This window comes from Heptranchias perlo, chromosome 14 (genome assembly GCF_035084215.1).
Source record: "Heptranchias perlo isolate sHepPer1 chromosome 14, sHepPer1.hap1, whole genome shotgun sequence".
NCBI lineage: Eukaryota > Metazoa > Chordata > Chondrichthyes > Hexanchiformes > Hexanchidae > Heptranchias > Heptranchias perlo.
In genome coordinates this window covers 71229712-72189163 of record NC_090338.1, presented here as the reverse complement: position 1 = coordinate 72189163, position 959452 = coordinate 71229712, and the positions used below count along the sequence as shown (strand labels likewise).

The following is a 959452-nucleotide window of genomic DNA, read 5'->3' as shown; positions in this document are numbered from 1 at the left end:
TGGGTGATTCACAGTGTGGGGGAGGGGGATGAGGAGGGGGCACTGGGTGATTCACAGTGTGGGGGAGGGGATGAGGAGGGGGCACTGGGTGATTCACAGTGTGGGGGAGGGGATGAGGAGGGGGCACTGGGTGATTCACAGTGTGGGGGAGGGGTGAGGAGGGGGCACTGGTGATTCACAGTGTGGGGGAGGGGGTGAGGAGGGGTCACTGGGTGATTCACAGTGTGGGGGTGGGATGAGGAGGGGGCACTGGGTGATTCACAGTGTGGGGGAGGGATGAGGAGGGGGCACTGGGTGATTCACAGTGTGGGGGAGGGGTGAGGAGGGGTCACTGGGTGATTCACAGTGTGGGGGTGGGATGAGGGAGGGGGCACTGGGTGATTCACAGTGTGGGGAGGGATGAGGAGGGGGCACTGGGTGATTCACAGTGTGGGGGAGGGGGTGAGGAGGGGGCACTGGGTGATTCACAGTGTGGGGGAGGGATGAGGAGGGGGCACTGGTTGATTCACAGTGTGAGGGAGGGGTGAGGAGGGGGCACTGGGTGATTCACAGTGTGGGGGAGGGGTGAGGAGGGGGCACTGGGTGTTTCACAGTGTGGGGGAGGGGTGAGGAGGGGGCACTGGGTGATTCACAGTGTGGGGGAGGGGGTGAGGAGGGGGCACTGGGTGATTCACAGTGTGGGGGAGGGGTGAGGAGGGGGCACTGGGTGATTCACAGTGTGAGGGAGGGGTGAGGAGGGGGCACTGGGTGATTCACAGTGTGGGGGAGGGGTGAGGAGGGGGCACTGGGTGATTCACAGTGTGGGGGAGGGGTGAGGAGGGGGCACTGGGTGATTCACAGTGTGGGGAGGGGGTGAGGAGGGGGCACTGGGTGATTCACAGTGTGGGGGAGGGGTGAGGAGGGGGCACTGGGTGATTCACAGTGTGAGGGAGGGGTGAGGAGGGGGCACTGGGTGATTCACAGTGTGGGAGGGGGTGAGGAGGGGGCACTGGGTGATTCACAGTGTGGGGGAGGGGTGAGAAGGGGGCACTGGGTGATTCACAGTGTGGGGGAGGGGGTGAGGAGGGGGCACTGGGTGATTCACAGTGTGGGGGAGGGGGTGAGGAGGGGGCACTGGGTGATTCACAGTGTGGGGGAGGGGTGAGGAGGGGGCACTGGGTGATTCACAGTGTGGGGGAGGGGTGAGGAGGGGGCACTGGGTGATTCACAGTGTGGGGGAGGGGATGAGGAGGGGGCACTGGGTGATTCACAGTGTGGGGGAGGGGGCACTGGGTGATTCACAGTGTGGGGGAGGGGGTGAGGAGGGGGCACTGGGTGATTCACAGTGTGGGGGAGGGGGTGAGGAGGGGGCACTGGGTGATTCACAGTGTGGGGGAGGGGATGAGGAGGGGGCACTGGGTGATTCACAGTGTGGGGGAGGGGGTGAGGAGGGGTCACTGGGTGATTCACAGTGTGGGGGTGGGATGAGGAGGGGGCACTGGGTGATTCACAGTGTGGGGAGGGGTGAGGAGGGGGCACTGGGTGATTCACAGTGTGGGGGAGGGGTGAGGAGGGGGCACTGGGTGATTCACAGTGTGGGGAGGGGGTGAGGAGGGGGCACTGGGTGATTCACAGTGTGGGGGAGGGGATGAGGAGGGGGCACTGGGTGATTCACAGTGTGGGGGAGGGGGCACTGGGTGATTCACAGTGTGGGGGAGGGGATGAGGAGGGGGCACTGGGTGATTCACAGTGTGGGGGAGGGGATGAGGAGGGGGCACTGGGTGATTCACAGTGTGGGGGAGGGGATGAGGAGGGGGCACTGGGTGATTCACAGTGTGGGGGAGGGGGTGAGGAGGGGGCACTGGGTGATTCACAGTGTGGGGGAGGGGGTGAGGAGGGGTCACTGGGTGATTCACAGTGTGGGGGTGGGATGAGGAGGGGGCACTGGGTGATTCACAGTGTGGGGGAGGGATGAGGAGGGGGCACTGGGTGATTCACAGTGTGGGGGAGGGGGTGAGGAGGGGTCACTGGGTGATTCACAGTGTGGGGGTGGGATGAGGAGGGGGCACTGGGTGATTCACAGTGTGGGGGAGGGATGAGGAGGGGCACTGGGTGATTCACAGTGTGTGGGGGAGGGGGTGAGGAGGGGGCACTGGGTGATTCACAGTGTGGGGGAGGGATGAGGAGGGGGCACTGGTTGATTCACAGTGTGAGGGAGGGGTGAGGAGGGGGCACTGGGTGATTCACAGTGTGGGGAGGGGTGAGGAGGGGCACTGGGTGTTTCACAGTGTGGGGGAGGGGTGAGGAGGGGGCACTGGGTGATTCACAGTGTGGGGGAGGGGGTGAGGAGGGGGCACTGGGTGATTCACAGTGTGGGGGAGGGGTGAGGAGGGGGCACTGGGTGATTCACAGTGTGAGGGAGGGGTGAGGAGGGGGCACTGGGTGATTCACAGTGTGGGGGAGGGGTGAGGAGGGGGCACTGGGTGATTCACAGTGTGGGGGAGGGGTGAGGAGGGGGCACTGGGTGATTCACAGTGTGGGGAGGGGGTGAGGAGGGGGCACTGGGTGATTCACAGTGTGGGGGAGGGGTGAGGAGGGGGCACTGGGTGATTCACAGTGTGAGGGAGGGGTGAGGAGGGGGCACTGGTGATTCACAGTGTGGGAGGGGGTGAGGAGGGGGCACTGGGTGATTCACAGTGTGGGGGAGGGGTGAGAAGGGGGCACTGGGTGATTCACAGTGTGGGGGAGGGGGTGAGGAGGGGGGCACTGGGTGATTCACAGTGTGGGGGAGGGGGTGAGGAGGGGGCACTGGGTGATTCACAGTGTGGGGGAGGGGTGAGGAGGGGGCACTGGGTGATTCACAGTGTGGGGAGGGGTGAGGAGGGGGCACTGGGTGATTCACAGTGTGGGGGAGGGGATGAGGAGGGGGCACTGGGTGATTCACAGTGTGGGGGAGGGGGCACTGGGTGATTCACAGTGTGGGGGAGGGGGTGAGGAGGGGGCACTGGGTGATTCACAGTGTGGGGGAGGGGGTGAGGAGGGGGCACTGGGTGATTCACAGTGTGGGGGAGGGGATGAGGAGGGGGCACTGGGTGATTCACAGTGTGGGGGAGGGGGTGAGGAGGGGTCACTGGGTGATTCACAGTGTGGGGGTGGGATGAGGAGGGGGCACTGGGTGATTCACAGTGTGGGGGAGGGATGAGGAGGGGGCACTGGGTGATTCACAGTGTGGGGGAGGGGTGAGGAGGGGTCACTGGGTGATTCACAGTGTGGGGGTGGGATGAGGAGGGGGCACTGGGTGATTCACAGTGTGGGGGAGGGGTGGGGAGGGGCACTGGGTGATTCACAGTGTGGGGGAGGGGGTGAGGAGGGGGCACTGGGTGATTCACAGTGTGGGGGAGGGATGAGGAGGGGGCACTGGGTGATTCACAGTGTGGGGGAGGGGGTGAGGAGGGGGCACTGGGTGATTCACAGTGTGGGGGAGGGATGAGGAGGGGGCACTGGTTGATTCACAGTGTGAGGGAGGGGTGAGGAGGGGGCACTGGGTGATTCACAGTGTGGGGGAGGGGTGAGGAGGGGGCACTGGGTGTTTCACAGTGTGGGGGAGGGGTGAGGAGGGGGCACTGGGTGATTCACAGTGTGGGGGAGGGGGTGAGGAGGGGGCACTGGGTGATTCACAGTGTGGGGGAGGGGTGAGGAGGGGGCACTGGGTGATTCACAGTGTGAGGGAGGGGTGAGGAGGGGGGCACTGGGTGATTCACAGTGTGGGGGAGGGTGAGGAGGGGGCACTGGGTGATTCACAGTGTGGGGGAGGGGTGAGGAGGGGGCACTGGGTGATTCACAGTGTGGGGAGGGGGTGAGGAGGGGGCACTGGGTGATTCACAGTGTGGGGGAGGGGTGAGGAGGGGGCACTGGGTGATTCACAGTGTGAGGGAGGGGTGAGGAGGGGGCACTGGGTGATTCACAGTGTGGGAGGGGGTGAGGAGGGGGCACTGGGTGATTCACAGTGTGGGGGAGGGGTGAGAAGGGGGCACTGGGTGATTCACAGTGTGGGGGAGGGGGTGAGGAGGGGGAACTGGGTGATTCACAGTGTGGGGGAGGGGTGAGGAGGGGGCACTGGGTGATTCACAGTGTGGGGGAGGGGTGAGGAGGGGGCACTGGGTGATTCACAGTGTGGGGGAGGGGTGAGGAGGGGGCACTGGGTGATTCACAGTGTGGGGGAGGGGTGAGGAGGGGGCACTGGGTGATTCACAGTGTGGGGGAGGGGTGAGGAGGGGGCACTGGGTGATTCACAGTGTGGGGGAGGGGGTGAGGAGGGGGCACTGGGTGATTCACAGTGTGGGGGAGGGGCTGAGGAGGGGGCACTGGGTGATTCACAGTGTGAGGGAGGGGGTGTGAGGAGGGGCACTGGGTGATTCACAGTGTGGGGGAGGTGGTGAGGAGGGGGCACTGGGTGATTCACAGTGTGAGGGAGAGGGTGAGGAGGGGGCACTGGGTGATTCACAGTGTGGGGAGGGGTGAGGAGGGGGCACTGGGTGATTCACAGTGTGGGGGAGGGGGTGAAGAGGGGGCACTGGGTGATTCACAGTGTGGGGGAGGGGGTGAGGAGGGGCACTGGGTGATTCACAGTGTGGGGGAGGGGCTGAGGAGGGGGCACTGGGTGATTCACAGTGTGAGGGAGGGGGTGAGGAGGGGGCACTGGGTGATTCACAGTGTGAGGGAGGGGGTGAGGAGGGGGCACTGGGTGATTCACAGTGTGAGGGAGGGGTGAGGAAGGGGCACTGGGTGATTCACAGTGCGGGGGAGGGGAGAGGAGGGGGCACTGGGTGATTCACAGTGTGGGGGAGGGGGTGAGGAGGGGCACTGGGTGATTCACAGTGTGGGGGAGGGGGCACTGGGTGATTCACAGTGTGAGGGAGGGGGTGAGGAGGGGGCACTGGGTGATTCACAGTGTGGGGGAGGGGTGAGGAGGGGGCACTGGGTGATTCACAGTGTGGGGGAGGGGGTGAGGAGGGGGCACTGGGTGATTCACAGTGTGAGGGAGGGGTGAGGAAGGGGCACTGGGTGATTCACAGTGTGGGGGAGGGGTGAGGAGGGGGGCACTGGGTGATTCACAGTGTGGGGAGTGGGAGAGGAGGAGGCACTGGGTGATTCACAGTGTGGGGGAGGGGCTGAGGAGGGGGCACTGGGTGATTCACAGTGTGGGGGAGGGGTGAGGAGGGGGCACTGGGTGATTCACAGTGTGGGGGAGGGGGCACTGGGTGATTCACAGTGTGGGGGAGGGGGTGAGGAGGGGGCACTGGGTGATTCACAGTGTGGGGGAGGGGTGAGGAGGGGGCACTGGGTGATTCACAGTGTGGGGGAGGGGGTGAGGATGGGGGCACTGGGTGATTCACAGTGTGGGAGAGGGGGTGAGGAGGGGGGCACTGGGTGATTCACAGTGTGGGGGAGGGGGTGAGGAGGGGGCACTGGGTGATTCACAGTGTGGGGGAGGGGGTGAGGAGGGGGCACTGGGTGATTCACAGTGTGGGGGAGGGGGTGAGGAGGGGGCACTGGGTGATTCACAGTGTGAGGGAGGGGGCACTGGGTGATTCACAGTGTGAGGGAGGGGGTGAGGAGGGGCACTGGGTGATTCACAGTGTGGAGGAGGGGGTGAGGAGGGGGCACTGGATGATTCACAGTGTGGGGGAGGGGGTGAGGAGGGGGCACTGGGTGATTCACAGTGTGGGGGTGGGATGAGGAGGGGGCACTGGGTGATTCACAGTGTGGAGGAGGGGCTGAGGAGGGGGCACTGGGTGATTCACAGTGTGGAGGAGGGGGTGAGGAGGGGGCACTGGATGATTCACAGTGTGGGGGAGGGGGTGAGGGGAGGGGGCACTGGGTGATTCACAGTGTGGGGGAGGGGGTGAGGAGGGGGCACTGGGTGATTCACAGTGTGGGGAGGGGTGAGGAGGGGGCACTGGGTGATTCACAGTGTGGGGGAGGGGTGAGGAGGGGGCACTGGTTGATTCACAGTGTGGGGGAGGGGATGAGGAGGGGGCACTGGGTGATTCACAGTGTGGGGGAGGGGGCACTGGGTGATTCACAGTGTGGGGGAGGGGGTGAGGAGGGGGCACTGGGTGATTCACAGTGTGGGGGAGGGGGTGAGGAGGGGGCACTGGGTGATTCACAGTGTGGGGGAGGGGATGAGGAGGGGGCACTGGGTGATTCACAGTGTGGGGGAGGGGGTGAGGAGGGGTCACTGGGTGATTCACAGTGTGGGGGTGGGATGAGGAGGGGGCACTGGGTGATTCACAGTGTGGGGGAGGGGTGAGGAGGGGGCACTGGGTGATTCACAGTGTGGGGGAGGGGGTGAGGAGGGGTCACTGGGTGATTCACAGTGTGGGGTGGGATGAGGAGGGGGCACTGGGTGATTCACAGTGTGGGGAGGGATGAGGAGGGGGCACTGGGTGATTCACAGTGTGGGGAGGGGGTGAGGAGGGGCACTGGGTGATTCACAGTGTGGGGGAGGGATGAGGAGGGGGCACTGGTTGATTCACAGTGTGAGGGAGGGGTGAGGAGGGGGCACTGGGTGATTCACAGTGTGGGGGAGGGGTGAGGAGGGGGCACTGGGTGTTTCACAGTGTGGGGGAGGGGTGAGGAGGGGGCACTGGGTGATTCACAGTGTGGGGGAGGGGGTGAGGAGGGGGCACTGGGTGATTCACAGTGTGGGGGAGGGGTGAGGAGGGGGCACTGGGTGATTCACAGTGTGAGGGAGGGGTGAGGAGGGGGCACTGGGTGATTCACAGTGTGGGGGAGGGGTGAGGAGGGGGCACTGGGTGATTCACAGTGTGGGGGAGGGGTGAGGAGGGGGCACTGGGTGATTCACAGTGTGGGGGAGGGGGTGAGGAGGGGGCACTGGGTGATTCACAGTGTGGGGAGGGGTGAGGAGGGGCACTGGGTGATTCACAGTGTGAGGGAGGGGTGAGGAGGGGGCACTGGGTGATTCACAGTGTGGGAGGGGGTGAGGAGGGGGCACTGGTGATTCACAGTGTGGGGGAGGGGTGAGAAGGGGGCACTGGGTGATTCACAGTGTGGGGGAGGGGGTGAGGAGGGGGCACTGGGTGATTCACAGTGTGGGGGAGGGGTGTGAGGAGGGGCACTGGGTGATTCACAGTGTGAGGGAGGGGGTGAGGAGGGGGCACTGGGTGATTCACAGTGTGGGGGAGGGGGTGAGGAGGGGCACTGGGTGATTCACAGTGTGGGAGAGGGGGTGAGGAGGGGGCACTGGGTGATTCACAGTGTGGGGGAGGGGGTGAGGAGGGGCACTGGGTGATTCACAGTGTGGGGGAGGGGTGAGGAGGGGGCACTGGGTGATTCACAGTGTGAGGGAGGGGGTGAGGAGGGGGCACTGGGTGATTCACAGTGTGGGGGAGGGGGGGCACTGGGTGATTCACAGTGTGGGGGAGGGGTGAGGAGGGGGTCACTGGATGATTCACAGTGTGGGGAGGGGGTGAGGAGGGGGCACTGGGTGATTCACAGTGTGGGGGAGGGGTGAGGAGGGGGCACTGGGTGATTCACAGTGTGGGGGAGGGGTGAGGAGGGGGCACTGGGTGATTCACAGTGTGGGGGAGGGTGAGGGAGGGGGCACTGGGTGATTCACAGTGTGGGGGAGGGGTGAGGACGGGGCACTGGGTGATTCACAGTGTGGGGGAGGGGGTGAGGAGGGGGCACTGGGTGATTCACAGTGTGAGGGAGAGGGTGAGGAGGGGGCACTGGGTGATTCACAGTGTGGGGGAGGGGGTGAGGAGGGGGCACTGGGTGATTCACAGTGTGGGGGAGGGGGTGAGGAGGGGCACTGGGTGATTCACAGTGTGAGGGAGAGGGTGAGGAGGGGGCACTGGGTGATTCACAGTGTGGGGGAGGGGGTGAGGAGGGGCACTGGGTGATTCACAGTGTGGGGGAGGGGGTGAGGAGGGGGCACTGGGTGTTTCACAGTGTGGGGGAGGGGGTGAGGAGGGGGCACTGGGTGATTCACAGTGTGGGGGAGGGGTGAGGAGGGGGCACTGGGTGATTCACAGTGTGGGGGAGGGGGTGAGGAGGGGCACTGGGTGATTCACAGTGTGGGGGAGGGGGTGAGGAGGGGCACTGGGTGATTCACAGTGTGGGGGAGGGGGTGAGGAGGGGCACTGGGTGATTCACAGTGTGGGGGAGGGGGTGAGGAGGGGTCACTGGGTGATTCACAGTGTGAGGGAGGGGGTGAGGAGGGGGCACTGGGTGATTCACAGTGTGGGGGAGGGGGTGAGGAGGGGGCACTGGGTGATTCACAGTGTGGGGGAGGGGGTGAGGAGGGGGCACTGGGTGATTCACAGTGTGGGGGAGGGGGTGAGGAGGGGGCACTGGTGATTCACAGTGTGGGGGAGGGGGTGAGGAGGGGGCACTGGGTGATTCACAGTGTGGGGAGGGGTGAGGAGGGGGCACTGGGTGATTCACAGTGTGGGGGAGGGGGTGAGGACGGGGCACTGGGTGTTTCACAGTGTGGGGGAGGGGGTGAGGAGGGGGCACTGGGTGAATCACAGTGTGGGGGAGGGGGTGAGGAGGGGGCACTGGGTGATTCACAGTGTGGGGGAGGGGTGAGGAGGGGGCACTGGGTGATTCACAGTGTGAGGGAGTGGGTGAGGAGGGGGCACTGGGTGATTCACAGTGTGGGGGAGGGGGTGGAGGAGGGGGCACTGGGTGATTCACAGTGTGGGGGAGGGGGTGAGGAGGGGGCACTGGGTGATTCACAGTGTGGGGAGGGGTGAGGAGGGGGCACTGGGTAATTCACAGTGTGGGGGAGGGGGTGAGGAGGGGGCACTGGGTGATTCACAGTGTGGGGGAGGGGGTGAGGAGGGGGCACTGGGTGATTCACAGTGTGGGGGAGGGGTGAGGAGGGGGCACTGGGTGATCCACAGTGTGGGGGAGGGGTGAGGAGGGGGCACTGGGTGATTCACAGTGTGAGGGAGGGGGTGAGGAGGGGGCACTGGGTGATTCACAGTGTGGGGGAGGGGTGAGGAGGGGGCACTGGGTGATTCACAGTGTGGGGGAGGGGGTGAGGAGGGGGCACTGGGTGATTCACAGTGTGGGGGAGGGGGTGAGGAGGGGGCACTGGGTGATTCACAGTGTGGGGGAGGGGGTGAGGAGGGGGCACTGGGTGATTCACAGTGTGGGGGAGGGGGTGAGGAGGGGGCACTGGGTGATTCACAGTGTGAGGGAGGGGGTGAGGAGGGGGGCACTGGGTGATTCACAGTGTGGGGGAGGGGGTGAGGAGGGGCACTGGTGATTCACAGTGTGGGGAGGGTGAGGAGGGGGCACTGGGTGATTCACAGTGTGGGGAGGGGTGAGGAGGGGGCACTGGGTGATTCACAGTGTGGGGGAGGGGTGAGGAGGGGGCACTGGGTAATTCACAGTGTGAGGGATGAGGGTGAGGAGGGGGCACTGGGTGATTCACAGTGTGGGGGAGGGGTGAGGAGGGGGCACTGGGTGATTCACATTGCGGGGGAGGGGGTGAGGAGGGGGCACTGGGTGATTCACATTGCGGGGGAGGGGGTGAGGAGGGGGCACTGGTTGATTCACAGTGTGGGGGAGGGGTGAGGAGGGGGCACTGGGTGATTCACATTGCGGGGGAGGGGGTGAGGAGGGGGCACTGGGTGATTCACATTGCGGGGGAGGGGGTGAGGAGGGGGCACTGGTGATTCACAGTGTGGGGGGAGGGGTGAGGAGGGGGCACTGGGTGATTCACAGTGTGGGGGAGGGGGCACTGGGTGATTCACAGTGTGGGGGAGGGGTGAGGAGGGGGCACTGGGTGATTCACAGTGTGGGGGAGGGGGTGAGGAGGGGGCACTGGGTGATTCACAGTGTGGGGGAGGGGTGAGGAGGGGGCACTGGGTGATTCACAGTGTGGGGGAGGGGGTGAGGAGGGGGCACTGGGTGATTCACAGTGTGGGGGAGGGGGTGAGGAGGGGGCACTGGGTGATTCACAGTGTGGGGGAGGGGGTGAGGAGGGGGCACTGGGTGATTCACAGTGTGGGGGAGGGGGTGAGGAGGGGGCACTGGGTGATTCACAGTGTGGGGGAGGGGTGAGGAGGGGGCACTGGGTGATTCACAGTGTGGGGGAGGGGGTGAGGAGGGGGCACTGGGTGATTCACAGTGTGGGGGAGGGGAGTGAGGAGGGGGCACTGGGTGATTCACAGTGTGAGGGAGGGGTGAGGAGGGGGCACTGGATGATTCACAGTGTGGGGGAGGGGGTGAGGAGGGGGCACTGGGTGATTCACAGTGTGGGGGAGGGTGAGGGAGGGGGCACTGGGTGATTCACAGTGTGGGGGAGGGGGTGAGGAGGGGGCACTGGGTGATTCACAGTGTGGGGGAGGGGCTGAGGAGGGGGCACTGGGTGATTCACAGTGTGGGGAGGGGTGAGGAGGGGCACTGGGTGATTCACAGTGTGGGGGAGGGGGTGAGGAGGGGGCACTGGGTGATTCACAGTGTGGGGGAGGGGGTGAGGAGGGGGCACTGGGTGATTCACAGTGTGGGGGAGGGGTGAGGAGGGGGCACTGGGTGATTCACAGTGTGGGAGGGGGTGAGGAGGGGGCACTGGGTGATTCACAGTGTGGGGGAGGGGGTGAGGAGGGGGCACTGGGTGATTCACAGTGTGGGGGAGGGGTGAGGAGGGGGCACTGGGTGATTCACAGTGTGGGAGGGGGTGAGGAGGGGGCACTGGGTGATTCACAGTGTGGGGGAGGGGGTGAGGAGGGGGCACTGGGTGATTCACAGTGTGGGGGAGGGGTGAGGAGGGGGCACTGGGTGATTCACAGTGTGGGGGAGGGGTTGAGGAGGGGGCACTGGGTGATTCACAGTGTGGGGGAGGGGTGAGGAGGGGGCACTGGGTGATTCACAGTGTGGGGGAGGGGGTGAGGAGGGGGCACTGGGTGATTCACAGTGTGAGGGAGGAGTGAGGAGGGGGCACTGGGTGATTCACAGTGTGGGGGAGGGGGTGAGGAGGGGGCACTGGGTGATTCACAGTGTGGGGGAGGGGGTGAGGAGGGGGCACTGGGTGATTCACAGTGTGGGGGAGGGGGTGAGGAGGGGGCACTGGGTGATTCACAGTGTGGGGGAGGGGGTGAGGAGGGGGCACTGGGTGATTCACAGTGTGGGGGAGGGGGTGAGGAGGGGGCACTGGGTGATTCACAGTGTGGGGGAGGGGGTGAGGAGGGGTCACTGGGTGATTCACAGTGTGGGGGAGGGGGTGAGGAGGGGGCACTGGGTGATTCACAGTGTGGGGGAGGGGGTGAGGAGGGGGCACTGGGTGATTCACAGTGTGGGGGAGAGGGTGAGGAGGGGGCACTGGGTGATTCACAGTGTGGGGAGGGGGTGAGGAGGGGGCACTGGGTGATTCACAGTGTGGGGGAGGGGGTGAGGAGGGGGCACTGGGTGATTCACAGTGTGGGGGAGGGGGTGAGGAGGGGGCACTGGGTGATTCACAGTGTGAGGGAGGAGTGAGGAGGGGGCACTGGGTGATTCACAGTGTGGGGGAGGGGTGAGGAGGGGGCACTGGGTGATTCACAGTGTGGGGGAGGGGGTGAGGAGGGGGCACTGGGTGTTTCACAGTGTGAGGGAGGAGTGAGGAGGGGGCACTGGGTGATTCACAGTGTGGGGGAGGGGGTGAGGAGGGGGCACTGGGTGATTCACAGTGTGGGGGAGGGGGTGAGGAGGGGGCACTGGGTGATTCACAGTGTGGAGGAGGGGGTGAGGAGGGGGCACTGGGTGATTCACAGTGTGGGGGAGGGGTGAGGAGGGGGCACTGGGTGATTCACAGTGTGAGGGAGGGGGTGAGGAGGGGGCACTGGGTGATTCACAGTGTGGGGGAGGGGGTGAGGAGGGGGCACTGGGTGATTCACAGTGTGGGGGAGGGGGTGAGGAGGGGGCACTGGGTGATTCACAGTGTGGGGGAGGGGGTGAGGAGGGGGCACTGGGTGATTCACAGTGTGGGGGAGGGGGGTGAGGAGGGGGCACTGGGTGATTCACAGTGTGGGGGAGGGGGTGAGGAGGGGACACTGGGTGATTCACAGTGTGGGGGAGGGGGTGAGGAGGGGGCACTGGGTGATTCACAGTGTGAGGGAGAGGGTGAGGAGGGGGCACTGGGTGTATTTGTTTGTCTCTCTGAGACCTTGTGATTGCTTGTCTGTCTGTATTTCCCTTTGTCTGTCCCTGTGTCTGTGTCTGCCTGTGTGAATGTCGTTGTGTGTATCCTGGTGTGTATCTCCCTGTGTGTGTACCCTTTCTGTGTGTATCTGTGTGTGTGTATTTGCATTGATTTGTGTGTCCCACTCATGCAGCAGTGATGGTGATGGGGCGAGCCCAGTGTCCCTCTGATCAAACCATATATATAACCAAATACAGAACAAACAAGGGGGTCGATTTGCGAGTGAAGTCGCGGGTGCATTGGGGGCTCCAAAAAAATCATAGAAATCCCTTGCGGGTTCGGAACCCGAGCTCCAACCCGCAGACTTCCGGGTTCCCCACTGACGCGTCTGGGTGCGCACGCGTCCCGAATGCGGAAGTCCCACCGGCAATTAAATCCGGCGGGGTGATACTTTGCACAGCTGTTTGGATAGTATCAGTACTTGAAGTACTTAATTTTGTCCAGATTAAGGCAGGGGTCCGATTTTGAAACATCCTCAGTGTGTTTCCCGCACTGTGGGAAACGCCCCACGTTCTACCAGACGTGTTTCAGCCGGCAGCCAGTTGGACATTCAAATGTTTGTTTCACAGATGGGGATAAAAGGTGAGTTCTTGCTGCAGGGCACTCAGTTCTTTCACACAAACCTTCGGCTGCAAGATCTTTGTGTTTTCACTGAAAATTCTCACTTTCCACTCACAATTCTTCTGTTCACTCATATTTATCTACTTTTCGGACCCCCTCAAACTCACACCATCAGGATGTGGGGACACGATGGCTGCATTCACCACTACATCCGAGGACGAGCAACATCACCATCCTCGCCAGGCAGGGCGTGCACTTCCGCCACTTGGAGCTCCACAACACAGTGCTGTGCCACAGGCACCTGCACAAAAGCACAAGAGGACAACAACAGAGAGAGTGGCGTCGCAGGAGGCACTACCCTCGCCACAGGGTCTACAGACCGAGGCTCAGCTTCCTGGACCTCTCTGAGGAGCTCAGAGTGAGTCGCCAGGTAGTCGCAGACATCTGCAGCCTCCTTCATGCTGAGCCAATCCCGGCTGGGCCGAGCGGCATCTCATTACCTGTCACTGTCAAAGTCACCACTGCCTTAACTTCTTCGCTTCTGGATCATTCCAGGGTGCCACCGGGGATATCGCCGGGGTCTCTCAGTCGTCTGCACACAAGTGCATAAGGCAGGTCACTGACGGCTTGTTTTGCAGGGCCTCGCAATACGTCAACTTCCCCATGGACGACCTCAGCCAGACGGCGAGGGCAGTGGGATTCCACACTGTGGCTGGCTTCCCACGGGTGCAGGGTGTAATCGATTGCACCCATATAGCAATACGAGCACCTCCACACGAGCCAGGACTGTTCGTCAACAGGAAGGGCTATCACTCCATCAACACTCAGCTCGTTTGTGACCACCACAAAAGTTTCCTTCACATGTGCGCCAGATTCCCTGGCAGCTGCCACTGAAGGAATCCAACAGCCCGCCCCCCCTCCACGCACCGAACACCCGCAAGGGCTGGCTCCTCGGGACAAGGGATACCCCCTGCACACGTGGCTCGTGACACCTCTGAGGAACCCCATCACCGAGCAACAGCGTCGATATAACGACAGCCACATCGCTACCAGGTCTACGATTGAGCATGTTATAGGGCTGGTCAAGATGTGATTTAGGTGCCTTGATCGTTCTGTGCGCAACAGAGAGGGGTGCCACTTGAGGAGGCCCCATCCACATCTGCCACCCACATTGAGGGGGAGCAGGAGGAGGAAAAAGAGGAAGAGGCGGAGGAGGAACCCGTGGGCAGAGCAGCAGCTCACATGGCTGCACGTGAGGCCAGGGAGTCACTGATATGTGAACGGTTCTACTAACATCAGAAAGTGTGAAGAGTCCAGTCCTCAGGCCACCTGGACAGAGCAGCACCCACACCAGCACCCCCCACCCCTCCCTGCACAAACTAGTCCTGCAGCTACACATCCACCCACTGTAAAGTGACCCAATGGGTGGTATCAAGTGTCACCGTTCATGGTGAACCTCATGAAAGGGCCGTATCACAAAAGCCAGTCAAGAATGGGCAAGACGTGGCAGCAATGGTGACAATCATAATATTTAATGTCACTTTAACAAAAAGCAAATATAAATGTAAAACATGACCATCTGTCAAACACCCTTGTGCAAACTCTTTGTGCTCACAAAACCTTCGCCTCTCTCTTACGACTACTACGTGGTGCATCCCCTGTGGCTGCAGCAGAAGTAGTGGCAGGTTGCTCATGTTCATGCCTTGACTGCTTAGATGCTTTTAGCCTACGCCCTCTGGGTTTTGGAGCCAGTGAGGGCCCCTCCAAAGACTGCTCCTCCTGCACCTGTGCAGAGGCAGACTCGGCCACCTGGAGAGGAGGCACAGGTGGCCGAGTACTGGTTGAGAGGGGGGCAACGGGTGAGACGTGGGAGCACTTTGAGTGGCGTTCCCACTTTCATGTCCCCTTTCGCCATCGTCCCTCCCCTGGGCCAGGGCTACATCACTCCTACCACTCTGCTGGACAACAGTTTGGAGGACATGTGTGATGCCTTGTAAGTCCAGTGCTAGTGTATCTGTCTCCCTGAGTCCGAACGACCATTGTTCGGGCCTCAATGTACTCATTTGTGAGCCGTGCTTGAAGCTCAATGGAGGCTAGCCTTCTCTCCATTGCAGACATTCCCGCACGTCCCTGTGACAGTATCTCAGAGATTCCCTCCCGTACCTGTGCCACCATTCCACTCATGCAGGAGTTGGACTCCTCCATCCTCTGCGTGATTGTGGAGAGTTTGTGTGGCACCTGTTCCAGTACCTTGCAAATGTGCTGCTGTCCCTCGATCATTCTCCTTTTAAAGGATGGTCTCCGGGGTTCAGCATCTGCTCCCAGCTGAACAGAGCCTGGAGAGGAGTGCTCCCACCAATGTGGACTCTCCACAGCTGCCTCTGCCACCAGTGCCTGCTCGTGCTCACTTGTGTTTGGTGACTCACCAGGTGCCAACCCAACTAACAGTACTAGGACCATCGAGGTGTGAGTATCTGCGCTGGTGAATGGCTCACTAAGCTGTGACGGTGCTCCCTCAGAGGCCGGGAGCTCCTCTGAGGAATCGCCCTCTGCCGTCACTGCAGTCGCTGAAGGGCCTGTGAGAGAACAGAAGGCAATATTAAGCATCATCACAGATGTGTCATGTTGCGATGAGCAGACTGAGGTGTTCAACATGCCAATCATTGTTAACATCAATTCATGTTGTGTGTGATGAATGTTAAAGTTGTGTCACCAGATGTTTGTGGGGTGCCAGTCTCGCCGTCCCCGATGGACAGGCACTCGAGGGTGCGTCTGATCTGCGGGGCCTCCTCCTCCACCTCTGTGAGGACCACTATTAGTTGTGGCCCCCCCTCCAGTCCTCGCCCTCTCCCGTGTATTTTGAGCTCTTCTCCTATAAGGGGAGAAAGTACAGACGTGTGAGTGAGTGAGGGTGAAGTGGTCAGCCAATTAATGCATTGCTTTGGGTGAGACTGACCGTGAAAGAGGTGCATCAGAGGGTGAGTATCAGACAGAGACATCACATTGGATGAGGATTGGGGTGTGTGGTAGTGGTGGGGGGACTAATGGGGAGGTGAGGAAGTGCTGAGGAAGTGCAAGTGAGTTGAGAATAAGCTTTGAGTGGGTGTGAGGAGTGATGTGATAGAGTAGTGTTGACAGTGCAGAGTGAGAGGGGGTGGGGGCGGTGATGTGAAACATGGAATGTGGGAGAATCAGTAAATGTACTCACTTTTGCTGACCTAGTTAGGTCATTGAAGCGCTTCCTGCACTGGATCCAGGTGCGGGAGATGTTGCTGCTGGTGGTGACCTCCTCTGCCACCTCGAGCCAGGCCTTCTTGGTGGCAGAGGCAGGGGCACGTCCTCCTGTCCGCCGGGTAAAACAGTTCCCTCCTCCTCCTCACCCCATCCAGTAGCACCTGGAGTGAGGCATCATTGAATCTTGGAGCAGTCTTGCCCCTGTGCTGCTCCACTGTGGTGTGTGGGTGTTTGCTCCAGGATAAGTCATTGGAGGACTGCCCCTTTAAATAGAGCTCCTCCAGCTGACAGCCTGTGATGCGGGTGCGCAGTCCGCCCGCTGCGCAGCTTTCGGACGGCAAATCCGAAAGCCACGTTAAGTGGCTCTAATTGAATTGCGATCACGTGGGAAACGGACATTTTTTATTGGTCGGGTTACCCGTGCGTCCATTCACCCCCTCCGCTGCTATCTCGCCTCCCCGTCAATATCTGGGCCAAGGTCTCTGATCAGTTCTCTGACCCTGCCAATACCCACGTCCCACCAATCTAAGCACATCCATTTAGCCCGCACTCAGCTCTCAGCCTCTTCGCCATCTACACAGCTTCGTTCTCTTTAATACAGTGTGCCTTATTTACATTACAAGACTCTTATGTGGACGAGGCATTAAACCGAGATCCCATCTGATCCTTCAGGTGGTTGTTAAAACGACTGGGAATGGGGGAGCCAGGAGCAGGCTGGACTGAACTGGCCACACTCCTGATCTAAACCACCGGGTGGTGCTACAGGACCACAGTCCACGGAGCAGCAGGTAAAACAGTTCAAAGAGTAACACTGATCATTGGAGACTGACGGTCCGAATTCATCCTTCCCAACTTTGCTATATTCCGATGCTAAACAACAAGTTATTTACCCATAGCAGCTGTTGGGCTCAGTACCACTGGTCTAGAGAGGGGGTAGGTCAGCCAGGGTTCCTGCTCCTGATCACAATCCAGTGACCCCTCCCCCGCCCCCCCCCCCGGAGAGAGCAGAAATGTGGACAGCAGACTCAGTGATCAAATAGTCCAACACTTAGTGTCGACAGGGTCCTGTCCCCTCCTCTCCCTCTCCTCACCTCCCACTTCTCCCCAACACACCTGTTCTTTCTTTACCTCTCCTCTTTTTTGCTCTCTTCTCTCTTTCTCTCCTTTACCCTCCTCTCTTTCCTTTATTCTTCCTGTCCTCTCATGTCCTCTCCCTGACTTTTCACAATCTGCTCTATCACAGACTCCAGTATTATCCAATGAATGCCCTAGAGAAAGGGTCCATCAAAAGTCTGCTCATGGCCCCAAGAGAACAAATCAAGGCGGGGGGCTATCTAGCCCCCTCCCCTCCCCCTGAGCATTTCCCTTCCAGTTCCAGGCCCCCAGAAGCTGAGGAACCATCATGTTCCCACAGGGCAGTTTATTTCTGTTGCACCTTCTCGGGTCTCTCAGCAGCATCGGATTTAATGAACTACTTTCATTAATCATACAGCACAGAGGGAGGCCGTTCGGCCCATCGTGCCTGTACCTGGTCTTTGAAGTGCATCGACTGTTGTTAGGTAGGCAAATGCAGCCAGGTCCCACATCAAGTGAATCACCAATTAATCTGGTTTTGGCGGTGTTGGTTTGGAAGAAATATTAGCCCAGAGATCTACTCTCCTTCATTGAGTGCCATTAGCTTTTCACATGAGCCAGAGGGGGGCCTCAGTTTAAGGATCCCCTTAAAGGGGCATCACCAACAATAGTGCAGTACTCCCTCAGAACCACACACAACAAATGGAAACAGTTTTGCTCTCAAACATGCAGAAACTCATCAAAGGCTACAACAAATACGTGAGGCACAACTTTAATGGTATGTCCTCACAGGCTGTGAGGACATCGACTCTCCACCAAGTCTGCAATATCAGCTCACAATCTGTGAACCGTTCACGACCAAGATTATCAGCAGATTCTTTCAGCGAAATTTTCTGCCCATCAAGTTGAGGGATGTTAATGGTGGGCAAAAGAACTCTGTCCATTTCAGGAACCCAGAGTTGCCATCAAACACTCCCAGGACAGGTACAGCATGGGTCAGATACAGAGTAAAGCTGCCTCTACACTGTCCCATCAAACACTCCCAGGACAGGTACAGCACGGGTTAGATACAGAGTAAAGCTCCCTCTACACTGTCCCATCAAACACTCCCAGGACAGGTACCGCACGAGTCAGATACAGAGTAAAGCTCCCTCTACACTGTCCCATCAAACACTCCCAGGGCAGGTACAGCACGCGTTAGATACAGAGTAAAGCTCCCTCTACACTGTCCCATCAAACACTCCCAGGACAGGTACAGCACGGGTTAGATACAGAGTAAAGCTCCCTCTACACTGTCCCATCAAACACTCCCAGGACAGGTACAGCACGGGTTAGATACAGAGTAAAGCTCCCTCTACACTGTCCCATCAAACACTCCCAGGACAGGTACAGCACGGGTTAGATACAGAGTAAAGCTCCCTCTACACTGTCCCATCAAACACTCCCAGGACAGGTACAGCACGGGTTAGATACAGAGTAAAGCTCCCTCTACACACTGTCACATCAAACACTCGCGGGGCAGGTACAGCCGGGATTAGATTCCGCTAAGCGATTCCACAACCAACGGATCAGATCAAAGCTCTGCAGTCCTGCCACATCCAGTCATGAATGGTGGTGGACAATTAGACAACTAACGGGAGGAGGAGGCTCTGTGAACATCCCCATCCTCAATGATGGCAGAGTCCAGCACGAGTGCAAAAGACAAGGCTGAAGCGTTTGCAACCATCTTCAGCCAGAAGTGCTGAGTGGATGATCCATCTCGGCCTCCTCCCGATATCCCCACCATCACAGAAGCCAGTCTTCAGCCAATTCGATTCACTCCATGTGATATCAAGAAACGGCTGAGTGCACTGATATAGAAAGGCTATGGGCCCTGACAACATCCCGGCTGTAGTGCTGAAGTCTTGTGCTCCAGAACTAGCTGCGCCTCGAGCCAAACTGTTCCAGTACAGCTATAACACTGGCATCTGCCCGACTATGTGGAAAATTGCCCAGGTATGTCCTGTCCACAAAAAGCAGGACAAATCCAATCCGGCCAATTACCGCCCCATCAGTCCACTCTCAATCATCAGCAAAGTGATGGAAGGTGTCGTCGACAGTGCTATCAAGCGGCACTTACTCACCAATAACCTGCTCACTGATGCTCAGTTTGGGTTCTGCCAGGACCACTCAGCTCCAGACCTCATTACAGTCTTGGTCCAAACATGAACAAAAGAGCTGAATTCCAGAGGTGAGGTGAGAGTGACTGCCCTTGACATCAAGGCAGCATTTGACCGAGTGTGGCACCAAGGAGCCCTAGTAAAATTGAAGTCAATGGGAATCAGGGGGAAAATTCTCAAGTGGCTGGAGCCATACTGAGCACAAAGGAAGATGGTAGTGGTTGTTGGAGGCCAATCATCTCAGCCCCAGGACATTGCTGCAGGAGTTCCTCAGGGCAGTGTCCTAGGCAACAACCATCTTCAGCTGCTTCATTAATGACCTTCCCTCCATCATAAGGTGAGAAATGGGGATGTTCGCTGATGATTGCTCAGTGTTCAGTTCCATTCGCAACCCCTCAGATAATGAAGCAGTCCGAGCCCGCATGCAGCAAGACCTGGACAACATCCAGGCTTGGGCTGATAAATCGCAAGTAACGTTCACGACAGACAAGTGTCAGGCAATGACCATCTCCAACAAGAGAGAGTCTAACCACCTCCCCTTGACATTCAACGGCATTACCATCGCCGAATCCCCCACCATCAACATCCTGGGGGTCACCATTGACCGAAACTTAACTGGACCAGCCACATAAATACCATGGCTACAAGAGCAGATCAGAGGCTGGGTATTCTGTGGCGAGTGACTCGCCTCCTGACTCCCCAAAGCCTTTCCACCATCTACAAGGCACAAGTCAGGAGTGTGATGGAATACTCTCCACTTGCCTGGATGAGTGCAGCTCCAACAACACTCAAGAAGCTCGACACCATCCAGGACAAAGCTTGACTGGCACCCCCTCCACCACCCTAAACATTCACTCCCTTCACCACCGGCGCACCGTGGCTGCAGTGTGTACCATCCACAGGATGCACTGCAGCAACTCGCCAAGGCTTCTTCAACAGCACCTCCCAAACCCGCATCCTCTACCACCTAGAAGGACAAGAGCAGCAGGTACATGGGAACAACACCACCTGCACGTTCCCCTCCAAGTCACACACCATCCCGACTTGGAAATATATCGCCGTTCCTTCATCGTCACTGGGTCAAAATCCTGGAACTCCCTTCCTAACAGCACTGTGGGAGAACCGTCACCACACGGACTGCAGCGGTTCAAGAAGGCGGCTCACCACCACCTTCTCAAGGGCAATTAGGGATGGGCAATAAATGCCGGCTTTGCCAGCAGCGCCCACATCCCATGAACGAATAAAAAAAAGATACAGAGTAAAGCTCCCTCTACACCCCCCATCAAACACTCCCAGGACAGGTACAGCACAGGTTAGATACAGAGTAAAGCTCCCTTTACACTGTCCTGTCAAACACTCCCAGGGCATATGCAGCACGAGTCAGATACAGAGTATAGCTCCCTCTACACTATCGCATCAAACACTCCCTGGGTAGGTACTGCATGGGTTAGACTCAGAGTACAGCTCTCCCTACACTGCCCCATCCAACACTCCCAGGGCAAATACAGGTTAGATACAGAGTATAGCTCCCGCTACACTGCCCCATCAAATAGTTCCACGGCAAGTGCAGCATGGGTTAGATTAAGAGTAAAGCTCACGCTACACTGCCCCACCAAACAATCCTTAAGCGGGTACAGCACAGGTTAGATACAACATAAAGCTCCCACTACACTATCCCATCAAACACTGCCAGGGCAGGTACAGCACGGATTAGATACAGAGTAAAACTCCCTCCATGCTGTCCTTTCAAACAGTCCCAGGGCAGATACAGCACAGGTTAGTTATAGAGTAAAGCTCCCTTTACACTGTCCGATCAAACACTCCCAGGGCAGATACAACACAGGTTAGGTACAGAATAAAGCTCTCTCTACACTGCCCCATCAAACACTCCCAGGGCAGGTGTAGCATGATTTGGATACACAAGAACACAAGAATGTAAGAAATAGGAGCAGGAGTAGGCCATACGGCCCCTCGATCCTGCTCCGCCATTCAATCAGATCATGGCTGATCTTTGACCTCAACTCCACTTTTCTGCCCGATCCCCATATCCTTCGATTTCCTTAGAGTCCAAAAATCTAACAATCTCAGCCTTGAATATACTCAACGACTGAGAATCCACAGCCCTCTGGGGTAGAGAATTTCAATGATTCACAACCCACTGAGTGAAGAAATTCCTTCTCATCTCAGCCCTAAATGGCTGACCCCTTATCCCAAGACTATGCCCCCTAGTTCTAGATTCTCCAGACAGGGGAAACATCCTCTCAGCATCCACCCTGTTAAGCCCTCTCAGAATCTTATATGTTTCAATGAGATCACCTCACATTCTTCTAAACTCCAGAGAGTATAGGCCCATTCTACTCAATCTCTCTTCATAGGACCACCCTCTCATCCCAGGAATCAATCTCGTTCCAAGGGCATGTACAGCTTGGGTTAGATACAGAGTAAAACTCCCTATACACTGTCCCAGCAAACATTCCCAGGACAGGAGCACCACGGGTTAGATACAGAGTTTACACTCCCGCAACAAACACTTGCAGGACAGGCAGAGCGCGGGTTCGATACAGAGCAAAGCTTCCTTACACACTGCGCTATCAAACACTCCCAGTTCAGGTACAGCATGGGTTAAATACAGAGTAGAGCTCTCTATGTACTGTCCCGTGAAACACCCCAAGGGCAGATACAGCTTGGATTAGATACTGAGTAAAGCTCCCTCTAAACTGTCCCATCAAACATTCCCAGGGCAGGTACAGCACGGGTTAGATACAGAGTAAAGCTCCCTCTACACTGTCCCATCAAACACTCCCAGGGCAGATACAGCAGGGGTTAGATACAGAGTAAAGCTCCCTCTACACTGTCCCATCAAACACTCCCAGGGCAGGTACAGCACGGGTTGGATACAGAGTAAAGCTCCCTCTACACTGTCCCATCAAACACTCCCAGGGCAGGTACAGTGCGGGTTAGATACAGAGTAAAGCTCCCTCTGCACTGTCCCATCAAACACTCCCAGGGCAGATACAGCAGGGGTTAGATACAGAGTAAAGCTCCCTCTACACTGCCCCAGAATTCCAGCTGTGTCTGTATTCCCTCCTGTGTTTCTGGCCACCAATGTCTGGTGTATCTGAATTGGGGAGATGGTTGGAGGGAGGGAGTGTCTGTGAAAAAGAGAGATGGTAGAGGGAGGGAGTGTCTGTGAATTGGGGAGAATGTTAGAGGGAGGGAGTGTCTGTGAATTGGGGAGAATGTTAGAGGGAGGGAGTGTCTGAGAATTGGGGAGAATGTTAGAGGGAGGGAGTGTCTGTGAATTGGGGAGAAAGTTAGAGGGAGGGAGTGTCTGTGAATTGGGGAGAATGTTAGAGGGAGGGAGTGTCTGTGAATCGGGAAGAATGTTAGAGGGAGGGAGTGTCTGAGAATTGGGGAGAACGTTAGAGGGAGGGAGTGTCTGTGAATTGGGGAGATGATTAGAGGGAGGGAGTGTCTGTGAATTGGGGAGAATGTTAGAGGGAGGGAGTGTCTGTGAAAAAGAGAGATGGTAGAGGAAGGGAGTGTCTGTGAATTGGGGAGAATGTTAGAGGGAGGGAGTGTCTGTGAAAAAGAGAGATGGTAGAGGAAGGGAGTGTCTGTGAATTGGGGAGAATGTTAGAGGGAGGGAGTGTCTGTGAATTGGGGAGATGATTAGAGGGAGGGAGTGTCTGTGAATTGGGGAGAATGTTAGAGGGAGGGAGTGTCTGTGAATTGGGGAGAATGTTAGAGGGAGGGAGTGTCTGAGAATTGGGGAGATGATTAGAGGGAGGGAGTGTCTGTGAATTGGGGAGAATGTTAGAGGGAGGGAGTGTCTGTGAATTGGGGAGAATGTTAGAGGAAGGGAGTGTCTGTGAATTGGGGAGATGATTAGAGGGAGGGAGTGTCTGTGAATTGGGGAGAATGTTAGAGGGAGGGAGTGTCTGTGAATTGGGGAGATGATTAGAGGGAGGGAGTGTCTGTGAATTGGGGAGAATGTTAGAGGGAGGGAGTGTCTGTGAATTGGGGAGAATGTTAGAGGGAGGGAGTGTCTGTGAATTGGGGAGAATGTTAGAGGGAGGGAGTGTCTGAGAATTGGGGAGAATGTTAGAGGGAGGGAGTGTCTGTGAATTGGGGAGATGATTAGAGGGAGGGAGTGTCTGTGAATTGGGGAGAATGTTAGAGGGAGGGAGTGTCTGTGAATTGGGGAGATGATTAGAGGGAGGGAGTGTCTGTGAATTGGGGAGAATGTTAGAGGGAGGGAGTGTCTGTGAATTGGGGAGAATGTTAGAGGGAGGGAGTGTCTGTGAATTGGGGAGAATGTTAGAGGGAGGGAGTGTCTGTGAATTGGGGAGAATGTTAGAGGGAGGGAGTGTCTGTGAATTGGGGAGATGATTAGAGGGAGGGAGTGTCTGTGAATTGGGGAGAATGTTAGAGGGAGGGAGTGTCTGAGAATTGGGGAGAATGTGAGAGGGAGGGAGTGTCTGTGAATTGGGGAGATGATTAGAGGGAGGGAGTGTCTGTGAATTGGGGAGATGATTAGAGGGAGGGAGTGTCTGAGAATTGGGGAGAATGTTAGAGGGAGGGAGTGTCTATGAAAAAGAGAGATGGTAGAGGAAGGGAGTGTCTGTGAATTGGGGAGAATGTTAGAGGGAGGGAGTGTCTGTGAATTGGGAAGAATGTTAGAGGGAGGGAGTGTCTGTGAATTGGGAAGAATGTTAGAGGGAGGGAGTGTCTGAGAATTGGGGAGAATGTTAGAGGGAGGGAGTGTCTGTGAATTGGGGAGAATGTTAGAGGGAGGGAGTGTCTGTGAATTGGGGAGAATGTTAGAGGGAGGGAGTGTCTGTGAATTGGGGAGAATGTTAGAGGGAGGGAGTGTCTGTGAATTGGGGAGAATGTTAGAGGGAGGGAGTGTCTGTGAATTGGGGAGAATGTTAGAGGGAGGGAGTGTCTGTGAATTGGGGAGAATGTTAGAGGGAGGGAGTGTCTGTGAATTGGGGAGAATGTTAGAGGGAGGGAGTGTCTGTGAATTGGGGAGAATGTTAGAGGGAGGGAGTGTCTGTGAATTGGGGAGAATGTTAGAGGGAGGGAGTGTCTGTGAATTGGGGAGAATGTTAGAGGGAGGGAGTGTCTGTGAATTGGGGAGAATGTTAGAGGGAGGGAGTGTCTGTGAATTGGGGAGAATGTTAGAGGGAGGGAGTGTCTGTGAATTGGGGAGAATGTTAGAGGGAGGGAGTGTCTGTGAATTGGGGAGAATGTTAGAGGGAGGGAGTGTCTGAGAATTGGGGAGATGATTAGAGGGAGGGAGTGTCTGTGAATTGGGGAGAATGTTAGAGGGAGGGAGTGTCTGTGAATTGGGGAGAATGTTAGAGGGAGGGAGTGTCTGTGAATTGGGGAGAATGTTAGAGGGAGGGAGTGTCTGTGAATTGGGGAGAATGTTAGAGGGAGGGAGTGTCTGTGAATTGGGGAGAATGTTAGAGGGAGGGAGTGTCTGTGAATTGGGGAGAATGTTAGAGGGAGGGAGTGTCTGTGAATTGGGAAGATGGTAGAGGGAGGGAGTGTCTGAGAATTGGGGAGAATGTTAGAGGGAGGGAGTGTCTGTGAATTGGGGAGAATGTTAGAGGGAGGGAGTGTCTGTGAATTGGGGAGAATGTTAGAGGGAGGGAGTGTCTGTGAATTGGGGAGAATGTTAGAGGGAGGGAGTGTCTGAGAATTGGGGAGAATGTTAGAGGGAGGGAGTGTCTGTGAATTGGGGAGAATGTTAGAGGGAGGGAGTGTCTGTGAATTGGGGAGATGATTAGAGGGAGGGAGTGTCTGAGAATTGGGGAGAATGTTAGAGGGAGGGAGTGTCTGTGAATTGGGGAGATGATTAGAGGGAGGGAGTGTCTGTGAATTGGGGAGAATGTTAGAGGGAGGGAGTGTCTGTGAATTGGGGAGATGATTAGAGGGAGGGAGTGTCTGAGAATTGGGGAGAATGTTAGAGGGAGGGAGTGTCTGAGAATTGGGGAGAATGTTAGAGGGAGGGAGTGTCTGTGAAAAAGAGAGATGGTAGAGGAAGGGAGTGTCTGTGAATTGGGGAGATGATTAGAGGAAGGGAGTGTCTGTGAATTGGGGAGAATGTTAGAGGGAGGGAGTGTCTGTGAATTGGGGAGATGATTAGAGGGAGGGAGTGTCTGTGAATTGGGGAGAATGTTAGAGGGAGGGAGTGTCTGAGAATTGGGGAGAATGTTAGAGGGAGGGAGTGTCTGTGAATTGGGGAGAATGTTAGAGGGAGGGAGTGTCTGAGAATTGGGGAGATGATTAGAGGGAGGGAGTGTCTGTGAATTGGGGAGATGATTAGAGGGAGGGAGTGTCTGTGAATTGGGGAGATGATTAGAGGGAGGGAGTGTCTGTGAATTGGGGAGAATGTTAGAGGGAGGGAGTGTCTGTGAATTGGGGAGAATGTTAGAGGGAGGGAGTGTCTGTGAATTGGGGAGAATGTTAGAGGGAGGGAGTGTCTGTGAATTGGGGAGAATGTTAGAGGGAGGGAGTGTCTGTGAATTGGGGAGAATGTTAGAGGGAGGGAGTGTCTGTGAATTGGGGAGATGATTAGAGGGAGGGAGTGTCTGTGAATTGGGGAGAATGTTAGAGGGAGGGAGTGTCTGTGAATTGGGGAGAATGTTAGAGGGAGGGAGTGTCTGTGAATTGGGGAGAATGTTAGAGGGAGGGAGTGTCTGTGAATTGGGGAGAATGTTAGAGGGAGGGAGTGTCTGTGAATTGGGGAGAATGTTAGAGGGAGGGAGTGTCTGAGAATTGGGGAGATGATTAGAGGGAGGGAGTGTCTGTGAATTGGGAAGAATGTTAGAGGGAGGGAGTGTCTGTGAATTGGGGAGAATGTTAGAGGGAGGGAGTGTCTGAGAATTGGGGAGATGATTAGAGGGAGGGAGTGTCTGTGAATTGGGGAGAATGTTAGAGGGAGGGAGTGTCTGAGAATTGGGGAGATGATTAGAGGGAGGGAGTGTCTGTGAATTGGGGAGATGATTAGAGGGTGGGAGTGTCTGTGAATTGGGGAGATGATTAGAGGGAGGGAGTGTCTGTGAATTGGGGAGAATGTTAGAGGGAGGGAGTGTCTGTGAATTGGGGAGAATGTTAGAGGGAGGGAGTGTCTGTGAATTGGGGAGAATGTTAGAGGGAGGGAGTGTCTGTGAATTGGGGAGAATGTTAGAGGGAGGGAGTGTCTGTGAATTGGGGAGATGATTAGAGGGAGGGAGTGTCTGTGAATTGGGGAGAATGTTAGAGGAAGGGAGTGTCTGTGAATTGGGGAGATGATTAGAGGGAGGGAGTGTCTGTGAATTGGGGAGAATGTTAGAGGGAGGGAGTGTCTGTGAATTGGGAAGAATGTTAGAGGGAGGGAGTGTCTGTGAATTGGGGAGAATGTTAGAGGGAGGGAGTGTCTGTGAATTGGGGAGAATGTTAGAGGGAGGGAGTGTCTGTGAATTGGGGAGAATGTTAGAGGGAGGGAGTGTCTGTGAATTGGGGAGATGATTAGAGGGAGGGAGTGTCTGTGAATTGGGGAGAATGTTAGAGTGAGGGAGTGTCTGTGAATTGGGGAGAATGTTAGAGGAAGGGAGTGTCTGTGAATTGGGGAGAATGTTAGAGGGAGGGAGTGTCTGTGAATTGGGGAGATGATTAGAGGGAGGGAGTGTCTGTGAATTGGGAAGAATGTTAGAGGGAGGGAGTGTCTGTGAATTGGGGAGATGATTAGAGGGAGGGAGTGTCTGTGAATTGGGGAGAATGTTAGAGGGAGGGAGTGTCTGTGAATTGGGGAGAATGTTAGAGGAAGGGAGTGTCTGTGAATTGGGGAGATGATTAGAGGGAGGGAGTGTCTGTGAATTGGGGAGAATGTTAGAGGGAGGGAGTGTCTGTGAATTGGGAAGAATGTTAGAGGGAGGGAGTGTCTGTGAATTGGGGAGATGATTAGAGGGAGGGAGTGTCTGTGAATTGGGGAGAATGTTAGAGGGAGGGAGTGTCTGTGAATTGGGGAGAATGTTAGAGGAAGGGAGTGTCTGTGAATTGGGGAGATGATTAGAGGGAGGGAGTGTCTGTGAATTGGGGAGATGATTAGAGGGAGGGAGTGTCTGTGAATTGGGGAGATGATTAGAGGGAGGGAGTGTCTGTGAATTGGGGAGAATGTTAGAGGGAGGGAGTGTCTGTGAATTGGGGAGAATGTTAGAGGGAGGGAGTGTCTGTGAATTGGGAAGAATGTTAGAGGAAGGGAGTGTCTGTGAATTGGGGAGAATGTTAGAGGGAGGGAGTGTCTGTGAATTGGGGAGAATGTTAGAGGGAGGGAGTGTCTGTGAATTGGGGAGAATGTTAGAGGGAGGGAGTGTCTGTGAATTGGGGAGATGATTAGAGGGAGGGAGTGTCTGTGAATTGGGGAGATGATTAGAGGGAGGGAGTGTCTGTGAATTGGGGAGAATGTTAGAGGGAGGGAGTGTCTGTGAATTGGGAAGAATGTTAGAGGAAGGGAGTGTCTGTGAATTGGGGAGAATGTTAGAGGGAGGGAGTGTCTGTGAATTGGGGAGATGATTAGAGGGAGGGAGTGTCTGAGAATTGGGGAGAATGTTAGAGGGAGGGAGTGTCTGTGAATTGGGGAGATGATTAGAGGGAGGGAGTGTCTGTGAATTGGGGAGAATGTTAGAGGGAGGGAGTGTCTGTGAATTGGGGAGAATGTTAGAGGGAGGGAGTGTCTGTGAATTGGGGAGAATGTTAGAGGGAGGGAGTGTCTGTGAATTGGGGAGAATGTTAGAGGGAGGGAGTGTCTGTGAATTGGGGAGATGATTAGAGGGAGGGAGTGTCTGTGAATTGGGGAGAATGTTAGAGGGAGGGAGTGTCTGTGAATTGGGGAGAATGTTAGAGGGAGGGAGTGTCTGTGAATTGGGGAGATGATTAGAGGGAGGGAGTGTCTGTGAATTGGGGAGAATGTTAGAGGGAGGGAGTGTCTGAGAATTGGGGAGAATGTTAGAGGGAGGGAGTGTCTGAGAATTGGGGAGAATGTTAGAGGGAGGGAGTGTCTGAGAATTGGGGAGATGATTAGGGGGAGGGAGTGTCTGTGAATTGGGGAGAATGTTAGAGGGAGGGAGTGTCTGAGAATTGGGGAGAATGTTAGAGGGAGGGAGTGTCTGAGAATTGGGGAGAATGTTAGAGGGAGGGATTTCTGAATGAAGGGAGAACTAATTTTAAGTGGGAGCCTTACACCCAGAGGAGAGAAGCGGGTCTCAATTTATGAACGGTTGTTTTTCAGACTGGAGGGAGGTGTACAGTGGTGTTCCCAAGGGTTGGTACTAGAACCGCTACTTTTCTTGATATATATTAATGACTTGGACTTGGGTGTACAGGGTACAATTTCAAAATTTGCAGATGACACAAAACTTGGAAGGGTAGCAAATCATAAGGAGGATTGTGATAGACTTCAAGAGGATATAGACAGGCTGGTGACATGGGCGGACACGTGGCAGATGAAATTTAATGCAGAGAAATGCAAAGTGGTACATTTCGGTAGGAAGAACGAGGAGAGTCAATATAAACTAGAGGGCACGACTCTAAAAGGGGTACAGGAACAAAAGATCTGGTGGTATATGTGCACAAATCGTTGAAGGTGGCAGGACAGGTAGAGAAAGCAGTTAAAAAAGCATAGGGGATCCTGGGCTTTATAAATAGAGGCACAGAGTACAAAAGTATGGAAGTCATGATGAACCTTTATAAAACACTGGTTTGGCCACAACTGGAATATTGTGTCCAGTTCTGGGCACCGCACTTAAGGAAAGATGTGATGGCCTTAGAGAGGGTGTAGAAGAGATTTACTAGAATGGTTCCAGGGATGAGGGACTTTGGTTACATGGATAGACTGGAGAAGCTGGGCTTGTTCTCCTTGGAACAGAGAAGGTTGCGAGGAGATTTGATAGAGGTATTCAAAATCATGAAGGGTCTAGACAGAGTAGATTGAGAGAAACTGTTCCCATTTGCAGATCGGTCAAGGACCAGAGGACATAGATTTAAGGTGATTGACAAAAGAACCAAAGGCGACATGTGGAAAAACCTTTTTACACAGCGAGTGGTTAGGATCTGGAATGCACTGCCCGAGGGGGTGGTGGAGGCAGATTCAATCATGGCCTTCAAAAGGGAACTGGATAAATACTTGAAAGGAAAAAATTGCAGGGCTACGGGGAAAGGGCGGGGGAGTGGGACTAACTGGATTGCTCTTGCATAGAGTCGGCGCGGACTCGATGGGCCGGATGGCCTCCTTCCGTGCTGTAACCTTTCCATGATTCTATGAAGGTCCCTTACATCCAGAGGAGAGTGTCCCAGCGCACTTCATGATGGAAATGGATAGGGGAACGGACACCACGCCAAGAAGGGATTGATTGGCAGAAGTTACTGAAAGCTTGGTCAACAAGACAGCGTTTGCGAAGGTTTTTGAAGGTGGAGAGAGAAGTGGAGAGAAGGAGACGTTTAGGGCGGGAGTTCCGGAGAGTCGGGCTCAGCTGGCTGAAGCCTCTACCACCGATAGTGAGGTGAAAGGAGGGTAAGAAGCGGAGAAAATTGGAACCAAAAGAAAAAGAAGGTTGAATCGGGGGCAGTCTGGCTGTTAAGAACTTGGGTGAACTGTGCGCGGATTCCAACTAAAGGATCCTTATTTTATTGGACATAAAAAATGTGGCAGGGAGGGTTAATCATCCTACAGCTGGTTCACAATTCTCATTTTGTCAGATTAGTTGTGCTTATTTCATTCACCGAATTAGTTTTGTGCACTGATATGTTGTCACAAGTCTGTCTGACCTCGCTCCAGGGCCCAGCACAGCCCAGCTCTTTGAGTTAATTGGGTTGCTGCTTGTATAATGGGTACTGTACAGAGTAAAATGTTCTCTCCAGTAAGTAAATTAAAGTTGTGGTGAACACGAGTAAACACTTCTATGATCCGCTCCACCGACGGCTCGTTGAATTTACCCCGCGAGTGCTGGCGACGCATTGGCCAGGAATCCCTAGGCCTCAGTCCCCAGTCTGTGTTGAGTTGGTGACCTCAGCTGGGGTGGTAATTGGGGAGTTACAATTGGCCTCAGTGCCTTGGGTTAGAGAGGGGGAAAAGCAGGCAAGTTTCCCGTTCTTAATCGCGACGCAGCAACCCCTGCTAGGATGTCGGCGCGAGTCGACATCAGGCGGGAGGCAGGGTTAAGCTTGGCGGTGATGCCGCGATGGTGGAATTGGCCTGCTGATATTCACTGTCTAGGCTCACATCCGAGTAAATGCCCATTGTGGTGAGGTACTGGAGGGTAACCAGTGCTTGTGGAACCAAACACCAGCAAGTGCCAGTGACTTTGGGAGAGATGGGGAGAAAATTGACAAGAAAAAGGTAAAAAAAACCCTTCTGGAATGATATGATGCGGGAACAGGTTGTGTAAGAGAATGAGACCCTAGGAACCAAGACCCAATTACAATTTGTGCCTACCATATGTAGTGATGACAATCGGAACCTATCTTTCCAAAGACCAGGATCCTCGGTCACCCCGCCAGCGACTACAGTAGTGTAACAGATTAATAATCCAGGAAACCTGAGTTCAAATCCCATCAGGGCTGCGGCAAAGGGCGTTTTATGAGCCTGGTGAAGCCTCATTAAATATAAAAATATTCAATGTCACGTTAAGGGATTTATTTGATCAGTTTTCCATAGAAAGGATTTAGAAAAGGAGTTACTTTCAAACGTGGCTTTGAGTTCACACAAGTTTCTAAAAGAAGGCATTGAGACGATAGGTGGTTAAAATACTAACGAGTTAAGTTTTGATGTTGTTCCCCCATAGACATAAATAACAAGCTACTTTTTTTAGGTCAAGCAAGATGACCCACTGATGTGGGAAAGCATATTGTGTTCATTATTTTTGGATTATTACGTAAAGACAAGTTGTACTGATTAAATTAAATCAGTCTGATCATAGAAACTTAGAAAATAGGAGCAGGAGTAGGCCATTCGGCCCTTCGAGCCTGCTCCGCCATTCAATATGATCATGGCTGATCCTCTATCTCAATACCAGATTCCCGCTTTCTCCCCACACCGCTTGATACCTTTTGTGACTAGAAATCTATCTAGCTCCTTCTTAAATATATTCAGTGACTTGGCCTCCACAGCCTTCTGAGGTAGAGAATACCACAGGTTCACCACCCTCTGAGTGAAGAAATTTCTCCTTATCTCAGTCCTAAATGTCCTACCCCGTATCCTGAGACTGTGACCCCTCGTTCTGGACCCCTCAGCCAGGGGAAACATCCTCCCTGCATCCAGTCTGTCTAGCCCTGTCAGAATTTTATATGTTTCAATGAGACCCCTCTCATTCTTCTAAACTCTAGTGAATACAGGCCTAGTCGACCCAATCTCTCCTCATACGACAGTCCTGCCATCCCAGGAATCAGTCTGGTGAACCTTCGCTGCACTCCCTCTATGGCAAGTATATCCTTTCTTAGGTAAGGAGACCAAAACTGCACACAATACTCCAGAGGTGTGGTCTCACCAAGGCCCTGTATAACTGCAGTAAGACATCCTTGCTCCTGTACTCAAATCCTCTTGCAATGAAGGCCAACATACCATTTGCCTTCCTAACTGCTTGCTGCACCTGCATGTTTGCTTTCAGTGACTGGTGTACAAGGACACCCAGGTCCCTTTGTACATCAACATTTCCCAATCTATCACCATTTAAATAATACTCTGCCTTTCTGTTTTTCCTCCCGAAGTGGATAACTTCACATTTATCTACATCATACTGCATCTGCATGTATTTGCCCACTCACTCAACTTGTCTAAATCATAACTGTTGATCTGTTGTTCACTTGCTGCTTGTGAAATAAAGCTACTTGACGATTTGTATCTGGCCTCACCTTACCAAATGTTTCCTTGGTCTGCCTTCTAAAAGATGCACATGTGTGGAAGAAATGTTCAGATCACAAGGGGGACCGAGGGTTACGTTATCCTACAGTCAGATATGGGGAAGTACATGTGCACTCCAAAGCCTAAAGCTCCGCCTGTTATCAAACGCAGTAGAAAAAAGCCCTCAGTTCATTCGCCCTCATTCTTTCGGTCCCAGAAGTACATATTTTCTTTCATATAATTTCAACAAGAACTTTTATTTTGGGCTGAAAATAAATGTCCTAAATTCAATCAGCGTTCACATCCCCCCCACCTCAATTTTCTTCCCTTCATCCCCCGCACAAACTCTACCCTTGCCACCGGTTCCATCCCCCTCCCCAGCCACTGTCTCAGGTTGAAGCCAACCTCGGCGTCCTATTTGACCCCGAGCTGAGCTTCCGTCGCCATATCCTCTCCATCACAAAGACCGCCTACTCCCACCTCCGGAATATCGCCTGTCTCCGCCTCTGCATCAGCCCATCTGATCCTGAAACCCTCATCCATGCCTTTTGTTACCTCGAGACTCGGCTATTCCAATGCTCTCCCGGCCGGCCTCCCACCTTGCACCCTCCATAAACTTGAGCTCATCCAAAACTCTGCTGTCCACGTCTTAGCTTGCACCAAGTCCCACTCACCCATCACCCCTGTGCTCGCTGACCTACGTTGGCTCCAGGTCCACCAATGCAGCAAAATTTAAATTTATCATCCTCGTGTTCAAATCCCTCCATGGCCTCACCCCTCCCTATCTCTGTAACTTCCCTCAGCCCTACAACCCTCCAAAAACTCTGCTTTCCTCCAACATTAACCTCTTTCTTGTGCGTCCCCAACTTCCTTCACACCGTCATTGACGGCCGTGCCTTCAGCCGTCTAGGCCCTAAGCTCTGGAATTCCCTCTTTAAATCTTTCCGCCTCTCCACCTCTCTCTTCTCTTTTAAGACTATCCTTAAAACCTACCTCTTTGACCAAGCTTTAAATCACCCCTCCTTATATCTCCGTCCACAACTCGGTGTTAATTTGTGTCTGACTATGCTCCTGTGAAGCGCCTTGGGGTGTTTTTCTACGGTAAAGGCGCTTTATACATGCAAGTTCTTGTTCTTTTTCCTTATAGAAAGAAAGAATTTGCATTTATATAGCGTCTTTCACATCCCAAAGCACTTCAGTCAATGAACTTCTTTTAAAGTGCAGTCACTGTTGTTATGCAGGAAAACACAGCAACCAATTTGTGCAGAGCAAGGTCCCACAAACAGCAATCTTTTACATCCAGAGGTTTCGCCTCTGAGTCAGAAGGCTGTGGGTTCAAGTCCCACTCCAGAAACTTAAGCAAATAATCCAGGCTGACACGCCCAGTGCACTACTGAGGGAATGCTGCACGATCAGAGGTGCCATCTTTCAGATGAGACGTTAAACCGAGCCCCATCTGCCTTCTCAATTTCAAAGAAGAGCAGGGGGAGTTCTCCCCGGTGTCCTGGCCAATATTTATCCCTCAACCAACATCACTAAAACAGATTATCTGGTCATTATCACACTGCTGTTTGTGGGATCTTGCTGTGCACAAATTGACTGCTGCGTTTCCTACATTACAAACAGTGACTACAATTCAAAAAAGTACTTCATTGGTGGTAAAACGCTTTGGGACGAGCTGTGCTTGTATAAGGTGCCATGTAAATGCAAGTCTTTCTTTTTTCTCTCCCCAGCTCAGGGACACTGAGCCCGATCGAAGCACTCCGACTGCTGCCCTGACTGAAACAAAACAGCTCAGACTGGACTGATCCTCAGACCTTCTTGGTCCTTATGGTTCAGAGAGGCCCCAGGCTGTGCCTAGACCCACTGGGTCATCAATGGAGATCTTCCAGCTCTTTACACAACCCACGACATCCCTTTCACCACTCAACATTGAAGGGGACGAAGCAATCTTTTTAATACCCCTGTGTATTTTACAAGCTGACAGTGAGTTTAGAGCTGTTATTTAGTCTTCTAGTTCTGCCAATATTGATAAGTCGCCTTTCGGGTGTATGACGCTATCCAGGCACATAGCTTGAATTACAACCCAGTAACGCACTGCTTGCTATCTATTATCCTGTACTTATTTGTCTTTATAATCGAGCCCTAGGCAGAAACAAAAAGAACTATCAAGTTAGGCGACAGCAGAGCCTCTGAAAAAGTTGATTTTAAAATGACGTGCTGTCTTTCACTGAAACCCCAGGAGACTGCGTCTTCACCCATTAGAGAGAGGAGATTGGACCTGTCTCAAACAACGCATTGCAAGTGGCAATTGTGTTTTTTTTTAAAAAAGAATTTTGTGCTCATCAAGGTGAAGGATGTTAGCATCGGAACTGGTGTCAGCATCAAGCACTGCCAGGTCAGGTACAGCGCAATCAGAAGGCCCATCTATGACATACTTCACCCATACTCTCAGCAAAGTCCCCTTACTGCGCCATGTTTCTATTTCCCACACCAGCCATTATTTCACCTCTCTGAGTGACGTTGCCATTTTAGTGCCAATCCGTGCCACGTGCGGACCCCAGCCACCGGATGGTTTTCATTCTGACTCCCATCGACCTCAGTTTTGCTGGAGCTCCTTGGTGCCACGCTCTGTCAAACACTGACTTGATGTCGAGGGCAGTCACTCTCACCTCTCCTCTGGCATTCAGCTCTTGCATCCATGTCTCAATCAAGGCTATGATGAGTTCTGGAGCCGAGGGGTTCAAATGGAACTGAGCATTGGTGAGTAGGTTATTGGTGAACAGGTTATTGGTGAGTAGGTTATTGGTGAACAGGTTATTGGTGAGTAGGTTATTGGTGAACAGGTTTCACTTGATGGCACTATTGATGAATCCATCCATCACTTTACTAATGATTGGGAGGAGGTTGATGGGTCGCTAATTGGCCAGCTTAGATTTATTAGGGTAGAATTTCCATGGGTTTTTTCCCGCTCTCCCTGCCGTAACTTTGGCAGCGAAAACTCCAGAAAAACAGTGCTTCCCACAGAGGGAATAAAGTGGACCATTTAAAGCAAGATTGTAGTCTCCATTTTGTAATTCTGCACATGCTGTAGTATCTGTTTAATATGTACTTAACTGCTTACTATGACTATCTAAGGTGTTCAGATATTTGTCAAATAAATGCCATCTACTCTCTTGATTTGAATCATAGAATGATTCAGCACAGAAGGAGGCCATTCGGCCCATCATGCCTGTGCCAGTTCTTTTTAGGAGCTATCCAATTAGGCCTAATCCCCTGCCCTTTCCCCATAGCCCTGGAGAAACTGTTTCCACTGACAGGAGTGTCGGTAACCAGAGGACACAGATTTAAGATAATTGGCGAAAGAACCAGAGGGGAGATGATGAGAATTTTTTTTATGCAGAGACGGAGAGCATCTGTCCATGACAGTATTGGTGGGAGTGACCACCGCACAGTCCTTGTGGAGACGAAGTCCCGTCTTCACACTGATGACACCATCCAACGTGTTGTGTGGCACTACCACCGTGCTAAATGGGATAGATTCAGAACAGACTTAACAGCTCAAAACTGGGCATCCATGAGGCACTGTGGGCCATCAGCAACAGCAGAATTGTATTCCAGCACAATCTGTAACCTCATGGCCCAGCATATCCCTCACTCTACCATTATCAACAAGGGAGGGGATCAACCCTGGTTCAATGAGGAGTGTAGATGAGCATGCCAGAAGCAGCACCAGGTGTACCTAAAAATGAGGTGCCAACCAGGTGAAGCTACAACACAGGACGACATGCATGCTAAACAGCAGAAACAGCATGCTATAGACAGAGCTAAGCGATTCCACAACTAATGAATCAGATCAAAGTTCTGCAGGTCTCTGCAAAGACTCTGCAGTTCTGCAACATCCAGTCATGAATGGTGGTTGACAATTAAACAACTAACGGGAGGTGGAGGCTCTGCAAACATCCCTATCCTCAATGATGGTAGAGCAGGGCATGTGAGTGCAAAAGACAAGGCTGAAGCGTTTGCAACCATCTTCAGCCAGAAGTGCCAAGTCGATGATCCACCTCGGCCTCCTCCCGATATCCCCACCATCACAGAAGCCAGTCTTCAGCCAATTTGATTCACTCCACGTGATATCAAGAAACGGCTGAGTGCACTGGATACAACAAACGCTATGGGCCCCGACAACATCCTGGCTGTAGTGCTGAAGACTTGTGCTCCAAAACTAGCCGCGCCTCTAGCCAAGTTGTTCCAGTACAGCTACAACACTGGCATCTACCCGACAATGTGGAAAATTGCCCAGGTATGTCCTGTCCACAAAAAGCAGGACAAATCCAATCCGGCCAATTACCACCGCATCAGTCTACTCTCAATCATCAGCAAAATGATGGAAGGTGTCGTCGACAGTGCTATCAAGCGGCACTTACTCACCAATAGCCTGCTCACCGATGCTCAGTTTGGGTTCCGCCAGGACCACTCAGCTCCAGACCGCATTACAGCCTTGGTCCAAACATGGACAAAAGAGCTGAATTCCAGAGGTGAGGTGAGAGTGGCTGCCCTTGACATCAAAGCAACATTTGTCCGAGTGTGGCATCAAGGAGCCCTAATAAAATTGAAATCAATGGGAATCAGGGGGAAAACTCTCCAGTGACTGGAGTCATACCTAGCGCAAAGGAAGATGGTAGTGGTTGTTGGAGGCCAATCATCTCAGCCCCAGGACATTGCTGCAGGAGTTCCTCAGGGCAGTGTCCTGGGCCCAACCATCTTCAGCTGCTTCATCAATGACATTCCCTCCACCATAAGGTCAGAAATGGGATGTTCGCTGATGATTGCACAGTGTTCAGTTCCATTTGCAACCCCTCAGATAACAAAGCAGTCCATGCCCACATGCAGCAAGACCTGGACAACATCCAGGCTTGGGCTGATAAGTGACAAGTAACATTCGCGCCAGGTAAGTGTCAGGCAATGACCATCTCCAACAAGAGAGAGCCTAACCACCTCCCCATGACATTCAATTGCATTACCATCGCCGAATCCCCCACCATCAACATCCTGGGGGTTATCATTAACCAGAAACTTAACTGGACCAGCCACATAAATACTGTGGCTACAAGAGCAGGTCAGAGGCTGAGTATTCTGCGGCAAGTGACTCACCTCCTGACTCCCCAAAACCTTTCCACCATCTACAAGGCACAAGTCAGGAGTGTGATGGAATACTCTCCACTTGCCTGGATGAGTGCAGCTCCAACAATACTCAAGAAGCTCGACACCATCCAGGACAAAGCAGCCCGCTTGATTGGCACCCCATCCTCCACCCTAAATATTCACTCCCTTCACCACTGGCACACAGTGCCTGCAATGTGTACCATCCACAGGATGCAATGCAGCACCTCCCAAACCCACGACCTCTACCACCTAGAAGGATGAGCAGCAGGCACATGGGAACAACACCACCTGCACGTTCCCCTCCAAGCCACACACCATCCCGACTTGGAAATATATCGCCGTTCCTTCGTCGTCGCTGGGTCAAAATCCTGGAACTCCCTTCCTAACAGCACTGTGGGAGAACCGTCACCACACGGACTGCAGCGGTTCAAGAAGGCGGCTCACCACCACCTTCTCAAGGGCAATTAGGGATGGGCACTAAACGCTGGCCTCGCCAGCGACGACCACATCCCATGAATGAATAAAACAAAACGATGTTATGATTTGGAAGCAGATTCGTTAGTAACTTTCAAAAAGGAATTGGATAAATACATGAAAAGGAAAAATTTGCAGGGCTGTGGGAATGAGCGGGGGAGTGGGACTGCTTGGATAGATCTTTCAAAGAGCCGGCACAGGCACGATGGGCCAAATGGCCTCCTTCTGTGCTGTATGATTCTATGTCCCAGCAAAGAATAATGCAACGCATCTACCGGCATGAGCCACTTACTCCATTACTTCCTGGAACGCTTTTGTTTCAATAATGACGCACGGTGTCGCTGCATCGTGACTATGGCGCAAGATTCCAGCAAATTCTCGCCCAAATTATTGCAGTCTCCTCAAAAGTCAGTCTGCGCTCGGCTGAGCCTCAGAATGATGATGCTGTTCATTCAATTTCATGTAGCTTCTCATTCCTGAATGCTTCTTAATCCAGCAAATATGGAAAAATAATGAGACGGGGTATAGCGTACGTTTTGAGCTCGATCCACTGATGTTCCAGGGTACGGGTGGAGTATTTACTGGAGCTCAGAGTTTCTCACTCAGCCTCCAATCTGTGATTTTTTTTTTGTACTGCATGAAAATATAAATTGTATTTTGTAAAATATTGCAACATTTTCCATTTGCAATATGAGACCGTTAATGCTCTATAAGATTGTGAAATTCTTGGAACTGATCTCGATCCTTGGCTAGAATGTCAATTTAATGACTCATTAAAATAGAACAGTGTATAGTTTGTTTGTCATTAGTTATTGGCTTCACCTCTCAATGTGAAATTATTTATACTGTGGTAAATTTTTGTGCCCATTAAGTTAAGTGATGTTAGCACTTTACATTTCAGACACCCAGTAATAGCATCAAACTCTCCCATCAAACACTCCCAGGTCAGGTACAGCACGGGTAAGATACAGAGTAAAGCTCCTTCTACACTGTCCCATCAGACACTCCCTGGGCAGGTACAGCACGGGTTAGATACAGAGTAAAGCTCCTTCTACACTGTCCCATCAAACACTCCCAGGGCAGGTACAGCACGAGTTAGATACAGAATAAAGCTCCCTCTACACTGTCCCATCAAACACTCCCAGGGCAGGTACAGCACAGGTTAGATACAGAGTAAAGCTCCCTCTACACCGTCCCATCAAACACTCCCAGGGCAGGTACAGCACAGGTTAGATACAGAGTGAAGTTCCCTCTACACCGTCCCATCAAACACTCCCAGGGCAGGTACAGCACGGATTAGATACAGAGTAAAGCTCCCTCTACACCGTCCCATCAAACACTCCCAGGGCAGGTACAGTACAGGTTAGATACAGAGTGAAGTTCCCTCTACACCGTCCCATCAAACACTCCCAGGGCAGGTACAGCACGGGTTAGATGCAGAGTGAAGTTCCCTCTACACCGTCCCATCAAACACTCCCAGGGCAGGTACAGCACGGATTAGATACAGAGTAAAGCTCCCTCTACACCGTCCCATCAAACACTCCCAGGGCAGGTACAGCACGGGTTAGATGCAGAGTGAAGTTCCCTCTACACCGTCCCATCAAACACTCCCAGGGCAGGTACAGCACGGGTTAGATACAGAGTGAAGTTCCCTCTACACTGCCCCAAACAGTAACAGGGCAGGTACAGCACGGGTTAGATACAGAGTTACAGAGACAGGGATGGGCGAGGCCATGAAAGGTGAAGACATAAAGTTGAGAATTTTAAATTGGAGATGTTGCCAAGTCAATGTAGGTTGGCGAGCACATGGGCGATGGGTGAATGGGATTTGGTGCAATTTAGGATACAGGCAGCAGAGTTTTAGATGAGCTGAAGTTTACAGAAGGTGGAGGATGGGAGGCCATGCAGGAGGACATTGGAGTAATCAAGTCTGGAGGTGATAAAGCAACGGATGAGCGTCAACCGTGTCAAAGGCTGCAGAGAGGTTGAGAAGGATGTGGCAGGGGCCGAAACCTGATTGGAGAGATTCAAACATGGAGTTACGGGAAAGATGGGCACAGATTTGGAAGGCAATAATATATTCAGGGACTTTGCAGAGGAAAGGAAGATTGGTGTTGGGGCGGTAGTTTGCAAGGACAGAAGGCTCAAAGTGGGGGGCTCTAAGGAGGGGGTGATGACGGCAGTTTGGAAAGACAAATGATCAGAACCTGAGGAGAGGGAACCATTAACGATATCAGCTAGCATGGGGCCCAGGAAGGGAAGATGTGTGGTCAGCAGTTTAATGGAAATGGTGTGGAGATGCCGGTGATGGACTGGGGTGGACAAATGTAAGGAGTCTTACAACACCAGGTTATAGTCCAACAGCTTTATTTGTTGGACTATAACCTGGTGTTGTAAGACTCCTTACATAATGGAAATGGGGTTGAGAGACCAGAAGGTGGATCTCATGGACAAGATGAGCTTGAAGTGGATATGAGGGGAGATTGGGGAGCAAGTAGAGAAAGGCGTGGGTTCAGGGCTATGGAAGGGGGGAACCTTGGGGGGAGTTTGGCTGGTGGGCTAGGAGAAGGGAGGACGTGGGACAGGCAGCTGAATAGATGGTCTCAATTCTATTGACAAAGAAGTCCATGAGCTCCTCGCATTTGTTGTTGGGGATAAGGGTGGAGGGGGGTAGGGGAGAGGGGTTTAAGGAGACAGTTGGTCGTGGAGAAAAGAAGCCGGGGGTTATCTTTACATTCCAGGATGATCTGGAAGTAAGGAGCAGTTTTGGTAGAGGAGAGCAGCGCCCTACAGTACTCGAAGCCCTGACTCCTGCTGGTTTTGTAACAAAAACCCCTGACTCCTGCTGGTCTTCTGACTCGAAGCCTTGACTCCTGTTGGTTTTGTAACAAAAACCCCTGACTCCTGCTGGTCTTCTGACTTGAAGCCTTGACTCCTGTTGGTTTTGTAACAAGAACCCCTGACTCCTGATGATTTTTTGACAAATCCTGACTCCTGCTGGTCTTCTGACCTGAAGTCCTGACTCCTGCTGGTCTTCTGACCTGAAGTCCTGACTCCTGCTGTTATCGTGACAAGACCTGATTCCTGCTGGTATTGTGACGAGAAGACCTGACTCCTGCTGGTATTATGACAAGAAGACCTGACTCCTGCTGGTATTGTGACAAGAAGACCTGACTCCTGCTGGTATCTTGACAAGAAGACCTGACTCCTGCTGGTATTGTGACAAGAAGACCTGACTCCTGCTGGTATTGTGACAAGAAGACCTGACTCCTGCTGGTATCTTGACAAGAAGACCTGACTCCTGCTGGTATTGTGACAAGAAGACCTGACTCCTGCTGGTATTGTGACAAGATGACCTGACTCCTGCTGGTATTGTGACAAGAAGACCTGACTCCTGCTGGTATTGTGACAAGAAGACCTGACTCCTGCTGGTGTTGTGAAAAGAAGACCTGGCTCCTGCTGGTATTGTGACAAGATGACCTGACTCCTGCTGGTATTGTGGCAAGATGACCTGACTCCTGCTGGTATTGTGGCAAGATGACCTGACTCCTGCTGGTATTGTGGCAAGATGACCTGACTCCTGCTGGTATTGTGACGAGCAGCCCAGACTCCTGCTGGTCCTGGTAGAACTTATTCTTAACTCATGCCTCTGTCACACTGACTTCAAAATGCTCCAATTTAGTGGGTGCAATGCAGAAACTGTACTGTGAGACAGAGCTCCCCCTCTCATGAATACCGCGAGAGAAATATTCATTAAATCTTTCAACTTTTACCTTGTTCAGTTTCACAAAAATGTTTGAGTTTCCGACTTCTTTTCCCACCGTTCTGACGCTGTTGTAATATTGGGGTTCGATTAATGACTTTGGCTGGTTCCACCTCTCGGCTCCCCTTTGAACCTTTAAAGCCCCTTTGACATGTTCCTAAAAAAAAAATGCCACGAGTAACGACCACTTGGGTTCCGATCCTGGTGTGAATCAGCGCCTTCAAGGGAGGAGGGAGATAAACAGGGGAAAAAAACGCCCCACTCAAAGAAATTTAAGTGAAACAGAATATTGTAAACTGTTCCCAATTATGAACCATTTCTAATTTTCAGCTCCAAACTTATATAAATACTGAACAGAATGTTTCAGCAACTCTACCTAATCCACAGAGCATCTTAAATATTAAGTACCCTCTCCATTGCCTTGTCCGATTTCATGACGTGAGATTCTGGGGCCGATTTTCCCTCCGTCATGCACCTGAGGAACTTTCAACTTCTTGGAAACAAAGCAGAGGAGAAAGGGGCAGTGACCCATGACATGTTGCCCAGGGATTTCCGGGGCGGGGGTGGGGTGGGGGGGGGTCTCCCTCAAGGTGGCAGAGGCGGGGTGGTGAGGGGTGTCAGCACTTGCACCTGGACCTAATGGCACTAACCTTCCTTACTTTCCTCTCAGAACGATGGGAGGGTAGAGGACTGCTGAGAAGAGGCAGGCCCAGCTCGGAACCAGAGGATCTCAGTCGGGCCTGGGTTCAGAAGACATGTACCTTCGTGTTCGAGGCACGCAACAAAATCACTAGGGCTGCAGATCTTCTGGCTGCTGCCTTTGGTTGGATTTCCACCCCTGATTCTGGGCACAGGCAACAACCAAGGGGTCTGACCAACTTCAAAGAAAGAAGGACTTGCATTTATGCAGCACCTTTAACGACCTCAAGATGTTGCAAAGCACCTTACAGCCAATTAAGTACTTTTGAAGTGTGGTCACTGTTGTAATGTAAGAAACGCAGCAGCCAATTTGCACACAGCAAGATCCCACAAACAGCAATGAGATAATGACCAGATAATGTGTTTTAAGTGATGTTGGTTGGAGAATAAATATTGGCCAGGGCACTGGGGAGAGCTCCCCTGCTCTTCTTCCAATAGTGCCATTGGATCTTTTACGTCCACCTGAGAGGACAGATGGGTCCTCGGTTTAACGTCTCACCCGAAAGACGGCACCTCTGACAATGCAACACTCCCTCAGTACTGCACTAGAGGGTGAGCCTAGATTATGTGCTCAAATCCCTGGAGGTCAGCCCTGGCTCTCCACCCCCTTCCTTCCCTGGTCACTACCCATTGACTCCTCTTTGGAGACCACACATGCAGCCATTGCGTGAGGACGGGATTGGATCTGACTGTGATTGCCCCACTGTGACTGAACAGCCTGCCAACACTCAACGTAGAGACTGGCCAGTTGGCCAATGTGCCCAGAGGACTGTCGCCAACTGTAGAACCAAGAATCAATGCCGAGAGAAGGGGAGAAGATTGGAGAGCAAACAGGGAGCAGTCCTCAATGTATGTAGTAGGGTGCCAATAAGTACAGGATACTGGCATGATGTAACCAGAAATTAATTCAACCCAGAGGATAAGATTTGTGTATCGGAAACAAGCTAAATTACTGTGTGAAACTCGCTGCCAGCTGGAGTGAATGGGCTTTTAAACAATATCATCCCAGCAAACACAAAGTACTTTGTCAGTGGCAGTTTGGCCCGGGTACTGTGTGCAACACACGTGTCTGTGTCAAGACCCCCTCGACATGGTTTCAGTGGTCAGGGAGCAGGGAGGAGTGGGGCACATATCGTGTGATGAGTACTGGGGCGATCCTGAGAAATCAACCAAACCCCGATACATGACGTCTCATGGTGCCCATTCATTGCTCGCTGTGCCCAGTGTTCAAATCTTTGGAGGCAGCTCTGGCCCCCTCATCCATGACCCATGCGATGCCTTTAACTAATGCCCAAAAGCGACAGGGAGAAGATGTGTACCAGACCACACGTGGGTCATGGGGTGCTGACGTATGGTCCAGGATCCACTCATTAATAGCAAGTCCAGGGCAGAGGAAGAAGGTAGGGTAAAGAGTGAGACGGGAACAGGGCAGGATGGGGGCAGGACAGGGGCCAAGGTGGAGGCAGGACGGGGAGCATGACGGAGGCAGGACGGGGGGCATGACAGAGGCAGGACAGGGGAAATGACGGAGGCAGGATGGGGGAATGACGGAGGCAGGACAGGGGGAAATGATGGAGGCAGGACAGGGGGAATGACGGAGGCAGGACGGGGGGAATGACAGAGGCAGGACAGGGGAAATGACGGAGGCAGGATGGGGGAATGACGGAGGATGGACAGGGGAAATGATGGAGGCAGGACAGGGGAAATGACGAAGGCAGGACAGGGGGAATGACGGAGGCAGGACAGGGGGAATGACGGAGGCAGGACAGGGGGAATGACAGAGGCAGGGCAGGGGGAATGACAGAGGCAGGACGGGGGCAGGACGGGGGAATGACAGAGGCAGGACAGAGGGAATGACGGAGGCAGGACGGGGGAATGACGGAGGCAGGACAGGGGGAATGATGGAGGCAGGACAGCGGAAATGACGGAGGCAGGACAGGGAGCATAATGGAGGCAGGACAGGAGGAATGATGGAGGCAGGACAGGGGAAATGACGGAGGCAGGATGGGGGAATGACGGAGGCAGGATAGGGGGAATGACGGAGGCAGGACAGGGGAAATGACGAAGGCAGGACGGGGGAATGACGGAGGTAGGACGGGGGAATGACAGAGGCAGGACGGGGGAATGACGGAGGCAGGATAGGGGGAATGACGGAGGCAGGACAGGGGGAATGACAGAGGCAGGACGGGGGAATGACGGAGGCAGGACAGGGGGAATGACGGAGGCAGGACAGGGGGAATGACGGAGGCAGGACAGGGGGAATGACAGAGGCAGGGCAGGGGGAATGACAGAGGCAGGACGGGGGCAGGACGGGGGAATGACAGAGGCAGGACAGAGGGAATGACGGAGGCAGGACGGGGGAATGACGGAGGCAGGACAGGGGGAATGATGGAGGCAGGACAGCGGAAATGACGGAGGCAGGACAGGGAGCATAATGGAGGCAGGACAGGAGGAATGACGGAGGCAGGATGGGGAAATGACGGAGGCAGGACAGGAGTAAGGTAGGAGCACGGCAAGGGGCAGAAGGTGGGCGGTGCAAGGGTGGGGGCAGGAGGGGGGATGGACAAGATGAGAACAAGGCAGATCAGAATGGGGACAAACCAGGGCATGGGATTGGATGAGAATAGAGTAAGGCAGGAAGAAAAAGGATGTGGCACAATGGGGCCTGGGAGGGTGCAGGGCTTGGTTGAGGTGAGGTTGGGATGGGAGTAAAGTAGGGGAGCAATGGGGACAGAACAGGGCGTGTGGTGCGGATAGGGCAGGAGGGGAATTGGTGTTAGACAGGGTTTAAATGATGATTTAAGTAGTCTTTTCTTTAACTAAGCGTTGTGAGTAAAGTTCTGTCATAACAATCAGATGACTGGTTTGGAAATTTATAGAAGGCCCACTCAAAGGATGGGCCATCTCATTTAAACCAACACTGGGAGCAGTGAGATAAAACACCCTGAACCCATCAGCACAATGTGACACACCCACCACTCGATCCATCTCATCCGGCCGTATCTCCTGCTGGTGTGTCCTATACTATGGGTCTTGGCCCTTCCCCATGTCTTCTCAAAAATAGAATCACCCTTCATTAGCCTTTGTCATCACCAGGGTTTCTCACATCAAGGACTTGACAGACGCTTCAATCAACGCAGGAGAGTTGGTGTAGGAGCAGCCTGTGAGCAAACAAATTTCTCAGCTTCAATTCCTGGTCTCTGCTGAGTTATCTAAACTCAGTCTGGAGTAGGAGGTCTGCGGTTCCCAATAGGCCTCAGTGTCCCAGGGCTGGGAAGGGGGAAGATGCGCTCCGGCCTGGGATAGTGTCTATTTGCGGGCATCTGTTGAGGAAAGAGTCAGGCTCCTCTGTAATGCTTTCAGTGGTTGAATTTCCTGCCCAAGAATACAGTCAAGGGCCACACATGAAGAACACAACAGAGTACAGTACGGGTTAGACACAGAGTAAAGCTCCCTCCAAACTGTCCCATCAAACACTCCCAGGGCAGGTACAGCACGGGTTAGATACTGAGTAAAGCTCCCTCTACACTGTCCCATCAAACACTCCCGGGACAGGTACAGCACGGGTTAGATACAGAGTAAAGCTCCCTCTAAACTGTCCCATCCAACACTCCCAGGGCAGGTACAGCACGGGTTAGATACAGAGTAAAGCTCCCTCTACACTGTCCCATCAAACACTCCCAGGGCAGGTACAGCACGGGTTAGATACAGAGTAAAGCTCCCTCTAAACTGTCCCATCAAACACTCCCAGGGCAGGTACAGCACGGGTTAGATACTGAATAAAGCTCCCTCTCTTGTGTCTACTCAGGAATAGTCAACATCAGAACATGCAGTGGCAGGGAAGGAGGGAAATAATGTGTAAATTTCTACTGATGGATATTAAAACCGACTTTCCAGAAATGAATCCAACCACAAGATATTCCTACTGCTGGTATTCTCGGAATGAACTGAAGCCTGGTAAATCCTTCACTCAGTTATGTTCTTAATAGAATTCTAGCAGAATCGGCCATGCTGAACTCTATTAACAGACTTTTCTCTTTAGTTGCCCAAAATTTATTAAATGACGTATTTCAGGACAATGATTGTGGTGATTAAGGTGGGAATTGTTAATGCTGGAGAATGGAACAGATTGATCGTTACTGAACACTCCCAGAGCAGATACTGCAAGGTTCGACTGACAGCAATAGATTTTTGTCAGGTATCAACGGGTATTCAGAAGATGCCAGTAAACTCAGTTGAGGCAGAGATCAGCCATGATCTAGGAACATAGGAATATAGGAACAGGAGTAGGTCATTCAGCCCCTCGTGCCTGCTCCGCCATTTGATAAGATCATGGCTGATCTGTGATCTAACTCCATATACCTGCCTTTGGCCCATATCCCTTAATACCTTCACGTTTAAATTTAGCAATTGAGCTAGTATCAATTGCCGTTTGCGGAAGAGAGTTCCAAACTTCTACCACCCTTTGTGTGTAGAAATGTTTTCTAATCTCGCTCCTAAAAGGTCTGGCTCTAATTTTTAGACTGTGCCCACTACTCCTAAAATCCCCAACCAGCGGAAATAGTTTCTCTCTATCCACCCTATCTTTTCCCCTTAATATCTTATAAACTTCGATCAGATCACCCCTTAACCTTCGAAACTCCAGAGAATACAACCCCAATTTGTGTAATCTCTCCTCGTAACTTAACCCTTGAAGTCCTGGTATCATTCTAGTAAACCTACGCTGCACTCCCTCCAAGGCCAATATGTCCTTCCGAAGGTGCGATGCCCAGAACTGCTCACAGTACTCCAGGTGCGGTCTAACCAGGGTTTTGCATAACTTCTGCCCCCTTGTACTCCAGACCTCTAGATATAAAGGCCAGCATTCCATTAGCCTTCTTGATTATTTTCTGCACCTGTTCATGACACTTCAATGATCTATATACCTGAACACTTAAGTCCCTTTGGACATCCACTGTTTTTAACTTTGTACCATTTAGAAAGTACCCTGTTCTATCCTTTTTTGATCCAAAGTGGATAACCTCACATTTGTCTACATTGAATTCCATTTGCCACAGTTTTGCCCATTCACCTAATCTATCAATATCCCTTTGTAATTTTATGTTTTCATCTCCGCTGCTTACAATGCCACCAATCTTTGTGTCTTCGGCAAACTTAGATATGAGACTTTCTATGCCTTCATCTAAGTCATTAATAAATATTGTGAATAATTGAGGCCCCAAGACAGATCCCTATGGGACTCCACTAGTCACATCCAGCCAATGTTCTACCCATCCTACATTATCCCTACTCTCTGTCGCCTTTCGCTCAGCCAACTTTATAACTAAATCCGTACTTTTCCCTCGATTCCATGGGCTTCTATCTTAGCTAACAGTCTCTTATGTGGGACTTTATCAAATTCCTTCTGGAAGTCCATATAAATAACATCCATTGACATTCCCCTGTCCACTACTTTAGTCACAACTTCAAAAAATTCAATCAGGTTTGTCAGGCACAACCTACCTTTCACAAATCCATGCTGGCTCTCTCTGATTAACTGAAAATTCTCGAGGTGTTCAGTCACCCTATCCTTAATTATAGACTCCAGCATTTTCCCCACAACAGATGTTAGACTAACTGGTCTATAATTCCCTGGTTTCCCTCTCTCTCCTTTCTTAAAAAGCAGAGTGACATGTGCAATTTTCCAATCCAGAGGGACAGTTCTTGAATCTAGAGAACTTTGAAAGATTATAGTTAGGGCATCTGCAATGTGCTCACCTATTTCCTTTAAAACCTTGGGATGGAAACCATCTGGTCCAGGGGATTTGTCACTCTTTAGTGCTATTATTTTCTTCATTACTGTTGTTTTACTTACGTTAATTTTATTGAGTCCCTGTCCCCGATTCAATATTAGTTTTAATAGCTAATAGAATAGCAAAGCAGGCTCGTGGTGCAGAATTACTTATTCCTGTTCCTATGTTCCTGCGATGCAGCGTAAAGCTCCCTCTACACTCTCCTATTAAACACTCCCAGGTCAGGTTCGGCACGGGTTACACTGAGATCGACAGATTTTTGTTCGTCAGGGTATCAAGGGAGCTTTACTCTCCATCTGACCCATGTTAAAACTGACATTGGAAAAAGAGATCATGACATTAGAAGAAGAGATCAAAAAAAGATATAAAGACATTCAAGATAGAAAGGGGGGAGAGAATTGATAAACTAATCAAACTTAGAGAGGATAAAATCCATGGTCTGGACGGATTGCATCTGAGCATTTTAAAAGTAGTTTGGGAAGAGATACCAGAGGCACTATTACGTATATATAGATATTCATTAGAAAAGTGAATAGTGCCAGAGGACCTGTGGACAGTTAATGTGATTCCTATATTTAAAAAGGGAGATAAAATAAGTCCAGGGAACTATAGACCAATTAGCTTAACGTCGGTGGTAGGAAAGATAATAGAATCTTTACTTAAAGATGTAATAGAGAAATATCTAGAAACAGAAAATATAATAAAGAATAGTCAGCATAGATTTCAAAAGGGAAGGTCATGTTTGACCAACCTTATTGAATTCTTTGAAGCAGTAACAGGAAGGGTAGACAAGGGTAATGCAGTAGATGTAATATATTTGGATTTTCAAAAGGCCTTCGATAAGGTACCTCATAGTAGACTCATGACTAAGGTCAGAGCATGTGGAGTCAGGGGACAAGTAGCAGAATGGGTGGTAAGTTGCTACAAAACAGAAAACAGAGAGTAGGGGTTGAGGATAGTTACTCAGACTGGTAAATGGTGGGAAGTGGTGTTCCACAGGGATCAGTGCTGGGACCACTGTTGTTCACAATTTACATTAATGATGTGAACTTGGAAACCGGAAGTTAAAAACAAGCACTGGGGTTCATTTCCAGAGGGATAGAATTGAAAAGCAGAGAAGTTGTGTTAAATTTGTATAGAACCTTATTTAGACCACACTTGGAGTACTGTGCCTCCATATTATAGAAAGGATATAGAGGCACTGGAGAAGATGCAAAAAGATTCACAAGAATGATACCAAAACTGAGAGGAGATAGCTATCAGGAAAGGCTGAACAAGATGGGGCTCTTTCCTATCGAAAAGAGAAGGCTGAGGGGTGACCTAATAGAGACCTTTAAGATAATGAAAGGGTTTGATAGGGTAGACGTAGAGAAAATGTTTCCACTTGTGGGGGAGTCCAAAATTGGAGGTCATAAATATAAGATAGTCACTAATAAATCCAATCGGGAATTCAGGAAAACTTCTTTCCCCAGAGAGTGGTAGGAATGTGGAACTCGCTACTACAAGGAGTAGTTGAGGTGAATAACATGGATTAATTTAAGGTAAACTAGATATAAAGACATGAGGGAGAAAGAGTCAGATGAAGTAGGGAGAGAGGAGGCTCTTGTAGAGCCGGCACAGATAAGTTGGGCCGAATGGCCTGTTTCTGTGCTGTAGACACGATGTAACTCGATGTAACTACATGTGCTGTACCTGCCCTGGGAGTGTTTGATGGGAGACTGTAGAGGGAGCTTTACTCTGTATCTAACTCACGCTGCACTTGTCCTGTGAGTGTTTGATGGGACAGTGTAGAGGGAGCTTTACTCTGCATCTAACCCGTGCTGTACCTGCCCTAGGAGTATTTGATGGGACAGTGTAGAGGGAGCTTTACTCTGTATCTAACCCGTGCTGTACCTGCCCTGGGAGTGTTTGATGGGAAAACGTAAAGGGAGTTTAACTTTGTATCTTAGCCATGCTGTATCTACCTTGTGAGTGTTTGATGTGACACCGTAAAGGGAGTTTTACTCTGCATCTAGCACGTGCTGTATCTGCCCAGGGTGTGTTTGATGTGACACCGTAAAGGGAGCTTTACTCTGTATCTAACCTGTGCTGTACCTGCCCTGGGAGTGTTTGATGTGACACCGTAAAGGGAGCTTTACTCTGTATCTAACCTGTGCTGTATCTGCCCTGGGAGTGTTTGATGGGACAGTGTAGAAGGAGCTTTACTCTGTATCTTACCAGTGCTTTACCTGCCCTGGAAGTATTTGATGAGACAGACGATTGGGTAGCCATGAATGGAAACCTACTAAACTGGAAGGTGCAATTCAAACCTGAAATGAGAGCAACCATTGCTCACAGGTAGACCCACTGCCCACAGGTAGACCCACTGCCCACAGGTAGATTCAATGCTCACAGGTGGATTCGATGCTCACAGGTAGACCCATTGCCCACAGGTAGACCCACTGCTCACAGGTAGACCCACTGTCCACAGGTAGACCATTGACCACAGGTAGACCATTGACCACAGGTAGCTTCAATGCTCACAGGTAGATTCAATACTCACAGGTAGACCCACTGCCCACAGGTAGACCCACTGCCCACAGGTAGCTTCAATGCTCACAGGTAGATTCAATACTCACAGGTAGACCCACTGCCCACAGGTAGACCCACTGCCCACAGGTAGACCCACTGCCCACAGGTAGACCCACTGCTCACAGGTAGACCCATTGCCCACAGGTAGCTTCAATGCTCACAGGTAGATTCAATATCACAGGTAGATCCACTGCTCACAGGTAGACTCACTGCCCACAGGTAGACCCACTGCTCACAGGTAGACCATAGCCCACAGGTAGACCCATTGCCCACAGGTAGCTTCAATGCTCACAGGTAGATTCAATATCACAGGTAGATCCACTGCCCACAGGTAGACCCACTGCCCACAGGTAGATTCAATGCTCACACGTAGCTTCATTGCCCACAGTTAGATTCAATGCTCACATGTAGATTCAATACTCACAGGTAGACCCAATGCTCACAGGTAGACCCACTCCCCACAGGTAGACCCAATGCTTACAGGCAGACCCAATGCTCACAGGTAGACCCAATGCTCACAGGTAGACCCACTGCTCACAGGTAAACCCACTGCTCACAGGTAAACCCACTGCCCACAGGTAGACCCACTGCTCACAGGTAGACCCACTGCCCACAGGTAGACCCTCTGCCCACAGGTAGACCTGATGCTGTGGCAGGAGGCAGAGTTTGAACCATGAGATTCAATTGAAAATATATAATGGAGTTGACTTATTCATTCAGGCAAATAAAGCAGGCAATCCGCCAGCTAAAACATGTGGAGCATTTGCCTAACGGGGATGTACTGAAATTACTTAAAGCTGATGCTTGTTGAAGTTCTTTTGCAAAAACAGTGATCATCTTATGACTTTTGTGACCTCTGGTGTTTTTACTTCTGATGATGCCATGAGTAGAACGACCACCAGTGTGTAAGCAGTGGGAGCCTTGGAACCCGGTTAAACAGTGCTTACATCGGGAACTTGCTTAGATCAGATGGGGAGCCAAGTGCAGGGATTGTGTTCAGTGCTGGTATAAGCAAATTCCTGATCTGAGTAAATCATTGCCAAGTCCTAATTTGCTGCTCGCACATGGAGTGCCTGCACAGCCAGTCCGTGCAAGCCTGGTTGTTAGGAGAGTTGTTAGGTTCTTTCTCCCGACCTTTCCTGCTTAGACAGGCTGCAGATTCCCATGTCCATTCAGTTAGATTCACATGGGGTGCCATTCAGAGATTGAAGAGAGACTACACTCCGTGATTGACAAAGGTGCGTGGCTTTCTATTCTGCTTTCCCAATCTTTCCTTCTATTGAGACGTATGTGTGTGTAGACATTACAGAACTGTGCTCAGGACAGAACAGTGCTCAGCTCTGAACCCACCCCACCGTGGTTGCATAGCTCGCCCCATTGTTAAGAAATTAAATATTTTCAATGCAATTTTCCTCATAGTAAGTCCAGTTAAGCAGCAAGGAAGGGGTGGCACTAGGATCCTGCACAGACTGTACTTCAAAAAGCAGCTGCATTCTCATCTGCAGCGAACATGGACCCTGCTCAATACAATTGTGATCGGGTCAAATTGGATTTACGCAGAGTGTAAAAGCTCTGTTGCCTTTATTTATAATGGTGGAGTATTTGAGATGTGCTTCTCTCTTTCCTTTTGTATGTTGCCCCCTTTCCTTTGCTTGATATGGCAAGGATGGGGCGCAGCTTGGTCGGTACGTTAGTGTAGTGGTTATGTTACCGGACTAATAATCCAGAGGCTTGGACAAATAATCAAGCGAATGAAAGTTTAAATCCCATCATTGCAGCTTGAGATTTTGAATTCACTTTTTTTTTTAAAAAGCTGGAAATAAAAAGCTGGTATCAGTAAAAAAAAGTGACCATGAAGCTGTCGGATTGTTGTAAAAACCCAACTGTTTTACTAACGTTCTTTAAGGAAGGAAACCTGCCGTCCTTACCCGGTCTGGGCCAATATGTGACTCCAGCCTCACACCGACATTGGTTGACTCTTTACTTCCCTAGCAAGCCACTCAGTTGTATCAAACTGCTACTGCTACACGTACTGTGGTGTTTCTAGAAGAAAGCCCACCCCACCTTCTCAGGGCAACTAGGGATGGGCACTAAATGCCAGCCTTGCCAGCGACGCCCACATCCCAGGAATGAATTTTAAAAGTATCTTCTGCCAGGCTTCCTGTGGTGGAGGGTGGACTCTGAAACTGGAGTAGGGTCTGGAGGAGGAGGGGTGACGATGGGAAGAGTCCTGATCTTCTGAGCTGGGCAGCAAAGCAGATGTCAGAGCTCGAGCCCTGATTCCACCCATTTGCTTCCCCCCCGCTCCGCCCCGACCCCGTCCCCCGCCACATCACTAGTTTTGGACTTACTGTGTGAGGAAAATCCATTTAATTAGTTAAACCCCTACACAGTGGGCGTTGCAGGCTATTCAACCATGGGGAGGGGGCCTCAAATTTGAGCTCGATTCTGGCCTCACCCAACATTCGCACACACATACATTCCAGCCAGGGGAACTATCAGGATCGGGGGCCCTGGCAGATTTTCCCCTCTCTCAACTAATTTTAACCTTCTTTGAAACTATTCCTTTGTCTGTTCCTATTGCAGGATTACATTATTATCTGTGTGCTCCAAAGTATTTAAGGCTATTTACTTGGCGGTTGGTCACACCTCCTCTTGGGTCTCAACTATCCTCATTTAAAATAATTGCACAATACGTTCAATTATTCTGTTGGAAGATTATAATTAAAAGGTTTCAGGGAGGGGTGGGGGGGTGGTGGTGGTGATTGGGTGGGATAGTGGGTTGGGCACAATGGCCATTTAACTTCTGGTCCTGGGCTCGAGTCCAGCCCAGACATAATGGGATGAGTCGGTGGGCTGGAAGGGTCCTCCGTGGAATGAGTTTCGGGGCAGTCCCAATGGGCTGGGATCCACAGCAGAAAACTGTCCATAATTCAGCAGTCGTGGGAAGTGGAAAATTTCAGATGGTGCAGTTGGTAAGGAGGGAAGATGCATTCTGGAATTGGGTCAGAGGCTGACCTGGAAATGCTTGACGCTGACACCTAGTGACAAGGGCGAAAGGTTTTATAGCCTCTTTTTTTTTAAGGGGCACAGCTAATGAAACCCAAATCGTAAAGAAGGACAAAGGAAACTTATCAAATTAAATCATAATGTTGTTAATATTATCAAATATACACTTCAGTCCTTGCGGTGCCCACCGGTCGCACAAAGCCTCAGGTGTACCAGCTGACACGGTGTGCTCCTTCTCCAGAGCCACCCTGGCGCAGACAAGGCAGGAGAGGGGCAGGCAGCCAGAGCGACCCCCATGGGCCGGGTCCGACCTGGACCTGCGGAGGGTCACCTTGACCAGGCCCAAGAGGAGACCCATGAAGAGGTCCCCCGACTTGCCCGCGCGACCCCCGCCCCCCCCCCCTCCTCTCCAGGTGGCCAAAGATCAGGACTGTGGGACTGAAATGCAGCCAGAGGTCGAGGAGCAGCCCCTTCAAATAATGGAACCAAGGCTGCAACCTTTCCCACTCCACGTACGTGTGATTCATGGACTCATTCAGGCTGCACAGGTCACAGGTGGCCTGGAAGTCTGCGGAGTGGCTTAAAAACCTATTAGTCGGTACTGCTCCATGCAACACTCTCCAGCCCAAATCCCCAATGGTGCAGGGGAGGACTCCTGCACGGAGAGAACCCTCCTTTGGTGTCCCCCGCCTCCACCAGACGGCAAGGCGGTATACCAAGGCGTGCCCAGATGGAAGACGAGGGCGAGGAAGTGGAGAGTGTGCAGGGGCAGCCCGTACAGAAAACCCCTCCGCGCAGGGTGGAATGGCACGGAGGGGATTTCCGAGGGAAAATCTCCTCGAGTGGCTCAAGTTGTGAGGCGGAGGTTCCCGAGGGAGGTTTCAGGGCCAAGCGCCGATCGGGGGGGGTCAGATTGGACGGGAATCGCTCCACATGCTCGAACCTCCTTGACACACCTAGTGGAGTCGGGGCCCAGCGCGACTTTTAACCCCTCAATGGCAAATCCTTTAGCCTTCAGCGAGCTCAAAATTCACAACTATAAAAGTTTTTTAAAAAATTATGGAGAAGACAAACAAAAGTCATTTGTTTAAATTGAGCAAAAAAATAAATAAATTGCCCATGGTGACACAGTGAGGTCATTACATAATCATCCACTCCACTTATTATAAAACCAGACGTCAGTGCCCCTTTTAAAGGTTACTGGATAATTCTTGTTGACAAATCAAGGCCCAGGAATTCCATCTGTGTAAAACCAAAGAAAATTCTACATTTGTATCTCAGCAAATTCCATCTAGCAGCTCTGCCTTGGCTGCAAGTTATTTTTCTGCGACAGGGTGTGAGCTTGCTGCGCGTGTGTGTGGAGTGCGAGAGGGATTTGGCAGGCAGACAGTGCTTTATAACTGAGAGCAAAACAAAAGGGGAAAGTTCTGCCACAGAGAGGCAGACTCTCCTCCGTGCTCAGTCCCCGGTCAGGGCTCTCCTGCTCCTCAGAGTCCGTCTGAGAATTAACGCCGGTGCTGGGCCAATTTCCCTCAGCTTTGTGTCGAGTGCAAACGACCTCTTCACAAAGCTGTCAGGTGGGTGTGAGAATGGCCCCGTATCTCGTCTTAAAGTAGTGTTGAGTGGATCTTATTTCATCAGTTTGACTTCCCTCTTTCAATGCACTTGGGGCGGTGATCACTCAAACTGCGAGGACTGTATTCGAGAATCATTTGTTTTTTTTTGTCGTTTCAAGCCCCTTTTCCTTTTAAAGAATGAAAGTATCTGGAGCTTGGCCGTGACCCAAGAAAAATCGGACCTTGACTCCCTCACACTGCGGCCTCGCGATGAATTCCCTGTTCTCCGCTGCGCTGATGCTCCTCTTGGCGCAAGTAGCACAAGGTCCCCCCAGCCTTTACCACAGGGGCTGGCTGCGGCTGCTGAGGGAAGGGGACGGCTGCGGGGTCTGCCGGCCAGAGCTGTGCCCCGACCCGCCGGGGTGCACGGCCGGGACGGTGCTGGACGGGTGCGACTGCTGCCCCGAGTGCGGCAACGCCGAGGGACAGATCTGCGACCTGGACAACACCAGCCACTTCTACGGGAGGTGCGGAGAAGAGTTGGAGTGCCGGCTGGATGCTGACCCCGCCTTCTTCGGGGAGATCCCAGAACCCCAGTGCATGTGCCGATCCCAGGAGAGCGTGTGCGGATCGAACGGAAAGACATACAACAACATCTGCAGATTCAAGGAAGTGCTTCACAGGAACAGACGCAGCAATCTCAGCGTTACACACAAGGGGCCCTGTGAGACAGGTAACAATTCACTTGTTCGTTCATTTCGTTACCCGCATTGTCTGCTGTATTTTTACATAGGCTGTTCTTCAGGACTGTTTGCAGAAATCCACAATATCTGCAATTATTTACTGTACAAATAGTCCTGCCACAGATTCATTCCAGTACTTTTTGAAGGATTTAATTACAGAGGCGTCCAGAATCAATGAATAATTACGGAGGTGTCCAGAATCAATGAATAATGACAGAGGTGTCCAGAATGAATGATACACTGACACTCTTTGTAGTGCTATCACTACAAAGATTGTCAGTGTATCATTCATTCTGGACATCAGGTTACATGGTGTAGTACAGAGTGCATTGTCCATTACAGTTCACATAGTGCACTGCACAGTAAAGCATGCGTTACAAGTTACAGAGCGCAGTACAAAGCACAGCATGCATTACAGGTTACATAGTATAATACATAGTACACTGTGTATTACATGTTACATAATGTGATACTGTGCACTGTGTATTACAGGTCCACTGTGAATTGCAGATAACATCGTTTAATAGCGTACACTGTGTATTACAGGTCAAGTGGTGTGATATCAGGTGCACTGTACATTACAGGTTACTTGGTGTAATACAGAGTGCCCTTTGCATTATAGGTCACATGGTATAGTACAGAAAGCACTTTGTATTACTGGTTCCATGGTGTAATGTAGAACACTGTGCATTACAGGTCACATATGTAATACAGCGCACTGTAGGGGAAAAAAATGGATAAGGCTTATTATTGGGTGCGGGTATTGCGATCCGCTATTACCCTGTGCCCGATGGCCCTTGCACGGGCAGGATCAGGCATTCATCCGGCCTGAGGACTTACCTTCAAGCAGCGTTGGAAATCAATGTTGAGAAGAGGATTCAATGCAATTTGCACTTTCCATCAGCAGGGGGAGTCCCAATCTCTTAAAGGGAGATGTCTCTTAAAATCTCTTAAAGGTATTACACCATGTAACGAGTAATACAAAGTGCTTTCTGTACTATACCATGTGACCTATAATGCAAAGGGCACTCTGTATTACACCAAGTAACCTGTAATGTACAGTGCACCTGATATCACACCACTTGACCTGTTATTTAATGAAAATAATCAGAGATCGCACACATAAAGCACAGAGGCCAGTCCCGTCCCTTTTTTACAAACCGATGAGCTAAGTTAAAACATTGAATAAAGGTTGCGCACTACTAAATCCCATACCCTCCAATCTGCTGATCTGATTTTGTACCAGGCCTGTGAGAGTGCGTGCACCAAGGTTCTCTGCTGACGTACTAGAGGCCTTGGTGCAAGAGGTGGACAGAAGGAGGGACATCCTATATTAAGTGGCGTCTCCTACCAACTACACCACTAGCCGCACCCACTGCTCCACTACACCCCCCATCACCCACATACCAACAAACTCTTTCCATCAGTACTCAACTCTGCCAATCAGATGCTTCCTCTCACCCTTACACATTACCACTGCTGCAAGCCGCCCACCCACAACTCACAGGTCACACACACTGGCAGCTATTCAACCATGACAGGCACATCACCCAGACACACGTCCCGCTTTCTTGCAGGAGAAGGTGGCGCATATCAGGTGGCAGCAAGTGGCAGTGGCATTTAGCCCCTCAAGCCTGTTCCACCATTCAGTGAGATCATGGTGGACCTGTGACCTAACTCCATGTACCCGCCTTAACCCGATATCCCTTAATACCCTTGGTTTACAGAAATCTATCAATCTCAGATTTAACATTCACAATTGAGCGAGCATCGGCTGCCTTTTGCAGAAGAGCGTTCCAAACTTCTCCCGCCCTTTGCATGTATAAGTGTTTCCTAACTTCACTCCTGCACATTCTGGCTCTAAATGTTAGACTATGTCCCCTCATCCCAGTATTCAAGTGTAGAAGACCTCCAAAAACAGTTACAAATGTCTCGGCAGCCAGAAGCAATAATCCAGGAATGAACCTGTTAATCCTGCATGGTCCCTTTAAATAGTGCTTGTGGGGGTGGGGGGGTCGTCCCGGCACTCTAAGACATGTTCAGATGTTCGTGGTTAAGGCTGTGTGTTGAGTTGAGCATTATGTGCCAAAATGATGTCTATCACTTTAAATCAGTGTTGCACACTGATTGTATCCATTTTCTCCTTATTTTACATGTTTCCGGCATTCGCTCTCTGCACACACGTTAATACCTATACTGTGTATTACAGGTTACATGGTGTAATAGAGTGCATAATGCAGTACAGGTTACATGGTTTAATGGAGTGCACTGTGTATTACAGTTTACATTGTGTAATAGAATGCACTGTGTATTATAGGTTACATGGTGTAGTAGAGGGTACTGTGTATTACAGGGTACATGGGGTAATAGAGTGCACTGTGTGTCACAGGCAACATCATGTAATAGACTGCAATGTACATTATAGGTTACATGGTGTAATAGAGTGCACTCTGTATTACAGGTTACATGGTATAATAGAGTGCACTCAGTATTACAGGTTACATGGTGTAATAGAGTGCACTGTGTATTACAGGTTACATGGTGTAATAGAGTGCACTGTGTATTACAGGTTACATGGTGTAATAGAGTGCACTGTGTATTACAGGTTACATAGTGTAATAGAGTGCACTGTGTATTACAGATTACATAGTGTAATAGAATGCACTGTGTATTACAGGTTACATGGTGTAATAGAGTGCACTGTGTATTACAGGTTACATGGTGTAATAGAGTGCACTTTGTATTATAGGTTACATGGTGTAATAGAGTGCACTGTGTGTTACAGGTTACATGGAGAAATGGAGTGCGATGTGTATTATGGGTTACCTGCTATAATAGAATGCATTGTGTGTTGCAGGTTACCTGGTGTAATAGAGTGCACCGTGTATTACAGGTTACATGGTATAATGGAGTGCACTGTGCATTACAGATTATACAGTGTAGAAGACTTTACTGTGTAGTACAGGTGAGGCGATATTATAGAGTGCTCTGTGTATTACAGGTTACATGGACTGTTCTGTGCATTTCAGATTACACAATGTAATAGGTTGCACTGCACATTACATGTTACATGGTGTAACAGAATGCACTGTGTATTACAGGCTACATGATGTAATAGAGTGCACTATGTACTACAGGTTACATGGTGCAATAGAGTACACTCTGTATTACAGGTCATATCGTGTAATAGAGTAAACTGTGTATTACAGGTTACATGGTGTAATAGAATGCACTTTGAATTATATGTTATATGGTGTAAATACACAATGCATTGCGCATTATAGGTCACATAGTGTAATATCAAGTGTGTTGTGCATTACAGTTTACATGGTGTAATACAGAGAGAATTGTGTATTATAGATTCCATGGTTCAATACAGGTTGCATTGTAGATTATAGGTCACATGATGTAATATCATGTGCACTGTGCATCACATGTCACATAGTGTATTAGCTTGCATTGTGAATTACAGGTTAAATGGTACAATAGAGTGCAATGTGTATCATAGGTCACTTGGTGTAATAGAGTGCACCGTGCATTACAAGTTAAATGATACAATAGAGTGCACTGTGTATTACAGGTTACACGGTGTAATAGAATGCACTGTGTATTACAGGGTACACGGTGAGATAGAATGCACAGTGTATTACAGGGTACATGGTGCGGTAGAATGCACAGTGTATTACAGGGTACACGGTGTGATAGAATGCACTGTGTATTACAGGGTACACGGTGTGATAGAATGCACTGTGTATTACAGGGTACACGGTGTGATAGAATGCACTGTGTATTACAGGGTACATGGTGTGATAGAATGCACTGTGTATTACAGGGTACATGGTGTGATAGAATGCACTGTGTATTACAGGGTACACGGTGTGATAGAATGCACTGTGTATTACAGGGTACACGGTGTGATAGAATGCACTGTGTATTACAGGGTACATGGTGTGATAGAATGCATTGTGTATTACAGGGTGCATGGTGTGATAGAATGCACTGTGTATTACAGGGTACACGGTGAGATAGAATGCACTGTGTATTACAGGGTACATGGTGCGATAGAATGCACAGTGTATTACAGGGTACACGGTGTGATAGAATGCACTGTGTATTACAGGGTACACGGTGTGATAGAATGCACTGTGTATTACAGGGTACACGGTGTGATAGAATGCACTGTGTATTACAGGGTACATGGTGTGATAGAATGCACTGTGTATTACAGGGTACACGGTGTGATAGAATGCACTGTGTATTACAGGGTACACGGTGTGATAGAATGCACTGTGTATTACAGGGTACACGGTGTGATAGAATGCACTGTGTATTACAGGGTACATGGTGTGATAGAATGCATTGTGTATTACAGGGTGCATGGTGTGATAGAATGCACTGTGTATTACAGGGTACACGGTGTGATAGAATGCACTGTGTATTACAGGGTACACGGTGTGATAGAATGCACTGTGTATTACAGGGTACACGGTGTGATAGAATGCACTGTGTATTACAGGGTACATGGTGTGATAGAATGCACTGTGTATTACAGGGTACACGGTGTGATAGAATGCACTGTGTATTACAGGGTACATGGTGTGATAGAATGCACTGTGTATTACAGGGTACACGGTGTGATAGAATGCACTGTGTATTACAGGGTACATGGTGTGATAGAATGCATTGTGTATTACAGGGTGCATGGTGTGATAGAATGCACTGTGTATTACAGGGTACACGGTGTGATAGAATGCACTGTGTATTACAGGGTACACGGTGTGATAGAATGCACTGTGTATCACAGGTTGCATGGTGTAATAGAATGCACTTTGAATTATATGTTATATGGTGTAAATACACAATGCATTGTGCATTATAGGTCACATAGTGTAATATCAAGTGTGTTGTGCATTACAGTTTACATGGTGTAATACAGAGAGAATTGTGTATTATAGATTCCATGGTGCAATACAGGTTGCATTGTAGATTATAGGTCACATGATGTAATATCATGTGCACTGTGCATCACATGTCACATAGTGTATTAGAGTGCACCGTGCATTACAAGTTAAATGATACAATAGAGTGCACTGTGTATTACAGGTTACACGGTGTAATAGAATGCACTGTGTATTACAGGGTACACGGTGTGATAGAATGCACTGTGTATTACAGGGTGCATGCTGTGATAGAATGCACTGTGTATTACAGGGTACACGGTGTGATAGAATGCACTGTGTATTACAGGGTACACGGTGTGATAGAATGCACTGTGTATTACAGGGTACACGATGTGATAGAATGCACTGTGTATTACAGGGTGCATGGTGTGATAGAATGCACTGTGTATTACAGGGTACATGGTGTGATAGAATGCACTGTGTATTACAGGGTACATGGTGTGATAGAATGCACTGTGTATTACAGGGTACATGGTGTGATAGAATGCACTGTGTATTACAGGGTACATGGTGTGATAGAATGCACTGTGTATTACAGGGTACACGGTGTGATAGAATGCATTGTGTATTACAGGGTACACAGTGTGATAGAATGCACTGTGTATTACAGGGTACACGGTGTGATAGAATGCACTGTGTATTACAGGGTACACGGTGTGATAGAATGCACTGTGTATTACAGGGTACACGGTGTGATAGAATGCACTGTGTATTACAGGGTACACGGTGTGATAGAATGCACAGTGTATTACAGGGTACACGGTGTGATAGAATGCACTGTGTATTACAGGTTACACGGTGTGATAGAATGCACTGTGTATTACAGGGTACACGGTGTGATAGAATGCACTGTGTATTACAGGGTACACGGTGTGATAGAATTCACTGTGTATTACAGGGTACACGGTGTGGTAGAATGCACTGTGTATTACAGGGTACATGGTGTGATAGAATGCACTGTGTATTACAGGGTACACGGTGTGATAGAATGCATTGTGTATTACAGGGTACACAGTGTGATAGAATGCACAGTGTATTACAGGGTACATGGTGTGATAGAATGCACAGTGTCTTACAGGGTACACGGTGTGAAAGAATGCACTGTGTATTACAGGGTACACGGTGTGATAGAATGCACTGTGTATTACAGGGTACACGGTGTGATAGAATGCACTGTGTATTACAGGGTACATGGTGTGATAGAATGCATTGTGTATTACAGGGTACATGGTGTGATAGAATGCACAGTGTATTACAGGGTACATGGTGTGATAGAATGCACTGTGTATTACAGGGTACACGGTGTGATAGAATGCACTGTGTATTACAGGGTACACGGTGTGATAGAATGCACTGTGTATTACAGGGTACACGGTGTGATAGAATGCATTGTGTATTACAGGGTACATGGTGTGATAGAATGCATTGTGTATTACAGGGTACATGGTGTGATAGAATGCACTGTGTATTACAGGGTACATGGTGTGATAGAATGCATTGTGTATTACAGGGTACATGGTGTGATAGAATGCATTGTGTATTACAGGGTACATGGTGTGATAGAATGCACTGTGTATTACAGGGTACACGGTGTGATAGAATGCACTGTGTATTACAGGGTACATGGTGTGATAGAATGCATTGTGTATTACAGGGTGCATGGTGTGATAGAATGCACTGTGTATTACAGGGTACACGGTGAGATAGAATGCACAGTGTATTACAGGGTACATGGTGCGATAGAATGCACAGTGTATTACAGGGTACACGGTGTGATAGAATGCACTCTGTATTACAGGGTACACGGTGTGATAGAATGCACTGTGTATTACAGGGTACACGGTGTGATAGAATGCACTGTGTATTACAGGGTACATGGTGTGATAGAATGCACTGTGTATTACAGGGTACACGGTGTGATAGAATGCACTGTGTATTACAGGGTACACGGTGTGATAGAATGCACTGTGTATTACAGGGTACACGGTGTGATAGAATGCACTGTGTATTACAGGGTACATGGTGTGATAGAATGCATTGTGTATTACAGGGTGCATGGTGTGATAGAATGCACTGTGTATTACAGGGTACACGGTGTGATAGAATGCACTGTGTATTACAGGGTACACGGTGTGATAGAATGCACTGTGTATCACAGGTTGCATGGTGTAATAGAATGCACTTTGAATTATATGTTATATGGTGTAAATACACAATGCATTGCGCATTATAGGTCACATAGTGTAATATCAAGTGTGTTGTGCATTACAGTTTACATGGTGTAATACAGAGAGAATTGTGTATTATAGATTCCATGGTTCAATACAGGTTGCATTGTAGATTATAGGTCACATGATGTAATATCATGTGCACTGTGCATCACATGTCACATAGTGTATTAGCTTGCATTGTGAATTACAGGTTAAATGGTACAATAGAGTGCAATGTGTATCATAGGTCACTTGGTGTAATAGAGTGCACCGTGCATTACAAGTTAAATGATACAATAGAGTGCACTGTGTATTACAGGTTACACGGTGTAATAGAATGCACTGTGTATTACAGGGTACACGGTGTGATAGAATGCACTGTGTATTACAGGGTGCATGCTGTGATAGAATGCACTGTGTATTACAGGGTACACGGTGTGATAGAATGCACTGTGTATTACAGGGTACACGGTGTGATAGAATGCACTGTGTATTACAGGGTACACGATGTGATAGAATGCACTGTGTATTACAGGGTGCATGGTGTGATAGAATGCACTGTGTATTACAGGGTACATGGTGTGATAGAATGCACTGTGTATTACAGGGTACATGGTGTGATAGAATGCACTGTGTATTACAGGGTACATGGTGTGATAGAATGCACTGTGTATTACAGGGTACATGGTGTGATAGAATGCACTGTGTATTACAGGGTACACGGTGTGATAGAATGCATTGTGTATTACAGGGTACACAGTGTGATAGAATGCACAGTGTATTACAGGGTACACGGTGTGATAGAATGCACTGTGTATTACAGGGTACACGGTGTGATAGAATTCACTGTGTATTACAGGGTACACGGTGTGATAGAATGCACTGTGTATTACAGGGTACATGGTGTGATAGAATGCACTGTGTATTACAGGGTACACGGTGTGATAGAATGCATTGTGTATTACAGGGTACACAGTGTGATAGAATGCACAGTGTATTACAGGGTACATGGTGTGATAGAATGCACAGTGTCTTACAGGGTACACGGTGTGAAAGAATGCACTGTGTATTACAGGGTACACGGTGTGATAGAATGCACTGTGTATTACAGGGTACACGGTGTGATAGAATGCACTGTGTATTACAGGGTACATGGTGTGATAGAATGCATTGTGTATTACAGGGTACATGGTGTGATAGAATGCACAGTGTATTACAGGGTACACGGTGTGATAGAATGCACTGTGTATTACAGGGTACACGGTGTGACAGAATGCACTGTGTATTACAGGGTACACGGTGTGATAGAATGCATTGTGTATTACAGGGTACATGGTGTGATAGAATGCATTGTGTATTACAGGGTACATGGTGTGATAGAATGCACTGTGTATTACAGGGTACATGGTGTGATAGAATGCATTGTGTATTACAGGGTACACGGTGTGATAGAATGCACTGTGTATTACAGGGTACACGGTGTGATAGAATGCACTGTGTATTACAGGGTACACGGTGTGATAGAATGCATTGTGTATTACAGGGTACATGGTGTGATAGAATGCATTGTGTATTACAGGGTACATGGTGTGATAGAATGCACTGTGTATTACAGGGTACACGGTGTGGTAGAATGCACTGTGTATTACAGGGTACATGGTGTGATAGAATGCACTGTGTATTACAGGGTACATGGTGTGATAGAATGCATTGTGTATTACAGGGTACATGGTGTGATAGAATGCACTGTGTATTACAGGGTACACGGTGTGATAGAATGCACTGTGTATTACAGGGTACACAGTGTGATAGAATGCACTGTGTATTACAGGGTACACGGTGTGATAGAATGCACTGTGTATTACAGGGTACACGGTGTGATAGAATGCACAGTGTATTACAGGGTACACGGTGTGATAGAATGCACTGTGTATTACAGGGTACACGGTGTGATAGAATGCACTGTGTATTACAGGGTACACGGTGTGATAGAATGCACTGTGTATTACAGGGTACACGGTGTGATAGAATGCACTGTGTATTACAGGGTACACGGTGTGATAGAATGCACTGTGTATTACAGGGTGCATGGTGTGATAGAATGCACTCTGTATTACAGGGTACACGGTGTGATAGAATGCACTGTGTATTACAGGGTACATGGTGTGATAGAATGCACAGTGTATTACAGGGTACATGGTGTGATAGAATGCACAGTGTATTACAGGGTACATGGTGTGATAGAATGCACTGTGTATTACAGGGTACACGGTGTGATAGAATGCACTGTGTATTACAGGGTACACGGTGTGATAGAATGCACTGTGTATTACAGGGTACACGGTGTGATAGAATGCACTGTGTATTACAGGGTACATGGTGTGATAGAATGCACTGTGTATTACAGGGTACACGGTGTGATAGAATGCACTGTGTATTACAGGGTACATGGTGTGATAGAATGCACTGTGTATCACAGGTTGCGTGGTATAATAAAGTGCACTCTGCATTTCAGGTTAAATGGTGTAATAAAGAGCACTGTATATTACAAGTGACATGGTGTTTGCAGTAATACTAAAGCTCTAATTAGGTTCTCTACCCTTGAGAAGTTGTGGTTGCTGACAGTTGGGTACTCATTCCCAAAGAATGATTTGTTTTATAAGTGCTCTGTTGTCCCAGTGCTGTTGGTGAGGGTCCCCTGATCATTTACGATATCTCTGAGGTCTGTGGCGTGAGCAGTATTTGGGTTGTCCTTGGGTGCAGTGTATTAGCAGCAAGAGGTAGGCTGGGTGCTGCCAGAACATCACGAGCTCTGAATGGGAAATGACTTGGAGGCCTGTTCGCTGGGTTGAGGTGGGGGAGCGAGTTGCACCACTGGTGAGGGATGCTCCATCTAGCTGCTAGGGGCAAGAGCTGAATCAGTGGCCAGGCGATTTCAGTGGGGAAGCTCCCAGTACAACAACAATCCAGGGATGATATCCCACTGCATCTGAATTTGGGGAAACTAAGTCAAAACAGTCCACTGCCGGGGGTCAGACTGAAGAATTGAAAGAAACATTTTCTGTTAGAAGGAGCTTTGCAAGTCATTCAGATTTCTAACCTCACCCATTGCCCATCTGGATGTGATTCACTCGGCCTTGACCTGCTCAACTTCCACACCTTTCCCTCCAAGGGCACAAGGTCCGTATTGCCAGGAGGTGACAGCTGCCTTGGGAACTTGTCAGAAGACCCATATACACTGAGTAACGTTCGTCTGATGTGCTGTCGTTCACCCCCCTTCTCACGGAGCGCATTGCTAGTGGCTCCAAACAGGATCGCATCTACAGTTTTTAATGAATTCTAAAATACTTACAACACCACTCCTAATATACACCAGGCTCCCCCTGAGTACTCTCAGCTCCAAGGTACCTTTCCAAGTCATTATGTAATCTGAAATGAACTTATTCAGCAACATTTAATTTCCGGCCTATCTCTCACATGCACTCTCCTTTTCGTTAACTTTTGTAAACTCTCTTCCAATAAAGTGAGTGTCCTAAGAGACTATTATTTGCAATTTTTTACTTGGTGTATTTGTCTATCGGCCCTCGCCCTACAAACCATGGTGTCTCAGAGGGTGAATGCACCATCTGTCTATCGCCCTACCCCCTTCATAGCCTAGTGGCTTAAAGGAACCTAATCTGAGTAATGGTCGTTGAGGTATAAATATTGGCCAGGACACCAGGAGAACTCCCCTGCTCTTCTTCAAAAAGCACCTTGGGATCTTTTACATCCAACTGAGAGGGCAGACGGGGCCTCGGTTTAATGTCACAACTGAAAGACGGCACCTCCGACAGTGCAGCACTCCCTCAGTACTGTTCAGAAGTGTCAGCCTGGATTATGCGCTCAAGTTCCAGGGGTGGGGCTTGAGTCCTCAACCATCTGCCTCAGGGGGAAGGCCATTCAGCCCTTCGAGCCTGTTCCACCATTCTATTAGATCATGGCTGATCTGTATCTCAACTCCATTTATCCGCCTTTGCTCTGTTTCCCTTGATACCATTACCCAACAACAATCTGTCCATCTCAGTTGACCCCAATTTCAATTGACCCCCAGCATCCACAGTCTTTTGAGGGAAGGGAATTCTAGATTTCCAAAACCCTCTGTGTGAAAAAATACTTCCTGATTTCATTCCTACACGGCCGAGCTCTCATTTTAAGAATATGCCCCTTGTTCTGGATTCCCCCACCAGATGAAATAGTTTCTCTGTAACAACCCTATCGAATCCTTTAATCATTTAAAATACCTTAATTAGATCAACCCTTATCCTTATACACTCAAGGGATTACAAACCAAGTTTATGCAGCCTGTCCTTATAATTTAATCTTTTAAGCCCCAGGTATCATTCTGGTAAATCTGCTCTGAACACCCTCCAAGGCCAATATATCCTTCCTGAGGTCCGGTGCCTGGGACTGTTCACAGTACTCCAGAGGGGGGTCTGACCAAGGCTCTGTACAACTGAAGCATAACTTCCTCCCCTTTGTAATCAAGGCCCCTGGACATTAGCCTTTCTAATTACTTTTTGTACTTGTCCCCTCTCCCTCAGCCTCCCCTCCCTCAGCCTCCCCTCCCTCAGCCTCCCCTCTCCCTCAGCCTCCCCTCTCCCTCAGCCTCCCCTCCCTCAGCCTCCTCTCCCTCAGCCTCCCCTCCCTCAGTCTCCTCTCCCTCAGCCTCCCCTCCCTCAGTCTCCTCTCCCTCAGCCTCCCCTCCCTCAGCCTCCCCTCTCCCTCAGCCTCCCCTCCCTCAGCCTCCTCTCCCTCAGCCTCCCCTCCCTCAGCCTCCTCTCCCTCAGCCTCCCCTCCCTCAGCCTCCTCTCCCTCAGCCTCCCCTCCCTCAGTCTCCTCTTCCTCCTACAATGCACAGCATTTGAAAACTCGAGCGTCACATCACCTAACCATCAGTTCTGGATTGACCATGTCTTCTGTCTGACTCTTTTTCAAACTGCAGGGTGGGCCTTGGTCCTTTTACCTAACGCTATAACGGGTTGACAACACACACAGAGAGACTTGTGTGCTCTTTAGCTGTGTAACAACATGGTAACAAACCTTGATCCAACCTGTTTTCAGGGCTCTGCGGGGGTGAAATTGGAGAAATAAAATCGGACAGGGTGCAAAAACGGGCTGCCGATTTGCTATCACCTGCTTTGCGCTATCGCCCACCATCAATTTCATCCCGTGTGTTATAAGAGTGCTGCTCCCTGCAATCCTCCTGACTTCACAACATTTAAAGGGTGCATTCTCTGTGGTTCTCGACTGATCAGAAACCTCCTTTATCTTTCTCCAACCATAATAGGTGTGGTTTTTTAAAGAGATGTGGAGATTCCAACACAAATGGATTTGGGTAAGGAAGTGATTCATTATCTTGACATCTCGTGTTATGCACACACTGACAGAAGGTTCTTGGATCAGTGCTTCAGCATTCCTAAATACCGCTGTCAAAATCTGGCAAATATTAGGAGCGACATTTATGATCATTAACTGGAAAACAAATTGCAAATCTACTTAAACACATGGAGCTGTGTTTATGCCTAAGAGAGACATGCTGTAAAGTAGGTCACATCTCCAAACCAGATTGAGTGACTGCCGTTCCTAATGAGCCATGCTTGGCGGGTCTTTGTTTATACTTATATCTGTCCAATAAATTTTTGTTTTAAATACATATGGAAGCTATATTCACCTGTACCAGACAATAAAATAGATCTCAATATCACGGCTTGTCAATGTACATGATGTAATGGTGGGAATTTGCCTCCCGACACTATCCTCCCTGACATCCCAGCTAGCTAAATATGAAAAAAAAGCATTTGCTTTGCAAATGGGACCTATTTTGCTGGACATTACTGATAGACTTTAAAGAAGAAAGAAAGACTTGCATTTATTTAGCACCTTTCACGGCCTCAGGACGTCCCAAAGTGCTTCCCAGCCAATAAAGTACTTCTTAGAAGTGTAGCCACTGTTGTAATGTAGGAAACGTAGCAGCCAATTTGCACCAGCAAGGTCCAGCAAACAGCAATGAGGTAATGACCAGATAATCTGATTTTAGGTGATGTTTGGTTGTGGGATAAATACCAGGAGAACTCCCCTGCTCTTCGAAAAAATAGTGCCATGGGATCTTTTATGCCCATCTGAGAGGGCAGACAGTTTAATATCTCATTTGAAAGACAGCACAGCACTCCCTTGGTACTGCACTGGAACATGGGCTCAAAGTCTCTGGAGTGGGACTTGAACCTAAAACCTTCTGACTCAGAAGACAAGAGTGCTCCCACTGAGCCATAGCTGACATCCTGCCAATGTGCTTTTTTTAAAAAGGTAAACATAGGTAGGGTTGGCCTGTGTCTCATTGGGGAACTGGACCGCCAGATGGGGAAGGTCCCTGGTTAAATCCCTGGTATGTGCCGAGTTAGCTGATCTCAAGTGGCGGAACAGCAGGGACCTTGGGACCCCTGAGCTAGGAAGGGGGAATATTGGGACTCCTGTTCCTGATCACCATCCACTGACTCCTGCTCCTGTGTCAGGTGGCGGACAGGACTGGAGCTCGATGTCCTCCCCAGTATACAGTAAATCAACCCAACACTCATTGGGTGGATTTACCTCTTCACTGCCTGATTCACTCCGGTAATCTAGAGGAGTGGATCAAACACGCTTCATAAAACCCACACGATTTACGATCCGTTGAAATCAGTGGAATAACAATCAGTCAGGATCTAAAACGGGCAGGCGATTCGCTCCTCCAGATTACTGCCCAGGCGGAGAGGGCAAAAACCTAACCCATCGTCTTGGCTAATTGGACGAGGTACCAGAGAATGGCCAACGTCTGTAGTCAGCTTTATCAGGAAAGAAAGGGAGAAAATGGTCAACAGAGAATTGAACTCTGAGGTTTGTTTCTGGAATATACTGATTAACACAGAGTACCATTTGTCCCCAGAACAGCTACCCCTTGAAGTGTAGATACGGTACATGTTTCACTATAGGGATCAGCAGCACTATCCCAACCCCATTATGTGGTTTCACTTTGTAAGATACCACTGACCTTGTAATATTCTACCTAAGGAACATACTTCACATTGAGAATTACAGTAGGTTAATGTATTTACCTGGTAATTTCGCTCGTTTCTGTCACAAAGGAATGTATATGCAGTTCATCCATTTGGTCCAATCGTTGTGAAAAGTCTGACACTGTAATCCATCTCTCACACCCTTCAACCATTTCTTCTCTCAACCAATGGCCCAGATCATCACCATCTGCTTTCACTGTGTTCCTGGATATGTCTTTCTGCACATTCACCAACACCCGTGTGAAGTATTTCAATCGAAACCATCTGTCCATGTCCCTCGCGTGACTCCAATATCAATGTACTGCCTTCCAGAAGGCTGGAGTTAATCCTGCTATAGGATGATTCAGTCTTGGGTAAGATCCCTCTTCCTATAGGATGATTCAGTCTTGGGTAAGATCCCTCTTCCTATAGGATGATTCAGTCTTAGGTAAGATCCCCTCTTCCTATAGGATGATTCAGTCTTCGGTAAGATCTCTCTTCCTATAGGATGATTCAGTCTTGGGTAAGATCCCTCTTCCTATAGGATGATTCAGTCTTGGGTAAGATCCCATCTTGCTATAGGATGATTCAGTCTTAGGTAAGATCCCCTCTTCCTATAGGATGATTCAGTCTTAGGTAAGATCTCTCTTCCTATAGGATGATTCAGTCTTGGGTAAGATCCCATCTTGCTATAGGATGATTCAGTCTTGGGTAAGATCACCTCTTCCTATAGGATGATTCAGTCTTGGGTAAGATCCCTCTTCCTATAGGATGATTCAGTCTTGGGTAAGATCCCTCTTCCTATAGGATGATTCAGTCTTGGGTAAGATCCCTCTTCCTATAGGATGATTCAGTCTTAGGTAAGATCCCCTCTTCCTATAGGATGATTCAGTCTTGGGTAAGATCCCTCTTCCTATAGGATGATTCAGTCTTGGGTAAGATCCCATCTTGCTATAGGATGATTCAGTCTTAGGTAAGATCCCCTCTTCCTATAGGATGATTCAGTCTTAGGTAAGATCTCTCTTCCTATAGGATGATTCAGTCTTGGGTAAGATCCCATCTTGCTATAGGATGATTCAGTCTTGGGTAAGATCACCTCTTCCTATAGGATGATTCAGTCTTGGGTAAGATCCCTCTTCCTATAGGATGATTCAGTCTTGGGTAAGATCCCCTCTTGCTATAGGATGATTCAGTCTTGGGTAAGATCCCCTCTTGCTTTAGGATGATTCAGTCTTGGGTAAGATCCCCTCTTGCTATAGGATGATTCAGTATTGGGTAAGATCCCATCTTGCTATAGGATGATTCAGTCTTGGGTAAGATCACCTCTTGCTATATGATGATTCAGTCTTAGGTAAGATCCCCTCTTCCTATAGGATGATTCAGTCTTAGGTAAGATCTCTCTTCCTATAGGATGATTCAGTCTTGGGTAAGATCCCATCTTGCTATAGGATGATCCAGTCTTGGGTAAGATCCCCTCTTCCTATAGGATGATTCAGTCTTGGGTAAGATCTCATCTTGCTATAGGATGATTCAGTCTTGGGTAAGATCACCTCTTGCTATAGGATGATTCAGTCTTAGGTAAGATCCCCTCTTCCTATAGGATGATTCAGTCTTAGGTAAGATCTCTCTTCCTATAGGATGATTCAGTCTTGGGTAAGATCCCATCTTGCTATAGGATGATTCTGTCTTGGGTAAGATCACCTCTTCCTATAGGATGATTCAGTCTTGGGTAAGATCCCTCTTCCTATAGGATGATTCAGTCTTAGGTAAGATCCCCTCTTGCTATAGGATGATTCAGTCTTGGGTAAGATCCCATCTTGCTTTAGGATGATCCAGGCTTGGGTAAGATCCCCTCTTGCTATAGGATGATTCAGTCTTAGGTAAGATCCCCTCTTCCTATAGGATGATTCAGTCTTAGGTAAGATCACCTCTTCCTATAGGATGATTCAGTCTTGGGTAAGATCTCTCTTCCTATAGGATGATTCAGTCTTGGGTAAGATCCCATCTTGCTATAGGATGATTCAGTCTTGGGTAAGATCACCTCTACCTATAGGATGATTCAGTCTTGGGTAAGATCCCCTCTTCCTATAGGATGATTCAGTATTGGGTAAGATCCCCTCTTGCTATAGGATGATTCAGTCTTGGGTAAGATCCCCTCTTCCTATAGGATGATTCAGTCTTGGGTAAGATCCCCTCTTCCTATAGGATGATTCAGTCTTGGGTAAGATCCCCTCTTGCTATAGGATGATTCAGTCTTGGGTAGGATCCCCTCTTGCTATGGGATGATTCAGTCTTGGGTAATGTTAGATAGATGCCTCGCATAGCGTTCAGCTCGGGGACAGATTTTCTCTCCTTGTCAGTTTTCCCTGTGGTTTTTCACTTCTGTTGGCAGGTTAAAAGACTAAATTTGCTGATCCTGTGCTCCTAGCAGAGAACTGTACACCAAGGGAGTGTGTGTTGGAGATGGGGCTGAGACATTGTCATGTCAGTTCTCTGATCCACCCTTCCCTCAATGGTAGCTGTCTGCTGGGAGCTTGGGATTGGAGAATTTACATTTCATTAAGTCCTGAACAGTGCAAATGAGACATACTCCTTTTAGTGTTTATTTTTTCCCTCTAGCCTTGGCTCAGTGGGTAGCACTCTCACCTCTGAGACTGAAGGCCGTGATTTTAAGCGCCACTCTAGAGACTGGAGCATATAATCCAGGCTGACATTACCGTGCAATACTGAGGGAGCACTGCACTGTTGGAGGTGCCATTTTCTTTGTATGAGATGTTAAACCGAGACCCCATTTGACCTATCAGGTGGACATAAATGGCCTCATGGCCCTATTCATGGAGAGTAGGGAGTTTTCCTGTTGTCCTGATCAACATTTATCCCTCAATATAAAAAGCACTGGGGTTCATTTCTAGAAGAATAGAATTCAAAAGCAGAGAAGTTATGTTAAACTCATATAGAACTTTCGTTAGACCACACTTAGAGTGATGCACAGTTTTGGTCTCCATATTACAAATAGGATATAGAAGCACTCAAGAATGTGCAAAAAAGATTTTAGAAGGATGATACCAGTACTGAGATGTTATAACTGACAGGAAAGGCTGAACAGGCTGGGACTCTTTCCTCAAGAAAAGAGAAGACTGAGGGATGATGTCTGTAAAATTACGAAAGGGTTCGACAAGGTAGATATAGAGAAGGTGGTTCCACTTGTGGGGGAGTCCAAAACTAGGGGCCATAAATATAAGATAGTCACTAATAAATCCAATAAAGAATTCAGGAGAAACTTCTTTACTCAGAGAGTGGTGAGAATGTGGAACTTGCTACCACATGGAGTAGTTGAGGCGAAAAGCATAGATGCATTTAAGGGGAAGCTAGATAAGTACATGAGGGAGAAAGGAATAGAAGGATATGCTGATAGGGTGAGATGAAGTAAGGTGGGAGGAGCCTCGTGTGGAGCATAAGCACTGGCATAGACCTGTTGGGCTGAATGGCCTGTTTCTGTGCTGTAAAATTCTATGTAACTCTATGTAACCAACATCACTAAATCTTGTCATTATCTCATTGCTGTTTGTGGGATCTTGCTGTGTGCAAATTGGCTGCCGCATTTCCTACATTACTACAGCGACTACATTTCAAAAAGTACTTCATTGGCTGTGAAACGCTTTGGGATGTCCTGAGGTCGTGAAAAATGCGTTATAAATACAAATTCTATGTTTCTGCAATTGTCTTCTGCACCTCATGCCTTGCTTGGGTGGGATGGCAGGCTGGGGTCCTGCTCCAAGGTCGAATTCAAAACCATTCTTTAAATGGCCACTAGGTGCCACTCAAGGGTGACTTTCCCTCCCTCACTCGCCATGGAAAAACAGCTGGTCCCCACTCATCACCTTGGCTGCGATTCAGAACCCACAGAAGTGGTAATCAAGAGCTGTGAACCCATGTCAGGCAATGGGGTGGCACATCAGTTCAGCAAAGTACCACTCCAGAAAATAATTCTTCGTGATTCTAAAACAACTGCTCTAATCTCCTCAGAATAACATTAACGTGCGTAAATTGAATTAATTCCGAACTAGTTCAACACAATGAATGGGTGTGTTTATAACAGGTGGATTTTCAAAAGGCATTCGAAAAGGTGCCACACAAGAGGTTGTTACATAAGATTAGGATTCAAGGGGTTGGGGATAATATATCAGCAGTGGTTAACAGACAGAAAACGGTGGGTAGGAATAAAACGGGTCATTTTCGGGTTGGCAGGTTGTAGCTAGTGGGGTGCCGCAAGGATCCATGCTTGGGCCTCAGCTGTTTACAATCTATATCAATGGCCTAGATGAGGGGACTGAGTGTAAAATGTATGCAGGTTTGCTGATGATACAAAGCTAGGTGGGAAAGTAAGCTGTGAGGAAGATGCAAAGAGGCTGCAATGGGGTATAGACAGGTTAAGTGAGTGGGCAAGAAGGTGGCAGATGGAGTATAATGTGGTGAAATGTGAAATTATCCACTTTGGTAGAAAGAATAGAAAAGCAGAATATTTTTTAAAAGGTAAGAGACTAAGAAATGTTGGTAGTCAGAGGGATTTGGGTGTCCTTGTACACGAATCACAGGAAATTAACATGCAGGTACAGATAGCAATTGGGAAGGCAAATGGTATGTTAGCCTTTATTGCAAGAGGGTTGGAGTATAAGAGTAAGGAGGTCTTGCTGCAATTATACAGGGCTCTGGTGAGACCACACCTGGAGTACTGTGTACAGTTTTGGTCTCCTTACCTAAGGAAGGATTTACTTGCCTTAGAAGGGGTGCAATAAAGGTTCAATAGATTGATTCCTGGCATGAGAGGGTTGTCCTTTGAGAGATTGAGTAAAATGGGCCTATATTCTCTGGAGTTTAGAAGAATGAGAGGTGATCTCATTGAAACGTATAAAAATCCCAGAGGGCTTGACAGGGAAGATGCTGAGAGGCTGTTTCCCCTGGCTGGAGAGTCTAGAACTAGGAATCAAAGTCTCAAGATAAGGGATTGGCCATTTAAGACCGAGATGAGGAGAAATTTCTTCGCTCAGAGGGTTGTGAATCTTTTGAATTCTCTACCCCAGAGGGCTGTGTATTCTCAGTCATTGAGTACATTCAAGACTGAGATAGATAGACTTTTGGACTCTGAGGGAATCAAGGAATATGGGGATCAGGCAGGAAAGTGGAGTTGAGGCAGGAGATCGGCCATGATCTTAATGAATGGCGGAGCAGGCTCCTGCTCCTATTTCTTACGTTCTTATAGTGCAGCTGCCAGTTTGAGACCAGTAACTACAGCATCATTTGCAGTGCCTTGATATTACTCCGTGGCTCCTAATTGAGTTGTCATTACCAGGACACAGCTCTGCACAAGACCGAAGAGAGTCTGGTCACTAAACCTGAAATGTATTCAGAGTGTGAGTAGCAGTGTCCGGGAATCCATCGTTTGTGATACAGTCTCCTCCAGGGACCGCTCACGCTGCTCCCTTCTGGGGCCAGCCTGTGACCCCCACCTGGAGTTACACCGTCACTTCTGAGTCACTGTGAAGCACCAACCACTTCACAGCAGTGCAAAAGTGGCAGTATAGTTGCTGATGGTTAACGTTCTGCCCTCTGAGTATTGAAAGACTTTATAAAACACACAATTTTATCTCATTGTGTAATCCTAACCTATACCTGCACATTATTGCTTGGCAAAATGTGATACGTTCTCGCTCCCTGATTCATGGGACGGGCTCACGGATGTATTGAATTGATCCAAATGCACAATAGGAGATAAGAGCTAATCCCATTGGTGGATTTTAAATATCAGAGTTGGTTCCAGACTTTGTCACAGTGGGATATCTCAATGTACCCGACAAAACCTTGCAAAACTCGGAGAAAAACTGACTTTTCTAATGTAGAAAAAGAACAAAGGGCAAGAATCCAACAATTCAGATTGAGTGTCATCCCAAGAATTTACTGCGAACTCTTGTGACAGTAAGTAAAATTGCACTGTGACTTATCGGAGTTGTCAGGTTGCTGCGGGGGATAAAGGTTCTGAATGGCGTGGACACGCGGGTAGCAAAGAGAAGAGGGACTTAGTGCATGACAGTATAGTGACACCGACACTATCACTGGGTACGTGCTCCCGGTGGGTGAGGCTCCTCGCCAAGGGCTCCCAACTTGGAAGTTTACTCTCACGACCGACATGTGATAATTCCTTTCACAAAGAGTGAGCTGGTTGCAAATAGATTATTAAATGCTGGAAGGAAATGTAGAAGGCCATATACGATATAAAGTTCATCTTATTCAGGCATTGGAAAGATAAAGGACTGAGTCAGAAATGACTCCAAAAATGGAACGGAAACCAGCTCGATGTTAACCAGATGGTGTTTAGATTTGTTATTTGTTTCCCTTCAGATTGTCCTAAATATACAGAGAGGCACTTGATATTACTTACAAAATATAGCCTGTTATGAATTTTACATATAACTATCAGATCTTCCCATGGTGTTGCTCACCCATAGGCTGCGGTCTGGGGCATGGTTGTGCTGTTCAGTTACTAAGCTGGCCTGTGCCTTTAAGGCCATTGCTTTCAATATACAAAGAGCCAGCCTGCTGAGGTCAATCAATGGGCAGTTGCACACTGTTTATAAGTTTCAGGTCCCAGGTCAATGACGGGTTTTCTTTTTCTAAAAGGCTTGTTCTTTTTATATCTTGTAACAAAGTGTAACTTCTTGAAGACCGATGCCTGGTGTGTGATGGGCATATGCTAAAGGCAAGACTTTCATGTATTTATATTTTTAAATGTATTGCTGAGCAGATCTCCCAGGGTGTTGCTCACAGTGGGTTGGGCGATACTCTGTTGGAATCGAACATACAACACTGATGGACAGGAACAGACCAACTGGTCCATGGAGCTTGTCCCGCACAGTCCTGTTATGACTGAGCGCCATAATCCCTAATGCCACGTATAAGGGCAGGAGCGTTATACCATATCATGCATAATGTATTATTTTGCTGCGGTGAAGATGTGGCCCTTTAAGGTCAAATGTCTAATTGTTGTTAAGTAAGCACAGAGTGAGGTCAATCGGAGTTTAATTTTATGACAAAAGTTTCCAGTGTCAATGAGGTAATATCTGTTACTGGGAAGCTGTATGTACATTGCAAATGATTGGGTTTCTTTCTCTTTTGTAATACTATTTTTTTAAAGTGTGACTGTAATGAGCATATATAGAAAAGTTGTGACAGACAAAACGAATGTCACGCGAGTGGATAGTCCTTAGTGTTGCTCATGGCGAATCAGATCATTTCTTTATTATTCAAAAAAATCCTTATGTACGGCTTGTCAAGTGGCTGTACATTCTTCGGGCCCCACAAGGAAACTCTGAGCATCTACTGCCCTGGGCTGCCCCCACCCACCTAGTGGACCAAGTATAATTCCCCGCCCCCCCCCCTCAACACCCACAAGATCCTGCACAATCTCCTCCCCTCTCCCATGAATAGACAAAATAGCCCAGGCCTCAGAATGATGATGTGGAAGGAGGGGGATAGGGTTTGACACTCGCCCTGTCTCCTCCGCCCTCCCAAAAGCCGCTCCCAGTTAAAAATCCCACCCCCATTGGGTCCCAGACTAGGTGGCTATTTTCTGATGTGGTTGGGTTGGGAGCGATGAGAAGTGGCAGGAGGCAGTGGGGAGGGGGATTTGTGGGGGTGGGGGGCTCAGGAGCAGGAAATGAGAAGGAGGGAGCAATGAGAGGTGGCTGCAGTTTGTATAGTGTGACAGCAGTGCCAGCTTCCCACGGCAATATCAATCAGAGGTAACTATAATCAAAGATGAGCTTTTATGCATGATTGAAAAGAGTATGACAGGAAACTGTTGCAGGAAATAAGCTTTACACTTGCAGCAAGTGTATGGTTTATGCAAGTCTCTTAATAGATGGATAGGTAGATTGGTTTTATATTTCAGTGTAGGTCATAATAGAAACTAAATGATGTTTTCTGCAGTCACATTCTCATTGGTATTCAGTATCAGGCTTAGGAGCTAGTGACGCACACTTCACTTGAGGGACTTGAGCACATAATCTAGGCTGACACTGCAGTGCAGAAGTGAAGGAGTGCTGCACTGTTGGAGGTACTGTATTTCGGATGATATGTTAAACCGAGGTCTCCTCTGCCCTCTCAGGTGAATGAAAAGATCCTATGGCACTATTTCAAAGAAGAGCAGATTATCTGATCATAATCACATTATTGTTTGTGGGACCTTGCTGTGTGCAAATTGGCTTCTGTGTTTCCTATATTACAACAGTGTCTACACTTTAAAAAGACTTCATTGACTATAAAGTGTTTTGGGATGTCCTGAGGTTGTGAAAGGCCCTATATAAATGCAAGTCTTTCTTTCTTTCTTACCTTCCCATCTCTTCCCTTCCCACCCCACCCCTTCCCTTCCATCCCTTCCCTTTCCTTTCCAACCCTTCCTTTTCCTTCACTGTCCTTCCCATCCCTTCCCTTCCCTTCCCACCCTTTCCTTTCCCTTCCCTTCGCTTCCTTCCCTGCACATTCCTTCCCTTGCCTTTCCTTCCCTGCACTTTCCTTCCCTTCCCTTCCTTGCCCTTCCTTCCCTGCCTTCTCTTCCCTTTCCTTTCCTCCCCTTCCCTTTCCTTCCCTTCCCTTCCCTTTCCTTTCCTTCCGTTGCCTTCCCTTCCACTCCTTCCCTTCCCTTTCCTTTCCTTCCCTTTCCTTCCCTTCCCTCCCTTCCCTTTCCTTTCCTTCCCTTCCCTTTCCTTCCCTTCCCTTCCCTTCCCTTCCCTTTCCTTTCCTTTCCTTTCCTTTCCTTCCCTTCCCTCCCTTCCCTTCCCTTTCCTTTCCTTCCCTTCCCTTCCCTTCCCTTTCTTCCCTCCCCTCCCTTCCCTTCCCTTCCCTTCCCTTCCCTGAGTTCCCCTGTAGACCACTTTGGCATTCCACTATATGGTACAGACAGTCATAGGCTCTCTGTGGCGGGACATTACAAAGTTGTAATTTAACTAAAGAATGTAAATATCACAGACCTATTAAGCAAGCCGCAATTAGTGCAATAGGCTTGCCCTGTAGGGCACAAGATCAACTCACAGGTAATGACAGCAAAATGGCAGAAATATTGAATGGTTAGTTTGCCTCAGTATTTACCAGGGAGACTAACAAGATGAGCAGGACATTAGAAGCAGAGATCAAAAAGATATTAAAACGTTTAAGATAGAAAGGGGGAGATAATTGAAAAACTAATCAAACTTAGGGAGGATAAGATCCTTGGACCGATGAATTGCATCCACAAGTATTAAAAGAAGCTAGGGAGGAGAGAGCGAAGGCACTGTTACACATGTATAAAAAATCATTAGAAAAGGGAATAATGCCAAAGGACTGGCGGACAATTAATGTGATTCCTATATTTAAAAAGGGAGATAGAACAGGTCCAGGGAACTATAGACCAATTAGCTTAAATTGATCATAGGAAAGATAATAGGATCTTTACTCAAAGATATAATAGAAAGATATCTAGAGAACAAAAATCTAATAAAGAAAAGTCAGCACGGATTTCAGAAGGGAAAGTCATACATGACCAACTTTATTAAATTGTTTGAAGAAGGAACAGAAAGACTAGACATGGGTAATGCAGTAGATGTAATATATCTGGATTTTTAAAAGGCCTTTGATAAAGTACCACATAGTAGACTCATGTCTAAGGTCAGGGCATGTGGAGTCAGGGGACCGTTAGCAGAATAAATAGCAAATTGGCTACAAAACAGAAAACAGAGAGTAGTGGTTAAGGGTAGCTACTCAGACTGGCAAAAGGTAGGAAGTGATGTTCGACAAGGATTGGTGCTGGGACCACTGTTGTTCACAATTTACATAAACGATTTGGATTCGGGAGTCGGAAGTATAATTTCAAAATTTGCAGACGCACCAAATGGGGGGGTATAGTTAATACAAAGGAAGACTGGCCACAACTGGAGTATTGTGTCCAGTTCTGGGCACCACACTTTTCAGAAGGATGTGAAGGCCTTAGAGAGGGTGCAGAAGAGATTTACTAGAATGATTCCAGAGATGAGGGACTTTAGTTACGCGGATAGACTGGAGACGCTTGTTCTCCTTGGAACAGAAACGGTTGCAAGGAGATTTGATGGAAGTATTCAAAATCATGAAGGGTCTAGACAGAGTAGATAGAGAGAAACTGTTCCCACTGGCGAAGGGGTCAAGAACCAGAGGACATAGATTTACGGTGATTGGCAAAAGAACCAAAGGTGACATGAGAAAAATCTTTTTTACGCAGCGAGAGGTTGTGATCTGGAATGCACTGTCTGAGGGGGTGATGGAGGCAGATTCAATCATGGCTTTCAAAAGGGAATTGGATAAGTACTTGAAGGGAAAAAATTTGCAGGGCTACGGGGATAGGGCGGGAGAGTGGGACTAACTGGATTGCTCTTGCAGAGAGCTGGCACGGACTCGACAGGCCAAATGGCCTCCTTCCGTGCTGTAACCATTCTATGATTCTATGATTCTAATGTGTCAAAATGCAAGAGGACATTAATAAACTTGCAGAATGGGTGTGTAATTGGCAAATGAATTTCAATATAGGCGCATTATGATAAGAAGAATAAGGAGGCTCCATACTGCTTGGATAATAAGAGTCTAAATGAGAGAGAGGAGCAAAGGGATCCAGGTACAGATACACAAATCACTAAAAGTAGTGATGCAGGTTAATAAGGCCATAAAAGAAAGGCAAATCAAGCACTGGGGTTCATTTTTAGAGGGATAGAATTGAAAAGCAAAGAAGTTATGTTAAACTGGTATAGAACCTTGGTTAGACCACACTTGGAGTACTGTGCATAGTACTGGCCTCCATATTATAAAAAGGTTATGGAGGCATTGCAAAGATGCAAAAAAGATTCACAAGGATGTTACCAGAACTGAGAGGATATCCTTATCAGGAAAGGCTGAACAGGCTGGGACTCTTTTCTCTAGAAAAGAGAAGGCTGAGGGGGTGACCTGATAGAGGCCTTTAAGATGATGATAGGGTAGACGTGGAGAAAATGTTTCCACTTGTGGGGGAGTCCAAAACTAGAGGCCATAAATATAAAATAGTTGCTAATAAATCCAATAGGGAATTTAGGAGAAACTTCTTCACCAAAAGAGTGGTAAGAATGTGGAACACGCTACCACAAGGAGTAGTTGAGGCAAATAACATGGATGCATTTGAGGGGAAACTAGATAAGCACATGGGGAAGAAAGGAATAGAAGGATATCCTGATAGGGTTAGTTGAAATAGGGTGGGAGGAGGCTCATGTGGAGCATAAATGCCGACATGGACCAGTTGGGCCAAATGGCCTGTTTCTGTGCTGTAGTTTCGATGCAACTCGATGTAATGGATGGCCCTATGATCTATTACAATGGATGGCCCTACAATCTATTATAACAGATGGCCCTGCAATCTATTGCAATGGATGGCCTTGCGATCTGTTACAATGGATGGTCCTACGATCTATTATAACGGATGACCCTGCAATTTATTGCAACAGATGGCCCTGCGATCTATTGTAAGGGATGACTCTACGATCTATTACAATGGACGGCTGTATGATCTATTGCAACAGATGGCCCTACGCTGTATTACAACGGATGGTCCTACAATCTATTATAACAGATGGCCCTACGATCTATTACAATGGATGGCCTTATAGTCTATTACAAAGGATGGCCCTATGATCTATCGCAGTAGATGGCTCTGCGATCTATTACAATGGATGATTGTACAATCTATTACGATGGATAGCCCTTCGATCTATTACGATGCATGGCCCTACGATCTATTATAATGGATGGCCGTACAATCTATTACGATGGATAGCCCTGCGATGTATTACGGTGCATGGCCCTGCAATTGATTACAACGAATCGCCTTGCGATCGATTGCACAGGCTTTTTGGAGTTTAAAATTGAAAGAGTCCCTTCCTCCCCCATCCCTGGCAACCCTCCTGGCTCAAGTAAAGGAAAATACATCGGATGACATATTCCTGTTACTTGATTATCATCACAGTGTACTCAGCCATTGAAAAATTCCCAAAGGGAACACGGAAAATCCCAGCCTGGGTCGTCCCATGAAACATTAGCACTTTTATCTTTTCAGATGGTGACAGACGTGCTAATGTAATTCCAGCATTTTCCCTTGTCTGATATTAACAGCTCTTTGTATCTATTGCGTCAAGCTACTCACAGCACTGTATAACAGGGCAGATTTTTACAGTAAGTTAGTGAACATCAGACTAGCTTTTGGTTGCTCCTTCTTGTGTTTCCTGATTAACAAGGGAGTCAAAGGTTATAGTAGCTAGACGGGAAAGTAGGGTTGAGGTTACAATCAGATCAACCATGATCTTATCAAATGGCAGAGCAGGCTCGAGGGGCCGAATGGCCTACTCCTGCTCTTAATTCGTATGTTCGTATGTTCGTTACTGCTGTCGTCAGCTGAGAGTGAGCAAATTATACAGGTTAATGAAGAACAATGCCTTATGAATATCAAAGTTGCAGCATTACAATAGAATGAGCCTTTGGCTTGTTGGTAGCGTTCCTGCCTCTGAGTCCCCACACTAGACAGTCCTGGTGAGTAGAGACCAGACCACCAGCTCTGAATACTTAGGTTAACATCCAGTAGGGTGGGTGTGGGTGCCCCCCCGCTTCATTGTATGGGTTGTGGGAGCCCATAAAACCCTTCTGCTGTATAGGACTAACCACCCTATAGATGGTTATGGCCATGGAAGGAACATTCATGTTGTGGCCTGTCAGACAGTTAATCAGCATGCAAATCCTTCCACTACTTTACACTATTCTATAAGGGAGTGTATGAGGAATGACTACAAGATCTGGAGACAATGAAAGAATGAACTTGCATTTAAACAGCACCTTTCACACACTCAGGACGTCCCAAAGTGCTTCACAGCCACTGTACTTTTGAAGTGCAGCCACTGTTTTTATTTAGGCAGATGTAGCAGTCAAATTGCACACAGCAAGGTCCTACAAAAAGCAATGAGATAATAACCTGATAATCTGTTTGGGTTGTGCGATAAATATTGGCCAGTACACCGGGGAGAACTCCCCCACTCTTCTTTGAATAGCGCCATGGGACCTGAGAGGGCAGACAGGGCCTCGAGTTAACATCTCATCTGAGAGATGGCACCTCTAACAGTGCAGCATTGAAAGAGTCAGGCAAGGTTATGTGATCAAGTTCTGGAGTGGAACATTGAACCTACACCTTCTGACTCAGAGACAAGAGCCCTACCAACTGAGTCAAGGCCGACACCTGGATGGGGGACATATATTTCAGAAAATGTAGAGGGTGTTAAACACCCTGTAGATATTGTGGTGCCAGTAACTCTTCTTCACGTTCACACAGCTCCATGGATCGCCACCCCGCCTCGTGACGTGGGCAATATTACGGGCAACGATATCATCTTTGGCTGTGAGGTGTCGGCATATCCCATGGCGCTGGTGGAATGGAGGAAGAAAGGGAACGATAACTTCCTGCCTGGGGATGATGCGCATATCTCTATCCAGGTAAAGATTCCGCTGTTAAAAAAACAAGTTGGAAATTTTGGGCATATGTTTTTGTGGGAAGAAAAATGAATAAACTTGGAGCAATTTCTTAATCTACAGTTGTTTAAATGGATGTCAAATTTATTTAAAAGCTGAGCTCCTGTGAAACATAGGAACAGGAGTAGGCCATTCAGCCCCTTGATCCTGTTCCATCATTCAATCAGATCATAGCTGATTTGTACCTCAACTCCATTTATGCGCCTTTGCTCCATATCCCTTAATACCCTTACCCAACAGAACTCTATTGATCTCAGTCTTGAAAGCTCCAATTGACCCTCAGCATCCACAGCCTTTTTGGGGGTAAAAGTTCCACATTTCCGCTACCCTTTGTGTGAAAAAGTGCTTCCTGATTTCACTCCTCAATGGCCTCGCTCTAATTTTAAGATTGTGCCCCCTTGTTCTGGATGCCCCCACCAGGGGAAATTGTTCCTCTGTACCTACCCTATCGAATCCCTTTATCATTTTAAAGAACTGATCAGATCACCCCTCAACCTTCTAAACTCAAGGGAATACAACCTAAGTTTATGCAATCTGTCATCATAATTTAAACCTTTATGCACTGGTATCATTTTGGTAAATCTGCACTGTACCCCCATTAATGCCAATATATCTTTCCTGAGATTCAGTGCCCAAGGTCTGGACCGGTTGAGTGGGGTGACAGACTCATAGTGGAGGTCTTAGGGAGAAAGGAAAGTGAGCAAACTGTGGAGGGAGAGTTCCTCTGTGAACTGCGTGTAACAAGTTCTGATCCGCGCACAGCAAGATCCCTCAAACAGCAATGAGATAAATGACCAGTAATCTGTTCAAGTGATGTTAGTTGAGGGATAAATGTTGGCCAGGATCCTGGGGAGAACTCTGCTGCTCTTTTTCGAATACTGCCATGAGATCTTTTATTTTCACTTGAGAGGGCAAACGTTTAATGTCTCATCCGTAAGACGGCACCTCCAACAGTGCAGCACTCCCTCAGTATTGCACCGAAGTGTCAGCTTAGATTATGTGCTCAAATCTCTGGAGTGGGGCTTGTTCTCATGATTTACTGACTTAGAAGCAAGGGCCAGCAATGAATCATGGCTGACACCACGTAAAATTGTAACAACAACAACTTGCCTTTATCATAGTAAAACATCCCAAGGTGCTTCACTGACAAAAATTGACACCAAGCCAAAGAAGGAGACATTAGGACAAGTGACTAAAAGCCTGGTCAAAGAGACGGAGACATTCAGGGAAGGACTTCCAGAGTTTGGTGCCAAGACTGCTGAAAGCCATGGCCGCCAACGGTGGGGGCGAAGGAAGTGGGAGATGTGAGATGCACAAGCGGCCGGAGGTGGGGAATGCAGAATTCTCAGGGGGTTGTAACAAGCACTTAGATGGCAGTGACCTCCATTTTCCATGGCCAGAAAGTAATCTGGAGCCAGCAGTATAGCTCAGGTGTGCTGGTCTTGTGTCACTCTTAACATTATAATATAAATAATGCCTTAAGCATTCTGTAGCAATACATCCTGTCATTTAGGATGCACTCCCTATAGGAAGGTCGCAGACCGGTATCTGGACCAAGAGCAGAAAAGTTTGCATCCAGACTGGTTTAAACCTACAAGAGTGAAGAAGGGAGTATGGCAAAGCGGACGAGGGGGTGCAGCAGTGGGGGCGGGGGAGGTAGGGGGGGAATTACCACACACAGGACAACATGGTGTCACCTTCCCTGTTTTATTTCATTCTCCAGGCTCGAGGTGGGCCAGAGCGCTACGGTATCACAGGGTGGTTGCAGATTCAGGGGCTGAAGAAGTCTGACGAGGGAATCTATACCTGTTACACGAGGAACAAGTACGGAGAAACATTCGCATCTGCAAGTTTGAGTGTCTATGATCCCGGTAAGAAGTAGCAACGGAATCCAATTCAGTCTAACAAAAAGGTTTATCCTGTCATTAAGATCTTTAACATCTTTGCCAAAATATTGTCACTGTTAGATTTAAGCCTTGGGTTTCTCTGTCGACAAATGCTATCCAAATTAAAACTTTAGCACCAGTATTGATCACCACCCCTTGATTCCTATTTTTTAGACAACTTATTATTCCCTCCTCTATCTTCAAAGCTTTCACTTTAGTCACAAGTCTAGGAACATAGAAACATAGAAGCAGGCCATTTAGGCCCTCAGACCCATTTAATTAGATCATGGCTGATCTCCACCAGAACTCCATTTACCCGCCTTTGCTCCATTATCCCTCGTTACTCTTACCCAACAAAAATCTACCAACCTCAGTCTTGAAAGTTCCAATTGACCCCCAGCATCCACAGCCTTTTGGGAGAAAGAGTTCCAAATTTCCACTACCCTATGGGTGAAAAAGTGCTTCCTGATTTCACTACTGACAGCCGAGCTCTAATTTTAAGATTGTGCCCCCTTGTTCTGGATTCCCCCATCAAGGTGTCTCCTGTGAGGCACCTTATCAAATGCTTTCCGAAAAGAGAGGGTGTCGATAATGCGATCCAGGCTCAGCAGCACCAGGAACGTTGCTCTCCAGGAGCTGCGCGCTCACGCCCAGGCTATCTTGGAACTCAGAGCGTAAAGCACCCAATGTCCAAAGGAGTATGTGAGGGCCAGGGGGCAGAATATGGGGTGCAGCAGTTCCTGAAGTGCTGCTGCCCACCCTTAAAGTTGTCCTGGGGGAGAAATGGCCAGAAAAAGTTGTAGCATTCAAACAGCTCTTTTCAACGAAGCTGCTTTAGAGAAGGTTCCGCGGGAGATTCTGGAAAGAAAGGAGGTCCTTTTTGGAGCTGAGGACCACCCTGCATCCCGAGCAGTCTGGAGCGAGGTGGCGGAGTCAATGCTGCCTCACCCGCATGCCGAACCTGGGAACAGGCGAAGAAGAAATCTGCTGCTCTGGGGAAGATTGCAGAAGCAAGTACCGCTCACATTATGTTTGATGTGACAGTGTTGCCTTACAAGAAAGAAGGAAAGAAAGAACTTGCATTTATATAGCACCTTTCACCACATCAGGATATCCCAAAGCACTTTACAGCCAATGAAGTACTTTTGAAGTGTAGTCACTTTTGTAATGTAAGAAACATGGCGACAAATTTGCTCACAGCATCAGCCCACAAACAGCAATGAGATAATGACCAGATAATCTGCTTTTAATGATGTTGGTTGAGAGATAAATATTGGCCAGGACACTGAGGAGAACTCCCCTGCTCTTCTTCAATAGTGCCACAGGATCTTTTACATCCTGAAGTGTCAGCCTAGATTTTGTGCTTAAGTTTCTGGAGTGGGACTACGAACCCACAACCCTCTGACTCAGAGGCAAGAGTGTCACCTCGACAAGGTACCTTAACAGTTCTTCACTGTAAACTTGGTGCAGCACCCCAGAGGAAGAATGCTTAGCACCATGGAAAATGTTCATGTATCTTCACCCCGCTGTGGCTGTAGTAGGTACGATGTGCAGGATGCACTGCAGCAACTCGCCTTGGCTACAGCAGTACTTCGCTCCCCCGCAACCTCTACCGACCAAGAAAGACGAGAACAGCAATGTCATGGAAACATCATCACCTCCAAGTTCTCCTTCAACTCATACACCATCCTGACTTGGATATTTATTGCCATTTCTCCATCGTGATTGAGTCAATATCCTGGAATTCCCGACCTCATATCAGCACACAGAGTGCAGTGGTTAAAGCAGAAAAGCACAACGTCACCTTCTCAGGGCAACTGGGGATGAGTAACAAATGCTGGTCTTTCCAGCGATGCACACATCCCAAGAACAACAAAGAAAAAATGCAGAGGAAAGCACATTTTTTAAAAGGGCACCCTGCCTTGTTGCCGTGGAGATGCATTCACCCTTTGACCTATGGCATGTGACAAGAAACAAACATCCGGCACTCTACCAACACATGTAGCTGCATGCTGCACAGACTCACATGAGGCGGCTACTGGCCTGGACACTCAAGTGACGTACATTATTACTCTGATTCTTTATTCCAACATAAGTCCCTTTTCTATCTGCTTGCAAGTAAAGGATACAAACAACAGAAGGCATTAAATGCAGACTGATATGGCACGAGGGCAGAATTCAGCTCAACTGTGACGCTCCCTGTGGTCAAATAGTCCACAGACAGTAAGGGCTGAGTTCTTCTCAGAGCGGTCGTGTCCCAACCGGGACGGGACTTCTGCCAGCTCCTCTGTTGTTGCCACAGCCCCAACCCATGCTCCTAGGTTGGGGTTCATTGCCCACGCCAAATGGGATTCCCACCACCAAGAAGGAGCCCACCCAGGCGACTGAGAAAACCCCGGCGGTGCTGCGGCAGCGAGGGATCAAAAAGGGGCAGAAGATTCCCTAAGGCAGCAGGAGCAGCAGTCTCGTCAGCCTCTGTAGAGACCGAGACCTACACAGGTAAGTGAGTGGGGACAAGACTGGAGAGAGAGGATGCTCCACTGAGCCCTCTCCTTCCATTGCTTCTCTTTGGCATTTACTGCCTTTAACCCTCTACCAACACCACCAAAATTAGATTAACTGGTTATTCATCTCATTGCTGTTTGCGGGATCTTGCTGTGTGGAAATTGGCTGCCATGTTTGCCTACATAACAACAATGACTGCGCTTCAAAAAAAAAGGTAATTCATTGGTTGGAAATGTTTTGGGGTGTCCTGAGGATATGGTAATGTGATATAGAATCATTGATTCATAGAATCTTACAGCACAGAAGTAGGCCATTCGGCCCCTCATGCCTGTGCCAGCTTTTTGAAAGCTGTCCAATTTAGTCCCACACCCCAGCTTTTTCCCTGTAGCCCTGCAAATTAGTCCTCTTCAAGTACATGTCCAGATGCCTTTTGAAAGTTCCGATGGAATCTGCTTCCACCATTCTTTCAGGTAGTGCATTCTGGATCTTAACAACCCTCTGTGTGAAAAAAATTCTCCTCATTTCCCCCCTAGTTCTTTTGCCAATTATTTTAAATCTGTGATCTGAGTTTGCCGAGCGCCCCAGCCCCTCACACGCACCGATCCCACCGTGAGCTAAAATTGAGGCCTATATAAATACAACTTCTTTCCTTATAGACTGACGTATGGGATTAATGCATGTGTTATTTTAATCTACAGGTTCACCACTAGCAGTGAAAATGAGTTTGCACAGCAAAGATAGAAAATATATCACAGAAGAAGAGGAAGATGAGGAGGACTATGATGATGAAGATGAGGATTATAAGATCTCTGGTGACTACGAATACTGAAAACACATGAAAATCCCTTGTAAATGTGCCTTGCAGAATGCCAGTGGAGCATAGTTATACAGCCATTAACCAATTAATAATAACACATTGTCCTTATCAATAAAGATTTGAGTTGTATATAGTTAAAACATTGAATGTCATTCAAAAGTACCTGAAAATCTGTAAAGCATTTTTACTGTTTGCAATTGTGCACAACACATAACAGCTTTAAGACATTTCACTGATGATCCTTGGTGATGTACAGTACTTTGCCTTCCCTCTGGACTGTACATAGTGTGAGAGTAAACTTTCCTGAACTTTTATAATGTGTATATAGATCAGCAGCTGAAAACCCTCTCAATTAACATAAGATTAATGAATCAGCATCATCATCTGAGCTAAAGGAAGGACAGCATTGTAAGAAGCCTTTTAAGCCCTCAACTCTGCTCCTTCTGCACCCCATGTACACTCTCCCCTATCATGGACTCTACCCATCCATTTAATCTCCTCCCACAGCCCATGTACACTCTACCCTATCATGAACTCTACCCACCCATTTAATCTCCTCCCACAGCCCATGTACACTCTCCCCTATCATGGACTCTACCCACACATTTAATCTCCTCCCACAGCCCATGTACACTCTCCCCTATCATGGACTCTACCCACCCATTTAATCTCTTTCCACAGATCCATGTACACTCTCCCCTATCATGGACTCTACCCACCCATTTAATCTCCTCCCACAGCCCATGTACACTCTCCCCTATCATGGACTCTACCCACCCATTTAATCTCTTTCCACAGATCCATGTACACTCTCCCCTATCATGGACTCTACCCACACATTTAATCTCCTCCCACAGCCCATGTACACTCTCCCCTATCATGGACTCTACCCACCCATTTAATCTCTTTCCACAGATCCATGGACACTCTACCCTATCATGGACTCTACCCACCCATTTAATCTCTTTCCACAGATCCATGTACACTCTCCCCTATCATGGACTCTACCCACCCATTTAATCTCTTTCCACAGATCCATGTACACTCTCCCCTATCATGGACTCTACCCACCCATTTATTCTCCTCCCATAGCCCATGTAAACTCTCCCCTATCATGGATTCTACCCAACCCATTTAATCTCCTTCCACAGTCCATGGACACATTAAAAATTTTCAGCTGATCACAGAGAGCCAGCAGGGGTTTGTAAAGGGTAGGTCATGCCCTGACGAATCTAATTGAATTTTTTGAAGAGGTGACTAAAGTAATGGACAGGGGAATGTCTATGGATGTTGTCTATATGGATTTCCAGAAGGCATTTGATAAAGTCCCTCGTGAGAGATTGTTAGCTAAAGTTGAAGTTCATGGAATTGAGGGCAAATTATTGACCCTGGTTAGGAAATTGGCTGAGCGGCAGGAGACAGAGAGTACAGAGAGTAGGGATAATGGGCAGGTACTCAAATTGCCAGGATGTGCCTAGTGGTGTCCCACAGGGACCTGTGGTGCGGCCTCAACTATTCGCTGTATTTATTAATGACTTAGTTGATGGGATAGGGAACCACATATCCAAGTTTGCCAATGACACAAAGATAGGCAGCATTGTGAGCAGTGTAGATGGAAGCATAAAATTACAGAGATATTAATAGATTAAGGGAATGGGCAAAACTGTGGCAAATGGATTTCAGTGTAGGCAAATGTGAGGTCATCCACTTTGGATCTAAAAAGGATAGATCAGAGTACCTTCTAAATGGTGAAAAGCTTGAAACAGTGGAGGTCCCAAGAGACCTAGGAGTCCATAGATCATTAAGATGTCATGGGCTGTTACAGAAAATAATCAAAAAGACCAATGGAATTCTGGCCTTTATATCCAGAGGGTTAGAATATAAGGGGGTAGAAGTTATGCTACAGCTATACAAAGCCCTGGTTAGAGCACAGCTGGAGTACTGTGTTCAGTTCTGGGCACCGCACCTTAGGAAGGATATATTGGCCTTGGAGAGAGTGCAGCGTAGATTTACTAGAAAGATACCTGGACTCCAAGGGTTAAATTACGAGGAGAGATTACACAAACTAGCGTTGTATTCCCTGGAATTTAGAAGACGAAGGGATGACTTGATCAAAGTTTTCAAGTAGCACTAGAGTAAAGAGAAGTTCAGAAATAGGAGGGATCAGACAGGGGGCAAATGCGAGGCAGTCTAAGATGAGATTGGAGTGCATGTGCGTAAACGCACGGAGTGTGGTAAATAAGGTTGGTGAGCTGCAGGCTCAAGTCGCCACAGGGGACTAGGATATAGTGGCAATAACAGAGACCTGGCTCAAAGAAGGGAGGACTGAGTACTTAATATTCCTGGCTACAAGATATTCAGGAAAGATAGGGAAGAAAAGAAAGGAGGGTGGTAGAAGTATTGATCAAAGAAACTATTATAGCACTGGAAAGGGATAATGTAGTTTTGGGGACAAAGACAGAATCTATTTGGTTAGAAGTAAGAAACAATAGAGGAGCTATTATGTTACTGGGTGTAAACTACAGGCCACCAAATAGTGGGAAGGAGAAAGAGGAGAACACTTGCAGGCAAGTTACAGAAAAATGCAAGAATTATAGAGTAGTGATAATGGGGGACTTCAATTATCCCAATATAGACTGGGACAGTAACGGTGTAAAGGACAAAGAGGGGGAGGAATTCCTGAAATGTGTTCAAGAGAACTTTCTGGAACAGTGGGAACGCAAAAGTCTTTTATAAACATATAAATAGTAAAAGGGTAGTCAAAGGAAGGGTGAGACCAATTAGAGACAAAAAAAGGAGATTTTCTTGTGGAGGCAGAGGGATTGGTTGAGGCACTAAATGAATACTTCGCATCCGTCATCACTAGAGAAGAGGATGCTGCCAATGTAGCAGTAAAGGAGGAGGTAATAGCAATATTGGATAGGATAAAAATGGATAAAGAGGAGGTACTTAAAAGATTGGCAGTACTCAAATCGGAAAAGTCACCCGGTCCAGATGGGCTGCATCCTAGGGTACTGAGGGAAGTAAGGATGGAAATTGAGGAGGTTCTGGCCAATCCTCCTTAGATATGGGGATGGACTGCAGGATTGCAAATTTTACACCTCTGTTCAAAAAGGGGGAGAGGGAAATACCCAGCAATTACAGGCGAGTTAGCCCAATGCTGGTGTGTGGGGAAACTTTTATTGGGCTAATAAATGAAAGTCAGCATGGATTTGTTAAAGAAAAATCATGCTTAACTAACTTGATTGAGTTCCTTGGTAATGTAACGGAGAGGGTTGATGAGGGTAGTGTAGTTGATGTTGGGTATATGGACTTTCAAGGGGCATTTGATAAACTACCACATAATAGACTTGTTAGCAAAATTGAAGCCCGTGGAATTAAAGGGACAGTGGCAATGTGGATGCAAAATTGGCTAAGGGACAGAAGTAGAGAGTAGTGGTGAAGGATTGTTTTTCAGACTGGAGGGAAATATACAGTCATGTTCCCCAGGGGTCAGTATTAGGACCATTGCTCTTTTTGATATATATTGGTGACCTGGACTTGGGTATAGAGGATATTATTTCAAAGTTTGCAGATGACGTGAAACTCGGAAATGTAGTAAACAACGTGGAGGATAGTAACAGACTTCAGGAGGACATAGACAGACTGGTGAAATGGGCAGACACATGGCAGATGAAATTTAACGCAGAAAAGTGTGAGGTGTTGCATTTTGGTAGGAAGAATGAGGAGAGGCAATATAAACTAAATGGTACAATTTTAAAGGGGGTGCAGGAACAGAGAGACCTGGGGGTGCACATACACAAATCTTTGAAGGTGGCAGGACAATTTGAGAAGGCTGTTAAAAAAGCATTTGGGACCCTGGGCTTTATTAGTAGAGGCATAGAGTACAAAAGCAAGGATGTTATGTTAAACTTTTATGAAAAAATTGTTAGGCCTCAGCTGGATTATTGTGTTCAATTCTGGGCACCACACTTTAGGAAGGATGTCAAGGCCTTAGAGAGGGTGCAGAAGAGAATGGTACCAGGGATGAGGGACTTCAGTTATGTGGAGAGACTGGAGAAGCTGGGGTTGTTCTCCTTAGAACAGAGAAGGTTAAGGGGAGATTTGATAGAGATGTTCAAAATTATGAAGGGTTTTGACAGAATAAATAAGGAGAAACTGTTTCCAGTGGCAGAAGGGTCAGTAACCAGAGGACACAGATTTAAGGTGATCGGCAAAAGAGCCAGAGGCGACATGAGGAAACATTTTTTTACATAGCGAATTGTTATGATCAGGAATGCACTGCCTGAAAGGGTGATGGAAGCAGATTCAATAGTAACTTTCAAAAAGGATAAATACTTGAAGGGAAGAAATTACATGGCTATGGAGAAAGAGCGGGGTAATTGGACTAATTGGATTGCTTTTTCAAAGAGCTGGCACAGGCACGATGGGCCAAATGGCCTCATCCTATGCTATATCTACTATGATACCAAGATATTAAGGGGAACTGATAAGGTAGATGGAGAGAAACTATTTTCACTGGTTGGGGGGGTCGAGGACTTGGGGTCATAGCCTAAAAATTAGAGCCAAGACTTTCAGGAGTGAAGTTAGGAAACACTTCTATACGCAAAGGGTGGGATAAGTTTGGAACTCTCTTCCACAAATGGCAGTTGATGCTAGCTCATTTGTTAATTTTAAATCTGAGATTGATAGATTTTTGTTAACCAAAGGTATTAAGGGCTATGGGGCGAAGGCATATGGGTATATGGAGTTAGGTCACAGATCAGCCATGATCTCATTGAATGGCGGAACAGGCTCAAGGGGCTAAATGGCCTCCTCCTGTTCCGGTGTTCCTATATTCTACCCTATCATGGGCTCTACCCACCCATTTAATCTCCTTCCAAACACAATATATGTTCTACCCTATCATGGACTCATTTAATCTCCTTCAACAGCCCATGTAGACCATACCCTAGCATCGACTCTATCTCACTCATTTAATCCCCTCCCACAGCCCATGTAGACTCTACTCTATCATGGACGCTAAACCCAAACATTTAACCTTCTGATGGACACTCCTTGATCCTTGAAGGTAATGAAGTAAAACTCCAGAATATTCAGCATCCTCACCATTCAATCCTGACCTGCTGCCCACCAGACAATTTTTCTTCCCCCTCACCCCTCTGACAGTGCAAGAACCCTCATGACCTCTGGGACATTTGTCTGTATAGGGCTAATTTTAGCTCGTGGTGGTGACAGAAAACGGAACAGCCGCCTATCATACATTCCACTTGATTTTCCCTTCCATTGGTGTCATATAAAACACATCCAATGCATGTTCTTTTATTAATGCTCTCAGTTCTTTCTTCAAAGAATTCTATACAGTTGCATCCAGGCAAATTGAGCGCAATTGCTGCTTCAGAGCGATAAGATAGCGGTCTGCACAGATGACGCTGCATATGGAGCATTCGGCAACAAAGCAAAGTGCAACGAGTGTGGGTCCTGAGCGGACAGGGTGAGCAGGTGCTGCTCGTCTAGTAATCTATCGGCAAGTCCATTCCAAGTGTTGATCACTCTGTGTGAAGAACTTCCCGACATTAGTCCCAAATTTGTCTTTCTTTGTCCTATAATTATGGTTTAGCTTGAAGTATGTTCTGAATTTACCGACTCTCTGTTAAATGCCTCCGTGGGATCCCTTCCTGATCAGCCCTTTCCTCCACCGCCCCCCAGCGCTTGAACATCTCCCTTGTTTCTCAGTGTCAAAAACTAGATACAGTACTCCAGGTGGGGTTTGACCAGAGCCCTGTGCACTTTGATTATGGTCAACATTCCTTCCTCAACCATCACCGCCAAATATAGATTCGCCGGTCGTTCATCTCCTTTGCTGTTCGGGGATTTTGCTGTGCGCAAATTAGCTGCTGCATCTACCGAACAAGCAACAGTGACTGCGCTTCAGAAAAGTAATTAAATGACTTTGAAGTGCTTTGGGAAGCAAATTCTTTCTTTCTCTCTCTCTCTCTCTCTCGCACTTTCTCTCTCTCATAAGAAAGAAATAGGAGCAGGAGTAGGCCATATGGCCCCTCGAGCCTGCTCCGCACCTTTCTTTCTCTATCTCTTTCTTTCCCTCTTCCAGTCTTTCCTTTGTATGACTTGCTGAAACTTACACTGCACTGTTTTCACTGTGTAATTCAGCATTCGGTTTGCTTTGTCGAAAGGCTCAACTTTTTGTCAAGTGGAACATTGTGCAAAACCATTCAAAATGTTCAGCAATATAATGTCACGTGATTGTCCCACCTTTAATGACAGCACTGTGGAGAGAAACAAATCATACAGGGTGAAGCCTGCGGGAATGTCCGTGCTCTCGCAGTATACGTTTCACGGTACGTTTTCCCCACTGTTTATTAACCATTAGCATGCTGCAGATCAACGTACTCATCTGGGCATAGTCTTCTCGGGGCTGCTGACACATTTATTCATCTATCAGCAGCCTCTCCTGTTTGATCATTGAAAAGCCAAGAGGCCACGAGTCTATATGAAACCCTAATAATGCCTCAGTTAGAAGACTGTGTGCAGTATTGGGCTCCACACTATAGGAAGGATATTGAGGCTTTAGAGAGGGTACAACACAGATTCACTAGGATGCTGCCTGGTATGAGGAAATAGAAATACAAAGGAAGGCTTGAAAAATTGGATCTTTTTTCATTCACACAATGCAGATTACGGGCAATATAATAGAAGTGTATAAAATTATGAAAGGATGGGACAGGGTAGATAGAAGCAAACTGTTTCCAGTAGTTGAGGGGTCAAGAATGAAGGGCCACAGATATAAGGTTAAATGTAAGGGATTTAGAGTAGATGGCAGAAGAAACTTCACACAGACAGTTGTGAGGCTGTGAAATTCACTTCCAGGGTTAGTGGTTGAGGCAGAGACGATGTCAGCATTCAAGATTAGATTGGATAGGTGGATGAAGGGAAAGGGGTTTGAAGAGATATGGGAACAGGGCAGGAAAATGTGATTAGAACTATTTGCTCGCGTGGAGGGTAAACACCAACACGGACTGGTTGGACCGAATGGCCTGTTTCCGTTTTGTAACTTCTGTGTATTTCAATGTATGCCTGAAACACACACCTGGGCTATGATGCAACCATGTCATTTTTGGCTACTTCGCTATTTAACTGGCAGAAAGAATCTGCCTCTGAAGACAGTATTCAGCCAATGAAACAGCAGTTGTTTCTAAGTTACTTCCACCTCGAAAACAGAAAGAGGTTTAAATTCCATGAGGATTCTACTGGCCTCCCACCATAATTCCAACAGGAGACTGGTGGAACCTCACCGGGAATTTCGGGGAATTTCAGTCCCACAGCGTTGAAAGGGGAGCAGAAGAAAAGAATAGGGAAGAAGACTGAATAGAGGGCAAAATGTTAACTTTTTAAACATTTAATATTGTACTTTACTCTAATTTAGCAATCTACGGTTAAGTTACAGTAATAAAGCTATTGCTGATGTTTGAGGATTATTTTAACTGTAGTGTCAGTGTTTGTTTGAGTTGTCACAGTACATGAACGGAAGACAAACAAGACCAGTTGGGCCAGGGAGAAAGAACTTTCTCTCGATCGGATCTAATCTAACAGTTAATTCCTGGTAATGCCATTTGGATTGAAACACAAATTATAAGTTCCCAATGAAAGAACAAATAAACCACATTCTTCAAATACTTTCCTCATTCCTAATTTACAACAAAATATGGCAGGTTAAAAACCATTTCTCAAAAATAAGCATTAGACTGGCTCATCCTCAATCACGTGTGGCCATGATAAATCAGGCACGAGGTATTTTCTTTGGCTGCATCAATGGTGCTGAATCTTGCTGTGGTGGGCTCCATGGGCCAGGGTCTGCTGCTCCGACTGAGACTAGCTAAAGTCAGAGCACACCGGGCATTGAAACTGGGACATTCCTGCTCCACATAGTCTAGTGACAAACAGTGGAGGAAGTGAACGGTTCGATATGTTCATCTTCCCCAGCCGGCACAATGAGGCAGTTTAAAAATGTTTGGCACTTGCCTCATGCATCAATTATCTCTTTATCCCCAATCAAATTTACTAGAATATTCACCAAGTGCCACATTTCAGCATTACAGATAATGCTGCCACATTGGGCAGGTGACAGAAGTGTTAGTGAGGGATCACTTTGGGACCAGTGATCATAATTCCATTAGTTTTAAGATAGCTATGGAGAAGGATAGGTCTGGCCCAAAAGTTAAAATTCTAAATTGGGGAAAGGCCAATTTTGATGGTATTAGACAGGAACTTTCAGAAGTTGATTGGGAGAGTCTGTTGGCGGGCAAAGGGACGTCTGGTAAGTGGGAGGCTTTCAAAAGTGTGTTAACCAGGGTTCAGGGTAAGCACATTCCTTATAAAGTGAAGGGCAAGGCTGGTAGAAGTAGGGAACCTTGGATGACTCGGGAGATTGAGGCACTAGTCAAAAAGAAGAAGGAGGCATATGACATGCATAGGCAGCTGGGATCAAGTGGATCCCTTGAAGAGCATAGAGATTGCCGGAGTAGAGTTAAGAGAGAAATCAGGAGGGCAAAAAGGGGATATGAGATTGCTTTGGCAGATCAGGCAAAGGTGAATCCAAAGAGCTTCTACAAATACATAAAGGGCAAAAGGGTAACTAGGGAGAGAGTAGGGCCTCTTAAGGATCAACAAGGTCATCTATGTGCGGAACCACAAGAGATGGGTGAGATCCTGAATGAATATTTCACATCGGTATTTACGGTTGAGAAAGGCATGGATGTTAGGGAACTTGGGGAAATAAATAGTGATGTCTTGAGGAGTGTACATATTACAGAGAGGGAGGTGCTGGAAGTCTTAACGCGCATCAAGGTAGATAAATCTCCGGGACCTGATGAAATGTATCCCAGGACATTATGGGAGGTTAGGGAGGAAATTGCGGGTGCCCTAGCAGAGATATTTGAATCATCCACCGCTACAGGTGAGGTGCCTGAAGATTGGAGGGTAGCAAATGTTGTGCCTTTGTTTAAGAAGGGCGGCAGGGAAAAGCCTGGGAACTACAGACCAGTGAGCCTGACATCTGTAGTGGGTAAGTTGTTAGAGGGTATTCTGAGGGACAGGATCTACAGGCATTTGGAGAGGCAGGGACTAATTAGGAACAGTCAGCATGGTTTTGTGAGAGGAAAATCATGTCTCACGAATTTGATTGAGTTTTTTGAAGGGGTAACCAAGAAGATAGATGAGGGCTGTGCAGTAGACGTGGTCTACATGGACTTCAGCAAAGCATTTGACAAGGTACCGCATGGTAGGTTGTTACATAAGGTTAAATCTCATGGGATCCAAGGTGAGGTAGCCAATTGGATACAAAATTGGCTTGACGACAGAAGACAGAGGGTGGTTGTCGAGGGTTGTTTTTCAAACTGGATGCCTGTGTCCAGCGGTGTGCCTCAGGGATCGGTGCTGGGTCCGCTGTTATTTGTTATTTATATTAATGATTTGGATGAGAATTTAGGAGGCATGGTTAGTAAGTTTGCAGATGACACCAAGATTGGTGGCATTGTGGACAGTGAAGAAGGTTATCTAGGATTGCAACGGGATCTTGATAAATTGGGCCAGTGGTCCGATGAATGGCAGATGGAGTTTAATTTAGATAAATGTGAGGTGATGCATTTTGGTAGATCGAATCGGGCCAGGACCTACTCCGTTAATGGTAGGGCGTTGGGGAGAGTTATAGAACAAAGAGATCTGGGAGTACAGATTCATAGCTCCTTGAAAGTGGAGTCACAGGTGGATAGGGTGGTGAAGAAGGCATTCAGCATGCTTGGTTTCATTGGTCAGAACATTGAATGCAGGAGTTGGGATGTCTTGTTGAAGTTGTACAGGGCATTGGTGAGGCCACACTTGGAGTACTGTGTACAGTTCTGGTCACCCTATTATAGAAAGGATATTATTAAACTAGAAAGAGTGCAGAAAAGATTTACTAGGATGCTACCGGGACTTGATGGTTTGACTTACAGGGAGAGGTTAGACAGACTGGGACTTTTTTCCCTGGAGAGTAGGAGGTTAAGGGGTGATCTTATAGAAGTCTATAAAATAATGAGGGGCATAGATAAGGTCGATAGTCAAAATCTTTTCCCAAAGGTAGGGGAGTCTATAACGAGGGGGCATAGATTTAAGGTGAGAGGGGAGAGATACAAAAGGGTCCAGAGGGGCAATTTTTTCACTCAAAGGGTGGTGAGTGTCTGGAACGAGCTGCCAGAGGCAGTAGTAGAGGCGGGTACAATTTTGTCTTTTAAAAAGCATTTGGACAGTTACATGGGTAAGACGGGTATAGAGGGATATGGGCCAAGTGCAGGCAATTGGGACTAGCTTAGTGGTATAAACTGGGCGACATGGACATGTTGGGCCGAAGGGCCTGTTTCCATGTTGTAACTTCTATGATTCTATGATTCTATGATTCTATGATTGGGCAGGTGCCCTAATGCAGGTACAGGCGTCTGGGCACCCTCACTGCCCTAACACAGGTACAAGTGTCTGGGCACCCTCACTGCCCTAACGCAGGTACGGGTGTCTGGGCACTCTCACTGCCCTAACGCAGGTACAGGTGTCTGGGCACTCTGACTGCCCTAACGCAGGTACAGGTGTCTGGGCACTCTGACTGCCCTAACGCAGGTACAGGTGTCTGGGCACTCTCACTGCCCTAACGCAGGTACAGGTGTCTGGGCACTCTCACTGCCCTAACGCAGGTACAGGTGTCTGGGCACTCTCACTGCCCTAACGCAGGTACAGGTGTCTGGGCACTCTCACTGCCCTAACGCAGGTACAGGTGTCTGGGCACTCTGACTGCCCTAACGCAGGTACAGGTGTCTGGGCACTCTCACTGCCCTAACGCAGGTACAGGTGTCTGGGCACTCTCACTGCCCTAACGCAGGTACAGGTGTCTGGGCACTCTGGCTGCCCTAACGCAGGTACAGGTGTCTGGGCACTCTGACTGCCCTAACGCAGGTACAGGTGTCTGGGCACTCTGACTGCCCTAACACAGGTACGGGTGTCTGGGCACTCTCACTGCCCTAACGCAGGTACAGGTGTCTGGGCACTCTCACTGCCCTAACACAGGTACGGGTGTCTGGGCACTCTCACTGCCCTAATGCAGGTACAGGTGTCTGGGCACTCTGACTGCCCTAACGCAGGTACAGGTGTCTGGTCACTCTCACTGCCCTAACGCAGGTACAGGTGTCTGGGCACTCTGACTGCCCTAACGCAGGTACAGGTGTCTGGGCACTCTGACTGCCCTAACACAGGTACAGGTGTCTGGGCACTCTCACTGCCCTAACGCAGGTACAGGTGTCTGGGCACTCTCACTGCCCTAACGCAGGTACAGGTGTCTGGGCACTCTGACTGCCCTAACACAGGTACAGGTGTCTGGGCACTCTCACTGCCCTAACGCAGGTACAGGTGTCTGGGCACTCTCACTGCCCTAACGCAGGTACAGGTGTCTGGGCACTCTGACTGCCCTAACACAGGTACAGGTGTCTGGGCACTCTCACTGCCCTAACGCAGGTACAGGTGTCTGGGCACTCTCACTGCCCTAACGCAGGTACAGGTGTCTGGGCACTTATCATGCAGAGAACATCACAAAAACCTTTACAGAAAAGACAACGAGATGAGAAAAAAAGGGTAGGGGGAGAACAGGGCCTGGGGGAATGGTCCGACTATAAAAGATACAAAACGATGGCCTGAAGATCTGTACTTATCCTGTGCTACTGTTAGGAATGCCTTAATTTTTTAAAATTGAGAACCCAAGATGAAGGGCTGAGGTCCAGAATGCAGGACATCCCAAAGTGGAGAAGAGAAGGCGAGGTAAATGAGGATGTGATAATTAGGCGAAGCCATGCCTGTACTTTAAATGCCTGTGGGTTAACAGAAATAAATAAAGACTAAGGGAGGTGAGGAGTTCCACAGTTTAAAGGTCATGAGAATCTTAGAATGATAGAGTACAGAAGGAGGCCTTTCGGCCCATCATGCCTGTGCCAGCTCTTTGAAAGAACTATCCAATTAGTCCCACTCCCCACTCTTTCCCCATAGTCCTGCAAATTTTTCCTTTTCAAGTATTTATCCAATTCCCTTTTGAAAGTTACTATTGAATTTGATTCCACCGCCCTTTCAGGTAGTGCGTTCCAGATCATAACAACTCGCTATCTAAAAAAAATTCTCCTCATCTCCCTCCTGACATTTTTGTCAATTATTTTAAAGAATGAGTTAGATTCTTAAACTATTATAGCACTGGAAAGGGATAATGTAGTTGAGGGGTCAAAGACAGAATCTATTTGGTTGGAAATAAGAATCAACTGTGGAGCTATTACGCTATAGTATGTACACTATCGGCCACCAAATAGTGGGAAGGAGATAGAGGAGCAAATTTGCAAATTATAGAAAGATGCAAGAACTATAGAGTAGTGATAATGGGTGACTTGAAATATCCCAATATAGACTGGGGCAGTAACTGTAAAGGGCAAAGAAGGGAAGGAAATTCCTGAAATGTGTACAAGAGAACTTTCTGGAACAGCATGTTTCCAGCCCGATGAGGAAGGAAACAGTGCTGGATCTAGTTCTGGGGAATAAAGTGGGGCAAGTGGAGCATGTTTCAGTGGGAGAGCATTTGGGGAACAGTGATCATGATATCATTAGGTTTAGAATAGTTATGGAAAAGGACAAGGAACAATTAAGTGTGAAAATACTCAACTGGAGGAGGGCTAATTTTGGTGAGTTCAAAAAGGATCTTGCCCAGGTGGATTGGGATCAAAATTTGTTAGGCAAAACAGTAATTGAACAATGGGAGGCCATCAAAGAGGAGTTGGTTCGGGTACAGAATAGACAAATTCCCATAAGGGGGAAAGGAAGGGCATCCAAAGCTAAAGCTCCCTGGATGACTAAAGATATAGAGATTAAAATGAAACAGATAAAGGAGGTTTATGACAAATGTAAGGTTCATAATATGGTAGAGAATCAGGCTTAATACAGAAAGTACAGAGGAGATCTAAAGAACGGAATAAGAGAGGCAAAGAGAGAGTATGAGGATAGATTAGTGGCTAACATAAATGGGAACCCAAAAGTAATTTATAAACAGTAATAGTAAAAGGGTAGTTAAAGGAAGGGTGGGACCAATTAGAGACAAAAAAGGAGATCTTCTTGTGGAGGCAGAGGGAATGGCTGAGGTAGTAAATGAATACTTCGCATCGGTCTTCATTAGAGAAGAGGATGCTGCCATTGTAGCAATAAAGAAGGAGGTAGTAGCAATGTTGGATAGGATAAAAATAGATAAAGAAGAGGTACTTAAAAGATTGGCAGTACTCAAAGTAGAAAAGTCACCCGATCCAGATGGGATGCATCCGAGGTTACTGAGGGAAGTAAGGGTAGAATTTGCAGAGGCTCTGGCCACAATCTTTCAATCCTCCTTAGATATGGGGCAGTGCCGGTGGACTGGAGGATTGAAAATTTATACCCCTGTTCAAAAAAGTGGAGACGGATAAACCCAGCAATTACAGTACAGGGCTTTGATGAGACATCACCTGGAGTGCTGCTTACAGTTTTGGTCTCCTTATCTAAAGGAGGATATACTTGCCTTAGAGGTGGTGCAACGAAGGTTCACTCGATTAATTCCTGGGATGAGAGGGTTGTCCTACGAAGAGAGGTTGAGTAGAATGGGCCTATACTCTCTGGAGTTTAGAAGAATAAGAGGTGATCTCATTGAAACATATAAGATTCTGAGGGGGCTTGACAGGGTAGATGCTGAGAGGATGTTTCCCCTGGCTGGAGAGTCTAGAACTAGGGGGCATAAGCACAGGATAAGGGGTCGGCCATTTAAGACTGAGAGGAGGAGGAATTTCTTCATTCAGAGGGTTGTGAATCTTTGGAATTCTCTACCCAAAACTCATGTACAATGACACCCAGGTCCTTTTGAACATCAACATTTCCCAATCTCTCACCATTTAAAAAATACTCTGCATTTCTGTTTTTCCTACCAAAGTTGATAACTTCACATTTTTCCACATTATATTCCATCTGCCATGTTCTTGCCCACTCACTTAATGTGTCTATATCCCCTTGAAGCCTCTTTGCATCCTCCTCACAACTCACATTCCCACCTAGTTTTGTATTATCAGCAAACTTGGAAATATTACATTTGGTCCCCTCATCCAAATCATTGATATAGATGTTCTTATGTTCAGTTAGCCTAACGTTGGTGCGGGGGGGAAGCTTTTAGAGACAATAATCCGGGATAATTGGCACTTGGAAAAGTATGGGCTAAAAAATGAAAGTTAGCACAGATTTGTTAAAGGAAAATCGTGTTTGACTAACTTGATTGAGTTGTTTGATGAAGTAACGGAGAGGGTTGATGAGGGTAGTGTGGTTGATGTTGTGTACATAGACTTTCAAAAGGCATTTGATAAAGTACCACATAATAGACTTGTTAGCAAAATTAAAGCCCACAGGACTAAAGGGACAGTGGTAGCCTGGTTACAAAATTGGCTAAGGGACAGAAAGCAGAGAGTAGTGGTGATCGGTTGTTTTTCAGACTAGAGGGAAATATACAGAGATGTTCCCCATGGGTCAGTAATAGGACCACTGCTCTTTTTGATATATATTAATGACCTGGACTTGGGTATAGAGGGTATAATTTCAAAGTTTGCAGATGACACGAAACTTGGATACGTAGTAAACAATATGGAGGATAGTAATAGACTTCAGGAGGACATAGAGAAGATGGTGAAATGGACAGACACATGGCAGATGAAATTTAATGCAGAGAAGTGTGCAGTGATACATTTTGGTAGGAAGAATGAGGAGAGGCAAAATAAACTAAATGTTACAATTTTAAAGGGAGTGCAGGAACAGAGAGACCTGGGGGTTGACATACACAAATCTTTGAAGGTGGCAGGACCAGTTGAGAAGGCTGTTAAAAAAGCATATGGGATCCTGGGTCAGTAACCAGAGGGCACAGATTGGCAAAAGAGGCAAAGGTGACATGAGGAAAAAATTTTTAATGCAACGAGTTGCAATGATCTGGAATGTATTGCCTGAAAAGGTGGTGGAAGCAGATTTAATAGTAACTTTAAAAAGGGAATTGAATAAACACTTGAAAGGAAAAAAAAATCAGGGCTATAGGGAGAGAGCAGGGGAATGGGACTAATTGGATAGCTACTTCAAAGAGCTAGCACAGGCACGATGGACCGAATGGCCTCCTCCTGTGCTGTACCTATTATGATACTATTAGCAGATGGTGCAATGAATTGATTTCAACACCATGCAGGAATGTCGTGTAAGAAGTGTGTAGAATAGGTATTTGGAGCTCAAGAAAAGGAGGGGAAAGTTTATAAGAGTACTGATCATTGTTGGCTGCACGTGAGTGCTGGTGTCTCCTATCCTTGTGCTCAGTGGTAGAAGTCACAGGGCTGGGAAGTGTTTTCGCAGTAAACTTGGTGCGTTGCTGCAGTGCATCCTGTAGATCGTACGTGCTGCGGCCATAGCACTGCTAGTGGACAGGGTGGACATTGAATCCAGTGGCCGGGGCGCCGGTCAAGTGAACCGCCTTGTCCTGAGTGGTCTTGAGCTTCTTGCGTTGTTGCAGCTGTACCCATCCAAGCACCCATGCACACTCCTGACTTGAGCCTTGTAGATGGTGGAAAGGCTTTGAGGGGTCAGGAGGTGAGGTCACCCATCACAAAGTACCCAGCCCTGCTCTAGTCTTGCAACCACGGTGTTGATATGGCTGATCCAGTTAAGCTTCACTGGTGACTCTAAGAAGTTGATGGTGGGGGACACTGCAATGATGGTTGCGTTGAGGTTCAGGGTGAGATGGCTGGGCTTTTTTTTGAATGAGATGGTCATCAGCTGTCATTTATGTGGTGCAACCAACACCTGCCATTTGTCAGCCTAATCCTGGATGTTATCCAGGTCCTGCTGTATCTCAGCATGGGCTATTTTATTATCAGAAGAGCTGTGAATGTAACTGTACATTGAGGAATCGTCAGTGAACAGTCGCACTCCTTACCTTATGATGGATGGAAGGTCATCAATGAAGCAGGTGAAGATGGTTGGGCCAGGGGAGAAAGAGTTTACATGTACTTGCATGGATATATTTGTATATTATATTTTTATATAATAAAAATGTAGAATATGATAATCTTGTGGTTGTACTTTTACTGTTAAAGTTATGAATGGAAATATTGTAAATAGCCATTAATATTTAAAATCTTATATTTGTGCACATTTCCCATCAACTTTTTCAATTATAAATTCCTATGTCCATATTAATAATTGTAAACAATTTTACAACACCAAGTTATAGTCCAACAAATTTATTTTAAATTCCACAAGCTTTCAGAGGCTTCCTCCTTCGTCAGGTGAACGGTATGGAAATGACATTTTCGAATCCTTCGCATTTGAAAATCACAGAACAATGCCTGATGATTACTGCCCGTTGCCAAGGCAATCACAGTGAGCAGACAGAAAGGTGTCACCTAAAAAGGCCACCGAATATACAAACCCCCCAAAAAAAAAGAGAGAGAGAGAGAGAAGGAAGACAGTCAATGACCCGTTATATTAAAAACAGATAACATTTGTTCGCTGGTGGGGTTACGTGTAGTGTGACATGAACCCAAGATCCCGGTTGAGGCCGTCCTCATGGGTGCGGAACTTGGCTATCAATTTCTGCTCGACGATTTTGCGTTGTCGTGTGTCTCGAAGGCCGCCTTGGAGTATGCTTACCCGAAGGTCGGTGGCTGAATGTCCATGACTGCTGAAGTGTTCCCCGGCAGGGACAGAACCCTCCTGTTTGGCGATTGTTGCGCGGTGTCTGTTCATCCGTTGTCGCAGCGTCTGCATGGTCTCGCCAATGTACCATGCTCTGGGGCATCCTTTCCTGCAACGTATGAGGTAGACAACGTTGGCCGAGTCACAGGAGTATGAACCCTGCACCTGGTGGGTGGTGTCCTCTCGTGTGATGGTGGTATCTGTGTCGATGATCTGGCATGTCTTGCAGAGGTTACCGTGGCAGGGTTGTGTGGTGTCGTGGACGCTGTTCTCCTGAAGGCTGGGTAATTTGCTGTGAACGATGGTTTGTTTGAGGTTGGGTGGCTGTTTAAAGGCGAGTAGTGGAGGTGTGGGGATGGCCATAGCGAGGTGTTCGTCATCATTGATGACATGTTGAAGGCTGCGGAGAACATGGCGTAGTTTCTCCGCTCCGGGGAAGTACTGGACGACGAAGGGTACTCTGTTGGTTGCGTCCCGTGTTGTCTTCTGAGGAGGTCTACGCGATTTTTCGCTGTGGCCCGTCGGAACTGTCAATCGATGAGTCGAGCATCATATCCCGTTCTTACTAGGGCGTCTTTCAGCGTCTGTAGGTGTCCATCGCGTTCCTCCTCGTCTGAGCAGACCCTGTGTATTCGCAGGGCCTGTCCATAGGGGATGGCCTCTTTGACGTGGTTAGGGTGGAAGCTGGAAAAGTGGAGCATCGTGAGGTTGTCCGTGGGCTTGCGGTAGAGCGAGGTGCTGAGGTTCCCGTCTTTGATGGAGATTCGTGTGTCCAAGAAAGAAACTGATTCTGAGGAGTAGTCCATGGTGAGCTTGATGGTGGGATGGAACTTGTTGATGTTATCGTGTAGTCTCTTTAGTGATTCCTCACCGTGGGTCCATAGAAAGAAAATGTCGTCGATGTATCTGGTGTATAGTGTTGGTTGGAGGTCCTGTGCAGTGAAGAAGTCCTGCTCGAACTTGTGCATGAAAATGTTGGCGTATTGGGGTGCGAATTTGGTCCCCATGGCTGTTCCGTGTGTTTGGGTAAAGAACTGGTTATTGAAGGTGAAGACATTGTGATCCAGGATGAAGCGGATGAGTTGTAGGATGGCGTCTGGAGATTGGCTGTTGTTGGTGTTGAGTATTGATGCTGTCGCAGCGATGCCGTCATCGTGGGGGATACTGGTGTAGAGTGCCGAGACGTCCATCGTGGTGAGAAGTGTTCCTGGTTCAACAGGTCCGTGGGTACTGAGTTTTTGTAGAAAGTCTGTAGTGTCGCGACAGAAGCTGGGGGTTCCCTGCACGATGGGTTTCAGGATGCCCTTGATGTATCCAGAGAGGTTCTCACACAGGGTTCCGTTGCCTGATACGATAGGACGTCCGGGTGTGTTGGCTTTGTGTATCTTTGGGAGGCAGTAGAAGTCTCCCACGCGGGGAGTACGTGGGATGAGAGTGCGTAGGATGTTTTGAAGGTCTGGATCGAAGGTCTTGATCAGTTTGTTGAGCTGATGGGTGTGTTCTTTTGTCGGGTCTGTGGGTAACCGTCTGTAGTGTTCCTGGTTGTCCAGTTGTCGGTATGCTTCTTTGCAATAGTCCGTTCTGTTCTGTATGACGATGGCTCCTCCTTTGTCCGCTGGTTTGATGACGATGTTGCGGTTGGTCTTGAGAGCTTTGATGGCGTTGCATTGTGCTCGGGTGACATTCTGGACTGTCTTCCGAGTGCGGCTGATGAATCTGGCATAGACGCATTTCCTGACAGCTTGAGCATACATGTCAAGCTGAGGGCAGCGACCCTCTGGAGGAGTCCAGTGAGACTCTTTCCTCTTCGGTTGCTGTACCGCGGATCCCTCTGTCTGCTGTTCCGGATTGTTGATTGTCTCATTGGGTTCGCTGCTGAAATTTTGTGGTTTGTGGTAGAATTCCCGGAGCCTCATTCTCCTGATGAATTCCTCTGTGTCTGCCACGAGACTAGTGGGGTCCATTTTGGTAGTGGGGCAGAAATTGAGCCCTCGGCTGAGAACTTCGATTTCGTCTGGTTGAAGGGTGCGGTCGGACAGATTGACGATAGACTTCCCTGTGGTTGCAACCGTGGTACCAGGGGAAGCTTGGTCGATGCTGGTGGTGATGCCGAGTTTCTCAAGCTTCCTGCTCTTGGTTTTCATGTAGGCAGCGTAGTTCCGTTGCCTCGTCTGTTTGGCGGTATCTCATAGCTGGTCTGCTGTGTCCTGAGTACAGGTTGAGAGTATGGACTCTATCTTAGTTTCGAGGTTGCGGCGTCTGCTGTAGAGTTGGTGTATGAGATGGTTGCGGAGTGTGACCCTAACAGAGTACCCTTTGTCGTCCAGTACTTCCCCGGAGCGGAGAAACTACGCCATGTTCTCCGCAGCCTTCAACATGTCATCAATGATGACGAACCTCGCTCTGGCCATCCCCACACCTCCACTACTCGCCTTTAAACAGCCACCCAACCTCAAACAAACCATCATTCGCAGCAAATTACCCAGCCTTCAGGAGAACAGCGTCCACGACACCACACAACCCTGCCACGGTAACCTCTGCAAGACATGCCAGATCATCGACACAGATACCACCATCACACGAGAGGACACCACCCACCAGGTGCAGGGTTCATACTCCTGTGACTCGGCCAACGTTGTCTACCTCATACGTTGCAGGAAAGGATGCCCCAGAGCATGGTACATTGGCGAGACCATGCAGACGCTGCGACAACGGATGAACAGACACCGTGCAACAATCGCCAAACAGGAGGGTTCTCTCCCTGTCGGGGAACACTTCAGCAGTCATGGACATTCAGCCACCGACCTTCGGGTAAGCATACTCCAAGGCGGCCTTCGAGACACACGACAACGCAAAATCGTCGAGCAGAAATTGATAGCCAAGTTCCGCACCCATGAGGACGGCCTCAACCGGGATCTTGGGTTCATGTCACACTACACGTAACCCCACCAGCGAACAAATGTTATCTGTTTTTAATATAACGGGTCATTGACTGTCTTCCTTCTCTCTCTCTTTTTTTTTGGGGGGTTTGTATATTCGGTGGCCTTTTTAGGTGACACCTTTCTGTCTGCTCACTGTGATTGCCTTGGCAACGGGCAGTAATCATCAGGCATTGTTCTGTGATTTTCAAATGCGAAGGATTCGAAAATGTCATTTCCATACCGTTCACCTGACGAAGGAGGAAGCCTCCGAAAGCTTGTGGAATTTAAAATAAATTTGTTGGACTATAACTTGGTGTTGTTAAATTGTTTACAATTGTCAACCCCAGTCCATCACCGGCATCTCCACATCATATTTATAATGGCAACTGCCTATGTAAACTTGTAACACTGTAATTACACCCTCCCGCCAGTGCAGGTGCTGTACAGTAAGACCATTGACAGGAGGGTGTAATTACAATGTGGCAGGTATGCATTGGCAGTGTCCATTATAAATGTGAACCTACGAATTTGTAAAGGAAATATACCAAAATAAGGAATGAATGTATGACTTTAAAATGAGGACTGAATTACACCTGCACTCCTCTAACCCTGCTTCACCTGAAGGCTATAGTTGGTCTTGAATCCACAGGGGATTAACTCATATGCTTTTATGGAAACATGATTCCCAATACATGAAAAGCATGATAATCTGTTTTATTAACGTAAAGTCATTTATATACATATTTCATTTTTTATCAAAGCAACCTTGCTTCCCAATAAAAATCCTCAATAGAAGTATTTGTTTTTTCAAAAATCCATCCCAACATTTGGTTACTGTACTGAAATTAATACATATTGCAAAATGCTTTTTAAAAAGCGGAATATTTTAATTTTCCAGCATAAAACTGAATATTAGCAAACATATTAAGAAATGTATAATTTTAAAGCAGAAATCCTACTTTCCAGATGTGATAAATAAAAGAAAATAATCCAAATTCCATTTCCAGGCAACTTCTGTGCTCAAACTACCAACAGATTTGTAAATATTTTGCAAATTGTTTTTATTTTAAGAACATTCAGCAAATGGCAACAGTGTGAAATGATTGGCAAGCATATTGCAAAAAATGTATTTTTAAAAACATGAACAAATCCTGATGAAGAAAATGTTTTAGAAGCAGTTTAATTGTGCACAGGCAGCCTACTCTTCAACTAACTGGGCGGTCTGCAGCCCTGCGCTGTACCCGGGTCTCACAGAGCGGCTGCAGCAGCTTCCATTCACTCCCCTCCCTCCCTCCACTGTCTGCTCCTTCCTGACCCGCGCGCTCCCTCATTGTCCACAGTCCCTGGCCCGCGCGCTCCCTCATTGTCCACAGTCCCTGGCCCGCGCGCTCCCTCATTGTCCACAGTCCCTGACCCGCGCGCTCCCTCATTGTCCACAGTCCCTGACCCGCGCGCTCCCTCATTGTCCACAGTCCCTGGCCCGCGCGCGCGCTCCCTCATTGTCCACAGTCCCTGACCCGCGCGCTCCCTCATTGTCCACAGTCCCTGGCCCGCGCGCTCCCTCATTGTCCACAGTCCCTGGCCCGCGCGCTCCCTCATTGTCCACAGTCCCTGGCCCGCGCGCTCCCTCATTGTCCACAGTCCCTGGCCCGCGCGCGCGCTCCCTCATTGTCCACAGTCCCTGGCCCGCGCTCCCTCATTGTCCACAGTCCCTGGCCCGCGCGCTCCCTCATTGTCCACAGTCCCTGACCCGCGCGCTCCCTCATTGTCCACAGTCCCTGACCCACGCGCTCCCTCATTGTCCACAGTCCCTGGCCCGCGCGCGCGCTCCCTCATTGTCCACAGTCCCTGGCCCGCGCGCGCGCTCCCTCATTGTCCACAGTCCCTGGCCCGCGCGCGCGCTCCCTCATTGTCCACAGTCCCTGGCCCGGGCGCTCCCTCATTGTCCACAGTCCCTGGCCCGCGCGCTCCCTCATTGTCCACAGTCCCTGACCCGCGCGCTCCCTCATTGTCCACAGTCCCTGGCCCGGGCGCTCCCTCCCTCATTGTCCACAGTCCCTGGCCCGCGCGCGCGCTCCCTCATTGTCCACAGTCCCTGGCCCGCGCGCTCCCTCGTTGTCCACAGTCCCTGACCCGCGCGCTCCCTCATTGTCCACAGTCCCTGACCCGCGCGCTCCCTCATTGTCCACAGTCCCTGGCCCGCGCGCTCCCTCATTGTCCACAGTCCCTGGCCCGCGCGCTCCCTCATTGTCCACAGTCCCTGGCCCGCGCGCTCCCTCATTGTCCACAGTCCCTGACCCGCGCGCTCCCTCATTGTCCACAGTCCCTGACCCGCGCGCTCCCTCATTGTCCACAGTCCCTGACCCGCGCGCTCCCTCATTGTCCACAGTCCCTGGCCCGCGCGCTCCCTCATTGTCCACAGTCCCTGGCCCGCGCGCTCCCTCATTGTCCACAGTCCCTGACCCGCGCGCTCCCTCATTGTCCACAGTCCCTGACCCGCGCGCTCCCTCATTGTCCACAGTCCCTGGCCCGCGCGCTCCCTCATTGTCCACAGTCCCTGACCCGCGCGCTCCCTCATTGTCCACAGTCCCTGGCCCGCGCGCTCCCTCATTGTCCACAGTCCCTGACCCGCGCGCTCCCTCATTGTCCACAGTCCCTGGCCCGCGCGCTCCCTCATTGTCCACAGTCCCTGACCCGCGCGCTCCCTCATTGTCCACAGTCCCTGACCCGCGCGCTCCCTCATTGTCCACAGTCCCTGACCCGCGCGCTCCCTCATTGTCCACAGTCCCTGACCCGCGCGCTCCCTCATTGTCCACAGTCCCTGGCCCGCGCGCTCCCTCATTGTCCACAGTCCCTGGCCCGCGCGCTCCCTCATTGTCCGCTGTTCCTGACCCGCGCGCTCCCTCCCTCCACTGGCCGCTCTTCCTGGCCCGCGCGCTCCCTCCCTCCCTCCGGATTGAGGGGAGAAACATGGCGGCTCACTCGCAGGTCAGTGCTTGGGTTATTAGGATTAGAAAAGTTTCCCTCAGGGAGACTGGAATTTGTGGGGTCTCGGGGTGGGTGGGGCACCGTCATGGGGGATGGGGAAACCATCAACAGCCGCGCCCCCCCAGTCCGTGCTGGTGGGACCAGTCCGAGCCCAGCCCCGCTCTCCATCCTCCGCACCACCCCGGCCCCGGGGGTTCTTGCCGGCCTGTGCCCCTCGGGTGCGGCGGTTTCGTCAGGGCCAGGCCCAGGCCGGCTGTGGTGCTTTTAGTTTGAAAGCGGCGCCGCCGTTTCCAAGGCAACCGAGGCCCGGCTTTCAGGCTCCTGAAACTCAAACGGCGCTCAGTCATGAACACCACCTCTCCCTCAGTGAATGAACACTTCCACCCGACCCTCACCCCCTCACACACACACACACACCCCATCACCCTGACCCCCATCCCCAATCTTAACCAACATATCTGTCAGGTCACCCCACAGTCTGTAAAATGCATGACCTCACACTTATATTGAAATTCATTTGCCAATTACACGCCCATCCTGCAAGTTTATTTTGACGCAGACCTCCTCAGTATTAACTAAACCCCCCAATTTGGTGACACCTGCAAATTTTTCAAATTGTACTTCTGATTCCCGAGTCCAAATTGTTTATGTAAACGGTGAACCAAAGTGGTCCCAGCACCGATCCTTGTGCAACGCCACTCCCCACCTTCTGCCAGTTTGAGTAACTACCTTTAACTCCTACTCTCTTCTGTTTTGTAGCCAGCTTGTTATCCATTCTGCTACTTGTCCCCTGACTCCATATGCTCTGACCCACGCCATGATTCTACTATGCGGTACCACATCAATGGCCTTTTGAAAATCTAAATCTGTTACTTCTTCAAAGAATTCAATAAGGTTGGTCAAGCATGACCTTCCCTTTTGAAATCCGTGCTGACTATTCTTTATTATATTTTCATTTTCTAGAAGTTTTTCTATTACATCTTTGAGTAAGGATTCCATTATTTTCCTACCACCGACATTAAGCTAATTAGTCTACAATTCCCTGGACTTGTTCTAGATCCTTTTTTAAGTGTAGGAATCATATTAACTGTCCGGCAGTCCTCTGGCACCATTCCCTCTTCTAATGATTTTATATATATATGCAATAGTGCCTCTGCTATCTCTTCTAACTTTTAATATGCATGGATGCAATCCATCCGGACCTGGGGTTTTCTCCTCTCTAAGTTTGATTAGTTTATCAATTATCTCCCCCCTTTCTATCTTAAGATATCTTTATATCTTTTTTGATCTCCTCTTCTAATGTCATGCCCACCATGCTAGTCTTCCTGGTAAATACTGAGGCAAAGTAATTATTTAATATTTCTGCCATTTTGCTGTCATTACCTGTGAGTTTATCGTGTGTATCCCTTGTGGCCCTATTCTTATCCTGATTTTTCTTTTGTTATTTATGTGTCTGTTGAATACTTTATTATTTCTTTTTATATTCCTTGATAATTTAATTTCGTAGTTTCTCTTTGTCTTTCTAATTGTGTTTTTGACTTCTTTCCTAACCTTTTCATATTCCCTTTTGTCATCCTCTCCTTTGTTGTCTATGTACTTAGTGTGTGCCTTTTTCTTCATTTATTCATGGTGTTTTGTTACTGGCTAGTTTGTTCTTGCTTTTTAGTGGGATGTATTTCTCCTGGACTCTGTTGATCACCGTTTTAAATGTTTCCATTGCTGTTCTATTTCTTTGTTTGGCCAAAAATTTTTCCACTTTATTTTCCCCAGTTCCATTCTCATACCCTTAAAATCATCTTTTTTCCAAATTATTGCTTTGGTATTTGTCTTATTTATGTCCTTCTCAATCTTTATCGTAAACCTTATTATGTTGTGATTGCTATTGCTTAGATGTTCCCCAACGCATATTTCTGTTCTGGTTCATTTCCCATTACTAGATCCAGCAGTGCTTCCTCTCTTGTTGGGCTTTTTACATATTGGGTAAGAAAGGAGTTCAGCACATATTGTAAAAACTCCAGTCTGTACCCCTTTACCTGCCTCTTATTCCCAGTTTATTTGGGGGTGGTTAAAATCTTCCATGATTATTATTCTATGTCCTTTACTCATTTCACATATTTGCTTACACATTTCTTCCTCCACCTCCTTTCCACTATTAGGTGGTCAGTGTTATATGCCTATTAGTGCGATTGATCCCTTATCTTTTATTTCAATCCATATGGATTCTGTTTCTATCCTTCTGCTAGTACTTTCTACTGTCATTATATTATCTCTAATTAATACAGCTACTCCACCCCCCCCCCTTCCCTATCCTTTTTGATTATTTTATAACCTGCAATATTTAGTTGCCAGTCCTGTTCTTTGCGTAGTCATGTTTCAATTATTCCGACTACATCTGGTTCCTCGCTACGGATTGTTGCCTCCAGTTCCCCCATTTTATTTTGGACGCTGTGTACATTGCTATACAGGTAGTTTAATTCATCTTTAATAGTTGTTCCCTTTATTTTTAACAATCCTTTTATACTTCTGTTTTATAACTCTATTTGTTCCTTGACCGTTTGTTTTCTTTATTCCTTATCCTAGTCTGACCTTTACACACATCTCCTGTTCCTTTCATCTTTAGGCTTTTGTTATCGCCACCAGATCCCTCCCCCGTCCTGCTAGTTTAAAGCATTATGCACTGCCCTATTTATCCTTACCGCTGGGACTCTGGTCCCATTCTGTTTCAGGGGGAGCCCGTCCCAGTGGTACAGCTCTTTCCTGTCCCAGTACTGATGCCAGTGTCCCATGAAATGGAACCCCTCCTTCCCTCACCACTCTTTCAGCTCTGCATTCATCTTTCTGATCTGTCTATCCCTATCCCAATTACCTCCTGTAGTAATCCTGAGATTACCACATGTGAGCTCCTGCTTTTTAATTTAGTTCCTAGCTCCTGATATTCCCTTAGCAGAACCTCCTCCTTGTTTTTCCTTATGTCATTGGAGTCAACATGGATCACGACAACTGGATCCTCCCCCTCCCTTTCTAAATTCCTCTCCAGTTGCTCCGAGATGTCCTTTACCCCTGCACCAGGTAGGCAACACACTCTCCTGGACTCTCGGTCTTGACTGCAGATGACGCTAACTATCTCCCTGATTATAGAATCCCCCATGACTATAACCTTTCTATTCTGATCCCCCCCTCTCTGGACTGCCTCATGTTCCACGGTGCCATGGTTAGCATTCTAGGCATCCTTCCTGCAGCCGTCATCCTCATCCTCACAGGTATTTTTTATCCATTCATGGGATGTGGGCGTCGCTGGCGAGGCCGGCATTTATTACCCATCCCAAATTGCCCTTGAGAAGGTGGTGGTGGTGAGCCGCCTTCTTGAACTGGTGCAGCCCGTGTGGTGAAGGTACTCCTGCAGTTAGGCATCAAATACATCGTACGTGTTGGATAGGATTAGTGTCTGTGGGATCTCCTTCTCTACCTCTCCTAGATTCCCACTACCCTGTTGACTAACAGTCACACTCTCCCCTTCCTACACCTGTGCTTTCCTCTGAGATGTGAGTGTACTCTGGAGAAAACAATCTGGATATTCCTTCACCTCCCTTATGTGTCAGAGTGTCTCTAATTCGCACTCCAACTCAAAGACTCTGAGCCATTCTGAGTTGCTGGACTCACTGTCTCCTATTTACTGTAACACGCACCACCCCCCATCCCCTTTATAATTCACTGCCTCTCAGTTACTGTAACACTCCCCCCTCCCCTTTATAACTTACTCCTCAGTTACTGTAGCACTCCCCCCATCCCCATTATAACTCAATGCCCCTCATTTACTGGAGCACTCCCCCACCCCCATTATAACTCACCACCCCTCAGTTACTGTAATTCTCCACTTCCCCCTTTATATAACTCAGTGTCCCTCAGTTACTGCAACACTCCCCCCACCCCCTTTATAACTCACCGCCCCATAGTTACTGTAACATTCCCCCTGCCCCTTTTTAACTCATTGCCCCTCAGTTATCCTAACACTCCCCCTCCCCCTTTTTAACTCGCTGGCCCTCAGTTACTGTAACACTCCCCCCTCTCCCTTCATAAATTGGTGTCCCTCAGTTACTGTAACACTCCCCACCTCATTTATAACTCACTGCCCTATAGTTTATGTAACAGTCCCCCTTTATAACTCAGTGGTTCCCAATTGCTGTAACATTCCCCTCCTTATTTCAGATTGATAAATCAATACTGCTTAGTTACCATAATTCTCACTCCTGCTTCCCCTCTCCCTTTATAAAGTAGTTCCCCATAATTATTGTAAACCCATCCCCTCCTTATTTATTGTGTCTTGATCAACGAGATGGCAGAGTTTTATTTTTATTTACTGTATTTGATTCCTTTCTTTGGATGACAATCTAGTTTTGTAGCCCCCACCTTCCCCCACTGTGTCTTGCAGCACACAGCAGTTCCTTTAAAAGCTACTTACAGGCAGTGCGGCAGTTGAGCAATTTTCTAGTTTGTGTCAGTGCCCTAGGAGAGGGAAAAAATCAGACAGGGTTCCTGCTCCGTTGTCGTTATCCCGGTGATCCCTGCTGCCAGTGTGTCTGTGTGTGTGCGGAGATCCAGTGAGGACAAAATAAGATTCTGCAGCAATTGCTGCCAAAGAATAGGCTGCCAGCACTCATATGAAAATGGGCCACTTGGTTGAGGTAATGGAGAGTTGCTGGCACCAATGGGACCGTACCCAGCATGAATCAGCGGAACAGGGTGATGGTCACGTTCTGAGATTGCAAAGAGTTTAATGCAACGTTCTCCATTTTTGTGGTTCTAATTGAGTTTGTAGTAAGTTTTGTAAAGTCTGCCCTGTAGAAGTGTCATTTGGGAAACAAATTATGTTGTGGTTGTACAGGATAATGGAAAGTAATGTGAGCTCGACACGTGCTTTTTGCAGGATGCGAAAATGGGCTTTGAAATCTTCAAGCCCATGATTAACCCCTCATCCAAACGTATTTTCGGCTGTTGTCATTTGGATTTCAGTAAAGTGTTACAGTGGGTGTGAAATTTTCATTTTATGCCCACTTTAACTGTGAAAAACAGTCAGCAATGCAGGTAGAGATTCTACTCGTTGACACTTGGATTGTGTGTGGAGAGTGAAGTCATCGGTCATCGTTCGTCCTTTGATATCGAAGAAGACAGCCAGAATAGCATTTCATTTTTTTGCAGTGCGTTCTTCAATGACTGACAAGACCTACTTTTGCTCGAAATGAGCCCCTGCAGATTGAACAATGGATCCCGGATACACCAGGTTGGGGATCTTGATTTTTCAAGCGGGACTTCCTCAGCTAGAGTTTACATTCAGCATCAGCAATGCAATGGGCCTTCTAGTCGGAGCTGCCTTCATGAATGGTTTTTTGCCGTACTTTCTTGAGCAAGTTGTTCCCATTATTGGACATCTTTTTTGCACTGTTTCAGTGTCGCTTATAAGCAGTGTTCATATCTCTTTTGCTGACCACCATGAAATCGCTTCCCAGTTGTCGGTGCGCCATAAAAGATCTTCGGGACTCGTTTACCAGACATTTGTAAAACATGATTTGACCATCCTTGCCATGCCTTTGTGATCAAAGCATTTATTCCTAGCATAGTAATGCTGGTTACATTCCTGTCTCCAGTAATAAAGTAACTGCACTAAACGACAACCAGTAAAGTGCATTGGCTTGGATGTGGTTTTTTTCCTTAAAGCATATTGGTACCATTGCTCTAAATAATCCTTGTGACAATATTGTTTTGTTACGGGTTGCCACATAATAGTCCAACTTGGGAGTGGGAGATACAGAAACTTCTAAATGTCATGGATTTAAAATAGAAGTCTTTTTTTTCCACATACCACTTGGCCTTCTGAGATGGACGCAATTATTTAAGCCACTGATAACTTTTCATCATTATAGAAAACATCAGTTCTTAAGCTGTCATCCTACCCTGTTCGTAGCCTCTACCTTGCTTCCTGTTTGGGTTTGGGCCTGGTAGAGAGACTGTAATATGAAGAGCAAGTTAGTGTTTTTTCTGTGTCGCATTTGTTTACAGTTTGTCAGAATGTATGTGGATTTGCTTGGCCTCACAGTAAATCTCGCCTATTCATCCATTCAAACGTACTGCGATTAAGGGTGCTGTGTTGTTAACTGAATTCACGACAGAGCAGGACTTTTACAGATGTTTTTTATTGCGAGATCTAGGTTGGAGGCCAAAGCCTACAGTACAGAAAACCATCAAGGATGAAAAGAGGTGAATCAGAAAGTAGTATTTAGGGGATGCTAAGCCTGGGTTGTAAAAGCCTGAAAAGTGTATGAGGAGGGAAAAACTGAGGGAGGTAAGGAGGTCTGCAGTTTTATGCTCTGGGAAAGAATGAGTTAGAGGAGGATTCACTGTAATCAGGCTTCAATTCAACACAGTGGGGATGCAGGGAGAAGTGAGTACACGTAGATTGTCCTTGCAGCTTTGGAGGAACCACAACAACTTGCATTTATATAGTGCCTTTAACATAGGAAAACGTCCCAAGGCACTTCACATGAGCAGAATTAGACAAATATTGACACTGAGCCAAAGGAGATATTAAGAGTGGTGACTAAGCTTGGTCAGAGGTAAGTTTTAAGGAAGGTCTTAAAGAAGGAGAGAGAGGTGACGAGGTGGAGAGTTTAAGGGAGTGAATTCCAGAGCTTAGGGCCTAGACTGCTGAAGGCATGGCCACCAACGGTGGGGTGAAGGGAGTAGGGGATGCACAAGAGGCCAAAGTTGGAGAAACAAAGAGTGGTTGTAGGGCAGGAGCAGATTCCAGAGATAAGGAGGGGCGAGTGAATGGAAGGATTATAACACAAGGGTGAGCCAGTGTAGGTCAGCGATAAATTCACAGGTAATGACAGCAAAATGGCAGAAATATTAAATAATTACTTTGCTGTAATATTTTGCCTCAGAGACTAACTTGGTGGGCATGACATTAGAAGAGGAGATCAAAAAAGTTGTAAAGACATTTAAGTTAGAAAGGGGGAGCGATAATTGATAAACTTAGAGAGGATAAAATCCATGGTCTGGACGGATTGCATCTGCGCATATTAAAAGTAGTTAGAGAAGAGATACCAGAGGCACTATTTCATGTATATAAAAATTCATTGAAAAAGTGAATAGTGGCAGAGGACTGGTGGACAGTTAATGTGATTCCTATATTTAAAAAGGGAGATAGAACAAGTCCAGGGAACTATAGACCAATTAGCTTAACGTCGGTGGTAGGAAAGATAATAGAATCTTTACTCAAAGAAATAGTAATAGAAAAACATCTAGAAACAGAAAATATGATAAAGATTAGTCAGCATGGATTTCAAAAGGGAAGGTCATGTTTGACCAACCTTATTGAATTCTTTGAAGCAGTAACAGAAAGGGTAGACAAGGGTAATGCAGTGGATGTAATATATTTGGATTTTCAAAAGGCCTTTGATAAGTTACCGCATAGTAGATTCAACTAAGGTCAGAGCATGTGGAGTCAGGGGACAAGTAGACAAATAGAATGGATAGCAAGCTGGCTACAAAACAGAAAACAGAGTATGGCTTAAAGGTAGTTATTCACACTGGCAAAAAATGGGAAGTGGTGTTCCACGAGAATCGGTGCTGTGGACCATTGTTGTTCACCATTTACATAAATGATTTGGACATGGGAATCGGAAGTACAATTTCAAAATTTGCAGACGACACCAAATTGGGGGTTATAGTTAATACTGAGGAGGACTGCGACAAAATACAGGAATACTGGATTACTCTTACAAAGCTGAATAATGGGATTGCTCTTACAAAGAGCCGGCACATGCTCGATTTGCCAAATGGCCTCATTCTGTGCTGTAACGATTCTATGATTCTACATCTATAAACATGGAGAACGGGCGTGTCATTGGCAAATGAATTTCAGTATAAATAAGTGTGAGGTGGTACATTTTGGTCGGAAGAATAAGGAGGCCACATACTCCTTGGAAAATCAGAGTCTAAATGGGGTAAAGCAGCAGACGGATCTAGGGGTACGGATACACAAATCAAAAGTAGCGATGCAGGTTAATAAGGCCATTAAAAAAAGCAAACAAAGCACTGGGATTCATTTCTAGAGGGATAGAATTGAAAAGCAGGGAAGGTATGTCAAACTTGTATAGAACTTTGGTTAGACCCCATGTATGTAAAATAAAACACCAACTCATTACTCCTAGAAAGAAATTGAGCATTTCACTAATATGTCGATGAACAGAGGACACAGACTTAAGATAATTGACAAAAGAACCAGGGGGGAAATGAGGAGAACATTTTTTATGCAATGATCTGAAATGCACTGCCTGAAAGGATTGTTGAAGCAGATTCAATAGTGACTTTCAAAACGGAATTGGATAAATACTTGAAGGGAAAAAAATTACAGGGCTATGGTGAAAAACCTGGTTAGTGGGACCAATTGGATAGCTCTTTCAAAGAGCTGACACAGGCACGATGGGCCAAATGTCCTGCTCACGTGCTGTACCATACTATGATACTTGGAGTACTCCGAACAGTTCTAGTCTCCATATTATAAAAAGGATATAGAGGCACTGAAGAAGGTGCAAAAAAACATTTACTACGATGATACCAGAACTGAGAGGTTATACCTATCAGGAAAGATCGAACAGGCTGGGGCTCTTTTCTCTAGAAAAGAGAAGACTGAGGGGTGACCTGATAGAGATCTTTAAGATTATGAAAGGGTTTGACAGGGTAAATGTAGAGAAAATGTTTCCACTTGCTGGGGAAACCAGAACAGGGGCCATAAATATAAGATAGTCACTAATAAATCCAATAGGGAATTCAGGAGAATCTTCTTTACCCAGGGAGTGGTTAGAATGTGGAACTCCACAAGGAGCAGTTGAGGTGACTAGTATAGATGCATTTAAGGGGAAGCTAGATAAACACATGAGGGACAAAGGAATAGAAGGATATGTTGATGGGGTTAGATGAAGAAGGGTGGGGTGAGGCTTGTGTGGACCATAAACACCTGCATAAACCTGTTGGGCCAAATGGCCTGTTTCTGTGCTGTACATTCTGTGTAATTCTATGAGTAGAGGGGTGACGGGTGAACGGGACTGGTGCGAGATATACAACGGGGCAGTAGAGTTTTGGATAAGCTCAAGTTTATGGAGGATGGATGATGGGAAGCTGGTCAGGAGAGCATTGGAATAGCTGAGTCTGGATGTAACAAAAGCATGGATGAGGGTTTCAGCAGAAGGTGGGCTGAGGCAGGGGCAGAAATGGGCAATGTTATGGAAGTGAAATTAGGTGTTCTTTGTGATCAAACAGGACATCGAGGTTGAGCATGGTCTGGTTCAGCCTGAAACAGTGGTCAGGGAGGAAAGGCAAGAGAGGGAAGTCCAGGGGATCATTGACCCTATTTGTTGGGCCAGAAATCAGAATTTCCTACATTGGTTTTGTTGTCCAGGAATTATTTGCTAAAAAATTCCCTTTGACAGGGATGCAGTATGATTAAAATGCAAATGTTAGACCAATTGTTGTCAGGTATTAAAGTACTCCGATTGCTACGGTTTGGGAAGCCCGCAGTTAACAAGCCACTATCCCAAGATATGAAAACTGTTAACATTTGGTTACCTGACTGCTTCAGAGATTGCTTAAGCATAAAAGAAAACATCCTTATAACTGGAATCCTCTAGAGCTCCAGTTTTCTGTTTATCTTTGCTGCTGTATGTATGGAAGGTGTGTTGAGTTCCACACACCTTCCGTAAGCAATGCTTATATTTGTACCACTATAGACTGTGTCTTTTTAACGTTTTCCAGGAGAAACTGGAAGAATTATGGACTATCTTAAACTAATGAATCCAGTTGTATGTTATGTTAATTACTGTTTGCGCTCTATAGTATCTTGCCAATGTTTCTGCTTCTGTGAATATTTATTTGTAAACAAAGCTGCACGTAGTTTAGCCTGTACAAAATAGTCTAATGTTGTGACATTTCCGTTGTTTGAATTGACAAGTGATGTAGGTGGAATCATATGTACCCTTCGTAGATCTAAGTATCAGCTATGGCTCAGTGGTAGCACTCTCACCTCTGAGTCAGAAGATTGTGGGTTCAAGTCCCACTCCAGAGACTTGAGCACAAAATCTATGTTGACACTTCAGTGCTGCACTGTCGGAGGTGCCGTCTCTCGGATGTGGATGTAAAAGATCCCATTGCGCTTTTCGAAGAAGAGCAAGGGAGTTCTCCCGGTGTCCTGACCAATATTTATCTCTCAACCAGCACTTAAAACAGATAATCTGGTCATGTATCTTGTTGTTTGTGGGACCTTCCTGTGTGCAAATTGACTGCTGCATTTCTTACATTAAAACATTGACTGCACTTCACTAACTGTAAAATGCTTTGGGATATCCCTGAGGCTGTGAAAGTTGTTATATTAATGCAAGTTTTTATTGATTGGGGTTAATTATTGGACCTGGATTACACTAATCTCTATACAGCAGAAGATAAAAACACTGGTTTCAGGTCAAAGGTATGCTTACATAAACTACTGTCTAACTGTTTATATTAAAAAAAGATATTTTGGGGGCAGGGAGTGGCAGGCAGGTTTGCCTGAAATGTAATACTCAATTAAAGCAGAGATGGGGGAAGAGAAAAAGAGAGATTTGTTGTGAGCAAGCATTTCGGTGAATAATAACTGGGAGCCACAATGTCATGAATGGAAAATAGTACTGTTAAAAGTGCTGTTTCTGTTGTGAAATGCTTATGAGACCAAATCATTCAATATGATCGGGTAAAGAGATGTCACATGCTGGAGAATAGCACATAAATACTTACTGTATTCAGGGTTTTTGTGGGAAACTACTGCTGCCCTGGCACAGACTAAGACTCAAACCTCAAAGCTTCTGGACCGCATGGCTCCATATCACGTGAGGCAGTGCCTTTAGTCCATATGTTATCAGGAGATATCCTAAAAAATTGATTATATGCTAGCTAAAGTGTATGAAAACATTTTGGTTTAGGGTACAATAAAATACAATTACTGCAGTTTCTAAGCCATAACTGTTAAAGTATTATCCTATGGAGTATTGATGTTAAAACCAGAAAATGTTGGAAGTGCACAGCAGGTTAGTCAGTATCTGAGAGAAAGAAGGCAGTAATCCTGAGCATGGACTAAGTCTGAATCATAGTGTCCCCTTTTGGTGCAGAGTATCACTTTTATAATAGTGGGGTGATAACTTTCAAATATTCAGTATTTTAAGTTTACAATTGTTGCTGATGGCATCACCCTTCTGGCCTGATCATGTGCACATACGTGAGCAAATGTGAAATTAGTCCATTTGCCCATTGCGTACATGGGAGCAGAATTTTTTTTTAAAAGGAAGTGCAATGGAGATTGGGCAAAAATAATGAATACTGTGCAATTAAACTTTTAAAGAGAAGGTGGATGGATGTCTATGAATGGGATTGAAGATTATGAGTCATAATCTTCAATGAAGATCTAAAGAGCACAATGGTTCTGCTGCTGAGACTATAGAAATATTCTGTCTAGAATGCTTGACTGTCAATATCAGGGAACTATTAGGAGTGAGATTTATGATCAAAAAGGGCGCGATTGACTGGAAATCCATTTGTGTATATGGAACTGTGTTTAGGAGCGAGGTCCATCAAAATTTGTGATATTTTTTACAAGCCAAGAGAGTTGGTAGGTCTGAGATTGCAGTTAGCCAGAGTTCAATAATGTAGATTGAAATGTTTAATTAACCTGGAATTATATTAAGTTAATTTTAGAGGGGGGGGAGATTAAAGGAAGAATTTTATGGAGCTATATGTTGAAAGTTTTATTTATAGTTATTCAGCTCCCACAGGATAATGGGGAGAGCCATGAAAAGGCAGATTTGCACACGGTCTGTTGGCAGGAATGGACAAAGTAAGTTTGACATGGATCCAGCAAGCTTTGTTGTGGCAGACTAGATTGCAGACTGTGCCGAACCTTTGCTGATAGAACGTTTGTGAAGGTGAACAGAGGCCTTGTAGAAATGGTGTGTTCAGCGAAGAGGAGTCTCTTTCCCAACATCGGTTTACCGTGAAACACAATACAGCGACAAGTGGAAACTCTGTCAAAGAATGCTGCAGAGCAAAGCTTTTGAGTATATTGCACATATGCTGCACATCTTTTAGCTTGGTTATGGAGGAAACCCAAAAACATTGTTCACCATACGTGGCCCAGTCACTAGTCGTGGTGCATGGATCTGCCCCCGTGCTCTGAAAAGTTGGACACCCCAACTGTACTTTGTTTACTTCTTAAAGTATTTGCTCCAGTTTATTTACTGAATTGGAAAGGTTTTCAACAAGTGCAGTGTGCAGCCAGTTTCCCATCAGCCCTGTACTCTGAAGTTTAAATGCAGTTTAGGTCTTGAGAGCATTAGTGCTTTTGTGAATGAATACTGTATCAGTTATTTAGCATATTCAAGGATTAAAATCTTTCCATTCTTCATATTTCACATTTTTAAAACCGAATGCGGAGACACCAAATCACTGATATTGATGCTTTAGAAAGGGTACAATATAGATTCACTAGGATGCTGCTTGGTATGAAGAAATCAAAATACGAAGAAAGACTTGAAAAGTTAGGTCTTTTTTCCTTAGAACAACGCAGATTATGGGGCGATATGATAAAAGTGTTTAAAATTATGAAAGGATGGCACAAGATTGAGGGGCCACAGATACAAGATTAAATATAAGAGACTTAGAACGGAGGGCAGAAGAAATTTATTTACACAGAGTTGAGGCTGTGGAATTCACTTCCAGGGTTAGTGGTTGAGGCAGGAACTATGTCAACATTCAAGATTAGATTGGATAGGTGGATGAAGGAAAAGGGGTTTGAAGAGATATGGGAACAGGGTGAGTAAATGTGATTGGAACTATTTGCTCGTGTGGAGGATAAATATCAACACGGACTGATTGGGCCAAATGGCCTATTTGTATGTTGTAACTTCTATGTATGTATTTTTGTGTACTTGCTGACTTGCCTTGTCCATTTCAGTCTTTTTCTTCCTTGGTGCCCTATAGGCCTGAGCCCTTTTAAAAAAAAAGCAACCTTTTTTAACTCATTGCATCAAACTGTTGAATTCGTAATTGCCCAGATCAGACAGTGAATCTTCACTCACAGTGTTGGGACCGAAAATATTTATTTATGTGTGAATTCTAAGAACTTGTCTGCAAAATGTTTTATTTTCGGAAATTGAGCTGAGTTAACACCAGACTGCGGTGAAGCCTGGATTGTAAAATACTCACTGGCTCTGTTATGTGTTGAAAAATGAATTTCTATTAATAAACTTTATTGCTTTATTTACCAAATCTGTGGGGTTTTTTTAACAAATGAGAAGGGAATTTCTGGATTAATAAGGACTGGGTTAGTTGGAGTTGATGAGCAAGTTTTTTCCCAGTGGTAGTTTTTGAGGTTCATTGCGTTAGTGGTTTGTCATCAGTTGCAAACCAGTCACCTAACAATTTCCTTGGGCTTATTGATGGCTCCTTGGTGTGGCTTGCAGTCTGAACTGAGTGGAACATCCAAGTCCCACTTCCTACACAACTTTGTACAGCTGCACTGAGGTGGGGCTGTGGCATACATGTCAATAATCAACATTCCACACTGGTGGTGAGCGTTTTGAGGGACGTTTACCATATCAGCATGCTGACACAAATCGGTGCAACTGCCCCCTCAACTTCCTGCACCTATTCCGCTTCTCCTGAGTCCAAGGGTCTCGTGAGAATGAGAGTTCCTGCCTACAGTGTACAGAGGAGGCAGTCCTGTTTATTAGGGATTGGCACGAAGAGGAAGATCAGGTCCTGTCCAGTTAGTCCTTGACTCTAGTATGAGTGAGCAGGGAAAAATGGATGCCAAGTGGAGGGGAGTGGAATATGGGTGCAGTATATAATGGTCTGATTGGTCTGTTGAAAATCCAAATGTTGCTTCGCTCTTCCATTTTTTTAAAATTTAAAAAAATCTATTAATTGTGACATGTAAAAGTGCATAAAGTGAATCAGAATGTATAATTTTTAATGTAAAAATTTGAAATTGGGGAGCATGCTCCCAGAACCTCACAGAAAATGCGTTTCCAAATTTGAGCCTTCAACATATGGATTTCCCTTTCAGGTTTTCTTGTAATTATGTTTTTTATCCTCCAATACAAGTGAAGGAATGTTGTGTAAGGTACAAAGCCGGTGTAACTAATTGTTTTCAAGTGTCAGGGCTGTTCTTGAGTTGTCAGCTTTTTAGGGCTCTATCAGTTTTTTTGATGCTGTTTGTCAGCTTTTGTTAGTTTTCACAGTTGGCCTGTATGCTTTAGGGACATTCAGTTAGTAAGGTGGCTGCTGTAACTGCTGGTGCTGAGCGAGACAGGCTGGTGTCCAAGGGGTGGAGAGATGTCAGGGATGCCTCCTGTCTGTTTGTGTGCTTGTGCATAGGTACTATCGAATTGATGCTGCCTGTGATCGCCAGGTTTACTGTAGTGAACAGACTGAGCTTGTCACAGGCTGAAATGGAAGCAACATTTCAATGTTCAGCATTACGTACCCAAGAAACTTAAGCAAATGATTACATTTAATAGAAAAAATGTGCAGGTCTTACAGGAAGAGTTCGCATGCATTTGCGCCGGTTCGTGTATGGTGAGAAACAGGGCGTAGCGTGTGGTGAGGGAGTAGGCCCAGCGCGTGGAGAGAGTGGGACCAGCATGTTTTGAGAGAGGCTCAGTGAGGAAACTGAAGTGGGTTATCACCGCTTGTCTTAATATGGACTAGATATTGTTTTTAATCTGTAAGGTGAGGAAAACAGCATTAACTTACTGTTAACTCAGGTTTGTGGCTGATGGGAACAACTGGAAAGGATTGTCGGAAGATCACCGAATAAACACGATGAGGAAAGTCATTCAATGTGCCTAATCTCATTCCTCTAGAGAAACCTACAATCCTCTCATCATAGCATCGTTTTGCCCTCCAATTCCAAGTGTTGATCTCTCTGTGGAAAAGAGAATATAATTGTGCTTGCTTACATTATAAAATGGTATCTCGTAACTTGGTTCTGGAGGAAGGTATTTACTCCAGCAGCATTTTTTATTCGTTCATGGGATGTGGGCGTCGCTGGCAAGGCCAACATTTATTACCCATCCCTAATTGCCCTTGAGAAGGTGGTGGTGAGCCGCCGCCTTGAACCGCTGCAGTCCATCTGGTGAAGGTTCTCCCACAGTGCTGTTAGGTAGGGAGTTCCAGGATTTTGAACCAGCGATATATTTCCAAGTCAGGATGGTGTGTGACTTGGAGGGGAACGTGCAGATGTTCCCATGCGCCTGCTGCCCTTGCCCTTCTAGGTGGTAGAGGTCACGGGTTTGGGAGGTGCTGTTGAAGAAGCTTTTAGGCCTGAATCATCCTTTCTAATGGTACTGTGGCTACACATATATCATGCATAGCAGTTCAGTTCCACAGGCGGTAATGCTACCTTTACTGTGGTTTGTGTAGGCTTTCACTTCACACTTTCTGCATTAAATTAAACCCAGCCAGGCTCCATAACTATACAGCAATAAATGTAGGTTACCTTTTTCTACATTAATTTTTCTTGTACTCCACATGTACAATATGTGGTAATTGAAGTAGGTTTAAATATCCGTAGCAGACAAACACTGCTCTTTAGACATGTGGTAGAGTTTAGCGATATCTCATGAATGGAGTATTTGTTTTAATGCTTCACAGCAGCAGAAAAAGTACAAAGGAAGGAGAAGGAAATTCTAGAGGCGACCAGAATACCCTTTCTAGAGGATTTGCAGGCCAGGAACCAACTAGTCAGTATTAAAACAGAGCAACCGAGTAAGCCGCATCTACACCAGTTTTATCTCCGTCGACATATTGTCATCGGTTAAACGTTGTCTTGGAATTGCCGTTGTACACAGCTACAGTGTTACGAGTAGTAATTGCAGCTATGGTTTCTACACCAGGGAGCGATTACATTGGCATCTTATAGTCCTGATGTGCTGCGAATGATAGTTTCCAGATTTATGTAGGGAGAAAGAAGAAGCACATAGACTCCCTTACACTACTGGAGAGCTCCCATAGATTTCATGCTTGTCATCAAATCTATCTTGATGAAATTTCGTCTGGAATTCCCTGCCTAGTTTCCTCCTTACTTTCAAAAACTTCCCCTAAAACCTTCTCTTCAACTGTGGCTTCAGCCCCTCCCCTCAGCGTTACCTTTTCGATTTCCCCTTTGCTTGGCACTTAATGTCAAGTGCTTTAAGATGTCTTCCTGCATATGAGAAGCACTATAAAAACATTCCTATAGAAATTAAGATTTATGCCCATTACACAATGTAATGGTATATGTAAGTTAGAAGGACTACAGTTCGACATACATAATGATCAAAATGTTATAGATCTGTGTCAATTTCCCAGTGGCAACTTTTTGTTTTCAGGCAGTTTATTCTGACATTTGTCTTTGAGAGAGATGACCAGCTCTGGCTGGCTTCTGATTGAGCTTAAATCCTGACTCGTTACTTTGCTCCATAAACTGCAAACTTTTTCAGGGCATTGGTAAAATGAGGCACACAGAGTTGAAAGGACAGCCATAGAAAGAAGCTGAAGGTCTTGGGATGATGACGCTAAGGTTGCAGTGCCTGTACAAGTTGGAAAGTGCACCATGATCTGTGTCAGCACCTTACTGCCTGGGTATCGGGCTAGATTACACGAGCTAGCTAAGGAGGAGAATGAGCTACAGCAACCTGCACGTGAAGGAGATATCATTTTGGCAATGGCTAGGGTAATGGGGAATAATTTTTTTGGAAAAGTTTTCAACTTGCAACCTGAAACCCCCAAAAATAGCTGAACAGCCAAGGCCTCAAAATTGAGTAAAACCCAAAGGAAGAAAATGACAAAATAACTGAAGGCAGAAAATCAGCATAATTATCATGCCAGCAGTTATTTTCCTAAATGGGAACCATTCCTAAACTGAATGCTGCTCTAAATCTATATCCAAAACAGCGCACACAGGCTCTGGCAGCCTTGGACCATAATTAAGTGGATTTTGTATTCACACAACTGAGGCTGGTTTGTGTAAATTATTCTTTCTCTTTTATTTAGTGTGGACAGCATCAAATGTGTGCAATGAAACGAAAATCACACAATATTCAGAATTATCGAACAAAAGTTTTGTGTGATGGATCCTTTTTTAGTAGACTCGGGGCACCTTGTGATTTTTGTGAATGCCTCAGCGTGTACTCATTTGTGTTTGTGACCTGTGTCTGTTATTGGCGGTGCCAGGCTTAGGGGAGGAAGCAGATGCATTCAGTTAACATTGAGATATGGTAAACTAAGGTGAACGCACAAGAATAGTGGACAGGTAAAGACCAGCTGGTCCATCAAATCAGTACCATATTGTCATGGTGCAACTGAGCATCATGACCTTCAATGTACCTCACCCACCAGTAGCCACAAGATCTAGGAGAGAAGTAAAAAAAGAGAAAAACCCAGGCTAATTCAGGGGAAATAAAATCTTGAAATTTCTGTCCGACCCCCGAAAGTGATCAAAATAACTTCTATGAGACCAGTGACTGTAAGACACATTATCCAATACCTCACCTACCTTTTGCAAGCAGCAATATCGGCCAAAGCTAAGAACTCATCCAGCTCCTGTTTGAGCGCTTGCAGCCAATCCGTACTCACTGCACCAGCTGTTCCAGAGGTTGATGACCCAATGCGAAAATAGAAACTTCTTGAGATCAAATCTAGTTCTATGCTTATGTAACTTGTATGCTTGTCTCCTGGTCTTCCCTAACCTATCTAATTCAAGTAGTCTATCCACATGAACAGAGTCAAATCCTTTCATTATTTTCAAGGCCTCAATCAAATCTCCTTGCAGTCTCTGCTTTTCCAAAGTTAAAAGACCCAACACTATCAGCCAATCATGGTAACTAAGGGTCTATGAGCTGAGCTTGAAATTCCATCTTTTATACATCACCAAGACTGCCTATTTCTACCTCCAGAACATCTGGAACAGAAAATGCTGGAAATAGATAGCAGGCGAGTCAGTATCTTTGAGGAGAATGTACCGATTAATGCTTTGGATGTAAGAACTGAGACTCTACTCTTTAGTGACCTGTGTGCTTTATTTCAGATCTTATATTTGCAGTTTTTTTCTTTTTAATTGTACCTCTTCCAGTTGATTGAAAGCACTTCTTTCTGTAGTTACCAGAAGATGGGACTCATCAGCTCAATTGATAATTGAATATCAGTGATTTGGAGCAATGACATCAGCAGCTCTAGGGCAATGAAGGGGGATTTAAGCATAAACATGATGAACCTTGTAACTCATGCGATGGACATAGCTTGCTGCTTTTAACACTATTTATTCTTGTGATGCCTTGAGTAGATATCTAACTTGTGACTGAAAATCTGATCTCTAGGATTTAGTTGTCTGGAGTAGGTATTTAACTTGTGACTGAAATTCTCAACTCTAGGATGTGCCCAAAGTTGATGGCCTTAGCTTCAGTCTGTCTGAGTGTTTACAAAGGCAGCCCTTCAGCAGTCACTCCTTGGGATTGTGGTCCTTGCTCAAAGTTACCGAGTACTGTTACACAGTGCAAAATAATTCTTGTGTTGACACAACCGAAGTTTGGAAGGGCCAATCTACGAATGAGTTTTCTTCATAGTCCAGATGAATATAGAAGGAAAAAAATCCTCGCGGTCACCATTTTGCTTCACTGAAATCCTCACAACAGCACTGCATTTGTAATGTAATAGTTTCTTTTTTCTTTTTATGAAATTGTGGGAGTTATTGGTAGCTGTTCAGGGAAAAGCTTTTCAGTTATTTTCAAAAATTACAGATGGTTCTGTAAGGAATTGTAATGTTGTTGGCATTTCTGCATATGATTAAGAAAATCCATGGGACCTATTAAGTATGAATACAATTGTGATGCATGTTATTTAGTAAGTCACTTGTGTGACTGTAATTAAGGCTAAATACTGCAATGTTTTTACCTTAGACTATAAAGACTAGTATGTTCTACCCAGCTAATTGTTGCAAGTTTTGTGGCTCGGAACTGTCACTTTAACAACAAAGCTGCGTTTTTAAGCCTGTGTAGCACATGCGTTCAAGGATGTCCTCAATCCCATCTGCAGTTTTACAATACTAAGTAGTAAATTCTGTGTAGAGAGTTAAGTATTTCCTGGTGCAAGTAGATCGGGATGACACTGGTATCATCTTCGAGCCACCTATGCTGGATCCTGCAAGCCACCAGCGATCGCAGATTTAGGATCATACTCTTTCTGGGCATTCTGTGGAGTTTATGTTGTCGGTTATAGGGTCATATGGAAACTGGAGCTTGCTGGAAATCAGAAGCACTCTAGTTTACAAACAATAGTATAACTCAAAATAAAAGTTTGCTCAAATATGACTGAAATTGAATATGCATGATTGATCCCGAATTGCATATTGCTGAAATCGGACACAGTTTAGTGTTAACTGCGATGGTGATGTCACATTTCAAATCATAAGAGAACCCCCTCCCCTTTTAATATTTATTTATAAGATGGGGCAGGCTTAATGTCACTGGGTTGGCATTCAATCTGCATTCTGTGTGTGGCTAGAAATTATAATGTGGGGAAAACCAGTTCTACAGATGATATGGCTACAGATTGTTACAGTGACACTAGTAAGCCTTGTTAAGTGTGTGTTTTTGGCTTTTGTATTTCAGAGTACTTTTGCTGGTGAGCCCTGGGTCTCTTTGTCCCAGAGAATGTTTTCACTTAACCTGATACCTACATAAAATTTGTAGTGTGCATGAGTAATGTACAAAGGATCCTTTTCAGATTACTAAGCTACTGGTTCTACCCTATGTCTCCATGGAATCCTCTTTGTCTTTGGAAGATGGTAGGGTAATGCTACATATACTTGGCTTTGGCTTTAACTGCCAAACATATTTATTAAATAGTAAAGAATAGACAAATGGTAGCAGTAACATGACATACTTTTACAGTAGTTATTAAGCTTAGCCATCTCCTCGTTTTAATAAACGCTAAGCTTTGATGCAAACAATTTTTCTTGCATAGTAGTTTCTTTTTCTAACCAACTATGGAAGCTATCTGCCCACGCTAACTCTTTTCAAAAGCACTTGACAGATCTCTTCAAAGATTCTAGACAGACTCCCTTTGAAGGGTCCAGATAGACTCATTGATTTGATAAAGTCAGGCTGATAAATACCTTTATAATGGCAGCTGGGATGAAGCACAATTTAAATAACTTGCTAAATTTAAAAAGAGCTACCAATTCAATATATTTTTGAACAAACCGCACAGAATGTTTGTATTTGAACTATCCGTCTATTGGACTGATTTTCAGACAAGCAAATTGTTGCAATAATGTGTTAAGTTGGGCTGGGATATGATTTCTATAAATGAAACTTTTTTAAACGGGGTTATATCAGCAAAAAAGCGATAACCGTTATCCATTTGCATTAACCTTAATTTCAAAGTTGCCGGTTATAGGGTCTTAAGTGCTCCGTTTATTTCGGGTGGAAACAGCTAAGTTTACTCACTAGTTCGCACTTCACTAAGGTGCACTGAATGTAATAAAAGAGCCTTATTGAGGCAGACTTCATCTTAATATTTTATTTTCGGATGAGAATCCTTCACCAAAACCTGCATGACTGTGCAGGGGATTCCCCCCCTATTAAGGACTGACCAAAGCAAAGAGAGAACTCTACATTGTCAGTGAAATCTCTACAATACGTTAGCTGTAATAAATGGCCTACATTTATAAGCTATCTGATAAATATAGACATGCTGCAGTGTGAATTTTAACTGTCCTCTCTCTGGCAGTCTTTAAAACTGTAATTCAAATGATTTTTCATTTTATTAATGCTACGTTTTCTCCTTCATTAAATCCATTCCCGTATCCTGTCCTTTCTTCTAGTTTGGCTTACTTTGGAGTGTTCACATTCTCACAGATTTTACACTGTTAGTCATTGGCACTGAAAAGGCCACGGCTTCTTTCTGCAAGAGTCTTTCCAATTTCTGTTCCTCCAGCCTCCAGCTTTGCTTCATGTGAGCTTTCTTTTCCACGTCTGTTATAGTTTGTTTTTCTTGCAAAGTTGACATTGCCGCATCCATTTTTTATCTGGACTTTTTTTCCGCTTCCGTTGAAGAGGCTGAAAATTGGGGGGCTACGGGAGACTCATTACAGGGAGAGAGAGAGAAAATAAACTTTCTTCAGGCGTTAGCACGTAAGCGTCCACTATAAGCAATGGGGACTGTATCTGCATTGTAAACAGATTTGACGAGTCAACCAATACGGTAGCAATCAACAATTTCAGTGATCAAGCACAATCGGTTACACACTACATGGCAGTAAGTACAAAAGACGCATATTACCCCAGTCCTCTAGTCTCAATCCTGGCTGCTGTGCCCGCCTACCCTTGGGCGTTCTGTATATATTCTCTACTTCATGAGAATGGCCAGATCTGTCCCCATCCAGTCAGTGGCCTAGTTGCCTCCATTGCCCATATATGTACATGATTAACACTCTTGTTTTCCAACCATAGTTTCATCCGCGCTTCACTTAGCTCCTCTCTGCGCCCTGTCAGCAGTTTTCAGCAGATGCAACGGTTAGGCAAGCTAGCATGAATCTGTCTAAAATTACAGCATACCTATCAGTCTATTTAATCTGGCAGTTGACCAGCCTTGTATCTTTGAGTGACAGCTGTATTTGTGTAAAACACCTTTTTGCTTCCCTTTGTTTCAGGCCAATCTTCACCGTATAAAAATGTTGGTGGAGGAATTGATGCAGGTTTCTGAGGGGCGAGAGACCTAATTATTTGAAGTCTATTTGATGGACAACTCCGTAGCTTGCAGTCGTTGATTCTGGGTGCTACTGCCCTGTTTCCGCCGGGGCTGCGCTCCTCAAAATTGCCCCTGTTTTGTGTATAGAATCACACTGTTGCTTGTAGGGAGCGAGGCCTCGCTTAAGGGAGTAATCTTTGGTACAGGTATCCTGGTAAATATTCATCCCTCGACAAACACCATTGAAACAGATTAACTGTGTTGTTCATCACGTTGCTGCTTGTGGGGCCTTGCTTTGTACAAAATGGCTGCTATGGTTGCAGAATAACTGACTACACTTGAAAAGTAATTAATGGCTGTGAAGTGCTTCGGGACGTCCAGCGGATGCGAATGGCACTACATGATTGCAAGTTCTTTCTTTTTTGAGCACGAGAGAAATATCTGGTGAAGCTCCAAAAATGTAACTTTAATTAGAACTTAAAAAGAAAGCAGCTCAGAAAATGCTGAAAATACTCAACTAGTCTGTCAGTACCTGTAAAGAGAAAAGATCGATTTATTGTTTGGACGTACACCCTTCATCACTTCTTCTGAAAGGCCTACACCTGAAATTTTAACCTGTCTTTTCTCTTTTCAAATGTTGATGGACCTGCTGTTTAATCTTGAAGATTTACCTACTCCCCAGTATTCTTCTCTTTTGTAAACACTGATTTTTTTTTTGTTTCAAAAATATACTTTATTCATAAAATTTGTAACGATACAGTACAATATCACCTTTCAAACATAGACAATGCAGATTATACAATTTGCAAGATGCATAAAGTACAGTTCAAATATGATTCAAACAATACAGTTACACATCGTACATGATAATTGCAGTTCATGATACTCTAGGGTGCCTCATTGCATTACAATCAATACAGCTTATTGATTATAGATACATTGCAGGTACACTACATTCCATTACCTTCCTTTGTCATTTTACATTCTGCCCGACAGGGTATTTCCCTGATTCTAGCCCCTCGAGGGGCCTCTAAACGATGGCCTTTCCCCACAGAGTCTTTGCGGCAGGTGCACCCAGCTTCAATGTGTCCCTCAGCACGTAGTCCTGGACCTTGGAATATGCCAGACTGCAACACTTGGTCGAGGACAGCTCCTTCCACTGAAGACCAGCAAGTTTCATGCAGATCAAAGGGCGTCTTTCACCGAGTTGATGGTCTTCCAGCAGCAGTTGATGTCTCTCTCGGTGTGCGTCCCCGGGAACAGTTCGTAGAGCATGGAGTCCTGTGGTGCGAAGCTGCTCGGGACGAACCTGGACAGATACCACTGCATCTCTCTCCAGACCTTCTTTGCAAAGGCATATTCCAGACGGAGATGGGTGACGGTCTCATCCCCACCGCAGCCTCCTTGGGGACAGCGGTGGCACTGAGACTACGGGTGTGCATGAAGGATCTGATGGGAAGGGCCCTTCTCACCATCAGCCAAGCTACGTCTTGGTGCTTGTTTGAAAGTTCTGGCATAAACACTGATGTGAAGTACTTGTTAAGTATTTCGCCAATTTCCACTAAGCTCTGGAATTCCTTCCCTAAACCTCTCCACCTCTCTACCTCTTCAAAACGTACCTCTTATATCAAGCTTTTGGTTACCTGTCTTAATATCTCCTTACGTGGCTCGGCGTCAAATTCTGTCTGATATCGCTCCTGTTAAGCGTCTTGGGGCGTTTTTACTATGTTAAAGCGCTATATAAATGCAAGTTGTTGTGCATTTCCAGTATTGGCAGCTGGGATGTTTGACTCCATACACATCATGTGGATAACATGACCTTGTTAAAGTATAATAAAATCTTAATCAGATTAAAGTACAATGAACAGTTATTCGTGATTTACTACATCAGGGAAAAATGAGTCTTTTAAATCACAACTGAGACTCTAAGACAATGTGATTTAAAATGGGATTCATTAGTACAGATGTGCATGTATCTTTGTACTCTTAAAATAGTATATTAATTACCAGATTGGACTTCTTTCAAAGCATAAATTTTACATTTTTACTTCCAATGTGCTGCTCCACATCTTGCTGGGAAGAGGTCTCTGTTTTCTATTCTACCTTCTGTTTAGTTGTAGGCAGAAGCAGTTTGAGCAGGAACATTTTCAAAACTGGTGTCCGAATTGTTGATTGGCCAGGATGCATGCCGATTGATGATGAGTCTTGATATCTTGTATGGGTTGGAGCGCTTTCCTTTTTTTTGATTGTCAGCCGCTGCCGGCTGACGCTACTCTTTCCCACCCCCTCGCCCCCCCAACTTTCCCGACCACCAATCGATCCTTCCCCAAGGTTCGTGATACTCCCTGAGACCTGCGTTCCCTCCCACTTACCTGGGCCGCTACGGCCCAATCTTCCTCCACTCAAGTACCTGGGCTCCTGCTGCAGCGCTGATCCTATGTGAATGAGGTCTGAGGCCCAATATCCGGGGCTGATTGGACCTTTTCATTTGTGCACAGGATAAGTAAAAATGGGCTCTCCCAAATTTCTAGGCCGTTTTCTTTTGTGGGCAGGTGTCCCGAGCAAATGTCTCTCTAGAGGTAACCAAGAGACTGCTGTTCACATCCTATCTATGTGATGAAATGTTGAATATTTCGATTGCTTGGCAATTGAGAAAGAAACTGTTTTTCAAAGAAGCCTACCTCCATTTTAAAGGAAGATAAGACTATCTCGATCACAGTCCTAGGATTTTCAGTTGCTTGTTTTGACTGCTTGTTTCCATAGAGGTGGCCTAGAAGGTTCCAATTGTTGATATAGCATCAGAAACTCAGTTCAAAAGTTACTGGAATAGAATGCCAAAAAATTAGCAGTTTATGGAATAAACCAATTTGCTAATCTCCTGAGTGTGGTCCTGTCTCAGTAAGTATTTCATTTGTAATTAAATTTGACTGTTAGTTTTAGTCTACGATTCAATCTGTCAATGTAATATTAATACCTTTCGTAGTTGACGCAAGATCTTGGTGGGCAGCCCTTGCGGTCGGTGTCTGCTACAAAATACAGCAGAAAAAGCTAGCTATTAGTCTTGTGGCACATCATCAATAAGATTATCATTGGAGACTGTGCTCTGCTTATGGAAGCTCTTTGTTGTGAACACGAAGGGCGTTGGAGAGAATCCAAACTGTAATGATGCTGTCGTTGTTAGGTTGGATACTAGCCTATGATTCTACTATTGAATGTTTCGTTTTGTAGCTTATGATTTAATCTTAAAAAATAGTTATTTGTTTAAATAAAAAAATAGAAACCTGAAGGTTGTTCTCCGTAATGGACTGATGTGATCACTCGTGGACAGTATATTCATTGCCAGTGACAATATTCTTTTCACTTCGTTGCCTCATTCAGCAATTTATCACTCACCGAAAATGTGTTTTTATTTAATGTTTAAATTCCAGAAATTGTAGAGATGCTTTTTACATCTTTATGTTGGTTGTTAGAAAGACATGAATTAGATTTTTAGTGTCTGTCATGGATAGTATGTGTACTGGCAGCAGTTAGATTTATAAGTGCTGTCTTTACTCAGGAGGCTGACCGCAACTCATTCACCAGTTTATTGTGCATGAGGTGACCAGTTATCCTCACTCCTAAACTACACTGGATTATCCACGGTGCATTACACAGCAGGAATCCATCCAATCGAGGGATTCAGCTAAAGTGAAGCTGGAGCAGTTGGTTTATTGTCAGTACCTTAAAATGGGATTGCTGCTGGTCATTTGCCAAGTATCCTGATTTTCATTTACATGCAATGATTTTTTTTTTAACTGCTACACCTTTTGATGTCATCAGTTTTAAGACAGTGGTATAGAATCCCTTAGATGTGAGGCTGGGATTTGCACCATTTAGTCTATGAAGCTATGCTGGATGGTGCTTAACAGAAAAAAATACTCACCCCCGGGCATCAACTATACAGTTGGGAACAACAAGATATCAATGTTATTTCATGAGTGAGAATGCATCTCGTAAGTGGAATGAAGAGAGGTTGCTGCATGTGATATTGCTTTTCTTGCTCCTCTCCCCGAAGTTGGTGACTTGTTCTATAGGTACTGGGAGTCCTCTGGTATCTTAGTTAAGTGGCTATTTTTTGTAAGTGATTTCAGACAGTGGATGTTTGGATTATATTTGACACTGTCAGTAATCCTAGCTGTGCCTTATTGTATCGTCACTAAACTTCTACATGTGCATTTCTACATGTGAGAGGAACTGCATGTTGATCATGAATGGAACGCTAGTTACCCTCCCTTAGCCTAGTGATACTTAGGCCAGTTGGTGAGTCTCCACAGCTACTTTTTTGGTGAGACTAGTTTTAATTCTGCATAGACTGGGATGAAACCTGGGATCTCCCGGGTCTTTGTGGCTCACTAGCATGCCACGTGATATGTTTGCCCACTAACATATCGGAAGACAGCACCTGTGAAATTGTTAAATAGAATGGGTAGTCCATGAGACAAATAACACACTTGACAAGTTATAAAGGCATCCTTCATTCAGGGACTAAATATCTAAGTCAAAAAAATTAGGACGTTACACATTCTGAGTAGAATTGTTAGTCTAATGATGTTTTTGAGTTTAAGAATGTTACAGAGTAATACATATTCAAAGTGCTTGGTGGCAATGATTGTGATGCTTATGACATTCTTTATTCTGGTTATTTTGACTTAAGATTTGACTTTATTGGTATGTTTGTTTCTGCTTTGTCATGGTATTTCTATGGTGTTGTGGGTTATATATATTGTTGTTTGGATAAATGGTTTCAATAATAGATTACTGACTAAGATGTGATTGAGAGCAAGGGCCAGTTATATCTTTGCAACCGCCAGACACAAATGCTATTTCAGTGTAAAATATTTTCATAGCTCTTGTTGGTTGTTTTGTATAAGTATGTGACTTACAAAAAGTTTGTGTGTTTTTATTTAGAAAAATATTAATTGGGTTATGGACTGTGCTTATAGTGTACTGTAGTTTGTTCACATCTTGGGTTTTAGGCAATTCAGTTTTACAAGAGATAATTATATTTTTAATTTCAAATATTGAAAGCAACATTTTGAAAGCATCTAGGTGCAAAAGAAATGTAGCATCTATGTGGAAGTGTTCTTTAGTCTTGGATTTCTAACACTGTACTTGTTGATGTTGTAGGATTTGGCACAGTTGGAGATATTATGTAAGCACCTTTATGAGGCCACAGATCCAGCCCAGCGATTGCAAGCAGAGAAAGCCTTGATTGAGCTCACTGAGAGCCCAGAGTGTCTTAGCAAGTGCCAGCTCCTACTGGAACAAGGAACAGTAAGTCTATTTTTATTCTTGTGTGTTCATGTGCCCGTTAGCCATGCCAGAAAACTGGAATGTTTCTACTTTCTGTCCAGCGATTGAGCAGTCCCAAAATCGGTCCTAAAACCGGCATGGACCTGATACAATTCAGAGCTCCTCCACACTGTCCCAACAATGTTATGATGTGGAGATGCCGGTGATGGACTGGGGTTGACAATTGTAAACAATTTTACATCACCAAGTTATAGTCCAACGATCTTATTTGAAAATCACAAGCTTTCGGAGGCTTCCTCCTTCCTCAGGTGAATGTGGAAATGAAATCCTCGAACCTTTTGCATTTATAAATCACAGAACAATACCTGGTGATTACAGATAGTCTTTCCAACTGCCCGTTGCCAAGGCAATTAAAGTGTTCAGACAGAGAGGTGTTACCTACAGGGCCACCGAATATACAAACAACCAAAAACAAAACAAAAACAGAGAGAGAAAGGCAGAAACATAGAAACATCCGGAAGGAAGAGTAAGAACATAAGAAATAGGAGCAGGAGTAGGCCAATCGGCCCCTTGAGCCTGCTCCGCCATTCAATAAGATCATGGCTGATCTGATCCTAACCTCAAATCTAAATTCATGTCCAATTTCCTGCCTACTCCCCGTAACCCCTAATTCCCTTTACTTCTAGGAAACTGTCTATTTCTGTTTTAAATTTATTTAATGATGTAGCTTCCACAGCTTCCTGGGGCAGCAAATTCCACAGACCGACTACCCTCTGAGTGAAGAAGTTTCTCCTCATCTCAGTTTTGAAAGAGCAGCCCCTTATTCTAAGATTATGCCCCCTAGTTCTAGTTTCACCCATCCTTGGGAACATCCTTACCGCATCCACCCGATCAAGCCCCTTCACAATCTTATATGTTTCAATAAGATCGCCTCTCATTCTTCTGAACTCCAATGAGTAGAGTCCCAATCTACTCAACCTCTCCTCATATGTCCACCCCCTCATCCCCGGGATTAACCGAGTGAACCTTCTTTGTACTGCCTCGAGAGCAAGTATGTCTTTTCTTAAGTGTGGACACCAAAACTGTATGCAGTATTCCAGGTGCGGTCTCACCAATACCTTATATAACTGCAGCAATACCTCCCTGTTTTTATATTCTATCCCCCTAGCAATAAAAGCCAACATTCCATTGGCCTTCTTGATCACCTGCTGTACCTGCAAACTAACTTTTTGATTTTCTTGCACTAGGACCCCCAGATCCCTTTGTACTGCAGTACTTTCCAGTTTCTCGCCATTAAGATAATAACTTGCTCTCTGATTTTTCCTGCCAAAGTGCATAACCTCACATTTTCCAATATTGTATTGCATCTGCCAAATCTCCGCCCACTCACCCAGCCTGTCTATATTCCCTTGTAGGTTTTTTATGTCCTCCTCACTCTCCACTTTCCCTCCTATCTTTGTATCATCTGCAAACTTTGATATGTTACACTCGGTCCCCTCCTCCAAATCGTTAATATAGATTGTAAAGAGTTGGGGACCCAGCACCGACCCCTGCGGAACACCACTGGCTACAGGTTGCCAGTCCAAGAATGTACCATTTATCCCAACTCTCTGCTTCCTGTTAGATAACCAATCCTCCACCCATGCCAGAATATGACCCCCAATCCAGTGATTCTTTATCTTGAGCAATAATCTTTTATGTGGCACCTTGTCGAATGCCTTCTGGAAGTCCAAATACACTACGTCCACTGGTTCCCCTTTATCCACCCTGTACGTTATATCCTCAAAGAACTCAAGCAAATTTGTCAGACATGACTTCCCCTTCGTAAAGCCATGCTGACTTTGTCCTATTAAATTATGTTTATCCAAATATTCCGTTACTGTTTCCTTAATAATAGACTCTAAAATTTTACCCACCACAGATGTTAGGCTAACTGGTCTGTAATTTCCAGCCTTCTGCCTACTACCCTTTTTAAATAAGGGTGTTACATTAGCAGTTTTCCAATCTGCCGGGACCTTTGCCGAGTCCAGAGAACTTTGGAAAATTATTACCAAAGCATCCACAATCCCAACTGCCACTTCCCTCAAGACCCTAGGATGGAAGCCATCAGGTCCAGGGGATTTATCCGCCTTGAGTCCCATTAATTTACTGAGTACCAATTCCTTAGTGATTTTAATCGTATTAGCTCCTCCCCCCCAGAGCCCCCTGTTTGTCCAGTGTTGGGATATTCTTAGTGTCCTCGACCATAAAGACTGAAACAAAATATTTGTTCAGCATTTTTGCCATCTCCATGTTTCCCACCATTAATTTCCCGGTCTCATCCTCTAAAGGACCTACGTTTGCCTTAGCCACCCTTTTTCTTTTTATATAACTGTAGAAACTCTTGCTATCTGTTTTTATATTTTTTGCTAATTTATTTTCATAATCTATCTTCCCTTTCTTAATCAATCCTTTAGTTACTTTTTGCTGTCTTTTGAAGACTTCCCAATCTTCTATCCTCTCACTAAGTTTGGCTACCTTACATGTCCTTGTTTTTAGTCGGATACTATCCTTAACTTCTTTACTTAGCCACGGATGGCTGTCATTTCCTTTACACCCTTTTTTCCTCAGTGGAATATATATTTTTTGAAAGTTGTAAAATAACTCCTTAAATGAACACCACATGTTCATGTACCGTCTTACCCTTTAATCTATTTTCCCAGTCCACTTTAATCAATTCCGCTCTCATACCATCATAGTCTCCTTTATTCAAGCTCAGTACGCTTGTTTGAGAACCAACCTTCTCACCCTCTAATTGGATATGGAATGTAACCATGTTATGGTCACTCATTCCAAGGGGATCCTTAACTAGGACATTATTAATTAATCCTGGCTCATTACACAGGACCAGGTCCAAGGTTGCTTGCCCCCTTGTAGGTTCAGTTACATACTGCTCAAGAAATCCATCCCTAATACACTCAATAAACTCTTTCTCAAGGCTTCCCTGCCCAATTTGATTTGTCCAGTTAATATGATAGTTAAAATTCCCCATAATTATAGCTGTTCCCTTATTACATGCCCCGACTATTTCCTGATTAATACTTCTTCCAGCAGAGTTACAACTATTAGGAGGCCTATATACTACGCCCACGAGTGTTTTTTGCCCCTTATTATTCCTTATCTCTACCCAAACTGTTTCATTATCCTGATCCTTTGTCCCAATATCTTTTCTCTGTATTACAGTGATTCCTTCCCTTATTAACATAGCCACCCCACCTCCCCTTCCTTCCTGCCTGTCCTTCCTGATTGTTAAATACCCTGGCATATTTAATTCCCAGTCGTTGTCACCCTGCAGCCATGTTTCTGTAATGGCCACAAGATCATACCCATACGTTGTTATTTGTGCCGTTAACTCGTCCATTTTGTTACGAATGCTACGTGCATTCAGATAAAGAACTTTCAAATATGTTTTGTGACACTTAGTTCCTGCTTTTTCCTTTTTTAACTCTTTACCTTTTACTCCATACCTTCTGTCCCTTCCTGACACGCTTTCCTCTGTCTCCCTGCTCAGGTTCCCAACCCCCTGCCACAGCTTTGATGCTGGGTTAATCGCCTTACGCCTTCTAGTTTTCATTTTATCTGTCGTGCCTAAAGTACCTAAAGTGCCTAAAGTACACTTTCTTTCCGCTGCTCTATGCTTTTCCCTTTCACTTGTTCTTGAACAACTGTTTGTACTATTTGTATAGTAGATTTCCCCTGGGTCTTCCCCTCTCTTGCTGCTCTCAATTTTATTCCCTTCTGACTTCCCGCTCAGGTTCCCATCCCCCTGCCACTCTAGTTTAAACCTTCCCCAACAGCACTAGCAAACACCCCCGCGAGGACATTTGTCCCGGTCCTGCTGGGGTGTAACCCGTCCCGCTTGTACAGGTCCCACCTTCCCCAGAACCGGTCCCAATGTCCCAGGAATCTAAATCCCTCCCTCCTACACCATCCCTGCAGCCACGCATTCATCCTGTCTATTCTCCTGTTCCTATACTCACTAGCACGTGGCACCGGTAGTAATCCTGAGATCACTACCTTTGAAGTCCTGCTTTTTAATTTATCTCCTAACTCCTTGAATTCACCTTACAGGACCTCATCCCTTTTTTTACCTATGTCGTTGGTACCAATATGGACCACGACTACTGGCTGTTCACCCTCCCCCTCCAGAATGCCCTGCAGCCGCTCCGTGACATCCTTGACCCTAGCACCAGGGTGGCATCATACAATCCTGGAGTCACGTTTGCGGCCGCAGAAACGCCTATCTGTTCCCTATCTGTTCCCCTTACAATTGAATCCCCTATCACTATAGCCCTGCCACTCTTCTTCCTCCCCTCCTGCAGCAGAGCCACCCGTGGTGCCCCAAACCTGGCTCTTGCTGCTTTCCCCTGATAAGCCATCTCTCCCAACAGTATCCAAAGCAGAATATCTGTTTGAGAGGGAGATGGCCCCAGGGGACTCCTGCTCTACCTGCCTAGTCCTTTTACTCTGCCTGGCGGTCACCCATTTCCTTTCTGCCTGCGTATTCTTTACCTGCGGTGTGACCACCTCACTGAACGTGCTATCCACGATAGTCTCAGCATCGCGGATGCTCCACAGTGAATCCACCCGCAGCTGCACACACTTCCTGCACACATGGTCGCCAAGGACACTGGTAGTGTCCATGACTTCCCACATAGTGCAGGAGGAGCATATCACGGGTGCGAGCTGTGCTGCCATGACTTGCCTTAGACTCTCTTCCCGCTCTAGGTCTCCCCTTTTATACTCTGCTCACCTCTCGGACTCTCCTGCCTCACCTGTGATGTCGCACAGTAGTTGTCTCTTGTTGTCGGTCTGCTGCTGCTTTTAATCCCCAATCTCAGTCTTCGACTCTCAGGTCCACTGCCGCTCTGCGGGAAAAGTTCGGAAAAGCAAGGCAAAGCAGCACCCCCTTCCCCCACTTCACCGAACTCCCACACTTACCAAACTCTCAGCAGCACACTGTGTAGTCCGCACTGACAGGCCCCTGTATTTCTACAGTTTGTGACTCAGATAAGTCAGGCCTGCCCCACCTTCAGGTACCAGTTTAATCTAGCTAACCAATTAACTTGCTACAGCAGCTCTCTCTGCTGAAGCCTGACAGAAACTTAAAAATTTAAACTTTTAAATTGAACTTAAACAGTTGAAGCAATATGCACTTGATTTAAAGAGATTAACCCTTAATCTCCCACACTTACCAAACTCTCAGCAGCACACTGTGTAGTCCGCAAAATCGTCGAGCAGAAATTGATAGCCAAGTTCCGCACCCACAAGGACGGCCTCAACCGGGATCTTGGGTTCATGTCACGCTACACTTAACCCCACCAGCAAACAAAAGTTATCTGTTTTTAATATAACGGGTCATTTGCTGTCTTTCTCTTCCTTCTGGATGTTTCTATGTTTCTGCCTCTCTCTCTCTGTTTTTGTTTTGTTTTTGGTTGTTTGTATATTCGGTGGCCCTGTGGGTAACACCTCTCTGTCTGAACACTTTAATTGCCTTGGCAACGGGCAGTTGGAAAGACTATCTGTAATCACCAGGTATTGTTCTGTGATTTATAAATGCGAAAGGTTCGAGGATTTCATTTCCACATTCACCTGAGGAAGGAGGAAGCCTGCGAAAGCTTGTGATTTTCAAATAAAATCGTTGGACGATAACTTGGTGTTGTAAAATTGTTTACAATTGCCAACAATGTTAGGCAAGCCAATCACTAAAAAGCATGTCTTATTTCCAGTGTCCATGTACTCCTAGCACTGTGTGAGATCATAAAATTTTGAGGGCGTGCAGTAACACTTGAGCTCTTTCAGATGAGAGCCATAAGAGTTGTCAGAAAAAAGTGACTAATGCTGCTGGTCCAATTTTTTTTTAATTGAGTATGTTAAATTGTTGTATATATAATATGCTCTTTTTGTCAGTCTCCATCATAGTGTATTTTGTCCTGTGCTATAACACATTCATGATGACTTTTCTTTGTGTGTCTGAGTCAATAAGTGTTGAGAATGAAGTACTTTTTATTTTGGACACCGAGTATCTACTTTAAGCACTCCCAGCTCAATTACAGCATGGTTAAAGTAAAGCTCAACACACTCTGCTCAATGTCAGATTAACGCTTCCTACTGATCAAAATAAAACATTTCCATTTTCCACACCATTCATCCCTTGGTGTCTCTGAATGAGGCATAGGAATACATAGAAGTTACAACACAGAAACAGGCCATTTGGCCCAACCAGTTCGTGTCAGTGTTTAGCCTCCATGCGAGCAAATATTCTTGATCACATTTACCCACCCTGTTCCCATATCTCTTCATCCATCTATCCAATTTTTACCTTCATCCATCTATCCAATCTAATCTTCAATGTTGACATAGTCTCTGCTTCCACCACTAACCCTGGTGAATTCCACAGCCTCACAACTCTCTGTGTGAAGAAGTTTCTCCTGCCCTCTGTTCTAAATCTCTTACATTTAATTTTGTATCTGTGGCCCCTCATTCTTGACCCCTCAACTGCTTCTATCTACCCTGTCCCATCCTTTCATAATTTTAAATACGTATGTCACCTCATAATTTGTATTGTTCTAATGAAAAAATACTCTTTTTTTTCATATTTGTATTTCCTTATACCAGGCAGCATCCTAGTAATTATGCACCTTCTCTAAAGCCTCAATATAGTTCCCACACTGTGGAGCCCAATGCTGCACTCCAACTGAGGTGTTATATAGGCTCATCATTTTCTCTTGGCTTTTATATTTTACACTTCTTGAGATAAAACCTAGAATCCCATTAGCTTTTTTTTTTACAGCCTTGCAGTTAACATTCTGTGAACCTGTACCCCCAAGTCCCTCTGCTTTTCACAGAACCGAGCCTACTTCCTTTCAATGTATAATTATTGCTGTTTTTTTTACCAAAATACATCACTTCACACTTATTCTGCCAATTAGTGCTGAATGTCCAGAATAGCGATCCAATTGTTAAGCAGTAGCTGACTTACACAGACCAGGGAGCCCCAGGTTTGATTTTCCCAGTCTGTGCTGAGTTAGCAAATCTCAGCTGGGGTAATGGTAGGAGTGCTATAATTGCCATTGAGTTAGGAGGGGGAAAAATAAACCAGGGTTCCTACTTCTTACTATTAACCAGTGGCCCCTGCTAGAGCTCTGCATGTGCAGACATCATGTGGAGATGCCGGTGATGGACAGGGGTTGACAATTGTAAACAATTTTACAACATTTCACACCGTTCACCTGACGAAGGAGGAAGCCTCCAAAAGCTTGTGGAATTTAAAATAAATTTGTTGGACTATAACTTGGTGTTGTAAAATTGTTTACAAATGTGTAGACATCAAGCAAGGACAGGATCAGATTTCAGTCTGATGCTCCCAGTGTTTGGCTTAGTCTGTGAACACTTACTGTCTTGGATTATACCTGAAGACTGGCCACTTGGATGAGGTACTGGAGGGTGTCTGACATCTGAAGAACCATATCCCAGGGAACTGAACGTTTTCAGGGGTGGAGGAGAGGAGAGAATTGGCAGAAGGAGGAGGAAGGGGAAAAATAGACAAGCCTGTACATCCTTTCTGGAAGGCGAATTCTGCTTTATGAACCATGAATTATGTAGAAAGCACAGTAAAGGAAGGATGTAAAAACAGTGGAAAATATACACTAGGATTTTACCAGGGATGAGTTTAACTATGCTAAAGGTGCTATATAAATGCAAGTCATTGTTGTTGAGTTACAGATATGAAGAGACTGAAGTTGGGGCTTTGTTCATGAGAACTGAGAAGGTTCAGGGGTAAAAGAGGACTTCAAGATTCTGAAGAATAATAGATTGTTTCCATTGCTCTGTTTTTGTGCTGTAATTATGGTTTGAGAAGGGTCCGACTAATCCGGGGTGGGTGGGGAGAGAGTGAGGCACACACACACAAAAAGAATATTTCAGGGTGAACAGAATGTGGAATTCTCTGCCATAAATTGGTGTTGAAGCAGAGAATATAAATTCTTTTCCCTTAATTTCTTCTTCCTGCTTCACTGGATTTTTAAACATTCTATGGAAAATTGTGAGACTTTATGAATAACTAATGGTTAACAGGCCCTATAACATTACACATTTTGGAGCAGATTTTGTTTTGCTTTGCCTTTTTGGAACACTCAGTTCCCAGCTGCAAAGCAGAGGAAAAAAGGGGCGGAGGTTCATGATGCCTGGTCTCTGGCCATTTTACATTGCCCTGGGAGTTCCTGGTGATTTGGGCTGGGGAGTAGAGTGCTTTTACCTGGAGTGGCCTTGTAAATTAAGTTGGAACGACTAACGTGACTCCCTGCCTCGGTAGTCACCCATTTGGAGAGTGGTCAGAGGAACTGAGAGGGACAGGCAGCAAGGCCATATAGCTGTAAGAGGTATTTTCTTTTTACAGGGGGACCCTCTGATCTCGAAACCTTCCAGCTGCTGTTCATGGACAGCAGGCCCTGACGCCAGTGGCCATTACCGCTACTGCAGGCCTTTCAGTCCACAGGGATGATTGGATTCCCATGCCTGGGGTATGTTGGGCTTAAGCTAATGACCTGAGCCTGCTAATACGGCCGGCATTAGGTCACTACGCGTGTACTGTGACTGGTGGGGGAAAGGAGAAATCAGGGCCCTTGAATTTTAAGATCAGTGTCCAGTACTTCAGATTGAATTTGAGTGTAGAAAATTCAAGGTTAACAATGTTCTACTGTATGCTTCACTGGTAACTATGTGCAATTAATTGAGAGCAGTGTTATACTTTGTGGTAATTGTAAACAATTTTACAACACCAAGTTATAGTCCAGCAATTTTATTTTAAATTCACAAGCTTTCGGAGATTTTCTCCTTCCTCAGGCAAATGTTTCAAGATCTCCTTGAAGCCTACGCATTTATACATATTGAACAATAATACATGGTGTTTACAGACTGCCCCTGCAACTGCCCGTTGCCAAGGCAATCACCGTGTTCAGACAGAGAGGTGTTACCTGCAGAACCTCCGAATACACATTCAACAAAAAAACAAACAGGGAAAAAAAGGGTATAAATGCGTAGGCTTCAAGGAGATCTTGAAACATTTGCCTGAGGAAGGAGAAAATCTCCGAAAGCTTGTGAATTTAAAATAAAATTGCTGGACTATAACTTGGTGTTGTAAAATTGTTTACAATTGTCAACCCCAGTCCATCACCGGCATCTCCACATCATACTTTGTGGTAGGATTTTTTGTTTGTTTAATTTGTTGGACTGAGAATGGCAGTGAATTCCTTTGACTTTAAGTCGTTCAATCACTGCTAATTACCCTTAAGCACAATGTCCACATTTTCTTATTGTGGTCTCCTCAAAAACTTTCAGCAAAGTTTTGTTGCATTTTCATTTGTCCAAAATTAACAAGGCATTGCTGGCAATGTGAAAGCTACCTGGAGAAGAGTGTAGCTGTTGGTAAATAATTCCCTTCAAGGCCTTTGTGCCACTTTAGGAGGATTCTTGAGGTTTCTGTCCTGTGGTAAGCTCCTAGCCAATCAGTTATGTGATACTGCTGAGCAGCTTCTGAAACACCCACCTCATGTTAGTACATACGGATGGTACTAAACCGGGCAACTTTGATGACATCTGAGAGAAAGCTGAGACTGTGTCTCCAGTTTTGCAGCAGTGCAGTGCAGAGCATTATTCTACCTGTACCACTGTTCTGCTGAATCAGGGTTAGGCCTGTATCTCTGCCTTTCACAGGTTTGTGGTTTTGATTGCTGTACATCTCTGGCTATTCCCATTCTGTTAGTACACTAGTGGGAGGGCAGGTGGAAGGCAGCCAACAAGACCCTCCCCCCCACCCCCATCTGTCTTAGTCTTTACTGCAGTCATTGCTATGCAGCTCAAAATCGATGAGCTGAAGAGCAGTAACAGTCTACTTGTAAGACTGTTATAAAGGTTGATGTTGCGTGTCTCTGCCCATGGTTTTTTTTGAGGATTGTTTGTGGTAATGATGCGCTCAGAGATCTTTCCCTCTTGGACTGATATCGGTGGGTGACCACACTTCTTCCAGCACATTGGGGACCCAGGAATTTCAGAGCCTGCCGTTTTAGCTGGTGACTTCCAAAATCCAAAATACATTCCTGTGGTTTCAATGCATTCTGAAAAATGTCCCTGAATGATTGAAGTAAGCTGACTGTTTTTAAACTTTATAAAAGTTCTGATACACTTGCATTTGTCGGAAGGAAATACATTTTGGATCCCTAAAATCTAAACTTGGAATGGATACACCAGACTGCTTTCAAATTAGAGGCAGAAAAGTGCAAGCCTTACCGCAACCACAGAATCTCTCACTACAGCATGCCATAGGAGATCATAAATAGCAACAGATCTTTCAAACGCTGAATTAATCTCTTGAATAGGTTCCTTGTGATCTTCAACTGATTTACAACAAAACAAACGATGGTACTATCCTTTAAGTGGTCAAAAAATTAACAATTGCTGCTTTGACTCGCAAATGTTTAATTTCACTAAAATTAAAAGCTAATGCAGAATTTAGAAAATTCCTCAACAAAGAGCATTTATAGCGACTGTCGACTCGCGCAATCACAAAATTGAAGGCATATAGAAATAAAATGAAAAGAACTGCAGAATACTGTTAATCTGTAATTACAAACCATATAATGCTGGAAATACACAGCAACTTTGTCAGCATCTGGAAAGATGGGTTAATGTTTAGGGTAGAGACTATTCATCACAACTTAAAAAGGAAGCCAGGTGAACCCTTTACATGACAAATGCAGATGTGGAAGGGCATTCGGTCCATCTTAGTTAAACCATTCAGAATGACCCTGCAGTCCCCTCTTTGCAGCATCTGATTATTTCTTAAATAATTTCAGGGTTTTTGCCTCCACTGCTGTACTCAGAAGTCCATTCCCTGTTTTGCTTACTTGGTGTGAAGAAGAGCTTCCTGATCAGTCCTAAATTTGTCTTTTGCCTGTTTGAACCTGTGCTTCGAGACCTATTCACATGGTTTAGTTTGATGTAGTTTTCCAGATCTACCTTTTTATTACCATTTACTGCCTCCTATAACTCTATTAGGTCATCTTTCAGTCAATTCTTTTCAAGGGTGAGAAGCCCAAGTTTGTCCCCTCTTTCCTCATATCTGTGACACTGAGACTGTACAGAATACACCAAAACAAAGATGGTGGTGGGGTGGGGTGGAGAGAAGACCTTACTTTCAGTTCTGATGAAGGGTTCTACATACTCTGTTAACCCATCTCTTTTTCAGATTCTGGTGGACCTGCTATGTGTTTCCAGCATTTTATCCAAGAATTTAGATAGAAACCTTCCCTGATCTTTGGGTGCAAATACCACCCAATGTAACGCTGAGCCATTTAGACCACTTTTGATTGCAGGTCTGTACTTGTTCCAGGGTACAGATGCTATAGGAAAGACAGAGCAGGAGGTAAGAGAGGAGGGGGAGTTGCGTTCTTGATTAGGGAGAACATCACGGCAGTAGTGAGAGGGGAGATATCCGAGGGTTCGCCCACTGAGTCTATATGGGTAGAACTGAAAAATAAGAAGGGAGAGATCACTTTGATAGGATTGTACTACAGACCCCTAAATAGTCAACGGGAAATTGAGGAGCAAATATGTAAGGAGATTACAGACAGCTGCAAGAAAAATAGGGTGGTAATAGTAGGGGACTTTAACTTTCCCAACATTGACTGGGACAGCCATAGCATTAGGGGCTTGGATGGAGAGAAATTTGTTGAGTGTATTCAGGAGGAATTTCTCATTCAGTATGTGGATGGCGCGACTAGAGAGGGGGCAAAACTTGACCTCCTCTTGGGAAATAAGGAAGGGCAGGTGACAGAAGTGTTAGTGAGGGATCACTTTGGGACCAGTGATCATAATTCCATTAGTTTTAAGATAGCTATGGAGAATGATAGGTCTGGCCCAAAAGTTAAAATTCTAAATTGGGGAAAGGCCAATTTTGATGGTATTAGACAGGAACTTTCAGAAGTTGATTGGGAGAGTCTGTTGGCGGGCAAAGGGACGTCTGGTAAGTGGGAGGCTTTCAAAAGTGTGTTGACCAGGGTTCAGGGTAAGCACATTCCTTATAAAGTGAAGGGCAAGGCTGGTAGAAGTAGGGAACCTTGGATGACTCGGGAAATTGAGGCCCTAGTCAAAAAGAAGAAGGAGGCATATGACATGCATAGACAGCTGGGATCAAGTGGATCCCTTGAAGAGTATAGAGATTGCCGGAGTAGAGTTAAGAGAGAAATCAGGAGGGCAAAAAGGGGACATGAGATTGCTTTGGCAGATAAGGCAAAGGAGAATCCAAAGAGCTTCTACAAATACATAAAGGGCAAAAGAGTAACTAGGGAGAGAGTAGGGCCTCTTAAGGATCAACAAGGTCATCTATGTGCGGAACCACAAGAGATGGGTGAGATCCTGAATGAATATTTTACGGTTGAGAAAGGCATGGATGTTAGGGAACTTGGGGGAAATAAATAGTGATGTCTTGAGGAGTGTACATATTACAGAGAGGGAGGTGCTGGAAGTCTTAACGCGCATCAAGGTAGATAAATCTCCGGGACCTGATGAAATGTATCCCAGGATGTTATGGGAGGTTAGGGAGGAAATTGCGGGTCCCCTAGCAGAGATATTTGAATCATCGACAGCTACAGGTGAGGTGCCTGAAGATTGGAGGGTAGCAAATGTTGTGCCTTTGTTTAAGAAGGGCGGCAGGGAAAAGCCTGGGAACTACAGACCGGTGAGCCTGACATCTGTAGTGGGTAAGTTGTGAGAGGGTATTCTGAGAGACAGGATCTACAGGCATTTGGAGAGGCAGGGACTGATTAGGAACAGTCAGCATGGTTTTGTGAGAGGAAAATCATGTCTCACGAATTTGATTGAGTTTTTTGAAGGGGTAACCAAGAAGATAGATGAGGGCTGTGCAGTCGACGTGGTCTACATGGACTTCAGCAAAGCCTTTGACAAGGTACCGCATGGTAGGTTGTTACATAAGGTTAAATCTCATGGGATCCAAGGTGAGGTAGCCAATTGGATACAAAATTGGCTTGACGACAGAAGACAGAGGGTGGTTGTAGAGGGTTGTTTTTCAAACTGGAGGCCTGTGTCCAGCGGTGTGCCTCAGGGATCGGTGCTGGGTCCGCTGTTATTTGTTATTTATATTAATGATTTGGATGAGAATTTAGGAGGCATGGTTAGTAAGTTTGCAGATGACACCAAGATTGGTGGCATTGTGGACAGTGAAGAAGGTTATCTAGGATTGCAACGGGATCTTGATAAATTGGGCCAGTGGGCCGATGAATGGCAGATGGAGTTTAATTTAGATAAATGTGAGGTGATGCATTTTGGTCGATCGAATCGGGCCAGGACCTACTCCGTTAATGGTAGGGCGGTGGGGAGAGTTATAGAACAAAGAGATCTAGAAGTACAGGTTCATAGCTCCTTGAAAGTGGAGTCACAGGTGGATAGGGTGGTGAAGAAGGCATTCGGCATGCTTGGTTTCATTGGTCAGAACATTGAATACAGGAGTTGGGATGTCTTGTTGAAGTTGTACAAGACATTAGTAAGGCCACACTTGGAATACTGTGTACAGTTCTGGTCACCCTATTATAGAAAGGATATTATTAAACTAGAAAGAGTGCAGAAAAGATTTACCAGGATGCTACCGGGACTTGATGGTTTGACTTATAGGGAGAGGTTAGATCGACTGGGACTTTTTTCCCTGGAGAGTAGGAGGTTTAGGGGTGATCTTATAGAAGTCTATAAAATAATGAGGGGCATAGATAAGGTCGATATTCAAAATCTTTTCCCAAAGGTAGGGGAGTCTATAACGAGGGGGCATAGATTTAAGGTGAGAGGGGAGAGATACAAAAGGGTCCAGAGGGGCAATTTTTTCACTCAAAGGGTGGTGAGTGTCTGGAACGAGCTGCCAGAGGCAGTAGTAGAGGCGGGTACAATTTTGTCTTTTAAAAAGCATTTGGACAGTTACATGGGTAAGATGGGTATAGAGGGATATGGGCCAAGTGCAGGCAATTGGGACTAGCTTAGTGGTATAAACTGGGCGACATGGACATGTTGGGCCGAAGGGCCTGTTTCCATGTTGTAACTTCTAAGATTCTATGATTAGCTGAATTCAGTTGGAGCACAAGAATTGGCCCCGGCCTCTTTTAATAAGGGAGGGGTACCACCCCTGATTGCTGTCCATTAACTACGTGGGCCTGCTGTGTAATGAATGATCTTAAAGCTATAGGTCGAATGTTTGTTGTTTTGATTTATGTTCTGTGTCCTTGTTTCCCTGCCATCACTGCAATCTAATTTCTGGCAGAAAGGATCCAGCTGTTTATGTTGGTAGCTAATTTTTAAAATAATTTGTTTTTTATTGTAGACCTCATATGCTCAGCTGCTGGCAGCAACATGCCTTACGAAGCTCGTGTCTCGGGTGAATCCATTGCCACTGCAACAAAGAATTGACATCAGTGAGTAGGTTTTTCTGTTGCTGCACTTTAAATCATGTCCTGAGCCACAGATTACAGCATTACAAATCTATTGCTTCACTCTTTTCTTCGCTGGATTTCCTTTATCGAACTGCACAGACATGCAGGCTCTGACCCATAGTCAGTGTTGAATTAGCTGACATGAGCCAGCGTGGCAGTTGCATTGCCATAGTTGGCTGCAACTTGCTAAACTGGAGAGGGCGGAAATCAGCCAGGAAATGTTTAAATGTGATGACAGAAAAGAGCTTGTCTGTGATGAATTCTTTCAATGTCCTGCTGACATTGGAGCTCATATATTCGGTTATGGTGGAACAGAGGCTCATCCCTGACTATTGTCGATTTTCCAGCCTGGGAGGGGCCAGAGATTTACTGCGACAGGTCTTGGGTTGGAAGGGGGAGGAGATTTACTGAGACAGGTCTCGGTGTTGGGGGTGGGGGGTGAGATTTACTGCGACAGGTCTCGGAGTGGGGGGCGGTGAGATTTACTGCGATAGGTCTCGGAGTTAGAGGGGTGAGATTTACTGTGACAGGTCTCAGAGTGAGAGGGCGATTTCCAGCAACAGGTCTCGGAGTGTTGGGAGGGGAGATTTACTGCGACAGGTCTTGGAGTGGGGGGATGTGAGATTTACTGCAACAGGTCTCGGAGCGGGGGTGAGATTTACTGAGATAGGTCTCGGAGTTGGAGGGGAGAGATTTACCGCGACCGGTCTTGGAGTTGAGGGGTGAGATTTATTGTGGCAGGTCTTGGAGTGGAGGTGGGGGTTGAGATTTACCATGGTCGGTCGAGGAGTTGGGGGGGTGGGGGTGGGGTTTACTGCGACAGGTCTCGGAGTTGGGGGGTGGGGTGAGATTTACTGCGACAGGTCTCGAAGTGAGGGGACGATTTACTGTGACAGGTCTCGGATTGGGGGGTGGTGAGATTTACTGCGACAGGTCTCGGAGTTGGGGGGGATGAGATTTACAGTGACAGGTCTCGGGATGGGGGGGGGATATTTACTCTCACTGGTCTCGGAGTGGGGGGCGGGGCTGGATTTATTGCTTCAGGAGTGGGTGGGGGGGGGGAGTGGTTGGAGAGTTACTGCAACTGGTATCGGAGTGGGGAGGTCGGATAGATTTTTATTTTATTTGTTCATGGGATGCGAAGAAGCCTTGGCGAGTTGCTGCATCGCATCCTGTGGATGGTACACACTGCAGCCACAGTGCGCCGGTGGTGAAGGGAGTGAATGTTTAGGGTGGTGGATGGGGTGCCAGTCAAGCGGGCTGCTTTGTTCTGGATGGTGTCGAGCTTCTTGAGTGTTGTTGGAGCTGCACTCATCCAGGCAAGTGGAGAGTATTCCATCACACTCCTGACTTATGCTTTGTAGATGGTGGAAAGGCTTTGGGGAGTCAGGAGGTGAGTCACTCGCCACAGAATACCCAGCCTCTGACCTGCTCTTGTAGCCACAGTATTTATGTGGCTGGTCCAGTTAAGTTTCTGGTCAGTGGTGACCCCCAGGATGTTGATGGTGGGGGATTCGGCGATGGTAATGCCACTGAATGTCAAGGGGAGGTGGTTAGACTCTTGTTGGAGATGGTCATTGCCTGGTACTTGTCTGGCACGAATGTTAGTTGCCACTTATCAGCCCAAGCCTGGATGTTGTCCAGGTCTTGCCGCATGCGGGCTCGGACTGCTTCATTATTTGAGGGGTTGTGAATGGAACTGAACACTGTGCAATCATTTGTGAACATCCCCATTTCTGACCTTATGATGAAGGGAAGGTCATTGATGAAGCAGCTGAAGATGGTTGGGCCTAGGACACTGCCCTGAGGAACTCCTGCAGCAATGCCCTGGGGCTGAGATGCTTGGCCTCCAACAACCACTACCATCTTCCTTTGTGCTAGGTATGACTCCAGCCACTGGAGAGTTTTCCCCCTGATTCCTATTGACTTCAATTTTACTAGGGCTCCTTGGTGTGCACACTCGGTCAAATGCTGCCTCGATGTCAAGGGCAGTCACTCTCACTTCACCTCTGGAATTCAGCTCTTTTGTCCATGTTTGGACCAAGGCTGTAATGAGGTCTGGAGCCGAGTGGTCCTGGCAGAACCTAAACTGAGCATCGGTCAGCAGATTATTGGTGAGTAAGTGCCGCTTGATAGCACTGTCGACAACACCTTCCATCACTTTGCTGATGACTGAGAGTAGACTGATGGGGCGGTAATTGGCCGGATTGGATTTGTCCTGCGTTTTGTGGACAGGACATACCTGGGCAATTTTCCACATTGTTGGGTGGATGCCAGTGTTATAGCTGTACTGGAACAGCTTGGCTAGAGGCGCAGCTCGTTCTGGAGCACAAGTCTGCGACTTTACTGCGACAGGTGTCAGAGTTGGGGGGTGGGGGGGGCAAAGCGTTACTGCGACAGGTCTCGGAGTTGGGGGGGAGGTGATTTACTGCGACAGGTCTCGGAGTGGGGGGAGGGGAGATTTACTGCGACAGGTTTCGAAGTCGGGGGGAGGGTAGATTTACTGCGACAGGTCTCTGAATGAGGGGGCAGGAGAGATTGACTGCGACAGGTCTCGGAGTGGCGGTGGGGGGGAAAGAGTTACTGTGACAGGTCTTGGAGGGAGGGGGTTGGGGAGATTTACAGCGACAGGTCTCGGAGTGGGGGGAGGGGAGATTCACCGCAACTGGTCTCGGAGTGAGGCGGGTAGATTTGCTGCGACAGGTCTCTGAGTGAGGGGGTAGATTTACTGCAACAAGTCTCGGAGTCAGGCAGTTAATGGGACCTCAGATGCAGTGGTGGAGGAGCCTCAGCCTTTGCCGTTGTCCAACAGGTACAAGGTACTTGCTACCTGTTTGGATGAGAACAAAGACTGCAGGGAGGATGGGCAAATTGACCACGGTACAGGAGGCCATTCAAGTCGGGGGAGCGAAAAGGAATGTAGGTAGTGTTAGAAGTTATTATAGTCGGGGATAGATACTATTCTCTGCAGCCACGACCGGGAGTCCCGAAGGCTGTGTTGCCTGCCCGCTGCCAGGGTTGATGATAGCTCCTCGTGGCTGGAGAAGAGCTTGAAGCAGGAAGGGGAGGATCTAGTTGTCGTGGTCCATGTAGGAACCAACGACATAGGTAGAACTAGGAAAGAGATTCTGCTGAGGGAGTTTGAGGAGCTGGGGTCTAAATTAAAAAACAGAACCACTAAGGTAATAATCGCTGGATTACTACCTGAGCTACAGGCAAATTGGCATAGGGACAAACAGATTAGCTGGTTAAATGCTTGGCTGAAAGAGTGGTGTGGGAAGCAGGGGTTTCAATTCATGGGGCACTGGCACCAGTACTGGGGAAAGAGAGAGCTGTTCGTTGGGATGGGCTCCACTTAAACCGGGCTGGGACCAGTGTCCTGGCGAATCGAATAACTAGAGCGGTAGATATGGCTTTAAACTAATAAGAATGGGGGAGGGTTCAGGTAAGGGTAATTTTATAAGCCTAAAAGAGAAAAGTCAAGGCTGTAGAGCAGAGTAGCTGCTTGGGTAAAAACAAGCAGAGTGAGTCAGGAAGGGACAGAGAGTTTAACAAAGATAATAGGGCACTAGTGACTAAGATCACATCAGGGAAAATAGTAAAAAGTTAAAATTAAAGGCGCTGTATCTGAATGCATGAAGCATTCGTAACAAGATAGATTAATTAATGGCACAAATAGAGATAAATGGGTTTGATCCAGTAGCCATTACTGAGACATGGTTGCAGGGTGACCAATGTTGGGAACTAAATATTCCAGGGTACTTGACTTTTAGAAAAGATAGGCAAAATGGAAAAGGTGGGGGGGGCGGTGGTTAGCCCTGATAATAAAGGATGAGATAAAGACAGTAGTGAGAAAGGATCTTAGCTCAGTAAATCAGAATGTAGAATCAGTATGGGTGGAGCTAAGAAATAACAAGTGGCAGAAAACACTGGTGGGAGTAATTTACAGGCCCCTTAACGGTAGTTATAGTGTTGGACAAAGTATAAATCAGGAAATTAGAGGAGCATGTAACAAGGGTAATGCAATAATTATGGAGGACTTTAATCTTCTTATAGACTTCGCAAACCAAATTTGCAAAAGTAGTTTCGAGGACGAGTACATAGAATGCATTTGAGACAGTTTTCTGGAACAATATGTCGAGGAACCAACTGGGGAACAGGCTATTTTCTTTGGAGTATTGTGTAATGAGACAGGTTTAATTAGTAATCTTATAGTTAAGGATCCTTTGGTGAAGAGTGATCATAATATGGTAGAATTTCATACTGAGTTTGAGAGTGATGTAGTTAAGTCCGAAACTAGGGTCTTAAATTTAAACAAAGCCAATTACGTATGTATGAGGGGTGAGTTGGCTAAGGTAGATTGGGAAATTAGATTAAAAGATATGATGGTAGATAAGCAATGGTGAACATTTAAAGAAATAATTCATAATTCTCGACGAGTATACATTCCCTTGAAGAATGAAAACTTCACAGGAAAAGTAATCCAACAGTGGCTAACTAAGGAAGTTAAGGATAGTATTAGATTAAAAGAGGCTTACGATGTTGCCAAAAAGAATAGTAAGCCTGAGGATTGGAACGGTTTTAGAAATCAGCAAAGGAAGACCAAGAAATTGATAAAGAGGGAGACAATAGAATATGAGAGTAAACTAGCAAGAAATATAAAAACAGTTTGTAAGAGCTTCTACAAGTATGTAAAAAGAAAGAGATTAACGGAAGTATTAAGGACATAGTAACAGGGCACGTAGAAAATCATATTATGATTAGGCAGAGTCAACACGGTGTTATGAAAAGGAAATCGTGTTTGACAAATGTATTAGAATTTTTTGAGGGTTTAACTAGAAGGGTAGATAAGCGGGAACTAGTGGATAAGAACATAAGAAACAGGTGCAAGAGTAGGCCATACGGCTCCTTGAGCCTGCTCTGTCATTCAATAAGATCAAGGCTGATTTTCGACCTCAACTCCACTTTCCCGCCCGATTCCCATATCCCTTGATTCCCTTTGAGTCAAAAAATCTATCGATCTCAGTCTTGAAATGCTCAACAACTGAGCATCCCCAGCCATCTGGGGTAGAGAATTCCAAATATTCACAACCGTCTTGAGTGAAGGTATTCCTCCTCATCTCGGTCCTAAGTGTCCGACCCCTTATCCTGAGACTACGTCCCCTAGTTCTAGACTGTCCAGCCAGGGGAAGCATCCTCTCAGCATCTACCCTATCAAGCTCTCTTGGAATCTTATATATTTCGATGCGGGCACCTCTCATTCTTCTAAACTCCAAAGAGTAGAGGCCCATTGTACTCAGTCTTTTTTCACATGACAACCCCTTCATCCCAGGAATCAATCTCGTAAACCTTCGTTGCACCAACTCGAAGGCAAATATATCCTTTCTTGGGTAAGGAGACCAAAAATGCACACAGTATTCCAGGTGTGGTCTCACCAAAGCCCTGTACAATTGTAGCAAGACTTCCTTGCAATAAAGTCCAATATACCACTTGCCTTCCTAATTGCTTGCTATACCTGCATGTTAACTTTCTGTGATTTGTGTACAAGGACACGTAAATCCCTCTGCACCAACATTTAATAGTTTCTCACCATTTAAAAAAATATTCAATTTTTCTATTTTTCATTCCAAAGTGAATAACCTCACATTTCCCCACATTATACTTTATCTGCCACCTTCTTGCCCACTCACTTAACCTGTCCATATCCCTTTGCAGACACTTTGCGTCCTCCTCACAGCTTACTTTCCCACTTGCTTTGTCAGCAAACTTGGATATGTTACACTCGATCCCTTCATCTAAGTCATTAATATCATTAATATAGATTATAAATAGCTGAGGCCCAAGCACCAATCCTTGCGGCACCCCACCAATTGCAGCCTGCCAACCTGAAAATGACCCGTTTATTCCCACTCTCTGATTTCTGTCCATTAACCAATCCTCTATCCATGCTAATATATTACCCCAACCCCATGAGCCCTTATCTTGTGTAACAACCTGTCTTTTAACAGGCTGTTAAAAGAAGCAAGGGAGGAAATAGCAGAGACTCTGACCATCATTTTCCAATCCTCACTGGATACAGGTGTGGTGCCGGAGGATTGGAGGATTACTAATGTTGCACCATTGTTTAAAAAGGGAGCGAGGGATAGACCGAGTAATTACAGGCCAGTCAGTCTAACCTCATGGTGGGCAAATTATTGGAATCAATTCTGAGGGACAGGATTAACCGTCACTCAGAAAGGCACAGAGTAATCAAGAACGGTCAGCATAGATTTGTTAAGGGAAGGTCGTTTCTGGCTAACTTGATTGAATGTTTTGAGGATGTAACAAGGAGGGTCGATGAGGGTAGTGCATTTGATGTAGTGTCCATGGATTTTAGCAAGGCTTTTGACAAGGTCCCACATGGCAGACTGGTCAAAAAAGTACAAGCCCATGGGATCCAAGGGAAAGTGGCAAGTTGGATCCAAAATTGGCTCAGTAGCAGGAAGCAAAGGGTAATGGTCGACAGGGGTTCTGCAGGGCTCAGTACGAGATCCCTTGCTTTTTGTGATATAAATTAATGATTTGGACTTAAATGTAGGGGGCATGATTAAGAAGTTTGCAGATGATACAAAAATTGGCCATGTGGTTGATAGTGAGGAGGAAAGCTGTAGACTGCAGGAAGATATCAATGGACTGGTCAGGTGGGCAGAAAAGTGGCAAATGGAATTCAATCCGGAGAAAAGTGAGGTAATGCATTTGGGGAGGGGAAACAAGGCAAAGGAGTACACAATAAATGGGAAGATTGAGGAAGTGAGGGACCTTGGAGTACATGTCCACAGATCCCTGAAGGTAGCAGGACAGGTAGATAAGGTGGTTAAGAAGGCATACGAGATACTTTCCTTTATTAGCTGAGGCATAGAATTCAAGAGCAGGGAGGTTATGCTGGAACTGTATAAAACACTGGTTAGGCTACAGCTTGAGTACTGTGTATAGTTCTGGCCACCACATTACAGGAAGGATGTGATTGCATTAGAGAGGGTACAGAGGAGATTTATGAAGATGTTGCCAGAACTGGAGAATTTTAGCTGTGAGGAAAGATTAGATAGGCTGGGGTTGTTCTCTTTGGCACAGAGGAGGCTGAGGGGTGATTTAATTGAAGTATACCAAATTATGAGGGGCCTAGATAGAGTGGATAGGAAGGACCTATTTCCCTTAGCAGAGAGGTCAATAACCAGGGGGCATAGATTTTAAGTGATTGGTAGAAGAGGGGAGCTGAGGAAATTTTTTTTCACCTAGAGAGTGGTAGGGGTCTGGAACTCACTGCCTGTAGGGTGGTAGAGGCAAAAACCTTCAACTCATTTAAAAAGTACCTGGGTGTGCACCTGAAGTGCCGTAACCTACAAGGCTACGGACCAAATGCTGGAAAGTGGGATTAGGCTGGGTGGCTCATTTTCGGCCAGCATGGACACGATGGGCCAAATGGCCTCCTTCTGTGGCCGTAAATTTTCTATGATTCTATGAGCCTTTTATGTGGCACCTTACTGAATGCCTTTTGAAAATCCAAATATATTACATTCACTGGTTCCCCTTTATCTACCCTGCTAGTTACATCCTCAAAAAACTCTAATAGATTTGTCAATCACGATTTCCCTTTCATAAAACCTTGTTGACTCTGCCTAATCACGTTATGATTTTCTAAGTGCCCTGTTTCCACTTTTGTAATAATGGATTCCAGCATTTTTCCGATGACCGATGTCAGGCTAACTGGCCTGTGGTTTGCTATTTTCTCTCTCCCTCCTTTCTTGAGCAGCGGTGTTACATTTGCAATGTAAGAAATTTGGATTTTCGAAAGGCATTCGATAAGATGTTACACAAGATTGGGGGTAATATATCAGCATGGATTGAGGATTGGTTAACGGACAGAAAACTGATAGTAGGAATAAACGGGTCATTTTCGGGTTGGCAGGTTGTAACTAGTGAGGTGTCGCAAGGATCAGTGCTTGGGCCTCAGCTGTTTACAATATATATCAATGACTTAGATGAGGGGATCGAGTGTAATGTATCCAAGTTTGCTGACAATACAAAGCTAAGTGGGAAAGTAAGCTGCGAGGAGGACACAAAGAGGCGGCAAAGGGATATAGACAGGTTAAGTGAGTGGGCGAGAAGGTGGCAGATGGAGTACAATGTGGGGAAGTGTGAGGTTATTCACTTTGGTAGGAAGAATAGAAAAGCATTTTTTAAAAGGTAAGAGACTAAGAAATGTTGGTACTCAGAGGGATTTTGGGTGTCCTTGTACATGAATCACAGAAAATTAACATGCAGGTGCAGAAAGCAATTAGGAAGGCAAATGGTATGTTATCCTTCATTGCAAGGGGGTTGGAGTACAAGAGTAAGGAAGTCTTGCAATTATATAAGGCTCTGGTGAGACCACTCTGGAGTATTGTGTACAGTTTTGGTCTCCTTATCTATGGAAGGATATACTTACCTTAGAGGGGGTGCAACAAAGGTTCACTAGATTGATTTCTGAGATGAGAGGGTTATCCTATGAGGAGAGATTGAGTAGAATGGGCCTATATTCTCTGGCGTTTAGAAGAATGAGAGGTGATCCCTTTGAAACGTATAAAATTCTTAGAGGGCTTGACAGAGTAGATGCTGAGAGGCTGTTTCCCCTGGCTGGAGAGTCTAAAAGGTTCACCAGACTGATTCCTGGGTTGGCAGGACTGTCGTATGAGGAGCGATTGGGTCAACTCGGCCTGTATTCACTCGAGTTTAGAAGAATGAGAGGGGATCTCATTGAAACATATAAAGTTCTGACAGGGCTAGACATACTGGATGCAGGGGGGATGTTTCCCATGGCTGGGTGGGGGGACCAGAATGAGGGGTCACAGTCTCAGGATACGGGGTAGGACATTTAGGACTGAGATGAGGAAAATTTTCTTCACTCAGAGGGTGGTGAACCTGTGGAATTCTCTACCACAGAAGGCTGTGGAGGCCAAGTCACTGAATTTTTTTAAGAAGGAGCTAGATAGATTTCTAGACACAAAAGGCATCAAGGGGTATGGGGAGAGAGCGGGAAAATGGTATTGAGATAGAGGATCAGCCACGATCATATTGAATGACGGAGCAGGCTCGATGGGCCATATGGCCTACTCCTGCTCCTGTTTCTTATGTTCTGATGCCGGAGATGCCGTCTTTTGGATGAGTCATCAAACAAAAGCCTCATTTGCCCTCTTGGTTGGACATAGAGATTCCATGGCACTATTCGATAACGATTAGGGTAGTTTTCCCAGTGCCATGGCAAACATTTATCCCTCAAACAACCTCACTAAATAATAGATTATCTGGCTATTGATGTTTGGTCATTGGTCCGAATATCTCCTTTGTGGAACCTTGCTATGTGCAAATTGGCTGCTCCATTTCCTACATTACAACAGTGACTACACTTCAAAAATATTTCATTGCCTGTGACGTGCTTTGAAATGCCCTGAGTTTGTGAAAGGTGGTATATAAATGCAAATTCTTTCTGTCTTATGGGTGTTAATTAAGGTGACCTTGTCATTTCTGTAAACATTTTGAGTTAGGTAGAATGCTAGAAATCCAGAAATTGCTACAAATCAACACAGGTCGATCAGCATCCGAACAGGCCACATATTAGGATAAATTTTATGAGGCCCCCAACAATGGATGTGGGTCAGAAAATTGGGTGCCCGATTTTATGAGGTGCGACGTGGGCTGAAATGATGAGGCCGCACAACCAGCACGCTTAGCCTCATTTTAATATTTAAATCCCACTTTAAATGCCCCAACTTTTACAACTTTGGGTGAAGCTCCATCCACAACGTGATCCTTGCTAATAAAAACTGGGCCTACTGGAGTCCTCAGGGCCTTGCATGCTCAAATAGGTCTTTTACATGGAGAAGGAAAGTTTGCTTTCCCCCCCCACCCCATGTTTCCTTTGCTGCGTTTTGCTTCATGCATTAGTTGGTTTTGCTGCACTGGCCTCTGTTTTTGGCATTTTTGTATTTTTTTTCTCCTGCTAGTATTTTTATCATTATCCTTGGTTGCTGCTGGCTTTGACATTGCACCTTACCAAGAGGCGAGGATGGGTATCCCGTTGGGGGTTCCGAGTTCGTTGCATAATTGAGACGAGGAACAGGAGTTTGTGAGGTGCCAGCAAATACAGCTGCAAATAACCCTTGAGGCATTGTGGCCCCACCCGGCACTACCCCACAACCTGCCTTTGCCATCTCTGCTTCACAGGATGGCCTGCCACAATGTTGTCATCTGCTGCGCGATGACCTACACACTACATCTGGATCAGGGAATGCTTTTCCTGTAGAAGTATAGATGACCACAGCTTCTTGCTACAGGATCCTTCCAAGCCACCCCAGGAGACATCTGCCACATTGGGCAGTCTGCATTATAGGTGTCAGGGTTCTCTTGAGTTCAAAGAGTCGCACATGTTTCAGATGTTGGCATCAGGGCCCTTCAGATCAATTACATGGCTTTCACGAAGAGAATGGGCTCTATTTTAGCACCTGCGATCGGGTAGGTTCCTGGCGGGGGGGCTCTGAAAATCGGGGAATCCCGGGACGGGTCAGGAGCCCGGTTCCAACCCGCCCACTTCCGGGTTTCCCACAGACGCCCTTACATGCACGTGCTGCCCCCGCATGTAGGACTCCCGCCGGCAATTAAAGCCGGCGCGGTGCCACTTAAGCTATTTATTTTGGTATTTCAGGTCATTTACAGACCTGATTAACGAGATATTTTAGGAGGGTTGGGATTTTACAAACAACTGGGACTGTTTCCCGTACTGGGGAAAACACTCCCAGTTCAAATGGACGTGTTGCAGCTATCAGCCTGTGGCAGCTGCAAAGGTCCATTTGACAGGTGGTGGGGGGGGGGGGACCCTCACTCATTGCAGGAGGCCACTCTGTCACTTTGGACAAAGTTTGGCCTCCGCCACCCTCCTCCTAACAATAAAATTCACCAACTTGCACATTTATCCCGGTGTCCAGACACATGTACCTACCTTGCGGACCCCCTCAGATGTACGTCTTCCAGATGGGGGCCGCTGTAGCTGCAGTCATGACCTCCTCGGAGGGCGAACAGCATCGCCAGCCACGCCGTCCACCTCTGACATGTGGAGCTCCACAACACAGTGCTGTGACACATCCATCTGCACAGCAGGAGGGAGGGCAACCGCAGAGAGAGATGCGTTGCAGAGGGCACTACCCTCGCCACAGGGTCCACAGACCGAGGCTCAGCTTCCTGGACCTCTCTGAGCAGCAGTGCACACGGAGGCTCAGAGTCACTCGACATGTAGTCGTGGACATCTGCAGCCTCCTTCATGCCGAGCTGCTCCCGGCTGGCCCGCGCACCATCTTCTTACCTGTCACTGTCAAAATCACCACTGCTCTCAACAACTTCTCCGCATCCTTCCAGGGTGCCACCGGGGATATCGCCGACGTCTCTCAGTCGTCTGCACAAAAGAGCCCTGAAAATACACCTACACCCACTCTGCAGTGACACAATGGGTGGCAACAGGTGTGGGTCTTCATTGTGATCCTCAGGAAAGGGCATTATTGCACAAACCAGTCAAGATTCGCAAAGACGTGGCCAATATAATATGTAATGTGAGTTGATCAGAAATTAAATATAAGTAAAAACCATGACAAACCCTCAAACACCCTTGTGCATCCCCTTCATGCTCACGACACGTTTGCCTTACGCTGCCTACTGCACATATGTGATGCATGCCCTGTGGCTGCAGCACAGGTAGTGGCAGGTTGAGTGAGGCTGGCCGTGAGAGAGATGCATGAGAGGGTGAGTATGAGATAGAGCCATGAGATTGTATGAGGATTGAGTTGAGTGGTAGTGGCGGGATGAGTACTGGCGAGGTGAGTAGGTGCAGGTAAGATGAGGATGAGGTTTGAGTGGGAATGAGGGGTGATGTGACAGAGTAGTGTTGGTAGTGCAGAAGGAGATGTGGGGTGGGGGTGGTGATGTGGCAGACGGAGTGTAAGGGAATGAGTAAGTGTACTCACTTTGGCTGACCTACTGAGGTCAATGGAGCGCCTCCTGCACTGTATGCAGGTGGGCGATATGTTGATGGTGCAGGTGACCTCCTTTGCCACCTTGAGCCACACCTTCTTGGTGGCAGAGGCAGGCCGCTTCCTCCCGCCCGCCGGGGGGAGGATCTCTGTCCTCCCCCTCCTCCTCACCCCATCCAGTAAGAGCTGGAGTGAGGCATCATTAAACCTGGGAGCTGCCTTCCCCCTGGGCTGCTCCATGCTGTAATTTTTTCTGTTTCTTGCAGCATCAGTCAGTGGAGGACTGCCCCTTTAAATAGGGCTCCTCCAGCTGACAGACCTTACTGCGCATGCGCAGTCCGCCCGCCGCGCAGTTCAGCAGTGAGGAACCCGGAACAAGAGGTAAGTGGATCCAATTAGCCTGCGATTGCGTTCGGGGCAGACTGATTTCACCGGGCGTGTTACCCATGCGCCCAATCACCCCCCTGCCGCGAACCCGCCGCCCTGGTAATATCGGGCCCAATGGGTTTGCACTGAATTAATATTGGGATGGTATGTGATCACAGAAATCTCGTTATGTACGTTAGTGGCCGTTATCCAGGAAGAAGCCAATATGCCTTCATTGTACGGCATTTCACAGTTTGAGCATTATCTGAAGGAGAAGATACACAGTAGATAGCCCTTAGGAGAACAGGGCTGTCTTCTATCCATAGCTGCTGACCCCTTTGAAAGAGCTACTAACAGTAAAAGAGCTCCTCATCTTGGATACTTAAGCACCTGTTTGCTGTTCCTTGGCTGCCACTTCCACATTTAAAAAAAGTGTGTTTGCTGGGTAGGCACAATGACCGTGTTTGTACAAAAAGAACAATGACTGTTCACAATGTTTGAAATGGGATCAGGAGGGTGAGGCAGTTCCGATCTTAGGTTTGTGCTGTGTTGGAAGAGTCCCACAGTAATGTGTGGGACTCTTCCAACATTAACCTTCGTCTTGTTCTGATACCAGAATACTTCTTCCTCATTTGCAGCCAGCTATGTGAGAGCTGGGTTGCTGCATTAACCTCGTTGGTGACCTCCCTTCATGCAACTAGCACCTATGCATTTACTGGATGGTAGCCGTCAACCCCAAATAAGACCACCCCTGTTTGGTGCACCTCCCGCTGTACAAAGCCAGCATTTTCTATTTTTAAGCAAGTAAACCTGTAGCTTTACAAGGGTTACAGCTTTGAATTTGTGCTGGGACTATTTGGGCTTTTAACATGACCCAGAAAAACAAATGTCATGATAGACTTCATTTGTTGTGCGAGTATATCTGTGCATGCATGGCTGTTTAAACGGGTTACACTCATACCCAGTCATATACATGGAACCAGGTACCAAATTACAGGGTGTAAGTGTGCTTGAGAATGTTGGTCTCTTGCATTTTTGGTTAGGTTTGTATATGTTCCGATTAGGTGACAGAGAGATTAAGATGGTTCTGCATACTGCTGTTAATCCTTAGTGGGTAAACTTATTGATAGTTTGCTTGCCCTTCAGTAGCTTGTTTCTGTTTGACATGGAAAACTCATAATTTATTGACAGAGTTATTTCTAAGATGTGACAATGTCAGTCTTCACATCCTTGTCATGTGATTGGCTTAAAAAATTGCCTCTACAGTTGTTTGTTTTTAGGCAATCAAGTGGCAATTGTTTTCTAAGTTGTCATTCCCAAAATGAGCAGAAGAAGAAAGAAAATAAGTAAAAGTTAAAAGATATAGAGCGGGAAATAGACTAGATTAATTAGAAAACAAGTATTTTTTTGAAAAGCCGATAATGGGCGTGATGAGTGAATAGCAGGAAAGGCAAGGAGAAGAATGGGCAGGTAAAGCGTTCAAGTGTTTTTATTTGAAATTGTGTTTTAGTTTTTTGAGTAATATTATACAGTAATAAATCTGCTCCTGAGGTCTGAGTTGCTTTATTACTGTTTCTATGTGGGTGAGTGAGCTGAAAATTTACAAATCCAGTCAGCCCAGGAGGACCTGGCAGTCGTCTAGAGGGTGAAGGGATACTCCACAATAAAGCTCTAATAATGACCTTCCCTTGAAGTTTCCATGTGAAAGTGTTTTTTTTCCCAAAAGGAATAGTCTCAATCTTTTAAAATTAATGATACTTGTTTTTAAGTAGGTTCTATGAATTTCAGAAGGAATTAATATTTAATACCCAGTCACTGAATCATTTAAAGAAAAATTAATATCAGGAGCGGATTTTTTCTTTAATGATTCAGTGACAGGTATTAAAAATTAATTTTCTCTAGTGATATGTGTTTGTATTCAGATCTAAGTGCATGGTGCTACAAAAAATTTATATTAATACACAGTCACTGAATCATTTTTAAAAAATTGATTTAACTAGCAAAAATTCTCTTCCTGGGGATTCTTTAAAAATGATTAATCTGACTTTATTTTATCTAATATAAATACAACATTGTAAGTTGCCCTGGTTGGATTGTTAGCTTAATTACAGGTACTCAAAAAAAGCATTCAGTATATAAATATTCCAGAAGTCACCTTTCTATTTTAGCTACTTTTCCATGCGCGGTATTATTTAGGAATGGATCTGTTTGTAACAGGAAACTTATGCGGTTTTGCTCAAGGGGCAACGGTCACAGACCTTGGACTCTGGGTGGCCTGTCTGGTGAATGCAGGTCCTTTTACAACATTTGCTTCCTTTTTTCTCGTTTCAAAAAGGTAATGGCGGAGAGAGCATGGTTCTCTCACATCCTGTGGCTGGAACACACCAGCCCAAATTGATAACCCATGTGATGGACTTATTATAATTTGAGGAAGGCCAGATTTGGCATTCTTCTCCATCGTGGTTTCCCTTAATGCATTGGTAACTGAATGATAGAGGTTTCCAATTAGAAGACTTCCAGCTTCAGACATTGAGACTTTGAAATCTAGAAAACTACATAAATGTAACTCAATGTGGGAACAATGGGCATAATTTTAGCTCGGAGCTGGCAAAGGGGTGGGGGGGATCGAATTGCGGACGGGGAACCCGGCAGTACAGGTTTCCCGGAAGTCCTTATGATTTTGACGTAAGGACGTTTTTTTTGACTGTTTCCTGCTCGGCAGGCCGGCCTGATTGACGGGCTGGTCTCAGTTGGACGGGAGAAGAGCAAGGAAGAGGTAAGTGTTCAGGTAAGTCTTAGATTGGATGGATGTAAGTGGGGGGTGGTTCGGGGAGGGGAATCGGGGGACATGGGGGTATCGGCGAGCATGGGGGTCACCGGAGTGGGGGAGGGGAGGGGGGGTCAGTCATCGGGAGACGGATCGGTGGGGGAATCAGGGGTCAGTCAATGAGGGAGCGGGATCAGGATGGGGGGGGGGGGCGGCGGGGCGGGGTCGCTGCAGGTGGGCTTATTGGGCCTGAGGGAAACACTCTTGCTCATCCGGGCCCACAAGCAGTGCTATAAAGGCACTTACCTGCAGTTACGGGCCTTCTCGCCTCGGCATGAAGGAGAAGGCCTGGGATTCCTGGCCCCCAGAGGCTAAAATCACAAAACCTGAAAAACTGGAGGCCCACAGCCTCCTTGAACAGTTTTAGTGACCAACCCGCCGCCTCAGAACAGGTTGGTTGCCCCCATGAAAACCGGAAATAAAAACATAGAAAATAGGAGCAGGAGTAGGCCATTCGACTCTTCGAGCCTGCTCCGCCATTCAATATGATCACGGCCGATCCTCTATCTCAATGCCATGTTCCCGCTCTCTCCCCATACCCCTTGATGCCTTTTGTGTCTAGAAATCTGTCTAGCTCCTTCTTAAATATATTCAGTGATTTGGCCTCCACAGCCTTCTGTGGTAGAAAATTCCACAGGTTCACCACCCTCTGAGTGAAGAAATTTCTCCTCATCTCAGTCCTAAATGTCCTGCCCCGTTTCCTGAGACTGTGACCCCTCGTTCTGCACCCCCCAGCTATGGGAAACATCCTCCCTGCATCCAGTCTGTCCAGCCCTGTCAGAATTTTATATGTTTCAATGAGATTCCCCCCTCATTCTTCTAAACTCTAGTGAATACAGGCCGAGTCGACCCAATCTCTCCTCATACGACAGTCCTGCCATCCCAGGAATCAGTCTGGTGAACCTTCACTGCACTCCCTCTATGGCAAGTATATCCTTTCTTAGGTAAGGAGACCAAAACTGCACACAATACTCCAGTCCTGTATAACTGCAGTAAGACATCCTTGCTCCTGTACTCAAATCCTCTTGCAATGAAGGCCAACATACCATTTGCCTTCTTAACTGCTTGCTGTACCTGCATGTTTGCTTTCAGTGACTGGTGTACAAGGACACCCAGGTCCCTTTGTACATCAACATTTCCCAATCTATCACTATTTAAATAATACTCTGCCTTTCTGTTTTTCCTTCTGAAGTGGATAACTTCACATTTATCCACATCATACTGCATCTGCCATGTATTTGCCCACTCACTCAACTTGTCTAAATCGCCTTGAAGCCTCTTTGCATCCTCCTCACAACTCACGATCCCATCTAGTTTTGTGTCATCAGCAAACTTGGAAATATTACATTTGGTTCCCTCATCCACATCATTGATATATATTGTGATTAGTTGGGGCCCAAGCACTGATCCCTGCGGTACCCCACTAGTCACTGCCTGTCTCCCTGAAAAAGACCCATTTATTCCTACTCTCTGTACTCTGTTAACCAATTTTCAATCCATGTCAGTATAATACCCCCAATCCCATGTGCTTTAATTGTGCACACTAGCCTCGTACAATGCCTTCATGTTTTGTGAAGTATTTCCAACACAACTTAATTCTGCCTGGAAACCAAGCGCTGTGAAAGTGCATATTACAGCAACACCCAGAGGACTCGATGGGGAGCATCTAATTACCTCTTGAAAAGCAACCTAAGTGGGACGTTTTCCTTCAAGGGTCCTGACCGTTTCTGATCCAGATTGAAGTAGGGTGGTGCCACGTGCCGTGGGCTTTTGATCTAAAATTATCAATAATTTATCAAAAATAATTTTAAAACCTCTTTCTTTGGAACACCTGCACTAATGCAACTCAAAATTCTTGACTAGCTTAATAAATTTTGGTTCAGCTAGGAGAGTTTGCATAGATGATCAATTATATCTCATCTACGATGAGGTTAGGCACATCAATAAACCTGGCCAAAAATTCCTTCTTATAGAATCATAGAATCATACAGCACAGATGGAGGCCCATCGTGCCTGTGCCGGCTCTTTGAAAGAGCTATTCAATTAATCCCACTCCCCCACTCTTTCCCCATAACCCTGCAAATTTTTCCTTTTCAAATATAGATTAATTCCCTTTTGAAAGTTACTATTGAATCTGCTTCCACCACCCTTTCAGGCAATGTATTCCAGATCATTACAATTCGCAGCATAAAAAAATTTCTCCTCATCTCCCCTCTGGTCTTTTGCCAATTACCTTAAATTTGTGTCCTCAGGCTACTGACCCTCCTGCCAGTGGAAATGTTTTTTTCCTATCTACTCTATCAAAACCTTCATAATTTTGAACACCTTTATTAAATCTCCCCTTAACCTTCTCTACTCGAAGGAAAACAATCCCGGCTTAGAACCACAGAACCATAGAAAAGATACAGCACAGAAGGGGGCCATTCGGCCCATCGTGTCCGTTTTAATCCCACCTTCCAGCACCCGGTCCGTAGCCCTGCAGCTTACAGCATTTTAGGTGCAGGTCCAGGTACTTTTTAAAAGAGTTGAGGGTCCCTGCCTCTACCACCAATTCGGGCAGCGAATTCCATACACCCACCACCCTCTGGGTAAAAAAAAGTGTTTCCTCATGTCCCCTCTCGTCCTTCCGCCAATCAGTTTAAATCTATGTCCTCTAGTTCTTGAACCCTCTGCTAGGGGAAACAGTAACTTCCTGTCTACTCTATCTAGGCCCCTCACAATTTTGTACACCTCAATCAACTCTCCCCTCAGCCTCCTCTGCTCCAAGGAAAACAACCCCAGCCTATCCAATCTCTCCTCGTAGCTGCAATTTTCAAGCCCTGGCAACATTCTTGTAAATCTTCTCTGCACTCTCTCCAGAGCAATTACGTCCTTCCTGTAACGTGGTGACAAGAACTGCGCACAATACTCCAGCTGTGGCCTCACCAGCGTTTTATACTGTTCCATCGTTATATCCCTGCTTTTGTATTCTATACCTCGGCTAATAACGGAGAGCATTCCGTATGCTTTCTTGACAACCTTATCTACCTGTACTGCCACCTTCAGGGACCTGTGCACGTGCACTCCAAGTTCTCTCACTTCATCTACCCCTCTCAATATATTCCCGTTTACTGCATATTCCCTTTTACTGTTTGCCCTCCCTAAGTGCATTACGTCACACTTCTCCGGGTTGAACTCCATTTGCCACTTTTCCGCCCACTCCACCAACCCATTGATATCGTCTTGGAGTCTACAGCTATCCTCTTCACTGTCAACTACACGGCCAATTTTTGTGTCGTCTGCACATTTGCAAATCATGCCCCCTACATTCAAGTCCAAATCATTAATATATACCACAAACAGCAAGGGACCCAACACTGAGCCCTGTGGCACACCATTGGAAACGGATTTCCATTCGCAAAGTCCAGTCTATCCACATAACTGAAGTCCCTCATCCCTGGTATCATTCTAGTAAATCTCTTCTGCACCCTCTCCAAGGCCTTGACATTTCTTGAAGTTTGGTGCCTAGAATTGGACACAATAATCTGGCTGAGGCCAAACCAGTGATTTATAAAGGTTTACTGTAACTTCCTTGCTTTTGTACTGTATGTCTCTGTTTATAAAGTTTAAATAGTTTTTCCATTCTCAGAAAATCACATGTAGATATTCCTTATCTTACAAGTGCAACATAGATTCTATTTATGTGGACATAAAGCTATTTTATCTTGTATGTAAATGGGACAAAATCCATTCATGAAATCTATTAGTTGGCAATTTATTATAGACATAACCTTTGGGATTCTATTTCTACTATTTGGTGGGAAGAAGAATTTACTCTCAATGCTACCTCCTCTGGCCAAAGAATGAAGAGTGCAGTTTGGTGAAAGAGTGGGCAAAGATCAGCTGATCAAAATGGCAGTACAAGATGACTGTTTCCGAAAAGGATTGTGTCCAAATGATTTTTTTTCTTCTATTCACGAGAGCAGATTCTAATTGAGTGTAAAAACAGAAAATGCTGGAAACACTCAGCAGGTCAGGCAGCATCTGTGGAGAGAGAAACAGCGTTAACGTTTCAGATCGATTACCTTTCATCAGAACTGGAAGAAATAGGGATTCAATCATTTTTAAGCAAATACAGGGCCAGGGGAGGACGGGGGAAGAAGGGACGGGGAGGAAAGAACAAAATGGAAGGTCTGTGATAGGGTGGAGGGCAGGAGTGATTAAATGACAAAAGGGATGATGATGCAAGGCAAAGTGGGGGTGGTAATGGGAGAAGTAAAGAAACAAAAGATGGGTCAAGAGGATCTCTAAGGGGAGAAAAATAGATTTGCGATAGGAAGAGATAAGTTCCATGGGGCACGAACAGGCTGAAACGATGGGTCTACCAGGACAGTCCTGTTTGTGGATCTTGGGGAGGAGGTAGAAGCGGGGTTGGGGGAGCTATGAGGTTGGAGGCTGTGGGGGACAAGATTTCCAGAGGAGATGAGGTCACTGATCGTCTCAGCAATTTACTTGTACTTTCAATTTAGTATACTGTATTCGCTGCTCACGATGCGGTCTCCTTTATATTGGGGAGACCAAATGCAGATTGGATGATCACCTTGCTGAACACCTCTGTTCAGTCCGCAAGCGTGACCCTGACCTTCCAGTCACTTGCCGTTTTAATCTTCCGTCTCACTCCCACTCTGACCTCTCTGCCCTCGGCCTCCTACACTGTTCCAGTGAAGCTTGAGGAACAGCACCTCATCTTTCAATTAAGCACTTTACAACCTTGTGGACTCAACATGATTTCAATAACTTCCGATTATCGCCATTTTTTCGGCAGCAGGTGCCGGTAATGGTTCTGCTGTTGCCGTTTACAGCTCCTCTAGACCCATTTTTGTTTTTTTTACTTGTCCCATTACCACCTCCTTTGCCTTGCACCATAATCCCTTTTGTCACTCATGCCCTCCACCCTATCACAGATCTTCCCTTTTGTTCTCCCCTCCCTGCCGTCCCCCTCAACCTTCCCTGGCTCTGTACTTGCTTAAAAACTGTTAAATCTCAAACTTCTTCCAGTTCTGACGAAAGGTCATCCACAGATGCTGCCTGACCTGCCGAGTATTTCCAGCATTTTCTGTTTTTATTTCAGATTTCCAGCATCTGCAGAATTTTGATTTTATCCTAATTGTATGTGGTAGACTGAACATTTCTCAAATAATGAGGAAGGTCATATCTGTGATAGGTGATTAACTCGATGTAGGATTGGGTCTGTCCTACAAATGTCTCGCTCAATTATAAAGTTCCTAATTTACGTAGAAGACCCATCAAAACTGTCTTGTTTTTATTTTTTATCTGATCATGCTATTGCTCCCTTTGTTTTGGTGATACATTATGGGAATTGCTGGTCCCTCTCAATCATGGGTGCCAGGAACTAATATCGCAAGAATGGTGTCACTCTGATTTATAAACTGAGGTAAACGTAGATACCTGTCTATCTCTTCAATTTCTTCTTCATTTCAGCACCTTCCACTTACCACAGGAGTGAGCCGAAGTTGCAGCTGGCGAAAATCATGAGGGCATTAATTAATTCACAACCTTGTGCTTGTCATGTCACCTTCTTCATAGTGATATTTTAGTCTTTGTTGTTGGCAGGTTTAATCACTGGTAACTTCCCCATATTCATTGCCCAGTTTAGTTTGTGATGTTTTGTGTGATTTGTTGAAATAACTTCTTTTCAAGCCATTGCATTAGTTAGCAGCGACTTGTGGCACCTTTATGTTTCAATCATTGTATCAAGTAATGTAATGGATTTCACCATTGTGGATTCCCATGAAAGTGAAAGTGCTTACAGTTGAAGCACTGTATAGACTTGTGATCTGTTTGGCTAAGCTTCTCCATCCCTATTCCTTTGCTTTCAGTTCAGTGGTTTGCATGGCTTTTGAGCCCAGGAACAAGAGGTGGGTTTTTCAGTAGCTTTCCAAACAAGGCCATAGTGTTCTTTTATTGAATAGGTGTCATCTTTGTAGAATCCCAGAATTATTATACGTGGAGCTTGAGCTTCTCCTGAAGAATGAGGAAGGCCATACTTACGATAGATAATGCCAAGTTAAATCTAATATGTCCCACAAACAAAAGTGAACTAGCGACATTCTTTCCTGATGACACCAGCTATTTTGTTTGTTTTCTCAAGTACTTGCAGACACACCAACTCACTTGCCTAGCATGAGATGCTTGCCAGCCCAGTTACCTGCTCACTCACCTGGTCCATCAACCTATCCCCTGCAAATACCTCCTGGCCTGCCTTTGCTGGTCCATCCCACATGTTTCCCAGCCCGTTTGCCTGCCCATCGACTCTGAATGTTTCCTGGCCTATCCGTTCAGAGTACTTTCCAAATCACCAACACTTTGGTCCCCTCAACCTCAGTGCTTACCCGCCTGCACGCTCCCAGTGCTTCCCAGCTTGCCTGCCTCCCCGCCATTACTAATTCAACACCCCAACCTCTTCCGTCACTTTATGTGCTCCTGAATTCCCCAGTTCTCCCACAAATTTAAGCTCCTGAGTCTTTTGAAACTTCCCCTTGACTGCTCCACCTCCCTGAGATCTCCCAGGCACCAGCCCCCTCTCTCCCAGGCCTCACATGAGCCTACCAATCCCCCTTGGAATGAGTGATGCCAGACCCAGGCACCCCTAAAGTCCTCTAAGGCCCGAGATTGCAGACCCATGAGTGTTCCCAGACCCTAGTGCTCCCCCACCTTATCCCTCACAATTACTCTCTTGTTCAGTCCTCTCCCACTGCCCTACAAGCTGTAGTGCCCTCCTCTCACTCCCTCCTGTGCTCCAATCCTAACCCTTGCTTTCTCCTGGCTGTAGTCTCCCACCCCCAGTCTCTCCTAGCCTGATCCTTTGTCCCTATTTCTCTCTCAACCACCCAAGCCTCTCTGCTCCCACCTCCAATTTGGTGTATGTTGCCTCCCATCTTCCTGTATACCCAGGCTTTTTTTAAAAAAAGAAAGAACTTGCATTTATTTAGCACCTTTCACGACCGCATGATATTCCGAAACGCTTTGCAGTTAATGAATTACATTCTTGAAATGTAGTTCTTGTTTTAATGTAGAGAAAGGTGAGAGAGAAGTAATTGAGTACATCAGTGATGGAACATGTGCGAGAGCCACACACAGATACTGGAGACATACAAAAGAGAGGGGTCAGAACATGAAGCAAAAAGAATTGGAGTGTGGAAAAGAAGCAGAGACATATTACAGAAGAGAGTGATCATTTTCTTTGTCTAAGAGCAATGCCATGGGAAATCAACTAAATTATAATACATTGTGCAAAGTTGGTATAATCCAACTGTCATTATAAAATAGTCTGTCCTCCAACTTTCTGTGCGTAACAGTAGAGGATATGCAGCACTGTGGGCATGTGTGATGCCTATATATTTGTAATTTTTTTTGGCAATTCCTTCATTTTTTTAAAACCAGACCTGAATTTGACATTTAAAACTAGGCAGTTGTATTCATAAATGAGAATCCAAAAAGGGTAGGGGACAGGGAGGGAGAAAAGAAATTATATGTTAAAACTTATTTTTGCACCTGGTACCTTGTAATGAATGCACCATTTTGGAAAACTGCCCAGTTTAATACTTCACACTTAAATTAGCTTTAACTATTTTCATTTATGAGTAAGTTTCTTGCTGTTCTGACAAGGCTTTACACAGCTGGAGGTTTCAGTGATTCATTATTTGGCAGCACCGCTCAACACTGTAGGATTTCAAAGTTTCCAACTCACAGTGCATGCTTTTTGTCATATGTTTTCTGGCTCGGTTTTTAGATTGTCTTTATAATGGACTTGAATATTTATTTTTCATATTAACATCAGCAGTTCATTGAAGCTTAAAATACACTGCAGTCTGTTCCATGGATGAATTTGGATGGTCAACATCATTTTCTTTTAGGCAGACTTAAATAGAATAAGACTATAATATGGCTATAACAGCACTTCTTAATTCTGAAAAACGCTGATTATATCAGTCCGGTTTACATTTACAGTCTACTCCTGATAATTCAAAGTTGTTTTTTTTTGTGCTAAAAAAAATCTAATTGTCCTATAATTAGAATTAATCAAACTGAATAACATTGCAGAGTGCTAAAAAAAATTGAATTATCAGATAATTCGATTTAAGCAACTTTATATTAAGAGGAATTGACTTTAAACAGGTTGCACCATGCATTTCATTCTGATGTAATGAAGCATTGACTTATTTCTTTTCGCGTACTAAAACCATGGTACAATCTGTTAATGCTGATATGAGTACTGCATTTGTGCACTGCTCCATATAAATGGATTCTGTGACAATGCTAGATGCAGTAGTCGTGCTGAGCTGAGCCTTCAGTGTTTTATTGCTGAAGCTACTTGTCTGCCTGTCCCAAATATTTTTTCCTTAAATCATACTGCAAGTTAAAGTGCTTTTAAAGCTTAAAAAGTTGTGATCAATTCAGCTGACCTGTATACATATAGGTATTTATGTGTCCATGCGGAGATTGTTTTATTGTTCTGTCCTTGGCTAAGCTTGCTGTTGTCCAATCTTGTCATGAGCAACATTTTATGCCGTCCATTTGCAGTGCCTTTTTTTTTGCAGTTTTTCTTCCTTGCTTACTTTGACCTTTTCCCTTTTGTTCAGCTTCAAGAAAGCTTTTACAAGAATGTTGAATATTTGTTGCAGTTAATTTTGTTTTTTTCCCTTTCCCATTCTGGTAGACTGCTTGGACATCCACTTACATTGTCAGCTTCTGAAGAGCAAGTTTGTCAGAAGTTTCAAATGTGGTATGTTCAGAAAAGGGAGACAAACCATCAGTTCATACTTCTTTTATCGTTCCTTGTTGGCACTGATAATTGGATTCTTGACACAATGGCTACTGGCGTTCGTACCATGTACCAACAACTTTGCAGACTGTACCCTTCTGGTGTTAATAGGCTTGATCTCCTTTCCTGATATGCATATCCATGTTAGAGGGGTTGAGAAAAATAAAGTACCAGAAGAGTTGTATTACCCTTACTTGGTCAGCAAAATCACGTGAGGCTGAACTAGTATCAGTGCCCTTAGCCGTGAACACTGGATCATGCTTTCCAATGTGTATGGCTGAAGTACTGAGGGCTTCTATCAACTAAACTCAAAATTGTAATAAAAACAGAAAATGCTGGAGAAGCTCAGAAGTCAGGCAGCATCTGCGGAGAAAGAAACAGAGTTAACGTTTCAGGTCGAAGACCTTTCATCAGAATTGGAAGATGTTAAACGAGTTAAAGTTTTTAAGCAAGCACGGAGGGAGGGGAGGGGAGGAAAGAATAAAAGGGAAGGTCTGTGATCGGGTAGAGGGCACAAGTGATTAAATGACAAAAGGGATGATGGTGCAAGGCAAGGAGGGTGATAATGGGACTGGTTAAGAAACAGAAGATTGATCAGTAGCTGTAAATGGCAGCAGCAGAATCATTACCAGCGCTAGCTGACCGAAAAAATGGGAGCAGTGGTTATGATCTGAAGTTATTGAAATCAGTGTTGAGTTCGGAAGATTGTAAAGTGCCCAATCGAAAGATGAGGTGCTGTTCCTCGAGCTTTACGTTGAGCTTTACTGGCACAGTGTAACTCAAAATTGTGTCTGGAACTTTGAGACATGCAAATCCATGTAACTGAGACGTGTTTATTTTTGCAACGAACCACCTCATCCTCAGGTGGTAGTATTGCTTTTGTGAGTATCTCACATGAGATTAATCAAACAACTTAAAGCATTTGCAAAACTCAATACTAATATATATCTAGCTCTGTTTTGGCATAATACTTTTTACATGCCTACCAGCCATTGGCAAACCAAACCAAGACAGCATTCCCTTTGACATTGGTGATTTAATTTGAGAGGAAGTTGCGCACTGGCCTCATAGTATTCACTGATATAGACCTAGCACAGGCCCCATAGTATTCACTGATATAGACCTAGCACAGGCCCTTTAGGTGATGAATATCTCGGGAAATGTTCCTCCCAAGTAGCGAATTAATCTTCCTTTTATGCTCTAGTATGGTATGTGGCTCAGTCCCACAGTAAGATTGTGATGTATCCCACCCTGAAGATGAGTTCTTGAAGGTCACCAGAGCCTAAAAGTTCATGTAATTACCCTTAATTACTGAGAATCTCCACAGGGATGTGCTATGCCCTCTTTGTAGCTAAAGGTTATTGTTTGAAATTACTATTTATGACTTCCAGAAGTTGGACTCCCGAGGCTGTCAGAACTTCTTAGGATACACGTTCTTGATGCACATCGTAAGTTATCAATATATATGCTGAGTTTCAGTATTTTTTGATTCTTGGAACAGAGCTGCCAATCCATCTTAAACCCAGGTTAGAGTAGATAGCAGAGGTTGGAAAGTTCCTTGTGTCCAGCAGCAAGTTGCACGTAACTCTGTTTTGTAGCTTTTGGCTGTATATGTAGCTCAGACTGTGCAGATTCCTTGATCTGCTTTTATTTACTTGAAGCGGCAAAATCCATAACATCAGTTCCAGATGTTATTTCTCTTTATCAAGCAGTCCGAACAGGGAGAAACCCAGCTGCAGGTTGTCCTTTTGTGGCTAGATATGTCCCTCTTCTAACTGCTTCTCTTCTAATGGGAACTGATGTCAGCCAAAGAACAAGGTAATCTCTATGACCCAAGCTCCATGTTACATCCTCATCATCCCTTAGACACTATGACTGGTTTAGTTGTCCCAGTCATGATATGGAAGATGGCAGACCACAAAGTTAGCAGAAGGAATCTCTGGTGCTCAGCAAATGGAGTCCTGTGTGTGTCTCAAGGGAATTCCGGTTTCGCAGTGGGCATATTTTGTCATTATATTAAATAGAACTAGAGAAGTTTACTGCTCAGAAGGAGGTCACTCGGGCCATTGTGCCAGCTCTTAGCTACAGTATTTCAAAACTAATTCCACTGCTGTGGTCTCTCCCCATAGCCTTGTATCGTCCTCTGCTTCAGATGTTTATCCAATTTTCCCTTTAATGATGGAATGTTCTCTGCCTTAACTATTTTCTGTGGCAAAGCATTCCATGCTGCAATAATTCTCTGTGTAAAGACATTTCTCCAAATCTCTCCTCACTTTTTTAGTGACAAGTTAAATCGATGACCCCTTGACACTGAATCCCCAACCAGAGGAAATAGTCTTTTCCTATTCACCTGTCAAAATTTTAAAAACTTCTATTAAATCTCTTCTTTACTTTCTCTGCTTGTGTGGAAATAGTAGCTGTACCTCAAGTCTCATAACAATAGCTTCTCATCCCTGGTATCATCCTATACACTCTATGGCTTTAAATATCCTTTCTATAATGAGATACCAAACTGCACTCAATACTCCAAATGAAGCAACAGTTGCCTTGTACAAACTTATCACAACCTCTTTGCTCTTGTGCTCTGACCCCCAATTTATAAACTGAAAATGCTATTGGCTTTTTATGGCTTCATCTACCTGTGGGTGAGTGATGAGGTTATTGTGGAATAGTGTTGTTGAGTGTGGATTCTGATGTTGAATAGGCCATCCTTACCAAATCCATTGCAGTTTCCAAAACAGGGTTTAGAACATTCCATCACTGGACAGGTTAGGTTTTGTAAAATGCTGAGATGGTCAACATTGATAAATAGGACAGAGCTTTCTTGAGAATATACAGCTTCCTGTCAGCTTTTCTGATTGTTCTTTGAAGGAAAATGGATTGGGGAAGGCATATTTCCTTGAAAGATTCTTAAACTGGCACTATAATAAAACAAATGTTCATTTATCATGACCTGATGTTGTATCCTTTGAGGTGCTGTGTATCTTCACTTCACAGCTCACCATATGCGCTGTGAAATGGCTGGGATTTCTTACTCCATCGAAGGCTGTGCAAGTGGCTGTGGCCTAACTGCAGAGGTTCAGTATGTGACTGTGTCATTTTGAAGAAAAAGGATGACTGCTGTAGGCTTGATCTGGAAACAGATTTGAGTAACTTCTGCCAGTCTTTGGAGCCTGTCTGAGTCTAATGCAGTTTGGAGGCTGTTCTTGAACTCTGGTGAGCTGCTGATTTTGGGATTTGATATGAGGATAGACTTCCCTGTTCTTTTGGTTGCCTGATTTTCCCCACTGTTAGATTAGAAACCCACCAAACCCCACTATCTGTTTACACAACGAGAGCTACTGCAGTCAATAACCTCTCTTTCTGATTGTCAGCCCTGGATCAGCACTCAAACTTGTAAATAGTACATCTGATTGCCATTCTGAGCTGGAGCATTCACAGGCAGCCTAAAAGAAATCCTGTTAATTCAGGAAACGCAGAGCTTAGCCAGTCCTGCTAATGTTTTGCCAAATATATTTTTGTCTGTCTTTTTCAATAAGTTAGAAACAAGATCCAGAAGTGATTTATCTGATATTCTTCATAATCAGCAGCAGACTGAAAATAGGGTGACTGCACAGTACTGGTGTGTTGCTATTAATTGTTCCTTATCTAAGACGAAATATTTCAATTAAAATGCTTTATTAGAAAATTTTAATCTGCAAATAATTATTTTGGCCTGAAACAGTACATCAAAGTATTTGCCTGTGTATCATGCAGTTTATTCCAAGAAATTATGAACACATATGTGGACCATCTGCAGGTCTCCCGATTTGTTTTAAATTTATTTGCTTTGACTGAAGTAAATATTTTTGCATTGCTCGTCATAAAGCATATTTTATAGAGGGAAAGGACGCACCAACCACCTGTTGAAATGAGACTTGTAAGTTGCAGTCAGTGCGATTGAATAATCGCTGCTGATAATGCAGGATATGAACTCAAACAGAAGAACTCACCAATCGAGATCAGGGCTTGAGGATGGAAAGGAAGATTATGTGTATATTATGAAAACTCAAAACAGCTGGAATGTGCTATAGTGCAATTTGCACGGTTCTAGTGGCTGCATAAACTAATGTTGTGGTTTTTAAAGTAATTCAAAGCCCTCAACTGCATTTTGGTCATGTAACACTTGCCCTTCCACTTCTATATACGTCTATAGAACCTTCTACAGAATATGGTAATTCAGCTTTATTGAGAATTGACCTCTTGTGGTATTCCTGCTGAGCTGTGATGTGGCTACACAACTTTGTTGGAGGACAGACACATCAGGTCACCTCATCGCAGCATGTATGCAAGTTTATGTGGCTTGTTTCTCATCTTCAGTGATCTGATGGGTGTTATCAAAAATTACATTGTTGGGTTCCCATGACAGTTCAGCTGGTGAAGGCACTGCCCAATGTGGAACAGAGCTGTACAGACCTAGATGGTCCCAGGTTTGACCCTGGTCTGTTATGAATTATATGCCCTTAGATGAGACAGTGGTTAGGCATGCCACAACTCGCTCTGCTCTCTCGGGCTAGGAAAGGGAAAAAAATAACCAGGGTTCCTACCCCTAATAACTACCCTGCAACTCACTCCATGAACAGTTCTATTCTTTGTTTCTCCACACTTCTGTTAGTGGGGGAACCAAAAACATTGGGCTCAATTTTAACCCCCCCGCGCCTGACAGGCTGGAGAAGGTCGGAGGGGCGGGGTGTTAAAATATCGGGATCGAGCAACCTGACCCCAACCCAACTCCATTCCTATTTACGCCTGCAGTTCAGACCCTGGACGAGGCTCCTGCTAAAAGCAGGGAGGAACCTACTTAACATGCAAAAGTCGCGGCCCGATGATGTCATTGGTGCTGCAACATATTTTTAACCTCACTACGGGCAGTCCCGGCAGCAGCAACACGGCAGGAGGAGCCAACTGGCCAGAAGAGGCCCAGTAAGTTTTGCAACCTTGCCTGGTTTTATGGTCCTTATGGGCCGGGAGAAGCAGGAGTGCTCCCCCCAGGCCTCACAAGGAAGCCTTGGACCTCTCCAGCCCCGACCCCTCAGCCTTCCCTCCTGCATTCCATGCTCACAATTGCGGCCCGGAGCCTTCCCCCCCAATATCCGCTGGGGACCATTCCCACAGGTTCCTGGCTACAGCCTCCTGCCATTGACATCTGCTTCTGCCCGCCGGCCAGGCAGCCAATCTGGCCGGCTGTCGGGCATGAGGCTGCAGTGATTTATTTAAATGAAGCCCTGCCGTTACAATTGGCAGGGCCTCCATGACCCTGGAGGGTTCTTCGCCAGTTCACGTCTTCCCCCACACGCCTCCCCGTTAATATCAGGGCTATTATGTCTTCTGAGGAAATTATATATTCAAAAGTATTGAAGTTGAACAGCTACTATATTGAGCTGTGAATTCAATAAGATATAGAAAAGCTTGTTTCTCACAAAGCACCTTTTGACATTAAATGCGAGATTGTAATTCAAGTGTACCAGAACTGAGAGGGTACAACTATCAGGAAACACTAAACAGGCCGGGGATCTTTTCTCTAGAAAAGAGAAGACTGAGAGGTGACCTGATAGAGATCTTTAAGATTATTTAAGAAGGGGTTAGATAGGCTAGACGTAGAGAAGATTTTTCCACTTGTGGGTGAGTCCAAAACTAGGGGTCATAAATATAACCAATAAATCCAATAGGGAATTCAGGAGAAACTTCTTTACTCAGAGAGTGGTGAGAATGTGAAACGTGCTACTACATGGAGTGGTTGAGGCTAATAGCATAGATGCATTTAAGGGGAAGCTAGTTAAGTATGTGAGGGAGAAAGGAATAGAAGAATATGTTGATAGGGTGAGATGAAATAAGGTGGGAGGAGGCTCGTGTGGAGCATAAACACTGGCAAATGACCTGTTTCTTGGCTGTAAATTCCACCTAATTCTATGTATGTACTGTGTTTTGTAATTCTTTTATGTGTGAACAAATTTATTTAAATGGATATATGGTAAGTGTAACATGCTTGGGAGGAACAGGTGGCTTTGGATCTATGGTTCCCAAAGCTGTCCTCCATTGGGGTTTTCTTCGCCTCAGGCCTGGGTCTGTTGTAGAGTAATTGATAGAGATTGGTTGCTATGATTAGTCAACAACTTCATTATCGTTGTATCATGTGACTACTAAGATGGTAGAAGGCCAACGAGATGGACCGTGGTCTTTTCTTGTCCAGTAATTCCTATTTTCCTATATATCATTGAAGAGAACATGATCGGTCAACCTTTCCAATGAAGGCATTTCTGGGAAGATTTTGAAAACTTATTTATTTGGATCCCAATTTATGTGTTCATTTGTGCTGTAGTGTTGTTCCTTGGGTATTCAAAAATGTGCCATTTGAAACTGTTAGTATATGTAAAGTATTTTTGAATGGTGTACTGTAATAAAATGTATATATTCGAACAAAAGTCCCTTTCCTTTAATAAGCAAAGATCTACTGTAACTGAAAAGTGTTAGATATCAAATCAGACTATTATGTCTTGAAGACTTTTTCATCCAGTTTCTCTCCATCCTCTAATGGCTTCTGGTACTCGTTGGGTGGCAGCCGCCCTTTGGTTCTTCACTCAACTGGTCTTTGGGTGAGCTCATCCTGACGTCATTTTAAATACAGTCATATTAAGATCTCTAGCCTTTCAACTACAATCAATGGAATTTCTAGTTAGGTAAATTATATATAATTGGGAATTAATGCCTGGAAATCTTAACGATAAAGTTCAGGCTAGAATCTATAGAATGTAATATTTAAACTAGGACGTCACCCTAACATTTCATCTGTGATCATTTGCAAAGAATGGTCCATTTTTTTTCAAAGCTTTGTATTGAAAATGCAAGTGATTGGCTTTAAACAACCAACTGTCAAAGTTTCCTGCAGCTAGTCCTTAATCAAAGTTAGACCATAGGGAGAGACACCATGCAACTGTCTTGATTTAATGAATGTCCTTCTTTTGTGGGTCAATTTTAAACCTGTCCTACTCCTCTGACTTTTGACCAGCATTCCTAAATTTCAAAATATTCCTAGGATTATAGCAAGCTTCAAGACTGCTATTTTTTTCACTTACAGGAGTTAGCAGGGAAAGAAATCTGCCATTGGGTTAATTTGAGTTTTTTTTGAAAGCCCTTTTCAATCTGATAAGATGTGATACTGAATTCTAATGTTACATAATTTAAGGGAAAAAAATACATGCCGTTAATACACAATAATCCATCTGATTGAGAAGTGTGTAGGTTGGGAGGGAACAAACTAAACACATTCCAGACTGAAACTCTCAATTTGTGTTTGGTTTTGTGGAAATCATAACAATGCATTAAAGTCATCAGTGCAAGAAGAGGAAAATACTTAATATTCATAGTGCTACAGATTGTAAAATAAAGCATCCCTGATTTAATGTTTGTGCTCCTGATTTTCAGGTTTGCAGTTGGGGAGTGGGATGGGAGAGTCCATCTATCTCTCCTTTTTTTCCATACTAGTTTGCTGTTGACTGCAGCTGTGCAGGTTATGTGCCATCGATGACACTCTCGTATAAATTGGTCTGACCTCCATCGGCAAAAAGCCCGTACTTCAGGGTTTCCCAACAGGAATTCCACCCCCCCCCCCGGGCTAAAATCTTGCCCCTTATTTTTCTTTTATCTGCTGTTGTATCATCTTCCTCCTGTGGCCTGATAATGTGCTGAGCTGGTTCGTGCTTCTGTTGTGAATCAAGTAGCTTTGTGATGTGAGCATTCTGACACACGGGACTGGCTCAACGCCAGATTCCTTGTCTAGTAGTATTAAGGACTTTAAGCCAGGATCTCCTGGTTTAAAATGCTACCCACTGGGCCTCACTAGCTCATTCTATAAACATACATAATCACAGATGATTAGACAATCTGTTTCAAAGTGAACTGAAATAGTCTAGACTGGAGACTACATTCTAAAGGCTTTTAAAACTGAGGTATTGCCCACTTTCGATTTAATTTATCTGGTCCTTTCTGTGATTCTTTCCAATTTTGGTGGTATCCCAAACTATACAGAAAATGTTACTGTATCAGGGCTAATGTAATTGCCCTGACATATATATTCTAGTATTGGAACAGAACCTCAGCAGTTATACTTTCTAAGTACCAAAGCAAATGCACTCCAAATATTGAACAGTGAAGTGTCTTGGTGTATTTACAGCTTGTGCTATAGGAGGGAATACTAGTTAACATCGCCTACCAGATAGCAGAAGATATATTAACAGAAAATCCGTACTGTAACGGAATATATCACAGTTTTAATGGACTTTTCAAGAGCCAGAGTAGAATCGGCCTATATTTTCTGGAGTTTAGAAGAATGAGAGATGATCACATTGAAATGTATAAAATTCTTAGAGGGCTATTTCCCCTGGCTGGAGAGTCCAGAACTAGGGGTTATAGTCTGAAGATAAGGGTCGGCCATTTCGGACTGAGATGAGGAAAAATCTCTTCACTTAGAGGAATCTATGGAATTCTCTACCCCAGAGGTCTGTGGATGCTCAGTTGTCGAGTATATTCAAAACTGAGATCGATAGATTTTTGGACACCATGGGAATCAAGGGATATGGAGATAGGGTGGGAAATTGGAGTTGAGGTCAAAGATCAGCCATGATCTTATTGAATGATGGAGCAGGCTCGAGGGGCCTTATGGCCTACTCCCACTCCTATTTCTTATGTTCTTATGTAACAGATCACAAATCAATCAATAGTTCAGCATAAACAAGTCACAGCAGCTAATTCAATTTCTACGGCAGAATTTCCCATTGACATTAGAAGCATATAGCCTATTACTGTCACTGCATATAGCTTTTCCAAAAAACTAGTCGGTTTCAATACTGGGCTTCTACCAGATCGTGCCAAATCTTCAGCTTTTTTCCCAGAAGTGTAACATTTTGATAGTTTGATTTTTTTTCTGTTAGAATAATGCATATTACTGGTGATATGATAGAAGTGTTTAAATTATGAAAGGATGGGACAGGATAGATAGAAGCACAGTGTTCCCAGTAGTTGAAGGATCAAGAATGAGGAGCCACAAATACAAGATTAAATGTATGTGATTTAGAACAGTGGGCAGAAGAAACTTCACACAGAGAGTTCTGAGGCTGTGGAATTCACTTGCAGGCTTAGTGGTTGAGGCAGAAACTATGTCAATATTCATAGATGGATGAAGGGAAAGGGGATAAAGGGATCTGGGAACTGGGCAATTAAATGTGTTTGGAACTATTTGCTCGCGTGGAGGGTAAACACCAACATGCACTGGTTGTGCCGAATGGCCTGCTTGCATGTTGTAACTTCTATGTATTTTTATCTTTAAGTGCAATATCACAGTTATAATGGACTTTCCAAGAGACAGAGACCCCATTGACAGAATAAACTCAAATGCAATGTAAAAACACAACCGTTATGAAGTATACAACCACTAACTTGGCTACAAACCTCTTTGCATATAAGCTTTTATGTACATCAATGCCAGCTCTCCTTGCTTACAAAGTTGCTTTTTTACCATTATAAATCATTAAACATAGTGCAGATGCTGACTAGTCAGAGCCTATTACTCTCACCTTGTGATCTAAACATTACCTAATTGGCCTGTTTTGTAACCAGTATTAGAAATGAAGGTAAGTCAGGCAGCATCTGTGGAGAGAGCTGATGAATAGTGATCAACCTGAAACATGAACTCTGTTTCTCTCTCCACAGATGTAGCCTGACCTGCTGAGTGTTCCCAGCATTTTCTGTTTTTACTTCCGATTTCCAGCATCCGCAGTATTTTGCTTTTGTTAGAAATGAAGGTGTTATTCTGGCCAGCCATTAACTTTGTTCACTTGACGATGGGTGCTGTATCTGTCTCAGTTTCTTGGGCTCTGCCGGCAGCCAAGTCTCCATGTTGTTGCTTACCTTGGGCCGCTCCAGAGCCAGCGCTGTAGAGCTGCCCATGATGTTCGCTCCTCTCGGGACTCTCAATTCAGGCTACTTGGTGTCTCTCCTTGTGGCCCCTCCCATGGCTTTGGGCCCAGGAACAAAGAAAGAAAAATATACAAAAATAAGGAGAGTAGCAAAGATACAAGAAGATAATGACAGAGAGAGAAACGAGAACAAAGGAACAGGCTGTTAAAAATTGGATGACCAAGTGGTGAAGGATAGAATATTAGAGGCTGGTCTTCAGTTGCTTCCAAGCCTTTATTCACAGATTCCCCGCCTTACACACACCACAACCTAGCTAAGTTCTCCTATAAAAAGGATGCAAGAGAGTCCCCAATTGATACCCGCCGCCTGAATATAATTAGCACTAATTGATAGAAATCATACAGTTAACACAGGCATAGGCCATTCAACCCTCGAGCTTGTTCCGCCATTCAATTTGGATCATGGCTGTTCTGTGCCTCAACCCCATTTACCCACCTTTGCTCCATATCCCCTGATATCCTTACCTAACAAAAATCTGTCCAACTCAGTCTTGAAAAATTTCAATTGACCCCCAGCATCCGCAACCTTTTAGTGAAAACGTCCCTTGTGTGAAAAAGTGCTTCCTGATTTCACTCCTAAAAGGCCTAATTAATTTTAAGATTATGCTGCATTGTTCTGGATTTCCCAACTATTACCAAGAGGTAATAGTTTCTCTTTATCTAATCTATCGAATCCCTTAATTATTTTAAATACCTCAATTTGATCACCCCTCAACCTTCTAAATATGTGAATACAAGCCAAGTTTATGCAACCTGTCCTCATAATTTAACCCTTTAAGCTTTGGTATCATTTTGGTGAATCTATTCTGCACCCCCTCCAAGGCCAATATATCTTTCCTGAGATCTGGTCCCTAAAACTGAACACTATACTCCAAATGGAATCTGATCAAGGCCCTGTACAACTGAAGCATAACGTCCTCACTTTTGTCTTCCAATCCCCTTGAAATAAAGACCACATTCCATTAGCCTTTATGGCTACCTTTTGTACCTGTGCACTAGCTTTTAGTGATTTGTGTACATTGAGAGTCCCTTTGCTCTTCCACAGCACCTAGTCTCTCACCATTAAGAAAATACTCTGATTTGTCTTTCTCAGATCCAAAGTGGATGACCACACACTTCCCTACGTTGAACTCCATCTGCCATAGTTTTGCCCATCTTAGTCTGTCGATGTCCCTTTGTAACTTCCTGCTCTCATCCACACAACTCACTGTGCCTCCTGATACACTATCCATCTCACACTGATACAATATTCACCTGCTCGGGAGAGCAACCAAGAGAGAGGCTGAGAGAAGAGTTATAATAGAGTGTATGTGCAGGTATACGACATGTACCCACCTTAAATTTTGGAGGCAAGCGTATGCTTATTTTCTAGCTGCTGTGAGCGTGGCATATGTTTGCCTTAATCACTTTCCTATCTGGGATGAGCAACATTTGCTGCTAGAATTGGGAATCGGAGAGGTAGTAGTGCTATTCCATTTGGACTTTTACTTTACATTTCTGAGTCAATGTGGAAATTCATGCGGTTTCTGCTGGTCTCGCGTCACCTTCCATATTAACTCAAACTTACAATAAAAGCCAACTGTACGGGAGATGCTTCCTCTCCCGCTCCCGATTTTGACAACCCCTTCACCTGCCCCACTCCTGACAGAGCCAGCTGATTCCGGCTGTTGTCTTCCTCCTGATTCTGACAGCTCTTATTCTCCCCCGCCCCATTCTGCCAGCTGTCCCCGTGCCCCTGCCCTTGCATTCCCCCCTCTCCCATTTTCGGCCAGCTTTTTCTTCCCCTTCCTGCTCCTCTGCCGATTTTGACACTTTTCTCCTCTATATCCCCCCTCTCAGATTTCGGATGCTTTCGTGTCCTACTTTCATAGAATTAGTGAATCCTCACTACAGATGAGTATCTGGGAGGATCGTGATGTTTTTTGACTTGACAACTTATGACTTGAAACAGGAGGGCTTCTCTCCTTTAGTTCTAATTTGCTTTTAACAACTTCAAATTATTCCCACAGGGAACTATATCTTGAATTACATGGCATCTTGTCCTAAGCTAGAACCCTTTGTGATCCAGGCACTGGTCCACGTTATTGCTAAGATTACTAAAATGGGATGGTTTGAAGTCCGGAAAGACAAGTTGGCTTTCAGGGAAGTGATTGCTGATGTCACCAAATTCCTACAGGTAAGAAAGTACAGTAAACTAGTATGGGATTAAAAAAAGCTACTTGAAGACCTTTGTAGTTGTCATAGATGCTTTTTATATGTAAGTACAGTGGTGGTATTACTGTGATTTCAGTAAAATTTAATTGTCAGCATGTAATGTTTTTTTTGTACTGTATCCACATGCTCTGTGAAAAACACCCAGCAGTGCAATACTTGGTGGTTATAGACTTGTTACTGATGGCAATGGTGAGAGCAGCTTGAGGTGATGAATTAAAAGAGTCATGCAGACATTCCCCATGAGTTATAGAATGATACAGCACAGAAGGAGGCCATTCGTCCTATCGTGCCTGTGCCGGCTCTTTGAAAGAATTATCCAATTAGTCCCGCATCCCTACTCTTTCTCCACAGCCCTGCAAATTTTTCCACTTCAAGTATTTATCCAGTTTCTTTCTGAAAGTTATTATCGAATCTGCTTCCACCATCCTTTTAGACAGCGCATTCCAGATCATAGTAACCCGCTGCGTAAAAATTTTTTTCCTCATGTCACCTCTGGTTCTTTTGCCAATTCCCTTAAATCTATGTCCTCTAGTTACTGATCCTTCTGCCACTGGAAACAGTTTCTCCTTATTTACTGTACCAAAAACCTTCATGATTTTGAACACCTTTATCAAATCTCCCCTTAACCGTCTCTGCTCAAAGGAGAACAATCCCAACTTCTCTTGTCTCTCCACGTAACTGAAGTCCCTTACCCTGGTACCATTCGAGTAAATCTCTTTTGAACCCTGTTTAATGCCTTGACATCCTTCCTAGAATGTGGTGCCCAGAATTAGATACAATACTCCAGCTGCGGCCTAACCAGTGTTTTATAAAGGTTTAGCATAACTTCCTTGCTTTTGTATTCTATGCCTCTATTAATAAAGCCAAGGATTCAGTATGCATTTTTAACAGCCTTCTCAACTTGTCCTGCCACCTTCAAATACTTGTGTACGTGCACCCCCAGGTCTCTCTGTTCCTGCACCCCCTTTAAAATTGTACCATTTAGTTTATATTGCCTCTCCTCATTCTTCCTACCAAAATGAATCACTTCACACTTCTCTGTGTTAAATTTCATCTGCCATGTGACTGCCATTTCACCAGCCTGTCTATGTCCTCCTCACTGCACACTTTGAAATTATGCCATGTACCCAAGTCCAGGTCATTAATATATATCAAAAAGAGCAGTGGTCCTAATACTGACCCCTGGGGGACACCACTTTGTACTTCTCTCCAGTCTGAGAAACAATCATTCATCACTACTCTCTGCTTTCTGTCCCTTAGCCAGTTTCGTATCCACGCAGCCACTGCCCCATTAATCCCATGGGCTTCAATTTTGCTAACAAGTCTATTATGTGGTACTTTATCAAACACCTTTTGAAAGTCCATATACAGAACATCATCCACACTATCCTCATCAACCCTCTCTGTTACTTCATCAAAGAACTGAATCAAGTTAGTCAAACATGATTTTCCTTTAACAAATCCGTGCTGGCTTTCATTTGTTAACCCATATGTTTCCAAATACCAATTAATTTTGTCCCACATTAATGGGTCTAAAAGTTTCCCCACCACCGACGTTAGGCAGACTGGCCTATAATTGCTGGGTTTATCCCCCTCCCCTTTTTTTTAACAGGGGTGTAACATTTGCAATGCTCCAGCCCTCTGGCACCACTCCCATATCCAAGGAAGATTATGGCCAGAGCCTTCGCAATTTTCACCCTTACTTCCCTCAGTAACCTAGGATGCATCCTATCCAGACCGGGTGACTTTTCTACTTGGAACGCGGCCAACCTTTTAAGTATTTATCTATTTTTATCCTATCCAATTTCTCTTCTACCTCCTCCTTTACTGTGACGTTGGCAGCATCCTCTTCTTTAGTCAAGACACATGCAAAGTATTCATTTCGTACCTCAGCCATGCCCTTTGCCTCCACAAGAAGATCTTTTTTTTGGTCCCTTATCAGCATCACCCTTCTTTTGACTACCCTTTTACTATAAAAGACTTTTGGGTTCCCTTTTATATTAGCCACTCATCTATTTTCATACTCTCTATTTCCCCCTCTTATTTCCTTTTTAGACTCCTCTGTACTTTTTGTGTTCAGCTTGGTTCTCTACTGAATTGTGAACCCGACATAAGCCACCTTTTTCTGTTTCATTTTAATCTCTATAGCTTTAGTCATCCAGGGAGCTCTAGCTTTGGATGTCTTTCCTTTCCCCATCGTGGGAATGTGTCTTCTCTGTACCTAAACTATCTCCTCTTTGAAGGCCTCCCATTACTCAATTACTGTTTTACTTGCCAATCTTTGATTCCAATCCACCTGGGCCAGATCACTTTTCAAGTCACTGTAATTAGCCCCCCTCCAATTGAGTATTTTCACATTTGATTTCTCCTTGTCCTTTTCCATAACTATTCTAAATTTAATGATCGTGTGATCACTGTTTCCCAAATGCTCTCCCACTGAAAAATGCTCCACTTGCCCCACTTCATTCACCAGAACTAGATCCAGCACCAATTTCTGCCTTGTTGGGTTGGAAACACACTGATCAAGAAAGTTCTCATGTATACATTTTAGGAATTGTTCCCTTTCTTCGACCTTTACACTGTTATTTTCCCAGTCTATATTGGGATAATTGAAGTCCCCCATTATCACTACTCTAAATTTCTTGCATCTTTCTGAAATTTGCCTGCAAATTTGCTCCTCTATCTCCTTCCCACTATTTGGTGGCCTATACTATACACCCCTGCAGTGAAATAGCTCCTCTATTGTTCCTTAATTCTAACTAAATAGATTTTGTCTTTGAACCCTCAAGTGCATCATCCCTTTCTAGTGCTGTAACACTGGTGGTTGTTCAGGCTTGCCCAGTGAATAACTGAACCATACAGAACAGGAAGGTGGACGGTTTGATCCCCAGTCTCGTCTGTGGTACTGGAGGGCAGCTCTGGAATCTTACTCCAGCAAGGAGTCAACACTTTCAGGAGAGGAGGAGAGAAAATTGGCAGAGAGAGAGAATAAAAAGAGTATGAAACAAAAAGCTGTTTTATACAAGAGATGAGATTTCTCTGTTGTTTCCTAAACATGGTGAAAATGCTCCATTACTTGGCAGGGACATGCTTTGCAGAAGTTGCTGATGGTGACTCCCACTGTTCTAGTTTTTCCAGCCAACGTCACCACTTGACCACTTGTTTGCATCCATATAGATTAGATGTGATTGCTAAGCCAACGAAGTTGAACATACTGGAGATAGCTGAGCCACATCATTTGTCAATCTTTCTCAGTTATTGACTTGGTCTTCTCATCACTGAAGATGAGGCATCATTTGTGTATGTTGGTTATTATCTCCTGGGATTGGTTCACTTGGCATTTTTCTTTTTGTTGGGGAGTTAAACCTGTGTGTAGAGTGTAGGATCATCAATAGTAAGAACATTCAGCAGGTCATTGGTGAAAAAAAGATACACAAACAGTGGGAACCTGGTTTTTGTCAGCACACGAATCAGGGCTCAGGTCTGTTTGGCACAGCTGCTCTGAGGTAATGTTACCTGTAACTAAGATAGAGGAATTGGTGGTAATTTCTGTCGATTTCCCAACATAGAGAGAGACAACTAACTGAAGAAATAGTTCACAACAGGGATAAAATTCCTTATAATGCAAAAGACAAGGTACTGGGTTGGGAAAGAAACCAAAAAAGGCTGGATGTAGCAAGAATTCACGAGTAAACCACAACACACACTTGAGCTGGTAATTACTTTGTTTTCCATCTTGCCAAAGCTGGAAAGTTTGATATTGCTCCTTGGCTTGTTTTTTTTTGTCAAATGTTTCCAGCCTCTAAGGATCTCCTCAGAAGCCCCTACCCTTGATATGTTTGATTCTGGAACACATTTGCAACCCTGGTGGATTTTAGGAAAGAGTAGATGGTAGAGACCAAGTCCCAGCAGATGGCTGACAGACGTGAGCAAGGAGGAAACTAGCAATATTTATTTTGATAACACTCTCTGGCAGTCGAATCATACATCAATAAATCTGTGGCCCCTCACAGTGGAAACCAGGCTTGTCTAATTGCGGGGGTGGCATTCTCTATTGGGCTTTCCCACTATTGTGGAAGCCTTAGCGCCTCTACCAGGACCACATGCCCTCACCAGACCTCCCAACACGGTCGGCTTTGAGCTCTTTTAAGCAATCAAAGCGCTTATGAAACTTAAAAGCTGTTCCATTCACTGTGGGAATCAGCTTTTAGTAGTTCAGCGGGAGTTGGAATTTGCAAATTGGCTTTTCTCTAGATAAAAAATCTTGAAATTATTTGAATAGCCCATACCTTCTTCCTTCCACTGCCCTTGAACACCCCACTCCGATTGTGGATTCATGCCTTTCCACCATCCAGTCTGCCTGCTATTGCCTCTTGACTTTGCTTGCACTGAGCAGCTTTCCCTCAACCGCACCCTCCTTCTGCCCCTTGCCGCACCTCTATCTTTCCCCGCTTCCTTATGCGACTTGCCACCACTCTGAGCATCCATCTGTTCCTCTCCTTTTCCTGCTCTCTGTTTGCTGCTGCCACACCGCCCCCTACCCCTCCTCCCTATTTTAAGCGCCAGCACCTTTCCATGCCTCTCCCCCCTGCCACATTTACTGCTGCCAGCAATCTACTCCACACCAAGCACCCACATTTATTCCTCCATTGCCCATCCATCACTAATAAAAACACCTGTCACTGTGTCACCCTCTCCACATCTTGATCTCTCCGTCCGGCCTCCCATACCCCGACATTCCACTCCCATTCCTACCAAATTCTGTCATCAGTGATGAGTTAGATTTCAGGCAGGCCAAGGATGTTGATGTGCTGCTGCAAGATTTGGACAGTCGTGGAACAGTTTATCAGGAGGTGAAAATGGAGGGTAAAGAGGACAGTAGATTGGGAAGGTGTGGTGGTGGTTGGCAAGGCAGAAGTGCTCTCATCTGCGGCGGCAGTAGCAGTCATTTTGGAACAGGAACAAACAGGTTACAACATCAGCAGCAGCAGGAAGTCTTGGGAAACTGGGTGGAGTCTGCACTGGCTTGATGGTCAGGGACCAGCGGTCAATTGGTGGTCGGTGGTTCCAGGTTGGAAGGTCTGGAGTTGGCCTGAGGGCAGAAATCTGGATGCAAACTGGATGTAAGAGAGTTTTGGATTTAGTCTGGAGTTAAGAAAATCTTGGAGTCAGCCTTTGAGGTTGGAAAAAGCTGGGGTCTGTGCTGAGTTAAGAAGGCAGCCTCGATCTGCAGGGAGAGAGGTGAAATTTGCGGCAGATGCAACGGGGAAACCCTGGCAGCTGGAGCAGCAGCAGAGACCATAACAGCAGTGGGTCACCAATGCAGCATGATGAACTTCACCGTGGAGCGCGTCGGAATGAGAAGCACGTAGAAGTTTTAGTCAGCAGAGATTTTCTAGTCCATTGCCGTGGATCCTTGATAGCATTGGGGAGAGCGGCCGATCAGATCTTTGAATTTGTGCTGCAAAAGAAAACAGGGATTCTAGTGAGCGACTTAACTGAGCTACCAGTGGAGAGTTGCTGGGTATAAACGGGAGTGTGTATGATGGAGAGAGGAGCAGGAAACAAGTGCTGCAGCAGTGGGACAGCAACGATATTGGAATCCACTTAATTGCCAGCTTGAAAGTATTTTTCAAAAACTAATATAATCTTAGTTCACATCGATGTCTCTTTGACATACATATTTGTACTGTACATTAGTTGCTGATATCATTGCTTATCTGGTAGTGTTGCTGCATATGGTGTTTGTATATACTCGCATAACCTGGACCCAGAGGGTATAATTTCAAAGTTTGCAGATGACACGAAGCTCGGAAATGTAATAAACAATGTGGAGGATAGTAACAGACTTCAGGAGGTCGTAGACAGACTGGTGAAATGGACAGACACATGGCAGATGAAATTTAACGCAGAGAAGTGTGAAGGGATATATTTTGGGAGGAAGAATGAGGAGAGGCAATATAAACAAAATGGCTAAACTAATTTTCCAGCATTTTCTGTTTTTATTTCAGATTTCCAGCATCTGCAGTATCTTGCTTTTGATAAACTAAATGGTACAATTTCAAAGGGAATGCAGGAACACAGAGAACCTGGGGTGTATGTACACAAATCTTTGAAGGTGGCAGGACAAGTTGAGAAGGCTGTTAAAAAAAAACATATGGGATCCTGGGCTTTATTAATGGAGGCATTGAGTGCAAAAACAAGAAAGTTATGCTAAACCTTTATAAAACACTTGTTAAGCCTCAGCTGGAATATTGTGTTCAATTCTGGGCACCACACTTTAAGAAGGATGTCAAAGCCTTGGAAAGGGTGCAGAGGAGATTTACTAGAATGGTACCAGGGATGAGGGACATCAGTTACGCGGAGAGACTGGAGAAGCTGGGGTTGTTCTCCTTAAAGCAGAGAAGGATAAGAGGAGATATTATAGAGGTGTTCAAAATCAAGAATGGTTTTGATATAGTAAATAAGTAGAAACTTTTTCCAGTGATAGAAGGGTCAGTAACCAGAGGACACAGATTTAAGGTAATTGGCAAAAGAGCCAAAGGCGACATGAGGAAACATTTCTTTTACGCAGCGAGTTGTAATGATCTGGAATGCACTGCCTGAAAGGGCGGTGGAAGCAGATTGAATAGTAACTTTAAAAAGGGAATTGGATAAATACTTGAAGGGAACAAATTTACAGGGCTATGGGGAAAGAGCAATGGAATGGGACTAATTTCAAAGAGCTGGCACAGGCACGATGGGACGAATGGTCTTCTCCTGTGCTGTACCCACTATGATATTATGATGTAAGGCAACCCATATTTAAGAAGATCTCTTCCTACTTTGCAGACCAAAGGAACCTGGAAAAAAACTTATGATCTGCAGACAAGATAAGTCTAGATACCACTGGTGTAAAGTTGGCCCTTCATGCAGAGTTGATAGAGATGTTTTTTTTGTGCTATTAATAGGTTTTCAGTGGAAGACACTATCCAACGCAGCTTTCGGGTAAAGCACGATCCCTGCCTGGTGCCTAATCCAACCTGACCTAACTTCACCCTCAGCCAGAGCCCGGTCTAACCTGACACGGCTTCACTCTCATGCAGAGCATGGCCCAACCAGAAATGCTCACAGATCTGCCTCTTGTTCTCCTGTCCCAGCACCAGCTGATTTTGTGAGCAGGAGCTTGTCCCATCGAAAGTCATGGCTCTCTGCACCACAATGGGACAAGCTCCTCTTGACCAGGTCAGCTGGTACAGGAACAGCTGACCTACCAGCATTTCTGACTGAAAGGGGGTCGGTCGGGGTCAATCTCTGTCTGAGAGCGGGATTGAGTCGGGTCGATCTCTGTCTGAGAGCGGGATTGAGTCGGGTCGATCTCTGTCTGAGAGTGGGATTGAGTCGGGTCGATCTCTGTCTGAGAGTGGGATTGAGTCGGGTCGAGCCCGGACTGAGAGCGGGATTGAGTCGGGTCGAGCCCGGACTGAGAGCGGGATTGAGTCGGGTCGAGCCCGGACTGAGTGCGGGATTGAGTCGGGTCGAGCCCGGACTGAGAGCGGGATTGAGTCGGGTCGAGCCCGGACTGAGAGCGGGATTGAGTCGGGTCGAGCCCGGACTGAGAGCGGGATTGAGTCGGGTCGAGCCCGGACTGAGAGCGGGATTGAGTCGGGTCGAGCCCGGACTGAGAGCGGGATTGAGTCGGGTCGAGCCCGGACTGAGAGCGGGATTGAGTCGGGTCGAGCCCGGACTGAGAGCGGGATTGAGTCGGGTCGAGCCCGGACTGAGAGCGGGATTGAGTCGGGTCGAGCCCGGACTGAGAGCGGGATTGAGTCGGGTCGAGCCCGGACTGAGAGCGGGATTGAGTCGGGTCGAGCCCGGACTGAGAGCGGGATTGAGTCGGGTCGAGCCCGGACTGAGAGCGGGATTGAGTCGGGTCGAGCCCGGACTGAGAGCGGGATTGAGTCGGGTCGAGCCCGGACTGAGAGCGGGATTGAGTCGGGTCGAGCCCGGACTGAGAGCGGGATTGAGTCGGGTCGAGCCCGGACTGAGAGCGGGATTGAGTCGGGTCGAGCCCGGACTGAGAGCGGGATTGAGTCGGGTCGAGCCCGGACTGAGAGCGGGATTGAGTCGGGTCGAGCCCGGACTGAGAGCGGGATTGAGTCGGGTCGAGCCCGGACTGAGAGCGGGATTGAGTCGGGTCGAGCCCGGACTGAGAGCGGGATTGAGTCGGGTCGAGCCCGGACTGAGAGCGGGATTGAGTCGGGTCGAGCCCGGACTGAGAGCGGGATTGAGTCGGGTCGAGCCCTGACTGAGAGCGGGATTGAGTCGGGTCGAGCCCAGACTGAGAGCGGGATTGAGTCGGGTCGAGCTCTGTCTGAGAGCGGGATTGAGTCGGGTGGAGCCCTGTCTGAGAGCGGGATTGTGTGGGGTCGAGCCTTGTCTGATAACGGGATTGAGCCGCATGTAGCCCTGCCTGATAACGGGATTGAGTCGGGTCGAGCTCTGTCTGAGAGCGGGATTGAGTCGGGTCGAGCCCAGACTGATAACTGGATTGAGTCGGGTCTAGCGCTGTTGGAGAGCGGGATTGAGTTGGGTTGAGCCCTGTCTGATGGCGGGATTGAGTTGGGTTGAGTCCTGTGTGAGCTCGCGATTGAGTTGGGTGGAGCGTAGTCTGATAACTGGATTGAGTCGGGTCGAACCCTGCCTGATAGCGAGAGTGAGTTGGGTCGAGCCTTGTTTGATAACTGGATTGAGTCTGGTCGAGTTCTCTCCGAGAGCGCGATTGAGTCGGGTCGAGCCCTATCTGACAGCGGGATTGAGTCAGGTCGAGTTCTCTCCGAGAGTGGGATTGAGTCAGGTCGAGCTCTGCCTGATAGTGGGGTCCATTCCGGTGGGAACAGCGGAGATCCCTGGCTGAATGTAGAATTAGAGTTGGCTGAACTGAGATGGGTCAGGCACAGCAGAGAGTTTTGGCTCGGTTCACTGGAGGCAAATAAATTGGTTAAAAATTATGACTGTGTTCCTTGTTCACGTGTGGATCTGATTGGTCTTTAATATCATACAGTTAGTATGTGTGATTAGAGCCGTCTAATTGGCTTGAGTTGCCACTTGGTTAGCGTGGACCATTTGGCAACATTAGTGGCCCACTACAGTACTAGACATACAATATTTCAGACTCTCAAAAAGCAGCATTTTTGCTGATATATATTGTTTGGTATAATGATAAGCATAATAATGTGATTCAGCAAATTTAATTGAAGTACACTATTACCTCTGCAGGACAATGACCTTTGCATCTATTGTTGGAACAAAATATCCAGCAGAGAGATTTCAAACTTCCAAGTACATCTTGTTATTCATTGATCCCTTAGACTTGTCTGCATGTTCATTAAAACCCTTGCCTCCCTGGGCTGGAGTTTTGAGTTCACATGTTGTAATATTGAAATCCTTTCACCAACAATATAGTGATAAAGCTGCTCAAAATATGGATATGTTTTCTTACTGTGCTATCAACTCTAAGCTACTAAACTATACTCCGTTGTACATAAAAATGTTTAAACACTTTCCCTCTGCTTAACCTCTTCAACATTTTCCTCTTGTTCCTTATTCTTTCTCTGATTTGTTATAGTTTTACTCTTTTACCAACTAGTACACAGTAGTCTATCATTTTTTAACTTCGAAACCTCTCACTATGTGTTACTTACTTTCTGTTTCCCTGCACTGTCCATTTCAGAGTTGGAAGAAGCTGCTTAAAATAAGTTGTCATTTGACTGAAAAGAAACACTTCAGTAGCTTTGTTTTACCCAATTAAATGATAAAAGTTATACATCAAAATCATATTAGATGTAAATGCCATGAAATGCATAATATATCCTAGTTAGGGTAATTAATTTGTTATGCCACTACATCCCATGACAATCTCATTTTACTCTCTCTTCATAGAAAGGTTGCAGCATGGAAGGAGGCCATTCGGCCCATCGAGTCCATGCCGGCAATCCAGCTTGTCCCACTCCCCCTGCCCTATCCCCATGGCGCAGCAAATTTTTTTCCTTTCAAATTACAGTTCCCTTTTGAAGGCCATGGTTGAATCTGCCTCCTCGGGTTGTTTATTCCAGATCCTAACTGCTCGCTGAGTAAAAAGTTTTTCCTCATGTTACCTTTGGTTCTTTTGCAATCACCTTAAATCTAAGCCCTCTGGTTCTTGACCCTTCTGCCAATGGGATCAGTTTCTCTCTATCTACTCTGTCTGGACCCTTCATGATTTTGAATACCTCTATCAAATCTCCTCGCAACTGTCTCTGTTCCAAGGAGAACAACCCCAGCTTCTACAGTCTATCCACGTAACTAAAATCCCTCATCCCTGGAATCATTCCAGTAAATCTCTTCTGCACCCTCTCTAAGGCCTTCACATCTTTCCTAAAGTGCGGTGCCCAGAACTGGACACAATACTCCAGTTGTGGCCGAGCCAGTGTTTTATTAAGATTCAACATAACTTCCTTGCTTTTGTACTCTATTCCTCTGTTTATAAAGCCCAGGATCCCGTATGCCTTTTTAACCGTTTTCTCAACCTGCCCTGCCACCTTCAACGATTTGTGCACATATACTCCCAGATCTCTCTGTTCCTGCACCCTTTTTAGAATTGTGCCCTCTAGTTTATATTGCCTCTCCTCATTCTTCCTACCGAAATGTAGCACTTTGCATTTTTCTGCATTAAATTTCATCTGCCACGTGTCCGCCCATTCCACCAGCCTGTCTACATCCTCTTGAAGTCTATCACTATCCTCTTCACTGTTCGCTACGCTTCCAATCTTTGTGTCATCTGCACATTTTGACATTGTGCCCTGTACACCCAAGTCCAAGTCATTAATATGTATCAAGAAAAGCAGTGGTGCTAGTACTGACCCCTGGGGAACACCACTGTACATCTCCCTCCAGTCCGAAAAACAACCGTTCACCTCTAATCTCTGTTGCCAGTCACTTAGCCAATTTTGTATCTATGTTGCTACTGCTCCTTTATTCCATGGGCCGCAATCTTGATGACAAGCCTACCATGCGGCACTTTATCAAATGCCTTTTGAAAGTCCATATACAATACATCAACTGCATTGCCCTCATCTACCCTCTCTGTTGACTCCTCTAAAAACTCTATCAAATTTGTTAAACATGATTTGCCTTGAACAAATCCATGCTGGCTTTCCCTTATCGATCCACACTCGTCCAAGCGACTGTTAATTCTGTCCCGGATTATCGTTTCTAAAAGTTTCCCCACCACCGAGGTTAAACTGATTGGCCTAAAGTTGCTGGGTTTATCCTTACACACTTTTTTGAACAGGGGTGTAACATTTATAATTTTCCATTCCTCTGGCACCACCCCTGTATCTAAGGATGTTTGGAAGATTATGGCCAGTACCTCCGCAATTTCCACCCTTACTTCCCTCAGCAACCTTGGATACATCCCATCTTATCTACTTTAAGTACAGCTAGCCTTTCTAGTACCTCTTCCTTACCAATTTTTAGCCCATCCAGTATCTCAACTGTATCTTCCTTTACTGAGACTCTAGCAGCATCTTCTTCCTTGGTAAAGACAGATGCAAAGCACTCGTTTAGTACCTTGGCCATGCCTTCTGCCTCCATGAGTAGATTTCCTTATCGGCCCCACCACTCTCATTACCCCTTTGCTGTTTACATGCCTATAGAAGACTTTTGGATTCCCTTTTATGTTGGTCGACAGTCTATTCTCATACTCCCTCTTTGCCCCTCTTATTTCCTTTCTCACTTCCCCTCTGAACTTTCTATATTCTGCCTGGTTCCCACTTACGTTATTGACCTGACATCTTTCATTCACCCCTTTTATCGCTTCATCTTACTCTCTATCTCTTTTGTCATCCAGGGAGCTCTGGCTTTAGTTGCCCTACCTTTCTCCCTCGTGGAAATGTACCTGGATTCTACCTGAACCATCTCCTCTTTAAAGGCCGCCCACTGTTCAATTATAGTTTTGCCTGCCAATCTTTGATTCTAATTTACCAGTGCCACATCTGTTCTCATCCTACTGAAATTGGCCCTCCTCCAGTGGAGTATTTTTACTTTAGAGTGGTCCATGTCCTTTTGCATAGCTATTCTAAACCTTATGATATTATGATCGCTGCTCCCTAAATGCTCCCCCACTGACACTTGCTCCACTGGCCCACCTCATTCCCTAGAACCAGATCCAGCAATGCTTCCTTCCTCATTGGGCCAGAAATGTACTGGTCAAGAAAGTTATTCTGAACACATTTCAAAAATTCCTCCCCCTCTTTGCTGCTTATATTATTATTATCCCAGTCTATATTAGGATAGTTCAAGTCCCCCGTTATCACTACTCTATGGCCTTTGCACCTTTCTGTAATTTCCCTGCGAATTTGCTCCCCTCTATCCTTCCCACTAGTTGCTGACCTATAGAATACATCCAGTAGTGTAATGGCACCTCTATTGTTTCTTAACTCGAACCAAGTAGATTCTATCCTTGACCCCTCTAGGACATCCTCTCTCTCCAGCACTACAATATTCTCCTTAATCAATACTGCCTCCCCCCACTCCTTTCATTCCTTCCCTGTCTTTCCTGAACACCATGTATCCAGGAATATTTAGTATCCAATCCTGCCCTTTTTTGAGCCAAGTCTCCGTTATCGCCACGACATTGTATTCCATGTTGCTGTTTGCACCTGCAGCTCACCAACCTTGTTTACCACGCTTCGTGCGTTTACACACGCGCACTGCAAATCAGTCTTAGACTTTCTTGTACTCTCTCTTAGTCTGCTCCCACCTAATACCGTACTATTTCTTGCTCTAGTACTAACTTTCTCTCCCGATCCTTTGTGCTCCTTCTTTCTCCTTTCCCATCCTGGTGCCGATCCCCCTGCCAAATTAATTTAACCCCCCCCCCCACAGCACTAGTGAATCTCCCCGCGAGGACATTGGTCCCAGCTCCGTTGAGGTGCAACCCGTCCGGCCTGTACAGGTCCCACCTCCTCCGGAACTGGTCCCAATGTCCCAGGAATCTAAAGCCCTCCCTACTGCATCATCTCTGCAGCCACGCATTCGTTCTGCTCTATCCTTCTATTTGTATACTCGCTAGCGCGTGGCACTGGGAGTAATCCGGAGATTAGTACCTTTGAGGTCCTGCGTATTAATCTCTTTCCTAGCTCCTTAAAATTTGCCTGCAGGACCTCATCCCTCTTTCTACCTATGTCGTTGGTACCAATATGGACCACGACCTCTGGCTGTTTCCCCTTCCCCTCCAGAATGTCTGCAGCCACTCAGTGACATCCTTGACCCTAGCACCAGGTACTCAACCTGGGAGTGCTTTATGCTGACGATGAGTACTCAAAATGGAAAGTGTTCCATTAACAGCCCCATCTTGATAAGTGCAAAAATTCACATAAAAAGAAAGTGTTTCTAATGTTAACACATCTTGTTCACAAAGGAGGAAATGTTTTTCTCTGCAATATCTGATTAAGTGAAATTTTAATTGTGCTTCAAACAATATACTCGCTATCTTTCTGATACAATGGATTTGGAATGTAGGAGTCATATGGAATTAGTTTGTGTCCCATTTGAACTTTGAGTTTTTTCCTGCCATCTTCTGTGTAACATCTGGCAAAATTGTTTTTCCATAGATCGCCAATGCCAAGGATTATAAAGCAGAGATCGGACACGTGGAATCCTTTTACATTCCTTAATTTGTAATAGTCTCTTAATAACCTAAAACAAATGGTTCTATTGTATTTTGTTGTATCACTCAAGCAATTGGTAGAATAAAGCCGACTTAAGATAATTCAGATCATATAAAAGCCTGCTTAAGATATTTATTCAACATTGCTCGACTATTTATATTCACTGCGTTGTATGTAAAATAGTGCATCAAAGACCGACTGTTACAAATATCGTAAAAAAAACCCTTTTTATTTTCCAAATATCTACATAACATATTAAAAATCTGGCACCTGTGGGCCTTTACTGTTGACTTTTATCATTATAAATTCTTATCTGTAGTTTATTACGGAGACTGCCTTTGTAAACTTGACGTGCTATAATTACACTGTTCTGCCAGTAGTGGTGTAGCACCACAGTTTTGGATTTCCCAGCTCTTCAGCCTGAAATGCAGAGCAACTTCTATCCTGTGACCAACCATACTTCTCAATTCCTCAAATTTCCATAAGTTTAGTTGAAGTATTCATTATAACAGAATAAGGATAAAACTCCTGGTCCGGATGGATTGCATCTGTGCATATTAAAATAAGTTAGGAAAGAGATAGTAGAGGCACTATTTTATTTATTTATATATATATATATATATATTAAAAAAATCATTAGAAAAGGGAATAGTGCCAGAGGACAGGAGGACAGCTAATGTGATATCTATATTTAAGAAGGGCAATAGAACAAGTCCAGGGAACTATAGTCCAGTTAGCTTAATATCAGAGGTAGGAAAAATAATGGAATCTTTACTGAAAGGTGCAACAGAAAAACATCCAGAAACTGAAAATTTCTTAGTCAGCATGGATTTCATAAGGGAAGGTCATACTTGACCAACCTTATTGAATTCTTTGAAGAAGTATCAGAAAAATAGACAAGGGTAATACAGTAGATGTAATATATTTGGATTATCAAAAGGCCTTCAATAAGGTATCGCATAGTAGACTCATGACTAAGGTCAGAGCATGTGGGGTCAGGGGGCACAGAGTAGAATGAATAACAAGCTGGCTACAGAACAGAAAACAGAGAGTAGGGATTAAGGGTAGCTACTCAGACTGGCAAAAGGTGGGAATTGGTGTTCCACAGGGATTGGTGCTGGGACCAATGTTGTTCACAATTTACATAAATGATTTGGACTCGGGAATCGGAAGTACAATTTCAAAATTTGCGAGTGCCACCAAATTGGTAGGTATAGTCAATACTAAGGAAGAATGCGACAAAATACAAGATGACATTAATAAATTTGCAGAATGGGCTTGTAATTGCAAATAAATTTCAATATAGATAAGTGTGAGGTGATACATTTTGGTAGGGAGAATAAGGAGCCACATTCTACCTGGATAATAAGAGTCTAAATGGGGTAGAGGAGCAAAGGGATCTCAGGGTACAGGTGCAGAAATCACTAAATTAGCGACACAGGTCAATCAGGCCGTTTAAAAAAAAAGCAAACCAAGGACCGGGTTTCATTTCTAGAGGGATAGAATTGAAAGGCAGAGAAGTTATGTTAAACTTGTATATAACCTTGGTTAGACCACACTTGGAGTACTGTGCACAGTTTTGGTCTTCATATTATAAAAATGATATAGAGGGACTGGAGAAGGTACAAAAAAGATTCACAAGGATGATACCAGAACTGAGAGGATATAAATACTGAACAGGCTGAAGCTCATTTCTCTAGAAACGAGAAGGCTGACAGATGACCTGATAGAGGTCGATAAGATAATGATAGGGTTTGATAGGGTAGACATCGAGAAAATGTTTCCACTTGTGGGGAGACCAAAATCAGAGGCCATAAATATAAGATAGTTACCAATAAATCAAATAGGGAATTCAGGAGAAACTTCTTTACTCATAGTGGTAAGAATGTTGAACTAGCTACCACAAAGAGTAGCTGAGGCGAATAACATTGATGCATTTAAGGGGAAGCTAGATAAACACATGAGGGAGAAAGGAATAGAAGGTTATGCTGATATGGTTGGATAAAAATGAGGAGGCTCGTATGGAGCATTAACACCGGTATAGATTTGTTGGACTGAACGGCCTGTTTCTGTGCTGTAGACGCCATGTAACTCAATGAAAGAATCATCAAATCTTGCAGCACAGAAGGAGGCCATTCAGACCGTTGTGCCTGTGCTAGCTATCATCACTTTTAAATGGGCAGTGAGATGTATCTGCCCTGGTCCACTTATGCCCCGTCCTCGAACCCTTTCACTTGAAGACTACACTCGGTCTTCACTCCCGTGCGCAATACCCCAGGAGATCAATTAGTGTCTGTTTGAACAATGATGATAATATTCAGAGACGTTCCAGAACCAGACATAGTGAGGGAGCTGAATTAGAATCAGCAGCAGCACAGTCATTAATCCAAATTGAGGTATTACACCATCAAGCTGTTAAACTCAGTCATTTTCAAAATATTGAAAGAATCAAAATAAACCTAAAATGAGAAAAGTTAATAACAAGTCTTTTCGATATTTAGTTTCCTTTTTAAGAAAGCTTGGGGGGGGCTGCTTTCAATATGCCCCCACCTGTGCAATTTACAAACAATAGAGGAAAATCTCTCTTCCTCTCAATTTTCCTTCATAGATCTGCCATTCTGGTTCTTCACTCATGCCCAGAGTCTCTCCAGAGATGTAAGCTTCTGAAGCATCCCTAAACAGCATCATCCATTTAAGTGGAAGTTGGCACTCTAATGTCAGCTGGTACTAAAATTTCCTGATCCTGGAGCCTTGGATTGGAATCAAGGTCGGTCTGAAGCACTGCCCTTTTTTTTTGTGCGTGCTCTAAAACAACAACTTGCATTTATGTAGCACCTTTAACGTAGTGAAGTATCCCAAGGCGCTTCACAGGAGCGTTATCAAACAAAATTTGACACCGAACCACATAAGGAGGTATTAGGACAATTAATTTAAAACCTACTAACCGGTGCCTCCACATCATCAGACACAGGCGGAAGTCAAAAAAATTGGATTCTGTTTTAAAAATTAGACTTTGGGTGTCCAGATTTTGTTTTTGAAACTTCCGGTCACTTCAGACCAAAGCAAATAAGGTGACAACCTGAGGTATACACACACGTGACTTAACCCCCAACCCCTGCTTAAGGGGCCACAGTGAGCTGATTAAATTAAAGTCTAATGGACTACCAGAGCAAACTTGTGTGTCGACTTGACTCACTTTGTTACAATATGCAGCAATTATATTTGTGAAACACCCTGGGGTGCTTTGTTATGTTAAGGGTGCTATGTAAGTGGAAGCTGGACTATGAGTGAGGGTGAGAGAAAGTCTGCCACATTAATCATTCAGGATTGTAAGAAGAACAACAACTTGCATTTATATAACGCCTGTAATGTAGTAAAACATCCCAAAGCGCTTCACAGGAATGTTATCAAACAAAATTTGACATAAGGAGATATTAGGACAGGTGACCAAAAGCTTGGTCAAAGAAGTAGGTTTTAAGGAACATCTTAAAGGAGGAGAGAGAGGTAGCGAGGCGGAGAGATTTAGGGAGGGAATTCCTCAGCTTAGGGCCTAGGCAGCTGAAGGCACGGCTGCTAATGATGGCTGATTAAAATTGGGGATGCGCAAGAGGCCAGAATTGGAGGAGCGCAGAGATCTCGGAGGGTTGTGGGGCTGGAGGAGGTTACAGAGAAATGGAGGTGCGAGGCCATGGAGAGATTTGAAAACAAGGGTGAGAATTTTAAAATCGAGGCATTGCTGGACCGGGAGCCGACGTAGGTCAGCAAGGGTGATGGGTGAATGAGACTTTGTACGAGTTGGGATACAGGCAGCAGAGTTTTGGATGAGTTCAAGTTTATGGAGGGTGGAAAATGGGAGGTCGGCCAGGAAAGCGTTGGAATAGTCAAGTCTAGAGGTAACAAAGGCATGAATGAGGGTTTCAGCAGCAGATGAGCTGAGGCGGGGCGGAGATGGGCGATGTTACTGAGGTCGAAGTAGGAAGTCTTGGTGATGGAGCGGATATATGGTCGGAAGCTCAGCTCAGGGTCAAATAGGACGCCAAGTTGCAAACAGTCTGGTTCAGCCTCGGACAGTGGCCATCATTATGATTAAAAAATAATTTTTTTTTTAGATACAAAGATGGAGAATACTTGTGCCTTTAAATATTGTCCCCAGATCCTCCCCTTCAAAAAGAAAGAGGTATCGATTGCAACAGTAATAACTTGTTCTAAAATAAATCCTGCAAAAGAATAGTAATTTTTATTCCAGAATTTTAATGCCAGTGTTAACTAAGGATTAAATGATCACATTTCAATCATTTTGTAAGAAGGATTTCAGGGCGTAGAATTGTAGATTACATAATGCAGTCGGTCGAGTTTCCTTTTTCCTTGAAAGAAGTTCAGCTTTTGCATGGATATAGCAGGTGTAGTCATTTGTAGGGAAAATGCTAGAGCCTATTATATAGGATGTGATAACAGGACACTTGGAAAATAGCAACAGGATTAGACAAAGTCAACATGGATTTATGAAAGGGAAATCATGTTTGACAAACCTCCTGGAGTTTTTTGAGGATGTAACTGGTAGATTAGATAAGGGAGAACTAGTGGATGTGGTGTATTTGGATTTTCAGAAGGCCTTTGATAAAGTTCCACATAAGAGGTTAGTGTGCAAAATTAAAGCACATGGGATTGGGGGTAATATACTGACATGGACTGAAAATTGGTTAACAGACAGGAAACAGAGAGTAGGAATAAACGGGTCTTTTACGGGATGGCAGGCAGTGACTAGTGGGGCACCGCAGGGATCAGTGCTTGGGCCCCAGCTATTCACAATATATCAATGATTTGGATGAGGGAACCAAATGTAATATTTCCAAATTTGCTGACGACACAAAACTAGGTGGAATCGTGAGTTGTGAGGAGGATGCAAAGAGGCTTCAGGGCGATTTAGACAAGTTGAGTGAGTGGGCAAATACATGGCAGATGCAGTATGATGTAGATAAATGTGAAGTTATCCACTTCAGAAGGAAAAACAGAAAGGCAGAGTATTATTTAAATGGTGATAGATTGGGAAATGTTGATGTACAAAGGGACCTGGGTGTCCTTGTACACCAGTCACTGAAAGCAAACATGCAGGTGCAACAAAAAGTTAGGAAGGCAAATGGTATGTTGGCCTTCATTGCAAGAGGATTTGAGTACAGGAGCAAGGATGTCTTACTGTAGTTATACAAGGCCTTGGTGAGACCACACCTCTGGAGTATTGTGTGCAGTTTTTGTCTCCTTACCTAAGAAAGGATATACTTGCCATAGAGGGAGTGCAGCGAAGGTTCAGCAGACTGATTCCTGGGATGGCAGGACTGTCTTATGAGGAGAGATTGGGTCGACTCGGCCTGTATTCACTAGAGTTTAGAAGAATGAGGGGGGATCTCATTGAAACATATATAATTCTGACAGGGCCAGACAGTCTGGATGCAGGGAGGATGTTTCCCCTAGCTGGGGGGTCCAGAACGAGGGGTCACAGTCTCAGGATACAGGGTATGACATTTAGGACTGAGATGAGGAAAAATTTCTTCACTCAGAGGGTGGTGAACCTGTGGAATTCTCTACCACAGAAGGCTGTGGAGGCCAAGTCACTGAATATATTTAAGAAGGAGCTAGATAGATTTCTAGACACAAAAGGCATCAAGGGGTACGGGGAAAGAGCGGGAATATGGCATTGAGATAGAGGATCAGCCATGATCATATTGAATGGCGGAGCAGGCTCGAAGGGCCGAATGGCCTACTCCTGCTCCTGCTTTCTATGTTTCTATGAAAGGAACACTCAGCCAAATCGCACCCTCAGTTGATTGTTCCCCGCCACTGTTTGAATTACAGTCGGGATTTGAGGCAGGCTGTCAGAGGCACCAGTGAAACTTGAGAGGTATAAAAAGCTATTTTAAATATAGTATTTCAATAATGTTTAATAATCATGAGTGAAAAAAAAATTATTAAGAATGTGATTACAGCACCAAATTAGCAAGATGCAGTTGGTTTCTGACCATAGTGGAAAGTGAAGCTGTGTGCTAGCATATGGCTCCACACTTATAATGAGGGCTGCCACGTGTCCATACTAAGCAGTTCTGTGGGCTCACCTATATTGATCAGTGGCATGGACACACTTGTGTTGAGCAGTGCCACAAAGACACCTCTACTGAGGATAGTATTATTGAATATTAGGATTAGGAGGAATTTCAGTTAATTTTTACATAGTTATTGCGATTAAGTTAAATTCAGCTTACAAGAAGTTATATCCGCAATATACAGCTTATAGGAATACGCATAAGAATATTGCACATAAAGGTTTTGAACCAAATGGACTGCTGGAGAAATCGTGTTTCCCATATCACACATTGGCTTGAGACAATGGAGGTTGGTTAAAGTCATCCCAGTAAACATTCACACACAGTATGTTGGAATGGCTTCATTTAGCTGAGCTCAGAGGGGATTAGCTGCCAGGAACCCACTCCTAGGAAGCCAACAAATTTACTTGTCAGCACAAATAGACCAGGCATGGAGAGTTGAAACGAGGCGGGGGCGCAGATAATCCTGTTTAGCTAAGAAAGAAAAGGCACAATCTGCAGAGATCTGGTAAGGAAGTCATACAGAGAGTGTATTTAGCCTGCCAACAGGGAAAGTGTATTTTATGTCACAAGGTGTGCCATGAATTAGACTAAAATCCACTGCAAATTTTACCTTGTTTGTTCACATACTATATGTAAAGTAAATTAGCTTGTTGATTTATAATTGGCCTTGTATCAGTGCAGTGTTAATCAATCTGCATTCTGGAAATATGAGAATTGCACATAGGAGCACGTATAAGATTACAATAGCTGGCTCATATAATGTGGGGTTTAATTAGTACTATCCCTGGGTCACACTGATGTATGTCTAAATATTGGGCAGTAATAGTAAACTGTTGACCGTAAGGGACATGGAGTCCTCTTCCAGGAGCGCCCAGTGATGGTGAACATAGGAAAATATCTAGTGCAGATGGAAATTTGTAACACACTCCAATACTGCAGGAACGCCGATACGGGGCGGTGTCGCGGGAACGCCGATACGGGGCGGTGTCGCAGGAACGCCTATACGGGGCGGTGTCGCAGGAACGCCGAAACGGAGCGGTGTCGCAGGAACGCCGATACGGGGCGGTGTCGCAGGAACGTCTATACCGAGCGGTGTCTCAGGAACGTCTATACCGAGCGGTGTCTCAGGAACGCCTATACGGGGCGGTGTCGCAGGAACGTCCATACCGAGCGGTGTCTCAGGAACGCCTATACGGGGCGGTGTCGCAGGAACGCCTATACGGAGCGGTATCGCAGGAACGCCTATACCGAGCGGTGTCGCAGGAACGCCTATACCGAGCGGTGTCTCGGGAACGCCTATACCGAGCGGTGTCGCAGGAACGCCTATACCGAGCGGTGTCGCAGGAACGCCTATATGTAGCGGTGTCACAGGAACGCCTATATGTAGCGGTGTCACAGGAACGCCTATATGTAGCGGTGTCTCAGGAACGCCTATACCGAGCGGCGTCACAGGAACGCCTATACGGGGCGGCGTCTCAGGAACGCCTATATGTAGCGGTGTCTCAGGAACGCCTATATGTAGCGGTGTAACAGGAACGCCTATACCGAGCGGCGTCACAGGAACGCCTATACCGAGCGGTGTCGCAGGAACGCCTATATGTAGCAGTGTCGCAGGAACGCCTATACCGAGCGGTGTCTCAGGAACGCCTATATGTAGCGGTGTCTCAGGAACGCCTATACCGAGTGGTGTCGCAGGAACGCCTATATGTAGCAGTGTCGCAGGAACGCCTATACGTAGCGGTGTCTCAGGAACGCCTATACCGAGCGGTGTCGCAGGAACGCCTATACCGAGCGGTGTCTCAGGAACGCCTATACCGAGCGGTATCGCAGGAACGCCTATACCGAGCGGTGTCACAGGAAAACCTATACCGAGCGGTATCGCAGGAACGCCTATATGTAGCGGTGTCTCAGGAACGCCTATATGTAGCGGTGTCTCAGGAACGCCTATATGTAGCGGTGTCTCAGGAACGCCTATATGTAGCGGTGTCTCAGGAACGCCTATACCGAGCGGTGTCTCAGGAACGCCTATATGTAGCGGTGTCTCAGGAACGCCTATACCGAGCGGTGTCTCAGGAACGCCTATACCGAGCGGTGTCTCAGGAACTCCTATATCTAGCAGTGTCGCAGGAACGCCTATATGTAGCGGTGTCTCAGGAACGCCTATACCGAGCGGTGTCTCAGGAACGCCTATATGTAGCGGTGTCGCAGGAACGCCGATACGGGGCGGTGTCGCAGGAATGCCTATACCGAGCGGTGTCGCAGGAACGCCTATACCGAGCGGTGTCTCAGGAACGCCTATATGTAGCGGTGTCGCAGGAACGCCGATACGGGGCGGTGTCGCAGGAATGCCTATACGGGGCGGTGTCGCAGGAACGCCTATACCGAGCGGCGTCGCAGGAAAGCCTATACCGAGCGGTATCGCAGGAACGCCTATATGTAGCGGTGTCTCAGGAACGCCGATACGGGGCGGTGTCGCAGGAATGCCTATACGGGGCGGTGTCGCAGGAACGCCTATACCGAGCGGTGTCGCAGGAACACCTATACCGAGCGGTATCGCAGGAACGCCTATATGTAGCGGTGTCTCAGGAACGCCTATACGGGGCGGTGTCGCAGGAACGCCTATACCGAGCGGTGTCGCAGGAACACCTATACCGAGCGGTGTCGCAGGAACGCCTATATGTAGCGGTGTCTCAGGAACGCCTATACCGAACGGTGTCGCAGGAACACCTATACCGAGCGGTATCGCAGGAACGCCTATATGTAGCGGTGTCTCAGGAACGCCTATACGGGGCGGTGTCGCAGGAACGCCTATACCGAGCGGTATCGCAGGAACGCCCATATGTAGCGGTGTCTCAGGAACGCCTATACGGGGCGGTGTCGCAGGAACGCCTATACCGAGCGGTGTCGCAGGAACACCTATACCCATCGGTGTCGCAGGAACACCTATACCGAGCGGTATCGCAGGAACGCCTATATGTAGCGGTGTCTCAGGAACGCCTATACCGAACGGTGTCGCAGGAACACCTATACCGAGCGGTATCGCAGGAACGCCTATATGTAGCGGTGTCTCAGGAACGCCTATACCGAGCGGTGTCGCAGGAACGCCTATACCGAGCGGTGTCGCAGGAACGCCTATACCGAGCGGTGTCGCAGGAACGCCTATACCGAGCGGTGTCGCAGGAACGCCTATACCGAGCGGTGTCGCAGGAACGCCTATATCTAGCAGTGTCGCAGGAACGCCTATATGTAGCGGTGTCTCAGGAACGCCTATACGGGGCGGTGTCGCAGGAACGCCTATACGGGGCGGTGTCGCAGGAACGCCTATATGTAGCGGTGTCTCAGGAACGCCTTTATGTAGCGGTGTCGCAGGAACGCCTATACCGAGCGGTGTCGCAGGAACACTATATGTAGTGGTGTCACAGGAACGCCTATACCGAGCGGCGTCACAGGAACGCCTATACGGGGCGGTGTCGCAGGAACGCCTATACGGGGCGGTGTCGCAGGAACGCCTATACCGAGCGGCGTCGCAGGAACGCCTATACCGAGCGGCGTCGCAGGAACGCCTATATGTAGCGGTGTCACAGGAACGCCTATACCGAGCGGTGTCGCAGGAACACCTATATGTAGCGGTGTCACAGGAACGCCTATACCGAGCGGCGTCACAGGAACGCCTATACGGGGCGGTGTCGCAGGAACGCCTATACGGGGCGGTGTCGCAGGAACGCCTATACCGAGCGGCGTCACAGGAACGCCTATACCGAGCGGCGTCGCAGGAACGCCTGTACCGGGCGGCGTCGCAGGAACGCCTGTACCGGGCGGCGTCGCAGGAACGCCTGTACCGAGCGGTGTCGCAGGAACGCCTATATGTAGCGGTGTCTCAGGAACGCCTATACCGAGCGGTGTCGCAGGAACGCCTATACAGAGCGGTGTCGCAGGAACGCCTATATGTAGCGGTGTCTCAGGAACGCCTATACGGGGCGGTGTCACAGGAACGCCTATACAGAGTGGTGTCGCAGGAACGCCTATATGTAGCGGTGTCTCAGGAACGCCTATACGGGGCGGTGTCGCAGGAACGCCTATACCGAGCGGTGTCGCAGGAACGCCTATATGTAGCGGTGTCTCAGGAACGCCTATACGGGGCGGTGTCGCAGGAACGCCTATACGGGGCGGTGTCGCAGGAACGCCTATACCGAGCGGTGTCGCAGGAACGCCTATATGTAGCGGTGTCTCAGGAACGCCTATACCGAGCGGTGTCGCAGGAACGTCCATACCGAGCGGTGTCTCAGGAACGTCTATACCGAGCGGTGTCGCAGGAACGCCTATATGTCGCGGTGTCTCAGGAACGCCTATACCGAGCGGTGTCGCAGGAACGCCTATATGTAGCGGTGTCTCAGGAACGCCTATACCGAGCGGTGTCGCAGGAACGCCTATATGTAGCGGTGTCTCAGGAACGCCTATACGGGGCGGTGTCGCAGGAACGCCTATACCGAGCGGTGTCGCAGGAACACCTATATGTAGCGGTGTCTCAGGAACGCCTATACCGAGCGGTGTCTCAGGAACGCCTATACCGAGCGGTGTCGCAGGAACGCCTATATCTAGCAGTGTCGCAGGAACGCCTATACGGAGCGGTGTCGCAGGAACGCCTATACGGGGCGGTGTCGCAGGAACGCCTATACGGGGCGGTGTCGCAGGAACGCCTATACCGAGCGGTATCGCAGGAACGCCTATACCGAGCGGTGTCGCAGGAACGCCTACATGTAGCGGTGTCTCAGGAACGCCTATATGTAGCGGTGTCGCAGGAACGCCTATATGTTGCGGTGTCACAGGCACGCCTATACCGAGCGGCGTCACTGGAACGCCTATACCGAGCGGTGTCGCAGGAACACTATATGTAGCGGTGTCACAGGAACGCCTATACCGAGCGGCGTCACAGGAACGCCTATACGGGGCGGTGTCGCAGGAACGCCTATACCGAGCGGCGTCGCAGGAACGCCTATACCGAGCGGCGTCGCAGGAACGCCTATACCGAGCGGCGTCGCAGGAACGCCTGTACCGGGCGGCGTCGCAGGAACGCCTGTACCGGGCGGCGTCGCAGGAACGCCTACATGTAGCGGTGTCTCAGGAACGCCTATATGTAGCGGTGTCTCAGGAACGCCTATATGTAGCAGTGTCGCAGGAACGCCTATACCGAGCGGTGTCGCAGGAACACCTATACCGAGCGGTATCGCAGGAACGCCTATATGTAGCGGTGTCTCAGGAACGCCTATACCGAGCGGTGTCGCAGGAACGCCTATACCGAGCGGTGTCGCAGGAACGCCTATACCGAGCGGTGTCTCAGGAACGCCTATACCGAGCGGTGTCGCAGGAACGCCTATATCTAGCGGTGTCGCAGGAACGCCTATATGTAGCGGTGTCTCAGGAACGCCTATACGGGGCGGTGTCGCAGGAACGCCTATACGGGGCGGTGTCGCAGGAACGCCTATACGGGGCGGTGTCGCAGGAACGCCTATATGTAGCGGTGTCTCAGGAACGCCTTTATGTAGCGGTGTCGCAGGAACGCCTATACCGAGCGGTGTCGCAGGAACACTATATGTAGTGGTGTCACAGGAACGCCTATACCGAGCGGCGTCACAGGAACGCCTATACGGGGCGGTGTCGCAGGAACGCCTATACGGGGCGGTGTCGCAGGAACGCCTATACCGAGCGGCGTCGCAGGAACGCCTATACCGAGCGGCGTCGCAGGAACGCCTATATGTAGCGGTGTCACAGGAACGCCTATACCGAGCGGTGTCGCAGGAACACCTATATGTAGCGGTGTCACAGGAACGCCTATACCGAGCGGCGTCACAGGAACGCCTATACGGGGCGGTGTCGCAGGAACGCCTATACGGGGCGGTGTCGCAGGAACGCCTATACCGAGCGGCGTCGCAGGAACGCCTATACCGAGCGGCGTCGCAGGAACGCCTGTACCGGGCGGCGTCGCAGGAACGCCTGTACCGGGCGGCGTCGCAGGAACGCCTGTACCGGGCGTCGTCGCAGGAACGCCTGTACCGAGCGGTGTCGCAGGAACGCCTATATGTAGCGGTGTCTCAGGAACGCCTATACCGAGCGCTGTCGCAGGAACGCCTATACAGAGCGGTGTCGCAGGAACGCCTATATGTAGCGGTGTCTCAGGAACGCCTATACGGGGCGGTGTCACAGGAACGCCTATACAGAGTGGTGTCGCAGGAACGCCTATATGTAGCGGTGTCTCAGGAACGCCTATACGGGGCGGTGTCGCAGGAACGCCTATACCGAGCGGTGTCGCAGGAACGCCTATATGTAGCGGTGTCTCAGGAACGCCTATACGGGGCGGTGTCGCAGGAACGCCTATATGTAGCGGTGTCTCAGGAACGCCTATACGGGGCGGTGTCGCAGGAACGCCTATACCGAGCGGTGTCGCAGGAACGCCTATATGTAGCGGTGTCTCAGGAACGCCTATACCGAGCGGTGTCGCGGGAACGTCCATACCGAGCGGTGTCTCAGGAACGTCTATACCGAGCGGTGTCGCAGGAACGCCTATATGTAGCGGTGTCTCAGGAACGCCTATACCGAGCGGTGTCTCAGGAACGCCTATACCGAGCGGTGTCGCAGGAACGCCTATATGTAGCGGTGTCTCAGGAACGCCTATACGGGGCGGTGTCGCAGGAACGCCTATACCGAGCGGTGTCGCAGGAACACCTATATGTAGCGGTGTCTCAGGAACGCCTATACCGAGCGGTGTCTCAGGAACGCCTATACCGAGCGGTGTCGCAGGAACGCCTATATCTAGCAGTGTCGCAGGAACGCCTATACGGAGCGGTGTCGCAGGAACGCCTATACGGGGCGGTGTCGCAGGAACGCCTATACCGAGCGGTATCGCAGGAACGCCTATACCGAGCGGTGTCGCAGGAACGCCTACATGTAGCGGTGTCTCAGGAACGCCTATATGTAGCGGTGTCGCAGGAACGCCTATATGTAGCGGTGTCACAGGAACGCCTATACCGAGCGGCGTCACTGGAACGCCTATACCGAGCGGTGTCGCAGGAACACTATATGTAGCGGTGTCACAGGAACGCCTATACCGAGCGGCGTCACAGGAACGCCTATACGGGGCGGTGTCGCAGGAACGCCTATACCGAGCGGCGTCGCAGGAACGCCTATACCGAGCGGCGTCGCAGGAACGCCTATACCGAGCGGCGTCGCGGGAACGCCTGTACCGGGCGGCGTCGCAGGAACGCCTGTACCGGGCGGCGTCGCAGGAACGCCTACATGTAGCGGTGTCTCAGGAACGCCTATATGTAGCGGTGTCTCAGGAACGCCTATATGTAGCAGTGTCGCAGGAACGCCTATACCGAGCGGTGTCGCAGGAACACCTATATGTAGCGGTGTCACAGGAACGCCTATACCGAGCGGCCTCACAGGAACGCCTATACGGGGCGGCGTCGCAGGAACGCCTATACGGGGCGGTGTCGCAGGAACGCCTATACCGAGCGGCGTCTCAGGAACGCCTATACCGAGCGGCGTCGCAGGAACGCCTATACCGAGCGGAGTCGCAGGAACGCCTATACCGAGCGGCGTCGCAGGAACGCCTGTACCGAGCGGTGTCGCAGGAACGCCTATACCGAGCGGCGTCGCAGGAACGCCTATATGTAGCGGTGTCACAGGAACGCCTATATGTAGCGGTGTCACAGGAACGCCTATACCGAGCGGCGTCACAGGAACGCCTATACCGAGCGGTGTCGCAGGAACGCCTATATGTCGCGGCGTCACAGGAACGCCTATATGTAGCGGCGTCACAGGAACGCCTATACCGAGCGGCGTCACAGGAACGCCTATACCGAGCGGTGTCGCAGGAACGCCTATATGTCGCGGCGTCACAGGAACGCCTATATGTAGCGGCGTCACAGGAACGCCTATACCGAGCGGTGTCACAGGAACGCCAATATGTAGCGGTGTCACAGGAACGCCTATACCGAGCGGCGTCACAGGAACGCCTATACCGAGCGGCGTCACAGGAACGCCTATATGTCGCGGCGTCACAGGAACGCCTATATGTAGCGGTGTCACAGGAACGCCTATACCGAGCGGTGTCACAGGAACGCCAATATGTAGCGGTGTCACAGGAACGCCTATACCGAGCGGCGTCACAGGAACGCCTATACCGAGCGGCGTCACAGGAACGCCTATATGTCGCGGCGTCACAGGAACGCCTATATGTAGCGGTGTCACAGGAACGCCTATACCGAGCGGTGTCACAGGAACGCCTATATGTAGCGGTGTCACAGGAACGCCTATATGTAGCGGTGTCACAGGAACGCCTATACCGAGCGGCGTCACAGGAACGCCTATATGTAGCGGTGTCACAGGAACGCCTATACCGAGCGGCGTCACAGGAACGCCTATATGTAGCGGTGTCACAAGAATGCCTATATGTAGCGGTGTCGCAGGAGCGCCTATACCGAGCGGTGTCGCAGGAGCGCCTATACCGAGTGGTGTCGCAGGAACACTTATACCGAGCGGTGTCGCAGGAACACCTATACCGAGCGGGTACACGGGAATCTGGTGATCATCTCCTATGGTCTGTGGGGCAATATTTCGAGTCTGCTTTAGATATTTTCTGAGGCTCAGCACCACTGGTTACTCCCGTAAGTGGACCCCACATCTCTTCTGGTGAGCCGGTCGACTGCACTGCCAAGTATCCAGTTATGTGATGGTGTGACTTGGTGAGGGGTGTGACAATGGGACGCCATTGTTATGTTAACGGAATACCATGTCCTTCGCACATGCGCTAAAGTGGATAGGTGGACTGATTAACATTTAGCAAGACGAGCCCAGATACAAATCATTAAGCTGCTTTACAGTGAGCAAGTGAACGTAAGAGTAATGGTTATAGTAAAATTCGCTTACTCCAGCTGAACTTCAGACCCTCCTTGGGAATAAGAAAAATAATAAACCACTCTGCCTTGTCCTGGTTAGTGTTCTAAATATACTTGCTTTTGGTCAGACTTAGCATAGTATCAGTCCAAAGTGTACGCTGGAGCTGGTCAACTCTATTCTTAAGGTAACCTACCTGGGCCTTACTTGGGTCCCTCTCTCAGCAGACCTCACCAGTTGACTTCCAACACCTAGAAGTCTTAGTAGACTCGAAACTTAACATGTGGAACCAATGCAACGCAGCAATCAATAAAGCCAATATGCTACATAGTCAAAACAGTAGAATACAAGTCAAAGGGAGTCATGACCAAGCTGTGTATGCTATGTTCAGACCGAACATTGAGTACTGCAACCAGTTCTGGTCACTGAGACACAAGGGAGACATTCAAGCACTTGGAGGTGTGCAGAGAAGAGCCACGAGGCTGATCTCTAGTATTAAAGTTATGAATTTGGACTTTTCAGCCTGGAAAGGAGGAGCTTGAGAGGTGATCTTATAAAGATTTATAAAGAAAGACTTGCATTTATATAGTGCCGTTCACAACCTCACGATGTCCCAAAGCGCTTTACAGCCAATGAAGTGTTTTTGAAGTGTAGTCACTGTTGTAATGCAGGAAAATGGGCAGCCAATTTGAGTACAAGCTCCTACAAACAGCAGTGTGATAAATGATTAGATAATCTTTTTTTTGGTGATGTTGGTTGAGGGATATATATTGGCTTGGACACCAGAAGAACTCCCCTGCTCCTCTTCGAATAATGCCATTGGATCTTTTACGTCCATCTGAGAAGGCAGACGCGGCCTTGGTTTAATGTCTCAACCGAAAGATGGCACCTCCGATAATCCCTCAGTACTGCAATGGAGTGTCAGCCTAGATGTTGCGCTCAAGTCTCTGGAGTGGGATTTGAACCTACAACTTCTGATTCTGAGGTGAGAGTGCTACCACTGAGCTAAGGCTGATATCTAAATAAAATAGTTAATGGAATGGAAAAGACACATCTGGAATATTGCTTCAAGTTAAATAGTGAGAGTAGGACAAGGGAACATAGATTGAAACTAATAAAAGGCAAATTTAGGACTGATAATAGGAAATTTTTCACACACACAGTGATCAATGAATGGAATAGACTTCCAGGATGAGTAGTGGAGGCAAAAATTGGGAAATTTTTATAATATACTTGGATGCCAAAATGGGGGGACTTTATGCACAAATTGACTATTGCATATTCTTACATTATAACAGTGACTGCACTTAAAAAGTACTTCATTGGCTGTGAAGAACTTTGGGATGTCCTGAGGTCATCAAAGGCGTTGCATAAATGCAATTTCTTTTTTCTTCTTTGGGATATCTCTGGGTGGATGAACTAAGATGGACTGAATCACCTTCCTCATCCATAACTTGTGATGTGAATCTTTGTTCTCATGTTTCCTGCCCCACATGAAATTATAGGAATCTTACAACACCAGGTTATAGTCCAACAGTTTTATTTGAAAATCACAAGCTTTCGGAGGCTTTCTCCTTCGTCAGGTGAGTGTGGGATTCCATGAAGGTTACCGCATATATAGTCAGAGTATATATGCGGCACCCTTCATGGAATCCCACACTCACCTGACGAAGGAGAAAGCCTCCGAAAGCTTGTGATTTTCAAATAAAACTGTTGGACTATAACCTGGTGTTGTAAGATTCCTTACATTTGTCCACCCCAGTCCATCACCGACATCTCCACATCATGGCCACATGAAATTGGGAACCTGATTTCTGATTTCTCCTCCTGTTTGGAGGTTGTCTGAAAGGGCTGCCAATCAATTCTGTTACTGCGCTTCCCCCATTAAAGCCAGCTTCATTTAAGACTCAACAGGAAATAACATTATTGCAACCCACGATGGTGTGAATGTTTGCTGGGAGCGCCTGAAACGAGATAATGATTCCCCTATTGTCCCTGATCACCATAGATAACAGTTTCAGTGGCTGTTCATTAACAGACCCATCCTCTCTTTGTCCCAGCAGCTCCTTCATGTGTCTGTGAGGTGGGTTTTAAATTTTCGTGACCTCACTTTAATTTAAAAGTAGCAATTCAACACAAATCGTATCCAAATCATTTCAGTGGAAAAATGAAAATCCTGAAGAACGCTGGGAATGATTGTTGGTGCTGTGGCACAATCGCAGACTTGTTCTGATAGGCAGCTGCCTTTTTATTGTGAATATAAAAGGCAAATGAGCTTGGAGAAAGCCTGAAGTGTAATCAGAGGAAGAATCGGTGGAGGAGGATGGTTCAGTGTTTCACCTGTAAATGAACTTTTCAGTAGTCGTGAATAGAACTGAGTTATTTTGGTGATTTCCTTCAGGTTACTTTCTCAGTATCTAGAAAAGAAAATTGGCATTGCTATTGTGGGGATCCAGCACCAATAGCAGAAAATATTCCAGCAAATTAATTCCCGATTGCTTCGCATTGCTACGAGGGGGAGGTTACATGTTGCCGAACACAATATTTTAGTGTTTATATTCTAATTTAGCAGGAGCTAGCCATTCTTGCGGACCTAGAACAACTTATGAAAATCCGATCAAGAGTTATTGCAATCTTTTCTAACAGGCTCAGGGTATTCTCTGTAAATTCCTTGAGCGTTTCACACAGCTGCTAAAGGGATTTAACAGATTGGCACACAGAGCTGCTTTGATAAGGCTGCAATTGAATGTTTCCAACTACTTAATGTTGACAAATAAGTGCTGGCTACCAGAATACCTGCTAGTTAAGCATTTTCTATTGTTGTTGATAACTCGGATTGACAGTAACAATATTAGGTGGCAAATGGGTTGCATATGTAACCCTTTAGACACTCCATTGCTGTGATAGTACAGCCCACGACAAAAGAACCATCTCCCCACTATTCGGCTGCACTTAGCAATGGAAACAGCCCACTCCTTGATTGTTGTTCTGGAGCAGTAGACACCCACTTATCCCTGGGTTTTGGAAACTGCTGCTAGATTGGCTAACTCTGCTTCTGATGGGCAATAGCGTGAGGTGGAAAAGTAAACGGGTGGTGGGGGGGGGGGGGGATGGGGAACCGGAGCAGCAAGTCAGTCACCTGAAACCAACACAGCAGAGTAAAAGACTTAACATCAAGTTGCATTTTTTTTCCCTTTGTTTCCCCTCCCCACCCCCAAATTATTTTTTTGTCTTCTCCCAAAATTGAATTCCTTTAAGTCGGTTGCATAGCTTGAATTCTGTGTGTAGACCACAGGTCATTTCAACAGAAAATCTTTCATGCTTCACTTAAATTGGAATTCTAACTAAGACTTGCAATATGCTGTCAACTTTGTGCACCATTGAAACTGGCATAATAGGTTTTGAATGTTATGCCTACCTAATAGTCACTGCATATCAAAACTATTTATTGTCTATAGCTTTTCAAGTGTGTCGCTATTAACGACGTCATACAAAGGCCAAAGTAATAGATTGGAAAAAGGCTAATTTTGAGGCGACAAGATTGGATCTAGGGAAGGTAAACTGGAAACAAGATTTTGACAGACAAAGAAATAGAACAGCAGTGGGAAATATTTATAACGGTGATCAATAGCGTTCAGGAGAAGTATTTTCCTCTAAAAAGCGAGAACAAACCAGCCAATAATGAAACGGAATGCATGAATAAAGAGATAAAGGTAAAATTGAAACTAAAGAAAAAGGCGTACTCTAAGTACATAGACAATAAAAGAGAGGATGACAAAAGGCAATGCGAAGAGGTTAGGAAAGAAGTCAAAAAAACAATTAGGAAAGCAAAGAGGAATTATGAGATTAAATTATCAACGAATGTAAAAAGAAATAATGAAGTATTCTACAGACACATAAATAACAAAAGAAAAATCAGGATAGGGACAGGGCCACGAAGGGATACACCGGATAATCTCACAGGTAATGACAGTGAAATGGCAGAAATATTAAATAATTACTTTGCCTCAGTATTTAACAGGGAGACTAACATGGGGGGCATGACATTAGAAGAAGAGATCAAAAAAGATATCAAGACATTTAAGATAGAAAGGGGGCGATAATTGCTAAACTAACCAATTTAGAGAGGATAAAACCCCAGGTCCAGATGGATTGCATTCACGCATATTAAAAGAAGTTATGGTAGAGATAGCAAAGGCACTATTACATACAGATAAAAATTCATTAGAAAACAGAAATGTGCCAGGGGACTTGGGGGTCAGCTAATAATATTGTTATATTTAAAAGGAAGATAGAACAAGTCGAGGGAACTATAGACGAGTTATCTTAACGTCGGTGGAAAGAAAGATAATGAAATCTTTACTCAAAGATGTAATAGAAAAACACCTAGAAACTGAAAATATGATAAAGAGTAGCTAGCACGGATTTCAAAAGGGAAGGTCATGCTTGACCAACTTTTTTTTTATTCGTTCATGGGATGTGGGCGTCGCTGGCGAGGCCGGCATTTATTGCCCATCCCTAATTGCCCTTGAGAAGGTGGTGGTGAGCCGCCTTCTTGAACCGCTGCAGTCCGTGTGGTGACGGTTCTCCCACAGTGCTGTTAGGAAGGGAGTTCCAGGATTTTGACCCAGCGACGATGAAGGAACGGCGATATATTTCCAAGTCAGGATGATGTGTGACTTGGAGGGGAACGTGCAGGTGGTGTTGTTCCCATGTGCCTGCTGCTCTTGTCCTTCGAGGTGGTAGAGGTCGCAGGTTTCGGAGGAGCTGTCGAAGAAGCCTTGGCGAGTTGCTGCAGTGCATCCTGTGAATGGTACACACTGCAGCCACTGTGCGCCGGTGGTGAAGGGAGTGAATGTTTAGGGTGGTGGATGGGGTGTCAATCAAGCGGGCTGCTTTATCCTGGATGAAATCGAGCTTCTTGAGTGTTGTTGGAGCAGCACTCATCCAAGCAAGTGGAGAGTATTCAATCACACTCCTGACTTGTGCCTTGTAGATGGTGGAAAGGCTTTGGGGAGTCAGGAGATGAGTCAGTCGCCGCAGAATACCCAGCCTCTGACCTACTCTTGTAGCCACAGTATTTATATGGCTGGTCCAGCTAGGTTTCTGGTCAATGGTGACCCCCAGGATGTTGATGGTGGGGGATTCGGTGATGGTAAAGCCGTTGAATGTCAAGGGGAGGTGGTTGGACTCTCTCTTGTTGGAGATGGTCATTGCCTGGCACTTATCTGGCGTGAATGTTACTTGCCACTTATGAGCCCAAGCCTGGATGTTGTCCAGGTCTTGCTGCATGCGGGCTCGGACTGCTTCATTATTTGAGGGGTTGCGAATGGAACTGAACACTGTGCAATCATCAGCGAACATCCCCATTTCTGACCTTATGATGGAGGGAAGGTCATTGATGAAGCAGCTGATGATGTTTGGGCCTAGGACACTGCCCTGAGGAACTCCTGCAGCAATGTCCTGGGGCTGAGATGATTGGCCTCCAACAACCACTACCATCTTCCTTTGTGCTAGGTATGACTCCAGCCACTGGAGAGTTTTCCCCCTGATTCCCATTGACTTCAATTTTACTGGGGCTCCTTGGTGCCACACTCGGTCAAATGCTGCCTCGATGTCAAGAGCAGTCACTCTCACCTCACCTCTGGAATTCAGCTCTTTTGTCCTTGTTTGGACCAAGGCTGTAATGAGGTCTGGAGCCAAGTGGTCCTGACGGAACCCAAACTGAGCATCGGTGAGCAGGTTATTGGTGAGTAAGTGCCGCTTGATAGCACTGTCGACAACACCTTCCATCACTTCGCTGATGATTGAGAGTAGACTGATCGGGCGGTAATTGGCCGGATTGGATTTGTCCTGCTTTTTGTGGACAGGACATACCTGGGCAATTTTCCATATTGTCGGGTAGATGCCAGTGTTGTAGCTGTACTGGAACAGCTTGGCTAGAGGCACAGCTAGTTCTGGAGCACAGGTCTTCAGCACTACAGCTGGGATGTTGTCGGGGCCCATAGCCTTTGCTGTATCCAGTGCACTCAGCCGTTTCTTGATATCACGTGGAGTGAATCGAATTGGCTGAAGACTGGCTTCTGTGATATCGGGAGCAGGCCGAGATGAATCATCCACTCAGCACTTCCTGCTGAAGATGGTTGCAAACGCTTCAGCCTTGTCTTTTGCACTCACGTGCTGAACTCCGCCACTATTGAGGATGGGGATGTTTGCAGAACCTCCTCCTCCCGTTAGTTGTTTAATTGTCCACCACCATTCACGACTGGATGTGGCAGGAATGCAGAGCTTTGATCTGATCCATTGGTTCTGGAATCGCTTAGCTCTGTCTGTAGCATGTTGCTTCTGCTGTTCAGCATGCATGTAGTCCTGAGTTGTAGCTTCATCAGGTTGGCACCTCATTTTTCGGTACGCCTGGTGCTGCTCCTGGCATGCTCTTCCACACTCCTCATTGAACCAGGGTTGATTCCCTGGTTTGTTGGTAATGGTAGAGTGAGGAATATGCCAGGCCATGAGGTTACAGATTGTGCTGGAATACAATTCTGCTGCTGCTGATGGCACACAGTGCCTCATGGATGCCCAGTTTTGTGCTGCTAGATCTGTTCTGAATCTATCCCATTTAGCACGGTGGTCGTGCCACACAACACGTTGGATGGTGGTTTTTTTTTTATTCGTTCACGGGATGTGGGCGTCGCTGGCAAGGCCGGCATTTATTGCCCATCCCTAATTGCCCTTGAGAAGGTGGTGGTGAGCCGCCTTCTTGAACCGCTGCAGTCCGTGCGGTGACGGTTCTCCCACAGTGCTGTTAGGAAGGGAGTTCCAGGATTTTGACCCAGCGACAATGAAGGAACGGCGATATATTTCCAAGTCGGGATGGTGTGTGACTTGGAGGGGAACGTGCAGATGGTGTTGTTCCCATGCGCCTGCTGCCCTTGTCCTTCTAGGTGGTAGAGGTCGCGGGTTTGGGAGGTGCTGTCGAAGAAGCCTTGGCGAGTTGCTGCAGTGCATCCTGTGGATGGTGCACACTGCAGCCACAGTGCGCCGGTGGTGAAGGGAGTGAATGTTTAGGGTGGTGGATGGGGTGCCAATCAAGCGGGCTGCTTTATCTTGGATGGTGTCGAGCTTCTTGAGTGTTGTTGGAGCTGCACTCATCCAGGCAAGTGGAGAGTATTCCATCACACTCCTGACTTGTGCCTTGTAGATGATGGAAAGGCTTTGGGGAGTCAGGAGGTGAGTCACTCGCCGCAGAATACCCAGCCTCTGACCTGCTCTCGTAGCCACAGTATTTATATGGCTGGTCCAGTTAAGTTTCTGGTCAATGGTGACCCCCAGGATGTTGATGGTGGGGGATTCGGCAATGGTAATGCCGTTGAATGTCAAGGGGAGGTGGTTAGACTCTCTCTTGTTGGAGATGGTCATTGCCTGGCACTTACCTGGCGCGAATGTTACTTGCCACTTATCAGCCCAAGCCTGGATGTTGTCCAGGTCTTGCTGCATGTGGGCTCGGACTGCTTCATTATCTGAGGGGTTGCGAATGGAACTGAACACTGTGCAGTCATCAGCGAACATCCCCATTTCTGACCTTATGATGGAGGGAAGGTCATTGATGAAGCAGCTGATGATGTTTGGGCCTAGGACACTGCCCTGAGGAACTCCTGCAGCAATGTCCTGGGGCTGAGATGCTTGGCCTCCAACAACCACTACCATCTTCGTTTGTGCTAAGTATGACTCCAGCCACTGGAGAGTTTTCCCCCTGATTCCCATTGACTTCAATTTTACTAGGGCTCCTTGGTGCCACACTCGGTCAAATGCTGCCTTGATGTCAAGGGCAGTCACTCTCACCTCACCTCTGGAATTCAGCTCTTTTGTCCATGTTTGGACCAAGGCTGTAATGAGGTCTGGAGCTGAGTGGTCCTGGCGGAACCCAAACTGAGCATCGGTGAGCAGGTTATTGGTGAGTAAGTGCCGCTTGATAGCACTGTCGACGACACCTTCCATCACTTTGCTGATGATTGAGAGTGGACTGATGGGGCGGTAATTGGCCGGATTGGATTTGTCCTGCTTTTTGTGGACAGGACATACCTGGGCAATTTTCCACATTGTCGGGTGGATAGCAGTGTTGTGGCTGTACTGGAACAGCTTGGCTAGAGGCGCAGCTAGTTCTGGAGCACAAGTCTTCAGCACTACAGCTGGGATGTTGTCGGGGCCCATAGCCTTTGCTGTATCCAGTGCACTCAGCCGTTTCTTGATATCACGTGGAGTGAATCGAATTGGCCGAAGACTGGCTTCCGTGATGGTGGGGATATCGGGAGGAGGCTGAGATGGATTATCCACTCGGCACTTCTGGCTGAAGATGGTTGCAAACGCTTCAGCCTTGTCTTTTGCACTCACGTGCTGGACTCCGCCGTCATTGAGAATGGGGATGTTTGCAGAGCCTCCTCCTCCCGTTAGTTGTTTAATTGTCCACCACCATTCACGACTGGATGTGGCAGGATTGCAGAGCTTTGATCTGATCCGTTGGTTGTGGAATCGCTTAGCTCTGTCTATAGCATGTTGCTTCCGCTGTTTAGCATTCATGTAGTCCTGAGTTGTAGCTTCACCAGGTTGGCACCTCATTTTTCAGTACGCCTGGTGCTGCTCCTGGCATGCTCTTCTACACTCCTCATTGAACCAGGGTTGATCCCCTGGCTTGTTGGTAATGGTAGAGTGAGGAATATGCCGGGCCATGAGGTTACAGATTGTGCTGGAATACAATTCTGCTGCTGCTGATGGCCCACAGCGCCTCATGGATGCCCAGTTTTGAGCTGCTAGATCTGTTCTGAATCTATCCCATTTAGCACGGTGGTAGTGCCACACAACACGTTGGATGGTGTCCTCAGTGCGAAGACGGGATTTCATCTCCACGAGGACTGTGCGGTGGTCACTCCTACCAATACTGTCATGGACAGATGCATTTGCGACAGGTAGATTGGTGAGGACGAGGTCAAGTAAGTTTCTCCCTCGTGTTGGTTAGCTCACCACCTGCCGCAGGCCCAGTCTAGCAGCTGTGTCCTTCAGGACTCGGCAAGCTCGGTCAGTAGTGGTGCTACCGAGCCACTCTTGGTGATGGACATTGAAGTCCCCCACCCAGAGTACATTTTGTGCCCTTGCTACCCTCAGTGCTTCCTCCAAGTGGTGTTCAATATGGAGGAGGACTGATTCATCAGCTGAGGGAGGACGGTAGGTGGTAATCAGCAGGAGGTTTCCTTACCCATGTTTGACCTGATGCCATGAGATTTCATGGGGTCCAGAGTCAATGTTGAGGACTCCCAGGGCCACTCCCTCCTGACTGTATATCACTGTACCGCCACCTCTGGTGGGTCTGTCCTGCCGGTGGGACAGGACATACCCAGGGATGGTGATGGAAGAGTCTGGGACGTTGGCTGAAAGATATGATTCTGTGAGTATGGCTATGTCAGGCTGTTGCTTGACTCGTCTGTGGGACAGCTCTCCCAATTTTGGCACAAGTCCCCAGATGTTAGTGAGGAGGACTTTGCAGGGTCGACTGGGCTTGGTTTGCCTTTGTCGTGTCCGGTGCCTCGTGGTCCGATGCTGGGTGGTCCGTCCGGTTTATTCTTATTATGACTTTTCGTAGCGAGATTTTACAACTGAGTGGCTTGCTAGGCCATTTCAGAGGGCAATTAAGAATCAACCACATTGCTGTGGGTCTGGAGTCACATGTAGGCCAGACCGGGTAAGGACGACAGGTTTCCTTCCCTAAAGGACATTAGTGAACCAGATGGGTTTTTACGAAAATCTGGTAGTTTCATGGCCACCATTACTGATACTAGTATTTTAATTCCAGTTATTTTAATTAATTAATTGAATTTAAATTCCCCAGCTGCCGTGGCGGGATTTGAACTCATGACTCCGGATTATTAGTCCAGGCCTCTGGATTACTAGTCCAGTAACATAACCACTATGCTACCGTACCCTTATTTAATTTTTAACTTTATTGAATTCTTTGAAGAAGTAACAGAAAGGGTAGACAAGGGTAATGCAGTTGATGTAATATATTTGAATTTTCAAAAGGCCTTCCATAAGGTACCGCATAGTAGATTCATGACTAAGGTCAGAGCATATGGAATCAGGGGACAGGTAGCAGACTGGATAGCAAGCTGGCTACAAAAACAGAAAACGGAGAGTAGGGGTTAAGGGTAGCTTCTCAGACTGGCAAAAGGTGGGAAGTCGTATTCCACAGGGGTCGGTGCTGGGACCACTGCTGTTCATATGTTATATAAACAATTTAGACTCGGGAATCGGAAATACAATTTCAAAATTTGTGAACAACACCAAATTTGGGGGTGTAGTTAATACAAAGAAAAAATGCAACAAAATATAAGAAGATGTTAATAGAATTTCAGAATGGGCATGTAATTAGGAAATGAATTTCAATATGGATAAGTGAGAGGCGGTGCATTTTGATAGGAAGAATAAGGAGGCCACATATCGATAATAAGAGTCTAAATGGGGTAGAGAAGCAAAGGGATCAAAGGGATTACTAAAAGTAGCAGTACAGGTTAATAAGGCTATAAAAACGGCAAACAAAGCACTGGGGTTCATTTCTAGAGGGATAGAATTGAAAAGCAGAGAAGTTATGTTAAACTGATATCGAACTTTGGTTCGACCACATGGAGTACTGTGCACAGTTCTGGTCTCCATATTATAAAAAGAATATGGAGTCATTGGAGAGGCTGCAAAAAAGATTCACAAGGATGATACCAGAACTGAGAAATTATCAGGAAAGGCAAACCAGGCTTGGGGCTCTTTTCTCTGGAAAAGAGAAGGCTGAGAGGTGACCTGATAGAGGTGTTTAAAATAATGAGAAAATGTTTCCATTTGTGGGGGAGTCCAAAACTAAAGGTCATAAGTATTAGACAGTCACTAATAAATCAAATAGGGAATTCAGGAGAAACTTCTTTACCTAAGGAGTGGTAAGAATGTGGAATGCTCTACCATAAGGAGCAGCTGAGGCAAAAAGCATAGATGCATTTAAGGGAAAGCTAGATAAGTACATGAGGGAGAAAGGAATACAATGGTACGCTGATAGAGTTAGATGAAGAGGGGTGGGAGGAGGCTCGTGCAGAGCATAAACGCCGGCATGGACTAGTTGGGCTGAATGGCCTGTTTCTCTGCTGTAGACCCGATGTAAATTTAAGTATTTTATGAAACTAAGTAATAGGCCATTTAAAGGGGATATGTTGAAGGAGAAATTAAAGGAGGTTATTGGATGAAACTATGGTTCTGATAACGCGGCAGTGATCTCACAAATTGTGGTTCTTGGACACTCTGGAGTTTAGGTAGTGCCTTGCTGATTTCAATTCTAACTAGGAAGGACCTCCTGTCTGAGATGTCTAGCCAATTTCTCTATCCAGGCCCGAGTCCATCCAAGTGATGGCAGTAGGTATCATAGTATCATAGAATCTAGCAGCACAGAAGGAGGCCATTCGGTCCATTGTGCCTGTGCCGGCTCTTTGAAAGTGCTGTCCAATTAATCCCACTCCCCTGCTCTTTCCCCATAGCCCTGCAGTTTTCTCCCCTTCAAGTATTTATCCAATTCCCTTTTGAAAGTTATTATTGAATCTGCTTCCACCGCCCTTTCAGGCAGTGCATTCCTGATCATAATAACTCGCTGCATTAAAAAAAGTTCTCCTCATCTCACCTCTGGCTCTTGCCATTTACCGTAAATCTGTGAGCTCTGGTTACTGATCTTTCTGCCAGTGGAAACAGTTTCTCCTTATTTACTCTATGAACCCTTCATGATTTTGAAAGCTTCTATTAAATCTCTTCTTAACCTTTTCTGCTGTAAGGAGAACAACCTCAGCTTCTCCAATCTCTCCACGTAATTGAAGTCCCTGGTACCATTCTAGTAAATCTCTTATGCATCCTCTCGAAGGCTTTGACATCCTTCCTAAAGTACAGTATCCAGAATTGAACACACTACTCCAGCTGAGGCCTAACTATTGATTTATAAAGATTTAGCATAACTTCCTTGCTTTTGTACTCTCTGCCTCTATTTCTAAAGTCAAGGATCCCGTATTTTTTTAACAGCCTTAACAACTTGTCCTGCCACCTTCAAAGATTTCTGTACGCAAACCACCAGATCTCTCTGTTCTTGCACCCCCTTTAAAATTGTACCATTTAGTTTATATTGCCTCTCCTCATTCTTCCTTCCAAAATGCATCACTTCACACATCTCTGCGTTAAAGTTATTGAAAGGTAAAGGTTTCTGAGTCAGGGTTTTCAAAATGCCCATCACTAATGAGGCTTACACTATTATTTTGAGACAGTTTGGCTCCTGGTACCTTCTGAAGCACCTTGATCTATTGTCCTGTGATATGCGTCGACTTTTTCTTCAACATCAGCTGGTTCTTTATCTAAAACCCCGCTGTATCAGAGTACATCTGGCTTACGTTTAGTTCATTAGGAGCAATGCAGTGATCTCATATTTCATGAACGGAGCCTGGAAATCAAACCCAAATCTGACCCTGATGTCTTTGGGATAATAATCTTGGACTTCACAAATTGAACTAACAGCTGCTTAAATTTCTAAGGTCCTGTGATCTAAAGTTCCTGATTTGGCTATGATATGTTGCCTTGGCTTTGGCTAAAAGAGTTGATGAATTACAGGCTCTGGTGGCTGCTCAGGCTTATTAGATCTGGCATGGGATCTGGCCACTTTTTGCCTTATCCTCATTTCCAATCTAAATTTGTCTCTTGGTTTGATTTCCAACAGAAGATAGTTATTTTGTTTATTATCTGCCTCGTGCTCTTCAGAAGTTGGATGTGATTGCTACAATGTGGGTGCTTATAGAACTTTATCCTCCAATGTTGTCCTTACAAAACCTTGCCAGCCAGTTGTAGATTATCACTGTTGTGTCACTGGTATGGTGTGTTCTCCACTCTCACTTTGCAGGTAGGAAGTCTTCTGCTTTACCTGGGGTCATTCTATCAGGTCTGTGATTTCATGTGCGAATATGAAACAGATCTATGGAAAGTATATTTTGATAACCACCTCGGGTAGCCAGCAAGCTTTTATAAGACATTCGGCAGTTCTGCGAATGTAATTGGTATATGGCAGAGTTCAACAATTTTGGTTTTCTTTGTCGTTTGTGTTTTCATATAAAAGTATATGTTGTTTTAGCAGCAGACAGCAGTGATGCCATTGCGCCACCAAATGAGTCTACCTGCATTCATGTTTGCATACCTGGCAGATAGGTTTAGGAGACAGTAGGGTACATTTCTAGAGAGAAGAGGGATTGAGGCATATGATGAGAAGCCGGGTAGATAGGGTCAAAGGTACAGGCTTGTTGAGCTTAATGGTGTTTCCAGTTCTTAAAATTTCTTGTGTTATAAAGATTTTTAAAGTTAACATATTAGCAAGGATGCTCTTTATCACACTACATTACAATTTGATTGGCCATGTCTAAAAATAGTGCTGTTCTAACGTTACGAATGTCAACTGTGCAACATCCAACACTTACGGCAGAACAGTGGGCACTCACTCCTTTTGTTACAAGATTTCTAAGTAACCATTTTATGCAGCCAAGTGACAGCATTAGAACTTCTGTTCCTGTTCCTCTGAGTTGTTGGATTATAAAATTGACTATATTTAAACAATGTTTTATTGTCTGTTTAGGGCAGTGTGGAGCACTGTATGATTGGAGTGATGATCTTATCTGAACTTACGCAGGAAATGAACGTGGTACGTACGCATCCCCCCATGCTAACTTACGCGTTTTTAAGAGTTACAAGTCAACCACCCGTGGCATTGCACATGGTGTGTCAAGACCAAGTGCAGTATTCAGATCAAGCAAGTTAGCAGTAATTCGGCTAAGATGGGGGAGCAGGTAGAGCAGGAGAAGAGGGAACAGTTGACAAATTGACTTTAGGATAGGCCTGAAAGAGCAGGAGGAAGAGAAAAATTACAGCATAACATAACTTCTCTAAAAATCATGTATTTTGATGCATTTTATTCTCGTTTCTGTCATATCAGGATAATGATGCTGCTGCAGTTGGGATTAATGGACTGTAACACCATTGAGTGATGAGATGTGGGTTCACCATGCAACCCCATGCACAGTGAGGTACTGCTCCCAGCAAAGTCAAACGGGGTCAGGGTTTTTCCCATGGGAACGAGGTGTTCCTGTGCACCCCCTTTCATCAAGTTTCACACTCACATGGCAAAGGCCTAAAACCTATTCACTCACCCACTCTGGGCTATGGAAATTGCATAGGCAGGCCAGGAGCAGGAGAGAAAATATTTTCTGATGTAAAAAGAATAATTGAGTAAAATGTAGCCTGAATTGAAATTTATCTAGGCTCACCGGTATCAGCTGAATTGATTCTGTGCACATTGTATTGCAGGCTGATTCAACAAGACCACTATCCAAGCACCGAAGAATAGCTACCTCGTTTCGTGATGTGTGTTTACGAGAAATCTTCACACTGGCCTGTACCCTGCTAAGGGAGGTAAGAGAGTACTCAGGCTAGCAACAGAGGTGTAAAACTTGATTCGGAAAGCATTTTGTTGGTACATTGAAGCACTGTGGACTGATACCATACACTCATTTATTACACTTGGCTCTAACCCCTAGGATACTTGGTTTTCTTTGGAGCATAACGTATTAATGTTTTGTCAGCTTTAAACCAGTATGATTTCACTAGCATCCAACAGCCACAGCTAAGTTAACTGAAACAATCAAGTTAGGAAACTTAATATGTGATTGAGAGTTTGTTTAGGAGCACTTGCGATCAGAATAATGACAGATTCAGAGAGAAATTTGTTAGAAAAATATTCTTGCCCACAAATGAATGTGGGCCTGTTTCTACCCCTCCCTCTACACACGCTTATAATATTTCTTGAGTGTGTCTGTAATGTTTAAAATGTCCCCCAAACCGTAAAATACAGTGGAAGTGATATGCTGACCTGTAGCAGACTAGTTCCTCCTGCTGGTTTAATTTCATCCTCTAATTTCCAAAATGGAGATCTGCAAAGAAAGAGAAGGAAAAGCTGTTGGGAACTAACTAGCTTTAAGGCACTAAGAAATGATTTGGGGGAAGCACACGCACTGCATAATATTGTAAATGGATAAGATAAAATGGCATCAATAGCCGAATCAAGAGATTGAGGGTAATTATAACTTTGGGCGATATCGAATTAGCCGCCCATTGTACACCATGTCCACCAAATCAATAGAAGGGAAAACTGGGCATGGTGCAGAATGGGTGGCCAATTCAATATCACCCGTTTTACACCATTGCTCCCAGATATAATTAACCCCATTAATTATTAAATTTTAAAAGTTGCAGATTAATAAATGATAAATGTTAGGTGATATATTTAAGAAAGGCTAAATTACTGAATTTTTATAAACTTTATGCAGGGCGGTTCAGGCTTGCACTGACTGTTTCTCTCCTGAAAATGATAGAACAGCAGATATCCTCCAGCTAAGGGCAAGATGCACCTTTTCTGCTCTTTCATAATCCCATTGTTGGTTAATGGAAACCTGTAAAGAGATGGGTTATGCTATAAAACCCGACCATTCTTTTTACCCCTTGTGATTAGAAAATGGATCATGAATGGGGTTTTGTAGACTTTGACCCTGTGTATAACATTGTTAACATTGGTATCATGAAAGCTGCACATATGATTTCAAAATGGGAGAAGATAAGTCAAAAACCTAAATGATCCTTTCAATAGCTAATCTGAGTGACTAGCTCATATTATTGACTGAATAGTAAATGCCACTGGCATAACAGAATGTGCTTTAGAATCTTCTTGCATCGTGTTCTATATGTTATCAAGTTCTGACATATTTTAATTTTTCCAAGTTCTTGTTTGTCGACTGTTTAATGGTGACTTTCTTTTTAAGCTGCTGTCATTAACTTTAGAAGATTCAGATTTTAAACTGGGCCTAAAATTTCCTCGGCAATTTTGTTCCATCTCTTTGGTGCAGGTTAAAAAAAGAAATGAAACTGCTGGAATGTTAGAAATGTTTCACTTTACAGCTGGCTCAGGTACGGGATGGGCCAACAGTATGAACAAACCCTACATTCACCTGACATTCCAGCTTAACCCCAGACTGTTTGAAAACGTGGTGAAATGGTTTTCCTTTCACGAGACATTTTCCTGATTGACATATCCAAAAAATCACATGTGTGTGTCGGTCAAAGCCAGGATTTTGCTGAATGGAAGTGCAGGCAGGCAGGCTTGCTTCAGAGGGCTTAGAAAAACTATAGACTGCTTTAAGTTACCACTGAGATTCCAGAAGGCTGCTCTCTTGGATTTGGGGGCTAGAGAGCCCTCTCCCCACTGATCTACAGCTCCACAGATCCGATCAGGCTGATTGAATCCTCCTATCTGCTCAAGAAGTGTGGCATACAAAAGATCTTTGAACATTTTTAAAACCAAGCTAGCTGGGCAAGATTCCAACTCCACTAAATTTATTTTCCCAATTGTATAAACGTTCTTAATCTTTCCACAAGTTATCCCCTCATCAGACCCAAGTTATCCTTCCCAGTTGGGATCAGTGGTGGAGTTGACATAAAGGTCTTGATAGTAACCCCCCCATGATGGGCGGGTGAGGGTTAAACATGCAAAACCGGGGAACGTGACCCCAACCCGCTGCGCACACACCCGTTGCAGTTTTAATGGCAGTGGGTTTTGTGGCATCTGAGTGTCCCGCCGTGGAGAGGTGGGACGTTTCATGAACATATTTAAATCGGGCTTCCACAGTGTAATTGGGAGCCCGATTTAAATTTCACAGTTGCTGCACGGAACTGCATGCGACATTCTGCCATTTATTCTTGAAAAGGAGGTCCACATTTGCAACAGATAATACCTCGGTATTCATTAAGGGGGGAACTCATTTCCATTTATCATATCGGGTTACATTATGTCTGGCTGATTGAACATTTCTCACAGCCCTTTACCTGGTTGGAGCACTTTACTCAAGGGCAGGGGTGCTCCATTATCCTTTTGCCCATTCACAAGGGGAAGAAACACCCTTGTGATTCTAGGAGTATCCTGCAAATGGAGGCAGCCGGAGATCAACCTGTTTCCATCCCTAGAGAATCAGCTGCTCCCTCCCTCAGTTTTGCTCCAGGAGAGGAGGTGCATCCTTGTAGAAGTGGGATGACCTCCCCTTGTTATGGGCACAGATGTTTCTGTATATATTTCTTTCCTTTCCCCTCATTGCTGCTGAAACTCACTCTGATCACTTGTACTGGCCCTGTCAGCCACAATTCTTGGTGATTTTAGCAATGAACCAAGCTAACGTTCCTGCGCCTTGCAGCTGGGACCTGCTCGCCCAATGAGGGGCGTCAGATTCTGTATCTAGATTGAAGTTCTGTCAGCTGATGGTGCAGTTATTGGACTGTGTTGACTTCTAGATCAAGGTCCTTTCTTGTCTATAGTTGAGATCCTACTGAGTGTCAGGAAAATTTCTACTTTCTATATGTGGTTTATCAAGTGACAGGAAGCTAGTTCCCTTCTCCTTGCCTGCTGCAAGGTTCGTTATATTCTAAAATATCTGCAGTTATTGTTTAAAACATAAAAGATGCAAACAAAGCACTGGGGTTCATTTCTAGAGGAATAGAATTGAAAAGCAGAGAAGTTATGTTAAACTTATATAGAACCTTGGTTAGACCCCACTTGGAGTACTGTGCACAATTCTTGTCTCCATATTATAAACAGGCTATAGAGGCACTGGAGAAGGTGCAAATAAAACATTACAATGACGACACTAGAACTGAAAGGTTAGAACTATCAGGAAAGACTGAACAGGCTGGGGCTCTTTTTTCTAGAACAAAGAAGGCTGAGGGATGACCTAATAAAGGTCTTTAAAATTGTGAAGGGGTTTGATACGTAGAGAAGATGTTTCCACTTGTGAGGAGTCCAAAACTAGAGGTCATGAATATAAGATTGTCACTAATAAATCCAATAGGGAATTCAGGAGAAACTTCTTTACCCAGAGAGCGGTGCGAATGTGGAACGCGCTACCACAAGGAGTAGTTGAGGCAAATAACATAGATACATTTAAGGGGAAGCTGGATAAACACATGAGGGAGAAACTAATAGGGTGAGATCAAGTAGGGTGGGAGGAGGCTCGTATGGAGCATAAACACCGCCATAGATCTGTTAGGCCGATTGGCCTGTTTCTGTGCTATAAATTTCTATGTAAAACTGGGTCTAAAGCCCAGATCTATTCTAATGCTTATGGACCCTATCACATCCTTTCTTGAAGCCCTTTGTATTTTGCTTTATGCAAGACACATGGCTGTTTGTCCTATTAAATCTCCCGTCGTTCTTTCTGGGACCTTAATATAGTCCTTTGTAAGACTGAAGTTTTTTGCACAGTGGATCAGTATTAGTTCAGCCTGTACGATTGTGAGCCAAAGAGTGGGTGAGGGGCGTGGGGAAGGAGGGGCAGGGGGAGGGAGGCGAGGGGGGAGCGGTGAGGTTTGTGTTTTAGTACTATTATAGTATGGCTCCTACTTGGTTCAAATAAGGGTGAAAGATTACTTACTGTGCCTATTATTCATACAATCATAGCATCTGTTACGTATCACAATCGCTCCCAACCATCCCCTCAAGCTGGAGATCATTTCTGTTCTTTTATGGTCAGAGAATTTTAAAGGAAGCCATTCGTTTACAATAGTGTCGGTCAAAAAGAACTGAGGTTTAGGTAGATCCTGGGCCTTTATGTACAGTCAGGACAGGAGCAGAGACTCACATGAGGTGGCAGTCCCGATAACATCAGGAGCAGTCGAAGCAATGAAGATTACACAAGTTCTTACGGTCTAGGGTAATCTAACATTGCCAGCCTTCTTTCTATAAGTACCTGATCTAGGGGTTTTGCACCATGTTAAGTCTGGGTTGTGCAACCTTTACGTTAGTGTAGACTTTATTGCTTTAAAATTGTGTTATCAAGAGCTTTGGTTTACTGTGACTGAATGCGTCAAATACCGTTTTTATTGTACGAGATTCCGTGATTTGTACTGGTGTTCTGGGAATTAAGTTCCATAATTCTGTCTGAAAACCAGTGACCTTGCCAATAATTTATGCAGAAGTTGCTATTCCCTATAACTGGGGCTGATGATGACTGAATAAATCAAAGGCAATTTTTATTACACGTGGTTTCTGTGAAAATTAAAAACCAGTGCCCTTTCCATTAATACATATTGGGCACATGGGTAGCAATGTATTACAGGGTAATGGGCGATCGAATATTGGGATGTTATTGCAAAACAGCTTCAGAGGTGCGCCCTTAATAAGCACCCTGCTTTTGCTCAACATTGTAATTTTTGAGATATTGTAAGTTTTTAATTACTTTTCAAAATTTATTCTTAGGATGTGGGTGGCGCTGGCAAGGCATTTATTGCCCATCCTTAGTTGCCCCTTGTACAACTGAGTGGCTTTCTTGGCCACTTCAGAAGGCAGTTAAGAGTCATCCACATTGGTGTGGGACTGGAGTCACATATAGGCCAGACCGGGTAAGGACAGCAGGTTTCCTTCCCTAATGGACATTAGTGAACCAGTTGGGTTTTTATGACAATCCGACAGCCTCATGGTGACTTTTACTGATACCAGCTTTTTATTCCCAGCTTTTTTTTAAAAAGTTAATTCAAATGCTGAAACTTCCATGGTGGGATTTGAACTCTCATTTTCTGGATTACTCATCCAGTAACAACCACTAGGCTACTGTACCCAAGGATTCTTCAATTACACAGTAAAGGTTTTTTGTTTCCCCCCCCTTCCCCACCACCCAAATTTGTCCCCTTCTGAATGTACCAACTCTTGCTCAGTGCTGTTCCGCAATGAGAAATGGAACCTCGGGTCTTGTGGTCAGTACAACATCTGATAGCGCCTATATCCACTCCCCCATCAGAGGAATATCATTTTAATGGTCCAGGCTGTTTCAGTTTTAAGATTCTTGTTCTGTTTAGGTGTTGGCGAAGCCCCTAAATCTTCAGGATCAAAGGCAACACAGCCTGGTTATGCAGCTCCTCAAACTTGTCCTGAACTGCCTTAGCTTTGACTTCATTGGGAGCTCAGCTGATGAATCTACAGATGACCTTTGCACTGTGCAGATTCCAACCAACTGGAGGTCAGGTAAGGTGGGACGGCAGGAGAAATGGGAAGAATTCTCTTGCTTTATTTAAATTGTGTGAAGTTAATAAGGAAAAGTCAGACTTACATTTAAAGCTGAAACAAAAAAAAGCAAACGTGGAAGCTAAAATAATAGCAGAAAGTGCTGTAAATGCCCAGCAGATTGATCAGCATCTGAAAGAGGAAAGATAGATAACATTTTGGATTCTAATGAAGGGTTACACCCAAAATGTTGATCTTTCTGTTTCGGGTGCTGCTAGCTTGACGTGTATTTCCAGTAATTTCTGTCTGAAGTCCTTCCTTTTTATTCAACATCACAGCTGTTAATTTTTTTAATATTTTGATTTGTAGAAGAATGTCGTTTGTGTTAATACTGTTCCTCTGCAGTTTCAGATGTCACAGTGACTGCAGTTTCTTTGTAAAAAGGTTCTCAGTTTCAGCTGACCCATGCAGGGGAAGCAGGGGAAGCCAAAAAGAGAGTCATCCTGGGCCATTCACAGGTAGGGCTTAGTGACCAGCTGTGGAGCCGTGCTGGCAGAGCCCTGGGATCAGACAGCATTTGTTTGGTTCTGCAAAATATTTCTCAGCCTGTCTGGTTCAAAGTTGGCGAGTTTGTCTGAAGCCTTTAGAAAGTGATAGGACAGAGCTTCCACAGATGGTGAGAAAAGGTTCGCTAGATTGATTCCTGGGATGAGAGGGTTGTCCTGTGAATAAAGATTATGTAGAATGGGCCCATGCTCTCTGGAGTTTAGAAGAATGAGAGGTGATCTCATTGAAACATATAAGATTCTGAGGGGGCTTGACAGTGTAGATGCTGAGAGGATGTTTCTCCTGGCTTGGAGAGTCTAGAACTAGGGGACATAGTCTCGGGATAAGGGGTCGGCCATTTAGGACTGAGATGAGAAGGAATTTGTTCACTCAGTGGGCCGTGAATATTTGGAATTCTCTACCCTAGAGGGCTGTGGATGCTCAGTCGTTGACTATATTCAAGACTGAGATTGATAGATATTTGGACTCTAAGGGAACCGAGGAATTGGGTGGGAAAGTGGAGTTGAGGTAGAAGATCAGCCATGATCTTAATTAATGGCAGAACATGCTCGATGGGCCATATGGCCTATTCCTGCCCCTATTTCTTATGTTTCTTATGTAAAAACTGCTTTGTAAAAATCCTTGGTTTAGCACAGCTGTCTCAAACTATTTGTTATTTACTCAAGATCTGAGTTCATCTTACTAATTACTTTAAGCCGAAATACAGTGAAGGGGTTCTCTGTTTGATCCATTGGCACACTGTTAATTTATCTAGACATCAAGGCAAGGGAAGGCAGTCCCTGGAACTCAAGGAATGAAGGCTCAATCCTGGGAGTAGTCGAAGATACTGAACCCGAAAGATAACTAGAGTGAAAAACCCTAACATATAACCGTAGGGTAGGAGCTACATGCAGCATGCCTTCCTGTACATGCCGATTGGAAGTCTCTGGTGTTTTGTTTTGATTAGTTCAGTTGCCCCGGCCAAGGTCAGTCAAAGAAAAAGTGGTTATTGCTCCACCGATGCCTTACTAGTGACGCGTTCCCGGTATGCTCCTCTACTTGTGTGCAATGCATGAGTTCCTCGATCTGGAAGGCTTGCTAGTTTTTCAGAAACAATTATGTAGTTTGTATCCGTAGATTCCATGGTGAGCGGCTGATAGGCAAAAGATCACCCACACTGGCATACCGGATACACTCCCAGATTTCTAGGTTGTGTGAAGCTGCAATTTAAACACCAGCTTTTATGCTGCACTGTAACTTTCTACAGTTCCCATACGTGGTTCTGCAGTAGGTTTTTTACATTTTTCTCAGCCCACATTACTCAGACATAACAATAGCAAATGCTTCTCTGTAATCAGTGATCATTGGTTTCTATGGAACATGCAAACTTCATTGAGTCCAATAGAGAAATGAGTGGAGTACTCTATATTCATGATTTGGTGCAGTTAATTTTACATTAAATATGCACATCTTATTCTGAGCTGCTGCTATAAACTGCATCCTCCTCCACCCAAATTTTCTCCCTTCCTCAAGGTGCTGACTAATGTTGGTTTGTGTGATCTACTAACGCTGGAGTGTGTTCTACTAATTCTTTACTGTGATCTACTAACACTGGAGTGTGTTCTACTAATTCTTTACTGTGATCTACTAATGCTGGAGTGTGATCTGAACCTCTCTCTTCTGCTTGAAGACACTCCTTAAAACCTACATCTTTGCACCTGAACTAAAATCTCTTTATGTGGCTCGGTGTTAAATTATGTCTGATAACGCTCCTGTGATGGGAGCGTTGGGACGTTTGTACTATGTTAAAGGTGCTATATAAATTCAAGTTGTTGTTGTTGAACTAATGCTGGGGTATGATCTAATAATGCTGGAATGTGATTTACCAATGCTGGAGTGTGATCTATTAATGATGGATGTGGTCCACTAATTCTTGACGGATCTACTAATGGTAGGGTCTGATCTATTAATGTAGGGGTGTGATCTAATGTTTGAGTCAGATCTACTGATTCTTGAGTGTGATCTACTGCGAGTAGGGTATGCTGGAGTGTGATATAATTATGTTGTAGTGTCTTCTAATGCTAGGGCATGGTCTACTCATGCTGGGGTGTGATATAATGCTAGGGTATGATCTATTAATGCTAGGGTATGCTCAATTAATGCTATGGTATGTTCTATTAATGCTGTGGTATGGCCGACTAATGCTGGTGTGCGATCAACAACAACAACAACAACAACAACAACAACTCACATTTATATAGCACCTTTAACGTTGTAAAATGTCCCAAGGCGCTTTATAGGAGCTTTTATCACACAAAATTTGTCACTGAGCCACATAAGGAGATATTAGGACAGGTGACCAAAAGCTTGGTCAAAGAGGTAGGTTTGTAGGAGAGTCTTAAAAGAGGAGAGAGAGGTAGAAAGGCGGTGAGGTTTAGGGAGGGAATTCCAGAACTTACGGCCTATGCAGCTGAAGGCACGGCCGTCAATGGTGGAGCGATTAAAACCGGGGATGCGCAAGAGGCAAGAATTTGAGGAGCGCGGAGGTTTTGGAGGGTTGTAGGGGCTGGAGGAGGTCACAGAGATAGGGAGGGGCGAGGCCATAGAGGGATTTGAATACAAGGATGAGAATTTTAATTTCGAGGTGTTCCCGGACCCGGAGCCAAAGTAGGTCAGTGAGCACAGGGGTGACAGGAGAACAGGACTTGGTGCGAGTTAGGATACGAGTAGCATAATCTTGGATGGGCTCAAGTTTATGGAAGGTGGAAGATGGGAGGCCGGCCAGGAGAGCATTGGAATAGTCAAGTCTAGAGCTAACAAGGCCATGGATGAGGGTTTCAGCAGCAGATGAGCTGAGGCAGGGGCGGAGACGGGCGATGTTACAGAGGTGGATGTAGGCAGTCTTGGTGATGGAGCGGATATATGTTCGGAAGCTCATCTCCGGGTCAAATAGGATGCCAATGTTGTGAACAGTCTGGTTCAGCCTCAGACGAGGACCAGGGAGAGGGATGGAGTCGGTGGCCTAGGGAACGGAGTTTGCGGCGAGGACGGAAGACAGTGGGCTCGATTTTCGGGTGAAGGAGCGGAGGTGGCGGGGGGCTCCGAAAATCGCTGAAAACCCAAGCGGGTTCGGAGCCCGGCTCCAACCCGCCGACTTCCTGGTTCCCCAGTGACGCGTTCAGGTGCGCGCACGCCTCCCGAATGCGGAAGTCCCACTGGCAATTAAAGCCGGCGGGATGATAATTTGCATAGTTTGTCAGATAATTGAAGTACTTGAACTACTTGATTGACTCGACATTTTGGCAGGGGTGCGATTTTGAAGCATCCTCAGTGTATTTCCCGTGCTGTGGGACACACTCCCTGTTGCAACAGACGTGTTTCAGCCAGCAACCAGTGGGAGATGCAAATGCTTATTTGATAGGTGGGGAGAAAATGTCATTTATTGCAGCAGGGCACTCTGTCACTTCAGACAAAGTTTTGGCTGCAAGACCTTTGTGTTTTCACTCAAAGTTCTCACTTTCCACCCAAAACTCCGTTGTTCAAACATATTTAACTACTTTGTGGACCATCTCAAACTCACACTGTCAGGAAGGGGGGGGGCACCATGGCTGCATTTACCACTATACCCGAGGACGAGCAACATCACCAGCCTCGCCAGGCATGGCGTCCACCTCCGTCACGTGGAGCTCCACAACACAGGCACCTGCACAAAAGCACAGAGGGCAACAACAGAAAGAGCGACGTCGCAGGAGGCACTATCCTCGCCACAGGGTCTACAGACGGAGGCTCAGCTTCATGGAACTCTCTAAGGAGCAGTGCATACGGAGGCTCAGAGTCGGTCGCCAGGTAGTCGCGGACATCTGCAGCCTCCTTCGTGCCGAGCTGCTCCCGGCTGGGCCGAGCAGCAACTCCTTACCTGTCGCTGTCAAAACCACCACTGCCCTCAACTTCTTGGCCTCCGGATCATTCCAGGGTGCTACCGGGGACATCGCCGGGGTCTCTCAGTCGTCTGCACACAAGTGCATAAGGCAGGTCTTATGTCTTTGGTCTTCCCAATATATACTGGAGTGTGATCTGCTAATTATTTCCTGATCTACTAATGTCAGGGTATGATCTATTAATGCTGTGGTGTGATCTTCTAAAGCTGGAGTGTGATCTGCTGATGCTGGAGTGTGATCTGCTGATGCTGGAGTGTGATCTGCTAATTATTGATTGATCTGCTAATGGTAGGGTATGATTTAGTGCTTGGGTATTATCTACGAATGCTGGGGTGTGATGTACCAATGTTGTCGTGTGATCTATTAATGCTGGAGTGATTTCTACTAATGCTGAGGTATTGTGTACAATGGTTAGTGTCTTTAGTGGTGGTTAGTCTGTTAGTGTTAGTTAAAAAGCCTAAAACTAAACAGTTAAAAAGAGTGGGAAACTAGTTTAAACTAGATAAATGAATTAGTTTAAAAAAAACTAAAATTAAACCAAGTGAATTAATTGCATAAAAACTTGGATGAATTAAATAAATAAAACAAGGTCATATAGGGATGGCAGTGCAGGTGGTGTGCCGTAACTGCAGCATGTGGGAGTTTGTGGCTGGCAGCGCGGTCCCAGGCAACCACATCTGTAGTAAGTCTGCAACTTGAGGAACTTCGGCTCAGAGTTGTTGAGCTGGAGTTCAAGGTGCAGACATTGCAAATGTAACCCCGCTATTCAAGAAAGGAGGGAGAGAGAAAGCAGGGAACTACAGGCCAGATAGCCTCATATCAGTCGTCAGGAAAAAACTGGAATCCATTATTAAGGAAGTGGTAACAGGGCACTTGGAGCATCATGACGTGATTAGGCAGAGTCAACATGGTTTTATGAAAGGGAAATCGTGTTTGACAAATCTATTCGAGTTTTTTGAGGATGGAAGTAGCAGGGTAGATGAAGGGGAACCAGTGGATGTAGTATATTTGGATTTTCAAAAGGTATTCAATGAGATGCCACATAAAAGGTTGTTATGCAAGATAAGGGCTCATGGGATTGGGGTAATATATTACCATGGATAGAGGATTGGTTAACAGACAGAAAACAGAGAGTAGGGATAAACGGGTCATTTTCAGGCTGGCAGGGGTGCCTAGTGGGGTGCCGCAAGGATCAGTGTTTGGGCCTCAGCTATTTACAATCTATATTAAAGACTTAGATGAAGAGACCGAGTGTAATTTTTCGAAGTTTGCTGATGATACAAAGCTAGGTGGGAAATTAGGAGACTTGGGTGTCCTCGTAAAAGAAATACAAAAAGTTAGCATGCAGGTACAACAAGCAATTAGGAAAGCAAATGGCATGTTGGCCTTTATTGCAAGGTGGTTGGAGTACAAGAGTAAGGAATTCTTACTACAATTGGACAATGGCTTTGGTGAGACCTCACCTGCAGTACTGTGTACAGTTTTGGTCTCCTTATCTAAGGAAGGATATACTTAACTTAGAGGCGGTGCAACGAAGGTTCACTAGATTAATTCCTTGGATGAGCGGGTTGTCCTATGAGGAGAGGTTGAGTAGAATGGGCCTATACTCTAGAGTTTAGAAGAATGAGAGGTGATCTCATTGAAACATAAGATTCTGAGGGGGCTTGACAAGTAGATGCTGAGAGGTTGTTTCCTCCTGGCTGGAGAGTCGAGAACTCGGGGGCATAGTCGCAGGATAAGAGGTCGGTCATTTAAGACTGAGATGAGGAGGAATTTCTTCACTCAGAGGGTTGTGAATCTTTGGAATTCTCTACCCCGGAGGGATGTGGAGGCTCAGTCGTTGAGTATATTTAAGACTGAGAGCGATAGATTTTTGGACTCTAGGGGAATCAAAGGATATGGGGATCGGGCAGGAAAATGGAATTGAGGTCGAAGATCAGCCATGATCTTATTGCATGGCAGAGCAGGCTCGAGGGGCTGTATGGCCTACTCCTGTTCCTATTTCTTATGTTCTTATGTTCACTGACCTCGGTAGAACTAGGAATGTGGTTCTGCTGAGGGAGTTTGAGGAGCTAGGGTTCAAATTAAAAAGCAGAACCTCAAAAGTAATAATCTCTCGATTATTACCTGAGCCACTCGCAAATTGGCATAGGGACAAACAGAGGGTAAAATGCGTGGCTGAAAGAGTGATGCGGGAGGCAGGAGTTTCCACTCGGGGTTCTGGCACCAGTACTGGGGAAAGAGAGAGCTGTTCCGTTGAGACGGGCTCCGCTTAAACCGGGCTGGGACCAGTGACCTGGCGAATTGAAAAACTAGGGCTTTAAACCAATAAGGGGGGAGGAGGGTTCAGGTAAGGGTAAATTTATAAGTCTAAGGAGAAAAATGAAGGCTGCAGAGCAGAGTAGCGATTTGGGTACAAACAAGGCGGCTCACCACCACCTTCGCAAGGGCAATTTGGGATGGGCAATAAATGCTGGCCTTGCCAGCGACGCCCACATCCTATGAACGAATAAAAAAAAAAGCAGAGCATGTCAGGAAGGGACAGAGAGTTTAACAAAGTTTTCAGACTGGAGGAAGGTATACAGTGGTGTTCCCCAAGGGTCGGTACTAAGACCACTGCTTTTCTTGAGATATATTAATGACTTGGACTTGGGTGTACAGGGCACAATTTCCAAATTTGCAGATGACACAAAACTTTGAAGGACAGTGATGGACTTCAAGAGGACATAGTCAGGCTGGCGGAATGGGCTGATACATGGCAGATGAAATTTAACGCAAAGAAGTGCAAAGTGATAAATTTTAGTAGGAAGAGCGAAGAGAGGCTAAATAGTACAATTCTAAAGGGGGTGCAGGAATAGAGAGACCTGTGGGTATATGTGGTCAGGTCATTGAAGTTGGTAGGACAGGTTGAGAATGCTGTTAAAAAAGCATATGGGATCCTCGGCATTATAAATAGAGGCATAGAGTACAAAAGCAAGGAGGTTATGATGAACCTTTATAAAACACTGGTTCGGCCACAACTGGAATATTGTGTCCAATTCTGGGCACCGCACTTTAGGAAGGATGTGAAGGCCTTAGAGAAGGTGCAGAAAAGATTACTAGAATGGTTCCAGGGATGAGGGACTTCAGTTATGTGGATAGACTGGAGAAGCTGGTGTTATTCTTCTTGGAGCAGAAAAGATTGAGAGGAGATTTGATCGAGGTGTTCAAAATCATGAACGGTCTAGACAGTGTAAATGGAGAGAAACTGTTCCCATTGGCAGAAGGGTCGAGAACCAGAGGACACAGATTTAAGATGATTGGCAAAAGAACCAAAGGTGACAGGAAAAACTTATTTACACAGTGAGTGGTTAGGATCTGGAATGCACTGCCTGAATGGGTGCTGGAGGCAGAATTGTGGCTTTCAAAAGGGAATTGGATAAGTATTTGGAAAAAAAAAATTGCAGGGCTACAGGAAAAGGGCGGGGGAGTTGGACTAGCTGGATTGCAGAGAGCCGGCACAGACTTGATGGGCCGAATGGCCTCCTTCTGTCACATCAGGGAAAAATAGTAAAAAGTTAAAATTAAATGCACTGTATCTGAATGCAAGAAACATTCATAACAAGATAGATGAATTAATGATACAAATAGAGCTAAATGGGTTTGTCTAGTAGCCATTACTGAGACGTGGTTGTAGGGTGAACAAAGCTGGGAATGAAGTATTCCTGGGTACTTAACTTTTAGAAAAGATAGGCAAAATGGAAAAAGAATGGGGGGGCATGGGAGTAGCCCTGATAAAGGATGAGATAAAGACAGTCATGGGAAGGGATCTTAGCTCAGAAAATCAGGATGTAGAATCAGTATGGGTGGAGCTAAGAAATAACAAGGGGCAGAAAACACTGGTGGGACAAGTTTATAGGCCCTTAAGAGTAGTTACAGTGTTGGACAGAATATAAATCAGGAAATTAGAGGAGCATGTAACAAGGGTAATGCAATAATCGTGGGGGACTTTAACCTTCATATAGACTGCGCAAACCAAATTTGCAAAAGTGGTTTGGAGGACGAGTTCATGGAATGCATTCGAGACACTTTTCTAGAACAATATGTCAAGGAACCTAGTAGGGAACCGGTTATTTTAGATCTAGTATGGTGGAATGAGACAGAGTTAGTTAGTAATTTATAGTAAGGATCCTCTGGGGAAGAGTGATCATAATATAATCAAATTTCATATTGAGTTTGAGAGCAATATAATTAAGTCCGAAGCTAAGGTCTTAAATTTAAACAAAGCCAATTACGTAGCTATGAGGGGTGAGTTGGCTAAGGTAGATTGAGAAATTAGATTAAAAGATATGAGGGTAGATAAGCATGGCGAACATTTAAAGAAATAATTCATAATTCTCGGTGAATGTACATTCCATTGAGGGAAAAGTGGTCCAACTGTGGCTAACTAGAGAAGTTAAGGTTAGTATTTAATTAAAAGAAGAGGCTTACATTGTTGCCAAAAAGAATAGTAAGCCTGAGGATTGGGAGGGTTTTAGAAATCAGCAAAAGATGACCAAGGAATTGGTGAAGAGAGAGAAAAGAGAACATGAGAGTAAACTAGCAGGAAATATAATAACAAATTGTAGGAGCTTCTGCAAGTATGTAAAAAGGAAGAGAGTAGCGAAAGTAAACATGGGTCCCTGAGAGGCAGAGATAGGAGAAATTATAATGGGGAATAAGGAAGTGATAGAGATGTTAAACAAATATTTTGTATCTGTCTTCACAGTAGAAGACACAAAAAACATACCGGAAATAGTGGGGAACCAAGGGTCCAATGAGAGTGAGGAACTTAAAGTAATTAATATTAGTAAAGAATAAGTACTGGAGAAATTAATGGGACTAAAAGCCATCAAATCCCCTGGACCTGATGGCCTACATCCTAGGGTTTTAAAAGAGGTGGCTGTCGAGATAGTGGATGCATTGGTTTTGATCTTCCAGTATTCCCTAGATTCTAGAACGGTCCCTGTGGATTGGAAAGTAGCAAATATAACCCCGCTATTCAAGAAAGGAGGGAGAGAGAACAGGAACTATAGACCAGTTAGCCTGAAATCAGTAGTAGGGAAATTGCTAGAATCTATTATCAAGAACGTGGTAACAAGGCAGTTAGAAAATCATAATATGATTAGGCAGAGTCAACACGGTTTTATGAAAAGGAAATCGTGTTTGACAAATCTATTAGGGTTTATCTGAGGGTGTAACTAGCAGGGTAGATAAGGGGGAACCAGTGGATGTAATATATGTCGATTTTCAAAAGGCATTCGATAAGGTGCCACACATGCGGTTGTTACACAAGACTAGGGCTCATGAGATCGGGGGTAATATATTAGCCTGAATTGAGGATTGGTTAACAGATAGAAAACAGAAAGTAGGAATAAATGGGTCATTGGCAGGTTGTAACCAGTGGAGTGTCTCAAGGATCAGTGCTTGGGCCTCAGCTATTTACAATCTCTATCAATGACTTAGATGAAGGGACCGAGTGTAATGCATCCAAGTTTGCTGATGATACAGTGCTAGGTGGAAAATTTAGTTGTGAAGAGGACGCAAAGAGGCTACAAAGGGATATAGACAGGTTAAGTGATTGGGCAAGAAGGTGGCAAATGGGGTATAATGTGGGAAAATGTGAAATTATCCACTTTGGTAGGGAGAACAGAAAAGCAGAATATTTTTTAATAGATGAGAGACTAGGAAATATTGGTATTCAGAGGGATTTGGTTGTCCTTGTACATGAATCACAGAAAGTTAACATGCAGGTACAGCAAGCAATTAGGAAAGCAAATTGTATGTTCGCCTTTATTGCAAGGGGGTTGGAGTATAAGAGTACGGAAGTCTTGCTGCAACTATATAGAGCTTTGTTGAGACCACACCCTGGAGTACTGTGTTCAGTTTTGATCTCCTTACCTAAGGAAGGATATATTTGCCTTAGAGGCGATGCAACGAAGGTTCACTAGATTGATTCCTGGGATGAGAGGGTTATCCTATGAGAAGAGATTGAGTAGAATAGGCCTATATTCTCTGGAGTTTAAAAGAACGTGAGGTGATCTCATTGAAACATATAACATTTTTAGAGGGATTGACAGAGTAGATGCTGAGAGGCTGTGTCCTCTGGCTGGAGAGTCTAGAACTAGGGGTCATAGTCTCAGGATAAGGTGTCGGCCATTTAGGACTGAGCTGAGGAAAAATTTCTTCACTCAGAGGGTTGTGAATCTTTGGAATTCTCTACCCCAGAGGGCTGTGGATGCCCAGTCGTTGAGTATATTCAAACCTGAGATTGATAGATTTTTGGACACTCAGCGATCGGGCGGGAAAGTGGAGTGGAGGTAAAAGGTCAGCCATGATGTTATTGAATGGCGGAGCAGGCTGGCGAGGCCGTATGGTTTACTCCTGCTCTATTTCTTATGTTCTTTTGATCTACTAATGCTGGGGCATGATCTATTAATGCTGGAGTGATTTCTACCAATGCTAGGGCATGGCCTACTAATGTTGTTGTATGATCTACTAATTTTGGACTGTGATCCACTAATGCTGGAATGATCTCTACCAATGCTTGGGGGTATGATCTACTAATGCTACAGTGTGTTCTACTAAAGTTAGATTGTGATCTACTGATGCTAGATTGTGATCTAATGCTGGGGTATGATCCACTAATGCTGGACTGTGATTTACTAATGCTAGTGTATGATCCACTAATGCTGGATTGTGATTTAATAATGCTAGGTTATGATCCACTAATGCTGGATTGTGATTTACTAATGCTGGGTTATGGTCTAATGCTGGAGTGTGTTCTGCTGATGCTGGAGTGTGTTCTGCTGATGCTGGAGTGTGTTCTGCTGATGCTGGAGTGTGTTCTGCTGATGCTGGAGTGTGTTCTGCTGATGCTGGAGTATGATCTAATGCTGGATTGTGACCTACAAATGCTAGATTATGATCTAATGCTGGGGTATGAACTACTAATCCTGGGCTATGTTCTACTAATACTGGATTGTGATCTACCAATGCTGGATAGTGATCTAATGCTGCGGTATGATGTACTAATGCTGATTTGTGATCTACTAATGCTAGAATATTACATAGAATTACATGAAATTTTACAGCACAGAAACAGGCCATTTGGCCCAACAGGTCTATGCCAGTGTTTATGCTCCACACAAGCGTCCTTCCACTTTACTTCATCTCACTCTTCATATCCTTCTATTCCTTTCGTCCTCATGTACTTATCTAGCTTCCCCTTAAATGCATCAATGCTATTTGCCTCACCCACTCCATGTGACAACACGTTCCACATTCTCACCACTCTCTGAGTAAAGAATTCCTTATTGGACCTATTAGTGATGAACATTTATGACCCCGAGTTTTAGACACCCCCACAGGTGGAAACATCTTCTCTGCATCTACCCTATTGAACTCATCATGATTTTATGGACTTCTATCAGCTCACCCCTCAGCCTTCTCTTTTCTAGAGAATAGAGCCCAAGCCTGTTCATCTTTCCAGATGATTGTATCCTCTCAGATATTGTAACCTCTCAAAATGCATCACTTCAGACTTATCCGCATTAAATTGCATCTGCTGTGTGACTGCCTATTTCACCAGCCCATCTAAGTCTTCCTGAAGTCTGCTGCTACCCATCTCACTATTTACTACGTTGCCAAAGTTTATATCATCCGTAAACTGCAAAATTGTACTCCATATACCAAAATTCAGGTCATTTATATATAACAAGAAAAACAATAGTCCTAATGCAATCCCTATGGAACCCCACTGCATACTTCAGACCAGTCAGAAAAACATCAAATTCACCACTGCTCTCTGCCTCCTATCCCTTAGCCAATTACGTACCCAGGTTATCATGTGTTTCTATTTTCCGAATAAGTCTGTTATGTGGTACTTGATCACATGTCTTTTGAAAGTCCAGAAATACAACATCTACTGTACTACCTTCATCAACCCTCTCTGTTACTTCATTAAAGAACTCAATCAGTTTAGTCAAACACGATTTGCCTTTAACTAATTCATGCTGGCTGTCCCTTAGTAACCTATGCATCTCCAGGTGAGAATTAATTTTATCCTTGATAATGGTCTCTAGTAGTTTTCCCACCACTGTCGCTGGACTGACTGGCCTGTAGTTACCAGGTTTATCACTCCTTTTTTGAGCAGGGGTGTAACATTTGCAATCTTCCAGTCCTCTGGCACCACTCCCATATCCAAAGGATTGAAAGCCATTATTGGCTAGTTTGTTCTTGTGTTTTTAGCAGATTTTCTTCTGAACTCTATTGATCACCTTTTAAAATATTTCCCACTCCTGTTCTGTCTCTTAGTTTGTCAATATTTTTTCCAATTTACATTCCCTAGTTCCATCCTCATCTCCTCATTATTAGCTTTTTTTCTAATCTATTACTTTGGTTGTTGTCTTACTTATGTCTTTCTCAATCATTATCTTAAACCTTATTATGTTGTGATTGCTATTGCCTAGATGCTTCCCTACACTTACTTCTCTTATCTGCTCTGGTTCAGTTCCCATTACTAGATTCAGCAGTGATTTCTCTCTTGTTGGGCTTCTTACATACTGGGTAAGAAAAGAGTCCTGTACATACTGTAAAAACTACATTCCCTTCTCCCTTTTCACTACCACTTATTGCCAGTTTATTTAGGGTCAGTTGAAATCTCCCAGGATTATTATTCTGTGTCTTTTACTCATTTCATAGATTTGCCTACATATTTCTCCCTCCACTTCCCTTCCACTAGGTGGTCTGTAGTATACCCCTATTAGTGTGACCGATTCCTTCTTATCCTTTATCTCAATCCATATGGATTGTGTTTTTATCTGAATGTTAGGTATGTCCTTTTTTTTCTACTGCCATTATTTCATCTCTAATTAGTACAGCTACCCCAACCTCCTTCCTTCTCTATCCTTTCTAAATACGTTATATCCTGCAATATTTAACTGCCAATCCTATTTTTTATGCAGCGACATCTGGTTCCTGTCTGTGCGTTATTGCATCTAGTTCCCCTGTTTTGTTTCCTATGCTGTGTACATTGCTGTACAGGCAATTTAATTTGTTTTTATTCATCGTTCCTCTCACTTTAATTTTTAACAGTTATTTTATACTGATGTTCTATAACTTTATTTGTTCCCTAACCATTTATGTTTCCCTTTTTCTTTTCCTTGGTCTGACCTTTACTCTCATCTCCTATTTCTTTATCTTCCCGCTAGTGTTACTTCTACCAGATCCCTCCCCCTGTCTTACTAGTTTAAAGTCTTATCTACAGCCCAATTTATCCTTTCTGCTTGGACCTTGGTCCCATTCTGGTTTAGGTGGAGCCCATTCCAGTGGTACAGCTGCTTCCTATCCCAGTACTGGCGCCAGTGTGCCATGAAATGGAATTCCTCCTCCCCACACCACTCTTCCAGCCATGCATTCACCTTCTTGATCTGTCTATCCCAATGTCAATTAACACGTTGCTTGGGTAGTAATCCCGAGTTCACTACCTGTGGGGTCCTGCTTTTTAATTCAGTTCCTAGCTCCTGATACTCCATTAGCAGGACCTCTTTGCTGTTCTTCCCTATGTCATTGGTCCCAAGATGGACCACAACAACTGGATTTCACCTCTCGCCCTGCCCCCTTCCAGGTTGTTCTCCAATTGCTTCGAGATATCCTTTACCTTGGCACAGGCTAGGCAATGCACCCTCCTGGAATCTCAGTCGTGATTAGAGAGGTTTCTGTCCATCCCTCTAATTATCAAATCCCTTATGACTACAACCTTTCTTTTTCTATTTTGCTCATCTCCTTGGCCTGCCTCTTGCTCCACGGTGCCATGGTTAGCATTCTGGCCATCTTCCCTGTAGCTTTCATCCTCATCCCCACAGATAGCAAGTACACTGCACCTGTTGGATAGGACCAGTGTCTGTGGTTCCTCCTTCTCAGCCTTCTCTAGGTTCTCCCTACCCTGCTGACTGACCTGTGTTTTACTATGAGTTATGAGTGCACTCTGGAGTAAACTATCCAGAAATTCCTTCCCTTCCTTATGTGTCAGAGAGTCTCTAACTTGCAATCCAGCTCAGTGACTCTGAGCTGGAATGCCTAAAGGCAGAGACATTTCCTACAGATGTAGTCATCCAGAACAGTCTTACTGTCCACAAATTCCCACACTCTGCAGTCCCAACATACTGCTTGTGCTGCCATTTCTAATCTTTATTTATTGTTAGCAGTCATTTATTTCTAGAGCTAATAGAATCACTTGAGTTCTAGATTATAATTAGTTGATGAATTTAATTTGATTTCAAATTAATGATGGGGTGTGCTCTCATGTTGGGATCTAATGCTTGGATGGGATCTAATGCTAGGGTATGATCTACTAATGCTGTGGTATGATCTAATGTTGGAATGTGATCTAATGCTGGGCTATGATCTACTAATGTTAGGGTATAATCTACTAATACTACGGTATGATCTACCAATGCTGGGCTATGATCTACTAAAGCTGGACTGCATTAGTAGATCATACCAATGTTGGGCCATGATCTACCAATGCTGGGCCATGATCTACCAATGCTGGGCCATGATCTACCAATGCTGGGCCATGATCTACCAATGCTGGGCCATGATCTACCAATGCTGGGCCATGATCTACCAATGCTGGGCCATGATCTACTAATGTTGGACTGTGATCGTTCAGGTGCCGGCAGCTCTCTGGTACCTCACCCAAGTGGCTATTTTTCACATGCGTGCCCAGACTGTGAGTGTTGGCAGACTCTTCAATAACGGAAGCCTGATTTTGTCCTCCCCCAAGGTCTTCACAGGCAAATTTTCCAATTGTAGTCACTGAATAAAAATCAGAACATGGGGCCATTACTGATTTTTTTTTTCTCTTTTTTTTCTTCGCCTGGGATCACTGAACTCCATTTTGGCATCGAAATTGCTACCCTTAACTGAGTAGAGGGTGAGAATCGAAAGATTGCACCTGTACAATTTTCCAAAATATTTTTTGCTCTGTTCAATGTAAATTATCCAGCATTAGTTAGTTAGTATCTGTCTAAATGGCTGATAATGGCAATAAACTTGTCAGAAAGTATCACTAGGTAGGTCCATATCTTTTTAAAAAGTCAGTATAACACGAATTTACAATCCAGTCAGGCCCTGAGCTGTTTCGCTGGTCATCACTGACAAATAGTGAGAGTATCAGCAGTTAATATAATTGTCAGAGCAGAAATTCTCAATCTCCAGAGTGATGTCAGAAATTGTTGGCATTTATTGAATTGAACTGAATTGAATTAAGTGCATCTGCATGAGTTCATTAACTAAAATGGTGAACATGAACAGTGGCTTCCAGCCATGACCAATGAAGCTTGTCTGGTGTCTGACTTGTCTGCACAGATGAAGAAGCACAGATCACATTTATCATGTTAAAAAAACAAGACCTTTCTGTGGCATTCTCAGCCCTAATTTTCAATTCCAACTGTTAGACTTTCATCTCTTTCCCAATACATCCTTACATGAATTAAGAATTTCAATTAAAGAGAAAGTGTATTCATTCAAATTGCGCCATACTTGTAAATTTTAAGGTGAGGCACCTATTCTCTTATTTTAGTCATGCCTTGTTTATGTGTTCAAAAACTGCTGTCTATCTCGGCTGGTGTGGGGGAGGTGTCGGTAGTATTCTAGTTAACCTCAATGTTGATTTGCTAGGAAGGGTTCACCCTTCCAGTCACTATCCCGTGACTCGGTTGAAAAGAAATGAGAGCAAGGTTGGGTTTGGTTAGTATTTCATGAATGATCGTCATACCTGCTGACACTCACTGTCTCGGCACACTCATGTGAACTAGGTAGTGCAGAGGTGCTGCTGCCAGTGGACTGGTCTCTCAGCAAGAGTCACTACCTTTCAGAAGAGAAAGGAGAGGCAAGTAAAAACCCTGCTGGGGAGCGACATCTGAGAGCAGTTGTATCTTTTTGGTGAATGTGTCACTCAAGGGCACTTTTATGATGACACTGAAGTAGAAATTAACACAAAAATACCAGCTTCTAGGCTCGCTGTGAGCAGATGTTTGAAAGGATTAAAATATACCAACAAAGGGAAACTCGAAGTATAAATGCCCCTTTGTAATATTCAGGCTCATGAGACAATTCAGATGAATACACCTTTTAAATTTTGGGTATGAATGATGTGCCAATTTATATGTTTTGAAATGAAACTTAATCTGTCTGTTCTCCTCTTGCATTAGTGTTGGAGTTGGTGCAAAAATTTTAACAATGCAAAGTCTCTATCCTCTGTCACTATCCTTCCACCCTCTGTGGCAGAAGATTGATTAATTGGCCAGTGTTTTTATGTATATTAGTGTAATAATTTGAGTAACAGTCCCTGACATTGCCAATTTTTAAAAAAAAATTTGCCTGTCAGTCTTGTCATAATTCTGCTCATTACTGATCAACACGGTATTCTGTACAGGAAAATATATACATCAATTACAAGTCTCTGTGATGTGTTTCAAGGTTTAGCCCTTCAGTAAAACATCAGTAATGACATTGGGGCCGATCACTGAGTGCAAGTAGTAGATTCTGGTCAAACAGAGTTTCCATGCTCTTTGTATTTAGATTTCCATCCCGAATTGTATACATCCAAGTAATCCAGAAAGTTACCCAGTTCGAGAAGTTCATGTACACACACAGACACAGGCATAGGTACCTTTCCTGGCATATTTTGTCCAACTAAACGATGCAGATTGTAACCCCTTAGGTGTGGTCTGCAATGCCCTGATGAATGGATATGTAGATGCAGGCCGAGGGAGAGACACTGGTCACCAAAGATCTACCCTCTTCCCCCCACCTGCCAGTACACTAATATAGGAGGAGCCCCTCCAAGCATAATTAACAGCCCAGAAGTCCTTGTACCTCTCCTCCTCACCCTTGTGCACACCCTCATCTAACTGCATCCCGATAACTCCTTTTCCAAGAAAGTAACCTTCGCCATCTCGAAGTTAAAATTGGTACCATGATCGCAGTGTGGGCTTTACCACTCTGAGCTCCTTTATATCCCTAATAGCGAAGGCAAAGCATCCACAATGCAATCATGTCTCCTTCCATAGCACATGACAGACAAATGACACATCGAAACATCGGAAAAGGAGGAGGCCATTCAGCCCCTCGAGCCTGTTCCGCCATTCGATTAGATCGTGGCTGATCTGTACCTCTTCTCCTTTCTTCCATATCCCATTATACTCTTACCCAACAAAAATCTTATCGATCTCAGTGTTGAAAATTTCATTTGATCCAACATCTACCCTTTTGGGGGAGAGAGTTCCAGATTTCCACTACTCTTTGTGTGAAAGAATGCTTCCTGATTTCACTCTTAAATGGCCTAGCTCTAATTTTAAGATTGTGCCCCCTTGTTCTTGATTCCTCCATCAGAGGAAATAGTTTCTCTGGTTGGTCACACATTGTACAGGTGTGTCCTGGTTGGTCACACATTGTACAGGTGTGTCCTGGTTGGTCACACATTGTACAGGTGTGTCCTGGTTGGTCACACATTGTACAGGTGTGTCCTGGTTGGTCACACATTGTACATGTGCATACTGGTTGGTCATACATTGTACAGGTATACATTGGATGGTCACATACCACATGGCTGGACGGAACATATCAGAATATGTTTTATGTATCCAGGTACGTAATCACTAAAAGCTAGTGCACAGGTACAGTGGATATCTACCCCTATCGAATCCCTTTATCATTTTAAACACATCGATCAGATCACCCCCTCAATCTTCTAAACTCCATGGAATATAAGCCAAGTTTATGCAACCCATCCACATAATTTATTTAGCCCTTTAAGTCCCGGTATCATTCTGGTGAATCTGCACTGCACCCCCTCTAAGGTGAACCTGAGGTGCAGTGCTCAGAATTGAACACAGTTCTCCAGATCTGACCAAGGTTTTGTACAACTGAAGCATAACATTCTCCCCTTTGTATTCCAACCCCTTAAAGATAAAGGCAAACATTCCATAAACCTATTGATTACATTTTATACCTGTGCACTAGCTTTTATTGATTTGTGTACCTGGGCACATAAAACATATTCTGATATGTTATTGTTCCTTCCAGCCGTGTGGTATGTGACCATCCAGTACACACCTGTACAATATATGACCAATCAGTACTCACATGTACAACATGTGACCAAACAGTAAACACCTGTACAATGTGTGACCAACCAGTACATACCTGTACAATGTGTGACCAACCAGTGTACACCTGTACAATATGTGACCAACTGATACACACCTGTACAATGTATGACCAACCAGTACTCACATGTACAATGCGTGACCAACCGGTACACACCTGTACAATATGTGACCAATCGATACACATCTGTACAATGACCAACCAATATACAGTTACATCAAGTTACAGTGAAACTACAGCATAGAAACAGGCCATTCGGCCCAGTGGTCTATGCCGGTGTTTATGCTCCACACGGGCCTCCTCCCTCCCTACGTCATCTAACCCTTTCAGCATACCCTTCTATTCCTTTTTCCCTCATGCTTATCTAGTTTCCCCTTGTAACAGCACGTTCCACATTCTTACCACCCTTTGGGGAAAGAAGTTTCTCCTGAATTCCTTATTGGATTGATTAGCGAGTATTTTATATTTATGACCTCTAGTTTTGGACTCCCGCACAAGTGTAAACATTTTCTCTACGTCTACCCTATCAAACCCTTTCATTACCTTAAAGACCTCAATCAGGTCACCCCTCAGTCTTCTCTTTTCTATGATGTGGAGATGCCGGTGATGGACTGGGGTGGACAAATGTAAGGAATCTTACAACACCAGGTTATAGTCCAACAAATTTATTTTAAAATCACAAGCTTTCGGAGATTATCCCCTTCGTCAGGTGAATGAGTGAAAGGTTCTCAAATCGCATATCTTATATTAGGCTGGGACACCATCACACCAATCAAAAGGTGTGGTTGGTGTTCAGACAGATTAGCCACGGAGAACAGTACGTCCCAGTACACTGAATATACATTCTTTCAGATTACACAGACAGAGAGAAAGAGACCCAAATGGCAGAGAGAGAGAGAATATTAAAAACAGATAACTTTTTTTTCCCTTGTTGGTGGGGTTACGTGGAGCGTGACATGAACCCAAGATCCCGGTTGAGGCTGCCCTCATGGGTGCGGAACTTGGCTATCAGTTTCTGCTCGACGATTTTGCGTTGTCGTGTGTCTCGAAGGCCGCCTTGGAGAACGCTTACCCGAAGATCGGTGGCTGAATGTCCTTGACTGCTAAAGTGTTCCCCGACTGGGAGGGAACCCTCCTGTCTGGCGATTGTTGCGTGGTGTCCGTTCATCCGTTGTCGCAGTGTCTGCATGGGGAAAAAAAGTTATCTTTTTAATATTCTCTCTCTCTCTCTCTCTCTCTCTCTCTGCCATTTGGGTCTCTTTGGGCCCGATTTTACCAGGGGTGCGGGTTCTCGGCGGGTGGGCCAGCGGGCACGTTGAAAACGCGCCCGGTGAAATTGTAGCAGGCAACACACTAATTGGATCCACTTACCTGCTCCTCCGGGTTCCCCACTGCTGATCTGCGCGTCGGGCGGGCTGCGCATGCGCAGTAAGATCTGTCAGCTGGAGGCGCTCTATTTAAAGGGGCAGTCCTCCACTGACAGATGCTGCCACAAACAGCAAAAACTACAGCATGGAGCAGCCCAGGGGGAAGGCTGCTCCCAGTTTAATGATGCCTCACCCCAGGTAACCCTAACTCTAATACAGATGGGGTGAGGAGGAGGGGGAGGACAGAGATCTTCCACCCGGCGGGCGGGAGGAAGCGGCCTGCCTCTGCCACCAAGAAGGCCTGGCTCGAGGTGGCAGAGGAGGTCACCAGCGCCACCAACATATCGCCCACCTGCATACAGTGCAGGAGGTGCTCCAATGACCTCAGTAGGTCAGCCACAGTGAGAACACGTAGTCTTTCCCCTACACTCCGTCTGCCACAACACTGCCCCCACCCCACATCTCCTTCGGCACTGCCAACGCTACTCTGTCACATCACCCCTCATACCCACTCAAACCTCATCCTCATCTTACCTGCACCTACTCACCTCGCGAGTACTCACCCCGCCACTACCACACAACCCAATCCTCATACAATCTCATGGCTCTATCCCATACTCACCCTCTCGTGCATCTCTCTCACGGCCAGCCTCACTCAACCTGCCACCACCTGTGCTGCAGCCACAGGGCATGCATCACATATGTGCAGTAGGCAGCGTAAGGCAAACGTGTCGTGAGCATGAAGGGGATGCACAAGGGTGTTTGAGGGTTTATCATGGTTCTTACTTCTATTGAATTAAAGAACAACTCACATCACACATTATATTGGCACCACTACTGCCATGTCTTCGCGAATCCTGTCCGGTTTGTGCAATAATGCCCGCTCCTGGGTATCACTATGAGGACCCACCACTGATGCCACCCAGTGTGTCACTGCAGAGTGGGTGTAGGTGTATTTGCAGGGCTCTTCTGCGCAGACGACTGAGAGACATCGGGGATGTCCCCGGTTGCAGCCTGGAAGGCTGTGGAGCAGAAGTTCGGGAGGGCAGTGGTGACTTTGACAGCGACAGGTAGGAAGATGGTGCACGGGCCAGCCAGGAGCAGCTCGGCATGAAAGAGGCTGCAGATGTCCACGGCTACATGTCGACTGACTCTGAGCCTCCGTGTGCACTGCTGCTCAGAGAGGTCCAGGAGGCTGAGCCTCGGTCTGTGGAACGTGTGGCGAGGGTAGTGCCCTCTGCGACGCATTTCTCTCTGCGGTAGCCCTCCCTCCTGCTGTACAGGTGGATGTGTCACAGCACTCTGTTGTGGAGCTCCACGTGTCAGAGGTGGACGGCGTGGATGGCGAGGCTGGTGATGCTGTTCGCCCTCCGAGGAGGTCATGACTGCAGCTACGGTGGCCCCCATCCGCAAGATGTACATCTGAGGGGGTCCGCAAGGTAGGTACATGTCTCAGGACCCCGGGGTAAGTGTGCAGGTTGGTGACTTCGACCATCAGGAGGAGGGTGGTGGAGGCCAAACTTTGTCCCAAGTGACAGAGTGGCCTCCTGCAATGGGTGAGAGTCTCCCCACCCCCGACCTGTCAAATGGACCTTTGCAGCTGCCACAGGCTGACAGCTGCAACACGTCCATTTCAACTGGGAGTGTTTCCCCCAGTGTGTGAAACAGTCCCATGTTTATCCAAAATCACACACAGTCCCTTAATCAGGTCAGTTAATGACCTGAAATAGCAAAGTAAATACTCTCAAGTGGCATCCCGCTGGCTTTAATTGCCTGCGGGATTCCCACCAGCGGGGGCTGCGCGCGCATGCCGGTGCGTCATCGGGGAACCCGGACGTGGGCGGGATCGAGGCGCGATCCGGTCCCGCACCTGGATTTCGGGATTTTCGGGGCCCCCCGCCGAGAACGCACCCGATAGCGGGTGCTAAAATCGGGCCCTTTCTCTCTGTCTGTGTAATCTGAAAGAATGTATATTCAGTGTACTGGGACGTACTGTTCTCCGTGGCTAATCTGTCTGAACACCAACGACACCTTTTGATTGGTGTGATGGTGTCCCAGCCTAATTTAAGACATGCGATTTGAGAACCTTTCACTCATTCACCTGACGAAGGGGATAATCTCCGAAAGCTTTTGATTTTAAAATAAATTTGTTGGACTATAACCTGGTGTTGTAAGATTCCTTACATTTCTCTTTTCTAGAGAGAAGAGCCCCAGCCTGTTCTGCCTCTCCAGATAAGTGTATCTTCTCAGTTCTGGTATCATCCTTGTGAATCTTTTTTGCACCCTTTCCAATACATCTACATCCTTTCTATAATACTGTGCACAGAACTCCTAGTGTGGTCTAACCAAGGTTCTATACTGGTTTAACATGACTTCTCTGCTTTTCAATTCTATCCCTCTAGAAATGAACCCCATTGCTTGATTTGTTCTTTTTATGGCCTTAATAACCTGCGTCGCTACTTTTAGTGATTTGTGTATCTGTACCCCTAGATCCCTTAGCTCCTCTATCCCATTTAGATTCTTATTATCCAAGTAGTATGTGGCCTCCTTATTCTTCCCACCAAAATGCACTACCTCATACTTAATCTATATTGAAATTCATTTGCCAATTACATACCCATTCTGCAAGTTTATTAATATTGTCCCGCATCTTGACGCATTCTTCCTTTGTATTAACTACACCGCCCAATTTGGTGCCGTCGCCAAATTTTGAAATTGTATTTCCGATTCCCGAATTGTTAATGTAAATTGTGAACAACAGTGGTCCCAGCACTGATCCCTGTGGAACACCACTTCACACCTTTTGCCAGTACACACCTGTACAATGTGTGGCTAACCATTGCACATATGTACCTCGTGTGACCAACCATACTCACCTGTACATTATGTGACCAACCAGTACACACCTATACATTGTGTGACCAACCAGTATACACCTATACAATGTGTGACCAACCAGTACACATCTGTATAATGTGTGACCAACCAGTACACATCTGTATAATGTGTGACCAACCAGTACACATCTGTATAATGTGTGACCAATCAGTACACACTTGTATAATATGTGGTTATTTTCTGTTCTTATGTCACTGTGGAAAGTGTAGTAAATAGTCTTTTATTTTCTTGGTACATTGTTACTGGGTAGCTAATGTCCAAATCTAGAAGTTTGTACATATAATCATTCTTACTGAGTGGTATATCAGTTTTAATTCCCGTTCCTTGACATTATCTTCCATTTTTAATATCTTACAGTATTACTGGATATGTCGACCTTGCAACTATTTTTTGATCTCTATCATTGCATTCCTCCTTCACTTTCTCCACTGGTAAGTCTTGTTGCATAAATTTGGCTGTAATCTCTGAAACATATTGTATAGCTTAGTTAACATAATAGCTTCACTAAGCAGCATTTAATTACCTCTGGGACATAGGTTTGAATCCAGCCCACACTGCTGGGATGAATGTTTCCTCTGCATGTTGGCCATAAAGGGCCCTATGTAAAATGAGTTTGGACTGTCTCAATCCAGTTCCATTGGACAAAACCACCTCGAGCTTGACACTAAAATGGCACTCTCACTCAGAGAGGCCACAGGATGAAACATCTCACACTGGTGCAGTGGAGATTGTTTTCTGAGTTGGAGCTGAGGCACACTAGAATCATAGAATGGTTACAGCATAGAAGGAGGCCATCCAGCCCGTTGAGTCCATGCCAGCTGTCTGCAAGAGCAATCCAGCTAGTCCCACTCCCCGCCCTTTCCCTGTAGCCCTGTAAATTTTTTCCCTTCAAGTACTTATCCAATTCCCTTTAAGTACTTATCCAATTCCCTTTTGAAAGCCACGATTGAATTTGCCTCCACCACCTCCTCAGGCAGTGCATTCCAGATCATAACCACTCGCTGTGTAAAAATATTTTTCTTCATGTCGCCTTTGGTTCTTTTGCCAATCATCTTAAATCTATGTCCTCTGGGTCTTGACCCTTCCGCCAATGGGAACAGTTTCTCTCTATCTACTCTGTCCAGACCTTTTGTGATTTTGAATACCTCTATCAAATCTCCTCTCAACCTTCTCTGCTCGAAGGCAAACAACCCCAACTTCTCCAGTCTAATTAAAGCAGACGGAGCTTTACTCTTCATCTAACCTGACCTGGGAGTGCTTGATGCTGATACTGGTTACCCGGAATGGAACATGTTCTGCTCCCCAACATTAAAATTGACAAAAAGAAAAGTTTTGGGGGGATAAACCTTGTGAAGGGTACACGCATTTGTTGCTTTTAATTTTCAAAGCCATGAAATCGTATTCTATTCTAAAGACAGGATAGGTGTTTAAATTCCACTGAACTAACTATCATGTTGTCTTTTACACAAGTGCGAATGACCAGTTGGTCGGTCACTGGTCACTCAGTTATTCATGAGTTATAACACCCTGCTCTCACATTCATTAAAAATGGTAACTTGCTGTTGGATTTCTTGTTTTTGTCAGTTAAGTTTAGTAAGTTTTCATATTACTCAGTCAGACTGTGATTTTTTATTAAGAGTAGTAGCAAATGTACCCTTTGACACTTAATTGCTTCGGCGAAATATCCTAATTTTCCCCAGGCAGCCAAGCTGAGGGTCAGTTTCTCTCACCCCTAAAAGAAAACTGCAGCGGAATGAGTTAGTAATTTTGTCCATGCAGTAAATCTGCTGTTTGTTTTAGTACAGCTTCCATCAGGCATGGTTGGAGCCTTCTTTCACAAAGAACAGGACTCCAGGCTGTTCTAATGACTACAGACACCCAAGGAATAGTGTTTATTGGGTGTCTGGAGCAGAGCAGCTTCCATCTACTCTCATCTCTGCCAGGAATAATGCAAAAGTAAATTGTGTACAGTTATGTCCTGATTGGCCTGTCCTTTCCTTGAACCCTCCCCTCCCCTATGGTAGTCTTATACAACTGATGCTTGGAACTATGGGAAAACTTGAGAGGAACACCTTGCATTTATTTAGCACCTCATAACCAATTCATTACTTTTGATGTTCAGTTACGTAGGCAATCAAGGTGGCCATTTTGCACACAGCAAGTTCCCACAAACAGCAAATTAGATGAATGATGTGTTAATCTGGTTTGATGGTGTTCGTTGAGGGAGAAATGTTGGCTAGGGCAGTGGTTCTATAAAGCGGAAAAGTGGAATTTGATTCCTGTTAGCAGTGGTATTATTGATATTAAGGTCATAGTAGCGATGTGAATGGCAATCTCTGCGTACATCAACTATGAACAAGCATTTTCTAATCTTGCTATTGTTTAGTTCAGTGGAGGTCTTGAATTCCTGTGTGGATCGATATGCAGCTCATTATTATGGCATGGGAAAGCTGATGATAAATTGATTGTAAATGATCACAGACTGAATGCATGCTTAAAGATTTGGTTTTGCCGAGTAAATTGCACCAAAGTAAATGGAAGCTTAGTTGAAGAATTTCATTGTAGAATTTGATTGTAAATGAGCTCAATTGTGCTAACAAATTAATTGACATCCAATTGCTCCAAGAGCAACACACATAGGGAAAGTGTTTACTTTCTTTGTTGAAATTTATTCTTATGTTTCATCACATTGCACCATTATTTTCTAGGTACTTTCCTGCTTAGCCCAGCTTGCTTCAGTGAGGAGGTCACTGTTTAGTAACACAGAACGAGCAACATTCCTTACTCGCCTCATGAAAGGGGTTCAGAGAATACTTGAAAATCCTCAGGTATTGACTCAAGAAGTCTGGTTACCACATATTTTTAAGATGTAGTTTTAATGAACTTTTAAATGCTTTGAAAGATTGCTATTGGAGAATTGGGTCTTGAATCCAATTGATTAAAGATTTGAGGTAAAGTTTAACCGACAGTCATGAGTTGTATCAACCTTACCGCCAATGGGCCCACCATCTTGGAACCGTGTTGGTGCAATTGGACTGCAGCAATACCTTCCCTTCCCAGATAATCTGACCCTAATCCATCACAAACATAACAGTTTAATTAATCAAATTACTGCAATCAGACTGATCCCTAAGATCAGTGATGTAGAATTTTAAAATGTAATAAAAATGATCAAAAGTGGGGAACTGCCCTTGGTGACAATATCAGTACAATTAAAAAAGTAAAAAGATTATTTATGAGGTGTTGCTGCTTTGAGCGAGTTTTGGAAGACAGTCACCTCAATACCGAGGAAGAAAATATCTATCAATGGAAGGCAAATACTTCTGTTTCTAAGAATTTCCTTCCAAAATTCTAACCACCCAAACCCTGGACAGATAAGAAATGTATTGGTTCAAAAGAATTGGCTTAGAATTTAACTTGAACTTTTTCAGAGACCAAAAGTGGTGATTTTTCAATGGGTGATTCATGACACGTGAGAAATTGGGATGTTGCTTCACTTTGTTAAGTAGTATATCTTTCATGTTTCTTACATGATGCAGAGGGGAGATTAAACAGGCTAATTGAATTTGTTCTGCTGTGCTAGACCCAGGAATTGGACCTCAGTGTTAGCTGTTTTTCAAAGCCCTGTTTACTGTTTAAATTCTGTGATGGAACTTACCTTAAACTAAGTAAAATTTGAGTTGATGGATCTCTAATGGGTTGAAGAATATTGGTTTCAACCCATGTTACTGAATTAAGGACACTCCAGTGAAAAACGTCCCAGCTTCTCTAGCCTTTTAATAGGCTTTACAGGATAAACACAGAAAATGCTGGAAATGCACAGCATCAGAAGATTAACATTTTAGGTGGGATCCTTCATCGGAACTGAACTATGAATTTACAGCATTTTCAGCTTTTATTTCAGATTTTCAGCGTTTTTTTTCACCAAGTTCTGGTATTATTCTTGTGAAACATTTTTGCACCTTCTCCAATGTCTCCATATCATTTTTATAATATGGAGACCAGAACTGTGCACTGTACCACAAATGTGGTCTAACCAAGGTTCTAAACAAGTTCAACATAACTTCTCTGCTTTTCAATTCTATCCCTCCAGAAATGAACCCCAGTGCTTGGTTTGTCTTTTTTATGGCCTTATTAAGCTGCGTCGCTACTTTTAGTGATTTCAGTATCTGTATCCCCAGATCCCATCGTTCCTCTACCCCATTTAGACTCTTATTATCCAAGCAATATGTGGCCCCCTTATTCTTCCCACCAAAATGCATCACCTCACACTTATCTATATTGAAATTCATTTGCCAATTACACGCCCATTCTGCAAGTTTGTAAATGTTTTCTTGCATGTTAACGCATTCTTCCTTTGTATTAACTATTACAGATTGTATTCCAGCACAATCTGTAACCTCATGGCCCGGCATATTCCTCACTCTACCGTTACCAACAAGCCAGGGGATCAACCCTGGTTCAATGAGGAGTGTAGAAGAGCATTCCAGGAGCAGCACCAGGCGTACCTAAAAATGAGGTGCCAACCTGGTGAAGCTACAACTCAGGACTACATACTGCTAAATAGCGGAAGCAACATGCTATAGACTGAGCTAAGCGATTCCACAACCAATGGATCAGATCCAAGCTCTGCAGTCCTGCCATATCCAGTCGTGAATGGTGGTGGACAATTAAACAACTAACGGGAGGAGGAGGCTCTGTGAACATCCCCATCCTCAATGATGGCAGAGTCCAGCACGAGTGCAAAAGACAAGGCTGAAGCGTTTGCAACCATCTTCAGCCAGAAGTGCTGAGTGGATGATCCATCTCGGCCTCCTCCCGATATCCCCACCATCACAGAAGCCAGTCTTCAGCCAATTCGATTCACTCCATGTGATATCAAGAAACGGCTGAGTGCACTGGATATAGAAAGGCTATGGGCCCTGACAACATCCCGGCTGTAGTGCTGAAGTCTTGTGCTCCAGAACTAGCTGCGCCTCTAGCCAAACTGTTCCAGTACAGCTATAACACTGGCATCTGCCCGACTATGTGGAAAATTGCCCAGGTATGTCCTGTCCACAAAAAGCAGGACAAATCCAATCCGGCCAATTACCGCCCCATCAGTCCACTCTCAATCATCAGCAAAGTGATGGAAGGTGTCATCGACGGTGCTATCAAGTGGCACTTACTCACCAATAACCTGCTCACCGATGCTCAATTTGGGTTCCGCCAGGACCACTCGGCCTCAGACCTCATTACAGCCTTGGTCCAAACATGGACAAAAGAGCTGAATTCCAGAGGTGAGGTGAGAGTGACTGCCCTTGACATCAAGGCAGCATTTGACCAAGTGTGGCATCAAGGAGCCCGAGTAAAATTGAAGTCAATGGGAATCAGGGGGAAAACTCTCCAATGGCTGGAGTCATACCTAACACAAAGGAAGATGGTAGTGGTTGTTGGAGGCCAATCATCTCAGCCCCAGGACATTGCTGCAGGAGTTCCTCAGGGCAGCTTCATCAATGACCTTCCCTCCATCATAAGGTGAGTAATGGGGATGTTCACTGATGATTGCACATTTCCATTCGCAACCCCTCAGATAATGAAGCAGTCCGTGCCTGCATGCAGCAAGACCTGGACTACATCCAGGCTTGGGCTGATAACTGTCAAGTAACATTCGTGCCAGATAAGTGCCAGGCAATGACCATCTCCAACAAGAGAGAGTCTAACCACCTCCCTTTGACATTCAACGGCATTACCATCACTGAATCCCCCACCATCAACATCCTGGGGGTCACCATTGACCAGAAACTTAACTGGACCAGCCATATTAATACTATGGCTACAAGAGCAGGTCAGAGGCTGGGTATTCTGCGGCGAGTGACTCACCTCCTGACTCCCCAAAGCCTTTCCACCATCTACAAGGCACAAGTCAGGAGTGTGATGGAATACTCTCCACTTGCCAGGATGAGTGCAGCTCCAACAACACTCGAGAAGCTCGACACCATCCAGGACAAAGCAGCCGGCTTGATTGGCACCCCATCCTCCACCCTAAACATTCACTCCCTTCACCACCGGCGGACTGTGGCTGCAGTGTGTACCATCCACAGGATGCACTGCAGCAACTTGCCAAGGCTTCTTCGACAGCACCTCCCAAACCCACAACCTCTACCACCTAGAAGGACAAGGGCAGCAGGCAAACGGGAACCACACCACCTGCACGTTCCCCTCCGAATCACTCACCATCCCGACTTGAAAATATATCGCCGTTCCATCATCGTCGCTGGGTCAAAATCCTGGAACTCCCTTCCTAACAGCACAGTGGGAGAATCTTCACCACACGGACTGCAGCGGTTCAAGAAGGCGGCTCACCACCACCTTCTCAAGGGCAATTAGGGATGGGCAATAAATGCTGGCCTTGCCAGCGACGCCCACATCCCATGAACAAATTAAAAAAAAACAATTTTGTGTCATCTGCAAATTTTGAAATTGTACTTCCGATTCCCGAGTCCAAATCGTTGATGTGAATATCAGTGGTCCCACCACCAATCCCTGTGGAACACCAGTTCCCACCTTCATCCAGTCTGAGTAGCTACCCTTATTCCCTTCTTTCTGTTTTCTGTTTTGTAGCCAGCTTGCTATCCATTCTCTACCTGTCCCCTGACTCCACATGCTCTGAGCTTAGTCATAAGTCTGCAATGTGGTACCTTATCGGAGGCCTTTTGAAAATCCAAATATATTACATCTACTGCATTATCCTTGTCTACTCTTTCTGTTACTTCTTCAAAGAATTCAATAAGGTTGGTCAAGCATGACTTTCCCTTCTGAAATCTGTGCTGACTACTGTTTATTATGTTTTTGTTTTCTCGATGTTTTTCTATTACATCTTTGAGTAAAAATTCCATTATCTTTGCTACCACCGATGTTAAGCGGACTTATTCTATCTCCCTTTTTAAATATAGGAATAACATTCGCTGTCCACCAGTCCTCTGGCACTATTCCCTTTTCTAATGAATTTTTATATAAATGTAATAGTGCCTCTGCTATCTCCTCCCTAACTTCTTTTAATATGCGCGGATGCAATCCATTCGGACCAGGGGTTTTATCCTCTTTACGTTTGATTAGTTTATTAATTATCTCCCTCCTTTCTCTCTTGAATGTCATTATACCTTTTTTTTGACCCCCTCTTCTAATGTCATGTCCACCTTGTTGCTCGCTGACCGACATTGGCTCCTGGTCCGGGAATGCCTTGATTTTAAAATTCTCATCCTTGTTTTCAAATCTCTCCATGGCCTCGCCCTTACCTATCTTTGTAACCTCCTCCAGCCCTACAACCCTCCGTGATCTCTGCGCTCCTCCAATTCTTCCCCCTTGTGCATCCTCGATTTCCATTACTCCACCGTTGCCTATGCCGTAAGCTCTGGCATTCCCTTCCTGAACCTCCCCGCCTCTCTACCTCTCTAAGACACTCCTTAAAACCTACCTCTTCACCTGTCCTAATATCTCTTTGTATGGTTCGGTGTCAAATTTTGTTTAAAAACGCTCCTGTGAAGCGCCTTGGGACATTTTACTACGTTAAAGGCGCTATACAAATGCAAGTTGTTGTTAGTCTCCCTTGTAAATACTGAAGCAAAGTAACTTGTCAATATTTCTGCCATTTCGCTGTCATTACCTGTGAGTTTATCTTGTGCATCCCTTAGTGGCCCTGTCCCTATCCTGATTTTTCTTTTGTTATTTATGTGTCTGTGGAATACTTTACTGTTTCTTTTTATATTCCTTGATAATTTAGTTTTGCAGTTCCTCTTTGATTTCCTAATTTTTTTTTGACGTCCTTCCTAACCTCTTCGTATTCCCTTTTGTCATCCTCTCCTTTATTGCCTATGTACTTAGATTGTACCTTTTTTTAACGTTTCAATTTTACCCTTACTTCCTTATTCATCCATGATGTTTTATTATTGGCTAGTTTGTTCTTGTTTTTTAGCAGAATATATTTCTCCTGAACGCTATTGATCACCGTTTTAAATATTTCCCACTGCTGTTTTATCTCTCTGTCTGTCAAAATGTTTTTCCAGTTTATCTTCTGCAATTCCATTCTTATCCCCTCACTATTAGCTTTTCTCCAATCTATTACTTTGATTTTTGTCTTACTTATGTCTTTCTCAGTCATTATTTTAAACCTTATTATGTTATGATTGCTATTGGCTAGATGTTCCCCATCACTTACTTCTCTTATCTGCTCTGGTTCATTTCCCATTACTAGATCCAGCAGTGATTTCTCTCTCGTTGTGCTTCTCACATACTGAGTAAGAAAGGAGTCCTGTACACACTGTAAAAACTCCATTTCCCTTTCCACTTTTCCTACCTCTTCTTGACAGTTTAATTGGGGATAGTTGAAATCTCCCTTGATTATTATGTGATTTTTTTCTTTTACTCATTTCATAGATTTGCCGACATATTTCACCCTCCACTTCTCTTCCCCTGTTAGGTGGTCTGTAGAATATACCTATTAATGTGATTGTTATCCTTCTTATCCTTTGTCTCAATCCATATGGATTCTGTTTCTGCCTTAAAATTACTTGTGTCCCTTTTTTCTATTGCCACTATGTTGTCTCTAATTAGTACAGCTATTCCACTCCCCCTTCTCCTTTCCTTCTCCTTTCTAAATACATTATATCCTGCAATATTTAACTGACAGTCCTGTTCTTTATGTAGCCATGTTTCAGTAGTCCCTACTACATCTAGCTCCTCGCTATCAATTAACCCCCATCATTTTTATTTCCAATGTCTGTCTAACTCACACATACTGTATTTCTTGGAGAAACTTCAGACTTTTAACCAGGTGTTTGGTTAGCTCCTCATACAGAAAGAGAAGGCAATTGTTTTCACCTTGATTCAGTTAGCACTTTAGCCTCTGAGTCAGAAAGTCTTGGGTTCAAGCCCTACGTCAGAGACTCGAGCACATAATCTAGGCTGACATTCAGTGCAGTACTGAGAGACTGCGGCACTGTCGGTAGTGCCATCCTTTGGATGAGATGTTAATCCGAGGCTTCGAATGCCCTCTCGGTGGATGTAAAAGATCCAGTGGCACTATTCAAAGAAGGGTAGGGGAGTTCTCCTGCTGTTCTGGCCAACATTTATCCCTCAACCAACACCACCAAAACAGATTATCTGGTCATTTATCTCATTGCTGTTTTTAGATCTTGCTGTGTGCAAATTGGCACATTTGCCTACATTACAACAATGACAACTCTTCAAAAATTATTCATTGGCAGTGAAGTGATTTGGGACAGCCTGGGATTGTGAAAGGTGCTATATAAATGCAAGTTCTTTTTTTGTTCCGAACCAATTATTTTTTACACGAGGACTTGAAGTTTATGTGTTTATTTTTGACTCCCTTTGCCAAACAGGAATTTCTAATTTAGCTTTTTAAGACTACAGCTGTATTAAATGTACCAGCATTACATAAGATCAAATGGCTGTAATGTTTGCATCATGCTCTTTACTACTTGAAATACAGTACTATCCTCAAGAGCTTGTAGGGAGACTTCTCTTGCAATGAGGATCATTTAGAATGAATTCCATTCTTAAGTATGATAGGAACATAGGAACAGGAGTAGGCTGTTTAGCCCATAGATCCTGTTCCGCCATTCTATTAGATCATGGTAGAACTCCCATCTACCTGCCTTTGTTCCGTTACCCTTAACACCCTTGCCTAACAAGTCTATCAATTTCAGTTTTAAAATTTTCAATTGACCCAGCATCCACAGCTTTTTGGGGGAGAGAATTCCAGATTTCCACTACCCTTTGTGTGAAGAAGTTCTTCCTGACATCACACAACGAGTTGACAACCAGCATATAGTTGGAAATAAGTTGGAAAGGTATGATCCCTCGCCCAAAATTGTACAACTTGCATCAGGTATGAAAAAATAGTTTAAAAATACGAGACAGATTTCTGGTACTGTCCTCACTTCCCAATCCACCTCTGTCGGCAAATTGTCTTACGCCATTTCCGCCATCTGCAATATTATCCCAGTACATCTTCTCTCCCTTCTCCGGAGGGACCGTTGTATTTGTGATGTCCTCATCCATTCTTCCATCACACTCACTATTCTTTACTGTTCCCCAGCATTTTCCCAGGTGGCTGTGGCAGATGACAGCTGTCCAATATAGCAAATTACACTGATTATTCAGTGCAAACTCCTCTATATTGGGGAAACCAAATACTGATTGGGTGATTGCTTTGCACAGCTCCATTCTTACTGCAAGCATTGCTCTTTCTTTCCCATAGCTCATCATTTCAACTTTCTTCCCATTTTTCCTCTGGGTTTTCCCCCTTTGGCTTCCTATACTTCTGCAACCAAGCTCAATTAAAATTCCAGAAACATAACTCAGCTTCCTCTGGTCTCAGTATTGACTTCTGTGACTTCAAAAACTGCCGTTCCATTTTCCTGTCAATTTCCCCCAATCACTTTCCAGTGTTCCCTTCCATTTTGGAACTGTTTCACTCATCTTTTTTTCCCTTTTACAGCCTGACTGAGAGGAGCTTTGTTTGCAGGCTATTTGTGATAGTACTCATAAACTTTAACTCCTCTTTTCCCCTTGCCCCTTTGTTTTAGTCAGCCGCTGAAAGAGATTTGATGGCCTGTTATATTCCAGCTGTTTAGAGACATCTGGAAAAAAAAAAATTTGTATCAGCTCTGCATGCCAACAGCCACGTTTTAGGGGATGAGTTTGTGTTTGCTGAGAAGCACGTGTAGACCATGCAGAGTTGTGTGCTCAAGGCTGTTGAGTGAGAGAAAGACCTGTGTGTTATAATGGTATGAATCTCTGAAGGTCCACGACCGGTTCTACAAGGCGATTTCAAAATCAAATAGAGTGTTTGGATATATTGCCAATATGATCAAATATTTAAAAAAAAATCTGTACTGTCTTTGTATAAAGCGTTGATTAGGCCTCATTTAGAATTGTGTGTTCAGTTTCAGTCTCCACACTTGGTAGGTGATATAGGAGCCCTGGTTTAGAGAAGGGCCACTAGATTGATACCTGGTTAGTTACCACAATAGGCTTAGAGAGTTGGGCCTTTTTACTCTGGAACACCATAGACTTTGAGGAGATTTGATTAGCAGCAGAACTCTGGTAAGAGTGGTATTGGAGGAACGGGGAAGGGAGCGAAATGGATGGCATTGAAGGGAGAGGAGAAGGGGATAAATGGATGGCAATGACAGGGAATTGGATGTCAATTAAGTGGAAGGTGCAATGAAGGGGGGAGGGAAGGGCGAAATGGATTGCAATAATATAGAATGTACAGCACAGAAACAGACCATTCGGCCCAACGGGTCCATGCTGGTGTTTATGCTCCAGACGAGCCTCCTCCCTTCCTGCTTCATCTAACCCTATCAGCACATCCTTTTATTCCTTTCTCCCTCATGTGTTTATCTAACTTCCCCTTAAATGCAACTATGCTAGTCGCCTCAACTACTCCATGTGGTAGTGAGTTCCACATTCTAACCACTCTCTGGGTAAAGAAGTTTCTCCTGAATTCCCTATTGGATTTATTAGTGACTATCTTATATTTATGGCCCCTAGTTCTGGTCTCCCCCGCAAATTGAAATATCTTCTCTACGTCGACCCTATCAAACCCTTTCATAATCTTAAAGACCTTTGTCAGGTCACCCCTCAGTCTATTTTCTAGAGCGAAGAGTCCCAGCTTGTTCAATCTTTCCTGATTGGCGTAACTTCTCAGTTCTGGTATCATCCTAGTAAATCTATTTGCGGATTCTCCAGTACCTCTATATCCTTTTTATAATATGGACACCAGAACTGTTCACAACACTCCAAGTGTGGTCTAACCAAGATTATATACAAGTTTAACATAACTTCTCTGCTTTTCAATTCTATCCCTCTAGAAATGAACCCTAGTTGCTTGGTTTGCTTTTTTTTAGGGCTTTATTAACCTGCGTCGCAACTTTTAATGATTTGTGTTTCTGTACCCCCAGATCCCTCAGCTCCTCTACCCCATTTAGACTCTTATTACTCAAGCAGCATCTGGACCCCTAATTCTTCCGACAATATGTAATACCTCACACTTATCGTATGACGAGGAAGGGGAAAATGGATGGCAATGGAGGGGAGAGGGAAATGGATGGCAATGACGGGGAGAAGGAAGGGGAAATGGATGGCAATGACGGGGAGAGAGAAGGGGAAATGGATGGCAATGACGGGGAGAAGGAAGAATGCAAAAGCTGGGAATAACACTTTGGGGTGGAGAGGTGTGCCACCATTAAATGGGAGGGAGCGAAAAAGCAGAGCCAGCACTAAATGAAGAGGAAGAAGAGGTCCAGCTTGAACTGAGAGGGTTGAAGAATGCCAATGAACTGAGGTGGTGGGTTGGGGGGGTGGTGGTGGTAGAGTACCAACATGAAGTGAGGAGGTAGAGTTCCAGCTTGAACTGAGGGAGGGCAGAGTGCCAGCTTGAACTGAGGGAGGGCAGAGGGACAGCTTGAAGTGAGGGAGGGCAGAGCGACAGCTTGAAGTGAGGGAGGGCAGAGCGACAGCTTGAAGTGAGGGAGGGCAGAGCGACAGCTTGAAGTGAGGGAGGGCAGAGGGACAGCTTGAAGTGAGGGAGGGCAGAGTGACAGCTTGAAGTGAGAGAAGGCAGAGCGACAGCTTGAAGTGAGGGAGGGCAGAGCGACAGCTTGAAGTGAGGGAGGGCAGAGTGCCAGCTTGAACTGAGGGAGGGCAGAGGGACAGCTTGAAGTGAGGGAGGGCAGAGCGACAGCTTGAAGTGAGGGTGGGCAGAGCGACAGCTTGAACTGATGGAGGGCAGAGCGACAGCTTGAACTGATGGAGGGCAGAGCGACAGCTTGAAGTGAGGGAGGGCAGAGCGACAGCTTGAAGTGAGGGAGGGCAGAGCGACAGCTTGAAGTGAAGGAGGGCAGAGCGACAGCTTGAAGTGAAGGAGGGCAGAGCGACAGCTTGAAGTGAAGGAGGGCAGAGCGACAGCTTGAACTGATGGAGGGCAGAGCGACAGCTTGAAGTGAGGGAGGGCAGGGCGACAGCTTGAAGTGAAGGAGGGCAGAGCGACAGCTTGAAGTGAAGGAGGGCAGAGCGACAGCTTGAAGTGAGGGAGGGCAGAGCGACAGCTTGAAGTGAGGGAGGGCAGGGCGACAGCTTGAAGTGAGGGAGGGCAGAGCGACAGCTTGAAGTGAGGGAGGGCAGAGCGACAGCTTGAAGTGAGGGAAGGCAGAGCGACAGCTTGAAGTGAAGGAGGGCAGAGTGACAGCTTGAAGTGAGGGAGGGCAGAGCGACAGCTTGAAGTGAGGGAGGGCAGAGCGACAGCTTGAAGTGAAGGAGGGCAGAGCGACAGCTTGAAGTGAGGGAGGGCAGAGCGACAGCTTGAAGTGAGGGAGGGCAGAGCGACAGCTTGAAGTGAAGGAGGGCAGGGCGACAGCTTGAAGTGAGGGAGGGCAGAGCGACAGCTTGAAGTGAGGGAGGGCAGAGCGACAGCTTGAAGTGAGGGAGGGCAGAGCGACAGCTTGAAGTGAGGGAGGGCAGAGCGACAGCTTGAAGTGAGGGAGAGCAGGGCGACAGCTTGAAGTGAGGGAGGGCAGAGCGACAGCTTGAAGTGAGGGAGGGCAGGGTGACAGCTTGAACTGATGGAGGGCAGAGCGACAGCTTGAAGTGAGGGAGGGCAGAGGGACAGCTTGAAGTGAGGGAGGGCAGAGTGACAGCTTGAAGTGAGGGAAGGCAGAGCGACAGCTTGAAGTGAGGGAGGGCAGAGCGACAGCTTGAAGTGAGGGAGGGCAGAGTGCCAGCTTGAACTGAGGGAGGGCAGAGGGACAGCTTGAAGTGAGGGAGGGCAGAGCGACAGCTTGAAGTGAGGGAGGGCAGAGCGACAGCTTGAAGTGAGGGAGGGCAGGGCGACAGCTTGAAGTGAAGGAGGGCAGAGCGACAGCTTGAAGTGAGGGAGGGCAGAGCGACAGCTTGAAGTGAGGGAGGGCAGAGCGACAGCTTGAAGTGAGGGAGGGCAGAGCGACAGCTTGAACTGATGGAGGGCAGAGCGACAGCTTGAACTGATGGAGGGCAGAGCGACAGCTTGAACTGATGGAGGGCAGAGCGACAGCTTGAACTGATGGAGGGCAGAGCGACAGCTTGAAGTGAAGGAGGGCAGAGCGACAGCTTGAAGTGAGGGAGGGCAGAGCGACAGCTTGAAGTGAGGGTGGGCAGAGCGACAGCTTGAAGTGAGGGAGGGCAGGGCGACAGCTTGAAGTGAAGGAGGGCAGAGCGACAGCTTGAAGTGAGGGAGGGCAGAGCGACAGCTTGAAGTGAGGGAGGGCAGGGCGACAGCTTGAAGTGAGGGAGGGCAGAGCGACAGCTTGAAGTGAGGGAGGGCAGAGCGACAGCTTGAAGTGAAGGAGGGCAGGGCGACAGCTTGAAGTGAGGGAGGGCAGAGCGACAGCTTGAAGTGAGGGAGGGCAGAGCGACAGCTTGAAGTGAGGGAGGGCAGAGCGACAGCTTGAAGTGAGGGAGGGCAGAGCGACAGCTTGAAGTGAGGGAGGGCAGGGCGACAGCTTGAAGTGAGGGAGGGCAGAGCGACAGCTTGAAGTGAGGGAGGGCAGGGTGACAGCTTGAACTGATGGAGGGCAGAGCGACAGCTTGAAGTGAGGGAGGGCAGAGGGACAGCTTGAAGTGAGGGAAGGCAGAGCGACAGCTTGAAGTGAGGGAGGGCAGAGCGACAGCTTGAAGTGAGGGAGGGCAGAGTGCCAGCTTGAACTGAGGGAGGGCAGAGGGACAGCTTGAAGTGAGGGAGGGCAGAGCGACAGCTTGAAGTGAGGGAGGGCAGAGCGACAGCTTGAAGTGAGGGAGGGCAGAGCGACAGCTTGAAGTGAGGGAGGGCAGAGCGACAGCTTGAAGTGAGGGAGGGCAGAGCGACAGCTTGAACTGATGGAGGGCAGAGCGACAGCTTGAACTGATGGAGGGCAGAGCGACAGCTTGAACTGATGGAGGGCAGAGCGACAGCTTGAACTGATGGAGGGCAGAGCGACAGCTTGAAGTGAAGGAGGGCAGAGCGACAGCTTGAAGTGAGGGAGGGCAGAGCGACAGCTTGAAGTGAGGGTGGGCAGAGCGACAGCTTGAAGTGAGGGAGGGCAGGGCGACAGCTTGAAGTGAAGGAGGGCAGAGCGACAGCTTGAAGTGAGGGAGGGCAGAGCGACAGCTTGAAGTGAGGGAGGGCAGAGCGACAGCTTGAAGTGAGGGAGGGCAGAGCGACAGCTTGAACTGATGGAGGGCAGAGCGACAGCTTGAACTGATGGAGGGCAGAGCGACAGCTTGAACTGATGGAGGGCAGAGCGACAGCTTGAACTGATGGAGGGCAGAGCGACAGCTTGAAGTGAAGGAGGGCAGAGCGACAGCTTGAAGTGAAGGAGGGCAGAGCGACAGCTTGAAGTGAAGGAGGGCAGAGCGACAGCTTGAAGTGAAGGAGGGCAGAGCGACAGCTTGAAGTGAAGGAGGGCAGAGCGACAGCTTGAAGTGAAGGAGGGCAGAGCGACAGCTTGAACTGATGGAGGGCAGAGCGACAGCTTGAAGTGAGGGAGGGCAGGGCGACAGCTTGAAGTGAAGGAGGGCAGAGCGACAGCTTGAAGTGAAGGAGGGCAGAGCGACAGCTTGAAGTGAAGGAGGGCAGAGCGACAGCTTGAATTGAGGGGGTAGAGTGATAGCTTGAAGTGAGGGAGGGCAGAGCGACAGCTTGAAGTGAGGGAGGGCAGAGGGACAGCTTGAAGTGAAGGAGGGCAGGGCGACAGCTTGAAGTGAGGGAAGGCAGAGCGACAGCTTGAAGTGAAGGAGGGCAGAGCGACAGCTTGAAGTGAGGGAGGGCAGGGCGACAGCTTGAAGTGAGGGAGGGCAGAGCGACAGCTTGAAGTGAGGGAGGGCAGGGCGACAGCTTGAAGTGAGGGAGGGCAGAGCGACAGCTTGAAGTGAGGGAGGGCAGAGCGACAGCTTGAAGTGAGGGAGGGCAGAGCGACAGCTTGAAGTGAGGGAGGGCAGAGTACCAACATGAATTGAGGGGGTAGAGTGATAGCTTGAAGTGAGGGAGGGCAGAGCGACAGCTTGAAGTGAGGGAGGGCAGAGGGACAGCTTGAAGTGAAGGAGGGCAGGGCGACAGCTTGAAGTGAGGGAAGGCAGAGCGACAGCTTGAAGTGAAGGAGGGCAGAGCGACAGCTTGAAGTGAGGGAGGGCAGGGCGACAGCTTGAAGTGAGGGAGGGCAGAGCGACAGCTTGAAGTGAGGGAGGGCAGGGCGACAGCTTGAAGTGAGGGAGGGCAGAGCGACAGCTTGAAGTGAGGGAGGGCAGAGCGACAGCTTGAAGTGAAGGAGGGCAGAGCGACAGCTTGAAGTGAGGGAGGGCAGAGCGACAGCTTGAAGTGAAGGAGGGCAGAGCGACAGCTTGACGTGAGGGAGGGCAGAGCGACAGCTTGAAGTGAGGGAGGGCAGAGCGACAGCTTGAACTGATGGAGGGCAGAGCGACAGCTTGACGTGAGGGAGGGCAGAGCGACAGCTTGAAGTGAGGGAGGGCAGAGCGACAGCTTGAAGTGAGGGAGGGCAGAGCGACAGCTTGAAGTGAAGGAGGGCAGAGCGACAGCTTGAAGTGAAGGAGGGCAGAGCGACAGCTTGAAGTGAGGGAGGGCAGAGCGACAGCTTGAAGTGAGGGAGGGCAGAGCGACAGCTTGAAGTGAGGGAGGGCAGAGCGACAGCTTGAAGTGAGGGAGGGCAGGGTGACAGCTTGAACTGATGGAGGGCAGAGCGACAGCTTGAAGTGAGGGAGGGCAGGGCGACAGCTTGAAGTGAGGGAGGGCAGAGCGACAGCTTGAAGTGAGGGAGGGCAGAGCGACAGCTTGAAGTGAGGGTGGGCAGAGCGACAGCTTGAAGTGAAGGAGGGCAGAGCGACAGCTTGAAGTGAGGGAGGGCAGAGCGACAGCTTGAAGTGAGGGAGGGCAGAGCGACAGCTTGAAGTGAAGGAGGGCAGAACGACAGCTTGAAGTGAGGGAGGGCAGAGCGACAGCTTGAAGTGAGGGAGGGCAGAGCGACAGCTTGAAGTGAGGGAGGGCAGAGCGACAGCTTGAAGTGAGGGAGGGCAGGGTGACAGCTTGAACTGATGGAGGGCAGAGCGACAGCTTGAAGTGAGGGAGGGCAGAGCGACAGCTTGAAGTGAGGGAGGGCAGAGCGACAGCTTGAAGTGAGGGAGGGCAGAGCGACAGCTTGAAGTGAAGGAGGGCAGAGCGACAGCTTGAAGTGAAGGAGGGCAGAGCGACAGCTTGAAGTGAGGGAGGGCAGAGCGACAGCTTGAAGTGAGGGAGGGCAGAGCGACAGCTTGAAGTGAGGGAGGGCAGAGCGACAGCTTGAAGTGAGGGAGGGCAGAGCGACAGCTTGAAGTGAGGGAGGGCAGAGCGACAGCTTGAAGTGAGGGAGGGCAGAGCGACAGCTTGAAGTGAGGGAGGGCAGGGTGACAGCTTGAACTGATGGAGGGCAGAGCGACAGCTTGAAGTGAGGGAGGGCAGGGCGACAGCTTGAAGTGAGGGAGGGCAGAGCGACAGCTTGAAGTGAAGGAGGGCAGAGCGACAGCTTGAAGTGAAGGAGGGCAGAGCGACAGCTTGAAGTGAGGGAGGGCAGAGCGACAGCTTGAAGTGAGGGAGGGCAGAGCGACAGCTTGAAGTGAGGGAGGGCAGAGCGACAGCTTGAAGTGAAGGAGGGCAGAGCGACAGCTTGAAGTGAGGGAGGGCAGAGCGACAGCTTGAAGTGAGGGAGGGCAGAGCGACAGCTTGAAGTGAGGGAGGGCAGAGCGACAGCTTGAAGTGAAGGAGGGCAGGGCGACAGCTTGAAGTGAGGGAGGGCAGGGCGACAGCTTGAAGTGAAGGAGGGCAGAGCGACAGCTTGAAGTGAGGGAGGGCAGGGCGACAGCTTGAAGTGAGGGAGGGCAGAGCGACAGCTTGAAGTGAGGGAGGGCAGAGCGACAGCTTGAAGTGAGGGAGGGCAGAGTACCAACATGAATTGAGGGGGTAGAGTGATAGCTTGAAGTGAGGGAGGGCAGAGCGACAGCTTGAAGTGAGGGAGGGCAGAGGGACAGCTTGAAGTGAAGGAGGGCAGGGCGACAGCTTGAAGTGAGGGAAGGCAGAGCGACAGCTTGAAGTGAAGGAGGGCAGAGCGACAGCTTGAAGTGAGGGAGGGCAGGGCGACAGCTTGAAGTGAGGGAGGGCAGAGCGACAGCTTGAAGTGAGGGAGGGCAGGGCGACAGCTTGAAGTGAGGGAGGGCAGAGCGACAGCTTGAAGTGAGGGAGGGCAGAGCGACAGCTTGAAGTGAAGGAGGGCAGAGCGACAGCTTGAAGTGAGGGAGGGCAGAGCGACAGCTTGAAGTGAAGGAGGGCAGAGCGACAGCTTGAAGTGAGGGAGGGCAGAGCGACAGCTTGAAGTGAGGGAGGGCAGAGCGACAGCTTGAAGTGAGGGAGGGCAGAGCGACAGCTTGAAGTGAGGGAGGGCAGAGCGACAGCTTGAAGTGAAGGAGGGCAGAGCGACAGCTTGAAGTGAGGGAGGGCAGAGCGACAGCTTGAAGTGAGGGAGGGCAGAGCGACAGCTTGAAGTGAGGGAGGGCAGAGCGACAGCTTGAAGTGAGGGAGGGCAGGGTGACAGCTTGAACTGATGGAGGGCAGAGCGACAGCTTGAAGTGAGGGAGGGCAGAGCGACAGCTTGAAGTGAAGGAGGGCAGAGCGACAGCTTGAACTGATGGAGGGCAGAGCGACAGCTTGAAGTGAGGGAGGGCAGGGCGACAGCTTGAAGTGAGGGAGGGCAGAGCGACAGCTTGAAGTGAGGGAGGGCAGAGCGACAGCTTGAAGTGAAGGAGGGCAGAGCGACAGCTTGAAGTGAGGGAGGGCAGAGCGACAGCTTGAAGTGAGGGAGGGCAGAGCGACAGCTTGAAGTGAAGGAGGGCAGAACGACAGCTTGAAGTGAGGGAGGGCAGAGCGACAGCTTGAAGTGAGGGAGGGCAGAGCGACAGCTTGAAGTGAGGGAGGGCAGAGCGACAGCTTGAAGTGAGGGAGGGCAGGGTGACAGCTTGAACTGATGGAGGGCAGAGCGACAGCTTGAAGTGAGGGAGGGCAGAGCGACAGCTTGAAGTGAGGGAGGGCAGAGCGACAGCTTGAAGTGAGGGAGGGCAGAGCGACAGCTTGAAGTGAAGGAGGGCAGAGCGACAGCTTGAAGTGAAGGAGGGCAGAGCGACAGCTTGAAGTGAGGGAGGGCAGAGCGACAGCTTGAAGTGAGGGAGGGCAGAGCGACAGCTTGAAGTGAGGGAGGGCAGAGCGACAGCTTGAAGTGAAGGAGGGCAGAGCGACAGCTTGAAGTGAGGGAGGGCAGAGCGACAGCTTGAAGTGAGGGAGGGCAGAGCGACAGCTTGAAGTGAGGGACGGCAGAGCGACAGCTTGAAGTGAAGGAGGGCAGAGCGACAGCTTGAAGTGAGGGAGGGCAGAGCGACAGCTTGAAGTGAGGGAGGGCAGAGCGACAGCTTGAAGTGAGGGAGGGCAGAGCGACAGCTTGAAGTGAAGGAGGGCAGAGAGCCAGCTTGAAGTGAAGGAGGGCAGAGCGACAGCTTGAAGTGAAGGAGGGCAGAGCGACAGCTTGAAGTGAGGGAGGGCAGAGCGACAGCTTGAAGTGAGGGAGGGCAGAGCGACAGCTTGAAGTGAGGGAGGGCAGAGCGACAGCTTGAAGTGAGGGAGGGCAGAGCGACAGCTTGAAGTGAGGGAGGGCAGAGCGACAGCTTGAAGTGAGGGAGGGCAGAGCGACAGCTTGAAGTGAGGGAGGGCAGAGCGACAGCTTGAAGTGAGGGAGGGCAGAGCGACAGCTTGAAGTGAGGGAGGGCAGAGCGACAGCTTGAAGTGAGGGAGGGCAGAGCGACAGCTTGAAGTGAGGGAGGGCAGAGCGACAGCTTGAAGTGAGGGAGGGCAGAGCGACAGCTTGAAGTGAGGGAGGGCAGAGCGACAGCTTGAAGTGAGGGAGGGCAGAGCGACAGCTTGAAGTGAGGGAGGGCAGAGCGACAGCTTGAAGTGAGGGAGGGCAGAGCGACAGCTTGAAGTGAGGGAGGGCAGAGCGACAGCTTGAAGTGAGGGAGGGCAGGGCGACAGCTTGAAGTGAGGGAGGGCAGAGGGAGAGCTTGAAGTGAAGGAGGGCAGGGCGACAGCTTGAAGTGAGGGAGGGCAGAGCGACAGCTTGAAGTGAGGGAGGGCAGAGCGACAGCTTGAAGTGAAGGAGGGCAGAGTACCAACATGAATTGAGGGGGTAGAGTGATAGCTTGAAGTGAGGGAGGGCAGAGCGACAGCTTGAAGTGAAGGAGGGCAGGGCGACAGCTTGAAGTGAGGGAGGGCAGAGCGACAGCTTGAAGTGAGGGAGGGCAGAGCGACAGCTTGAAGTGAGGGAGGGCAGAGCGACAGCTTGAAGTGAGGGAGGGCAGAGCGACAGCTTGAAGTGAAGGAGGGCAGAGCGACAGCTTGAAGTGAGGGAGGGCAGAGCGACAGCTTGAAGTGAGGGAGGGCAGAGCGACAGCTTGAAGTGAGGGAGGGCAGAGCGACAGCTTGAAGTGAAGGAGGGCAGAGAGCCAGCTTGAAGTGAAGGAGGGCAGAGCGACAGCTTGAAGTGAAGGAGGGCAGAGCGACAGCTTGAAGTGAGGGAGGGCAGAGCGACAGCTTGAAGTGAGGGAGGGCAGAGCGACAGCTTGAAGTGAGGGAGGGCAGAGCGACAGCTTGAAGTGAGGGAGGGCAGAGCGACAGCTTGAAGTGAGGGAGGGCAGAGCGACAGCTTGAAGTGAGGGAGGGCAGAGCGACAGCTTGAAGTGAGGGAGGGCAGAGCGACAGCTTGAAGTGAGGGAGGGCAGAGCGACAGCTTGAAGTGAGGGAGGGCAGAGCGACAGCTTGAAGTGAGGGAGGGCAGAGCGACAGCTTGAAGTGAGGGAGGGCAGAGCGACAGCTTGAAGTGAGGGAGGGCAGAGCGACAGCTTGAAGTGAGGGAGGGCAGAGCGACAGCTTGAAGTGAGGGAGGGCAGAGCGACAGCTTGAAGTGAGGGAGGGCAGAGCGACAGCTTGAAGTGAGGGAGGGCAGAGCGACAGCTTGAAGTGAGGGAGGGCAGAGCGACAGCTTGAAGTGAGGGAGGGCAGAGCGACAGCTTGAAGTGAGGGAGGGCAGAGCGACAGCTTGAAGTGAGGGAGGGCAGAGCGACAGCTTGAAGTGAGGGAGGGCAGAGCGACAGCTTGAAGTGAGGGAGGGCAGGGCGACAGCTTGAAGTGAGGGAGGGCAGAGGGACAGCTTGAAGTGAAGGAGGGCAGGGCGACAGCTTGAAGTGAGGGAGGGCAGAGCGACAGCTTGAAGTGAGGGAGGGCAGAGCGACAGCTTGAAGTGAAGGAGGGCAGAGTACCAACATGAATTGAGGGGGTAGAGTGATAGCTTGAAGTGAGGGAGGGCAGAGCGACAGCTTGAAGTGAAGGAGGGCAGGGCGACAGCTTGAAGTGAGGGAGGGCAGAGCGACAGCTTGAAGTGAGGGAGGGCAGAGCGACAGCTTGAAGTGAGGGAGGGCAGAGCGACAGCTTGAAGTGAGGGAGGGCAGGGCGACAGCTTGAAGTGAGGGAGGGCAGAGCGACAGCTTGAAGTGAGGGAGGGCAGAGCGACAGCTTGAAGTGAGGGAGGGCAGAGCGACAGCTTGAAGTGAAGGAGGGCAGGGCGACAGCTTGAAGTGAGGGAGGGCAGAGCGACAGCTTGAAGTGAGGGAGGGCAGAGCGACAGCTTGAAGTGAAGGAGGGCAGAGTACCAACATGAATTGAGGGGGTAGAGTGATAGCTTGAAGTGAGGGAGGGCAGAGCGACAGCTTGAAGTGAGGGAGGGCAGGGCGACAGCTTGAAGTGAGGGAGGGCAGAGCGACAGCTTGAAGTGAGGGAGGGCAGAGTACCAACATGAATTGAGGGGGTAGAGTGATAGCTTGAAGTGAGGGAGGGGTTAGAGCACCAATATAAGTGTTAGTTTGAACTGAGGGAGTTTGAGGGACACAAGTGTGCCAGGTTGAAGTGCCAGCTTGAATTGACGTCGGAGAGGGAGAAGAGTGTCAGATGAACTGGGAGGGTTAGAGAAGCGAGTGTCTCAGTGAAAAGGTAGAGATTTGGATGGGGTGTGTGTCTGTGAACTGGGTCTGGAGGGGTTAGAGGGCCTTTGTGCAGTTGGTGGGATTGGATGGGAAGGAGTGAGTGTTCAGGTACCTTTTGGGGAGGTGATAGGCTGATTGGTCTGTTGAAATTCCAAACATTTGATATTTTTCAGGGCAGCACTCATTATCAGATTCCCCGAGAAATGCAACAACAAGTTTCTGCCTTCAACAGATGTATTTCCCCTTCAGGCTTTCGTGCACTTTGCCCCTCCAATAAAAATGAAGGAATGTTGAGCATACTGACAGCTTAAGATACAAAGTCTGTGTAACTTCACTTATAATCATGGCCATTCTTGAGTTATCTGCTTTTGGAGCCTGTGTCAGTTTATTTGAAAAGTATTGGTTAACTTTTACTAGTTTGGCATATATGCAGCTTGGCTCAGTTAGTTAGCCGGAAGGTTGAGGGTTCAAACTCCACTTCAGGACTTGAGCATAATCTTGGCTGACACTTGAGTGCATTATTGAGGGAAGGACACATTATGGGAAGTGTTGTCATTCAGACAAGATTCAACTCAGATTCCAACTGTCTATTTCCAGTGATTGAGGGTGGAGTTAAAGATCTGTTTGAAGAGGAGCAGGGAGTTCTACACTACACCAAAAATAGATTAATTGGTTTTTCATCTCATTGATATTGGTGGGATCTTGTGTACAAAATGTCTCCCATATTCGCCTACATGTTGTCACTGCCATTCAAAGTAATTCTTCGTTTGTGAAGTGGTTTGAAATTTTTCTTAGATGTGAAGCACTATATTAATTCAAGTCTTGTTTTTCTTAATATATAATAATATAAATATATATAATAATTAAGTGCTTTGTTTGTGTTCACATTTGTTACTTTTCGTTCCAATTACCTTTGCCATGTTGTGGCTTGTACTGCCTGTGTTGGGACCTTCAACTGATGTAGAAACCACTTCACAGCAATGAACACTGCTCAGTGGCCTGTGCCTTGATACCACTTTGACCTCAGCTGGACAGTAAAAGGTGACTTTAAGGTTTTAGGAAAAGCTGTCAGAAGAGTTAAATTGTAACAGAAATCTGATTAGCTCGCTGGCTTTTGCAGTATTAACCAAACACTGCTCTTTGAGCAAAGAACAATGTTGTTTCTGTTGTTTTCTCATTGCAGCTGCACAGAGGGAGATGACAGACTAATTTTGGCAAGCGAGCAAGGCAACCTCAGCTGGCACGGGGATGTTTAGTGAGCTGAGTGTAGGTGCCTGTGACGAGGCTCTGCTTGATTTTTTTTTACACTACAGAGTACAAATGCAGAATGTTGGCTGATTGCTGCGTCAATAATGCAGTGTTAATGAATTCAGAACTGAATCAAGAGTAATCTTAGAACAAGCCTTGCCCAAGACCAATGTACTTTTCCTTTGTCTCTGCTCAGTGTGCATAAATTGACATCACTTCTGGACTGTTGTTGCCAGGCCAGAGCCTGCATAGCCTGAAGTTCACATGATGCCAACATTTCTTCCAAGAAAATGTTCCAACATCTTGTAGTTCTGGTATTTTGCCATCAAAATTGATACATTCCTGCTGCTAAATATTGCTCTTAATTTGGAACAGCAAAGTATTTAGCTGATTTTGTCATCTTTTACTTACAACAGGGTTTGTCTGATGCAAACAACTATCATGAATTCTGTAGATTTTTGGCTCGGCTAAAGACCAATTATCAGCTAGGTGAAATAGTGATGGTGGAAGGTTACCCGGAAATCATTAGGTTGATCGCTAACTTCACAGTCACCAGTCTGCAGGTAAGAAGCGTTAACTAGATTGAGTTCCTGGCTACTCCAAGGATTGCAGTTCTGTCAAGTAACACCAAAGTCATCCCATCACAGATGAAACATCATTGCCCTACTTTTGTCCAAAGTTTTGCTCCAATTTTACCTTTTCTACACTATGATTTTCAATTAACTCAATTATATTATAAATTGGGTTATTAGTGTTTTTATTTTACTATTTTTGGTGCTACTTCTGTGCACATCTGATCTCGAGCTGTAAAGTACGTTGGGGTGCTTTGTTGTGTTAAAGATGCCACATCAATAGGAGTTGTTGCTGATTTTGCACATTGTTCCTCTTGTTCTATGTTGTTTTGTCAATGCTTCCTGTTTTAAAACAGGTAAAATTGAGGGCAAGTGGACAATGTAGAGCAATGCTGACTCATCCCTGATAGGGGCAATTTCAGTGTTTTGGTAAAATCAACACCTCCTCTGTACCACTTTGGTGGTAAATTAAGATTTTAATGTAGGGAACAACAACAACTTGCATTTATATAGCGCCTTTAATGTAGTAAAATATCCCAAGGTGCTTCGCAGGAGCGATTATCGAACAAAATTTGACACTGAGCCACAGAAAGAGGTACTAGGACAGGTGACCAAAAGCTTGGTCAAAGTGATAGGTTTTAAGGAACGTCTTAAAGGAGGAGAGAGGCGGAGAGGTTTAGGGAGGGAATTCCAGAGCTTAGGGCCCCAGGCAGCTGAAGGCACGGCTGCCAATTCAGGGGGTGGGGTGGGGGTGGCGATGGAAATCGGGGACGCGCAAGAGGCCAGAATTGGAGGAGCGCAGAGATCTCGGAGAGTCGAGTTATCACAGATTGAACATGTGAAATTTAGATACACCAGGCAGATCTGGAGCTGATGATTTTACCTTTTGTCTTTACCTTTTGTCTTTACTACGTAATTCCACAACAATTATGTAGTAATTTTGAAGTTACTACATAATTGTTGTGGAATTATGTAGTAACTTCAAAAATTTCTGTTGAAGAAGTTTATCAGTTGAAATCTAAAACCGGAAACCCTAATTATAAGTAGATACCGCGTTCATACAAGTGTCATTTATGTCCTATAATCTTGACCATTATATTTTTTGGGAACAGTATTTTTATAAAATCACCAAACCTAAAAAAGATTTGGTTGCAACAGAGTGGTTGGACTTATTGTACAAATGGCGAGTTCCTGGTCCTGAAGATGAGGACGAGGATTTTAAATTTAATGGATTGGAGGACAGGGAGCCAGTGTATGTCAGTGAGGAGACGGGGTTATGGGCTAGCAGGACAGTGGCTGAGTTTTGGACAAGTTGGAGTTTATGGAAGATGGCGGATGGGAAGCCCTAAACCAGTTGCAGTGCTGGAATTAGGGGGTATGGTAGCCTAGTGGTTATGTTTCAGACGAATCCAGACTAATGGGATAAAAGTCTCTCTTGTCTGCTCCTGCTATTGCTGTAAGGGCCCAATGTAAAATGGGTTTGGACAATCTCAATCTCAACTCAGCTTCCATTGAGTGTCGACCCACAACACAAGTGTGTTCAGAGAGGCCACAAGAATAGCTGGTATGAAAAGTGGAAAAAAAAATTGTTCCTGAGCAGCAAAGTTTGTCTGAGGTTACAGTTAAAGCATGTTGTTGGAGCAGTGTTGAAGGAGCTCTGCATCTGGCCAGGCTGAACATGTGACTGGGGTATTGAACAGCAGAAGTACAAAACTTAGCACTGACATTCCTATTTGCTTAAGTGCAAAATTCACCAGAAAAGCATGAATTTTGAAAATGTGCCCTTCTTTAACCAAGCCAGATATATATTTTGCATATGTTCAGTGTCTGTTAAAGGCAGTGATCCTGCTCAATGCATTTATCTGACATCCCCATGTCCAATATTTTAATTGGAGTGTTAATCCATTTAAAATAAATCGGTTAGTGATTGCGTTGTTAATGGTCAAAGCAATGCCGTACGGACACATTTAGCATTTATCTGCAAATATCACCAACTAGATCTTAGATCAGTTACTAACTTTGTCCTGATTAAAACAGTTTTGGCGAAAAAGTATTTTAAAAATAATTTTGACTTGTTCCCAAGATATATGTGTTACTTCTGTTGCTATAATCCTGCCTTTTTGCAAAACCTTTCTTGTGTATGCGGCTGCTTAACAATTTCCATGAATTGAGCGAGCCTCTTCTGAACTGAAACCTTTATTCTCTGCCATATATAGATTAACATGGCGTCAAGTTTTTGGGGTCTTCCCAAAGCTCCTTATCCTAGATTGCTTTGGCGCTCATGTTTTACACCACTCATGGATCTCTGGAGAAGGTTGTGGTAACACACCCAGGTTAACTAACAGCAAACCCTGTTTGGTAATTGATATTGGGTACTGGACTATCTATGATGCAATAATATTTACACTTTGTCTTCAGAAATAAATATAGACTTACAATAGACCCTGATTAAAGTATAAAACATCATCTAAACTCCTTGGCATGATAAAATTCCAAATAGGTTATAAATCCTGGAACTCGCTAGTGCTGCAGGGGAGGGTTTAAACTCATTTGGCAGGGGGATGGGCACCAGGATGTAGCATTAGAAAGGAGAAACAAGGTGCACGAAAGATTGGGAGAGGTAGATAGTGCTGCAGTAAGAAATAGTACAGTATTAGGTGGGATCAGACTAAGAGAGAATACGAGAAGTTCTAAGATAGATTTAGAGTGCATGTGTGTAAACGCGCGAAGCGTGGTAAACAAGGTTGGTGAGCTGCAGGTGCAAATAGCCACATGGGAATCTGATGTAGTGGCGATAACGGAGACTTGGCTCAAAAAGGACAGGATTGGGTACTAAATATTCCTGGATACAAGGTGCTCAGGAAAGGTAGGGAAGGAAAAAAAAGAGGGGGTGGCAGTATTGATTAAGGAGAATATTGTAGTGCTGGAGAGAGAGAGGATGTCCTGGAGGGGTCAAGGACAGGATCTGTTTGGTTAGAGAAACAATAGAGGTGCCATTATACTACTGGGTATATTCTATAGGCCACCAATTAATGGGAAGGATACAGAGGAGCAAATTTGCAAGGAAATTACAGAGAGGTGCAAAAACTATAGAGTATTGATAATGGGGGACTGAAATAGTAATAGTGGAAAGAGGGGGAGAAATTTCTGAAGTGTGTTCGGGAGAACTTTCTTGAACAGTATGTTTCCTGCCCAACGAGGAAGGAAGCATTGCTGGATCTGATTCTGGGGAATGAGGTGGTTTCAAGATGAGCAAGTGTCAGTGGGGGGGAGCATTTAGGGAACAGTGAACACAGCATAATAAGGTTTAGATTAGTTATGGAAAATGACAAGGAGCACTCTAGAGTAAAAATATTTAATTGGAGGAGGGCCGATATAAGTGGGTCGAGAACAGATCTGGCCCGGATAAATCGGAATCAAAGATTGACAGGCAAAACTGTCATCGAACAATGAGCGGCCTTTAAAGAGGAGATTGCTTGGGTACAGTCTAGGTACACTCCCACAAAGGGGAAAAGTAGGGCAACCAAAGCCAGAGCTCCGTGGATGACAAAAGAGATAGAACATATGTACATACGAATTAAGAGCAGGAGTAGGCCATTCGGCCCCTCGAGCCTGCTTTGCCATTTGATAAGATCATGGCTGATCTGATTGTGACCTCAACCCTACTTACCCATCTACCTAGTAGAACCTTTGACTCCCTTGATAATCAGGAATCTAGCTAACTCAGCCTTAAAAATATTCAATGACCTTGCTTCCACCACTCTCTGGGGAAGGCAGTTCCACAGACTCACGATCCTCTGAGAGAAACAAATTTTCCTCATCTCCGTTTTAAATGGGAGACCCCTTATTTTTAAACTGTGCCTCCCAGTTTTAGTCTCTCCCACATCCTCTCAGCATCTACCCCTTCAGGTCCCCCCAGGATCTTACATGTTTCAATAAGATCACCTCTCATTCTTCTAAACTCCTGGTATACAGGCCCAACTTGTCCAACTTCCAGTGGCTGGAGTCATACCTAGCACAAAGGAAGATGGTAGTGGTTGTTGGAAGCCAATCATCTCAGCCCCAGGACATTGCTGCAGGAGTTCCTCAGGGCAGTGTCCTAGGCCCAACCATCTTCAGCTACTTCATCAATGACCTTCCCTCCATCATAAGGTCAGAAATTGGGGATGTTTGCTGACGATTGCACAGTGTTCAGTTCCATTCGCAACCCCTCAGTTAATGAAGCAGCCCGTGCCTGCATGCAGCAAGACCTGGACAACATCCAGGCTTGGGCTGATAAGTGGCAAGTAACATTTGCGCCAGACAAGTGCCAGGCAATACAATCTCCAACAAGCGAGAGTCTAACCACCTCCCCTTGACATTCAACGGCATTACCATCATCGAATCCTCCACCATCAACATCCTGGGGGTCACCATTGACCAGAAACTTAACTGGTCCAGCCACATAAGTACCGCGGCTACAAGAGCAGGTCAGAGGCTGGATATTTTGCGGCGAGTGACTCACCTCCTGACTTCCCAAATCCTTTCCACCATCTACAAGGCACAAGTCAGGAATGTGATGGCATACTCTCCACTTGCCTGGATGAGTGCAGCTCCAACAACACTCAAGAAGCTTGACACCATTCAGGACAAAGCAGCCCGCTTGATTGGCACCCTAAACATTCACTCCCTTCACCACCGGCGCACAGTGGCTGCAGTGTGTACCATCCACAGGATGCACTGCAGCAACTTGCTAAGGCTTCTTCGACAGCACCTCCCAAACCCACGGCCTCTACCATCTAGAAGGTCAAGGGCAGAAGGCAGATGGGAACAACACCACCTGCACATTCCCCTCCAAGTCACACACCATCCTGACTTAGAAATATATTGGCGTTCCTTCATCGTCGCTGGGTCAAAATCCTAACAGCACTGTGGGAGAACCTTCACCACACAGACTGCAGTTGTTCAAGAAGGCGGCTCACCACCACCTTCTCGAGGGCAATTAGGGATGGGCAATAAATGCTGGCTTTGCCAGCGACGCCCACATCCCATGAACGCATTAAAAAAACCTTTCCTCATAAGATACCCCCCTCATCCCAGGAATCAGTAGAGTGAACCGTCTCTGAACCGCCTCTAAAGCAATTTTGTCCTTTCTAAAATAAGGAGACCAAAACTGCACAGAGTATTCTAGATGTGGTCTCACCAATGTCCTGTACAGCTGTAGCAAAACATCTCTACTTTTATATTCCATTCCACTTGCAATAAATGACAACATTCCATTTGCCTTCCTAATCACTTGCTGTACGTGAATACTAACTTTTTGTGATTCATGTACGAGGACACCCAGATCCCTCTGTACCTCAGAGTTCTGCAATCTCTCTCCATTTAAATAATATACTGCTTTTCTATTCCTCCTGCCAAAGTGGACAAGTTCACATTTTCCCACATTATACTCCATCTGCCAAATACAGAGTAAGATGAAGCAGAAAAAGGGGGCGTATGTCAGATGCCAGGTTGATAATACAAGTGAGAACCAGGCTGAATATAGTAAGTACAGAGAAGTGAAAAAGGAAATAAGAGGGGCAAAGATAGAATATGAGAATAGACTGGCAGCTAACATAAAAGGGAATCCAAAAGTCTTCTATAGACATATAAATAGTAAATGGATGGTAAGAGGAGGGGTGGGGCCGATTAGGGACCAAAGGGGAGATCTACTCATGGAGGAGGAGGTCATGACTGAGGGACTAAATGAGTACTTTGCGTCTGTCTTTACCAAGAAAAAAGTTGCTGCCAAAGTCACAGTAAAAGAGGAGGTAGTTGAGATACTGGATGGGCTAAAAATTGATAAAGAGGAAGTACTAGAAAGGCTGGCTGTACGTAAAGTAGATTAGTCACCCGGTCCGGATGGGATGCATCCTAGGTTGCTGAGGGAAGTAAGGGTGGAAATTGCAGAGGTGCTGGACATAATCTTCCAATCATCCTTAGATATAGGGGTGATGCCAGAGGACTGGAGAATTGCAAATGTTACACCCTTGTTCAAAAAAGGATGTGAGGATAAACCCGGCAACTACAGGCCAGTCAGTTAAACCTCGGTGGTGGGGTAGCTTTTAGAAACGATAATCCGGGACAAAATTAATACTCACTTCGACAAGTGAGGATTAATAAAGCCAGCCAGCATGGATTTGTTAAAGGCAAATCGTGTTTAACTAACTTGATTGAGTTTTTTGATGAGATAACAGAGAAGGTTGATGAGGGCAATGCAGTTGATGTGGTGTATATGGACTTTCAAAAGGCATTTGATAAAGTGCCACATAATAGGCTTGTCAGCAAAATTAAACCCATGGAATAAAAGGGGCAGTGGCAGCATGGATACAAAATTGGCTAAGTGACAGGAAACAGAGAGTAGTGGTGAACGGTTGTTTTTCGGACTGGAGGAAGGTATACAGTGCTGTTCCCCAGGGGTCGATGCTGGGACCACTTCTTTTCTTGATATATATTAATGACTTGGACTTGGGTGTACAGGGCACAATTTCAAAATTTGCAGATGACACAAAACTTGGAAGTGCAGTGAACAGTGAGGAGGATAGTGATAGACTTCAAGAGGACATAGACAGGCTGGTGGAATGGGTGGACACTTGGCAGGTGAAATTTAAGGCAGTGAAGTGAGAAATGATACATTTTGTCAGGAAGAACGAGGAGAGGCAATATTAACTAAATGGTACAATTCTAAAAGGGTGAAGGAACAGAGAGATCTGGGGGTATATGTGCACAAATCTTGGGAGGTGGCAGGGCAGGTTGAGAAAGGGGTTAAAAAAACATACAGGATTTATAAATAGAGGCATAGAGTTAAAGAGCAAGAAAGTTATATTGAACCTTTGTAAAACACTGGTTCGGCCACAACTGGAGTATTGTGTCCAATTCTGGGCACCGCACTTTAGGATGGATGCGAAAGCCTTTGAGAGGGCGCAGAAAAGATTTACTAGAATGGTTCCAGGGATGAGCGACTTCAGTTATGTGGATAGACCTAGAGAGGGGCCCACTGTCAACTGCCAGTAGAGAGCTCCCCTTGGGGGTGAAATTGGGCCAATGGGAAGTGTGCGGGATGCCATCTTGATAATGGGGTTTGCGAGCAAGCGCACCCCAACGACCGATGGCATCATGTAGCACAGGGAGAATATGACGCAAATCAGTGTGCAAAGCTGATTTGAAGGCAATGCTGCTATTTTGGATCTCCACATTCCATCCAAAGCACTGTCTTAACCTCGCACAGCTGAACATAACTTAAATGGCATGAAGGACTTCCTATCAGCTCTATTTAAAGGGATGATGAAGTAGTTACAGGATAATTGCTGCACTATTTCTTCTGGCTGCTGGTGTATTTGTACGTGTTTTTGGAGGTTTCCTATATAGAATCATAGAAGTTACAACATGGAAACAGGCCCTTCGGCCCAACATGTTCATGTCGCCCAGTTTATACCACTAAGCTAGTCCCAATTGCCTGCACTTGGACCATATCCCTCTATACCCATCTTACCAATGTAACTGTCCAAATGCTTTTTAAAAGACAAAATTGTACCTGCCTCTACTACTGCCTCTGGCAGCTCGTTCCAGACACTCACCACCCTTTGAGTGAAAAGATTGCCCCTCTGGACCCTTTTGTATCTCTCCCCTCTCACCTTAAATCTATGTCCCCTCGTTATAGACTCCCCTGCCTTTGGGAAAAGATTTTGACTATCTACCTTATCTATGCCCCTCATTATTTTATAGACTTCTATAAGATCACCCCTTAACCTCCTACTCTCCAGGGAAAAAAGTCCCAGTCTATCTAACCTCTCCCTATAAGTCAAACCATCAAGTCCCGGTAGCATCCTAGTAAATCTTTTCTGCACTCTTTCTAGTTTAATAATATCCTTTCTATAATAGGGTGACCAGAACTGTACACAGTATTCCAAGTGTGGCCTTACTAATGTCTTGTACAACTTCAACAAGACATCTCAACTCCTGTATTCAATGTTCTGACCAATGAAACCAAGCATGCCGAATGCCTTCTTCACCACCCTATCCACCTGTGACTCCATTTTCAAGGAGCTATGAACCTGTACTCCTAGATCTCTTTGTTCTATAACTCTCCCCAACGCCCTACCATTAATGGAGTAGGTCCTGGCCCGATTCGATCTACCAAAATGCATCACCTCACATTTATCTAAATTAAACTCCATCTGCCATTCATCGGCCCACTGGCCCAATTTATCAAGATCCCGTTGCAATCCGAGATAACCTTCTTCACTGTCCACAATGCCACCAATCTTGGTGTCATCTGCAAACTTAGTAACCATGCCTCCTAAATTCTCATCCAAATCATTAATATAAATAACAAATAACAGCGGACCCAGCACCGATCCCTGAGGCACACCGCTGGTCACAGGCCTCCAGTTTGAAAAACAACCCTCGACAACCACCCTCTGTCTTCTGTCATCAAGCCAATTTTGTATCCAATTGGCCACCTCACCTTGGATCCCGTGAGATTTAACCTTACGTAACAACCTACCATGTGGTACCTTGTCAAAGGCTTTGCTGAAGTCCATGTAGACCACGTCTACTGCACAGCCCTCATCTATCTTCTTGGTTACCCCTTCAAAAAACTCAATCAAATTCGTGAGACATGATTTTCCTCTCACAAAACCATGCTGACTGTTCCTAATCAGTCCCTGCCTCTCCAAATGCCTGTAGATCCTGTCCCTCAGAATACCCTCTAACAACTTACCCACTACAGATGTCAGGCTCACCGGTCTGTAGTTCCCAGGCTTTTCCCTGCTGCCCTTCTTAAACAAAGGCACAACATTTGCTACTCTCCAATCTTCAGGCACCTCACCTGTAGCTGTCGATGATTCAAATATCTCTGCTCGGGGACCCGCAATTTCCTCCCTAACCTCCCATAACGTCCTGGGATACATTTCATCAGGTCCCGGAGATTTATCTACCTTGATGCGCGTTAAGACTTCCAGCACCTCCCTCTCTGTAATATGTACACTCCTCAAGACATCACTATTTATTTCCCCAAGTTCCCTAACATCCATGCCTTTCTCAACCGTAAATACCGATGTGAAATATTCATTCAGGATCTCACCCATCTCTTGTGGTTCCGCACATAGATGACCTTGTTGATCCTTAAGAGGCCCTACTCTCTCCCTAGTTACTCTTTTGCCCTTTATGTATTTGTAGAAGCTCTTTGGATTCTCCTTTGCCTTATCTGCCAAAGCAATCTCATGTCCCCTTTTTGCCCTCCTGATTTCTCTCTTAATTATACTTGGATAAAATTTCAATACTCCACAGGGAATGGACTGGCTCGCTGACAGGCAACAGCAAGAGTACTGGCGGAGTGGCAGGGGTGGGAGCAGGAATGTTGTCATCCTGACAGAGGAGAGCAGGTTCGTGTTCCATGGAGCCACTGCCACTTGCTCTCTCCCGTTATGTGCCACCTTCTCCTGCACCAAGAGGGAAGTGTGTCAATGAGTATCCTGCAAGATGTTTGGGTAATGTGGCTGTCATGGTTGAATAGCTACCAGTGTGTGTGAACTATGTATTGTGGATGTAAGGCTTGCCACAGTGCTAAGTGCATGGGATGTGTCTATTACCACCACTGTGGTGGAGCTAATACAATCTGCTATTGTCACTGACAGGATGTGGGAGGACAATACTCACCCAACCCTTTCTCTGGAACGTGTAATTTGATCCAGTCTGCTACAGAGTAATTCAAGTTCTCTGGAATATGTAATTCGATCCAGTCATTGTCAGGCAGGCTACGGAGTTCACACAAGGCACGGTACTAACACTACTGATTTCACAGAACGCACAGTGCTGACACTACTGAGTTCCAGGAACGCACAGCGCTGACACTCCCGAGTTCAGGGAACGCACAGCGCTGACACTCCCGAGTTCAGAGAACGCACAGCACTGACACTGCTGAGTTCAGAGAACGCACAGTGCTAACACTACCGAGATCAGAGAACGTACTGCGCTAATACTACTGAGTTCAGAGAACGCACAGCGCGAACACTACTGAGTTCAGAAAGGAAGGGGTAATGCCATGCAGGGATTTCAACATGAGGATGAGAAATTTAAAATTAAGGTGTTGGTGGACTTGGAGCCAATGTAGGTCTGCGAACACAGGGGTGATGGGTGAACGAGACTTGCTGCGAGTTAAGATATGTGCAGCAGAGTTTAGAATGAGCTCAAGTTTATTGAGGGTGGAAGATGGGAGGCTGGCCAGGAGAGCATTAGAATAGTTGAGTCTGGAGGTATCAAAGGCATGGATGAGGTTTTTAGCAGCAGGTGGGCTGAGGCATGGGCTGAGACAGGCAATGTTGTGATGTTGTGGAGGTGGAAGCAGGTGGTCTTTGTGATGGAGAGGATATGGGGTCAGAAGGATGCCGAGGTTGCGAACAGTCTGTTTCAACCTGAGACAGTGGCCAGGGAGGGAGGTGGAATCAGTCGCGAGAGAATGGAGTTTGTGATGGGGACCGAAGATAATGGGGTAAATTTTAACTCCGATGAACGGGTGGGTTGGGAGCATGTGGGCTGTGAAAATTGTTGGTTTTGAGAGCAGGACTGCATCCCAGGTGCAACCCGCCGACTTCCAGGTTTGACCCAGACACATCTGGGTGTGCGCGTGCTTCTGAAACCCAGGAGGGGATATTTAAAGGGCCAACTGAGCTATTTAAACTACTTAAGGATGTTAATTTTTTGTGGTTTGAAGCCATTTTAACTGCTTCTGAACGTGTCTTCCGTGGCCTCTGAGACACTCCATGGAAATGGAGGCAAGTTGTAGCCGGCACCCATTTGGACTTTCAAACCAGTGATTGACATGAAGAAAAGGTGAGTTTTTGCAGCAAGGCAATCAGTTCTCTCAGACAAGCCTTTGGCTGGGAGTTCTTTGTGTTTAGACTCAGATTTCTTTGTTAACACTCAGAATTCTTGTGTGCACACATATTTACCTACATTTTGGACCCCCTCAAACTGACACCATCAGGATGGGGTACGCAATGGATTTATTTCACAGTCGATCTGAGGAGGAGGCACATCACCATCCATGGCAGGCACGGCCTGCAGTTCTGAGGGTTGCAGCTCCACAAGACAGAGGTGCGCCACAAGGACCTGCAGAAGAGCAGAGACGGGACCAACAGAGGGGCCGAGGTGGCAAGAGGCACTACCCACGTGAGAGGGTGTACAGACGGAGGCTGAGCTTCCTGGACCCATCTGAGAAGCAGTGCCTACGAAGGCTCAGATTGAGTCGCCAGGTGGTCGCAGACATCTTCATGCTCCTTCATGCAGAGCTGCTCCCGGCTGGGCCTGGTTTCCACGCATTGCCCGTCGCAGTTAAAGTCACCACAGCCCTCAATTTCTTCACCTCCGGATCCTTCCAGGGCACCACCAGTGACATCACCAGGATCTCTCAGTCGTCTGCACATAAGTGTATATGACAGGTGATGGATGGCTTTTTTGCCAGGCATCAGATAACATCAGCCAGACTGAGAGGGCAGTGAGTTTCGACTCTCTGGCTGGCTTCCCACGGTTGCAGGGTACATTTGATTGCTCACAAATAGCAATCTGAGGACCTGCACATGAGCCAGGACTGTCCATCAATCGAAAGGGATATCACTGCAACAATGCGCAGCTGGTTTGTGACCACCGGAAGAGGTTTCTGCGGGTGTGTGCTAAATTCCCTGGCAGCTGCCAGGATTCCTTCATTTTGCGCAAATCCAACATCCCGGCCCTCTTCCACACAAAACAGGCTTAAGGGCTGGCTCATTGAAGACAAGGGAAGACCCCCTGTGGACATGGCTCATGATACTTGTGAGAAACCCCACCAGCGAGGCGTAGCTGTGTTACAATGACAGTCACATCGCCACCAGGTCTGTCATTGAACAAGCCATAGGAATGCTGAAAATGCGCTTCAGGTGCCTGGATCGATCTGGGGGAGCCCTTCAGTACTCAACAGTGAGAGTGTGTAGAATAATAGTCTTGTGTTGCGTCCTGCACAACATCGCTCAGCAGAGAGGGTTACAGGTGGATGAGGTCCCACGCGCTCATGAAGCATCCGCACCTGCCATCAACATTGAAGAAGACGAGGAGGAGGAGGACGACGATGGGCAACCCATCGGCAGAGCAGCAGCGCACATAGCTGCTCATGATGCCAGGGAGTCACTCATATTTGATAGTTTCTCATAAGCAGATCTGCAAAGTGAAGAAAGTGAAGTAGCCAGACCACCTGGAACGACCACCACCACCACCAACGCTGGCCACCCCTCCTCAGTTTGCATGAAACAGTCCTACAACCACACATACACCCATTGTAAACGCACCCAATGGGTGGCATCAAGTCTTGCCGTTCATGATGAGGGACATGCAAAGGCGCTTTCATGAAACGGACTCAAGAATGGACAAGACGTGGCAGTGGTGGTGACAAGTATGACATATATTGTGAACATATATAAAAAAAATGTCATTTAGTCAGACAGCCTTGTGCATACCCTTGGTGCTCACAAAACCTTTGCCTTCCTCTTCCTACAGGGTGCATTCCTTTGTGGCTTCAGCAGAGGTAGCGGCAGGTTGCTCAGGTCTCTGCCCTGACTGCTGAAATGCTCTCAGCCTACACCCTCTGGGTTTTGGAGCCCTTGAGGGCCCTGCCAAACACTGCTCCACCTGCACCTGTGCAGGGGCAGCCTCGGCCATCTGGAGAGGAGGCAACTTTGCAGGTACCGGTTGAGGGAGGGAGAAAGGATGGGAGCGCTTTGAGTGGAGTCCCCACTTCCATTTCCCCTTTCGCCATCAGCCCTTTCCTGGGCCAGGGCCACATTACTCCCACCACCCTGCTGGACGATAGCTTGGAGCAGATCTGTGACACATTCTAAGGCCACGGCTAAAGTATCTGTCTGCCTGTTTAAGACGGCAGACATGCTGGCATCTAGAGTCTGCACGGCCATTGTTAGGGCCTGAATGGACTCATTTGAGAGCCATGATTGAAGCTTAATGGAGGCTGCCATTCACTCCATCGCAGACATTCCCGCACTTACCTGTGGTACCATTCCACTCATGCTGGAGGTGGACTCATCCATCCTCTCCGCCATTGTGGACAGCGTGCATGGCATGACTTCCAGTACGTTGCAAAGGTGCATCTATACCTCGATCATTCTCCTTTTCAAGGATGGCCCCCGGGGTTCAGCATCTGCGTCCAGCTGAGCAGAGCTTGGACAGGAGTGCGCCCACTGGTATGGCACCGGAGGCATGGAGCTTCTCTGAGGAATCGCCCTCGTCCACATCGTGGGCTTTGTCAACACTCCTTGAAGGCCCAGGAAGAGAACATACAGCAATACTAAGAATCATCGCAGAGGTGATGTTGCGATGAGCACCCTGAGGTGTGCAACAGATCAAGTATTGATAATATCAATTCATGTCGTGTGAGGGGATGTTAAAGTTCTGTCATAAGACGTTTGCGGGGTGCCAGTCTTGGCATCTCCGGCAGCCAGACATTCCTGTGTCCGGCTGAGTTCCAAGGCCTCCTCCTCCGCCTCCGTCAGGGCCACTATTTGTGATGGCCCCACTCCAGTCCTTGTCCTCTCTCGTGCATTTTGCACTCTCTTCTCCTGCAAGGGGAGAAAGAACTGACGTGTGAGTGAGTGAGGGTGATGGAGTCACCCGATGGATGCATTGCTTTGGGTGAGGCTGCCCATGAAAGAGATGCATCAGAGGGTGACTTTCAGACAGACTCACGACATTGCAACAGGATTGGGAGTGGTGGGTTCACAAATGTGGAGGTGAGGAAGTGCACAGAAAGTGAAGGTAAGTTGATAATGAGACTTAAGTGGGTGTGAGGATTGATGTGATGGAGTAGGCTTGGCAAGACAGAGTGAGAGGGTGGCGTGATGTGCATTGCAGGATGTAGGTGAATCAGTAACTGTACTCACTTTTCCTGACCTGGTTAGGTCATTAAAGCGCTTCCTGCACTGCACCCATGACCTTGCCACGGTGCTCCTGCTGCTCACCTCCTTTGTCACCTCGAGCCAGGCCTTCTTGGCGGCAGAGGCAGGGAGCTTCCTCCTATCCCCTAGGTATAGGACTTTCCCTCCTGCTCCTCACACCGGCCAGTAGCAACTCAAGTGAGGAGTCAGTAAAGTGGATTGCTGGCTTTGTCCTTCATTGTTCCATTTCTTTAAATTGCTCCTTTCTCCCTCAAAATCCATGGTTGCAATGTCTCTTTAAATACTCCAGCTTTCAGCACGTCATTCGGGTGCGCAGTACACCCACTGCGCAGCTTGAAGATGCGAAACCCGGAAGTCACATTAAGGGCCTTCAATTGAGTCGCGATCGCTCGAGAAAACGCATAGAAATTTTTTCCCGGTTTCCCACCCATGTATTGACTCCCCCCCCCCCCCCAACCCTGTTGAGATCCTGCCACTATGTTAAAATTTATCCCAATGTCTTTGGTCTTCCCAGTGTTTAATTGGAGGAATTTTCAGTTCATCTAAGACTAGATGTTAGGCAAGCAGCCTGACAACACAGAGCCAGTGGAGGGGTCTACAGGTGGTGGTGGTGGTGAGGTAGAGCTGGGTGCCACCAGTATATATGTGAACCTGACATCATGCCTTTGGATGATGTCACCAAGGGGCAGCATGTAGATGAGAAATAGGATGGCGCCAAGGATAGATCCATGGGGGGCTCCAGAGGTAACGGGCGGGGGTGGAAGAGAAACCATTGCAGGAGATTCTCTGGCTGCTACTGGATAGGTAATAGTGGAACAAAGCAAGGCCATTCCCACTCAGCTGGACAACAGAGGAGAGGAGCTGGAGAAGGATGGTGTGGTTAACCGTGTTTAAAAACTGCTGAAATAAAGATGAGGAGGGATAGTGCATCACGGCCACAGTCACAGAGGATCTCACCATTGACTTTGACTGGGGCCGAAACCTCATTGGAGAGGTTCAAACATGGAGTTGCGGGAAAGGTGGCCGACAGGTATGGGGCCAATGGAGAGCAGCATTGCCTTCTACTCCACAGATGCAGACAACGCACTGTCTTTGGAACGTAAGTGATAGCTGTTGGGAATTGCCAGCAGCACTAACTGCACAGTGTCACCTCTTCACTCCTCCAGCTGCTCTGCCAGTTGGATTATGAGTATCTCTGAATGCTGTTCATCCTCCTTCTGTTCTTCATTCAAAAAAAAGAGATCACAAGATAACATTTGCCTCTCCTTGAATCAAGTGTTGACCCCTCTTTGTGTGATGAATGATTTCTTGATATCATTCCGACATTTAAATCTCTGTTTTTTCTCCTATACTAGCAATTCTGCTTGTGGCTTTTCTTTGCACCGGCCCCAGTACATCAGTATCTCCCTCGTGCCTCAGTGACCAGCACTGCACAAGAGAGTTAAGGTGTGGTCCAAGCAGCAGACTGTTCACAACTTCCTCAGACATAAAGGCCTGGACTTTCCTTATGAAAATCATCTGCTCCTGGGTGGTGGCCTGGCAATTGAAGTGGAGCAGGGCCCCTCAGCTCAAGCTCCACAACAGAGTTGGCCACCTCGATTTCTGCCATGATTTCCCTCCCATGATCCCTTTGTGGCCCTGATCATTCTACGGGCAGAGCACCCGTTGGAATCAAATGAACAGGACGGGGAGTGGGGGGTGGGGGGGGCGGAATTGCTAAATTCAAACACACGGGCAGTAACTGTTGCCCCTACAGAAGTGACAACAGCTCTTATACCCTCCTCCTAATGTTGGCCGGCGGCTACATTGATCTCCTGGACTGCCACAGGAACATAGGAATAGGAGTAGGCCATTGAGCCCTTCGAGCCTGCTCCACCATTCAGTTAGATCATGGTTGATCTGCATTTTAACTCCATCTACTCGCCTTAGTTCCATGTCCCTTAATACCCTTGCCTAGCAAAAATCTGTCAATCTCAGTCTTGAAATTTTCAACTGACCCCCAGCCTCAACAGCTTTTTGGGGGAGAGAGTTCCAGATTTCCACTGCCCTTTGTGTGAAGAAGTGCTTTCTGACATCACTCCTGAACGGCCAAGCTTTAATTTTAAGGTTATGCCCCCTTCCTCTGGACTCCCTCACCAGAGGAAATAGTTTCTCTCTATCTACCCTATCAAATCCTTTAATCACCTCAAGCTCCTCAATTTGATCACCCCTTAATCTGCTATACTCAAAGGAATACAGGTATTCTTGTGAACCTGTGCTGTACCCCCCTCCAAGGCCAATATATCCTTCCTGAGGTGCAGTGCCCAGAACTGAGTGCATTACTCCAGACAGCATGTACTTCAGAGCACTGTACAGCTGTAACATAACTTCCTCCCCTTTGTATTCCAGCCCCTCTTGAGATAAAGGCCAACATTCCATTAGCCTTTTAAATTATTTTTGTACCTGTCCACTAGCTTTTAGTGATTTCTATGTTTAGACCCCTAAATCTCTCTGCTCATCTACAGTTCATAACTTCTCGCCATTTAGAAAATACTCTGATTTATCTTTCTTAGGTCCAAAGTGGATGAGCTCACACCTTCCCACATTGAACTCCATCTGCCACAGTTTTGCCCACTCACCTAATCTATCAACTTCCCAACTTTCTGCTCCCATCTACACCATTTACTGTGCTGCCTAGCTTAGTGTCGTCAGTAAACTTAGATATACGGCTCTCTATTCCATCATCCAGTCATTTATAAATATAGTGAAAAGCTGTGGCCCCAGTAACGATCCCTGGGAGATACCACTTGTCAACTCCTGCCAATTTGAGTACATACCCATTATCCCTACTGTCTGTCTCCTACCTCCTAACCAATCCCCTATCCAAGGTTGCCTCCAATTCCATGCGCTCTTACTTTTGTTAGCAGTCTCTTACATGGAACCTTGTCGACAGCATGAACTGTAAAAACTCCAACGAAACTCCCATCTGCTGGGGGAGTGAGGCCTCCACGTTGTGAGTAGCTGCTGGTGGGATTGCATGGGCAGGCATGAGTCCCACCCTTCCACTTCACCAACACCATCTCATTGCGGTTTGTCGGACCTTGCTGTGTACACATTGGCTACTGTGATTTGGTTCCTTTAATTCTTTCCTTCCTTCCCCTGGTATGGCCCCCACCTTCACTCCTGCATGCTCAAGGCGCGCAGGCTTGGGTGTATCTGGTGCGCAACACTCTTCAGGATGGACAACATCAAGCGCTTTCAGGCCTCACCCTCCTCTGCCAAGATCACCGACTACTCCAGGGTCATCCTGGAGAGCAATGATAATCCTCCACTTCTTTACTGCCCCATCAATCATTTCATGAACTCGCCCCTACCTGCCCCTCACCTCCAACAACAAGTTGTGAAGAACTTACTGTCGCCGTGGTGCACTATCCCCCCTCATCCTCAATCTCATGGCCCACAGTCATCGATCACAATCATGCCTAGTGACTAGGCCTTCTGCAATGTGTGGTGTGGAAGGGCATCTCAGGAGCAGCAATGGGTGGACCTTTGAATGGCCTACAAACCTAGTGAAATTCCCATGAAGACCTGCCTGCTGCTACTCACCCAAATGGAAATAACACATAAATGTAGTGACATGCATGTTGGTAGGACCAACGCAGAATACGCTATTATTTACAGGGAATAGTACTGAAAGGGGTTGAGAGAGAAAAGGACCTAGGTGATAATGTGTACGGATCACTGAAGGTTCATGACCAATGTAGAGAAGCTGTAGCTAAAGCTAACGGTATTGGTTTGTATTAACAGAACCATTCAGTAGAAATCAAAGGACTGTCATTATACAGGTCGCTGGTTGGACCTCACCTGGAGTACTGCGCCCAGTTTTGGTCCCTCACATGGTGGGTGATATAGTGGTCTTGGAAAAGGTTCAAAGGAGAGCAACGAGAATAATTCCTAGCTTAAAGAACCTTAGTTACTCAGATAGGCTTAAAGAGCTGGGTCTATTTACTTTACAGCAGCGTACACTTAGATGCGACCTGATAAGAGGGAGTCTGGGGAATGGGGGTGGGGAGAGAGGAATGGGGCGGGTTAAGTCGGGCAGAGTTGGGAACAGCAGCAAGAACACGGTGAGTGGGATCAATGCGGAGAACGGAGCAGTTGGTAAAGTGGTGAGTGAAACCTGGAGACCTTACTGTGGGTAAATAGTGAAAGATTATTTCCACTGGCGAGCCAGGCCCCACTCTATGGAGGGCTGCGTGACACCAATTTGTGTCAGTTGTTGTGAACCTGACTTCACACATGGCACAGTATCAGCATGATCTGTAAAAACTCCCCTGTCTGCTGGAGGAGTGAGGCCTCCAAATTGAGCAGCCTCCCACCTCACTTTGACTCTGAAAACACTTTGCGTCAGGCCAACTCAGCAATTAACTTGTGGACCTCTTCAAAGATGTGGCCCCATGAATGGGCACTGCAAGATCATGCGGGGGGCTGTAGCCGTTTCTCTGAGGCTGAATTTGACAAATCCACAGCATTGACTATTTTACATAATTTGGGCTGCAAGGTTGGTTTAGTGAGGGTGCATTTCATTCACTGAGAACGGGTGAAGATGACATAATTGGAAGTGAAGTCACTAGGGGAGCTGTAGCTTTTTAGCATGCGTTAAGAGTGACATCATCGGGCGCATGGGCAGGATGATGTCACAGGTCGATGAAATCTGGAAATACCCAAACTGTCACTCTCCCAGGTGCAGCCATTCTTCAAAGTATCACAGCACAGATTCAGTTTTGAAATGAAGCCCGCCACTTCTTGCAGTCACATTGCACTTCCCCTTTAAGAGATGCTCGCTGCCTTTAAGAAGCACGAGCCACTCGTGATTTCGGGCCCCGATGCGTGCAGCCAATCAACAGCGCAGGTAGCACGCAGCAATCATTTAAAACAGCAGACAGCACGAATGTAATGCAACGACAGGGTGCGGGTTAATCGCGCACTGCACTTGCTACGCATGTTTTCAGGGGTTATCCAATTTAAACCCCCTTGTCTTTCTATACCAGGTGGTAAGTGGGCTGGAGACTTCCTGCGATTTGGATATACAGCCCCTCAGAGTCAAGAAAGAACTGTCAGTAAACTACAAACTGAACCAAATGGCAATTTGTATGTATTTGAAAACTAAGAGTCAGAGATTCCCTCTAAAATTTGTTGACAGGTGCTCACCTGATTTTTCTGGCAGTTTAGAACTTTCTGTTCAACAATTGAGAACAACTTTAGACAAAAATACCTCCTTTACGTAACAGGAAGTCCAACAGTTAATCCCAAATCACAGTAAAACAATGCCCACCAGGTCCTGCTGTCACCTCGTAAGGCAGAAAAATAACCACCAGATTACTCCGTACAGGCTAAAATTATGTCTGGATTTAGATTTCAGTGTACAGACTAAAATTATTCCTGGATTTACATTACTGCGTACGTGCTAAAATTATGTTGGGATTTAGATTACTGCGTACGTGCTAAAATTATGTCTGGATTTAGATTACTGCGTACGTGCTAAAATTATGTCCTGATTTAGATTACTGTGTACATGCTAAAATTATTAAACTTAAAATAATCAGACTTATGTTACACACAAACTGCGTTGACTGTTTAAAAAGATGGTTGGGTCTACTTTGACTTTTGGGCGACCTATGGGTGAACGTTGGCCAGCCTCCCATCCCGGCAGCGAAGAGGCCCTGTGATTTCGATGCTCCGGCTTCACTTCAAGTTTGGCAGGTGAGCTGCGGGGCGCAAACAGGCGTCCCAATGCAGCTCGCCTGATTGAGGCCTCAAGGTTGTGCCTGGGCTGCCGCCAGCAAGGTAAATTACAGGGAAGGAGTGTGACCGCGGAGGGTGGGGGTCCCGAGGTGCCACTCTATCTCCTCTGGGGCCCATCAAAACTTAGCTTTGGTGGGTCTCTTGGGTTCCATCTCCCGTGGAACAGATCAAAGCCTGCACGGCGCAGACTCCGACCAGTTGCAACTTAAAATGGCAATCGGGGTCCTGTTTACGTCATAGGACCCCAATTTCAATATTGAAAGGGTCCCATCGCCTAAAACAGGAAGGCATTTTGGACACCCGGCGATAGGCCCCTTTCAAAATGGAGCCGGCCGCATCACTGATGTTAACTGGGCGGTAAGGCTACTGACCGCAATTTGTGGCTGTCACCGCCCCATTAATGCCAGGCAAAGGTAGTGAAAATCGACTCCGGTGTCTAAAGTTCTTAACGGTCCTCTCAGCAAGTGCTTACTAACACAGTCACCAATGGTATATACATCAGATTATTCTTAGAGAGCCTTTATCATCCTCTTCATGTATGGAGGCACAGTGAGCGTATGATTAACAACAGTGAGAAAGGCCCTGGGTTTTAAGAAGATCTAGCCCTATGAAGTTAAAGCACATTTCTTGAAACAGTCAGCCAATCAAAATGTTAACAGATTTAATACCTTAGCAGACAACTGGAGAATGGCGCAGGAATTATGTCTCCTCTCGGGTGATCACACCACCCCAACTAGCCAGGTTTTAACACCCAACAGAGGAAATTACATCTCAAGGCTGATATCACCAAGAGGAATTCACGTCAAGTAGATCTGCGTTGGATCCCATGGAAACTAACAATGGGATGTGTATTGGGTAGCTAGATGTGGATACAAAACTATAAAAATACATTTAGTACACTCACATTGAATGAGTTGACAACGAGTATTTTTAAGGCAGCCATATGCGTTGGCCTTTCACAGACTAACTGCACCACTGAATGAAGAATATTTCACAAAAACATCCCAGAAACACAGCTGGCCAATGGCCATTTTTAATACAATTTGCCCTAACATTTCAAATCATTGAAAATAGTTAGAAATACTTATATTTCTTACACCTATATTATTTAATATTTCTTTTCCTCCTTCTTAAACAGCATTGGGAATTTGCTCCAAACAGTGTACACTATCTTCTGAGTCTGTGGCAGCGAATGGTTGCATCGGTCCCCTTCGTTAAGTCTACGGAACCTCATCTGATGGAGACGTATGCACCAGAAGTCACAAAAGCTTACATTACTTCAAGGCTGGAGTCAGTACATATAATCGTAAGGTACACCCATCGCAGACTGGATTCATGGAATTACATAGAATTTTACAGCACAAAAACAGGCCATTCACTCCACATGAGTCTCCTCCCACCCTATTTACTTCATCTCGCCCCATCAACATATCCTTCTATTCCTTTCTCCCTCATGTACTTCTCTAGTTTCCCTTAAATGCAGCAGTGCTATTCGCCTCAACCACTCCACGTGGTTGCGAGTTCCACATTCTCACTACTCTCTGAGTAAAGAAGTTTCATCTGAATTATATTGGATTTATTAGTGACTATCTTAGAATCATAGAAATTTACGGCACAGAAGGAGGCCATTTGGCCCATTGTGTCTATGACGGCCGAAAAAGAGCTATCCAGCCTAATCCCACTTTCCAGCTCTTGGTCCATAGCCTTGTAGGTTATGGCACATCAAGTGCACATCTACATTAAATGCGATGAGGGTTTCTGCCTCTACCACCCTTTCAGGCAGTGAGTTCCAGACTCCTACCACCCTCTGGGTGAAGACATTTTTGCTCAGCTCCCCTCAAATCCTTCTATCAATTACTTTAAATCCATGCCTCTGGTTATTGACCTCTCTGCTAAGGGAAAGAGGTCCTTCCTATCCACTCTTATCTGGGCCCCTCATAATTTTATACACCTCAATTAAATCTCCCCTCATCCACTTCTGTTCCAAAGAAAACAACCCAATCTATCCAATCTTTCCTAATAGCTAAAATTCTCCAGTCCTGGCAACACCCTTGTAAATCTCCTTTGTACCCTCTCTAGTGCACTCACATGTTTCCTGTAATGTGGTGACCAGAACTGCACGCAGTACTCAAGCTGTGGCTTAACTAGTGATTTATACAGTTCAAGCATAACCTTCCTGCTCTTATATTCTATAACTCAGCTAATAAAGAAAAGTATCCCGTATGCCTTCTTAACCACCTTATGTACCTGCCCTGCTACCTTCATGGACCTGTGGACATGCTCCTTTACAACTCTCAGTATCCTCCCATTTATTGTGTATTCCCTTGCCTTGTTTGCCCTCCCCAAATGCATTACCTCACGCTTCTCCGGATTGAATTCCATTTGCCACCTTTCTGTCCATTGACCAATCCATTGATATCTTCCTGCAGTCTACAGCTTTCCTCCTCCTATCAACCACATGGCTAATTTTTGTGTCATCTGCAAACTTCTAAATCATGCCCCCTACATTTAAGTCTAAATCATTAATATAAATCACAAAAAGCTAGGAATCTAGTACTGAGACCTGCGGAATCCCACTGAAAACAGCCTTCTCGTCACAAAAGCACCCGTCGACTAACACCTTTTGCTTCCTGCCACTGGAGCTAATTTTGGATCCAATTTGCCACTTTTCTTTGGATCCCTTTTACTTTTCTGACCAGTCTGCCATGTTAAATGCCTTGCTAAAATCCATGTAGATTATATCAAACGCGCTACCCTCATCGACCCTCCTCGTTACCCACTCAAAAAATTCAGTCAAGTTAGTCGGACAGTGATGGTCAGAGCCTCTGCTATTTCCTCCCTTGCTTCTCTTAACAGCCTGGGATATATTTCATCCGGGCCTGGCAATTTATCTACTTCCAAAGATGCTGATCCCCTTAATACTTCCTCCCTCACTGTGTTCATCCTATCCAATATTTCACACTCTTCCTCCTTAACTACAGGTCTACATCGTCACCCTCTTTTATGAAGACAAATGCAAAGTATTCATTAAGAACCATACCCACATCTTCCGCCTCCACACATAGGTTACCTTTTTGGTCTTTAATAGGCCCTACTCTTTCCTTAGTTATCCTCTTGCTCTTTATGTATTTATAAAGCATCTTTGGTTTTTCCTTGATTTTACTTGCCAATATTTTTTCAAGCCCTCTTTTTGCTTTCCTAATTTCCTTTTTAATTTTACCCCTGCACTTTCTATACTCCTCTAGGCTTTCTACAATATTGAGCTCTTGGTATCTGAAAAAGCTTCCCTCTTTTGCCTTATCCTACCCTGTATGCTCCTTGACATCCAAGGGGCTCTAGATTTGGGAGTGCCACCCTTTTTCTTTATTGGCTGTGAACTGTCTCCTCCTTGAATGCCTCCCACTGCTCTAACACTGATTTACTTTCAAGTAGCTGTTTCCAGTCTGCTTTTGCTAAATCTCTCCTCAGCTTAGTAAAATTGGCCTTTCCCCAATTGAAAACTTTTACTCCTGTTCTATCGTTGTCCTTTTCCATAATTACTCTAAATCCAACTGAATTATGATCACTACCACCAAAATGTTCTCCTCCTGATACTCCTTCCAACTGCCCAGCTTCATTCCCTAAAACTAAGTCCAGAACTGCCCCCTTTTTTGTTGAGCTTGCTACGTACTGGCTAAAAAAATCCTCCTGAATGCATTTTACGAATTCTGTGCCCTCTATACCTTTTACATTGATTCTATCCCAGTTAATAGTAGGGTGATTGAAATCCTCTACTATTACTGCCCTGTTGTTTTTGCACTTCTCAGAAATTTGCCTACATATTTGCTCTTCCATCTTCCTCTGACTGTTTGGGGATCTATAGTACACTCCCAGCAGTGTGACTACCCCTTTTTGTTCTTGAGCTCAACCCATATGGCATCATTTGTTGATCCGTCTAACATATCATCCCTCCTCATGGCTGTAATTGTTTCTTTAACCAATATTGCCATCCCCACTCCTTTTTTATCCCCCTCTCTATCTTGTCTGAACACCCTGTAGCCAGTAATGTTGAGCTGCCATTCCTGCCCCTATTTAAGCCATTGTTCAGTAATAGCATGCTTCCACGTATCTTTCTGTGCCCTCAGCTCATCTGCCTTATTCACTAGACTCTTTGCATTAAATTTATATTTATGGCCCCTAGTTTTGGACTCCCCCCACAAGTGGAAACATCTTCTCTATGTCTACCCTATCGAACCCCTTCATAATTTTATAGACCTCGATCAGGTCACCCCTCAGTCTTCCTTCTAGGGAAAAGAGCCTCAGCCTGTTCAGTCTTTCCTGATAGGTGTACCTTTTCAGTTCTGGTATCATCCCAGTAAATCTTTTTTGCACTTTCTCCAGTGTTTTTATACCCTTTTTGTAATATGGAACTGTGCACTGGACCACAAATGTGGTCTAACCAAGGTTCTATACAAGTTTAACATAACTTCTCTGCTTTTCAATTCTATCCCTCTAGAAATGAACCCCAGTGCTTTGTTTGCACTTTTTACGGCTTTTTACTGCATTGCTACTTTTAATGATTTGTGTATCTGAACCCCTAAATCCCTTTGTGCCTCTACCCCATATCTACTTTTATTTTCCAAGGAGTGTGTGGCCTCCATTTTCCTCCTGCTAAAATGCACCACCTCACACTTTTCTATATTGAAATTCATTTACCATTTACACACCCATTCTGCAAGTTTGTTAATGTCTTCTTGTATTTTATTGCAGTCCTCTTCAATATTAACTGTACCCCCAATTTGGTGTCATCCGCAAATTTTGATATTGTACTTCTGAGTCCAAATCATTCATTTAAATGGTGAACAACAGTGGTCCCAACGCTAATCCCTGTGGAACACCAGTTTCCACCTTCAGCCAGTCTGTGCTCTCTGTTTTGTAGCCAGTTTGCTATCCAGTCTGCTACCTGCCCCCTGACTCTACATGCTCTGACCTTAGTTAGGCATCTACTATGTGGTACCTTATCAAAGACTTTTTGCAAATCCATGTATATCAAATGCACTGCATTATCCCTGTCTCCTTTTTCTGTTATTTCAATAAGGTTTGTCATGCTTGACTTTCCCTTTTCAAATTCCTGCTGACTATTCTTTATTATATTTTCAGTTCCTAGATGTTTTTCTATTACATATTTGAGTAAAGGTTCCGTTATCTTTCCAGCACCGTTGTTAAACTAACTGGTCTATAGTTCCCTGGATTTGTTCTAACTTCCTTTTTGAATATAAGAATAACATTAGCTGTAAATATATATATGTATATTTACAGCTTATATATATAGTGTGTAGGTATATATATATATACACACACAGCACTAGCGTGTGAGTATATATATATATTTATATCCAGATGGATTGCATCCGCGCATATATATATACACATACACTCGTGCCTCTGCTATCTCTTCCTTAGTTTCTTTGAGTTTGCGCGGATGCAATCCATCTGGATCGGGGGTCTTATCCTCTCTGAGTTTGGCTAGTTTATCAATTATCTTTCTATCTTAAATGCCTTGATATCCTTTTTGATCTCTTCTAATGTGATAGCCAATTCTTATTCTCCATGGTAAAATCTGGGGCAAAGTAACTATTCAACATTTCTGCCATTTCACTGTCATTTTATCTTTTGTATGCCTTGGCGGCCCTATCTTAATTTTCCTTTTGTTATTTATGTGTCCATATAATACTTTACTATTTCTTTTACATTCTTTGATAATTTCATTTTGGAATTCCTCTTTGTTTTCATTGATTTTTTAACTTCTTTCCTAACCTCTTCGTATTCCCTTTTGTCATCCTCTCCTTTATTGTTTATGTACTTAATGTTTGCCTTTTTCTTTAGATTAAATTTTACCCTTATCTATTTATTCATCCATAGTGTCTCATTATTGGCTAGTTTGTTCTTGTTTTTTAATCAAATATATTTCCTGTTGATCACTTTTTCAATATTTCCCACTGCTGTTCTATCTCTTTGTCAATATTTTTTTCCCGTTTACCTTCCCGAGTTCCATTCTCATCCCCATATAATTAGTTTTTTCCCAATCTATTACCTTGGTCTTTGCCTTACTTATGTCTCTCTTAATCATTATTTTAAACTTTATGATGTTGTGATCGCTATTGCCTTAATGCTCGCTTACACTTTATTTTCTTATCTGCTCTGGTTCACTTCCCATTACTAGATCCAGCAGTGATTCCTGTCTTGTTGAGCTTCTTACATACTGGGTAGGAAAGGATTCCTGTACGCACTGTAAAAACTCCATTCCCTTTTCCCCTTTCACTACCTCTTCTCGCCAGTTTATTTGGGGGTAATTAAAATCTCCCTTAATTATTACTCTGTTTTACTCATTTCTGAGATTTGCCTACATTTTTCTCCCTCCACTTCCCTTCCACTATTAGATGGTCTGTAGTATACCCCTATTTATCCTTTATCTCAATCCATGTGGATTCTGCTTCTGTCTTAATGTTAGTCATATCCTTTTTTTCTACTGACATTGTTTTATCTTTAATTAGTACAGCGACCCCAGCCCCTTCTTCCTTCCCTACCCTTTCTAAATACGTTATATCCTGCAATATTTAACTGTTCTTTATGAAGCTATGTTTCAGTTATCCCTGCTACATCTGGTTCCTCTCTGCAAATTATTGCCTCGAGTTCCCCCGTTTTGTTTCAGATGCTGTGTACATTGCTGTACAGGCAATTTAATTTGTTTTTATTCATTGTTTTTCTCACTTTATTTTTAACAGTTAATTATCTGTTCCCTGACCATTTATGTTACCCTTATTCCTGTCCTCGGTCTGACCTTTACTCTCATTTCATATTTATTTTATCTTCAGGCTAATGTTATCTCTTTCAGATCCCTTCCCCTGTCTCACTAGTTTCAAGTCTTATCTATAGCCCTATTTATCCTTTCCGCTAGGACATTGGTCCCATTCCGGTTCAGGTAGAGCCTGTCCCAGTGGTACAGCTCCTTCCTGTCCCTGTACTGGTGCCATTGTCCCATGAAATGGAACCCCTCCTTCCCACACCAGTCTTTCAGCCATGCATTCACCTTCCTGATTCAACCTCATACACTCCACTTCTACTGCTTGACAAATTGCGCACACAATTTACAAACCGCAGTCTCATTCCCCGATGGGTCAAGTGGTTAAAGCACCATACGGACCAGGAATATTCCAGGTTTGATCGCTGTTCTCTGCTAAGTTAACTGGTCTCTGTCGGGGCACTACAATTGGCCTCAGCGATTCTGGGTTAAGGAGGGGGGATTCATCCAGGAAATCCCTTTCATGAAGGCTGTTGTTGCTGGAGGTTCGCCTGTATGGATGGCAGGTAAGGACAGGATTGGGACGTGGCTGTGATGCCCCCACAACCGAAATAGCCTGTAGGCACTTGCTGTCTCGGCTCATACACGACGAATGATCACTTGAGTGAGGTAATGGAGGTGGTTGTGGGACTGTACCCCAACTTTCAGCAAAGGAGAGGAGAAATTGACTTTAAGAAATCACATTTTCAATTGAATCAGCCCATTTTGAGAAATTGACCTCTAGTTCTATCTATTAGTGAATAGATAAAAGGGAAAGGGAACCAATATTCGCCATCTAATGGAATCATTTTGATTCGTAAAACTTACGTTAAGAATGCAGGCTGTTATCACAACTACAAATTTATACAAAGGTTTATTTCCCTCTTTTTAAACTGCAGGGATGGTTTGGAGGATCCCTTGGATGACACGGGTCTGGTCTTCCAGCAGTTGGAGCAGCTGTGTACTGTGAGTCGCTGCGAATATGAGAAAACGTGTGCGCTGCTCGTGCAGCTGTTTGATCAGTCTGCTCAGACCTATCAGGAGCTCCTGTGTTCTCCCACTGGTAGGAACATGGAAATCACAGTCCAGGAAGGTGGGTAACCGTTGGTTTGTTCTCAAATCCCTCTCCCGTGTAAAATGAAATGGACTCATTCTGCAACTTCATTTGATTCCTTAAATTTTGCACAAACTATTCTGCAACTCGCCCTCACCACAGGCCTACTTCTACACCCTGAGTTCTCAGGAAGGACATACTTACCCTCTTAAAATGGCACCGAGTACTGCACCCTTTTCCTCCGCCTCCCGATTGCACACTTTCCCCCCTGGATGGAAGAGCTAGTTTGTCAATCCATGTCTCTGATAGTCCTGAGCTGCCTGCTAGGGGTTTGTGAGAGGGCAGCTTGGTGTAACTTTCCCACTGGTATTTTCAATCTTCTCCCTTCTGTGTTGAGAGACTCCTTGCCTGCAGCCCACACCTCCCCCAGCGGCACAGACCAAGGTGGGTTACCTAGGCGGAGAATTTTAGCAAGAATGTGTCTCGAGGTGGCGCACACAGCTAGGAATTGTCTGAAGTGAGATTTATCTGATCAGAAAGAGTATTAGTTTGCCATCCCATTTAAAGATATGCAGCAGCGTTTGTTTTTATTTTTAGGAGTGATGCACATCAAAATGAGTGACATTTTAAAACCAAAATGAGTGCCTCACTTGAAGGGGAGAATTTTAACACCCCTCCCTCTCCCCCCCCACACCCAACAAACGTGGCAGAAACCAGGCGGGCAGTTGAAAAGCCCCTTGCAACACACCCCCTCCGATCCTGCTGCTTTCCCGCGTCCTGATATTAACCTGCTCTCTTTAGCGGGCGAGTAGGACACCTGCGGAGTCCAGATTTAAATATGCAGATTGGACTCCGATGATGTCACCAGGGCCCGACTACAATCTTAACCCCAGATCTGAGCGGGGAATCCCTCGTGGCTTTCCCACCAGGTCGGGAAGACGAGCCGGGGCCAGAAGAAGTTCAGAAAGGTGAATTATTCTTATTTCTTTTTGTTTCCTTGTGGTGCAGGAGGAGCAGAATGCTGCTCTGGGCTTCCCTCCCACACTGACCGGCCGACCTCCTCCTCCTAAACGCTTAACTTAGTGCCGGGTTCAGGAGGGAGAATGACAGCAGGCATGCACATAAGGCCTGGGGAGTTAAAATGTGCCAGGCCACACACTGCGGAGGGTCGGATGGCTTCCCATCCGCCTCGGTCCCCAGCCACACCAGTCCCGCTCTCCAGAAGTAACTCAGACTTGTCGTGTTTGGTGAAACACTGGGGGTTGATAATATGGCCCTATCGCAATTGCGCCAGGACCATCACGTGTGTTTGGACTGAAATGAGAGACCTTGCACTGTAATACGAAGTCGGTTCATTTATAAGTTTTGCTGACACTCCTGGTGCTTAGTACACGATATGCCGGGCACCGGGGGGGGGGGGGGGGGGGGGGGCGTTGGGAGCCACAGTGTCGGGTGCCAGCAGCAATGTAAGGCATACAGTGGTGCAAGTTTTTCCTGCGATGAGTCGGTGGGGTCACGAGGCCTCCTTCAATTTACTGGCCATTGCAGACTGTGGCAGACAAAGGTCCCTTTTGGAAGGAGAGGATCAACCACCAGACAAAACTTAGACTTTTTGGTGCAGGCCTCCCCTGAAATGCCTGTTCCTAAAGCACTCTTTACGTCTGGAGTGCTGCTCAGACATTCCTGCCTCAATCACATCAAACCGAGGGTCATTACAAGCCTTGCACATGGACGTGCACTGATGCTTCAGGGGCACTTTGTCGGTGAACATGGCATTGAGCGACCCTCCAGCGTCAGCGCCTCCTGCTGTGGGGCGTTCGCAGCCAATGTAGCATCAGCTTCCTCAGTGCCGAGCATCACGTTATCGGCTCCGCCCTACGTGACACATCATCTGGTGACACACCCTGTTAGATCCCCTTTTATTTTAAATGAGCTGACTCCAAAAGCTGCAAGCGTTAAAATCGAATTAGGTTGTTAAGTGATGACAACAAAAAGTGAATTATGCTGAGAAATGTTGAGAGTGAAATTACACGAGGAAGAGTACGTTGCAGCCATCTTAAAATGTTAGCCTTGAAAAGTGAGGTTATGTGTGCTTTTATTGTGTTAGAAAGCTTCTCGTAGATTTTTGTGTGGCACAGTGAATGGAGGGCAGTTGAGGTGCATGTGTTATGGTGGTCCCCTGCTCTATCTCGTTCTAGCACAGAATCTTAACCTTGCTCCGTTTGCTCATCTTGAAAATCATTTCAAATCACAGCGCTCTTTTGCAAATGGTTTTTGTTGCCCTCCTGTCGGAGGGTGCTGAGTCACGCTGGGGTATGGTTCCAGCTGCCTTTTGGTACCTCACCTTAGTGGCCATTCTTCATGTGTGAGGCAAGACAGTAAGTGTTGGCAGGCTATTTAGCTGTGTGGGGAATCGCAATGGACCCCACTTCTTTCCTTTCCCGGCACACACACACACACACACACACACACAGTTATTGGATAGCAAGCAGGAGCTGGAACCCGGACATATTTTTTTCTCCCCCTCCCAATCTCAGGCACTCCAAGGCTGATTGCAGTGCCCATCATTGCCACTCTGGCTGAGATCAGCTAACTCAATCCAGACCAGTGATTGAAGCTGAGACCTTCTGCATTGAAGAAATAAAAAGAGAAAATCCGTTATAGAAAATACTGGGGGAAAAATCCAGCAGGTTCGTCAGCATCTAAAGAGAGACACTTTGTCAAGCCTGGAGACTGGAAGAGAAGCTCGACCCTATATAGGACTGAACAAAACATGGGGGAGAAATATGTTTATACTACATTCTATGGGAGATAGTGGCGCAGATTCCTGACTCCCTGATTTTTCTTACTGAATACTGATGCGGTTTGTTACCCTGACCTGGGTGGTATGGGGTTTGGATATCACTCTGTGCCCCAGCTCACACCCAGGATGGGAACACACGCCACTCTCCAGCTGCTTGCTGAGCAGGAACGCGCGCCTCTGCTTGGTGCAAAGTGTTGAGCCTCCTTGGGGACCTGCCACTGGGTGACCATCAATCTTTCTCCCCACAGGAAAAGCGCTTCTTTTAAAACAAAATGCTCTTTAAGTTAGCAGAAAGAAATCCATTACTGAGATGATTCTAGCTGAAATTGGCAAAAATGTAGACTTAAGATCCTTTGATGGCTTTAGTACTTCACTATGAGAGCAGTTCCCCCTATAGTACTGTTCATCATTAAGCTGAATGAAGAAATAAATCAGATTCACCAGACTGAATTACAGTAACCTGACAAATATCGTGTAAATTTTACTGCCTCAGTCAAGACACACTCTGGTAAAGAAATACAGCTTCACAGACTGTGTGGAATCGCCTGTTATAGACAGGAGGCTAAGACAATCAGCGAACATTGTTTAAAATTGAGAAACATAGGTGAGGCGCCAAGGCCCATTGTGTAGGACCGCACCAAGGTTAAAAATAGGAAGACTGAAGACCAGATTAATCAATAATTAGTGTCACCAAACCTGGGTTTTAAAGGGCCGTAGAATGTTGGAGGAAGGGAAGAAGTTTTGAGAAAACACAGCGGGCTGGCATTTATAAAATATTTTATCAGCCGTCAGAGAAGCGACTCAAAGTACATCATGTACAATGATTTATCTTGAAGAGCAGTTTTCTGCTGTTATGTCGGTAATCATGGCAGCCATTTTGTGCATAAAGTCCATTAAAAAGTGAAGAGACAGTTAGCCTATATTTGGTGGTGTTGGTTGAAGGAGGAATGTTGCTTCGAACACCAGGAAAACCAGGATTAGTGCTATGGGATCTTTAACATCCATCTGATGGTGACAGTTCTGCTTAATGTCTCATCCAAAGGACCACACACCCTGACACTCAATGCTCCCAACTGCTGCACTTAAGTATCAGCCTAGATTGTATGCTCATGTCATGGAGTGGGGCTTGAACCTACGACCTCAGAGGAGGAATGGCAGGTGAAATCCACTAATTCAGATGCGTTTGTGGTAGAAAGGTATGGTTCATGCCATTTCTTGGACACCGATTTGCAAATTAAAATGTGTCGTAAAACTGCGTAACGGAAAAAACATTTCCACATTTGATGTGTTTTTGATCAGATTTATTTTGCGGAATTTCCAAGCTTGCTATTTGAACACGTGGAATCATTTTATTGTTCCAATGTGTTCTTTTTGCTTACTGTACATTGACCAACAAAACTCCGTCTTGTTGGTTGAGTGGGTAATGAAGTGAATGTGGTGGCATTAACCCGTTCAGATCAAACTTGGCTTGGGTGACACTGGAAGGGGCAAGCAATAATCCCAGGTTAAGCAGGAATCCAGACAGCCATGGCTGCTGCTCCTGATCACTGTCCAGCAACTACTGGAAGTGTGTATTGACGCAAGATAGGAAAACAGGACTGGCCTGAGGTGATGCCTCTCAGACCTGTGGTTGGGTACCTTGTCCACACTCACTGACCAGGTTCAGGAATGACCACTTGGGTCAGTATTGGAGGGGGCATCCTGTGGAATTGCACCTCAAGAAGCATCACTGCCTTTAGAAGAGAATGGATAAAGGATTAAAAATATTGGAAGGAAAATATAAATCTGATCTGCAATGAGGCATTGAGCATCCATCTTCTAATTGCTCCAGTATTACTCAGAGAGGTCATTTTGCTGATGCTCCTTTAGCTAATCTCATTAATTTCCAAGTTAACAGTAAGGAACTCCATTTCTCAGGTGATTCTTGCTTGAATTGGCAAAAATGTAGGCTAAGATCCTCTGATTGTTTCGTGGGTGTGGACAAAGCCAAACAGATCACAAAGTCCCAGGTTTGATTGCCCGTCTGTGCTGAGTTAGTTGATTCGGCCGGTGGACTAGTTGGAGTATTATATGGGGTGAGGGGGATAGTGGGTGTGGAAATCAGCCACCATTCATGTTCCTGATCACTATCCAGTGACACCAGCTAGCATTGCATGTGTGTGGACTAAAAGGAAAGCACAGGAGTGCGCTCAGCTGTGATGCCCTCCACAGTTGAATATCATGCCAGTACTCACTGTCTAAGCTTACACGTTAAGAATGGCCACTTGAGTGAGGCACCGGGAGCCTACTGATGCCCAGGGAATCCATACCCCAGCTCGACTTGAGCCTGTCGAAAGAAAAGGGGGAATTGATGCAAAGAAATTGTAGTGTAAGCTTTCGATACTCTATTCAACAGTGGTCTTGTAACAACACTTCATCTGGACATTATATTGTCCCTAGAGCAACCAGATCTCTGAAACCTTGTTCAGAGTTTATATAAATTTAAAAAAATGAGCACAAAGTGCTTTGTGGCCATTGTTTCCTAATGGTTGCTAAGCGCTGATGTTGACTATCCACTGCCCATGCTGCAGCTCTGTTGAGATGGAAATCTTTTCATATCTAGTTCCATATAGTAGCTAGCAACATTATTTGCAAAGGTACATCTTTTCCCACTTGTGGAAGTGCTTTAGACAGGTGGCCACTTATTTCAATGTGATAAGTACAGCAGAGCACCCAGTTTGGCCATTCTTCTTCCTTAGTACAGACAGAAAGCACTGCATTGCAATATATATTTCTTTGTCTTCCCCTTAGAGTTGCAGCTCTCGTGTCACAGTTGACAACTGTTCGAATGATTTGTGCAGCGATCCATACCTCCAGCACAGATTTCTATTCCCCTATCTAATCAGCTCTTAATTAGTCAGAAACTCTAAGTAGGATGGTGATGGCTCAGAGAAATCCACAGCAGTCTTATGCTGATTCATGGTTTGTGTTTCAGGATGTCACTGCTAAATAAAACATGGACGTTTCCAATGCCATGCTGCCTAACAGTGCCTTTCACCAGTAAATTGATTCAGATCATCCTTGAAGCTAAACTGTTAAGAGCTTGGTGGCTTAGGGTATTTTACTAGAATAGTAATTCAGCAAGATAAATCCAACTTTCCTGGCTATTTTGTTAGTATCGAGGGACTCCAGTTGTATGACTTGTGTGAACATTTCAACTCATAGTGCTTTCACATATTGAACACTAAGACTAGGAAGGTTATAAATGGAGGGGGGAAAAGTTAGAAATGGTGTGTATTTACTAAACTGATATCTCTCTCTTTTTTTCTGGAAAGGCGCGAAGAACAGGGGCAAAGATCAAGGCAACAGCCCATTCCTACGAAATTAATATACACCAATCTTATTCTAAATATTGCTAAAGGAGAAATTTTCTTGATTTCTTCCAGCCTTGGATAGCTAAGGATAACCAACACAATATTTAATAAAATGTCCTAGACCAGGCCTCTACCATTTTTCTCCTCCTCTGTAGTTTCCAGTTACCCTGCAGTACCTCACCCTGCAGTACCTCAACCAAGCTTAGATAGTGAATGTTGACCACAGTGGAAAGGGCATCATATCCCTCGCCTGATGTCCACATGCATGAACTTTCCAGCAAGGATCGTTGGACCGTGATCAGGAGCAGTGATCTGTCTGATATTTTTTGTTCCTAACCCAGGGATGTTGAGATAAATTGTAGTCCCCACCTGCCATCCTGGCTAAAATGAGCGAACTTGGCACAGATCAGGAATTGAACCCCAAACCCCCTGGTCTGTTAAGATAAACAGGCTCAGCTCAGCTAAATGCTGCCTTTACCAACTGATCTCAGCCACAGGGAGGGGGAAGAGTCTATAGGAATAATAATAAAAAGTTCAGTGAAGCACTGAGTAAAGTAGAAACCAAGTGCATTTCACAGAAGTTTGCTACAGAACTGATCTCAGGCTGAAGGTACTGAACTGAGCAGTACTTAAATTAATTGCATGTGAGTTTTCTCTTATTGGACCCAACCAGTTGACAGTGATCCAATGCAGTAAACCGTAAAGCTTTCAGCCTGCTGAAGACCAGGTTTCAATTCTCATCAAGACTCTGATGCCTTAATTTAGCATATCCCATTGAAGTTAAATAAGCTGCACCAAATAGAATATAAACCCTCATGGTGTCTGACAGAGTCATGGTTGTGTCCAGTTGTGGATCTTATAATTAGAGAACCTGTTACTGTATTTCACATTCTAATGGCAGACCTTCTTTATAATGCTGAGGAATTGAGAATTTGTTCTTTACATCCTCAGGTCGGTTGGCTTGGCTGGTGTATATAGTTGGGGCTGTAATTGGAGGCAGGTTAACTTTTACTTGCACAGATGAACAAGACGCCATGGATGGAGAATTAGTTTATCGGTAAGTCATGGTTTTTAAAATATGCTATTTATTTACAGCTTGGAAATGCCATTTGTGATCAGATATGTATCTTGTAGTTTAAAGTGTACATGGCATGAGCTTCGTCTCATGTTTCTAGTAGCTGTTTGCTCACAGATGGAAGGATAGGAAACTCCAAGGATCTCTTTGTTGTTCTGCATTTCGGGTGATGTTTTGATAATTGGTACCAATATCCAGTCTCCATGGAGAGAGTGACTGGTTTCATTGAGTGAATGAATATTTATCAATTACCAGCAGATGCTTACTGTGACTTACTCAGTTGGTAACAATCTTGCCTCTAAGTCAGAAGGTTGTTGGTTGAAGACTCAGTACAGATGAGTATATAATTTAGTGCAGTGCTGAGGGAGTGCTACGTCATTGGAGACGCCATGTTTTAGATGAGATGTTGAGCCGAGGCCTGGGCTGCCTGTTGGATGTTAAAGATTCTTTAGTCACTATCCAAAGAAGACTAGAGAGTTGTCCCGGTGTCCTGACCAACATTTCCCCCTCACCCAACAACACCTTATCATATTTGCCATTTGTGGGACCTTGCTGTGTGTAAATTCACTACTGCCCTTTCCTGTGTAACAACATTGACCATACTTCAATAGTAAACAATTGGTGGTAAACCATTTTGGGAAATCCTGAGGTAGTGATAATGTGCTGCATACATTTTTGCTCGTTGAACTTGTGCCTGCATGTTCTATTGTCATAATTTAATTTAAAGTCGTGTTCTGGACTTAGCTTTTCTGTACTGTTTGTATAAAGCTATGAGATCCCCTCTCAGGTGCCTTCTTTCAAAGTTGAAAAGCCCAAGTTTCTCCAATCTTCCCTCATAACATAGCACTATGTATTAGTAGGCATGCAAACTGTCAGCATTTTAAGATAATGGTCAGTGTGTCAATCCATGTATCAGCATTTTAGTGCTTCATCAAAGAAATCAGTATCTTTTTTCATTGGGCTAGAATCATAGAAAGTTACGGCACAGAAAGATGCCATTTGACCCATTGGGCTCAATTTTCGCACCCGCAATTGGGTGCGTTCGTGGCGGGGGGGCTGCGAAAATTGGGGATTCCCGGGGCGGGTTGGGAGCCCGGCTCCAACCCTCCCCATTTCCGGGTTCCCCATTGACGCGCTGACATGTGCGCGCAGCCCCCCACATGTGGGACTCCTGCCGGCAATTAAAGCCGGCGGGGTGCCACTTAAGGTAATTGAACAGGTACTTCAGGTTGTTTACAGTCCTGATTGACCTGATATTTTAGCAGGGATGGGATTTTGCAACTGACTGAGACTGTTTCCCGGACTGGGGGAAACACTCCCAGTTCAAATGGACGTGTTGCAGCCATCAGCCTGTGGCAGCTGCAAAGGTCCGTTTGACAGGTGCGGGGGGTGGGGGGAGACCCTCACTCATTGCAGGAGGCCACTCTGTCACTTTGGACAAAGTTTGGCCTCCACCACCCTCCTCCTAACAACAAAATTCACCAACTTGCACACTTACCCCGGTGTCCAGACACATGTACCTACCTTGCGGACCCCCTCAGATATTCATCTTCCGGATGGGGGCCGCCGTAGCTGCAGTCATGACCTCCTCAAAGGGCGAACAGCCTCACCGGCCACGCCGTCCACCTCTGACACGTGAAGCTGCACAACACAGTGCTGTGACACATCCACCTGCACAGCAGGAGGGAGGGCAACCGCAGAGAGAGATGCATCGCAGAGGGCACTACCCTCGCCACAGGGTCCACAGACCGAGGCTCAGCTTCCTGGACCTCTCTGAGCAGCAGTGCACACGGAGGCTCAGAGTCACTCGACATGTAGTCGTGGACATCTGCAGCCTCCTTCATGCCGAGCTGCTCCCGGCTGGCCTGAGCACCATCTTCTTACCTGTCGCTGACAAAGTCACCACTGCCCTCAACAACTTCTCCTCCGCATCCTTCCAGGGTGCCACCGGGGACATCGCCGACGTCTCTCAGTCGTCTGCACAAAGGAGCCCTGCAAATACACCTACACCCACTCTGCAGTGACACAATGGGTGTCATCAGTTGTGGGTCTTCATTGTGATCCTCAGGAAAGGGCATTATTGCACAAACCAGACAAGATTTGCAAAGACGTGGCAGTAGTGGTGCCAATATAATATGTGATGTGAGTTGATCAGAAATTAAATATAAGTAAAAACCATGACAAACCCTCAAACACCCTTGTGCATCCCCTTCATGCTCACGACACGTTTGCCTTACGCTTCCTACTGCACATATGTGATGCATGCCCTGTGGCTGCAGCACAGGTAGTAGCAGGTTGAGTGAGGCTGACTGCGAAAGAGATGCATGAGAGGGTGAGTATGAGATGGAGCCATGAGATTGTATGAGGATTGGGTTGATTGGTAGTGGCGGGATGAGTACTGGCGAGGTGAGTAAGTGCAGGTAAGATGAGGATGAGGTTTGAGTGGGTGTGAGGGGTGATGTGACAGAGTAGTGTTGGCTGTGCAGAAGGAGATGTGGGGTGGGGGCGGTGATGTGGCAGATGGAATGTAGAGGAATGAGTTAGTGTACTCACTTTGGCTGACCTACTTAGGTCATTGGAGCGCCTCCTGCACTGTATGCAGGTGGGCAATATGTTGGTGGTGCAGGTGACCTCCTCTGCCACCTCGAGCCAGGCCTTCCTGGTGGCAGAGGCAGGCCGCTTCCTCCCACCCGCCGGGGGGATGATCTCTGTCCTCCCCCTCCTCACCCCATCCAATGATACCTGGAGTGAGGCATCATTAAACCTGGGGGCAGCCTTCCCCCTGGGCTGCTCCATGCTGTAATTTTTCCTATTTGTTGCAGCGTCAATCAGTGGAGGACTGCCCCTTTAAATAGAGCTCCTCCAGCTGACAGACCTTACAGCGCATGCGCAGCCCGCCCGCCGCGCAGATCAGCAGCGGGGAACCCGGAAGACCAGGTAAGTGGATCCAATTAGGCTGCGATCGTGCGCGGGGCAGACTGATTTCACCGGGCGCGTTACCCACGCGCCCAATAGACCCCCCCTGCCGCGAACCCACCGCCATGGTAATATCGGGCCCATTGTGTCCATACTGGCCAAGAAAGAATATCCAGTTTAATCCCACTTTGCAGCACTTGGTTCATAAGCCCTGTCGATTACGGCACTTCAAGTGCACATTCAAGTACTTTTTAAATGAGTTGAGGGTTTCTGCCTCTCCCACCATTTCAGGCAGTGAGTTCCAGGCCCCCACCTCCCTCTGGGTGAAAAAAATTCTCCTCAGCTCCCCTCTCATCCTTTGACCAATTAATTTGAATCTATGTCCCCTGGTCACTGACTCCTCTGATAAAGGAAATAGGTCCTCCCTATTCACTCTATCTAGTCCCAAGATAATTTTATATACCTCAATTAAATCTCCCCTCAGCCTCCTTTGTTCCACAGAAAACAGCCCCATCCTATCCAATCTTGTCTCATAGCTAAAATTCTCCAGCACTGGCAAAATCCTCGTAAATCTCCTCTACAGAACTGTACGCAGTACTCGAGCTGTGGCCTAACCAATGTTTTATACAATTCTAGCATAACCTCCCTGTTCTTATATACTATACCTCGGCTAATAAAGGAAAGTATCACGTATGCCTTTTTAACTGCCTTATCTATCTGTCCTGCTACCTTCAGGGATCTGTGGACATGCACTCCAAGGTCCCTTTGTTCCTCTACACCTCTCAGTATCCTCCCATTTATTGTGTACTCCCTTGTCTTGTTTGCCCTCCCCAAATGCATTACTCACACTTCTCTGGATTGAATTCCATTTGCCACTTTTCTGCCCACCTGACCAGTCCATTGATATCTTCCTGCAGTCTGCAGCTTTCCTCCTCACTATCAACCACATGGCCAATTTTTGTATCATCTGCAAACTTCTTGATCAAGCCCCCAACATTCAAGTCCAAATCATTAATATATACCACAAAATGCAAGGGACCTAGTACTGAGCCTTGCGGAACCCCACTGGAAACAGCTTTCCAGTCGTAAAAACACCCGTCAACCATTACCATTTGCTTCCTGCCACTGAGCCAATTTTGGATCCAACTAGCCACTTTCCCTTGGATCCCATGGGCTTTTACTTTTCTGACCAGTCTGCCACGTGGGACCTTGTCAAAAGCTTTGCTAAAATCCATGTACACTATATCAAATGCGTTACCCTCATCAACCCTCCTTGTTACCTCCTCAAAAAATTCAATCAAATTAGTCAGACACGACCTTCCCTTAACAAATCCATGTTGACTGGCCTTGATTAATCTGTGCCTTTCTAAATGACGGTATATACTGTTTCTCAGAATTGATTCCAATAATTTTCCCACCTCCGAGGTTATACTAATTGGCCTGCAATTACTAGGCCTATCCTTTTCTCCCTTTTTAAACAATGGTACAACGTTAGCAGTCCTCCAATCCTCCGGCACCAAGCCGGAAGCCAGGGAGGATCGGAAAATGATGGTCAGAGCTTCCGCTATTTCCTCCCTTGCTTCTCTTAACAGCCTGGGATACATTTCATACAGGCCTGGCGATTTATCTACTTTCAAAGATGCTAAACCCCTTAATACTTCCTGTCTCACTCTGTTTATCCCATCCAATATTTCACACTCCTCCTCCTCAACTACAATCTCTGCTTGTCCCCCTCTTTCATGAAGACAGAAGCAAAGTATTCATTAAGAACCATACCCACATCTTCCGCCTCCACACATAGGTTACCTTTTTGGTCTCGAATAGGCCCTACTCTTTCCTTAGTTATCCTCTTGCTCTTTATGTATTTATAAAACATTTTTAGATTTTCTTCAATTTTACTTGCCAGTATTTTTTAATGCCCTCTCTTTGCTTTCCTTAATTTCCTTTTTAATTTCACCCCTGCTCTTTCTATACTCCTCTAGGCTTTCTGCAGTATTGAGCTCTCGGTGTCTGACATAAGTTTCCCTTTTTTTGCCTTATCTTACCCTGTATGCTCCTCGTCATCCAGGGGGCTCTAGATTTGGCAGTCCCACCCTTTTTCTTTGTGGGAACTTGTTTACTCTGATCCTCTTGAATCTTCCCCTTGAATGCCTCCCACTGCTCTGACACTGATTTACCTTCAAGCAGCTGTTTCCAGTCCACTTTTGCTAAATGATTTCTCAGCTTAGTAAAATTGGCCTTTCTCCAATTTAGAACTTTTATCCCTGTTCTATCTTTGTCCTTTTCCATAACTATGCTAAATCTAACTGAATTATGATCACTACCACCAAAATGCCTGCCCACTGACACTCCTTCCACCTGCACAGCTACATTCCCTAAAATTAAATCCAGAACTGCCCCCCCCCCCCCACCCCTCTTGTTGGGCTTGCTACGTACTGGCTAAAAAAGTCCTCCTGAATGCAATTGAAGAATTCTGCGCCCTCTATACCTTTTGCACTGGTTGTATTCCAGTTAATATTAGGGTAGTTGAAATCCCCTACTATTACTGCCCTATTGTTTTTGCACTTCTCAGAAATTTGCCTACATATTTGCTCTTCTATCTCCCTCTGACTGTTTGGGGATTTATAGTACACTCCCAGAAGTGTGACTGTCCCTTTTTTCTTATTTAGCTTAACTCATATGGCCTCATTTGATGATCCTTCTAACATATCACCCCTCCACACAGCCGTAATTGTTTCTTTAACCAATATTGTCACCCCCACTCCTTTTTTATCCCCTTCTCTATCTTGTCTGAAATCCCTATAACCAGGAATGTTGAGCTGCCATTCCTGCCCCTGTTTAAACCATGTTTCAGTATTTGCTAAGATATCATACTTCCATGTGTCTGTCTGTGCCCTTAGCTCATCTGCCTTATTCACTATACTTCTTGCATTGAGATATATACCTTTAAGCACCGCCAAACTCCTTTGTTGTCTATTTTCTAACCTTTGTTTCCTCTGCCTTCCAAACTAATTTTCTGCCTTCCATTTCCAGCTCTGCTTCTCTCCCTTCTGAATCTACGTTCAGGTTCTTATCCCCCTGCCAAGCTAGTTTATACCCTCCCCAACAGCACTAGCAAACCTCCCCCCGAGGATATTGGTCCCGGCCCTGTTGAGGTGCAACCCGTCCGGCTTGTACAGGTCCCACCTCCCCCAGAACCGGTCCCAATGCCCTAGGAATCTAAAGCCCTCCCTCCTGCACCATCTCTCCAGCCATGCATTCATCTGCTCTATTCTCCTATTTCCATACTCGCTAGCACGTGGCACCGGGAATAATCCAGAGATGCTGGGTTATTAGTAACATCTAATCATATCACTTAGAAAGTTGTCATCGAGTTCTCAAAACTAATCAGATCAATTGGTTGGCGCGTCCTAAACCTGCTAAACCTTCCAAAACCAATCTATCAGCCTACTTTTTCCCTTTTTTGAAATTATGGCAGAAAAGTTTATAAGATGAGCTGATGGTTTCTGAGAGTTGCAGTTACAGGGTGTGTTTATTTGGTGTGCCCCCCTCCCCCACACATGAGTTAAATATAACAAATAAGCTGCTAAAATACAGCTTTAATTTTTTTTCCCCAAATGGATGTGTCTGGGCCATGTACGGCTGTTGTTTTATGTAAAGGATTATTTTCTTGAAGACTAGTTGCAGCTGCTGTTTTTGAGATAAGATGTTCTCCTGTGTGAATGTATCACTTGGCTTATTTGAGTATTCCTGACACTGCGCTTGTGTAATTCCCAAGGATTGGAAATAGAGTGTTAGGAGTAGGGTGGTGATGAGTTTTACTTAATTAAAAAAATTACTCTGAGATTCCCATATTTAGGATTTTGCTACTGCGTACTACTGTGATGTGTGCTGTGACCTTTGTGTATGAGTGCAGCACTCAGTTATGTTTTCTAACGTTTAAATCTGCTTTCAGTTTGCTTATGCATTTGTGTTGGTTGTCCCTTTGTTACCGTGCAGTAAACAGAGAGAGAACCTGCACCGTCCGTATTGGACCATTCACCATTCACAGGGAAATCTGAGGAGTGACATTAATAATGAGTAAGAGTATAATAGATTGCACATCCCAGAATAGAGGCAGGCAGTCAATCAGTCAGTTAGGCCTTCCTGAGAGTACACAATTCAGCTGCCCAATATTGTGTTGAGGGACTAGTGCTGTTAACCAGTCATGTCCTGCAGCCTGTTGGTTCTGCAGCGTTAATCTTGAGATTTGGTTTGCCGTATTTCAAAAACAATTGGCCCTGAATTTGTGCAGCCTTTCAGATTATGTATGGAATGGCTGATGTGCCATGAGCCATTATCCATGTGTTTGTGTCAGGCTTAGTGTGCTGTAAAGAATGCTTGCACTTTCCCAACTGTGAGACCACATCCTGGCTGTTAAAATTCCAGCATACATCTTTTTTTTACAAGTGTCAAAAGTTTTTTTTAGTAGCTCCTTAGGCAGCTGTTTTGTATTTCAAATGCTGTGTTTCATGGTGTTGCTATTTGTCCATTACAATCTGAGGCCTAAGCTTCTTTGTATCTTTCAAAGTTTTCAGGCTTCCATTAAATTAATGGTAATACAACCAATTGTTTTTGCTGCATTAACAAGAAACCATCCCTAGTTGCTCTTGGGGCATTAAGAGTCAATCACGTAGTGTGGGATTGGCGTCGCATGTAGGCCAGACCAGGTAAGGACGGTAAATCCCTTCCCTGAAGGACATTAGTGAAACAGTTGGGTTTTTATGACAATCCGGTAGCTCTCGTGGCCAATTTTTCTGGTGCCAGCCCACAAAGGACCAGATTTAATGAATTCACTTTCACAACTTGCCATGGTGTGGTTTGAACTCATGAACTCTGGGTTGCTAAGCTACCATTTTAAAATAATATACTCTTAGATCTACCATGACATTACCCATGGTTTCTGATACATATTGCCGTCCTGCTCCAGGGTCCCAGATGGACACCAGCTGATGAGCTGCTGGTCACTGACCTCCTTCTGTCACTGCCAACTTGAAGCTCTGATATTCACTCCCTGTTGTGCTCAGTATTCCTGATCTCCACAGCAGGAACTCACGGTTCCACTGAACTTTGTCCCACTGATGAGCAATTTGATTGTTGCGAACCAATTAGAAAGCAAAGAATGATCTTGCAATTAGACATTCAGAAAACTTTTTCGTGGTAATATATACATTTATTGTGAATTTGAAGTATACAAACACAAGAGAATGATGTTGATTGGACAGTTTTTTGGATGTTTCTGACATCGGCCAGACTTGATTTTGTTTAAGAAATCTACGTCTTAGTTTAACTTTTCCTTGAAGCCTCTCTCAGCTTTTAGTACAGTACTAAGGGTGCGCTGTGGCTAATGCTCAGGTGCATGACCCTTGACAGTGGCCTTGAAAGTGCTCTCAGCAACTTTGCTACTTTGTCCAAAAGGTCATTCTTCATGTGAGAGCCTGTACCGTTAGTATCAGCACACTGCCTGTGCCGAGGGGAGGAGTGGTCCTCAGAGCCGTGGGGGGGTGGGGGTGGCATCACAGCTGACAGGAGAAGGAGACATTAATTTTGAGGAAAGGAGGAGAGCAGCATCACAGGCAAGGGAAGGAGATGGGCAACGTAATAACTGAGGGCATCACAGCTGAGAGGAGGATGGGGTCCATCGCTTCTGGGCCTGATCTTATCTACCCAATGTCCATACGCACACTTTCCAGCTGAAATCGTTCAATAGTGATCAGGACTGGGAGCCTCGGCTGATTTTTCACCTCCTTACCCTAGGTGTGCTGAGGCCAATTGTGGTGCCTTTCCACATCCTGAGCTGAGATTTGCTAATTCAGCATATGCAAGGGTTGTGCCCAGGAGCTTTCTAATTGAGGCGCAGTACCTCAAGAGGTGGTACATTTACCCATTGAGCAATCAGGAGATAGCTGAGAGTTTGTACATAATTATCTAACTTGCTTTATACATCTATAATGCCTTTGAGATAAACAGGTTAAATATACAATGAAGGCTCTTTTAATGGCTCTGTAAGTTTGTCCAATGAGTAGCTGATCCGTACGTGCTATGAAAGTTCCAGGTTTGACCTCCGATCTGTGCTGATTTAGACGATGTCAGCTGAGGTGGAAATAGCAGTGCTACAATTGGCTAGGGCCCCTTCTGGGCAAAGGAGAGAAAAATCAGTCAGATTACTATCTAATGCCCCGTGCTGGGTGAGGACAGACTCGGGCGCGGCTGTGACTGCTGCTGTGGTTGAATGTCTTGCCAACGTTCACTATAGGCTCGCACATTATTAATGGACACTGTGGTGAAGTACCAGAGGCTGAATAGTGTGGTTTGGAACTGTCACCCAAAAAGGAGAGGAGGGGGAAAAAATTGGTGAGGGAAATGAAATGCAGAAAGGTGTGACTGGTCTCACTGAGGGTCGTACCAGTGCCTGCCCTAGTCTGGGCCAGACTGTTAGACTGAGGTGCTGGTGATACGTTTCCCTCCACCTCCCGTTCTCCACTGCCCTCCAGAACATAAGCACATAAGAAATAGGAGCAGGTGTAGGCCATACAGCCCCTCGAGCCTGCTCCACCATTCAATCAGATCATGGCTGATCTTCAACCTCAACTCCACTTTCCTGCCCGATTCCCATATTCCTCGATTTCCCTAGAGTCCAAAAACCTGTCTTATTTCTTGAATATACTCAACGACTGAGCATCCGCAGCCTTCTGGGGTAGAGAATTCCAAAGATTCACAACCCTCTGAGTGAAGGAATTCCTCCTCATCTCAGTCTTAAATGACTGACCCCTTATCCTGAGACAATGCCCCCTTGTTCTAGACTCTCCAGCCAGGGGAAGCAACCTCTCAGCATCTACCCGGTCAAGCCTCCTCATAATCTTATATGTTTCAATGAGATCACCTCTCATTCTTCTAAACTCCAGTGAGTATAGACTCCAGAAAGGAGCTCCTAGTTGTATTTGGCTCTGCAGTAAGGTTGAAATAATTCCTGTTGGATTTCCTTCAGTGCTATATTTTGTTAGTGTCAGGAAAGTTGTTCTGTTGTCAGGATGTAGGGAGGAAATATTAAGGTTCTTATTTATATGAGATGAAGAGACTGGTCTGCAATCAATAAATTGAAACTGTGTGTGTGTTAGTTAAGTCCACAACTCGGTCAATTTAATAAAAACCTGATGTGAAAATAAATCATGGTGTGTGGAATTTGTATTTCTTATTCTGTCAATTTGCTGAGATGTCTGGAGTTTTTTCTAGAAATGCTTCATGGTGCTGTTTTTATTCACTTTACGCAGTGCTGGCTTCAAGCAGAACAAATTGCATTTTGTACCTGTGAAGATCTGCACCACAAATATTTATATAAAGTTAAGATAGAATTGATGTTATAAACTATTTAGTGAGAAGGATGTCATATTTATGCTGTGATTTTTTTTTTTAGCACACTGCTGCGTAAAGTCATATTTAGAGGCGTTTCACTGCTGTCGTCCCGGATTTTAACCTGAATTTTTTTTTGAAATGATGTAACGTAAAGCAACAGCTGGTAGAATTCAAAATTAAAACTATTACAAACACTCCCAATAAGCAGCAAGGACAAACGAGCAAGTGATCATCACTTTTCACTCAAAGCTTCTTTGAGCGCTCAGTCCTTTAGAAAACCTACGGCCACAGAGTGAAATATTACACGAGGGTGGATTTACTGGAATTTTACATCTGCATATTATACCAGTCTGAAGGTTTGTGCCAGCAGCTGCCTGGAATACATGGCTGTTGGATTAATATCTTTGCTTATTATACGTTACTCTGTTTGAAAACCACCATGAATGAGAAGTGTTAAGCAGGTATCAAGTTTAACTCTGATTTAACTCATCCAGTCAGTTAACACAGATTGTACCGCATGTGTCACGTAATGAATAGAGAGAAAGAAAACTACAGATTCCACTGCTATTGTTTGGGGTTTTAATTTCTTACAATTGGGATGGTTTTATTCCGAGGATGGGAGGGGGAAGAATGCTTGTGAAGCAGGTGTGTAAATATAGACTTTGTTGTTGTGGGCCAACATGTTGTAAACCTTTGCTGGAAGAACTTTTCTAGCTTTCAAAAGCAGCACAGCTGCCCTTCAGTGTATTATCTGCAACAGGTTTTGTTTTTTGTTTCCCCCATTCTAATGCTGAATATTCAGAAGCAGAGTTAGAGAAACCACAAACACACAGCGCAGCCTCATTCGTGGTTTTGACAGAGTGAGCCACGACTGTGACCTGGTTACCCTTCTGGGTATGGTTCAGAACCTATTACTGCAGTTCTCCAAGGACCATTGCCTCAGAGCAGGCCTGCATGGGTGGCAGGTCCCATTCTGAAATTTTCTTTTTGTCTACCCTCCAAGGCATAGGCCTCAGTTGCACATTTCCTTTTTTTTAATTATATATAAAACAGCCTCAAACTGAAAGCTGTGACAAGAAGAAAATTACCAATTTTTGTTAAAGATGTGTATTTGCATTGCTAGCCTAAGCTGTGTTTGATGAACTCGTTGATAGACACTGCCAGGATTTGTGAGTTTGACTTTCCACTTGGCAACGGTTAGGGGCAAAAATGATCATCAGATGGAAAATGAAATTCTGTGCATTGAATCTTATTTGGGCATTATTGATGTCAGTTTGCATGTTCTGATGTTGCTTTTACATGACGGTGATCCTTTGTATCTTGGCCAGCAAAATAGCAATTGAGCCAATTATTGAGAAGTAGATCGAATTAATTTCAGTCACGCTGCATTTTCTCTAGTTGTGTTAAGTGTGCACATGGAGGTAAATCACAGTTAGATCAGGACTTCACTGTGTGCCTCTGGCAGTAACATCAACAGGAAATATGGCAGTGACATCAACAGAGAGTAACGTGGCTCCTGAGCTTATCTCTGTGGCCACTGTTCTCTCAGAGAAGCAACAGGACAAGCCAGAGGTGTAAACACACAAAAGGAGGAGTCTGCACCTTAATGGGTATGGTACTGTAGTGGTTATGTTATGGGACTAGTAATCCAGCGAACCTGAGTTAAAATCCCACCATGACAGTTTTAGAATTTGAATTCAGTCTAAAAAATCTGAAAATTAAAAAACTGACTAGCAAGAAATGTTTGATTGTTGTAAAAAACCCAACTGGTTCACTGATGCCCTTTGGGGAATGAAACCTGCTGCCCTTGCCCCGTCTGCCCGATATGTGACTCCAGTCCCCCACCAACGTGGTTGACTCTTAATTGTCCTCTGAAGGCCTAACAGTTGCATCAAACCATTACCGATAGTTCAAGAAGGCAGTCCACCACCACATTCTCAGGGCAACTAGGGATTGGCAATAAATGCCGGTCTTGCCAATGACATCCACATCCCAAGAATGAATTTATAAAAAAAGGACAGGCTGTACTGACCCTGAATCTTCTGCCTCGGCCAACAGAGAAGCTGTGCAATGCAGAGATTCATGCTCTCCATGGAGGCATTGACTGAGATATGCGGTATAGCATCCTCCATGATTCCATTTGCTGTCTCTGTGACCGTAAAAGTTGAATTTCCTGTCTGTTGGGTCATTCCAGTCACCTGGGGTAATTCCTCTGGCATCAGTCAAAGCTCCGTGTTTACTTGCATTCTGGAAGTGACTGCTGTACTGCTCTTACTCATTTTTGTGGAAATAAATGAGTGTATAAGAAAAGAAGCCTCCACTCTCACTTTCAAGGAATGATAACATTTCACCTGTTGTTGTCTCTGTTCCTCTGCACTCTTCAGCATCTTTTTATTGAGTTTAGACTTGCAGCTGGCAGGATGGAAGTTCTATTTTTATTGCACCCATTTCAGATAAAGCTGAAACCAGCCCATTTTAAAAGCTGCCTCTGTGTAACATAAGAATGAACTCTAACCACATTGTCTGCACATGGACTGCGGTGGAGCCATTTAGTTCAGCATATGATATGCAACACAATTGGAATCCAATCCTCCCCATTCCCCAGGCTGATTATTTATTTCTCAGATAGAGTTTTCTCAACTTCTAATTTACTCCATCCCTCTTCCTGGCCATTATCTGAGGCTGAACCAGACCGTTCACAAACTTAGTGTTCTATTTGACCCTGAGATGAGCTTCCGACCATATATCCGCTCCATCACCGAGACCGCCGACTTCCATCTCCGTAACATCGCCTGTCTCTGCCCCTGCCTCAACTCATCTGCTGCTGTAACCCTCATCCATGCGTTTGTTACCTCTAGACTTGACTATTCCGATGCTGTCCTGGCCGGCCTCCCATCTTCCAGCCTCCATAAACTTGAGCTCACCCAAAACTCTGCTGCCCGTATCCTAACTTGCGTCAAGTCACGTTCACTCGTCACCCCTGTGCTCGCTGACCTACATTGGCTCCTGGTCCAGTAACGCCTCGATTTTAAAATTCTCATCCTTGTTTTCAAATCCCTCCATGGCTTGGCCCCTCCCTATCTCTGTATCCTCCTCCAGCGCTACAATCCTCCAAGATCTCTGCGCTCCTCCAATTCTGGCCTCCTGCGCATTCCCGATTTTAATTGCTCCACCATTGATGGCCGTGCCTTCAGCTGCCTCGGCCCTAAGCCCTGGAATTCTCTCCCTAAATCTCTCCGCCTCTCTACCTCTCTCTCCTCCTTTAAGATGCTCTTTGACCAAGCTTTTGGTCACCTGTCCTAATATCTCCTTATGTGGCTCGGTGTCAAATTTTGTTTGATTACGTTCCTGTGAAGCGACTTGGGATGTTTTACTACATTACAGGCGCTATATAAATGCAAGTTGTTGTTCTTGTTATAATCCTGAATGATTAACGTGGCAGACTTTCTCTCATCCTCACTCACAGTCCAGCTTCCACTTACATAGCACCCTTAACATAACAAAGCACCCCAGGGTGTTTCACAAATATAATTGCTGCATATTGTAACAAAGTGAGTCAAGTTGATGCACAAGTTTGCTCTAGTAGAGCATTAGACTTTAATTTAATCAGCTCACTGTGGCCCCTTTCTGTTTTAAGCAGGGGTTGGGGTTAAGTCACACGTGTGTGTATCCCTCAGGTTGTCACCTTGTTTGGTTTGGTCTGAAGTGACCAGAAGTTTCGAAAACGAAATCCGGGCACCCAAAGTCTAATTTTTAAAATAGAATCATATTTTTTCGACTTATGAGGTTAGTAGGTTTTAAATTAATTTAATCAGAAAAGCAAACCTTGGAACTTTAGTCAGGATCCCACATACTGCCCCTCCTCCGATCTTGTCCCCAGCTCGGGTTTGGAGTTAGCAAAATGTGGCAAATTTAGAGAATCTTAAAATACATCACTGTTTAAAAAAAAATTGGTCTGCCACATGGTGGCGCCAAACTTCAGCTTGTGTCTGGCCAAGTTGTGACTGAACGTTGCTGTCAGAAAACTTGTATGGAGAATGTCTTCATGCTGGCTCCTACAGATCACCTGCAGTTAAGGAATGGATACAGACCAGCAGCTGAGTTAACTTATCTTGACCAGAGCCAGAGCAGGATTGGGGCTGATGCAGTTCACCTCAATGCCCTTAGGTTAGGGAGGTGAAAAATCAGCCAGGCTGCCCGCTCCTGTTCAATACCCAGTGGCTCCAGTCAGAAAACGTTTGTGTTGATGTCAGGTGATGACTAGGTTTAGCTTGGCACTGAAGTTTTTCATAGTTGAATAGCCATCCAACACTCAATTGATTTTCTGACTCACGGGGAGTGAAATTGGTCATCGCCGGTAACGTGAAACGGGCGCTGATTTTACACACTAGGGGCTTTTAGCGAACGAGCAGCTGATTTTACACACTAGGGGCTTTTAGCGAACGAGTAGCTGATTTTACACACTGTCTGAGGGCTCTTAGTGAAACAGGCTCTGATTTTACACACTGTCTGATTTTCATTTCCATTGAATATTTAATATTTGATAAATATTTTATTTTAAACGGGATATGCCGTTCGTAAAACTCAGTTTATCGTCCGATTGCAAACATAGCAAATAGCCAATTGGGGACTGGAAGAGCATTGGTTCCCCTTGGACCCACATCTCAGCAAGTCAATGCCTTTTAAAGACAACTATTCGTTTTCAATCCGAACATTAGCGTTTTGGGCTCTCAGCCCATGTTTCTGTGTTTATGAACGAAAACCAACACAGACTGGGCCCCTTTCTCTTCAGCTCTGCTCCTCAACTCCCACCTGAGTTCCGTTGCTGCTTGTGAGTGATTCCAACTGCTGCAGACTGAGGGCAAGATCGGGAATTCTCGCCCACAGTATGCAGTGGTGGGAATCACGTGCAGCCGCAGAAGGAATAGAGGTAGGAGCAGTGCTTTTTTGGGGGGGAAGCGCGGGGGGAGGGAGGGTAGAACCTGAAAGCCGTGCTTTGTCGGGGGCGAGGGTAGAACCTGGGAGCAGTGCTTTGTTGGGGGGGGATAGGGGGATGAAGGTAGAACCTGGGAGCCATGCTTTGTTGGGGGGGTAATGAGGGTAGAACCTGGGATCTGTGTCTTGTTTTGGTGGAGGGGGGGCGCTGAGGGTAATTGCTGGGGAGCAGCATTTTGTGGGCGAAGAGGGGAGGAGCCCAGAATAACACTTTGGGGTGGGAAGGGGGATCAAGATTTTCAGCATTAACTGAAGGTAGAGTGCCAGCATGCACATGGGAGAGGAAGGAAGGTCCCTGCTTTTACTGGGGGGAGGGGGGAAGAACACTGCCAGCTTGAATTGAGGGGGAAGAGGGAGCAGAATGTCCCCTTGGACTGAGGAGTTGGAAGGGGAGAGAGTACCTCTGTGAATTGAGTGAGGGGGTGGGAGGGCATACACTACCTCAGTGAACCCCTGGGAGTCGGAGGTGGCAGAGTGACCGTAGCAGTGGTGTGAGGGTTATTGATTGCCTGTTGAAAAACCAAGTCTCATGTAGTTTTCCTTTTTTTTAAACATTAAAGTTAATCAATTGAGGAATGTAAAACTGTTTCAAATTTACCAGAATGCATCACTTTTAAAATAATAATGTAAAATTTCCTGTGGGAGCCCTCCCCAACCCACCACCCCCCCCACCACCTTGGAAATGAACCAACAATTCCACAGGTGGGGTGTGCATTTGGAAGGAGTGGAAGGAGTGCAAACTATTCTAAATTTGTCCCCTTTTATCCAGTAAGGACAATAAGGCTGGGTTCAAATCCCCTATTTGCTTTTAGTCAACTTAAAAAAGAAAGTAAAGAATTAAAATTTTTCTCCCATTAATAAATTATCCAATACTAATAGGAGAAAGAGGTTTCAAAGTATCCATTCTATACTAAAATTGGTAGGTAGGTCACAAAATTCATAGCAACATAGGAACAGGAGAAGGCCATTCAACAGGCCCTCGAGCCTGTTTCGCCATTCAATTAGATCATGGCTGATTCTGTATCTTAAATCCATTTGATCCATATCCCTTGACACCCTTACCTAATAAAAATCTGTCCATCTCAGCCTTGAAAATTTCAATTCACCCTGCACCCACAGCCTTTTGGGGAGAGAGTTCCAGATTTCTACTACCTTTTGTGTGAAAAAGTGCTTCCACTTCTAAATGGCCGAGCTCTAATTTAAAGATTGTGCTCCTTTGTTCAGGATTCCCACACCAGAAGGAAGTATTTATCCTTTAATCATTTTAAGCACCTCACTTCGATCACCACTCAACCTTATAAACTCAAGGGAATACAAGCCAAGTTTATAAGATCATGAGAACATAAGAAATAGGAGTAGGCCACACGGCCCCTCAAGTCTGCTCGGCCATTCAATAAGATCATGGCTGATCTTCTACCTCAACTCCACTTTCCCGGCCGATCCCCATATACCTTGATTCCCTTAGCGTCTAAAAATCTATCGATCTCAGTCTTGAATATACTCAACAACTGAGCATCCACAGCCCTCTGGGGTAGAGAATTCCAAAGATTCGCAACCCTCTGAGTGAAGAAAGTTTTCCTCAACTCAGTCCTAAATGGCTGACCCTTTATCCTGAGACTATGACCCCTAGTTCCAGACTCTCCAACTAGGGGAAACAGCCTCTCAGCATCTACCATGTCAAGCCCTCCATGAATTTTATATGTTTCAATGAGATCGCCTCTCATTTTTCTAAACTCCAGAGACTATATGTCCATTTTACTCAATCTCTCCTAGGATAACCCTCTCATCCCAGGAATCAATCTAGTGAACCTTTGTTGCACCGCCTCTAAGGCAAGTATATCCTTCCTTAGATAAGGAGACCAAAACTGTACACAGTACTCCAAGTGTGAACTCACCAGAGCCCTATATAATTTCAGCAAGACCTCCTTGCTCTTATACTCCAACCCCCTTGCAATAAAGGCTAACATACCATTTGCCTTCCTAATTGCTTGTTCTACCTGCATGTTAACTTTTTGTGATTCGTGTACAGGGACACCCAAATCCCCCTGACTACCAACATTCCTTAGTCTCTCACCTTTTAAAAAAATTCTGCTTTTCTATTCTTCCTACCAAAGTGGATAATTTCACATTTCCCCACGTTATACTCCATTGCCACCTTCTCGCCCACTCACTTAACCTGTCTATATCCCTTTGCAGCCTCTTTGTGTCCTCCTCACAGCTTACTTTCCCAAGTAGCTTTGTATCGTCAGCAAACTTGGATACATTATACTCAGTTCGCTCATCTAAGTCATTGATTTATATTGTAAACAGCTAAGGCCCAAGCACTGATCCTTGCAGCACCCCACTAGTTACAATCTGCCAACCCGAAAATGACCCGTTTATTCCTACTCTCTGTTTTCTGTCCGTTAACCAATCTTCAGTCCGTGCTAATATATTATCACCAATCCGATGACCCCTAATCTTGTGTAACAACCTCTTGTGTGGTACCTTATTAATGCCTTTTGAAAACCCAAACATACTACACCCACTGGTTCCCCCTTATCTACCCTGCAACTCTTTAAGTTCTGATGAATCTGCGCTCTCGCCCCTCCAAGACCAATATATCCTTCCTGAGGTGTGATGCCCAAAACTGAACGCAGTACTCCAGATGTGGTTTGACTAAGCATCACTGAGGTATTCCAATCCCCATGAGATAAAGGCCAACATTCCATTAGTCTTTTGATTACTTTTTGTAACTCTGCACTAACTTTTAGTGATTTGGGTACATGGATATCCAAATCCCATTGCTCCTCCACAGTTCCTGGTCTCTCACTATTTAGAAAATATTCCCTTTGTCTTTCTTGGATCCAAAGTGGGTGATCTCACACTTCCCCACATTGAACTCCACCTGCCATAGTTTTTCCCACTCACTTAGTCTGTCTATATCCGCTTGTAACTTCCTGCTTCTGCTGAGGTCCCAGGACAGATCCCTGGGGAAGACCACTTGTTACATCCCGCTAATCAGGGAACCTACTCTTTGTCTCCTACCTCCGAAACAATTACCAACCCATGTCATAAGGTTACCACCAATCCCACACGCTTTTATTTTCGCTAATAATCACTTGTGCAGAGCCTTATTGAATATTAGCTCAAAATACATTGAAAACCCCTATGTCGACTCCCCCATGGTATTTCTTATTTTAAATGTCCACATTTCTCTGTAATACATGTTACAGATGTAGGCAGTGCTATGCTATGTGTAGTTTCAATATTAAATGTCACATAATATAACCTGCTAAAACACTAGCTGATATTTTACATTGGCGTTTCTTAGATTTGTTTTTGGGGTGTGGATAAAGCTGGCAAGGCTGCATTTATTACTTATTTACCCTATGGACATTAATAGTTAACCACGTAATTTGGGACTGGAGTCAGGGTGGCTAGTTCCGCGGGCTGGGGTGGCTAGTTCCGCGGGCCGGGGTGGCTCGTTCCGCGGGCCGGGGTGGCTAGTTCCGCGGGCCGGGGTGGCCAGTTCCGCGGGCCGGGGTGGCCCGTTCCGCGGGCCGGGGTGGCTCGTTCCGCGGGCCGGGGTGGCCCGTTCCGCGGGCCGGGGTGGCCAGTTCCGCGGGCCGGGGTGGCCAGTTCCGCGGGCCGGGGTGGCCAGTTCCGCGGGCCGGGGTGGCCAGTTCCGCGGGCCGGGGTGGCCAGTTCCGCGGGCCGGGGTGGCCAGTTCCGCGGGCCGGGGTGGCCAGTTCCGCGGGCCGGGGTGGCCAGTTCCGCGGGCCGGGGTGGCCAGTTCCGCGGGCCGGGGTGGCTAGTTCTGAAGGATGTCAGTAACCAGTTAGGTTTTGATGTGTGGCAGCTTTCATTTTTACTGATGCTGGTCTGCAAATGACCAGATTTATTGAACTAAATTTCACAACTTGCCATGATGGGATTTCAACTCAACGACTCCTGAGTTGCTCGTCCAGTACCACAACAATGAAGTTACCAGACCCACTGGTTTGCGTTTGCATGCAGTTCCACACCTTGGCCACGAGATGGCTCCGCACCAATGCATTTGATCAAACCCAATGTCTGAATATGAAATGATGCGCAGGTTATTTTGGAAATATAATTATTGTTATTAATCTAATGATTTAAAAATTCTGTTTTGTTCTCACGAACAGATGCTTCCTGATGTGTAAACTGTTAACTCTCTCAACAAATTTTACACCAGGCACTCGGATGCTGGCCACCTTGCCCCAGCTGTCGTTCATCAGTGAAGTTGCGTTCCGTGAATATAAAGTGCTTTAACCCTAATTACCCCTCGTGAGCCCACCGTCCTTCATGTATCGTCTCCACAAAAGCAATACATACAGCTCCTGTGGCCCCACTTTCAAAACATTAGCTTGCGAGGGAAAGTTGTTTGGCATGACCACCTCCCCCTCACCGACCAAGTTGTCCCCTCACCTATGAGAGGTTTTGCTGCCCCCTTGCACTGAGAGGAGGGGAGGAGAAGAGGACGGGGAATCGGGGGGATAAGTGGAAAGGGAGGACAGGAGGGGAAAAAGGGAGAGCTGAGCAGCGGGAGGAGAGGGATGGGGAGAAGGAAGGCAATGTGAGGAGGATTGAAGGAAGAATTAGAGGAGTGGGAGGGAGTGCAGGAACAGAGATCACATACACATCTTTGAAGGTGGCAGGACAAGTTGATAAGGTTGTTAAAAAAGCATGCAGGATCCTGGGCTTTATAAATAGAGGCATGGAGTACAAAAGCCAGGAAGTTATGCAAAACTTTTATAAATCAATGGTTAGGCCTCAGCTGGAGTATTGTGTTCAATTCTGGGCACCACACTTTAGGAAGGATGTCAAAACCTTGGAGTGGGTGCAGAGGAGATTTACTGGAATGGTACCAGGGATGAGGGACTTCAGTTACATGGAGAGATTAGAGAAGCTGGGATTATTCTTCTTAGAGCAGAGAAGGTTAGAGGAAATATAATAGAGGTGTATCAGGTTATTTTGATAGAGTAAATAGGGAAAAACTGTTCCAACTGGCAGGAGGATCAGTAATCAGAAGACACGGATTTAAGATGACAGCCAAAAAAACCAAGGCGGGAGATAAAGACTTTTTTTCACGCAGCGACTTATGTTGATCTGGAATTCGCTGCCTGAAAGGGTGGTGGAAGCAGATTCAATAGTAACTTTCAAAAGGGAATTGAATAAATACTTGAAGAGGAAAAATTTGCAGGGCTATGGGGAAAGAGCAGAGGAGTGGGACTAATTGGATAGCTCGTTCAAAGAGCCGGCACTGACACAATGGGCCGAATGGCGGCCTCCTGTGCCATATGAGTCTATGGAACAAAGAGCTGCAGGAAAGAAACAATCTCACTGTGGGGAGGGAAGAGTTGGTAATCATCTTCATTGGGAAGAGGGCACTTGGTCTCGGTTCACCGTGTGCAATGCCACAGGAGATGGATTAATTAAAAATAATCATCCCCAAATGCAAAATAGAAAGTATTTTTCAATTAAATTGAGCAAATACCTATTTGTAGGTAAATAAATTGCAATGCTCATGTTCATTGTAAAATCTAAAAACGCTAGAAAATACACCAAGTAAAGTATGTTTAAAAAAGTCTGAATTTTGTGGGAGGCCACACCCTTAAAGTCCCTAGGAAACAGCTGTTGTGCCGTTAACACTTGTAAGCCCCCCCCCACATCAGATTTTCATGTCCTTATGTTTTATATTTCTCCAAAGTGAGTGAAGGAATGTCAGCTCAGTAGCACCACTACTGACCGAGCTGGCCGAGTCCTGAAGGACATAGCTGCCAGACTGGGCCTGCGGCAGGTGGTGAGCGAACCAACATGAGGGAAAAACTTACTTGACCTTGTCCTCACCAATCTGCCTGTCGCAGATGCATCTGTCCATGACAGTATTGGTAGGAATGACCACCGCACAGTCCTCGTGGAGACGAAGTCCCGTCTTTGCACTGAGGGCACCATCCAGTGTGTTGTGTGGCACTATCACCGTGCGAAATGGGATAGATTCAGAACAGATCTAGCAGCTCAAAACTGGGCATCCATGAGGTGCTCTGGGCCATCAGCAGCAGCAGAATTGTATTCCAGCACAATCTGTAACCTCATGGCCCGGCATATTCCTCACTCTACCATTACCAATAAGCCAGGGGATCAACCCTGGTTCAATGAGAAGTGCAGAAGAGCATGCCAGGAGCAGCACCAGGCATACTAAAAATGAGGTGCCAACCTGGTGAAGCTACAACTCAGGACTACATGCATGCTAAACAGCGGAAGCAACATGCTATAGACAAAGCTAAGCGATTCCACAACCAACAGATCACATCCAGTCGTGAATGGTGGTGGACAATTAAACAACTAACGGGAGGAGGAGGCTCTGCAAACATCCCCATCCTCAATGATGGTGGAGTCCAGCACGTGATCCATCTCGGCCTCCTCTCGATATCCCCACCATCACAGAAGCCAGTCTTCAGCCAATTCGATTCACTCCACGTGATATCAAGAAACGGCTGAGTGCACTGGATACAGCAAAGGCTATGGGCCCCGACAACATCCCTGCTGTAGTGCTGAAGACTTGTGCTCCAGAACAAACTGCTCCTCTAGCCAAGCTGTTCCAGTACAGCTACAATACTGACATCTACCCGACAATGTGGAAAATTGCCCAGGTATGTCCTGTTCACAGAAAGCAGGACAAATCCAATCCGGCCAATTACAGCCCCATCAGTCTACTCTCAATCATCAGCAAAGTGATGGAAGGTGTCGTCGACAGTGCTATCAAGCGGCACTTACTCACCAATAACCTGCTCACCGATGCTCAGTTTGGGTTCCGCCAGGACAACTCGGCTCCAGACCTCATTACAGCATTGGTCCAAACATGGACAAAAGAGCTGAATTCCAGAGGTGAGGTGAGAGTGACTGCCCTTGACATCAAGGCAGCATTTGACCGAGTGTGGCACCAAGGAGCCCTAGTAAAATTGAAGTCAATGGGAATCAGGGGAAAAACTCTCCAGTGGCTGGAGTCATACCTAGCACAAAGGAAGATGGTAGTGATTGTTGGAGGCCAATCATCTCAGCCCCAGGGCATTGCTGCAGGAGTTCCTCAGGGCAGTGTCCTCAGCTCAACCATCTTCAGCTGCTTCATCAATGACCTTCCCTCCATCATAAGGTCAGAAATGGGATGTTCGCTGATGATTGCACAGTGTTCAGTTCCATTCGCAACCCCTCAGATAATGAAGCAGACCGAGCCCACATGCAGCAAGACCTGGACAACATCCAGGCTTGGGCTCATAAGTGGCAAGTAACATTTGCGCCAGACAAGTGCCAGGCAATGACCATCTCCAACAAGAGAGAGTCTAACCACCTCCCCTTGACATTCAACGGCATCACCATCGCCGAATCCCCCACCATCAACATCCTGGGGGTCACCATTGACCAGAAACTTAACTGGACCAGTCATATAAATACTGTGGCTACAAGAGTAGATCAGAGGCTGGGTATTCTGCGGCGAGTGACTCACCTCCTGACTCCCCAAAGCCTTCCCACCATCTACAAGGCACAAGTCAGGAGTGTGATGGAATATTCTCCGCTTGCTTGGATGAGTACAGCTCCAACAACACTCAAGAAGCTTGACACCATCCAGGACAAAGCAGCCCGCTTGATTGGCACCCCATCAACCACCCTAAACATTCACTCCCTTCACCACCGGCCCACCGTGGCTGCAGTGTGTACCATCCACAGGATGCACGGCAGCAACTCGCCAAGGCTTCTTCGACAGCAGCTCCCAAACCCACGACCTCTACCACCTAGAAGGAGAAGAGCAGCAGGCACATGGGAACATCACCACCTGCACGTTCCCCTCCAAGTCACACACCATCCCGACTTGGAAATATATCGCCGTTCCTTCATCGTCGCTGGGTCAAAATCCTGGAACTCCCTTCCTAACAGCACTGTTGGAGAACCGTCACCACACGGACTGCAGCGGTTCAAGAAGGCGGCTCACCACCACCTTCTCAAGGGCAATTAGGGATGGGCAATAAATGCCAGCCTCGCCAGCGACACCCACATCCCATGAACAAATAAAAAAAAAAGCTTACAGCTTACGGTAAATGCCCATGCCCCACTGCACTTTCAGTGGAATTTATTGATTTCACTTGTCATGGAATTATATTCAGGGCTGAGCTCGGGTTGTTGCTTATTTGGGGGCTGTGTCAGCTTTTGGTAGATTCTCGGTTGGCCTGTATGAGCAGGGGAAGAGAAAAAATGGGAGTGGAGCGAAGAATAAGCCAAGTTGACAATAATTGGCCTTCATGTCAAGGAACAGGGTGATAATTTGATTGTGAGGCTTGCCTGTAGACATAATGCACTGCAACTGGAGGATCCGATTCTCCCCTTTACTCTCCCCTCCTCTGCCTGATTCACCAAGCAGTTCCCATCTGGAGCAGTCGTTTAGCAGAGATGAAGTATTTCTCCAGAGCGGGGAGAACGAGGGGGTATAAGTCATCCTGCTGACAACACATGCATGCTTTAGGGAGGAGGTTTAATAAGGCAGCTGAAACTGGGGAATATAAAAAGGTCAGTTGCTTGGGATGCCATAGTTGGGTGCAATTGAAGTAGAATTTGGGTATGTTTACAACCGACTGTTTAAAAGCCGCTAATACAAACACAAAAAGGGTGGGTAGACTTTTGGCACGTGTTGCTGCCCACACCCCAATTTCTCCCCTTTCCTCTGTTCCTCTCCTGCAGGTGTTGACTCTTGTTCCTCCAGTACCTCACCCAAGTGACCAGTCTTCGTGTGTCAAATTTTGTTTGATTATGCTCCTGTGAAGTGCCTTGGGACATTTTACTATGTTAAAGCTCTATATAAATGCAAGGTGTTATAGTTGTAAACATTAAGCCAAATCCTGCTCTCACCCGATATCTACATATGTGCATTTCCACAAGGAGTCTAACACCTCCTTCTCGTGTGATAAATTTAACGGCAATTTCCATAAACAGGTTGAGTCTTTACTCTGCTGCATGAAGAGTCAACCACACTGGAGTCACATGTAGGGCAGACCAGATAGGGTGGCTGGTCCCTTCTCTGGGGGACGTTAGTGAGTTGGGGTTTTACAACAATCCAGCAGTTTTTGCGGTCAGTTTTTTTTCCGGCCCTCAAATTAGCAGATTTATTTAATTTGCTTTCCAACGTCCCAACTTGCCGTGATGGGATTTGAACTCATCACCTCTGGGTTGGTAATCCAGTCGCCATCACCACTAAAGTACTGCACCCTATTAATCTCACTTATGATAGTTTGGTTGCTGGAGAGTATGTATGATGCCTACTTCTCTTGTCAATTTGGATGATGGAAAATCTCACCACTTTGTACAGGATAAACTACTGTCCAGATTTATTTACAAATGAAGTGTTTCACAAAATAGGCAAGATGCTATTCAGCACAATCAAAAATTTAGCCTACGTGCAATTGGATTGACTGTTTAAAAAGATTCCAAAGTTCTTCCAGTTTCTCTTGGCAAACCCTTGATAAGACGCAGTCTCCACAAGTGCCAGTAATAAAGAAAGAGTTTGCATTTATGTAGCATCTTTCAAGTCCTTGGGATGTCCTAAGCGCTTCGCAGCCAATGAATTGCTTTTGAAGTGTGGTCACTATTGTGAAGGTAAATACGGCAGCCAATTTGCACACAGCAAGCCCCACAAACAGCAATGAGAGGAATGACCAGTTTGTCAGGCTTTGGTGGTGTTGGTTAGTTGAGGGATAAATATGAGCCAAGACTCCAGGAGAACTCCCCTACTCTTCTTCGAATAGTGCCACGGGATCTTTTACATCCATCTGAACAGGCATATGGGGCCTCGGTTTTGCATCTCATCCCAAAGACGGCACCTCCGACAGCACTGCACTGGAGTAGCAGCCTAGATTAAGTCCATGGAGTAAGGTTTGAACCTACGATCTTCTTAGCGATGAGAGTGCTACCATTGAGCCAAGGCTGACACTTGGGGGGTGATTTTAAACCTTGGGCGGGTTGGGGGTGGGTGGGAGTGGAAAATAGTTGTTTTTTTGGGTCGCAACCACAAAATTTTCGGACTTTGCATTCCCAGTGGGAAGCCTGTACTTTTAGGTGCCCACATTAAACCTGGAAAAAAACAAAACAACCCGTTCTTGGGGTTTAAAATCACCCCCTTGAGCTCTGTCCATTTTCTATATACATAATGGCAGCAATAAACATAAAGTGAAGAAGAGTTAGAAGCCTGACATTAATACACTGAATCTGTTTGACGTAGAAGCAGTCTCTCTGAAGTTTATGGCTAGAATGTGAGTGGATTAACATCTCCGTAAACCATGGGATGGTGGACTGGGAATTGTAACTCTTTCAGACATTTTAACAGATGAACATTTAACATAAGTGCTCTCCATCATCCTAAGAGTGACGAGAACTGATTGCATTACAGCCAGCCATATGTACTGGCCATCCACCAACCAACTTTGCCACCGACCTTCCAAAGATGAAGTTGATTGATGCCATTCTTGATACGGATTTATCTCCATTAAAATTTAATAAAATCGAGGGACAAAATTTTCCAGTTCTGTTGCTGTCCACATGAGCGCATTTCCATCTGGGATCACTGGATGGTCATCTGCACTGGGAACCCTGGGTCATGGCCCAGGGATACTTGGGCCAATTGGCTTAAATCCAGGACTTCCTGGTTTGTGTGGTTCAGCACCACACCAGGCAGTGCCGCTGTTTGGTGAGGGTTTTTATGAATGAGATTTTATTTCTATCAAACCACAACAAACATTCATCAGCATATGTACAAGCTTGCAAGTGTTCAAATAAATTTAAATATTGCAAAATAAGACACCAAACAGGAAGGAAATAAAGAGTGTGGTGAGGTTTTCTGAACCTGTTGAAAGAAGTAAAAAAAGAAGGAACTTGGTTAAATAGGGCCGCGTAGTGCCCATTTTTCAGGCGCTACGCGGTCACTTAAGGTTTGAAAATGGCCTCCAAGATTAATGCATACACTTCTGACGGGAAGTACACAGTGCCCCATCATGGTTTAGGATTTAACGCGCGCATGCCTATCGAACTCCAGCAACACGCGGAGCAGCGCTTTCATGCCTTAGCTCAGCGTGCAATGCTAAATTCAAGCCCCCGCTGCCATTTTCGAAGGTGCGATTCAATTGTACGCCCTTTGCTGACCTAGCTCATCAAAACATCATGAAGGACCTCCCACCAGTGATGTTTAAAGGGATCATGCAGGAGTCACAGGGTAAGTCACTATAATATTACTTTTGGCTGCCAAACGACTTATATGTGTTTTGGCTTAGTTCTAGGGCTGTTAATTAATTTACAGGGAGAGGTCTGGCTGCTCTTGCAGTCCTCTTCGTGTTATATCATTCAAATATTATTTTCCTACAGAAATGGGTGCCTGATAGGGCTACCTCTGGGAATAGTACATGACTGGGAGCATGAAGGAAGACATGGCAGGGCAGGACAAGCTGCCAGAAGGAGGAGAAGGAGCAGGGCACTCAGCAGCAGACCTTATCTGCAGAGAGTCTTCAGGGAGCACTTCTCCTACATTAATTTCAGTGAGGAGCAGTGTATGAGGCACCTTCCCTTCACAAAGGAGATTGTGAATGAGGTACGTCAGCTGCTGCAGCCACAACTGCAGCCTCAAAGCAGGACATGGACAGTACAGCCTATGGCTATCAAGGTCACCATTGCTCCAAACTTTTATGCAACAGGCTCCTTTCAGGCTGCATCAGGTGACATAAGCAACATATCGCAGTTCGCCGTGCACTGATGTATCAGGGAGGTCACCAAGCGAACACGTGCATCTCGTTCCCTATTGCCAAAGAGAAGCAGGAGGAAAGAGCATGAGGTTTCGCCTGCATGGCGGCTTCCCCTTGGTGCAAGGCTCCATTGACTACACGCACAACTCTGCAATCTTCTTCAATAGAATGGCATTCCACTCCCTCAACATCCAGCTGGTTTGCGACCACAGACAATGCATCATGCAGGTCTGTGCCCGCTATCCTGGCAGCAGTCACCACTCCTTTACTCTGCAGCAGTCCTCTGTGCCGCCTTTATTCCAACCAGCCCTCCAAGTTACAGGCTGGCTATTGGATAACAAGGGTTATCCCCTCCTGACTCATCTCATGACTCCTGTACGTGTACAGCAGGAGTATAATGAGAGTCATGCTGCCACAAGGAACATCATGGGCTCGATATTAGGAGGGCGGCGGGGGAGTAGATTGGGCACGTGGGTAACGCGCCCGGTGAAATCAGTCTGCCCTGCGCGCGATCACGGCCTAATTGGATCCACTTACCTGGTCTTCCGGGTTCCCCACTGTTGATCTGCGCGTCGGGCGGGCTGCGCATGCGCAGTAAGGTCTGTCAGCTGGAGGAACTCTATTTAAAGGGGCAGTCCTCCACTGATTGACGCTGCAACAAATAGGAAAAATTACAGCATGGAGCAGCCCAGGGGGAAGGCTGCTCCCAGGTTTAATGATGCCTCACTCCAGGTATCATTGGATGGGGTGAGGGGGAGGACAGAGATCTTCCACCCGGTGGGCGGGAGGAAGCGGCCTGCCTCTGCCACCAAGAAGGCCTGGCTCGAGGTGGCAAAGGAGGTCACCTGCACCACCAACATATCGCCCACCTGCATACAGTGCAGGACGTGCTGCAATGACCTCAGTAGGTCAGCCAAAGTGAGTACACTTACTCATTCCCCTACACTCCGTCTGCCACATCACCGCCCCCACCCCACATCTCCTTCTGAACTGCCAACACTACTCTGTCACATCACCCCTCACACCCACTCAAACCTCATCCTCATCTTACCTGCACTTACTCACCTCGCCAGTACTCATCCCGCCACTACCACTCAACCCAATCCTCACACAATCTCATGGCTCTATCTCATACTCACCCTCTCTTGCATCTCTTTCACGGTCAGCCTCACTCAACCTGCCACTACCTGTGCTGCAGCCACAGGGCATGCATCAGATATGTGCAGTAGGCAGCGAAAGGCAAACGTGTTGTGAGCATGAAGGGGATACACAATGGTGTTTGAGGGTTTGTTTTTACTTATATTTAATTTCTGACCAATTCACATCACACATTATATTGGCACCGCTACTGCCACGTCTTTGCAAATCTTGTCTGGTTTGTGCAATAATGCCCTTTCCTGAGGATCACAATGAAGACCCACACCTGATGCCACCCATTGTGTCACTGCAGAGTGGGTGTAGGTGTATTTTCAGGGCTCTTTTGTGCAGACGACTGAGAGACGTCGGCGATGTCCCCAGTGGCACCCTGGAAGGATGCGGAGGAGAAGTTGTTGAGGGCAGTGGTGACTTTGACAGCGACAGGTAAGAAGATGGTGCTCGGGCCAGCCGGGAGCAGCTCGGCACCAAGGAGGCTGCAGATGTCCATGACAACATGTCGAGTGACCCTGAGCCTCTGTGTGCACTGCTGCTCAGAGAGGTCCAGGAAGCTGAGCCTCGGTCGGTGGACCCTGTGGCGAGGGTAGTGCCCTCTGCGAAGCATCTCTCTCTGCGGTTGCCCTCCCTCCTGCTGTGCAGGTGGATGTGTCACAACACTGTGTTGTGGGGCTCCACTTGTCAGAGGTGGACGGCGAGGCTGGTGATGCTGTTCGCCCTCCGAGGAGGTCATGACTGCAGCTATGGCGGCCCCCATCCGGAGGATGTACATCTGAGGGGGTCTGCAAGGTAGGTACATGTGTCTGGACACCGGGGTAAGTGTGCAAGTTGGTGAATTTTATTGTTAGGAGGAGGGTGGTGGAGGCCAAACTTTGTCCAAAGTGACAGAGTGGCCTCCTGCAATGAGTGAGGGTCTCCCCCCGCCACCTGTCAAATGGACCTTTGCAGCTGCCACAGGCTGAAAGCTGCAACACGTCCATTTGAACTGGGAGTGTTTCCCCCAGTACGGGAAACAGTCCCAGTTGTTTGTAAAATCCCACCCCTCCTGAAATATTCCCTTAATCAGGTCTGTTAACGACCTGAAATAGCAGAATAAATACTGTTAAGTGGCACCCCACCGGCTTTAATTGCCGGCGGGAATCCTACATGCGGGGGCTGCGGCGCACGTCAGCGCGTCTGTGGGGAACCCGGAAGTGGGCGGGTTGGAGCTGGGCTCCCGACCTGCTCCAGGATTCCCCGATTTTCGGAGCCCCCCCCGCCAGGAACGCACCCGATAGCGGGTGCTAATATCGAGCCCCATATAGCAGACAATCGGGGTCCTCAGACAATGCTTCTGCTGTAGTACAAGGCTGTGTGGGTTTCGAGATTTATGATTGTCTGCTGCCTGCTGCACAACTTCGCCATCATGAGGGAGCAGCCCGTGCCACCACCTGTCACCTATCAAACTGAGGAGGAGGTGCATGAAGAGGAAGTGGAGGAGGAGGAGGAAGAGAGGCAGTAACCTCGACAGTCCCTTTCTGCCAGGCCTCTGAGATCAGTTCACTGAGGAGTGTTTCCACTGAACTCAGGTACCTCCCATTCACCAGCAGTCTGACACTCCTTATCTTTCCTCTTTCAATAACCATCACATTGTCCTCTTTCTCTCAACAGATATTGGCACCACCCTCACCTGACTGCAGACATAAAAAACACCAGATGTAAAGTCAAATCAAAATTTATCAAAATAATCATTGCATTATGCATACAAAATGAAACAAATGACCTTGTGCATTCCCTTAGTGCCTGTCTTTCGTGTACCTTTCCCTATCCTGGTGCTCCTACGAGGTGCTGCCCCAGTGGCTGGAGCTTGGGAGGTGGAAGGCTGCTGAGCTTCCATTGAGGCGACTGCAGATGACCTTGGAGGACGACCTCGAGCAGCTCTGGGCCTATAGGGCCCGGCTGCAGACTGCACCATCTCGGCCTGGGCTGCAGCAGTCTGGGCCGGCTGGCTGAGGGACACCAGTAAGGGCACTGGCGGAGTGTCTGGTGGGGGAGCAGGCATGCTGTCATCCTGAGAGAGGACAGCAAGTGCCTCTCCCATGGAGCCAAGGCCACTCTCCTGGGGCGGAGCCTCAGCAATCCGAGGGCTCTGTTGGAGAATAGATTGCTGGACTGATGTGAATCCCTGGAAGCCCCTTTCAACAATGGTTCCCAGAACTTCCATGGCAGCAGTTTGAGTTGTGATGGAAGCTGTCAGATTGGTCATCAGACGCTGCATCATGGTGGGTTCCACAGCTGTGCTGATGGAAGTGACCACCCATCCCACGTTGGAAAGGATGGGCTCCAAGCTCTGCTCAAAGCCCTGTGCTAAGTTGGAGGTGGACCCCCCCCATGCTGCTTGTCATTGTGTGCAAGCTCACCGGCAGGCGTCCCAGTGCACCAGGCATTTCTTGGTGTAAGCCCATGAGCCGCCTTCTGTAACCTGGCCCATCAAAGTCATCATCTGAGTCCTCTGCAGCAGAACTAGTGTGTGACCTCATGAACTTGTGAACTAGTGTGTGACCTCATGAACTTGTGAACTAGTGTGTGACCTCATGAACTTTTGAACTAGTGTATGACCTCATGAACTTGTGAACTAGTGTATGACCTCGCCCTCCGGCGAGCTGGCAACTGTGATGTCCTTTCCCCCGTCCTGGCTACTGCGCACTTGTGCCCAGTGACTCACCACGTGCAGATCCCACCTCTGTCCTATCCTCTAAACTCCGCGCAGTGTTAGTCTCTGAGCTGGTGGCTGCGAGAGTGAGATCAAGGGATGGGACATCTTCATAATCACTCTCTTCCTCTTCCTCCACTGGCTGAGGAGCTTCTACTTCTCGGGGATGTGAAATGAAACAGGGACAAGGGTTGGGTTGTGGTGTGGGGAGAGGAGAGGAGAGAGGAAGAAGTGCGTGCTGACACCGTCTGAGCTTCTCATTCAGAGTGTGTGGGGTGAGGGAGAAGTGAGAAGGAGGATGATGTTCGTAGAAACCCTGATCAGCGATCCCTCCGGTGTCGCCAGTGGCCTCTGCCTCTGCCATACCCCTTCCCATGATTGATAGGACGGTCTCCTCCAGGGGGGGTGAGTACGTGAAGCTGTACTGATCCTCCACCAGTTACAGTCCGCTGCCTCCTGTTATGTCCCACTTTCTCCTGCAAGAAAGAGGGAAGAGTGTTAATGAGCGTCCTACGATATGCCTGGGTGATGTGGCTGTCATGGTTGAATAGCTGGCTGTGTGTGTGTGTGTGTGTGTGTGTGAAATGTGAGTTGTGGGTGTGAAGTTTTCTATAGTTCTAAGCGTGAAGTGGTCAGGTTAAGCATATGAATTGAAGTGTTCAGTGCCGATTGATAAAGATTGTAGGCAGGTGGGGAGTGGGGGTGAAGTGAAGTCAGTATTTGAGAAGGCTAATGGTGCAGCTGTTATGAGATGCCATTTGAAGATTGATCTCACCTTGACGACTCTTGTTAGATCATTGAACTTCTTTTGATACTGCATCCTGGGTCGAGGAACCATGCTCCTTGCATTCCCCTCTTCTGCCACCTCCTCCCACTGCCTCCTCACCATGTGCCTGGAAGGTTTCCTGACCCAAAGTGGATACAGGATATCCCTCCTCCTCCTCCTCCTCTCTACCTCCTGCACCAAGGCCTCCAGTGCAGCGTCTGAGAACCATGGTGCCTGCTTTCGGCCGCCTTCTGCCATTCTTAACCATATATGAAGAGGTTCCTGCCTTCAGCTCCATATGCAGCCACAATGCACCTCCCCTTTAAGAGGTGCTGGCACCTTTAAATGGCACTGTTCACTAACCATATTGGATCCCCTCCTGATATGTGCAGCCAATCAACAGCATGGGTAGTGCTGGCTGCATGCATCAATCATTTAATCAGCTGGTATCACAAATTTAACCTGCTGCCTGCATCGCAATGAACGGGCGCAGGTTAATTGTGCATCACCATCTCTACACCCACACTATGGAATTTAACTCCCCTTGCATTTAAATGGCACCTTTCATGACCTCAGAACGTTCCAAAGCGTTGACTCTAGTGTTAAAGTTATGATGAAAGACTGGAGCTTTCCAGCCTGGAAAGGAGGATCTTGAAAGGTGATCTTATAAAGACTTATTAAGAATGAAAGACTTTCATTTCTATAGCGCCTTTCATGACCTCAGGCTGACCCAAAGCGCTTTACAGTTAGTGAAGTGCTTTTGAAGTGTAATAACTTGATGTAATATCGGAAATGTGACAGCCAATTTGCGCACAGCAAGGTCACACAAACAACAATTTGATAATGACCAACTATTGGTGTAGAAATTGGGCCGCATATCGCCCATTTGTCAGACGCTACACATCCTACTAAGGCCCCAAAATGGTGGGCAGAAAGCGCCGCTCCCAACCCCCATGATCGCCGTTCCCGACCCCCCCTCCCCATCGTCATTCCCGACCCCCCCTCCCCATCATCCCCCCCGACCCACCCTCCGCATCGCCCACCCGACTGCCCTCCCGGCGCCCCCCCCACCCCCGTGTTGTATCACTGCTCAACCCCGCCCCAACCCCCAGTCCCACTTACCTCAGGCAGCGGTCCGATTTTTCTTCACACTACATCCAGTCTTTGCTGGGTGTCACACCGAGCCAGCTCTACGACAGAGATCCGAAGCCCAATATCTCGGGAGTCTCAGACCTCACCATTCTGGTGTCCCATCCCCCGAGCACCCAAAAATGGGCACTCCCGAATTCCTAGGCCATTCTGTTCAAGTGATGTTAGTTGAGGCCAGTACACTGGGGGATACTCCCCCACTCTTCGAATAGTGCTATGGGACCTTTTACATCTACCTGAGAGGTCAGATGGGGCCTCAGTTTAACATCTCATCCGAAAGACGGCACCCATGACAGTGCAGCACTCCCTTAGTGTTACACTGGAGTATCAGCCTGGAATACGTGCCCAAGTCTCTGAGTGGGGCTTGAACCCACAACCTTCTGACTCAGAGGCGAGAGTGCTACCACTGAGCCACGACTGACTAATTGGTGTTAGAGTTTTAACGTCTTCTTTTCTTTTTAACAGTGTGTTTCAGCTGGTGAACCTGATAGACTCCAGGCTGCCACAGTCAGGAAATGAAAAAATCGAGCTTGCTATGCTTAGCTTCTTTGACCAGTTTCGTAAAACATACATTGGCGACCAGCTTCACAGATCCTCAAAGGTAGGCCGTTGGCTTCTGGTTGCATAGGCGTTATGGAATGCTTTACAGAACTCGGAGAGTCTGAAATGATCAACATGGAATGTAAGAAATCACTTCTACCCCACGTGATTTAGGAATGATGTCGCTGTTATAGAGACCTGGCAACAGGTCCAACTGTGTGTCGCATCGCTTCAACTTGGCAATGGCAATGTGGAAGCTAGATAAGTACATGAGGGAGAAAGTAATAGAAGGATATGCTGATAGAGTTGGACGAAGTAAAGTGGGAGGAAGCTCGTGTGGAGCATAAACACCGGCATAGACCTGTTGGGCCGAATTGTCTGATTCTGTGCTGTAAATTCTATATAATGGCTACGGTGCAATTTTAAAATATTGTTTTAACTTTCTTTCTCTTATCTCTTGTTTCTTCCTGCCAATTTCCTCTCTGAATTCGACTCCCCTCCTCCCCTGATGGTATTGGTTCTTTTCTGGGAATGGTTCCATGGACGCTGTTGACCACCCGGCCCCTCGCGCATGTGGCCATTATTCACATTTGGGAAGACAGGAAGTCTTGGCAGACTGTTCTTTCATGGGAGCATCCTGTTCTCACTCAACATTCACGTGACTGCACTTCCAGCAGGAGCTGCTCGATCGTGACCAGGAGCGAGCGCCTCGGCTGTGTTTTTTTTCTCTCCCTCCCTCCCTACCCTCCTTGCGCCTGGCCCAGGGGCACTGAGATAAATTCTAACACCTACTGTTGCCCCATCTAAGCTCATTTAACTTGGTACAAACCAGGAATCGAACATGGGATTTTGATGGTCTGTGTGGCTCAGCTACTCAATGGACAATGCTGGGAGAGTTAAACTTTTTAATAATGGCAAAGGCCCCACCTGTACTGGTGGTTTCTTCACTAGCCCTGGGCATGGAGCTCATTGTGAGCATGCTTGCAGGCATGATAATGCTCCACTATTCCTGCCCACAGAGTGAGACAGGTGTGGCATGTAAATCAGCAATGCTGACTCTGTTACTCCAAGCCCTACAGCATACCAGCTTCAGGCATCTTCAGAAGGGTTCACATTCTGGTCAAGTCTCATGAGGGACCATGTGGACTCTGGGTGAGGAGGATAACATCTAGCATATACAGCTAGATTGAGAACTACCAGCTTGCGAATCACATTTAGTCACCCTTGTACATAATATTTAAGTTGTTTGCATTTTCACGTGTTTTTAAAAAGGGGGAAGGAAAGTGTTGCAACGTTCCCTCATACGCTCCCCTTGTTGTTAATTTTTATTGAGGACACCAGAACTAACAGCTTCAGATGTTTGGATTGAGTTTCGGTGCTGCCATTTACTTTGGTGATGTTACGGGGTGTTACCGGAGAAATGAGTGTGAAGCTTTCTTGTGACATGTTAGTCACGCTGTCTCTGCTGTTTTTTAGTGCTTCAACAGATGATTGTCAACACAGCTTTAATAAGCTCCATTACCCTATAAAAAATTATGTGAAAACTAATAATGATTAGGCACAAAGGCTAACCCATTATATATCGGAACAGGAGTAGGCCATTTAGCCCCTCAAGCCTGTTCTGCCATTCAATGAGATCATAGCTGATCTGTGACCTAACTCCATATACCCATATGCCTTAGGCCCATATCCCCTAATACCTTTGGTTAACAAAAATCTATCAATCTCAGATTTAAAATTAACAATTGAGCTAGCATCAACTGCCATTTACCGCTGAGAGTTCCAAACTTCTCCCACCCTTTGCGTGTAGAAGTGTTTCCTAACTTCACTCCTGAAAATCCTGGCTCTAATTTTTAGTCTATGTCCCCTAGTACTAGACTCGCCAACCAGTGGAAATAGTTTCTCTCTATCTACCCTATCAGTTCCCCTTAATATCTTGAAAACTTTGTTCAAATCACCCCATAATCTTCTAAATCCCAGGGAATATTTATGGGGGAAGTAACTGTTGCCTTTCCCCTTGAGAAATTTTATGGGCTTTAATAAAAAATTATAGCACATGAACAATGATTATTTTCTCCTTCTGAACTCATATTCGAAGGAGATCGGAAGGAATTCTTTGGCTGTCTTTTTCTAGTGCTGTACTCTGGCGTTATCCATTGCAGTTGGCTTAATTTGCAGGCAGATTCCAGAGTGAGCTGAGCTGGGTAATGGAAGTCAGCTGCCGAAAGCAGTGCCACGTACCATAACTCTATGCTCAGGCCACTGTGTCTCGCTGCAACTCACGTGTGTAAAATAAAATACCAGCTCACTATTCCCAGAAAGAAATTGAGTATATCACTAATGTTTAGTATGTTGATAACCAGAGGACACAGATTTAAGATAATTGACAAAAGGACCAGGGGGGAGTTGAGGAGAAATTTTTTTATGCAGCGAGTTGTAATGATCTGGAATGCACTGCCTGTAAGGGTGTTTAGAAGCAGATTCAATAGTAACTTTCAAAAGAGAATTGGATAAATACTTGAAGGGAAAAAATTACAGGACCATGGGGAAAGAGCAGGGAAGTGGGACTAATTGGATAGCTCTTTCAAGGAGCTGGCACAGGCACAATGGGCCGAATGACCTGCTCCTGTGCTGTACCTACTGTGATACTATTTCCCCTGATTGGTGAATCAGTAGCTAGAGGGCATAAATTTACGATCATAACCAAAAGAATGAAGAGAGAGTTTAGGAGAAATTCTTTTATGCAAAGGGATGTTTGGACATGGAATGCCCTGTCAAAAGCAGTGGTAGAAGCAGAGTCCATATAGGGAAAAGGGAAGTAGATAAATATTTGAAGAAGAAAAATTTAAAGGGAACGGAGATCGGGCAAGGGATTGGGACTAAGTGGATCGCTTTTCCAGAGTGGATGTGATGGGCCGAATGGCCTCCTCCTGTGCAGTAACGCTCTTTGGAGGATCTGTGATTAGCTCTTCCTGTGGACTTCTGGACAAAGGTGCTACTGGTGTGATACCAAACCAAACAGGTTCCAAAAGGCCCCCGGGTCATTTGGTAATGTCAACTATTGGGGCACTAGAATAGGGCTTGATCCCTTTGGGCTGGGAATTCCTGATTGCTACCTAAAAATCGCTGCTGGAAAGTGCATGTCAGGTTCTGACTCCGCTGCAATGCCAAATATTGTAGAATAGCTCATCAGCATTTTCTAGACTTACACATAAAAAGTGGCCAGTTGGGTGAGGTACAGGAGAGCGGCTTGTGTCTGTGAAACAACGAGAGCCAGCACCTTCAGGGGAGTAGGAGAGAAAATGATCAAAAATAAAAATGAATGATTGTGGTGCAGTCAGTGCGAGTACTAAGTGATAGTTCATGTTGATCACTGGGGAAATGTCATAGTCCTTATATGATACTGCATGATAAACTCACTGCTGCAGTAACATTGTTAGTCAACAGATATCTGGGTTATTAATAATTGTCTGTGTTCACATCCCTTCAAAATGCATCTATCTATATCTCTTAATATGTGACATATTAGCAATGAAATTGAACAGATTTGATGTTGTGCTTTAATGATACACAGCAAGCTCACAGAAAGGCTATTGATTGTGATGGTGTGTGACATAACAAATTTAACACTCAGCACAGAATTGCAGTAAATGAGCGACAGGTTTCAGCAGTCGTGGAAAATTTCATTGTGATGCAAGTCTCTTAATACAGAGCGACATCGCAGAGAAGCTGTCTAGTGCTGAAATTTGAGCTTGCACTTTCATGGTAACCACTCAATCTAGCTGCCCTTGGTGACCTAGTGGGTAAAGTCACAGATTGGTGTAGCCCTTAAGGTAAATAGACCAGAAGCAACTAGGTTTGATTTCCAGCCAGTGCTGAGATAGCTGATCTCAGCTGGGGCAAAAATGGAGATACTACGATTTGCCTCAGTGTACCTGGACTTAGGAGGGGAAAAATCAGTCGGGGTGCCCACTCCTGATTCAAAGCATGAGTAAGTGAACATTGGCTGAGGACAGGATCAGACTGGGCTTTGATGCCTCCTACAGTCAGCAAGACTGAACAGCCCAGGTTTCTCAGTCTTTTCTTGTATCTCAGTGCTTTGACGCTAGAGATGAGTCTTGTGGCTAATGAAGAGTGAGGTAGGTAGCACAGGGTTGCTAGCACCCGTAGAACCATACTCCAGCAACAGTTGTAGCCTTCTGGGAGGGAGTGCAAAACTAACCTCCGTATTATAGAACAGAAACATCACAATTCCAAGCCTCTTTGCCCCCTCCCCTCCGCTCCCCCACCAAATGGGCTAGATGGTTACCAGGGAAGTGCATTGTGACAGAATCAAAAACTTGCTGCAGATACAGAAGTGAAGCAGCCATCTTATTACTTTGATTTAATCTGAAATGTTGCAGAAATCCATGCAAGTTAAAGCTGCACCAATCTACCTGTGCTTTTAATTTACTTTAATGGCCTAGATTCAGAAGCTCAATGCAAACTGGTCAAACTCGCAATGATACCAAACTAAGGGGCAATTCAATCTGAGAAGGCAGCTCGGGAATTACAAAATGAGTTGGACAAAAGATGTAAGTGGGTAGAAGAGTGACAGATTACATTTAGTAGAGGCATGTAAAGTATTGCACGTGGGAAGAAAAAATGGGTGATAAAAGTACTCTGTGAATGTTGTCAAAATAGTTAAGGGTGAAGGTGAAAGAGAACTGGGATCTTAGTAGGCACGGCACCCATCATATACAATCACTGTGGAGCAGAGTCAACAAAACAAACGTAATGCTCAACCATATAAGTCAAACAGTAGAGTACAAGTGAGAGGAATTTATGCTCAAACTGTACAGTGCTGTGGCCAGATTACACCTCAAGTACTGTGTCCATTTCTGGCCACCGAGACATAAGGAAAACATTGAAGCGCTGGAGACAGTTCAGAGAAAAGCCACGAGGCTGATCCCGAGTGTACGAGGACTGAGGTTTGTGGAAAGACTGGAAAAACTTGGTGGGCACACTTGAAACGTCAACTTGTCTGTTCTCTCCACAGTTGTTGCCAGACCAGCTGAGGGTCTCCAGCATTTTCTGTTTTTGTTTCAGATTTCCAGCAGCTGCAGTATTTTGCTTTTTGTTCAAAACTTGGTCTTTTTAACCTTGAGAGGAGGCGACTGCGAGGTGACCTTATAGAGGTATATAATATAGTTAAAGGAATGGAAACGGTAGGTCTGGGATACTATTTAAAACTAAACCATACAGTAGGACAAGGGGACAGCAATTCAAACCAATAAAAAACAAATGTAGGAACGATGTCAGGAAGTTCTTCACACAAAAAGTGATCAAATCATGGAATGGACTCCAGGCTCAGTGGAGACAAAAAATCCTGGAGTCCTTTAAGAAACAGTTGAACGCTGTGATGGGGAGGGGACTGTCGGGTCTTCCCAGAAGGACCAAAAGGTTTTCCTCATCTGTATCTGTCTCATGACCTTGTTTCATTTTGATAATCGTTTAGTGATTATTAAAACAATGGACTCCTTTGGAAAAAATCGGAATCATGAAAAGATTTGCTTCAGTCTCTTAGATGATGCAACTGTTTTACAATGAATTCTTGTTCGGCACAATGCCTCGTTATATCAAGGGCCAGCCGATTGATGACATTGATTAAGCAGTAAATTCAAGTCAATATGATGAGCTTGAAATTGCTGTATTCTGGAGATTGGGCCGGAATTTGCTGTGAGCGGTGAACGAACGGCATCAACCGTTTGTTAGACTTGCATTTGCCCATGGACTTTCTGTGAGCTTTTGCGCGGCAAGTTCCTGTAAATTAAAGATCCAAAAGTGTGGCGGCCTCTAAAAGGACATCTGGGACCTGTGTGAACAGGGCAAGCAACTGTATGTCTCCTTAACCAATCAGGTTGAAGCATCGTTAATAACAGCGCAATCAGAACCAGGGAGTGTAAGTTAGAATAGTGAATTCAATGTCAAATCAGGTACAGAAAGCGAAATAAAGCGGGTAAGAAAGATTGAATCAAGAGACAAAGAGTAAGTTAAAAAAATTATTAACTTTTTAAAAATTTGCAACAATCATTAAAATCTGAAGGAATGAGATTCTACATTTACAAAAGTTAATTTTCAGTGCCAGAGAAGTTGTTTGGCAGCAATTAAGACTTACCACCCCGTTAAAAGGGTACTTAGACTTGAAATGACTTGACTTGACTTAACTTTTTTGGGCGAGTTTAGTCCGTATCTATCAGGTAAGTACAGGAACCTCACGCTGTTCAATACGTTTGAACGGGGAGCCAGACAGCGAGATGCCGTTTACGTGCAGCTTTTGAAGGAGCATCGCATCTCGGCCAGCAACTTTCAGATTTTCGCATTTAACTGCTCATGTGCAGTCTTGGAAGTTTCTGTCCGATTTGCACATGAATAACGGTGAGCGCTGTTAGCCTCACTGTTATTTTTACAGCAAAATCCGGCCCATTAATTCAAGAGTGCATTCTCCACTTAACTGGGTTGTACATCTGACACAAACTGACTGCACGCTTTGCAAAAGAAGTATTATTATGCTGAGACCAGTTCCTGTACCTGAACTGCAATGAATGCTTTCAGAAAGTGCAATTAAAATCCACCTGTGGATGAATAGAGATTATGTATTAGAGGTGCCAGTTTCTATTAACCTCTCTGTTATTCTCTTGACGGACTAAATAAAAGAATAGGACTTCGATTTTCACCATATACAGACAACAATTTTGTTATAATAAGGACACAGTGATGCTTAGGAACAGGACAAGACCATCAGGCCCAAGTAGATCATCCTTGTTTCAGACACCACCTCCCCATCTCTCACCAAGTGCCTCAATCCCTGCCCTCTCCAGAAACAGACCTAATTGTCTGTTGCTTTGAAGTCTTTCTCTGGCAGCTATTCTACTAATCTATTACCCCATGGGTGCAAAAATTTCATCTGACTTCCCTTCTTCAAACTTACTCAAGTTTAACTCATATCCCCTGCTATTTGAGCCTCTCAAGTGGTGAAAAATTTGTCACAATCAATTTTGTCAATTCACTCCCTAGTGATAAAAACTTCAGTGTGATCACTTTGAAGTCTTCTGTTTTCAAACAGTTATGAAGAAAAGGTTTAAAAATTTGGGGCTGTTTTCACTGGAACGAAGAAGGTTGGAGGGTAGAATCTAAGTTTTTAAAATTATGAAAGGTTTTGAGAAGCTATTAAAAGATTGTTTCCAGTGGTTGGGTGAATCGGTAACAAAGGGGCACAGACTGATGATTATTACTAGAAGAATAAAGGGGGAAATTAGAAGAAATTTCTTCACACAAAGGGTTAATAGAACATGGAATGCTTTGCCGCAGGTGGCTTTTGAGGCAGCGGCTATAATGTTATTTAAAATGGAATTGGTCAAGTATTTGAAAAGGAAGATTACAAAATGATACAGAGGAACGGCACAGAAATGAGGTTATAGTTGATAGCTTGAGCTGAAGAGCTATCACCAGGTGTGATGGACCAAGTGGAATCCTTCACTGCTCTGATTTCTGTGATTTCAAGGCCCTTAACCTTAAGAGAGTTGCATTGAGTTACATGTGAACTGCAATATAGCAGTTTTTCCCTCAATGAAAAAGAGTTCATTGTAAGTGGGTGTCTACCATAAATAAAATGGAAACCCACTTCCATTTATATATGGATTAATTGTCCCTGTCCTCGTTGAGTGCAAGAACACATAACTATACATTGAGTACGAGTCAGAAGCTGAATAAGGAGGAAGCGTTTGTGTTGAAGGATATTTCCCTGTCAGCACATGAACACTTAGTCTTTTCTGTTGACTCAGTCATCAGTGTAAAGTTAGGCTTTCTTATATAGCTGGGACAGTTGTGATCTGTGGATCAATCACAGAGACACTATTATTATTATTCAAGTCTCCTGTCTTGAGATCAGTGCTGATTTTTTTTTTGTTATTTCCATGAGTAATCTTGAAATAATTGATTTGTTTTTTCTATTTTATTGTTTGACCATTCAGCTTCAAGAAGGTAAAACTTACAACAAGTTAGTCTGGCTTATTTCCAGTTTCTGAGGTTAACACGAAAGTGAATTGCTTGCACAATTATGTAGACATTAAAACTCCGGCAGTGATGCAGTAGCTTCTCCTTGGCAATAAACTTCATGCAGTCAGCACCCTTAGCTTGGAATATCATACAAACCAATAAGCTTATAATAATGCATTATAAAAGGTCTAAAAATCCATTATTGGTAACAATTTAGAAGAAATAGAAAAAAAACAAATTCACTGGAAACTGGTTCAAATGAAAAGTCATAAAGGGAAGGACCCCTTGTGTAATCGTTATTGAAAGTATTTGCGATGCAAGAATATTTAGCAAAGCTGCTGCCTTTCCTGTCTTTGTGATTAATGGTACTTTCTATTTTTGAATAATTAGCCTTTGAAACTATAGCATTATATTATTCAATTATAGAAAGATTAGGAGCTACATACTGACAGTCAGTGCAAATTAGCAGGCATCTCCAAAATGTGCTGTGCTTTGGAAATTAGATATCATTTTTAATTCAACTTGGGCCAACTAGTAAATAAGATTAATCCCATAAATATTCAGCTGATTTTGAATAAGCAATTGATAGAAAGTAGATAAACATTGCTATAGGGGTAGATTAATTTGTCTGTAAAGAGGCAGTGATAAATGGTATTAATGTGCTGGTCACTGAAAGAGCGGAACCAATGGGGATTTGATAGGTTACTCACTCCAGCTACTGTCAGGTTGCATTTAGACTCGACCTTTCAAAAAAAAAAGAGCGCAGTCAGTGGATCATCTCAACACTGAAAGATCAGAAAGAAATATCTTACAGCCAAGTGGATTCATTTATTTTTATTTATTTGTTTTATGCAACGTGGTTATATAAAAAAGTACGACTGTTTTAATAACCTTGTTCTACCGCTGGGAATAAAATATATGCAGGATTATAATGTGCCTAATGTTTTACTCTAGCCTGTAGGAAACGAAAAATGATTAAGTTGCTCAAGTTTTTAAGGATTTTTACAGTGGCTGTGGGGTGTATTACTTCACTACACCATCAGTTATGTTTAATTGCATGGAATGTTTCCAGGCCTTTTTTGCTACTGAGAATTTGGACGATTGTTGAGTTTACATAACACAGTGCCCTTAAATGTCCAGGGTTTTGAATCAGGTTGTACAAAATAGTGCCTTTTGTTGAGTGACCTACCTTTATTGAGGTATTAGGAATACAGACTGTACAATGACACAAAGAGTCCAATGCATGAATTCTGCTTCCCATAGTTTAATAAGTTGTATGCTAGACTGCACTTTATTTATTAAAAGCTAGAAAATATATGCAAAAAAAAACCATACCTGGGATTTACAGAGGTTGGCAAGAGAAAACGAGCTCTGTCTTGAGGCTCTCTATGAGGACTTGAAGATCACTTATGAAGTCCTGTAAATATGGGCATGAAAGCAGGATTCCAGACTGTATTTACTAAAATGTTTTATGTTTCTGTTGAAAGAGAATATCATATCTGAAGTGAAAGAATCTACCTTATAAGCATTCTCTGATTTATCTTAGACTATGTCAGTGACAATGAGTACTGTACCATATATTTAGGAAGGTTTTTAAACTTGTATTTAGAAAGAAATTTATTTGTCATAAATGTCTCAAAATCCTTCATATGCAGTGAATTATCTTGAAATGCGCGACAGTTGTGTAGGCAGATGTGGCAGCTGTTCTGCGCACAAAATCCCAGAACCAGCAATGAGATGAATCTGTTTATTGGTGGTAGCTGGGAAAGGAATGTTGACTAGGATACCGTGAGAACTCTCTGCTCTTCAAATAATGTCATGGGTTCTTTAACATCAACCTTAATCACAGGAACAGGGCAGTAGTTGGGAAAACAGTAACCTCAGTCCTTCTAATCGAGAGGGGAGAAAATCAGCCTGTGTTCCCCTCCTCATTCCTGAATGGCCCACAGGCACTCGCTAGCTAGTCTGAAACGTGAAGAATGTCTCGTCGAGCAAGATACAGGAAGGTGATGGAACTATACTCCAGCAGGAGTCCATGCCTTCAGGAGAGAAGGGGGTCAGAAAAACTGACAAAAAATACCCCCAAAACTTTGTACAGATAATCTTATTTGGTACAGTAGTTTAGTGGCTATTTTACTGGACTAGTATTCCAGAGGCCTGGACTAATAATCCAGAGAGCGTGAGTTCAAATCCCACCATGGTAGTTTGAGAATTTGAATTCAGTTTAAAAATAAATCTAGAAATAAAAAGCCGGTATCAGTAAAAGTGACCATGAAGCTGTTGGAAAAATCCAACTGGTTCACTAATGTCCTTTAGGGAAGGAAACCTGCCATCCTTACCTGTATGTGACTGCAGCCCCACACCAATATGGTTGACTCTTAACTGCCCTCTGAAGTGGTCTAGCAAGCCACTCAGTTGTACAAGGACAACTATGGACGGGCAAAAAATGGCAGCCTTGCCAGCAATGCCCATGCCCCAAGAATTATTTTTTTTTTAAAAGTCAGACGCAAATTGTACAGAGAATAGTGGATGGAGTTACGAAGCAATGGTTGTAATTGCATTATTTGACATCCTCAGGGTTTGGATAATGGGAGCTGTTGTAAGAGAGAAGCTCATGCAGTTTATACAACCATCTGAATCCCAAGAGTGTGTTTCAGGCTTGTCTGTACTCCCAAATATAGTTTATTTTTGAGACTATCATAATTTATTTTCCATAAACCAGTTTTGAACCATCTGATCAGTGGCAAGTAACATTTATGCCAGACAAGTGCCAGGCAATGACCATCTCCAACAAGAGGGAGCTTAACCACCTCTCCTTGACATTCAATCGCATTACCATCTCCAGAATCCCCCACCATCAACATCTTGGGGGTCACCATTGACCAGAAACTTAACTGAACCAGCCACATAAATACTGTGGCTACAAGAGCAGGTCAGAGGCTGGGTATTCTGCGGCAAGTGACTCACCTCCTGACTCCCCAAAGCCTTTCCACCATCTACAAAGCACAAGTCAGGAGTGTGATGGAATATTCTTGCCTGAATGAGTGCAGCTCCAACAACACTCAAGAAGCTCGACACCATCCAGGACAAAGCAGCCCGCTTGATTGGTACCCCATCCACCACCCTAAACATTCACTCCCTTCACCACTGGCGCACCGTGGCTGCAGTGTGTACCATCTACAGGATGCACTGCAGCAATTCACCAAGGCTTCTTCGACAGCAACTCCCAAACCCGCGACCTCTACCACCTAGAAGGACAAGGCCAGCAGGCACATGGGAACAACACTACCTGCACGTTCCCCTCCAAGTCACACACCATCCCGACTTGGAAATATATCGGCGGTCCTTCAATGTCGCTGGGTAAAATACCTGGAACTCCCTACCTAACAGCACTGTGGGAGAACCTTCACCACACGGACTGCAGCGGTTCAAGAAGGCGGCTCACCACCACCTTCTCAAGGGCAATTAGGGATAGGCAATAAATGTTGGTCTTGCCAGCGACGCCCACATCCCGTGAACAAATTTAAAAAAAAGAACCATCAAGTGAAACATTAAGGCAAATTGGTATGGTGCTGGGCAGGGTCATGAGCCTGATTCCTAGCATCAGAGGATTGAGTTATGAGTAGAGATACTCGGATACTTTAGCAGAGGGGTCTTTACAGAGGTGGATAAGATAGTAAATAGTATAGGTATGACAAGGCTAAAGTACTAAGTGAAGGTAAGCCATGAACAGGGAATAGAAAGGTTAAAATTGGTGAAAGAATAATTTGGGAGGGATGCCAGGAATTATTCTTGCAGAGAGTAGTCAGCACTGGGAATGGACCTCCAGGTCGGGGAATGAAGATGAAAACCAGAGATTCTGTCAAGACTGCATGACGGAAGCACTGTAACTTTCTTTTCCTAAATGGAAATTAAATTAAGATAAAGTGATCCCGTATTTTATTTATCTTGTAATCGTTGCATTAAGTTCTTACCGCTCAGGAGTTTCCCTAGCTACCGAGATTTTGCTGTGCAATTTCACATCATGTGACAGGAAGAGGAGGCATTTCACAGCATTCTTACTTGATCGAGCTTACAATGGCGGTCATTTTAATTTTCAGCGGTGGAGTAAAACGGGCGATACCACATCAACTGCCCGTTATTTACCCTGCCTGATTTTACTTTACATTGAAGCCAGTGGAATAAGCCCCAGTGGGATCTATATCTCTGTATATACCCTATACAGAACAATGGATTGATGGAATTATGAATGAAACAAGGGATGGCCAGGCAAATTACAAATACTTGTGCAGGCAACCTTCTGGGGTTGATGGTATGGAATTAGAAAAGAAGCCACAATAAAGCACCTATAGTCTCAGACCGATGGGGAACCCAGTACACATCTGTAATCATCCTTGGTGTTTTGTTTTTTTGTTGAATGTTTGTCAAGTTTTTCTTTATTCCCCCACTTTCTGCCGTCTAACCTGATATTTCATAGAAAGGCAGTCGACAGGTGAGGAGGTTGTAGGTTATGAAGGATAATGCAGAGGATGACACATCCCAAAGAACACCTGGCATTTTAGGTCAACGCACGCTGGAAAATAATGATTACGCTGTCACATAACAGTGAGGAAGATACATTGTGAAGCGCTGATGGTCAGTGCAAAATACAGATCTGGAATTGCAGGGAGCTCTGTCCAATCCTGCACTTGTACCAACAAGAACGTTCAGCCTTAAAACCATTTGCTGCTCGCTTGTTCCATGGTAACCCGCAGATGTGGTCCCGGAAATCGGATGCTCAGGATGGCCTACGTTTTGATTCTTTCAGTTTTGTCTGAACTGATGATGATGGGGGATGATTTTAATTGTTACAACTGCTAAGGAAGTTCCCCTTTTTCATAAATGATGTGGTGATTTTTATCAAAATGTTTGAAAAGGAAGCTTTCTATTTCTTAGGACTATAGTTTCAACACTGACTGTTCCCCTTTCTCCCTTCCAAAATTTAGTGCAGAACTATGAGTCATCAGCTGAGCTGTACCTTTCTGGATGTGGAAGTATTGAGACTGCACTGGCAGAAAGCACAGAGCTGTCTCAGCAAATGCCGTACAGTGAGAGGATTATGTTACAAGGCTGCAACGTAATCAAGGATTCTGACAAGGTCAGAATCTTTGGAGCGAGGCTTAAGTACTTTGTATGGCTTTAAACCTTGGGACTTCATACCACCCTTATTATATGTTCTGCATTCATCTTTTATTTTATTATAATAGCCATGTTGGTGGTAAATTTATGGACGTTTACCATCTGAATGTACCAGTCATCTCTTGAACTTACCATCATAAGTTATCAGTCAGTACTATTTCTAAGGTCAATTTGCATATTTCACCTCAATATAAAATTGTGCAATGAGACTACTTGGGGTCTTTGATGGCTCAGGTTATAAATGTGGTGTGTAACTGAGCCATGCAGACCAGAAGATCCCAAGAGAAACATAGACGTGGAAGGCCCAACTGAGTTCATCTTTCCAGAATAAAAAAATCTTAAATTTCCCTCGTCATGCCATCTGTCTCTTAAATGAATCTAAGGTTTTCATTAACATTATCCAATCCAGAAGACTAATCTCTCCCCATAGCCCTGTATCTTCTTCTGCTTCAAATATTTATCCAATTTTCCCTTAAAAGATGCACTGATCTCTGCCTGAACTACTCTCTGTGGTAAAGCATTCCATGCTCCAACAATACGCTGCATAAATTAATTTCTCCCAACCTCTTTCCTCAATCTCTTAGTCTTAAATTGATAACCCTTCAACACTGACTCCTCAACCAGAGGAAATAGTCTTTCCCTATTCTTTCTATCAGAGCCCATCATAATTTTCAAAACCTCAATTACATCTTCTCTTAGCCTCCATTGCTCCAGTGGAAATAGCCCCAGTATCTCAAGTCTCTCCTCATGACTATAGTTTCTCATCCCTGGCATCATTCTAGTCATTCTACACTGTACGCTCTCAATGGCTGTAATTACCTTTCTATAATGGGGTGCCCAATACTGCTAACAGCACGCTAACTGTGGCCTAAGAACATAAGAAATAGGAGCAGGAGGAGGCCATACGTCCCCTTGAGCCTGCTGCACCATTCAATAAGATCATGGCCAATCTGCTACCTCAACTCCACTTTCCCGCCCTATCCCCATATCCCTTGATTCCCGAACCAATGTTTTGTACAAACTTGTTATTACTTCTTTACTCGTACTCTATCCCGCTTTTTATAAAATTCAAAATTCTCTTGGTCTTTTTTATGGCTTTATCTACCTGCACTCACACTTTCAAAATATCATGTATTTGAACCTTTAGGTCTCTTCCTCCACATCCTTCTTTAATTGAGAGTTTGCTTATTTTCCTTGTTTCTCCATCCAGAATACATCACCTCACACTTCTTTACATTAAATTGCATCTGCAACCTGTCTGACCATTCCACCAATCTGTCTGCGACCTCCTGAACTCCTTTACACTCCTCCTTGCTGTTTGTCAAACATCAGCACATTTTGATATTGTGCTCCAAACCATCTATATACACCCAGAACAAGAGTCGACCCACCAATGACCCACTTCCAATCTTTTTCCAATCCATACAAAAACCCACTGGGGGTGAAATTAGTCTCGGAGGGTAGCGCAGAATGGGTGATAGCGATTTGCAGCCCGTTTTACACCCTGCCCGATTTTCTTTTCCATTGAAATCAATGTACTATGGGCTGTCGATTCGCTATCGCCTGTTTTGCACTACTACCAAAGACCGAGTTCATCCCCATTAACCCAAATCTTTTGTTTTCTGTCTGACCACCAACCTTCAATCTTTGCTTCTGCATATTTTCCCTGAATTTTTCTAGCAAGCATCTGTGAGACATCTTAACGGATATTTTCTGAAAATCCTTATGCACCATCGCTACTGTATTCCCTTTATCTATACAAACAGCGACTTCCTCGGAAAACTCTACTAAATGCGCCTATACTGTACTGTGCAGAAACTGTGAAGAATTGCAGCTTCAACGCGTTAAGACTGCGGGCCTGTGGTAAGCAAGGCATCAACACTTTCAAGCGAGAGGGCGGAAAAAGGGAGAAAGTTGGCATAAAAAAGAGAGTATTCGCAGTATATGAAGCAAGGATTGTACTAATCCATTTTGTATCTTTTTCCAGTAATGAACATTATTTTTGGAAAGAAAGAGAACTGAGTGCTTTGTTAGTGATCACTGAATATCCCCAGCAATCTCATTTTCTTCAGCTTTCATGAATTATCTCTATATCAAAAGTTTGCGTTTATTCCCCATATAATTTTTTTACAAAAACTTTGGGCTGTGAAGTGCAACAGACATTAATTGTACAACTGTGAATATGAAGGGAATACCATATTGGACAGGGGCTGCAGCTATCCTCGTATTTAGAATAATGTAGATGGGATGACTGTGAGAAATTTGCACAACCTCAAATGATGAAGGTAGACTAGTTTGTGCACCTTTTAAAGCCCCAAGATTGTGTTTACATAGTTTGATGCCTCTTCTATGGGTACCGTTTTAATTATAGTTACTATAAATGTACAATTTTTTATGATTCAAGTATCCAGAGCTGCCTCATATCCTTTACATTCCCAACACTATGACATGATACGCTATAGGATATTGATCACCTTTGTGCTGTAGTGAGTCTTGAGTTATCCATTCCTTTGTATATGTCATATTTGTATTGTACACTGACTGTAGTATATTTGAAACTGAGTTCAATCATAAAACACTTTGCCCATTTTGTAAAACAAAACTTTAGGATGCATCATGTACACATTCCTAACCATCTGACCTCCCTTCTGGCCCCTCCCACTTCTTAACCGGATGCACAGGAGTGACCCTCGCAGACTTTCTCTACCCATCTCCCTCTAACCCTGTGGGAAACGGCCCACTTCTATGCAGTGCATCCTCTCATGGCCGTCCAGCCTATGTCAGAATTCACGCTGAGGTATCGTGGATTCTGAGTTAAGGAGTGGAAAATCATGCAGGATTCCGACTCTTAACCAATAAGTAGTGACTCCTGCTGCAAAGTGCCTATATATGAACGTTGGGTGAATGCCGGATTGGAGTCGGCTAAACAAAGCTGCCAATACTTACTGTCCAGGAGGACAGGTGAAGTACGGGCAGCTGTGCCAGGGACCAACGGACTGCTGCTGCCAGTCCGACTCAATGCCTCCCGGGGTATCGTGATAAAGTGGAGAAACTAAATTATTTTACCCTTTCCATTTCGGGAATGGATATGCTTTTCCAAGAATTCAGCTAAGTTATATTGTAAGAAAAAAAATTGAAGTGAGGGAAAAATGCAATGGCAGGAGGTATTCAGTACTTAATAACATTAACTAAGCAGCTCAGCAGTCTCTTTATTTCCTTTCTTTACAAAATAAAGCAAATAATTCTGAAAGTTAATTAGTGGAAAACATTGTGCTGCAAGGTACAACACAGATTAATTGTGCAGCTGTTAATATAATGAGAATAATGTGTTGTTCGGGCTTTGCAGCCATCATTTGGAATATTGGTGTCCATTAAATGCCACATTAAGCAAAGCACATAATTACTGTTTGGGGCCAATAATGATTGCAGCGCTCCAACGGTGCTGCTCCAAGAAGTACAGGCAATATTTATAGTCTAATATGCAAAGGTTTCTTCAATATTAATAGTGTTGCTTATTAAGACAAATTATAACATTTATGAGAATTGTGGAAAAGCACAGGGATGCAGCAAAGTGTTTAAATGAATCACATCTACAATTTGCAAATTATATTTGTTACTGAGCTTTGTTTAACCCACTGAGCATTGGACAATTATTACAAAGCATAATTATTATTATCACTGTTACTCCATTCAATCCAAGAATGCTCTTAATTAAAAAAAAATTTTTGACCGTTCTGTCCAATTTTACTGTGACATTCAATTGCTAAATTTCAGGCAGCGGTTGTGCATATAGCTCGCTCAGTGGCTCAGTTGGTAAACACACTGCCCGCTGTAGCACTGAACCGCATATCCTGAAGATCCCAGGTTTGATTCCTGACTCCTGCTGTTGTAGTTGATCGGGACACCCCTGCTGACATTCCCTGTGTCGGCTCACACAGGAAGAGTGTACATTTGGCTGGGAACTGTACCCCAGCAAAGAGTCAGCACCTTCAGCAGAGGAGGAGAGGGGGATAAAAAGATAAAAACTACTGAGGCCAGTCGAAAAGTAAAGGTATTAGAATGCTATGGCAAAGGGAGGGGGAATACACCGAAGGCCTGAGCTAGATGTCCAAAGGATGTGGGAGAGGATGTAAGGCTGAAAGAGTTCGCAAAAACAGATCACGGTACTTCATCCGTGTAAAAGGTGCTGATCTTATTTTTTTTGCATATATTGTAAAATGTTATGCATTTTTTCCAAGGTTTGCATAATCACTCTCCACCTCATTATCCCTGACCTTGGGGAGGGAGACAGCTCGACACTGGGGGCCACTGAATGAGCTTGCAGTACATCCACTTACTGACTGCCGAGATTCGGTTCTTGATGAACAAACCCGGTTAGTGTAAGGAAATTGAAACTTCTGACCTCATGCTTTGCAAAAGAAACTTTATACCACAAGACACTATTCAAACTTCTGTCAGATAGGACTTTCACTTTTTTGTATTATTTAAGTATTTGTACTTAAAATGATGCTACTGATTTAAACTTTAATTATTCCTAAAGCATTCACATGCTGCATGCCGTAACATTACATCAATCCATTGTCCGGTCCACCATTATTTATCCATTAACAAATGAAAAAACAGCACATGCTGGAAACACAGCAAATCAGTCAGTATCTGAAAGAGAAAGGTAGCTTCATGCTCTGGGTGATCCCCTTCAGCAGAGGTGAGATGTTCAGGAGGTGACACCCCTTATAGCAGAGATGTCCAACCTCTTGGACCTGGGGACTGGATACCTGTGTCAAAACCAGCCAGTGGGTTGAATGTAATTATGCAATAATGGGAACCTCCGGACATTAAAAAGTGAAACTCACATATACAAAAAAGCAAAACTGCCCCCATCTGTTTTCCTCACTCATTCTCCCTCTCCTTTATCCCCATCCTTCCTTCCCCTGAAGCCTGATTGTTTTTCTCTCCTCTTCTCATTCTTCCTCTGTCCACCTACCCCTCTCTTTTCTAATCCTCTGTCCTCTTCTAGTTCTTTCTCCTCTCCGTATGTATCACTGGGGCAGAACATCACAGCTTAGCTCAAACCTGCACCTCGCCCATTATCCATGTATGAGGTTTCCAGCAAGGGTTAATATCCCCTCTCAGTCTCAGGACATACTACTGCATAGGCTGACATCAACTAAGCTATCACCTTTTGGACCGTATGGCTCAGTTATGTGTAGGCTTTACCAAATGAACCCTTGGGGAAGCCTTTACTTTATTTCCATTGATTTGTTTGATTAATTCTTGGGATCTGGTCATCGCTGGCAAGGCCCTCAGTCATCAGGGCAACTGGGGATGGGCATTTATTGACCATTCCTAGTTGCCCTGATGACTGAGGGCAGTAAAGAGGTGTGGAACTTGAGCCACAAATAGGCCAGACCGGGTAAGGAAGGCAGGTTTCCTTCCATAAAGGACATTAGTGAACCGGTTGAGTTTTTAATGACAATCCAACAGCTTCATGGTCACTTTTGCTGATACCAACTTCTTATTTCCAGTTTTTTAAAACTGAACTGGTGAGATTTGAACACACGTTCTCTGGATTATTAGTCCAGGCCTCTACATTACTAGTCCCGTAACATAATCACTACACTACCGTACCTGTTTCATTGATTTGCAGACTTTAGTTAGCATCATATTGATAACATCACTGTGTGCCCTTCAGGTACAAAAATGTGAGTCTGGCAGTGATGGTCTTTAAGCCTGAACTATCAAATAAGATACAGAGTATTTTGAAAAGCAGTTAGTAGTGATGGGAAGGGACAGAAGATTCCAGGTGTTGGTTCAGTAACGTGGCTTAGTATAGAAACTTGAGTCAGAAGTCACAGCATCATTTCTCAGTTTACTACATAGAGAGGACAGATTGAAAGACATCTGAAGGTAATAGCAGACCAACAAAAGAAACAGGAATTAATTACTGGAATGCCTCAGGGCATTAAGGAACCAGATGAAGCTTTAATAGACAAGTAGATTGAATATACATTTGTCTTTTTGATTTCCCTGGGAGTAGAAGGTTTCTCGTGTTCAATCGACTGGACATTAAGCGCACCTGGGCGGAGTGCAGGGAGGAAAATTGGATGGGGAGGATGGCACACCTGGTACAGAACGCACCTGATTTTCCTTATTTAGTTTAAATAGAGGGAAAATCCAACGTCAGCTGTTGGGGAGGGGCAATCTCCCCCGCCAATCTCTGTGTTCCCCCCCGACAATGCATAACATCTAGGCAGTAATGACAAAAATCTACCTCACTGTCTTCTGACTGAAAGACTAGAGACCCAGATACTGGGAGAATCAGTGGCCTGTGAGAGGCTCTTGGTGACGCAGATCAGCCTCTATTCTTTTGTTATGCACATTGATCGATAGCTACCAAGGTTGGGAAAATAGTCTGATGGGAATCGTGGAGAATCAAGAGCCCAGTATGCAAGAATGATTGCCTAAACTTTTTCCTAAGAATTTTTCATTTGGAGTGAACAGCAAAAGGAGTCCGTAAATACAATTTGGACCTTCTTTTGAGATCTCACAATAACAAGACCTTTCACAGAAGCAGCACAAAATATAGAACAAGAAAAGGCCATTTGGCCTATCAAGCCCACTCCTTCCACAGCCTATGTACTCTCTGCTCAATCATGGAATGTACCCCTAACCCATTTCATTTCCTCAGGGATGGTTCTGCAGAGTTTACCCCTACTCTTGCCCCATCCCTGTAAAAACAAAATGAATCAAGCAAAAGTCTTGAATACTTATCTAACTTTACATCTTCCATTTATATTTTCTCGAGCAGTAGGTTTCGGTTTGAATGCAGTGCAGACTGATGATGTTCCAAGTTGTCTCCCGCTGCTGCCTGTAAAGTTTCTAAGTGAAATGGGTTTGTGGCCGTCTTGAGCCAGTTCATTGTGGTTATCGGTCTCCCACACCAAACTGTCTGTAGTTCAGCACTAGTTGTCTTCTCACTCAGTGAAGGCCATAACGATGGCTTGTGTTCAAACTGAAAGAAACACATTGGCAAAAGGCCATTGTTCTGACAGTCATTGGGCACGTTGTTAGAGTGGAAGGACCTTTGCTGTGTTGCATCTAAAGCTATTCTATTCTTCAACACTGATATCCCTCGAACAGATGAAATTTAAGATATTCAATTGCCACAAGTAAAAAAAAATCAAAGGCAGTGGCTCCCTGGTTTTGCACGTTACCACTTGAGTTTGTTTACAACCAGTTATCCAAATGAATGTTTATCATCCAGTTTGTACTTACAATGGACAGGTTGAGGTGTAGTAGAGTTTTGGATGACCCCAAGACTAAAGTAAAATTTTTAGTCATAAGCAGTTGACTTGTGTTTGGGGAGAGGGAGAGAAGGATGTGAAGGAAGAAAAGACTGTAGGTAAAAATAAAAAGCATGGTCAAAAACTAAACTCCAGACAAAACAATATCAATAATCCAGTACCTCAGAAGATCTTGTGATTTGATACGAAGTTGTTTATTTCTGGTTTCTGTATGCAGTTAATGCTGACTCTTTGTGCTGTCTTTGTTATTAAGTGAAGAGGCAAGGCCTATAGTGTAGGACACCATCAAGTTGGGGGGAAAAGTAGAAGAGGTGAGATAAATCAGGAAATATGCAGTAGGTTTGCATTTTAAAAGCCTGTGGGTTATGAAAGGATGGGGGAAGACTGATGGGAGGTATGGTGGGGATCAGGTCAGGTGTGGGGGGGATGGAAATGAGTATGTAAGACAGCATATCTGGAGAGCTATATTGATACAAGTTGTGGCGGGGATGCTTTGATGTCACTCAGCTCCTTTGCAGGACTGTGAATAGTGTAGGTCAAATTAAAACCCATACAACCACTCACCCGAATAATTGAAAACAATTGTATCAAATGTATTATGCAGCAGCTGTCATTTTTCCTGATCATGGTAATTCACATGAACTTTTTAAAATAAATTGAAGTTGTGCACATAAAACAAAACCTGCCGGAGTGTTTGAGGAGAACTAATGGTCTTGGGTTTCTTCAAAACGCAGGTTGTTGAAAATAGGTTACTCAACCTCACTTAAAAAATATTCCAAATATTTTTGATTAAGTTCTGTGCTGAAAGAGATTGCTCCCAGGATTATATCTTTTCTTACAGACCTCTACAAAAATGCTGATGGAGGATGAGCGCCATACATCACTTTTATAATAGTGGGCTATTAAAAGGTAAATGTGAAAGCAGTTTGAGGCCCATAAGTGCTGATAATAGCTCCCGCTTTAATGAATTCCCTCTTAGATGTCCATTAAATGCTCATGGCAAATGTACTCTTAATGGAAATGGCTAATCCGAATGGGATGATATGAATAATCCATGGAGTCGAATAACAGTTTGAGACCCTCTTTGCATTTATTTTCAGAATGGCACAATTTAGTTTTTATTGCATTTTAGTATAAAGAGGACAGGGAGTAATTGATTGCTTGGAGCAGATAAAAATCGATTTGTTTCTTTTCTAAGCAGAGCTAGTGTTAGTTGTTGCCAAGTGTGTTGTTTTTGTATTTATATTATTTATATTAGCTCAAATGGCTGAAAGTTATTGTGGAAGTTCTTTTAAAACTCCTAGCAGCTCACCGTTTTGTGTCTTGTTTAGAAGAGGGGATTTTTCTTATAGAGATTTATGAGTGGTGTGTGAATGGTTGGCAATCTGTATGTTGAGTCATTTTGATTTTATTGCAGGCATAATGAATCAATGATATTCCCATCATCACTGTAATACTGTTTGCAACCCATTAGCACACAGAAATTACAACCCATCATACATCATTACTATGATTGAGACTTTATTGTCTGTGTTCTCAATTTGCTGCTTGCTCTGGGACTAAATAGACACAAGATCACTGTATATACAATGGAATAGATGAGCTTCTCTTGAAGTTCAGTAATGAGGAATGACTGTATCTTGTGGAGATAAAAAAATAACTTAGTGATGTGACGAACAGCTAGTTCTGTTTAAGACGATATTCCCAGTTTAATTTAACAGACAGGTTTTTTTCAAAACACTTCTGCTGTTATGTTAAATATCTTTCTACACGGGCTCACAATTTGGGCACTGGACTGCTAATTAAATGTGGGACGCAAGGATTAGTCAATTAAACAAATATTAATCAGCTGGTACATCAATAGCTGCTTAAACTTACTGGTGTTTGATAGTATTTTAGTTTAAAATGATTAGTTCGTTGTCAGGGGAAGGAAGAGCACTTCTCCTACAAGGAGTGAAGGAAGGTTGAACGCCAAGTGAACTTGCTACTCCAGTGCTCAGTGCTGTGGTACAGTTGAACCTGTACTTATAGGCCTAGAAATTGAAACACGACCATTTTCGGGCATGCAGGGAGCGTAGTTCGCCCGCGCCTCCCCATGCCTGAATGGTGAGTCGCGAAGCTCTCCAGATATTGGGCTCTGGGCCTCGTTTCAATATTGCTCGCGAAGCGTTAAGAGCTCGCCAGTCAAGAGGTCTCTAATTTTGGGCTGCTTCTCGCATTGCAGTGGCCCTCAGGTAAGTGTTGTCGGGGATTGAGGATCGGGCATCGGTAGTGGAGGCCGGTGGGGGGGTGGGGAGACCATCAGGGGTCAGGAGAGGAGGCCAATTGGTAGCCGGGAGAGGGGGCTATGGGCGGGGCGGGGGGAGAAAGGGGGTCTGGAGCAGGTCGGGCGACGAACAGGATGGGGGGTTAAATGTGGGGTCGGGCGGAGCAGGATTGCTTGCATTCAGGTAAGTTACTTACCTTCTTTGTTGCAGGCGATCCTTAGGGTTGGTTTTCCACAATGGCGCTGGCTGCTTCAGGGTAAACCAATCTTGGAGAGGGGACCTCAAACAGGTGTTAATGCCTGCTTCAGGCATGGGTAAAGGATGCCTCTTGTTTGCCAATACCCAATATGGCAGGTGGCTCACTTCGAGACAGAAATGTACGCATGCTTCCTGCCCGCCATATAGAGGCCCTAGTCGTCTGAGTAACGGACGCTGCACGGACCAATTCCTAAAGCATAGTCTCCTGCTTAAAGGCACCATCTGTCCATATATCATGGACCTGACCAAAAATTAATACAATTCAATGTAATTATCCTTGATATAGTAATCACCTTTGTATTCTGTACGGGCTCTTAATCCAGCCAATTATACCTTCTTTAGTAATTCCATCTATTTGGAACGGTCAGTGGGCTGACAGTTGGCGTTGAAAAATGTATGTTTATATTTTTCTCCACATTTTGATTGGATAAAAGTATTGGCCATGTCCACCATTGGTCCATTTGATTGGATGTTTGACATGTCCACAGTTCAATAATAAATCAGACCTATAGTAAAGTGGACTGGCATCAGAATATAGTCAGGGGTGCTGCTAAACTAACACTGTCACCTAAATTTCCCTTACCAATTTGCAATCGCTGTTACATCTGTGTTCACCACGCAGATTCCCAAGGAGAGGGAGGGGGGATAAGCTGTGTTTTCAGTATACTCAACTTGAATTCACTGAACTTCACGTTTTCATTTGTGCTCAACTGTCAAGTTTAGTCCACGTAGCTGAGTAGTTCTCTCATGAACATGTAGGTACTTATACTGTACAGTGTGGTAATTATATCTGAAAATTCCAACATGAATTATCTGTACATCAAATATCTGTCGGTATTTCTACCATCTTCCTATTGTGATCCAAGTTAAAAGATTTTGTTCGCAGCTGTCAATGGCCTAGTGTGCAAAGGCTCCATACAGAACAGAATGCCCCAGGTTGGAAGGCTGGTCTGTGTTGAGTTATTTGCTCTCAGTCAGGCAACAGGTAAGGGGTTCAATTTGCGCTCAGCAACCCTGAGTTAAAGAAGGGGAAAGGATCGGCCAGGGTGCCTGGTCCTGCCTGCTGTCCAGTAACATCTGCTGAAACATGGGTGTATATAGACTTTGGATGAGCGCTGGACAGGGTTTTATTTTTCATTCACGGGATATGGGCATCGCTATCAAGGCTGGCATTTATTACCCGTCCCTAGTTGCCCTTGAGATGGTGGTGGTGGGCCTTCTTGAACTGCTGCCGTCCGTGTGGTGAAAATGATCCCACAATGCTGTTAGGTAGGGAGTTCCAGGATTTTGACCCAGTGACGATGAAGGAACGACGATATATGTCCATGTCAGGATGATGTGTGACTTGGAGGGAAACATGGAAGTGATGGTGTTCCAATGCACCTACTATCCATGTCCTTCTAGGTGGTGGAGATTGCGGCTTTGGGAGGTGTTGCCGCAGAAGCCGTGGCAACTTGCTGCAGTGCATCCTGTAGATAGTACACGCTGCAGCCACGGGACACCAGTGGTGGAGAAAGTGGATGTTTAATCTAGTGGATGGGGTGCTGATCAAGCGGACTGCTTTGTCCTGGATGGCGTTGAGCTCCTTAAGTGTTGTTGCAGCTACTGCCATCCAGGCAAGTGGAGAGTATTCCAGCAGCCTCCTGACTTGTGCTTTGTAGGTGGTGGAGACGCTTTGGGGAGTCAGGAGATGGGTCTCCTGGTGTCGTTGTGAAATAGCATGGTGACACATGAAGAATGGCCACTCAGACAAGGAACCAGAGGGCTACTGGTGCCTGTGAAACTACATTGCAGCAAAAGTAAATGTGTTCAGGAGAGGAAGAGTGGCAATTTGAAAGAAAAAGAGATGGTTCTGTGCAAGTACAAAGTGCAGCTCTAGCCTACAAAACCTAATCAGTGGTAAACCCGATTGAGGTGGATTTTCACTTTTACCACCGGGGTGGGGGGGGGAGGGGGAGGGGGAGGAGAATGGGCGTTATCCAATCGGCCACCCGTTTTACACCCCACATAACATCAACAAAAACGAAAATCGGGCGGGGTGTAAATCGGGCGACCAATCCACGATCATCTATTTTCCCTCCAGCGGTAAAAGTGAGAATCCAACTCGTTTTTATTTTATTGTATTCAGGTGCAAAATTGTTTCAGTTTAAATGAAGCCAAAATCTGGAGTCAGAGCCCAGTGAGACTCCCTGGATAGCAAAGTTACACTGATCCTAGAGTTAAAGGGTGAATACAGCTTTAAATCCAGGTTGGGGCCCAGTCTGATACCTGAGTGAAATGGAGTGTGGAGCCAGGTCAATAAGAACTTGCTTTTTTAAAACGTCTTTAATGCAGAATAAAAGTCCCAAGACACTTCGTAGGAGTGCAAAGAAAAAATGGATGATAAGCCAAAGAAGGAGACATTAGGAGGGGACACCAAAAGGTCAGGGAGGTGCGTTTTAAGGAGGGTCTTAAAGGAGGAGAGGGAAGTTGGGAGGCAGAAGGATGTAAAGAGGGAATTCCAGAATGTGGGGCCCAGATGGATGAAGACTCAGCGCCAGTAGGCCCTGACTCTGGATTTATGGAACAGAAGTTTGGAGTCTTTGATGGATCTTAGGCTTATTTTGAATTTTTTTTTTAGAACATTGCAGAATATGTAGATCTTGGACTGGACGAGTAGTTGCAATGCTTGAAGACCAGACACTGAATGATGAGACGGTTGTGGTCTTGTTTCCCTTTTACAGATGGGCTCTATTTTCGCACCTGCGATCGGGTGCGTTCGTGGCGGGGGGGCTGCGAAAATCGGGGATTCCCAGGGCGGGTCTGGAGCCCGGCTCCAACCCGCCCTATTTCCGGGATCCCCACTGATGCGCTGACATGTGCGCGCAGCCCCCGCATATGGGACTCCCGCCGGCAGTTAAAGCCGGCGGGGTGCCACTTAAAGTAATCGAACAGGTACTTCAGGTTGTTTACAGACCTGATTGACCTGTTATTTTAGCAGGGATGGGATTTTGCAACTGACTGAGACTGTTTCCCGTACTGGGGGAAACACTCCCAGTTGAAATGGTGGTGTTGCAGCCATCAGCCTGTGGCAGCTGCAAAGGTCCATTTGACAGGTGGGGGGGGGGAGAGACCCTCACACATTGCAGGAGGCCACTCTTACTTTGGACAAAGTTTGGCCTCCACCACCCTCCTCCTAACAATAAAATTCACCAACTTGCACACTTACCCCGGTGTCCAGACACATGTACCTACCTTGTGGACCTCCTCAGATGTACATCTTCCGGATGGGGGCCGCCATAGCTGCAGTCATGACCTCCTCGGAGGGCGAACAGCCTCGCCGGCCACACCGTCCACCTCTGACACGTGGAGCTCCACACCACAGTGCTGTGACACATCCACCTGCACAGCAGGAGGGAGGGCAACCGCAGAGAGAGATGCGTCGCAGAGGGCACTACCCTCGCCACAGGGTCCACAGACTGAGGCTCAGCTTCCTGGACCTCTGAGCAGCAGTGCACACGGAGGCTCAGAGGCACTCGACGTGTAGTCGTGGACATCTGCAGCCTCCTTCGTGCCGAGCCGCTCCCGGCTGGCCCGAGCACCATCTTCTTACCTGTCGCTGTCAAAGTCACCACTGCCCTCAACAACTTCTCCTCCGCATCCTTCCAGGGTGCCACCGGGGACATCGCCAACGTCTCTCAGTCGTCTGCACAAAAGAGCCCTGCAAATACACCTACACCCACTCTGCAGTGACACAATGGATGGCATCAGGTGTGGGTCTTCATTGTGATCCTCAGGAAAGGGCATTATTACACAAACCAGACAAGATTCGCAAAGACGTGGCAGTAGTGGTGCCAATATAATATGTAATGTGAGTTGATCAGAAATTAAATATAAGTAAAAACCATGACAAACCCTCAAACACCCTTGTGCATCCCCTTCATGCTCACGACACGTTTGCCTTACGCTTCCTACCGCACATATGTGATGCATGCCCTGTGGCTGCAGCACAGGTAGTGGCAGGTTGAGTGAGGCTGACTGCGAAAGAGATGCACGAGAAGGTGAGTATGAGATAGAGGCCTGAGATTGTATGAGGATTGGGTTGATTGGTAGTGGCGGGATGAGTACTGGCGAGGTGAGTAAGTGCAGGTAAGATGAGGATGAGGTTTGAGTGGGTGTGAGGGGTGATGTGACAGAGTAGTGTTGGCTGTGCAGAAGGAGATGTGGGGTGGGGGCGGTGATGTGGCAGACGGAGTGTAGGGGAATGAGTAAGTGTACTCACTTTGGCTGACCTACTTAGGTCATTGGAGCGCCTCCTGCACTGTATGCAGGTGGGCGATATGTTGGTGGTGCAGGTGACCTCCTCTGCCACCTCGAGCCAGGCCTTCTTGGTGGCAGAGGCAGGCCGCTTCCTCCCGCCCGCCAGGGGGGAAGATCTCTGTCCTCCCCCTCCTCCTCACCCCATCCAATAAGAGCTGAAGTGAGGCATCATTAAACCTGGGAGCAGCCTTCCCCCTGGGCTGCTCCATGCTGTAATTTTTCCTATTTCTTGCAACATCAGTCAGTGGAGGACTGCCCCTTTAAATAGGGCTCCTCCAGCTGACAGACCTTACTGCGCATGCGCAGTCCGCCCGCCGCGCAGCTCAGCAGCGGGGAACCCGGAAGTACACGTAAGTGGCTCCAATCAGCCTGCGATTGAGCGCAGAGCAGACTGATTTCACCGGGCGCGTTGCCCACGCGCCCAATCGACCCCCCGCCGCCCTGGTAATATCGGGCCCAGTGTATCAGCAAACCTTCAGACCCTCAAGGTACATGTTCATCTGTGAAGAATAGCCACATGGGCAAAGTAGCGGAAGGCTGCAAGTACCCATGGACCTGAATTGGCAGCCTAGGTACGTATGTGCTCAGGCTTCAAACCACAACCTTCTGACTCAGAGGCAACAGTGCTACCAACTGAGCCAAGCTAATGCTTAAAACATGAGTCACACAGTGCAGTGCGGCCATTTACCAGATGGTCATAAACACTATCCTCATTCTGTATTTATCTATATTTTTGTGTTCTATGTATTTTTGATCTATAATAGTTTGGGGAAGTGGGAGGCATCATTAAAATTGATAAATTGCCCTAGTTGTGAATTACCATCATAACATGTTGTGCAAGAAGAAAGGGATGGGGTAGGAGATCATATTGATGATCCAAAGGTATCTCAGCATGAGTCAGTGTAAAGGGGAGAACATTTCAGGGTAAAATTTATCCCAAAAAATCAACACTTTGTTTAGAACATATTACAAAACTGTGGTAACTTGAAGGGATTGGTTAATATGTTGTCACATGGAATGATTGAAGCAGATAGCATTGACACATTTAAGGGGAGGCTTTATGCATACATGAGGGAGAAGGGAATTGAGGGATACAGGGGCAGGATGGGAAGAGGGAATTAGAGTGGGAGTCGGCTCAGGTGGAGTATAAACACCAGCACTGACCAGTTGGGCTGACTGACCTGTTCCTGTAGATTCTATGTAATGCTGTACTGCAAGAACAGGATTGAGGATATCAACGTTACGCCAATGTTTAATGTGTGAGCCAATTTGTACATTTTTAAATTGGAGCCATGTGGATCCAGTTTGTTGCTGGTGTGGTAAATGATAATACAGTGGCATGCAGGATGCATTAATTTCAGAGCTTTACATTAAAGAGACGGAAATAATTCCAATATATAAACCTCAGGCCAGTTCAGAGCTGCTCAGAATCTATCTCAATTGTCAGACCTGATATTTTTTTATATTCATTCTTGGGATATGGGCGTCGTTGGCAAGGCCAACATTTATTACGCATCCCTATTTGGCCTTGAGAAGGGGATGGTGATTCTTCTTCTCGAACTGTGTGGTGAAGGTGCTCTCTCAGTGCTGTCAGGTAGGGAGTTCCAGGATTTTGATCCAGTGACAATGGAGGAACAGCGATATATTTCCAAGTTGGAATGGTGTATGACTTGGAGGGGAACTTGAAAGTGGGTGGTGTTCACATGCATCTGCTGCCCTTGTCCTTCTCGTTGGTGGAGGTCGCGGGTTTGGGAGGTGCTGTCGAAGAAGCCTCCATAGTACCGTATAACTCTTACGAAAATGATGATGTCATTACACCCGTGATGGAATGTCAAAGGCAGGTTGAATAACAGTGATACATTTATTTTTATTTTTTTCTGCCTATTTCCTCCTGCTCTCTGCTGAAGACATTGACTCGTACTGGGGCACAGAACCATGGGAACTGGCACCGTTTCCGTAACCTCACCCCGCTGACCATTTATCATGTGACAGCACACTATTATATCACGGAGGGTATCGCAGTTGAGCCCAGTCCTGCCTTCACCTGACTCCCATGTGTGCACACTTCCCAGCAGGACACACTGGATAGTGGTGATCAGGAATTGGGTGACCTGTTTTTTGCCCCTTTCTGAGCTCATGGGAGCTGAGGTCAATTGTAGTACCTCAGTTAGTGCCATGGCTGAGATCAGCTAACTCAGCACCACACGGAACATTGTATTTAATCACCGTGTCACTGATTCGGTCTCTGTTTAGAGACATCCTGCAGATTTAGTTCAAAGTTGTAAGTAACGACGTAGAGCAATATTTAGGAGACTATGCTGAGTACTTCACTCTTAGAAATGTCTGTATCTATGTGTCCAATATGAAGGGGTAGCATAATAACTCCATCTATCATTATTACATTTGTTCTCCTACTCTGACATGGAGAAAATTCCATATTTACTCATAATAAAAGAATTAGTGAAGCTGTCAATAAATTTTCAGGCATAATTTAATCACTTGGTACCTAAAAGGTTGATAATACGATCTGCCATTTACACATAGCTGTCTAGAGAAAATGATGGATTAATTGACTGATGGCTAAAGTTTCTTCTAAATATAATGCTTAGTCAGTTTATTTGATTTGAGTAAAGTAACTTTCTCTAATATAAGATTTGCTCAGAGGCAATAGGAGAATAAATGGTTATCAAACCAAACTTAATTAGTCCTTTCTAGATTGATGTTACTTTGGGAGTCTTAGCTGTAATTGTGGAGAGCAGATTGTTAAGAGTTTGGTTCATTATTTTTTCCGTAAGCTGTGTTACGCAAACTACCTATGGAATATTAAAATGTCAATTCATTTTAATAAATGCTTGTAAGTAAATTAGGTAATTAAGCAAGGATAAAGATGATTTCTTCAATTATTTCAGATACTTTCCTGGCTCTGTCTATTTTGCCACTTTCTTGTGATAGCCTTTTGATGTTTTGCGATTCCTTGTTGAAATATCGCTCCCTTTAGAGTATCAATTCCTTAATGTCGCAGTTCCCTCGTGACATCAGTACATAGTTAAGCTCTTCAGTAATATAAACAGAAAATGCTGGAAATACTCAGCAAGTCAGGCAGCATCTGTGGAGAAAGAAACAAGAGTTAATGTTTCAGGTCGATGACCTTTCATCAGAACTGAAGAAAGGTCATCGACCTGAAATGTTAACTCTTGTTTCTTTCTCCACAAACGCTGCCTGACATGCAGAGTATTTCCAGCATTTTCTGTTTTTATTTCAGATTTCCAGCATCCGCATTGTTTTGCTTTTGATTTAAGCTTCTTCAGTATTTGTCTTGATGGTGAATGTTAATTTCAAGAAATAGAACACTTTCCCATTTCAGACACTCCTAGGGTCAGGTTCACCATGGAGTAGATACAGAGGTAGGCTCCCTTTATTCTGCCCCAACAATATACCTTACTGTGTGCCTCAGAATAGCACCCCCATACCATTGTGACGCTTCCCATTTCCCACATCAGCCATCTTTGCGGCCCTGCTGAGGTGGGATTGACAATTAGTGCCAAATAAAGGTTAGTTTTAGGCCGTGGGCCCACACCCAATACAAACTAGATTGAGGCTGAACAAATTGATTTCATGTCAGAGTCAAAAGGAGACTTCAAGGCTTTTGAACAACTATTAGAACGTTGTATGAGTCCTTTGTGATTTATAGCAAAGCAAGTGCAAAAGAGTAAACTGGCGATTTCATCGGTTGAGAATTATGTCATCCTTATTTGCAGGAATATAAATAATAATTCACGCTCACTCCTCAACAGCAGACTTTGTTGTCCTTAATTGTGTTATGCAATCTGCAAAATTATTGATACCATTCTAAGTAATAATCAACAATTGCCTGAACTGGAAAGCTGGTCTGAAGAACTGAACCCCTAGTGCAGTGTTAAAGCCCATTATTCAAACCATTACCTTGTTTCTTGGTCCATCCCAATTTTCAGAGACTGCTGACCAGACTCCGACCTCCGTAAGGAAACCCTCTACTGCTGCTGACATGCGGAGAGGATTGGAGGGGAAGAGATTGGTTAGCACCCTGCCACATGCCAAAGCATCCAGTCCTCAGCTTGGCCTCCATGTCTTCAGTTAAGTGATTATATAACGTTCACCAAGCGCTGTGTTTCTAAATAGTATTCTGAATAAATGACATTTAATAATCGTTCTGCTCTGTCATCTTGACCGTGCTCTTTTCTTCAGTGAAGGTGTCAGCAGTTAAAGCCATTTGTGTGTGCGTTTGCAATTCCATTGAGGTTAAGGGCTGATCAAACATAGACTAAGTAGTCCAAAGAAGCTAGTCTACTAGTTCTCGCGTTTGTGTCAGAAATCAGTCTTCTCTTTCACCCTGCAGCTGCTGGCCTTGTGTCTTTCTGTATGGTGTTTGAGAGAGGTGCCTTTACCAGTTCTGTAAAGGTTCATAAACAATGTCTTGTGAATGATGAAGCTGTTGGAAAAACATGAGGAAGGGGACATGTATTTTGTAAAAACTATAGGGCTGTGGTCGCCATACCTATGCATGGCGACAAATGCTACATTTTTTTAAATGTAATCCGAAAGCCATCATTTATACATGAGACACAACAACACCACCTTCTATAGGACAGAACTTGCAGACTGCTGCAAAGATACAGTGGGGTCTCTTATTAAAATATATAAAATGATTTGTCACACAATAAAGTGGAAAGTGACATTGATATGAGCTTATTAAACCACACTAGGATAGAAACAAAACTGAGCATGAAATAGAAAAAGAAGCAATCCAAGAAAATGAGGAAAGGGACTAATGTACTGTGAAGAGATGAGAAATGTTCAAAAACAGGTACTAAGGAGTTTAAAAACTTAGGCATTTATATATCAATATCTACCTGGAGGAGATGGCCAAGCAGCTCATGCTATTGAATGAGGACTGTTTGCTTATTAACCTCCATGTTAGTTGTACAGAGTTGAGGTTCTTTAAGACGCCAACTTGGTTCATTTGGTAACACTTGCCTGAGTCAGAAGATTGTGGGTTCAATCCCCACTCCGGGACTTGAGCACGAAATCCGTGCTGACATTTCATTGTAGCACTGAAGGAGTGCTGCACTGTTGGAGGTGTGCCGTCTTTCAGATGAGACATTAAACCAAAGCCCCGTCTGCCTGTTCAGGCAACTGCAAAAAACCCAATGGGAGTGCTCTAAAGAAGAGCAGGGAGGTCCACAGGGGACCTGGACACCATTCCTCGCTCAACCAACACCAGCAAAAACAGATTAACTAGTCATTCATCTCATTTATGGGGCCCTTGCCTAATCATAGAAATTTACGGCACAGAAGGAGGCCATTCGGCCCATCGTGTATGTGCCGGCCTAAAAAGAGCCAACTAGCCTAATCCCACTTTCCAGCTCTTGGTCCGTGGCCTTTAGGTTGCAGCACTTCAAGTGCATATCGAAGTACTTTTTAAATGTGGTGAGGGTTTCTGCCTCTATCACTCTTCCAGGCAGTGAGTTCCTGACCCTTACCACCCTCTGGGTGAAAATATTTCTCCTCAGCTCCCCTCTAATCCTTCTTCCAATTACTTTAGATCTATGCCCCTTGGTTTGGACCTCTCTGCTAAGGGAAATAGGTCCTTCCTATCCACTCTATCTAGGCCACTCATAATTTTATATACCTCAATTAACTTTCCCCTCAGCCTCCTCTATTCCAAAGAAAACAACCCTATCTAATCTATAGCCTATCTAATCTTTCCTCATAGCTAAAATTCTCCAGTCTTAGAAACATAGAAAATAGGACCAGGAGTAGGCCATTCAGCTCTTCGAGCCTGCTCCGCCATTCACTATGATCATGGCTGATCCTCTATCTGAATACCATATTCTCGCTCTCTCCCCATACCCCTTGATGCCTTTTGTGTCTAGAAATCTATCCAGCTCCTTCTTAAATATATTCAGTGACTTGGCCTCCACAGCCTTCCGTGGTAGAGAATTCCACAGGTTCACCACCCTCTGAGTGAAGAAATTTCTCCTCATCTCAGTCCTAAATGTCCTACCCTGTACCCTGAGACTGTGACCCCTCGTTCTAGACCCCCCAGCCAGGGGAAACATCCTCCCTGCATCCAGTCTGTCTAGCCCTGTCATAATTTTATATGTTTCAATGAGATCCCCTCTCATTCTTCTAAACTCGAGTGAATACAGGCCTAGTTGACCCAATCTCTCCTCATACGACAGTCCTGCCATCCCAGGAATCAGTCTGGTGAACCTTCGCTGCACTCCCTCCATGGCAAGTACATCCTTTCTTAGGTAAGGAGACCAAAACTGCACACAATACTCCAGGTGTGGTCTCACCAAGGCCCTGTATAACTGCAGTAAAATATCCTTGCTCCTGTACTCAAATCCTCTTGCAATGAAGGCCAACATACCATTTGCCTTCCAACTGCATGCTGCAGCTGCATGTTTGCTTTCAGTGACTGGTGTACAAGGACATCCAGGTCCCTTTGTACATCAACATTTCCCAATCTACCACAATTTAAATAATACTCTGCCTTCCTGTTTTTCCTTCCGAAGTGGATAACTTCACATTTATCCACATTATACTGCATCTGCCATGTATTTGCCATACTTGGCAACATCCTCGTTAATCTCCTCTGTACCCTCTTTAGTGCAATCACATCTTTCCTGTAATGTGGTGACCAGAACTGAACACAGAACTCAAGCTGTGGCCTAACTAGTGTTTTATGGAGTTCCAGCCTCCCTGCCCTTATAGTCTATGCCTCGGCTAACAAAGGAAAGTATCCCGTATGCCTTCTTAACCACTTATCTACTTGTCCTGCTTCCTTCAGGGATCTGTGGACGTACACGCCAAGGTCCCTCTGGTCCTCCACGCATCTCAGTATCCTCCCATTTATTTTATACTCACTTGCCTTGTTTGCCCTTCCCAAATGCATTACCTCACACTTCTCCGGATTGAATTCCATTTGCTACTTTTCTGTCCACCTGACCAGTCCATTGATATCTCCCTGCAGTCTACAGCTTTCTTCCTCACTATCAACCACACGGCCAACTTTTGTATCATCTGCAAACTTCCTAATTATGCCCCCTACATTTAAGTCTAAATCATTGACATATACTACAAAAAGCAATGGATCTAGTCCTGAGACCTGCGGAACCCCACTGGAAACTACGTTCCAGTCACAAAAACACCACTTGACCATTACCCTTTGCTTCTGTCACTGAGCCAATTCTGGATCCAACTTGCCACTTTCCCTTGGATGCCATGGGCTTGTACTTTTCTGACCAGTCTGTCATGTGGGACCTTGTCAAAAGCCTTGCTAAAATCAATGTAGACTACATCAAACGTGCTACCCTCATCGACCCTCCTTGTTACCTCAAAAAATTCAATCAGGCTAGTCAGACACGACCTTCCCTTAACAAATCCATGCTGACTGTCCTTGATTAATCCGTGCCTTTCTAAATGACGATTAATACTGTCCCTCAGAATTTTTTCCAATAATTTGCCCACCACCGAAGTTAGGCTGATTGGCCTGTAATCACATAATTGTCCGGTCTCTCCCTTTCTCCCTTTTTAAACAACGATACAATGTTAGCAGTCCTTCTGTCCTCTGGCACCACACCTGTAGCCAGAGAGGATTGGAAAATGATGGTCAGAGACTTTGCTGTTTCCTCCCTTGCTTCTCTTAACAGCCTGGGATACATTTAATCCGGGTCTGGCGATTTATCTACTTTCAAAGATGCTAAACCCCTTAATATTTCCTCTCTCACTATGTTTATCCCATTCAATATTTCACCCCCCTCCTCCTTAACTACAATGTCTGCATCGTGCCCCTCTTTTGTGAAGACAGACCCAAATTATTCATTAAGAACCATACCCACGCCTTCCGCCTCCACACACAGCTTACCTTTTTGGTCTCTAATAGGCCCCACTCTTTCCTTAGTTATCCTCTTGCTTTTTATGTATTTATAAAACATCTTTGGGTTTTCCTCGATTTTACTTGCCAATATTTTTTCATGCCCTCTCTTTGCTTTCCTAATTTCCTTTTTAATTTCACCTTTTTAATTTGATAAACGTATTGCCCAGTGTGGTCTGAGGTTTTGTGTTTGATCCCCAGTCTATGCTGAGTTAGCCGATCTGGGCCAGGGTGATGGTTCTTCAATTTGCCTCAGTGTTCCTAGGCTAGGCAGGAGAGAAGATTCTGCCCCTGATCACTATCCAACGACTCCTGGAAAGTGCATGTGTGTTACCGATGTGTGAGGACAGGTTTGGTTTTGACCATCATTAATGCTGCTCTATAGTTGGCCGGAAGGAGATGTGATTTGATTGGGGCATTTGTGCCCCTTTCCCTCTGAGATGGGAACACCTTTGCTTTCTCCCAAAGCTCATTTTACCGAGGCAAATGTTTTCCAGTCAGAGGCAACCCCCAGGACTTGAATTCCTTGTCTTTTGGTTAGAAGTCAAGAAATTAACTTCTCTTGCCAACTAGGCTACCTTTGAAATCTTGGGCTCAATTTTCCAAGGAAATTGCGGGTGCATTCCGAAAAACGGGGGAATCCCGATCAGGTTCGGAACCCGGCTCCAACCTGCCAGTCAAGAATGGCCAAGACATGGCAGCAGTGGTGACAATCATAACATTTAATGTCACTTCAACAAAAGGCAAATATAAATGAAAAACGTGACAGTCTGTCAAATACCCTTGTGCATCCCCTTTGTGCTCACAAAACCTTCGCCTTTGTCTTCCGACTACTTCTACGTGGTGCATCTCCTGTGGCTGCAGCAGAGTTAGAGGCAGGTTGCTCTTGTTCATGCCCTGACTGCTTAGATGCTTTGGCCCTACACCCTCTGGGTTTTGGAGCCCATGAGGGTCCCTCCAAAGACTGCTCCATCTGCACCTGTGAAGGGGCAGACTCGGCCACCTGGAGAGGAGGCAGCATTGCGGGTACTGGTTGAGAGGGGGGCAACGGGTGAGACGTGAGAGCGCTTCACTTCTATCACTCTGCTGGGCAACAGTTTGGAGGACATGTGTGATGCCCTAGAAGACCAGTGCTAATGTATCTGTCTGCCTGTTTAAGTCGGCAGAATGTTGTTCACCCTGAGTCCGAACGGCCATTGTCAGGGCCTGAATGGACTCATTTGTGAGCCGTGCTTGAAGCTCAATGGAGGCTAGTCTTCTCTCCAGCGCAGACATTCCTACACTTACCCGTGACAGTATCTGAGATTCCCTCACGTCTCTGTGGCACCATTCCACTCATGCAGGAGTTGGACTCGTCCACCCTCGGCGCTATTGTGGAGGAGTACGCATGGAACCTGTTCCAGTACCTCACAAATGTGCTGCTGTCCCTCGATCATTCTCCTTTTAAAGGATGGCCCCCCGAGGTTCCGCATCTGCGTCCAGCTGAGCAGAGCCTGGAGAGGAGTGCTCCCACTGAACTGGACTCTCCACAGCTGCCCCTGCCACCAGTGCCTGCTCATGCTCATATGTGTGTGGCAACCCAACTAACTGAGGACTAGGCCCCACAGAGGTGTGAGTATCTGCGCTGGTGGATGGCTCGCTAAGATATGACGGTGCCCCCTCAGATGCCGGCAGGTCCTCTGAGGAATTCGCCCTCTGCTGTCACAGCGGTCGCTGAAGGCCCTGTAAGAGAACAGAAGGCAATATTAAGCATCATCTCAGATGTGTTATGTTGCGATGAGCATACTGAGGTGCTGAAGATGGCAAGGCATGTTAACATCAATTCATATTGTGTGTGATGAATGTTAAAGTTGTGTCACCAGACGTTTGTGGGTTGCCAGTCTCGGCATCGCCGACGGACAGGCACTCGAGGGTTCGGCTGAGCTCCAGCGCCTCCTGCTCTGCGTCTATAAAGTCAACGATTTGTTACGGCCGCCCTCAGGTCCTCGCCCTCTCCCATGCATTTTGCTCTCTCTTCTCCTAGAAGGGGAGAAAGAACATATGTGACAGTGAGTGATGGTGACATGGCCAACCGATGAATGCATTGGTTTGGGTGAGGCTGACCGTGAAAGCGGTGCATCAGAGTATAAGACAGAGCCATGACATTGGATGAGGATTGAGGTGAGTGGTAGCGGTGGGGTGACTAATTGGGAAGTGAGGAAATGCAGTTAAATTGAGGATGTTAAGTGGGTGTGAGGAGTGATGCGATAGAGTAGTGTTGACAGTGCAGAATGAGTTGGGGGGTGGGGGGCGGTGATATGGAAGAAGGAATGTAGGAGAATCAGTAAGTGTTAGGTCATTGAAGCGCTTCCTGCACTGGATCCAGGTGCGGGATATGTTGCTGCTGCTGCTGGTGACCTCCTCTGCCACCTCGTGCCAGGACTTTTTGGTGGCAGAGGCAGGCCACTTCCTCCTGCCCGCCGGGTAAAACAGATCCCTCCTCCTCATCACTCCATCCAGTAGCGCCTGGAGTGAGGCATCATTGAATCTTGGAGCAGTCTTGCCCCTGTGCTGCTCTACCGTGGTGTGTGGGTGTTTGCTCCAGGAAAAGCCTTTGGAGCAATGGCCCTTTAAATAGAGCTCCTCCAGCTGACAGCCTGTGATGCGGGTGCGCAGTCCGCCCGCTGCGCAGCTTTTGGACGGCAAGCGCAGAAGCCACGTTAAGTGGCACCAATTGAATCGCGATCAGGTGGGAAACGGACATTTCTTATTGGTCGGATTACCCGTGCACCCATTCACCCCTCCCTCCCCCCACTGCCATCCCACCTCCACTCTAATATCGGGGCCCTTATTTCAATAGAAGCCAATATGCTACAGGAAAAATCACACTTAAGCTGATACTCAATGTTGAGGACTAATGTGGTACGTTAAGTCCTCACCTCAAATTGCTCTCACCACTACCACCACCACCACTGACACACCTGTTGCCACCAGTACTTCACCCTGGTCCCACACAGCTCAAAATACTCTCTCCAAACACAATGCAAGTTTAGGAGGACAGAATCTCTCATTGAACGACTGGTTGTTTTTTCACAGTTCAAGTGGACAAAGTACGTAATTTTTCCCCTTTTGGTAAGAACATTGAGCGTACTGAAAATGTTTGTCATTGTCTCTAACATGTACATAGACTACAAAACCTTCAAATAATGCATTGAAAACCACACTATTTAAATACTGTGGCTACGAGAGCAGGTCAGAGGCTGGGTATTCTGCGGCGAGTGACTCACCTCCTGACTCCACAAAGCCTTTCCACCATCTACAAGGCACAAGTCAGGAGTGTGATGGAATATTCTCCACTTGCTTGGATGAGTGCAGCTCCAACAACACTCAAGAAGCTCGACACAATCCAGGACAAAGCAGCCCGCTTGATTGGCACCCCATCCACCACCCTAAACATTCACTCCCTTCACCACTGGCGCACTGTGGCTGCAGTGTGTACCATCCACAGGATGCACGGCAGCAACTCGCCAAGGCTTCTTCGACAGCACCTCCCAAACCCGCGACCTCTACCACCTAGAAGGACAAGAGCAGCAGGCACATGGGAACAACACCACCTGCACGTTCCCCTCCAAGTCACACACCATCCCGACTTGGAAATATATCGCCATTCCTTCATTGTCGCTGGGTCAAAATCCTGGAACTCCCTTCCTAACAGCACTGTGGGAGAACCGTCACCACACGGACTACAGCGGTTCAAGAAGGCGGCTCACCACCACCTTCTCAAGGGCATTTAGAGATGGGCAATAAATGCTGGCCTCGCCAGCGACGCCCACATCCCATGAACGAATAAAAAAAAAACACTGTCGGGTTTAGTTTCTAATGGTCTTCATTTGGAACACACTCACCTGCGTTGTGATTATTGCTCACTGCACTCATGGTTCCACAGACCAGCTCTCTCTCCTCCACTGTCCCAAGCTTGATAAGAACAGGTAGGGGTGGATTAACCTTCCTACCCCTCTGTTTTCCCACACACTGTTGTACAGGCCCTACACAACCAGAAACCCCCGCTAAATATCAATAACAGGACACCAATCCCATGTCACAGTCACTCCCAGAGGCACCTCTTGCTGCACTCTGCATCCACACAGCACTTTCGATTAGCACTTTGCTACTCCAGGGTTATGAGATCTGCATCACTCCAATGGATAGGTTCTCTGTACTAACTTTTACAATGCATTGTAACTGTGAACCCTACTTATCCAGTGAATGCAGTGGTGTTTGTGGTCGGGCATTGGGTGAATGCTGTGCTGTATTCTTGTTGAAACATAAAAAAGGAACTTAACATTCTAAATCCATCATCCTCTCTACATTTTTCTTATGTCACTGATTTAATTTTTAAAAATTTAATTCTGAATTTTTTTTGCCAATTTCCAAGACACCACTCCTGTCTACTTTACAATCTTAACATTTATTAAAACCATGCAATATGAAACTTCTAGAAGCATTAATTTGTTTCATTTTGTAATATGCACAATGTGTGTTACAGTGGAAGTCCATATGAATAACAACCGTGGTAAATTTCTCCATTAAATATTATTTGTTTTTTTTCAAAGCTGTAATTGTATCGTAATGAAAGTAACTCCTGAGACAGCATGTAACAACAGAATAATTTTTTTTCGAGTTATGCAAATATGCCAAATTCATTTGCTTAATAACAGTAATTTCACATTTATAACTTCTGTGGCAATTGCATATAATTACTCACATTCCTCCAGGAAAATAGAAAATTCTCAGGGTTGTTAGTAATGCAGAAAAGTACATTGGAAGAAATTATTGCACTCCTATTAACTTCCGTACACATTAGTAATAACTCATTTGTTTTATCAGGGAAGCAGTGCAACACTTATCAATTTAATAGTTTTTTAGGGAGGAAATAAACTTGATGCCTTTTAAATTTATTGCCTCCATAATAATGTGGTGTAATACTTTGTGCATGAATAGCCTGGCACACTTGTCTCAAAGGTGCTTTTGCATTGTTGCAGTCTGCAGGTATATTACAGGGCGCATGCCTGTCACCTGTCATGTCACGATGTTGCACATGTCATGACCTTACCACAGGGGATGTGTTACCGCTGGAGCAGCGTGTTCACTGGAGCTGGTTAGACTGGCGGCAGCTGGTTTTAAAAAAGAATGTCTTACTGGCTGCCAGACTTCTAAAATCCAGTAGCTTTATCTTGCTGTCACCTTGTGCACAAGCTCAATATAAGAGCAGTTTAGGTGGGACAAAGAAACAAAAACAAGTGATGCTGCTTTTCCAGGCATTGTATATTCTACGTCCCATTTCCAAAACTTGAACTTTGATGAGAAATGGATTTGGGACCCATCTTCCAACAACTTATATTTTCTGCTGTGTTTATGTTTGAGTGAAACAGATTTCCTTACAGCATCTAAAACTGCCAATTCAGCCCCGTTTGCTTGTATGTCCAGTGAAAAACACTCCTGATATGGCAGCAGACTTCTGCTATCCATCAGCTGCAAAACTAAGGTTCAGTCAGGTCAGCTCTAAAACCCCAGACAACTCCGCCTGCTTCCTTGCCATTTCCTAACATATCTCTGAGTAGGATAAGCTGCAGCCATTGTTCTCTACAGACCAACAAGTGAGCACAGTGAAGAATTTATCCTCAAGAGTTCATAGGCTAACAGTGAATTATCTTGGCTTATCTGAGGAGGTTAGAGTTAAGCAAAATTTGGGAATCATCTTGGTGAATCTTACAATTCCTCATGTCGGTGAATATCACAGCAGCTCTGAATCTTTTTGCCACAGGGTGATTTAAGCTTCTGTGGGAGAATGCACTTGACTTTCTGCAAAGCATAATGCCAAATTGAATATTGACAGTTGTTGAAGTTAGTATAGCCTACTCTTGTGTGCTTTATACATTCTTAAGAAGTAAATGCAAAACTATTGTGAAAGGAGCAGAGATTCCACATAATTTGTGGATTTGCAGAAACCGCTGAGTGTGGTAAACTGCATACATTGAGAAACAGGCCACCTTCACTCCTGCTGTCTCTCCCCCTCCTTTCCAAGTCTGAAAATTTAGTTCTGTACAGTAATCCAAAGGGATGATGCTCGTTTAACATGCAGGTAATTTGTGATGCGCAGTACATTATTATAATGATTCTTTTTCCATTCCTAATGATTCATGTGTGCCAGGATTGTTCAAATAACCTGCTGTAAGGATGGCTGCTGGGAGACCAGGAGTATGGCTTAAAGTGGCTTATGACAGGCAAACAAAGCTGAACACAATTACAGCCATTCTTGTACAAAAATGTTTAAAATCTGCCCACAGTGCTTTTCTGCTCAACATGAGGTAACTTTAAATTATTCTTCACATTAACTTAATTTTCAAAATAACACAATTGTAACAAACAATAAGGTACCTTAGTCCAGTTTTAGTTCTTGGCAGTTCTTTTAAATCCAGTCAATGTACCTAAGCATTTTATTTTTAAAAACAGCAGTTCAGATCCCTGTAACAAGTTTACTTCATATGTTGCCAAGTTGGTACAAACTGACTCTTGAACGGTATATTTGAGAGGACGAACCGAGCTAACTTTGAAGAAGCGTAGATGGCATGATTTGTTCCGTTAAATGCACGACAGCCAATTATTTGAGTCCGACTTTTATGGGAGGGCATTTAAGTGACTGTATCTGTTCATTAAGCTGAACTGAGTTGTGATTAGAAGGCATTTGGACTGATTGGAAGCTGCACAGGAAATCGTAAAGTTGAATGGTTAGCTCAAGTAGTCAGAAGAGATTGTAAGAAAGAAAAGAACAATGTTCATAAAAATTATCTATTAAAAATAGATTAGTATTAGATTGGGACTGTTTTATTATTTTATCTACTCGAGGAGTTAGAGAGCTTGTTGATTGTTCATTTAATAAATTTGCTTGATATCTTAAACTAAAAACCGAGACCTGATATGATGGTCTACTGCTTTTGAAGTCGGATGTGAGATTTTATGGAGGCATAAGATAGTCCAGTAACTAACAGCAATCACCAAAAGGGGTTTGCTGTTCAATTTTCCTGGCGTGTTACTGAAAGCTTACCTAGATTTCAAGGCAAGGACAGATACTCTTAAAGGGATAGGGAGCTGATACTCGCCCTGGAGGCAAAGTAATCTAGGATAAGAAAGTTTAAAAGGACCTAAAACCGTAACAGTTATATACAGTCTTAGAATAAATAGCCTTAGTGACTTTTGACAACCAGATTCTGAAATAGGTGACAATTAGAAATCTGAGAATATGTTTTCTTCTTTTGGTAAGAAATCATTAATAACACTGTTGCATGATTTTCTAGTTGAGGATATTGTGAAATTCCATTTCATTAGTGGAAATAGTTAAAACTGGCCAATTATTCTGCACCTGTATTAATGCTGTGTCCATAGTACTCAAGCAGCCAGTGAGACACTAACTTATGTAAAGCAAATGTTCCATTTATCCAGCTGCAGAATGCAGAAAAACAAAGTGTTCACGAATATATTAAATGTTTGGAAAGCCCAATTTATGACCTGGACCATGGAGGTCCTAGTAGATGGCATCATGGAGATGATGTACTCACATTGAGGAATCGCCTGCCCAAAGCCATTATTTGAATAGAAAGGAGTTCAGTGTACAGAGGTGAGCAAAATGGGGGATATGGCTGCCAATCTGGTGTCACTGTGAAATCCTGTATTTTTTGGGCGTGGGTACTGACATTTAGCAAAAGCCTCATTATTAGCACACCCTACCGTGAGTGAAATGTCACCTTTGTAACATTTCTAATAAGCCAACATCTCTCATACAGATCTGTACGTGGGTCTTGCTTGATTTTTTGTAGGAATTTAAGCTCCGTAGCCTTTTTCTAACAACAGGTTACCTCTATGCAATAGAAAGGTATCACACTGTTATGCTGAGCTCCATGCGAGCAGGCATATTATGTGGCAAGGTAAGAGCTTATGTGATCTGAACTTAAGCGATCATGCCAGCCCTATTTCATCCATTTGTAGTTAACCCATGTCACTGAATATTGTAGTACCTAGTTAGCAATGGAACTCCAGACTATTGCGTGTGTTTGAAGCACTCACTTCTGTTTCATTCAATAATAGATTAATTGCAGAAATAGGCAAGGGTTAGGCCTTTTAAACAATAACCTCCAGTTAAACTGTTACTATCAGTAGTTTTTCATTAAAATATATGGAGAATGAATTGATGCCTGCATAAGTGGCCCTTTTGAAAGGATGTTCCCATTAAGAGAAGACTAATTAACTGCTGTGTATAGCATTGCTGTTCACCTCAGACGCTTGTATAGAGAGTACTTTCCTCATGAAGACTTTTGTTTGATATGGAGTCTACAGGAAATCACAGTGAAATGGTTCCAATCATGCCTTTTTATTATTGTCCCTTGTGCAGCCAGAGCGTTGGCTCCCTTTTTTGTGGTATGTTTCCAATCTTCATTGAATCCTTCATTAAAAGGGAAAAACGGGTGGTTTGGGTGCGGGGGGTGGGGAGGTGGCAATCAAAATCGCTGTTTTTGGGAGCGGGCAGACATTCGGCTGGAACCCGCACATTTTTGAATGAGACTCAGGTAAATCTGTGTGTGTGTGTACAGCAGTCACCAGGAAGTCCCGCCCCCACTTAAGTCTGGCGGGTTGATAATTAAAGGAGCAAATGTACCTCATTGAGGTACTTAAGGTAGTTTATTTTTTGTGTATTGGACACGTAAAAAGATTTTAACGTTACCTGGGCGGTTTTCCCACAGCTTCCGATTCACGCCTGGTGAAACAGACAGGAAGGGCCAGATCAGTGAAAAATAAACTAAATAAATTAAATTAAATTACATTTCCCATTGTAAAGAAATTAAATAAATATACCTTAAAAACAATGTTGCCTGGACCCCCCACCCCCCACTCTGATCCCGATATCTGATCATAGAATCATGGAAAATTTACGGCACAGGAGGAGGCCATGAGGCCATTCGGCCCATTGTGTCCACACCGACTGAGAAATGAGCCACCCAGCCTAATCCCACTTTCCCGCATTTGATCCGTAGCCCTGCAGGTCACGGCTCTTCAGTTGCACATCCAGGTATTTTGTAAATGAGTTGAGGGTTTCTGCCTCTCCCACCCTCTCAGGCAGTGACTTCCAGACCCCCACCACCCTCTGGGTGAAAAACTTTTTCCTCATTTCCGCTCTACCCTTCTACCAATTACCAAAAGTCGATGCCCCAGGTTATTGACCCCTCCGCTAAGGGAAATAGGTCCTTCCTATCCAATCTATCTAGGCCCCTCATAATTTTGTACACCTCAATCAAATCGCCCCTCAGCCTCCTCTGTTCCAAGGAAAACAATCACAGCCTATCCAATCTGACATCATAGCTAAAATTCTCCAGTCCTGTCAACATCCTCCAAAATTTTCTCTGCACCCTCTCGAGTGCAATTACATCCTTCCTGTAATGTGGTGACCAGAACTGTGCACAGTACTCAAGCTGTGGCCTAACTAGTGTTTTATACAGTTCCAGCATAACCTCCCTGCTCTTATATTCTATGCCTCAGCTAATAAAGGAAAGCATTCCATATGCCTTCTTAACCACCTTATCTACCTGTCCTGCTACCTTCAGGGATCTGTGGACATGCACTCCAAGGTCCCTCACTTCCTCTACACCTTTCAGTATCCTCCCATTTATTGTGTATTCCTTTGCCTTGTTTGCTCTCCCCAAAGCATTACCTCACACTTCTCCGGATTGAACTCCATATGCCACTTTTCTGCCCATCTGACCAGTCCATTGATATCTTCCTGCAGTCTACAGCTTTCCTCCTCACTATCAACCACACGGCCTATCTTTGTGTCATCCACAAATTTCTTAATCATGCCCCCTGTGTTTAAGTCCAAATCGTTAATATATACCACAAAAAGCAAAGGACCTAGTACCGAGCCCTGCAGCACCCCACTGGAAACAGCCTTCCAGTCGCAAAAACACCCGTCGACCATTACCCTTTGCTTCCTGCCACTGAGCCAATTTTGGATCCAATTTGCTACATTCTCTTGGATCCCCTGGCCTTTACTTTTTTGACCAATCTGCCATGTAGGACCTTGTCAAAAGCCTTGCTAAAATCCATGGACACTACATCAATTGCGCTACCCTCATCGATCCTCCTTGTCACCTCCTCGAAAAATTCAATCAAGTTAGTCAGACATGGCCTCCCCTTAACAAATCCATGCTGACTGTCCTTGATTAGTCCATGCCTTTCTAAGTGACAGTTTATCCTGTCCCTCAGAATTGATTCCAATAATTTGCCCACCACCGAGGTTAGGCTGACTGGCCTGTAATTACTCGGTCTATCCTTTGCTCCCTTTTTAAACAATGGTACAATGTTAGCAGTCCTCTAATCCTCGGCACTACGCCTGTATCCAGTGAAGTTTGGAAAATGATTGTTAAAGCCGCCGCTATTTCCTCCATGGCTTCTTTTAACAGCCTGGGATACATTTCATCTGGCCCTGGTGATTTATCCACTTTCAAAGATGCTAATCCCCTTAATACTTTCTCTCTCACTATGTTTATCCCATCCAATATTTCACACTCCTCCTCCTTAACTTCAATCCCAGCATCATCCCTCTCCTTTATGAAGACAGATGCAAAGTATTCATTAAGATCCATACCCACATCTTCCGCCTCCACACATAGTTTACCTTTTCAGTCTCTAATAGGCCCTACTCTTTCCTTAGTTATCCTCTTGCTCTTAATGTATTTATAAAACATCTTTGGGTTTTCTTTGATTTTACCTGCTAATATTTTTTCATGCACTCTCTTTGCTTTCCTAATTTCCTTTTTAACTTCACCCCTGCACTTTGTATACTCCTCTAAGCTTTCCGTAGTATTGAGTTCCCGGTGTCTATCATAGGCTTTCTTTTTCTGCCTTCTCTTACCCAGAATGCTTCTTGTCATCCAGGGGGCTCTAGATTTGGCAGCCCCTCCCTTTTTCTTTGTGGGAACATGTTTACCCTGAACCCCTTGAATCACCCCTTTGAATGTCTCCCACTGTTCTAACTCTGATTTACCTTCAAGTAGCTGTCTACTTCTGCTGAATTACTTCTCAGTTTGGTAAAATTGGCCTTTCCCCAATTGAAAACTTTCACTCTTGCTCTATCTTTGTCCTTTTTCATAACTATGCTAAAACTAACTGTATTATGATCACTACCACCAAAATGCTCTCCCACTGCTACTTCTTCCACCTGCCCCTCTTCATTTCCTAGAACTAAATCCAGAACTGGCCCCCCCCTCCCGATGTGCTTGCTATATACTGGCTAAAAAAATTCTCCTGTGTGCAATTCAAGAATTCTGCACCCTCTATACCATTCACACTGTTTATATCCCAGTTAATATTAGGGTAGTTGAAATCCCCTATTATTACTGCCCTATTGTTTTTGCACTTCTCAGAAATTTGCCTACATATTTGCTCCTCTATCTCCCTCTGATCCTGATATCCATTGTCTCCACTCTAATCTTTGTTCCTCTCCCCCATCTCTATCCTAACTGCTGATGAGGTCACTCTCTCTCTCTCGCTCTCTTCCTCCCCTGCCCCCCCCCCCCCAACTCTGATGTGCAGCTCCTGTCGGCAGCCAGCCTGTCAATCAGGTTGGTTGCCGGGCGCGAAACCCCGAAGAGGCTTTGATTGGCCTCATGCAACCCGCCTACTTCCCTTCTGAGTTTGGTGCCTGCAAATCACCCCCCTCTTTCTGCCGACATGTTAAAATTGCGCCCCTAGTATTTATCTTCTGCTTCTGTCAGCAACTCACAGGACAGGTGGAGATTTGGATCCTGGGCAGTCTTGGAGGCACAGAGTTTCACTTCTTCATTGCAGTACTGAGGTTCTCCCTCTCTCCCCCCCCTCGCCCACCCTCTCCCTTCTCTCTACTTCTCCCCATCTCTCTCTCTCTCTCTCTCTCTCTTGCTTACAGGAGTGGTATGTGTGGGCTGCTGTGTTTTCTCTGATCTTGCAAAGTACTTCAAGTTATATACATTACAACACAGTAGGAGGCCATTGGTCCCGTAGTGCTAGCTCTCCAACTAGAGTAGCCTACAGAGAGTAGGGGTTCAGACCAGCAGAAGGTGGCAAGTGGTGTTCCACAGTGCTGGGACCACTGCTGTTGACCATTGACATAAACGATTTGGACACAGGAAATTTCAAAATTTGCGGATGACACCAAATGTATAATTAATACTCACGAAGACTGCGACAAAATACACGGTATTAATTAACTAGCAGAATAGGGTGTAAATGGCAAATGAATTTCAATATGGATAATTGTGAGATGGTGCATTTTGGTAGGAGGAATAAGGAGGCCACTTACAACTTGGAAAATAAGAGTCTAAATGGGGTGGAGAAGCAAAGGGATCTAGGGGTACACATTCACAAATCATTAAAAGAAGCAACACAAGTTAACAAGGCCATAAAAATGCAAACAAAGCACTGGGGTTTGTTTTTAGAGGAATAGAATTGAAAAGCAGGGAAGTTATGATAAACTTGTACAGAACCTTGGTTAGACTACACTCGGAGTACTGTGCCCAGTTCTGGTCTCCATATTACAAAAAGGATATAGAAACACTGGAGAAGGTACAAAAAAAATTTACAAGGATGATCCCAGAACCTAGAGGTTATAATTATCTGGAAAGACTTCTCCAGAAAAGAGAGGGCTGAGGGGTGACCTAATAGAGGTCTTTACAATTATGAAGGGATTCTACAGGCTAGACGAAGAGAAGATGTTTTCACTTGTGGGGTGGTCCAAAACTAGAAGCCATCAATATAAGATAGTCACTAATAAATCCAATAAAGAATTCAGGAGAAAATTCTTTACCCAGCAAGGGTTAGAATGTGGAATTTGCTACCACATGGAGTAATTGATGTGAATAGCATAGATGCCTTTAAGGGGAAGCTAGATAAGTACATGAGGGAGAAAGGAATAGAAGGTTATGCTGATAGGGTGAGATGAAGTAAGGTGGGAGGAGGCTTGTGTATAGCATAAACACCAGCACAGATCAGTTGGGCCAAATGGCCTCTTTCTATGCTGTAAATTCTATGCTGTAAGTTCTGTGTGTACTTGTCCCATTTCCCTGTCCTGTATTTTTATATTCTTCTGTTTCAAATACTTATCAATTCCTTTTTTACATGATGTTAAAGTCTCTGCTTCAGTGACCATTTGCAATAAAACTTTCAATGTTCAAACAACCATCTGCTAATTTCTTTTTTCTGTACTTCCCCTTTCATTCTTCACATGATACTGCTGAGTCTACGCTCCTCCAAAACCAATTTGCCTTTGAGTATTTACTTTCTCAAACATTTCACAATTGTGAAAACCTCTGTTAGATCCCCCATTGACCTTTTCTGTCCCAGTGAAAAGGTCTCAGTCTTTTTCTTCATAACCATAGCCTCATTCCTGGTATCATTCTGGTGAATCTTCACTGTACCCCTTCCTTAGCCCCCATTCCTATAATGGGGTTCCTGGAATTGCATGCAGTATTGCAACAGTGACCCAAACAGTGCTCTGTACAAATTCACTGTCGTTTCCTTGCTTTTGTATTTCAATTCAAGATTCTAGAATAACTAATGCAGACAACCTACAGGCGACCTGAGTATAACGTAAGATCCCTAGAAGTGATATATGTCTCATCTGTGGGTTTGTTGCATAAAGAGGCTTGCATAGTAAATGTTGCCTCATATTAATTATGTGGTCATAGACCTGACCTGAAACGTTATAATAGCAATGACATAATGACCAGACAATCTGTTTTTTTTAGTGATGTTGGTTGAAGGATAGATATTGGCCAGGACACCTCTCCTACCCTTCTTCAAATAGTGCCGTAGGATCTTTTACCTCCACCTGAGAGGGCAGACAAGGCCAAGGTTTAACATCTCATCCGAAAAACGATGATGCAGTGCTCCCTCAGTACTGTACTGAAGTGTCAGCCTGGATTATGTGCTCACGTCTTGGAGTGGGGCTTGAACCCACAATTTTCTGACTCAGAGGCAAGTGTGCTCCCACTGAGAAAAGACCAATAAGCTCATCTCTGTTTCATGGAGCAACCCCACCTACCCAGCATCCTGATATTAAAATGTTATTGTTGTATAAGCTGTATGCTGGGATTTTTGAAGGTGGTTTGATTCTGTTTTTGATCTTTTTGGCAATGTAGATCACAGTGGCCATCAGCATATGGGCTAATCCATGCAGTTGGCTGCCCATTGGTATCCACACTGATGGATGACTCATTGTGAGAAAATTATGACAAATGAATCCCGTGATAGTCCACAGTTCATAACTGTGAAATAACATGAGATACACTGCTGTATCATTATTTAAATAACTAGATTTCATTGGGTAAGCTTACTCCAAGGGAAGGTATATTTTATATAAAATGTATGAAAAGTCATTAAAAAAGAACTGTACTGTATAAGGCTTTAGGGTTGGTATCTCTGGTGAGCTGTTGACAGCTGATGAAAGTTTATTCTTTTCAGAATTGTGGTGTTGACAGCACGCAATGATCGATCTTCGCATGAACTCATTATTTTTGTGCTGGGATTGTTGGGCCTATGGTGAAGATAACTCCATTTTTGGCCTGACTGCGATCAGCTGTTCATTTTTCAGTTTCTAGCAAGTTTGAAAGCACCACTCATATACAAAGAACAGTATTCGGCACTAAATGAAATTCATCATCTTTTGTTTCAAAGCAGAAGCACAACCTTGAAAGACTTGTTGGTGATGGAGAGTAATTGGATCTGGCTGAATTTTCATAACTTGGATTCTTATTTCTTGAAAGTTCAGCTTTCTTTGTTTCTCTTTTAGGTCAACATGATTGAGCCCTACATAGTCCATAACATGCTTTGCTGTTTATTTAGGATTGATTTAATGATTTGTTTTCAATTTTTTATGAGGAAGCACTTACTAGTAGGAGTTTGACATTTTGTCTGACCTTAATCATCAGGAGTACTATGAGAGGTTTATTCAGTGGTAAGAGAACTGTTACAGCTCTGAAGCAAATGATAGGAAGTAAGTTAACAGCCTTTCAAATCTTCCGCAAAAAATCAATGGGGTTTAAATATGATGGACGTTGTGGACGTTGGTGTTTTTGCTACTTAAGGACTTCAACCTTTTACTGGGAAATGTGTGCTCAAAGTGTCAGCAAGATTTTTTAATGCATGTAATATATCACAGTGGACTCCTCAGCCAATTGAGACGTAACCTGTATTGACAAGCAGAGCTCCATGCTTTGCAAACGAAGTTGCAGAATCATGGTTTTAGATTTCCTTCGATGTGTTGAGCTGTGTTCACTGAAAACTATAGCAAAAAACGTAGCAATGTGGTCAGCATCTGTGCAAAGGGGGTTGTTGTCGGTGAATGCTTTTGGTTACAAGCTGGATCGTAGCACAAGACTGGTGCTGTGAGCTAAGCTCGAAGCCTCTTCTATACACTGCAAATTATGATACTGTATGGGATTGATTTTCCTCTTCACTGCTTGGGCACTAATCTAGTGGAGCGGATCGCCCGCCCGTTATAGAACTGACGGGTTCTGTAATGAGTGGGTGATCGATCTGCCCCACCAGATTACTGTCCAGGCAGTGAAGATGAAAATCCAAGCCTGCTTCTCTTGAATGATCACACAGCCCTACTTCTGTATTCTGTGTTCCTTTTCTTTGTTGTTCTTCCCATGTATGAGAAATAACTCATCAGTGATGAGACTATTCTGCAAGAGTAAGAGCAGCAACAGTGTGTTGGGTACTAGGCCAGATGTTGACTACGTCCGCAAACCAAAAGCCATCTGAGCTGAGAGTCAGCATTTCAACACACACATCAGCTTGTTGGCGTTTAAAAGAAAAATCCACTTTTTTTCCACGGGTTAGAGGTTGTCAATGTTAACCAATCAGATCAGTTGATCGGTGTCCCTGCAGGCTGTTTGAACCAATCAAGCAGATGTTGTTTTCTCTCATTGTTAGTTGCGCACAACTTGCAGAAGTAAAGTTTTTAAGATGAACTTGTTTTTTGAAAGTCACAATTACCTGTGCGTTCGTCCCCAAATAAATTATTTATGGCAATGCAGGTTTTAAAATCTTTTCCTTTTCCTCTAAGGAACTTTCTGGGCCATGATGGCTAATGTTTTATATGAAGGTTTATTTTCTTCAAGATCAGTTGCAGCCATGTTTTTTGAGATAAGGAAGGAGTTCCCTGATGTGGGTGTTTTGACTGGCTTTATGTAAGTTTTCCTGTCACTGGACTTGTGCTCTGGTTTGGAAGTAAAATAGAGAGTGTGGTAATGGACTGGTAATGAGTTTTGATGGTGATGAGATTCCCAAATCGAGGATTTTACTACAGTAATAATGCGGAGTGACAGTGCCTAGTTATGTTCTGTAACTGTTTTCAGCCTCTTTACACGTGGCGATCCCTTTGTTACCATGCAGCAATCAGAGAGACAACCCACGTCTTCATATTACAGTAGTGGACATCCACAAGAAAACATGTGGAGTGACATAATAATCATAGTAAAATGGGTTACATACCCCAGACTGGAGGCTGCCCTTAAGGTCCACCTGAGAGATCAAAATTCAGTTCCGCATCCTTATTCCTTCAAGGTCAAAAAAGCAATTTGGCTAAAAATTAGTGTTGGTGACAAAAATAGTGGGCAGGCACTTAACTCATTCAAATAACTTTGCTATTTTAATGGAGGTGTCAACCCACTGTGTCAAAATTTATTTAAATAAAAATGTACTTAAATTGAGATTTATTTTCACAGATCCCTTAGAAAATAAATCTCGCGCCTTCAGTGATCTCTAAATCCACAAATGACAGAATGCTGGGTATACCTGCAGTTTAACCTCTGATAGGCACATGTCCCACTGTACTTTCAGTCTAACTCCTTGTTTTTGTGTGTCATAAGATCTGTATTCTGGGCTGTTTTGAAGTTATCAACTCTTTCAGTGGACTTTGCCAATGTTTGCTAGTCTTTTTAGTTTAGCAGGTATGACGAGTCTGAATGGATTCATTTACTGAGCTGACTCAGCCCATTTGAAATAATACCAAATTACAAAAAATAGCAAGGTGACTGGTTTATTTACTCTCCTGTGCAACATAATGTCTATGACCCACATTGTGAAACTTAGCTTAATATCTTTAGAGGCTGAATTTTTCAGTGGAATTAAATGAGATTTTGTAGATACTTTGTTTTGTTAGACACTCTGAGGAGCTTAACTGGCATTTCACTTACTTCCATTTTTGCATGTCTTACTTAGTTTGACAAAGGTTTGAAAAGTTCACACTGGAGTAGGGTGAGGCCAAATGTAATATTTAGATTTGTTTTGGTTGAGTTTGGTTACCATTTGATCCATTGGATGGTTTTGGAAGGGACGGTGTTTCCTGATACGTTTGTGACATCTTATTTATATCTCTCAATGAAATGAGACCACATCATTGGCTTATTTGAATGTTCTTTTTGTGCAGGTTTGATTGACAGTTGAATGCAAGAGCATTTGCCTCTTTAGAAGAAATGATAATGTTAAATCCTAATTAGGTTGAAACCTGTCTACAGTGACAACCTTTGGGACTGAGTTCAGGTGGTTAAATTTACTTTTAATATGGGTTCAGATCTGATTAATTTGTGGTTGCGACTGATGTTAACTACTTGCTTTAGACATGTGGTATTGTGCACTATATATATAACGAGTATAAAAACTTCACACGTATTTAGTAATGGAGGGGTTCATTCTCCTTTTATGCGAGAAACAAATAATACAGTTCATGAAATCTTGACAAGTGACACAATTATTGCACGTCAGCTAGTGTTCTCCAATTTTTGCCTGCTTTAGGTATAATTAGGGATTCTGATTTTCAATTTAAAACAAAAACATCCCTGGGAGAAAAATTCTCAAACTATTTTTTATAAAATAAACATTGGAAGAAAGGGGAAATCTTACCGCTGCCAAGAACAAAAAAGAAACCTTTTCAAATGGATTTCTGAGCTCCTGTGAGAGGTTTTCAGCTTCCTGCTTTTTGAATGTTTCCTTTAGTGAATTAGTAAGTTAAATCACTTGTAAAATGTAAAGATTGTGAATGACTTGAGAAATTGCTAATGAGAGTCAATGTCTATTATTTCAACAGTTTAGGCAAAGCCAGCCACAAAACTAACTAAATAAATTAAGACCTTGATATTACCGTTGATTGTTGGTTCAATATTAAGAGCAGATGATTTTAAATTTTGGTAAGAAAAAAGTAGATATATCCCAAATTTGGTCAAAAATAACCACTGAAATTGAGGGTGGGGGGAATAGAAACTGGAAACCAGAAACCCTTGGTATAATTAATGAAAACATTTGAACAATCCATAAACATGTCAAAGCATAAACCTAGAAGTCATTAGTGCAGAGCCATTACATGTGGTCAGTTTTACTGGAAGGGATCTGTTGATACAGTGATGCTGATCTTTAATAATTAATGTCTGTAGAAATAGTCCTTGTATAAGGTTTCTAATCTGTTTTTATAAATTTTTAATCCCTCACACCACGAGATACAGGATGAATTGATATTATTGTACCATCCACCTGTTCTTTCATCTGTTTGCCCAACTTTAAATTCTTGTTGCCTCCAGATTTAAAAACACATTGTCAGATTTTAATAAACCTTTAAAAGTTCTTCGTCTCATCAGATAATGTAATCCTTTGGAAGGTGTGTATGTTGGAACCATCCAGGTTTCCTGTCTCTAGGTCAACAATAATTGAGTGTCAACTCAGGAATACTTAAAACTGTTCGGCTTTTTTTGGTCAGTTTTCTTCTCTGCACTCCCTTCCTCCTATTCTGAAGGTTAAATCCTGCTCACGAGCAGTTTGAGGATCCAGGAAACCCTCTGGTGCCTCGCCCAAGTGGCCATTCTTCATGTGAATGAAACACTGAGTATCGGCAGCCTAATTGACCATGGGGACTTCAAAACCAAGCTCAATACTATCCTCATGTGACATCCGTACACACTCAGAAGGGATATCAGAAGCAGGAACCCTGGCTGATTTCGCCTCCTCACTTCCCCCCCCCCCCCGCCCCGTCCAGGGGCATGAAGGCCAATTGTACCCAAATTGCTGCTCATTGGAGATCAATGTATTTAGCACAAACCAGTACCCTTACCCACTGGACTGTGGGAAGAGCTTGTAATAATGAAGCATTAATCATCAGCCATATATGTAAGATCAGGGAATTGAAATGAGAAAAAATGACTTGCAAGATGAGACAGTCAACTCATACTCAACACATGGCATTTTCTATTTGATTGTCATACATTGAGAGGATTTATTATGTGGTATTTTTCTTTCTTCATTGGTTTCATAGGCATTCGATAAGGTGCCACACAAGAGGTTGTTACACAAGATTAGGGCTCATGGGATTGGGGGTGATATATTAGCATGGATTGAGGATTGGTTAATGGACAGAAAACGGAGAATAGGAATAAACGGGTCATTTTCAGGTTGGCAGGTTGTGACTGGTGGGATGCCGCAAGGTTCAGTGCTTGGGCCTCAGCTTTTTACAATATATATCAATGACTTAGCTGAGGAGACTGAGTGAAATGTATCCAAGGTTGTTGATGATACAAAGCGAGGTGGGAAAAGAAAGCTGTGAGGAGGATGCAAAGAGGCTGCATAGGGATATAAACAGGTTAAGTGAGTGGACGAAAAAGTGTCTGATGGAGTATAACGTGGAGAAATATGAAATTATCCACTTTGTTAGGAAGAATAGAAAAGCAGAATATTTTTTAAAAGGTGAGATACTAAAAATGTTGGGATTGAGAGGGATTTGGGTGTCCTTGTACATGAATCACAGAAAATTAATATGCAGGTGCAACAAGCAATTAGGAAGGCAAATGGTGTGTTAGCCTTTATTGCAAGGGGGTTGGAGTACAAGAGTAAGGAGGTCTTGCTACAGTTATACAGGGCTCTGGTGAGACCACACCTGGAATACTGTTTACAGTTTTGGTCTCCCTACCGAAGGAAGGATATACTTGCCTTCGAGGGGGTGCAACGAAGTTTCACTAGATTGATTCCTGGGATGAGAGTGTTGTCCTATGAGTAAAATGGGCCTATATTCTCTCGAGTTTAGAAGAATGACAGGTGATCTCATTGAAATGTATAAAATTCTTAGAGGGCTTGACAGGCTAGATGCTGAGAGGCTGTTTCCCTGACTGGAGAGTCCAGAACTGGGGATCATGGTCTCAAGATAAGAGGTCCAAAACTAGGGTCCTAAATCTAAACAAAGGAAACTACGAAGGTATGAGGTGTGAGTTCGCTATGATGGATTGGGAAGCTTCATTAAAAGGCATGACAGTGGATAGGCAATGGCTAACATTTAAGTAATGAATGCATGAATTGCAACAATTATACATTCCTTTCTGGCGCAAAAACACAAAAGGAAAAGCGGCCTAACCTTGGCTAACAAAAGAAATTAAGATTGTATTAGATCCAAAGAGGAGTCATATAAAGTTGCCAGAAAAAGTAGCAAGCCTGAGGATTGGGAGCAGTTTGGAATTCAGCAAAAAAGGACCAAGAGATTGATTAAGAGGGGAAAAATAGAGTATGAGAGTAAACTTACAAGGAATATAAAAGTGGACTGTAAAAGCTTCTACAAGTATGTAAAAAGAAAAAGATTAGTGAAGACAAATGTAGGTACCTTAGTCAGAAACAGGAGAATTTATAATGGGGAACAAGGAAATGGCAGAGCAATTAAACGAATACTTTGGTTCTGTCTTCACAGAAGAGGACACAAATAACTTCCCAGAAATGCTAGGGAACCAAGGGACTAGTGAGAAGGAGGAATTAAAGGAAATTTGCATTAGTAAAAAAATAGTGCTGGAGAAATTAATGGGACTGAAAGCTGATAAATCCCCAGGGTCTGATAATCTGCATCCCAGAGTACTAAAAGAGGTAGCCATGGAAATAGTGGATGCATTAGTTGTCATCTTCTAAAATTCTATCGATTATGGAACAGTTCCTGCAGATTGGAGGGTGGCAAATGTAACCCCACTATTTAAAAAAGGAGGGAGTGAAAAAAACAGGGAACTACAGACCGGTTAGCCTAACATCAGTAGTGGGGAAAATGCTAGAGTCTATTATAAAGGATGTGATAATAGGACACTTAGAAAATATCAACGGGATTAGACAAAGTCAACCTGGATTTATGAAAGGGAAATCATGTTTGACAAACGTACTGGAGTTTTTTGAGGATGTAACTGGTAGAATAGGTAAGGGAGAACCAGTAGATGTGTTTTATTTGGATTTTCAGAAGGCCTTTGATAAAGTTCCACATAAGCGGTTAGTGTGAAAAATTAAAGCACATGGGATTGGGGGTAATATACTGGCATGGATTGAAAATTGGTTAACAAACAGGAAACAGAGAGTGGGATTAATGGGTCTTTTTCGGGGTGGCAGGCAGTGACTAGTGGGATACAGCAGGGATCAGTGCTTGGGCCCCAGCTATTCACAACATATATCAATGATTTGGATGAGGGAACCAAATGTAATATTTCCAAGTTTGGTGACGACACAAAACTAGGTGGGATTGTGAGTTGTGAGGAGGATGCAAAAAGGCTTCAAGGCAATTTAGACAAGTTGAGTGAGTGGGCAAATACATGGCAGATGCAGTATAACATGGATAAATGTGAAGTTATCCACTTCGGAAGGAAAAACAGAAAGGCAGAGTATTATTTAAATGGTGGTAGATTGGGAAATGTTGTTGTACAAAGGGATCTGGGTGTCCTTGTATACCAGTCACTGAAAGCAAACATGCAGGTGCAGCAAGCAGTTAGGAAGGCAAATGGTACGTTGGCCTTCATTGCAAGAGGATTTGAGTACAGGAGCAAGGATGTCTTACTGCAGTTATACAGGGCCTTGGTGAGACCACACCTGGAGTATTGTGTGCAGTTTTGGTCTTCTTACCTAAGAAAGGATATACTTGCCATAGAGGGAATGCAGCGAAGGTTCACCAGACTAATTCCTGGGATGGCAGGACTGTCATACGAGGAGAGATTGGGTTGACTTGGCCTGTTTTTACTCGAGTTTAGAAGAATGAGAGGGGATCTCATTGAAACATATAAAATTCTGACAGGGCTAGACAGACTGGATGCAGGGAGGTTGTTTCCCCTGGCTGGGGGGTCCAGAACGAGGGGTCACGCCTCAGGATACGGGGTAGGACATTTAGGACTGAGATGAGGAGAAATTTCTTCACTCAGAAGGTGGTGAACCTGTGGAATTCTCTACCACGGAAGGCTGTGGAGGCTAAGTCACTGAATATATTTAAGAAGGTGCTAAATAGATTTCTAGACACAAAAGGCATCAAGGGGTATGGGGAGAGAGCGGGAATATGGTGTTGAGATAGAGTATCAGCCATGATCATATTGAATGGCGAAGCAGGCTCGAAGGGCTGAATGGCCTACTCCTGCTCCTATTTTCTATGTTTCTATGTCAGCCATTTAGGACCGAGATGAGGAAATATTTCTTCACTGAGGGTTGTGAACCTTTGGAATTCTGAACCCCAGAGGGCTGCAGATGCTCAGTCGTTGAGTATATTCAAGATTGAGATTGATAGATTTTTGGATGCTAAGGGAATCGAGGGATATCGGGATATGGCAGGAAAGTGAAGTTGAGGGAGAAGATCAGCCATGATCTTATTGAATGGTGGAGCAGGCTCGAGGGGCTGTATGACCTATTCCTGCTCCTATTTCTTATGTTCTGATGTTCATCTCTCTAGTAGGTGCTGCTAATTACATCTTCCACAAACTCAAGGAGCTAAATGTTTACAGTGCCCCTTCTTAGGATAAATACATACTGCATAAATAAATGCTGCCTGATCCCAAAAGTCAGCATGCAAACTCTGGTTTAGAAAGGACGCATTCATGGAACGAGAAAAGGCCAATCAGCCCTTCAAGCCCGCACAATCAACCTTGTTGTGGATTCTATCCTACTTATTTAATCTACTGAGAGAAAATTCCGTCTAAATACCCTTTGATCATAGAATGATGCGGCACAGGGCACTGAAGCAGGAAAAGTGGAATACAACACAAAGTATAGCCCACATAAAGAATATATTTGTTTAAAAAATTGTTGAATTCAGGAGTACTACATGTTGAGAGTTGATGGGGCTGAGATCAAGTATAGTTGCCAACAGTGGGCAACGTTTAAAATGATACGAGTATCTCTGTTTTGACGTGTGAGCAGTTTGAAGCCACAGGTGGAAGTTTTACATAATGAGCCGGATTTTTCTCTTAAAAATAACAGCGAGCCCAACAGCGCTCACCGTTATTTCAGTGCAAATCAGACAGCAACTTCCACATGCGCAGTTAAACGCATAAATCGGGAAGTTGCTCTATCAGATGCCCTGCTCCTCCTGAAGCTTTGTGGGAACGAGATCTCACCGGTTGCCTCACCGTTGAAATTGAATGCAACAGTGCCAAGTCCCTCTACTGCTCTGAGGGAAACAAAGTCATTGCGCCAGAAAAAGGTACATCAAGTTATTTAAGTCTAAGCAAACTTTTAACTGCGTGGTAAGTCTTAATGACTGCCATACAACCTCTCTGGCACTGAAAATTTACTTTTACAAGTGTGGAGTCTCATTCCTTCAGATTTTAATTGTTGGACATTTTTAAAAAAAAAACAATTTTTTATTTTTTTTTACTTTTTCTTTCTGTCTCTTTTATCTCCATCTTTTAATTCAATATTTCTTACCCTTCCTTTATTTTGCTTTCATTAACTGATTTGACATTCACTATTCTAACTTACACTTCCTGGTTCTGTATCTGCGTTGCTGATTAACATGCTTCAACCTGATTCATTAAGGGGATAGTCAGTTGCTTGCCCCGTTCACACAGGTCCCAGATCCCTGGGAGAGGCCGCGGTGCTGGATTGAGGGCCCCATGAGAGGAACATGCTGTGCAAAAACCCATAAAGAGTCTATGGAAAAGCCCAAGTCCAACGAGCGGCGGCAGCCGTTTGTTCGCTGCTCAGAGCAAAATCCGGCCCATTATCTCGTCTTCTAGGTCTAGCTATGTATTGGGGGCCTATTGTAGGTGATTTATTTTTCCCCTATTCCTTACTCCTCCCCCCCCTCAATTCCCATTTACTCACCCAGTTGAGAGAAGAGATAGTCTATCCTTTCTGGAGTCTGACCACACCATCAGAAAGTTCCCAAGAACACCTTGGGAGTGACTTGCCTTACATTTTACACTATCTCTCTGATAGGAAATGCCTTGACAGCACAACTGAGGTTGGGAGTTCACCTTGTGGGTAATCCAGGTTGGAAACTGAGTCCTTCAAGCTGACTATAGATTCTGTTGGAGTTCGTCACAATTCTGCACTGTTCTGTCAGTCACTTTCGAAAGCTAATCAGAAATAAATTACTTAAATATAGACTAAAGATTGCTCAAGCTGTGTTGCCTTTTTTTTCCTTCATCAGTTTTCTCCCCTCTGCTCTTCCAAAGGCATTGACTCCTTTTTGGAGTATGGTGTCACGGGCGTCAGTAACCCTCCAGTACCTCACCCAAGTGGCTATTATTCATGCATTGGCAGGCTATTCAATTAAGATGGGGCATTACAGCTCAGCCCCATCCTGTCCTCACCTGATGTCCACTCATGCACATTTCCATCAAAGGCTGTTGGATAGCGAGCGGGAGCCCTGGACGTTTCTAGCAGGGTTTGTTGGATAGTGATGAAGAGTAGGAACCTTGGCCACTTCCAGCATGGTTTGTTGGATAGTGATGAGGAGCAGGAACCTTGGCCATTTCCAGCAGGGTTTGTTGAATAGTGATAAGGTGCAGGAACCTTGGCCGTTTCCAGCAGGGTTTGTTGGATAGTGATGAGGAGCAGGAGCCTTGGCCGTTTCCAGCAGGGTTTGTTGGATAGTGATGAGGAGCAGGAACCTTGACTCTTTCTTTTTCTTTCTTTCCCCCTTCCCCTTACTCAAGTGTGATGAGGTCACATATTGTATCTCTACTGCCACCTCAGCTGAGATCAGCCACCTCAGCACAGATTGGGAATCAACCTGAGACCTTTGTGGTCTACTCATTAGATACCCCATGATTCCTCGGTTGGAGCTAGGTTGAATTTTTGATGTGAATATCGTTCTGAGTTAGTTGCAAAGTACATATTCAAGATCAGAATCTACTCGATAAACGCATCTGTAGTTCAACACATCTGAGGCTATTCTATTATTTGGCATAACTTGTATACCTTACAGGTCTCCAGATGTATCTGGGAGGAATCACCTGTTTAGGCTGTTGCAAGCAAATGTCCCAATTGCATTGTTCCTGCCTGAGTTGGGAGGTTTTGTTAGGTGGTGAGGACTAACAATCCTCCTGGATGATATGCAAAGTATAAGCTTGTACTACTACTTTTTCTTGATTCATTTAATGGACAGATACTTCTTCCTGTCGTAATTGAGGTAAACTGGTATCACAGCTGAAGCTAGGGCATTTTAATAAGGAACCAAAGATGTTGCATGTTAAACAACACCACCAACATTTGACATGAGGGGTGCAAATTTCCAGAAAGATTTAAGTCATCTGACAACAATTAGTGAGGATAAACTGCTTAGTCTCTGAATGAATGAAACACTGGACCCAGCTGTGTGTGAGTATCAGTATCACTGTTTGGGAAATGATGGAGATAGTTCTGTGTTTTATTTAATACAGCAAACCTTATTTTAGATGTGATTCTTGCTGGAACTGATCAGTTGTTTATAATTCATGTGGGTACTCGAGATATAGATCCCAACTGTGTATTTCATACACTGAAAATCTGAGAATTCTGTCACAAGCAGACATGAATTACAAACAACAGTTCAGTCCTTCTGCATGTGGAGATGAAGCTGTCCCTACTGATTCATGTAAGAGCAGCCCAAAGAATCGCTGGTACATAGGGAATTCTGTAACTCATAATCATCCACAGTTCCCACAAAAATAGTCTTGATACCCAAGAGGAATGTAATTTAAGTAGTTTCACAATTAGTATCCTCCATTTCTATCCCCTTGGTTTTCCAGGAATTGCAGCACCGTGTTCAAGTAGGTGACTGATTGCCTTCTTACACCTATTTCATTCTTGATTTGGCCATGACATGCACAAGAGTGGCGAGGCAACAACTCTACCTCCAGCTGAGGAGTGTTAGATAATTCACAGTATTGTCTTCCTCATTCTTTGAAAGAAATTCACCTCCCCCCCCCACCCACACTCCATTAAAAAAAATCATGCTCAGCATCATTCACTTTCTGACCTAGTGCAGTTGGAGCCAATCTAATTTCTATGTATGGCCTTCATTGTTACAGTTGAAGTCTCAGCCTAATCGAGTTGAGGGGGAAACTTTGGCCCTGCTCTTTGTCCAATAGTGCCACATGGTCTTTAGCATCCATCTGAACCACTCACACAGGCGACAACAACTTCTTGCATTTATTTCACTCCTTTAACATACAAGAACATTCCAAAGTGCTACACAGAAGCGTGAAGAAATAATGGATGCCGAGCCAGAGGAGGAGAGGTTAGGAGGGTGACCAAAAGCTTGGTCAAAGAGGTAGGTTTTAAGGAGCATCTTAACGGGAGAGAGGGAAATGGAGAGGTATTTGGAAGAGAATTCCTGTGAATAGGAGCTGAGCGGCTGAAGGGCACCAATGGCAAAGCGAAGGGTGGGGGAGGGATCTACAAAAGGCCAGAATCAGAGGAACGGAAAGTTTGGGGAAGGGGTTGTAGGGGTGGAAGAGGTTACTGAGATAGGGAGGGGTAAGACATGGAGGGATTGAAACACAAGGATGAGAATTTTAAATTTGACGTGTTGGGGGACCAGGAGCCAATGTAGGACAGCAACGATGGGTGAGCAAGGCTTCGTGTGAGATAGGATAGGGCAGCAGAATTTTGGACAAGATGGAGGATGGAGGCTAGGAAGCTAACCTGGAGAGTATTGGAATATTCAAGTCTGGAGGTGACAAAGGCATTGATGAGGGTTTCAGCAGTACATGGGCTGAGGTAGAGGTGGAGGCAGTTGATTTTTATGGAGGTGGAAGTAAGAGGCCTTCGTGTTGGAGAGGTTATGGGTCTGAAACTCAACTCTGGTCAAACAGGACGCCGAGATTGCAAGAAGTCTGGTTCAGCCTAAGATAGTGGCCAAGGAGGTGGATGGAAACAGTGGCAAGGGTATAGAATTTGTGGTGAGGGCCAAAGAATATGGCTGCAGGAAGCTATGGCTGATGATATGTCAGTTTAATGCCTCATTCAAAGGATGGTACCCTCGACAATGCAGCACTCCCTCAGTTGTGCACTGAAGTGTCATCCTATTTTATGAGCTCAATACCTGGAGTAGAATCATAGAATCATAGAAGTTTACAACATGGAAACAGGCCCTTTGGCCCAACATGTCCATGTCGCCCAGTTTATACCACTAAGCTAGTCCCAATTGCCTGCACTTGGCGCATATCCCTCTATACCCATCTTACCCATGTAACTGTCCAAATGCTTTTTAAAAGACAAAATTGTACCCGCCTCTACTATTGCCTCTGGCAGCTCGTTCCAGACACTCACCACCCTTTGAGTGAAAAAATTGCCCCTCTGGAACCTTTTGTATCTCTCCCCTCTCGCCTTAAATCTATGCCCCCTCGTTATAGACTCCCCTGCCTTTGGGAAAAGATTTTGACTATCTACCTTATCTATGCCCCTCATTATTTTATAGACTTCTATAAGATCACCCCTTAACCTCCTACTCTCCAGGGAAAAAAGTCTCAGTCTATCCAACCTCTCCCTATAAGTCAAACCATCAAGTGCCGGTAGCATCCTAGTAAATCTTTTCTGCACTCTTTCTAGTTTAATAATATCCTTTCTATAATAGGGTGACCAGAACTGTACACAGTATTCCAAGTGTGGCCTAACTAATGTCTTGTACAACTTCAACAAGACATCCCAACTCCTGTATTCAATGTTCTGACCAATGAAACCTAGCATGCTGAATGCCTTCTTCACCACCCTATCCACCTGTGACTCCACTTTCAAGGAGCTATGAACCTGTACTCCTAGATCTCTTTGTTCTATAACTCTCCGCAACGCCCTACCATTAACGGAGTAGGTCCTGGCCTGATTCGATCTACCAAAATGCATCACCTCACATTTATCTAAATTAAACTCCATCTGCCATTCATCGGCCCACTGGCCCAATTTATCAAGATCCCGTTGCAATCCTAGATAACCTTCTTCACTGTCCACAATGCCACCAATCTTGGTGTCATCTGCAAACTTACCAACCATGCCTCCTAAATTCTCATCCAAATCATTAATATAAATAACAAATAACAGTGGACCCAGCACCGATCCCTGAGGCACGCCGCTGGTCACAGGCCTCCAGTTTGAAAAACAACCCTCTACAACCACCCTCTGTCTTCTGCCGTCAATCCAATTTTGTATCCAATTGGCTACCTCACCTTGGATCCTGTGAGATCGAACCTTATGTAACAACCTACCATGCGGTACCTTGTCAAAGGCTTTGCTAAAGTCCATGTAGACCACGTCTACTGCACAGCCCTCATCTATCTTCTTGGTTACCCCTTCAAAAAACTCAATCAAATTTGTGAGACATGATTTTCCTCTCACAAAACCATGCTGACTGTTCCTAATCAGTCCCTGCCTCTCCAAATGCCCGTAGATCCTGTCTCTCAGAATACCCTCTAACAACTTACCCACTACAGATGTCAGGCTCACCGGTCTGTAGTTCCCAGGCTTTTCCCTGCCACCCTTCTTAAACAAAGGCACAACATTTGCTACCCTCCAATCTTCAGGCACCTCACCTGTAGCTGTCGATGATTCAAATATCTCTGCTAGGGGACCCGCAATTTCCTCCCTAACCTCCCATAACGTCCTGGGATACATTTCATCAGGTCCCGGAGATTTATCTACCTTGATGCGCGTTAAGACTTCCAGCACCTCCCTCTCTGTAATATGTACACTCCTCAAGACATCACTATTTATTTCCCCAAGTTCCCTAACGTCCATACCGATGCGAAATATTCATTTAGGATCTCACCCATCTCTTGTGGTTCCGTACATAGATGTCCTTGTTGATCCTTAAGAGGCCCTACTCTCTCCCTAGTTACTCTTTTGCCCTTTATGTATTTGTAGAAGCTCTTTGGATTCACCTTTGCCTTATCTGCCAAAGCAATCTCATGTCCCCTTTTTGCCCTCCTGATTTCTCTCTTAACTCTACTCCGGCAATCACTATACTCTTCAAGGGATCCACTTGATCCCAGCTGCCTTTGCATGTCATATGCCTCCTTCTTCTTTCTGACTAGGGCCTCAATCTCCCGAGTCATCCAAGGTTCCCTACTTCTACCAGCCTTACCCTTCACTTTATAAGGAATGTGCTTACCCTGAACCCTGGTTAACACACTTTTGAAGGCCTCCCACTTACCAGACGTCCCTTTGCCTGCCAACAGACTCTCCCAATCAACTTCTGAAAGTTCCTGTCTAATACCATCAAAATTGGCCTTTCCCCAATTTAGAATTTTAACTTTTGGGCCAGACCTATCATTCTCCATAGCTATCTTAAAACTAATGGAATTATGATCACTGGTCCCAAAGTGATCCCTCACTAACACTTCTGTCACCTGCCCTTCCTTATTTCCCAAGAGGAGGTCAAGTTTTGCCCCCTCTCTAGTCGGGCCATCCACATACTGAATGAGAAATTCCTCCTGAATACACTCAACAAATTTCTCTCCATCCAAGCCCCTAATGCTATGGCTGTCCCAGTCAATGTTGGGAAAGTTAAAGTCCCCTACTATTACCACCCTATTTTTCTTGCAGCTGTCTGTAATCTCCTTACATATTTGCTCCTCAATTTCCCGTTGACTATTTGGGGGTCTGTAGTACAATCCTATCAAAGTGATCTCTCCCTTCTTATTTTTCAGTTCTGCCCATATGGACTCCATGGGCGAACCCTCGGATATATCCTCTCTCACTACTGCCGTGATGTTCTCCCTAATCAAGAACGCAACTCCCCCTCCTCTCTTACCTCCTGCTCTATCTTTCCTATAGCATCTGTACCCTGGAACTTTGAGCTGCCAGCCCTGCCCCTCCCTTAGCCATGTTTCAGTAATAGCTATAACATCCCAGTCCCATGTACCCATCCATGCCCTGAGTTCATCTACCTTGCCCATCAGACTTCTTGCAACTGCAGCCATCTGACTTCGGTAAGATTGCTAATAACTGACCCAAGCTCGCAAGAAGGGGCTCGGCTCCAAGTGATGATCCTCCAGAGCTGCATTGCTCATAGGATCATAGAATGGTTATAGCACAGAAGGAGGCTATTTGCCCGTTGAACCCGTGCCGGTTCTCTGCAAGAGCAATCCAGCTGGTCCCACTCCCCCACCCTGCAAATTTTTTCTCTTCAAGTACTTATCAAGTTCCCTTTTGAAAGCCACGATTGAATCTGCCTACACCACCTACCCTCAGGCAGTGCATTCCAGATCATAACCACTCGCTATGTAAAAAAGTTTTTCCTCATGTCGCCTTTGGTTCCTTTGCCAATCACCTTAAATCTGTGTCCTCTGGTTCTTGACCCTTCCGCCAGTGGGAACAGTTTCCCTCTATGTACTCTGTTTAGACCCCTCATGATTTTGAACACCTCTATCAAATCTCTTCTCAACCTTTTCTGCTCTAAGGAGAACAACCCCATCTTCTCCAGTCTATCCACCTAACTGTAGTCCTTCATCACTGGAACCATTCTAGTAAATCTTTTCTGCACTCCCTCTAAGTCCGTGACATCGTTCCTAAAATGCAGTGCTCAGAATTGGACACAATACTCCAGTTGTGACCGAACGAGTGTTTTATAAAGGTTCATCATAACTTCCTTGCTTTTGTACTCTATGCCTCTATTTATAAACCCCAGGATCCTGTATGCTTTTTTAACCGCTTTCTCAACCTGCCCTGCCACCTTCAATGATTTGTGCACATATACTCCAGGTGTCTCTGTTCCTGCACCCCCTTTAGAATTGTACTATTTAGTTTATATTCCCTCTCCTCATTCTTCCTGCCAAAATGTATCACTTCGCATTTCTCTGCATTAAACTTCATCTGCCACGTGTCCGCCCATTCCACCAGCCTGTCTATGTCCTCTTGAAGTCTATCACCGCCCTCCTCACTGTCCACTACACTTCCAAGTTTTGTGTCATCTGCAAATTTTGAAATTGTGCCCTGTACACGCAAGTCCAAGTCATTAATATCTATCAAGAAAAGAAGTGGTCCCAGCTCTGACCCCAGGGGAACAGCACAGTATACTTTCCTCTAGTCCGAAAAACAACCATTCACCACCACTCTCTGTTTCCTGTCACTTAGCCAATTTCGTATCCGTGTTGCCATTGCCCCTTTTATTGCTAGGTCTTCAACTTTGCTAACAATCCTATCATGTCGCACTTTATCAAACACCTTTTAGAAGTCCATATAGACCACATCAACCACATTGTTCTCATCAACCTTCGCTGTTACCTCATCAAAAAACTCAATCAAGTTAGTTAAATACGATTTGCCTTTAACAAATCCATGCTGGCTTTCCTTAATTAATCCATACTTATCCAAATGATTGTTAATTTAGTCCTGGATTATCGTTTCTAAAAGTTTCTCCACCACCGAGGTTACATTGACTGGCATATAGTTGCTCGGTTTATCCTTACACCCTTTTTTGAACAAGGGTGTAACATTTGCAATTCTCCTGTTCTCTGGCACCACCCCCATATTTAAGGATGAATGGAGATTATGCCCAGTACCTCCGCAATTTCCACCCTTACTTCCCTCAGCAACATAGTACGCTGGACCTGGAGTCTTAGCTACTTTAAGTACAAGCAGCCTTTCTAGCACCTCCTCTTTATCAATTTTTAGCCCATCCAGTATCTCAACTACCTCCTCTTTTACTGTGACTTTGGCAACATCTTCTTCCTTGGTAAAGACAGATGCAAAGTACTCATTTAATAACACAGCCATCCCCTCTGCCCCCATGCGTAGGTCTCCTTTTTGGTCGCTAATTGGCCCCACCCCTCCTCTTACTAGCCGTTTACTATTTATATGCCTATCGAAGACTTTTGGATTCCCTTTTATGTTAGTTGCCAGTCTATTCTCATACTCTCTCTTTGCCGCTCTTTCCTTTTTTGCTTCCCCTCTGAACTTTCTATATTCAGCCTGGTTCTCATTATCAACCTGACATCTGTCATACGTCCCCCTTTTTTTTCCTTCATCTTACTCTCTATCTCTTTCGATATCCAGGGAGCTCTGGCTTTGGTTGCCTTACCTGTCCCCCCTCATGGGAATGTACCTAGACTGTATCCGACCTATCTCCTCTTCAAAGGCCGCCCATTGTTCAATTACAGTTTTGCCTGCCAATCTTTGATTCCAATTTACCCGGGCCAGTTCTGTTTTCAACCCACTGAAATTGACCCTCCTCCAATTGAGTATTTTTACTCTAGAGTGCTCCTTGTCATTTTCCATAGCTAATCTAAACCTTATGATACTATGATCACTGTTCCCTAAATGTTCCCCTACTGACACTTTCTCCACTTGACCCACCTCATTCCCCAGAACCAGATCCAGCAATGCTTCCTTCCTCGTTGGGCCGGAAACATACTGATCTGGAAAGTTCTCCTGAACACACTTCAGAAATTCTTCCCCTTCTCTGCCCTTCACACTATTACTATCCCAGTAGATATTAGGATGGTTGAAGTCCCCCATTATCACTACTCTATGGCTCTTGCACCTCTCTTTAATTCCCCTGCAAATTTGCTCCTCTATATCCTTCCCATTAGTTGCTAGCCTATAGAATAGTGTAATGGCACCTCTATTGTTTCTTAACTCTCACCAAATAGATTCTGTCCTTGACCCCTCCAGGACATCCTCTCTCCCTAGCACTGTATTATTCTCCTTAATCAATATTGCCACCCTCCCCTCCTTTCTTTCCTTCCCTATCTTTCCTGAACACCTTGTATCCAGGAATATTTAGTACCCATAGTAGTGCCATAAATTTGAAAGGCTAAACTGAGTCTGCTTGTTGAGGCACTTGGCGCTTGAAATATATTTATAATCTCTCACCTGCTCAGAGGAACCTTGAGATGTACTTGTCAAGTTCCCAGAAGTATTGATCCAGGGACCTAACATTTTGGGGTAAATTTTAACCTGGAGCTCGGAAAAGGGCGGGGTGGTGGGGGCATTCCTGATAGGAAATCCGGAAGTACGGGCTTCCCAGAGGTCCTTATGATTTTGATGTAAGGATATCTTTTAAATTGGTCGGTTTCCCACCCGGCAGGCTAGCCAGATTAACAGGCTGGCCGTCAGTTAGACAGGAGAAGAGCCAGGAAGGGGATGTCAGCAGGTAAGTCTTAGATTGGGGAGGGGTCGGTCATCAGGGGTAGTCATCGAGGGGGGTCGGCTGTGGGTCATCGAGGGGGTCGGTCACTGGGGGTGGGGTCGGAGATCATGGGAGGAGTTGAGGGTCACCGGTGGGGGGGGGGGGTGTGGGGGTCGGTCGATCGCATGTGTGGGATTGCGGCAGGTAGATTTGTTAGGCCTGGGGGAAGCACTCCTGCTCCTCCTGGCCCACAAGCTGTGCAATAAAGGCACATACCTGCTGAGCTGGGCCTTCTCTCCTCCTCTCACGTGGCATGAAGCAGAAGGCCCGGGAGTCCCGGCCCCCAGGAGTTAAAAATAAAAAAGCTGTCAAAATGGAGGCCCACAGTCTCCTTAAAAGCTTTCACTGACCAACCCACCTCCTAAGAGCCGGTTGGTCAGGGAGAGCTTTTAAGGAGGCTGCTAAGAGCGGGTTGGTCGCCTGCCCCTCGACCTGCCTCCGTTAAAACTGGAAGTGGGCGGGTTGGAGGCGAGTTGGGGTCGGGTTTTAGTTTTTTTTACAATTTTTACCTTCCCACCCGCCCCCAACCCACCCGCTCGTGGGGTTAGAATTTTGGCCTGCGTGTCAGGAATACGTGGAAGAGGCAGAGAAGGGCTTTCGTTTTGAGTTCTGTTTGCTCACAGAGCAGAATTCTTTTAAAAGGGAATTAGCTAGTTGCTTGAAAAAGAGGACGATTAAAGGGCACTTGGAGAAAACAGGAGAGTGGAATTAGATTAGGTGGCTCATGCAGAAAAATCCCAGTATAGACAGGATGGACCAAATGGCGTTTTTCTGTGCTGTAACATTCAATGCTTTTATGACATAGTGATTTACAATGAAGACTATGGAGGCATTTTCACACTTTATAGATTCTGGTCAGCTTGACTCAGTTGGGAGCCCTCTTGCCTTTCAGTCAGAATGTTGAAGGTTTAAGCCCCACTCCAGAACTTTTGCACACAATTTAAGTTAAGACTTTATACAGTATTGAGGAAGTTATGCATTATCAGAGATCCCGCTGCGTATTTTGCGGCGAGTGGCTCACCTCCTGACACTCCACCACCTACAAGTTACAAGTCAGGAGTGTGCTGGAACACTCTCCACTTGCCTGGATGAGTGCAGCTGCAACAACACTCAAGAAGCTTGACATTATCCAGGACAAAGCAGTCAGCTTGACTGGCACCTCATCCACCACCTTAAACATCAACTACCTTCACCACCAGCGTACCGTGACTGCACTGTATACTCTCTACAGGATGCACGGCACAAGTCGCTAAGGCTTCTTCGGCAGCACCTCCCAAACCCGCGGCCTCCATACCTAGAAGGACAAGGGCAGCAGGTGCATGGTAACACTGTCACCTCCAAGTTCCCCTCCTCGTCACACATCATTTTGACTTCGACATATATCGCTGTTCCTTCATTGTTGCTGTGTCAAAATCCTGGAACACCCTACCTAACAGCATTGTGGGAGCAGCTTCACCACACGGGCTGCAGTTATTCAAGAAGAGGGTCCATCACCACCTTCTCGAGGACAACGGGGAATGGGCAATAAATGTTGGCCTTGCCAGTGATGCCCACATCCCGAGACTGAGTGGAAAAAAAAGTTGGCATTTTTTGGAGGAAGAAGAGGAGGAACACCGGAAGGATGCCAGGCAGGGCGACCTGCAGCAGTGCTGTTCTCTGCCATCCTGCCGGTAATCTGATACTAACATCAATAGGCAGAGGTGCACATGCCTTGCTTTTGCAGAGGATTTATACACGTGGAGACTCCAGTTCCCAAGACAGGCCATGACAGCAGACCTGATGGCATAGATACAGTATGTGAAAGCCTGACTAGCCATAATGCTGATGGTTCCATGGAAACACCCCAATTATAATATGTCAGGCATTCAGTGGTACTGCATGAAAGCAGGCATGACAAAATGATTCAAAAGCCAGCACAATCTGCTTGACTATACCTGCTAAGATGCCACCAGCCATATCTGCAGGAATTGGCACACCTACCTGGCAACAACCATAGGAACTGTCTTTGCAGGCTGCAGGTCAACATGGAGGCAGATGCAGAGAACTGCCATCTACTGCAAGAACCTGTGCAGCTGATATGCAGCTTAGGGCTGGCACAGTTAGTGAAAACATGCCTCCACTTCCTTTCAGGCATGCTGCAATGCTGTCCTAGGGGGATGTTCATTTGGAATGGCAAACAGCGGCAAATAGCCACCTCATGCAGCACCACCTCTACTTCAGCAGCCACCAAACGGGGGGTTGGGGCGCTCAACTGCTCCATTACATGACTGCAGGCTCATGTCCGCACCTTGGGTTTCCTTCCCTTTCACTTTTGCCTGCCGCTTCTCAGGCCACTTCCCCATCCTGCTTGGTAAGGGCTGCCAATGGGACGAGATGTCTTGCGAACCTTTCCAAAAGCTGTAAGAAATGCTTGTGTCCCCTCCCCATTCTGCCAATTCCCTTCAATTGCCTGCATTCCTGTAAATTTCACTTACCTGCAGTGTTCCACTGCCACCACTAGTGTGCTCCCTGCACACACTGAAATCTGCATTGGAGTGTGAATAATTATGCAGACCCACAAAAACTGAACACTATTAACACATTACCTTTCTGGTGAGATTTGCACCAGTTCTCATTTAGAACTGAGTTACAGCATGGAAAAGTAACTGAGCTACTTTGGCACTCACACCATTGTCCTTTGAAATGGACTGTTGCTATTACTCAAAAATGAGGCCCAATGTGTTTTCTTTTCTCCCAGTTACTTCTTCTCTGTTGCCTGAGATAGACACGCGCTTCATTCTCCAGTAAAACTCCCTCTTCCAATGAGAAGCTATACTTGGGGGTGTCAAGGAGATATGGTGGAATTCTGAACCCCAGAGGGCTGCAGATGCTCAGTCGTTGAGTATATTCAAGATTGAGATTGATAGATTTTTGGATGCTAAGGGAATCGAGGGATATCGGGATATGGCAGGAAAGTGAAGTTGAGGGAGAAGATCAGCCATGATCTTATTGAATGGTGGAGCAGGCTCGAGGGGCTGTATGACCTATTCCTGCTCCTATTTCTTATGTTCTGATGTTCATCTCTCTAGTAGGTGCTGCTAATTACATCTTCCACAAACTCAAGGAGCTAAATGTTTACAGTGCCCCTTCTTAGGATAAATACATACTGCATAAATAAATGCTGCCTGATCCCAAAAGTCAGCATGCAAACTCTGGTTTAGAAAGGACGCATTCATGGAACGAGAAAAGGCCAATCAGCCCTTCAAGCCCGCACAATCAACCTTGTTGTGGATTCTATCCTACTTATTTAATCTACTGAGAGAAAATTCCGTCTAAATACCCTTTGATCATAGAATGATGCGGCACAGGGCACTGAAGCAGGAAAAGTGGAATACAACACAAAGTATAGCCCACATAAAGAATATATTTGTTTAAAAAATTGTTGAATTCAGGAGTACTACATGTTGAGAGTTGATGGGGCTGAGATCAAGTATAGTTGCCAACAGTGGGCAACGTTTAAAATGATACGAGTATCTCTGTTTTGACGTGTGAGCAGTTTGAAGCCACAGGTGGAAGTTTTACATAATGAGCCGGATTTTTCTCTTAAAAATAACAGCGAGCCCAACAGCGCTCACCGTTATTTCAGTGCAAATCAGACAGCAACTTCCACATGCGCAGTTAAACGCATAAATCGGGAAGTTGCTCTATCAGATGCCCTGCTCCTCCTGAAGCTTTGTGGGAACGAGATCTCACCGGTTGCCTCACCGTTGAAATTGAATGCAACAGTGCCAAGTCCCTCTACTGCTCTGAGGGAAACAAAGTCATTGCGCCAGAAAAAGGTACATCAAGTTATTTAAGTCTAAGCAAACTTTTAACTGCGTGGTAAGTCTTAATGACTGCCATACAACCTCTCTGGCACTGAAAATTTACTTTTACAAGTGTGGAGTCTCATTCCTTCAGATTTTAATTGTTGGACATTTTTAAAAAAAAACAATTATTATTTTTTTTTACTTTTTCTTTCTGTCTCTTTTATCTCCATCTTTTAATTCAATATTTCTTACCCTTCCTTTATTTTGCTTTCATTAACTGATTTGACATTCACTATTCTAACTTACACTTCCTGGTTCTGTATCTGCGTTGCTGATTAACATGCTTCAACCTGATTCATTAAGGGGATAGTCAGTTGCTCGCCCCGTTCACACAGGTCCCAGATCCCTGGGAGAGGCCGCGGTGCTGGATTGAGGGCCCCATGAGAGGAACATGCTGTGCAAAAACCCATAAAGAGTCTATGGAAAAGCCCAAGTCCAACGAGCGGCGGCAGCCGTTTGTTCGCTGCTCAGAGCAAAATCCGGCCCATTATCTCGTCTTCTAGGTCTAGCTATGTATTGGGGGCCTATTGTAGGTGATTTATTTTTCCCCTATTCCTTACCCCTCCCCCCCCCCCCCCTCAATTCCCATTTACTCACCCAGTTGAGAGAAGAGATAGTCTATCCTTTCTGGAGTCTGACCACACCATCAGAAAGTTCCCAAGAACACCTTGGGAGTGACTTGCCTTACATTTTACACTATCTCTCTGATAGGAAATGCCTTGACAGCACAACTGAGGTTGGGAGTTCACCTTGTGGGTAATCCAGGTTGGAAACTGAGTCCTTCAAGCTGACTATAGATTCTGTTGGAGTTCGTCACAATTCTGCACTGTTCTGTCAGTCACTTTCGAAAGCTAATCAGAAATAAATTACTTAAATATAGACTAAAGATTGCTCAAGCTGTGTTGCCTTTTTTTTCCTTCATCAGTTTTCTCCCCTCTGCTCTTCCAAAGGCATTGACTCCTTTTTGGAGTATGGTGTCACGGGCGTCAGTAACCCTCCAGTACCTCACCCAAGTGGCTATTATTCATGCGTTGGCAGGCTATTCAATTAAGATGGGGCATTACAGCTCAGCCCCATCCTGTCCTCACCTGATGTCCACTCATGCACATTTCCATCAAAGGCTGTTGGATAGCGAGCGGGAGCCCTGGACGTTTCTAGCAGGGTTTATTGGATAGTGATGAAGAGCAGGAACCTTGGCCACTTCCAGCAGGGTTTGTTGGATAGTGATGAGGAGCAGGAACCTTGGCCATTTCCAGCAGGGTTTGTTGAATAGTGATAAGGTGCAGGAACCTTGGCCGTTTCCAGCAGGGTTTGTTGGATAGTGATGAGGAGCAGGAGCCTTGGCCGTTTCCAGCAGGGTTTGTTGGATAGTGATGAGGAGCAGGAACCTTGACTCTTTCTTTTTCTTTCTTTCCCCCTTCCCCTTACTCAAGTGTGATGAGGTCACATATTGTATCTCTACTGCCACCTCAGCTGAGATCAGCCACCTCAGCACAGATTGGGAATCAACCCGAGACCTTTGTGGTCTACTCATTAGATACCCCATGATTCCTCGGTTGGAGCTAGGTTGAATTTTTGATGTGAATATCGTTCTGAGTTAGTTGCAAAGTACATATTCAAGATCAGAATCTACTCGATAAACGCATCTGTAGTTCAACACATCTGAGGCTATTCTATTATTTGGCATAACTTGTATACCTTACAGGTCTCCAGATGTATCTGGGAGGAATCACCTGTTTAGGCTGTTGCAAGCAAATGTCCCAATTGCATTGTTCCTGCCTGAGTTGGGAGGTTTTGTTAGGTGGTGAGGACTAACAATCCTCCTGGATGATATGCAAAGTATAAGCTTGTACTACTACTTTTTCTTGATTCATTTAATGGACAGATACTTCTTCCTGTCGTAATTGAGGTAAACTGGTATCACAGCTGAAGCTAGGGCATTTTAATAAGGAACCAAAGATGTTGCATGTTAAACAACACCACCAACATTTGACATGAGGGGTGCAAATTTCCAGAAAGATTTAAGTCATCTGACAACAATTAGTGAGGATAAACTGCTTAGTCTCTGAATGAATGAAATACTGGACCCAGCTGTGTGTGAGTATCAGTATCACTGTTTGGGAAATGATGGAGATAGTTCTGTGTTTTATTTAATACAGCAAACCTTATTTTAGATGTGATTCTTGCTGGAACTGATCAGTTGTTTATAATTCATGTGGGTACTCGAGATATAGATCCCAACTGTGTATTTCATACACTGAAAATCTGAGAATTCTGTCACAAGCAGACATGAATTACAAACAACAGTTCAGTCCTTCTGCATGTGGAGATGAAGCTGTCCCTACTGATTCATGTAAGAGCAGCCCAAAGAATCGCTGGTACATAGGGAATTCTGTAACTCATAATCATCCACAGTTCCCACAAAAATAGTCTTGATACCCAAGAGGAATGTAATTTAAGTAGTTTCACAATTAGTATCCTCCATTTCTATCCCCTTGGTTTTCCAGGAATTGCAGCACCATGTTCAAGTAGGTGACTGATTGCCTTCTTACACCTATTCCATTCTTGATTTGGCCATGACATGCACAAGAGTGGCGAGGCAACAACTCTACCTCCAGCTGAGGAGTGTTAGATAATTCACAGTATTGTCTTCCTCATTCTTTGAAAGAAATTCACCTCCCCCCCCCACCCACACTCCATTAAAAAAAATCATGCTCAGCATCATTCACTTTCTGACCTAGTGCAGTTGGAGCCAATCTAATTTCTATGTATGGCCTTCATTGTTACAGTTGAAGTCTCAGCCTAATCGAGTTGAGGGGGAAACTTTGGCCCTGCTCTTTGTCCAATAGTGCCACATGGTCTTTAGCATCCATCTGAACCACTCACACAGGCGACAACAACTTCTTGCATTTATTTCGCTCCTTTAACATACAAGAACATTCCAAAGTGCTACACAGAAGCGTGAAGAAATAATGGATGCCGAGCCAGAGGAGGAGAGGTTAGGAGGGTGACCAAAAGCTTGGTCAAAGAGGTAGGTTTTAAGGAGCATCTTAACGGGAGAGAGGGAAATGGAGAGGTATTTGGAAGAGAATTCCTGTGAATAGGAGCTGAGCGGCTGAAGGGCACCAATGGCAAAGCGAAGGGTGGGGGAGGGATCTACAAAAGGCCAGAATCAGAGGAACAGAAAGTTTGGGGAAGGGGTTGTAGGGGTGGAAGAGGTTACTGAGAGAGGGAGGGGTAAGACATGGAGGGATTGAAACACAAGGATGAGAATTTTAAATTTGACGTGTTGGGGGACCAGGAGCCAATGTCGGACAGCAACGATGGGTGAGCAAGGCTTCGTGTGAGATAGGATAGGGCAGCAGAATTTTGGACAAGATGGAGGATGGAGGCTAGGAAGCTAACCTGGAGAGTATTGGAATATTCAAGTCTGGAGGTGACAAAGGCATTGATGAGGGTTTCAGCAGTACATGGGCTGAGGTAGAGGTGGAGGCAATTGATTTTTATGGAGGTGGAAGTAAGAGGCCTTCGTGTTGGAGAGGTTATGGGTCTGAAACTCAACTCTGGTCAAACAGGACGCCGAGATTGCAAGAAGTCTGGTTCAGCCTAAGATAGTGGCCAAGGAGGTGGATGGAAACAGTGGCAAGGGTATAGAATTCGTGGTGAGGGCCAAAGAATATGGCTGCAGGAAGCTATGGCTGATGATATGTCAGTTTAATGCCTCATTCAAAGGATGGTACCCTCGACAATGCAGCACTCCCTCAGTTGTGCACTGAAGTGTCATCCTATTTTATGAGCTCAATACCTGGAGTAGAATCATAGAATCATAGAAGTTTACAACATGGAAACAGGCCCTTTGGCCCAACATGTCCATGTCGCCCAGTTTATACCACTAAGCCTGCACTTGGCCCATATCCCTCTATACCCATCTTACCCATGTAACTGTCCAAATGCTTTTTAAAAGACAAAATTGTACCCGCCTCTACTACTGCCTCTGGCAGCTCGTTCCAGACACTCACCACCCTTTGAGTGAAAAAATTGCCCCTCTGGAACCTTTTGTATCTCTCCCCTCTCGCCTTAAATCTATGCCCCCTCGTTATAGACTCCCCTGCCTTTGGGAAAAGATTTTGACTATCTACCTTATCTATGCCCCTCATTATTTTATAGACTTCTATAAGATCACCCCTAAACCTCCTACTCTCCAGGGAAAAAAGTCTCAGTCTATCCAACCTCTCCCTATAAGTCAAACCATCAAGTGCCGGTAGCATCCTAGTAAATCTTTTCTGCACTCTTTCTAGTTTAATAATATCCTTTCTATAATAGGGTGACCAGAACTGTACACAGTATTCCAAGTGTGGCCTTACTAATGTCTTGTACAACTTCAACAAGACATCCCAACTCCTGTATTCAATGTTCTGACCAATGAAACCAAGCATGCTGAATGCCTTCTTCACCACCCTATCCACCTGTGACTCCACTTTCAAGGAGCTATGAACCTGTACTCCGAGATCTCTTTGTTCTATAACTCTCCGCAACGCCCTACCATTAACAGAGTAGGTCCTAGCCTGATTCGATCGACCAAAATGCATCACCTCACATTTATCTAAATTAAACTCCATCTGCCATTCATCGGCCCACTGGCCCAATTTATCAAGATCCCGTTGCAATCCTAGATAACCTTCTTCACTGTCCACAATGCCACCAATCTTGGTGTCATCTGCAAACTTACTAACCATGCCTCCTAAATTCTCATCCAAATCATTAATATAAATAACAAATAACAGTGGACCCAGCACCGATCCCTGAGGCACGCCGCTGGTCACAGGCCTCCAGTTTGAAAAACAACCCTCTACAGCCACCTGCCGTCAATCCAATTTTGTATCCAATTGGCTACCTCACCTTGGATCCCATGAGATCTAACCTTATGTAACAACCTACCATGCGGTACCTTGTCAAAGGCTTTGCTAAAGTCCATGTAGACCACGTCTACTGCACAGCCCTCATCTATCTTCTTGGTTACCCCTTCAAAAAACTCAATCAAATTTGTGAGACATGATTTTCCTCTCACAAAACCATGCTGACTGTTCCTAATCAGTCCCTGCCTCTCCAAATGCCCGTAGATCCTGTCTCTCAGAATACCCTCAAACAACTTACCCACTACAGATGTCAGGCTCACCGGTCTGTAGTTCCCAGGCTTTTCCCTGCCACCCTTCTTAAACAAAGGCACAACATTTGCTACCCTCCAATCTTCAGGCACCTCACCTGTAGCTGTCGATGATTCAAATATCTCTGCTAGGGGACCCGCAATTTCCTCCCTAACCTCCCATAACGTCCTGGGATACATTTCATCAGGTCCCGGAGATTTATCTACCTTGATGCGCGTTAAGACTTCCAGCACCTCCCTCTCTGTAATATGTACACTCCTCAAGACATCACTATTTATTTCCCCAAGTTCCCTAACATCCATGCCTTTCTCAACCGTAAATACCGATGCGAAATATTCATTTAGGATCTCACCCATCTCTTGTGGTTCCGCACATAGATGACCTTGTTGATCCTTAAGAGGCCCTACTCTCTCCCTAGTTACTCTTTTGCCCTTTATGTATTTGTAGAAGCTCTTTGGATTCACCTTTGCCTTATCTGCCAAAGCAATCTCATGTCCCCTTTTTGCCCTCCTGATTTCTCTCTTAACTCTACTCCAGCAATCACTATACTCTTCAAGGGATCCACTTGATCCCAGCTGCCTATGCATGTCATATGCCTCCTTCTTCTTTCTGACTAGGGCCTCAATCTCCCGAGTCATCCAAGGTTCCCTACTTCTACCAGCCTTGCCCTTCACTTTATAAGGAATGTGCTTACCCTGAACCCTGGTTAACACACTTTTGAAGGCCTCCCACTTACCAGACGTCCCTTTGCCTGCCAACAGACTCTCCCAATCAACTTCTGAAAGTTCCTGTCTAATACCATCAAAATTGGCCTTTCCCCAATTTAGAATTTTAACTTTTGGGCCAGACCTATCATTCTCCATAGCTATCTTAAAACTAATGGAATTATGATCACTGGTCCCAAAGTGATCTGTCACCTGCCCTTCCTTATTTCCCAAGAGGAGGTCAAGTTTTGCCCCCTCTCTAGTCGGGCCATCCACATACTGAATGAGAAATTCCTCCTGAATACACTCAACAAATTTCTCTCCATCCAAGCCCCTAATGCTATGGCTGTCCCAGTCAATGTTGGGAAAGTTAAAGTCCCCTACTATTACCACCCTATTTTTCTTGCAGCTGTCTGTAATCTCCTTACATATTTGCTCCTCAATTTCCCGTTGACTATTTGGGGGTCTGTAGTACAATCCTATCAAAGTGATCTCTCCCTTCTTATTTTTCAGTTCTGCCCATATAGACTCCGTGGGCGAACCCTCAGATATATCCTCTCTCACTACTGCCGTGATGTTCTCCCTAATCAAGAACGCAACTCCCCCTCCTCTCTTACCTCCTGCTCTATCTTTCCTATCGCATCTGTACCCTGGAACTTTGAGCTGCCAGCCCTGCCCCTCCCTTAGCCATGTTTCAGTAATAGCTATAACATCTCAGTCCCATGTACCCATCCATGCCCTGAGTTCATCTACCTTGCCCATCAGACTTCTTGCAACTGCAGCCATCTGACTTAGGTAAGATTGCTAATAACTGACCCAAGCTCGCAAGAAGGGGCTCGGCTCCAAGTGATGATCCTCCAGAGCTGCATTGCTCATAGGATCATAGAATGGTTATAGCACAGAAGGAGGCTATTTACCCGTTGAACCCGTGCCGGTTCTCTGCAAGAGCAATCCAGCTGGTCCCACTCCCCCACCCTGCAAATTTTTTCTCTTCAAGTACTTATCAAGTTCCCTTTTGAAAGCCACGATTGAATCTGCCTACACCACCTACCCTCAGGCAGTGCATTCCAGATCATAACCACTCGCTATGTAAAAAAGTTTTTCCTCATGTCGCCTTTGGTTCCTTTGCCAATCACCTTAAATCTGTGTCCTCTGGTTCTTGACCCTTCCGCCAGTGGGAACAGTTTCCCTCTATGTACTCTGTTTAGACCCCTCATGATTTTGAACACCTCTATCAAATCTCTTCTCAACCTTTTCTGCTCTAAGGAGAACAACCCCATCTTCTCCAGTCTAGCCACCTAACTGTAGTCCTTCATCACTGGAACCATTCTAGTAAATCTTTTCTGCACTCCCTCTAAGTCCGTGACATCGTTCCTAAAATGCAGTGCTCAGAATTGGACACAATACTCCAGTTGTGACCGAACGAGTGTTTTATAAAGGTTCATCATAACTTCCTTGCTTTTGTACTCTATGCCTCTAGTTATAAACCCCAGGATCCTGTATGCTTTTTTAACCGCTTTCTCAACCTGCCCTGCCACCTTCAATGATTTGTGCACATATACTCCAGGTGTCTCTGTTCCTGCACCCCCTTTAGAATTGTACTATTTAGTTTATATTCCCTCTCCTCATTCTTCCTGCCAAAATGTATCACTTTGCATTTCTCTGCATTAAACTTCATCTGCCACGTGTCTGCCCATTCCACCAGCCGGTCTATGTCCTCTTGAAGTCTATCACCGCCCTCCTCACTGTCCACTACACTTCCAAGTTTTGTGTCATCTGCAAATTTTGAAATTGTGCCCTGTACACGCAAGTCCAAGTCATTAATATATATCAAGAAAAGAAGTGGTCCCAGCTCTGACCCCAGGGGAACAGCACAGTATACTTTCCTCTAGTCCGAAAAACAACCATTCACCACCACTCTCTGTTTCCTGTCACTTAGCCAATTTCGTATCCGTGTTGCCATTGCCCCTTTTATTGCTAGGTCTTCAACTTTGCTGACAAGTCTATCATGTAGCACTTTATCAAACACCTTTTAGAAGTCCATATAGACCACATCAACCACATTGTTCTCATCAACCTTCGCTGTTACCTCATCAAAAAACTCAATCAAGTTAGTTAAATACGATTTGCCTTTAACAAATCCATGCTGGCTTTCCTTAATTAATCCATACTTATCCAAATGATTTGTTAATTTAGTCCTGGATTATCGTTTCTAAAAGTTTCTCCACCACCGAGGTTACATTGACTGGCATATAGTTGCTCGGTTTATCCTTACACCCTTTTTTGAACAAGGGTGTAACATTTGCAATTCTCCTGTTCTCTGGCACCACCCCCATATTTAAGGATGAATGGAGATTATGCCCAGTACCTCCGCAATTTCCACCCTTACTTCCCTCAGCAACATAGTACGCATCCCATCTGGACCTGGAGTCTTAGCTAGCCTTTCTAGCACCTCCTCTTTATCAATTTTTAGCCCATCCAGTATCTCAACTACCTCCTCTTTTACTGTGACTTTGGCAACATCTTCTTCCTTGGTAAAGACAGATGCAAAGTACTCATTTAATAACACAGCCATCCCCTCTGCCCCCATGCGTAGGTCTCCTTTTTGGTCGCTAATTGGCCCCACCCCTCCTCTTACTAGCCGTTTACTATTTATATGCCTATCGAAGACTTTTGGATTCCCTTTTATGTTAGTTGCCAGTCTATTCTCATACTCTCTCTTTGCCGCTCTTTCCTTTTTCGCTTCCCCTCTGAACTTTCTATATTCAGCCTGGTTCTCATTATCAACCTGACATCTGTCATACGTCCCCCTTTTTTTTCCTTCATCTTACTCTCTATCTCTTTCGATATCCAGGGAGCTCTGGCTTTGGTTGCCTTATCTGTCCCCCCTCATGGGAATGTACCTAGACTGTATCCGACCTATCTCCTCTTCAAAGGCCGCCCATTGTTCAATTACAGTTTTGCCTGCCAATCTTTGATTCCAATTTACCCGGGCCAGTTCTGTTTTCAACCCACTGAAATTGACCCTCCTCCAATTAAGTATTTTTACTCTAGAGTGCTCCTTGTCATTTTCCATAGCTAATCTAAACCTTATGATACTATGATCACTGTTCCCTAAATGTTCCCCTACTGACACTTTCTCCACTTGACCCACCTCATTCCCCAGAACCAGATCCAGCAATGCCTCCTTCCTCGTTGGGCCGGAAACATACTGATCTAGAAAGTTCTCCTGAACACACTTCAGAAATTCTTCCCCTTCTCTGCCCTTCACACTATTACTATCCCAGTAGATATTAGGATGGTTGAAGTCCCCCATTATCACTACTCTATGGCACTTGCACCTCTCTTTAATTCCCTTGCAAATTTGCTCCTCTATATCCTTCCCATTAGTTGCTAGCCTATAGAATAGTGTAATGGCACCTCTATTGTTTCTTAACTCTCACCAAATAGATTCTGTCCTTGACCCCTCCAGGACATCCTCTCTCCCTAGCACTGTATTATTCTCCTTAATCAATATTGCCACCCTCCCCTCCTTTCTTTCCTTCCCTATCTTTCCTGAACACCTTGTATCCAGGAATATTTAGTACCCATAGTAGTGCCATAAATTTGAAAGGCTAAACTGAGTCTGCTTGTTGAGGCACTTGGCGCTTGAAATATATTTATAATCTCTCACCTGCTCAGAGGAACCTTGAGATGTACTTGTCAAGGTCCCAGAAGTATTGATCCAGGGACCTAACATTTTGGGGTAAATTTTAACCTGGAGCTAGGAAAAGGGCGGGGTGGTGGGGGCATTCCTGATAGGAAATCCGGAAGTACGGGCTTCCCAGAGGTCCTTATGATTTTGATGTAAGGATATCTTTTAATTTTTTTTGGTCGGTTTCCCACCCGGCAGGCTAGCCAGATTAACAGGCTGGCCGTCAGTTAGACAGGAGAAGAGCCAGGAAGGGGATGTCAGCAGGTAAGTCTTAGATTGGGGAGGGGTCGGTCATCAGGGGTAGTCATCGAGGGGGGTCGGCTGTGGGTCATCGAGGGGGTCGGTCACTGGGGGTGGGGTCGGAGATCATGGGAGGAGTTGAGGGTCACCGGGGGGGGGGGTGTGGGGGTCGGTCGATCGCATGTGTGGGATTGCGGCAGGTAGATTTGTTAGGCCTGGGGGAAACACTCCTGCTCCTCCTGGCCCACAAGCTGTGCAATAAAGGCACATACCTGCTGAGCTGGGCCTTCTCTCCTCCTCTCACGTGGCATGAAGCAGAAGGCCCGGGAGTCCCGGCCCCCAGGAGTTAAAAATAAAAAAGCTGTCAAAATGGAGGCCCACAGTCTCCTTAAAAGCTTTCACTGACCAACCCACCTCCTAAGAGCCGGTTGGTCAGGGAGAGCTTTTAAGGAGGCTGCTAAGAGCGGGTTGGTCGCCTGCCCCTCGACCTGCCTCCGTTAAAACTGAAAGTGGGCGGGTTGGAGGCGAGTTGAGGTCGGGTTTTAGTTTTTTTACAATTTTTACCTTCCCACCCGCCCCCAACCCACCCGCTCGTGGGGTTAGAATTTTGGCCTGCGTGTCAGGAATACGTGGAAGAGGCAGAGAAGGGCTTTCGTTTTGAGTTCTGTTTGCTCACAGAGCAGAATTCTTTTAAAAGGGAATTAGCTAGTTGCTTGAAAAAGAGGACGATTAAAGGGCACGGGGAGAAAACAGGAGAGTGGAATTAGATTAGGTGGCTCATGCAGAAAAATCCCAGTATAGACAGGATGGACCAAATGGCGTTTTTCTGTGCTATAACATTCAATGCTTTTATGACATAGTGATTTACAATGAAGACTATGGAGGCATTTTCACACTTTATAGATTCTGGTCAGCTTGACTCAGTTGGGAGTCCTCTTGCCTTTCAGTCAGAATGTTGAAGGTTTAAGCCCCACTCCAGAACTTTTGCACACAATTTAAGTTAAGACTTTATACAGTATTGAGGAAGTTATGCATTGTCAGAGATCCCGCTGCGTATTTTGCGGCGAGTGGCTCACCTCCTGACACTCCACCACCTACAAGTTACAAGTCAGGAGTGTGCTGGAACACTCTCCACTTGCCTGGATGAGTGCAGCTGCAACAACACTCAAGAAGCTTGACATTATCCAGGACAAAGCAGTCAGCTTGACTGGCACCTCATCCACCACCTTAAACATCAACTACCTTCACCACCAGCGTACCGTGACTGCACTGTATACTCTCTACAGGATGCACGGCACAAGTCGCTAAGGTTCTTCGGCAGCACCTCCCAAACCCGCGGCCTCCATACCTAGAAGGACAAGGGCAGCAGGTGCATGGTAACACTGTCACCTCCAAGTTCCCCTCCTCGTCACACATCATCTTGACTTCGACATATATCGCTGTTCCTTCATTGTTGCTGTGTCAAAATCCTGGAACACCCTACCTAACAGCATTGTGGGAGCAGCTTCACCACACGGGCTGCAGTTATTCAAGAAGAGGGTCCATCACCACCTTCTCGAGGACAACGGGGAATGGGCAATAAATGTTGGCCTTGCCAGTGATGCCCACATCCCGAGACTGAGTGGAAAAAAAAGTTGGCATTTTTTGGAGGAAGAAGAGGAGGAACACCGGAAGGATGCCAGACAGGGCGACCTGCAGCAGTGCTGTTCTCTGCCATCCTGCCGGTAATCTGATACTAACATCAATAGGCAGAGGTGCACATGCCTTGCTTTTGCAGAGGATTTATACACGTGGAGACTCCAGTTCCCAAGACAGGCCATGACAGCAGACCTGATGGCATAGATACAGTATGTGAAAGCCTGACTAGCCATAATGCTGATGGTTCCATGGAAACACCCCAATTATAATATGTCAGGCATTCAGTGGTACTGCATGAAAGCAGGCATGACAAAATGATTCAAAAGCCAGCACAATCTGCTTGACTATACCTGCTAAGATGCCACCAGCCATATCTGCAGGAATTGGCACACCTACCTGGCAACAACCATAGGAACTGTCTTTGCAGGCTGCAGGTCAACATGGAGGCAGATGCAGAGAACTGCCATCTACTGCAAGAACCTGTGCAGCTGATATGCAGCATAGGGCTGGCACAGTCAGTGAAAACATGCCTCCACTTCCTTTCAGGCATGCTGCAATGCTGTCCTAGGGGGATGTTCATTTGGAATGGCAAACAGCGGCAAATAGCCACCTCATGCAGCACCACCTCCACTTCAGCAGCCACCAAACGGGGGGTTGGGGCGCTCAACTGCTCCATTACATGACTGCAGGCTCATGTCCGCACCTTGGGTTTCCTTCCCTTTCACTTTTGCCTGCCGCTTCTCAGGCCACTTCCCCATCCTGCTTGGTAAGGGCTGCCAATGGGACGAGATGTCTTGCGAACCTTTCCAAAAGCTGTAAGAAATGCTTGTGTCCCCTCCCCATTCTGCCAATTCCCTTCAATTGCCTGCATTCCTGTAAATTTCACTTACCTGCAGTGTTCCACTGCCACCACTAGTGTGCTCCCTGCACACACTGAAATCTGCATTGGAGTGTGAATAATTATGCAGACCCACAAAAACTGAACACTATTAACACATTACCTTTCTGGTGAGATTTGCACCAGTTCTCATTTAGAACTGAGTTACAGCATGGAAAAGTAACTGAGCTACTTTGGCACTCACACCATTGTCCTTTGAAATGGACTGTTGCTATTACTCAAAAATGAGGCCCAATGTGTTTTCTTTTCTCCCAGTTACTTCTTATCTGTTGCCTGAGATAGACACGCGCTTCATTCTCCAGTAAAACTCCCTCTTCCAATGAGAAGCTATACTTGGGGGTGTCAAGGAGATATGGTGGAATCTCAGAAGTGGAAACTCACCAATCCCTGCATGAAGAATCATATATTACAGATGGCTGGGTCTGAATACATAAATCTGCTCAATTTTCACTGTCACAGTCCATGAAGTCATCAGAATTACTTTATCGTCCTGGAGCAATCTTCCTCTAATAGCCTTTCTCTTAAGTCATCCTGTAATAGAGTTTCTCTTGCGTCACTGTATTAGCCTTCTCTTACGTCGTCCTATAATAGCTGTTCTCTTACATTGTCCTGTAATAGCCGTTCTCTTACATTGTCCTGTAATAGCCGTTCTCTTACGTTGTCTGTAATAGCCTTTCTTTTACGTTGTCCTGTAATAGCCGTTTTCTTACCTTGTCTAATAGCTTTTCTCTTACATCGTCCTGTAATAGCCTTTCTCTTACATCGTCTTGTAATAGCCTTTCTCTTACATCATTATGTAATAGCTTTTCTCTTTGCGGCTACCAGTTTTATGTAACTACGTATAACAAAAAATGGTGAGAAAATGAGCTTAAAGAAAGAAACCAGTTGAGTTGCTGGGTTAAAATCCCAATCTTAGTGTTCAAAAGTGATTTTAGATGCACATTGACCAAAACTAGAAGTATAACTTGGAGTCAGGTCAGCAGTGCATGTAGGCACAAGGTATGAGATCTCCTCGTGGAGGTAGTCTCATGCCGTTTGGGCTTCACACCAGATGCAGCATAACTGATTCTCAGTGTGAAGCCACGTTTCTAATGTTCCCAGGCAATGCAATGGACAACTTGCAAAGTTTTACGACTAGTTTTGGTAAACGTCCAACCGAAATCACGTTGCATCAGTGCAAAAGTAGTAACATAAGAACACGGTGAAGTAGCTGTAATTCCTCCTATGGCTCATGTTGTTCGTTGTTGTTAGGATGTTATATATATAAAATGTATACATGAGGCTGTATATTTCAACTGGTGTAAGGAAGTTCAGCACTAGTAAAGGTTGCATTATTATATTCCTATAATTGGCCAGGGCCCAAACATACCAGGGGCGTCATTCCAGGCAGTATGGTGGCTTCAGAAGAGCAAATTGATGTATATTACTTTATTCTCTCTTGCTGCTCCACGTATTAATGGTTAATCAAATTCAGCAAAATAACATTACAAATCCTTCTGTTACTCAGCATTGGCCTTTACAAAATGTGAGCATCAATAATTTTGAAAGAGAAAAGGACTTTTACATCAATAGTATGGAATGACAAATCCAAAACATATTGCTGAATATTTCAGAAACGTAGCCAGACTGATGATGAACCTAGCCCTTGACAAGGTATGACACTCATTCTCCTCCATTCCCAATAGAACATTATATTCACTTTTTGTGGTTGACACAGTATTGATGAGCACTTAGGTTCACTTTTGGAATTATTAACTTGTGCCGTGATTTGCAAATTCATCACTCTATTGAATGCAAAGGATTGAAACCTTCTCGGACTTTGACACACAAAGCATGACAGTGCCCTCTGCTGTACTATCGGTGTATTCGTTCAGTGTAAGCAACATAAAATTAAGTGTTCTGGATCTGAGCAAAGTATTAGGCAAACACCTCTTTATTCTCTTCATGACAGGAGACGCTAAAGTTTTAAAAATAGTTTTTATTTAAAATCTTGCATAGCTCAAGGACAGGTAAAAAAAAATGTTTTTCTCTCTTGCTGAAGCGGACTCTGAGCTTTTCTCCTGTTCTCTGATTCTTCCCACCTTCCTCTTTATCTTTTTCTTTGTTTTCTGAATTTTCTGTTTCTCTTTTCTCTCACTCTTTCTCACACATTTTTCTTACTTTCTTCAATACGTTTTTGCATAGCTTCTCAATTCCTCTCTTGTTCTCATGTTCTCTCACCATTTCCATCACGCACTTCTTCTCTCAACTTTTCTGTCACACACTTGCTCTCTCACACTTTCTGTCTCTTACTTTCTCTTAACCGGGTACGCTAGCCTAGTGGCCCTGGTACTGGACCAACAACCCAGAAGTCATGAGTGCAAGTCCCACCATGGCGAGTTGTGAAATTGAATTCAATTAAATCTAGTTATATGTAGGCTGGCAACGGAAAATGGCCCTAGAAGCTACCATTTTGTTGTAAAAAGCCGACCGATTCATTAATCCCTAGGGAACCTGCTACCCTTTTTGATCCTGCCTAAACATGACTTCAGCCCCACATTATGTGGTTAACTCTTAAGGTCCTCAGGGCAAAATAGGAATGGGCAATAAATACTTACCAGTGTCACCCACATCCCAAGAACAAATAAGAAAAAACCTTCTCTCACACGCTTTCTGTCTCGCACTTACTTTCCCACTCACTTTCTCTTTTGGAGGTGATGGCGCTCCATGACCTTGCTGTAGTTGTCCTCAGGGGTAGAGATCACAGTGCTGGGAGGTGCTGGCGAAGTAAGTTTGATGTGTCGCTGGTGTACATCCTATAGATATTACATACTGTAGCTACGGTGCGCTAATGATACTGGGTGTGGATACTGAGTCCAGTGGCAGGGCTACCGTTCAAGTGAACTGCTTTCTCCAGGATGGTGTCAGGCGTCTTGATGTGGTGGCTGTACCCATCCATAAATTCTTATCACACTCCTGACTGGAGCCTTGTAGATGGTGGGGAGGCTTTGAGAGGTGTGAGGATGTGAGCCACTTGCTGGAAGGTACTCAGCTTCTGACGTTTTAGCCATGGTGTTGACCTGGCTCATCCAGTTAAGCTTCTGGTTAGTGGTGACCCCTTTGGGACCTGATTGGTCCCTGCTGACATGTTCTGAAATCTGATTGAATAAACAGGTTAAAGAGACAGTGGTCTCTTGGATCTGATTGTTGTCAGTTCTGGGGTTTGATTGGTTGAAAAGAGTGTGATCCTATGATTCTGTAATCTGATTGGTGGAAGATAATATTACGGGATTTTTCAGTGTTTTGGCGCTTGAGCTTAAATCAAAATAATGGCTAGTGTAGGGAACTCCCAGAGCTCTTAAGCTTAAAGGAATGCCTAGTAATGTTTTACAAAAGGTATTTAAAGTAATATATGTTATTACATGTGAGTAACGTTTGGCACAAGTGAAAACCAGAGTACATGTGTGAGTACTGCTGACAACTCCTGCTCATGTGGCACTTGTGACCGAGTCCTTCTGCATTTTGTGATGTAAACCCAGTTGTACCCCTACTCCACCTCGTCCAACATCTAGCATGTACTTTCGTTTTGGCTTGTATTGATTTTTGGTTCACTGATGTGAATTCTGGTCATCTCATAACAGACTCCTAAAAAAAAATGTGATTTTGGCAAATGTCATGTCAGGTGAACAATATTACTTACTTAGAACTTAATTTATCAGCTATATATAAAAAAAAACAACCAGCTGAGGCGTTTTGGCTTAAATTTCTTTGCCTTTTAACTCCCCTTCCCCATTTTTTTGAAAAGACCAAGGTCAGAATTTTTACCCTCAACGTAAATGTGATCAAGAATGGAGTATTCAGCCCCTGAAGAGTGTGACCGTGCCTTGACAGAAATCCAGTGGTGATTTGTTTATATAAATGCCACTTCAGTTCAAATCAAATAGCGAAGTTTATGAATGATCTATATTTACAATCATGAAGAAATATTGGAACAGTGAGTTAATTATGAGAAAAAGAGAACTTATCCCACCAAACTGAACTCTGTCTCCAGTATCTGCTGACAGCTGCGGCGCTACTGACGTTTGATCAGTAGAGGGCAAGAGCATCCAGCTTTCAATTCTGGGAAAAGACTGTGTGTATCGTGTGAGGATTCCTGATGCATTTATGGAATGGGCAGAGTGTGACTACTCGTTGCACATATGCTTGGTGTGTATTACGTATGTCGACACCGGATGCTAAGCCAGTGATGTTTGTAGGATGTACAATATGCTCCTTCCTGTGCATCCAGGAAGAGTACACACGTATGCAGTATCATAAGCTTGTTGAACCAGAGAAAAGCTGGGCTCAAACATCAGCTGCCCACACTGTCATACAGGGGACAAAAGGTTCCTGGATTATATACTCCTGAATGAGGTTGAGAGAAATAGGGAAGCAGAGGAAGGTGCGGCCTGCCAGAAGGAGGCATAATTTGCAGTCAGGGAGAGGAAGTTTAGATAAAGGAAGAGTAGCAAAAGAGGAGGTGGAAAATAACCCAAACCAGGTTACATTGAAAAGATTTGCAGGGAGATAATGAGTCTTGCATTAGCGGGGATAATAGTATAACAGTGAGAAAAACAAGAAATTTAGTAGTGGAGTGCAGCAGCAAGGAGAAAGGATAAAAAGTATGTACATTGATGCAAGAAATGTAGGAAATAAACTTGGAGAATTTGAAGTAGAGATTGCAGTGGGAAAATACGACATATGGCTTCACTCAGGGCATGACTAGAAAGAATGGTTAGAACTATTATTTCTTCATTGAGAATAGAAACCAAAAAAAGGAGGGGTGTCCTCAGTAACTTATTAAGGAAAGAGTTTCGGCATTAGAAAGGAAAGAGTCTCTGTGGATTTAATTAAGGAACAAAATGGATCAAGCTACAATATTAAGTGTCCTTCAAATTGTTTGAAAGAAATTGAAGAGGAAATCTCATCTGAGAGGTGTATAGAAATACTAGGCTAGTAAAAATGGGAGAAAAAGGGAGAACATATTTCAGTGAGATTTAAATGGGGATGGATTTATAGAATGCATCCTGCAGGGAACGATGCAATAATGGACTTGGTTCTGCAGGCAGCAACATACTACAACATTCTTTTTGTGCCATAGGCCCTGATTTCTCAACCGACTTCTTATGCGGCACTGTATCACATGCCTTTTGGAAGTCCACATAAACTACATCTATCTATAAACTACATCCACCTCTAACCTCCAACTATGCTGCCCATTACCCACTCACAAATCCATCTTGACCTACTTTTCACAAATCCATGCTGACCTATTCTGCACAAACCTATGCTGACCTATTCTGCACAAACCTATGCTGACCTATTCTGCACAAACCCATGTTGACGTAACCTTCACAAATCCATGTTGAGCTACCGTTCACAAATCCATGTTGACCCGTCCTTCACAAATCCATGTTGACCCGTCCTTCACAAATCCATGTTGACCCGTCCTTCACAAATCCATGTTGACCCGTCCTTCACAAATCCATGTTGACCCGCCATTCACAAATCCATTTTGACCTACCTTTCACAAATCCATGTTGACGCCTCTTCACCAACCCATTGTAACCTATCCTTCAGAAAATCTCTGTTGACCTACCATTCACAAATCCATGCTGACCTATCCTTCACAAACCCATGTTGACCTATCCTTCACAAACCCATATTGACCTATCCTTTGCAAATCCACGTTGACCTATCCTTCACAAACCCATGTTTACCTATCCTTTGCAAATCCATATTGACCTATCCTTCACAAATCCATATTGACCTATCCTTCACAAACCTATGTTGATCTATCCTTTGCAAATCCATATTGACCTATCCTTCGCAAATCTATTTTGATCTTTCCATCATGAATCCATGTTGACCTACCGTTCACAAACCCATGTTGACCTATCCTTCACACGTCCATGTTGATCTATTCTTCACAAATACATGTTGATCTGTCCTTCACACGTCAATGTTGTCCTATCCATCACAAATCCATGTTGATCTATTCTTCTCAAATACGTGTTGACCCGTCCTTCACAAAACCATGTTGACCGACTGTTCACAAATCTATCTTGAACTATCCTTTACAAAGCCATGCTGATCTATTCTTCGCAAATACATGGTTGACCTACCCTTCGCAAATCAATGTTGACATACCATTCACAAGTTCATGTTGACCCATCCTTCACAAGTCCATGTTGATCTATTCATCACATATCCATGTTGACCTACTATTCACAAATCCATGTTGACCCGTCCTTCACAAATTGATGGCGGAGTCCAGCATGTGAGTGCAAAAGACAAGGCTGAAATGTTTGCAATCATCTTCACCCAGAAGTGCCGAGTGGATGATCCATCTCGGCCTCCTCCCGATATCCCCACCATCACAGAAGCCAGTCTTCAGCCAATTCGATTCACTCCACGTGATATCAAGAAACGGCTGAGTGCATTGGATACAACAAAGGCTATGGGCTCCGACAACATCCCGGCTGTAGTGCTAAAGACTTGTGCTCCAGAACTAGCTGCGCCTCTAGCCAAGCTGTTCCAGTACAGCTACAACACTGGCATCTACCCGACAATGTGGAAAATTGCCCAGGTATGTCCTGTCCATAAAAAGCAGGACAAACCCAATCCGGCCAATTACCGCCCCATCAGTCTACTCTCAATCATCAGCAAAGTGATGGAAGGTGTCGTCGACAGTGTTATCAAGCGGCACTTACTCACCAATAACCTGCTCACCGATGCTCAGTTTGGGTTCCGCCAGGACCACTCGGCTCCAGACCTCATTACAGCCTTGGTCCAAACATGGACAAAAGAGCTGAATTCCAGAGGTGAGGTGAGAGTGACTGCCCTTGACATCAAGGCACCATTTGACCGAGTGTGGCACCAAGGAACCCTAGTAAAATTGAAGTCAATGGGAATCAGGAGGAAAACTCTCCAGTGGCTGGAGTCATACCTAGCACAAAGGAAGAAGGAGGCCAATCATCTCAGCCCCAGGACATTGCCACAGGATTTCCTCAGGGCAGTGTCCTAGGCCCAACCATCTTCAGCTGCTTCATCAATGACCTTCCCTCCATCATAATGTCAGAAATGGGGATGTTCGCTGATGATTGCAGAGTGTTCCGTTCCATTCGCAACCCCTCAAATAATGAAGCAATCCGAGCCCGCGTGCAGCAAGATCTGGACAACATCCAGGCTTGGGCTGATAAGTGGCAAGTAACATTTGTGCCAGGCAATGACCATCTCCAACAAGAGAGAGTCTAACCACCTCCCCTTGACATTCAACGGCATCACCATCGCCGAATCCCCCACCATCAACATCCTGGGGGGTCACCATTGACCAGAAACTTAACTGGACCAGCCATATAAATACTGTGGCTACAAGAGCAGGTCAGAGGCTGGGTATTCTGTGGCGAGTGACTCACCTCCTGACTCCCCAAAGCCTTTCCACCATTTACAAGGCACAAGTCAGGAGTGTGATGGAATACTCTCCACTTGCCTGGATGAGTGCAGCTCCAACAACACTCAAGAAGCTCGACACCATCCAGGACAAAGCAGCCCGCTTGATTGGCACCCCGTCCACCACCTTAAACATTCACTCCCTTCACCACCGGCGCACAGTGGCTGCAGTGTATACCATCCACAGGATGCACTGCAGCAACTCGCCAAGGCTTCTTCGACAGCACCTCCCAAACCCGCGACCTCTACCACCTGGAAGGACAAGGGCAGCCAGTACATGGGAACAATACCACCTGCACGTTCCCCTCCAAGTCACACACCATCCCGACTTGGAAATATATCGCCCTTCCTTCATCGTCGCTGGGTCAGAATCCTGGAACTCCCTACCTAACAGCACTGTGAGAGAACCTTCACCACACGGACTGCAGTGGTTCAAGAAGGCAGCTCATCACCAGCGACACCCACATCCCATGAACGAATAAAAAAAAACTTAGCGTTCACAATACCATCTTAACCTGATGTTCACAAACCCATGTTGACCTACAATTTACAAATCCAAGTTGACGTAACATCACAAATCTATGTTGAACTACTCTTCACAAATCCCTGTTGACTTACTATTTACAAATCCATGTTGACCTATCATTTACAAAACCATGTTGACCTATCTTTTACAAACCCATGTTGACCTACAATTCACAAATCTATGTTGACCTACCATTCATGAATCTATGTTGATCTACCCATCACAAATCCATGTTGACCTACGGTTTACAAATCCCCATTGACCTACCCTTCACAAATCCCCATTGATCTACTCTTCACAAATCCCTGTTGACCTACTCTCCAAAAATCCCCGTTGACCTACTCTTCACAAATCCCTGTTGACCTACCCTTCACAAATCCCCGTTGACCTACAATTCACAAATCCAAGTTGACCTTACGTCACAAATCTATGTTGACCTATCCTTCACAAATCCCTGTTGACCTACCGTTCACAAATCCATGTTGGCCTGCTGTTTTCAAATCCATGTTGACCCACCGTTCACAAATCCATGATGATCCACCGTTCACAAATGCATGTTGAACTATCCTTCACAAAGCCATGTTGATCTATTCTTTACAAATACATGTTGACCTGTCTTTCACAAATCCATGTTGACCTACCCTTCACAAATCCACGTTGAGCTACCATTTACAAATCCATGGTGACCTACCCTTCACATAGCCACATTGAGCTATCCTTTACAAATCCATGTTGACCAATCCTTCACATTCATGTTGATCTAACATTCACAAGTCCATGTTGACCTCTCCTTCACAAACCCATGTTGACCTACTGTTCACAAATCCATGATGACCAATCCTTCACAAATCCATGATGACCAATCCTTCACAAATCCATGATGACCAATCCTTCACAAAGCCATGTTGACCTATCCCTCACAAATCCATGTTGACCTATCCTTCACAAAACCATGTTGACTTCCTGTTCTCAAATCCATGTTGACCTATCCTTCACAGACCCATGTTGATCTATTCTTCACAAATCCATGTCGCCCCATCCTTCACAAATCCACGTTGACGTACCGGCCACAAAGCCATGTCGACTTACACTTCACAAAACCATGTTGACCTACACTTCACAAATGCCTATTGACCTGATATTCACAAACCCATTTTGCCCTTTACATCACAAATCCCTGTTGACCTATCCTTCATGAATCCATTCTGACCTTTACATCACTAATCCCTGTTGCCCTCCCGTTCACAAATCCATGTTGATATATCCTTCACAAACCCATGTTGACTTACATTTTACAAATCTATGTTGACCTTTCCTTCACATCCAAGTTGACTTACAATCCACAAATCCCTTTTGACCTTTCCTTCACAAATCCAAGTTGACCTACAATTCACAAATCCATGTTGACCTCGGCTTCCCAAATACACTTTGACCTAAGCTTCGCAAATCCATGTTGACCCATCCTTCACAAACCCATGTTGGCCTCCCCTTCACAAATACGTGTTGACCTACAATTCACAAATCCAAGTTGACCTACCTTTCATAACTCTATGTTGACATATCCTGCACAAATCCATGTTGACCTACCGTTCACAAAACCCTGTTGACCTACCGTCGACAAATCCATGTTGACCTACAATTCAAAAATCTATGTTGAATTATCCGTCACAAATCCACGGTAACCTATCCTTCACAAATCCATGTTGACCTGTCCTCCACAAACCAATGTTGACCAATTCTGCAGAAATCCATGTTGACCTACTGTTCACAAATCTATGTTTACCTATCCTCCACAAACCAATGTTGACTAATCCTTCAGAAATCCATGTTGACCTACTGTTCACAAAAGCATGTCGACCTACTGTTCAAAAATAATTTTCATCTACCCTTCACAAATCCATGTTGACCGATTGTTCACAAAACCATTTTATCCTCCAGTTTACCATTTTGACCGACCATTCACAAATTCATTTTGACCAATCCTTCACAAATCAATGTTGACCTACAATTCAAAAATCTATGTTGAATTATCCTTCACTAATCCTTGGTACCGTATCCTTCATAAATCCATGTTGACCTATTGTTCACAAATCTATTTTGACATATTGTTCACAAACCCGTTTGACCTACAATTCACAAATCCATGTTGATCCACCCTTCACAAATCTATGTTGACCTGCAATTCACAAATCTATGTTGATCCACCTTTCACAAACCACGTTGACCTACAAATCGCAAATCCATGTCGACCTAACGTTACAAATCCAAGTTGACCTATACTTCACAAATCTATGTTGATCTACCATTCTCAAATCCCTGTTAAACTATCGTTCACAAACACCCGTGGACCTACCTTTCTTGAATGTATGTTGACATCCTTCACAAATCCATGTTGACCTACCATTCACAAATCCCTGATGACCTACACTTCACAAATCCCTGTTGTCCTACCCTCCACAAATCCAAGTTGACCTACCCTTTACAAATCTATGTTCACCTACCCTTCACAAATCCCTGTTAAACTATCCTTCACAAACCCATGTTGACCTACATTTCACAAATCTATGTTGACCTCTACTTCACAAATCCATGTTAACCTATCCTTTACAAATCCAACTTGACCTACAATTCACAAATCCCTGTTGACCTACCATTCACAAGTCCATGTTGACCTGCAATTCACAAATCCATGTTGACCTACAATTCACAAATCCATGTTGACCTTCTGTTCACAAACCCATGTTGACCTATCCTTCACAAAGCCATTTTCCTATCTTTCGAAAAGCCATTTTGACGTATCCTTCGAAAAGCCATGTTGACTTAAAATTCACAAATCCATGTTGACCTACCATTCACAAAACCCGGTTGACCTACTGTTGACAAATCCATATTGGCCTACAATTCAAAAATCTATGTTGAAATATCTTTCACAAATCCATGGTAACCTATCCTTCACAAATCTATGTTGACCTATCCTTCACAAATCCATGTTGACCTATCCTTCACAAACCACTGTTGACCAATCCTTCAGAAATCCATGTTGACCGACTGATCACAAAACCACGTTGACTTACTGTTCAAAAATCCATTTTCATCTATCCGTCACAAATCCATGTTGACCGACAGTTCACAAAACCATTTTATCCTCCTGTTCACCAATTCGTGTTGACCTACTCTTCACAAATCTATGTTGACCTCTCCTTCAGAAACCCATGTTGACCTAACCATTGCAAATCCATGTTGACCTATCCTTCAGAAACTCATGTTGACCTCACCTTTACAAAACCATGTTGACCTATGCTTCACCAACCCGTATTGACGTACTGCGCACACAACCATGTTGACTGCTCCTTCATAAACCCATATTGTCCTACTGTTCACCAACCCATGTTGTCCTACCATTCACAAACCCATGCTGACCTATCCTTCACAAACCCATGTTGACGTATCCTTCACAACCCCATGTTGACCTACCAAGCACAAACCCCATGATGACCTACCATGCACAAAACCATGTTGACCTACCAAGCACAAACCCATGATGACCTACCATGCACAAACCCCATGATGACCTACCATGCACAAACCCATGTTGACCTACCAAGCACAAACCCATGATGACCTACCATGCACAAACCCATGTTCACAAACCCGTGTTGACCTATGCTTTGCAAATCCATGTTGACCTACCATGCACAAAACCATGTTGATCTATTCTTCACAAATTTATGTTGACACATCCTTCAAAAATCCATGGTTTTGTGCATGGTAGGTCATCATGGGTTTGTGCTTGAACGAATAAAAAAAAATGTTGACCGATCCTTCACAAATCAATGTTGACCTATTCTTCACAAATCAATGTTGACCTATCCTTAACAAATCCATGTTGATCTATCCTTCACAAATCCATGTTGACCTCTCCTTCACAAATCCATGTTGACCTCTCCTTCACAAATCCATGTTGACATATCCTTCACAAATCCATGTTGACACATCCTTCACAAATCCATGTTGACACATCCTTCACAAATCCATGTTGACCTACCGTTCACAAATCCATGTTGACCTACCGTTCACAAATCCATGTTGACCTACCGTTCACAAATTCATGTTGACCTACCTTTCATAAATCCATGTTGACCTACCTTTCATAAATCCATGTTGACCTACCTTTCATAAATCCATGTTGACCTACCTTTCATAAATCCATGTTGACCTACCTTTCACAAATCTATGTTGACCTACCTTTCATAAATCCATGTTGACCTACCTTTCATAAATCCATGTTGACCTACCTTTCACAAATCTATGTTGACCTACCTTTCACAAATCCATGTTGACCTACCTTTCACAAATCTATGTTGACCTACCTTTCATAAATCCATGTTGACCTACCTTTCACAAATCTATGTTGACCTATCCTTCACAAATCCAGGTTGACCAATCCTTCACAATCCCACGTTGATCTACCCTTCACAAACTCATGTTGACCTGCCTTTCACAAATCCATTTTGACATACCTGTCACAAATCCATGTTGACCTATCTCTTTGCATTCCTTTTTTAGAGATAAAATAAACAAATAATTAGAACTGCATGGACTGGTCAGAGACAGTCAACATGAATTCATGAAGCGTAGGTCTGTCTAACCAGATAAAAGCTGTTGAGAGAAATTTTAGTTTGGGTAGATGTAGTTTATGCAGGCTTTCAGAAAACTTTGGTGCAGTGCTGCATTAGAAATTGGTTGAGAAAATAAGGTTCATGGCATAAAATGAAAGTGGTGATAGGAATAGAAAGATGCCTAAAAGGCAGGAGTAAAAGGTGGCAATAGGTGGATGTTTACCAGCTAGTAATGGCTAGTTGGGTGCCCAGGGATTAATGTTGAGATCACTTTTGTTCTCCACATATATAAGTGATCTGGATTTGGATATAAAAGTATGAATATCGAAGTTTGCTCAAGATAGCAAACTGGAAGGTTTGGCAAACTGCCAGGATGAATTCAGGAAACTACAGGAGAACATATACAGCCTAGGAGAGTGGGCAGATAAGTGGCAGATGCAGTTTAATACATTTTGTGAACAAGAATAAAGAATTGAAATATATCTTAAATGGTAAGTTTCCCTACATTACAACAGTGACTACACTTCAAAAATACTTCATTGGCTGTAAAGCACTTTGAGGCGTCCTGAGGTCACGAAAGGTGCAATGGAAATGCAAGTTCTTTCCTTTTTCCTTCCTAATTTTTTCAACGCAGTGATGCAGCAAAGGGATCTACATGTGCAGATACATAAATCCTTAAGAATAGGTGCAGAAGCATAAAAAAGAGGTTAAAATGGCAAATGGAATCTTGTAGTTTATAGCGAGAGGGATTGAATACAAAACTAAAGAAGTCATGATTAGTCTGTCCAAAACACTGGCCTGGCCACATCTAGAATAATGTGTTCAATCTTTCACCGCTGATTATAGAGAAAGATAATAGAAATGGAGAAAGTGCAATAGAGATTTATCAGAATGCTGACAGACCAGAGATTACGGGTTTTAGTTACACAGAAAGGTTAGAGCAAATAGGGCTGTATTCTGTCAAGCTGAGAAAATTGAAGAGTGATTCGATAGAGGTGTTCAAAATAATAAAAGGAATAGACAAGGAAAACACAGATATGTTATTTCCATTGCTAGGGAAATCAAAGACAAGAGGCCATGATCCCAAAATAAACACTAACGAATGAACAAACAAACTTGAATTTATATAGCGCCTTTTACAACCTCAGGGCTTTCCGTAATATCTGGCACACAATCCACTCGTGGGTATTGTTTCCATAGTTTGATGTTTTCTTTGAAACATTGCATTTATTGCAGGGAGAAATATATTTATAACAGAATTTATATGTAATTTATAAACCACTTTAGTACTCTGTCACATTTTTACTTCAAGCATTTTATTGCCTATTAATAATACACTGTCCTTGCCCTCACCACTATTACTTCATATTAAACCCACAAAGACAGTGCCCATACCACTCTTAAAGAGAAAACACCCTTTTCATAATCCCACAAAGGCTGGATTTAAAAACAAGATATCATACATACACCAGTATCCTTTTGCATTTGTGTTGAGTCTTGTACACAGCTCCCATTACTTACAGTAAACTAATACATAGTTAAAACTTTTTTTACAAAAGCAGCCTACAAAGTGTGCGTACGTTTTCTGGGATCTGGTTAGATGTACAGGTTTAATAATATGATTTAGTTTCAAGAAAATGGAATTTCCCCTGGTTCTATTCCAACAGGAGAAATTCACGTACAACTGAATGGTTTCACGGTTCTGGTGACCATCTTGGGGTTAACTGGGCTATGCCCGTTTTCAGAGAAAGTAATAGGTTGTTTGCAAAGTTTACTTATTGTATCAAATATTTTTAATAAATAAAAACAAAACCACCACAGGCTGCCATCTGGATTTTTATCCTAATGATGCCTAGTTCCTCAAAGGAGCTGAGTTGTTAATGGCATTTACAGAGAAAAGTGGTGCTGGTCGTTTGAAAACTTTCAAAGTTATTGTGAATACCAGGATGCTAAGGCCACTGATACCCATTCTTGATTAGAGGAGCATATCCTCCACAAATGCAATTTTTGTGAAGAAACAATAGTCCATGGGACTACATGATATGGGTATAGTAGCCCAGAGATTATGGTACTGGACTAGCAACCCAGAGACCTGGAGTTCAAATCCCACCATGGCAAGTTGAGGCTGGCACTGGAAAAGGACCATGAAAAGCTGCCAGATTGTTGTAAAAACCTAGCTGGTTCACTGATGGCCCACATGTGGCTCCTGTCCCAATCTACATCGTTGATTCAATGCCCACAGAGGGATGGGCAATAAAAACTGCCTTGCCAGTGTCACTCACATCTCAAGAGCAAAATGTAAAAAAGAATTAGCACACTGGCCTTTCATCTCTGTCAGTTGGCTATTAGGGGCCCATGCAAATTTAGTTTGGGCACCCTCAACCAGTGTGTATGGACATGGGCCCATAGTACAAAACAGCCACTAATTTAACACTAACTTGGGGATCTCATGCAGAGGCTACATCATGCCTGAGAGTGGGAAATGGAAAAATCTCTCACTGTTGCAGCCCAGGCTGCATTTTTGAGGTTGGGGCTGAGACACATTGTGTGGGAGAGTAAAGCGAGCTTTTCTCTGAACCAAACACGTGTGAGACCTGACCTGACTTGGGAGTGCTTGATACTGACACTGAATGACTGAAATGAGAAAGTGTCCCAGTGCCCTCTTCCCTCACCTTCACAAGCTCAAAGTTCACCAAAAAAGGGAAGAACAGCACAGTAAGTATACTTAAAGATTTGGTGATATTATCAAACCCTGAAGTGCTATTGGTGACCACCTTGAACTTCAAATGATTGAGGCAGTGCAATCAAACACCAGAGTGAGACATAGTTTCAAACTGCTGAGTTCAGAATGTTAGCTGAGGGGAGGTCAGATACCTCCCGACAGGATTAGAGTTATACCTGAACTGTTCTCACCCACCTCCTAGCAGCGTTCTCAGAGCAAAGGCTTGGGAGAAGATTGGTTTCTTGGCTGCAGTTGGTGAAGAGCCTAGTTTAAAAAATACCCGATGTGTAATCTGTTGTCGCAATTTAGTTTCATACTGTACATAGTAAAATTGAAATACCAGCCTTTTAACGTAAATATTAAATAATAACAACACAACCCAATACAATCAACACAAGTGTACTCTGTTTAATGTATGCTTGCTAATCAATAGTTTTGATCCATGATATGGATCAATCCTGAAGACCTTCAGCTCTAGATGCACTCTGTGAGTCAGGATGTGTTTGTGATCATATGATAAATTTTAATTCATTTTCTTATTTTGTATATGCTAACTGGCCTTTTGGTTTCTGCCTGACCTGATACATCAATCATGAAGGCAAGTTCACATCCTGCATCCAAGCTACTGCCACCTCCCCTCCCCGTACCTCGATGCCAGAGACCACCAAGACTTGATTTGTGATCCATACATCTCCACAAAACACTGACTAGATTTGATTGTTAGAGACAAGCAACCTTGCAGAACTTGTGCTCACTCCGCCTTGGATCCCAGGCAGACAGGTCCGGGTTTCCACTAGACGTTTGGTAAATTACAAAGAATGCTGATACCTGGGTAGGAGCTGCAACTCAGCATGTGAAGCATTTTGTTTCCCTTTTACTTATTTAATATTTCTTCTTGCTTGCCTTTCCGTAACTCGACCAGAGTCTCTCCTGCTATCTCTACAGTTTGAAGGAGTCAGTTTTATGCTAATGACGCAGTGTTTACCCGTACTCTTTAGTTGAGTGTGAAACTGTTCTCTAATCGCTTGAGAATATTGTTTTTTTTGCCCCTTGCAATTAACAACCTGCTATTGAAATCACAGGAATGCACTGTTTGAAGCATAGAGTTTTTGAGAATGGAGCTTTGTTAGTGGGTCATTAGTTATGAAGAAAAAAGACATTCTCCATTTTTCACTGAAGGAGGAATTTTTGGCCTCAAGTTATAGAATGGATTCATTCTAGCCGAGCAGTATGGGTAAGCTCTGCTTCCAGTAGTATAAAACTGAATCAACCTGCAGTGGTAGCAGTGCACCACTATTAACATGATATTGGGCTCTGTGATGTTGACTATACTGTATTGGGTGATCCTAGTGACAACAATGGAGCTCTTCCCTCCTATGTGAGAGGCACTGCTATGGGAAAGTTACCCTCAGTACATGGACCATTACTGATTGAAGAATGCAGGTAAATAATTCACTATTAGGTTAGTCTTTCTTCGTATGCCACATATCATAATTCCCATCTTTGGGACTTCTGGGATTCCTTTTTTTCTCCTCCCCTCTCGTAAAGGTGTTGACTATTACTGGGGTTGCAGTTCCGTAGGCACTGACAGCCATTCTTCATGTGCGAGCCTTGACAATGAGAGATGTTAGGGTATTCAGCCATGTCAGTCAAGTCTTGTCCCGTTCTCACCCTCAGCCCACATGTGGCTCTTTCCAGTGATTAGGAGCAATATCGCTGGCTGATTTCAGGTCCCCCCTCACCCCCGAAGCCCAAAGATGCTGCAATCAGCAGTAACCCCCGACTGTTGTCCCAACTGAGATCAGGTAACCCAGCACAGAGCAGGCATTGAATTGAAGATTCTCAGGTAGCTTATTTCAGATTTTCCAGGTGTGATTCCATAACCCTGGTGTTTGATGAGGTAATAAACTACACACACTGATTTATGCCCTGTTCTTGGAAATTATTTTCATTTTCTTTAAGTAGCTTTATTTTAAAATTTTATTTATATCCTTTGTCACTTTTTTCATGCTTGGTGGTTTATCATGACAGTGAGCAGATTTCTTATTTGAGATAACCGGGCATAATTTCCTCTCTTTTCTAACAGTTTTCCCAATTTTTCTCACTGATTTTTTTTCCTCTAACATCAGTGAACAGAGAAAAGTACAGCCCATGTGTTTCATTACTATTTATGGTGTATATTTTATGCTAAAATAGTAGGAAAAATTATTCTCTTTCTAATAGTTATAAATACATTGATGTTGACTTATTTTGGTGATTTTGTGCTGCTCACATTAAGAAATATTGGCGTTGGGGAACAGGACACTTTTCCACCAGTGCCATCACTCCCAGGGCCGGGTATACCCAGAAAACAAAACCCTGACACTATCAATATACTGCGTTTTTTTTTGTTTTATGTCAATTCACGGAGCTGTTCTTTTGTGTTTCTGGATGTATACACTTTCCTCCAACTGTCAAAAACGCAGCAAACTACTACAACATTATGCCTTAATCCCAGTCTCAGAAGAACAGCCCTAACTGAACCAGTGAGACATTAAGGCCAATTGTCCCGGGCCCCTTCTGTCCTGGTGCTAAACAGGAGCAAGTGCACCCGTCGTGTGCACCCACCTCTGCTTCCTGCCTTGGGTCATTAAATGGCTCGGGGGCAGTCTCAGTGCAGCCCTTCCACCCCCAGCAGGGCCCAGTGCTGGCTATAGGGCCTGGAAATTCAGAGGCAACTCCCAGGCCTGCAGCCGTCTCTCTTGAACCTTCTGGTTGCTGATGGAGATGGGCCGTGGAAGAGCACTTCCTCCATGAGTGTGAGATGTTGCTGCTGTTAAATGTGCATGCTGCACATGCCCTTATAATGTTGGGCACCCTGTCATTTTCGATGGTGACTGACTGTTTTTCAGAATGACCATAACGTGTGTCATGGGCTCAGAGATGGCTTCCCATCTGACAGTCATGTCCACAGTTCAAGCACAGGGATTACTCTGTGGACCGATTGACCGTGTTACCTTCTGTTATCTTTGACATTTCTCACTTCCTCAGATAGCCTCATGGCTTTAAGTTGAGAAGTGCAACGCCATATTTTAATGTGCAGCTGACTTTTGTTTTGGACAGCACCTTCCCAGCACTCGGTGAGAATATCACAGACGTTTGAGTGCCTTGTACCTTTTGCACTACCTTCTGCAATGCACACACTTACAGACAGCTGCACTGTAGTAGTGAACCCGTTCAGATCGCACTTTGGCATTGGGTTGGTTGATGAGATTGACAGTGATTTCTCCCCCCAACCCGTGCGGTTCTTTTCACTCATACCAAGTTTTCAGTGCAGGAAACCCTGAAATGCTTTCCATATAAATAGACATAAAGGAATGGTTTATCAAGCCTCCGTTCTCATATGCATCATGACACTGCCATTCCGGATGGCAGGAAAATAAACTACGCAGCTGACAGTTAATGCGATCTGTGCGACTGTTATGGCTTCCAGTTCATATGGTGCCGTTTCAGCAGCTCATCATCTGTCAGTTTTTCCCCCATAATACCAGCAGTATGTCTTCATTAACTTGGCATATGGCAATCAGTTTCATGTTTCAGGAGGAGGCTGTGGCTGGGCCATAATTAACCTTTTGAACCAGGATTGGTGGGTTTGCTGTTCAATAAGGTGGCAGGCTGGGACAGGGAAGATGGATAGCTGTGCAGCACAGGCATCATTTTGTCAGCTTCACTTTAAACATTACAGCGCTTTCAATAACCTGCAGTTTGTAATATAATTCCAAAACTACAGTATAGTTAGCCTCGGCCTGGGCCAAAAAGCAGCAAATGAAACAATCAAATTATTGCCTGCGAATGCTGCTGTTTAACTCTTTCCTTACAATTAAAATCCTCATGTTTAATTTTCTTTGCAAGTTGAAAAGAAAATATAAAAAAAGATTCTTCTGTCAAAAGTCTGCATGAATTGTGATTTTTTTTTTATATAGTTTCCTCTCGTTGTCTTCTGAAGATGCCAACTTTTGCTAGGATATTGACTTGCTGCTTCAATGTGCAAAAACCTTGCAGTTATCTACACTAAAATCAAACCGCGATTCCTTACCTTATCCACTTAATTTGTCTCTATTCCTTTAAATGCTGTAAATCTCTCCTATTCCGGTGCATATATTTTGACGTTGTAAGAAAACCTTCTATTAGAGGCTCAATCCTCCATATCATTTATGAATAGTGTGAGTAACTGGAGATCCCTAAACCTCTAAAACATTCACGTGTAGAACTTGTAAACCGCATATCAAATATGGGCATGGCTAGCCCTCTGCTACCTTTACCAAGTAGCCGTTTTTCATGAGTGAAATTAGACACTGAATGTCAGCAAAATACTTGACTATGGCAGAGGTTTAAGATGAGCACAATCCTATTCTAAGCCTCACTTTCCAGCAGGAGCCACTGAATCATGACCCAAGAGTGGGGGTCCGTTGCTGAATCTTTTTTCCCTTCCCGAACTCTAGGCCTTCTGCTGTCCCAACTAAGATAGTTAACTCAGCACGGATCAGGGATGGGACCTCAGACCTGGGACCTGTCCAATTTTAGTGCTGAGTGTATGCTCACTTGAACGAGCTAACCCTTGGTATGTTTGTCTTTCAGTGCACTCTGCCAGTTTTCTAGTTAAAAAGAATTAATTTTAATCTGTGATTGCTGTAACCAGAAAAAAAGCATGGACCATTGCAATAAAATATTTAAAATCTATCAAAGGCAAAATTGCATGCGCTGATTTAATATTCAAGGACTGCCCATTTATTTGTTCCTAGAAAGTGAAAATGAACAATTCTCCCTCCACATTATATATTCAAAGGTTGCTCTGTGCTCACCATGTTCCCCATACATGAGTTGAGTTGAGAAACTTGTATAGGTCTAAACCTAATTCCTGATGCTTTCCCAAAACACTAGCTCAAACGTGTGTTAGTGAGCGAGAATGTATATTTTACTGTAGCAACTCATCTGAAGGATGGGACGGTAGAGAATGTTGCCCTTATACTAAAAAGAAAGCAGTGAAACATGAATTGGAGGCCTGTTGGGATAACGATGATAGTGGTGAAAATACTTGAGTATTTTATGAAATGCTGTCAAAGAAGCATATTGAACCTGTTGGATTCTTTTGAACCCTTAATGAAATTAATGGGATATCTATCCAGTAGATATGGTTTACTATGATTTTCGCAAGGCCTTTGATAAAGTTCCTCACACAAATCTTTTAAAGGTTAGCACTCATGGAATTAGTGCCAAATTACATCGAAACTACAGCACAGAAACAGGCCATTCGGCCCTATGCTGGCTTTTCTGCTCCACCCGAGCCTTCTCCCTATTGTATTAAAAAGTACAATTGGTGATAAATGAACCAGGTTTTTTTTTGGAGGTTGTGGCTCTGGAGTAATAGAACCCCCTCTGTAGTGGGCCCCCTGTTACTTACAGTATTCGTGAATGATATTGAGGAAGGAGCCTCTAGTAGAAGCTTTTCTTACAACATCAAAGTATATGCACCGGTGACTAACATAGGGGAGATTTAAAGGAATAGATACAAATTAAGTGGATAATGTAAGGAATGGCAGACTGATTTTAGTGAAGATAACTGCAAGGTTTATACACATCGAAACAGGAAGCACAAGCACAGTGAAGGGAGTGCCCATCAGAAAAAATGGGCACGGAAAAGGATTTTGCTGTGATCATAAATCATTCGGTATTCAGTCAATGTGAAGCTGCTGAATAAGGAAAGTCAAGTGCGGAGATGCATGTTGGGACCAAGGTATTAAAGTTATGGAGAGGGACTCACTTGAGTGAGTTTGCTTTCATTTGGAGCAAAGAAGGTTGAAGGGGACATGATCCAGATTGTTAAAATGCTGACAGGCATCGATAGCGCCGATATAAGCAGGCTGTTTAAGTTACTCTGTGATCATATACCTAGAGGACATGGTTAGAAAATTAACCAGTTTGATGCGAGTTCGAGATTGGAAGAAATAGTTGATGTGTGTAATGCACTCCCACGAAAGACTCCTTTAAAAAAAGAACTAGGTAAATACCTGATTAAGAGTGAAATTGAAGGCTATAAAGGTAAATGTCCAAGTACTATTAGGAGATGATGATTCCTCTACCACTGAGCATAGGCAGGAATGTTTAGAGTTATGAATGTAAGCTGTAAGCATTTTGAAGAGTTTTATCTTTTTGCAAATGTTGTGTGTGGTTAGTTCCGACCTCCCCTGCTACCACTCAGGATGGCAGATTCGTTTGGGGGAAATCCACGACAGAGCAAATTTTATGCGCGTCTGTGGAAGGAATGGGCCAATTGTCCCGTTTTGTTCCGTATTTTCTTAGTCATTGAAGGGTTATCGTAGCAAGATTTGCAGAAGTTGATGGGAAGCATTAATGCACATCAGCGGGGAAGCAGAGGCCACAGAGTAATAAACAGCCTTCATTAAGGATTCTTTATAGACTCTAAATGTTAATTATTTCATTAACATTTTCTTTGAAAAGAGATTTTTAAAGTAATCCGTAGCCAATGTTGGTTGTGTGCACAGGAACCTTTATTCTGAGCAGACACTTGCCTGTTTTGCTGAACAATTTGAGAAGACTTTATTGAAACAAAACCGAGGACAGATTCTGTTTTTAGCAATTATAACAAAGTGCACTCATTTATTTCCAGACAGGTCCATTTGTTTTAATTGAATTTATATAAACCTTACATCATGTTCAGTAGGCTGCCTCATAACAGCTGAATATTCCATTTCAGGCGAGCAGAGATGAAAAGAAAAAAACATAGATGCTGGGAATCTGATATAAGAGCAGAAAACGCTGGAAATTCATCGCGGGTGAGTCAGTATCTGAGACAGGAAGGTAGGGTGATGTTTCGGGAGGGGGCCCTTCATCTGAAACATTAACCCGCTTTCGTTTTCACATGCTGACTAACCTGCTGTGCATTTCCAGTGTTTTCTGCTGTTGCTGTATGCAGTCGGTGGTACTTTATTGCTAACTTTCCTCATGCTTTGTCCCTATTTGTGTTTGGAGCACGGCAAATGAAGATGGCATGGTGTGTGGTGCAATGTAATAATTTTAATCTTTTAATACCCAGTGACCATGTTGATCACTTCCTGAGCTTGGTTGTGCATTAGGTCAGCTGTGGCTCATTTCCACCTCTGCAATGCATCCTGGTGCTTCTCTAGGCTGTGGATGCTGGGGCAATTGAAGCTTTCAAGACTGAGATCGATTGATTTTTGTTAGGTAAAGGTATCAAGGGATATGGAGCTACAGCGGATAAATGGACCTGAGGTACAGATCAGCCATGATCTAATTGAATGGCGGAGCAGGCTCGAGAGGCTATCTTCAGTCATTGACGGACCCTCAAGAAGTTGACTCTAACAAACTTAGACATGCTGGCAAAAATCCTAAACTTAAGGACAAAAAAGAAAGCCAGAGGCAAGAAAAGGCCATTAAACCTCATCCATCTAATACCCTAACTCCCCGAGCGCAGCATCCAGTTATATTTTGAATAACCCCAATGTTTCTGTCTTGATACTACCTTGCATGGCCAGATTAAGAAGTTCTATCCAAAATATCTGCTTTAAATTTACATTTCACTCATCTCCATTTGTGGCCACTGGTCCCACTTTCCGCAAGTACTTTGAAGCCACGCTCTGGGTTCACCTTATCACTCAGTTTGCCGTGAGCATTGCCATAGGAGATCTTCTGGCGTTCTTGACACATGAGGAAAGGTCATTTTTTAGATTGGCCAACCTAGGTGAAAGGCCAAAACCCGTACTGCAGGACACCAGCAAGGTTGAAAAGAGTGGAGGAGAGGACAAAGTTAATCAAGAATTACTGGTTAGATGACACCGGGCTTGGGTTTTAAAAGCTTCCAGATTGTAGGAGAAAGGAATCAATCCTGCTGGAAGAGTTGTAACACTTGAAGGTCATCCAAACTGTTAGTCATCAGCCAGCGGCTGGCCCTCAGGCTGTAAAGGAGAAGTAGAAGCTTTAAAATTAGTCAATACAAGTTTAATAAAGTCTGGTGATGGTTGGGGTTTTCCATATGTCCATTTGAATATAGAAGTTTATTACTCTTTAAGGGGAATGTATTGAATGGCTAGTAGTGCAGCACATTGGTTTAGTAATATACGTCATGGAGCTAATGCTTTAAATTTACATTTCACTCACCTCCATTTGTGGCCTTTGGTCCCACTTTCCGCACGTACTTTGAAGCCTAGTTCTCCCTTCTGATGCTGTACCTGGTGAGTTGCTGATCTCAACTGGGTAATCTATGGGCATCACATCCCCTAAGGATGGGAGAGAATTCAGCACTTAAAGACAGTAGCAGGGTGCTAGCTCCTGTAACCTTTGTAACTTTGAGGAACTGTTTAGTATCAAGGGGTCAGGAAAGTTCTGGCAGTATCATCACGTATTGGATGACTAATATAGGCTTATATCACAAAGATGGGTTCAGATGAAGAAGGTCCTTCAGCTTATTTGATCTCATCCTTCCAGAATGCCAACCTTCCCATTATAGTTGTTTCTTAAATCCATCGGCCAGAGTTCAACCACCTGCCCTGGCAGCAAATCCAGCTGTTGACTACTCTATGTGTAAAGAAATATCCTGAACACTCCCTTCACAACCCAGGCCCACTGCTCTCTTGTCCTGCTCCCGTGTCATATCCAAAAGCATTGTCCTGTTTACTTTCTCTATCCTGTTAAGCATCTTATATAACTGGGATATAAGTTACAGCTTTTCAACGCTACATTCTCATTGGCTATCAGATCAAATATTTTGGTTGCAAGGCCAAATATCCAGTGGGTAACAAAGCAATTTAACTGTAAAAGTCTGGTTAAGCTGTATCTTCAAACAAGCTGTTATTTTAGATGGCCCAGCACACTCTCAGTAATACTGTCAGACCTTTCCTCTGAGGGGGGAAAACACATTCTTGACAACATTTACAAAACAAAAATTTTATCTGCATTTTCTTTGAACCAGTAAGCACCTTGGGAGCAGTGTTTGGATTGTAAATTTGACAGCTTTTCTCTCTTAATCTCTTATCAAACCTACTTGAGACTTGTAATATTCAGAATACAGTATTGTTCAGAGGGTTTCAGCTTTTTTTCCCCCTGTTTTACCTTGTGGCACATTACCTGTGAAAATCGTATCTGCTTAAAATAGTATCTTAAATCAGTAGTATTATAACTTATGATCCTTTTTTAAAAAAATAAAATATATTAATGAAGAAGAACAGACTGCCTTTTTGCACTGTTTTTATATGAGCCAAAATCAGTATTTGTATCTGAATGTGCCCAGAATCAGCATGGGGGCAACTCCATCTCAGCCCAACCAGTATAGAGTCTGTGCCTTATATAGCTGTCAAGGACTCTATGGGGTCCAGAGCCTTCTTTATTATCGAAGGAGCCACAATATTTATATATGCACTTTATTTTCAATGGGAAACTACTGCCGACCAAATACGCATTAAATGTTGATTGTTTTCTGATCATTTCAATGTCATTTACAGCCTTGATTAATGATCAGGTAAAGCATTGATGCTAGGCAGGGTGAGTTGGAACACTAGAGGGATGTGTATTACTGGGGCAAATAACCTGTTTTGTCCTTGACTCTTTGTTTGTGCCTCTGCCCAAAATAAGTTCCCTCGCCCATCACCCCCATTGCAGACCTCCATGTGCTCCCTCTGCCCCAATGCAGCAAATTCAAAATCTTTGTGCTCATTTACAAATCCCTCCGTGGCCTTGCCCCACCGTAGCTCTACAGCCCCCTCCACCCTTAACAAACCAGCTTGTGTCCTTCAATCATGCAATTCTGACCTCCTGTACTTTTCTCTCCCCCCACACCCCCCCTCCATTTCACCATCGATGTCTGTGCCTTCAGCTTTTAGCCCTGCTCTTTCAAACTCTCCCTAAACTCTTACCCTTGCTACTTCTCCCCCCACTTTTGAACACCATTCGGCCAAGCTGGTCTATGCTGGTGTTTATATTCCGCTTGAGCCTCCTCCTACTCTAATTTTCTCTTCCCACCCTGTCCCCATATCGCTCTATTCCTTTCTCCCTCCTGTATGCATCAAGCCTCCCCATAAATGCATCAATGCTGTCTGCTTCAACCACTCTTTGCAAAGAAATTCCTCCTGAATTCTTTATTTGATCTATTAGTGGCTATCTTACATTCAAACCCCTTGTTTTGGACTCACCCACAAGTGGAAACAGTTCGAAGGTGCTATATAACAAGAAGTTGTTAGTGTATTGCCAAACATCAAAAACTGACTAAATAAATGAGGAAAGCATTTATTAATTCCAAATTAGTTGAAAAAATATCTGCCACATGAATATTAGCCTGAACATTTTTTTAAAATTATTTTTTACTTCTCCAACTCAACTAAATTTAGTCAAGTGACCAAAAAAACCCCATTATAGACTTAATGTAAATGGGGCTGGAGCCTCGGCCTCAGATTCAGCCTCCACCGATCATGGCAGATTCATTTTCTCTCAACTCAAATGAAAGACACCAGGAATTGCAACCCCTCTGAAATCCTAAAGCATTATTGTGGGGAGTAAAATGCTGTATTGGTTAATCCAAAAGTTTGCGGTAGTGAAAAGTGATTTATGGTATCGTGCACAGACAGTTCTGGTGTTATATTCCCAGTGTACGGTATGTAATCACTGGCGATGACAACTCAGCATTCTAGATGTTAAGCTAATTTATCTTGCGTACGCTGTCACCTGCATTGTCAGATTTTTCTTTAATTACGCTGTAACAGTTTTTTGTTGTGAAATTCTTTTTATTTTGCTAATGTCTCCTCATTAGATTGAATATTGTAAATGAGAGTAATTAAGTGTTTCCTATTGCTCAGATGCAGTGATTAACTTGCAGAGCTGCTGTTTATTATGTTTCCTCATTCATCACCATCAATCTGAGGATCATGCAGATTAGTAATAAGTATAATTTATACCAAAATTTATTGCCGTTTGTTAAGCACAGCTTATTAGTGTCTCTTCTGCTTCTGTCCCTACGCTATACCTGTTCTGAGCTGTCTCCCCAACTCTTCTATCACAGGAGCTCATAGCCAACAAAATGGCTTCCTTGTATAGGGCTAATCTTTGACATTTTATTTAAATTGAGAAACCAAAATGACAGGCCAAGGGTCATAGTACAGGACACCAAAAAGGTTAAAAAAAGTGAAAGAGAAGATGAAATAATTCAGAAAGAAATGATTTGGTGGTGCCAAGCTTGGGTTTTGAAAGCCTGAAATTTGCAGGAAGATAGAAAGGCTAAGTTAGAGTGGGAGACTATGCGATGAATCTTGATTTCAACAGTAAGGATGCAAGGAGGAGCATGTGGCGCGATGTATTTGCAGCTAAGAAGGGGCAAGAGAGGAGAGGTTGGAGAAGAATTGATCACAGCATTATCAATAAAATAGATTGTGATAGAGACATAATCTGCTTGTGTTTATATTGTATGCCTTATGAGAAGATCTCATTGTTCTACTCAGGAGAGAGGAGGAAGCATCGAGGGAAAGTGAAGACACACTTGAAGAGGGAGGTTTTTAAGATATTTTGGAAGGAAGGGAGAAAGGTATTGAGGAAAAATGGTTTTGGGAGAGAGAGCCAAAGAGCAGAGGCATAGTGACAGAAAGATTAGCCCCTATGATAGAGTTGGTTGAGCACTAATCTGGAGTCAGGGGAGCAGGGGATGAGCTGTAATACAAAAGAAAGGTTGGTGCATATGCAATCTCTAGATGCTGCCCACAGTATCTGATATGCCTAGAGACATTTGGTAGGAATTCCCCCCCCACCCCTCATATTCACAACAGAGTACAAATTTAAGGCACTAAGTTCACTGGATGTGGATTTGAAAGACTCCATTGCATTATTCAGAGAAGAGCAGTGAGTTCTCTCCATGTGGTGGTCAATATTCATTCCTCAACCAACAACATGAAAAACAGATTAACTGGTGGCTCATCTCATTGCTGTTTGTGGGATCCTGCTGTGTGCAAATTAACAATGACTGCACTTCAAAAGTAATCCATTGGCTGTGAAGCATTTTGAGACAACCTGAAGCCATGACAGGTGACTCTTGGCATCCTGCATCTAAGCTCTCTGGGTGTAGGTAGGTGGGGTGTGTTTCTACAAGGGAGAGAGAGTGAAGTCCATTTGAGATGAATAGAGACTAATTATGTGGCTATTTCATTTCTTTGAATCTTCTGAAGCATGGTAATGGGTTTCCACCTGTGTGAGACAATTGGTGACCAAAAAGAGAAGCACAGTGTAACACTGCAGAAGTGGAGGTGTTAGACATTTGACTTAGCCTAGAGAAGAATAATCTTGCTAAGGTAAGCTGAGGAGAAGAGGAATGAAGCAGTGGGATGTGAGTTCAGTTTGAATGAGTCTCCTTTTAGGGTTCGGCGAAGGAAGAAGATAAGATCCTGTTGAGCTCTTCGGCAACCAAAGCCCAAGTAGCCTGAAGAAGCTGCTGCCAGGAAGAGCACAAGGCACCAGTGAAATGTACAGTATGTTATGGATATGAATGTCTCCGATTTCAAAGGAAGGCCAGCTTTTAAGTCTAAACTTATGAAGGGGAATGGGCTGAATGCACAATTTCATACAACAATGGTGTTGCTCCCAATCTATCAGGAGAATGTCCAGCTTCAAGGACTTTATGAAAGGAGTGTGGAAGGTTTCAGTCTTCAGTTTATTGGAAGCATGGGTGAGTGACAGTCACTCATGGAAAGCAGAACCATGGGCTAGCAAGGGGAGCAGCCCATGTCCATGGTAAACGGCCATGAATTAAGCAGCTTTGCTGTGGTGCTGGTGTCTATGGCCAACAGCCATAAGTTATTACTGATGATATTCCACCAGGTGAAAAATATTGCTCCCGCATCATTGGGAAGTGCATTCAAAGGAGTGAAGATCTGATGCTGCGGTAAAATTTGAGGGCATCGGTATTGGTTGAAAGCAGGAATATTTAATTTAAAAGCTCTGTTGGCACTTGAGTTAGTGTAAACCCATAAGCTCGAACAAACACAAAACCAACTATAAGACCTAACCAAGCTTCTTCAGCCACTAGATATACCCGTTAATGGGAAATTCAGAGCTGGTGTTGGGGAACCTGGATGCTGCAAGACCTACCTATTTTCACCGCAACTGGTGCAGAATGAGGTGGCCCCTCAGCAGAACCACGTGAGTAGTTTCGGAATCTGTACACTTGTGCAAAAGGGATTTAGAAAGGCTACAATGGGAGAGAAACCACCAAATGCACCTGAGGTGGACCCTGCATCGAGCGAAGAGGAGCTGCGGAACAGTGAGCAGAGTTATTCCACAGAGGTGGTGAAGAGATGCATGATGAGTAGCTGTTTCACAACAATTGCTTAGGACATGCCACGGGCATTTTGTTTTGTTTGTTAGCACGCTGGTATTTCAGGTTAAAGTAACAGATTATAATAACATGCAAGATAAGTGGTGGCACCATGCAAATTTTAATGAAACGTGACATATTTGGTAGTTAAAAAAAACACTTTTATTACTATTGTACCAGTGACAAGTGCACTTAAGATGTGTGCTGTGAGGTCTAAGTTTGGAATCACGGATAATCAGGACTGTTTTGTTGCACTGTAGTTTTTTATGAAGTTTATCTGTATACAGGATTGTATTGTTAAGATATCTGCAGGTAATGCAGCATAAAACTGTATTGGAAAAATATGTCTTGCTTCATAAAAAAGTGTGTTTACTACTGCGGGTTTCTGCAAAAATATTGCCAAAACTGTTGTACAGTATTAAAAGGGACACAATTTGTGGTTAAGGTCATTAATTAAATATTTAATCTCTGGTTAGGAAATTTTCAAGAACAGCCAGTAGCCAGAACCTATCAACTCTTGACTCATTTGGAGTGACACTCACATAATGAGCTTTAGGAATATCACTCATTTTGATGTATCTCACTCCTAAACACACAGGTACTTACATGGGTTTTCAATTTGTCTCACTCTTTTTTGATCATAAGTCTCACTCTTAACACTTCCCTGATGTTGACAGTCCTGCTAGTCGCTTCTGGAGAGGAAAGAGATGACTCAAGTGACACAGTGGGGAATATTGGATCATCCTCCTTGTCCGTAATAATCATACCTGCCAACAGTCAGCATTCCACAGATCAGGTTCAAGTCGCACTCCAGAGACTTGGGCACAAAATCTTGGCTGACACACCAGTGCAGTACTAAGGGAGTGTTGCACGGTCGGAGGTGCCGTCTTTCGGTTGAATATGCTGCTAACGCTCACTGTCTAGGTTTATATATAAAGCATACCCACCTGGACAAGGTACTGGAGGATGCTTAGCATTTGTGGAACTATACCCAATGTCGTCTGCCCTCAGGAGAGGAGGGGAAAAAATAGTGTAAAAATACAAAGGAGAAGCATCTTTGTTTTGAAAGCTGTAGTGTTCATGGGGTTAAAATGAAAACTTAGTAATGAGCTCTTCATTCTCAATGAACTAGCTGTCAAACAGGAAGGAAACCAAGAGTAAATGTTAGATGATTCACAAAACCAGGTGGTAATAATTTAATTGCACGTAAGTTAATTAGAGATAAAAATTACTTTGGAGGTCAAAAGGGATTTAGTCCACTTAATCACTAATTATTCAATATAGCAAGGTGGCTACTTTAATGACAGTTCAGTTCTTGTTTGCTGCCCCCCTCCCTTCTCATAGTCCCTCCATTTTTCTGCCCACAAGGTTTTTTGTCACCACGCAGCCCTCTTCCCCTCAAGATGATCATGACCTATGGCTGTAGCTAAGAGCTGCTTTGTGATTGGCTAACAAGAAGAGCCTGGTAACCGGGAGCAATGGGCGGTGATTGTTTCTGCTCTTCTCCTGGGTGGACAACATGTCCTGTGCAGTAGCTTAAATTTCAACCATTACCAGTGGCCATCAATACTTCACATTATACAACAACAAATACTCTCTCCAGACACAACCCAAGTTTGGAAGGACAAAATCTATAATTGAAGTGGGCATAACCAGGGTAAAATTTGCTTGGCATCCTCCTGACATGGAGCCTTGCTCAACAGGAAGCTGATTGAAGGATTGGTTTCACCGAAAAATCAGGATCGCCGTGAATTGAGCGTGCTGAACCCTGTGTGCTCGATTCTACGATCCACGCTGCCATTTAGTGAAGCTTTGCCCCAGTTGCACAGCCTCGCAAAATGTATCCTAGTATGAAAACTTCACACCCATCATTGCATATTACTGAAAACCCAGTAAGGAAAAACCTAGAGTAGCTGCAAGAAAACTTCTCACATTCATCGTTACTTCCACAGAGGGAATGGTCACAATTTCCTTCATAGTGACTTCTCGATCCTAGTCATACATTAAAGGAAACACATCACTGGCCAGATCAAGAGTACCGTAGGCAGATGCCTGGTCTCGTTGCTGCACTCCTGGACAGGACGATCTAATACATTGATAACTAAGTGTCAACTTGGATCATTTGGTAGCACTCTTGGCTCTGAGTCAGAAGGTTGTGGGTTCAAACTCCATCCCCAGCACTTGAATCTATGATCTAGGCTGGCATCTCGGTGCAGTACTGAAGGAGTGTTGCATTGACGGAGGTGGCATCATTCAGATGAGACCATTAAACCGAGGCCTTGTCTGTCCTCTTGGGTGGATGTAAGAGATCGCATAGCACTATTGAAGAAGAGCAGTGGCGTTCCTCCAGTGATCTGGCCAATATTTGTCCCTCAACTAACACCACCAAAAACAGATTATCTGGACCTTGCTGTGTGCAGATTAGCTGCCACGTTTGCCCATAAAACAATAGTGTCTGCACTTCAAAAGTAACTCATTGGCTGTAAAGTGTTTTGGGATGTAAAGGAGCTATTTAATTGCAAGTTCTTTCTTTGCCAGTGATCACTACCTCCTACAGTTTGCAGGCTTTTAAAACCCAAGCTTGGCGTCACCTAACTGCTACTATTCGTCTCGTCTCATTTTCTCTCCTACCCTTAACTCTGTTTGACTTTGGTGCGTGGCACTGTAGGCTTCGGCCCTTTACCTGGGTTTCTCAGTTTTTTTTAAAAGATAGAATTAAGTGCCATGAGATTGAAGGAAATAAAATAATTTGCAGTTTCCCAATTCTACAGTTTCAGGGTTTTAAAAAATATTTCAGCAGTTTTTATAAAACTCCAGACACTTTGATTTCATTGTAAGGAACAACCCTGGTACAGCAAGAATCAGCTACCAACTTTTCATTGCCAGGTAGACGATATAGAGATTAACATTCAAACTGAATTTTAAAGGAGCTGTAAGGTGTCTAGAATTTATCATTTAAAAAAAGAGTATTTGAAAAAATATGAAGTGAATATTTGATTTTGCAGCAGCCTCGAATGATATTCTGAATGCTGCTGCTGCTGATAAAACGAGCTAGGAATCATGCTTACATTTAGCTCCTTACGCCAGCTTCTTAATAACAAAAAAAAAGGTCACAGTCGTCTTGGTATCGGCAGCAAATCCATTTTGAAAAGGTAGGCTACGCTGCTAACCTACCCTTTGGAAGCTGGAAATGTCTGGCTGGCTGAGCCTCCCAGGCCCCACTCCATCTGAAGCCGCAGTCAGTCATCCCTGCTGGGCTCTCAGTGCAGCACAACTGGTAAATGAAACGCACGCCACCTTACCAAATCAGATTCCTAATGGCAACCTCTGGTGGCTCCTGCAATAAAAGATTAATTTGCTTTATCAAGTTTAAACCTTAGTGGGCGATAAATCATGTCAGAAAAAAAATAAAATGGCGAAAGCGTGGTGTTCTTTTTACACAAAAGGGCACTGCAATTGTTTTTTTTTCGTTATCCCCCATCCCTGTGCTCCCCGCCTCCCCAGGCACACACCTCTGACTGTGTTCGTGATGGTACTTGCAATTATGGCCTTTTGTTTGCAAAACAGAAAGTTTGACCAGATTAACTTTAAAAGTTCTAAATTCTGTCAGTTTTTTTTAAAAGACTAATGGATGATTGCTTATGATCAGAAGGAAACTCGGGTATTAAGATTTATATCAAAACTGAGAGTGAATATAAACAGCTGTCATTTGCCATTGATTTATTAAAATACATTTTTTTTCACCATTCACATTTTTATATTTGTGTAAGTGCTGTGTGGATGGCAACTGCCCACAGCACAATTTCATGTGTGGCCATTGGGTAAGGGCAGGACGTGCTCAGCTATGATCACACGTGAAGAATGGTCACTTGGGAGGGCAACAGGTGCCTGTTGACTCCTGTTGAACTGTGCTCTGCAAGATTTAATGCCAAGGAGGGAGGTGAGGGAAGAGGAGAAAATCCTTCAAGTATAAATGACTTATTGGGGCATCAATGCACAGGCGACCACAGAGGACTGGCACAGACCACTGAGCCTGTGATTTCTGACGAGGTACGTCCCTGATGTCAGTCACAGCCTGGTGTTTTCCTGTCGCAAAACAGGGAGAGTTTCAAGTTTCCCTCCACTTGCCTGGCCATGTCTGTGGCTGGAGGATGGTTTAAGGTTGGTGGAGACTCAAAAGAGGGGCAGGAACTGGCAACAGTCTTTTGATGCACCTTTGAGTTATAGAAATGATCGCCACCAATTCTACATTCCCACAAAACGTACATCAATCTGAGCGGGACAGAAATCTCACACTTGGCACAGTGCTTTGTTTCTGTATGGAGGCATCCAAGTTCTGCATGGCACAGACCGATTGTCAAAGATTGGGAAGCGTCTCTGGGTGACTGCAGCTTTTACCAGTGGTTCATTCAGTTTTGGTAACCCTAATGTTGACCAGCGCCCCTCTTGGACTGTGCCGCAGTGCTGCATTAGCTTGTCCTTTGAATTTGGCTTGTGCCAGTAGAGGGCAGCCTCTCCGTACTCTTCCTGGCTATCAACAAGCATTTTGTTCAACGGGCTTCCAGGAAAGTGCCCGTGACTTTGTGTAACGGAGCAAGCGTGATAGTGGATGTGACTCGTGCACTTTAGGGGCCATGCAGAGAGTCGACTAATACAGGACTTGCTAAATGAATGTCCACATCAGAGCTCTTTTCCCAGCAATGCAACTGGATTTCTTCATTACACTTCTGTACAATTATAGTACAGGGCTCTTCTGAATCAGAACTAAAAGCATTGTTTTATAAAAGCGACATATTGCAGCCCGGAATTACTGCCCGCCTGTGATTGCTGCAGGGACTCTGAAAATGGCAAACATTGCCAGCAAAATATAATATTAACGCTAATGATAGTTGCAAATGTTTCTTGTGACGAGTTGCCATTGAAACTTAGCAGGGTGTGCTGGCAGAGCCTGTGCAATCTGTACAAACTGCATTTGCTGTTCAGGAGAAGAGGATGCTTTCTTAAGGGCATCTTTTCATGGTCACCAAGGGATTTCAAAACACAATAACGTCCAGAATCTTTGTCGGACGTGAGCAGTATTAAACTGTGGGTTTTAATTTTAGTCAAGTAATGAGATTTGTACCTATGTGGCATCACAGCACTGGAAGAGTTATAGAAAATGTTGAGATCTTTTGAATTTCAAAGATTGTTATTTTCTAAAACTGAAATACACTTTATGTAGGGTGTACTCAGGATTATGACTTGTGTTTGCCTGATTCATTGTTCTGTGACCGTGCTTGAATTTGTTCATGAAGGATACTGAAAACTAATTAAACCTGCACAGAATTAGTTGGAGAGGTGGAGAGAGCAAACTGGCCATTGCAGTGGGTTAGACATCGGAACATAGGAGCAGGAGTAGGCCATTCAGCCCCTTAAGCCTGTTCTGCCATTCAGTGAGATCATGGCTGATCTGTATCCTAACTCCATTTACCCGCCTTAGCTCCATATCCCTCAATACTCTTGGCAAGCAAAAATCTATCGATCTCAGATTTAAATTATTAATTACCACTATTTGCTTGAAGAACTGTTTCCTAACTTCTCTCCTGAATGGCCTGGCTCTGGTTTTAAGGTTATGCCCCCTTGTCCTCGACTCCCCCACCAGCGGGAAAATATTTCTCTCTATCTACCCTATCAATTCCTTTCAAAATCTAAAACCTCAAGACCTGGGTTCAAATCCAGCCCAGACTAATGGGATGATGATCTCCTCTGGTGGCTGTGAGGGCCTTTTGTGAAATGGGTCTGGGGAGGCTCAATCCAGTGAGCATGGGCCCACAGCTCAAAACCGTCCCAGATTCTGCATTAATTGGCAGTTTCACTCAGAGAGCTGAAGGGATGCCTGGGGTGGGAAATAGAAAACGTGCCTTTCTGAGGATGGGGGCCAACGGGCATTATTGGGACAGAGCTGCACTCTGCATTGATTTATGCTAGACCTGGCTTAGGAGAGCTTGGTGCTGCCACTGAAATGGAAAGTGTTCCATTTTGCAGCACCAACATCCCTCACCTTGGCTTGAAAAAAAGTGGAAAAGAGATGTTCAAATGCTTTGTACTGTTTTAATGCCTTTCTTTAAGTTCAGTGGTAGAAATCACAAAGAGCTTCTGCCATCCAAGACCACAGCCACCCCACCCCGACACACGGGGGAATTTTAACCCCTCCCTCCAACAAGACGGGTGGGGGAGGGGGGTTAAATGGGCAAATATGTGAAACCCTCTACGAATACTCCTACTTCCGCTTTCACTGCGGCGGGTTTGGAGGCGTCCGAGAAACCCGCTCTGGAGGGCGGGTCCTTGATTATGATGAGGCTCCGTTCCTCAGATTTTGGCAGCCGTTTAAATTTACTGCTGGCCGGTCAGGTTTCCCAGGGCTCAGGACACCCGGCGGCTAAAGGGAGGCGGGAGATGCCGACTGCAGCAGGTAAGTGCTTTTAGAGCACTGCTTGTAGGCCAGGAGGAGCAGGAGTACTTCCACCCCCCCCCCCCCCCCCCCCGGCCCCTCAAGCAAACTTCCTGCTGTGAGCTGCCTCCCTCCCCGCGATCTGCTGACCTCCCCAGGGGTCCCTGGCTGCCGCCTTCTACCGCTGGCTTTCCCACCCGGCAGCTGGCCAGCCTCTCAATCTGGCTGGCTGCCGGGCGGAAAACGGAGTAAAAATATGCTAATGAGGCCCTGCCGTTAAATTTGGCAGGAACTCCAGGTTTCCTGGCCGCGCACACACGCCCCTGCTCTCTCCCCTCCTCCCCGCAAATATCAGGGCCACTGTGTCAAGCTCAGCATTGTTTCATTTAAGATTGTCACCGGATCAGTGTGAAGTGGGAGGTTACTGCATTAAATACAGGTGGACATAAAAGATCCCATGGCACCATTTGAAGAAGGACAGGTGAGTTCTCCCGGTCACTATTTATCCAACATCTAAAAACTGATGATTTGATCATTTATTTCATTACTGTTTGTGGGATCTGGCTGTGCACAAACTAACTGCTGCATTTCCTATGACTACACTTCATAAAGTACTTCATTGGCTGAGGTCGTTAAAGATGCTATATAAATGCAAGTCTTTTCTTTCTTTTAAATAACGTTATTTAATTGAAGCAGAAGGTGATTGTAGAAGGGAGTACTTTCATTCATCCATTTTTCGTCCATCCTATCCAAGTATGTTTTTCAAGAAAGGTGCCTAGGGCAGCATGCTGGGCACTACAATTGGCCTCAAGACTTGGAGCTAGGGAGGGGGAAGGATGAGCAATGGTTCCTACTTGCTAGAAAATTATCCCTGCTGGGAAATAGGCACCTATGGATGGTGGGTAAGGGTGGCATTGAGCTCAGCTCTCCAGTCTGACATTTGCTATCGATGTTCAACCATGAACAGTGCCCACTGGGAAGGGTCATCCAGTCCCAGTCCAGTCTTTAGAGGGCTGCTGGCACCCATGGAGCTCGGCTGTAGCACAGATCAGCACCTCCAGGAGAGATTTGGAAAATTGGAAAGATAAGCTCAGCGAAGTTCTGTCCCAAGAGGAGATGTGTTTATTTGCTATCACTTTTGGAGGCCTGCTATTTCAATCACCAGATGGTGAGCGCTCAGCTTGTTTCACCTGCAGTACCAGTCCGTGAGCGGTGCTACAGAAAGTGACGTGGACCAACGTCTGGTTTGTTTTGTGAACGACAAACAAGAGAGGCCCGTGCTGGGTCTGTCCGTGTTACTGCATGACTACTGCTATGTCCATCCTTGCCTGGAGCCTGGTAGGCATGATAACCCAGAACCACTTCCTCCTCTTGTTGCTTCCCACAGCAGTGGGTGTGGCTGATGTCGTCAGATCCACATCTTGCCGAGATCAGAAACTCAGAATCCCGCAAAGGATGTCAAGTCGACTCAAATTTTTCTAAAGATGGAAGAGAGTTACGCTAAAGATTATTTTCTTTACATATTTCCTTTCTTAAATAGAAATCAAACACCCTGAAGTGAGGAGAGTAAAGCTTTTCAGACAGTGGTGGAAGCAGAGTCCATTAATAGCTTTTTAATGGAAGTGGGAAAAAAACACTAAAAAAGCAGGGGAACGGGAATAACTGGATAGCTGTTTCAGAGAGACAGCACAGGTGCAATGGGCCAAATAGCCTCTTTCTATGCTGTAAAATTCTGTGATTCTGTGAAATATAGAGGATCAATTTGTACAGAGCAGCCAATTAGATAACTTCTTTCCTGATTGCAGATCTCTCCCAGCACTATTCACAGAGCAGATCTCTCCCAGCACTATTCACAGAGCAGATCTCTCCATGCACTATTCACAGAGCAGATCTCTCCATGCACTATTCACAGAGCAGATCTCTCCATGCACTATTCACAGAGCAGATCTCTCCCTGCACTATTCACAGAGCAGATCTCTCCATGCACTATTCACAGAGCAGATCTCTCCATGCACTATTCACAGAGCAGATCTCTCCCAGCACGATACACAGAGCAGATCTCTCCATGCACTATTCACAGAGCAGATCTCTCCATGCACTATACACAGAGCAGATCTCTCCATGCACTATACACAGAGCAGATCTCTCCCAGCACGATACACAGAGCAGATCTCTCCATACACTATACACAGAGCAGATCTCTCCCAGCACGATTCACAGAGCAGATCTCCCCCTGCACTATACACAGAGCAGATCTCCCCCTGCACTATTCACAGAGCAGATCTCCCCCTGCACTATACACAGAGCAGATCTCCCCCTGCACTATACACAGAGCAGATCTCCCCCTGCACTATACACAGAGCAGATCTCCCCCTGCACTATTCACAGAGCAGATCTCCACCTGCACTATACACAGAGCAGATCTCTCCCTGCACTATACACAGAGCAGATCTCTCCCACCACTATTCACAGAGCAGATCTCTCCCTGCACTATTCACAGAACAGATCTCTCCCAGCACTATTCACAGAGCAGATCTCTCCCTGCACTATTCACAGAGCAGATCTCTCCCTGCACTATACACAGAGCAGATCTCCCCCTGCACTATACACAGAGCAGATCTCCCCCTGCACTATTCACAGAGCAGATCTCCCCCTGCACTATACACAGAGCAGATCTCCCCCTGCACTATACACAGAGCAGATCTCCCCCTGCACTATTCACAGAGCAGATCTCTCCCTGCACTATACACAGAGCAGATCTCTCCCACCACTATTCACAGAGCAGATCTCTCCCTGCACTATTCACAGAACAGATCTCTCCCAGCACTATTCACAGAGCAGATCTCTCCCTGCACTATACACAGAGCAGATCTCTCCCTGCACTATTCACAGAGCAGGTCTCTCCCTGCACTATTCACAGAGCAGGTCTCTCCTTGCACTATACACAGAGCAGATCTCTCCCAGCACTATTCACAGAGCAGATCTCTCCCTGCACTATTCACAGAGCAGATCTCTCCCTGCACTGTACACAGAGCAGATCTCTCCCAGCACTATTCACAGAGCAGATCTCTCCCTGCACTGTACGCAGAGCAGATCTCTCCCTGCACTGTACGCAGAGCAGATCTCTCCCTGCACTGTACGCAGAGCAGATCTCTCCCTGCACTGTACGCAGAGCAGATCTCTCCCTGCACTGTACGCAGAGCAGATCTCTCCCTGCACTGTACGCAGAGCAGATCTCTCCCTGCACTGTACGCAGAGCAGATCTCTCCCTGCACTATACACAGAGCAGATCTCTCCCTGCACTATTCAGAGCAGATCTCTCCCTGCACTTTACGCAGAGCAGATCTCTCCCTGCACTGTACGCAGAGCAGATCTCTCCTTGCACTGTACACAAAGCAGATCTCTCCCTGCACTGTTCACAGAGCAGATCTCTCCCTGCACTGTTCACAGAGCAGATCTCTCCCTGCACTATACACAGAGCAGATCTCCCCCTGCACTATTCACAGAGCAGATCTCTCCCTGTACCATTCACAGAGCAGATCTCTCCCTGCACTGTTCACAGAGCAGATCTCTCCCTGCACTGTACGCAGAGCAGATCTCTCCCTGCACTGTACACAGAGCAGATCTCTCCCTGCACTGTTCACAGAGCAGATCTCTCCCTGCACTATTCACAGAGCAGATCTCTCCCAGCACTGTTCACAGAGCAGATCTCTCCCTGCACTGTTCACAGAGCAGATCTCTCCCTGCACTAAACACAGATGGGCGGAACAGTGGCAAATGGAATTTAACCCGGAAAAGTGCGAGGTGATGCACTTTGGAGGGACTAACAAGGCAAGGGAATACACAATGAATGGGAGGACCCTAGGCAAGACAGAGGGTCAGAGTGATCTTGGTGTGCAAGTTCACAGATCCCTGAAGGCGGCGGAACAGGTAGATAAGGTGGTAAAGAAGGCATATGGGATACTTGCCTTTATTAGCCGAGGCGTAGAATATAAGAGCAAGGAGGTTATGATGGAGCTGTATAAAACACTGGTTAGGCCACAGCTGGAGTACTGTGTGCAGTTCTGGTCGCCACACTACAGGAAGGATGTGATCGCTTTGGAGAGGGTGCAGAGGAGATTCACCAGGATGTTACCAGGGCTGGAGCGCTTCAGCTATGAAGAGAGACTGGGAAGATTGGGTTTGTTTTCCTTGGAGCAGAGGAGGCTGAGGGGGGACATGATTGAGGTGTACAAAATTATGAGGGGCACAGATAGGATGGATACTAAGGAGCTTTTTCCCTTCGTTGAGGGTTCTATAACAAGGGGACATAGATTCAAGGTAAAAGGCGGGAGGTTTAGAGGGGATTTGAGAAAGAACTTTTTCACCCAGAGGGTGGTTGGAGTCTGGAACTCACTGCCTGAAAGGGTTGTGGAGGCAGGAACCCTCACAACATTCATGAAGCATTTGGATGAGCACTTGAAATGCCATAGCATACAAGGCTACGGACCAAATGCTGGAATATGGGATTAGAGTAGACAGGGCTGATGGCCGGCGCGGACACGATGGGCCGAAGGGCCTCTATCCGTGCTGTATGACTCTATGACTCTATAAGATATCTTAAGATGCCGTCTTATGGCGTCCAAACTTTTTGTCTTTGTAGGCTACGTAGCTGAACACCATGGGTGCTCTTGGGTTGCATATAAAGTTTAAATCCGCATATAAAGTTTAAATCCGCATATAAAGTTATATATAGCAAATAAAGTTTAAATCCACATTCCCATTAATTTGCAGACATCTCAAGTTGCTGAAATGAACAGATCTAGGTGTGCTGATTTAGGATTTATCCACAATAAGGCAACAGCATGAAGATCAGCCCTTTCCAAACCGGCAGGCCCAGTAAATTCAAAAAGAACAAACTAGCAAAAAAGAAATGTGCTCACAAATAGACTGAGTTTCCTGGGCTTCGATGGCTGGATTGCCAGGGCCACGAGGCTGCAGGTCGGACACCTCTACCTTAAGAGATAGTAGAGAGCGCAGAAATGTTTCTGTGGAGCACTGTGTTCTGGATAAGACTGTTGATTTTTACTCATTTTCAGTGACTTATATGTGCCAAACTCCCTGGGAGTCATTTTAAGTATGGTCGATGGTGTAAAATGGGTGACATTGAATTGGCTGCCCATTACTTCAATGGAAAGGAAAATTGGGCCTGGTGTATAATGAGTGGTTAGTTCAGTATCGCCATTTTTAACCCATTGGCCAAAGTTAAAATTCCCCCCCCCCCCTTTTTTTGTTGAAGTGGCAGGATTGGGAGTGTTGTATGAAAAATCACTGTCGTGACCCTTCTTAAATTACACCTTGTAATCAAAGACAGAACATTTACGTGGGTTGCCTAGGAGCTTACAGCAAGTGGCCAGCGTAATGGCATTCCAAGGGAGGCTAGCATTGAGTGGTAGAACACCGATTTGTGACCAGGTTTCTCCACATGTTAAGCTACTGAACTTGGTCATGCCATCAGGGGAGATTTTGAGCAGGCAGGGAGGTTGGAAGGGGAGGCTGGCAGCGTTGCTGCCCACAATTAAGCTGTACAGGCCAGTGATGTGTGTTCTCACCCGTTAGCGTATACCTACCTCCCCCAGCCATTGGGAAATATCGAGCAGGCAGAAAACCAAACATCAACATTTATATAGCATAATAAATGTTCGAAGGAATTTCACTGGTGGCTGTAAGGAAAACTGATGCAGGGCCAGGAAAAGAAAGTTTAGGAAGGGTGAGTGCATGCTTGGTTAAAGAGATGTGTTTTGAGAAGGTTTTTAATGGAGGTGGAAATGCAGAGAACTTTAGAGAGGGAATTCCAGGGAGTAGGACCCAGTTAGCTGAAGGTTCTGCCACCAATGGTGGGACAAAGGAAGAGTGGATACACAAAAGGCTGACGTCAAGAGGAAGGAATGTTCGAGGGGGATATAGTGCTGGAGGAGAATGCTGAGATAGATTGGGGTGAGGCCATGGAGAGATTTAAAGAAGAGGATGAGGCGTTTAAATTGAATGCACTGTTGAATTGAATTAACCTGATGCTGTGGAGTCTGGCCTGGAGTATAAAGGAAATGGAGGGATTTATTCTACAATATCACAGCTACTGCTCCTTGAACTTGTGTCAAGGTTTTGTTTACAATGATGTGGTTACTGTGCTCAGGTACTGTGATGTAAGTGAAAGGTTAATGGAGATAGTGAGGTGTAGAATCACACAATGCCCGGTACCTTCTGCCGTGAAATGACCTGCAGTGTTACCAGCAGAGATCACAGATGAAGCTGCTTGGTGCATATCAAGTGCTCATTAAAAATCCAGCCCAGTCGTACGTGTGTTTCAGATTATTTTTTAAACTCTTATTTCATAGAACAGTAAATCATTATTTCCTAATAGCTTTATTGGTATATAACTGGGTTAATACTGTACCTTTCAGTCAACTACGAGTGACAATCTGCCTCTGAGGATTTTTCATCTCAGGTTTAGCTGCATCTTGTGCTATATGACACCTGAAATGGATGTAGAACAGCCCCAGTCTTGCCTTTAGTGCGTGCGGGTTCATGGTACATACTGTCCCTAAGTCAGCACTTATTTACAATAAATTGTCGATCCAACCCAGCAATGCCACAGAATAGCTGTTGTTGGAAATGGAAAGATGTCACGTTGGTGCAGTAGGAGTGCTCTTCTGAGGCTACAGTTAAGACACTTTGTTGGGGCAGTGTAAAGGGAGCTATAACCTGCGAGTAACCCATTCTGTACCTAACCTGGGGGTGTTTGATACTGAGACTTGGGTGCCTGATATGGGAAAGCACCGACATCCTCACTTTAATGAGCACAAAATTCACAATACCAAAGTCATACTTTATATAAGTGCTGTAACCTGTACTCAGGGAACAGTGTTGTTTGAAGTGGCAATCTGCAGCTTTCAGAGATACGGCAGGGCCAGTTTCATTGAATGGAACATCAGTATTCCCAGCACTAAACGTAAAATCCGTACCAGCTCCAATTATAATTTCTGCTGTATATAAATACAGTACATTTAGAGACAGCAACTTACTTTAACATGGTTTTAAAAAAATGGAAGGATGTTGGTGCTCAGTGTAAAAGCAAAAACTATCAACATTTACATTCTTTATGTCTCAGAAACGGTTCCCCAGTTGTATTTCTGGTAACTGTTCCACGTTTAAGATGCATGAGGAAAGGACCGGACACAGGAAATTTTAAAAAGTACATTTATGACATGATCTTCAAGAATCCAAAATCAACAGTAACTAATATTTTGAATTGTACTAATTATTGTTATTCTTATGCCTTGGTTGTGCTAACTTGGCCTGTACATATTTAATTTAAAACAGTCTGCTCATGTCCTGTTTCATTGGTGCACCTTAAACATTTTTAATTAAATTGACAAAGGAGCTAATAAAATGATTTGTAACGCTCCTTTTTTAAGTGCCTGTTTCCGGAGAATCGCTGGTGTAATATTGCTACGACAATCCCCTAGTTGCTAATCCAAAACAAAAATGTGTAGCTTTCTCAAAGCTTGACCTCAGTGGTTGTTGGGACCGAGGAGATCGGCCTTCATTATGCAAAAACATACAAGGGTAAATTTCATAAAGTTTGCTTCCACCACAGCACCTCGTACGCTTCCAGTGTCAAGTGGAAAATCACGGGCGTATTACCTTTTTTTTTATTTGTTCATGGGATGTGGGCGTCGCTGGCAAGGCCGGCATTTATTGCCACGCCCTAATTGCCCTTGAGAAGGTGGTGGTGAGCCACCTTCTTGAACCGCTGCAGTCCATGTGGTGAAGGTCCTCCCACAGTGCTGTTGGGTAGGGAGTTCCAGGATTTTGACCCAGCGACGATGAAGGAACAGCGATATATTTCCAAGTCGGGATGGTGTGTGACTTGGAGGGGAACATGCAGGTGGTGTTGTTCCCAGGTACCTGCTGCTCTTGTCCTTCTAGGTGGTAGAGGTCGTGGGTTGGGAGGTGCTGTCGAAGAAGCCTTGGCGAGTTGCTGCCGTGCATCCTGTGGATGGTACACACTGCAGCCACTGTGCGCCGGTGGTGAAGGGAGTGAATGTTTAGGGTGGTGGATGGGGTGCCAATCAACTGGGCTGCTTTGTCCTGGATGGTGTCGAGCTTCTTGAGTGTTGTTGGAGCTGCACTCATCCAGGCAAGTGGAGAGTATTCCATCACACTCCTGACTTGTGCCTTGTAGATGGTGGAAAGGCTTTGGGGAGTCAGGAGGTGAGTCACTCGCCGCAGAATACCCAGCCTCTGACCTGCTCTTGTAGCCACAGTATTTATATGGCTGGTCCAGTTAAGTTTCTGGTCAATAGTGACCCCCAGGATGTTGATGGTGGGGGATTCGGCGATGGTAATGCCGTTGAATGTCAAGGGGAGGTGGTTGGACTCTCTCTTGTTGGAGATGGTCATTGCCTGGCACTTGTCTGGCGCAAATGTTACTTGCCACTTATCAGCCCAAGCCTGGATGTTGTCCAGGTCTTGCTGCATGCGGGCTCGGACTACTTCATTATCTGAGGGGTTGCGAATGGAACTGAACACTGTGCAATCATCTGCGAACATCCCCATTTCTCACCTTATGATGGAGGGAAGGTCATTGATGAAGCAGCTGAAGATGGTTGGGCCTAGGGCACTGCCTTGAGGAACTCCTGCAGCAATGTCCTGGGGCTGAGATGATTGGCCTCCAACAACCACTACCATCTTCCTTTGTGCTAAGTATGACTCTAGCCACTGTAGAGTTTTCCCCCTGATTCCCATTGACTTCAATTTTACTAGGGCTCCTTGGTGCCACACTCGGTCAAATGCTGCCTTGATGTCAAGGGCAGTCACTCTCACCTCACCTCTGGAATTCAGCTCTTTTGTCCATGTTTGGACCAAGGCTGTAATGAGGTCTGGAGCCGAGTGGTCCTGGCGGAACCCAAACTGAGCATCGGCGAGCAGGTTATTGGTGAGTAAGTGCTGCTTGTTAGCACTGTCGACAACACCTTCCATCACTTTGCTGATGTTCGAGAGTAGACTGATGGGGCGGTAATTGGCCGGATTGGATTTGTCCTGCTTTTTGTGGACAGGACATACCTGGGCAATTTTCCACATTGTCGGGTAGATGCCAGTGTTGTAGCTGTACTGGAACAGCTTGGCTAGAGGTGCAGCTATTTCTGGAGCATAAGTCTTCAGCACTACAGCCGGGATGTTGTCGGGGCCCATAGCCTTTGCTGTATCCAGTGCACTCAGCCGTTTCTTGATATCACGTGGAGCGAATCGAATTGGCTGAAGACTGGCTTCTGTGATGGTGGAGATATCGGGAGGAGGCAGAGATGGATCATCCACTCAACACTTATGGGTGAAGATAGTTGCAAATGCTTCAGCCTTGTCTTTTGCACTCACATGCTGGACTTTGCCATCATTGAGGATGAGGATGTTTGCAGAGCCTCCTCCTCCCGTTAGTTGTTTAATTGCCCACCACCATTCACGACTGGACGTGGCAGGACTGCAGAGCTTTGATCTGATCCATTGGTTGTGGAATCGCTTAGCCCTGTCTATAGCATGTTGCTTCCGCTGTTTAGCATGCATGTAGTCCTAAGTTGTAGCTTCACCAGGTTGGCACCTCATTTTTAGGTACGCCTGGTGCTGCTCCTGGCCTGCTCTTCTACACTCCTCATTGAACCAGGGTTGATCCCCTGGCTTGTTGGTAATGGTAGAGTGAGGAATATGCCGGGCCATGAGGTTACAGATTGTGCTGGAATACAATTCTGCTGCTGCTGATGGCGCACAGTGCCTCATGGATGCCCAGTTTTGAGCTGCTAGATCTGTTGGATGGTGTCCTCAGTGTGAAGAGGGGACTTCATCTCCACGAGGACTGTGCGGTGGTCACTCCTACCAATACTGTCATGGACAGATGCATTTGCGACAGGTAGATTGGTGAGGACGAGGTCAAGTAAGTTTTTCCCTCGTGTTGGTTCGCTCACCACCTGCCGCAGGCCCAGTCTAGCAGCTATGTCCTTTAGGACTCGGCCAGCTGGGTCAGTAGTGGTGCTACCAAGCCACTCTTGGTGATGGACATTGAAGTCCCCCACCCAGAGTACATTCTGTGCCCTTGCGACCCTCAGTGCTTCCTCTAAGTGGTGTTCAACATGGAGGAGGACTGATTCATCAGCTGACGGAGGGCGGTAGGTGGTAATCAGCAGGAGGTTTCCTTGCCTGGAATGTTCCGTAAACACTGGCTGAGCACACGGCCCTGCGTTTGTCAGCAGGGAAGGGGTTAATAAAAATCAAAGTGAAATGTTGACCACAGAAATTAGTAGTTGTTGCAACCAGGCACATTTTGCTGTGCTGGGGACACATCTACCGATTGAAACAAGAAACGAAAGGGCACGGTTCCCTTCAAACTGAACATCCTCTCCAGTTGTCAAGACACATCTGGGTCCTGCTGTATAATGGCAGGGAGAAAAAACATGTGGGTGTAACTTTGCCAGTGTTTACATTTTAAAAGTTACGCTTGCACAGACAAAAGTGCTCCCTGAATAAACTGAAATATATTGAGCTTATGTGGGTGGTTATGAAAAGCTGATCTCAAGTAATTAACCCTAAAAGAGGATGCTCATCAGTGCACTGAAAATATAAATTGCATTTAGCAGCTTTTTATTTTCAGTATCTATAGTTTTCCAGTCAAAGATTTTCAAGCATTCATTCTGTACAAGGATAAAGATTTCCCCAAACCCTGCTCGAGACTGATGGTGCTTTTTCGAGTGCTGCTGGAGCAAATGAGTTTGCTTTGAGCAATGCTTCGGTGCACTCTAGCACTGGAGGAGGCAGGTTGGGCTGTAAATATTAGAAGATGTACAATAAATCAACAGATTATCCTAAGGACACAAAGAGAGCAATTTGTGGCTGGGAGCATTTGACAGATAGTTTGAAGAAAGCAGATGATTGCCCGACTCTCGTTTCAGGTCTCCATGCAGCGCCCGGAGGCATTTCAGTGTTATTGTTGTATATTGATGTTACGGTTACCGCTGAGTGGCTAGCAGTGACAGATGTCTATAATTACAGCCAGAGCTGGCAGGATTCAGAAGCTTGGCAATGTAGAACAATTAGCTCCTGCCTGGTGCACCCCAGAGTATTGTTGAAATTGCTGGTGTAACGGAGTGCAATTGGTGGATACAGTGTCTGTTGCCCTCGGGACAATGGAGGAAATACAATACAAGCACCATTGTCACAAGCCATGGTCTAATCATTTCCTAGATTTTCGAATCGGCCCTGGTAAATGGTTCATCCTCTACCCTGTGTTTTAGCTGCAGTTTTTGTTCTGTTACCAGTCTTTTAATCAAGATTGCACATCATATGTGTGAATTACCAAAGCCTCCGAAGTTCAGTCAACTTGTGTGTATTTTGTGGGCTGTGTTTACAGAGGCCGGAGCACAGGACAGATTTAGATGAAATGTACATTGCATCAGCACTGAGTTTACTTGGAAGGAAGGTAATCAAAAATAGGTGTGCATGCAGCATGTGTGTTGGAGTTGCTGGATTGGCCACTGTACAATTGGGAGATATTATGAAAGGGTTTAATTCAGGAAGTATCACCAACTGCCCTAGCATGGCTTGTATATGTTAAATAGAATCTACAGCAGAGAAACACGTCCTCAGATAATGCAGCAAGACCTGGACAACATGGCAAGTAACATGCACGCCAGACAAGTTGCAGGCAATGACCATCTCCAACAATGTGGAGATGCCGGTGATGGACTGGGGTGGACAAATGTAAGGAATCTTACAACACCAGGTTATAGTCCAACAGTTTTATTTGAAAATCACAAGCTTTCGGAGCTTACCTCCTTCGTCAGGTGAGTGAGTGAAGGGTTCTAAGATCTCATAGCATATATTAGCCTGGGAGACGATCACAGCAATCAAAGGTGTCGTTGGTGTTCAGACAGGTTAGCCACGGAAAACATTACATCCCAGTATACTGAATACACAACGGGTCAGATTACAAAGCCAGAGAGAGAAAGAGACCCGAAAGGCAGAGAGAGAGAGAATGTCCAGTTGTATTAGAAACAGATAACTTTTTTTTCCTGCTGGTGTGGTTACGTGTAGCGTGACATGAACCCAAGATCCCGGTTGAGGCCGTCCTCATGGGTGCGGAACTTGGCTATCAATTTCTGCTCAACGATTTTGCGTTGATTTTTCGAGACACACGACAACGCAAAATCGTTGAGCAGAAATTGATAGCCAAGTTCCGCACCCACGAGGACGGCCTCAACTGGGATCTTGGGTTCATGTCACGCTACACGTAACCACACCAGCGGAAAAAAAAGTTATCTGTTTTTAATACAACTGGACATTCTCTCTCTCTCTCTCTGCCTTTCGGGTCTCTTACTCTCTCTGGCTTTGTAATCTGATCCATTGTGTATTCAGTATACTGGGATGTAATGTTTTCCGTGGCTAACCTGTCTGAACACCAACGACACCTTTGATTGCTGTGATCGTCTCCCAGGCTAATATATGTTATGAGATCTTAGAACCCTTCACTCACTCACCTGACGAAGGAGGTAAGCTCCGAAAGCTTGTGATTTTCAAATAAAACTGTTGGACTATAACCTGGTGTTGTAAGATTCCTTACATCTCCAACAAGAGAGAGTCTAACCACCTCCCCTTGACATTCAGTGGCATTACCATCACCAAAGCCCCCACCGTCAACATCCTGGGGGTCACCATTGACCAGAAACTTAACTGGACCAGCCACGTAAATACTGTGGCTACAAGAGCAGATCAGAGGCTGGGTATTCCGTGGCAAGTGACTCACCGCCTGACTCCCCAAAACCTTTCCACCAAATACAAGGCACAAGACAGGAGTGTGATGGAATACTCTCCACTTGCCTGGATGAGTGCAGCTCCAACAACACTCAAGAAGCTTGACACCATCCAGGACAAAGCAGCCCACTTGATTGGCACCCCATCCACCACCCTAAACATTCACTCCCTTCACCACCGGTGCACCGTGGCTGCAGTGTGTACCATCCACAGGATGCACTGTGAGACTCGCCGAGGCTACTTCGACAGCACCTCCCAAACCCGCGACCTCTACCACCTAGAAGGACAAGGGCATCAGGCACATGGGATCAACACCACCTGAATATTCCCCCCCCAAGTCACACACCATCCACACTTGGAAATATATTGCCGTTCCTTCATCGTCGCTGGGTCAAAATCCTGGAACTCCCTACCTAACAGCACCATGGAGAACCTTCACCACACGGACTGCAGCAATTCAAGAAGGCGACTCGCCACGACCTTCTCAAGGGCAAATAGGGATGGGCAATAAATGTTGGCCTTGCCAACGACACCCACATCCCATGAACGAATAAAAAAAAGGCCATTTGGCCCAACCGCTCTATGCCGATGTTTATACTCCACACAAGCCTCCTCCCAATCTCTTTTCACACTGCCCCAAAACCCTCTATTCCCTTCTCCCTCCTCAAGCCTCCCCTTAAATGGCCAATGCTATCTGCTTCAGCCACTCCATGTAGCAGCAAGTTCCACACTCTCACCATTCTCTGTGTGAAGAAATTCCTTCTAAATTTGATCTGTTAGTGACTAGCTTATATTTGCGCCCCCTTGTTCTGGACATACCCACAAGTGGGAAACAGTTTCTCCACATCCACTCTATCAAACCCAATAATTTTAAAAACACAGTGCTCCAAGTGTGGTCTAACCAAGGTTCTATATAAATTTAACATTAGCTCCCTGCTTTTATATTCTATTCCTCCAGAAATGAGCTCCAGAGCTTTGTTTGCACTCTTCATGGCCTTATCCACTTGTGTTGCTACTTTTAGTCATTTATGTATCTGTATTCTCCTCGATCCCATTTAGCTTCTTACCTACCAAGGATCAAGTGGCCTCCTTATTCCTCCCACCAAAATGAACCACCTCACACTTAGCTATATTGAATTTCATTTGCCATTTACCCGCCCACTCTGCGAGCCTGTTTATGTCTTCCTGTATTTTGGTGCAGCCCTCCACATTATTATCTGTACCCCACCCCCCTCAATTTGGTATCATCACGTTAACCCTTCCTCAACAAAGTGTGAGGACCACTGCATGAAGTGAAAGTGCACAGCAATTGAGGCGGGGGGTGAGGAATATTGTTCCCGAAGTTCGACTGACCTTTGTCCGGTGCACTAATTTTGCCTTAGTCGGTGTTTCTGATACTGTCCTCACAGTCTTGCAGGCAACAGGAACCATTGCATGTTGGAGTTACCTTGGTGGGTTAAGAAAGGGAAGTTTTAATGAGTTGAGAGGAGACATAGCATGAAGAACTCAAAAGTCAGCAGAAAAAAGGGACATATGACAGATGTCAGATTGATAACACAAGTGAGAACCAGGCTGAATGTAGAAAGTTCAGAGGGGAAGTGAAAAAGGAAATAAGAGGGGCAAAGAAAGTGTATGAGAATAGACTGGGGGATAACATAAAAGAGAATCCAAAAGTCTTCTACAGGCATGTAAACAGTAAACGGGTAGTAAGAGGAGGGGTGGGACCGATCAGGGACCAAAAAGGAGATCTATTCATGGAGGCAGAGGGCAAGGCTGAGGTACTTAATGAGTACTTTGCATCTGTCTTACCAAGGAAGAAAATGCTGCCAGAGTCTCAGTAAAGGAAGAGGTAGTTGAGATACTGGATGGGCTAATAATTGCTAAGAGGAGGTACCAGAAAGGCTAGCTGTACTTAAAGTAGATAAGTCACTGGGTCCGGATGGAATGCATCCTAGGTTGCTGAGGGAAGTAAGGGTGGAAATTGCGGAGGTACTGGCCATAATCTTCCAAACATCCTTAGAGACGGGAGTGGTGCCAGAAGACTGGAGAATTGCAAATGTTACACCCTTTGTACGGATAAACCCAGCAACTATAGGCCAGTCAGTTTAACCTCAGTGGTGGGGAAACTTTTAGAAACGATAATGCAGGACAGAATTAGCAGTCACTTGGACGAGTGTGGATTGATTAGGGAAAGCCAGCACGAATTTGTTAAAGGCAAATCGTGTTTAACTTAATTCTAAGAATTTTTTGATGAGATAACGGAGAAGGTTGATGAGGGCAATTAGGTTGATGTGGTGTATATGGACTTTAAAAAGGCGTTTGATAAAGTGCCGCATAATAGTTTTGTCATCAAGATTGCGGCCCATGGAATAAAGGGGGCAGTAGCAGCATGGATACAAAATTTGCTAAGTAACAGGAAGCAGAGAGTAGTGGTGAACGGTTGTTTTTCTGACTGGAGGGAGGTGTACAGTGGTGTTCCCCAGGGGTTGGTACTGGGACCACTGCTTTTCTTGATATATGTTAATGACTTGAACTTGGGTGTACAGGGCACAATTTTCAAATTTGCAGATGACACAAAACTTGGAAGTGTAGTGAAGTGAGGAGGATAGTGATAGACTTCAAGAGGATATAGACAGGCTGGTGGAATGGGCGGACACGTGGCAGATGAAATTTAATGCAGAAAAATGTGAAGTGATACATTTTGGTAGGAAGATCGAGGCGATATAAACTAGAGGGCTCAATTCTAAAAGGGGCACAGGAACAGAGAGATCTGGGGGTATATGTGCATAAATCATTGAAAGTGGCAGGGCAGGTTGAGAAAGCGGTTAAATAAGCATACGGAATCCTAGGCTTTATAAATAGAGGCATAGAGTACAAAAGTAAGGAAGTCATGATGAACCTTTATAAAACACCACAACTGGAGTATTGTGTCCAGTTCTGGGCACTGCACTTTAGGAAAGATGTGAAGGCCTTAGAGAGGGCCCAGAAAAGATTTACGAGAATGATTCCAGGGATGAGGGACTTTAGTTGCATGGATAGACTGGACAAGCTGGGGTTGTTCTCCTTGAACAGAGAAGGTTAAGAGGAGATTTGATAGAGGAAATCAAAATCATTAAGGGTCTAGACAGAATAGATAGAGAAAAACTGTTCCCATTGGCGGAAGGGTCAAGAACCAGAGGACATAGGTTTAAGGTGATTGGCAAAAGAACCAAAGGTGACATGAGGAAAAACTTTTTTATACAGCGAGTGGTTAGGATCTGGAATGCACTGCCCGAGGGGATGGTGGAGGCAGATGCAGTCGTGCCTTTCAAAAGGGAACTGGATAAGTACTGGAAAGGAAAAAATTTGCAGGGCTACAGGGATAGGGCAGGGGAGTGGGACTAGCTGGCATGGACTCGATGGGCCGAATGACCTCCTTGCTGTAACCTTTCTATGATTCTATGATTAGCAGTGATTATCAATTATTGAAATGAATCCTGTGGTTGTGTTTGTCACCCCTTTAGCATTTCAGCAGAGTTGAATAATGCTCTCCATCAAAGAGGAATTCACTGCATTTAAACACTTTCTTCACATCAACTGCCAGGGAAATGTTGGCAAGGCTGAAAATTCTAACAGATAGATTTACCTTTGCAAAGTGTAAAGAATGCTGTGTTTCAGCAAGCTTGGCTTTGCAGATACTGAAATAGAACTTTATTAGCGTTTCATACCTGTTTGTGTATAGTAATTCTTTTTCTGGTTGAAGTCCTGTTGTTTAATGCAGAGTTTTTAGACAATTGACCATTCAGTAATGAGATATATTTTCTCAAATGGCCCTGGAAGAGGCATAATGTCGAGGTATGCAGGAATCTTTGGAGGTATTAAGAGTTTTCACAGGCAATTTCTTAAACCTTAAATGAGAGAGAAAGAAATAACTCGAATTTATATAGCACTTATCATGTTTATTAAGACATCCCAAAGCACTTCACATACAATGAATTCTTCTTGAATTGTAGTCACCGTTATTATGTACCCAAATGTGGCAGCTATTTTGCACATACCCCAGAAACATCAATGGGCAGTTAACCTATTTTTTCGGTGGAGTTTGTTGAAGAAGGAATGTTAGCCAGGACACTGGGTGAACTCCTTGAACAGCATAATGGGTCTTCAGGGATCCTTTACATTGGGGTTAGCAGAACGGGCAGATGGGGCTTTGGTTTAACCTCCGACAGTGCAGCACTCTCTCAGTGAGAGTCACACTGGAGTGTCAGCCTAGATAATGTGCTAAAGTGCTGTTGTGGGGCTTGAACCCACAATGTTCTGATTTGGGGGAGAGTTTTGCCAACAGAGCCAAACTGACACATTGCTGATTCAAAAAAACGTGTAAATATTAGAAATTTGAAATAAGAGCTGAAAATACACAACAGGGTCTGTCAGCATCTAAGGGAAAATGCTTCATAGGGAGAGCCTTTGTCAGGCCTGCTCTGAAGCAACATTTCCCTGTCTTTTCCCTCTCAGCTACTGACAACCCTGCTCTTCTTTTCCAGCATTTTCAGCTTGTGTTTTAAACCTGAAATATCACATACACTGTACATAATTTTTTTTGTTTGCTTTGTCAGTCGTTTCCAGCACTGAAACATTACTTCCGCTGTGCTCGTTTTTTTAGACAAGTAACACTTTCTAGAACACATAAATCACTGGCATTGTGTTGTTATGATTGGAGACAGCAAAATAAAATGAAATGACTGCTGTCACTTTAAAAAAAATTGTTTCAGCCTTAAGTCAATTATATAAAGTACTAGGAGTAGGAAATGTTTACAATGAGCGTGACAACGACACAGATTTAAGAATGTGAAATGTGCATTACTATCTAATCAGTGCCTAGTATATTCCAATATATATTTTAATTTATTAGCCAAGCCCAGTACAATGTAGGTAGAATTGTTTCTATTTATTTATATTCACTTAATAGGCAGCTATTGCTACATGGTACTTGTTTAAATGGATTAGATCCGTTTAAAGCTATGCCACATACATATTCATAGGAACAAATGGTTTCACTTCGAGTAAATTAAAAAAATGCCTCACTTAATGCTGAAACAGGAGAAACAAAAGAAGGTTGTTGTCATTGTTAACGAGTGCCTCAATTTACTGTTCAATGGGGCAGATAAATGGATTTAGGAGCTAATAATCATGCCTGTCACTCAAGGCTGGTGTGTGGAATCCCAGCGGTAAAGGAGAGCCCATGGGATGAAAGGGATGACATGGTATTTGATGGGATGATGGGTATCCAGACTAATGGATGATAAAAGGATTGGAAATAGTTACAAGGATAATTGTGGATTAAAAGGTTGCTTCATTGTTGCCTTGTTTTTATTAAAAAAAACTTCTGTTTTGCTTGCTTCTTTACTGTAACAGCATTGTTCCCTAGTAGGCCTTGTATTTTTGAATGGGAAAATTAAGGCTATATATATACATTCGTATATTTGATTTGGCTTCAATAGCCTGCAAATAAACCTGTTTAATTAGAGATCAAGTAAGTGATTTATGATAGAGGTTAACTGTACTTGTTTCTGGAACTAATGACCAGTAATTTCCCTTGTATGTCACCACATCGATTGTCAATGTTTTTTTTTATCATTTCCTGTGTACAAAATTAAAAGATTATGCAGAGATAAAAACAGAAACTGCAGATGCTGGAAATCGGAAATAAAATCCTAAGTGCTGGAAATGTACAGAAGGTCAGTCAGCATCTGAAAGGAGATAAAAACAGCTTCAGATTGAGAGCCTTCATCACTTCACCTCTAATCTAAACCTGCCTTTTCTCAGATGATGATTGACCTACTGTGTAATTCCAGCATTTTCCATTTTTATTGAATGCCTGATTGCACAGACTTGGATAAACTCACTTTTCATGGGTCTTTGGCCTATTAAATATATGAAAAAAGCCCTTTTATTCTCTCCAGCCAAGAATCTGAGAGGGCAGCCTGTTCCTAAGTCTCTCTCCTGCTCTATAATTGGCTACAAGGCAGTAAATGATAGAGGTGGTCTATCTCTGATGGTTTTTTTCCTCTCATTCCGGTTGGATAATTATTGGAAATCATGTTTCAACGATCTGCACTTTGTAAACAGATGTGTTGAAACCAGTACTGACAAATGTCAAACCAAGATTTGAATGTGAAGTCATCCCAATTGAATTTAGGCAAGTAATGTGAGACCACACAGTCCCACAAAGCTTTGGATTTGCATTATGCGTAGTATAACTCAAATCAGTTAAAGCGAACATCTTAAAATTAATTCTTAATCTTGTTAATGATGGCAGAGAGCAAACTGTTCTGTTAGCACTTTGTAAACAGTGAAATTGTCAGCAATATTTGGATGCAGGTGAGCTTTGTATTTTTCCTGGCCAGATTCTTCACTCACACCACTGAACAAAGAGGAACTTTCCAGAAATGTTTTAAATGTGTGTATCACTGCTAAAAGATTTCCCACTGCACATCGAACTGGCATGGCCTAATGTTGATACCAAACGGGAAAAATAAGTTAATAAATTAGTTTCTTCCAATTCTGGCCTGTTGTGCATCCCCGATTTCCTTTGCTCCACCATCAAGGGCCGTGCCTTCAGCTGTTTAGGCCCTTAGCTCCAGAATTCCCTCCCTAAACCTCTCTGCCTCTCCACCTCTCTCTCCTCCTCGCCACCTCTACCCACCCTTGCCAGCCTCAAGTGCTGGGGCAGCTTCCTGGGTTCTTTAAATCACAGGGGATGAAAATTCCAGCCTGAGCTCAAATTCTGTTTGTACACTAGAATAAATCCTGATGTCTGTGCTTCTGACCTGCAAATTTCAGCCTTTCAATTAAAAATCCATAAATCAATTGCAAATTAATTTTTTGCCTGATTTTGGCCTAAGACACTTCATTAATTACCTTTTTTTTCCAACTGTTTCTCCCACCAGGTTTATGTCCGAATATCTGAAGTTTTGAGCCTCACTGATGAGACCCGCGTTCTTGAAGCATTTGTGGCAAAAGTGTAAGTATGTTTCAAAAAAATGCTTTGCCTGCTCAGTGAGGTAAGGTATGGTGGGGGCAACTGTGCTGTTGTTTGGGGAACAGAAAATGAAATCATTTCTGAATTCTTTGGCAATTTAAGTGCAGTGCCAAAAGCCACACTCATTATTGGAGTGCATCAGTACAAAGTGGTTTTGCTTCACAGCTGCACTGCAGTTATAGAGTAAACGCATCCTGAATCTGGTGTCACCAGAACCAGGTGAAGTGAGACTCGATGGAGGAGAAAATCATATTCCACTTAATTTCACAGCCAGTTCAGGTCTTCACACCCAGTTTACACTCAGTGCAAAGTGCTTTTGGCTTCACATCGGTGCTAGAACTGTGAAGTGTGAATGCACCAATAATGTAATCTCACCAATGCTTTCCAGCAGCCAGTATAATAAAGAAAGAACTTGCATTTATATTGTGCCTTCCACGACCTCAGGATGTCTCAAAGCACTTTACAGCCAATGAAGTACTTTTGAAGTATAACCACTGTTGTAATGTAGGGAGCTTGGACTTGCCCAGTATGGATCTATGTATGTCTGCTATTCCGACATTCTTTTGGCAATTTGCTGTCTATACAGCAAGACAAGTTTTCGTAGTAGATACAGCACAAGAGGAGGTCATTCGGCCCATTGTGCCTGTGCCAACTCTTTGAAATAGCTATCCAATTAATCCCATTCCCCTGATCTTTCCCCACAGCCCTGTAAATTTTTCCTTTCAAATATTTATCCAATTCCCTTTTGAAAGTTACTATTGAATCTGCTTCCACCAACCTTTCAGGTAGTGCGTTCCAAATCATTACAACTCGCTGCATCAGCTTTCACAGTCAACTCTTTTTCCTGCAGTACTTTGTTTAATTATGTGCTCTTTCCTGTAAAATAACTTGTTGAGTTTTAAATACATTCTGCAGAAAAGGTTAAGGGAGAACTTCTTTGAGGTATGTAAGGCATTATACAGCATGGGTAATATGAACCCAGAATATTACTTATAGATAAGTCAGGCCAGTAAGATAGAGCATAATTTTAAATTGGTGAACAGTAGACTTACAATAGGTACGAGAAAAAATTTTGCTTTGAAGGGTGCTAAAGGTTTCCAATAATCTACCAAGTAAGGTAGTGGAGATAAAGGCATTAGGAGAGGTTAACTACAATTGGAATTTAGGCTAGGGGAGTTGCACTAGAGAGATGAGCTTGATGAGACAAGTTGCATTTTCTCTTTTTGTTTTGTTCTTATGCCATTTCCCATTCCCTAAATGTCTAAGTTTCCTTAAATAATGTTTATCTCCTGAGAACTTCCTGCTATCTCACCTCAAACAGACATTTTACTTTATTGATGAACTGTACAACGTTATTATAAGTATCACGAATAGCACAGATTGATCTATTGGGAACTCCATTGGTTACAGCTTTCCAATTGGGATTTCTGTTACTAAAAATTCTTGTGAGGAACCTTATCAAATGCTTTCTGAAAGTCATCCACCACATTGCTCTCATTCACCAATTTAATTATATCCACAATGAGATATAATAAATGGGTTAGGAAAAAACAGCCTTTGATAGCCCTCCCCTCCACATTGGATTGAATTGGATTGGAGCTATCAACTTTACTTATGTTGAATCCTGTAATTATGTCTTTCTGTTTACACACCATTGTTTCTGTTACTACTCTGCCCGGAATGCTAATCCTCCTCTTACTCATTCTTTTCTAGAACCTCTAAACTGTGGAACTCCTTACTTCCCCCCTATTACTACCCAGGCTGAGAACAGCTAACCCAGCACACACAAGAGTCTTCCCTTCCTCCAACAGTTTAAATATCCAAGCTCAGAACTGACTACTTCTTGATTTACCTCATGTTTTACTGTTTCCAACCTTGTGGCGTCCTTCACTCTGAGCCTTGACTCTTCACCAGCGTTTCTTAGTTCTTTAATAAGTGGCACCACTGCGTTCCAGATCTGCTGTTAACATGTCCTTTCTGTTCTCTCCTTGGTCAGATCAAAAAAGTGACACATTAAAAATTAGTAACAGACCCACTGCTTAAACTGTTGTGTAACTATGATGACGTGATGATATGCTGATATTTCTGGAAATCAGTACCTTCATTAGAAGCATTAGTGTCAATATAGTGTATGCAATAACAAATTTTAAAATGGTAATGCAAGGCAATGAATATTTCAGAATTATTCTTTATGACTATAATGACACAACCATTCCATGCAGTGCTAACATAATTTGTGTACAACTGCACTCTGAAATGATTAAAAACACATTAAAACATGTTTTCTTCAAATGTAAGGTGCAGCACTGAGGCCCAGTGTAGAATCCAAGGCACTTTAAAAACCACAAACTATCTTAATCATTGAGACTAAAAGAGGTGAAGCTCATTGTATTGTTAGTCCATTTTCTTTTGATTAGATTATGTTAGGTCATGTTCCCCCAATGGCCCAATGATTATGGCACATGACACTGTGTAGTTGAACCATACAAAACAGAAGGTTCCAGGTTTGACCCCCTGGTGTATACTGTAGTTGCTGTTCTCAGCCTGCGTGGCAGCAGGAGTGCCAGAATTGGCTTCAGTGCCCCTGCGGAGGGTGGAAATCATGCAATGTTCCTAATCATGGTCACAAACCAGTGATTCCTGCTGGAATGTGTATTTGTGTGGACTTCAGCTGCAATCGGGATTGGGTCAGCTATGATGCATTCCACAGTCAACTAGCCTGTTGACACTCACTGTTGAGGCTTACAAATGAAAAATGAAGTCTTGTGCAAGTGGCTGGAGGGAACACGTCATTGTTGTAACTGCAGCATGAGTCAGCACCTTCAGTGAGAGGGGAATTAAAAAGCAGAACAGGTTATCCTAGAGTCTTTCTGAAGGAGAATTTTCTGTAGATACTTATTTGTCCTTGTTAACATAGTAAGTCAACAAGACTCACACACCCATGCAGCACCTACTAAATATTCACATCAACAAATATTTGGGGCTTAATTTTAACATTGAAAAACGGGTGGGTTGGGAGCAGGGGGGCCACTGAAATTTGCCACCATTTCAGACCCGCCTCCAACCTGCCCATTTCAAAGCTTTTTTGATTTTAGCCTCTGGGGGCCGGGATTCCCGGACCTTCTCCTTCACGCCACGTGAGGGGAGGCGAGAAGGCCCGAAACTGCAGATAAATGCCTTTCTTGCACAGCTTATGGGCCTGGAGCAGGAGGAGTGCTTCCCTCAGGCCCAACAAGTCCACCTGCAGCGACCCCCTGATGATTGCCCCCCCCCCACCACCAGACGATCGCCGACCCCTACACAACGATCGCCGACTCCCCCAAACGATCACCGACCCGCCCTCCAACGATTGCGATCTCCCCAACGATCATGACCCCCCCCCCCCGACGATCGTGACCACCCCCCCAACGATTGCGCCCCCCCCCAATGACTAACCCCCAATTTCCCCCCCCCCGATGAATGACCCCTGATTCGCCCCCACCACCGCCGATGACTGCCCCCCCCGATAACTGGCCCTCCAATGACTGACTCCCCCTCCTGGCCCCAATCTAATAATTACCTGAACATGCCCTCTTCCTGGCTCTCCTCCCATCCGATTGTCAATCAGGCTGGCCTGTCGGGCGGGAAACCGGCAGAAAAGAAAAAAACGTCCTTACATCAAAATCGTATGGATGTTGGGGAAGCCCGTACTTCCGGGTTTCCTGACCGGAATTCCTCCCCCCCCCCCCCCCAGTCAATAAATTAACTGCACGCCATAGTGTTAACAGACCCAGCTCACTTAGACCTGTGCCCATTTTAAGCAGCTTTTATTTAAAGTGAGATTCATGCTGGTATTGCCAGATGTCAATGCAAGGGCCTCACACTACTGCTGGGTGAGTAAACTTACCCAATTCACTAAGACCAGCCACTGGCAAGACCCAGTTGAAAAAAATGGGTCTTCCCGGGCGGTAGCCGTAGTGATTTTTGGAAGATTACTCAGGTTGCCTTGGAGCAGGTACTGGCGGCACTTAACCCTACATTAAAGTTATATAAAAGTCCCACTGAAACAAAAAACAGAAAATGCTGAAAACACTCAGCAAGTCAGACAGCTTCTGTGGAGAGATCAGAGAAGTTAACGTTTGAAGAAGAGTCTGTACCTGAAACATAAAGTTGCCTGTTCTCTGTCTACTGAAATGTGGTCTATGATCCTGTTGTCAGAATAAGGGGCTAACCGTAACAATTTACATGTGTGGAGTCAGTGCTCAGACGCCTGCCTCCCTTGACCCAAATTAAAGAAGTACCCAACATAAAAGTACCTGAAGAAACTTTAGCCCAGTGCTCTGTATCTATTCCATACTGGAAACAGGAAGCGGGTTTTGATAAAGGAAGAGAATAAAGTGAACAGAAAAGCATTCCGTTCTGTAGATTCCCCCAGTTCTGTTCATAATTGTCAGCATTATAAATGAAGCAGTTTTCTTTTTCAATGTGCTCCAGTAACGGATATTCCTTTGCTTACAGTGTCAACAATCTAAAATGCTGGGGGAGAAGTGAGCCTGTTATTTCCAGAACACTGCAGTTTCTCAACGACCTGTCTGTTGGATATCCTTTTCATTGATATAACAGTGCAGCTGCAGTAGAAAAAGTTAGAGTAATGTCCACTTTCAATATAATGTGCACGGTATTCCAATTAAAAAAACCCTCCCACCTCTCCCTTCCCAGTTGCGGCAGAGGGTCTAGGGAAAAGGAAACTTGCTCCCAAATTATGAGAAAAATAATTTGCTGTTTGAGCATGTAGAAAAACCTCAACAAGGTGTAAAGTTTTAGTAACACGGAAGGAATGGGGAAAAATCTTGGTCACATTCTGCCCCAGGTAAAGAACACAAATCAGAGGAAACCCAATAGATTAGGCTGGAAATTGCTCATAAAATAACAGTAAGCCTAACAGCGTTATTAATTAATGGGCAAATCAAAGAGCAAGTTCTGGCAACCGGTCATGTGCAGTAAAACGTGGTAATCCAGAACTTGCTCTTCCTGATTCCCTGCTGATCTGACAGCTTCGCGTTAAAGGGATATCACAGGCTGGAATCAACGGACCAGTGCCAACTTGCTCTCCTGCCCAGCTGGAAACTAACTAATCTCACCAGAAAAAAGTACGCTGAGTTGTATATACTGACTTTTAACGGCATGGTAAGTAACAATGACTGCCAAACAAACCTCTCTGGCACTGAAAATTAACTTTTAAAAATGTGGAGTCTCATTACTCTTGATTTTAATAGTTTATGGGCATTTTAAAAAAAAGTTTAAAGAAATTTAAAAGTTTAAAATTTTTGTTTTTTTACTTTTTCTTTCTGTATCTTTTATCTCAGTCTTTTAATGTGACCCCTCTTTATTTTGCTTTCTTTATCTGATTTTATAGTACATTTACTAATCTTATCTGGCACACCTGGTTCTTGCTCTGTGAATGAGATTCACTTTCTGGTTCTCAAAGCTTGGCTTGCTTCAAGCTGATTGGTGGAGGGGACATAGCGATCCTTTCCCCGCTCTCACAGCTCAGAGAAGTCCAGGAAGGGCACCTCACTTCTTGCAGGTCTCAGTTAAAGCAAGCTGGTGATCAAGACCGCCGTAACTTAGTGGGTGAGTTCAAATCTAAGGAGCAGTGGGCACCAGTGGTTCACTGCTCAGAGCAATTTCTGGGCCATTGTATTGAGCTCAAATGACCCATGGCATCACTTACAAGATTTACAAGGCTAGAAGGCTAAGGAAAGAAAATTAAAAAGCAGAACTAAAAGTTAAATAATAGAATCAGGATGTGGAAGCAGCAGCGGAACTCAACAATGGTTCCCAGGTGTTACGCTTAAAGATCCAGCCCAAGAAACTCAGCATCCAGCATGACCTTCACAGGTGCATTCGACTATACAGAACTGGAAAAGACCGCATTTCCATCCACTGGGTCGATCCCAAAGGTCACAGACTTTTTAATCCACTTTAGCTCTCATACCCTTCAATCTGCCAAAATGTATCCGTTGCAGGCCTAAAATTTACAACATGCTTCGCCTTCCTGGGGCGGGCTGTTCCACATATTGATCATCCTCTGCCTGAGGAAGCTGTATCTTAGCGATATTGAACATCTCTCTGGGATCCCGCTTATCTAGATAGTGCTCATGATCTAAGATCATCTCAAAAACCACTTATTTTCTCATGTAAACATCTCCATTGCCCTTAATATTTCCTCACAACTTAGTTGCCCTTTTTACTTTCTCTAAGGGCAGAATGTCCCCCTTGTGGAATGGTACCTTGGGTAAAAAATGGTAAATATCAGACAAGGTGTTTTCACCCCCGACCAAACAGGTAATTTTGCGGCTGTTGTGTTCGGGTACAATGTTTTCTGGTACCATTCAAGTTACCATTCATGAGGCTTTTACAGTCCCTAATGGAACGATCTCCACAGCATTCTCCATTGTCCTGTGAGGTTGCCACCTGAAGCCTTTAGCAACATAGAATGATGGTGTTGGGAGAACAGCAATCTGGTAGGGGGTATCTTTACAACCCGTAACATGGTCACTTGCTTTAGTGACTGGTGCCTCCCTCACAGAATGGTGAGCCTACTGAGTGGCTTGGACTCAGGGGTAGGGGGGGTTATGTTGAGTTCCTTCCTACACACTGAGAATGTAAACAGGCTTGACCTCAAAGCTGTGTGATTAGCCACTCCCAGCTTTGCATTACCTTGGCATATTTCCGTTTGCATATGAAGGTTCAATCGATTGAGGAACTATGGGGCAACAGCAGGAGCTATTTGCATCTCTAAAGCACTCCTCATACAGGACAACTTCTCAAAACGCTTTGCATGAAAGAGGAAAAGAAACTAAGAATCCCGAGCTTGTTAGAGAGCAATAGGGCAGGGAACCAAAGGTAGAGTCGAAGGGAAGGGCTTTGAGAAGGTTTTTGTAAGCATGATGGGAGGTGGCAAAGTGGAGGGAGCTCGGCAGTGAATGCCCGAGGGTAAGTGCATTGTGGATGAATGAGTGACCAGCAATGGTGGAGTAGAGAACAAGGCGCAGCCTGACATTAAAGGAACAAGGAGTGCATTCGGGCTCTTGAGGCAGGGGATATGCTGCCCTAAACCTCTTGTCTGACCTGCTGCTGCTTGGAGCTGTTGAGTTACTGTGGACATTTCATTATTCTTGCACTAATGTTGAGCAGAGATGAGAATTCTCGTCTCTGAATATTGGGTTGACATCCAGCGGGGTACTTGCATACGATGGGAGCGGAGTGACGACGTCCCCAACGCATCGAGCTGGCTCTCTTGGTAGGGATTATGAGTCAGGCTAACGACCTGTCCGTGTAAAAAGGATCTTCGTTACAGAAACAACCCAGAGCGCAACCTGCTGGATGTGAATCAGTGGAAGGAATCGTTTGCCTCATGTGCCGCTGACATGGAAGAGAAGTAGAAGAAGAATGTTGAGACCTCCTCCAACGAGGGAACGAAGAACACAGCCCAGAACTAGACCTTAATATACTACAGGTTGGGGGAGGATCCATTAATCAAGATGACTGTGCACGGCATATTCTTAAGAAAAAGGTGTCCCAAGGTAACTTTTTCTTCCATGAGATGGTAGAAACTACAATTTGTATGTGAAAGTTGAACTTCATTGCGAGAATGATTAAGATGCTGTTGAACACAGGCATTGTTTTCTTGATACAAATTTAAGTTCAGTAGTGGGGGGGAGGGTAAAATTGTTGCAGAGGGCAAATAAAATGCGTTGAGACTTTCTGGTTTTTAGAAGTTTTTATACATTGAATTCTTTTATCCTTTTAAAGGACACTGAAGCCCTCCCCATGGCTTAGTGGGGAAATGCGTAGCGTGGTGTGATATCCAATCATGCGGGTCCCATATTCAATTCTTGATGTATGCCAAGTTAACTGATCACAACTGGGCAGCAATTGAGATACTACAGGTCTGAGTGCCCCTGTCTGTGTGGGCCTTGGGTAAGGATAGGATAGGATCAGGCTCGGCTCTGATGGCCTACATGGTTGACTGTTCTGTCGAGGCCTCACCTGGCAACTTGTGCAAGGTGCCGGTAGTCTTGGAAATGTACCCCAGCAGGTGTATTTGCCTTCAGGAGATGATGGAAGAAGACTTGCGGGGAGGTGGGGGGGGGTGGAATGAGGGAGGAACGAGGACAAAAAGGGAGGGCAGAGGCCATTTGCTATGACAATCTGATCCATGAGCACCAGTTGGCTAAATGCAGACTGGTGAAGTCATATCCCGTTTGGTACAAACTGCTAGAAATCAGTAGTTAAAGAATTTCATTGTGTTTTGTAAACATGGCTGTAGATTAAAGACTCTTATTCTGATGCTTGCGAGTACTAGCTTGTAAGAGTGACTTATTTAGGTAAATAGTTCAAACATTAGACACTAAAGGACTAAATCTCTGACTTTGCGCTTCCATTGGGGAGCCTCCTGGCCGAAAAGCTGATAGGAAATTCAGGTGCAATGTGTGTGAAAATTTCTGACGTGCTGCCGACGGGGGAAGCTCCCTGCTGGAGGTGTGAAGACAGAGAATTACCCCTTAAGTGCCAACAATCTAGTCAATGTAAGACAGCAAACAGTTGTAAGTGTAAGCAAGGCTTTTGTTTGGGGTTTCCCTCTCCGAAGCTGCTGACTCTTGCAGGGGTGGAGTCCCAAGGAGACGGACAGCTATCGGGCACCTCACCCAAGTAGTCATTCTTCACATATGAGCTGAGATAGTGAGGGCCCTCAGGCTAAATTACCTTGCAGGGCATCACAGCCAAGCCAGATACTGCCTTCATCCAATATCCACACATGCACATTTCTAGCAGGTTAGCCATAAGGGAACAGAAGCCCTGATTGATTTGTTTTTCTCCTTCTGTGGTCTGTTGGCACTGAGACCAATTCTAGTGCTGCAGTTGCCACCTTTTGTCAGATCATCAATGTTCTGTGAGAATTGTAAGAACAAAGGAACAGGAATAGGCCATTTAGCCTCTTAAGCCTGTTCCGCATTCTATTAATCATCGCTGACCTGTACCTCAACTCCATTTACCCACCTTTGATCCATATCCCTTGATACCCTTACCTGACAAAAAAACTATCAATCTCAGTCTTGAACATTTAATTTGACCCAGCAATTTGGGAACGTACCACTCTGCGTGGTGTCTTACTGCATTGGGCAGTGTCCATACCCACTAGGCTATCGAGAAGCGTTTTTTGTCTCACTTAACTTGTTTCTTCCATAAAGATAGGATTGCCACTCACTAATCACCCCACTGCAAAAACAGGACAGGTTGTCTGAATTGTTCCAAAGCTGTTCAGAGATATTCAAGAAAGACTGGGATATCTTGTCCTCTAACTTCTATTTGCTCTTTCTCACACTGCAGAGAAATAACTGCGCTCAGCGTCTTACCCAATGGCTGCTTCCCACCTCTACCCGACTTCTCTAAGTAAATGCATTTACTTATGATACAATTTACTTATTTGCAATGGACATGAGACACGCATAATAAGTATTTTTAAAAATCTGGAAATCCATGTTACACCAGTGACCTCTCCCAATTAGAACTACCTTCATTTCATACCATAATATTGGATTGACCTGATTGCTCCACATCTTTATTAACCCACAGCATGAAAGTTCTTTGTCTGGGTCCTGCAAAAACATTAGAGCAACAAGCTGGTTTTGGTGCCTTATAAATCAGAGCTACTAGCATTGCAACCAAGATAAAATGGCTCCATTTGAACTGGAGGGATGTTACATTATTTGTATTCTTATTCAAGCTCTGTAATGTAGCAGAACTGTACCCGGTGCAGTAAGAAAATAAGAAATGTTAGAAATGGGAAATAGATATTAGGACAAATAAGGTGGCATTGTGCTCAAAGACCAACCCCATCTTCTCCACGTATCCTTTGATTCCTGACTCTAATTGTTTATCAGTAGCCGTAGCGAACAATTTGCGTGGATCCATTTCTTCAATTCCCCTCATAAATTAATTGTTTATTAGGTGTACTAATTTCTGCATACTGATCAGTGACTCTTGAGAACTTAGACTGATCTGGGTAATTTGAAATATATAACAGCAGAAAATAGTGGAACTGCACAGGCAGATTAACATTTCAGGTGTGACCAAAACCAGAAGTGAACTAGGTCCCTAGTATAGTTGGTGAGCGGCGGCAAAGAGCGAGACCAGAGCAGGGATAAAAACAGCGCGGAGAGAGCGAGAGTTCAGTCGGTGAGCGGCGGGAAAGAGCGAGACCAGAGTGGGGAGAAAAACAGCGCGGAGAGAGCGGGAGTTCAGTCGGTGAGCGGCGGGAAAGAGCGAGACCAGAGTGGGGAGAAAAACAGCGCGGAGAGAGCGGGAGTTCAGCCGGTGAGCGGCGGGAAAGAGCGAGACCAGAGCGGGGATAAAAACAGCGCGGAGAGAGCGGGAGTTCAGTCAGTGAGCGGCGGGAAAGAGCGAGACCAGAGCGGGGATAAAAACAGCGCGGAGAGAGCGGGAGTTCAGTCAGTGAGCGGCGGCAAAGAGCGAGACCAGAGCGGGGATAAAAACAGCGCGGAGAGAGCGAGAGTTCAGTCGGTGAGCGGCGGCAAAGAGCGAGACCAGAGCGGGGATAAAAACAGCGCGGAGAGAGCGAGAGTTCAGTCGGTGAGCGGCGGCAAAGAGCGAGACCAGAGCGGGGATAAAAACAGCGCAGAGAGAGCGAGAGTTCAGTCGGTGAGCGGCGGGAAAGAGCGAGACCAGAGCGGGGATATAAACAGCGCGGAGAGAGCGAGAGTTCAGTCGGTGAGCGGCGGCAAAGAGCGAGACCAGAGCGGGGATATAAACAGCGCGGAGAGAGCGAGAGTTCAGTCGGTGAGCGGGGGGAGAGAGTGACCAGAGCGGGGATATAAACAGCGCGGAGAGAGCGAGAGTTCAGTCGGTGAGCGGGGGGAGAGAGTGACCAGAGCGGGGATAAAAACAGCGCGGAGAGAGCGAGAGTTCAGTCGGTGAGCGGGGGGAGAGAGTGACCAGAGCGGGGATAAAAACAGCGCGGAGAGAGCGAGAGTTCAGTCGGTGAGCGGGGGGAGAGAGTGACCAGAGCTTACTCTGAGAGCGAGACTCTGAGACCAGCGGCAGTTCGAGGTGACGTCACCAGTCAGAAAGTGATGCGGCACAGGGGAGGCAGCTGATTGGTGAGTAGGTTCAGGTGAGTATTTCTACCGTTTTACTGTAAGTAAAGTAATAAGAAAGGGAAGGTCTGCAGGTTTTATAGCAGGTAGTGGGTTTTTTTTAGTGAACCTAGGTCCCTAGTATAGTTAACATTTTCTAATTTCAACGTAATTTAAAAGGGGTAACTAAGCTAAGGCAAGTCATGGCAGCAGACCTCGCACCCGTGATATGCCCCTCCTGCAAGATGTGGGAAGTCATGGACACTACCAGTGTCCCTGCCGACCATGTGTGCAGGAAGTGTGTCCACCTGCAGCTACTGACCGATCGTATCTCGGAGCTGGAGCTGCGGGTGGATTCACTGTGGAGCATCCGCGTTGCAGAGAAACTCGTGGATAGCACGTTTAGCGAGTTGGTCACACCGCAGGTAAAGGGTATACAGGCAGGAAGTGAATGGGTGACCACCAGGAAGAGTAAGAGATGCAGGCAGGTAGTGCAGGGGTCCCCTGTGGCCATCCCCCTCTCAAACAGATATGCCACTTTGGATACTGTTGGGGGGGATGACTTATCAGGGGAAGGCAGCAGCAGCCAACTTCCTGGCACCACGGGTGGCTCTGCTGCACAGGCTGGGAGGAAAAAGAGTGGCAGAGCTATAGTGATAGGGGACTCAATTGTAAGGGGAATAGACAGGCGTTTCTGCGGCCGCAACCGAGACTCCAGGATGGTGTGTTGCCTCCCTGGTGCAAGGATCAAGGACGTCTCGGAGAGGCTACAGAACATTTTGGAGGGGGAGGGCGAACAGCCAGCTGTCGTGGTGCACATAGGCACCAACGATATAGGTAAAAAAGGGGATGAGGTCCTAAAAGCAGAATATAGGGAGTTAGGAGGTAAATTAAAAAGTAGGACCTCAAAGGTAGTAATCTCAGGATTGCTGCCAGTGCCACGTGCTAGTCAGAGTAGAAATAGGAGGATATTTCAAATGAATATGTGGCTAGAGGAATGGTGCAAGGGGGAGGGATTCAAATTCCTGGGACATTGGAAACGGTTCTGGGGGAGGTGGGACCAGTACAAACCGGACGGTCTGCACCTGGGCAGGGCCGGGACCGTTGTCCTAGGAGGAGTGTTTGCTAGTGCTGTTGGGGAGGGTTTAAACTAAAGTGGCAGGGGGTTGGGAACCTGAGCAGGGAGACAGAGGAAAGCGTAACAGGAAGGGACAGAAGGTATGGAGTAAAAGGTAAAGAGTTAAAAAAGGAAAAAGCAGGAACTAAGCGTCACAAAACAGATTTGAAAGTTCTTTATCTGAATGCACGTAGCATTCGTAACAAAATGGACGAGTTAACGGCACAAATAACTACGTATGGGTATGATCTTGTGGCCATTACAGAAACATGGCTGCAGGGTGACAACGACTGGGAATTAAATATGCCAGGGTATTTAACAATCAGGAAGGACAGGCAGGAAGGAAGGGGAGGTGGGGTGGCTATGTTAATAAAGGAAGGAATCACTGTAATACAGATAAATTATATTGGGACAAAGCATCAAGATAATGAAACAGTTTGGGTGGAGATAAGGAATAATAAGGGGAAAAAAACACAAGTGGGCGTAGTATATAGGCCTCCTAATAGTTGCAACTCTGCTGGAAGAAATATTAATCAGGAAATAGTCGGAGCACGGAATAAGGGAACAGCTATAATTATGGGGGATTTTAACTATCATATTAACTGGACAAATCAAATTGGGCAGGGAAGCCTTGAGGAAGAGTTCATTGAGTGCATCAGGGATGGATTTCTTGAGCAGTATGTAACTGATCCTACAAGGGGGCAGGCAACCTTGGACCTGGTCCTGTGTAATGAGTCAGGATTAATTAATAATGTCCTAGTTAAGGATCCCCTTGGAACGAGCGACCACAACATGGTTGAATTCCATATCCAATTAGAGGGTGAGAAGGTTGATTCTCAAACAAGCGTACTGAGCTTGAATAAAGGAGACTATGATGGTATGAGAGCGGAATTGATTAAAGTGGACTGGGAAAATAGATTAAAGGGTAAGACGGTACATGAGCAGTGGTGTTCATTTAGGGAGTTATTTTACAACTTTCAAAATAAATATATTCCACTGAGGAAAAAAGGGTGTGAAAGAAATGGCAGCCATCTGTGGCTAAGTAAAGAAATCAAGGATAGTATCCGACTAAAAACAAGGACATATAAGGTAGCCAAACTTAGTGGGAGGATAGAAGATTGGGAAGTCTTCAAAAGACAGCAAAAAGTAACTAAAGGATTGATTAAGAAAGGGAAGTTAGATTATGAAAAGAAATTAGCAAAAAATATAAAAACAGATAGCAAGAGTTTCTACAGTTATATAAAAAGGAAAAGGGTGGCTAAGGCAAACGTAGGTCCTTTAGAGGATGAGACTGGGAAATTAATGGTGGGAAACATGGAGATGGCAAAAATGCTGAACAAATATTTTGTTTCAGTCTTTATGGTCGAGGACACTAAGAATATCCCAACACTGGACAAACACGGGGCTCTACGGGGGGAGGAGCTAAATACGATTAAAATCACTCAGGAGATGGTACTCAGTAAAATAATGGGACTCAAAGCGGATAAATCCCCTGGACCTGATGGCTTACATCCTAGGGTCTTGAGGGAAGTGGCAGTAGGGATTGTGGATGCTTTGGTGATAGTTTTCCAAAATTCCCTGGACTCAGGAGAGGTCCCGGCAGATTGGAAAACTGCTAATGTAACACCGTTATTTAAAAAGGGTAGTAGGCAGAAGGCTGGAAATTATAGGCCAGTTAGCCTAACATCTGTGGTGGGTAAAATTTTGGAGTCTATTATTAAGGAGACAGTAATGGAACATCTAGATAAGCATAACTTAATAGGACAAAGTCAGCATGGCTTTATGAAGGGGAAGTCATGTCTGACAAATTTGCTTGAGTTCTTTGAGGATATAACGTACAGGGTGGATAAAGGGGAACCAGTGGACGTAGTGTATTTAGACTTCCAGAAGGCATTCGACAAGGTGCCACATAAAAGATTATTACTTAAGATAAAAAATCACGGGATTGGGGGTAATATTCTGGCATGGGTGGAGGATTGGTTATCGAACAGGAGGCAGAGAGTTGGGATAGATGGTTCATTCTCGGACTGGCAACCAGTAACCAGTGGTGTTCCACAGGGGTCGGTGCTGGGTCCCCAACTCTTTACAATCTATATTGACGATTTGGAGGAGGGGACCGAGTGCAACATATCAAAATTTGCAGATGATACAAAGATGGGAGGGAAAGTAGAGAGTGAGGAGGACATAAAAAACCTGCAAGGGGATATAGACAGGCTGGGTGAGTGGGCGGAGATTTGGCAGATGCAATATAATATTGGAAAATGTGAGGTTATGCACTTTGGCAGGAAAAATCAGAGAGCAAGTTATTTTCTTAATGGCGAGAGACTGGAAAGTACTGCAGTACAAAGGGATCTAGGGGTCCTCGTGCAAGAAAATCAAAAAGTTGGTATGCAGGTGCAGCAGGTGATCAAGAAAGCCAACGGAATGTTGGCTTTTATTGCTAGGGGGATAGAATATAAAAACAGGGAGGTATTGCTGCAGTTATATAAGGTATTGGTGAGACCGCACCTGGAATACTGCATACAGTTTTGGTGTCCACACTTAAGAAAATACATACTTGCTCTCGAGGCAGTACAAAGAAGGTTCACTCGGTTAATCCCGGGGATGAGGGGGTGGACATATGAGGAGAGGTTGAGTAGATTGGGACTCTACTCATTGGAGTTCAGAAGAATGAGAGGCGATCTTATTGAAACATATAAGATTGTGAAGGGGCTTGATCGGGTGGATGCAGTAAGGATGTTCCCAAAGATGGGTGAAACTGGAACTAGGGGGCATAATCTTAGAATAAGGGGCTGCTCTTTCAAAACTGAGATGAGGAGAAACTTCTTCACTCAGAGGGTGGTAGGTCTGTGGAATTTGCTGCCCCAGGAAGCTGTGGAAGCTACATCACTAGATAAATTTAAAACAGAAATAGACAGTTTCCTAGAAGTAAAGGGAATTAGGGGTTACGGGGAGCGGGCAGGAAATTGGACATGAAGCTGAGTTCGGATCGGTCAATGCCCTGTGGGTGGCAGAGAGGGCCCAGGGGCTGAGTGGCCGGGTCCTGCTCCTACTTCTTGTGTTCTTTAGATTTGTGGTTGGGATCAGATCAGCCATGATCTTATTGAATGGCGGAGCAGGCTCGAGGGGCCGATTGGCCTACCCCTGCTCCTATTTCTTATGTTCTTATGGTGGAGATTCTGGAGAAGCCTTCTTTCTCCCTCCGAAGCTGACCGATCTGCGTATTTCCGACATTTTCTGGTTTTTAATTTCCAATGTCTAGTGTGCATGTTTTTTCTTTTTAAGCCTGCGATCTGAAATATGACAAATTCTCTGATCCCCTCGGCCCGTGGAGATTCAGCGTTCCAATCTGAGCAGGGGTATTAAGCTTTCCTATTCTAACCATTTGCCGAAAATCTCTGGCGCATTCGAAACAAAACGAGTAAAGAATCGGGTCTTCGGAACCAAGTTTGTCGATTGCTCAGCGTTAAAGAAAGTGCTTGGCTGTTTCCTTCTTAAGATCTGAGTCACTGGGCTGATCTGTTCTGTTGCCACTCATCCAAATTGACAACTCTTACATTGTGGAGGAGTGCACTTCTAATGTTTCTAAACGTGTAATCAAGCTTGGCTCATGCCCCTGGTGGTTGCATGTAATAGTGTATCAGCCAAGTCATTTGGTTCGATAAGAAAGGAAGAGCAATTTTTTATATATATATTTTTTTTATATATATATCAACAAAAAGTAAATGACTTGAAACAAGTTTTTTGTTTCTAATACTGTATTGTTATTAAAGTTAAGTTTTAAACCTTTTGCCCCCCCGAGGCAGATAGTGAAAGCACTAGAAAGTAATACCCACCCACTTTTATGCTGGAATTTAATATGCAACTTTTTATTGGAAAATAATCGCACTTGTCTGCCAAAATCCACCGTGCAATATTTCTGTTTGTACGGATAATGCAATAAAGGCACAGGGTGCTATTTATCACTGCAAATTCTGAGGTTTTCAGGATTCTTTTTATTATTTTAATATATTTCCTAGGTATTAAATCAGAAAAATGATGAATTACACTTGTCTTCGCTACGTGGTCATTTTTCCCCCAAATACAATACACATCCCAATTTTGGTGGTTATTTTGACTGTTTATGATGTGTGTGTTATTTTTCTCTGGGAAATATTGTGAGCGATTTTGAAATAATATTGCCAAAGTAATTTTCATCACTGTTTTCAGAGTGGCGCACTGGTTATATGTGCTTTCTAGCTTTCTCGAACATCTGTATTGTATAGTGTGGGTTGCACAATGTTCTGTGGTTGTAGGAGATTTTTGGTGGGGGAGAGGAAGAAAAATAGGAAAAGGTGGGAAATTTATTCTCCTCAAAGATTGCTAATGTTAATTTTATATTGATTGAGTGAAGACGGTTAGTCCTGGTGAATGGGACAGTTTCCGTATCAGCCACCCTTTCTCATTCTCCGGTCAGGTACAGGACAGTTGGGACCCAGGGCTGGTGCAGCACATGTTGGATATAAAGTAAAGCTCCCTCTACATTGCCCCATCAAACACTCCCAGGGCAAGTACCGCATGTGTTAGATGCAGAGTAAATCTCCATCTGTACTGCCCCATCAAACACTTCCAGTGCAGGTACAGCACGGATTAGATGCAGAGTAAAACTCCCTCTACTTTGCCCCATCAAACACTTCCAGGGCAGGTACATTAAGGGTTAGATACAGAGTAAAGCTCCCTCCACACTGCCCCATCAAACATTCCTAGGGTGGTTACAGCACGGGTTAGGTACAGAGTAAAACTCCCTCTACACTATCCCATCAAACACTTCCTGGGTGGGTACAGCACAGATTAGATACAGAGTAAAGCTCCCTCTACACTGACCCATCAAACACTCCCAGAGCGGCCACAGCACGGGTTAGATACAGAGTAAAACTGCCTCTACACTCACCAATCCCAGCATGGAGCCATGTTCAAAAGGAGATTGGGTTGGAGAACCAGCATTCCACTTTAGAGTGGGCATCAGTGAATTTGTCCAGTTGTTTTAGTGCCAATTTAGTGGTAAATTAAAGGCAGTTTTGTGCCGAGAGTCCATGTCCACTGACTGTTGGATTGAGGCTGCCCAAAGTTAGTTGAAATAGGACATACAACTAGAAGAGAGAGGAGACTTTCATCCTTTCACTGGTGCTAGATTCTAGAAATAAAAGGACAGTATGCTAACTGGTCCTTCATATTTATTTATTTTTTCCAAAAAAATGTTTTTAGGTCTGATCACACCCAATATCACTAGGATCATAATTTGGGATGAGGACTCCAAGAAGCTAAGCTCTTCTATAATCTAGCAGTAATTGTGATTTTATTTATTTTAAAATACTGGGAATTCTAAAGTAAAACTCCCTCTACACTATCCCATCAAACACTTCCTGGGTGGGTACAGCACAGATTAGATACAGAGTAAAGCTCCCTCTACACTGACCCATCAAACACTCCCAGAGCGGCCACAGCACGGGTTAGATACAGAGTAAAACTGCCTCTACATTCACCAATCCCAGCATGGAGCCATGTTCAAAAGGAGATTGGGTTGGAGAACCAGCATTATATAAATAATGCCATAAATAATGCTGCTGGTGAGCATTCCAGTGATCTGTTCAGTTCCTTTCTTGGCAACATATTCTCCAACTCCATTACCCTTTGAGTGACAAAGTTCCATCCAACTTCCCTTTTATTCAACACCCCAGTTTTTAACTTGCCCCTTGATATTTGAATCCTTCACCACACTGAAGACTTTGCCTGAATCTGTTCACAAAGAAGCATATAGATAAGGGTTGCTATTTGCCCCAACTAGTTCATCCTTCCACAGAAACTTACATACCCCTGACCCAAGCATCTTAACTGCCTCTTGAATGATTTGACTTTTTGCCTCCATTATTCTACCTGGAATTTTATCACAATCTTAAAAACTTCAATTACAAAACAAACCCAGCTTCTTTAACCTTTCGTCATTGCTTGAATAAATTCCTGAATTATCTTCATTGCCACCTCTGTACCTTTTCAAGGCAATAATAATTAGGTGATTACTGTTAGTTTAAATGGTTCAATGGTCTCGCCAGTGTTTCAGTGCAATGTTTTAGGGATTGGTAGGGAATTTGCAGGGCTACGGGGAAAGAGCAGGGGTCGGGGACTAATTCAATAGATCTTTCAAAGAGCTGGCACAGGCACAATGGGCCGAATGGCCTCCTTCTGTGCGGTATGATTCTACGGTAGAACAATGCTTCACTCCCCTCTAGTGATGCTTGCTGCATTTGACTCTTCGGTCAGGCCAGCCCGGGATTGTATGAAATAGAAACAAACCATTTCCAACGATTGAGGGAGAATGAGGGGCCGTGTCAAGATGCATTGTGGCACCTGCCTCTCAGTTTAATAGTGGCTTAAACAGAGGGTTTAGAGCGGGTCAGTGGATTTTGTGAATTGCAAGGGCTTGGTAAAGAAAGAGTGGCGAACTGAATGAGATTTTTGTTTAATGTTAAAGGTTAAGTTATAATTTTTAATGTTCCTTTTGAGGCCAAGGAGGCAGATTAACATTAGTTGAGATACAGGTAGCCCAGCACGTTGGTCACTGGCGCACTCATTCCTCTCATTATAAATGGGAATCCCCGACATTGCACAGCAACACCGAGAAAAGCAGCAGAAGTGCACAAGACTGACACCACGAAAACCAGCAGGCTCACTGGCTCCATAGAGAACCGCGTTGCTCCAATCACTGACTCATGGTGCACCCTGTTAACGTATTTCAGAGAGGTATGGATGCACTGTGTCACAGAGCCGTGGAGAGTGTCTATGATTCTCCAAAAGGAATTCCTTAATCAGAGTTTTGTGGTAGGTGCCAGGGAGGGAGCATCAACATTTAAGAAGCTTGACATCATCCACAACACAGCAGTTCGCTGATAGGCACCTATGCCGTCAGCCTTCATATCCATCTTTCCATTGCCGGTGCACTGTGGCTACAGCGTGTATGATGTACAGGATGCAATGCAGCAATTCGCCAAGCTTACTTCAACAACACCTCCCAAACCTGTCACCTCTACCACCAAGAAGGACGAGTAGCAATGCTGTGGGAACACAATTGCCTCCAAGTTCCTCTCCAAATCACACACCATCCTGACTTGGACATACATCGCTGTTCCTTCATTATCACTGGATCAATATCCTGGAATCCCCTACCTAACACCATCATAGAAGCACCATCACCACATGGACTGCAGCAGTTCAAGGAGAAGGCCCACACCATCTTCTTAGGGTAACTAGGGATGGGCAATAAATGATGGCCTTACCAGTGACTTCCATATCCTTGGAATAAATAAATAACCAACTGTGTAACATCATAAATTAATTGTACTGGTTAATCTTTCCAACCTGCGGATGCTCTTTTTTTAATCCCTGGATTCTCAATGGACGAACAGCTAATCCAGGTATAAAGTTATACTGCCTCGTTCCCATTGACTGGTGTGATAAAGAAGGTTTGATCCCAAGTGTGTGCATTTGACGGCAGATTTGTGACGTTTAGCAGGATTCAACATTTCCAGTAATCAGCTTTGCACACAGGCTGTGTCATTCCCGTGGTGCCATATTATAAATACATTCCTGTGCTGTGTAGCAAGGCTCTGTGTCCACAATCTTATCGCCACTTGTACCTGGTAAAAACGTCCACAAAGGTAACACAGCACATGCAAAGCATAAATTCAGAAACACGTGTAAAGATTTCTTTGAAGACCTTCTGTAGGTATAGGTACAAAATAGAAAATTGACAGGCATTGGTGGTAGCTTCTTGCTGTCATGTTTGTGCTCGTACACATGGTTTGCAGGAGATTTAAATCTGTCAAGTCACAGGATTTTAGCCTTGCTCTTCATCGTTTATCACCTTGACATTGCCATCACCTATGCCATTTTGAAGAAGCTGGTGAAGATCGATGCAGTACGATTCATGCTGCAGAACCACACTGTGAGTACCTTGTATTCGGCTGAGAACAGTTGTATTTAAAACACTTTTCCAGCCAGTTACAGTATATTCGCATGGGCCTTATTTAAGTGGATTTCACACCTGCCATTTTGTCATGAAAGTTGAGCTATCACAAATGTTTCAGTCACATTTATCATGAATGACAAAGGTGTGAAATTAAAACCAGGCAAATTATTTGCTCCCCTCGTTTTTATGAAACTTGAGTTCAGCTGTCACATTTTGAAAGCTAACGGTTTAACCCAGCTCCTCGAAGAGCCTAGTGGATAAAGGCACTGCAGTATAGACCAGATGGTCATGGTTCAGCTGTGGTTTGTACAGAGTTACATGGCCTTAGCCAGTTTGAGGATTGGGATGCGACAATTGGCTTCAGTGTCCCTGGGTTTAGAGAGGGAACAAAATCAACCTGGGTTCCAGGTTCCTAGTGACCTCCGCTAGAAGGTGCTCACGTGTGAATGTCAGGTGAGAACTGGACCAGGCTTCACTGTAATGCCATCCAAAGTTGAATAACCTGCCCGACGTTCACTGTCTGGGCATACACATGCAGAATAGCCACTTGCATGAGGTACTAGAGAGCTGCTGGAGCCAACACCTTCAGGAGATAAGGTGTGAAAATTGAAGCCTTCCCCTCGGTATTGAAGTGGGTGTAAATAATGATTCATTGCTTGTTTCTGTGCTTCTGTTTTGGACGGTCAGTGTGAACATTTCCCTTTCTTGGGCATCGATGAACATTTCCGCCTTGGTCAGGCTGTCCTGAGATGTCGCACGACCTTCTATACTGCGCTGACTCGCCTGCTTCTCGTAGACTTGGGTAAGCCGGAAAAGTTCAGCTGTCACATTTTGAAAAGCTAACTATTTATCACAGCTTGCCTCAGGCTTATACATGAAAAGGGTTATTGTTAAAGACTTTTCCTGGGATTCTTTTTTCTTTTTATTAACCCGCCCCCTTCGACTTTTAAAAATATTAAATTTACAAGTATATTGATGAAAATAATATCGTCCTAAAAACTAATGTTCCAATTCCTTTTTGTTTAGAACATATTGAAGTGCAGATTTTGTAATTAAATAAACAGGATTGTGCTAAATTCTGAGCTGCTTATACGATCGCTTGTCAATCATTCGCAGCGTGCATGGGAACATCATGTAATATTTCATGGATCTCAGGGAAAAAACTTGATCAGATTTTTTTCACAAGTGCTTTACAGTATTGTTTTGCCCTCCAATATTCCCCCTTCCCTCCTGAAGCCACTGACTCTCACCTCCCATCACCTTCCAGCGGCCCAACGGTACCTTGTCCATGTGGTCATTCTTCACGTGTGTCCGTAGACAGTGAATGTCAGTAAGCTATTCAACTGGAGAGGGCATCGCCGCCGAGCCCAAAAATTGGCCCCACCTGACAATCACGTGTGTACTGTTATGGCAGGAATACTGGCTGATACTTCCTCCAGCCAGCCCAGTGGCACTAATACCAATTGTAGTGCCCCAACCACTGCTCTGGCTGAGTTCAGACTGCTCAACGTAGACAGCAGTGGAGCCCGTGACCTTCTGATGTGTGTAGTCCAGTACCACATCAGGCTGTGCATTTACAACCTAAGCTACTGGAGAAAGCTCTATGAAACTTTGTTCATATTAGTCCATTGCTCCCCTTACTCATATCCGTGCAGTTAGCAATATGGGGACTGCATACAACATAAGGCTACACATTCAGATTGTAGTCATAAACTCTAGCCAGCGGTAGAAAATGAAAATGAACATGTGGAGGTGGAGGGATCTTCATAGTGGATTCTTCAGGTGGAGAGAGAAAATGTCCCTGAATTGAATCACAGAGGTGCAGAGAGAAAGGGATCAAGTCATGGCTAGCTTAGGAGTGGAATGAAAGGGATCTAGTCATGGATACCATAGGATGTGGAGGAAAAGGGATCCGGTCACAGATAGCACAGGATGTGGAATGAAAGGGATCCAGTGATGGATAACATAGAGCGTGGAATTAAAGGGATCTAGTCATGGATAGCATAGGGTGTGGAGATAAAGGGATCCAGTCACAGATAGTATAGGGTGTGGAATGAAAATGATCCAGTTATGGATAACGTAGAGTGTGGAATTAAAGGGATCCAGTCCCATAGTATAGGGTGTCAAGTAGTGGTTAGGTACAAAAAATAATCAAAAAGGCTAATGGAATGTTAGCCTTTATAACTAGAGAGATAGAATATAAAGGGGAGGGAATTAGGGGTTATGGGGAGCGGGCAGGAAATTGGACATGAAGCTGAGTTCGGATCGGTCAATGCCCTGTGGGTGGCGGAGAGGGCCCAGGGGCTATGTGGCCGGGTCCTGCTCCGACTTCTTGTGTTCTTTAGATTTGTGGTTGGGATCAGATCAGCCATGATCTTATTGAATGGCGGAGCAGGCTCGAGGGGCCGATTGGCCTACTCCTGCTCCAATTTCTTATGTTCTTATGTTCTTATGTAAGTTTTGCTACAGCTGTACAAAGCCCTGGTTAGACCACATCTGGAGTACTGTGTACAGTCTCGGGCACCGCACCTTAGAAAGGATATATTGGCCTTGGAAGGAGTGCAGCGCAGATTCACCAGAATGTTACCAGGGCTCCAAGGGTTAAATTATGAGGAGAGATTATATAAACAAGGCTTGTATTCCCAGGAATTTAGAAGGTTAAAAGGTGACTTAATTCAGGTTTTTAGAATTTTGAAAGGAATTGATCGGGTAGATAGAGAGAAACTTTTTCCGCTGGTGGGGGAGTCTAGGACAAGGGAACAAAACCTTAAAATCAGAGCCAGGCCATTCAGGAGAGAAGTTAGGAAACACTTCTTCACGCAAAGGGTGGTAGAAATGTGGAACTTTCTCCCACAAAATGCAGTAGATGCGCGCTCAATTAATAATTTTAAATCTGAGATTAATAGATATTTGCTAGCCAAGGATATTAAGGGATATGGAGCCAAGGCGGGTGGATGAGTTAGAATACAGATCAGCCATGATCTCATTGAATGGTGGATCAGGCTCGAGGGGCTGAATGGCCTCCTACTGTTCCTATGTTCCTACGTGTGTAATGAAAGGGATCCAGTCATTGATAGCATAGGGTGTGGAGTGAAAGGGATCCTGTCATTGATAGCATTGGTTGTAGAATGAAAGGGATCATGTCATTGATAGCATAGAGTGTGGAGTGAAAGGGATCCTGTCATTGATAGCATGAAGTGAGGAATGAAAGGGATCCAGTCAGTAAAACAAAGGGTGTGGAATGAAAGGGATCCAGTCATTGATAGCATAGTGTGTGGAACAAAAGGGATCCAGTCATTGAGAGCATAGGATGTGGGGTGAAACACATCCTGCCATCAATAGCATAGGATGTGGAATGAAACGGATCCAGTCATGGATATCACAGGGTGTGGCACAAAAGGGTTCCAGTCATGGATAGCATAAGCTGTGGTTCAAAAGAGATCCTGTCACAGATAGCATAGGGTGTGGAATGAAAGGGACCCGATTGTGGATACCATAGGGTGTGGAGGAGAAAGTATCCCATCATGGATAGAATAGGGCATGGAAAGAAAGGGATCCAGTCGTGGATAGCATAAGATGTGGAATGAAAGGGATCCGGTCACAGATATCTTGGCACGTGGAACGGAAGTATCCAGTCATGGATAGCATAGGGTTTGGAATTAAAGGGATCTAGTCATGGATAGCATGGGGTGTAGAGTGAAAGGGATTGAGTCATTGATAGCATAGGGTGTGGAACGAAAGGGACACAGTCGTGGATAGCATATGGTGTGGAGTGAAAGAGATCCATTCGCGGATAACATAAGGTGTGGGGTGAAAGGGACCTTGTCATGGATAACATGGGGTGTGGAGTGAAAGGATCCTGTCATGGACAACATGGGGTGTGGAGTGAAAGGGACCCAGTCATAGGGTAGATGTGGAGTGAAAGGGATCCTGTTATGGATAACATAGGGTGTGGAGTGAAAGGGATCCTGTTATGGATAACATGGAGTTTGGAGTGAAAGGGATCCTGTCATGGAAAACAAGGGGTGTGGAGTGAAAGGGATCCAGTCATAGGGTAGATGTGGAGCGAAAGGGATCCTGTCATGGATAACAGGGTGTGGAGTGAAAGGGATCCAGTCATAGATGGGATAGGTGTGGAGTGAAAGGGATCCTGTTATGGATAACATAGGGTGTGGAGTGAAAGGGATCCAGTCATAGGGTAGATGTGGAGTGAAAGGGATCCTGTTATGGATAACATGGGGTGTGGAGTGAAAGGGATCCTGTTATGGATAACATGGAGTTTGGAGTGAAAGGGGTCCTGTCATGGAAAACAAGGGGTGTGGAGTGAAAGGGATCCAGTCATAGGGTAGATGTGGAGTGAAAGGGATCCTGTCATGGATAACATAGGGTGTGGAGTGAAAGGGATCCAGTCATAGATAGGGTTGATGTGGAGTGAAAGGGATCCTATTATGGATAACATAGGGTGTGGAGTGAAAGGGATCCAGTCAGATAGGATAGGTGTGGAGTGAAAGGAATCCTATTATGTATAACATAGGGTGTGGAGTGAATGGGATCCAGTCATATTGTAGATGTGGAGTGAAAGGGATCCTGTCATGGATAACATAGGGTGTAGCGTGAAAGGGATCCTGTTATGGACAACATAGGGTGTGGAGTGAAAGGGATCCAATTGTAGGATAGGTGTGGAGTGAAAGGGATCCAGTTGTAGGATAGGTGTGGAGTGAAAGGGATCCAGTCGTAGGATAGGTGTGGAGTGAAAGGGATCCTGTGATGGATAACATAGGGTGTGGAGTGAAAGGGATCCAGTCATAGGATAGATGTGGAGTGAAAGGGATCCTGTTATGGATAACATAGGGTGTGGAGTGAAAGGGATCCAGTCATAGGATAGATGTGGAGTGAAAGGGATCCTGTTATGGATAACATAGGGTGTGGAGTGAAAGGGATCCTGTCATGGATAACATGGGGTGTGGAGTGAAAGGGATCCTGTCATAGATAGGATAAGTGTGGAGTGAAAGGGATCCTGTCATAGATAGCATAAGTGTGGAGTGAAAGGGATCCTATTATGGATAACACAGGGTGTGGAGTGAAAGGAATCCAGTCATAGATAGGATAGGTGTGGAGTGAAATGGATCCAGTCATTGATAGCATGAGGTGTGGGGAGAAGGGATCCAGTCACATGATAGCATAGTGTGTGGAATGAAAGGGATCTAGTCATGAATTGCATAGGGTGTTGAATGCAAGGGATCCAGCAACTGATAGCATAGGGTGTGGAACAAAAGAGATCCAGTCATGGATAACACAGGGTGTGGAACAAAAGGGATTCAGTCATGGATAGCATAGGGTATGGAATTAAAGTGATCTAGTCATGGAATGCATAGGGCACAGGGAGAAATGGATCCAGTCATAGATGCCATGGGATTAAGAGAGAAAGGGATCCAGTCATGGAAAGCAAAGAGTGTGTAACAAAAGTGCTTTAATCGTGGATAACATAGGGTGTGGAACCAAAGGGATCCAGTCATGGATAGCATTGGGTGTGGAATGAAAGGAATCCAGTCATCAATAGCATAGGATGTGGGATGAAAGGGATCCGGTCACAGATAGCTTGACGTGTAGAATGGAAGGTTCCAGTCATGGATAGCAGAGGGTGTGGAACAAAAGGAATCCAGTCATGGATAGTAGAGGTTGGAGAGAGAAAGGGATCTGGTCACAAGTAACATAGGGTGTGGAATTAAAGGGAACCTGTCACAGATAGCTTGACATGTAGAATGGAAGGTTCCAGTCATGGATAGCAGAGGGTGTGGAACAAAAGGAATCCAGTCATGGATAGTAGAGGTTGGAGAGAGAAAGGGATCTGGTCACAAGTAACATAGGGTGTGGAATTAAAGGGAACCTGTCACAGCAGAAAACGGAGAGAAAGTAATAGATTGCAGAAGTATGGAGAGAAAAGGATCTAGTAATGGATTGCAGAGGTTTGGAGAGAAAGGGATCCAATAACAGAGGTATTGAGAGAAGGAGGTCAGATAACAAATGTAGAAACTGAGCAATGACCCTACAGGGTCGCTGATCTAACTCCCTGGAGAACACTACAAAACACTAGCCAGGTTAAAAACTAAATTGCTAGGAGTGATAAAAAGAAGAAACATAAATGCTAGAAATCTGAACTAAAAGCTGGAAATACTCAGCAGCTCCATCAGATGATTGGTCTCCAGGTGAAATGTTACTGTGTGTTTTCCTCTCCTTTGTACATTTCCAACACATTCAGTGTAATCAGTAGCAGATGTTTATTTCCCGATCTCTGAAATGCTCTAATCAACTGTCTGTTTCTGTAGCAGTAAGAAATGTGAAAAATGGGCGTTAATTAAAAATAAAATTATTCCTAATGTATTCTGGAGAAAAAAAAATACCAGGAATTGAGTTTAAGACGATAATTCAATCCCCAGATTCTGCTGGCATTTGTAATTGGCATTATCAGAAGTGCTGGATTGAATTACTTCCTTGTAACTCACTGCCAGCTATCTATTATCTTCTTTTTAGTGTACAGTGTACACAGTCATTCATTCTTTGTAACCTTTAGCACAAGATTGGACCAGTGTTACTCCAAGAATTATCTATTGTCCATCTGTCTATCTATTCTATATATAACTAATCGATTGCCATGGTGTTGCACATGGGTGTCAAGACAAGTGTAGTCCTTAGGCTGAGCAGCGTTAGAGGCCTGGGAACAATTGGAGTAGAGTGCACGGAGATAAATAATGTTTTAAATACATTCATTCTTATTTTTATATTGCCTCTGTAAACTTGTCACATTGCAATTATGTCCTCCCACCAGTGATGGCGATCTAGTGCCTCCACTGGGTGGGGGGGGGGGGAAGTGAGGGTATAATTACAGCATGACAAGTTTACACAGCAAATTGCCATTATAAATGTGGACATCAGAATTCCTAATGTGAAAAGTTGACAGGAAGTGTGTGCACATGTAAGATTTTTAATAAGGGGATAGCTATATTGAAAACATGATTTGAAGCTATCACCTTCTACCAACTTGATTAGTCTGAAAAGTCTGCCCCAGCTGAGTCAATCGCTGTCACGTCCTGATTGGACGAAGGGCAGACTTTTGCCGAAGCAAGAGGGTTCTGCACATACACAGCTTGATTGCTGACAGTGGTTTCTCCCACTGGTGCCCCTGGCGCCATATTGTGCAATAGCCTAACATCTAGTCTCGCAACAATATGTTACGGAGCCTTTTCTTTCCAATTTTCAACTGCCAGCCACCCCTTTATCCAGCGTAAACGGGGGCAGGTGGCAGTTGGCAATGGCCCCCAGTGTGACCAGGTGGGGTAGAGTATCAAACACTTTACTTTTTACCTGTGAGCAATGCCGTGGATATCTAGTTCATAAAATAATTTAATATCTATAGTTTGTAATTTTATTGTCCAAAATGGTAAAAACGACATTCTGCTGCTTCCAGCAACTGTAGGAAAATAAGACGCAGCTCTCCGAGTGGCTCAGTCGCCACTGCCTCGTCTGGAGTGAGCCAATAAGAGCAGAAAGTCCCAGGTTCAATCCTAGCTGGGCTAATAGTACAATTGGCCTCAGTTAAAGAGGGCTAGAGATAGGAAAAAAATCAATCCAGGTTCCTGCTTCAAATAGCTACCTAGTGACTCCTGCTGGAAAATGCCTGTGTGTGGAAATCGAGTGAGGACAGGATTGGGCTTATCTTTGATACTTCGCTCTGATTGAAAGCCTGCTGACACTCACTGGCTAGATGGGAGATGGAGGGGAGAGGGAATAAGGTCCTGCAAACTTTTATATGTAGATAAGACTGCCAACCTTTTCAAAACTTAAGAAGCAATAGTGGCCTCTTGTGCATCTCCAATTTCTTTCGCCCCTCCATTGGCGGCGGTGCATCCAGCTGCCGAGGCCCTTAGCTCTGGAATTCTCTCCCTGAACCTCTCCACCTCATTACCTTTCTCCCTCTTCAAGGCGCTCCTTAAAATCTACCTTTTTGATCGAGCTTTTTTGTCACCTATCCTAATACCTCCTTATGTGGCTCAGTGTCAAATTTTATCTGATAACGCTCCTGTGAAGAGCCTTGGGATGTTTTACTACATTAAAGGCACTATATCAATGCAAGTTGTTGTTGTAACTGTAACTTGGAATAACAAATGATTTTGCCAAATATTTGCATGGTTTCCCCTTCCCTCCCACTCCCACAAAAAAAAGCGCTGGGAATGAGTCTAATTGGTAAAGCAGCATTCAGTATGTTAGACAGAAAGTCCTAGCTCCAAGTCTCCGATCTGTGCTGTCAGCTGATTTCAGCTGGGGCAACAATAGCGATGCTATAATTAGTCTCAGACCCTAGGCTAGGGATGGGAAAAATCAGACAGGGTTTCCTGTTCCTTATTGACATCAAGAGATCCCAGCTGGGAAAAACACAAATGGGCACTGGGTGAAGGACAGGGTCAGGCCCTCCACTCACTGCCGAGGCTCACACAAAGAATGGTCACTTGGGGGAGGTAGCACAGGGCTGCTGGCACCTTCAGGATAGGGGATTGGGAGATTACTGGAAAAGAAAGTTACATTTATTTGTGTTACCGTGAATGAAACAATGGTGTAACACTTCAGCTGTGTAATAGACATTAAGCCAGGTTATTCCAGAGCATTTAGTTTAATAAGCTGGAGTCTGCACTGTATGGAAAGTCTTTTCAGTATAGCATTCCCCAAAATCAGGTTCACCTTCCAAGTCACTGTAGACATATTTACTGTTTTGTGAGTTGTTAGGGAAAGTTTTTTTTGTAATTAATCCAATTTCTATATGTAAATGGGTGTAATTAGTGTATTTATTAATATGCTGTGATCAACACAATTAAGCTGTACAAATTTCATTACAATTTTTGAATTCTTTGGGAAGTCTTTTTGTAATTACTGATTTACATATGCAAATGAAAATTAGATTTAATTGCATGATTCATTAATATGTTGTCCTTATAATTGAAAGATTGTAGGGGACTGAGCTGTACAATGGTTTAGATTCTGGCCTTTCACTGCTGGGACCTGGGTTCATATCCGAACCGATTGAATGAGAGTCTCTACCTGCTGAGTGTAAGGATCCTATGTGAAATGATCAATTGTAATTGGCAAATAAATTTCTACATAGATAAGTGTGAGGTGGTGCATTTTGGTAGGAAGAATAAGCGTCTAAATTGAGTAGAGGAGCAAAGGGATCAAGGGGTACAGATACACAAATCACTAGAACACAGGTTAATAAGGCCATAAAAAAGGTTAACCAAGTACTGGGGTTCATTTCTAGAGGAATAGAATTGAAAAGCAGAGAAGTTATGTTAAACTTGTATAGAACCTTGGTTAGACCACACTTGGAGTACTGTAAACAGGTCTGGTCTCCATATTATAAAAAAGATGTAGAGGCACTGGAGAAGGTGCAAAAAAGATTCACAAGAATGATACCAGAACTGAGAAAATATACTTATCCGGAAAGGCTGAACAGGCTTTTTTCTCTTTTCTCTAGAAAAGAGAAGGCTGAGGGGCGACCTAATAGAGGTCTTTAAGATAATGAAAGGGTTTGATAAGGTAGATGTAGAGAAAAAGTTTCCAATAGTGGGGGAGTCAAAAACTGGAGGTCATAAATATAAAATAGTCACTAATAAATCCAATAGGGAATTCAGGAGAAACGTTGTTATCCAACGAGTGGTAAGAATGTGGAACACGTACCACAAGGAGTAGTTGAGGCAAATAGCATAGATGCATTTAAGGGGAAGCTAAATAAGCATATGAGGGAGAAAGGGATAGAAGGATATGCTGATAGGATTAGATGAAGAGGGGTGGGAGGAGCCTCGTGTTGACATAAACGCTAACATAGACCAGTTGGGCTGAATGGCCTGTTTCTGTGCTGTAGAATCGATATAAACCATTTCCTCGTGGTTATGTTGCTGCAGAACAAATCTGTCCTAATTCAGAACTAAATTGGCAATTTCACTCAAGCCATAGGATGAATACTGGAAAGGTAGAGAACATTATAATCACAAAGTGTGGCATTTTGTATATGGCTGCGGGCAAGCTGAGAATATTGTCAATATAAAGAGCCCTTGACTAAGCCCACAGCTACTCTTTGTGCTTCTCTTGGCATTCTCCAAAGGACCCATCAAGGCACCCGTCAATACCTCCTTACGAGCAGAAACCCCAACTGTCCCATCCTCTTCTCTCACTGATTTTCCACCCCCCCCCCCCCCCCCACCAGCACATCCACTGATAACAAACCTTGGCAGCCTCCTTCCCGTCCCACTCACCCCACCAACCATTGCCCCAATGACTCTGCCAGCGGATCAACAATCATTGCACCTCTCCATATTTCCCTCCAGAATCTCTGTTCAATCGCGATCAAGGCCTTATTGTGGATATTGCATTGACACGCCTCCTTCTGTGCTGTATGAGTCTATATCCTCCCTCCTTTTCTCCTTCAGCTTCTGTACTGATTGACTCCCTCTCAGTTCCCTTTGCCCTGTGACCTCTTAATTCACTGCTCTCCTGTCCTCCCTAAACCTCTCCCTCTCCTATCCATATTCACGGCCACCCCCTCGATCATGCCATCTCCTCTAGCCTCTCTTCTCCCATGGCCTCGATCACTAACAAGACAATCTCCGACCACTTCCTTAGATCCCTCACCATCAACAGCCTCATAACCCCCTTCCAACCCCCTTCTGTGTCCACCCCTAGAAAAAATGTTCCCCAAGTCACTTACAACTTTACTTTCAAACACCTAGCTGCTTAGCCTTTAGCCCTCCATTCTCCATGATATTTCTGCAGCCATTGATTTGATCAACCACTCTCTCACCTCCACCTTTGATTCTCTTGACCCCCAAAAAACCTTTAATCTGTCCCACCCTGTTCATTCCCCCTGGTATCGCTCCCAGCTTTGCTCCCTCAAGTCTAAGGAGTGCAGACTTGAACGTATCTGGTACACAACTGGTTTAACCATACATCGCCAGATCTGGCTGGACCACATTAGGCCGCCCTCTACTCTGCTGAAGCAGTCCGCTATTCCAGGATCATTCTGGAGAGCAGAAATTAACGCCTGGCTTATTTTCTTCACTACCAACTATCTCCTTAAACACCTCACCCCTGTCCCAGCCCTCACCTCCAACAAGTGTAAGGAACTCATGGACTTCTTTGTCACTAGGATTGGGGACCATCTCTTTAGCTGTCTTTGCCTCTCTTTTCCCCCCCCCCGCCCCCACCTCCCGCTTGCCCACCAAGCCCAACCTCCCCTCAGGTTCTCCCCGATCTAGCCGATAACCTGCATCTTTCTCTAGATTTTCTTCTATCTCTCCTCATGCCCTCTCAAAGCTCATCTTCTCCATGAGAACCACTTCCTGCTACCTTGACCCCATTCCCCCTAAACTGCTGATCCCCAACTTTCCCTCGTGGTCCCCATGCTTGCTGACATCATAAATTATTGTCTCTACTCAGATTCTGTCCTCCTCTCTTTCAAAACCCCAGTGTCATTAGCCCCTCCTCAAAAACCCACCCTTGACCCCTCTGTCCATCTCCAACCTCTGTTTCCTCTGCAAAGTCCTTGACTGTTGTTGCCTCCCAAATTCATACCCATCATTCCCACAACCCTGTTGAATCAGGTTTCTGCCCCTGCCGCAGCACCGAAACAGCACTAACTAATGTCACAAATGAAATCCTTTGTAACTGTGGTGCATTATCCCTCCTCATGCGCCTTGACTTTTTCTGCAATCTTTGACATGGTCAATCATGCCATCCTCCTTCAACTCCTCTCCCCCATTGTACAGCTCAGTGGGACTGCCCTTGCTTGATTCCACTCTTACCTATCCAATCGTAGCCAGAGCATATCCAGAAATGGCTTCTTTTCCTACCCCTGCATCATTACCTCCAGAATCCCCCAAGCATCTATCCTTGGCCCCCATTGCACATGGCCTCATCTATGTGCAATATCATCCCCAAACACTGGGTTAGCTTCCATTTGTACGCTGACCATATCTAGCTTTACCCATACACTGCCTCTGTGTTCTCAATCTGCTTGTCCAATCTGTGTTCTCAATCTGCTTGTCCAAAACCCAGTCTTGAATAAACCACAATTTCCTCGAGTTAAAGATTGGGAAGATCATATCCTGCACCAAGTGCCGCTCACCCATCTTACCTGTCCTCGCTGACCTTAAAGAATGTGTGCAGGAATTACAGCAATTATTCATTCCTGTCTGGCACAAAAATAAAACAGGAAAGGTGGCTCAACAGTGGCTTACAAAAGGAATTAGGGATAGTATTAATCCAAAGAGGAGACATATAAAATTGCCAGAAAAAGTGGCAAGCCTGAGGATTGGGAGCAGTTCAGAATTCAGCAAAGGAGGACAAAGAGATTGATTAAGAGGGAAAAAATAGAGTATGAGAGTAAACTAGCAGGGAACACAAAAACTGACTGTAAAAGCTTCTATAAATATGTCAAGAGAAAAAGATTAGTGAAGACAAATGTAGGTCCCTTACAGTCAGAAATGGGGGCAATTATAATGGAGAACAAATAAATGGCAGAACAATTAAACACATACTTTGGTTCTGTCTTCACAAAGGAGGACACAAATAACCTGCCAGAAATGTTAGGGAACCAAACGTATAGTGAGAGAGAGGAACTGAAGGAAATCAGTATTAGTAAAAGAATAGTGCTAGGGAAATTAATGGGGCTAAAGGCTGACAAATCCCCAGGGCCTGATAATCTACACCCTAGAGCACTAAAGGAAGTAGTCCTGGAAATAGTGGATGCATTGGTGATCATCTTCCAAAATTCTATAGACTCTGGAACAGTTCCTACAGATTGGAGGGTGGCAAATGTAACCCCACTATTTAAAAAAGGAGGGAGAGAAAAAACAGGGAATAACAGACCAGTTAGCCTAACTTCAGTAGTGGGGAAATGCTAGAGTCTATTATAAAAGATGTGACAACAGAACACTTGGAGGGCATTAACGGGATTGGACAAAGTCAGCATGAGTTTATGAAAGGGAAATCATGCTTAACAAATCTACTGGAGTTTTTTGAGGATGTAACTAGTAGAATAGATAGGGGAGAACCAGTGGATGTGATGTACTTAGATTTTCAGAAGGCTTTTGATAAGGTCCCCACAAGAGGTTAGTGTGCAAAATTAAAGCACGTGGGATTGGGGGGAATATACTGGCATGGATTGAGAATTGGTTGACAGACAGGAAGCAGAGAGTAGGAATAAACGGGTGGTAGGCAGTGACTAGTGGGGTACCGCAGGGATCAGTGCTTGGGTCCCAGCTATTCACAATATATATCAATGATTTGAATAAGGGAACTAAATGTAACATTTCCAAGTTTGCAGATGACACAAAGCTGGGGTGGAATGTGAGCTGTGAGGAGGATGCAAAGAGGCTCCAATGTGATTTAGACAAGTTGGGTGAGTGGGCAAGAACATGGCAGATGCAGTATAACGTGGATAAATGTGAGGTTATCCACTTTGGTTGTAAAAACAGAAAGGCAGATTATTATCTGAATGGTGATAGATTGGGAAAAGGGGAGGTGCAAAGAGACCTGGGTGTCCTTGTACACCAGTCGCTGAAAGCGAGCATTCAGGTGTAGCAAGCAGTTAGGGAGGCGAATGGTATGTTGGCCTTCATTGCAAGAGGATTTGAGTACAGGAGCAGGGATGTCTTACTGCAGTTATACAGGGCCTTGGTGAGACCACATCTGGAGTATTGTGTGCAGTTTTGGTCTCCTTATCTGAGGAAGGATGTCCTTGCCATGGAGGGAATGCAACAAAGGTTTTCCAGACTGATTCCTGGGATGGCAGGACTGACATTTGAGGAGAGATTGGATCGACTAGGCCTATATTCACTAGAGTTTAGAAGAATGAGAGGTGATCTCATCAAAACATATAAAATTCTAACAGAACTAGACAGACTAGATGCAGGGAGGATGTTCCCGATGGCTGGGGAGTCCAGAACCAGGGGTCACAGTCTCAGGATACAGGGTATGTCATTTAGAACCGAGATGAGGAGAAATTTCTTCACTCAGAGGGTGGCAAACCTGTGGAATTCTCTACCACAGAAGGCAGTGGAGGCCAAGTCATTAGATGTATTCAGGAAGGAGATAGATATATTTCTTAATGCTAAAGGGATCAAGGGAAATGGGGAAAAAGCGGGAACAGGGTACTGAGTTAGACGATCAGCCATGATCATTTTGAATGGCAGAGCAGGCCCGAAGGGCCGAATGGCCTACTCTTGCTCCTATTTTCTATGTTTCTATGTTTCAATGGCGCCACAAATTTAAAATTCTCTTCCTGGTGTTTAAATCCTTTCATGGCGTCACTCCTCTGGATCTTTATAAGTCCTCCAGCCCTCCCGAACTCTCTGTTCCTCTGATTCTGGCCTCTTGTGCGCCTCACTCAACCATTTGCGGCCATGCCTTCAGCCATCTAGGCTTCACACTCTGCAATTACCTCCCTAAACCTCTCCACCTCGTTCTCCTCCGATAAGACCCTCCTAAAACCCACCTCTCACCCCTCCTAATAGCTCCTCCTTTGGCTTGGTTTCTTGGGACCATTTTCTACATTAGAGACGTTATATAAATACAAGTTTTTTTGGTGGTAACTGTACGTTAGTCTGCAGCCCTAAAAGTGAGACCAGGCATACTCAGTTTGAAGGGAGCAAAGAACCGAGAGTGAAAGGCACCAATATTTTTGAGAATGAAAGAGTTAAAATAACGTTTGGATTAAGCTTGAAGTGGTTGTCCTCTGCCTGTACTCTGTCTGCCACTGGTAAGGTGAGACATTCGAGCTCCTTTGTGTGGTTGCTTCATCTGTTATGCATTGCCCATCATGTCAGAGAGGTAATGTGGCAAAAACTTTGTGTTGTGAGATTTTTGTTTTACAAAAGCTGCAGCCATTCCTCTGAGTTTTGTGAGAATTTATAAACAGGCTTTATGACAGTTTTCTGTGCATGGCTGCAGAAAACCTTCTACAACTACCGACAGATGCACCAAGGAGCTCTAGTGCTTCTTACTGAACCACAATTGCACAGTCTAAAATTTCTCCCACGAGGGATCATGTGGAAAAACAAGAGTCCGATTAAAGTGAACCAACTTGGGTTCAGAAGGGGCAGGTCGTGTCTGATCGATTTACTGGAGTTCTTTGAGGGGATCACAGATCCAGTGGGTAGGGGAGAGCTAGTGGATATTGTGTAATTGGATTTCAGGCAGGTTTTTGTCCCACAAAACCGACTGACTGACGAGGTTTGTGCCGAGGGGATAAACTAGGCCGGAGCGAGGTTATGGCTGAAAGGTGAACAACAACGAGTGGTGGTACTTGATAGAGGCATCAGAGTGGGAACTGGTTGCCAGTGGAGTCTCTCAGGGGTCAGTGTGGGATTGCTGCTGTTTCTAATTGTTATCAATGACTCAGAGGGCAGAATGTTGTCCAAGGTGTCTCAGTTTGCAGATGATTCCAAACTGGGTGCACTGGCCAATGATGCTAACCAATGTGTGATAATCCATGGGGTTCTGGACAGGCTAGGCCAATGGGCAGAGAGGTGACAGATGGAGTTTAACATACATGTATAAAGCAATGTGATTAGTTAGAAAATGTGAGTGTGAATTACATGTTAAATGGCAACATGGTTGAGGTGTCAGCAGGAAAGAGATGTATGGGTTTTGATGGATAGGGCATTAAAACTGTTAGTTCACCGCTTGCAGGTGGTGAATAAAATGTTTCAATATATAACTGAAGATGTGAGTCTAAGGAAATAAGTTGTAGATCTGGCCTCGGTGAGATTTCAGCTGGAGTACTGCGTTTATTTTGGTCTCTGTATCACAAGAAAGATGTAAAATTATTGGGGGAAGTCCAGACTAAGGTACGAGGCTGAGTCCTGATTTTAGAGGGCTGAGTTATGAGGAAGAATTGTTTATCCTGAGACTTCATTCTCTGGAGAACAGGTGGAAGATGGAGGACTTAATAGAGGCCTGTAACATTATCAATTATAAAGAATTTGGATCCAGGAATGTTCTTCTCTTGAGCAAGGGTTTAAGGACCAGGGGGACATAGTTTAAGGTTAAGGGTGTTTGAAGAAAACAGAAAATTTAGGTAACACGTTATTAGTAATAGGTGATATTCATCTAGGTAGGGCAGCATGTGGATTTTCTGTGGACATAAGTATGAAGCCATTATGGAGACCGTTTGTTTAAGTGTGGAGCCAAGTCCTGGTACAGAACTTGTAAAAAAAAATGCAATATTCATGTCGCCTACTCTTCCAAAACTTTACCAGTCCTCTGCGTTGAGTTAGCAAGCAATCTATGAATGGAATAATCCTTGTATGCCTTATGCAGTTTCAGGGGTCTCATATTTCAAGGTTATTTTAATTAAATTTTGGAATTACTATGGATGCATTGTTTCATGTTGCTAAAAGTTATAAGATGATTAATGTGTGATACCCAAACAGTGTGGGCAACATAAATGTTTCAATGTTTGTCCTCTCCACTGCTGCAAACCCCTCTGCCCTGCAATGCTTCTCCCAAGTGGCCATCCACATATGTTCTTTATTCATTCTCGGGATGTGGGAGTCACTGGTAAGGCCGGCATTTATTACCCATCGCTATTTGCAACTGAGTGTCTTTCTGGGCCACTTCAGAGGGCAGTTAAAAATCAAATGCGTTGGTGTGGGACTCAAGTTACATATAGGCCAGACTGGATAAGGTTTCCTTCCCTGAAGGACATTATTGAACCAGTTGGGTTTTTACGACAATCCAAAATCTTCATGGTCACTTTTACTAATACCAGCTTTTTATTTCCAGGTTTTGTTTTGACTAAATTCAAATTCTCAAACTGTCATGGTGGAATTTGAACTCACATTCTCTGGATTATTATTCCAGGGGCCTAGATTACTAGTCCAGTAACATAACCACTACACAATACCCATTTTTCTAGTAAGCTCGAGAGCCCAGATGGTGAGTGTTGGCAGGCTATCCAATCATGGAGAACAAAGTCCAATCCTGTTTTAACTGACAGCAGTCATCAGATAGCAATCAGGAGCAGGATCCCTTCCCAAAGCCCAGGTGAGCTGAGGCCAGTTGTAGTGTCTCATTCAATGCCCCAGCTGAGATTAACATAGACCGGAGATCAAACCTGGGACCTTCTGATCTGCCTGGTCTCTGTTCCATACCTTGCTGTAGATTTACCTACTAACACTCCAGAAAGGTACCAAATTTCTATTCAGTTGTATTCACTGTGAAATAAAAGCTAGATTTTCTGAACAGAAGGGAAAGAAAGCTAGTATAAGGGGCCTGTCCTCTGAAAGCTAAAAAATGTAGTCAGCTCTGCTTAATAAAATAAAAAGATCATTGCGCCAAGGCAATGTAATCGAACTAACTGTTGTACATTCTACTTCTCAGTGATTTTTTTTAGCAGTGATACCGTAACTGACATTTTATTAAACTGTATCCGTTTCTGAATAAACAGCGCTCTTTGGAGCGGTTAGCAAAATGCAAATCTATCCTAAGAAGTAACATTAGTCCTACATTAATTGGTCTTTACTTTAGAAAGCATTTGGTTTTTGTTCAAGAACCATCTTGCAACTTGTACAGTATTGTATTTAATTAGACTCATGTGTCTCATGTTATGATTTTCTGCAACAATAGACTTGCTTGGCAGTGGATACGGATATAATTTATCAAATTGGCACCCAGACTGTTATTTTCAAACTAAATTTGTGAATGTCGCAAGGAGGTAAAAATTTAACTTTCAAAATAAAATCAACCATATTCTATGTAAATTCTTTTTTGTTATAAAGTTAATTGTTTTCCCTTACCCACTCCTGTAAACTAACTAGATTCTGTAAAAGACCAGTATGTGTTCTTGTTTTTCCCTATTAAGTTATCATCCAAACTGCAGTGTATATAATGCATTACACATCCAGTCTGCAGTGTATATAATGCATTACACATCCAGTCTGCAGTGTATGTAATGCATTACACATCCAGTCTGCAGTGTATATAATGTATTACATATCCAGTCTGCAGTGTATATAATGTATTACATATCCAGTCTGCAGTGTATATAATGCATTAGACATCCAGTCTGCAGTGTATATAATGCATTACACATCCAATTTGCAGTGTATATAATGCATTACACATCCAGTCTGCAGTGTATATAATGCATTACAAATCCAGACTGCAGTGTAAAAATGCATTACAAATCCAGTCTGCAGTGTATATAGTGCATTACAAGAGGGCTCAGTAGTGCTTTGAGGTTAACAATGGTAACTGTCCAGCTACCTCCAATGGCCTGGTGGATCAAAGCACCACCTGGTGTAGCACTAAAGCCACACAGATCAGAATGTCCCAGGTGCGACTCACCTGATTTCAGGCTGAACACATTGTTGGGGTACTAAAATTGACCCCAGTGATCCAAAATTATGGGGGGGTTTGGGATGGGGGCAGGGGTATCAGCCAGGGTTCACCCTCCTGATTACTGGATGAAGATCAGCATTGGGCCCTGCAGTGATGCCTCTGTGGTCAAATAGCCTGCCTAGCCTTGCACGTGACAGTTGGGTAAGGTCCAAGGGGATGGCCTGTGCTCGAGTCAGTACTTCAGGAGAGGAGGGAAGAAAGTTGGGGGAACAAACAATGATTATAAAAGAACTCTTGAGTGAGCTGACGTATATGGTAACAACGAGGAACACTCTTTAAAAATGTGCAAATATATTAAATCAGGTTGAAATAAAATAAATGATAGTGCTGCACATTAAAAATTAATTCTTTGTCTACCACTTTAAACAATGCAAAGAAAAACATTGCTGTAGCATTTGCCATTACCGAATCATACAATGTTTTATGAACCACTCGATGTAGCAATTTAAACGTGATTATTTTGGCATCTGTCAAGGTTCATTTACATATCCATGAGAAAGCGTTTGCTCTGCGGCAGGCAGCTGTGCCTCATTAGATGTCAAGTAAACAAATCATTATAAAACTGTTTTCATTAAGGGAGCAATGATTAAAAAAAGCGATTATCGCCCATAATTGATTAATTAATACTAAAAGAGACAGTACTGCTTTCATTGACTTATATAGTTTGAATTAAAAGAACAAAATATTAATCCTACATAACACCACATTCTCCCACTCATATATATCCCTGTCTTCCAAGAACATCTAAGGTGTTCAAAAATTGAGTTAAAGGATATGGCATCTATTCCGTTAATGAAAGAGTCAATTACACATATAGGCTGAATTGTGTTCTTATTTTTAAAAGGAAAGCACTTGAGTAATGGTTACAAAAGTGGAATTTGTTACATTGTGCAGACTTGATTTTTCTTAGATTACTTCATATTATACCAGCAATTTGTATACAAATTCCTGTTCACACTACTAGCTTGATTAACAATAGGTCTGGTCTGGATTTATATTTGTATTGTAAGCCTGTTGTAGCACAACTGTATAAGAATTCACCCTCCTTTTGCGTTCTTACCAATGTTAGTGTACCTGAAGTATGGTCTTAAGCCTCCCTTTGCTCAGGATGATTTATCTACAGGAATGCAATGTCACTGCATTGCTATAAAGGAAAGACTCGCATTTATATAGTGCCTCATCATATCTCTCAGTAGCATCTCTAAGTGCTTCAAGTAGAAGGAATTACTTTGTAATTCATTGGTTGTTGTTATGTAGGCATATGTGACATTCATTTTGAGCATAGCGAGATCACACAAACTGCAATGAGATGTGACCCACTAATTCTGTCTTTGATGTTATTGAGGGAGGAACGTTCTCTGAAATACTGGGAGAATTCCCTGTTCTTCAAGTATTGTCATGGGATCTTTAATGTCTACCCAAAGCACTCATCCGAAAGATAGCACCACCAACTATGTGCACCTACAGAAGGTACATTTATGTTTAGAGAAGTAACGGAGTTGGGGGGGGGGGGAGGGGAGAAATGTTGTTATTACTCGAATTCTGCTGAACTTAGTTAATTAAGTATGTTTTTTCAGGTTGACAGTTAGTCGGTTAAGTTGACCTCTCCCCACTTCATGTATTACCTGGTAAAGTGGTTGTCCTGTTGTCAAACACTCAATCCCACTTCCCCAATAGCTCAGTAAGCCTAACCAGTGAGTAGCTGAGGCTCACTGGTTCCAGATTTGATCCCCAGTCTAACAGCCTGGGCAGTAATACGGGTCCTACAATTAAACTCAGCAGCCCTGGACTAGGGAGGGATAATTCTGTCAGGGTCCCCACTTCTGATCACTATCGCGTGATGCAAATGCAAATGTATGGATATTGAGTTAGGGCAGGAGTCAGTTTGACTTGTAATGCACTGTCCCGTTCTCCCCGCCACCCCCCCCCAGTGATGAATGGCCACCTGGCTGAGGTGTTGGTGCCTATGGAACAGGACCACAGCAGTGTTTGACAGGAGGGTACCCAGTTTACCAATGTTACATGAAGTGGGGAGAGGCCAACTTATCTAAATAACCGTCAATCCAAGAAAACAACATTAACATAGTAAACCGAATTCTAATGTTAGCAAGGTTTCCCTTCCCCAGTATTTCTATGAACATCAACAAACCTTTCTTATATGGAGATCCTCAGGCCTTCAGGAGAACAGGGGAGAAAATAGATGAAAAAAACCTCTCAGACAGTCGTGATATTGGAACTAAAGCTAATTGGCCTTTATCAGGTTGTAAAATAAAGTGCAAAAAATGCATTACAAAAATGATCGGAATCCAGTTATAGAGTAACTGTGATCTCTCTTACATTTTAGCTGAATGTTTTTGGCGCCTGCTCTTGATTGCTAAAAGGGTGACAACTTGTCTCGGGCTGTTCATTCCCTGAACACTTTGTGACTTGAGACCATTTGGATAAAAGCACTTCAGGTCATGAGGGACAATAGATCAGTTATGCTCAAACTTAGAACGGTAAAGCATCTTTTATACGTATAGAAATGTCACAATACTTAATCTGAATATTTTACGATTTTTATTCAGTGTGGAAGTAAACAGCTTGCTGTGCTGCAATAAAAAGCAAACAATTAAAGGCAACCGTCCTCCTCACCCACCAAACAGCTCGAAAACACTTAAATTCATATAAAGAGTTTGTGCATGTTAAGCATCAGCTTGGCTCAGTTGGTAACACTCTCAACCTCTGAGTCAAGAGGTTGTAAGTTCATGCCCCACTGCAGGACTTGAACACATTATCTAGGCTAACCCTTAAGTACAGCACTGAGGGAGGGCCATCTTTCAGATGAGACATTAAACCAGGGCTCTGTGGACGTTAAAGATCTCCTGACCTATTCAAAGAAGGGCAGAGAGTTCTTCCAGTGTCCTGGCCAACATTCCACCTTCAAACAATAGTATCAAGAAAATAGATTAATTGTTCAATCATTGCTATACACAAAATGACTTCAATCCTGTGCACAGTTCTGGTCTCCATATTATACACGGGACATAGAGACACTGAAGAGGGTGCAAAAAAAATTATAAGGATGATACCAGAACTGAGAGGATACACTGATCAGGAAAGGCTGAACAGACTGGAACTCTATTCTCTAGAAAAGAGAAGGCTGAGGGGGTGACCTTGTAGAGGTCTTTAAAATTATGAAGGGGTTTGATAGAGTAGACGTAGAGAAGATATTTCCACTTGTGAGGAAGACCAAAACTAGGGGCCATAAATATAAGATAGTCTCCAATAAATCCAATAGGGAATTCAGGAGAAACTTCTTTACCAAAGAGTGGAAAGAATGTGGAACTCGCTAGCACATGGAGTAGCTGAGGCGAATAGCATGGATTTAAAGGGAAGCTAGATAAACACATGAGGGAGAAAGGAATAGAAGGATATGCTGATGGGATTAGATGAAGACGAGTCGGAGGAGGCTCGTGACGAGCATAAACGCTGGCATAGACCAGTTGGGCCGAATGCCCTGTTTCTTTGCTGTCCATTCTATGTAATTCTGTGTAATTCCCAAGTTCTCATTGAAGGTAAAGCACTGCGGTATTCTGAGAGGCGTGATAAGGTGCTGTATGATGCAAATTTGTTCTTTCTTGCTTACATAGTTTTGTCATGGACCCTTTTAGCATAAAATCAAAAAATAGAAAATTTTGCAAATGCACAACAGATCAGTCAGGGTTTGAAAGAGAAATGTTTTAGGTATAGTCCTTCATTATCATTTCTGTTGAAATTTTACTATCAGATGCACTGACCTGTCTTTCTCTTGCAAATGCTGACTGACCTGCTGGGGCCGATTTTCAGATGGCCAAGCAGGTGTGTTGGGGACAGGAGGCTCTTAAAATGGCGGAATCCTGGAGCGGGTTCAGAGCCCGGTTCCCCAGTGATACGTCCGGGTGCGCACGCTGCTCCCGCATGCGGGACTCCCACCGGCAATTAAAGCCGGCGAGATGCTACTTTACATAGTTATTTAGGTACTTGACAGACCTCATTGAGTGGAGATTTTGGCAGGGGTGCAATTTTGAAGGATCCTCAGTGTGTTTCCCTTGCTGTGGGAAACGCTCCCTGTTAGAGCAGACGTGTTTCAGCCAGTAGCCAGTGGGAGATACAAAGGATTATTTGACAGATGAAAACCTCATTTATTGCAGCAGGGCACTCTGTCACTTCGGACAAAGTTTTGGCTGCAACTCCTTTGTCTTTCCACTCAAAATTCTTAATTTATACCCTAAACTATGCTGTGCAAACACATTTATGTACTTTGCAGACCCCCTCAAACTCACACCGTCAGGATGGGGGGCGCCATAGCTGCATTCATCACTTCATCCGAGGACGAGCAATATCACCAGCCTCGCAAGGCATGCCGTCCACCTCCGCCACGTGGAGCTCCACAACACAGTGCTGCACCACACGCACCTGCACAACAGCACGGAGGGCAACAACAGAGAGAGCGGCGTCGCAGGAGGCACTACCCTCACCACAGAGTCTACAGACCGAGGCTCAGCTTCCTGGACCTCTCTGAGAAGCAGTGCATACGGAGGCTCAGAGTCAGTTGCCAGGTAGTCGCGGACATCTGCAGCCTCCTTCATGCTGAGCTGCTCCCGGCTGGCCCGAGCAGCATCTTCTTACCTGTCGCTTTCAAAGTCACCACTGCCCTCAACTTCTTCGCCTCCGGATCGTTCCAGGGTGCCACCAGGAACATCACCGGGGTCTCTCAGTCATCTGCACACAAGTGTATAAGGCAGGTCACTGACGGCTTGTTTCACCGGGCCTCGCACTACGTCAACTTCCCCATAGACGACCTCAGCCAGACGGAGAGGGCAGTGGGATTCCACGTTGTGGCTGGCTTCCCACGGGTGCAGGATGTAATCGATTGTACCCATATAGTAATACGAGCACCTCCACACGAGCCAGGACTGTTCATCAACAGGAAGGGCTATCACTCCATCAACACTCAGCTCACGTGTGACCACCGCAAGAGATTCCTTCACGTGTGCACCAGATACTCTGGCATCTGCCACGATTCCTTCAACCTCTGAGAGTCCAACATCCCGCCCCTCTTCTACACACCGAACACCCGCAAGGGCTGGCTCCTCTGGGACAAGGGATACCCCCACACACGTGGCTCATGACACCTCTGAGGAATCCCACCACCGAGCAACAGCGTCGCTATAACGACAGCCACATCGCTACCAGGTCTACAATTGAGCATGCTATAGGGCTGCTCAAGATGCGCTTCAGGTGCCTTGATCATTCTGGGGGAGCGCTTCAATATGCACCAGACAGAGTGGGACGCATTATAGTCGTCTGTTATGCCCTGCACAAGATGGCACAACAGAGAGAGGTGCCGCTGGAGGCGGCCCCATCCACATCTGCCACCCATATTGAGGAGGAGGAGGACGAGGACAAGGAGGCAGAGGAGGAGGAACAACCTATGGGCAGAACAGCGGCTCACCTGGCTGCTCGTGAGGCCAGGGAGTCACTGATATGCGAACGGTTCTCCTAACATCAGACAGTGTGAAGAGTCCAGTCCTCACCACCTGGACAGAGAAGCGGCCACACCAGCCCCATCCCCCGCCCCCTGCACAAAATAGTCCTGCAACTACACATACACCACTGTAGAATGACCCAATAGGTGGCATCAAGTGTGGGTGTTCATGGTGAACTTCATGAAAGGGACTTATTACATAAGCCAGTCAAGAATGGCCAAGACGTGGCAGTAGTGGTGACAATAATAATATTTAATGTGCCATTAACAAAAATCAAATATAAATAAAGAACATGACAAACCGTCAAACACCTTTGTGAATCCACTTTGTGCTCACAAAACCTTCGCCTTATCCTTATGAGTACTCCTATGTGGTGCTTCCCCTGTGGCTACAGCAGAGGTAGTGGCGGGTAGCTCTTGTTCATGCCCTGACCAATTAGATGCTTTGGGCCTGCGCACTCTGCGTTTCGGTGCCCGTGAGGGCCCCTCCAAAGACTGCTCCACTTGCACCTGTGCAGGGGCAGACTCGGCCACCTGGGGAGGAGGCAGCATTGCGGGTACTGGTTGAGAGGGGGGCAACGGGTGAGACGTGGGGGCACTTTGGCGTCCCCACTTCCATGTCCCCTTTCGCCAACATCCCTCTCCTGGACCAGGCCCACATCACTCCTACCACCCTGCTGGATTACAGCTTGGAGGACATGTGTGAAGATTTGTAAGGCCAGTGCCAGAGTATCTGCCTGCCTGTTTAAGGTGGCAGAAAGTTGCTCACCCTGAGTCCGAAGGGCCATTGTCAGGGCCTCAATGGACTCATTGGTGAGCCGTGCTTGAAGCTCCATGGAGGCTAGCCTTCCCTCCATCGCAGACATTCCCGCACTTACCCGCGACACTATCTCAGAGATGCCCTCACGTCCCTGTGACAGTATCTCAGAGATTCCCTCCTGTACCTGTGCCACCATTCCATTCATGCAGGAGTTGGACTCCTCCATCCTCTGCACGATTGTGGAGAGTGCGCGTGGCACCTGTTCCAGCACCTCGCAAATGTGCTGCTGCCACTTGATCATTCTCCTTTTAAAGGATGGCCCCCAGGGTTCAGCATCTGTGTCCAGCTGTGCAGAGCCTGGAGAAGAATGCTCCCACCGACGCGAAGTCTCCAAAGCTGCCTCTGCCACCAGTGTCTGCTTGTGCTCATGTGTGTGGTGACTCACCATGTGCGACCCTAACTAAGTGAGGACGAGGACCCACTGAGGTGTGTGTATCGGCGCTGGTGGATGGCTCGCTCAGATGTGACGGTGCCCCCTCAGAGGCCGACAGGTCCTCTGTGGAATCACTCTCCGCCGTCACGGCAGTCGCTGAAGGCCCTGTAAGAGGACAAAAGGCAATATTAAGCATTATGACATATGTTGAGGTGCTGAAGATGGCAAGGCATGTTAACATCATTTGCTATTGTGAGTGCTGAATGTTAAAGTTCTGTCACCAGCCGTTTGTCAGGTGGCCGTCTCGGCATCTCTGACGGACAGGCACCCAAGGGTGCGGCTTAGTTCAAGAACCTCCTGTTCCGCGTCCGTGAGGACGACCAGATGTTGCGGCCCCCCTCCGGTCTTCTCCCTCTCTCGTTCATTCTGGGCTCTCTTCTCCTATAAGGGGAGAAAGTAGAGAGGCGTGAGTGAGGGATGGTGACATGGCCAACCGCTGAATGCATTGATTTGGGTGAGGCTGACCATGAAAGAGATGCATCAGAGGGTGAGTGTGAGACAGAGCCATGACATTGTATGAAGATTGGGTTGAGTGGTAGTGGTGGGATGAGTACTGGGGAGGTGAGTAAGTGCAGGTAAGTTGAGGATGAGCTTTGAGTGGGTGTGAGGAGTGATGTGATAGAGTAGTGTTGGCAGTGCAGAAGGAGTTGTGGGGTGGGGGCGGTGATGTGGAAGACGGAAAATGAGTAAGTGTACTCACTTTGCTAACCTAGTTAGGTCATTGAAGCGCCTCCAGCACTGGATCAGAGTGCAGACGACGTTGCTGCTGCTGGTGACCTCTGCCACCTCGAGCCAGGCCTTCTTGGCGGCAGAGGCAGGCCACTTCCATCCGCTGGGTAGAAAATATCCCTCCTCCTCTTCACCCCATCCTGGAGTGAGGCATCGGTAAATCTGGGAGCAGCCTTTCCCCTGGTCTGCTCCATTCTGTACTTTTGGTTGTTTGCTGCAGGAGCAGCATTGGAGGACTGCCCCTTTAAATAGGGCTCCTCCAGCTGACAGCCTGTGATGCGGGTGCGCAGTCTGCCCACTGCGCAGGTTGACGACAGGAAACCCGGAAGCCACGGTAAGTGGATGTTACTGGGCGGGTTACCCAGTCGCCCCCACCCCTGCTGCCATCCCGCCTCCCCGGTAATATCGGGGCTGCTGTGTAATTCCAGCTTTTGCCTTTTTTATTTCAGAATGTCTGTGCTTGCAGTTCTTATCCTTGTCCCTGTAAATACGCAGACGATGCCACTTTGATATTTAAATGGGGCTTCAAGATTGTAATTTTCTGCTGGGAGTTAGAGGCTGGTCGCCAGCCAATCAAACGGCTCCATTTTAATTAATATAATGGAGCTTCAAGTCTTCACCCTGATATTTACAACAGCCTGTCACTTACTGTGACTTCTCTCTTTATCATTTCAGCAGCATCTGAATGAATTCCTGTTAAATATTACCTATTAAATGGAGTATACCATTGAGCATAATTCAAAAGGAAAGTAACATTTGAGAGATTTTGTTCCGAATGCATTGTTTTTGCCGATCAGAGGAAGTAAAGTTTCTTTCTCTCTCCCCACGTTACTTTCCACCTTGCCTGAAGGCGCTGATTCTTGCGGGGATACTGTTCCACACGTACCAGTAGCTGCCCAAACCTTGTCCCTGTGGCCATTCTTCATCTGTGAGCCTCGGTAGTGAATGTCAGAAGGCTCTTCGACTATGGAGGGCATTACAACCAACACCAATTCTGTTCTTATCTAACCTTGGGACTTCTTATAAACTAAGTAATCAGTGATTGATACCCTGGTGGTAGTGTCTTAGAATCATAGCACATTCCAGCACAGGAACAGCCATTTGGCATGTCAAATCTCTCTACGTGAGCCCCAGTCTAATCCAATTCTCTTGCTCACTTCCTATTTTCTTTAGTATTCATGGTTTTCAAGCAGCAATTGAATTCCATTTTTTTTTTTAAATATGGACTTTGGGGTTTGTGACATAGAATTTAACTTTCTACATACCCTCTGTGTAAAACATTTTTTTTCTACCCACTTAATTCCTTTTGTGGTTATTTTACATTTGGGCTCTCATGCTACTGTCTCGCTTCCCAGTGGAAATAATCTACTATCATTGACTTTGTTGTAATCCTTGATAATCTTGAAGACCTCCATCAGGTAACCGCTTATCCTTCTCGGCTGTGGTCAAAAAAGTCCCACAGTCTCAAGTCACTCTTCATAATTGTAACACCTGGTAACATCCTAATGCTACACTGCTCCTTTCCCATTATTTTTATATTCCTCCTATAATGGGGTGCCCAAAACTGTAGTGAGTAAGATGAAGCAGAAAAAAAGGTTGTATGACAGATGTCAGGTTAATAATACAAGTGAGAACCAGGCTGAATATAGAAAGTTTAGAGGGGAGGCAAGAAAGAAAATAAGAGGGGCAAAGAGAGAGTATGAGAATGGACTGGCGGTCAACATAAAAGGGAATCCAAGAGTCTTCTATAGGCATGTAAACAGTAAATGGGTAGTAAGAGGAGGGGTGGGACTGATCAGGGACCAAAAAGGAGGAGACAAGTTGGGTCTATACTTATTGGAGTTTAGAAGAATGAGAGGAGATCTTATTGAAACATACAAGATTCTGAGGGGACTCGATAGGGTAGATGCTGAGAGGATGTTACCCCTCATGGGGAATCTAAAACTAGGGGGCATAGTCTCAGAATAAGGGGTCGCCCGTTTAAGACGGAAATGAGGAGGAATTTCTTCTCCCAGAGGGTCATGAATCTTTGGAATTCTTTACCTCAAAAAGCTGTGGAGGCTGAGTCATTGAATACATTCAAGGCTGAGTTAGACAAATTTTTGATCAGCAAGAGAGTCAAAGGATATGGGGAAAAGGCAAGAAAGTGGAGTTGAGGTAAAAATCAGATCAGCCATGAACTCATTGAATGGGGGAGCAGGCTCGAGGGGCCGAATGGCCTACTCCTGCACCTATCTCTTATGGTTATGGAGATCTACGCATGGAGGCAGAGGGCATGGCTGAGGTACTAAATGAGTACTTTGCATCTGTCTTTACCAAGGAAGAAGATGCTGCCAAAGTCACAGTAAGTGAAGAGGTAGTTGAGATATTGGATGGGCTAAAAATTGATAAAGAGGAGGTACTAGAAAGACTAGCTGTACCTAAAGTAGATAAGTCACCCGGTCTGGATGGGATGCATCCTAGGTTGCTGAGGGAAGTAAGGGTGAAAATTACGGAGGTACTGGCCATAATCTTCCAATCATCCTTCGAAACTGAGATGGTGCCAGAGGACTGGAGATTTGCAAATGTTTCACCCTTGTTCAAAAAAGGTTTTAAGGATAAACCCAGCAACTGCCAGTCAGTTTAACCTCAGTAGTGGGGAAACTTTTAGGAACGATAATCCGGGACAGAATTAACAGTCACTTGGACAAGTGTGGATTAATTAAGAAAAGCCAGCATGGATTTGTTGAAGGCAAATTGCATTCAACCAACTTGATTGAGTTTTTTTGATGAGGTAACAGAGAGGGTAGATGAGGGCAATGCGGTCGATGTGGTGTATATGGACTTCCAAAAGGCGTTTTATAAAGTGCCGCATAATAGGCCTGTCATCAAAGTTGAAGCCCATGGAATAAAGAGGGCAGTGGCAGCATGGATACAAAATTGGTTAAATAATAGGAAACAGCGAGTAGTGGTGAATGGTTGTTTTTCAGACTGGAGGAAGGTATACATTGGTGTTCCCCAGGGATCGGTACTAGGACCATTGCTTTTTTTGATATATATTAATAACTTGGACTTGAGTGTACAGGGCAAAATTTCCAAATTTGTAGATCACACAAAACTTGGAAGTGTAGTGAACAGTGAGGAGGATAGTGATAGACTTCAAGAGGATATAGACAGGCTGGTGGCATGGGCAGACACGTGGCAGATGAAATTCAACCCAGAAAATTGTGAAGTGATACATTTCGGTAGGAAGAACGAGGAGAGGCAATATAAACTAGAGGGCACAACTCTAAAATGGGTGCAGGAACAGAGAGACCTGGGGTATATGTGCACAAATCATTGAAGGTGGCAGGGCAGATTGAGAAAGCGGTTAAGAAAGCATACGGGATCCTGGGCTTTATAAATAGAGGCATAGAGTACAAAAGTATGGAAGTCATGATGAACCTTTATAAAACACTGGCTTGGCCACAACTGAAGCATTGTGCCCAATTCTGGGCACTGCACTTTAGGAAGGATGTCACGGCCTTAGAGAGCATGCAGAAAAGATTTACTAGAATGATTCCAGGGATGAGGGACTTCAGTTACTTGGATACACTGGAGAAGTTGGGGTTGTTCTTCTTAGAGCAGAGAAGGTTGAGAGGAGATTTGATAGATGTATTCAAAATCATGAAGGGTCTAGACAGAGCAGATAGAGAGAAACTGTTCCCATTGGCAGAAGGGTCAAGAACCAGAGGACATAGATTTAAGGTGATTGGCAAAGGAACCTAAGGTGACATGAGGAAAAACTTTTTTACACAGCGAGTGGTTAGGATCTGGAATGCACTGCCTGAGGGGGTGATGGAGGCAGATTTAATCGTGGCTTTCAAAAGGGAATTGGACACATACTCGACGGGAAAAAAATTGCAGGGCTACGGGGATAGGATGGGGGAGCGGGACTAGCTGGATTGCTCTTGTCGAGAGCAGGCATGGACTTGACGGGCCGAATGGCCTCCTTCCATGCTGTCACCGTGCTGATTCTAGGAGGCTAGTGTGAAGCATAAACACTGACATAAGCCTGTTGGGCCGAAAGGCCTGTTTCTGTGCTGTACCATAAAAGTTGAGATGTAATAGTGAATCTATAAAGTGGGTACAGTGCGGATTCACTCAGATGCTGCTTGGTATCAGGAAATACAAATGCAAAGAAAAATTTGAAAAATTTGGGATGTTTTTATTGGAACAGAGAAAATTAAGGGGTGATTTGATAGAGGTGTTTAAAATTATGAAAGGAAAGGACAGGATAGGTAGGAACAGACTGTTTCCAGTGATTGAGGGGGTCTAGATCAAGGGGACATAGATAAATGATTAATTGTAAGAGATTTAGGACAGTGAGCAGGAGAAACGTTAATACACTGCACAAATTTAACTACTGGCTGAATAAAGTGGTGTAAGACTTGAGTTCAAGTCTTTCTAATCTTAATGTCATTTTCATAATGTCATAATCTTAAGGTCAGGAAACATTTTCTTTTCTTTTATTTTACACTTAAGGTGAAGATGAGGATGAATTTGAGGTGTTCATGCTGCCACTAACTACAACATTTGAAACTCTGACACAACTCTTCAGTAGCAATTTCAAGGAAGATAAGGCCAAGGTATGTTTGTCTTCATTATTTACGAGGTAAAATAAAATGTAACCTACGAGAGGGTGGTCAGGAGCAGTGTTGGCCCCTTAAAAACTGAAAGTGGGGATATTGTCATTGACAATGGGGAAATGGCGGACATGTTGAACAATTACTTTGCGTCAGTATTTACAGTCGAGAAAGAGGATAGCATGCCGGAAATCCCAAGAAAACTTATATTGAATCGGGGACAGGGACTCGATAAAATTAACATAGGTAAAGCAACAGTAATGAAGAAAATAATAGCACTAAAGAGTGACAAATCCCCAGGACCAGATGGTTTCCATCCCAGGGTTTTAAAGGAAGTAGGTGAGCACATTGCGGATGCCCTAACTATAATCTTTCAAAGTTCTCTAGATTCAGGAACTATCCCTCTAGATTGGAAAATTGCACGTCACTCCGCTTTTTAAGAAAGGAGAGAGAGGGAAACCAGGGAATTATAGACCAGTTAGCCTGACATCTGTTGTGGGGAAATTGCTGGAGTCTATAATTAAGGATAGGGTGACTGAACACCTCGAGAATTTTCAGTTAATCAGGGAGAGCCAGCATGGATTTGTGAAAGGTAGGTCGTGCCTGACAAACCTGATTGAATTTTTTGAAGAGGTGACTAAAGTAGTGGACAGGGGAATGTCAATGGATGTTATTTATATGGACTTCCAGAAGGCATTGGATAAGGTCCCACATAAGAGACTGTTAGCTAAGATAGAAGCCCATGGAATCGAGAGAAAAGTATGGACTTGGTTCGGAAGTTGGCTGAGCAAAAGGCGACAGAGAGTAGGGATAATGGGAAGGTACTCACATTGGCAGGATGTGACTAGTGGAGTCCCGCAGGGATCTGTCTTGGGGCCTCAATTATTCACAATATTTATTAATGACTTAGATGAAGGCATAGAAAGTCTCATATCTAAGTTTGCTGATGACACAAGGATTGGTGGCATTGTAAGCAGTGTAGATGAAAACATAAAATTACAAAGGGATATTGATAGATTAGGTGAATGGGCAAAACTGTGGCAAATGGAATTCAATGTAGACAAATGTGAGGTCATCCACTTTGGATCAAAAAAGGATAGAACAGGGTACTTTCTAAATGGTAAAAAGTTAAAAACAGTGGATGTCCAAAGGGACTTAGGGGTTCAGGTACATAGATCATTGAAGTGTCATGAACAGGTGCAGAAAATAATCAAGAAGGCTAATGGAATGCTGGCCTTTATATCTAGAGGCCTAGAGTACAAGGGGGCAGGTGTTATGCTGCAGCTATACAAAACCCTGGTTAGACCGCACCTGGAGTACTGTGAGCAGTTCTGGGCACCGCACCTTCGGAAGGACATATTGGCCTTGGAGGGAGTGCAGCGTAGGTTTACTAGAATGATACCCGGACTTCAAGGGTTAAGTTACGAGGAGAGATTACACAAATTGGGGTTGTATTCTCTGGAGTTTCGAAGGTTAAGGGGTGATGTGATCGAAGTTTATAAGATATTAAGGGGAACAGATAGGGTGGATAGAGAGAAACTATTTCCGCTGGTTGGGGATTTTTGGAGTAGGGGGCACAGTCTAAAAATTAGAGCCAGACCTTTCAGGAGCGAGATTAGAAAACATTTCTACACACAAAGGGTTGTAGAAGTTTGGAACTCTCTTCCACAAACGGCAATTGATACTAGCTCAATTGCTAAATTTAAATGTGAGATAGATAGCTTTTTGGCAACCAAAGGTATTAAGGGATATGGGCCAAAGGCAGGTATATGGAGTTAGATCACAGATCAGCCATGATCTTATCAAATGGCGGAGCAGGCACGAGGGGCTGAATGGCCTACTCCTGTTCCTATGTCATATTCATTTCCATTCATCTTTTTAAAAAATTGCATATGTTGCATTGATTTAAAGGCTACATTCGCTACTGTTGTATAAACCACTTGGGCAATAAAAAATCATGAGTGAATGTCAAGCCCTCAGGTCTCCAGAGGTCATAAGAGTTGTGTTAATGTGCAAGTTATGTGTCAACTTTTACAGCAAGACCAGTGTACTTTTGTGTGTATGGTGTCATCCTTAACTTCTAAGTATAGATGTTATGCTTTTTTTCTTCTTATTTTGACATTGTCCTGACTTCATCTCCTTTAAGATACAGGTCCATCGCATATCCTTGATATAGCTGCGATGGACCAGCAGGTGTCAATGCACAATCCAAGTTGCCCTCCAATTATCTGATGTATGTTATTCAGTATGGCAAGTGGAGCAGTGACCATTTTTCCCCTCCCCTCTGAAGTGGAATTTCTCGATTCTCTAGCAGATTGACAACTCACCTTGACTGAGGCGGGCTAGACTCAATGGACATCCAAACCCAGGCTCAGGACTTCCAGCTTTTTAGACAGGAGACCAGTGCTCTGCTGCTTGCACTGCTGCAACACAGAACGATGTCATTATTGGTTAACTTCCCTGATGGAGCTCCAAAGTATAGGATAACCCTGTTGTTGGTATTTGCTCAATGTTAGGATGATCAACAGAACAGGGCAGGCTGATTCCCTTGTGTACTTCCAAGCAGCTGGTTACAGAGCAGAATTGGCAGAGGTCTGGGTGTGGATGAAGTGCTTAAGCATGGAACGGATTGGGGAATCTGAAGTGGAGGGAAAATAAGGATTTAAAAAGGAGCTGTGATGAATTAGTGACATTATTGTCGCCTTTTAAGTAAAATATATACTGAGAAAGAGGACAGTTAGCAAGAGCATCAAATCTAGCAGTAGATTGAGTTTATTTAGCAGTGGAGAGGCACTGAGAGCCAAAATTGAAGGATGAAGTACCATGTTGCTGTGCATTGCCACAAAACCCAAGAGGTTAGTGTCCCATTTGGGTGGCGAATTTCATGGTGTCTTCTTTGCTGCTTTTTTTGTCTGTTATTTTCCTTTATTTACCCTCATTTGAGAATACACCAAGAAATATATAGAAACAATGATGTAACGTATTTTGGCTCGAGAGTGTGTGTATGCACAGGAAAATCAACAGTATACAGTAGTATAAGAAAACATGGTTACTAGTAGGTACAGGAGGGCTGTTAATGATAACGTGACAAATGGTCCAACATTTAGTTCTTCGTTGTGTTATAATACACTGTGGGAAATGTATAAAAGGGAGATACATGGAAGAGAGGCAGACTGTAAAGGGAAGGTGGACAGGTAGAGAGTCAGACTGGATAGGGAAGGTGGACAGATAGAGAGGCAGACTGGATAGGGAAGGTAAGGTCGACAGACAGAGAAAGTAAAGTAGACAGACAGATGGTAAGACAGACGGAGAGACAAACTAGGAAGGGAAGATAGACAGATAGGCAGATTGGGAATGTCTACAAGAGAAAAGGAGCAGGCACACGCCAACAAAGAACAAGCAAATTATCAGGTTAAGAGAGAAAGAAGGAGTGTTAGAAAAAGTAATCTGCTTTAAGAGAAAAAAAAACAATATGGACCAGAAGAAAGAGAGAATTGCTGAGGTAAAAGAGCATTCGGGGATCATTTGACCTGTTATCAGAGCGATTTGCCAAATCTAAGTGAGCAAGGCGACTCCAAGTAACTCAGATTGGGGGAGAGGGAGTGAAGGGGCTCAATATGAGATTGTACGTGAAGCAACTGCCAATGGGAAAATGAGGAGGTCTCTCCAGTCTTGTCCTGAGGTGGCAGGGAAAACCTTGTATGCATCCAAATAGGTTCAAGTGGAAGAAGCGTAACGAATTAGACACAGTTCAAGTCCCCATTTTACATGTGAAATTTTGACATAAGGTTTAAAGCAAGAGGATTAAAATTATCAGAGCAGAAAACCTATTGCGTGATGGCAAAGGAATTCCAAGTGATTTTTCTGTGCGATTTTTGCAATAACCTTTGTATGTTTGTGTGTGTAATTCTTCTCATCCTACTTGGACTGCTCCTTGGATGGTCTCCCAAAGTAGCCTCATCACTTACGTTCACGGGGGGATTTCATGAGCATTGTTCAATATGCTTGTTCTTTATGAACTTCAAATATCCTTTTTGTGTGAAACTTTCTGGGAAATGATAATCAACATACTTTTATTTATTTCTCACTGAGTAAAGAGCGTAATTACTTCAGGAGCGTCATTCGGTTTAGGGAGCGCGTTCCCGAGTCTATATTACCATCTCTCATGTCCTTCTAGACAATCCTGGCTGGTTCTTCCTTCCATAGTCATCTTAGAGCTTTTTTTTGTTTCAGGAGATATTGGATTTATTGAGGGAGATGTCATTAATGCAAAGTTTTAAATTGAGACTCATTGTTTATCTGGCCTGCCTGCTTTTCTTAATATTGCTTTGTGGGATCTTATTAGTTAAGTTTCAAAATGCTGCTATCAAAACATTGTCAAAACAGTAAAGGCATGTCTTTGATTAAAACCAGTTCCCTGTTTAAAATCCTGGCCCCTTTGCTAAAATATATTGGCAAATACAACAAGCCACAGATAATGTTTCTGGTTGTCCTTTGTCCTCAACTAAAAGCCCAAGTTTAAGCTGTGTGGAGTTTGTGTGCCGTTCTCAAGTCCCCAATGGAGACACTCACCCAAAATGGCAGACCCTCTCAAGTTTGAGTATTAATTGCAACTAGTAATTGAACTGTGTCTTTCTCAGAAGGATAATCACTGTCCTTCGTTATCAGTTAATGGATTCAGGAAGTTATAGGAGTTATCTGTCAAGTTGTTCAATTCATCCATGTCAGACTCTCTCCATCCAGCTTTTTAGATAAAACATGCCTCGATTGGTTACAATGTCCAACAAACTGAAGGGTCAATGTCAGATTCCTTACAACTGAGTGTATTAAGATTATTTAACATAAAATACAAGAACTGATTTGCACATCCCCTACAGGAGTTTGTCCCTCCTCTTGACATAAATTTTTCCAAACCAGTCTAGCAAAGGCCTACTGAAGTCCTGGGGGGGCCATGCGCTCAGCAGATCAGCAGTGGTGCTGGCACACGATCTGCTATCGCTGCCTGTTATAAAAGCAGGCTCACTCCTGCCAGTGGATCTAATTTCCCCGGCTTGTGTTGTTCAAAAATTCGGGAATTCTGGCCTAGCTGGAGCAGACTCTGCTTTGTGAGGTTGAGCGATAGATCATTGTGTACTTTTAAGAACAGAAGAAGGAAAACAAATCTAGCTGTATTGAAAGAGAAGAAAGAAAGATTTGCATTTACATAACGCTTTTCACGACTTCAGGACGTCCCAAAGCGCTTTACAGCCAATGATGTACTTTTGAAATATAGACTCTGTTATAATTTGGAAATGTGGCAGCCAATTTGCACACAGCAAGGTCCCACAAACAGCAATGAAATAATGACCAGATCATCTGTTTTAGTAATATTGGTTGAGGGATAAATATTGGCCAAGACACCGAGAACTCCCCTGCTTTTCTTCGAAGAGTGCCATGGGATCTTTTACATCCACCTGAGAGCACCAGAGAAGGACTTAGAGACTAGTGCACAGTAAAACCAATAGCCGGGAAAGCTCATTCATGCAGAATGGCTTCTTGAGCCACTATAAAAGGGGTTGAACATTGTAAAGACTTGTAAAAGCCTGCCCTCTATGACAGACATGATCAGTGCATCAAATGTCTGGCACCAGACTACAGTACGTATAACTGCAGGTACTGCCTCAGCTTTTCTACTCACACCTGTAAGGACACGGCTCTTCATTTGTCAGGCATTCTGAGAAATCGCTGAGCAGAATGTAGCGAGTACAGAATAAATGGATACTCTTCAAGGAATGTTGGAGGGCTTAATTTAGAAAATTCTGGTACCAAGGAGAAGTTAAGGAGGTTGCAGAATAGGAAACGTAATTGATGTTTTCAAGACTATTAAGGGAATTGACAAGGTTTATCAGTGCAAACTGTTTACTGTGGCAACGTTTTCAAATACCAGAGAATGTAAAGAAAGCACTTTCATTTTTATAGTGTCTTTTACAGCCAATGAAGTACTTCTGAAATGTACTCACTGTTTTTATAGTTGTAAATGTGGGAGCCAATTTGCACACAGTAAAGTCTTACAAACAGCAAATGAGACAAATCTATTTTGGTCGTGTTGAAGGATAAATATTGGCCACAACATAAGAAAAAGTCCCTGCTCTATGAAAAGTGCTGTGGGATCATTTACATCCAGCTGAGAGGGCAGATGGGGCCTCGACTTAACCTCTGATCTGAAAGGCAATACTTCCAACAGTGCAGCACTCCCTCAGTACAGCACTGAAATGTCAGCTTAGATTATGAGGGGGCGCCTAGAACCCACAGCCTTCTGACTCAGGTAAGAATGCTACCACTGCACTAAACTGAGAGAGATCGGTACAGTAAAATCATGAAGTTGGGAATATACTTGTGCTGAGTTACTAGTGATATCCATTGAAGCAAATAGTATGAAAGAGTGAAAGAAGCAACAAAAAGGCAGATCTTATAATTTAACGCTTCTAGCACGGAGCTTCCTGCAAGAGGAGTGCTTAGCGGCAGTTTGGGCATGAGATTAACACGCCCAATTCGTGGACCACCAGTTTCTCTGTCCATTAATTCTACTTTAAGTCCCAGTGTGAGCTCCCCTCTCGCAGAGTTTTGTGCCAGGAGTGCTAAAGTGTAAAAATCTATCTCTGAGGGTGTTTATGGAGAGGAAGGATTGAGGGCTATGGTGAGAAAGTTGGGTCGATGACTTTGATATCAATCTATGGTTTGTTGGGGCAAATGGCCTGCTCCTAAAAATTATATTCATTATATAGAATCACATTGAAACTACAACACGGAAACAGGCGCTCGGCCCAACCAGTCTGTGTTGGTGTTTATCCTCCACATGAGCAGTATCCTAATCCCATCTGCCCTCCCTGTTACCATATCCCTTTATCCCTCTTTTCCTTCTGCCACCTATCTAACCTATTCGTAAATGCTGGCATGGTCTCCGCTTCAATCACTAACTCTGGTAGTGCATTCCTCAGCCTCACAATCTCTGTGTAAAACAATTCTTCTGCTTTCTGACCTAAATCTCTTACACTTAATCTTATATCTATGACTCCTTGAGTTAGACCCCCCTCAACCACAAGAACTAGTCTGTCTCTATCTATCCCGTCCTATCCCTTTATGTTTTCATTTGTTTTTGGTATTTTTGTTGCACATGAAGGTCTAGCACATTGCACGTGAACAGGAGAACAAAGTAGAAGAGTTTGCAACATTGTGTACTTCCTTTGAAAATGGACTTTCAAAGGTTCAGTATTAATGAACAAAAACCAATACTCGAAACTTCAGCATTGCTCTTCGGTGGGTTTGTTTTTCATTCCACGTTTCGTCCTCATACCATAAGATTATCCAGGCACTATGTATACTTCTTTAAGGAATTTCCGCATACTGTATTACACACAACTTGTTACTGTAATGCATCAGTGTCCCGCTCAGGTGTGGTTGAGCTGGGAATTTGCGGCAGAAATCCAATCTGCTGCAAATTAAGATCGGATTAATATCAGAAAAATCTGAATTTGGAGTGGTTGAGAATTGCTAGTTCCATTAAATAAAGGTGTACAAAAGTGTAGTCATTACTGCCATTTCAGACAGTTTTTGACTTTCTTTCAGCCCCTGTAGCGGAGCAAGTTTGTGCCTAATATGTTAGTCTGGTTGGTGAGTAGATTCCAGTGGTTACATATTGGTCTGATCCCTTACAACCTTGTAGAGCAAGAAATAAGCTTGCACTAGTTTCAGGAGCAAATAGTCTTATTTGCTCCTTGGATTTACGCATGGGTCGCAACACAACCATTTCAATGTGAAGGGCTGTGATTGGTATTTTGTTTGAGGGAGGCCACTATATAGGTTGGAGAAAAAGAAGAGCAACAATTAAGAAGAAAGGCAAGCCAGAAGCATAGATTTCCAGATTATTACTGTTATGGATATAGATCGACAGACAAAAGGTATAGGGGGGAAAATTCGCTAAGGGCCGTTTTCGGGCGGTGGTAGCGTGATGGGCTAGTACCCCGTGCTCGATGGACCCTATGCAGGCAGCACGTGAAGTTCGTGCCGCCTGCTTCTTACCATGATATCTCCGTGCAGCCAGCGCTACCCGGAAGTTGGAAATGGGGCGTGCTCAGCGCACGTCATCAACAGCCTGCACCTCTTAAAGGTGGAGGTGCACAGCTTACTCGGAGAAGGGAAAGATGGCCACGAGGATAGCAGGACCGGCACGAGAGAGGGCTTCATGCTTCTCCGACGATGCTCTGGAGGCCCTGGCAGAAGGGGTGGATGAAAGGAGGGCCAATGTGTACCCACAGGGTGGCCGGAGACCCTCCAGACTGCAGCTCTGCAGGCATTGGCGGGCTGTGGTGCAGGAAGCCAACGCCAGGAGCTTGCACCATGCACGTGGGTGCAGTGCCGAAAGAAGTTCAATGATTTCACACGAGTGGTCAAGGTGAGTGAATACAAGTATCAAGTGGCACATCCTACCAACTGCACCACTGCTCCATGCACCACACTCCCCATCACGCAGCCACCAATAAACACTGCCCATCCATGCGCAATGCTGCACTCGGCATGCTGCATCTCGCCCGCACGTAGTACCACACTTGCAGGCCACACAACCCACCATACACAGGTCACACAAACTGGCAGCTATTCGACCACGACAGGCACATCACCCACACACCTTGCAGGATACTCACTGATACACTGTCCTCTGTCTTGCCGGAGAAGGTGGTGCATAACAGCCGGCAGCAGGAGGGACCTGAGGGTGGACGGGCATGTTTACACATCCTCAACCCCACTAGAGGAGACAGTGCTTCGGATCATTGGGCGGGCCACCGCTGCAACCAACACAACGTGCCGCGCTGGAGGTCCCGGTGAAGGGGGTCTCTTCATATCTGATGCTCCTTCTCCTTTTCTACATCTCCCTCCTCCCATAATCTTTTCTGACTCACGTGCTGCAGATACTGTCTGCACGCACATCTTACTTGCTCCTCTCCCCGCTCCACAACTCAACCTGTTTCCCTTCGTCATTGCAGATACCCAACAACACGTGGCAGCACCCGAGGAGGAGGAGGAGGAGGGGGACACTGAAGCCACACCGTCACTCGATCTGACACTTGCTTCCACCAGCTCAGAGACTGACACTGCGCATCCATTAGAGGATAGTTTAGAGGAGGGATCTGCACATGGTGAGACATCGAGCACAAGTGCGCAGGAGCTGGGGTGGGGGGAACGGATACCACAGGTGGCAGCTCACCGGAGGGTGAGGTCACCCACTAGCTCTGCTGCAGAGGAGTCAGATGAGGACTTCGATGGGCCAGGCTACAGAAGACGGCTGATGGGCGTACACCATCAATTGCTTGGGGCACTGGAAAGCCTGCCAGAAAGCCTGCGCGCACAATGAGTAGGGGCATGGAGGAGTCCAGCTCCAACTTGGCACAGGGCTTTGCTCAGAGCATGGAGCCCATCCTTTCCAACGTGGAACAGGTGGTCACCTCCATCAGCACACCTGTGGAACCCACCATGATGCAGCATCTGATGACTGACGTCACAGCTTCCATTGCAGCACAAGCATCTGCCATCCAAGGTCTGACTGCTGCATTTGGAGCTCACTCTGCTGCCTTGGAAGCTCAGACTGCTGCTATCGTGACTCTGGAACGGGGCTTTCAGGGCGTCACAGCACTCCAGCAATCAGTTCTCCAGCTGATCACCAGGATTGCTGAGGCACCACCCCGAGAGAGTGGTAATGGCGCCATGGCAGTCAGACCTGCTGTCCTCTCTCAGGATGACAGCCTTCTTGCTCCCACCCCTGCCACTCCGCCAGTGCCCCTGTTGTTGCCTATCGGCCAGCCAGGCCAGACTGCTGCAGTCCATGCTGAGATGGTGCAGTCTGAAGCCGGGCCCTCCAGGCCCAGAGCTGCTCGAGGTCGTCCTCCAAGGCCATCTGCACGCTCCTCCATTGAAGGCCAGCAGCCACCCACCACCCATGCTCCAGCCACCGGGGAAGCACCTCGTAGGAGCACGAGGATAGGTAAAGACACACGAACAACAGGCACTAATGGAATGCACAAGGGTGAATAGTTCTGTTATGTTTGCATAATTTCATTTATTCATTGATAAATGAGACTTTGATTTTGCATTTGGTGGTGGTTTTTATTTTTGCGATGAGCTGAGAGTGAAACCAGCGTTTAATCAGATGGAGGGCGATTTGATTGTCTTGTGGGAGCGAAAAGGTGGGGAGTGTAGGACTGTTGGTGAGTTGGGGGATGTAGTTCACATTAATGATAGCGGGCACGGATCAGGTGAGCACGCAGAGCCCTTGCAGGCAAGCTGTGTGGTTCCTGTTGCACCCTTGCGTCTTCCTCCACTTCCTCTGCCGGCTCCAAACCCACCCCCTCCTCCTCAGCCTCCTCCTCCTCCATCTCTGGCTCAGGGTCTTCTGCAGTCATTGGTGGCAAAGGCTGGTCCCTCATGATGGCGAGGTTGTGCAGCTGCAGCATAGCACCACAAATCAGCCCACTTGCTCAGGGGAGTATTGCAGGGCTCCTCCAGACCGGTCCAGGCAGCGGAAGTGTTGTTTGAGGAGGCCTATGGTGTGCTCCACGATGTTGCATGTGGCAGCATGGCTCTCATTATAGGCCTGCTGTGCACGTGTGCATGGGTTCCTGACCGGTGTCATGAGCCATGTCATGAGGGGATAGCCCTTGTCGCCCAGTAGCCAGCCTTTGACTTGCGGAGTCGGGTGAAAGATAGTTGGCATGTTGGACTGCCACATGACAAAGGCATCGTGACTGTTCCCAGGGTAGCGGGCATCGACCTCCATGATTCGATGTGCATGTTCGTACACCAGCTGCACGTTGAGGGAGTGGAAGCCCTTTTGGTTGACGAAGACGGCTGAGTTGATATGCAGGGCAATATACGTGCAGTCAATGGCACCCTGCACCATGGGGAAGCCAGCAATGTGAGCGAACCCTCGCGCTCACTGGTTCTGCTTGTCTCTGTGGAGAGGGAAGGTGAGGAACCTGCTCCTCATCTGGTACAGTGCGTCTGTGACCTCCCCTATGCAGCAGTGCACTGCATACTGTGAGATGTTGCACATGTCGCCAGCAGAGGCCTGAAATGCTCCTGAGCCGTAGAAATTCAGCGCCATGGTGACCTTCACAGCCACAAGCAGTGCTGTCCTTGCCCTGTTCTGAGGCTGCAGTTGTGGCCGCACCAGTTGACAGATCTCGGTCACGGATTCCTTGTTGAACCTCAGGCGTCCGATGCAATCCTCCTCGGTCATGTTGAGGTAAGAGAATTGATCCCGGAAGGCCCTCATTGGGTAGGGTCTCCTGCTCAATGCCCTGCACCTCCTCGTCCTCCGTCTCCTCACAGTTTAATCTACTATGCGTGGCCTCTCGCCATGCTCCCAGTCATGCTCAATATTCAGCGGGAGCCCTAGCAGACCGCCCATGGTTGGCAGGAATGTTGTTCAACTACGGTTTTAACTTTCTGAACCGTAAGGCAGTACCTGCCAATCCACTCTCAAAAGTAGTCTAGGAACTCTCAGTAAGAATAGGGAGCTTCAAAAAACACTTCCTACTCCACCAGCAGCCAGAAGCAATAATCCAGCAACTAACCTGCATGGCCCCTTTAAATAGCGCTGGTTGGGGATCCTTCAGGCACTGTAAGACACGTTCAGATGGTCGGGGTTAAAACTGTGCGTTGAGTTGAACGTTAAGGTCCAAAATGGTGTCTTTCACTTTACATCAACGTTGCACACTGATTGCACACATTTTCTCCCGACTTTACACGCTTCCAGCATTTAGTATTTGCACATGCGCTAACTCCTATACCAAGATGGCTTCCGGCGCACGTCACGCTAGAAATGTGAGAAACAAACGGCGATACACGGCCCAATTTAGCGCCCATAGTATCCTAAGGAGTATAGGTAACTTAGGAACAGGTGTAGGCTGTAGGTAACAATTTCTGCCATGACCAGTTCATTAGCGAGAGCATCCATTCAAGTTACAGTCAGGCCAGAGAAGGCGATTCCCCTGCTCGCTATTAAAGTCTTAGAATTCAGCCTTCAGATTCAGATTGGGAAAAGTCACAAAAGCTTAACCCAGTCTGATTCACCTGGATGCTTACCCCTACCATTAATTACCACACAAACTCCATTCTGTTTCTTTTGTTTTCAATGGCTCAGTGCTCCATTGGTATTGGTCAATCAGTCTTTTTCACCTATTGTGGCCTCCCTGGCTGTGTTGTTGCACATTTAGAGTAAATGTGAGAAGTACCCCAAACCACACAAATGTCTGCATGCAAAGTAGGCTTCCCAGAAGACTGTATTCCCATCAGGCCCTTTGGGTAGAATTTAACTCTCCTGCACAGATCAGTACTGCTGCAACTCAATCATCTGCATCGCTTGAGTCAGTTCCCCCAATTAATGTGAATGCTATTACTCAAATGACAAAGCCTTGTAACAGTTAACTTTTGATTCCCGAGACAGCCCAGGGTGCACTGTTGTTCCTACATACCAGGCTCAGGATATCTGGGTTACCGACTGATTTAGAGGGAAAACTTTGAGAGATTTTCTTTGTCAGGAAAAGTATTTTTGTTGACCGAATAGAATCAGCTCTGGAAGACTTCAAAAAGCACTGACAATTGATACCCTGCCCTTTGGGGCAGGCATAGCCCCATTTGTATTGGAAGAGGGAGACAGGGGGCTCGATATTAGGAGGGCTGCGGGTTCGCGGCGGGGGGGGCGACTGGGTGCATGGGTAACGCGCCCGGTGAAATCAGTCTGCCCCGCGCGCAATCGCAGCCTAATTCGATCCACTAACCTGGTCTTCCGGGTTTCCCGCTGCTGATCTGCGCGTCAGGCGGACTGCGCATGCGCAGCAAGGTTTGTCAGCTGGAGGAGCTCTATTTAAAGAGGTGGTCCTCCACTGACAGATGCTGCAACAAACAGCAAAAATTACAGCATGGAGCAGCCCAGGGGGAAGGCTGCTCCCAGGTTAATGATGCCTCACTCCAGGTATCATCTTACCTGCACTTACTCACCTCGCCAGTACTCATCCCGCCACTACCACTCAACCCAATCCTCATACAATCTCATGGCTCTATCTCGTACTCACCCTCTCATGCATCTCTTTCACGGTCAGCCTCACTCAACCTGCTACTACCTGTGCTGCAGCCACAGGGCATGCATCACAAATGTGCGGTGGGCAGCATAAGGCAAACGTGTTGTGAGCATGAAGGGGATGCACAAGGGTGTTTGAGAGTTTGTCATGGTTTTTACTTGTATTTAATTTCTGACCAACTCACATCACATATTATATTGGCACCATTACTGCCACGTCTTTGCGAATTTTGTCTGGTTTGTGCAATAATGCCCTTTCCTGAGGATCACAATGAAGACCCACACCTGATGCCACCCATTCTGTCACTACAGAGTGGGTGTAGGTGTATTTGCAGGGCTCTTTTGTGCAGCCGACTGAGAGACGTCGGCGATGTTCCCCGGTGGCACCCTGGAAGGATGCGGAGGAGATGTTGTTGAGGGCAGTGGTGACTTTGACAGCGACAGGTAAGAAGATGGTGCTCGGGCCAGCCGGGAGCGGCTCGGCATGAAGGAGGCTGCAGATGTCCATGACAACATGTCGAGTGACTCTGAGCCTCCGTGTGCACTGCTGCTCAGAGAGGTCCAGGAAGCTGAGCCTCGGTCTGTGGACCCTGTGGCGAGGGTAGTGCCCTCTGCGAAGCATCTCTCTCTGCGGTTGCCCTCCCTCCTGCTGTGCAGGTGGATGTGTCACAGCACTCTGTTGTGGAGCTCCACATGTCAGGTGGACGGCATGGCCGGCGAGGCTGGTGATGCTGTTCACCCTCCGAGGAGGTCATGACTACAGCTACGGCGGCCCCCATCTGGAAGATGTACATCTGAGGGGGTCCGCAAGATAGGGACATGTGTCTGGACACCGGGGTAAGTGTGCAAGTTGGTGAATTTGATTGTTAGGAGGAGGGTGGTGGAGGCCAAACTTTGTCCAAAGTGACAGAGTGGCCTCCTGCAATGAGTGAGGGTCTCCCCCCCCACCCCCCTCCCCACCTGTCAAATGGACCTTTGCAGCTGCCACAGGCTGATAGCTGCAACATGTCCATTTCAACTGGGAGTGTTTCCCCCAGTATGGGAAACAGTCCTAGTTGTTTCTAAAATCCCACCCTTCCTGAAATATTCCCTTAATCAGGTCTGTTAACGACCTGAAATAGCAGAATAAACACTGTCAAATGGCACCCCGCCGGCTTTAATTGCCTGCGGGAGTCCCACACGCGGGGGCTGCGCGCACACGTCAGCGCGTCTGTGGGGAACCCGGAAGTGGGCGGGTTGGAGCCGGGCTCCCGACCCGCTCCGGGATTCCCCGATTTTCAGAGCCCCCCCGCCAGGAATGCACCCGATAGCGGGTGCTAATATCGGGCCCAGGATATCACAACCAAATCTGCCAGCAGAGGACCCCATTCAGTTATTTTCAGATGAACAAGGCCTTGTCTAGCCAGACGGCTGGTGGGAGAGACTGTTATCTCGCTTCATGGGGCTTCCCAAGATTCAGGCGGCTGGCATGCTGGGCTCATTCCACAGAGCTTGCAAACATAGAGATGCTGAAACTATTGCTTTCCCAACAAGTCAGGAAAGGAAGGTAATACTTGCGCTAATTCATGGTGCCAAAGAGCATTTTGTGAGAGCAATTCTGGACTTAAAGGTCTTGAATGCCTTCAATCTAAAGAACATGTTCAATATGCTAATCTCATATTATGCCCAGGACACTGGCTGCTGTCAATGGACATCAAAGCCTGGATTTTCATAGAATCATAGAATCATAGAAGTTACAACATGGAAACAGGCCCTTCGGCCCAACATGTCCATGTCGCCCAGTTTATACCACTAAGCTAGTCCCAATTGCCTGCACTTGGCCCATATCCCTCTATACTCATCTTACCCATGTAACTGTCCAAATGCTTTTTAAAAGACAAAATTGTACCCGCCTCTACTACTGCCTCTGGCAGCTCGTTCCAGACACTCACCACCCTTTGAGTGAAAAAATTGCCCCTCTGGACCCTTTTGTATCTCTCCCCTCTCACCTTAAATCTATGCCCCCTCGTTATAGACTCCCCTACCTTTGGGAAAAGATTTTGACTATCTACCTTATCTATGCCCCTCATTATTTTATAGACTTCTATAAGATCACCCCTTAACCTCCTGCTCTCCAGGGAAAAAAGTCCCAGTCTATCCAACCTCTCCCTATAAGTCAAACCATCAAGTCCCGGTAGCATCCTAGTAAATCTTTTCTGCACTCTTTCTAGTTTAACCCCGGGTCGAGCGTGGGGCCAGTGGGGTGAGTGTCAGGCTTGCCCCGGCTCACCGATCTGAGGCCCGGGGCCATTTTAACCCGGCGCCAATAACTTCAGGCCAGCTGGCGGCCGAGAGCAGCAAGAGGTCGCTGCCAGGGATCCAAGGAAATGGTCCCTGGCCAGGTAAGTGAAAAGAGGGAGGACCGTGGGGATCGCGGGAAGACCGGGGCAGGGGAAGCCTACGGATTCCTTGTGGAGCCTGGAGGAGCTCCTCCTGCTCCTCCTGGCCCACAAGATAACCTTTAAACAATAGAATAATTTAACCTTTTTGACCTTCTTCTGAGCCTGCTGCTCCTCGGCACCGGGTTTCCCAGTGAGACCGGCACCAGGTGCCAACCTCACTTCTGTGGCTTAAAATGTCCTCGGGGTTGTGAACGACGTGATCAGACTTTTGAACGTCAATGAAGCCCTCACTTGTCTGGGCCGAGGGGGTCACACTGCCCAAAACGCACCTGTAAAAGTGGCGCATGGTGCATCTGCAGCGTGTCCAGTGAGTGCCACACTGACAATATTTTAACACAAACCCTTCCTCCCCGCCCCCCCCCCGGATAAGCATGGGGGTGACGGCGGGGGGTAAAATCGGGGCTCAAAAGTACATATTTTTAGATTGGAATTCATAAGCCCTACGAAACATACTTTTTCAACATAGTGGCAGTCATCATCAATACTCCTATTCAGCTTCACATTAGTAACTTCCACAAAGCGCCTCTCCACAGTGAACGGACGAGGAAAGGTGTTAGCTCACCCAAAATAGCTGCCGTTCTCCTCCTCATTTAAACACTTCTACGTACACTACTGTTCCCCCCTCCCTGTGCCTCATTTTTCTTGTTACCTGGTGCACCTTGACATGGATCGATTTTGTAGTGTGTTTGGATTGTTCTTGAATGCAGTCTTATACACCACAAAGATGGGAATGAGCACGGTGCAGACCTTTTGAAGTACCTGTCTGAACTTTTGTTTAAATAAAATGAGGACAGCCTGGAGTGGGCGGTCAAACCTCGCCCGCTTTTATCAATAGACGACCATCTTATTCAGATTTAATGGTTTCATAAACAAAATCACAAGTGATTAAAAGAGGAAATTCTCGAGGCTTTCGAATCAACGTTGATGCACGATAACTATCTTAATTTAGCTCCATCTGAAGTAATGCTGTGTAGGCACCAGTTTCTGAGATCAATAGCAACATAATGATAGTTGCAGAATTAAGTGAGTAACCCGAGCACAGAGTGTCTTTTGCATGCATGCAGCTGCCATGCATGTAGGCCACGCAGCAAACTCTCTCCTTCCTCTCTCTCTCTCTACTAACTACAGCTTCCATCCTAAATGTTCATCAAAAGACGCCCTGCAGGAAGATGGAGTTAGATGCTCTTTATTGCAGTTCATGTCTCTTGCCACATTTATCAGTAAAATTGGATTACCGGTTGGCAGCTGCAGGTAGACAAGGTTCCGCAGTGATTAAATATGCAGACTGGCTGCATTCATGGTGACAGACCTCTGCTTATTCCACTGTAAGAGCCATCTGTTTGATAAGTGCTCTCTGTTCAGGCAATTTTGTATGAAAAAAAAGCATGGGTGTTTTCACTTTTTTTTTAAAAAAAGCAGGCATGCAAAGGATGAAGCCGTAGATTGTAACTGTCAGCCACGTTGCCAGTGTCACCATAAATACATTACCGTGGAATACACAAATTATTTGCTTGCAAGCAAAGAGTTAAAAGTTGTCCAGAGGTTGCACTGTGCCATTCATCAATGTTGAACAGAAATCCATGGTTAAAATGTAAAATAAATCAGTATTACTGACTTCTACTTCTCATTTTCTCTCCCTTTGCCGAGTACCCAAGGTTTACTTGAGAGGTTGGGATATCTGGGTGCAGGGGGTGGTGTTCTGGTCTGGTCCAATCCATGAACCTGTTGTCTGTGCCTTTAACCTCTTTTATATGTTGCTGCTGTAGTTCTGATTTGGGGAGGGGTCTGGTACCCATGAGCTGGCTCCCTGCATTTACACTGTTAAATTAATTCCCTTATCCTGGCAACCAGAATCACACACCCAGTTTTTCGTGATCTGCCACTGGAATCAAGTTGTCAGATTTGGCAGTATAAGCTTTGGGAGTCCGCTCACGGGCGCTGTGAATCCCAACTGCAACAGGGCCGGTATAAAGCAGCTGTTCCTCCACCAGCTGCTAGCCCTGCCACTTCTGCTGGGAATGACTGGCCCTGCCGCTTCTGCTGGGAGTGACTGGCCCTGCCGCTTCTGCTGGGAATGACTGGCCCTGCCGCTTCTGCTGGGAATGACTGGCCCTGCCGCTTCTGCTGGGAATGACTGGCCCTGCCGCTTCTGCTGGGAATGACTGGCCCTGCCGCTTCTGCTGGGAGTGACTTGTCCTGCCATTTCTGCTGGGAGTGACTTGTCCTGCCATTTCTGCTGGGAGTGACTTGTCCTGCCATTTCTGCTGGGAGTGACTTGTCCTGCCAGCTTTCCCAACTCCCTCAGTGAGATGGAATGCTTAGTGCTCCATCTAGTGGCCCTGCTAAGAGTAGGTAACGCACACTCAATAATCACCCCAACAGCTGAAGCAACTCTCTACCACGAGGGTCACTGATCTGCCTCCATACAGTAAAAGTTTTCAATCTTCTGCATATATTAGATCAACTTTCCCAATTCTAAATCATTTGACCCCACTGAAATACAAATATAATTGTGAATTGTTTCTGGGCTCTCTGATCAAAAAATAACAAAATGGTTGAACTTATTTATACATTTATCGGATCTGGAACTCATACAGATTTGCTGTTAAAGTAATGTAGTATTTTCTTTTTGCCTCTTATTGGTTAATGCTGACTCCAAGACCATAGAGTTTCTGGCATCAACGGTCAAGACTCTGTCAACTTTGCCCAGTTGCACTGCTACCACAACAGAGTGCACATTATTCAGGAAAATCATACTGCCTTCTGGAGAAAGAAGGTCTGTCCCTCACTCGGCTAGAGGCCTGAATGATGCTGTGACCAGTCTGCTGTGTTTTTCTTGCTTTTAAGATGGGAGATTAGACCACCACAGTTGATTATGTTGATTCTGACCAAATGAGGTGTTAATAATGGGGCCTCTTCAGGGGGAGCACTGGGGTACCAACGCTCACCGGTGTGGAACAGGGGAAGGTGCAACTTCACTTCAATCTCCACTCAGTTCCCAATCTGCACCGTGCAGCAGGGAGCTTCTGGGAGGGAGGCCTCCCTGCAGGGAAGGAAAAATCTAAGAGGAGTCTTGCCAAATCTTTTATCAAGTGTCTCCTGGTGGGGCGTGCAGCCAAAATGGGCATTAGGAATGAACTGGAAGCAGCTTGTGTTCTTGGCAGTAGTGATACTGAAGTTATACATTCTAGGGAAATGTTAAAAGTGTAAACCTCAGTCAAAAATTACAGTATAGTTTGGATATGGTCTAGCCAGGGCCATGAGTATGGTTTGGATATGGAACAGCCAGCACCGTGCGTATAGTTTGGACATGGAATGGCCAGCACCGTGCGTATAGTTTGGACATGGAATGGCCAGCACCGTGCGTATAGTTTGGACATGGAACGGCCAGCACCGTGCGTATAGTTTGGACATGGAATGGCGAGCACCGTGCGCATAGTTTGGACATGGAATGGCCAGCACCGTGCGTATAGTTTGGACATGGATTGGCCAGCACCGTGCGCATAGTTTGGACATGGAACGGCCAGCACCGTGCGTATAGTTTGGACATGGAATGGCCAGCACCGTGCGCATAGTTTGGACATGGAATGGCCAGCACCGTGTGTATAGTTTGGATATGGGGTAGAGCCCAAGTGCTGTGCGTTTAGTTTGGATATGGTATAGCCAATGCCGTACGTATAGTTTGGATATGGTACATGGAATGGCCAGCACCGTGCGCATAGTTTGGATATGGAACGGCCAGCACCGTGCGTATAGTTTGGACATGGAATGGCCAGCACCGTGCGTATAGTTTGGACATGGAATGGCCAGCACCGTGCGCATAGTTTGGACATGGAACAGCCAGCACCGTGCGTATAGTTTGGATATGGAATGGCCAGCACCGTGCGTATAGTTTGGACATGGAATGGCCAGCACTGTGAGCATAGTTTGGACATGGAATGGCCAGCACCGTGAGCATAGTTTGGATATGGAACGGCCAGCACCGTGTGTATAGTTTGGACATGGAACAGCCAGCACCGTGCGTATAGTTTGGACATGGAATGGCCAGCACCGTGCGTATAGTTTGGACATGGAATGGCCAGCACCGTGCGTATAGTTTGGATATGGAACAGCCAGCACCGTGCGTATAGTTTGGATATGGAACAGCCAGCACCGTGTGTATAGTTTGGACATGGAATGGCCAGCACCGTGCGTATAGTTTGGACATGGAATGGCCAGCACCGTGCGTATAGTTTGGACATGGAATGGCCAGCACCGTGCGTATAGTTTGGACATGGAATGGCCAGCACCGTGCGTATAGTTTGGACATGGAACAGCCAGCACCGTGCGTATAGTTTGGATATCGGACGGCCAGCACCGTGTGTATAGTTTGGACATGGAACAGCCAGCACCGTGCGTATAGTTTGGACATGGAATGGCCAGCACCGTGCGTATAGTTTGGACATGGAACAGCCAGCACCGTGCGTATAGTTTGGATATGGGGTAGAGCCCAAGTGCTGTGCGTTTAGTTTGGATATGGTATAGCCAATGCCGTACGTATAGTTTAGATATGGTATTCCCAGTGCCGTATGTATAGTTTAGATATGGTATAGCCAGTGCCGTACGTATAGTTTAGATATGGTATTCCCAGTGCCGTATGTATAGTTTAGATATGGTATAGCCAGTGCCGTACGTATAGTTTAGATATGGTATAGCCAGTGCCGTATGTATAGTTTAGATATGGTATTGCCAGTGCCGTGCGTATAGTTTAGATATGGTATAGCCAGTGCCGTACGTATAGTTTAGATATGGTATAGCCAGTGCCGTACGTATAGTTTAGATATGGTATAGCCAGTGCCGTACGTATAGTTTAGATATGGTATAGCCAGTGCCGTACGTATAGTTTAGATATGGTATAGCCAGTGCCGTGCGTATAGTTTAGATATGGTATAGCCAGTGCCGTACATATAGTTTAGATATGGTATAGCCAGTGCCGTACGTATAGTTTAGATATGGTATTGCCAGTGCCGGACGTATAGCTCAGATATGACATTGCCAGTGCCGTGCGTATAGCTCAGATATGACATTGCCAGTGCCGTGCGTATAGTTTAGATATGGTATTCCCAGTGCCGTATGTATAGTTTAGATATGGTATAGCCAGTGCCGTACGTATAGTTTAGATATGGTATTCCCAGTGCCGTATGTATAGTTTAGATATGGTATTGCCAGTGCCATACGTATAGTTTAAATATGGTATTGCCAGCACCGTGCGTATAGTTTAAATATGGTATAGCCGGTGTTTTGTGCTGCAACAGGGCTGAATAGTAGATCATCATTTAGGTCACAAACATTAAAATAGGCTCAGTATTTATAACTGATACGAATGCTCAAGGCTTCATAAAATGCTTTTTATATTAAAAAAAACTTTTAAGCTAAATATTTAGAAAGTGAGGCATTTTAGAAATTTACCCTGTATATAATCGTGGTCATTTGAATTACAAACTATATAAACAAATGAATAATGTACTTTAGAGAATATTGTGCTTAAAACTAAAAAAGCCCTCTTGGAGTTTGGGGCTAGCAAAGTGAGGCTCTTATCAGTAATCTGTACTCACAAATAGCAACATGTTCTCCCAATTTAATCTATAAAACCCGGTAATATTTAATTATTTAAATCCTTGATTTTCAACATTTATTCATTTGAATTTTTTTTTTCGCACTAAGCACCAAATGTTACAAACAGCACTTTAATGGAATAATTTTGCTTTGATCCCTGTAGCAGTCGCTGAATAATTTATCACAGGTTATTGCCTTAATTCAGGAGAGGAATTGAGCAATAAAGGCAGATGAAAACACTACAGTTGAAACACCTAAGGGCCTGCTGACTCCTTTGACATGGGTCTTTTGTTGGAATTATTTAGAGGTTATTAAGATGTGTCTTCAGAATTAAGAGCACACTGTAAAGCTGAAGACAGCCATCTTAATTCTAAAGACAAAACATAATGACCCTTAACCCCTACTGCAACTTGGTTGGTTTGAATGGAGACATCGTAAACTCTCACACTGCTGTGTCTTCATATCTTTGGTTAGGAAAAAATATATATTTAGTCAGTGTATGTAAGGTGTCTTTCTTTTAATTTTTGGTTTTTATTTTGCCAGAGTTTCTCTCCTTTTTTCTCTCCTTCTCCCCTAAAGGCACTGACTCTTACTGGGTTCCACAGGCTGCTCTCCAACATCCCACCCAGTAGTCATTCTTCATCTGTGAACCTAGGTTGTCAGCAGTCAAATTCAGCCATGGAGGTCATCACAGCAGAGCCTGGGCCTGTCCTTATCCTGCGTCCTCACACAACATCATACATTTATGTCACACCTTTAATGTAGTAAAATGTCCCAAGGCACTTTACAGGATTGTTGGCAAACAAAATTTGACACCGAGCCACATAAACAGATATTTGGATAGGTGGCCAAAAGCTTGGTCAAGGAGGTAGGTTTTAAGGAATGACTTAAAGGAGGAAAGAGGTTTAAGGAGGGAATTCCAGAGCTTAGGGCCTAGGCAGCTGAAGACATGGCCGCCAATGGTGGAGCGATTAAAATCGGGGATGGCCAAGAGGCCAGAATTGGAGGACTGCAGAGATCTTAGAGGGTTGTAGGGCTGGAGGAGTTTACAGAGATAGGGAAGAGCGAGGCCATGGAGGGAGTTGAATGCAAGGATGAGAATTTTAAAATCGAGGCATTGCTGGACCAGGAGCCAATGTAGGTCAGGGGTGATGGGTGACCGGTGGAAGTTAGGATACACAAAGACTTAGCAACAGGGGAGGACTGAAGCAATCAGGAGCCGGAACTCATAGAATCCTGGAAATTACAGCACAGAAGGAGGCCATTCAGCCAGTGCAGGAGCTATCTACTCTCATTTCCCTGCTCTTTCCCCATATCATTTCATAATCTTACTTTTCAAATGCTTATCCAATTCCCTTTTAAATGATGTTGTAGCATCTGCTTCAATAGCTACTTGTGACAAAGCATTCCAAGTTCCATTCACCCTCTGTGTGAAAACATTTCTTCTAACTTCCCTTTCATTCTTCTCGTGCGATTCTTTAGAAGGAAGTGTGATCATTTGCACTTTCAATATTTCAATATTTACCCTTCAAAATCCTTCATAAAACCTCAGTCAAATCCCTCCTTATCTTCTCTGTTCTAGTGAAAAACATCTCAAATATTCCAGCTTTTGGTTATAATTATAACCTCTCATCCCACGTATCCGTACAATCTTCACTGCACCTTTTCCATGCTCAAACATCCTTCCTTTATTAGGTTATTCCAACTCTGACTAATTTTTTTTCTCGTCCAAAGTATGGAGAACAACTGTTGCACCCCAGCTAAGATCAGCTAATTCACCATAGGCTGGGGATCTGTTGGATTGGTACTGCGGCATCTGGTGCATTTCCTTATCTGGCCATCGGGGGAGCCAAAGTTGCTTTGTTTGAGCCACCATTTCATTAGTGACTGCAGAAATCGTCACGAAAATATTCTTTGCAACTTTGAAAAGCCGCTGGTATGCAGAGTAGATTGTTTCTAGCAGCTCTCCTGTACTGTCTGATCTTTGTTTTTCAGTTTATTTTCAATTAATCAACTTTTATGAAGAATGTGTTTTGCAAATACCTTGTTGCTTTTACTGTTGGAGAGTGAGCCGTACAGCATGTGGAGTGGGTACTGTGTACTGCCATTCAAAGGGAGTTCTGTACTTTGCTGTTTGGCTCAAAGTGAAACAGCAGCAAATCAGAACTGAACAAGTAGGGAACACGCAAATCAAAAACAATTAAATCGATTAGAAAGCGTGAGTTAGAAGCCACTGACAACTGCAGCAACAACCTGCATTTACATAGCGCTTTTAGTGTCGAAAAATGTCCCAAAGAGGTTTTAAATTAAATGAAAACTTCAAAAATTACATAATTCACAATAACTTAATCAAATGTACTCATAGAGTTGCCTACCATGTCCTTTAACACCTCCATTGAAGTTTGTACTTCAAGGTTTTAGCCTGTCTCAAAAGTCTACGATTCTACTGAATATTTTTTACCCAGAAAGGTGGAAGGGAGCTAGCAACTACATCTGTACATTCTGAGCACGTACAGTTTGCAGAATGTCCCAGCATACTTCCGCAGGTTTCTCTGAGTTGAAGTAAACGGAAATCTCCCCTCATCTTGCAAAAGAAAATTAGTTTCTTTGCTTTTTCCAAAGGAACCGGAGGTTGAATTCACAAAGCTTTATTTTAGGCATATATAAAATATAGAAATGTGCTCCTTTTTTGTTACGAACTGCTTAATTTTTACCTCAGATAGCCAGACACCACATGAGGTTTCTGTTGTTTTTTTTATTATTTGTTCATGGATGTGGACAACACCGGCAAGGGAAACATTTATTGCCCATTTCTAGTTGCCCTGAGAGCATTAAGAATCAACCACTGGAGTCCCTTGCAGGCCAGACCAATTAAAGGTGACAGGTTGCAATTGGGTTTTACGACAATCTGCCAGCTTTTATGGTCATTTTCTGGTGCCAGCCCATAAATTACCAGATTTATTGAATTCGGTTTCACAACTTGCCATGGTGGGATTTGGACTCAAGACCACAACCCAAGGATATTTAGAAAGCAACACAAAGATTGTTTATTAAGAATGGATTTATTTTTTTCAGTGGAAAAGTTTGAATGCTATTTCAGTTTTTTCCCCAAGTGATTTAAGCCTAGCTGGAAGATGAATTTGAATTATTGTGTTCTGCCCCCAATTGGTTGTTGTCTATGTCAATCATGACAAGCAATTCCCTCTTTATTTTGTTTCCAAATGCAGTTAAAACATCTGTCTCTTCAGAGAAAGGCAGCAAGCCATTTTTGAGACTCAAGGGTAAACTTATTTTCTATAAAAACTTGGAGACTGCATTAATGGTGAACTTTTCAGCATCTTATGAGATTTTTTCTTTGTTCGTGAAAAGCCATGTTTATTAAAGACCGCACAAGTTGCCAAACATGCTAATAGTGCACTAATTGTTTTAACATAACAATTTATCAGCAGTTGCCAGCTGATGACAGGGAAAGTAGTAGTGGGTGCCTGATGGCTCAAGAGGAACCACGGTTGGGTTGCAATAGGAGGCTGACACATGGGAGTGCAGTTGGGGCAGGTCTGAAAGGTGCAATGGGTTTCCTCCCCCTCAATTTAGAACCCTGTAGCCTCCCAATACCCCAAGAGCCTGGACCTCCTCCCCCCCACCAATGCTTCAGTAATCCCATTCCCCAGTCCTCCTGAAACCCAGGACCACCTTCCCGTGACATGCCATCATGTCCCAGAACCTAGGTCACCCATCCCAATATTCAAGAGACTCTAGAAAAGTACTCTCAAACCCTTGGACCCTCTCCTACTGTGTTCTGATTCCCAATGCTCCCAGACCATGGGACTTCCTTCCCCAGCCCTTCTAGATCCCAGCACCGTTCTCCCAGTGATCCCATATCCCTGCATCTGCTGAGTGCTTCCAGAACCCCTCTCTGCTAGTGCTGGTAGAGCCCTAGAGTCCCATTGCAATGCTCGCAGTACCCCCTCAAAGTCCTGCTATACCCATAGACCCCCATTCCAGTGCTACCAGACCCTAGGCCCCTTCCCAAATCCCAAAATCTCTCATAAATCAGTGTCCCCATTAACACGAAAACAAGTCACACCCATTCTTATAAAGTCTCTGTCTCACCATGAAAACTATCATGGGGCATCTCTATACATAAAAAAGTTATGTCTAGTGTGCCTTTTCTTTTTCATGCTCCAGACATCACACTTCCTGTGTCACTCTCCAATATCACACATGAATATGGTGATGAATCGCAACAGAACTGAAGGGCACTGTAGCAATCACAAGTAACAAGCAGGATGAAAATTACCCGTCATGAAGTTCAGAAAATTATGAAGCAAGATGGGCAGTCAGCAACATCTAACAATAAATGAAAGGAGAAGTTCAACCAATCAAATTGACTGTTAGAAGTAAGATTTATAACATCAGAAACCAATTCCACATAATATGGTTATTCTTACAGTCTGTATGATGCTGAGAATCCTAGGAAACATTTTCTCAGAGAGTGGTTATGTTCTGTCCACCATGGCCCATTTACCCATCACCCCTGCGCTCACTGACCTACATTGGCCCCTGCTCCAGCAACGCCTCGATTTTAAAATTCTCATCCTTGTTTTCAAATTCCTCCATCGCCTCGCCTCTCCCTATCTCTGTAAACTCCTTGAGCCCTACAACCCTCCGAGATCTCTGCGCTCCTTCAATTCTGGCCTCTTACGCATTCCCGATTTCCTTCGTTCCACCATTGGCAGCCATGCCTTCAGTTGCCTGGGTTCTAAGCTCTGGAATTCCCTCCCAAAACTTCTCCGCCTCTCTACCTCTTCTCCTTTAAGTCGTTCCTTAAAACCTACCTCTTTGACCAAGCTGCTGTCCTAATATCTCTTTATGTGGTTCTGTGTCAAATTTCATCTCATTATGCTCCTGCAAAGTGCCTTGGGACGTTTTACTACGTTAAATGGCAATTAAAAAAAAAAGTTAACGCCATAAAAAAAACTTCCGAGATTTCTATTACTGCAAGTTGCAAGGGAGCAAGTTGTTGTTGAAGTTCAGTTTGGAGTACTTGGCTGGAGCTTGCATTATTGGGGTGGACTTTGCAGACTTTTTTTCTGTAAATGCCTTGTTTTTTCCCGATTAGCTGCTGTCTATGTCAATCGTGTTCAGCCATGGCCCTCTTCGTTTTGGCTGCAGAGCGTGGTTAAGGATCCTTCCTTTGTTAGTCAGATGAACATTTTTAGAGCATGCCAGCATTTACTTTTTGTAAGTCCTGCTCCCTCACAGTGCAATAATAGAAAACTTGGAAGCTTTATTTTTGTGGAGGTAACTTTTTTAATATAAAACCTCAAACTTCTGGACTTTATTTGAAGTAAATGGTGTTTGTATGAGGCAAATTTTGGATTTTTTTTAATGAATGACAGCAAGACTCACCATTCACCGAGCATGCCAGGACTTGCTGTTTGTACCGCTGCGCCCTCATCCCCTTACTCCACTTTCCAAGTGTGGAAATTACTGACAGAACAAAACCAGTGAATCATCTTTGGACTTGAAGATAAAAATATTTTTTTTGTATAAAAATATGAAGGCGGTGAAAAGCAAGAACTTTTGCACATTTTGTGAGATCTTTGACAGTAAAAGCAATACGTATACAAAGGGTTAAAAAAATAGCAAAATACTGTAGATGTCGGAGCTCTGAAACAAAACAGTAAGTGTGTAAACACGCAGCAGGTCAGGCAGCATCTGTGGACAGATCAAACAAGGTAATGTTTCAGGTATGGACCGGTCATCAGAACTGGTGAAGGCTGGAAGTGGGGAGAGGGCAATCACTGGGGAGGGAGCGGGGTGGGGGGGAATTGGTGGCCGAGGGGGGCAGTTTGTGGTCGGGGGGGGGTGGGGTCGGTAGCCGGAACGGTGGCAGCCTCCTGCTGTTCCTGGCTCCACATTCAGGTAAGTATATTTTAAAACCTTACCTTGTTGGTTGCGGCCTGCAGCGGTTCCTTTAAGGTCCACTTGTTAGGCATTCTGCCCAGTCCACATGCAGATCGGTGTATCATTATTGCAGTCACATGTTCAAAAAGGTACTTGGAGCCTAGTTTGTAGCTTTGTGTATGTTTTAAGTAATTACATTCTGTGCTTGTGAAGAAATGCACATAGTTTGATGTTTTTTGTAATAACGAAATCCATTGTGGACCAAAAACTACATACAGCCTTTAAATGTTTTTAGGAATGAAATACGCTTTCCAGGAGGTTTCTTTCTGTTTTTACTCCACTACTCTTTGCAGCAATGATTTCCTAGTATTAGATATTTGTGGGGAAATCATGCTGTGCGATATTAGCACGTGGATGTGTTAGCACATTTGTTCATCAGTGTTGCATTGTGTGATCTCACCCTCAATTATAAAGGAGAATGGGAGAAATATACAAATCTGTGTGCTTACTTCATAGTGCTGTATTTTGAATTAATTTTAATTTGGAACCTTAGTCTTATATGTCCATGTGTAATGATGAATCGGCTTCTTGCCTTCAATGGCACGCGCATACTATTCCAGGGTGCCTTGATCACGTTCCGTTCTCTGTTGGTTTTCGGTGGAGTGACTGGATCCAGCTGACTGTTTGTAATTCCTGGGTAATAGATAGCCGGCAATCAATTAAAGGCAGTAACGTAATGAAGGATTCTGATCATCTCCTAGGGTCCGGGAGCAAAGCTCAAAACGGCTCATGGACATCAGCAGAAACCTGCCATTTCATTACTGTCGTAATCTCACTCCTGGCCATTTTATTTCCAGTATAACAAATAGCTTAAATTAATCTTCATCTTCTATGTTTCTGAATGTTACCACTTTAGTGTTGATTCAGAACGATTTTGAATGCACATCAATGCGAAGGTGGCTGCTCTGCAGTCGGGGGTTCTGCAGTCCCACCCTCCAACCTCACTGAAGGCAAGAGGAGTGAGATCACCCCCAGGAGGTCATGTCTCACCATCCCGGTTTCACACCAGCTTGGGACAGATCCAAGTTATGGACCACCCGGGAACTTTTTAAGCATCGCTTTAAATGTTTTTAATGTTAGGACAGAGAGCAATGTTACTGCGAGCACTCCAGTAACATTAACATTTACCTGACAGATGAGCGGAGCCCTGCACGTGTCACTGGATAGAGAGCAACAGGAGCTTGCAGTGTAACTCCAGTCTGCCAGCTGGTCTGAGGCTGGTACCTGTAGCATAACAATGTCCTTACTATTAGGTAGCAGGTATATCAAACATTATAGGGGCAGTGTGAACAGGTGAAAGGGGAGTAGTGGTTTAGGGCTGAAGGGTATATTGAATCACGTGACTAACGCTGTAATTTTAATTTTTTTCAAATTTATTACTGGAAAAGGAATTATTCCGCACATACAGTGTGATTGATTTTCAAATGTGCACTTCTTGTCAGTATATTTCTTGTCGTCGGTGTTGAGCTATAATTACATTACCTTATCTGTGGCAGCTTGAAGCAGGAGTGCAATTGTTAAAACACAGGCTGAAATTCGACCATGAGAAGAACACAGTGCGAGAGGAGAAAGAGGATGTTTGGTCTGTAGACCATCCGATCAGATTACGGGCCGGCACCAGCCTTCGGAAGAAGTGTGGTGCCCTCTGGGTCAGGCAAAGCAGGTCGCCCAGTGTGGAGACTTCATCAAAGGTGTCATCAGTGCCAATCCAGGAAGTAGCAACACCCCAACTCGCCCCCTCCCCACTGACGCCCACTGCCGCTGATCTGACAGATTTATAAAACTTGGCGTCTGGAGGAGATCCACATTGCAAATGTCAATTGTTTTTCCGATATTCTAGTAATGTAAACGCCAGGCTGTCCATCCGCTTTAATGAGAGAGTTGTGGAAGGATGATAAATGAACAATCTGACACTTGCAGTATACATCATGATGCTTACTACATGAAGCATTCAAGCACATTAAGAAAACGACAAATTACAAGAAACATTTTATTTAATCTTCCCCCTCCCCATCCTTCCCCCAAAAAGGAAGAAATTACTTTCAGGGACTGCATGTGTGACAAAGCTGTGTCCCATATCCCTCATCCAGGGCTGTGCAAATGATCCTCATTAAATGAAAATGTCTCCTTTAAATATCATGAAGGAAAATTGATATCATAGGAAATTAAATTAGTTGAGCTATTGGCCCTTGCTGCCCTGGTTTTGTTGGAAAATGAGCTGAGTTAAAACCCTGATCATGTAAGCTTTTTGTCCCTTTTGGCCCCTGTCCTATTGGGCTAGCATTTTTGCACCAAGATAGGAAGTGCAAGTTAAAGTTGGCAGTGCTGTTATGGTCCCTGTGGACCCGAGCAAAGTGCTAGAGTAATTCCTACTTGCCAAACGGGCACTTATGAAAAAGATGGAACTGTGCATCTGTCTGCCTTCCTCCCTCTCTTTACGTACAGGATAATGGTGGCTGGGAGAGAGATACTGGGCTGGGATTCTGCCGAGTTCTTCCAATGATATCAGAAACCATGATAGAGGGTTCACGAACTTTGAATTACTACTTCAACACACTTTGTTTTCTACAACAGTGATTTTGAAACTGGTTCTGGGCTGGGCACCAATATTTCAAACCCTTTTAGTGAGCCACAGTAAAATATTCTCACAGCCATTGGATCCCTTTGGCTAAGGATGCTGATACTTGTCAGTTTGCAAAAAAAAATCTCCAATTTATCTTTCTTTCCTTCATTTCTGCCTCTCTTTCACTTCTTTCTCCTTTCCCCTTTCCTTAACTTCTCTGTCTTTTCCCTTCCTTCACTTCTCTCTTCCTTCGTTTACTTTTCTTTAGAACATAAGAACATAGGAAATAGGAGCAGGAGTAGGCCATATGGCCCCTCGAGCCTGCATTCAATAAGATCATGGCTGATCTTCGACCTCAGCTCCACTTTCCCGCCCGATCCCCATATCCCTCGATTCCCTTAGAGTCCAAAAATCTATTGATCTCAGCCTTGAATATATTCAACGACTGAGCATCCACAGCCCTCTGGGGTAGAGAATTCCAAAGATTCACCACCCTCTGAGTGAAGAAATTCCTCCCCATCTTAGTCCTAAATGGCCGACCCCTTATCCTGAGACTATGCCCCCTTCTTCACTGCTCTCTCCCCTCCAGTTTTCAATCCCCTCCTTCATTTTTCTCTCTCCGCCTTCACGTTTCTATCCCCTCCTTTACTTTTCTCTCTCCTCCTTCACTTTTCTCTCTCCTCCTTCACGTTTCTATCCCCTCCTTTACTTTTCTCTCTCCTCCTTCACTTTTCTCTCTCCTCCTTCACGTTTCTATCCCCTCCTTCACTTTTCTATCCCCTCCTTTACTTTTCTCTCTCCTTCACTTTTCTCTCTCCTCCTTCACTTTTCTATCCCCTCCTTCACTTTTCTCTCCTCATTTATTTTTCTCTCTCACTTTTATTGCTCTCATCCCTCCTTTACTGTTCTCTCCTCTCCTTCACTGCTCTCCCCTTCACTTCTTTTCCCTCCTGCACTTTTTCTTTTCTCTCCTTCACTTTTCTCTGCCCTCCTTTACTGCAGTTAACCCCTTTCCTCCTCACTCTTTTCTCCCCTCCCCCATGATACAAACACGTTTTTACCCTGTTATTGACTAAAGTTGCTTTCCCGGATTCTGCAGGATTCTCGTGTTCTATCTGTCCCAGCCCTGAGAGGTAACATCCTGGACCAGCCCAGCTGGTGAATATTGTACAATTCTCAGGCCAGACTCCTTAGTGCCAGGTGTTGGGTGGAGAAATTAGATTCTAATAAAAAGCAAAGGAAAGAGGGGCAGGAAAAAATCATTTGGTTTTGATACTGCATTCTATTTTCATCAATTGAGATCTGTATGAAAACCACTCATACATTTAAAAAGCATACAGTGCAGATAGCTTTAAAGAACTGTTGAATACTCTGAACAGAAATTACTAAATAACGAATGTTTTGATATACTGCGTATTTACAAACATGTATACATTGAATAGGCAGAGTAGCAGCACAGTTGGTCACCGTACCAACATCCCACAGAGTGTTCAGAAGCAGATCTGTACCCCTTCCCAAATGCCTCAGATAGACTGCCTGGGCTCACGTATATAAAATGTCCGCTCAGGTACCAACCTACACCGCGCGTGAAGCCAGCACCTACAGGAGAGCAGGGGAGAAAGTTAAGGAGATTTTAAATCATTCTAAGGCGTCATTGTATTAACATCCTAATTGTGATTATTTGTTATTACAATCTATGAGTGGTTATTTGGAGCTTTAATTTCCATCGTGATCTGGGTCAAAGTGCAGTGTATTCTGTGCTGCATCATTCACTTTGCTCCTTTTAAATCTGTTTATGGCGTATAGTGCATGTAGTGCTTTTTGTACAAAGGGTTTATTCAGCATTATACATGTTTCTTTTTTGTTATTTGCTGCTGTGTATAACAGCACTTCCAGTTTAAGCCAATTAAAGTCATTCTCGCGCAGTAAAACTGAGGCTCTTGTCTCCAGAAGCTATAAGGAACAGACGATCCTCATTATTTTTAATAAAAACTGATATATCATATTGACTGTGCAAGTATGAAGGTCAATATTTCCTATTCACATTATGCAATAATTTTTCGTTCTTTGGTTGTGCTTCAAGGTTTAGAGAAAAGAAAAATATGCCTTTAACTGTGAATGACAACGGTCTGAGATTTGACTATTATTGGCTCATTGCATCTCCATCTGCTGTCTAATAACATAAAAATCAATTACTCTGCCTTTCTTTCCCTCCAACAGTGCATGTTGATTGGCCTGTCACGGGATCTCAGAGGGATTGCCTTTGCTCTGAACACAAAAACCAGCTACACCATGCTGTTCGACTGGCTGTATCCTTGCTACAGTGTCACAATGCCAGGGTTGTACAAAATGAGCCATTAGCTGAATGCTCTCGCGCTGCGGGGGGAAGGAGGAAACTGCATTAGCTCGGGTATTCCACAGTTCAGCCGAGGCCCTGCCCTCAGATGCTAGCAGCAGGTCTCCCCTCCTGCATCTACCGTCTACCCCCAGGGCCTGTTGACCTCTCCTGTGATCCTATGCCTTTGTAGCCTAAATGTACCAGAACAGTGCTATGGGAGGAGAGAGGCAGACATGGGAGAGCAGATGTAGTCTGGAAGGGAAGCACTAAAAGAGGAAGTGATGTGTGCACATTGTTTTTCCTTAAAATGTGTATTAATTATTTGTATGAAACCCTGACCATCTATATTGCCAAAAATACCTCTCCCATCTGGAATTTTGTTTTTTTGAAGGTGGGAAAGGAGTGTACATGGAGCAATAACAGAAAGTCACCAGCTGTCTTAATAAGCTGCACTGAGCTACCCCAAAGCATTCTGCTGTGTGAACAGAGAGCCACATCACCCCAACTCAAACCCATTTCTTCCTGTCCTCCACAAAATATGGTGCTTCAAACCGCAGAGTGTAGGATTGGACTGGGTGATCTAATCTTCATTTATTGTTTTAGACAAGCGCTCTAGGTATTCCATTTTTCAACATGTTTTCCTGCAAAGGAAAAGCTAAGAACCTGAGAACGATTTAAAGCAGACTAATGGTGGGGGGTGGGGGGTGGGGGGTGGCGAGGGGGCGAGGAATAAACCTTACCTTGTATTTATCAGTAGATGGCAATACTGAGCGCAGTTAAACTTGCTTCAGAATTAAAGTAAAAAGAAATACTGTGCTGCCAGCTTTTTATTTCCGGATTTTTTAAACTGAATTCAAATTCTCAAACTGCCATGGTGGGATTTGAACTCACGTTCACTGGATTATTGGTCCAGTAACATAACCACTACCCTACCATACCCTGTAGCTTTATGACTGTAACATTAACACACTACAGAGCACACTTGTACACCAAAAAATAATTTGATGACCTTACCTGTGCTCAGCTTGTTGCCCCCTCTTTCCAACTGTTCGTGCTGTTCTTTTTAAATTTTAAGTTTAATGTTACTTTTAGCATAACTAATATGGGGAAAGAGCAGGGCGGTGGGACTAATTGAATAGCTCTTTCAAAGATCTGGCACAGGAACGATGGGTTGAATGGCCTCCTCCTGTGCTATAATATTCTATCCTATCTAGTCTAAACCTTTTTTATTCTCTACATTTGAAGCTTTTTTGTTTTCTTCCACTTCTTCTGACTCCGTGCTCCCACAGCCCACTTTAGAGGCAGGAGCAATTTGACTAAAATCTACCATTTGTCAAAGACTGTCGGAGATAACATGTTTTCCAGCATCAGAGGCAGGGTCAGGGGTGCAAATGAATATTCTCGTCTCCCCCACAGCGTGACAGCACCCGGACAAGTCAACTCGCCCATGATACTCAAAGGCTTAAACTTTTCTTCCTCAGAACTGGGAAGGGGGGAGAGAAGAGGGAGTACGAGCAAAATAATTCCCAGTTTCACGTATTTTATTTTGTGATAGTTTCTTACTGTAATTTCTGTTGACAGAAGAAGCACAGTCATGCCTTTATCCGAAATTTAAGCCTCGATGAAAGATAAAGAGGTTTTATAAGAAAGCTGCAATATGAGACTCATCTATTCTTTTGGAAATATAAATACTTCAAACTGTCAGAAAGACAAAGTGAGAAAGAATGGTTCGTTTTATTCCTGACAGGATAGGTTCTGGCATTGGTCTGGTCATTTAAAATGCAGGGCTATACACTAGCCCTTCGTCCCTGCGTCCTGGGATTTGAATCCAACTCAGGAAGATGGGATGAAAATCTTCCCCAGCTGTAGGGTCCCACATGGAGTGAGTTTGGGCAGTGTCGGTCCAGTTCCAAGTGGGTGTGGACCCAAAGCACAAAATTGCCTCCAGTTGGACATCATAGAATCTTACAGCACTGAAGGAGGCCATTCGGCCCATTGCGCCTATGCTGGCTCTTAGAAAGGGCTATCCGATTCGTCCCACTCCCCTGCTCCTTCCCCATAGCCCTGCAATTGGCATTTAAATGTCAAGCTCACTCAGAGAAGCCATCAGGTGGTTCATTAGTAAATGGAAGTGTCACACGGGTGTAGTAGGAGCAGCTTTACTCTGTATTTAGCATCGACATGAGTACAGTCAAACCTTGGATATGCAGCCGTTGTTGGGGCTGGCTAGGTAGTTCTTTTTGCTTAGGTATGCGCATATATAAGTGGAGCTTCCACCAGGGAAATGGTTTAAAAAGGTTTCTGATACCAAGATTCCATTAATATATTAAAAGTCTTGTGTATAGCGCACGCTTTCTGTAAGCATCACACTTATTTCCTGTCACACTTCAGACATGAAACTTTAGTGTATCCTCTGGCTCACCATGAGCAATGTCATGGGAGATCTGTGTTGTGTGTGTGAAAGTGTGTGTGTATGTCTGCCTGTGCATGTACATGTGTGTGTGTGTGTGTGTGTGTGAGAGTAAACAAAATAATTGGCATGGGCGAAGGATTGAACTCAGGACCTTCCTGGTCTGTGAGGCTCAGCACCACACTGGGCAGTGCATGCACCCATGTAAATGTATTTCTCAGTAGTTTTCTGTACAACACCCCGTGGCAAAGATCTGTAGCAGAGTCTTGAGTTAATGTTTTGTTCTGTGTTTTCCATTTATCAGTTCTTCTGGTTTCAAGACAGTAATATCCAGACACTTAGGTGGCAGCTATGATCATCAATCAGCTGGTGGGTTTTTGACGGCTGCTTTCACCCTCGCTGACTATTTTCACCGTATTACTTTAAAAACAGTTCTTCTCCTCTGCCCCACATTCACATTTTCTGATCGGGGAGATTGCACTTTCTGATGTTCAAACCCGCGGACTGTTATTTTCCAGTAGCTTCACACTTCGAACATCACATGCCCCCTCCCGTTTCTTCACAAACTTCTTGCTCATTCGTTGAAGTCCTTTCATTGTAACTTGATATTCTCATGTTCAAATCCCTCCATGGGCTCACCTCTCCCTATCTCTATAACCTCCTCCAGCCCTACAACCCTCCAAGAATGCTACGATCCTCCAACTCTGGCATTTTATGCATCCCCCACTTCCTTCACCCCACTATTGGTGGCCGTGCCTTCAGCTGTCTAGACCCTAAACTCTGGAATTCCCACCTCAAACCTCTTTGCTTCTACCTCTCTCTTCTTTAAGACTCAACTTAAAATCTAACTCTTTTACCTAGCTTTTGGTCACCTGTCCTAATGTCTCCTTCTTTGGTTCGGTGCCCTTTCTTTGTCTGATTGCCCTCTTGTGAAGCGCCTTGGGACATGTTACAACATTAAAGGTCCTATATAAATGCAAGTTGCTGTTAATTGTTGATGCTGGCCAGTTTTTTTTTGTGTTCCTCAAGGTGAGGGATGGCAGTGCTGAGAATAGAACACTCCACTTCAGGTACCTTGGGCCCGATATTAGGAGGGAGGTGGGTTGGCAGCGGGGGGGTCGACTGGGCGCGTGGGTAACCCAACCAGTGAAATCGGTTGGTTTGGCACGCAATCGTAAGTAAATTGAAGCCATTTACCTTGGCTTCCGCGTTTCGTACTGGAAAGCTGCGCAGCGGGCGGACTGCGCACCTGCATCATAGGCTGTCAGCTGGAGGAGCCCTATTTAAAGGGGCAGTCCTCCACTGACTGATGCTGCAGAAAATAGGCAAAATTATAGCATGGAGCAGCCCGGGGGAAGGCTGCTCCCAGGATTAATGATGCCTCACTCCAGGTCTTACTTGACGGGGTGAGGAGGAGGAGGGAGATCTTCCACCCGGCAGACGGGAGGAAGTGGCCTGCCTCTGCCACCACGAAGGCCTGGCTCGAGGTGGCAGAGGAGGTCACCAGCACCACCAACATATCACGCACCTGCATACATTGCAGGAGGCGCTTCAATGACCTAACCAGGTCAGCCAAAGTGCTCTTACTCATTCCCCTACACTCCGCCTTTCACATCACCACCCCCACCCCACATCTCCTTCTGCACTGCCAGCGCTACTCTTATCACATCACTCCTCACACCCACTGAACCCTCATCCTCATCTTACCTGCACTTCCTCACCTCCCCAGTACTCATCCCACCATTACCACTCAACCCAATCTTCATACAATCTCATGGCTCTGTCTCATACCCTCTAATGCATCTCTTTCACGGTCAGCCTCACCCAACCTGCCACTACCTGTGCTGTAGCCACAGGACATGCATCATGTACGTGTAGTAGTAAGGCAAACGTTTTGTGAGCATGAAGGGGATGCACAAGGGTGAGGGTTTGTCATGGTTTTTACTTATATTTGATTTCTGATCAATTCACATTACATATATTGTCACCACTACTGCCATGTCTCGGCGATTCTTGACTGGCTTCTGCAATAATGCTCCTTCATGAGGTTCTCCATGAACACCCTTGATGCCACCCATTGGGTCACCCTACAGTGGGTGTATGTGTATTTGCACGACTACTTTGTGCAGGTGCCTGTTGCGCAGCACTGTGTTGTGTAGCTCCACGTGGCGGAGGTGGATGGCATGCCTGGCGAGGCTGGTGATGTTGCTCGTCCTCCATTGGAGTGATGAATGCAGCAATGGAACCCCCCCCCCCCGCATCCTGACGGTGTGAGTGTGAGGGGGTCCGCAAAGTAGGTAAATGCGTTTGGTCAGCAGAGTTTAGGGTATGATGTAATAATTTTGAGTGTGGAGACAACGGTGTGGCAGGCCAAACTTTGTCCGAGGTGACAGAGTGCCCTGCTGCAATGAATGAGGTATTCCCCACAACTGTCAAGGAATCCTCTGCATCTCCCAATGGCTGCTGACTGAAACACGTCTGCAACAACAGGGAGTGTTTCCCACAGCATGGGAAACACGCTGAGGAGAGTCCAAAATCACATCCCTGCTAAAATCTCTTCCCAATGAGGTCTGTCAATGACCTCAAGTACCTCCCTAACTATCTAAACTGTCATCCCGCCGTCTTTAATTGCTGGTAGGAGTCCTGCATGCGGGGGCTGCGCGCGCACCGATTCGCGTCATTGGGGAACCCAGAAGTGGGCGGGTTGGAGCCGGGCTCTGGACCCGCTCCGGGATTTCCCAATTTTAGGAACCCCCCCCCCCCCCCCCGCCACAAACGCACCCACTCGGCCATCCTAAAATTGACCCCCTAGTGTCTGAATCGAGCACTCCCAGCACAGTTAGATGGAGTGTAAGCTCAACAGTGGGCATCAGCCGTAACCTCTGAATCAACTGCACCTGTGTGACATTCTTCTGTTACCAACACCAGTCATCCTATGACCTGTCTGAGTAAGATTACCAGTTTACTGCCATTTTGTACCAATCTACATATAGTTTTGTACTTTGGAAACAGGACATTTTTTTATGAAGAAAAGTTTAAAATATTCTTCATATAAAATAATAGAAAATCAGTGAATGAATTGGGTGTAAGCAATACTTCACTGGTCCAAAAACTAGATGATAACTGCATCATTTGTAGTGCATTACTGAACAGCTGTTACTGTACGTATAATGCACTGCATTTCCTTTATCTTCTTCAAAGAATTCTAAAGATTGGTCAAGCATGGTCCACCTTTTACAAATCCATGCTGACTGGCCTTAATGCCTCTTCAATTGCTTAGCAATTTTATCCCAAGATCCTGCAGACTCACTCAATACACTGTCCAGCTCCCAAACCAGCTCCCAGCAAGAGAAAGTAAACCAGCACAAAAGGCAAAATAAGCCAAAACAGAGACCTGCTTGAACTCCTTTCCAGACCTATTTCTGTTTCTTCTTATGTTAGTTTCACTTCCTCCATCTTTGCCCATCTTTCTCAGTGTCTCACTCCCCTTTTCAAACTATCTCTGCATCAATTCCAGCTCATTTTTTCTTGGTATATTTCTTACTCATTCTCCCCATCCCCTGTTTAAACGCTCCCCATATTTTCCAGCCTCCTTCCCTACCTTTATCTTGCACTCCCTTTTTTCACTTAATAGGGGCGGGTGGGTGGATATTAAATTCTGGGCCGGCCGCCCAATACCAGCGACAGGAGGCCTGCTCCATTTTGAAGGCGGGCCTCATTAACTTTTAACATCCTGAACGGGCGTCAAGCTGCTGCTCGCTGGCTCCAGGCTGGCGCAATATCGGGTGCCCCAGTGGCCAACTCGGCTGGCAAAAAAGGTAAGTCTGGGTGGGCAAGGGTGCGACCGCCTGGCAGACTACCACCACTTCACTTCCGTGCACTGCCGCCACTTCACTTCCGTGCATTACACCGCCACTTCACTTCCGTGCACTACCGCCACTTCACTACCGTGCACTGCTGCCACTTCACTACCGTGCACTGCTGCCACTTTACTTCCGTGCACTACACCACCACTTCACTTCCGTGCACTACACCGCCACTTCACTTCCGTGCACTGCCGCCACTTCACTACCGTGCACTGCTGCCACTTTACTTCCGTGCACTACACCACCACTTCACTTCCGTGCACTACACCGCCACTTCACTTCCGTGCACTACACCGCCACTTCACTTCCGTGCACTACACCGCCACTTCACTTCCGTGCACTACCGCCACTTCACTACCGTGCACTGCCGCCACTTCACTACCGTGCACTGCTGCCACTTCACTTCCGTGCACTACACCGCCACTTCACTTCCGTGCACTGCCGCCACTTCACTACCGTGCACTGCTGCCACTTTACTTCCGTGCACTACACCACCACTTCACTTCCGTGCACTACCGCCACTTCACTTCCGTGCACTACACCACCACTTCACTTCCGTGCACTACACCGCCACTTCACTTCCGTGCACTACACCGCCACTTCACTTCCGTGCACTACACCGCCACTTCACTTCCGTGCACTACACCGCCACTTCACTTCCGTGCACTACCGCCACTTCACTACCGTGCACTGCTGCCACTTCACTTCCGTGCACTACACCACCACTTCACTTCCGTGCACTACACCGCCACTTCACTTCCGTGCACTACACCGCCACTTCACTTCCGTGCACTACACCGCCACTTCACTTCCGTGCACTACACCACCACTTCACTTCCGTGCACTACACCGCCACTTCACTTCCGTGCACTACCGCCACTTCACTACCGTGCACTGCTGCCACTTCACTTCCGTGCACTACACCACCACTTCACTTCCGTGCACTACACCGCCACTTCACTTCCGTGCACTACACCGCCACTTCACTTCCGTGCACTACACCGCCACTTCACTTCCGTGCACTACACCGCCACTTCACTACCGTGCACTGCTGCCACTTCACTTCCGTGCACTACACCGCCACTTCACTTCCGTGCACTACACCGCCACTTCACTTCCGTGCACTACACCGCCACTTCACTTCCGTGCACTACACCGCCACTTCACTTCCGTGCACTACACCGCCACTTCACTACCGTGCACTGCCGCCACTTCACTTCCGTGCACTACACCACCACTTCACTTCCGTGCACTACACCGCCACTTCACTTCCGTGCACTACACCGCCACTTCACTTCCGTGCACTACACCGCCACTTCACTTCCGTGCACTACACCGCCACTTCACTTCCGTGCACTACCGCCACTTCACTTCCGTGCACTGCCGCCACTTCACTACCGTGCACTGCTGCCACTTCACTTCCGTGCACTACACCGCCACTTCACTTCCGTGCACTACACCGCCACTTCACTTCCGTGCACTACCGCCACTTCACTTCCGTGCACCGCCGCCACTTCACTACCGTGCACTGCTGCCACTTCACTTCCGTGCACTACACCGCCACTTCACTTCCGTGCACTACCGCCACTTCACTTCCGTGCACCTCCGCCACTTCACTTCCGTGCACTGCTGCCACTTCACTACCGTGCACTGCTGCCACTTTACTTCCGTGCACTACACCACCACTTCACTTCCGTGCACTACACCGCCACTTCACTTCCGTGCACCGCCGCCACTTCACTTCCGTGCACTGCTGCCACTTTACTTTTGTGCATCGCCGCCACTTCACTTCCGTGCACTACCGCCACTTCACTTCCGTGCACTACACCGCCACTTCACTTCCGTGCACTACACTGCCACTTCACTTCCGTGCACTACACCGCCACTTCACTTCCGTGCACTACACTGCCACTTCACTTCCGTGCACTACCGCCACTTCACTTCCGTGCACTACACTGCCACTTCACTTCCGTGCACTACACCGCCACTTCACTTCCGTGCACTACACTGCCACTTCACTTCCGTGCACTACACCGCCACTTCACTTCCGTGCACTACACTGCCACTTCACTTCCGTGCACTACACCGCCACTTCACTTCCGTGCACTACCGCCACTTCACTTCCGTGCACTACACTGCCACTTCACTTCCGTGCACTACACCGCCACTTCACTTCCGTGCACTACACCGCCACTTCACTTCCGTGCACTACACTGCCACTTCACTTCCGTGCACTACACCGCCACTTCACTTCCGTGCACTACACCGCCACTTCACTTCCGTGCACTACACCGCCACTTCACTTCCGTGCACTACCGCCACTTTACATCAGTGCACTACCACTACTTCTGTGTAGTCACCCATCAGGCTCTGTGCAGCTTTCCCAATCACCTGGTGTGTGAACACAGTGTCTGGTGTACACAGACCAGAAGGTCTCACGTTGCATCCCCAGTCTGTGCTGATTCTTCTGATCACAGCCAGAGCAGCAGTTCAGGTGCTATAAATGCCCTCACACAAAGATTGTAGAAATCTGGAAAACTCTCCCCAAAAGGCTGTGAATGCTGGAGCTTTCAAGACTGAGATTGATTGATTTTTGTTGGGTAAGCGTATCAAGGGATATGGAGTTAAGGCGGATAAATAGAGTTGTGGTACAGATCAGCCATGATTTAATTGAATGGCGGAGCAGGCTTGAAGGGCTGAATGCCCTACTCCTGATCTTATGTTCCGTGGCCCTGGGCTACGGAAAGAAAAGTCATCCATTGGTTTCTCCAGATCAGTATGCAATGGCCCCTACTCGAAAGTGCACATTATTGGACGTCAGGTGAGGTGCAGGATAGGGCTTGATGGTGACACCCTCCACAGTTGAATAGCCCAATACCACTGCCTGGGCTCACACAGGAGCGGCCACCTGTGCAAAGTACTGGAAGGCTGCTGGCGTCCATGGAACTATAATCCCAGTCAATGCCTTTGGGAGAGGTGAAGAGGGAAGCAAGTTGAAAATAAAATGAATGTCTGTGCACCTTTCTGTGAATGAAGCATGTGCAAAGCAGATCCAACTCGCTGCAGATTTTAATAAAATTATACCTTCAGTAAAAACCCAGACTGCTTTGACATCACTCCAGTCCACTAGTGAAGGGGTTCACTTTAAATGCACGGTAGGCAGACGGTATTGGATTGGATTTTCTGGCCATGGTTGCTCCTCTCCTTAACATGTCTCCCACAGATATCCAGGATACATCTCTATCCTCCAGCGTGCCATTGAGCTGTGGTACCACGAGCCGTCGTGCACAACACCTATCCTGAAGCTGATGGCCGAACTTGTTCACAACAGGTGAGTGACCATGGGTGGGAGTAATCATCTTTCACTGGAATAAAAACAGGAATTGCCCGGCAGGTCAGTCATGCTTCTGAGAGAATTATTAATGTTTTGGATGTGCCCTTCACCCAAAGATCCTGAAGATGTTGCCTGTCGTTCTTTTTCAGACGTTGCCAGCATGTTCTATTCTTATTTCAGTTTTCCAGCATTTTTCAATTTCCTCTTCATTTGCTTACTTCCCTCGTGGCTCAGAGTGGATGTTTTGTTCCCCCCAACTATAGCGTAATGGGCTTCCCCCTGCACCATCCTGGGGTGTTGAAAGTTATCGGGTTGATTTGAAAGACAGAAGGGCAGGTTGGAACGAACACTGGCCCTGCTTTTTCCAGTACCTCAGTACAGTATAGACGTTCTGTCAGACCTTTAGCCACTACTTTCTTAAGCAGCATGTAACTGGCCAGGGCAAGTAGACAGTTGAAATAAGAAGGGGTACAAGTTGAAAAATTAGGAAGTTACAAGTAAGAAAGGAAATGACATGAGTACCAGGGAAAGCCATTGAAAGAGACGGAATGGTTGGGATACATAAAACAATTGGTTATGTCTTGTTTCAGGACTGAAGCTCTTCAGTTGAGTTTGGCAATGCAGCATACAACCAGAGCACTGTGTTTTCAAACAACCTGATTGTGTTTTTATTAAGGATCCCTATCCCAGACAAGTGACTGAATTCTGCAACATCTCTCTAAAAGTGTAAGTGCAGGCTCCATTGATACCACAGGGAATTTGGTAGCTCAGCCATACAGAGGGGAAGTTCCCAGGTTCTGTCCCAGTCTGTGCGGAGCTGGCTGGTCTCAGCTGGGAATGGCAGTCGGGGATTGCTACAATTGGCCTGAGCGCAGCTGCATTAGCCAGGGATAGGTCAGCCAAGATCCCTGCTGCTCTTCGTTACCCAGGGACTTGTGCTTGGAAGTGCAGGAGTGTGGATATGACCTGACTATGGTGCTCCCTGCTGACACTCACCGTCGAGGCTCAAGTACAAATAGTAACCCCATGGTTGAGGTACCAGAGGGTGATCGGAGCCCGTGGGAGTGTACCCCAGGAAGGAGAGCAAGGGAGGAAATTAGTGGAGAAAAATTGGTAGAAAGCAAATTACTTTAAAAAAATTGTACTTAATAACAGTAACAATTCAGCAGCCAAGATCAAGTGGCAGCCATAAAGCAGCATAGATGAGTCCTGTTGTAAAATTAGACTGTCACTAATGTCTTGGGTTTGACCTTCTTGTCAGGGCACCTGGTAATATTCGCCCTGATCTTGCAGCACTGATCTCACAGCCTTTCCATCTCATCTCTCAATCCACTACTTCCATAGAAGACGTAGGAGAGTTATTAAAAAGAATAAATCTCTGACGTTTTCCATGGAAACAGTGGAGTGAGAGGTCATATCACAGAGTCCGTAAGCCTGTACTGTAAGACGGGTATAGAGTCTAATCAGCTTCCGCTGTAAAATGAAAGACCACAGTGACAGTGGGACTCTGCTCAAAGCATGAGGGGGGAGTAATCTTTCATGCCAAAGTAAGTCCACGAGCAGATCTGTATGTATCTGATGAAATCATACGTGTAATTGCTTAAGTCTTGAATTCATTGAATTGTAGAATTTTACAACATAGAAGGAGGCCATTCAGCCCATCATGCCTGTACCATCTCTCTGAAAGAGCCATCCACCGAGTCCCTTTCTCTGCACCCTATCAAAATTTTGTTTTTCAAATATTTTTCCCCTTCTCCTTTAAAAGCTATTACAGGTCCTGCCTCCATCACTGTTACAGGCAGGACATTCTTACTTTGAGTTTCACCGGGCGATAAACGCAATGTTGCAGATCGCCCACCCATTGTGCACCCTGCCCGGCTTTCCTTTCCATTGAAAAAAATTGGGAGTATAACAGGCGGCCCATCTGTTACTGCCAGCTTTCCATCCCACATTGAAAGTTAAAATGTACTCCTCCATTATGGTTACCAACTCTGATTCAACGTATCCTGGGAGGTTTCACCACATAACATCTCGCCTCCAACCGCCCCGCCTAGTCAAACATCCTTTTTTCTGCACCTCTAAGATTTTTATAACTAATAAATAAAAGTGTTCAAATAAAATGAAAAAAACACTCAATTTTTTTTTAATGCCCCTATGATTTTTCTCCTGGGTTGCTCCCCGCAGTGTCCTGGAGATTAATCTTCAATTCCTGAAAGGGCGGTGGAAGCAGATGCAATCACGGCTTTCAAAAAGGAATTGGATAATGAAGGGAAAAAATTTGTAGGGCTACGGGGAAAAAGCAGGGGAATGGGACTAACTGGATTGCTCTTACAAAGAGCCGGCACAGGCTCGATGGGCCGAATAGCCTCCTTCTGTGCTGTAACCATTCTATGATTCTCTCCTGGAGATTCCAGGGTAATCATGGAAGGTTGGCAACCTTACCCTCCATGTCTTAATGATCCTCTACATAAAATAAATATTATCCTAACCTCTCTCTGTTCCAAGTATGGTTCCCCTGATTGCTGGGTTGGTAAGTGCACTGCCCATTGTAGCTCTGAGCCGCACAATCCAGGAAGGTCCCAGGTTCAATCCCTGATCTGTGCTGAGCTACCTGATGGTAGCTGGAGGCAGGTAGTAGGAGCATTTCAATTGGCCCAGGTGTCCCTGGACTAGGGAGAGGAAACGATTCAGCCAGGATTCCCATTCTCGATGACGATCTACTGACCTTGCTAGAAAGAGTGTCCATGTGGACCTCAGATGAGAATGGGATCTAGCTCAGCTGTGATGAGCCCTCCATTGTAAGAAATCTGCTGACTCAATGTCTAAGCTCACAAATAAAGAATGGCTACCTGGGTAATGTACAGGAGAGCTGCCAGTACAGCGAGACCCATACACCAGCAAAAAACAGTCCCCTCGAGAGGTGGGGAGAACATTTGGGTGCAGGGGAAGAATTCTTCCATACTTCTGAAAGTTAGGTAGTTAAATGATGATAGTACATGTGCCGTTGTTGTTCCTTGTGTCACTAGAAGCTGCAGGAATTAACAAAGGGATCTGAGGAAAAGATTTTCTCAACAAAATAAGTCATGATCATATAGCTGGTAAACATTGCAGCTATAAAATTTGCAGAGAATGCTGCCAACGTCGAGTGGCACGAGATGGGTGTGCGTGTATGTGTGTGTATATATATATATATATATGTATATCTATATATATATATATATAGTGAACTTTGTGTTCATCAAGACAAGGAATGTTCGTGCTGGCATTGGAACAGTTTTCCAATTTGGGCACCTATTGTCAGCATCCAGCTCTCCCACGTCAGCTATAGTATGGTTAGATGCAGAGTGAATCCGCTTCCACATCACTCCATCAAGGTGCCTGAATCCCACCTTCAGAAAACCACCTCACTGCCAACATGATATTTCCATTCCTCATAACAGCCATCTCTATGCCTATTAGTGCAGCATGTAGGTATTTTTGCCCTCTCCACCTCAGCTTATTGGGAACTGAATTGACAATGTCCAAACTCTCTCCACTTAGGAACCATAAAATCGTCACTTGCATACATACGAACATACGAATTAAGAGCAGGAGTAGGCCATTCGGCCCCTCGAGCCTGCTCTTCCATTTGATAAGATCATGGCTGATCTGATTGTGACCTCAACCCTACTTTCCCGTCTACCTACTATAACCTTTGACTCCCTTGTTAATCAGGAATCTATCTAACTCAGCCTTAAAAATATTCAGTGACCCTGCCTCCACCATTCTCTGGGGAAGAGAGTTCCACAGACTCACGATCCTCTGAGAGAAAAAATTTCTCCTCATCTCCATCTTAAATGGGAGACCCCTTATTTTTAAACTGTGGCCCCTAGTTCCAGTCTCTCCCACAGGGGGAAACATCCTCTCAGCATCTACCCCTTCAAGTCCCCTCAGGATCTTATATGTTTCAATAAGATCATCTCTCATTCTTCTAAACTCCAATGAATACAGGCCCAATTTGTCCAACCTTTCCTCGTAAGATAACCCCCTCATCCCGGGAATCAGACAAGTGAACCTTCTCTGAACCACCTCTAAAGCAATTATGTTCTTTCTTAAATAAGGAGACCAAAACTGCACACAGTATGAAATAAGGGGTCTCCCATTTGAGTTGGAGATGAGGAGAAATTTTTTCTCTGAGGGTCATGAGTCTGTGGAACTGCCTTCCCCAGAGAGCGGTGGAGGCAGGGTCATTGAATATTTTTAAGGCTGAGTTAGATAGATTCCTGATTAACAAGGGAGTCAAAGGTTATAGTAGGTAGACTGGAAAGTAGGGTTGAGGTCACAATCAGATGTGGTCTCACCAATGCCCTGTACAACTGTAGCAAAATATCTCTACTTTTATATTCCATTCCCCTTGCAATAAATGACAACATTCCATTTGCCTTCCTAATCACTTGCTGTACCTGCATACTAACTTTTTGTGATTCACGTATTGGGACACCCAGATCCCTCTGTACCTCTGAGTTCTGCAATCTCTCTCCATTTAAATAATATACAGCTTTTCTATTCCTCCTGCCAAAGTGGACAAGTTCCATTTTCCCACATTATACTCCATCTGCCAAATTTTTGCCCACTCACTTAACCTATCGATATCCCTTTGCAGACTCCTTATGTCCTCTTCACAATTTACTTTCCTACCTACCTTTGTGTCATCAGCAAATTTAGCAACCATACATTCGGTCCCTTCATCCAAGTCATTGATATAGATTGTAAATAGTTGAGGCCCAAGCACTGATCCCTGTGGCACTCCACTCGTTACATCTTGCCAATCTGAAAATGACCCATTTATGCCTACTCTCTGTTTCCTGTTAGCTCACCAATCCTTTATCCATGCTAATATGTTACCCCCTTACACCATGAGTTCTTATTTTGTGTAGTAGCCTTTGATGTGGCACCTTGCCAAATGCCTTCTGGAAATCCAAGTATACCACATCCATCAGATCCCCTTTATCCACATTGCTTGTTACTTCCTCAAAGAACTCTAATAAATTATTCAAACATGATTTCCCTTTCACAAAGCCGTGTTGACCCTGCCTGATTGCATTGAGATTTTCTAAATGCACTGCTATAACCTCCTTAATAATAGATTCTAGCATTTTCCCTATGACAGATGCGTCTGAGCTCGATTCAAGCCCATGGCCCAAGGTGAAAGTACATTACTAATACAATAAGCCACGCAGTCCCACATTCTTACAAATAAAAGCAAAAAGACCCAATTTGGTACTTAACCAAAAACTACAGTTTATGGAGAATTGAAGTGCTTGAGTTGGGATGTCTTGTTGAAGTTATACAAGACATTAGTAAGGCCACACTTGGAATACTGTGTACAGTTCTGGTCACCCTATTATAGAAAGGATATTATTAAACTAGAAAGAGTGCAGAAAAGATTTACTAGGATGCTACCGGGACTTGATGGTTTGACTTATAGGGAGAAGTTGGATAGACTGAGACTTTTTTCCCTGGAGAGTAGGAGGTTAAGGGGTGATCTTATAGAAGTCTATAAAATAATGAGGGGCATAGATAAGGTAGATAGTCAAAATCTTTTCCCAAAGGTAGGGGAGTCTATAACGAGGGGGCATAGATTTAAGGTGAGAGGGGAGAGATACAAAAGGGTCCAGAGGGGCAATTTTTTCACTCAAAGGGTGGTGAGTGTCTGGAACGAGCTGCCAGAGGCAGTAGTAGAGGCGGGTACAATTTTGTCTTTTAAAAAGCATTTGGACAGTTACATGGGTAAGATGGGTATAGAGGGATATGGGCCAAGTGCAGGCAATTGGGACTAGCTTAGTGGTATAAACTGGGCGACATGGACATGTTGGGCCGAAGGGCCTGTTTCCATGTTGTAAACTTCTATGATTCTATGATTCTAATATTCTTAGAGCTAAAAGACTAAATAGAATGGGTTCGAGAATACTTAAGAAAACAGGGGTAGAAATAGTGGGAACTGTGACTGAGATTCCTCAAGGCTCTTGAAATACAGGTGAAGTAGCAGGAATTTGAAAAAAGCATTTTTTTCAACCAAAAAAAAAGGTCAAAAACTTGATCCAGGTAGAGTAATTATGGACCTGTCAGCTTGGCATCTCTGGTAGGTGAAAACCTGGGGTGTATCGTATAAAAGGAGCGATTGAAATGCATTCGGCAGAATAAATGCAATAATCGCAAATCAACATAGGATTCTGAATTGCAGAGCAGTTATTGAATTATTTGAGGATGCAGCAGAATTGGTGAATAAAGCTAATATAGTGGATGTTTTATACCTTGACTTTTAGAATGCATTTGATATGATGCCTCACAAGAGACCAATGACTAAAGTGAGACTTCCTGGAATAAAGGAGAAAGTAGTAAATTGGTTAATAAATTGGCTAAATAATAGGAAAGAAAGGGCAGTGAAAAATGGCAGTCGTTGCAATCATACAGCTGTAGCCAACAGAATATCCCAGGGACAAGCCCTATGACCTTTGTGGTTCTCACCCATAAATGAGAATGAAATTATTAAAAGTAGAACGTGTAAATTTGCAGGTGACATAAAGTAGTGAAGGAAAACAGAATGTTCAGAGGGAAGAGATGATCGCTCGTCTCCACTGTGGCTTTCTGTGGAGCATGCGGCAACTCCCAGGACAGCTGCAGCAGAGCCTGCAGGGACACAGTTCATAGGCACAGTGGGAGCATGAATGCCCATGGAGCTGCAATAGAGGCCTTGGAATCAAAGAAGATGCCCTGTTGACTGGCATCACTGTGTTGGGAAATTATATAGGGCAATGTTTTGCTGTAGTAGGACATCGAATGGCATCTGCCGTTGGTTAGACTTGCTCCTGCACCCCTCGGCTCAAAAATAATTTTGCCCACAAAATTGCTGAAAGTGCGAGCAGATAACGGTGCAACGTGGGAAACAGGGCATCTGGGACCTGAGTGAACAGATCAACCAACAGGATATCTCCTTTTACATAGACCAGCACCCGGTCCGTAGCCCTGCAGCTTACAGCACTTTAGATGCAGGTCCAGGTACTTTTTAAAAGAGTTGAGGGTCCCTGCCTCTACCACCAATTCGGGCAGCGAATTCCATACACCCACCACCCTCTGGATAAAAAGGTTTTTCCTCATGTCCCCTCTAATCCTTCCGCCAATCAACTGAAATCTATGTCCTCTAGTTCTTGAACTCCCTGCTAGGGGAAACAGGTACTTCCTGTCTACTATATCTGGGTCCCTCATAATTTTCTACACCTCAATCAAGTCTCCCCTCAGCCTCCTCTGCTCCAAGGAAAACAACCCCAGCATATCCAATCTCTCCTCGTAGTTGCAATTTTCAAGCCCTGGCAACATTCTTGTAAATCTTCTCTTCAGTCTCTCCAGAGCAATTACGTCCTTTCTGTAATGTGGTGACCAGAACTGCACACAATACTCCAGCTGCGGCCTTACCAGCGTTTTATACAGTTCCATCATTACATCCCTGCTTTTGTATTCTATACCTCGACTAATAACGGAGAGCATTCCGTATGCCTTCTTCACAACCTTATCTACCTGTGTTGCCACCTTCAGGGACCTGTGCACGTGCACTCCAAGGTCTCTCACTTCCTCTACCCCTCAATATATTCCCGTTTACTGTGTATTCCCTTTTACTGTTTGCCCTCCCTCAGTGGATTATCTCACACTTCTCCAAGTTGAACTCCATTTGCCACTTTTCCACCCACTCCACCAACCCATTGATATCTTCTTGGAGTCTACAGCTATCCTCTTCACTATCAACTACACAGCCAATTTTTGTGTCATCTGCAAATTTGCCAATCATGCCCCCTACATTCAAGTCCAAATCATTAATATATACCACAAACAGCAAGGGACCCAACACTGAGCCATGTGGCACACCACTGGAAATGGATTTCCATTCGCAAAGATATCCATCGACTTTTACCCTTTGCTTCCTGTTACTGAGCCAATTTTGGATTGAATTTGCCACATTTCCCTGTATCCCATGGGCTTTTACCTTTCTGACCAGTCTGCCATGTGCGACCTTGTCAAATGCCTTACTAAAATCCATGTTGACAACATCTACTGCACCACCCTCATCAATCCTCCTTGTCACTTCCTCAAAGAATTCAATCAGATTTGTAAGGCATGACCTTCCCTGAACATATCCATGCTGACTATCCCTGATTAAATCATGCCTTTCCAAGTGACAGTTTATCCTGTCTCTCAGTATTGATTCTAATAGTTTGCCCAGCACCGAGGTAAGACTGACCAGCCTATAATTGTTCAGCCTTTCCCTCGTACCCTTTTTAAACAATGGTACTACGTTTGCAGTCTTCCAGTCCTCCGATACCTCCCCTGTATCGAGTGAGGATTGGAAAATGATCCTCAGAGCATCCGCTATTTCTTCCCTGGTTTCCTTCAATAGCCTAGGAAACAATCCATCCGGCCCTGATGACTTATCAACTTTCAAAGATTCCAGTCCCTCTAGTACTTCCTCTCTCGTTATGTTTACCTTATCCAATATTTCACACCTCTCCTCTTTAACTACTACGTCCGGATCATCCCTTTGTGAATACGGAGACAAAATATTCATTTAAAACCTTACCCACATCCTCTGCTTCTACACACAAGTTACCCTTATCGTCCCTGATAGGTCCCACCTTTTCCTTAGCTAGCCTCTTGTTCTTAATGTACTGATAAGACATCTTTGGGTTTTCTTTCATCTTACTAGCTAATATTTTTTCATGCCCTCTCTTTGCTCTCCTTATTTCCTTTTTTATGTCATCCTTTCTATACTCCTCTAGACTTTCTGCAGTATTTAGCTTTCTGTGACCGTCATAAGCTTTCTTTTTCTGCTTTTTCTTGCCCGGTATACTTCTAGACAACCAGGGGGCTCTAAATTTGGCAGTACAACCCTTTTTTTTTGAGGGGACATGTCTGCATTGTACCTGTAGAATTTCACTTTTTAGTGCCTCCCACTGGCTTGCCACTGATTTCTCTTCAAGTAGTTGTGTCCAGTCCACTTCTGCCAAATCACCTCTTAGTTCTGTAAAATTTGCCTTCCCTCAATTTAAAAGGTTTACTCCTGATTTAACTCTGTCCTTTTCCATAATAATGCTAAAACTAACTGAATTGTGGTCACTATCCCCAATATGGTCACCCACTGTCAGTTCACCTACTAGCCCATCTTCATTTCCCAGGACTAAATCTAGAATTGCATCCCCTCTTGTTGGGCTTGTCACGTACTGGCTAAAAAAGTTCTCCTGGACACCGATCAAGAATTTTGCGCCCTCTGTGCCCCTCACACTGTTTGAATCCCAGTTGATGTTAGGGTTGTTGAAGTCCCCTACTATTATTGCCCTCAGAAATTGGCCGACATATTTGTTCTTCTATCTCCCTTTCGCTATTCGGGGGTCTATAGTACACTCCTAGTAGTGTGACTGCCCCATTTTTATTTCTTAGCTCAACTCATATGGCCTCGATTGATCCATTTAGCATACCATCCCTTCTCACAGCTGTAATTGATTCTTTAACCAATAATGCTACCCCCCTCCTTTTTTATCACCCACTCTATCCTGCCTGAAAACTCTATATTGAGGGATATTGAGCTGCCAATTATTCCCCTCTTTAAGCCAGGTTTCCATTATAGCAATGCTATCTTGGAAACATAGAAAATAGGAGCAAGAGTAGACCATTCGGCCCTTCGGGCCTGCTCTGCCATTCAAAATGATCATGGCTGATCGTCTAACTCAGTACCCTGTTCCCGCTTTTTCCCCATATCCCTTGATCCCTTTAGCATTAAGAAATATATCTATCTCCTTCTTGAATTCATCTAATGACTTGGCCTCCACTGCCTTCTGTGGTAGAGAATTCCACAGGTTCACCACCCTCTGAGTGAAGAAATTTCTCCTCATCTCGGTTCTAAATGGAATACCCTGTATCCTAAGACTGTGACCCCCTGGTTCTGGACTCCCCAGCCATCGGGAACATCCTCCCTGCATCTAGTCTGTCTCGTCCTGTTAGAATTTTATATGTTTCGATGAGATCACCTCTCATTCTTCTAAACTCTAGTGAATTTAGGCCTAGTCGACCCAATCTCTTTTCATATGTCAGTCCTGCCATCCCAGGAATCAGTCGGGTAAACCTTTATTGCACTCCCTCCATGGCAAGGACATCCTTCCTCAGATAAAGAGACCAAAACTGCACACAATACTCCAGATGTGGTCTCACCAAGGCCCTGTATAACTGCAGTGAGACATCCCTGCTCCTGTACTCAAATCCTCTTGCAATGAAGGCCAACATACCATTCGCCTTCCTAACTGCTTGCTGCACCTGAATGCTCGCTTTCAGCGACTGGTGTACAAGGACACCCAGGTCTCGTTGCACCTCCCCTTTTCCCAATCTATCACCATTCAGATAATAATCTGCCTTTCTGTTTTTACATCCAAAGTGGATAACCTCACATTTATCCATATTTTACTGCATCTGCCATGTTCTTGCCCACTCTCCCAACTTGTCTAAATCACATTGGAGCCTCTTTGCAGCCTCCTCATAGCTCACATTCCACCCCAGCTTTGTATCGTCTGCAAACTTAGAAATGTTACATTTAGTTCCCTCATCCAAATCATTGATATATATTGTGAATAGCTGGGGCCCAAGCACTGATCCCTGCGGTACCCCACTCGTCACTGCCTGCCACCTGGAAAAACACCCGTTTATTCCTGCTCTCTGTTTCCTGTCTGTCAGCCAATTCTCAATCCATGCCAGTATATTCCCCCCAATCCCATGTGCTTTAATTTTGCACACTAACCTTTTGTGTGGGACTTCATCAAAAGCCTTCTGAAAATCCAAGTACACCACATCCATTGGTTCTCCCCTATCTATTCTACTAGTTACATCCTCAAAAAACTCCAGTAGATTTGATAAGCATGATTTCCCTTTCATAAACCCATGCTGACTTTGTCCAATCCTGTTAATGCCCTCCAAGTGATCTGTTATCACATCTTTTATAATAGACTCCAGCATTTTCCCCACTACTGATGTTAGGCTAACTGGACTGTAATTCCCTGTTTTTTCTCTCCCTCCTTTTTGAAATAGTGGGGTTACATTTGCCACCTTCCAATCTGTAGGAACTGTTCCAGAGTCTATAGAATTTTAGAAGATGATCATTAATGCATCCACTATTTCCAGGGCCACTTCCTTTCATACTCTGGGATGTAGATTATCAGGCCCTGGGGATTTGTCAGCCTTTAGCCCCATTAATTTCCCTAGCATTAATTTTTTTACTAATACTGGCTTCCTTCAGTTCCTCCCTCTCTCTATACCTTTGGTTCCCCAACATTTCTGGCAGGTTATTTGTGTCCTCCTTTGTGAAGATAGAACCAAAGTATGTGTTTAATTGTTCTGCCATTTCTTTGTTCCCCATTATAATTTCCCCCATTTCTGACTGTAAGGGACCTACATTTGTCTTCACTAATCTTTTTCTCTTGACATATTTATAGAAGCTTTTACAGTCAGTTTTTATGTTCCCTGCTAGTTTACTCTCATACTCTATTTTACCCTCTTAATCAATCTCTTTGTTCTCCTCTGCTGAATTCTAAACTGCTCCCAATCCTCAGGCTTGCCGCTTTTTCTGACAATTTTATATGTCTCCTCTTTGGATCTAATAATATCCCTAATTCCTTTTGTAAGCCACAGTTGAGCTACCTTTCCTGTTTTATTTTTGCGCCAGAAAGGAATGAATAATTATTGTAATTCCTGCACACGTTCTTTAAATATTAGCCATTGCCTATCCAACGTCCTCCCTTTTAGTAAAGTTCCCCAATCTATCAGAGCCAACTCACACCTCATACTTTCATAATTTCCTTTATTTAGATTCATGCTGCCATGTGTCTATCCGTGCCCTTAGCTCATCTGCTTTGTTTGTAATACTCCTTGCATTGAAGTATATACCCTTTAACCCCATCAAATTCCTGTGCTGAACACTATTTAACCTTTGCTTCTTTTGTCTTTCTGAGTCGCTAACTACGTCACTAACTGCTTTTCTACTTTCCGTTTCCTGGTCTGAATTTGTCCTATCTGTACCTGCCCTTTGGTTCCCATCCCCCTGCCATACTAGTTTAAACCCTCCCCAACAGAACTAGCAAATGCCCCCATGAGGATATTGGTCCCGGTTCTGCTTGGGTGCAACCCATCCAGCTTGTACAGGTCCCGCCTTTTCTAGAATCAGTCCCAATGTCTCAGGAATTTAAACCCCTCCCTCCTACACCATCTCTCAAGCCACGCATTCATCTGGTCTATTCTCCTATTTCTGCTCTCGCTAGCACGTGGCACTGGGAGTAATCCTGAGATTATTACCTTAGAGATCCTGTTTTTTAATTTATTTCCTAACTCCCTGTATTCTGCTTGCAGGACCTCATCCACTTTTTTTAAGTGGAAATATCTTCTCTACATCTTCCCTATCATAACTTTTCATAATCTTGAAGACCTCTATCAGGTCACCTTCTCTTTCCTAGAGCAAAGAGCCCCAGCCTGTTCAATCTTTCCTTTTATAGATACTAACAACTTTGAAGCCGAGTTTACAGACCTCATAACTGTCCAAAGTTCTGCTCTCAGACGGATTAGTAGACATGTTAAGAGAGTACGCAGCAGCAAGAGCATGACTGTGGTAGTGATGGATCAGGCAGCTATCTCTCAATACAATGCCATGTCTGGCCCAGCAAGCATTCCTACACAAGTGACAGTGGATTGTGAGAGAAAGTGAGCAGGACCAACTAAGTACAACAGCACTGGACACAACTAACTCAGATGCAGGGCCTCTGCAATGCACACTAAGAGGTAAAGGGCCACCAGAGCCCATGCAGGCTGCCATGGATACTCTGCAGCGCACTTACTCCTTCCAATAAGGAAACACCTGTAAGGAATAGTAGATCAGATGTCACATGTTTCAAACACATCAGAAGCATAAAGGGGAAGCACCGTGGCAAAGCATCCTGACAACATTCACAGAGCACACAATGGTTTCAGTAAACACCTTCTATTTGATTTGATGATTTTATTTATTAGTTCTTGGGATGTGACACATGTGGTTACAGAGTACAGGTAGTGACACAGTATTTACTGTCACCCCCAGTTATCCTGAGGGCATGAAGAGTCAACCATGTAGTGAGGGACTGGAGTCACATGTAGGCCAGACAGGGGATGAGTGGCAGGTTCCTCCCTGAAGGGCATTAGTGATCCAGTTGGATTTTTATGACAATCTGGCCACAATTTATTAGAGTTTTTGAATTCAGTCTCACAACTTGCCATGGTGGGATTTGAACTCCAGGCTGCTAGTCCAGTACCATAACCATTAGGCTACTGTACCCTCAAGTGAACTTGTGTTGAATATTGCAAGACTAAGGCAATGATGGTCTTTGTTTGTAGTTGAGGAATTACACAGCAAATGTAGCACAAGGTGTTTATGGGAAGGTTCTTTTCAGTCTATATGGACACATGGGGCCCAATTTTAGCAGGGGTGCGGGTTCTCGGTGGGTGGGCAAGCGGGCGCGTGGGTAACGCGCCCGGTGAAATTAGTGTGTTTCCCACGCAATCGTAGCAGGCAACCCACTAATTGGAGCCATTTACCTGCTCCTCCGGGTTCCCCGCTGCTGATCTGCGCGTCGGGCGGGCTGCGCATGCGCAGTAAGATCTGTCAGCTGGAGGCGCTCTATTTAAAGGGGCAGTCCACCACTGACAGATGCTGCAACCAATAGCAAAGATGACTGCATGGAGCAGCCCAGGGGGAAGGCTGCTCCCAGTTTAATGATGCCTCACCCCAGGTATCAATACATGGGGTGAGGAGGAGGGGGAGGACACAGATCTTCCACCCGGCGGGCGGGAGGAAGCGGCCCACCTCCGCCACCAGGAAGGCCTGTCTCGAGGTGGCAGAGTGGGTCACCTGCGCCACCAACATATCGCCCACCTGTACACAGTGCAGGAGGCGGTCCAATGACCTCAGTAGGTCAGCCAAAGTGAGTACACGTAGTCTTTCCCCTACACTCCGTCTGCCACATCACTGCCCCCACCCCACATCTCCTTCGGCACTGCCAACACTACTCTGTCACATCACCCCTCATACCCACTCAAACCCCATCCTCATCTTACCTGCACCAATCACCTCGCCAGTACTCACCCCGCCACTACCACGCAACCCAATCCTCATACAATCTCATGGCTCTATCCCATACTCACCCTCTCGTGCATCTCTCTCACGGCCAGCCTCACTCAACCTGCCACCACCTGTGCTGCAGCCACAGGGCATGCATCACATATGTGCAGTAGGCAGCGTAAGGCAAACGTGTCGTGAGCATGAAGGGGATGCACAAGGGTGTTTGAGAGTTTGTCATGGTTCTTACTTCTATTGAATTTCAGAACAACTCACATCACACATTATATTGGCACCACTACTGCCATGTCTTCGCGAATCCTGTCCGGTTTGTGCAATAATGCCCGCTCCTGGGTATCACTATGAGGACCCACCACTGATGCCACCCATTGTGTCACTGCAGAGTGGGTGTAGGTGTATTTGCAGGGCTCTTCTGCGCAGACGACTGAGAGACATCGGCGATGTCCCCGGTTGCACCCTGGAAGGCTGTGGAGGAGAAGTTCGGGAGGGCAGTGGTGACTTTGACACCGACAGGTAGGAAGATGGTGCAAGGGCCAGCCAGGAGCAGCTCGGCATGAAAGAGGCTGCAGATGTCCACGGCTACATGTCGAGTGACTCTGAGCCTCTGTGTGCACTGCTGCTCAGAGAGGTCCAGGAGGCTGAGCCTCGGTCTGTGGAACCTGTGGCAAGGGTCGTGCCCTCTGCGAAGCATCTCTCTCTGCGGTAGCCCTCCCTCCTGCTGTGCAGGTAAATGTGTCACAGCACTCTGTTGCGGAGCTCCACGCGTCAGAGGTGGACGGCGTGGATGGCGAGGCTGGTGATGCTGTTCGCCCTCCGAGGAGGTCATGACTGCAGCTACGGCGGCCCCCATCCGCAAGATGTACATCTGAGGGGGTCTGCAAGGTAGGTACATGTCTCCGGACCCGGGGTAAGTGTGCAGGTTGGTGTCTTTGACCGTCAGGAGGAGGGTGGTGGAGGCCAAACTTTGTCCCAAGTGACAGAGTGGCCTCCTGCAATGGGTGAGGGTCTCCCCCCTACACCTGTCAAATGGACCTTTGCAGCTGCCACAGGCTGACAGCTGCCACACGTCCATTCGATCTGGGAGTGTTTCCCCCAGTGTGGAAAACAGTCCCAGTTTGCTCCAAAATCACACACAGTCCCTTAATCAGGTCAGTTAATGACCTGAAATAGTTAAATAAATACTCTCAAGTGGCATCCCGCTGGCTTTAATTGCCTGCGGGATTCCCACCAGCGGGGGCTGTGCACGCACGCCGGCGCGTCAGCGGGGAACCCGGAAGTGGGCGGGATCGAGGCAGGATCCGGTCGGGATCCTGCATTTCACGATTTTCGAGGCCCTCCCGCCAAGAACGCACCCGATAGCGGGTGCTAAAATCGGGCCCATGGTTTAGAAATGGGACAGCTCAGGCACTTATTGTAATGAGAACATAAGAACATAAGAAATAGGAGCAGGAATAGGCCATACGGCCCCTCGAGCCTGCTCCGCCATTCATTAAGATCACGGCTGATCTTCAACCTCAACTCCACTTTCCTGCCCGATCCCCATTTCCCTTAATTCCCTTCAAGTTCAAAAATCTATCGATCTCAGTCTTGAATATACTCAATGATTGGGCATCCACAGCCCTCTGGGGTAGAGAATTCCAAATATTCACAACCCTCTGAGTGAAGAAATTTCCCCTCAGCTCAATCTTAAATGGCCGACCCCTTATCCTGAGACTATGACCCTTAGCTCTGGACTCTCCAGCCAGGGGAAACAGCCTCTCAGCATCTACCCTGTCAAGCCCTCTCAGAATCTTATATGTTTCAATGAGATCACCTCTCATTCTTCTAAACTCCAGAGAGTATAGGCCCATTCTACTCAATCTTTCCTCATAGGACAACCCTCCCATCCCAGGAATTAATCTAGTGAACCTTTGTTGCACCGCCTCTCAGGCAAGTATATCCTTCCTTAGATAAGGAGACCAAAACTGTACACAGTACTCCAGGTGAGGTCTCACCAAACCCCTGTACATTTGTAGTAAGACTTCCTTTCTCTTGTACTCAAACCCCCTTGCAATAAAGGCCAACATACCATTTGCCTTCCTGATTGCTTACTATACCTGCATGTTAACTTTCTGTGTTTCGTGTACAAGGACACCCAAATCTCCCTGAACACCAACATTTAATAGTTTCTCACCATTTAAAAAATATTCTGTTTTTCTGTTTTTCCTACCAAAGTGAATAACCTCACATTTCCCCACATTGTACTCCATCTGCCACCTTCTTGCCCCTCACTTAACCTGTCTATATCATTTTGCAGACTCTTTGTGTGCTCCTGACAGCTTACTTTCCCACCTAGCTTTGTATTGTCAGCAAACTTGGATACATTACACTCGGCCCCTTCATCTAAGTCATTGATATAGATTGTAAATAGCTGAAGCCCAAGCACTGATCCTTGCGGCACCCCACTAGTTACAGCCTCCCAACCTGAGAATGATCCGTTAATTCCTACTCTCTGTTTCCTGTCCGTTAATGAATCCTCTATCCATGCTAATAAATTATCCCCAACCCCACGAGCCCTTATCTTGTGCAACAACCTTTTGTGTGGCACCTTATCAAATGCCTTTTGAAAATCCAAATATACGACATCCACTGGTTCCCCTTTATCTACCCTGCTAGTTACATCCTCAAAAATTTCTAATAGATTTGTCAAATACAATTTTCCTTTCATAAAACCATGTTGACTCTGCCTAATCATATTATGATTTTCTAAGTTCCCTGTTACCACATCTTTAATAATGGATTCCAGTATTTTCCCGATGACTGATGTCAGGCTAACTGGCTTGTAGATCCCTGTTTTCTCTCTCGCTCCTTTCTTGAATAGCAGGGTTATATTTGCTACCTTCCAATCCGCTGGGACCATTCTGGAATCTAGGGAATTTTGGAAGATCACAACCAATGTATCCACTATCTCTGCAGCCACCTCTTTTAGAACCTTCAGACGTAGGCCATCAAGTCCAGGGGATTTATTGGCTTTTAGTCCCATTAGTTTCTCCAGTACTTTTTCTCTACTGATATTAATTACTTTAAGTTCCTCACTCTCATTAGACCCTTGGTTCACCACTATTTCTGGTATGTTTTTTGTGCCTTCTGCTGTGAAGACAGACACACAATATCTGTTCAACGTCTCTGCCATTTCCTTATTCCCCATTATAATTTCTCCTGTCTCAGCCTCTAAGGGACCCATCTATACTTTCGCTCCTCTCATCCTTTTCATATACTTGTAGAAACTCTTACAATCTGTTTTTATATTCCTTGTTAGTTTACTTTCATATTGTTTTCTCCCTCTTTATTAATTTTTTGGTCATCCTTTGCTGGTTTCTAAAACTGTCCCAATCCTCAGGCTTACTAATCTTCTTGGCAACATTATAAGCCTCTTCTTTTAACCTAATACTACCCTTAACTTCTTTAGTTAGCCACAGATGGATCACTTTTCCCATGGAGTTTTTATTTCTCAATGGAATGCATATTTGTTGAGAATTATGAAATATTTCTTTAAATGTTTGCCATTGCTTATCTACCATCATAGCTTTTAATCTAATTTCCCAATCAACCTTAGCCAACTCGCCCCTTATACCTCTGTAATTGTCTTTGTTTAAGTTTAAGACTCTAGTTTTGGACTTAAGTATGGCACTCTCAAACAATGTGAAATTCTATCATATTGTGATCACTCTTCCCCAGAGGATCCCTTGCTATGAGATGACTATTAACCCTGTCTCATTACACAAGACAAGATCTAAAATAGCCTGTTCCCTGGTTGGTTCCACAATGTATTGTTCTAGGAAACTATCTCGAATGCATTCCATGATCTCGTCCTCCAAACTACGTTTGCAAATTTGATTTGTCCAGTCTATAGGAAGATTAAAGTCCTCCATGTTTACTGCATTATTTTTGTTACAAGTCCTCTTATTCCTTGAATAATACTCTGTCCAACAAAATAACTAATGTTAGGAGACTATAAACTACTCCCTCCAGTGTTTCCTGCCCCTTGTTATTTCTTATCTCCACCCATACTGATTCTACTTCCTGATCTTCCGAGCTAAGATCCTTTCTCACTACTGCCTTTATCTCATCCTTTATTATAAGGGCTGCGCCCTCCTTTTTCCTTTTGTTTGTCTTTTCAAAAAGTCAAGTGCCCTGGAATATTTAGTTCCCTACCCCTGGCTACCTTGCAACCACATCTCAGTAATGGCTACTAGATCAAACTCATTTATCTCTGTTTGTGCCATTAATTCATCTATCTTGTTACAAATGCTTCGTGCATTCAGATAAAGTGTCTTTAATTTTAGCTTTTTATTATTTTTTCCTGATTTGACTTTATTCACTGATGCACTACAACTGTTAAACTCTCTGTCCCTTCCTGTCACACTCTGCGTATCTTTACCCAAATCACTACACTGCTATATGGCCTTGACTTTTCTCTTTAGGTTTGTAAATTTCCCCTTACCTGAACCATTCTCCCCCCCCCCCCCCCACCCCCTCCCGTCCCCCACCCCGCCTTTTTACTTTAAAGCCCTATCTACCGTTAGTGAGTAATCAGTTAGTGCCTGATGCACCAGACTGATGTTTCAACAGCAACCTCTTATACTCTAACCCCCAATTGATACTGTATGCTCCATGTATTAGCCTTGCAATATACCTTGCTTTTACCTTAACTATCCATTATGCTGGCAATAACAAGCTAAACTTGATGACTGCATGGCTTCAGATCTGCAATGCACTTAACCTGAACAGGAACCTGGCTGGAGAGTCTAGAACTAGGGGGCGTCGTCGCAGGTAAGGGATCGGCCATTTAAGACTGAGATAAGGAGGAATTTCTCCTCTCAGGGTTATGAATCTTTGGAATTTTCTACCCCAGGGAGCTGTGGATGCTCAGTCGTTGAGTATATTCAAGGCTGAGATCGATAGATTTTTGGACTCTAGGGGAATCAAGGGATATGGGGATCGGGCGGGAAAGTGGAATGGAGGTCGAAGATCATCCATGATGTTATTAAATGGCGGAGCAGGCTGGAGGGGGCATGCGGCCTACTCCTATTCCTATTTCTTATGTTCTTGTGAGATAAACATTTGGGGATCTGTGTGTTACTCCACGGTCTGATATTACTACTCAGAAACCCCCAAGTAATGCAGTCACTGCAGCTAACACCAGCACTAATTACCAGGCTTGTAAGTGTCACTACCACAAATAAACAGTACAGCTTCTTCTAACAAACCCATCTGTTTTTTGAAAAGAGACCTAATAAATAATGGAAGAGCACAAAGTAACACTTAAAGTCCCAGTCACAGGATTTGTTGTGCTAATTGCATGAAGCTCCTGTTTATTCCATAGGGTAGAACAAAAGCACAAGAACATTTTATGATCAGGAAAAGCCTATTGGGACCACCAATCCCATTCCTCTTGGATAGATCAACCCCAGCATCTCACCATATTCCTCAAATCCTGCTCTCCCAGGAAACACAACTGCTTATCCCTTGAGCACATTTACATTACCCACTGCAGTGGTCTTCACTGGTAACCTATTTCACAACTCTATTCCCTCTAGGTGGAAAAAGTTCTGCATCACTTTACTTCTTAAAGTCCTAACTTGTGTTTTCGGATATTTGAGCCCTTCACTCTGAAAGATTTACTTGGATAAGGATTCATACTTGAGCAAAACTAAAAATTAATAAAACGCTGTGCTCATTGGGAAGGTTTATAAACATGTGACACCTAATCTACTACTCCTTGTGAATGTTTTTGATTGAAATAACCAGAAAGCTGAACTTTGTGCATTCTGCTTTTTGACTGGTGTAATCAAGGAGATCTATATAGAAAAAATGAAATTCATTCTGGGGATGTTGGTGTCACTGGCAAGGCCAGCATTTATTGCCCATCCCTAGTTGCCCTTGAGAAGGTGGTGGCAGACCTTCTTCTTGAACCGCTGCAGTTCTTATGATGAAGGTACTTCTATAATGCTGTTAGGTAGGGAGTTCCAGGATTTTGACCCAGCAATGATGAAGGATTTACTTAGCACCTTATTATGTCGTCAGGACATCCCCAAATGCTTCATAGCCAATTAATTACTTTTGAAGTGTAGTCAGTGTTGTTGTTTTGTCGGGAAACGCAGCAGCTGGTTTACACACAGCAAAGTCCTACAAACAGCAAATGAGATGAATGACCAATTAATCTGTTTCTGGTGGTGCTGAGGGAGGCATGTTGGCCGGGACTGCTCCCTTCCCTTCTTCAAGTCGTGCCATGCTTTCCTTTACATCCACTCGAAGAGACAGACAGGACTTCGGTTTAAGAGCTCACCCGAAAGGCAGCACCTCTCTGACAATGCAGCACCCTTTCAGTACTGCACCTAAAGTATGTGCTCAAGTCGTGGAGTGGGGCTTGAACCCATGACGTTCTGATTCAGAGGTGAGAGCTCTACCAACTGAGCCAAGCTGACACTGGCAAGATAGTAACTATGGAAAAAGTAAATCTGGAGCACTATGTTGAGGGAAACCATGACAGTAGGACAATGGGTAAAGGGTCAAAATGATGAAAGACATAGCTAGGACTAATGGAAGGAAGAAGATCTTTACACAGAGCGATCAGCAATGGATTTCTGGTTGGATGAATAAGGTCAAAAACTTGCGGTCGTTTTAAAAAATGGTTAGAAGATGTGATGGTTTTCTAAATGGGAAGGGCTAGAAAAGGCTTAATGACATTCATAACCTGTATCTATCTTGTAAATAAGGGTATCACCATTACCTGAGCTTGTAGTACTTTGAATGTTTTGTAAGTATTATGCACCCTGCATCCCACTACTCAGAGCTCAATTCCTGATAGCCTGTCACCATGTACACCATGGTTCCAAAGTTCTTTCATGTTGTGCCGTATACCTCTCCAGGTAACAGTACTGACTTTAAAAAGAATCGTTGAATTTTCTGCTCATCAAAGTAAAGATGTCAGTACCAGGCGTGGAACACCTCTTCTCATTTTTATCACCCAGTATCATCACCAACTGCTCCCGGGTCAGGGAATTCTCTGGTCCAGTATAGCACGGAGAGCTCCCTGGTCCAGTATAGCACAGAGAGCTCCCTGGTCTGGTATAGAACAGAGAACTCCCTGGTCCGGTATAGCACGGAGAGCTCCCTGGTCCAGTATAGCACGGAGAGCTCCCTGGTCCGGTATAGCACGGAGAGCTCCCTGGTCCGGTATAGCACGGAGAGCTCCCTGGTCCGGTATAGCACGGAGAGCTCCCTGGTCCGGTATAGCACGGAGAACTCCCTGGTCCGGTATAGCATGGAGAGCTCCCTGGTCCGGTATAGCACAGACAGCTCCCTGGTCCGGTATAGCACGGAGAGCTCCCTGGTCCAGTATAGCACCGAGAACTCCCTGGTCCGGTATAGCATGGAGAGCTCCCTGGTCCGGTATAGCACGGAGAACTCCCTGGTCCAGTATAGCACAGAGAACTCCCTGGTCCGGTATAGCACCGAGAACTCCCTGGTCCAGTATAGCACAGAGAACTCCCTGGTCCGGTATAGCACGGAGAGCTCTCTGGTCCGGTATAGAACAGAGAGCTCCCTGATCCAGTATAGCACAGACAGCTCCCTGGTCCGGTATAGCACAGAGAGCTCCCTGGTCCGGTATAGCACAGAGAGCTCCCTGGTCCGGTATAGCACAGAGAGCTCCCTGATCCAGTATAGCACAGAGAGCTCCCTGGTCCGGTATAGAACAGAGAGCTCCCTGGTCCAGTGTAGAACAGAGAACTCCTTGGTCTGGTATAGCACAGACCGGTGTAGAGTAAAGCTGATGAACACTCCCAGGTCCAATATAACACAGACTGGTGCAGAGTAAAGCTGACGAGAGTTCCCAGGTCCAGTTTAGCACAGACTGGTACTGCAGAATATTGCACAAAGTAAGGCTCTGTCATTGTATGTTTTTGCAATTCCCACAACTGGAATCCTTATAGGCGGTTTGAGGGCCCGTTTTGTACTGGGTTGAAATTATCCAATCTCTTTCATATCGGACCCTTGCAGTCATCAAGCAAAGTAGTTTTCATCGCCTCAGCCTGTGCTGGTTTTGAACCCTCATCCCAGAGATGGAAGGTGACTGTTCTTTTTAATTAATTCCCAGGATGTGGGTGTAGCTGGCAAAGCTGACATTTATTGCCCATCCTTAGGTGCCCTTGAGAGATGGTAGGGTGAGCCGCCTTCTTTAACCGCTGTGAAGGTGTTCCCACGGTGCTGTTAGGTAGGGAGTTCCAGGGTTTTGACCCAACGACTGTGTTAATTCACTGCAGTACTCGGCTCCATACTGTACTAACTTTCGAGCACTGCTTTTTCAAGCTAGGCAGAGTTCATTTCTATGCATTCTTTCTCATTTTCCAATGACTTTAATTCTTAAACCATGCTCACTGGCTTCCTTTTCAGTACTGGAGAGGAAAGGAGGAAAATGTAAATTCAAATTAAAAGCAAAAAGCTACAAATGCTGTAAATCTAAAACAGCGAAGAACAGGAGTGGCAGACAGGCTTCCTATATTTTCCCTAATTTCCCCCATTTTCTTGCCTTTATCCTTGGGTGGGCCTTTGCTATTACCACATTCTTTAGTTTCTTTAATGTCTTTTGATTGTCCAACTGAGATGGCCTTTTATATCATTTAATAACCTCCTTTCTTTCCTTTTAAGCAAGTTGCAAGTCATTCAACCTGTTAAGAATGTATTTGTTTTTCCTCCCCTCTTTTTCAATTCTATTAACGTGCTTGTTTATCTTTGAATTTTCAGCCCTGAAGCAGGGTTCTGTCTGTAATGTCAAGCTGTCTCTTCTCTCCACAGGGACAGACAGATCTGCAGTGTATTTTCAGTAAAATGGAAATTCATCTAGTACAGTTTGTGAAATTCATGTAATAGGGAACGCGGAGTGTCAGAAAAGTAAAATCAACAAGCATGACGACAGTTTAATCGCTCCACCATTGGCGGCCATGCCTTCAGCTGCCTAAGCCCTGAGTTCTGGAATTCCTCTCCGAGGCCTCTCCACCTCTCTCTCCTCCTTTAAGACACTCCTTTTGTAACCTACCTCTTTGACCAAGGTTTTGGTCATCTGTCTTAATATCTCCTTATGTGCTCAATGTCAAATTTTGTTTGATAATCGCTCCTGTGAAGTGCCTTGGGACATTTTACTACGTTAAAGGCTCTATTTAAATGCAAGTTGTTGTCGTGACTACGTTTCAAAAGTACTTCATTGGCTTTGGAACATCCTGAGGACATGAAAAGCGCGACATAAATGCAAGTCTTTTCTTTCAAAGACCAAGGGGGTAATTTTAATCCCCCCTTACAATGCGCGGGAGAGGGTCAAGGCGGGGGGTTAAATTGGTAAATATATAAAATCCAACCCCAGCCCGCCGCGCCTACTTCTGGTTTAACCATGGCGGGTTTGGGGGCCGTCCGAGTAACCCGCTTTGGCGAGGCGGGTCCGTGGTTATAATATTTAAATGAGGCTCCGTTCCTCAGATTTTTGGAGCTATTTGAATTTAACGGCTGCGGGCTGGGTTTCCCAGGGCTCGGAAAACCCAGCAACTGAAGGGAGACACTGGCTACAGCAGGTAAGTGCTTTTCCAGCTTTGTTTGTGGGCCAGGAAGAGCAGGAGTGCTACCCCCAGCCCCCCCAAGCAAATCTTGTGCTACGATCTGCCGACTGCCCCACGATCTACTGACCCTCCCCCCCCCCCCCCCCCCCCCCAACTGCGATCTGCCTGCCTCCCCTCCTCGCGATCTGCCATCCCCACTCCGCAATCTGCCTTCCCCCCCGCTGCGATCTGCCTCTCCCCCCCCACCCCACCATGTCCCGATCTTTTCCAATTGTCGGGACCATCCCCAGCGGTCCCCCAGCTGCAACCTTGTAGCACAGGCTTTCCCGCCCTTCAATCTGGCCGGCTGCCGGGCGCGAAATGGAGTGAAAAAAAATGACAATTAAATTCAGCAGGACCTCCGCCTTCCCGGCATTTCCGGGTTTTTTGGCCGCAAACAAGCGCCCCTCCCCGTAAATATTGGGGCCCAAGTGTTACACAAAAAAGCAAAAAGTGATTATGGACTCAATATCAAGGAAAATGTGGGACTGGAAATGAACTGAAGAAGAAATGCACAGGGAAGGAGGTGCATCAGCCATATCTGAGACTGAATAAAGAAACCCTTTAATGGGCTTGGGGGGAGAGAATTAATAATTAAGACAGACAGAGAGTTGAGGGAGTTTAAAGTGAAAAGAGTAAGGATGGGGCCTAAATTTAATTTTTCACCTACTGTCACAGATGATTACAGATCACTCAAGATTACTATGTCGCAGTGTTTAAAAGCATATATATGGGAATCTAGATAACTGCACTGATAAATTAAGCACACAATGTGGGTTTAAACCATTTTAGCTTTATAAGTGCAGCAAAGGTATTCAAATCTTAAAGATGATCTTTACAAACTGCCATAAAAATAGCTACTTCATCCTTTAACAATTTTACTTCAGCTTGAGAAGCAGCAGCAATGTCTCCTCTTCATGGGCATTTAACGACAGTTCAAGTGTTGTGACTGGAGATATTTTATCAGCACACGCTGCAGTCTAACCATCAGTGTATGATTCACTGATTGATGTCTGTGTGGAATCTGCTGACATCCAGAGTGTCACTCCCAGGCATTCCACACCAATGCAAATTCCCAGACACACGGAATATAAAAGAATATATAGGACTCAGCGAACACCATCCCATCTATTGTGATCGACTCAATGGATATTTGAGTCGATCACAATGCATGGTACTTCCATGCGTGCTCATTCTTCCATCTGTTGCTACCTTAATATGTCCCTTCTCAAATAAACTGCCTGGACACAGATGGCTGGATGCTGGGCTGTTCCACATATTGCCTGCGGACTTTTGTGTCCCCAGATTGGGTTTCCTTTCATTTAATTTTTGCCTGAGAAAAAAGCTCATCCAGGTTTTGATGTTGGACAGGCAATTGGAGAACAGCTTTGGAATCGATGAGAATGTCAAGATACAGATATGGCAGGGCTGAAATAATTGTTCAGAGAAATGATGCATACAACAATACATCACCATACAATGTGTTCCTCAGAGAGGTCAGGACAGTTTGTTCCTTAAGGTCTGAGCCCCTCTATGGGTAGGACACAGACACAGAAAACTGGCACTGAGCTGTGCACTGTAATAGGGGAAGTCCAAGAACATGTTGGACAGGTCATTAATACAGTGGTCAGGGTGGCACTTCGAAGGTCTCAACAATCTTGTTTGGGTTTATGTCAATGGAGCTCCATTTTCAGGACAATGATGATGATAGTTGTAATTGGTATTTGGCAGCTGTCTTTGTGAGATCAAACGGTTGAAAATCCAGTTTGTTTCCTGTCAAAAGGTCACCCTTTCAGTACTGGTTCTTATAACATTAGCAATTTCTGTTGTGATAAACTCACTGCACAGGGTTCGTGGGGAGAGGCTGCCCAACAGTGGGGTCTGGGAGTCCTAGTATTTTTGGCTATTATGGGGGGATGCAGAGCAGTACAGGGCTACCTGGTTCAGGGGCCAGCAAGAAGAAAGCACTTGCATCTTTCACGACCTCAGGATGTCCCAAAGTCCTTCACAGCCAATGAGGTACTTTTGAACCATAGTCACTGTTGTAATGTAGGGATATGCGACAGGCAATTTTCACCTTGCAGACCCCTGACTTGATCCTTGTACATGAAGCAGAGTCAGGAGGTGAACCATTTTCCAGAGAGTACCCAGCTTCTGCCAGGCTCTCGTAGCAACAGTGTTGATGTGGGTGGTCCAGTTAACCTGCGGCTTAGTGGTAAGCCCCAGGATGTTGAACCGAGCGGTTCTGACGGAACTGAGCATCAGCGAGTAGGTTATTGGTGAGAAAGTGTCGCTTGATGGCACTACCGATGACTCCTCCCGTCACTTTACTGATAATTAGGAAGAGACTGATAGGGGCGATAATTGGCCAGATTCGATTTGTCATGGTTTTGTGGATGGGACGTAGTTGGACAATTTCCACATTGTTCGATAGATGAAGTTGTTATAGCTGCACTGGAATAGCTTGGCTGGGGGCGGATAGCTCTAGTGCACAGGTCTTTGGTGCTACAGCCGAGATGTTGTCAGGACGCGTAGCCTTCGTTGTGTCCCGTGCACTCAACCACTTCTTAATATCAGATTAACTGCTGTGGACCACTGAAGTGTGTGGACCAGCCGCCCGATCCTGCCAGCTGGAGACCTGGTCCATTTCAAGGGCTGGCCCTCATTACCATCCTGCTGGAGCTCGACGGCTCTGGGCCAGCACAATATCAGACGGATGGAGTGCGCCCGGGGCGGCAGCAGCCCACGTTCTTTTTTGGCCCCAGGAAGAGCGCTCCTGCTCCTCCTGCCCCCACAAAAATAACTTTTCACTCGCTTTTTTGGGGCCTTTTCCTCTTCACTGTCTGGTAAAACGCTGTCCCTTGGAATTGCGTCGGGGACCTATGTACTTGACAAAACCCCGATTTCCATACTGTAATGTGGCTCCCGCCTGATTCAGGCAGATGACTGGGCCACCCAGCCGAAGGGCGGTAAGTTCATCACACCAATTTTAACTCCACTACCTGCCCTTTTCCATTCAGCAGGCCAAGTTAAAATTGGCTCAGTGGAGTGAAGAAAATTGGATGAACGCTGGCATCTACGATGATAGGGAAAATGAGAGGAGGCTGGGTCTGATCATTCACTTGGTACTTTTGATTGAAGACATTTGCAACCTCTTCAGCACTTCAACCTTGTCTCTTGCACTTACTTTCTGAGCTCCGCCAGAGTTGAGAATGGGGATTTCATAGAGCTTCCTATTCCCGTTCGTTACCTGATTGACCTCCACCATTCCTGACCAAATGTGGCGGGGTTACAGACCTTTGCCGTGATCCTTTGGTTGTGGGACCACTTAGCTCTTACTGTAGCCTGCTTCTTTTGGTGTTTAGCACGTAGGTAGGCCCTGTGTTGTAGTTTCACTAAGCTAGTGCTTCATTCTAAGGTGTGCCTGGCACTGCTCCTGAAACGCCCTTTTACACTGCCTATTAAACAAGTGTTGGTCTCTTGATTTGATGGCGCTGGAGGAGTGAGAAATGAGTTAGTCCGTGTGAGCCCTGGTTGTTTGGGAACTGAATCCTTTGTATGACGATTGAAGCTACAAACATCGATGTTATAGGTCTTACTGTAAAATTACATTTTGTATTAAAATGCAGACCACCATGTGTCTTACTCTACAACACTGCTGATTGAACTTGTCTGTGTAAAAGTACTGATAAAAGACAATTATTAAATCCACTTAATGAAATAGTGACATTGCTTTGACTAGGGTTTATTAGGTGTACCGTACACACTTGATCTTGTAATACCTTGTCAGCAGTGGCTAGGGGTATTCACTGATTGAGAAGATCAAAAAACAAAATGAGTCGTTCTGGCCTGTAAAAAGATACGTGAAAAGGAAACAGATAAAGTAATCTTGATTGCCTGATGTATCTGATAACTGCGATATTGCCTTAAGTAATAACATGCTTTCATTCCGTCTTGAACCAAGACCTGAATAGCAAATTCTAAGGTGTTCCTGGCCAGCCGTGCAGGATATTGGTTGACATGCCCTTTGCCTGCACTGACTCAGCTGCCATTGGAATAAATATTTTGACATCGGCTGCAGGTGTAAATGAACGATGGCGCAGGGAAACTTAAGTGAGCTAATTGGTCTCACCACATTAAAGGAGAGCATTGTGAGCACAGCTGATCACGGAAATACCTGTCAGTCATCTGGGCTGTTTCATTGACTCTTATTATATAAACTGGAGAATGGCATAGAGCAGAGAATGGGGGCAGGATGTGGGTCCCTGATATCACTACAACAGCTGCCTCTTAAGAGAACTTTGTTTTTCATTTAAAGTGTATTGCAACAGGTCTCTCTGCTGAGGAGAATGGGGGACCAAAATCTCCTGTAGTGCCTGAGAGGTGTGAAATGCAAACACTAAATATAGTCATGCCTGAACTGTTCTTCTGATTTGGCAAAAGCATCATTGGAGGTAACCTTGTAACTTAAGGATCTAACGCGTTCCTCAGCTGGAGGTTTGATGGGATGCCTCTGACGGACGGTGGTGATTGCCATTGGGTCTTCCCTCTTGGCCTGTATGGGTTAGCAATGCGTGTTCACCATTGTGGGTCTATGCAGACCTGCCCTGCCCGATCAGAAGTATCAGTCAAAGTGCCAGTGTCCCAGGTACAAGTTCGCACTAACGCACGCACAAGTGGTTTTTCCAGATTGCAATTCACGATATACTTGGGATCAAGGCAAAAAGAAATTTCTAATACGCCTTTCGAGACCTCAGGACATCCCAAAGCACATCACAGCCAATCAAGTACTTTTTGAAATGTAATCACTGTTGTAATGCAGAGAAACGAGGCAGTCAATTTGCGCACAGCAAAATCCCACAAACAGCAGATAATCTTTTTCAGTGATGTTGGTTGATGGATAAATGTAGGCTAGAACACTGGGGAGAACTCCCCTGCTCCACTTCCATTGGTGCCATAAGTTCTTTAACATCCACCTGTAAGGGCAGACAGGACCTCGGTTTAACGTCTCATCCGAAAGATGGCAAGTCCAACAGTGCATCTCTCCCTCAGGACTGCACTAAAGTGTTAGGCTGAAATACGTGCTCAAATTTTTGGAGTGGGACCTGAACCCACAACCCAAGAGTACTATCACTGGGCAACGGCAGGAATAAAATGCCTGAACCACAGATGTTAGAGTAGCTAGTTGGTAGCACTCTTGTGGCTGAGTTAACACCATTTAGTCATGTGGGTATGATATTCCTGTCTTTGAACTTTTTTCCTATCTACCTTTTCATTAAAATTAGCAGACAGGAATAACAACCTATGTTTCCCTCTTCTGTATAGATGAATAATGGTTTATGCATTTGTTTATTCAGCGAATCACTAAGGATTGATTAAATAAGACAGTCGATATTTGCTGTGAATAGACTTTTTATGGTCAGAATGGGACTGAATTATTAAGGGAGACTTGTCCAGACAATGTGACAAAGCAATTAAATCCAATAGAATGCTGGATTTATAACCAGAAGAAGGCTCCAGAAATTATGACAGATTAGAGAAATGCATGAAATATGAAGTGGGATAGATAAGGGTAAATCCAAATTATTACTTCAAAATATCCCCAAGAGGATACAAGTGGAAATGAATGAAATTTAGAGTAGATATCTTTGCTTAAGGAGTGCTGACTGTTTGGAATAATCTACCAAGTGAGGCAACAGAGGCAAAAACACTGAAGTTATTCAAAATGCCATTAGTTGCCATGATGAGAGAGTAAATGGTAGTGGAGGCCGGGCCCTTAGTACTCCATGAGCAGAGAGTGCTGCAGAATGTAGTACCACTGAAGACTTTCTTCCTGGCCAGTTTTTTTTCTCTCATTTACTTTCTCCACAGTTTTCCCCATTGCAACTGTATTGTAACCAGTGCCAACTCATAACATTATGTACCAGCACATGACGCTCTGAACCTGAATGGTCTCAAGTGAAACCAATCTTCTAATTCATATTAATATGCAGCACCTTAATCCTATGCATTTCACTCCTTGCATAGTTCACCTGCAAAATGTGACTCAGTGCATCAGGTATTGATTAACTGCTGTTGACATCACTTAACACAAAGCATGGTGAAATAGTAAACTCAACACTTAACATGTCCAACCAATGCAACGCAGTGATCAACCAAGCCAATAGGATGTTGAATTACATGGTAGAATGCAAGTCAGAGGAAGTTGTGACCAAACTGTACAGTGCTCTGGTAGGACCGAAGCTTGAGCACTGTGTCTAGCTTTTGTCGCCAAGACAGTGGGAGACATTCAAGTGCTGGGAGCAATGCAGAGAAAAGCTGCAAAGCTGATCTCCAGTGTTAGAGTTATGAGGAAAGACTAGAGAGACTTGTGCTTTTCAGCCTGGAAGCAACAACAACTTGCATTTATATGGCGCCTTTAACATAGTAAAACGTCCCCTTCACAGGAGCGTTATCAGACATCAGTTGACACTGAGCCACATAAGGAGATGTTAGGACTAGGTGACAAAAAGCTTGGTCAAAGCGATAGGTTTTGAGGAGCACCTTAAAGGAGGAGAGAGGTGCAGAGAGGTTTAGAGAGGAAATTCCAGAGCTTAGGGCCTCGACGGCTAAAGGCACGGCCGCCATTGATGGGGCGAAAGAAGTGGGGCATGCACAAGAGGCTAGAGTTGAAGGAATGCAGAGTTCTTGGAGGGTTGTAGGGCTGGAGGAGGTTACAGAGATAGAGAGGAATGAGGCTATGGACCGATTTGAACACAAGGATGGGAATTTTAAAATCGAGGCGTTGTTGGGCTGGGAGCCAATGTAGATCAGCAAGGTGATGTATGAATGGGATTTGCAAGTAAGGATATGGGCAGCAGAGTTTTGGATGAGCTTTGGAAAGGAAGGACCTGAGAGGTGATCTTATCAAGGTATATAAGATAGTACATGGTATGGAAAAGGTAAATCAACAATATTACTTTAAACTTAATTGCAAGAGTAGGACAAGGGGACATATTGTAAAGTAGTAAAAGGCAAATTTAAAACTGAGATCAGGAAATTCTTCTTCACACAAAGAGTGCTCAACACATGGAACAGACTCCTGGAATTATTGAAGAAATAATTAGATGCTGCAGTAGAGGGACTTATGGATTAAGATGAGCCAAATTGTCTTCCTCATCCAAAGAAAGTATCTTGTGCTCTTGTGAGGTCAGGTGAGATAGGTATTTAGGTGACTCGGAGCCTAAGCCAAGTAAACTGCTTTTAATCACTTTAAAATGCATGATTTCTGTGAACAAAAGCCACCATTTTAGCTCTTTTTATACAGTATTTTAAAATATTTATTATATTGAGATCCCCAAACTCTGGAAAAAAACTGTCCACAGAATCCATATTCTCATTGCTGCAGTATTTGATTGGGATTGGCGCAGGATTTGGTTTTGGAATGCTGCCAAATTCTACCGGCCCTGACCAGTGGAATGATCTGTGATGACTCGATGGCTTTTTCTCATCCTGAACTTTTCTTACATTCTCGTGCAACAATAAAAGGTTTTTATTTCATTTTAAAAGCAGTGTGCAGTTAACTACACATTAAACAATGTGAGCTATAACTGCCATAGTGGCCAGGTTAATGGTGTCTGAGGAAATCCAATCTAGCTTCTGTTACATGGGATTGCATGATTTTTACCAGCATTTTCGATTCCGTCCATTTTTCTCTGAAATTTGAGTTGCTTTGCCTACAATATCCAAAAGGGCTGCCATTCACTCTAAGCAGAGCCAGTGCCTTACAGTAACTGAATAAATCAAATTCTGATTTTATTACATGGGATTCCAACACTTTTAACATTGTTTTGGGGATCCTATTCTGTGATTTGGCCTTTTTTTTCTATGAAAACTGAAAGCCAGGGACTCTGCACATGGCCTATTGGGTACGGGCTCTGCCAGGTGTGTGACTAAGCAAAACAGAGCAGAAAGTCCCAGGTTCAATACCTGGGGTTAGAAATTAGTTTGGGCCCGATTTCAGGCCTAGGCTCGGCGCAGTTGGAGCAGCGCGCGCCTGAACCAAGAGGCCCAAGAATCGATAGAAATTAGTCCTTGCGAACTTGGAGCGAGCTGCCGCCGCTGGTCACACCTCCACGGACAGCTCGCCCGATGAGAAAAAACAATTTATGGTGGCCTGCCTCGCTGGATTGGGCTCTGGGCGGGGGGCGGGGGGAGATTGTGACGCCTGTGGCGTCGCGGGGAGGGTGGGAGCTCTCCTGGCTCCGCGGGTTGGTTCATTTTTTTAAAAGTTCGCGGACATAGGGGCCGCTAAAGAATCCTGAGCGGGCGGGCAGGCAGGCCCCAATGCCTTCCCCGCTCATTGATAACTAATTTTGTAATGGAGTCCTTCAACAGGCCCCTCATTTCTATATTCAAGGAGCCTAACGCCCGTTTTAGGTGTCTGCCCAGAACATCTAAAAAATGGGCCCCACGAATTTAGCAGTGGGACCAATGCCTGCGCTGATTAGGCGCCTGCCATTCCACTGCTATGCTTTGCTCCCGTTTTGCACCCGAAAAAGGGGTGCAATACATACCAATTTCTACCACCTGCTCTGTGCGCAGTTAGTTCTTCTGAACCAGGACAGCAGCTCATAGAATGATACAGCACAGAAGGAGGACATTCGGCCCATAGTGTCTGTGCCGGCTCTTTGAAAGAGCTATCCAATTAGTCCCACTTTCCTGCTCTTTCCCCATAGCCCTGGAAATGTTTCCTTTTCAAGTATATATCCAATTCCCTTTTGAAAGTGACTGTTTAATCTGCTTCCACCACCCTTTCTGGCAGTGCATTCCAGATCATAACAACTCGCTGAATAAAAAAAATTCTCCTCATCTCCCCTCTGTTTCTTTTGCCAATTATGTTAAATCTGTGTCCTCTGGTTATCGACCCTCCTGCCACTGGAAGCAGATTCTCCTTATTTACTCTATCAGAACCCTTCATAGTTTTGAACACCTCTATTAAATCTTCTCTGCTCTAAGGAGAACAATCCCAGCTTCTCCAGTCTCTCCACATAACTAAGTCCCTCATCTCTGGTACAATCCTAGTAAATCTCCTCTGTACCTTCTCCAAGGCCTTGACATCCTTCCTAAAGTGTGGAGCCCAGAATTGAACACAATACTCCAGCTGCGGCCAGTTTGGGTGGTACAGTTGGATTCATTGCTCCTAGACTAGGGCAGTGTTCCTACCCCTGCTCACTATCCAGTGACAACTGTTCAAAAACATGTTGGTGTGAGGACAGGGCTGTGCTGTCCTCCAAGGCCAACACAATAGCTGCGTGGGTGAGGCACCAGAGACCCCTGATGCCTGTGGAAGTGTACCCCAGCTAGAGTCGATGCCTTCAGCAGAAAAGGGGAGAAACTGGGGGGAGGGAGCACTGTTCTGAACTACAAAACAGGCTTCTTTCAGGTTCTAATTCTGCCCAAGAACTTCTTAAGCTTCATTGTTTTTAGTATTCAAACTGCTCTTCATTAACACAAAAACTTAACCAGCATTTTAGACTCTGGCAGTATAGCTGGACTTACTACTCCAATGCAGATACTAGTAATACTGGTATCTCTAGTATAACACCACCCAGAACTTTCTCAAAAAAGTATCTAATCATATTTACAGATATATAACTTAAAATAACTATTGCATAAAATGTAATTGGATGGTGTTCAGCTATTAAGTGAAGTTTCCCCTTAGTTTTGAAAGTGTTGCAGAATGTAGTAAGTACTGAGATCCCGCTCTGCGTGTTCAATCGACTGTGTCATCAGCGATCTATTGAGTCTGTTATTTATATATTGTAGATCACAAAGGCTGAATTTTGAAGTGTCATCGCCGAATGGAATTCTACTGTTCAGAGAAGCCAGCAAAATGATTTCCACTTATGGTATGAAATTCAGAGCTCCTCTGCTCAGGATGATTGTGAGTGTGTGTGTGTGTGTGTGTGTGTGTGTGGGCATGTGAGTGTGTGTGTGCGTATGTGTGTGCATGCATCCATGGACCTCATTCTGGTACCTCACTCAGCAGAGATACTCAAAGATATTTAATTGATAAAGTTGTTAGATAAATTGTTCACTCTGGTGAAGGGTTAAAAGCTCAGGGGACACGAATCAAAAAATTATGCAGTTAAGAGTAAGAAAGGAAGTATGGCAGAACTTTTCCCCCAAAGGGTAAGAGTGTTTTGGTATAGGTTTCTACGGAACATTATTGAAGCTGACGATATAAATGGGATCAAGACAGAACTAGATGAGCTTTTAGGAAGAGAGGTGAGGTGGTGGGTACATGGGACTGACTTATGAAAAGGGATGGGTTTGTTGAACCTAACGGCCTTTTTCTGATCCTAAAAACTCTAGTTGTATTACATTAAAACTTACGAGAGTGTATCCAGCATGGATTTGCTGGCAGGCCAAAGAATGGAGGTCAAGCATGAGTGGGAGTGGGCAGTTGAAAGAGAGCAGTGAGCGATGAACATGATGAGATCTGGGTGTGGGTGGGAGTACAGGAAGAGGCAGCGCAGGAGTGAGCAGCAGGCATGGGCCAAGGCCCATTATAGACAGGAAATCCAGATAAGGACGGTGGAGGCCCCCTGGGCAGCAGATGGGACTGGTGCAGTGAGGTCTGTACTATTCTGACATGCATTATCAATCTTAATTATGGCTTGCCTCTTTTTGTATATTGCTGGGCTGTATGCAGGAACTCCCACTGTGGCTGAGAGGGAGGTGAATTTTTGCTCACTGTATCATGTTTGTTGTTTTTCAGACTAGAAACACTGACCCAATTAGAAAACTTGCACATGAGACTTCAGATGGACAGATACTAATGACACTAAATATATATATATATATATATATATATATGTAATTAGATTAACAAATTAATAGAAGGATTTTGAAGAGAAGTAAAAAATTTGTATTTGTTGGAGTATATTGTGTGCATTGTCTGAAACAGTATTCTTTATAAGGGTTAGCTATTATAATTCAGCTGACTCTTGAACATTGCATTATGAACCTTCTAACAAATAGTGCAGTCGCTTGATTAAGAAGCCAGTTCTTGGGTCCCAGGTTCAATCCCCAATCTGTGCTGAGCCATTGGGGGCACTAGAGTTTGCCTCAGTGCTCCTGGGCAGTTTCTGATTGTTATCCAGTGAACCCTACAAGAAAGTGGGAGAGAACAGAATCGGGCTCTGCTGTGATTTCTTCTCTCATCTCCCCACACTGTCAAATAACCTGCTGACCATTAACTTCCAGTCAAGTTACACGTGGAGCACAGTGGTTGACACTTACGGGACCTTAGGGCAGTAAGAGTTGTTATCTTCTGGAAGGCTGTGGGGGAATTAAGGAAATCCCTCCAATCTATGAATTAAGAAGTTACTATTGGGGGGACTTCGCAATGTGCGAGGTTAGACACTGACTTTTCACCTTTGGGACGCGGGTTCAAATCTGAATAAGGAACATAGGAACAGGAGTAGGCCATAATTATTTGATAGCCACTAACAGAACAATTAAAGAATTTAGGAACAATTCCTTTACACTCAGAATGTGGAAGCAACTGCCACATGGAGTGTTTGAAGCAGATAGCATTGACACATTTAAGGGGCGGCTTGATGCATACACGAGCGAGAAAGGAATAGATGGCTACTGGGGCAGGGCGGATCGGGGCTCGTGCAGAGTATAAACATCATCAGAGACCAGTTGGGCCAAATGGCCTGTTTCAGGGCTGCAAATTACAAGGGAACACAGGAACTGGAGTGGGCCATTCAGCCCCTTGAACCTGTCCCAACATTCAATTAAATTATGGCTGTACTTCAATTCCATTTATCTGTCTTTGATCCACATCCCTTGATACCCTTACCTAATAAAAATCTATCAATCTCAGTCTTGAAAATTACAGTTGGCCCCCAGCATCCACAGCCTTTTGGGGGAGCGAGTTTCCACTACCATTTGTGTGAAAAGGTGCTTCCTAATTGTTCTGGATTCCCCCACCAGAGGAAATATTTTCTCTGCATCTACTCTATTGAATCCTTTTATCATTTTAAACACCTCGATTAGATCACCCCCAACCTTCTAAACTCAAGGGAATACAAACCAAGTTTATGCAACCTGTCCTCATAATTTAACCTTTTAAGCCCTCGTATCATCTGGTGAATCCAAGGCCAATATATCCTTCCTGAAACCAAAACAGAATGCAGTATTCCAGATGAGGTTTGACAGGTCCCATACCTTAGATCACTCTCAGAGGTGGATCCTAACTCCCTTTACCATCAAAAGATTCTTCACCGGCATTGATACCTAAGTAAGATTTCAGTAATGTGCCCAGGATAACAAACAGAGGAAACTTTCTATTAATTATTTTAGCTTCTGGAATTATCCTATGCCTCCACAGGTTCTCTCCTCCATCATCAGTAAGCAATAGAGCATCCCAGCATTAAACCACAATTTAGCTTTAAAGTGAATTTATTTAACCAAAAATGAACAAGCAAATAAAAAACAGTAATATTGAATAAATATCCGATCTAGTTCAACAACAACAGCTTGTATTTGTAAAGCACCCGTAACTTAGAAAAACATCCCAAGGTGCTTTGCAGAGGCATGAGGCTAAAATGGATGTGGAGCGAAAAAAGGAAACATTAGATAGGGTGACCAAAAGCTTGGCTGAAGAGGTGAGTTTTAAGGAAAGTCTTAAAGGAGAAGAGGGTGGTGGAGAGATGAAGGTTTTAGGGAGGCGGTTCCAAAGCGTGGGCCCTAGGCAGCTGAAAGCACGGCAGCCAATGGTGGGGTGAAAGGATGGGCGTGATAGACAATCAGGACTTATTGCAGGATAGGATACAGGCAGCAGCGTTTTTGATGATCTGAAGTTTACAGAGGGTGGAGGGTGGGAGGTTGGCCAGGAGACCATTGGAGTGATCTAGTCTGGAGGTGATAAAGATATGTAAGGGTTTCAGCGACAGATAAGCTGAGGTAAGTTTAGAGGCAGGCGATGCTATGGAGATGGAAACAGATGATCTTTCTGATGGAAAGGATATGGGTTCAGAAGCTAAGCTCAGGGTCAAACAAGCTCCTCGAAAGGAAAACAATAAAAGGTCACGTTCTAAATGCTAACCTGTTCTTTTGCAAATAATTTATTATATGTGCGGTGTTTCTTTTCTTTATGCATTTCATACCATTGTGGGACCCGTGTCAGCCCAATCTTTATCTCTCGCAAGTTCCAAACTGACCACCTAATTTCAACAGCTCCAGCTCCTTAAGTATCCCTAAAAGCATTTACCAGAACTCCTCAAATTTGAATTACCATTGATGACATTCTACCACTACTGTCTGTCACCCACATAACTAAACAAATCACACAGTCTGTTTGTTCAAAAGTGGCTTGGCTCCTTCCTGCAGGCAACCGATGAATTTAGCTACATTTGTATTAAGTTAAACGTGGACCAAGATTATGACTGTAGCTGTTTTTTTTACAAACTTCTTATGGCCATTGATTTTTTTTACTTTATTCATTGGGATGTGAGCATCGCTGGCAAGACTGGCATTTATTGCCCATCCCTAGTTGCCCTTGAAAAGGTGGTGGTGGGCTTTCTTCTTGAACCGCTGCAGTCCGTGTGGTGAAGGTTCTCCCACAACGACGTTAGGAAGGGAGTTCCACGATTTTGACCTAGCGACGATGAAGGAACGGTGATATATTTCCAAGTCAGGGTGGTGTGTGACTTGGAGGAGAACTTGGAGGTGGTGGTGTTCCCATGCACCTGCTGCTCTTGTCCACCTACGTGGTGAAGGTCGCGGGTTATGGAGATGCTGCCAAAGAAGTCTTGGCGAGTTTGCTGCAGTGCATCCTGTAGATGGTACACACTGCAGCCACAGTGCGCCTGTGGTGGAGGGAGTGGATGTTTACGGTGGTGGATGGGCTACACATCAAGCGGACTACTTTGTCCTGGATGGTGTCACGCTTCTTCAATTTTGTTGGAGGTGCATTGATTCAGGCAAGTGGAGAGTATTCCATCACACTCCTAATGTGCCTTGTAGGTGGTGGAAAGGCTTTGGGGAGTCAGGAGGTGAGTCACTCGCCACAGAATACCCAGCCTCTGACCTGCAGAAGTGAATTGAATTTTAAAAATCTCCACTAAGCTAAAACAACACAAAATTGCTTCATTTTTTGTCATAGTAACTGTGGCTATTGAGATGCCAGCAGTCAGAAAAGATTTCACTGTTTAACGAGGGTGAGGAGCTTTGTTAACAGTAACTTGTATCATGTTGCACAATTCAATGTCACCACGATTAGTGTTGCAATGAGGGTTTTGTCAATATCTTGGCCTTTTCTAAGATATGGTAAGATCTGCATTAAAAGTAATACTTTTGAAGTTTTATTTTTTTTCCTCATCCACTCTTCTTTAAAGCCCTTTGATGTGAGTTGTTGAATGATGAGGCTTTCAGCAGTGGTTGTTTGGGGTGAATAGTCAAACTAACCACACCAGAACAAAGAAGCTTACTCATCCAGAAACCCCTGTGCGCACTCCTGCTTTAGATTTTTCAATGGTCCCTCCAAACCAGTGCTCCGGGATTAGTTCCTAATCTATGGTGAATTGGTGATCTCGTTGAGAGAGAATCAGATTGGGTTCAGCTATGATGCATTCCAACAGAAACAACTTGCATTTATACAGCACCTTCAATGTAGAAAAATGTCTCACAGGGGCATGAGGAAAATCGGACTTCAAGCCAATGAATCAGAAACTAGAGCCTGGATTTTAGTGCCCGGCAGGAGTCCTGTGGGCAAAGGTTGAGGCAGACAGCAAACCGTCCGGCCTTCTACAGCGTAAGGCTCAGAGATTTTAAGTCTCCAACCTCATCTGAATGGAGCCCTTGAGTCTCCCGCCCAAACCCGGTGGGAAGTGGCAGCTGGCTGATGGGCGGGAGCAGGATTTCGGGCAGCAGGAGCCCACCACTGGGGACCCAAAGGAACAGTACCCAACACTCAGGTAGGTGTTTAAGGGAGGAGCCGGGAGTGCTCGTAATCATGGGGGGGTGGGTGTCTGAGGTAGGAAAGGTCCAAGGTTTCCTTGTGGGGCCCAAAGGAGCACTGTTGCTCCACCTAGCCCACATGAAATCAAAAAAAAGTTCTTTAAAAATGATTTTTCTGGGCCTATTCTGGCCCTGGATCATCAGATTGGCCTGGTGGGAAGCCACGAAGCCTTTGCCGTGCAGGGCTCAGATTAAAATGGCATTCGGGTCCCATTATATCATTGAAGCGCGATCTGCATATTTAAAGAAGGACCCCGCTGCTTTCCGGGCTATGACCCATGTGCCTGCTTTGAAAAGAGCAGGTTAAAATCATATCCCGTAGGGAGGCAGTAGTGTTGCAGGGGGTATGTCGCTGTCCTGATTTTATCTGCCCATCTGGCTTCCACCGGGCGGGCAGGGTTAGAATCAGGGCTTAGGAGCTTGGTCAGAGAAGTGGGTCTTGTAGGAGAAGAGATGTGGGTTGGTTGAGGAAGGGAATTTTGAAGCATCGGGCCAAGGTGGCTGAAAGCACAGCTGCCTACGGTGGGGCGAAAGGAGGAGGGGATACACACAAGGCCGGAGTCAGAGGAACAAGGAGTTCCACGGGGGTAGGAGTTGTAGGGCTGGAAGAGGTTACAGATGTAGGGAGGGGTGAATCCATGGGTGGTGGGCAAGCGAGACTTGTTGCAGTTCAGGATACAGGCGGGAGAGTTTTGGATGAGCTGAAGTTTACAGAGCGTGGAGAATGGGACACTGTCCAAGAGAGCGTTAGAATAGTCAGATCTCTAGGTGATAAATAAGGGTTTCAGTGACAGATGGACTGAGGCAGGGCCAAAGTCAGAAAATGTTATGGAGGTGGAAGTAGGTGGTCTTTATAACAGAAGATATGGGGCCGGAAGCTCAGCATAGGGTCAAATAAGACACACAGTCTAGCTTAGCCTGAGACAATGGCTGGCAAGGTGGGTAGAGTCAGTGGCGAGGTTACGATGGGCACCAAAGACAATGGCTTCAGTCCTTCCAGTGTTTAGCTAGAGGAAATTGTGGATCAATCAAGATTAGATGTCAGACAAGTAGTTTGAGAGCTCAGAGTCAGTGGTGGGGTCGAGAGAAATAGTGGAGAGTTGGGTGTCGTCAATGTACATGTGGAAGCTGACCCCATGTCCGTGGTGTTTGTTTTTGATACGTCTATCCGTTAAATGCCCTAGACGTTTTTACATTAAAGATGCTATTTAAATTCAAACTATGGTGATGGTGGTAGTGGCAGTGGCAATGACTGGCACCTGTGGAACGAAGAAATGAAACCCCTTAAGGAAGAGAGGTGGAAAAAATTCCACTATCTATATAAGCACTTTTTTTTTGCGCTGAGGGCAACAAGAATCAACCACATTGTGTGGGACTGGAGTCACATGTAGGCCAGACCAGGTAGGGGTGGTAGGTCCCTTCCCTGAAGGATATTAATGAACCAGTTAGGTTTTCACAAAAATTTAACAGCTTCCTTGGTCATTAGCAGATTTATTGAATTCAGTTTCACAACTTGCGTTGTGGGATTTGAAGTCACAACCTCTAAGTTCCTAGTCCAGAACTATAACTACTAGGCTACTGTACCCCACTAATCTCATTGACAAGTTGGATAGAAAGCTTTCTCAAATCAGTCTGACAATTTAAAATGGCTTTTGAATCACTAAACAATTTTACTGCCTTTAAATCATTCTCAGTTGTGCATCATACTTAACACATTCTAAATTTTGGCAGAGCACCCAAATCCCTCCATTGCAAAACATAATGGCCCAGAATTTACTGTAGCCGGTGACCGTTCGTTAGACTTGCCCTTGTTTAATTTCTGTGAGACTTTGCACTGGAAGTTGCTGTAAGTGGGAGATGGAAAGGGTGCAGCGCCCTCTACAGGGCATCTGGAATCTGTGTAAACAGGGCAAGTAACTGTGTATCTCCTTAAACAATCAGATTGAAGGATTGTGAAATGAACAGTGCAGAGTCTGAACCAGGAAGTGTAAGTTAGAATAGTGAATTCAATGTCAAATCAGGTACAGAAAGCGAAATAAAGAGAGGGAAAGAAAGATTGGATTAAGGGCGAGAGAAAAAAAGAGAGAAAGAAAAAGTTTTTTTAAAAATTAATTTTTTTTGAATATCTCCAACAACAATTAAAAGCTGAAGGAGTGAGACTCCACGCTTGTAATAGTTAATTTTCAGTGCCAGAGAAGTTGTTTGCCAGTAATTAAGACTTATCACACCACTAAAAAGGGTACTGAGACTGAAATGGACAAGCCCTAACTTCCTGTGGCAAGTTTAGTTCGTATCTACCGCGCAAATACAGCAACTTCACGCCATTCAATGCATTTCAATGGTGAGTCCAACGGCGAAATGCCGTTTTTGCGGAGCGGCGTATCTCGGACAGCAACTTCTGGATTTTTGTGTTTAACCTCACATCTACCCTCACCTAAAGTTTCTGTGCAATTTGCACATAAATAACAGCGAGCACTGTTAAGCCTCATTTACATTTTTGGTATGGGTGCTGCATTTATTAATGGAGCAATTCAGCTTTCTTGAGTTATGCATTGGTTGCTTTGAAGACTCTATGTAGACTGCATGTAGTGACATCACTATTCCCGGCCAGAATGGAGATGATTGGACAATTGCCCCGTCAATCACACTGGAGACCCACTCCTATAAGTGACTGGTATCTGAATAAATGAACTTTGTTTGCTTTGCTGTTTGCTCTGTTTTGCTGTAAAATTTACTGTTTGGCTGTAAGTCCCAGCACGCCTCCAACTCATTGGCTGCCACAGTGGTGTCAGTTTGACAGGAGCTTGTGAACTGTTTGGTGGATTGCATAGATGGTGCATGTGATTTTGTTTGGGAATGGTTCCTGTGCATATGTTTGGATATTGTGGTATCTTTGCTTGTGAACTGCTTGCTGATATCACGAACAGCATATGTGCTTGCGCATTATTTAGTAATTGGGTGGACAGTGCATGTGCTTGTGGAATGTTCGATAATGTGCATAGTGCATATGTTTGAAGACCGCTTACACATTCAGTATGTTTACTTCTGAACATTGGTCATGGTTGCAGACTGGTAATGGCTGATATAATGAATGTGCTCTGGCTGTTTAGTAACGACATTCTTTTATATTTAGAGACATCTAAACGTTATGTTGTAAGGAAAATGCCTCAGTATTGTGTGTCTGAAATGCAGATGGCAGGGTAATTCATTACCCTCCTGCATAACTGCAAGGGTTAATAAGATAACAAGACAGCTTAAGCTGAAGTATTGTTGACATTCCCTTCTTTTTCATTGACAAGTTCTTTTTTTTCTCTCTGGCACAGGTAACCAGATCCTGACCCTCAGGAATATCCCCAAGGATCAGGTTTATCCACTGAAACTCAAGGGCATCTCCATCTGTTTTTCAGCATTGAAGGCAGCTCTGTGCGGGAACTATGTCAGTTTTGGTGTTTTCCAGTTGTATGGGGATAAACACTTTGACAACGCACTGCAGGCCTTCCTAAAAATGCTGCTGTCAGTCTGTCACAGTGACTTGCTGGTAAGTGACCACACACCTCGAACTCGCAAAACCCTTTTCATATTGTGGGTTAGGGTGCCAGAGGAGTACTGGGAAGGAACCTGCAGGCTTCAACTGCCCCTTTCCCTGTTTTTTTTCTCTTTCTCAGTGGATGACTCTCCCATTAGGCCCATTGCAGGTCCTCAGGGACAGGGGCCCCCATCTTGTTCTGGCTTCTGACGCCAGATCTCGGGATGGAAATTTGGATCCTCAAAGCCCTTGCATGCATGGGGTTACCTCCATTATGTTGTAGAGTGTTATTGTGGAGCTTGCCTGCTCAAGTTATCAATATAACTCTGTACCAGCCAACATTATTATGGCAGCATATAGTACAGACCTTAAAGCTGAAGAATATTGTTAGTCACTGAAAATGTGATTGGCCATAATTTATAAGGCTTTTTTAGTGATCCTATGGACACCAAGACTTGATTTCTTTCATATCACCGTAGTTCATGTTGTCACCGTGTGTGTGTGTGTGTGTGCGTGCACGCTCATTCAGCCAGCACACGGAGCCGTAATGGCTGCGCAGGATGGGCAGTTTACAAAGTGCACATTTTGAAAGTGTTGATCAATTCTTTTTTTTAATGGAAGAGGGAGAAGTATCTTTGTTTTGGTTACTCAATGGACAGCTAGTATGACAAATGGAAAACTGGTGCAGTAAGGGTTGCTCTTCTAAGGTTGGAGCTAAGGCATATTGTTGGGGCAGTGTAGAGGGAGTTTTACTCTGCATGTAACCCATGCTGCACCTGCCCTGGGAGTATTTGATGGGACAGTGTAGAGGGAGCTTTACTCTGTATCTGACCCGTGCTGTACCTGCCCTCGCTGTGTTCGATGGGACAGTGTAGAGGAAGCTTTACTCTGAACCTAACCTATGCTATACCTGATCTGGGATAGTGTGATTTGAATGTGTATAGGGAGCTTTTTTGTATCTAAAATTGGGGCTTATGAGTTAGTTCTACACAAGACAGTGTATAGGAGCATAGGTGCATCTAAAAGCTAAGTTCGTAACTTGCCTCCCTTGCAATTAAAACCATCTCCTGCCCTTCCAGCGCAAAGAGGCGCTATCAGTGAATATCGTGCCAGTCAGCAGCCCCAGACCCCATGAAGTGTAAAATGTGTGAAGGCAGACAAACTGGACGTGTGAAAGGGGAATGAACTAATTGTAAATTAAAATTTTAAAAGTTAGTTCATTATTGAGCCATTGAATGCTTGAGACAGAATATAATGGGAGTAATTAATAATTATTGGTGAAGCATGCCCTTATGGATAAGGTTTAGGTGCTTAAATTGACCCAGTGCTTGACATACATTATTCATCATTATTCCACAAACTCTCTTAGATTATGATTAATTAAAAATAGGGTAAATGGTTCGCCTGCAAATGTTCAGATATTATCTAAGGGCCCCAGTGGAAACAGCTTTTCTCAGCTAATTGGGGTTTTATGTTACTTTTGAGAACAGAACCTACACAAATATTTTAAAATAAATCCATATGCTTTGGATTGTTAGTGGGGGGAAAAGCAATAACTCCACGGTGAATATTTCACATTTCATTCAGTGTGGCAAGATTTGGAAACCGTGATTCCAGGAAGGAAAAAGTACTGGAAGTGTTCAGGAAAACTCCAGTAGTGTTGATTGATTGGAGCTCAGTGAAGGGCACACAGCAAAAACTAACCTTTCAGCTCCAGTGTCAGTTTGGTGGAATAACCTGGGCGTGCAGGTTGGCTGGTGGGAGTGTGGGCACGGGTAACCTCTGAACATTCAGGCCTTGCCTAATTATAACCACCTTAAATCTGTGTGGTTAATGAATGCCATGGCAGTTATACTGATGTCTCTGAAACACGAGCTTGATCAGTTTAAAGTGGTGAAAGGGAAAAGTGCTACTAGCAGAACTTAATAAATTAATGGTAATTTGTCTTAATTGTACAAATACTGTATTATTGCCTCAAGTGTCTTTTGAAGGCACTTTCACAGCAGACAATAGATTTTGTAAGGTTACTACTTTCATTAGAGAAGCAACTTTTGAAAAAATGCCTTCTATACTTCCTCCTTATTATTCATTTTAATTTCATACAGTACAGTTTTACAAGGCTTTTGAGAATAACACGGTCTGGTTAAAGAGTGATGATATCTAATGTTAAATGAACTTAATAAGGAAATGCTCTGTGGTGTATTCCTACGGTTTCTACTTTATAATGTTAATGGAGGTTATTTATTTTTACAAAGAGCTAACAAATATGAATAAAGAGCAAAAAGCACTTCTTTCAGCATCTGTATAAAGTCTGTGGTTAACAGCTCAGTAATGTACACTGACTGTATTACCTCTTGTTTTCAACTGTCAAATCGTGCTAGATTATGGTCAGTTTTTTTGGACAAATTCTCTTCTCCCCCCCCCCCCCCCCCCCACCCCCGCAAACTCCTGAATGAGTTGGCTCCTTGATGAGATTATGGTTGCACCAGCAGTGGGCTGCCTCCAATATGTTACTAATTATCCATTCTCCGTGTCCTAGCAGGCTATTCACCTGTCAGAGGCATCGCAGTCTGACCCGGATTCCCTCCTTACTCAACACCCACACATACGCACTTTTCAGCAAGAGTCATTCAATGGGGTTCAGGAATTCTGGCTGACTTTTCCCTCCCTAGTCCAGGGGTGCTACGGTCAATTGTATCACCCCTACTGATGTCCTGGCTGAGATCAGTTAAGTCAGCGCAGGACAGGAATTGAAGCTGGGGCCTTCTAATCTGCATGGTCCAGCTTCACACTGACTTTACATTGTGAAATATCAGTGAAGGGCCAAGGCCCATAGTGCAGAACATCACCAAAGTTTGCACGAAAGAGTAGGAGAGAAAATGAGGTAAATCGGGAAGTTAGGTGAATCAAGTCTGGTTTTTAAATCCTGTAGATTGCAGAAGGAAGGCATCACTGAAGAAAATAAGAAGTTGGAAAAATGAGTTAGAGCAGGAAGCAGTGTTCATTCCAGCAGAGTGAAGATATAGGAAGGAGGAAGAGCGAGGAGGACAGCATGTTTGGAGAGCAGCATAAAGGGAGGAAACATTGAATGAATGAATCTGAGGGGGCAGAGTTAAAAGGAATTATACGAGATATTAAATGATGTAGAAAAGGAAGATCAGAGCATTACTTCTAGATAAGCTAAGACAATAGAACAAGGAGACAACGGCCAAAAGTGGTGGAAGATCAATTTAGGACTGATGGTTGGAAGTACTTCTTCGCACTAAGAGTGATCATCATTTGGAATGATAATTTGGGGACAGTAATGGAGGGAAGAACAATGGGATATTATGACGGGGGAGTGTAAGCTTTTATATTCCTGGATGGATGAATTACAGTGGTCTTATGACCATGAGTAGAAAAGGCCAGCCAGGAGATCATTGTAATAGTACAGTCTGGAAGTGACAAAAGAATGAATGAGAGTTTCAGCAGCAGATGGGCTGGGGCTGGGACAGAGGTGGACAGTGTTACGGAGGTAGAAGTAGGTGGATGGATCTGTCAGAGTCACCCCTCGCCGACAGAGGAGTCTCATTTCATTGCCCAACAGCCTGCTGCAGAAGGCCTTCAGAGTGCAATTGTTAGCTATCATTGTGAATGTCGTCAAACATTAATGATACACTGGAGCAAGAGTCAGTGTCTGCCATGAATGTAGCATAAATTAAAAAGGGACAGGAAGCTTTCAACAACAACTTGCATTTATAAAACACATTTAACATAGAAAAACCCCTAGGGGCTTCACGGAAGCATAATCAGACAAAAATGGAAGCTGAGCCAAAGAAGGAGGCATAGTCAAAGAGCTGGGTTTTAAGGAGGGTCTTAAAGGAAAAGAGGAATGTGGGGGGATTTAGGGAGGGAATGTGGGGCCTAGGTAACCGAAGGCACAGCTACCAATTGTGGGGCAAAGGGAGGGAAGTATGCACAAGAGGCCAGTGTCAGGGGAATGGAGAGTTCTAGGCTGGTTGTAAGGCTGGAAAAGATTTCAGAGATAGGGAGGGGTGAGGCCATGAAGGGATTTAAACACAAGGATAGGAATTTTAATTTGGAGGCAATGGGGTACCGGGTGCCAATGTAGGTCAGCAAGGACAGGAGTGATGGCTGAGCGGTACTTCATGCAAGTTAGGATCCGGACAGCAGAATTTTGGATGAGCTGAAGATTATGGAGGATGGGAGACTGGCCAGAAGACTTGTAATAGTCAAGCCTAGAAGTGGCAAAGGTAATGAGAGTTTCAGCAGCAGATGGGCTGAGGCAAAAGTGGACTTTAGCGATGTTAAATAAGGTGGAAGAAGGCGGATGGAGAGGATATGGGGTCAGAAGCTTAGCTCAGGGTCAAATAGAATTTAAGGCTGCTAACAATCTGGTTCAATCTGAGACAGTGGCCAGTGAGGGAGATTGAATAAGTGGCAGGGTACTGAGTTTGTGGCAGAGGCCGAAAGTGATGACTTCTGTCTTCCAAATATTTCATTTGAGAAAATTGTGGCTCGGCCAAGACCGGATGTCGGACAAGTAGTCTGTCAGCACAGAAGGGTCAAGAGAGGAAATTGAGAGGCAGAGCTCGGTGTGATCAGCGTAAAAGTGGAATCTGATCCCGTGACTTTGGATAATGTTGTCAAAAAGCAGACATGAAGAGGAGGAAGCCAAGGATAGATCCAGAAGTAACAGTGCAAGGGTAGGAAGAGAAGCCATTTCTGGAGATGCTCTGGCTACAATTGAATAGTTAAGAATGGAACTAAGCGAGGGCAACCCCACTGAGCTGGACAATGGAGGATGGTGTCGACCGGTCAAAGGCAGCAGAGATGTTGAGAAGGACGAGGAGGCAAAATGTACCGATGTCACAGTCACAGAGGATGTCATATATGACTTTGGTTAGGGCCTCTATGTGCTGTGGTGGAGAGATTCAAACATGGAGTTGCTGGAAAGATGGGCATAGATTTGGGATAGGGTGACAGGTTCAAGGACTTTGGAGAGGAAAGGGAGATTGGCGATGGGGCGGTAGTTCGCAAGGACAAAGGATTTGTTATACCTATCAGAAATTCATTATGTCATCTAAACTCCTGGGTCCCATTTGCCATCTATTATTTTCTCTATAATATACACTGGGTACAAGATCTCCTGGTAATCGATTGCAGATTATTTCTCCAGTAATTTTGCATTGGTAATACCGAAATCACATAGAATTACACATAATGTACAGCACAGAAACAGGCCATTGGGCCAAACAAGTCCATGCCGGTGTTTATGCTCCACACGAGCCTCCTCCCTCTCTATTTCATCTAACCCTATCAGCATATCCTTCTATTCCTTTCTCCCTCGTGTGTTTATCTAGCTTCCCCTTAAATGCATCTATACCAGTTGCCTCAACTACTCCTTGTGGTAGCGAGTTCCACATTCTAACCACTCTCTGGGTAAAGACCTTTCTCCTGAATTCCCTATTGGATTTATTCGTGACTATCGCCCCTAATTCTGGTCTCCCCCGCAAGTGGAAACATCTTCTCTATGCCAACCCTATCAAACCCTTTCATAATTTTGAAGAGCTCTATCAGGTCACCCCTCTGTCTTCCCTTTTTTAAAGAAAAGAGCCCCAGCCTGTTCGATCTTTCCTGATATGTATATCCTCTCAGTTCCAGTATCATCGTAGTAAATCTTTTTTGCACCTTCTCCAGTGTCTCTATATCCTTTTTATAATATGGAGACCAGAACTGTTCACAGCACAGAGAGTTGTTATGATCTGGAATGCACTGCCTGAAAGTGCGATGGAAGCAGATTCAATAATAACTTTGAAAAGGGAATTGGATAAATGCTTAAAGGAAAAAAATGACAGGGCTATGGGAAAAGAGCAGGGGAGGGGGACTAATTGGATAGCTCTTTCAAAGAGCCGGCACAGGCACAATGAGCCGAATGGCCTCCTTCTGTGCTGTAACATACCATGATACTACTATGAATTGCATTAGTATCACATCTCTCAGAAATATCTCATAGCCCATCACATAAACTGAAATGCATTGAAATGCAGTGACTGGTTATCTATGCAAATACAGTTGCAATTTTGTGCATAGCCCAATCCCACAAACAGTCGTGAGATGAATGACCTGCTTTTTGGTGGTGTTGGTTGAGGAACGATTGTTGGCTGGGACACCAGAAGAACTTCCTCTTCGAATATTGTCCCTTGATAGTTACATCCACCTGAACCACTGGAAAAGATGGACAGGGCCTTGATTTAGCACCTCAAATAAGGAATGGTATCTTCAGCACCCTCAAAACTGCACCTAAATTATGAACTCAAATTCATAATTTACATTGACATGTTCAAGTTACTCAGTAAAAGTGTCTCTTCCTTGATTTTCCCCCACTCTTAAAACATATTTTATATTTTTGTTTTGTTTAGTGTTATCGGAAGTTGAGCCAATCTTACTATTCATTATTGGAGTGCCTAACCCAGGACCACATGACCTTTATTGCCAGCCTAGAGCCACACGTGGTCATTTACATCCTGACCTCCTTATCAGAAGGACTCAATGCCTTGGGTAAGTTGCACTAGAAAATGTTTCTTTCTGAATATTGGAGCTGTTAATACCAAGGTGACCAGCCATCTGCACATGCTTAAGTAGACAGTCTGGTAGGAAGGGTATGGGCAGTGCCTGTCTGGTTTTCATTTAACAAATTTACCGAACAGACAAAAGTTGGTAGAGGTGCTAATCCCCTCATTTGTATTTAATGTAGATTTCAAGTAGCCAAATAAATGAGTTTCATCATCACCATGCATCAGTGCCAATGCTCAATAGTTTTCAAAGGAATGCTCGAAGGAACTCTTAGCAATTCTGAAATTTAGTCGTCGTCGCTGAAGTTTTTTTACATGAAAATTCCGTCCTTTTTCTGTTTCAGACAGAGGCCAGACATTTGAGAATCCTTGCTCTGTCCTCCTCTACCCAATTGATGCTGATATTTTGGCTTTTATTCTCTGAGCTTCAGCGCTGGGAAGTGTTGAATTGCGGCAATTAGTGACGAGCCGTCACTGGAACCTCGATCAGATCACCCCTGAACCTTGTAAACTCAAGCCAAGTTTACACAGCCTGGCCTCATAATTTAACCCTTTAAGCTTTAGTATCATTCTGGTGAATCTGCGCTGTGCCCCTCCAAGGCAAATAAATATTGCCTGAGATCCAGTGTCCAAAGCTGAACGCTGTACTCCAGATGGGGTCTGACCAAAGCTCTGCACAACTGAAGTGTCACTTCCTCACTTTTGAATTCCAACCTTCTTGAGATAAGAGCCAACATTCCATTAACCTTTTTGGTTATTTTTTGTAGCTGAGTACTAGCTTTTAGTGAACACCTAAACCCTTTGCTCTTCCACAGCTCCTTGTCTCTCACCATTAAGAAAATATTCCGATCAGTCTTTCTTTGATCCAAAGTGTGACGACATTACACTTTCCCACATTAAACTCCATCTGCCATAGTTTTTCCCACTCACTTAGTTTGCCTATGTCCCTTTGTAACTTCCTATCTACACAACTTACTGTGCCTCCTAACTTAGTGTCATCTGCAAACTTAGATATATAACTCTCTACTCCTTCATTCAACCCATTAATATATACAGTGAAAAGCTGAGGCCCCAACACAGATCCCTGGGGAAGACTACTTGTTACGTCCCACCAATCAGAGAACATTCTCTTTGTCCCAACTCTCTGCCTCCTGCCTCCCAACCAATTACCAAACCATATCAAAAAAAGTCACCTCCAATTCCATGCACTTTCATTTTTGCTAATAATCCCTTGTGCGGAATCTTATCAAATGCTTTCTGAAAGTCGATATAGACAACATCTGTAGACATTCCCCTATCCACTCTGTTAGTGATCCGCTCAAAAAAATTCAACTAGATTAGTCAGGCATTACATATCCTTCACAAATCCATGCTGATTCTCTTTGATCAGCTCATATTTGTCCAAGTGCTCAGTCACTCTGGGGGTGATTTTAGGAGGCTCCAACCCACCGGCTTCTGAGTTTCTTAAGGACCCGCCTGTGTGCGCGCGGGTGACCCGAAAGCGAAAGTCCCACCGGCAATTAAAGCCGGCGTGGTGACAGTTAAAGAGCCAAATGTACTTCAATGAGGTACTTAATGCACTTTACCTGTGACAGAGTAAGTGATTAGAAAAATTTTTAATTACCTGGGAGGCTTGCCCACCGCTTCTGACTCACGCCTGGAAGGGCCGGATCAGGGAGAAAGAAACTAAGTAAATGACATAAAACACCATAGAAGGAAGTTAAACGCTAAATGCACCTACCTTTGAAACCTGCTCCGACGTCTCCCGCTCCGATGTCCCCCCGATCTTGCCCTCCCTCCCCCCCGATTTTGCCCACTCCCCCCCCCGATCTTGCCCTCCCTCCCCACCCCGATCTTGCCCACTCCCCCCCGATCTTGCCCACTCCCCCCCCGATCTTGCCCACTCCCCCCCCGATCTTGCCCACTCCCCCCCCCGATCTTGCCCTCTCCCCCCCCCGATCTTGCCCTCTCCCCCCCCCCCCGATCTTGCCCTCTCCCCCCCCCCCCCGATCTTGCCCTCTCCCCCCCCCGATCTTGCCCTCCCCCCCCCCGATCTTGCCCTCCCTCCCCCCCCGATCTTGCCCACTCCCCCCCCCGATCTTGCCCTCTCCCCCCCCCCGATCTTGCCCTCTCCCCCCCCCCGATCTTGCCCTCTCCCCCCCCCGATCTTGCCCTCTCCCCCCCCCCCGATCTTGCCCTCTCCCCCCCCCGATCTTGCCTTCTCCCCCCCGATCTAGCCCTCTTCCCCCCCGATCTTACCCTCTTCCCCCCCCACCGATCTTGCCCTCTCCCCCCCCGATCTTGCCCTCTCCTCACCCCGATCTTGCCCTCTCCCCCCCCGATCTTGCCCTCTCCCCCCCCGATATTGCCCTCTCCCCCCCGATCTTGCCCTCCCTCCCTCCCGATCATGCCCTCTCCCCCCCGATCTTGCCCTCTTCCCCCCCCCGATCTTGCCCTCTTCCCCCCCCCGATCTTGCCCTCTCCCCCCCCCCCCCCCGATCTTGCCCTCTTCCCCCCCCCCCCCGATCTTGCCCTCTCCCCCCCCCCGATCTTGCCCTCTCCCCCCCGGATCTTGCCCTCTCTCCCTCCCGATCGTGCCCTCTCCCCCCCTGATCTTGCCCTCCCTCCCGATCTTGCCCTCTCCCCCCCCCCGATATTGCCCTCTCCCCCCCCCGATCGTGCCCTCTCCCCTCCCGATGGTGCCCTCTCCCCCCCGATCTTGCCCTCTCTCCCTCCCGATCTTGCCCTCTCCCCCCCGATCTTGCCCTCTTCCCCCCCCCCAGATCTTGCCCTCTTCCCCCCCCCGATCTTGCCCTCTTCCCCCCCCCGATCTTGCCCTCTCCCCCCCTCCGATCTTGCCCTCTCCCCCCCCCCCCCGATCTTGCCCTCTCCCCCCCCCCCCCGATCTTGCCCTCTCCCCCCCCCCCGGATCTTGCCCTCTCTCCCTCCCGATCGTGCCCTCTCCCCCCCCCGATCTTGCCCTCTCAACCCCCGATCTTGCCCTCTCCCCCCACCGATCTTGCCCTCTCTCCCCCCCCCCCCCCGATATTGCCCTCTCCCCCCCCCCGATATTGCCCTCTCCCCCCACCGATATTGCCCTCTCTCCCCCCCCCCCGACATTGCCCTCTCCCTCCCCCGATATTGCCCTCTCCCCCCCCCCCCGATATTGCCCTCTCCCCCCCCCCGATCTTGCCCTCTCTCCCTCCCGATCTTGCCCTCTCCCCCCCGATCTTGCCCTCTTCCCCCCCCCCGATCTTGCCCTCTTCCCCCCCCCCGATCTTGCCCTCTTCCCCCCCCCCGATCTTGCCCTCTTCCCCCCCCCCGATCTTGCCCTCTCCCCCCCCCCCCGATCTTGCCCTCTTCCCCCCCCCCCCCCCGATCTTGCCCTCTCCCCCCCCCCCGATCTTGCCCTCTCCCCCCCGGATCTTGCCCTCTCTCCCTCCCGATCGTGCCCTCTCCCCCCCTGATCTTGCCCTCTCTCCCTCCCGATCGTGCCCTCTCCCCCCACCGATCTTGCCCTCTCCCCCCCCCGATCTTGCCCTCTCCCCCCCCCCGATCTTGCCCTCCCCCCCCCCCGATCTTGCCCTCTCCCCCCCCACCGATCTTGCCCTCTCCCCCCCACCGATCTTGCCCTCTCCCCCCCCGATCTTGCCCTCTCCCCCCCCCGATCTTGCCCTCTCCCCCCCCCGATCTTGCCCTCTCCCCCCCGATCTTGCCCTCTCCCCCCCGATCTTGCCCTCTCCCCCCCGATCTTGCCCTCTCCCCCCCCCGATCTTGCCCTCTTCCCCCCCACCGATCTTGCCCTCTCCCCCCCGATCTTGCCCACTCCCCCCCCCGATCTTGCCCTCTCCCCCCCTCGATCTTGCCCTCTCCCCTCCTCGATCTTGCCCTCTCCCCCCCCGATATTGCCCTCTCCCCCCCCGATCGTGCCCTCTCCCCCCCCCGATCGTGCCCTCTCCCCCCCCCGATCGTGCCCTCTCCCCCCCCCGATCGTGCCCTCTCTCCCTCCCGATCTTGCCCTCTCCCTCCCGATCTTGCCCTCTTCCCCCCCCCCCGATCTTGCCCTCTTCCCCCCCCCCCCGATCTTGCCCTCTCCCCCCCGGATCTTGCCCTCTCTCCCTCCCGATCGTGCCCTCTCCCCCCCTGATCTTGCCCTCTCTCCCTCCCGATCTTGCCCTCTCCCCCCCCCCCCCGATATTGCCCTCTCCCCCCCCCGATATTGCCCTCTCCCCCCCCCGATATTGCCCTCTCCCCCCCCCGATATTGCCCTCTCCCCCCCCCGATATTGCCCTCTCCCCCCCCCCGATCGTGCCCTCTCCCCCCCCCGATCTTGCCCTCTCCCCCCCGGATCTTGCCCTCTCTCCCTCCCGATCGTGCCCTCTCCCCCCCTGATCTTGCCCTCCCTCCCGATCTTGCCCTCTCCCCCCCCCCGATATTGCCCTCTCCCCCCCCCGATCGTGCCCTCTCCCCTCCCGATGGTGCCCTCTCCCCCCCGATCTTGCCCTCTCTCCCTCCCGATCTTGCCCTCTCCCCCCCGATCTTGCCCTCTTCCCCCCCCCCCGATCTTGCCCTCTTCCCCCCCCCGATCTTGCCCTCTTCCCCCCCCCGATCTTGCCCTCTCCCCCCCTCCGATCTTGCCCTCTCCCCCCCCCCCCCGATCTTGCCCTCTCCCCCCCCCCCCGATCTTGCCCTCTCCCCCCCCCCCGGATCTTGCCCTCTCTCCCTCCCGATCGTGCCCTCTCCCCCCCCCGATCTTGCCCTCTCAACCCCCGATCTTGCCCTCTCCCCCCACCGATCTTGCCCTCTCTCCCCCCCCCCCCCGATATTGCCCTCTCCCCCCCCCGATATTGCCCTCTCCCCCCACCGATATTGCCCTCTCTCCCCCCCCCCCGACATTGCCCTCTCCCTCCCCCGATATTGCCCTCTCCCCCCCCCCCCGATATTGCCCTCTCCCCCCCCCCGATCTTGCCCTCTCTCCCTCCCGATCTTGCCCTCTTCCCCCCCCCCGATCTTGCCCTCTTCCCCCCCCCCGATCTTGCCCTCTTCCCCCCCCCCCGATCTTGCCCTCTTCCCCCCCCCGATCTTGCCCTCTCCCCCCCCCCCCGATCTTGCCCTCTTCCCCCCCCCCCCCCGATCTTGCCCTCTCCCCCCCCCCCGATCTTGCCCTCTCCCCCCCGGATCTTGCCCTCTCTCCCTCCCGATCGTGCCCTCTCCCCCCCTGATCTTGCCCTCTCTCCCTCCCGATCGTGCCCTCTCCCCCCACCGATCTTGCCCTCTCCCCCCCCCGATCTTGCCCTCTCCCCCCCCCCCGATCTTGCCCTCTCCCCCCCCCGATCTTGCCCTCTCCCCCCCACCGATCTTGCCCTCTCCCCCCCCACCGATCTTGCCCTCTCCCCCCCCGATCTTGCCCTCTCCCCCCCCGATCTTGCCCTCTCCCCCCCGATCTTGCCCTCTCCCCCCCGATCTTGCCCTCTCCCCCCCGATCTTGCCCTCTCCCCCCCCCGATCTTGCCCTCTTCCCCCCCACCGATCTTGCCCTCTCCCCCCCGATCTTGCCCTCTCCCCCCCCCGATCTTGCCCTCTCCCCCCCTCGATCTTGCCCTCTCCCCTCCTCGATCTTGCCCTCTCCCCCCCCGATATTGCCCTCTCCCCCCCCGATCGTGCCCTCTCCCCCCCCGATCGTGCCCTCTCCCCCCCCCGATCGTGCCCTCTCTCCCTCCCGATCTTGCCCTCTCCCCCTCCCGATCTTGCCCTCTCCCTCCCGATCTTGCCCTCTTCCCCCCCCCCGATCTTGCCCTCTTCCCCCCCCCCCGATCTTGCCCTCTCCCCCCCGGATCTTGCCCTCTCTCCCTCCCGATCGTGCCCTCTCCCCCCCTGATCTTGCCCTCTCTCCCTCCCGATCTTGCCCTCTCCCCCCCCCCCCGATATTGCCCTCTCCCCCCCCCGATATTGCCCTCTCCCCCCCCCGATATTGCCCTCTCCCCCCCCCGATATTGCCCTCTCCCCCCCCCGATATTGCCCTCTCCCCCCCCCCGATATTGCCCTCTCCCCCCCCCGATCGTGCCCTCTCCCCCCCCCGATGGTGCCCTCTCCCCCCCCCGATGGTGCCCTCTCCCCCCCGATCTTGCCCTCTCTCCCTCCCGATCTTGCCCTCTCCCCCCCGATCTTGCCCTCTTCCCCCCCCCCCGATCTTGCCCTCTTCCCCCCCCCGATCTTGCCCTCTTCCCCCCCCCCCCGATCTTGCCCTCTCCCCCCCTCCGATCTTGCCCTCTCCCCCCCCCCGATCTTCCCCTCTCCCCCCCCCCCCCGATCTTGCCCTCTCCCCCCCCCCCCGATCTTGCCCTCTCCCCCCCGGATCTTGCCCTCTCTCCCTCCCGATCGTGCCCTCTCCCCCCCTGATCTTGCCCTCTCTCCCTCCCGATCGTGCCCTCTCCCCCCCCTGATCTTGCCCTCTCCCCCCCGGATCTTGCCCTCTCTCCCTCCCGATCGTGCCCTCTCCCCCCCTGATCTTGCCCTCTCTCCCTCCCGATCTTGCCCTCTCCCCCCCGGATCTTGCCCTCTCTCCCTCCCGATCTTGCCCTCTCCCCCCCCCGATCTTGCCCTCTCAACCCCCGATCTTGCCCTCTCCCCCCACCGATCTTGCCCTCTCCCCCCCCCCCGATATTGCCCTCTCCCCCCCCCGATATTGCCCTCTCCCCCCCCCCGATATTGCCCTCTCCCCCCCCCCGATATTGCCCTCTCCCCCCCCGATATTGCCCTCTCCCCCACCGATCGTGCCCTCTCCCCCCCTGATCTTGCCCTCTCTCCCTCCCGATCTTGCCCTCTTCCCCCCCCTGATCTTGCCCTCTCCCCCCCCCCCCCCGATCTTGCCCTCTCCCCCCCCCCGATCTTGCCCTCTCCCCCCCCCCCCCGATCTTGCCCTCTCCCCCACCCCCGATCTTACCCTCTCCCCCACCCCCGATCTTGCCCTCTCCCCCACCCCCGATCTTGCCCTCTCCCCCACCCCCGATCTTGCCCTCTCCCCCACCCCCGATCTTGCCCTCTTCCCCCCCCCCGGTCTTGCCCTCTTCCCCCCCGATCTTGCCCTCTTCCCCCCCTATCTTGCCCTCTTCCCCCCCCCCGATCTTGCCCTCTTCCCCCCCCGATCTTGCCCTCTTCCCCCCCCGATCTTGCTCTCTCCCCACCCCGATCTTGCCCTCTTCCCCCCCCCCGATCTTGCCCTTTTCCCCCCCCCGATCTTGCCCTCTCCCCCCCCGATCTTGCCCTCTTCCCCCCCGATCTTGCCCTCTTCCCCCCCTATCTTGCCCTCTTCCCCCCCGATCTTGCTCTCTCCCCACCCCGATCTTGCTCTCTCCCCACCCCGATCTTGCCCTCTTCCCCCCCCCCCGATCTTGCCCTCTCCCCCCCCCGATCTTGCCCTCTTCCCCCACCGTTCTTGCCCTCTCCCCCCCGATCTTGCCCTTCCCCCCCCCCGATCTTGCCCTCTTCCCCCCCCCCCCGGTCTTGCCCTCTTCCACCCCGATCTTGCCCTCTTCCCCCCCTATCTTGCCCTCTTCCCCCCCCGATCTTGCCCTCTTCCCCCCCCGATCTTGCTCTCTCCCCACCCCGATCTTGCCCTCTTCCCCCCCCCCGATCTTGCCCTCTCCCCCCCCGATCTTGCCCTCTCCCCCCCGATCTTGCCCTCTTCCCCCACCGATCTTGCCCTCTCCCCCCCGATCTTGCCCTTCCCCCCCCCCGATCTTGCCCTCTCCCCCCCCCCCGATCTTGCCCTCTCCCCCCCCCCGATCTTGCCCTCTTCCCCCCCCCCCGATCTTGCCCTCTTACCCCCCCGATCTTGCCCTCTTACCCCCCCCCCGGTCTTGCCCTCTTCCCCCCCCGATCTTGCCCTCTTCCCCCCCCCGATCTTGCCCTCTTCCCCCCCCCCCCGATCTTGCCCTCTTCCCCCCCCCCCGATCTTGCCCTCTTACCCCCCCGATCTTGCCCTCTTACCCCCCCCCCGGTCTTGCCCTCTTCCCCCCCCGATCTTGCCCTCTTCCCCCCCCCGATCTTGCCCTCTTCCCCCCCCCCCCGATCTTGCCCTCTTCCTCCCCCCGATCTTGCCCTCTTCCCCCCCCCCCGATCTTGCCCTCTTCCCCCCCCGATCTTGCCCTTTTCCCCCCCCCGATCTTGCCCTCTACCCCCCCGATCTTGCCCTCTTCCCCCCCGATCTTGCCCTCTTCCCCCCCTATCTTGCCCTCTTCCCCCCCCGATCTTGCTCTCTCCCCACCCCGATCTTGCCCTCTTCCCCCCCCCCGATCTTGCCCTCTCCCCCCCCCGATCTTGCCCTCTTCCCCCACCGATCTTGCCCTCTCCCCCCCGATCTTGCCCTCCCCCCCCCCCCGATCTTGCCCTCTCCCCCCCCCGATCTTGCCCTCTTCCCCCCCCCCGATCTTGCCCTCTTACCCCCCCGATCTTGCCCTCTTACCCCCCCGATCTTGCCCTCTTCCCCCCCCCGGTCTTGCCCTCTTCCCCCCCCCCGATCTTGCCCTCTTCCCCCCCCCGATCTTGCCCTCTTCCCCCCCCCGATCTTGCCCTCTTCCCCCCCCGATCTTGCCCTCTCCCCCCCCCCGATCTTGCCCTCTTCCCCCCCGATCTTGCCCTTTTCCCCCCCCCGATCTTGCCCTCTTCCCGCCCCCGATCTTGCCCTCTTCCCGCCCCCGATCTTGCCCTCTTCCCCCCCCCGATCTTGCCCTCTTCCCCCCCCCGATCTTGCCCTCTTCCCCCCCCGATCTTGCCCTCTCCCCCCCCCCGATCTTGCCCTCTTCCCCCCCGATCTTGCCCTTTTCCCCCCCCCGATCTTGCCCTCTTCCCGCCCCCGATCTTGCCCTCTTCCCGCCCCCGATCTTGCCCTCTTCCCCCCCCCGATCTTGCCCTCTTCCCCCCCCCGATCTTGCCCTCTTCCCCCCCCCCCGATCTTGCCCTCTTCCCCCCCCCGATCTTGCCCTCTTCCCCCCCCCGATCTTGCCCTCTTCCCCCCCCCGATCTTGCCCTCTCCCCCCCCCGATCTTGCCCTCTCCCCCCCCGATCGTGCCCTCTCCCCCCCCGATCGTGCCCTCTCCCCCCCCCCGATCGTGCCCTCTCCCCCCCCCGATCGTGCCCTCTCCCCCCCCCGATCGTGCCCTCTCCCCCCGATCGTGCCCTCTCCCCCCCGATCGTGCCCTCTCCCCCCCCCCCGATCGTGCCCTCTCCCCCCCGATCGTGCCCTCTCCGCCCCCGATCGTGCCCTCTCCCCCCCCCGATCGTGCCCTCTCCCCCCCGATCGTGCCCTCTCCCTCCCGATCTTGCCCTCTCCCCCCCAGATCTTGCCCTCTCTCCCTCCCGATCTTGCCCTCTCCCCCCCAATCTTGCCCTCTCCCCCCTGATCTTGCCCTCTCCCCCCCCTGATCTTGCCCTCTCCCCCCCCTGATCTTGCCCTCTTCCCCCCCCCCCCCGATTCCAATAACTTCCCCATAATTGAAAGTAAACTGACAGGTCTGTTGTAATCTGGTTTCTCCCTCCCTTCTGTCTTAAATAATGGAGTGACATTGGCAATTTTTCAATCCAATTCCTGAATCTAGAACTTTGGAAAATTATGACTAACACATCTGCAATTTTGTCACCTGTTTCTTTTAATACACTGGGTTGGAAACCATCAGGTTCTGGAGATTTGTCTTAAGTCCCATTATTTTCTCCATTGCCATTTTTTTCTTATATTAAAGCCACTAAGTTCTCCCATTGACTTATTTCTCGGTTCCCTTATACCGCTAGTATTTTGTCCTCTTTCTCCACTGTGAAAAAGGATACAAAGTACTCATTTAACAAGTCTGCCATTTCCTCATTGCCGATTATAGTCTCACCTGCATCTGTCTTTAATGGGCCCAAATTCCCCTTCACCACTCTCGTTCTCTTAATATAATTATAAAACCTTTTGCTATTAGCTTTGACATCCCTTGCAATTATTTTTCATATTCCCTTTTTGCACCTCTTATTACTCTCTTTGTATCCTTTGTTGCTTTTTACAGATCTCCTAGTGTGCTGAATTTTCGCTTTTTCTTGCATTTGTGTACGCCTTTGTTTTTAGCTTGATACTGTCTCTTACCTCATTTGTTGACCATGGTTATTTAACTACACAAGTCGCGCCTTTGCCCTTTAGAGGTATGTTCCAAATACTTCCCACTGATGTATGTAGGGTTACCGATTAACAGTTCAGCCCAGTTTACTGCAGTTAATTCATTTCTCATCCCTTTGAAGCTGGCCTTACTTAAATTTAAAACCTTAGTTTGTGATTCTTCCTTCTCCTTTTCAAACTTAATATCAAATTCAGTCATATTATGGTCACTATTTGCAAGATGTTGTCTTACTATCAGCTTCTAATAATTCTGGCTTGTTACTCATCCCTAATCCAGTATGACCTGTTCCCTTATCAGTTCTGAAACATATTGTTCTAGAAAACTGTCTCAAATACATTCTAGAAATTCATTGCCTTTACTACATGAGCCGTTCTGCTCCTCCCAGTCATGTGCAAATTAAAATCTTCCATTATAACCACTTTGTTTTGCTACATGCTTCCTTGATTTCCATATTTATGCATCCCCCTATTACATCATTACTATCAAGAGGTCTGTGGACAACTCCTACCAGAGTCTTGCCTCCTTTGCTGTTTCTTAGAACTAACCAGTGTTTTCACTGCCTGATCACTCTTACTGAAATCCTTTCTTTCTACTGCTGTAATTGTGTTTTTTTTTAATCAATATTGCTACTCCCTCTCAATCCTTTCTAAAGATCCTATAGCCTGGAACATATCGTGCCCAGCTTGTAGCCAGGTCTCTGTAATGGCTACTGGATCATAACTTTTAAGCTGAATTTATACTTGTTTTATTTCTTATACTACGTGCATTTGTGTACAGAACTCTTATTTGGGTAATTTTCCCCATCCTGCCCATATGCCCTTTTGGTCTTTTTCTCACACTTTTTGACTTACTGTGTTGATTTTCCCTTTCCACTCACCTAACTAGTTTAAATCTTTCCCAACTAAGCTATTTACTCTTTCCACAAGGACATGGATAACTTTTTCTTTATTCATCCTCAGGATGTGGGTGGTGCTGGCAAGGCCGGTATTTATTACCCATGCTTAAGTGACCTGACTGAGTGGCTTGCTAGGCTACTTTAGAGGGCAGTTAAGAGTCACCCACATTGGTGTGGGACTGGAGTCACATATAGGCTAGACTGGGTAAGGACGGCAGGTTTTCTTCCCCAAAGGCCATTAGTGATCCAGTTGGGTTTTTACGACAATCTGATAGCTTCATGGTCACTTTTACTGATTCCAGTGATTTATTTCCACATTCTTTAAACTGAATTCAAATTCTCAAACTGCTGTGGTGGGATTAGTCCAGTAACATAACCACGACACTACAGTACCCAGTAACTTGCTCTGAATCTGTTACCATTCCTGTGAATTCACTCCAAGGGGTTGACCTCAGAATTTCCATCTTCCCACCTCCGTGAACCTCCTTTCCCTCCCTCCCCTCTTTCCCCCCACCACTCTGCTCCAAGGTGCCACTGGGGAGATTGTGAGTTCGCTGTGTGTGGAAATGGGGATGCAGTCCTGCGTTGTAGCATTCCCTAATACAGCTCGCTGCTTCTGTACCATTGTACTATTCTTGACCCCAGCTGGAAATGTGTGTGTTGGGTGAGCACAGGGTCAGGCTCATCTAATGCTGCTCATGATCCGATAACCTCCCGTCACTCATTGTCATGAAGAATGGTCGCTTGGGTGAGGTACTGGAGACCCATACTGAGCGGGAGTCAGGGCCTTCAGCTGGGTGGGTGGTGAAGGGAAAAGAAAACGTCACCAGCAGTGATGTGCAGAACCCTTTTTGTAAATCTGCTCACAGAAACATGACCTGCAGAGGAATCAAAGCAGAGCACGGAGTCATTTTACAATGGGTGTTGGTATTTGACCCAGCACTGAGACACAGTGAAAAACTTTGAAGATTTCTAGGGACAAAAATAACTGCTTCCTCACCCCCTCCTTTTCTTTAACACCTCTGGAGTAAACAATAATTTCAAATGTTTTGAGTTAGTTTTACATCTGTCGAAAAGATTTGACCTCCGTGTTGTTCTCTGAAACTGGCTTAATTACCATTATAACTGTGGACTTACTCTCGATTGTTTATGTTGGAAGGTTTTTTCAGTATCTGAATATGTGCAGCATTATTGAAGGTATGAGATTGGCAGATAGCAAACTATCACCTTGGAATGAATCAACCTTAATGGGAAACCCTCATGCAGACATTCTTATAACTTTATGCAATGGAGCATTCCCTTCCGATGTGCTTACTTCAATTATTGCCGCTAGCTCGTGAACAAGAGTCTGCTTGACACGTTATCATCTCATCTCACCTGAACCCTGTGCCAATTTGGTTATGAGTAATAGACGGCCAACTGTTGAACAAAGTTTAAAAATGAAATTAGTAGAATTCCAATGATTGCCTATTGGGCAAAGGCACTACTAGGGGTAGCATTACAAACTACAAGATGCCAGCTTTGATTCCCAGTCAGTGGATGATCTCAGTTGGGGCACTACAATTGTCCTTGGTGCTCCTGGGATAAGGAAGGGGGAAAATCAAATCAGCCATGGTTCCTGCTCCTGATCACTATCCAATGTGTGGATGTCAAAGTATAAAAAAAGTCAGTTTCCAGTTCTAACACAGGATCTATACCTGAAATATTAACCTGCCTTTTCTCTTTTCAGATGTTGCTAGGCCTGCAGTGTATTTCCAGAATATTCTGTTCTTTATTTCATTTTTTCTTCATATTTATTTTAAATGTTCGCCTCCTCCTCTTACTAGCAGCACAGGAGGCAACCCGTTCCTTCCACTTATTTACGTGCAGCAGATCGTATCCTGGGTTGTTTCCGGAATGAAGACCTGTTTTACATGGTCAGGCCGTTAGTCTGACGCATAATCCCTTACCAGATGGCAGTGGGGCTCAAACCCATAACCTTCCGACTCTGAGGTGGGAATGCTACTACTGAGCCGAGGCTCACTCCTGTTTTAAATTTACCTTTCACTAATTGGAATTTATTTCCTCTAGTTCTTCTTTATTGGTTTATTTTGAAATGATAGTCTGGGTTTTCCTTATTTATCCCATTTAATATTTTATAACCCGAAGAGATGATCCCCTTTAGCACTCTTCCAGCTATGTATCCCAGCATTCTGTCCAGACATAGACAGTGACATGTTATATTCCTTTCTAAGTCACGCAGTGATAATTCTCTTCCATTCGTTGTATATTTATCTCCCACATTTTTTTCAAACTGTATGCAATAGTTCACATTCATAGTATTAAATCTCTTTGCTGTTCATCTACTGAACGATCTAAACACTTCAAATCTTTTGCTGCGCTCCGGGTTTCAGAACAGGATCGGGCTTGGTTTTGATAACATTTGTGGAATCATCCCCCAGCAGGAGCCAGTGTCTTCAGGAGAGATGGGGATGGAGTGCGAGGTTGTGACAAATGTGGGTAAATCAGATTGGAACTGTTAGGAAGATTCTTATCATCAGTAGTATTGTCACAACTTAATAATTTAAAACAATTATGATAGAGCTCAATTGCATTGAGTATGTGGTACTGAGCCATATGGGCAGGAATTAGCTGTTCTTATTTCGGGTAACTACAATTGGACTGAAGTCTCTGTGCGAAGGAAAGGGACAACTCAACCATGGTTATCCAGTGACCCATGCTAGAAATCAAGTATGTGTACATATGATTGTTAAGAAAGAACAAGATCATGTCAATCTGTGATGCCAGTCAAATAGCCTGCTGATACTGCCCATGCTGACACATGAAGAATGGCAACTTGGGCAAGGTACCAGGGTGCTACTAGAACCAGTAGGACTTTACCCCAACAAGAGTCAGCTCCTTCAGAAGAGGATCCCAGCATGAGTCAGCTCCTTCAGGAGAGGATGCCAGCATGAGTCAGCTCCTTCAGGAGAGGATGCCAGCATGAGTCAGCTCCTTCAGGAGAGGATCCCAGCATGAGTCAGCTTCTTCAGGAGAGGATGCCAGCATGATTCAGCTCCTTCAGGAGAGGATGCCAGCATGAATCAGCTCCTTCAGGAGAGGATGCCAACATGAATCAGCTCCTTCAGGAGAGGATCCCAGCATGATTCAGCTCCTTCAGGAGAGGATGCCAGCATGATTCAGCTCCTTCAGGAGAGGATGCCAGCATGATTCAGCTCCTTCAGGAGAGGATGCCAGCATGAATCAGCTCCTTCAGGAGAGGATGCCAGCATGATTCAGCTCCTTCAGGAGAGGATGCCAGCATGAATCAGCTCCTTCAGGAGAGGATGCCAGCATGAATCAGCTCCTTCAGGAGAGGATGCCAGCATGAATCAGCTCCTTCAGGAGAGGATGCCAGCATGATTCAGCTCCTTCAGGAGAGGATGCCAGCATGATTCAGCTCCTTCAGGAGAGGATGCCAGCATGATTCAGCTCCTTCAGAAGAGGATCCCAGCAGGAACCAGCTCCTTCAGGAGAGGATGCCAGCATGAATCAGCTCCTTCAGGAGAGGATGCCAACATGAATCAGCTCCTTCAGGAGAGGATGCCAGCATGATTCAGCTCCTTCAGGAGAGGATCCCAGCATGAATCAGCTCCTTCAGGAGAGGATGCCAGCATGATTCAGCTCCTTCAGGAGAGGATCCCAGCATGAATCAGCTCCTTCAGGAGAGGATCCCAGCATGAATCAGCTCCTTCAGGAGAGGATCCCAGCAGGAACCAGCTCCTTCAGGAGAGGATGCCAGCATGAATCAGCTCTTTCAGGACAGGATCCCAGCATGATTCAGCTCCTTCAGTAGAGGATCCCAGCATTTTGTTTTATTATCTTTGAGAAGTGGGCGTCGCCGGCATGGCCAGCATTTTATTGCCCATCCTTAGTTGCCTTTGAGAAGGTGGTGGTGAGCCGCTGCCTTGAACAGCTGCAGTCCCTGTGGTGAAGGTTCTCCCATAGTGCTGTTAAGTAGGGAATTCTAGGATGTTGACCCAGTGACGATGAAGGAACGGTGATAGATGTCCATGTCAGGATGGTGTGTGACTTGGAGGGGAACGTGCAGGTGGTATGTTCCCATGTGCCTGTTGCTCTTGTCCTTCTAGAGGTCGCAGGTTTGGGAGGTGCTGTGAAGAAGCCATGGCGAGTTGCTGCAGTGCATCCTGTAGATGGTACACACTGTGCCAGTGGTGAAGGGAGTGAATGTTTAAGATGGTGGATAGGGTGCCAATCATGCGACTGTTTTGTCCTGGATGGTGTCGAGCTTCTTGAGTGTTGTTGGAGCTGCACTCATCCAGGGAAGTGGAGAGTATTCCATCACACTCCTGACTTGTGCCTTTTAGATGGTGGAGAGACTTTGGGGAGTCAGGAGGTGAGCCACTCGGTGAGCTACATAATACCCAACCTCTGACCTGCTCTAGTAGCCACTAGTTTATGTGGCAGATCCTGTTGAGTTTCTGATCATAGGCGATCTCCAGGATGTTGATGGTGGGGTAAAGCTATTGAATGTCAAGAGAAGGTGGTTAGACTCTCTCTTGTTGGAGATGGTCATTTCCTAGCACATGTGTGGTGAGAATGTTGCTTGCCAATTAACATCACAAGCTTAGGTGTTATCCAGGTCTTGCTGCATGCGGGCATGGACTGCTTCATTATCTGAGGAATTGCGAATGGAGCTATCATCAGTGAACAGCACCACTTCTGACCTTATGATTGAGATAAGGACATTGATGAAGCAGTAGAAGATAGTTGGGCCTGGGATGCATGAGCGGGCACCTTCAGGAGAGGGCCCAGTTTGTCAGCTCCTTTGGGAGAGGATCCCAGCGAGAGTCAGCTCCAGAAGAGGATCCCAGCATGAGTCAGCTTCAGAAGAGAATCCCAGTATGAGTCAGCACCTTCAGGAGAGGGCCCAGTATAAGTCAGCACCTTCAGGGGAGAGCCCAGTATGTCAGCACCTTGAAGGAGAGCCCAGTATGAGTCAGCACCTTGAAGGAGAGCCCAGTATGAGACAGCACCTTCAGGAGAGAGCCCAGTATCAGTCAGCTCCTTCAGGAGAGAGCCCAGTATCAGTCAGCACCTTCAGGAGAGAGCCCAGTATGAGTGAGCAACTTCAGGAGAGCCCAGTATAGATCAGCACCTTCAGGAGAGCCCAGTATGAGTCAGCACCTTCAGGAGAGAGCCCAATATGAGTCAGCACCTTCAGGGGAGAGCCCAGTATAAGACAGCACCTTGAAGAAGGGTCCAGCATGAGTCAGCACCTTCAGGAGAGAGCCGAGTATGAGACAGCTCCTTCTGGAGAGCCCAGTATGAGACAGCTCCTTCTGGAGAGCCCAGTATGAGACAGCTCCTTCTGGAGAGCCCAGTATGAGACAGCTCCTTCTGGAGAGCCCAGTATGAGACAGCTCCTTCTGGAGAGCCCAGTATGAGACAGCTCCTTCTGGAGAGCCCAGTATGAGACAGCTCCTTCTGGAGAGCCCAGTATGAGACAGCTCCTTCTGGAGAGCCCAGTATGAGACAGCTCCTTCTGGAGAGCCCAGTATGAGACAGCTCCTTCTGGAGAGCCCAGTATGAGACAGCTCCTTCTGGAGAGCCCAGTATGAGACAGCTCCTTCTGGAGAGCCCAGTATGAGACAGCTCCTTCTGGAGAGCCCAGTATGAGACAGCTCCTTCTGGAGAGCCCAGTATGAGACAGCTCCTTCTGGAGAGCCCAGTATGAGACAGCTCCTTCTGGAGAGCCCAGTATGAGACAGCTCCTTCTGGAGAGCCCAGTATGAGACAGCTCCTTCTGGAGAGCCCAGTATGAGACAGCTCCTTCTGGAGAGCCCAGTATGAGACAGCTCCTTCTGGAGAGCCCAATATAAGTCAGCACCTTGAAGGAGAGTCCAGCATGAGTCAGCACCTTCAGGGGAGAGCCCAGTATAAGACAGCACCTTCAGGAGAGCCCAGTATAAGACAGCACCTTCAGGAGAGCCCAGTATGTGACACACCAATTTCAGGAGAGCCCAGTATGAGACAGCACCTTCAGGAGAACCCAGTATGTGACACACCAATTTCAGGAGAGCCCAGTATGAGACAGCACCTTCAGGAGATATTGAGTAGAATGGGCCTATATTCCCTCGAGTTTAGAAGAGTGATAGGTGATCTCATTGAAATGTATAAAATTCTTAGGGGCTTCATAGGGTAGATGCTGAGAGGCTGTATCTGCTGGCTGGAGAGTCCAGAACTAAGGGTCATAGTCTCAAGATTAGGGGCCGGCCATTTACGACCCAAATGAGGAAAAGTTTCTTCACTCGGAGGGTTGTAAATTTTTGGAATTCTCTAGCCCAGAGAGCTGTGGATGCTCTGTCGTTGATTTTTGGACACTAAGGGAATCAAGGGATATGGTTATGGGGTGGAAAAGTGGAGTTGAGATCGAAGATCAGCCATGATCTTATTGAATGACACAGCAGGCTCGAGGGCCCATATAGCCAACTCCTGCTCCTATTTCTCATATTCTTATGAGAGTGTCCAGTATGAGTCAACACCTTCAGGAGAGGGACCAGTATGAGTCAGGACATTCAGGAGAGCGCAGTATGAGTCAGCACCTACCGGAGAGGGCCCAGTGTGAGTCAGCACTTTCAGGAGAGGGCCCAGTATGAGTCAGCACCTTCAGGAGAGCCCAGTATGAGTCAGCACCTTCGGGGAGAGCCCAGTATGAGTCAGCACCCTCAGGAGAGAGCCCAGTATGAGTCAGCACCCTCAGGAGAGAGCCCAGTATGTGTCAGCACCTTCAGGAGATAGCCCAGTATGAGTCAGCACTTTCAGGAGAGCTCAGTATGAGTCAGCACCTTTGGGGAGAGCCCAGTATGAGTCAGCACTTTCAGGAGAGGGCCCAGTACGAGTCAGCACTTTCAGGGGAGAGCCCAGTATGAGTCAGCACCTTCAGGAGAGAGCCCAGTATGTGTCAGCACTTTCAGGAGAGGGCCCAGTACGAGTCAGCACCTTCAGGGGAGAGCCCAGTATAAGTCAACACCTTGAAGGAGAGTCCCATATGAGTCAGCAATTTCAGGAGAGAGCCTAGTATGAGTCAGCACCTTCAGGACGGAGCCAAGTATGAGTGAACACCTTCGGGGAGAGCCCAGTATGAGTGAGCACCTTCAGGAGAGAAGGTGGGAAACTGTAATCGATAAGTCAATTTTTTTTTTTAAAAGATACTTGATATAAAAAGATATAAGGCACTCTACTTCTTAAATAGAACTAAGAAAGAATGAAAGACTTGCATTTATATAGCGTCTTTCATATCCTCGGAGTTTCCAAAGCGATTTACAGCCAATGAAGTACTTTTGAAATGTAATCACTGTTGGAAGGTAGGAAACAGAGCAACCAATTTGCGCACAGTAAACTCCCACAAACTGCAATGAGCTAAGTGACCACATTATCCGTATTAGGTGTTGGTTGAGGGATAAATATTGGCCAGGACACTTGGTGAACTCCCCTGCTCTTCTTCAAAATAGTGCCATGTGATCTTTTACATCCATCTGAGAGGAAAGATGGGGTCTCAGTTTAACATCTCATCTGAAAAATGGCACTCCGACAGTGCAGCACTTCCTCAGTACTGCACTGAGTGTCTGCCTATGTGCTCAAATCTTTAGAGTGGAACCTGAGCCTACAATTACCACTGAGCCACTACTGACAACTACTCAAAATATGAGCAGAAACAAACAAACACAAAAATATATTATTTTTAGCTATAGCTTTTTTTTTAAACTTTGATTTTTAAAGCAGTACTAATGACAAGTCTTCCAGACCAGCAAACCAGTTGATCTGATCTGACCAGACTGCAGATTGTCCAACACATTCCCTTCTGTCTAGTCATGGCCCACATCCCCTGTGTTGCACTTTCCTACAAACATGATCAATACCTAAAAGTTTCTGCAGCTTTATTAGAGTTGCTGACAATTGTTCTGACCTTCCATTTTCATGTAGCTACACAAACCTTTTAAACCCTGAAATCACAGCAGTCTCTCTCTCTTTCTGCTCTCTATTCTAATCTTGGTTTATACCTGCACCAGGAAGGAGCTGCATTACTTCTGAGAAAAAATTACTTTGTCTTTTTTATTGGATTGCGTTTATGTTCAACTGCTTTGTTTATTGGTTACCCACAAAGGAGTAATGGTGTGCAAAACAATATAGGTGATTATATTAACTTGTGATTACATACGGACATACGAAAATGACAGGCAGGAATAGACCACCTGACTCAGATTAATCGGGAATGATAGATGTTAACGAGCTCAGTCCTAGGCGGCTAGTTTCAAGGTATTGTGTGCCCATCCTGTTAAACTCCATCAGGATAAGAGTTACTCCATCACATGGAAGTGAGAGTCGCAGTCATGACCGCAGCTCAGTGCTTTCCAGCAGATTCCCCCCCTCCCCCACCCCAAGTACAAAGTTTTCTTCCATTAATTGTAAACAATTTTACAACACCAAGTTATAGTCCAACAAATTTATTTTAAATTCCACAAGCTTTCGGAGGCTACCTCCTTCGTCACCTGACAAAGGAGGAAGCCTCCGAAAGCTTCTTCCATTAAGACATTGTGTACAGTGTGTAAGATTGGTGACAGCTCAATGCGAGAATGATGCTGATGAGATAGATGTATTCAAATCCACTTGGTTGCAATATGCATGTCCCTGTATTTTTGTATCCAACATGATTTCAGGATGACTCAATTTTGGTTGGTTGACTGGACGGATGATGATAACTTAACCCTTTGAACATCGCAAACTCCTTGCAGCTTTCAGCAATTCCTGGAGATGCTTTCGATCTTCAGTGATCTTTTTGGGATTGAAAACAGTGCCACGTAAAATTATTCCAAGGGAATTTTCATTCAGACCACTAATAACCAGCTTTTCTTAATTCAGTTCCTCGTGGGCACAGACCAGCAGCACAAAACTAATTGGTATGGAATTGTGAGTCTCGCTTATAGAGTCACAGAATGCAGGTGTAGGAACGATGTAATTCTGGTGCAGTACAGAGTGGTCTCCTGGGTTTTGGAAATGAAGCACATGGAGGGAGTTGCAGTCCATATAGAGCCCCACTGTATCTGATCTAGCAGTGCTGGGTGCTGGCATGTGCCTGAGATGCAAAATGTTCTATTATTCAGCACTAGCACCCACACCTTGCCCAAAATTCACAGAAAATGTGTTCTGATCATCATTTGGTTATTACAGATGCGATGGGCTTTCTGTGGTGTTACAAACAGTTCTTTCCTGCCATGCTGTTATCCATTGCTTATTATTAAATATCCATTTTGAATTGAGGTCACTAGTGTCAGAGCACAGGTTAGAGAGGTAGATTTGAACTTATCTTTTACAGTGGGTGGAAAGATAAAAGATCTGGGTTAATAGAAAGACAAACTGTGAATACTGGAAGTCTGAAAGGAAATCTGAAAATGCAGAACGTCAGCATCTGCAAAGAAGGCAGATTAATGTTTCCAATGGAGCTCAGTTCTAAAAGAGACTTATCATGTGCAATGATATTCAGACATTTCTCTTTCTAGAGGCTCTGAGACCAGCTCTGTACTTCAAGCATCCTCTGTCGTGATTTAAGATAAAAGGTCTCTGAAACAAATCCAGATGATGCACTATCCGAGTGTGGGTGAAAGATCGACTTTCAACCTGACCGCAAAACTGTTAGTTGTATCTCTGGGAGAAAATTAAGAAATCAACGAAAATTGTTCACAGGAGGGAGATCGCGTTTCAGGAAGGTTAGCTTGTAGACACAACACTGCTTATCAGTAATCTGCAGAACAATTTGCACATCTATTGTCCAAACTATGCATTAGCGGTCCGGTCTGCTGGAGAAGCTCTCTGGGTTTGCTGCCTGGCGCCACCTCTGTACTCGCCCTGATGCTGAAATGTATTTGAGGTTTATTGTGTCCGGTATCCACTTAACTTTCATATTTTGGCATTTCTTTCTGTTTAACATCAATTTTCTCCCCTCCTCTCCTGGAGGGTGAAATTCAACATCGGCGGGGAGGGGGGCGCAAATCAGGCTGATGTCAACAGGAAGGAAAATTGGGCAGGGTGTGTAACGGCGGCTGAACCGCTAACCTCCCCTATTTTGCCCCCCCCCCCCCCCCCCCCCCGCCGAAGTTGAATTTTACCCCCACTAACTCTGAGGTACGATTCCACAGGCACTGGCATCCATTCTTCATGTGTGAGGTGAGACAGGCTGTGTGGCCATTTGTTTGGTACTTTAACGGACTCATTAACCCATTTAAAATAAAGGAAGTAACACGAATGTTAAGTCAGCGGACAAAGCAATGACTGAGAAAGAACAAATTTGCATTTAAATAGCACCTTTATCAAGTCTCGGGGAGTCTCAAAGCGCTTCAGGCACTGAATTACTTGAAGTGAATTACTGTTGTTTGACAGTTGGTAACTGTCGTTTTTCACACAGCAAGGTCCCACAAACAGCAATAAGGTGAATCTTGGTGGTTGAGGGAGGAATGTTGGCTGGGAGGACCACCTGCTCTTCGAATAGTGCAGTGGAATCTAGAACATCCTCTAATATCTCAATTGGTAATTTCTAGACAGTAACATGAGAAGGAGACACAAACAGAAACAAGAGGATTGAAGTATTTGCTAAAGCTTTGGTGCTTTTCAGTACTTTGATTTATGGGTTAATATCCAGTGTAGGCCCTTAAGATCACATTAGAAGGGGAAAAAATTAAACTCTACATGTTGCATCAATCAAAACTTGTTTTAAAGTCGTGGTTTTAATTTTGTTTCCCTGTTACTGAAGCATGTAGTGAATTTATTCCATTTCTCTTAAACCCACTAAAATTACCATCTGGTTCTGGGAGTGGCCATTTAGTTTATGTCAGTAAAGTATCACAAAGGCGTCTTGGAAAACACTAAACTGTCATAACAGTGCTACCACTTCAATTGTTTGCACAGTCGTAACTATACAAAAGTAAAGGTCAGATTGGTAATTTGGGAGACCTTTGAGGTTAGCTAAACCAGATTTGAGCATTGACCAGAGCAACAGCATTCTTCCCCCGATTGCAGATATGCTAATTGTATGACTTAATCGCTCTTTTGTGTTTTGAATTCAGCTGCCGTGATGTAATCTCAGATGATTGCAGTCACTCTTTTCCTGTGTGCTTGTCATTTCAATAGGCCCCAGATTAGTGGTGCATGGAAGAGTGAATCTCAGGAGGGAACTTGTTTTTTAACTATTGCTCAATGAATGAAAACATCAGATAATGATCTATTCAAACAACAGAGATGGTATTGATTTGCAGCTAGGTGTGGTTTCAACCACCTTCAGTAGAATCAAAAAATACATATAGACCTGTAAAATAGCAGCTCTTTTTCAGACCCTTCTAATCCCCGCCAACTCGTAGCGTCTGAGGACTCCAGTTTGAAAACAAGTCACTGAAAGCAAACATGCAGGTGCAGCAAGCAGTTAGGAAGGCAAATGGTATGTTGGCCTTCATTGCAAGAGGATTTGAGTACAGGAGCAAGGATGTCTTACTGCAGTTATACTGAGACCACACCTGGAGTATTGTGTGCAGTTTTGGTCTCCTTACCTAAGAAAGGATATACTTGCCATAGAGGGAGTACAGCGAAGGTTCACCAGACTGATTCCTGGGATGGCAGGACTGTCATATGAGGAGAGATTGGGTCGACTCGGCCTGTATTCACTCGGGTTTAGAAGAATAAGAAGGGATCTCATTGAAACATATAAAATTCTGACAGGGCTAGACAGACCGGATGCAAGGAGGATGTTTCCCCTGGTTGGGGGGGGGGGTCCAGAAGGAGGGGTCACAGCCTCAGGATATGGGGTAGGACATTTAGAACTGAGATGAGAAGAAATTTCTTCACTCAGAGGGTGAATTCTCTACCACAGAAGGCTGTGGAGGCCAAGTCACTGAATATATTTAAGAAGGAGCTAGATAAATTTCTAGACACAAAAGGCATCAAGGGGTATGGGGAGAGCGCGGGAATATGGAATTGAGATCGAGGATCAGCCATGATCATATTGAATGGCGGAGCAGGCTCGAAGAGCCGAATGGCCTATTCCTGCTCCTACTTTCTATGTTTCTATGTTCTTACCCCTATCTCTTTAACCTTCTCCAACCCTACAACCCATCGAGAACTCTGCATTCATCCAACTCTGGCCTATTGTGCATCCCCTACTCCTTTCGCCCCACCATTGGCGGACATGCCTTCCGCCGTTTAAGGCCTAAGCTCCGGAATTTCCACCCTAAACTTCTCCTTCTCTCCACTTCTCTCTCTTCCTTTAAGACCCTCCTTAAAACTTAACTCTTTGACCAAGCTTTTAGTCACCCCTCCTAGTATCTCCTTCTTTTGGGTCGGTGTCAATTTTTGACTTATTACGCTCCTGTGAAGCGCCTTGGAACTTTTTCCTACGTTGAAGGCACTGTGTAAATGCACATTTTTGTTGTTATAACAACACCATCTTCAGGCAAGGTAGTTGGTTTAAAATGTGTGTTATTAGGTTAAGTATAACGTGCAGATTCTAGTGAACTCTGCATCTTTTTATACGTTGGTTTGTAAAGTTTGCCCAACTCCTGAATTGCCTGCTGCTCACCATATTTCCAGAAGTCACTGGTTGGATAAACAAAATCCCAGGATTGTTTTTTCTAAAATGCATATGGGTGAGTTGTTAACTCACTCGTTTTTGTTGCAGGCGCGTCATCCCATCATCCATGTGGGGGAGACGCCTCAACAGCTTGATGTCATCATTAGTTTGATGTGGAGTTTGATGTCATCATTAGTTTGAACAGGAATGGATGTAGCATGTCTTAAGCTGCTTTGATATTGGTGTCATTGGAGTGTTTGTGCCGCCAGTACCCGAAATTAACGGTATAAAAGCAGGTCTTCCTAGACGGAGATTTTGGTGAGTCTGGTATGTTTACGTAGGGATTGCCACCAGATATCCGGGACCTGTGTTTCAGCAGCCAGCTGCACAAGTGCCCCACTGACACCACTATAAAAGCAGCTATAGGAAACAGCGACGCTAAGGATGATACAGGAAGAGATCTAAGGGTGTTAGTGGACTCAACACTCAACCTGTTCAATCACTGTGCAGCAGCAATCAATAAAGCAAATGGAAAAGAGAACTATATAACCAAAGCAGTGAAGAAAGATGAAAGAACTTGCGTTTATAGAGTGACTTTCACAACCTTGGAATATCCCAAAGCGCTTCGCGGCCAGTGAATTGTTTTAAAGTGCAGTCACTGTTGATTTGTGCAGAGCCAAGTTCCACAAACAGCAATGACATAAATGATTGGTTAATCTGTTTTTAGTGGTGTTGGTTGAGGGATCAATGTTTGCCAGGCTGGGAGAACTTCCCCTGCTGGTCTTCAAATAGCGTCATGGGGTCTTTTATGTCGACTTGTCATCTGAAAGACGGCATCTCGAACAGTGCAGCACTCCCTCAGCACTACACTGAAGTTCCAGCCTGGATTATGTGAACAAGTCCTGGAGTGGAATTGAACCCATGACCTTCTGACTCAGAGATGAGATTCCTACCACTAAGTGAAGCTGACACTAGACTACAAATTGGAGGAAATTCTACTCAATCTGTATAATGCTTTGATAATATCTTGAGTTCTGGTCACCGACACAATTTGAGACATTGATACTCTGAAGATGGTTCAGAGAAGAGCCACGAGGTTGATCCCTAACATCAGAGCAATGAGTTATGAGGAAAGACTGGAAAAATTTGAGCTTTTCAGCCTTGAAAAGAGGCAACTAAGAGGTGATCGTACAAAGGTATAAACAATAATGAACAGTGTAGAAAAGATAGATCCAGAACAACTTCACATTAAACTGTGACAGTCAGCAAATGGGCTCAGGGTAACCGAGTAAAAGGCAAATTTGGGATTAATATCAGGAAGTTCTTAAAACATGAAATGGACTTCCGGGTAGAGCAGTGGAGGCAAAATCCCTGGATTCAGTTAAGAATCAGTTTGGATTCCATGAAGAGAGCACTGTACGGTCATTTTGAATCGGGCTGGTAAAATAGGCTGAATGGCCTTTCTCATTGGTATCTGGGTGATCTTATGAACACAGGAGAGGAAAAGGCTGTCTAGCTCAACCAACCCATTTCTTAGATTAGTTTACAAAAAGGGGGTTTGGTGGTGTATTGGGTCAGATACTGTTCTTTCACCTCTGGAACCTGGGGTTCATATCCAGCCCAGACGAATGAGATGAATAGCTGATGCCCTTTATTCCTCTGACACATTCTCTCTCTCTATTTCTCTCTCTCTCTCCTCCCTCCCCCACTCACACTGCGTGTCTCTGTTTGTCTCACTCATACATACTCTTTCTGTCTCCCTTTCTCTGACAGCTCTCTCAGCCTTTTTCTCTCTAAAGTAAAAATAAGCACTTGAGAATAGTTTTCTGGTCAAAACTTATTTCAAAGAAAGTTCTAAAGTTAGAAACATAGGAAGGAGTATAGGAACAGGAGTAGCCCATTCAGCCCCTCAAGCCTGTTCCGCCACTCAGTTAGATCATGGCTGATCTGTATCTTAACTTCATCTACCTGCCTTGGCTCTGTAACCCTTAATACCTTTGCCGAACAAAATTCTATCAATCTCAGTTTTTAAGTTTTCAATTGACCCCCAGCCTCAACAGCTTTTTGGGGAGGGAGTTCCAGATTTTCATTACCCTTTGTGTGAAGAAATGTTTCCTGACATCGCCCCTGAATGGCCGAGCTCTAATTTTAAGATTATGCTCCCTTGTTCTGGACTCCCCCACCAGAGGAAATAGTTTCTTTCTATCTACCCTATTGAATCCTTTAATCATCTTAAACACCTCAATTAGATCACCCCTTAATCTTCTATACTCAAGGGAATATAAGCCTGGTCTATACAATCTGTCCTCATAAATTAACCCTTTTAGTCCCGGTATCATTCTGGTGAATCGGCGCTGCACCCCCTCCAAGGCTAATATATTCTTCCTGAGGTGAAGTGCACAGAACTGAACGCAGTACTCTAAATGGGGTCTACCCAGAGCTTTATACAACTGTAACATTATTCCAGCCCCCTTGAGATAAAGGCCAACATTCCATTAGCCCTTTAAATTATTTTTTGTACCTGTCCACTAGTTTTTCATGATTTCTCTACATGGACTCCTGCTCCTCCACAGTGCCTAGCTTCTCACCATTCAGAAAATACCCTGATCTATCTTCTTTAGATCCAAAGTGGAAGGCCTCGCACTTCCCCACATTAAACTCCATCTGCCACAGTTTTGCCCACTTGCTTTATCAATGTTCCTTTGCAACTTTCTGCTCCCATCTACACTATTTACTGTGCCACCTAACTTAATGTCATCAGCAAACTTGGATATATGGCTCTCCATTTCTTCATCTATGCATTTATAAATATAGTGAAAAGCTGAGGCTCCAGAGACACCACGAGTCACATCCTACCAATTGGAGTACCTACCCATTATCCCTACTCTCTGTCTCCTACCACCTAACCAATTCCCTACCCATGTCAATAGGTTTCCTCCAATTCCATGTGCTCTCATTTTTGTTAACAATCACTTGTGTGGAACCTCATGGGATGCCTTCTGGAAGTCCATTTAAATAACATCCATGGACAGTGGCTTATCTACCACGTTAGTTACCTCCTCAAAAAATTCAACAAGTTTGTTAGACGTGACTTACCCTTTACAGATCGATGCTGGCTCTCTCTGATCAGTTCATATTTGTCCAAGCACTCAATCACTCTGTCCCTAATAACAGATTCTAGTAACTTCCCCACAACAGACATTAGACTAATAAGCCTATAATTTCCTAGTTTATCTCTCTTACCCTTCTAAAATAATGGAGTGACATTGGCAATTTTCCAATCGAAGGGGACAATTCCTGAATCAAGAGTGTTTTGGAAGATTATGACTAAAGCATCTACAATTTCCTCACTTACTTCATTTAATATCCTGGGGTGGAAACTATCGGTTCCTAGAGATTTGTCTATCTTTAGTCTCATTATTTTCTCCATTACCATTTTTGTAACTTATATTAAATCTAGTAGATTCCTCCCCTTGATTTATTTTTAGTTTTCCTCATATCTCTGGTATTTTATCCTCTTCCTCTGCTGCAAAGACTGATACAAAGTAAGTATTTAGCAAGTTTGCCATTTCCTGATTTTAAATTACAATATCACCTGTGTTTGTCTTTAAGGGACCCACATTACTCTTAGTCACCCTCTTTCTCTAACTATATTTGTAAAAACCTTTAGTGTTGTCCATGATATCCTTCACAAGTTTTTTCTCGTATTCCCTTTCTGCAGTTCTAACTAATTTCTTTGTATCCCTTTGCTGTCTTTATATCTCTCCCAGTCCATGGGATCTCCACTGTTCTTTGCATTTGTATAAGCCCTTTCCTTTATTTTTGTACTAGTACATGCTAACACTTGTTTTGAAGTCATTTAGAAAAAAGAAACAAGCTCATAATTTCTGTTTTAAATGTAGCAAATTGGCTACAAAACAGAAAACAGAGAGTTAGGGATTAGGGGTAGCTACTCAGACTGGCAAAAGATGTGAAATGGTGTTCCATAGAGATCGGTGCTGGGACCACTGTTGTTCACAATTTGCATTAACAATTTGGATTCAGGAATCGGAAGTATAATTTCAAAATTTAGGGAAGACACCAAATTGGGGGTGTAGATAATACAAAGGAAGAATGCATTAAAATGCAAGAGGACAGTAATAAACTTGCAGAATGGGCGTGTAATTGGCAAATTAATTTTAATGTAGTTAAGTGTGAGGTGGTGCATTTTGCTAGGAAGAATAAGGAGGCCATATACTGCTCAGATGATCAGAGTCTAAACAGATAGAGGAGCAAAGGGATCTAGGGGTACAGATACACAAATCACTAAAAGTAGCGATGCACGTTAATAACAACAACAACTTGAATTTATATAGTGCCTTTAACGTCGTAAAATGTCCCAAGGCCCTTCACAGGAACGTTATCAAACAAAATTTGACACCAAATCACGTAAGGAGGTATTAGAGGTAGGTTTTAAGGAGCATCTTAAAGGAGGAGAGAGAGGCAGAGAAGTTTTGGGAGGGAATTTCAGAGCTTAGGGCCTAGGCAGCTGAAGGCACGGCCGCTAATTGTGGAGCGATTAAAATCAGGGATGCGCAAGAGGCAAGAATTGGAGGAGCGCAGAGATCTTGGAGGGTTGTAGAGCTGGAGAAGGTTACAGAGACAGAGAGGGGCGAGGCCATGGAGGGATTTGAAAACAAGGATGAGAATTTTAAAATCGAGGCGTTCATGGACCAGGAGCAAATATAGGTCAGCGAGCACAGGGGTGATGGGAGAACAGGATTTGGTGCAAGTTAGGACAAGGGCAGCAGAATTTTGGATGAGCTCAAGTTTATGGAGGGTGGAAGATGGGAGACCGGCCAACAGAGCATTGGAATAGTTGAGTCTAGAGGTAACAAGGCCATGGATGAGGGTTTCAGCAGCAAATGAGCTGAGGCAGGGGCAGAGACGGGCGATGTAATGGAGGTGGAAATAGGCAATCTTGGTGATGGAGTGAATATGTGGTCAGAAGCTCATCTCAGGGTCAAATAGAACGGCAATGTTGCGAATGGTCTGGTTCAGCCTCAGACAGTGGCCAGGGAAAGGGATGGAATCAGTGGCTAGGGAACGGAGTTTGCGGCGGGGACCGAAGACAATGGCTTCAGTCTTCCCAATATTTAGTGGAGGAAACATTTGCTCATCCAGTACTGATGTCGGACAAGCAATGTGACAAATGAGAGACAGTGGAGGAGTTGAGAGAGGTGGTGGTGAGGTAGAGCTGGGTGAGAGGTCAGCATACCTGTGGGATCTGAAATTTTGTTTTCGGATGATGTCGCTGAGGGGCAGCATGTAGATGAGAAATAGGAGGGGGCCAAGGATAGATCCTTGGGGACTCCGGAGATAACGGTGCAGGAGCGGGAAGAGAAGCCATTTCAGGTGATTCTCTGGCTATGACTGGATAGATAAGAATGGAACCAGGCGAGTGCATTCCCACCCAGCTGGATGACGGAGGAGAGGCGATGGAGGAGGATGGTGTGGTCAACTGTGTCAAAGGCTGGAGACAGGTCAAGAACGATGAGGAGGGATAGTTTACCATCGTACAGTCACATAGAATGTCATTTGTGACTTTGATAAGGGCTGCTTTAGTACTGTGGCAGGGATGGAAACCTGATTGGAGGGATTCAAACATGGAGTTGCGGGAAAGATGGGCACAGATTTGAGAGGCGACAACACGTTCAAGGACTGTGGAGAGGAAAGGGAAGTTGGAGATGGGGCGGTAGTTTGCAAGGACAGAGGGGTCAGGAGTGGGTTTTTTGAGAAGGGGGTGATGATGGCAGATTTGAAGGGAAGGGGAACATTACCTCAGGAGAGGGAACCATTTACAATATCAGCGAACATGGGGGCCAGGAAGGGAAGTTGAGTGGTCAGCAGTTTGGTGTGAATAGGATCAAGGGAGCAGGAAGTGGGTCTCGTGGTCAAGTTGAGCTCAGAGAGGGCATGAGGGGAGATAGGAGAGAAACTAGAGAAAGATGCGGGTTCAGGACTAGGGCAGGGGAGAACCTTAGGGTAAGTTTGGCTTGTGGGCTAGGGGAAGGGAGGGAAGTGAAAGAGGCAGCTGAAAGGATGGTCTCAATCTTAGTGACAAAGAAGTCCATGAGCTCCTTACATTTGTTGTTGCAGGTGAGGGTGGAGGGGGCAAGGGGAGAGGGGTTTAAGAAGATGGTTTGTAGTGGAGAAGAGAAGCCATAGCATTCCAGGATGATCCTGGAACAGTGAGCAGTTTTGGCAGAGGAGAGCATCACCCGATAGTGTTTTATATGATCCAGCCAGATCTGGCGATGAATAGCTAAACCAGTTGTCTGCCATAAACGTTCAAGCCTGCATCCCTTGGACTTAAGGGAGCGGAGATGAGGGCCGTGCTAGGGGAAACAACCAGGGTGAGAGAGAGCAATGGTTTTAATGGCGACAAGGGTATCAAAGGTGGAAGTGAGGGTGAGATTGAGCAGATCAGTAGCTGCAGAAATGTCGTGGTGAATGGAGGGCCAAAGGCTAAACAGTTGGGAATTTGAAATTGCAGTTGTAACTGACTTGGTGGAGAGTTTTTCCCAGGAGCAGACACAGAAAGAAGTGGGGTTGGAATGTGGAGGGGAAATATGGGTACAGAGGGATACAAGGAAGTAATCAGAGATGGCGTTATCCGTGATTGACGCAAGGGGAATAGAGAACCACGTGAGATGGCAAAGTCGAGGGGGTGGCCGTGAATATGGGTGGGGGAATTTATAGGATGGGAGAGATTAAAGGAGGATAGGAGGGCAGTGAACGCAGAGGAGAGAGAGGATGATGAGTTGAGATGGAGGTGTCCTGAGCGGCAGTCAAAACATGCACAGGAATGCACACAGGGAAACTCAAGTTTCATACCGCAAACACCCCTGGGTTTATACAATACACAATACCAATACTCACCATAGTTCAAACAATGCGCACCACCAACACTCCCCACAGTTCAAACAATGAGCACTACCAATGATCCCCACAGTTCAAACAATATATCCGAGCGTTCGCCCACGGAGTCTATATGGGTAGAACTGAAAAATAAGAATGGAGAGATCACGTTGATAGGATTGTACTACAGACCCCCAAAAAGTCAGCGGGAAATTGAGGAGCAAATATGTAAGGAGATTACAGACAGCTGCAAGAAAAATAGGGTGGTAATAGTAGGGGACTTTAACTTTCCCAACATTGACTGGGACAGCCATAGCATTAGGGGCTTGGATGGAGAGAAATTTGTTGAGTGCATTCAGGAGGAATTTCTCATTCAGTATGTGGATGGCCCGACTCTTGGGAAATAAGGAAGGGCAGGTGACAGAAGTGTTAGTGAGGGATCACTTTGGGACCAGTGATCATAATTCCATTAGTTTTAAGATAGCTATGGAGAATGATAGGTCTGGCCCAAAAGTTAAAATTCTAAATTGGGGAAAGGCCAATTTTGATGGTATTAGACAGGAACTTTCAGAAGTTGATTGGAAGAGTCTGTTGGCAGGCAAAGGGACGTCTGGTAAGTGGGAGGCCTTCAAAAGTGTGTTAACCAGGGTTCAGGGTAAGCACATTCCTTATAAAGTGAAGGGCACGGCTGGGAGAAGTAGGGAACCTTGGATGACTCGGGAGATTGAGGCCCTAGTCAGAAAGAAGAAGGAGGCATATGACATGCATAGGCACTTGGGATCAAGTGGATCCCTTGAAGAGTATAGAGATTGCCGGAGTAGAGTTAAGAGAGAAATCAGGAGGGCAAAAAGGGGATATGAGATTGCTTTGGCAGATAAGGCAAAGGAGAATCCAAAGAGCTTCGACAAATACATAAAGGGCAAAAGAGTAACTAGGGAGAGAGTAGGGCCACTTAAGGATCAACAAGGTCATCTATGTGCGGAACCACAAGAGATGGGTGAGATCCTAAATGACTATTTTGCATCGGTATTTACGGTTGAGAAAGGCATGGATGTTAGGGAACTTGGGGAAATAAATAGTGATGTCTTGAGGAGTGTACATATTACAGAGAGGGAGGTGCTGGAAGTCTTAACGCGCATCAAGGTAGATAAATCTCTGGGACCTGATGAAATGTATCCCAGGACGTTATGGGAGGTTAGGGAGGAAATTGTGGGTCCCCTAGCAGAGATATTTGAATCATCGACAGCTGCAGGTGAGGTGCCTGAAGATTGGAGGGTAGCAAATGTTGTGCCTTTGTTTAAGAAGGGCAGCAGGGAAAAGCCTGGGAACTACAGACCGGTGAGCCTGACATCTGTAGTGGGTAAGTTGTTAGAGGGTATTCTGAGAGACAGGATCTACAGGCATTTGGAGAGGCAGGGACTGATTAGGAACAGTCAGCATGGTTTTGTGAGAGGAAAATCATGTCTCACAAATTTGATTGAGTTTTTTGAAGGGGTAACCAAGAAGATAGATGAGGGCTGTGCAGTAGACGTGGTCTACATGGACTTTAGCAAAGCCTTTGACAAGGTACCACATGGTAGGTTGTTACATAAGGTTAGATCTCACGGGATCCAAGGTGAGGTAGCCAATTGGATACAAAATTGGATTGACGGCAGAAGACAGAGGGTGGTTGTAGAGGGTTGTTTTTCAAACTGGAGGCCTGTAACCAGCGGTGTGCCTCAGGGATCGGTGCTGGGTCCGCTGTTATTTGTTATTTATATTAATGATTTGGATGAGAATTTAGGAGGCATGGTTAGTAAGTTTGCAGATGACACCAAGATTGGTGGCGTTGTGGACAGTGAAGAAGGTTATCTAGGATTGCAATGGGATCTTGATAAATTGGGCCAGTGGGCCGATGAATGGCAGATGGAGTTTAATTTAGATAAATGTGAGGTGATGCATTTTGGTCGATCGAATCGGGCCAGGACCTACTCCGTTAATGGTAGGGCGTTGGGGAGAGTTATAGAACAAAGAGATCTGGGAGTACAGGTTCATAGCTCCTTGAAAGTGGAGTCACAGGTGGATAGGGTGGTGAAAAAGGCATTCAGCATGCTTGGTTTCATTGGTCAGAACATTGAATACAGGAGTTGGGATGTCTTGTTGAAGTTGTACAAGACATTAGTTAGGCCACACTTGGAATACTGTGTACAGTTCTGGTCACCCTATTATAGAAAGGATATTATTAAACTAGAAAGAGTGCAGAAAAGATTTATTAGGATGCTACCGGGACTTGATGGTTTGACTTAAAGGGAGAGGTTGGATAGGCAGAGACTTTTTTCCCTGGAGAGTAGGAGGTTAAGGGGTGATCTTATAGAAGTCTATAAAATAATGAGGGGCATAGATAAGGTAGATAGTCAAAATCTTTTCCCAAAGGTAGGGGAGTCTCTAACGAGGGGGCAGAGATTTAAGGTGAGAGGGGAGAGATACAAAAGGGTCCAGAGGGGCAATTTTTTCACTCAAAGGGTGGTGAGTGTCTGGAACGAGCTGTCAGAGGCAGTAGTAGAGGCGGGTACAATTTTGACTTTTAAAAAGCATTTGGACAGTTACATGGGTAAGATGGGTATGGAGGGATATGGGCCAAGTGCAGGCAACTGGGGCTAGCTTAGTGGTATAAATTGGGCGACATGGACATGTTGGGCCGAAGGGCCTGTTTCCATGTTGTAAACTTCTATGATTATAATGAGCACTACCAATGATCCCCACAGTTCAAACAATGCGCACTACCAACACTCCCCACATTTCAAACAATGAGGACGACCAACACTCCCCACATTTCAAACAATGAGGACTACCGACACTCCCCATAGTTCAAACAATGAGGACTACCAACACTCCCCACAGTTCAAACAATGAGGACTACCAACACTCCCCACAGTTCAAACAATGAGGACTACCGACACTCCCCATAGTTCAAACAATGAGGACTACCAACACTCCCCACAGTTCAAACAATGCGCACTACCAACACTCTCCACATTTCAAACAATGCACAGTACCAATATTCCCCACAGTTCAAACAATGCACAGTACCAACACTCCCCACAGTTCAAACAATGCACAGGACCAATACTCCCCACAGTTCAAACAATGCACAATTCCAATACTCCCCACAGTTCAAACAATGCACTGTACCAATACTCCCCACAGTTCAAACAATGCACTGTACCAACAGTCCCCACATTTTAAAAAAATGCACTGTACCAACACTCCCCACAGTTCAAACAATGCACAGTACCAACACTCCCCACAGTTCAAACAATGCACAGTACCAATACTCCCCACAGTTCAAACAATGCACAATTCCAATACTCCCCACAGTTCAAACAATGCACTGTACCAATACTCCCCACAGTTCAAACAACGCACAGTACCAACACTCCCCACAGTTCAAACAATGCACAGTACCAACAGTCCCCACAGTTCAAACAATGCACAGTACCAATACTCCCCACAGTTCAAACAACGCACAGTACTAACACTCCCCACAGTTCAAACAACGCACAGTACCAACACTCCGCATAGTTCAAACAACGCACAGTACCAACACTCCGCATAGTTCAAACAACGCACAGCACCAACACTCCGCATAGTTCAAACAACGCACAGCACCAACACTCCGCATAGTTCAAACAATGCACAGTACCAATATTCCCCACCGTTCAAACAATGCACAGTACCAGTACTCCCCACAGTTCAAACAATGCACAGTACCAACACTCCCCACCATTCAAGCAATGCACAGTACCAACACTCCCCACTGTTCAAACAATGCACAGTACCAACACTCCCCACAGTTCAAACAAAGCACAGTACCAACACTCCGCACAGTTCAAACAATGAGCACTACCAATGATCCCCACATTTTAAACAATGCACAATACCAACACCCCCCACAGTTCAAAAAATGCGCACTACCAACACTCTCCACATTTCAAACAATGCACAGTACCAATATTCCCCACAGTTCAAAAACAATGCACAGTACCAATCTTCCCCACATTTCAAAAAAATGCACTGCACCAACACTCCCCACAGTTCAAACAATGCACAGTACCAACACTCCGCACCGTTCAAACAATGCACAGTACCAACACTCCGCACCGTTCAAACAATGCACAGTACCAACACTCCCCACAGTTCAAACAATGCACAGTACCAATTCTCCCCACTGTTCAAACAATGCACAGTACCAACACTCGCCACTGTTCAAACAATGCACAGTACCAATACTCCCCACATTTCAAACAACGCGCAGTACCAACACTCCCCACAGTTCAAACAACGCACAGTACCAAGACTCCCCACAGTTCAAACAACGCACAGGACCAACACTCCGCATAGTTCAAACAACGCACAGTACCAACACTCCGCATAGTTCAAACAATGCACAGTACCAATATTCCCCACCGTTCAAACAATGCACAGTACCAACACTCCCCACCATTCAAGCAATGCACAGTACCAACACTCCCCACTGTTCAAACAATGCACAGTACCAACACTCCCCACTGTTCAAACAATGCACAGTACCAACACTCCCCACTGTTCAAACAATGCACAGTACCAACACTCCCCACTGTTCATACAATGCACAGTACCAACACTCCCCACTGTTCAAACAATGCACAGTACCAACACTCCCCACAGTTCAAACAACGCACAGCACCAACACTCCGCATAGTTCAAACAACGCACAGTACCAACACTCCGCACCGTTCAAACAATGCACAGTACCAACACTCCCCACAGTTCAAACAATGCACAGTACCAATTCTCCCCACTGTTCAAACAATGCACAATACCAACACTCGCCACTGTTCAAACAATGCACAGTACCAACACTCCCCACTGTTCAAACAATGCATGGTACCAATACTCCCCACAGTTCAAACAACGCGCAGTACCAACACTCCCCACAGTTCAAACAACGCACAGGACCAATACTCCCCACAGTTCAAACAACGCACAGTACCAACACTCCGCATAGTTCAAACAACGCACAGTACCAACACTCCGCATAGTTCAAACAATGCACAGTACCAATATTCCCCACCATTCAAACAATGCACAGTACCAACACTCCCCACCATTCAAGCAATGCACAGTACCAACACTCCCCACTGTTCAAACAATGCACAGTACCAACACTCCCCACTGTTCATACAATGCACAGTACCAACACTCCCCACTGTTCAAACAATGCACAGTACCAACACTCCCCACAGTTCAAACAATGCACAGTACCAACACACCCCACAGCTCAAACAATGCACAGTACCAATATTCCCCACCGTTCAAACAATGCACAGTACCAACACTCCGCATAGTTCAAACAATGTACAGTACCAACACACCTCACGGTTCAAACAACGCACAGTACCAACACTCCCCACCATTCAAGCAATGCACAGTACCAATATTCTCCACCGTTCAAACAATGCACAGTACCAACACTCCGCATAGTTCAAACAATGTACAGTACCAACACACCTCACGGTTCAAACAATGCACAGTACCAACACACCTCACAGTTCAAACAATGCACAGTACCAACACTCCGCATAGTTCAAACAACGCACAGTACCAATACTCCCCACAGTTCGAACAACGCACAGTACCAACACTCCGCATAGTTCAAACAACGCACAGTACCAACACTCCGCATAGTTCAAACAATGCACAGTACCAATATTCCCCACCGTTCAAACAATGCACAGTACCAACACTCCCCACCATTCAAGCAATGCACAGCACCAACACTCCCCACTGTTCAAACAATGCACAGCACCAACACTCCCCACTGTTCAAACAATGCACAGTACCAACACTCCCCACTGTTCAAACAATGCACAGTACCAACACTCCCCACTGTTCAAACAATGCACAGTACCAACACTCCCCACTGTTCAAACAATGCACAGTTCCAATACTCCCCACAGTTCAAACAATGCACAGTACCAACACACCTCACGGTTCAAACAATGCACAGTACCAACACACCTCACGGTTCAAACAATGCACAGTACCAACACTCCGCATAGTTCAAACAACGCACAGTACCAATACTCCCCACAGTTCAAACAACGCACAGTACCAACACTCCGCATAGTTCAAACAACGCACAGTACCAACACTCCGCATAGTTCAAACAATGCACAGTACCAATATTCCCCACCGTTCAAACAATGCACAGTACCAACACTCCCCATAGTTCAAACAATGAGCACTACCAATGATCCCCACATTTCAAACAATGCACAATACCAACACCCCCCACAGTTCAAAAAATGCGCACTACCAACACTCTCCACATTTCAAACAATGCACAGTACCAATATTCCCCACAGTTCAAAAACAATGCACAGTACCAATCTTCCCCACATTTCAAAAAAATGCACTGCACCAACACTCCCCACAGTTCAAACAATGCACAGTACCAACACTCCGCACCGTTCAAACAATGCACAGTACCAACACTCCCCACAGTTCAAACAATGCACAGTACCAATTCTCCCCACTGTTCAAACAATGCACAGTACCAACACTCGCCACTGTTCAAACAATGCACAGTACCAATACTCCCCACATTTCTAACAACGCGCAGTACCAACACTCCCCACAGTTCAAACAACGCACAGTACCAAGACTCCCCACAGTTCAAACAACGCACAGGACCAACACTCCGCATAGTTCAAACAACGCACAGTACCAACACTCCGCATAGTTCAAACAATGCACAGTACCAATATTCCCCACCGTTCAAACAATGCACAGTACCAACACTCCCCACCATTCAAGCAATGCACAGTACCAACACTCCCCACTGTTCAAACAATGCACAGTACCAACACTCCCCACTGTTCAAACAATGCACAGTACCAACACTCCCCACTGTTCAAACAATGCACAGTACCAACACTCCCCACTGTTCATACAATGCACAGTACCAACACTCCCCACTGTTCAAACAATGCACAGTGCCAACACTTCCCACAGTTCAAACAACGCACAGCACCAACACTCCGCATAGTTCAAACAACGCACAGTACCAACACTCCGCACCGTTCAAACAATGCACAGTACCAACACTCCCCACAGTTCAAACAATGCACAGTACCAATTCTCCCCACTGTTCAAACAATGCACAATACCAACACTCGCCACTGTTCAAACAATGCACAGTACCAACACTCCCCACTGTTCAAACAATGCATGGTACCAATACTCCCCACAGTTCAAACAACGCGCAGTACCAACACTCCCCACAGTTCAAACAACGCACAGTACCAATACTCCCCACAGTTCAAACAACGCACAGTACCAACACTCCGCATAGTTCAAACAACGCACAGTACCAACACTCCGCATAGTTCAAACAATGCACAGTACCAATATTCCCCACCGTTCAAACAATGCACAGTACCAACACTCCCCACCATTCAAGCAATGCACAGTACCAACACTCCCCACTGTTCAAACAATGCACAGTACCAACACTCCCCACTGTTCATACAATGCACAGTACCAACACTCCCCACTGTTCAAACAATGCACAGTACCAACACTCCCCACAGTTCAAACAATGCACAGTACCAACACACCCCACAGCTCAAACAATGCACAGTACCAATATTCCCCACCGTTCAAACAATGCACAGTACCAACACTCCGCATAGTTCAAACAATGTACAGTACCAACACACCTCACGGTTCAAACAACGCACAGTACCAACACTCCCCACCATTCAAGCAATGCACAGTACCAATATTCCCCACCGTTCAAACAATGCACAGTACCAACACTCCGCATAGTTCAAACAATGTACAGTACCAACACACCTCACGGTTCAAACAATGCACAGTACCAACACACCTCACAGTTCAAACAATGCACAGTACCAACACTCCGCATAGTTCAAACAACGCACAGTACCAATACTCCCCACAGTTCAAACAACGCACAGTACCAACACTCCGCATAGTTCAAACAACGCACAGTACCAACACTCCGCATAGTTCAAACAATGCACAGTACCAATATTCCCCACCGTTCAAACAATGCACAGTACCAACACTCCCCACCATTCAAGCAATGCACAGCACCAACACTCCCCACTGTTCAAACAATGCACAGTACCAACACTCCCCACTGTTCAAACAATGCACAGTACCAACACTCCCCACTGTTCAAACAATGCACAGTACCAACACTCCCCACTGTTCAAACAATGCACAGTACCAACACTCCCCACTGTTCAAACAATGCACAGTTCCAATACTCCCCACAGTTCAAACAATGCACAGTACCAACACACCTCACGGTTCAAACAATGCACAGTACCAACACACCTCACAGTTCAAACAATGCACAGTACCAACACTCCGCATAGTTCAAACAACGCACAGTACCAATACTCCCCACAGTTCAAACAACGCACAGTACCAACACTCCGCATAGTTCAAACAACGCACAGTACCAACACTCCGCATAGTTCAAACAATGCACAGTACCAATATTCCACACCGTTCAAACAATGCACAGTACCAACACTCCCCACCATTCAAGCAATGCACAGCACCAACACTCCCCACTGTTCAAACAATGCACAGTAACAACACTCCCCACTGTTCAAACAATGCACAGTACCAACACTCCCCACTGTTCAAACAATGCACAGTACCAACACTCCCCACTGTTCAAACAATGCACAGTTCCAATACTCCCCACAGTTCAAACAATGCACAGTACCAACACTCCCCACTGTTCAAACAATGCACAGTTCCAACACTCCCCACTGTTCAAACAATGCACAGTACCAACACTCCCCACTGTTCAAACAATGCACAGTACCAACACTCCCCACTGTTCAAACAATGCACAGTTCCAATACTCCCCACAGTTCAAACAATGCACAGTACCAACACTCCCCACTGTTCAAACAATGCACAGTTCCAACACTCCCCACTGTTCAAACAATGCACAGTACCAACACTCCCCACTGTTCAAACAATGCACAGTACCAATACTCCCCACAGTTCAAACAATGCACAGTACCAACACTCCGCATAGTTCAAACAATGCACAGTACCAACACTCCGCATAGTTCAAACAACGCACAGTACCAACACTCCGCATAGTTCAAACAACGCACAGTACCAACACTCCCCACCATTCAAGCAATGCACAGTACCAACACTCCCCACAGTTCAAACAATGCACAGTACCAACACACCCCACAGCTCAAACAATGCACAGTACCAATATTCCCCACCGTTCAAACAATGCACAGTACCAACACTCCGCATAGTTCAAACAATGTACAGTACCAACACACCTCACAGTTCAAACAATGCACAGTACCAACACACCCCACCGTTCAAACAATGCACAGTACCAACACACCTCACAGTTCAAACAATGCACAGTACCAACACTCCGCATAGTTCAAACAATGCACAGTACCAACACTCCGCATAGTTCAAACAACGCACAGTACCAACACAGCACACCGTACCAACACACCCTACAGTTCAAACAATGCACAGTACCAACACTCCCCACAGTTCAAACAATGCACCATACCAACACTCCCCACAGTTCAAACAATGAGCACCAACAAACATCCCCACAGTTCAAACAATGCGCACTGCCAACACTCCCCACATTTCAAACAATGAGGACTACCAACACTCTCCACATTTCAAACAATGCACAGTACCAACACTCCCCACAGTTCAAACAATGCACAGTACCAACAGTCCCCACATTTCAAAAAAATGCACTGCACCAACACTCCCCACAGTTCAAACAATGCACAGTACCAATATTCCCCACAGTTCAAGCAATGCACAGTACCAACAGTCCCCACCGTTCAAACAATGCACAGTACCAACACTCCGCATAGTTCAAACAATGTACAGTACCAACACACCTCACGGTTCAAACAATGCACAGTACCAACACACCTCACAGTTCAAACAATGCACAGCACCAACACACCTCACAGTTCAATCAATGCACAGTACCAACACTCCGCATAGTTCAAACAACGCACAGTACCAATACTCCCCACAGTTCAAGCAACGCACAGTACCAACACACCCTACAGTTCAAACAATGCACAGTACCAACACTCGCCACTGTTCAAACAATGCACAGTACCAATACTCCCCACAGTTCAAACAACGCACAGTACCAATACTCCCCACAGTTCAAACAACGCACAGTACCAACACTCCGCATAGTTCAAACAACGCACAGTACCAACACTCCACATCGTTCAAACAACGCATAGTACCAACACTCCGCATAGTTCAAACAACGCACAGTACCAACACTCCGCATAGTTCAAACAATGCACAGTACCAATATTCCCCACAGTTCAAAAATGCACAGTACCAACACTCCCCACAGTTCAAACAATGCACAGTACCAACACTCCCCACTGTTCAAACAATGCACAGTACCAATACTCCCCACAGTTCAAACAATGCACAGTACCAATACTCCCCACTGTTCAAACAATGCACAGTACCAACACTCCCCACTGTTCAAACAATGCACAGTACCAACACTCCCCACTGTTCAAACAATGCACAGTACCAACACTCCCCACTGTTCAAACAATGCACACTACCAACACTCCGCATAGTTCAAACTACGCACAGTACCAACACTCCGCACCGTTCAAACAATGCACAGTACCAACACTCCGCACCGTTCAAACAATGCACAGTCCCAACACTCCCCACAGTTCAAACAATGCACAGTACCAATACTCCCCACAGTTCAAACAATGCACAGTACCAATACTCCCCACTGTTCAAACAATGCACAGTACCAATACTCCCCACTGTTCAAACAATGCACAGTACCAACACTCCCCACTGTTCAAACAATGCACAGTACCAATACTCCCCACAGTTCAAACAATGCACAGCACCAATACTCCCCGCTGTTCAAACAATGCACAGTACCAATACTCCCCACAGTTCAAACAATGCACAGTACCAACACTTCGCATAGTTCAAACAACGCACAGTACCAACACTCCGTACCGTTCAAACAACGCACAGTACCAACACACCCCACAGTTCAAACAATGCACAGTACCAATACTCCCCACAGTTCAAACAATGCACAGTACCAACAGTCCCCACATTTCAAAAAAATGCACTGTACCAACACTCCCCACAGTTCAAACAATGCACAGTACCAATCTTCCCCACAGTTCAAACAATGCACAGTACCAACAGTCCCCACATTTCAAAAAAATGCACTGTACCAACACTCCCCACAGTTCAAACAATGCACAGTACCAATGCTCCCCACAGTTCAAAAATGCACAGTACCAACACTCCCCACTGTTCAAACAATGCACAGTGCCAACACTCCCCACTGTTCAAACAATGCACAGTACCAATACTCCCCACAGTTCAAACAACGCACAGTACCAACACTCCCCACAGTTCAAACAACGCACAGTACCAATACTCCCCACAGTTCAAACAACACACAGTACCAACACTCTGAATAGTTCAAACAACGCACAGTACCAACACTCCGCATAGTTCAAACAACGCACAGTACCAACACTCCGCATAGTTCAAACAACGCACAGTACCAACACTCCGCATAGTTCAAACAATGCACAGTACCAATGTTCCCCACCGTTCAAACAATGCACAGTACCAACACTCCCCACCATTCAGGCAATGCACAGTACCAACACTCCCCACAGTTCAAACAATGCACAGTAACAACACACCCCACAGTTCAAACAATGCACAGTACCAATATTCCCCACCGTTCAAACAATGCACTGTACCAACACTCCCCATAGTTCAAACAATGCACAGTACCAACACTCCGCACCGTTCAAACAATGCACAGTACCAACACTCCCCACAGTTCTAAAATGCAGTTCCAACACTCCCCACTGTTCAAACAATGCACAGTACCAACACTCCCCACTGTTCAAACAATGCACAGTACCAATACTCCCCACAGTTCAAACAACGCACAGTACCAACACTCCCCACAGTTCAAACAACGCACAGTACCAATACTCCCCACAGTTCAAACAACACACAGTACCAACACTCCACATCGTTCAAACAACGCATAGTACCAACACTCCGCATAGTTCAAACAACGCACAGTACCAACACTCCCCACAGTTCAAACAATGCACAGTACCAATACTCCCCACAGTTCAAACAATGCACAGTACCAATACTCCGCATAGTTCAAACTACGCACAGTACCAACACTCCGCACCGTTCAAACAATGCACAGTACCAACACTCCGCACCGTTCAAACAATGCACAGTCCCAACACTCCCCACAGTTCAAACAATGCACAGTACCAATACTCCCCACAGTTCAAACAATGCACAGTACCAATACTCCCCACTGTTCAAACAATGCACAGTACCAATACTCCCCACAGTTCAAACAATGCACAGTACCAATACTCCCCACTGTTCAAACAATGCACAGTACCAATACTCCCCACAGTTCAAACAATGCACAGTACCAATACTCCCCACTGTTCAAACAATGCACAGTACCAACACTCCCCACTGTTCAAACAATGCACAGTACCAATACTCCCCACAGTTCAAACAATGCACAGCACCAATACTCCCCGCTGTTCAAACAATGCACAGTACCAATACTCCCCACAGTTCAAACAATGCACAGTACCAACACTTCGCATAGTTCAAACAACGCACAGTACCAACACTCCGTACCGTTCAAACAACGCACAGTACCAACACACCCCACAGTTCAAACAATGCACAGTACCAATACTCCCCACAGTTCAAACAATGCACAGTACCAACAGTCCCCACATTTCAAAAAAATGCACTGTACCAACACTCCCCACAGTTCAAACAATGCACAGTACCAATCTTCCCCACAGTTCAAACAATGCACAGTACCAACAGTCCCCACATTTCAAAAAAATGCACTGTACCAACACTCCCCACAGTTCAAACAATGCACAGTACCAATGCTCCCCACAGTTCAAAAATGCACAGTACCAACACTCCCCACTGTTCAAACAATGCACAGTACCAACACTCCCCACTGTTCAAACAATGCACAGTACCAATACTCCCCACAGTTCAAACAACGCACAGTACCAACACTCCCCACAGTTCAAACAACGCACAGTACCAATACTCCCCACAGTTCAAACAACACACAGTACCAACACTCTGAATAGTTCAAACAACGCACAGTACCAACACTCCGCATAGTTCAAACAACGCACAGTACCAACACTCCGCATAGTTCAAACAACGCACAGTACCAACACTCCGCATAGTTCAAACAATGCACAGTACCAATGTTCCCCACCGTTCAAACAATGCACAGTACCAACACTCCCCACCATTCAGGCAATGCACAGTACCAACACTCCCCACAGTTCAAACAATGCACAGTAACAACACACCCCACAGTTCAAACAATGCACAGTACCAATATTCCCCACCGTTCAAACAATGCACTGTACCAACACTCCCCATAGTTCAAACAATGCACAGTACCAACACTCCGCACCGTTCAAACAATGCACAGTACCAACACTCCCCACAGTTCTAAAATGCAGTTCCAACACTCCCCACTGTTCAAACAATGCACAGTACCAACACTCCCCACTGTTCAAACAATGCACAGTACCAACACTCCCCACTGTTCAAACAATGCACAGTACCAACACTCCCCACTGTTCAAACAATGCACAGTACCAACACTCCCCACAGTTCTAAAATGCAGTTCCAACACTCCCCACTGTTCAAACAATGCACAGTACCAACACTCCCCACTGTTCAAACAATGCACAGTACCAACACTCCCCACAGTTCAAACAATGCACAGTAACAACACACCCCACAGTTCAAACAATGCACAGTACCAATATTCCCCACCGTTCAAACAATGCACTGTACCAACACTCCCCATAGTTCAAACAATGCACAGTACCAACACTCCGCACCGTTCAAACAATGCACAGTACCAGTACTCCCCACAGTTCTAAAATGCAGTTCCAACACTCCCCACTGTTCAAACAATGCACAGTACCAACACTCCCCACTGTTCAAACAATGCACAGTACCAACACTCCCCACTGTTCAAACAATGCACAGTACCAATGCTCCCCACAGTTCAAAAATGCACAGTACCAACACTCCCCACTGTTCAAACAATGCACAGTACCAACACTCCCCACTGTTCAAACAATGCACAGTACCAATACTCCCCACAGTTCAAACAACGCACAGTACCAACACTCCCCACAGTTCAAACAACGCACAGTACCAATACTCCCCACAGTTCAAACAACACACAGTACCAACACTCTGAATAGTTCAAACAACGCACAGTACCAACACTCCGCATAGTTCAAACAACGCACAGTACCAACACTCCGCATAGTTCAAACAACGCACAGTACCAACACTCCGCATAGTTCAAACAATGCACAGTACCAATGTTCCCCACCGTTCAAACAATGCACAGTACCAACACTCCCCACCATTCAGGCAATGCACAGTACCAACACTCCCCACAGTTCAAACAATGCACAGTAACAACACACCCCACAGTTCAAACAATGCACAGTACCAATATTCCCCACCGTTCAAACAATGCACTGTACCAACACTCCCCATAGTTCAAACAATGCACAGTACCAACACTCCGCACCGTTCAAACAATGCACAGTACCAACACTCCCCACAGTTCTAAAATGCAGTTCCAACACTCCCCACTGTTCAAACAATGCACAGTACCAACACTCCCCACTGTTCAAACAATGCACAGTACCAATACTCCCCACAGTTCAAACAACGCACAGTACCAACACTCCCCACAGTTCAAACAACGCACAGTACCAATACTCCCCACAGTTCAAACAACACACAGTACCAACACTCCACATCGTTCAAACAACGCATAGTACCAACACTCCGCATAGTTCAAACAACGCACAGTACCAACACTCCCCACAGTTCAAACAATGCACAGTACCAACACTCCGCACCGTTCAAACAATGCACAGTACCAACACTCCGCACCGTTCAAACAATGCACAGTCCCAACACTCCCCACAGTTCAAACAATGCACAGTACCAATACTCCCCACAGTTCAAACAATGCACAGTACCAATACTCCCCACTGTTCAAACAATGCACAGTACCAATACTCCCCACAGTTCAAACAATGCACAGTACCAATACTCCCCACTGTTCAAACAATGCACAGTACCAATACTCCCCACAGTTCAAACAATGCACAGTACCAATACTCCCCACTGTTCAAACAATGCACAGTACCAACACTCCCCACTGTTCAAACAATGCACAGTACCAATACTCCCCACAGTTCAAACAATGCACAGCACCAATACTCCCCGCTGTTCAAACAATGCACAGTACCAATACTCCCCACAGTTCAAACAATGCACAGTACCAACACTTCGCATAGTTCAAACAACGCACAGTACCAACACTCCGTACCGTTCAAACAACGCACAGTACCAACACACCCCACAGTTCAAACAATGCACAGTACCAATACTCCCCACAGTTCAAACAATGCACAGTACCAACAGTCCCCACATTTCAAAAAAATGCACTGTACCAACACTCCCCACAGTTCAAACAATGCACAGTACCAATCTTCCCCACAGTTCAAACAATGCACAGTACCAACAGTCCCCACATTTCAAAAAAATGCACTGTACCAACACTCCCCACAGTTCAAACAATGCACAGTACCAATGCTCCCCACAGTTCAAAAATGCACAGTACCAACACTCCCCACTGTTCAAACAATGCACAGTACCAACACTCCCCACTGTTCAAACAATGCACAGTACCAATACTCCCCACAGTTCAAACAACGCACAGTACCAACACTCCCCACAGTTCAAACAACGCACAGTACCAATACTCCCCACAGTTCAAACAACACACAGTACCAACACTCTGAATAGTTCAAACAACGCACAGTACCAACACTCCGCATAGTTCAAACAACGCACAGTACCAACACTCCGCATAGTTCAAACAACGCACAGTACCAACACTCCGCATAGTTCAAACAATGCACAGTACCAATGTTCCCCACCGTTCAAACAATGCACAGTACCAACACTCCCCACCATTCAGGCAATGCACAGTACCAACACTCCCCACAGTTCAAACAATGCACAGTAACAACACACCCCACAGTTCAAACAATGCACAGTACCAATATTCCCCACCGTTCAAACAATGCACTGTACCAACACTCCCCATAGTTCAAACAATGCACAGTACCAACACTCCGCACCGTTCAAACAATGCACAGTACCAACACTCCCCACAGTTCTAAAATGCAGTTCCAACACTCCCCACTGTTCAAACAATGCACAGTACCAACACTCCCCACTGTTCAAACAATGCACAGTACCAACACTCCCCACTGTTCAAACAATGCACAGTACCAACACTCCCCACTGTTCAAACAATGCACAGTACCAACACTCCCCACAGTTCTAAAATGCAGTTCCAACACTCCCCACTGTTCAAACAATGCACAGTACCAACACTCCCCACTGTTCAAACAATGCACAGTACCAACACTCCCCACAGTTCAAACAATGCACAGTAACAACACACCCCACAGTTCAAACAATGCACAGTACCAATATTCCCCACCGTTCAAACAATGCACTGTACCAACACTCCCCATAGTTCAAACAATGCACAGTACCAACACTCCGCACCGTTCAAACAATGCACAGTACCAGTACTCCCCACAGTTCTAAAATGCAGTTCCAACACTCCCCACTGTTCAAACAATGCACAGTACCAACACTCCCCACTGTTCAAACAATGCACAGTACCAACACTCCCCACTGTTCAAACAATGCACAGTACCAACACTCCCCACTGTTCAAACAATGCACAGTACCAACACTCCCCACTGTTCAAACAATGCACAGTACCAACACTCCCCACTGTTCAAACAATGCACAGTACCAACAGTCCCCACATTTCAAAAAAATGCACTGTACCAACACTCCCCACAGTTCAAACAATGCACAGTACCAATATTCCCCACAGTTCAAGCAATGCACAGTACCAACAGTCCCCACCGTTCAAACAATGCACAGTACCAACACTCCGCATAGTTCAAACAATGTACAGTACCAACACACCTCACGGTTCAAACAATGCACAGTACCAACACACCTCACAGTTCAAACAATGCACAGCACCAACACACCTCACAGTTCAATCAATGCACAGTACCAACACTCCGCATAGTTCAAACAACGCACAGTACCAATACTCCCCACAGTTCAAACAACGCACAGTACCAACACACCCTACAGTTCAAACAATGCACAGTACCAACACTCGCCACTGTTCAAACAATGCACAGTACCAATACTCCCCACAGTTCAAACAACGCACAGTCCCAATACTCCCCACAGTTCAAACAACGCACAGTACCAACACTCCGCATAGTTCAAACAACGCACAGTACCAACACTCCACATCGTTCAAACAACGCATAGTACCAACACTCCGCATAGTTCAAACAACGCACAGTACCAACACTCCGCATAGTTCAAACAATGCACAGTACCAATATTCCCCACAGTTCAAAAATGCACTGTACCAACACTCCCCACAGTTCAAACAATGCACAGTACCAACACTCCCCACTGTTCAAACAATGCACAGTACCAATACTCCCCACAGTTCAAACAATGCACAGTACCAATACTCCCCACTGTTCAAACAATGCACAGTACCAACACTCCCCACTGTTCAAACAATGCACAGTACCAACACTCCCCACTGTTCAAACAATGCACAGTACCAACACTCCCCACTGTTCAAACAATGCACAGTACCAATACTCCCCACAGTTCAAACAATGCACAGTACCAATACTCCCCACTGTTCAAACAATGCACAGTACCAATACTCCCCACAGTTCAAACAATGCACAGTACCAATACTCCCCACTGTTCAAACAATGCACAGTACCAATACTCCCCACAGTTCAAACAATGCACAGTACCAATACTCCCCACTGTTCAAACAATGCACAGTACCAACACTCCCCACTGTTCAAACAATGCACAGTACCAATACTCCCCACAGTTCAAACAATGCACAGCACCAATACTCCCCGCTGTTCAAACAATGCACAGTACCAATACTCCCCACAGTTCAAACAATGCACAGTACCAACAGTCCCCACATTTCAAAAAAATGCACTGTACCAACACTCCCCACAGTTCAAACAATGCACAGTACCAATGCTCCCCACAGTTCAAAAATGCACAGTACCAACACTCCCCACTGTTCAAACAATGCACAGTACCAACACTCCCCACTGTTCAAACAATGCACAGTACCAACACTTCGCATAGTTCAAACAACGCACAGTACCAACACTCCGTACCGTTCAAACAACGCACAGTACCAACACACCCCACAGTTCAAACAATGCACAGTACCAATACTCCCCACAGTTCAAACAATGCACAGTACCAACAGTCCGCACATTTCAAAAAAATGCACTGTACCAACACTCCCCACAGTTCAAACAATGCACAGTACCAATCTTCCCCACAGTTCAAACAATGCACAGTACCAACAGTCCCCACATTTCAAAAAAATGCACTGTACCAACACTCCCCACAGTTCAAACAATGCACAGTACCAATGCTCCCCACAGTTCAAAAATGCACAGTACCAACACTCCCCACTGTTCAAACAATGCACAGTACCAACACTCCCCACTGTTCAAACAATGCACAGTACCAATACTCCCCACAGTTCAAACAACGCACAGTACCAACACTCCCCACAGTTCAAACAACGCACAGTACCAATACTCCCCACAGTTCAAACAACACACAGTACCAACACTCTGAATAGTTCAAACAACGCACAGTACCAACACTCCGCATAGTTCAAACAACGCACAGTACCAACACTCCGCATAGTTCAAACAACGCACAGTACCAACACTCCGCATAGTTCAAACAATGCACAGTACCAATGTTCCCCACCGTTCAAACAATGCACAGTACCAACACTCCCCACCATTCAGGCAATGCACAGTACCAACACTCCCCACAGTTCAAACAATGCACAGTAACAACACACCCCACAGTTCAAACAATGCACAGTACCAATATTCCCCACCGTTCAAACAATGCACTGTACCAACACTCCCCATAGTTCAAACAATGCACAGTACCAACACTCCGCACCGTTCAAACAATGCATAGTACCAGTACTCCCCACAGTTCTAAAATGCAGTTCCAACACTCCCCACTGTTCAAACAATGCACAGTACCAACACTCCCCACTGTTCAAACAATGCACAGTACCAACACTCCCCACTGTTCAAACAATGCACAGTACCAACACTCCCCACTGTTCAAACAATGCACAGTACCAACACTCCCCACTGTTCAAACAATGCACAGTACCAATACTCCCCACAGTTCAAACAACGCACAGTACCAACACTCCGTACCGTTCAAACAATGCACAGTACCAACACACCCCACAGTTCAAACAATGCACAGTACCAATACTCCCCACAGTTCAAACAACGCACAGTACCAACACTCCGCACCGTTCAAACAATGCACAGTACCAACACACCCCACAGTTCAAACAATGCACAGTACCAACACTCCCCACAGTTCAAACAACGCACAGTACCAATACTCCCCACAGTTCAAACAACGCACAGTACCAACACTCTGCATAGTTCAAACAACGCACAGTACCAACACTCCGCATAGTTCAAACAATGCACAGTACCAACACTCCGCATAGTTCAAACAACGCACAGTACCAACACTCCCCACTGTTCAAACAATGCACAGTACCAACACTCCCCACTGTTCAAACAATGCACAGTACCAACACTCCCCACTGTTCAAACAATGCACAGTACCAATACTCCCCACAGTTCAAACAACGCACAGTACCAACACTCCGTACCGTTCAAACAATGCACAGTACCAACACACCCCACAGTTCAAACAATGCACAGTCCCAATACTCCCCACAGTTCAAACAACGCACAGTACCAACACTCCGCACCGTTCAAACAATGCACAGTACCAACACACCCCACAGTTCAAACAATGCACAGTACCAACACTCCCCACAGTTCAAACAACGCACAGTACCAATACTCCCCACAGTTCAAACAACGCACAGTACCAACACTCTGCATAGTTCAAACAACGCACAGTACCAACACTCCGCATAGTTCAAACAATGCACAGTACCAACACTCCGCATAGTTCAAACAACGCACAGTACCAACACTCCCCACAGTTCAAGCAATGCACAGTACCAACACACCCCACAGTTCAAACAATGCACAGTACCAATATTCCCCACCGTTCAAACAATGCACAGTACCAACACCCCCCACCATTCAAGCAATGCACAGTACCAACACTCCCCACAGTTCAAACAATGCACAGTACCAACACACCCCACAGTTCAAACAATGCACAGTACCAATATTCCCCACCGTTCAAACAATGCACAGTACCAACACTCCGCATAGTTCAAACAATGTACAGTACCAACACACCTCACAGTTCAATCAATGCACAGTACCAACACACCTCACAGTTCAAACAATGCACAGTACCAACACTCCGCATAGTTCAAACAATGCACAGTACCAACACTCCGCATAGTTCAAACAATGCACAGTACCAACACTGCGCATAGTTCAAACAACGCACAGTACCAACACAGCACACCGTACGAACACACCCCACAGTTCAAACAATGCACAGTACCAACACTCCCCACAGTTCAAACAATGCACAGTACCAACACACCCCACAGTTCAAACAACGCACAGTACCAACACAGAACACCGTACCAACACTTTCCACAGTTCAAGCACAAAGTACCAACACACCCCACAGTTTAAACAATGCACAGTACCAACAATCCACATAGTTCAAACCATGCACAGTTACAACACTCCCACAGTTCAAACAACACAGTAATAAGGCCATAAAGGAGCCAAAACAAGCACTCGGTTTCATTTATAGTGGGATAGAATGTAAAAGGAAAGAAGTTATGCTAAACTTGTATAGAACCTTGGTTCGACCACACTTGGAGTATTGTGCACAGTTCTACTCTCCATATAATAGGAAGGATATGGAGGCATTGAAGAGGGTGCAAAAAAGATTCACAAGGATGATACCAGAACTGAGCGGATATCCTTATCAGGAATAGATGAACAGGCTGGGGTTCTATTCTCGAGAGAAGAGAAGGCTAAAGAGTGACCTGATAGAGGTCTTTAAGATAATGATAGGGTTTGATCGGGTGGACGTAGAGAAAATGTTTCCACTTGTGGTGGAGACCAAAACCAGCGATCATAAATATAATATAGTCACTAATAAGTCCAATTGGGAATTCAGGAGAAACTTCTTTACCCAGAGAGTGGTAAGAATGTGGAACGCGCCACCACAAGGAGTAGTTGATGCAAATAACATAGATGCATTTAAAGGGAAGCGAGAGAAGTACATGAGAGTGAAAGGAATAGAAGGATATCTTGATAGGGTTAGATGAAGTAGAGTGGGAGGAGGCTCATGTGGAGCATAAACACTGGCATAGACCATTTGGGCTGAATGGCCTCTTTCTGTGCTGTAGTTTTGATGTAACTAAATATAAATGTGGAAAGAATCTAAAAGTTGTTGCTCAGATTAAGTAAGAAAATCATACTGATGCATGCTGAGAGTTTTGACCACAATGCACTTGCTCAGACTGCAGACTGAGGTTTGTGGTTACATGTGTTTGCTGGGATTTGTGGTTGTTTACTCTTTTCAACTGCCATGCAATGGGAAGGATATCAACTCGACTCCTTGGCTTTTCACAGAGGCTGAAGCCTCCAAATAAAAACATTCATAAAGGTTCCCAAAGACACAAAAGACAATTTTATAGGTAAGTTCAATCATGTTTTTGTGAAATATATAGTCTTTGTGCCTTTATTATGCCACAAACCTTATTTTTAACATTGGATATTTCAATTTTTCAGAAAATGAATGACGGCTGAAAGGATTTTCAAAAACCGTTGAGAGATTTGGTTGGCTCCCCTTCTCCTTTCTCTTACTGGTGCATTTTGCTGCTTATATTTGATTTGTTTTTCTCATATGCCCTCAGAAGAACCTCATCACTGGTTTTCTATCCGCTTTCCTTGATTTTGATCTGATTTAGTTCTGACCTCAGTTCTGATTGTTCCTTTACACGTGAAATTTTGAACCCATCAGCTGCAAGAAATCTTCTTTATCAGAAAGAGTGACACTGGAAATGTGGTGAAAACATTTTTATTTTATGAATAGAAGATCTCCCTTAGTGTTGTGGTAAGTTGGGCGATGCACTCTTCTGCATGGGCGAGTGTCTTATTTCATGGAACACACTGTATATTATTCTGCTAAAGTGGAGCAGTGTAAGAGAAAAATCCTTACTCTGCACTCTGGAGCCCAAACGAAGATCGGAGGGGAATTGCTGTGATTGACATGGGTAGCAGCCAAACAGGAGGAACCGAGGCATTTATAAAAAAAGCATTCAGTAAATCCCAACCCAATAATTCAAGCCAAGGACTCCCAATTGAACCTCTGGCTTGCGACAAAGGAGTAGGCCTCTTCAAGAAACCATTTTATTCAGAATTATTTAATTTTTATGGATTTTCTGTCTTATAAATGGCACTTGTACCAGTAAATTTTCAGTTGGGTAAAATTCAGCTGCTCCTTTTATCAGTTGCATTTACAAGCTGCTCACTGAGTGAATGGGCTGAATGGCCTGTTTCCTTGTTATAACTTCCAAGTTTGGATTTACCATTTCATCAGCTGTACCGCTGGGTGGTATTTTCAGCTGCTCGACACACTCCCTGTGACCCCAGTGAATTTCCCAGGGTCAGTGTAATTCGAGCATTTTGAGGCCATTCCGGCATGTGATTTCCGTATTTCTTTAATTTTGAATTTGGGATGTAGGCAATGCTGGCAGGGCACCACTTTGTTGCCCTGACAATTGAGTGGCTTAAGAGTCAAGCACATAGTATGAATCTAAAGTCACACGTAGGCTAGAGGCGGCACATTTCCTTTCCTGACTGCCATTAATGCACCTGTTGGGTTTTCATGACAACCCTGCAGCTTTCATGGTTATTTTTCTGGTGGTAGCCTGCATCCACAAGTTACCAGATTATTGAATTCAATATTACAACTTTCCATGGGGGGATTGAACTCATGACCTCTAGGTTGCTGTTCTAGAACCTCACTGTGCTGTACCCCACGGGGGGAGATGTAGAAAGTCCTTGCTGCTGATTCTAGCACCTGCAACAGCTTAATGGGGCTGTCCTCCTCCAGAACAGGGGGAAGTGTCTGGCCTCTGCTAGACAACCATAGACGTTTACAGCACAGAAAGTGCTCATTCAGCCTATTCCGTCTGTGCCGGCCCTCTGCTAGAGCAATCCAAAACTAATCCCACTGCTCGTTCTCCTGAATCTTCCTCTGCTTCAAATATTTTATTCCCTTACAATGACCCTCTCTTAATCCTCACTCTCTTAGTGATAACTTTAAAATTAATCTAGCATGACCTGCCGGAGGAACATACAAATCCATCACCCCAAAATCAATTGCACAACCTGTGGTGGACCTTTTTGTGTTTAAAAAGTCGCCGCTGGCTTAAGCAATGCTGGATGCTGGTAACATGCTGGCATTACCACTGCCCAACATTGCAATGGCACGAATGACAGAAAATATCATGTATGCCTCCGGTATCCAGCAGAAGTGAAGCCGGATGATCACTACAGGTCCAAACCTGGCCGGGGCAGGTCACACATACAAACATACAAAAATGAAGGGCAGCAAAAGACAATCAAGCCTGCCCCTCACAGTGGTGATGCCTGAGCATTATGATTAGATACTCCCCACCCCCTACCCATCAGCAGCCATGTAGTCTCCTGGCAAAACCCACAGGCAAAAGATCTGGAAAATACACCTCCAACTCCCTCAGGTGATTGAATCTAGTCCAGGAGACCAGCTGGACCACGCTTATATTTCCTGAAATTCCATCTACTTTTTATAAGACGTGATCACTGTTCCAGCCAGGAACTGGTCCAGCTCTCTTTTGAAAGTATGCAGGGTGTCACAAATCTGCTTACAGAAATCTGTTCACATCTACTGTCCTAAAACTTACACAAATTTTCGTATCATCTGCGTACTTGCAGACCATTCCCCCAACACCTACATCCAGGTCATTTAAGAAGATGGCGGCCCAGATTTTCCTGGGGACATGCACCATTGTAATGGCCCATCTACGGCACAGGAGAAAGAGGAAATTATGGAGTAAGTGACTTATGCCATTAATTACGCTGTGCCATATTTTCCTGGAACTTTTCCACTGCTCCAGCGTTACTCTCACCGAGAACTGTTAGATGGTAATTATCATAGCTCCGCCCCATTGAAACCAATGGCAATCGCCATTTTCCTGGATTTAAGCCAGTTTTCATGGCGCTGACACTTAGACTTAAAAATAATGGTCTAAGTGGTCTGGCAGCTGAGTGATATTGACTTTATAACGCATTACATACATAGAATTACATAGAATGTACAGCACAGAAACAGGCCATTTGGCCAAACTGGTCTATGCCAATGTTTATGCTCCACACGCGCCTCCTCCCACCCCTCTTCATCTAACCCTATCAGCAGTCACTGAATCAGACTTTTATTTTTAAATAATGCTGAAAATAATTTTGAGCTCCTAAAGAATTTGTTTCCTTTCAGAGTACAAACAATAACAATCTCTGAGCCAAAGACATATCAAAGAATGTTTCAGCAAAATACCTGAAGCTCAAGCAACAAGATTGTGTTGTTCTGGGTAAAAATAAACATCTGTAAAACACCAGTCAGTTTCACCACCTGGTGTACATTTATCAGCCCTTTCAGAGTTCAAACTAAAACTACCTTCAGAGAACATCATTTAATGGCCGTTCTGTATAAACTTGCTATTTTTTTTAAAAATTGACATTTCCATAGACCTTGCAGCTCAAATGAAACATGCAATTACTCAATGAAAATAAAACCAAGTAGATGAAATGGAATACCAGCGAGCCTCAACATTCTGACTTTTATATTTTTTTCTTTAACTAAAGTAAAGCAGCTTAATGAAAATTACAATCCAAAGTAGCTGGACTGAACTAGGTTCCTTGTTCTGTCTAAAATGATTTCTTCCGCTTGTTTAATATTTACGATGTTCTTATCTATCGTGCAACCCCTAGCTGGTAGTTGAGCATTGTCCACCGGAGTGAAGACTGATGCAAAGTAATCATTTAACACCACTGCCATACCTTGGGAGTCCGTAAAAATCTCTCCTAAGGCGTCTTTTAATGGCCCTATACAGTCTTGAATGGTCCTTTGACGATGGTGATGGTGAAGAGTACCCGTGGGAGAGGGCAAGGGATCGGTAGCACCGAGGGGAGGGAGAGGGTCCGGTAGCACTGAGGGGAGGGAGAGGGTAAAGGATGGATAGCGCTGAGGGGAGGGCCTGTGACTGCACATACACAGCTGATTTAACTGAAAACATCAAAAAACAGGACTCCTGGTTCTGGTAATGAACATATCTCAACAAGGCAGAGGTGATCATCTTGATTGCTTTTGCCTCTCTTGGGGAATGTTTGCCAGGCCACTTATCCATGTCTTGTTATTTACAACAAAAAAACACAATGATCTATTGTTTCAGCTCCAGTGCATTTAAAGACTTTAACCATTGCTGCTAATACAAGTTCAAGGAATCTGTCTTTAGTTTCCTAGTTGTTAACTTTCTTGCACCAATGTCCACTTTTTTAACTTTCCCATCCTGCACTGAAGGTGCTGATTCTCGGTGGGATGCCCCCATTGGCCTTCCTTACTAGCGCAGCCATTACTGTGTCTGAGCTTAAGACAGTGAATTTTGTGAGGGGGCATCACAGTTACCCCGATCCTGTCTGCCCTGTCCCCTTCCCAACATTCACTCATTTGCACTTTCTATCGTGGGAGAAGTAACATGATAGAAGCAGAAGCCCCGACTGCCCTCTTTAACCCAAAAGCACTGATGCCGATTCTCCTCCGTGTCGGCTGAATGTTTAGTGTTTTATTAGTGTATGTGGGCAACGGACAGGAAACACTGGTGAACAATAATATGCATTAAATGTGTTTCAGGGGTTCAAAATATTTTACCATGCTGTGTTTTTGGGAAAGTAATATTAAGATTGTTCCTTCCATTGTCCTGAGGCAATCAGTGCCAGTGCGAGGGTCTCCCAGGTTCTCTGGGGACCATTTTGCCTACGACTTTCTGGTAGTGCCCTTGGCCTGTTTTTTCCTCCTTCTGGCCGATTGGCATTTACTTATGGGTGTAGGCTGAGGGGGTGAAGGCTTCCTGGCCAAGGGCCGGTTATGTTTCTGTTTTTTTTAGGAACTTCCTACTTACATAGAGGGTGTCAAAAGGTGGCTTTTGTTAGAATTTTGAGTCAAGGGGCAAATTGAGCAGCCTGTGTCCCGGAGGAGCTCACCCAATACTCGCTGAGACAAATCGCTGGAAAATGGGGGCCCGTCACAGCATTACTGACCAGCACAGCTCTCGCTACTAGCTCCAGGAAATTGTTTCCCTCCCTTTGGTTTACTGCGGTGCTCCCCACAACAAACATGGGGTAAATTTTAACCCCTAAGAATGGGTGGGTTGGGGGGCGGGTGGGGAGTAAAAATACTCCATTTTCAGTGCGGAACCGCATCCTGGCTCCAGTACGCCTGCTTCTGGGTTTGTCTGCATGTGGACAGCCAACACCAGGAAGTCCCGGCCCCACTTAAAGCTGGTGGGCCAATACTTAAAGGGGCAATATACCTCATTGAGATACTTGAGGCATTTATATTTTGTGTATTGGAATAATAATATGAATTTGACCTTACCTGAACGGGTTTCCCATTGCTTCTGATTCACATCAGGTGAAAGTAGGTGGGAAGGGCCGGATCCATGAGGTGAGTGAGGGCCTTTATTACACTGTTTGTGGACCCGGAGGATCAAGAGTGCTTTATCCAGGCCCAACAAGCTCACCTGGCCAACAGGACCTCTATGATCAGCCAACCCCTCCCCCCCCCCAACTCCCCAACAGAGGATTCCTCCCCCCACCAATGGTGGACCCCCACCTACCTCTGACTCTTCACCCGACCTCCAGCGACCTCCAATCTCCTTCTCAGCCCCCATCTTCTTATCAGCCCCCCAATCTCTTCCTCCACCCCCTGATCTCTTCCTCAGCCCTTCCCAATCTTCTCCCCACCCTCCCCCACTCCGATCTTCTCCCCTGCGCCCCCCACCCCCAGCCTTCCGAAAGCCAGCCAGCCTGTCAATCAGGCTGGCTGCTAGACATGAAACCCGGAAGTGCAATTGATGGGCTTCATTAAGCGATTGTGACCCACCCACTTATCTTCCAGGTTTCGCAACTGGAAATCTCTGGCCCCCCACCCGCCTTCTTCAGGGGTGGAAGTTAAAATGTACCCAATGTGTCTGAAACGCCAATGGGGCATAGCTCAATCTGAACGATTGGTAGTCAACCTTTGCCTGGCACCTGGAAAAACACCAAGTAGTCTTTTTTCAAAGGTTCACCCCGGACAAATTCCTCCCACTCTTCCCCATCCCAACACCTAAACAACCTCCCATAAGGAGAAAGACCAAAAAGAACAAGTCACCCATAGAGAAGCAAGAAAAAGGACCTCATTCAGGAAGGCCCCCTTGTTCCCTGACCCAACTAAACCCCAGAGACCAGTAAGAAACTGCTTCAATCGTTAAACCCACCTTGCTCTTAGTATGGGCACAACCACTCCAAGGGATCGCAATGCTTCAGAGTCCAAAACTATGACTCATGGGTCAAAGCTGCAGTTAACCAACCTAAGAACCCTTGGCCGCTTATGCTGCATTTTACACTAGTGAGCATTAACGATATTTCTTCCTCTGTTCGGTTTAGCCTTTTGCACTTTGGGGACCTGGCAGATCGGAAAAAGCTGCTACCTCATTGGCTACTCCCTGAGTTAGGTTTTATTGGTAGAGCAAAGAGCACAAGCAGGAAAGTGAGGCGCACTATGGTGAGAGTGAAGAGTACCCGTGGGAGAGTGAGAAGCACTAGGGTGAGAGTGAAGAGTACTTGTGGGAGAGTGAGAAGCACTAGGGTGAGAGTGAAGAGTACCCGTGGGAGAGTGAGAAGCACTAGGGTGAGAGTGAAGAGTACCCGTGGGAGAGTGAGAAGCACTAGGGTGAGAGTGAAGAGTACCCGTGGGAGAGTGAGGAGCACTAGGGTGAGAGTGAAGACTACCCGTGGGAGAGTGAGAAGCACTAGGGTGAGAGTGAAGAGTACTCGTGGGAGAGTGAGAAGCATTAGGGTGAGAGTGAAGAGTACTCGTGGGAGAGTGAGAAGCACTAGGGTGAGAGTGAAGAGTACCCGTGGGAGAGTGAGAAGCACTAGGGTGAGAGTGAAGAGTACCTGTGGGAGAGTGAGGAGCACTAGGGTGATGGTGAAGAGTACCCGTGGGAGAGTGAGGACCATTAGGGTGATGGTGAAGAATATTCATGGGAGAGTGAGGAGCACTGGGGTGATGATGAAGAGTGCCTGTGGGAGAGTGAATTGTGAGTACCAGAGAATTGGGAGCACTGGCAGAAATAAGTTGAGCAAGAAACAGGCAACTGGAATTGAGACAAGCAATACACTGCCTGCTGCTCCAGGGATCCCAGTTGTTTTGGTGTTTACAAAATCTTTTGACATAGAAAATATTTACTGGAAAATGCATTGAAAATGTTCTGTTTCAATAAGCACCCTTATTGCAATCAATGAAATGTCAAAATGTTACTCTTTAACAGTCTGCTCTTAATGACTGGGTCAAAATCCTGGAACTCCCTTCCTAACAGCACTGTGGGAGAACCTTCACCACACTGACTGCAGCGGTTCCAGAAGGCAGCTCACCACCACCTTCTCAAGGGCAATTAGGGATGGGCAATAAATGCTGGCCTTGCCAGCGACGCCCACATCCCATGAACGAATTTTTAAAAAATTATTGATTACAGAGTAATAGACTGCTTTAAATTGAATCTACTATCTTATAGTGAGTAACAAAGGGAGTGACTTCAGTGAAGTGTTCTTGAATTTGGTGATCTGTATTGTCATTGTTTATATCTGGCCTGGGACTCTATGGTAAACAACCCATAAAAAGAAAAACATTGGATACTCCGAATGTACTAATCTACTGTCCCTGCAATTACAATGCCATAGCATACAAGGCTACGGACCAAATGCTGGAATATGGGATTAGATTAGACTGGGCTTGATGGCCGGCGCGGACACGATGGGCCGAAGGGCCTCTATCCGTGCTGTATAACTCTATGACATTGGCCCCCAAATTCCTTAGGTTGCACTGATCCCACTGGAGTTTGTGGGGTCAGTGAGAGGGCACCTCATTAACATGGGACAGCTGGGCACAAATGCCAATTCTGGTGCATCTCCAGCACCTGCCTGCTCATGCCCCCGCCTCTCCTCCCTCCCCCGACCCCAGACATGGTCCTATTCACCCCCCTGATCAAGGGGGCCAATCTGCAAAAAAAAATGTTTAGAAAGGCCAGGCAAAGGGCCGGTCCTCCCACACCCTTGTGTTGGTCAGTATGTTTCCACTTACCCAGCATACCAGTTGCCATTACTGCACTGGGTCCTCTTCCAGGTCCAGGGGTGGTGACTCTTGGCTTAGGGAGTCCCTACCTTGGTCCCTCCCCCTGGCTGTCACTTGCCTTGTAAAAGGGCTGGATGGGGGTTCCATCCCTTACAAGGCAAAGAGGAAACATCAGAGACCTAGCTCAAGCTGGGTCTGCCTGTCTCCAGACTTACAGCAGGAGACCGATGGAACCCCTGTGAAATTATAGCTCCAAGGTGTACAATGGCTCCACAAAGTTTATGTGTGAGTACAAACCCTTAAAAATAACAGTAGAAATCAGGATAGAGAGGTGATGGAATTGAGTTTTTTACTTCTTTTTAGGGAGCATTTACACTACAATTGTAACATTGTTGTGATGCGGTTTCTCAATCCACTTTGATTAAAAGTCAGGTTGGTTCTTAACTCTGGATTTGCACTACACACGTTTAGCATTGGTGCAAATCAGAAATGGCCTTGCACCAGCAATAAGCTTGTTGTCTATCTGCACCCTCTCTTTTGGAGATCCCACAGCACAAAGAGGAGGGAGTTCTCCTGTCAGGCCAACATTCCTGTCTCAACTAAAGCTAGATTAACGAGTCATTCATCTCACTTCTGTTTGTAGGATCTTCCTGTCTGCAAAATGGTTGTCAAGTTTCTCTATATAACAAAGGTCACTGCGCTTCAAAATAATTCATTGCACGTGAAGCACTTCAAGGCATTTCTGAGAGGCATGATAAAGTGCCATATGAATGCAAGTCTCTTATTCTTTCCTTTTGCACCATTTCCTAACTAATACAGCTGATAGACAGTTGCACTGTTAAACCAGCTGTTGGAATGTGTGAGAGAGCAGCTGAGAGGCTTGGGCATATTTGTCTGCTTGTGCTTGGTCTGTCCTCCACTCCACTCCACTCCACTCCCCACCCACCCACCCACCCCACCCCCCCCCCCCCCCGCCCCATGACACGGAAAAAGTCAGGAACTTGTGTGGGGAGTCATGGCTTCAGGAACTTGTGTGAGGTTGTGCTTTTACGCCTTACTAATGCCTGTTAATGGACACCCCTGCTAATGAAGACATTTATCATCAAGGAACACTTGTTCAGTCATCCTTTTATTCTTCCTGTGCTCTAGTGTTTGCTTAAGAAGAGTGATAGGTTTCTCAATATAAGAAAATCCAAAGGCACCACCAATGTTGAAAAGAGTAAGATAGAAGATAGGATAAATTAAGAATGACTGGTCTGGACACACCAAGCTTGGGATTTAAAAGGCTCTAGATTATAGGAGAAATAGAAGATGGATATTTTTGAGATCCTGGGAACAAATGAGTTGAAGTAGGAAATGGTGCAATGAGTTTTGCTTTCAACACAGTGACAATACAAGGAGGAGGAAGAATTTGGAAGACAATGTATTTGGAGCTTGGGAGGAACAAGATAGAGAAGTTCAGAGAAGGACTAACCAAAATAGCATTGAAGAAATAGAAAGAATGGTTGCAACAGAGAGAGAGATTGAGGTTAGGGGTGAGAGAGGATTCTCTATTTCATCTGTTACACAGGTAAAGTCAGGAACTCGTGTGGGGAATTGTGGCTTCAAGAACTTGTGTGGGGAATCATGGTTGTACACTCCATGGCACACGACATGAACCAGGACATCAACATAGTGTTCACATTACAGCACTGCCTCTGGAATCAGCCCTTACTCCAGTGGTAGTGGTATAGAAGGTGCCACTGATGGCATAGCAGACCATCTCAAGGAGTCTAAGGAAAGGATGGTACTGTAAAAACAACATAGAGTACTTTGTTTAAAAATGAATAGACGGTGCATGCTGGGCAAGGAGTGAATGCCTGAGGACTCGATTGGTCCCCGGTACACCAGTACCAAATTGGTACGTGATGAGTTGATAAGTACCATGGAATCCTTATTTTGTCAGTGGCATTTCATCACCATTTGTGAACCTCCACTTGTCTTTGGCTCTATGCAATAAATCAGATAAACAGAAAATAACACCTATCGGAGTTCATATACATTCAGCCCAATTAAAGCGTTTGGAGTACAACAACAAACAGATTGGGAAGTCTGCATTTAGACAGAGGTCCACTAGTGGTGCTCCCTGATCACTAACCTGTATCTTCCTGTTGCTTTAATGGACCTCAGGTCACTCACTGTCCCACTCTTTCCCTGCAGATACGGAGATCTCGTCTGCTTGCTGTGCAAGTTTGGATTATGTCGTCACGTACCTCTTCAAGCAGCTGACGAAAAGCAGCAAAAAAACTCTGAGACTGAGACAGGTGGCACAAGAAGGGGAGCAATTACTATGCATCATGCAGCAGAACCCAGAACTACTACAACAGGTAACAGGTCTTTGTTCCCTGCATTGGAAACTGCTGATCAGATTATATAGAAGAATATCAGCATTATACTGGCCCTTTATACCAGATAACTAAAATGAGGTTGTCCTTTTATGCTTTACTAATGCCTGTTAATGGACGCCCCTGCTGATGAAGACATTTGTCATCAAGGAACACTTGTTCAGTCATCCTTTTATTCCTCCGTGGTCTAGTGTTTGCTTAATAAGAGTGATTGGGTTTTCATATATCAAGAAACCTAATGTTGAAAAGAGTAAGATAGAACATAGGATAAATCAAGAATGACTGGTCTGGATGCACCAAGCTTGGGATTTAAAAAGCCCTAGATTATAGGAGAAACAGAAGACGTATGTTGCGTTTCATATTTTTGAAATCCTGGGGACAAATAAGTTGAAGTAGGAAATGGTGCAGAGTTTTGCTTTCAACACAGTGACAATGCAGGGAGGAGGAAGAATTTGGAGGACAATGTATTTGGAGCTTGGGAGGAACAAGAAAGGGAAGTTCAGAAAAGCACCAACCAAAATAGCATTGAAGAAATAGAAAGAATGGTTGCAGCAGAGAGAGAGAGACTGAGGTTAGAGGTGAGAGGGGATTGTCTATTACATCACAAGTTCTTTCTCATATCCAGTCCAGGAGTGTGAGACAAAACCTCCCCAGATATGGGAATAATACTCATGTCTTGGACATACTTGGCATCTCAAAAAGTTATGAGTTGTTAAGGGGAAAAGAACACATTTGATGTCGTGTACATGGATTTTAGCAAGGCTTTTGCCAAGGTCCCACATGGCAGACTGGTCAAAAAAATAAAAGCACATGGGATCCAAGGGAAAGTGGCTAGTTGGATCCAAAATTGGCTCAGTGGCAGGAAGCAAAGGGTATTGGTTGACGGGCGTTTTTGCGACTGGAAGGTTGTTTCCAGTGGGATTCCCCAAGGCTCAGAACTAGGTCCCTTGCTTTTTGTGGTATATATTAATGATTTGGACTTGAAGGTGGAGGGTTTGATCAAGAAGTTTGCAGATGATACAAAAATTGGCCGTGTGGTTGTTAGTGAGGAGGAATGCTGTAGACTGCAGGAAGATATCAATGGACTTGTCAGGAGGGCAGAAAAGTGGCAAATGGAATTCAATCCAGAGAAGTATGTGTGGTAATGCATTTGGGGAGGGCAAACAAGGCAAGGAAGTACACAATAAATGGGAGGATACTGAGAGGTGAAGAGGAACAAGGGACCTTGGAGTGCATGGACACAGATCCCTGAAGGCAGCAGGACAGGTAGATAATATGGTTAAAAAGGCATACCGGATACTTTCCTTTATTAGCCGAGGCCTAGAATATAAGAGCAGGGAGGTTATGCTAGAACTGTATAAAACATTGGCTGGGCCACAGCTTGAGTACTGCGTACAGTTCTGGTCACCATCATTACAAGAAAGATGTGATTGCACTAGAGAGGGTACAGAGGAGATTTTCGAGGATGTTGTAAGGGCTGGAGAATTTTAGCTATGAGAAAAGATTGGATAGGCTGGGGTTGTTTTCTTTGGAACAAAGGAGGCTGAGGGAGATTTAATTGAGGTGTATAAAATTATGACTGGACTAGATAGAGTGGATAGGGAAGACCTATTTCTCCTAGCAGTGGGGCCAGTGACCAGGGGGCATAGATTTAAAGTAATTGGTGGAAGGATTAGAGGGGAGCTGAGGAGACATTTTTTCACCCAGAAGGTTGTGGGGGCCTGGAACTCACTGCTTGAAATGGTGGTAGAGGCAGAAACCCTCAACTCATTTAAAATGTACTTGGATGTGCACTTGAAGTGCCAGAACCTACAGGGATACGGACCAAGTGCTGGAAAGTGGGATTAAACTGGATAGCTCTTTTTCGTCTGGCATGGACACGATGGGCTGAATGGCCTCCTTCTGTGCCATAACTTTCTATGATTCTATGATAACTGTTTGGCACAAGTTAGGAGAGCATCTTTCCTTATCACAACCTTGAACCCATGACCACCTGACTCAGAGGAGAGAGTGCTACCAACTGAGCCAAGCTGACACTGATACTTTTGTTGTGTATCTGTGGTTGCCGAGATTTATTGTCAGACCCACATAATATACAACTAAAAGACTTCTGCTGTATTATGGCCAATATTATTAATTTTGAATATCCTGTTTTTTTTTATCTCTTCTCTATTTCCCATGGATGAGAATCCATTATTTATACAAGCGCTGTTGTATCCAAAGAAAATACTAGATTTTTTTTTAAAACAAATCTGCTTCCAGGGTGATGAATGTTTAAAAGAGAATTAAAACTGTGTGGCACATGGGTTCAGCACAGTGTCTACAAAGCCCAAGCCCATCCAGTGTCACATGGGGTCAGCAAAATCTAATTTATATCTCATGGCAGTTCTTTATATCCTTCTGGTTTTAAGTTCACTAAAATTTCCACTTGTGCTGATTATAAGATACTTTCATGAGGTGCCATGACACATTTCACTGCTGTGCAGTTAGGAAACTTACATTCTCGCTGAAAGTAGTGCATTGAGGAACATTACCAATGATAGCCCTTGTAGTAATGTCATCTACACAAGAACATAAGAAATAGGAGCAGGAGTAGATCATGTAGCCCCTCGAATCTGCTCCGCCATTCAATAAGATCATGGCTGATCTTTGACCTCAACTCCAATTTCCCTCCCAATCCCCATATCCCTTGATTCCCTTAGAGTCCAAAAATCTATCGATCTCAGACTTGAATATACTCAACGACTGAGCATCCACAGCCCTCTGCGGTAGAGAATTCCAAAGATTCACAACCCTCTGAGTGAAGAAATTCCTCCTCATCTCGGCCTTAAATGTCCGACCCCTAATCCTGAGACATCAATTAGATAGAATCGCATAGAAATTACAACACAGAAACTGGCCGCTCAGCCCAAACAGTTTGTGTTGGTGTTTATCCTCCACATGAGTGGTAATCCTAATACCATGACCCACCCTGTTCCCTATATAGGGTGATCACCCTTTCCTTCAACCACCTATCTAACCTATCCGTAAATGCTGACATAGTCTCTGCTTCAATCACTAATTCCATTAGTGTGTTCCACAACCTAACAACCCTCTGTAAAAGAAAGCTTTTCCTGCTTTCTGTCCTAAATCTCTTACATTTAATCTTATATCTATGCCCCCCGCCTTGTTGTAGACCCCTCAACTACTGGAAACAGCCAGTTTCTATCAACTCCGTCCCATCCCTTCATAATTTTGAACATCTCTATCAAATCATCTCATAATTTCCTCCATTCTAATGAAAACAGCCCCAATTTTTCAAGTCTTTCTTTGTATTTGTATTTTCTCATACCAGGCAGTGTCCTAGTGAATCTGCATTGCACCCTCTCTGTTGCCTCAACATCCTTCCTATAGAGTAGAGCCCAGAACTCCAACTGTGCTCTTACTAAAATTTTATACAGCTTCATCGTTACATCTCAGCTTTTATATTCTATACTTCGTGCAATAAAACCCAGTATTTCAATAACTTTTTATTGATCTTCTCCACTTGAGAATAAAGTTAGCAGTTTTTTATATGTTAGGTGGTACAATCAACGTGGTACAGTCAACTTGGTACAACTGCAACAAGGATCATTGTCTCATAAACTTGACCCTGCTGTTTTCTGGGACAACAGACAACAAAAATAGTTCATAGAATGAAGTAAATTATAACGTAGAAGGCCATTTGGCCCATCTAGCTGGTGCTAGCTCTTAAGTTGCTGTCTACTCTGATTGATGGAGTCACCATAGTCCTTTAAAAAGAAAAGGACAATGGTAGTTAATGGAGGTTAGTTTAGTTTGTGATTTGTCATGGACACCCAACGTATCCTGGCGCTTGCTTTATTTGCGTTGGGGAGTTAAAAGAGGAATTTTCCCAGAGATTTTCTTTATCTCCTTTTTTTCTCTCTCTGGGGAAACAGTGTTACTGGAGGGGTAGGTGGCTTGTGGGTGGGGGGCCTTGCCATGTGTACCAGGCGTGCCTGATAGGCCTGATGCTCTTTTCGCACCCTTTTTATGTGTTCGTCTGTCACTCCCTGCCCTTACACTGTATCCTTTTATATTTTTCTATTTCAAATACCTATCCAAGTTAAGAAACTCTGCTGGTTACCAACAGGCCAGTCAGATATATCCCATCGTCCTGCACTCACATGGAACCCTAGTTGAACAAAGGATGGTTAACTCTGCATCCGAACTTCTGTTTCCAGGAACAGAGCTCGAAGGAGTGACACGGTTATACAAACTAAAGAAGTGGTTAAATCTCAGTGCTTATGTGCAGCAACTCCTGTGTTCCTTGTGTAGACATGGACACCTGGCTAAAGTACTGCTAACTGCTGCAGTGCTGCAGTCGTGATCTTTTAGCCGACTGAGAGTCTGGCCATATGTCTCCGGTGTTTTGGAGGGTACCCTAAAGGAATATTAAGGGCCAGAGCTCATCCTTGCGTGGTTTTAAAGCTGCACGACCATTACTAGCTTTTTCATTGAAATCAATACATCTCACCAAAATGAGTAGTTCCAGCAAACAAAATCACGATTTTAAATCCATTTTGTTTTTGAGATATTGCAGAGGAAAGTTTAATGTATTAAATTGAAATTGATCGCTTTTTATCCCCATTATGTTGTCATTGTTGCTCTGCGTGTTGGGAGATCAGAGCCAGCATCCACTTTCTTACTACTGACTATAAATTGTCACTCCGGGTTTCGTGGGATGTCTGTTGGGAGGATACTTCACATTGAAAGAAAAAACATTTCTGTCTAAATTGTGATTTTAGTCACTCCAGCCAATTCTAGAAAATGCTGGAAACGCACAGCAGGCCTGTAGCATCTGAGCGAGAAAGTTTAATGTTTGGGAAATGTTCAGACAAAGGGACTTGTGGGGAAAATGAAAAATCATGCACGGATTGGCATGGAATTTGACACCAAGGAAATGAAACATGATCATTAACCAATCTCACCCTTTTAGATGTTGACGGATCTGCACGTCCAGTATTTTCTCTTTTTACTGTATTTCAAATTTCCAGCAGTTACAGTTTTTCATTTTATTTCCAGATTAATCCATAGCTGAACCCAACGCACGATTTCAGTGAGCTAACCCCTTCCCATTCACTCCCATGTAAAAGCAAGTTGTTGTTGTATATAAAATTCCAACGGACTAACCCCCTTCCATTTATCCTGTACAGAAATTCCAAATAACCAACTCTCTTCCATTCTCCCTTACGATATAGAATTCTAGAGGAGGAGACCCTTTTATTCACTCTTGTTATAAAGAATTCCAACAAACCCCCCCTTTGTTTACTGGCATTGGATAGGATTCCAGTTACACAAATCCCTTCCATTTACTCCTAAGACATAGAGTTCCAAAGGAACAATCTCTGTCTGCTTGCTCTTTATTACATTTTTGGTTTTACACTAGATATTTTCCTTCGGTTCAGCGTCACAGCCCATTCCCGTAAGCAAACCTGAGCTCTCTACAACAACAGCCTGCATTTATATAGTGCCTTTAACGTAATCAAACATCCCCTAGGCGCTTCACAGGAGTGTTATCAAACAAAATTTGACACAGAGCCACATAAGGAGATATTAGGACAGGTGACCAAAAGCTTGGTCAAAGAGGTAGGTTTTGTGGAGCGTCTTAAAGGAGGAGAGAGAGGAAGAGAGATTAAGGGAGGAAATTCTAGAGCTTGGAGCCTGGAAAGCTGAAGACACGACTGCCAATGGTGGGGCAGTGAAAATAGGGGTTGCGCAAGTGACCAGAATCAGAGGAGGATGTTACAGAGATAGGGAGCGGCGAGGCCATGGAGGGATTTGAACACAAAGATGAGAATTTTAAAATCGAGGCATTGCTGGACCGGGAGCCAATGTTGGTCAGCAAGCGCAGGGTTGATATGTGAATGGGAGTTAGGATACGATCAGCGAGTTTTGAATGAGTTCAAGTTTATGGAGTGTGTTTTACTTGCCCAATATCTAGGTAAATGTAGCGAGCCCAGGGTTACAACAGAGAACCATTGTTACTGTATTCCAGCTTATTTACCATGTGCCCTCATGTGATTTCCTTGAGTTCAATGGGTGGCAGAATAAACACTCTATCAGACAGTGACTTAGGCTATAAACTGCTAGTCAGATTTATTGAACAATAAACAGATAAACATAAAGTTTTTGCAGTAACTACAGATTTTACTCTTCTCTTCATAATATTGAAACAACCAAAACTGGTCCTTGAAGCACAATCCCTTACATTGCTTTCCGCCACCATGGATTCTTCTATCGCTGCCCACTTCAGAATGACTGCTGATTGTGAGAAAATCAGTGACAGATGTATCATTCAAACTCCTTTACAGGTACACCAAAACAAAGGAAGTTAAAAGTGTATCTCTCAAAACTACACTGAGTGGTCCACAAGATCCAAAACACAGCTTGCCCACAGAGATGCAACTGCCAGTTACAGTGGGGCTTGAAGCTATCTCTCAGCCTGTCTGTCTATACCCGACTGTGGTATCCAGCTAACCAAACTCAATAGAATGACACCAAAGTAGATAGGTGTCAGGAAATGCTTCTTAGGAATAACATTGTTGAAGGGACCTTTTAAATATGACCATAATATGTACTACCTGCAGCTTGAGGAAGTAGCTAGCACTACGCAGCATTTAAAGTGACTGCCCGACTCCAGTGCAAAGACATTAAACTATATGCACATTATTATGTGACCAGAACTCCCTATTCATCACACTCCTATTATAAAATTCCAATGGACCAAACACATTCCCTCTTTCCCACCCACTTCTATTATATAAACAGGCATTGTCATTCTCAAATTAAACTGGTAAAACCAAAATCTTCCCCAACCCTTTGCCTCACCAAGAAAAGAAATAATTGACATTCAAAAAAATACCTAAAATGCAATCTATAAATATGATTATGTCAGATTGACTTGTATGCTTTTACTTTTAATAATGTCCAATTATATTTCTGAACTCCCTCCAAAATATTGGAAACAAAGAATTGCTACAACAAATAGGTATTTGCACCAGATTAATGGGTGCCAATCCATGTGTGTTTGCACTACACGTAACCGGATTAGCGATGTGGATAAAGTTAAAATACTTAATCCGATTTTTACTTTTATTTAAACTAAGAGCAAGAATACACATCTTATGAATGGCCAAAAGAAGAACCTAAAATTAGCAAAAATAACACCAAAAACCACAAAACCTAAACATCGAATACCAATGAACCAACCTCTTTCCCACTCACTCCCATTTATATAGAATCCCAATGGACTAAACCGCTTCCCATCCACTCCGAGGATCAAAGAATCTTACAACACAGAAGGAGGCCATTCAGCCTGTGCTGGCTCTTTGAAAGAGCTATTCAATTAGTCGCACTCCCCTGTCCTTTCCCCATAGCCCTCCATTTTTTTCCTTTTAGAATCATAGATTGGTTACGGCACAGGAGGCCATTCGGCCCATCGGGCCTGAGCCTGCTCTCTGCAACAGCAAACCAGCTAGTCCTACTCTCTGCTCTTTCCCCGTAGCCCTGCAAATTTTTCTCCTTCAGGTACCTATCTAATTCCTTTTTGAAAGCCATAATCATGACTCCTTTTGAAAGTTACTATTAAATCTGCTTCCACCATTTCAGGTGCACTTCAGATCATAGCAAATTGCTGCTTAAAAAAAATTCTCCTCATCTCCCCTCTGGTGCTTTTGCCAATTATCTGGGTCAATTATCAAAGACCCAAACCTAGTTCTAATCACTCCCATTAGATTGAATTCCAATGGACCATACCACTTCCCATTGACTCCCATTATATGGAATCCCGATGGACTAAACTATCTACCAGTCATTGCCATTGTATGCTATTCCAGTGGACTAAACTCCTTGCCATCCATTCCCGTTGTATCGAATTCCAAACCACTTCCTATCCACTCTTATTGTATAGAATTTCTGATCAAACTGTTTGTGTTTCCAGCTATCTGATTTAATGCTACACTAAAATCAACATATCCACTGTGAAGTTTTACCTCAAGAGATATCAATAGATTTAAAATTCTAATAATTTTGTGTCAAATGTGTTTTCACTGTTAAATGCTTTCCTGTTGTGAGACTGAATTACTCAATGAATTATTAAATGGGCTGTAATAGAGAGATTTGCAAATTGACCATTGTTATCTGCAGCTTATAGAAGTCCTGGCCCTAGACTAAAATGTCTTGGCAGACTAGCTATGGATTTATCGGGATTTGGCTATTTTCCGTGTTTCCTAAAGTTTTTTTTCAGGGGAAAACTCTGTATTATCCTTTTATGTTTTACTTTTAACATGGCTGCTATATAACACCCATTTTGCACTAGAGAGAACAGCTGAAGCGTGTTTTGCCCTTCATGCAGTTAGCTGACTTCTGTAAGGATTGGGAACAAAGAAAATAGCACCAAGAGCCCTTAATTTGGTGTGGTGATGTCACTGCAGTCTGGCTGAAAAGTTGAGCGTTTTAACAGACCAGATGTTAGCCACGCTGACGTGGAGCAAGCCTCATAACTGATAAACCACCTTGTGATACGAATGATGAATCATGCGTGTCAGTTTGTTGTATGTGCTGCCAATCTGTGTTAATGAGTGGCTTTAATCTGTATAATAATAGTATTTAAAAATTGACAGAACCTTGCCATTGGATCTTTCAGGATCGGGAGCTGGACAAGTAAATTCTTCTTAGCTTTAATTTCTTAATGGTAAACACTCCTGGGGGTTGGTAGAGAAAATCCTTCATGTTGAGTGCTCCCTTTTAGAATATTCAATTATTAATAACATTGGTCTCTCATACTCAGCATAAATATGATTAGAATTAGCACTAATCATGTCATATTGAGCGCCTCTTATGTCAGCTATTCAGCATAGCAGTACCTGACATCATCTCCCGAGGTCACAGACAACTTTGACCTTTTTCCTCATGCACAGTTTTTCTGCCGTCTCGGAAGCTCTCCTGAATTGATTTGAAATTTTGACTCTTCCCTTTATGAGGCAGTAAAATTGATAATTATTCAGATGGGAGCTGAACGTTGAGTGAAAAATCAATGCCACCAGCTCTCTGTTGTGTATAAAATTACTTCTGAGATGCTGGATGGAATGGATGTCCAAGATAAAAGCAGCAGGCAGGGGATCATGGAGAGGATTAGACGGACAGCATTGAAAGCCTTGGGGGCAGTTTTTCAGTGGGTGGGAGCAGGCCGGCAGGGGGTCATTACCAGTAATGATATGACTCATTGATCATCTGTTTACATTACATTGCCATCAGGTTATAAATCTCAGATGTATGGAGATGGAACTCAGGCTGCACACTGCACCAACAGGGCGGAATATTAGATTATTCTCATTTTCACACTGAGATTAAAAAAGAATGTTATTGATTATTCATTGGTTAGTCATCAAATATGTTTTTAAAGACGATGAGACCTTAATGAACACAATGGCTGCTAATAGCCACCGGTTCATCTTTCAGCGCGTTGATAAGTAATATTTCTGAGTATTAAAAAGAATGGCTTGTGAATTGTTTAATAGCTTTGAGTAATGAGACTCTAATGACTAACACCACGCAGTTTAATGAGGATGTGTCAACTTCTTAAAAGCCCCGGTGTCTGGTGTACCACTGAGCCACACTGATAAGGAAGGTCCAAGGCTCCACTGAATTAGCTGATCTTGGCTGGGGCAGTAGCAGGGGGAGGCTACAGTTGGCCTCAGTGCCCCTGGGCAAAGGAAGGGAGAAATCAATGAGTGTTCCTGCTCCCTATCACTATCCAGTGACACCCCCACCCCCCAACCACCTTGTTGGAAAGTGCATGTGAACAGCTTCTAAGGTTATGATCGGGCTCTGCTGTGATGCCGCCTATAGTGGAGCAGCCTTGTGAGTTTCGCTGACTGGGCTCAAACTGAAGAATCATGTGGGGAAGCATGAGTTCACTCACTTTGGATCCAAGAAAGACAAATCGGAATATTTTCCTAATGATGAGAGACCAGGAGTTCTGGAGGAGCAAAGGATTTAGGTGTCCCAAGTATGCACTTCACTAAAATCTAGTGCACAGGTACCAAAAGCAATCAAAAAGGCTAATGGAATGTTGACCTTTTTCTCAAAGGGGGCTGGAATATAAAGGGGTAGAAGTTATGCTTCAGTTGTGCAGAGCCTTGGTCAGACCCCACCTGGAATACTGTGTTCAGTTCTAAGCAACGCAACTCATAAAGGATATAGAGCCTTGGAGGGGATACATCACAAATTCATCAGAATTATACCAGGGCTTAAAAGATTATGACAACAGGTTGCATAAACTTGGCTTGTATTTCATTGCATTAAGAAGGCTGAGGAGTGATCTAATTGAGTTGTTTAAAAAGATAAAAGATTCAGTAGGGTAGATGCAGAGAAACTATTTCCTCTGGTGGGGCAAATCAGAATAAGTAAGCACATTCTTAAAATTAAAGCTAGACCATTTAGGAGTGAAATTAGGAAGCATTTTTTCCACACAAAATCTGGAACTCTCTCCCCCAAAATGCTGCGGATGCTGGGGGTCAATTGAAATTTTCAAGATTGAGATCGATAGATATTTGTTAGGTAAGGCAATCAGGAGATATGGAGCATTGGTGGGTAAATGGAGTTAAGATACAGATCAGTCATGATCTAATTGAGTGGCAGAACAGGCTCAAGGGGCTGAATGGCCTACTCCTGTTCCTATGTTCCTATGGCAGAGAGAGACCAAAAGAAGGGATAAATTGAGGAAGGAGGAAAAAAGAGAATAAAGAAGCTACTCAACACATTGACAAGAGAAAGGAGGTAGCCATTAGCACTCCCTTTTAAAAAAAAGTTAAGAGCTTGGATTAATTTAGTGATAATTTTATTTTTTCTATCCGTTGCTCTTTTCTTTTATCAATTATATAAAAGGAAGACTTGCATTTATATAATGTCATATCATGTCTCACTGAAATGTCCCAAAGCACTTCACGGCCAATGAATTATTTTGAAGTGCATTGGCTGTTATTATGCGGACGGACATGGCAGCCGATCTACGCAAGGAAATGTCCCTCAAATAGCTGTGAGGTAAATGACCAATTAAATTTTTTTGGTGGTGATTGCTGAGGGAGGAATATTCGCCAGGATACCAGGAAAACTCCCTGCTCTTCTTCAAATACTGCCAAAGGATCCATTGTTTTTACGTCTCACCCAAAGGGTAGCAATACTCCCTAAGTGGAGCGTCACCTCAATAATGTGTTCAAGTCCTGCAGTGGGGCTTGAATACTCAACCTTCAGACTCAGATGAGATTTCTACTAACTGAGCTAATGTGTCAAATGTACTAATGGATCCCTAGTTCCAGTATTCATGGATTTACAAAGCTCTTGGAGTGTTTTATGCTATAATTCCTGCAGGGTGAAACAGAGCTGTCGGGGACCAGGACTGGCTCGGCCTGGGGTGTGGACAGGCTTCCTTGGAGTCAGGCCTTGGAAGGTGACAAAATTCTGGATTGAGCTGTGCTGGACATGTACATGGATTCTTTACATGGGACCTCAGATTGTTGGGCCTCAGTTGAGCAGTCTGGGCTGTAAAGTAGCAGGAAGTGACTCAATGAGGGAGATGTTTGAGATGCAGAGGAGCGTTTCGGGCCATGCATGAAGAAATTATTGGAGCGCTAAGAAGGTGGGATGGGTAGGTCGATGGTTAAGTTTGTGTTGTCATTCTGAATTGTTCAATGTGTTAATATATTATTAATGACTGATATATAACCACACAGATACTCGGCCAAAGGAGGCTCCTGGTTTTTCATGAATATGGAATAAAGATATTACACTGAGTCTATTTTCAGTTTAGTAACTGCTGAGTTATTCTTTAACACTGACTCACTGTTACAATGCAGCTAGGCTACAATGGGAAATCACTTGGAAATGCACTGATGTCAGCGTGAAGGACTGCAGGAAGTCCCAGACCTGTAATACCTAATGCCTAGTGCTTGATATGCAGGTTACCCAGCTGGTAATGTGGTTTCCCAAGCTTAGACAGCTCTGGCTTGACTCGCAGGCCAGTCCAAAGTTGCAGCCCCTCCTGTTTCCAGTGGAGCTTCACAAAGACTCATGGGGAAGCACACCCCATCAGTGATGGCCTGTCGAGGAGTGAAACCCCAATCATAGAATCTCACAGCACAGAAGGAGGCCATTCAGCCCATCGTGCCTGTGCTGGCTCTTTGAAAGAGCCATCCGATTAGTCCCACACCCCCGCTCTTTCCCTATAGCCCTGCCTCTTTGTAGCCTTCAACACTGTTGTCCATACCATCCTCCTCCACTGCCTCTCCTCCATGGTCCACCTTTGTGTTCTCTCATGGTTCTAATTCGACCTGTACCCCCGTAGCCAGTACATCTGTTACAGATGTTTCTCCTGAGCTCGTGATCTCATCCATTGTGCCCAAGGTTCTGTCCATGGCACCTTCCTAATCCTCATGTATAACAGCATTTATGTAGCACCTTTAAAGTAAAAGTGTCCCAAGGTGCTTTACAGATAGCTGTATGGAAAATGAACATCAGACCAGGAGAGAAGCGATGAGGAGTGGTGACTGACAGCTTGGTCAAAGAGATGGGTTTGGAGGACATTTTTAAAGAAGAGAGGTGGATAGGTTTAGGGAGTAGAGTAGGACCCAGGCATCTGAACAATTACCCATGAGAACATCTGATATCTATCGTGTATAGTCAAATAAAAACAGAAAATGCTGCAGATTAGACAGCATCGGAAATGCAGGTTAACGTTTCAACTGTGGACCCTTCATCAGAATTCAGGTTAGGAGTTCGGAACTCAGAGCTGGGACCAGAAGAAATTGTAAACCTGCGAGCACTGATAGCCAGCTGAGTTGATGCAGGATATCTCATGGCTACCATTATGATATAGTATTTGCATAACATGGAGTTGCCACGCCACAAATATGTTAATATCTGGTCGGGTCCATGAGTTTTGTAAAAACTCCTCAATACCTCCTGAAGGCTCTGACTGATGACCTGGCACAAGTCCTCAGCCGAGCCAGATCCTGCTCTTGTCTGACATCCACACATGTACATTTTAACCTGTAAACAGGAACCATTATTCATCTCTCCGCACAGAGCTTTATGGAGGTCGGGAATCGGGCGTGCGCCTGAATTCCTGATATGCACTCCCATCACATGAAGCTCGGGGCCGAGAGTGCTAAGGATGGAAATTTGCCCCTATATTCTTATCTTTATACTTTGAAAAGGCTGATAAGTTTCAAACACCTTTTTCAGTCACTTCCATGGAAGCAGAGCGATTCTTGTTACAGACCAGTGAGGGGATGTGATATGTACCACCGCTGTAATATGTTGTGGCCTTGCTTCAGTCTTAGTAGCCACGCGCAATCTTAAATGGTTAAGAAAGAGAGAAAGGACTTGCATTACACAGCACCTTTCACAATCTCAGGACGTCCCTAAGTGCTTCACAGCCAATGAAGTATTTTTGAAGTGTAGTCACTGTTGTAATGTAGGAAACCCGGCAGCCAAGTTGCCAAGTTTGCAAGATCCCACAAACAGCAATGAGATAATGACCAGATAATCTGTTTTAGTGATGTTGGTTGAGGGATAAATATCGGCCAGGAGAACTCCCCTGCTCTTCTTCGAAATAGTGCCATGGGATCTTTTATGTCCACGTGAGACAGCAGCCAGAGCCTCGGATTAACATCTCATCTGAAAGACTGCACCTCTGACAGTGCAGCACTCCCTCAGTACTGCACTCATTATGTTCTCAAGTCTCTGGTGTGGGACTGGAACCTACTTGAACCAAGGCTGACACATTATTTACAAATGTGTGCAAACCATATTTAAAAGTAAAATTTTTGTTAGAGGACATTGCCATTAGAATCATCTATGTAAATATATAGGCTAACACACATGTATAGATGGATATTTGCTTGTGGGGCTTTTATCTGGCCTCTTGTGCATACCCAATGTCCTTTTCCCCACCACTGGGAGTTGAGCCTTCAGCTGTCTAGGCCATAAGCCCTGGAATTGCCTCCCTAAACCCTAACGCCCCTCTTTCCTTCTCTAGAATTCCGTCCCTAAACCTTTCCGTCTCTTTCTCCTCCTTTAAGATGCTCCTTAAAACCTACCTCTTTGACCAAGCCTTTAGTCACCTGTCCTAATATCTCCTTATGTGATTCAGTGTCAAATTTTGTCTGATATTGCTCCTGTGAAGTGCCTTGGGACGTTTTACTATGTTAAAGGCGCTATATAAATACAAGTTGTTGCTGTAGAAAGTCGAAGTTTTAACCATGGACCCCAGACACATCATAGAAAACAGGGGCACTGCAATCTCAGACCAGCCTAACTTGACTGGGATGGTGACAAAGCAGCATAGCAGGGAGAGACCCTCCACCTCTGCAGCCCACCAGAAGAAAATGGGTGTTTAAAAATATAAAACCAAAGTAAATTTTGATGAGTCTTGTTCCAGTGTAAAATGAGAGAGTGCTTCAAATGAAAAGTCACTGCCCTAGAATTACTTTCCATTTAGAATAATTAGAGAAATCATGGAAAGCAATCTCCATTGACTCCACAGTAAATCCTATGGGCTTCAGTACAAAATATAATTTTTAAAAAGGAACAGATGCTGTCCGTGTCTCACAACATTGTCTTTTTTTAAATGATATCCAGCTTAATTAATTAAACCTATTTGTAAAATAGTTGGCTATAATATTTCATCCCATTTATATGCTTTCCACATAGTTGCTCAGCTCTTAATTTCTGAAGGATGGAAAGATAATGGAGTGAATGGAAGGGACTATTTCCATTGCTGGTGCAATGGTCATGCCTGGAGGCTAGACAGCTGGTGTGTGTCAGTCTGGCTGTATCCTGCGAGCTTAATGGAGTTTGGGTGGCGAGGGGGAAGCTCTCAGATAGGGTCAGATTGTGGTCAGAAGGGCGGACATATAGTGGGAAAAGGGTGAGGAAGAAGACATTGCAGTCATAACTTCAAGGCAGCTGGCACCTGCTACTGGTGCACAGTGGGGAGGGAGCAAGGGTCAGAAAGGCATTTGTTCAGCACTCCAGTGAAAATGCGACGAGACTTGAGGATTAATCAGCATTAACTATTTTCTGCATTTTGTTAAAGCCAATTGATTTGTGTCATTAACTCCATCACTCAGTCTCTATAACGTATAAATGCAAATGCATCTTTGTTGCCTTGAGTTTTATTATGCCTTCAACAGACTTTGGCAAAAGTTCATGAAAACGTAATTTAATTTAGATACTCCCACTGGTAGCTGGTATAACATTATTTGGACTGTTATTTTAAAAGCATTTCAAAAACAGTTGCAAAAATGAGAAGGCTCCCTGATGGCATCAGTTGGTAAAGACGGTGCCAGTGTGTAACAGAGCTGCACAGAACAGGTTATCTGATCTCTGTGGAGGTGATGGTGGGACACGATAATTGGCCTCAGTGCTCCAAGACTGAGTTATGGCAGGGCGGTGGAGGGGGAGGGGAAATCAACTCTTGATTGTTATCCAGTGACCTCTGCTCAAAAGTGCATGAGTTTCAATGTCAACCGGCGACAGGATCCAACTTGGCTGTGATTTCCCCCTCCCTGCCCAGCTGAAGTTCCTTGTTCAGGCTCAGAAATGAAAAGTGGCCACTCGAATGAGGAACGGATTGTGATTGGCACTTGCGGAACTGTACCCTAGGAAAAGTTAGCCCCTTCAAGAAGCCCCTTAATCCAACCCTACTTTTGCAACTCCCTCCCTCCGAAGCTCCTCAGCCCTCCGACTCTCATCTTCGTGGTCGGCATCCGTTCCTTTTTTAAAAAAAATGTCCCTTTGTGTGAAGCGCTTTTCGATACGATATAAATGCAAATTGTGATGAGAAAGATAATAAACAGCGGACCTCAGGCAGTTTCTCTGAAAAGGGGCTATCCCGACATAAAAATGTAAGGCACTTTCAGGGATTCCTGATAAAAGTCTAAGAGTTGCAGAATTCTGCTTCTTTTTATGACAGGGGAATCGAATGTAATTAAAATCCAAACATGTTGCAGTTAAACAGAATCATTCTGTGAGCTACTCATGGTGGCCATTTGAGTTATGGGGGGTGGGGGGTGAACCCTCACTGAGCATGTTTCCTGAACTAGAATAAATCCTCTTATTGCCATCACAGCTTGTGAAGTAACCAAGGCCCTTTGTGCTGGGCACCACCAAAGGTTGAAAAGAGTAGAAGGGAGAAGTAATGATTGGGTGACACCAAGCTTGGGTTTTAAAAGTCTGTACATTCTAGGAGGAAGGGAAAATTAAAAGATGGAGGAGTTCCATAGTTTTGGGTTTCTGAGGCAGAATGTGATATGGCAGGAAAGTAATAGGCATGGGGTAAGTGGAAGACTCCCTGACGCTGTTTCTCTCGAAAGAACAGGCATGGTTGTCCACCCTCAGCACTAATTTTCAAAGGAGCATGCCCTACTGTACCTGCAGATATCCATCTACATCACACAACAGTCACCCTGTGACCTCTCTAAATAATATTGCCTAACAGTGTAAAATTAGGGGCAGTTTTATGAACATATAAATATACATAGATGACAGAAAGACCAACTGGTCGATAGAGTCCATTCAGTCATGTTGCATCATGACCTCCCCTCAAAAGCTCCCTACCCACTAGGAGGCATGTAATCTCCTGGGAGAGGCAAAAAACACAGATGGTAAAACCCCAGGCTATTTCAGGGAAAAGAGAATTCTGATAAGTTCCTCTCCGTCCCCTGAAGGTGATCAAAACAAGCTCCAGGAGATATCATGAGCACAAGGCACATCGCCCAACATCCTACCTACCTTTGTAAGAAGCAAGATCAGCTTCCTCCAGGAACTTGTCCGGCTCCTTTGTGAACGTTTGCAACACCCAATGCACGAGCCAGCAGCTTATTCCAAAGGTCTATCGACCTCTTTGAAAAGGAAAACCTCCTGACATCTAACCTGGTTCTATACTTACGTAACCTCTACACATATCCCTGGATCTCCCTAATCTAACTAATTCAAATAATCTATCCACATGGACGCAGTCTAGTCCTTTCATCATTTTAAATACCTCAATCAAATCTCCCCATGTTTTTCGAGAGTAAATGACCCAGCTCCCTGAGCCTATCGTAATAACGAGGGATTTTTAAATTAGGTGTTAATCCTGTGGTTCTCCTCTGAACCTGTTCTAGTACCTCTTTATTTCCCACCATGTGTGGGGACCAGAACTGGACACACATTCTAGATGAGGCCTAACCGAGATCTAACCGAGACACTGTGGTGGTCTTTGTTTTTTATTGGATCGTTCTAGCAATATATCCCAATACTCTATTTGCTTTCACTATAGTTTGTGGCACCGGTTGTGAATCTTTAGAGACTCGTGCACTATCACACCTAGGTCTCATTCCCGCTCAATAGACTTTAATTTAGAACCCTGTGCAGTATACATAGTCTTGGCATTAGCCCAGCCATGTACATCACACTACATTTATCTCCATTAAATGTCATCGCCAGATGCAGGCCCATTCCCCCATCACATCTAGATCCGATTGTGATTTCTTTTTCTCCTCAAGAGTGCTGACACTGGCACAAATCACCTTCATCCAGATCATTAATATAAATGGTGAAGAGCAACAGTCCTAACATCGATCCCCATGGGACTCCACTAGTAACCAGTCTCCACGCAGAACCGTTGCCATTAATAAAATTCCTCTGTCTACGAGGATGCAACCAGTTCCCTATCCAACTCAGGATCTGCCCTTCAATCCCACAGGGCTCTATCTTATAAAGTAACCTATTGTGTCGCACCTTGTCAAAAGCTTTGTGAAAATCCAAATATGCAATATCTACAGGGCTATCTTCCTCCATCAACTTAGTAACCTCCTCGAAGAATTCAGCCAGGTTGGTTAGATGTGCTTTGGGTTCACACTTAAAAGTGGCTGAGATGTCCAAGGATCCTTTGTTTTAAGTTTGTATTGATTCTGAATATTTCTCAGATGACTTCTAGTCAGTTTTTGCAGGTTTTCACCCAAGAATTGACTGTTTTGCCAAACTGTGCATTTCCCTGAATTCTTGGTAGTTTTCTGACTCTCCTGAGGTTCTGTTCTGTGCCTTTCAGCTTCACGTGTAGATGGCGCTAGCCTGTAGTGTCACTCCTATTTCCTGTCCAGTACAGTATTACATAGAATTTTACAGCACAGAAACAGGCCATTCAGCCCAACAAGTCTATGCCGGTGTTTTGCTCCACACAAGTCTCCTCCCACCTTTTTTTTTATATTCGTTCACGGGATGTGGGCGTCGCTGGCGAGGCCAGCATTTATTGCCCATCCCTAATTGCCCTCGAGAAGGTGGTGGTGAGCCGCCTTCTTGAACCGCTGCAGTCCGTGTGGTGACGGTTCTCCCACAGTGCTGTTAGGAAGGGAGTTCCAGGATTTTGACCCAGCGACGATGAAGGAACGGCGATATATTTCCAAGTCGGGATGGTGTGTGACTTGGAGGGGAACGTGCAGGTGGTGTTGTTCCCATGTGCCTGCTGCTCTTGTCCTTCTAGGTGGTAGAGGTCGCGGGTTTGGGAGGTGCTGTCGAAGAAGCCTTGGCGAGTTGCTGCAGTGCATCCTGTGGATGGTACACACTGCAGCCACAGTGCGCCGGTGGTGAAGGGAGTGAATGTTTCGGGTGATGGATGGGGTGCCAATCAAGCGGGCTGCTTTATCTTGGATGGTGTCGAGCTTCTTGAGTGTTGTTGGAGCTGCACTCATCCAGGCAAGTGGAGAGTATTCCATCACACTCCTGACTTGTGCCTTGTAGATGGTGGAAAGGCTTTGGGGAGTCAGGAGGTGAGTCACTCGCCGCAGAACACCCAGCCTCTGACCTGCTCTCGTAGCCACAGTATTTATATGGCTGGTCCAGTTCAGTTTCTGGTCAATGGTGACCCCCAGGATGTTGATGGTGGGGGATTCGGCGATGGTAATGCCGTTGAATGTCATGGGGAGGTGGTTAGACTTTCTCTTGTTGGAGATGGTCATTGCCTGGCACTTATCTGGCGCGAATGTTACTTGCCACTTATGAGCCCAAGCCTGGATGTTGTCCAGGTCTTGCTGCATGCGGGCTCGGACTGCTTCATTATCTGAGGGGTTGCGAATGGAACTGAACACTGTGCAGTCATCAGCGAACATCCCCATTTCTGACCTTATGATGGAGGGAAGGTCATTGATGAAGCAGCTGAAGATGGTTGGGCCTAGGACACTGCCCTGAGGAACTCCTGCAGCAATGCCCTGGGGCTGAGATGATTGGCCTCCAACAACCACTACCATCTTCCTTTGTGCTAAGTATGACTCCAGCCACTGGAGAGTTTTCCCCCTGATTCCCATTGACTTCAATTTTACTAGGGCTCCTTGGTGCCACACTCGGTCAAATGCTGCCTTGATGTCAAGGGCAGTCACTCTCACCTCACCTCTGGAATTCAGCTCTTTTGTCCATGTTTGGACCAAGGCTGTAATGAGGTCTGGAGCCGAGTGGTCCTGGCGGAACCCAAACTGAGCATCGGTGAGCAGGTTATTGGTGAGTAAGTGCCGCTTGATAGCACTGTCGACGACACCTTCCATCACTTTGCTGATGATTGAGAGTAGACTGATGGGGCGGTAATTGGCCGGATTGGATTTGTCCTGCTTTTTGTGGACAGGACATACCTGGGCAATTTTCCACATTGTCGGGTAGATGCCAGTGTTGTAGCTGTACTGGAACAGCTTGGCTAGAGGCGCAGCTAGTTCTGGAGCACAAGTCTTCAGCACCACAGCTGGGATGTTGTCGGGGCCCATAGCCTTTGCTGTATCCAGTGCACTCAGCCGTTTCTTGATATCACGTGGAGTGAATCGAATTGGCCGAAGACTGGCTTCCGTGATGGTGGGGATATCGGGAGGAGGCTGAGATGGATCATCCACTCGGCACTTCTGGCTGAAGATGGTTGCAAACGCTTCAGCCTTGTCTTTTGCACTCACGTGCTGGACTCCGCCATCATTGAGAATGGGGATGTTTGCAGAGCCTCCTCCTCCCGTTAGTTGTTTAATTGTCCACCACCATTCACGACTGGATGTGGCAGGACTGCAGAGCTTTGATCTGATCCGTTGGTTGTGGAATCGCTTAGCTTTGTCTATAGCATGTTGCTTCCGCTGTTTAGCATGCATGTAAACAGCGGCCCATCAACATATCCTTTTATTCCTTTCTCCCTCATGTACTTATCCAGCTTCCCCTTAAATTCATCTATGTTATTCGCGTCAACCACTCCATGTGGTAGCAAGTTCCACATTCTCACCATTCTCTGAACAAAGAAGTTTCTCCTGAATTCCTTATTGGATTTATTAATGATTACCTTATATTTATGGCCCCTAGTTTTGGACTCTCCCACAAGTGGAAATATCTTCTCTACGTCTATTCTATCAAACCCTTTCATAATTTTAAAGATCTCTATCAGGTGATCTCTCAGTGTTCTCTTTTCTAGAGGAAAGAGCCCCCCAGCATGTACTTCAGTACTTCATCAAGAGGCAAGTTGCTCCAGTGATGGTGTTATTTTAAATTAAATAACACTTTTAAAGGTATTAAAATATAACTGGTAAGTTTCTTATTTGTATTTTATTTTTTTAAACTTTATTTTTAAATGTTTTTTTTATAGGAGTATTTGGTACATTTCTCCTATTTTGTATTTTGATCCCTTTTTCATCTACCTGACTTAACACCTGCAGCAGGAGGATGCGCCCACAGTGTGTCGCCAACAATGCAGCGAATGCCCCTTGTAACTGGTCACCAGAGACTGACCAATTGCGACTCTTCCCTTAGTAAAAACTGAAATGTTCCCAGGCAACAAAACTGTAAATGTAACTCTCTCTTACTCCTGACTTTGGCTGGTCTCTTTAACAGAAAGGCTAATGGCCCATGGTACCCCACCATCACGGGGCCTGCCCGCTGCGGGCTTTCAGCCTCGCCTAGTGCACATCACACAGCTGGTTTCCCAGCACTAAGCTAAGACACCGTTAGTTTAGCTTTTAAAGTATTATGTGCTGGAAGAGCAGGAGGCGGACTGGGGAGAGGGGTCCTGGGCTATGTCAACAAAAAGCTTTGGGTTGAGAATGATGGGGTAAATGATAGAGGAGGGGAAAGGATGAGGAAACAAGAGGAAAAGTAATGGTTGGGGAAGGAACAGGATGCTTAATGGAAGAGGAGGAGTAGGGGAAGAGGGAGAGGAGGAAGGTGAGGGGATGTGATGAGAGGGAAGTATGTAACAGCGATGAGGTGCTGAGGATTACTTGACCACTTATTCAATATTGAGAGAGGTCATTTTTATCTTGCTCTTTCTCTGTCCTAACATGTTTTGTATATCAGCCGCATCATCCAGATGTAGCACAGGAGGAACAGATATTGTGGGCACACTGATTTAGCTCACTAGATAACTGTAGTAATGAATGCAAGGGAAAACAGTTTTTTTGCTCAGTTCCCACAGCTTATACTCCATATTTGCACAATTGCTTTTTTTATGTAACTTTTGTACTGTTACCAGACATGTAAATATGGCAATCACTCCAAAGTAGCACCTACTCACAAACCAGCAGTGCTTATGTTGAGAACTGTTTGCAAACAATATATTGTAGATAAGAAGGGCACCCACATCAGCTACACATAATTTAGGGTTTATCTTATAGGGTGAATCACGACCAGCCCTTAAAAAGGAAGCTTATAGGCAGCAATTGAGGCACTACATTTGGCCAAGGGAGGTGAAAATCGCCCAGGATTTCTACTCCTGATCACTAACCAGTGACCACTGCTGCTGAGGGGTGGGTGTGTGCGTGCGCGTGCATGACAACTGAGGACAGGATTGAACTCAGCTGTGATGCCCCCTATGGTCGGTTAGCCTGCAGCCAACCATTGTTGAGGCTCACCCATGAAGACTGGCTGCTGGATCATGCACCAGGTTGCTTTAACTTGGCTTGTATTCGCTTGAATTTAGAAGATTAAGGGATTAACTAATTGAGGCCATTAAAATGATAAAGAGAGTAGATAAAGTAAATAGAGAGAAACTATTTCCTCTGGTGGGGGAGTCCAGAGCAAGGGGGCATAATCTAAAAATTAGAGCTAGGCTATTTGAGTGAAATCAAGAAGCACTTCTTCACACAAAGGGTCGTGGAAATCTGTAACTCTCTCCCCCAAAAGAGTGCGGATGCTGGGGGTCAATTGAAAATTTCAAGACTGAGATCGATAGATTTTTTTTGGGTAAGGGTATCAGGGGATATGGAGCAAAGACGGGTAAATGGAGTTAAGATACAGATCAGCCACGATCTAATTGAATGACGGAACAGGTTCAAGGGGCTGAATGGACTATTTCTGTTCCTATGTTCTTATAGCAGAGAGAGACCAAAAGAAGGGGTAAATTGAGGAAGGGGGAAAAGAGAGAATAAAGAAGCTATTCAACATATTGACAAGAGAAAGGAGGTAACCTCATCCTGTTTCTATGTTTCACGCCAACAATTTTCAGTTGAAGTTCATGATCACAGGACTGACAGTGGATCATTTCCCCCATTCCCAGATTCTTCGACATAGGATTCTTATCAAAGAAAAGAACTAATTCTTCTCATTCTAGTTAGACTGGCAGTGTGCACGTGTAAACAGTGGCTGATAATGGAACAATGCAATAGATAAATTTACATCATCTCGAGTGCCTTTTTAAAAATGACATTATCGATGACATAGCCTATATTTGCGAGAGTAAAAGCCCTTCTGGGTAGGGTTTTGTTACACATATTAAGTACTAAGTTACTTGCTCTTTATCTTCAAACAGGTTTCACAGTGCAAAACAATAGCTTCTAATTACTCCTTAAGGTATTGGGGCTATCGAGTGATATATATTCTTAACCCTGTCCAGACCCAGCCAGACCAAAACCCACTCTTTGAGAATTTTACCTGCACATGTTACCTTTTATTTCCTTCTCCAGTTTTCTCCCCTCTTCTGAAGCTGCCGACTCTCGCTGGCCTACAGCTCGATGGAGGATGGCAGTGGTCCAGTACCTCACCCAAGTGTGGTTTGTCACGCGTGAACCCAGACAGATAGAGACCCAGGTTCCATCTTCACTTTAAGCTCAGTTAGCTGATCACAACCGGAGCTGCTGTCGAGTGTGAAATTTGACCTCTCTGACCCTGGGCCGGGAGGAGTGGAGGGGAAGTCAGCCAGGATTCAACAGACTATTTGCCCGTGAAAGGCATCAGAGCTAATCCCAATCCTGTTTTCACCGCACGCACACGCACACGCACACCCACACATACACACACACACACACACTATCCGGCAGGAGTCATTGGATCAGGAGCAGGAATCCTGACTGCCTTCTTCTCCTTTCTTCCTATCCCGGGGGCACTGAGGTCAACTTTAGCACTCTACCGCTGCTGCAGTTGAGATCAGCTAACTCAACACAAAGTAGGGATCGAACCTGGGACCTTCGGGTCTCTATGGCTTAGTACAACACAAGTTAGTGTTTTTACCCACCAGGGTATCAAGGAACCAACCTATATATGTGTTCTAACTAAAATAGACAAGATTGCTACAGGGAAGTAATTTCCCAAAAATGCCCAAACCCCTTTAGTTATACCATATCTGAGTTTACTCAACTGTCTAGAAGGTCTAATAAACGGTTAGTGGAATAAGAGACTACATGCAGACTACAGTGTTTAGTATCATGAAGATTTAGCTGGTGAGGGATGTAGCTAATTATAACGAAACGAAGCTGCGTGACCAGCTCGTCCAATACCTTAGTGGGTAAGTTCATTACCTGTAGTGGTGTTAAGCCATACAGGCTAACATGCCACGTTATTTTCCTGACCTCAGCCAAAGCAGCAGTTGAGGTGCTACAATTAGCCTCCATGCCCCATGTCTAAGAATGAGAAAATATAGATTTCCCATTCTTGATTGCCAAATGAACCACAATGCCCATCTGTAAAGATAGAAAGAACTTGAATTTTTATAGCGCCTTTCACGACCTCAGGACGTCCAAAAGCCCTTTACAACCAATGATGTCCTTTTTAAGTATAGTCACTGTTGTAATGTGGGAACACGGCAGCCAATTTGCACACAGCAAGGTCCCGCAAACAGCAATGAGATAATTGACCAAATAACCTGTGTTAGTGATGTTGGTTTAATAATGCCTCTCATAAACAAATAAGCTGCTCACACTCACTGTCTAGGCTCACATTTGAAGAATGGCCACTTGGTTGAGGTACCAGAGGACTGCTCCCCTCTGTGGAATCGTACTCCAGCATGAGTCAGCACCTTCAGAAAAGGAGAGGGAAGAAACAAGACTAGGCAGCGTCAGTATTTTGGACTCCTTGCCAGATATGCAAGTTTCAACTGATATACTTCTCCTGTGACTGGAGGTGGTGGGGGAAAATTGGGGATGTGAGGAAGATTTGCTAGTCTCAATGGGTTGTCTGTAGGAGACATGTTAAGGTGGTTGGGGTGAGGGCCCTTCCCTTGCCTTGACTTTGCCTCTTGGGTACAACCTAAAAAGGAATGGTACCGATGGGATCATGGAACCATAGAGGTTTGCTGTACAAAGGAGGCCATTCGGCCTATGGCATCGATGCAGACTCAATGCGAGAGCAATCCAAAATAAGTCCCACTACCCCACACTGTTCCATGCTCTAACAACTGTGTGTAAAGAAATTTATCTTGACCTCTCTCCTCATTCTCAGTGACAATTTTAAGTTGATGGCCGCTCGTCACTGACTCCCCATACAGTTGAAATAGTCTTTCTCCATTCATTCTATCAAACCTTTCATAATCTTAAAAACCTCTATTAAATCCTCCTCTTGGCCTATTCTGCTCCAGTGGTAATTGTCTCAATATTTCAACCCACTTCTCAGTACTATAGTGCCTCATCCCTGGGCCCGTCCTGATGAATCTACGCTGTATGCGCTCTATAATTTTAAAGGCCATTCTATAATGAGGTGCCCAAAACTACTCACAGAACGCTAATTGTGGCCTAATCATTATCTTATACAAATGTAAAGGGCATCACCTTAAAATTAGAGCTCAGGGACATTCAGGGGTGATGTCAGGAAGCACTTCTTCACACAAAGGGTAGAGGAAATCTGGAACTCTCGCCAAAAAGCTGTTCAGGCTGAGGGTCAATTGAAAATTTCAAAACTGAGATTGATAGATTTCTGTTAGGCAAGGGTATTAAGAGTTACGGAACCAAGGTGGGTAGATGGAGTTAAGATACAGATCAGCCATGATCGAATTGAATGGTTGAGCAGGCTCGAGGGGCTGAAGAGCCTACTCCTGTTCCTATGTATCATTACCTCTTTGCTCTTGTACTCTCTGCCCCTAGTTATCAAACCCAAAATGATGCTTGCTGTTTTGTGATATCAGCAAATTTCAATATTGCTCTTTATGCCTGAGTCCAAATCATCTATCTATATCGAGACCAAAAGTAGACCCAGCACTGACCCCTGTCGTACACCACTTCCAACCCTACTCCAGTCCAAGCAGCACCCACTTATCCTAACCCTTTGATCCCTGTTCATCAACTAACTATATCCAAGCTACGACATTTTCTCTTACTCCATACCCCTGAATTTTTATAACAAGCTACCTGTGAGACACCTCATCGAATGCCTTCTGAAAGTCCATATACATTACACCTACTGCAATCCCTTTATCTATATCACCAGTCATTTCTTAAAAAAAACTCCATTATATTTGTCTGACCCAACTTGCCTTTAACAAATCTGTGCTGGCTGTCCTTGATTAGCCAATGCATTGCTAAATGATCACTAATTTTATCTCGATTATAGATTCTAAGAGTTTGCCCATAACTGACGTCACACTAACTGGTCTATAGAATCAGTAGAGATAGGTGTTGTTTCTGTCACTGTATATATTGCTAAAGACAGGAACCATGCTGAACAATGTGGGTTATTTCAAGAAAAGGAAATGAATTCCAGAAAGGTGACACTGACAACACATCATTTACTGTATCAGTGTTTTCAACAGACATGCTATGGTCCAGGGAATTCTTCTCTGAAGTAACCCGTGATGTTTATAGACTGAGATTAAGGGATAGATGTCAGTCTCTTTCATAAATCAGCAAAATCATTGGTCTCAGCACGCAAATTGGTGCAACATTTGTGGAGAAGGGAATATTTTCAGTTAATAACACAAGTTTTAAATAATTGTGAACAAAAACTCATTAAAACACATGGCTGTTTTGTTGAACTTGCAGTGCGGAGAGGCAGTTAAACTCTGTTATTCATTTTCAGACATTTGCTGATCTTCATTAACCATGACATCATTAACAATTGTGTGATTTACAACCCTGTTACACTTCCTCCATTATCCATTATTCTACATGATACATGATACGTACTTTAAAGGGGCTTTGGTGTCTTGGTTAGTGACATGAGAGGCATTCTAATCAGTTTGTAAACAGAAATGTTACGTCACAAATCTGTTTTGTTTTGTTTTTAGAAATCTGAACTGGTGATATGAAATTTACAGATATAGTATCTAGGTAGGTGTTCCTAGACACCCAACATTTTGGTTTGAGGCAGCTTTAGATTTCATTGTTCCTGCCTTAAAAATATTCCAGTCACTCCCCATGGCCCAGTATAGAATGGTACCACCCAGTGTCATATCCACTTCACATTATAGACACAGTGTTCACATTATAAAGAGTAACATTGTAATCAGAGACAGTGTTCAACTACAAAGAGTAATATTGTAAACAGAGACAGTGCTCACATTGCAAAGAGTAACACTGTAAACAGATGCAGTGCTCACACTACAAAGAGTAACATTGTAAACAAATACAATGTTCACATTACAGTGACGTTGTAACAGACAGTGTTCATAACACAGAGAAACATTGTAAACAAAGACAGTGTTCACATTACAAAGAGTAACATTGTAAACAGAGACAGTGTTCATAATACAAAGAGTTACATTGTAAGGAGAGACTGTATTCACATTACAAAGAATAACATTGTTAACAGAGACAGTGTTCACATTGTAACACAGATAGTGTTCATAGTACAAAAAAATAACATTGTAAACAGAGACAGTGTTCACAGTACAAAGAGTCACATTGTAACACAGATAGTGCTCATAAAACAAAGAGTAACATTGTAAACAGAGACAGTGTTCACATTACAAGGCGTACCGTTGTAAACATAGACAGTGTTCACATTGCAAAGAGTAACATTGTAAACAGAGAGAGTGTTCACATTACAAAATTGTAATATAGATAGTGTTCATAACAGAATAATATTGTAAACGGAGAGAGCATTCATACTACAAAGAGTAAAATTTTATGAGACCATGTTCACATTATGAAGAGTAACATTGTAACACAGATAGTGTTCATAACAATAGAGTAAGATTGTAAACAGAGACAGTGTTCACGTTACAAAGAGTAATATTGTAAACAGAGACAGAGTTCGAAGAGTAGCATTGCGAAAAGACTATGGGCCGATTTTCGGATGGCAGACCGGGTGTGTTGGGGGCGGGGGGGCTCCTAAAATTGGAGAAATCCGGAGTGGGTTCAGAGCCCAGCTCGAAGCCGCTGACTTCCGGGTTCCCCAGTGATATGTTTGGGTGCGCACGCGCCTCCCAAATGCAGGACTCCCACTGGCAATTAAAGCAGGCGGGATGATGATTTACATACCCTGACAGATACTTAAGGTACTTGAGATACCTGCTGTGGGAAACACTCCCTGTTCTAGCAGACGTGTTTCAGCCAGCAGCCAGTGGGAGATGCAAAGGATTATTTGACAGGTGAGGAGAAAACGTCATTTATTGCAGCAGGGCACTCTGTCACTTCAGACAAAGTTTTGGCTGCAAGACCTTTGTGTTTTCACTCAAAATTCTTACTTTCCACCCCAAACTCCGTTGTTCAAACATATTTAACTACTTTGTGGACCATCTCAAACTCACACCGTCAGGATGGGGGACGCCAAGGCTGCATTTATCACTTCATCTGAGGACGAGCAACATCACCAGCCTCGCCAGGCACGCCATCCACCTCCGCCACTTGAAGCTCCACAACACAGTGCTGTGCCACAGGCACCTGCACAAGAGCACGGAGGGCAACAACAGAGAGAGCGACGTTGCAGGAGGCACTACCCTTGCAACAGGGTCCACAGACCGAGGCTCAGCTCCCTGGATCTCTTTGAGGAGCAGTGCATACGGAGGGTCAGAGTCAGTGCCAGGTAGTCGCGGACATCTGCAGCCTCCTTCATGCCGAGCTGCTCCCGACTGGGCCGAACAGCATCTCCTTACCTGTCGCTATCAAAGTCACTACTGCCCTCAACTTCTTCGCCTCCGGATCATTCCAGGGTGCCACAGGGGACATCACCAGGGTCTCTCAGTCGTCTGCACACAAGTGCATAAGGCAGGTCACTGACGGCTTGTTTCGAAGGGCCTCGGACTACGTTAACTTCCCCATGGACGACCTCAGCCAGACGGAGAGGGCAGTGGGATTTCACGCTGTGGCTGGCTTCCCATGGGTGCAGGGTGTAATCGATTGTACCCATATAGCAATACGAGCGCCTCCACACGAGCCAGGACTGTTTATCAACAGGAAGGGCTATCACTCCATCAACACTCAGCTCAATTGTGACCACTGCAAGAGATTCCTTCACGTGTGCGCCAGATACCCTGGCAGCTGCCACGATTCCTTCATCCTCCGGGAGTCCAACATCCCGCCTCTCTTCTACACACCGAACACCCTTAGTGGCTGGCTCCTCGGGGACAAGGGATACCCCCTGCACACGTGGCTCTGAGGAACCCCACCATCGAGCAACAGCGTCGACATAACGACAGCCACATCGCTACCAGGTCTACAATTGAGCATGCTATAGGGCTGCTCAAGATACACTTCAGGTGCCTTGATCGTCCTGGGGGAGCGCTTCAATACGCACCAGACAGAGTGGGACGCATTATAGTCATCTGTTGTGCCCTGCACAAGATGGCACAACAGAGGGAGAGGGCCACTTGAGGAGGCCAGGGAGTCACTGATATGCGAACAGTTCTCTTAACATCAGACAGTGTGAAGAGTCCAGTCCTCACCACCTGCACAGAGCAGCGGCTACACCAGTCCCTCCCCACTCCCTGCACAAAACAGTCCTGCAACTATACATACACCCACTGCAGAGTGACCCAATGGGTGGCATCAAATGTAGCCGTTCATGGTGAACCTCATGAAAGGGCCTTATTACAGAAGCCAGTCAAGAATGGCCAAGACGTGGCAGTAGTGGTGACAATAATAATATTTAATGTGAGTTTAACAAAAAGCAAATATAAATAAAAAACATGACCAACCGTCAAACATCCTTGTGCATCCCCTTTGTGCTCACAAAACCTTCGTCTTTCGATTCCGACTACTTATACGTGGTGCCTCCCCTGTGGCTGCAGCAGAGGTAGTGGCAGTTTGCTCTTGTTCATGCCCTGACCGATTAGGTGCTTTGGGCCGACACCCTCTGGGTTTCGGTGCCCGTGAGAGCCCCTCCAAAGACTGCTCCACCTGCACCTGTGCAGGGGCAGACTCGGCCACCTGGAGAGGACGCAGCATTGTGGGTACTGGTTGAGAGGGGGGCAACGGGTGAGACCTGGGAGCGCTTTGAGTGGCGTCCCCACTTCCATGTCCCCTTTCACCATCATCCCTCCCCTGGGCCAGGCCCACATCACTCCTACCACTCTGCTGAACGACAGTTTGGACGACATGTGTGAAGCCTTATAAGGCCAGTGCCAGAGTATCTGCCTGCCTGTTTAAGGTGGCAGAATGTTGTTCACCCTGAGTCCGAAGGGCCATTGTCAGGGCCTGAATGAATTCATTTGTGAGCTGTGCTTGAAGTTCCATAGAGGTTAGCCTTCCCTCCATCGCAGACATTCCCGCACTTACCCGCAACACTATCTCAGAGATGCCCTCCCTTACCTGTGCCACCATTCCACTCATGCAGGAGTTGGACTCCTCCATCCTCTGCGCGATTGTGGAGAGTGCGCATGGCACCTGTTCCAGCACCTCGCAAATGTGCTGCTGCCCCTCGATCATTCTTCTTTTAATGGATGGCCCCCAGGGTTCAGCATCTGTGTCCAGCTGAGCACAGCCTGGAGAGGAGTGCTCCCACTGACGCGCACTCTCCGCAGCTGCCCCTGCCACCGTTGTCTGCTTGTGCTCACGTGTGTGGTAACTCACCATGTGCGACCCCAACTAACTGCGGACGGGGACCCACTGAGGTGTGTGTATCTGTGCTGGTGGATGGCTCGCTCAGATGTGACAGTGTCCCCTCAGAGGCCGGCAGGTCCTCTGAGGAATCGCCGTCCGCTGTTACAGCAGCCGCTGAATGCTCTGTAAGAGAACAGAAGGCAATATTAAGCATGATGACAGATGTTGAGGTGCTGAAGCTGGCGAGGCATGTTAACATCAATTGATATTGTGTGTGCTGAATGTTAAAGTTCTGTCACCAGACGTTTGTCGGGTGCCAGTCTCGGCGTCCCGAACGGACAGGCACTCGAGGGTGCGGCTCAGTTCCAGCGCCTCCTGCTCCGCTCCTGTTGCGGCCCCCCTCTGGTCCTCGCCTTCTCCCGTGCATTCTGGGCTCTCTTCTCCCATTGGGGAGAAAGTAGAGACGCGTGAGTGAGTGATCGTGACGTGGCCAGTGAATGCATTGATTTGGGTGAGGCTGACCATGAAAGAGATGCATCAGAGGGTGAGTATGAGACAGAGCCATGACGTTGTATGAAGATTGGGTTGAGTGGTAGTGGTGCGGTGAGTACTGGGGAGGTGGGGAAGTGCAGGTAAGTTGAGGATGAGCTTTGAGTGGGTGTGAGGAGTGATGTGATAAGAGCAGTGTTGGCAATGCAGAATGAGTTGGGGGGTGGGGGCGGTGATGTGGAAGATGGAATGTAGGAGAATGAGTAAGTGTACTCACTTTGGCTGACCTAGTTAGGTCATTGAAGCGCTTCCTGCACTGGATCCAAGTGCGGGACATTTTGCTGCTGTTGGTGACCTCCTCTGCCACCTCAAGCCAGGCCTTCTTGGTGGCAGAGGCAGGCCACTTCCTCCTGTCCGCCAGGTGGAAGGCATCCATCCTCCTCCTCACCCCATCCAGTAGCACTTGGAGTGAGGCATCACTGAATCTAGGAGCAGCCTTTCCCCTGGGCTGCTCCATTGTGCTATTTGGGTGTTTCCTCCAGGAGCAGCCATTGGAGGACTGTCCCTTTAAAGCGAGCTCCTCCAGCTGACAGCCTGCAATGGGGGTGCGCAGTCCGCCTGCTGCGCAGGTTTCGGACGGCAAACCCGGAGGCCACCTTAAGTGGCTCCAAGTTACCCGCGATTGCGTGGGGAACGGACGGATTTTACTGGGCGGGTTACCCACGCTGCCAATCGCCTCCCCGCTAATATCAGGGCCAATGTTCACATTACAAAGAGTAACACTGTAACAGAAATAGCGTTCATAATACAAAGAGTAACATTGTAAACAGAAACAGTATTCACATTGTAACACATATAGGGTTCATAACACAAAGAGCAACATGGTAACACAGATTCTGTTTATAACACAAAGAATAACATTGTAACAAAGATAGTGTTCATAACACAAAGAATAATACTGTAAATGGAGAGAGTGTTCACACCACAAAGAGTAAAATTTTATACATGAACATTTATGTTCATAATGTTCACATTATGAAGAGTAAGATGTTCACATTGTTGACCGGAGGTCACCGGTTACGATTATTGGCTTAGTACAAAGAGGAGAAGAGTCAATTCTCTCTTAATTCTCAATTTGCTTTATTCACATCGTTAGATCATATACATATAGCTTATACGTCTGGTTAGATGTAGACATGCAGTTTGCACCAGGTTATACAGTTTTATACCCAAACTAGGATCTAAACGCATACCCACTAGGTTTCTCTGACACTTCCTGAGTGGTCACAGAATATAAAGGCTAATACCCGAAAATGAGAACTGAGGCTGGCCAGGCGTTCCGTTCTCTTTCTCTTTCGACGTCGTCTCTACGTCCCTGATGTAGGTTCTTCCACTTCCGCGATGGTTGGTCTCCGGAGTCTTCGCTGGCTCCACGCCCAAGATTCTTCATTTTTATTCCGAATCTTATCTCTTCAAGCTGTGCTGTCTCTCTCTCCCATTGGTTTAAGCTTACTCGCCTAGTCCATGTCTTCTCCTCATTGGCTCTGTCCCAAGGACTTAGGTAGCATTACCTCATTACTCCTTTTCTAAATAAGGACTTGTGTCTTATCACATCTCCTTTGTCTATCAAGAAACGTAGCTAATTCAAACCAGTTCCAGCCAGCTCAGGTCAGCGACTGAACTCAGGTTACTTCAGTTCAAAAGTAGCTTTTGCCTGTGTGTCAGCAGTTCGGAGTAAACTCAGTAGTTTCTGCATCCCCTGGCCAACAACATTACAAAGAATAACATTGTAACACAGATAGTGTTCATAACAAAAGAGTAATATTGTAAACAGAGACAGTGTTCACATTACAAGGCATACCATTGTAAACATAGACAGTGTTCACATTGCAAAGAGTAACATTGTAACACAGATAGTGTTCATAATACAAAGAATAACATTGAAACACAGATAGTGTTCATAACGCAAAGAGTAACATTGTAAACAGAGACAGTGTTCACATTACAAAGAATAACATTGTAATGGAGGCGGTTTTCACATTACAATGTTACTCTTTGTAATGTGAACACTGTCTCTGTTTACAATATTATTTTTTGTGTTATAAACACTATCTGTTCACTATGTTACTCTTTGTAATGTGAAAACCGCCTGTGTTACAATGTTATTCTTTGTAATGTGAACACTGTCTGTATTACAGTGTTACTCTTTGCAATGTGAACACTGTCTCTGTTTACAGTGTTATTCTTTGTAATGTGAACACTGTCTCTGTTTACAATGTTACTCTTTGTGTTATGAACACTATCTGTGTTTCAATGTTATTTTTTGTATTATGAACACTATCTGTGTTTCAATGTTATTCTTTGTATTATGAACACTATCTGTGTTTCAATGTTATTCTTTGTATTATGAACACTATCTGTGTTTCAATGTTATTCTTTGTATTATGAACACTATCTGTGTTTCAATGTTATTCTTTGTATTATGAACACTATCTGTGTTACAATGCGAAAACTGTCTCTCTTTACAATGTTACTCTTTGTAATGTGAAGAGAGACAGTTTTCGCATTGTTACACAGATAGTGTTCATAACACAAAGAGTAACATTGTAATCAGAGGCAGGGTGCACATTACAAAGAGTAACATTGTAACACAGATAGTGTTTATAACACAAAGAATAACATTGTAGCACAGATAGTGTTCATAACACAAAGAATAATACTGTAAATGGAGAGAGTGTTCACACCACATGTTCATATTATGAAGAGTAACATGTTAACATTACAAAAGTAACATTGTAAACAGAGACAGTGTTTACATTACAAAGAGTAACATTGTAACACAGGCGGTTTTCACATTGTATCACAGATAGTGTTCGTAACACAAAGAGTAACATTGTAAACGGAGACAGTGTTCACATTACAAAGAGTAACATTATAATACCGATAGTGTCCATAATACAAGGAGTCACATTGTTAACAGAGACAGTGTTAACATTACAAGGCATACCGTTGTAAACAGAGACAGTGTTCACACTGCAAAGAGTAACATTGTAACAGAGACAATTTTCGCATTACAAGGAGTAATATAGTAAACAGATAGTGTTTGTAACACTAAAAAAATTGTAAAAGGAGACAGTGTTCACACTACAAAGAGTAATATTGTAAAGAGAAAATGTTAACGTTACAAAGAGTAACATATTCACATTAGGAAGAGTAACATGATAACACAAATAGTGTTCATAACACAAAGAGTAATTTGGTAAACAGAGGCAGTGTTCACATTACAAAGAGTAACATTGTAAACAGAGACATTGTTCACATCAGAAAGAGTAATATTGTAACACAGATAGTGTTCATAATACAAGGAGTCACATTGTAAACAGAGACGGTGTTAACATTACAAGGCATACCGTTGTAAACATAGACTGTGTTCACATTGCAAAGAGTAACATTGTAAACAGAGACAATGTTCACATTACAAAGAGTAACATGTTCACATCACAAAGTGTAACACAGATAATATACATAACACAATGAGTAACATTATAAACAGAGAACATGCTCACATCACAAAGAATAACATTGTAACACTGATAGTGTTCATAACACAAAGAGTAATATTGTAAACAGAGAGAGTGTTCATACTTCAAAGAGTAAAATTTTAAGAGAAAATGTTCACATTATGAAGAGTAACAAGTTCACATTACAAAGAATAACATTGTAACACAGATAGTGTTCGTAATACAATGAATAATATGGTAAACGGAGACAGTTTTCACAATATTAAGAGTAATATTGTAAAGAGACAATGTTCACATTACAAAGAGTAACACAGGTAGTGTTCATAACACAATGAGTAACATTGTAAACAGAGACAGTGCTCACATTACAAAGAGTATCATTGTAACACAGATAGTGTTCATAATACAAAGAGTAATAGTATAAACAGAGACAGTGTTCACATTACAAAGAGTAACATTATAAAGAGACAGTGTTCACATTACAAAGAGTAACATTGTGAACAGAGACAATGTTCAAATTACAAAGAGTAACATTGTAATACAGATAGTGTTCACATTTGTAAGAGTAACATTGTTAGGATACAATGATCATAATACAGGGAGTACCATTGCAAACAGGGACAGTGTTCACATTACAGTGTAATATAAACAGTAAGTAACATTATAAACAGCAACTGTGGCCCTGATATTCACGGGAGGCAGAGAGGGAGTGGGGGGCATGTCTGCGGCCGGGTAACCCTGAAATACCGGAGAGGCGGGTTTCCTGCCAAATTTAACGGCTGGAACTCATTAGAACTTGTTTTACTCCGTTTCCCGCCCAGCATCTGGCCAGATTGAAAGGCTGGCCACTCCGGGCAGGAAAGCCTGCTGCAGAAGGCAGCAGCTGGGAATTCTCCCCGGCAACTGGAGCAGATCGTGGATTGGTCAGGGCTTGGAAGGGAGGGGCTCTGAGCGCGGCAGCGAGGAGAGCGGGAGAGACGCGATGGGGCGAGACATATCCGAGAGGGGAGACATCGCTTAAGGAGGAGACATCGGGGGAGGGGGTACTCATCGCTGGGGAGTTGGACAATGCTGGGCACATTCGACCGATCGCCAGGAGGGCGAGATCCTGGGGGGCCGGCCAATCACCAGGGAGTGGGCCGATCGCAGGGAGGCAGAGATCGCAGGTCGGGTTGGCCGATCACTAGGAGGGAGGCTGATCGCGGCAGGTTTGCTTGGAGGCCAGGAAGAAGCACTCCTGCACCTCCTGGCCCACAAGCAATACTGGAAAAGCACTTACCTGCCTGATACACCTCTCTTCAATTGCCGGGTTTCCTGAGCCCTGGGAAACCAGCCCGCAGGCTTTAAATTTACATGGCTGCTAAAATCTGAGCAACGTAGCCTCATTAGCATATTATAATGACTGAGCCGCCTCTCCAGAGCAGATTAATCGGCCAACGCCAAACCCCTGGGGTCGGGTTTCCCAATTTTAGCAATTTAACCCCCCGATCCTCTCCCGTCTGCCGTGGCGGGGTAAAAATTCCCCCCGTGTTCACTTTACAGAGCAATATAAACAGAGAGCAACATTGTAAACAGAGAAAGTGTTCATATTATAAAGTAATATTATAAACAGAGTAACATTTTAAACAGAGACTAATATAAACAGGGACCGTGTTAACATTACAGAGTAATATTATAAATGGAGAGTAGCATAAATAGAGACAGTGTTAATGGTACAGTGTAATATTATAAACAGAGACTAACAGAGTCAGTGTTAACATTACAGAGTAATATTATAAACAGAGACTAACAGAGTCAGTGTTAACATTACAGAGTAATATTATAAACAGAGACTAACAGAGTCAGTGTTAACATTACAGAGTAATATTATAAACAGAGACTAACAGAGTCAGTGTTAACATTACAGAGTAACATTATAAACAGAGACAAACATTGCAAACATAAACAGTGTTAACATTAGAGTAATATTATAAACAGAGTAACATTTATAAACACAGTGTTCACATTACAGAGTAATATAAACAGAGACAGTGTTAACTTTACAGAGTAATATTATAAACAGAGACTAACAGAGTCAGTGTTAACATTACAGAGTAATATTATAAACAGAGACAAACATTGTAAACATAAACAGTGTTAACATTAGAGTAATATTATAAACAGAGTAACATTTATAAAAACAATGTTCACATTACAGAGTAATATAAACAGAGACGGTGTTAACTTTACAGAGTGAGTATCCTTGTAAACATTTACCTGAGGAAGGAGGAAGCCTCCGAAAGCTTGTAAATTTCAAATAAAATCGTTGGACTATAACTTGGTGTTGTAAAATTGTTTACAGTTGTCAACCCCAGTCCATCACCGGCATCTCCACATCTTGTAAACAGAGACATTGTTTATTTTGCAGAGTAATATAAACACAGACTAACATAAACAGAGAATGTGTTAAAGTTACAGAGTAACATTATAAATAGAAACAGTGGTAATGTTACAGAGTAATATTATAAACAGAATAACATTATAAATGTAACAGTAACATTACAGAGTATCATAAACATATACAGAGACAGTGATAATATTAGAATAACATTATAAACAGAAACAGACTTAAATTACAGAGTAAAATGATAAGTAGAGATCCTGTAAAACAAGGCAATGGTTATTTATGTCCTGTGTATACTTTGCAGTCATAATTTCCTGTCAGCTCTTTCATAAAGAAAAATGACAGTAAGTCATAAAAGGAATCAAAACTCACTCTAATCTACGGCTGTCCTAAATTTAAAAACACCAAAACTGACCATTACACATAGAATAAAAGATGTAAAGAATGACCACTTGGCTCAGGGCTGTCATCCTCCTTGGAACCGCAGCCAATGAGGAGAGGAGAAAATTGGGATCAACAGAAGCAAAAGCTTCTGAAACCGTGATAAATTTAACCCTTGCAGCAATCACTGGAGGAGTGATCTCTCCCGCCTACAGTAGTCCTTTTGTAGACAATGCAGGAAACATTAGGCTGGAAAAAACAACTCCTCTATGGGATTCCAAAGTGTCAAATCAGTCTTTTGACAAACTAAGTGTCCTGATTCTATGCAGTGAGAAAATGGAAACACTATTGGTGGTACAGCTTCCCTTTCACACGTCATAGCTCTGCAACTACGGTGCGCCAGAGACGGTTATTACTGGAGTGATGTTTATTATTGTGGGTCGGATTTGGAGACCGGCAGCAAAACTGGAACAACTACATACAGGCAAGATTCACACAGCACACAATCTTGTCTGCAGATTTACAGCTCTGGTCGTGGACCTTTCTCACTGTCGGGGGAACACTGCGTTGGCTGTAGCAGCAAGGACCGGTAATGTTTTACTCGTCAGGGCAGGGTTCAAAAACTCAGGAGACATATATATTGCCTAGTTTATATTACAGCAACACAAATGGGTATCAAGGAACGCACGCCCCTGAATACTGTTGGATGCAGAGTTTACATTGAAGGTAATTTCCAAACTAAATCTGCGAGTTCCATTTGTAATGAGTTTTGTTTGTTCTCCACTGTCTACCAGAACGAACACTTCATTACGTAGAATGTACAGCACAGGAACAGCCCATTTGGCCCAACAGGTTTATGCTCCACACAAGCCTCACCCCACCCTTCTTCATCTAACCCCATCAACATATCCTTCCATTCCTTTCTCCCTCCTGTGTTTATCAGCCTCCCCTTAAATGCATCTATGCTTGTTGCTTCAACTACTCCATGTGGTAGCAAGTTCCACATTCCAACCACTCTCTGGGTAAAGAAGTTTCTCCTGAATTCCCTATTGGATTTATTAGTGACTATCTTATATTTATGGCCCCTAGTTCTGGTCTCCGCCACAAGTGGAAACATCTTCTCTACGTCTAACCTGTCATAATCTTAAAGACCTTTATCAGGTCACCCCTCAGTCTTTTTTCTAGAGAAAAGAGCCCCTGTCCTTTTATACTTCTGTTTTATAACTGTATTTGTTCCTTGACCGTTTGTTTTCTTTATTCCTTACCCTGGTCTGACCTTAACACTCATCTCCTGTTTCTTTTATCTTTAGGCTTTTGTTATTGCAACCAGATCACTCCCCCATCTTGATAGTTTAAAGCTTTATCCACTGCACTATTTATCCTTTCCACTAGGATTCTGGTCCCATTCCGGTTTACTATTAGGTGATCTGTCGTATACCCCTATTAGCGTGATCGATCACTTATCTTTTATTTCAGTCCATATGGATTCTGTTTCTATCCTTCTGTTAGTTATGACCTTCTTTCCTATTGCCATTATGTTATTTCTAATTAATACAGCTACTCCACCACCCCCCCCCCCGACTTCTTCCTTCCCTATCCTTTCTGATTATGTTATAAACTGCAATATTTAGTTGCCAGTCCTGTTCTTTACGTAGCCATGTTTCAATTATTCCTACTACATCTGGTTCCTCACTACGGATTATTGCCTCCAGTTCCCCCATTTTATTTTGCATGCTGTGTATGTTGCTGTACAGGCAATTTAATTCATCTTTAATAGTTGTTCCTTTTACTTTATTTTAAACAGTCCTTTTATACTTCTGTTTTATAACTGTATTTGTTCCTTGACCATTTATGTTATCTTTAGTCCTTACCCTGGTCTGACCTTCATACATATCTCCTGTTCCTTTTATCTTTAGGCTTTTGTTATTGCTACCAGATCCCTCCCCCATCTTGCTAGTTTAAAGCTTTATCCACCACCTTATTTATCCTTTCCGCTAGGACTCTGGTCCCATTCCGGTTCAGGGGGAGCCCATCCCAGTGGTACAGCTCCTTCCTGTCCCAGTACTGGTACCAGTGTCCCATGAAATGGAACCCCTCCTTCCCACATCAGTCTTTCAGCCACCTTTCTGATCTGTCTATCCCTATCCCAATTACCATGTGGCTCCGGTAGTAATCCTGAGATTACCACCCGTGAGGTCCTGCTTTTTAATTTAGTTCCTCGGTTCTGATAATCCCTTAGCAGGACCTCCTCTTTGTTTTTCCTTAGGTCTTTGGTGCCGACACGGACCACGACAACTGGATCCTCCCCCTTCCTTTCCAAGCTCCTCTCCAGTCGCTCCAAGATGTCCTTTACCCTTGCACCAGTTAGGCAACACACCCTCCTGGACTCTCAGTCGTGACTGCAGATGACGCTATCTATCCCCCTGATTATAGAATCCCCTATGACTACAGCCTTTCTATTCTGATCCTCCTCCACCCTCCGGACAACCTCATGCTCCACGGTGCCATGGTTAGCATTCTGAGCAGCCTTCCTGCAGCCTTCATCCTTATCCTCATAGGTATCAAGTACCTTGTACCTGTTGGATAGGACCAGTGTCTGAGTTACCTACTTCTCCACTTAGATAAAGGTGAATTATCTTGTCAATAATGTAAGTGTGAGGTCATGACACTAGAATTAGGTAGAAATTACATCATAGAAACAGGCCGTGTGGCCCAACCAGCCCACGTTGGTGTTTATTCCCCCACACGAGCTGTGGTCCTGGCTTGTTCCCAGATCCTTTTATTCTATTTTCCTTCAACCACCTATCCATGGTCTTTACTTCAGCAGTGCATTCCACAGCCTCATGACCCTCTGTGTAAAAAAAATAAGCTTCTCCTGCTCTCCGTCCTAAATCTCTTAGATCTACGTCCCCTCGTTCTAGGCCCTTCAACCACTGGAAACGTACTGGGGTATTTCATGTTGTTGGGGGCAGTAGAAACTAAGGAGTCCCACACAACGGTGCCTCCTGTTGGTTGGATTATGGGGTTGCAGAATCCCACAATGGGTGTGAAGTACTTAGCTCAACCAGCCTCTGCTGGCAACTCAAGAATACTGCATTAATGTGCCCGCCTGAGAAACTGGAGGGGGCAGATTAAAACAAAATAGAGCAGCACACAGCAAAAAAAAAGCAGATTAAATGAAGTGCCTGATCGGAAGGCCTAACTGACAATTGAGGTTTTCATAAAAGTGGTCCTGATAAATGAAATTTCACGGTGTAGATAACAGCACACATCCATCTGATCGCATACCCATAATAATTAACTTGACCCCTGTAAGATTGTATCTGCTTTTGCCATGTAATCTGCTAAAAGCTGTCTTGTGTTACACTTAGACAAATGTGAATTATCATGTCCGTAATGTAAGTGTAAGATCACAGAATGCTGGGATTTCAGACAAACAGGAGGATTGCTGCATATACAACCATAGGTAGCATTTCAGTCTACAAGGGCGTGACCACCGTTACCGAAAATTTTGATTTACTGTAATTTAAAGCTAAAAGCTGCACCCATTAGAAATATATACCCCTTGTCATGGGCTCACCCCTCCCTATCTCTGTAACCTCCTCCAGCCGTACAACCCTCCCAGAATTATGTGTTCCTCCAACTCTGGCGACTCTTCGCCCCAACATTGGCGGCCGCGCCTTCAGCCGCCTAAACCCTAAGTTCTGGAATTCCCTCCCTAAACCACTCCGCCTCTCTCTCCTCCTTTAAGACCCTCCTTAAAACCCATCTCCTTGACCAATCTTTTAGTCAGCCCTCCTAATATCTCTTTCTTTGGCTCAGTGTCTGATTATGCTTCTGTGAAGCATCTCGGGATGTTTTCCTATGTTAAGGGTGCTGTCCAAATCCAAGTTGCTATTGTTGTTGTATTCCATGGGTTACGTCGTCTTACCCTTATTAAAACCTTCAAATCCCTCCACTGCCTAACCTCTCCCGAGCTCCATAATCTCCTCCAACACCATGTCCTTGTGTATACCCTCTGCTCTTCCAACATCAACCTAATTCTCATTCCCCACACCCTCCGTTCCACCATTGTTTGCTGCACCTCCAACCTCCATCCTCTGAACTCCCACCTTGTCCCCTCCCTCCATGCCTTGAGGAATACTCTTAAGACCTCCTCTTCAACTGTCCTTTTTTTTTCTCTTCAACCCACCCCTAGCTCAGTGTTCCGCTTGCTATCCACTGACCTGTAAAGCTGTCCAGACTTCTCTTTGTACAACAACAATTTGCATTTATACATCGCCTTTAACATAGTAAAATGTCCCAAGGCGCTTCACAGGAGCGATTATCAAACAAAATTTTACATCGAGCCGCATAAGGAAATATTAGGACAGTTGATCAAAAGCTTGTCAAAGAGACAGGTTTTAAGCAGCATCTTAAAGGGGGATAGAGAGGCGGACAGGTTTCGGGAGGGAATTCCAGAGCTTAGGGCCGAGACAGCTGATGGCATTGCCGCCAGTGGTGAAGTGATTAAAATCAGGGATGCGCAAAAAGCAAGAATTGGAGGTGCATAGAGATCTTGGAGGGTTGTAGGGCTGGAGGAGGTTACAGAGATAGGGAGGAGCGAGGCCATGGAGGGATTTGAACACAGGGATGAGAATTTTAAAATTGAGGCATTCCCGGACCAGGAGCCAATGTAGGTCAGCGAGCACAGGGGTGATGGGCGAAAGGGACTTGGTGCGAGTTAGGAAATGGGCAGTAGCAAACACTTTAGAAATACAAGCTGTTGTTGAAATACTGAGTTAAAATTACATCATAGTATCACAGTATCATGGTATGTTACAGCACAGATGGAGGCCATTCGGCCCATCATGCCTGTGCCAGCTCTTTGAAAGAGCTATCCAATTAGTTCCACTCCCCTGCTCTTTCCCCATAGCCCTGTAAATTTTTCCCCTTCAAGTATTTATCCAATTCCCTTTTGAAAGTTATTAATGAATCTGCTTCCACCGCCCTTTCAGGCAGTGCATTCCAGATCATAACAACTCTCTCCGTAAAAAAAATGTTTCCTCATGTCACCTCTGGTTCTTATGCCAATCATGTTAAATCCATGTCCTCTGGTTACCGACCCTTCTGCCACTGGAAACAGTTTCTCCTTATTTACTCTATCAAAACCGTTGATGATTTTGAACACCTCTATCAAATCTTCTCTTAATCTTCTCTGCTCTAAGGAGAACAACCCCAGCTTCTCCAATCTCTCCACATAACTGAAGTCCCTCATCCCTGGGACCATTCTAGTAAATCTCTTCTGCACCCTTTCTAAGCCCTTGACATCCTTCCGAAAGTGTGGTGCCCAGAATTAAACATAAGATTCCAGCTGAGGCCTAACCAGTGTAAAATAAAGGTTTAGCATAACGAACGAACAGACAATAGCAGTAATTAAATTATTGGAGAGAGACAAGCATCTATAATACTTTAATTAAAAGCTGACCAACAGCTTCAAATAAGCTCACTCAGCCTCCAAAAAGCTGACAGCTTAAGCATGGCCCTGATGTGAAAACTGGGAGTTATACCTAAAGCAGCCGGTATACACATTGGATCACTTGCATTGGAACGGGAAAAACACAAGGAAATGAAAGCATGGAGAGGAAATCCAAATGCTGAAGGTGTAACACTGGTGGTGGCAATTCCAGAACGTTCCAAGGACCTGCTCCCTACGACAATTTTGAAAATGATACAACCCGGTTTATTTTAAGCATGACCATCTCCCACAATGAATAGACTTTTAATCTTAAAAATAAAAACAGTGACATCTTGATTTTCAACAGACCAACCAGACCGCCCCTTACCCAGACCTTACCTCAGGAGTCACACTCCCAATGCCCCAGTTCACAAAGGCTGCCGACCCCCTACAGACCAATTTCATGGAGTCATTGCACCCCAACCTTTCACAGAGACATTCTCTTCTCCAAATTGACCTGTTCATAACCACCACCTACCCACCACCAGTTAGTGGTGGCATTCTCCCTCTGCAGACCCTCTCAATACTGCCCCCCTTCTCCCTCCCTACATTCTCTCAATACTGTCCCCTTCTCCATCACCCCACATTCTCAATACTGCCACCATTCTCTCTCCGCACACTCTCTCAATACTGTCACTCTACACTCTCCCCACACTCTCTCAAAACAGCAACCCTTCTCCCTCCCCTCACTCTCTCAATACTGTCCCCCTTCTCCCTCCCCTCACTCTCTCAATACTGTCCCCCTTCTCCCTCCCCTCACTCTCTCAATACTGTCCCCCTTCTCCCTCCCCACACTCTCTCAATACTGTCCCCCTTCTCCCTCCCCACACTCTCTCAATACTGTCCCCCTTCTCCCTCCCCTCACTCTCTCAATACTGTCCCCCTTCTCCCTCCCCACACTCTCTCAATACTGTCCCCCTTCTCCCTCCCTCACTCTCTCAATACTGTCCCCCTTCTCCCTCCCACACTCTCTCAATACTGTCCCCCTTCTCCCTCCCCACACTCTCTCAATACTGTCCCCCTTCTCCCTCCCCTCACTCTCTCAATACTGTCCCCCTTCTCCCTCCCCTCACTCTCTCAATACTGTCCCCCTTCTCCCTCCCCACACTCTCTCAATACTGTCCCCCTTCTCCCTCCCCTCACTCTCTCAATACTGTCCCCCTTCTCCCTCCCCACACTCTCTCAATACTGTCCCCCTTCTCCCTCCCCACACTCTCTCAATACTGTCCCCCTTCTCCCTCCCCTCACTCTCTCAATACTGTCCCCCTTCTCCCTCCCCTCACTCTCTCAATACTGTCCCCCCTTCTCCCTCCCCACACTCTCTCAATACTGTCCCCCTTCTCCCTCCCCTCACTCTCTCAATACTGTCCCCCTTCTCCCTCCCCACACTCTCTCAATACTGTCCCCCTTCTCCCTCCCCTCACTCTCTCAATACTGTCCCCCTTCTCCCTCCCCTCACTCTCTCAATACTGTCCCCCTTCTCCCTCCCCTCACTCTCTCAATACTGTCCCCCTTCTCCCTCCCCACACTCTCTCAATACTGTCCCCCTTCTCCCTCCCCACACTCTCTCAATACTGTCCCCCTTCTCCCTCCCCTCACTCTCTCAATACTGTCCCCCTTCTCCCTCCCCACACTCTCTCAATACTGTCCCCCTTCTCCCTCCCCTCACTCTCTCAATACTGTCCCCCTTCTCCCTCCCCTCACTCTCTCAATACTGCCCCCCTTCTCCCTCCCCACACTCTCTCAATACTGCCCCCCTTCTCCCTCCCCACACTCTCTCAATACTGCCCCCCTTCTCCCTCCCCACACTCTCTCAATACTGCCCCCCTTCTCCCTCCCTCACTCTCTCAATACTGTCCCCCTTCTCCCTCCCACACTCTCTTAGAACTGCCCCCCTTCTCCCTCCCCTCACTCTCTCAATACTGCCCCCCTTCTCCCTCCCCACACTCTCTCAATACTGCCCCCCTTCTCCCTCCCCACACTCTCTCAATACTGCCCCCCTTCTCCCTCCCACACTCTCTCAATACTGTCCCCCTTCTCCCTCCCACACTCTCTTAGAACTGCCCCCCTTCTCCCTCCCCTCACTCTCTCAATACTGCCCCCCTTCTCCCTCCCCACACTCTCTCAATACTGTCCCCCTTCTCCCTCCCCACACTCTCTCAATACTGTCCCCCTTCTCCCTCCCCTCACTCTCTCAATACTGTCCCCCTTCTCCCTCCCCTCACTCTCTCAATACTGTCCCCCTTCTCCCTCCCCTCACTCTCTCAATACTGTCCCCCTTCTCCCTCCCACACTCTCTCAATACTGTCCCCCTTCTCCCTCCCCTCACTCTCTCAATACTGTCCCCCTTCTCCCTCCCACACTCTCTCAATACTGCCCCCCTTCTCCCTCCCCTCACTCTCTCAATACTGTCCCCCTTCTCCCTCCCACACTCTCTCAATACTGTCCCCCTTCTCCCTCCCCACACTCTCTCAATACTGCCCCCCTTCTCCCTCCCCTCACTCTCTCAATACTGTCCCCCTTCTCCCTCCCCACACTCTCTCAATACTGTCCCCCTTCTCCCTCCCCACACTCTCTCAATACTGTCCCCCTTCTCCCTCCCCACACTCTCTCAATACTGTCCCTCTTCTCCCTCCCCACACTCTCTCAATACTGTCCCCCTTCTCCCTCCCCACACTCTCTCAATACTGTCCCCCTTCTCCCTCCCCACACTCTCTCAATACTGTCCCCCTTCTCCCTCCCCTCACTCTCTCAATACTGTCCCCCTTCTCCCTCCCACACTCTCTCAATACTGTCCCCCTTCTCCCTCCCCTCACTCTCTCAATACTGTCCCCCTTCTCCCTCCCCTCACTCTCTCAATACTGTCCCCCTTCTCCCTCCCCTCACTCTCTCAATACTGTCCCCCTTCTCCCTCCCACACTCTCTCAATACTGTCCCCCTTCTCCCTCCCCACACTCTCTCAATACTGTCCCCCTTCTCCCTCCCACACTCTCTCAATACTGCCCCCCTTCTCCCTCCCCTCACTCTCTCAATACTGTCCCCCTTCTCCCTCCCACACTCTCTCAATACTGTCCCCCTTCTCCCTCCCCACACTCTCTCAATACTGCCCCCCTTCTCCCTCCCCTCACTCTCTCAATACTGTCCCCCTTCTCCCTCCCCACACTCTCTCAATACTGTCCCCCTTCTCCCTCCCCACACTCTCTCAATACTGTCCCCCTTCTCCCTCCCCACACTCTCTCAATACTGTCCCCCTTCTCCCTCCCCACACTCTCTCAATACTGTCCCCCTTCTCCCTCCCCACACTCTCTCAATACTGTCCCCCTTCTCCCTCCCCACACTCTCTCAATACTGTCCCCCTTCTCCCTCCCCTCACTCTCTCAATACTGTCCCCCTTCTCCCTCCCCTCACTCTCTCAATACTGTCCCCCTTCTCCCTCCCCTCACTCTCTCAATACTGTCCCCCTTCTCCCTCCCACACTCTCTCAATACTGTCCCCCTTCTCCCTCCCCTCACTCTCTCAATACTGTCCCCCTTCTCCCTCCCACACTCTCTCAATACTGTCCCCCTTCTCCCTCCCCACACTCTCTCAATACTGCCCCCCTTCTCCCTCCCCTCACTCTCTCAATACTGCCCCCCTTCTCCCTCCCACACTCTCTCAATACTGTCCCCCTTCTCCCTCCCCACACTCTCTCAATACTGCCCCCCTTCTCCCTTCCCACACTCTCTCAATACTGTCCCCCTTCTCCCTCCCCTCACTCTCTCAATACTGCCCCCCTTCTCCCTCCCCACACTCTCTCAATACTGTCCCCCTTCTCCCTCCCCACACTCTCTCAATACTGTCCCCCTTCTCCCTCCCCTCACTCTCTCAATACTGTCCCCCTTCTCCCTCCCCACACTCTCTCAATACTGTCCCCCTTCTCCCTCCCCTCACTCTCTCAATACTGTCCCCCTTCTCCCTCCCCACACTCTCTCAATACTGTCCCCCTTCTCCCTCCCCTCACTCTCTCAATACTGTCCCCCTTCTCCCTCCCCACACTCTCTTAGAACTGTCCCCCTTCTCCCTCCCTCACTCTCTCAATACTGTCCCCCTTCTCCCTCCCCACACTCTCTCAATACTGCCCCCCTTCTCCCTCCCCTCACTCTCTCAATACTGCCCCCCTTCTCCCTCCCCACACTCTCTCAATACTGCCCCCCTTCTCCCTCCCCACACTCTCTCAATACTGTCCCCCTTCTCCCTCCCCACACTCTCTCAATACTGTCCCCCTTCTCCCTCCCCTCACTCTCTCAATACTGTCCCCCTTCTCCCTCCCTCACTCTCTCAATACTGTCCCCCTTCTCCCTCCCCACACTCTCTCAATACTGCCCCCCTTCTCCCTCCCCTCACTCTCTCAATACTGCCCCCCTTCTCCCTCCCCACACTCTCTCAATACTGTCCCCCTTCTCCCTCCCCTCACTCTCTCAATACTGTCCCCCTTCTCCCTCCCCACACTCTCTCAATACTGCCCCCTTCTCCCTCCCCACACTCTCTCAATACTGTCCCCCTTCTCCCTCCCCTCACTCTCTCAATACTGCCCCCCTTCTCCCTCCCCACACTCTCTCAATACTGCCCCCCTTCTCCCTCCCCACACTCTCTCAATACTGCCCCCCTTCTCCCTCCCCACACTCTCTTAGAACTGTCCCCCTTCTCCCTCCCCACACTCTCTCAATACTGTCCCCCTTCTCCCTCCCCACACTCTCTCAATACTGTCCCCCTTCTCCCTCCCCACACTCTCTCAATACTGTCCCCCTTCTCCCTCCCCACACTCTCTCAATACTGTCCCCCTTCTCCCTCCCCACACTCTCTCAATACTGTCCCCCTTCTCCCTCCCCACACTCTCTCAATACTGTCCCCCTTCTCCCTCCCCACACTCTCTTAGAACTGCCCCCCTTCTCCCTCCCCACACTCTCTCAATACTGCCCCCCTTCTCCCTCCCCACACTCTCTCAATACTGTCCCCCTTCTCCCTCCCCTCACTCTCTCAGAACTGCCCCCCTTCTCCCTCCCAGACTCTCTTAGAACTGTCCCCCTTCTCCCTCCCACACTCTCTCAATACTGTCCCCCTTCTCCCTCCCCTCACTCTCTCAATACTGTCCCCCTTCTCCCTCCCCACACTCTCTCAATACTGTCCCCCTTCTCCCTCCCACACTCTCTCAATACTGTCCCCCTTCTCCCTCCCCACACTCTCTCAATACTGTCCCCCTTCTCCCTCCCACACTCTCTCAATACTGCCCCCCTTCTCCCTCCCCTCACTCTCTCAATACTGTCCCCCTTCTCCCTCCCCACACTCTCTCAATACTGCCCCCCTTCTCCCTCCCCACACTCTCTCAATACTGTCCCCCTTCTCCCTCCCCTCACTCTCTCAATACTGTCCCCCTTCTCCCTCCCCACACTCTCTCAATACTGTCCCCCTTCTCCCTCCCACACTCTCTCAATACTGTCCCCCTTCTCCCTCCCCTCACTCTCTCAATACTGCCCCCCTTCTCCCTCCCCTCACTCTCTCAATACTGCCCCCCTTCTCCCTCCCCTCACTCTCTCAATACTGCCCCCCTTCTCCCTCCCCACACTCTCTCAATACTGTCCCCCTTCTCCCTCCCCTCACTCTCTCAATACTGCCCCCCTTCTCCCTCCCCACACTCTCTCAATACTGTCCCCCTTCTCCCTCCCCTCACTCTCTCAATACTGTCCCCCTTCTCCCTCCCCACACTCTCTCAATACTGTCCCCCTTCTCCCTCCCACACTCTCTCAATACTGTCCCCCTTCTCCCTCCCCACACTCTCTCAATACTGCCCCCCTTCTCCCTCCCACACTCTCTCACTACTGCCCCCCTTCTCCCTCCCCACACTCTCTCAATACTGTCCCCCTTCTCCCTCCCCTCACTCTCTCAATACTGTCCCCCTTCTCCCTCCCCACACTCTCTCAATACTGTCCCCCTTCTCCCTCCCCACACTCTCTCAATACTGTCCCCCTTCTCCCTCCCCTCACTCTCTCAGAACTGTCCCCCTTCTCCCTCCCCACACTCTCTCAATACTGCCCCCCTTCTCCCTCCCCACACTCTCTCAATACTGTCCCCCTTCTCCCTCCCCACACTCTCTCAATACTGTCCCCCTTCTCCCTCCCCACACTCTCTCAATACTGTCCCCCTTCTCCCTCCCACACTCTCTCAATACTGTCCCCCTTCTCCCTCCCCACACTCTCTCAATACTGCCCCCCTTCTCCCTCCCCTCACTCTCTCAATACTGTCCCCCTTCTCCCTCCCCACACTCTCTCAATACTGCCCCCCTTCTCCCTCCCCACACTCTCTCAATACTGTCCCCCTTCTCCCTCCCCACACTCTCTCAATACTGTCCCCCTTCTCCCTCCCCTCACTCTCTCAATACTGTCCCCCTTCTCCCTCCCCACACTCTCTCAATACTGTCCCCCTTCTCCCTCCCCACACTCTCTCAATACTGTCCCCCTTCTCCCTCCCCTCACTCTCTCAGAACTGTCCCCCTTCTCCCTCCCCTCACTCTCTCAATACTGTCCCCCTTCTCCCTCCCCACACTCTCTCAATACTGCCCCCCTTCTCCCTCCCCACACTCTCTCAATACTGTCCCCCTTCTCCCTCCCCACACTCTCTCAATACTGTCCCCCTTCTCCCTCCCCTCACTCTCTCAATACTGTCCCCCTTCTCCCTCCCCACACTCTCTCAATACTGTCCCCCTTCTCCCTCCCCACACTCTCTCAATACTGTCCCCCTTCTCCCTCCCCTCACTCTCTCAATACTGTCCCCCTTCTCCCTCCCCACACTCTCTCAATACTGCCCCCCTTCTCCCTCCCCTCACTCTCTCAATACTGTCCCCCTTCTCCCTCCCCACACTCTCTCAATACTGCCCCCCTTCTCCCTCCCCACACTCTCTCAATACTGTCCCCCTTCTCCCTCCCACACTCTCTTAGAACTGCCCCCCTTCTCCCTCCCCTCACTCTCTCAATACTGTCCCCCTTCTCCCTCCCCTCACTCTCTCAATACTGTCCCCCTTCTCCCTCCCCTCACTCTCTCAATACTGTCCCCCTTCTCCCTCCCACACTCTCTTAGAACTGCCCCCCTTCTCCCTCCCCTCACTCTCTCAATACTGCCCCCCTTCTCCCTCCCACACTCTCTCAATACTGTCCCCCTTCTCCCTCCCCACACTCTCTCAATACTGCCCCCCTTCTCCCTCCCCTCACTCTCTCAATACTGCCCCCCTTCTCCCTCCCCACACTCTCTCAATACTGTCCCCCTTCTCCCTCCCCACACTCTCTCAATACTGTCCCCCTTCTCCCTCCCCTCACTCTCTCAATTCTGTCCCCCTTCTCCCTCCCCACACTCTCTCAATACTGTCCCCCTTCTCCCTCCCCTCACTCTCTCAATACTGTCCCCCTTCTCCCTCCCCACACTCTCTTAGAACTGTCCCCCTTCTCCCTCCCTCACTCTCTCAATACTGTCCCCCTTCTCCCTCCCCACACTCTCTCAATACTGCCCCCCTTCTCCCTCCCCTCACTCTCTCAATACTGCCCCCCTTCTCCCTCCCCACACTCTCTCAATACTGCCCCCCTTCTCCCTCCCCACACTCTCTCAATACTGTCCCCCTTCTCCCTCCCCACACTCTCTCAATACTGTCCCCCTTCTCCCTCCCCTCACTCTCTCAATACTGTCCCCCTTCTCCCTCCCCACACTCTCTCAATACTGTCCCCCTTCTCCCTCCCCTCACTCTCTCAATTCTGTCCCCCTTCTCCCTCCCCACACTCTCTCAATACTGTCCCCCTTCTCCCTCCCCTCACTCTCTCAATACTGTCCCCCTTCTCCCTCCCTCACTCTCTCAATACTGTCCCCCTTCTCCCTCCCCACACTCTCTCAATACTGTCCCCCTTCTCCCTCCCCTCACTCTCTCAATACTGTCCCCCTTCTCCCTCCCCACACTCTCTCAATACTGCCCCCTTCTCCCTCCCCACACTCTCTCAATACTGTCCCCCTTCTCCCTCCCCTCACTCTCTCAATACTGCCCCCCTTCTCCCTCCCCACACTCTCTCAATACTGCCCCCCTTCTCCCTCCCCACACTCTCTCAATACTGCCCCCCTTCTCCCTCCCCACACTCTCTTAGAACTGTCCCCCTTCTCCCTCCCCACACTCTCTCAATACTGTCCCCCTTCTCCCTCCCCACACTCTCTCAATACTGCCCCCCTTCTCCCTCCCCACACTCTCTCAATACTGTCCCCCTTCTCCCTCCCCACACTCTCTCAATACTGTCCCCCTTCTCCCTCCCCACACTCTCTTAGAACTGTCCCCCTTTTCCCTCCCACACTCTCTCAATACTGCCCCCCTTCTCCCTCCCCACACTCTCTCAATACTGCCCCCCTTCTCCCTCCCCACACTCTCTCAATACTGTCCCCCTTCTCCCTCCCCTCACTCTCTCAGAACTGCCCCCCTTCTCCCTCCCACACTCTCTTAGAACTGTCCCCCTTCTCCCTCCCACACTCTCTCAATACTGTCCCCCTTCTCCCTCCCCTCACTCTCTCAATACTGTCCCCCTTCTCCCTCCCCACACTCTCTCAATACTGTCCCCCTTCTCCCTCCCACACTCTCTCAATACTGTCCCCCTTCTCCCTCCCCACACTCTCTCAATACTGTCCCCCTTCTCCCTCCCACACTCTCTCAATACTGCCCCCCTTCTCCCTCCCCTCACTCTCTCAATACTGTCCCCCTTCTCCCTCCCCACACTCTCTCAATACTGCCCCCCTTCTCCCTCCCCACACTCTCTCAATACTGTCCCCCTTCTCCCTCCCCTCACTCTCTCAATACTGTCCCCCTTCTCCCTCCCCACACTCTCTCAATACTGTCCCCCTTCTCCCTCCCCACACTCTCTCAATACTGTCCCCCTTCTCCCTCCCACACTCTCTCAATACTGTCCCCCTTCTCCCTCCCCACACTCTCTCAATACTGCCCCCCTTCTCCCTCCCACACTCTCTCAATACTGCCCCCCTTCTCCCTCCCCACACTCTCTCAATACTGTCCCCCTTCTCCCTCCCCTCACTCTCTCAATACTGTCCCCCTTCTCCCTCCCCACACTCTCTCAATACTGTCCCCCTTCTCCCTCCCCACACTCTCTCAATACTGTCCCCCTTCTCCCTCCCCTCACTCTCTCAGAACTGTCCCCCTTCTCCCTCCCCACACTCTCTCAATCCTGCCCCCCTTCTCCCTCCCCACACTCTCTCAATACTGTCCCCCTTCTCCCTCCCCACACTCTCTCAATACTGTCCCCCTTCTCCCTCCCCACACTCTCTCAATACTGTCCCCCTTCTCCCTCCCACACTCTCTCAATACTGTCCCCCTTCTCCCTCCCCACACTCTCTCAATACTGCCCCCCTTCTCCCTCCCCTCACTCTCTCAATACTGTCCCCCTTCTCCCTCCCCACACTCTCTCAATACTGCCCCCCTTCTCCCTCCCCACACTCTCTCAATACTGTCCCCCTTCTCCCTCCCCACACTCTCTCAATACTGTCCCCCTTCTCCCTCCCCTCACTCTCTCAATACTGTCCCCCTTCTCCCTCCCCACACTCTCTCAATACTGTCCCCCTTCTCCCTCCCCACACTCTCTCAATACTGTCCCCCTTCTCCCTCCCCTCACTCTCTCAGAACTGTCCCCCTTCTCCCTCCCCTCACTCTCTCAATACTGTCCCCCTTCTCCCTCCCCACACTCTCTCAATACTGCCCCCCTTCTCCCTCCCCACACTCTCTCAATACTGTCCCCCTTCTCCCTCCCCACACTCTCTCAATACTGTCCCCCTTCTCCCTCCCCTCACTCTCTCATACTGTCCCCCTTCTCCCTCCCCACACTCTCTCAATACTGTCCCCCTTCTCCCTCCCCTCACTCTCTCAATACTGTCCCCCTTCTCCCTCCCCACACTCTCTCAATACTGCCCCCCTTCTCCCTCCCACACTCTCTCAATACTGCCCCCCTTCTCCCTCCCCACACTCTCTCAATACTGTCCCCCTTCTCCCTCCCCTCACTCTCTCAATACTGTCCCCCTTCTCCCTCCCCACACTCTCTCAATACTGTCCCCCTTCTCCCTCCCCTCACTCTCTCAATACTGTCCCCCTTCTCCCTCCCCACACTCTCTCAATACTGCCCCCCTTCTCCCTCCCCTCACTCTCTCAATACTGTCCCCCTTCTCCCTCCCCACACTCTCTCAATACTGCCCCCCTTCTCCCTCCCCACACTCTCTCAATACTGTCCCCCTTCTCCCTCCCACACTCTCTTAGAACTGCCCCCCTTCTCCCTCCCCTCACTCTCTCAATACTGTCCCCCTTCTCCCTCCCCTCACTCTCTCAATACTGTCCCCCTTCTCCCTCCCCTCACTCTCTCAATACTGTCCCCCTTCTCCCTCCCACACTCTCTTAGAACTGCCCCCCTTCTCCCTCCCCTCACTCTCTCAATACTGCCCCCCTTCTCCCTCCCACACTCTCTCAATACTGTCCCCCTTCTCCCTCCCCACACTCTCTCAATACTGCCCCCCTTCTCCCTCCCCTCACTCTCTCAATACTGCCCCCCTTCTCCCTCCCCACACTCTCTCAATACTGTCCCCCTTCTCCCTCCCCACACTCTCTCAATACTGTCCCCCCTTCTCCCTCCCTCACTCTCTCAATACTGTCCCCCTTCTCCCTCCCCACACTCTCTCAATACTGTCCCCCCTTCTCCCTCCCCTCACTCTCTCAATACTGTCCCCCTTCTCCCTCCCCTCACTCTCTCAATACTGTCCCCCTTCTCCCTCCCCTCACTCTCTCAATACTGCCCCCCTTCTCCCTCCCACACTCTCTCAATACTGTCCCCCTTCTCCCTCCCCACACTCTCTCAATACTGCCCCCCTTCTCCCTCCCCTCACTCTCTCAATACTGCCCCCCTTCTCCCTCCCCACACTCTCTCAATACTGTCCCCCCTTCTCCCTCCCTCACTCTCTCAATACTGTCCCCCTTCTCCCTCCCCACACTCTCTCAATACCGCCCCCCTTCTCCCTCCCACACTCTCTCAATACTGTCCCCCCTTCTCCCTCCCTCACTCTCTCAATACTGTCCCCCTTCTCCCTCCCCACACTCTCTCAATACTGTCCCCCTTCTCCCTCCCCACACTCTCTCAATACTGTCCCCCCTTCTCCCTCCCTCACTCTCTCAATACTGCCCCCCTTCTCCCTCCCCTCACTCTCTCAATACTGCCCCCCTTCTCCCTCCCCACACTCTCTCAATACTGTCCCCCTTCTCCCTCCCCACACTCTCTCAATACTGCCCCCCTTCTCCCTCCCCTCACTCTCTCAATACTGCCCCCCTTCTCCCTTCCCACACTCTCTCAATACTGCCCCCCTTCTCCCTCCCACACTCTCTCAATACTGTCCCCCTTCTCCCTCCCACACTCTCTCAATACTGTCCCCCTTCTCCCTCCCCACACTCTCTCAATACTGTCCCCCTTCTCCCTCCCCACACTCTCTCAATACTGCCCCCCTTCTCCCTCCCCTCACTCTCTCAATACTGCCCCCCTTCTCCCTCCCCACACTCTCTCAATACTGTCCCCCTTCTCCCTCCCCACACTCTCTCAATACTGCCCCCCTTCTCCCTCCCCTCACTCTCTCAATACTGTCCCCCTTCTCCCTCCCCACACTCTCTCAATACTGCCCCCCTTCTCCCTCCCACACTCTCTCAATACTGTCCCCCTTCTCCCTCCCACACTCTCTCAATACTGTCCCCCTTCTCCCTCCCCTCACTCGCTCAATACTGTCCCCCCTTCTCCCTCCCCACACTCTCTCAATACTGCCCCCCTTCTCCCTCCCACACTCTCTCAATACTGTCCCCCTTCTCCCTTCCCCACACTCTCTCAATACTGTCCCCCTTCTCCCTCCCCTCACTCTCTCAATACTGTCCCCCTTCTCCCTCCCCTCACTCTCTCAATACTGTCCCCCTTCTCCCTCCCACACTCTCTCAATACTGTCCCCCCTTCTCCCTCCCCTCACTCTCTCAATACTGCCCCCCTTCTCCCTCCCCACACTCTCTCAATACTGTCCCCCTTCTCCCTCCCACACTCTCTCAATACTGCCCCCCTTCTCCCTCCCCACACTCTCTCAGAACTGTCCCCCTTCTCCCTCCCCTCACTCTCTCAATACTGTCCCCCTTCTCCCTCCCACACTCTCTCAATACTGCCCCCCTTCTCCCTCCCCACACTCTCTCAATACTGTCCCCCTTCTCCCTCCCCACACTCTCTCAATACTGTCCCCCTTCTCCCTCCCCTCACTCTCTCAATACTGTCCCCCTTCTCCCTCCCCACACTCTCTCAATACTGCCCCCCTTCTCCCTCCCACACTCTCTCAGAACTGTCCCCCTTCTCCCTCCCACACTCTCTCAATACTGCCCCCCTTCTCCCTCCCCACACTCTCTCAATACTGTCCCCCTTCTCCCTCCCCACACTCTCTCAATACTGCCCCCCTTCTCCCTCCCCTCACTCTCTCAATACTGCCCCCCTTCTCCCTCCCACACTCTCTCAGAACTGTCCCCCTTCTCCCTCCCACACTCTCTCAATACTGCCCCCCTTCTCCCTCCCCTCACTCTCTCAATACTGTCCCCCTTCTCCCTCCCCACACTCTCTCAATACTGTCCCCCTTCTCCCTCCCCTCACTCTCTTGGAACTGCCCCCCTTCTCCCTCCCCACACTCTCTCAATACTGTCCCCCTTCTCCCTCCCCACACTCTCTCAATACTGCCCCCCTTCTCCCTCCCCACACTCTCTCAATACTGTCCCCCTTCTCCCTCCCCACACTCTCTCAATACTGCCCCCCTTCTCCCTCCCCACACTCTCTCAATACTGCCCCCCTTCTCCCTCCCCACACTCTCTCAATACTGTCCCCCTTCTCCCTCCCCACACTCTCTCAATACTGCCCCCCTTCTCCCTCCCCACACTCTCTCAATACTGTCCCCCTTCTCCCTCCCCACACTCTCTCAATATTGCCCCCCTTCTCCCTCCCCACACTCTCTCAATACTGCCCCCCTTCTCCCTCCCACACTCTCTCAATACTGTCCCCCTTCTCCCTCCCACACTCTCTCAATACTGCCCCCCTTCTCCCTCCCCACACTCTCTCAATACTGTCCCCCTTCTCCCTCCCCACACTCTCTCAATACTGTCCCCCTTCTCCCTCCCACACTCTCTCAATACTGCCCCCCTTCTCCCTCCCCACACTCTCTCAATACTGCCCCCCTTCTCCCTCCCCACACTCTCTCAATACTGCCCCCCTTCTCCCTCCCCACACTCTCTCAATACTGTCCCCCTTCTCCCTCCCCACACTCTCTCAATACTGTCCCCCTTCTCCCTCCCACACTCTCTCAATACTGTCCCCCTTCTCCCTCCCCACACTCTCTCAATACTGCCCCCCTTCTCCCTCCCCACACTCTCTCAATACTGCCCCCCTTCTCCCTCCCCACACTCTCTCAATACTGTCCCCCTTCTCCCTCCCACACTCTCTCAATACTGCCCCCCTTCTCCCTCCCCACACTCTCTCAATACTGTCCCCCTTCTCCCTCCCACACTCTCTCAATACTGTCCCCCTTCTCCCTCCCCACACTCTCTCAATACTGCCCCCCTTCTCCCTCCCCTCACTCTCTCAATACTGTCCCCCTTCTCCCTCCCCACACTCTCTCAATACTGTCCCCCTTCTCCCTCCCCACACTCTCTCAATACTGTCCCCCTTCTCCCTCCCCACACTCTCTCAATACTGTCCCCCTTCTCCCTCCCACACTCTCTCAATCCTGTCCCCCTTCTCCCTCCCCACACTCTCTCAATACTGTCCCCCTTCTCCCTCCCCTCACTCTCTCAATACTGTCCCCCTTCTCCCTCCCCACACTCTCTCAATACTGTCCCCCTTCTCCCTCCCCACACTCTCTCAATACTGTCCCCCTTCTCCCTCCCCACACTCTCTCAATACTGTCCCCCTTCTCCCTCCCACACTCTCTCAATACTGTCCCCCTTCTCCCTCCCCTCACTCTCTCAATACTGTCCCCCTTCTCCCTCCCCACACTCTCTCAATACTGTCCCCCTTCTCCCTCCCACACTCTCTCAATACTGCCCCCCTTCTCCCTCCCCACACTCTCTCAATACTGTCCCCCTTCTCCCTCCCACACTCTCTCAATACTGTCCCCCTTCTCCCTCCCCACACTCTCTCAATACTGTCCCCCTTCTCCCTCCCCACACTCTCTCAATACTGTCCCCCTTCTCCCTCCCCTCACTCTCTCAATACTGTCCCCCTTCTCCCTCCCACACTCTCTCAATACTGTCCCCCTTCTCCCTCCCCTCACTCTCTCAATACTGTCCCCCTTCTCCCTCCCCACACTCTCTCAATACTGCCCCCCTTCTCCCTCCCCTCACTCTCTCAATACTGCCCCCCTTCTCCCTCCCCACACTCTCTCAATACTGTCCCCCTTCTCCCTCCCCTCACTCTCTCAATACTGTCCCCCTTCTCCCTCCCACACTCTCTCAATACTGCCCCCCTTCTCCCTCCCCTCACTCTCTCAATACTGCCCCCCTTCTCCCTCCCCACACTCTCTCAATACTGTCCCCCTTCTCCCTCCCCTCACTCTCTCAATACTGTCCCCCTTCTCCCTCCCCACACTCTCTCAATACTGTCCCCCTTCTCCCTCCCACACTCTCTCAATACTGCCCCCCTTCTCCCTCCCCTCACTCTCTCAATACTGTCCCCCTTCTCCCTCCCCACACTCTCTCAATACTGTCCCCCTTCTCCCTCCCCACACTCTCTCAATACTGTCCCCCTTCTCCCTCCCCACACTTTCTCAATACTGTCCCCCTTCTCCCTCCCCACACTCTCTCAATACTGTCCCCCTTCTCCCTCCCCACACTCTCTCAATACTGTCCCCCTTCTCCCTCCCCACACTCTCTCAATACTGTCCCCCTTCTCCCTCCCCACACTCTCTCAATACTGTCCCCCTTCTCCCTCCCACACTCTCTCAATACTGCCCCCCTTCTCCCTCCCCACACTCTCTCAATACTGTCCCCCTTCTCCCTCCCCTCACTCTCTCAATACTGTCCCCCTTCTCCCTCCCCTCACTCTCTCAATACTGCCCCCCTTCTCCCTCCCACACTCTCTTAGAACTGCCCCCCTTCTCCCTCCCCTCACTCTCTCAATACTGTCCCCCTTCTCCCTCCCCTCACTCTCTCAATACTGCCCCCCTTCTCCCTCCCCACACTCTCTCAATACTGCCCCCCTTCTCCCTCCCCACACTCTCTCAATACTGCCCCCCTTCTCCCTCCCCACACTCTCTCAATACTGCCCCCCTTCTCCCGCCCCTCACTCTCTCAATACTGTCCCCCTTCTCCCTCCCCTCACTCTCTCAATACTGTCCCCCTTCTCCCTCCCCTCACTCTCTCAATACTGTCCCCCTTCTCCCGCCCCTCACTCTCTCAATACTGTCCCCCTTCTCCCTCCCCTCACTCTCTCAATACTGTCCCCCTTCTCCCTCCCCTCACTCTCTCAATACTGTCCCCCTTCTCCCTCCCCTCACTCTCTCAATACTGCCCCCCTTCTCCCTCCCACACTCTCTCAATACTGTCCCCCTTCTCCCTCCCCACACTCTCTCAATACTGTCCCCCTTCTCCCTCCCCACACTCTCTCAATACTGCCCCCCTTCTCCCTCCCCACACTCTCTCAATACTGTCCCCCTTCTCCCTCCCACACTCTCTCAATACTGTCCCCCTTCTCCCTCCCCACACTCTCTCAATACTGTCCCCCTTCTCCCTCCCCACACTCTCTCAATACTGTCCCCCTTCTCCCTCCCCACACTCTCTCAATACTGTCCCCCTTCTCCCTCCCCACACTCTCTCAATACTGTCCCCCTTCTCCCTCCCCACACTCTCTCAATACTGTCCCCCTTCTCCCTCCCCACACTCTCTCAATACTGCCCCCCTTCTCCCTCCCACACTCTCTTAGAACTGTCCCCCTTCTCCCTCCCCTCACTCTCTCAATACTGTCCCCCTTCTCCCTCCCCTCACTCTCTCAATACTGTCCCCCTTCTCCCTCCCCTCACTCTCTCAATACTGTCCCCCTTCTCCCTCCCCACACTCTCTCAATACTGTCCCCCTTCTCCCTCCCACACTCTCTCAATACTGCCCCCCTTCTCCCTCCCCACACTCTCTCAATACTGTCCCCCTTCTCCCTCCCACACTCTCTCAATACTGTCCCCCTTCTCCCTCCCCACACTCTCTCAATACTGTCCCCCTTCTCCCTCCCCACACTCTCTCAATACTGTCCCCCTTCTCCCTCCCCTCACTCTCTCAATACTGTCCCCCTTCTCCCTCCCACACTCTCTCAATACTGTCCCCCTTCTCCCTCCCCTCACTCTCTCAATACTGTCCCCCTTCTCCCTCCCCACACTCTCTCAATACTGCCCCCCTTCTCCCTCCCCTCACTCTCTCAATACTGCCCCCCTTCTCCCTCCCCACACTCTCTCAATACTGTCCCCCTTCTCCCTCCCCTCACTCTCTCAATACTGTCCCCCTTCTCCCTCCCACACTCTCTCAATACTGCCCCCCTTCTCCCTCCCCTCACTCTCTCAATACTGCCCCCCTTCTCCCTCCCCACACTCTCTCAATACTGTCCCCCTTCTCCCTCCCCTCACTCTCTCAATACTGTCCCCCTTCTCCCTCCCCACACTCTCTCAATACTGTCCTCCTTCTCCCTCCCACACTCTCTCAATACTGCCCCCCTTCTCCCTCCCCTCACTCTCTCAATACTGTCCCCCTTCTCCCTCCCCACACTCTCTCAATACTGTCCCCCTTCTCCCTCCCCACACTCTCTCAATACTGTCCCCCTTCTCCCTCCCCACACTTTCTCAATACTGTCCCCCTTCTCCCTCCCCACACTCTCTCAATACTGTCCCCCTTCTCCCTCCCCACACTCTCTCAATACTGTCCCCCTTCTCCCTCCCCACACTCTCTCAATACTGTCCCCCTTCTCCCTCCCCACACTCTCTCAATACTGTCCCCCTTCTCCCTCCCACACTCTCTCAATACTGCCCCCCTTCTCCCTCCCCACACTCTCTCAATACTGTCCCCCTTCTCCCTCCCCTCACTCTCTCAATACTGTCCCCCTTCTCCCTCCCCTCACTCTCTCAATACTGCCCCCCTTCTCCCTCCCACACTCTCTTAGAACTGCCCCCCTTCTCCCTCCCCTCACTCTCTCAATACTGTCCCCCTTCTCCCTCCCCTCACTCTCTCAATACTGCCCCCCTTCTCCCTCCCCACACTCTCTCAATACTGCCCCCCTTCTCCCTCCCCACACTCTCTCAATACTGCCCCCCTTCTCCCTCCCCACACTCTCTCAATACTGCCCCCCTTCTCCCGCCCCTCACTCTCTCAATACTGTCCCCCTTCTCCCTCCCCTCACTCTCTCAATACTGTCCCCCTTCTCCCTCCCCTCACTCTCTCAATACTGTCCCCCTTCTCCCGCCCCTCACTCTCTCAATACTGTCCCCCTTCTCCCTCCCCTCACTCTCTCAATACTGTCCCCCTTCTCCCTCCCCTCACTCTCTCAATACTGTCCCCCTTCTCCCTCCCCTCACTCTCTCAATACTGCCCCCCTTCTCCCTCCCACACTCTCTCAATACTGTCCCCCTTCTCCCTCCCCACACTCTCTCAATACTGTCCCCCTTCTCCCTCCCCACACTCTCTCAATACTGCCCCCCTTCTCCCTCCCCACACTCTCTCAATACTGTCCCCCTTCTCCCTCCCACACTCTCTCAATACTGTCCCCCTTCTCCCTCCCCACACTCTCTCAATACTGTCCCCCTTCTCCCTCCCCACACTCTCTCAATACTGTCCCCCTTCTCCCTCCCCACACTCTCTCAATACTGTCCCCCTTCTCCCTCCCCACACTCTCTCAATACTGTCCCCCTTCTCCCTCCCCACACTCTCTCAATACTGTCCCCCTTCTCCCTCCCCACACTCTCTCAATACTGCCCCCCTTCTCCCTCCCACACTCTCTTAGAACTGTCCCCCTTCTCCCTCCCCTCACTCTCTCAATACTGTCCCCCTTCTCCCTCCCCTCACTCTCTCAATACTGTCCCCCTTCTCCCTCCCCTCACTCTCTCAATACTGTCCCCCTTCTCCCTCCCCACACTCTCTCAATACTGTCCCCCTTCTCCCTCCCCTCTCTCTCTCAATACTGTCCCCCTTCTCCCTCCCCTCACTCTCTCAATACTGTCCCCCTTCTCCCTCCCCTCACTCTCTCAATACTGTCCCCCTTCTCCCTCCCCACACTCTCTCAATACTGTCCCCCTTCTCCCTCCCCTCACTCTCTCAATACTGTCCCCCTTCTCCCTCCCCTCACTCTCTCAATACTGTCCCCCTTCTCCCTCCCCTCACTCTCTCAATACTGTCCCCCTTCTCCCTCCCCACACTCTCTCAATACTGTCCCCCTTCTCCCTCCCCTCACTCTCTCAATACTGCCCCCCTTCTCCCTCCCCTCACTCTCTCAATACTGTCCCCCTTCTCCCTCCCCTCACTCTCTCAATATTGTCCCCCTTCTCCCTCCCCACACTCTCTCAATACTGTCCCCCTTCTCCCTCCCCTCACTCTCTCAATACTGTCCCCCTTCTCCCTTCCCACACTCTCTCAATACTGTCCCCCTTCTCCCTCCCCACACTCTCTCAATACTGTCCCCCCTTCTCCCTCCCCTCACTCTCTCAATACTGTCCCCCTTCTCCCTTCCCACACTCTCTCAATACTGTCCCCCTTCTCCCTCCCCACACTCTCTCAATACTGCCCCCCTTCTCCCTCCCCTCACTCTCTCAATACTGTCCCCCTTCTCCCTCCCCTCACTCTCTCAATATTGTCCCCCTTCTCCCTCCCCACACTCTCTCAATACTGTCCCCCTTCTCCCTCCCCTCACTCTCTCAATACTGTCCCCCTTCTCCCTTCCCACACTCTCTCAATACTGTCCCCCTTCTCCCTTCCCACACTCTCTCAATACTGTCCCCCTTCTCCCTCCCACACTCTCTCAATACTGTCCCCCTTCTCCCTCCCCACACTCTCTCAATACTGTCCCCCTTCTCCCTCCCCTCACTCTCTCAATACTGCCCCCCTTCTCCCTCCCACACTCTCTCAATACTGTCCCCCTTCTCCCTCCCACACTCTCTTAGAACTGTCCCCCTTCTCCCTCCCCACACTCTCTCAATACTGTCCCCCTTCTCCCTCCCACACTCTCTCAATACTGTCCCCCTTCTCCCTCCCACACTCTCTCATTATTGCCCCCCTTCTCCCTCCCCTCACTCTCTCAATACTGTCCCCCTTCTCCCTCCCACACTCTCTCAATACTGTCCCCCTTCTCCCTCCCACACTCTCTCATTATTGCCCCCCTTCTCCCTCCCCTCACTCTCTCAATACTGTCCCCCTTCTCCCTCCCCACACTCTCTCAATACTGTCCCCCTTCTCCCTCCCCTCACTCTCTCAATACTGTCCCCCTTCTCCCTCCCTCACTCTCTCAATACTGTCCCCCTTCTCCCTCCCACACTCTCTTAGAACTGTCCCCCTTCTCCCTCCCCACACTCTCTCAATACTGTCCCCCTTCTCCCTCCCACACTCTCTTAGAACTGTCCCCCTTCTCCCTCCCCTCACTCTCTCAATACTGTCCCCCTTCTCCCTCCCCACACTCTCTCAATACTGTCCCCCTTCTCCCTCCCCTCACTCTCTCAATACTGTCCCCCTTCTCCCTCCCCACACTCTCTCAATACTGTCCCCCTTCTCCCTCCCCACACTCTCTCAATACTGTCCCCCTTCTCCCTCCCCACACTCTCTCAATACTGTCCCCCTTCTCCCTCCCCACACTCTCTCAATACTGCCCCCCTTCTCCCTCCCACACTCTCTCAATACTGTCCCCCTTCTCCCTCCCCTCACTCTCTCAATACTGTCCCCCTTCTCCCTCCCCTCACTCTCTCAATACTGTCCCCCTTCTCCCTCCCACACTCTCTCAATACTGTCCCCCTTCTCCCTCCCCACACTCTCTCAATACTGCCCCCCTTCTCCCTCCCCACACTCTCTCATTATTGCCCCCCTTCTCCCTCCCACAGACTCTCAGAACTGTCCCCCTTCTCCTTCCCCACACTCTCTCAATACTGTCCCCCCTTCTCCCTCCCCACACTCTCTCAATACTGTCCCCCTTCTCCCTCCCACACTCTCTCATTATTGCCCCCCTTCTCCCTCCCCACACTCTCTCAATACTGTCCCCCTTCTCCCTCCCCACACTCTCTCAATACTGCCCCCCTTCTCCCTCCCCACACTCTCTCAATACTGTCCCCCTTCTCCCTCCCTCACTCTCTCAATATTGTCCCCCTTCTCCCTCCCCACACTCTCTCAATACTGCCCCCCTTCTCCCTCCCCACACTCTCTCATTATTGCCCCCCTTCTCCCTCCCACACTCTCTCAATACTGTCCCCCTTCTCCCTCCCACACTCTCTCAATACTGCCCCCCTTCTCCCTCCCCACACTCTCTCAATACTGCCCCCCTTCTCCCTCCCACACTCTCTCAATACTGTCCCCCTTCTCCCTCCCCACACTCTCTCATTATTGCCCCCCTTCTCCCTCCCCACACTCTCTCAATACTGCCCCCCTTCTCCCTCCCCACACTCTCTCAATGCTGCCCCCCTTCTCCCTCCCCACACTCTCTCAATACTGCCCCCCTTCTCCCTCCCCTCACTCTCTCAATACTGTCCCCCTTCTCCCTCCCCTCACTCTCTCAATACTGTCCCCCTTCTCCCTCCCCTCACTCTCTTACAACTGCCCCCCTTCTCCCTCCCCACACTCTCTCAATACTGCCCCCCTTCTCCCTCCCCACACTCTCTCAATACTGCCCCCCTTCTCCCTCCCCACACTCTCTCAATACTGTCCCCCCTTCTCCCTCCCCACACTCTCTCAATACTGTCCCCCTTCTCCCTCCCCTCACTCTCTCAATACTGTCCCCCTTCTCCCTCCCCTCACTCTCTCAATACTGCCCCCCTTCTCCCTCCCCACACTCTCTCAATACTGCCCCCCTTCTCCCTCCCCACACTCTCTCAATACTGCCCCCCTTCTCCCTCCCCACACTCTCTCAATACTGTCCCCCTTCTCCCTCCCCACACTCTCTCAATACTGCCCCCCTTCTCCCTCCCCACACTCTCTCAATACTGCCCCCCTTCTCCCTCCCCACACTCTCTCAATACTGTCCCCCTTCTCCCTCCCCACACTCTCTCAATACTGCCCCCCTTCTCCCTCCCCACACTCTCTCAATACTGTCCCCCTTCTCCCTCCCCACACTCTCTCAATACTGTCCCCCTTCTCCCTCCCACACTCTCTCAATACTGTCCCCCTTCTCCCTCCCCACACTCTCTCAATACTGCCCCCCTTCTCCCTCCCCACACTCTCTCAATACTGCCCCCCTTCTCCCTCCCCACACTCTCTCAATACTGTCCCCCTTCTCCCTCCCCTCACTCTCTCAATACTGCCCCCCTTCTCCCTCCCCTCACTCTCTCAATACTGTCCCCCTTCTCCCTCCCCTCACTCTCTCAATATTGTCCCCCTTCTCCCTCCCACACTCTCTCAATACTGCCCCCCTTCTCCCTCCCCACACTCTCTCAATACTGCCCCCCTTCTCCCTCCCACACTCTCTCATTATTGCCCCCCTTCTCCCTCCCCACACTCTCTCAATACTGTCCCCCTTCTCCCTCCCCACACTCTCTCATTATTGCCCCCCTTCTCCCTCCCCACACTCTCTTAGAACTGCCCCCCTTCTCCCTCCCACACTCTCTTAGAACTGCCCCCCTTCTCCCTCCCACACTCTCTCATTATTGCCCCCCTTCTCCCTCCCACACTCTCTCATTATTGCCCCCCTTCTCCCTCCCACACTCTCTTAGAACTGCCCCCCTTCTCCCTCCCACACTCTCTTAGAACTGCCCCCCTTCTCTCTCCCCACACTCTCTCAGAACTGCCCCCCTTCTCCCTCCCACACTCTCTCATTATTGCCCCCCTTCTCCCTCCCCACACTCTCTCATTATTGCCCCCCTTCTCCCTCCCCACACTCTCTTAGAACTGCCCCCCTTCTCCCTCCCACACTCTCTTAGAACTGCCCCCCTTCTCCCTCCCCACACTCTCTCAATACTGTCCCCCTTCTCCCTCCCCACACTCTCTCATTATTGCCCCCCTTCTCCCTCCCACACTCTCTTAGAACTGCCCCCCTTCTCCCTCCCCACACTCTCTCAATACTGTCCCCCTTCTCCCTCCCCACACTCTCTCATTATTGCCCCCCTTCTCCCTCCCCACACTCTCTTAGAACTGCCCCCCTTCTCCCTCCCACACTCTCTTAGAACTGCCCCCCTTCTCCCTCCCCACACTCTCTCAATACTGTCCCCCTTCTCCCTCCCCACACTCTCTCATTATTGTCCCCCTTCTCCCTCCCACACTCTCTTAGAACTGCCCCCCTTCTCCCTCCCCTCACTCTCTCAATACTGCCCCCCTTCTCCCTCCCCTCACTCTCTCATTATTGCCCCCCTTCTCCCTCCCCACACTCTCTCATTATTGCCCCCCTTCTCCCTCCCACACTCTCTCATTATTGCCCCCCTTCTCCCTCCCACACTCTCTCATTATTGCCCCCCTTCTCCCTCCCCACACTCTCTCATTATTGTCCCCCTTCTCCCTCCCACACTCTCTTAGAACTGCCCCCCTTCTCCCTCCCCTCACTCTCTCAATACTGTCCCCCTTCTCCCTCCCCACACTCTCTCAATACTGTCCCCCTTCTCCCTCCCCACACTCTCTCAATACTGCCCCCCTTCTCCCTCCCCACACTCTCTCATTATTGTCCCCCTTCTCCCTCCCACACTCTCTTAGAACTGCCCCCCTTCTCCCTCCCCTCACTCTCTCAATACTGTCCCCCTTCTCCCTCCCCACACTCTCTCAATACTGCCCCCCTTCTCCCTCCCACACTCTCTCATTATTGTCCCCCTTCTCCCTCCCACACTCTCTTAGAACTGCCCCCCTTCTCCCTCCCCTCACTCTCTCAATACTGTCCCCCTTCTCCCTCCCCACACTCTCTCAATACTGTCCCCCTTCTCCCTCCCCACACTCTCTCAATACTGCCCCCCTTCTCCCTCCCCACACTCTCTCATTATTGCCCCCCTTCTCCCTCCCACACTCTCTCATTATTGCCCCCCTTCTCCCTCCCACACTCTCTCATTATTGCCCCCCTTCTCCCTCCCACACTCTCTCATTATTGCCCCCCTTCTCCCTCCCACACTCTCTTAGAACTGCCCCCCTTCTCCCTCCCCTCACTCTCTCAATACTGTCCCCCTTCTCCCTCCCCACACTCTCTCAGAACTGCCCCCCTTCTCCCTCCCACACTCTCTCATTATTGCCCCCCTTCTCCCTCCCACACTCTCTCAATACTGCCCCCCTTCTCCCTCCCCACACTCTCTCATTATTGCCCCCCTTCTCCCTCCCACACTCTCTTAGAACTGCCCCCCTTCTCCCTCCCCTCACTCTCTCAATACTGTCCCCCTTCTCCCTCCCCACACTCTCTCAGAACTGCCCCCCTTCTCCCTCCCACACTCTCTCATTATTGCCCCCCTTCTCCCTCCCACACTCTCTCAATACTGTCCCCCTTCTCCCTCCCCACACTCTCTCAGAACTGCCCCCCTTCTCCCTCCCACACTCTCTCATTATTGCCCCCCTTCTCCCTCCCACAGACTCTCAGAACTGCCACTCTAACAACGGCCAGCAACCCAGCCCTTTGTGCTGGGAGCATTGCAGAAAAGGAGCAGGTGCCTCTTCCAGTGCAGTAGCCACGAGACTTGGGAGGACCACAACTGGGGCAGTGGGGCCTGGCTTCACTGGCTTTTGTCCCACGGACTGTCAGTGTGCAATGCTGATAGCTGGCACATATAGCGAATGGTGGATTAACTGCCATTACAGGCATATTACCTAAATGTGATTTTCATCTTCTTTCCCAATCAGTTATATACAAACATAGCCATGGATAAAGAAAAATGTTAAAAATCATTAGGGGAATATACAATTCGAAAATTAATGATAGTATTCTCTTGTAAAAGTTGCAAGTGTTTAACTGGGGCAGAGGTACTCACTAACCTTTTAATTGGGGCCATGGTACCTGCTATTCTTTTAATTGGGGCAGGGGTATATGTTGGTCTTTTAATTGGGGCACAGTACTGAATAGCGAGTCGCTCAAGGGCACTCTCATGGACCTAACATAAAGCAGCCCTATGAGCTTGTTTTTTCATATGTTTCTGTATATTTTTAAATGCTTTTTCTTTCTCTCTCTCTTTTGAATCTCAACTCCAAGATCATCCCAGGGCTAGTGGTCTGATATTTACTGCCCTGGGAGACGTGGAGCAGCCAGTCTGCTGAGTGTCTCAGGTGAGAAGGAATTTGGCTGCAAGTGGTCCCTGGCCCACCGCATTGAGGAATCAACAAGTTCAGCTGCAGTTATTTCAAAGCCTTTCAAAGTCACCTGAACTGTTTGGTTTACCTGAATGATCTGAGTTGTGCGAACATACTTACACATCCACCTGTACTGCCTAAGATTATATCTTTGTGACCTGCAAGAACCTGCGCATTATTTTCATGTAATTTCACTCCAGTGCACCCCATCCATTGTAAAGTTATAACTGTGCTGATACAAGTCTATTTCTCTTTGTTACTTGTGGCCTCTTCACTTTCATGGTGCAATCTTTGCACATGGGTAAAAGCGGAAAGTGTCGTGTCACGTTGTACAAATCATAGTGAACAGGAGTCTGTGAGGTGCGTATTAGTTTGGGGCTTGTATGCGCACAGTGTCTACCTTTATAGATTCCACTTGCTTTGCCCCACACACTGACTGTCCATTACAGTGTTGTTGCTAGGATTATTTTCTATAGTGGTAATAAGGTTGCCAACCCTCCAGGATTGTCCTGGAGTCTCTCAGAATTAAGATTAATCTCCTGGACAATGCTGTGAGCAATGTGGGAGGAAAATCATCGGGGCTTTAAAAAAAATTTGTAAAAAAAAATCTGCTCCCTTTCCAATTGGCGCGGGAAGGTGGTGCACATGAGGATGGGTGTGTCGGGCGACCAATGGTGGGTGCAGGGCTGTTGTAGGCAGGAGGTCACGTGATGAAATCTCCAGGAATACGCCCAACCAGACTTGGCAACCCTGACTGGAACCCATATGAATTAGGAACTAGTTTTCACTTAAACCAACATACGTTAATATTATGGCAACATGCTTCTCATGATATTCTTAATTCATCACCTCAATTGGGTCCCATCACTAGATCTGTACAAATATTATATAATGCTTTCCTGAAAGAAAGATGTCTAAACTGCCTTGCATGTGAACTGCTATAATTTAGTAATGCCTATAGAAATCAGCCACCCACCTTTCCTGATGCCTTTGCAGATCCCAGCTTCAAGACACGGTCCTTGCTAAGTTAGTTGGTCTCAGCCAGGTCTGCATCAGTCTCCATGACCCTGCGCTAGATAACTGCATAACATCAACCAAGGTTCCCACTCAGAATGACTATCCAGTGACCCTGCCAGAAAGTTCACTTGTATGGCCAGAAGCCAAGGACGGAATCAGACTTGGCGGTAATGCCTCCCAAGGTAGAATAGCCAGCCAACAGTTGCTGCCTGGGCTCACACCTAAAGAATGGCTTTGTGGTCGAAGCCTGTGGGGCCTGTACCCCAGCAACAGTCATGGGAAGAGGGGAGAAAACTGGCAAACCAAAATCTGGACAATGTTACAGTCTATAAGTGTGAAATGATGGCATATGTGACCAATTAGATTTGCTGCTGAGCCGCCCCTCTGACCCATAGCAGCCAGCTCAGCCCAGCCATGCAGGATGCTGTCTGTGGCAGACAGATTAGTGCAGCTAATTAGACAACACCAAGTTGAAAAGTACATTTAATGGAGGAGCATGCAATGGAAAATTAGATTTACTTGGATGGGGGCAAAAAAGATTGAATGTGACACCACATATGTCATTAATATGGCAGCACTTCTGGGTTATCAGAAGATTCTCAGGCCAGCATGTGGCCTTCCCTTTGTCATAAGCCAAACATTAACCCTTTCACTGCTGAGTTTTCTTATCTGTGTTCAGAATACATCGCCTTCCAAAACTGACTCTCTCTTTGTTTCTAATGAACATCGTGAAGCAGATTTTTTTTCCTTATTCCAATTCTTTACCCCCTCCCCTGAAGGCACTGACTCTTACTGCGGTACGATTCCACAGGCACCTCCAGCCCTTTGCCATCTCGTCCCAAGGAGTCATTTCACATGAGCCTAAACAGTGAATTTTGATGGGAAGTTGGACTGTGGGGGGGGTCACAGTTGTACCTGATCCTGCCTTTACGTATTTTTTCAGCAGGTGTGGACTGGTTAGTGACCAGTAGTGGGCAACTTGGCTGATACTTTCCCTCCCCAGCACATTTCCTCCTTAAGACCAATTGCAGTGCTCCAACTGCTGCTCAGCTGAGTCCAGCTTACTTGGCCCTCCTGGCCTTTGTGGCTCAGATCCAAACCAGGCAGTGCACTAACCAACTGTGCCCTCGCCGGAGCTCTGTAATGCAGAATTAGATAAATATACAGAACAAGGCATTTCTTTGTTAAATAAAAATTAGACTTGAACAGATTGCTGGTGCAGCTAATACCCAATTTAACACCATGTCCACTGGTGCATATTTAACAATCTGATGTTAGTTCATCGAGTGCTACATTTTTGTACACAGTAAAAACCATTTTGCTTTCCCCAGTGTTGTGACTGTAAGCCTTTTCTGACCACCACACATGGAGCTTGGAGTTTCAGATTTATGTCTTGTTCACGCTGTCAGTATACTTTCTGATCCAATGTGATTATCACTGCACCTATTATAATTAGGACAAGTTCACATTGTCAGTCAGGAATCTGTAGCCGCACCGATCATATCCCTGATGGCCCAATGCTAAGGTGGCAGCACTCCTGCTTCTGAGTCAGAAAGTTGTGTAGTGAAACCTCCTTGAGCACATAATCTAGGCTAACACTGCAATGTAGTACTGAGGGTCCCTCAGCTGTTCCGGTGATTCAGACAGGTGCTAAAGATCCCGTTGCACTGTTTGAAAAAGAGCCAGGATTTCTCCCATGTCCTGGCCAACATCCCTCCTTTGAACAATGCCACCAAAACAGATTAATCAGTCATTGATGTAATTGATGTTTGCGGGATCTTGCTGTTTGCAAAGTGGATGCCTTGTTTGTCCACAAAACAACGGTGACTGCACTTTAAAGTAGTTAATTGAATATGAAGTGCTTGGAAATGTTTCCGAGAGACATGATAATGGGAAGCCTTCCTTCATTTCACAGTCAGAAAGTTTCTTTTTCTTGCTGCCCAACAACAGAAAGCTGGAAAATGCTGTGCAAGCATAGCTATACCACGACCAATGGTGTAAATGCAAGAGCCCTTTTAAAACGTGACACTTCGCAGTTTTAATAGGGCCCTTTCACTTGCACTATGGATGCTGGGATGGCCCTGCTTGCATAATATCATCTGCACACCGAGGGGAGCTGGATTTGTTCTGGGGAAACCATAAAGAAGGAAAGAAAAACAGACTTGCATTTATATGGTGCCTTTCACGATCTCAGGACGTCCCAAAGCGATTTTACAGCCATTGATGTATTTTTGAATACATCACTGTTGTAACGTAGAAAATACGGCAGCCAATTTGCGCACAGCAAGGCCCCACAAACAGCAAAGTAATAATGACAAGATAATCTGTTTTAGTGATGTTGGTTCAGCGATAAATATTGACCAGGACACCAGACCCAACTGAGAGGGCAGATGGGGCCTCAGTTTAACGTCTCATCTAAAAGACAGCATCTCCAACAGTGCAGCACTCCCTCAGTCCTGCACTGGGCATGTCAGCCTAGATTTTATGCTCAAGTCTCTGGAGTGGGTCTTGAACCCACGACCTTCTGACTCAGTGGTGAGTGCTACCACTGAGCCACAGCTGACACACTTGAGAGCTGGCCCTATAGCATAGCAAGTTTATCGATTGAGTAGCTGAGCCATATGGTTCAGGAGATCCCAGGCCTCTATTTGAGCTAGCTGATCTCAGCTGGGGTGGTGGGAGTGATGCTACAGTTGAATCCAGCACTCCTGGGGAAGGGAAGGGAAATGTAGCCAGTGTTCTTGCACCTGCTCACTGCATGGTGACCCTGGTTGGAAGTGTGTGGACTGTGGATAAGAACAGGAGAACGCTCAGTTGTGATGATGGTTCTGTGCCGAGGCAGCTCCAGAGTGCATTCTTGTGGAAACGGCTGAACGGAAGGATATGCTTAGATCTGCAGGTGACTGAAACAGGGCAACTAGGGTGGGCAATAAACGTGGCCACTTCCTGAGAACAAATATTTTAAAAAGCCCTCGTGTTGAAATGTGTTTAAAAGTTTACTCATTAACATTTTGCCAAAGGCCTCAATCCCAAACGCTCTCTTGCCTGAAGATCCACTCTCAGGAATGCTGCAACACATGACACCATCGAATGATGGGACATCATTCCACATGGGGAGTTCCTGGTTTCAGTCATAAGAGAGTACGTGAGTTGGGGCCACACACCTCCCTGCAGGAAGGAGGGAAAAAGCCCATAGGACAGACTGTTCTATTAAATAGTTTTCTTTCATTTGCTGTATAGAAGCTGGGATAACCCTTTTTTAGTGGCGAGCGAAAGGAGGAGAGGGATCAGCATTGATTCCAAACTTAGTCACCATTCCACAGCCAGACAAGGCATGGATGGGGCAGTACGTCTGCCAAGGGTCTAGTTGAAGGGAAGGTCAGCCACATGTACAGCTGTATTAATGAATACTATTAGTACTTATTAGTTTATTTCCCCACTGCTTGGCTACTTACTGTCCTATGTTCCTTTGCTAAGAAGGCAGAAAGTACGGGAGTACATGCCCTCCAGTGCCACTACATGATGAGCTTGTACTGGGCAAAAAGTAGCAGCATCGGCAGCAGCTCTGCTAATGAAGATTTGGTCAGGCAGATCGCAACCTCTTTGAACACCGGTGATGTGAAGAACTCTGTGCATGTTGTGAGCTCCTGAAATGTTGCATGAATTTCTGTCTCCGGTTAGAGGATTGTGGCTTCATTTGACTGTTCCTGTTAATGAATATCACACTGACAATAATGGAAACACTAGCTGACAGCGGGATAGAGTTACACTGTTCTGGGGATGGGCCAATTACTCCTGTTCTTTATCCTGCACTGAGAGAATACAAAGTTACACAGAGCTACGCAAGCACATTGATCACTCTTAGATTGGATACCTATATCTAGTCTGATTTTAAACTAAAGCTTTATTCCTTTTGGCGACCTATGTAAAGTTGACTTTAAAATTCCTCAATACAAACATTTATTTTTAGTGCATCCTGTACATTTTAAAATGGTTAAAATTGAGACCCATCACACTGCCTTCTACTCTAACCTTCTCTCACAATGTGGAGATGCCGGTGATGGACTGGGGTTGACAATTGTAAACAATTTTACAACACCAAGTTATAGTCCAACAATTTTTATTTGAAATCTACAAGCTTTCAGAGGCTTCCTCCTTCCTCAGGTAAATTTACCTGAGGAAGGAGGAAGCCTCCGAAAGCTTGTAGATTTCAAATAAAAATTGTTGGACTATAACTTGGTGTTGTAAAATTGTTTACACTTCTCTCACATGATCTCAATATGTGGAACTCCCTACCTCAGTCTTTCCTTCTTCCTACAAACTACCCAAGCTTAATGTAGCCAGCCAATACCATGTCTGATTTATCTCATCATTTCTCCTGCTCTTTTCAACCTCTAATTGTGACCATCAGTGCTCTTTCAGAGGGGAGCTGCACTCCATAATCGGTGGCTCCAGACTCTAGCTTTCTGTGGCATTCATAATTACCTGCTCTTGTTAAGCTAGTTTTGCCATTGCTTGAAAAATAGGTTAGATGGAGGCTACATCCATAGGGGAGAGATCGGAAAATTAACTGGACCAATCTCAGCTAACAGAGACATATCTCGGTTTTGGAGAGACGTGATCAATTTTAGTGCACGCTGAGTTCAGCCTTTCTGGCTGAATGAGGAAAGGGAAACAAGTGAAATATAAAAATAAAATAAAAATTACAACCAAATATAGTTACAATACTAAATAATCCACTTTCTAAAACTTACATGAAGTGCTAGCATGCCTTTAATTACAGCAGAAATGTTCCTAATTTGCTTTTGTATATGTCATCACATCATGAACTTGAAATAATTCCCTGACCTAACACTATGCTTCTAAGAACCTGGCAGCTAATTCATCCTTCATTAAGACCCAGTGTTCATAATCCCGAACCTGCACTAATTATATTCCTACACTATGCTGCTCCCCTCTTTATGTGGCCTTTGCCACTGAGCAATGTAATGAGTTGGGCACGTTATGTGAGGAATAAGGCAAAGGTTCAGCCCAGGAGCACTGGAATGCAATAGGCCATTGAGAAAAGATGGAGCAGTGTACATGCAGCTTAATAAACGTCTATCTGCAGCTGACCTCATTGGCTTTCATTATTGCTCTGTTACCGACTGATAGTAGACATGAAGGAAGGAAGACTTGCATTTATATAGCGCCTTTCACGACCTCAGGGTGTCCCAATGCGCTTTACTGCCAATTAAGTACGTTTGAAGTGTAGTCACTGTTGTAATGTAGGAAACATAGGAAAGCAAACAAGAGTACCCTGGAGTGATCTTCCCTCTCCTCCCGTAGGGAAATGTCCAGCCACCGCAGTGTTAGGGGTGACAATGGAGGCTCGACCTGCTTACATCTCATGTCAGATGAGTTCCTCTAATTTTAAGAAAGTTTATGTTACACCTCAAGACCCTCTGCGTTTTTTGTTAGTAAATTAGGTGAGCAATTTACTTTAAGCAGCCTGGATTTCAGGGAGTTCCTCTAATTTTAAGAAGGCTGCATATAGTGACACCACTAGTCTTGGCCAGAATGGAGACAATTGGGTAATTCCGCTGTCAATCAGGTCTGCTGTAAGTAACTGGGATTTTTTACACACGTAAATTGTATTATCTAACTATATCATCCAGTCACTGTATTTTGCTGGAGAAATAATCCTGCTTTTATCAGGAGTCTCTGCTGTAGTTTCTGTTATGAGTTCTGTTTGTTGTGGTTCGTAGAGACTCTGTTTAAATACATTCTGTTTGCTGAGTAAATAGACTGTTTGGTGTAGTGCACTGTTTAAATAGTGCCCTGTTTGCTGATTGAATAGACTTTATTTGCTATGAGTCCTGCCATAAGTCCTGCCCCTCCTCCAACTCATTGGCTGACACAGTGGTGTCAATACTCACTTTGTTTTAAGAAAAGGTTTCAGGCAACTTGCAGTGTAATTGTTTAAACCTCCAGCCTCTATATCCTGGCACTAACCACTTGAACTTCTGGTTTGTCCAGCAAGGCAAGAGTTAAATCACTGGCAGCCACACTTGTATTTAGTGAAATTCATTTCTATATAAATCTGCACAACAGAAGAGAAATTGAAATTCTGTTGTCTCCCATTAATTTCTGTTGGCGTTCAGTTATGCACCACCCAGTGTGGTACTGAGCCACACAGACCAAGAAGACCTCAGATTCAATTCCCAGTCTACGTGAGTTATCCACTCTCAGCTAGAATGGCATTAAGGACACTAAAATTGGTTGCAACACCTCTAGGCTAAGGAGTGAGAAAAATAGCCGGGGTTGCCTCTCCTGATCACACAATGGTAACCAGCTGTGGCCTCCTACAGGCACTCACAATCTAGGCTCACACTTGCTGGAGAGTGCCTGTGCAACTGTACCTCAGCAAGAGGCAATTGCTTCAGGAAACTAGGGGAAGAAAGCAGATGCCGCATCGATTTGGCACTCAAATGAGCCTAGTCCTCACTTCACCTAATATCCATCCACTCGCACTTTCCAAGCAGAGGTCATTGGATAGAGACCAGGAAAAGAAGCCTTGGGTGGATTTCCCCTCCCTAGCCCACAGCACTGAGGCCGAGTGTGGCAGCCCTGCCGCAATTCCCACTCAGATCAACCAATCAACAGAGATTGAGAATCAAACCTGGGACCTTCAGCTCTGTATGGCTTAGTGTCACTCCACTTACTGGGTCACCGAAGAAACTAAGGATCTCTTTCTAAAATGCATACTTAAATATACCAAAAATGTGTCAAAAAGAATCCTAGAGCATCCCGTCAGAAGTTAAATATCTGTGTATACGTATCGATAGCATTTTGTCAAACTTAGAGGGGAAAAAATATTGGATTTTCAGTGAATGTCATCTCTTCAATCGATATCAATTGAGGTCAGAGTTCAGGCTAATGAGGTCATTATAGGAAAAGTGAGTGGATGTTTTGACAGGATATTCAAGCTGCTAATGTGACCTTTGCTCTTGGAAGATGAAGTATTTAAAATTGAAATATATCTCTCCCGATGGCCTAGTGAGTGAAGGCCCCAGTTTCGATCCTCGGTCTGTGATGTCTTCGCTGGTTGCAGTCGGGGTGCTGCATTGGGTCTCTGCACTACAGGGTGAGCAAGAGGAAAAATCAGCGAAGGATCCCAATCCTCACCATCCTGTGACACCTACTGGGGAAAGGATCAGGTCACTACGATCCACTCCATGGGGGCAAATATGCTGCCAGCCCTCTGACTCGATCCGGTCACTGTTATTCGCTCCATGGGGGCAAATATCCTGCCAGCCCTCTGACTCGATCCGGTCACTGTGATACATGAAGGTGAATGCTCCACCACCCCTCAGTCTGGATCAGGATCACTGTGATCCCCTCTAGGGGGGTGAATACCCAACCAGAACTCTCTTTGGATTCCCACATAAAGTTAGGCCACAATGGTGAAGGGGAGCTATCAGCACCTGTGAGACTGTACCTAGTAAAAGTCAGTGCCTTCAGGAGAGGAAGGGAGAAAAATTACAAAAAAAATTCAAGTAGAATTATTGTACACTCGTCCCTTATCATATCCAGTTCCATAAACAGTGATGCAAGTGCTGTTTTCTAGATAGTCATTAGTTTGAATCATTTTTGTGTATTTTTAAAGATGAATGCTCAATATCTGAATCGGTGTCAAACCATAAAAATATGTTCACTTTCGTGTTCATCCCCAGAAATGAAACTGAATTAGTCCTGATTGGGAGTCTGCAACAAGCAGCTAGTGAGGCAAATGATTGAGGGTCCTTATTACTTTCCTGTCCAATCAATTTCTAGGAAGCTGTATTTTATTTCCTGCAGCGTATTTGTGTCCCTCATAGAGCAGAAGATAGAATCTGTAGTGGTGAAACAAACGGAATCCCTCCTATTTTATTCACAAATAAATCAGAATTATCTTCTTTGCATTGCAACATCATACTGCATACTTACAAAAAAAATTGCCTTATCCACTCGATAAGGGAGAATTTTGCTTGGAGTGAAGATCTGAAAGACACTGGTTCAAAATTAGCGAGCCTTAAACCGGATAAAAGATAACAAATGTTTTTCCCTATGGAGTACTGGGTAAAGAGAGGCTAGTATTTACATAGCCCCTTACCATGTTGTGACGCATTTCAATGGCTTCACTCAGTGAATTACTTAAGAGTCCAGTGACTTGTTTTGTAGGCGGCATATGTAGATCTTCAGAGTAGACTATATCTGAAAAAGCAATCAATGTTGTGTCAATTAACTCCTTCACAAAAGAGTTGGATTAATGTCTGATTGGGAATGGGATTGAAGAATACGGAGGTAAGTACAGATGGTGACGATCAAATACTCCATGCAACGTGATGGTGAGGAGGGGAAAGGGTGCCGTCCACGGAAGGCAGCGGGGAAGTTTTAACTGCTTTTGCATTGGTTTTAGAGGGATGATTGCATCCACTGGGTAACCCCAATGCCAGTCGCCAAGTATGGCCCAATGAACCAGCAGAGTGAGCACTCTCTAAAGGCAGTGTATAATCAGCTGTTGAACACTGGATATAGGTGAATATTCTGAAATTTGCTTTAACCTTTGCGGTTCAAGGAGTAAGGAAATATTTATGCACAATTTTCCTTCAGCAGATTAAATGGATATGGGTGAATCGTACATGGGCTGTGGATAGAATGGGAAAGAGATGCTGAGTGACCTTTTCTTGCTCCATGCTAATGGTCTTGTGTTCTAAGAAAATGTGCAAAGGAGACTAAAGGATGAAGAACTTTCAGTATAAAATGTTAAATCACACATTTAAAATATATTTTCAGCCTCATAAGAGTGACAGCGCCACTCATTCACTGATACGACTTGTGTAGATTGGTGGCAGGCTCTTGTCTGAACCACACTGCCCTCGCACAGAGCTCGGCGGGCAGACAGGTCAATTTCTCCAACTGACACACCCAGGGTGAATTTCCTCAGGGGTTCCCTCCATTTACAGTGCTTTTCTGGGGTTTCCGCAGCTCTTCCACCGAAGTTACTGCAGATGCAGGAGACCCCCGGGTCATTGGCGGCCATGCCTTCAGCTGCCTAGGCCCTAAGCCCTGGAATTCCCTCCCTAAACCTCCCCGCCTCTCTACCTCTCTCTCCTCCTTTAAGACCTTCCTTAAAACCTACCTCTTTGACCAAGCGTTTGGTTGCCTGTCCTAATGTCTCCTTCTTTGGCTCGGTGCCAAATGTTCTCTGATGACACTCCTGTGAAGCACCTTGGGACGTTTAACTACGTTAAAGGCGCTACATAAATGCAAGTTGTTGTTGTTGTTCCCTGCCCTATCAGCACACCTTGTCTCGACCTGACTCATTGCCCCACACTCCTCTCGCCTCCAACACGGTGCATCATCTTCCCACATCTCAACTGAGAACAAAAACCAGAATAAGTGAAACGGAAGAAGGAAACTGAAATTGAATGAAATGAAAAGGGAGGAATATGTTTGGAGAGGTAAAATAACAAGGCTTCTTGATGAGGTGCCAAGATTCAGATCAGAAATCAGACCCGGGTGAGTTTTGCTGGGTTCATGGCCAGTGTCGGCTTGTGATGCGAATAAAAAAAAACTCATAATAGATGCAGGGAAGATACTTGCATTTATGTAGCGCCTTTAACGTAATTAAACATCCCAAGGTGCTTCACAGGAGTGTCATCAGAGAACATTTGACGCCGAGCCAAAGAAGGAGACATGAGGACAGGCAACCAAACGCTTGGTCAAAGAGGGAAGATACCAAATTCCACTGTTCCCACGGAAACGCTCCACTCCACGGCCTGCCTTTATCGCACACGGTAGTCAGCTGCGACGAGTGAATCGATTTCTCAACCAGAAGATTGGAGTGGAAAAAATTCATGGTTCAGGACACACACAGGCTAATTTTCACCCTCACCTCCAGGGCAGTAATCTGGCAGGGTGAATCGCCTGCTGTAGAACTCGCCCGATTTCCATCCTGTGAAATGATTATCAAGCGGGTTGTATAATCAGGCGGGAGATCTGATCCACCAGGTTACCGCCGAGGATGTGAAGATGAATCTTAGCGTTCTAGGGTTAACCAGCAACTCTCGGCCATTATGTGCCAGTGTTTTACACTAAAAGTCTTGCTTTCTCTCTACCCTGTAAAACAGGTCATCTCTGCAGGGCATAATTACAACAGTAGGAAGCGGAGAAGCAGTTTTGCTTGTTTTAATTTTTGCACCTATAGTATGTGTGCCAGTAAGAGTGTTGTAGGTACAAACTCTCCTATGGGTCTTATTTTCAGAGCAACGGGCAGACATAATAATCGTGAAAATAAAACCCACGCAGAAACAAACCATTTTAGGTTGTTTCTTATAAGTGAATTAGTTTCTAACGACCATGGTTTCAGTGCTTTCCAACCACTTACATCTGTCTGCAACACCTCTATAAATAGCTTTAAATTACCAATGTTTAACATTTGGGACTTGCTCAGTCTTAGACAATTTATAAAGCAATGTCTTTCTTATGAATCCCATTCTTTTCCACTGAAGCTGGCGATTCAATAAGGTTATGTTCGTCTCCCACAATGATAAGGGCTTTATTTCCGTTAAAGTTGAGACATCACATTGATTTCAAAGGTAAAAAGGAATGATCCATTTCTGGTGGCTTAATCCCAGTCTGACAACATCAGGGACATGTTAGTGGCATTTATGATTAGCGGGAATGTCAGATCACAAACCCATTTAAACATACAGTTGTATTTATTTCGAAGAGTGCCACACATTGAAATAGGCTGCATTTTTAAACCTTAATCAGGGCCTGTCACTCCTAACGAGGGGTTGCATTATATTTGAGGACTGTTGTCATGCGTCAGCTTAAACAGTGAATGTCGTCAGGCTGTTCAGTCATGGAGGCCCCGAGCCTGCCAATGCTGCTAGGTCAGGAGTTCCAGGATGTTGACGCAGCGGCGATAAAAGGAATGGTGATATATGTCCAATGTATATCATATATACATATGATATATACACACACAGGATAGTGTGTGACTTGGAAGGAAACTTAGAAGTGATAGTGTTCCCAAGCACCTGCTGCCCTTTTGATGGTCGGGTAGTTCTGTTTTTTTGCCTTTTGATTGCAAAAGGTACCTGGTGCTAATTGTACATAATTGATTGTAGGTGAGGAATCAAGAGTAGACAATCCATAGCAGTTTGTGAATAAAACCAACGCAGTCATTATAGCGTCAAATATGAAGCAAACAGCTAATACCAACAGGTGAAGTATAGTGTGGAAAGGCTTTGGTGTATTTCAACATAGTAGATGCCTGCAGATTACTGGCATGTGTCCTGGACTGTGACACAGGGCATTGGCACATGGGAACAAGCTGGCTTGGTTAGGCCTGCATCGTGTGTGCCTCACTTCTCTGAAAGGTCTCCAGCCACCACTAGGGAGCGGAGAAGAGAGATACGGAACCATGATATGTGGTGGGATGGGAAATGTTGCAGCAGTATCAAGTCTGAGTACACAGCTCTAAACACCAGGGCATAGAAGGGTCGAGGACATAGGGCAGAATCGAGGCTGCACCAAAATCATTAGGGCGATTATGGGGCTGATGGGTACCAGGGTCACCTTATGGGCAGGCCTGTTACTCAACTGGGGATGGTGTGAAATGTTTTTATGCTGTTTGTTCTGATGGTAAAGCAATGGTACAAGAAACCAAATTGAAGCACTAATAGCATTCTAAACAGCTGGATGATGTGTTTATATTTGTGCCGTGGTTTTGTGCTACCCTAGTTCAGCCAGGGCAGCTATGAGGAATAGCCTCATGCAGTGCCATTTCATTTCATTTCTACACCCTTCCTACCCTCTCTCCCCCTCCCAATCTAATTTTTTTAAAGTAGAACACTGTAGAAATGCTGCAGTGATGGCAATGATCAGTTGGGAACAGAGAACCTTAGGATTTAAATGGCAGATGAAACCCAGGCCCAGAAGAGCTAAGGCCCATATTACAGGATGAAAAGAGTAAAGGAGGAGGAAGTGGTGGATTGATTGTAGGAGGAAAGAAAGGCTGAGCGAGCTATGGAGTTGCACAGTCTTGAGATCCAAGGATGGAATGAGTTGGAGTAAGTGACAGTAGAGTTGGTCCGAACTTTAAGAATGGGGATGCAGGGAGGAGGAATAGGGTGCAGTATGAGTAATGAACCAGATTTAGTTAACGGCTTAACTGTGCGTGAACATCGATCCAATAGTGATCATAACATGATCGAGTTCAATGTAGTGTTTGAAAGGGAAAAAAGTGAATCAGCTGCTAAGATTCTAGACTTGGGCAGGGCCGACTTCAATGGGATGAGACAGAGACTGTCCACAGTAAACTGGGCAAATCTGTTAATGGATAAAATGACCGATGATCAGTGGGAAATGTTTAAAGAAACATTTAACGTGATACAGAATCGGTTTATACCCCTGAGGGACAAGAACTCTACTTGCCAAAAAAAACAGCCATGGACAACTAAAGAGGTAAGGGACAGTATAAGACATAAGGAAAGGGCATACAAAAAGGCAAAAAATGGCACAGATCCTGGCGAATGGGAAAGATACAGAGATCAACAAAGGGTCACAAAACAGATAGTAAGGGCTACAAAAAGAGAGTATGAAAAGAAACTCGCAAGGGATATCAAAACCAATACGAAGAACTTTTATCGTTACATTAGGAAAAAGAGGGTGGTCAGGAGCAGTGTTGGCCCCTTAAAAACTGAAAGTGGGGATATTGTCATTGACAATGGGGAAATGGCAGACATGTTGAACAATTACTTTGCGTCAGTATTTACAGTCGAAAAAGAGGATAGCTTGCCGGAAATCCCAAGAAAACTTATATTGAATCGGGGACATGGACTCGATAAAATTAACATAGGTAAAGCAACAGTCATGAAGAAAATAATAGCACTAAAGAGTGACAAATCCCCAGGACCAGATGGTTTCCATCCCAGGGTTTTAAAGGAAGTAAGTGAGCACATTGCAGATGCCCTAACTATAATCTTTCAAAGTTCTCTAGATTCAGGAACTGTCCCTCTGGATTGGAAAATTGCACATATCACTCCGCTTTTTAAGAAAGGAGAGAGAGGGAAACCGGGGAATTAGAGACCAGTTAGCCTAACATCTGTTGTGGGGAAAATGCTGGAGTCTATAATTAAGGATAGGGTGACTGTACACCTCGAGAATTTTCAGTTAATCAGAGAGAGGCAGCATGGATTTGTGAAAGGTAGGTCGTGCTTGACAAACCTGAGTGAATTTTTTGAAGAGGTGACTAAAGTAGTGGACAGGGGAATGTCGATGGATGTTATTTATATGGACTTCCAGAAGGCATTTGATAAGGTCCCACATAAGAGACTGTTAGCTAAAATAGAAGCCCATGGAATCGAGGGAAAAGTACGGACTTGGTTAGGAAGTTGGCTGAGCGAAAGGCGACAGAGAGTAGGGATAATGGGAAGGTACTCACATTGGCAGGATGTGACCAGTGGAGTCCCGCAGGGATCTGTCTTGGGGCCTCAATTATTCACAATATTTATTAACGACTTATATGAAGGCATAGAAAGTCTCATATCTAAGTTTGCCAATGACACAAAGATTGGTGGCATTGTAAGCAGTGGAGATGAAAGCATAAAATTACAAAGGGATATTGATAGATTAGGTGAATGGGCAAAACTGTGGCAAATGGAATTCAGTGTAGACAAATGTGAGGTCATCCACTTTGGATCAAAAAAGGATAGAACAGGGTACTTTCTAAATGGTAAAAAGTTAAAAACAGTGGATGTCCAAAGAGACTTAGGGGTTCAGGTACATAGATCATTGAAGTGTCATGAACAGGTGCAGAAAATAATCAAGAAGGCTAATGGAATGCTGGCCTTTATATCTAGAGGACTAGAGTACAAGGGGGCAGAAATTATGCTGCAGCTATACAAAACCCTGGTTAGACCACACCTGGAGTACTGTGAGCAGTTCTGGGCAGCGCACCTTCGGAAGGACATATTGGCCTTGGAGGGAGTGCAGCGTAGGTTTACTAGAATGATACCCGGACTTCAAGGGTTAAGTTACGAGGAGAGATTACACAAATTGGGGTTGTATTCTCTGGAGTTTCGAAGGTTAAGGGGTGATCTGATCGAAGTTTATAAGATATTAAGGGGAACAGATAGGGTGGATAGAGAGAAACTATTTCCGCTGGTTGGGGATTCTAGGAGTAGGGGGCACAGTCTAAAAATTAGAGCCACACCTTTCAGGGGCGAGATTAGAAAACATTTCTACACACAAATGGTTGTAGAAGTTTGGAACTCTCTTCCGCAAACGGCAATTGATACTAGCTCAATTTAAATGTGAAATAGATAGCTTTTTGGCAACCAAAGGTATTAATGGATATGGGCCAAAGGCAGGTAAATGGAGTTCGATCACAGATCAGCCATGATCTTATCAAATGGTGGAGCAGGCACGAGGGGCTGAATGGCCTACTCCTGTTCCTATGTTCCTAGGATGGCATATTTGGATCTTTAGGATGAACAGGAGAGGAATTTTGCGAATAGGAATGTCCACAGTAGTGTCAAAAGAAGATAAGGTGATACGCATGCACTGCCCCCTTCCATAAAATACTACAGTATTTCCTACACTGCACTGGAAGCAGTTATAACGCTGCTTCTCGCCCTTTCTTCACCCCCAAAATACAGAAATCCTGTACAGCCACTGATAGCATTTTCCCTGTGTGACATTAGTGCTGCACCTCATTAAATTGGGGTTGTTCAGTAATTGAAGCCCAATACTTTGCTCCCATTGCACCATGATTTTCCCCACTAAAGTTTCATTGTGATCAGTCTGCTTCAAACTTATAAAATATGCCGACCTCGCAGAGGGTGTTCATTTCTTAATTGAGAAACCAAGGTGAGGGGTCGAGGCCCACAGTACAGGACATCACCATGGCTGGAAAGAATAGGAGAGATGATGAGGTAAATCAGGAAGCGGTGACACCAAGCTTGGGCATTGAAAGGCTGTAGATTGGTGAGTTTATGGCTGTATCATTGGTCTGCTCGGTATTCTAATCACTGTTCCTCCTGTTTTCAGATGCTCTCCATTCTAATGAATTGCATTATATTTGAGGACTGTAGGAATCAGTGGTCAATGTCACGCCCACTGCTGGGACTGATACTGCTCAACGAGAAGGTAAGGCTTCACTCAGAACTCAATCTGGCCAACAGGCTTCAATGGAGTTAGATATCCGGTGGGATTACCACAAGCGCGTTTTTCCTCCCAATTTTCCGTGCTCTCCTGAATTGTACAAGGAAATAAAAGACCATTGCAGTCCAACCAGGCAGAATCAAAATCTGGACAATATAAACCATTCTATCCCAACTATACTTCAATCGCTTCTCTCACCAAGGGTCCAACTGGCTCCCTCTTGAACTCACCAATCCTCCCAACCTCCACAGCCTCCCCTGGCAGTCTGTTTCACGTGTTCGTCCGTTGTTAAATCTAAACTGTCCATTTACCTTCCCTGTCCAGAGCTTGAGTCTGTGATGATATGGCTTTATTAGAGTTCAGTTTTTTCACATCACTAAGGACCTCGACTACCTTAATAAACTCTCCCCTGAGCTACCTTCTCCCCAGGATAAACTTCTACAGTTTCCAAAGCCTCTCCTCGTAGCTCAAGTGCCCAGTTGCAGTATCGATTTAGTTGTGCCTTGTTCTGGCTTCTACAAAGGCGAAGGGAGAAGAATCTCTGCAGGGTTCTCCCGATTTCTCGCCGTAACTTCGGCGGTAGATCAGCAGAAGCCCGGAGAAACATCGTTAGCGGCAGGAGATCACGAGATCCGTCACCAAATTTCCAGGCAAAGGTGTCCATGCCCTACTCACTCGCAGTTGAAGACTTCCAGCAGGGGTCACTGGATAGTGATGAGGAGTGGAAACCCCAGCTCCACTTCTACATGGAGCCCCACAGACTGCAAACACACAGCACTGGCTCCCTGAGCTTGAATTACCAACACCGCCTCCGATGGCAGAATTATAGGCCTGCTCAGATAAGGGTGCCAGGCTCACGTGCATTGTGGAGTGCAGCTGACCGAGGGACATTCAGTGTCTCTCTGTCGGCTGCATTTATATATCGTCAAAGCATCTACAGTTTGTCTCGGCTTCCCTGGGCTATGGAGGGAAAAGCATCAGCCAAAGTTTCTGCTGCTGATTGCTATCCAGTGTCCCCTCCTGGACAGTACAGGCATGTGAACAGGAGCAGGCTCGACTGTGGTACCCTCCACAATCAAACGGCACTATCTAGGCTACCACATGAAGAATGGCCCCTCGGGTGAGGCGCTGGAGGGTAACCAGCATCCATGGAACCCTATCCAATGTGAGTTAGTGTCCTTGGGAGAGAGAGGGAGAAGGAAACAACAAACAAGTAGCGTAACTAATTACCCGTATAATACCCCTTTTCACTGACAAACTCCTGTTTTCAAGGATACATTCACAGTACATTCTATACCGCCAGGAGAAGCAGAGAGAGCAGTGCAGGGAACAGCTTAACATGGTGATTGAAATGTAAATGTGTTTCAGATAAATTCTTTGCCTCTGCCAAAAAAAAAGAAGCGGAGGGAAAAGATGAAGATGATAGAAGAGGAGAATAAATGTAAATACAATGTGAGATGTCTCATCATTCACCTCTCTTGAATGACCCAGTTTTGTCGTAGTGGATTCAGTATCTTTAACATTATCTGCTTCATGATGATTTGCATCCTTGTGCAATGAAAGATAGCACTACTTTTAAAATGATTAAGTGAGAGATAGAGGATAGACAGTGTTTCGCAATAGTAGGTGACATCGCATTATCATACTTTATGGATCACTGCAATCTTTCACATATTTGGTAGCCTAATAATTTCCATCCTGCGTAAACCAATGAATCATCCACCCTCCCAAGTATAAAAATATCTGATTTCCATGCTTTGCCGACATCCTTCATTGGATATAAATAAAATAGGCTATAATCTTTTTCCTTTCTTAAAAAAAAGCAATCTATTGTGATTAACAAAACTGTTTGAAGTTGTTAGTGTTTCTCACAAAGTACCAACCCTACCCTAAGCTTCCTCCCTCACCAAACCAGATGCGAGAAAGGTTAAAGGAGAATGTGACAGTTATTGTGGTTGGTACCTGCACCTGAATCAGGTCCAAGAAATTAGTCTTTTCATTTTGACATATCGTTTATTCTTTAACAACACTTTTCAGAAGCCCTGTATTCATTTATTTCAGGCACTAACTGGTAGAGCAGTGCAATTAAGCCAGTGGTACTAAGAATACACCCCACAGAACACTTACAACCACCAGGGCCCTCGGCAGACTTGCCATTCCATATGCCTTTGGGCCTCTATTCACAGCGTCCCTGGCAGTGGGATGATGACCCACTGGAGGCTGCTCAGAAAACGGCCCAGAACTATTTTCATCTTTTATTTTTGCAGGGTGCTTCTTCTGGTCCCACAAAAATATTCCGACCCACTGCCAGCCTGTGCCTGACCTCCCCTCCCCAGCCCACTGCAAGATCCCTCACCTCCCCCGGCTCAGACTGTCAGCTGGCTGTGTGCATGAGTATGCCACTTTCCTGCCCACCCCAACCGGAGAGTTCCATCAGAGTGCCAGTTTGACGTAGGCGATCCATGCCAAATGGCCGCCCGTTTCATGCCAAATATTAAAATCGGCCGAATAATATAATAATAACGCAATTATGGTTTTCTGCCCCAATGACTAAGTTTGTGAATACACTGCTCTGATGTGGTGCTGAGATATGCAGACCAACACCCCAAGTTGAATCCCTGGCCTCTGCTACGTTGGCTGACCTCAGCAGATGCACATGCACCACAAACAGCTAATGATTGCCATCCAGTGACCTGTGCTGGAAAGTATGTGTGTGTGGGTATTGATGGAGGACAGGATCGATTTGTCCAGATATTGGGTTGTAAAGGTACTCTCCAGATCATAGGGGACATGGGGTCCACTTACAGGAGAGGCTAGTGACACCGAACCTGAACGAGTATCTAGTGCAGACCTGAAATTATAACTTGGCTCCTGAATGAATCTAAGAACATAAGAAATTGGAGCAGGAGTAGGCCAATCGGCCCCTCGAGCCTGCTCCGCCATTCAATAAGATCATGGCTGATCTGATCCCAACCACAAATCTAAAGAACACAAGAAGTCGGAGCAGGACCCGGCCACATAGCCCCTGGGCCCTCTCCGCCACCCACAGGGCATTGACCGATCCGAACTCAGCTTCATGTCCAATTTCCTGCCCGCTCCCCATAACCCCTAATTCCCTTTACTTCTAGGAAACTGTCTATTTCTGTTTTAAATTTATCTAATGATGTAGCTTCCACAGCTTCCTGGGGCAGCAAATTCCACAGACCTACCACCCTCTGAGTGAAGAAGTTTCTCCTCATCTCAGTTTTGAAAGAGCAGCCCCTTATTCTAAGATTATGCCCCCTAGTTCTAGTTTCACCCATCTTTGGGAACATCCTTACTGCATCCACCCGATCAAGACCCTTCACAATCTTATATGTTTCAATAAGATCGCCTCTCATTCTTCTGAACTCCAATGAGTAGAGTCCCAATCTACTCAACCTCTCCTCATATGTCCGCCCCCTCATCCCCGGGATTAACCGAGTGAACCTTCTTTGTACTGCCTCGAGAGCAAGTATGTCTTTTCTTAAGTATGGAGACCAAAACTGTATGCAGTATTCCAGGTGCGGTCTCACCAATACCTTATATAACTGCAGCAATACCTCCTTGTTTTTATATTCTATCCCCCTAGCAATAAAAGCCAACATTCCGTTGGCTTTCTTGATCACCTGCTGCACCTGCATACCAACTTTTTGATTTTCTTGCACTAGGACCCCCAGATCCCTTTGTACTGCAGTACTTTCCAGTCTCTCGCCATTAAGAAAATAACTTGCTCTCTGATTTTTCCTGCCAAAGTGCATAACCTCACATTTTCCAATATTATATTGCATCTGCCAAATCTCCGCCCACTCACCCAGCCTGTCTATATCCCCTTGCAGGTTTTTTATGTCCTCCTCACTCTCCACTTTCCCTCCCATCTTTGTATCATCTGCAAATTTTGATATGTTGCACTCGGTCCCCTCCTCCAAATCGTTAATATAGATTGTAAAGAGTTGGGGACCCAGCACCGACCCCTGTGGAACACCACTGGTTACTGGTTGCCAGTCCGAAAATGAACCATTTATCCCAACTCTCTGCTTCCTGTTTGATAACCAATCCTCCACCCATGCCAGAATATTACCCCCAATCCCGTGATTTTTTATCTTAAGTAATAATCTTTTATGTGGCACCTTGTCGAATGCCTTCTGGAAGTCTAAATACACTACGTCCACTGGTTCCCCTTTATCCACCCTATACGTTATATCCTCGAAGAACTCAAGCAAATTTGTCAGACATGACTTCCCCTTCATAAAGCCATGCTGACTTTGTCCTATTAAATTATGCTTATCTAAATGTTCCGTTACTGTCTCCTTAATAATAGACTCCAAAATTTTACCCACCACAGATGTTAAGCTAACTGGCCTATAATTTCCAGCCTTCTGCCTACTACCCTTTTTAAATAACGGTGTTACATTAGCAGTTTTCCAATCTGCCGGGACCTCTCCTGAGTCCAGGGAATTTTGGAAAACTATCACCAAAGCATCCACAATCCCTACTGCCACTTCCCTCAAGACCCTAGGATGGAAGCCATCAGGTCCAGGGGATTTATCCGCCTTGAGTCCCATTATTTTACTGAGTACCATCTCTTGAGTGATTTTAATCGTATTTAGCTCCTCCCCCCCGAGAGTCCCCTGTTTGTCCAGTGTTGGGATATTCTTAGTGTCCTCTACTGTAAAGACTGAAACAAAATATTTGTTCAGCATTTTTGCCATCTCCATGTTTCCCACCATTAATTTCCCGGTCTCATCCTCTAAGGGACCTATGTTTGCCTTAGCCACCCTTTTTCTTTTTATATAACTATAGAAACTCTTGCTATCTGTTTTTATATTTTTTGCTAATTTCTTTTCATAATCTAACTTCCCTTTCTTAATCAATCCTTTAGTTACTTTTTGCTGTCTTTTGAAGAATTCCCAATCTTCTATCCTCCCACTAAGTTTGGCTACCTTATATGTCCTTGTTTTTAGTCGGATACTATCCTTGATTTCTTTACTTAGCCACGGGTGGCTGTCATTTCTTTTACACCCTTTTTTCCTCAGTGGAATATATTTATTTTGAAAGTTGTAAAATAACTCCCTAAATGAACACCACTGCTCACGTACCGTCTTACCCTTTAATCTATTTTCCCAGTCCACTTTAATCAATTCCGCTCTCATACCATCATAGTCTCCTTTATTCAAGCTCAGTACGCTTGTTTGAGAATCAACCTTCTCACCCTCTAATTGGATATGGAATTCAACCATGTTGTGGTCGCTCGTTCCAAGGGGATCCTTAACTAGGACATTATTAATTAATCCTGACTCATTACACAGGACCAGGTCCAAGGTTGCCTGCCCCCTTGTAGGATCAGTTACATACTGCTCAAGAAATCCATCCCTGATGCACTCAATGAACTCGTCCTCAAGGCTGCTCTGCCCAATTTGATGTGTCCAGTTAATATGATAATTAAAATCCCCCATAATTATGGCTGTTCCCTTATTACATGCCCCGACTATCTCCTGATTAATACTTCTTCCAGCAGAGTTGCAACTATTAGGAGGCCTATATACTACGCCCACTAATGTTTTTTTTCCCTTATTATTCCTTATCTCCACCCAAACTGTTTCATTATCTTGATGCTTTGTCCCAATATCATTTCTCTGTATTACAGTGATTCCTTCCTTTATTAACATAGCCACCCCACCTCCCCTTCCTTCCTGCCTGTCCTTCCTGATTGTTAAATACCCTGGCATATTTAATTCCCAGTCGTTGTCACCCTGCAGCCATGTTTCTGTAATGGCCACAAGATCATACCCATACGCAGTTATTTGTGCCGTTAACTCGTCCATTTTATTACGAATGCTACGTGCATTCAGATAAAGAACTTTCAAATCTGTTTTGTGACGCTTAGTTCCTGCTTTTTCCTTTTTTAACACTTTACCTATTACTCCATACCTTCTGTCCCTTCCTGTTACGCTTTCCCCTCTCTCCCTGCTCAGGTTCCCAACCCCCTGCCACTTTAGTTTAAACCCTCCCCAACAGCACTAGCAAACACTCCTCCTAGGACAGCGGTCCCGGCCCTGCCCAGGTGCAGACCGTCCGGTTTGTACTGGTCCCACCTCCCCCAGAACCGTTTCCAGTGTCCCAGGAATTTGAATCCCTCCCCCTTGCACCATTCCTCTAGCCACGTATTCATTTGAAATATCCTCCTATTTCTACTCTGACTAGCACGTGGCACTGGCAGCAATCCTGAGATTACTACCTTTGAGGTCCTATTTTTTAATTTACCTCCTAACTCCCTATATTCTGCTTTTAGGACCTCATCCCCTTTTTTACCTATATCGTTGGTGCCTATGTGCACCACGACAGCTGGCTGTTCGCCCTCCCCCTCCAAAATGTTCTGTAGCCGCTCCGAGACATCCTTGATCCTTGCACCAGGGAGGCAACACACCATCCTGGAGTCTCGGTTGCGGCCGCAGAAACGCCTGTCTATTCCCCTTACAATTGAGTCCCCTATCACTATAGCTCTGCCACTCTTTTTCCTCCCAGCCTAAGGTTCCGTCCTCACTACCCTACCTATAAGACCATCCCTAATGTTGATCATTCTTTGCATCAATTAGTTCTTTCTGATATCTGTCTTAAGCTATCCCGTCACCAGTTTTAGATGATGCCCCCTTGTCCTAAGAGTCATTTTAAAAAGCCCCACTAATGATAATGAGTTCTAGCCATTTATTTCACTCCTGCACCAGTCTGGTGTTATCACCCATGTCTGTGACATCCAAGTTGAGTATCGTTCCTATTGATGACACAGTAACTTGCTGTACCTTATGAGAGGTCCCTTCTCCATACCAAGGTTGTACAAACCTATTTGAGGTATCTGCACTAATGAGGCTTTTTAAAGAGCAATAAATGAATATAATGATACACTGAATATCTGTAGCACTGTGATGATTGATGATCCTTGCACTTAGTTGAAAATTATCATCCCTGTGTTTAATCACTCAATTTCTCCAGCCTGGTTACACTGCAGTTTTTATTGCAAAAGGCCCATCAGCTCCCAGTTTTGCAGGAGGGGGATAGCTTCTCATTTTGTCTTCACATCTTTAGGAGGCAGAAGGAACTGTTCAGGAACAAAACACTAAAATAATGTTCTCCTCAATTTGCAATATTGCAAGTAATGATTGTGGGACTTTGCAATTACTTGGCTGCTGCTCCAAAATAAAGCATTTAGCCGAACAATAAAATTGTTTATTCCCTTTTTAATTAGTGGATCACATTAACAGATTACCCATCTGAGATTCAGTCTGGGACATCTTATACTAGCAATTAAGAATGCTGGAAAGAGTACTTTTAATAAGTGCAAGTCATACTTGTACTACAAGCTCTGGTATTGCTGTGCGACTGGAAGGTGCCATTTTATTGATCTGCCCATTACATACAGCAGATTACAAGGCATTCCTGTTCCAATTCCGAGTATTTTTTTGACGTTTGCAGCAAGGTTGCCACAATGATTAAGTTTTTAATAAAGCTGCAGTTTTCTGCCTTAGAAATTGAAGGACAGTATAAGATGCTTTCCTTCTCTTAATAAAATTGAAACAACCAATTGCCCGATTGCACCTGCCTAAGTTCTGCTCCTGGTCCATCAACCATCACAGCTTCTTATACCCCAGCTCATGAGGGAGTATTGAAAAATAAGTGCAGGATTGGAAATTAATTTGACTGACGACACTGTGCATTACAGACACTGCCAGAACAGTAAAGCCTTATATTTCAATGTAGTAATAAGACAATAGCCTACGATTACACGCTACCAACTATCTTTTTCTGCTTTTCTCCCTCCTTGCCCTTCTGTCATGAGAGGTATTGACCCCTTGCTGGGGTACAGGCACACTCTCGTGCATGAGCATAGACAGTGAATACCAGCACGTTAATTACTGGGGGGAGGGAGTTCAGGGGGCATCGCACCCTTGTGCAGGGCAGCAGCATTCCATAAGCTAGCAAAGGAGTCTGCATGGCATGCGGTGTCACCAGATACAAGGACCTGTCTCCTCACAGCACATTCAAATGCCCTGTTCCAAGGGTGCAGCTTATATCTTGACTCAACCTCTATCCAACCATTAACGATCCCCAAAACGGGACTCATGAAGATGTTGAAAGTCATGATGGTTCTTGAGTGTTCATGAAATTCAGTGGTAGGGTACCTCTGCTGAGCCCAGTGCTGTCCTTCTGACGTTACTCACTAACTAACACTCTTGTGGGAGCACCTTCTCCACAAGGACTCCCAATGGTCCAAGGATGAAGCAGACCCCACCTTCTCAGGGGATGGGCTCTAAATGCGGCCTTGCCAGTGTTGCTCACATCCTCAGAACAAATAGCAAAAAACTTTCCAGCAGGGTTTGTTTGAGCGGGAATCCTGGTTGACTTTGGATTCCCCAATCCAGGAGTGCTGAGGCCAATCATAACACCCTCAAACATTGCAGTTAGTTCAAAATGTGTAGCAATAAAGTTTCATTTAAGCTCACGCAATGACCTAGTAGGTAAAAGCACCAGAAAGCTGAGGTTTTTGCACTAAGTTAGTGATCTCAGCTGGGGTGGGGACTTGGGTGTGGGGTGGAGGGGGTGGGGTTTACAATTCACTTCTACATCTATACAAAGGAGGTGAGAAATCAGCCAGGGTTCTTGCTTCTGGTCTCTTCCCAGTGAGCCCTGCTGGAAAGTGTACTTCTGTGGGCCTCAGGTGAAGGCAGGATCTGGCTTGACTGTGATGGTGCTTCCAACCCCATGCCCTCTCCATCACATAGACCGCTTACTTCCACCTCCTTAACATCGTAAGCTTCTACCCCTCCCTCAGCCTATCTGGTGCTGAAACTCTCATCGATGCCTTTGTCACCTTCAGATTGACTGATCCAATGCTCTCCTGGCCGGCCTCTCATCCTCCACCCTTCATAAACTTCAGCTCATTCAAACAATACTGCCCGTATCCTATCCCGCACTGGTCCCATTCACCCATCACCCCTGTGCTCACTGGCCTACATTGTCTCCTGGTCCATTAACAGCTCGCATTTAGAATTCTCATCCTCATGTTTAAATCTCTTCACGACCTCGCCCCTCCCTATCTATGTAACCTCCTCAAGCCCGAGAGCGGGAGAACCTTCGAGTAAACGTTGGGCACTGGTCTATATGTCTCAGTACCACATTAGGCAATGCACATGCCTGCTGAGTCATGGGTGGAAACACCAACAGATATTTCAGCTCATCGCCCGCGCCCCCTCTCCCCACTTCATCTGCCTCATCCCATGTCCTTTTTATTTTTCATTGCAAGTTCACCTCTGTGACTGACCCACATTTCTCCAATGCGTAGTTTTCCGAGTTAATGCCGGGAGCCTCGCCCCCTGACCCTGCATATCGGGAAGTCACAGGTGCACAATTTTACGTTCATTAATTCTAATGGACAGAAAATTGCAAGAGGTGGGCTACACCTGTGATTTCTTGACGTGCACAGCCAGTGAACAAGACTCCTGACCGACGGCAAGCTCAGATAATCGCCCCTACTGGACCATGTCGCCTCACACTGGTACATAAAGTGATGTTAGACTTCACAGAATTTTAATGAAATTCACTTTGGAAATTTTGCTGAAAAGAAATAGACTTTCTTCAGAGCAACACATGTCCACATTTTCATTGCTTGTCGACACATCTCTTCAGCCCCTGAACTATTTCTTCTGCCACATCTTTCACATAAACTCTGCACGTCTACACAGAATATCCTGATGATTGAGCACTGTCAAAGCTTCATATTCGTTGCCTAAAGAATTGAGGCCAGGAAACCACTAAGCAATATCACTGTGAATGCTGTGCAGTGAAACTCAGTTGATGTTTGACACACTGTGCTTTCTGACTTCAGTATTTCGGTGAGTTGAGAAGCAATCTGATAAGCAACCAGGGCCCTGACCAGCAGCAAACACTGAACGCATGCTTTGAGAAGTTAATGGAAGGAGTGGATCAGAGCTTGCTAATCAAGAACAGAGACAGGTAAGCTCAGCCAATGAAGTGAAGTTAAAGGATGATGGTGTCGGGTCATAATGAGGGGCAAAGTTTTACCGAGGAAACATGGCTGCCCCGCCCACAGCAAACATGGCTGCCCCGCCCACAGAAAGCATGGCTGCCCCGCCCACAGCAAACACGGCTGGCCTGCCCACAGACAGCATGGCAGCCCCGCCCACAGACAGCATGGCTGCCCCGCCCACAGCAAACATGGCTGCCCCGCCCACAGAAAGCATAGCTGCCCCGCCCACAGCAAACACGGCTGGCCTGCCCACAGACAGCATGGCAGCCCCGCCCACAGACAGCATGGCAGCCCCGCCCACAGACAGCATGGCAGCCCCGCCCACAGACAGCATGGCTGCCCCGCCCACAGACAGCATGGCTGCCCCGCCCACAGACAGCATGGCAGCCCCGCCCACAGACAGCATGGCAGCCCCGCCCACAGACAGCATGGCAGCCCCGCCCACAGACAGCATGGCTGCCCCGCCCACAGACAGCATGGCAGCCCCGCCCACAGACAGCATGGCAGCCCCGCCCACAGACAGCATGGCTGCCCCGCCCACAGACAGCATGGCTGCCCCACCCACAGCAAACATGGCTGCCCCGCCCATAAATATGGTCAGTCACAGTTGACATTTAATCATTATCCTCGAAGAGCACTTTTTTATTTCATTCTCGGGATGTGGGCGTCACTGGTGTGAGGCTGGAGTCACAAAAAGACCAGACCAGGTAAGGACGGCAGGTTTCCTTCCCTGAAGGACATTAGTGAACCAGTTGTGGTTTTACAACAATCCGACAGCTTCATGGTCACGTCTACTGATACCAGCTTTTTATATCCATATTTTTTTTTAAACTGAATTCTAATCCTCAAACTTCCATGGTTGGATTTGAACTCACATTCTCTGGATTATTACTCCAGGCCTCTGGAATACTTGTCCAGTAACAACCACTTCACGATTGTACCCTGATAAAAGCAACTTGCAAACAAGTGGATATTTACAAGTTGTTTTTATCATTCATTTCCTTCAGCCCTTCCGATTACTTGGGCATCTTTTGAATCCAATATACCTGCAACTCCACAAACTGTCCTTTTACAGTAAGTATGTGGAACAATAGCTGTTACCTTCCTGGACTATTGGTGTACAGTGCTGCACATAAACATTAAGTTGGGTTTATGAATCCAACATGCAATTAATACTGGATACGGTATCAGTGTTTAATGTACATTTATCTCTCTATACATCCATAAATTGACATTTATAAACATGCATAAATATATGTCTATCTGCAGGGGTCAGTACCACAACAGATTTTTTCTATTCGTTCATGGGATGTGGGCGTCGCTGGCGAGGCTGGCATTTATTGCCCATCCCTAATTGCCCTTGAGAAGGTGGTGGTGAGCCGCCTTCTTGAACCACTGCAGTCCGTGTGGTGACGGTTCTCCCACAGTGCTGTTAGGAAGGGAGTTCCAGGACTTTGACCCAGCGATGATGAAGGAATGGCGATACACTTCCAAGTCGGGATGGTGTGTGACTTGGAGGGGAACGTGCAGGTGGCGTTGTTCCCATGTACCTGCTGCTCTTGTCCTTCTCGGTGGTAGAGGTCGCGGGTTTGGGAGGTGCTGTCGAAGAAGGCTTGGCGAGTTGCTGCAGTGCATCCTGTGGATGGTACACGCAGCAGCCACAGTGCGCCGGTGGTGAATGGAGTGAATGTTTAGGGTGGTGGATGGGGTGCCAATCAAGCGGGCTGCTTTGTCCTGGATGGTGTTGAGCTTCTGGAGTGTTGTTGGAGCTGCACTCATCCAGGCAAGTGGAGAGTATTCCATCACATTCCTGACCTTGTAGATGGTGGAAAGGCTTTGGGGAGTCAGGAGGTGAGTCACTCGCCGCAGAATACCCAGCCTCTGACCTTCTCTTGTAGCCACAGTATTTATATGGCTGGTCCAGTTAAGTTTCTGGTCAATGGTGACCCCCAGGATGTTGATGGTGGGGGATTCAGCAATGGTAATGCCATTGAATGTCAAGGGGAGGTGGTGAGACACTCTTTTGTTGGGGATGGTCATTGCCTGGCACTTGTCTGGCGCGAATGTTACTTGCCACCTATCAGCCCAAGCCTGGATGTTGTCCAGGTCATAGAGTCATAGAGTTATACAGCACGGATAGAGGCCCTTCGGCCCATCGTGTCCGCGCCGGCCATCAGCCCTGTCTACTCTAATCCCATATTCCAGCATTTGGTCCGTAGTCTTGCTGCATGCGGGCTCGGACTGCTTCATTATTTGAGGAGTTGCGAATGGAACTGAACACTGCAATCATCAGCGAACATCCTCATTTCTGACCTTATGATGGAGGGAAGGTCAATGATGAAGCAGCTGAAGATGGTTGGGCCTAGGACACTGCCCTGAGGAACTGCTGCAGCAATGCTCTGGGGCTGAGATGATTGGCCTCCAACAACCACTACCATCTTCCTTTGTGCTCGGTATGACTCCAGCCACTGGAGAGTTTTCCCCCTGATTCCCATTGACTTCAATTTTACGAGGGCTCCTTGGTGCCACACTCTGCACTTCTGGCTGAAGATGGTTGCAAACATGCTGGACTCTGTCATCATTGAGGATGGGGATGTTTGCAGAGCCTCCTCCTCCAGTTAGTTGTTTAATTGTCCACCACTATTCATGGCAGGGAAAAGCCTGGGAACTACAGACCAGTGAGCCTGACATCTGTAGTGGGTAAGTTGTTAGAGGGTATTCTGAGAGACAGGATTTACAGGCATTTGGAGAGGCAGGGACTGATTAGGAACAGTCAGTATGGTTTTGTGAGAGGAAAATCATGTCTCACGAATTTGCTTGAGTTTTTTGAAGGGGTAACCAAGAAGATAGATGAGGGCTGTGCAGTAGACGTGGTCTACATGGACTTTAGCAAAGCCTTTGACAAGGTACCGCATGGTAGGTTGTTACGTAAGGTTAAATCTCACGGGATCCAAGGTGAGGTAGCCAATTGGATACAAAATTGGCTTGACGACAGAAGACAGAGGGTGGTTGTAGAGGGTTGTTTTTCAGACTGGAGGCCTGTGACCACCGGTGTGCCTCAGGGATCGGTGCTGGGTCTGCTGTTATTTGTTATTTATATTAATGATTTGGATGAGAATTTAGGAGGAATGGTTAGTAAGTTTGCAGATGACACCAAGATTGGTGGCATTGTGGACAGTGAAGAAGGTTATTTAGGATTGCAACGGGATCTTGATAAATTGGGCCAGTGGGCCGATGAATGGCAGATGGAGTTTAATGTGAGGTGATGCATTTTGGTAGATCGAATCAGACCAGGACCTACTCCGTTAATGGTAGGGCGTTGGGGAGAGTTGTAGAACAAAGAGATCTAGGAGTACAGGTTCATAGCTCCTTGAAAGTGGAGTCACAGGTGGATAGGGTGGTGAAGAAGGCATTCAGCATGCTTGGTTTCATTGGTCAGAACATTGAATACAGGAGTTGGGATGTCTTGTTGAAGTTGTACAAGACATTAGTAAGGCCACACTTGGAATACTATGTACAGTTCTGGTCAACCTATTATAGAAAGGATATTATTAAACTAGAAAGAGTGCAGAAAAGATTTACTAGGATGCTACCGGGACTTGATGGTTTGACTTACATGGAGAGGTTAGATAGACTGGGACTTTTTTCCCTGGAGAGTAGGAGGTTAAGGGGTGATCTTATAGAAGTCTATAAAATAATGAGGGGCATAGATAAGGTAGATCGTCAAAATCTTTTCCCAAAGGTAGGGGAGTCTATAACGAGGGGGCATAGATTTAAGGTGAGAGGGGAGAGATACAAAAGGGTCCAGAGGGGCAATTTTTTCACTCAAAGGGTGGTGAGTGTCTGGAACGAGCTGCCAGAGGCAGTAGTAGAGGCGGGTACAATTTTGTCTTTTTAAAAGCATTTGGACAGTCACATGGGTAAGATGGGTATGGAGGGATATGGGCTAAGTGCAGGCAATTGGGACTAGCTTAGTGGTATAAACTGGGCGACATGGACATGTTGGGCCGAAGGGCCTGTTTCCGTGTTGTAAACTTCTATGATTCTATGTGGCAGGACTGCAGAGCTTTGATCTGATTCGTTGGTTGTGGAATCGCTTAGCTCTGTCTATAGCATGTTGCTTCCGCTGTTTAGCATGCGCGTAGTCCTGAATTGTAGCTTCACCAGGTTGGCACCTCATTTTTAGGTACGCCTGGTGCTGCTCCTGGCATGCTCTTCTACACTCTTCATTGAACCAGGGTTGATCCCCTGGCTTGTTGGTAATGGTAGAGTGAGGAATATGCCGGGCCATGAGATTACAGATTGTGCTGGAATACAATTCTGCTGCTGCTGATGGCCCACAGCGCCTCATGGATGCCCAGTTTTGAGCTGCTAGATCTGTTCTGAATTGATCCCATTTAGCACGGTGGTAGTGCCACACAACACGTTGGATGGTGTCCTCAGTGCGAAGACGGGACTTGGTCTCCACAAGGACTGTGCGGTGGTCACTCCTACCAATACTGTCATGGACAGATGCATTTGGTGAGGACGAGGTCAAGTAAGTTTTTCCCTCATGTTGGTTCGCTCACCACCTGCCGCAGGCCCAGTCTGGCAGCTGTGTCCTTCAGGACTCGGCCAGCTCGGTCAGTTGTGGTGCTACCGAGCCACTCTTGGTGATGGACATTGAAGTCCCCCACCCAGAGTACATTCTGTGCCCTTGCTACCCTCAGTGCTTCCTCCAAGTGGTGTTCAACATGGAGGAGGACTGATTCATCAGCTGAGGGAGGGCAGTAGGTGGTAATCAGCAGGAGGTTTCCCTGCCCGTGTTTGACCTGATGCCATGAGATTTCATGGGGTCCAGAGTCAATGTTGAGGACTCCCAGGGCCACTCCCTCCTGACTGTATATCACTGTACTGCCACCTCTGGTGGGTCTGTCCTGCCAGTGGGACAGGACATACCCAGGGATGGTGATTGAAGAGTCTGGGACGTTGGCTGAAAGGTATGATTCTGTGAGTATGGCAATGTCAGGCTGTTGCTTGACTAGTCTGTGGGACAGCTCTCCCAATTTTGGCACAAGTCCCAGATGTTAGTAAGGAGGACCTTGCAGGGTCAACTGGGCTTGGTTTGCCTTTGTTGTGTCCGGTGCCTTGTGGTCCGATGCCGGGTGGTCCGTCCGGTTTTATTCTTATTGTGACTTTTTTCAGCGAGATTTTACAACTGAGTGGCTTGCTAGGCCATTTCAGAGGGCAATTAAGAATCAACCACATTGCTGTGGGTCTGGAGTCACATATAGGCCAGACCGGGTAAGGACGGCAGGTTTCCTTCCCTGAAGGACATTAGTGAACCTGATGAGTTCTTGTGTTTTAATTCCAGATTTTATTTAATTAATTGAATTTAAATTCCCCAGCTGCCGTGGCGGGATTTGAACTCATGACTCCGAATTATTAGTCCAGGCATTTTCGACAATGCCAACAATCAAATAACAATTCTGAAAAATTAAAACTTTACTGGTGGGGGGATATTTCCCTTTCTTAATGGTTTTTATCAAGTCAATTTTCTCCATCTTTTCCTCTCCTGAACATGTTGACTTCTTGCTGGCGTTTGATTCCACAAATGCTCACTGCCCTCTGGTACCTCACCTACGTCCACCTTGATGGTGAGAGTTGGCAAGCATCACAGTCCCGCATGACCCTATCCCTGCATAACAATCAGGGGTCGGGGTCCTGACTGACCTTCTCTCCCAAGCCCAGGTAAACGGAGCCCAACTGTGGCACCCTAACACTGCCCCAGTCCCAGCCTTGATCTCCGGTGTGTGCTGAGTCGTCTGATCTCAGCCAAGGCACGATATGGGCCACTACAGTTGGCTTCAACACACAGGGAGAGGCAGGTGAAAAATCAGCCTGATCACTACCGAGTGACTCCTGCTGGAAAGTGCAAGTGAATGGACATCGGATGTGATCAGGATCAGTTATGATTCCTCTCATGGTATAACTGCCTGCTAAGCCTTATGGGGGAATTTTAACTCCCGGGTGGTCGTCAGCAGAACATGCAGGCAGACTGCCCAGGAGGTGCTGTGGTGGCCTTGTCCATTTTAACGGCCGGGCCTCATTTAAATGCAGCAGGTCAGCTCCCCGCCCTAAACAGGTGTACAGAGGCAGCTTTCTGGGTGCTGGCCAGCAAATATCAGGCGGTATTGTAAAGCTCGGTTTTGTACTTACCTTACGGGCCCTCTGCTTCTATTGAACGGAGCGTCCACAGTGGGTGCTTTACTAAGCAGGCTGTCAAAATGGCTCTGAGTCCCTATCTATGTTTTAGGACCCCTGATTACCACAAATTCGCAAGGCTACCACCTGAGTCAGGACTCAACCGCCCAGGAAAACAATGGCGTTAAAATGGCCACAAGGCATTATAAGTACCGCTTGGATTTCAACTCCCACTCCGTCTGGTTTCCGCCAGGCGGAGGTGGGGAGGGGGTTTAAAATCCCACCCTTCACTGTCTGGATTCACGTGAAGAATGGGCACTTGGGTGAGATATTGGAGGGTTGACACCTGTGTAACTGTATCCAAGCAAGAATCATCAGTGTAAGGGGAAAAGGGAATGGCACTGACCAAAAAAACAAGATAAAAATGTATCTGGTTCAATCGTAGATTCTTTTTCTTTCAACTGTTTGATTTGTAAAAGGGATTCATACTGAACTTAGACATCAAGATCCCGTTTTGGTTTCTTCCCTCTGTTTCAGGTTTACACAGAATGTGTCCGTGTTTAAACGCGACGTGACCGAGACTTTGCGCATCAGCGCAGCTGCCAGTAACCCAGTGGGCACGGTAGATATGATGAGTTGACGCTGAACACTGATGGCAGAGATGATCGGAGGAGCCTCAGTGCCCAGGACAGTGAGCATTACGCCAGTGCATTTTGTTACTGCCGCAAAATAAAATGTGTCTTTTCCACCTTGGTACACGAGACAGTAGTGATCTTCCTGGGTTTGGGAGGGGGCAAGGGTAACTCACTAACAAAATCTGGCAGAAGTTCGGGGGGAGTTGGTATCTGAACTAGTGCCTTGCTTATTGCCTGGCTGACACTGGTCTCGGTGTCAGTGCAAACACTGAGTTCTGACCAAAACTAGTGTTGGTTAAAAAGCTCTCGATATTTTACAGTGGAGCCAATTCACGATAACCCTGATGAGATTACATTTAGCCCACAATGTAACACACTTCTCAAATGGGCTGAAGTTGAATTTCAAGAATATATATAAATTATTATATTGGTAGCCAGTCCCCACTTTGGCAGCCCGTTGCCAAAGATTGTAGTCCGAGTTACCTGGTTATATGTGAATAAATTCATCCTCCCTGATTTTCAAGGCTCTTTTATTTCTAACCGAGGTGTCCCCCTGGGTAAAAGCAGGGCACACAATGGCAAATTCAACCAATGAGGATTAAAGCAGGCTGGCACCTATGCTACGAGGGTCTCCATGGGGTCTTTTTCATCGCTTTCTCTGCCCCAGAAGTTCCGTGGGCATCAGCTGCTCTCTGGTACCTTGCCCAAATGGCCATAGTGCACGTCTAGACAAGAGGTGAATCTAATCTTGTCCTTACCTGACTTCTACACACATGCACGCACATACACGCATATACACACACACTCGCACGTGCAAGAATGCACGCACGCGCAAGAATGCACACACATATACGCACACACCCGTGCGTACGCGCGCACACTTTCATACATAAGGACATAAGAAATAGGATCAGGAGTAGGCCATACAGCCCCTCGAGCCTGCTTCGCCGTTCAATAAGAACATGGCTGATCTTCAACCTCAACTCCACTTTCCCTCCCGATTCCCAAATCCCTTGATTCCCCTAGAGTGCAAAAATCTATCAATCTCAGCCTTGAATATATTCAATGACTGAGCATCTACAGCCCTCTGGGGTAGAGAATTCCAAAGATTCACAACCCTCTGAGTGAAGAGATTTCTCCTCATCTCAGTCTTAAATGGCTGACCCTTATCCTGAGACTATGCCCCCTAGTTCTAGACTCTCCAGCCAGGGGAAACAGGCTCTCAGCATCTACCCTGTCAAGCCCCCTCAGAATCTTATATGTTTCAATGAGATCACCTCTCATTCTTCTAAACTCCAGAGAGTATAGGCCCATTCTACTCAATCTTTCCAGAAGGAGTCACTGCAATCACTGAGGTCAATTGTAGCACTCTCTATTGCTGCTCTCGCTGAGATCAGGGGGCGATTTTCAATTGCTGGCTGCCTGTGTCCCGTATGAAAAACTGGCCATCAGCAATTGAAAATCAAGGGGGCACCTCGACCACCCAAGGCCCACCTGATGCAATTTTCAGGGGGGCCTGTAAATGGGCAAGCAATCCACCTGCCTGAAACAGGCAAGAGGCTGTTTAAACGTGCAAATCAGGGTCACGCCAGTTGTAGGACCCTGTACAAATGGTCAGAGTGTGCGCTCTGCACCATTCGTCCATGTGCAGCAGGCGTTGAGCGGCCTAACAAAACAGCCTAGGAAACTCCTACTGGGCCCCCAAAAAAGCTCCAGTCTACTGCCGGCTGGATAGAGGTCCGTCCAGGATGACCACCTCCCCCTCCCAGACCCAACGGGATTTCCTGCCCTGTCACAACCAGCGAGCAACTGCGGGACAGCCGTTTGTCAGCGTGCTGATGAGGTCCGGGCCTCAGAACGGCTTAGGCCTTACGTTGGCACCATCTGCTCCGCAGACTTTGCGCACATTTCAGATGAAAATCAAAGATTCCGCCCCCCCCCCACCCCCCCACGATTGCCAGTCCTCCCGGAATTGCTCATGGATCTCCCAGGCAATCCCTCGAGCCACCTGGGAGATCATTGCACTTTAAATTTTCCGCCATAAGACCGCACCCCTCTCCTCCCCCTGCACCACGTGACGTCACTGACTGCCGCTAAGGAGAAGCTACTAGCTCGGCCACATCATTCCCCCCCTCTCCCGCAATCCAAGGTGCCATGGGAAATAGGAAAATGTGTCACTGATTCAGTCGAGGGCGACTCTCTGACATTGGGTTTGAGACAAGTTGTTGGGGCAAAGCAGAAGGAGTTTTACTCCAGATCCAATCATAATTTTCCTGACCTGGGAGTGCTTGATGCTGATACTGGGTGCCTGAAATGGAAACACTGGAAACAGGCTCACACATTCACAAGGTAAAAGAAAAGTTATAAAAACCAGACATCTGCAAAGCAACCAACGGAATCATCTTCACTTTGATAATGTGGTCAATCTGCAGTATCGAGAGGAAAACCTTATTACATGCAGACACCTGTTTATACTGTAGTATTCAAGAACTACACAAAGGGTGTTCTAAGGGAAGAGCGCATCCTCTTGAGTGGTAGCTTTAAAGGTCAGAGGTTGTAATGTTATAAGGGGGTTTACTGCCTATATAAGTTGTGTCACCATGGTGACTGTTTCCAGCATTTTGCCAATGTCATGGCATTACTCCCCAAGAATGACCTGGGTAACTTGCACTTTGATTTTCTAGGCAGAAGAACAGCTATGGTCATTAATTGTAGTAACATTATAAATAAGTTCATGGAGAATTATTCTGATCGCTCTTTCCAGTGGAATCGTAGCGGTGTCCTTTATGGATGCATTTGTGGTCTTGCTATGCGTGGTGACCGAAGCAATTCTCTCCACGCACCTCACTTCTGCCCACACAGTGTCAACCGTGGCTCAGTTAGTCGCACTCTTGCCTTTGTGTCAGAAGGCTGTGAGTTCAAGTCCCACTCCAGAGACATTTATCTAGGCTGACACTCCAGTGCGTTACTGAGGGAACGCTGCACTGTCGGAGGTGCAGTGTTTCGGATGAGAAGTTAAACCGAGACTCCGTCTGCCCTCTCAGGTGGAAGTAAAAGAACACGCAGCGCTATTCGAAGAAGAGCAGGGGAGTTCTCCCTGGTGTTCTGGCCAACACCACCAAAACAGATTATCTGGTTATTTATATCATTATTGTTTGTGGGACCTTGATGTGCTCAAATTGTCTGCTGTGTTTCCCTACATCACAACAGTGACTACACTTCAAAAGTACTTTATTGGCTGTGAAGCGCTTTGGGACATCCTGAGGTCCTGAAAGGTGCTGTATAAATGCAAGTTCTTTCAATCTTTGCTCAATGCCTTCCACTGACTCATGACAAGATTAAAGAGCTAAGCATCTAAGAATGATGGCATGTGCCCTCTTGTTCTCCCATTCTATGGCCTCACACTATCTGCTTCCAGTATTTTCAAAAACCCTGGCGTTAATAGAAGTGGCATAAGTTTGTGTGATTGGCCCAGTTTGAAAAAAAAACCACCAAGAGTTCAGTTGGCATAAAAGTAATTGACCAGTTCGGCACAAGCAATGCAGACCAGAAAGCCCCTGGTTCAGTCTCAGGTCTGTGTTGTTAGATGACGAAATGAGGGGTGATGGTGTTTAAAATGTTAAAAGGATTTGATAGGGTGGATACGGAGAAAGTATTTACTCTGGTGGGGGAATCAAGAACAAGGGGACATAATCATAAAATTAGAGCCAAGCCATTCATTGGTGATGTCAGGAAGCACTTCTTCACACAAAGGGTACTAGAAATTTGGAGCTCCCCCCCTCCAAAAGGCTGTGGATGCTGGGGGTCCATTGGAACTTTCAAGACTGAGATCGATAGAGTTTTGTTAAGTAAGGATATCAAGGGATACGCAGCAAAGGCGGGAAAATGCAGTTGAGGTGTAGATCAGCCATGATCTAATTGAATGGCGGAGCAGCTTCGAGGGGCTGAATGGCCTCCTCCTGTTCATAATGTTCCTATTTATGGGCAGCAGTTGGAGCACTCTCATTTGCCTCAGTGTTACAGCGAATCAATGTCATCCGATCTTCCCACTCCACTCGACGTGGATATCAGTTGTGTTTCAGAATGAGCTCAATTGTGACACTCTCACAATGCATAACCACTTTGGGTGAGGTACCTGAGGGGCCTGGCAGCTACGGACCTGTACTCCAGCATGAGCCAGAACTTTCAGGAGAGGGGGGGAGAAAATTGCAAAAAGATAAATAGCAAATGTACTTAAAGTAGATCAGTAACCCGGTCCGGATGGGATGCATCCTAGGTTGCTGAGGGAAGTAAGGGTAGAAATTGCGGAGGTATTGGCTATTATCTGCCAATCCTCCTTAGATACGGGGGTGGTACCAGAGGACTGGAGAATTGCATGTGTTACACCCTTGTTGAAAAAATGGTGTAAGGATAAACCCAGCAACTATAGGCCAGTCAGTTTAACCTCAGTGGTGGGGAAATTTTTAGAAACAATAATCCAGGACAGAATTAGTAGTCACTTGCATGAGTGTGGATTGATTAGGGAAAGCCAGCATGGATTTGTTATAGGCAAATCGTGTTTACTAACTTAAAAAGTTTTGCTTCTATGAAATGTGCCCAATTGGCACACAAACTGCACAACAAATTGGGAAAGGGCCCTTAATGCTTAAGTTATTAAAACAAAATTTGGAACAGACCCGTTAACTGTCATAGAATCATAGAAAGGTTACAGCACGGAAGGAGGCCATTCGGCCCATAGAGTCCATGCCAGCTCTATGCAAGAGCAATTCAGCCAGTCCCACTCCCCCGCCCTATCCCCGTAGCCCTGCAAATTTTTTCCTTTCAAGTACTTAATCAGTTCCCTTTTGAAGGCCATGATTGAATCTGCCTCCACCACCCCCTCAGGCAGTGCATTCCAGATCCTAACCACTCGCTGCGTAAAAAAGTTTCTCCTCATGTCACCTTTGGTTCTTTTGCCAATCACCTTAAATCTATGTCCTCTGGTTCTTGACCCTTCTACCAATGGGAACAGTTTCTCTCTATCTACTCTGTCCAGACCCTTCATGATTTTGAATACCTCTATCAAATCTCCTCGCAACCGTCTCTGCTCCAAGGAGAACAATCCCAGCTTCTCCAGTCTATCCACGTAACTAAAGTCCCTCATCCCTGGAATCATTCTAGTAAATCTCTTCTGCACCCTCTCTAAGGCCTTCACTTTTTTCCTAAAGTGCAGTGCCCAGAACTGGGCACAATACTCCAGTTGTGGTCGAACCAGTGTTTTATAAAGGTTCATCATGACTTCCATACTTTTGTATCCTATGCCTCTATTTATAAAGCCCAGGATCCCGTATGCTTTTTTAACCGCTTTCTCAACGATTTGTGCACATATACCCCCAGATCTCTCTGTTCCTGTACCCCTTTTAGAGTTGTGCCCTCTAGTTTATATAGCCTCTCTTCGTTCTTCCTACCGAAATGTATCACTTCGCATTTTTCTGCGTTAAATTTCATCTGCCACATGTCCACCTATTTCACCAGCCTGTCTCTATCCTCTTGAAATCTATCACTATCCTCCTCACTGTTTACTACCCTTCGTTTTGTGTCATCTGCAAATTTTGAAACTGTGCCCTGTATACCCAAGTCCAAGTCATTAATATATATCAAGAAAAGCAGTGGTCCCAGCACTGACCCCTGGGGAACACCACTGTACACCTCCCACGTGTCTGAAAAACAACCGTTCACCACTACTTTCTGTTTCCTGTCCCTTAGCCAATTCTGTAACCGTGTTGCTACTGCTCCCTTTATTCCACGGGCTTCAATCTTGATGATAAGCCTACCATGCGGCACTTTATCAAACGCCTTTTAAAAGTCCATATACACGACATCAACTTCATTGCCTTCATCTACCCTCTCTGTTACCTCATCAAAATACTCTTATCAGGTTAGTTAAACATGATTTGCCTTTAACAAATCCGTGCTGGTTTTCCCTAATCAATCCACATTCGTCCAAGTGACTGTTAATTCTGTCCCAAATTATCGTTTCTAAAAGTTTCCCCACCACTGAGGTTAAACTGACTGGCCTATAGTTGCTGGGTTTATCCTTACACCATTTTTTGAACAAGGGTGTAACATTTGCAATTCTCCAGTCCTCTGGCACCACCCCCGTGTCTAAGGATGTTTGGAAGATTATGGCCAGTACCTCCGTAATTTCCACCCTTACTTCCCTCAGCAACCTAGGATGCATCCCATCTGGACTGGGTGACTTATCTACTTTGAGTACAGCTAGCCTTTCAAATACTTCTTTATCAATTTTTAACCCATCCAGTATGTCAGCTATATCTTCCTTTACTGAGACTCTGGCAGCATCTTCTTCCTTGGTAAAGACAGATGCAAACTATTCATTTAGTACCTCAGCCATCCCCTCTGCCTCCATGAGTAGATCTCCTTTATGGTTCCTAATCAGCCCCACCCCTCCTTACTACCTGTTTACTGTTTACATGCCTGTAGAAGACTTTTGGATTCCCTTTTATGTTGGCCGCCAGTCTATTCTCATACTCTCTCTTTGCCCCTCTTATTTCCTTTTTCACTTCCCCTCTGAACTTTCTATATTCCGCCTGGTTCTCACTTGTGTTATCAACCTGACATCTGTGATAGGCCCCTTTTTTCCATTTCATCTTACTCACTATCTCTTCTGTCATCCAGGGAGCTCTGGCTTTAGTTGCCCTACCTTTCTCTCTCGTGGGAATGTGCCTAGGCTGTACCCCGAAGCATCTCCTCCTTAAAGGCCGCCCATTGTTCAATTACAGTTTTGCCTGCCAATCTTTGATTCCAATTTACCCAGGCCAGATCAGTTCTCATCCCATTGAAATTAGCCCTCCTCCGATTGAGTATTTTTACTTTAGAGTGGTCCATGTCCTTTTCCATAGGGATTCTAAACCTTATGATACTATGATCGCTGCTCCCCCACTGACACTTGCTCCACTTGGCCCGCCTCATTCCCTCGAATCAAGTCCAGCAATGCGTCCTTCCTCGTTGGGCCGGAAACGTACTGGTTAAGAAAGTTATCCTGAACACATTTCAAAAATTCCTCCCCCTCTTTGCCCCTTATATTATTATTGTTATCCCAGTCTATATTAGGATAGTTGAAGTCCCCAGTTATTATTCTGTAGCTTTTGCATTTCTCTGTAATTTCCCTGCAAATTTGCTCCTCTATATCCTTCTCACTAGTTGGTGGCCTGTAGAATACTCCCAGTAGTGTAATGGCACCTCTATTGTTTCTTTACTCTAACCAAATAGATTCTGTCCTTGACCCCTCCAGGACATCCTCTCGCTCCAGTACTGCAATATTCTCCTTAATCAATACTGCCACCACCTCCCCCTCCCCCCCCATTCCTTTCTTTCCTTCCCTACCTTTCCTGAGCACCTTGTATCCGGGAATATTTAGTACCCAATCCTGACCTTTTTAGAGCCAGGTCTCCGTTATCGCCACAGTATCATATTCCCATGTGGCTATTTGCGCCTGCAGCTCACCAACCTTGTTTACCATGCTTCTTGCATTTACACACATGCACTGTAAACCAGTCTTAGACTTTCTTGTACTCTCTCTTAGTCTGATCCCACCTAATACTGTACTATTATTTGCTCAAGTGCTATTTTTCTCCCCCGATCCTTTGTGCTCCTTGCTTCTCCTTTCCAATGCTACATCCTGGTGCCCATCCCCCTTGCCAAATTAGTTTAAACCCCCCTCCCCACAGCACTAGTGAACCTCCCCGCGAGGACATTGGTCCCAGCTCTGTTGAGGTGCAACCCGTCCGGCCTGTACAGGTCCCACCTTCCCCAGAACTGGTCCCAATGCCCCAGGAATCTAAAGCCCTCCCTCCTGCACCATCTCTCCAGCCACGCATTCATCTGTTGTATTCTCCTTTTTCTATACTCACTAGCACGTGGCACTGGGAGTAATCCGGAGATTACTACCTTTGAAGTCCTGCTTCTTAATCTCTTTCCTAACTCCTTAAAATCTACCTGCAGGACCTCATCTCTCTTTCTACCTATGTCGTTGGTACCGATATGGACCACGACCTCTGGCTGTTCACCCTCTCCCCCCCCAGAATGTTCTGCAGCCGCTCAGTGACATCCTTGACCCTGGCACCAGGGAGGCAACATACCATCCTGGAATCACGTCTGCGGCCGCAGAAATGCCTGTCTGTTCCCCTAACTATAGAATCCCCTATCACTATTGCTCTCCTGACCTTTCTCCTCCCCCCCTTGTACAGCTGAGCCATCCACGGTGCTGTGGACTTGGCTCTGGCTGCACTGCCCGGAGGAACCCTCTCCCTCACCAGAACTGAACACTGGTTAGAGAGTGAGATGCACTCAGGGAACTGCTGCACTACCTGCCTGGTCCTCCTTGTCTGTCTGGCGGTCATCCAGTCCCTCTCTGCCTGCACTCTCTTAAGCTGCGGGGTGACCGCCTGCTGTAACGTGCCATCCACGTAGCTCTCAGCCTCGCGGATGCACTGCAGTGACACCAGCTGCTGCTCAAGGTCCAAAATCGGGAGCTCAAGTTCCTCCAGCTGATGACACTTCCTGCACATGTGGCTGTCCAGGGCACGGGAAGCATCCTGGAGTTCCCACATGGCACAGGCCGTGCATTCGACGGGTGTGAGCTGCCCTGCCATGCCTTGATTTATTAGAGTACTAAACTTAACAAAAATAAATCAAGCTGCAAAAAAAAACACTCAACAGAAAAAGAAAGGCCTGCCATCTACCAGCCAATCAGCTCCTTCCCCTATTTATTTATAGTTTTATTAGTCCAGTTAATAAACTAATTTAAGTTATTAAATTTAATAAACTAACAGCAGTTTTACGCTTCCAGCTTTTAATTTGATTTTACCCAATTCCCTAACTCAGGGGGAAAAAAGAAGCTGTAACACTTACCATCCAATCACCTACCTGCTGTCCTGTGACGTCACTCCTTGTTTATTTTTCTCGCTTTCTCTGGAACACTTCAAGAAATCTCTGAAGTGCAGGCGTTGACTTCAATGTAGCTTTAAGGGAGCAGAATTGAGGCATCAGGGGTGAAATTGCCCATTTTACACCCACCCCAATTTTCTTTGACTTCAATGGCGGGGTGTAAAACGGTCTGGCGGTTCGCTATCGCTATCCCCGATTTCCATCGCCCCACCATTGGCGGCCGTGCCTTCAGCTGTCTAGGCCCTAAGTTCTGGAATTCCCTCCATACACCTCTCCACCTCTCTACCTCTCTCTCCTCCTTTAAGACGCTCCTTAAAACCTGCCTTTTTGACGAAGTCTCCTTATGTGGCTCGGTGTCAGATTTTGTCCGATAACGTTCCTGTGAAGCACCTTGGGAAGCTCCTGCTGAAAAGTGTAGGGATGGACCTCCAATGAGAGCATCAGGCTCGACTGCAATGCACGCCACAGTTCCATAGCCTAGCAACACACTGTCTAGACTCCCACATGAAGAATGGGTACTTGGGGGAGGGCTATGAGCACCTGTGAACCATACCCCACCAAGAATCAGTACCTTCAGGAGAGGAGGACGAGAATGTATTTAGTCACTGATAACAGATATCTCTACCAGCTGACACTAGACCAGAAGTGCTCATGTGGATAACTCATTGGTTAAGCTGCAGTCATTCTATTTACCTGTTTTTGTTTTGTCTCTGAAAAATATTCTTTTTCACCTGCCTGTTCTGAATGATGGAACTTTAGAGAAGGACTGCAGGTAGCAGCTGAGCGAGGCCATTGCAAGAGCTCAGAAACCTCTTGGTACTTAAAATGTTTTGTGACCAAAATCACCGCGAGGAAAAGCAATGAGAGAGTGCAGCAGTCACTTCTGTGTGATGGCTCCCATTCCTGCCTTCAGTTTCCAACCTGTTGGACGAGTCAGACCATCGGGCAGTAGCATAATTTTCTGTGCAGCCAGTGAATCGATTGATGTTACCGGCTTGGGAGTCTTGCACCCTTCCGTTTAATGTTGGGCTATCTCAATTAAACTGGAACAGTTTGAAAGATAAGCCCCAAATATGCTTTGCTGCCTAGGCCTATGTTTTTCCCTGTGTTACAGTGTTAAGAACATCATAAAAGGTTAATAGACCAAAATATAATAAAGAAAACTTCAGTGCAAATATTTAATTTTGGGAATGATCTCATGTGGAACCAGAAAGTAAACCCAGTTTCACTCTCCATGACTGGGAGGTAATCTTATTAGAATATTTATTAATGGACGTTGAACTCACAGCACTAATCAAGCAGGTGCAGTGCCTGTGGACATGTACTGGATGTGGTAGAAGAACATTTTGATACTGTGCTCAAACAAAAGAGAAACCTTTATTAATACCCATTTAATTTTTTATTAAAATCGTGAAGTGTTGGAAAATGTTTTCGTGCACTTTATTTTAATTGTTTTCTGCCAGAAACTATAGGAGTACGATTTTGTGACTGTTCTCCAACTGGTTGGGTTATTCGGTAATGAATGAAGTGTCCATTATTGCTGAAGGATGAATTTGAGGATTCGTTCAGGCAGAAGACACAACCAGAAGCATAATTGCTCTGATCACTGGATTAGGAGTCAGGTCTTATATGAGTTGACGAAATCCTGGAATTTACTCTCAACTTCATTTAAAACAAGTCATTAAACTGTGGGGAAATAAATAATAGAGAAAGGGTCCTAGAAAGCTAGGGATATGTTATATATTTAATGCAGGCAATTGGTAGCTAGGACTGTTTTATCCTGTAAGTTTTTTAAAATCTGTTATATATATAATGTGAGGTAGAGTGCTGTTTTGCAATATAAAAATTTTGTGTCCAGCTTGCATTGTGTCCATCACATTTTCTGACACACTATAGTGGCACGCTATATAATTTCTGGGGCCGATAAGGTGTCTCCATGAAAGCCACTGCTCCTCTGCTTCTGTGCCCCACCCAGCTCACCTCACCCACTAATGCAGGGTCATTTCATTACCATGTTTTGACTCCACTCTCGGTGCATGATGCACTGGGAATGCTCCACAGTTGTAGAGTGGGATTTCTGGTGCCAGCAGCTCCTAAAGGCCTGCCGGCTTCCCTAAAACTGCAACTTCAAGCTTTATCAACAGAACAGCCCCTTTGAACAATTAGGTAGTGGGGGGTCTTCCTGCAAGAGGTCCCGGGTCAAAGGGTGACCCTATTTGGAGGAGAGGTCTTACTGCAGTCAAGAGCAGTACAGATAGAGGTGTGGAGACCATCAATGCAGCTTGTATCTGTTGCCTGAACGTGGAAGCGGATGAGGAGAGATTTTTTAAATCTCCGCATGGTTGCCAGGGTAAGTGCACAAACAGAGGCTGTGAGAGGCCAGCTGGTTTAGATGCTGACTAGGTGACATTTTGCTGAGAGGAGGGAAGGGAATGAGTGGCCTTGATCGGAGTTGTTGGTGATGCTGACTGTGTTGTGACTGAGGCTGTGTGAAAATGATACTGATTGGGCCATTTTTAAAATTAAGTAGCTCGACTTCAAAGAAAGAAAGAACTATATAAAGTATCTTTCACACCCTCAGGATGTCCCATATCTCTTCAGTTGAAGTGTAGTCAGCATTGTTTTGTGGGTAACTGCAGCAGCCAATTTGTAAACAGCAAGGTCCCCAAATAGCAATGAAATAAACGACCAGTTAATCTGTTTTTGAAGATGTTGTAAAGAATCTTACAACACCAGGTTTATTTGAACAACAATTTTATTTGAAAATCACAAGCTTTCGGAGATTATCTCCTTCGTCAGGTGTGTGTGGGTTTCCTTGAACGTTTCGCATTTATAGTCAGAGAACAATACCTGGTGATTACAGATAATCTTCCCAACTGCCCGTTGTCAAGGCGATCAAAGTGTTCAGACAGAGAGGTGTTACCTACAGGACCACCGAATATACAAACGGCCAGAACAAAAGACAGAGAGAGAGAGGGAGAAACATCCGAAAGGAAGAGAAAGACAGGGAATGACCCGTTGTATTAAATCACCAGGTATTGTTCTCTGACTATAAATGCGAAACGTTCAAGGAAACCCACACACACCTGACGAAGGAGATAATCTCCAACAGCTTGTGATTTTCAAATAAAATTGTTGGACTATAACCTGGTGTTGTAAGATTCTTTACATTTGTCAACCCCAGTCCATCACCGGCATCTCCACATCTTTGAAGATGTTGATTGAGGGACAAATGTTTGCCAGGACTCTGGGAGACCTACCATGCTCGTGTTTGATTTGTGACCTTATGTGTTAACAGCTTAACAGGTAGTTTTTCTTTTCTTGCCCAGCATAAGGTTCCATGCAGAGGCATGTTGATACGCTCACAGGGTGGCTGCTGTCCTGAGTACTTTGATAGAACTCGCCTTTCCTCACAATCCTCTTTGTTACCTATATCCCTCTCACGTCTGCTTGCAGGAGAAGGCTGCACATAACAAGAGGCAGCATTTGGAGACAGGAGGGGGAGTTACCAAAGCCATGATCCTTGATGCTTTATGAAGAGAAGCCCAAAAGATTATGGGGGTGGAGGAGGGTGAATTTGGAAGCCACCCCTGAGCTCATGATAGTATCCTTTGCTTTTCATTGCTTATCTCCTCATTCATTCAATCATTCATTCTCTTATAGGCCCACATTTCAGAATTCAATGTAACACACTAATCTCTTGCCATGTACCGCTACATTTCAAGGTTGTTAATGCAAGCATTACAAAGTTGGTTCTTCATCACCAAGAGGAGAAGGCAGTCGAGCCAACTGTACAGGCTCAATCTAGCACCTCACATCACCCAGTGTCACCCACTCCTACAGTGATGAGCACCATCACAGACGCATCAACTCTGGGTGAGGGGGAACGGGAGATCTGCTTGTGAGCTGCAGGAGGGAGCACTTGATGAAATGTCAAACATGAGTGAGAAGAAGAAAGTGCACGTGGAATTGCAGGATGCACAACTGTTGGCTGGATGGCCAACTCAAAGCCTCCTTCAGCAGCTGTGCCCAGGGATTAAGACCTCACATTGCATGCCGGGGCTAAAACGTTAAATTATGAGGACAGGTTGCATAGACTAGGCTTGTATTCCCTTGAGTATAGAAGATTAAGGGGCGATCTAATTGAGGTATTTAAGATGATCAAAGGAGTTGATAGGGTAGATAGAAAATATTTCATCTGTGGGGGAGTCCAGAACAAGAAGGCATAACCTTTAAATTAGAGATAAGCCGTTCAGGGGTGATGTCAGGAAGCACTTCTTCACACAAAGGGTCGTGGAAATCTGGAACTCTCTTCCCTCAAAAAGCTGCTGAGGGTGGGGGTCAATTGAAAATTTCAAAACTGGGATTGACAGATTTTTGTTCGGCGAGGGTTTTAAGGGACATGGAACCAAGGTGGGTAGATGGAGTTAAGATACAGATCAGCCATGATCTACTTCAATGGAGGAATAGGCTCGATGGGCTGAATGGCCTACTCCTGTTCCTATGTTCCTATCTACAAATGTTCCTTAGTAACTCAGCATCAGCACCTCATGGGTTCATTTGAAACCATGCCACACAGCCTACTTGGAAAGTGTGGCCACTCCAGGGCCCTCTGCAGACAGCACCCTTGGCTTAGCTTCTTGCATGAATGCTTTGTCTGATTACCTCCAGCTGTAATCTAACATCAGCCTGTATTGTCTAACTCACCATGCTGGGGAACCAGATTGAGATTGCCATAACATACAGTTTGAGCAACCGCATTGTTGTCTGGAGACCTGTTCCTGCCCAGATCTCTGGCCTATGGTGAGGGAGTGTTCAGCAGTTAGGAATTGGCAGGGATGATGGAAATATCTCTCAGGGTAATGCCACATACCAATCGCCTTGCCATTCCATTCAAATGACTGGTTAAGTAGCCAATCGAGAGGAATCCAATCATTTGAATTCATTTTCCTGCTAAGTTTAAATCACTTGGAAAAACGAACTGAAATACCATTCGATTTTTCAACTGAGAAAAACAAATCACTTCTCGATCAAGGACCTTTGTTTTGTTTTCGAAATGTCAACAAAACATAGTACTAGTGTTGTTAATCACAGGTGTTGTCTGTACTGGGAGGTACAGTTGAGTTGCTCATAATGGAAAAGGAGAACTACCGTACTTAACACTTTAAATGTGAAACGTGCCTGAAATAAAGCTTTGAGAATTCAATTGTTTCAAAGTTATTTAGAAAAAGCAAAGAAACTCTCAAATCCTCACAGGATAAGGGGATACACATTTCTACTTCAACTCAGAAACATACTGTAACATGCTGGGAACTTGTACAAACTGCACATGCTCAGAATACACAAATATATGGATGGGAACTCACTTCAACTGTTCGGGGGGAAATATCCACTCAAAGTCTCAGCTTTTGAACTAGATTGGACTCTTGAAGTAAAAACTTTAATGAAGGTATTAAAAGACACAAAAACTAAATCAATAAGTAAATTGAATCATGTTATTGTGAAATATGTAGCTATTGATATTTTTATTTTGTTTAAGATATTACCTTGGGCATTAGAAATTTCTGTTACTGAAAAAAAATCATGGATGAAAATTTGTTCAAATTTGAGAGATTGATTGATTCACCTTTTTTGGTAGATTTTCCTGATTGGTCATCCAGGACTGTTAGTTTTCATAACTCCTTAATAGTTTCTTAATTTTAGTTTTCTAGCCGATTTCCTCAATTTTTATTGATACATTCCCTACCATTTCAATTCTGAGTTGCTGTTGTTTTACTTTGAGCTAATCAACAAAGTGTGATGGTACAAGTATGACAGTAAAGGTGTGACATTATAGGAAGTAAGTGTAGTTACTGCGTTTCCCTACATTAGAACGTGACTACACTTCAGAGTAATTCATTAGCTGTGAAGGGCTTGGGGTGCCCTAAGACTGCGAAAGGCGCCATGTAAATACAAGTTCTTTATTTTTCCTCTCTTGCGGCCTTAAAGGTACAGGACAGATTATACAATGGACACATGAGCTGAATTCCAGAGGTGAGGTGAGAGTGACTGCCCTTGACATCAAGGCAGCATTTGACCGAGTGCGGCACCAAGGAGCCCTAGTAAAATTGAAGTCATTGGGAATCAGGGGGAAAACTCTCCAGTGGCTGGAGTCATACCTAGCACAAAGGAAGATGGTAGTGGTTGTTGGAGGCCAATCATCTCAGCTCCAGGACATTGCTGCAGGAGTTCCTCAGGGCAGCGTCCTAGGCCCAACCATCTTCAGCTGCTTCATCAATGACCTTCCCTCCATCATAAGGTCAGAAGTGGGGTTGTTCGCTGATGATTTCAGTGTTCAGCTCCATTCTCAATTCCTCAAATAATAACGTCGACCATGCCCACACGCAGCAACACCTGGACAACACCCAGGCTTGAGAACATAGGCAGGAACATAGGAACAGGAGTATGCCATTCAACCCTTGAATCTGTTCTGCCATTCAGTTAGATCACAGCTGATCTGTAGCTCAACTCCATCTACCTGCCTTGGTTCCGTAACCCGGAAAAGTGCGAGGTGATGCACTTTGGAGGGACTAACAAGGCAAGGGAATACACAATGAATGGGAGGACCCTAGGCAAGACAGAGGGTCAGAGGGATCTTGGTGTGCAAGTTCACAGATCCCTGAAGGCGGCGGAACAGGTAGATAAGGTGGTAAAGAAGGCATATGGGATACTTGCCTTTATTAGCCGAGGCATAGAATATAAGAGCACGGAGGTTATGATGGAGCTGTATAAAACACTGGTTAGGCCACAGCTGGAGTACTGTGTGCAGTTCTGGTCGCCACACTACAGGAAGGATGTGATCGCTTTGGAGAGGGTGCAGAGGAGATTCACCAGGATGTTACCAGGGCTGGAGCGCTTCAGCTATGAAGAGAGACTGGGAAGATTGGGTTTGTTTTCCTTGGAGCAGAGGAGGCTGAGGGGGGACATGATTGAGGTGTACAAAATTATGAGGGGCACAGATAGGATGGATACTAAGGAGCTTTTTCCCTTCGTTGAGGGTTCTATAACAAGGGGACATAGATTCAAGGTAAAAGGCGGGAGGTTTAGAGGGGATTTGAGAAAGAACTTTTTCACCCAGAGGGTGGTTGGAGTCTGGAACTCACTGCCTGAAAGGGTTGTGGAGGCAGGAACCCTCACAACATTCAAGAAGCATTTGGATGAGCACTTGAAATGCCATAGCATACAAGGCTACGGACCAAATGCTGGAATATGGGATTAGAGTAGACAGGGCTTGATGGCCGGCGCGGACACGATGGGCCGAAGGGCCTCTATCCGTGCTGTATAACTCTATGACTCTATGACTCTAATACCTGTACCCAACAAAAATCTATCAATCTCAGTTTTGAAATTTTCAATTGACCTCCACCCTCAACAGTTTTTTGAGGGAGAGAGTTTCAGATTTCCACTACACTTTGTGTGAAGAAGTGCTTCCTGACAGCACCCCTGAACGACCTAGCTCTAATTTTAAAGTTATGCCTCCTTGTTCTGGACTCTCGCACCAGAGGAAATAGTTTCTCTCTATCTACCCTATCAAACCTTTTAATTATCTTAAACACCTCAATTAGATCGCCCCTTAATCTTCGATACTCAAGGGAATACAAGCCTAGTCGATGCAACCTGTCCTCATAATTTAACACTTTTAGCCCGGGCTGATAAGTGGCAAGTAACACTCGTGCCACCCAATTGCCAGGCAATGGCCATCTCCAAGAGAGAGCCTAACCACCTCCTCTTGACATTCATTGGCATTACCATCGGTGAGTCCCCAACCATCAACATCCTGAGGGTCACCATTAATCGAAAATAAATATGCCAAAACCAGCAAATCTAATGGCCCCTGCAGAATTATTGATCCCATTTGCATGCATTCTGTGTCTTAGAGCCATTTTCAATAGTTTCTTTAGGAATTTAACCTGTCATGTAGGATTAGTCCAGCAAAAAAAAAGACTGCCTTTGGATGTAGGAGGTTTCTAAACCTTTCAATTCCACTGCTCAACCAGCACTGACTGTAGATATTCAATGTCATATCTGCAATAACCTCATTTCTAAGCAAGGGTAACTTAAGACCTGTTTTTGTCCTGAGGAAAAGGCAATTCTGTTGAATGATTGACAAACCGACCAGCTTTCGCTCTAAACACAATGGTGCATTCTGATTCATTGTAAACACTTTTATACTTCACAAATGATACATTTTTTAAACCTTAAAATAAAAAGGGGGAAACAAATGAGATTTGGATTTTCACTGGCACTAAGCAGGCCATCACTTCCCAAAAAGGTTACTTCAACAAGGGGAGATAGAGGGGCTGATGTTCATCCCACTTCCGCCCTGTTTACAGCAGTAGCGAGATGGAAATCCGGGGGAAAAAACGCAGACTTACCGCTGGAGGCCCAGCCCGATCTGATTTTCAGATGGACCTTGATTCAGTCAGCCAGCTCTCCCACCAGAAACAGATCGGGGGGCGGGGGTGGGGGGGAATTAACATATTCAAATAGGGGATAAATGACACAGTTAAGACCCCAACATGATTTTCATATCAATCAGCATGGCCACTGCAGCTTCCTCAACCCAGCCACAAATTATTGGGGGGTGCAGGTCGGGACTTAAAGGGATACTCACCTGCTCTTATTTAAAATGCTGCAACGGCTTGGGAGACATTTAGCTGGTAGTTTCGAGTGGCTTTTGGCGGCCTAGATGATTGTAAAATGCTTGCAGTGGCTGTACAAACTTCTGAAACCTTAAAGAGCTTCTGACAGCGCACTTATTTTTCTATGTGGTAATTCGGTGATTCCACTCTGGTTAGAGGGAGATGAGGAAGAGGAGCAGCCACAGGAGGAGGAAGGAGAAGACAGGGCTGCAGTGTCAGGGAGACCAGATATAAGGAGGCCGGCTTGGAGGAATCCTCACGCTCCCAACAGAGTGTTCAGGCCCAGGACTGGACTCATGACTCCTCTCAGGTACCCACACTCGGCCACACATGGAGCCACCATCGGATGAGGACCTTCAGCATGATGAGGGAGAGGACATTGATGACACAGAGGATGATGTGGAGATGCCAATGATGGACTGGGGTGGACAGATGTAAGGAATCTTACGGCACCAGGTTATAGTCTATAACCTGGTGTTGTAAGATTCCTTACATTTGACACAGAGGATGGCAAAGAAGCAAGAGGGCTCCTCGCAGTGGTTCATTGAAGACCGCTTCAGCTGAACAATCCCCGGCCCTCCTGCATTAACAGTCACGTCCAACACCTGACCCAATCCTTCCACCCTCCCATAAACTACAACCGCCCAAAGACCAACAGTGATATGTCACCTGACACCAGGTAAGGGATCATTTAAGTCAAGCATTGTGGGCACACACCTGGGTCATAATTACTGTGTAGGCATTTGTGTGAGCCAATAAAATGATAAATCTTTCCACCATCTTCCTCTTTTCTTTGTCTTCAATATTTAAAACTGACGAGCCTTGAGTCCAAAGTGTTTGACTAATGACACCACTCATGCATAATATACCCCACTTCATCAAAGTGCGGATATAATTTCTTAATAATGTGATATTGGGAGATTAAAGCAGTGTGTGATTTATATTCATGTGAGACGAGGTGTGCACCCTGTGTGATTTACACAGGGTTTAATGGGACCTGAGGTTCTGTCGGTCCGGTCAGCAGTTATTAATTCCAGGTAAAGGTTCTCTAGATGGAAGTCGCTGAGTGTAAAATAAACAGGAAGAAGAGTTTGATTTAGACAGAGATCGACTTAAAAAATAAACAACCACATTCTTGAAAATGGTCAGCTGGTTCGCCAGCACGTGTGCTCCAGCGGAGTGTCAATGTGAAGTTCTTTTAGCTGCACAGCGTTAGCAGGTCAGACACCAGCAGTATGTAGCCATTCACACACCTGGGGAGCCCTGAAACTAGGGTCTTTGCAGCCCGTTGCCTACATTCTCCGGGCTTAAATGAGTGGGATTATCCGAAATCAGTGTATGGAAAATAGAGGGTACGCAATGTTCTGATGCCAGCCATGGCTCAGGGGTAGCACTCTTGTCTCTGAGTCAGAATGTTGTGGGTTTAAGTCCCACTCCAGGGAGTTAAGTACATGATCTAGGCTGACACTCCAGTGCAGTACTGAGGGAGTGCTGCACTTTCAGAAGTGCCATCTTTCAGGTGAGACGTTGAACCAGGTGGACGTAAAAGATCCCACAGCACTATTTCGAAGAAGAGCAGGGGAGTTCTCTCCAGTGTCCTGGTCAATATTTATCCCTCACCCAACATCACTAAAACAGATTATCTGGTCATTATCATATTGCTGTTTGTGGGATCTTGCTGTGCGCAAATTGACTGCCACAATTCCCCACATTACTACAGTGACTACACTCCAAAAGTTTTGAATTGGCTGTAAAGTGCTTTAGGACGTCCTGATGTCATGAAAGGCGCTATAGAAATGGAAGTTGATTCATTCAATGTGTGGACCAGGATGATCTAACCTCTCATGTACATTTCTCACTCGACTGGTTGTGGGGATTCTGAAGAGTGTTGATTGATTCCCACAAGTCTCTGACACCCAGCGAACCCAAAACCAAATGCAAAGCACTTTGCATATTCAATAATGTAGAACCAGGAGGCTAAAAACCAGAGTCCCTTTCAGCACAATCCCGCAGAGCATGGCGAAAAGACCAGGAGCTAGGCCAGGACTGGAATAGACCAGGCCTTGGCCTTCCGCACTAGTTTCTGCAGATTCTCCACACACCCCACGCAAGGACACTTGCATCAAAAGTGATGTGGCTGGGGAGGGGGGGGGGGGGGACTCCCAGGCCAGGAGTTTCCCCATCCCCAGCCTGGAAGAACATGGGCCGGCCAGCTTACCACCAGCCGATGACCAGCCCGCCTGACCATTTGTTGCTTGGAGAAGAGCCATTCTCAATGGCAGCATAAGTCTGGTTTGCCAGGTGTCCATCAAACTCTGTTGGTGCCGCTCTGAGACCATCACCTGCAATGCACTGACATCTGAAGAGCTGGAATTATTCTGCACATGGTGTGAAGTCCAAGCGGTCATGACCTTATCACCCGGGGGAAGTATTATCGTTGGGAGGGGGGGAGTATTATTTCCTGGGGGGGGTGGAGTATTATTTCCCGGGGGGAGTATTATGTAGTGGGCGAGTATTTTCTCCTGGGGGGAGTTATTTTTTTATTCGTTCACAGGATGTGGGCGTCGCTGGCAAGGCCAGCATTTATTACCCATCCCTAATTAGGTGTTGAGCTTCTTGAGTGTTGTTGGAGCTGCACTCATCCAGGCAAGAGGAGAGTATTCCATCACACTCCTGACTTGTGCCTTGTAGATGGTGGAAAGGCTTTGGGGAGTCAGGAGGTGAGTCACTCGCCACAGAATACCCAACCTCTGACCTGCTCTTGTAGCCACAGTATTTATATGGCTGGTCCAGTTAAGTTTCTGGTCAATGGTGACCCCCAGGATGTTGATGGTGGGGGATTCGGCAATGGTAATGCCGTTGAATATCAAGGGGAGGTGGTTAGACTCTCTCTTGTTGGACTGGTCATTGCCTGGCACTTGCCTGGCGCGAATGTTACTTGCCACTTATCAGCCCAAGCCTGGATGTTGTCCAGGTCTTGCTGCATGCGGGCTCGGACTGCTTCATTATCTGAGGGGTTGCGAATGGAACTGGACACTGTACAATCATCTGCGAGCATCCCCATTTCTGATCATATGATGGACGGAAGGTCATTGATAAAGCAGCTGAAGATGGTTGGGCCAAGGACACTGCCCTGAGGAACTCCTGCAGCAATGTTCTGGGGCTGAGATGATTGGCCTCCAACAACCACTACCATCTTTCTTCGTGCTATGCATGATTCCAGCCATTGGAGAGTTTTCCCCCTGATTGCCATTGACTTCAATTTTACTAGGACTCCTTGGTGACACACTCATTCAAATGCTGCCTTGATGTCAAGGGCAGTTATTCTCACCTCACCTCTGGAATTCAGCTCTTTTGTCCATGTTTGGACCAAGGATGTAATGAGGTCTGGAGCCGAGTGGTCCTGGCAGAACCCAAACTGAGCATCGGTGAGCAGGTTATTGGTGAGTAAGTGCTGCTTGATAGCACTGTCGATGACACTTTCCATCACTTTGCTGATGATTGAGAGCAGACTGATGGGGCGGTAATTGGCTGGATTGGATTTGTCCTGCTTTTTGTGGACAGGACATATCTGGGCAATTTTCCACATTGTTGGGTAGATGCCAGTGTTGTAGCTGTACTAGAACAGCTTGGCTAGAGGCGCAGCTAGTTCTGGAACACAAGTCTTCAGCACTACAGCTGGGATGTTGTCAGGGCCCATAGCCTTTGCTGTATCCAGTGCACTCAGCCGTTTCTTGATATCATGTGGAGTGAATCGAATTGGCCGAAGACTGGCTTCTGTGATGGTGGGGATATTGGGAGGAGGCCGAGATGGATCATCCACTCAGCACTTCTGACTGAAGATGGTTGCAAACGCTTCAGCCTTGTCTTTTGCACTCATGTGCTGGACTCTGCCATCATTGAGGATGAGGATGTTTACAGAGCCTCCTCCTTCCGTTAGTTGTTTAATTGTCCACCAACATTCACGAGTGGATGTGGCAGGACTGCAGAGCTTTGATCTGATCCGTTGGTTGTGGAATCGCTTCGCTCTGTCTATAGCATGTTGCTTCCGCTGTTTAGCATGCATGTAGTCCTGTGTTGTAGCTTCACCAGATTGGCACCTCATTTTCAGGTACACCTGGTGCTGCTCCTGGCATGCTCTTCTACACTCCTCATTGAACCAGGGTTGATCCCCTGGCTTGTTGGTAATGGTGGAGTGAGGAATATGCCGGGCCATGAGCTGGCCCACAGCGCCTCATGGATGCCCAGTTTTGAGCTGCTAGATCTGTTCTGAATTTATCCCATTTAGCACGGTGGTAGTGCCACACAACACGTTGGATGGTGTCCTCAGTCTGACGATGGGACTTGGTCTCCACAAGGACTGTGCGGTGGTCACTCCTACCAATACTGTCATGGACAGATGCATTTGCAACAGGTAGATTGGTGAGGACGAGGTCAAGTAGGTTTTTCCCTTGTGTTGGTTCGCTCACTTAAGAGTGCGCCAGCAGATAAGGCTAGAGGTTGCAAAAATAGTAAAATTCAATCATATTGTGATCAGTGCTACCAAGAGGCTCCTTTACAATGAGGTCATTAATTAATCCTGTTTCATTACACATTACCAGATCTAGAATAGCCTGCTCTCTGGTTGGCTCCAGAATGTGCTGCTCTAAGAAACTGTCCCAAAAGCACTCTATGAACTCATCTTCCAGGCTACCTCCTTTGCCAATCAGATTCTTCCAATCTATATGTAGATTAAAATCACCCATGATTATTGCCGTTCCTTTCTCACAAGCCCCCATTATTTCTTCCTGTATACCCTGTCCTACAGTCTGATTACTGTTAGGGGGCCTATAAACTACTCCCACAAGTGACTTCTTACCTTTACTATTTCTTATCTCTACCCAAACTGATTCTACATATTGGTCTTTAGAACTAAGGTAATTTCTCTCTATTATACTCATGTCATTCTTAATTAACAGAGCTACCCCTCCACCTTTTCCTCGCTTCATGTCCTTCTGAAATGTCAAGTACCCTTGAATATTCAGGTTCCAGCCTTTGTCATCTTGCAGCCATGTCTCTGTAATGGCTATCAGATCGTATATATTTATTTCTATTTGAGCTGTCAATTTGTCCATTTTGTTACAAATGCTACACACATTCAGATACAAAGCCTTTCGTCTGTCTTTTTACTATTTTTGCAACCTCTAGCCTTATCTGCTGGCGCACTCTTAAGTTTGCATGCTCTGTCCCTTCCTGCCACTCTCTCTGATTATCATTTCCCTTATTGCTACCTTGCTCTCTAGCCTTGTCTTGTTTCTTTAATTTATTACATTTTCCCTTACACGATCCCTCGCCCCTATTATTTAGTTTAAAGTCTTCTCTACCCCCTAGTTTTACGATTCATCAGCACCGTTCAGATGAAACCTGTCCCAACAGTACAGCTCCCACTTTCCCCGGTACTGGTGCCAGTGCCTCATGAATCGAAACCCATTTCTCCCACACCAATCTTTGAACTACAAATTTAACTCTCTAATCTTATTTACCCTATGCCAATTTGCTCATGGCTCAGGTAATAATCCAGAGATTATTACCTTTGAGATTCTGCTTTTTAATTTAGACCCTAACTGCTCAAACTCCCTCAGCAGAACCTCTTCCCTCGTCCTACCTATGTCGTTGGTACCAACGTGGACCACGACAACTGGATCCAGCCCAGAGCAGATGTCCCGAACCCTGGCACCGGGCAGGCAACACAGCCTTCTGGACTCTGGTTCTCGGCTGCAGAGAACTGTGTCTATCCCCCTGAATATACTGTCCTCTACTACCACTACGTTCCTACTAACTACCACCCCCCGCCCCCCGCCACCGGCTTGAATGGATTCCTGTACCATGGTGCCACAGTCAGTTTGCTCATCCACCCTGCAGTCCCTGCTTTTGTCCATACAGGCTGCAAGCAGCTCAAACCTGTTGGACAATTGCAAAGGCTGAGGCCCCGCCACTTCTACCTTCTCAATCCCCTTACCTGCCTCGCTCGCAGTCACAACCCCTGTTTCTGACCAATTTAGACGACCTTATCCTAAGGGATGTGACTGCCTCCTGGAACCGAATGTCCAGGTACTTTACCCCCTCCCTGATGTGTCGCAGTGTCTGCAGCTCAGCCTCCAGCTCAATGACTCTGAGCCGAAGCTCCTCAAGCTGCAGACACTTACTGCAGGTGTGTTTGCCCTGGATCACACTGGAGTCCAGGAGCTCCCACATTCTGCAGTCGCTACACATCAACTGCCCTGCCATCTTTATTATGTGTTAATTAATTTCTTATTTTTCTTAATTAAATTTAAAATTTGCTACACCCAATAAGCTTTACAACTGCTAGTAAACCTTCTACTACTACTAAAACCTTACAATTACTAAGTTACACTAGTTTTGAAAGTTAAACGAGTCAAATACTCACCAACCAATCACTTACATGTTTCCCTGTGACGGAACACTTGGGTTTTTCTCAGAACATGGTGGGTGGGTTCAGACTGGCAGCGACCGAGCTCTTGCTTTCTCTCCGCTGTTTATATCTCCACTCTGGTCTCGCTTTTCCCTGCCTGGGGGGACAGTATCATCTCCTGATGGAGAATTATCTCCTGGGGGGAGTATTATCGTCTGGGGGGGAATTACCTCCTGGGGGAGCATTATCTTCATGGGTGGAGGGACTATTACCTCCTGGGGGAGTATTATCTCCTGGGGGGGTGGGGGCGAGAGTATTATCTTCTGAGGGGAGTATTACCTCCTGGGGGAGTATTATCTCCATGGGTGGAGGGAGTATTATCTCCTGGGGGAGTATTATCTCCATGGGTGGAGGGACTATTACCTCCTGGGGGAGTATTATCTCCTGGGGGGGTGGGGGCGAGAGTATTATCTTCTGAGGGGAGTATTACCTCCTGGGGGAGTATTATCTCCATGGGTGGAGGGAGTATTATCTCCTGGGGGAGTATTATCTCCATGGGTGGATGGAGTATTATCTCCTGGGGGGCGGGGGATTATTATCCCCTGGGTGAGTCTTATCTCCTGGGGAGAGTGTTATCTCCTAGGGGGGGGAGTAATATCTTTTGGGGGAGTATTATCTCCTTGGGGGAGGGGAGTATTATCTACCGGGGGGGGGGGAGTATTATCTACTGGGGAGAGTATTATCTCTTTTGGGGTTGGAAGAGTATTATCTCCAGGGGGTGTATTATCTCCTGGGGGGAGTATTATTTCCTGGAGGGGAATATTATCTCCTGGGGAGAGTATTATGTCCTGTGGGGGGGGAATATTATCTCCTAGGGGGAGTATTATCTCCTGGGGGGAGGGCGATATTATCTCCTGGGGGGAGTATTATCTCCTGGGGGGGGGGGGGGTTGTTGTATTATCTCCTGGGATAGTATTATCTCCTGGGAGGAATATTATCTCCTTGGGGAGTATTATCTCCTGGGGGTGGGGGAAGTATTATCTCCTGGGGGGAGTATTATCTCCGGGGGGGGGGGGAGGGGGTTGTTGTATTATCTCCTGGGAGGAATATTATCTCCTTGGGGAGTATTATCTCCTGGGGGTCGGGAAGTATTATCTCCTTGGGGGAGTATTATCTCCTGGGGGTGGGGCAAGTATTATCTCCTGGGGGGAGTATTATCTCCTGGGGGTGGGGGAAGTATTATCTTCAGCTGCTTCATCAATGACCTTCCCTCCATCATAAGGTCAGAAATGGGGATGTTCGCTGATGATTGCACAGTGTTCAGTTCCATTCGCAACCCCTCAAATAATGAAGCAGTCCGTGCCCGCATGCAGCAAGAACTGGACAACATCCAGGCTTGGGCTGATAAGTGGCAAGTAACATTCGCGCCAGATAAGTGCCAGGCAATGACCATCTCCAACAAGAGAGAGTCTAACCACCTCCCCTTGATATTCAACGGCATTACCATTGCCGAATCCCCCACCATCAACATCCTGGGGGTCACCACTGACCAGAAACTTAACTGGACCAGCCATATAAATACTGTGGCTACAAGAGCAGGTCAGAAGCTGGGTATTCTGCAGCGAGTGACTCACCTCCTGACTCCCCAAAGCCTTTCCACCATCTACAAGGCACAAGTCAGGAGTGTGATGGAATACTCTCCACTTGCCTGGATGAGTGCAGCTCCAACAACACTCAAGAAGCTCGTCACCATCCAGGACAAAGCAGCCCACTTGATTGGCATCGCATCCACCACCCTAAACATTCACTCCCTTCATCACCGGTGCACTGTGGCTGCAGTGTGTACCATCCACAGGATGCACTGCAGCAACTCGCCAAGGCTTCTTCGACAGCACCTCCCAAACCCTCGACCTCTACCACCTAGAAGGACAAGAGCAGCAGACACATGGGAACAACACCACCTGCACGTTCCCCTCCAAGTCACACACCATCCCGACTTGGAAATATATCGCTGTTCCTTCATTGTCGCTGGGTCAAAATCCTGGAACTCCCTTCCTAACAACACTGTGGGAGAACCTTCACCACATGGACTACACGACAAAAGTACTTCATTGGTTGTGAAGCACTTTGGGACATCCTGAGATTGAGAAAGGAGCTCTATAAATGCAAGCTCTTTCTTTCTTTCTTTCTATCTTTAGGGATTTATAACTGCTGCAAAGCCAACTTTCTAAACTATTGAGTGTGTATGCATTTGTCTGTCTGGTGTGTGTCTGTGTCTGTGTCTCTGCGTTTGTGTGTCTATATTTGTGTGTCTGATGTGTGTCCGTGTCTGTGTTTGTGTGTCTGCGCGCGTGTCTGTGTTTGTGTGTCTGTGTTTGTGTCTGTGTTTGTGTGTCTGTGTTTGTGTGTGTGTCTGTGTTTGTGTGTCTGTGTCTGTGTTTGTGTGTCTGATTATGTATATCTGTGTTTGTGTGTCTGCGTGCGTGTCTGTGTTTGTGTGTCTGTGTTTGTGTGTGTGTCTGTGTCTGTGTTTGTGTGTCTGTGTTTGTGTGTGTGTCTGTGTCTGTGTTTGTGTGTCTGTGTCTGTGTTTGTGTGTCTGTGGCTGTGTCTGTGTCACTATTGTGTCAATAGTCACTTGGACAAGTGTGGATTAATAAAGGCAAGCCAGCACGGATTTGTTAAAGGCAAATCGTGTTTAACTAACTTGATAGAATTTTTTGATGAGATAACAGAGAGGTTTGATCAGGGTAAAGTGGTTGATGTTGTGTATATGGACTTTCAAAAGACTTTTGATAAAGTGCCATATAATAGGCTTGTCAGCAAAATTGAAGTCCATGGAATAAAGGGGGCAGTGGCAGCATGGATACGAAATTGGTTAAGTAACAGGAAACAGAGAGTAGTGGTGAACGATTGTTTTTCGGACTGGAGGGAGGTGAACAGTGGTATTCCCCAGGGGTCAGTACTGGGACCTCCGCTTTTCTTGATATATATTAATGACTTGGACTTGCGTGTACAGAGCACAGTTTCAAAATTTGCAGATGATATAAAACTTGGAAGTGTAGTGAAGTGAGGAGGATAGTGATAGACTTCAAAAGGACATAGACAGGCTGGTGGAATGGGCGGACACGTGGCAGATGAAATTTAACGCAGAGATGTGCGAGGTGATACATTTTTGCAGGATGAATGAGGAGAGGCAATATAAACTAAATGGTACAATTCTAAAGGGGGAGTAGGAACAGACAGACCTGGAGTATATGTGCACAAATCATTGAAGGTGGCAGGGCAGGTTGAGAAAGCGGTTAAAAAAGCATACGGGATCCTGGGCTTTATAAATAGAGGCATAGAGTACAAAAGCAAGGAAGTTATGATGAACCTTTATAAAACACTGGTTCGGCCACAACTGGAATATTGTGTCCAATTCTGGGCACCGCACTTTAGGAACGATGTGAAGGCCATAGAGAGGGTGCAGAAGAGATTTACTAGAATGGTTCCAGGGATGAGGGTCTTCAGTTATGTGGATAGACTGGAGAAACTGGGGTTGTTCTCCTTAGAGCAGAGAAGGTTGAGAGGAGATTTGATAGAAGTGTTTAAAATCATGAAAGGTTTAGATCAAGTAAATAAAGAGAAACTGCTCCCATTGGCAGAAGGGTCAAGAACCAGAGGACACAGATTTAAGGTGATTGGCAAAAGAACCAAAGGTGACATGAGGAAAAACTTTTTTATGCAGCGAGTAGTTATGATCTGGAATGCACTGCCTGAGGGGGTGGTGGAGGCAGATTCAATCATGGCCTTCAAAAGGGAACTGGATAAATACTTGAAGGGAAAAATTTGCAGGGCTACAGAGAAAGAGCAGGGGAGTGGGACTAGCTGGATTGCTCTTACAAAGTGCCAGCAAGGGCTCGATGGGCCAAATGGCCTCCTTCTGTGCTGTAACCATTCTATGATTCTATGTGTGTTTGTGTGTCTACGTGTGTGTGTCTGTGTTTGCGTGTGCCTGTGTCTTTGGGCCCGATATTAGGAGGGAGGCGGGTTGGCAGCAGGGGGTTGACTGGGTGCGTGGGTAACGCGCCCAGTGAATTCAGGGTGCTCCACACGCAATCGCAGCCTAATTGAAGGCACTTACCTTTGCTTCCGGGTTCCCCGTTCCAGACCTGCGCAGTGGGCGCACTGCGCACCCGCATCACAGGCTGACAGCAGGAGGAGCCCCATTTAAAGTGGCAGTCCTCCAATGCTTCTCCTGCAGCCAATGAATCAAATTGGCAGCATGGAGCAGCCCAGAGGCAAGGCTGCTCCAAGGTTTTCTGACTCCTCACTCCAGGTGCTGCTCGATGGGGTCAGGAGGAGGAGGGAAACGTTTTTCCCAGCGGACGGGAGGAAGCGGCCTCCCTCTGCCACCAAGACGACCTGGCTCGTGGTGGCAGAGGAGGTCAGCAGCAGCAGTAACATCTCCCGAACCTGGGTCCAGTTCAGGAGGCGCTTTAATGACCTAACCAGGTCAGCCAAAGTGAGTATACTTACGCATTCTCCCACACTCCGTCTTCCACATCACCTCCACCACCACACAACTCCTTCTGCACTGCCACCACAACGCTTTCGCATCACTCCTCACATCCACTCAACCATCATCCTCACCTTGCCTGCACTTACTCACCGCCCCAGTTCCCATTCGAGCACTACCACGCAACCCAATCCTCATACAATCTCATGGCTATGTCTCACACGCACCCTCCCATGCATCTCCCTCACGGTCACCCCCACCCACACCAATGCATGCAGAGGGTCACTATGCAACCATCACTCAATCACGCCTCTCTGTGTTTTGCCTTGATAGGAGAGGAGATGCCAGAATGCCCGGGAGAGGGATGATGGCGAAAGGGGACATGGAAGTGGGGACGCTACTCAAAGCGCTTCCATATCTCACCCGTTGCCCCCCTCTCAACAGTACCCGCAATGCTGCCTCCTCTCCAGGTGGTTGAGTCTGCCCCTGCACAGGTGCAGGAGGAGCAGTCTTTGGAGGGGTCCTCACGGGCACCGAAACCCAGAGGGCGTCCGCGCAAAGCATCTAATTGGTCAGGGCATGAACAAGAGCAACCTGCCACTACCTCTGCTGCAGCCACAGGGGAGGCACCACGTAGAAGTACTCGTAAGCGTAAGGCGAAGGTTTTGTGAGCACAAAGGGGATTCACAAAGGTGTTTGACGGTTTGTCATGTTTTTTATTTATATTTGTTTTCTTTCACATTCACAATAAATCTTATTATTATCACCACTACTGCCACGTCTTGCCCATTCTTGACTGGCTTGTGTAATAAGTCCCTTTCATGAGGTTCACCATGAACACCCACACTTGATGCCACCCATTGGGTCATTCTACAGTGGTGTATGTGTAGTTGCACCACTGTTATGTGCAGGGGGCGGGGGAGGGACTGGTGTGGCCGCTTCTCTGTCCAGGTGGTGAGGACTGGTCTCTTCACACTGTCTGATGTTAGGAGAACCGTTCACATATCAGTGACTCCTTGGCCTCACAAGTAGCAAGGTGAGCCGCTGTTCTGCCCATGGGTTGCTCCTCCTCCTCTGCCTCCTCCTCCTCGGCCTCCTCGTCCTCCTCAATGTGAGTGGCAGATGTGGATGGGGCCTCCTCCAGCGGCACCCCTCTCTCTTGTGCCATGTTGTGCAGGGCACAACAGACGACTATAATGCGTCCCACTCTGTCTGGAGCATATTGAAGCGCTCCCCCAGAATGATCAAGGCACCAGAAGCGCATCTTGAGCAGCCCTATAGCATGCTCAATTGTACACCTGGTAGCGATGTGGCTGTCGTTATATCGACATTGTTGCTTGGTGATGGGGTTCCTCAGAGGTGTCATGAGCCAAGTGTGCAGGGGGTATCCCTTGTCCCCGAGGAGTCAGCCCTTGCGGGTGTTCGGTGCGTGGAAGAGGGGCGGGATGTTGGACTCCCGGAGGATGAAGGAATCGCGGCAGCTGCCAGGGTATCTGGCGCACACGTGAAGGAATCTCTTGCGGTGGTCACAGATGAGCTGAGTGTTGATGGAGTGATAGCCCTTCCTGTTGATGAACAGTCCTGGCTCGTGTGGAGGTGCTCGTATTGCTATGTGGGTGCAATCGATTACACCCTGCACCCGTGGGAAGCCAGCCACAGAGTGGAATCTGACTGCCCTCTCCGTCTGGCTGAGGTTATCCATGGGGAAGTTGATATAGTGCAAGGCCCTGCAGAACAAGCAGTCGGTGACCTGCCTTATGCACTTGTGTGCAGACGACTGAGAGACCCCAGCGATGTCCCCGGTGGCACCCTGGAAGGATCGGAGGCGAAGAAGTTGAGGGCAGTGGTGACTTTGACAGCGACAGGTAAGAAGATGGTGCTCAGTCCATCCGGGAGCAGCTCGTCATTAAGGAGGCTGCAGATGTCCGTGACCACCTGTCGAGTGACTCTGAGCCTCCGTGTGCACTGCTCCTCAGAGAGGTCCAGGAAGCTGAGCCTCGGTCTGTAGACCCTATGGCGAGGGTAGTGCCTTCTGCGACATATCTCTCTCTGCGGTTGCCCTCCCTCCTGCTGTGCAGATGGATGTGTCACAGCACTGTGTTGTGGAGTTCCACATGTCAGAGGTGGCCGGCGAGGCTGGTGAGGCTGTTCATCCTCCGAGGAGGTCATGACTGCAGCTACGGCGACCCCCATCCGGAAGATGTACATCTGAGGGGGTCCGCAAGGTAGGTAAATGTGTCTGGACACCGGGGTTGAGGTTCCAAGTTGGCGAATTTTATTGTTAGGAGGAGGGTGGTGGAGGCCAAACTTTGTCCAAAGTGACAGAGTGGCCTCCTGCAATGAGTGAGGGTCTCCCCCCGCCACCTGTCAAATGGACCTTTGCAGTTCCCATTGGCTGGTGGCTGCAACACGTCTGTTTCAACTGGGAGACTTTCCCCCAGTACGGGAAACACGCTCAGTTGAGATGAAAATCCCACCCCTCCTAAAATATCCTCCCAATCATGTCTGCAGATGACCTGAACTATGTAAATAATTGGTTTAATTGGGATCCCCGGTGGGAGTCCCGCATGCGGGGGCTGCGCACGCATCTAAGCGCGTCACTGGGGAACCCGGAAGTGGGCGGGTTGGAGCCGGGCTCCAGACCCACTCCGGGAATCCCCGATTTTAGCAACCCCCCCCACCCCCCCCATCACGAACGCACCCACTCGGCCATCTGAAAATTGACCCCTTTATGTCTGTGCTTGTGTGTCCGTGTGTGTGTCTGTGTTTGTGTGTCTGTGTCTCTGTGTTTGTGTGTCCATGTCTGTGCATCTGTGTTTGTGTGTGTCTGTGTTTGTGTGTGCCTGTGTTTGTGTGTGCCTGTGTCTGTGTTTGTGTGTCTATGTGTGTGTCTATGTTTCTGTGTCTGTGTGTGTGTCTATGTTTGTGTGTCTGTGTGTCTTTGTCTGTGTGTCTGCGTTTGTGTGTGTCTGTGTTTGTGTGTGCCTGTGTTTTGTGTGTCTGTGTGTCTGTGTTTGTGTGTGCCTGTGTTTGTGTGTGCCTGTGTTTGTGTGTGTCTGTGTTTGTGTGTGCCTGTGTTTGTGTGTGCCTGTGTTTGTGTGTGTCTGTGTTTGTGTGTGCCTGTGTTTGTATGTGCCTGTGTTTGCGTGTGTCTGTGTTTGTGTGTGCCTGTGTTTGTGTGTGCCTGTGTTTTGTGTGTGCCTGTGTTTGTGTGTGTCTGTGTTTGTGTGTGCCTGTGTTTGTATGTGCCTGTGTTTGCGTGTGTCTGTGTTTGTGTGTGCCTGTGTTTGTGTGTGCCTGTGTTTGTGTGTGTCTGTGTTTGTGTGTGCCTGTGTTTGTGTGTGCCTGTGTTTGTGTGTGTCTGTGTTTGTGTGTGCCTGTGTTTGTATGTGCCTGTGTTTGCGTGTGTCTGTGTTTGTGTGTGCCTGTGTTTGTGTGTGCCTGTGTTTGTGTGTGTCTGTGTTTGTGTGTGCCTGTGTTTGTATGTGCCTGTGTTTGCGTGTGTCTGTGTTTGTGTGTGCCTGTGTTTGTGTGTGCCTGTGTTTGCGTGTGTCTGTGTTTGTGTGTGCCTGTGTTTGTGTGTGCCTGTGTTTGTGTGTGCCTGTGTTTGTGTGTGCCTGTGTTTTGTGTGCCTGTGTGGGGTTGAAGGATTGTTTGACCACACCTTTGATTCCCCAGGCGAGCCTTTTGATCCCCTCTCCCCCTTCCCTTTTAGCCATGTTTGGTGTTCAAGGTGTCCTTTTCCCCTTAATTGCCAAGTGCACTTGCGATATCCTCCTTCACATCAGGAGTGCTACGTAACTGAAAGTTGTTGAAAGGATTGGTTTTGTGTCACACGCTCAGTGAGGTCCTGTCAATTTCAGCATCACCTCAAACAGCCAAATCATTGAACTGATGAATTATTAACAAGACTTCCATCACTTCTGATCTGTCAATTTTCCGCAAATACATTGAAGTGAAGAGTTAAAATGGAGAGCAACCCTGTACTATTTAATCGATTGGGAAATGCAGACACTAATATCCCGTCCCAGCAAGAGAGGTGTGCATCCAATCCCCATTCAGTGTGCCCACTCACCAGGACCAAGGCTTATGCTGAGGACGACACAGAGTTTGATATTTAGAGAAGGGGCAGCTTAGAACAGCTGTTTGTGCTGCAAGGATTAATATCTGAGCATTGACACGTTAGCACTCGAGTGAAGAGACTCAAAGGTGAGGAACGCAAAGTCATTCATTTAGCAAATCATCCCTCTCATTGTGCGCTCAAAATAATTTTGCAGTAAAAGTGTAAAGAAACCACCTGGGTGTTAGAAATTGTCTTTACATTTATTAGACGTACTCTACAGGGTCACTCTCCACATCGTCACTCTCCACACGCTCAATGTGCACGGTGTAACTCTGCACAGGGTCACTATACACGGGGTCACTCTACACAGGCTCAATCTGCACGGTGTTACTCTGCACAGGGTCACTATACACGGGGTCACTCTACACAGGGTCACTCTACACAGGATCACTGTCTACAGGATCACTCGCCAAAGGGTTACTCTATGCAGGTCACTCTGCACAGGTTCACACTGGACAGCATCACTCGACAGAGGGTCACTCTGCACAGTGTCACTCTACATAGGGTCACTCTCCATACTTTCATTCTCTGCTGGGTCAATCTCAGTGGGGTCATTCTCCAACTGGTCAATCTCCACAGGGTCGCTCTCCAAAGGGTCACTCTGCATAGGGTCACTCCACACAGGGTGACTCTACACAGGATAACTCTGCAAAGGAGTCTTTCCAAAAGGTCACTCTCCACAGGGCCACTCTCCACAGGGTCACTTCCCAGGGACACTCTACAAAGGTACACTCTATGAAGGGTCAATCTCTACAGGGACGCTGTTCATAGAATCACTACACAAGGTCACTCTGCACAGGGTCACTCTCAAAAGCGTCACTCTACACAGGGTCACTCTCCACGTTGTCACTCTCCATAGGGCACACTACACAAGGTCACTCTGCACAGGGTCACTCTCAAAAGCATCACTCTGCACAGGGTCACTCTCCACATCGTCACTCTCCACAGGGCCACACTCAAAAGGGTCACTCTCCACAGGGTCACTCTGCACAGGGTCACTCTGCACATGGTCAATCTCCACAGGGTCATTCTCTTCAGCATCACTCTCCTCAATGTTATTCTACACGGGGTCACTCTCCAAAGGTTCACTCTCCACAGGGTCGATCTCCACAGCTTGCTCTGCACAGGGTCACCCAGCACAGGGTAACTCTACGCAGGTTCACTCTCCATACTTTCACTCTCTGCAGGGTCAATCTCAATGGGGTCACTCTCCAACCGGTCAATGTCCGAAGGGTTGATCTCCAAAGCGTCACTCTGCACAGGGTCACTGCACACGGGGCCACTCCACACCGGGTCACTCTCCACAGTAACACTGTACAGATTGTGATTCTACGGTGTTTATTCTACACGGGATAACTCTGCACAGGGTGACTCTGCACAGGAGTCTTTCCAAAAGGTTATTTTCCACAGGGTCACTCTCCACATGGTCACTCTCCGCATGGTTACTCTCCACAGGGTTACTCTCCACATAGATACTTTCCATGGGCACTCTATAAAGGTACACTCCACACAGGTTCAATCTACATAGGGTCACTCTACACAAGGTCACCCACACAGGTTCACTCTACGTAGGGTCAATCTACACAGGTTCACTCTACATAGGGTCAATTTACACAGGTTCACTCTACATGATGTCATTCTACACAAGGTCATTCTACAAAGGGTCAATCTCTACACTGAAGCTGCTCACAGGGTCACTCTCCACAGGGTCACTCTCCCCAGGGCCACTCTCCACATGATCACTCTCCACGAGGTCACTGTCCACAGGGTCTCTCTCAACAGGGTCACTCTACCTAAGCTCACTCTACACAGGGACATTGCACACGGTGTCACTCTACACAGGGTCACTCTGCACAGGGTCACTCTTCACTGTGTCACTCTACACAGGGTCACTGTCCAAATGGTCACTCTCCGCAGTGTCACTCTCCACAGGCTCTCTACAAAGGTACACTCTACGCAGGGTCACTCTATTCAGGGTCAATCTACACAGGGTCACTCTAAACAGGCTCATTCTATGCAGAGTCACTCTATGCAGGGTCACTCTACACTGGTACACTCTACACAAGGTCACTCTACACAGCCTCACGCTACACAGGCTCACTCTCCACAGGGTCACTTTCCACAGGGTCACTCTACACAGGGTCAATCCACACAGGTTCACTCTACACGGAGTCACTCTCCACAGGGTAATTCTACACAGGAATACTCTACATAGGTTACACAACACGGGGTCACTGTACACAGGGTCACTCTGCACAGTATCGATCTCTAGAGGGTCACTCTCCACATGGTCACTCTCCACATGGTCACTCTCCACAGGGTCACTCTCCACAAGTCACTTCCAATAGGGTTACTCTTCACATGGTCACTCTTCACTGGGTCACTCTCCACATGGTCACTTTAAACATTCTTATTCTACATAGGCTCACTCTATGCAGTGTCATCCTGCATAGGGTCCCTCTATGCAGGGTCAGCCTCCACAGAGTCACTCTCCGCAGGGTCACCCTCCACAGGGTCACTCTCCACAGGGTCATTCTCCAAAAGGTCCCTGTACACAAGGTCACTCTGCACAGGGTCACTCTACACAGGGTTACTCTCCAATGATAGTCTACACAAGGTCATTTTCCACAGGGTCATTCCACAAAGGGCACAGGGTCACTTTACATAGGGTGTCTCTGCACAGGGTCACTCTACACAGGCTCACTCTGCATTATATTAATCTGCACAGGGTCACTCTACTCAGGGTCACTCCGCACAGAGTTACACTGCACAGCATCACTCTACATAGGTTCATTCTACACACTGTTATTCTACACTGGATCATTCTACACATGGTCACTCTACAAAGAGTCAATATCTACAGGGTCGCTCTACACAGGCTCACTCTCCCCAGGGCCTCTCTCCACATGGTCACTCTACACAGGGTCAATCTGTACAGGGTCACTCTGCACAGTGTCAAACTCCACAGGGTCACTCTCCACAGGGTCACTCTCCCCAGGGCCACTCTCCACATGGTCACTCTCCACACGGTCACTCTCCACAGGGTCTCTCTCAACAGGGTCACTTTACCTTAGGCTCAATCGACACAGGCACACTGCACACGGTGTCACTCTTCACATGGTCATGTTACTCTGGGTCACTGTACACAGAGTCACTCTACAGAGCATCACTCTACATAAGATCATTCTACACAGGGTCACTCTACATACGGTCACTCTAGGCTGATACACTGTACACAGGGTCACTCTACACAACGTCAAGCTAGACAGGGTTACTTTCCACAGGATCATTCTACACTGGGTCACTCTACATAGGGTCATACTACACAGCATCAGTCTACACAGGGTCACTCTCCACAGGTCAACCCTCCTCAGGGTCACTCTCCACAGGGTAATTCTCCACAGGGTACAGTCACACTCTCGCCACAGGGTCAATCTACACATTGTCACTCTACACATTGTCACTCTACACAGGGTCACTCTACAGAGGGTCACTCTGCACAGGGACACTCTACACAAGGTCACTCTACACATGGTCACTCTGCTAAGGGTCATTCTACACATGGTCACTCTACACATGGCCACCCTCCACAAGGTCACTCTCCACATGTTCCCTCTCCACAAGGTAATTCCACACACGTACACTGTACAGAGGGTCACTCTATACAGGGTCATTCTCCACAGAGTCACTCTCCAAAGGGTCAGTCTCTACACGGACCCTCTCTTCAGGGTCACTCTATACAGGGTCACTCTACACAGGGTCACTCTGCACAGGATCACTCTACACTGGGTCACTCTACATAGAGTCATACTACACAGCGTCAGTCTACACAGGGTCACTTTCCAAAGGTCAACCCTCCTCAGGGTCACTCTCCACAGGGTAATTCTCCACAGGGTACAGTCACACTGTACACAGGATCTCTCACCACAGGGTCAATCTACACATTGTCACTCTACACATTGTCACTCTACACAGGGTCACTCTCCAGAGGGTCACTCTGCACAGGGTCACTCTACACAAAGTCAATCTCCACAGGGCCATTCTCTACAGTGTCACTCTCCACAATGTCATTTCACAAAGATTCACTCTGCACAGGGTCACTCTCAAAAGGGTCACTCTCCATAGGGTCACTCTCCACATTGTCACTCTGCACAGGCTCACTCTGTATTGTGTTACTCTGCACAGGGTCACTCTACGCAGGGTCACTCTGCACAGAGTCATACTGCACAGCATCACTCTACAGAGGGTCACTCTACACAGAGTCACTGCACACAGGGTCACTCTATACAGTGTCACTCTCCACAGGGTCATATTCCACAGGGTAACTCTACACAGTTATAATGTAAACAGGATCTCTCTCCACAGGTTAATCTACAAAAGGTCACTCTACACAGGGTCAACCTTCAAAGGATCACTCTGCACAGCGTCACTCTATACAGGGTCAATCCCCACAGGGTCATTCTCTACAGCATTGCTCTCCATAATATCATTCTACTCGGGGTCACTCTCCAAAGGTTCACCCTGAACAGGGTCACTCTCATCAGCTTGCTCTCCACAGGGTCACTCTACATAGGGTCACTCTGCACAGGGTCATTCTGCTCTAGTCTTGTTAGACGGGTTCATTCTGCACAGGGTCACTCTACACAGGGTCAACCTTCAAAGGATCACTCTGCACAGCGTCACTCTATACAGGGTCAATCCCCACAGGGTCATTCTCTACAGCATTGCTCTCCATAATATCATTCTACTCGGGGTCACTCTCCAAAGGTTCACCCTGAACAGGGTCGCTCTCATCAGCTTGCTCTCCACAGGGTCACTCTACATAGGGTCACTCTGCACAGGGTCATTCTGCTCTAGTCTTGTTAGACGGGTTCATTCTGCACAGGGTCATTCTACACAGGGTCATTCTCCATACTTTCACTCTCTGTAGGGTCAATCTCAGCGGGGTCACTCTCCAACCAATCAATCTCCACAGAGTCGCTCTCCAAAGCTTCATTCTGCACAGGGTCACTCCACACAGGGCCACGCCACACAGGGTCATGCTACACAGGGTCACTCTGCACAGGGTCACTCTACACAGTTACACTGTACAGTGTGTGACTCTACACAGGTTACACCACATGTGATAACTCTGCACAGGAGTCTTTCCAAAAGGTCACTCTCCACACGGTCACTCTCCACAGGATCACTCTACGTAGGGTCATTCTACACAGGGTCACTCTACATAGGGTCACCCTACATAGGGTCACTCTACATAGGGCCACCCTACATAGGGTCACTCTACATAGGTTCATTCTGGACAGTGTTATTCTACACGGGATCATTCTACATATGGTCACTCTACAAAGGATCAATCTCTACAGGGACACTGCTCTCAGGGTCACTCTACACATGGTCACTCAACACAGGATTACTCTGCACAGTGTCACTCTACACATTCACTCTACACAAGGTAGTTCTACACAGGGTCAATCTCCAAAGGGTCACTCCCCACAGGGTCATTCTACACAGGGTCACTCTACATAGGGTCATTCTGCAAAGGGTCACTCTACGCAGGGTCATGCTGCACAGGGTCACTCTACACAGCTTCACTCTACATAAGATCATTCTTCACAGGGTCACTACACAGGTACGCTCTACACAGGCTAATTATACACAGGGTCATTCTGCACAAAGTCACTCTACACAGGGTCACTCTACACAGGGTCACTCTACACAGGTGTTGGAAATATGTTATTATTAATGCTACCAAGGGTTGTTAATCCTTCTTAATGATAACTTCCACAATGATTCGGACTTAGTGTGACCGAACATGCAAGCTTTGTTATAGTGACAAGAACGTTCTAATGTGGTTACACCAAACAACAAGTATTTATATAACAACGTTCTAATACAGTTATATCAAATAAACAAGGATGGTACAACCTGTCCCTAGTAAGTTTCAAGCTGATCAGGCCTGGTGTAGTACGGTGTGTGGACCTCCATCGCCCCAGAAGCTGATTCTACCTGTAGTGGGGCAGTGTCCCAGTTTATATATCTTTCTGAAGCATATTTGCTTCTGGTAGCTTAACGACATTAGCCCCATGATGTAATCTGTCCCGGACGTCTCCCCCCCACCAGGGTGCCCATTGTTCCAGACACCTTTATCCATTCCATGGTGTTAACTGTTGTCCATTCTATCTACCTGATAGGGGAGGGACATGTCCTTATCTTTCTGTGTATTTTGGTTGTTCGGATGCAGACATTTAAGATGTCTCATCCTGTATGTACCAATCACGAAAGTTACCTAATTATCTAAACAAAGCTCCTGTGATTAATATAACAGGATTCGTCCATGTCCAAGTCCTGAGTCTTTGATTATGCCTTGGGACATTTTGTTATCTGCTTCTGACAATTGGTCTTCAATGTGTCCGTTTCATAGTTTTTTTGTCTCTGCAATATTCTCAATCACTTTACCTGATGTCAGTCATATCATTTCCGAATGCTGGCTCCCTTTTTATTCTCATAGATGCAAGGCCTTCCCTTCGCTTTTTAGCCATGTATCTGAAGCTTTGCAGGATGGGATACATGACTATGATTTACTCTAGAAATCGTATTTCTTACAACGGAGGCACTCTCCACATGGTCATTCTCCACACGATCACTCTCCACAGGTTCACTCTCCACGGGGTCACTCTGCACAGGTTCACTCTCCACAGGGTCACTCTCCATGGGGTCAATCTCCACGGGATCACTCTACACAGGTTCACTCTCCACAGGGTCACTCTCCACAGGGTCACTCTGCACGGGGTCACTCTCCACGGGGTCACTCTACACCAGGGCACTCTCCACAGGGTGACTCTTCACAGGATCATTCTACAAGGGTTCTTTACACAGCATCACTCTACACAGCATCACTCTACGCTGTATCACTCAACACAGGGTCACCCTATATAGAGGCGTTCTACATGGTGTCACTCTAAACAGCCTCACTCTACACAGTATCACTCTGCACAGGTACACACTACACAGTCATTCGACACAGGTTCACTTGACACTGGGTCACTCTCCATAAGGTCACTCTCCACATATTCCTCTCCACAAGGTAATTCCACACACGTACACTGTACCGAGGGTCACTCTATACCAGGTCACTCTCCACAGGGCCACTCTCCAAAGGGTCAATCTCTACAGGGGCACTTTCTAAAGGGTCGCTCTACGCAGCGTGACTCTACAAAGAGTCACTCTACACAGAGTAACTCTACACAGGGTCAATCCACACAGGGTTACTCGACAGAGGGTCACTCTAGTCAAGGTCAATCTACACAGGGTCACTCTACACAGTTACACTATTTTTGTATTCGTTCATGGGATGTGGGCGTCGCTGGCAAGGCCGGCATTTATTGCCCATCCCTAATTGCCCTTGAGAAGGTGGTGGTGAGCCGCCTTCTTGAACTGCTGCAGTCCGTGTGGTGAAGGTTCTCCCACAGTGCTGTTAGGAAGGGAGTTCCAGGATTTTGACCCAGCGACGATGAAGGAACGGCGATATATTTCCAAGTCGGGATGGTGTGTGACTTGGAGGGGAATGTGCAGGTGGTGTTGTTCCCATGTGTCTGCTGCTCTTGTCCTTCTAGGTGGTAGAGGTCGCGGGTTTGGGAGGTGCTGTCGAAGAAGCCTTGGCGAGTTGCTGCCGTGCATCCTGTGGATGGTACACACTGCAGCCACAGTGCGCCGGTGGTGAAGGGAGTGAATGTTTAGGGTGGTGGATGGGGTGCTAATCAAGCGGGCTACTTTGTCCTGGATGGTGTCGAGCTTCTTGAGTGTTGTTGGAGCTGCACTCATCCAGGCAAGTGGAGAGTATTCCATCACACTCCTCACTTGTGTCTTGTAGATGGTGGAAAGGCTTTGGGGAGTCAGGAGGTGAGTCACTCGCCGCAGAATACCCAGCCTCTGACCTGCTCTTGTGGCCACAGTATTTATATGGCTGGTCCAGTTAAGTTTCTGTAAACAGGGTAGCTCTACGCAGGGTCACCTTATATAGAGGCATTCTACACGGTGTCACTCTACACAGCCTCACTCTACACAGGATCACTCTACACAGGTACACACTACACAGGTACAAACTACACAGGATCACTCTACACAGTCATTCAACACAGGATTACTCTACACAGGGTCACTCTACATGATCATTCTACACAGTTTAATTCTATAAAGGTTTATTCAACAAGGGGTCACCCTACTAGAGTAATTCTACACGGGGTCACTCTGCACAGGGTCACTCTTCACCGGGTCACTCTCCATAGGGTCGGTCTCCAGAGGTTCACTCTCCACAGGGTAATTCTACACAGGTACACTGTACAGAGAGTCACTCCAGACATGGTCACTTTCCACAGGATCACTCTCCATGGGGTCACTCTGAAAAGGTCAATCTACAAGGGGTACTGGCCACAGGCTCGCTCTCCACAGGGTCACTCTCCACAGGGTCATTTTCCACACGGTTACTCTGTACAGGATGAATCTATACGGGGTCATTCTCCACAGGTTCACTCGACACAGGGTCACTCTACACAAGGTCAGTCTACACGCGGTCACTCTACACAGGGTAATTCTACACAAGATTACTCGACACAAGGTCACTCTACACAGGGTCACTCTACACAGGGTCACTCTACACAAGGTCACTCTACACAGGTTACACGATATGGGGTCACTCTACACAGGGTCACTCTCAACCAGGTCACTCTACACAGGGTATACAGCTACACTGTACAGCAGGTCACTCTACACATGTTCGCGCTTCACAAGGTCATTCCACACACATACACTGTGCAGACAGTCACTCTATACAAGGTCATGCTCCACAGAGTTGCTCTAGAAAGGGTCACTCTATACTGGGTCAATCCACACAGGAATACACTACACAGGGTCACTCTGCACAGGTTACATGACACGGGGTCACTCTACATAGGGTCACTCTGCACAGTGTCGCTCTCCGCCGGGTCACTCTCCAAAGGGTTGCTCTGCACAGATTACACGACACGGGGTCACTTTATACAGGGTAATTCTACACAGGAATACTCTACACAAGCTCACTCTACACAGTGTCACTCTACACAGGGTCACTCTCCACAGGGTAATTCTACACAGGAATACTCTACACAGGGTCACTCTCGACAGGTTACACAACATGAGGTCACTCTACACAGGGTCACTCTGCACAGGTTACATGACACAGGGTCACTCTACACGGGGTCACTCTACACAGGTACACTCTCATCCGGGTCACTCTCCACAGGATAATTCTACACATGTACACTGCACAGTGGGTCACTCCACACATGATCACTCTACACATGGTCATTCTCCACAAGGTCACTCTGCTAAGGGTCATTCTACACATGGTCACTCTACACATGGTCACTCTCCACAAGGTCACTCTCCACATGTTCCCGCTCCACAAGGTAATTCCACACACGTACACAGAGGGTCACTCTATACAGGGTCATTCTCCACAGGGTCACTCTCCAAAGGGTCAATCTCTACAGGGACCCTCTCTACAGGGTCACACTATACAGGGTCACTCTACACAGGGTCACTCTGCACAGGATCACTCTACAGAGTGTCACTCTCCAAACAGTCACTCTCCACAGGGTCACTCTGCACAGGGCCACACTACACAGGGTCACTCTGCAGAGGGTCACTCTGCACAGGACCACTCTACACAGGGTCACTCTGCACAGGGTCATTCTACACAGGGTCACTCTCTACCGCCACTCTACATAAGGTCATTCTCCACAGCATTGCTCTCCACAGGTTCACTTAACATGGTATCACCCTGCACAGTTTCACTCTACAAGGGGTCACTCTACACAGGGTCACTCTTCACGGGATCACTCTTCAAAGGGACACTCTACACAGGGTCACTCCACGCAAAGCCACTCCGTGCAGGTTCACTCCACGTAGCGTCACTGCACGCAGGGTCACTCTATGCAGGCTCACTGCACGTAAGGTCACTCTACACAGGGTCACTGCACGCAGGGTCACTCTACACGGGGCCACTCTCCACAGGATCACACTCATCTGTCAAACCCTCCACGGGGTCACTCTCAACCTGTGATAAGTACTTATCTGTATAAGTACAGTTATCTGTGATGGTTTAATTATCTGCGGTTATTAAAGTTATCTGAGAAGATTACAGATATCTTTGAAGATTATGGTTATCTGCGATGAGTACATTTACCTGTGATGATACAGTAATCTGTAGTTAGTACAGTCATCTGTGATGAGTACAGTTAACTGTGAAGATTTCAGTTATCTGTGAAGATTTCAGTTATCTGTGAAGATTACAGTTATCTGTGAGGAGTACAGTTATCTGTGTTTAGTACAGTTATCTGTGATGGGTACAGTTATCTGCTATGAGTACAGTTATCTGTGATGGGTACAGTTATCTGTGATGAGTACAGTTATCTGTGATAGGTACAGTTATCTGCTATGAGTACAGTTATCTGTGATGGGTACAGTTATTTGTGATGAGTACAGTTATCTGTGTTTAGTACAGTTATCTGTGATGGGTACAGTTATCTGCTATGAGTACAGTTATCTGTGATGGGTACAGTTATCTGTGATGGGTACAGTTATCTGCTATGAGTACAGTTATCTGTGATGAGTACAGTTATCTGTGATGGGTACAGTTATCTGCAATGAGTACAGTTATCTGTGATGGGTACAGTTATCTGTGATGAGTACAGTTATCTGTGTTTAGTACAGTTATCTGTGATGGGTACAGTTATCTGCTATGAGTACAGTTATCTGTGATGAGTACAGTTATCTGTGATGGGTACAGTTATCTGCAATGAGTACAGTTATCTGTGATGGGTACAGTTATCTGCAATGAGTACAGTTATCTGTGATGGGTACAGTTATCTGTGGTTAGTTCATTTATCTATGATGTGTACTGCTATCCATGATGGTTTCAATTTTCTGTGATGTTTACAGTTATTAGCAGTTCGTAGAGTTATATATGATTTGTACAGTTATCTCTGATCAGTACAGTTATCTGTGAAGTGTACTGTTTTCTGGGGTTACTAAAGTTATCTGTGATGAGTACAATTACCTGTGATGAGTACAATTATCTGTAGTTAGTGCAGTTATCTGCCAAGAGTACAGTTATCTGTGATGGGTACAGTTATCTGTGATGGGTACAGTTATCTGCTATGAGTACAGTGATCTGTGATCGGACAGTTATCTGTGATGATAGAGTTATCTGTGGTTAGTACAGTTATCAGTGATGATACAGTTCTCTGTGGTTAGTAGTTACCTGATGAGTACAGTTATCTGTGATGAATACAGTGATTTGTGATTAGTACAGTTATCTATGTTTAGTACAATTATTCCTGGTCACTACGGTTTTCTGTGATGAGTACAATTATCTGCAAATTCTATAGATTCTGGAACAGTTCCTGCAGATTGGAGGGTGACAAATGTAATCCCACTATTTAAAAAAGGAGGGAGAGAAAAAACAGGGAATTACAGACCGGTTAGCCTAACATCAGTAGTGGGGAAAATGCTAGAGTCTATTATAAAGGATGTGATAACACTTAGAAAATAATAGGATTTGGCAGAGTCAGCATGGATTTATGAAAGGAAAATCATGTTTGACAAACCTATTGGAGTTCTTTGAGGATGTAACTAGTAGAATAGATAAGGGGGAACCAATGGATGTGATGTACTTGGATTTTCAGTTATCTATGAAGAATACAGTTATGTGATGAGTACAATTATCTGTTGTCAGTACAGTTATCTGTGGTTAATACAGTTATCTGTGGTTAGTACAGTTATCTGTGGTTAGTACAGTTATCTCGGATGAGCACAGTTATTCCTGAAGACTACAGTTATCTCTGAAAAATACAATTATGTTTGGTTAGTACAGTTACCTGTGATGAGTACAATTATCTGTGATAAGCACAATTATCTGTGGTTAGTACAGTTATTTGTGGTTAGTACAGTTATCTGTAACTTGTACATTTATCTGTGATAATAGAGTTATCTTTTGTTTGTACAGTTATCTGTGATGAGTACAGTTATCTGTGGTCAGTACGGTTATCTATGGTTAGTGCAGTTATCTGTGAAAGATACAGTTATCAGTGAAGAATACACTTTTCTGTGAAGGATACAGTTATCTGTGGTTAGTACAGTTATCTGTGACGAATACAGTTATCTGTGAAGAGTACAGTTGTCGGTGGTTAGTACAGTTATCTGTGATGAACACAGTTATCTCGGATGAGCACAGTTATCCCTGAAGACTACAGTTATCTCTGAAGAATACAGTTATGTTTGGTTAGTACAGTTATCTGTGGTTAGTACAGTTATCTCTAACTTGTACATTTATCTGTGATAATAGTTATCTTTTGTGTGTGCAGTTACCTGTGGTGAGTACAGTTACATGTGGTCAGTACAGTTATCTGTGGTTAGTACAGTTATCTTTGAAGAATACAGTTATCTGTGAAGAATACAGTTATCTGTGGAGAATACAGTTATCTGTGGTTTGTACAGTTATCTGAGAATAGTACAGTTATCCATGATAAGTACAATTATCTATGAAGAGTATAGTTATCTGTGATGAGTAGAATTATCTGTGATAAGTACAGCTATCTGTGGTTAGTGCAGTTAACTGAGAAGATTACATTTATCTGTGGTTAGTACAGTTATCTGTAATTAGTACAGTTATCTGTGATGATAGAGTTATCTTTTGTTCGTACAGTTATTTGTGAAGAGCACATTTATCTGTGATGAGTACAATTATCTGTGGTTAGTGCAGTTATCTCTGAAGATTACAGTTATCTGTGGTTAGTACAGTTAGTTGTGATGATAGAGTTATCTTTGGTTAGTACAGTTATCTTTGATGACTGCAGTTATCTATGATGAGTACAGTTCTCTGTGAAGAATAGAGCTCTTGTGTTGATACAGTTATCTGTGCTTACTGATTATCAGTGATGAGTAAAATTGTGATGACTACAGTTATCTGTAATGTGTAGTTATGTGTGGTTAGTACAGTTATCTGTGATGAGTACAGTTATCTGTGATGAGTACAGTTATCAGGTGTTATCACAGTTATCTGTGATGTGTACAGTAATCTGTGATGGGGAGAGTTATTTGAAAGAGTACAGTTATCTTCAAAGATTGGAGTTATCTGGGAAGCTTACTGTTAACTGTGAAAACTGTTATCTGTTAATAGTACAGTTATTTGTGATGTGTACAGTTATCTGTGATGTTAGAGTTATCTTTTGTTTGTACAGTTATATGTGAAGATTACAGTTGTCTGTGGTTAGTACAGTTATCTGTGATGTGTACAGTTATCTGTTGTTGGTACAGTTATCTGTGATGTGTACAGTTATCTGTTGTTGGTAAAGTTATCTGTGATGTGTACAGTTATCTGTTGTTGGTACAGTTATCTGTGGTGTGTACAGTTATCTGTTGTTGGTACAGTTGTCTGTGATGAGTACAGTTATCAGTGATGTTACAGTTATCTTTTGTTTTTACAATTATTTGTGAAGAGTAGTTACCTGTGATGATACAGTTATCTTTGGTTAGTACAGTTATCTGTGATGAGTACAATTATCTCTGGTTAGTACAGTTATCTATGTTTAGTGCAATTATCCCTAGTCAGTATGGTTTTCTGTGATGAGTACAGTTATCTGTGGTTAGTACAGTTATCTGTGATGAATACAGTCATCTGTGGTTAGTACAGTTATCTGTGAAGAGTACAGTTATCTGCAATGTGTGCAGTTATCTGGGATGAGCACAGTTATCTGGGATGAGCACAGTTATCTTTGAAGTGTGCAGTTATCGTTGATTAATACAGTTATCCGTGAAGAGTAAATTTATCTGAGATGAGTACAATTATCTCTGGTTAGTACAGTTATCTATGTTTAGCACAATTATCCCTGGTCAGTACGGTTTTCTGTGATGAGTACAGTTATTTGTGGTTAGTTCATTTATCTGTGATGAATACTGTTATCTGTGCTGGTTACAGTTACCTGTGATGAGTACAGTTCTCTGTAGATAGTACAGTTATATATGTTTAGTACAGTTATCTGTGAAGAGTAAAGTTATCAGTGATGTGTACAATTATCTGTGTTAGTTCAGTTATCTTTGATGAGTACAGTTATCTGTGAAGTGCACATTTATTGTGGTTAGTACAGTTATTTGTGGTTAATAAATTTATCTGTGATGACTACAGATATCTGGGATGAGCACAGTTATGCCTGAAAAGTACAGTTATCATTGAAGAGTGCAGTTATATTTGTTTAGTACAGTTATCTGTGAAGAGTAAAGTTATCAGTGATGTGTACAATTATCTGTGGGCAGTACAGCTATCTGTGGTTAGTGCAATTATCTGTGAAGATTACAGTTATCTTTGTTTGGTACAGTTATCTGTGATGTGTACAGTTATCTGTGATGGAATAGTTATCTGTGATGATACAGTTATCTTTTGTTTGTACAGTTATTTTTGATGAGTACAGTTATCTGTGATGATAGAGTTATCTGTGGTTAGTAGTTACCTGTGAAGATTGCAGTTACCTGTGATAAGTGCAGTTATCAGTGATGAGTGCAATTAGATGTGATGGTACAGTCCTCTATGATTAGTAGCTATCTGATGAGTACAGTTATCTATGGTTAGTACAGTTATCTGTGATATATACAGTTATCTGTGTTAGTACAGTTATCTATGTTTAGCACAATTATCCCTGGTCAGTACGGTTATCTGTGATGAGTACAAATATCTGTGAAGTTTACAGTTATCTGTGAAATGTACAGTTATCTGTGGTTATTAGTTATTTGTGGTTATAAAAGTTATCTGTGATGAGCACATTTATCTGTAATGTTAGTTATCTCTGGTTAGTACAGTTATTTGTGATGCATACAGTCATCTGTGGTGTATACTGTTATCTGTGATGAGCACAGCTATCAGTGATGAGTACAGTTATCTTTGGTGAGTTCAGTTATTTGTGGTGGGTACAGTTGTCTGTGGTGAATACAGTAATCCGTGATGAGTAGAGTTATCTGAAAGATTACAGTTATCTGCAAAGAATTCAGTTATTTGCGAATGTTACAGCTATCTGCGAAAAATACAGTTATCTGTGAATAGTACAGTTATCTGTGACATGTACTGTTATCTGCGAAGAGCACATTTATCTCTAAAGGTTACAGTTAGCTGTGAAGCATACAGTTATGTTTGGTTAGTACAGTTATCTGTGAAGAATACAGTTATCTGTGATTACAATTATCTGTGGTCAGTACGGTTTTCTGAACTTAGTGCATGTGAAGTGTGTGTTATCATAAGAAGTGTATGTTAATCTGTCAATGATACAGTTCTCTATGAAGGGTACGGTTATGTGTGACAATCTAATTGCAGTTAGAACAGTTATCTGTGAAGAGTACAGTTATCTGTGATGGTTACAGTTATCTGTGGTGAGTACAATTATCTGTGATGGTTACAGTTATCTGTGATGGTTACAGTTATCTATGGTGAGAACAATTATCTCTGATACTGATATTTGCGATGGATATAGTAATCTATGATATGTCTGTGGTGAGTTCAGTTATCTATGGTGTGTACTTTATTTGTGATGCGTACAATTATCTGTGATGATTACAGCTATCTGTGATGTGCACAGTTATCTGTGGTGGGTACGGTTATCTGTGATGTGTACATTTATCTGTGATGTGTACATTTATCTGTGATGCCTACAGTTATCTGCGATGTGTATAGTTAATCGTGATGCGTACAGTTATCTGTGAAGGGTGCTATTATCTGTGATATATATACAGGTATTTATGATGAGTACATTTATCAGTAATTTCTAAAGTTATTTGAGATGTGTACAGTTATCTGTGATGACTACAGTTATCTGTGATATATACAACTTTTGTGATAAGTACAGTTAATTGTGCTGACTACAATTATTGGTGCTGAGTATGGTTAACTGTGGTGAGTTCAGTTATCTATGAAGAATACAGTTATCTGTGATAAGTACAGTTAATTGGAGTTAGAACAGTTAGCTGTGTAGAGTACAGTTTCCTGTGATGATTACAATTATCTGTGGTGAGTACAGTTATCCATGTTTAGTACAATTATCCCTGGTCAGTATGGTTATCTGTGATAAGTACAGTTATCTGTGGTTATTTGATTTATCTGTGATGAGTACTGTTATCTGTGATGGTTACAGTTACTTCTGATGAGTATAGTTATCTGTAGTTAGCACAGTTATATATGTTTAGTACAGTCATCTCTGATCAGTACAGTTATCTATGATGAGTACAATTATCTGTGGTCAGTTCATTTATCTGTGATGAATACAGTCATCTGTGAAGTCTACAGTTATCTGTGAAGTGTACGGTTATCTGTGGTTAGTAGAGTTATTTGTGATGAGTAAAGTTATCTGTGATGTTTGTTATCAGTGGTTAGTACAGTTATCTGTGGTGAGTACAGTTATCTCTGATGAGTACAGTTATCAGTGATGAGTACAGTCTCTGTGATGAGTACAGTCATCTGTGGTGCATACTGTTATCTGTAATGAGCTCAGCTATCGGTGATAAGTACAGTTATCTTTGGTAAGTACAGTTATCTGTGGTGAGTACAGTTATCTGTGGTGAGTACAGTTGTCTGAGGTGTGTACAGTAATCCTTGATGAGTAGAGTTATCTGAAAGAGTACAGTTATCTGCAAAGAGTTCAGTTATCTGGGATGAGCACAGTTATCCCTGAAGGCTATAGTTATCTCTGAAGTGTACAGTTATGTTTGGTTAGTACAGTTATCTGTGAAGAGTAGTTATCCGTGATGAGTACAATTATCTGTGGTCAGTATGGTTACGTGTGGTTTATACAGTTATCTGCAATGAGTACAGGTATCTGTGAAGATAGAGTTAGTACATTTATCCGTGATGGGTGCAGTTAATTGTGGTGAGTACAGTTATCATATGAAGTGTACGTTAATCTGTCAATGGTACAGTTCTCTGTGAAGAGTACAGTTATCTGTGATGGTTACAGTTATCTGTGGTGAGTACAGTCATCTGTGGTGAGAACATTTATCTCTGATACTGTTATGTGCGATGGATATAGTAATCTATGATGTGTCTGTGGTGAGTTCAGTTATTTGTGATGTGTACAATTATCTGTGATGGTTACAGTTATCTATAATGAATATAGTTATCTGTGATGGGTACAGGTATTTGTGATGCCTACAGTTATCTTTGATGTGTACAGTTAGCTGTGATGTGTACAATCATCTTTGATGAATACAGTTAATTGTCATGAGTACAGTTAGCTGTGATGTGTACAGTTATCTTTGATTAGTACAGTTAATTATGATGAGTACAGTTATCTGTGAAGTGTATCATTATCTGCAATAAATGCAGTTATTTGTGATGAGTACATTCATCTGTGATATTTACAGTTATTTGAAATGTGTACAGCTTTTGTGCTGACTACAGTTATCAGTGCTGAGTATGGTTAATTGTGCTGAGTTCAGTTATCTGTGAGTACTGCAGTTAATTGTGGTGAGTACAGTTATCTGTGAAGAATACAGTTATCTGTGATAAGTACAGTTAATTGGAGTTAGAACAGTTAGCTGTGGTGAGTACAGTTATCTGTGATGGTTACTGTTATCTGTGGTGAGTACAGTTATCTGTGGTGAGAACAATTATGTTTGACACAGATGTGTGTGATGGATATAGTAATCTATGATGTGTCTGCATTGAGTTCCATTATCTGTGATGTGTACAATTATTTTTGATGCGTACAGTTATCTGTGATGGGTACAGTTATCTGTGACGTGTACCGTTATCTGTGATGTGTACGGTTATATGTGATGGGTACCGTTATCTGTGATGTGTACCATTATCTGTGATGTGTACCGTTATCTGTGATGTGTACAGTTATCTGTGATGGGTACCGTTATCTGTGACGTGTACCGTTATCTGTGATGTGTACAGTTATCTGTGACGTGTACCGTTATCTGTGATGGGTACCGTTATCTGTGATGGGTACCGTTATCTGTGATGTGTACAGTTATCTGTGATGTGTACCGTTATCTGTGATGGGTACCGTTATCTGTGATGTGTACGGTTATCTGTGATGGGTACCGTTATCTGTGATGTGTACAGTTATCTGTGATGGGTACAGTTATCTGTGACGTGTACCGTTATCTGTGATGTGTACGGTTATCTGTGATGGGTACCGTTATCTGTGATGTGTACAGTTATCTGTGATGGGTACCGTTATCTGTGACGTGTACCGTTATCTGTGATGTGTACAGTTATCTGTGATGGGTACCGTTATCTGTGATGTGTACAGTTATCTGTGATGTGTACCGTTATCTGTGATGGGTACATTTATCTGTGATGGGTACGGTTATCTGTGACGTGTACCGTTATCTGTGATGTGTACAGTTATCTGTGATGGGTACGGTTATCTGTGACGTGTACCGTTATCTGTGATGTGTACAGTTATCTGTGATGGGTACATTTATCTGTGATGTGTACAGTTATCTGTGATGGGTACGGTTATCTGTGATGTGTACAGTTATCTGTGATGGGTACAGTTATCTGTGATGGGTACGGTTATCTGTGACGTGTACCGTTATCTGTGATGTGTACAGTTATCTGTGATGGGTACATTTATCTGTGATGTGTACAGTTATCTGTGATGGGTACGGTTATCTGTGACGTGTACCGTTATCTGTGATGTGTACAGTTATCTGTGATGGGTACATTTATCTGTGATGTGTACAGTTATCTGTGATGGGTACAGTTATCTGTGATGGGTACGGTTATCTGTGACGTGTACCGTTATCTGTGATGGGTACGGTTATCTGTGATGTGTACCGTTATCTGTGATGGGTACGGTTATCTGTGATGGGTACATTTATCTGTGATGGGTACGGTTATCTGTGATGGGTACAGTTATCTGTGATGGGTACGGTTATCTGTGACGTGTACCGTTATCTGTGATGGGTACGGTTATCTGTGATGGGTACGGTTATCTGTGATGTGTACCATTATCTGTGAAGTGTACAGGTATTTGTGATGAGTATATTTATCTGTGATGTTTATAGTTATTTGTGATGACTTCAAATATCTGTGATATGTACAGATAATTGTGGTGAGTTCAGTTATCTGTCATGAGTGCAGTTATCTGTGATGAGTACAGTTAATTATGGTTAGAACAGTTATCTGTGAACCATACAGTTATCAGTGGTGAGTACACTTATCTGTGATGAGTACAATTATCTCTGATGATACATCATGTGTGATGAGTACAGTTATCTATGGTGGGTACGGTTATCTGTGATAGGTAGAGTTATCTGTGATGAGTATGATTAATTGGGGTTAGATCATTTATCTGTGAAGATTACAGTTAGCTGTGATGATTACAGTTATTTGTGGTGAGTGCAATTATCTGTGGTGAGTACAGTTATCTCTGATACATTTATGTGAAATGGGTGCAGTGACCTGAGATGTGTACAGTCACTTCTGATAAGTACCATCTGTGATGGTTATAGTAATCTGTGATGGGTATATTAATCTATGATGTGTACAGTTATCCGTGGTGAGTTCAGTTATCCATGATGAGTACAGTTAATTGTGGTGAGTACAGTTACCTGTGATGGGTTTGATTTTCTGTGATGGGTACAGCTGACTGTGAGGGGTAGAGATAATTGTGATGACTACAATTATCTGTGATGAGTGCAGATAATTGTGATGAGTTCAGTTATCTATGATAGGTACCGTTATCTGTGATGGGTACAGTTATCTCTGCTATGTACAGTTATGTGTAATGATCATAGTTATCTATGATGGGTACAGTTATGTGTTATGAACAGTTGTTTGTGATGAGTACAGTTATCTGTGATATGTACAGTTATCTGTGATGTGTACATTTATCTGTGATGAATAAAGATATCTGTGATGTGTACAGTTATCTGTGCCAGTTACAGTTATCTGTGATGTGTACAGTTATCTCTGCTGAGACAGTTATATGTGATGAGTACAGTTATCTGTGAAGAGTACTGTTATCTGTGATAGTACCATTATCTATGGTGAGTACAGTTATCTATGCTGAGTACAGTTATCTCTGATACAGTTATGTGTGATGGGTACAATTACCTGAGATGGGTATAGTAATCTATGATGTATGCAGTTATCGGTGGTGAGTTCAGTTATCTATGATGTGTACAGGTATCTGTGATGGGTACAGCTATCTGTCATGGTTACAGTTGTGTGTGATGTGTGCAATTATCTGTGATGGGTACCATTATCTGTGATGAGAACTGTTAATTGTGGTGAGTTCAGTTTTCTGTGAAGTGTACAATTATCTGTCAAGAATAAAGTTATCTGTGAATAGTACAGTTACCTATAATGAGTTCAGTTTATTGTGGTTAGAACCGTTATCTGTGAAGAGTACAGATATCTGTGATGACACAGTTGTGTGTGTTGGGTGCTGCTATCTGTGGTGAGTAAGTTACCCATGTTAGATACAGTTATCTGTGATGAGTAAAGTTATTTATAGTTAGAACAGTTATCTGTAACAGTACAGTTATCTGTGATGGTTACAGTTACTTGTGGCGAGTACAGTTATCTTTGATACAGTTATGTGTAATGGGTGCGTTATTTTTGGTGAGTGCAGTAATCTGTGATGTGCACAGCTTTTGTGATGAGTATATTTAATTTTGATGACTACAGTTATCTATGAAGTGTGCAGTTATCTGTCAAGGGTATAGTTATCTGCGAAAAGTACAGTTATCTCATTGAAACATATAAGATTCTGAGGGAGCTTGTCAGGGTAGATGCTGAGAGGTTGTTTCCCCTGGCTGGAGAGTCTAGAACTCGGGGGCATAGTCTCAGGATAAGGGGTCGGCCATTCAAGACTGAGATGAGGAGGAATTTCTTCACTCAGAGGGCTGTGAATCTTTGGAATTCTCTACCCCACAGGACTGTGGATGCTGAGTCGTTGAGATAGATTGATTTTTGGACTCGAGGGGAATCGAGGGACATGGAGATCAGGGGGGAAAGTGGAGTTGAGGTTGAAGAGCAGCCATGATCTGATTGAATGGTGGAGCAGGCTCGAGGGGCCATATGGCCTAGTCCTGCTCCTATTTCTTATGTTCTTATGTTCTTATCTGTCAAGAGTACAGTTATCTGTGAAGAATACAGTTATCTGTGCTGAGTACAGTTAATTGCTTTGAGTACATTTATCTGTGAAGTATCCATGTATCTGTCAAGAGTACAGTTATCTGTGAAGAGTACAGTTAACCGTGATGAGTACAATTAATTGTGGTTAGAACAATTTTCTGTGAAGAGTACACCTATCTGTGATGGTTACAGTTATCTGTGGTGAGTACAGTTATCTGTAGTGAAAACAGTTATCTATGATGATAGATTTATGTGTGGTGAGTACAGTGATCTTTGACAGGTAAAGTTATCTGTGATGAGTACAGTTAATTGTGGTTAGAAGCGTTTTCAGTGAAGAGTACAGTTATCTATGATGGTTACAGTTATCTTTGGTGAGTACATGTTTCTCTGAAACAGTTATTTGTGATGGGTGGAGTTACCTTTGATGTGTACAGTTATCTCTGTAAGTACAGTTATCTGTGATTGTTACAGTTATCTATGATGAGTAGTTATTTGTGATTGTTACAGTTATCTCTGTAAGTAGTTATCTGTGATTGTTACAGTTATCTATGATGAGTAGTTATTTGTGATTGTTACAGTTATCTCTGTAAGTACAGTTATCTGTGATTGTTACAGTTATCTATGATGAGTACAGTTATCTGTGATGTGTAGTTTTCTGTAATGAGTATAGTTAAACGTGATGGGTACAGTTATCTGTAGTGATTTCAGTTATCTATGATATGTACAGTTAGCTGAGATGTGTACAGTTATCTATGATGAATACAGTTATGTGTGATGAATACAGTTAATTGTGATGAATACAGTTATGTGTGATGGGTACAGTTATATGTGATGGGTACGGTTTTCTGCGAGGTGTACAGCTATCTGTGATGATTGTAGTTAATTGTGATGACCGCAGTTATCCGTAATGAGTGCAGTTAACTGTGGTGAGTACAGAGACCTGTGAAGAGTACAGTTATCTCTGCTGATACAGTTATATCTGTTGAGTACAGTTATCTGCGGTGAGTACACTTACGTGTGGCATAGTTATCTCAGTGGACATGAATTGTGGCATCGCAGTTGTTAGACGTTTTTATTAATTGAAAGATAGTGAACCGCCACAGAAAGGCACAAGTAGAGCTCAGCGGAGTGGGTCAACTAAAACTTTCAGTTACAGTGGCCACGAACTCGAAGATTGAAATCTGCTTCTGTTTATTCTTGAAGTGGGATTATTTTCTCAGAGGCTCACTATTTCCTGTCAACATTTTCACTAACAGACTATTTACAGAATAATACAGATATCAGTTTAAATACATTCTAATAAAACATACTAAAGTCACTTAAATACACTATTACTTACCGCTGTTTTTTTTGTGATATTGTCCTATAGCTGACAGTTTAAGATTCGTTTTAAAAGCACCTCATTTATAATTCAAGCCCCTCTTTGCATATCACTCGTAACGTCTGCTAGGCCAGTGTGAAATTTTACACAGTGAAAATTAATATCAACAGACACATGCAATAAAAATATAGCCCTGGGCACACATCCCACTATTATACATATGCCCGTCTGTGCTCGCTTCAATTATCTCTAACAAAACCTCTTCTTACTAGGTGCTGTATATTTTTGTTTGCTCTCTGCTATTTCGGTACTCGGAGGGCTGGAGCCGGCGCCTGAGGCTGGGTTAGGGGGCCCTATCTCCAAGGCAGGGGCACCGGCTGCTCCGCGGCAGGTTGCTGGTATCCTGACAATCCAATTAGCTGCGGCCCATAGTAACTAAAAACTAATGATCCGGCGGTTCAGACACGCAAAAGACAAGCGGGGGGGGAATCGAATTAGCGCCGGTTACAATATCCCACTCTGAGCAACTATTTAAACAGGGCGAGGATTTTAAAACACTGACCATCCGCCTCTTCCCTTATGTGGGGGTTTGTCCCATCCGTCCTGTGTGTTGTCAGTAAAAAAATTCCAGCTATTTTCTATTCGCAATTAACGAAAACGTGTTTTTAATATAAAATCTTGAAGTTCTATGTTTCAGGAACCTCGCAGAAAGTGTATTTAAATAAGCGGCAGCACGGAATTATAAAGATTCGGTGTCCAGTAACCTCCGAGAGTCTCATTAATCGCTGCTCAGGGAGTGAAAGCGAGGGGTGGGAACGGGAATATCACTCCCAACATCACTCACTCACTCACCCTCATAGTCACTCACTCACACCCTCATATTCACTCATCCTCACATTCACTCACTCACCCTCATTTTCACTCACTCACACTTCGTCTCACGCTCACCTCCTTACATGTACACTTTCATTCAGTCTCTCTCACACTCACTTTCTCACTCCCTCATTCTTTTACTCAATCACTTTCCCTCGCTCCCTTAACCATTAATTCGCGCTCTCGCTCGCTCACTCCCTCGCTTCTTTTACTTTCATATTCACTTACTCTCACACTCATTCACTCTCACCCAGTCTCTTTCTCACTCATTCTGTCTCACCCATTCGCTCACCTATACACTCTCTCTCTCTCTCTCTCAGTAAGTCATCCCTTTTACTCCAAGGGGAGAGGGGACTGTTCCCTGATCCCAGGGTGAGAGGGATGTACCGCGACCCCAGGGTATATCGGGATGGTACTCCTTTTCAATCTTTAACTCTCTTTCTCTCTCTCCCCTGACCTCTCTCGACACGATTTCACTCTCTCCTTGTCATTTCGCGCTATGGGACCCCAGAGACAGGCCCTACACTCAATAGCAGCCCAGTATCAGCAGCACTAAAGGGAAAGTCTGTCCCCGGAATCAGCGTCTAGAGTTCGGCCAGGACCCCGAGACCGGGGCTGCCGCCGGGGACAGGCTCTCGCTACCTTCTGCCGCTGGGACTGTGCGCCTGTGATTCTCTTTCCTTTCCCAGACACAGCACAGTTTTGTTGTAACACTATAAAGACGGGCTGCCTAATTCATGCATATATCAGGATTATAAAGGTAACTATTGGTTTACTTATTGGGATCTTGCTTAGTACGGATTCCTGCTATTTGTGCCTTGCTTTAAAGGTGTAGCGAATCCCACAAGCAGAGATTCCCAACAGTTTGGGTAGAACGGGAGCTAATTGTGCAACAGAAATGCAGAATCATAGAATATATGTTTGTGTGGAACGATTATTCACACTGGTCCCGTTAGATTCACCCAGTCCTACAGACAATATTTTAAGGCTATTTCTGTGTCCTGCCCTGGTTGATGTCCTGCACATGGGGATCCAGGCCCCTCTCCTTAGGGCTCTCAATAAAATAATATTTAAAACAAAAATACTGGTACAAGAACCGCAGTTTTAATAGACAATGTAAAATAATTTATAAATAATATATAAATACTATTTAATGTACAATGACAACGAACCAGCGGAGAAATTAAATATCCCTTCTGACTGTTTTGGGTCACTTGCTGTATTGTACCGTGGATTTATCTGTTAGTCCGCCTCTCTCTGCCTCTCTGCTGTAGTCTGCCCCGGCGATGCCGTTAAATTCTTCACACGCTCCTGTAACAAACGAGTGAGTTTCGTTGTAACTTTTTGTTCTTACAATTTGAGATAAGCGCCGCTCACTATGACCGTATTTCTTTCTTTTTATCTCACGCTCTGGATTTGTCTCCGGTTTTAACGGGCCGGCAGTTCTTTTCGTTCCGACCCGCTCCTCTCCTCCCACTTAATATTAAAAATAAAGCAGATTCCTCAGGAATTCACTTCTGGAAATAATAATACTAAAACTAAACTAGCAGCGCCGCAGCCTCTGCTCAGTCGGTAAATAACTCGGTTCTTATACTGCAGTTGCCATCTCTTCAGACTAAATGTATTTAATATATGTTAAATATTATGGCACGGCTGGGACAGCTAACGGAGAATGATGCGCAAAAAACTCAGATCCATCCTTATAGATCAACAGTAAGAAAGCACTTTAAATATCGCCCAGATATTCTGGGATTAGAAACAGCGGGAAGTGGCATTTCACGGCAATGTGTTGTCCAAACCATAACCGCATTAAATAAATATAATTTAATAAATTAAACTAACCATTCGAACCTTTGAACAAACGGCAGAGCGCAGTTTGTACACGGCAGAGTATATTAATAATAATAAATGTACACCATATGCGCTGTTTGTGTATATGTAGTGTTTATATACACGTGCAAATTTATATATATAGATTAAGTAGCGTTTGTATAAATTAAAATATACAGGATATGTAGTGTTTTATATACGTCGAAAATTGAATATACACACTATATAATTTTATATGTAGTGTTTGTATATACACATATATGCAGAATTAAATATATACACTATATGTAATGGCTGTATGTAAATGTACAAAATTAAATATATATACAAAACGTAGCGTTTATAGGCGCTAAATTAAATATATACACTATAAGTAGTGTTTGTTTATATGTATTGTTTGTATATGTGTACAAAATTAAATATACGCTGTAAGCAGTGTTTATATGTATGTATGTTTGTATATATTTGCAAAATTAAATATACACTATATGTAGTGTTTGTATATATGTACAAAATTAAATATACACTAAATGTAGTGTTTGTATATATTTGCAAAATGAAATATACGGTATATAGTTTGTATATATGTACAACATTAAATATACACTATATGTAGTGTTTGTATATATGTACAGAATTGAATATACTCTATATGTAATGTCTGTATAGATGTACAGAATTAAATATACTCCATATGTAGTGTCTGTATATATGTAAAAAATTAAATATGCACTATATGTAGTGTTTGTATATATGTACAGAATTAAATATACTCCATATGTAGTGTCTGTATATATGTACAGAATTAAATATACACAATATGTAGTGACTATATATGTACAGAATTAAATATACTCTTTATGTAGTGTCTGTATATATGCACAAAATTAAATAACCACTCTTATGTTTGAATGTATGTACAAAATTAAATTTATGCTCTATGTATGTAGAAATAATTATACACTATGTATAGTGCACATGTGTACATTACATAAAAATACACTAATGTATGTAGTATGTCCATCTATGATAAAATTATGTAATTTTTCCACGTGTAAAATCATTTCATATAAGATTACATAAAATGTAAGTTTATCAAATGTTAGACTCTCGATATATATTTGTCCATATAAAGACATACACAGTTTTTGTCTGTTTATAGACCGTGTGTACAACATCCAATTTACACGTTTATACAAAGTGAAACATTTTAACACGTCGGTCTGATGGAAGGATTTTATCCCGAAATCCCGTAGTGTCCTCACCCGCGATCTTGAATCAATCGCCAGTAGCACAGAGTGTCGTTACTTATTTAACATTTAAACTTCCGTGAGTTGAGCGATCAAATTGCTATATGTCTCATTTATTTGTTTTAATGAATCTTCCTTCACAATGTTACGGAGACGGGTTTAGTTCACTGATCGGAAAGACTTTGGGCTGTCTCAATATTTGCAGGTCTCTCTCTGTAACCGATCAGATTCATGGCAATGATACCCGCTTATTAATATATCCTGATAATGATATTTAATAGACTTGAGGTACTCTCCGTTCGAGGGTATTAAACGCCTCTCTCTGAAGGGCTGCTACTCCCCTTGGTAGCTGAGTGAGGGATAATCTCTCAGCAAATATCCATTAGAAATGAGAAAAGGAGAGAGAGATCCTTTCTCTCTTCTGGCCGGTGTCAGTAGATGAGCGATCCCTGTCCCCAGGCTATAAATCCATCATATATTCAACACCAATCTCCCTCTTTTTTAACATTGAGCGAAAAGTCCGGGTATAAACACACGGATCACAAAAGAGTCGCTGATTTGGTTTTGTTTTGTGCCCCGCTTTAGAACGGAATTAAACTCTTATTGTCAGTGCTCAGATCAAGTCTTTTATTAAAACACCCAGGGCTGTATGTCCGCTCCATACATTCTACTCACACGGCTGAAGGTGCATTTATTTATATAGATTGTTCGTTCGGGGTATCTCCTAAACATTTGTAAAAACGAATACAAATATGTCACAGTCCAGCGCTACATGTGCAATCGGCGGCGTCTCGCAATTTTACCTGAACAATCCATAGCCATCACTACAGCGAAAATATTCAGCCAGAATTTACCCAGATATCATCTCTCTGAAAAATGTGGGGTGAGGAGAGCGATTTTAGAACAGAAACGAAGCGAATGATTCCTCCGAATCACTCCGCTATATTTAACAATATACATACATATACACACTACTTACAGTGTATATTTAATTTTATACATGTATACAAACACTACTTACAGTGTATATTTAATTTTATACATGTATACAAGCACTACTTACAGTGTATATTTAATTTTGTACATATATACAAACACTACTCACAGAGTATATTTAATTTTGTACATATATACAAACACTACTTACAGTGTATATTTAATTTTGTACATATATACAAACACTACTTACAGTGTATATTTAATTTTATACATATATACAAACACTACTTAAAGTGTATATTTAATTTTGTACATGTGTACAAACACTACTTACAGTGTATATTTAATTTTATACATGAATACAAACACTACTTACAGTGTATATTTAATTTTGTACATGTATACAAACACTACTTACAGTGTATATTTAATTTTATACATGTATACAAACACTACTTACAGTGTATATTTAATTTTGTACAAATCTACAAACACTCAGTATATATTTGATATTGTACATATAGGCAAATTCTACATATAGTTTATATTTAATATTGGACATATATTCAAACAATGCTTGTGTGCATATTTAATTTTGTACATATACAAGCACATCATAGGATATATATGTAATTTTGTACATATATACAACAGATATAGTGTATATATTTAATATTGTACATATATACAAATAGTACTTACGTGCATATTTAATGTTGTATATATGTAAACACATATGATATATATAATTTTGTACAAATATACAAACACCAGATATATTGTACATATTTAATTTTGTACGTGTATAGTGTATTTTTACATATATACAAACACCACATATAGTGTATATTAAATGTTATACATATATACAAAGAATGGTTATAGTGTTTATTTAATTTTATGGATAGGTACAAACACTACTTATAGTTTATATTTAATTTTCTTCATATATATACAAAGTACTTATGTGTATATTTAATTCTGGACATATATAGAAAGAGAATAAAATCTATACCGCTTAACCTCATTCCTTATTGGCACAGGGGCTTACTTTAAACCAATTTAAAATGCTTCTCAATTGGACCCGTTCTAATGTGTGATATAGAGTGACGTATAAATTTATAACACTGTTCGTATGAATTAAATATTCCAATTTGTGTATTTTGTTTGGGAGTTTGCTAATTGAGCAGGTCTCATGAATGTATTTGAATTGTCCGTGATGTTATTTCCGTACAGGTTTCGTGATCAGAAACGAAAAATCGGTTCAAATAAAGATGCTCACACAAAACTGTATAAAATGGGAGGAAAAGGAACTTATTGTAAAAGGTTTTTTATATATATTCCGGGCAAATACAGATCAATTTCTGAAAATAAATAAACACTAAATGTTTTAATTAATTTAATTAAATGTATAATGAAAAATTGCAGTTTAAAATTCCTTGTAAGGAAATTAATTCTTGTTAAGACGAGACTTTCCAATTATGGAGTTGGGAGGCAGGCTTTCTGACTGAGGCGGCCTGTTATCTGTTTCAATTTTTGTTAAGTGCCCAGCATTTCATCCAACTAATTTTTAAAAACTGTTGGAAAGGACTCGCCTTGACATTTCAGGACCACTTAACCAGTTCCGATGCATCTTCTAAACAGCAATCAGCAAATTACAGAGATCGGTTCTGAAGCCGCCTCTGTTTTGTGCTGTTTTATTGCGGTCATTTAAATTATTCAGCGTGTTTGTGTAATTGAATACGAAGGTTCTGAAAAACTAATAACCCTCGCCTTGTTACTGTTTTTATAAAATCACGAAATGGTTCCTAACACACGCTGATAAAATGCTGATTTTATTAATGTAAAATTGTATTCCCTCTTTTCATTTCTCTTATAAAGAGATAAGTGACTGCGCGGCTAGACCGTGGCAGTCTAACCTTGTTTCATTCCCAACACTTATAGCGTTTATTGGACTGGGCGTGGCTAGGGAGTGTTGCCAAATTCGAACTTGTTTTAAACAAACTTTTTTATTTCGAGATAATCTCAATAAATTGACTTTCGAGGTGGAGAAAGTTGTGAGAGGTGGGTATTAATCGGGGAGATATATATGTACCTTCTCTCTACTATACACCGGCTCATTTGGAGACTGGGGGATTAACCCATTGCCTGTTCATCCCTCCAAGCGACTTCCCTCCAAACACAAACTTAAGATCCCTAAAACCAAGGGGTTCCGTTCTCTTCCCTGTCCGGCGATTGTAAGTTTTCCCAACGGGCAAATCGAAAGATTTAACTGGGAAGCGTTCGGAGTTTCAAGGCTCGCTCTGTGATTTCAAAGGCTTTTAAATGATAGTTTTAAAAAATTTCTAAACAAAGACAAAACAAAATCCTAGAAATGTAAAAACCTAGAAAACAAAAGCTTATTTTAATAGCAATTCAATCGAATTCAATGCGCCCGGTTTCGTTCTGCACTCTCAGCTGTTCTATTCATTTTTAATGCAAGGTTTGAACTTGTTAAAAATGATTGTTTTCATTTCCTTCGGTGGGTCAGTGGCTGATGTGCATTTAAAAAAGAATAAACTTGAAAAAGAACAGAAAGGGGCAGTTTAAATCAAACTTAACTTCTTGGCTCATCTGCTCTCTGAAAGTCTCTTTCTAAGGTTTGCCTTAGGAAGGATCTAACGGGAGGGTTTGAGGTGCCCAGTCTAAGACAGGCGCCCTTAACTAAAATATAATATGGGGTTCAGAGCAGCTTAAATGGAGGAGGAGGAGGAGGCCGTGGCCGGTCCTTATTCTCTGCTAAAACCCAGCAGGCCGTCACACATCAGTATCGAGATAAATCTGTGGGGCGTACAATGAACTTTGGGCTGTCGGTCCATCGATTGCCAGGGGACTTAAATATCACTCCGTTTAACAATTGGCCGCTGAATAAAACGCTTCGTTTTAATACTTTTCGTTATCAATGGTTTTTGCATTGAATTCTCTCGTTATAATTCTTGACAAATCCACACGGTCCCTTAGCTCCCCCTTTCCTGTGGATTTGCCAGGCGTTAGCCAATAGCAGGTGGAGACCTCCTCGCTTTCAGCCAGTGAGTGGCCGTGTGTCTGAAGGAACACAACCCAGGGCATGTAGTAGAAAGCGTCCAAGAGTGATGAGAGCTCCCTCTCAAAGCCCACCTGCTCCGTCCAACCTTCGCAAAGTCCGACGAGGAGCATGCTTCGTGGATGTGCTGTAGTGGCGAGCTGTTTCTCTTGAAAGGTTGTTTGTGTGTGTGTGTGTGTGTGTGGCAAACATTGTTTGGTTGAGTGGGGGGGGGGAGGAGACGATGGATCAGTCGGTGAACACTCAGCCACAGACCCAACATGAGCCTATCAACTTCGGCATCGACCAGATTCTCAGTGGTTCCGATCAGGAGAGCTGCCTGCAATCCAGTGCCAGGGTGTCCGAGGCCGGTTACTTGGCCAGTCCGGTCAGTGGCGCCTACCCTACCCTGGCCGCCGCCTATCCGGCCATGGGGGCCACGTACGAGGACAGCCTGTCCGGATCTTACAGTGTTAACCTGAGTATGAACGTCAACGGCTTGGCTTCTGCCGGGGTGATCAGAGTACCGGCCCACCGTCCCATCCCACAGGCCGCCGTGCCCAGCATAGGCAGCGTGGCCGGTTTGAGCGGCCTGAATTTCCCCTGGATGGAGAGCAGCAGGAGGTTTGCTAAGGACAGGCTGACAGGTAGGTGAAACTGGTTTATTTAATATGCTGTAAATCGGGGATGCAGCGCGACACCGAGAGTCCGGGACTGGTGCATTCTTTCGCTACAAAAACCTCACAACCAACTCTGCATTTTAACAGTCAACTTTAAAATTATCTACCGGTAATGGCCAGGGCGCAAAGAGTAAGATTGGGCTGTTGGTAAAGTGTGGATTTAACTCAGCGAATATACAACTCGAATTAACAGCCTAACTTTGCAAACCCCATTTTGTTCATTCTTAACACATTTTAAAATTGATGGTATTTTAAAATTCATTTGATTTCGATAGCAATTGTTTATTAATATTTAACGTTCTGGGTTTTTTTGGTATGAGTTGGTTTTCGTTGTGCGAAAACATTGGGTTTAAAGGGATTGAGGTTCAGGAACGGAATTGGGCTCAGGAAAGGAATTGGTTTGTTTTTTTAAAGTAGATTTAAATATATAACATTATTTACAAATCGGATGAGAGTTTAAAACGGTAAATCACGGCCTGACGATGTATTGCAACTGGTTTAAGGAGAGTAATGTAACGAGCCCGCTGCACGGGGTGACACGGTGGGGAAGAGACCAGTTTAATCAAAGATATAACGTGGGAATAAAAGGATTGGGTAACCTGTAAATGATGTACATGCTGTCTGGTTTAAACATGAGGTCAAATCAAATCAAACCAGGAGCAGAAATTTGATTAATTGCAATTAAAGTCGGCAAATAGCCCAGAGAGCAGGTTCCAGCCCGGAGGGAGCAAGTCCCAGCCCGGAGAGAATAGGTCCCAGCCCGGAGGGAGCAAGTCCCAGCCCAGAGAGAGCAGGTCCGAGCCCAGAGAATAGGTCCCAGCCCAGATAGAGTAGGTCCCAGCCCAGAGGGAACAGGTCCCAGCCCAGAGAGAACAGGTCCCAGCCCAGAGAGACTAGGTCCCAGCCCAGAGAGAGTAGGTCCCAGCCCAGAGGGAACAGGTCCCAGCCCAGAGAGACTAGGTCCCAGCCCAGAGAGAGTAGGTCCCAGCCCAGAGAGAATAGGTCCCAGCCCAGAGAGAGTAGGTCCCAGCCCAGAGGGAACAGGTCCCAGCCCAGAGAGAACAGGTCCCTGTCCAGAGGAAACAGGTCCCAGCCCAGTGAGAGTAGGTCCCAGCTCAAAGATAACAGGTCCCAGCCCAGAGAGAATTGGTTCCAGTCCAGAGAGAGCAGGTTCCAGCCCAAAGATAACAGGTCCCAGCCCAGAGAGAATTGGTTCCAGTCCAGAGAGAGCAGGTTCCAGCCCAAAGAGAGCAGGTTCCAGGCCAGAGAGAACAGGCCTCAGCCCAGAGGGAACAGGTCCCATCTCGGAGGATGCACATCCCAGCCCAGAGAGAGACCCTAATGTATCTTCATTTTCAGATCACACGTGAAAGTCTTTTTATAATTTTCCTTTCAGTTCTAGATTACATTTTTAAAAGTGCACCGTTTTAAACATAGCCCGTGTGGTTAACACTAGCGCATACTCGATAGTTCTCTTTTACAATCCAATAAAATCCCCAACAAAATTGACACTAAATTAGAGAGGAGAGGAAATGAGATTTAAACCGTTCCTGCACGCTGCTCAAATACACCTGCAGTCGTTATTCGTTATCATTTGGGCCTTTACAGGTTTAACGGGAGGGACCCGGCCGTTCACTTTGTTCTTTACTCCTCTTCACTTCCGAGCCAGAGTTTTCTGTGCTGTCAACATTCCCCTCTCACCGACCACTAGATCAGAGGGGAACTGCTCTCAGAGGCACCACTCATAATGTTTGATTTTTAAAATATATTTTAATTGGTCAAAAAAATTGTCTTCGCAGCCCCCAAATGAAGTGTCCTCTATAAAGAATAAACTTTTTAAAATATTTTTTTTTTTAAAAGAGGAAGTGAATGTGAGAAAAGTTGAATCGATTTCACAGGCGCAGAATCCAACAACCAGCAGCCTCGGTATAAAGTGAGAGCGTGAACCCGAACCTTCAACAGCCCATTGGCTTCTCGCCCAGGAGCTGCTAAATAATAAATTAACTCCAAACTATAACAGCAAATCGCTAATTATCATTTCTTATTTTTTAAATAAATCCGAAGGGTTCAAATTTCAATGATTCTTGCTGACTTGGAATCTCACCAGTTTGTGCAGGTAGTGTGTAAGTGTGTGTATGAGTGTGTGTGTGTATATGAGTGTGTGTGTGTATGAGTGTGAGTGTGTGTATATGAGTGTGTGTGTGTATATGAGTGTGTGTGTGTATATGAGTGTGAGTGTGTGTGAGCTAAAGTGAGAGTGTGGGTTAGTGTTTGTGTGTGTATATAGGTGTATGTGTGTGTGAGCGTGTGTAAGTGTATGTGTATGTGAGTGTGTGCATATGTGTATATAGGTGTATGTGTGCGTGTGAGTACGTTTAAAGTTTCTTCCTTGAGTGTGTTTTCTTGTCTTGGCGTTGAAATACAGAGTCTCTATCTCTACAGGGGAAACAGTGAAAACAATTAGATATGAATAATACTCAGAAAGAATATTTCCTTTGGAAATGAAGACAGATTTCGGCCCTGTCAGTGCTGTTGCAGATCACTGAGTGTCCTGTTCCGTTTCCTTCTGTTAGCTGCCCTGACGCCTTTCACAGTGACACGGCGGATCGGTCACCCTTACCAGAACAGGACCCCTCCGAAACGGAAGAAACCCCGAACCTCATTCACCAGGATCCAGATCTGCGAGCTGGAGAAGAGGTTCCATCGGCAGAAGTACCTGGCCTCGGCGGAGAGAGCGGCGCTTGCTAAGTCCCTCAAAATGACGGACGCACAGGTCAAAACCTGGTTCCAGAACAGGAGAACTAAATGGAGGTGAGTTAAGGCAAACTGGAGTAAAATTCGCATATAGATAAATACAGGGGAGATAGAGAGAGCGAGACAGAAAGAGGGAGAGGGGAAGGGAGGGAGAGACAGAAAGAGGGGAGAGAGGGAGGGAGAGAGACAGAGAGAGGGGGAAGAGAGAGGCAAAGGAAGAGAGAGGGGGGAGGAAGGCAGAGAGAGAGAGACAGAGAGAGAGAGAGACAGAGAGGGGGAAGAGAGAAACACAGGAAGAGAGGGAGGGAGGCAGAGAGAGACATGGAGAGAGACATGGAGAGAGAAAGAGAGAGAGGGAAGGGGACAGGGAGAGGGAGAGGGATGGAGAGACTGGGAGAGATAGAGAGTAAAATTAGTACGACAATAAATAGAGGGGTGAGACAAGGAGAGAGTTAATTTAGTACATTAAAAACAGAGGGGGTACCAAGGAATTAGCTTTGAAAATGCTTTAAAAAATACAGGAGTGTAACACTGAGAGAGTGATCCAGTAAAATTAATATATTAAAGGGACAAAGGAGCAACAGGGAAGGAGAATAAAGTTAATATATTAAAAATGGAGGGGAGTGACAAAGAATTAGCTTTAAATTAATATATTTTTAAAAACAGTGGAGTGACAAGGAGCTAGGTTATAATTAATGCATTAAAATACAGGGGGTTTGCAGGGAAATAGAGGAACATTGAAATATTTTAAAATGGGGCAGTTACAAGGAGCAAGAGAGTAAAACGAATGGATTAAACATACTTGTAAACAATTTTACAACACCAAGTTATAGTCCAGCAATTTTATTTTAAATTCACAAGCTTTCGGAGGCTACCTCCTTCCTCAGGTGAACGATGCGGAATCGTTCACCTGAGGCAGGAGGTAGCCTCCGAAAGCTTGTGAATTTAAAATAAAATTGCGGGACTATAACTTGGTGTTGTAAAATTGTTTACAATTGTCAACCCCAGTCCATCACCGGCATCTCCACATCAGGATTAAACATACAGAGGAGTTATAGAGAGAATAAGTAAAATTAATAGAATTAAAATACTGGGGAGTGTGAACGAGAGTGAAATTAATAGAATTAAAATACAGGGAGTAACAGAGTAAAATTAATAAAATTAAATTACAGAGATAGAGAGTAAAATTAATAGAATTAAAATACTGGGAGTGACAGATAGAGAGTAAAATTAATAGAATTAAAATACTGGGAGTGACAGATAGAGAGAGTAAAATTAATAGAATTAAAATACTGGGAGTGACAGATAGAGAGAGTAAAATTAATAGAATTAAAATACTGAGAGTGACAGATAGAGAGAGTAAAATTAATAGAATTAAAATAATGGGGAGTGACAGAGAGAGTGAAACTAATAGAATTAAAATACAGAGAGTGACAGAGTAAAATTAATAGAATTAAATTACAGAGATAGAGAGTAAAATTAATAGAATTCAAATACATGGGAGTGACAGATAGAGAGAGTAAAATTAATAGAATTAAAATAATGGGGAGTGACAGAGAGAGTGAAACTAATAGAATTAAAATACAGAGAGTGACAGAGTAAAATTAATAGAATTAAATTACAGAGATAGAGAGTAAAATTAATAGAATTCAAATACATGGGAGTGACAGATAGAGAGAGTAAAATTAATAGATTTAAAATACTGGGGAGTGACAGAGTGAGAGTGAGATTAATAGAATTAAATACAGGGAATAACAGAGAGAGAGTAAAATTAATAGAATTAAAATACAGGGAGTGACATAGAGAGAGTAAAATTAATAGAATTAAAATACAGGGAGTGACAGAGTGAGAGTGAAATTAATAGAATTAAAATACTGGGGAGTGACAGAGTAAAATTAATAGAATTAAAATACTGGGGAGTGACAGAGAGAGTGAAACTAATAGAATTAAAATACAGAGAGTGACAGAGTAAAATTAATAGAATTAAAATACTGGGAAGTGACAGAGAGAGTGAAACTAATAGAATTAAAATACTGGGGAGTGTGAACGAGAGTGAAATTAATAGAATTAAAATACAGGGAGTAACAGAGTAAAATTAATAAAATTAAATTACAGAGATAGAGAGTAAAATTAATAGAATTAAAATACTGGGAGTGACAGATAGAGAGAGTAAAATTAATAGAATTAAAATAATGGGGAGTGACAGAGAGAGTGAAACTAATAGAATTAAAATACAGAGAGTGACAGAGTAAAATTAATAGAATTAAATTACAGAGATAGAGAGTAAAATTAATAGAATTCAAATACATGGGAATGACAGAGTGAGAGTGAGATTAATAGAATTAAATACAGGGAATAACAGAGAGAGAGTAAAATTAATAGAATTAAAATACAGGGAGTGACATAGAGAGAATAAAATTAATAGAATTAAAATACAGGGAGTGACAGAGTGAGAGTGAAATTAATAGAATTAAAATACTGGGGAGTGACAGAGTAAAATTAATAGAATTAAAATACTGGGGAGTGACAGAGAGAGTGAAACTAATAGAATTAAAATACAGAGAGTGACAGAGTAAAATTAATAGAATTAAAATACTGGGGAGTGACAGAGAGAGTGAAACTAATAGAATTAAAATACAGAGAGTAACAGAGTAAAATTAATAGAATTAAATTACAGAGATTGAGAGTAAAATTAATAGAATTAAAGTACAGAGAGTGACAGAGAGTAAAATTAATAGAATTAAAATACTGGGGAGTGACAGAGTAAAATTAATAGAATTAAATTACAGAGAGTGACAGAGAGAGTAACATTAATAGAATTAAAATACTGGGGAGTGACAGAGAGAGAGTAAAATTAATAGAATTAAAATACTGGGGAGTGACAGAGTAAAATTAATAGAATTAAATTACAGAGATAGAGAGTAAAATTAATAGAATTGAAGTACTGGGAAGCAGCAAGGAGAGAATAAAATTATTAGATTGAACAATACAGGGAGTGACACAGTGAGAGGGTATAATTAATAGAATTAAAATATGGGGAGTGACACACAGAGAGGGTAAAATTAATAGAATTTTAATACAAGGAGTGATAGGGACAGGGAGTAAAATTAATAGAATTGAAAGACAAGGGAGTGACAATGTGAGAGGGTAAAATTAATAGAGTTAAAATATGGGGAGTGATAGAGAGAGAGTAAAATTAATAGAATTAAATACAGGGAGTGACAGAGAGAGTGAAACTAATAGAATTAAAATACTGGGGAGTGACAGATAGAGAGAGTAAAATTAATAGAATTAAATACAGGGAGTGACAGAGAGAGAGTAAAATTAATAGAATTAAAATAGAGGGGAGTGACAGATAGAGAGAGTAAAATTAATAGAATTAAAATAGAGGGGAGTAGCAGAGAGAGTGAAAATAATAGAATTAAAATACAGGGAGTGACAGAGAGAGAGTAAAATTAATAGAATTAAATTACAGGGGAGTGACAGAGAGAGTAAAATTAATAGAATTTAAATACAGGCGAGTGACAGAGTGAAACTAATAGAATTAAAATATGGGGAATGACAGAGAGAGAGTAAAATTAACAGAATTAAAATATGGGGAGTGACAGAGAGAGTAAAATTAATAGAATTAAAATACAGGGGAGTGATAGGGAGAGAGAATAAAATTAATATAATTGAAAGACAAGGGAGTGACAGAGAACGAGTAAAATTTATAAAATTAAAATGCAGGGAGTGACAGAGAGTAAAATTAATAGAATTAAAATAAAGGGAGTGACAGAGAGCAAAGATAAATCAATAGAATTAAAATACGGGGAGTGATAGGGAAAGGGAATAAAATTAATAGAATTGAAAGACAAGGGAGTGACAAAGAGTAAAATTAATAAAATTAACAATACGAGGAGTGTTAAGGAGAGAGTAAATTTAATAGAATTAAAATACAGGGAGTGACAGGGAGAGAGAGTAAAATTAATACATTTAAAATACTGGGAGAGAGAGGGGGAGAGTAAAATTAAAAGGCTTAATCTTACTGGAAGTGATGAGAGGGTAAAATTAATAGTTTTTAAAAGCACAGTGCAAAGAATTGAACTGGGACCAGAAACCATTTCGTGGTTTAGCCGAATAGTTTTCAAAATCCTTGTTAATCTGTGAAAATGCAATGGTATTTTGAAGTCCAGGGCTGGGGTTTATTGTGACGTGTCGATATTGTCCATCCCGGGTCTTCCATAGGATTTTGGGGGATTGGGTTTGCGGATTCTGTATGATACAAGACAATTGAAAGGCTTTCCAACCAAGGCAAGGCAATGCAACCAGGAAGTTCGATGCAAATTAGAATTCTTTCCTCAGCTGTGTAATTTAACAAAAACCTGTTCTGCATTACAGTGTAAAGTAATCTGTTAATTGGTGAATCCCTCATCGAGGTTGTGACGGGTCTGAGGCAAAGGGAAGTTTTGTTTGTGTGTGTGTGAGAGAGAGAGAGAGAGAGAGGAGAGACGTGGAAAAGCGGGGGGTGGAGAGGTGGGGGACTGTCTTTGTGAGCTGCTCGGTAAAGACGCCCCGTTTCTAATCTTTTCGGGATGGGTTGATGTCAGGGAATTGCAGCTCTTCTCTGACTGGTTTTTGCAGAAGTGTTTTTTTTTTGATGTATGTAATTTTCATTTTATTTAATAATTAAATAAGGCTCGGTTGTCTGTAAAATCAGGCTTTGTACCGTAGGGCTGTTTTAATTAACTTTCTCGCCAGTAATAACCCCTCTTTGATGGGGAAACTATTACTTTCCGAGAGCTCGAATAAGGATGGGAAAAAAAACAGTTGTGTAACACTGTAACTCTGTAAACCACAGCCCTGAGAAATGGGGAGGAGAAGGAGGGACAAGTTAACCCTAGAGATAAATAAATAAAACTAATTAAGGAAACTTTCATTATTTTAAATAATAACCTCGCCCTCAGTTCTTGTTTAAAGTTAACTTTAGACTCCATTCAATGGACGGAACAGGTCCGGTTACAGTGAGCGGAAAGTGTTCCACTCTCTCCTAAATATTTTGGCTGTATATTTGGTGTGAATATATCGTTCATTAATAAATGCAACTCAACAATCTGTCGGGTGTCAGAAAGGTTTCTGAATATCGAAATTCGAAGTCCCTGCAAAGTGTGATATAAAATGCTTAAAGCCGATTCGAACTGGGATCCGCAAACGAAATTTTTCAGGATTTTATTTATTGAGAAATAGGAATATACTTGGATGGTACTTGTGCATGCAGACATTGACACTAATGGCTCGTTAGTGGGGATTGACCCATTTACAGCTCTCTGTCAAACATAATAGATTCTGGACAAGATGATAGCATTTGTAATAACATCAGTAAACAGCAGCAACAGTGTTATTGGGCAATCTGTTATCGGAACTGACTGCAGTTCCCGCCGCCGAACAGGGAACTGTGAATAAAGAGATGGTGTTTATTTCGCCTTGTCTCCCGCTGTTATAAATCTAAGGGCCATGGGAGATTTAAAGGATGAATGATGGCAAAATGCACATTTGGATTTCTCGCTCCCTGAAATGGGACAGTCGCCTTCGGTGAACTAGATGATGGAGATGCGAGTGCAGCACCTTAAATCAGGGCTAAATATTTGAACGCGCTTTGCTGTGAAAATAGTGCAGATGGGTTGCGTTACACCCGTTATTCATCGTTAAAAACTGAGCACAACATGCTTTTAAAATGAGTGTGTGTGAGAGAGTGCGTGTGAGAGAGTGTGTGAAAGTGAGTGTATGTGTAAGTGTGAGTGTGCGTGAAAGTGTGTGTAAGAGTGAGTGTGTTTGTGTTTGAGTGTGTGTGTTAGTGTGTGTGTGAATCTGTGAGTGTGGAAGTGTCTGTATATTTGTGTGTGTGTTTGTGCGTATGTGTGTGTGCACACACCACCTGTATATCTCACACGTACATCAGACATATGTCTGTAGTAAATAGTCTCTCAAATATATATGACACATATCTATATTATAATATTCTAATTTGCATATCTTTACATATTGTGCGACATATATTGTACGCACATACACGTGTTTCTCTATATTTAACACAACTATTTCTCTTATACATTTTAAATCTCACAAACACGGGTACAAATATTTCTCTCTCGAACACACGCGAATTTCTCACAACAAATTTACATTTTTTTTAATAAACATCAAACGCAAACCCCCCCCCCCCCCCCAAATACTCAGAGGGCTGGCCGTCACCCGAGAGAAGACAGCTGTCAATAGGACTGACAGAAAACCCTTCACCGCCCAGATGTCACCCTCCCTTTTCAGACACTGACGAACCTACTGTGTATCCCGGGCAGTTTCCGATTTTAGTCACTATCTCCGTGCTGTAAATAAATTGTTTCAGAGGATGTTATCACCTTCTGTCCAGTCAGAGTTGCCTATTTACCATCCTCTGAATGTACAGAATGTGTCTCCTGTATGATTCGAACAAGGAGAGTTTGTGATGGGTTCACAGCTTTTGAAATGTTCGAGTGGATTAATAAATGAACCCAAAGGGCAGGCTGGTGCATGACGAAGTGCGGATAATCTTCCACAGACTTGTGCATATCACAACATCTCACCTGTGATCACTGTCAGCACCGGGAATTTGGGGTCAGGGCCGAGGGGCACCCGTCACACCGTCACACTGCAGTGAAAAACGGAACGATCAGCAATTGCACAGACTGTGAATTGACTGAGCAAAATGTTCGAGATAAAAGTCGATTCGATCAGGCAACGCGCACACTCCAAGTTCCATCATCATGATCTGTTTGACCCGCCGGGGACTCTGCAGAGAAACCTGCCTTTATTATACCGTCATGCCAAGTGTCTTTGCAATAATCACTGACCCACCCGTGTACTCTCCCTCATGAACAGTGAGCTCTCCAGTGACGAACAATCCAGTTTGGGCTTTAAAACCACAAAACCTTCCACCTCTCGTTCACCAATTCCTCCCCCAATGATTTCTCCCCACTCCACCCCAACTACTGGAAATCGAACCCCTCACCCTCACTCCACCCCAATTACTGACAATCCATCCCCTCACCCCCACTCCACCCCAACTACTGGAAATCGAACCCCTCACCCCCACTCCACCCCAACTACTGGAAATCGAACCCCTCACCCTCACTCCACCCCAACTACTGGAAATCGAACCCCTCACCCCCACTCCACCCCAACTACTGGAAATCGAACCCCTCACCCCCACTCCACCCCAACTACTGGAAATCGAACCCCTCACCCCCACTCCACCCCAACTACTGGAAATCGAACCCCTCACCCCCACTCCATCCCAATTACTGGAAATCGAACCCCTCACCCCCACTCCACTCCAACTACTGGAAATCGAACCCCTCACCCCCACTCCATCCCAATTACTGGAAATCGAACCCCTCACCCCCACTCCATCCCAATTACTGGAAATCGAACCCCTCACCCCCACTCCACCCCAACTACTGGAAATCGAACCCCTCACCCTCACTCCACTCCAATTACTGACAATCCATCCCCTCACCCTCACTCCACCCCAACTACTGGAAATCGAACCCCTCACCCTCACTCCACCCCAACTACTGGAAATCGAACCCCTCACCCTCACTCCACTCCAATTACTGACAATCCATCCCCTCAGCCCCACTCCACCCCAATAACTGACAATCCATCCCCTCACCCTCACTCCACCCCAATTACTGACAATCCATCCCCTCACCCCCACTCCACCCCAATTACTGACAATCCATCCCCTCACCCTCACTCCACCCCAATTACAGACAATCCATCCCCTCACTCTCACTCCACCCCAATTACTGACAATCCATCCCCTCACCCTCACTCCACTCCAATTACTGACAATCCATCCCCTCACCCTCACTCCACTCCAATTACTGACAATCCATCCCCTCACCCTCACTCCACTCCAATTAGTGACAATCCATCCCCTCACCCTCACTCCACTCCAATTACTGACAATCCATCCCCTCACCCTCACTCCACTCCAATTACTGACAATCCATCCCCTCACCCTCACTCCACTCCAATTACTGACAATCCATCCCCTCACCCTCACTCCACTCCAATTACTGACAATCCATCCCCTCACCCTCACTCCACCCCAATTACTGACAATCCATCCCCTCACCCCCACTCCACCCCAATTATTGACAATCCATCCCCTCACCCTCACTCCACTCCAATTACTGACAATCCATCCCCTCACCCCCACTCCATCCCAATTATTGACAATCCATCCCCTCACCCTCACTCCACTCCAATTACTGACAATCCATCCCCTCACCCTCACTCCATCCCAATTATTGACAATCCATCCCCTCACCCTCACTCCACCCCAATTACTGACAATCCATCCCCTCACCCTCACTCCACCCCAATTACTGACAATCCATCCCCTCACCCTCACTCCACCCCAATTACTGACAATCCATCCCCTCACCCTCACTCCACTCCAATTACTGACAATCCATCCCCTCACCCTCACTCCACTCCAATTACTGACAATCCATCCCCTCACCCTCACTCCACTCCAATTACTGACAATCCATCCCCTCACCCTCACTCCACCCCAATTACTGACAATCCATCCCCTCACCCCCACTCCACCCCAACTACTGGAAATCGAACCCCTCACCCCCACTCCACCCCAACTACTGGAAATCGAACCCCTCACCCTCACTCCACCCCAACTACTGGAAATCGAACCCCTCACCCCCACTCCACCCCAACTACTGGAAATCGAACCCCTCACCCCCACTCCACCCCAACTACTGGAAATCGAACCCCTCACCCCCACTCCACCCCAACTACTGGAAATCGAACCCCTCACCCCCACTCCATCCCAATTACTGGAAATCGAACCCCTCACCCCCACTCCACTCCAACTACTGGAAATCGAACCCCTCACCCCCACTCCATCCCAATTACTGGAAATCGAACCCCTCACCCCCACTCCATCCCAATTACTGGAAATCGAACCCCTCACCCCCACTCCACCCCAACTACTGGAAATCGAACCCCTCACCCTCACTCCACTCCAATTACTGACAATCCATCCCCTCACCCTCACTCCACCCCAACTACTGGAAATCGAACCCCTCACCCTCACTCCACCCCAACTACTGGAAATCGAACCCCTCACCCTCACTCCACTCCAATTACTGACAATCCATCCCCTCAGCCCCACTCCACCCCAATAACTGACAATCCATCCCCTCACCCTCACTCCACCCCAATTACTGACAATCCATCCCCTCACCCCCACTCCACCCCAATTACTGACAATCCATCCCCTCACCCTCACTCCACCCCAATTACAGACAATCCATCCCCTCACTCTCACTCCACCCCAATTACTGACAATCCATCCCCTCACCCTCACTCCACTCCAATTACTGACAATCCATCCCCTCACCCTCACTCCACTCCAATTACTGACAATCCATCCCCTCACCCTCACTCCACTCCAATTAGTGACAATCCATCCCCTCACCCTCACTCCACTCCAATTACTGACAATCCATCCCCTCACCCTCACTCCACTCCAATTACTGACAATCCATCCCCTCACCCTCACTCCACTCCAATTACTGACAATCCATCCCCTCACCCTCACTCCACTCCAATTACTGACAATCCATCCCCTCACCCTCACTCCACCCCAATTACTGACAATCCATCCCCTCACCCCCACTCCACCCCAATTATTGACAATCCATCCCCTCACCCTCACTCCACTCCAATTACTGACAATCCATCCCCTCACCCCCACTCCATCCCAATTATTGACAATCCATCCCCTCACCCTCACTCCACTCCAATTACTGACAATCCATCCCCTCACCCTCACTCCATCCCAATTATTGACAATCCATCCCCTCACCCTCACTCCACCCCAATTACTGACAATCCATCCCCTCACCCTCACTCCACCCCAATTACTGACAATCCATCCCCTCACCCTCACTCCACCCCAATTACTGACAATCCATCCCCTCACCCTCACTCCACTCCAATTACTGACAATCCATCCCCTCACCCTCACTCCACTCCAATTACTGACAATCCATCCCCTCACCCTCACTCCACTCCAATTACTGACAATCCATCCCCTCACCCTCACTCCATCCCAATTACTGACAATCCATCCCCTCACCCTCACTCCACCCCAATTACTGACAATCCATCCCCTCACCCTCACTCCACCCCAATTACTGACAATCCATCCCCTCACCCTCACTCCACTCCAATTACTGACAATCCATCCCCTCACCCTCACTCCACTCCAATTACTGACAATCCATCCCCTCACCCTCACTCCACTCCAATTACTGACAATCCATCCCCTCACCCTCACTCCATCCCAATTACTGACAATCCATCCCCTCACCCTCACTCCACCCCAATTACTGACAATCCATCCCCTCACCCTCACTCCACTCCAATTACTGACAATCCATCCCCTCACCCCCACTCCACCCCAATCACTGACCAGGAGTATTGTTTCGGTCTTCTTACCTAAGGAAGGATATACCTGCCTTAGAAACGGTGCAACAAAGATTCACTCGATTGATTCCTGGGATGAGAGGTTTGTCCTGTGCGGAGAAATTGAACAGAATGGGCCGATATTCTCTGCAGTTTCTAAGAATGAGAGGTGATCTCATTGAAACAAATAAAATCCTTCGAGGGCTTGAGAGAGTGGATGATGAGAGGCTGTTTCCGCTGGTGGAGAGTCTAGAACTAGGGGCCATAGTCTCAGGATAGGCGGTCGGCCATTTAGGACTGAGATGCGGAAAAATTTCTTCACTCAGAGGGTTGTGAATCATTGGAATTCTCAATCCCAGGGAGCTGTGGATGCTCAGTCGTTGAGTATATTCAAGACTGAGATCGATAGACTTTTGGACTCCAGGGAATGAAGGGATATGGGGATCGGGCGGGAAAGTGGAGTTGAGATCGAAGATCAGCCATGATCTTATTGATTGACGGAGCAGGTTCGAGGGGCGGTACGGCCTACTCCTGCTCCTATTTCTTATGTTCTTATGTTATTATCTATTCCTTCACCCCCACTCCACCCCTATTAATGACCAGACCCCTCACCCCCACTCTACCTCAATTCATGATCAGACCCCTCACCCCCACTCCACCCGAATTAATGATCAAATCCCTCAAACCCCACTCCAACCCAATAACCAACCAGACCCCTCACCCCACTCCACCCCAATTACTGACAATCCATCCCCTCACCCCCACTCCACTCCAATTACTGACAATCCATCCCCTCACCCTCACTCCACCCCAATTACTGACAATCCATCCCCTCACCCTCACTCCACCCCAATTACTGACAATCCATCCCCTCACCCTCACTCCACCCCAATTATTGACAATCCATCCCCTCACCCTCACTCCACCCCAATTACTGACAATCCATCCCCTCACCCTCACTCCACCCCAATTATTGACAAACCATCCCCTCACCCTCACTCCACCCCAATTACTGACAATCCGTCCCCTCACCCTCACTCCACCCCAATTACTGACAATCCGTCCCCTCACCCTCACTCCACCCCAATTACTGACAATCCATCCCCTCACCCTCACTCCACCCCAATTACTGACAATCCATCCCCTCACCCTCACTCCACTCCAATTACTGACAATCCATCCCCTCACCCTCACTCCACTCCAATTACTGACAATCCATCCCCTCACCCCCACTCCACCCCAATTATTGACAATCCATCCCCTCACCCTCACTCCACTCCAATTACTGACAATCCATCCCCTCACCCCCACTCCACCCCAATTACTGACAATCCATCCCCTCACCCTCACTCCATCCCAATTACTGACAATCCATCCCCTCACCCTCACTCCATCCCAATTACTGACAATCCATCCCCTCACCCTCACTCCATCCCAATTATTGACAATCCATCCCCTCACCCTCACTCCATCCCAATTACTGACAATCCATCCCCTCACCCTCACTCCACCCCAATTATTGACAATCCATCCCCTCACCCTCACTCCACCCCAATTAGTGACAATCCATCCCCTCACCCTCACTCCACTCCAATTACTGACAATCCATACCCTCACCCTCACTCCACTCCAAATACTGACAATCCATCCCCTCACCCCCACTCCACCCCAATTAGTGACAATCCATCTCCTCACCCTCACTCCACCCCAATTAGTGACAATCCATCCCCTCACCCTCACTCCACCCCAATTACTGACAATCCATCCCCTCACCCTCACTCCACTCCAATTACAGACAATCCATCCCCTCACCCTCACTCCACTCCAAATACTGACAATCCATCCCCTCACCCTCACTCCACTCCAATTACTGACAATCCATCCCCTCACCCCCACTCCACCCCAATTACTGACAATCCATCCCCTCACCCCCACTCCACTCCAATTACAGACAATCCATCCCCTCACCCTCACTCCACTCCAAATACTGACAATCCATCCCCTCACCCTCACTCCACTCCAATTACTGACAATCCATCCCCTCACCCTCACTCCACTCCAATTACTGACAATCCATCCCCTCACCCTCACTCCACTCCAATTACTGACAATCCATCCCCTCACCCCCACTCCACTCCAATTACTGACAATCCATCCCCTCACCCTCACTCCACTCCAATTACTGACAATCCATCCCCTCACCCTCACTCCACTCCAATTACTGACAATCCATCCCCTCACCCTCACTCCACTCCAATTACTGACAATCCATCCCCTCACCCTCACTCCACTCCAATTACTGACAATCCATCCCCTCACCCTCACTCCACTCCAATTACTGACAATCCATCCCCTCACCCTCACTCCACTCCAATTACTGACAATCCATCCCCTCACCCCCACTCCACCCCAATCACTGACCAGGAGTATTGTTTCGGTCTTCTTACCTAAGGAAGGATATACCTGCCTTAGAAACGGTGCAACAAAGATTCACTCGATTGATTCCTGGGATGAGAGGTTTGTCCTGTGCGGAGAAATTGAACAGAATGGGCCGATATTCTCTGCAGTTTCTAAGAATGAGAGGTGATCTCATTGAAACAAATAAAATCCTTCGAGGGCTTGAGAGAGTGGATGATGAGAGGCTGTTTCCGCTGGTGGAGAGTCTGGAACTAGGGGCCATAGTCTCAGGATAGGCGGTCGGCCATTTTAGACTGAGATGCGGAAAAATTTCTTCACTCAGAGGGTTGTGAATCTTTGGAATTCTCAATCCCAGGGAGCTGTGGATGCTCAGTCGTTGAGTATATTCAAGACTGAGATCGATAGACTTTTGGACTCCAGGGAATGAAGGGATATGGGGATCGGGCGGGAAAGTGGAGTTGAGATCGAAGATCAGCCATGATCTTATTGATTGACGGAGCAGGTTCGAGGGGCGGTACGGCCTACTCCTGCTCCTATTTCTTATGTTCTTATGTTATTATCTATTCCTTCACCCGCACTCCACCCCTATTAATGACCAGACCCCTCACCCCCACTCCACCCCAATTAATGATCAGAGCCCTCACCCCCACTCCACCCCAATTAATGATAAGACCCCTCACCCCCACTCCACCCCAATTAATGATAAGACCCCTCACCCCCACTCCACCCCAATTAATGATCAGAACCCTCACCCCCACTCGACCCCAATTAATGATCCGACCCCTCACCCCCACTACACCTCAATTAATGATCAGACCCCTCACCCCCACTACACCCCAATTAATGATCAGAACCCTGACCCCCACTCCACCCCAATTCATGATCAGACCCCTCACCCCACTCTACCTCAATTAATGATCAGACCCCTCACCCCACTCCACCCTAATTAATGATCAAATCCCTCAAACCCCACTCCAACCCAATAACCGACCAGACCCCTCACCCCACTCCACCCCAATTACAGACAATCCATCCCCTCACCCCCACTCCACCCCAATTACTGACAATCCGTCCCCTCACCCCCACTCCACCCCAATTAATGATCAGACCCCTCACCCCCACTCCACCCAAATTACTGACAATCCATCCCCTCACCCTCACTCCACTCCAATTACTGACAATCCATCCCCTCACCCTCACTCCACTCCAATTACTGACAATCCATCCCCTCACCCTCACTCCACTCCAATTACTGACAATCCATCCCCTCACCCTCACTCCACTCCAATTACTGACAATCCATCCCCTCACCCTCACTCCACCCCAATTACTGACAATCCATCCCCTCACCCTCACTCCACTCCAATTACTGACAATCCATCCCCTCACCCTCACTCCACCCCAATTACTGACAATCCATCCCCTCACCCTCACTCCACCCCAATTACTGACAATCCATCCCCTCACTCTCACTCCACTCCAATTACTGACAATCCATCCCCTCACCCTCACTCCACCCCAATTACTGACAATCCATCCCCTCACCCTCACTCCACCCCAATTACTGACAATCCATCCCCTCACCCTCACTCCACTCCAATTACTGACAATCCATCCCCTCACCCTCACTCCACCCCAATTACTGACAATCCATCCCCTCACCCTCACTCCACTCCAATTACTGACAATCCATCCCCTCACCCTCACTCCACTCCAATTACTGACAATCCATCCCCTCACCCTCACTCCACTCCAATCACTGACAATCCATCCCCTCACCCTCACTCCACCCCAATCACTGACCAGGAGTATTGTTTCGGTCTTCTTACCTAAGGAAGGATATACTTGCCTTAGAAACGGTGCAACAAAGATTCACTCGATTGATTCCTGGGATGAGAGGTTTGTCCTGTGCGGAGAGATTGAGTAGATTAGGCCTATACTATGGAGTTTAGAAGAATGAGAGGTGATCTCATTGAAACATTTCAAATCATTAGAGGGCTTGATAGGGTAGATGATGAGAGGCTGTTTCCCCTGGCGGAGAGTCATAACTAGGGGTCATAGTCTCAGGATAAGAGGTTGGCCATTTAGGACTGAGATGAGGATAACTTTCTTCACTCAGAGGGTTGTGAATCTTTGGAATTCTCTATCCCAGGGAGCTGTGGATGCTCAGTCGTTGAGTATATTCAAGACTGAGATCGATAGACTTTTGGACTCCAGGGAATGAAGGGATATGGGGATCGGGCGGGAAAGTGGAGTTGAGATCGAAGATCAGCCATGATCTTATTGATTGACGGAGCAGGTTCGAGGGGTGGTACGGCCTACTCCTGCTCCTATTTCTTATGTTCTTATGTTATTATCCATTCCTTCACCCCCACTCCACCCCAATTAATGATCAGAGCTCTCACCCCCACTCTACCCCAATTAATGATAAGACCCCTCCCCCCACTCCACCCCAATTAATGATCAGAGCCCTCATCCCACTCCACCCCAATTAATGATCAGACCCCTCCCCCCCACTCCACCCCAATTAATAATCAGACCCCTCACCCCACTCCACCCCAATTAATGATCAGACCCCTCGCTGCCACTCCACCCAAATTACTGATCAGATCCCTGACCCCCACTCCACCCCAACTAATGATCAGATTCCTGACCCCCACCCCACCCCAATTAATGATCAGACCCCTGACCCCCATTCCACCCCAATTAATGATCAGACGCCTCACCCCCACTCCACCCCAATTAATGATCAGACCCCTCACCCCCACTCCACCCCAATTAATGATCAGACCCCTCACCCCCACTCCACCCCAATTAATGATCAGACCCCTGGCCCCCATTCCACCCCAATTAATGATCAGACCCCTGACCCCCACTCCACCCCAATTAATGATCAGACCCCTGACCCCCATTCCACCCCAATTAATGATCAGACCCCTCACCCCCACTCCACCCCAATTAATGATCAGACCTCTCACCCCCACTCTACCCCAATTAATGATCAGACTCCTCACCCCCACTCCACCCCAATTAATGATCAGACCCCTGACCCCCATTCCACCCCAATTAATGATCAGACCCCTGACCCCCCATTCCACCCCAATTAATAATCAGAACCCTCACCCCGACCCCACCCCAAATAATGATCAGACCCCTCACCCCACTCCACCCCAAATAATGATCAGACCCCTCCCCCCACTCCACCCCAATTAATGATCAGACCCCTCACCCCCACTCCACCCCAATTAATGATCAGACCCCTGACCCCCACTCCACCCAAATTACTGATCAGACCCCTGACCCCCACTCCACCCCAATTAATGATCAGATTCCTGACCCCCACTCCACCCCAATTAATGATCAGACCCCTCACCCCCCTCCACCCCAATTAATGATCAGACCCCTGACCCCCACCCCACCCCAATTAATGATCAGACCCCTGACCACCATTCCACCCCAATTAATGATCAGACCCCTCACCCCCATTCCACCCCAATTAATGATCAGACCCCTGACCCCCACTCCACCCCAATTAATGATCAGACCCCTGACCCCCATTCCACCCCAATTAATGATCAGACCCCTGACCCCCACTCCACCCCAATTAATGATCAGACCCCTGACCCCCATTCCACCCCAATTAATGATCAGACCCCTGACCCCCACTCCACCCCAATTAATGATCAGACCCCTGACCCCCATTCCACCCCAATAACTGAGCAGACCCCTCCCCCCCACTCCACCCCAATTAATGATCAGACCCCTCCCCCCCACTCCACCCCAATTAATGATCATACCCCTCACTCCCATTCCACCCCAATTAATAATCAGAACCCTCACCCCGACCCCACCCCAAATAATGATCAGACTCCTCACCCCACTCCACCCCAATTAATGATCAGACCCCTGACCCCCACCCCACCCCAATCAATGATCAGACCCCTGACCCCCATTCCACCCCAATTAATGATCAGACCCCTGACCCCCCATTCCACCCCAATTAATAATCAGAACCCTCACCCCGACCCCACCCCAAATAATGATCAGACGCCTCACCCCACTCCACCCCAAATAATGATCAGACCCCTGACCCCCACTCCACCCCAATTAATGATCAGACCCCTGACCCCCACTCCACCCAAATTACTGATCAGACCCCTGACCCCCACTCCACCCCAATTAATGATCAGATTCCTGACCCCCACTCCACCCCAATTAATGATCAGACCCCTCACCCCCCTCCACCCCAATTAATGATCAGACCCCTCACCCCCACTCCACCCCAATAACTGAGCAGACCCCTCCCCCCCACTCCACCCCAATTAATGATCAGACCCCTCCCCCCCACTCCACCCCAATTAATGATCAGACCCCTCCCCCCCATTCCACCCCAATTAATGATCAGACCCCTCACCCCACTCCACCCCAATTAATGATCATACCCCTCACTCCCATTCCACCCCAATTAATAATCAGAACCCTCACCCCGACCCCACCCCAAATAATGATCAGACCCCTCACCCCACTCCACCCCAAATAATGATCAGACCCCTCACCCCACTCCACCCCAAATAATGATCAGACCCCTGACCCCCACTCCACCCCAATTAATGATCAGACCCCTGACCCCCACTCCACCCAAATTACTGATCAGACCCCTGACCCCCACTCCACCCCAATTAATGATCAGATTCCTGACCCCCACTCCACCCCAATTAATGATCAGACCCCTCACCCCCCTCCACCCCAATTAATGATCAGACCCCTGACCCCCACCCCACCCCAATTAATGATCAGACCCCTGACCCCCACTCCACCCCAATTAATGATCAGACCCCTAACCCCCACTCCACACCAATTAATGATCAGACCCCTAACCCCCACTCCACCCCAATTACTGACCACCTTTATGCCAGAAAACAGCAATGCAGGTACAAATTAAATTCCCTTTCATTTTATACAATAATAGAGAACTTGCCAGTTATATCGAGCCTTTCACACCCTCCGGATGTCCCAAATGCACTTTACAGCAAATGAAGTACTTTTTGAAGTGTTGCCTCTTGTAATGTAGGGGGAATGTGTTGGAAGTGCACTTGTTGATTTTACAGTGACTGTATTTATGTTTCACTGGATCTGTATTGGTTGGGGTGATGAGGGGGGTGGGGTGGATTTCTCTAATTCTTCATAAGCACGATTTTAGGAACATAGGATCAGGAGGCGGCCATTCAGCCCCTCGAGCTTGTTCCACCATTCAATTAGATCAAGGCTGATCTGTATCTTAACTCCATCAACCGTTTAGGTTCTGTAACCCTCAATACCCGGTCTAGCAAAAATCTAACACTGTTTTGATATTTTCAATTGACCCCCAGCCTCAACAACCTTTTGGGGAGAGAGTTCCAGATTCCCACGGCCCTTTATATGAAGAAGTGCTTCCTGACATCACCCCTCAATGTCCTAGCTCTAATTTTAAGGTTATGCCCCCTTGTTCTAGACTCCCCCCACCAGAGGAAATAGTTTCTCTCTATCTGCCTAATCAACTCCTTTGATCATTTTAAACACCTCAATCAGATCACCCCTTAATCTTCTATATTGAAGGGAATACAAGCCTAGTCTGTGCAATCTGTCTTCATAATTTCACCTTTTTAGCCCAGTGTAATTCTGGTGAATCTGCACTGCACCCCCTCCATGGCCAGTATATCCTTCCTGAGGTACAGTGCCCAGAACTGAATGCAGTACTCCAGATGGGGTCTAACCAGAGCTCTGTACAGCTGTAACATAACTTCCACCCCTTTGTATTCCAGCCCTCTTGAGATAAAGGCCAACATTCCATTAGCCTTTTAAATATTTCTTTTTTTACCTATCCACCAGCTTTTAGTGATTTCTGTACTTGGACCCCTAAATCTCTCTCCTCCATGAACTTGAGCTCATCCAAAACTCTACTGCCCTGTTCACCCATCACCCCTGTGCTTGCTGACCTACATTGGTTTCCGGTCCAGCAACACTTTGATTTTAAAATTTTCATCCTTGCTTTCAAATCCCTCCATGGCATCGCCCCCCCTATCTCTGTAACCTCCTCCAGCCCTACAATCCTCCGAGATCTCTGCGCTCCTCAATTCTGGCCTCTTGTGCATCCCTGATTTTAATCACTCCACCATTGGCAGCAGTGCCTTCAGCTGTATAGGCCCTAAAGTCTGGAATTCCCTCCCTAAACCTCTCCGCCTCTCTAGGTCTCTCTCCTCCTTTAAGGCGCTCCTTAAAACCTACCTCTTTGACCAAGCTTTTGGTCGCCTCTCCCAATAGCCCCTTATGTGGCTCGGTGTCAAATTTTGTCTGATAATTGCTCATTTGAACCACCGTCAGATGTTTTACTGCATTAAAGGTGCTATATAAATGCATGTTGCTGTTGCTCATCCACAGTTCCTAGCTCCTCACCATTCAGTGATATACAAAAGCACAGATCCCGCACAGAGTGAAATCCCTGTTTCTTTCGTATGGATGAAAAGAAACAGTAATGGGAAGGTTGGGGAAATGAGATGTCGATGATTTGTTTTAAAACAGAAATATACATATAATAATATACATTTTACATCTAGAACCAGACAGTCCCTTAGAAACTCACTAATTGCCTGATTATTTTTAAAAATGTGTTTTGTTGGCAAGAATTTCTCTGGTCACGCTGCATGGTGACATTGGAGGAAAAGCTTTTATCTCGTCACTCCTGGCTACACAGAGAGTGCATTTCAGGAAACTGCACCTTCCCAGCCCATGGTTTAAAGTGGGTGAGGAAGCTGGTGGTCTGGGCGTATAGGATTTCAGCAGCGGATTTACCCCGGTGTAAACCTGTTGGCGACGATTCGCTTGTTTGCTTTTTCTAACGAAATCCTAAAGGCGGAATGCTAGAAGTAGGAAATGGAGGAATCTTCCTTAATGTGTTTCCCGCATTGATACACAGGGGAGTTATTTTTAGTTTGCCCTGGTGTATTTTTGGGGGTAAACCCATTTCTACCAGTCAGATTGTACCTCCCACGATGGGAGCCCTTGCCAGCAGAGTGAAAATACAAAACGAGGCATCAAAATAGCGTGTTAACAACAAACCCATCCAGCTCCAATAACACAATGTATTAGAGTGACCTGACAGGGATGTAGATTCAGTCCAAAAGAACCAAAGGCGACATGAGGAAAAACCTTTTTACACAGCGAGTGGTTAGGATCTGGAATGCACTGCCCGAGGGGGTGGTGGAGGCAGATTCAATCATGGCCTTCAAAAGGGAACTGGATAAGTACTTGAAAGGAAAAAATTTGCAGGGCTACGGGGATAGGGCGGGGGAGTGGGACTAGCTGGATTGCTCTTGCAGAGAGCCAGCATGGACTAGAGGGGCCGAATGGCCTCCTTCCTTGCTGTGACCTTTCTATGATTCTATTCTATGATTCTAAAACAATTGGAATTATTACACTCACCAGTGTTGCTCCTTATCCTTGGAAATGCATTTATTGAAACCAAAGCAGGTAACAAATGTAAACACTGCTTGGTGCAGCTACCATGGAGAAAGAGAAAATACTATAAACATTCTGACAGGGTCTGTACAGAAAGGGAAAATGTTGACTTTTTAGACATTTTCCTCCATCACAGCTGAAGGTTTCTGTATTTTCTGTTTCAAATTTCCAGCACATGCAATTTGAAGTTACAGGTATCGATCACTCTACTGGGCTCTGTCCAGGGGTCTGCACCCGAAACGTTAACCCGTCCATTCTCTTCCAGGTGCTGACTGACACACTTTGTATTTCCAGTATTTCAGACTTCCGGCATATGTAGGTTTTTTCCCCTTATTATTTGAGCGTTGATGCTTGTCACATCGAATATATCGAAAATACAGCGCAGAAACAGGCCATTTGGCCCAACTGGTCCATGCCAGCGTTTATGCTCCACAACAGCCTCCTCCCTCCCTACTTCATTAAACTCTATCAGGATACCCTTCTACTCTTTTCTCCCTCATGTGTTTATCTAGCTTCCCCTTAAATGCATCTATGTTATTTGCCTCAACTACTCCTTGTGGTAGCAAGTTCCACATTCTTACCACTCTTTGGGTAAAGAAGTTTCTCCCCAATTGGATTTATGTTGAACCTTTATCAAACATTGGTCCGGCCACAACTGGACTATTGTGTCCAATTCTGGGCACCGCACTTTAGGAATGATGTGAAGGCCTTAGAGAGGGTGCAGAAAAGATTTACTAGAATGGTTCCAGGGATGAGGGTCTTCAGTTACGTGGATAGACTGGAGAAGCTGGGGTTGTTCTCCTTAGATCAGAGAAGGTTGCGAGGAGATTTGATAGAAGTGTTTAAAATCATGAAAGGTTTAGATCAAGTAAATAAAGAGAAACTGTTCCCATTCGTGGAAGGGTCAAGAACCAGAGGACACAGATTTAAGGTGATTGGCAAAAGAACCGAAGGCGACATGAGGAAAAACTTTTTTACACAGCGAGTGGTTATGATCTGGAATGCACTGCCTGAGGAGGGTGGTGGAGGCAGAATCAATCATGGCCTTCAAAAATGAATTGGATAAATACTTGAAGGAAAAAATTTGCATGGCTATGGAGAAAGAGTGGGGGAGTGGGACTAACTGAATTGCTTTTACAAAGAGCCGGCATGAGCTCGATGGGCCGAATGGCCTTCTTCTGTGCTGTAACCATTCTATGATTCTATGATTCTATTAGTGACTATTTTATATTTATGACCTTTAGCTTTGGACACCCCCACAAGTGGAAACATTTTCTCTACCTCTACCCTATCAAACCTTTTCTTTACCTTAAAGACCTCTATCAGGTCACCCCTCAGCCTTCTTTTTTCTAGAGGAAAGAGCCCCAGCCCGTTCTGCCTTTCCTGATAAATATATCCTCTCAGTTCTGGTAACATCCTTGTGAATCTTTTTTGCATTATCACCAATACTATCTACAATATTCTTTCTATAGTGTGGAGACCAGACCTGTGCACAGTACTCCAGGTGTGGTCTAACCAAGGTTCGATACAAGTTTAACATAACTTCTCTGCTTTTCAATTCTATCCCTCTAGAAATGAACCCCAGTGCTTGATTTGCCTTTTTTATGGCCTTATTAACCTGCATCGCTACTTTTAGTGATTTGTGTATCTGTATCCCAGATCACTTTGCTCATCTATTCCATTTAGACTCTTATTATCCAAGCAGTATGCGGCCTCCTTATTCTGCCTACCAAAATGTACCACCTCACATTTATCTATATTGAAAATCATTTGCCAATTACACTCCCATTCTGCAAGTTTATTAATGTCCCCTGGCATTTTGATGCAGTCCTCCTTTGTATTTATTGCACCGCCCAATTTGGTATCATCTGCAACTTTTGAAATTGTACTTCCAGTTCCCTAATCCAAATTGTTGATTTAAATCGTGAACAACAGTGGTCTCAGCACTGATTGCTGTGGAACACCAATTCCCACCTTTTGCCAGTCCAAGTATCTACCTTTAACCCCCAATCTCTGTTTTCTGTTTTTGTAGCCAACTTACCACCCATTCTGCTACTTGTCCCCTGACTCCACATGCTCTGACCTTAGTCATGAATCTATTATGCGATACCTTATCGAAAGCCTTTTGAAAATCCAAATATATTACATCTACTACATTGCCCTTGTCTACTCTTTCTGTTACTTCTTCAAAGAATTCGATAAGGTTGGTCAAGCATGACTTTCCCTTGTGAAATCCATGCTGACTATTCTTTATTATATTTTCAGTTTCTAGATGCTTTTCTATTACATCTTTGAGAAAAGATTCCATTATCTTTCCTACCACCGACGTTAAGCTAATTGGTCTATAGTTCCCTGGACTTGTTCTATCTCCCTTTTGAAATATAGGGATAACATTAGCTGTCCTCTGAATCTTTCCCTTTTCTAATGATTTTTTATATATATGTAATAGTGCCTCTGGTATCTCCTCCCTCACTTCCTTTAATATTCACAGATGCAATCTGTCCAGACCAGAGGTCTTGTCCTTTCTAAGTTTGATTAGTTTATCAATTATCTCCCCCCTTTCTATCTTAAATGTCTTTATATCTTTTTTGATCTCTTCTTCTAATGTCATGCCCCCCATGTTAGTCTCCCCGGTAAATACTGAGGCAAAGTAATGATTTAATATTTCTGCCATTTCACTGTCATTACCTGTGAGTTTATCGTGTGTATCCCTTCGTGGCCCTGTCCATATCCTGATTTTTCTTTTGTTATTTATGTGTCTGTAGAATACTTCACTATTTATTTTTATATTCCTTGATGATTTAATTTTATAATTCCTCTTTGCTTTCCTAATTGTTTTTTTGATTTCTTTCCTAACCTTTTCATATTCCCTTTTGTCATCCTCTCCTTTATTGTCTATGTACTTAGAGTATGCTTTTTTCTTTAGTTTCAATTTTACTCTTATCTCTTTATTCATCCATGGTGTTTCATTATTGGTTAGTTTGTCCTAGCTTTTTAGAGGAATATATTTCTCCTGAACTCTATTGATCATCATTTTAAATATTTCCCACTGCTTTTCTACCTCTTTGTTATTTTTTTGTTCCAGTTTACCTTCCTTAGTTCCATTTTCATCCGCATAAAATTAGCTTTTTTTCCAATCTATTACTTTGGTCTTTGTCTTGCTTATGTCTTTCTCAATCATTATGTTAAACCTTATTATGTTATGATCGCTATTACCTAGATGTTCCCCTACCCTTACTTCTCTTATCTGCTCTGGTTCATTTCCCATTACTAGATCCAGCAGTGATTCCTTTCTTGTTGGGCTCCTCGCATATTGGGTAAGAAAGGAGTCCTGCACACACTGTAAAACTCCATTCTCCTTTCCCTACCTCTTCTTGCCAATTTAGTTGGGGGGAGTTGAAATCTCCAATGATAATAATTCTATGTTTTTTACTCATTTCCTAGATTTGCCTCCATATTTCTCCATCCACTTCCCTTCCACTATGAGGTGGTCTGTAGAATACACCTATTAATGTGATTGATTCCTTCTTATCCTTTGTCTCAATCCATATGGATTCTGTTTCTAGCTTAATGTTACTTATGTCCCTTTTTTCTATTGTCATCATATTGTCTCTAATTAGTACAGATACCCCATCTTTCCTTCTTCCTTCCCGATCCTTTCTAAATACATTCTATCCTGCAATATTTAACTGCCAGTCCTGCTCTTTATGTAGCCATGTTTCAGTTACCCCTACTACATCTGGCTCCTCGCTACAAATTATTGCCTTCAGTTCCCCTGGTTTTTTTCGGATGCTGTGCACATTGCTGTACAGGCAATGTAATTTGTTTTTAATAATTGTTCCCCTCACTTTATTTTTAACAGTGATTTTGTACTCATGTTCTATAACTGTATGTGTTTCCTCACCGTTTATGTTTCCCTTATTCCTTACCTTGGTCTGACTTTTATTCTTATTTCCTATTTTATCTTCAAACTTATATTATCCTCAACAGATCCCAACCCCCAGGTTTAAAGTCCTATCTATAGCCCTATTTATCCTTTCCGTTGGACCTTGGTCCCATTCCGGTTCAGGGGGAGCCCGTCCCAGTGGTACAGCTCCTTCCTGTCCCAGTACTGGTGCCAGTGTCCCATGAAATGGAACCCCTCCTCCCCACACCAGTCTTTCAGCCACGCATTCACCTTCCTGATCTGTCTATCCCTATTCCAATTGGCACATGGCTCAGGATTCCTCCCCGTGAGGTCCTGTTTTTTAATTTAGTTCCTAACTCCTGATATTCCCTTAGCAGGACCTCCTCCCTTTCTTCCCTATGTCAATGGTCCCAACATGGCCAACGACAATTGGATCTTCCCCCTCCCTTTCCAGGTTCCTCTCCAGTTGTTCCGAGGTGCCCTTTACCCTTGAACCAAGTAGGCAACACACCCTCCTGGACTCTCGGTCGCGACTGTCGAGGACGCTATCTATCTCCCTGATTATAGAATCCTCTATTACAACCACCTTTCTGTTCTGCTCCTCCCCGCCCGCCCATGGACTGCCTCCTGCTCCAAGGTGCCATGTTCAGCATTCTGGGTGTCCTCCCCGCAGCCTGCGTCCTTATCCACATAGATAGCAAGTTCATTGCGCCTGTTGGATAGGACCAGTGTCTGCGGGACCTCCTTCTCTACTTCTACCAACTCTTGGTTCCCCTTACCCTGCTGACTTATACGTTGGAGTGTCTCTAACTCGCACTCCAGCTCAAGGACTCTGAGCTGGAGTGACTCAAGGCAGAGACATTTCCTGCAGACACGGCAATCCAGGACAGTCTCGCTATCCACAGACTCCTGACACACAGCCTGCACAGCAATGAATGAATGAATGAATGAATTACTTTTTTAATATCAATTTAATTCTAGAACTAGTAGAAGCACTTAAGGTCTAGATTAGGTTTAGTAGATGGATTTTAGCTTGATTTTAAATTATTTAGTAATTAATTATCCTGAATATTTAATTATTCAACTATTTATTTATACAAAATAGAGTGTGTATAGTAAATTAAAGACTTAGTTTAATTACCTCAGGTTCCGCCACTCCCCTGACCCCCCGCTCCCACCCTGTGCTGACTATGACGTCACCTTTTGAGATTTTTCCCCGGGTTTGTTAATTGTTTTGGTTTCCCGCTCTTTTTAACTGTTTAGCTTTAAGGCGATTTTACTAACACGAACACACTAACCACGAAAAACACTACCAACCACCAAAGACACTAACTGCTAAAAACACTACCAACCACCAAAGACACGAACCACTAAAAACACGATGTGGAGATGCCGGTGATGGACTGGGGTTGACAATTGTAAACAATTTTACAACACCAAGTTATAGTCCAGCAATTTTATTTTAAATTCACAAGCTTTCGGAGGCTACCTCCCTCCTCAGGTGAACAATGTGGAACATTTTCGAGGATTTCATTTCCACATCGTTCACCTGAGGAAGGAGGAAGCCTCCGAAAGCTTGTGAATTTAAAATAAAATTGCTGGACTATAACTTGGTGTTGTAAAATTGTTTACACTAAAAACACGACCAACCACCAAAGACACTAACCACTAAACACAATAATCAATAAAAAAAACTTACCAATAAAAGACACTTACCATTTAACCAAACCCTCACAGGGAGTTATGATCTGGAATGTACTGCCTGAAAGGGTGCGGAAGTAGTTTCAATAATAATTTTCAAAAGGGAATTGGATAAATACATGAAGTGGAAAAATTTGCCGGGCGATGGGACTAACAGGCGCTCCTCTATGAGGTCACTTTTTACTTTTTACTCATTTTTTACCCCACCTGCTCTCCCCACTCTCCTCACACACCCAGCTCCACTCCTCCTGCTCTCCCCACTCTCCTCACACACCCAGGTCCACTCCCCCTGCTCTCCCCACTCTCCTCACACACCCAGGTCCACTCCTCCTGCTCTCCCCACTCTCCTCACACACCCAGCTCCACTCCTCCTGCTCTCCCCACTCTCCTCACACACCCAGGTCCACTCCTCCTGCTCTCCCCACTCTCCTCACACACCCAGCTCCACTCCTCCTGCTCTCCCCACTCTCCTCACACACCCAGATCCACTCCTCCTGCTCTCCCCACTCTCCTCACACACCCAGCTCCACTCCTCCTGCTCCCGCTCTCCTCACACACCCAGGTCCACTCCTCCTGCTCTCCCCACTCTCCTCACACACCCAGATCCACTCCCCCTGCTCTCCCCACTCTCCTCACACACCCTGGTCCACTCCTCCTGCTCCCGCTCTCCTCACACACCCAGGTCCACTCCTCCTGCTCTCCCCACTCTCCTCACACACCCAGGTCCACTCCTCCTGCTCTCCCCACTCTCCTCACACACCCAGGTCCACTCCCCCTGCTCTCCCCACTCTCCTCACACACCCAGGTCCACTCCCCCTGCTCTCCCCACTCTCCTCACACACCCAGGTCCACTCCCCCTGCTCTCCCCACTCTCCTCACACACCCAGCTCCACTCCTCCTGCTCTCCCCACTCTCCTCACACACCCAGCTCCACTCCTCCTGCTCTCCCCACTCTCCTCACACACCCAGCTCCACTCCTCCTGCTCTCCCCACTCTCCTCACACACCCAGCTCCACTCCGCCTGCTCTCCCCACTCTCCTCACACACCCAGCTCCACTCCTCCTGCTCTCCCCACTCTCCTCTCATACCCAGGTCCACTCCTCCTGCTCTCCCCACTCTCCTCACACACCCAGCTCCACTCCTCCTGCTCTCCCCACTCTCCTCACACACCCAGCTCCACTCCTCCTGCTCTCCCCACTCTCCTCACACACCCAGGTCCACTCCTCCTGCTCTCCCCACTCTCCTCACACACCCAGGTCCACTCCTCCTGCTCTCCCCACTCTCCTCACACACCCAGGTCCACTCCTCCTGCTCTCCTCACTCTCCTCACACACCCAGGTCCACTCCCCCTGCTCTCCCCACTCTCCTCTCATACCCAGGTCCACTCCTCCTGCTCTCCCCACTCTCCTCACACACCCAGCTCCACTCCTCCTGCTCTCCCCACTCTCCTCACACACCCAGCTCCACTCCTCCTGCTCTCCCCACTCTCCTCACACACCCAGGTCCACTCCCCCTGCTCTCCCCACTCTCCTCACACACCCTGGTCCGCTCCTCCTGCTCTCCCCACTCTCCTCACACACCCTGGTCCGCTCCTCCTGCTCTCCCCACTCTCCTCTCATACCCAGGTCCACTCCTCCTGCTCTCCCCACTCTCCTCACACACCCTGGTCCGCTCCTCCTGCTCTCCCCACTCTCCTCACACACCCAGCTCCACTCCTCCTGCTCTCCCCACTCTCCTCACACACCCAGGTCCACTCCCCCTGCTCTCCCCACTCTCCTCACACACCCAGCTCCACTCCTCCTGCTCTCCCCACTCTCCTCACACACCCAGCTCCACTCCTCCTGCTCTCCCCACTCTCCTCACACACCCAGGTCCACTCCCCCTGCTCTCCCCACTCTCCTCACACACCCAGCCAAGTCTGCTCCCACTTTAAGGTGTGAGCCGAGCTCGCCTCACATGCCCATGTGAAGGGTTATAGATGTTTAAGGTAAGACGTGCGTCTTTCTCACTGGAGAGACATTGCGATCTTAATATATAAAGTCCCATTTATGCATGAATTGGACAGCACCCAATATTCCCCCAGCTAACGGGAGCTCTCTCATTTCCTCCTGTTACTTGCTGTTTCAAACCGCACAAGAGAGGGATTCCCTTCGCCCTCTACCCAAAACATTCAGGTTTACTGTGGGCCTGTATTATTTACTAGGTTCGCTATATCCCCACTAAGGAATATAAATGTTTCCTTTAATACTTTAATGATTCATTTTAGAACAACAAATATGAAACTGATGATACAGTGAACATCTGACAACCCGCCCGTCCCTTTTTGTTCGGTTTTGGTTATATTTATATGTGATTATATTGGTGATGTGAAGTCCAGATTACCTTCTTGCACCCTAACCCTCTCCCATGTTTGATTGGAGGCCGAGTGCAGCACTGACTGAGGTGTCCCACTCGAACTGGAACTCGCCCGTTTTACCTACTTGATTAAAAACAGAAAATGCTGGAAACACTCAACAGTTCGGGCAGGATCCGTACTTGAGTTTATTTGAGTTGCAGGTTACATTAAAAAAAATTGATAAATCTTTGCACCTCGTTGATGTCGATTCAGGGTTGAATGTGTTTTTTAAAAATAACACTTGGCCCTGAATTTTCTCTGAGTGGCAAACATCAGCCTCTGCCACTCATTAGATTTAAACTTGCCCACAAACGATCCACGGGCTTCAGTGCGGGAACTTCCCCTATTGGTGAGCTGCAATAAGTGCAGCGTCCTATCCCGGGAATCTCTGAGCTGTGTGAGCGGGGAAAGGATCACTCCGTCCCCTCATCCAATCAGATCGAAGCATCCTTGACAAGCCGCGCAGTCAGAACCAGGAAGTGAAAGCTACAACAGTGAATTCAATGTAAAATCAGTTAGAGGAGGCGAAATAAAGAGAGAGTAAGAAATATTGAATTGCAAGACAGAGATAAAAGAGACAGAAATAAAAAGTAAAAAAAATCTCCAACAATTAACATTGGAAGGAATGAGACTGCATGTTTTTAAAAGTTAATTTTCAGTGCCAGAGAGGTTGTTTGGCAGTCGTTAAGACTTACCACGCTGTTAAAAGTTAGTTTAGACCTAAAAAAACCCAGTTTTTCTGTGCAGAATAGTTTGTTTCCAGCTGGGCAGTGCAGTAAGTTCACGCTGGTCCATTTATTCAGCCAGCGAGCTGTCCGTCTCACACAGCTTTTGGAGGAGCAGGGCAAATGGCAGAGAAATGTCCGGATTTCCGCGTTTGACTGCGCATGTGAGCTGTTATTTAAGAGCAATTTTTAGAGATTGTACAGTGACAAAACGGAGGGTAAGATGTGACCTGGGGCAACCTGGATCTTTTTATACAGGAGGAGAATGAGTGTAGCGGAATCCCAATCTTCGACCAGGAATGCAGGGACTTGTATTATTTCTGATGGCTATTGGGAGTATTGCCTCTCCCACAATGTTATAAAAAGGACTTGCATTTATTAAAATTGATTTTGGCCCATTTGAGAGAGTGAACCGCCCGTTCCTGGAGGCTTTGAAAACATTGCAATGGGACCAGTAATAGAGCGAGGTAATTTGCTAAATGAGTAACACAGCGAGTAAGGAAGAGCCCAGTAACTGAACCTAAGAAGGGATCCATCCCTTCCCTTAGAGTGGGTCCGAGCTGGCCTCTGATCTAACGGGGTTGCTGTGTGTTTATCTCACTCAGGCGGCAGACTGCAGAAGAGCGAGAGGCCGAGAGACAACAGGCCAACAGACTGATGTTACAGCTGCAACACGACGCCTTCCAGAAATCCCTCAGCGATTCCATCCAGCCTGACCCCCTCTGCCTCCACAACTCGTCTTTATACGCGCTGCAGAACCTGCAGCCCTGGGTCGAGGATAACAGCAAGATCCCGGTTGTCACGTCTTTAGTGTGAGCCTCAAAAGGGAGGCTCTCCAGGACATTTATTTGTGTTTTTTTTTCTTTTAAAAAAAGATGAATTGGGGGGAAAAAACACAGAGAATCTGACCAAGGATGAGTAACCAAGGGGGTTAAGGACTCTTTTTTGAACTGAATAGTGCAAACAGTGCTCCAAGCCGGCAACATGAGGGAGAAGAGCCAACAAGGCATCTCTGACAAGCATTTAAATAACACTGGGAACCCGGAGAAGGGCAGAGCGCCGCGACCCACACCGACTGTACAATCTCTGCATCAAAAGTTCGACTGTAAACTCAACCCATAATACATCGCCTGTTGTCAAATCTTCGGGAATATTAAGAGTTTTTTTTGTTAACAAGTTAATTCTTTTTAAAGAAACCCTCAGGAAAAGGGAAGAATTTCAAACATACCTGAGCCACTCGAAAATTGGACTTTGAAATTACTAAATTAACGTCTCCCTTTTGGTGTCAACGAACAGTTCAGATGCCCAGCTATTTAAAACAAAATACAAACTTTTGTGGTGTGAAACTGTAAATTTATCATCCCCTCTGATTGTCTCCCGCACGGGAAGAGGGGGAGACCCATCCCCACAGGAGGAGCTGAAGCTTTGCTTGGTATCTCTCAAAGAATTGCACCCTCTCCGCACTTTTAATTTCAGCTCCCAGGAATTCCTCTCCCGGACAGATGGGGAATCCTGCGAGGTGCAAACTTATTGAGAGCATTTTGGTCTGTGAGAAGGAATCCTGAACAGGATATCACTGGAGAGGGCGAGAATTCAAGGGACTTTATTAATGTACTTTATTCGCCAAACAAAACTGCAATTTCTTTTATTATTATTATTGAAAATTCTCGTCTCTTATTTGAATTCCCTCTTGTTCACTTTAACCCAGCTTCGAACCCATCGCCTGGGAAATGGGCTATTAATTCATCACCTCTGCGTGAGAAGCATGCGCCAGAGCATTTTTTAAATGTATTCATATAACGCCATCGACTATAGGTTTGAGTGACGGTAATATAATGTATATAATAAGCGCTGTACACTATTACTTTGTACTTACGAAATGTGTAAATAAAAGTCTGTTTTCTTTAAAAAAAAATCTTCGTCGTTCTGACCCGACACCCCGACTAATACATAACTCCCGCCCCAATAAGCTTCTCCGCTCTGACATTCTCCCAGGAAGCAATGAGTCGTTAATATTTCTCAGTCTATATAAATCATGCTCTGAGGCACACGGATTCTATTCTGTAAAAATACACTCATCCTACACATTATTCCTCCTCACTGCGTTGAAATCAAAAAGAAAGATTTGGATTTATATAGCGCCTTTCAAAACCTCGGGACTTCTTAAAGCCTAAAGTAATTTTGAAGTAAAGTCACTGTTGTAAGGTAGGAAATGCATCAGACAATTTGCAATATCCCGTAACCAGCAATGAGATAATGACCAGATAATCTGTTCGACTGATGTTGTTTGAGGGATAAATATTGGCCAAGACACAGGGGAGAATCCCCCTGCCCTTCTTTCAATCCTGTCATGGGGTATTTTATAACCACCTGAGAAGGCAAATGGGACCTGGGTTTAACATCTCATCCTAACTAAATCACCTTGGGACAGTGCAGCACTTCCCTCCGCACTGCACTGAAGTGTCAGCCTAGATTATGTGGTCAAGTCTCTGGAGTGAGACTTAAAGCCATGATGTTCTCTGACTCAGAAGCCAGAGTGCTACCAACTGAGCCAAGACTCCCATCTCGGCTCTCTCCTTCCAACTACCGCCTTCAATTCTCACTGTCTTTCCTAACCCAGTCTTGGCCGAATTCAATCACCATTTCCTGATTTACTTGCTCTTTTTAACCCTGGGGGTATCATGTAGTATGCCGTCTCCCTAAATAATAAACAGTGAGCAGATTCTGAAGTTAGTTCAGTGATTTTTTTGGGGGGTTAAAGGAGAGCCTTGTTCAGCGCTACCGCTTCCTCGGTTAACTCATCACCTTGGCTCTCCCTGATCAAAGCTCAGAGATTGGGGCTGATGCGGGGCTCTCTCCTTTTCACATCACTGTGTTTCTAGTCTCACACGAGCAATGTCGGGAAATATCATTCCACTGTTCTGGGACCATTGGCGAATAATTTAAAGAAAATACTGCAAATGCTAGAAAAACGGGAAATGAAAAGAGAAAAGATTGGAAATTTTCAGACAGTTTTTGTTCCTAAATGAACCTATTATTTCCCTTCGATTTAGTTTAGTTGCCACTGGAACATCTGTACTAATTCCCTCTGTCCCACTCAACGCCTAATTGTGACCATTTGTGGGGATTTTAGATATTTGTTTTAATCGCACACTAGTTTCCCTCTCTCGATGCACAGAGATTTTAACTAAAAGTGTTTTTTTTTTCAGTGACGTTATAAATTGTTTCTGAAACACAAATTACATTCAGCAATGCACTGGTTTTTTTTGTGAGAAAAGCTTTCTAATTTGGAAGTCAGAATGCATTAGATTGTGGCTCCAATCCAGGTCATTACTTCCCATCGCCGGGGACCCCCCGGGACTGCATCTCCGAGACATTGGGAGTAAATGTACAACCGGTATGGGGGGGGAAAACTTACTGAACGAATGATAAATGACTGCAATAATCCGACAGGCAAGGGGATACAACCCTGGAGTTAACCCAGAACCAATTGGATGTCACGGTGAGAGAGTTACAGGAGCAGAGGGACGAGATTTATTTCTGTCCTTTCCATTCTCAATATTTTTTAGAGAGAGGGGGGTTAGTTGCTCTGTTCTCCGAGGAGGAATGTGCATTCGGAAAGGGGCGCGTTTACATGGTGCCGGATTTCGGCTCTGGGTCTGGAGACTGCGGCGATGGGACCTGGAGTTGGGGTCTGAATCCCCAGCCCCTCTCTCCCCGGCTGCTGGGGCGATGCGGAGTCAGGCTGCTGATGTGACATGAAGCCAGGAAATGCTGGAAATACTCAACAAGTCAGGCAGCGTCTAGTGGGAGAAAGAAACAGAGTTAATGTTTCAGGTCGATGACCTTTCATCAGAACTGGAAGAAGTTAAAGATTAAACCGTTTTTAAGCAAATACAGAGCCAGGGGAAAGGGAGGAAAGAACAAAAGGGAAGGTCTGTGATCAGGTAGGGGGCAGGAGTGATTAAATGTCAAAAGGGATGATGGTGCAAGGCAAGGAGGGTGGGAATGGGACAAGTAAAGAAACAAAAGATGGGTCTAGAGGAGCTGTAAATGTCAGCATCAGAACATGTGACTCTGTCTCAACACATAGACTATATTGGCCCAGCCAAGCAGAAACCCACACTAAAGTTGGTATGTGAAGAACCCCAGCAATCCCTCCCCCAGCCAGTGTGAGCTCAGGGTCAGACACTCCTTGTTTTACTGGTGATATTTACCCTCAATTCTCATTCCTTTATTTGCAATTGAGAATAATTCTCAATCAAACTCTGTTGGTGAAAGTGCCATAAGCAATGCAACAAAACAATCCAGACTATTATTGTTGTAACTATTAGAAAGAAAGAGAAAGAAAGATTTACATTTATATAGCGCCTTTCACAACCTCAGGACGTCCCAAAACGCTTTACAGCCAGTGAAGTACTTTTGAAGTGTAGTTACTCTCGTAATGTAGGGAATTGAGCAGCCAATTTGCACACAGCAAGATCCCACCAATGCAATGTGATAATGACCAGATAATCTGTTTTAATGATGTTAAAACCATGACTATAATAGTTATAACTATTCTAATTATTTGTCATAATAGCATTTCTATTATGATTGCTAATATATAATATAATAACTACTGGTATAACTATTATAATAATAATTATACCAATTCATTATAATATATATTATAATAATTATTACTATTATTAATCACGTTTCTTTAAACAGGAGGAAAATCTGTTTCGAAGGTGGAAATGCTCAAATCTTTGTCTCTCCGGAGTACAATCTCCGATCAGAAGTAAGGATTCTCCAGGGAGCAATTGCTCTCCAGTGTAAAGTGGGAAACATGGGAACAATAACAGATTAAATTCGAATTTAGAGAGGAACAGAAGTCACCAAATAAAAGGGAGACAATCTGAAAGTTTAGTGCAGATCAGATACCCCTTTCTCCATTATCATTAGTCCTTCGCCAGTCCAGTTAATGGTTAACCCAAAATGTTAGTTGCAAGAAAAGTACTTTTTGGAAGGGGAAAGAGAAGGGGCGCCAAATTGGGCAGTGTAGTGCCCGTTGTTTTGGCGCTACACGGCCTCTCCAACATCCAAGATGGCGGCTTGGATGCACACTCACGTTTCCTGCGTGACGTGCGCCAGATGCCATCTTGGTATAGGAGCTAGTGTCAGTGCTAATACTGGAAGCATGTAAAGCAGGGAAAAATGGCAGCACTCAGTGTGAAACGCTGATTTAAAGTGATACACACCATTTTTGACCTTAATGCTCAACTCAATGCACAGTCTTATCTAAACGTGTCTTACAGTGACTGAAGGACCCCCATCAGCGCTATTTAAAGGGGCCATGCAGGTGTTGCAGGTTCGTTGCTGGATTATTGCTTCTGGCTGCTGGAGGAGTAGGAAGTGTTTTTTGAAGCTCCCTATTCTTACTGAGAGTTCCTGGACTATTTTTGAGAGTCCTTTGGCAGGTACTGCCTTACGGTTCAGAAAGTTACAATCCTGGTGGAACAACATTCCTGCCAACCATGGGCGGTCTGCTAGGGCTCCCGCTTGGCATGGAGCATGACTGGGAGCATGCAGAGAGGCCACACACAGCTGTGAGGAGACGGAGGACGAGGAGGCGCAGGGCACTGAGAAGGACGCCCTACCCAATGAGGGCCTTCCGGGATCAATTCTCTTACCTCAACATGACCGAGGAGGATTGCATCGGACGCCTGAGGCTCAACAAGGAATCCGTGACCGAGATCTGTCAACTGGTGCGGCCACAACTGCAGCCTCAGAACAGGGCAAGGACAGCACTGCTTGTGGCTGTGAAGGTCACCATGGCGCTGAATTTCTATGGCTCAGGAGCATTTCAGGCCTCTGCTGGTGACATGTGCAACATCTCACAGTATGCAGTGCACTGCTGCATAAGGGAGGTCACAGACGCACTGTACCAGATGAGAAGCAGGTTCATCACCTTCCCTCTCCACAGAGACAAGCAGAACGAGTGAGCACGGGGGTTCGCTCACATTGCTGGTTTCCCCATGGTGCAGGGTGCCATTGACTGCACGCACATTGCCCTGCATGTCCTGCATATCAACTCAGCCGTCTTCGTCAACCAAAAGGGCTTCCACTCCCTCAACGTGCAGCTGGTGTACGAACATGCACATCGAATCATGGAGGTCGATGCCCGCTACCCTGGGAGCAGTCACGATGCCTTTGTCATGCGGCAGTTCAACATGCCAACTATCTTTCACCCGACTCCGCAAGTCAAAGGCTGGCTACTGGGCGACAAGGGCTATCCCCTCACGCCATGGCTCACGACACCGGTCAGGAACCCATGCACATGTGCACAGCAGGCCTGTAATGAGAGCCATGCTGCCACATGCATCATCGTGGATCACACTATAGGCCTCCTCAAACAACACTTCCGCTGCCTGGATCAGTCTGGAGGAGCCCTGCAATACTCCCCTGAGCAAGTGGGCTGATTTATGGTGCTATGCTGCAGCTGCACAACCTCGCCATCATGAGGGACCAGCCTTTGCCACCGATGATTGAAGAAGACCCTGGGCCAGAGGTGGAGGAGGAGGAGGAGGCTGAGGAGGAGGGGGTGGGTTTGGAGCCGGCAGAGGAAGTGGAGGAAGACGCAAGGGTGCAACAGGAACCACACAGCTTGCCTGCAAGGGCTCTGCGTGCTCACCTGATCCGTGCCCGCTATCATTAATGTGAACTACATCCCCCAACTCACCAACAGTCCTACACTCCCCACCTTTTCGCTCCCACAAGACAATCAAATCGCCCTCCATCTGATTAAACGCTGGTTTCACTCTCAGCTCATCGCAAAAATAAAAACCACCACCAAATGCAAAATCAAAGTCTCATTTATCAATGAATAAATGAAATTATGCAAACATAACAGAACTATTCACCCTTGTGCATTCCATTAGTGCCTGTTGTTCGTGTGTCTTTACCTATCCTCGTGCTCCTACGAGGTGCTTCCCCGGTGGCTGGAGCATGGGTGGTGGGTGGCTGCTGGCCTTCAATGGAGGAGCGTGCAGATGGCCTTGGAGGACGACCTCGAGCAGCTCTGGGCCAGGAGGGCCCGGCTTCAGACTGCACCATCTCAGCATGGACTTCAGCAGTCTGGCCTGGCTGGCCGATAGGCAACAACAGGGACACTTGCGGAGTGGCAGGGGTGGGAGCAGGAAGGCTGTCTTCCTGAGAGAGGACAGCAGGTCCGACTGCCATGGCACCACTGCCACTCTCCCGGGGCGGTGCCTCAGCAATCCTGGTGATTGGCTGGAGAGCGGATTGCTGGAGTGTTGTGATGCCCTGAAAGCCCCGTTCCACAGTGGTCCCCAGAGTCACGATAGCAGCAGTCTGAGCGTCCAAGGCAGCAGAGTGAGCTCCAAATGCAGCAGTCAGACCTTGGATGGCAGATGTTTGTGCTGCAATGGAAGCTGTGACGTCAGTCATCAGATGCTGCATCATGGTGGGTTCCACAGGTGTGCTGATGGAGGTGACCACCTGTTCCATGTTGGAAAGGATGGGCTCCACGCTCTGAGCAAAGCCCTGTGCCAAGTTGGAGCTGGACTCCTCCATGCCCCTACTCATTGTGCTCAGGCTTTCTGGCAGGCTTCCCAGTGCCCCAAGCATTTGGTGGTTTACGCCCATCAGACGTCTTCTGTAGCCTGGCCCATCGAAGTCCTCATCTGACTTCTCTGCAGCAGAACTAGTGAGCGACCTCGCCCTCTGGCGAGCTGCCACCTGTGGTATCCGTTCCCCCCGCCCCGGCTCCTGCGCACTTGTGCTCAGTGTCTCACCATGTCCAGATCCCTCCTCTAACCTCGCCTCTAATGGACGCGCAGTGTCAGCTTCTGAGCTGGTGGAAGCAAGTGTCAGATCGAGTGACGGTGTGGCTTCAGTGTCCTCCTCCTCCTCCTCCTCCTCCTCCTCCTCGGGTGCTGCCACGGTGTTCTTGGGTATCTGCAATGACAAAGGGAAACAGGTTGAGTTGTGGAGTGGGGAGAGGAGCAAGTAAGAGGTGTGTGCTGACAGCAAGTGCAACACATGAGTCAGAAAAGATTATGGGAGGAGGGAGAAGTGGAAAAGGAGAAGGAGCATCAGATATGAAGAGACCCCTTTCACCGTTGTGTTGGCTGCAGCGGTGGCCCGCCCAATGATCCGAAGCACTGTCTCCTCTAGTGGGGTGAGGATGTGTAAACATGCCCGTCCATCCTCAGGTCCCTCCTGCTGCCGGCTGTTATGTGCCACCTGCTCCGGCAAGACAGAGGACAGTGTGTCAGTGAGTGTCCCGCAAGGTGTGTGGGTGATGTGCCTGTCAAGGTCGAATAGCTGCCAGTTTGTGTGACTTGTGAGTGGTGGCTGTGTGGCCTGCAAGTGTGGTACTATGTGCGGGTGAGATGCAGCATGTCGAGTGCAGCATTGCGTATGGATGGGCAGTGTTTGTTGGTGGGTGGGTGGGTGACAGGAGGTGACGTGCATGGAGTATCGGTTCAGTTGGTTGGATGTGCCACTTGACACTTGCATTCACTCACCTTGACCACTCGTGTCAAATCATTAAACTGCTTCTGGCACTGCACCCACATGCGTGGTGCAATGCTCCTGGCATTCACCTCCTGCGCCACAGCCTGCCAATGCCTGCGCAGCTGTAGTCTGGAGGGTCTCCGTCCACCCTGCGGGTACATGCTTGCCATCCTTTGGTCCACGCCTTCCACCAGGGCCTCGAGAGCATCGTCCGAGAATCGTGGAGCCCTCTCTCTTGCCGGTACAGCTACTCGCAATGCCATTCTCCCTTCTCCTAGTTGGCTGTGTACCTGCCATTTGAAATGTGCCTGCACTTTTAAGTAGTGCAAGCTGCTGTTGACGTGCGCTGTTCACGCCCCATTTCCAACTTCCTCATTCTCCGTGCAGCCTCTCAGCAGCGAGGGCTGAGCTAACTGCACGGAGATTTCATGGTAAGTAGCAGGCAACACAAAGTTCATATGCTGCCTGCGTAGGGTCCATCGGGCGCGGGGATCGCACTACCATCGCCCAGAACTCACCCTATCCGATTTTTCCCCCAATGTGTTTTATTTTTAAAATGGCTCTATGAAGACTTTTTAAACAAATTCCTTCACTAGATGCAGTTATGTTAGGAAGTCGTTGGGGTAGAAATCGCTCCCGAAATAACAGAGGAGCTCAAAAGTGCTCTCCGTTGTTAGTAGCAAAATGGAGGAGCAAGTTCCGGTGTTTTCACACGCACAGGGAAACGCAGAAATCCGCAACTCACTCCTACTGGTTCACGGGCGATATGACAGCTTCGAATTAAAGGTATATCCCACGCTGCAATCAGAGAAATCATTGAAAAAGTGCATTAATCTGCACAGCTGGAAAGTAACTAATTACACCACAAAACAAGTCCGCTTAAAAATACAGGTCTAAACTAAGTTTTAACAGCAGGGTAAATCTTAATGATTGCCACACTAGTAAAAATCATCTTTTAAAAACATGGAGTCTCATTACTCCTTATTTTAATAGTTTTTGGACATAAAAATAATAAATTAAAAAATTAATTTTTAAAAAAATGTTCCCTTCTGTCTCTTTTATTTAATTCAATTATTTCTTACCCTCTCTTTTTACACTGTCTATAACTGTTTTTCCATTGATTTTAATGTTGTACCTTTTACTTCCTGGTTTAACAATTCAAGCCTGCAGAGACAGTGAATGCAGCGTGTCAAAAATACTGCGATCTGATTGGCCGAGATTGCTTCTCCCAGGGCGCTAGCTTCGCTTAAACTGATGCTGGGCTCTTCTCCACTTCCCATTAGAGGAAGTGGGTCACGAAAAGTAAGTTAGTGGGTTAGTATAAATCTATCGAGCGGCGAGCAGTGTTGGTCCACCGCTCCAAGCAATTTCTGCCCATTAATTTAACAGAAAGATGTCAAGCTTTTACGACCTGTCCAATTCTCCAGAAGTCAAGGCTTATTTCCAGTTGCACTGACAAGAATAACCACCTTAACACGGACATAAACCACAATATCTCAGGTGTATTCCACACATAAAGAAATAGATCATCAGAAGGATTAGATCTCTATAATCCCTTGCACATGTTCCTGGGTCACTACTGGGTTACAGTGGATTTCAATGGACAGTGTTAGCTTTAGCTAGGAACTTAACCAATTGCTTGTTACGATGGATATTCAGCATTAGAGATATCTATCTATCTATCTATCTATCTATCTGTCTGCCTATCTATGTATCTGTCTACCTTTCTGTGAATCTACCTACTTACCTCTCTGTTAATCTATTTAAAGAACTTGCATTTATATAGCGCCTTACATGACCTCAGGATATCCCAAAGTATTTTACACTCAAGGAAGTACTTTTGAAGTGTCGTCACTGTTGTAAGGTAGGAAACATGACAGCCAATTTGTGCACAGTAAAGTCCCACAAACAGCAATGTGGCAATGACCTGATAGGATTGAGCTGGGTTAAATGCTATTGAGACCTTCGTTTGCTTAATGGTATTGTGACTGTGTTTGGTTAAATGATATTGAGACTGGGTGTAGTTAAATGATATTAGGGACTACACGTAGTTAAATGATATTGGGACCTAGGTTTCATTAAATAATATTGGGACTGTGTTTGGTTAAATAATATTAGGACTGTGTTTGGTTAAATGTTATAGGGACCTGGTTTTGGTAAATGATATTGGGATTGTGTTCAGTTAAATGACAATGGGACTGTGTGTGGTTCATTGATTTTGGGGCTGGGTTTGGTTCAATGATATTGGGACTGGGTTTGGTTAAATGATATTGGGATTGAGGGTGGTTAAATTACATTGTGGACTGGGTTTGGTAAATTACATTGTGGACTGGGTTTGTTTAAATTACATTGTGGACTGGGTTTGTTTAAATTACATTGTGGACTGGGTTTGTTTAAATGATATTGGGGACTGGATTTTGATAAATAATATTGGGACTGGGTTTGTTTAAATTACATTGTGGACTGGGTTTGTTTAAATGATATTGGGGACTGGATTTTGATAAATAATATTGGGACTGGGTTTGCTTAAATGATATTGGGACCGGGTTTGGTTCATTAATATTGGGGAATGGGATTTGTTAAATGACACTGGGACTGGATTGGTTAAATAATATTGGGACTGGCATTGGTTACATGATATTGGGACCTAGTTTGGTTAAATTATATTGGGAATGGGTGTCATTAAATTATATTGGGGCTGGGTATGGTTAAATAATATTGGTGACTGGGTTTGGTTAAATGATATTGGGGACTGGGTTTGGTTAAATGATATTGGGGACTGGGTTTGGTTAAATGATATTGGTGACTGGGTTTGGTTAAATGATATTGGGGACTGGGTTTGGTTAAATGATATTGGGGACTGGGTTTGGTTAAATGATATTGGGGACTGGGTTTGGTTAAATGATATTGGGGACTGGGTTTGGTTAAATGATATTGGGGACTGCAATTTGTTAAATGATTTTGGGAATGAGTTTGGATAAATGATATTGGGACTGGGTGTAGTTACATGATATTGGGAACCTTTGTTTTCTTAACTGATAATGGGACTGAGTCTACTTAATTGATACAGATTCTGGGTTTGGTTAAATGATATTGGGACTGGGTGTGGTTGAAAGATAGTGAGATCTGGGTTTGGTTTAATCATATTGGGATTGGCTTTGGTTACATGATATTGGGACTTAGATTGGTAGACTGATACTGGGATTGGGTGTCATTAAATTACCTTGGGGCTGGGTATGGTGAAATTGTATTGGGAACTGGATTTGGTTAAATGATATTGGGACCTCGGTTTGGTTAAATGATATTGGGACTTGGTTTGGTAAAATCATGTTAGCATTCGGTGTGGTTAAAATGATATTGTGACCTGGGTTTGGTCAAATGATATTGGGACTTGGATTTGCTTAAATGATATTGGGGACTGGGTTTGGTTAAATGCTTTTGGGACTGTGTCTTGTTAAACGATGTGGGGACTGGATTTGGTTAAATGGTATTGGGACGGGGTTTGGTTAAATGATATTGGGACAGGGTTTGATTCCATAATATTGGCACTGGGTATGGTTAATGATATTGGGACTGGGTTTGGTTAATTGATATTGGGACTGTGTTTGCTTAAATAATATAGATTCTGGGTTTGGTTAAATATATTGGACACTGGGTTTACTAAATGATATTGGAACTGAGTGTGGTTAAATGATATTAGGACTAGGTGTGATTAAGTTACATTGGTGCCTGGGTTTGATTACATGATATTGGGACTGGGTGTTGTTAAATGATATTGGGACTGGATGTGGTTAAATGATATTGGGACAAGGTTTGGTTAAATTATATTGGGACTGGCTTTGCTAATATGAAATTTGGGACTGGGTTTGGTTAATTGACATTGGGACCGTGTTTGGTTAAACGATATTGCGGACTGGGTGATGCTAAATGATGTTTGGGAGTTTGTTTGGTTAAATGATATTGGGGAATGGGTTTGGTTAAATGATATTGGGACTGGATATGGTTGATTGATATTGGGACTCGATTTAGTTAAAGGATATTAGGACTGGATGTGGTTAAATAATACTGGGACCTGGGTTTGGTTAAATGATATTGCGGACTGGGTGTTGGTAAATGAGGTTTGGGACTGGTAGTGGTTAAATGATATTCGGCCTGGGTTTGGCTTACTGATAGTGGACAGGGTTTGTTTCAATTCTATTGGGACGAGGCATGGTTAAATGAGATTGGGGACTGGGTTTGTTTACATTATATTGGAACCAGGTGTGGTTAAATGATAATGGGGATAGGATGTGGTAAAATTTTATCGGGACTGCATTTGGTTAAGTGATACTGGGAGTGGGTATGGTTAAATGATATTTGGAAGGGTTTTAGTTAAATTATGTTGGGACTGGGATTATATTATATTATTGGTTAAATGATATTGAGGACTGCATTTGGTTGAATGATATTGGGACTGGGTTTGGTTAACTGATATTGTGGCTGGGTTTGATTAAATAATTTTAGGACTGGGTTTGCATAATTGATATAGATTCTGGGTGTGGTTAAATGATATTCGGTCATTGTTTGTTTGAATGATATTGCAGACTGGGTGAAGTTAAATGATATTCGGGCTGGGTTTGGTTAAATGATATTGGGGACTGGGTTTGGTTAAATGATATTGGGGACTGGGTTTGGTTAAATGATAATGTGGACTGGGTGTTGTTAAATGATGTTTGGGACTGGGTGTGTTTAAATAATATTGGGATAGGTTTGATTAAATGATACTGGCACTGGGTTTGTTTAAATGATATTATGATCTTTTTTTTTATTCGTTCATGGGATGTGGGCGTCGCTGGCAAGGCCGACATTTATTGCTCACCCCTAAATGCCCTTGAGAAGGTGGTGGTGAGCCGCCTTCTTGAGCCGCTGCAGTCTGTGTGGTGACGGTTCTCCCACAGTGCTGTTAGGAAGGGAGTTCCAGGATTTTGACCCAGCAACGATGAAGGAACAGCGATATATTTCCAAGTTGGGATGGTGTGTGACTTGGAGGGGAACGTGCAGGTGGTGTTGTTCCCATGTACCTGCTGCTCTTGTCCTTTTAGGTGGTAGAGGTCGTGGGTTTGGGAGGTGCTGTCGAAGAAGCTTTGGTGAGTTGCTGCAGTGCATTCTGTAGATGGTACACACTGCAACCACGGTACGCCGGTGGTGAAGGGAGTGAATGTTTAGGGTGGTGGATGGGGTGCCAGTCAAGCGGGTTGCTTTGTCCTGGATGGTGTTGAGCTTGTTGAGTGTTGTTGGAGCTGCACTCATCCAGGCAAGTGGAGAGTATTCCATCACACTCCTGACTTGTGCCTTGTAGATGGTGGAAAGCTTTGAGGAGTCAGGAGGTGAGTCACTCGCCGCAGAATACCTAGCCTCTGACCTGCTCTTGTAGCCACAGTATTTATGTGGCTGATCCAGTTAAGTTTCTGGTCAATGGTGACCCCCAGGATGTTGGTGGTGGGGGATTCGGCGATGATAATGCCATTGAATGTCAAGGGGGAGTGGTTAGACTCTCTCTTGTTGGAGATGGTCATTGCCTGGCACTTGTCTGTTGCGAATGTTACTTGTCACTTATCAGCCCAAGCCTGGATGTTGTCCAGGTCTTGCTGCATGCGGGCACGGACTGCTTCATTATCTGAGGGGTTGTGAATGGAACTGAACACTGTACAATCATCAGCGAACATCCCCATTTCTGACCTTATGGTGGAGGGATGGTCATTGATGAAGTAGCTGAAGATGGTTGGGCCCAGGACACTGCCCTGAGGAACTCCTGCAGCAATGTCCTGGGGCTGAGATGATTGGCCTCCAACAACCACTACCATCTTCCTTTGTGCTAGGTATGACTCCAGCCACTGGAGAATTTTCCTCCTGATTCCCATTGACTTCAATTTTACTAGGGCTCTTTGGTGCCGCACTCGGTCAAATGCTGCCTTGATGTGAAGTCAGATGATGATTTTGATGGGCCAGGCTACAGAAGAAGGCTGATGGGCGTACACAGCCAAATGCTTGGTGCACTGGAAAGCCTTCCAGAAATCCTGCGTGCAATGTCAAGGGGCATGGAGGAGTCCAGATCCAACTTGGCACGGGGCTTTGCGCAGAGCTTGGAGCCCATCCATTCCCACATGGAACGGGTGGTCATCTCCATCAGCACACCTGTGAAATCAACCATGATACCGCGACCGATAACCGATGTCACAGCTTCCACTGCAGCACAAACATCTTCCATCTAAGGTCTGATTGCTGCTTTGGAAGCTCAGATTGCTGCTATCGTGGCTCTGGGTTCCACTGTGGAATGGGGCTTCCAGGGCGTCACAGCAATCCAGTAATCTGTTCTCCAGCAGATCACCAGGATTGCTGAGGCACCGCCCCGGGAGAGTGGCAGTGGCGACATGGAAGACAAACCTGTTGTCGTCTCTCAGGATGACACCATTCCTGCTCCCACCCCTGCCACTCCGCCAGTGCCCTTGCTGTTGCCTGTCAGCCAGCCAGCCCAGACTGCTGCAGCCCAGGCCGAGATGCTGCAGTCTGAAGCCGGGCGCTCCCAGCCCAGAGCTGCTTGAGGTCGTCCTCCAAGGCCATCTGCAGCCTCCTCAGTTGAAGGTCAGCAGCCTCCCACCACCCATGCTCCAGCCACTGGGGATGCACCTCGTAGGAGCACTAAGATCGGTAAAGGCACACGAACAATAGGCACTGAGAGAATGCACAAGGGTGAATAGTATCAGTTTGTTTGAATTGTTACATGTGATGACCTGAGCAAGGAGGCAATGTGTAATCATAAGGAGGACGATTTGATGGTCATGTGTGAGCAGAGAGGAGTGTGGGACTGTTGGTGAATGAGGAGGTGTCATTGAGGTTACTGGTATCACTCATTAATCAGCTGATCACACAGAGCCCTGTCAGACAGGGCCTGTGCACCTTGTTGCCTCCCTGCCTCTTCCTCCACTTCCTCCTCTACCCCTTCCTCGTCCTCTGGCTCAGGATCTCGCCGGATAGGCAGTGGCAAGGACAGCCCTCTCATAATGGTGAGGTTGTGCAGCATGCAGCATACAACGACCCGCTCTGCTGAGTACTGCAGGGCTCCTCCAGAACGGTCCAGGCAGCGGAAGCATTGCTTCAGGATGCCTATGGTGTGCTCGGTGACGTTTCGTGTGGCCGCATGGCTCTCATTGTAGGTCTGCTGTGCACATGTGCATGCATTCCTGACCAGAGTCATGAGCCACCTCATGTGGGGATAACCCTTGTCGCACAGTAGCCAGCCTTTGACTTGCTGTGCCGGTTGAAAGATAGTTGGGGCTTTGGACTACCGCATAATGAAGGACTCATGACTGCTCCCAGGGTAGCGGGCATTGACCTCCATGATGTGCTGCGTGTGGTCGCATACCAGCTGCACATTGAGGGAGTGGAACTCCTTTCGGTTCATGAAGATGGCCAAGTTGAGATGTAGCTCATGCATGCGTACAGTCAATGGCACCCTGCACCATGGGGAAGCCTGCAATATGAACAAACCCTCGCACTCGCTCATTCTGCTGCTCTCTGTCAAGAGGGAACGTGATGAATCTGTTGCACAGCTCGTACAGAGCCTCCGTGACCTCCCTTATACAGCGGTGCACTGCAAATCGTGAGATGTTGCACAGATCGCCAGCAGCAGCCTGAAAGGATCCAGAGCCGTAATAATTCAGCGCTAAGGTTAGCTTGACAGCCACATGCAATGCTGTCCTTGCCCTGCTCGGAGGCTGCAGTTGCGGCTGCAGCAGGTGACAAATCTCCGTCAGGACCTCTTTCGTGAACCGCAGTCATCGGATGGACTGATCTTCGCTCATGTTGAGGTGAGAGAATTGGTCCCTGAAGGGCCCCCATTGGATATGGCCTCCTGCCCAGTGCCCTGCGCCACCTCCTCCTCCTCCTCGCAGCTTGACCTGCTCTGCTGTGGCCTCTCTGTATGCTCCCAGTCATGTTCAATGCCCAGCGAGAGCCCTAGCAGGCCACCACGGTTGGCAGAAACCTTGTTCAGCGCACTGTTTTAAATGCCACCAACAATAATGCAGGAGCTGCCAGACCATTCCCTATGTAATATTGCAACTTCCTCCAGGTATATTCTACCAGCAACCAGAAGCAATAATCCAGCAACTAACCCGCATGATCCCTTTCAATTGCACTGGTTGGGGGGGGGTCCTCCAGGCCGTCTACGACCTGTTCAGCTGTGCGAGGTTAAGTCAGTGCGTTGGCTGGAGTGGTGAGTTCCAAAATCGTACCTGTCCCTTTAAATCAGCGTTGCACACTGATCTCGTGCATATTCTCCCCGCTTTACACGCGTTCGTTATCGGCGCGTGTGCAAACGCCTTTACCAAGATGGCGTCCGGCGCACGTCACGCTGGAAATGTGCGCGCGCATTCCGGATGCCATTTTGGGTCCTTAGGAGACCGCGTAGCGCCTATACAAAGGGCGCCACGCGGCCCAATTTATAGCTCAAGGTGATTCATTGCATCATTTTAACAACATCAAGACTGATTCTTAAATCCAGCTCTTTAAATTTGTTCCATGGAAACAGGTTTTAATTTTTCTATTTGAATATGTGTCACACGACTGTGGATTGATGAAACTTATTGATTTGAATGAAAGAATAGGGCGAAGGAATATCAGTGAAATAAATCACGTATCAGTCCTTTCAAAAATTATACAAATTAGATTTCAGAAATGCATTTGCTCAGCTGGTTGGCAAAGTGCACCCACATCCTTTAAATCCAGATCAGCCGAAATTAAAACAGTATTTTATTTCTGGTGGAGGACTGCTCAAAGATTATTAGCAAATTAATAAGATGAACTACAAGACATTTCCCGTGCCTCTAATTACTGGATCTGATCTGGACCAGGGGGAACCCGGAGCTGCTGATTCCCATTAACTCCGCATCTTTCAATGGTACGAACGGCCCGTCCAACTTTAAAACACAAGTTTAATAGAATACAATTAAAGATAGGGCCATTTGTTTGAAGTCCTAATACAGAGCTTTGTAAAGGTTGTTAAAAGCATCAGAAAGATTTTATGCTAAAAGTGATTTGTGAATTATAGCTCCATTTATTATCTCTCAAGTCCAGAGCCAGATTTTAATGACTATTATAATTCAAATTTTCCGAAATCCCTTTGGACCCCAGGGTAGTGATGATTAACACAGGGACATTTAAATGTGTTTTAAAATAACCTATTATTGCCCATTATTTGCTGGAAAATGGCAGCATTTCTGGACTATTAGTAACAGAAGTTGATGTAAAATTCTTGGATTTTTCCCCATTAATGTAACTCTGTGTAACTGCCTTTATGCCCTCCAGTTAAAATGGCAATATCCGATTTAAAAGGCATTTAAAAAAAATTCTGCTTTTTAAACATCACGATTAGGCAGAAGTTAAATGAAATTGTAGTCTGAAACTTAATTTACATGTGCCACCCTGTCTAGTGTCTTTAGAAAAACAAAGCCAAGGCCAGCAAGCGAAAGAGTACGGGAACAGTGCTGACAGACTGTGACAGGGTTCAGACTGTGACAGGGGGCAGACTGTGACAGGGGCCGGACTGTGACAGGGTTCAGACTGTGACAGGGGGCCAGACTGTGACAGGGTTCAGACTGTGACAGGGTTCGGACTGTGACAGGGGGCCGGACTGTGACAGGGGCCGGACTGTGACAGGGGGCTGGACTGTGACAGGGGGCTGGACTGTGACAGGGTTCAGACTGTGACAGGGGGCCAGACTGTGACAGGGGCCTGGACTGTGACTGGGGGCTGGACTGTGACAGGGGGCTGGACTGTGACAGGGGGCGGACTGTGACAGGGGGCCGGACTGTGACAAGGGGCCGGACTGTGACAGGGGCCGGACTGTGACAGGGGGCTGGACTGTGACAGGGGGCCAGACTGTGACAGGGGGCTGGACTGTGACAGGGGGCCAGACTGTGACAGGGTTCAGACTGTGACAGGGGCCGGACTGTGACAGGGTTCAGACTGTGACAGGGGGCCGGACTGTGACAGGGGCCGGACTGTGACAGGGTTCAGACTGTGACAGGGGGCCGGACTGTGACAGGGGGCCAAACTGTGACAGGGTTCAGACTGTGACAGGGTTCAGACTGTGACAGGGTTCAGACTGTGACAGGGGGCCGGACTGTGACAGGGGGCCGGACTGTGACAGGGGGCCAGACTGTGACAGGGTTCAGACTGTGACAGGGGCCAGACTGTGACAGGGGGCCAGACTGTGACAGGGTTCAGACTGTGACAGGGTTCAGACTGTGACAGGGGCCGGACTGTGACAGGGTTCAGACTGTCACAGGGGCCGGACTGTGACAGGGGGCCAGACTGTGACAGGGTTCAGACTGTGACAGGGTTCAGACTGTGACAGGGGGCCGGACTGTGACAGGGGGCCAGACTGTGACAGGGTTCAGACTGTGACAGGGTTCAGACTGTGACAGGGGGCCGGACTGTGACAGGGGCCGGACTGTGACAGGGGCCAGACTGTGACAGGGGCCAGACTGTGACAGGGTTCAGACTGTGACAGGGTTCAGACTGTGACAGGGGGCCGGACTGTGACAGGGGCCGGACTGTGACAGGGGCCAGACTGTGACAGGGGCCAGACTGTGACAGGGGGCCAGACTGTGACAGGGTTCAGACTGTGACAGGGTTCAGACTGTGACAGGGGGCCGGACTGTGACAGGGGCCAGACTGTGACAGGGGGCCAGACTGTGACAGGGTTCAGACTGTGACAGGGTTCAGACTGTGACAGGGGGCCGGACTGTGACAGGGGCCGGACTGTGACAGGGGGCCGGACTGTGACAGGGGGTGGACTGTGACAGGGTTCAGACTGTGACAGGGGGCCAGACTGTGACAGGGTTCAGACTGTGACAGGGGGTGGACTGTGACAGGGTTCAGACTGTGACAGGGGCCAGACTGTGACAGGGGCCAGACTGTGACAGGGGGCCGGACTGTGACAGGGGGTGGACTGTGACAGGGTTCAGACTGTGACAGGGGGCCAGACTGTGACAGGGTTCAGACTGTGACAGGGGGCCAGACTGTGACAGGGGGCCAGACTGTGACAGGGGGCCAGACTGTGACAGGGTTCAGACTGTGACAGGGTTCAGACTGTGACAGGGGGCCGGACTGTGACAGGGGGCCAGACTGTGACAGGGGCCAGACTGTGACAGGGGGCCAGACTGTGACAGGGGCCAGACTGTGACAGGGGGCCGGACTGTGACAGGGGGTGGACTGTGACAGGGTTCAGACTGTGACAGGGGGCCAGACTGTGACAGGGGGTGGACTGTGACAGGGGGCCAGACTGTGACAGGGGCCGGACTGAGACAGGGGCCAGACTGTGACAGGGGGCCGGACTGTGACAGGGGGCCGGACTGTGACAGGGGCCAGACTGTGACAGGGAACCAGACTGTGACAGGGGCCAGACTGTGACAGGGGGCCGGACTGTGACAGGGGCCAGACTGTGACAGGGGGCCGGACTGTGACAGGGGCCAGACTGTGACAGGGGGCCAGACTGTGACAGGGGCCAGACTGTGACAGGGAACCAGACTGTGACAGGGGCCAGACTGTGAAAGGGGGCCAGACTGTGACAGGGAACCAGACTGTTACAGGGGCCAGACTGTGACAGGGGGCCGGACTGTGACAGGGGCCAGACTGTGACAGGGGGCCAGACTGTGACAGGGAACCAGACTGTGACAGGGGCCGGACTGTGACAGGGGCCAGACTGTGACAGGGGGCCGGACTGTGACAGGGGCCAGACTGTGACAGGGGCCAGACTGTGACAGGGGGCCAGACTGTGACAGGGGGCCGGACTGTGACAGGGAACCAGTATGTGACAGGGGCCAGACTGTGACAGGGGGCCAGACTGTGACAGGGGCCAGACTGTGACAGGGGGCCAGACTGTGACAGGGGGCCGGACTGTGACAGGGGCCAGACTGTGACAGGGAACCAGACTGTGACAGGGGGCCAGACTGTGACAGGGGGTGGACTGTGACAGGGTTCAGACTGTGACAGGGGGCCAGACTGTGACAGGGTTCAGACTGTGACAGGGTTCAGACTGTGACAGGGGCCGGACTGTGACAGGGGCCGGACTGTGACGGGGGCCGGACTGTGACAGGGTTCAGACTGTGACAGGGTTCAGACTGTCACAGGGGCCGGACTGTGACAGGGGGCCAGACTGTGACAGGGTTCAGACTGTGACAGGGTTCAGACTGTGACAGGGGGCCGGACTGTGACAGGGGGCCGGACTGTGACAGGGTTCAGACTGTGACAGGGGGCCAGACTGTGACAGGGGGCCAGACTGTGACAGGGGGCCAGACTGTGACAGGGTTCAGACTGTGACAGGGTTCAGACTGTGACAGGGGGCCGGACTGTGACAGGGGCCGGACTGTGACAGGGGCCAGACTGTGACAGGGTTCAGACTGTGACAGGGTTCAGACTGTGACAGGGGGCCGGACTGTGACAGGGGCCGGACTGTGACAGGGGCCAGACTGTGACAGGGGGCCAGACTGTGACAGGGGCCAGACTGTGACAGGGGCCAGACTGTGACAGGGGGCCAGACTGTGACAGGGTTCAGACTGTGACAGGGTTCAGACTGTGACAGGGGGCCGGACTGTGACAGGGGCCAGACTGTGACAGGGGGCCAGACTGTGACAGGGTTCAGACTGTGACAGGGTTCAGACTGTGACAGGGGGCCGGACTGTGACAGGGGCCGGACTGTGACAGGGGCCAGACTGTGACAGGGGGCCGGACTGTGACAGGGGGTGGACTGTGACAGGGTTCAGACTGTGACAGGGGGCCAGACTGTGACAGGGTTCAGACTGTGACAGGGGGCCAGACTGTGACAGGGGGCCAGACTGTGACAGGGGGCCAGACTGTGACAGGGGGCCAGACTGTGACAGGGGCCAGACTGTGACAGGGTTCAGACTGTGACAGGGGGCCGGACTGTGACAGGGGGCCAGACTGTGACAGGGGCCAGACTGTGACAGGGGGCCGGACTGTGACAGGGGGTGGACTGTGACAGGGTTCAGACTGTGACAGGGGGCCAGACTGTGACAGGGGGTGGACTGTGACAGGGTTCAGACTGTGACAGGGGGCCAGACTGTGACAGGGGGCCAGACTGTGACAGGGGCCAGACTGTGACAGGGAACCAGACTGTGACAGGGGCCAGACTGTGAAAGGGGGCCAGACTGTGACAGGGAACCAGACTGTTACAGGGGCCAGACTGTGACAGGGGGCCGGACTGTGACAGGGGCCAGACTGTGACAGGGGGCCAGACTGTGACAGGGAACCAGACTGTGACAGGGGCCGGACTGTGACAGGGGCCAGACTGTGACAGGGGCCAGACTGTGACAGGGGGCCGGACTGTGACAGGGGCCAGACTGTGACAGGGGGCCGGACTGTGACAGGGGCCAGACTGTGACAGGGGACCGGACTGTGACAGGGGCCAGACTGTGACAGGGGCCAGACTGTGACAGGGGGCCGGACTGTGACAGGGGCCAGACTGTGACAGGGGCCAGACTGTGACAGGGGCCAGACTGTGACAGGGGGCCGGACTGTGACAGGGGCCAGACTGTGACAGGGGCCAGACTGTGACAGGGGGCCGGACTGTGACAGGGGCCAGACTGTGACAGGGGGCCGGACTGTGACAGGGGGCCCGACTGTGACAGGGGCCGGACTGTGACAGGGGGCCGGACTGTGACAGGGGCCGGACTGTGACAGGGTTCAGACTGTGACAGGGAGCCAGACTGTGACAGGGAGCCAGACTGTGACAGGGAGCCAGACTGTGACAGGGGCCGGACTGTGACAGGGGGCCAGACTGTGACAGGGGGCCGGACTGTGACAGGGTTCAGACTGTGACAGGGGGCCGGACTGTGACAGGGGCCGGACTGTGACAGGGGGCCAGACTGTGACAGGGTTCAGACTGTGACAGGGGGCCAGACTGTGACAGGGGGCCAGACTGTGACAGGGGGCCAGACTGTGACAGGGTTCAGACTGTGACAGGGGGCCGGACTGTGACAGGGGGCCAGACTGTGACAGGGGCCAGACTGTGACAGGGGGCCGGACTGTGACAGGGGGTGGACTGTGACAGGGTTCAGACTGTGACAGGGGGCCAGACTGTGACAGGGGGTGGACTGTGACAGGGTTCAGACTGTGACAGGGGGCCAGACTGTGACAGGGGGCCAGACTGTGACAGGGGCCGGACTGAGACAGGGGCCAGACTGTGACAGGGGGCCGGACTGTGACAGGGGGCCGGACTGTGACAGGGGCCAGACTGTGACAGGGAACCAGACTGTGACAGGGGCCAGACTGTGACAGGGGGCCGGACTGTGACAGGGGCCAGACTGTGACAGGGGGCCAGACTGTGACAGGGGCCAGACTGTGACAGGGTTCAGACTGTGACAGGGGCCAGACTGTGACAGGGGCCGGACTGTGACAGGGGCCAGACTGTGACAGGGGGCCAGACTGTGACAGGGGCCAGACTGTGACAGGGAACCAGACTGTGACAGGGGCCAGACTGTGAAAGGGGGCCAGACTGTGACAGGGAACCAGACTGTGACAGGGGCCAGACTGTGACAGGGGGCCGGACTGTGACAGGGGCCAGACTGTGACAGGGGGCCAGACTGTGACAGGGAACCAGACTGTGACAGGGGCCGGACTGTGACAGGGGCCAGACTGTGACAGGGGCCAGACTGTGACAGGGGGCCGGACTGTGACAGGGGCCAGACTGTGACAGGGGGCCAGACTGTGACAGGGGCCAGACTGTGACAGGGGGCCGGACTGTGACAGGGGGCCGGACTGTGACAGGGGCCAGACTGTGACAGGGGGCCGGACTGTGACAGGGGCCAGACTGTGACAGGGGCCAGACTGTGACAGGGGACCGGACTGTGACAGGGGCCAGACTGTGACAGGGGCCAGACTGTGACAGGGGCCAGACTGTGACAGGGGCCAGACTGTGACAGGGGACCGGACTGTGACAGGGGGCCCGACTGTGACAGGGGCCGGACTGTGACAGGGGGCCGGACTGTGACAGGGGCCGGACTGTGACAGGGTTCAGACTGTGACAGGGAGCCAGACTGTGACAGGGAGCCAGACTGTGACAGGGGCCGGACTGTGACAGGGGGCCAGACTGTGACAGGGGGCCGGACTGTGACAGGGTTCAGACTGTGACAGGGGGTCAGACTGTGACAGGGGCCAGACTGTGACAGGGGCCAGACTTTGACAGGGGGCCAGACTGTGACAGGGGCCGGACTGTGACAGGGGGCCAGACTGTGACAGGGGCCAGACTGTGACAGGGGGCCGGACTGTGACAGGGGGTGGACTGTGACAGGGGGCCAGACTGTGACAGGGGGCCAGACTGTGACAGGGTTCAGACTGTGACAGGGTTCAGACTGTGACAGGGGGCCGGACTGTGACAGGGGGCCAGACTGTGACAGGGGCCAGACTGTGACAGGGGGCCGGACTGTGACAGGGGGTGGACTGTGACAGGGTTCAGACTGTGACAGGGGGCCAGACTGTGACAGGGGGTGGACTGTGACAGGGTTCAGACTGTGACAGGGGGCCAGACTGTGACAGGGGGCCAGACTGTGACAGGGGCCGGACTGAGACAGGGGCCAGACTGTGACAGGGGGCCGGACTGTGACAGGGGCCAGACTGTGACAGGGAACCAGACTGTGACAGGGGCCAGACTGTGACAGGGGGCCAGACTGTGACAGGGGCCGGACTGTGACAGGGGCCAGACTGTGACAGGGAACCAGACTGTGACAGGGGCCAGACTGTGACAGGGGGCCAGACTGTGACAGGGAACCAGACTGTGACAGGGGCCAGACTGTGACAGGGGGCCGGACTGTGACAGGGGCCAGACTGTGACAGGGGGCCGGACTGTGACAGGGGCCAGACTGTGACAGGGGGCCAGACTGTGACAGGGGCCAGACTGTGACAGGGAACCAGACTGTGACAGGGGCCAGACTGTGAAAGGGGGCCAGACTGTGACTGGGAACCAGACTGTGACAGGGGCCAGACTGTGACAGGGGGCCGGACTGTGACAGGGGCCAGACTGTGACAGGGGGCCAGACTGTGACAGGGAACCAGACTGTGACAGGGGCCGGACTGTGACAGGGGCCAGACTGTGACAGGGGCCAGACTGTGACAGGGGGCCGGACTGTGACAGGGGCCAGACTGTGACAGGGAACCAGACTGTGACAGGGGCCAGACTGTGACAGGGGGCCGGACTGTGACAGGGGCCAGACTGTGACAGGGGCCGGACTGTGACAGGGTTCAGACTGTGACAGGGGGCCAGACTGTGACAGGGGGCCAGACTGTGACAGGGTTCAGACTGTGACAGGGGGCCAGACTGTGACAGGGGGCCAGATTGTGACAGGGGGCCAGACTGTGACAGGGTTCAGTCTGTGACAGGGTTCAGACTGTGACAGGGGGCCGGACTGTGACAGGGGGCCAGACTGTGACAGGGGGCCGGACTGTGACAGGGTTCAGACTGTGACAGGGGGCCAGACTGTGACAGGCTTCAGACTGTGACAGGGGGCCGGACTGTGACAGGGGGTGGACTGTGACAGGGTTCAGACTGTGACAGGGGGCCAGACTGTGACAGGGTTCAGACTGTGACAGGGGGCCAGACTGTGACAGGGTTCAGACTGTGACAGGGGGCCAGACTGTGACAGAGTTCAGACTGTGACAGGGTTCAGACTGTGACAGGGGGCCGGACTGTGACAGGGGGCCAGACTGTGACAGGGGCCAGACTGTGACAGGGGGCCGGACTGTGACAGGCGGTGGACTGTGACAGGGTTCAGACTGTGACAGGGGGCCAGACTGTGACAGGGGGTGGACTGTGACAGGGTTCAGACTGTGACAGGGGGCCAGACTGTGACAGGGGGCCAGACTGTGACAGGGGCCGGACTGAGACAGGGGCCAGACTGTGACAGGGGGCCGGACTGTGACAGGGGGCCGGACTGTGACAGGGGCCAGACTGTGACAGGGAACCAGACTGTGACAGGGGCCAGACTGTGACAGGGGGCCAGACTGTGACAGGGGCCGGACTGTGACAGGGGCCAGACTGTGACAGGGAACCAGACTGTGACAGGGGCCAGACTGTGACAGGGGGCCAGACTGTGACAGGGAACCAGACTGTGACAGGGGCCAGACTGTGACAGGGGGCCGGACTGTGACAGGGGCCAGACTGTGACAGGGGGCCGGACTGTGACAGGGGCCAGACTGTGACAGGGGGCCAGACTGTGACAGGGGCCAGACTGTGACAGGGAACCAGACTGTGACAGGGGCCAGACTGTGAAAGGGGGCCAGACTGTGACAGGGAACCAGACTGTGACAGGGGCCAGACTGTGACAGGGGGCCGGACTGTGACAGGGGCCAGACTGTGACAGGGGGCCAGACTGTGACAGGGAACCAGACTGTGACAGGGGCCGGACTGTGACAGGGGCCAGACTGTGACAGGGGCCAGACTGTGACAGGGGGCCGGACTGTGACAGGGGCCAGACTGTGACAGGGGGCCGGACTGTGACAGGGAACCAGACTGTGACAGGGGCCAGACTGTGACAGGGGGCCAGACTGTGACAGGGGCCAGACTGTGACAGGGGGCCGGACTGTGACAGGGGGCTGGACTGTGACAGGGGCCAGACTGTGACAGGGGCCAGACTGTGACAGGGGGCCGGACTGTGACAGGGTTCAGACTGTGACAGGGGCCAGACTGTGACAGGGGCCAGACTGTGACAGGGGCCAGACTGTGACAGGGGGCCGGACTGTGACAGGGGGCCGGACTGTGACAGGGGCCAGACTGTGACAGGGGGCCGGACTGTGACAGGGGGCCCGACTGTAACAGGGGCAGGACTGTGACAGGGGGCCGGACTGTGACAGGGGCCGGACTGTGACAGGGTTCAGACTGTGACAGGGAGCCAGACTGTGACAGGGAGCCAGACTGTGACAGGGGCCGGACTGTGACAGGGGGCCAGACTGTGACAGGGGGCCGGACTGTGACAGGGGCCAGACTGTGACAGGGGCCAGACTGTGACAGGGGGCCAGACTGTGACAGGGGCCAGACTGTGACAGGGGGCCGGACTGTGACAGGGGCCGGACTGTGACAGGGTTCAGACTGTGACAGGGAGCCAGACTGTGACAGGGTTCAGACTGTGACAGGGGGCCAGACTGTGACAGGGTTTAGACTGTGACAGGGGCCGGACTGTGACAGGGTTCAGACTGTGACAGGGGGCCAGACTGTGACAGGGGCCGGACTGTGACAGGGGGCCGGACTGTGACAGGGGCCAGACTGTGACAGGGGCCAGACTGTGACAGGGAGCCAGACTGTGACAGGGGCCAGACTGTGACAGGGGGCCGGACTGTGACAGGGAACCAGACTGTGACAGGGGCCAGACTGTGACAGGGGGCCGGACTGTGACAGGGGCCAGACTGTGACAGGGGGCCAGACTGTGACAGGGAACCAGACTGTGACAGGGGCCGGACTGTGACAGGGGCCAGACTGTGACAGGGGCCAGACTGTGACAGGGGCCAGACTGTGACAGGGGGCCGGACTGTGACAGGGAACCAGTATGTGACAGGGGCCAGACTGTGACAGGGGGCCAGACTGTGACAGGGGCCAGACTGTGACAGGGGGCCGGACTGTGACAGGGGGCCGGACTGTGACAGGGGCCAGACTGTGACAGGGGCCAGACTGTGACAGGGGCCAGACTGTGACAGGGGCCAGACTGTGACAGGGGGCCGGACTGTGACAGGGGGCCGGACTGTGACAGGGGCCGGACTGTGACAGGGTTCAGACTGTGACAGGGAGCCAGACTGTGACAGGGTTCAGACTGTGACAGGGGGCCAGACTGTGACAGGGGGCCGGACTGTGACAGGTTTCAGACTGTGACAGGGGGCCAGACTGTGACAGGGGGCCAGACTGTGACAGGGGCCAGACTGTGACAGGGGCCGGACTGTGACAGGGTTCAGACTGTGACAGGGGGCCAGACTGTGACAGGGGCCGGACTGTGACAGGGTTCAGACTGTGACAGGGGGCCAGACTGTGACAGGGGGCCGGACTGTGACAGGTTTCAGACTGTGACAGGGGGCCAGACTGTGACAGGGGCCAGACTGTGACAGGGGCCAGACTGTGACAGGGGCCGGACTGTGACAGGGGGCCGGACTGTGACAGGTTTCAGACTGTGACAGGGGGCCAGACTGTGACAGGGGGCCAGACTGTGACAGGTTTCAGACTGTGACAGGGGGCCAGACTGTGACAGGGGGCCGGACTGTGACAGGTTTCAGACTGTGACAGGGGCCAGACTGTGACAGGGGGCCGGACTGTGACAGGTTTCAGACTGTGACAGGGGGCCAGACTGTGACAGGGGGCCGGACTGTGACAGGTTTCAGACTGTGACAGGGGGCCAGACTGTGACAGGGGGCCGGACTGTGACAGGGGGCCGGACTGTGACAGGTTTCAGACTGTGACAGGGGGCCAGACTGTGACAGGGGCCAGACTGTGACAGGGTTCAGACTGTGACAGGGGCCGGAATGTGACAGGGGGCTGGACTGTGACAGGGGGCCAGATTGTGACAGGGGGCCAGACTGTGACAGGGTTCAGACTGTGACAGGGGGCCAGACTGTGACAGGGGGCCAGATTGTGACAGGGGGCCAGACTGTGACAGGGGGCCAGACTGTGACAGGGGGCCGGACTGTGACAGGGGGCCGGACTGTGACAGGGGGCCAGATTGTGACAGGGGGCCAGACTGTGACAGGGGGCCAGACTGTGACAGGGGGCCGGACTGTGACAGGGGGTGGACTGTGACAGGGTTCAGACTGTGACAGGGGGCCAGACTGTGACAGGGGGCCAGACTGTGACAGGGGGCCAGACTGTGACAGGGGGCCAGACTGTGACAGGGGGCCAGACTGTGACAGGGTTCAGACTGTGACAGGGGGCCAGACTGTGACAGGGGGCCAGACTGTGACAGGGGGCCGGACTGTGACAGGGGGCCAGACTGTGACAGGGGGCCGGACTGTGACAGGGGGCCAGACTGTGACAGGGGGCCAGACTGTGACAGGGGCCAGACTGTGACAGGGGGCCGGACTGTGACAGGGGGTGGACTGTGACAGGGTTCAGACTGTGACAGGGGGCCAGACTGTGACAGGGTTCAGACTGTGACAGGGGGCCAGACTGTGACAGGGGGCCAGACTGTGACAGGGGGCCAGACTGTGACAGGGTTCAGACTGTGACAGGGTTCAGACTGTGACAGGGGGCCGGACTGTGACAGGGGGCCGGACTGTGACAGGGGCCAGACTGTGACAGGGGGCCGGACTGTGACAGGCGGTGGACTGTGACAGGGTTCAGACTGTGACAGGGGGCCAGACTGTGACAGGGGGTGGACTGTGACAGGGTTCAGACTGTGACAGGGGGCCAGACTGTGACAGGGGGCCAGACTGTGACAGGGGCCGGACTGAGACAGGGGCCAGACTGTGACAGGGGGCCGGACTGTGACAGGGGGCCGGACTGTGACAGGGGCCAGACTGTGACAGGGAACCAGACTGTGACAGGGGCCAGACTGTGACAGGGGGCCAGACTGTGACAGGGGCCGGACTGTGACAGGGGCCAGACTGTGACAGGGAACCAGACTGTGACAGGGGCCAGACTGTGACAGGGGGCCAGACTGTGACAGGGAACCAGACTGTGACAGGGAACCAGACTGTGACAGGGGCCAGACTGTGACAGGGGGCCGGACTGTGACAGGGGCCAGACTGTGACAGGGGGCCAGACTGTGACAGGGGCCAGACTGTGACAGGGAACCAGACTGTGACAGGGGCCAGACTGTGAAAGGGGGCCAGACTGTGACAGGGAACCAGACTGTGACAGGGGCCAGACTGTGACAGGGGGCCGGACTGTGACAGGGGCCAGACTGTGACAGGGGGCCAGACTGTGACAGGGAACCAGACTGTGACAGGGGCCGGACTGTGACAGGGGCCAGACTGTGACAGGGGCCAGACTGTGACAGGGGCCAGACTGTGACAGGGGGCCAGACTGTCACAGGGGCCAGACTGTGACAGGGTTCAGACTGTGACAGGGGCCAGACTGTGACAGGGTTCAGACTGTGACAGGGGCCAGACTGTGACAGGGGCCAGACTGTGACAGGGGGCCGGACTGTGACAGGGGCCGGACTGTGACAGGGGCCAGACTGTGACAGGGGCCAGACTGTGACAGGGGGCCAGACTGTGACAGGGAACCAGACTGTGACAGGGGGCCGGACTGTGACAGGGGGCCGGACTGTGACAGGGGGCCAGACTGTGACAGGGGGCCAGACTGTGACAGGGAACCAGACTGTGACAGGGGGCCGGACTGTGACAGGGGCCAGACTGTGACAGGGTTCAGACTGTGACAGGGGCCGGACTGTGACAGGGGGCCAGACTGTGACAGGGTTCAGACTGTGACAGGGTTCAGACTGTGACAGGGGCCGGACTGTGACAGGGGGCCGGACTGTGACAGGGGGCCAGACTGTGACAGGGGGCCGGACTGTGACAGGGGGCCAGACTGTGACAGGGGGCCGGACTGTGACAGGGGGTGGACTGTGACAGGGTTCAGACTGTGACAGGGGGCCAGACTGTGACAGGGTTCAGACTGTGACAGGGGGCCAGACTGTGACAGGGGGCCAGACTGTGACAGGGGCCAGACTGTGACAGGGAACCAGACTGTGACAGGGGCCAGACTGTGACAGGGGGCCGGACTGTGACAGGCGGTGGACTGTGACAGGGTTCAGACTGTGACAGGGGGCCAGACTGTGACAGGGGGTGGACTGTGACAGGGGCCAGACTGTGACAGGGGGCCAGACTGTGACAGGGGGCCAGACTGTGACAGGGGCCGGACTGAGACAGGGGCCAGACTGTGACAGGGGGCCGGACTGTGACAGGGGGTGGACTGTGACAGGGTTCAGACTGTGACAGGGGGCCAGACTGTGACAGGGGGCCAGACTGTGACAGGGGCCGGACTGAGACAGGGGCCAGACTGTGACAGGGGGCCGGACTGTGACAGGGGGCCGGACTGTGACAGGGGCCAGACTGTGACAGGGAACCAGACTGTGACAGGGGCCAGACTGTGACAGGGGGCCAGACTGTGACAGGGGCCGGACTGTGACAGGGGCCAGACTGTGACAGGGAACCAGACTGTGACAGGGGCCAGACTGTGACAGGGGGCCAGACTGTGACAGGGAACCAGACTGTGACAGGGGCCAGACTGTGACAGGGGGCCGGACTGTGACAGGGGCCAGACTGTGACAGGGGGCCGGACTGTGACAGGGGCCAGACTGTGACAGGGGGCCAGACTGTGACAGGGGCCAGACTGTGACAGGGAACCAGACTGTGACAGGGGCCAGACTGTGAAAGGGGGCCAGACTGTGACAGGGAACCAGACTGTGACAGGGGCCAGACTGTGACAGGGGGCCGGACTGTGACAGGGGCCAGACTGTGACAGGGGGCCAGACTGTGACAGGGAACCAGACTGTGACAGGGGCCGGACTGTGACAGGGGCCAGACTGTGACAGGGGCCAGACTGTGACAGGGGGCCGGACTGTGACAGGGGGCCGGACTGTGACAGGGAACCAGACTGTGACAGGGGCCAGACTGTGACAGGGGGCCAGACTGTCACAGGGGCCAGACTGTGACAGGGGGCCGGACTGTGACAGGGGGCCGGACTGTGACAGGGGCCGGACTGTGACAGGGTTCAGACTGTGACAGGGGGCCGGACTGTGACAGGGGGCCCGACTGTGACAGGGGCCGGACTGTGACAGGGGCCGGACTGTGACAGGGGCCGGACTGTGACAGGGGGCCAGACTGTGACAGGGGCCGGACTGTGACAGGGGGCCAGACTGTGACAGGGTTCAGACTGTGACAGGGGGCCAGACTGTGACAGGGTTCAGACTGTGACAGGGGGCCAGACTGTGACAGGGGCCGGACTGTGACAGGGTTCAGACTGTGACAGGGAGCCAGACTGTGACAGGGTTCAGACTGTGACAGGGGGCCAGACTCTGACAGGGTTCAGACTGTGACAGGGTTCAGACTGTGACAGGGGGCCGGACTGTGACAGGGGCCAGACTGTGACAGGGGCCAGACTGTGACAGGGAGCCAGACTGTGACAGGGGGCCGGACTGTGACAGGGGCTAGACTGTGTCAGGGGCCAGACTGTGACAGGGGCCAGACTGAGACAGGGGCCAGACTGTGACAGGGGTCAGACTGTGACAGGGGCCAGACTGTGACAGGGGCCAGACTGTGACAGGGGGCCGGACTGTGACAGGGGCCAGACTGTGACAGGGGCCAGACTGTGACAGGGGGCCGGACTGTGACAGGGTTCAGACTGTGACAGGGAGCCAGACTGTGACAGGGAGCCAGACTGTGACAGGGAGCCAGACTGTGACAGGGGGCCAGACTGTGACAGCGAGCCAGACTGTGACAGGGGCCGGACTGTGACAGGGGGCCGGACTGTGACAGGGGGCCAGACTGTGACAGGGGGCCAGACTGTGACAGGGTTCAGACTGTGACAGGGAGCCAGACTGTGACAGGGAGCCAGACTGTGACAGGGGCCGGACTGTGACAGGGGGCCAGACTGTGACAGGGGGCCGGACTGTGACAGGGTTCAGACTGTGACAGGGGGCCGGACTGTGACAGGGGGCCGGACTGTGACAGGGGCCGGACTGTGACAGGGTTCAGACTGTGACAGGGAGCCAGACTGTGACAGGGAGCCAGACTGTGACAGGGGGCCAGACTGTGACAGGGTTCAGACTGTGACAGGGGGTGGACTGTGACAGGGTTCAGACTGTGACAGGGGGCCAGACTGTGACAGGGGGCCGGACTGTGACAGGGGCCAGACTGTGACAGGGAACCAGACTGTGACAGGGGGCCAGACTGTGACAGGGGGTGGACTGTGACAGGGTTCAGACTGTGACAGGGGGCCAGACTGTGACAGGGGGCCAGACTGTGACAGGGTTCAGACTGTGACAGGGTTCAGACTGTGACAGGGGCCAGACTGTGACAGGGGCCAGACTGTGACAGGGGCCAGACTGTGACAGGGGGCTGGACTGTGACAGGGGCCAGACTGTGACAGGGGCCAGACTGTGACAGGGGGCCGGACTGTGACAGGGGGCCGGACTGTGACAGGGAACCAAACTGTGACAGGGAACCAGACTGTGACAGGGGGCCAGACTGTGACAGGGGCCAGACTGTGACAGGGTTCAGACTGTGACAGGGGGCCAGACTGTGACAGGGGGCCAGACTGTGACAGGGTTCAGACTGTGACAGGGTTCAGACTGTGACAGGGGGCCAGACTGTGACAGGGGGCCAGACTGTGACAGGGGCCAGACTGTGACAGGGGGCCGGACTGTGACAGGGGGCCGGACTGTGACAGGGGCCGGACTGTGACAGGGGCCAGACTGTGACGGGGGCCAGACTGTGACAGGGGGCCGGACTGTGACAGGGGGCCGGACTGTGACAGGGGCCAGACTGTGACAGGGGCCAGACTGTGACGGGGGCCAGACTGTGACAGGGTTCAGACTGTGACAGGGGCCAGACTGTGACAGGGGGCCAGACTGTGACAGGGGGCCAGACTGTGACAGGTTGCCGGACTGTGACAGGGGGCCAGACTGTGACAGGGGGCCAGACTGTGACAGGGGCCAGACTGTGACAGGGGGCCGGACTGTAACAGGGGCCGGACTGTGACAGGGGGCCAGACTGTGACAAGGGCCGGACTTTGACAGGGGCCGGACTGTGACAGGGGGCCAGACTGTGACAGGGGCCAGACTATGACAGGGAACCAGACTGTGACAGGGGGTGGACTGTGACAGGGTTCAGACTGTGACAGGGGGCTGGACTGTGACAGGGGCCAGACTGTGACAGGGGGCCGGACTGTGACAGGGGGCCGGACTGTGACAGGGAACCAGACTGTGACAGGGGGTGGACTGTGACAGGGTTCAGACTGTGACAGGGTTCAGACTGTGACAGGGTTCAGACTGTGACAGGGGCCGGACTGTGACAGGGGGCCGGACTGTGATCGGGAGCCAGACTGTGACAGGGGCCGGACTGTGACAGGGGCCAGACTGTGACAGGGGCCAGACTGTGACAGGGAACCAGACTGTGACAGGGGCCGGACTGTGACAGGGGCCGGACTGTGACAGGGGCCAGACTGTGACAGGGAACCAGACTGTGACAGGGGCCAGACTGTGACAGGGGGCCAGACTGTGACAGGGGCCAGACTGTGACAGGGAACCAGACTGTGACAGGGGCCCGGACTGTGACAGGGGCCAGACTGTGACAGGGAACCAGACTGTGACAGGGGCCAGACTGTGACAGGGTTCACTCTGTGACAGGGTTCACTCTGTGACAGGGTTCAGACTGTGACAGGGGGCCAGACTGTGACAGGGAACCAGACTGTGACAGGGGCCAGACTGTGACAGGGTTCACTCTGTGACAGGGTTCACTCTGTGACAGGGGGCCAGACTGTGACAGGGGCCAGACTGTGACAATTATCCAGACTGAGATTGCAGATTAAAGGGCGGGTTTAGGATCCCCCCCTTATTGTATAAAGGCAGTGCCTGGTGTGGTACTGAATTGTACAAAGCACAAGTTCCCAACAAGTTTGTCAGCATCTGAAAAGAGAAAAGGCAGGTTAACAATTCGTGTCTAGACCCTTTGGTCAGAAGGCCTCGGACTTGATTGCTGGTCGTTGTTGAGCGAAGTGATCGCAACCAGAGCAGCAGTTAGGATGGTGCTTTGGGCCTTGTGGCCCCTGGCCCAGGAAAGGGCAAATATCAGCTGCTGTCCAGTGATTCCTGCAGGAAAGTGCAGGACTGTGGATGTCATAGAATCATCGAATGATACAGGACGGAAGGAGGCCACTCGGCCCATTGTGCCTATGCCGGCTCTTTGAAAGAGTTCCATACCCTGCTCTTTCCTCTAGTGAGACACACACACACATGGGGTTTGCAATGCCTCGACCCCACCCCTATGGTGAGATTCACTGTCTGAGCTCATGAAGAATGGCCAGTTGGGTGAGGTACTGGAGGGTGGCTCATTTTTAGGTGAGCGCATTCAAATTAGACGTTAATGCTGTGGTGGCATCACCTGTCCCATTTTCCATCATTTGATAATCATGCCAATGTAAAACTGGTGACCAGCCTTGCTTGATGCTCCCCTGAAGGTGGGAATAAATTTAGAGACTTGAGCACTAAATCAAGGCCGAGACTCCCAGTACAGTACTGAGAGAGCACTGGACTGTCGGAGGAGCCATCTTTCAGATGAGACATTGAACCATTCTATGCCCTCTTAGGTGGGCATAGACTATCCCATGGCACTATTTGAAGAAGAGCTGGCAAGTTCTTTCCAGTGTCCTGGGCCAATATTTATTCAACAACCAACATCACTAAAAACAGATTATCTGGTCATTATCACATTGCTGTTTGTGGGATCTTGCTGTGCACAAATTGGCTGCCGCGTTTCCCTACATTACAACAGTGACTACACTTCAAAAGTTCTTAATCGGCTGTAAAATGCTTTGGGACATCCTGAGGTCATGAAAGGGGTTATATAAATGCAAGTCTTTCTTTTTTCTTTTTAAAGGGACAACCTTATACATGGATGCGTACTGTAAAATCTTATCACTGTGTTACTTCTTTCATCTTTTGTTCGTTCCCTGTTGCCACCTACTTTTCCATCTGCCCTTTGTGCCATTTGCTGAGGGAGGTGCCTTTTTCTGCCCCTTTCCCTTTCATACAGGCTCCAGTGACGTGCCAACTGGGATCTTCCCTCCATCCCTGTCTTTCTTGGAAGAAGCAGAGGAGCCACGGAAGAATGCCCGGCCGCTGAGGCTGCCCCGCGGGCATACGGCACCCACGGTACCCCAAGCCGGGGAAAAACGGGCAAAGGAACTTCTACCTGCGAAGAGCAGTGCCTGCGGAGGTCCACTTTCCAAAGGAAGCTCTTTCAGAGTTATGCCCCCTGATGCAAGTGGATCCGTAGCCCACATCCCCCACCCTCACCACTCCACCAAGTGAATCCGTAGCCCACCTCCCCCACCCTCACCACTCCACCAAGTGAATCCGTAGCCCACCTCCCCCACCCTCACCACTCCACCAAGTGAATCCGTAGCCCACCTCCCCCACCCTCACCACTCCACCAAGTGAATCCGTAGCCCACCTCCCCCACCCTCACCACTCCACCAAGTGAATCCGTAGCCCACCTCCCCCACCCTCACCACTCCACCAAGTGAATCCGTAGCCCACCTCCCCCACCCTCGCCACTCCACCAAGTGAATCCGTAGCCCACCTCCCCCACCCTCACCACTCTAACAAGTGAATCCGTAGCCCACCTCCCCCACCCTCACCACTCCACCAAGTGAATCCGTAGCCCACCTCCCCCACCCTCGCCACTCCACCAAGTGAATCCGTAGCCCACCTCCCCCACCCTCACCACTCTAACAAGTGAATCCGTAGCCCACCTCCCCCACCCTCGCCACTCCACCAAGTGAATCCGTAGCCCACCTCCCCCACCCTCACCACTCCACCAAGAGGCTGCTGGGATCACTGAGAGAGAGAGAGAGAGAGGGGGGTCCTCTCCGGTTGGGAGCTGTATGGCCATTGATGAAGGGAGCATTTCTGGCTATGTAAGTGACGCCTTGGACTTTGGTGAAACCACTTGGCGACGTTGCTGTGCCCTGTCATGTGGGCGCTGGTTGTCCCTGGGGAGGCAATTGCTAGCTCGAGAGAACAAGGCATCCATCACTTGCTTGATACATCTGGTCACAGCTGTTGGGCTAATGTTACTGATATCCCACCTGTGGCAGTCCGTGTGGTGAAGGTTCTCTCACAGTGCTGTTAGGTAGGGAGTTCCAGGATTTTGACCCAGTGACGATGAAGGAACGGCGATATATTTCCAAGTCGGGATGGTGTGTGACTTGGAGGGGAACGTGCAGGTGGTGTTGTTCCCATGTACCTGCTGCCCTTGTCCTTCTAGGTGGTAGAGGTTGCGGGTTTGGGAGGTGCTGTCGAAGAAGCCTTGGCGAGCAGCTGCAGTGCATCCTGTGGATGGTACACACTGCAGCCACTGTGCGCCGGTGGTGAAGGGAGTGAATGTTTAGGGTGTTGGATGGGGTGCCAATCAAGCGGGCTGCTTTGTCCTGGATGGTGTTGAGCTTCTTGAGTGTTGTTGGAGCTGCACTCATCCAGGCAAGTGAAGAGTATTCAATCACACTCCTGACTTGTGCCTTGTAGATGGTGGAAAGGCTTTGGGGAGTCAGGAGGTGAGTCACTCGCCACAGAATACCCAGCCTCTGACCTGCTCTTGTAGCCACAGTATTTATATGGCTGGTCCAGTTAAGTTTCTGGTCAATGGTGACCCCCAGGATGTTGATGGTGGGGGATTCAGCGATGGTAATGCCGTTGAATGTCAACGGGAGGTGGTTAGATCTCTCTTGTTGGAGATGGTCATTGCCTGGCACTTATCTGGTGCGAATGTTACTTGCCACTTATGAGCCCAAGCCTGGATGTTGTCCAGGTCTTGCTGCATGTGGGCACGGACTGCTTCATTATCTGAGGGGTTGCGAATGGAACTGAACACTATGCAGTCATTAGCGAGCATCCCCATTTCTGACATTATGATGGAGGGAAGGTCATTGATGAAGCAGCTGAAGATGGTTGGGCCTACAACACTGCCCTGAGGAACTCTTACAATGATGTCTTGGGCCTGAGATGATTGGCCTCAAACAACCACTACCATCTTCCTTAGTGCTAAGTATGACTCCAGCCACTGGAGAGTTTTCCCCCTGATTCCCATCGACTTCAATTTACTCGGGCTCCTTGGTGCCACACTCAGTCAAATGCTGCCTTGATGTCAAGGGTAGTCACTCTCACCTCACCTCTGGAATTCAGCTCTTTTGTCCATGTTTAGACCAGGGCTGTAATGAGGTCTGGAGCCGAGTGGTCCTGGCGGAACCTAAACTGAGCATCGGTGAGCAGGTTATTGGTGAGTAAGTGCCGCTTGATAGCACTGTCAACGACACCTTCCATCACTTTGCTGATAACTGAGAGTAGACTGATGGGGCGGTAATTGGCCAGATTGGATTTGTCCTGCTTTTTGTGGACAGGACATACCTGGGCAATTTTCCACATTGTCAGGTAGATGCCAGTGTTGTAGCTGTACTGGAACAGTTTGGCTAGAGGCACGGCTAGTTCTGGAGCACAAGTTTTCAGCACTACAGCTGGGATGTTGTCGGGGCCCATAGCCTTTGCTGTATCCAGTGCACTCAGCCGTTTCTTGATATCACGTGGAGTGAATCGAATTGGCTGAAGACTGGCTTCCGTGATGGTGGGGATATCGGGAGGAGGCTGAGATGGATCATCCACTCGGCACCTCTGGCTGAAGATGGTTGCAAACGCTTCAGCCTTGTCTTTTGCACTCACGTGCTGGACTCTGCCATCATTGAGGATGGGGATGTTCACAGAGCCTCCTCCCCCCGTTAGTTGTTTAATTGTCCACCACCATTCACAACTGGATGTGGCAGGACTGCAGAGCTTTGATCTGATCCGTTGGTTGTGGAATCGCTTAGCTCTGTCTATAGCATGTTGCTTCCGCTGTTTAGCATGCATGTAGTCCTGTGTTGTAGCTTCACCAGGTTGGCACCTCATTTTTAGGTACGCCTGGTGCTGCTCCTGGCATGCTCTTCTACACTCCTCATTGAACCAGGGTTGATCCTCTGGCTTGTTGGTGATGGTAGAGTGAGGAATATGCCAGGCCATGAGGTTACAGATTGTGCTGGAATACAATTCTGCTGCTGATGATGGCCCACAGCGCCTCATGGATGCCCAGTTTTGAGCTGTTAAGTCTGTTCTGAATCTATCCCATTTAGCACGGTGGTAGTGCCACACAACACGTTGGATGGTGTCCTCAGTGCGAAGACGGAACTTCGTCTCCACAAGGACTGTGCGGTGGTCACTCCTACCAATACTGTCATGGAGAGATGCATCTGTGACAGGTAGATTGGTGAGGATGAGGTCAAGTAGGTTTCTCCCTCGTTTTGGTTCACTCACCACCTGCCGCAGGCCCAGTCTGTCAGCTATGTCCTTCAGGATTCAGCCAGCTCGGTCAGTAGTGGTGCTACCGAGCCACTCTTGGTGATGGACATTGAAGTCCCCCACCCAGAGTACATTCTGTGCCCTTGCTACCCTCAGTGCTTCCTCCAAGTGGTGCTCAACATGGCGGAGGACTGATTCATCAGCTGAGGGAGGACGGTGGGTGGTAATCAGCAGGAGGTTTCCTTGCCCATGTTTGACCTGATGCCATGAGATTTCATGGGGTCCAGAGTCAATGTTGAGGACTCCCAGGGCCATTCCCTCCTGACTGTATATCACTGTACCGCCACCTCTGGTGGGTCTGTCCTGCTGGTGGGACAGGACATACCCAGGGATGGTGATGGAAGAGTCTGGGACGTTGGCTGAAAGGTATGATTCTGTGAGTATGGCAATGTCAGGCTGTTGCTTGACTTGTCTGTGGGACAGCTCTCCCAATTTTTGCGCAAGTCCCAGGTGTTAGTAAGGAGGACTTTGCAAGGTCGACTGGGCTTGGTTTGACTTTGTGGTGTCATATCTCTCATATAAGTGGTGATTCTCATGGTGAGTTCAGGTTTATAAGGACATGTTCATTTTGCTATATAATGCACAATGTATTATTCTGCTGCTGAGGTCACAAAGCTTCATTGTTGTTAAGTAAACACCAAGTGAGGTCATTTAGAGTTTAATTGCTACTCAGGCTTCTGGACAGCACATTGGTCTTGCTTGTTTCGTTTTTAATAGTACTGCACCAATCAGTACACAGAAAGTATTCTGCACTGTACCAACTGAATTTCCTGTGCGCTGATTTTCAACCATTAAAATACCTTGACACATTGTCAAATAACAGAAACCCGCAAGACTCGTATTAATACCAATCACGTAATAAGCTGCAATGAAGAGTTCAGCTGATAACTGCAGAACCCTCAGATTTGTGGGGCCACACGTGTGTGTACAGTTGTCTGCGTGTGTTTGTTTGTTCATGTGTAGGTGTGTGTTCTTATGTCAGGGTGTGTGTATCTGGGGGTGTCTAGAGAAGCGTGTGTCTGCAGGTGTGTGTGTATAGGTGCATGCGTGTGCGTGTGCGTGTGCGTGTGCGTGTGCGTGTGCGTGTGAACACACATGTCTCTGTATTTGCATGTCTTTTTCTGCATATCTACGTCGATGTGTGGGTGCGAATGTGTGTGTATCTACGCAGGGAAAAGCACGTATGTGAGGGTATGTGTGTGCACGTGTATGCGGCTGTGGGTATCTATGTACATGCATGTATGGTTTGGTGTAAGTGTGTGCGGGGATGAGTGTGTGTGTGAGGGATAACTGTGTGTGGATGTATGTGGGGGTAGTAGCAGGACAATTGGAGACTCATAATACAATCAAGGAGAGTCAACATGGTTTTATGAAGGGGAAATCGTGTCTGACAAATTTATTAGAGGAAGTAATGGGCAGGGTGGATAAAGGGGAACCAATGGATGCAGTATATTTGGATTTCCAAAAGGCATTCGATAAGGTGCCACATAAAAGATTACTTCATAAGATAAGAGCTCATGGTGTTGGGGATAATATGGATAGAGGATTGGCTAACTAACAGAAAACAAAGAGTCGGGATAAAAGGGTCATTTTCAAAATGGCAATCTGTAACTAGTGGGGTGCCGCAGGGATCAGTGCTGGGGCCTCAACTATTTACAATATATATCAATGACTTGGATGTAGGAACAGAGTGTCTTGTGGATAGATTTGTTGATGATGCAAAGATAGGTGGAAAAGCAAGTTGCTATGAGGACACAAAGTGTCTGCAAAGGGATATTGACAAGTTAACCGAATGGGCAAAAATTTGGCAGATGGAATATAATGTGGGAAAATGTGAAGTCATCCACTTTGGGAGGAAAAATAAAAAAGCAAAATATTACTTGAATGGAGAAATACTACAAAATGCTCTGGTACAGAGGGATCTGGGTGTCCTCGTACATGAAACACAAAAAGTTAACATACAGGTGCAGCAGGTAATCCAAAAGGCAAACGGAATATTGGCCTTTATTTCTAGGGGGATGGAGTATAAAAACAGGGAAGTCATGCTACAACTGTACAGGGTGCTGGTGAGACCACACCTGGAGTACTGCGTACAGTTCTGATGCCCTTATTTAAGGAAGGACATACTTGCATTGGTGGCAGTTCAGAGAAGGTTCACTAGGTTGATTCCGGGTATGGAAGGGTTGTCTTATGAGGAAAGATTAAACAAGTTGGGTCTGTACTCATTGGAGTTTAGAAAAATGAGAGCAGACCTCATTGAAACATATAAGATTCTGAGGGCACTCGATAGGGTAGATGCTGAGAGGATGTTACCCCTCATGGGGGAATCTCAAACTAGAGGGCATAGTCTCAGAATAAGGGGTCACCCGTTTAAGACGGAAATGAGGAGGAATTTCTTCTCCCAGAGGGTCATTACCCCAAATAGCTGTGGAGGCTGAGTCATTGAATACATTCAAGGCTGGGTTAGACAAATTTTTGATCAGCGAGGGAGTCAAAGGATATGGGGAAAGGGCGGGAAAGTGGAGTTGAGGTAAAAATCAGGTCAGTCATGATCTCATTGAATGGCGGAGCAGGCTCGAGGGGTGCAGATGGCCTACTCCTGCTCCTATCTCTTATGGTCTTATGGTCTTCTGGGGTGTGCCAGAGTGTGTGTGTGTATGTGCATATATCACATGTGTGGGGATAAGCATATGTATGCGTGTTTGTGTGCGCAAGAATAAATGTGTGTGTGCACATGCGGGAATGAATGTGTGTATGTGTGTGTGTGTGTGTGTGCAGGGATATGCGTGTGTGTGCAGGGATGAACATGTGTGTGGGGATGAGTGTGTGGGCAGGGATGAGTGCGTGGGCAGGGATGAGTGCGTGTGTGTGCGCAGGGATGAGTGTGTGTGGGCAGGGATGAGTGCGTGTGTGGGCAGGGATGAGTGCGTGTGTGTGGGCGGGGATGAGTGCGTGTGTGTGGGCAGGGATGAGTGCGTGTGTGTGGGCAGGGATGAGTGCGTGTGTGGGCAGGGATGAGTGTGTGTGTGGGCAGGGATGAGTGCGTGTGTGGGCAGGGATGAGTGTGTGTGTGTGCGCAGGGATGAGTGCGTGCGTGTGTGTAGGGATGAGTGCGTGTGTGTGGGCAGGGATGAGTGCGTGTGGGCAGGGATGAGTGTGTGTGTGGGCAGGGATGAGTGCATGTGTGTACGCAGGGATGAGTGTGTGTGTGTGTAGGGATGAGTGTGTGTGTGTGTGTAGGGATGAGTGCGTGTGGGCAGGGATGAGTGTGTGTGTGGGCAGGGATGAGTGTGTGTGTGTGCGCAGGGATGAGTGCATGTGTGTACGCAGGGATGAGTGTGTGTGTGGGCAGGGATGAGTGTGTGTGTGTGGGCAGGGATGAGTGTGTGTGTGGGCAGGGATGAGTGTGTGTGTGTGGGCAGGGATGAGTGCGTGTGGGCAGGGATGAGTGTGTGTGTGGGCAGGGATGAGTGTGCGTGTGTGGGCAGGGATGAGTGCGTGCGTGTGCGCAGGGATGAGTGCGTGTGTGTACGCAGGGATGAGTGCGTGTGTGGGCAGGGATGAGTGCGTGCGTGTGCGCAGGGATGAGTGCGTGTGTGTACGCAGGGATGAGTGCGTGTGTGGGCAGGGATGAGTGCGTGCGTGTGCGCAGGGATGAGTGCGTGTGTGGGCAGGGATGAGTGCGTGCGTGTGCGCAGGGATGAGTGCGTGTGTGTACGCAGGGATGAGTGTGTGTGTGGGCAGGGATGAGTGCGTGTGTGTACGCAGGGATGAGTGCGTGTGTGGGCAGGGATGAGTGCGTGCGTGTGCGCAGGGATGAGTGCGTGTGTGTACGCAGGGATGAGTGTGTGTGTGGGCAGGGATGAGTGCGTGTGTGTACGCAGGGATGAGTGCGTGTGTGGGCAGGGATGAGTGCGTGTGTGTACGCAGGGATGAGTGCGTGTGTGGGCAGGGATGAGTGCGTGCGTGTGCGCAGGGATGAGTGCGTGTGTGTACGCAGGGATGAGTGCGTGTGTGGGCAGGGATGAGTGCGTGCGTGTGCGCAGGGATGAGTGCGTGTGTGTGGGCAGGGATGAGTGCGTGTGTGTACGCAGGGATGAGTGCGTGTGTGGGCAGGGATGAGTGCGTGCGTGTGCGCAGGGATGAGTGCGTGTGTGCGCAGGGATGAGTGCGTGTGTGGGCAGGGATGAGTGCGTGCGTGTGCGCAGGGATGAGTGTGTGTGTGGGCAGGGATGAGTGCGTGTGTGGGCAGGGATGAGTGCGTGTGTGGGCAGGGATGAGTGTGTGTGTGGGCAGGGATGAGTGTGTGTGTGGGCAGGGATGAGTGCGTGTGTGGGCAGGGATGAGTGCGTGCGTGTGCGCAGGGATGAGTGCGTGTGTGGGCGCAGGGATGAGTGCGTGCGTGGGCAGGGATGAGTGCGTGTGTGTACGCAGGGATGAGTGCGTGTGTGGGCAGGGATGAGTGCGTGTGTGGGCAGGGATGAGTGCGTGTGTGGGCAGGGATGAGTGCGTGTGTGGGCAGGGATGAGTGCGTGTGCGCAGGGATGAGTGCGTGTGTGTGCGCAGGGATGAGTGCGTGTGTGGGCGCAGGGATGAGTGCGTGTGTGTGGGCAGGGATGAGTGCGTGTGTGGGCAGGGATGAGTGCGTGTGTGGGCAGGGATGAGTGCGTGTGTGTGCGCAGGGATGAGTGCGTGTGTGTGGGCAGGGATGAGTGTGTGTGTGGGCAGGGATGAGTGCGTGTGTGTGGGCAGGGATGAGTGCGTGTGTGTGCGCAGGGATGAGTGTGTGTGTGGGCAGGGATGAGTGCGTGTGTGTGCGCAGGGATGAGTGTGTGTGTGGGCAGGGATGAGTGCGTGTGTGGGCGCAGGGATGAGTGCGTGTGTGTGGGCAGGGATGAGTGCGTGTGTGTGGGCAGGGATGAGTGTGTGTGTGGGCAGGGATGAGTGCGTGTGTGGGCGCAGGGATGAGTGCGTGTGTGTGGGCAGGGATGAGTGCGTGTGTGGGCAGGGATGAGTGCGTGTGTGGGCAGGGATGAGTGCGTGTGTGTGCGCAGGGATGAGTGCGTGTGTGGGCGCAGGGATGAGTGCGTGTGTGTGGGCAGGGATGAGTGCGTGTGTGTGGGCAGGGATGAGTGTGTGTGTGGGCAGGGATGAGTGCGTGTGTGGGCAGGGATGAGTGTGTGTGTGTGGGCAGGGATGAGTGTGTGTGTGGGCAGGGATGAGTGTGTGTGTGTGGGCAGGGATGAGTGTGTGTGTGGGCAGGGATGAGTGTGTGTGTGGGCAGGGATGAGTGCGTGTGTGTGCGCAGGGATGAGTGTGTGTGTGGGCAGGGATGAGTGTGTGTGTGTGCGCAGGGATGAGTGTGTGTGTGGGCAGGGATGAGTGTGTGTGTGGGCAGGGATGAGTGCGTGTGTGGGCAGGGATGAGTGTGTGTGTGGGCAGGGATGAGTGTGTGTGTGGGCAGGGATGAGTGCGTGTGTGTGGGCAGGGATGAGTGTGTGTGTGGGCAGGGATGAGTGCGTGTGTGGGCAGGGATGAGTGTGTGTGTGGGCAGGGATGAGTGTGTGTGTGGGCAGGGATGAGTGCGTGTGTGGGCAGGGATGAGTGTGTGTGTGTGGGCAGGGATGAGTGCGTGTGTGTGGGCAGGGATGAGTGCGTGTGTGCGCAGGGATGAGTGTGTGTGTGTGGGCGCAGGGATGAGTGTGTGTGTGTGCGCAGGGATGAGTGTGTGTGTGGGCAGGGATGAGTGTGTGTGTGGGCAGGGATGAGTGCGTGTGTGGGCAGGGATGAGTGTGTGTGTGGGCAGGGATGAGTGTGTGTGTGGGCAGGGATGAGTGCGTGTGTGTGGGCAGGGATGAGTGTGTGTGTGGGCAGGGATGAGTGTGTGTGTGGGCAGGGATGAGTGCGTGTGTGTGGGCAGGGATGAGTGTGTGTGTGGGCAGGGATGAGTGCGTGTGTGCGCAGGGATGAGTGTGTGTGTGGGCAGGGATGAGTGTGTGTGTGGGCAGGGATGAGTGCGTGTGTGTGGGCAGGGATGAGTGTGTGTGTGGGCAGGGATGAGTGCGTGTGTGGGCAGGGATGAGTGTGTGTGTGGGCAGGGATGAGTGTGTGTGTGGGCAGGGATGAGTGCGTGTGTGGGCAGGGATGAGTGTGTGTGTGTGGGCAGGGATGAGTGCGTGTGTGTGGGCAGGGATGAGTGCGTGTGTGCGCAGGGATGAGTGTGTGTGTGTGGGCGCAGGGATGAGTGTGTGTGTGTGCGCAGGGATGAGTGTGTGTGTGGGCAGGGATGAGTGTGTGTGTGGGCAGGGATGAGTGCGTGTGTGCGCAGGGATGAGTGCGTGTGTGCGCAGGGATGAGTGCGTGTGTGTGGGCAGGGATGAGTGCGTGTGTGGGCAGGGATGAGTGCGTGTGTGGGCAGGGATGAGTGCGTGTGTGGGCAGGGATGAGTGCGTGTGTGTGGGCAGGGATGAGTGCGTGTGTGTGCGCAGGGATGAGTGCGTGTGTGTGGGCAGGGATGAGTGCGTGTGTGTGGGCAGGGATGAGTGCGTGTGTGTGGGCAGGGATGAGTGCGTGTGTGCGCAGGGATGAGTGCGTGTGTGGGCAGGGATGAGTGTGTGTGTGTGCGCAGGGATGAGTGCGTGTGTGGGCAGGGATGAGTGCGTGTGTGTGCGCAGGGATGAGTGTGTGTGTGTGGGCAGGGATGAGTGCGTGTGTGCGCAGGGATGAGTGCGTGTGTGCGCAGGGATGAGTGCGTGTGTGGGCAGGGATGAGTGTGTGTGTGTGGGCAGGGATGAGTGCGTGTGTGTGGGCAGGGATGAGTGTGTGTGTGTGGGCAGGGATGAGTGCGTGTGTGTGGGCAGGGATGAGTGCGTGTGTGCGCAGGGATGAGTGCGTGTGTGGGCAGGGATGAGTGTGTGTGTGGGCAGGGATGAGTGTGTGTGTGGGCAGGGATGAGTGTGTGTGTGTGGGCAGGGATGAGTGCGTGTGTGTGCGCAGGGATGAGTGCGTGTGTGTGCAGGGATGAGTGTGTGTGTGTGGGCAGGGATGAGTGCGTGTGTGGGCAGGGATGAGTGCGTGTGTGTGCAGGGATGAGTGTGTGTGTGGGCAGGGATGAGTGTGTGTGTGGGCAGGGATGAGTGCGTGTGTGTGGGCAGGGATGAGTGCGTGTGTGTGCGCAGGGATGAGTGCGTGTGTGTGCAGGGATGAGTGTGTGTGTGTGGGCAGGGATGAGTGCGTGTGTGGGCAGGGATGAGTGCGTGTGTGTGCAGGGATGAGTGTGTGTGTGGGCAGGGATGAGTGTGTGTGTGGGCAGGGATGAGTGCGTGTGTGTGGGCAGGGATGAGTGTGTGTGTGTGGGCAGGGATGAGTGTGTGTGTGCGCAGGGATGAGTGTGTGTGTGTGGGCAGGGATGAGTGCGTGTGTGGGCAGGGATGAGTGCGTGTGTGTGCAGGGATGAGTGTGTGTGTGGGCAGGGATGAGTGTGTGTGTGGGCAGGGATGAGTGCGTGTGTGTGGGCAGGGATGAGTGCGTGTGTGCGCAGGGATGAGTGTGTGTGTGTGGGCAGGGATGAGTGCGTGTGTGTGCGCAGGGATGAGTGCGTGTGTGTGGGCAGGGATGAGTGCGTGTGTGTGGGCAGGGATGAGTGCGTGTGTGCGCAGGGATGAGTGCGTGTGTGTGCGCAGGGATGAGTGTGTGTGTGTGGGCAGGGATGAGTGCGTGTGTGCGCAGGGATGAGTGCGTGTGTGCGCAGGGATGAGTGCGTGTGTGTGGGCAGGGATGAGTGCGTGTGTGGGCAGGGATGAGTGCGTGTGTGGGCAGGGATGAGTGCGTGTGTGGGCAGGGATGAGTGCGTGTGTGTGGGCAGGGATGAGTGCGTGTGTGTGCGCAGGGATGAGTGCGTGTGTGTGGGCAGGGATGAGTGCGTGTGTGTGGGCAGGGATGAGTGCGTGTGTGTGGGCAGGGATGAGTGCGTGTGTGCGCAGGGATGAGTGCGTGTGTGGGCAGGGATGAGTGTGTGTGTGTGGGCAGGGATGAGTGCGTGTGTGGGCAGGGATGAGTGCGTGTGTGTGCGCAGGGATGAGTGTGTGTGTGTGGGCAGGGATGAGTGCGTGTGTGCGCAGGGATGAGTGCGTGTGTGCGCAGGGATGAGTGCGTGTGTGTGCGCAGGGATGAGTGTGTGTGTGTGGGCAGGGATGAGTGTGTGTGTGTACGCAGGGATGAGTGCGTGTGTGCGCAGGGATGAGTGCGTGTGTGGGCAGGGATGAGTGCGTGTGTGTGGGCAGGGATGAGTGCGTGTGTGTGGGCAGGGATGAGTGCGTGTGTGCGCAGGGATGAGTGTGTGTGTGTGCGCAGGGATGAGTGCGTGTGTGTGCGCAGGGATGAGTGCGTGTGTGTGCGCAGGGATGAGTGCGTGTGTGTGGGCAGGGATGAGTGCGTGTGTGTGGGCAGGGATGAGTGCGTGTGTGCGCAGGGATGAGTGTGTGTGTGTGCGCAGGGATGAGTGCGTGTGTGTGCGCAGGGATGAGTGCGTGTGTGTGGGCAGGGATGAGTGCGTGTGTGTGGGCAGGGATGAGTGCGTGTGTGCGCAGGGATGAGTGTGTGTGTGTGCGCAGGGATGAGTGTGTGTGTGTGCGCAGGGATGAGTGCGTGTGTGTGGGCAGGGATGAGTGCGTGTGTGTGCGCAGGGATGAGTGCGTGTGTGTGCAGGGATGAGTGTGTGTGTGTGGGCAGGGATGAGTGCGTGTGTGGGCAGGGATGAGTGCGTGTGTGTGCAGGGATGAGTGTGTGTGTGGGCAGGGATGAGTGTGTGTGTGGGCAGGGATGAGTGCGTGTGTGTGGGCAGGGATGAGTGTGTGTGTGTGGGCAGGGATGAGTGTGTGTGTGCGCAGGGATGAGTGTGTGTGTGTGGGCAGGGATGAGTGCGTGTGTGTGGGCAGGGATGAGTGCGTGTGTGGGCAGGGATGAGTGCGTGTGTGGGCAGGGATGAGTGCGTGTGTGTGCAGGGATGAGTGTGTGTGTGGGCAGGGATGAGTGTGTGTGTGGGCAGGGATGAGTGCGTGTGTGTGGGCAGGGATGAGTGCGTGTGTGGGCAGGGATGAGTGCGTGTGTGTGGGCAGGGATGAGTGCGTGTGTGGGCAGGGATGAGTGCGTGTGTGGGCAGGGATGAGTGCGTGTGTGGGCAGGGATGAGTGTGTGTGTGTGGGCAGGGATGAGTGCGTGTGTGTGGGCAGGGATGAGTGCGTGTGTGGGCAGGGATGAGTGCGTGTGTGGGCAGGGATGAGTGCGTGTGTGTGCAGGGATGAGTGTGTGTGTGGGCAGGGATGAGTGTGTGTGTGGGCAGGGATGAGTGCGTGTGTGTGGGCAGGGATGAGTGCGTGTGTGCGCAGGGATGAGTGTGTGTGTGTGGGCAGGGATGAGTGCGTGTGTGTGGGCAGGGATGAGTGCGTGTGTGGGCAGGGATGAGTGCGTGTGTGGGCAGGGATGAGTGCGTGTGTGCGCAGGGATGAGTGTGTGTGTGTGGGCAGGGATGAGTGCGTGTGTGTGGGCAGGGATGAGTGCGTGTGTGGGCAGGGATGAGTGCGTGTGTGGGCAGGGATGAGTGCGTGTGTGCGCAGGGATGAGTGTGTGTGTGTGGGCAGGGATGAGTGCGTGTGTGTGGGCAGGGATGAGTGCGTGTGTGTGGGCAGGGATGAGTGCGTGTGTGGGCAGGGATGAGTGTGTGTGTGGGCAGGGATGAGTGCGTGTGTGGGCGCAGGGATGAGTGCGTGCGTGGGCAGGGATGAGTGCGTGTGTGCGCAGGGATGAGTGCGTGTGTGGGCAGGGATGAGTGCGTGTGTGGGCAGGGATGAGTGCGTGCGTGGGCAGGGATGAGTGTGTGTGTGGGCAGGGATGAGTGTGTGTGTGGGCAGGGATGAGTGTGTGTGTGGGCAGGGATGAGTGCGTGTGTGTGGGCAGGGATGAGCGTGTGTGTGTGGGCAGGGATGAGTGCGTGTGTGGGCAGGGATGAGTGCGTGTGTGCGCAGGGATGAGTGCGTGTGTGTGGGCAGGGATGAGTGCGTGTGTGGGCAGGGATGAGTGTGTGTGTGTGGGCAGGGATGAGTGTGTGTGTGCGCAGGGATGAGTGTGTGTGTGTGGGCAGGGATGAGTGCGTGTGTGGGCAGGGATGAGTGCGTGTGTGTGGGCAGGGATGAGTGCGTGTGTGGGCAGGGATGAGTGCGTGTGTGTGGGCAGGGATGAGTGCGTGTGTGGGCAGGGATGAGTGTGTGTGTGGGCAGGGATGAGTGTGTGTGTGGGCAGGGATGAGTGCGTGTGTGGGCAGGGATGAGTGCGTGTGTGTGGGCAGGGATGAGTGCGTGTGTGGGCAGGGATGAGTGTGTGTGTGTGGGCAGGGATGAGTGTGTGTGTGGGCAGGGATGAGTGCGTGTGTGTGGGCAGGGATGAGTGCGTGTGTGTGGGCAGGGATGAGTGCGTGTGTGGGCAGGGATGAGTGCGTGTGTGTGGGCAGGGATGAGTGCGTGTGTGTGGGCAGGGATGAGTGTGTGTGTGGGCAGGGATGAGTGCGTGTGTGTGGGCAGGGATGAGTGCGTGTGTGTGGGCAGGGATGAGTGCGTGTGTGGGCAGGGATGAGTGCGTGTGTGGGCAGGGATGAGTGCGTGTGTGGGCAGGGATGAGTGCGTGTGTGGGCAGGGATGAGTGCGTGTGTGGGCAGGGATGAGTGCGTGTGTGGGCAGGGATGAGTGTGTGTGTGGGCAGGGATGAGTGCGTGTGTGGGCAGGGATGAGTGCGTGTCTGGGCAGGGATGAGTGCGTGTGTGGGCAGGGATGAGTGCGTGTGTGCGCAGGGATGAGTGTGTGTGTGTGCGCAGGGATGAGTGCGTGTGTGCGCAGGGATGAGTGTGTGTGTGTGCGCAGGGATGAGTGCGTGTGTGCGCAGGGATGAGTGCGTGTGTGGGCAGGGATGAGTGCGTGTGTGTGGGCAGGGATGAGTGCGTGTGTGTGCGCAGGGATGAGTGCGTGTGTGTGGGCAGGGATGAGTGCGTGTGTGGGCAGGGATGAGTGCGTGTGTGGGCAGGGATGAGTGTGTGTGTGGGCAGGGATGAGTGCGTGTGTGGGCAGGGATGAGTGTGTGTGTGGGCAGGGATGAGTGTGTGTGTGGGCAGGGATGAGTGTGTGTGTGTGGGCAGGGATGAGTGCGTGTGTGTGCGCAGGGATGAGTGTGTGTGTGGGCAGGGATGAGTGTGTGTGTGGGCAGGGATGAGTGTGTGTGTGTGCGCAGGGATGAGTGTGTGTGTGGGCAGGGATGAGTGTGTGTGTGGGCAGGGATGAGTGTGTGTGTGGGCAGGGATGAGTGTGTGTGTGGGCAGGGATGAGTGTGTGTGTGGGCAGGGATGAGTGCGTGTGTGTGCGCAGGGATGAGTGCGTGTGTGGGCAGGGATGAGTGTGTGTGTGCGCAGGGATGAGTGTGTGTGTGGGCAGGGATGAGTGTGTGTGTGGGCAGGGATGAGTGTGTGTGTGGGCAGGGATGAGTGCGTGTGTGTGGGCAGGGATGAGTGCGTGTGTGGGCAGGGATGAGTGCGTGTGTGTGGGCAGGGATGAGTGCGTGTGTGGGCAGGGATGAGTGTGTGTGTGTGGGCAGGGATGAGTGTGTGTGTGGGCAGGGATGAGTGTGTGTGTGGGCAGGGATGAGTGCGTGTGTGTGGGCAGGGATGAGTGCGTGTGTGGGCAGGGATGAGTGTGTGTGTGTGGGCAGGGATGAGTGTGTGTGTGGGCAGGGATGAGTGTGTGTGTGCGCAGGGATGAGTGTGTGTGTGGGCAGGGATGAGTGTGTGTGTGGGCAGGGATGAGTGTGTGTGTGGGCAGGGATGAGTGCGTGTGTGTGGGCAGGGATGAGTGCGTGTGTGGGCAGGGATGAGTGTGTGTGTGTGGGCAGGGATGAGTGTGTGTGTGTGGGCAGGGATGAGTGCGTGTGTGGGCAGGGATGAGTGCGTGTGTGGGCAGGGATGAGTGCGTGTGTGGGCAGGGATGAGTGCGTGTGTGGGCAGGGATGAGTGTGTGTGTGTGGGCAGGGATGAGTGCGTGTGTGGGCAGGGATGAGTGCGTGCGTGTGCGCAGGGATGAGTGTGTGTGTGGGCAGGGATGAGTGCGTGTGTGGGCAGGGATGAGTGCGTGTGTGGGCAGGGATGAGTGCGTGTGTGTGGGCAGGGATGAGTGCGTGTGTGTGGGCAGGGATGAGTGCGTGTGTGCGTAGGGATGAGTGTGTGTGTGGGCAGGGATGAGTGCGTGTGTGGGCAGGGATGAGTGTGTGTGTGGGCAGGGATGAGTGCGTGTGTGCGCAGGGATGAGTGCGTGTGTGCGCAGGGATGAGTGCGTGTGTGTGGGCAGGGATGAGTGCGTGTGTGGGCAGGGATGAGTGCGTGTGTGGGCAGGGATGAGTGTGTGTGTGTGGGCAGGGATGAGTGCGTGTGTGGGCAGGGATGAGTGCGTGTGTGTGGGCAGGGATGAGTGCGTGTGTGTGCGCAGGGATGAGTGCGTGTGTGTGGGCAGGGATGAGTGCGTGTGTGTGGGCAGGGATGAGTGCGTGTGTGTGGGCAGGGATGAGTGCGTGTGTGGGCAGGGATGAGTGCGTGTGTGTGCGCAGGGATGAGTGCGTGTGTGGGCAGGGATGAGTGTGTGTGTGTGGGCAGGGATGAGTGCGTGTGTGGGCAGGGATGAGTGCGTGTGTGGGCAGGGATGAGTGCGTGTGTGGGCAGGGATGAGTGTGTGTGTGTGGGCAGGGATGAGTGCGTGTGTGGGCAGGGATGAGTGCGTGTGTGCGCAGGGATGAGTGCGTGTGTGGGCAGGGATGAGTGCGTGTGTGTGGGCAGGGATGAGTGCGTGTGTGCGCAGGGATGAGTGTGTGTGTGTGCGCAGGGATGAGTGCGTGTGTGGGCAGGGATGAGTGCGTGTGTGTGCGCAGGGATGAGTGCGTGTGTGTGCAGGGATGAGTGTGTGTGTGTGGGCAGGGATGAGTGCGTGTGTGGGCAGGGATGAGTGCGTGTGTGGGCAGGGATGAGTGTGTGTGTGGGCAGGGATGAGTGCGTGTGTGTGGGCAGGGATGAGTGTGTGTGTGTGGGCAGGGATGAGTGTGTGTGTGGGCAGGGATGAGTGTGTGTGTGGGCAGGGATGAGTGCGTGTGTGGGCAGGGATGAGTGTGTGTGTGTGCGCAGGGATGAGTGTGTGTGTGGGCAGGGATGAGTGTGTGTGTGGGCAGGGATGAGTGTGTGTGTGGGCAGGGATGAGTGCGTGTGTGTGGGCAGGGATGAGTGTGTGTGTGTGGGCAGGGATGAGTGTGTGTGTGCGCAGGGATGAGTGTGTGTGTGTGGGCAGGGATGAGTGCGTGTGTGGGCAGGGATGAGTGCGTGTGTGTGCAGGGATGAGTGTGTGTGTGGGCAGGGATGAGTGTGTGTGTGGGCAGGGATGAGTGCGTGTGTGTGGGCAGGGATGAGTGCGTGTGTGCGCAGGGATGAGTGTGTGTGTGTGGGCAGGGATGAGTGCGTGTGTGCGCAGGGATGAGTGTGTGTGTGTGGGCAGGGATGAGTGCGTGTGTGTGGGCAGGGATGAGTGCGTGTGTGTGGGCAGGGATGAGTGCGTGTGTGGGCAGGGATGAGTGTGTGTGTGGGCAGGGATGAGTGCGTGTGTGGGCAGGGATGAGTGCGTGCGTGGGCAGGGATGAGTGCGTGTGTGCGCAGGGATGAGTGCGTGTGTGGGCAGGGATGAGTGCGTGTGTGGGCAGGGATGAGTGTGTGTGTGTGGGCAGGGATGAGTGTGTGTGGGCGCAGGGATGAGTGCGTGTGTGGGCAGGGATGAGTGCGTGCGTGGGCAGGGATGAGTGCGTGCGTGGGCAGGGATGAGTGCGTGTGTGGGCAGGGATGAGTGCGTGCGTGGGCAGGGATCAGTGTGTGTGTGGGCAGGGATGAGTGTGTGTGTGGGCAGGGATGAGTGTGTGTGTGTGGGCAGGGATGAGTGCGTGCGTGGGCAGGGATCAGTGTGTGTGTGGGCAGGGATGAGTGCGTGTGTGGGCAGGGATGAGTGTGCGTGTGTGGGCAGGGATGAGTGCGTGCGTGGGCAGGGATCAGTGTGTGTGTGGGCAGGGATGAGTGCGTGTGTGGGCAGGGATGAGTGCGTGTGTGGGCAGGGATGAGTGCGTGCGTGGGCAGGGATCAGTGTGTGTGTGGGCAGGGATGAGTGTGTGTGTGGGCAGGGATGAGTGTGTGTGTGTGGGCAGGGATGAGTGTGTGTGGGCGCAGGGATGAGTGCGTGTGTGGGCAGGGATGAGTGTGTGTGTGTGGGCAGGGATGAGTGCGTGTGTGGGCAGGGATGAGTGCGTGTGTGGGCAGGGATGAGTGCGTGTGTGTGGGCAGGGATGAGTGTGTGTGTGGGCAGGGATGAGTGCGTGTGTGTGGGCAGGGATGAGTGCGTGTGTGTGGGCAGGGATGAGTGCGTGTGTGGGCAGGGATGAGTGCGTGTGTGGGCAGGGATGAGTGCGTGTGTGTGGGCAGGGATGAGTGCGTGTGTGTGGGCAGGGATGAGTGTGTGTGTGGGCAGGGATGAGTGCGTGTGTGTGGGCAGGGATGAGTGCGTGTGTGTGGGCAGGGATGAGTGCGTGTGTGGGCAGGGATGAGTGCGTGTGTGGGCAGGGATGAGTGCGTGTGTGGGCAGGGATGAGTGCGTGTGTGGGCAGGGATGAGTGTGTGTGTGGGCAGGGATGAGTGCGTGTGTGGGCAGGGATGAGTGCGTGTGTGGGCAGGGATGAGTGCGTGTGTGGGCAGGGATGAGTGCGTGTGTGTGGGCAGGGATGAGTGCGTGTGTGCGCAGGGATGAGTGTGTGTGTGTGCGCAGGGATGAGTGCGTGTGTGCGCAGGGATGAGTGTGTGTGTGTGCGCAGGGATGAGTGCGTGTGTGCGCAGGGATGAGTGCGTGTGTGGGCAGGGATGAGTGCGTGTGTGTGGGCAGGGATGAGTGTGTGTGTGTGGGCAGGGATGAGTGCGTGTGTGGGCAGGGATGAGTGCGTGTGTGTGCGCAGGGATGAGTGCGTGTGTGTGGGCAGGGATGAGTGCGTGTGTGGGCAGGGATGAGTGTGCGTGTGTGTGCAGGGATGAGTGCGTGTGTGGGCAGGGATGAGTGTGTGTGTGGGCAGGGATGAGTGCGTGTGTGGGCAGGGATGAGTGTGTGTGTGGGCAGGGATGAGTGTGTGTGTGGGCAGGGATGAGTGTGTGTGTGTGGGCAGGGATGAGTGTGTGTGTGTGTGTAGGGATGAGTGTGTGTGTGTGGGCAGGGATGAGTGCGTGTGTGTGCGCAGGGATGAGTGCGTGTGTGTGCGCAGGGATGAGTGTGTGTGTGGGCAGGGATGAGTGTGTGTGTGGGCAGGGATGAGTGTGTGTGTGGGCAGGGATGAGTGTGTGTGTGTGCGCAGGGATGAGTGTGTGTGTGTGGGCAGGGATGAGTGTGTGTGTGTGGGCAGGGATGAGTGTGTGTGGGCGCAGGGATGAGTGTGTGTGTGGGCAGGGATGAGTGTGTGTGTGGGCAGGGATGAGTGTGTGTGTGGGCAGGGATGAGTGCGTGTGTGTGCGCAGGGATGAGTGTGTGTGTGTGCGCAGGGATGAGTGCGTGTGTGGGCAGGGATGAGTGTGTGTGCGCAGGGATGAGTGTGTGTGTGGGCAGGGATGAGTGTGTGTGTGGGCAGGGATGAGTGCATGTGTGTGTGTAGGGATGAGTGTGTGTGTGGGCAGGGATGAGTGCGTGTGTGTGTGTAGGGATGAGTGTGTGTGTGGGCAGGGATGAGTGTGCGTGTGTGGGCAGGGATGAGTGTGTGTGTGGGCAGGGATGAGTGTGTGTGTGTGGGCAGGGATGAGTGCGTGTGTGGGCAGGGATGAGTGTGTGTGTGGGCAGGGATGAGTGTGTGTGTGGGCAGGGATGAGTGTGTGTGTGTGGGCAGGGATGAGTGTGTGTGTGTGGGCAGGGATGAGTGCGTGTGTGTGCGCAGGGATGAGTGTGTGTGTGGGCAGGGATGAGTGTGTGTGTGTGGGCAGGGATGAGTGCGTGTGTGTGCGCAGGGATGAGTGTGTGTGTGCGCAGGGATGAGTGTGTGTGTGGGCAGGGATGAGTGTGTGTGTGTGGGCAGGGATGAGTGCGTGTGTGTGCGCAGGGATGAGTGTGTGTGTGTGGGCAGGGATGAGTGCGTGTGTGCGCAGGGATGAGTGTGTGTGTGTGGGCAGGGATGAGTGCGTGTGTGTGCGCAGGGATGAGTGCGTGTGTGTGGGCAGGGATGAGTGCGTGTGTGCGCAGGGATGAGTGCGTGTGTGGGCAGGGATGAGTGCGTGTGTGTGGGCAGGGATGAGTGCGTGTGTGGGCAGGGATGAGTGCGTGTGTGGGCAGGGATGAGTGCGTGCGTGGGCAGGGATGAGTGCGTGTGTGCGCAGGGATGAGTGCGTGTGTGGGCAGGGATGAGTGCGTGTGTGGGCAGGGATGAGTGCGTGTGTGGGCAGGGATGAGTGCGTGTGTGGGCAGGGATGAGTGCGTGTGTGGGCAGGGATGAGTGCGTGTGTGGGCAGGGATGAGTGCGTGTGTGTGGGCAGGGATGAGTGTGTGTGTGGGCAGGGATGAGTGCGTGTGTGGGCAGGGATGAGTGCGTGTGTGTGGGCAGGGATGAGTGCGTGTGTGTGGGCAGGGATGAGTGCGTGTGTGGGCAGGGATGAGTGCGTGTGTGTGGGCAGGGATGAGTGCGTGTGTGTGGGCAGGGATGAGTGCGTGCGTGTGGGCAGGGATGAGTGTGTGTGTGGGCGCAGGGATGAGTGCGTGTGTGTGGGCAGGGATGAGTGTGTGTGTGGGCAGGGATGAGTGCGTGTGTGGGCAGGGATGAGTGCGTGTGTGGGCAGGGATGAGTGCGTGTGTGGGCAGGGATGAGTGCGTGTGTGCGCAGGGATGAGTGTGTGTGTGTGCGCAGGGATGAGTGCGTGTGTGCGCAGGGATGAGTGTGTGTGTGTGCGCAGGGATGAGTGCGTGTGTGCGCAGGGATGAGTGCGTGTGTGGGCAGGGATGAGTGCGTGTGTGTGGGCAGGGATGAGTGTGTGTGTGTGGGCAGGGATGAGTGCGTGTGTGGGCAGGGATGAGTGCGTGTGTGTGCGCAGGGATGAGTGCGTGTGTGTGGGCAGGGATGAGTGCGTGTGTGGGCAGGGATGAGTGCGTGTGTGGGCAGGGATGAGTGTGTGTGTGGGCAGGGATGAGTGCGTGTGTGGGCAGGGATGAGTGTGTGTGTGGGCAGGGATGAGTGTGTGTGTGGGCAGGGATGAGTGTGTGTGTGTGGGCAGGGATGAGTGCGTGTGTGTGCGCAGGGATGAGTGTGTGTGTGGGCAGGGATGAGTGTGTGTGTGGGCAGGGATGAGTGTGTGTGTGGGCAGGGATGAGTGTGTGTGTGTGCGCAGGGATGAGTGTGTGTGTGGGCAGGGATGAGTGTGTGTGTGGGCAGGGATGAGTGTGTGTGTGGGCAGGGATGAGTGCGTGTGTGTGCGCAGGGATGAGTGTGTGTGTGTGCGCAGGGATGAGTGCGTGTGTGGGCAGGGATGAGTGTGTGTGTGCGCAGGGATGAGTGTGTGTGTGGGCAGGGATGAGTGTGTGTGTGGGCAGGGATGAGTGCGTGTGTGTGTGTAGGGATGAGTGTGTGTGTGGGCAGGGATGAGTGCGTGTGCGTGTGTAGGGATGAGTGTGTGTGTGGGCAGGGATGAGTGTGTGTGTGGGCAGGGATGAGTGCGTGTGTGGGCAGGGATGAGTGTGTGTGTGGGCAGGGATGAGTGTGTGTGTGTGGGCAGGGATGAGTGCGTGTGTGGGCAGGGATGAGTGTGTGTGTGGGCAGGGATGAGTGTGTGTGTGGGCAGGGATGAGTGTGTGTGTGTGGGCAGGGATGAGTGTGTGTGTGTGGGCAGGGATGAGTGTGTGTGTGCGCAGGGATGAGTGTGTGTGTGGGCAGGGATGAGTGTGTGTGTGCGCAGGGATGAGTGTGTGTGTGGGCAGGGATGAGTGCGTGTGTGTGCGCAGGGATGAGTGTGTGTGTGGGCAGGGATGAGTGTGTGTGTGCGCAGGGATGAGTGCGTGTGTGTGCGCAGGGATGAGTGCGTGTGTGTGCGCAGGGATGAGTGTGTGTGTGTGGGCAGGGATGAGTGCGTGTGTGTGCGCAGGGATGAGTGTGTGTGTGCGCAGGGATGAGTGTGTGTGTGGGCAGGGATGAGTGTGTGTGTGGGCAGGGATGAGTGCGTGTGTGTGCGCAGGGATGAGTGTGTGTGTGCGCAGGGATGAGTGTGTGTGTGGGCAGGGATGAGTGTGTGTGTGTGGGCAGGGATGAGTGCGTGTGTGTGCGCAGGGATGAGTGTGTGTGTGCGCAGGGATGAGTGTGTGTGTGCGCAGGGATGAGTGCGTGTGTGTGCGCAGGGATGAGTGTGTGTGTGGGCAGGGATGAGTGCGTGTGTGTGCGCAGGGATGAGTGTGTGTGTGCGCAGGGATGAGTGTGTGTGTGGGCAGGGATGAGTGTGTGTGTGTGGGCAGGGATGAGTGCGTGTGTGTGCGCAGGGATGAGTGTGTGTGTGCGCAGGGATGAGTGTGTGTGTGGGCAGGGATGAGTGTGTGTGTGGGCAGGGATGAGTGCGTGTGTGCGCAGGGATGAGTGCGTGTGTGGGCAGGGATGAGTGCGTGCGTGGGCAGGGATGAGTGTGTGTGTGGGCAGGGATGAGTGTGTGTGTGGGCAGGGATGAGTGTGTGTGTGGGCAGGGATGAGTGCGTGTGTGTGGGCAGGGATGAGTGCGTGTGTGGGCAGGGATGAGTGTGTGTGTGGGCAGGGATGAGTGTGTGTGTGGGCAGGGATGAGTGCGTGTGTGTGGGCAGGGATGAGTGCGTGCGTGTGTGCGCAGGGATGAGTGTGTGTGTGGGCAGGGATGAGTGTGTGTGTGGGCAGGGATGAGTGTGTGTGTGGGCAGGGATGAGTGTGTGTGTGGGCAGGGATGAGTGTGTGTGTGTGGGCAGGGATGAGTGCGTGTGTGCGCAGGGATGAGTGCGTGTGTGTGGGCAGGGATGAGTGTGTGTGTGTGCGCAGGGATGAGTGCGTGTGTGCGCAGGGATGAGTGTGTGTGTGGGCAGGGATGAGTGTGTGTGTGTGGGCAGGGATGAGTGCGTGTGTGTGGGCAGGGATGAGTGTGTGTGTGCGCAGGGATGAGTGCGTGTGTGGGCAGGGATGAGTGTGTGTGTGGGCAGGGATGAGTGTGTGTGTGCGCAGGGATGAGTGCGTGTGTGTGGGCAGGGATGAGTGTGTGTGTGCGCAGGGATGAGTGCGTGTGTGCGCAGGGATGAGTGCGTGTGTGTGCGCAGGGATGAGTGTGTGTGTGTGGGCAGGGATGAGTGTGTGTGTGTGCGCAGGGATGAGTGTGTGTGTGTGGGCAGGGATGAGTGTGTGTGTGGGCAGGGATGAGTGCGTGTGTGTGCCAGGGATGAGTGCGTGTGTGGGCAGGGATGAGTGTGTGTGTGGGCAGGGATGAGTGCGTGTGTGGGCAGGGATGAGTGTGTGTGTGGGCAGGGATGAGTGCGTGTGTGCGCAGGGATGAGTGCGTGTGTGGGCAGGGATGAGTGCGTGTGTGCGCAGGGATGAGTGTGTGTGTGTGGGCAGGGATGAGTGCGTGTGTGGGCAGGGATGAGTGCGTGTGTGGGCAGGGATGAGTGTGTGTGTGGGCAGGGATGAGTGCGTGTGTGTGCGCAGGGATGAGTGTGTGTGTGGGCAGGGATGAGTGTGTGTGTGTGGGCAGGGATGAGTGCGTGTGTGTGGGCAGGGATGAGTGTGTGTGTGTGGGCAGGGATGAGTGTGTGTGTGTGGGCAGGGATGAGTGCGTGTGTGGGCAGGGATGAGTGCGTGTGTGGGCAGGGATGAGTGCGTGTGTGTGGGCAGGGATGAGTGTGTGTGTGTGGGCAGGGATGAGTGTGTGTGTGGGCAGGGATGAGTGTGTGTGTGTGGGCAGGGATGAGTGCGTGTGTGGGCAGGGATGAGTGCGTGTGTGGGCAGGGATGAGTGCGTGTGTGGGCAGGGATGAGTGCGTGTGTGTGGGCAGGGATGAGTGCGTGCGTGTGGGCAGGGATGAGTGTGTGTGTGTGGGCAGGGATGAGTGTGTGTGTGCGCAGGGATGAGTGCGTGTGTGGGCAGGGATGAGTGTGTGTGTGGGCAGGGATGAGTGCGTGTGTGTGGGCAGGGATGAGTGCGTGTGTGGGCAGGGATGAGTGGTGTGTGTGGGCAGGGATGAGTGTGTGTGTGGGCAGGGATGAGTGTGTGTGTGGGCAGGGATGAGTGTGTGTGTGGGCAGGGATGAGTGCGTGTGTGGGCAGGGATGAGTGTGTGTGTGTGCGCAGGGATGAGTGCGTGTGTGCGCAGGGATGAGTGTGTGTGTGCGCAGGGATGAGTGTGTGTGTGGGCAGGGATGAGTGTGTGTGTGTGGGCAGGGATGAGTGTGTGTGTGTGGGCAGGGATGAGTGTGTGTGTGGGCAGGGATGAGTGTGTGTGTGTGGGCAGGGATGAGTGCGTGTGTGTGGGCAGGGATGAGTGTGTGTGTGTGGGCAGGGATGAGTGTGTGTGTGTGGGCAGGGATGAGTGCGTGTGTGTGGGCAGGGATGAGTGCGTGTGTGTGGGCAGGGATGAGTGTGTGTGTGGGCAGGGATGAGTGCGTGTGTGTGCGCAGGGATGAGTGCGTGTGTGTGGGCAGGGATGAGTGCGTGTGTGTGGGCAGGGATGAGTGTGTGTGTGGGCAGGGATGAGTGTGTGTGTGTGGGCAGGGATGAGTGTGTGTGTGTGGGCAGGGATGAGTGTGTGTGTGTGGGCAGGGATGAGTGTGTGTGTGTGGGCAGGGATGAGTGTGTGTGTGTGGGCAGGGATGAGTGTGTGTGTGGGCAGGGATGAGTGCGTGTGTGTGGGCAGGGATGAGTGTGTGTGTGTGCGCAGGGATGAGTGCGTGTGTGTGGGCAGGGATGAGTGCGTGTGTGTGGGCAGGGATGAGTGTGTGTGTGGGCAGGGATGAGTGTGTGTGTGGGCGCAGGGATGAGTGCGTGTGTGGGCAGGGATGAGTGTGTGTGTGTGGGCAGGGATGAGTGTGTGTGTGTGGGCAGGGATGAGTGTGTGTGTGTGGGCAGGGATGAGTGTGTGTGTGTGGGCAGGGATGAGTGTGTGTGTGGGCAGGGATGAGTGCGTGTGTGGGCAGGGATGAGTGCGTGTGTGTGGGCAGGGATGAGTGTGTGTGTGGGCAGGGATGAGTGCGTGTGTGTGGGCAGGGATGAGTGCGTGTGTGGGCAGGGATGAGTGTGCGTGTGTGGGCAGGGATGAGTGTGTGTGTGGGCAGGGATGAGTGCGTGCGTGTGCGCAGGGATGAGTGTGTGTGTGGGCAGGGATGAGTGTGTGTGTGGGCAGGGATGAGTGTGCGTGTGTGGGCAGGGATGAGTGTGTGTGTGGGCAGGGATGAGTGCGTGCGTGTGCGCAGGGATGAGTGTGTGTGTGGGCAGGGATGAGTGTGTGTGTGGGCAGGGATGAGTGCGTGCGTGTGCGCAGGGATGAGTGTGTGTGTGCGCAGGGATGAGTGTGTGTGTGGGCAGGGATGAGTGCGTGTGTGTGGGCAGGGATGAGTGCGTGTGTGTGGGCAGGGATGAGTGCGTGTGTGGGCAGGGATGAGTGCGTGCGTGTGCGCAGGGATGAGTGCGTGTGTGGGCAGGGATGAGTGCGTGTGTGGGCGCAGGGATGAGTGCGTGTGTGGGCGCAGGGATGAGTGCGTGTGTGCGCAGGGATGAGTGCGTGTGTGTGGGCAGGGATGAGTGTGTGTGTGGGCAGGGATGAGTGCGTGTGTGTGGGCAGGGATGAGTGCGTGTGTGGGCAGGGATGAGTGCGTGTGTGTGGGCAGGGATGAGTGCGTGTGTGGGCGCAGGGATGAGTGCGTGTGTGGGCGCAGGGATGAGTGCGTGTGTGGGCAGGGATGAGTGCGTGTGTGGGCAGGGATGAGTGCGTGTGTGGGCAGGGATGAGTGCGTGTGTGGGCAGGGATGAGTGCGTGTGTGCGCAGGGATGAGTGCGTGTGTGCGCAGGGATGAGTGTGTGTGTGGGCAGGGATGAGTGCGTGTGTGTGGGCAGGGATGAGTGCGTGTGTGCGCAGGGATGAGTGTGTGTGTGGGCAGGGATGAGTGCGTGTGTGGGCAGGGATGAGTGCGTGTGTGGGCAGGGATGAGTGCGTGTGTGGGCAGGGATGAGTGCGTGTGTGGGCAGGGATGAGTGCGTGTGTGGGCGCAGGGATGAGTGCGTGTGTGGGCAGGGATGAGTGCGTGTGTGTGGCAGGGATGAGTGCGTGTGTGGGCAGGGATGAGTGCGTGTGTGGGCAGGGATGAGTGCGTGTGTGGGCAGGGATGAGTGCGTGTGTGGGCAGGGATGAGTGCGTGTGTGGGCGCAGGGATGAGTGTGTGTGTGGGCAGGGATGAGTGCGTGTGTGTGTAGGGATGAGTGCGTGTGTGGGCAGGGATGAGTGCGTGTGTGGGCAGGGATGAGTGCGTGTGTGTGGGCAGGGATGAGTGCGTGTGTGGGCAGGGATGAGTGCGTGTGTGGGCAGGGATGAGTGCGTGTGTGGGCAGGGATGAGTGCGTGTGTGTGGGCAGGGATGAGTGTGTGTGTGGGCAGGGATGAGTGCGTGTGTGTGTAGGGATGAGTGCGTGTGTGTGTAGGGATGAGTGCGTGTGTGGGCAGGGATGAGTGCGTGTGTGGGCAGGGATGAGTGCGTGTGTGGGCAGGGATGAGTGCGTGTGTGTGGGCAGGGATGAGTGTGTGTGTGGGCAGGGATGAGTGCGTGTGTGTGTAGGGATGAGTGCGTGTGTGTGTAGGGATGAGTGCGTGTGTGGGCAGGGATGAGTGCGTGTGTGTGTAGGGATGAGTGCGTGTGTGTGTAGGGATGAGTGCGTGTGTGTGTAGGGATGAGTGCGTGTGTGGGCAGGGATGAGTGCGTGTGTGTGCAGGGCTGAGTGCGTATGTGTGCGCAGGGATGAGTGCGTGTGTGCGCAGGGATGAGTGCGTGTGTGTGCAGGGATGAGTGCGTATGTGTGCGCAGGGATGAGTGCGTGTGTGCGCAGGGATGAGTGCGTGTGTGTGGGCAGGGATGAGTGCGTGTGTGTGGGCAGGGATGAGTCCGTGCGTGTGCGCAGGGATGAGTGCGTGCGTGTGCGCAGGGATGAGTGCGTGTGTGCGCAGGGATGAGTGCGTGTGTGGGCAGGGATGAGTGCGTGTGTGCGCAGGGATGAGTGCGTGTGTGTGCAGGGATGAGTGTGTGTGTGCGCAGGGATGAGTGCGTGTGTGTGGGCAGGGATGAGTGCGTGTGTGTGTGCAGGGATGAGTGCGTGTGTGTGGGCAGGGATGAGTGCGTGTGTGTGGGCAGGGATGAGTGTGTGTGTGGGCAGGGATGAGTGCGTGTGTGTGGGCAGGGATGAGTGTGTGTGTGTGCGCAGGGATGAGTGCGTGTGTGGGCAGGGATGAGTGCGTGTGTGGGCAGGGATGAGTGCGTGTGTGTGCGCAGGGATGAGTGCGTGTGTGGGCAGGGATGAGTGCGTGTGTGTGCGCAGGGATGAGTGCGTGTGTGGGCAGGGATGAGTGCGTGCGTGTGCGCAGGGATGAGTGCGTGTGTGGGCAGGGATGAGTGCGTGTGTGTGCGCAGGGATGAGTGCGTGTGTGGGCAGGGATGAGTGTGTGTGTGGGCGCAGGGATGAGTGCGTGTGTGTGGGCAGGGATGAGTGCGTGTGTGGGCAGGGATGAGTGCGTGTGTGTGCGCAGGGATGAGTGCGTGTGTGGGCAGGGATGAGTGTGTGTGTGTGCGCAGGGATGAGTGCGTGTGTGGGCAGGGATGAGTGTGTGTGTGGGCGCAGGGATGAGTGCGTGTGTGTGGGCAGGGATGAGTGTGTGTGTGCGCAGGGATGAGTGCGTGTGTGGGCAGGGATGAGTGCGTGTGTGGGCAGGGATGAGTGCGTGTGTGGGCAGGGATGAGTGCGTGTGTGGGCGCAGGGATGAGTGTGTGGGCGCAGGGATGAGTGCGTGTGTGTGGGCAGGGATGAGTGCGTGTGTGGGCAGGGATGAGTGCGTGTGTGGGCGCAGGGATGAGTGTGTGTGGGCAGGGATGAGTGCGTGTGTGGGCAGGGATGAGTGTGTGTGTGTGCGCAGGGATGAGTGTGTGTGTGGGCAGGGATGAGTGCGTGTGTGGGCAGGGATGAGTGCGTGTGTGTGGGCAGGGATGAGTGCGTGTGTGGGCAGGGATGAGTGCGTGTGTGGGCAGGGATGAGTGCGTGTGTGGGCAGGGATGAGTGCGTGTGTGGGCGCAGGGATGAGTGTGTGTGGGCAGGGATGAGTGCGTGTGTGGGCAGGGATGAGTGTGTGTGTGTGTGCGCAGGGATGAGTGCGTGTGTGGGCAGGGATGAGTGTGTGTGTGGGCGCAGGGATGAGTGCGTGTGTGTGGGCAGGGATGAGTGTGTGTGTGCGCAGGGATGAGTGCGTGTGTGGGCAGGGATGAGTGCGTGTGTGGGCAGGGATGAGTGCGTGTGTGGGCAGGGATGAGTGCGTGTGTGGGCGCAGGGATGAGTGTGTGTGGGCAGGGATGAGTGCGTGTGTGGGCAGGGATGAGTGCGTGTGTGGGCGCAGGGATGAGTGTGTGTGGGCAGGGATGAGTGCGTGTGTGGGCAGGGATGAGTGCGTGTGTGTGGGCAGGGATGAGTGCGTGTGTGTGGGCAGGGATGAGTGCGTGTGTGGGCAGGGATGAGTGCGTGTGTGGGCAGGGATGAGTGCGTGTGTGTACGCAGGGATGAGTGCGTGTGTGGGCAGGGATGAGTGCGTGTGTGGGCGCAGGGATGAGTGCGTGTGTGTGGGCAGGGATGAGTATGTGTGTGTGTGCGCAGGGATGAGTGCGTGTGTGGGCAGGGATGAGTGTGTGTGTGGGCGCAGGGATGAGTGCGTGTGTGTGGGCAGGGATGAGTGTGTGTGTGCGCAGGGATGAGTGCGTGTGTGGGCAGGGATGAGTGCGTGTGTGTGGGCAGGGATGAGTGCGTGTGTGGGCAGGGATGAGTGCGTGTGTGGGCGCAGGGATGAGTGTGTGTGGGCAGGGATGAGTGCGTGTGTGGGCAGGGATGAGTGTGTGTGTGGGCGCAGGGATGAGTGCGTGTGTGTGGGCAGGGATGAGTGCGTGTGTGGGCAGGGATGAGTGCTGTGTGTGGGCAGGGATGAGTGTGTGTGTGCGCAGGGATGAGTGTGTGTGTGTGGGGCAGGGATGAGTGTGTGTGTGTGCGCAGGGATGAGGTGTGTGTGGGCAGGGATGAGTGGCGTGTGTGTGGGCAGGGATGAGTGTGTGTGTGCGCAGGGATGAGTGTGTGTGGGCAGGGATGAGTGCGTGTGTGGGCGCAGGGATGAGTGTGTGTGGGCAGGGATGAGTGCGTGTGTGGGCAGGGATGAGTGTGTGTGTGTGCGCAGGGATGAGTGCTGTGTGTGGGCAGGGATGAGTGCGTGTGTGGGCAGGGATGAGTGCGTGTGTGTGGGCAGGGATGAGTGCGTGTGTGGGCAGGGATGAGTGTGTGTGTGGGCAGGGATGAGTGCGTGTGTGTGGGCAGGGATGAGTGTGTGTGTGGGCGCAGGGATGAGTGAGGCAGGGATGAGTGTGTGTGTGCGCAGGGATGAGTGCGTGTGTGGGCAGGGATGAGTGCGTGTGTGGGCAGGGATGAGTGCGTGTGTGGGCAGGGATGAGTGCGTGTGTGGGCGCAGGGATGAGTGTGTGTGGGCAGGGATGAGTGCGTGTGTGGGCAGGGATGAGTGCGTGTGTGGGCGCAGGGATGAGTGTGTGTGTGGGCAGGGATGAGTGCGTGTGTGGGCAGGGATGAGTGCGTGTGTGTACGCAGGGATGAGTGCGTGTGTGGGCAGGGATGAGTGCGTGTGTGGGCGCAGGGATGAGTGTGTGTGTGGGCAGGGATGAGTGCGTGTGTGGGCGCAGGGATGAGTGTGTGTGGGCAGGGATGAGTGCGTGTGTGTGGGCAGGGATGAGTGCGTGTGTGGGCAGGGATGAGTGCGTGTGTGGGCAGGGATGAGTGCGTGTGTGGGCAGGGATGAGTGCGTGTGTGGGCAGGGATGAGTGCGTGTGTGGGCAGGGATGAGTGTGTGTGTGGGCAGGGATGAGTGCGTGTGTGCGCAGGGATGAGTGCGTGTGTGGGCGCAGGGATGAGTGCGTGTGTGGGCAGGGATGAGTGCGTGTGTGGGCGCAGGGATGAGTGCGTGTGTGGGCGCAGGGATGAGTGCGTGTGTGGGCAGGGATGAGTGCGTGTGTGGGCGCAGGGATGAGTGCGTGTGTGGGCAGGGATGAGTGCGTGTGTGGGCAGGGATGAGTGCGTGTGTGGGCGCAGGGATGAGTGCGTGTGTGGGCGCAGGGATGAGTGCGTGTGTGGGCAGGGATGAGTGTGTGTGTGGGCAGGGATGAGTGTGTGTGTGGGCAGGGATGAGTGTGTGTGTGGGCAGGGATGAGTGTGTGTGTGGGCAGGGATGAGTGCGTGTGTGGGCAGGGATGAGTGTGTGTGTGTGGGCAGGGATGAGTGTGTGTGTGGGCAGGGATGAGTGTGTGTGTGGGCAGGGATGAGTGTGTGTGTGTGGGCAGGGATGAGTGGTGTGTGGGCGCAGGGATGAGTGCGTGTGTGGGCAGGGATGAGTGCGTGTGTGCGCAGGGATGAGTGCGTGTGTGCGCAGGGATGAGTGCGTGTGTGCGCAGGGATGAGTGTGTGTGTACGCAGGGATGAGTGCGTGTGTGGGCAGGGATGAGTGTGTGTGTGCGCAGGGATGAGTGTGTGTGTGGGCAGGGATGAGTGCGTGTGTGCGCAGGGATGAGTGCGTGTGTGGGCAGGGATGAGTGCGTGTGTGGGCAGGGATGAGTGCGTGTGTGTGGGCAGGGATGAGTGTGTGTGTGGGCGGGGATGAGTGTGTGTGTGGGCAGGGATGAGTGTGTGTGTGGGCGCAGGGATGAGTGTGTGTGTGGGCAGGGATGAGTGTGTGTGTGGGCAGGGATGAGTGTGTGTGTGGGCAGGGATGAGTGCGTGTGTGTGGGCAGGGATGAGTGTGTGTGTGTGGGCAGGGATGAGTGTGTGTGTGGGCGCAGGGATGAGTGTGTGTGTGTGGGCAGGGATGAGTGCGTGTGTGGGCAGGGATGAGTGCGTGTGTGGGCAGGGATGAGTGCGTGTGTGGGCAGGGATGAGTGTGTGTGTGTGGGCAGGGATGAGTGTGTGTGTGGGCAGGGATGAGTGCGTGTGTGTGCGCAGGGATGAGTGTGTGTGTGGGCAGGGATGAGTGCGTGTGTGTGGGCAGGGATGAGTGTGCGTGTGTGGGCAGGGATGAGTGTGTGTGTGGGCAGGGATGAGTGTGCGTGTGTGGGCAGGGATGAGTGTGTGTGTGGGCAGGGATGAGTGTGTGTGTGGGCAGGGATGAGTGTGTGTGTGGGCAGGGATGAGTGCGTGTGCGCAGGATGA

The 959452-nt window shown here is 46.4% G+C and overlaps 3 protein-coding genes across 8 annotated transcripts; all 3 read left to right on the top strand.

The window, feature by feature from the left end:
- The first annotated feature begins 51694 nt into the window (after window positions 1-51694).
- On the top strand, window positions 51695-89062 carry LOC137332606 (kazal-type serine protease inhibitor domain-containing protein 1-like). 3 transcript variants are annotated; one of them, XM_067996566.1, is made up of 5 exons: window positions 51695-51813; window positions 55338-55873; window positions 83518-83678; window positions 85438-85585; window positions 88804-89062. In XM_067996566.1, exons 2-5 carry the CDS (start codon window positions 55411-55413, stop codon window positions 88932-88934), a joined length of 903 nt encoding a protein of 300 aa, XP_067852667.1. In that variant the 5' UTR covers window positions 51695-51813; window positions 55338-55410; the 3' UTR covers window positions 88935-89062. The 3 variants fall into 3 exon arrangements, with proteins under 3 accessions (XP_067852667.1, XP_067852666.1, XP_067852665.1); XM_067996565.1 differs by having other exon boundaries at window positions 55320-55873; XM_067996564.1 differs by lacking the exon at window positions 51695-51813 and having other exon boundaries at window positions 54987-55873.
- Window positions 89063-111531: 22469 nt separating this feature from the next.
- On the top strand, window positions 111532-797652 carry LOC137332605 (ran-binding protein 17-like). Of its 4 annotated transcripts, XM_067996559.1 has the most exons (28): window positions 111532-111637; window positions 138614-138760; window positions 153159-153249; window positions 189336-189502; window positions 231903-231968; window positions 232631-232735; window positions 238214-238379; window positions 261661-261734; window positions 264012-264131; window positions 285108-285254; window positions 306144-306316; window positions 312725-312918; window positions 319987-320092; window positions 353415-353550; window positions 493267-493340; window positions 497856-497936; window positions 513531-513594; window positions 514306-514420; window positions 544060-544163; window positions 576061-576149; window positions 585678-585785; window positions 619395-619477; window positions 627926-628140; window positions 634551-634689; window positions 697254-697420; window positions 780543-780641; window positions 790555-790682; window positions 797437-797652. In XM_067996559.1, exons 1-28 carry the CDS (start codon window positions 111620-111622, stop codon window positions 797537-797539), a joined length of 3279 nt encoding a protein of 1092 aa, XP_067852660.1. In that variant the 5' UTR covers window positions 111532-111619; the 3' UTR covers window positions 797540-797652. The 4 variants fall into 4 exon arrangements, with proteins under 4 accessions (XP_067852660.1, XP_067852662.1, XP_067852663.1 ...); XM_067996561.1 differs by lacking the exon at window positions 231903-231968; XM_067996562.1 differs by lacking the exon at window positions 264012-264131.
- Window positions 797653-860888: 63236 nt separating this feature from the next.
- LOC137332197 (T-cell leukemia homeobox protein 3-like) lies at window positions 860889-894098 on the top strand. Its single transcript, XM_067995894.1, has 3 exons — window positions 860889-861291; window positions 863898-864135; window positions 893836-894098. The coding sequence occupies exons 1-3, from the start codon at window positions 860889-860891 to the stop codon at window positions 894044-894046; spliced, it is 852 nt and encodes a 283-aa protein (XP_067851995.1). The 3' UTR covers window positions 894047-894098.
- The last annotated feature ends 65354 nt before the right edge of the window (window positions 894099-959452 follow it).

What these genes read in the sequence shown, in the direction of transcription:
- LOC137332606 (XM_067996566.1), top strand. Translation starts at nt 55,411, where the DNA reads ATGAATTCCCTGTTCTCCGCTGCGCTGATGCTCCTCTTGGCGCAAGTA. An exon ending in CAAGGGGCCCTGTGAGACAG is followed by an intron (nt 55,874 to 83,517) that starts GTAACAATTCAC and finishes ACGTTCACACAG; the next exon opens with CTCCATGGATCGCCACCCCG. An exon ending in ATGCGCATATCTCTATCCAG is followed by an intron (nt 83,679 to 85,437) that starts GTAAAGATTCCG and finishes TTCATTCTCCAG; the next exon opens with GCTCGAGGTGGGCCAGAGCG.
- LOC137332605 (XM_067996559.1), top strand. An exon ending in TCATGCTGCAGAACCACACT is followed by an intron (nt 513,595 to 514,305) that starts GTGAGTACCTTG and finishes TTGGACGGTCAG; the next exon opens with TGTGAACATTTCCCTTTCTT. An exon ending in TCAAGGAAGATAAGGCCAAG is followed by an intron (nt 544,164 to 576,060) that starts GTATGTTTGTCT and finishes TCCCTCCAACAG; the next exon opens with TGCATGTTGATTGGCCTGTC.
- LOC137332197 (XM_067995894.1), top strand. Translation starts at nt 860,889, where the DNA reads ATGGATCAGTCGGTGAACACTCAGCCACAGACCCAACATGAGCCTATC. An exon ending in TGCTAAGGACAGGCTGACAG is followed by an intron (nt 861,292 to 863,897) that starts GTAGGTGAAACT and finishes TCCTTCTGTTAG; the next exon opens with CTGCCCTGACGCCTTTCACA. An exon ending in AACAGGAGAACTAAATGGAG is followed by an intron (nt 864,136 to 893,835) that starts GTGAGTTAAGGC and finishes TATCTCACTCAG; the next exon opens with GCGGCAGACTGCAGAAGAGC.